Below are 1,122,024 nucleotides of genomic sequence, written 5' to 3'. Positions count from 1 at the left end.
CTAACAACCTTGTGAGACAGATTTTTGTTAGCTCTGTGTTTCAGGTCGGGGTACTGAGCTCTGCAGAGTTGAGTGATTGAGTCACTAGAGTAAGTAAGAGGATTACAACCTGGGGCGCCTGACTCCAGAGCTTACAGTCCTGGAGCCCTCTGCTCTCTCTGCGAAGAGCCCCAACTGCCTAAAAGGTCAAGACATTTCCTTTACACTCTAACATGATTTTGCAGTCATTGAAATTTGAAGTAATTTGTAGAAATTGGTTATTTGAACAGAATTTCAGAGAAGTATCATGTTAAAAAATAGAAGATAAATTATTTTAAGCAAGATTATGTGTGAAGGGTGTTCGTGTGGTGTATAGACTATAGGCTAATAGCAAGGACTAGAAAACAGACGAGGCTGTTTGAGAGCTCACTGAAAATCCTCAAGGCCAGGCCATGTGCAAAGTTAGAGAGGAAAACCTAGAAAAGGAAAAAAATAAATAAAAATTTTCCCAGTCTTGTTCAACTATCTGTTCCCTCTCTTAAAAGTGTTGTATTGGTATTTTATCTGCTGCAAATGAATGCGTTTTCATATCATTTAATATTTGTACCTTGGTATGGTAGGCAAATCCTGGCCACATATTGCCACTTTTGAGGGGTTCCTTTTCACCATCTTTAAAATGAGAGAGCAGTTTCACTGTCATGGTCTAGTAGAGGGCTCGCACTTTAGGAGATCTTTCACCTTTATTATCAAATCTTCACAGCACACGAGGTAGGTAGGGCAAGTGTTATTCCTGCTTTTCTAGTGAGATCTAAAGCAACTGTCCAAGCTTCAAGTTACCACGCAGCGTCACACCAGGTGGAGGATCGCTGAATGTCTTTAAGGAAAGGGGAAAATCTACTGTGACAGTCCTGATCGTCATTAAACCAAGGCTGATCAGCCACTTGTTCTGTGCTAGGCACTGTTGTAAGTGTTGGGGATAACCGGGAGGCAGGACAGACATGCTGCCTGCCCTCCTGGAGTTCACATTCTCTGGTGAGAAGCAGGTCAGTGAGCCATAAATATGACACAAGTACTGTGGGACAAAGAAGAGAGCAAGTGTGGCAGAGGGCCTCTGAGATGTGACATTAAGCAGAGATCTGCATGACAAGAGGTCACTATGTTTCCTTCCACGAGGCAGGAGCATGGGGAGAGCATTGGACAAGGACATAGGATGGTATTTACTGCTTAGTTTAAGTGTGGGATCCTAGGGTTTTGGGAGGGAAGAAAGATGAGTTCAGGTTTTGGAAACTTAACCTTGCCATTGTGTATAAAAAGGAGGGGCAATATGAGAAGCAAGAAGACTTCCAGTTAGGAGACTATCACTGTCATCCAGGTTAGAGGCAAGAGCCGCTCGGACTCTAGAGATACTAGAGGAGGTGGCTAGAAAAAGCCTCTCCCTGTCTCTTTCCTCTGCTCCAACCCTGCCTGGCTGCTGTCTCTCGGACATCATTCCAGCTGCTATCAGTTTGATTTATTCTGTTGCTCCACTTAAGGGCAGATTTAAAAAGACTGGAAGGGAAGAAGTTTTCAAGATTATAAAAAATGCAGTTGTTTCTTAATATCTTACGTTGACCTGACCTATCCCCTTCTGTTTCATCTATAGGATCTCTAAAGAGAGTTGTGGAATCCAGTACTGTAAGGCACCTGAGTTAGGACCGTGTTCCTTTCTGGTGTTCAGTAAGTGCTGGTGATGATGGTGAAAACTCTCTAGTAGCTTTCCCTTTTTTGAGAACCACATAGTGATGATCTCAAGTTGACAGTTCATCTTTTGGGTATCACACTGGGATGTGTGGTTCAATCTCGTAGTTAAAACTGTACTGAATATTTACTGTGTACTAAGCATGTTACCCCACCGCCCTTTGAGGTGGATATTTTTATTACACCTGTTCTACAAATGAAGCACTGAGGAGCAGAGAAGTGACTTACAAGGTTACACAGCTGGAAGGCAATACAGCTGTACCTTGAGTTCAGCCAGTCTAGCTCCAGTCTAGCTCCTGCCCTCCCAGGAAAATGATTATTGGCAATAACACCATTAGCTTCTTACCATCAGAAAGAAGTTCCAAAACTCTGGAAGGTGGATAAGGTAGGTATTGTTAACCCATTTTAGAGTTGAGAATACTGAGTTGCAGAATTTCCCTGACTTGCTCAGCTTGATATAACTAGACAGTATTTGAGCCAAGACTAGCTTTCAAGCTTTTTGAGAGCTACAGGGCTTCTCATTGAACCTATAGTTTCCTAATTAAATAATATCTGTAGCCTAACCAAAGTTTTTTCTAATTTGTAAATTTATGTATACTCTATATCATATATATGAGAAAGCTATTAATATAAAAATGAAATTATATTTAATTATACATTTAATGGATTATCTTTTCTAATAAAATAATTGCATAGAACTAAATTTTAAAATTCAGCAATCCATATGTGAATAGTTAATTTCCTTGATTGTAAATTGACTTTTTTTTAACTTTTTTTTAAATTTATTTATTTTTTCAGCGTAACAGTATTCATTGTTTTTGCACAACACCCAGTGCTCCATGCAAAACGTGCCCTCCCTACTACCCACCACCTGTTCCCCCAGCCTCCCACCCCTGACCCTTCAAAACCCTCAGGTTGTTTTTCAGAATCCGTAGTCTCTTATGGTTTGCCTCCCCTTCCAATTTTTTTTTTTTATAAACATATAATGTATTTTTATCCCCAGGGGTACAGGTCTGTGAATCGCCAGGTTTACACACTCCACAGCACTCACGATAGCACATACCCTCCCCAATGTCCATAACCCCCTCCCCCTCTCCCAACCCCACCTCCCCCCAGCAACCCCCAGTTTGTTTTGTGAGATTAAGAGTCATTTATGGTTTGTCTCCCTCCCAATCCCATCTGTAAATTGACTTTTTAAAAAAATATTTTAGGGGCACCTGGGAGGCTCATTGGGTTAAGTCTCTGCCTTCTGCTCAGGTCATGATCTTAGGGTTCTGGATTGAGCGCAGCATCTTGGGATCTCTGCTCAGCAGGGAGCCTGCTTCCCCCTCTCTCTGCCTGCCTCTGCCTACTTGTGATCTCTGTCAAATAAATAAATAAAATCTTCTTAAAAAATGTTAATGTTTTTGAAAACAGGATGTTTTATATCTATATATATATAATGTTGTTTATCCTGAAAAATAATTGTATCAATGTTACCATTTAAAACTGGTAAATCTTAAAAGATAAGAAAGTCTTTGAAATATAAACATAAACTACTGAAAAATCTTGTATGAATAGGCTCTTTAAATATATCATGGGAAATATGAGAATGTGAAATTTTATCACATTTTGAAATGCTGAGAAAAGTTTTCTTGAACAGAAAATTGCTGAGGATCACAGATTGTATACATCACCCTCTCTTGTCATATACAATTTTAGAGACAATAATCAGAAGTGTCACTAGATGGCACTATTATTCTTAGCACAGTCATAACTTAGCCCTTAATGAACTTGAGTGATAAAGCAAAAGGATAAATATGTAGAATATTAGTCCCAACAATGCTGTAACATTATCAAAATTATTTCTTAAAGGGAAAGAATTAATTTTAAAAGTCTATTGCAGTGAAATTCATACTATTTTGTGAACCCCCAAATCCAGGGAGCAATCTCTCAGACTCCTTTTTAACAATGTTGTATCATTCATTCACTCATCCATTCAATCAATGAATCAATCATTCATCCACTTACAAATACTTATTGACTGTCTGGAAAATGCCAAGACCTCAGCAATGCTCTGGTTATTTTCACACTGAAGTAAGGAATTTTGATGGAAGTAAGATTATGACCTTTGCTCTCATAAGCCCTGAGACCTCCATTTATTGACAGGGTCATCTTGTGCAAGTCAGTATTATCATTATCACTTCTGTTTTAGAGATGAGAAGACCAAGACACAGAGCCAGTGGATGGGTATGAAAATACTTTGTAAAATCATGTTCTATGGATGAATATTACTACTACTTGAAGAATGTTGAGAGCCATTTCTATTAGTGGTTCTATATAATATACTCTATCAAGTCACACAACTAAGCTTATTAAGATCAGCCCCAACACAAATGACCACAAGACAGCTTCTTAGTGTAGCTGTTCCCTGCCTCTACCTCTTAAAAATACCATCAGAGGGTCACCTGGGTGGCTCAGTGGTTAAGCGTCGCCTTTGGCTCAGGTCATGATCCCATGGTCCTGGCCCAGCATCGGGCTCCTCGCTAGGCAGGAAGCCTGCTTCTCCCTCTCCCACTCCCCCTGCTTATGTTCCCTCTCTCTCTGTGTTTGTGTCTCTCTCTGTCAAGTAAATTAATAAAATCTTAAAAAAAAAAAAAGAAAATACCATCAGAACCAAAAATGAAGTTAACATCTGAAGTGTTTTGGCAGAAGGATACTAGGAGTGTGCTGTGGGGTGTGTATGAATGGGTGTGTTTAAGTATAAAAATTGTTTCAACAAGTCTTACAGGAAGCCAGCCTAATCTTTTACCGGTCCCGCTTATGCTGCAATTGATTTTGCTCCCAGTGTACAATCCTGCCTTTCAGACACCCATTCTGAATGAACATGATGATGAAGCATATTTCCTCATGGACGTTGCTAACCAGCACAGCAAAACTGAATGTGAATACTTGATTCACGTTTTATAATAATCTGAATGGAAATTAACAATGGCTCATGTTAGGAGGTTATGCTCATTGTACTTTTTCTCAAGTTATCTTCTTATGTGTGACCTATTTATTTGGTTCTTAATTACTGAAGTGGACATTATGTCTGAGTGCTGTGGATAACATAGGGATTCTGAACCTACTTTCTAGAAGTGTCTGACAGCTTAGCTCTCTGTATGCACATAATAAAGGTTAGTTCTCTCCGTTTCCCAGAAACCCAAACACAGCTGTTCCCTGTGGCTGTGCTGGGGCTACAGCTGATGGCCTAACAGCTCACCAAAGAGGTCAAAGATGGTTTTTATAAAATGCTCTAACAATGATGCTTATTTTCCCAGCACTACCATTGTTTGCTTTCAAACCAGGAAACAATGGTAGCTAAGAGCTCAGGCAAACAGGTGGCTCAGTCAGTTAAGTGGCTGCTTTCAGCTCAAGTCATGATCCCAAGGGCCTGGAATCAAGCCCCACCTCAGTCTCCCCACTTAGCGGGGAGCCTGCTTCTCTGTCTCCCTCTGCCTGCTTGTATGCTCTCTTTCTCTAAAACAAGGTTTAAAACCTTAATTTAGAAGTTGAATATATGGAAAATATTCAAGATTTCCTGCTTATTTTGGAGTTGAGGAAATTCAACATATTCTCTATGTTAGGTCCCTACCAGGTTATAAACACTGAAGGTGGGTCTGCTTGCGGAAAGGCATCTGGAGAGAAGTTCCAACTTCTCAGGTCAGAAGATTAAGGCCTCTGATCCCTCCAAGCTCCCTGGAGACATCATAGGCAGTTGTGGGCAGAACTAGCCTCTTCTCCGGACTCTCCCTAGCTTCCATGGCCTCCACCCCCTCACCCAGTTTATTGGGCAGAACGGGCTGCTGTGTCCAACCCAAGAGCTTTTCCCCATTGTTTTTACAGTGCTCCTGAGCTCAGCACTCTCCCTCTCACTTTTCCCCACACTGAGTTTTTACACCTTTGGGGCCCAAACCTTGAAAGGACATACAAAGAGAAGAATCTGTAACAGAGACACAAACAGGGAACAATGCCTGCATCCATGGGAATAAACAGAGCAGTCTCAGAGAACAATCATAACGGCAGATTTTAATCAGTGATTTTTAGAAACTTCCCAAGAAAGAAATTTGTGTCTCAGTCTCTCGCCCTACCCTCATTTCAGGTCTCCAAGAGAACCAGGGAGTTTTTTTGTAGAATCCTTCTTAAACTATATCACATTCATGGAACTCCCTCCCTCCCCTAACCTTGTTTGTCCCCTAACCTTGTTTGTGAGTCTGGCTATTTCCCTGATAAAAGACGGAGTCAAGAGCCCCAACCTCTTCTGTAACATCAACCCAACCAGAGCCGGAACCTCCCTTTAACAGTCTTGCCATGCAGAGTGGGAGATCCATGATTAGTAGTTGACTGGTTGATCTGAAGCAAATCCATTATGTACTACCCAGAAAGTGGGTGAAGGAAAACCCATCACCCGTCTGAGATGGTCACACTGGAAAGATGTGCAAATCCAGGCTGGCCCTTCAAATTGGCAGGACTGACCAAGAACTGAGTGAATAAAGTGAAATGGAAGGGAAATAGATGCAATCAAATTTGTACAAAGCAGAAACAGACAAAAGCATTTTAAAGAGACAAAAAGCAAGCACTTCTATCCTTCCACAATTGTGGAGTTTGAAAATGTGAGTATTTTTGCTTATCTTTTCAGTATATACCCATCTTTGTATGCATGCATATGGTTTTTGTGGTGGATTTTTGTTTCTTTTTCCACCTGTGTTCCAGATGCCTGTCACCTTCACCACTTTGCTACTTGGCTTGAATATTTCAAAACAGACCTCAATTTTTAAAGTCTTCTGTGGCACATTTTTCTTTTATTTGAAAAGACATGTTTGATTTAGACAATACAAAGAGGCCACCCTACTTTCTTTGCATCTGGGCTAAATTGGAAGTAGGCAGCAGAATGGGTTACCTCTGACCAGTGGCAGTTACCTCTGACCAACAGACTGACCATGACCTGTGGGGGAGTGGTGGTCAGGGTGGTAGAAGAGGTCCAGTGCATTTCCCCAACCTTTATGCTTCGTTGTGTCACAGAGACCAGGAGTGACAAGCGGATATGGAAATCTGTGGCCTCGGTTTAAAGTGGAGTCCAAATAGAGTTCATACCACATTGAGAAATCATATTCATATTCAGAATGGATCTGTGGGCACACACACGTGTATTCATGCAAACATAAATGCATCAAATGTCTCTGGAAAGACGTACAAGAAGATGGTTGCTGTTGAGGAGGGACTTGGGTAGCCATGGGCCAAGGATGAGAGGGATACTTAATTTCACTGTAAATACTTTTTTGAGAATTTGGAATTCATGCTTGCATTTCCCATTAAAAATTAAAACTCTGATAATCAACAAGAGAATATATTCTATAATCCTGGGTCAATCTAAAAGGAGTCCCCTAAAGCACTTCCTCCTTTTGCACAAAAGAGATAAAATCCTGCTTGTTACCTCAGATGGAAGAGGGATTAATGTGGCATGTTTAGTAAATAGTAAAACACTATTGTTTTACTACAGAGATGGTTAAGATAAGCCAAAAATATGTTACCATGTAGCAAAATGCTCTTGAATACCATGAGTTTGGGGGGCTCCTGATAACAGTGCTATGGAAAAGATGTTGAGGACTTTGGTAACTGTATTGGTTGAGGCTGGGTGACACCTTTCTGCTTCTGTTGCTGGAAGTTCCATATTCTTGGAAGGACCTGACCTAAATAAGGCTAGAGCAGTGGGGAATTGAGAAAATGAATGAATTAGAAGAAGATACTGAAGAAGCAGTTTGTGGAGACCCTCTTTCCTCCCCGCTCCTCAGGCATTCAGGCAAGTGGAATATCCAGTTGCATATAACCCTTTGGTTATGTCATCTTGCTTCACTTCTTGCCGCCACTACGAGATGGGCACTCATCTACTTTTCCTGAACATGCATCCAGGGCTTTCTCCAGTTCCTTCCATATTCTCCAGCATGATCGCTTCTCCCTCCTTGCACACAGCCCAGAACAAAGAGACTGGTCAAAGGACAGAACATAGATGCCATATATCTCATGTAGTTTACCTTATTAGGTTACTTAGTTAGTTACTCATTTAATAAATGTGTATGAAAAACTTACCATACGCCAAAAGCTGTGTTAGGCTCTAGAGATGTAGGACTAGAAAAAGTTCACAATCTAGTGGGTAAATATAAACTTTTAAAAAATGTATATGATTAGGGACCCCTGAGTGGCTCAGTCACTTAAGCGTCCAACTCTTGATTTCAGCTCAGGTCATGATCTCAGGGTTGTGAGATGAAGCCCCGTGTTGGGCTCCTCACCCAGTGTGGAGTCTGCTTGAGATTCTCTCTCTCTCTCCCTCTGACCCTCCCCGCCTCAAAAAAGTAAATAAAATCTTTTTTTTTTTTTAATGTATAGGATTTTGATCACCTAGCGTTTATATAACCTAAGTTAGGGTAACATAGGCGCAGCTTCCATGAGCATCCAAACCAGCCTAGGGTTGTGCTGATCAAAGAAGTGATCAAGTTGAGGCTGGAAGGGCATGTGGGAGGGTGCCAGCAGGCCATGTGGGGGGTGGTGATGGGTGTGTGTGCTGCTGCTGGCTGCTGGCTGCTGGCAAGAGAGGGGGTGTGGGGAAGAGTGCGGGGCATTTCAGAAAGAGTTAATAGTATATAAAATGAGAAATGACCATGGTTCATGAGGAACTACAAATTGCCAGCATATTGAAAACATAAAATCTGAGACAGGACAGAAGTATCAAGGAAAGACGAAGGGCTTTATTTATTAATTTATTTATTTGAGAGAGGGAGAGAGAGAGTAAGAGAGAGCATATGAGAGGGAAGAAGGTGAGAGGGAAAAGCAGACTCCCTGCAGAGACAGAAGCCTGTTGTGGGACTCTGGGATCTTGACCTGAGCCATATGCAGTGGCTTAACCAACTGAGCTACCCAGGTGCCTGATAAAGGGCTTTAAATCTCAAACTAAGGCATTTGAGTAGATCCAAAGCTGGAGAATGACATGGTTTGGTAAGATTTGTGTTTTATAAAGATAACTGAAGGTAGCAGAGAGAATGTATCAGGGGTAGAAACATTAGAGGTAGGAGACCAGGTAAATGGCCTCTGCAGCATTTCGGCAGAGAAGGGATGAGATGGTAAAGTGAGGCAGCAGTTGCCAGAAAAGGCAGGAAAAGAGATGAAACCCACAGTATGGACAGCTCTGATTTTCCCTCCTTGACAACGAGGGGTTAGGATATCACTGCAGGTTGACCTGAAAGGAGTTTAGAAGTGACCAGACAGCATCAAAGCCTATGTGGGATCAAAGACTAAGTAAGAAAGTGGTTCAAACTTAACCAAGAGGAGGGAACTAAGGGATAAGGCCAGGAGGGGCAGAGCATGAAGGGAGAAAGTGCAAGTAGTTACCACAGTAGCCTGATTTTGTGGGACACCGGCAGCTGCTGGTGATTGTTCTATTAGTCCTAAAGGAACCAACATAGGACACTTCTGTGGGAATGGGGAGGAATCTAGGGTCATCTACTTCCTGGCTTGAGTAGCTGGGTGGGTGGAGGTACAAAAGTGAGAGGTGGAGATTTCAGGAAGAAAGAGTTCTAAGGAGAAGTTGATGAGTTTAGTGTTGAACTTTTTTGAATGGTAGGTGCTTGATGGCCATCTGGGCCACATTCACTCTGGAAAGCATCTAGGTAATGCAAGAGATGTGGTGGAAGCTAAGAGCAAAGAGTCTCAAGAAAGAAGAAACAAAGTCTGTTGCATCAGTGAAATAGAATATGTGTCCACTGGACTTGACAATAGAGAAGTAACAGGTGCTCTTAGTGAGAATGGCTTTGCGAGGTTAATTGATGAAGCATGATCCTTGGGAGAGCATAAAAAGATGGAATCCATGGGATGCCTGGGTGGCTCAGTTGGTTAAGTGGCTGCCTTCGGCTCAGGTCATGATCCCAGCGTCCTGGGATGGAGTCCCACATCGGGCTCCCTGCTTGGTGGGGGAGCCTGTCTCTCCCTCTGCCTCCGCTGCCACTCTGCCTGCCTGTGCTCGCTCGCTCTCTCTCTCTCTGGCTAATAAATAAAATCTTTAAAAAAAGAAAAAAAAAAGATGGAATCCAGATCAGAGAGAATTGATGGGAGATCTCATGTTCTTATACTGGAGGGAAGAAGGAATAATTCATGACAAAGCAAATATGTTTCCTGTGTGGGCTGCTTTGCCATGTGTGTCTCAGCTTTCTTTATGCAGTTGTTTGGCCCTTAAATAATTATTTCCAGGCACTGATTAATTGGTGTGGCGGCCTTGTAACACACCAATTTGGCTACACTGAATTACTCTCCACAGAATTCCGTTTGTTGTATGTTTCTGGTTGTAGTGGGCCCCAAGGGCTGGTGTCTGAAAGGAGGCCAGTCTTGTGAGAGATTGGGGCTTTACAGTTATTTGACCTAAAAACGTTCTTAGCGTTAAGTACCTAAAGACACTAAAAAGGTACTTAGTGTTAAGATTGCATTGCAAGCATTGTTTATAATAGCTAAACTACAGAATCAGCCCAAGTGTCCATTGATATATGAATGGATAAAGAAGATATACAATGGAATATATATATATATGTATGTGTGTATGTATATATATTCCATTGTATATCTTCTTCTATACATATATATGTATATATACATACATATATATATATATATATATATAATGGAATATGATTCAGCCATAAAAAAAGACTGAAATCTTTCCATTTGCAACAAGATAGATGGAGCTAGAGAGTATATAATGCTAAGTGAAATAAGTCAGTTAGAGAAAGATAAATACCATATCATTTCACTCATATGCAGAATTTAAGAAATAAAACAAATGAGCAAAGGAAAAAAAGAAAGAGATAAACAAAGAAACAGACCCTTAACTATAGAGCACAAACTGATGGTTCCAGCAGGGGGGTGGGTGAAACAGGTGATGGGAAAGAATTAAGAGTGCACTTATAATGATGAGCGCGGAGTAAGTATAGAACTGTTGAATCACTATATTGTACAGCTAAAACTAATGTAACACCATATGTTTACCATACTGGAATTCAAATTAAAAACCTGGAAAAAAAAAAAAAAGGAAAGCATCTCAAAAAAAAATTTTTTTTCCAGCTAGTTCGTTCAGATCAGGATCCAAACAAATCCCCACATTGCATCTTGTTGAATAGATTCCTTAATCTCTTTTAATCTATACATTTCCTTCTCTCTTTTTCCCTTACAATTTATTTGTTGAAGATACTGAGTGTCTCGTTCAGTACAGTATACTTTTCAAACTCTTAAACTACACACAAATCTATTTGAGATCTTATTTTGAAAGTAGATTCTGCTTTAGGGGCGTCTGGATGGCTCAGTGGGTTAAGGCCTCTGCCTTCGGCTCAGGTCATGATCTCAGGGTCCTGAGATAGAGCCCAGCATCAGGCTCTCTGCTCAGCGGGAAGCCTGCTTCCTCCTCTCTCTCTGCCTGTCTCTCTGCCTGTCTCTCTGCCTGCTTGTGATCTCTGTCTGTCAAATAAATAAAATCTTTCAAAAAAAAAAAAAGAAAGAAAGAAAGAAAGTATATTCTGCTTTAAAAAGAAGATCGGGGGCGCCTGGGTGGCTCAGTGGTTTAAGCCGCTGCCTTCGGCTCAGGTCATGATCTCAGGGTCCTGGGATCGAGTCCCGCATCGGGCTCTCTGCTCGGCAGGGAGCCTGCTTCCCTCTCACTCTCTCTGCCTGCCTCTCTGCCTACTTGTATCTCTCTCTGTCAAATAAATAAATAAAATCTTTAAAAAAAAAAAAAAAAAAAGAAGATCGGGCAGGGAGCCCAAGATTGCATTTCTAGTAAGCTCCTACGTGAGGCTGATGCTGCTGGACCACAGACCACATTCAGACTAGCAAACTCTAGAGCTCTCTCCTGTCTGGATTTTGATGATTTCACCCCATGATGTCATAACTCTGATCCTGTGTCCCCTTTCAACTGGTGGTTGGATCTTCTGGATTAAGTGGAGGCTCCTTAAATACAAAGCAACCTTCCTCTGTAACTTTTTATTATTATCACTTCTTCTTGTTTAACTTTTAATATTCCTTCCAAAATGCATATTTTAAGCACTCTGGAAGTTTTCTACTGATATCCTTATAGCCATTCCATTTAAAGTTTTTGCCCAATTTATACCAATGGCACTCCGTAAAATACTTTTTAAGGACAGGAGGGAGTGTATTTGGTAGTTGTGAAGTTGGAGGACATGCCAGTGTGACAGGGAAGGAGGCCTAGATTGGGCAGAAGACAAGAAGAGAAACAACTACAAGACTCCAGAAAGAAGGGCCTTGGGGCAGGGGCACGAGGCAAGGTAAGGCCTGGGTGATAAGAACAGGGGCAGAGGTTGTGAAGAGCAGTTGCTAACACCAATTCTCAAGTCCCAAACCTCCGAAGCACATGGTTGTGGGGGGGGGGTTTAAAAATAGTATCTTGTTCTGACCCCTCCAATCAGAATCTCTCAACAAAGAGCCCAGGAATATGCTTCATAGGAAACCTCTGGAGATCCTGATGTAAAGTGGGTGTAGAAACCACTGAACTACATCCAGTGCCCTACGTTTCCATAGTGAACCCCATTCACTGTGGGGTTTGCAGTGTACGTTCATTCTCGGGGGCACTGGGTAATCTGGATTTGTGTTATTTCATTTAACAGCCGGGACATTAAAGCATAGTGGTTAAGCACTCCAGTGAATTTAAACTCTGGGGAGGAGTGTGGTGTTTACACTTTCATACACGACACCATCCACAGACCAATGATGTTGGATTTTCAGATTAATTAGATGACTATAGAGTCACCAGGCTCTGAAGGAACTGGAGCTTGGACAAGAAAAATGGAAATAAAATTTGTAAAGTATTTATAAGTTTCAGTGTTCTGTTTTCAGTTATAAGCCAAAGTGACTTCAGCAAAAAGAAGAAAAAGTAAAAACAGAGTAACATTCAAGCACAACAGTAAGAGCCTGCTGGGCCATCATGATCCACATGACCTTGACCTTCCCATCTCCTTGGCCGGCTTATCTCACACAGCCCTGGTTTGCAGCAAAGTACTGGCTTGGTTGTGAATATTATCTTTATATGGGCTTCGGTCATTCAGAGGGTAAACACAGGCTTTCAAGGATTTGAGGGAGCCTCCTTGTTAAAATGTTTACATTATTTCCTCTTTACAGCCACATATGCGAGTGGCACACATTGCTTCATGCTCTGCAGATAATCTTCTGGCTCCTCCGGCCTTGGCTTCGGCACTCATCACTTCCTTCTGATCTTGCCTGTTGTTTCTTTTCTGTTGTCACATCTGGCCCTCACCCAAGTTCAGCCTGCTTCTGAGTGTGTCTTTACCGGCATTCCAAAGCATTTTGAGAAACCCTGCAGTGTTTTCACTGCATTAAAACCTTTAGGTTCGAGGAGGAATTGAACAGTGGTGTTGATTTCTTTTCATTACAATCATTTTTCAGGGAGCAGGTCCAGTAACACCAATAAACTGTAAAACCTGAACAAGTTTTATGGATGCTATGAAAAGTACTGTTTTTCCCTGGAGCCCAAATGACATTTGGTCAGAAATGGAATGCCAACTGTAGTCAATGTCCTCGGTCAATAACATTTAGGGAGGTGACTCTGGGGCCCCTTGTAACTGTTCTCACCACTTATACACTGGGAGGTCACCGAGTGCATTCCACAGCCAATCTGAAAGGCTTCCTGAATTATCCACTCCATCTTCTCCCTCATCGGATCAAATACGGAGAGTAAGAAGGGCTCTACTCAGGCTGTGTAGGTTCAAATCTCAGAGTTTACCAGCTTATTAGTTGAACTTATTAGCTGTCTTGTTTTGCACAGAATTGTTAACCTCCTTAAGCCTAATTTTTCATCATCTGTAAAATGAGGATAACATTAGCACCCACTTCAGAGGGATGTTGTGAGCATTTATTATTATACATGGTAAGCACTTATCATAATGTCTGGCTCATTATAGGTATTCAAGACACTTCGTCATTAATATATTTCTCCAAGTTTTGTTGATAAATATTCTGATTTACAGCACAGTATTATCAAGAATTATAAAATAACTTTTGGTTAAAAAAAAAAGTTGTCAAGAATATGATCACTGTGATAAGAGATGACTAAAAACATAATCAAGGAACCAAATAAACTGTTTCACCTTCCGGTCTTATTTAGTCCAATATGTTCCTTATTTGTGCTTCTTACACTCTTCTGAACACATGGACTGGAATTCCAGGTTGATTTTTTTTTTACTCTATGAAGTTTTTTAATTCTATTTTGCTTTTTTATTAAGGTATACTTGACATGTAACACTGTATTAGTTTCAGGTGTACAACATAATGATTTGAGATTTGTATATTGTACACCTTGTGAAATGATGGACACAGTAAGTCTAATTAGCATCTGTCATCATACAAAGGTACACTTTTTTTTTTTCTTGTGATGAGGACCCTTAAGATCTACTCTCTTGGCAACTTTCAAATATGCAATGGAGTATCATTCACGATAGTCAACCTATACATTATATCCCCATGACTTAGTTATTTTATAACCGGAAGTTTGTATCTTTGACACCCCCCACCCTTCCAACGCCCACCCCTAGGTTGAGTCTGCAGTGATGACAGTGTGCCAGAAAACAGACTAAGTCATATTATCCTAAGTAAGAGTTGCCACATATTATCAGCATCAGGGAATTTCAGGAGGTCTGCTAATTTTAATCTTTCTGTTAAAAAGAAAATACTACAACAGCAAGGATTTGATACAAAAACATCAAACTCTCCCATTCTATGTCTCCCATTCTATGTACCCCATCTAGTGAGAAGATGTTCTTTGACTTGTTTTAAAGCAGTAAAATGCACATGATATAAAATTCATAGAGTAAACAAGGATGGAAAAAGAAAGTCTACCTATCCAAATCTCCTCTCCAGAGGGAACCAAGACTGCCTATTATTTATTTTTGCTCATACTGGTATATATTCTAGAAGCTCTGTACATCAGTTTGGCCTAAATGTTCTGCCAAATTCTGCCACTGTTACAGGATTTCTTCTCCTTTGGTGTTCACAGTTCTTGGTTACCCCACTTCGGAGATTGAAGAGGTAGACCAGACAGAGTGGTGGGCAGCAAAGCCAAAGTTTATTGGGCAATAGTACAAAGCACCAGAAGAGGGAGGGGACCCGAGAAAGTTGCCACCAAAGTTTCTAAACCTCGGGGCTTTTATGGGCTCTTTGTTGGGCTGTTTTAATCTCATTAACCCTCCCTGCATCTGTCACCCAATCAGGTTTTTGTCATCTGGCTATCACGTGGGAAAGGGTGGAGGGCTCTTTCCAGGGTGGTGGTGTAAACTCCTGTTAAGGGTGATTTCCTTTTAGGGCAGGGCCCCTTATCCCCACCTGCCTTTCTTCCAACTATCCTGCACCACTATTTGGCTTCAGCTTAGGCCTGTGGAAGACTGAATAGTCAGTCAAATGGCAACTCACCTTCAGCCCTGGCATTCTGAGTCTTGTGCACAATCACTTATCGGGCACGATGGGGGTGGGGCGGGGGGGAGGTCTGCAATTTATCAGCCAAATCTGGCTTCTCTTCTGTTTTGTAAATAAAGTTTTATTGAAATCTATGACATCTATTCCTTCATATAATTGTCTATGGCTGCTTTCACACTAGGTGGCAGGGTTGAATAGTTGCAACAGAAACTGGACTGCAGGGTGCCTGGGTGGCTCAGTGGGTTAAGCCTCTGCTCAGGTCATGATCTCAGGGTCCTGGGATTGAGTCCTACATCCGGCTCTCTGCTTGGCAGGAAGCCTGCTTCCTCCTTTCTCTCTCTGCCTACTTGTGATCTCGCTCTGTCAAATAAATAAATAAAATATTAAAAAAAAAAAAAAAGAAAGAAAGAAACTGGTCTGCCTGCAAAGCCAAAAGTATTTCATTTCCAGCCTTTTAGGGAAAAGGTCTGCGAATTCTGATTAGGCTAAATAGCTATCATCATAGCTAATCAGCATGAAAACACCCACAATCCAAACAGGGCAAGATATTGATTGCTAATATCTGAACAGTCACTTGTAAACACAGGAGGCATTCTAAATATAATTTGGTGAGAAATATCTCCCCCAAGTGTTTTATGTTGAAATTCTTTCAGTTAAAGTATAAATTTGTATTTATCACTGTAAAAAAAAAGTGTTGTAATAATTAAGGCAGTAAAAGCTAAGTTTGTAAACAAAAGCCATCACCGAGAATTTTCAGAGTTTTAATAAGACAATAGATTGACATTGAATAGTGCAAATAAGTAAGACAGAATTTTAGAACTTTAGGAAAGAATAAAATGTCTTTTTTGAATCTGTAAATGTTTATAAAAAATTAAGCATTAATACAAAGGACAATAATTGAGATTAGAGAGTATCAAAAGGCTAGTATCTGCAGACTTGTTTGATAAAGTGAGTGAATAAAATAGCTCTTAAGAATTTTGATTATTTGCGGGGTGCCTGGGTGGCTCAGTGGGTTAAAGCCTCTGCCTTCGGCTCAGGTCATGATCCCGGGGTCCTGGGATGGAGCCCCGCATCGGGCTCTCTGCTCAGCGGGGAGCCTGTTTCCTCCTCTCTCTCTCTGCCTGCCTCTGCCTACTTGTGATCTCTCTCTCTGTGTCAAATAAATAAATAAAATCTTTAAAAAAAAAAAAAGGAATTTTGATTATTTGCTATTTAAGTCCAGTTAGGCCATATTATTTCAAGAAAATAAATCCTATTTGAGAATTCCTCACATCTTCTAAAGATGAATTAAATGCAGAATGCCAGCTTTGTTATCATTTTAGATTGTCCAGAGAAGGAAAACTCCAACATCACATGTAACGACAACTGCGACACATTTAGACATAACGAAGATTATATAGAGGAATAGAGAAAAAGGAGCTACCCCAAACACATTTTGTCTTCACTCTTCTAACTTCAAAATGCCAGGCACCATGGTTCAACTTTGAGGACATGATGCTCAGTGAAATAAGCCAGTCACAAAAGGGCAAATACTGTGTGATTCTACTTTTACGAGGTACCTGGAGTAGTTAGATTCACACAGATGGAAAGTGGAATGGTGGTTGTCAGGGCCTGTGGGGAAGAGAGATGGGAAGTTACTGTTTAATGGGTCAAGGACTTCAGTTTTACAAGATGACAAAAGTTCTGGAGATGGATGTTGGTGAGGGTTGCATAACATTGTGAAGGTACTTAACACCACTGAACTGTGCACTTACAAATGGCCAAGAAAGTAAATCTATGTCATGTGTATTTTAACACAGTTAAAAAAAAAAAAAAGATTCTATGAGAATACTTCAAGAAGACAATGGCTTCATAGCTTTGAGTCCATTGAGCTCAAAAATATAAACAGAATCCTTCTGTTCTATTGACTTCTATTGACTGTCAACTATTTTCAATAATTGAAGTAAAAAGATTCTGGAGAGTTACGCAATCTATAAATCTGAGGCACAAAGTTCCTCCTAGAAAACATGCTACTGAAAAACTACTTCCTGAATTATATGCTGCTCTAGAATACACACACACACACACACACATGCACACACACGATGTTATTAAAGGAGCCGGTTGAAAGAGAACGTCTGACTTCCCTGTTGTAAATGTGCAGTGCTGTGAACACTGGATGTGCCAACCCACTGGCCCCGCTGCGGAATCCCTGTTCCTGAACCGTGATGGCAATCTTTAAATATGTGACTACTAAATATTTAACTAATATTTGAATTTTTATTTATTTATTTTTAAAGTTTGTTTATTTATTTATATTTATTTTTTTAAAGATTTTGTTTATTTATTTGAGAGAGAGCACAAGTGGGGAGCAGGGGTGGAGGAGGAGGAGGGACAGAGGCAGAGGGAGAGGCAGATTCCTCGCTGAGCAGAGAGCCTGACATAGGGCCTGATCCCAAGACCCTGGGATCACAACCTGAGCTGAAGGTAGACACTGCATGAAAAAGCCACCCAGGCACCTCAAAGTTTATTTTATTTATTTATTTATCTTTTTTTAGTAATCTCCACAGCCAACATGGGGCTCAAACTCATGGCCCAAAGATCAAGAGTTGCATGCTCCTCTGACAGAGCCAGCCTAGGAACTCCATAATTTAAAAATTTTCGATAATAATTCAGACTTATTCTTGTAGTAACCCAGAAGTTCATTATGTAGTGATATCATCTGTTTCAGTCTTAGTTTTTTTTTTTGTTTTGTTTTTTGTTTTAATTTTTATTTATTTATTTACTTGACAGACAGAGATCACAAGTAGGCAGAGAGAGAGGAGGAAGCAGGCTCCCCGCTGAGCAGAGAGCCCGACGCGGGGCTCGATCCCAGAACCCTGGGATCACGACCTGAGCCGAAGGCAGAGGCTTTAACCCACTGAGCCACCCAGGCGCCCCTCAGTCTTAGTTTTAACCATATATTGATTTTAACAGCCAGCCATTTGGAATTTAGCCAAACTGTGGAGTTGGTGCTGAAGTACATATAAAAGCGTATATATTTTTTTTTTTAAAGATTTTTATTTATTTATTTGACAGACAGAGATCACAAGTAGGCAGAGAGGCAGGCAGAGAGAGAGGAGGAAGCAGGCTCCCTGCTGAGCATAGAGCCCTATGTGGGGCTCGATCCCAGGACCCTGAGATCATGACCCGAGCCGAAGGCAGAGGCTTTAACCCACTGAGCCACCCAGGTGCCCCAAAGCGTATATATTTTTTAAATGTACATGAAGGAGATCAAAGCATACATGTTATATCTAATTTTTAATGAGTACTGCATCTTGGATAACCTTACAGGTCAGATTATACCACCTACAGGTATTTATCCAAGAGAAATAAAGGCATATGTCCGTACCAGACTTACACACTGATGCTCATAGCAGCTATTTGTAATAGTCCCAAACTGGAAACAACCTAAATGACTATCAACAGGTGAATGGCTAAACAAATTGTATCTATAAATGGAATACCAATCAACAATATAAGACATATATATGTCTTTTATATATATATATGACTATATATATATATATGACAAATATATAGTGTCATGGAATACTAATCAATGATTAAAAAAAGGAATGAACCATTGATACATACAACAACATAGATAAATCTCAAAATATTTATGCTTCTGGCTTCTTTAAGCCAGACAACAAAAGAGTATATATTGTATAACTCCATTTATATGGAATTATAAAATTCAAACTAATCTATAGGGATGAAAAGAAAACCACTGGTTGCCTGGGGACTGAGGATAGGGAAGAGGAACAAGGGACAGAGAAATTACAGGGACACAAGAAAACTTTGGGGGGGACAGATAATTATTTTCATGTGGCCATAGTTTATCCTATGTCAACACTGACCAAAATGTTTAGATCTGTTCACTTCACTATATGTCAACTAAATCTCAGTAAAGCTATTAAAAAACAAAAGTTTTCAGGAGTTGGTAGTATGTTCACTCACACATTTCACAAATTCAATTTAACCAAACTTTTTTTTAGTAAGAATTTTTAAATCTGTTGTTTAAATTAGCTCTTCTCAGGATTGTGTGTGGCAAATATTTCCCCAATTTTGTTGCTTGTTTTTTAAAATCTGTATTGATGTGATTTTAAGTTAAATAGAAATCTTACATGTTTATAAAATTCAATGCTTGTCTTTTCTTTATTAAAGATTTTATTTTTTTAAAATATTTTATTTATTTGACAGAGAGAAATCACAACTAGGCAGAGAGGCAGGCAGAGAGAGAGGAGGAAGCAGGCTCCCCGCGGAGCAGAGAGCCCGATGTGGGGCTCAATCCCAGGACCCTGAGATCATGACCTGAGCCAAAGGCAGAGGCTTTAACCCACTGAGCCACCCAGGCGCCCCTAAAGATTTTATTATTTTTAAGTAATCTCTACACCCAACATGGGGCTTAAATTCACAATCCTGAGATCAAGAGTTGCATGTTCTACCAACTGGGCCAGCCAGGTGCCCCTAAATCCATGTCTTTTCTGTTTTTGGCTTGTGGTGGTATACTCTGCTTAGAAAGAAGTTCCTCTTCAAAATTATATATTTAAAATATGCCCACATTTTCTCCTAGCATTTGATTGCTTTATATTTTACATTAAATTCTGTCTTGAATTATTTTTGGAGTAAGGCAGGTATGGAAGTTTTATAATAGATGCTAATATCTGGTAAGACTAGTCTCCCTCAATTCTCTCCTTTTTTAGCCTTTTTTTTTTTTTTTTTTTGGCTTATTTATTTTCTTTGCTGTTTCCTGGCTACTCTTGTATATTTATTTTCCAAAGATGAATTGGAAATGAGTTTCCAAGAGTTAATGTCTCCTAGTAATACTGTTTTTTTCCCAATTCTCTTTGCATTTACAATTTTTTGTCATGTAGTTCAATAACATAAAATCTGATCTGTACAGATTTATGACAGTTATATCCTTACTGCTTTATCATTGTAAAATTCCCCTCTGTTTCTTTTCTCACCTTTTTTTTTTTTGCTGACTTCATCCCTAACTGATCTTGATGCTGGTTCTGTTTTTATGGTTTTCATTTCCCTGAGATGCACTGATCTATCTTTCCCTTTCAATATTTCTGAACAACTTTGTTTCTGATAACACTCTTCAGCATTTAATTGTTTTTTAAACAATTTGATTCTTTTAAAATATGTATTTAATACTTTTATACTTGTTCATATGCTATATATTTAATATTGTCGTAATATAGTTTAGATTTTTAATGCACCCTCTGTTTTACTTCGTGATTTCTATTTCTCTTGCTTTAAAATGTATATTCCTGGGATGCCTGGGTGGCTCAATGGGTTAAGCCTCGGCCTTGGGCTCAGGTCATAATCTCAGCGTCCTGGGATGGAGCCCCAAATTATTGGTCTCTCTGCTCAGCAGGGAGCCTGCTTCCCCCTCTCTGCCTGCCTCTCTGTCTACTTGTGATCTCTGTCTGTCAAATAAATAAATAAAATCTTTTAAAAAAAAAGTGTACATTCCTTTTGGTAATTTGAAAGTCTTATTCTTATTGTCCAGCTTTTTTTTTTAAATATTTTATTTCTTTATTTGACAGACAGAGATCACAGGTAGGCAGAGAGGCAGGCAGAGAGAGAGAGAGAGAGGAAGGGAAGAAAGCTCACTGCTGAGCAGAGAGCCCAATGCGGGGGCTCAATCCCAGGACCCTGGGATCATGACCTGAGTCAAGGCAGAGGCTTTAACCCACAGAGCCACCCAGGCGGCCCTGTTGGGTTTATTTTTTTTTAAGATTTTATTTTTTAAAGTAATCTCTACATCCAACCTGTGGCTCAAACACACAACCTGGAGATCAAGAGTCACACACTTTACCAACTGAGTCAGCCAGGCACTCCCACTTGTAGGTCTTCTAATAGTTACCTTTTATGAATTGATATAATAGATAAAATATCTATCTTTTAGTGATAAAATGTAAAGAGTTATCTATTAACTCTGCATTAGAAAGGGTGAAAAATTATCACATTTAGATTTCTTTTCACATGTCCCTATCTCCTAATTTTTGCTAGTTACATATATGTGTGTGCATACATATTAGTGTGTTTTTATTTTATTCTATTTTATTTTTTAAAGATTTTATTTACTTATTTATTTGAGAGAAGAGAGAGAGAGAGCAGGAGCAGGGGGGAGGGGAAAAGGGGGAGGAAGAGGGAGAAGCCGGTTCCCCACTGAGCAGGGAGCGCGACATGGGGCTCAGTCCCAGGATCCTGGGATCATGACCTGAGCTGAAGGCAGACACCAAACTGACTGAGGCACCCAGGCGCCCCTATTTTTTGAAGATTTTATTTATTTCAGGGAGAGAGAGAGTACGTGCGTGAGTGGTGGTAGGGGCAGATGGAGAGAGAGAGAGAATCTCAAACAGACCCATGCCAAGCCCAGTGGGGGTTTCAATCTCACAACCCTGAGATCATAACCCTAAGATCATGACCTAAGCCAAAATCAAGAGTTGGATGCTTACCTATTGAGCCAACCAGGCACTCCTTTCAGTGCTTTTTTAAAAATAATTTTTTTATCTTCTTCTTTAATTTCCTCTAGTTGTTGAGACTCCTTTCTTTATTTAAATGGATTCAATGCCTGTGACTATTCTATTCTATTCTATTCTATTCTATTCCAGTGGTTCTCAAACTTCAGTATGCATCAGAATCACCTGCAGGGTTGACTTACTGAAACAGAGGCTACTGGACCCCACCCCCAGAATATCTGACTTAATAGTTCTTGGGTCGTGGTCCCAAAGCTGCATTTTTAACAAGTTCCCAGGTGATGCTGATGCTGTGGGTCCAGGGACCATACTCGGAATCACTACTCTATCCAAGCTCCTGGATTTTGATTCATTTCTAGGCTAGCTTCGTTTAATCCTTAGAGTCTTTTTTTTTTTTTCAAAGATTTTATTTATTTATTTGACAGATATCACAAATAGGCAGAGAGGCAAACAGAGAGAGAGAGGAGGAAGCAGGCTCCCCGCAGAGCAGAGAGCCCGATGCGGGGCTTGATCCCAGAACCCTGAGATCACGACCTGAGCCGAAGGCAGAGGCTTTTTAACCCACTGAGCCACCCAGGCGCCCCAATCCTTAGAGTCTTTTTAAATCAAGGGTTTATAAATTTTATATTCCTTAGGTCTTACAAGTGCAAAATGTTTGTCTGTTACCTTTATAGTTAAAGGCAATGTTATTCAGTTTATCATTCTCAAGTCAAATTCTTCTCCCTCTTAGAATTTCATAGTCTGTTACTGATCTGGGAAAATTTGACACCAGTCCCGCTTTTCTCTTTTACTGGTGATTACCTTTGTGGTAATTACCCTGAAGCTTGAAGAATTCTTTCTTTGTTTTAAAACTTAGTAACTTAGCTAAGATATTGTTTAGTGTTGATCCTCCTTAAGCAATTCATCTTAGAACACAGTAGACCTTTCCACATGCAGTTGCATTTCTTTGCTTCAATTTTTTTTCTTCTATGGGATCTTTGAATATGATTTCTATTCCATTTATTGTGGTCTCTGAATCAGGATACCAGCCATCCTGATGTCAAACTATTATTGTCTACACTGCATCTAATTTCTTTCCTAAGATTGCTAAAATCTTTGTGTTTTTCCTCTGCATTCTCTGTGATTACTGCAGAAATTTCCTTCATGTTATTAAATTAGTTTTCAGCCACATGTGTTCCATTTCTTGCTGTTCTTCTTCTTCTTCTTCTTCTTTTTTTTAAGATTTTATTTATTTAAAAAAAAAAAGATTTTATTTATTTATCTGACAGACAGAGATCACAAGGCAGAGGCCTTAACCCACTGAGCCACGCAGGCGCCCCATCAGGCCATTTCTTGCTGTTCTTAATCAATTTTTTGAACAATGCATTAGTGAAAAACAAAAATAAAACAATGCATTATTGTGTTTCTTTCTTTCTTTCTTTCTTTTTTTTTACTTAGTGTTGTGTGTTAGTCACTGATTTCCAGAAAAAGAGACCCAACAGTATCTATATATCTAAGCACAGGGAATTTATGTTTATGTATATCCTGTTGCTTAGGAGACAGAGACTTAAGGAATTGGCTCATATGATTATGGAGGCTGAAACACCCCAAGATTTGCAGGCTGCAAGTTGGAGACCCAGGAGATCTGATGTTGTGGTTCCAGTCCAAGTCTGAGGCCTAAGAACCAGAAGCGCTGATGGCATAAGTTCCAGTCAGAAAGCTGGTAGGCCCAAGTTGCAGTAGGAGCCAATATTTCTGTTTGAGTTCAAAGGCCTGAGAAGAAAAATGTCCCACAAGAAGTCAGGCAGGAGGAGCTCCTCTTATTCAGCCCTTTGGTTCTTCTATTCAGGTATTCAGTTGATTGGGTAAGACCCACCCACACTGGAGAGAGCAATCTGCTTTACCCAGTCTACAGATTAAAATGTTGATTTCATTCAGAAACAGCTCACAGGAACACTCAGAGCAATGTTTGACCAAATGACTGGCCATCTTGGAGCCCCATCAAGTTGACACATAAGATTAACTATCACACATTGCAATCTTAGCCTTCTATTGCCTTAGCTCACTTTTGATTTCTTGTTTCATTGAATTTATATACTTTCTAATTTTTTTTCATAGAATACAAGGCATTTGCCTTAGAATTTTGTAGAATATATGTTTCTTCCCAGATATATTTTAATATTTTGTTCATGCTCTTTTCCCATTATAGTGTTTTTTTTTTCTTGTCTTTGTACAATCTTCTTCATCTTACAGTTTAACATGGGGGGGGGCATTCCTCCCCATGTTATTTCCTATTTTCACAGATATTTCCTATTTTCTATTTTCAGAAATTTCCTATTTTCACAGACATGGTATGGATGAATTCTCATTACAATGTTTTTCACAACAATCTGAGACCCGTTTTTCTTCCTTTTAGAAATTCAGTCTGAGGGGCACCTGGATGGCTCAGTTGCTAGGCGTCTGCCTCTGGCTCAGGTCATGATCCCAGGGTCCTGGGATCGAGCCCCACATCGGGCTCTCTGCTTGGCGGGAGGCCTGCTTCTCCCTCTCCCACTACCCCTGCTTGTGCTCTCTCTATGTCTCTCTCTCTCTCTCTCTCTGTCAAATAAAATCTTAAAAAATTGAAAAAAAAAAAAAAAAGAAATTCAGTCTGAGACTGAGTCTTTTGTGTTTTCGCTCTCATAGCCTGAGGACAGGTTGAAAGGAGACTCTATTGGCTAGAATGAGACTTGTCTGCAGGAAAGAAAATTCAAAGTAACAGTGTCTTAAACCAGAAAGAAGTTTGCTCCTCTCTCACTTAGCAGTCTATGGCCAACCCTCACAGCTGATATACTTTGTAGTGTTAGGGTGGTAAACTCAAGTTCACCAGGTGGTCCCAGGTCACACTAGCTCTGACCATCACAGCTGCTTTACAGCCAGAAAGGAAGAGGGAAGAGGAAATGGGAATGCCCACTCCATTTAAATACCTTCCCATAAGTTGTACACAATTGCTTCAGCTTATATCCCATTATCCAGAGCTTAACACCTATGAGTACCTCACTCCAAGGGTAGCTTAGAAATATCTTTTTTTTCTGAGCGCCTGTGCCCAGTAAAAATGTTCGTTTTTTTAAGTAAGGAGGAAGGGAAGAACAGACAGTGGGTACAACTCTTGGTATCTCCAGGGTTGGGGTTTGGGATGGGAGAAGAGGAGAGCTTAGTGGAGGCTATGGGCTCTCATGTTGGGAGACCTGGTCATTGCTCTCTTTGCTGCACTTGGGTTAAAACCACTGTCCTAGGGGCGCCTGGGTGGCTCAGTGGGTTAAAGCCTCTGCCTTCAGCTCAGGTCATGGTCCCAGGGTCCTGGGATCGAGCCCCGCATCGGGCTCTCTGCTTGGCAGGGAGCCTGCTTCCTCCTCTCTCTCTGCCTGCCTCTCTGCCTAGTTGTGATTTCTCTCTGTCAAAGAAATAAAAAATAAAAAAAAAAAAAAAAAAAAAAAAAACCACTGTCCTAAAACGCATCCCACTTTTATCGATAGAGTATATTTACTCTTAGACTCTAGCGGTTCTCCAATTAAGAGTAGAACCATGAAGCGGGCGCCTGGGTGGCTCAGTGGGTTAAGCTGCTGCCTTCGGCTCAGGTCATGATCCCAGGGTCCTGGGATCGAGTCCCGCACTGGGCTCTCTGCTCAGCAGCGAGCCTGCTTCCCTCTCTCTCTCTCTGCCTGCCTCTCTGTCTACTTGTGATCTCTCTCTGTCAAATAAATAAATAAAATCTTAAAAAAAAAAAAACCAAACTATCTTACTGATAGATTTTTATTTCATGAGACACATCTTTTGTATTTTTCTCCTTAGATAGCTGTCTCTGAAAAAACCAGACTGGTCTATAACAACAGTCTGGCTCATTTAAAAGGCCCGATTAGAGTGAATAATAATGATAAATAGATAATAACTATAACTGACATTTATTGAGCTCTTACCAATAATATCTTTGCTTAAACACAGCTGAGTGCTACACAGGAGTAGAAATACAGTATTTACCTCAAAATTAGATTCCTACACTTTAGTGTGAAACTTTCCTTTCTTCCTTTGCCCTCCTTGTTTTAATGGGACACTTACGTTGTAAACAGCACCCCCTCTCACCGTCATGATAATACTGGCCTCAGCAGCCAGAAGCTGTCATATATTGCTGACTCACTCTTTAGCCCATGTCCCTGCGAGGAAGACAATTCTGCATTTTCCCTGTTATGTGCTTCTATTTCTATTACTTCAACTAACCCTTTGGGGTCCTTCAGATGTAACTGTGGTAATTAGATTTTTTTTTTTTTTACAAACACTGTTCAGCTTTGCTTTTTTAGGGGAAGGTGGGGGGTACTTTCATTTTATATCCATCTTGGATAGGCAGAGACCTTTCTTTTCTTTTTTTTTTTTTTTCCCCAGAAAATGTAAATCCCAGGGGAATGTATCGCTGATTCTGGTTTTCATTTGAATGCCCACCCAGGTCATGAGACATGAATTGTAGTCTTTGTTCTTTCCCAAGCTCAGAAATCCTAACTTACAGGAAATTGGATAGAATCCGAACTCTTTGCAAGAACGGCAGCCATTAATGCGAGCTCTTGCAATGATCAAGCCTCGATCTGGGGAGACTTCACCCCTCTGTGAAAGCAGACACAAGAATCTGGACTCATCTCCAGATTCCGATTTCTAGAGCAGAATATCATTTTGTGTCACAAATATCATTTGTGTCTATCATTAAGGTTTTTCTCTTAATCGTCAGGATTCTGATTTTCTCTTGCCATTCCTAGAATGTTTGTATTTGTTGGTAAACATGGCAAAAGATATTTATAAAGAATAGTTTAAAGGGTGTGGAAACCATCGATTTTAAGGATTTTAAGTAAGGATCAATTATCATTTTTGCTTCAACATTTCAGACTTATACTGAAGAACTAACTTCATAGTTATACACCAGATCAGTGGTGAATTTGACCTTTGCCTTTTGCTACAACACCACAGGAAGTTTGTAACCAGTTGCTTTCGGAGCTTTTCTATTCAAATCCTAGCTCTCAGAAGTGTCACTATCTACAAGAGTCATAGCTGCCTTTGTCACTGCCTTCTCCAGTCTCTCCTGAAATGTATTTCTTAGCTTCCTTTGACACAGAGGAAAGGGTGTTGGAGTTGGAGTTTTCTCGATCCCAGCGTCCCTGTATCCCCGAGGGGATCTGCGCTGGGTAGGTGAGATCACAAGAGGTCAGCTGATGGTCAGATACCAAAACTCTGGGCTGTGCTGTGTTCAGTTGGGAGTTTCCCCCACCCCCCAACACATTGGTATCCCACACCAGACACTCCCCTTGGACCGGGGTCCAGTTTCAGCATCGTCTAAGTCAGTGCTTTGGGACTCCCGAGTAATTACTTCCAAACTTCAAAGTCCATTTAAGGACCTGTTCTCTCCCTAGTCTTTATAATCAAACTTTACAGTCTTACTGCAGTTATTCTTAACCGTTAAATAAGAAACAGTAATCTTTCAATAGATGATGTTATATAATAGATGTTTATATATCATAGAAACAAATGTAACATAATAGATATAATACCCACATGTTGGAGAAGGTAGAGGTAGGCATTGATTCTGAGTAAAAGCAGTGAGAAGTACAGCAGGTATAAAACACAGAACTTAAGACACACACACACTCAAAATCAATGTCCCTCTATAATTCTTTTCCTCCTTCCGTGTTGTTTTCTCTGATCTGTAGAGCGTGTCAAAGTTCAAGCACAAATAAACTACAACAAAAGAGGCCTAGAAAAAGTCTTTTTAAAAGAGATGTATTCAGTGTAAGATCTTTCACATGCTACTTTTAAAAAAGAACACTGTGAACAAGGACGATAAGTTAAAAGATAACAAGATGCTTAAAAAAAAAAAAGGAATAGATTAAAGCACTTTTGACCCCTCTTCCTGATCCAGCTCACCACCCCATATCAACAGCTGTGCTTTCTGTTTGTTTTGTTTTGTTTTAATAATGGAGGTTTAAAACTTTTTTTTTTTTAAAGATTTTATTTATTTATTTGTCAGAGAGAGAGACAGAGAGAGAAAGATCACAAGTAGGCAGAGAGGTAGGCAGAGGCAGAGGGAGAAGCAGGCTCCCTGCCGAGCAAGGAGCCCTATATGGGACTCGATCCCAGGACGCTAGGATCATGACCTGAGCCGAAGGCAGCTGCTTAACCAACTGAGCCACCCAGGCGTCCCAATAATGGAGGTTTAAAAACTAATGCTTGGTTACAGAGGCCAGAATAGGGGTTACCTTTTGGGGATATTGACAGGAAGTGATCCAGAAAGCCTGCTGGGTGCCTGAGCTGGCTGATGGCTACAGGGTGCGTGCATGTGTGCACACGCGTGTGTGTATGTGTGTGGAAATTCATCAAGCTGAGCACTTACAACTTGGCCCATTACTAAATTTAAGTTACATCTTCATGAAAAAGAATTTAAAAAGTAGTGAAGATTGACCTAAGCTTCCAAAGGGCATTTCTAGCCCCCTTAGCACAGTGTACTGCCTGGGCTGCCTGACCCCTCACATGCTATTTGGTGGGCACGATGCGGGGCTCACATACTGCATGTTGCAAGCAGATCCAGGTACCTGTGAATTGGGTGGGTGTCTGGCCACCTCAATTTGGAAGGGATTGCTTATTTCAATGCATTTAGCTTCAAACTTATTAAATGAAAAACATTTAGTAATTATGAGGTCACTGTTTAACATATACGAAGTAGGGTATTTTTCAGGGAATGGTTGTTTAGCCACGAGATCTAAATTGAGTGAAATGTCAGGTGCATTTGGAACAACCTCCCAGAGCTGACACAGCAATGTAGCAAAGTGCAATGGGCAGTCACTTGACCAGGGGCTACGGGACTTGACTGTTACTCCTGGCCTTGTCACCAGCTTACTCACTTTGCCCAAGTCACCGGAACCCTCTGGGCCTCGCTTTTCTTATTTATGAGGTAAGAGGTCATAGCTCTAAAATTATGAGAAAACAAAAGTGTGAATTTTGTAAACTCTTTGAGTGGATGAATTGCATAGTTGTCTGTCCCCAAGAGAGAGGTGATTTTTTTAAAAAATAAGAAATTACAAGGGCTCCTGGGTGGCTCAGTTGGTTAAGCATCTGCCTTTGGGTTAGGTCATGATCCCGGGGCCCTGGGATCGAGCCCCACATGTAGCGCCCTGCTCAGTGGGGAGCCTGCTTCTCCCTCTCCCTCTGCCTGCCATCCCCCCTACTTGTGCTCTCTCTCTCAAATAAATAAACAAATCTGTCTTAAAATATAAGAAATTACATAGAAACAAATTCAAAAGGTATGGAAGGATATAAAATGACTTCTCCCTTTACACAAATTCTAGTCCCGTAGACTATACTGACCAAATATAATTAATGTCAATAACTACTTATCCTCAGGGGCGCCTTGGTGGCTCAGTGGGTTAAAGCCTCTGCCTTCGGCTCGGGTCATGGTCCCAGGGTCCTGGGATCGAGCCCCGCATCGGGTTCTCTGCTTGGTGGGGAGCCTGCTTCCTCCTCTCTCTCTGCCTGCCTCTCTGCCTGGTTGTGATTTCTCTCTGTCAAAGAAATAAAAAAAAAAAACAAAAAAAAAAAACTACTTATCCTCTAAGAAATGTTTATGCAAATATGTATGTAGACTTTAAAATGTTTACACAAATGACCTCATACTAGATGCTGTCTATAGTTTGCTTTTTTTTTTTCCCCACATGATAACATATTTTGGAGATCTTTCTCATGAAATATACAAAGTTACCTCAGGCTTCAACATTGTGCATCATGATGTATTTAATTGGTCTCCTACAATGGATGCTTGAGTTATTTCCTGGATTTTGTCATTATGATTAATATTATAATGAACAACTGAACAACTCTCCATGCCTATAAACAGGCATACTTTTGCAAATATATCCCATTTGATAATTTCCAGTAGTAGAATTACTGGGTCAAATGATGAGTACATTTTTTTAAAATGTTTTTATTTATTTGAGAGATTGAGAGAGAGAGAGAGAGAGAGAGCACGAGTGAGGAGCGGCACAAAGGGAGAGGAAGAGGGACAAGCAGACACACTGAGCAGGGAAACCTACGTGGGATTTGATCCCAGGACCCCAGAGACCATGACCTGAGCTGAAGTCAGATGCTTAACCGACTAAGCCACCAACATGCCTCTGTGCATTTTTTTGTAAGTAAGCTCCATGCCCAGTGTGAGGCTCAAACTCGTGACCCTGAGATCAAGAGTCACAGGTTCTACCGACTGAGCCAGCCAGGTGCCCTGACAAGCAGATTTTAAATTTTCGCAGACTGTGTTAAATTACCTTTTTAAAGGTTTACCAATTATCCTCCAACCAACCATGTTAGAGGACATACTTCCTTCCACCCTTGCCAACATTGGGCATTACCAATCTTTTACATTTTTGTCAATTATATGTAAAAATATGGTAAGAGGTAGATTTTAAGATCAGAATTAAATGATGTAAGATTACCAGCCTTCCTGTACTTCCTCATACTTGGCTTCACAGAGAGGTCCCTTTCGTCTTTTAAGTGTTCGGTGTTTTACATTTATCAGCCTGTCATTTTATCCTATGATCACTTTAGAAGTTTAACAATTAACAAGATTTGCTTATTGTACTAAAGACTATCAAGACACATTTGACATTTGCACTGTTTCAGTCCCTCATTTAGTTTCAGGGGAAAAAAAATGTCCTAATGGGCACATCTTCTGCAATTTAACTGATAGAGATTAAAACACAATGTACACTTCCTGGGCTACGTTGTGCCCTGAGCTTTGAACAGCGAGTGATCCGGCAGCTCCTAGAGCAACCAGGTTAAAAGGAAAGACATTATGCTTTGCATAACATTCAGAGTTTTCCCTGGTTAAGTCATGTAGATTTTTCTCTCTGATCTAGGAAGCCTAACAGCTAACAACTCATCCTAACAGCTACCTGCTAATCCTTCAAGAAGGCAAAGTACAATACCCTATCTTGATGTTGCTTCAGGCAGAAATATAACTGCCGAATATCAACCACATTATTTTGCATCTGGTTTCCCAGACTTCCTTGAACACAGCTGGTCGGACCAAGTCTACTTACAGAGAGGAAAAATGACACTCAATAATAATTAGTGATGAATTCAGTCGTTAGTTGGGGCACACCTGAAATACAATTTCAGACTTGAAATCCTTCACTGCTTTAAGAATTATCACCCACAACTACCTTTCACTACTCCCACAAGAAATCCTAAGAATCTCTAGGAGTTTTTACGATCTTCCTCTGAGCTACAAAAATAAGCACCTCTCTGCCCTGAGCAAATCTCCAGAGGTGACTGATAAATATTGTTTGTTATGTAAGCCCTCTAAAAAGTGTATGAGACTATATTTGCCACAGGCACAGTTTTTGAAATTATCACAATGAAACCTAGGGAAAAAGAGATAAAGGAAAAGAGGAGGGGCAGGGAAGGAAGGAAAGGAGAGGAAAATGGGAAAGAAAAAGGAGGAGGCGGTGAGGGAGGGGCTGGAGTAAGAGTCCTCTGGGGGGAGTACGATGGGGAAAGGGCAGAATTATTTTCAAATTTGTGTCCATTCAGCCTATTTTATTTTACCAGTCATACAAGGTCACATGTGTCCATTTAAAAGGTTCTCTCGGGGGGCACCTGGGTGGCTCAGTGGGTTAAAAGGTTCTCTCGGGATTTTTAGGTCTGCAAAATGAAATTCACATTACCACCAAGACAGTGAGAGAACACTTCTGTGCTAAAAATATGGGAGAGAGCTGTTTGTGTCAGGAAATGTTGAGCAGATGTACTTTTACCTATTTTCCCAGTAAATACAACCCCAAGTCCTGGACATTGCATGTAAAACATACATAAGAAAGCTCTGAGAAGTGGAGAGAGGAAGGCAGATCAGTGAGGGACCTCAAGACAAGCAAGCCCTGGGCTTGCTTTTCGCCTCTGATAGCCAACACCTATGGCTGAAGGAGCCGCCAACCCAGAAAAGCCAACGGGCACAGACGAAACAACAAAAACAAGAAAAGCCTCTTCTCTCTTGTCCAAGGACCCAGGGAGGAGCCGCATAGTCAAACACTCCAGAATCTGTCCTGTGTTCATGGGCTGGCTACTCAACATCGCACAATGGTAGTTCTTCCCAAATCGATATACAAGTTTAATACAATTGTTTTCAAAATCTCTGTACACTTTCTGTAGATACAGGCAAGATCAGTCTAAAATTTATAAGACAAGGCAAAGGAACTATAATGGCTAAAACAAATTTGGGGAAAAAAAAGAAAGCAGAAGCAATCAGTCTACCCAATTTCTATCAAAACTCAAAGAGAGTACAACATATACACACAATAGAATACTATGCAGCAATGAATGAATGCACTACAGAACAGCCATGAAATTTATCTTCTATCTGATGTCTAATTAGGAAAGATTTTCCCAGTAGGTTTACAGATTATATTTTGAGAATATATTTCTTTTCGTGTGAATTGAATAGGTAGTAAAACAAAACAAAACAAAACAAACAAACAAAAACCACAAAAAAACCCTTAAGATTTTGTTAAATTAAGAATTTCAGGGATTGGAGCGCCTGGGTGGCTCAGTGGGTTAAAGCCTCTGCCTTCGGCTCAGGTCATGATCTCAGGGTCCTGGAATCGAGTCCCGCATCGGGCTCTCTGCATAAGCGGGGAGCCTGCTTCCTCCCCTCTCTCTGTGCCTGCCTCTCTGCCTACTTGTGATCTCTGTCTGTCAAATAAATAAATAAAAATCTTAAAAAAAAAAAAAAGAATTTCAGGGATCTATGGATTTTTCTTTTTACCAATAAGGGATCTTATCTATTTATTTTTAAGTAATCTCTACAGCCAACGTGGGGCTTCAACTCATGACCTGGAGATCAAGAGCTGCATGCTCTACATACTGAGCCAGCCAGGTGTGCCCCCCATACGGGATTTTAAATGAATCTGTTAAATAGCTTCAGACACTTCTTATACTGACTGTTTTAGGAAGTTATTAAGAGAAGTCTAACACTTTTTTTTTTTTCAAGATTTTATTTATTTATTTGACAGAGATCACAAGTAGGCAGAGAGGCAGGCAGAGAGAGGAGGAGGAAGCAGGCTCCCTGCTGAGCAGAGAGCCCGATGCGGGGCTGGATCCCAGGACCCTGAGATCATGACCTGAGCTGAAGGCAGAGGCTTTAACCCACTGAGCCACCCAGGCGCCCCAAGTCTAACACTTTTTATTTCTTTTACCATAGAGTGCAATATATTTTATCTAATCCAATAAAATATAATTTATTAGCATTTAGAAGAGTCAAAGAATTTGTCATATGCCCATAGGTTACCCTATAATTTTAGTTTCCCATCCTTCCCATCAGTAAAGAAAACAGCCGCATTCATGGCTGACAAAATCCATTTGTTGGCCCCGTGCTATCAAAGTTACTTTTGCAAATGCAAAATCTGGCAGCGTTTTAATTTCGGATTATCACATGTACTTGAATAAATCTTTTAGAAAGAGTATTGCCAGTCTTGAAGGGTTACTGAAGGTACTAAAATATTCACCAGACGAGAGGGCTGCCAAGTACTTCAAAAGCCCAACTGCTTCCTCAAATTACATACTAGACAGAGAAAGATTTGGGGAATGTTAACAAAATGAAAATATTAGTTACTCAGATACTTTGAAATCTGAACTGCCGAAATTGGAAGTAGCTATAGCTCCATCCAAGGTCAAAGGTCGATGAGAAAATGTCTTTCTAGATGAAATTAGCAAAATTCTGAATACTGTTGACTGATGACTATCACTGCAAAGCTGGCCAGACTTTTGATTGGAACATTGGAAGAATAGAGAAACTGGTAAGGATTTGAAAGTAGTCTAATTTCTAAAGACTGAGCTGCTGGCTTACTCATTCAATAAATAAAGCTGAAGAGTTTTCTACAGCTGCCGATTGTAACATCTCCGTGAAGGTAGCCTCTTAGCAGCTAGTGGTTTTTCTTTTTTTTTTCTTTTTAATCTGGAACAAAACTACCTATATGGCCTGCTTAACCATCGTCCATATGTGACTTCTGCCCATCTTGCCAACTCAAACCTGTCTCCCCCTTAATACTCCCCAACGTCACATCATGCTTCCCCTTTTTAATATATATATTTTTTTACTTACTTGAGAGAGAGCAAAGGAGAGACAAAGAGAGCACACAGTGGGGAAGAGAGGGAGAAACAGGTTCTGCAGTGAGCTGGGAGCCTGATGTGGGGCTCGATCCCAGGACGGACCATGGCCCCGACTGAAGGCAGACGCCCAACTGACGAGCCACTCAGGTGCCCCAGGCCCCTCCTTTATAGAAATCCTGGTGTTAAATCATTGGTTCTCAATGTTGGCTGCAAATTAGAATCATGTGAAAAATTTTTAAACGTTTACTACCTGTCCTCTTTCTGCTCCCCCGCCTCTGCCTCCACCCTTAGAGACTCTAATTTTCTAATTTAACTGTTCTGGGGTAAGGCCTAAATACCAGTTTTGGGGGATTTTTTTTTTTTTTTTTTTTGGAAGTTTCCCAGGTGATTGTAAAGTGCAGCTGCGGTTGAAAGCCACTGCCTTAGAATCCTGCCTCCTCAGCTAAAGCTCTTCTCCGGTCCCGCCTCCCCCTTGAATAATCCATCTAGCAAACTTCTACTCAATGTTCCACCGGCAACCCCACCAGCACCTCACCTCCGAGTCATTCCCCGACTTCCCCAGGAAGAAAATCCTCTCTCCTTTGTGCCTCGTTACTCATTCTGCAGAGTTCCCTCACAGCACCGGGCGTGAGTTAATGAACTTTTTCCATGGACTGGTCTCTGCTTCCACTGGATTGGGAGTTTACAGGGATGAGGTTCATCTCTGTATCCCTTGTGTCAATAAACATGGCTAGGGAAAGGAGGGACAGACATCAACTACTATGAGAACTCCATCTTCTCTGGTTTAAACCTCCAGAATCCCTTGGGGGGATATTTCCAAAGACCCATAAATTCTCCAAATGCTCCACTGAAGACCCGGCAGGGGAGATAAGTGATAGTGGAGAGGTTGGAGGGAGTGTGCAAGGCTATAAAAATCCACCTTTAGGCCCAACTGTTGGGAGACATTTCTTGAGGGTTTTTTTTTTTTTTTTAATATTTTATTTATTTGACAGAGAGAAATCAGAACTAGGCAGAGGGGCAGGCAGAGAGAGAGGAGGAAGCAGGCTCCCTGCAGAGCAGAGAGCCCGATGTGGGGCTCGATCCCAGGACCCTGGGATCATGACCTGAGCCGAAGGCAGAGGCTTAACCCACTGAGCCACCCAGGCGCCCTTCTTGAGGGTTTTTGCAGTCAGTTTTGGTATTCTGAAAATATCAATAATAGTAACCGCTATGTACCAGGCACTGCCCTAAGATCTTGCTTCCCCCCAATGTGACTGATAAACAAAAAATTATATATATTTAAGATGGGGGTGTCTGGGTGGCAAAGTCAGTTAAGCTTCAGCCTCTTGAGTTTGGCTCAGGTCATGATCTCAGGGTGGTGAGATAGAGCCCAACGTGGGGCGTTGTGCTTACAGTGGAGTCTGCTTGAGATTCTCTTTCTCCTTTTCCCTCTGCCCCTCCATCTCCCTCTAAATTAAACTAATTAGATCTTTTTTTAAAAAGATGTACAATGTGGTATTTTGTTATATGTATACACGGCGAATTTAACTTTTTTTAGATTTCACATATAATGGATCAGGCATTATTTGTCTTTCTGTGTCTGGCTTATTTCACTCAGCATAATGTTCTCCAGGTTTACCCATGTTCACTCAGATGACGGGATTTCCTTTTTTCTTTTTTAATTTATTTTATTTTTTTAAATTAACATATACTGTATTATTAGCCCCAGGGGTACAGGTCTGTGAATCATCAGGCTTACACACTTCACAGCACTCACCGTAGCACATACCCTCCCCAATGTCTGTAACTCAACCACCCAGAATTTCTTTTTAAGGCTGAATAATATTCCATGGTATGTGTGTGTGTGTGGGTGGGTGTATGGAAATTTAGATTGTTTCCATATTTAAGCTATTTAAGGCGTGCTGCAATGATCCTGATTTCCATTCTTTTGGGTATGTACCCATAAGTGGGATTGCTGGATTTCATGGTAGTTCTATAACTTTTGAAAAAAAAAAAGTTTTTTGTTGTTTTTTTTTTAAGCAATCTCTACATCCCACGTAGGGCTTGAACCTATGACCCCAAGATCAAGAGTCCAACATTCTTCTTACTGAGCCAGTCAGGTGCCCCTTACTTTTAAATTTTTGAGGAACTTTCATACCATTTTTCCATAGCAACTGTGCCACCAACTATGTGCAAGTGTTCCAACTTCTCCACATCTTCACCAACATGTCTTTTGTTTTACTGATAACCACTCAGACTGAGGTGATATCCCATTGTGGTTTTGATTTACATTTCCCTGATAGTGATGTTAACCAATTTTTCCTATATTCATTGGCCATTTGTGTGTCTTCTTTTAAGAAATACCTACTCGGGTCGACACAACGAGAGAGGGAATACAAGCAGGGGGTGTGGGGGAGGGAGAAACAGGCTTCCCGGCAAGCAGGGAGCCCGATGCGAGGCTGGATCCCAGGACCCTAGCATCATGACATGAGCTGAAGGCAGATGATTAATGACTGAGCCACCCAGGCACCCCTTGCTTACCCATTTTTTTTTTTTTAAAGATTTATTTTTTTGACAGATAGAGATCACAAGTAGGCAGAGAGGCAGGCAGAGAGAGAGAGAGGAGGAAGCAGGCTCCCAGCCAAGCAGAGAGCCCGATGCGGGGCTCGATCCCAGGACCCTGGGATCATGACCTGAGCCGAATGCAGAGGCTTTAACCGGCTGAGCCACCCAGGCGCCCCGCTTACCCATTTTTAAGTTGGGTTATTTGTTGCTAATACTGTCTTTATATTACAGCTAAAGAAATCAACACTAAAACCTTAATTATTTTACTTCGTCTTTGTAACAACCTTGTAGGAAAGTAAAGCTCAGAGGCCAAACTTGCTCAGAGCAGTCACAAGGCTAATAAGTGAAATCAAATTCAGCTCTGCTACTTACCTGTTTAAATGCTTGAGAAGCACTGCCATGGATTTTAAAATAATCTCTGATGTCCATGAAATGGTTTAGGCTACAAATAATAGAAAACCATAAATCAGATCCACTTACACAATAACAAAGTTTATTACAACGTGAAATCTTGAGGTTAATTAGCCATAGCCTGATTTTAATTGCTGTGCCCGTTTCCTCCCCTTTCTCTTCTCTTTCCTCTGCCTTGTGTGGGCTTCACCCTGAGACTGGATTTTCTCACTAGATGGTCACTGATATCATGGGAATCACACCAAGACACAACAATAGCCATCTCCTAACCAAGCATTTCCAAGGGAACAGGCTCCCCAAGAGCTCCTGGAGGAGCTCAATGGCGCTGGAAAGCCCACGGTGGCCTCCTCATCACTTATATTTACAGAGCATGTCTGAGCTTTCAGAATTGTTTCGTGGTGGTTATTGCTTTTGATCTTCACAACAATCTACATCAAATGTGAGTTTGGGTTTATCCTTGGTGGTGGTTTTATGTACAGAAAAAAAAATTTTTTTTTAAGATTTTATTTATTTACTTGAGACAGAGCATGAGCAGGGGGAGGGGCAGAGAGAGAAGGAAAGGGAAAAGCAGACTCCCTGCTGAGTGCAGAGACTGAGGTGGGGCTCCATCCCAGGAAGTCAGACAGACGCTTAACCTACTGAGTTCCCGGTGCCCCCCAAATTAATTTTAATCTTAATATTCAGTATATTAAAGGTGTACCTGGGTGGCTCAGTGGGTTAAAGCCTCTGCCTTAGGCTCAGGTCATGATCTCAGGGTCCTGGGATCAAGCCCCATATCAGGCTCTCTGCTTAGCAGGGAGCCTGCTTCCCTTCCTCTCTCTCTTCCTGCCTCTCTGCCTGCTTGTGATCTCTGTCTGTCAAATAAATAAATAAATCTTTTTTAAAAAATTCAATATATTAAAATACAAATCTCACAATCTAATCCTTTCTCAGGCTTTTAAGTCTAGCTTATAAATTCTATTTTTACAACCCTAACAACTTTGGCAATGACTTTAAAAAGAACTTTGATTGAAATGGTCCTATTTATAAACATAATCGAATATTTTAGGACCTTTTAAATTGTACTTGTAAATTTAATATATGTTGATTTTATTAAATAATCATCTGACTTAATAAATAAAACATTCCTGAGCACTAAATAATTCTTTTTTAAAAAATTTGAGTATAGCTGGGATGCCTGGGTGACTCAGTCGGTTAAGTGTCTGTCTTCAACTCAGGTCCTGATTTTGGGGTCCTGGGATGGAGCCCAGTATCTGGCTCCATGCTCAGCAGGGAGTCTGTTTCTCCCTCCCCTGCTGCCGCTCCCCCCTGCTCTGGTGTGCGCGCTTTCTCTCTCTCTCTCTCTCTAGCTGTCTCTCTCCCAAATAAAATCTTTTAAAAAAATGTTTGAGTCTAGCTGATACACAATGTTACATTCGTTTCAGGAACACAACCTGTATGTCACGTTGTGCTCAAAGCAAATGCAGCTTCCATCTGTCCCCCTATGTCACTATTACAATATCATTGACTATATTTCCTATACGGTGCCTTTTAAATCTGTCACTTACTCATTCCATAACCAGAAACCTGTAAATCCCCACCCCCCACGCCCCCACCCCTCCCACCCCTGCCCTTCACCCAGTTTGCCCATCTGCTCACTCCCTTTCCCCTCTGGCAACCATCAATTCATTTTCTGTTTTTACAGGTCTGATTCTTTTTTTTTTTTAAAGATTTTATTTATTTATTTGACAGATAGAGATCACAAGTAGGCAGAGAGGCAGGCAGAGAGAGAGGAGGAAGCAGGCTCCCTGCTGAGCAGAGATGGAGACCTGAACTGAAGGCAGAGGCTTAATCCACTGAGTCACTCAGGTGTCCCCTTTACAGGTCTGATTCTAATGCGACTTTTTGTTTGTTTATTCATTTGTTTGTTTTTTTAGATCCCACCTAGAAGTGAAATCATGTTATTTGTCTTGGGTTATTTTACTTAGCATAATACCCTCTAGGTCAGTCCAAATGGTGTGATCTCATCCTTTTGTAAGGCCATGTAAACGAAATAATTCTTATAAATCTGATATGTTAAATTAAACTTATCACTTGTTGAATGTGGAGTTCTCTTAAATAATTCAGTTCTGGAAAAAAACTTAATCACATTTCCAAATCAATTATGTATTTGCATATTTTAAATTGGATTGACGGGGCAGTTACTTTAATACTTCAATTACCTGCAAACATGACAAGTATAAAAGATACCAAATAAGCGCACATACCTTAAGCCAAAAACACAAATACCACAAATCTGGTTCCCTCAAATCATTTTGGGGATATAAGTACTTCCCACACAATCTACGATTTCCCCATGTCATTATTGCTTGAGGTTGCATAAACACCAAATATTTAAGCCAGGACGCTAACTGAATTCTTACTTGTGAGGAACTGAATTGTACTTGCCGTTGCTGTATCAATTACCCTTAATTTCAGGAGAGGATGGATCAAATAACCCAAGACAAGGACTCTCCGATTCTTGCCTTGGAGGAGTCTTGCCCGCCCTACACCACTTAATTAGGTTTTGCATTTCTTTGGTTTTTAAGATATATAACTGTAATTGCCTTGACTCTGAATTTGCTTAATTCCTACATTCTTTTTTATTCTTAGGATCTCATAACTCTTTTGTGGTATTAAAATGATGTTGATTTGAATTCTGTATTTGTCTGACTATTGGTTTGCAACTTCCAAGGTAATTCAACTGACACGATTTAGGCTAGACAAATTGCCTGGAAATCTTGTTTTGGGGTTCTCAACTTTATGGGGGTATTCTTCTCTTAAAGCAAGCTTTCTTTAGCCTATGACTCTCTTACAGGAGGTTAGAGAATAGTTACGCCCAACTCCCAAAGCTAGCCAATGAAGGGATTAGAACCCCACCAAAGCGGTATGAAAATCACTGTAAACTTAAAACATTCAGGGGTGTCTGGGTGGCTCAACCGGTTAAGCATCTGCTCAGGTCATGATCCCAGGGTCCTGGGATTGAGCCCTGCATCAGGCTCCCCCTGCTTGTGTTCTCTTGCTTTCTCTCAAATAAATAAAATCTTTTTTAAAAAAATAAACAAACAGCTGAACAACCAGCAGCCACAGAAGGAAACAATATCTAAATTTAAGCAAAGCCTCCAGAAAATACAGCTGCCCTTGACCCCCTGGGAGAGAGGTTCCCTTTTGGGAGCCGACTGACAATTAGCACCAGGAAGTGCAAATTCAGCTATCATTAGCATCAAAAAGACTAATAGAATCTTCCATATTTTCCCATTGAAACCAAAATTCACCCCCTTTTTGTTAAGTAAACCTTTACCTCTCTGCTCTACAGTACTTGTCCCGAGCACTCCATGTGCACCTGTAAGTAAACCTTGTCTTTGTCCTGTTAATCTGTGTTTTCTAAAAGGGATTTTCCAAACTTTAGATTTATAGGAGAAAACTTTTTGGTTAGAACTACCTACCCTCATTTTATTGCTGTTGCCTTTATTGGGCTTCACAGATACTGGTGTTTTTGTTTGTTTGTTACAAACTGAAGGTTTATGGCAACCCTCCATCACGCAAGTCCCCTGGAGCCATTTTTCCAACAGCTCTTCCTTACCTCATGACTCTGTGTCACACTTTGGTAACTCTGGCAATATTTCAAACCTTTTCATTATTATATTTGGTTTACTGTAATCTCATGATGTCTAAGTTAAACAGATGAGGAGTTGCTTCTTGTAGATGGGCAAAGAAAGGAATTTCTTGAGATGGAATCTATCCTGGTGAAGATGCCATGAAGCCTGTTGAAACGACAACAAAGGATTTAGAATATTCCATAACAACTTAGTTGATAAAGCAGCAGCAGGGTTTGAGAGAATGGACTCCAATTTTTAAAGGAGTTCTACTGTATGTAAAATGCTATCAAACAACATTGCAGGCTGCAGAGAAATTGCCCATGAAAGGAAGAATCTGTCAAGGAGGCAAACTTCATTCTTATCTTAAGAAGTTGCCACAGCCTCCCCAACCTTCAGCAACCACAATTATCAACACGGAGGCAAGACCCTCCACCAACAAAAAGACGAAAGCTCAGATGATGATCAGCATTTTTAGCAATACATTTTTTTATTTTTATTTTTATTTTTTTTAAAGATTTTATTTATTTATTTGACAGAGAGAGAGATCACAAGTAGGCAGAGGCAGGCAGAGAGAGAGGAGGAAGCAGGCTCCCTGCTGAGCAGAGAGCCCGATGCGGGGCTCGATCCCAGGACCCTGAGATCATGACCTGAGCCGAAGGCAGCGGCTTAATCCACTGAGCCACCCAGGCGCCCCAGCAATACATTTTTTTAAAAAGATTTATTTATTTATTTTACAGAGAGAGAGAGAACACACACGCATGTGCAGAGGGAGGGGCTAAAGGAGAAGGAGAGAGAAACTTGTGCAGACTCTGCACTGAGCTCAGAGCCTGACCCTGGCTTGATCTCATAATCCTGAGATCATAACCTGAGCTAAAACCAAGAGTCAGACACTTAACTGACTGTGCCACCCAGGCGCCCTATTTTTTAGCAATATTTTTAATAAAAGTATGGGGGGTTTTTTGTTTTCAGTTTTTTTTTTTGTTTTTTTTTTTTTAGAAATAATGCTCTTGTACACTTAACAGTGTTCACATGACTTTTATATGCCCTGGGAAAACAAAAAATTCATTTGACTTGCTTTATTGTGATACTCACTTTTACTGTTATCATCTGGAACCAAACCTACAAAATCTCGGAGGTATGCCTACGGATCTTCGGGTGTTATGACTCTTGTTTCAGATATCCATTCTGTCCTGTTCATTTGTCTCTGTCTTCTGTGTTACTGTTTGTCATAAATCATAGGGTAGAACACAGGCATAGCTCCTATAAGCCTGTTGTTTGAACCTCACAGACCACTTAGTCTACGATTCTCACCAGACTGGCGGCCCCTTAGATACGTTTTGCTGTGGGTTACCAGTAAAACTGGGTGAGGTTCTTCCGATCTGATTTTCTGTCCTGAGAGCTTGGCTTGGATCCAGGGAGAGCACTCTCCCATTTTCTACCTGCTGAGCAGCACAGATGTTTGAGTCGGTATTCAGAGGCAACAAACCATCAGGCTGGGGGCTGACACAGGAGGAACACAAGCCATGCTTTCCTACCAACTGTTGCCAGCCCTCAGGAGCTTTGTCTAAGGATAAGTCCCACAGAATCCTAGCTCACTGGGATCCTTGTTGCCTTTGAGCATTGAGAATTCTCATCTCACAATCATGGATTTAGTGAGTTTGTGATTGGACGTGTCTCACCTTTGTAGGAGGTTGGAGCCACAAAATCCAAAATGCCTTTCTTACTGCTTATGACAAGGAAAGTCCTTGCTTTCTTTCTCCTTGGCTAACTTTGGATGTGGGGGCTGGATCTTCTGCCTTCTTTGGGGACGTATCTTGTGTCCATGTTTAAACCATAAAAAAAAACTTACTGGTTTAAGTCACGTTTGAAATGAGTATACTCTCCAAAGTTGAGTAAGAGTCCAGGCTTCTTTGTAATATAGTTCTTGGGCTGAAAGTTTTTTACTGACTTTTTGGAGACCTTTCTGGTTTTCCTACTTGCCTTTCATGGGAACTTCTCAGTTGACTGAAACCCTCTACCTTCTCCAACCCTTGCTGACTACATGTTCCACTGCTATGGTGCTAACTATCCTCTTCCATTCTTCAATTAGCAATAATCGCACCTCGGATAAACCTCATTGGCTACGATACTGCCACTGAGCAAAGCTCCTCTTCCATTCTTATTGCCGTGATTTTACTAAAGATCATTTGAGACTTCAGTGGCTCCTTTGAAAAACTTAAGGTCTCTCCAAATTGTAAGCTCTAAGATCTTTCCTTTCTTATTATCTCCACTCCTTCCACCTCCCTTACCAATTTCCATCTTCCCTTCAGCCTCTTTGATATGTTCCCTTTCAGATGCTTACCTTCTCCAGTCCTCTGCCCACCACTTCCAGACCCTTCCCTTCAAACTCCAGCTGCTCATCAACCTACAGTCACTCTGACTTTAGGCCCCTAACCCTGAACAGGAGCTCTTGAGGGACAAAACATAATCAAAAAAGTTACCAAAAGTGACCACCTAAAGCCAAAAATGTTTAAGTTCAATAAGATTGTTTCTCCCTATAAGAGAACATAACTGGAAACACTGATTAGATAACCAAGGCTTCTACTGGAATGTCATTTAAGAATGATACACATAGAATCAGGTATGTCCAGACAGTTTTATGACATGGATTACTCTTGGAAAAACCAGCCTGGCTTATGGAGTTCCCAATCTTACAGGTAGGTAAGGAGGGTCACTTAGGGTCACTTCCTGGTAGGCTCAGGAAACTTAGGATATTTTGGGGACCTCAAGGAGAGAGGATTTCACCCAAATCTATAGGTACTGCAAGTAGAGTCTGGTAGTGAGTTTTTTGGCTTGACTTCCTACCCTTGAGAGGCTTGGAAAGTCCAATCTGAGATTCTTTATGGAAAGTTCCAGCAAAGCAAACTAAAAAAAAAAAAAAAAAAAAAAGTTTGTGGGGTCAGCTACCATTGTTGTTGCACTTACAGAGATAATTAGGCCAAATCTGATGAGACTAGACTTATTTTGCAAAAATAATCTCTCTTTGATTATCTTTGATCAAAAGTATGGGTGACTCTAGAAGTGAATTTTAGGTTTGTTTTTTTGTTTGTTTTTTGTTTTTTTTATTTATTTGACAGAGAGAAATCACAACTAGGCAGAGAAGCAGGCAGAGAGAGGAGGAAACAGGCTCCCTGCAAAGCAGAGAGAAGGCAGAGGCTTTAACCCACTTTAACCCACTGAGCCACCCAGGCACCCCGAATTTTAGGTTTTTAACCCACTCTTACAAGTTATCAGATTCCAGTCCTTTCCACTGTCTTGGAGGTTTATTGTCTACCTATGAACTGGACTCAATCTTGCCATCTTACACACTTTGTCAGTCCTTACCCAAATCTCAGTTCTTCTAGTTTCTTTCAGTACCAGGTTATAGCCCTCCAAATTAATGTTTCCAATTTCTTTCCCACCTTCTTGACGTGGCATCACCAAAACCCAGCTCCCAACTGCCCAGATCTTTATTCATGCTTCTAAGTTGTCTTTTAGCTGTCTTTTCCCCAAAACCCTGCAAGCTGAAGCTGGGTGACTTGAGTAAAATCTGTCAGATTGCCGCCCTCTACCATCTAAACGTGCCTTTAGCACAATGTCTAGAAATACTCTTGACTGGCTATACTCTGAACTCAAAACACAGTTTATTGACGACTCCAACAATTGATCTTTTATTTTTCTTTTTGTTTCAATAGGAATGCCTTTTGTTAAATGCTCAGGACTGGGGGACAGATTCAACAAAATATGAGGCAATGTGTTTTGATTTGTTCTTTCTGTCTTATCTGTCTACTCTATGTTCTTTCCCTCTGTAGATCTCTTACCTTACAACTTCTAACCAGTCTTCTCTCCACAGCAACTAATTCAGCTCCTTGTAGGTGAAATTTCCCTACATGATGGACTCAGTCACTCCTACCTTCACTTCTAATGAATTTTATATCTTGTTTCCTCCTTCCCTTCATCTGCTCTAACTCCCTGGCTCATTTGCTGTTCCTCAAATTGTCAAATGCCCTCCTGCCTCAGGGTCTTTGCACTAGCTGTTTCCTCTGTCTAAGATGCTCTTCCCTCAGATCTCTGCAGGCTTTGCTCCCTGACATTCTCCAGGTCTTTACTGAGATGCTTAAATATTACCTTATTTTAAAAAGCCTTCACTGACAATTACATAAAAGTCACACTTACGTGCAATAGTCCCTGGTGTAGTGTCTAGAGGCATACACTGAGCTAGAGTTTGGGATGCAGGATGTTTACTAGAGACCAGCAGTTGTGAAAGGAAGATCTAGGAGAAGCAGGAGGGCAAACAGTGAAGTCAAATTGTGATGCAGGCACAAAAAGTTATTGGCCAATTTGGTGGGAAAGTCTAGAGAAAAGTATTGCCATCTGAATGTTCAAACTTTGATTTTGGCTCAGTTCATAATCTCAGGGTCATGGGATCAACACAGAGTCTGCTTGTCCCTCTCCCTCTTCCTCTATCCATCCCCAACCCCTAAAATAAATACATTTTATTTATTTATTTATTTTTAAGATTTTATTTATTTATTTGACAGACAGAGATTACAAGTAGGCAAGAGAGGCAGGCAGGGAGAGAGAGGAGGAAGCAGGCTCTCCACGGAGCAGAGAGCCCAATGCGGGACTCGATCCCAGGACCCTGGGATCATGACCTGAGCCGAAAGCAGAGGCTTTAACCCACTGAGCCACCCAGGCGCCCCAATAAATACATTTTAAAAAATAAAAAGAATGGTCCTGTATTGGGCTGAAATGACCAGGCCTTTATACGACTGCCTTGCTCAGCTATTGGTTATGGGCTACCCTGGGAAGGGGGTGACCATAGGCAAGACAGCAGTCTGAAGCTGAACCAACCCTGAAATAGCCAACAGCTGGAGTTCGCTGCTGACCACTCCCCACAGCTGGGCAGCAAGCTCTTCCTTTAAGAGGGGGTGTCTTTGTGTCTATCACCTATTCCCCCACCCCTTTATGAAGCTCTGTGAGGGCAGGAACTTACTCTCAAATAATCACTGATATGTCACTTAGAACACAGACTGGTTCATAGAAGGGCTCAGTACCTATTGGTTGAATGAATGAATGGATGAATGAATGAAATCAGTTACTAGATTGGAGATTTTATTAAAACTATGCACAAAATGCTTTAAAAATTTTACTCCAGGGATGCCTGGGTGGCTCAGTTGGTTAAGCGTCTGCTTTCAGCTCAGATCATGATCCCAAGGTCCTGGGATCGAGTCCCATATCGGGCTTCTTGCTCAGCAGAGAGCCTGCTTCTCCCTCTGCCTGCTATTCCCTCTGCTTGTGCTCTCTCTCTCTCTGACAAATAAATAAATCTTAAATTTTTTTCTTTTTACCCCAATGAATAATAGAACTCCTTCACTCTTTCATCATGAAAATGTTTTAATTGGTTTGGGCCACACCTGCTATGTTATAGAACCACTATAGAACTATGTTATAGAATAACAAGACAAGGCTGCATCCAACAACCCGAGAAAGAAGCAGTCTCTGTGTCCTCTTTGGTGTGATGTTGTTTTGTTCAGTGTCTGAGTCTGCTTGGGCTGCCATAACAAAATACCATAGACCAGGAGTCTTAACAGATTTATTTCTCATGATTCCGGAGGATAGAAGGCCAAGAATAAGGTGCTGGCTTACTTAGTTGCTGATAAAAACACTCTCCCTGACTTGTAGATGGCCTTCCTTTTGCTGTGTCCTCACATGACCTTTCCATAGTACATGCATGTTTGGGTGAAGGTGGGGAAATCTTGTTCTCGTTTTATAAGGCCAATAATCCCACCGTGGGGGTCCCACTCTCCATGACTTTTTCTACCCTATGAACTTCCAAAGGTCTCACCTCCAAATACTATCACATCAGGTGTTAGGGCATTGACATATGAATTTAGAGGGGGACATAAGCACTCAGGCGATAACAAACAGACTGTATGACAGAGTGATAGAGCACTGGACCAGGGGTCTAAGACCCAGGTTTTTAGAGCTACCTCTGTTACCAAATGACTTTGACCATGAACAAGTTGGGCTTTTTTGGATCTCAGTTTCTCCAACAGAAAATAAGGGAGTTGTGGGGCGCTTAGGTGGCTCAGTCATCGAGCGTCTGCCTTCAACTCAAGTTATGATCCCAGGATCCTGGGATCGAGCCCTACATCAGGATCCCTGCTTGGTAGGAAGCTTACTTCTCCCTCTCCCTCTCCCTCCCTACTTGTGTTCCCTCTCTCGCTGTGTCTCTCTCTGTCAGTAAATAAAATCTTAAAAAGGAAAAAAAGAAGAAGAAAAGAAGGGACTCGAGAAGATGGGCTCCAGGATTTCTTCCAGCTATGCCACATTCTGCTCGTTTTCTTCCTTCAGGCCCGTGAAATGTACATTTAGGCGGTATTTCGCCTGATTATCTTTAGATAACTTTTGAAAGAATTTAAAAAAAAAATCACAGGGTTATTTCGAGAATGTAGGTGGGTAATATGCACCACAAGGAGTTGAGAGAGGTGGAAGAGGAACACCGGACAGGCGGTGGCTTTGCAAAGGATCGGTCTAAGGACGCTCCCGTGAGCCAGCGGGCAGGCATAATGCCAGGTCGGTGGAACTGGATGAGCCCATCGACAGCAGTACTTGGAACAAGAGTGGCTGTCACCAGATACGGGGACTAGAAAAAGGGAGGACCCAATGGGTACTTTATTTATTTAGTGCCTGTCTTATCTCACCTGTCTCTTCATTTCTTCCTTTTTTCTAATCTCTCCCAGAATCCTTTCCCCCACTGTAATCTCTATGAGAGGAATTGTTGGTCTAGAGAAGGCACCCAAAAAAATGTTTATTAAGTACAAAAAAGATGTCAGGGTCTCAATAGGAGTGACATTCATACATTTTGGGGAAAGTAATCACATTTTTTCCCCATGTAGGATCCAGTTCTTTCTTTTTTCCTTTTCTTCCTTCCTTCTTTGCTTCCTTCCTTCCTATTTATGTATCTAACCAAGACAAAATTTCATTAAATAAATCTTGCTTTTGCTAGATACAATTCGTTCTGGCATTTTAATCTTCTATTTTCTTTTTTAAAACCTTCCGGCCCTCACCTACTATACTTGTTTAGCCACCTCATAGGGCAGGAGGGGCAAGGGAGGGCGTGGGTCCCCACTGGTGCATGTGATGGGGTCATCCTGAGTTGGAAATCGATGTCCCAGGCTGAGAGCTCGGTGGCACTAGGTACTTCCCTACACTCCTTTGTTCCGATTCTGTGCTCTGCAGGGAGACTTAATGTTTTAAATTTCTTCAAGGTTTTGTCTTCAGAGAATGAACGTGCCAATCAGCAAACATGAGTATTTGTCCTACTGATATTCCATTAATTAATTGATATTTTGTTTTAATTAATCAATTGATATTGGTTGATATTTTATTTTATACACCTACCTCTTGTGAGTTTGATTAGTGTAAATCAGAATCTGAGAAACTGTTCACCTTTGGATGCCCTAACTGTGACATAACTCTACAAAAAATGGAGCCTGGACTGGACAGAGGGCAGCCAGTTCCCTGATGGTGTAAGTGGACTATTTCTTTGGGAGATTCTAATGCTCACAGAAGTTTATAAAGACAACAGTGATCTTTCTGCATGCTGGCACTGCCTGCATCGTGAAATCCTTTATAAACCTCTGTAAGTCTCTCTCCATTTGCCCAAATAAGAATGTTTCATAGGGATGGCCTACTTGAAGTTTGTTTTAGGAAGTTTACTTACAGCACCTGTCCTTGGGGGCTCACAATTAAAGAATCATAGCACACATTTGCATCATGTAGTACAGAATGGTCCTTGCCCTTGGAAACTATGTAACAAATGCAACTCAGGGGCCCTGACTAAACCTAGACAAGATATTAATACGCCCACGTGCTTATTTAGCACTGTGGTACATTTAGATAGGGCTTTCCAGTTTTCTGATGTGTGCAGGTTCACCTGTTCCTTAAGGAAGTTAGGAAGGGTGATGTTCTAACTGTGGCTCTGACAGCTTAACCTACTCCAAGCTTTTGTCCTTGGGTCACCGGCTCAGTAACAGGAAGAACAAGGCTTTAATTTCCAGCTTTCTCACCAACAATTCAGCTCTCAATGGTTTTCATACTTGAATATGGTGATCCTCTTTTGGAGAGTTCCAGACCTCTATGATACCTGGCACACTCATGAACTTGTCCCAACATCTGCAGATACAGGTCTAAGGCTACCAATCCTTCCAACCATGCACCTCATGCAGTCCAGCTGGAAAGAAAAAACACAGCTAACATGGAATATGAAAGGAACTGCGCTCACCTCCCAACTCGTGAAACCAACTTCTTGGCTTTCATGGTTAAAGGGAGCCATCTGATCCAGAGAGTTACTGAGATCCAATATCTAGAAGGAACTTTAATTTATATGTTTTTAAGATTTTATTTATTTATTTGAGAGAGAGAACAAGTGGAGGGGAGAGGCAGAGCGAGAGGGAGAAGCAAGTTCCCCAGTCCGGGAGCCCAAAGTGAGGCTGGATCTCAAGACTGGGAGCCCATGACTTGAGTAGAAGGTAGATGCCAAGATAACTAAGCCACCTAGGCTTTGCCCCTAGAGGGAACTTTAAATCAGACTTGATTTGAAGCAACAAGAGTTAATCAGGACTGAATGCACACCAAGGAATACCCGCAATCCACAGCTTATTGTTAATATAAACATGCAAACACACTATAATTCAGGGTGACTTTCTTGTGCCAATTTCCAATTTGTCTCCGCTTAAACTGCTTTAGGAGGTTGTCTTCATTCTATTACAGTTCTAGTATCCTTTAGCCTTTTTTTTTCCTTCTGTAGTCAAAGTTCCATTGACCTATTTCTATGTGTCTGTCTAGGAAAAACACTTATTTTCATTTCCTCTCATACACAATAGTTTCATCTCCTTATTTGTGGGGTTTTCCCACATCACCCAGTTCTCTGACTCTAATTCCAGCTGGATGTCAGATTCACTAAATTCCTATAGTGAATGAGTTAGCCCGGATCCTATACTTCCAGGGTTCAGTCCCACAGGACTGCCCCCCACTTCAGATATCAGTTGCAAGTGGTAGGTCTTCAAGTTACCCCAACTTCTGTCTGACTTGGCTACAAATTGGAAGTCCTCATGACCCTGTCCTCAGGTTCAATAATTTGCTAGAATGTCTTACAGAACACAGGAAAACAGTTTATTTACTACTGCCAATTTATTACAAAGGATATTTCAAAGGATTCAAATGAATAGCCAGATGAAGGGATATATAAGGTAAGACCTATCCCCTTGGAGTTGGGGTGTAACACCCTCCAAGCCCATAAACATGTTCACCAACCTGGAAACTCTCCCACCTCCTATACTTGTGGTGTTTATGTGGAGGCATCACGTAGGCATGATCTATCATTAACTTGATCTCCAGCCCACTCCTCCTCCCGAAGGATGGTGGGTGGGGCTGAAAGTTCCAAGCTTCTAATCTTGGTTTAGTCCTTCTAGTGACCAGCCCCCATCCAGAAGCCACCCAGAAGCCCATCTAGAGTTGCTTCATTAGACCAAAAGATACTCCTATCACCCAGGGAATTTGTGTCAGGAACCAGGGTCAAAGATTAGGACAAAAGATGCTCTTAGTGTTCTTATCACTTAGAAAATTACCAGGTTTAGGAGCCCTATGTCAGGAACAGTGTCCTACTGTCCACTCTTAGAAGTCTGTTTCCTTATGTCACCAATTTTCCATCTCTGTTTACAACTGCTCATAGTGTAGATTTTAAGATGGAGTTTTCAGTGGGGCACCTTGATGGCTCAGTCTGTTAAGCATCCAACTCTTGATCTTAGCTCAAGTCAGGGAGCCTATTTAAAAAAAAAAAAAAAAGATGGGGATTTTCAGAAACTACTCTGGAGATGATTTTGTGCCACTTTGAGGTTTCTACAGTCTTGATACGGGGAAGATTGTCTATTTAGGGTCCAAGCTATAAATGGCTTTCTCTACCATCCAGCCCCAAGTGCCTCTTTCGTTCCTCTGTGCTTACTACTGGGGCCCTTTTGGCTAAAATAGAAGGATGTATTTACTCTCTGGCCCTGAGCCTCATATACATAGCAACCCAATCTTCTTTCTCGGGCCCCCATCTGGGCCAACACTGGACTAGACAGTGGGAAACCCATACACTTCATATCAAGGTCTCACAAGGAGTCACTGGGCAGGACTCCATTGGTGGATGTTGCATGCAATATGCGATGAGTGAGGCTCTCAGGGGAGGTGAATTTTGAGAGGAACTGACAGGGCCAGTGAGGCTATGCTCTGCCTAGGAGAAGTCTTGCCACAGTCAGATCAAGCAGCCTGAGGAGATGAGGAGAGATTGTAGCCAGATGTGGAGTGGAATTAGAGGTTTGAGAATTGTGTGAAGCACAAGTCAAACAGAGATCCTTCTAAATTATCCAGGTTTTTATCATCTAGTAATTCTCAAGTATATCTAACCTTACAATTCTAAAGATGTCACTAAGATCAGGTGCCCCAAGATGTGATTTATTTTTGTCATGTTTTGTTTCTTCACTGGGTTTCATAAATTAAAAAAAAATTTTTTTAAGCCTCTTGGGGGGCCTGCCTGGCTCAGTCAGTAGAGCATGCAACTCTTGATCTCAAGGTCATGAGTTCAAGCCCCACGTTGGGAGTGGAGCCTACTTATGAAAAAAAAATAAGAAAAAAAAAGCCTCTTGCATCCAACCACATGATTCATTATTTGTGGCCAGAAAATTCCTATTAAGAAAGAAGAATCCTCTGTTTGGGATGATAAAAATAAAGTTCTGAAATGGATAGTGATGATGGCTACATAACATTTTGAGTGTTCTTAATGTCATTGAATTGCATACTACATATAGTTAAAATGGTAAAATTTTATTTGTATATTTTACAACAGTTAAAAAACTTTTTTTTCTTTTTTTTTTAAAGGCAGAACCCCAAGGAAGGGCAGAGAGACCTTCGAACTCTCTTTGAGCAGCTAGGAATACTGAGGGGTTAACCGTGTCTGCTATAAGAATCTGGCCTTTGGAGCCACACAGACCTAGAATCACAGTGAGGTCCTGCCCACATGAGCTGTGTGACCTGAGCAAAGTTCTCAACCTTCTCGGGTCTCAGTTTCACATAGTTAAGAAAGACAGAAACTAACAAGTAGGACTTTTGCTAGGATTGAGTAAAATAATGTTAAGTGTGGGATTTAGAAGTACCAACTTAGTTATGCCTACCCCCTACAGCTTTTTAAAACTATATGTGCCCAGGGGCCCCTGGGTGGCCCAGTCGGTTAAGTGTCTGACTCTTCATTTTGGCTCAGGGTTGTGAGATTGAGCCGAATGTGGAGCCTGCTTAAGATTCTCTCTCCTTCAGGGCACCTGTGTGGATCAGTTGGTTGAATCACTGCCTCTGGCTTCGGGCCTGATCCCAGGGTGGTGGGATCAAGCCCCGCATCAGCTCCCTGCTCAGTGGGAGCCTGTGTTCTCTCTCTCTGGCAAGTAAATAAATAAAACCTTAAAAAAAAAAAAATTCTCCCTCTCCCTTTGCCACCTCCTTCTCTAAAAACAAACAAACGAAACGCCCCACAACAACAAAAACTCTCTGTGCTCAGACTCTATTGCTACCCTCCACCACTGGAAGGGCCTAAGAAGTGATGACTCCTAGTGTTCAAAGCAGACATTTACACCAAGTGTTATGGTGAAGCTCCTTTCATAATTTAGTGCTGCAGTGTTTGTTTTCAATTTTTTAAAAAAATTTTTACATCCTTTTTGCCATTATCTACATTTCATTTATCCCCATAAAGAAGTTTGTTCCTCCTATCTCTCCATACCTGCTGGCACACAACAACACGATCAATGGTCTTCTATCAGTGCTGTGCTTGTTGAGTTTTCCAATGTGTTATCAAATCCTCTCTTTGCCAGTTTGGTGATAATATCACGGAGGCAAGGGAGGAAGGTTGAGACTGGGTAATCAGCTCTGCAGGAGAAGCAGGATCCGTTGCAACGGCCCTGCCTCATGGGCACCCAGCCACCATGGGTCACTCACTCAGAGCAGCTCAGAGTCAGTAATGAGGAGTTGCCTATTTCCCTCTGTTACCCAGGAGTGCAAAGGGTACTTCCACTTTCCCCATATCCTTCTTTGTGATCTAAAACTTCCCAGATTTTAATTTTAATTAAAAAAATTATTTAAATTCCGTTTAGTTAACATATAGTGTATTATTAGTTTCAGGGGTAGAATTTTGTGATTCATCAGTTGCATAGAACACCCAGTGCTCATTCTTTCAAGTGCCTTCCTTAATGCCTATCACCCAGTTGCCTCAACCCCCCAGCCACTTCCCATCCAGCAACCCTCAGTTTGTTTCCTATAGCTGAGTCTCTGATGGTTTACCTCTCCCTCTATTTTTATTGTTTTATTTCTCCTGTCTTTCCCCTATGTTCATCTATAGTGTTTCTTAATTTCACATCTGAGTGAAATAATGTGGTATTTGTTTTTCTCTGACTGACTTATTTCACTCAGCATAATACCCTCTATTTTCATCCATGTTGTTGCAAATGGCAAGATTTCATTCTTTTTGATGGCTGAGTAATATTCCAGTGTGTGTGTGTGTGTGTGTGTGTGTGTGTGTGTGTGTGTGTGTGTATTTACCACATCTCCTTTATCCATTCATCTGTTGATGGACAACATCTGGGCTTTATCCATAGTTTGGCTACTGCGGACATTGCTGCTATAAACATTGGGATGCAGATGCCCCTTCAGATCACTGTTTTTGTGTCCTTTGGCTACATACCTAGTAGTACAAATGCTGGGTCATAGGGTAGCTCTATTTTTAACTTTTTGAGTAACTTCCATACTGTTTTCCAGAGTGGTATTCCCACCAACCGTGCAAGAAGGTTCCCCGTTTTCTCCATCCGTGCCAAGAGTTGCCTGTTTCCGTCTGTTACTCAGGAGTGGAAAGGGTACTTCCGCCTCCCTCATCTCCTTCTTTGTGATTTAAAATTTCCCAGATTTTTAAAAAGGATCCATCCCTGATGATAACAATTTATATTTTTCCCATACAGAATGGCCAAATTCTCTAAACCTGTACTCCTCCCGAGTTATTAAGACATTCCTTTAGGAACCTTATAGGTTGGGTGGAACAGTTATAACCACTTAACTAGTGGCTTCTAAAGAAAGCAGGAACTGCCTAGGAGGCTGATCTACTGATTTAACACTTAGCGAGCACTGTTCTAACAGCCTTTATTAACTCCTGCCATCCTCATAATAACATCCTCATTTTACAGACGTGAAAATGAGGCATGGAGAGGTGAAGTCACGGCGTTTGGTTACACAGGTAGCAGGTGGCAGAGCCGTCAGACGCTGGAGGCCATGTGCTCGTTACTGTCCATCTTCACTGGGCACCCAAGCGCTGTGCCCAGTGGGAAACACCAGGGAGACAGCCAGGAAGGCCCGTCTCTATCCGCAGAAATGAACCAAATCCCAGCTGCTAGGAGAGAGAGAGTCTGCTCTTCACCTCCTTCTCACATGTTCCAGAAGAAAAAATCAGACTGTTACATGTTTAATATAACTGAATAATGGGTCTTTTGACTAAACGCCAGTCTAACAAACGCTACTCCAATAAACGGCATGCAAAACAGAATTTAGAGTGACTATATCCCGGTGATCCCGTCACCAAGCCTGAAGGAAGGTGGAGAAAAAGGGATGGCGACTGCTTATTTAATAGTTTCTAGAAAGCAGTATCTGATTACCACTTCCTCTAGTCGCCTTGGTAAGTGGATTCTTGCATAAAGGAGAAAAGGAGAAGGTCATCAAATCCAAATAACTTCAAACCAACTCCCACAGCAAGCCTGGCAAATAACCTGCTTCCGGAAGCTGAGCTCTGCTCCAAGGAGGGGAGCTCAGCTGGGCGCTGCCCGAGGGGCTGCCAGAGACAGCCAATGGAAATGCGGCACGCCCAGTCAAATTTGCATTGCAGATAAACAATGAATAATGTTTTTTATGAGTGTGTCCCTGTTATCAATTCAAACTTAACTGAGCTTCCTGTACCTGGCAACCCTACCCCCAAAACTAAAAGGAAGGAAGGAAGGAAAGAAGGAAGGGAAAAGAATCAAGAAAAAAGAAAAAGTACATAGTATAGCTTCTCTTAGATGCCTTAGATTTCCTGTCTCATTATACCATAGACCTGAACTTCTTTCTCTAAAGAAAAAAACTGTATGTGAAACGGTGTAAGGCATTTAACATGTCTGATATAAATCCAATCAGGGGGCGCCTGGGTGGCTCAGTGGTTTAGGCCACTGCCTTCGGCTCAGGTCATGATCTCAGGGTCCTGGGATCGAGTCCCGCATCGGGCTCTCTGCTCGGCAGGGAACCTGCTTCCCTCTCACTCTCTCTGCTTGCCTCTCTGCCTACTTGTGATCTCTCTCTGTCAAATAAATAAATAAAATCTTAAAAAAAAAATAAAAAATAAAAAATAAATCCAATCAGGATACCAGGGTGTAAAGCAGATTTTATTATTGTTCTTACCTATGAAAGCAACAATTACAAGTTGTGTAAACTACGGGGCTGAGAATTTGGAGAAATGCATTCTAGCTCTCTACCAGATCCAACCCCCCAGTTTTGTCCTTCCCTCTCTCCAACCCTTTTCCTCCCCTTTGGAACTCAGACCCTGGGAAGTGCTGAGTTTCTTTCCCTTGGCAGCAGGTGCGCACTTAGTGGTAGAGGCAGGAGGAAGACAGGTGGGCACATAAGGATTTGGGTATGTTTATATCACTTTGGCTTGGGAACAAACTCGAACTTTATATTTAAAAGCACACATTTTGTTAACATAACAAGATATTTTAGCTATTATATTAACATGAGGAGATATTTTAGCTGTTATATCCATTTTATGTCTGCCTGTTGTTTTAGCGAAAAGTAAAAATGATATATATCTGTCCTTCAAGAGAGAGCTAGATTGAAATGGGTGTCAGTCCAGCTCTGCCCCAGTTCCCAGCTTCAGATTGTTTTCTGAGGGTCATTCTTCATGCGTGACACAGCAGAGCTGGAATGACAGCTCTAAGTCTCTTCCTGTTCTAGCACTCTTTGACGCTGACAACTCTTCAATGGGCTTTTGTAGGCTGCAGGAATTTCATACCTTAGAAACTCTTCAATGGGCTTTTGTAGGCTGCAGGAATTTCATACCTTAGAAAAGGGAATTCAGGGGCGCCTGGGTGGCTCAGTGGGTTAAAGCCTCTGCCTTTCGCTCAGGTCATGATCCCAGGGTTCTGGGATCGAGCCCCGCATCGGGCTCTCTGCTTGGCAGGGAGCCTGCTTCCTCCTCTCTCTCTCTCTGCCTGCCTCTCTCCCTACTTGAGATCTCTATCTGTAAATAAATAAATAAAATCTTAAAAAAAAAAAAAAAAAAAGAAAAGGGAATTCATACCGCTACTTAGCTGGTTTCAGCTGAGGGACAAAAAAGCTCCAGCTACACTACTGTACTATCATAAAATGAAAAGGGCTGAACTTTAGGGGGGAAAATCCGTACTAAATAACAGTGGCATTCATTCCCCTGCACTAGCAAAACTTGCCAAAGGACAGTTGTTCAAAGGCAGTTGCCTCCGGGCCCTAGCTCACCACCCTCCTTCTAAAAGCAAATTAACCCCTTTGAGTTATGACACAAACATATTCACACCTCAAGTGGGAAAGGAGTAAGAAACTATAATCATAAAATTTCCACTCCTACCTGTCTAAGCAGGTTCAGAGTGTTATGATATTACTTCTTTCTTGGGCCACTTCCCAGGTGCAAAAAGACTTCCACAGTCATTGTGTCAACTTGCTTACTACTTGCTTAGCAATGATAGTGTTCTCTAGGCTTCCATCAAAAAAGCAACCTACATCTCCAAACCATGACTGTCTCTTAGGCAAGTAGTAATTCTTTCCTTACCCATATTTATGTTTCATACCTTGATTATTTAACTCTAAATATTAACAAGATCTATTAGTAAATGGCTGAAATTGGAAGAAATCCTATCATTCTTGTTGATTTTGTACTACGTGTAAAATAAAAACAATGGCTATTTAAATATGGCCAGGTAGGGCATCAGGAGGGAGACAAACCATAAGAGACTCTTAATCTCACAAAACAAACTGAGGGTTGTGGGGATGGTGGGGGTGTAGGGAGAGGGTGGTTGGGGTATGGACATCGGGGAAGGTATGTGCTATAAGGAGTGCTGTGAAGTGTAAACCTGGCGATTCACAGACCTGTACCCCTGGGGCTAATAATACATATGTTAAAATAAAATAAAATAAAATAAACATGGCCAGGTATAGCCAAATATAGTTGAACTGTATATACAAAGTTTTAGAGAATCCAACCTTAAAACTTAAAAAAAAAAATTTATTTTTTAAAATAATCTCTGCACCAAGCATAGGGCTCAAACTCACATCCCCAAGATCAACAGTCACGCGCCCTACCGACTGAGCCAGCCAGGCGCACCTAAACTTAAAACTTTTGTCTCAAAAGTCCAAATCTTGGAAAAGTACATTTTAATGACATTCTTAAAAAGTTATTGAATTGTAAATGAAAGACTTCAAGTTGGAAAAACTGGATTGCCTTTAAAATTACATTAATAATAATAATAATGATTACTATTACTAATATTATAAAATCATTTGGCCTTAAATCATCCCTTGTCTGTAATAACTTGAAGTGCTTATTAAAATGCTATATTCTGGGGCCCCTGGGTGGCTCAGTGGATTAAGCCGCTGCCTTCGGCTCGGGTCATGATCTCAGGGTCCTGGGATCGAGCCCCGCATCGGGCTCTCTGCTCCGCAGGGAGCCTGCTTCCCTCTCTCCCTCTGCCTGCCTCTCTGCCTACTTGTGATCTCTCTCCGTCAAATAAATAAATAAAATCTTTAAAAAAAAAAAAATGCTATATTCTACTCATCCTCGGGACAATAGATAGTGGATAGTGACACTTATAAAGTAACACAGAGAATTAGGGGTTCTCTAGCTCTAAATTGGTGCTCAAAACAAACAGGAAAATCTTCTTTCTCTATTTTCCTTTTGAATCAATATGGATAAGTAACCAAGATAAATTAGTTTCCAAAGCAGATCTAGGATGGCTGTCTATGCAACTTAAATTCACCAGGTATTTGCTAGTTTATCTATATTCTTTTTCAACTCTACCTGTGCCTAACATATGGCTTGGGATAAAAACTATTATTAAAAAAGAGAATAAGCTCAGTTTTCTCCTCTGGGTCTCTAGGAGAGAGAAGAAGATTTTGTGCCTTTTTTTCAGCTGTTGCCAGGTTTTCCCACAGGACCAGGCTTAATGTGTGACTGCCCCCAGGGGTGCTGTGACTACTGAATTAGTCCTAGCCCTACCAGCGTGCTGACCAGCACCTTTCAGTAGAGATATATCAGGGGTCTGTGGGAAGGCACCAAACTACACAGCGAGCGCCCAGCTATGCCTCCTGCCAGGCTCCCATGGCCACTGCCTAAGGTTAAGGAAGGGAGGAGGAGTAGACCAATTATAGGCATACAGGATCATTCCAAAAGGTTCTAGAATGCCAGTGCTTCAGTCCTGGATTTTCACTGTGCTGCCAAAGCTCAGCATTTTGCATCTCAGACCAGGAAAAAAAAAAAAAAATCAGAAAAACGATTTTTCTTTTGGTTCACTCCACACAGCCACTTTTCAGTCCTTCTCCTGTATCCCCAGTTCTTCCCAAATTATTCCCCAGCTCACCATCAGGGAAATCAACCTTGAAACTAGAATTCTTCCATGACTTAATCCTTCATTTCTTCTTCCCTCCCTCCCTCTCTCTCTCCCATCCTCCTTCCTATTTGCCCTCCCTGCTTTCCTTTGTGAACTCACTGATTTCTCTTTCTCTCTTTCTGTCCTTGCTAAACTTCCCATGTTAGTCTCATTTCCCAAGCCGGGAGCCATCAGAAGACTCTTAACCACTTTTTCTAGACCAGCACTGTCTAGTAGAAATAGAATATGAGGGGGGCACCTGGGTGGCTCAGTCGTTAGGTGGCTGCATTTAGCTCAGATCATGATCCCAGGGTTGCGGGATTGAGCTAGGCATTGGGCTCCATGCTTGGCGGGAAGCTTGTTTCTCCCTCTTCCACTCCCCTTGCTTATATTCCCTCTCTCACCATTTCTCTCTGTCAAATATAAAATAATAAAATAAAATAAATATTTAAAAATACAATATGAGGGGTAAAAAAGAAATGTTATGTGAGGTCTATGTATCATCTTATATTTTCTAGTTGCCACATTAAAAAAATGTAAAAAGAAACATGTGAAATTAATTTTAACATTTTTCTTTAATGCAGCATGTCCAAAATAGTAACATTTTAATACGTAACCAATATAAAAAGAGATAGCTTACATTCCTTTCTTCACACCAGGTTTTGTTTTTTTTTTTTTTTTAACATTTTATTTATTTATTTGACAGAAAGAGATCACAACTAGGCAGAGAGGCAGGCAGAGAGAGAGGAGGAAGCAGGCTCCCCGCAGAGCAGAGAGCCCGATGCGGGGCTCGATCCCAGGACCCCGGGGTCATGACCTGAGCCGAAGGCAGAGGCCTCAACCCACTAAGCCACCCAGGCGCCCCCACACCAGGTTTTTGAAGTCCTCTTATATTTTCTAGTTCCAGCACATCCCAATCTGGGCCTGCCACATTTCAATTGCTCAGCAGTCATATATTGGGTGGGAGGCTACCATCTAGGGTAGTGCAGATGTGAAGACTAATTTATTTATCCCCCCAGTGCTGCAATGGCAGAGCTTGATCATAACCTCCCAACACGCATTCTCCCCTTTTAGTTTCCTACCAGCACCCCGGTTCTGACGTTCTAGATGTCGTGCTCCCCTGCTGCTCAGTGTGGCCATGTAACCAAGAGTTGAGGCCAACAGAGGGAGGCAACAGGAGCTAGCACTGCCAAGACGTCACCGTATGGGGAAAAAGCACACACATATTCTTTGTTAACACTACCCGGGCTTGACATCTAGCTTAGGAGAAACTTTTTTTTTTTTTTTTTAAGCAAGAGTAAATAACGTATGGGCTCACCAAATCACTATGTTATACTTATGAAACTGATATAACATTGTGTATCATCTATACTTGAATTTTTTTTAAAAAGTGAGAGCACACTCAGTTCTCTACTCTGCAGCTCTGGGAGGAAGTGTTTTTGGCCTTCTTGGTCTAACGGAATGAGCCATGGAGTGCCATCATGGAGCTGTCATGGTCCCGGGCCACTGCTGGCTTCTGGACTCCTATGTGAGAGAGAAATGGATTCCTGCCTTGTCTACATTATTGATATTTTGAGCTTTTTCTGAGCCCAGTCTTTACCAATGTCCTTTCATAAGATGATTTTGGCCTACAACAAAATTAGTCACAGTCTGTGGCAGGAAAGCCTTGGAAAATGCTTTGGGACAATGTCCTCTCCAATGTCTTGTCTTACTGTGGTCTGTCCTCTAGAAATGTTCTAAGTTCTACATGCACAAAGACCCTTTTGACTCACTGAATAACCCTGAGAGGGGAGCTCTCTCACAGTTGCTTAACAGCACCATTGAGAGAGAAACAATCTCACTGTATCTCAATTGCCCCAAACTACCTACCGCCTTGTGCTTCAGTGGGCGGAAAAATGTCACTTACACAGACTAGAGCGTCACATTGTACTTCGCTTTAAGATTGAAAGCTGAAACATAAAAATATCCTTTTCCTGGCTCACAAGGGTCACGTAGAACGTCATGGTGCACAAGGCTACGTCTGCTATCACATTCATAATGAAAAGGGTTTCATTGAATCCTTCAGAACATGTGTGTTTGAACAGAAGAGAGCTTTAAAGGCAATTCAGACCAAATGAAAAGGAAGATGAAGTGTAGGGAGCAGAGCCATATGAATGAGCCTGGAAGCACCCCTGGGATTGCCTGAGCAATAAACTTTTGTGACCAAAAATCCTCCTTTTGTGAGAGGTGCTGCACCCAAACTTCATTGCCCAGAGGCAAGTGGCTTATTTTCCTGGCAAGGGGGCTGACACCAGCACGTAGCAGGCACTGACTGGCAGGTGGTGACCATTAAGACACACACTCCCCTTATAAAACCAAAGAAAAATATACTAAAATTTTAAAAATACATTTACCTCCACTGCTTTGGGAAAAGGTCTGACCGTGTCTTTATAAACTAAGTATACACCTACCCTATGACCCAGCAATTCTACTCCCAGGTCCTTGCCCAAGAGAACTGAAAACATCTGTCTACACAAAGCCTTGAATAAGAATGTGTATAGCAGCCTTATTCATAATGACCCCAAACTAGAAACAGCCATGCGTCCATCAACACGGGCCTGGCTAAACAAGCTACGGTAAGCTAGACACTCAATGCAATGCCACTGGGCAATAAAAAGCAATGAATTACTGATGTACTCAAAAGTATGGACAAAACTCGAAACAATTATGCATATTGAAAGAAGCCTTACACAAGAGTTCATGCTGTATGGGGTGCCTGGGTGGTTCAGTTGGTTAAGTGTCTGCCTTCAGCTTAGGTCATGATTCCGGGGTCCTGGGATCGAGTCCTGCACTGGGCTCGTAGCTCAGTGGGAAGCCTGCTTCTTCCTCTGCCTGCCACTCCCCTTGCTTGTGTTCTCTCTCTCTGTCTGATAAAAAATATATAGATTTTAAAAGTTCATGCTGTATGATTGCATTTGTGTGAAATTCTATAACAGGCAAAGCTAATCTCTTGTGGAGAAAAAGTGACAACCCAAAAAAGAAATTAAGGAAACATTTCCATTGACCAGAGCATCAAAAAGAATAAAATACTTATGAATCAACTTAACCAAGGAGGCAAAAGACACTGAAAGCCATAAAACATGGCTGAAGGAGATTGCAAGACAGGAAGGTCAGTCTCCTGCCCATTTATTGCCCTCCTTTAAGTGTTACCGGCTCTTCTAATATATTAAACCCAAATACACCTCTTGACTATTTCACCCACGGTTCCGTGGAGCAATGCACAAGCCACTTTCTTTTCCACATTCCAGATATCTGAGAGCAGCTGACAAACATGTGGAAATGACTCCTATGTATCTCTTTGTATCATTTCCTAAGGACAATATTTTCTTCAACTGTTTTTATAGGACATTGTTTTACAATACCCTGATATCCTGGTTATACTCAGGTTTACACCAGTTTTGTTGTTGTTGTTGTTTTTAATGATATCTAGGAAGGATTGCAAGACCCTAGATAATAGCTAGGTATTTATCCTGGTAAACTAGGATTACTTAGCTTAATCTAGGAATGTCATCAAACATCGAAATCATTCTTTTGAGTCTGTAATCTAGCCAGTTCTTTTCTCTTTCATATTTATGAAATAGATACTGTTTAACCTAAATGCATTTTTTTCTAGTTAAAATTCATGTTCTCACCCTGAAATCCTTGCAGACCTTGCTGTTATCTGCCATATAAGCTATTCCTCCTAGGTTCCCTGCCTTTCTCTTTCTCTCTCCTGTTCCTTCCCTTTTTTAAAGATTTACTTAGAGGGGCCTGAGTAGCTCATTCCGTTAAGTGAGCTCGGTCATGGATCGAGCCCCACATCAGGCTTCTTGCTCAGTGGCAAGCCTACTTCTCACTCTCCTCCCTGTTCATGCTCTCTCTTGCCAGCTCTGTCTCTCTCTCTGAAATAGATAAACTAATTTATTTAAGAGAGAGAGATCATGAGCAGAGGGGGCAGAGGGGAAGGGAGAGAGAATCCCAAGCAGACCCTGTGCTAGGCCCAAGGCAAGGCCTAATCCCAGGACCTTGAGATCATGACCTGAGCTGAAATCAAGAGGATGCTTAACCTGACTGAGCCACCCAGGTGCCCCTCCCTCCCAGGTTTTCAACCAATTTATTAAATAAGCATGTCTGATAGCTCTTCACCAAATTAAACATTAAAATATAGGGGCGCCTGGGTGGCTCAGTCGTTAAGTGTCTGCCTTTGGCTTGGGTCATGATCCCGGGGTCCTGGGATCGAGCCCTGCTTCGGGCTTCCTGCTCCGCAGGAAGCCTGCGTCTCCTCTCCCACTGGCCCTGCTTGTACTCCCTCTCTCACTGTGTCTGTCAAATAAATAAACAAAATCTTAAAAAATATACATATATACACACACACATATATAAAAAACAAGAATCCCCAAGGTACGTCATTAGAAACAACTTATCTGCAGCTTGACACTAGTCACATAATACTTTCTGGATGCAATTGCTTAATCAGCTGAAATAATATTGAAGGTCATTAGCAGAGCATAATTAATCCTGAAAAAACCCCACTTAAAACCATTTAAGACAGAAAAAAAATCAATTAAATATTGAAAATAATGTTTTATTAGAATGAATCTTAAAAATAAAACCAAACATCTTGCAAATTAATTCATTTACCTTCAAGTTAACAAGATTTCAGCTATGATGGCAATAGTGTATCAGTTCTGAAAACAAAAATAGAATGCTCAAGCCCTGTTATTTTATGGGAGGAAGGAGATTTTCTGACAAAACTGATAGCAAGTTACGATCATCTTCATTTTATTTTTGACATGCAGATTATAATTGTAAAATTATTTTTGCATTTCTGCAAAAATATTAGAAGGCTTGATTCACTGTCCCAATGTCCTTACTTTTCCTTTTTGTTCTTTTTTTTTTTTTTAAAGATTTTATTTGTTTATTTGACAGAGAGAGAACATAAGTAGGCAGAGCAGCAAGCAGAGGGAAAGGGAGAAATAGGCTCCGACGTGGGGCTCAATTCCTGGACCCTGGGATCATGACCTGAGCAGAAGGCAGATACTTAACCAACTGAGTCACCCAGGCACCCGTACTTTTCCTCTTATATGCAAATAATTCACTTCTGTGGTCTTTTGACATCTTCATGATTTTCTTCTTCCTCAATTAACAGTCTGACTCTTTCAGATCCTTCTTTGTTTTCTATTTTGGACTTCATTCAAACAATTCTCTGAAAGACTTCTTGAAATCCAGTATCTTTTCCAAGATTTATAATTTCACTTTGCAATTGATTTGAATTCCTTTATTTCTTTAATTTTTAATTTTTTGAATTCCTTTAAATAAGTTAGCTCTTTTTTTTTTTTAAAGATTTTATTTATTTATTTGACAGATAGAGATCACAAGTAGGGAGAGAGGCAGGCAGAGAGAGAGAGAGAGGAGGAAGCAGGCTCCCTGCCAAGCAGAGAGCCCGATGCGGGGCTCGATCCCAGGACCCTGGGATCACGACCTGAGCAAAAGGCAGAGGCTTTAACCCACTGAGCCACCCAGGCGCCCCAATAAGTTAGCTCTTTAGGGGCACCTGGGCGGCTCAACTGTTAAGCGCCTGCTTCTACTGCTTCCACTCCCCCTGCTTCTGTTCCCTTTCTCTCTGTCTCTCAGTCAAATAAATAAAGAAAATCTTAAAAAAAAAAAAAAAAAAGGATAGCATTTAAATGGATCTGGATCCAGCTCATCCAGCTTGAAATCCTACTTGACCAAGAGCCTCCATTATCTAAAATGAATGAATAAGAATAATATTTACCTTATAGGGTTTTTATTAGTATTAAGTGAGTATATATAGGTAAAACAGTACCTGGCATTAGTAAGCATTTAATATGATAGTGCCTATCTTTATTATTGTACTATACAAGAAAATCAGCAAACTCTCAGCAAGGAAGTTGGCGATTTGTGCTGGTACAGATGGTAGTATAAAGTGATGTTATGAGCTAAACTGTGTCCCCTAGAATTCGTATGTTGAACTCCTAACCCCCAGTACCTCAGATAGAAACTGTATTTTTGGAGATAGGGTCTTTAACAAGTCATTAAGGTGTCCTTATAAGAAGAGGAGATTAGGGGGCACCTGGGTGGTTCAGTTGTTAGGCATCTGCATTCGGCTTAGGTCATGATCCCAGGGTCCTGGGATCCAGCTCTGCGGGAAGCCTGCTTCTCCCTCTCCCACTCGCTCTGTTTGTGTTCCCTTTCTCTCTGTCTCTCTCTCTCTCTGTCAAATAAATAAATAAAATATTAAAAGAAGAAGAAGAAGAAGAAGAAGAAGAAGAAGAAGAAGAAGAAGAAGAAGAAGAAGAAGAAAAGAAGAAGAAGAAGAAGAAGAAGAAGGAGAAGAAGAAGAAGGAGGAGAAGAAGAAGAGGAGATTAGGGCACAGACACACACAGAGGAAAGACCATGGGAAGATGCAGGGAGAAGATGGCCATCTACAAGCCGAGGAAAAAGGCCTAAGGAGAAACCAACCCTGTTGTCCCCTTGATCTTGGACTTTCAGCCTCCCAAACTGTGAAAAAATAAATTTCTGTTGTTTGAGCCATTTAGTCTGTGGTATTTTGTTATGGCAGTTCTAGCAAACTAACACAAATGAGGAAAGATATTTTAGTGTGCCTATCTTACTTCACAAAGTCGTTAGTTTTAGGAAAGTTCATTTTTAAGTATTTCTGTTATGATTGTTTTATTTTCCTTGCACCCTTGTGATTGAGGTTGCATTGGTGAATTCTGGAATACAGAGGACCCTGGAATCAGGGGTCCACATTTCTCTGTGTGCAGGGATGTCATGAGAGACTCCTGGCAAATGTCTTGCTAACACAAGTCATTCCTAACTATAATATTTTCCTGTTCCTCCAGTCAAGTGCTACAAAATGGAAACAAGGTTCGTTGGCCTGAGCTCAGATTTCAGGGAACTCAAGAGAGTGCCTCGCAGTCACCACTTTCTTTAATAAATACACACAAAGCCCCTTTAATCATTCATTCTGGAGTTTTGCTGAAGCTCAGCATTAAACTTCACCAGTGCACAGATCCATAAGTCACTTTTCCTGTTGTGCTGGGAAATCTGGAACTCATTTGCCCATCTCCGGTCTTTTGCTGTGTCTCTGTTCCCTGATCCTTCCTGGTCGGATTGCCCTGTGATCACATCTGCAACTTCTCTCAGGACTCTGGGGTGTCATTTATCTAAGCCAACAGGCTTGCTCTCATTTTAAGCAGCTAGATGCTCTTTTTGCATCTGTCTTGCATTGAAGAGCATTCTGCTTGGGGCAGAAGACAAAAGCTTTCTCATTTGTGCGGTTTCATCATACACCTTGCACTTTTTTTTTCATTTACATTGATCATCTTTCGTTTTTGTCTTTCCTGGTCCTATCAGTGCAAAATTTTGTTTGCTGTCACAGATATCCTCAATGCTGCAAAATCTCATTAAGTAGATATCAGCTGAAGGCAAGATACACCATCCAGGGCTCTAGTGATCCCCCCACCTCGCCCGCTAACTGTAAGATCCACTGATAGGAGATCATAATTTGTGTTATTATAAACACATTCAGGAATTTCAAATATAGTTCCCTTTTTTCCCTACTCCCTTGAGTCTTGAACTAACCTTGAGTCTTTGGCATATATTACAAACAAGGTTTTTAAAAGTATAAGTATCAGAAGTAATAAATGTCATGCACTAAACTATACCATGCTGTTCTCCATTAAATGGTGTCACTTTAGGAAAGTATATACTATTTCCCTCCATGATTATACTGGTATTCTCTAACCCCATTCAGTGGCTCATGTATCAGATCCCTTGGGTACCAGAGAAGCTCTATAAGACCATCCACACTGGCCCCTTTCAGCATGAAGCCAGCTGAAAACCTGTACTGCCCACCTGAGCCCCCTTCCTCAGGGGACAGAGTCCTGCCCTCTGGTACTGATGCCATCAGCTCCCACAAGTAAGGTCTTCACCACCTTCAAAACTGGTCAACACTTACTCTGACACTTCCACTGACAGACATGGTGGTACTTTCCTAGAGGGCCTGCAGAAATAGCCAAGAAACCTATCTCCCCCTAAATGGGAGAAGTTATGCATGTCCTTCAGTCAATTCTCACTTTTGGTGGTGGTGCCTCAAGCAGCTGCAGGAAAGGGGGGAGTGGGAAAGAGGGCTCATGGGAGAGAGGCCCCCTCTCCCTGCTTCAACTTGAGTGGATTCTTTGCATGTATTTGGCTTCCTTATAAGATTTTTCTTGCAAGAAAGCCTTCAAGGTGGTTTGTGTATCTTGGGAGGCTATTCACATGCACTCCCTACTTAAGGTTGCTAGGTTTAGTAAATGAAAATACATGATATCGAATTAAACTCAAATTTCAGATAAACAACAAAATAATTTTTGTAAAAGCATGTCCCATATATTGTATAGGACACCCTCACACTAAAGAATGATCAGTTGTTTATCTGAAGTTCAAATCAAACTCATTGCCCTGTATCTTATCAGCTGGGCCTGTCCTACTCGTAATAAACCAACAGCCCTTTTTCCCACTCCAGAGCCTGACAAAGTGGCACCTCAAAGACTGCTTTGTCTAATTGACCCCTTTGGGTGATTGTCCCTTAAGCCTTTAGCGGCAATACTTTCCTATTCAGATCTTCTGTTGACCCCTGTCCTTCAGGCCCAGCCTTTGTCATACTCTTCTCCCAGCTGAACTTGGGAGGATAGCCTGGTTCCAGGCCCCAATGACACAGCTCACTTCGACACTGATAATCAGAATGAATGACTCCCTGTTAGGTTTACCAGTCAGGGCAGACTTTCACCTATGCTGATCCCTGGATACATCTATATATCAACACTTCTATTTCTCAGCTGGGAAACAAAACCCAAAAAACGTTTCCACCATAAAGAGTCTTTTTTTTTTTTAATTAAAAAAATTTTTTTAAAGATTCTTATTTATTTATTTGACAGAGAAGAGAGACCACAAGCAGGCAGAGAGGCAGGCAGAGAGAAAGGCGGAAGCAGGCTCCCTGCCGAGCAGAGAGCCCAATGTGGGGCTCGATCCCAGGACCCTGAGATCATGACCTGAGCCAAAGGCAGAGGCTTAACCACTGAGCCGCCCAGGCGCACCCCAGCATAAAGAGTCTCGACTGAGACTGGTGATCTACAACTAGCTGTTTGGTGTTAGGGGTTAGAGGGAGCCAGGGGCTGGTAAAATGTTATATGAGTTGCCTCTGGTTGAGGGTATAGGAAGAAGAGAACATGCTCTGCCATAGCTGTGAAATGAATGGATGGATCTAGAATGTGGGCATGAAGAATGTTTTCTCAGATACCAAAGATATTTGGCAGGGTGCTTCTAACAGTTCTCATCTTTTTTCAGCATAGAATGACAGAGGAGCAAGGAGAATCAGAGTCAAGAGTTTAAGAGTTGCTTCAGAATCTGCCTAATGAAACTCTGAGGCAGGTATGTAATTTCCATGACCTTTCTCTCCCATGTAACAGGATGCTTGTGCCAGTCTTGCTGGGTTTTGTGGGAATTAAATAAAATGCCACTTACAGTCATGTTCCCTTCCATTTCCTTCTCTTTCCTAAATCAGATTATTTTCTCTGCTCTAAGTAAAACAAAATAAAATAAAATAAAATAAAATGAACATGGTTTTAGAGTATAAAGTAAGAAGGTTAAAAAGAAAAGAAAAGAAACATCTAGAAATATTAACAGTAAAAAAATTATATAACTTATTCTGAAAATATTCCAAATAGGCAGGAGAATATGGAGAGATTCCGTTTAAAGACAGAATACACACATCTACTGCTTCTCCTTCCTGAAATACAGCTGAAATTATAGAAAAGGGACAAACAAAAGCCATAAACCTGCAGAAGAAAGAGAGTAAGAGAGAAGATGATAGCCACAAAATTTTGGAAGGCAGAAAGCAGAAGAGTGAACTGACTTAGTCCTCCATAAAAAAGGAAGCTTGGTTTTCCAAGAAGAGCACCAGAGTGGGAAAATGGTGCCCCAGTCCAAGAATACAAGAGATAATGAAGACTGGAAGGTTATATCCTAAGCCCCTTCCCCAAACCTTCAGCTGGATGAATACCCTCCCCACCCTGTCAGAGGAACAAAGTTTCTTCCTGGATGCTGACTGTCAGGCAGAAACCTCCCAGGCAGGAAACAACTCAAGAGAAAATACCTAAAAAATTCTGAAGCAATGAATGGTCCTCATTGAAGAAAAGGTACTCAGCTTTCAGGAAAACCTAAGACTTACTCTTGTCTACAGAGAGTCTAAATACCTTGTTAGTACTAAATTTTTGTTATAAGACATCTGAGGGGGAATTACTTATATAAAAAATGAGGTGCTAAATAAACAGGGGGAAAAAAACAATTCAGAGGAAACCCAAACTATATGTATAGATGAAAACTTGAAAAAGCAGTCATTGGGCACCTGGGTGGCTCAGTGGGTTAAGCCGCTGCCTTCAGCTGCTTCAGCTCAGGTCATGATCTCAGGGTCCTGGGATCGAGTCCCACATCGGGCTCTCTGCTTAGCGGAGAGCCTGCTTCCCTTCCTCTCTCTCTGCCTGCCTCTCTTGTGATTTCTCTCTATAAAAAATAAATAAATAAAATCTTAAAAAAAAAAAGCAGTCATTAATGTCCTCATAGAGATGATAAAATATTTTATCCATGAAACAAGAACAGGGTGTCACCAAAAGAATTTTCAGAGAAAACCTAACTCTTAGAAATTAAAAATACCCACTCTCTGAAGATGGCATCAACCACAAGATACATCATTATTTTTTGTACTATTTTTTAAAATGCATAATTTTTATTTTTACCTACCGAGGAAGTTTTAATATGGCTTAGAGATAGATGCATTATACCTCACCATTGTGTGCGTGTATGAAAATATAAGAAAAATGTATTACTTCCTAAACATCTTCACATTCAGAGTCTGAATCTTCTTTCTTTTTTTTTCAGAGACTGAATCTTCTGAAACCACTTCCTAACTGAGAATCACTGACATCTTTTCTCCTTCATTGAATTTCTTCATGCCATTAGAGTATAAATTATGCATCTTTTTTTTTTTTTTTAAGATTTGTGTATTTATTTGAGTGGGGGAAGGGGCAGAGAGAAACTCTAAGCTGACTCTGTGCTGAGGGCAGAGCCTGATGTGGGGCTGGACGTGGGGCTCGATCTTATGACTCTGAGATCAGGACCTGAGCTGAAACCAAGAGTTGGAGGCTTAACTCACGGTGCCACCTAGGTGCCTCAGATAATGCATCATTTCTTAGTCAATTACTCCATTAGAATCTGAGGGATGTTTTTTCTAAGCTACTGATATCCATTTTTCAAATTTTAAATCTAGCACTATTTTATTTGACTTACCTTGTAATTTCACCTTTTCTCAATTGAGCTGTACATCACTGGATGTCAAGCACTTCTCTTCAAAGTCACCAGAAAATTCTGACCAGTTGAGATCTGATGCTTCAGTGATAATCTTGCACAAGGTACAAGTTGGTCATGCCAGCTCCTTGCTGCTTTGTAAGTTCTTTCACCAAGGCATTTGGCATTTTTCTTGCCTTCAAATACATTTCTTGACATGTGTGGTATCAACAATGCTTTAGCTCATGTGAGATGACAAGTTTATAAAGGTATGGGCAGTGACAATGATATTATGACTACTGCCTGGACACTAGTCATTGCAATGGGCCATTATCTATGAATTAAATCCTGACTTTAGAGGCTTTAAAATGTGAAAAAATGTGCATCTTGGAATCAATAAAGAACATTAAAATAAAAGATAATAACACTCACTGGAGGAGATGGGAGATTTAAGAAATCTCTCAGAAAGTAAGGGGGGGACACAGAAAAGGAAAATATAAGACAAAAGATAAGAAAATGGGAGACTGAATACAGAAAGTCCACCAAATGAATGTAAGAAATTTGAGAAAGAGGAGAGAACAGACCAAATGGAAGGAAAAAGCAATAAAGAAATAATTCAAGTTTTCAGATGGAAAGGGCTCACCAAGTGCCCAGCACAATGGACGAAAATTGTAATATTCAAAGGCATGTCACCATGAAATGAGGGAGAAAAGATAACCTTAGAAACTTCCACAAGGAAAAAACAGATTGCTCATAAAGAAGCAGGTATTAAAAGGACTCTAGACACCTTAATGACTACGTTGTAAGCAAAGAAAATAAAATAATGTAAAAATTCTCAGGAAAATGAGATTTAGATTTAAATTTCTATCTCCTGCCAAATTATCACTCAAATATGAGAGTAGAATAAAGAAGTCTCCAGATATGCAAAGTCTCAAAAAAAATGTATCTCCAACTACGCTTGGAAGATATTAGAGAACGACACCTGAGAAGGTACTCTGCCAAAATGAGTGAATAAACCTAGAAAGAATTCAGGGACTCCAACAAAGGAGAGCTGAAAAAGGAGTCTCCAGGAAAAAGGGGAAGGAAATCCAGGATGACAGCTTTATTTTGAGCCTAGAGAGTAACCAGCCTCTCCAGAAGCAGGTCAAAACAGTTGGGGAGAGTAAATTCCAAACAGATGAAACTGACAGAAAATCCGTGTTACTGACAGGAGATCAGGCCATGGGGAAAATTACAGAAAAATATTAGACAGGGTAAGTTGCTTAGAAAACTAAGCAAAAGAAAAAAATCTTGACAGTTACTAACTTCAGGGAAAATATAAAGTTGAGGCGTAATCATAGTATATATATATGACTCAACTAGTCAGCAGTGACAAGCATTTTTAGTCACATAAAGAAACCCCCAAACACCAACATACCCCAAACTGTGATATATCCTGAGTGTGTTGTAAGATGGGAGCAGGGGAAAAGGTAATGACAGAAAATAAAATCCTCACCTTCCAATGTGGGAAATCAGTAGATAGTGCTTAAAAGTGGGGAAAGAAAAATCAAGAAATAGCAATATAAGCATGTTATTAGAGATGTGAAGATAAGGACCAAAAGTTGCAGCTTAAAGTTCATTTGTTAACCAGGGCTGTGGTTGGTCCTCTTCTTTTTTTGCAATAAACCTTACAGAATTATTTGACAGATTAAAATGCATAGCAAAAAAAAAAAAAAAAAAACCCAAAATATTTTGTTGTTGTTGTTTTAATTTTTAATTTATTCATTTGACAAAGAGAGATCACAAGTAGGCAGAGAGGCAGGCAGAGAGAGAGAGGAGGAAGCAGGCTCCCCGCTGAGCAGAGAGCCCGATGTGGGGCTTGATCCCAGGAACCTGAGACCATGACCTGAGCCGAAGGCAGAGGCTTAACCCACTGAGCCACCCAGGCGCCCCTATTTTGTTGTTGTTAAGACAACAACAAAATATTTGGAGAGAAGGAAAAATAAAAGAGGCATTAGAATGAGGTGATCCCCAGAATCTAGGCATGGGTCCAAGTCTTCTAATCTCTCTGACATTCAGTTTTCTAACCTATAAAATATAAATTATAGTATGGATCCTAACATCCTGGATTGATTGCAAGAGATAAATACAGTAAGCTATGTGTAAAGGTTTTATAGATCTAAAACTCTATAGACATGTGAGGACTTGTATGTATTAAGTGCACAAGGCGAAATGCAGCATAAGAAAACCAGTTAATATCAATAAACAGGGACACCTGGGTAAGTCAGTCGGTTAAGTGCCTGCCTTCGGCTCAGGTGGGATCGAGCCTGCTTCTCCCTCTGCATGCCGCTCTCCTTTGTGCTGTCTCTGACAAATAAATAAATAAAATCTTTAAAAAAATGTATCAAACTTAAAAAAAAATGCCAACAAACAGTTGGCTTTTTGGAACTTCTTTGCAGCCCTCAGGAAACTTGAACCAAACACCACTGCTGTGCAGGGATGTCCTGGCTAATCCTTACAAAAAAGAAAATGTTGCTTCCTCCCACAGGGCACTTGGGCTGTTCTCGTGAATGCTCGTGGAGTCTGAACTGAAGCTAGTCTTTCACATTGTGTGCTGGGGACATATCCAGGGTGTCTTGTAGGATGCTTCCCAAGGTAGCTCCGGAGCCATCTTGACTAGATAACCACCCACCAAAAAGGGCCAAGTTTGTAGTATAATTAATAACACTGTATGAATTTCAGTTTCCTGGTTTTGATAATACTCAGTGGTTATGTAAGATGTTATCACTGAGGGAAGCTGGGTGAAGAGGACACAGGAATTCACTGTACTATTTTTGCAACTTCTTGTGAGCCTAAAATTAATTCAGAACAAAAAGTGAAAAAATAAAAGTATCCAGACCCAGTCAATGCCCCAGAAGAAAGGGAACCCAAGCTCCATCTGGGCTGCAAGGAGGCTGTTAACCCGAGGAGGACACAGGATTGTTCTTACAAGGAAATGGGCATCTACGGCCTTCTAGGCTGCTCTGTTCTTGTCAAGAAGGAATCACCAGATCCATCTTCCTGGACACTTGCTCAATATGTCTCCTCAAACCACTATTTTATTTATTTATTTATTTGAGAGAGAGAAGGAGAGAGAGAGCATGAGAAGGGGGAGGGTCAGAGAGAGAAGCAGATTCCCCATGGAGTTGGGATCCTGATGTGGGACTCGATCCTGGGACTCCGGGATCATGACCTGAGCCGAAGGCAGCCACTCAACCAACTGAGCCACCCAGGCGTCCCTCAAATCACTATTTTATTTCTGCCATTAAGAAAAATTATCAGGTACAGTCACACACTTTGAAGAAGGAAAAGAATATAATCATTCTATTTATTTTCAGATAACAGAGCAGGAAATCAGAGGTCCTTGGGAAACCTGAAAAACTCCCAACTTTGTTTTCTTTAAGGGTGCCAAGAAGCCTTGTGCCATGGGCACCGTGGGTGGAGGCATTTCCTGCATGCTGAATAACTAATGCAAGATGCATGAGCCCAGAGCTTCCGAAGTTCCCGATTTCTGTGCCCCAAAGGGTTATGAATAATCCTCTCCACTCCCCCTGACAGTCAGAGGCGTTTCGAAATGTTTCTAGCTCTCAACCCTCCTGCCCTTTAAGCTTGTTGGGGAGAATGGAAGATGGCAAGTGGTTCATAGGCCACTAGCCGCAGTGCCTCTCCAACTTTAGGGAGCATAGGAATGGCCTGGAACAAAAACAGATTCTCAGGCCGTACTCCCTAAACTCCATCTCTGGGCGGAGGCAAGTTCTCTCCAATATTGATGATATTGACTATATCAACGCTGACGATACTGACTATAGATCACCCTGTGGAAATCACTGGCAGAGGGTGCTTGGCTTATAAAAGATAAAGAAAATGGCTTACTCTACACAAGGCTGAGTTAAAAGATATATAAAAATCAAAGGGTTTGACATGAGCACCGAACTGCTAAGAACTGAAAAAATGTGATCACCGTTTATCGGTTCACATTTTAGGTTTAGTATTCCTTTCAATAATTAATCATTTAAGAATGAAAATTTAGGAGGCACCTGGGTGGCTCAGTTGGTTAAGCATCTGCCTTCAACTCAGGTTATGATACCAGGGTGCTGGGATCGAATCCCACATCACATCGCTGCTGAGCAGGGGGCCTGCTTCTCCCTCTCCCTCAGCCCTGCCCTCCTGCCCCACTCATGCTCAAATTCTCTCTCTCTCACAAAAAAAAAAAAAAAAAAGAATGGAAATTAGAATTGTCCAGTTATTTTCACTTCTGACATATGGTATCAGTCTTCTTATCTCCATCAGTCTAATTGGGACAAAATGAAGCAGAATTCTTAGTGGCTCTTCCCCCAACAGTAAGGACTTGCATCTCAAATGCACAGACTGTGAGTATTAAGTAATGTATAGGATTTTCAAATTGCTATGTTGTACACCTGAATCTAATATAACATTGTATATCAACTATACTTCAATAATAAAAATACATAATAAGTAAATAAAGTGCACAGACTGGCTTCTTTTTAAAGTATTGAAAAGCAGAGGACCAGAAGAAATGGGATAACCAGACTTGCTCAGTTTCCCTAGGTTGTGGCTATTTAGGGAAGTTCATGGGGCAAATTGGCTTTAAAGTTGGGCAAGATGGTCTTTAACCAGGTCTTTTTTCTTTTTAAAAAATTTTTTTATTATTCCAACCCAGTTCATATTTCCCTTCCTGAACAGTATTCCTTTTTTAAAGATTTTTATTTATTTATTTTACAGACAGAGATCACAAGTAGGCAGAGAGGCAGCAGAGAGAGAGGAAAGTAGGCTCCCCGCTGAGCAGAGAGCCCGATGCGGGGCTCAATCCCAGGACCCTGAGATCATGACCTGAGCCGAAGGCAGAGGCTTTAACCCACTGCACCACCCAGGCGCCCCCTGAACAGTATTCCTATTTTCGTATCTCATTTACCTTCCAACTTGGCCATTTATCAGTTTTCCAAGCGCAAGACTACTATCCACAGCAGGACTAGGAGGTCTGGGCAGAGTGAAATCATACCACTCTCTTACATGCCTTGCATACAATAACTGTTCAATAAATATTTGTTGTATGAATCCATGAATAAATACACATAGATGGCTGTCAGTCAAACCGGCTTCACTAAATAAAACAGCTCTGGAAGGGACGGAAGGTATACCAGAGAGAGTGCTGGCTTTAGAGCCCCAGAACCAGTCTTGGCTTCCTTAATCTGTAACTATGAACTAGTAGGATCCCAAAGAAATATAGTGCAAGCTACTAACACAAGCTATCACTGTAGTTTTAAATTTTTTAGTAGCTCCATTTTTGAAAGTAAGAATGAAAAAGAAACTAATATTGTACTCTATGTTAACTAGCTGGAATTTAAACAAAAAATTGGAGGAGAAAGTAAAAATAAAAAGGTGAAACTAATTTTTTAAAAGATATTATTTATTCATTTGAGAGAGAGAGTGCATAAGGGTGAGCAAGGGGAGGAGCAGAGGAGAAGGGAAGCGGGGGGCAGGGTAGAATCTTGAGCAGACTCCACACAGAGCTGGGAGCCTGATGGCAGGGCTCGATCTCACAACCCTGAGATCATGACCTGAGTCGAAACCAAGGGTCGGAGGCTTAACCGAGTGAGCCACCCAGGCACCTCGAAACTAATTTTAATAACATATTTTATTTTAACCCAGTGTGTCTAAAATATTATTTCATAGGCGGGCCTGGCTGGCTCAGTTGGTAGAGCATGCAACTCTTAATCTTGGGGTTGTGAGTTTAAACCCCACGTTGGGTGTAGAGATTAATTGAAAATATGGGGCGCCTGGGTGGCTCAGTGGATTAAAGCCTCTGCCTTCGGCTCAGGCCATGATCCCGGGGTCCTGGGATCAAGCCCCGCTTCGGGCTCTCTGCTCATCAGGGAGCCTGCTTCCTCCTCTCTCTCTGCCTGCTTCTCTGCCTACTTGTGATGTCTGTCTCTCAAATAAATAAATAAATAAATAAATAAATAAATAAATAAATATTTTTAAAAAAGAAAAGAAAAGAAAAAATCTTGGGGCACATGGGTGGCTCAGTTAGTTAAGCAACTGACTGGATTTGGGCTCAGGTCATGATCTCAGGGTTGTGAGACTGAGCCCTGCATCAGGCTCCATGCTGGGTATGGAGTCTACTTAAGATTCTCTCTGTCCGGGGCGCCTGGGTGGCTCAGTGGGTTGGGCCACTGCCTTCGGCTCGGGTCATGATCTCGGGGTTCTGGGATCGAGTCCCACGTCGGGCTCTCTGCTCGGCGGAGAGCCTGCTTCCCTTCCTCTCTCTCTGCCTGCCTCTCTTGTGATTTCTCTCTGTCAAATAAATAAATAAAATCTTAAAAAAAAAAAAAAGAAAAAAAAAGATTCTCTCTGTCCCTCTCCCTCTACCCCTCCCCCAACTGTACTTTCTCACTCTCTCTCTCACTAAAAAAAATAAATAAATAAAAAATTCTTAAAAAGAAAGAAAATAAAATGTCTTAAAAATAAATAGATAAATAAACATTAAAATACTACTTCATCATGTACCCCATATAAACTATGAATGAGACATTTTCCATTCTTTCATACCATTTTGAATCCGGTATGTATTTTACACTTCCAGCACATCTCAGTTTGGACAAGCCACATTTCAAGTGCTCACCACCACATATGGCCACCACTGGTAGCCATCCCAGTGGAGAACACAGGTCCAGAGGTAGGTTGGCTATGAACAACCCTCCTTTTCCTTATCTGGAAAACTGGAATAGTATCTCCCTCATAGGGCTTCGGTGAGGATTCACTGGACCAATGGAAGGTGAAGGTGGGGGCTTTTAACACAAAGACTCATTTCTTGCTTAGCCTACACAATTGCTGAGCAGAGCAGGGACTCTTAAAGTTTCCACTACGTCCTTTTAACATTTTGCAGGGGCAAAAAAGTCACATGGCCACACCTAAGCTTCCGGGGGAGTGAAGAATTGCAATCCTACCGTGCATCTGAAAGGTGGAATGCAAGAAATATTTGATAAACATCATGAAAGTCTAAATCAGAGAGTATTTCTGAAGTTATTCCAACAATGATTTTTACTAACTCCCTGAAGAACCCACTTCTGTAGTCCATACTACTGCTGGAGATCACCTTTCAAGCACAGGATTTTCTCCCAGCACATGTTTGTGTTTGGGGCTAAGGAGGAAGGAACCATTGCTGATATCTCAAAAGCAGCAAATTTCAAAGGTATTCATCCTATTGTGCCTTTGCAAATGCTGATCCTGCCTGGAACCGTCCTCACTCATCAAGAGTCAAGTTAAATACCACTTGCTTTGTTCAGTTTTTTGACAGATCTCTCCCACATGGTAGACACTGTTAAGGAGTGAGGTATACCACAATGAACGAACAGATCAATCTCTATCTTTCTGATTTCCTCTTCAGAATGAGGTCTTTCCCTCATGAGCAGCACACTTCCATTACAGCCCATTACAGGACGGCCACTTGTTGAGATGTTCTTCTCTCTCACTTCTGCGGAGAAGGCTCAGTCTGACTCATCTTTAGCACCAGCTCCTTGACAGGCATAGTGTTGGAAGACAAGGTTATTAAAAGGTCAGCCTCTGAAACAAAAATTCACAAGTCAACTCCTAAGTTGGGTACCAAAGCAACTCTCCCAGGGAGAGGGCTGCCAATGACTGTCTTCTGGATCTAGAGACAACGGCCAGGATATATTGTAAAATAGACACTTGAGTGATAGAAATGGGATTGAAAAGTAAGAACGGATGGCCACACACAAATGAGAGAGCCATTGCACTGGATAGCCCCACAAGCATTAGGGTACAAAATTGGGTTGGGGGGAAGGACAGTTTTGCCATCTGTGAAATGGGAATAGTCCCTACTTAATGGGCTGTGGTGATCACATGACAGAATTTATGTAAAGGACAGCCATTGGTGCTTAATAGGAACTCGATATATTATTATTGTTGAAATCATTTTTTCAGTTATTGTTAGTATTACTAAAATAACCATTTCAATAATTACAAATAATGCCTTTTATTGTTTTAGATTGCTTCAGTTTGTGTTGGTTTCAGCCACCACCTTCTACTGCATGTGTTGAGCACGTCTGATTTAGACACTCAGACCTCATTCAGGGTAAGGTACTTAAGCTAGCTGGAACCGAGTTTAGCTGATGGTCTGCAGACTGTGAGAGAGGGATTCTGAGGATATGGACAGTCATCTTCTGAGCCTTACGAGGAAACTCTGAAGAAAGAAGCCCCAAAGGGGAGGCACTGGAAAAAAAAAAAAAAAAAGGCATCCTGATGACATTGCCCGAAGTTGGACACACCACTGGACATCCAACTTCCAGGAAACTTTTTTAGACCAATTGGGCACTACTTTGTACTGAGTTTTAATCCACATTACACAGTCACTGCCATCAGCATGCTATCCACAGCTTAGCCTACCTAAGAGCCTGCCTACCTGTCCATGTTCAGGCTCTCTCTTTACCCCTCAAAGCCCTCCTTGGGGACAGAGCAATTAAACTTACTTTTTTTTTTTTTTTAAGATTTTATTTTTAGGGGCACCTGGGTGGCTCAGTGGGTTAAAGCCTCTGCCTTTCGCTCAGGTCATGATCCCAGGGTCCTGGGATCGAGCCCCGCATCGGGCTCTCTGCTTGGCAGGGAGCCTGCTTCCTCCTCTCTCTCTCTCTCTGCCTACCTCTCTCCCTACTTGTGATCTCTATCTGTCAAATAAATAAAGATTTTATTTTTATTTATGTTTTGTGACAGAGAGAGAGAGAATGTGTGTGTGTGTGTGAGAGAGAGAGAGAGAGAGTATATGAGTGGGGGGAGGGGCAGAGGGAGAAGCAGGCTCTCCACTGAGCAGGGAGCCAGATTCAGGACTGGATCCCAGGACCCAAGCGCCTAACCAACTGAGCCCAGGTGTCCCACAATTAAACTTTCTTATGGAGTTTTCCTGTTGCTGTCTTTACCCTTGCAGAGCAACCCCTCAGAGGGTTGGATGATGATGGGACTCCTGAATCACCATACCTTCTGGGGGTGCGGAATGCAGGCCTGGCTCAGGGCCGTTATGAAGCAAGAGGAGTTATGCTCATGGTGGCCCTGATCCCAGAGATCACAAGGGCCCTGTTAAGTCCCTGAGTTTACTCACATTAAATCTGTTTCCTTGGACACTGTCATGGAATCTGTAACTTTGCCCTGTCCAGTATTCCTGCCTTTGAAGGAGCCTTTTCTTTTCACTTGGTGCAATCATTCTGGGCGCCCTCAGTCCCGGCACCTAGCTGCTCACCAGGGGACGCCAGGAGTGGGGACTTATTCCAGTCAGGGTACCCCAGCCTCCAGTAATGGTGATTGTCAAGGGGGCATCAGCCTGGATTGGCTGAGTCAATGAGACCGTATGTCACTAAATTATGCTTTGACTGTGGTTGTGGTTACCACCGAATTTGTCTGTCAAACTCACAGAACTAAATACCAGAAATGGGGAATTCTACTATCTGTATCTTTCTTACACCTTGAAAGGGATCAGACGACGCCACCTCAAAATATGCCACTTTGGCATAAGAATTATTTTTAGCTAAAGGCAACCGAGCATCAAGAAATGCAGGAAGAGGGGCGCCTGGGTGGCTCAGTGGGTTAAAGCCTCTGCCTTCGGCTCGGGTTGTGATCTCAGGGTCCTGGGATCGAGCCCTGCATCGAGCTCTCTGCTTGGCGGGGAGCCTGCTTCCCCCTCTCTCTCTGCCTGCTTCTCTGCCTACTTGTGATCTCTGCCTGTCAAATAAATAAATAAAATCTTTAAAAAAAAAAAAAGAAATGCAGGAAGAGATCTCGTGCCCCCTTATCTGCCTAAAGCAGGGCATAAATTTCCCTTTGTGAAGGTGCCTCCCCTCCCCTCCTCTCCACCAGAAAGAGAGTGACTCTTATCACTGTAGAGGAGGGGCTGGCAAGGAGATGAGTTTGCGTAAACACACCTTACTAAAAATAAACTCTATCTTCCATTATTCGCCCCATATATTTGCTCGTCATTCCCCCATGATTTATCATCCCTAGAAGCCCAAAACTCTCTCCTTTCTTAAAAGGGAATATAAATCCCGTATCTAATTGTTTTTTGGAGTTTCACTGTTTTTCTGTCTATTCCTGTATATGTGAATATTAATTAAAAGTCAACGCCTTGCCCTATTAATCTCTCTTTTGTTGGTTTAAATCAAAGGTCTCTAGTTACTGAACCTAAATGGGTAGAGGAAGTTTTTCCTTCTCGACAAGCTCAATTTAAAAAAATTAAAAAATTAAAAATAAATCCCTCCCTGAGAAATGTCAACATAATATTAGTATTGTGGGTAAAGGAAAAAAGACCACAAAAGAGCATGAACTGTTTGATCTTACAGTGGATATCTGTGGTTTGAGTTTGCCTAAACCCTCTTTCCCCTCTGGGAGTCTGCCCCTCCCAGAGTTTGGGTGGTCTGGATGTAACTGTGAAGCGTAATGCCAGGCCCTGGCCCTGTCTACTCAAAGGAACAGGTACATGACCCTGACTGAGCTTATAATAATAACCCCATGCCCTTGGAACATACCTAGAAAAGGCATGTGACTCAAGCAGAGCCAAGCAAAGCTCACCTCTACACTTACAGACAATGGAAAAGAGAGGTGTCTTCTCTTCTTGGTACCATCTCCTACCATTTGAGTTTTAAATGGAAGCAAAAAACCCCAGTTTCTGCCACCATTCACGTCACAACACTGAGGGAAAGCAGGCTGAGCTAAGCTAAGAATCACTGTGCCTGCCACAGTTTATGTCCAACCTCAGCCTGGCCCCCCTACCACACTCTGGTCTTACAAAGTTGTACTTGTACCCAGAGTAGATGAGAGTTCTAGGGGCTCCACATCCTCACCCACAGTTGGTACTGCAGAACAGAAACTGTTGCTAATTCCATAAGCATAAAACAGGATCTTATGTTTTAAATTTGTGTTTCTCTGATTACCATTGGGGTAAGAATCTTCTCATGTTTATCAGTCATGTAGGGTTTTCCTCATGTGAATTCTTTTTTTTTTTTTTTTAAATTAATAGTCCTTTTATTGGGGGAAAAAAAAGACTCGAATTTACAATTTGGAATGGATGTAAATTGTAATTTTTTAAATAGCAGTGTTGATGGTTGTGCTGAGGTCCACAGCCACACCCTAATCTGCTGGCCCCAGACAGAAAGTTTTAAAAACACAGTCAGAAGATGCTCCATTGGTAACATCCACTTTTGCTGATCATATCCTGGCAAATCAGCCTCTGCTGGATTCTGACCCAGTGACCTCATGACAGGTCCAAGTTCCTCTGTTATAATGGGTCATGGCCATCTTTGTCCAATAGGAAGAAAGCTTCTTGACCTCATCTGTTCGTGGGTTAGCTCATCAACCTCTGCACTGGGGAGGCCGGGTCCCCAGCTGGGTTCCTTCCATTCCCATCTGTGAATTCTTTATTCATGGCTTTTGTTCATTTGTTGTTGTTGCATTATTTGTCTTTTTCTCACTAATTTCTGAGTCTGTTTTTCAAGGTGATTCTTTGTAAGGTAAATAAATATATTGAACTGATCTTATCTCACGTGACTCATTTTATTTTTTTAAATTTAAAAGTATATTTTTTTGTTAAACAGAATTTTAAAGTTTTAATGTAATTAAATGTATTACTTTTTTCCCCTTACAGTTTATGATTTTTACATCTTAAGTAAGAAATTCTTCTCTATTTTTTTCAAAATTTTAAAATTTTGCTTTTTGCATTTAGGTTTTTTAACTTCACCCAGAATTCACTTTTTGTATATGCTATGAGATAGAGCCTATTTTGTTTGATTTTTTTAAAATCTCCATGTGGCTAATCAATTGTCTTAGTAGGATTTATTAAAGATATTTACTAAAAATCAATATCCTGTTGAAAAAAGCTTTCCTCATACTGATTTGTAATGTCACCTCTATGATTATCAAGGTCCTTAATATGTAGGTTCTTTTTTTTTAAGGTAGTTTGAAATAATGTTTTTATTTTTATTACTATTTTGTTGTTGTTGTTTATAATTTAAGTAATCTCTACACCCAGTGTGGGGCTGGAAGTCATGACCCCAAGATCAAGAGTTTACATGCTCTTTTGACTGAGACAGCCAGGTGCCCCTGAATTAATGTTTTTAGTTAATCCTAATCAATACAGAATTTGGCGTGGAGCGTGACAGGCGACAGATCCTATATATGGAATTGATTGGGGTTGGGGGTGGGCTGAGGACGCCACGGTTTTGGGCTGGGAAGTTAGCCATTCTTGGCACATGGTAGCAGAACTGTTGGTTAAACTGAGGTTTGTTGTATGTTGGGACCGCAGCATTTGTGACATTAGTAGGAAAAACTCAAGCTGTTAGATAAATCTTTAGCCTTTGGAAAGGAGCTACAGTAAAGACAGATTTAGCTTAAGGAGGGCCCTCTGAAAGAAAAGGGGGAAGAAATCATATAGCTTTCCTTACAGATGTCCTTTCTGTTTCCAGAAGGATATCCAAAATTGTTGTATATATATTTGATTGTCTGAAGCCTGCCAGAATTTGAAAACCATTATTTTCTCACAAACTAAGGATAGTTATCTGTAAAGGAAGGAAACTAGAGGATTTATCAGAAAATACAAACGGGTTCCAGGAGCCTGATGTGTTCACGCCCCCATCTCCCGGCTTCCAAGCATCTGTTATAAAGACTCACAGCTTAGATCAAGGATGACTGCACCGCCTTTGAAAATTCAGGTGGAGGGCGCCTTTGTGGCTCAGTGAGTTTAAGTGTCTGCCTTCAGCGGTCATGGTCACTGGGTCCTGGGGTAGGGTTGCGCCCAGGGTTGAGCTCCTTGCGCAGTGGGGAGTCTGCTTCTCCCTCTGCCCTCCCCCTCCCACATACTAATGCTCTCGTGTATGTGCATACGCGTGCACTCTCTCTCAAATAAATAAATCTTAAAAAAAGAAAAGAAAACTCAGTTGGGATACAGCCTAGGAACACAGAGCAATTTTTGACATCTTCTCACCCAAGATTATTACATTAATTTCTTAATGCTGTTGTAACAAATTGTCACTAATTTTGTAGCTTAAAACAACACAAATTTAGGGAGCCTGGGTGGCTCAGTTGGTTAAGAATCTGCCTTTGGCTCCAATCATGGTCTCAGGGTCCTGGGATGGAGTCCCATGTTGAGTTTCCTGCTCAGTGGGGAGCTGCCTTCCCTCTCATTCTCTCTCTCTGTGTGAGCTTTCTATCTCTATCTCTCAAATAAATAAATAAAATCTAAACAAACAAACAAAAGAACCCAACACAAATTTATTATCTTACAGTTCTGGAGGTCAAAAGCCCAAAATGGGTATCACTTGACTAAAATCAAAAGATTGTCAGGGCTACTACATTCCTTTCTAGAAGCCTGAGTGGAGAATCCATTTCCTCCCGTTTTCTAGCTTTTAGAGGCTGCCCACATTCCTTGGCTAATGGTCCCTTTCCCAATCTGCAAAGCCAGCTATGGCCAATCAAATATTTCTCACTACATATCACTAACACTGACTAACACTGACTCTTCTGCCCTCTCCCCTCCACTTTTAACAACACTTGTGGTTACATTAGGCCCACCTATCTGGGGTAATTCCCTATTTTATGGTCCTCTGATTAGACACCTTAACTACTCCTTGTCATGTAACCTAACATAGTCAGAGATTCTGGGGATCAGATGTGGTTGTCTTTGGGGAATCACTATGCTGCTGCCTGAAACAATTATTATGTGGAATTTCCTTATACACATATGCTGTAAGTGGCTACGTAGCATCATAATTTATTTAAGATTTCCCAGTTGATAAAATCTTTGGACTTTTTTTTCTTTTTCTTTCATAAACGATACTCTAACAAATATCTTCATAAATATGGTTTTATATTTGGATTTTTTTCATTGTGATTCATGGAATAAATAGTGCCATCAATTTTATGACTTTAAATGCCTATGCCTGTATTTTTTGGCTAAAATAACTGTGCTAATTTCACATTTCTTTATAGTACATGAGAATATTATGTCGGTAAACTTAACGTTGCTACTGGCTTTAGCATTTAACAGTTTTCACTTTTCTTTTTTGACTATATTGAGGCTAAACAATTTTCATACTGAAGTTTTAGGATGGGAAAGATTGGGGGCTTTCTTATAATCACTACTGGATCCATAGCACCTAGATGGGGCCTAGCATTGCAGTAAGTATCTGTGGAATGACTAAATGGAAGCGCTTAATGGAGTGGTTAAGAGCTCTGTAATCAGACAACTCTGGGGGCGCCCGGGTGGCTCAGTGGGTTAAGGCCTCTGCCTTGGGCTCTGGTCATGAACCCATAGTCCTGGGATTGAGCCCTGCATTAGGCTTTCTGCTCAGGGGGGAGGCTGCTTCCTCCTCTCTCACTGCCTGCTTCTCTGCCTGCTTGTGATCTCTGTCTGTCAAATAAATAAATAAAATCTTAAAAAAAAAACCCAGATAACTCTGGTTCATGGTTTCAGACACTTTATTGGGATTTACTTAATCTTTTTTTTTTAAAGATTTTATTTATTTATTTAAGAGAGAGACAGAGAGAGAAAGACCGACAGAGAGATCACAAGTAGGCAAAGAGGCAGGCAGAGAGAGGGGGAAGCAGGCTCCCTGCTGAGCAGAGAGCCCGATGTAGGGCTCAATCCCCGGACCCTGAGATCATGACGTGAGCTGAAGGCAGAGCCTTAAGCCACTGAGCCACCCAGATGCCCCATGATTTATTTAATCTTCACAACAGTTCTATAAGGTAGGTACTGTTACTGGCACAGGCCCTATTTTTTTAATAATGAAAAATAAGGCACAGCCCACACAACAATAAATGGCAGACCAGGATTTAAGCCCAGGTTATGAATTCTGGTTCCAGTAGCAGTGTTCTTAACACTGCACAGCTTCTCTGATGTACAAGTGTCCATCTCATAGGGTTGTTATGAGGATTAAGTAACATAACAGAAATGAAGCACTTCTTGACCAAAATAGTGCTTGACATACAATAAAGCATAATGAGTTTTTGCTCCTTTGTTATTTATATTATTACAACTATTATTGTATTTTATGAATTATTTACATCATTTATCCATTTATATATTAGTTTCAAAAAGATTTCATTGTCTTTTTTTCTTTTTCCACTGGTGTGGAGCCTAACATGGGGCTTGAATTCATGACCCAGAGATGGACACCTGAGCCAGCCAGGCACCCCTTCTGTTGTCTACTTTTATGTGAGTATATAAAAATAAAAAGTAAGTTCTATTTAAGGTTTCCTTATTTTATATGTAGTGTTTGTTCTCATTAAAATCGTGCCTGCAGTTAGGATGGGATGCTACACACCTCAACTCCTGTCTCTGCTGTATATAAACCAGAATGAAATAGGCTCAAACAAACTTCCCCTTGTACCTGACATAATTTGAAACAGATCTGAACAGACCAAGGCCACAACTTACAGACCTACCTTCTTCTTTGCACAATGGTATGAATGTACTTAATGCCACCGAATGGCACAACTGAAAATGGTTAAAGTGATAAATTTTGTTATGTTTATTTTACAATAAAACAAACAAAAACATACCTTTTCAAGCTAAAGTGGATTTTGAAAGAGTAGGATTTTAGATTCATAAACATCTCTAGCACAGACAAATTTTCTTAAAAGCTTAAAAAATGTTCATCCTGGAAAGATATCATATGTATATCCAGGGATGGTATCATCAACATAGAATCTTTTCTTAATAATGGTTTTTTGGGGCGCCTGGGTGGCTCAGTGGGTTAAAGCCTCTGCCTTTGGTTCAGGTCATGATCTCAAGGTCCTGGGATAGAGCCCCACATCAGGCTCTCTGCTCAGCAGGGAGTCTGCTTCCTCCTCTCTCTCTTTCTCTCTCTCTCTGTCTGCCTCTCTGCTTACTTGCGATCTCTGTCTGTCAAATAAATAAATAAATAATCCTTTTTTTAAAAAAAGGTTTCTTTTTTCCTAATTTCTTCATAAATTAAGAAACTAATAGCTTCCCATCCTTCCCCCCAACAGACAAAAGGGATGTGGGTAAAGGACAAATTTCTGAAATGTTATTATTTAATATTTAAATATTTAGACTAAAAGGGGCGCCTGGGTGGCTCAGTGGGTTAAAGCCTCTCCTTCGGCTCAGGTCATGATCTCAGGGTCCTGGAATCGAGCCCTGCATCGGGCTCTCTGCTCAGCAGGGAGCCTGCTTCCCTTCCTCTCTCTCTGCCTGCCTCTATGCCTGCTTGTGATCTCTGTCTGTCAAATAAATAAATAAATAAAAAATCTTAAAAAAAAATTTAGACTAAAAATAATTACAAGAGTTTGTACCATTGCTCTCATGATTCAGCACTTAAGGATTCTTCATGCATGGGGCACAGCTCAGTCACTGCATTAGACAGACAATATCATAATGTAGCAGAAATAATTGTCTCATGTGTCATAGCCAATGAATCATTCAATTAAGTAAATCATTACATGACCAATCCCAGTAGGGGTCACTGTCATTCATTGCAAAATCATGTAACATTGGTTTAGAAGAAAACTTTAAGATCGTGCAATCAGATTATTCACCTGGAATACAAATTCTTTTTTTCCACGTCCTCTGACTCTCATTACTTTGAATAATCTATTTTAAACCTGTGAACAAATGCTTTATCAAAGTTCCACAGATGACTTTAAGGACAAGAGATGGCTGCTAAAAAAGAAAGTGAAGGGGTGCCTGGGTGGCTCAGGCATTAAGCATCTGCCTTTGGCTCAGGTCATGATCCCAGGGTCCTGGGATGGAGCCCTACCTTGGGCTCCCTGCTCAGTGGAGAGCCTGCTTCTCCCTCCCCCAAATCCCTCTGCTTGTATTCCCTCTCTTGCTGTGTCTCTCTCTGTCAAATAAATAAATAAATAAGATCTTAAAAAGAGAGAGAGAAAGAGAGAAACTGAAGCATATTACAGATTTTAAGTTTATTTGAGCAACCACTGATTTGAATCAGGCAGTGACGAACTGGAAGCGCTAAGGGGTTCTCCACCCCCAGGAACTGGGATGAGACTTTTATAAAGACAGAAGCAAAGCCAGGGGATCATTTGATCGGCTACGGCTTTATAGCCCAGTTGGCTGTTTGCGATTGGTTGTCCTTAGGTTTTTGATTTCTTAACCTTGAGGCATTTTGGGTGTCTGTTTTGTTTGCTTCTGTAGGCTACTAAGGTATCAAAGGCACCCCAGTCTAGTGGCCTCCTTGTTTTAATTAATTTAATGTAGCTGATGATAATCTTTTAAAAAACCAATTGTTGGAGATTATTTCCATAATTAGCAACTATAAAGTAATTGATATTTGCTGGAGAAAGTAGACCATAGGATACATTATCACAGTTCCCCAACCTATCCAAGACTACTTTTCTTTTTTCCCACAGCATACAAATGCTGTATATTAAATCATAGCAATCAAAAAACTATTCCCACTGAAAGGAACTGACTCCCTGGTTGATTTCAGGTCTGGAGTAGGAAAAGCTTCTTACTGATCCAGAAAGTAAGAGTGTTTAAAAGTGGATGGGACCAAGTTAATAAGGCATAGGAGCGTACTAAAGATGCTGAGGATACAACAGTCCAGCTGAAGTGATTAATCTGAATTTAATTCTGATACATTGTATAAGACAGTAGGCCGGGACTCTGCATATGGTACCTTTCCTTTTTAAAATGTATTTATCTGAGAAAGAGAGAGAGCACAAGCAGGGGGCAGGGGCAAAGGGAGAAGCAGCTTCTCCACTAAGCAGGGAGCCCAACACATGTCTTGATCCCAGGACCCTGAGTTGAAGGCAGACACTTAACCAACTAACTGAGCCACCCAGGAGCCTCACATATTGTATCTTATAAGTAGGGGGAAAAACCTGAGATTAAGGGAAACTAAAGCTACATGACAATTAAATGCAGTATATGTTAGATTGGGTCCCGGACTAAAAAGAGGGAAAAAAAAAAAAAACCCACTATAAAGGACATTATTGGGACAATTGGGGAAATTGGACTTTGGCTGTGACTAAGCCACCCCAAAATATGCCTCTGCTGGCCAATGGATTATTTTAGCTAATGACATGGAGGAAAAGCTCTAAAAATAAGGTACAAGTTTTCCTTTTGTAAAAGAAATGGAAATTTCCATTTGTAAAGGTGCTGCTCCCTCCGACCAAAGGAAGAGGAAGTCTCTTCCAGTTCTTATCCCAGGAGAAAGTGCTGACCTTAATCTGTGAAACAAGTCTTACTAAACAACCTTAGTTTACCATACTTTCTAGGTCACCTTCTCAGAACTTGCCTCCCCTGGCCAAAAGTCCAAGCCACCTTTCCTGTGTTTAGCCTAAGATCGTACAGGAGCTGGAGTTCTAACCAGCCCTTTGGATTACTCATCGCTGGGTGCTCCCATGTGGACATGAGCAGGATACATGTTAATACACTTCTGTTTGTTTTTCGCCTGTTGATCTGTGTTTGGACAGTCTAATTTATAGGGCCCCACCTGGAGAACATAGGAGGGGTAGAGGAAAACTCTCCCTTATGGCCATTATTTTAAATATTTTAATAGTAAATGATTATTAGATAATATACCAATGTTAAACTTCTTGAATATGATCACAGTATATGTAGGAAATGGTCCTTTATCTTAGAAGTTAGGGATTAAGCAGTTTGAAACAAAGTGCAATGATGTCTGAGAGGTACTTCCAGATGATTCAGAGAAAATTTAGAGAAGGGGACAGAAAAAGAGAAAGAGAGGAAGCGAAAGTGGCCAAATATTGGACATTTGTGAATCAAGGGAATGGGTACCAGGGAGTTCTTTGTGCTATTCCTGCAGCTTTTCTAGGGGACACCGGGCTGGTGATTCGATTTTTGATCTTGGGGTTGTAAGTTTGAGCCCCACATTGAGTGAAGAGATTACTTTAAAAAAAAAAACCAAGAAAAAAAACAAAGAACTATTCTTCTAAGTTTTCTGTAAGTTTAAAAGTTTTCAAAATAAAAAGTTTGGGGGAAATTGTGTTAAAAGGGTCCTTACCACATCTTTCATTTATTTATGTTTTTGCTTAGCGTTGTCTTTGTTATAGCCTAGTCATGTAAGAGTCTATATTCAGACTCATAACTATTTTTCAGTACTTTAAATTCTTGCTATTTGGGACCACATGTAACAGACAAGGAGTACAGTTAGATTTCTGCCTGAAGATTATTTTTTTGGTAAAAAAAAAAATTGGAAAAGGAATCATTATAAGTTCCACGTTTTAGAGTTTCTAAGGAAATTATTTACCAATAAAGTGCAAACATTCGACCCAGGGTGACCATGGCTGGATGGTCAAAGGGAAGATGAAACTGGGGTCATAGAATTTTAAAGGCTAGAAGGGATCTTAAGGGTTATGAATACATCATGTTTCTGCCTGAAGTGCCTCACACCTGCCTCAACCAGTGAGGGAGCAGACCTGCAGGGAGCTAGCTGCCTTGCCATTAGGATACCAAGGGAGCCAGCAGGACAGAGAGGTAACACACCAGAGGATGACCTTTTGTTGGGTCACCCAAAAATTGGGTACCCCAATAATGGGTCCGTGATTAAAGGAGCGAGACTGATACAAAGCGAAGGTCAAGCAAAGCTTTATTTTGTGCCAAGCATCAGGAATCAGACCGACTGTCAAACAGACCGGTTGGGGTCGCCCCTTACAGAGGACCACCCCTCCGTGCTTTCCAGACTAACTTTTATAGAGCAAAGGCCATGTGGCTGGACCTGGCCACACATAGGTGGCTAATTGAATTACAATTCACCCCACAGTAGCCATGGAAACTAGCCCATCACCTTGGTAGCTAGGAGACAGTATGTGCCCCCACTGATTGAATGTCTCCACCTGCCTTACCCACCCTTGTACTTGGACTTTGTTACGTGGGACTGGTTTCCAGGACTTGCCTCTAAGCAAGTTCCCCTGGGGGGGCGGGGGGCAAGGTCAATCCAAGTTTTACAACAAAATGACAGTTCAACCAGGGTGGGGCTGCTCTGGCTGAATAGGCCCTTCCACTTTGACGTTGGGGTAGGGAGCTCGATAATGAATAGTCTCCTCTCCTATCCTTCTGGTGGACAGTTCTCAGGTGAATTATACATGGCTCCTCACCAACTTTCCAGCAAGATTAAATTCCAGGTCCCCAGAGCAGTGAGTCATTGAAAATGCAATTGTCATCCCATTCCCCCTTTCCAGTACCTCCCGCCATTGGAATCACTTCCCCAAAACCAATGGTGTACATATGAGCATATTTTCCAGGCTCTGCTTAAGATACCCATATTCAATAGGACCTTACCTGGTGCCTAGGAGTTCTGATCCTCTCAGTTTCTATCACGAAAATCATCCCACTCATCCTTGACATTGTGCAGTACCCCGCCAGGCGCGGACTCGGCATCCATGTTATCTGCTGAAGTAATGAAAACTCCTTTTTAAGCTCCCTACATTGTGAATATTCCTGGATACTTGTGGTCTGGCTCCCACCCTATTCCTTTGGTCCCTGCTGGTTGCAATCATTTCATGCCTGTATTGTTATTTTCACCAACAAGCACTGAAATATACAAATAACCAAAATGAAAAAACTTACTGATGAGCTCAATAGCAGGATGAAGATGACCTGAAGACTGAATTTAAAGCGAGAACAAAAGAAATTACTCAACTGAGCGGAGACAAAACAGACTTAAAATACACAAACAAAAAACAGAACCTCAGGTATCAGTGGGTCTTTGGCACAAGCTGAAACATGCTCTCTTTTTTTAATCTTTTGCAATGTTCATAGAGTAGTTTTCCTCCTTGTGTTGTTGTTAATAGGGCAAGTTACACTGATTCATATTTCTACTGCTAAGCCACTTTTGCACATCTTCGTGATGATAGGTTATCCTTTTTTTAACTGTTGAATTCTTGTTAAGATCTATGAAGACTTTTTGCACTTGCATTCATGGAAATATTGAAAGAAAAGACACATAATATAAAAATATTTTACTAACAGTAATCTGTATTATAATAGTAGCAAAGGCAAGGGAACCCATGGTTTAAGAAATGCAGAAGTCAACTATGCATTTTATCTTGAATGGAGCTGGAGAGTTAAGGAGAGCTCCATTTCTCTTTTGGCTTTGTCATTTAGAGAAATACAGATTTGTTGCAATAGCCTAAAGGTAATCACTAGTAGAATTTAAAAATAAATTATGAACCAGAATAACACAAGAAAGATCACCATACCTGTTCTAATTATGAGTGTAAATAGGTTAAACTTTGTCCTATAAAAGGACAAAAATTTTCAGACCAAATCCATCAATTTTCAGACAGAATCCATCCAATCGATGAGATTTCTAGGGATGCCCTGAAAAATAGGTCACAGAAAAGAGGAAAGGTAAAATGATTCACACCGTGTCTTTCTTTTCCTAGTTTTCTAGCACTAGGTATACAGATGTTGAATTTTATTGAATGCCTTCTAGCATATACTGCTTTTTAAAGACTTACCAGAGAGATACCTGGCTGGCTCAGTCAGTAGAGCCTGCGACTCATGACCTCAAGGTTATGAGTTCATGCCCCACATCGAGTATGGAGCCTACTTAAAAAAAAAAAAATCATAATTCTTTGGAATTAAAGGGGTCCTTTTAAAACAAATAAAAGGCTTATTGAGCTTATTAATATTGTTAAAAGATAAACTGAAGCATATAAAAATGTTAAGAGTTTATTGAGCAAAAATCAGTTCAAATCAGGCAATGCCAACTAAGTGGTTAGGGACACTCCATAAGGAACTCAGGGAGAGACTTACATAGAGAGACTGTAGAGGCAAGGAAAGGAAATCATTGATCATTAAAGTGGAAAGCCTATTTGGCTATTTGTGATTGGCTGTCCTTAGGTTTCAATTTGTAACCCTGGGACATTTCCAAGTTGGTTGGTTGGTTGTTGTTGGCTTATGAAGGCTGCTAGAGCATCAAGCTAATGAACTCCTTATTTTGTTTAATAATATATTATACTAACAAACTTTCTAATATTAAATAATCCTGTAGTTTCTGATATAAAGATTTTATTTTTTTAAAAGATTTTTATTTATTTGACAGAGATCACAAGTAGGCAGAGAGACAGAGAGAGAGAACGTGCACATGGGCACACACACATGAGGAGGGAGGGCAGAGGGAGAGAGAGAATCTCAAGCAGACTCCCTGCTAAGTGAGAAGTCCTACCATGCTCTCCACCCCTATTTAATGACCCTGGAATCAAGACCTGAGCTGAAACCAAGTGTCAGTTGCTTAACCAACTAAGCCACCCAGGCACCTCTTATAGTTTCTCATACAAATTAAAAGAAAAGATGGCCAAATATTTACCAGGCAATCTTAAACAAAAAATAAGTACATAAGGCAAGAATAATGCTAACAATATCATATAGTATAAAGGTGAAGGCATAAAGCAGTGATACAAAAGACTGTCTTATATTTTGCTTATTTCTTTATCTTTGAAAAAAAGAAAACACATGGACAGGTTGGGAAGCAGAGATAATACAGAATATTATAAATTAAAAGTTTAATTTAGCTTTTGCTCAGGCCATCAACCTAGTTCTACTCCTGAAAGGATGTCACTATCAAATATGTTAATAAAGGTTATACTTCATATTCCCTTAAATTGTGAGTAAGATTCTGTCAAAATATCTAATAACAAAAAATGAAATGAATATATATATAATATTGACAGATACAGGATATTTTAAAATACTTTTCTCAGTCTTTCCCATATCACATAGGCAACAAATAAGCTAGATTATGGAAGCTGTGGTAATAAAATGAACAAAGTTACCCTAATAGCTGCGTATCGAATGTTAAACCTTTCACATGGACAATCTGCTTTTCCAGTCAATAGAATAGTATCAGGCAACAAAGAAACTACTAATGAAATTTAAGAGCAGAAATTATACAGAGTACATTTTCTGAGCACAATGCTCTAACACAAAAAATTAGTACCGAAATTTTAAATTCTAAACAACCAAAACTGAAACTAGAAATGTACTTACACCTGAAGGTTGTTAATATGTAGGAAAGACTATCTAGACTCTAGAATCCATTTCCCTCAAGTGTTTTTATGAAGATATATACACACAAATTATGAATTGAACCTTAGTTTTACAATGATAGAGGGAAAACATTGATTTTTATCATGTGAATAAGGCAGGTAAATTTTGTTGTTAACCTTAATGAAATTATAACAAGTTAAATGAACATGCTATTCATGGAAAAGAGTAGCATTTTTCTAAAATGGATTTTTTTTGCTGATCTTTACGATTGTGACCATTGAAATTAATTAAAGAAAAACAAAAGAAATGCACTTTGCTTATGTGCATATGCCAGATAATTTATCTACTATAGAGAAATAAAAGTGATGTTCAGAAAAACCTGCCAAGATATGGCTGAATTAAATATTTTTCCCAACACGAGAATGCTATTATGACATTCTATTCTAGAATAAAGAAGTAGTATGGCTGTTTTTGTTTGATTTTGAGTAGACCCCTCTTTTCTACCTCTGATCACCTCAATTATAGTTTCATCCCCCATTTCAAATGGTACCTGGGTGTCTGATTGACTGACAGCCAGTCAAATGAGGATCTGAACTTTCTCTATGACAAAACCTGTTGCTTGAAGTCAGCTTTCCTTTACTAACTGTCCTGTGTCTCTTGATCTTAAGCACAACCGTAGAAACATCCCGCCCTGAGGACTTCATATTAATATGAGTGTTGTTTCAGTCTCCACCCGTTTCTCAGAATTGTCATCTGTTAGTGTTAGTTCCAGAGTCTCCCCAACTAGCTTTCACAAATGAAACGCCTGAAGAAATGGGAATCCTAACCATGAATCACAGACAAGTGGGGTGGAACGGTGAGGCCAGTCTGGATTTTCCTCCTTCCTCATTTCCTGTATATTTATGCTTTCTCCAGTTTTTTCATGCTAGCCCAGGTAGCATTAATTCCGTTTTATAGGATAGGTTTTGTGTTTTAGTTCTTGTGTTCCAAAAACTGGCTACAGTGATTTAACAAGTGTTCCAGCTCATTTGTGTTGTTGCTATTATTTCTCTCAACGTTTTATTTTTATTTATTTATTTTTTAAAAAAGATTTAATTAATTAATTAATTAATTTGACAGAGAGGTCACAAGTACACAGAGAGACAGGCAGAGAGAGAGGGAGAAGCAGGCTCCCCGCCAAGCAGAGAGCCCAATGCAGGCCTCGATCCCAGGACCCTGGGATCACGACCCGAGCCACCCAGGCACCCCTCTCTCAACTTTTTAAAGAATATTGTTGTCACTCTTTAAGCAACTGTGTTAGTTGTTTACTTATTTAAAAAATTCTCCATTTTCCTTGATAAAGAATGAAGGTATTGGAGGTCAGGAAGTTACTATTTCTATTATTATTTTACTTTATTTTCTCTGCCTCCCCCCCACTCATGCTTATTTGCTCTCCTTCTCTGAAATAAATAAATATATTTTTTAAAAAGATTTATTTATTTATTTTAGAGAGAGCATGTGCACACACACATGGGGTGGAGGTTGCTGAGGGAGAGGGAGAGAGAATCTCAAGCAGATTTCCCACTGAGCTGAGCGTGGAGCCTGACATGGGGCTTGATCCTGTGACCTTGAGCTCATGACCTGAGCCAAATTCAAGAGTCTGTTACTTAATCGACTGAGCCACCCAAGTGCCCCAGCTGACTCCACTTTTCACTTGATCTTAGCCAAAAGGCGGAGAAGCGATCTGACTCCACTTTTCTTCTTTCTTTTATTTTCAGTCTCTCTGAGGTCTTTTATCTTCATTGTACATGTGGTTAGGTCTTGTATTTTCATCTAATCAGTCTTTATGTACATAAATTGATTTTAAAATATATTTTATATTTGTATATATTTATTATATATATAATATATATAAATTGATAAAATTAAAAAATGAAGAAAAAAGAAAAAAATCTCCATTTCCCTGATGGAAGTGATAATATTTTTATATATTTATTTTTACACATTAAATATAACCTTCTAACTTCATTTCTTAAAAATAATAAGGAAGTAGATTTACATGGCCAAAAAAAAAAAAAAAAAGGAAAACAAGAGTCTAAAATTAAAAATACAAACTGCCTTCTGAATTACTTCTACCCTTAGTCCCACTTTCCAGAACAACTTAAGATTTTCTGGGTTTGTCTTTCTGGTGGTTTTAATGAACACTTTAAATTATATTGCTATGTCTTGATTCCTTCCATTGAGGATGAAGACTTAAAACACTTTATCTTTTATATTCCTTTCCCTCTTCAGCTTTCAGTATTTGTATAGTATTCTCTTTTGTTATCAGTATTTTCAACATGTACATACTCTTCTGTAATTTCCAGTGCTCCTGTGGGTTTACTGGGCTCCACTAGGTCATCTTCTGCTCCATGAGATATGGGCGGAGGTGTATTCTTCTGAGCCTCCTAGGCTGCATTATTCAGATGGCTCACTCTCGTGGCCACATTTGGTACATGCCTGTAAGCTGGAAGCTCAGCTGGGTCTGTTGACTGGGGCACCTTCACTTAACCTTTCCATGTGGCCCATGATTTTCACAGAGAGTCTTCTGGGTTCTGAGAGGCAGCTGGGATCCAAGAGCTCCAAGAGGAAGCAAAGTAGAAGCTGCCAGTCTTTTCAAGGGCTCGGTCTGGAAGTAGCACGATGTCACTCTCCAGTGGGCTGGATTTCTTAACTCTGAGCTCAGAGCATTCTAGGTGCTTCCCTGAGAAAAATCTCTCTTACTTCTGATATTTGGGGTTGTGGTGTCACTTCCCATTTTTGTCCCTGTAAACTCTTCTACTGTCTTCGTGACTACTTCTAACTTCGTGGCCAGTATTTATTGCTAATCTATCTTTATCACAATTTCTCAACTTGTAAATTCTAAATCTGATTATTCTTTCAGATATCAGGGTTATTTTTTTTAAGTAGATTTTTTGGGGAGTTTTTTTTTTTTAAATACCTTATTTATTTATTTATTTGACAGAGAGAGAGAGATCACAAGTAGATAGAGAGGGAGGCAGAGAGGGGGGGGGGGGAAGCAGGCTCCCTGCTGAGCAGAGAGCCCAATGCGGGACTCGATCCCAGCACCCTGGGATCATGACCTGAGCCGAAGGCAGTGGCTTAACCCACTGAGCCACCCAGGCGCCCTTAGGGAGTTTTTATTACTACTAAAATTACAAAGCTCTTACATATATAAGATTGTGTTTCTCACGTCTTTATATTTGGAAGATATCCTGGCTAGACTAAGAATTCTGTATCATATTTTTTCTTTTCAACAACATTTGTTTCTAGTGTCCCTGCGGATAGACATCTAAAGCCTGCCTGATACGTATTATTTTTTATTTAAAGGTGACAAGTCTTTTCTGTCGAGAGATCTTGATCACTTTTTGATCTTGTCGTGATCTTATTACTTTTTTCCTGAGTATGTCATTTTAACCTGAATATTTAGATCTCTTCTTTAAGGAGAAGTTCTTTATATTAACTCGAAATAATTTTTTTCCTTTTGTTTTTGTTTTGTTGTCTTTTGTTTTCTTCTCTAGGAACACCTATTATGTGTGTGTTGAATCTTCTTTGTTTTTGTTTTCATATTTATAACTCAGATGTTAGCTAAGGCCCCTTGGTTCTTTGAAGACTGAAATAACTGGTTTAGTCCACAACCAACTTCAGGACCTATGAAAGACCAAACATGTCACACTATCAACTGAATCTTGTCTCTCTCATCTCTATATGTCACCAATATAAAGCTATGAGCATACAAAACTACATACCTTTAAAAAAAATGGATTTTCCCAAGAAATCGATTGACATCAATATTTAGTGATATTTAGTTGAATTTGTTTGAAATTTGAAAAGCTATGAGGAGCAGTTCTATCACAGAACTGGATCATCCCCTCTTTATTCTTCCTCCACTTGCTCCTCATCCCCTCCCTCCTGGATGGCTGTTCAGTTCTAAATTCTTCCCTGTGTTTGTGTACCAGTAACTTCCCTCTTTCTTTAAGACCTTTTTACCAACTTACCAACTCTGGTGCTAGAACTGCGGTGGGGGGTGGTGGTGGGTGAGGACAGGAGAACTCATTTTCTACTCTTATAATCTGCTGTACCAAACAAAGGCTTTAGTCGCAGGTGCATTCAGGTGGACAAATGATGTCATCAAGATTATATTTCCTGGGGCGCCTGGGTGGCTCAGTGGGTTAAAGCCTCTGCCTTCGGCTCAGGTCATGGTCCCAGGGTCCTGGGATCGAGCCCCGCATCGGGCTCTCTGCTTGGCAGGGAGCCTGCTTCCTCCTCTCTCTCTGCCTGCCTCTCTGCCTAGTTGTGATTTCTCTCTGTCAAAGAAATAAAAATTAAAAAAAAAAAATTATATTTCCTACTCTTCCTCTCAGGTTATGTTTGTCTCTGCTTTCCCCCCCCCCATGTGACCTAATTCTCTTCTGATATAAATAAATTCTTTATATGTGGTAGGAAATATGGCTGGTAGTGCCAGTCATATGTATAACCTTATAATTCCTGGTATAAAAATAAGAGACTCCCTCTCTTTCCCAATATTTCATATATCAAATCCCTTGGAAGATATAAGATCAGATTTGCTTGGGTCAGTGCCCAATTGTATTGTGTTAACATGGCTGGGGGGTCATGACTGGATGGAGTACCCAACCTCACCACTGTTCCAATGGACTCTGGGAAGACCAACTCCCACAGGAGTGTTGCCCCAAGAGGAAAAAAAAAAAACCAGGTATCTACCACAGCTCGCACTCTTGGGTGTGGAAATGCCCCTTTTCCCTCCCCGGCTCAGCCTTCCTTGAGTTCAGGGTTACTTCCAGGATCTTGCAGAAACTTTTCACTTAAATATCAACATTGGTACCCTATGAAAGATTTGGGGAACAAACCTGGTTTATGTTTTCCTTCCTCTTGTGATTGTTATTTGTCTTTTCAGCGGATTTCATGCACAGAAGTTAGAGGAAGAAGTTACTTTTATGAAAAGTCTTTTGTTTGCTCTGTTTTGGCTGCCTGTGAAATATGGTAGAAACTAAAGAGCAAATGAGAATTAAAAGGAATAGAGAATAGACTAAAGGATGAAATGGCCTCATAAACCCCAACCTTTCAAAGGGAAAAACTGTTGCAATGATTTCACATGCAAGGCTCTCAGGAAGTTACACTGAGGCAAGTCATGGCAAGGTGATTCCATTGGTAAAAATGCTCAACCAACTAGGCATCTGAGTGGTACTAGAGTCAAAAGAAAAATCTTGCTTTGAAGCTATTTACTGAAAGAAATACACATTCATCCAACACTTAAGATTTGTAAGGTACTAAGTACAGAGTATTAACATGTCATTAAAACAGACTGTGTCTTAAGAACTTAAAATCTAGCTATTGTGTTATATAAATCCTTTACTTCCTCCATATGCTTTATTCTTTATTATAAGTGATAATTTTAGAAGGTTCTATTGTATGTTTCCTTTCTAAAAAATACTATTATGCATAATAATAGCTACCATTTGGTGAGGTCCTATTCTGTTATATACCCTTTATAAACTCTCTATCTCTAATCCTCCCCCAAAAGCTATGAGGTAAAGGGGATGATATCCAATTTACAGATGAGAATAGTGAAGTTTGAGGGGGTTAAATAAATTCCTCAAGGTCAAGTGGCAGAGTCAGTTTCAAAACTCTAATCTCTAGTCTGTCTCTCACTGTGTTTTCTCCCTCAAGGCTTCTTTCTGCATCTTCTTCCTTTCCCTACCTCAGGTAACTGCCTTCTGATCTCACAGCTTCTCAGTTTGACACCGTTGTCCTCTCCCATGGGCCTATACCATTGCCTCTAGCTTGCCCTTGGGTTGGCGTCCACCTGGTCCTCTCAGTTGTGACTGATGCAGAAAGGTCCAGGGGGTTCAGATAAGGCCCCCTAAGTTGGTATCTGCATTGGAGGCAGAAGTCTCCCTTAGAAGAGGAGGCTGGCATTGGTGAAGATGACTGACATGAAGGGCAGCAGAAGGTAGTAGGACGTGTCCTCAAATGCACCACTTGGGCATAAAGATTATTTGGAGGTGAACACAACTGAGGAAATGTAGATACAAGAAAAGCTCTCTTCCTTCCCCATTTGTCAAAAAGCAAGGCTTAAGTTTGTAAAGGTGCCCTCACTTCTCCTCTCTACCAGAAAGGACAGAAATGAACCCCCAGAAACAACTCTAGACTCTTACCAGCCTAAAGATGGCACCAAGAATCTACATAATAAACTTTATTAACATGCCCAGATCTTCCTTAGTTTCCCCACACATTCTTATAAGTACCACCCCAGAAGCTTTTGTCTTGTCATACTTCTACAATATCATTATTCTTTTATTAAGATGTTAACTAAACCCTCTTGAGTTACTCATCCTGGAGTAGCCCCACACATGTACCACAGGGGCCATGATAAACCTCTTGTTTTTCTCCTGTAGATCAATTTGTCAGTCTGATTTGCAGGTCCCAGCCACTAAAACTAAGACAGATAGGGGGGGAAAAGATTTTTTTTCTTTCCTTACAGCAAGCATACCTGAATGGTACACTTTTATTAATTTATTATTTAAAATCATTTTAATTGAATTTTATGTCACCATGAGGAGGGAACTTGCCCAGAGGCATTCCAGTCAGATGAAAGGACTAGCATCGGAATTAAGTGCAATACTGAAAAGTGACAATCCAAATGTAAAAAAAAAAAAAAAAGGAACAGTTAAGCAAACATAGGACATAAATTGTCATATTATATAATCATCAAGATTCATGTTTCCAAAGGAATGTAATAGCATGGGGGAAATGTTCAAAATACACTGAGTTTTTAAAAAAGCAGGATAAAATTTCTAAATACATAACATATTGTATGAATACAATGTGCCATTGTAAATGATTAAGAGGAACAATAGGGCTGTCTGGGTGTCTCAGTAGATTAAGCATACACCACTCCTAGTTTTGGCTTAGGTCAGTTCATGATCTAAGGGTTGTGAGATAGAGCCCCATGTCAGGCTCTGTGCTGACTAGGGAATCTGCTTAAGAGTCTCTCTCCCTTAAGATGCCCCTCCCCCCACTTAGGTGTTTTCATGTGTTTTCTCTCAAATAAATAAACAATTTTTTTTTTTTTTTTAAGAAGGAAAAATAGGAGGAGGAAGCAAGATGGTGGAGGAAAAGTAGACTGAAACAGGATTAGATCCCAGAAGATTAGCTAAATAGTTATCAAATCATTCCAAACACCTACAAACACAACAGGAGATACAAGAGAAGAAGAGCAGCAATTCTAGGAACAGAAAATCGACCACATTCTGGAAGGTAGGATGTAGGGAGCAATGAACCCGAAATGATGGGATGATAGACTGTGGGGGGAAAGGCCAGCTCCTGGCAAGGGGTAGAGCAGTGGAGCACAAAATCAGAATTTTAAAAGTCTGCTCCACTGAGGGACATCATTCCAGAAGCTAAGGAGGGGGTGGAGCCCTCACAGGGACAGTGTGGTCTTAGGACCCGCGGGTCACCAAGAGACCGGGGGTGTCTGAATGTGGCAGAGCTGCCAGGTATTGAAGTTGGCTACAGAGTCGGAGCTGGAGCCAAGGAGTGAGCTCACAGCTAGGGGTTACCTTAAGCCATGATCCAAGGCACAGTAAGACCACTGCTCTTTGAGCAGGGACCCCCACAAATGGTAGCTCCAGGGAGACCCCCCTCCTTCCTCTTCTGGGAGGAGCAGCGAGGGAGAGCATGGCAGGAATCGCTGGGTTTGGAGACTCCAAACGGGGCCATGTGCCAGAGATATAACACTCAGTCAAAGGCCAGGTGAGCATGGAGAGCGGCTGGAGACCAGGGAGACGGGAGGGATTCACTGCTTTTCTCTGAGGCCGCACTGAGGACTGGGGCCCCGAGCTCTCAGCTCCTATGGGCCGGAGATTGGGAGGCCGCCATTTTCATTCCTGTCTTCCAAAGCTGTACGGAAAGCATTCAGGGAACAAAAGCTCCTGAGAGCGAACCTGAGTAGATTACTTAGCCTGGCCCCTAGCAAGGGCAGTGCAATTCTGCTTCAGGCAAAGACATTTGAAAATCACTGCAACAGGCCCTTCGCCCAGAAGATCAGCAAGAACATGGAACTAAGACCAAGTTCATGGATCAATGAGAACTGCGAAATCCAGAGGTAGGGCAAAGCAATGCACAGAATTCATGGCATTTTTCACATGATCCTTTAGTCCTGCAAAGTGATTTCTTAAATTTTATTGTTTTTCTTATTCTATTTTTTAAAAAGATTTTATTTATTTATTTGACAGACAGAGATCAAAAGTAGGCAGAGAGGCAGGCAGAGAGGGGTGGGGGGAAGCAGGCTCCCTGCTGAGCAGAGAGCCTAATGTGGGGCTTGATCCTAGGACCCTGGGATCGTGACCTGAGCCGGAAGCAGAGGCTTTAACCCACTGAGCCACCCAGGGGCCCCAATTATTCTATTTTTCTTTTAACTTTTCCCCCTTTAATGTTTTTTTAACTATTTCATCTTAACAATACATTTTTAAAAAAAATCTTTAAATTGTCATTGTTATAGTCATATTTTTATCCCTACATTGTATTTAACCCTATTTTTTGTATACACATAGTTTTTTGTTTTTTTTTTATTTAAAATTGTGGGATACAATTTCTTCTAATAGATCAAAATATACCCTAAATCTAGCACATGGCTTTGTTCTAGTCTCCAGTCTGATCACACTCTCTCTTATTTTTCTTTTCTTTTTTCAACCAACTTATCTTATCAATTTCTTTTTTAGAATCTTTTTAAAATTTTCATCTTTACAGTCATATTCCATCCCTTCCTCATGTTTACCCTTATTTTTGTATATATATATGTTTTTCTTTCTTTAAAATTTTGGGAGTTAGTTACTTCTAAGATACCAGAATAGGCCCAAAATCAAGTGGGTGGCTCTGTTCTATTCACCAGTCTATTTATATATTTATATACATATACATATATATATACACATATATTTTTTTAATTTTTATTTTTCCTCTTTTCTTCTCCCCCCAGTTTTGGGTCTCTTCTGATTTAGTTAGCATATATTTTTCTGGGGTCATTGTCACCCTTTTAGTATTTTATTCTCTTGTCCATATATTCATATCTGGATAAAAGGACAAGGCAGAAAAACTCACCACAAAACAAAGAACAAGAGGCAATACTGAAGGCTAGGGACCTAATCAATACAGAAATAGAGTTCAGAATGATGATTATCAAGGTGATACGTGGGCTCGCAAAAGGCATGGAAGATATTAAAGAATCCCTTTCTGGAGAAATAATATCCCTTTCTGGAAAAATAAAAGAACTAAACTTTAACCAAGTTGAAATTTAAAAAGCTATTAATGAGGTGCAATAAAAAATGGAGGCTCTTACTGCTAAGATAAATGAGGCAGAAGAGAGAATTAATGATATAGAAGAACAAATGACAGGAAATAAAGAAGCTGAGCAAAAAAAAAGACAACTACTAGACCAAGAGGGTAGAATTCGAGAGATAAGTGATACTATAAGACAAAACAGTAGAGAATAATTAGGATTCCAGAAGAAAAAGAAAGAGAGAGGGGGACAGAAGGTATATTGGAGCTAATTACAATAGAGAATTTCCCTCATATGGCAAAGGGAACAAGCGTCAAAATCCAGGAGGCACAGAGAACCCCCCTCAAAATCAATAAAAATAGGTCCACACCCCATTATCTAATAGTAAAACTTACAAGTCCTAGTGACAGAGAGAAAATCCTGAAAGCAGCATGGGACAAGAAGTCTGTAACATACAATGGTAGAAATTTAGATTGGCAGCAGACTTATCCGCGGAGACCTGGCAGGCCAGAAAGAAATGGCATGATATATTCAAAGTACTAAACGAGAAAAATATGCAGCCAAGAATACTATATCCAGCTGGGCTGTCATTGAAAATAGAAGGAGAGATAAAAAGCCTCCAGGACAAACAAAAATTAAAAGAATTTGCAAACACCAAACCAACCCTACAGGAAATATTGAAAGGGGTCCTCTAAGCAAAGAGAGAGCCGAAAAGTAGTAGACGAGAAAGGAACAGAGACAATATACGGTAATAGTCACCTTATAGGCAATACAATGGCACTAAATTCATATCTTTTGATAGTTACCCTGAATGTAAATGGGTTAAATGCCCCAATCAAAAGACACAAGTTATCAGAATGAATAAAAAAACAAGACCTATTGATATGCTGTCTACAAGAAACTCATTTTAGACCCAAAGATACCTCCAGATTTAAAGTGAGGGGGTGGAAAACAATTTACCATGCTGATGGACATCAAAAGAAAGGTGGGGTGGCAATCCTTATATCAGATAAATTAGATTTTTATGCCAAAGACTATAATAAGAGATAAGGAAGGACACTGTATCATACTTAAAGGATCTGTCCAACAAGAAGATCTAACAATTTTAAATATCTATGCCCCTAACATGGGAGCAGCCAACTGTATAAACCAATTAATAACAAAATCAAAGAAACACATTGACAATAATACAATAATAGTAGGGGAATTAACACCGCCCTCACTGAAATGGACAGATCATCCAAGCAAAAGATCAGCAATGAAATAAAGGCTTTAAATGACAAACGGGACCAGATGGACATCACAGATATATTCAGAACATTCCATACCAAAACAACAGAATACACATTCTTCTCTAGTGCACATGGAACACTCTCCAGAATAGATCACATCCTGGGTCACAAATCAGGTCTCAACCAATACTAAAAGATTGGGATCATTCCCTGCATATTGTCAGACCACAATGCTCTGAAGCAGAACTCAGTCACAAGAAGAAAGCTGGAAAGAACTCAAATACATGGAGGCTAAAGAGCATTCAACTAAAGAATGAATGGGTCAACCAGGAAATTAAAGAAGAATTGAAAAAAAATCATGGAAGCAAATGAAAATGAAAACACAAGTATTCAAAATCTTTGGGACACAGCAAAGGTGGTCCTGAGAGGAAAGTATATAGCCATACAAGCCTTTCTCAAGAAACAAGAAAGATCTCAAGTACACAGCCTAACCCTACACCTAAAGGAGCTGGAGAAAGAACAGCAAAGAAAGCCTAAACCCACAGTAGTAGATTAGAGCAGAAATCAATGAAATAGAAACCAAAAGAACAGTAGAACAAATCAACAAAACTAGGAGCTGGTTTTTTGAAAGAATTAGTAAGACTGATAAACCCCTGGCCAGACTTATCAAAAAGAAAAGAGAAAGGACCCAGATAAATAAAATCATGAATGAAAGAGGAGTGATCACAACCAACACCAAAAGAAATACAATTGTAAGAACATATTATGAGCAACTATACACCAGCAAATTTGACAATCTGGAAGAAATGGATGCATTCCTAGAGACATATAAACCACCAAAACTGAACCAGGAAGAAACAGAAAACCTGAAAAGATCCATAACCAGTAAAGAGATTGAAGCAGTCATCAAAAATCTCCCAACAAACAAGAGCCCAGGGTCAGACAGCTTCCCAGGGGAATTCTACCAAACATTTAAAGAAGAATTAATACCTATTCTCCTGAAACTGTTCCAAAAAAATAGAAATGGAAGGAAAACTTCCAAACTCATTTTATGAGGACAGGATTACCTTGGTCCTAAAAGCAGACAAAGACCCCACCCAAAAGGAGAATTACAGAACATATATCTGTGATGAACATGGATGCAAAAATTCTCACCAAAATATTAGCCAATAGGATCCAACAGTACATAAAAGGATTATTCAGCACAACCAAGTGGGATTTATTCCTGGGCTGCAAGGTTGTTTCAACATCAGCAAATCAATCATTGTGATACAATACATTAATGAAAGAAAGAACAAGAACCATATGATATTCTCAATACATGCTGAAAAAGCATTTGACAAAGTACAGCATCCCTTCCTGATCAAAACTCTTCAAAATGTAGGGATAGAGGGTATGTATATACCTCAATATCATCAAAACCATCTATGAAAAACCCACCACAAATATCATTCTTAATGAGGAAAAACCGAGAGCTTTCCCCCTAAGGTCAGGAACATGGCAGGGATGTCCATTATCACGACTGCTATTCAACATAGTACTAGAAGTCCTAGCCTCAGCAATCAGACAACAAAAAGAAATTAAAGGCAACTGAATCGGCAAAGAAGAAGTCAAACTCTCACTCTTTGCAGATGATATGATACTTTATGTGGAAAACCCAAAAGACTCCACTCCAAAACTGCTAGAACTTGTAAAGGAAGTCAGTAATGTGTCAGGATATAAAATCAACACACAGAAATCAGTTGCATTTCTATACACCAACAACAAGACAGAAGAAAGAGAAATTAAGGAGTCAATCCCATTTACGATTGCACCCAAAACCATAAGATATCTAGGAAGAAACCTAACCAAAGAGGCAAAGAATCTGTACTCAGAAAACTATAAAGTACTCATGAAAGAAATTGAGGAAGACACAAAGAAATGGAAAAACATTTGATGCTTACAGATTGGAAGAACAAATATTGTGAAAATGTCTATGCTACCTAAAGCAATCTACTCATTTAGTGCAATCCCTATCAAAATACCATCAATTTTTTTTCTAAGAAATGGAACAAATAATCCTAAAATTTTTATGGAAACAGAAAAGACCCCGAATAGCCAGAGGAATGTTGAAAAAGAAAGCCAAAGTTGGTGGCATCACCATTCCAGATTTCAAGCTCTATTACAAAGCTGTAATCATCAAGACAGTATGGTACTGGCACAAAAACAGACACATAGATCAGTGGAACAGAATAGATAGCCCAGAAATAGACCCTCAACTCTATGGTCAACTAATCTTCAACAAAGCAGGAAAGAATGTCCAATGGAAAAAAGATAGTCTCTTCAAAAAATGGTATTGGGAGTATTGGACAGCCACATGCAGAAGAATGAATCTGGACCATTTCCTTACATCATACACAAAAATGGGCTCCAAATGGATGAAAGACATCAATGTGAAACAGGAATCCATCAAAATCCTTGAGGAGAACACAGGCAGCAACCTCGTCGACCTCAGCTGCAACAGCTTCTTCCTAGAAACATTGCCAAAGGCAAGGGAAGCCAAGGGCAAAAGTGAATTACTGGGACTTCATCAAGATCAAAAGCTTTTGCACAGCAAAGGGAACAGTCAACAAAACCAAGAGAGGACTGACAGAATGGGAGAAGTTATTTGCAAATGACATGTCAGATAAAGGGCTAGTATCCAAAATCTATAAAGAATTTATCAAACTCAACATTCAAACAATAAATAATCTAATCAAGAAATGGGCAGAAGACATGAACATACATTTCTGCAAAGAAGACATCCAGATGGCCAACAGACACATGAAAAAGTACTCCACATTATTTGGCATCAGGGAAATACAAATCAAAACCACAATGAGATACCACCTCATCCCAGTCAGAATGGCTAAAATCAACAAGTCAGGAAATGACAGATGTTGGAGAGAATGCAGAGAAAGGGGAACCCTCCTACACTGTTGGTGGGAATGCAAGCTGGTGCAGTCACTCTGGAAACCAGTATGGAGATTCCTCAAAAAGTTGAAAATGGAGCTACCCTATGACCCAGCAATCGCACTACTAGATATTTATCTCAAAGATACAAATGTAGTGATCCGAAGGGGGCATGTGAACCCAAATGTTTATAGCAGCAATGTCCACAACAAACTATGGAAAGAACCTACATGTCCATCAACAGATTAATGGATTACAGAAGATGTGGAATATATATTCAATGGAATACTATGCAGCCATCAAAAGAAATGAAATCTTGCCATTGGCAATGACGTGGATGGAACTAGAGGGTATTATGCTGAGTGAAATAAGTCAATCAGAGAAAGACAATTATCATATGAGCTCTCTGATATGAGGCATTTGAGAGGCAGGGCAGAGTGTCTGGAGGGTAGGGAAGGAAAAAATGAAACAAGATGGAATCAGGAGGGAGACAAACCATAAGAGATTCTTAATCTCACAGAACAGGGGTGCCTGGGTGGCTCAGTGGGTTGCACCTCTGCCTTCGGCTCAGGTCATGATCTCAGGGTCCTGGGATCAAGTCCCACATCGGGCTCTCTGCTCATCGGGGAGCCTGCTTCCTCCTCTCTCTCTCTCTCTCTCTGCCTGCCTCTCTGCCTACTTGTGATCTCTGTCTGTCAAATAAATAAATAAAATCTTTAAAAAAAAAATCTCACAAAACAAACTGAGGGCTGCTGGGGGGTGGGAGGGCAGGGAGAGGGTGGTTGGGTTATAGACATTGGGGAGGATATGTGCTATGGTGAATGCTGTGAAATGTATAAGACATGATTCACAGACCTGTATCTCTGTGGCAAATAATATATTATATGCTAATAAAAATAATTTTTTAAAAAAGAAAAGAACAATAAAGTTCAAACTATAGACAAGGGGCACCTGGGTGACCCAGTTTGTTAAGTGGCTGCCTTCAGCTCAGCTCACGATCCCGGGGTCCTGGGATTGAGCCCTATGTGGGTCTTCCTGCTCAGTGGGGAGCCTACTTCTCCCTCTCCCTCTGCCTGTCTCTCTCTCTGTCATTCCCTGTCAAATAAATAAAATCTTTAAAAAAAATAAATGAAACTAAATAAATAACTAAACAAACTAAACTAAATAAAACTAAAGCCACGAAAAGAAGGGAAGGGGTGGCATCCTGGAAAATGCCAGTTGATGGAGTTCTGGAAACAAGAAAGGAGAGCAAGAAAGCCTATGCTTCTCAGCATCATTGTTGCGAAACATCAGGATACACATGATCCCAGTGCAGACAAACACATCACAGGTTCCTGCCTTCTGTTATAAATACTGAGTCACAAAGTTAGCTCCCTTTGTTGGCACTCTACACGGGGATTTATGCTTCTGATTTATGTCACCAGGTACTTTGGCGCAGGGAAGGTGATGCTCTTGCGAGTCCAGCTGTCTCTTTGAGAACATGCCCCTGTCTCACTAGAATACTAGGCCGGCTGTCTGGGTTACAAAGCAGCCCCTGTTTGGATAAAGTGAGACAGTTACCTCATTCACCTTGGAGCTCACCAGGGAAGCTGTGAAACTTCAGAGCAGAGAAAGCAAAATCCTCAGCCGTGGTCACCTTGCCGCAGCAAAAAAGAAACCAAACAGGTTCAACCTGAATCTGCCTACCGACCTTGCCCATTTCCTCACCCCAGAGAGCTTTGAGATCATTTGACTAAGGGACCAGCTTTTTCTATCTGTAAATGACATTTGGCCCAAAGTAAATGGTCTTGTCCTGGGATCTCATACAGAGTATAGGTTGGCTCCAAGACACAACGCCTCTACTGTTTGTCCCTGACAGGCACACCCACATACATTTTGAGGTCATGGAGGTAGATTTTTGTGGATAAGGAACAAATGAATTCCATAAACACACAAACTGGGAAACCACTGGTCAGATGGAAGCAGGGAAGAAAGTCCAGGAAGAAAAGCAGACCACCAGCTGGATCTGAGTAAACAAAACAACAGGAAACACACATCCCACATGCTCACATGTGTGTACACAGCATTTGAGAATGTTCAATGCAAACACTGTTTGTAAGACAGTTCTACCTCCTTTTCACCTCCCTCCAACTCCCCGAAGAACCAAGCACAATACTGTTGCAAAGAGAGCCACAGTGATAGTGTGAAATCTGATGCACAAATCAGGAGAGAATGAATAAAAACTAAGATGTTTTATAGCAGCACAATGGTAATTCATAAACATACAAGTGTGTATATTGAAGGACCTTGCAAGATAGAGTGAGAAGGGGAGGATGATGGGGGTTAGTTCACATCATTCACTAGCAGACACATAAAGTACAATTCTCAAACTCAAAGGTTTCAGTTAAGCATTCTGAACTTAAGTAGAAAAGTCTCCTTAAATCTGGGGTAGACCATCTTTAGGCTATCCAGATATAACAGTGGTTAATATTTCTTGTGTTAGGCCATTTTTTTTTACAGATGAAGAAACTGAGGCAAAGAAAGGCTAAGTATCTCCATCAAGGTCTTGCTGCTAGTGGAACATTTTGCACCCAGGGTATCTGGCTTCTATCCAGGAGCCTAGAGCTCCTATTTTCATGCACCACACTCTCCTGCAGAGCTTACTCCTTTGCCTTCCTTTTTGAATTTAATTATTATTTTACCTTATTTTTAAAAATTTTTATTGTTATTTTAATAACTCTGTCCACCAGAATCCTGGCATAATAACTTCAGATATTATAAATGACTATATTCAAATGTGTTCCTTCCTTCCAGCTTCTAGCCAGCTTCTAGAAACATCCCAGAATCCACAAAAGTACTTTCCGTGGGGCATCTGTTCATCACAAGACTCTCTTACAATGGACTAAGATTTAGTAATCATAACAGTAGGCATTTGTATACAATTTTATAAGTACTTACTTTCTTATATTCTCACTTCCTGCAAAGTCCTGTAGCATGTTGAGGCTTGTACTATTCTCCCCATTCTAATGGTGGGATTACTAAAGTTCTGAGAGCTCAGGTGACTTATCCAAGGACACAGAGCTAATAGGCGACAGAACCAGGAGGAAAATCTATTTCCAGTGAGCGGTCCCCATGAGACATATGGTCGGGAGGCCAGGGAAAGTCCCCGTTCTTTGGGACCTCTCCCATCACTAACGTGGTAATACGTAACCCAGAACATATCTTCATGAGGTAGTGTTGACACATTTCAGTAGCAGGAAGAATTTTAAAGCGCTGATGTAACCCTGGATCAGTGTCTGCATTCTGCATAAAAGTTTGAAAGAGACCTTTATTTTGTTCCAGGAGAGACCTTCCCAGTGTCCTTTCTGTCCATTGTTCTCAGGGAAGGCTGGCCGCTGAGTAATCGTGGTGCATGTGTTTCAGACTAGGATGGGACGGTAGGTGCTGTTTGATAATGTAATGCCATTATTAATGTGCCTCTCTATGTAGGAGGGTCTTCATTTGGAGCACAGTTTTTTGGTTTTGTTTTTTTAATTATTAGGGGATTTCTGTTTCCTTTACCTGAATGTGGTATGAGGTGAGGCAATTGAAAAGGAGCAAGTGGGCCCAGACAACACAGAGGAGGGCCAGGGGTGGGGGAGGTGGGGGAGTTAGAGGACAGATGGTCCCAGAAGACCCCAGCTGAAGGGTGTGGTCAATGGATGCCACTGACAGTAATAACAGGTAACCCAGCCTTAAATTTCCCCTTTCTGCAAAAATAGTTCCCTTGTGTTAGTTTCAAAACTTAAAATGTGTTAAACATGGCAGCTTTGCCTTATATTCTTTGGGAAAAATTAGAAAGGGCTCTGCACGTGGTGTAAGAGGGGTAGAGATTAGAGAGAGGAACAGGGTGTGGAGAATTGTCTGTGAAAGAGCAGACATGAATGACAAAGACGCCCAGAGGGTGGTGGGAGGGAGGGGGAAAGTGAGGAACAGAATGGGAGTATGGAAAGGAGAAGCAATTCTCCTCTATCCCAAGGATACTCTGAAATAGTTGCAGAGGAAATGGACTTGCAAACAAGCAGGGTAGGTGCTTCAGGCTGTATGTGTAGGTTTTGTATAAATAGACATGTTCTTAGTCACACATACTCCTAAGCTGAAAAGCTGGAGGGTCTAGGGAGGAGTTGGGTTACTTTTGTTAAAGGAATGAACTTCCCCATGTCTGGAATCTTAGAAGAACAACACGGATAACCAGAAAATGGCATCGCCTCCCACTAAACCTGTTTCTCTGGAAGATGGGGGTTGGTGATCGATAGTAAGTTAAGGGAAATGAAACCACAGAAGTAACTGCAGCATGAGCAAAATGATTTATGCAAGGCACATGTAAATGTGTGCCCTTTTGCAAATAGGACTTCGTCCCTCTTGATAATTTTAGACACCTGAAAGGGGCCCTGTGCTATAGTATGGATAGATAGATTATAGATGATAGATAGATCACTGCTCTAGCCAGGGGAATTCAAAGACTGTACACATTCCCTTTTATAAAGAACACAGTAAGGTATCTTAATCACCAAAAACAACTTTATTTTTTTTTTTTTGCATTTATGAAATACTCCTATTTATATGTTTGGTCCCATCTACTGTCTATTCAAATAAATAAAACATTAGTACACAGCAGGTACATCTAGTCTTAATGGGCAGCTAGATGTTTCTGGAAGAACCATCAGCAATGAAAGGAGAGCACCATAAATATTTAAGTGATAATAATTAGACTTAGCATTGAAATGAGCTCCAAACTTGTTTTAGTCATGCTTCAGAGTCTACAAAAAGGGTAGTCCTCTGAGGACAATCTTTACATTCTAAAAGATCTAGTCGTCATCACAATACATTGGTTAATACCCTGAAATCACTTTAGTGAGACTTTTTTGAGGAATTAATTGTTCAATTACTCTTAATGTGATATAACTCCAGTGTATATTTTATTTTTTTATTTTAAGATTTCATTTGTTTATTTGAGAGACAGAGTGAGAGAGAGCATGAGAGGGAAGAAGATCAGAGGGAGAAGCAGATTCCCCATGGAGCTGGGAGCCCAATGTGGGAATCAGTCCTGGGACTCCAAGGTCACAACCCAAGCGGAAGGCAGTCGCTTAACCAACTGAGCCACCCAGGTGCTCTCCAGTGTATTTGAATGCACGAAAGAATTTAACACAAAGAAAAATGATCCATTGAAATATTTCAACAGTATGATTCTAATATAGATTTAAGATTTAAAAACCAAGTTTCCTTCAATGATAATTTTACCATATTTATGGTATCATGTGAGCAAATTTTGTGTTAGAAATTTTACTTAATGTGGGGAGCAAACTTGCCACCTCGAAGTGTGTCTCTGGTATATGGATTATTTTAGACTTATTATTTAAAAAACAAAAACAAAATAACAAAAATAAAAAAACAAAGGCCCCTTGATCTTCTGCCTAACTGCCTGAAACAGTTTAGTTAGTGGACCTGTTCCTGGAAAGGAGCTATCGCCATAGATAATTACAGTATGATATAAACTAGATGTGGTAGACAGGGAGGGGCTTAGCAGAGTCTGTTAAAATTCTATTCTGTGTTCCATTTGTTTTTGTGTGACCCATCCACATTTGTTTCCTGAACATCTACTCTTTTTTTTTTTTTAAGATTTATTTATTTGAGAGCAAGAGAAAGAGAGAGAGAGAGAGAGTGGGGGTGGGGAGGAGCAGAGGGAGAGAATACTTAAGCAGATTCCCTGCTGAATGAGAAGCCCAACATGTGGTTCAAGCTCATGACCCTGAGATCATGACCTGAGCTGAAACCAAGAGTTGTACACTCAACTGACTGAGTCACCCAGGCACCCCACTTAGTCTTTTTTTTTTTTTTCCTAATCTCCCTGTGAATTGCCTTCCTTCCCTTTCAGGTACCAGGTGCCTACCTTCTTCTCTTTAGCTCTGAAAAGAATATAAGCCTCACTTATCTAACTGCTTGTGGACCTCATATTCTTATAGAGCCCCAAGTACATAGGTAATTAAATTCAATTTGCTTCTGTTAATCTGTCTCATGTCAACTTAATTTTTAGCCCAGCCAAAAGAATCTTGAAGGGTTGTGGAGAACTTCTCTTCCTCAACAATACTAATACTTTTATTCATCAGAACATGGTTGAAATAGAGTTCTGATAGAGAAGGAAACCTAAATTAGATGGTGTTATGGGTTAAACTGTGTCTAAAAAGACATGTTGAAATCTTAACTCCCTGGGCCTCAAAATGTGACTTCTTTTTTTTTTTTTTTTTTAAAAGAATGTGATCTTCTGGGACAGCTGGGTGGCTCAATTGGTTGGGCCGCTGCCTTCGGCTCAGGTCATGATCCCAGGACCCTGGGATCGAGTCCTACATCGGGCTCCTTGCTCAGTAGGGGGCTGCTTCTCTCTCTGCCTCTGCCTTCCACTCTGCCTGCTTGTGCGCTCTCTCTCTGACAAATAAATAAACAAATAAAATCTTTAAAAAAAAAAAAAGGAATGCAATCTTCTTTGGAAATAGGGTCATTAAAAAAATAATTAGCTAAGATGAGGGCGCCTGGGTGGCTCAGTGGATTAAGCCGCTGCCTTCGGCTCAGGTCATGATCTCAGGGTCCTGGGATGGAGCCCCACATCGGGCTCTCTGCTCGGCAGGGAGCCTGCTTCCTCCTCTCTCTCTGCCTGCCTCTCTGCCTGCTTGTGATCTCTCTCTCTGTCAAATGAATAAATAAAATCTTTAAAAAAAAAAAATTAGCTAAGATGCGGTCATACTTGACCTAGGGTGGGGGCTGGGTACTAATCCATTATGACTGATATCCTTATAAAAAGATGACCATGTGATGCGGCACTTGGGTGGCTCAGTCTGTTGGGCATCTGCCTTCAGCTCCGGTCATGATTCCAGGGTCCTGGTATTGAGCTACACATCGGGCTCTCTGCTCATCGGAAGCCTGCTTTTCCCTCTGCCTGCCACTCGCCCTGCTTGTACTCTCTCTCTCTCTGCCAAAAAAAAAAATAATAAAATCTTTAAAAAAAAAAAAAAAGAAGAAGATGAAGATGACTATGTGAGACAAACACACAGAGAGAGAATGTCATGTGACCACAGAGGAAAAGACGAGTGAGGCAGCTGCAAACCCAGGAACACCACGGATCACTTATGACCACAGAAGCTAAAAGAAAGGTATGGAACAGAGTCTCTTCTAGAGCCTTGGAGAGATCATGACCCTGCTAACACCTTGTATTTACGACTTCTAACCTCCAAAGCTGCGACAACGAACTTCTGTTGCTTAAAGTCCCCCAGCTGTGGCATTTTGTTATAGAGGCACAAGGAAATGAATATAGATGGGAAAGGACACACCCGCCTATCTTGTGGAATGATGAAGAGGTGCAAAATGAACAAGCTTTGGGGTTCAGCAAAAGTGGAACTGAACCCCAACCCAGCCAATTCCTTCCTGTCAGTGACTTCACTCAAGGTAATTACTTCAGTCTGTTTCCTTAGCAATATAATAGAAATAAGATCCTTACAAGATTGAGGGCATTAATTATTACATATATGAAAGTTACAAGGCACAGAGTAGGCTCTCAAGAAAGGCTAATTTGCATTCATTACATCTGAGCACATTTAAGTGGTCCATTAACATTCAGCTATTTTGACATTATTGTTTACATGATCTTTCCATTGTACCTGTTGACATGGGATTTTTATGTTTACTTCATATGGTTATGGAAATTAAGAACTCTTTCTTTTCAATTTAATTATTGAAAAAAAATTACTGAATTTCAACTGAATTATTGAAAAATTATTAGAAAAACAATCCCCAAACTTCTTTTGGAACTGTAAATTTCTATTGGCCTGGATGCTCAGTCAGACTTTTGGTGTTAATGATAAAAAAAAAAAAAAAAGAATTTTTCATAACTAATGGAAAATAGACAATAGAAACTCTAGTTCCTGATTGTAGCTTGAAGAACATTCAGGAAAGCAATTGGGTGAAAATTCCCAAGCAAATACAGTTTGTTCATTTAACTTTATCTTGAATATGCTAAAAAATTGTTTTTTCAGAAATAATAAGATGTTCTTTCACAGAGTACTGAAATGTGAAGTATCCAATCTAATGACACAGTTTTAAAGTCTGAATTATTTATTAGTCTTATTAAAAGGGGATAAAACTTCTGGTTCAAGATGGAGGAATGACATATTTATGTGATCTTCTTCCTAAGACCTCATTAAAATGACAATAAAGAAATAAAGAGGTATAATTGAGGAGCAATCAAGAGATGAGAAAAGGGCCATCAGTGATCTAAATCTTTCAATAAATTCCCAGAAGACAAAGAAGAAAATGGTAAAGAGAAAAAACACAGTGGAGGCAATTCCAGCCTGAAGGATGCATGGAGAGGTCATACCTGAGAAGGAAGCCAATCTGCCTACAGATCCCCACATGCAAGGACTCAGAAAATTCACTTCCCACATATCTTTTCTTAGGAAGTTACTTGGCGGTATGCCTCAGCAAGACAAAGGAATAAACCAAGGAAAAGCACCAGCATGCAGAAAATGGTGGTTTCCAATGAGTAAAGTAATTCAGGGAAGTCTCAGGGTGACAGCTATGTAGCAGACCTAGCCAGCAAGTAAGAGGCTAGAAGGAAAAAAGGGAAGGTGTTGAGTATCTTGTACTAACTTTGAGATTTTAGGCCCATATAAAAAGGCCTACAGTGCAAAAATAGAAAGAAAAACAATTAGAAATCCACTTTATTCATTTGGATGATTTGACTGCAAACTACAGGAAAAAACCAATGCCGCTTAAAGAATAGGGAACTTATTATCTGACATAACAAGGGCACTATACGCGGGGATGCTTCAGGGTTACTGTTTAACTCAGTGGTTCTGGATCTTCATTGAGCACCTAAGTTCTTTCCATCTTTCTCTCTGCTTTACTTTGTAAGCTTTGTCTAAAGGCTAGCTCTTCTCATAGTATTAAGAAACCGGCTGCTCTCTTTTTTTTTAAGATTTTATTTTTAAGTAATCTCTATACCTAACATGGGGCTGGAACCTACAGTCCCAAGATCAAGAGTCACATGCTCTTCTGACCAACCCAGCCAGGTGCCTTCCCACTGTTCTTTTTTAAGGTTCACATCCAACATGATAGAACCCCAAAGAAGACACTATGTCTCTCCTGGAGAAAGGGATACTTTCCCAGAAACCCTCAGCAGACATCTTTTCCTGTCTCATTGGCTAAAGGTGTGTCATGTGTTCCTCTAAAGAATTGTTGGAAAGGAGAATGGAACCACTGCTGCAGGGATTGTTAATTGCCACTTGATATCCATTCTCTTCTTCCTTCCTATCTATAACAGAACTACCTCGAATTTTATCTGGACACATAATCACCAACCTAGGAACTACATTTCCCAGCTTCCCTTGTTCCTAGGTGTAGCCATGTGACTAAGTTCTGGCCAAAAGGATATGATTGGAGATGTTGTGGGCAATTTCTGGATTATTCCTTCAAAAGAAGTAGTATGGCCAAGACTGTACAGAGGTGGTTCCAAATGCATAGCCTGGGAAGTGGAGCCAAGGAGTCACAGGCACTGCCTTTGTGCTTTCCCCTGCATTCTGTGATCTGAAACTAATAAATTATTTTTAAAGAAAAATAAATAATTAATAAATAAAAGAAGTAGTATGGGGGCACCTAGCTGGCTCAGTCAGTAGAGCATGCAACTCTTGATCTCAGGGTTGTGAGTTTGAGTCCCGCATTGGGTGTGGAGATTACTTAGAAATAAAATAATCTTAGGGTGCCTGGGTGGCTCAGTCAGTTAAGAGTCTGCCTTCACCTCAGGTCATGAACCCAGGGTCCTGGGATTGAGTGGAGTCTGCTTCTCCCTCTGCCCCTCCCCCACACCCATGCTCCCATTCACTCTCTCTTGCAAAAATAAATAAATAAAATATTTACAAAATAAAATCTTAAAAAAAAAAAGTTATATGCTCTCCATTGCCTCACATTTTCCCTTTTGCTAGTATGAAGGCTTGGTAGTAGTGAGTCAGCTTTAAAAATAAGATGAAGGCAATTTCAAAGGAGATAACAAAGCAAGAGATAGAAGGAAACTTGGGATATAAGGTATTTTCACCAAGCTAATCCTCTTACACTTCTACTAGTTTTGAATTTTATGTGATAGAGAAGTAAATTCTGTCCATTTATTCTGATCACTATTAAAGCAGCCAGAGCAATACCCTAGTTACTGCAATGGCCATACTTCATGTAGACCCCAAACTAGCAAAATCAGCATTAACCTAGAAGCTTGCTGGAAATGCAAATTATTCAACCTCACCCCAGATCTATAGAGTCAGAATATCTGTAAATGTAGCTCAGCAGTTTGCTTTAATAAGCCTTCTATGTCATTCTGATGCAGACCCAAATTTGAGAAAATCTGAATAGTCCATCTGGGATCCTTTGTCTGGCCCAGAAAATTTTGGCTAAGTGGTTGAGGGTAACACCTGAAAAACTCAGGGTCTTGTCAGATTCTGTTAAATGAGGTTAGGGTGGATGCTAGGTAGGTAACCAACAGCATGTGCCATTATTATAATAAACATAGTTAACTAACTTTCAATTCTTTTTCTTTTTTTAAAAGATTTTATTATTTTTATTAAATTTTACTAATTTTATTTATTTATAATAAATAATAATTATAATATAATATATATAATATATAATATAATAAATAATAAATAAAATTTATTAATTTTATTAATTAATTAAATTTTATTAATTTATTTATTTAACAGAGAGAGAGAGCGAGAGCAAGAGAGGGAACACAAGCAGGGGGAGTAGGAGAGGGAGCAGGCTTCCCACTGAGCAGGGAACCCAGTGAGGGGCTGGATCCCAGGACCCTGGGATGGTCCATTGCCTGAGCCAAAGGCAGACACTTAATGACTGAGCCACCCAGGTGCCCCTGATTTTTAATTCTTAGAATTAATCTAAAGATTTAGTTATATAGTTGATTCTTGAACAATATGAGGCTTAGGGATGCAAATCCCTATGTAGTCAAAAACCCCTGTATAACTTTTGATTTCCCCAGAACTTAACTACTAACAGCCTATTGTTACCTGGAAACTTCACCAATAATATAAACAGTGGATTATATGTATTATATACTATATTCTTACAATCAAGCTACAGAAAAGAAAATGTTGTTAATAAAAGAATAAGGAAAGAAAACACATTTGTAGTACTATATTGTATTTATTTTTAAAAAATCCACATATAAGTGGACATGCACAGTTCAAATCTGTATTGTTCAAGGGTCAACTTCAGTTTCATAGCAGAATGTAAAGGTCATGGCCATTGACAACAGAAGGATGACAAACTGAGTGATAGAAATCAAAAGGAGAGGTGAAAGAAAATAGGAGGGAAAAGAGATAAAGTCAATAGTTGACAGAACAAGAAATGAAGGTGCTCATTTAAAATTATAACTGTAACCAAGAGAAGAGCTCAAAATAAGAACATAAATTGGAAGCAGCCCAAGTTTCCATGCACTGACAATGGATAAAGAAGTGGTATATGTGTACAATGGAATATTAGTCAGTCATTTAAAAAAAAGGAATAAAATGGGGCACCTGGTAGCTCAGTCAGGTTAAGTATACAACTCATTATTTTGGCTCAGGTCATGACCTCAGGGCCTTGAGACTGAGCCCTGTGTTAGGCTCCATGCTCCGTGCAGAATCTGCTTCAGATGTTCTCTCTCCCTCTGCCTCCCCCACCCCCGCCCATTTATTCTTGCTCTTTCTCTCTAAAATAAATGAATAAAATCTTTGAAAAGGAACAAAATCTTGCCATTTTTAACAACATGGATGGAGCTAGAGTGTCTTGTGCTAAGTGAAATAAGTCAGTAAGAGAAAGACAAATGCCATATGATTTTACTCATATGTGGAATTTAACAAACAAAACAAATGGACACCTGGGTGGCTCAGTTGGCCAAGCACCTGCCTTGGGCTTAAGACTGACCACACTGCAGTCTCTGCTCAGTGGGGAGTCTGCTTCTCCCTCCCCCTCCCCCTGCTCCTTCCTTTTCTCTCTCGCTCTCTCTCTGATAAATAAATAAAATCTTAAAAAAAGAAAGAAAGAAAACAAATAAGCAAAGAGAAAGAGAGAGATGAACTCAGAAACAGGCTCTTAATTACATAGAACAAACTGATAGTTACCAGAGGGGTGGGCAATAGGGAGAGGGTAAAACAGGTGATGGGGATTAAGAAGTGACTTGTCATGATGAGCAACAGGTGATGTACAGAATTGCTGAATCATTATATTCTATACCTGAAACTAATATAACCCTGTATGTTAACTAACTGGAACTAAAATAAAAACTTAAAAAAAAAAAAAAAAAAAGAACACAAATCTATTGGGAAAGAGGCTGGGGAAGAGATAGAGCCAAGCTAAATTTTCATCTTTCATAGTACGGACTCAACAGATAATTTCAGAAAATACTACATCAAGAAATAGCAATGCTAGCATATTATTTAAAGACATGAGGCAATCACCATAAGAATAAAAACAGAAGTGACTAGAAGAGTTAAAAATAATTTTCCCTCTTGGGAGTGGGGACTGCTTTTTGTTATTAACCCTTCTCTACAATTCTTTTTTTCCCCCCAACTTACAGAATGTGTTCCAATGATGAAAACCTTAAAAATTATGTTTGCAGAGGTGGTATACACAAGGTGGGACAGAGTCCTCCTACAAAGGGTTCCTTTGCAAAACTCTTTGTTCAGGCGTGGGGTCACCAGAATGTGTGAAGAGCCCCAAGTCTCTCCTTTCTTGTGAGGCAGCTTTAAAAAATGGTTAGATTAGGACAGAGTTTCTGAAAAAAGGCCCTCTCCTCATTGGCATCATCCTTTGGACTGCTGTACAGAGTTCACATGCGGCCAGACTGAAGGAGAACCAGCTCAGAGTGGCCTGTTGGAGGTCTTGCCACTGCCACCTTCTGCAGAATTTCCTCTCCTGACCAACCCTGCTTTCTCATTCAGATGTAGGGCACACAGCCTTAATGGGTAACGGATGTTTGCTACAGGAGACTCGTCCTCATGCGTCTCAGTTCTGACTGGGCAGCTGAATGTTTGCATCATGGAAAGTCACAATATCTCAGCAATCAATTGCCCCAAAGCACTTGAGCAGACAGTAATGATGGTATATTGTTAAGAGGAGCAATTAAACCATGTCTCTATCTTTAAATTCAGTTGGCATGTTTCTTCTCACCATACTGTCATTTTTGTGATTTACTCTGTACCCAAAATTACTTGTCTCACAAGCTGATGTCAGGCTCTCTGTTCTCAACACCATGTAATTATAGCTGGAAATGGGGGAGGTTGAAGTGGTTTGGGAGTAGCGTGGCACAGGGCAGTGGTTTTCAGTGGAGTCCTGGGGTGCTGCAGAGACACCTCCATGGAGGTGCTCCAGGGACTGGGAAGGAGTAGCCAGGACTCTGCATTCCACCTCATTCCCACTTGAATCAGGGTAGCTGATCCTATCCTGTCCTGTGTTTTGGCAGGAAGAAGGTTCCAGAAATATTTACACCCTGGAAATCACTGGTGCTTTGAAATAAACACTAGACTAGAGATCAGAAGGTCTGGGTTTGCACATTATTTCTATCATCTGCTTGATGGCTCTATAGCCATAAGCAATCCTAGGACATTTTGTTTGTTTGTTTCCAGAGTTTGGCTTTATTTCACAGTACAGAAATCATCTGGAGGCATTTCAGACAGATATCATTGAAGTGAAGGTTCTGTCAGACCAATACAGCACCACAGCTTGGTCTGGGATACAAAAGAAGTTTCTATGTTTAGGTGCTTTAGGATAGGTTTCTTTCCCTTTTGCTCTCATCAGTTTTATAAGATTAAAACACTGCACACAGGTTTCCTCCAAAATGACTCTCAGTTGGGTTAGAATCTTAGACCCATGTAACATCAATGTGGGACTGTTTTCCGTGGGCACTGTTATAATACCTGATAGGACCCATAAAATGTAAAGGTGTGGGGGCAAACGTGGAGATACTGTTCCAAGTTATGGAATATTCAATATGGAATCTCAACGCCAAGGGACATTTCCAGACTTGCAAAATGGAGATACTAGTACATCTCCCCCCGTGTCACAAGATTAACTTTTTGCATCAGATAGAAAAGGTAAACTCTAGACTATTATAAAAACACAAAGGTTTATTGTCTAGAATAGAGAAGAATACAGTCTCAAAAGAGTTCATTTAATTTGCTTAAATATTGACTGAGGACGACACAGACATATTTTTATAGATTGGCCAGGAAAGCTATGGTCAGTTATCCTGATGCAGTAGCTTTATTTATTTATTTATTTTCCTTTTGAGCACTCTCTTTCCCCCTCAATTTTTTTTTAAGTAGTGTCCATGCCCAGGTGGAGCTTTAAATCACAACCCTGAGATCAAGACCCAAGCTGAGGTAAAAAATCAGATGCTCAACCAACTGAGCCACCCAGGTGTCCCTCCCCAACACACAATTTGTATTAAATTGCATACGCAGAAGAAATCTGTCAGTAGCCACAGTGGTAACTGCTATTTTGCTGTAATTAATTTCTTTAGAGATAGTGATAATCATTCTGAAATCCATGGCTCCCAAAGGCCCACTTGACTTTAAATGCAACCTTTCACTCCCTACAACATAGAGGATATAGAATGCAGCAAGGTTGTAAAATTATACAATTCAAATGTGCAAAAACAATTTCATGTTTGCTCCCTTTGATTGCTCATTTGCAAGCAGATGTCCCTCTTCTACTCCACCCTCTTCATTTCTCAGGTATCAAGAGGAAAGCTTGATTTCATTTCTTCACATTATTTCTATTTTTTCCCATTTATGCAGGTTTGTTTCAGTGTAAGCAACTGGTCCAAAGTTCAGCTTCCCATTAGGGCTAATAAAAATCTTTATTTGGTTGAGTAAATGCCTTTAGATAAAATACTCCATCTCGTAAATGTTGTCTCATCCACCCTTTCTTCTTTGATCTGGGGAGATGGGTAGGACTTATGTATCTTCTTGATGTCTTTCAGATAAAACGTGCTTGGATGGTGCACTGTCCAGGCGGCTGCAGGCCTTAGAGGCAAGGTCCCATGTGTGTTTGGTGTAAATTTGCTGCTAGAGTAGTTTAGGGCTTGGTCAAGTGCCTAGTGGGCTCTCTCTCCTACAGTCACCTCCTCTGAGCCTATACCTCACCCTCGAACTGTGCCCTTGCCCAGTGGGTACACCCAAGCCTCTGCTGCCAGGCCCTCCCACTTTTGCCCCTTTGGGACCCACAAGGCTCCCAGTTCTCAAGTCAACCCCTTCTGCAACTTCCCCAATCCATGGGGAATCCTGCGGGAGGGTCTGGGTCTGGTACTACTTCTTGAGAATTAACAGCGGTTTAAACACATACTCCATTCTCTGTCCCAACCATACTGTGTGACCTTGTCTTGGACCCCAAAAAGAACATCAGAACACACCTAACCAGGCACTCTCATACCTCCAGCTACACTCTGGTCTGCAATGACCCTAAGAAGAAGAGCAGACTTTGCCCCTCCCCTTCCTGTCTGACAGAACATTCCCCTTCACCATATCCTCTTTCTTCCGGAGGTGACTCCTGCCCTTGCTCCCGGAGTGGAAAGGGTTCAGGAAACAGAAACCAGCTTATCGTGAGGAAACACAAGCCAGGAATCATTTAAAAACATTCTATCTCTTACAAGGGGGAAAGAAGTCTCTAGGACAACAAGGATTTGCCTCAGCTGGGAAAGACCAGGACCTGGTGGAAGAGAACGTCCTTCACCAAGGGAGCAAGGTGCTCAGGTTGTTGCACGGGGCTCACCTTGCCCTTACCAGCAGAGGTAGGAGGAACCTGGGTCAGGAAGGACCCAGGTCTGCGAGGTCTGCGTCCCTGTTACCTGGCACAGGATCTGGCTCATTAGATTGACAGGGAATGTTAGTCAATGGAGTGGACTAACTCTGGTCTTTGCCACTGACTCACTCTTTGGCTTTGCCAAGTTTTCTTGGGTAAGTAATCTGTTTTTCCTCTATAAAGTAGAGCTGATAGGGGCATCTGGGTGGCTCAGTCAGTTAAGCATCTGCTTTCGGCTCAGGTCATGTTCCCAGGGTCCTGGGATCCAGTCCAGTTGTGGGGCTCCCTGCTGGGAGTCTGCTTCTTCTTCTCCCTCTGCCACTCCTCCTGTTTGTGCTCTCCCTCTCCCTCTCAAATAAATAAAATCTTAAAAAAAAAAAAAAAAAAGTAAAGCTGATAATAAATAAAACCTACCTTGCAAGGTTTTTTCCGAGTGTGAAAAAAGAGATGGTATTATATGTCACTTGGTGAACTCAGAAATGTAGGAATAAAAAAATCCCTAATTCTTCAATATCCCCAGATAGTAATAAGGTAATAAGGTAAGTAATAAGGACTAAAAAGAAAAAAAAAAAGGACTAAAAAGAAATGCTTATTTTCTTATTGGTATTCTTTAATAGAGTAGAAAGAGTAAGAGTTTTTGTTGTTTTTTTTTTTTCCCATGGAATCAGTATAACTATTTTCATGTTGAAAGAGAAAAATGTGGGGGTGCCTGACTAGATCAGTCCATAGACAAGAGACTCTTGATCTCAGGATTTTAAGTTCCAGCCCCACTTTGGGTATCAAGATCACTTAAAAACAAAATCTTAAAAAAAAAAAAAAAGATGAGGCGCCTGGGTGGCTCAGTGGGTTAAGCCTCTGCCTTCAGCTCAGGTCATGATCTCAGGGTCCTGGGATGGAGCCCCGCATCGGGCTCTCTGCTCTGCAGGGAGCCTGCTTCCTCCTCTCTCTCTCTCTCTCTCTCTCTCTCTGCCTGCCTTTCTGCCTACTTGTGATCTCTCTCTGTCAAATAAATAAATAAATACATAAGTAAATAAATAAAAGAGAGAGAGAGAGAGAAAGAAAAATGTGGCAGGTGAACATTTTTATTCTTCAAGACCTGGCTCTTAATGTAATCAAGTCTGCCGATTACTGCCCAAAGCTCATCTTATTTGCCACTTATTCTAACAATGAGATAAGTTTAGCATCATTAGGTAAAATTCTGTCCCAAAATTTCAATTGAGATTTAACTGGAATTTTGTTAAACCTGATTGTTAGACTCCGGAGTTTTCTTGTTCAGGAAGATGGTAGTTTCATTCACTTACTCAAATTATTATTTTTCTCTGAGTACACTTTGGAGTTTTCTTCATAGAGTCTAGTGTATTTTTTGTAAAAAATTTTATAAGGTTTTTTTTCCTACTATAAAAGAGACTTCTCTCCATCGTATTTTAGCTGTTTACAGATGATACACAGAAAAGTTACTGACCTAAAAATCTGTCCTATAGTTGCCATAATAAAAATTGCAATTAAAAAATGATAAAATTATACTAGTATTGAACAGTTGCCAAATGTCAGGCACTATGCCGTGTATTTATACATATTTTCCTGTTGAATCCTCACAGTAACCCTGTTGTTATTTATCATTATTATCCTAAGTTATAAATGAAAAAATTGAGGTTCAGTGAGATGAAGTAACACACCCAGGGTCACTCAGTTCATTACTGAGCACTTAATTAGTTCCCTTAGGTTTTCTAAACATACAGTCATATCATTTATACAAAATGAGAATTTTATCTATTCCTTTCCAAAAGTTGTCTCCTATTTTTGTTTCATGCTGCACTGAACTGATCATATTATAAAAGGTTTGCTTTTTTGTTTGTTTTTTGTTTTGTTTTGTTTTTGAAGATTATTTGTTTATTTGACAGGCAGAGATCACAAGTAGGCAGAGAAGCAGGCAGAGAGAGGAAGGGAAGCAGGCTCCCCACTGAGCAGAAAGCCAGATGCAGGGCTCGATCCCAGGACCCTGGGATCATGACCTGAGCTGAAGGCAGAGGCTTTAACCCACTGAGCCACCCGGGCGCCCCGGAATTGGTCATATTATAGTAAAATGTTAAATAATTATCATCTCTTAAATGTTCCTGAAGCCTCATACCCTGAGTGGACATGAGTACATATGATGCTATAGTCAGCTGCAGTAACAGTAACAAGAATCCCTGACACTTACACGGTCCACCAAGACAGTCTGAGTCTAAAGTTGATGCTCTCAACCATACTAATTCAGGAACTATTCTCGCCTGTTCTAGTATGTTCCATGCCACTCTAGCATGATCCTCATGCTTCAGACTTTTTCCTCTACCATCTCCCCCCAGTTTCCTGGCTTTATAGCCAAGCTTTATCTCCAACACTGGCCCCAGTTGGACTGGTGATCCTGTTTACCCTGGGATCTTATTTGGCACTTCCTTGCGACACTGCTTCCAATAATGGTCTCTTGGCTCTACCAATGAAATTAAATAAAGAGGTGGCCTTTCTCTGCATCTTCTTTAGGCCTCAAGACCCCATCTTATTTAAGGCCCCAGTTTCCTTTTACCAACATAACACCATTGAAGTCTCTCCCAACTTCCCTTTAAAATATCTTTGAAAACAACAGCAAAAAAGAGGAATTAGCAAGATTGTTTTGTTAATTAAAAACTCACCATACCTAATGTCAGAAAGACTAAAGAGAAGTGATACTCTTCTACTCAACACTTCCATATTCCTTCAAAAGGGCAACTTGACAGTGCCTGCAAAAAAAAATAAAATAAAATAAATCATAGAATTTTACATATTCCTTGACCAAGAAATCTCACTTGTTGGAATTTATCCCGTTATCATGAATGAACACAAATACATTTCTATAAAAGTCTTTATTTCAATATTATTTATGATGGCTAAAAATCTGTAGAATCTAGATGTCCAACAATGAATGGTTTGTTAAATAAATTATACTATATCCAGAGGAATATTTTGTAACATGGGAAAGTTCACCATATGCACTGTTAGGTACAAAAAATATATCACAACTCAACATATGGAGTGTAATCCATTTATGTCGTGTGAATATACATTCATTTCTATAAAACTGTGTGATTATAAATATCTATCTATTGTCTATCTGTATATTTATATATCTCTATAGAAATCACCACAGACAATAGAAATATATATCCCCAAATACTCAATTCTGTAATAATTGTGTCATCGTGTAATTATGAAGAAACATAATTTCTTCTTTTTGCTCACTGAATTCTGAATTTTTCTACAGTTGACATACATTACATTTGAACTAGGAAAAATAGTCTTAACAGCCATTTGTTAATTAGGTTTTGCAAAGAGACACACACTATTGGGCTCAAATACAATAAAAGGTTTTTTTTTAAATTAACATATAATGTATTATTTGTTTCAGGGGTACAGGTCTGTGATTCATCAGTCTTACAGAATTCATAGTACTCACCATAGCACATACCCTCCCCAGTGTCCATCACCCAGCCACCCCATCCCTCTCAACCCCTTCCCCTCCAGCAACCCTCAGTTTGTTTCCTGAGATTAAGAGTCTCTTATGGTTTGTCTCCCTCTCTGGTTTTGTCTTGTTTCATTTTTCCCTCCCTTCCCCTATGATCCTCTGTCTTGTTTCCAAATTCCTCATATCGGTAAGATCATACAATAATTGTTTTTCTCTGACTGACTTATTTCGCTTAGCAAAATACCCTCTAATTCCAACCACATTGTTGCAAATGACAAAATCTAGGTTTTTTGATGGCTGCATAGTATTCGTGTGTGTGTATGTGTGTGTGTGTGTGTGTACACATACCACATCTTTATCCATTCATCTGTTGATGGACATCTAGGTTCTTTCCATAGTTTGGCTATTGTGGACATTGCTGCTATAAACATTGGGGTACACATGCCCCTATGGATCACTACATTTGTATCTTTGAGGTAAATACCCAGTAATGCAATTGCTGGGTCATAGCATAGCTCTATTTTCAACTTTTTGAGGAACCTCCATACTGTTTTCCAGAGTGGCTGTACCAGCTTGCATTCCCAAGAATAGTGTAGGAGGGTTCCCCTTTCTAAGCATCCTCACCAACACCTTGCCATTTTCTGACTTGTTAATTTTAGCCATTCTGACAGGTGTGAGGTGGTATCTCACTGTGGTTTTGATTTGTATTTCCCTAATGCTGAATGATGTTGAAGACTTTTTCACGAGTCTGTTGGCCATTTGGATATCTTCTTTGTAGAAATGTCTGTTCGTGTCTAAAACAGAAGGTTCTTAAATCTCCCCAAATTGTCTCGAGGTAAGTGGTTCAGTGTTATAATGAAGCTATATTCCAGTTATTCAGGAACTAGAAGATTTCTTTCACCTCATGCTGCTATTATTTGGATTTATATCCTTTTCCACTTAGTAGAAGCTGGCTAACCTCCACATCCATATTCTAGACCACAGGAGAGTCTAGGACAAGTAGATTTGTCTATAAGGAGATGACCTGGAAGCTGCACACTTCATTTCCATCCACTGTGGGCTTCATCCTGGTCATGTGACCACACCAGTCTGCAAGGCAAGCTGTCATCTATAGCTCCCAGCCACAGATACATGTTCCACTAAAACTGAGGATGAGGAATCATTACTATAATGAAGAAGGCGGAATGAATAGTGGGAATCAATTAATAGACACTTGCCCCAGATATTATAAAGCTACAACAGTTGAAATAATGTAATTCTGTGGTACAAGAATAAATAAAATAATGGAGTAGACCAGGTAAACGAGAAACAGGCTCAAATTCATTTAAGATTTAAACATATTTTAAAAAAGAAGGTAGCTTTTCAAATTAGGATGGATGACAGAATGAATTATTCAATTAGTGATGTTGAGAACTGGATAACCATTTGGAAAAAAATGAAATTAGATTAAATAACAAAATATATTCCAGATGTCTTAAATACTTAAAGTGCTATAGGGAAATACTGATGAAAATGGTGACCAGATTGTACTTCTGTAGTTGGTTCCCTATTCCACAGATCTCTGGGCCTTATTGAGTTTAATTACCTCTTCATTGACCTTTGGCAACCAGAACTGCAACTCAGCCACATAGAAGGCCATATTTGTACTGGGTCAGAAGAGTGCTTTCTACTTTGTTTTTGTTGTTGTTGTTGCGGTTGGTTTGTATCCTTTCTTTGATCCTTTTTCTTTTATGTTGACCTTATGTGTTGCTAAATACAATGCATAAAACTACGTGACTTCCAACTTCCACCTGACACTACCTGTATGCATCTCATTGTATTTGCTGCAAATAAAAAGTCTCCAACTCAACAACAACAAAAAATTCTATTAAAAAATGGGCAAATGGGGGCACCTGGGTGGCTCAGTGGGTTAAAGCCTCTGCCTTCGGCTCAGGTCATGATCCCAGGGTCCTGGGATCGAGCCCCACATCGGGCTCTCTGCTCCGCAGGGAGCCTGCTTCCTCCTCTCTCTCTGCCTGCCTCTCTGCCTAGTTGTGATTTCTCTCTGTCAAATAAATAAAATATTAAAAAAAAATTTTAAAAAAAATGGGCAAATGACTAGAATAGACATTTTTCTAAAGATGATATGCAAATGGCCAACAAATCTATGAAAAGTTGCTTAACATCACTAATCATCAGAGAAGGTAAGGACACCTAGCTGGCTCAGTCGGTAGATCATGTGGTAGAGCATGTGACTCACAATCTCCGTGTCATAATTCAAGCCCCACATTAGGCATGGAACCTACTTAAAAAAGAAAAAATAATAGAGAATGCAAATCAAAATCACAAGGAGATATCACCTCTTACCACCTTCTACCCACTGAGACAAAACATGGGGCAACTGAGTGGTTCAGTTGGGTAAGCCTCTGCCTTCAGTTTGGGTCATGGTCCCAGGATACTGGGATTGAGCCCTGCATCAGGCTCCCTGCTCTGCGGGGAGCCTGCTTCTCCCTCTCCCTCTGCTGCTCCTCACTGCTTGTGCTCTCTCTCTCTCTTTCTTTCTCTCTGGGTCAAATAAATGAATAAAATCTTTAAAAAATAAAATTTTAAAAATAAAAAAACAGAAAATTAAAGTATTGGTAAGAATATGGAGAAATTGGAAACTTTCTGCGCTGTTGGTGGAAATGCAGCTGTTATGGGAAACACTATGGCGGTTCCTCAAAAAATTAATAAAAATAGAACACCATATGATCGAGCAATCCTACTTCTGAGACGCATACTGTATGACTCCACTTATATGAAGTATCTGAAGTAGACAAATTCATAGAAACAGGAAGTAGAGTGGTGGTTACCAGGGGTTGGGGGAAGAGGGAAACAGAGTTGTTGTTTAATGGGTACAAAGTTTCAGTTTTAGAACACGAAAAGAGGTGTGGAGACTGCTTGCACAATGTTAGTATACTTAACACCACTGACCTATATACTTAAAATGGTTAAGATAGTAAATTTTTGTGGTATATGTTTTTTACCATAATTAAAAAAAAAATCAATCTCATCACAGAATTTGTGGCTTTAGATTGCAAGAATCAGAAATAGAGAGTTCTTATAGCTGAGCTATCCAACATGGTAGCCACCAGCCACATGTGGCCACGGAGCACTCAAAATGACTATTCCTAATTGAGATGTGCTATAACTGAAGGTGTGAGATGCCTGGCTGGCTCAGTAAACAGAGCATGAGACTTGATCTTGGGGTTTTGAGTTCAAGCTTCATGTTGGGTGTAGAGATTGCCTAAAAATGAAATCTTAAAAAAACAACAGTAATACTACTGTTGTATTATTGTGGAGGTTCAAAGACCTAGTACAAAAAAATATTACATATCCAATGATTTTTATACTCATTACATGTTGAATGATAACATTTTGGATATATTACGTTAAATAAAAATACAGTATTATTATTTTTTAGAAGATTTATTTATTTATTTATTTTTAAAGATTTTATTTATTTATTTGACAGAGATCACAAGTAGGCAGAGAGGCAGGCAGAGAGAGAGGGAGAGGGGGAGAAGCAGGCTCCCCGCTGAGTGGAGAGCCCGATTGGGGACTCGATCCCAGGACTCTGCGATCATGACCTGAGCGGAAGGCAGCAGCTTAACCCACTGACTCACCCAGGCGCCCAGAAGATTTATTTATTTTAGAGAGAATGCATGAATGGGGGAAGAGGCAGATGGAGAGGGAGAGAGAGAATCTCCAGCAGACTCCCCACTGAGCATGGAGCCCCACACAGGGCTTGATCCCATGACCCTGAGATCATGACCTAAGCTAAAATCAAGAGTCAGATGCTTAACTGACTGAGCCACTCAGGTGCATCAAGTAAACATATATTATTAAAGATAATTTTAGGGGTGCCTGAGTGGCCTAGTCAGTTAAGCATCCAGCTCTTGATTTCAGCTCAAATGATCTCAGGTTCATGTGATCAAGCCCAGAGTTGGGCTCTGCACACTAGGTGTGGATCCCTCTCCCTCCTCCCTTAAAAAAAATTGAATTTTACCCATTTCTTTTTATTTTTACTTATTAAAAATGGGGGTACTAAATTTGGCAGAGATTTTGGAGTTCTCAGACTAGGAGTTTTAAATAACTAGGAATAATATATCAAGGAGTCTAATGTAGAAGGTAGACAACATAAGGACAACTGGATGATAAAAGCAGAGAGATGGAAACTCTAAGAATCAAAAGAAAACGTGAGAAATCAAAACCTGTGGCAGCATTGATGGGCTCATCAATAGACTACACATGAAAAAAGAATCAGTGAGCTTGAAGATAAAGGAGTAGAAACTTCCCAAACTGAAAATCAAGAGAAGAAAGGAAAGAATGAGCAAGATGGAACAGAATATCCTAGTACTGTGGGACATGGGCGCCTGGGTGGCTCAGTGGGTTAAGCCGCTGCCTTCGGCTCAGGTCATGATCTCGGGGTCCTGGGATCGAGTCCCGCACCGGGCTCTCTGCTCAGCAGAGTTCTGCTCTGCTCTCGCTCTCTCTCTGCTTGCCTCTCAATCTACTTGTGATCTCTCTCTGTCAAATAAATAAATAAAATCTTAAAAAAAAAAAAAAGAATATCCTAGTACCGCGGGACAATTACAAAAGGTGTAACATATAAGGACTGCAATACGGAAGGAAAAGAAAAGGGAAAAAAAAAGACTTAAAATAATTATAGCTGAGAATTTTCCAAAATTTATGAGACACAAAACCATAGATTCAGGAAGCTCAGAGAATACCACACAGGATAAATAACAAAAAGTATACACATAGGCATATTATATTCAAACTGCAGAAAATCTGAGACAAGGAGCAAATCTTGAAAGAAATCAGAGATGGGAGAAAAAAACGCCTTTTCTATAAAGGAAAAAGAATAAGAATTATATTGGCCTTTTCTTCAGAAACCATACAAGCAAGAAGAGAGTAAAATATTTAAAACATTAAAAGAAAAAGTCAGCAACAGAATTCTACATCCAATAAAATTATCTTTCAAATGTGAAGGAGAGGGATGCCTGGGTGGCTCAGTCAGCTAAGCTGCTGCTTTCGGCTCAGGTCATAATCCCAGGGTCCTGGGAAAGAGTCCCATATTGGGCTCCTTGCTCAGCAGGGAGCCTGCTTCTCCCTCTGCCTGCTGCTGCCCCTGCTTGTGCATGCTCTCTCTTTGACAAATAAATATACGTAAAATCTTTAAAAAAAAAAAAAAGTGAAGGAGAAATAAAGACTTTTTCAGACAAGCAAAAATTGAGGGAATTTTTCTCTAATACACCTGCCTTGTAAGAAATGTCAAAAGAAGTTCTTTAGAGAGAAGGAAAATGATAAAGTTCAGAAAATCTGATCTACATAAAGAGAGTCTGAGAAATGAAGCATTGAGAAATGAAGGTAAAATAAAATAATTTGTATTTTTTATTCTTAACTGATCTAACAGATAACAGTTCAGAATAATAACAGCAATGATATATAGTACAATTCTAGCTTATGGCCAAATAAATTGTATGACAATAATATCATAAAGGATGGGAAGGAGGAATTAGAGATACCCTGTTCTATGGTACATGCACTACCCATGAAGTGATATAATGTTATTCAAAAGTAGACTTAAATTAGTTGTAAGTATATATTGTAAACTCTAAGGCAATGACTAAAAGAAAAACTTTTAAAGAAGTGTAACTGATACACTGAGAGAGGAGAGAAAAACTGAATCATATAAAATGCTCAATTAAAAACAGAGAAGGCAGGGGCGCCTGGGTGGCTCAGTGGGTTAAAGCCTCTGCCTTCGGCTCAGGTCATGATCCCAGGGTCCTGGGATCAAGCCCTGCCTGCATCGGGCTCTCTGCTCCGCAGGGAGCCTGTTTTCTCCTCTCTCTGCCTGCCTCTCTGCCTAGTTGTGATTTCTCCCTGTCAAATAAATAAAATATTAAAAAATAATAATAAATAAATAAATAAAAACAGAGAAGGCAAAATAAGAGTGGAGACCCAAAAAACAAAGGAAAACAAAAAACCAAAAAACCCAACCCACACACAAAAACAAAGATCAAGAACAGTGAATAAAAAAGTCATAAATATGGCATATATTAATCCAGGTATATCTATAATCATTTTAAATGTGAATGGTCTAAATATACCAATTAAAAGAGAGAGACTATCAGAGTAGATAAAAATAACAAGACCCAGGGCACCTGGGTGGCTCAGTAGGTTAAAGCCTCTGCCTTCCGCTCGGGTCAGGAACCCAGGGTTCTGATATCGAGCCCTGCATTGGGCTCCCTGCTCAGCAGGGAGCCTGCTTCCTCCTCTCTCTCTCTGCCTATTTGTGATCTCTGTCAAATAAATAAATAAAATCTTTTAAAAATAAATAAATAAATAAATAAATAAATACAACAAGACCCAGCAATATGCTGTCTACAAGATTGAATATGAAGACAGATTACAAGTAAAGAGACAGAGAAATATCTACCATTTAACACTGACCAAAAGAAAGTGGTAGTAGCTATATTAGTTTCGGACAAATATCTCCTGCAATATCTTGGAAGGCAGTACTCATGCCAATCAGGCTTATAGCTCTAGGAGGAGTGTTTGAGGAGAGTCACAATATGTATATCTATATCTAAATCTATATCTATATCCATATCCACATGCTGCTTGCTTTTTCTGTCTTTAGCTAAGTCCTATGAGAGGGATGAGTCCAGGCAAAAGTTAGGTCTGAAAACAGAGTGAAATGGAATACATTTCCACTAATGATGTTTAGTAAAACCTTTCTCATGTGCTCTTTACCAGTCAACAGGAGCCAGCCAGATTAATAAAGTTTGGTTGCTTTCCTACCTAAGCTAGTTGCTTCACATGACATCAGGTGATACCTATCATAATATTTTGAGTGTGGATAGAAGCCATGTACCAGTCAGTGAGTAAAAGAGGAGGCTCTTCAGGCCTTCCAGACACCATGTGTGGTTGTGGTTACTTGATCGAGGAGCTGAGTGGAAGGAAATATACCAGAAATATATTAAGAATCCACAAGACTGATCTTCAAGAACTTATAATTCTTCAACCCCTAAAGCAATCTCCAGGGCCCCCACAACTGAACCTAGGCAGGAGCATACACTTCAATACCATTTCAGATGTGGTTATGAAGGATAACTGATTGAATAATCTTCCAGAGGCAGAGCCGAAGGCACAGAGGGTGATGAAGGAGACTCCTTGCAGAGCAGGGTCTAATGGGGAAACGAACTTTACTGCCAGGGCAGGGAGCCTTTCACCTTAGCAAGCATTACACCATTGCTGTAGGACAATGATTACTGTTTCTCTTCCTTTCCCTCTTTTTCTGAAAGAGGATCCTTATGATCTCATTCCTAATTCACCACTGTTTTTGGCGAGTGGAGGTGGGGAGGACAGATAACTTGTTTTTCAGAAGATGCTTACATGAAAGAGTCACAGAGTGTCCTGATGGAGGAATGTATGTCACAGAGATCCTAGATTTTGAACTGAGTGAAGTGGTCAGATGGGAATTTGTGTTGTTTCACTTGAATGTGGGACAAGCGTGTTTTATCTGTAGGAAGAAGGCTGAGCATGTATAATTAGCTGATCAGGGGGGTGGGTTGTAGCCGGGACTGTATGCATTTCCCCATCTTCTTCTAGCAACAGAATTATCAAATTTAGATTAGCACATGGCCCATTCAGCCAAAGGCTATATTTCTCAACCTCCTTAGCAGCTGGGTTTGACTATGTGACTTGGTTCTAGTTCATGGGATGTGAGAATTCATACATACCATACATTCTTAAGCTATTAAAAGAAATGGGCACTCCTGCCCTGTTCCTTTCTCTCTCTCCAGTGTCTGAAGAGGTGATAGGTGGCAAGAGCTAAAGCAAGCATCTCAGATTACAAGAGAGTAGTCACAGGGGCACCTGGGTGGCTCAGCTGGTTGAGCGTCTGACTCTTAATTTTGGCTCAGGTCATGATCTCAGGGTCCTGGGATCACGCTCTGTGTCCAGCTCCTTTCTTAGTGGGGAGTCTGCTGGAGATTTCTCTTTGTCCCTCTCCCTCTGCTCAAGGCCTCTTGGGCTCTCTCTCTAAAATAAATAAATACATTGTTAAAAGAAAACAAAACAAAACAAAAACAAAAACAAGAGAGCAGCCAGGGTGGAGCCACAAAATAGAAGGCTAAGTGAGGTGACCCTCAGCACCTCAGAGCTGCCATATTACCCCCCTGGAATGCTTATATTCAGACTGACACAGAGAGAAATTAAGTTCTTTCTTATTTATTTGGGCCTTTGTTAAAACAATGAAAGCTTATAACCTAATTAATGCAGGTTTATGTCCAAGTATCATCTCATTACATTGTAACTCTTTTTCTTAATTGTGATTCTTTTTATTATAAGCAGCCAATCAGTAATAATATGAAGAGTATCTGGGAGCAATAATATGTAATAAGTCTACTATAATCCAAGGGCTGGAAGTTCAACCAACCCTTGCAGGATCTAAAACAGGAATTAGAGAAGATATCAGGAAATGGGGTTATTCTCACCTCTGCTTCTATAGAACAGATTTTCTCTACATGGGTTGGTATATGACCCAATATAATTGAACTGGCTCCACTTTACTTCATTTCCTAACAGAGACAGAATGACACCACCTTTCTGATTCCAGAGTTCCCAGGATAGGGAATCTGGCCCAGCTTTGGCTAGGGTCTACTTAAACCAGTCATCCCATAAGCTGGTATTAGAGAGGAAAGTTCTCAGAAAAGGTTGGTGTCAGTTTCATAGATAACCTATGGGTCTAATATATGATTAATTTATGTTTCTATCTTCTGCATTATACTTTGTTGTGAGGTGTAAAGAGCTAGGAACTCCTATTCATTACTGGTAGAAATTCAAATTTGCATTGTGAGGTGGAATCTGGCAACATTTAACAAAACCACACGTTGACACAGCAACTGCACTTCTAGGAAGTTGTCCTCAGGAAACATCTTCAATACTATGAAAATACAAAATATATATGCACAAGACTGTTCACTACCAAAAAAAAAAAAAAAAAGACTGTTCACTACAAAGTTGTTTGTAACTGCAGTCTAAATGTCCAAACCATAAGAAAGTAATTCAAGTATGGTGCATCCATACCATGGAGTACTATGGAACTATTAAAAAAAATAATAAAGTTGATCTCTATAAACTGATATGGAGAGATTTCCAGAATATATTTCTCTTTTTTTTTTTTTTTAAGATTTTATTTATTTATTTGACAGACAGAGATCACAAGGAGGCAGAGAGACAGGCGGGGGGGGGGGGACATGGCGGGGGGAAGCAGGCTCCCTGCCGAGCTGAGAGCCCCATGTGGGGCTCAGTCCCAGGACCCTGGGATCATGACCTGAGCTAAAGGCAGAGGCTTTAACCCACTGAGCCACCCAGGCACCCCCAGAATATATTTCTTAAGTGAAAAAAGGAAAAATACAAAAAACTATCTATGGCAGTCCTCGAAATGAAGTCCACAACCTGAGAGTCCCTGAGATTTTCTGTAAAGTCAAACTCTTTTCCTCATATTACTTACAAAGTCATCACTTGTCTTTTTTCACTATGTTGGCATCTCACTGATGGTACAAAAACAATGAAGGTAAAACTACTGGGGCCACTGTAAATCAAGCTTGTGACAAGGACACTTTACTGCAACATACTCTTGGGAAGCGGTGGGGGAGACAATTTCACCTTGATGAAGCAGTAAAAATTGGTAATTTTATTTATTTTTATTTTTTAAAGATTTTATTTATTAGACAGAGAGAGACACAGTAAGAAAGGGAACACAAGCAGGGCGAGTGGGAGAAGGAAAAGCAGGCTTCCAGCTGAGTGGGGAGCCCGATGCGGGGCTCAATCTCAGGACCCCATGATCATGACCTGAGCTGAAGGCAGACACTTAACTGAGCCAATTCAGGTTCCCCTAAAATTGGTAATTTTATTGAAATTTGACCCTAAGGACATGTCTTTTCAATATTTTGTGTGACTAAATGGGAAGTATACATGAACCACTTCCGATGCACACAAAGTGTGATGGTTATCTCAAGGAAAAGTATTTCTGCTGTTGTCTGAGTTACAAGCTGAACTAGCCACTTTTTCATGGAACACCATTTCTACTTGAAAGAACAAATGACAAACTATTATTATTCAGACATGGATATCTGATAGTTTTGTTTCGTTTTGTTTTCTTAGAAATGATTGAAGTGAACCTATTTCTTCAAGCAAAACAACTGATAGTATATATTACTAGTGTTAAAACTCAAGTCAAAATTAGTGTCAAACTCAAGTCAAAATTAGAATTTTGAAAAAGTCCCACCTACTACCATGGGGTTTTCAGCTTACTGATTTCAGCTTAAAGATTTTTCTGATGGGTTCAGAGATGATATTAAATCAAACAATTTTTTATTCAATCTGTACAATTCAATGTATCAACGTTTGGGAGATCCATATACTTAAGTGAACCATAATTTTCCAAATGACCAAAGTATGATGATACAAAATCATGCATGGTTAAAAAATACTATTGGGGCACCTGGGTGGCTCAGTCGGTTAAGTGGCTGCCTTCAGCTCAAGTCATGATCCCAGGGTTCTGGGATTGAGCCCCACATGGGGCTCTCAGCTCGGCAGGGAGCCTGCTTTCTCCCCTACCTGCTGTTTCACCTGCTTATGCTTGCTCTCTGTCTCTCTTGCTTGCCCTCTCTGTGTCACATAAATAAGTAAAAATCTCAAAAAAAAAAAAAAATTCTATCAAAGTATAAAGTAGATCCATAGATTTTAATGTAAGAGGATTTTAAAAAGTTCATTGATAATAGCTTCATATTATATTAATAATAGCTTCAGATTGAAGCTATTCAATTGATAATTGATAATAGCTTCAGATTCCACATAGCAATTAACTTTTAAGAAACTATCACTATTTAAAGTAATATCAAAGAACATGCACAATACCCAAAAAGACTGTTAAAATACTCTACCCTTTTCCAAAGACATGTCTATTTGAGGCTAGCTTTTCTTTTCATGCTTCTATCCAAACAATATAACTGCAGGAGATCACTTGAAGAAGCAGAAAGAGAATCCAGCTGTATTCTATTAAGGCAGACATTAAAGAGATTTGCAAAAAAAAAAAAAAAAAAGTAAAACAATGCCACCTTCTTTCTGTTTTTTATTAGAGAATATGGAGTAATTTTTCACAAAAATGTAATGTGTTTATATTTCAAGAGCTTATTATTGTTAATTTTAATTGAACTGGTAAATGTTTTTATAATTTCTCAGATTTTAATTTCTGATGCAGTAAATATAATGGATAACACCCACATACACAAAAGCTCTTTGCTTCTTCAATAATTTTTAATAACGTGAAGAGACCCTGCTATTAAAAAGTTTGAGAATTGGTGATCTATTGTATACAATCATATAATAAAGAAATATACATATATCTGCTTATTTTTTTGCAAAAAGAAACACAGGAAGGAAACACTAGAAACTAATAATCTTGGTTACCTAGAGGGGTTACCTACATGGTGGGAGGAACTTACAGGACTGACCCTTCTTTAGGTAAACCTTATACTTATTATTGACTTTGGAACCATGCTACTGTTTTTGAGTCTTTTTAAGATTTTATTTATTTTGACAGAGAGAGAGCACAAGCAGGGGGAGCAGCAGAGGGAGAAGAAGCAGACTTGCTGCTGAGTAGGGAGCCCTGTGTAGGTTTCAATCCCAGGCCCCTGGGTTCATGACCTGAACCAAAGGCAGACGTCTAACTGACTGAGCCACCCAGATGCCCCCATGCTACTGTTTTAAATACAAAAAAATTATGATAAAATCAAAAGAATATGGGGCAACCATAAAATAGAATATAAAATTTTAAAATAAACCTAAATGCATTTCAAAAGAATAAGTCACATTGAACAGGATGGAATGAAGAACTAACTCAAGTAACTTTTGAACATAGTATTTTGACCCTACCCTCAGACTATAGAAAAAAAAATTGAATTATAATAGTAGGTTTATTCTTTACAGAGGTGTGGTTGATACATTCTAGAATTGAACATGTGATAATTGCTTAAGAGTAAGGTGACACAGGTTTCTCCCTGTCAGAGAAGAGAGTTATAACTATAAAAACAAGGAAGACTGAAATGAGTCTTGTGGTAGTCGGATTGAAACTATTAACTCATGGTTTTTAGCATATGGTTACAGGTGTGTGTGTGTACACACATGTCTACCTCTACCCTCTCTGATAGGTCCTAAAAGTAATGATACTCCAGTAGTTATAAACACACCTAGTGCCCAGGTCTTGGTTTCTAAATACCTTCTCTACTGAAAATAATTAGCATTTCTTAGAGAAATAATTGGTTCCAAAGCTAGGACAGGGAAAATCAGTAGGAGTCTGGAATATTTTCCCATACCAGAAAAGAAAAAGTCCTCAAAAAATGACAGAGTCAAGTCAAAAGGATATGGGAGTCAGTTTGAGGTGCTCCCCCTGGCCAAATATGAGACAATTTGAAAATCAAAATAACAGTGATTGGTTATAACCCACTGAATAGGATTCCACAAACCTGTACTGATATAAATACACAAGCAAACAAACAAATGGGGAAGGAACAGCTCTCAGTAGAACATCAGTAGAAGGCCAATACTGGTAGAATGCCAACAAATAAATGCAAAAAAAAAAATGGTGTTAGAAATTGATAAATAAGGGGGTGCCTGGGTGGCTCAGATGGTTCAGTGTCTGCTTGCAGCTCCAGGTCCTAGGATTGAGCCCCACATTGAGCTCCCAGCTCAACAAGGAGTCTGCTTCTCTCCCTCACCCTCCGTCTCTCCCCCTGCTTGTGCTCTCTCTGTCTCTCTCTCAAATGAATAAATAAAATCTTAAAAAAAAAAAAAGAAATTGGTAAATATGATGGTTATATTTGATTCAAGTTAGAATCACAGTGGATTGACACCACCTTAACCAAGTAATTAAAGTTAGTATTACCAGTAAGAGGACAAGTCAACATTGAAATCCTAGTGCCACCTAATACAATGTACTGAGAAGGGCATAATGTCACTTTTGCAATATATCTGTCAAAAATGCACAGCCACTATCTAATTATGAAAAAAGGTGAGGCAGTGCCAGAGTTTGCTGTTGTAAAATAACAGGACTTACTCTTCAAAAGTGGCAAGATTATGAATGACAAAGACCATCTCTTCCAGATGAAAGGATACTGACTAGACATACGTGCAATTCTAGATTGGGTCTTAGCCTAGAAATTTTTGCTTCTTATGAAAAACATTATTTGACAACCAGCAAAATATGAATCTGGTCCGTATTTAGGGTAATAGCATTATACCAATATTAGTTTCCTCATTTTTTCTTAAAGACCCATTTATTCATTTGAGAAAGAGACAAGGTAGAGGGAGAGAGAGAGCATGAGGGGGAGGAAGAGAGAATCCTCAAGCAGATTCCCCATCAAGTGCGGAGCCTGATGGAGGGCTCAATCCCAGGACCCTGAGATCACACCCCAAGTCAAAACCAAGAGCCGGCCACCCAACTGACTGAGCCACCCAGGTGCCCCATTAGTTTCCTAAGTTTGATCATTGCATTATGTAAGGGGACGTCCTTGTTCTTAAGAAATAAACACGTGGGCGCCTCGGTGGCTCAGTGGGTTAAAGCCTCTGCCTTTGGCTCAGGTCATGATCTCGGGGTCCTGGGATCAAGTCTCACATCAGACTCTCTGCTCAGTGGGGAGCCTGCTTCCCCACCCCCGCCGCCTGCCTCTGCCTACTTGTGATCTCTCTCTCTCTCTCTCTCTCTGTCAAATAAATAAATAAATAATCTTAAAAAAAAAAAAAAGACATAAACATGCAAGTATTTTGAGCTCAAGGGGGCAACATACCTGCAACTTATTCTCAACTGATTAAAGAAAAACGGGACATATCTGTGGGAAATGGTTGTGTGTGTGTGTGTGTGTGTGTATGTGTGTGTGTGTGTGTGTGTGTAAAATGAACCAAACCTGAAAAATGTGGGTGGTGAAGCATATATGGGAGTTATTTGTACTATTCTTACCACTTTTTTGTAAAGTCAAAAGTATATTAAAAAAATCACAAAACAAAAATAAACGAGGAAGTAAGGATATTCAGACATAAGCTCTAACATGGATGGACCTTAAAGACATTATACTCTGTGGATTAAGTTTCAAAAGCACAAATATTGTATGATTGAACTTATCTGAGGGACCTATAGCAGTAGTCATAGAGACAGAAAGTAGAAGAGAGGTTGCGAGGGGCTAGGGAGAGGGAGGAACAGGGAGTTAGTGTTTAGTGGGTAGAAACTTTCAGTTTAGGGTCATGAGAAAGGTTCTAGTACTGGAGATGGTAGCCCAGCATAGTAAAGGTGCTTAATGCCGCAGAAGTGTACACTCAAAAAGGTACCACGTACCATTTTGCATTATGTATAATTTACCACACATACAAAAAAAAAAGTAAATGAAGATTGACAGCCCCAGATTTCTACTTTAACCCTACAATACCAGCACTGCTTCCCCAGAACTGATTACAAACTGCAGATTCATTCAACAAAACATTTAAGGAACAGCCTCCTTCCAGACCAGAGGTCTCGTAACATCCTGTCAATCACAGTAAGAAACAGCCTATTTAAGTAATAGTTATGAGCTGGCTCAGGAAGTAATCTCAGTCACTGGAGTAATGAGCCAACAGCCCATCTGCAAGCATCCCATGGACGGTGACCAAGAAACCAAGCATCCTGCAAGCCTTTGCCTGTTGCACTCTTTGACCTCTGCCATATGAACAGGAAAATTAAAGCAAACTGAAACGGCTGACTTGTGCAGTCTGAGTTCTGGCACTGGCTTGGCCCGAAGTAGGCCCACATTCTCATCTAGGTTACTCGTTATACTTTTATAGTATCAACAGTGGTAAAGTGTCTTCTATACTTGAAGTGCTTGTAGTAATTGCCTGTACAGCATCATATATCAAGGTGCCATAAATCTTGTCTTATTTTTTAGAAACTTTGAGTACCAAGTGAAAAAAATCATTTCCCTTTTTCACAGCTACCGTGACATTTCAGGCCTTCCATTTTTATTTATTTATTTTTTTCCCAAGCTTTCAATTTTTTCAAACCCCTTTAACCAGACTCTTTGCCTCTAATTCATTCTGGAGAAAACGGCAAACTTTGTCCTCCAAAAGTATTGCCAAACAGTCACCATTCCCTACAGAATAAGGCCCCATACCCCACCTCAGCCTAGCAGTTTGACCTCAATATGTCTTTTGAGGTTTACCTTCCATATATCTGCCAAATTCATTAGAATGAATCCCCAAAAGAGTGCACCCATTTTCAAGACTTTAAATATACACTGGTGAGTTGTTCTCTCACCAGCTTTGAACACGAGATTTCCTTTTTCTCAAAACCTTGCCAATTTTACTTCCTTCAGCTTTTCGAATTCACTAAACTACTCCTCTTTCTTCCTCCTTTGAACTCCTGGGCACTTCGTCAATTGTTCTTTGTTTACTTAATTTTCACACCAGCCAGCTTCACACTGTACACATAGTGAGCACTCAAGAATATTTGTCAACATTTGCCGAGTGACTTAATATCACTATTTCATTCATGCAGAACCTCTCATTGTACCTAGAACCTGAGGCCAAGGTCTTTTCTTTAACTAAAAAAAATAACACCTACTGTTTTTTGTGATGATAAGAGGTAAGTCCAAGCTCACTGCAGGAAAAGCTACAAGAAGGCCCCTGGGTGGCTCAGTTGGTTAAGCATCTGCCTTTGGCTCTGGTCATGATCCTTGGGAACTGGGATAAGCCCTGCAGTGGGCTCCTCGCTGCTTCTGCCTGCCCCTCCCCCTGCTCTCTCTGTCACTCTCAAATATAGGAATAAAGTCAGGAAGGAAGGAAGGAAAAGAAAACCTGCAAGAGAGAGGGTAGTCATAATCTCACAACTTGGACACAGACATTATTTTACATTGAGAGTGACGGACTTAAGGCAACAGATAAAGCTGAATTCTAGACATACACAATTTTATTTGTTTTGTTTCTGTGGACATTGAAATTGTGTCTGGAGTAGATGAAGGTTAGAGTGTAGATCTAGAGGCCCCCAGCTAAAAGAATATAAATCTTCAATTTCATTCACTTGAAAGTCTTCCAAGCTTTCTGGGCTTTATTCCTCAAGAACAATCTGCAGCTTAGACAACTGCTCTGTGTGAGTGGCCAGCATGAGGATGAAGGGGAGGCCTCTAATCCTACAGCTAATCAGCTAATCGATGAGGAATGAATGTCAACTTCCCATTCCAGCATTGTAAGGTTTTTTTTCCCAGCCTAGACAGCCTGTTACCAGATAAGGATTCCTTAACAGTAACTTCGTTAAACCTTCTTTTCACGGCTTGAAGTTGAACAAACTAAATTTGTGTTATTATTCTCCCTGGATCAGAGTTTTTTGTGTTTTTCATGCAAGTTACAATTTACAAAATAAGATACAGATTTTGGAGAAATGGGAAAAGCAAATGTACATTTAAGTTCAACTGGAGAGGAGACTTTTCCTAAGCAATATCATTAGTATGAAAAACAGAGACTTTATTTTGTGAATTGGATTTCAGCTACAAAGAAGGGCCTGTATCTCAGACTGTGGCGGGGGTTTCTCAAGAATTCTTGGAGGTTCAACAAAATGTCGACAGAAGGCAAAGCACTGTGCTTACAGAATCATTAATCTGTTTGGAAAATGCACTTTGTAATCAGACAAATATGAAGTGACAAGTGACTGATGAAGGAGAAGTTTGTGTAGGCTTTTTCCTATACTCTTTCCCATAAAAAGGCTGGTAGGTGAACATATGATTTTACTAGATGAAAACAAAGTGAACCTAACTCAAGAAATCTAGACCCTTTTTTGAAACGGTTATTTGTTTAGTTTTTAAAACTTAGTTTTAAAACTAAGGGGTGCCATGACTGACTCTTCATCTCAGGGTTGTGAGTTTGAGCCCCAACACTGGGCGTGGGGCTGACTTAAAATTTAAAAATAAATAAAATAAAATAAAAATAAATGGGATTCTTGTGAAGTACAAAATATTTAGAACAACTCACCGATTTCTGATTTCCAGCGAGGAATAATGTGTCCAAGAATTATGAGACAGACAGAGAGAGAAGGAAGGAAGCAAAGGAGAAAGGGGGGAGAAGTAAAAGCAGTTCAGCTACCTGAAATTCTACTTTTTCCAAACTTTATGGTCAGAATGTCATGATTCTACCCTGTGGAATAAGGCCTGTGTGTTTTCATGTTACCATCTGGCTGTACTGGCTGAAAACAACTCCTCACTAGATGTATAAAATCTTTCTAGACTTTCCTCCCCTATCTCCCTATTCTTGTCTTTCATATACACAGGACACACCCAAGGAGGAAATAATTGCCTTAAACACCTTTGTAGCCATTAGTTTTTAAAAGTAATTTATTTCTTTAGGGCCAGTAAGTAAAACACTAGTTCTAGAGATCTCAAAGTGAGTTACTGATTAGATGAACATGTTGCATGAACCAAAAAAAAAAAAAAATCAGAGTACAAGTGGTCTGACTGTTCAACTAGGAGAAATGGCAATAACTATTTGAAGATAGAATTGTCCAAAAAAGAAAATTTACCTCAGTTATGGCCCTAAAAGAGGCTAGAACTAACAGCCTTAAAATGCCATCTACAGATAAAATGTAATTGTTTTCCCTGGCAAGAAGAAAATGTTTAATGATAGCAACAGAAATAACTAGAAAGGAAGATACAATAGGGCATCATTCTGGGACTTCTTCTTAGCCCCCTTAGTACACGAACCACTTAGACTAGGGAATGAAGAGTTACCAGCCAGAACATTAACTGTAAGAGCTTATCCAGAAATGATATGATGTCTGGTATTTGCTTCAAAACAATACAGGAGAGAAGGGAGTATGTGAGTATGAAGCCAGAGCGGCCTTGGGCTGATAATTGTTGCATCTGTGATGGGGATGTGAGGATTCATTATACTAGGATCTCCATATTAGATATTTAATTTTTTCCGTAATAAAAAGTAAAAAAGCAAAACAAAGAAAGACATTCTAGGCATGATAGAGTCTTTGTTTCTGAGGTCACCTGGCTTTTTTAAGATCTTTTAAAAAACTGTATTCGGGACTAGTACACTTGAGTGTGGACTGTTGCCAAGCACAAACAGAAGGGGAGAGAAAAATGGGACTGATTCAAACATTTCTTTCACCTTGAACAGGAGGCCTGATCATCTACCCTGTAAATGTGTTGCTGAGGACAGCTCCCAAAACGGGTTGGAAAAATAAAATAAAAATATATCTAAGTTTTAAAAATAAAGTATATCTAAGTAGCTTGGACATGAGGATGTTTTCCTGCCTTTTATGGTAATATGGGAGAGTTGTTTTGGCTTTTTCATGACATCCTGTGGAGGCCTACTGAACACTTCAGGAGATAACAGATTGTTCCCTTGTTCCCAAATATGCCAGGAGAAGAGAAAGCCTTGACTTAAATGTTCCATGCCTTTCAGGGGATATGCTGACTCGCTCCCTCCACTGATAGCATGTATGAATTTGTTTTGTGGGAAAGCATTTTGCCCTATTTTTACATGTTGGAATACTTGGCCAAATTTTCTACAAAAATTACCTGCATTGGGATTAACCTTTCTAATTTTGCGGATTTGGTCATCTAGTTCAACAGTGTAAATGGTTTGACAGCCTTTGTTACTGTGTCCTGAAAAAGGCAATGAATAATGAGCTCCCAGGGTGTCACTGGGGGTTATTCGCACTTGCTAATGATTAACCACCCATGGCTCCTGGCCCGCAGAACCAGACATAAAGGCCCCAAATACAACTTCAAACTCCTATTTTAGATCCCTGCTTTTTTTTATATAGGAGCTTCAAAAATCCCCTCTAACTCCGCCAGAACAAAACCTCAATGTCCAATAAATGGGGAATGGTACATAAATTATATCCCCAGTTGCAATGGACTATTATTTGATCATTAAAAATGATGATGGTGGACATGTTTCCAAGAAATGTTAAAAGAAGTTCTTAAGAGAAAAGGGAAATAACACAGGTCAGAAACTCAGACCTACATACAGGAAGAACACAGAAGGAATAAATGATGATAAAATAAAATGATGTAGGCCCCCTGCACCCACCTATGATGGGGTACTTGCCTCTCTAACTCCATTTCACCTCTCTCTCTCTTCTCAGACTTGTACAAAAAAAGTACAAGATGAAAAAAAGTAAAAGCCCCTTTGTTGTGCATTCTTATTCCCTTCCTTCTCTTCCTTCAAAAGTAGCCATTGTGAATATTTCCTTGAGTTAGTATTTCTTGAGCTTCATTTCAAAAAATATAGGCATAAAATATTTTACACAAAAGGGATAGTTGTCCTGTACCTTGCTTTAAAAGACCTTATCAATCTATAATTAATCTTTAATATATTATTAACCTTATCATTATATGTTATTAATTAGACTAATTTACTATTTTTTAAATTTTTTAAACATTTTATTTATTTGACAGAGAGAGACAGCAGGAGAGAGAACACAAGGAGGGGGAGTGCTTGAGGGGGAAGCACTAGAACTGAGCAGGGAGCCCTATGTGGGGCTGGATCCCAACACTCTGGGATCACTACCTGAGCCAAAGGCAGATGCTTAATGACTGAGTTGCCCAGGCGCCCCTAATTTACTATTTTGTAATGACAGCTACATAGGGTTTTCATGGGTTTTTAAATCCAGATTCCTTTTTTTTTTCTTTTTGGTGAACTGCCTATCTACAGACTTTGCCCAGCTTTTTTTTTTTTTTTTTTTTTTTTTTAATTTATTTGACAGAGAGAAATCACAACTAGGCAGAGAGGCAGGCAGAGAGAGAGAGGAGGAAGCAGGCTCCCTGCGGAGCAGAGAGCCCGATGTGGGGCTCCATCCCAGGACCCTGAGATCATGACCTGAGCCGAAGGCAGAGGCTTAACCCACTGAGCCACCCAGGGGCCCCCTTTGCCCAGCTTTTTAAACACAGAGCTCTTCTTTCCTAGTCTGTGGAGTTCTTCATAAATTAGATAAACTGGTCTTGTGCCTGACATATGCTGCAAGAATTTTTTCCCATTTTCTTTGCTTTTGGAAAATGTATGGTGTTTTTCCTCAAAAGTAAGTTCTTTGAAGACACAAAATGTTTATAAATGTTTATCTTTTATTGTCTCTTGATTTTATGAGCTGATTAGAGAGACCTCCCTCACTCCAAGATCATATTTATGTCTTCTTCCAAAACAGGCTGTGTCAACCCTGGCACTATAGGCTCCGTGGGCAGGATAATTTTTGTGTGGTCCGTCCTGGGCATGGTAGAACGCTCAGCGGCATCCCCAGCCGCTATCCACTAGATGCCAGTAGCATCCCCCTCCTCTCAGGTTAAGCTCACCAAAAATGTTTCCAGAAGATTGTCCTCTGGGAGGAAAAATTGCCACATGCATAGGATCCATGTGCCTGGATAACCACTGTTCTAGAACACGCATAAGTGCCTTTTTAATTACTTTAACATTTTAATCTTTATTTTATTTATTTATCTATTTATTTATTTATTTTAAAGAATAAATAATCTCCACAGCCAACACAGGGTTCAAAACCACAACCCGGAGATCAAGAGTCACATGCTCTATTGACTGAGCCAGTCAGTCACCCCAGCATTTTAATCTTTGATTCAGGTGAATTTTATTTCTGTTAAAGAAGTGAGATTGAGATCCAGCTTTATTTTTAACTATGAGTAGTCGATTGTCCCAATTCAATTTACTCCTGCTATGAAAAGACACCTTTGCCAAAAATCTAAATCTCCATATATATTCTAATAAGTCTCATTGTTCTTTGTTTTCTCTTCCTTTTTTTCTTGGTACAAAACTTTCACATTTTTTTTTTTAAAGATTTTATTTATTTATTTGACAGCGAGAGATCACAAGTAGACAGAGAGGCAGACAGAGAGAGTGAGAGGGAAGCAGGCTCCCTGCCAAGCAGAGAGCCTGATGCGGGACTCGATCCCAGGACCCTGAGATCATGACCTGAGCTGAAGGCAGTGGCTCAAACCACTGAGCCACCCAGGGGCCCCAAAACTTTCACATTTTAATTATGATCAACTTCTAAATATACTTTAGGGGCACCTGGCTGACTCAGTCAGTGGGACATGTGACCCTTGACGTCCCGCTATTAAGTACAAGTCCCACATTGGGTGGAGAGATAACTTAAAAATAAAACCTTTAAAAAATAATATACTTTGATACTTGGAGGGGCTTCCCCTGCCCTCTTTCATCCCCAGTGTTTCTCTTTCAGAATTTCCCTGCCTATGGTGAACTCTTTAATTTTGATGAACTGTGGCAATTTTTAGAAATCCTGTTGGTATTTTAATGGAAGTTGCTTTAAATTTAAAGATTGATTTGGGGGAAATAAACATCTTTATGCCTTCACTACTGAATCTTGCTAGAAAATAAATTATACCTTTTATTTTACTTAAGTCTTCCTTTATGCCCCTCAGTAGGGTTTTAAAGTTTCCTTCATAAAACTCGCACATATTTCTTGTTAAATTTATTCCTAGATATTTCATCATTTTATTGCTATTATAAATGGGTCCTCCACAGCGTTGGGAAGAGGCAATGGTGATAAATGGAAACACGCGAATGAATTAACCCTTTGACGGGAGGAGAAAGGGAGTAAGTTAAAAACAAAACGGGTATGATATTCTGAAAGTATTATTCTTGCTGCATAAATATGGTACTTACTCCAAATGATACATATTTTTAAAAAATGGACACATCGCCTCCCTGCATTCATTACTGGTTCACCTAACCTTGTTCCCTCAATGTTAATTCACTCCTTTTAGTTCTTTGTCAGATGAACAAAAGCGGACTGTTTCTTACTTACCCTTCTAAAAAAAGAAGAAAGAAGAACATGGAAACAACCAATATAATAAAATATTTCACACAAGTCATGAATCAGGAAAAAGAAGAATTAAAAGTTGCCAATATATACATTAAAATGTGCTCATCTTCTCAAACAAAGAAATGTGAACCTTACAAAAGTTAGGTACCATTTATTTGCCCAGGTGACTGACGAACTGAAATTGATTGTTAATATGTAAAGGCGTAGAGAAAGGTTTTCTCACATACTTTTGGTGTGATTTTTAAATAGGTAAGATGATTTAGAGGGCCATTTGGCAATATCTATGAAAAACACATACCTTTGACCCAGCCATTCCACTTCCCAGGGATCCTACAAACGTACTCAAGCCCCCAGAAATCTGTATAGGAGCTGACATTCTGTTAAGACACACTAGTTTACAATCAGGAGGAGTTCCCTTGATTTGGATGGTGAGCCCATCCATGTTCTCTCAATTGTCAAGTATTTCAAATATAATTGGACTATCTTTTTGTGCTTAGTTACAAACTAGAACTATTTAAATACTAATCACTAAGCAAATTGTTACATAAGTAGAAAAAAGCAAACTACAGAATATAATTATTGTTTGGATCATTGTGTAGGGGTTCAGAGTGACAGGTCAAATTATTTAACCTCCCCAGACTCCAACAACTTCATTTGTTAGATGGGGTAATAACAAGGAATACTTCTTAGGGTTGTTTTCCAGGAGTAAATAAGACTAAATAAGTGAAATGTTTGGAAACTGCCTGGCACGTTATATTCAACAAATGATTGTAATCTTTTCATTAATGATTCTTATACTCTCATTTTATCTTCTTTCCTTTTCTTTCTTTCTTTCTCTTTCTTTCTTTCTAGAAAGTTCTATACCCAACATGGGGCTTGAACGCACCACCTTAAGATCAGGAGTCACATGGTCTATACACTGGGCCAGCCAGGTGTACCCACTTACAGTCTCATTTTCATACATTATTTTGTTTAATAAATATTTGTTGAGTATCTATGATGTATGAGGCATTGTGCTAAGTGCATGAAAATTTTGTAATGATCATACATTTTAGAAGGGGAGTCAAAGGAAAATAAGTTAACAGTCAAATAAGCAAAATAATTAAAAATTGTGGTTATGGAAGAAATGAAGAAAGGGTTGAGCTGGATCAGCAGTTCTCAGCCAGAGGTAATCCCTGCCTCCCCATGCCACCACCACCATTTCCATCCCCTCTGGAGGACATCTGGCAATGTCTAGAGATGTTTGGTAGGGAGGGTACTACTGGCAAGTATTGGGTAGCAGTCAGGAATGCTGCGAAACCATGCACAGGACAGCCCCTGCAACAAAGAATTAGCCAGCCCCAAATGTTAACAGGGTTATGGCTGAGAAACCCCGAGTTAGGTGGTGACAGTGAGGGGTGAGAGGGGTACCTGAACTTAGGTCAGAAGATCACAGAGACTTCTCTAGGGTGACATTTAGGCCAAATTTTGACTAGGGAAAAAGAGCCAGACTTAGAGCAAGTGATGCAGGTCCAACCTGGGCACAGAGGACTTGAAAACAACAAATAACAATGAAAAATTTTATATTAGTGTGTAGTATACATATGCCCCCACAGACAGTAAAGGGGGCAATTAGGAGGCCTTTTACATTTTAGCTGTCTTGTTGAATTTTAGAGAATAGCTTTTCTTTTTTCTTTCTTTCTTCTTTTTTTTTTTTTTTAAATTTAAAAATGGGGGCCAAGGGCTGGGTGGCTCAGTCCTTAAGCGTCAGCCTTCTGCTCAGGTCATGATCCCAAGCAGCCCCACACTGGACTCCCTTTCCCTCTGCCGCTGTTGTGTTCCTGCTCTATCTGCTCTCTCTGGGTCAAATAATAAATAAAACCTAAAATAAATAAATAAAATAAAAATGGGGGAGGGGAGAATATAAAAAGCAGACAGATTGGAAGACAGCCTCTTGTAAAACTATAGGTAGATTTCAGAGAGGGAGATCTTAGAGCATGCCCCACCTGTTCAGGAGGCCCTGGTGTATCATCTGTGGTTAGGCTCTGCTCTTCACCACCTTCTACATCCAATGGATCTTCCCCCAAAGAATGACAGAGATCACCAGATTTTTTTTTTTTTTTTTTGAGATCACCAGATTTAAAGCCAGATATCTATGTCCAATACTTGGTTTTATATCTTTTAGTTTTGTTGTATTTGATGTATTATTTATCTTTACTTTAAGGGGGAAAGAATAACCCACCTTACAGTTTGTGTATTAAATGAGATAATTTAAGGAAGTGTTTCATAAACTGGAAAACACAATACAGATACATGCTGTTGAGAATAAAAGGGGAAAGGCTGTGCTTAACTAAATCTTTTTGCTTTGTTACCTGGAGAGAGGAAAAGCCTGAGAAAGGAAGTGCAGGCCAGGAGGAAAGTGATTACAAACAGAAGTTGTAACCCAGTTATATTATTCATGCAACTAAGAGCAGGGAGAGTAATCCTGATGGGGTGGATAAAATCACCACAAGATGGTTGTTGTAGCCCAGGCCCTTGGAAAGACAATGGCCAGCTTCTCCAAAAGCAGTCCAAGACCCTCTGACCTGAGATGTGAAAAGTTGATTATGGAATTCTGGTGCAGTGTTTGGAGCCCGGCAGTCTGCATATTTTATAAATGTATCTGTTCCCCAGAGACTAGAAGCAAAAGGGATCCAGCCACTGTGTGAGTCATCATCCTTGCTGGATGGAAATCATGCTTTATCAATGGCTGTCCAGTAGAGGAAGGAAATAAATACATTCTCTGATCACCTGAAAAAAAAAATATATATATATATATACATATATATATATATATATATGTATATATATATATATATAAAACTGCACACTGCACACACTTTCCTGGCTTATTCGCCTTTCTGTTTCTTGCTGAGTTTTTGCGTTGGAAGGGTTTGTAGGCTGTGAATTAACTTACCCAACTGTCTTTTCTCGGCCCTGAGGCGGCTTCAAAAGATGACACCAAATGGAACTTTGTGTGCCTAGAGGGAAAAAATAATGGTGAAAAACGTGTATCAGCGGTCTTCTCCAGCACCAAGCACCTTCTCACTTTTACTCACACAATTTTCCAATTTAACGCTCATATGAATTCAGCAAATAATATGTAGCAAAGGGGAATCTATAGCATTTCTTTTAGCACTGGAAGGAAACTCAAAAGTCATTGGATCCGTTTAATCGAGAAGCCCTGCCTGGGACATTAAGGGACAGACAGAGCCAGAACTGAAACTTGTTTTTCCACCTTGAGAAAAGCAAATAAACAAAAAATATCCTAAGCAATTGCGGGTTTTTTGAGCCCACTCTATCTGGTTGTTTTCCTTCCCTGTGTTATGCAGACTCCAGGCACTTTCTTCCCAGAATGCAACGACAATCCAAAGCTCCAAACAAGTTTGAGACCAGCCTGGGGTGGGGGTGGGAGACTCTACTGAAGAACCGTCACACGAGATGATGCCGGTGTTCCTCTCTGGTGCATCTCGCCAGATTTAATAACAGCTTTGATATGATTCGCTCGAGCAAAAGGCGAGCATCGACCGGACCAAGCCGGCCCTCCAGCGAGAGTTTAAAGTTCGACTGTTTTCCTCCTCGCAATTTGAAAGAGTCTTTTAATTCTCCCCGCTCCTCCCCCTTCCCCTGTAAAGTTTGTTTTCTAGCTATAAAGTCGCTTCAACTCTTGGTTTCCATCCCGGTTGCCTGAGAATCGCAATAATTAGCCAAGTTCACTTAGACGAAGAAAAAGATACCTTTGTGTACCTAATGAGAGCCACCGCGTGGCCAAGGATAACCACGCAGAAGGAAACATTTTTGTCTCGCGCTTCTGTAAACGGGGAGGGGGGGAGGGTTAAGCCGACCCGAAGGCGTGTTTTGTGGAGTGGCTTCGAAAACGGCCGAGGCAGCCGAAGCAGCTTCCGAAGTTAGCAAACAAAGCGTCTCCCCAGTAACCGCCCGGTTCCAGACGAAGCTCCTGCCACTCAGACCGCGGAGTCGCCGCGTCGGCCGGCCCCCGGCTCCACCTCCCTGCGTCTCTCCTCGCTCCTCGCTCCTCCCTCCTCCCAGTTCCCCAACGGATACAAGCCACCAATCCCAGCAACAAACAACCCTTCAAATGCAAGAACGCAGCGGCCCTCTAACCGGCGGGCCCCCACCCCCTCGCCGCCCCACATCTGTCCTGCACTCGGGCGCAGCAGCTGATTCATCTCCAGCCAGGCCCGGGGAAGGAACTGTACTCCAGCAAGTTGCAGGGTAGCTTCCAGGCTGGTGGTTTCCCCTAGGACCATGTTTCCCCCACTTTGCCGTTTTAGATGTGTGTTCTCTTAGGTGCCGAGCAGGCGGCAAACCACAGAAGAAAAAAATCGTAAGGCTGCTGCCTTCTTAGAATGACGCTTTTTTCCTTGTTTATTCATTTTAAGTCCTGTAATTGGTAAAACCACCCAAGCTTTGTAAACTCTGGCCTTAATTCACTCTCTAGGCGGGGATGTCTTTTTTTGGGAGGGCGAGTGGGTGGGAGGCTGGCTTTAATTTTCAGTGTAATCCTAAAACAGAGGCTCCAAAGTCTAGTTCGTCATCGTTTGGCTGCCTTAGTCCTCGGGTTTAAACTTATTTCCACGGAGCTTTTCCTACCGGCTTCTCCATCGAGGTTACAAAACAAAAACAGCACAGAGCCGAAACTGGAGTCAGACTCGGGCGCTGACGTCTCTAGTAGGCTTATTTACGTTGTTTTTGTTTTGTTTTGTTTTTTAGTGATGGGGAAAGCCATACAGTGGCATGCGACAGTTCGTCTGCCTCAAAACAGGACACACGCGCGAAAACTAGACCCAGCGAAGAGGGCGGGGAGGGGGCAGGCGTTTCTTGAAGTCAGCCAAACAGCATCTGGTCTTTTAAAAGAGTAATCTCATCAAGGAACTCCTGTTGGAGCCCTAACTCAACCAAAATAAACCAACAGGAACATGTGTTTATTCAATGGCTAGTTTCTGTTTGAAATACCCGAGGGGAGAAGGGGTCCCCTAACAGGGCTTAAGCCCTAAAAGTAGACTGTTTAACCATACGGACGAGCAGCCCCAGTGTGGTCGCCCCTTTTTCTTAAAGGCGGCAGCCTCCGAGTCCGAGGGTAGAGTTGCAGGCCGAGTTTTTGCTGTGGGGCAGGCACGCGCCCGGGCAGTCCCCAGGCTGAGACTTTTTAAAGAGCATGTGAGCATGACAAGTGTCTGTCCGCAACGAGTTAGATTTTGAAACTGCCTTGCAATCCAGTCCGGAACTCACAGCTTCAGCCGGGGGTAACAGACATTTGCCTGGGGTGTCGGTGTGTCTTTCTCCTCCCCCAACCGCCCCCACCCACCCACCGCCGTCGCCGTTGGAGGAAGAGCCCCAGGAGGAGCAGGGTGCGACGCGCCGCGCCCGCGTGTCAATGGCAGCCGCGCATTCTGGAAGAAGTTGGTTCTTGTCCTGAATACTTTTCCTTCGGTGCCCCGCCCCTTGAATCAGAAGCAGCTGTCTTCTCCTGCGGCTAGAGCCGGGAACGGCGGAGTTCGGGGCAGCTGTCAAAAACGAGAGGGGAGCCTTTTCTTCCCTGGGGTGGAGGAGGGGGCAGCCTTTTTCCATCTGTTGCAATTTCCTAACCAAACGCACACTCGCCAGGCGGAGGAAGAAAGGCCCGAAAGAGAAACCCGGGAGCCTGGCTGGTGCCGCCGCCGCCGCTGCCGCAGCCGAGCGAGGGATGCGGGCGGCGTGCGCGCAGCACTGAGGAAGGATCGGGTTTCTGGGCTCAGCCGCCCCCACGAGGGACGGGTGACAGCGGGCAGAGAGGCGCGGAGTGAGGCAGTGCAGCCCAAACGCTCGGTGCCGTCCTCCGCAACTAGAAGGTGCGGGGGAGGGGCGGAGGAGCCGCGGGGCGGGAGGGGGACGGGGCGGGCAGCTGGGGGCGGAGGCAGGACCTCCTGTACCTTCCCTCTTCGCCTCTCTCACTCTGACAGCGCCGAGGTACGCCGAGCAGGATCGGGGAACAAAGGAGAGGAGTGGGGAGGGGAGCGAGTTGGGTGAGGGAGAGTCCCCAGCCGGCTGCCAGAAGATCCCGGCAGGAGGAAGCCCAAGTGTCACTTGAATTCCACCCAAGGAGCGGGAGCCTGGGATCCGAGCGACTTGATTAGCAATAACGGCTGGAGCGCGTCCTACAAGTTACGGGAGAGTCGGCCGGGAAGGAGGACAATCGCGTGCCCCCTTTGCCCCCGCTCCTGGCCCCTCGAGACCCCCGCATCGCCTCGCGCTGGAAGGGGAACTCCAGAATGAAAAGCAAGAAAGGTAAGGCTTGGCGGGCTGTGACCGCCGTGGGCGCGGGTCCCGGGGAAACGTGCTCGCTGGGCCCCGCCGGGCTTGGGGAAAGAGTGACTTAGTGGACTTCTTCAGCCCGGGGCTCTCAGGCAGGAACGGCGGCGGTTCTCTTTGTTGAGGCTGCGTCTGAAATGGCAGTTGCTGTTTTCTCCTAGACACAACACGAGGGGCTGTTGTGGGGAGACGGGCCTCTCCACGCTGCTGGCACGTTGTCAAGAAACACGCTCAGCGCCTTGTTTGTGCGCCTCCCAAGTTTCATTGTCTCAGCCGACACCCCACGCTCCGCGGAGCAGCCGCGTGGCTTCTCGCTGGTTCTCCGTGTGGAGGTTTGGGCCGGGTCGTGGGGACCCCCGCCCCGATTCTCCCTGCCAGGACCGCGGAGCGGCGGCGCCTTTGTCTGAAAGTTGGGCTCCCGGGCCCCCACTCCCTCCCAGTTGGGCCCGGGCACTCTGTTCGCTGGGGATGGGGTGTTTTCAAAATCGAAGGAACGCGACCCTGGCCCCCAAACCGCCCTAGGGTGTCGGTAGCCTTGGAAAGCTGGACTTTTAAAAACTCCCAGTCTCTAGAAGTTTTCCCACGATGAGTTTGAGGCAAGATGAAGAGTTAGGATTGAGGGCGAGTAGCTTAAAGCGGCGTGTGGTCAGAATGAGTCCAAGTGTGACAAGCAGGCTTGGTTGTAAGGGCACAGAGTGAATCTGTCATTGTTTCCACGAAGCGTTCTGGAAGCGTTACAACTAAAACTTACCGTCAGTCTGGTTTAAAAACAAAATACACAGAAAGAGAAGAAGAAAAAAAAAAAAAAAACCCCACCGCCACGAAAGGTCAAAGAATGTTAACTCCCTTCTCAAGTTACTTTTGAGTCCCTGACTGGGAGGTACCCCGAACGTTCCGTGGTGCGCGAGAGTTGGCTTTTCTGTTGTGATTTATGTGGAGTGGTTCAAAACAGAAGTTAATCGCTCAGGGAAGCCAGCGCGGGGGCGGGGGGGGGGGGGCGGCTGCTGCGCATGCCCGGGAGCGTCCGGGAGTTTCTGTAACTCCACATTCTTTCAGACTCCGCCGGCGGATACCGTCAAATCCCAGTATTGTTAGGGGGGCAGCCTTCAGCCCAGGAGAGTTCCTTCGGCCACGTTTTCATCTGGGAGTCCTGTTCCTTTCATTCTGGGCCAGTGGCTTCAGAACACGCGGAGCTTCTCAACCCATGCTTTCCCAGTGAGAGTAAAATTAAATGTCAGAACATTCCTAGTAGTTGGTGGTAGTACTCCCAGCGAACCCTCCCCAACGGTCAGTGAGAACGTTGAGGGCTTAGAGGTTCGGATGTTTAACGGGACTCGGTAACAGACGCGCGCGGGGAGCGCCCGGCGTGGCGTCTGGAAGGCTGTGTCACCTCGCGGAGGACTGACGGGCATCACTTGGGGGGTTTGTTTATGTAGAGCGGTTCTTGGGAGCCTAAAGCAAGGCTAGGTTTCCGCCGGGGGCGGGCTCCCCCCATTGTTCGGGCTCGGATGGGGAAGGCGCAAACCTGCCTCGGGGGTCCTTCCCCGCGGCGCTCTCTCGTAGTCTTCCCCCGCGCCCCCCTCCCCGCCAGCGCTCCTCGGCCCTTCCCAGAGCCCCCCTCGAGTTTGTCCCCCCTTCCCAGCAAAGGAACTAGGCTGGGATCCCGAATACTCAGGGTCAGCGGCCCCGCCGCACCGGGTAAGGAGGTCCTGCTACCGAGCGCCGACTCATGGAAACAATGAAAGGTGACGTGTTGGAAGGGAAACTTTGCGACTGGTTCACAGCTTGTGCGGGGGAGCCGAGACTGCTGAGATTGCCCAGTTTCTTTCCCTTTTTAGGTTTTCCTGGCAAATCGTATTGACGGTGGGCAGACCCCTCAGAATGTTGAGAATACCAGCATCGTTTCTAGTTTCTTGTAATCTGAAACTCCTGAAGTCCTCTACCCGTGCATTTGGAGGGGCGATTTCGGTTGAGGCTGAGAAACTCGCTAGAACAAAAGCTTCCCTGGCTGTGCTCCCTCCCGGGCCCCTCCCTCTGTGGTCCTCCGGCGTCCTGCCTCCCCGCCCCTTTCCTCAAACTACCTTGGAGAGGGGGTCGCGTTGCGGGTCGGCTCAGCCAGGAGCCGGGAAGAAATCTGTCCTGCCTGGCTTTTGTGGGGTTGGACTGTTGTCTGTTTTATAAGTCTCTGAAAATCTGAAAAGTTTTTTTGAAAACAAAAGCACTTTAAAGGCAGTTGCAGGCCCGATATTTGGTAAGCCTGTTTTGTGATAATAGTGTCTCGTCTTTAGAAAGCCGAGAATATCAGAAAGTTCCCACCCTGCAAATGGATTTAAAACAAGCAAAGAAGATTGAGTGAGGAAAATCCCCGACGTCTTTTTGCTCATAGTCTCTGACAGTTTGGAATTCTTACTTTAGAACTGCTCTCCAGCTGGGTTCAGCCAAGCTCACCTTGGAGTTTGTGCCTGGGGTGTTAACTACCGTTCCGTGGCATCTCCTGAGATACTCTAATCAGAAAACTTGTTAGGTTAGGCTTCCTTTTTCCTATTTGTATACTTAAACTCTTCCTTCGATTATTCTAACTTCTAGATCCCTTTCTAGCCTCATCCAGGTATTTTTTAAAGTCCCAACTTCACAACCATGATTTCTGGCCTTTCCCGGCCACCCCCCAACCCCAGTTTCCATTAAGAAAAGATTGATTTCCCCAGCGGTGGGATCCATAGGCCATCTTGTGGCTTTCTAAACATTTCCTTGCATGTTGATGGAGTAAAAAAAGGCTTGTGAGCCCCCTCCCCCACCACCACATTTTTTAAAGTGTAAGCAGAGCAGGACCTTTGGAAAAAAGTGGTAACCGGGAAAGCTCTGTTACAATAGGAAATGAGTAACGTGGAAAAGTCTTTCTGTTTTTCCAAGCTGAGCCACAATCCGGAGGGAGAGTTTTAATGAAAACAGTCCTGACAGCAGCAAACGTGGTTTGCTGCAGTGAAGTATCAGCTGGTGTGGCCAAGGAACTTGAAGCCTTAACTTCCTGTTACTTCAGCTTTTGTGCCATACTGGAAATATTTGTTAAGAGGTCCAGAGGCCTGGCATTCATTTATTTAAATGAACTGAGAACAAAGTAAAGTCACTCTGCAGTTTAGTGTTGCTTAACTGAAACCTGCTTTTTGTGTGTCACTAACCTATTCTTGTCAAACTAAGCAAGCAGATCAAAGGGCAGGCTTCAGGGTTTTTTTTGTTTGTTTGTTTGTCTCAAACTCTTTTGTTATTATCAACTTACAGTTGGGAATTCACCGTTCACTGAGGAAATTTTCACACTTTTCTAGTTTAAAAGGGGGGAAAGGGATTATAGCCTCGAGAAGAATGTCTGGCTTTTCAGACGTTGAAGAGTTTAAACAAATTGCTTTATTCAAATTTGCCTTAGTCATTCAATTACTTGACACATTTTTTTAAATGTAGATTTCTTTATCAAAGTAAATGTAAAACAGGAACTCATTTCTAATTTCGTAAAGTATTTTATTAGTAGCGCTTTGCCCAAATTTCGATACAGGTTTTAAAAGTTTCTCCAATTTTCTACAGTGAAAGCAGTTTCAGTTTTAAATGTGCCTCTTTTTAAAAAAAAAACTTTTTAAAGCAGTTTAATGAAATCCTCTGCAAAAGGGAACATCAAATGCATGGCGGTTAAAACTTAGGATTCTTCTGTGCGGTTTATTGATGGCTGTTAAGCCTTGAGCTGAAGTGAATTTGCAAAATCATCCTACTCTTTTGTTAGAACTTGCTTTACTTTGTCTTTGGAAGATTCTTTTCTGTGGACACTCCCTCCAGCACCATCTGCCCCCTGCAGTCCAAAACTAAAAATGTGTCCCCAAGTAAAAGTCAGACTCAATTAACTGTGAACTAGCTCGTCAACAAATCTTGGAATGCATAGCTTTTTGAGTGTTAAAATGCTTTAAAAGGATGGTTTAAAAAATTTTTATAATGCATCGAATGGTTTATCACGACGTGGAGTATTTTTGTTTTTATTTTTTTATCAAGGTGAACCACTCTGAATTGCATCAACAAAGTTAGGAATGTTTTTTATGTTATTTTAAACTTTTTATCTAGAACTAGTGGTATTTTTCGAGCATGCGATTGTAATTCATTTACATTTTAAACATTCTAGATTGTCTTCAAATTGTATTTCTTTAGTCTTTCAGAGTTGCCAGTTGTCCTCTTTTGAAAGGGGGGAGGGTCCATAGCATTTGTAATTTAAATTTTTTAAAGTTCAAAATTACGTTTAAATGTTAAAGGGGCCAAGTCTGAATTTTTGTTGACCCCAGCCTATTATATGTGATGTAAATATTCTCTGTGGCTGTGAATTCTTAAAATTTCTGGTAGGATTAAAGTACTTACCGACAAAAGAGCATTTCCTCTAGGGGGTGCATATTCAGTCTTTGTCATGTAATATTTTAAGACTGAAGTCTACTTCTTGGTATGTAGTATTCTAGATTCTGATTAAACTGTCAGTTGAAAAGTATAGAAATTTTAAAAGTTTATTCAGTAGTAGCATCTTTTGTAAAAAAATATTTTTGTGTAACGAAACTGAAAACTTCAGTGGCTGTTTGTATTTAGTAAAAGGTGACCGGTGCTTTCCATTAAAAGTAGGTGTCTAGTTTTGGATAAATAAATGTAGGTAGCAATGAAAAAGAAATGACCATGGAGTTGGCAGAAAATTTTGAAATAAATTTTACCTTTAGAATACTAACTGGCTTGGAGACGCTTGGATGGCTCAGTCGGTTAAGTATGAGGACTCTTCATTGCAGCTCAGATCTTGATCTCAGGGTCATGAGTTCAAGCCCCTCTGTGGAGCCTACTTTAAAAAAAAGTATATATATACACACAGAGGCACATACTGGGTTAAGTGTTTGATTTTCCCTCCTTATATAAGTGGGAAAAAATGTATGATTCTGCCCTTTTATTTCCAGCTTTCAATGGAAGAAGGAGGCAGAGTAGCATTTAAAATGTACATTAGGACCCTTGGATTATTTTTCCTGAGTTAGCAATGACCTCAAGGAGAAGATTGTTAGATACATTCCATCTCCTGTAGCACCTTTCCTGTTCACATGTGACCCAACTATTCACTTCGGGTGCAGCGTTGCCTTCTCTGCTGCACTAGACTTTTGGGCATCATTCAAAAGGAATGTGAGAAGTTAAATTCTACAGGAAAGTGGGTATGAAAGGGCTCGTGACCATTGGTTGAGAATCTCTAACATGCCACCACTGGTGAGGTTACCGTTGAGACTTTGACATGTGCTCTGATACGTCAAGAAAGAAAACACTGGTACTTGGCTTGGCTCTCAGGAGTTAAGACAGTGTGGTTGTACACTAATGGCCCTAAGAGATAAGCTGTGCGTTGGTGCTCCCCTGATAAACGTGGTTGACACCGGCCTTTGTCCTTGACCAGGTGTTGTTGTGGCATCAGGCAGTGAGACGGAGGATGATGACAACATGGACATCCCTCTGGACCTCTCCTCCTCTGCTGGTGCAGGCAAGAGAAGGCGAAGGGGCAACCTTCCCAAGGAATCTGTGCAGATTCTCCGCGATTGGCTGTATGAGCACCGATACAACGCCTATCCCTCAGAACAAGAAAAAGCATTATTGTCCCAACAAACACACCTGTCTACACTACAGGTAAGGAAAAAGAACATGAGGTGTATGCATGGGGTTGGTTTCTTTTCCTTTCCAAAGACCTTTTATAGCATTCCTGTTAATCAAATCATTAAATGCCTCCCCACTCAAAAAAAAAAAAAAAAGAAGATTTTTCTATTGTAAACTTTATAGTACTAACTGGCTCTTTAGAGAAGCAGAAACACTTGACGGTCATCTGTCAAATAGCATTTTCTTTAATGCCTAAAAGGGCCTTCTTTTATGCACCAAACATAAAGAGGAGGTTAAATCTTCCTCTATTGCCCAGGAAACTGTTTTGATATTTAAACAAGGACAGAATTCAGTGAGGTAATTCATGTTGTGTCTGTTGACACAGTCATTTGAGCTGGGAAAAGTCAGTAACTGGGAGGAGTGGCCCTTTTCATACAGGAAAAGTTTTCCTGTAGTTGATTAACTTAAATGCTGGGGCAGTGGGTAATAGGTTAAAATGGGGGAGTGTTAAAGGGTGAACTTCCCTCCCTAAACTCATTTTCAGACATTTGAGAATTTCTATCCTTTTCTTCCTCCTGAAAAGGCTTAAGGATGATGAGATTAAAAAGGGAATTTGTATTAGAAGAGGAATAGGTTTATGGCAGGAAATAGCTGTCTCTCTTGGCGGAGCTCAAATACCTGGAAATAACTTTGGAAGTTCCGATAAGCCTTTTCATGCCTTCTTTACTGCCAAGAGAGAGATCAGTTAGGCATCCCACAGAAGGTTCTCAGAACGTGTTTGCCGAGTGTTAAAGCATACCCTTATGATTTCAGGTCTGTAACTGGTTCATCAACGCCCGCCGCAGGCTCCTCCCAGACATGCTGAGAAAAGATGGCAAAGATCCAAATCAGTTCACAATTTCCCGCCGTGGGGCCAAGATTTCTGAGGCGAGCTCTGTGGAGTCAGCCATTGGTATCAAAAACTTCCTACCGGCTCTAGAGGAGAGCCCATTTCATTCCTGTACAGCTGGACCAAACCCAGCCCTAGGGAGGCCGCTGTCCCCCAAGCCATCTTCCCCAGGATCAATATTGGCTCGTCCATCCGTGATTTGTCATACCACTGTGACTGCATTGAAAGACGTGCCTTTCTCTCTCTGCCAGCCAGTTGGTGTGGGACAGAACACAGATACACAGCAGATAGCAGCCAGCAGCTTCACAGACACCTCCCTCCTGTACCCAGAGGACACATGTAAATCCGGACCAAGTACAAATCCACAGAGCGGTCTTTTCAACACTCCCCCCCCTACTCCACCGGACCTCAACCAGGATTTTAGTGGATTTCAGCTTCTCGTGGATGTTGCACTCAAACGGGCTGCAGAGATGGAGCTTCAGGCTAAACTTACAGCTTAACCCATTTTCAAGAAGAAAAGTTTTCACAGGTGTTATTATGATTGCCGGGGTGATGGCAAGAGACGAACTGCATTATTTTATATATTTTTTTATTAATATTTGCACATGGGATTGCTAAAGTGAAGCTCCCTGTTACTGAGATGTCTTCAATGGAATATAGTCATTCCAAGAACTATAAACTCAAAGCTACTGTAGAAACAAAGGGTTTTCTTTTTTAAATGTTTCTTGGTAGATTATTCATAATGTGAGATGGTTCCCAAGATCATGTGATTTATTTTTTTCCCCTCTTTCTCTCCCCTTCCTTTTTTTTTGTTCTTTTTTTTTTTTTTTTTTTCTCCAGACTGTGCAATACTTAGAGAACCTATAGCATCTTCTCATTCCCATGCGGAACAGGATGCCCACATACTGTCTAATTAATAAATTTTCAATTTTTTTCCACACAAGTATGAATCTAGTTGATTGATGCTTTTTTTTTCATGATATAATAAAGTATTTTCTTTAAAATTTACTGTAATGCAGAGTATTTTGTTGAGGGAAGCACTTCTTAAAAATGAGTAGGAATATAGCACCCAATAAGCAGGAAGTTGGGGGTAGGGTGGAGTGTGAGTTAGGGGGGTGTCACGAGCTCTTTGAAGAACCGTGGACAACAAGCCAGTACGTATAAACAGGATGTGTGATATTTACTCTTGATAGGAGGCATAAGCAGGCCCTTAAATCTTGACTTAAAACTGCATGACAAGTTGAAATGATTCATTCCATCAGTGTTTAGCTAACCACTAAATCCCTTGGTGATCTGTCCTTCACATTTTGAGACATGGCCAGTATTGAAAAAAGGTCTCAAAGCACCTGATTAGGACTTGAGTTTTTAGAAGGAAACAACAACCCATGGGGTCCCTCTGTATTTCTCCCTCTTTCACGTCACTCTTTAAAATAAACTTTATCAAATGCTACAGTTGGGCCTCTACATTCACATACGATGTGAATCTGTACAGAAATCACCTCTGAAAACATTTTCTAAAATGATTAAAACAGTGGGGTTCTGTCAGCCATGAGACTGTGTGTTAGGTTTATTTTCTAAGGTCACAGCGGGTGAAAACTGGTGCCATACACAAGTGGAGTTTGTTGGGATAGACAATTACCTACGAGGCCAGGATAGTCAGAAGGGAATTGGTGGTGGTCCTTTCACTTACATGGTTGACCAGATTTGTCACATGCCACAAAACCATTCTTTGTTGTCATGCTTAGTATGAGGTTTCTTTGTTATTACAGTCCTGTTTTTTCCAGCCCTGCTCCAGCTAGGAACTGGCTTGAGTTTGAGGTAACATCAGAGCTTTAGTACTGTTTAAAGAATGTAGAAAAATTCACAGTTAAGTTTATCTAATTTTGTCAACTTCTTAAGAAAGTCCCTACCGTAGAAAGGGCTAAACTCAGACTTGTAAATAGAAAAGCAACACTGAGAAGTCAAGCAAAGAGGTGGAAGTCAAGTACGTGAGGAAAAGGTATGTGGTAGCCTGTGATGGGTGCTGCTATGAAGGGAACCTCAACCATGAGGGGGTGGCCCCACCTCAGGGTTGCAGAAGTAGATATAACCAGAAAAAGAACTAAAGTGAAGAAAAGGAAATATCAAATATAAATGAGATAAAGATGACTAAGACTCATTAACCTGCTCTAATAGCTAGATCAAAGACTGAAATTCTTTGAGTAGAGATAAGGGAAACCAGCAAATCCTGAAAGGTTTCCCTTGTTAAGATATTTAATTAATCATACTAGCAGGGAGAGAAAAGGTGCCATATGAGTGATTTAAAAGAAAAATGTCAAAGGTCAAATGAAACCCAAAAGTTTAAAAACAACAAAAGAGTCCTCCAAAATTGCCTGTGTTTTATTTGACTTTTTTTCTGTCTTGAGGTTCATAAAGATCCTGGTTGATAATAACGTGTGTAATAAATGTAAACCATTAAAAAACAGGTAAATATAATTGGAATGTGAAATATAAAAGACCATATAACTATCCATATTGCAGGCGAATAGAAATTAGGATACTGTTGGGTCTTGCTTTTTTTTTTTTTAAAGATTTTATTTATTTATCAGAGAGAGATAGACAGAGAGAGAAAGATCACAAGTAGGCAGAGAGGTAGGTTGAGGCAGAGGGAAAAGCAGGCTCCCTGCCGAGCAAGGAGCCCGATATGGGACTCGATCCCAGGACGCTAGGATCATGACCTGAGCCGAAGGCTGCTGCTTAACCAACTGAGCCACCCAGGCGTCCCGGGTCTTGCTTTCTTATCTAGCCTAACAATCTTTCCCTTTTTCTTGGTGTACATATTTGATTTATGGTTAATACAATTTTTTGTTAGCTTTTAGTTTTAATTCCAATTAACATACAGTGTTATATATATTTAATATAATTTTTGCTGTGTGTCTTCTGGGTTTTTCTCTGTTCCTCTGTCTTTTAGGTTAATTGAATATTTTTAGTGTTTCTTTTTAATTTTTCTATTAGCTTATGAGCTGTACTTTTTTTAATGGTTGTTCTAGGGATTAAAAAATATATCTTAAATTTACAACAATCTATTTAGGGTTACTATTACACGACTTCATACAAAATACTGTACCTTGCAACAGTATGCTTCCTTCCTTTCTTTGTTTTTTATATATAGTATAGTTAGTTACATAATAAATTAATTACAATGGTATAATTTTTGTTATAGGCCAGACCATGTCTCTTTAAAAATTCAGAGAAAAGAGGATATATATATAGTCTTGTATTTTTGTTAAATATTATCACTTCTGGTGCTCTTCATTCCTTCTTGTGAATCCAAATGACGTGTTATCATTTCTCTTCAGCTTAAAGAATTTCCTTGAGAACTGCGCAGGCCTGCCAGTGACAAATCATCTGTTTTTGTTCATTGAAAATGTCTTATTTTACTTTCATCTTTGAAGGACAGTTTCACTAAAGATCGAATTCTGGGTTGATGGCTTTTGCTTTTTGTTTTTTTCCATCACTTTAAAGGCATTTGTTTTCTGGCTTTTATTGTTTGGGATGAGACATCAATGGTCTCATTGTTCTCTTGTATACAATGTCTTTCTCTGGCTCTTTAATCTTTGGATTTTTGTAGTTCCACTATGATGTGCTTAGGTAGAGTTTTCTTTGTATTTATTCTGTTTGCATCTGTAAGTTGATGTTTTGTTTTGTTTTGCTTTTTTACCAAATTTGAGAAAATTTGGCCATTACTTATTTTGTTTTCTGCTGTCTTCTCTCTAGAACTTATGTAGATTTATATTAGATCACCTGACATTTCTCCGGGCTCTGTTTTTCTTCAGTCTTGTTTCTATTTATTTTTCAAATCGAATAATTTGTATTAAGTGATTTTTTTTTTAGGATTTTATTTATTTATTTAACTGAGAGAGACAGACTGTGAGAGAGGGAACACAAGCAGGGGGAGTGGGAGAGGGAGAAGCAGGCTTCCTGCTTTGCATGGAGCCTGATGAGGGACTCAATCCCAGGACCCTGGGGTCATGACCTGAGCCGAAGGCAGATGCTGAGCCACCCAGGCGCTCCTCTATTAAATAATTTTTTTAAAAAAGATTTTGTGGGGCGCCTGGGTGGCTTAGTGGGTTAAAGCCTCTGCCATCGGCTCGGGTCATGATCCCAGGGTCCTGCGATGCCCCTGCATCAGACTCTCTGCTCAGCAGGGAGCCTGCTTCCCCCTCTCTCTGCCTGCCTCTCAGCCTACTTGTGATCTCTCTCGCTGTCAAATAAATAAATAAAATCTTAAAAAAAAAAATAAAAAAGATTTTGCTTATTTACTTGAGAGAAAGAGCACAAGCAGGGTGGGGGTCAGAGGAAGAGGGAGAAGCAGACTGTGTTGAGCTGGAAGCCTGACTTGGGGCTTGATCCCAGGACTCTGGGATCATGACCTGAGCCAAAGGCAGATATTTAACTGATTGAACCACACAGGTGCGCCTGTATTAAGTAATTTTTAATTCACCAACTCCTGTGCTATCTCTTATATGCTACTGAGCCCATCCAATGAATTTCACTCAGTTATTATGTTTTGTACATGTATCATTCCCATCTGCTCCTTTTTTTATTATTTCTGTTTCTCTGTTGAGATTTCCCATCAGTTTATTAATTACAAGTATATTTTCTTTTTTTTTTTAATTTTATTTATTTATTTGACACAGATCACAAGCAGGCAGAGAGAGGGGGGAAGCAGGCCACCTGCTGAGCAGAGAGCCCAGTGTGATACTCAATCCCAGGACTATGGGATCATGACCTGAGCCGAAGACAGAGGCTTAACCCATTGAACCACCCAGACACCACACAAGTATATTTTCGTATAAGCTATTTATAATAGTTGTTTTAAAGTATTTGTTAATTCACATGTCAAATCAGTCAGTTTGCACTTCATTTCAGGAAGGATCACATTATTTTTTTGCTTGCCTAGTGATTTTTTTTTACTGGACATTTTGTTGGACATTATAGATAATACCTTATTAAGGATTCTGGATTCTGCTACATTCCTCTAAAGAGTGTTTTTTTTGTTTCTGTTTTTTGTTCCAACAGGCAATTCATTTGGCTGGACTGAAACTTCAACATCAGTCTTCCTTGTGGTAAATAGTAGCTCAAATGTCTGATCAGTTTTATCAGCTTCTAGCTGTTGCCTTTCAGTGGGCCCACTAGGATCTCCCTGCACAAGCGGACCAAGGATTTGGACAGAGTTTAGATTCAGAGTTAGGTTTGCTCCTTCTGCTGCGTCCTCCTTTGCAGGATTCCTCTTCTAACTTTCCATCTACCCTGCCAACTCCAACTCTGTCCTTAATATCTCAGGTCACTGAGGCTGCAGCTCTCTGCCACCTCTAGTGACAGAAGAGAGCCCTCAGGCATCAAGCCACAACTTGGATATTTTATTCCTTGAAGTTCCTTCATTTTAAAGGTAAACAACCCTCCAGTTTCTTCCTGCTGTTGTTCATTCTCTAGGCCTCCAATTAACTTTTTGTTTAATTTTTTGTTCACATTTTGCTGCTACTACCTGTAGGAAAGTTAGTCTGAAAAGAAATGACTCCGCCATTACTAGAAAGTAGAATTTTACTATAGTCACTTTTAAATGCTAAATCACGAGTTCTTACATTTATCTGCAAATTGGAATCACCTGGAAGGCTTAAAAAACCAAAAACAGGAGCTCCTAGGAGGCACAATTGGTTTAGTGTCTGCCTTTGGCTTAGATCATGATCTCAGGGTCCTGGGATCGAGTCCCACATCGGGTGCTCTGCTCAGTGGGGAATCTGCTTATCCCTCTCACTCTTACATTGCTCTCCCCCTTCTCCTCTCTCACCCTCTCTCTCTCAAATAAATAAAATCTTAAAAAACAAAACAAAACCAGGGAACCTGGGTGGCTCAAATGATTAAGGTCCGGTCCTAGGATCGAATCCCAAGTCCCGCATTGGGCTCCCTGGGAGCCTGCTTCTTCCTCTGACTCTGCCTCTCTCTCTGTCTCTCATGAATAAATAAATAAAATTTAAAAAAAAAAAAAAGAAAAACCTGCGGCTTGGCTTATTAGCTAGTTTCTCTACATAAGGAGAACACTAGGAGTTCTCTTTCCATACCTTAAAAAAATTGTTCTTTTGCTTTTTGTTGAGGTATTAGACAATTTTTGTAAGAAATATAATTTAGGTCCCCTGGGTGGCTCAATCATTAAGCATCTGCCTTCCGCTCAGGGCAAGATCCCAGGGTCCTGGCAGCTGGCTCCCTGCTGAGCAAGGAGTCTGCTTCTCCCTCTCACTCTGCCACTCCCCCTGCTTGTGCTCTCTTGCTTGTTCTCTCTCTCAAATAAATAAATCTTTAAAGAAATAAAGATAAGTAAATAAATGTAATTGGATGTAGAGTTATCATCTAGGTCAACTTAGCCAATTAGAGTTTAACATAAATTTGATATCAGACACTGGATTCGTATGTAGCATACGTACAGTCTATGCAACCTGTCAAACTAAGCTAGCAGCAAATAGACCTAATACTTCGGGAAGATAAACATGCATTTGTAGCAATGAAAAAATACAGTTTATCTCTGAAGACTTGTCCAGAGAGTAAAAAGCAACTTTCAGAAATCGGGTTTTAGGGGCGCCTGGGTGGCTCAGTGGGTTAAAGCCTCTGCCTTCGGCTCGGGTCATGATCTCAGGGTCCTGGGATCGAGCCCCATATCGGGCTCTCTGCTCCGCGAGGAGCCTGCTTCCTCCTCTCTCTCTGCCTGCCTCTCTGCCTAGTTGTGATTTCTCTCTGTCAAATAAATAAAATATTTAAAAAAAAAAAAGAAATCGGGTTTTAGGTCTCATTAAGCTCATTAAGAGAAGAATGTATCAAATCTTGACCTCTACCTAAAAACAGACTGCTGAGATGAGGGGTGTTTTGTTATTTTTTTTAAAGATTTTATTTATTTATTTACTTATTTATTTTTAAAGATTTTATTTATTTATTTGACACAGAGAGAGATCACAAGTAGGCAGAGAGGCAGGCAGAGAGAGAGGAGGAAGCAGGCTCCCTGCTGAACAGAGAGCCTGATGCAGGGCTCGATCCCAAGACCCTGGGATCATGACCTGAGCCAAAGGCAGAGGTTTAACCCACTGAGCCACCCAGGTGCCCCAAGATTTTATTTATTTATTTGACAGAGAGCTCAAGCAGGGGGAGTGGCAGGCAGAAGGAGAGGTAGAAGCAGGCTCCTGGTGGAGTATGGAGACCAATGAGCTCCATCCCAGGACCCTGGGAACATGATCTGAGCTGAAGGCAGATGTTTAACCAGCTAAGCCACCCAGACACCCCTGAGATGAGTTTTACTATTTAAAGGCCGAAAAAATAATAAATAATTTGTGGCTGAAGAAACAGTAGTAATTTGGGATGCCTGGGTGGCCCAGTCACTTAAGAGTCAGCCTTCGGCTCAGGTTATGATCCCAGAGTCCTGGGATCAAATCCCACATCGGACTCCTTGTTCAGCAGAGAGCCTGCTTCTCCCTCTGCCTGCTGCTGCTCCCCCTGCTTGGGCTCTCTCTCTCTCTGACAAATAAATAAAATCTTAAAGAAAAAAAGAAAGAGCAACAATTTATGGTTGGTGGTCACAGGAGGGCAGCTAATAAATGAGGGAAGCATGAAAAAGTGATGAGTACAGTAAAAGGTACTACAGGGTTTTCATCAAATGTCAAGGAAATAGTTTTTGAATAAAATGTTTTATAGACGTCAATAGAATGTACAGCTTTTGAAGCGCTGTACGGTTGACTTGCAAATGAAATCAAATTCCATGGTGGGAATTTACTCAGACGTAGAGAGAACGTATATAGACACAGACATTTAACTGAAGAACATACAGGTTAGGAAAAGGAAACCATGGAGGGGTTTCAAGATCAATTTTTGTGGGGCGCCTGGGTGGCTCAGTGGGTTAAGCCTCTGCCTTCGGCTCAGGTTGTGATCCCAGGATCCTGGGATCGAGTCCCGCATCGGACTCTCTGCTCGGCAGCGAGTTGGCTTCCCCTCTCTCTCTGCTCTGCCTCTCTGTCTGCTTGTGATCTCTCTCTCTCTGTCAAATAAATAAATAAATAATTTAAAAAAAAAAAGAATAACCCTTTAAAAAAAAAGATCAATTTTTGTTTTGGAAATTTGATTTACTCCATTGATTCTGTGACAAGTCAATGTGTATCACCTTGGGTAACATTTCTCCGCACCCCACCCCCAGCTTATGTGTATGGTAAATCTCCACAATCTGGAACATTACTTATTTCCAATTCTCTAATCAATGGTCCTCCAATTGTAATGTTTTCTATAAATGTATCATCTATAAACCCAATGTTGCAATGAAAAATGTGAGATCAATGAGAAAAGGAAAAGAAACAATATTTACTGAACATTTTATGTGATTTATTTCATTAGTATTACATTTATCGAACAGTTTATGTACCTGTCTCATTTAGTCCTCACAATTCTAGTGAGAGATGTTATTCCCATTATGTAGCTAAGGAACCTGAGGCTCATCCAAGTTCAAGTTGGCTGTGGTTACAGGCTAATAGAGCCCACATTCACTAGGCGATTCTGCAAGCTCCCTCTCCTTCCACACGCGATGCCTGAAATGAAACAACTTGGACCTGTCCCGTTTTTATCATTCTGTTGATCAAAAAAGATTTGTTGGTTGTTTTGGCAGATGATCACATTCAAGTTTTATTTTCTAAGTACCTCTATTTTTCTGCTGTCTATCAAGCTCCCTGCCATCCCCCTTGGTTTACCCTTTGGCCACCTCTGCTTCTCAGGGAGACTTGATTTCCTAAATCCTATGGCTGGCCAGAGCCTGAAATCATGAACTCTCCAATGCCAAGAAATCTGTTTTGTAGCTTCTCTGTGTGAGTCTTAACACCTAATCTCTGATTCACTGAATTTCATTTCCCTTTCTAAGTATCAGCTTTCAGAGCCTGCAACCTTGGGGCTACTCCTTTTTTCAGTACATGTCTGGGGGGGTGTTTTGTTTTTTGACTCAGAGAAACTTTAGACCTATCCTAGTGTATCTCATTACTCTGTGCTGCTCCTTTTAATTTCCTCAGTACAGAAATTATCTTTGGGGGAAACTGTATTTTCCCAAATAGAGATGAGGGGCTGCCTTGGACTGAAGGCACCGCTTCAAGAAGTAACACTTTTAAAAGGAAAGTGAAGATTTATGACAGTGCCTTTCCACTCTTCTCTCCTCCAACCCCAAAATATTACCTTTTTTTGAAACAAGTCCATGTAAGCTGATTAGAGCCAGAGGTCCTAAATGGTATACACCTGGGGGCAAAGATCGGCTTTAAAATAAATACCACCAAGCAAAGAAAACAAAGCAGAGCATTATTTCCCTTTCAGAGACCTCAGCTACAGCAGGAAAAAACTCTGTGCAAGTTTTATAATGGACTGTCACCTCCAAGCTTGACTCAAAGGTCGACTTTATTTGGTGAAATGTGTTGCTATTCACAGGCAGGTGCTGCCCTGCTTTCGCCAAGTCCCTGTTAACTTGAACCTGCCGAGGTACCTTTGATCAACTCCCTGAGAGCCTTACGGGTTTCCAGAGTTGGCTCCGGAAACATCAAAAGAACTGTAAAGCAGACTCTAATCTCGGCCTTCCTGTTTCTGTGTCTGCCCACTGGGTTCGCATAATAGCATGTTTTCCTTGAAGGGCGTTTTCCTCGATTATACTGACTGTCACAATGTCAAACCTGCATCCAGGTATGGGGAGGGGTCGCTTTTTGTAACTCGATCTTTGCAACTGGAGAGTCAAGGAGGGTTCTCAGGCTCTTTTGAGATGACATTTATGTGATGATGTAAATCAGTGCCTGCTGGCCTGGTGCTGGAAGTAACCAGAAGATCCACCTTGGTTTAGGGGAATTCTGTTAGCGGGAAAGCAGCTAGGAAGTGCAACATGTTCTGTCCATGAAGACGACACCCAGACCACAGTTCTGGGTATTATGAACTGGGCCTCAGACAGTGGATTGGGTGTTCTAAGTTACAAACAGCACTGTCCCTTACCAAGGGATCCTGAGTGTATTACCAGCTCAAAACTGAATGGTCAGATAACATCCAGTCTTCCTCTTTTTAAAAAAATTGGTGTCTCACCCTTTGGCACTCAACTACAGGTCAATACGTGTCCTTGGGCTCCATTTCTCTTTCAAAGCCCATACAATTTTGGCTGCCAAGATTTTGTGCCTCTGCATTTGGATTTTTTTTAAAATGCTTTTTAAAAAAAAAAAAAGATTTTATTTATTTATTTGACAGAGAAAGACACAGCGAGACAGGGAACACAAGCAGGGGGAGTGTGAGAGGGAGAAGCAGGCTTCCTGCCAATCAGGGAGTCTGGTGTGGGGCTCCATCCCAGGACTATGGGATCATGACCAGAGCCTAAGGCAGATGCTTAACAACTGACCCACCCAGTCTCCCTGCTTGGTGTTGGTTTTTTTTTTTTTTTAAGATTTTATTTATTTATTTGACAGATATCACAAGTAGGCAGAGAGGCAGGCAGAGAGACAGAAGAGGGAAGCAGACTCCCTGCTGAGCAAGGAGCCAGATGTGGGGCTCGATCCCAGGACCCTGGGACCATGACCTGAGCCGAAAGCAGAGGCTTAACCCACTGAGCCACCCAGGCACCCCTTGTTTTTTTGTGTTTTGTTTTGTTTTGTTTTTGACATTGCATTGAGAGGTGTTTTGGAACTGGGGCCATAGGTCAAAGACAATTGAACTTGTGAAGCTCCAAGCAAGTTAGCCAGCGTCTCGCTAAACCTGGATGTCACCTCCAAATTTGGTATTTAAAAATAAATACCTAAAGCAGAAACCCTTTAGAGCAAAACAGGTTGGCCTACAAAGATATGCGGTTGTTGCATGTTAGATAAACGGGACCTACCTCCACACACCCACCATTCCCTAGGCCGGGTTCAGAGTCCTGCTTCCACATGCCTCAGGCCAGGTAAATGCTCCAAATCCTGCTGCTGCCTTTGATCTTGTCTGGCCAGGCCCCACCCCACCTATTCTTCCCACTTCCTGGCTGCCTTTCTCCCTGTCTTACGATACCAGCCGGTCCATTTCCTTCCCCCACTTCTTGTGTGCTGTCTTCCTTCCTTTTCTCTTATTATACAAGGAAGTTGTGTGAAAGCTTCAGAAATGGGTTGTAGGCTGGAGAGAGTGGTGGCCCTTCTACTGAAGATGACGTAATCCTCTCTCTCTCTCTCTCTCTCTCTCTTTACCATGGGCATCCCTCTTGCAAAGTTCAAAATAACACCGTTTCCTCCTTACGAAGGGCCTGACCCATCCAGAGGGATTTGCTTTCTCCTCCTTCTGGGTTCCCTTAAGGAAAACACTCTGAGGGGCGCCTAGGTGGCTCGGTGGGTTAAAGCCTCTGCCTTTGGCTCAGGTCATGATCTCAGGGTCCTGGAATGGAGCCCTGACCCGGGCTCTCTGCTCAGCGTGGAGCCTGCTTCTCTCTCTCTTTCCGCCTACTTGAGATCTGTCTGTCCAAATAAATAAATAAAATATTAAAAAAAAGAAAAACACTCCGAAAAGATCTCATTTTGCCTTTTGTGCTTATTTGTTGTTGTTCTCATGAAAGATGTGAAATTTATGATGACCGTGGAACAGAAACAGAGGTATACTTTTTCATTTTCTTGGAGGCAGAAGGACTTTACTGGATCATTTAGACGAGATGCGAACACTGGGTTCCTCTCTTAACCTTTTCAAGTTACATGACCTCTCCAAGCCTTAGTCCCCTCATTTCCTTGTTTATCTTCTAGAGAATGTTTTTAAGTTACCACAGTCGGTCCTTTCTAGAAAAAATAACCTGTTGAATAGAATCTCATTTGTCTATTCTTGGATGTCTTGCTTTTGCTTCATTCCCCAGTTACTCAAGGACGGTATCTCTCCTTCAACTCTGTTCTTTGCTCTTTGCTCTCCTTTTCTCTTTCTTTATCCCCCTTTTTTGTTTGCCAGCTTCTCATAAAGGACATTATGAAGGATACAGATGAACAACCAGGTGAAGGGGTAATGGGTGAGGTCCAGAAGAGGGGAGGGGAGTGAAGGAGCTTCTGTCCCCCCAACCTGCAGTGTGCCCCCCCCACCCCACCCCGCACTGTGCACGGATGTCTTCACCAACTTACAGGGTTCTTGCCTTTTCTGACTTTGATACACTGAGCTTGACTTCAGAAGAACTAAGTATTGTACTAGGCCCCATAACACTAGCTTCTCCAAACTGGTTTTCTCACCAGTAAAGCAAAGGATAGGGTGATGTAAATGATCAGGCCCGCCTCTGAAAGCACTAACTTCTAAGGACATAAACAATAATACCTATAGATCTAATAACAATGTAGTTTCTTCAAAATCAGTAAAAGGTCCACAAAATACTGATAATCATAAGTTTAAGTAAAAGATTGTGTGACAGAATGCAAGTAAAAAGTTTACGACTGGAGGTGTCTTCCCTGGGCAAAACTATCGGGGATTATAAACTTTAGGGATGATACTTCCACTCAGGGAGGAGAAGAGCCTACATTCAACTATTTGCCTGGGTGGCTCAGTGGTTAAGTGTCTGACTTTGGCTCAGGTCATGATCCCAGAGTTCTGGGATCAAAGTCCCGCCTCCGGGCTCCCTGCTCAGTGGGAAGATTGTTTCTCTCCCACTCCCTGCTTGTGTTCCCTCTCTCGCTGTCTCTCTTTCTGTCAAATAAATCACTAGACTCTTTAAAAAGATAATAAACTATTAAATTGGAAAAGCCAAGTGATTTGTTTTGTTTCAGTGAGGCAGCAGAGTGAGGAGAGGACAGAATGGGCTGCAGCCCTGAGAGGGAGGTAGAGGTGAGCAGAGGCGGGCAGAGTGCCAGGGCTGCCCAGTTGTCATGTCTCTTCTCCACTGCAGACAGAAGTGGGGAGGAGCTCAAGGATTTCCTGAAGACTACAGGCCTCCAGGAAAACCCGTAGTCGATTAGGAAAATGACTAAAATTCTAAACTGAGTGAGAGGTCAGAGGGGTATTTGGAAACCAGGTAGGAAAGAACCTTATGACTTCAGGGAGCAAAAATGTGGAATCTTGGAAGTTAGGATGTAGTGCTTTTAAAACTGAGCTGTCCCTTCAGAGTAGCTGGGCAACAGACAACACCGGAGCACAGAGAACCTTGACTTTGTGCTCAGGACTCTGGGAGGCAAAGGTGGAGGGGCAGTGTTTGGGGAGTGCTGGAGCCAGCTGGCAGGAATAGAGCCCTGGGAAGCCAGGGAAAGAGATACCAGGTTCTACTTCAGGCTGTGCTTTGGAATCTTCTGGCAGGGAGCTTTGAAATGCAGGTATCTGGGCTCCAGCCAGGGCCAGCCCCATTAACTTAGAGGGCCCAGTGCAAAACACACATGTGGGGCCCCTTCAAAGAACAAGAAAAAAAGCACGATGAAAGCTACTAAAATCTAATGTTTCTTCCTTCTGTTCACCTGTCATGGTGTTTTCCACTTGCTATCTAATGTTTCAAGTAAAGAAAAACTACAATTTTACCTTATTAGCATGAATTTTTACCACTCATCTTTATATCACAAATGCCAGTTTTATTTACTTTTCTTCATTTATTTTTTAAAACATGTTATTTCTTTATTTCACACAGAGAGAAAGTGCTCGCACAAGCAGGGGGGAGGGGCAAGCAGAGGGGGAAGCAAGTCCCCACTGAACAAGGAACCTGATCCCAAGACCTGGAGATCATGGCCTGAGCCAAAGGCAGACTCCTAACTGACGGAGCCTCCCCGGCGCCCCACAAATGGTAGCTTCAGATGGAAGTATAAGAGCATGAAACATATGCAGAATCACCTAAATCACACCGTTTCTGTTTCGTAGTTTGTACACTCATATATATTTCGTTGTAGCGAGAATAGTGGGAACAGAGCGTAAAAATAACCAAACGTTATTTGTTGTTTTTCACTTCTTAATATGCCCACATCCTACCGACATTCTCTATCTTTGGCTTCCTGAGCAAGAAAGGACTGAAAGGAGAAGGAACTACGGATCTCCCTTCCTTTCCCTTTCCTTTTGTATCACCATCTTCGAAGTAAGTGGTTGGCTGGGGCGCCTGGGTGGCTCAGTAGGCTGAGGGACTGACTCTTGGTTTCAGCTCCAGTCACGAACTCAGCCCTGCATCAGGTTCTGAGTACAGTGCCGTGTCTGCTTGAGATTCTCTCCCTCTCCCTTTGCCCCTCCTCCCACTTGTATGTGCTCTCCCTTTCTCTCTCTCTAAAATGAAATAAATAAATAAAATCTTCAAAGCAAGTGGTTGGCTATTATAAGGAAGTAACGAGAGCAAGAGAAAACCTGATAGCAGTCCTTGTTCATTCATGATTCTGAGAATGCCATTGCTTGCTTTCTGGCTCGAAGAGGAAGGATGCTTCTTGAGGGTGAGCCCCTCCAGTTACTCAGTCGTAGACCTGGCACCCTATCTGGCATCTATTTGGAGTCTGCCCAGTCTCTTGCTATCTCCAGTGGGGATCTCCTGTGAGTCCACTGAAATCCTGTGCTCCTGGGACATGGGATTGCACACTCCATGAGAATGAGCCAGCAAGGACACACGTGACACCTAACTCTTCAGCTTATGAACATTCACCACTGTCCCTTTGGACTTCACCTCCAAAACACAAATACAAAGGTATAATTGTTTTGGTTTTTTTTTTTTTTTTTTTTTTTAAAGATTTATTTATTTATTTGACAGAGAGAGAGATCACAAGTAGGCAGAGAGGCAGGCAGAGAGAGAGGAGGAAGCAGGCTCCCTGCAGAGCAGAGAGCCCGATGCGGGGCTCGATCCCAGGACCCTGAGATCATGACCTGAGCCAAAGGCAGCGGCTTAATCCACTGAGCCACCCAGGCGCCCCACAAAGGTATAATTGTTAAGAATTTCAAGTTGGGGGGCATTTAGGTGGCTCAGTCGGTTAAGCATCTGCCTTCCGCTCAGGTCATGATCCCAGGGTCCTGGGATGGAGCCTGCCCTGCATCAGGCTCCCTGCTCAGCAGAGAGCCTGCTTCTCCTTCTCCTTCTCCCTCTCCCACTCCCTCTGCTTGTGCTCTATCTCTCTTAAATAAATAAATAAAATCTTTAAAAAAAAAAAAGAATGTTAAGATGGTTATAAAAAAGCAATAAACCAAGCACAGGGCTCTCCTGAGCATGGAGCATGTCCACGTCCATATTTCCCACCCTAGACTTTATTTCTAACTTGGAAGTTACCGGATTCTATGGCCAGGACCCCTAACATGAAGGCAAGGTGAGGGAAGTGAGGAAGAGCCAGGTTCCATCAAAGTTGCTAAAGGTCTGGGTGAAGAGACAAAGGGAATTCCGGGTTCCCCTTCCTTTCTCCTTTCTTCTGTGTCCTCATTGTCGGTGTGTATTCACCACAACTTAGCCACAGACCAGCAGTGGAGAAGCTCCAAACAGGTACCAACATTTTGTAATGCTAAGAATTGAAGAGAGGTGGGACCATGTGTGGCTTTAGTGAGGGATATATCCCTCCTCCCACCATGCCTTTTGCCTTCAACTCTTGGAAGTCAAAGGACCATGAAAGCAGCCAGGCTGAGGTCAGGGGCTTACCTATTACACCCCCAAAAATGAAACCCTGTTCTAGATCCACTGTTGTTTATAATCAAATTCAGCCAGATCAATCCTAAGCCCCACATATAGGAAATGTTGAAGAATACTCTGTTCCTGCTCTCAAAGCCAATGTGTACTTTACCTTGTATTCAGACCCCCACCTAGATGAGGCAGTATCCAAACTAGTTTTTGCACCATCTTTTCTGGAAATGGAAATTTGAGATAAGATTGCAGTTCACAAAGGTAGTGCTTTCAGGAGAAGATTGCCTAAGTCTATTAACATGAATGATAAATTGCTTGCATGGATTGAGAAGTATCCAAATGATTTGGTAGCACAATATTTCTCAATCCTTTCTTCCCATGGCAGACACAGAAAGCGGTCACATTGTGTAGCATGTACAGCTAGGCTCAGCTCAGGGCTGGAGAGCGTCCATGGGAACTCCAGTTGCCTCCAACCTTGCCTGGGGCTCCAAGGCCTGCTGAGCACTCAATGTACCTTACCTAACCACTCCACAGGCTGCAGCACCCAGCATGGGAAGCTCTGCTGAGGTAACACTTATTGGATCCTTCCCAAAAGTCATTACCCGTTTCTAGTTTCTAATGGCATACATTTTCCATTTCCGGAGGATTAAGGAAGAAGTGGTTATTCCTGACCTGTAGAGGTGAGCATAGGACATGAGATAAGTCAGTTGGTAAACCTATTCCCCAGGCCTCAGGGACCGGGTGGGGCATTGCCCTTCATCAGTCCAATCAAATGAAACTCATGCCTAGAATGCTGGGACAAAACAATGCCTCCTCTTTTGGACACCATGTGTGTGGAGGTGAGACCACCGCTATGTCCAGTGAGCCATCATGACAGAAGCCAGGTAGAGGACGTCAACGCTTGGAAGAGGGCCCAGCAAGTGAATGGAGTCCAGGACCCCGATTCTTCACAAACTTCTAGATGATTCCAGACCTGAGGCTTATATGGTTTTTAAACTTAGCACTTATGGGAACCAACAAAATAATTTTGTAGTTTAAACCAGGTCTAGTTACCTTTCCTCTTAATTGTAACTGGCTGCGTTCTAACAGGTTCCGATTCTCCTGCGCATCTAATACTGATACACCTCCAGCAAGCACTTCGAGTTTTTCAGTAGCAGTAAGGAAAAATCTATCCAGATTTCCATCTATACCGAATTGTTGTTTAAAGTATCCATTTGATGGGGCGCCTGTGTGGCTCAGTCAGTTAAGTATCTCCCTTCAGCTCAGGTCATGATTTCAGGGGCCTGAGATCAAACCCCAGGTCGGGCTCCCTACTCAGCGGGAAGCCTGCTTCTCCCTCTCCCACTCCCCCTGCTTGTGTTCCCTCTCTCATTGTGTCTCTCTCTGTCAAATAATAACTAAAATCTTAAAAAAGAAAAAAAAGGCGTATCCATTTGAAAGATGTTTGGCCAGAGTTAGACCCACTGTCTCTGACCATGAGTGCAGTGAAGTGAACTGGGCTCTGCAGGAAGCAGATCCGTGACACCGGCCAGTTGGCGAGGCTTACGAACCAACCGAGTTAAAACCACTCGTGCTGTGACACACCACAAGCTCCAGAAGATGTTGGGGTGACTTACCACAAAGGATTCTAGAAGCAGAATAGGTTTAGGGGCTTCTAAAAGTGTATTGGCTACCATTTTAGAGACAGGAGACCAGCCTTTAATAGCTGATTCTATAGGTTCCTGGCTCCAAGACCTTGTCTGAGCCTCAGTCTCTTCTCTTATAAAGTTGGAATAATCTACTTTATCTGCCTGACAGAGATTTTGTAAGGATAAATGAGATAGTGGGTGCTGATGTGCTTCCTAAACCATAGACGTTGTACGGGCACGGCGCATTACTGGTAAAGCAATATTTATTTATTTAAAAAAATTTTTTGGTAGAACATTCTTTAAAGGCCTGTAGACACTCACCAAAAAGTAACTCACTCATCCTTTCTTTCCTATCTTAGAGTACTTAGTATTATGTGATAATATTTTATTTTGGGGGGAATTGTGGTAAAATACATATAACATAAAATTTACCATCTTAACCTTTTTTTTTTTAAACTGGGCTGCATGCCCAGCACAGAGCCGCATGTGGGGCTTGAACTCACAACCCTGAGACTGAGACCTGAGCTGAGATGAGGAGTTGGACACCTACCCACTGAGCCACCCAGTTAACCATTTGTCAGTGTGCAGTTCTGTGGAAATACGTGCATTTGCGCTGTTGCGCAACTATCACCATCATCCATCTCCAGAACCCATCTTGCAAAACAGACACTCTGTCCCTATTAGGCAATAACTTCCCATTCTCCCTGCTCCAGCCCTTTTGAGCCAGCATTTTACTTTCTGTCTCCATGAATTTGACTATTAAGTTAGTCACTTAGGCGAAATCATACAATATTTGTCCCTTCCATGACTGGCTTATTTCACTTAGCATCATGTCTTTAAGATTCTTCCATGTTGTAGCATGTGACAGAATTTCCTTCCTTTTTTAAAAGGCTGAATGAACAGTTTGTTCATTTGTTTGCCTGTTGATAGACATTGGATTGCTTCTACCTTTTGGTTATTTAGAATAATGCTTCTATGGATGTGGGTGTAACAAATACCTCCTTGGGACCCTGTTTTCCATTCTTTGGCTATATACCCAGAAGAAGAATTACTATATCATACGGTAATTCCATTTTTAATTTTCTGAGGATCTATCACACTGTTTTTGAGTGGTTATGTAGCATTCCATATTCCCGTGTGCAATGCACAAGGGTCCCAGTTTCTCCAACATCCTCATGAACATTTGTTAGTTTCTGTTTGTTGATAGCCATCCTAATTGGCAAGAGTGGTGTCTTGTGGCTTGGACTTGTATTTCCTAATGACTAGTGATGTTGAGCATCATTTCATGTGCTTATTGGTCCTTTACATATCTTCTTAGGAGAAATGTCTGTTCAAGACCTTTGCTCCTTTTTAATTAGGTTATTTGTTTTTTGCTGTTAGGTTGTAGAAGTTCTTTATATATTCTGGATAGTAACCTCTTATTCGATACATGATTTGTAAATACCTGGCATTTTTTAATTTACAATTTTTAAAAAGTTTTTTAAAATTTTTATTTAACAGACAGAGGTCACAAGTAGGCAGAGGCAGAGAGAGAGGAGGAAGCAGGGTCCCTGCTGAGCAGAGAGCTGGATGCGGGGCTCGATCCCAGGACGCTGGGACCATGACCCGAGCCCAAGGCAGAGGCTTTAACCCACTGAGCCACCCAGGGGCCCCTATTTATAATTTTTTAATTTATACTTTTTATCTAACATATTTTCAACAAACTGAGATTTCATTAGTCTTTTTTGCAAGGCACTAATTTACAGTCTATGATAAGATGAGCCAATAGTTTCAATATATTTACAGTGCATTGATCTTAGCTCTGGCTGCTATAACAAAACAGCATGGGTGGTGGCTTAAATAACAGAAATTTATTTCTTACAGTTCAGGAGGCGGAGAAGTCCAAAATCGTGGTGCCAGTATGGTCAGGTTCCGGTGAGACCTCTCTTCCTAACTTGCAGATGGTCATCTTTGTGCTGTGTCCTCAAACGGGAAAGAGAGCAAACCTGGTCCCTGGTGTCTCTTCTTATGAAAGCACTAATCCAATCACAAGGGTCCCACTGTCGTGACTTTTTCTAACCCCAATTACCTCCCAAAGGCCCCATGTTTGATCATGATCACACTGGAGGGAATGAGTTCAACATACATATTTTGGGGAAACACAAATCAGTCCATGGCACCACCTAGAAGTATCCAAGATAGACTTCAACAAACCAAATGACGCAAATCCAAACAAATATGAAATAACACTACACACCTATCAGAATGGCAAAAACCTGAAATGCTGATATCGCCAAGTCCTGCCAAGGATGCAGAACAACGGAACTCTGATTTATTGTTGGTGGAAATACAATATGGTCCAGCCACTTTGGAAGACAGGTTGGCAGTTCTTACAAAGCTAAACATACTCTTACCTTATGATCCTGTGATTGTGCTCCATGGTATTGATTTAAAAAGAGTTGAAGGGGCACCTGGGTGGCTCAGTCATTAAGCATCTGCCTTCGGCTCAGGTCATGATCCTAGGGTCCTGGGATGGGAGCCGGCATTGGGCAACCTGCTCAGCGGGAAGCCTGCTTCTTCCTCTCCCAACTCCCCCTGCTTGTGCTCCCTCTCTCACTGGGTCTCTCTCTGTCAAATAAATAAATAAAATCTTTTAAAAAGAAAAAAATTAATAAAAATAAAAAGAGTTGAAAACACGTCCACACAGACACGTGGATGTTTATAGCAACTTTATTCATAATTGCCAAAACCAGGAAACAACAAAGATGCCCTTCAGTAGGTGAATGTAGAAATTGTGGCATGTGCAGACAATGGGATATTATACAGTGCTAAGAAGAAACAAGCTACCAAGTCACAAAAAGACATGGAAGAACCTTAAACGCATATCACTAGGTGAAAGAAGCCAATCTGAAAGGTCACCTACTGTGATTCCAAGGATATGACATACTGAAAAAGGCAAGACTATGGAGACAGTAAAAAGATCAGTGGTTGCCAGGGTCGGGATTAATAGGAGAGATGAACGGGCAGAGCACAGGAGATTTTTAGGCCAGTGAAAATACTTTATATGATATTATAACAATGGCTATATGTCATTATACATTTTCCTAAACCCATAGAATGTCCAACACCAAGAGTGAACCCTAAGGCAAACTACGGACTATGGGTGATTATGATATGTCATTGTAGGTTCATCCTTGGTAAAAAATGTATCATCCTGGTAAGTGATGTTGATAATAGAGAAGGTTATTCACATAAGGAGGCTGGGACTTTAAGGGAAATCTTTGTACTTTCCTTGCAATTTTGTTGCAAATCTAAAACTGCTCAGAGGCCCCTCGGTGGCTCTGTTGGTTAAGCGTCTGCTTTGACTCAGGTCTTGATCCCAGGGTCGTGGGATTGAGCCCTGCATCTGGCTCCTCACTCAGCGGGAAGTCTGCTTCTCCCTCTTCCTCTGCCTGTCTCTCCCCCTACTTGTGCTCTCTCTCTTTTTCTTTCTCTGTCAAATAAAATAAATAAAATCTTTAAAAAGAAAATAAAAAAATAAAACTGCTCATTAAAAAAGTATTAAAAAAAAGAAACAAAGACTACTTTAGACAAATCATGAGAGACTGTGGACTCTGAGAAATAAACTGAGGGTATTAGAGGGGAGGGGAGTGGGGGGGTTGGGTGAGCCTGGAGGTGGGTATTAAGGAGGGCCCGAATTGCATGGAGCACTGGGTGTGGTGCATAAACAATGAATGCTGGAACACTGAAAAGAAACAAAACAAAAAGGAAATGGAGAAATTCTTAAAACCTGGCTCTGTGTGTTGTTTGGGGTCTCCGCTCTCAAAGCTAAGGCCATTTCCAGAGATTTGTGTGTTGGCTCATCTTCCACTTTGTCTGTGGAGCAAAGGGATTAGGACAGACTGATCTCCACTGTAGCTTCTAGATCATAAAACAATGATTAGAAAATATAAACAAACCCTAAACTTGAGATAGTGAGGATATGCTAAAGTATTCAGAAGGAAGTATCTGCCATTTACTTTGAAATGCATAAAATATAAGAAAGCTCACTGAGTATAGAAACAGATGATCCTGGATAGCTAGGCGATACAGCAAATCCAGTAAAATGTTAGTGGTAAGGTCTCGGTAGGGGGCCTATGTTGAGGTGTTCACTGTAAAACTGTTTCAGTTAGTTGCATGTTTGAAATTTTACTTTGGAAACGCTGGGGAAAAGATGAGTGACTGGGCCTCCAGTTTTCATGACTAATGCAGAAAAAATGAACAACATGAAATAACCTGTTCAACTGGTTAAAAAGCTGTTAGATTTAATAGCTAATCTAAGATGTTGTAACGAAAAGGTTTCAGGCCTTTTCTTAAGAAACAAAAGGTCAAAACTTCTGCTATTGCAATAGTTTTAAGGTACCAATTATTGAATACTTGCTATGTGTGCCAGGACTCTGCCGCATATTTTCTTTTTTCTTTTCAAGTTTTTAATTTTATTTTAAAGATTTTATTTATTTATTTGACAGACAGAGATAACAAGTAGGCAGAGAGGCAGGCAGAGAGAGAGGAGGAAGCAGGCTCCCCGCTGAGCAGAGAGCCCGATGCAGGGCTTGATCCCAGGACCCTGGGATCATGATTGGAGCTGAAGACAGAGGCTTTAACCCACTGAGCCACCCAGATGCCCCAAGTTTTAAATTTTAATTCCAGTATAGTCAACATACAGTTTAATATTAATTTCAGGTGTGTGATATAGTGATTCAGCAATTCTTTTTTTTTTTTTTTTAAGATTTTATTTATTTATTTGACAGACAGAGATTACAAGTAGGCAGAGAGGCAGGCAGAGAGAGAGGAGGAAGAAGACTCTCCACGGAGCAGAGAGCCCGATGTGGGGCTCGATCCCGGGACCCTGGGATCATGACCTGAGCTGAAGGCAGAGGCTTTAACCCACTGAGCCACCCAGGCTTCCCAACAATTCTTTTTTTTTCTTTAAGATTTTATTTTTTTTTAAAGTAATCTTCCCACCCAACGTGGGCCTTGAACCCACAACCCCGAGATCAAGAGTTGCATGCTCCACCAACTGAGCCAGCCAGGCCCCCCAGTGATTCAACAATTCTGTATATCAGCCTATGCTTAGCATTACAAGTGCACTCCTTGATCTCCATCACTTTTGTCACCCGTTGCCACCCCCACCTGCCCTCTGGTAACTATCAGTTTGTCTCTATAGTTAGGAGTCTGTTTCTTGGTTTGCCTCTCTCTCTTTTATCTTTTGTGCTTTGCTTTGTTTCTTAATTTCCACACAAGAGTGAAATCATATGGTATTTGTCTTTCTCTGACTGAGTTATTTCGCTTAGCATCATACTCTCTAGCTCCATCCATGCTGTTGCAAATGGCAAGATTTTATTCATTTTTTTGGGCTGAATAATAATGTATACACACCCCACATCTTCTTTATCCATTCATCAATCAATGGACACTTGGACTGCTTCCATAATTTGGCTGTTATAAATAATGTTGCTATAAACATGGGGTGCATATATCCTTTCAAATTAGTGTTTTCTATTCTTTGGGTAAATACCCAGTAGTGCAATTACAGGATTGTGTATCTATTTTTGACTTCCTGAGAAACCTCCATACTGTTTTCCACAGTGGCTGCACCAGTTTGCCTTCCCACCAACAATGCACCAAGTTTCCTTTTCCTCCACATCCTCGCCAGCACTCGTTTTCTCGTTGTGTTGAGCGTTTTCTGTGAAACACGTCATCCAGTTGAATCCTCACGACAATCTCTAAAGTAGGTAAAAGAGGTATTATCATCTGGTTTTGACAGACAAGGAAATGGAAGCTTAACAAGCTATCAAATGAGCTCACCAAGGTCATGGAGTTGGTAACTGACTAAGCTGGGGTTTGAATTCTGAGCTGACTGTTCTCCTTGCCTGCTCTTGCCCACTATTCTGTCTTGTTCCATCTGCTGCTTCAGTCTTCCTGACATTCTGTCAGGAAGTAGACAGGAAAATTAGGGTTATATAAATGGCATATACTAGCCAATCTCAGTGTGCTTTTGAGCAAACACCTTTAGGACTAAAATGCTCATTGCCTATATGTGTGAGGGTCAGTTCAGCGGCATGGAATGGTTTGGCTTTGATCTTGTATAAGTCAGGAGTCTGCACACTGGTGCCTTCATATGTAAATTGAGGCAACAAAACTTACCTGTGTGAAAAAAGAGTAAGACTTTGTGTGCTTTCCTTCTTCACACTTTTTCATGCGGCTTGTTCTGCATTTAGCTTGAAGCATTCACAAGCCTTGAGGACCATGAGCAGTGTGATGGCAGGAAAGCAAAGAAAAACACATACATGTTGTTGATTGGTTTTACTCTCAAAGTATGCTTTTTAAAAAAGGGATTTATTTATTATTTGAGAAAGAGAGCAGGGCAGAGGGACAGAGGGAGAGAAAGTCTCAAGCAGACTCCAGGCTTAGCATGAGACCCTTCACAGGGCTCGACCCCACAAGCCCTGAGTTCATGACCAAATAGGAAACCAAGAATGAGATGTTCAACTGACTGTGCCATCCAGGCACCCCTTAAAGTATACTTTTGAGAATCAAAAGAGAGAGAGGGGAACAGGGAGGCATTGGGTTTATGCTCTGCCAGCAGCTGAAGATCAGCAAGGGATTACCAGACTAAGGGCTGGTAGGTGTGGTGAGAAGAGGTAATGAGGTGAGGTGCCATCACAGCTGCGATGGGGAGGGGAAGGGAGATGGGCATTTGTGGCCTTAGTCAGGGCTGTCAATGAGAGATGCTGATAGGAAGGGGGAAGAGAAAAAGTTATGCAGTCAGAAGTCTTCAAGCCAAACCCATGAGAAGCACCACTTGCACCTGCCCACAGGCTCCACGGTGGAGAAAATCACCCTCCTGTACTGTTGAGGCATCAGGACAGCAGTTCCCTCAGCTGCCAGGACATAGTGCCCGTGGCTTACCCTGTAGATAAAACTCTAAATAAATTGGGCCCTACATGGACACCCCAACTCTTGCATCCCCAAAGAGGACAGGTTCAATGTGGTGGAGAAGCAAGCCCCCAGCTCCTGAACTAGGGCAAGACTGATTAGTGGTAAAACTAATGCTTGTGATGTACCTTATAAAGTTAGATCAGGGGTTCCTGGCTGGCTCATTCAGTAGAGCATGTGACTCTTATTCTCAGGCTCATGAGTTCAAGCCCCATGTTGGGTGTGGAGCCTACTTCAAATAAATATAAATAAATAAGTACTACAGCTCCTGTCTCATCTGATGGGGGCTTTCGTATTTGCTCCAACCAACATTTGTCAGAACTTCAGAAAAGAGGAGCCAGGGCTTAAATACGCCTTGGCATCCTTTACTCTGAGTTACTGCCTCCTATACTTAGTACCTTCTCCCCATCCCCCACCTTCCTCCTACACTCAATACCCTCTCCTCATCTCAAGTCATCCCATGCCCTTTGGATATAATTCCTCTTTATCTAAACGAACACAAAAACAATAGCAACTTTTTACAGAAGAGATGAGAATAATTTATTACAGATATTACAGAATAATGTGTTACAGATTATTACAGAATAGGCAGGACATAACTTCAAGGGTCATCCATTCGACTAATATTTATTGAGTGCCTTCTGTATGCTAGGCATTGTTTGGTTGCTTGGAAATATAGAAAGGAATAAAACAGACCAAAAAAAAAAAAAATCCCTACTGTCCTGAGGGTTACATTTTAGTTGGGAGAAGGAAAGAAGACATTTTATTTATACATCTTTTGCTGTGAGTGCTGGGAAGTTGCAGGCTTCCGTGGAGGAGAGATGGCTGAAGGATACTTTGAGAACCCTGCCATATTTTAAGAACCATTTTAAGCCAAGTACTATTTTTGTGCTTTTGACACTCAGTTTATCTTCTCATGGCCCACACCTTGAACTCATGAAGCCTTTTGAATTGTAGGTGTGTAGATGTGTATGGAAAAGGAAAAAGGGATATGATATGAGGCTGATTCAAACATGATTCCAAATATAAGCATTGTATTTGTAAACAGGAACCCAAAGGCTTCAAAAACCACACACTTTAAGCCCCTTCCTCAAAATTAAAAGAAATCTAGGGCAGGCACTTTGGACTTCTACAGACTGGGAATTGGGGTGGGAAGGAGGGAGAACAGAATGGATGGCCCAAAATAATTTCCAGGGTGATGGAAAGCTGGTATAATCACTGGTATTTATATATATATGTAAGACCACATATGTATATACACATACAAAAGACCAACAGGTCTTAGAGCTCTTTTAAAAGCAAGGAGGACATGGGGCACCTGGGTGGCTCAGTGGGTTAAATCCTCTGCTTTCGGCTCAGGTCATGATCCCAGGGTTCTGGGATCGAGCCCTGAATCGGGCTCCCTGCTTGGCGGGAGCCTGCTTCCCTTCCTGCTTCCCTTCCTGTCTCTTTGCCTGCCTCTCTGCCTACTTATGATCTCTGTCTGTCAAATAAATCAATCTAAAAAAAAATCTTTAAAAAAAGTAAATAAAAGCAGGGGCGCCTGGGTGGCTCAGTGGTTTAAGCCACTGCCTTCGGCTCAGGTCATGATCTCAGGGTCCTGGGATCGAGTCCCGCATCGGGCTCTCTGCTCGGCAGGGAACCTGCTTCCCTCTCACTCTCTCTGCCTGCCTCTCTGCCTACTTGTGATCTCTCTCTGTCAAATAAATAAATAAAATCTTAAAAAAAAAAAAGTAAATAAAAGCAAGGAGAACAGAGAGGATGACTCTAGAGGCCATTTAGATTTGCAAATTATAATCTGTAGAAAACTACACAGATTTCTGGGTGAGAGAGGAATAGGGGTGATTTGATGAAGGCAAGAACAATATGTTTCTGAACCAAATCACTTGGTCTGACAAAGGAGTTTTCTTTCCTGATCTGCATATACATAAATACCAACAACTATAAACAAAATCGGTAATATCTAAATTGTCCTGGAAAGTTCAAGATCTGTGTGTTTGAACAACAGGGGGGGTGGGGTTCCAACCCCCGCACCATTGAAAATCCACATAAAACTTTTGACTTCCCAAAACTTAACTACTGATGATCTACTGTTGGCCAGAAGCCTTAATAATAAGATAAACAATCCTTTAACACATATTTTATATGTTATGTGTATTATATACAGTATTCTTACAATAAAGTAAGCTAGGGAAAAGAAAATGCTATTAGGAAAATGTATTTACAGCACTGTACTGTATTTATTTAAAAAAAAAAAGATCTCTGTGTATAAGTGGGTCCATGCAATTCAAACCTGTGCTGTTCAAGGGTGAACTATAGTTCAAATTTCATTCTTATATGAAATATGCAGAGAGAAATCTGACTGTCCACGAAATTCACTGTTGTGAAGGTTGATTGAAATATGGTGTCCAGGGACATTGGGGTGACTCAGTTGTTAAGCGTCTGCTTTCAGCTCAGGTCATGATCCCAGGGTCCTGGGATCCAGCCTCACATTGGGTTCCTTGCTCCATGGGGAGCCTGCTTCTCCCTTTCCCACTCCCCCTGCTTGTGTTCCCTCTTTTGCTCTGTCTCTCTCTGTCAAATAAATAAATAAAATCTTAAAAAAAAAAAAAAAAAGTCTGCAAGTCAAACCCCACCTTACATAAATCTTTGCCTCCTTCCCTGCAGTTAATCACCTGATGTACTTTGTCAAAGGCAGAATGCTTTGGTCTATCTTCACATTATCGTCTAGTTTTCTTCTTCTGCATTTGCAGAGTGTGTCTTCTTCCCTTCCCTTCTCCCAGCTTCCATACAGTAGAATGCGACGGTGAGAGCGTAGGGACAGCTCAGCCCAGAGTTTTACTCTTAATAAAGTTATGGTCGTTTACATTCAACATCCAAGCATAGTCTTTTGAGGGCTGGGACTGAAGTATTAACCAGACCTTAGAACCCTAGCTGCTGTCTGAAGTCCTCTGTGGACTTTCCCACACTGAAGAAGAGTCCTCTGTCCTAATGTGTGTTAAAAGGCACAGAGCTGTTTGCCTAAACGCGGCTGAAACTGCCCTCTGGGTCACAGTGTGAACACCGGTGTCAGGTGGTAACAGCCCTGAGGAACAGCAGCGACTTCCGCCCAGTAAGAGCAGCCAAGCTTGCTGGGAAGAAAGGGTTGCAACCTTTAGTGAGACAAAGGGATGCTTTTGGGAAATGAAGAGTTCCTGCTCACAGACAAATAGGTCTTGAAAGTCACACGCTCTGATACAGGCCTGTCTGAACAGGAAAAGGATTTCTTATTTGTCAGGAGGTCTGCTTGAAAAGAAAAGAAAAGAAAAAAAAGTACCCACTAAAATATTGCTTACTTCCTAGAGGGAAGGACATATTCTTGGATCGAACTCCAAAGGATGTCAGTTTCAACAAGGATGTCCGAACTAACTCTGTCTTCTTATGGGACTATTTGTTTGCCAAGAACCAGAAGTCACTCAAATCAGTTAAGTAAAAGAGGGCTGATATTAAAAGACACAGTAATAGTTGTACTTCCTTCTACGTGGACTTTGTCAGTGTTGTGATTAGCAAGGCAGTGGCACTCACACACTGGTTCGTGACATATGCAAAATTGTTTGGGTAGTTCTTTCAGCATGGAAGGAACTTTAAAAGTTTTGGAGTCTCCAAACTGAAGGAAGACCAACTTTATTTATTTATTTATTTATTTATTTTTAAGATTTTATTTTTATTTTATTTTAATTTTTTTTAATTTTAATTTTTTAAAAATTTAAAAATCTTTAAAAAGATTTTATTTATTTATTTGACAGAGATCACAAGAAGGCAGAGAGGCAGGCAGAGAGAGAGGAGGAAGCAGGCTCCCTGCTGAGCAGAGAGCCCGATGGGATGCGGGGCTCGATCCCAGGACCCTGGGCTCATGACCTGAGCTGAAGGCAGAGGCTTTAACTCACTGTGCCACCCAGGCGCCCTAAGATTTTCTTTTTAAGTCATCTCTACACCCAGCGTGGGGTCGAACTCACAACCCCGAGACCCAGAGTTGCCTGCTCTTTGGACTGAGCCCACCAGGCTCCCCAAGACAACCTTTAAAATGCTGACCACTTTGCCGTGGCTGTCTGGAAGCTTAGAAAGAAATAGAGTATTCATTTGACAACTCAGGATCCTGGGGCCTGAGAGCTTGGTGATGTCATCCACCAAATTTTCCTTTCTTTCTTTGATTTATTCCATAAATCATCTTAAAGCTTTTTTAGGAGTTTCTTTAAAAAAAAAAAAAGCCAACAACAATAAATAACTAAAGAGGGGCGCCTGGGTGGCTCAGTCAGTTAAGTGGCTGCCTTCAGCTCAGGTCATGATCCCAGGGTCCTAGAATGAGTCCTGCCTTGGGATCCTGCTCAGTGGAGAGTGTACTTCCCTCTCTACCTCTGCCTCTCTCTGCCTATTTGTATTCTCTACCTGTCAAATAAATAAAAACCTTAAAAAAAAAAACAACTAAATTAAAAAACAAACTTCCTTGCATGGAAGTTTGGTATAGACCTGTGGTATAGACCTACTAACCATCAAGGTGCTCTGCCCCAGTGCAGCCAATGCTGTCAAAACCTGCTGGGCTCTCATCTCAGGTGCATGCAAATAGAACCAGTTCTGTTGGTGGTGTTGCTGCTGCTGTTCTAAACATGCCTCAAAATTCACTTTATGAACGATCTGTTTCCTTGTTTGCAAAAGTAGGTGCTAAAACACATTCATGTTTGGTGAACTGAAAATCAAGGTAGTATTTTTGGAAAGGTCATTAGCAATATTTAAAACAAAGTACACATCTAATTGGTCTATTTGTCTTGGAGTAAAACCTGTAGATACAGCTTCCACATATACTGAGGATACACTGCGAAACGATTTTTACTCCAGATTTTGTTTGTTTGCGTGCTGTGGAAACAGCCTAAATGTTCATCAGCCTGGGGACTAAATAATATATTATGGGTCACCCGTAAAATGGAATGCTATGGAACCAATAAAGGGAATAGGTGGGTCATAACGTTCTGAAATGACGCAACACGTCATTAAATGAAGGGAAGCAAATAATAAAGGAATGTGTTTAGTATGCTTCATGTTTGTGGGGAAATAAAAAATATATATGCTTCAGTATGCATAGACAAATTTCAAAAGGAAAAGCAATAAATTGTTCAAAGCTGTTGAATATTGCCGAACTGGAGTGGAAAAATAGGCTTATTTTCAATGTCTACCCTTTTGTTCTGTTTGAAATTTTCATGTGTGTTTCTTTTTTGCCAGTAAAAAACCAACAGATAAATGGCTTTGCTTGCACAAATTGTACATCTATGAACAAAGAATCTAGAGTTAGATGGGATTGAAAGACTAGCTCTGTCAGTTACCAGGGATCTTGGGATGCTCCCTATAAGTTACCTATAAGTGACTATCTCAGTGTGGGTTACTGTGAAGATTAAGCTACGAACTGCATATGAAACAATATAGCCAGGACACAAAGCACTTTCCCAGTAAATGTACATGTGAATGTGTGGTAATAATGGTGACGATGATAATGAGAATGAATATTTGAGTGCTTACCATGTGCCAGGCACCATATGAAGAGCTTTACATGTGTTGATTTATTTAATCCTGAGAATAACCTTATGAGGTAAGTACCATTTTCATCCTAATTGTACAGGTGGGAAAACTGAGGTGCAGAGAAATTACATAACTTGCCCCCAAGACACAGCTTGTCAGGGGTATAACTGGGATTCGAACATAGGTGGTCTGGCCATAACCTGAGCTCTTTCCCACTTGCAGAATGGCCCTGTTTCTGCTGGCCAGACTGGCCCATTCATGGCACAGTTCTGAAGAGGATCAGAGAGCCAGTCTAGTTTCTAAGGGAAATGCTGGGAATATTTGTAAGCCTATAGCAATTCTTTCCTACCCAAGTCAGAAAATCACAATCGAAATATCACATGGGTCTTTCCCCTGGAGGGTGTGGGGACTTTCCCTCTGCCCTTGTTTCCTCCCAGATGGATCCTCTCTGCCTGTGAATCTGTAGTCACTGACAGAAACGCTGCTCGGAAATTATTACTTTGGGCTGAAGCCAACAGGGGTTATGAGGTGTGGAGGGGGTGAGAGACCTGTCTTTTCTGTAGTTATCATCTAATAAACAAATTTATATTTTTTTAAGTTTTATTTTTTATTTGACAGAGAGAGAAAGAGAGAGCGCGCGGACAAGCAGCAGAGTGGCAGGCAGAGGGAGAAGCAGACTCCCCCCTGAGCACAGAGCCCCACACCGGGTTCAATCCCAGGACCCTGGATCATGACCTGAGCTGAAGGCAGATGCTTAACTAACTGAGCCACCCCGGTGCCCTAATAAACAAATTTAAATACTAAGAACCACACAGGAACTCGCCTTCTTTCATGAGGTGACACCATTGTCACAATAACTTCTCTCAGGATGATACACCAAGGTTCTCAGGGTAGTCAAGACCTCATACTTTCCTCCAGTAAGCATTTCCTTAATATTTAACTCAGGTTCTCTCGGTACAATATTTAACCCAATTCTAATGCGTTGCCTCTGCTGGAAGAATAGCTAGTCCTTGGCCTTCTCTTAACCTATCTTAAAATGAAGTGCCCTTGAGAAAAACTACATGATGAATTCAGCCACTGACAGGTCCTGAAGAGACTAACACAGAGACATCTTAAGCTTCTTGGTTAGGGTTTTTTACTTTCTTTCTCTGTCTCCAGAATTACTCAGAATTATCTGAATAATTATACCTCATTTCACTGCTATTTACTAAGCATTTAATACTCACTCACACTCAGTTAAAAACAAACAAACATTTTCCCGTACCAACATCTCTCCACTGTTCTAATTTTCCAAATGATCGATCAGTTTTTTCCTTTCTCTGTAAGATTTCATTTTGAACGGTCTGCTAGCCAAGGAATCCTTGGTGTACCAACTCAAGCCTAGACACGAGAACACCAGCTCTTTTGAAAGGATCGTCCTTCAGTCATTTCAGACTCATTGCCTTGCTTGACTAATGTAAGAAATAATTCAGGAGCCCTTGAGTTTGCTCTTTCATGCTTGTCCAGCTCAACACTGGAAGTGCCAGGCTCACCAAGATCTCCCAGGTACTGCTCTGGCCAGGGACCGGGCTGTAGATGAGAGAAATCCCTTCATTGAGTGTGTTGGGGAGAAGCGAGGCTCTTGACCAATGCGTTACATTAAATCAAGCTGGAAAGGAATCTAAGAGTAAATTATATAAACAATCTCCTGCTTGCCTTTGTTTAAGTGCTGCCTTTGAGGTCTGCTTCTTCTCAAACTTGGGAATTACAGACAGACATTGTATTGGCCAAGGTTGCAAAGTACATTAGGGGTTATTCTAGAAAGGAAACAATGGTGACAAAGCTGATATTTTTAAAAAGACAATTTATGGGGGTGTCTGGCTGGCTCAGTTGGACTCTTGATCACGGGATGGTGAGTTTAAGCCCAACCTTGGGTGTAGAGATTACTTTAAAAAATTAATTTACAGAAGTAAATAAACATCTCAATAGTAAGAGTTATTTCCTAGGACCAAAAATCCTTTCAAATGGGCCATCTTTTAAAGTTAATAAAATGTTTTTATTTTACCCTGGAGAGATGTTTCCTCCAATACACTTTATGGGGCCATCCGTATAGTATTATTTAAGTCCCCAGATGTTTCTCGTCACTTTTCATAATAGATATTGATGGCAGGCACTGGACTTGAAAGCCCTAGGAAGAAGGAAGGGCTCATCTACTGATGGCAGAAGGGTAGCTATGCAGGAGTATTTTCTATTTGCAGAGCATTGGCCCCCAGAAGCAGTGAAAGCACTAGGACTGAAGACTACAGAACCTGTAATTGTTGTTTATCACCTTCTTTAGTGTCAGTAGGAAGAATGCATTTTCCTCCTTTGTAACAGAGAACTATGACTATTTGCTCCCCTTTCTCTCTTTCCAAAGTGAAAAGGTGAATTTTTCTACTGGAAAATCTCTTTGTCATGATCTCTATAGAAGTTCCCTGTGACAATGATTCGTGTATCAAGTAATATGGAAGGAGGAAATTAGCATTTACTTCTCCCAGAAGGAAGGCTCCAAGTGTGAAGAGGAAGAATGGCAGTCTTCAAACGCACTGATGGAAATATTTGTGCAATGAATAGCGAGTTGAATCAGCTACATGGCAGAACTTGACTTTTGGTTTTTATCAGAGGGCTTTCCTGCTTTCAGCCATTTTCTATAAACTCAGACTTTATACAGAAACATAATTTATACAGAAACATAATGAAATAATCCATTGGCAGGCTAAATGGAGACCCAGGAATCAGGAATCCTTGTTTCTGGGGTTTCACATTCCTGTGATTGTCTGGTGATGCCTCCCTAAGCCAGCAGTAAGCCCGGAGGGAAGCATATGGACCAGGAAGTAGCACACTATTTCCTCTCTCTGCTTTAGGGGAGATAATCAGTGACTTACAGAGGAATTTAAGACCTAGTCTGTAAACTCACAGCAAATGAATGGGACCCACAGAGGGTTTTCAGACACCATCGCCAGTTTCTGTTTACAAAGGGAGCTGATCTGATCTTGGTTTAGCAGCTGAAAGTCAAACAGCCTAGTGAGCAAACCTCAGGTACGTTTCACACCCTTCAGTATCACTAGCATTTGAGAATGAACACATTCAGACGCTATGATTTTTAACATGCCATTTATTTAAACAAAAATCAATTTGTATTTTCAAGGGGTGGCTTTCAAAGATATTAAAATTTTTTTTCAGGTTTAGAGCAAACAGTTTTGTTCAATTTCTATAAAAAACAAATTTACATGGGAAGCTGAAATTTGCTTCATTGAAACTCAAAGTTTTACATGCAAAAAAGAAACTCATTTTGTTTTGGAATTGGCCAAAGTGTTTAAGAAGCCCCGGTGAGATATAAGAATTAATTAGGTAAAAGGCAAGAAGTATAATCTCGGGTCACACTATGTGAATAGTTAGTGCACGAAACCAAGTAATGGATCTTTGCAGTTTCACAGAGACTGAGCGACTTGATCAATCCTCTTTTGAAACAGTTGCAAGGGGCCCCAGGGTGGCTCAGTCAGTTAAGCGTCTGCCTTCCGCTCAGGTCATGATCCCGGGGTCCTGGGATGGAGCCCCACAGCTGGATCCCTGCTCAGCAGGGCATCTACTTCTCCTTTTCCTAAGTCTGCTGCTCCCCTTCCCTGCTTGTGCTCACTCTCTCTCTCTCTCTGTATTCAAATGAATAAAAAAAAAAAAAAAAAAAAGTTTCAAAGGTACATCATGTTATTATGTACAAAAATAATAAAAAGTGGCTTATCTGCTTAATTTCCACGTTTTTTGCATATACATGGGTGGGTTTGCCCAAGAGCTTGGTGGGGAAAAACCACTGTGGACACAGGTTTCAGAGTTTGGCATTTTCGAAGATGTGTAAGTCCACTTCATAAAGCATTCTAATTTACCTGTTAGGGGGTAAGTCTGTATTTTTGTGTATAAAGTAAGGTTTATAAATATGACCGTGATGAAAACCAGAGGAGATGGACAGTGCCAAATAATTATCAATTTTAAATGTGGGAAGAAGGACAGAGACACCACTGAAGAGGAAGCTGAACAAAGGCTTAGATTTTGGACCCAAATGTGTCACTTGATAATTGTGTCCCACTGGGCAAGTCACTAAGCCTCAGTGAGGATAGTTTTTCATTACTTTGGGGATGAAATAAAAACCACAAAGCATTATTCTGATCTTCCAAGGGTAGAAGCTGTGTAGGAAACAAAATGGATGAAATGTTTGAGAAGAGATACAAGTGGGTTAAATACACACAGATCTACACGTGTTTGAGAGGCTAATAATTCCTTTCATGAAATATACAGCTCCTGACCTGAACCTTTCATATGCATGTGATCCTCACAGTAAAAAGCTTTTGGTTTTCAGTGTTTTGATCCCTTACATAGGATACAAGGTCTGCCCATCTGTTCAACAGTGGCTAGCATATGTGTTGTCAAATGTAAGTTAGAATGATAGTGTTTCTCAATTACTTAATTATTCCCTCCAAAGACAATTTTATTTTGGGAGAAGCAGAGCTTTGTAGTGAAAACACACAGACCTGAAAGCAGTGCATTATTATTTTATTAATTTCTTCTTTTTACATTATGGGAAACATTCATCTATTTACAATTTTTTTTTGTCCACACACAATCTAGGTAAATAAGCCTATGAAATTCCACTTCATAAAGCCATAAAAATGTTCCCCACCCCTCCATCTGAAGGCTTTCAAATGAATCTTTTTTTCCAAACCAAAATAATTTTTAAAAATTACATCGGGAATTCAGATATGCTAGTGATTTACATTCCAGTTATTTAAAATATGCATCTAGACATGTTTTAAAAAAGAAATGGTAAATTCACAAGGATAAGGCTTAAATTAAAGTGGTAATGCACAGTAAAACATTAAGGAAACATCTATAAATAACAGAAATATATTACAAATAAATTAGTTCTATTTACCATTTCAAATATTAAAAATCTTTAATCCATTTCTTCATCTCTCTTTACAAAAAGGTTATGTGAATTGTATGGAAACATCTGCAAAAAATATAATAAATACTTAATTTCTTTGAACGTTTTTTGATGTGGGAGACAAACTTCTTTTGTAATTCCCCCCTCCCCAAGAAAATGCCCAAACAGCTTTATACCAAAGTTAAACAAAATAAGTAATTTTTCAGGGTACATACATTTTCCATTATGAACTAAAAAACATTTCTACAAATACATCAAAAAGAACAATGTAACAAAGGTTATGCTCATGGATGTCAGCTTAAGGGGGCAAGTGGTTAACAAGCAGCTTTATGTGGGGTCATGTTTTAAGATCCATAATTAGCTTTTTATAAAGTGTTTGTACAATTTGTGTTCTTAAGGAAGGCAAAGGTCATGATGCCTGTAGGCAGTCAGCTAAAAGATTTAAAATTCTTACCAAAAATAGCTTATGAATATACAAATACCATTCACGTAGACAAGGTAAATAGGCCTTCTCTTGTCTCTCTTTAAAATATCTTGGGCTAAACCAGTTTCCAAAGAAAATACTGTAAGATGATCTTGAATCGTATTAGAAATCTATTTCCTAATCCCAATCTCATCTCTATTTCAGGGCATGGAGCTATAGTTGGGAACATGGGTCTTCTAGTGGATATCGCTTTCTTCACGTTAGTCTAGGAGTTCCAAGTCATTTTCAAGACTGAATGTGACTATAGGCTACCCAAGGTGGCAGTTGGCCTTACTTGATGCAAACTTTGTGTGACCTTCCATTGCTGCTACAAAGCAAAGAAAAGGTATATTCTTTTTAACACAAGTGGACGTTTGAAGTTCAAAATCTCGGTAAGCTCCCATCGTGCAAAGCACTCAAGGTGCTTTGTTCACTCTAGTTAAAAGTTGGTTGGTTGGTTTTTAAATAAGTTAGTAGCCCTTTTCTTGTAAACCACAGCAGTAAACATTTGTGCCCTGTTTATAAAGATAGCTCAAAGCATCAATGGCTCTGAGAGGTAGCGAATTCCCTAGTGGTTTTAGAATATGTCCGCGAAAATAGCTGTTGCCAGAACCCATCACCTCTCTTAATTTCATAAATAAAATTAAATTAGCACCTGGCTACGAGAGTGTATTTTTTAAAAGAGCTCTGGTGCAAGCTTATTCAATGTGTATTTTTCATCGGTCACTTTTCAATGGTAATTCCTAATGCTTTGGGGGTGGGAGCTGGACATAAGATGCCAGTGATTCTTGAAGATCACCACCTCCTAAATGTTTAAACTGCTACGAGTTAGGGCATTTAAAGATAACTTCAGCTAGATGCAAAGTGCACACTGCCCATCCGTCATGACTAAAAGCATAAATCCACATTCTCTGCCAAAAGCCTGGGTTTCTTTCAATGCTTCTGGATCATGACTTTTCCCCCACTTCCTGTTGGTTGCTGAACCTTCCAGATCAAATTTCTTCTCTCACTACCTGGGACTCAAGATGAGGGGCAGCTCTTTGGAATTGAGGCTCCGGATCTGCTTGGGCAGAAAATTGATTTTATCGGTTTGACGTAGGACATGATCCTTATGCTGGGGTGGGATAGGGCTCTAGGTAGTAGTGAGAGAAGACCAAAGGAGAAAATATGTCTGCATTACAAACTACTGGGTTACAACAGATGGATGTGTAGCATTCAAAGGGATGATGGGAAAATCCAAACTTCTCTCTGAAAACACCCTAGCTGCCATTTCCAGCACTTCTTAAGCGGATGTGTACTTATATACGTGTAATTAGGTAGGCCCCCCAGGATGGACACTAACAAAATAAGAGGACCGACACTTTCCCCTTTAAAGACCCCCACCACAACAACAATATAATACACATAGTACAATAAAAGTTGATAAAACATTTCAGGTCTAAATTTTCTTAATAATAGGACAAAAAAAAAAATCCCCCTTATGTAGTGTATCTGAAACTATCAGTGCTTCCTTGCCTTTCTTCATGTTATTGCCTTTCAGAATAGATTAATTTCCCTGAAAGATCGAATTTACAATCTTCTGCTGATTGAGACATTTGAAGCAGTGATTGATGGAATAACAGTGAGGCAGTTTTGTGCAGCTGTGATTGAAGCAGGTACCACCAGCACCTGCAGATTTCGCTTCTCCCTTCCCCACTACGTATCCAGGTCCCCCACCTCCGGCCCAACTTGGTCCCCTCTTGGCTTGTCACTCATCGATTCCAGTGAGATGGCGTGATTTCTGAGGTTGGAAATAAAGTGCTCCATCTGCTTTACAAAATAATAACCGTTTAGGGGAAATAAAGGGAATCGGAGCCCTAATATCTTTCAACGTGGAAGACGGTTAAGTCCCAAAGGATCACCCTGTGATACTGAATTTCTGAAATACCCTATGATTTTATATTGCTGAGCTCTAGGGACAGACTAGCTCGGGAGAACTGAGGATGGTGGGCGACCTAAAGGGGCCATTTCTACACAGGTGGGTTCGGTCCTGCCAAGAAAAGAAAGGGCCGGCTCTCCGGATGAGGCAGGGTGACGCGTCGGTACGGGTGGCGAAGCTCGGTGGAGAACATGGGCAAACCGGTCCGGGCGGCGGGGGCTACTGGGGGACGGCTCCTGCAAGACCGACAACTACACCGCGACAGTGGAAGTCACTGAGGTCCGGAACGGACGGGCTCGGAGGGTGGGCAGGGGGGCGGAGGGAGGACAGAGCGCGGAGGCGGCGCGGCGGGGCCGGGCGCTCAGAGCCGGGTCTGCGCCTCGGGGATGTAGATCTCGATGCTCTCGGCGCTCTCGGTGGCCGAGTTCTGGCGGACGGACGCGGCGCGCTTGGCGGCCATCAGGCGCTTGCGGGCCTCCTGGCGCTGCGAGCTCTCCAGCGAGCGCTCCCGGATCAGCGGCGCGGGGCCCTTCGCCGGCTTCTTTGGCACTGGAGGAGGGGCCCTTCTCTCCTGATCAAAGCAGAAGGTTCAGGACATTACACAGCTTCTCAGGACAAGCTTGGGAAAAACTGGGATAGGTCAGTAGTTAGAACACGCACACTTTTTTCCTTTTTTTTTTTTTTTTTTAAACCTAAGGGTGGTTAGCTCTGATCTGCACACTGTAAATTATAATATATGCATATATATATATTTTCTTTATTACTCTGGCTTGGGTATTCAAAGGTTGCAAGGTGGGGGGGGGGGGAGGAGGATTACCGGTAAGCTTAAGGTCAAGGGTAAGGATGAATTGCAGAACTAGTCTTTCCAAGGGAAGGATGTGGGTATTTAAAATGCCCCCTGCTGAAAGGCTGTGGCTCCCAGCACATTAAGTGTGGTTCTCTCTGGAGACTCCAGACTCTTCCGGGTGCCAGAGATGGGTTGGGGGACAGCGGCTGCCTACGGAACTTTGCGTCCCCACTAAAGAGGCGAGGCAACGGGTGCAAGCTCGGCTCAGAGTTTGAAAACATCCCCGCCCTCTCCCGGGGCCCACCCAAACCTAGATGGCCAAATGAAGAAGAGATGATAAGGCTGTGTTCTTTAGCTTTGTCGATGTCAAAGTGAGTTACTATACCCGTTTGCACATCACACACAAACACACAGCGATATTCTTTCCGGGGTCACCCTGGAGTGAGGACACTGATACAGTTCCTATACTGGGAGCGGGAGTGGGGGGAAGGGGGGGGCTGGAATCAGTTCCAGGATAGCTTCTAAAACATCCCGCTGGGATGTCACTCCTTAGGGGCCTCAGGATGGCTGTGGTGGCCCAGAAGGCAATTCCAGTCACAGGGACAGACACTGTGTGGCGAAAATTTAACACAGGACTGAAAGAAGTTCCCCCTCAGCATCGGCAAACTATGAAATGGTCGGAAATTTTTAAATGCCACTGCACAAACAAAAGCCACTCAACACTTGGGTCCCCGGGGAGGGGGTGGGGGGACATAGTGGGAAAGAAACAAAAAGAAACAAACCTAAACCACGAAGGAATTTTTAAGGCTGGTGATCTTTCAGGCCCGGAAAAGATCCATGTGAATCTGTTGTTTTCATTTTTAGTGAAATACCTTTAATTCTCATGACACAACTGTGAAGGTTATGTTAAAATAGGGATTCTGTGATTCTCCAAGGGGCACTCTTTGTCTCTTAACACACACTTATTGCATCAAATCCTCCTTGCTTGCCTGGGTGAAGTGACTGGGTAAATTTATTACATTAGAATTGCCCACAGGCTGTTTAGAGTGGAGTCTGGGTGGACAGAAAAGGAAAGTACAGAGTGCAAACAATATTTGGCCAACTCTGATTGTGCTCGTTCGTTTCTTCCCCTCAAGTTCGTGGGGTGCTGAAAAGCTCTGGTCATAGACAAAGTGTATAAAAATTTAGAAATCCAGTTCACTAATGACTCAACTCACTGTGTAAACGTCAACAGGGTACATATGTCAATTCTTAGCATCACAATTTTTTGGACATTTTAAATCTTCATTGCTGGGTAACTTGATATTTTTGAAGAGTGAGAATATTGGAAACTTTTTAGTCATATTTCCTTTACTTGTACTTAAAAAAAATAAGTAATATTTGGAAAAAAATCAGTGAATGAGAAGTTAGACAGATCAACTCTAGAAACTAAATTACCAGTATGTATGTACATCTGTAGTGTTTTCTTATATAAGAACAATTTAAAAGCTTATTTAGTAGACAGTTTTAAACACAGATTAAAGAAAACTAGATTGAGTGCAGATGTCTGGCTTCCCAAGTGAGAGGCCACACATATATCAATGGTGCTTTCATGCTTAACACTAAAAACTCCCAGGTTGTTGGTGATAGTATTGGAGATGAGGACAATGACAATAACCCTCCCATCAATTAGGCATGGCCCTGGGGACTGGATTTCTCCTGGGAGTCTACTGACCCTATGAACTCAGATACTATGATGGAGAGCAGCAGAATGGATTGGATTGCTGTTAGCTCTCTGAGAGGTAAGGAGATCTGAAAAGGGCAGGGCCGCCAGAGCTTCATGAGAATAGCCAAGTCTAATTTTTAGAAGCTGAATCTCTCAGAACTGTTTGACCTCAGGCCCTAGGAAAGCAAAGGGTTAAAAAAGTCAAGCATGACAAGCAGCCTAGGGAGGTGGATATTGGATACCTGTGTGAGCCCGGTGGAGCCACCATAATCAAAAGTGAAAATTGCAGTTTATTTGTTAAAGTAAAAGAATTTGAGTCTTTATTTCTAGACTGTTGAATGAGAAACCCAGTGAGCAATATTCCCCAAGGCAAATCAACCCAAAGTAAAACTCTTAAAAAAAAAAAAAAAAACCCCAACATTTATGATTACTGTGAAGCTTTATGGAGTATATTTTTAAACTTGAACAACAGTGGTTTCTTTATTACTATATTTATGAAATAATTATCAAAGTCGGTTAGTTTTTCAGGGCTTCCTATTTTTCTCCGAAACACATCCTAGGGGTGTAAGGAAGTTGAACTCTTGCTCTATATAATCATGCACTGAAGATGTCATTTATTTTAGTTTAAAAAGCAAAATGGAGGCAGTTCCTTCCAGTGACTAAAATGATTTAACTTAAAGTTTAATTAACAAAAAAGCCACATTCCCATTTTCCAATTCACAAAGACAGGTTTTTCTTTAAAAATATGCCTGAAACATATTACAGATAATATCCCAAATGATTACTATGTAAACATTGTCATTACAATGAGATTAATATGATATCAGCTCCATTTCACATTGTAAACAGCAAGACTGAATGCAGAAGCCTATTTAGACTGTCCAGTGTTTGTGCAGGTTTTTAAATGAACCATACAAAATCTACATTGTTCTACCTTCTTGTCAAGAGGATCCATCTGTTTCCAATTATTGGCCTTTAACTGATGAAGTTCATCAAATTTCATACTAATATTTTCTATGGACAACTGCAGCATGTCCCAGAACCCGGCCAAATCCTGGGAGGTGGGCCTCGGATGAGCATTGGGATTCTGTACGAAAGAAAGAAAAACATTCACACTTTAGAGAAAGTCTGTGACAACAAGTGCAGGACCAAAGGGCTATTTTCAAATATTTTAAAGAACGTAAGGGGGATGAGTTCCTTTTGGCTTTCAAATAGGAGATAAGAGTGAGGCTACAAATGGCAATCTTATCTATCTACTTATCTACCATCTATCCATAAAGATTTATTAAGGAATAATTGACAACAGTAAGGTAATTTAAAGTGTACGACATGATGATTGGATATTTACACACACTGGGCAAGGACTCATCCCATAGAATTAATAACCACATCAATCACATCACATATTTATCTTTTTGTGTGTGTGCGAGAGCATTTAAATTTCCACTCACGGCAAATTTCAGTTAGACAATACAGTGTTATCAGCTATAGTCATCATCTTGCCCATTAAATCCTCAGACCTTATTCATCTTGTAACCGACAATCTTTTTGCCAATCTCTCCCTTTCCCCTCCACCCTCAAACCCCTGGCAACCACTTTTCTACTCTCTTTTTCAATGAGTTTGACGCTTTTTTTGTTTTTTAAAGATTCCATTTCAGATGGTAATTTTATACACTCATCTGTCTGAGTTAGTGATTCTCAAATGTCAAGGTTGTAAAACTCTTCTTTTGTAATACATCTATCAATGTGGTATGGGGAGAGAGTCCAAACTTTTCAAAAAACTATGACAAGATTCATTTAAACCATATCTAGCGGTGCCTGGGTGGCTCAGTGGGTTAAGTCTCTGCCTTCAGCTATGGTCATGATCTCAGGGTCCTGGGATAGAGCCCCACATTGGGCTCTCTGCTCGGCGGGGAGGGTGCTTCCCCTTCTCTCTTTGCCTGCCTCTCTGCCTACTTGTGATCTCTCTCTGTCAAATAAATAAATAAAATCTTTAAGGAAATATATCTAAATGAAGATACTGTCCCTGGGGAAAAAATACAATATATTATTATTAGAATTGGAATCTGACTCCATGCCATCCCACTTATTCAGAGAACAGATAAAAAAAATCTAAAATAAGATTTGTTTTAATGATTGTGTTGAGTAAAACAATAAGGTAAACAAATGATGAGTAATAAAATAAATGGATTTTTAAAGCACTATGTTTTTAGCAATTACAATGTTGCTAGTATAAGAAGTCATTCTATCATACAAGTACTTTGACAAAATCACTGGAAATGAATTCGTTTTAAATCAACCATATCATAAAATAGCAAATGTGAGAACACATATCTGTACATACACATAGATGTCTGTAATAACCCATTTTATAGATAATATTAAACATTCTTCAGTGTCTAAGGATTGACTTTTTTTTTTTTCCCTATCCATATACCCCTGACAGGTACTACAAAGTATGGCTCATACTTAATTTATATGATTACATATAATAATTTATATATGTGATTAAATACATATAATAATAATTTTTATATATGATTACATACATAATTTTTATGATGTAAAACAGACAAAACATATAAGAGATTGAAGATGTCATGCTCATTGTTAATCAATACCACCAATGGTAGCCAAAGGTATTCATAGTTAGGTGGGTGGGAGCCTCCAGATGTCAGAGGCTTCCATCTGGGTCAGTTTTGGTTTCCTGTGGGTATTCAAGGCAATCTGATATACTATGAAACCCCATGCCATACAAGAACCTAAGGCCATTCTATACTTTAAAAAAAAACAACTTTCAGAAAGTACAAAGTCAGTGCTCATCAAATAGGTTGGACAGAACTTTTTAGCCTTTGATGGACTAACATTATTGGTCTGGTTTCAAAATGAATATAAGTAAAAATGTATTTATAAACTTACACTTCTCAAACTACCCATAGTTCTGGATTCATTGGAAGATGTAATTTCTGAAGTTTTTAAGTATTTGGTTTAAACTCTAGTCTACTGACTTGTGAACTCAATGAAAGAATTTCTCCGGGGTATTTTCATTTAGTAAGTTAACTCAACATCTGGGTTCAGAATAGACAGAAAATAGCTTTAACAAAGTACATCGCAAATGGAGTTTTATGGTCTTCTTTTTCTCACCAGTAACTGAGAACTAAATTGTTCACATTTTGGAGTTTACTGGTGTTTTAGGTTACAGGCCCTGCCGGCAAAATTGTTTCAGTGCAACAATGCATGAAATGTTAGGTAGGCCCAAAGAGTTTGTTTAATTTTGTATGATGGGCAATTTGTTCCCTCTTCACCAAGAATATCTTTGCCCCTGTATCATCAAGGGGAAAGGTGGGGAAGCAGAGAGAAAGAGAATCTGTGGGTCATGTGACATTCCATGCACAAGGAGTTGCTGCTCTTGCCTTAGCCTGAACCAGACCTGTAGGTCAGAGGTGGTGGAGGTTGTGGAAGGATGAGGGGGGCTGGGTTCCTTAGTTTAGTTTTGTTGGGATAAAATAATGCTCATCCATTTACTCTGTGCCTGAGAGTCTAGTCTGGGGTAATATACAGGTGTTTCCAGCTGTTCTTTTCCTCAGGATAAGAACGCAAGGAAGGAGAGCTGGGTCTGTTTGTGGCCAATGTTAGCTGCACTTTTGTGTAGCTTTACACAGCTAAGCAAGGCCACCATCTGGCCACCATGCTTCTTGCTGCAGAGGAACTGAAGCTGACTGATGAACCCCATGTCCCTCTAGGAGGGTGAGGAACAGAACTCAGATCTTGGGAATCTTGGGGGTCAAGGGAAATCAAAAGGGACAGAGGTCAAACAGACTGGAATTTGAATCTTGGCTCTGCCTCTTACCCCGTGACCCTAGCCAAATTATTTATTGATTAATTTATTATTTTTTATTCCTGGCCAAGTTATTTAGCTTTTCCATCTCAATTTTGCTCAGCTGTAAATCTGTCATCAGAATAACGTCGCTATCTGCTCCATAGGGTCTCTGAGGATTTAACCAGACCAAAATAACTAAAAGCCCTCAGCATGGCGACCAGCACATGATCAGCTTTCCTTCTTCCCTTCTGGGGCGGGTCTTGAAGCAGCCATTAGTGGCCCTCTGCCGAAAGTATGGTTCTTCTTCCTACCTCTAACGTGCTACCCACGTTTACAACTAACTTCCTCTACCGGCTAAGGCATGTAAACCCATCAGGGACTGGGTAACGTCAAAAGCTGGCTTTAACAGTGTTAACCTTTCCTAGAAATCTGCAAAGTTTTCAAAACGTCTTCTCTGCGACTTCATTTTCAAAATCTGCACAGTGTTTGCATTCTACTTAATACACCTGTTTATTGTACAACTGTGTTAAAAAGTGATCTTTCTCTGTCAAATAAATAAATAAAATCTTAAAAAAAAAAAAAAAGATCTGTGACACATTAGCAAGTTTATAAATTAGCAGGAATTCTGTTCATGGCACATGGTGAAGCTCAGTAAAATATTTGTTGAATTCACTTATCAATGCATTTACTGACCTATATTGTCTCATAATCCAGATTATAATTTCTGAGAAGGTGGAGGAAGGGCCAGATAATTTTGGCTGAGGGAGGGGAAAACAAACTACAGATGTGGGTGGTGAGTGTGAGGAGAAGGGAAAGGATCATCCCAAAGGGAGGTTTTGGAAAGAGAAGACTGGTGAAGAGGGACAGAGAACACCAACTTTTGCATGTGTTTCATTTTCTCTTGATTGAACCCTATCTTGGTAAATCCCATTCAGCCTATGTTTGTCCTTGTTAACAAGAAGATGTGGTTAAAACCCTAAAATCAGAGTCAATTAGATTGCAAATAATCATGCTTTTCCTTTGTCTAAGATAAACAAGTTGCTTTTTATGTTCTTTATTTTAGAGCAAGCTTGACCAACAATTGACCAATAAAAGCTATTCCTGTGGAATGACACTTGCAGACAAAATAGGCAGTTTTTTTAAAAAGGCCTATGGATGTGAGGAAGCTCTCGTCCTTGTACTTTGCAGCCAATTTAAAAAATGTTGTTGATGCTACTGGTGTTTTTCTCTCTTCGTTTTGCTTATTTGGTTTTGGTATGTCCAAGAAGGATGAATGATTCATCTGTCTCGAGGAGATCAAATCTACACTTTGGCTTGCCGTCCACCTCTGGCCTTGAATGAAACCCCTGATGATGAAATAGTTACTGACGGCTATTTCAGAAGGAAAATCATTATCCAGAATGGTTCTCTGTAATATTATTTTTGAAATATCAGGTGTTCCATATTTTGGTAAGAATAATAAAATCAGGGCTGTCATGCAAAAGCCAGGAAAATGGAAAAATTTGTTACGAAAACCAAAACAAAATAGGAAATGGAGTTTCAACTTGATTGGATTTTTCTCCTAAGATTATTTAAGTATAAAATAAACAGTTCTAATTTTAAGAAAAGCAGGAAATAAGATTCATCAGAAAACTCTATTGCAGGTAAGAGAGTCCAATGGGGCTTCACTTGGTTCAAAATCAGTTTTACTTTAGTTGTACCAGCCTTGACAACACATTCTCCTCCTGACTAGGAAGTGGTAGTGATGGGGAATGTTACCTACCAGGTTTTCTTCACACAGTTCTCTGAACTGGTAGAATTTCTGGGCCATGAGAAGTTGGGCACTGCCCACTGCGGTTCGGATTTTACCTAGAACTGAAAAAAGCAAACATACAAGAAATTTACACATTATGTCTCATGGTTGAGATTTAGTCTGGTAAAGCAAAGAGGACGTTATGCTGCAATAATTAGAGAAAACAGCACCCATACAGCACGTGAACAGACAGACAGACAGACAGACACACACACACACACACACACACACACACTGCCCAGTTGCCGCTGTTACTCTGCTAGTTTATGGAACAACAGACTCCTAGAGTAAAGTAAAAAACCGACTTGGAAAAAAAACCAAACCCACATGCTCATCCTGCGTATTTCTTAGGAATAACGGAGTTTTCCATCACAGCACTGGAGGTTACAAGAGAAGAGGCAAATAGGGTTTCCTTCCTCCCCCTTTTACAGCAAGGATGAATTTCAAGAGTTTATCAATATAGTTATGGATTTATTTATGTCAGCCATCATGGTCTGCTAACCCAAACCCAAGAAAAGCATTCCTGACCTGGGGGGATCTCTTGGCACACTCACCATATCCTATCCATAGCCTTCAGTACTTTTCCGGAGCCCAGCCACCAGGACTGTCAGGAAAGTGCCTTGGCCAGTTGAAAGATTTTCTTTTTTTTTTTTTTTTTTCCATTTTATTTATTTTTTCAGCGTAACAGTATTCATTGAAAGATTTTCTAAGGAATGAACATTTTCAGCCTGTTGCCTAGGGAACGCCAGCACTGTTCCAGCTTTTCCACTCCACAGACCAATTTCATTGTTAATATAGGTTTAATTCCCTATGCACTGTGCTGAAAATCTCCTTTGCAAGCTACTTCTTGTCTTCGTGCAGACTAAGTAAGGCGAGAACCTTTCGAAGGCCGGGCGTGCTGAGACGAGACAGGCGGAACCGCTCTGCACGAGTCTGCATTGTCCCAAGGCCCTGCCTCCACCCGGTGGGGACTGGGGCTCCGCTGCCTGGCTGGAGCGCTGCCACCAGGCAGTCTCAACAGGCCCTCCCTGTCGGGAAGGAAGGGGAGAAGACACCCTGCTCGCCCCTTCCCGGCCCACGCAGAAAACCAGACCGGGAGACTCGGCAGGGCCCTTGCCCCGCCTGGAAATCTACGCGGGGATGTGACCTAAGGGATCGAAGCAGCGTTTGCTCTGCGGTTGTTCTGTTGTGAATTGACAGAGCCTGGCACCCAGGGCGGAATGAGGTCTCCCTTTCTCGACCTCAGTCCCCACAAAGTCTGAGAAGGAAACAAAAGAAAAGGAAACTTCATGTTGTCGCAGGGTTTTCTAGTAGTTTCTTTATTTAAAACTGCTAGGCTCAAAAACAAAAACAAAAACAAAAATCCAAAAAACCCCAAATCCAAAATACTGCCAGCCTAGATAACGGTTTACGAAGCACATTACACGTCGGAATGACTCAGGTATTTCGACCCCACCCCCAACATGGAAGTCAGGGCATTCATGCGCTCTCTGTCACCTGTTACAGCTGCTCCCCCCACCAGGTCTGTAAAAATTGCATCCTTGATGATAGCTGGGGGTTCCCCTGACAGCCACAGGGCAGCAATTACTCAGGTTGTTTATTCTTTCCAACCTCTTTTGGGGTGGTTATCTTTTAACCATCTTAACCAATGCATCTGTGGTGTGAGGCCCTTCTCCCTTTTGCACACTCCTGAATTAGAAAGGAAAGGGCATCATCACAACTAAGGGTTCACACCCTGAGCAGTGGAGAGTTCTGACTCCCACACTTCCCAGCCCCTGCCCAGGACCGGTCACTTAATCTCTGCTCTCTTGTCTGTGAAGTGGAGCTAACGGTACCTACTCATAGGACTGTCAGGAAAGTTGAAAGCAATAAAAGTGGGGAATGCTTAGGACAGTGTCTGATATATAGCAAATGACCAATAAATGTTTGTTATGACCTACGGCCAGGACACTATTCTATCTCTCTGGGTGTCCCACCTCTGGGCCCCACACTTGCTTTGCCCAGAAGAGAAGAGAAAAAAAAAAACCAAAGTCTGGATTATTCAAAGGCAACCAGACATGGTTGGTTGCCTGGGACAGGTATATGCTTCAGATGACCTGTCCCAGATCTGAGACAGTTCTGAGCTGGCATTTCCTAAGTGACCATGTGGCTTTAGGCAGATTTTAAGGTCTCTGGAAACATCTCTGAATTATGTTGCTGATGGATTGGATGGTGACACCAGCAAATCTTAGATTGAATCCTGGGAGCTTAGAGCTAGTACAGAGGGGTCTCCAATTTGCTGGCTGGGAAATTTGCATGACTCCTGGAAACTCCCACAGAAACTCAAGCTGTTCTGATATTCCTCAAAACTGTGAGCGAATGGTTTTCAATTACACCCAAATACTCAAGCTGTATGATAGACTATCATAGTAACAGTAGCTGAGTAAGAGGGTGTTTCTCAAATGAGAAGAAAGCAGTGCTCCAAACAATCCTTCAGGTAACACTCAACCATGTAGGTAGGGGTTAACTCAGATAGATGTCTTCTTGGAAGTAGAACAAGGGATATCTGTCTTCATTCAGGATGGTCTGGTGAGAGCTATAGATTTGGAACAAAAATAACTGGGGTGGAGTCATGGCCCTTCTGTTTTCCAGGTTTTTGCTATCATGTTCCTTCAGTGGAAATTCCCTACTGGCTCTGTGCGTTTCCAGTATCTGAGAGAAGGGAGATGCTGATGTGGGCCTTCAGTGAAACCACGCAACAGGAGAGCTTGGGGGCAAGCAGACAGTAATTCCTACTTCTTTGTCCTCCACACTTTTGTTTCTAGAGAACTAAAAACTCACTTTGTTTTTTAAAAAAGATTTATTTATTTATTTGAGAGAGAGAGAGTGTGTGTGTGTGTGTATAGGGGCAGAGGGAGAGGGAGGGAGAGAATCTCAAGCAGACTCCCCCTGAGTGTGGAGCCCAATTCAGGGCTTGAGCCATGGTCTCACAGTTGTGAGACCAAGAGTCGCCCCCTTAAAGCTCACTTTAATTTTTTTTTTAAGATTTTATTTATTTATTTGACAGAGAGAGATCACAAGTAGGCAGAGAGGCAGGCAGAGAGAAAGGGCAAGCAGGCTCCTGCTGAGCAGAGAGCCTGGTGCAGGGCTTGATCCCAGGACCCTGAGATCATGACCTAAGCTGAAGGCAGAGGCTTAACCCACTGAGCTAACCAGGTACTCCACTCAGTTTAATTTTTAAGAAGAAAGCTCAAATGGGGGTGCCTGGGTGGCTCAGTTGGTTAAGCATCTGCCTTCAGCCCAGGTCATGATCTCAGGATCCTGGGACTGAGCTTCCCGTTGGCCTCCCTGCTCAACTAGGAGTCTGCTTCTCTCTCTCTCTCTCCACCCCAATTGTGCTCTCTCTCTCTCTCAAATAAATAAATAAAATCTTAAAAAAAAAAAAAAGAAGAAGAAGAAGAAAGAAAGAGAAAAAAGCTCTAATGGAGTTCTCTTTTTTTCATTAGACATACACTGGTGTATGAGATCACTTCCTTTCCTGAAGCTGTTTCATATTTGTTATGTATAGAACATTTCATATTTGTTATGAGAAAGAAAAAAGCTAATGAAGATGATGTGCTCCTGGGATTACATTTAGCTGGTTTCCTTCAGGTCCATGTACCTTTTCCAAATTGTTAAGCTCAAATGCAGTCTGCAGTTGGTACCATCCATCTCCCCTCATTCATTTCGTCTTCTGGAATCATGCTTCTCTGCTGTATTTCCTCAGGCATGCCATTTAACCAAGATTATACCATTTATTCATGTAATATTTAGTCATATTATAGGCCTCATCCTGCTGTGCCACTCTTTTTATGTCGGTAAGGCTGGTCTCCATAGGTGTCTTATAAAACCCCTGATGGTTCATTTATAAGATTCCTTTCACCCTATCCTTTCCTCCCCTGCTGTTAGTCTGTTCCTCAGTGGAAGTACAAAATGACAACCCAAAACACTGGTGAACTAAATTCCTTCCATTTCAGAGGTAGACACCTCCATACTGACTCCCCTACTTACACTTCTAGAAACTTCTCATCCTGCAGTTGATGGCCATGGGAGATCAGAATAGAGAGCACAGGCCTGGGTTAGTTCACCACATAAAGCCAAGAAGATCTTTTGGAAGGTCGTCACTGTTTGGTTTTTGAGAAGATCTGTCTATTCATATTATAACCTTGTATTTCACATGCACATTAAATCAGATCCCGTCAGGACCCTGTGAGGCAGGAAAGATATCATCACTCCATGCGAGAAAATCTGGGCTTAAACTAAGAAGTACCTTTCCTGGGGCCCTAGGCACGGGCCCTGTCTTCTCCCTCCCTGTTCAGTTGTGCTCTTTTCTCTCAACACGTATTGAAAACTGGGTCTGAATCCACTTACAAGAAGCCATCTGAGGGTGATTTCTTTCCTTGATCAACACTCTCTAGACAGTGTCACCAGACAGAAGGGGGGCAGCTGTAGCAAGCTGATGGAGAATGGGGATGTTCAGCACACACCCTCTCTGTCCCATATCCAGATGGGAGAACAAAGCCCATGTACACGAAGTTATTGTTGCACACAGAAATTTCCAGAGTAAAAAGAACGTAGGAACCAAGGATCCCTTGAAAGAGATGCTAGTGGGTGTAAGGTTTAAGTCTGGGTTTTGATTTTAAAGATTATACATCAAAATAAAAGCAGAGAAAGACTATTTTGGAGTGTGAGATGGGTGTCTCAGGAAAACTCTGATTTTAAATCTGGCCACTTACAGATAAAACCCCAGACATTGAGAGAGCACATCTCCTCCCTCCCACTGAACCCCCCATGGGTGATGACTTTTATTTGGGGAACAAGGAGGTGGTATAAATGGCACAGTGGTGAAGGGAATGGCAATTTCTTTTAATCCTGCAAGTAGGTCCACGGCAAAGCTCAACTGCGCTATGGAAGCAGCAAAAAACAAAGACCATTTCCTTTGGAGGTAAACCTGACTTTCTGCTGCGTCCACACCAGCATCTCATATCTGTGAGCATAGTTCTCTCTTCCTTTCTCCACCACCCTGGGGGTTGCTATTGATGGCTCCTCACCATGTCTTCCCTGCTCACAAGGCTTTCAGGATCAAGCACGTCCCAGCCAAGAAGTGTTCCCCCAGTGGATTCAGATGAGAACTGGCCGTAAAATCAGATACAACTCCAACAGGATGTTGGAGAAGAATCCAGCTGGGTCTGTCAGGACTCATACACGAGACCCCATATGGATTTAAGTTGTTTCAAGGTCACAAGCATCACCACTATCTGGACAGTTGGATATATGTTTAAGGAAAAATGATTTTGGTCTTTGTTTCTGTTTCTGTCCTAGCAGGTTGGCTCAGTCATAAACATGAGAGAAATTTCGTTTGAAAAAAAGGAGTCCTTATGTGTCATTACCATATGCATCCTTTAATATTCCAAGAAGAATTAAGTCCCTAGAATTGAAAAGACGGAAGCAGTGGTTTTTCTGACTGTTTCTGATTCTTGTCTCTCAGGGCCAACCTCACAGTCATCAGGCCCCCACATTAGGCATCAGAAACAGAGAAGGATAGACACATTTCCTATGGCCTCAATGGCATGTCCCTGAAACCTGAATACTAAAACCAGTACAAGGTATGTGGCTGGCTGTGAGTGGGGAGGCTTCCCACCTCATATCCAGTGGACACGGTGGGCAGGATGCTCCCCAAGCCCAGTCACCTACACTGGAATTCACCTAGCATACTCCTTTTCCAGTCTAACTCTTCCTGTCTGAGTAATATGCAAGTCAGGGATGCCACTTACCAGAGGCCGATCTTGGAAGAGTTTATGGCACTCTGAGACTCTGTTTTCTTTATCTGTCAAGTAATCATAATACTATCTTCATAGGATTGCTCATTATTTAATGAAATAATATACAAAAGTTGTTAGAATGTAGCAGAAATTGTAACCTCTCTATTCTACCAACATTCGTTAGTTCTTGGGCTACCTGGGTAATAAAAGGTGGCTTTGGCTGAAATAAGGAATTATTTCTTCTGTTAATCTTCATACTCCAGCCTCTCTCTCTAATAGTATGGACTAATTGAATGTCCTCTTTTTTTTTTTTTTTTTTTGTTGGCTTTCACTCAGGCAGATTTAGGTGAGTGTCAATAATTTCTTCGGTCTGTGTGTCTAAAGCATCCATCACAATTATTCAGGGGCCCAGACTTTCTGGCATGGTCTGGCATAGTTCCCCACCTGCAAGAGCTAGAACAATGGCCAAAATGGTTGCTGGATGATGAAGATACATGGAGGAGACAGAACTCTAACCACTGCTAGACACTTACACCACCCAGCCAGAGCCTTGTGTGGAAAGCAAGCTCACTGTAGAAAGAAGGGCCAGAACCTTCCTCATGGGAAGCAGCAGCTGCTCTGCAAACAAGGTCCATCTTCAGGTGCAGAGCATGCTGGGTAAATCCTGCTAGTGTGGAGAGCTAGATGCCCACCTTGTGTTCCAAACAGTGTCTAGGTGTCTAGTCATGTGCTTCAGTGCCATTCTGAACCCATAATCTTCAAACTCAGCCGATTTGTCATTGCTGTTCATTAGTCCTTTGAGGTGATCTTTGTTACCGCCCTCTCTGAGCCTCCCTTTTAGACTCTTACTCACTTGTAACTCACTTCCTCACTTCCTCATCTTCAGCAATAACCTTGCCTCCTACGAGATGAAGAAAGCAGAATCAGGCTGGAATATTCTCAATGTTCTGCCTCTCCTGCTCTTCTTCTCGTCCTGTAAGCCTCTGAAGAGTGTGGGGGTCTCCCATGAGGGGAAGCAGCAGTTACCTGGATAACAGCATAGATGCCAGGTGCCAGGAGAGAATTGCTTACGTTCATTACTAATGTCACCTCTCCACGACCCATACCTTCCCCCACCCTGAAGACTTTTCTATGTTCACTCCTCCCATCTACCTGTGTCGTTGGCCTGATTCCCTTCTAGGGCTCTCGAAGTCTGTCTCTGCAGTCTCTGCTTCTCTGCGCTCTAACACTACTAGGGATGCCTGTGAGCACCATCCCATCTCTCCCATTCGGAGGGAGGGAGAGATATCCGCCCCACTCTCAAGGTCCCTCCCCTCCACCCAATATAAAATGCCTCTTCTTCCTTGTCCTGGGCTGTACTGTGTCCTCCCCAAATTCAAATGTTGAAGTCCTGGGGTGCCTGGGTAGTTCAATAGGTTAAGTTTCTGCCTTCAGCTCAGGTCATGCTCTCAGGGTCCTAGGATTGTGCCCCACATCGGTCTGTCCTCAGCGGGGGCCTGCTCCTCCTCCCCCCTATTTGTGATCTCTCTGTGTGTGTCAAAATAAATAAATAAAATCTTTAAAAAAAATGTTCAAGTCCTGACCGCCAATACCTTAGAAGCTGACTGTATTTGGAGACAGGGCCTTTGATTTGGTAATTAAGTTAAAAAGAGGTCATTAGTGAGGGTCCTAATGCAATATAACTGGTGTCCTTATAAGAAGAGAGCACAGACACACAGAGGGAAGACCTGTCACCAGCCAAGGGCGGGAGCCTCAGAAGAAACCAGCACCTTGATTTCAGACTTCTAGCCTCCCAAAATGAAAACACTTGTTTCTGTAGTTCAGGCCAGCAGCGTGTGGTACTTCCTTACGGCAGCCCTGGTGGAGTCCTACCTTCCTGTGAATGCTCTCGAAAGGATGGAAAGCCTCTGCTCCTCTGCTTCCCCAGCCACCATTTGTCTCCCCACCCTCTGCCGCCTGGCCTCTCCTTCCCCTCTTTCCTCTGCTGGATAGCTCTGCACTTGGCATCAACGCACCCCCCACCCCCAGTCTCTGGCTCTGACCCCGCATTCCTTGTTCCTTAGGACTCTCTCGTTCACCTCATAAATGCTTAACACAAAATTCAGTCCGGAGCCCGCTTCCTTTCTTTTGCTTGAATGAACTCATCGCTCTCCGGTTTCAGCTATTTTAGAAATGAACTGATGTTTCCCAAATTTCTAACTCCAGCATATATCAATCCCTCAAGCTTCAGTGTTGCATAGCTAAACAGCCACCTGACACCTCTTGTCTCTCCAAATCATACTTCCCTTAGGATTCTCTAGTTGATTACTATTAGGGCGACAAGGCTTCATCACCCCATCTGCAGTATGACTGTTTTCCCTCCCTGGCCAATCCTTGCCAATCTCTTAGGGGAACTGGGGGGTCTTTTTATCTCATATAATTCCCATGATTAAGACTCTTCCTTGGTTGCTTATCATCCATGGGGTAAGTGGGAAACTCTCTTCAATGGCTTGCAGGCAAAGCCCACCTGTTCAGCTTTACACCTGCCACCTCCCTCCGTGTTCTGGGTTTCCAACTGCCCAAATCTAAAAGCTGCCTCTCTTCTCAGTGCCTTTGCTCTGGCTAAACAGCAAGCTGGTAGATGCCTCCCGCCTAAGTGCCTCCACTAGCCGACCTCCCTCCTCAGGTGCACCTCCTCCAGAAATCCCTATCTCCTTTCCCCTCTCCCTCCCTATTGCTCCTCAAATTCCCTATGCATAAAGCTGTCTCTGCCCTTTCCACATTCTTTCCAGTGTGATCTGTTGTGATCTATTTACATGTCTGACTTTCTAACCAGACCTCAAGCCCTTCAATGGCACACAGGAGCCATGTAATTCCAGGTACCTTGCTGGAGGGGTAGGCTTTGAAACTAATGGACTCATCTACAAAGTTTATGTTAACCAGAAAAATTAATTAGCCATAACATTCCAGGCCTTAAGCATTCTGGTTATTTAAGGCTTTACCATATCTAGCCTCAATTTGTAAATTGCAGTCCTGACTAATTAATTAGCTAATATAGTCTTAGCTGGGTTATGATTCCTTTTGGGTTTCTGTTTATAATACCATTTGGGCTGATCTAGGTTGACTTCTTTTTACTCACTTGGCCTCCCCCTGCCCAACCTCTATTGTAGACTATTGGGGTGAAGAGGGAAAAGGAAAAAAAAAAAGAAGAGGGAAAAGGAATTTTTAAAAAATGGATCCACCCACTTACTTTAAATTCACATGGATTTGCCACACCAAATCTGTGTGATTTCAAGTTGGGATTATTCATGTAGAGACATTCTTATTTACAAGTGTGTCCTCATGGGAAAGAATTTCTCCAACCAACTGCCCAGCTGCTCCTCAAACACATTTGTGATCCAGACCTACTGTCAACAAAGCGTCTCCATAGAAAACATGGGTCTGTTTCATTCCTGGCTGACAGTGGTTGCTCTGCATTTTACAAGAGTGCTTTTTTGGGGGGGGGGGCAAAACTCAATGGCCAAAGAATAGAGAATAGAATTCTCAAGTAGAAATTAACCTATACACTAAAAGCTTCCACACGGTTAAAACATCGGGAGAATACTTCCTTGTTTGTGAAGAGCAAGTTTTCAAAATCTCAGCTAATTGATTTTTTTCTTCCAGTCCATCCTCCAGGAGTCTTACTCATAAAACGTGGTTATGCTTCAATGCATATCTCAGTTTATACAAGCTATGAAATGATAACATACACGTCACATAGAAACATACAGTTCTTGAGCCTTTGAAAGCTGAATGAAATGAAAGTAGATAACACTTCCCTCGGTAATCCAGAAGAAGAAAACTGAAAACTGTATTTGAAGTTCATTGCAATTATATTCCACAGAAATAGTTCCTGTTGGAGAAAACCATCGGAGATCTTGCCCCAGTCCCTCTCTGCAGTGCAGAAGCAGTCTGGAATAAAGGAACACCACTGGCCTAGACAACAAGAGATCCATTGCTGGCCTGCCCTTCGCTTTGCGACATTCTCCATCTCTCCCTGCCTCTGCAGCCCCCTCAGCCTAGAGACCACTCCCAATGAAACACGCCCATCAAAGGATGCTCTGTGATGTACTTCTGGCATCAAAACCTTCCCCCTTTTTTTTACCCAGTGCAGTGCAGAGCAAAATAAACTGAGCATTCCAGAAGGTTAAACATCAAGCACATTATACACGGATTTCCTTTTCATTACTGCCACTTCCCCTGTGGTCACTAATTTCAGGTTGGCCAGACCTTAAAAAAGAGACTAAGCAGTGTGTGTGTACATGTGTGTGTGCTTGCGGGGTGGGGGGCTAGGGCAGGGAGGGAATTTTTGAAGATCACTTCGAAAGTAAGATGCAAATACAATAGAAAGGAACCAAGATGCACCGACCGCACCCTGCTTAGAAATACACAAGGCTTGAGGCAGATGAAATGCAGAAATCAGAAGAGAGAGCTCCTTTGCTTGCCACCCACAGGCTGCAAGGACACGCCACAGGTAACACTGGGCAGAGTAACCCTGGCGATCTCACCGATAGACGGTCACAACGATGACTGTGCACAGCTTCCGTAACTCAACCTGAAACCAGGCAAACCCCATTTCAAGTTTCATTACCAGCCCCACATTCGCTGCCAAGGTTCACGAGCCTTCTGGGAGACCCAGGGCCAAGTTTCACTAACTTGGATGCTGCTACCAGGCAAAATTAAAGTGGAATTAATCTGCCTCCTGCACACGCTCTAGGTTTATCAGTTCATTTCAGATAAAGCCTGAAAATTTCGCATATAAGTTGTCCACAATTCAGGAGGCAAAGATACATTTTCCAGCACAATCGACCAGTATTTCGTCCTAGGGCCCCTGAAACCTGAGCCTCTGTTTTTCACCCACATTGCTAGACTGCATTCCTAGTTAGGAGCATTTGGTTCCATCTGGCTGTTTCATTCCCGGTCAGATAATACCAGACGTATCTATGTAACATACAAGCCACTGTCAAATAGCACTGAGCCATCTCCCCGAGACAGCTGTTTCATACAAGAGTTTCATTGTCTGAGGAAAGCTTGTATCATTTTACTTCAAGTGCTGGGGGAACAAGCATTCTGTCAGCTGCCAGGGTTTGGAGGAAACCTCACTCATTGCAGACTTTCATTATTTGGTTACCAAGCCAAAACTCTCCTAACGACTGTTAGGGATGAACATTTAAAACAAGAACTGAAGCCCTTGTCCCACTTTTATTTTATCAGGGTGCATAATAGCTTCACACACCCAGAGAATGTATAGTTACACTTTACAAAGATCACGCAGTGTTACCAGGCGACCACAAATGCCCTTCTCGTTCTGCCCCTTGTCCCGCACATTTAACAGCTTCAGGTAAACTCGGAAAGTGTCTTCCAGTCCCAGAGTGCCAAAAACAATGTTCCTAGGAAGCAGCTATCAGAGTCAGGGCAATGGTATCATAAAATAATTGGTAACTGAATAATTATTTAAAATTGGATGGCTCCTTTCCTTTTTAACGCTCTAGACAAGAAAGATGATTGCAACCGTCCCACACCCTAAATCTGGACCTCACGCTCCCACTGAGTGCATAGGTTCTGTTCCTAGCTCCTTTTTTATCCCCCACCAATACAGTATATTTCAAATTCAGGAAGACAGTGAGCGGAATACCTTACATTCTTGTAAGCATGATAAATAACTATGAACAAGATGCTAGAGTGTTAGAGTGTTTGTTCCACTACTTTCAGCTGCTGCAGAGGGTTTTTTTGGAGGGGGGGCAGGATTTTTCGTGTGTAGTAAAATAGACATCAGGATCTACCACTTCAACCAGGTTGAAGTGTACATTTCAGAGGCATTGAGTGCATTCAACATTTTTGAATATTTAAGAACTGGGATAATTCTAGTGCCCCCCCCCAAATAAATTAAGCAAGTATAGTCCGAATCTTCCTTTCTCAGGGTGCCTGAGTGGCACATGTGGTCTCAGCTTTCAGCTCAGGTCATAATCCCAGAGTCCTGGGATGGAGGCCTGCATCAGGCTCCCTGCTCAGCGGGGAGTCTGCTTGTCCCTCTCCCTCTGCCTCTCACTGCCCACCCTGCTCGTGCTCTGTCTTGCTCACTCTCTTTTAAATAAATAAAATCTTAAAAATTTTTTTTTCCTTTCTCTCACTCTAAACTACTTCTCCTTCCCTAAGGATTTGAAGACTCTCTCTCCTGGAAGGGATCTGTCTAGGAGTCACCCTCATTATATACCTTAAATGTACCTCCTTGTATGGGACTCAAAAACACATAAGGGGGCACCTGGTGGCTCAGTGGGTTAAGCCGCTGCCTTCGGCTCAGGTCATGATCTCAGGGTCCTGGGATCGAGTCCCGCATCGGGCTCTCCGCTCAGCGGCGAGCCTGCTTCCCTCTCTCTCTCTCTGCCTGCCTCTCTGTCTACTTGTGATCTCTCTCTGTCAAATAAATAAATTAAAAAAATATATTAAAAAAAAACAACAACACATAAGGGCTTGGCCAAGAGAGAGATATATCCAGGCTTGACTCATTTGTCAAAGCTATTTTTCTGGGTGTACATAATTTTTTTTTTAAGCTGGTTACTCAGTTGTTGCAGTGCCTACCAGACAGGATTGCCCCCCCTTTTCTAAATAAAAAAAAGAAAAGGCTAAATTAGAGAATGAATAAAACAAAGGCCCTCTACAGTTCCAGGCCCAGTTATCAGAACAGAATTGTGGTTGCCAAGGAGCCAGGGACAGATATGTATGGAGAGCTTCAGAGGACAGCACCAAGTGACACACAGAGTATTATTATCTTGTCAACTGTTATTCATGTTGTATCTGTTCCATCAGACACTTCTGTGTTCTGTGACCTTGGACAAGATACTGCCAGAGAGCTTTTTTGAGGGCAAATAAAACACCTGTCAAAGTCTCCAGCCCACTGCCGGGGGTATTGTAAGGACAAGATAAATATTCTCTCATGTGCTTCTGGTCTCCCTTCTTCCCATTCAGGGTGGCTACAGCTCTCTGGTCAGACCTTCACTGATCCCAATTTGCCTCATTTGAAACTGGCAACTCTTGGCCCTGGAAAGTTTAGGCTGGGAAATTACCTCTGTGCTATTTAGAATTCTGGAATGCTGGTAGATTGAAGCTCTTGGGGATGAAGGATAAAGCTTTCAAGCGCTTGTCGAATGGAATCATGTCCTAAGAACTGAATGGGACATAGAAGGGTCATCTAGATTATTCAGCTGACCGACACAGAAGTCCTTTCTACCATTTCTGTGGCAGGTGCTCATGTCTCTCCGCCACATCCTTGCTTCAGAAGAGCTCATCACCTCACCAGGGAAGCCCCCTTCCTACTTTTAACAACAACTGCTAGTTGTTCATTGAGTATTTTGTAGCTCCTGAGGAGGAAACACTTTGCAAGATAAAATACTTTTGTAAAATAGAATTTCCAAAATATTTCCAGTACTCAAATATATATTCACTGATCCCCTGCTATGTACCAGGAACCATCAGAGGGGCAGTGGATATAAAGATGAGTGAGGTAAGAATAATTTCTGTCCTCAGAGAGCTCATTTTTCAGTGGAAGACAGAGATACATAGACAACTATAAAATTATGTTGGAAATAGTTGATAGACAAATGTACAGGCTATTATGGAATCACCAGGGAGACACACCCAATTCAGCCTGAGGGGAGGCATTCTGCAGACTTCCGGAAGGTGAGGCCCAAGCTGAGACTTGAAGGAAGAGTCATATTTTCTAGGCTGGATGGGTGTATATGAGTAGATGTTACTAATTTGAATCAGTTTTGTACATTTAAAAAAGCATACATAAAGAGCATTTACATCTAAACTTTGTGTTAGCTGTTTGATCTATAGTTAGAAAATTATATTTGAAAAAATTAATTTGGACTTTTCACTACAAACCATTGGCTTTTAAACTGTGTTGTAGAAGCCCTAGGATCTTTTTTGAGGTTAGGGGAGAAGATGGGGGAGGTTATTAGGGGCAGTAGAGGCTAAGCAGACAGAACTCAGACAAGACAGCTTCACGTTTCTTCCTTCCTCCCTTTTTTCCCCCTTCCTTCCTTCCTTCCTTTCTAGATTTTATTTATTTATTTAACAGAGAGAGGGGCAGGGAGACACAAGCAGGGGGAGTGGGAAAGGGAGAAGCAGGCTTTCCACAGGGCGGGAGCCAGATGTAGGGCTTGATCCCAGGACCCTGGGATCATGACCTGAGCTGAAGGCAGCCACTCAGCGACTGAGCCATCCAGGCGCCCCTTCACTGTTCTTTCTGTTATATTTATTGGTGTTGTGTGTTAATTATTTTTAATTAGAAAAGAGGGTTCTGATATTAAAATATGTTTCAAACTACAAAGTAAGACCAATGTCCCAGTGAAACAGGTTTCATTGCATACTTGCCATCTAAGACTGATTTATTTAGTTCAGTATTTTTAAAGCAAAGTACTAAAAAATACTCCTACCCCAGTTATCTTTGCCTTTTCTACAGTCATGACCATTGCACCTCCCTCTGCAGGCAACAACCTTGTAAAATAAAGTGGTAGATCTGAGAAAATGTATCACTACTCTGAAGAAAATGTTCTTCAGGTGTATAGTTTATTAATAGTGGAAACTTCATGTACAAAGACAGCAGTTACTATTCCTTAGAACAAATCTTGTTATAGCAAAATACCTTCATATGGGATATATTTGTTAAGTCCTCTTCATAAATCAGTATTTTAAGTAACATGTGAAGTAAAATTCCACAGCTGTGAATGAATGGATTACTCCTTCATGTTCACTACCTTGCAACTTTTCTAATGGTGTAATTTCAAAATACAAAAATACTTCTCTTCCATCCCAAACACAAGATGAGAACCTGGTTTTCTGACAAAATTTTCACCTTTCAAATACATGCGTTTGTGTCAAAACACATTAACTTGTTTTCATAGCTCCTTTAGCATCACAGAAGATTTTCCTAAATCTTTATACAATAACTATCTTCATACATCATTATAAAGCTGGGTTGAGAGAAGTAGATACAGTCTTAGATGGGGGAAAAAAACCAAAACACCCAACAGATTAAAAGAAAACAGATGAGCAGCTTTCCTGGATCCTATTAGAAGCCAACCAGGAAACTAGAATGAGTCCCAAATTACTGAGTTGAAGTCATTGAAATCTGAAAATTAGTTTGTTCTGTTGAGCAGAGGCTGCTGCTTCTTAGACACAGGCATTTTTTCTAGGAAAATCTAATAAGCTTTGGGTGTACCCACAAGAAGAAAGGAAAATAAGAAGATGTAACTGCTAAGACTTCTTACTGAAAATTATCCTATCCATTGCTGCTGGTGGTGTCTCCTTCACCTGTCACCAGGGCGAAATGCTAATTCTGCTTGTGGATTAACACTCAGGTGACCTTGTAGTGGCACCAATTCTTAGAGGCAAGTGTCAAGGAGATTTACTTTTCCACTGCTAAGTTGTTTGCATTTATAATATGAAAGGACAAAAGGAACGTTACAGAAACCTACTTAAGGATTTTCTGACCTGTTCATAAAGACAACACATAACACTGGCTGACTAGCCCAGGATAGGGTTCAGTCAGGAGGAATGAATGCACGGAAGAGATGAGCTCAAGACACAGCAAGGAAATTCCACAACCTGCTAATTGTTATTTTCCAGACTCAGTTTTCATAAAAATACTTCCTTTATGGAAAACTCACTGGCCCTTGACATACTCGGTTTGGTTCACTTAATAAGTCTATTAACATCATTTAACATAGGTGCAGGGTCTAATTATTAAGAAATTATTATTTTTTAAATTTTTATTTTTTTAAAATTTTACTTATTTGACAGAGAGAGAGAGCACAAGCAGGGAGAGCAGGAGAGAGGAAGGGAGAAGCAGTCTCCCCGCTGAGCAGGGAGCTTAATCCCAGGACCCAGAGATATGACCTGGGCCCAAGGCAGACACTTAACCATCTGAGTCACCCAGGTGCTCCATAATTATTAAGAAATCATTAATATTTTTATTAGGGATGATGATATATGATGATTATGTTTTTAAAAATCCTTAATAGTGAATACATAGTAAAGTGCCATGATGCATGCCTTGGACTTTCTTCAAGATAATGTGGCAAAAATGACAGGTGAGGGAAGATAAGAAAAGAAGACTGGCCAGTTGTGATGGGTGACAGGTACATGGAGGTTCACAGTACTAAACCCTATACTTTTGTGCGTGTTTTAAATTTTTTATGAGAAAAAGTTAAATGATCTAAAAAATAGGCCCCTTGGGGGCGCCTGGGTAGCTTAGTCGTTAAGCATCTGCCTTCGGCTGAGGTCATGATCCCAATGTCCAGGGGTCGAGCCCCGCGTTGGGCTCCCTGCTCTGCAGGAAGCCTGCTTTCTCTCTCTCCCACTCCCCTGCTTGTGTTCTCTCTCTTTTGCTATGTCTCTCTCTGTCAAATAAATACATAAAATCTTAAAAAAAAAAAAGAAATAAAAATTTAAAAATTTTTAATGGGCCCCGAAAGCCACATCATGACAATACTCTTCTAGGTGGTTCCCATGCAAAAATGAAGACAGGCTTAAATGCCTACCCCTAAATACCTAAATTTCTTTGATTCAAAAATATCATCAGTTGGAAGATCCACCATTCATTTAATAATAGTTTTTCAGATGGGGCACCTAGGGGGCTCAGTGGGCTAAGCCACTGCTTTTGGCTCAGGTCGTGGTCTGAGGGTTCTGGGATCAAGCCCCACAGCTGGCTCTCTGCTCAGCAGGGAGCCTGCTCCACCCCCCCCCCCGCCCCCACCACTCTGCCTACTTGTGATCTCTCTCTCAAATACATAAAATCTTTTTTTAAAAAAAAGGTTTTTCAGAGAAAACAGACACACAGCATTAAAATACACACTGATTACAAACTATATCCCAATTTCAGAATTGTTGAAAATGTGAAAAACATGCCTCAGAATTGAGGTAACCTGGTCATGTTGTTGTCAATTACTTATTTATTTATTGTTTTTAAAGTAAGCTCTATATCCAGTCTGGGGCTTGAACTCACAACCCTGAGATCAAGAGTCCCACCCTCCACCAACTAAGCCAGCCAGCCAGCAGTCTGCCAGTCAGCTACCTATTGTTGTCAGTTGTTAATAGGAATTATTGTTGTGTTAAAAAGCAATTATTTTCAATAATGGTGTGCCAGGCCTCCGTTTTTTATCTTACTTATTTATCATATTTTATCACTTATTTTAACCCCGCCAAGTTGAAATTTGTGTTAATTCATTTAGTGGCTGAAGGTTTGCCTCCCTGAAACCCATGAGAGAAACTGCATGCTAAAAACGGGTTTGTGAATATTAATAAGCGTGATCTCTACCGGCCTATGTATTATTGGCCTTGTTCTACTACTTGGACAGGAGCATTAGGCATTTAATTCCCTGGGCATCAGCACCCCTTCAGAAACCTCTCCGGAAAGAGGAACCGGTGTAGAACGTGGGGCCACCCCCACGTTGAGCTTGGTCCTTTTCAGAGAAGAAAGGATCTAGAGCTAGCAGGCACCGCGCTAGAGCTAGCTAATGCTCTGCCCAGTGGTTCTCCTTTCCCTGGGCAGTGCAGGGGGTGGATGGTCTCCCAGCCGGAACAGCCCCGCGGTCTCCCCCCCCCCCCCCCCCCGCCCCCAATCGCGTCAGGGGGTGTGGAACGGCATCTAGACTAGCGAACCTGGCAGGAAAGGAACCGCGGAGTCTCAGCCCAGCCCGGAAGCGCTGGTTGCGCAGGCGTGCACGGCGGCCATTACTTACTGTCTTCCGGCAGGTTGTTTTCCCGCTCTTCTCTCTCCATCTGCTGACACCACCCTTCCATGCGGTCCCGCTCGGCCTGGAGAAGCTTCAGAAACCAGTGGCCGTCCCGGTGGCACACTGACCTTTGGACGGCCTCCAGGGGGTCTTCAGTGATCGAGTCAATCCAAGGATCCGGGGGAGGCAGAATCGAAGGGTCAAAATCCGCATCAAAGTCGTCGTCGGCAGCGCAGGCGTGGTAGTGATTTCCTGAGCCCTGAATGCTGACCGTGGAGGTGCTGGCGTCCCGGGAGAACTGTCTGGCCATTGGGCCGGGGCACGAATTGTCCTCTATAGACTCCAGAGAGTTTTCCAGATTATCGTGGAAGTCCAGGTCGGCCTGTACCGCTGTTGTCACACTGTTGGATCGAGTGAACCTGCGGAAGCTTGGAGGGATAGAGAAAGGAGAGTTAGTTCAAGACTGTTTCTCGAAGCAAAAGCATTGCTACTTTTCCTGGTGAGTGTGACCATAGGCATCCTCATCCTCTCAGCCTGGGGAGGTAGGCTCTTGATGCAAACTTATCAGTTGCCTTAGCTTTAATATGCAGAACACAGATCTCTCATCTTTACTCAATGCCATATTAAAGCATATTTAGGCAGATTTTAGAAGCAGAACAATGTGTACAACTATTGAAGCTAATATTATGTCCCATATCCAACCTCCTTCTCGTCTGGGTGGCTTGAATTCTGGTAGTCAGGTTGCTGAGGTGGTAAGGAAACCATTCAATTCTATCTTAGTCTGCATAATTTGCTTAGAAATCAGGAAAACAAAACCAACCCAACCTGGCCCAAGCCATTTGTAAGTCCTGCATAATCACATTTTTTTCCAGGGACAGCTCTTACGAAGTAAGACTTTCTGAAAGCAGACTAAAATGGCATGAAGTTCCTTTTTCTTTCTTTCTTTCTTTCTTTTTTTTTTTTTTAAAGATTTTATTTATTTATTTGACAGAGAGAGAGATCACAAGTAGGCAGACAGGCAGGAGAGAGAGAGGGGGAAGCAGGCTCCCTGCAGAGAGACCGATGCCAGGCTCCATCCCAAGATCCTGAGATCATGACCTGAACCTAAGGCAGAGGCTTAACCCACTGAGCCACCCAGGCGCCCCTCTTTTTTTTTTTTTTTTAACTAAAGAATATATCAGGAGATATAAGGTGTGTTCATATCATTGGTGATATTAACAGATTATTTGTCTAAGGGGGTGCTTGCCAGATTACTCCTCTGTAAAGTTACTATTTTCCTCTTTGTAATTAGTAAGAATCTTCTGGAGAGGGACTTTCAAACTATTATAAATAATCAGTTCAATTAACACCTCTGGTATCTCTGATGTCCTTTCTCAAGTAGGCATGTGGCACAGTTCTCTTCACGACTGATCCCCTTGAATTTCCCTCTCTAGGCAAAGCGCCCTGCCATCCCCAGACTAGGGGAGGAACTTACACCATTCTGACACAACAGTTTAGACAGAACTTCAGGGATCCCTTGGCAAAATCCTGTTTGAGGAGTCCAGGAAATGTGGAATGCCTTATAAATCTGTCTTTGAGGTTCCTCTTAAAATTAAAACACCTTGCCCTGGTAATGATTCTGATCGAATAGGTCATTGTTACATTTAGCACAAAGCCTCTGGGGCAAAACAGTTCACAGTTGTAGAGTTCTCTGTTACCATTCTCCTCTGCACCTTTAATTTCTCTTCCCACAGTCCTTGTACCAAGGTAATAAAAGATCGCTTGTTCACAGATTCAGTTTGAAAATTTTATAAGGATATTCACGTAATCCGTGTTTCTCAACCAGATGACTCTATACATGTCTGGTTGACTCCTATAATGAAAGTGAGGGTATATGGAAGGTGGGAGGGATGGGGAAGAACAGAGGAGTGGTGAATTCTTCCTCAGACAAAGGGCAAGGGAAAAGGTGTGGGCCTGCAGTAATTTAAAACTCACACAAAAAACTTCATTGGCTCCTACAGTGGGGAGGCAACAATGATAGAGAATGTAAGTCCACTGAAGGAGGCATCATGTGCCTGTTACTCTACTCTGTACTTTTTTTAAAAAGGTAACTAACTTCCTGATCTAATATTTTATTTATTTTTCCTTGTGAAAAAAATATATATGACATAAAATGTACTATTTTAACCATATTTTTAAGTGTATGCTTTTGTGGTGTTAAGTACATTCACAGTATTGTGCAACTACTACCACCACCACCCATCTCCAGAACTTTCTCATCTTTCTCAGTTGAAACTCTGTAACCATTCAACAGTTTGTTCCCTTCCTCCCAGCCTGTGGCAATTACCACTCTACTTTCTGTCTATAGGGAATTTGACTTCTCTTCTCTAGGTCTCTCATAGAAGTGGCATCATGGTATTTGCCCTTTCATGATCAGCTTATTTCACCTAGTATAATGTCTTTAAGCTTCTTCCGTGTTGTAGTATGTGTCAGAGTTTCCTTCCTTTTTAACAATGAATAATACTCCATTTTATGTATATACCACATTTTGTTTATCCAATTGTGTGCAGATGGACACTTGGGTTGCTTCTACCTTTTGGCTATTTTGAATAATGCTTCTTTGCACACGGGTGTACAGGTATCTTGTTGACACCCTGTCTTCCATTCTTTTTTTTTTTTTTTTTTTTTAAGTTTTTATTTGAGACAGAGAGAACACAAGCAGAGGTGTGCGGACCGGCAGAGGGAAAAGGAGGCTCCCATTAGGGAGCCTGATGTGGGGCTCGATCCCAGGACCCTGGGATCATGACCTGAGCCAAAGGCAGATGCTTCACCGACTGAGCCACTCAGTCCCCACCCCTCCCATCTTCCATTCTTTTGGGTAGAAATGCTGAAGAAAAATTACTGTATCATATGGTAATTCTATTTTTAATTTGTTGAGGGTCTACCATACTGTTTTCCATACCAGCCATACCATTTTACATTCCCATCTGCAATGCACAAATGTTTGAATTTTTCCACATTCTTGCCAATACTTATTTTTTGACTTTTTGGTAGTAACCATTCTAATGTGTATGAGGTGGTACGTTTTCTTTACTGGCTCGTGATCATGCCATTTTAAGTTGGTTGATTTGCCAATTGATTTTCTTTTCTTTTTTTTTAAAGATTTTATTTATTTATTTGACAGACGGAGATCACAAGCAGGCAAAGAGGCAGGCAGAGAGAGGAGGAAGCAGGCTCCCTGTTGAGCAGAGAGTGCAAGATGCCGGGCTCAATCCCAGGACCCTGAGACCATGACCTGAGCCTAGGTAGAGGCTTTAACCCACTGAGCCACCCAGGTGCCCCTGCCAATTGATTTTCAGTTGTTTTGTATTCAATAGTGCCAGCCAGGACATTGCTCTAAACAATGTCAGTACAACATTTAATAGCCAGATTATGTCTTTTTTCTTAATTCTCCTGGGACACTTATTAAAGCCAATTAATACTAATGCTTTAGTCCATGAAAAAGAAAAAGTAACCAGAACTATACAGGTAAGTAGTTATTTGTAAGACTGTAGAAATACTAGAAGTTACAAAAAGGTGAGAGTACAATCATCACAATAAATCCTTTTTTTTCCCTAGAAAATAAATGTCAAGAAAAAAGGTGGCTGCACTCTTGATTTGTATTAGTTGTTAGGATGATCAAAATAATCAAATATAATATGATTCTGGTCACTCATTTCATGAAGATAAACCAGCCAAAAAAACCCTGGCCCATCTTATCGTTCACTCTTTTCAAGAAATTACTTTTGTTGGGGCACCTGGGTGGCTCAGTGGGTTAATGCCTCTGCCTTTGGCTCAGGTCATGATTCCAGGATCCTGGGATCAAGCCCTGCATCCCTGCATCGGGCTCTCTGCTCAGCGGGGAGCCTGCTTCCCTTCTTCTCTCTGCCTGCCTCTCTGCCTACTTGTGATCTCTGTCTGTCAAAATAAATAAATAAAATCTTAAAAAAAAAAAAAGAATTCATTAAAAAAAAAAAGAAATTACTTTCGTTGAGGGTATTTTACCTGGTCATTTTATAACCTCTTTAATTCTAGAATGGGCCATACAAAAAAAAAATTAATTAAAAATTAAAAAAAAAAAATCACACAGTATGAAAGCCTGAAAGCCATGTTACAAATGTCTTGTACCGGAGCAAAAGAAAAACAATTTTGCTAATGTGATTCTTCCAATAGCCCCTTACTGCTTGGCTGCAGTAGGCCTTTCCTGTGTCCTTCTTATTCTCTGCCTACCCCCCTCCAAATGTTAAATGTCATCTTCTTAAGCTCAGCTTTCTTTCCAGACACATATGTGTGAATTGGATGACTCTCCCTGCAACAGTTGACATTTTGGCTGTTCTACTAACACAAAATCTCAACTATGAAAACACTAGGCTGCACTCTCCAAGATCATATATTGCCAGGGGCATTACATTTTCCAGACTGAAAGGAGTGCCTTATTTTCAATCCCAGTGGACTTGCCAGAGATAGAGTCTGTTCCACACACAAAACAGAGTGACCTCTCCTGGGCCTCTGTTTTTACCTATGCAAAACTGTACCACCAGCATTCCTGACAGAGGGCTCCTGGCTATGAATCTTGTAAAGTATCCACCTTCTTAAGAAAAATTACTTGGCAGTAGATTAATAGACGTTTGCAGTTTAGTCACCCAGAAAGAAATAAAAGTTAAGTAAAATTAAAAAGGTTTGGGATTAAAAGCGGTGCCTTTGAACTCAGGCAGCCCTGTCCAGGCTGCGCTGTTTCTCTCAATTAAGTTCCTTAAGCAAGTGCTTTCTTCCACCCAGAGCTTTCAAAGAATGTTCTGCTCTACAAAATGCTTTATGTCTTTCAAGTGCAAAGTTCCCTCTGAGTGAAGAGTACAATCAAATTGTTATTGCTATTTTAAAACTTTGATAGGAACACAAAAGGAATCATTGGATTGCTTTCTGTATTTTTAAAAAGAATAGATCAGTTGCTGGTAGATGGTATAAACCTATAAGCTGAACCGAGTGGCTTGCCATTTCCAAATCCACAGTCCCCAGGGTTGAAGCTTCTTTGGTACTTCATGCCCTGAAGGCACAATGGGTAATAATTACAACTTCTGAAAAGGACAGGCCAATATTCTGGCTTAAGGAGCAGAAAACCATGAAACTAAAGACTGGATCAACCAGTATGGGACACCAAACCCTTTCTGTTTTGAACAGCAAGAGTAGAGTCATTTGGTGGCATTCACCTCTGCTGTTGCTTTGTGCTCCTGTTTTGTTTTGTCTTAATTTAAAATTTCATTTTGTATAGGCTCTGTGCCCAACGTGGGGCTTGAACTCACGGCCCTGAGATTAAGAGTTGCATGCTCTACCAAGTGAGCCAGCTACGTGCCCCAGTGCCTCTTCTGTGAAACAAGTTTAATGTGTAATTAGAGGATTTTCTGCCCCCCCCCCACGCATCCCTCCAGGACTTTTCTGTAGAGGGCATTACAAATCAACACATAGATGGTTAATCACAGAGGCCCTTCTCTTTCCCCCTGTCTGATGAGGCTGCATTTAAACAAAGTTAAGGCATGAGCAAAAAAAACGAAGTGCAGTCAGTATGTTTAGAATGTCCATGCTTTGGCTTTGCAAGGCTTTCAGCTGTGTGAGACCCAAGGCATAAACTTATCTTGAGGAGATGAACTCGGTCATTCTGTTACTGAACCCTCTAGCCCCTGGTTATCTTCTTCATCCCCTTATTCACATAATAATGGTTGCTTTTCAGGGCTAACACTGGTTTCAAAGGGAGAAACACTAGTTCTGCCCTGTGCTCTTTTTCTTTGTAGGAGGCTTTAGACATTCTTCAGTAAGCTGCTGTCAGGGCTGACTAGATGTGGGATCTGAAAATGCTACTCTTCAAAAAGTGCAACCATCTGGGTATTTTATGAAATGGCACCCTTTAACTGATGCAAAAACCCAAGACAGTTCATTATATAAAAGATAGATCAAAAGCAAGGTGTGGGGGTGAGAGGAGATTGAGATCCAGAATGAAAACTTTCTAAAAAAGAGATTCTCTTGTTCTTGTCAGATCAGCTTCGCAGTTAGAATAATGAATGGAGGAACCTAGGTGGGATGCAACCCCGGTCCCAAACGCAGGGGGAAGGGGCTCTCCTGCTCCTCATTCCTATATGGTCGGCACTGTCCTCGCAACAGATTGTAAAACGACCTGCAAACAAGCTTCCACTCATTATTCAAAAGCCATCAGGTTCATCCTTCTTTTACCTGAAGATCTCTTTAAGCAAAGGAAAAAGGAATAAGTTTTCTACATAAAGACTGTGTTCTATGTAATTGTAATGCAATTGCCAATTAAAGAAAGGGAAGGAGCAGACATTGATGACAGTGGACTTGTTCTCCTTTGATCCCTTAGGAGAGGCCCTGGCATATGGCCAGCCTTCCTCAGGCCCTCTGAGTCGGTGCTAGTATCCTTGATGGGGTATCACTATAGGAATCTTGGTTAGGAGTCTCAACAAAACATCTTTGAACTGACAGCGACCCAGCAACCAGAGCATTAGGTCACTCCTTGACTGTTGACCCCAGGTAACTAACAAAAGCCTGAGAGGTCTCACCTATAATTCATTTTTATTGTCTTATTTTGGGGTCAAATGGAGGCTAGAGGCTTGTGAGTTGGAAGATCATTTTTCTTTTGCAAACTAAGTTATCTGTAAAAAACATGTGAAAAGGAAGAAAGAAAGAAAAAGGGAGGGAGAGAAGCTGGAGAGACAGAAGTAAGGATGGAAGGAAAGAGGGTGGAAGAGATGAAAATAGAGGGAGGGGGACAGAGAGAAGAAAAAAGGAAGGGAGGAAGGAAAGGAGGAAAAAATGTATGAGGCATATCAGAAATTATGCCAAGTTTCAGGCTTTTACAGTTTGAAATGCATGAATGCCACACCTTTAAAACTCAGGTGTATTGTAAGGACTATTTGGCTAGGTCATGGTATTGTAAACTTGGCAAAGAAAAGAAGTTATTTGCCAAACGTAATATTGAGGGTGGGTCCTAGGCTATGCAGTACTCCAAGAAAGCTGTAAGGAGTGGGAATTGATCCAAAGCTTCCAAGGTTGGCAAAGGAGGGATGTTTTTGACTGCCAATGGTCTTTCTAACTCTGTGGTCCCTGAACTGGCTGTCAAAAGTTGTCTCAATTTTGGTTGCTGCTGCTGCTGTTGCTTCTAATTTTTCTCTTTTAAAGATTTTATTTATTTATTTATTTCACAGAGAGCGTTAGTTCACAGAGTTTGTTAGTAGGCAGAGAGGCAGGCAGGGAGAGGGGGGAAGCAGGCTCCCTGCTGAGCAGAGAGCCCGATATGGGGCTGGATCCCAGGACCCTGAGATCATAACCTGAGCCCAAGGCAGAAGCTTAACACACTGAGCCACCCAGGTGCCCCTCAATTTTAGCTGCTTCTTTTCACATCCTACTTAGTTGAAAAGGCACAACTCACTACAAGCCATGTTTATGTATTTAAGTCATTTATGATCAAAAAAGAGATCTCTTATAGTAGTTGATGTTATGCTAAAAGAGAAAACAATGCTAGCTTTGCACATGCTTGTTATGCCAAGTTATAAAGCCCTCAGCTTTAATGTGTGAAGCAAGGAAAAATTTTAAAACTTAGAATTTTTTGGAAATAGAGATAATGTTGGTGAAAAAACAAGAGTCTAATTATCCTTATTCACAGAGGCTTTTGTTTCTAGAAATGGGGAGCAACTTTGATAATAGCTTGAAGGGGCCTTCAGCTCCTGTGAATCTGGTGTGTGCATTCACAAACCTGCCGAAATGGCAGGTGTCATTCACAACTACATTTTGACACCAGCATTAAAAGTGTCCCAACACTTTAGTATTAAAGGGTCCTAATAGAGTATTTATCAACATTTAGCACACAGGGTAAGAAACCTATGCACAGCTGGGGTATCTTTGTACCTCTTGGAAAAAACCCACATATTTTGTCTTTAAAAAATAAGACAAAATATTGACTCTTTTGATATACAAAGCAGAAAGCCTTCATCATGAGCAGACATGTACAATAAGGAAGGTTAAAAGAAGTCCTTTAGGGGCACCTGGGTGGCTCAGTGGTTTAGGCCTTTGCCTTTGGCTCAGGTCATGATCTCAGGGTCCTGGGATCAAGCCCCGCATCGGGCTCTCTGCTCAGCAGGGAGCCTGCTTCCCCCCCACTCTCTCTGTCTGCCTCTCTGCCTACTTGTGATCTCTCTCTCTGTTGAATAAATAAATAAATAATTTTTAAAAAAAGTCTTTTAAGAGGAAGAAAAATGACGTTAGATGGAAATTTGGATCTACACAAAGAAATGAAGAACACTGGAAATCATAACTTTGTGGATGAATAGGACTTTTCCCCCTTTCATTTAAATCATATAATTAATTAATTTAACATTTATTTTTAAATAATCTTTATACCAAACATGGAGCTCAAACTCAGGACCCTGAGATCAAGAATCGCATGCTCTTCTGACTGAGCCAGTCAGGTGCCTCTCACATATCTGATAATGGTCTGGTATCCAAAATATATAAAGAACACATACAGCACTCAACAAGAAAAACAACCTAATATTAAAAATGGGCAAAATTTGAGGCACCTGTGTGGCTTAATTGGTTAAGCGTCTGACTCTTGATTTCAGCTAAGGTAATGATCTCAGGGTCATGAGATGGAGCTGTGCATCAGGCTCTGCATTCAGCACAGAGTCTGCTTGTCCTTATCCCTCTGCTCCTTCCCCGGCTCACATGTTCTTGCTCTCTCTCTCAAATAAACAAAATCTCTCAAAAAATTAATTAAAAATGGGCAAAGGACTTGAATAGGTATATCTCCAAAGAGATAAATGGCCAATAAGGGGCGCCTGGGTGGCTCAGTGGGTTAAAGCCTCTGCCTTCGGCTCAGGTCATGATCCCAGAGTCCTGGGATGGAGCCCTGCATCGGGCTCTCTGCTCTGCAGGGAGCCTGCTTCCTCCTCTCTCTCTGCCTGCCTCTCTGCCTAGTTGTGATTTCTGTCAAATAAGTAAAATATTAAAAAAAAAGATAAATGGCCAATAAGCTTATGAAAAGATAATCAAAATCAGTAATCATTAGGGAAATGCAAATCTAAGCCATAATGAGATACCACTTCATATCCACTAGGATGGTCGTAATTTTTAAAAATGGAAAATAACAAGTGTTGGCCAAAATGTGGAGAAATTGGAATGCTCATACACTGTTGGCGGGAATGTCAAATGGTATAATTGCTGTGGAATATAATTTGGTGCTTCCTCAAAAAGGAATCCTAAACATAGAATTACCTTGTGACCCAGCAATTCTACTCCTAGGTAAATACCAAAAAGAATTAAAAATAGATGTTCAAAAAAAACTTGTACACAAATGTTTGTAGTAGCTATATTCTTAATAGCCAAAAGAGAAAACATGGCCATGAACAGATGAATGAACAACGTAATATAACCATAATGGCTATTCAGCCATAAAAAATAATGAAATACTGATACATGCTACAACATGGATGAACCTCAAACCAGACACAAAAGGCCACATATTGTATGATTCCACTTATAAGAAATATCCAGTAGGCAAATCCATAAAGACAGAAAACAGATCTAGCAGTTTCAAAAGGCTGGGAGGAAGGGTGAATAGACAGTGACTGCTTAATGGTTATCAGATTTTTGTTTGAAGTGATGAAAATATTTTGGAGCTAGATAGTGGTAATGGTTGTACAACATTGCAAATGACTTAATGCCACTGAATTTTACATGTATAATGGTTAAAATGGTAAGATTTGTTTTATATGTATTTTACCATAATTTAAAAAATCAATCAAGGGGCACCTGGGTGGCTCGGTTGGTTAAACATCTGTCTTTGGCTCAGGTTGTGATCTCAGGGTCTTGTGATCAAGCCCCGAATTGGGCTTCCTGCTCAGCGGGGAGCCTGCTTCTCCCTCTCCCTCTCCCCACGGCTTGTGCTCTGTCACTCTCTCTTTTTCTCAAATAAAGAAAATATTTTTAAAAAAATGCAATTCATTATATTCATAGTTTAAAATGAAAAACCTTGTACTATCTCTTTAGTTGCCAAAAAAAAAAAAATTGACAAAAATCCAACATCCGTTCCTGATCATAATTCAAAACAAATTAGACGTAGGGAGGAACTTCTTCTATTCAGTAAAGGGCTTCTACAAAAAACATGAAGCTCCCATAATATTTAATGATGAAAGATTGAATATGTTTACAAAAGATCAGAAGTAAGGCAAGGGTGACGATACTCATGACTTTTATTCAAACTTATATTGGAGTTTTTTAGCCAGTGTAATAAAACAAGAAAAAGGATGCATCCAGATGAAAAGAAATAAATCTGCCTTTTTTTTGTAGATAACTTGGTAGTCTAGAATATCACATGGACTCTACAAAAAAGACAGTAGAACTAGTAGGCTGGTTTAAGAACATTACAGGATAGAAGATCAACACACACAAATCGATGGTATTTCTATGATCTAACAATAGACGGTAAGTAAAGTAAAAATAAATACCTTTTATAGGATCAGGGACAAAAAGAAGTATCTATGGGCAAATCTGACAGATTATGTGCAAGACATTTACACTGTAAGTTACATAATATTGCTAAATAACAGAAGAGAGTGGGGTGGCTTTTGGTTACGTATCCAACTCTTGATTTGGCTCAGGTTATGATCTCAGGGTTGTGAGACTGAGCTCAGTGGGGAGTCTGTTTCTTTCTCTCTCCCTCTGCCCCTCCCCCTGTTCACATGCTCTCTCTTTCTCTCAAACAAATAAGTCTTTTAAAATAAACAAACAAGGGGCACTTGAGTGGCTCAGTGGGTTAAAACCTCTGCCTTCAGCTCGGGTCATGATCCCAGGGTCTCAATCCCAGGACCCCGAGCCCCGCATCAGGCTCTCTGCTTTGCAGGGAGGCTGCTTCCCCCCACCTCTCTCTGCCTGCCTCTCTGCCTACTTGTGATCTCTGTCTGTCAAATAAATAAATAAAATCTTTTAAAATAAAATAAATGAATGAAGAAAGATTGTTAAGATGTGAAATCTTCTGTGATGTATAGATTCAATGCAGTGTCAGTCAAAATCTGGTAGGTGTTTAATGGATATTAACAACAAACTCTTTCTAAAACTCATTATGGAAAGGCAAAGGACCTAGAATTGCAAGGAAAAAAAAAACTGACAAAAAGGAATTGGAGGACATACAAAATCTAACTTCAAGACTTACTCTAAAGCTACAATAGTTAGAATAGTGTAGTATTTGGCATGAAGATAGGCAATTAGATCAATGGAACAGCATGGAGAATGCAAAAACCAGTCCATACACATATATCAGTAAATATTTTAAAAGGATATTCTATCTTTAAAAAATTCTAGAAAATGCACACAGGTGTCAGCAAGTGGGGAAAGGGGTAGGGGAGAAGAGGTGGGAGGACAGGAGGGGCTGACTGTGTAAGGGGTAAGTGGAAACCTTTAGAGGTGATGCATGTTTTCTTTATTTCGATGGTGGTGATAGTTCCATTATTTATATACATACATACACATATATATGTATTTCTGATAAATACATACAAATTTATCAAATTATATAATTTATATAGTCTATTATACGTCAATTTCAATAAAGCTGTTAAAACAATGAGGGGATTTGAAGAGGACAGGTATCTGGGCACTCAAATGCCTCCCTCTGAGAATAAAGTGGTGCAGATTTTTTCAGGAGCTATTTGCAAATGGGTATCAGGAACATTAAAAAAATGTTTGAATTCTAAGAAATAGAATAATCTGAAATAGCAAAAATATATAGTGCACAAAGATATTTATCACAATATTATATATCACTATTTTGATCAGTCACTTTTGGCTTTTAGCGAAGTTATACATGCACACAATTTTAAAATATCAAGTGGTTCTGCAAGGCTGGCATGAAAAATAGTAATTCCTGGTCCACTGATGTAATAATTTTCTGTTCTATTGGCAGCCACTTTAAATACTACTTCTAAATAACAAACATTACTATTTGTTAATCATTTAGTTTTTGTTTTTAGGAAAGATGAACCTTTAGATTTCTCTCACCTCATCTTCATTCACTCCTTCTCGTCATTCTCTGTCTCTGTCTCTGTGTCTGTCTGTGTGTCCATCTGTCTGTGTGTGTCTCTGTCTCCATCTCTCTCTCTCTCTCTCTCTCTCACACACACACACAAACACACACACACGCGCGCACTTCTGGTCTGGTCCAGTATTTTTTTCCATTCTCCTGATATAGTTACATTGTAAATTTGGATCAATATTCAGAACTTGCTTTTTATGACTACATTATTATGAGCAGGAAATAGTATATCCAGCTGACTGTGTGTTACCAATTGTGCACTTCTCCCTCAACAAATTCAGATGTGGAAGTCCTAACCTCTGGTAACTCAGAATGTGACTGTTTTTGGAGACTGGACTTTAAAGAGATAATTAAAATAAAATCACATGAGTGGGCCCTAATCCGATGAGACAGAGATACCCCTATAAGAAGAGGAAATTGGGACACAGGGAGAGAAAAACTTCTGAAGACACAGGGAGAAGACAGTTGTCTATAAGCCAAAAGCCAAAGAAGAAACCAACCTTACCAACACCTTGATCTTGGACTTCTAGCTTCCAGAACCGTGAGGAAATAAATTTCTGCTGTTTAAGCCACCCAGTCAGTGATGCTTCGCTATGGAAGCCCTAGCAAACTACTATGCCATATTATATTCTACATTCTACACATTTTTTCCTTTTTAAAAATTTGCTTAATTTTTTATGTACTTAACACTTCCTCAATTCTCAAAATTCTCCCAGATGTGTAGTTTCCTCTGCATGCACTGAAACAAATACATAGTTATGCTACAAGTCTTCTTGAATTAATCTTTCACAGAGCTTCTGACCTGCTCCATCACAGCTGGTCACTCCCTAGACCTGCAGCACAACTGGGTTGTCTGGAGATTTCTCTTCTCCATCATCTTAAGGCTTCCCTTCCACCCTTTCTTGAGTTGGATTACTTGTTTCATGGATTACTTCTTTGCTTTTCCCCTTTTGTACTTTTTCTAGAAATTTCTTCAATTTATCTTCCAGCTCTTCTGTTTTGCTATTAAGTTTTTAATTTCTAAGAGCACTTTTCTTTTTCTTCCCACCCCACCACCCTCTCCCCCTCCCAAGGGGATAAGATGCTCTGTAAGAAACCATATCAATTTTCTTTTTCTTTTTAAAAATGATTTATTTATTTGAGAGAGAGAGATAGAACATGAGCAGGGGAGGAGCAGAGGGAGAGGGACAAGCAAACTCTACACTGAGCACAGAGCCCCATGTGGGGTTCGATCTACAACCCTGAGATTATGGGGCTGCCAGACACCCCAAAGACCATATCAATTTTCACTTCTTCTTTTTTTTTAAAATATTTTATTTACTTATTTGACAGAGATCACAAGTAGGCAGAGAGGCAGGCAGAAAGAGAGGGAGAAGCAGGCTCCCTGTTGAAGCAGAGAGCCTGATGCGGGACTCGATCCCAGGACTCTGGGATCATGACCTGAGCTGAAAGCAGAGGCTTTAACCCACTGAGCCACCCAGGCGCACCTTAATTTTCACTTCTGTCATGGAATTTTCCTTGCCCACGTGTCCCTTCTTTTCTCTTAAAAAATAATTTTTAATTTTCTGAACATTCCTTAAAACTTTTTGTTCTTTTCTTACAACTCTGATCTGAGTTTGCTGATTGTTAGCTGTCTGCGCATGCTTGAAAGGCACAGTAAAAGCCTCCTCAGAAGTCTCTACTGTAAGGAGGAGCTTATCCCCTGATCCTCACTGTAGGTTATCTTACTGGGCTCTCACCTTGCAAAATCTCTGATGTCAGTGTGTCTTTCGGTCTTTGGGCTCACACTGGTCAGTTCCCCCACAATAGATTGTTTCATACTTCTGCTTAGAGGGAATAAATCTGGCTGCCAGGATTCTGGAAGCAGTGTGAGCATAAGGAGGCTTAGGGCAGGGTGTCTCAGCATTCTGTTTGTTAATTTTCACTTATCTTCCTATTTTCAGGCTCAAAAGGGTGCCCTCAACTGTGCTGCTGTCCTCCAGCTCTGAGATCCCTTGCTTTAGCAGCTGAACAAAAGAAACTTCCAGTCCTCTGCCAGAGTGGGGAAGGGCTGTCACTGGGTTCTGCAGGTACAAAGAGTTCTTAGCTCCTTCATCCCTACTTCTCAGAGCTCCCAATGCTGTTAGGCCCCATGCCTTTTGTGGGTTCTGAAGTTTAAATTGAATTGCATTTTGGGTTTTTGCGTCACTGGCTTTAGATACTGCTTTTTCTGGTCAGCTGAGTCAGCATCACTTGTCTATCTGCCTTCCAGTTTCCAGAATGTCACTGTTCTTTTTTTCTCTCCTGTTCTCATCATCCTTGGCATTTAATGCCCAAAGAAGCAAAAAATTCTTTTACTGCCATTTAGTTTCAGAAGGCCTCAAAGACGGTGTAATTTTTTTCACTGTCTTTAACCAGAAGTCAATCTAGAAATAATGGAGATATTCAACAGTGGGAGAAAGGGGAAGCAAATTATGGTTCATACTTATTCTTGAATATTGTATAACCATCAAAAGAAATATTTGTTGTGAATTTTTTGTGATGAGAAAGCTTTTGTTATAACAGTTGATTTTATTTTTATTGTTGTTTAAAGTTTTGCTTTTTTTTTTTTTTTCTTTAGTAATTTCTATACCCAATGTGGGACTCAAACTCATGTTCACAAAATCAAGAGTCACATCCTTTTCTGACTGAGCCAGCCAGGTATCCCAAATTACTACTAAATTTTATTTTATTTTCTTGAAGATTTTATTTATTTATTTGAGATGGAGAGAGGAGAGAGAAAACACAAGCAGGGGCGGAGTGGCAGAGGAGAGGGAGAGGGGGAAGACTCTCTGCTGAGTAGGGAGCCTGACTGGGATGCTGAGATCATGGCCTGAGCTGAAGGCAGCTGCCCAACCGATTAAGCCACCTAAGCACCCCACTAAATTTTATGACATAGAACAATTTTAGTAACTTAAAATGTTTATGGAAAAAGTATGGGTAAAAAGTAGGCCCTTTTATTAATTCATGGTTAATGAGTGAAATTGGGAATTTTACTTCTGTAATTTATAAATTTTCATAATATATAAATAGTATCTTACTTTTTAATCATTAATTAGATTTAATAATACATAATTATGGAAATGATAGATGATACTTAAGACACACATACACCCAGTTTTTTCATTGTTCGAAAGGTATAAACTGCCCACATACTGCTTTATGTTTTCTTCCATGTAAATTTACATACCACTTTTATAATGAAAATAAACATATTCTTCCTCTTTTTGTATCCACTGTTAGAGTTTTAGAGTCATTAGTGGGATCATGTAAGAAAGTCTTAAAAAAAAAAAAAGCCTTGTATGAACCATGGTTAATACTTGGTTATTACTTGGAAGGACAGGGGAGATCCGTGGGAGCCGCTTTGCTTTCTCACTGTAGTAAATAGGAAGGATTGGTTTACTCGATTTGCTAATTATGAGCTCAAAAGACAAGAAGACCTCATGCAAATTCCTGGGGGAGCAGTCAGAAGGATGAGATGGGGACAGGATGCTAGGAGGCATTGGGATACAGAGCAGAGGCAGAGCAGGAGGTGTCACCAAGATTTGCTGACTTTGCTTGAGGTCATTCAGTCCCTCATAACAACAAATACTGTATGCTGTGTGGATCCTATCCAACAGGGAGGCTAGCTGATCCTTGAAACAGGAGTTGGGGAAAAACAGCTAATGTTTGATGGAGATGAGGAATTTCTTCCCTGGCTTAAGAGAAGCAGTCTTGTTGCATGCATTTGTTATCCCTCATTTGGCACTGCTGTGGCATTTAAACCAGACAGCTTTAGACAGCATTCCTCAAGGCATGGTCCCCACCATGAGGTAGCCCTGCAGAAGAGATGTAGATGGCACATCTACCATGGATGGCATTTTGAGGTCATCATAGCCATCTGCAAATACACCAGGGAGATTTTTAGAATACTTCATTTAGATTCCTCTTTTTGGAGCGGATTGGTTACTTAGTATATTTTACTAATGAGTTATTAACTTATTCCTTCTGTTTTAATTTGTAGCATTGTAGAACACCTAGATTTAAAGTCTACCCCTTCATAGACAAATCAGCCAGGTGGACTTGGGTGTGTTAGTTTTGGTTCCTAAATTGTGATGGATTCAAAAGATGATAATGAGAAGTGCCTAGGTGGCTCAGTGGGTTAAGCCTCTGAAGGTCAGGTCATGATCTCAGGGTCCTGGGATTGAGTCCCCCACTGGGCTCTCTGCTCAGCAGGGAGCCTGCTCCCCCCCCCACCCCCCACCTATGTGTGATCTCTCTTTCTCTGTCAAATAAATAAATAAAATCTTTAAAAAAAAAAGGTGATAATGAGTTTCTTGGCCTCTTAAAAGTCTTAGTTAATCTTCCTCTCTTTGTATGATCTCTTTCTTCCTCTGGCTCTATTTCCATTCTCTCACTTTTTGTTAGGTTACAGTTGCTTATCAGTCTGTCTATCTCAGAGAGAAAGAGATGGATTGTACTAGTCATTCAACATGGTAACAACTTATCACTAGATAATTAAAAAAAAATTCCCCTAGCTATCCTTAGATAATCTCATCTGCCCAATTTTGCTTTTTCAGATCCTATCTAAATGAATTACTACTAGCAGAATTGTAAAAAAGAATCCTAATTAGAGACGGAAATTCTAAGTAATCCCTGTTTGACAGTGGATTTCTTTTGGAGAGGTTGAAAACAATCATTAACATTAATTTGTTTACTTTGCATCGGTTAACTATAAAGTGACCTTTAAGGAAGGGTATGTTTTGAAAAATTAAAAAGGAAAATTGAGGTTGCCAGTCCTTTTGGGAGATGACTCTGAAATAAACCAAAGTGCTGAGAAACTGACCATCCTACAAACTTCAGTAATTCATTAAATGTTCAACTTTTTCAAAACATGGTAAAAGTGGCTCATTCCAAGTTTTGGGGTTGTTATTAGGTGTGTCCAAAGAATGCAGTATTTAGCATTATCATAGATGGATACATATTAGGTGTGTATTAATGTTTGAAGTAAAATTTTAAAATTGAGATAATTTTCTCTTATTGTTTCAGAAAAAGTGGTATAATTACTTTCTTGAGACTTTGATCTTTAGAGAGATTCTATGTGGGTACATAATAGAGTAGGAAACATTTATACGGTGTTTCCTATATGTCAGGTATTTTTCTAAAAATTTTACGTATATTAAACCATATACCCTAAGACAACACTCTGAGGTTAACACTATTATCTACTACTCCTCTTCTTTTGAATTAATAAACTTTTTTTTAAAGATTTTATTTATTTATTTGATGGACAGAGATCACAAGTAGGCAGTGAGGCAGGCAGAGAGAGATGGGGGGGGAGGGGAGAAGTAGACTCCCTGCTGAGCAGAGAGCCCAATGTTGGGCTTCATCCCAGGACTCAGTGATCATGACCCAAGCCGAAGGCAGAGGCTTCAACCCACTGAGCCACTGAGGCACCCCTAAACTTTGTTTTTTAAAGCAGTTTTAGATTCAAAGCAAAATCGAACAGAAAGTACAGTGATTTCTTATATCTCCTCTGCCCCTTCCCCCACCCCCGAACCTCCCGTTTATCAACATCCTCCACCGGAGTGGTATATTTGATACAACCTGAACCTATATTGACACATCAGTACCATCTAAAATTTGTAGTTTATATTAGGGTTCACTCTTGGTGGGGTATGTTCTTCGGGTTTGGATGAAGGAATAATGACATGCATCCACCATTGTAGTAGTACACAGAGTGGTTTCACTGGCCTAAAAATCCCCTGTGCTCTGCTATGCATTCCTCTCCCTCTCTTAATCATTATTTTTACTATCTCAGTAGTTTTGTCCTTGCCAGAAGGTAGTTGGAATCACACACCTTTCAGATTGGCTTCTTTTGCTTAGTAATATGCATTTAGGTTTCCTCCACATCTTTTTGTGGCTAGAGAGCTTATTTCTTTTTTAATGCTGAATAAGAGTCCATCATCTGGCTCTTTACTCATTCACTTACAGAAGGATGTCTTGGTTGCTTCCAAGTTTTGCAATTATGAATAAAGCTGCTATCAATATTTGCGTGCAGGTTTTTGTGTGAACATACGTTTTCAACTCTTTTGGTAATTACCAAGGACTGTGATTGCTGGATTGTATGGCAATGTTTAGTTTTGTAAGAAATTGCTGAACTGTTTTCCAAAGTGGCTGAACTATTTTGCATTCCCGCCAAAAATGAATGAGACTTAATGGTGCCTTACCATCATTTGGTATTGTCAGTGTTTTGGATTTTGGCCATTCTAATACGTGAGTAGTGGTATTTCATTGTTGTTTTAATTTTGAGTTCCCTAATGATATATGATGTGGAAAATCTTCTTATATGCTTACTCGCCATTTATGTATCTTAGGGGAGGTATCTGTTAAAGTCTTTTGCCCATTTTAAAAATCAGGTTGTTTGCCTTCTTATTATTGAGTTTTAAGAGTTCTTTGTATATTTTGGATAGCAGCCCTTTATTAGTTGTGTCTTTTGCAAATATTTTCTCCCAGTGTGTGTCTTGCCTTCTCATTCTCATGACGCTGTCTTTCAAGAGCAGAAGCTTTCAATTTTAATGAGGTCCAGAGTTTATCAATTACTTTTTTTTCATGGATTGTGTCTATATTTTGTATGTTATACCTATTGTATACTCTATTCTTACAGTCAAATAAACTAGAAAAAAGAAACTGTTATTAAGAAAATCACCAGAAAGAGAAAAGACATTTAACAATACTATACTGTAAAAAATCTACGCTTAAGTGGACCTGCACAGTTCAAACCCATGTTGTTCAAGGGTCAACTGTGCTTCCTTTTTTACTCTTTTTAATAGTTGCCCTAGAGTTTGCACCATAAATTTTACAACTTACCCAAGTATGCTTTCAAATAACACTGTACCACTTTGGGAATGGTACAAGTGCAGTGTAATTAAATAATCCTAATTCTTCCCTCACATTCTTCGTATCATTGCTGATGTATGTATGTATGTGTGTGTGTGTATATATATATATATATATATATATATATATATATATATCTCCTTTGACTTCAGATAGTACCTATGAATGTTAGCAGAATGGAGCAGACAGGGTGTGAGACTTGAAATGTGAAGCCTGGAGCTGGCTCCTACCAGGGTGCAATACCAGGGTGCTCTATAATTCAGGGCAAGACACTTCTCTGTGAGCCTGAGGGATAAGATGGTGTTTAAGGACCAGCCCAGGCTGCAGCCTTTTCGGGCTTCCAATTATCTTGAAGTCTGTAGTAGCAGAAGTGCTCTCTGAGTTCTTAACAGGTTTCTGATGCTTCCATATTATGGAAAACAGACTGCATACAAAGACATGCAAAATGCTCCATTGTTGTTTTTGGAAAAGACTATGGACCATGTTCCTGGAGCATTTTGAGAAGGTTCAGATAGAGGTTTGGACCCTGGAGGTTTGGAAAGGCTCATTAGCTATGGTCTCATTGACTGGTTATTGGCTAGTTAGGGGATGGCAAGCCTCTTAATTGTACACTAATGAGAACTTAGTTACAATTAACTCATTTCTCAGGAGCTAATGATGATTAGCTTTTAAAGAAAGGCTATGTTAGTTCAAATAGTTCCCACAGCCTTTCAGGCTAAAAAAAGATGATCTATAAGACATCTTTAGAACAGAGCTCCTTGCATCTCCAGATGTCTTTATCATTTGAACTTGATAGATTGCATTCTCTGGATCAAGTCACTCATGTGACTTAGGCCTCTTCTAAGGGGGGGGGGGGGGTCACAAACATGTAAGAGCGTGGGTGTGGCACTGGGATTCCAAGTTAGGCTTCTCTGTATTAGTAACTTTTTGGTTTTGGACTAGCTCTGTGTTTGAGTTGAGAGTTCTCACTGGTTTGTTGGGAAGCTTATGAGATAAAAGACACCACTGGAAAAAAAAAAAGAAGAAAAACTCTTTATTCTGCCTTCACTCATTCTTTCTCAGATGCTCTCTCTTCTTCTTTTATTTTATTTATTTTTTTTTAAAGATTTTATTTATTTATTTGACAGATAGAGATCACAAGTAGGGAGAGAGGCAGGCAGAGAGAGAGAGAGAGAGGAGGAAGCAGGGTCCCCGCCAAGCAGAGAGCCCGATGCGGGACTCGATCCCAGGACCCCGAGATCATGACCCGACCTGAAGGCAGCAGCTTAAACCACTGAGCCACCCAGGCGCCCCCTCTTCTTCTTTTAGATATTCTTTCTTTATGTGAATTTGTTTCTGGCCTTTATCATCTTCCTTTTCTCTGAAGATCTTTTTTCTTTTTTTTTTTTTTTTTAAGTTTCTTTCCTTCCCTCCCTCCCTCCCTCTCTTTCTTTTTCTTTCCCTCCCTCTCTTCCTCTCTTTTTTCTTTCCTTCCTTTCTTCTTTTGTAATCTCTGTGTCCAACATGGGGCTTGAACTCATGAACCCAAGATGAAGAGTTGTGTGCTCTCCAACTGAGTCACGCAGATGCCCCTGAAAACTTTTTAATATTTCTCACAAGGCAGAAATTTGACAACAAATTTCTTCAATTTCTATTTGTCTGAGAAAGACTTTATTCCTCCTTCACTTTTCAAGGATAATTTTAGAGTACAGAATTCTAGGTTGGTGGGCTTTTTCCCTTCAAATATTTAATATTTCACTCCACTCTTTCTTACTTGCATGCTTTTTTGAAGAAAAGTCGCATGTCATTCTTATCTTTGCCCCACTATAGAAAGGTTTTTTTTTCTTTTTCTTTTTTTTTCTTTTGTTCCTTTCAGGACTTTTTCCTTTTGATTTTCCTTGAATATGGTATCTCTAGGTGTAGTGTTTTGGGCATTTATCCTGCTAGATCTTCTGAGACCTGGATCTGTGGTTTGGTGTCAGACATTAATTTGGAGAAATTCTCAGTTACTGTTTCCTTTCTTTCTTTTCCTTCTGTTATTCCCATTATGCATGTTTCTTCTATAATTGTCCCACAGTTTTTTGAAATCCTGGTTTTTGGCTTTTTGGGGGTTTTTCCCCCCTCAGTTTGTTTCTTTGCTTTTTAGTTTTGAGAGTTTCTATTACCCTCAAGCTCAGAAATTCTTTGTTCCTCTGTGTCTGGTCTACTAATGAGCCCATGAAAGGCAGTCCTCCTTTCTGTTACAGTGTTTTTGATCCCTAGCAAATCTTATTTATTCTTTCTTAGAATTTCCATCCCTTTACTTCCATTTTCCATCTGTTCTTACATGCTGTTTACTTTTTCCATCAAAGCACTTAAGCATATTAATCATAGTTTTAAAAAATTTCTGGTCTGATAATTCCAGTAGTCCTGCCATATCTGACTGGTTCTGATGCTTGTTCAGTCACTCTAAACTGGGCTTTTTACCTTTTAGTATGCTTTATGAATTATTATTAAAGAGTAGGCATGGTGTCCTGGGTAAAAGGAACTATGGTGACTAGGCCCTTAGTAATGTGACAGTTAGGTGTGGGGGAGGGGAAGCATGCTGATTGATTAGGAGATCTTTTGGTAAACCTGCACCCCTGGACCATGAACTTCAACAGTACTTTTCAGTTTCTCTCCATCTTGTGTAAAGACAGAATGGCTAGAGGGGGCAGTGTTGGGTGTTGTACTCCTTCCATATGTAAGGCTAGAGGGAGCTGGGAGTTGGGTATTTCCCTTCCCCTGGGTGGTTTAGTCTCTGATAAGACTCCAGCAGGTTAGGCTCTGGTAAAATAGTTTCTCCTGAGGGCAGGCCTTGTTTAGAATGCTCTGGTATATTCTCTTAATGTTTGACATTTGATAGTTATTATTTTTCTTTTACAATGATAGATAATGTTCTGCAATTGGTTCCCATCCTTTGAGTAATTTCATTCAGGATAGCTCAATGAATATGTTTACTGAATCAGTGGGTATGGATACATATATAACTATTACTGACCTTTTTAAAAAAATATTTTTTATTAACATATAATGTATTATTTGCCTGAGGGGTACAGGTCAGTGAATCATCAGGCTTCTGCATTTCACAGCACTCACCATGTATTGCTGTCATATTAGTTTCCATACGGTTGTATCAATTTTCTGGGGTTCCAAGATTATTTAATTAAATGAAATTCTAAAGAATATTATATATACATATATGAAAACCTCCTAGATACAAGTGCAGTGTCAATACCACAAGGCCCTGAAATTACACCCCTTCTATAAACTGATATATAACCTTTTCCCAGATACTCAGTTTATGTTGCATATAGCCTTGCATTTGGGAGGCAGTCTGTAGATACTTATTGGATGGATAGATAGTTGGATAGCTGGATGACCTCCAACTGATTCCTTCTAATCAACACACAGAAAGTTAGTGACAAAGTTGATATGATACACTGATTTATGATATAGAGCTGTTTCTCACACTATAACTGCAGTTCTACTTCATTCACCAATATATATTGTATGCTTAGTATGTGAAAAAACAGTTCTAGAAGCTGGGGGTACTACTATCAATAAATATAGTTCTACCCATCATGTACCTCACAGTTTGATCGAGAAACTCATATATCTCTCTGGATTAAGTTCTCATTCATAAAATGAATGTAGTGATCTCAGAAATTCCTTCTAGTTTCTGAAACTCTAAATTTCCCAGTTCTAGATATTTAGACTCTAGAGTAAGATTATTTTAAAGAAGAATCTAAAGGAACTGGTGAGTCAAGATAATGAAAGATCTTCTCTTTTTTTCCTTCCTTCCTCCCTTCTGTTTTCATCATCGAGTGCATACTAAACACCAGACACAATTAAGTGCTAGGAATAAAAACAGGAATAAGATAAATCCTCTTCTTTTAAAAAGTCTACAGTCCAAAATGGGAAGATTTTTTTTTGAAGAGGAATGGTTTGGCAACACAACAGTACTGCACAGAGTATTTATGTATATGTGAATGTGATGTGGTTACTCTAATATTCTAGCAAATACTTAAATTGAGTGGTTTCCAGTATTAAAGTAGAGGAAGGAATCAGCTAAGTACTTCCAAAGTTAATGGAAAATATCACTGAATCTTGTAGGTTTATGTCAGGGGGAAATACTGGTACCATACTTGCCAACATCAAGACGAAAGATGACAAATGCAAATAGACTCACCACTTCTCTTCTTCTACTTGTACTCCTACGGACTGGAACTTACTGGGTGCTTTATTTTCCCCTGTTTTATCAGTCTCTTCAGCATCATCCACCTGAAAAAATAATCAAACAGGCAGAGGTGCCCTATTTTAGTAATCTTGCCTGAAAAACAAATGTCACATTTTATCAGAAACATCTGCAGTACTACTGGAATATTTTGTGATTTGTAGCCGATTTGTTCAATATTTGTGTATTTGATGAGGGCCATCACTACTCTGTTAGCATGTGCTTTGACTCTGCTGATCTTGAAATTTTATTTGCTCTTAAGATAAATGTCTATGATTGTTCCATAGATTTTTTTTTAATTTTATTTTTTCAGTGTTCCAAGATTCATTGTTTATGTACCACACCCAGTGCTCCATGCAATACGTGCCCTCCTTAATACCTACCACCAGGCTCACCCAACTCCCCCCACCCCTCTCCCCTCCAAAACCCTCAGTTTGTTTCTCAGAGTCCATAGTCTCCACCGATTTGTGAGTATGTGCTTACCTGTGAACGCACTATATTAGAAAGAAACACTGCATGGAAATGGGTTCTTAGAAGTTGTGATAACAAAATACAAAAAAAAAAAAGATAACAAAATACAAAAGAAGGAAGAAATTTTATTTGCTGTAGTTAGAATGGTTGATATTGAGATTTAGGTACTAACTTTTAAAGATAAACTATACAGTATCTTCATTTTTTTCCCCTTTAAACTAAGAAATTGACTTTGAATATCATGCCATGATTCCTAAGTAGCTATGTATAGACTAGAAAATGTGTCTATTGGGACTTAATCAAGGTCAAAAGCTTTTGCACAGCAAAGGAAATAGTCAACAAAATCAAAAGACAACTGACAGAGTGGGAGAAGATGTTTGCAAATGACATATCAATAAAAGGTTAGTATCCAAAATCTGTAAAGAACTTATCAAACTCAACACCCAAAGAACAAATAATCCAATCAGGAAATGGGCAGAAGACATGAACAGACATTTCGGCAAAGAAGACATCCAAATGGCCAACAGATACATGAAGAAGTGCTCAAAATCACTCAGCATCAGGAAAATACAAATCAAAACCACAGTGACGGGACACCTGGGTGGCTCAGTGGGTTAAGCCGCTGTCTTGGGCTCAGGTCATGACCCCAGGGTCCTGGGACTGAATCCCACATTGGGCTCCTTACTCAGCAGGGAGCCTGCTTCTTTCTCTGCCTCTGCCTGCCTCTCTGCCTGCTTGTGTGCTCTCTCTCTCTGACAAATAAATAATAAAAAAATCTTAAACAAACAAACAAACAAACAAAAACCACAGTGAGATACCACCTCACACCAGTCAGAATGGCTAAAATTAACAAGTCAGGAAACGACAGACATTGGTGAGGATGTGGAGAGAAGGGAACCTTCCTACACTGTTGGTAGTTGGAATGCACTGTTGGAATGCAAGCTGGTGCAGCCACTCTGGAAAACAGTACAGAGGTTCTTCAAAAAGTTGAAAATAGAGCTACCCTGTAACCCAGCAATCGCTCTACTAGGTATTTACCCTAAAGATACAAATGTAGTGATCCGAAGGGGCACGTGCACCCCAGTATTTACAGCAGCAATGTCCACAATAGCCAAACTATGGAAAGAACCTAGATGTCTATCAACAGATGAATGGATAAAGAAGATGTGTTTATATATATAGAGAGAGATCTCTCTCTCTCTCTCTCTATATATATATATATACATACATACATACATACATACATACATATACACACAATGGAAAACTGTGCAGCCATCAGAAAACCAAAGTCTTGCCATTTGCAATGACGTGGGTAGAATTAGAGAGTATTATGCTGAGTGAAATAAGTCAGTCAGAGAAAGACAATTATCATATGAGCCCTCTGATACGAGGAATTTGAGAGGCAGGGCAGGGTGTCATGGGGGATAGGGAGGAAAAAATGAAACAAGATGGGATTGGGAGGGAAACAAACTATGAGAGACTCAATCTCAGGAAACAAACTGAGGGTTGCTGGGAGGTGGAAAGGGAGGGATAGGGTAGCTGGGTTATGGATATTGGGAAGGGTATGTGCTATGGTGAGTGCTGTGAAATGTGTAAGACTGATGATTCACAGGCCTGTACCCCTGAAGCAAATAATACATTAGTTGTTAATTAAAAAAAAAAGAAAGCAGGTGTTTATATTTAAATGATAACCTATGTGACAAACACAAAGAGGTTCTATGGTTATTAGATTTCCTCTCCCAGATGTTATTTTTTTATTTTATAAGATTTTATTTATTTGTTATTTATTTTTCAGAGAGAGAGAGTACAAGAGGGGGAGTGGGAGGCAGAGGGAGAAGCAGACTCCCTGCTGAGCAGGGAGCCTGATGCAGGACTTGATCTGAGGACCCTGGGATCATGACCTGAGCCAACAGCAGATGCTTAACCAACTGATCCACCCAGTCATCCCTCCCAGATTTTATACTTCCTCTTATATTAGTATTACTAATTTACATGTTTTTCTATTTTATTTTGACCTGAAAATTTACCAGCATAAAATTGTCACAAGAATTTTTTGTAATTTTTAAAAAGGATTTCTAATTTCTAATATTGTTAATTTGTGTTTTCCCTTTCAGTCAGACTTTATATTTTTTTCCCAAAGAACTAACTTGGGTTTCATTTTTTTTTTTTTTTAAAGATTTTATTTATTTGACAGAGAGAGATCACAAGTAGATAGAGAGGCAGGCAGAGAGAGAGAGAGGGAAGCAGGTTCCCCGCTGAGCAGAGAGCCCGATGCGGGACTCGATCCCAGGACCCCGAGATCATGACCCGAGCCGAAGGCAGCGGCTTAACCCACTGAGCCACCCAGGCGCCCCTAACTTGGGTTTCATATATCAATTCTATTTTAGGTTTTATTGCTGTTGGTCTGTTTTTGTTTTCCAGTGCATTTATTTCTACTTTCATCATTAATAATTTCCTTCCAATTTATTGTTCTTTTATAGTTTTGTGAATCGAGTGTTTTGTTTATATTGTGATATTTTTTGAATAACTATGAAAGAACTTAGGGCTATGAATTCTTCTGAGATCATAGCTAGGGCCACAACCCATAGTGATGATTTATAGGATTCTCATCATTTATTTCATAATACTCTTGGATTTCCTCCTTCATCCAAATGTTATTTAGAATACTTTTTAATATATTTAGATGGTAGTTTTTGTTGTCTGCTTAGCATTAATTTCTAGTTTTAATTTGTAATGATTGGAAACCATTGGAAACTATGTAATATCTCTTCTTTTTTGAAATCCATTAAAATTATCTCTGGAATTTTGACTTGAGATAAGTCCCCTTAAAAAATCTCTTCCTGAGGCGCCTGGGTGACTCAGTGGGCTGGGCTTCTGCCTTCAGCTCAGGTCATGATCTCAGGGTCCTAGGATGGAGCCCCACATCGGGCTCTCTGCTCAGCAGAGAGATTGCTTCCACCTCTCTCTCTCTGCTTGCCTCTCTGCCTCGTTGTGATTTCTGTCTGCCAAATAAATAAAATCTTTAAAAAAAAAAATCTCTTCCTGAATATGCATTGATTCTGATTTCAAGAACTTCAAAATAAAATTTACAAAGTCTGAATGTACTGAGTACTGTCACAGAAAAACTATTCATGACACTTGTTAAAGAATTGGCAAGGTACACTTTATTCAGGAGGGACTATTGTGATAGGCATAGGGACCACAGTGGGCTTGGACTCAACTCCAAATGCAACAAGAAAAGTAGGAATTTATAGCCAAGGAGCAGGGTGGGAGGGTGTCAGTGGGTAGAAATTTATAAAGAGGAGACATCAGGGATAAGAGGGGACCTCACAGCGTCCTTGCTGAAGGCAGGCCAGGGTGATCAGGCATCATGTGGGGGGCGATGGAGGATGGGGAACATGATCAGATGAGAAACTGGACACCTGTCTTGGGGCATTCTGGCTAAACTGACTTAGCAGGATTCTCACTAAAATTGGGCGATGCAAAGATGGACACACAAATACAAGAGTCAGGGCCTAGTCAGGAAGTGAATTCAGAGCAGCCTGACTAGAGTCGAGTCTGGCCAAGGAGAGTCTTGTTATCAATACTACCTCCACGGCTTGCCTTCATTGGTTTAAGTCCGTTGATTATGAATCATTGATGATGTGACCTTTTTATTTCTCAAGGCCCTCTTTTAATTAATAGTAACAGCTCACTTTGTCTCAATCTATGAAATAGTTCACTCAACATGGCAGTTGGACTCATCTCTTCACATAGGGCATAACGTATCTCTGTACTCTTGGACAGGCATTAAAAGAAATAAGTAAATCTTAGGAGTGCAATCTCAGATAACTTAGTTTTCTTTTTAATTCAAAGGATGAGAAAGCAACCACATGTTCAATGTGATGTGAAGATTAAGCTTAAAGCTCTTTTAGGTTGCTCTACAACATGAGTTCAATGACCATGGAGGGAAGTCACAATCTAATATCTGGAGGTGGAGAGGTTAAGGTCTAAAGCTACTACATGAAACTAATCTATACGTGCAATTACTCTTGAGAGACTAAAAGGTGGTATAACCGCGTTATCTTTGGGGAAGGGCGTAGAAGTCAGAAGTAGAAAGATGGGGGCATTTTGTATTTTGTTCTGTATCCTTTCATACTCTATGAATCCTTTACAACAATACCGTATGCATATACTACTTATTTTTGTAATTTTAAGAGAAACAAATTACCCTTAATGTGACCCCTGTCTTTTTAGAAGGACATACAACTTTGCTCTAAATCAGAAGCAACCAGTTACCTTCCCTGTGACCTGCCCAGCACTAGACCACCAGAAGAAGCCACCAGATAAAGTAGTTGACTTGAATTTTGAACCATATTATAAACAGAATACATGCTTCAAAATATTCTAGAATCATAATTAGTGTCATGAAATGTCCCCACTATTATGCCAAGTAACTGTTCTAAGACTTAAGAGCTAAGTGAATTAAGACTACAGATTCACCCTACCCATCTCAAGCTTTTTAATACACATGTTTATGGTTTATTTATTGGACAAAGTGCCTTTTTGTGGTGACTTGTTTATTATCTATCATCTCCAGGCCCATATTCTATACCCATCTGGTCTGTGGCAGTGGGGCCAGGACTCTGCCAACTACATTTCCCAGGCTTTGCTGCTGGCCAGCTTCCAGTTTTATTCTAACAAAGGAAGGTGGGAGGAGGGAAAGGACTTTCTTTCTGTTTCCACCTTCTGTGGGCATTGCTCCAGCATGCGAGGGCAGCTATGGTTTCAGGCCCTTTGACCCATGTACCAGATGTGCTTCTCCCTTGGATGTCCCAGCACCAGCTGACCACACCTGCCGTGGTGGTCCAAGGCTGGCTGTACTAGGGACTCTCCCCTGAACTCCTTAATTCTGGGAATCTCACCTTTCCCTTTTTGCTCCCTTAGTCCTAGAAGTGGTAATTGCTTAGTGCATCACATTATTGCTCTCTCAATCTTCCCATAACTGTAGAACCAACATTGAGTTATCAAACTGCCTCTGTTTGAGAACTGAGCATGGTTTCTGTTTTCCTGAATGGGATTCTAACTGGTTCCATGCAGCTACACTCATGTCAATGAAGAAGGCTTAGAGTGTCAGCCAAAGAAGGATATTGCAGGTTTACAGTATAGGATAGTAGCAAAATTACCCAATGAAACTTTGCCCGATGATGCATGATAAGTATCTTAAGTCCCTTAAGAACCATGATCCTCAATGCATAGAGAAAGGGAGAAAAAAAGGATCCAGGGGTCTCAAGGACAAGAATGGAGGACATTGGGGCGCCTGGGTGGCTCAGTGGGTTAAGCCGCTGCCTTCGGCTCAGGTCATAATCTCAGGGTCCTGGGATCGAGCCCCACATTGGGCTCTCTGCTCGGCAGGGAGTCTGCTTCCCTCTCTCTCTCTCTGCCTGCCTCTCTGCCTGCTTGTGATCTCTCTCTGTATGTCAAATAAATAAATAAAATCTTTAAAAAAAAAAAAAAAAAGAATGGAGGACATTGCACTCTGTGAATTGAGGACATTGTACTCTGTGTTTGAGCCCCACCCCACCCATCTAAACCTACAGCTGATTTGCATCCAAGTGTTGTCATCCTCCAAGCTTCAGCCATTGTATGTAAACTTAACTTAGTGACTTTTACTGCCTTACAAAAATGCACAAAATGCACTCTTACATAGTACTTAGGGTAATCTATTTAAATTTGTGAAGTGACTTTCAAAGTGCTTCAAGTAATTGAGTAGTAATTACATCTCAGTCCTGAAAAAATTAAGAAAACCCTTAGCAGATAAAATTTCAGCAAGATTGGCTATGATTTTAAAGGAAGGTAATAATAATAACAGCTAGATCTGATATTGAGTGAGCCCACTACACTTAGAACCTTACATATATTATATCAGTCAATTTTTTTTTTAAAGATCCTATTTATTTGACACAGAGAGAGCACAAGCAGGGGTGCAGCAGGCAGAGAGAGAGGCAGAAGCAGGCTCCCCCCAGAGCAGATCAGCCTGATGTGGGGCTTGATCCCAGGACCCTGGGATCATGACCCAAGCTGAAAGCAGTTGCCCAACCAACTGAGCCACCTCAGTCAAGTTTTTAAAAACATTTTATTTATTTATTTCAGAGAGAGAGAATGAGCAGAGATGGGGGGAGGCACAGGGAGAGGGAGAAGCAAATTCCCTGCTGAGCAGAGAGCCCAAATGTGGGGCTTGATCCTAGGACATTGAGATCACAACCTGAACAGAAGGCGATGCCTAACTGACTGAGCCTATGTATCAGCCTATTTTTACTAAAACCTGTTATAAAATACCCTGTGGGATAGCAACTGTTATTCTCAATTTTCAGGTGAGGAAACTGGAACCATTAAGTAATTGGCCTAAACTCACACAGGGTATAAAGTAAATGATTGTAGTGTTAGCTGTTAGGCATGGATTAAATTAAAAATGTTGGGGAAGGTTTGGAAACTCTGATCCTAAAGAGGTAAAGGCTGGGAAAGAATCCAGGATCCTAGTATTATATATTTTGGGGATTAGGATTTAAATTAGGTTATAGTGTAATGAAATTTGATGACTTTTGCATTTTGAATTTTTACTTATTATTCTTCATCAAAGAAGTGGTATGGCATGGTCACATTAAGCATCAAGGTACAATCTAGGCTCTGTTAATGTAGAATGTGTGGCCTTGGGCAAGTTACTCAACCTCTCTGTGTTCTCATCTATAGGGTAGAGATAATCATATCCTCTATGCCATAGGGTTGTTGTAGGGGCTAAATGAGACAACCACAGAAAGTACTCAGTCCTTCCATAGTTTCTACAGTAGTGAACAGTGATTGGAGGAAGAGTTAGAGGAAGTTTTCTGCTCACTAAAATATTCATATATTTAAGTGGTGGGATGATATCTGAAATAAAACTTTCTCCCCAATATTGTATGTGGATTTCAGAGTAGTTCCATCTTACCGGGTGAAAATGACAATAATATAAGGTGGATTTCATGTATATGAATGCTTTATTCTGAGTAAGAATTATGTGGAGAAGGGGTGCCTGGCTGTCTCAGTCAGTAGAGCATGTGATTCTTGATCTTCGGGTTGTAGGTTTGAGCCCCACATTCGGTGTAGAGATTACTCAAAAAGAAAAAAAAAAAATCTTAAAAAAAAAAAAAAGAAAGAATTACTTGGAGCAGAACTTATGAGACCAACTGGCAGACCTGGGAGGTGATTAAGATGGATATATAGAAGCTTATTATTTTTTTTTTTAGATCTCATTTATTTGACAGAAGGAAACAGCGAGAGAGAGAGAACACAAGCAGGAAGAGTGGAAGAGGGAGAAGCAAGCTTCCTGCCAAGCAGGGAGCCCAATGCGGGGCTCTCTCCCAGGTCCCTGGGATCATGACCCAAGCCGGAGGCAGATGCCCAACAACTGAGCCAACCAGGTACCCCTATACAGAAGCTTTTAAATAAAATGAACAGTAAGACAGACAAACAGCTATCTTTAAAGTATGCTATTATTGGGTGCCTGGGTGGCTCAGGCGTTAAGCGCCTGCCTTCAGCTCAGGTCATGATCCCAGCATCCTGGGATTGAGCCCCACATCAGGCTCCCTGCTCAGCAGGAAGCCTGCTTCTCCCTCTCCCTCTTCCCCTGCTTGTATTCCCTCTCTCACTGTCTCTTGTCTCTCTGTCAAATAAATAAAATCTTAAAAAAAAAGTATGCTGGGGCGCCTGGGTGGCTCAGTGGGTTAAGCCGCTGCCTTCGGCTCAGGTCATGATCTCAGGGTCCTGGGATCGAGTCCCGCATCGGGCTCTCTGCTCAGCAGGGAGCCTGCTTCCCTCTCTCTCTCTCTCTGCCTGCCTCTCTGTCTACTTGTGATTTCTCTCTGTCAAATAAATAAATAAAATCTTTAAAAAAAAAAAAGTATGCTATTATTAAGTATAAAAGGCAAGATATAGAATGGTTTGAGGTATATGTTAACATCTGGGTGAAAAAGGGACAATAAATTAAAATATGTATTTGCTTGAATATGCACAAAGTATCTCTCTGTACAGAGATGCAAATGTTGGTTATATTAATTTCCTCCAGCAAGGAGAACTGACAGGCTATTAAATAAGAATGAGAGGGAGACTAGTCACTGAATGCCTTTTTTAGAACTTTCGAATTTTGAGCCAGAGAAATATATTATCTATTGAAAAATAATGTAAAATAAAGAAAAATGAACATTAAGGAAGTAGAAGAAAGCTAACATGGCTGGGTGCCAGCTATGTGCCAGATAAGGATGGTAGGTTTTTTTTTTAATCATTTAATCATATCACAAAATTCTTCATCTTAACCCCTTCTAGGTATATAGTTCCAGTCAGCATTGAGTACATTCACAGTGTTGTGCTAGATCACCATTCCATGTCCAGAATTTTTTCATCATCCCAAACAGAAATTCTATACCGTCATCGAAAGCTGGAATTTTTAAACTCAATCTCAAAATAATTCTGTGAGAGATAGTTAAGGGAACAGCCTTGGGAAGATGGCATCATTTACCTGGAACAGCAGGAAGGACCAACCTCTGCTCTTCCCTACTCCTCCAAATTCCTTGGGCTGGTGGGAGAGCAGTTAGCTTCTAGGGGGAGGTAGGAGTAGGCATGGGAGTGGAGGCTGGCTTTTGTGCATGTGCCTTCTGCTGTGTCTTCGAGTACCAGGCACCTATGCCACACATTCTTTTAGGAACTTGACAGCTTGTGTTATGGAAGCTTGTAGGCTACATATATAAACACACACACACACACACACACACACACACACACACACACACACACATATGCATATACACACACACACACACACATATATATATATATGTAACCATTTGACTCATTGCTACTAGACAAAATTTAATTGCCCTTTAGAAGTGCACTGTGCAGAATGCACTGTGAAAATACATCATCGTTGTGAAAACCTACCCCACGCCTGGCTTTTAGATGTGCCTTAGAGTTGGTTCATTGTAAATAGATTTATTGGCTGCCACGTCGGGAAGTTATTATTCAAAGGGCACCTGCATGATATGGCACAACAAAAAAGGGAGAAAGGCATGACTCTTCTCCATTGAGAGAAGGAAATTTCTAGCAGGGTAAGCCAAGCTGAACAGATGTGAAAAACAAGAATCAGTTTGATCTTATCTTTGAGCAGCAGAAAACACTGGGCTGATCTGAGAAGCCTGCTGAATTATCTACCACTTTTTGAAATGCATGATTAAATAACCAACAATTATGCTGAAACTACTGCACATTCTTTGCTCATGAAGCTGTGATGTGAGTGATTGCTTTCTACACTACTAGTCACTTTGGTCTTGCTCTCCCTCACTCCCACATGTATGAGAAGTGATTCACATTTTTATTCTCAGATGGCTACTCAATAGTGTTGAACGTACTATAACACAACCCAGTAACCCAGGTTATTCTTGGATGTCCACTCCTTTTTTGAGAATCAAAAATGTGCATTAACTATTGAGGGCACTTTGTGTGTGATTGTGTTCATGTTTGTTTAGCTATCCTGATGCTTTGAGTCACACATTCAATTTAGGACAAAAATAACAGCCTCTAATAATGCCTACAGACAAAATATCTTCATAATTTTTTAAGTCACGTTCAACAATGTAGGAATTTCAGAGCCAATTGTTTGAAAATATGGTCCCACACATGGCCCTATCACCCAAAATGTCCAGATGGCAAATCTTCTGGAAAAATAAAAGTGCTTCATTTCTTGAGCTTTGGGGTCCCTATTTCAAAGGACAGAAAAGGAGGCTGTTACCTGTATCCCAATAGAGAGACAGCGGTTTTTCTTAAAGTGATCCTTCTTCCTGTCCTCCGTAGTGACAGTGGCTATGGTAGTTGTGGTAGTGACTGTGGCAGGGTTGTTGCTCATGTGTTGACTCGCAGGGCCATGGATCTGGGCATTTGCAGCTTCGATGGCGGCTGTCAGAGCCTTCATACTGTCCAGGCTCTCCGTGGAGTTGCTCAGTCCAGACTGGCTGATAATATCTCCTCGCTGGCCCTGTCCATCCATGTAGGCATCCTGGGCAGACTCTGTGCTACTCTGGGCTGTGATAGAAATGAAAGGTTTCGTGGTAGTTCTGGGTGGGACTGGAGGTGGTGTCTTCTTATATGTTGTAATGCAAGATGACACTGGAAGACAGTGAAAACAGAGACACTGTGATTTCTGTGTGGGTTTTAATTTCTGTATTGTAACTAACAACCACTGGAAATCAGGGCACATGAAACACACAAAGACATTGAGCATGGAAACAAGTCCGTTGATAGAGTAAGTGAGATCCCTGCTTCGGGAGGATAGTTCAGCCTCCTCTGAGGTGATGCTCCCACAAGACTGGAGGAAAAAGACTGGAAAAACACCACCCTCTGAGATGGACGTTTCTGAAATGGAAGTTAATACGAATCAACATAAGATAGCCATCTGTAGAAATCTTCCCAGGCAATAGTGCACCATGAGGGAGAACGTATATTCATGGAGATAAGCCCAGGGTAGTCTCGACCTGCTCAGGAAAATACAAAATAATAGCTAATGTTAAACAAGGTGACTCTGGAGAAGATTGCAGTGGTGGAAACAAAGCAAAGAGGTTGTGAGCAAGTGTGGTTTAATCCTAACCACAGTGGGAAGTGCCCTTGGGGTGGGCCTGGGGCACAGAGCCCTCCAAGCTTCCTGGGCTCAGTTTTTCCCTTTCTTTCTCCCTCCCTTCTTTCCCTCCCTCTCTTTCTTCCTGTCTCTGTCTCCCCCACTCCCTCCAGCCCTCTTCCTCTCCCACCCTCTATCTTCCTTTCCTCCTTCCCTCTTTCCTTCCTCTGGATAGATGCTCACTATGTAAGTTTGTGTTTTGAATTTTTGTTGTTATTTCTGAGCAAAATTGTCCTCTAAGAAGGACTACATTACACAAAAGTATCCCAGTGTAGTCTCCCGGTTTCTAAATCTGTGGTGGTGGGTGTGGGGGGATGGCTTGTGTGAGCCTACTCCGTAAAATGCTATCCTTCAAGCCAACCTAATCAACTCAGGGGCATCGGTCTGTACAGAAAGGTGTCCTTCCTGGACCTGTACAGTTTAGTCAAAATCCTCCCCAAGGCTCTGGATGAAGTAGCCTTTGCTCTTCTCTCCAACTACCTGATCATAACTTTGTGGTTATATGAAAAAGCTTTACGCACTGGTTTTCAGCTATTTGTGGAGCATGATGTACAAAATACAGATCAAAAAGAATTAGTCAGTTTTCAAGTAAACTCCCTGCCAGAAAAGAACAATTCCTGAACCAGCTTTCTAAAGACTTTTGTTAAGTCCTCTTAAAAAATGATTCAAACTATTGTGTTTCCATCGCATCCCGACACCCCGCCCCCCAGGCCTTGCCCGCTCACAGTGGGCGGTCCTTGTTACACCAAATCAGCTACTTCTGACCACAGGATCCCAGCTCTCATTTGAGCTGCCACCGGGGCCATCTCACTAAATGAAATACTTGCTTTAATATTTGGGATGTTTCCTGAGGCCACTCAAAGGAAGTGTCCTATAAGGAACAATAAACAGAAGAATCCTGTTAATGCTGTCCTGTGGTTCTACTGGCTTGTGATTTGGAGTAATTTCCTTAACTGTAAAAGAGATTGGGGCAGAAATATTTTGCTGTTTCCTAGGGATTACCTGATGGAACATATATGCACTGGTAGGGGGTAATGTAAACAATATGAATGTAGCCACCACTCAGTTACCCAGGATGAATGACTGCCCAAGGCTCACCCCAGGAAACCTTCCACCTAACTTAGTGCAAGGACCACATATACATCCTTTAACTGGAACAGCTTGGCAACTCCCAGCCCAACGTCTACAGTTTTCAGCTAAGGTGATTCAGAGGTAGTGGAACCAGTGGAGGCTCACAGTGCCCTCCTGCAAGGGGCCAAGCCCGGAGCAGAGCCAGATGGGGTTTGGGGCTCGGTAGTGCCAACATGGCCCCGCTGACTTTTTCACCTCCCCCAGTTTAGTTCCATGTTATGGACCATACCTACTGAGGAGCTACCTTCCACTGCCCAGGAAGGTTTGAAGGGATAACCCTGCTCCGGAAGAGGCCCAGTTATTCATTGGAAGACCAGCCTGAATGCAAGAGGGAGTGACCCTAAGTGGGATGGGATCAGTCTCTTCAAATCTAGTGAAACCAGATCATTTTTATTATTTCTGTTAAGTTGTTACACTGTGAACTCATTATTTTGTTGAAAATGGTTGCTCAGGACATTCGGCCCACTCATATTCCAAAGAAATGAAATGCCACATTCTAACAAAGAAATGTCTGATCCTTGGACTTGGTTATAGCTTGTTGTTGGTTACCCTGTTTCCTCTTTCCGTGTGGAAAATCCAAAGTGCACAGTGCAGCCAAGTAGAGTAGTATTTCTTCTGATGTGATTTACAGCAGAAATTTTGTCATGATGTGATGTGTGATGTGGGGACTGTAGAAAGGAGGGTGTCACCTTATTTCCAGCATAATGATGGGGTTTGGGGGCACTCCCCGGGGCCAACTGCAATTTGGTGCCATCTGGTGGCTGTTGTCAGCTCCCCTCCCGCTGCGTCCTTTGATCAATGGGGACGGGCAAGACAGCAATGCTAGAAATCCACTAGGGTTAGATTGGACAGGGAGAATCCAGGGGACATAGCTTTCCCAATAGGCTGGCCCAGCTCCAGTGCCCAAAGGAGGTAAGATTCTGAGATTGCCTCACCTCAAAGAAGGAAGCTGAACAGAAGACAGGAATCATGTGCTTTGGTGTTGTATTCGAGGGACTTCATTATGAAGTTTCACTGCAGTGTGAGGCTTGGCACAAATCTGCCACAGTTATCAGACTTATACTCAAAGAAGCACCACCCATCAATTATCAGAGAAAAATTTAAAAGGAATCCCAATCTTTAAGAATGCCCTCTGCCAGAGAAGAAAGGAGATCCAAGATGACTCATACTTCCTACTACCCCCTTCCTTCTCATGCCCCAGTTCTTTCACATACAAGCCTGCTCCAGAAACTCAGACAACCAGATTCCCAATTTTTCCCAGCATTGCTCTTTCCTGGTTTTGCAGACTAAATTCTTTCTTTGTCTTAAGATTTTTTTCCTCCTAATTCTACTCTCATGATTCAGCACCATGAATAATTTAGAATCCACTGGAGTCTGAGTGACAAGAGGGATGCAGTAGAATGAGGTTCAGGGAGATGAAACACAAGTAAATAAATCTTGCCTTGTCAGGACAGAAAGAGAAAGTAAGTGACTTATATATCATCAGTGAAATACTTCTCTTGTTTGAGAGTAACATTCTCAAAACAGTGATTAAAAAATACAAGTGCTCCTTTTATTCAGTTGAAACTTAAAAAAAGAAAAGATATGGTACTTTAACAACATTTTTATTGCTTTCCTTTGCCTGACATATTTCTTTGTTCATTTCAATTAAACTGATGTTTTTTCTTTATTTGGATCCTGATAATTTACTACCCCAGCTCAAAGTTGGAAAAAGAACTCCTACTTATAAGAGTCAGCAAGAGCAGAGTTACACATTTTGATGACATCACTTTTATTCAGAGGATACTTTGCAGAGATAGAGACCAGAGACTGGCTTTTAAGTGATGGAAGAAGGAAGAGGAGGGGGGAGGGGTGGGGTGGGGAAGAGGAAAAGAAGTTAAAAAAAAAAAAATGAGAACAGATTCCTATCCTATTTCAGCTTCTAGCCCAGGATTCAATATTGTCTCTTTTTGCATGGAAAGATAATGCTAGTGTTGAAAGCCTCAGAAGGCCTGTGCCAGGAATTATTTTTTTTCTGTAGTGGTGAAGTTTTTCTGGAAAAAAATCTAGACTTTCTTATCACTCTGGTTATCTTCTGTGATCAAGAGCACACATGTGTCAGGCGGCCACAAAACAGATGTAGGCTCAAACCACGTGTTGTATCTTCTTAATTCTGGCTGAGGCATCAGTCGGATGCTCAACCAACTGAGCTCAGTGTGGAGTCTGCTTGCCCCTCTCCCTCTACTTCCCCCACTGCTTGCGCTGGTGCTTTCTCTTTAAAATAAATAAATAAATAAAATCTTAAAAAAAAAAAACCAAAACCTCTGATGGGCTAAGCTAATGTGTCATATAGCATAAAGCTACGTGGAGGAATTACTTAGCACTTCCTTGTTACTTTTTAGAAACTCTTTCAAGTATAAGCCCATAAGAACTACAGATCAAAACCATAAAAGGACAACAAAAGAATTCCAAGATATACATATACATAGAGTTTTATAGTAGCCAAACAACATCTTTTTGATGTAAACAAGTTATCCTCAGACGTTATTAACCATAAAGCAAGCTGTGATCAAGCCGTGATTGGATCTGCTTTTAGTAGCGGCTGGTTTCTACAGGGAAGTCATGGTCAAAGCAGTCTTGGATTTGCTGAGTTGTATCAGATGGTCTGCAGTTACTGAGCTGAAGACCACCGGAGAGAGAAGGCCTGCCTCAATCCACTGTCTGTGGAGGGCAAGGGTCTCTTGATTTGGTCCAGCCAACAAGAGTTTAACAAGCCCTCAAAAGATTTTAAAAAATCAAATGGGGTTAGCAGTGGGGGTGCTAGAACTGGTTCTTATCAGCTTGCTAGATAATTGTGCAAATCTCCATGGTCTCTGTATAGGGACATTTCAATGATAGCTTGAAACTGACCTTGGTGTCAATGTTAACACAATGAAAATTGGGAAATAGTACCCCCGGCTCAGAGAGCAAATTGTGAAGCATTTCCAGCACACCTGTGCGCATAGCATGGCACTGGTCAGAGTGTGGTCCACAGATAGGTGTCGAGTCACAAACTATTTGATGAGCATATAGTAAGATACGCCATGAAAATTGAGAGTAAATTTCTAGAAACTTTTACAGCAATTCTAAAGACCATTTCATTGATTGAATCTAACAAGAAGAAGACTGGGTCTTGGTTTTTGGTGCCTTATTTTTAAAATTTCCTTTATCCAGTGATTTAATTTATTGCATTTTTACCAAAATATTGATCTGCAACAGATTGGACATCAAACAACAAACTAGCCTATCCCCAGAGACAGTTTGAGAAGCACTAACAGGAAACATTTGCAAATCCAGCGGACAAGGCAGAGGTAGTGCCTGTGGGATTAAGAACATATGAGGGAGGTAACTTGAAACTACAGGCTAGTTTAGAAAGCAAAAGGATGTGAAGAGGCCAAAAGAAAAAAAAAGAAATATGGAAGGATGTAAACTTAAAGGGACCAGTGCACAAGTACAAGTTTGTGGCTTTAACATTAGGTAAGCCTATTTCTAAGAGGGTGTGTCTGGGTACACGTGTGACATCTAGAACAACGGGGGGATAGTGATGTGCATTTTATTCCTGACTTTTCTCTTTAAGGGGACATTGCTGAGTGCTCCACGGAAAGAAAACATATCTTAGGAGGAGTGGATTAATGAGAGAGGATGTTTAGTTTGCAAGAGAAGGAAGACAGGAGAATTTCCAATGATTTCAAAAGCTCTTGTGTGTTGGCATGGACTAGTTCTGTATAAGACATCGTGGGAAACCACCAAGGTGAGAGCTCAGAGAGGCACTAAGAATAATTCCTTAGTCGTCAGTTGTTCAAAGGAGGAATATGGGGCTCTTGCTGTGTAGTGAGCTTCTTGGTCTGTGGAGGTGATAAGCACAGGCCAGCTCATGTTTTGGCTGGGAAGTTGTTAAAATTGTACCACCATGGGATGGGAGTCTGAAGTAGGTGACAAGATTTCTTTCACCCTGGAGCTCCCGCGGTTTTCCGAATATTAATCAAAGGTAGAAAAGAATTTGAGAAGTAGAGACCCATTGAGAGTGAGGTGAAAAAGCCGAAGAAGGAAGCCAAGAGGTGAGGTGAGGGAGCATTATCAACACGGATATTTGGTAGCAATGACCAGTGTTCGGGCATCCTGGGAATGCATTTTGGCATAGATGAGGGCACAGCTGCTAATAAGAGAAATTTGCTCCTGCTGCTTCGCATCAAGTAGGCCGAGAAGTGCTGAACAGACAATGAGTCGGAGGTCGAGCTCCCCGTGGTGATTTGCTACACAGGCTGGACTCCTCACCCGCCAAGTGCCAGATAAACCAGTGTCCTGGCTTGAATCCTTCACAGGGTAAGAGCACAAACCCAGGTGAAAACAAAGATGATAAGATAGAACATTAGTCCAGACTCTTTTTTTTTTTAAAGTGCTACCCCCAACATGAGGCTTAAACTCACAACCCTGAGGATCAAGAGTTGTGTCCTCCACCAACTGAGCCAGTCAGGTGCCCCTTTAATTTGGATTCTCCATGTGCCACTAGATCAACTCAATCACCGGAGAGTGAATCCTTACTCTGTAACACACTGTGCTAAGAATTTAATAGACATGGTCTTATGACAGAGGAAGCTCTGTATATCCCCACTTGTTTGGTGGTAAGACTGAGGTAAGAGCAGGTAACAGATCTCTGTCTTACCCAGCTACTAAGTAGTGGAGTTTGCATAACTTGGAGGCCTTAATCCCAGCTCTTTTCCTTCCCCCAAACCACCTGTATTCATCCACCCATTAAATCTTCGATTAAATACCGTACCCAGTAAAGCATGATGCTTTCCATGAGAAAATGCCCCCAGACGGCCCCAACACTGTAGTCTGCACCCTGCAGGAACGTGTCAAGGATATGGATGATGAAAAAATTTGGAGTGGTCAAAAAAGCAGCGCACCAGCTGCATCTTTAAAAATACTGCAGAGGGGGTGCCTGGGTGGCTCAGTGGGTTAAAGCCGCTGCCTTCCGCTCAGGTCGTGATCCCAGGGTCCTGGGATCGAGCCCCACGTCGGGCTGTCTGCTCAGCAGGGAGCCTGCTTCCTCCTCTCTCTCTCTGCCTGCCTCTCTGCCTACTTGTGATGTCTGTCAAATAAATAAATAAAATCTTAAAAAAAAAATACTGCAGAGGGGCGCCTGGGTGGCTCAGTGGATTGAAGCCTCTGCCTTAGGCTGGAGTAGTGCTCCCCGCCTAGCAGAGAGCCCCGCGTTAGGCTCTCTGCTTAGTGGGGAGCCTGCTTCCCCCCACCTGCCTTTCTGCCTACTTATGATCTTGGTCTGTCAAATAAATAAAGAAAATCTTTATAGTGGGGCGCCTGGGTGGCTCAGTGGGTTAAAGCCTCTGCCTTCGGCTCAGGTCATGATCCCAGGGTCCTGGGATCGAGCCCCACATCGGGCTCTCTGCTACGCAGGGAGCCTCCTTCCTCCTCTCTCTCTGCCTGCCTCTCTGCCTAGTTGTGATTTCTCTCTGTCAAATAAATAAAATATAAAAAAAAATAAAAATACTGGGGCACCTGGGTGGCTTAGTTGGTTAAAGCCTCTGCCTTCGGTTTAGGTCATGATCTCAGTTCCTGGGATCAGCTGCATCGGGCTCTCTGCTCAGCGGGGAGCCTGCTTCCTCCTCTCTCTCTGCCTGCCTCTCTGCCTACTTGTGATCTCTGTCTGTCAAATAAATAAAATCTTTAAAAAAAATAAAATAATACTGCAGAAGTCAGGCTCGGGGCTGGGCGCGGAGCCTACTTAAGCTGCTCTCTCTCTCTCTGCCCTTCCCATCCCCTAAATGCTCTATTGCGCACTCTCTCTCTCAAAATAAAATGGAAAAAAAAAAAAGGGAGGAACTCCACAAAACAAAATATACATGGAAAAATTGCTCCCTTGTTTCAAAATATTTACAGCTGAACATCTCCAGGCCACCCAAAGTGTGGCGGTCAGTGGTCCATGCAGAGCCGGCCAAATGGTGAGAGGTCCGGCGGGGAGGGCCGTGGGGTGCGGTGCGGGGGTCCTGGGAGAGGGTCCCGGCTTCTCGCCCGCTCTCCCGGTTAGTGTTGGCTCCGGGAACGTGGCCATGAGAACGGTTTCCAGTGAAGCCGTCCTCCACGGAAACCACAGAGACTAGGTAACCTTTCCTCTGTCGAAGTAGAAAAAAGCACGCTTGTGTGAGCGTGTAGGGGAAGGGCAGGGAATGTGGACAGAGAGGGAGGGGTGGTGTAATAACTCTTTAGTCATAAGACTTGCCAGTTGGTAGTTACTAGTATTCCAGACACTTCCTAATGCCAGACAAATGCCCCAAGCCTCGGCATGTCTGGCTTGGAGATCTATTCATCTGATAGCAGCCCGGCTCTTGCGGGAGACAGATCTCTGGGCAGCCGCGCTCTGCCGCTAATCAAACACAACATTGTTCTCCGCGGGAAGAATGGGAAGGTTTGTTTCAGAGTCACAACTTCTTTTTTTTCTTTTCTAAGAGGCACCCAAGTTGTTTTTAACAAGTTGCTACAAAACTTGGTCTTCCTGAGGTGAGGCTGTGGCGCACAGTGCCTGCACTGTACCAAAATCCAGGGAGGGAGGGGTCAGAGTTAGTCATTAAAAAAGGAAGAAAAAAAAAAAAGCCCCAGGCACTTCATGCCTGGAAATGATGTAACAGGCAGCCACTCCTCTGTTAGAACTACAACCAAACAATGCTCAGGCCGTCCACGGCAGCTGCTCTCCAAATGTCAGCGCCGGCCGTCCAAAGAGCTTGAAAGGCAGCAAGCTGGAGGGTTTTGTGCTGTACCTTTCTCGCCCACATTTTCCCCAAGCCCTCCCAGGAACCTGGCAACAGGTAACATGGCAACCTTTGCTTTATAAACTGGCAAGTGGCATCATTTGAGAGAACAAATGGATTTTCTTTTTTAAAGCCAGCTTCATTTCCCCCTACCACCTCCATACCCCGCCCCACCCCCAATCCAAGAAACAGAAAAAGGCACTGCCTTCTGGCAGCCCTGCTCTCGAGTGCCGCCTTGTGGCTAAGCTCGAATATCACCGAGGTACCCTGAAACCCGCGGCTCAGCTCGAGGTAAGTCACACTAGGAAAAGGGCTGGACATCTTTCTTTGCTAGATTTGTCTTCCAAAAAACAACAACAACAACAAAAAAAACAAACCAGCAAGAGTGCTAGTCAAGATTCAGAATGTCTTGCTCCCCCGCCTTTTTTTAACGTATCGCCTTAACAAAAATTTTACCCCTGCAGCATAAGGTCTCTGGGTTGAAGTTGTGTTTTTTTGTTGTTGTTTTTTTAACAGCAGCTAGGGTAACATTTTTTTATGAGTTGAAAAGCAAGAACTGGGGCGCCTGGGTGGCTCAGTGGGTTAAGCCGCTGCCTTCGGCTCAGGTCATGATCTCCGGGTCCTGGGATCGAGTCCCGCATCGGGCTCTCTGCTCAGCGGGGAGCCTGCTTCCCTCTCTCTCTCTCTGCCTGCCTCTCTATCTACTTGTGATCTCTCTCTGTCAAATAAATAAATAAAATCTTTAAAAAAAAAAAAAAAGAAAAGCAAGAACTGCTGTAGCGGCGTGGTTAGGTGGGTGGCAGCAAGGAGCAATAGCCAAGAAACTGAGGATTCCTGTTGGGTGAGACATGCATTTTCTATTTTTAATTTTTATGTGACTTTGTATATGTAACTTGTATGCGGAAATCTTTCTCTGGGGCAGAAGCATTTCTAATTCGTATTTCTGGCTTCCAGTTAGTCTACTTGCAAGGATTATTGAGATTTCCCAGACTGTGGGCCCAGCTTCCCAGAGAGTAGGGCCTGCAGTACCAGTTTAGCTTTTATCTCTGTGTGGGGCAAACACCCACAGAAATGCCAAGGGCACTATTTGTAACTAGTCTTCTTTCTCTCAGGTACTCCCCCTTCTGATATCTCTGATTTGGAGGGAAGGCTATGGTTGGGAGCTGCTGATAGCTCCAGCCAGTTGCGAGGGCATCCGTTCTTTCTCCTTCTCTGGAAATGTTAACTGGAAACTAAGCAAGAGGTTTAGATCAAAGTAACTGTGCTCTTCAGAAAGTTCCATTAATTAACTAAATTAAAGGAAGTTAAATGATGTTTGGAGGAAAGTCATTTTAGAAGGCCCAGGTCCAGGGACTGAGGTCTGAAACTTCTAATGTGGACTTAATGAAGCTTGGCAGCAAGTTAAATACTATTAGAAATTGAGGGTTACCATATGGAAAACCAGTTGTTGTCTGAAATCAATCATTTCAAAGGAACATCTTGAAAGTAGACAGACATTTGGCTAGTATTTGCCTAGACCATTTAATACTAAAGATTAAAAGCCCATGGCTCTGAGTAAGAATCATTTGACCAGTAGCCCCGGTGAGTCATAGCCTTCTTAAGAGCTAGGCACAAATATTGAAGTCAGGATGTTGAGAACATTGGGCTTACTAATTTGCAAGGCAGGGCTATTGCTTCCAGAAGGGAATGTGATCAGGATTTCACGGCTCATTTTCCCGGTCTTTCCAGCAGGTGCTGTTGAGTCATCCATGTACAGAAGTGACTGCCCTGGTTGTTTCATCTGTTAGGATTAAATTTCCACTTGTTCCATCACTTTATGAAGTGATTTCTACCATTGACTCAGATATGTCACTTCCTCTAGGACTTAGGGATTTTTTTTTCAATGTTTGTAACATTGTGTATGTTTTTCAAAATTTGTCCCAGCCAGTCTGCAGGTTTTCCTGGATTGAATGGATTGTTTACAGGAGGGGAAGATTCGGGGCCCAAGGTCAGGGTTACCAAATTATATAAGGTTTCCTGTTTGGGCAGTTGGTCTACCAACCTCTCAGGTTAGTGCAGACTGGGGCTTGCCAAAGGACATCATGCCTACGAGGCCTGGGGCTAAGGATGGTGCCAGGAGCGGGGAAGGAAATTTTTCTTTTAAGCTTCTCATCGGCTAGCTTTCATTTCTTGTCAGATGTCAATTCCCAGCGATACTTTCCTATAGTTCTCTGTAGGTGATTTTTTTTTTTTCTGACTAGGAATTCTGAGAGAGGAATTTAGTTAAGGATGTAAGAACCAGTAGGTCAGGCATTGTGGTCCGTTCTGTTCACAATGACCGCAGTGCCTGGAATGGGCGTGGCACATGGGACTACCACAGTAAAGTATTTTTTTTTAATTAATATATAATGTATTATTTGTTTCAGGGGTACAGGCTTGTGATTCATCAGTCTTACACAATTGGCAGTGCTCACCATAGCACATACCCTCCCCAATGTCCATCAACCAGCCACCCCATCCCTCCCACCGCCCTTCTACTCCAGCAAACCTCAGTTTGTTTCCTGAGATTAAGAGTCTCTTGTGGTTTGTCTCCCTCTCTGGTTTTGTCTTGTTGATTCCGCCCCCCCCCCCATCCTCTCTCTTGTTTATCAAATTCCTCGGATCAGCGAGATCATATGATAATTGTCTTTCTCTGATTGACTTATTTCGCTTAGCATAATACCCTGTAGTTCCAACCACCTCGTTGCAAATGGCAAGATTTCAGGTTTTTTGATGGATATATATATATATATATACACACACACACACACCACATCTTCATACATTCATCTGTTGATGGATATCTGGGCTCTTTCTGTAGTTTGGCTATTGTGGACATTGCTGCTATAAACATTGGGGTGCATGTGTCCCTTTGAATCACTACATTTGTATCTTTGGGGTAAATACCCAGTAGTGCAAGTGCTGGGTCATAGCTCTATTTTCAGCTTTTTGAGGAACCTCCACACTGTTTTCTAGAGTGGCTGCACCAGCTTGCATTCCCAACAGTGTAGGAGGGTTCCCCTAGTAAAATACTTGTTAAAATGAAGGACTGAAGAAATGAGAAGAGAAGAAATGAGAAGACATTTCCTGGAGAAAAAGGAAAAAGGACTACTAATCTGGAAAGGGAGTCACCAGGGTAGAAGTGAAATGAATACTCAACAAAGCCATTCTCTGTGACATTGGATATTACAATCGAATCTCATGTCACCAGTGCCCACTTCTGTTTGGCATTGGCCAAGGGCTGGCCGAGTGCAATTGTAATTGGCCAGCTTTCGCCATGAGCTAGTATGCAAAAGCACAAACTAATATCACCTGATTGGTTGGTCTGGTGGATTATTCACCCAACTTCCTACATTCTTCTGTTTGGCTTTACCCATGGGCCCTGGGCAAATGGCCCAATGAGGGGCCTGTGATGCTAACTGCCCATTTCCCGTGCATCTGCCTTTCTTTGCCCTCTTATTATTCTGCTATTCTCTGCTTGCGCAAGATGGATATCTGAGAGCCAAGAACTTTCTTTACCTCCTGGTCTTATTTCATGAGAATTAGTGGCACCTGCGCAATGGGACCTGGAGCCTGGAATACAGGGAAAGATCTGGAATGGAACCACACAACCAAACAGGACTCTTCTGCCAGGTTATTTGGTGTCAGGTAAACAAAGTAGAACTCAAGCCTACCTAACCCCGGGTCTGTTTGGAGTAGCTGACGGTCGATGGGAGCAGGGTTTTCAGGCACAGATTGCCAGCTTGTCCTGCTTGAGAAAGCGAGTTGGCTGTGTAGGCAGTGACCTATGCGCAAACCAGCGTATGTCACAAGTCCAGTCAGGCTAAGTCCTAACTGAAACTTCCAGCTGGATGTGTTGGTAGCGAGTGGGGTAGTGAGTGGGGACTCACTGTTAGACTCTTCTGGGCTTTGGAGAGAGGGCAGGGCTATCAAAGCTGCTGCTTCTGCCGCCCTTATGGACCGAGGGTCTGCAGGGAGGGCTTGGCCTGGAGCAGAAGCTTTGCACAAGGCAAGCTCAAATCCCCCCAACCCGGGAAAACAGGATGTGTGGGGAAGTGAAGAAGAAAGAAAATGCATCCACCATTCCTTCCTGTTGGTTTCAGCATGATGAGGAATAATTATCCGGGTCTGGATAGCAGGGCATGTGGGAGGCCACAGGACGCCCTGGTGTGTGTAGTTAGGCAGTTAATTATTCATCCCACTCCATTCCTCTTTCCTCTCTGAAACCCCCCTTTTCAAAGGAAAAACAGGAAAACTGACTGGGTTAATCTGTAGAACACAGTTTCTGTTAGCCCCCTCAGCCCAGGAAGGAGACCAGCCCACTACTGAGTCTCAGATAACTGAATCAGCACTTAAAATGACACCTCCTTATCCAGCTGTGTCCTTGACAGATGACACAGATCTAGAGAAGGACCTGTCCACGTGTCCCCAGGCCTCTCTGTCCATACCAAGCTCCAGACAGGACTTTGGTCCACCAATCAGTGTTTACAGTTGGTAGGGAAAGGGCCCCTTAAAGATTGCATTATAAATTCTATTTTACAGTTGGGTTTTTGTCATTTGGCAAAAATGTAATAAAAATAACCTAGGAAACTGAAGAGGCCCTCACTAAAATGGTATCAATTTACTCTCCCTGCCCCCACCAACGTCCACCTTTACTGTGTTCAAGAGAGCCAGGCACTGTTCCTGGAATCCCAATTCCACAAGTCATGAGGGGGCTGGAGAGTGGGCAGCCAAGGTTCTCCAGGGCAGGGTCTGACTGGAGCCTTGACTTCTTGCACTTCGAACCTCCACTTAGATTTGAAAGAGTTGCCTTTTGTCATTAAGATTCTCCTTTGAACTCATATAAGAACCTTAGCTGAATTTTAAAAGCCCTTATCTGACTTTCCTGGTTGAATGTCTTTGGAATTCAGAACTTTTGGGGATTGTAGAAAGCTAATACATCTGACATTCCCTGGGGGTCTAGGGTAGTGCTTCTTGATCACCGACTCTAACCTGTTTGCATGCGGAAAGAGGTAGCACAGCCCCACTGCAAGCAGTTCCAAGGTCAGGTTTTGGCCAATGGCTTTCAGAATTGCAGATGAAGGAATGATGTTTCTCTGTCTCTTTGGAAGCCTTGGAGCGGTAGGACTTTCTCTTTCAGAGGCATCTCTGGCCCTGTCCTGAGCTTTGTCTTAACCAAGCCTATGGAGAGGATTGGGGGGGGGGTGGTGGATGGCTGGTGAGGGGTGGTGGCAGACTCTGTGTTGTAGGTGGGCAAGGTTTCCATATGTTTAAGGAAGAGAGAAATCCAAGGTCAGGTTTGATGCTACTCCTGACATCGTCTCTCTTTATGTTGGAGTTCTGGGCGTTCATTAGTTTCACACACTGTATTCAGAAACATCTTGTTCTGGTTTTTGTGAAAATGGTAATTGGGTTGTTCGTAGGGGGGCTTTCGAGTAACCTTTCCCCACAAGGTGGGATGATGTGTACATAAACTACGTGGGATAGTCTTACGTGTTCTTGAAGAGAAACACCTCATATTTGCGAGTTTATGTGGATGTGTTTTCATTCATCTTTTCCATCATTCTCATTATGACCCCCTGCCCTCAGGCTATAATTGCTTTCCCATAAAATAAATAAAACCAACATTCTTCTTCTTGACCCACCATAATTTGTACTCACAGGAGGGTGGCTCTGTGCGAGGTCCAGGCTGGGCGCCATGCTGAGTACAGGCAGCTTAGGACACTGCCCTAAAAGTTTCTCTGCAAAAGCACTCTTGACTCGCTGGAGCCCTACCTAGTATACACAGTTTAAGAATTCTCTCTTTTTTTTTTTTTTTGTGAAGATTTTACTTATTTATTAGAGAACACAAGCAGGGCAGAGGGAAAGGCAGAGCAGATTCCCTGCTGAGCAGGTAGCCGACATGGGGTCTCCATCCCAGGACCCTGGGATCATGACCTGAGCTGAAGGCAGCTGCTTAACCAACTGAGCCGCCCAGGCGCTCCCCAAATTATTTTCAAAATGCACATTTTACACTGCATTTCCAACCCCGGAGAGAGGAGATAATCCATGTAAGAGCTGGAGTTAAAGAATAAACCGAGGTGCAGTTAGGTATGTTAGTGAACAGACAGATGGAGATGAAGCAAATTTCAGGGTCTAAAGCATCCCACCTCCGGCTGATGTAGGTAATGTTCTCCTTTTCAAAAAGAACCAGAGAAAGTAAAGGCAGAATGATTTTGTTACTCGATTTCTGATCATAGGTGAAAGATTTAGCCAAGTCTCAGTTTTTTGAAGAGGCAACTAGACCCACAGCAAACCTACGAAGCAGAAGATGTTAATACAGTCTGTGTGTTATGTGCTTGGGGCTGGGGGTTTGTAATTTACACCGGTTGTAATTGACATAGCAGTACAACTGCGGAGAGGGCAAGGTGCAAGAATGCGGAAAAACTAGAGGAAACCAGCGCCAGTGTTTGGATCGAAAGTAACTACCAATAAAGACAGGGAAATGGATTACAGAGAAGGGAAGCATTTGGATGGCCGCTGCTCAAAGATTCAGGCGGTTTGCAGTTGCTGATACCTAGTCGGGTCTCCAGATAAAAGCAAGACTTGTCACCCTCAGGCACCTGGCTGAGAGGTAATAAAACAGTTGCCTTATCTCCTAAGGGTGGAGTTAGTCGAACCTCTGTGGTAATTATAGTAAACTGAAATTGCCTGTCATTTACAAAAAAAAAAAAAAAAAGAGGGCGAAAGGAAAAGGCTTAAGGCAGGAAACTGTTGCCCTCTTTGGATTTTAAAAAACAAAACAGCCAGGAGTTTTCCTGGGAGTGAGAAAAAAACAGCCTGGCCAGGCTGCCCTCTCCTGGGGGTAACAGGATTGCTGACAGCTCAGGTCCACGTGAAGGTCTAGAAAAGAGGCTCAAGCTGATGAAAATCCAAGAAATCTTCTTAGGAGTCTTCCTTTCTAAATGTAAATGACTGAATCAGTGCTTTGCTAAGGAGGGAAGGAAGTCACAATCACACCGAGTGACTCATTCAGAGCTGTTAGCTCAGGCAGTTGGATAAAAAGTTTTAGCAAAAGCAGCAACAAATCTACTTTAAATACTAGCACAGTAAGGAGATTCCTCTCTTTCAGACTGAATGCCATCTGCACAAAAGAGCTCCTGTTGACATCTCATTTACAATCTCCCCCAGGACACAGACAAGACCATTTCAATAAACCCGGCTCAGAAACACCTATTGTTCGAAATCTTCAACTAGCCACAGGCTACCACCACTCCCTATTGTTTTGTAAAAGAAAAGATTTAGAAGGAGAGAGATTGCCACTGTGGAAGCTCTGAAAAGAGGAAGGAAAAAAGTCCCTTTGACCCGATGCTGTCACAGAGCGTGAGTGAAGAATTAATGGATTTCCATTTTTATAAGAAGTGCCTAAGAAATGCCTGTTAAGTTTCTGAACTGGGGATGGGGAATTCTAAATTCGATGCCAACTTTGTGCGTATAGAAGCGAACTCCTGCCAACGGGTTTGCTAAATGAAATGCCATAGGCTATACTTACCCTATTCTCAGCCCTACAAAAGCCCTGTTAGCACCAATAGCAGAGCACCAGGTGAGTCTTTGATCTGGGCTGTTGCCCTGGGAATTAGAGCTGGACTGTCCTTTCCAAGTAGAATTTTCAGGCTCGGAGCCCACTCCTCCCTGTTAATGATTTCTTTTTTCCATCGCTCCGTTTTGCTCCCTCTTTTTTTTTTTTTTTTAAAGATTTTATTTATTTGGCAGGCAGAGATCACAAGTAGGCAGAGAGGCAGGCAGAGAGAGAGGAGGAAGCAGGCCCGCTGCTGAGCAGAGAGCCCGACGTGGGGCTCGATCCCAGGACCCCGGGATCATGACCTGAGCCGAAGGCAGAGGCTTTAACCCACTGAGCCACCCAGGCGCCCCATTGCTCCCTCTTTTAGTAAAAGTTGAACACTCTCTGGAGTTATGTAATGTCCTTAGATAGTTTTTCTTCGCTATGCTTCAAATTCAGGGATACATTTGTGTTTACCCCCAAAAAAGGGGCCCTCTTCATCTGCTCCTTATCTTGACCCTTGTAATACGTCTTGCAGTTAACCTTACCTATCTCTGCAAATGATCCCTTTATCTATCCAGAGCTCAAGCCCACACAGGGCATTATCTCTAATTCCTTTGAGTCTGCTCGCCTCTTAAGTCCATCTGGAATCCTTCTACCTCCTGCACGCCAGCTTTCTGCTTTCCTAGATGCTGTTACAATACTCCCCTCCTGAGGATCACAGCAACTTCCTAACTCATGGTTTCTCTAACCACCAGTTGTGACTTATTCAGGGGTCATGAAACCAATTGAGGCAGGTCATGCAGTTTCACCACTTAAAAAATGAAATAGATTAGAAAATGTGAGATTGCGTCAGACAAAGGAAAAAGTCCTGTTTCTTGAGACTCGTTTCAGTTTGTGTGTGCATCCGGATCTCTGTACATTCTGGGCAACAGGTAAAAATGGATTTTGTTTGCCACGATATTCCCAGAAATACTTTTCTGATTGCTCTCACTGGGTCTGCCTGATGCCTGCTTCAGGATCCTGCTTCACTGCTGGATACACTTAGAGCAAGGGTTGAAGACACTGAACAGAAGCTGTCACTCTCCAGCCGACAGGTCTGCCCACAAGAGAGTCTCGAATGAAGTCTAGGGCTTTGGAGAGTCTCGAATGAAGTCTAGGGCTTTGGAGAGTCTGAGTAACTCGGCTTCCGCTCACTTTTCAGAAGGGCCTTGGAACTCTGCATCTTCCTGACCGCTTTTACTCTTCATTATTAAAACCATCAAGTTCCTGGGATAGTTAAAGGGACTTAGAAAATAAAACAGCCTCCATAATGGATTCCTGCCCAGGCAGGTCCAGACATTTAAAGGAATAGTCTTGCTGTTGTTTGCTATTATATGGAGAGATGTTAAGCTTTCCTTTTTATATTGGAAATGAAAAAGTAAAGAAATCTGCACATGCCGACGATCCCTGATAGTGGTCATTCCACGAAAGCCCACGGGACAGACACAACCTTCCTGAAGTTCCCAGCAAGCACATCCTTATCCCTTCCTTAGTGCTGGGGCCCTGCCACCACTCTGCATCTTGCTGGGAAGAGACGTGGCCTCAGTTCTTGCAACTCCTCCCCCAAAATCCCCTGCCAGAACTGCACTAAAAGAAGTCCCTGTTTTTTCGCCGGATGCCTTAAACTTCCTTATATTATGGAGTCTGGGTTTAGAGAACCTGCTCCATTAAGTGGAAGGGCTACAGAAATTTACCTTTTTAGGGAAAAGAAAAACAGCAATTTTAAATTCTGTAATTTAGAAGCCAGTGTGCTGCTTTTTTCCTTAAAGTGACTAGCAGTAGCTTGCCTCTGTTTGGCAGAAAATGTGACAGAAATTTACGATTAAGAAGAAATTGATGTGAATGTGCACTCTAAGTCACTGCTGTGATTCTGCACAAAACTACTATGTACTCTGACATCAAGCAGTTAGAGCCACGTGATGTGTGCTTATGGATGATTTTAACTTTATTCTTTGGGCTCTCAAAGGAGAGGGAGAAGCAGACTCCCTGCTGAGCAAGGAGCCCCAATGAGGGGCTCAATCCCAGGATTTATGACCTGAGCTGAAGGCAGCTCCTTAACCGGATGAGCCACCCAGGTGCCCCAGTTTTGAAGTAGATTTTATATGAATCCCACATTTAAAAAAAAAAATAATGAAAGTCTCTTAATATTGTTTGATATTGCACTGTCTTTAAGAGCTTAAGGACCATTGACCCATTAAACACTGAACACTGGCATAGGACTGATGTTTTCACACCTAACATCTTATCGTTTCCAGAATGCCATCTTCTTACATGTCTAATTGCCTGTGGGACACATTGCTGTTTGCTCTCTCATCACCACCCTCCTTGCCAACAGGACCTCAATGCTGTTAACTTTTCCAAGCAGCCATGACTTTTGAGGAAGTTGGTCCCTCCCCTAGATATGGAGGCTGAATCTTCATTGAACGGAGGTGTGATCATAATGATTCTGGGAAGGTTTGCCTCTCTATCATTAGATAGAATCATAATGATTCTGGGAAGGTTTGTTGTCAAAGCAACACAAGGCAAGGACATTGTTTTTGTTCCTCTGGACATTGTCATCAGCAAGAGATACCCTGAAGTGTGGCTGCCATCTGGGGACCCTGTGGCAGGGTCTGCCTGAGCAGACAAACCCGTACGGAGGATGACAGGTGGAAAGATGGCAGGAAGCTGGTTTGGATATATTCAATGGCTGCCTTACCTCTAGATTTGCTCTTATTTGAGAAAATGAATGCCTTTCCCATCTAAGTCACTCTGATTTTATTTATAAAATTTTATTTGCTTATTTATTTATTTGGCTTGGTCTTATGCAGATGAATTTATATATGCTAAGCATCATGCTTGCATGAACACTCCTGTTCATTCATCAAGATTCACTTCATTTATGTTCCATTAGTAGCTCCTACATATCTTTATCGTAAAACTCACCACAGGGGTGCATGAGTGGCTCAGTTGGTTAAGCATCTGACTCTTGGTTTCAGCTCAGGGTCATGAGATTGAGCCCTGCATTGGGCTCTGTGCGGGGTGCAGAGCCTGCTTAGGACTCTCTCTCCCCCCCCCCCCCCGCCCCGTGCTCTTGCATACTCTCTCAAAACAAAACAAAAACCCAAAAAACTCATCAGACTTTGCTTGTTACAGCACTTCTCCAATGCTCTTGTATGAGAACGAGGAAAGTTAGTGATCAGGCAGATCTTTGTTTACTACTCTGTTTACTTGTTGAATTAAATGATTCTTTTTTAAAAGATTTTATTTATTCATTTGAGAGAGATAGCACAAGCAGGGGAGAGCCAGAGGGAGGGGGAGAAGCAGACTTCTAGCTGAGCAGGGAGCCCAAAGTGAGACCCAGGACCCTGAGATGATGATGACCTGAGCTGAAGGAAGAGGCGCCCCAGGTGAAATGATTCTATATGACAAATTCTATTACATAAGATATCACCAGACCAAAATTTCTCCATTTCAGAAAGGCTCTCAGCCTTGGTGGCCCAACTTCTGTCCATAGTAGTATGGTGATTTGGAAAAGGTAGTTCTTCAAAGCCAGCCAGAACTGGTGCAAATCCTGACCTGCCAATTACAGGCTACATGACCTCATATGGTTCAACTTTTTTGACCCCTGTTTTTTCATCTGCTGAGTTAGGGCAATGACATTGATGATCTTATAGTGTAATGAGATGAATGAGGAAGTTAGTGTAGGGTGACACAGTGTGGCATTTCTCTCTGACACACAGAAAGTAGGCTCTTTTGCCTTTTCTTCTCCTCCTCCATTATTGGACAGCAAAATTCAAATATAACAAAAACCATCTTGAAAACTTCCCAAGGGAGGAAATTCTATACTTTTCAGATGTTTGGGTTTCCATAACATGAAGGGCCCGGTACAAATGTTACAGGCATGAGCACACATTTTCAGATGCCTCTCCCTCGTGTGTAATATTAAAACTTCATCTTATCACTCTGGGCTCAACTCATAAATTCCTTCACTGCCCAGTTTCAAGCAGTCACCCATGGCAGCCCAGTAGCCACCTACGAATAGGAGATGCACAGAGAAGATGTAATTGACCGTGAAGGCATTGTATCTTTTATAAGCTAGACATGCTTTCCAAGGATGAGGAGTTGTCCCTCACGCATTCTGTTCTTCAGCCGAGTCCTCACCAGTCTTCTGCCATTGAACCCCATCCCAGCAGCTCTACAGCCTCCAGTTGGGGCTGTCTCCTGAGGGCCTGCACCCCTCCACCCTCTCCCACTCATTCAAAGTATGACTAGCCCAAGCCTCTGCTATCTTCAACTTTGGAAGAGGCAGAAATTGCCATGAATTTCTCATGTCTTGTGGGATAGATCCCTGTCAGTGGTTTAAAACTTTTTCATACTCTCTAGAGTTCAGAAAAGACAAAAACAAAAACAAAAGCACTTGCAAGTATATTTCCCTTTGCCTTCATAGCCAGCACTCATGATTTCCAGCCAGAAAGGGTAGGAGGGCAGGATATGAATGGGACCTGCTTACTCTAAGTTCAAATACTTGAAAACTTAAAGTTGCAGACCCTCTCCAAGCTCTGTTTAAGGCCTATCAACTAGATTTCCTTAGTTCACTATAGTAATAAGGTAGAATACCATCCCGAAAATTATCCACTTCAATTACTAGAAATCTGTTAAACAACCACTTCTCTGCTTTCCGTATCTGAGAGACAATTTTGCATGATGTTTCAAAATGTAAGTTTTAGAGGCAGACATTGATTTAAAAGTGTGTCACCTAGGGAAGGTTGTTTACTTTCTTTGAATATCAGTTTCTGGGGCGCCTGGGTGGCTCAGTGGGTTAAGCCTCTGCCTTCGGCTCAGGTCATGATCTCAGGGTCCTGGGATCAAGTACCGCATCGGGCTCTCTGCTCAGAAGGGAGCCAGCTTCCTCCTCTCTCTCTCTCTGCCTACTTGTGATCTCTCTCTCTGTCAAATAAATAAACCAAATCTTAATAAAAAAAAAAAAAGATGAATATCAGTTTCTTACTGTGTAAAATGAGGATTAGAACACCTTCCAGAGAAGGTTGTTGGAAGGATAAAATGAAGTAATATATGAGAAATGCTCAGCACATTTCTTTGACACATAGTAAGTGCTGAATAAGTAGTATACATTAACAGCAACAATAATGTCAACAATTTCATAAGCGAAATCCCTTCCTTTTCTCTTAGCAGCTACTGAGCCAGGTGCATCCTATGCAAAGAGCCTGTGTGACACTCCAAAGTGATAGTTCCACGGGAAGGTAGTCAGATTATGCCATCCATCTCCATGACAACCACGCTTCTCATTTATTTTGTCCAGTGCCAGGTAGGTGGTATGTGATGAGAACAAAACTGAACCTTAGGCTAAAACTGTCATTCAGTATATTCACTAGCAGTACCCCTGCCAGGGATGCCCTCAAATTTTGGATTTCATGTGGCCTTTATTTATTTTTAAAGATTTTGTTTATTTATTGGAGAGAGAGAGAAATCACAAGTAGGCAGAGAGACAGGCAGAGAGAGAGGGGGAAGCAGGCTCCCTGCCTAGCAGAGAGCCCCATGTGGGGCTTGATCCCAGGACCCTGAGATCATGACCTGAGTGGAAGGCAGAGGCTTAACCCACTGAGCCACCCAGGCGTTCCTTCATGTGACCTTTAAATTCATAGTTTCAGTCATAGAAGTACTTCTGAAACACTGACCATCTCAGACATATTTTCATTTTTAGTTATTTCCCAGGGACAAAATAAACAAAGCCAAAGATATCTCAATGTCTGTCATTTAGTCCATTTTGCTATTACTAACAAAAGAGAGATTAGATTAGATTAGAAAAGATTGTTGAGAAAAAAAATTTGAGCTTAAGTGAAGTGTGGTAGCACTATCCTATAAGCACTATCCTATAAGTGGTCTTGAATATAAAATCAAACCGGGGCATCTGGGTGGCTCAGTTGAGCCTCTGACTTTGGCTCAGGTCATGATCTCAGGGTCCTGGAATTGAGCCCTGCCTGGGGCTCCCTACTCAGTGGGGAGCCTGCTTCTCCCTCTTCCTTTGCCTCTCCCCTTGCTTGTGCTCTCTGTTTCTCAAATTAGTAAATAAAAAACTAAAAAAAGAAACAAAACCAACCTAAACTTTCTCAGGAAAAAACAGGTTGGCATTCTAGAGAATTTTATAATAATATGTAGAATGGGACCATAACTATAAGATAGTTGTTACAGTAAACATGAAAGGCAGCAGGTGTGAAAGCCCTGTGTAAATTGCAAAGTGCTCTGCAGATGTTGTAGTAGGAACAACAGCAGTAGTCCTAATGATTGTTACCTTTTTGGGAGCCAGTTGAGTAAATTTTCCAAACCACAATTCTTCCTGGAGCAGCATAAATTGAGTTCGCCTTTGGCTAATGTTGAGTTGGGGTTCTGGGGATAATTTTATAAAATTTGCATGAAATTGCAAATTCAGGTAAATAGGAGGGGGGAAATGCCATAAAAATTAGTAGGGCCAAAAGGAATGGGCTCTAGTCATCAAATTGCATACTTCCTCTCCCACCCACCTCAAAACACTCACAATATTTGATATAAAAATAACATGGCAACAAATAGCTGCATGAAAAAGAAATAGTTCTTCCAGTATTGATAGGGTAAAGCTAAGTGGATTTTAAAAGTGATGGGAATCAAACAAAACTTGGAGAGGAGATAGAAAATAATTTTTCATATGCTGCATAGAGTTGATAGCTTTGGTGGTTTTGAATAAATGAGTAAAAGAGTTGGGATTGGTGGGTCTAATGTTATCATGGTAAGTGCTAGTTGGGGGTCTCTAGTTTCTTGAATAGAAACTTGCTTCTATGGAATAGATAGAATCCAGAGGCACCTAATAAAAGGCTCTAGGATGCCCCTTTGTGAATTTGGAGCAAGGAGGAGAGCTGAGTCTTGAGCAGATAAGCTTTGAGGGGAGTTGTTGGGGAATTGGCCTTGGCAATAGCCAGGTGACGAGAGAAAAAATCCAAGGGAGACGTTGGTAGATGGGAGGCAGTTGGAGTGGAGCTAGCTAGTCTGAGCAAAGGGAAAGGGAGGTGATGGGTAAGGGGATGCCAAGAAAACATTTTTCTTTGCTTTCTGAGGCAGAGGCATCTTTGAGCACAAATGTATGAAGTAGGTAAAATTTCCTGTCTTTCTCCGCATAGCTAAAGGGAGATCTGCTGCTACCCTGCTCTTTCTCACTCACTCAATTCCACATTTTCTAGATTCTCTTTCACCCTTCTTTGAGGAGGGTGAAACTCTTATCGAGTCTGATAAATGCATTGGATTTTTGGAAGAATTTTTGCGAACATTTCTTTCCTCCAGAATAATAAAAACTATTTTAAAAGAGATTCTCTGGGGCACAAGGGTGGCTCAGTTGGTTAAGCATCTGCCTTGGGCTCAGGTCCTGATCCCAGCATCCCGGAATCGAGCCCTGCATCAGGCTCTCTGCTCAGCAGGGAGCCTGCTTGCCTTCCTCTCTCTGCCTGCCTCTCTGCCTACTTGTGATCTCTCTCTCTGGCAAATACATAAATAAATATATCTTTAAAAAATAAATAAAAGAGGGGCGCCTGGGTGGCTCAGTGGATTAAGCTGCTGCCTTCGGCTCAGGTCATGATCTCAGGGTCCTGGGATCGAGCCCTGCATCGGGCTCTCTGCTCCGCAGGGAGCCTGCTTCCTCCTCTCTCTCTGCCTGCCTCTCTGCCTACTTGTGATCTCTCTCTCTGTCAAATAAATAAATAAAATCTGTAAAAAAAAAAATTAAAAAAAAAAATAAAAGAGATTCTCTATAAAGTCTGCCTTAATTCCAAGGAGTGTCTCAAATTGGGAATTTCCAGCACCTCTAATAGACCTATTGTGGCCACAACCACTGTTCTGTCACTCTTAAATCATAATAAGGCCTGGAAAGGGAAGAACTACATTTTATACTTTATCTGTGTAGGCATGGAATTGTGCTAAGTACTTTTTCTATATGATCTTCATTCCATTTTACAGATGTGGAGATGGAGGTGAGGTTCAGAGAGGCCAGTAACCTGCCAGAGGTGGATGCAACTGTATGGTCCATCTGACAGGTGAGGAAGCCTTTCTATCAAGAGTTGTAAAGATTTGGGGCACCTGGGTGGCTCAGTTGGTCAAGAGTCTGCCTTTGGTTCAGGTCATGATCTGTGGATCCTGGGATCCAGCCTGGCATTGGGTGGAGGGTGGTCACTTCTCAGTGGGCAGCCTGCTTCTCCCTCTCTCTCTGCCCCTCCTCCTGCTTGTGCTCTCTCTCTCTGTCACAAATAAATAAAATCTTAAAGGAAAAAAGAAAAAAAGGCCTTGTGGACCATGCAGTCTCTGGTCCCGAACACTTGATTCTGCCATTGTGGTAAAGCCGGAGACATAATGCAAATGAGTGGGCGTGGCTGTTTTGGAGAGGGGAGCCGGCTTTGGTCTGAGGGCTTAGCTGGCCAACCCGTGTTCTGGAACTTCGCCACTTAACTGTCGGAAGATACGGAGTCCAGTTCCCCTTCCTTTGAATCTGGGAGGTGTGTGTGATTTGTTAGTGACAGAGGGAGTGTGAAGGCAGTGACACTGTATGAACTCTGAGGCTAGATATGAAAAGGCGATGCTATTTCTACCTCTCTCCCTGGGCAGCCACCTGCCTGAAGCCAGCCCTGAGCCACAGCGGAGCCGTCCAGTTGCCCCAAGGCCGAAATCTGTAAGGCAGCCCACACCAGCCACGTGGAAAGATCACATGGAGGAGCCTTGAGGCTATTAGAAGAGAGAGATGGTCAGCTAGCCCCCAGTTGTTGGAGCCCCCACCGGACTGCAAGCCTGAGAGAGCCCCTGAACCAGAACCACCCAGCAGGAGGTCTTCCCAGATTCCTGGCCCTTACAAACAGGACTGACAAGATGATTGCTGTTGTTTTAAGGTACTGAGTTTTTGGGCGACACGTTACATGGAAATGAACAAAATATTGCCCCCAAACTAGAGAGTAGCAGGTAAGGGGTTAACCTAGGTTAGCCTGACCTCAGCCATGCGTTTTTTCCATTATATGATTGCTTCCAGCAGCCTTTTTGAAAGTGGGGGGAAGAGCTGTGCTAAAATATGTATCACACACAGTTTCATGTTAACTATTTTTAAGTGTACAGTTCAATAAGTACATTCACATTGTTGTGCAGGTAGTCTCCAGAACTCTTGTCATGTCCCAAAACTGAAGCTCTATAATAAACCAACAACTTCCCATCCTTCCCTCTCCCCCAGCCCCTGGCAACTGCCATTATACTTTCTATCTACGTGAATTTGACCATTCTAGGTCCTTCGCGGAAGTGGAATGATACAGTATTTGTCTCTTTTGGGACTGGCTTATTTCCTTATAAGCCTGTGTGTGTGTCCTTATATATTTATATATTTTAAGCCTATGTTGGTTAGTGAGTCTGACCAGCAACTAGCAAAGGTTTGTCAAGGAGAAGTGTCAGAGATTCCAGGTACTGTAAGTCACATACTCAACATGTCCCAGGAAGGACCTCACAAGGGCACTTACTCTTAACAATGACAGTTCACAGTGCCCTGCCTCTAAATGGCTTTCAAGAAGGAGGAACCTGGGAATCAAGAATAAGATAAGGCTGTTTGGTTTGTTTCAGCTTGTGCGGGGTTTGACTTCCCTCTCAGATCCAGCCTCGAGAATGAAATCCCTTCCTCTGACACAGCCCTTTCACAGCATCAAACACACACACTCTGTGTCTGCTCCTTGATTTCCTCTGTGTTGGTGGTGTGTAGGGACTGGGTGGACTTTCTGTGATTAGCTGTGAATTATGTATCAAGCAAAAAACGGGTTGCAGGGAGTTGGCTCTGGGGAAGGTACGTGGGCCTTAAATGCTGCTGCTTGCTTACACAGACTAAGACTAGCCCCTTTGGGGGCTACTTTGACCCACTCTGCCTTCCTCCCATCCCTAATCTAAGACCAAAAGGCAGTTCTGGGCTGAGGTGCACTCTTAGAGTCAACAGCCTAGCTTGCTTCTCCCTGACCCTCACGCCCACCTAGTAAACTTGTGGAATCTCCCAGGGTCCCAACCCACTGTGACGGGCTGAACTGTGTCTCCCATTCCCACCCCCAAATTCATATATGGAAGTCCTAACTCTCAGGACATCAGAACAACTGTATTTGGATACAGGGTCTTTAAAGGGGTGACTAAGTTACAATGAGGTCATTAGGGTGGGCCTGAATTCAATAAGACTGGTGTCCATATAAGAAGAGAGAGAAGCAGGGCCACCTGAGTGGCTCAGTGGGCTAAGCATCTGCCTTTGGCTCAGGTCATGATCCCAGGATCCTGGGATTGAGCCCCGCATCGGGTTCCCTACTTAGTGGGGAGCCTGCTTCTGCCTCTCCTCTGCTGGGTCCCCTGCTTATGTTCTCTCACTCACTCTCTTTCTCAAACACATAAATAAAATCTTAAAAAAAAAAAAAAAGAAGAAGGACTAGGGGCACATGTTCACAGAGGAAGGACCATGTGGGGCCACAGGGAAAAGGGAGCCATCTGCAAGCTAAAGAGAGGGACCTCTGAAGAAGCAATCTGCCCCCACCTTGACCTTGGACTTCCAGCCTCCAGAACTGCTAGAAAATAGGTTTCTGTTTAAGCCACCCCATCTGCCATTTGTTATGGCAGTTTCAGCAAATTAATACACACACCAACAGAAATTTCAGAGTCTTGAGGTTGGGACCTCAGCCCAGAAATTCTGAAGGTAATAATCAGAAATTCAAAAGGCAAGAAAGCCTTTTAATTTAGTTCCTCTTTCTTCATCTTTCATAAGTGGTCTGCAAGCAGGTTTGGAAGGTGGTGCTGGTGACTGAGCCTGGAGTGAACAAGGCAGTGGGGCCACCGGAGTCCTGGCTCAGAAGAGGAGGCACTGTGGCTCTAGATTCTAGAACGTCTGGCAAGTATGGGGAGACTTAGTTGGTCTTTGGGGCATGGTCTTAAGAGGCTCATCTTGATGGGCACTTCACTAACTCCTTCCCTCTTGTTCTTTATTACCAGGAAAGTAAGAAGGATTGCATCACACAGATCCCAACACTGTTTTAGTGTTCTTTTTGGGGAAAGGTGATATGGGATGGGAGGGACACCTGCTGTCTAGACAGGTGGTAGGGTGGGTGGGGAGATAGAATAATTGTCTCCAAATTCTGAATCTTTTTGAAATCTGTGAATGCGTTACCTTACACAGCAGTGGGGACTTGGGCGACGTGATTAAGTTAAGGATCTTAAAATGCAAGAGGACCCTGGATTATCTAGGTGGCCCCATTGTAATCACAAGGGTCCTTATAAGAGGGAGGCAGGAGGGTCAGGGTCAGAGAAGAAGGTGTGTTGGTGGGCATCCTGCTGGCTTTGGAGATGCATCGGCCCTAAGGCCAGGAATACCAGCAGCCAAGCAGCTTCTAGAAGCTGGAAGAGGCAAGGAAGTGGACTCTCCCCTACGGCCTCCACAGTGGGCAGCCCTGCCCACCCATTTTAGACTTCTGACTGCAAAGCTGTAAGATGATCGGTGTTAAGTCACAAGTTTGTGGTAACTTGTTACCATGGGAAACCAGTCCACGTGGTGGGAGTGGAAGTCCTTGGCAAGAGGGGCTATCATGTATAAAGGGTCAGTGGTAAGTGCCCCGTGATGAAATGACAGACAAAGTTAAAGCTTCCATCCCCTAAATCACTTCCATCCTCTAAAGTGATTCTCTAGGTGGTCTCCCAACCCAACTGGGAACTGTGGTTCAGACTCTCCAGCCACACCCCAGAAACCCCCCTGGGTGGGCCCCGTGAGAGCTTCAGGTGGCTCCAATGCACAAGAAGTTTCACGCAACGTGGGCTGGTTCTTCAGAAGTGACGGGTACTTGGGGACCCTCAAAAGTGGGTGTGGTCCTGTTGAATCTACACTTAGATTAGTTATTTCGTGATTTATGCTTGGCCTGGAATCTGGGAGGGATGGGCAAAGTTCTCAACTCCAAGATGGGGTTTGCAGGGGGAATGTGGGATGAGCGGAGCCCAGAGTTCAGCCTCCATGTCCCTACAGGTCCCCATCCCTTTCACATAGCCTGTGCCTGTGGGAAAGCTCGAGAATAAGGCTAGATCGTGGTGGCAGAGCCTCGCCTGGCCACTTACCCATGGGCCAGCCGGGTGTGGCAGAAGGGGTGGCTAGTTCCTGTCTACTCCTTGCTCGGTCCTGAACTGGCTAATTGGGGAAGTACTGGCTTCTGAAGGCCTGAGCGAGGTCATCCCTTCCAGCCACAGCCTAAAGTTTTGGAATCATGCAGACACCGATTTCAGTCCTGCTTCTGCTTCTGCCTCCTATTAGCTGGGTGATTTCAGGCTCTGAATCTCTCCGAGTCTCTGAACAGTGATGCACAAGTACTGATGCACAAGTACTTCTCCGATGGAGGTGATGAGAGATTTAGTGAAATAATCTGTGCAAAGGCCCTAGGGCAGGGCCTGCAACAAAGTAAATGCTTAGTGCTGTTGTTACTTATGGTCATTAAATGTAGTTCCTGTTGCTAATTGCAACGAATCACTATTATTTACTCCAGCCCTGATTTAGTCTGTTTCCAGGCTTCACATGTATTAGGGATCAGAGCACAAATTCACCTCTCTTGGAGGTTCTTCAAGGCTCTCTGACGAGGAAACATCACCTGTAAGGTGAGGCCAGTTTCTCAGCGCTTCCCAACTGCTGGAACTTTTCGCAACAGCTGGAGGATGGACATGGCTGGCCCTGAACTGGCTGTTCCCTGCCTCCCTCACCGTCTGGTCCAAGTGGCTCCGGTATTTTCCCTTCCTTCTCCTGGGGCTGGCCTCCAGAGCACCCTGACAGCTGCTGCCACATCCTGCTGCTTCAAAAGTGGAAGTAAGGTGCTTTCAGGACTTTTCTGGTTGAATGACAGCCTTAAGATGAAATCAATCAAATGCCATGCTTAGGGCAACCCAGGCTTTCCCCCTGTCATCTCTGCTCCTCCTTTCTCATGACACAGAAAAGGAGCCCAACCCATGTCCGTCTGCTTGATCGGGTCGCACCAGCCTTTTCTATGAACACAGTGGGCATTGGTGACCTGGGTATGAACGGTCCCTTTGTGAGTGGGGGTCTTGCTGGCAGACATGCTGCCAGTATGACAGGCCACTTTGTGCTTGACTGGGCCCCTGAGCGCGTGCAGGCTCTGAGGCAATTACTTTGGGGATCTGTCCCCCCATGGCAGATGGGGCATTGTTCCAGCTCCCTGAGGGGTCTGCTGGGTTTTCCACAGGCAGCCAAGTGACAGCATTCCAGGAAACCAGAGGGGCTCAGGAGCCTCTGGAATTTCGAGGGGAACATCCTGGCATAGCTGCGCACTTATTTCTGCCTTGTCCTTTCCTCTGAGCTCTAGGGCACTACTTTATGGCTCACTTACACCTGAATCCCACAGATTTGAAGATTTACCTTTCTTAGAAGGGAAAAACCTGTTGAAATGCAGGAACAGTTTAATTTTAAAAAGATCAAGATGTCCCCAAAGGACATGATAAAGACTAATTACAAGAACAGGGAAAATGAACAGATGAAAATATCCTGCTCCCTTTTAATTCAAGTTTATTCTATTTATTCTGTGTAAGCCAAGGGAGGGATTGTCCTATTACTACATCTGATTTAGGCCATATGCACCTAAGCATGTCTGTTATGGGATGAATATTTGTGTCCTTTCTAAATTCATACGTTGAAGCTCTCACCCCTAAAATGATGGCGTTGGGAGGTAAGGCCGTTGGAAGGTGATTAGGTTTAGATGAGGTCATGAGGATGGGGTCCTCATGATAGGATTAGTGCCCTTCTAAGAAGTCTTTCTCCCTCTCTCTTGCCACATGTAAAGGTCATGTGAGGACACAGCAAAAAGCAACTTAAGAAACGAGGCCTATCTAGATGTTGACTCTAGACTCCAGAACAATGAGAAACAAATGTCTGTTGTGAAGCCACGCACACTGTGATATTTTGTTCTAGCAGCCCCCAAAGGCAGAGACAGTGTCTTGGAGAAAAATAATCTAAACTCCAAGAAATAGACTACAAAGACCTAGGCAGCTCTCGCTGGATACTCCTCCCATCCCAGGAGATAAAATCATGGTCTTTCGCAGATGCTCGTAGAAGAAAGTCAACCCACCACATGCACAGAATGTGCGAAAAGGAAGAACCAAAGCAAGAAGCCCTTGGATATACCCAGTGCCCACCTCACAGAGCCTCTCCTGCCACCTAGCCAGGGTTCTTGGAAGTGGTCATCACTGGCCTGCTTCCCAAAGGAGATGGTTCTCCATTTTCTCTCCCAAGCAGGCTTCACTTCCTCCTCCATGGAAATCTAGCTCTAGCCCATGATATGCCTATGATTGCATGCCTGCAAAATTCTACAGCTATTTGTGGGGTTATCTTAGGAATGGACTTACTCCACCTATTAGCTTTAGTGGCCAAAACCTATATGCTGCCGTGCTGGCATTTTCTGCCCTCACATGTCGTTCGAGGCTGCGTGTGTGTTTGGGCCTGAGCGGGTCATTGTGGTGGGGAGACCACCTTCGGGTGAAGCATTTGCCATGTGTAATGTTACTTAAGGTGATGCCACACAAATGCCTCAAATGAAACTGTCAGAGGCCGAATTAGCAATTAGTTCCAGGAGATAAGAATTGGAGCAGCTCCAAGGATTTGTGACAAAATAATTTGCTTTAAGGCAATTAAACCAGAAGCATAAATTTAAATTCTGAGGGGCAGAAAGTAGATGAGTGGTTGCCTAGGTTTGGGGCTGGGAGTGAAGGGTGACTAATTGGGGTGATGAAAATGTTCCAAACTTAAGTTGTGGGTGATGGCTGCACAACTGTGTGAGTATACTAAGAAAAAACCCAAACGTCTAATTACATACTTTAAATGGATGGTATGGTATGTGAATTCCATCTCAAGCTGCTAAGCATTTAATTCTGAGAGAATTACATCATCTATAAAAATAGTCCTGATATTTTATTAGCATTAGTAACTTTTTTTTTTTACAATTATTTCTGTGTGTGATGACTAATACTTTAGGTTATGTATGTTCCTGAGACAAATAGACTGCAGAAGTTGTAGGGTTTCAGACAAGGACCAGGTCCCAAGCACAAAAACGCAGGGAATGGATTTGTTCGGTCTGAGTGTTCTTTAGTCTTTCTCTGTGTTCTCCCCCATTACAGATCCGTGGGGTAGAAGGGGCTGTCTGAGCATGCGTGTGGTTCCTCCTACCTTATCTCTGGAGTCATCCCCTGTTCTCTACAGCTGGAAACATCACCTGCTGATTGTCCAGCAGGAGGATATAACAGGCTCTTCAGGGAGAAACATGGATCATGGGATAGTTTCTGTAAAGCCTTGAGGTGTTTGAGCGACTCAGTCAGTTGAACTTGGGATTCTTGGTTTCAGCTTAGGTCATGATCTCAGGGTCGTGGGACCGAGCTCCAAGTCTCACTTTGGCCTCACTGCTCAGTGTGGAGTCTGCTTGGGATTCTTAACCCTCTTCTTCTCCCTTCTCCTCTGCTCTCCCCGCAGGCCCTAGACATCTACTTGTCTGTGTGTACTCTCTCTCAAATAAATAAGTAAAATCTTAAAAAAAAAAAAAAAAAAAGGATAGGTTGCCTTATAATGAATTTATTTTATTATTTTATCAAGGGACTTTTTCTTTCTCTATATAATATTCTTAAAGAATAATTACAAACCGGGACGCCTGGGTGGCTCAGTGGCTTAAGCCGCTGCCTTCAGCTCAGGTCATGATCTCAGGGTCCTGGGATCGAGTCCCGCATCGGGCTCTCCGCTCAGCGGGGAGCCTGCTTCTCCCTCTCCCTGCCTGCCTCTCTTGTGATTTCTCTCTGTCAAATAAATAAATAAAATCTTAAAAAAAAAAAGAAAAGAATAATTACAAACCACCGTCCAGGATCATGATTGGAATGGGATCAGCACCCTAAAAGCACCCAGCTCCCAGCCCCCTCTGCATCTTTTCCCCAGTGTAAACTACCTCTCCTTTCCCGAGAAGTAACTACTTTTACCAATCTAATCATTTTAGTTTCTTTTACCTATAGATCTTCTAAAGCTTATCTTTTATTTATTTACACATAGTCAGGATGTGTATATTATAACTGTATTTATAACATCTGAATCCCATGGACTTTAAGATTTGCTTTTCTTAGAAAGGAAAAGCCCATTTTTTAAAAAAATTTTTATTTAAGATTTTATTAGAGAGCATGTGTGAGTGTACTCAAGCAGGGGTGGGCGGGAACAGAGGCAGAGGAAGAAGCAGACATACCCCACTAAACAGGGAGCCCTACATGGGGCTCGGTCCTAAGACCCTGGGACCATGACCTAAGCTGAAGGCAGGTGCTTAACTGACTGAGTCACCCAGATGCCGAAAGCCTATTTATTTAATTCTAATGATTTAACATCTTAATCATTGGTACATCTGTTCTCCTCTCCTTCATGGTGCCTTGCTTCCTTGTGTACTTAGTCATTTTAGACAGCGAGAAGATCACGTTCCTTGCAAAATTATTTTGCAAAGTTATTTGTGGCCTAGAAAAATATTCCGTTTTCTGTGAGTGATTATCATAGAAATATTTATAGCTCAAGGTCCTTTGAACCACTCAGGTGATGTAACTTTGAGCCCAGGATGTGAAAGAAGTCCACGTGGTTACAGCTTCTCATGAATGGCTACCCCCTTACTTTAGTGTCAAGATAGGAGTTTTCTTGGTATATCTGTGTTTTATTTTGCTCTGTTTTATGTGGAGTCGGGGGGGAGGGGAAGTGGATCATAGGGATATACCTACCTTCTGGTTCATGCTTATGTATAGAGTGTAATCTTTTGGAGTGCAAGTTTTGTGGGGTAGTTTTCTTATTAGATATTTCCTTGGGAGGACTGGGGCTTTAACATCTGCTCACTTCTTCCTACACTAGGATATTATCAAAACCTAAACTTGTGATCAGCCTGATTCAGTAAACGTCCCCAGTGCAGAAGCACCTTTACTGTTTTAGTTACCTCTCTAACTTCCTGCTTTCCAGTAACTCCTTATGAACTCACTAGATCTTGGATGTTTTGAAGGATATATATGTATACTTAGAGATGTATGGATCCTGCCATATTACTGCAGGTGAAACCCTATGAGAACATAACTTTAAATTTGCAAGATGAAATATTTATTGGTTTTTATATTACAGTGACTAAAAGTCAAGCCTGGGTACATCTTTTTGGCTGGAGGTACTATGTCTTCCTGTGACTGAGGGTGGGGGACAAAACAGAATAGGGAAAGGGGAATGCTTTGTATACTTCCTTTGGGGAAGTTTATTAGAATTTCTGAGTGGGAAGAGGAGATTTATGCTAAAGATGATTGTGTATATGTATGTATGTAAGGTATATCAAAAGGTGGTTTGGATTTTTAAAAAGTTTAGAAACACGATTCTATAATCAATCCTATTTTCTAAAACTTCATTGAAGTTGCAGTTCTACAAATTCTGTAATGAAGACGCCCTTTTACATTTTGGGTCTGTGACTTCTTAGATAATTTATTGAAAGCTATAGATGCTCTTCTCCAGAAATAATTCACAAATGTACACATATACAAATTGAGATTATAATTTCAGATGGTCAAAGGGACCCTCTATAGTCCATTCGTTGATCTAGATTAAGAACTTCAGCTCTGGGGCGCCTGGGTGGCTCAGTGGGTTAAGCCTCTGCCTTCGGCTCAGGTCATGATCCCAGGGTCCTGGAATTGAGCCCCACATCGGGCTCTCTGCTTGTCAGGGAGCCTGCTTCCTCCTCTCTCTCTGCCTACTTGTGATCTCGGTCTGTCAAATAAATAAATAAAATCTTAAGGAAAAAAAGAACTTCACCTCTTAAAATATTAAATACTAGTTTAATTTCCATAAAGGAATAAGTTAAGTAACCTATGACCATCCATAAAACTAGAATTGTATGCAGGTATTAAAAAGGAAATAACTTGGGGTGCCTGACTGGCCCAGTCGGTAGAGCATGTGACTCTTCATCTTGGGGTTGTGAGTTCAAGCCCCATGTTCAGCATAAGAGTTTACTTAAAAAAAAGAAAGAAAGCAACTCTATGTATACTAATGTAGACAGATGCTAAAGATACAATGTCAAGGGGCGCCTGGGTGGCTCAGTGGGTTAAGCCTCTGCCTTAGGTTCAGGTCATGATCTCAGGGTCCTGGGATCAAACCCCGTATCGGGCTCTCTGCTCAGCAGGGAGCCCGTTTCTCCCTCTCCCTCTGCCTGCCTCTCTGCCTACTTGTGATCTCGCTCTCTGTCAAATAAATAAATAAATAAAATCTTTAAAAAAAAGAATAGGGGCGCCTGGGTGTCTCAGTGGGTTAAAGCCTCTGCTTTCGGCTCAGGTCATGATCCCAGGGTCCTGGGATCAAGCCCCGAATCAGGCTCTCTGCTCAGTGGGAAGCCTGCTTCCTCCTCTCTCTCTGCCTGCCTCTCTGCCTACTTGTGATCTCTGTCTAATAAATAAATAAATTTTAAAAACCTTAAAAAAAAAGAATAATTCAGAAAAGAAAAAAGAAAACTTAAAAAAAAACATACAATGTCAAGTGTAAAAAGAACAAATGAGAATGATTTTGTTTGTGTATACACTATGGAATTATAATTTTGTTTGTGTACATGTAGAAAATGTCTGCAGGGATATAGAAAAACTTGACATTGTGACTGGATGAATATTGTAGAGACTTTTTTCTTAAACCAAGTAAGATTTGGACTTTCCACCATAAGCTTGTATTTCTTGTATATATTATGAAGAAAAATTGAGTTAAAAAATCATTCTTCTAAAATACAGTGTTTTATAGTCTTTATAATCTACTCCAAAGGAAAAATCACAGATATAATATATTTATTGCTATCCAAATGAGATCCTTTCCTCTAGTTGAAAATTTTTATCTCTTTTTCCTTTTTTGTTTTCCAAAAGGTTAAAAGACATTTTTGGACTTTCCTTCTTGACTTGACTGTCATTGTCCAGTTATCTTGCTTTTGCTTCTTGCTTCAGGTTTTCAATTTCTTGTTTGTGTGTAATGATTATGTGAATGAAATCCAGGCATATGTAAGTTATATTGAAATATTGCTTGAATTTCTACATGAATTCTCTTATTTCATGACTTACTAAGTCATACATTTATGATTTTTATACAAAACATTCCATGGATTGTTAGCTCAAATTATGCTGTTACAGTCAACTACATGAAATGAGGTAATTAGAAAGCTGCCAAGTTCTTACATGATCATCTTTGTTTCAAATATTTGTCTCAAAATATTGATCTGTTATATACTTACGTGGATAGATTTATTAATGCTAATCCTTACCAGATATTGAATTTTTCACCTGCAATTTCCATTTAATTATGTCCTAATTTTTTTTAAGCAGAGCTAATTTTCTAACTTTATTTTCTAAAATGAGGCATTTTGGGTGACATTAGAAAAGAGACACTTTTTCTGGCTTCAGTTAGAGCTGGGTTTAGAATGAAGTCAAGAAATGGGTATAATAATCACAGATACTACTACAACAGAAAGTCCAACTATTCTAGCTCGTTGATCACAGAAAGTGTCATCTACTAACTAGTCAGGAGTCTGGTTGTCTCTCCCATTTTTGTCAACGAATATGGCTCCATCTCCTTGGAAGTTTTCAAACTTACACCAAGGATGCAGCCAATCGATTCAGTCACATGTGAGCAGTGGGTGTGGCCTCTCCTGTGCTGAGGGTAGATGATTAGCTCAGAGTAACCTCCCCCTCAGCCCAGAGTGAGAAGCTTCCTGAAATGTACCTAATGACCTAATGTAATTACTTTAATGGGGATTCGCTTCAACAGATGGCCAGCATCTCTGTCTTGCAATTGGTTATTTGCTGACAACTTCCTTCTGTTGAACTCAACTCTTTCTGATTTAATAGACCCTCCTTACATTTAATTCTAACTTTCCAAAATAAAGAAATTGGTAATACCCAATCTGTAACCCCACATTCCTCTTCCTCATATCCATGTTTAAATTGTCATCAATTCCGTAAGTCTAATCGCTTTGATCCCATGGATTGCCTTGGTCTTGACAGGGTCTTCTATAATAATCACAGGATTCTGTCCCTCCAGTTAAAACCCTTATTCATTTCCTACACTGTCTTCTGAATTATCTGTTAAAGAGACAAACTTGGTCATTGCATTCCCTAGGTTAAAGATATTCAATGGCTCCTCAATTCTTAAGGATAAAGTCCAAACTCTGTGTTGGCATTTTTATAATTTAATCCATTCTCTTCTGCTTCTTACTATTCTCTTCCTACACACCTTTTGCTCCTTTATCTTACTTATTTTCCTGTTTGTTTCTTGACCCATGCTATTCCCTCTGCCTGTAATTTTTTGTCCTCTTTCTTTACCTGGCAAATTCCTACTCATCTTTTAAATCTCATATCTGTTATCATCCTTACTGTAAAAACTTCCTGAATTATTTACCCTGTCCCTGTCCTCTCTTAACTTTTAAAAGGTGCCTCTCATTTCTTTTATCACTGCACTGTAATTATAGACTTCTCTCTCTCCAAGAGAGTAGACCCTGTGTCTTAACCATCTCTGAATCTAGTACCTCCACAGTGCCTGTCTGGCTCAATACAGATTTTTGGGCTTTTTTTCAGTTATATGTTGTGAATCTGAAACCAGTTCATATGTCTTTCTAAGGTGATTGATCTTTCCTTAAGAAAACTAGAGTGGGGTGCCTGGGTGGCTCAGTTGGTTAAGTGTCTGCCTTTGGCTCAGGTCATGATCCTGGGGTCTTGGGATCAAGTCCCACATCCTCCCCACTCGTGGTGTCTCTCACTATCTCTGTCTTTCTCTCGCTCTCTAATAAATAAATAAAATCTTAAAAAAAAAAAAAAAGAACAAAACTGGACTATCACAAAATGCACTTCAGAATAAGCCTAGTTACCTAATGGCCAGCTGGGATACCCTGTCTTCATTTTATAATTTTGTAGTTTATGGATATTCATAGGGATAGTTAAAAAGTAAGAAAGAGGCAAAGGCTAATCAAGAAATTTTACTTCTTCTTAATTTTAAGCCCCCTACTCCAGTAATATAAAGTGGACACACTGGAGATTCTAGAAGATTCTCCATCCAAATCTTTCCTTTTCTCTGTCTTATAGAAATATGTTTATTTTCTTGGGTAGAGGTAGCCACACCTCTTCTGGGGCCACAGTCTCTTATCTATGATTTTGATTACTCTTTTAAAAATTTTTTTCCAATTCTTGAATAAATACATTAACATGGGGTGCCTAGGTGGCTCATTCGGGGAGCATCTGACTCTTGACTTCAGCTTGGGTCATGATCTCAGTGTCCTGAGATTGATTCCTATGTTGGCCTCTGTGCTCATCAGGGAGTCTGCTTTTGTCTCTCTCTCTCTCTCCACTCCCCCTATAAAATAAATAAAATAAATCTTAAAAAAAATTATGTTAGGATAGTAGAGTTGTGGTAAAGAGCAGTTGCAATGGTTAGAAAGACTGACCCATCTGATCCTTACGTTGTGCTTAAATATTTTCAACTCAAATCAGCTGGTGTTTCTTCCTTTCTTTTCTTTTTTTTTTTTTTTTTTTTGAAGATTTTATTTATTTGAGAGAGAGAGAGCACGAGAAGGGGAGGAGGGTCAGAGGGAGAAGCAGACTCCCTGCTGAGCAGGGAGCCTAATGTGGGACAAGATCCCAGGACTCCAGGATCATGACTTGAGCCATAGGCAGTCACTTAACCAACTGAGCCACCCAGGCGCCCCAAATCAGCTGGTCACTACCCTTTTTGTTTTTCTGCTAGACAGCTTTTTCACCCCTCTTCTGTCTTATGATCTCATATTTCTGTTTTTTTCTCTCAGTCACATTGATTGCATTTCACTGCTCTGAATGTCATCATGTTAATGTAATTTATAAAGATCCCAGTGACTCTTCTGTTAATCTTACATTTTTAGGAGTGGGAGATCTTAAAGAATTTTATTATCAAGCTCTTGAGGCATTGGGTATTTGCTGTTTTTTAACATCAGCAAAACATTCAGTACTTGACCCTCTCAGTATTTGATTCCTATATTATCAAGAGAAGAGCTCTAAGCGAGTCTCATTGTAGCATAAAGTTTGCCAAGATGCTATAATTGTCAACATCATTTCATGGTAGAGGATATTCACTAGGCAGCAGTGGTTGTATAATGTCTCATTCATTTAATCTATTCCATCTCCATATTCAGGATACCTCTATACCCCATAAGAACGTAAAAACTGATATTATACTTGACCTTTGTTTCCCTAGTACAGCTTTCAACTGCCACTGGTTTCTTTCCTTCCTTCCTTTCTTGCTTGCTTGCTTTCTTTCTTTCTTTCAACTGCCACTGGTTTCAAATAGAGAAGTCCCCAAGCTGTGGTCCATAGCCTGGGTGTGCTCAGCTGTGTCCAGAGGGACTGGTACAAAAGCGTAGGAAGATATGAATGTGCTGTCTTGTGGATACAGCCCAAGGTCAAGGACTATCACAGGACTAGAATTTTGTATAGGGAGCACAGCCCCTTTGCCTAAAATTTGCTTATAGGTGAGTTTGCTGAAGAGTCAGCTTGGCATAGTGTCTACCATAGTGGCTCAGGTGAGGGTCACTCTTAAATTTTTGGACCTGTGTGATGATGAAGCATCAGTTTGATGAAGATAAGAAATACACCATTTGACATAATTGTACTGTTGCTATTCACAGAGTTGCCCTAGATTGATTAGCCTAATGAGATAGGCTCATCATGATTTTTCTTTTTCGTATCCCTTATAGCTCTTAGGTTAATAATTTCTTGCGTACAATAGATTCTTAATAAATATTTGTTGAAAAAAAATAGACATAGAGAAAGAAATGGAGTAACTTGGCATGAAAGTCCTGTGTAAGGCCTGCTCTGGGCTAAGAGCCATGCTGCCCTGTTCTTAAAGCCAAGAGGCTCCCTCCAAGCCTTCCTCCGAAATCCTTGATTTCTGGGCCAAGCAATGCAAAGTGACCCACTCCCATGATCAGAACCAGATTTCTTTCTAATGTGCAATAATAGGATAGGCTCTTCAAAAGCACTTCAAAGTAACCAGGAAAGTTAGGACTTGCCATGGGAAGAAACAGAGCCAGGGGCCCCTTGGCTGGGGTCTGAAATGAATCCTTGGTTGAACAAGTAATGGAAACTGACAAAGCTCCCAAACTGTAGAGAACCCAGAGCACAGAGAGGTTGGTTAGTCAGACTCAGTCATATTCCTCATGCGACATTCTACACTGAAGACACAGGGTTGAGGGAAGCCAAACTGGCGCTCATGCTTGCCTTCTTCCTACACTGATGTGTAGACTTAAAAGACCTTTCTCGGCTGAGAGCCAAGTCATGAGTCCAGCTCAAAGCAGAGCAAACTCACAGCTTCCTTTGCTTTGTAGCAAACCCTTATATCCAGAATCATTCTCAGCCCCTTTTTCCTAATAGGTCTGCTGTTACTATTACTAGTATGTCATCATTTATTGAGTGTATGCAACTTGCTGTATATTAACTATTGTCTTTTCAACTGTGAGTGAGGAAAGAGCAGCTCAGAAAAGTTAGTTAATTTGCCCACAGTCACACAGCTAGTAAGTAGGAGAGCCAGGACCTAAACCCAGGCAGTCAGACTCTAGAACTAAACTCTTAACAACTACCCTATACCGAAACATACCCCTCATGAAGCACAGCAAACACGATTACACAGGTGCTCTATGAAAGTAAGACAACATGTTTCTATATAATACTACTCTGTGCATTTGTATCTATATTATAAATAGATATTATTAATATATATTAAATACATATTAATAAATAGCTATTAATGTATATTACTAAAGATTCTAGAGGCAGTTGTTTTACAAAAATAAGATAATGTACTATATATTATATATATACACACCAGTATTTTTTTTATATATATATATATATATATATATATATATATATATATCAGCATATTATGTATAATTGACCCCTGAACAACATGGGTTTGAACTGCACAGGCCCACTTACTGGTGGATTTTCTTTTTTTGTAAAAGCAGACTCCATGCCCAGCATGGAGCCCAACATGGGGTTTGAAGTCATAACCCCGAGATCAAGAAATGAGATTAAGAGTTATCTCCTTGGAATGCCTGGGTGGCTCTGTCAGTTAAGTGTCTGCCTTCAGCTCAGGTCATGATCCCAGGGCGCTGGATAAAGTTCCGCATCGGGCTCCGTGCTCCCCTGCTTCTTTCTACCTCGGCTCTTTCCCCTGCTTGTGCTCTCTTTCTGACAAATAAATAAAATAAGATCTTTAAAAAAGAAAAAGACTTGGACCCTTAGGGGTACGTGGGTGGCTCAGTCGTTAGGCGTCTACCCTTTGCTGGGGTCATGATCCCGGGGTTGTGGAATTGAGCCCTGTGTCCGGCTCCCTGCTCAGCGGGAAGCCTGTTTCTCCCTATCTCACTATCTCTCCGTCAAATAAGTAAATAAAATCTTTAAAAAAAAAAAAAAAAGAGTTGGACCCTTAACCTCACATGGGAGGTGCCCCGCACATGAATTGTTTTGATAAATATAGTACAATACTGGAAATGTATTTTCTCTTCTTGATGACCTTCTTTATTTTTATTCTTATTTAGATTATTTGTTTATTTGACAGACAGAGAGAGTGCAAGCAAAAGCAGGAAGCAGGCTTCCAGCTGAACAGGGAGCCCAACTACCCAAGGCTCGATTCCAGGATCCTGAGATCATGACCTGAGCTGAAGGCAGTTGCTTAACCAACTGAGCCACCCAGGCACCCCCTTGATGACTTTCCTAATAACATTTGCTTTTCTCTAGCTTACTTAATTTTAAGAATACAGTATATAATATGTATATGTGTATATATATATTATATGTAAAATATGTATTAATTATCTGTTTATGTTATTGGTAAGACTTCCAGTGAACAGTGGGCTATGAGTGGTTTAGGTTTTTGGGGAGCCAAAAGTTATATTTAGCTTTTTGACTATGCGGGAAGTCGGTGCCCCAAAACCCCACACTGTTCAAGGATCAACTTTATATATTGGTCCTCTGTGGTATCAATAGTAGTTGGTTTTTCTACATGTAGCAACAAATTCATAATAGTAAATATTCACCCTTCACTCTAGAGATGGGAGGTTACTACTAGCCCCTTACCGCACGTAACCCTACAGCAATCCCATAAGGACATAGGATAGGTATTCCTATTAGGTCCTGTGTGCTGCAGGTGGCAGGCCAGCTTGTGAGAGTTTCAAGAAGATATGAGATATTTGAGTCTTGAAAAAAGAGTGGCACTAAACCATGAATAAAAACTGCAAAATCAAAATTAGTAAAAATTTAGTGAAATACTGTTTTAAACTACCATTACGTTAGCATCACTAATTGTTACATGCACTGTTAACAAACTTCCATTACATTTGAAAATACTTTGTGGATTAGGTTTTTTCCTTTTGTGAGAAATTCTGAAGTATGTACATTTGCCAAAGAATCAGAGCTAATCATAAGCAAAATGAGTTTTACATATGTAATTTTGATTGTAGTTAAAAACTTTCAAATGGTTACAGGAAGCTCATTAATGGGAGTGGGGATCATTGTAAAAATGTTTGAAATGTACAGGGTGGATTTTCTTATTTATTTATTGTAAAGGGGTTAGGGGAGGGGCAGAGAGAGTCTTAGGCAGGGAGCATTGAGCATGGAGCCTGACACAGGGCTCCGGCTCACGAGCCAGAGATCAGAACCTGAGCCCAAACCTTGACTGCTTAACCACCTGCACCACTCAGGTGCCCCATTAACCTCCCTTGTTTTTTCATTCATTCAATCATTCATTCATTCATTTACTAATTAAGCTCCATGCTCAGGGTGGGGCTTGAATTCACAACCCTGAGATCAGGAGTCACGTGCACTACCAACTGAGCCAGCCAGGTGCCCCTACAGGGTGGATTTTCTAGAAGAAGACAAGTTCTGGGCCTGTGAAACTCCCGATTACCACCGTGCAGGTTGAGAGCTGATTTGCCTAAGGTAAGTGGGTAGTTAAGTATGGAGGTCAAGCTCAGACCTTGTCTCCGGGCTGTGGTGGTCTTTCTGTTCAGGGTCTCCGGGGAGCAGTCTCCTTCAACATCTAGATCCACTTCAGGACCTGCCAAACCAGTGCCTGTCACTGATAGACACACATTCTGGATTATGTTCACTTATATATGCTCCACTGTAATTATTTACAAGAACTAACCAGCTGCTCCCTCACCGAGTCTTTTGAGACTGTGCCTGGCAGCCGTGGGAACTAAAAGTGAACTTGAAGATTTCACGGTGTGCCGTATCCTGTGGACAGTTTATAACAAACTGCCATGAAACCACTTTTAACCTATCTGGAGACGCAGGCATATAGAAAAGGAGGGTAGTGTGGCAGATGATTTCAAGGGTTTCAAGGGTTTCAAGTCCTGCGTTTGAAAAATTCTGTGACCTCGAGTTAGTAATGTCTCCATGCTTCGGTTTCTTCTTTTCTAAAACCAGTGATAATAATAAAACCTACTGAATTGGGGCCTCCTGGGTGGCTCAGTTGGTTAAGCAACTGCTTTCAGCTCGGGTCATGATCTCCGAGTTTCGGGATGGAGTCCCACATCAGGCGCCCAGCTCCATGGGGAGTCTGCTTCTCCCTCTGACCTTCTCCCCTCTCATTTTCTCTCTCTCTCTCTCAAATAAATAAATGAAATTTTAAAACAAAACAAAAAAACAACTACTGAGTGACTGTGAAGTTTCAGTGAGATAATGTATGTGTTGTTTTCTTTGCTTTCTTTAACTATGAACAGTTTATAAAGTGCTCAACAAATATGAGCTCTTTGTATTATTACTTGCCTTCATTTCTTATCAGTAGTCTAGCTCTTTGTCCAGGACTAAAAAAGCATACCCAGGAGATAGGCATTTTCTTTTTTTTTTTTTAAGATTTTTATTTATTTATTTGACAGAGATCACAAGTAGGCAGAGAGGCAGGCAGAGAGAGAGGAAGGGAAGCAGGCTCCCGCGGAGCAGAGAGCCCGATGTGGGGCTGGATCCCAGGACCCTGGGATCATGACCTGAGCCCAAGGCAGAGGCTTTAACCCACTGAGCCACCCAGGCGGAGGTAGGCATTTTCTATATTATTATGTAATGCTGGTTGAATAGAGAAGGCACAGCCCCTGTGAAGGGGTATATGGCAATGTCTAGTACAAATATGTATGCATTTACCCTTGACTGGGCAGTTCAACCTCTAGGAGGGTTGTTTTTGTTTTGTAAGCATTTTTTATTTTTAAATAATCTCTACACCCAATGTGGGGCTCAGACTCAAAACTCCTAGGTCAAGAATTGCATGCTCCACCAACTGAGCCAGCCAGGCCCCCTCTTAACCTAGGAGTTTTGAGCCAATGTCATAAAAGTAAAAACAAAACAACATAAATAAACACCTAAAATATATTGAGTGTCTGTAGGCCAAATATTTTACTATATACTTCAACATGATCTCCTTGTATTTAAGCCTTTAACCATCTGGAGTGCTAAGTAGCTCTCACCCCATTTTACAGATAAGGCAAGTGTGGCTCAGTCACTCGCTTCTGATCACAACACAGTCAAGAAGTCATAGCTACAAAGTTTGAAACTGGGAATGTCTTTTTTACTATCCTATACTTTCTTCCAGTAGAGTGTCTTCGAAACTCGTGGTAGGAGCTCGTATTATAAAATCAGTCCTTTAAAAGAAATTAAACTAGCCTCTATTCCTGGCGGGCATATATTGAACCACAGAGCCACATACTGAACCACCAGCCACAGATCTGGTAGCTTCCTGTGTTCACCTAAGCCTAAGCCTAAAACTAGGAAACACCTGAACATCCGTACCTATCTCCAAAACATTTCCGATCCATAAGGCATTGGGACTGGCCCCTGATTTTGCATTTCACTGAATTATTGCAAAAATGCTTTGGCTTTTTTTCATCAAAACCAAACCAAAAGTTGTACGCGTGCTCTTTGAACTTAAAGCATTCATGATTTCAACAGAGCTGTTGTATGTGCACCTGCAGCAATATTTAGAGATGTGAACATCTTAGTTAAATACCAAATGTACGTGGGATCATCTTCAAGTTGATTTTACAGTTAATTTTAATGGGTGTGATGGATAATTTAAGAGGGTGTGGTTTCCAAGGTCAAACTCCAGACCCTGCCATCAAGTGATTTTAGCAGTTGTCTGAATTATGGTATGCTCCAAAATGAGCAGTAAGTTCAGACTATAAGTGTGGATTTAAAATGTAAAAGCCAGGGCACCTGGGTGGCTCAATGGGTTAAAGCCTCTGCCTTCGGGCTCAGGTCATGATCCCAGGGTCCTGGGATGGAGCCCGGCCTCCGACTCTCTGCTTAGCAGGGAGCCTGCTTCCTCCTCTCTCCCTGCCTGCCTCTCTGCCTGCTTGTGATCTCTTTCTCTCTGTCAAATAAATAAATAAAATATTAAAAAAAAAATGTAAAAGCCGTTTTCTAAATTCAGGATTGAAATAGTGGAAGTGGCTCTGATATTCCTATAGAATTTACTTCAAAAACTGATGAGACCACTGGTCTTGAAAGCTGCCTTCTTACATAGATTAAGAGAGTTATTCTTTTAAAGGAGGAGCTTTGTTTACACTGAGAATTTATGGTAGATGGCTAAGAGTAATAAAAACAGATATTGAAACTTACACTCTTTAAAAACAAAGAAGAGAAAGAAAAGAAGCCATTGTCTAAAATTGGTAGATTTTCCCATACAGCTTGTTTTTGATTTATAAATTTCTATTTCCTACCCCAGAGAGGGTGGTGGAGGATAGGTTATGGCTCTTTGGAGGCAGGTGGTCTTCTGGGTTATGCTAATTTGTTGCCAGGGGCTCAAGGCTTCTTATTCAGCAGAGAATAGTTTTTGGCTACAGAAGTTCAAAGATTTACAGAAGGCTGCTCTCTGGATAGCTGTGCTTGTAATCACTTTAGTCCTCCTTATTAAAAAAACTTCCAGTGTTGACAAATGGCACACTCAGGAAGCCCGAGTTCATAAACTACTTCATAGAAAATATTATTAATATTGATGAAATTAGTCTTTAACACTTTCTTTTTTTTTTTCTTTAACACTTTCTTGAACCAGCCTGAAAAACCTTTCCTTTCTTCCCAGCCCCAGGACTAGAAGAGCAGGTAAGGGCACAGTCCCATCTGATGAGAACACCCCCCCCACCCCCCCACCCCGTTTTGGGTTGGTTCCTGGCACTATTCACTCTGGCAGCTGCTCCCTCTCCACAGAGGTGTCATGGCTCCTGGTGAGGTAATCAGGGAACCCTATTCCTGGTTGCTTCTCTCTTAAGTTCTCAAAGTGGGAAAGCAAGGGTTGTGGCTGGTTGTCTGTGGCTTTGCCCCAAATCAAGCTGACTTCCAGCTTGATTTCAGGCTGGAAAATAAGGCTTTCAGGCTATGATATAATCCTAGTGGAAGTGATTATTTGTTTGCAAGATCTTAGGACACTGGGAGGAGGGGTGCTATGGGAAGGCTTGGGAATACTGCAGAGAATGGGGAAAGTAAAGAAGAGAATAAGAGCCTATTGAGCACCTACTGTATTCCGTACACTGTTAAATCCTTTATGTATATCATAGTTTGGTCTTTATAGCTGCTCTGAGAAATAGAGATCTTCATTTTATTGGAGAGCAAGGCAAAAAATGGTGGTTAGTGGCCAAACCCACCCAGTTAATAGATGGCTTTCTGTTGCCTGAAGGGGCACCCTGTTCACTTTCTCTCACAGGGAAGAAAAAGAAATGTAGCTGGAGTAGAGGAGGAGGGAGAGGGAAGAGAAGGAGAGGAGAAAGAAAAACTTAAAAAGAAAAAAAAAAAGAATGAATGTGAGAGAGCTCTGAACCTTTGCCAGTGGTTATTAGATGTTAATGCTATCTGAAGTGAGGGTAACCCCAAGAAAGACTGGAAACTAGGCACACCTTGACTCACCTTCTAGCTTCTGGGTCACACTGGGTCATCTATGCCATTTTAGGAGGAACCTAGTTTTTGGAAACTGTTTGGTAGATTCTCAACTTAATGCTTATCCTGCCCAGAGACATTGCTATGTAATAGGAAAATTTCACCCAAAGTATTGTAAGTCTCTGAACATTTGAGAAGAGAACATTTCTTTGCTCAGTCGGTGATCCAGTTTCCAAGTTAGCCCTAGAAGTAGGAGGTCTGCGTTTCTTTGCAGAAACAACTCTCTAAGTATTGACTTCTGTTTCTACAGTATTGTTTTTAGCTTCCTGACACACTGCTTACTGCTTTTCACTCTGGTGGAACCAGGAGGAACTCCTTCCCCCAGGCAGCCCTTCCCAATCTCTGTAGCTCTCTGACTTAAAGGTCTGAAAAGATGTTTGGTTTTGATTTCTCATGGTAAAAATGTTGAGACCTCATTCTAAATTTATTTCTAGAAATAGTTCCATCAGCTGTCTATTTGTTAATAGATTTACCGCAGTCTAGCTTGACATCTGAGCATATGGACTTTGCTCAAAAAGTAGAAAGACACAATGACAAGGACAAAATTCAGCTAGGGAGGAAATGACATTAATAAATTTGGAGTATTTTTTAAATGTTAAATTCATTTGGGGTTGTTATGGTATGACTATTTGTGTCCCCTCAGAATTCACATGTTGAAAACTTACACCCCCCAAGGTGATGCTATTAGGAGGTGAATAACACAAGAAGATGGAACCATCAATGAATGGGATCAGGGCCCTTATAAAAGGGATCCCAGAGAGCTCCTTCCCACTTCCACCATGGGAGGACACAGTGAGAACTCAGCAGAAGAGGGACCGCAGCAGACACCAATCTTGGATTTCTAGTCCCCTCAACGGTGAGCAGTAAATCTGTTGTGTAAGCCACCAATCTACCATAATTTGTTGCAGCAGCCCAAACAAACCCTGACAGGGATATTTGAGATGCACTGCACGTCATATTATGGACAACAGTATTTCTTAAGTGGAGAAATGGAGTATCTCCGTATTCAGCATGCAAGTAAAGCCAGATCATAGCTTTGAATTGGAAGAACAGCTCCATTTTTTATAGATTTACCATATAGGCATTATGCTGTGGGTATTATGAATTTTGATTATGGGAACAAAGATTGAATAAAGATTTTACTTGTTTTTTCCCTATGCCTGAGGAGTCATTTCATTTTCTGGGTCAGAGGCTGTGAGGCCATAGAAAGCACCACCTCAGATGTGACAAAAGTCTTAAGTCCCCTGCCCTGAAGGGGATTGTGGCTCACCAGCCATTACCATGGAGAAGTAAGATACTTAAAACCTATCTAAATACAATGAAGTGACAAGAAGAAAAAGGGAAAACAAAAGCTCCACATGGCCAAGGGAGCTTTTGTTGATGAAATGGAAGCTGGTCGTGGAGACACAGGGAATTTACTGTTCACACAGGTTTCACCTCTGCAGCTCACTGAAGCCCCATGGCATGCCTGTACGGGACACAACTGTGGGCCAGGACTTGAAGAACCATCTCATCTGTTAGATTTTTTCATAGTGGCTCTTCTGTTCCCATTTTTGAAGACGTGGAACTTTTCCAAAAAAGCCAAACTTCATTCCCTTGTATAGGCTTTCTAAAGAGTTTATCCCATTTTGGTATTTTGGATTCTCAGCTACCTATGAGGTCTAAACAAATCACTTTTGAGGCAAATTCTCCTTATGGAACACACCCAGGTTATCAGTCACCAGGGCCTGTCACCAGCCTCTGCTGTCTCATCTTGTCCCTTCCAGACTGGATGCCTCCTTCCCAATGCTCCCTTTGCCACATGTCTGAACATACCATGGGTCTGTAGGATAAAAAGCGGCTGCCTGGGGCTGGACCCTTCCTCCATGGAAAGAAAGAGCAGCCTATAGAGTGTGAGGGCAGGCAGCCTAACTCAGTTCTTTGTGACCTGCATTCTTGTTTCTCCTTGATGAGCCTGGTGTGCTGGCCCCATTTGTGGAAATATGTGCCCGGCCCCCTGCCTTTTCCCTGCTTCAATTTCAAGAGGGAAAATCCCTTCTAAAAGGAATATTTAGAAGATTATATCATGGACTTCCTGGTACAGAATGGTTTTGCTCCCATTGGATGAAAGAGTTTTTCTCTGGTTACTATGCCCCAGCCACCTCCCACTTTCCCATTCTCCCAATTTGCTTCTGGATGTTTCTCTCTTAACCTGATTTTATTCCAGTGAGATTATCAATCAAAAATTAGAGCCTGGAATCCATCAGCATTATCAATAAAACTTTGCAACTATTTATTTTAAAGTTTTTTTCCTGGTCAGATATTTTTCTTCATTGCAAAATCATGACAGCATTGATGTGTGTTTCTGTGTAAGCATAATTTTAGGTCTTTAAAACATGAAAGGACATTTGACTTTTAACCTTACCATTAATGTGGTATAAATAGCTTTTTTTCTTTTTGCTGACTTAAAAAGCTTACGTGAAGCTGCAAAATGCTGAAGGGGGCACCCCTGCTTCAGAGAAAGAGAAAGCAGAAAATTGCATGACAAAAATACTTGGTGGGAAGTAGCACAGGCAATCTTTGTTGATTTTTCTCTTACAACTTTGAGAATTGTTTTTCCTTAAAAAGAAGAGAAAAGATAAGCTACCTAAAATAATGCTATTTTTAGAGTTCTACAATAATCCCAAAGAGTCATTCTTAAAGAAAAGGTAGGTTTCATTTCTGGCCATGGATCCCCTCCACTGATTTACGTACTCCTTGACATGATTAGTGGGAGGAAGCTGCCTCGAGTTCATACCACAGATGGAAAATAGCAAGTACGGTAATCAGCTAAGCATTCATAAGGACTGCTGTCTGAGGTTTGATGTCCAACAAAGAGATAGTCTCACACGCATTCCACTACGCATGCCGGTCAAAAATCTCACATTCCAGATGCACCAAGAATGCATGCGTTGAGTACACGCGCACCCGACCCCCCACCCAAGACTGCGCTCCAGACAGCCCCCTGAGCACACGTGTTCTAACATAGTTAAAACAGAGCATGCTCCCAAGCCTTCAAGCTTCCACAGCCCTCAGCCAAGAAGCTGCACCAAAGATGCTCAAGCTGCAATTGAAGCGGGCCTGACCTCTGATACCCACAGCTGCCCCGGAGTCCTTCCCCTGAGGCTCCCCAGGGGCTCAGGGGAGGCCCAGAGATAAGGAGGCTGCTGAAAAAGCCCTAAGCAGTCATTCTGCTTCTTGCTCTTGCTTTTCCTGACTCTCTTCATTCTCTGGACAACGCAAACCTGTTCAAGGGGTTTGGCTAGGCCATGCTACCCAGTAGTGACAGTAGTCAGTAACAAAGCGATGAACGGAACTGTAGTTCCAGTGGAGCAAGAGTTTAAATTATCTAATGTTCTCATGGCCTGGCTTTTTAAAACATTTATTTTGTCTTTCCATCCTTTTGTGCAAGTGGAATACAGTGCTTAAGCCAAATAGGCAACGTAAAGCTTTGACTTCAAAGCGGTTCCTTGATAAAACATCAAAACTGCCCAGGGTGGACCAACTGTTATCTGGAATTCTACAGATAATTAACTGAAACTCGGTGGCTCACTTTCCACTGGGAGTTTTTGCAGACAAGGCCATTCTCATGGACCTGCTTGATTTTGTTGCTGTCTTCTCTGTTTTGTTAGGCTGGGAGTGGTTTGGATAGTCTCACACAAGACTCCATGTTCCCATGCAGAGGAAACTTGACTCCTGCTTGGCCTCATAGAGGCCTGGAACTGGCACGGAACCCTCTCTTGTGCTTAACGTGACTTCATTTTGCTCCTCTTTCTCAACCTGGAAACACCACTGCCTGCACCTTCCCCTGGTCCTTCGCTTACTTGAGAAGAGCAGCATGCTTTCCACTGCGAATGTCAGAAATGCTGCCTTTTCAATTTTGTTTTGTGAAGTGGGATGGTACTAAGTCTACAGAAGGCACAGAGTTCCCCATTTTGGGTTTGCCAGTCCTGTGGGTAATGACTGAGCTCCTCCCTCATCTCCTAGTCTTCAGACTCCAGCCCATCCAATCTCTTTGCTTGAATTAAGCAGATGGTCTCACCACTCCTACCCCCTGGCATTTTTCCACTTCCCACCTCCATGCATTGCTCATTCATCAAGCCACATCTCCCTTTAAATGTGAAGACTCACCTGAAAGCCCACCACCTCTTCCAAGGAGCCTCCCCTGATTAAGTAAGGATGAAGGAACCTTCGAAGCATGACTGACAGACTCCCGATAAATGAGAACACACACACTCAAAACAAACACAGAGACTCACAAGAAGGGAAAATTACACATTCGCTACTTGTGGACTGTGTGCTTCTATGAGGGTAAGGAGATCAACATTATACCAATAACCAATTAATCATTTCAGATGATGGGGTATTTTCAACATTCTTGGGGGTTCTCCCACACCAAAACTCCTCTTCCTTAAACCCTCTTTCCCTTTCTTCTTAGCTTCCTGCATGCACAGCTAAAGGGAATTGCCACTCGCTAGATATGGATGATGCAAATACCATCGACAGAAGCTGGTCCTCCCAGTGCCTCCTGGGTGCTGGTGGATCACACTGCCTGGGAAAAAGCTGCATCTGAGGCCAGTCAGTGCCTTCACCACTTAAGGTTCTCGTCAGGGAGCTTGAACAACTCCATGCCCACCTACTTGGGCAAGCATGTTGGCTACGTTGGGATGAGGGACCAAAACACTGTAGAGAAGGTCCTGCTGAAAGAATGGGGGGCAAGGTTTCTGGCAAGACTTTACATCCAGCCTCAAATAAGGCTGCTGGAGAGAGCAAGGGGATCTGGAAAGCGCCTTGGATCTGAGGCAATCACATCAGAAAACAGAACCAGACACATTCGCGCCCCTAAAGACTGCCCTCTCAGGTCAGTGTTCATGCCACGGGTATAGGCCTGAGAGACTCATGGCACTGAATGACCAGAACGAGGAGAGACACAGATGGAATGGTGACAGCTGGCGATTAGAACAGGCACCACACACTGCTGCCACAGACGCTTTCTGGCTACAAAGCCACGCTCGGCAACCTTTAAGCAAAACAGTATTGATTTTGTGGTTGTGAAAACGTACCTTCAACTGCAGAACTCAGTTTTATGACACCTTGAATAAAAACAAAAAGTGGCAGTTATATAATGGCCCCAAATGACCTCTTCTTGTCTTCTCAAAACACACACATGCTTCGGATCTAGAGTTTTTGCTGGTATTTTGAGGATTTAACTAAACAAATATCAACTTTGAGGATAAAGTAATTTTCAGTCCATTGTTAGACTAAATGATGTCTTCATTAACCCCACTAAAACCATTTGGGGGAGTTTTTTCACTGAATAAGCCATCTGACACGTTTTTGGGTAAAACAAAGGCCAAGTCTGTCTGAATGACTTTCTGTAAATAAATCATGCTGGATAGTAAATTCATGAAACTTCACACAGTGGGACACCAGTATCTAGTACTTTCTATTTAATGCTATGTATAGAGAACATTTGATACATGCTGGGGCAGGGTTGCTGTCAAAATATATAACAGGTGGTTAAAAACCATGGTGTGATCTGGCAACTTCCTTCTCTGAGCTGGTTGGGCCACAGGCCATTTACTGGTCAGATGTGTTCAGCGATCCCGCTCCCTGCAGGTCCGTGAAAGGGCTCCTTGAGCGTGTCAAATTGTTCATGAAGCAAGTAGACATTACTCTTGACTGGATATTCATGTGCCTTTTCAGTGAATTTAAAGGTGAAGACACTTAATTGAGATAAATTAGACTGGGTCCTATGATTTGATTAAAAAATCCCTTTTTTGGTAGGTCATAGTTATAAATAATATTCCCCAAACCCTATGTGATAGCCATGATACTTTAGGCTGAACAACGATACCTATTTACAGTTTCATGTGATTGACATTCTGGTTCTCTTCCAACCAGAGGAGTTTCTAATTAAAAGTGGAAACAAAACCCTCTTCAAAATCGATAAGCCAAATTGGTATGAGCACGAACATACACTGATATTAACAGATTGTTAACAAAGAGACAAACTTGATCTCCACTACAGCTTTCTGAAAAAGCTGCTTTTAAGTTACCTATCAAATTTCATCCTTCCTGCAGAACCAGTAGTGTCTGGTCAATGTTTAACAAGGGACTCTCCAGGGCAAAAAGTATGCATATAAATGTAGGTGTGTTTTTCCTGATTTTTACTGATATAAATGATGTATGATACATAATCTAAAAACATAATAAAATACACAATGTTCTTTATTTCAAGTTCTGTATAATCAATTGATTCACGCAGAATGCTTTTGTTGAGTTTGGTCCAACTCTTGTATTCATAGCTAGCAAGTCAATCACTATTGGACAAAATCATGCATTGAGTTTCATCCCACTCTGCTCTTCCCCAATAAATTTAATTATCACCACATCTCTTCTGTGGCTTACTGCTGAACTATTTTTCACACTGTCATATAAATTATTTTCATTACATTAAAACTCTTTCAACTTTAACACTAGGGAAGTTCTTCCACCATGGCCTATTTCAGACTACCAGCCTGATGTCAGGGAATGTGGTATTGAAAAGAGATGGGCAAGGAACAATACCATTAAGTATTATTTTGACCATGCAAGTACAGTTGTTATAAACAACCTCAAGAGTATGGAAAGTAAACTGTAGTCAAATGATGGGAAAGGAAAGAGTTTTAAGTATTTATTGCCTTTGTTTTTAACATTATTTAATTATGAGTTTATATCTTATTTTATAACAATGGCTGTGTTTGATAATGGGCTCTCAGAACACCCCAAAATATAAGAATTTGCTCTTGTAAGTTGGTATGAACCAAGTCTAGCATAACATTGTCACCACTGATGTTTCTTTCCACTCAGGCCCACAGAAGAAAATCTTGATCTTCAGAATACTTCCTGAGCTATTCATAAAAGGGGTAATAATTTACCTGGACGAAGTACATGTAAGTAAGCGTAGCATTTGCTATTATTTTTCCAGTAATTTCAAAACCTTTTAAAACTGTCACACATACTATCCATAGATCACCCGGGAAATAACAGTCACTGATAGTCAACCACGAACATAACCTAAATGGACTTGGCAAGCCCACTTATGCCAAGAGATATGAGTCACTGGCTTACTAAACAATGATCCTGTCTTTTTTTTTAAACTGGAGGATTCTTATACAGGAAATCAGTTCATGATATTGATTTTTTTTAGCCTTATTTATTTTTGTGTACAATCACGGTGTCAGCAACTGCCATTGAGATAAAAGGACAACAGTGTGCTCTAATCAGGGAGCTCTGATCAGGCCTTATGCTGATAGAGCAAGAAAATCAAAACAAATTTTTATGGGATTTGTGGGTGGTGGTGGACCAGAGCCCAGTAATACTTTTATTGAATAAGGAGAAAAAGATAAGTTAAAAAACAACATCTGATTTTAGAGCTCTGATTATTAACATTATCTTAATAAAAACATTAGTGATTCATCAACTCCATATAGATGTTTCCTATTTTTTTTTAGACCCCAAATGAGGCTTTTCCTATAGCAGGACAGGCCTTTATAAAGATACTGCAAAATAACTGTGTTGTAGTGAAAATACAGAATTAGCTAAATCCAATTAGATAGCTACTTTTAATATTATACAAAAATTGTAGAATGAGGGGAAGACATTTTACTTTAAAATATGAATATTTTTAAAAAATTGAATATTTAAGAAATGGTTGATGTCAACGCTGAAAAGCTACACGTAGCACTGTTGACTTCCAGGACACACAATAGACGTTATCTGGTGACTGGCTGACATTGACATTGCCTGGAATTCAGGGTAAGCCATAACACATACATATATGTATATAGACACACAGTGGATCCTACTCCTCCCCAGACCTCCCTTTAAAATTTCATCATCTGCAAGTGTTAGAAAATAAAATGTAAAAAACGAGAGAGAAGGAAAAGAAAGCTAACTTTTCTTCCCTCAACTTGATATCTTAATGTAGCAAAATTCCTAATCTTGTGGGTGATTCGTGCAGACTGTGTCTATTGTCTTCCTGCAAGTCAGAGCGAATCACTACCAGGGTGTGCTTTCAGCAACACTTCCCCAATTCCAAAGTTGTTCCACCCTCTTTCCTACCTCTCTCACCTAATTACTAATTTCAGTTGATCTAAAATAATTTTGGAGAGTCAAGTTAGAATAATCCATGCTGAAGTGTGAATGACCAGGGCTCGCTCAAATCTTCCAGTGACATCTCATTGTTGTTGGATTGGTAATAAAATTTTTAACCCTAGCTGTCAAGGCCCTGTGTCATATATTCCTGCTGATTTTGTTATGTCATCTGACTTTCTCCCTTTTCCAAGATGCATTAGCCACTTTGGTCTTTTCCCTGGTGCCTAGTGCCCTGCAGTGCTAATTCCTTTCTGCCCATGGGGTGCCTCCCTCTGGCTTGAGTGCTCCCCCCCCCGCCCCCCGACCTGCTACATCTTCCTGCACACAGCCCCTTCTCTTCAGATTTTACTTCAAATTGTCACTCCCTCAGAGAGCCCTTCCTTGATTCTTGTATTTAGAGCAGACCCAGTAAGAACTCTGTAGACCCTCTCTCTTACTTATCTCTTCTATGGAAGTTATCCCTACTTGGGATTATGTCACTGATTTATCACTCCATTCCTTGTTTGTATCTCTCTGCCTCATTATAGTGTAAGCAGAATGAGAGCAGGGACCTGGTTTGTCTTGCTTGCTCCTTTAACTCCTGTGACTAGAACCAGCCTGGTGTAGAGCAAATACTCAAGTATTAACTATTGAATAAGTGGTCATTCCCAAGTGTTCCCTGAGATCCTAAAAAGAGAATTTTATCGAGCCCTGCAAATGTAACTCAAACATGTTGTCTTAATTGTGGATACTGTTGAGCAGAATGCTCAGATTTCACTATATTGACCACTGTCTATTTCTACTTGGAGGCTGGTCTTCGTGGAGGCTAGTGAACATTGCCATGTGGCATAAATATACATAAACTACAGTAATATTTAGGTTTCAGGATTATACTGTTAAAGAGATTCCCAAGAAGTTATTTTATCAATGAATTGGAGTCAAGGGTATGCTGTAAATGGACTTCAGGAAATATCAGCTAATTGATTTTATATCCAAATACCTCAAGAATTTGCGGTTCTTTTATCTCTACTGTCATCACCTTAGGGCAAGCTGCCATAGCAATGCTCACACGAATCTGTATAATATGATACGGATCGAGAAAGAGGAACCAAGAAAGGACCATTCAGTTTTTTATGTCCTCTTTCCGATGCATTCTCATATTGTAGCTGGAGTGGTCTTTTCAAAGGCAAGTCCAATTATGTCATACCCCTCACCCTTTAAAATTCTTAAATGCCTTTTCAGTCCCTTTTTTTTTTCTTCAAGATTTTATTTATTTATTTAACAGATCACAAGAGGCAGAGAGGCAGGCAGAGAGAGAGGAAGAGAAGCAGGCTACCTGCTGAGCAGAGAGCCTGATGCAGGGTTCGATCCCAGGACCCTGGGATCATGACCTGAGCCAGAGGCAGAGGCATTAATACCCATTGAGCCACCCAGGTGCCCCACTTTTCATTATTCTTAAGTCCAAGATTGAAAGCCCTAACAGGACTTGCACAGTCCTTCATGAAGTTACTTGTGGCAGAATAAAAATGCCCACAAATCCTTCCATTCACTTCCCACAGAGAGATGGAAGTTGTGTCCCACTCATTCTTGAATTTGGGCAAACTCTGTGACTACTGTGACCTTTAAAATAAAGTGGAAATGAGAGTGCCTGGGTGGCTCAGTTGTTACGTGTCTGCCTTCGGCTCAGGTCATGATCCCAGGGTCCTGGGATGGAGCCCAGCATCAAGCCCCGCATTGGGCCCTGCATGGAGCCCTGCTTCGGGCTCCCTGTTCAGAGGAAAGCCTGCCTGTCCCTTTCTCACTCCCCCTGCTCGCGTTTCCTTTCTCACTGTGTTTCTCTCTGTCTATGCCCAGGCCCATGAACCTGGTAGTCTCTTCCTGTCTCTTGGATCACTCCCTCTGAGAACCCTGAGACACCATGTTACAAGTCCTGAGCATGGAGGCCATGGGTAGACATTCTGACAAATAATATAAGCTGAGGGAAGTTGCTAGAAGGCGCTAAGGGAAGTTGCTAGAAGGCCCTGGGGAAACTCTTGGTGAAGGCTGGGAGGACAGGGAAAACACTATCCTTAGAGACTGGAAGCAAAATCAAGTTATTTGATATAGTGGTGGGATGCTTGGCAACATTATGATCTATAGTAACATGGAAAAATAGAAAACATACCTAATATAAATTATATATTTAGATATATATAAACTCATATACCTAATGAGTTTGTAGATTTTTAGTAAGATTTCCAGGAAAAACATGTCAAGTGCTAGTTAGTTTTTTTTCAAGAGTTGCATATAATAAAGTACAGGTAAAAAAAAAAGTGTGTTAAAAGAAAGGGACTTCGGTTTTCAAGCAAAATTTAGAGGAAATATAGAGCTAGGACCTGTTGGTTTTTAAAAAAGATAACAGGGTTTCATAATCTTAGCCTTTCCAATGGCAAAAGCTCCCAAAGTATGAAACTGACTGAGGATGAGGACCATCTCAGGGGTATGGCTGTAAGACCCATTTTTATGACTGTAGAAAGACTTAAGCGTGTGTCTCAAAAAACTTATAAAGAGATAAAAGGTCTTCTAAAAAGGTGGTTCCACAGCACCCTGACTCTGAGCCCAGGCCAGAGAAGGGTCTATCTGGAGGAAGGCTGTGTATGTGTTTTGTCTAACAGAGTGAAGTCTAATAGGATTCATAGGAAGCCCGTGAAGATATCAAGAGAAGTGTTTAGCGGATACATTATCAGTGTGGACAAAAATGGGCAGAGGTAGTTCAGAGTGAGAATCTTTAAAGCCTCCAAGATTCTATGTGCAGGGACTAGACTGATAAAATTAATCACTTGCAAATGACATCTTATGTGCTATAGACTGAGTCTTATCCCCTATTCCTGCCCCCTGCCCCAAATTCATATGTCAAATCCCTAACTAATCCTCAGTGTGATGGGGTTTGGCGATGGGGTCTTTGGGAGGCCATCTTCAGGACAGGAAGAAAGTTCTTACAGAACCTGACCATGCTGGCACCCTGATCTCAGACTTTCCAGCCTCTAGAACTGTGAGGAATAAATATCTGTTGTTTGAGCCACTCAGTCTATGGTATTTTGTTATGGCACCCTGAGCTGACCAAGACGTTATGGAAACAGGATAGATGACTTGGAAGGTGCAACCAAGAGTTTGGAGGAGGAGATAAGTGCAAAGATTCATCCCTGGGCAATAGGACCAGGCTCCCAGTGAAGGAACTGGCAACATATGGACTTCAGAATTGCTCTGGACCAGTGATCGCTCCATGCCCCTCTTTCCTCCAGTCCTGACTGAGAGAGGTCATTACACTGATCTCACTTCTGTGTCGTCAGTATATGCTGGTGTGCTTGGAGCAGATAGCTTTTTTTTTTTTTTTTTTTTAAAGATTTTATTTATTTGACAGAGAGAGAGATCACAACTAGACAGAGAGGCAGGCAGAGAGAGAGGAGGAAGCAGGCTCCCTGCGGAGCAGAGAGCCCGATGCGGGGCTCGATCCCAGGACCCTGAGATCATGACCTGAGCCGAAGGCAGCGGCTTAATCCACTGAGCCACCCAGGCACCCAGCAGATAGCTTTTTATTTTCGTTTACAAGTCTTCATATTGAGAAAAGTATACTAGAGAACTGGATCAAAGGATCCTCAGCAACACCTGAACCTTATTTCAGTGGTAAGAACCTGCACCTCAAACTCGAACTTCATGCCGTAATGCGATTTCTGGAGGGCTTAGGAGTCTATTTTGCCTTATAGAAGAGTCTAAATAATTTGTGTCCAGAGGATGAACTGTGGCTGACTAAAAACGTCCACAAATTATTTGAAATGGTTCCTATTGAGAGGTGACATCTCTGTCATTTTCTTTGATCTGGAGGCGGGGTGCTCTGTGACTGCTTCAACTAATAGAAAATGGTGAAAGGGATGCTCTGCTAGTGTCTGGTCCAGGCTTTAAGACTTCCTATCTCTTGGACACTATCCCTGGGGGCCCTGAGCTGTGATGTAAGAAGTCTTTAAGCTGCAGTGCTGGAGGTGCCCTCTATAGGTGTTTTGTCAGCTGTCTCAGCTGAGCCCACACTTCTAACCACAGAAGCCAAGGTGCCAGTGTTTGAATAATGCTGTCCTGGACTGCCTAGACCAGCCCAACCTCCAGTTGAAGGAGGTTTGATCCATACGATCTTGGGTATAATAAAGTAGCTGTTTTTAAGCTGTGATGCTGTGTGTTGAGGTAATATGTTATGTAGCAGTTGAAACAGTTACAGGTGCTTCAATCCTCTGAGCTTACTATGTATTGCATCCTGAACTTTGTGTTCCCCAGCTATCACACCAGCCACCCCACCTTCTCAGCTCTCTGAATAGTGACATGTGTCCCCCCTCACCCTTCTTGATCTCTCATGTCTTAGCTTATGAGGATTTTCTCAGAGAAGTTCTCCCTGACCCTCTAGATTAGTCCATTGTTAAAGCAGACTCTCCCACAAGAACTGTGTTTCTTTCTTTGAGAGCAGTGATCTCTGAGAGTATTTCATTTATGCCAGTCTCTACCTCTAGCCGGTAAACTCTATGAACAGAAAGAAAGCAAGGCTCTTTGATCATCCCTCATTTCCCGGAGTCCAGCAGTGTGACCGGAGGCAGTGCTGAGCAAATATTTGCTAAGTAGATGAATGAAACATTTGATGCTGCTGGTAAGGACTCCCTTCTTCTCTTAACCATTAATACCTGTGCCACTTTTCTTCCCTCTCACGTACTGTGAACAAATTTGATGTCAAAGACATTGTACTGGGGAAAGACAGTATGACTTAATCTTAAGTCACCACTACCTCGCGACTATCTGAAGGCATTTCAGTATAACCCAAGCGGCTGCAGTTCCGTTTGGAAGCCCAGGGCAAGGAAAAGCGGAAGAGCGGAAGGTTGCTTCTGGGCATGCGCGGCACAGGTGTCCAGAGAGGGAAAACCCACCCGCGCCTGCTCACTTCTGTGTCCTTGGTGGAAATTCTTTCCAAAGAATTTAAAGAAAGCTGTGGGTGCTCCAGTTAGCTACATTATTCCCAAGTTTAAGTTAAGACATAATTCTTACTAGATTGTCCTGATTCCAAAACCCTGAGCGAAGGAACGCCTGTGTGCATGAGCTTGCGTGTCTACGTAAGAGCCCTATCCCTCCATAACCAGCGCTCCCAGAATTGTTTTTTTTTTTTTTTAAGATTTTATTTATTTATTTGACAGAGAGATCACAAGTAGGCAGAGAGGCAGGCTGAGAGAGAGAGGAGGAAGCAGGCTCCTTGCAAAGCAGAGAGCCCGATGCGGGACTCGATCTGAGGACCCTGAGATCATGACCTGAGCCGAAGCCAGAGACCCAACCCACTGAGCCACTCAGGCGCCCCCAGAATTGTTTTCTTAATACCGAATTTGCTTTCTCCTGTTAAAAAAAAAAAATGCGTTTCCCTGCTTGTTTACTCCTGTGGGTGTGGAAAGTAGAAGATCTATTGGAAATAATCTTTCTCAAAATTTTTCAGTTTATCTCTTTTAAGTGTTTACGCTGTCGTTTTTTGCTGTAAGTGAAATAAGCCCAAATTGCTATAAATGTCCGTTTATAATTTCCATTTCATAATTTAAAAAGTATTTTCCTTTGCCTTGTTAGATTTCTTTTAATGCTGGTCTCCACATGGGTCTGTGTACTATCATTAAATGGGTTTAGTAGGGCTCCAGTCAGGGAAACAGGGGTCTCCATTTGCCCGTGATATTTTTGCTCTTTTTAAAAGAAAACACTCCCACATGGCAGGGCTACAATGTAGACAGACATGTTCCACATCCTCTTACTGAGTTCACACACTCTGGGACTCTGCTCCTTTCCACTTCTCTGATTCGTCCTCCCTCCCTAAGTGCATAATACAGCACTTGTCCCTTTTGAACATGTAACAGATTAAAGAGCTGGTCAGGAGGCAGATGTAGGCACACCTTTGATCTCTCATCCTTGGGGGTTAAGGGAGGGCAGACACCTGGCGGCTGCCGAGCTGGAAACAAAACACAGGCCCGGACTGGAATTACCTTAAAGGGAGCCGCAGCGCCAGCCAAAGCGGCAGCTGGATGCGCTGAATGGGCGCGGAGGGAGGAGAGCCCATGGTTGGGCAGAAGGTGAAACAGAGTCCCAGCATTGTGACTCCGACTAGCAAGAAGATGGCTAGAGTAACCGTTTCTTACGCAGAGGACTGGGAAAATCAGACAGCTATACTGAGAAAAAAATGAAAAGTAATTCTTTTACAAATAATATTGCCAGACGTTCAGCTGTGGACAAATGCTGAAAGGCGATTTGGATGGCAATTCGGGAATCTTATAAAGGATATATAAACTTTTTTTTTTTCTTAGTAGAACTGTTTTTATTAAGGGTTTCCACCTTTGCAGCAGGATGTTGTAAACTTTCTTAGTCAAAACGAAACCTGAAAAAACAAAAACAAAAATGAAACCTGGACCGGTTCCTAGGAGGTTTGGTGAAACTGCATTGCCCCCTGGCGTTTGCGTGCCCTAGTTGCGCCATCGCATAGAAAGCCCAGAGAATGCGGTCGATCCGTGGCAGGATGCGGCTTCTAGGCTTATCTCAGGTCGGAGAATAAAGTTTTAACCATCAGATGTAGACATGGTTTGACAGACGTGGAGTGAACATGTGAAAATAAGACTCTTTCCTTCTACACCCTCAGTGGAATCTCCGGAGGTTTTCAGTAGCTCTTAAGAGAAATTGAACACATCCGAATCTGCCGATTTTAGTATACAAATGGTCATGTGAGCAGGCTGCTTTACACCTACCCATTCTCCAGAACCAACTTAAATATTTACTGTGCTATAAAGCCTTTCCTGACTTCTTGGCATACTGGACACACCTCAATTGTCATGCCTCTCTGCCTTCATGCTCTCTCTAATGAAAACTTGAAAGTGAGAATTAGACCTGACTTATTTTTGTATCCACTATGACTAAGGTGATGCCTGGCAGACAGCATGTGTCCAGTAAAAATGTTCTGCTTGCCTATAACAGTGCTGTTCACAGAGGGATGGAATACACTGCTAAATCAATAGCAACTGAAAGTCAGTGTGGTAACAGGACCCAAGGCAGGAGAACATGGTCCCTAGATGGGACTTGGAGTGTCCTAAGCCCCTGAAACTGTGCAGGCACCACGTCCAACTATGGGGGAGAGTGGTAAGAATAACCTAAAGCTGGGAGTATCTAGTTCTAGGAATCTATAATATTCTATTCTATTCTATTCTATCTAATCTGTTCTAAAACTATTCAAACTTAACTTCCATCTCTTCCCCAAATGAAGCTCTACTCTGGAGAAATCATGAGTATATCAATTATTACCACTGTACTTACAAATTTCACTGGGGCAGATATTTTTAGGAAAGTGTCACGCTTCAGAGTGCTGTGCTTGATGATACTGCGGCATGTTGGCGAAGGCCATCAACCTTGAGCCAAGTGGCAATAAGCCAGAAGTATTGGGGTCTGGGGCAGATTACGTGTATTGAGGGAGGGGCTGACCCTGAAGAAGCTGACACTGTGACTCAGGTGTCAGGCACCCCTATGTATAATGTGCACAATGTTACTCTGCTTTAGATAGTATCTCATGGCAGGAGAAATGGCCAGATCTGAAGACTCTATTGCACTAGGATGGGTCAGGAGGTTGGTATTATTAGCAGTTTTTAGGTTATGATATTGTCACATTAATACTTTAAAGAAAAACTTCTTCAAGCCATTTGTTATACTTTTGTTCAGTTAAAACTTTTCAAGAGAAGAAGCCTAGTGCAGTAGAACTTGGTTGTTAAGAGCTTGAATTTTGGAGTCAAATTGAATAGGTACAAATATCAGCTGAGCCACCGACCAGCTGTTTGACCTTGAAAAAGTTACTACACTTTGTTGTGTCTTTGTTTTCTCAAAATGATGATGCCATTAATAGTACGTACTGTCTGGTACCTGGTAAAGTGTGTTTGTGGTTGAGGAGGACCATATGAGTTTCCCACTATGGTGGGGTGGGGTGTAGAGATTAAGCCACTCTATTCTGGTCAAGTCTATTCTATGAGACATTACTAAAAATCCCCATATACAAAGAAATGTTCTAGGTAGTGGGACTTCTCCAGTGCTGGTCTTGTCTCTGAGGCTGGCCTCAGTGCAGACTTGGAATTAAGCATATCTCTGACACTGAGATGTGAGCATCTCTGGACGCTCTGAAAGTATCCATCCTTGTCCTATTCCCATGGAGCGCTCTATCCTCAGGGCTAGCCCAGAGCCTGAATGTCCACCAGCAAGGGGGGATCAAAGACAGTCTTCTTTGGTCCTAAGTTCCTTTTGAAGGTGTCCAGAATACTACAAAGTGGCATAAAATTATTTTAAGCTGATAGCATTTGGAAATAGGCTTTTCCCCCCTGAATTTCCTTATCTGCCTAAAAGCAGAGACTTCTAAAAGAACTCAGTGGTCATAAATCCATTTCCCAGGAGTTTCTGCAACCAGGAAAGATTGACTCTTGTCACTAGAGAGGAGAAGTATCACCATAGTTAAGCAGACATTATCATGAAACTATCACATGCCTCACTAGTCTCCTAAGAGCCCATTTAACTTTCTTAAGTCATTTGTGGGGGTGCCTGTGTGGCTTAGTCAGTTAAGCATCCAACTCTTGATTTGGCTCAGGTGATCATCTCAGGGTTGTGAGATATAGCCCGCATGGACTCCATGCTGATCCTGGAGCCCGCTTAATCTCTCTCCCTCACCCTCTGCCCCTCCCCACCCTGAGTGTACATTTGGGTGTGTGGTCTCTCTAAAAAAAAAAAAAAAAAAAAAAAGTCATTTGTAAGAGCCTTCCTTCCCCTATTAAGATAGTATATAAGCCTCAAATTCTAACTGCCTCCTTGAGTCATATTTTTCTACAAACATGTATATGAATAAATATCTGTCTTTTCTCTTGCTAATCTGCCTTTTGTAAATTTAATTTGCAGGCCTCAGTAAGGAAACACAAAAGGGTAGGGAAAAGGTTCTCCCTCCCCAACACATCTCAACAGGGCTTTGACCAAATATTGGACTCCACTATGTTAAATCTCTATTCAGGTCTATAGAACTAGCTTAGTGCCTTGTAACAGAATATCTTCAGTTTTAAGGAGTTGAGGTAAATTTAAGTCTCCCATAAATCAGAAATAGAATGCCCCGTATAATATTTGTTGTGTTCATATTTGTACAGCATCTTTGAATAATAGCTCAAATATAGGTGCTAGATAAGTATTTGCTAAATAAAAATATTCGCTGTTTTGTACAACCCCAATCTTTATATATTTATTTTTTTTCTTTCTTTTTTTTTTTTTTAAGATTTTATTTATTTATTAGAGAGAGAGAGATCACAAGTAGGCAGAGGCAGGCAGAGAGAAGGGGGGAAGCAGGCTCCCCGCTGAGCAGAGAGCCCAATGCGGGGCTGGATCCCAGGACCCTGCGATCATGATCTGAGCCAAAAGCAGAGGCCTAACCCACTGAGCCACCCAGGCGCCCCTATATTTATTTTATTTCACACTGCATTTTCATAACCTTATATATATATGATGATATAAGAAGTAAACACTGTTAAGAAGCTAAAAACTTGGGGCGCCTGGGTGGCTCAGTGGGTTAAGCCGCTGCCTTCGGCCCAGGTCATGATCTCAGGGTCCTGGGATCGAGCCCCACATCAGGCTCTCTGCTCAGCGGTGAGCCTGTTTCCCTCTCTCTCTCTCTGCCTGCCTCTCTGCCTGCCTCTCTGTCTACTTGTGATCTCTCTTTCTGACAAATAAAAAAAAAAAAATTAAGAAGCTAAAAACTTTTTATTGTTGGAATAAGATCATTTGAGTGAGACCATTTTGACCAACTTCTGCCTTTTGAAGTATAACCAGAAATGGTGTTTTTAAATGTGTGCAAGGCATATTTAGATTTACACTAAGTGGAATGGGTGGATGACTAGGAAAATAAATGGTGGTAATAATGACTAACAATGGTACAAAATTATGCATCCTGTGGGAGCCCGGAAATATATATTCCTTTTCAAGAGGAGATGAGACTTAGAAAATGGGGCACTCTAATGTGATTTTCAAAAGGCATGCAATCATCAATGAGCTAAATGAAGCTGGCAGAGCACACTTAGACCTGGGAATTCCACTGCATTCCAAACAAACCTGGCAATTGATACCTTCCTGGACAGCTGTTTCTCCCATTTATTTCCCAAATTCTTCTTGCTGGTTGTCAACTAAATCTTTATGTGAGTGTAGTATCCACCCTGCAGAAGCAAATTCATGTCAGAGGTTTTCCTTTTCATTTGGAAAATGATTCTCAAAAATGTTGATTGTCATTCTTTAAGCCTAAAGCAAAAATGCAAGGTTATTTTTTTACAAATGCAATCAAGCCTATCATTGTGTTATATTTCTGAGAAATTTCTAAGTAATTTCTATTTCAGTGTCTCTAAATGTAAATAACAGTTCTGATTATCCATGCTTGTATTAGCCATCTCCTGAAATTAACACTTGACACCTATCAGGTAAGTGAAATGGTTGATATTTGGTTGATAAGTCATCTAATGTTAACTTTTCTATTACTAAGCACATTGAAATAAAATTCTATCTATTGGTTTTACTTTAGCGTACTTTATTAAGAATATCTTTGTATGGTGACAGATGTTAACTAGACTTACAGTGTGATCATTTTGCCATATATACAAATATTGAATCATTACAGTGTGTACCTGAAACTAATATACTGTCATATGTCAATTTTACTTAGAGAAGAAAAAGAGCTTTTGAATAGGTTAAGTGGCTTGACCTTTGGCTGAAACCATTTAATAGCCTTCTGTTGCAAAATTTTCAAAACCCTTCCTATGGCATATAGCTTTTTGGGCTACCTGGACACTACTTCTTGTTTTGTCTTAGACCACTCCACACCCTGGGCCTCCCTCTCCCTCTCACCAATCTCTGCTGCTGCAACCATACTAACTTCTTTCAGTTAACTTTTCCTTCTCATTCATTCTTCTGGTCTTTGTGCTTTGCCATTCCCTTATCAGGAGTTAAAGAAAGAGTTCCTTAGGGAAAGGGCAGTGTATTTTCCCTGTTTGCCTATTTCATGGTTTCCCTAGGATCCTCACACACCCTTATTTCTCTCTTTATAGCACTTGTAACCGTGATAAACAATTACGTGCATAAGTGTTCAAAAAAATAAATCTCAGTTCTCTGCTCCTTGAAGTTGGGGCAGAGCCTGGGTTAGTGTTCCTGCTATGTCCTCAGGGACAGTGCCCATGCTTGGCATACAGTAGGTACGCAGTAAATGCCTTGCTAAATAAGGAAAGGGATTCTTGATTCTCTTCACTCTTAAATTGGCAGTTTATGATTCCCTGCTTTGTGGCTATACTTGAGCAGAAATGTAACCATGTTTTGGAAGTTGATTATTTAAGTATGAAATAGAGCCAGTTATTTTTTATAGAGGTAGAAAACAGATTTTGAACTTGGCCTTCCCAGGAGCTAACTTTCTAAAAGTTATTTTCTCCCACACGTACTCATGCATAACTGACGGGAGTATTCTTTGTAGGAAATTCTAAGCAAATACCGTCTTGAGGAAGTGGTTCCACTTTCCATTTTAATTTGTTGATTTATTTATATCTATCTATTTTTTTTTTAAAGATTTTATTTCTGAGTAATCTCTACATCCAATGTGGGGCTCGAACTCACAACTCTGAGATCGAGAGTCGCATGATCCACCAATGGAGCCAGCCAGGCACCCCACCACTTTTCATTAAAAAAAAAAAAAAAATCTTTTTTTTTTTAATTTTTAAGAGATTTTATTTATTTATTTGAGAGTGAGAGAGAGAGGGGGAGGGAGCACACAAGAGTGCAAGAGCACTTGGGAGGGAGAAGCAGGCTCACTGGGGAGCCCAACGTGGGGCTCCATCTCAGGCTGCTGAGATTTTGACCTGAGTGGAAGGCAGAGGCTTAACTGACTGAGCCATCCAGGTGCCCCATTAAAAATCTGTTTGTTTGTTTTTTTTTAAAGATTCTATTTACTTATTTGAGAGAGAGAGAACGCACACATATGTGCACAAGAGGGGGAGGGGCAGAGGGAGAGGGAGAAGTAGACTGCCCATTAAGTGGAGACCCCGACATGGCCCTGGATCCCAGGACCTTGGGATCACAACCAAAGCCAAAGGCAGCCGCTTAACTGACTGAGCCACCCAGGTGCCCCTTTAAAAATCTATTTTAAAGAAATAATCATAGATGATTTTACCCTTGTCCTTATATAGTCTAATCCCAACAGAGCAACATGAATAATTCTTTAAAAACCAAGATCATGTAACCCATTCACTAAAACCCAGAAATGGTTCCCATTTCATTTAGAAGAGAAGCCAGATCCTTTCAGTTACCAACAGGTCCTGCATAATTCATGTTATTTATGAATTTCATGATATTTTTTCTAAAGAATTTTCTACAATGAGACACATTTTTGTTCAGGAAAAATAAAAGCATTATTGACAAGAGAACAGTGACATTCAGAAAGTAGCTTTGGAAAGTTAACATTCCATTTTTTTCCCCATTAAAAATCAATTATGAAGATTCCAGGTTTTTTTCAGAGTTTTTTTGTTTTTTTTTTTTTTTAATGGGAAACATGGTCACTAATCTTTAGTTATTCAATTGCTGATTGGAGAAACACACACACTAGAAAGAATTTGACATTTCTTTTTCTTCATTTCTCTTCTTTAAAGGTTAATGAGAACTAGGGAGTGTTTAAGACTTTTAGAGACCACTTGCTATCAAGTTCTAATTCTTATTCTGTCTTCCTTTAATGTCATTGTATTCTCTCTCATTCTTGGCTCAGTTTCAGCTGCTTACAGATACTGTGGCAAGCACATCACTTACACCAGGGCACATTAAATGCAGAGAAGCTGGGAAGAACTTTATCCAAGCTCACTCCTTTTCCTGTAGTTCCTGTCTTCACACCTGTTCTCCTCTCCCTACCCTCAGTGCCAGGCCGGGCAAGCCCTTCTGTCCTCTAGTCTGGATCCTTTCTCTTGTATTCCAACTGGCTCGTCTTCAGTCTTTTCCCTCTTTAATTCTTTCTCCCTAAATGTGACTTCCTTGCCTAAAAACCAGTTAATGGCTCTGTTGATCAAAGCATCCAATTCAAGGCCCTTCTCAGTGTAGATCCAACCTCTTCTTCCATTACTTCCTCCATGTACCCTAGTCTTTGGCTTCACTCTTTCCTTCACACACCACAGACTTCTGTGCTTCCACTCCTCTGCATGTGCTGCCTTCTTGCCTGGAAACCATTTTCCATGTGAACAGTTTCTTGCCACTTTCTGGAATCAACTCACTGCCTTTCACAGTGGAGCCTTCCCATCCTCTTCAGGCACAATCTATTCCTCTCTGGCCTTCCTTTAGCATTCTGCTGTCTCTGTTCGGGCCCTCAGTCCACAGCATTTTCATTATTTGCATTTCAGTTGCACTTAGTGACCTCTGCATTCCATTAGAGCACTGTTCCCATATCTTACACTATTGCTCTTTAGAAGTGCTAATGGATAGAACATCCCTGTTGATAGGATACTCATAAGTAACCATTCTGGTAAAATACTACTGTAGTAACTGTGGTTGGTATGTGAATTGTGAAGAGGAGGATGACTGTTACAGTGAAAGCTGCTGCCATCACCACTCCCGCCTCACCATCATCTCTTCCAGCATCAATGGAATCATCAACAATGACCGTTGTCATCATCATCTCTGCCATCACTACCCACCCCGTTCCTGTCTTCACCCCCATCTCTACACTATCACCCCTATGACCTCCACCTCTCCCACCTCCCCTAACTTCCATCACTTTCATCATTTCTGCCAAGTCCACCACTGTCACCCCTCCCCCATTGGATTTATTGAGCAACTGCCAAATACCACGCACTGGATTGACTTGTGCATGTGTGATCTCATTGCACTTCCACAATCTGAACAAAATGAGTGCTGTGTTCTGAATGTTTGTGTCCTCCTAAAATTTACATGTTGGAATCCTAATACACAGTTTGGTAGTTTTGGAGATGAGGCCCTTAGGAGGTTATTAGGTAGTGAGGGTGAAGCCCTCATGAATGGGAATAGTGCCATAGGAAAAGTGGCCAGAAGGAACTTGCTTGGTACCTCTGCCAGGTGAGGTTATGTGGGATGCTGTTGATGAACTGGGACGCAGGACCTCACCAGACCCAGAACTTGACCATACAGGCACTCTGATCTTAGACCTCCAGCCTCTAGAACTCTAAGAAACAAATTTCTCTTGCTCACAGGCTACTCAGTCTGTGGTATTTTGTTATAGCAGCCTGAACTGACTGAGACAATGAGAACACTGAAGTCCAGAGAGATCAGGAGCATTCTGTGATGACACAGTTCCAGGCAGAAGAGTTTGGGGTTCTCTGACCTGAGTCTGAGTCCTCATTTCCAGGTGAAATGTCTCTGACCTTCCAAATTTCTTGGGGACTGAAGGCTATGCATTTGACTTCCTTTTGCACTTCTTTTTTAACTTCCTTTCTTTTTTATGTCTTTACTTTTTAACTTCTTTCAGTGCTTTTCACAAGGTGAAAACAAAATAAATGTTGAAATTCAATACTGGTTGGAAAAGTTGGTAGCCTACTTAACATCTAGCTTGCTTACTGAGTGTGCATGGTTTTTTTTTTTTTTTTAAAGACTTTATTTATTTATTTGACAGAGAGAGGTCACAATTAGACAGAGAGGCAGGCAGAGAGAGAGGGAGGGAAGCAGGTTCCCCGCTGAGCAGAGAGCCCAACGTGGGACTCGATCCCAGGACCCTGAGATCATGACCTGAGCCGAAGGCAGCGGCCTAACCCACTGAGCCACCCAGGCGCCCCGAGTGTGCATGGTTTTAATGAAAAAGACCTACCGTACCATGAATAATTGGTTTGGATATTTCTCATAAAGTCTCCATTTAAAACCAGGAACCTGGTTTTAGTCCATATTGCTCCTCACAGTGAATTCAAGACATGGAATTTTAGGTTTATGCTAGCAAGGCAAGGGAAAGGGTAATCTCAGTTCCCACTAGAGATGCCTATGTCTACATCTGAAATGTGATTACAAAAGAAGACTATGAGGGGAAGGTCAAAAGGAAGGAAGGAGTTGACAGGAAAAATGTGTCCTGTACATGTCATCTAATGCTCAAGAAATTGGACAGATTTATGCAAAAGGAGTCTTGCATGCTTTTGTTTTCACTTCCATATCTTGTGAGAAAATCCATTGCAAAGAACAACTCTATCACCTGCATATCACCAAGCTGCAAGCCATGGACAGACACAGTTTTACATTCGGAAGGTCAGTTTGCAGGGGCTGGGTCAGAATACCAGCATTTCAATGAGAACTTGGGTGAATAAATCTTATCTTCCCTGCTATTAAGAAGTTAACTGGCCATTCCCGGCTCCTTTGGATTTACTCCACCATTTACTGGCTAATAGTGATTTCCATGATGCCTATGCAGAGGTGGGCTGTAAGGTTGAACAATAGGCTCTTTGAATGAAGGGAGAGGGGGCTTCTAATTTATCATACTTGCTGATTTCCAAGGTGTAAACTCTACTACACGGCTGTTCAGAAGCCACCAACTTGACATCAACTCACCTGAAAATTTCGCAGTTGTTCTCACAAACCAGTATGAGCTCCAGTATGTACTAATATGCACCATGGAACCTACAGGGGCCCTTTCCACCATGAGTCACTCCCTCCTTCCATATCTCTGCCTCAAGGAAACCACCTTTTCCTTGTTAACCCCATTACCCTCAAGCCCTTGCCAGTTTGAAGCCACTTCTCCTTACCCTTTCATGAGAAGAAATGCTAAGGTGAATGTACACAGAAAAATACATTAATTAAATAGATAAGGTAGCACCTTTTTATGTTTAAACCTCAAGATTCAGCAGGTAGCCAGTGAAGTCTCTTTCCTCTCCCGGTTCCCAGTCGACAGGTTTCTCTCCTTGGATGTGATCAATGTTCTCAGTTTTGGTTTGTTTGTTTTTTTTTTTTTTTGGTGTATCATCATACTTCCCACTGTCATTTATAGATAATTTTTCTGTTACTACCACCCTATAGACTCTATTGTTTTAAGGGTAAACAACGTATACAATTTTCTCTGTCTACATCTATTAACTTCCAGAATATCCCTCATCTTACATAGTGATTTTAGCTTCTGTTTCATTGACCTTTGCATCCTGTCCTCCGAGATGTCAACACTCATGTTTATGGCCTCACGAAACTTCCCCAACTTTAGGGATCTTTATCTCTACTCTGGCTCTTCAACCATCAGCCCAGCCATACTTCAGATATCAGCATTTCTCAAAACAATTTCAGCCCTAAGTGATTGGGAGTAAAAGTACTCCTTTGGCCACAATCTTGCAATCTTACACCTTCATCACTTCTGTGCAGCTGACTCTCTCCCCAAGGGCCATCTGTGAACTCTGGCACTTCTGTGTTTTTTTCCCAGTGAACAGCTTTCTACAGGTTTCATGTGTTTTCATCCTTGGCCTGGACCCTAATTCAACAAGAGAATTTTCCATCTTCTTGCCCAACTATCACTTATATCTATTCCAACATGACTCATCATCTGTATATTCCTGGGGCAGTTATGAAGATATTTCTGTGCTTAAAAACCTTTAGTGGTTCCCCAGGGTTTCAATCCAGAATTCTCAGCTAAACAGCAAGTGATTTTCATGAGCTGGGGAGGTCCATATTTCCATTGTGTCTGTAACTGTCCACCTCATGGATCCAATCCTTCTGTAATACTCAACTGCTTACTTTTGTTTGAACATACCCTGGGCTTTCCTACCTTCAGAGCATTTGTTTGATGATTCCTGATGCTTAATCTGTTAATAGATTTATCTCCATATCTCTGCCTCTGAAAGTCCCATAGGCCCAGCTCAAATGGCACCTCTACCACGCCTTCTCTTCTTTCCCCTCATTTTCTAGAAATTCTCAAAGTCCTTGTGTGAATTTACATCTTTCATAAAACAAAGCACGCTGTGTTTAATATGATGGTTATTTTGTGTCCTATCTTCCTAATAAACTGAACTTCTTGAGGACTCTTGCTTTTATCCTTGTAGTCCCTACAACATTAAATAGTTGCTTTATACATTTGGATAGAATATATTTTAATTTTTTCTTCATAAGAACTAGCAACGATCTGGAATTAAAACAGGGCAAAATCAATATTACAATGTTCTTACATTACAGCTTACTCTACTACTCAACTTCATTCCCAAATTTATAGAGAACAGAATAGGATTTTTCCCTACTCCAGCTGTCTTAGAAATTGTTCTCTTTCTACCTAGATAGCCAACAAGAGTCCAGTAGAGGAAATGTAAGCACTTATTTCTGCTATACATCACAGTGTGTTGGATATTTGGATGACACATGCATGTGTGGCATGTGTCCTGTGTTTCTGTATGTTAGGGGCAATGCCTAGCTTACAGAGGATGGTCAGTGAACAAGAACAGCTATCACCATCACTGGTGGTCTGTGCTTAAATTGTGACTCTTGTGTTCTTGATCACCAAGGCCCCCATATCTTTGTAGAGAATGTCATTTTCTCTCTAGTGGATTTTTACCTTTTCACAGAAGCTCTGTTGACCCCCATTCTCCTATATTATTCCTTAATTCTGTACCAGTTGTCCTTCCTAACTTTAAAAAGAGTGAGGTCTCTGTAATCATAGAAGTGACTGTGTGACAACCTTATCATTCTTTTTGTTATAAGAGTTAATATCATCTTTAACCTCCAGAAAAACACAGCTCTGGATTGAGATACTTGACACATAGAGTCTCACCTGGAATAACTGACTATAAATCACCAGGAAAGTACATGTGATGACCATCTACAGTTTTTATTGTTCCCCACAGCTCAGTCCCTTACTGATCACTTAAGATGCATGTGCAGTGGGCATTATAGAGTATATGGGAGACATATATAGAGTATATGGGAGTATATGATAAAGCCTATGAGCTCAATGCTGCTTTGGCTAAGAAAACCAACTTCGGGACATGAGGCACCATTATAATTTTCTGACTTCCATTAGGGATCGAATAGGGAGCTGTTTTCCAGGAGAATAGCATACACTATGAACTATTCTCCAACAGAAGAACAGAGCAGTCCGTCACAAGACATCCTGGTTGAGGTTGTGTAATATTTGTGGCTTTCCTAGCTCTAGCTGGTGGTGAAATATGTTCTCTGGCAGAGGCATGCCATTACATGACAGGACAGATGGGCTGGAGATCCCCATTTGTTATCTCTCTATGATTGTGACAGCAGAACTGGGAGCAAAATAAAATCAAAACATCACAAATTGTTTAGGGTTAAATGAAGGAAACCACAAGATGACCAGCTGTAACCTGTGACTCGAGGGCAGAAGAAAGCTTTATAGGTTGGTACAGTGATCACAGAGCCTAACTATTCTGTAGAAAGTCTTGATTTTAAATATTCTACTCAGTTGTCAGATGTGTTATTTTCTTTCGTCTTCAAAGCTTAATCATTGAAAATCCAGGAGAAAAAAAACATTGTTTACCCATGGTCATTTTCTCCATGAGGAAATGCTACCATTCACAAATTTGGGCCTGGGAAGAATGGAGAAGGTCTTTGTTGAACCTATGCTACTGGCTCTTGCTTCCATAACCCTGCTGAAAGGTGAGCAGAACAAACAAAGATGATCTAGTCCTAGTGGGATGAGACAAGACAGGAATCACAGGGGATCTGGTGAGACCTAAGAAAGTATGGAACTAGCTGTCTTGGTGAAAGAAGAGAGGATGATTTCAACTTGTTTACAAGAGCAAACATTCTTAACATAAAATGGAGGCTCATCAATGTTCAATGTAACCACCATTTCCAGCAGCAGCGTGGGAACTAGAAATTGGCATTTCTTTCTTTCTTTTTTTTTTTTTTAAGCTATTTTTTATTTATTTGACAGAGAGAGAGGTCACAAGTAGGCTGAGAGGCAGGCAGAGAGAGAGGGGGAAGCAGGCTCTCTGCTGAGCAGAGGGCCTGATGCGGGGCTTGACCCCAGGACCCTGGGATCATGACCTGAGCCGAAGGCAGAGGCTTTAACCCACTGAGCCACCCAGGTGCCCCTCTTTATTTCTTTTTTTAATAGAGATTTTTTTATTTGGTGGCACAAATAGGGGGAGCAGCAGGCAGAGGGAGAGGGAGAAGTGGGAGCCTGGTGTGGGGCTCGATCCCAGGTCTCTGGGATCATTACTTGAGCTGCAGGCAGACACTCAGCTGAACCACTCAGGTGCCCCAGGAATTGGCATTTCTCTAGAGAAGTTTCAAGAGGTTTAAATGGACTTGAAAACAACACTCTCTTCTCATATTCTTCAGCTGGTTCCTTAGGATCAGAGATAAGATGACGTCTTAGAGGGATTAATCGAAGGGCATTTCTCAAATTAATTTGTGACCAGGAGCTTCAATAGGAAATAATTTCTCTTGCCAGGATCTTCATGGAGAAAACTTTATTTCTAGTTCCACAGAGTGACACATATTTACCACGTAATGCTGATGAAAAGGGGAGGTATTTAAAAATTCAAGATTTTTTTTAATAACCATCTTTTTCAAAGAACTTGATCTCTAGTTATTTTACATGATAGAAGATAATAACTAAATGAAATGCTTATTTGCATCCCCTGAGAATGGCATATAAAGTATTTACATCAATTGATACTGCTGGATAAATTGCAGATTCCTTTTCTTGGGTTCATATTTATATCCTTCCTGCCTTGAAAAGCCAATATGTTCTGCCGAGAAGGCCCTGATTTCCTGGAAAAAGCTCTAGATTTAAAGCCCAAGACTGGCTGACCAATTTTTAGATACATAGTAAAGGAAATAACAGGAGTAGAAGAAGTTGGGCCGAATCGTCTCCATGTTTCTAATTTTTAAAAAGATGTTATTATTTTATGAGTCAGAAGACCTGGATTTGAATCCTGATTCTTCTCTAGCAAGGTGTTTGACTACCATCAAGTTATGTCATCTTTGTTGGCTCATCTGTAATGAGGCAGCTTCTCCAGAGGAACTCAAGAGTTCCTTTCAGTTGTGGAATTTGGATTCTCCTTCTCTGAGGACCCATGAGATGTTGAAACATAGGATTTCATACTGGGTTCTAGGAGAAGCTCTCTTAACATGGAACTCCTAGGTGTATTCTCTGCTTAGCATTATTTGATTGAAGAGTACTGTCCAAACCCCTGACAAAAAATACATTGAACGTCTATTTCTTATTGAGTGTTCTGATAAAATACAGAGAAGATGCTGATATTAGCTGAAGTCAGACAAGAAAAGGCCAAATATATAGAAAACCTCAAGAGATCAATTTAATTTCTCTCCATAATAAACAACTCAAGCTAAAAATATCAACAATCTATAAACAAGAACTGCTCTGATACAACCTTATAAAAAGAAATAGCTTTATTGAAACCTAGCCTGAGGTTTTATGAAGGAAAGGTTACACTAGAAAGCCTCTAAATTTGTTAGGAGAGAAGCAGTTTTTCCCCCCATCTCTATTTAGGATGATAAATGATACATTTCACTTCTGGAGGCCCAAGTAAAAGTGAAGGATGAAATAAAAAGTGCTTAAGAGGCAAGAAATAAACATAGTCGCAGCTTTGCCCATATGATGGATGTATAGCAATAATGAGGATCAGACAAAGGGTTATCATCATAGAGAGTAAATGAGGCATGAAGCAAATAATTAAGGAGTATTAAATCATCTCAGAGAGCACTTGTGAGACTATAAAAGGCAAACATTGTTAGCCATATTGTTGAGAAGCGATGATAAGAAAAAGTGAATGAAATAACTCAGTGTTTGGGAAGGAGCATGGTATTGTGGTTTCTTACTAGGTGTATGTTCTTTGGCAAATTATTTGTTCTCCAAGATTCTTAGTTTTTTCCTCCGTAAAATGGAGCAAGTTCTATCTCCATCACTGGAGAGACACAATGATTAAGTAAGGTAACAAATGTAAGGCGCATAGGGATGTTTCTGAAACATAAAAGGGGTCAATAGTCGGTGCCTATTGTTAGTTAAGGTGATGTTTGATCCAGCTGGTCAACCAAGGGTATCTGTCATAGACATGAAAGATGTTCTCCAGGACCTGTGACAGCTCGCTGAAATACCACGAGTAAGGCATTTTCATTTAAGCCATAATTTTCTTGCAAGTTGGAATCCTCCACTTTGCACGAATCCTTTTCTCATTCTCATTCATACAGGAAAAGAAATCCACCCATATTCTATGATCTGACAGCAACTAATTGTGAGAAACTTAAGAAAGGAAAGGCAATGGTGGGGTGGGACTGGGGGGCAGCTGGAGGCCTTCTCTGAGAGATACTAGGCAAAGGTTGCTGAGATTCTAATGGAAGCAGGATGAGAAAATCAGAGGCAATTGCATAGTTTTCTATGCAATTGCCTCTGATTTTCTGATACACCCACTCCCTTGAACTACATACATACAAGGTCATGATTAGCTGGCGACATTGCAACCGAAACAGTAAGAGAAGGCAGCGTTTTCTGCTAGCTTATCTGATAAAGTCAAGCAGCAGTTTAGAAGCCCGAGTTGAACTCATTCATGCCCAGCACAGCTTCACCTCTGCTTTGCGTTTGGTTGTGTATATATGCATATAGTGGACCCGTGAACAACATGGGTGTGAACTGTGTGAGTGCACTTTGTCCAGAGTTTTTCCAGGACAGAGGTGTAAATATGTTTTCTCTTATGATTTTCTTTCTTTCTTCCTTTTTTTTTTTTTTTTAAGATTTTATTTATTTAAGACAGAGAGAGAGCACAAGCAGGGAGGAGGGTCAGAGGCAGAGGGAGAAACAGATTTCCTGCTGAGCAGGGAGTCAGATGCAAGGACTCGATCCCAGGACCCTGAGATCATGACCTGAGCTGAAGACAGACGCTTAACTGACTGAGCCACCCAGGCACCTCCTCTTATGATTTTCTTAAAAACATTTTCTTTTCTCTAGCTTGCTTGATTATAAGAATACAGTATATAATAAATATAACATATGTATTAATCGATTGTGTATGTTATTGGTGAGGCTTCCAATCAACAGTAATCTATTAGTAGTTAAGTTTTCAGAGAGGCAAAAGTTAGAGGATTTTTGACTGTGCGGGGCTCAGTGCCCCAGCCCCTCCCTTGCCTATATGTCTCCCGAGAAAGATTTAAGGTCCTACCCGTGTTCTGTTTCATCTAGCACAGTGTTTTTGCAGATGATAGCACCAAACAAATGTTTACTAAATTAAAAATTTACTAAATTAAAAAAGAATCTTTGAAGAAGATTGCTCCTTCCCAAACACTGAGTTATTTCATTCACTTCTTTGAAGAAAATTCTTTGTACTGTTTTTGTATTATTATATTCTTTGCAAAGCAGGATCAGTGTTTTCTGGCAAAAATTAAGTTAATTTATCCCTGCTCATGTTAAATGGTCCAAATGCTCTCAAATCACAGACTACGTTGATATCCTGAAACAACAAACCTTTTCATCAGCCCGATCAACAAAGTTAAAAACCTAGTGGTCAAATAAGCTCTATTCTCCATTTGACCTTTAATAAGTGTTAGAAATGTAATTTTGGGATTTTCCATCAGTCAGGGTCAGGTTGCCCTCATTTTGAAGGTACTCTGAATGTCTGAAAAACAAGCTCTGTCCTTGTGTTCCAGAAAACATGGATCATGTGCCCCTTTTAGTGGGCCTGTCCTTTTTCTCCTCTAAACATCATTGCTAAGAAGAGGAGGTAGTCAACCATTTCGGTGGAAAGCAGATACATGTAGAGTTGCTACCCACCTCAGCAAACCAAAATGCAGGGGATGGATTTAAAGGTTAACATTTTCCTGTGTCTAGAGTTTGGACCCACAGAAATACACCTAGGTCAGCGTGGCATAGTTGTTCAAATATCTTCCAGATTGTAAGCATTGGAAGACCATTTCTTTTCTTTTTAAAATATTTTAATTATTTATTTATTTGGCAGACAGAGATCACAAATAGGCAGAGAGGCAGGCAGAGAGAGGGGGAAGCAGGCTCCCCGCTGAGCAGAGAGCCCCACGCGGAGCTCCATCCCAGGACCTGAGCCGAAGGCAGAGGCTTAACCCACTGAGTCATTTCTGGAAGACCATTTCTAAGAGAGATAAAAATATGTTTTGAGAAAAAGGTGAGATTTTGTGATTCAATCAATTTGGAAAATTCTTGATCAATTAGAATTATGATTTTTTAAAAAAGATTTTTATTTATTTGACCGAGAGAGAGAGAGAGAGAGGGAACACAAGCAGAGGGAGCGGTAGAGGGAGAAGCAGGATTCCTGCCAAGCAGGGAGTCTAAATGCAGGGCTGGATTCTGGGACCCTGGGATCATGACCCAAGCCAAAGGTAGACACTTAATGACTGACCCACCCAGGTACCACTGGATCGATTAGAATCAAAGACGTTGCTTTACTGTAGGGTTTCTTGGAGTCTTCGATATGGTAATAAGCACTGATACTTCCTAAGAAGTTTATAACATGTGAGGTATATCCAAATATATCTCAGTAGGAGAGCTTTATATTTTTTTGTTTAAAAATTTTTTTTTTCGGGGCACCTGGGTGGCTCAGTGGGTTAAAGCCTCTGCCTTCAGCTCAGGTCATGTTCCCAGGGTCCTGGGATCGAGCCCCGCATCGGGCTCTCTCCTCATCGGGGAGCCTGCTTCCTCCTCTCTCTCTCTCTCTCTCTGCCTGCCTCTCTGCCTGCTTGTGATCTCTGTCAAATAAATAAATAAAATCTTTTAAAAAAAAATTTTTTTTTTTCTACAACAGCTCATAAAATTCTGGAATACAGTTTGAGAAATGCAGACAAGCCTCACCCCTGCCTGCTTTTTTTGTGAAGTTCCTAAACATTGTTGAGAATTTCTCAACTCCAGAATTCTTAGTGCTATCTCCAGGGCTAAGTCAGGATTTGAATGGGCAATGCCAAATAAGGAGAGATTTACTTGGCCTCAGTTTAGCTCTTGGAAAAATGTTTGGGGATTCCAGATGGCCTTGGGACCTTTGAAGCTGTAGCACCAAGGTCTGTGAGTGGCCTGGAATGGCCTATTTGGTGCAGGGTCTCTGCAGGTGTGGTATGAGATGAAGTAAGTGGGTTTCCAGAGGATACGCCAGCTGGTGGGAGCTCATTAGAGAAGAAGGAAGTTTCAAGAAGCAATGAGGAAGGGAAATGATTAATCTTTTGGTTTTCCCATTTTTATCCTCAAGTATTTCTTTTTAAGGGAATTTTCTTATAATGTTTGTTCTGTTTTAGTTTTCACTTTTTTCCCCCTCCAATTTCCCTAATTTATTAGTTTTTGTACCACCACCAACAAAATTAAGCTCTACACCTCATACCATGATTCACTGAGACCAAAATTTATGATTCAGGAGTATGTAGAGTGGTATGTATGTATGTGTATATATATATATATATATATATATATATATATATATATATGTATTTAAATATTTTTTTTTAATTTATTTGACAGACAGAGATCTCAAGTAGGCAGAGAGGCAGGCAGAGAGAGAGGAGGAAGCAGGCTCCCCACTGAGCAGAGAGCCGGATGCGGGGCTCGATCCCAGAACCCTGGGATCACGACCCGAGCCGAAGGCAGAGGCTTTAACCCACTGAGCCACCCAAGCGCCCCTATATATGTATTTAAATTCAATTAGCCAACATCTAGTATACCTTTAGTTTCAGATGTAGAGTTCAGTAAATCATCTTTTGCAGAGTGGCTGGCTTCTAATTACATAAGGAAAAGGAAGTATAAATCGGGAACATGGAGCAACATTGGCATGCCACACCAAACACGGCTTGGTATAGATGCAAGGCATGCATGAGGGTCTGGTTTAGTAGGGACCCTCAAAAGCACCCACATAAAGACCATTCCTGAAAAAGGAAACTCCTTACAATATTTGGGCCAGATCATTCCCATAGTTACTACACTAATCTGAAAAAACATGAGTCAGATGAACAAAAATTACTCAGAAAGGTTAAATTAACACGAGTATGACTTTAAGCAAGTAAACATTTTTTTTTTTACTCTTTGAATTTGTTGGCCCGTATTTATATTTATTATTTTAGTAATTTAATGATAAACCCTGGCCTAAATAAGTCCATAATTCCACTGTACCATAGTATTTTTAAAAAAGGTGGAGGAATTTCACATAAGGAATGATAGGAAGAAATTCCTGCTAATGGGACATAATGGTAGCCCGTATTTTTCTATGTATTTGTTCAAGTCAAGGTTTTTTGTTTTTTAGTTCATCTTAGTGTATGAGGAACTATCCTTAGGAGAATTCTGAAAAATTTACTAAATCATATTAATGTATCATCAAAAGAATACCAAAAGAAACACATTCCTGGCTGTTTATGAGCTGCCTCTAGTAATGTAATTTAGTTCGAGATCAAAGATTAAGTGTCTCTCACTAGACGAGAGAAGTAATCACTTCCATTATGTGTATTTTTTGGAGTGTTTTTATTGTTAATACAAAATGAAATGGACTCCCCACCCCTCCCTACGAACCATAAATAGTTGCATACGGGCATCCAAAGCACATTGTAAGAGTTGATTATAAAGTTCTTATGGTCTCCAGAGTTCAAATGCAATTTTATCATTTTAATTAGCAGTTTGTTCCTTTACCAGGCATCACACTGCCGCCCCCGCACCCCCAATTTACAGTGGAATAGGGAGACATTAGCTCTTCAAGGTCATTTAATACCTATCCGCCTTTATTCATGTTGGCAGTGGTTGGGGCCTAGGAAAGGCAGCCCTCCTTGTTTTTGAGCCCTGGCCAGAGGATCAAGCCCAAGCCGGCTGAGATTTGCATATGGCAGCTGTTTACTAACTATTCAGCACTCTAAAGCTTCAAAACTGTCTGTGGTTGAGTTCCCTTCTTTGAGTCAGGAGAGATGGACATTAATGCTGAATTACTATTATCAACCAACCTTCTTTATTAACTTTTCTCCTCCATTAGGAAATCAAGAAACTGTGTCCCTGGAAATCCAACTGGCTCTTCTAGTGCTGGAGAACTAGCAGATGCGACCAGCGTGCTGGCAATGCGGAGCTAGGACCTAGGTTAGTTAGTGACTTTGGAGGGGCTCCTGTTAATGAAAGGCGGGCAGCATGCCATGATGAACACAGGACCCCAGATCATTTTCAGAGCTCTTCCACTCTTTGCTTCGGGCATCTGGGTTTCTCAATATAAAAGCCATTATATTTATGTGCACTGCCAATCCCAAGGAGCAAACACGAGGCAAACTGTAGTTTTTAACACCACCTGATTTTTCTCTTTTCTACAGACAGTAATTTGCATGTTGAAGAAATACAAAATATTTCATTATACTGTGCACAGGCAGAAACTTGTCAGCAAACCTATTCTCGTATGAAGGCAATCACTGCATAGGTGCATGTCAGTGAGATGAGTAGTGTGGCTGCTTGCTGAATATGATTTGAGAAAGAGAAAGGGCAAGTCAGATATCCAGGTAATGGACTCTGGGTGACTTGGTACACGCTTGTACTCAGGGTCATGAAACCTCTGTGATTTCACAGCTGAAGTCAGAGTGTCCCAATACATTTAAGACAAAAATATTTCCTCCACTGAAAATTTGTTTATCTGAAAAGGACAAAAGGGAATAATTGTTGGGCGAGGAGGCTGTTAGGAGGAGCACTTCCTTTTTGCCTCTCGACTGGTTGGCGCCCAGGGACCGTACCGTCTGTGTCAGCGGCCAGTGTGAACTGTCTGATTTCCTCAAAGGGGCAAGCTACCACAGGAAGCAGGGAGAGATGACCAGACTGACCTCATGGCTCCCAGGATGAGGGATTCTTCAGGCACTCTTCATTCTGTAATGTCTGTGGTGAGAAGGCAGGGGGTGGAGGGCCCTGTGTGGGGGCCTTGTGAAGCAATCACACCCTCCCCACAAACCGGTGAGGATTCTGCTTTCTAAAGAACATTAAGTCATAATACACAATTAGGAAAATGATCGTGTCATCACTTCAAACAAAATAGGGGGAAGATGGAAGTAGGACTCTAGACACACAGAGAGATGAATTCCATGTCAGTCTGTGGAGCTGGGGAGGTGAGGGGCTGGAGTGGCAGGCTCACTGTGGTTGGCCACTGAGGCCCAGAGAAGGGAAGCAGCTGATGCAGAGAAGCTCAGGGGGAGCTGAGTCCAGGGGACAGTCTGGACTGAGTGTGATAAAGAAGAGGGAAGATTCCATCCGAAGCTGTGTTGATATATGTTGGGCCCGGAGCAAACAGGAATCTGTTTCTCTAGGATAAATGGAAATAATGTAGCCAGGAGCTGACAGGTAGACGGAGAAAGAGGTAACTCAGCATGATCTCAAGAGGAGTTGTGGGGTGGGCCATCGTGTGTGTGGGCCGTTGTGTGTGAGAGAGACCGAGAGACACTGAGAGTTCCTGCAAATGACTGTTGAACATCTTAAATGCATGTTAAATGCGTTAACAGGGCGATGTTGAGATGTGTGCATTTGTATTGTTCTCTATAGATGAGTATCCTGAGATCGCCTTGAATTTTAAAACAAGCAGGAGTGCTTTATGGTGCTCAACTGTGAGTACGTCAATGTCATAGACAGGGCTGGGAAAGGTTGCCCCAGAAGTCAAAACCAGGGGTGCACAAGTTCCCACCCTCTTCCTGTTTCCTATGGGATGGCAGGACAAAGTTCCCGAGAAAGGCACGGTGGTACCCTAGAGTGGAGCCTGGTAGGGGAATGGAGATTTTGTGCAGCGGTGCTTGGGAGATGCTGAGTCTCTTCCTGAACTCTCTTGCTGGATTTGATAGCCAGTGGAGGGAGGCATGCTGTGGGGTCCTACATACACCATCCTAGAACCAACTGGCCTCAACGGGGTAGCTGGGTGGGGTCTGAGCCGTTCACACAATTGGAAGAATTTAAGTAAAGCTCCATGGGCAGCCAGGGGTCCCAGACCCAGATGGACAAACTTGCTGGATTGGGAACAGGAACTTACTGAAAAGTCAGAGAAGCCTGTCCTCAGGGCCCTTGCCACTGGGGTTGAGAGGAAGGACAGGCAAGAGAAAGGTAGCCTCTCCCTCCTGCAGCCACTCAGGATCCAGGCAGCTTACCTGAACAGTAATCAGCAACAGGGTAAGAAGACAGAGGACAGAGACCCAAGTCTTAGAAAAGAAAACTAGATGGGAATTTGGTTTTAGAAATGGACAAAGGGTCATTCTGGGCCCGGAGCAAACAGGAATCTGTCCAAAGTTCGCGAAGGTAGACTCAACCCCAGCTCCTGAACAGGCAAAGTCTGATGATGCCAACTGGTCACATGACCATTTGGGGGACGAGAAGGATTAGGAAGGAGGATAGGAATTCAGGCACATTACAGAACGAGAAATCTCTTATACCAGGTTCCTGGTCTTTGGAATAGTGTGGAGGCCGTGGCTCAGGATCCCTAGAAATAGCCAGTCCCTGGGGTGCGTGTTTGGAGGAATCAGAACTCTCTGTCAGTGAGAGCCTTTGATTCACGGGCTTGGAGTTTTATCATATTCTCTTCAAATAGTTGGGACGTTTGTAGGGTTATAGGTTGGGGACATCGATGAGAAGAGCAGAAAACGAGAATATTATAAAGAATGGGACTGGTGGGGAATTTTCCACAGAAAAAGAGATAGAAATTGCCAGAACTGTTTTAAGTGCGAGAAGATGGTGGTTCTGAAATCCGCGGAAGAAGTGGACATGTGGGGGAGACACGTGTTCAGAGGACAGTGAAGGGCAGTTTTTCACTTGGATAAATCCCCGGTTTTCTTGAAATGTCGTAGCGGCAACGGTGCGTTAACAGCAAACACAGCACAGCCTGTATTTTCTCTCCCCCGTGAACAAACCTCAGCAGCCGCCAGGGGGAGACTCTAGCCACCAGCTTTGAGGAGAGAGAACTCCCTGGGGAGTCAACGTGCGCTGCGTTAGACAAATTCCCGAGTTCGCCTTCACGGGCTGAGCCTCTAATCTTGACAGCTCTCAGAGCAGCAGGCATGGCTATATCTGGGCAATTATACCACTGGGAACATTAAGGCTGCTTTGTAAGACCGTAAGCACCCAGGAACAGATGCTTTAAAAAAATGTAAAAACAAGACCGCAGTGACAGCAGTTAGGATCATGGGAGCTGAGTCACCTCACTGCGTTTCTCCGCATCGCCTTTTCGTGGGCCGTGACTCCACAGAGGCGCTGTGTGCTGGGTGCGAGGGACCCAGAAGGTTGGCAAGATTGGCTTCGCACAGACACCAGGCTCCCTTGGGTCTGGGGAGGCAATTCTGTGTCTCACAGGAAACAAAACATTATTATTTCATGACTAAAAGAGAAATAGTCATTTTGAGAGTCCACTGCTAGGTTTTCTGTCACATCTTTTCAAGACAGGGGTGCCTGGCTGGCTCAGCTGGTGGAGCGTGCGACTCTCAATCTCTGGGTCGCGAGTTCAAGCCCCACGTTGGGTGCGATTACTTTAAAATCTTAAAAAAAAAAAATCTTCTCAAAACAACTTTGAATTAAAACCTCTGAGAGAACACAGTGACTCATGCCCTTGTTCTTCAACCAGTGGCCCCACTGGAGGGACATAGTTTTAATTTGAGCTTTATCTGTCTGTTACTGAGCTGATGTCATGGAGACTTGCTGGGATGCATGTAATTACAGGAAGAAAGAACACCTGTAGGATTTAATAATATTGGTTTCTAATGTCTTTTGGGTATTTTTGACAGGAGGCTCATGTAAAGAGAAGGTACACGAATACATGGAAAAGCAAACGGAAAAAGTGAGTGTCGATAATACTCTACTTCAGGGTTCCAGAACTGGGTAACAAAGGACAAATGTGTGGGCCTTTAAGAAATTATTTATGTAGTTCAGTTCACAAAATGCAGAGTGGGAATAAGTTTCATAGACAGAAGTAAGATATTCTGTTTTTTTATTACAGAGAAATGCAGATAATTTGGTAGGGTTATTTTAATTTTTTGAGCCAAACAGATTTTGTTGGCGTGGTGATTTCAGCAAACCATCTGCAAGGCTATCTGAAAGGAATCTAAAATAAATGAAGGGGTTATTTCAGTTTATTTTTTGGAAAGAAACATTGAAACTTTTCAGACTGCTTCTCCGGAAACTTCAAGGGCTGGCGTAAAGGCAGTTTTGTTCTGCTCTGTACACTTCCTGTACACCAGTATTTTACTCCTATGCCGTTGCAGCTGAAATGAGTTTTTGTGTTTGTGTCTTGGATGTATCACACTTTAATAGCCATGGTGTCTTCCTTTGTGAGAACCTGCTCTGCCTGATCTATTAGGAAAGGGGCATCAGGACACCCAATCCCAGACTCCAAATGCCAATTCAGCAGGGGGACCATATATCCTAGTGTAATTATTAATGGCACCTTTTCCATTCTCCAAAGTGACCCTGTTTGGACGATGAATTAAATGGCCCCCCGCATTTAATACCAGCCCCTGAACACGCAGAACGGTGCACACATTGGGACATTCCTTCCCCGTGCACAGGAACAGCACAGCACTGATGTACCCAGTGGGCACAGGCTGCATCCTTTCCCTTCATCCTTCCCGGGAAGTTCACACACCAACAACCCCCAGGGCAAAGACTGAAGATGATGGAAAACATGATCATCATTCTCTTACCCAAAGTGCTTGCAGGTATAAGGACCTAGCTGGGCTCTGAAAATGCACATGTCGGTGCCGAACGTTGAAGAGAAGGCCTGATGGAAGGGTGTCCGAGGGACATCAGGTGACGTCAGGACGCAGGTACAGAGAAGAATGGAAGAGAGGATGCAGTGGTTTGGTGGAGATCCCAGAGCTGGTTCTCATGTCAGAGGACAATGGTGACTTCCTTGGCCAGGGACAAAGAAGCAAGAAATGGTGGGAAAGGAGGCAACACTAAAGTCATGTGTCCCTGCAGAAGAAAAGTTCCCTCAGAGTGGTGGATAGGTATTTAGAAGAATCCAGGGGAAGTTGGGACCGCTGAGTTTAGGAATGGAGGGGAAAAAGGCATTCTGAGATGAAATTTAAGAGAAGACTTGAGCTCAGGAAGGGAGAGCTGACTATCACCAGGGATTGCAGGAGACACTGTGGCTTATATGTGGGAATAAAATGGAGAAACAGGTTGTTAAAAGCCTCATTAATTAGTAAGCCAAGATCTAGCATCTGTCTGCTTATGACTTATCTACCCATATAAGTCTTCCTATCTGAAGACGGTTTTTGTCTCAGTATTTCATGACTTTGCAAGTTCTTTTGCCATAACCATGTGTCAGTCTGGGAGAAGGAGAGGAGAGAGACTGGTGTGTGGGTTTCCGTCTTTGGAAGAGTATGTTCTCATTTGATTTTGATGGAGGCAAAGAAAACGGACCCTCTCTTCGCTTTGCGCTTGTAACGACGCGTTGTCGTCACTGACATATTTGTCTGTTCTACTGCCCTGGTTGTGTGTTTTTGGAAGGTGAGAATCGTGTTTTCTGCGAAGGCAAGGGCTATGTTTGTCTCACTGAAAGGGTCCCCTTCAAGTCCTTTGGTCATGTAAAAGAGGCCCAGGAATCAAGTCCTTCAAAAGCATCAATGCAGGGGGGCCACTGCGTGACATGGTGCTCAGGGCAGAGGAACCTCCAGGGTGGCGGTCTCCTTTGAAATGCTGAATGAGGGGCGCCTGGGTGGCTCAGTGGTTTAAGCCGCTGCCTTCGGCTCAGGTCATGATCTCAGGGTCCTGGGATCGAGTCCCGCATCGGGCTCTCTGCTCCACGAGGAGCCTGCTTCCCTCTCATTCTCTCTCTGCCTGCCTCTCTGCCTACTTGTGATCTCTCTCTGTCAAATAAATAAATAAAATCTTTAAAAAAAAAAAAAAAAAAAAAAAAAAAAAAAAAAAAGAAATGCTGAATGACATTGTTCCCTCTGTGAGAGAGTAGCAGAGACACTACTCTTTCTTTGTGCTTCCCACCTGAGACACAGTACGGATCTGACACTGTAGAGCAAGGTCTTTATGTCAGAGCTGTCAGTTCACCAGCTTGAGGATTATACAGGGTGGTCCTCACCCATTTTGTGTGAGGAGCATGGAGGGTGGGCGAGCCATGGCTTGTCATCCAGCACCCAGGATTCTGCCCCACTGCCAAGGTCCTGCGGCACTCAAGTGGAGGGCCTCTCCCCCAGTGCCCCTTCAGGAAGGGCAGAGGGCAATGGGACCTCTTCAAGGTGGGCATCTGGACTAACGTGGCTTTGAGTTTTGCTGCCTACTGTCCAATAAGAATGTATGCGGTGAGGTGATCCAAAGCTTAGAAATGGTGATGAAACAAAAGGATACAAAAGGACTTGGATGAGCTTTCCTTGGAGAAGAAAAAGTCTCAAGAGCGCCCCTGGCAGGACTCGGAGAGGGGCTCACCCTGGCTGCTCAGCAGTAACTCAGATGCAGCCTTCTTAAACTTCCCTTTCTGTTTATCACCACATGGAAGAAAGAGAGGAGAGAGGAACCAGGTTTCTTTTAGTACAGAAGTGAGATCCCTGTCTTCGAGGTGCCCTGTCTGGTTGAATCTATTTATCAAAGAGAATGGGATACAGGAAGCTTACAAAGTCCATCTGCTTTAGTTAATTGCTCAACAGATTTTTTTTTTTAAGATTTTATTTATTTATTTGACAGAGAGAGATCACAAGTAGATAGAGAGGCAGGCACAGAAAGAGAGAGAGGGAAGCAGGCTCCCTGCTGAGCAGAAAGACCGATGTGGGACTCGATCCCAGGACCCCGAGATCATGACCTGAGCCGAAGGCAGTGGCTTAACCCACTGAGCCACCCAGGCGCCCTCAACAGATATCTTTTAAGCCCTTATTATATGTTAGCCACGGGGTATAAAATAATGGTAATGTAGACAAAGCATCTCACCTCAAGGGCCCACTGAAATACACATTTACAAATGATGGTAATAGCTATGCAGGAAAACGACATATAAGTAGACTCAAATCCAAGTCTCAACCCAAATAAAATTAGAAAATTGCCGTATGGGGTGCCAGGGGGGCTTAGCGGGTTAAACCTCTGCCTTTGGCTCAGGGCATGGTCTCAGGGTCCTGGGATTGAGCCCCACATCAAGCCCCGCATCGGGCTTTCTGCTCAGCAGGGAACCTGCTTCCCCTCTCTCTCTGCCTGCCTCTCTGCCTACTTGTGATCTCTCTCTCTCTGTCAAATAAATAACATAAAAAAATCAAAAATAAGAGTTTAAAAAAAATTGAGAATCGAGCAAACACTGTTAAAACGGAAAGTGTTGGGTTCCATGCTAGGCTGTGAGCTCCTCGGAGCAGAGATGATTTCTTATCCTGTTGGTGTTCCTAGCCCCATACTTGGGTTTGGCCTAGAGGTGTTCAGTGTGCTGAACTGAAGAATTCGACGCTACTCAATTTCTTTTTTTTTCTCCTTCTTCCCACAGCCTGCCATGCTTTGTTAATACAGACATCAGAAGCAAGCGGTGTGGGAATCCAGGGCCGTCTTCCCTCCCAGATTAGGCCCAATCACGTGAACTAGAGCTGAGTCCTGAGGGCAGGGCCGGGGTAGCTTTGATGGAATAAGGCTGAGAAAGTCAAGAGGTGTGGGAATCCAGGGCCGTCTTCCCACCCAGATTAGGCCCAATCACGTGAACTAGAGCTGAGTCCTGAGGGCAGGGCCGGGGTAGCTTTGATGGAATAAGGCTGAGAAAGTGGTAACAAGAAAGCCCCCGTCCCTGGAGAGTTCTGGAAGAACTCGAAATCTGAGACATGGGAAGGGCCACACCTGGCAAGGCCTGTGCTGTAAATCTGGTGATCTCCGTCCCTGGGGTGTAAGAAGGCAATACAAAATAAAGTACAAAAGCCTACCCAGAGTTGTTTAAGGCACTGAAATACGGTAAAAGCCAGATAACTGGGATGATAAATGCTACAGCTTCATGCTTCACATAATGACTCTGGTGATCTTTTTTTTTTTTTTTTTTTAATTATAAAAGTGAGTCAGAGCATATCTCTATGAATTATGAAAATCAAGTTAAAAAGTAGCTGGGTGAATTGGTCTGCTCATGAAATGTTTGCCCAATTCATCTATTGGAACAAAAATGAAAAGGGAAACAGAAAAGAGAAATAGCTACCCAGGTGAGACTTTGATGAACCAGGCCCCTGAGGAGTGGTTCAAGTCGTCTCCACAAATGAGCAGCCGCGTTGAGTTTGGTCAGGAATAAATCGTAAATTATCTCACTGCGGTTATGTGGTCTGGGGATAGTCTGTGGGGATGGTTGGAGGCCTGTCAGTAAGTTCACACTGGGCCTGGGTGTGTGTGGGGGGAGGTGGGCAGAACCGTGGGTTACTGACTAGAAGTTTTGGTTTTCATTCTGCTGTCCTCAAGGCTGAGCTAGCAAACCCAGAAGGAATGTTTACTAAAATGGGACTCTCACTGCAATTATTGCCCCCGCCCCCAGCCCCTCTGGAGAAACATACTCCCACCTTCATCTCTTGACTGTTCTGCGGGGGCAGGGTGAGTGACAGCGTGGACTGCAGCAGGGGTCGGATCCGCAGCCTCTTGTAGTCTCCAGGAGGCTGGACTTTGTGGACCCCAAAGTGTAGGGTGTGGGGCTCATGCACTGGTCTCCGATTTGCCCAGGGTAGGGCCTCTGTCTCCCGACAGCCCCAGGCTTCCCCCTGGGAAGTGTTACCTGGGGCTCCTGCTTCTCCCCTGTACCTAGTCATCTCCCCAGGGCTCTCCTTAGAGAAACATTTGACCATGCTGTTTATTTTTTTGTTCAAGCATAACTAACATCTGACCACTCTGTTTGGCTCTGTTGTTAAAAGCTGATTACTTCCTCCAAGTAACGAAGAGGCTCTGGTTTTAAGCAGGTTTGTTAAAGGGAACCAAACTGGGTGTCACAGGGCAGTGAGTGGCCCAACTGATTACTGGCAAGGGCTTCTCAAGTCACAAAACTGCCCCTCTAATCACTCCTTTATCCACTGTAGTTGAAATCATAGGGGTTTCCAGCAGAGAAAATGGGAAGGCGGAGGAGGTGATGATAACAAGTTTGAGTTCAAGTGCTTATGTTACCACTGTTTGTAGCTTGCAGAACAATAAGCTGAAGCAGATACATCAAGATAGAAGCAATTCTGTCTAAATGGAACCAATTATCTCTCAATCAATCCACTAGTTTAAAAGCCAAATTTGTAAGATCATGAAGTAGTCCTATTGATAATCTTTTCCTTGTGGAGTTATCCTTTAGATGTGCTCAGATGGATGGGTGTGGGGTGGGTTGATAGAGCAGGAGGAGGGGAGGATATAGTGAATACTTGCAAAAAATCCATTATTAGCATTTCAGACTGTTAATGATCTTTAATTAACACATACAACAGGATTTCTTGCAAAATTGGACATTGGCCTTTGGGAGAACTCTATTCGGGGCAGAAACCAAACTGCCACCAAGTACAATCAGGGTTAATTTTGAATCAAGGCGATGCTCCCATTTCTCTGCTGCCTGCCTCTTCCCCAGCTCCTATACGGCTTTATCAGCTGAGCTCGAGTTTGCACAGCTGCAACTGATTGACCTCCCCATCACCTTTTCCAGGTCATGTACTAGGTTCCTAAGCTTATAAAAGCTGATACCAACCAGGCAAGCGAAAAGATCAGGAGCAAGGAATGATAAGGATGAGGACAGGGTAAATCCAAGATGAATGAGGTTGGAAGCCTGTGGACGCATAACTTAGATAATTGAGGTTTATGCAGTAATTGGAAAGATATGTCAAGTTGGAGGAGGCTTTGGTTGAAAAGGGAAGATGAGTAAACTTTCCAGTAGCTTGTTAGCAATTAGAAATAGGAGTATGTGCAAATTGCCTTTTAGGATGAGCTGAAGGCATGTGGTACGGGATAGAAGCATGCTTGGTGGAGGGAGAGTGAGTGAATTGATGAATTATGCTTTCACTTAGAGTTCTATTCTCAAAACTCAGAGTTTGCTTTCATCATAACCTTCAGCACATCATCAGTATTTGGGGGTCCTTTCCCTGATAGGCAGTGTGACATGGGAATGATACAAAAACACTCTGGTTGTGAAACAGAGCACGCAGGAGAACCCGGCAGCCTTGGGCATTCAGCGGACACCAAGGTTGGATGGACGTGCGGTTCAGAGGACCCACATTTGCTTCTGGCCCCTTCAGAAGGAGTGCCAGGAAGCAGCATTGGTCCATCTGCCCATTTCATTAATGCTTCACCTATTTGCCTGGGCCTCTTCGTTAGCTTGTGTGCAAAGACAGAAACTAACATATGGGGAAATCCAAAAATAAAAGGTTTTGAGGAGGACTTACCATTTCGAGTTATACAGGAAAACACAGGCGAGCAAGTGGGGACACTATCAAGATTCTGCCCTATTCTGAAACGCCCAAATGCTTCTGGAGGTGTGGTGTTAACATCAGAAATAGCTCCTTAATTAAGGGAGAACTTTATCTGAGAAACACAAGTTTCTTAATCCCCTTAAAAAACCCCATTTTGATTCAGAACCAATTTGAGGGGAGAGAAATGTGGGTATCCTATTTAGTAATATAATCCTGTTAAGTCTTTTTTTGGAAGCAAAACAAAGCCATGCATGATTTTCTAAGATAGTTAAAGGCCTCCCCATTGTGGAATTAAAAACCAAAGGAGTTCTCTTTGGAAAGATCATTACAAACTACGCGCAGGTTCAAACAGTCCATTGTTTTCCAAACAGAATCAGAGGTTGTGTATGAGTGGATGGAGATACAACTCTGGAAGGCGGGCTCTGAATTAACTCGTATAATTACCATTACGGTTAATAGCAAACCCCTAATGCACAAGGAAGGAAATAAGCTTTGATTTGCTTAGCATTCTTGGTCGAAATCCTCCTGTTACACACACTCAGTTTGAATGCCACAGCTGTACAAACAGGTATAAAGTTATTAACTGATGGAGGTGGGTTTTATTTTATTTTTAAAAGATTTTAGAGAGAAGGGTGGGGGAAGGGAGGGACAGAAAGAGAGAGCGCGCGCCAGGGAAGCTGACTCCCTGCTGAGCACAGAGCCTGATGCAGGATCCTGAGATCATGACCCTAGCTGAAATCAAGAGTCCGATGTGTGTGGGTTTTAAAATGGAGCAAACAACAAAGCAGATGGATGTTTTCTTTCATTCCTTAGATGAAGGCTTCACAATGCTCCTGAAGTATGTGTCCTCCAAGACGGTGACTGGGAAACGCCAGCTACAGTATTCTGGTCCATGCAGTGTGACCATATGAATGAAGGAACCCAGTCACTTGTCTTTGGGCTCTTATTCATGCTGTGTGCTGTCTGGTTTCAGAAGAACATACATGAGCAAAGAAAGAATCCGTTAGCTTGCCTCTGTTCACCCTTCCTAATGCTTCCCCTAGAGCTCTTGTGAGAATAGGTGAGAAATGACTGGGTGCCTTCGAGTTCTCTCTGGAAAAGAAGGGAAAGGAAAGAGGAAGCAAAGAAAAGGCAGGAAAAGCAGATGCAGCCGGTTAAGGTGGTGAACCTCCATTTTGACCAGAGGGCTGTGCAAAAAGTTTGCAAGAATCCCCAAAAGGCACTATCCTTTGTTTCGTTGCTTTGACACTTCTCGTGAAGCGAGAGCTCCTCAGACTTTTTTAGTCCAAGTTTGTCAACATCACTTTCTTTCTCCGTGAACAATGATGAATATTTTCCATGACTGTGTAGTCCCATTCAGCACTTCGCTTTTGACTACCTTCCACAGGGCTCTCACCCTCCTAACAACACAGGTGGGCTGCCTACACTATCATATTAGATTGTGGCTGCAGCACAAATCTTTTCTCTCTCCGTAATTGCTTGGGGAGCTTTTCTGGCTGGAACACAAGTAAAAGCTGAAAGTGTGCCTCTGAGAGGTGAGCTCTGTCAGAGTAAGAGCTCCAAAGGCATGGATTTATGTTCTTAAAGATGCCATAAGCTGGTTTTAGGTAGCTTTATTCCTTTGTCCTCTGCTCCCTTCTCCTTGAAAACCACCTGCAACTGTCGTTAGCAAATTAACTGCCTCTGACATCTGAAAGGAGAAAAGAAAAGCCTGCAAGATCTACAGAAACCTCACCTGCTACCACAAGAGAGTCAGCAAAAATGAAGATTTTTTTACAGCTTTTTTCAGATTAAAAAAAAACTTTATTGTTTTAGAAATCCTTTCTAGGAGATATTACATGTTTTGATAAATAAAACAATCACAAAGCAGCATCTTTTCAGAGATTATCTTTAGTTATTCAACCTAACTACAGAACCCAAGAGACTTCATTTAATCACAAAAACGAAAAGGCAGAGGGGGAAATCAGTGAGATCTGCTGATGTTAGATATATTATTGTTTCCAAATAGGGCCCTCACCATGAAATGTTAGTCGTTTTCTTTTTTAAAAAATAAAGTTTCTTTGATTAAAATAAAACAAGTTCACTACAGAATATTTGGGAAAAAAGGGTGTAAAGAAAAACCAAAACCAGATCTTGGTTTCAGTGCCAGTGAGAACTACCATGTAACATTCTGCTAAATTTCCTTTCAGTTCCCTGCACCGCCCCCCCCCCCCAACCTGGGAACAATTTCTTGACATAGTTCTAAATAATGTGTCTATGTTTGGGTGTACATACACACATATACAATTTTGAAGAGGGCTTCAAGTTGCCATAGATTTTTAAGCTTAATATAATATCAGAAGTTCTCTCCCTCTGTATTATTTTAAACTCTTTCTAAATACAATTTTTACAGTTGGCTCAAGAATTCCATTGAAGTGGAGGCTCCGCCATTTGACCTTCCCTCTACTGGCAGACACTCAGTACCCACAAAGGTAGGTGAACTCCTTCACCATCCTAAACAACACCATGGGCCCCATCTTTGTTTGTAAATTTTTCTGCCTCAGGTTATTTCTGTAGAACAGTTTCATGGAAGGGAATTAGAAGTAAAAAAAGAAAAAAAAAAGAACATTTGAAATGTTTGTAGACATGTCAACACACAGTTGGATGGGTTCAAAGAAAGGAGTTTTGCTGTTTTGGGTCTCAAATAGAGATTCAAAATAGGAAGAGATCCTGATTTCCAGCAGCTTAAGAACTTGTCCGTATTTTTTTCTGGCCTTTCATAATACTCTAGTGATTCTGGGGATGAAGAATATGATGCATTTTTTTTATGATGCATTTTAGGAGAAAGGAACGCCCCCAACAAAACAAAGCAAAACAAACCCCAAAGCCCACCAAATTTTGATATACATCCTAAGTTTTCTCGTGTTATAATAGTCACAGCAGAAATGTGATAAGCAGTCCTTAAAGTCCTCTTACTCAGGTATTCACAGATTAAACAGAGCCCTGAGACCACGTCAAGACAATTAGCATGATTTCCTTATTTACAGACACAGAAGGGAAAGGTAGGGATGTAACCTCTGTGCGACTTTGGCTGGAAGGTGCGGGGAGAAAGAACACAAAGTGGGATGAACAGCCAGAGAATAAAGTGGAAGTCTTTACTTGTAGAAGTTAATGTTTACCACCATCCTTGATTCTTACTGTCACCCATTTCTGGAAGTTCTTTCCTCAAATAAGAAATTATTGAAACTTCATTTCTCAAGATGGTATAGGGGAGACATGTGACTGTCCCACTCTCTGTAAAATGAAGTGGTTTATTTTCAGGTGGATGAGAAAAAAGAAAAGAACTTTCTGCTTCTGTGGAGGTGTTAGAATCATCCCAGAAATTTAAGCATTAATTGTGGCAGAAAATTTCCCGAGGCAATCCAGCATTTTCATCTATCAATCAATTATCAACAAATATTCATGACACAATTCTTCCTGTGTGAGAACTGGAGGTTTGTGTTTCAATGGCTAATGGCTGAAACATTGCAAAGCTATAAATTAAGTGGCATTTAACTCTCTTTAACCCATTGTTTGGGTCACTTAAGGTGCTAACAGATCTTATATAAGAGTAGTAGAGACTTCAAGACAGCTACTTGGCTGAAGTCAAGAGCTTTCATTCTTTTTGATTTAAGCAATTTAGGAAATATTAAGGGCTTTGAGTTTCTTTCTTTTTCTGATAGTTGTATTTCAAGTAACTAATTCTAAAGTGAAAAGAAAGTTACTTTGTGGGGCGCCTGGGTGGCTCAGTCATGACCTTGGTTTTGGCTCAGTTCATGATCTCAGTGGTTGAGATCGAGTCTGCTTTGGGCACCACAATTAGGAGGGAGTCTACTTGAGATTCTCTCCCTTTCCTCTGCCTTTCTTCCTGATTGTTCTCTCTTTCTCTCTAAAAGTAATTTCTTTTTTAAGATTTTATTTATTTATTTGACAGAGAGAGATCACAAGTAGGCAGAGAGGCAGGCAGAGAGAGTGAGAGGGAAGCAGGCTCCCTGCCGAGCAGAGAGCCTGATGCGGGACTGGATCCCAGGATCCTGAGATCATGACCCGAGCCGAAGGCAGCGGCTTAAACCACCCAGGCGCCCAAAAGTAATTTTTTAAAAAGAAAGTTATTTTGTGAATTTTACCTGGATTTGTCAACATTCTTTTTATTTAATGGAATATGATAAATGCATCATCAGTAAAACTTGATATAGCAGCCATCTGACAAACACAAGGCAATTCCATAAGCTCTAGAAACAGAATGTCTGGTATTAGCATTGTTTAAGACACGTTGTGCTATATTAAAGGTCATCTGTGACTTGATCTGCCAATGAAGTCATCCTAGATTATTTGAAGGACAATGGGTATGGATGTCCTTAAGGATTCTTTGTTTTTTTCCTTTTCTAAATCAAGATTGTTGAGTTTTTGTTTTGAGTACTCAGGTATTTTAAAGGAGTATATAATTTAGCCTGTAAATTGCTGAGTGGTGAGAAATAATACTTGGACAGGAATAGGAAAGAAGATAATGGACTCTTGATACTGATAAGAGGCACTACATACAGGATGTAGTAGCTAAATGTAACTTTGGGTTGTCTCCTGTTTGTGAAAGTTGGGTCACATTAGGTGGGGCAACACACACACATAATTGTTTTTGTGTAACCGTACCTGCGTACCCACATCCTCTTCTAAGGAAACCACCCTGCTCAGATCACTCATTGGAGTCATGGCTACTGTGTCCCTGCAGTCCCAGAAAAATGGGAGAAGGGAGGCGGGGATGAAAAAGATAGTCATAAATAATGGTTGACAATTTCTCAAATTGGGCAGTTTGACAAAATAATAGGGTAACTACAATTGACTTTCCCTCTCCTCTGAAATTTCCTAAATTATGTTTGACATTTGAAGCACAAAGTATAACATTGTGGGACATGACTCACAATGTCTGTGGGTAAACTATTTAAGATGATTATATTATAAATGGGAGAGGGCAAAGGTACCAGAAGGGAGTACGGTTTTTATTCTTCAAACTGATAAAATGTGGACAACTGTAGATCTTGGTGGTTGTGGAACAGTTCTGTGTCTTTTACAGTGATGGCAGGGCAGGAATTCACTGGTGATAAAATATGAACTATCCATGTATTGCACCAATGGCAGTCTCCTGGTTTTGATATTGTATTATAGTTATATAAGATGTAACTATTGGGGGGAAACTGAGTGAGGAATATATAAGATACTTCTTTGTACTATCTTTGTAATTTCTTGTAAATCTATATTTTGAAATAAAGAGTTAAAAATGCTGATAGAAAGAAGTTCTTTGAAAATGATACAAACTGTCTCATTATGATTATTTGGCCATAATCAACATTTCGGAAGAGAGAAGTTTTTCAGAAGCAAAGCAGCAGATGATATGGACCCATCAATTTTCCTTAAATTTTAAAAATTGTGGGAAAAATATGTGACAGAATAAGAATATCAGCTGGAAAAGAAATTCAAGGTTGGCCTTTAAGAGACAGGATGACAGTCCTATCCAGAAATTAACGAATTTCTGTCTTGGTCACAGCTCTTGTCAGTGTATGTAATGTATGAAATTGGCTAAGCAAAGTTAATTTTAGTAATTATGTATCCCCTGAAACCATAAAACCATAACATTTATAAGAATAAGAACTAAATTTTGAGTTTTTCACACTCTTTAAGATAATTTAGACTAGTTTCTTCTTTAAGTTAAATGAAAGGTTATTAGAATTCTCAAACACTGATAATTTTTCTTTTTTGCATTTTTTTTCTACCAGTTACTTATGTGTTGGTAGTAAGACACCAGCAGATGGCAAAGAGCTTTCAGAATGCTAATAGGTACACGATCATTGGCTCATCATTACAATGTATATAAGATTGTTTCTTATTTTCCAGTATAGTAAAGTCATGGTACTATTCATTTTGATTTGTTTCTTTCTTTCTTTTTTTAAAAAAATATTTTATTTATTTATTTGACAGACAGAGATTACAAGTAGGCAGAGAGGCAGGCAAAAAGAGAGAAGAAGGGAAGCAGGCTCCCTGTTGAGCAGAGAGCCCGATGTGGGGCTCGATATGAGGCTCGATCCCAAGACCCTGATACCATGACTTGAATGGAAGGCAGAGGCTTTAACCCACTGAGCCACCCTGGTGCCCCTTTTGATCTGTTTCTAAATAAAGACACTTGGTAGCATTTACAGGTTATACTGAAAGCTTGACTGAATGTCAGTAGCAAGAGTAATAGAGAAACATAAAACCTCTGCTCTTGGGGGCACCCGGGTGACTCAGTGGGTTAAGCTTCTGCCTTCCGCTCAGGTCAGGATCTCAGGGTCCTGGGATGGAGCCCTACCTCGGCCTCTCTGCTCAGCAGGGAGCCTGCTTCCCTTCCTCTCTCTTTGCCTGCTTCTCTGCCTACTTGTGATCTCTCTTTCTCTGTCAAATCAATCAATCAATCAATCAATCAAACAACAACAAAAAACCCCCACTGCTCTTGGATATACCACCTGGAGCTAAATAATGTCACCAAAATGACTGTGTAGGTCATCCGACTGTCAGCATTAATTATAATATGGTTTTCAATAGCTATTATGTTGCTATATTTGTAAAAGTTTAATATGAATTGGATCAGAAAACTCTGGACTATTATAAAGGCTTTATAATTGCCATTTTTAATTGCCATTAAAAATGGCAATTTCATTATACCTCTGTGGACACTGTTTTATAACTAAAGATAAAGAAGTGCATTGTTAGGTTCTACATTGTCCTGTCATTATTTTTTTTGACAAAATTTCCCATTTCATAAATACTCATTTTAGAGGAATCCAATTTTCTAAATTGTGTTTTCTGACTGCCTTTGTAACTGAGTTGCCAATAATGACAATTCATTCAAAAGACCAGTCAGATCAGGATTACATAGTTGTTGTACTGCTGTCCAGCTTTACTGAGATAAAATTGACATAACTGTTAGGCTAAGCAGAAAAATACTACCTCTTCTCATTTTATCAGCCTCAGCACAGAATTTACCACTACGCAGTTCATAGAGCAGTTTACACAAGTTGGCAAAAGTTCTTTCTTCTATTCAGTGCTGTCTGACAGCACTAGAATTAGATCAAGAGATTGAATATTTGATCTTCTAAATCTGTCATAATGTCAAAATGACAAAGCATAATATGGAATTTTTAACCCAGAATGTTTTTCTTAGGCTTTTTCTCTATCCATTTCTTTCATTCATTCATTCATTCATTTTTAGAGAGGGGAGAGTAGAGGGACAGAGGGTAGAAAGAGGGCAAATCTTAAGCAGGCTTCACACCCATCCCGACATTGAACTCCATCTTCCAACCCTCTGAGATCATGACCTGAACTGAAATCAAGAGTTGGACATTATCCATTTTAATTGCTATTTCTTTTACATCTTTTTTTTCTTTTTTGTCTTGTGATGAGAACTTTCAAGATTTACTTTCTCAGTAACTTTTCGAATTTGCGACACAGTGTTATTGACTATAGTCCCCATGCTGTACATTACCTCCTGACTTATAACGGGGAGCTTGTACATGTTACTCTCTTTCACCCATTCATTGACGCAGCAGTCTTCCTGCCCCTGGCAACTACCAATCTGTTCTCTGTATCCAAGAGTTTTGTTTTGCTCATTTGTTTTTTTTTTTTTTAATTTCAGTTACAGATGAAATTGTATTTGTCTTTTTCTTCCTGGCTTATTTCACTTAGCGTAATACTCTCAAGGTCCATTCATGTTGTTGCAAATGGCAAACTTTAATTCATTTTTTTATAGCTGAGAAGTATTCCATTGTGTGTGTGCACATATGTGGTTCATTATAGATAATGCTGCAATGAACGCAGAGGTGCACATCTTTTCAAATTACTGTTTTTGTTTTCTTTAGATAAATACTTAGAAGTAGAATTGTTGGATGATATAGTAGTTTTATTTTTAACTTAGGGGGAACCTCTCTACTGTTTTCCAAGGTAGTTGCATCAACTTACTTTCCTACCAACAGTACACAATGGTTCCTTTCCTCCACATCCTGCCAACACTTGTTGTCTTATTAATAATAGCCATTCTGACTGGTGTGAGGTGATAGCTCATTGTGGTTTTGATTTGCATTTCCCTGATAATTAGTGATGGTGAACATCTTTTCATATACCAGTTGGCTGTCTTTATGTCTTCTTTAGGAAATGGTCTATTCAGATTATTTGCTCATTTTTAAATTGGATTTTTTCCTTGTTTTGTTACTGAGTTATATGAGTTTTTAAAATATATTTTAGAAATTAACCATTTATTTAGATATGTGATTTGCAAATATTTTCTCCCATTCAGAAAGTTGCCTTTTTATTTTGTTGATGGTTTCCTTAGTTGTACAGAAACTTTTTTTTAACTTGATAGTCCCAATTGTTCATTTTTGCGTTTGTTACTGTTTTTCGAATCAGATCCTGAAAGATATTACTAAGACCAAGGTCAGGGAGCTTATCTTCTAGGTGTTTCATGATTTCTTATCTTGCATTTGAGTCTTTAATACATTTTGAGTTAATATTTGCATATGGTATAAGATAGTAGTATAGTTTCATTCTTCTACTCGTGGCTGTTCAATTTTCCCAGCACCATTTATTAGAGTCTGTCCTTTCCCCACTGTATGTTCTTGCCTCTTTTGTTAAACAATATGAATATAATACATTAGCTGACTGCATATACATGGATTTATTTCTGGGCTCTCTATTCTCTTCCAATGCTGATACCATACTGTTTTGATTACCATAGCTTTGTAGTATAGTTTTAAATCGGGTAGCATGATGCCTCCAGATTTGTTCTTCTTTCTTAAGATTACTTTGGCTATTTGGGATCTCTTGTTGTTCCATACAAATTTTAGGATTGTTCTGTTTCTGTGAAAAATGCCATTGGAAATTCCAATGGCATTTAGTACGGATCATACTAAATCTATAGATTGCTTTGGGTAAGAGGGACACTTTAACAATATTAATTCTTGCAATCCACTAGCCTGGAATATCTCCTGTTATTTGTATCTTCTTCAGTTGCTTTCATCAGTGTCTTATAGTTTTCAGAGTTCAGGGCTTTCACCTTGGTTAACTTTATTCCTAGGTATTTTATTCTTTTTGATATAATTATAAAAATTACAATTGTTAGTAATAGTTTGTTAGTGTACCCAAGTACAACCTATTTTTGTATATTGATTTTTATATTCTCCAACTAACTGAATCCATTTTTCATTTTTTGGTGGAGTCTTTAGGACTACTTTAGGATTACTCTTTTTTTTCTTTTTAAAGCTTTTATTTATTTATTTGACAGAGGGAGAGAAAGAGAAAGGGAGCACAAAAGCGCACAAGCAGGGGTGCAGCAGGCAGAGGGAGAGGGAGAAGCAGGCTCCTTGCTGAGCAGAGAGCCCGATGTGGAGCTCCATCCCAGGACTCTGGGATCATGACCTGAGTTGAAGGCAGATGCTTAACTGACTGAGCCACCCAGGCTCCCGTAGGGTTACTTCTCTATATGTAAAATCATATTGTCTGCAAATAGTGACAGTTTTACTTCTTTCTTTCCAAAATGGATGCCTTTCCCCCCTCCGCTTAATTGCTTGGGCTAGGACTTCCACTACTATATTGAAAGGAGTGGCAAGAGTGGGCATCCTTGACTTGTTCCTCATCTTAAGGGAAAAGTTTCAGCTTTTCCCCATTGGGTCTGATGTTAGCTTTAGGCTTGTCATATATGGTCTTTGTTATGTTGAAGTATGTTCCTTCTCTACCCTCACTGTTGAAAAATTTTTTTTCTTTAATAATAAATGAATGTTGAATTTTGTCAAATGTTTTTTCTGTATTTGAGATGATATGATTTTTTATCCTTCATTTTGTTAATGTGTACATGATGATTGACTTGTGGACACTGAACGATCTTTGCATCCCTGAAATAAAACCCATTTGATCATACTGAATTTGGTTTGCTAATATTTTGCTGAGGATTTTTCATTTATATTCATTATGGGTATTGGCCTATAACATTCTTTTTTGTGGTGTCCTTATCTGGTTTTCCTGTCAAGGTAATGCTAGCCTCATAGAATGAGTTTGGAAGGGGTGCCCCCAATTCAGTTTTTTAGAGTTTGAGCAGGATAGGTATTAAATCTTCTTTGAAAATTTATTAGAATTCACCAGTGAAGTTGTTGGGTCCTGGACTTTCATTTGTTGAGAGTTTTTTTTTTTTTTCCTATTATGGATTTAATATCCTTATTAGTAATTGCTTTATCACATTTTCTATTGTTTTCATGATTCAGTCTTGGAAGATGGTAAGTTTCTAGGAATTATCCATTTCTTTTATTTTTTATTTTTATATTTTTAAAGATTTTATTTATTTATTAGACAGAGCTCACAAGTAGGCAGAGAGGCAGGCAGAGAGAGAGGGGGAGGCAAGCTCCCTGCTGAGCAGAGAGCCCGATGCGGGGTGTGATCCCAGGACCCTGGGATCATGACCCAAGGCAAAGGCAGAGGCTTTAACCCACTGAGCCACCCAGGTGCCCTATCCATTTCTTTTAGATTGTCCAGTTTTGTGTATAATTGTCCACAGTAGTCTCTTATGATCCTTTGTATTTCTTTAGTATGCGTTGTAACTTTTCTTTCATTTCTGATTTTATTTATTTGAGTCTTCTCACTTCTATTCTTAGTCTAGTTAAAGGCTTCTTGATTTAAAAAAAGAATCTTTTCAAAGAACTAGCTCTTAATTTCATGTGGTTTTTTTTCTGTTGTCTTTTTAGAAAAGACTCAGTTTTTAAAAATTATTTCCTTCCTTCTACTATTTTTGCATTTATTTGTTTTTCTAGTTCTGTTTAGGTATAAAGCTAGATTGTTCATTTGAGATTTTTCTTGTTTCTTGAGATGGGCCTAAATCACTATGAACTTGCCTCTTAAAACTGCTGTTGCTGTATCCCATAGCTTTTGGAATGTATTTTCATTTTCATTTGTTTCATAGAATTTTTAAATTTCTTCTTTGATTTCTGTGACCCATTGTTTGTTCAGTAATATGTAGTTTAATCTCCACATAATTTTGAAAAAAATCTCCACTCCACATATTTTTGATTTTTCCATTTTTTTTCTTGTAATTGATTTATGGTTTCATTCTATTGTAGTTGGAAAAGATGCTTGATATGATTTCAGTCTTTTACATTTCTTGAGATTTGTTTTGTGGCCTAATATATGATCTATCCTGGAAAATACTCTATGTGTTTTTGTGAAGAATATGTATTCTACTTTTAAATGGAATGTTCTGCATGTATCTATTAAGTCCCTTGGTCTAATGTGTTTTTTGAGTTTGGTATTTCCTTATTAATTTTCTGTCTGATCTATGCATTGATGTAAGTGGTGTATTAAAGTACCCTACTATCATTGTATGGTTGTCTATTTTTCCATTTAGGTCTGTTAGTATTTGCTTTATGTACTTAAGTGATCCTATGGTGGGTTCTTTTTTTTTTTTTTTTTTTTTTTTATTTATTCGACAGAGAGAAATCACAACTAGGCAGAGAGGCAGGCAGAGAGAGAGAGGAGGAAGCAGGCTCCCCGCGGAGCAGAGAGCCCGATGTGGGGCTCGATCCCAGGACCCCGGGATCATGACCCGAGCCGAAGGCAGAGGCTTTAACCCACTGAGCCACCCAGGCGCCCCCTATGGTGGGTTCTTAAATAGTTATGAGTGTTATGTCTTCTTGCTGGGTCGAACCCCTCATCATTATGTAATGCCCATTTTTGTTTTTTTTTACAGTCTTTCCTTTAAAGTCTGTTTTTTTCTGGTATCAGTATAGCTACTCCTGTTCTCTTGTTTTCAATTTACTTGAAATATCTTTTTCTGTCCCTTCAGTTCAGTTTCAGTCTGTGTGTGTCCTTACATCTGAATTGAATCGCTTGTAGGCAGGATATAGATGGGTCTCATTTTTTAAAATCCATTCAGTCACTCTGTCTTTTAATAGGAGAATTTAGACCACTTACATTTAAAGTAATAATTGATAGGTATGTCCTTGCTGATATTTTAATTTTTTTTTTTTTCTGTTTTGTAGTTCTCTGTTCTTTTTTTCTCTTGGCTTATTCTTTTATGGTTTGATGACTTAGTGCTTAGATTCCTTTCTCATTACCTTCTGTGTATTTATTATGGATTTTTGCTTGTGATTACTATGAGGCTCATGTATAAAAGCTCATATAAAAAACCAAATTATTTTAAGTTGACAGCAGGTTTACCTCTCCCACATTTTACCCACTGCCTTTAGTATATATTTACTTTTACTAGTGAGATTTTCACGTTCATATTTTTTTCTTGTTACTAATTAGTGCCTCCTTTTTCAACTTAGAGTGCTCTTTTTAAAATTCATCATTAACTCCTTTAATTTTTGTTTGTCTGAGAAGTTTTCCTTCACTTCTCAATGATAACCTTGCTTGATAGAGTATTCTTGGTTGGAAGTTTTTTCCTTCAGTACTTTGAATATATTATGCCACATTTCTCTGGCCTGCAAAGTTTCTGCTGAGAAATCTGATGGTCTTATGGGGTTTCCTTGCTCATAACAAGTTGCTTTTCTGTTGCTGCTTTTAAGATCATATCATTATCCTTAACTTTTGACAATTATAATATGCCTTGGTGTTGGGTCTCTTTGGGTTCATCTTGTTAGAACTTTTTGGGCTTCCTAGATCTGGATGTCTGCTTCCTTTCCTAGCTTAAGGAAATTTTCAACCATTATTTCTTCAAATAAGTTTTCTGCCCCTTTCTCTCTTCTCTCTCTGGAAACCCTATAATGCAAATATTCCACTTGATGTTGTCCTGTAGGTCTCTCTCTCTTTTTTTTTTTTTAATTTTTTTTAAGATTTTTATTTATTTATTTGACAGAGAAAGATCATAAGTAGGCAGAGAGGCAGACAGAGAGAGTGAGAGGGAAGCAGACCCCCTGCTGAGCAGAGAGCCCGATGTGGGACTCGATCCCAGGACCCTGAGATCATGACCTGAGCCGAAGGCAGCAGCTTAAACCACTGAGCCACCCAGGCGCCCCTGTCCTGTAGGTCTCTTAAGCTATCTTGACCTTTTGGTGTGTTTCTTCTTTTTTGTTATTCTGCCTGGGTGAGTTCCATTGCCCTGTCTTTTAGCTCATGGATCCTATCTTGTGCTTAATCTAGTCTGTTGTTAAACCTCTCTAGTGTGTTTTTTCAGTTGGTTATTTTGGTCTTCATTTTGTGACTTGTTTAGTACTTTCTTATATTTCTATCTCTTTGTTGTGTTCACCCATTCTTTTCCTCAGTTAGATGAGCATCTTTATGAACATTACTCTGAACTCTTTCTTAGGTAATATTAATTCTCTCCATTTCATTAATGTTTTTCTGAGATTTTATCTTGTTATCTGATTTGGAACATATTTCCCTATCTCCTAATTTTGCATGAAGCTCTGTTTGTTACTGTGTATTAGGTGAAACAGCTCTCTCCCTCAATCTTACAGGAGTGGCCTTGTGTAGGAGATAAACCCCATCTATAACCCTGCTCTAGCTCCTGGCTCTCTCTAGAAAATTTGTGATTGTCTAAGCAGCCTTTTTTCTTGAAAGGCCTAGTTGTTGAGGGTGTGCCAAGATCTGTGAGTGTTCCAGAGGGAGGTATTTCAGTCAATACCTAGTTTTCGTCTGATTGGAATAGACCCTCAGGCAGCAGATTTTAAGGTAGGCAAATATACACAGTCTTGTGGGTCAGCAATCATAAACCCCGTTGGCCTCCAGACCCAGTGATCCGGAGGTGTCCCCTTAGTGACAGTTGATTAGTAAGCTGTAGCAAGGCCAAGTGAGAGCTCAAAGATGGTATTCCTCAGTTTTTATTCTCTGAGAGCACTTCCATAATTTCTGGATGTGTGAAAAACTGGAAGTATGCCTGTCAGGCTGAAGCTGCAGGTCAAGTAGATAAGCCTTTTTCACAGGAGGACTGAGGGTATGTTTCAGTCTACTGTTGGTGCAGTGCCCTCGGTGGAAGCCTGCCTGTTTCTCCAATTGTTTCAGAGCCATAGGGCCCCAAATGCAATCCATCTTGGCCACTGGAGTGTGCTGAAGAGATGTCCCCTTTTTGTGGTGCATGCCTTGAGCAACTATGGCAGAGTTGTGGACTAGTGCTCAGGGCCAGGGCTCTCCACTGACTGGCTTAGATGTGGTCATGGTGGAGGGGTGTGCAAGGATGGGACACATCTGTCAGAGCTAGCAGGCTAGAGAGAGCGTGAGAAAATGGCCTCTGCCACTGCCCACGCTTGCAGGGTAGAGGGAGAATACCAAAAATCGTGCTGCCAACATCTCTGTCCCTGGAGAGAGTCCCAACAGGCTCCTGTTTTTCTAGCAGGTGCTTTAAGAGTAGCAAATAAATTTCTTTCCTATACTGTGTGGTTGATTTATGAACTGCTGCTTCTGTGCTGGATCCTGGGGAGAAGGAGTCTGCATGTGAACCCTTTAAGAGTGGAGTCTCCGGGGCGCCTGGGTGGCTCAGTGGATTAAGCCGCTGCCTTCGGCTCAGGTCATGATCTCAGGGTCCTGGGATCAAGCCCCGCATCGGGCTCTCTGCTCCGCGGGGAGCCTGCTTCCTCCTCTCTCTCTGCCTGCCTCTCTGCCTACTTGTGATCTCTTTCTGTCAAATAAATAAATAAAAAATCTTTAAAAAAAAAAAAAAAAAAAAAGAGTGGAGTCTCCATACCCTACAGCCTAATGGCTTTCCTGAATGTGCACCCCATTCATTTTCAAAACCAGACTTTGGGGGGCTCATCTCTCCAGTGCAGGTCCCAAGGGTTGGGATGCCTGATATGGAGCACAAACCCCTTGCTCCTCAGGGAGAAATTCAATATTTGTGAGATCTTTTCCAACTAAACTTCTGTATCAGGACTGGGATTTTCACAGGATTGCATGTCTGCCTCTCCAACTGGTCTTGACATAGTATTTTTATACTTTGTTGTGGAAGAGCTTGCTCAGGTAGTTATTCTGTCTTTTCCAGAGGGTACTTCTCCATATGTACTTGTACATTTGTCTTTAGCCACCTCCCTTATTTTTTTTATATCTTTATTTATTTTTAAAGAAGATTTTGTTTATTTATTTGTCAGATAGAAAGAGCGAGAGCACATAAGCAGGGGGAGTAGCAGGTGGAGAGAGATGCAGGCGCCTCACTGAGCAGGGAGCCTGATGCAGGACTTGATTCCAGGACTCTGGGATCATGACATGAGCCAAAGGCTGCTGATGAACCGAATGAGCCACCCAGGTGCCCCTACATCTTTAACTTTATTTTTTTTCCTACTTCTTTAACTTTAAACAGGTGTTTCACATTTATACAAACCAACATGAAAAACCATGTCAATAATACATGAACAAAACTTTTTTTTTAAAAGGGACTTTTTTTTTTTTTAAGAAAAATCTAAGGAAAACATAGGTTTTAAACATGGCAGAAGCTAAATAAAAATTTGTGGGAAGAAAGCATGAAAGAAGAGAGCTTATTATACAAAACAAAACCACAGTGAGATACCACCTCACACCAGTCAGAATGGCTAAAATTAACAAGTCAGGAAATGACAGGTGTGGCAAGGATGTGGAGAAAGGGGAACCCTCCTGTACTGTTTGTGGGAGTGCAAGCTGGTGTAGCCACTCTGAAAAACAGTATGGAGGTTCCTCAAAAAGTTGAAAATAGGGGCACCTGGGTGGCTCAGTGGTTTAAGCTGCTGCTTTCAGCTCAGGTCATGATCTCAGGGTTCTGGGATCGAGTCCCACATCAGGCTCTCTGCTCGGCGGGGAGCCTGCTTCCCTCTCACTCTCTGTCTGCCTCTCTGCCTACTTGTGATCTCTCTCTCTCTCAAAAAAAAAAAAAAAAAAAAAAAAAAAGTTGAAAATAGAGCTACCCTATGACCCAGCAATTGCACTACTGGGTGTTTACCCTAAAGATACAGATGTAGTGATCTGAAGGGGCACATGCACCCCAATGTTTATAGCAACAATGTCCACAATAGCCAAACTATGGAGAGAGCCCAAATGTCCCTTAACAGATGAATGAATAAAGAAGATGTGAGATATATATGAATATATATATATGTGGTGTGTGTGTATGTATATATATAATGGAATACTATGCAGCCATCAAAAACCAAAATCTTGTCCTTTGCAGTGACGTGAATGGAACTAGAGGGTATTATGCTGAGTGAAATAAGTCGATCAGAGAAAGACAATTATCATATGATCTCACTGATATGAGGAATTTGAGAAATAAGACAGAGGATCATAGGGGAAGGGAGGGAAAAATTCAATAAGACGAAACCAGAAAGGGAGACAAACCATAAGAGACTCTTAATCTCAGGAAACAAACTGAAGATTGCTGGGGGGTGGGAGGGTAGGGATAGGATGGCTGGGTGATGGACCTTGGGGAGGGTATGTGCTCTGGTAAGTGCTGTGAATTGTGTAAGACTGACGAATCACAGACCTGTACCCCTAAAACAAATAATACATTATATGTTAATTTTAAAAAGGAAAAAAAAAAAGAAAAAAAAGCTTTTAGATCAGACAGGTTTGTATTAAATTATTTCGAGATATACTATATTAAACATTCATGGATCAGTAAAGAGAATTTCAGAGTCTGCTCTGTAATTTACTAGCAGTAGGGCCTTAAGTTGTGTAAACTTCATTAAGCCTCAATTTTTTTTTGTTTGATGAGAATGATAATATATTACATATGTGTCCTAGAATATTCATTAGGATTACACAAGAGAGTCCATGCAGCTGGGTCAAAATGCTTATCAAATTGTAAGTGCTGAAAGGTTAGCTGTTATCATTGTTAATGAAGTAAGCCAGATTGATAGATCTAAAATCAAAGCCAGGATAGAGGCATTTTAATAATTTACATAATACTTATTGATGATTTCATAATCATCCTTATTGATTTATTACTTCCTTATTGATTTGAACTTCACATTACACTCTTATGGCGAGAAAACCTTGGAGCCCCTTCATGATTGGTCATGTGACAATCCCTCATATGGGCAAAGGTGGCCTTCAGGACTGTCTACAGGGCACAGCATCTTGAAGTTTGCCACTCTATTCCATGAGAGGTGATTTTTTAAACAAAGGTTTTATTTATTTGAGAGAGAAAGGTCGCAAGAGAGTGCACAAGCAGGGGGAGGGGCAGAGGGAGAAGAAGAAGATGACTCCTCTCTGAGCGCAGAGCTTGATCCCAGGACCCTGAGATCGTGATCTGAGTGGAAGGCAGCTGCTTAACTCACTGAGCCCGCCAGGCAACCCTGAGAGGTGATTTCTATACAGTGAAACAACTAGAGGAGATGAGAGCCTAAGAAATTCTTCAGACTTTATTTCTTTCTCTATCTAATAAGACTTTTGCATCTCATGATTTCATAATATTTCTACTAGAATACAGAGGAATTCCAATTCAAGTGTCCCACAGAAGATAGGGAAGGTTAAAGCCAAAACGCTTTGGAAAGTTACCACTGTCTGTTTTCTCAGATATAAAAACCAGACAGATAACCTCGTAAAAGGCATAAGTTGTGCTACAAATCATGCCTTTTTTTTTTTTTTTAAGCCTCCTCAGATGGGAGTAAGTGGCTGGTCTACAGTTTCACTTGGATGGTTGGAGAAATTCAAGGAAGGGAACCTCATTAGCAGAGGAACAAGGTAATATCTGAATATTTACTACTTGATCTTATCTTGACTAGAAAAGAAAGGCCCTTTGTTCAAAACACTTCTGGCTGTTGTCTGTCCCCTTGGACTTCTGAACGTTTCTCTCACCGCTTTATAAAAACAACCTATTAATAAAATTAGTGCCTCGTAAAAGAAGTGTGCTTTCTCCGAACTCTAAGGATGCTCCAAAAGTGATCATTAACACTGGCAAGAGAAGCAGCACTCTAATTTCATTTCACATGTAAAGAAAATGAGTTTAGATTAAACTTACAATCATGCAATAAATAACTCCAAGAGCTGGGACCCAAACAAGCAAAAGGCTATGGCTGGAGGATCGGGGGTTTTATTCTGACTTTGCGTCCAGATAGAAGCCCACCTTAGTTTTCTTATCTTAAAATGGGGGACAGGGGATTAGATCAGGGATGGTAACCTTCTTCAGTAAAGGCTCAGATAGTAAATATTTTTGGCCTTCTGCAACAAATGCTCAGGTCTACTGTTAAAGCCTATTAAAGAGTGAAAGCAGCCATGTGTAAACTAATGAGAGTGGCTTTGTGCCAATAAAATTTTATAAAAATAGGTGGAGGGCTGGATTTGGTCCATAGATGGTAGTTTGCAGACCTCTGGACTAGATGATGTAGAAGTTTTTTCTGCTAATGTTTTATGATTCAGCTTGTTTTAATAGCGATGCTATTTCCTAGGAAAGTTATCTTGATTATCCAATCATGAAACATGAAGTTTGTGAGGTATATAAGTATTTTTCTGCTGTTTGATATTAATAGTAGCCATGATGTGGAAGCAACCTAAGTCCATCAATGGATGAAGAAGATGTGGTTTATATATATAGAAGCATATTATTCAGCCATGAGAAAGAAGGAAATCCTGGCATTTTGACCTCATGGATGGGAACCTTGAGGACATTATGCTAAGTCAAATAAGTCACATAAAGACAGATGCTATATGATATCATGTATGTGTGTAGTCTAAAAAAGCTGAACTAGTGGTAAATGTAGAATAGTGGTTACAGGGGCTGAGGGGGTGGGGGAATTGAGATATTGGTCAAAAGCAAAAACTTGCAGTTAGAAGATGAATAAGTTGTGGAGATCTGATGCATAGCATTGGGATTATAGTCTACAATACTGTATTAGATACTTCAAAGTTGCTAAGAGACTAGATCTTAAATGTTTTCACCACAAAAGACAAATGATAATTAAGTGACTTGGAGGAGGTGTTAGCTAATGCGATGGTGATAATCACATCCCAATATAGAAACGTGTCAAATCGACAGGTAGCACATCTTAAACATACACAATGTAATATGTCAGTTATATCGCAAAAAAAGCAAGTATTTTTTTTGCATTTCCTCTCCCCTTTCTTCCTCCATTATTGAATCCCTACTATGTGTATTGCAAATATAAATTATTGCCTTAATGTTATTCTGCTCACGATCTTGTGTGTTAAGGATTTTTGTTGTTATTGGGGGTGGATGGGAAGCAGCGTGTATGGGACTGAAAGGGCATGAAGGTAGGGTACATGAAGGTACCCGGATGGGGTATCCTGGATGGGGTGGGTGATTGGGGGTGAAGACTCAAGCCAGTGGAAGAACTCTTGGAACCTGAGCCCCAACCTCAGCTGATCAAAGGGTACCTGCTTTTGCTAAACTGAGCAAGAACAGTGGTCTAGGATAAAACAAGAGAGTAATCTCTTGTGTAATCTCTGGGGGACACTCGCTGTTGGCCTGGGGGGATGCTTTATCCTGGGGCCTCATTGACCTTTCTGGAGGCTTAAAAAAAATTTTTTTTTTACTTTTTTGTTTACAATTCCTTTCCTTTCCTTTTCCTTCCTTCCTTCCTTCCTTCCTTCCTTCCTTCCTTCCTTCCTCCCTTCCCTCCCTTTCTCCCTACCTCTCTCCCTCCCTCCAGATTTTATTTACTTATTTGACATAGGGGGAGAGAGAACAAGCACAAGCGGCGGGGGGGTAGGGTGGGGTGGGAGAGGCAAAGGGAGAAGCAGACTCCCTGCCAAGCAAGGAGCCCTATATGGGGCTCAATCCCAGGACCCTGGGATCACGAACAGAGCCAAAAGCATCTACTCAACAGACTGAGCCACCCAAGTGCCCCTCTGGGGGCTTCCTGAAGGAAAAAATCAGTTTAACTCTGTAAACTTTTAAGGCTTTCCCTAATTAAAAAAAAAAAAAAAAAAAAAGCAGAGCACATACACCAAACTTTAAGAGCCACAGTGTGGCAAATGAACCTATTTACTCTTTTATCAATTTATGTCATTGTTACATAAAGCTTCTTTGAAAAGCATGTAATTTCAAAATGAATGCTTTTCTTAAAAAGCCAGAATTCTATATCATGATAGTTTGCCATTTCTGTCCAAGTATTTTATTTTTAAAAATCTTTTATTGTGTTGTTAGTCACCATACAGTACATCATTAGTTTATGATACAGTGTTCCATGATTCATTGTTTGCGTATAACACCCAGTGCTGCAAGCAATCCGTGCCCTCCTTAATACCCACCACTGGGCTCACCCATCCCCCAACTCCCTTCCACTCTAAAACTTCAGTTCGTTTCTCAGAGTCCACAGTACTTGTGGTTCGTCTCCCCCTCTGACTTCCCCCCTTCACTTTTCCTTTCCTTCTCTTAATGTCCTCTGTGTTATTCCTTATGCTCCACAAATAAGTGAAACCATACAATAATTGAGTATTATTTTAACCAAACATTATATTGGCTTTTAAAATCATAAAAGGCAATGCTTATTTAAAATATTTCCCTCTGCCCCTACTGATTCTTTCACCTACTACTTGCTGGGTAACCACTACGAACAGTTTATTTTTTGTCTTTCTGACCAAGTGTGTGTCTATATCCGTATGGTTGTCTCCACTGATGATTGTTATACAATGTGTTTGCTTGTTCACCAAGTACAAGTCTGTCTGTCTTAGCTACAATGTGGTAATGATTTTGATAGGTCTTAGATGCTCAGTGTAGGAAGTAAAAAAAAAAAAATTCTTCTTAAACACAAACAGTTGGGTTGGTATATTCCACACGAGGCAAGTTTAATCCACTACCCTGAGGTAGATGCGTGACTCTATTTTCAGCACCTATTTCTACTTTTATCTAAAATATTCAGGCAGCTGAGGTAAGTGTGCTTGTTTTCTCCCAGTCCGAGGTTAATTGCTCTACTGTTTAATTGTATTTTCCTACAGTATCTCTAATCCTAGCTTAATAGTCTTGGGTACGGTGGCTTTATAGAAAAGCTTGTCACATATTAGATGGGGAGATCTTGAGTGCTGGGAGCAGATTACAGGCTGAGAGAATATAAGATTCTATCATAGTTACATAAGCCAACAGGTCAATAAAGCAAAAGAAGCATAACTGTAAGTCACTCTCTAACTCAGTTCCTACTTTGCCTTGATTTTCTGGGACGAGTCACCATTCTTGCTCAGGTCGCTCGGGGATCATTAGGGCACTTAGGGCTGAGCCCATCCTCATGAAAATCTCACATGGTAAGACACTTGTGGATTTTTGTTTGTGATTTCATCTTGCTAATATGGAGAATGGACAAGGCTGGAAGAGAAAAGCTTAATATATTGTGTTGCAAATCTGAATAGTTAGAATGGACTGACACAAAAATCAAAGACTCAGCATGTGCATTGTTGTGGAGAAAAAAATTATAGTAATAACTGCAGTTGACAAAACCGAAGAACTTTTTCCAGGCAAAAGGAAGTTTAGGAAAAAGAATTGGTGGTGAGTATCTGAGAATAATGAGCACAGGAAAAGAAGGAGAAGGAGAAATCGACATCACATCCTACTGAACACGGGTGCAAATCTGACCTGTGTACATGGGGGAAATGGTTAAAATTAGAGCAAAGTAGTTTCCTGATTTCCCCAAATGAGCACATCCTTTCAAAAATTAGTAGGTCCCATGAGAAAGTAGATTTTCTGTGTTTTCTACAGGAAATTCCATTTGGTTCAACGTAAGAAGGAAACCAGTAGAAGAAAATTAATATGATAGTACTGAGATCATGGGAGAGAAAAGGAAAAGTGTGTGTGTGAAAGGGAGAAGAGCACACAGGAGTAATGGGAGGGGTAGAATGAATGGAGAACCTTATTATATCATAAAATGATGACTTTTTAGAAGAACAAATCTGTGGCATAGAGAAACTGCAACGTGATATTAGAATTCTTAAGGTTACATTCATAAAATGTCTGTTGGGCTTACTTAGAAGCTAGTACCATGGTTTAGTCCTTAACTTGTTAATTTTTCTGTGACTGTAGAGATCATCAATCATAATGTTTAGTGTGATGAAGGGTGACATCACCAGTTGCCCTGTGCAAAAATCTGGTATTTTATGCTTTCCCACTCCTGGGGGGAGGGGCGGGTCACATCTCCCTGCCTCTGAGGCCCTGCAGCTGCAGTCAAGCATGGAGCCTTCCCACTCTGAGAGCTGCCGGCAGGTGGATGCAGCCCAGGACTTATGATGAATCACATGGAGCCCAAGAAGGAATGATGTAATCACCTCTGGTATTTTCATTTACCTCTCTCTGTTTTGGGGTGTTCTCCCTCATAAGGTCCCCAGCTGAAGACCCTCCAGTCAATGTATATTCTAAAAGGAGCAACACAGCACACCCTCCCAGATTCTACTCCCCTTCTCTGGTAGGCTTGTCTGATTTAGCAAATACTCCAAACAAGACAAATCATTTTCTAGCATAAGTATGCCCCATGCAACTTTGAGATATACTCCCACTACAAAATTATTGACTATCTGAAATTCGGATTTAACAGGCACCCTGAGTTTTCTCTAGCAGTCCTATTGTTTGAACTCTAGGAACCTCCCAGAGTATCTGGGAAAGGTCTCAGAAAGGTCAGACATCCTGTTGTGTGGGGCGAAGAGCACAGCTCGAGGTGAGGACGGATGTGGGAGATGTAAGTAAATTGTCTCCACTGACAAAATCACAAATCCTCTGAGAGGTGAGCAGAAAAAAGCCTTCTGGAGTCTCTTGCCACTTTATCCCAGCATTGCTCCTTGAGGGGGAAGGAGTCAGCCATTGGCCCTTTTCCTTCCCCTCACACTCCTAGGCGAGGATGCACGTACTGTGTATGTAATGAGCGATTTCAGCACAGGAAAACAGCTGGCAGGCAGCAAGACTGTTCGAGCGAGCGGTAGACTAGACACTGGGAAAGGGCGGGGTGGGAGTGGTGCAAATGGGGAACAATAAGAGACACAGTGATGTGCCGTAGGCACAGGGCAGGTCTTCAGATTACACTCACTGCATGAACACAAACACACACAGAAATATGCCCATGGATGACTGAAAATTTGTTTTTCATTATAGAAGTCAACCTTACTTGTTAACCTCATCTGTGGGTGTTCTTGCAGAATTTCTTGGTGAGCCAGAGTGGGCATCCACTGTGTGGCTGAGCTCCCTGCAGAGGCGTGGAGCCTGTGGGCTCTCTAGAAGCATCCTTCTTCCTGATCCTGATACCTTAATTTGCATTGGTCAGAGGTGAACTCATGTTTAACCTCTCATGGTTTCTTACAAATTGCTACCTCCATTCCGTATCTCTAGTTAATAGGATTTTAACTCAGGTTTGAGGACCCATTACTTCTCATGGCTGTAAAACTTATACGCTGAAGGATCATTTCTGGCATTTGATGCCCTAGAAGTAACATTGAATACTGTGGTATTCTGGCACAGGCTTTTCCTTCTGATTGATTTAAATCAATCATACAGTTAAAAGCCTAATTAAGATGGAGGAGATTTTCTTCTTGGACCCAAATATTATAAATATAAAAAAACCCCCGCCAACACACACATTGTCATATCTAACCCATGGCTATATTCCCGTGCAGGTTTCAGTGTCATGGAAACCAGTGAAGCTCTTCTGTGCTTTTCTGCTTAAAATCTGATAGAAATACAGTTTAACTGCATAATCCTGACTGCACTTTAGAGGGAAAAGGAGGTGCTCTATACATATGAGAGAAGGTTTTAAAATAATGAAATCCGTCTTTGTTATAATGAAAGAAAACTCATAAGATGTTCAATTAATCTATCTGGACCATCCGTTTCTTCCCTATTTTCTTACAGTGATATTTCTGGTCTTTTGGGATAGTCATTTTGTGGATATCTTGGAATTTAAAAAAAAAAAAAGGCATTCTCACAGTGTGATGCTCAGTAGTTAGGGGAATCCACTTGCCTAAGGATCGCCCCAAAAAGAGCCTGACTGTGGCCAGCAGGAGCTGATAGGATGAGTTTGCTGGCTGCTAGGATTCCGTGTGGGGATCTGGGAAAGACCCTCCCCGGCTTTGGTGCTGTAGTTGAAGTTTCTCTGTTGATGCCATAGATGGAGGCAGAGAGGACTGTGCATGTGGCCAAAGCCAGGGGACAGAGGCAGGCAGGGAGGCACAACCATTCTTTGTATGGCACGGGTGGCATTATGTTCCTGGCGATTATGTGATAACAGTGAGGAGGACACCGTGTGTAGTCTTTTGGGATATTCTGTAGCCTGGGGCTGGGAGGCCAGGCTCATGGCAGCCCCAGGGGGGACAGGCGCTCTGCTCGCTCACTCACCGGTGCTGCTCTGAATGGTCCTCACGGTGGTGGTGGTGCGCGGTGGGGAGGAGGACCGCAGGGACACGCACTCGTCATCCTGGGAGCAGCCCTTCTCGATGGCCCGCACGTAGCTGTGGCTCCGCATGCGGAAACAGCCGGGCACGGGCAGGTCCAGCGCCTCCACCGCCTGCGACTCCAGCTCGCTGAACACCGATTCGCACACCGACTCAAACTGCCCGTTCACTTCCATCTCGCTCACCTGCGGCAGAGGGGGGTACCATGACTGCTTCCACCTAGTGGAGAAGCACCCTCTCCCTTAAGCATCTCCAGACTTCACCCTCCACCCTTCCGTGAGAGAGCCCCCTCGGATTCCATGAAACTCCAACGCATCTCATCCCTTCTGTATTCCAGTCCGTAGCAGAACCCCGAACAGTCAATTCTAAAGAAAAAGAGCTTTATTTTCACAATGAAAGAAAGGTGGCATTGGGAAGTCTTCTTCTAGTGCCTGCCCAGGAGCTAATTCTCCTTATTTATAAACGCAAACCCAGGAAACAGTTTTTTCAGTCCACGGTCAGAGTTCAGGTGTTTCAGGGCGACAGTTTTTTGTCTAAACATTTTGGAAACTAGTATTTTCATTACGGTGCTTTTAGAATTGACCAACTTGTCAAATAATTTCAGTGTTCAATGCAGCCCTATATTTTCTGGCAAGATACTCTCATTTTCCACAAAAATAGACCAAACCCAGATATGTCAAAATCTTGAAAAGCACTATAGGAATTTGAATCTACACACACTATCTAAAGAAGGTTTCGTTCTTCTTTATAAAAAGCTGATAGAGTCCACAAATTGTGTTTCAAAATCTTCCAAATGAAGTCTTGGTGTGTGTGTGTGTGTGTGTGTGTGTTTTAGGAAACCAGATTTTATTTACTTATATCCCTCTGTACATAACTTGCACTGGGTTTGAGCACCTCTAAGAAAGAAAAGAAAAAAAACAAAACAAAACAACAAAACACAAGTCAGGCGCTCCTGTTAATTTCTCACATTGTAGCTGATTTGATAGAGACATGGGAGCATTCTTCAAAATTCTGCCACCCTCTAGAACTTCATGTCTGATTTCCCTAATATTAAATTAGTCAAAAATTAAGAATTTAGCAGTTTAAAAAAAAGAATTTAAGATTAAACTACAAGTAAGCTTAGAGCAAATACTGAAAATGATTGCATTTTTTGGCTGTTTCTTCATTTTTGTGTTATTGGAGGACATACTCTGATAATGGTACATTTCTTTAAACTTCAGATAGAAGCAACCAATTACCTTAAGGCATATCAAGTGGAAAAGACATCCATTTAAAAAAATGTTTTTAAAAAATTTATTTGACAGAGATCGCAAGTAGGCAGAGAGGCAGGCAGAGAGAGAGAGAGAGAGAGAGGAAGCAGGCTCCCTGCTGAGCAGAGAGCCCGATGCGGGGCTCAAGCCCAGGACCCTGAGATCATGACCTGAGCCTAAGGCAGAGGCTTAACCCACTGAGCCACCCAGGTTCCCCAAGACATCCATTTTTTAAATAAAGATTCTTTGCAGCTTAAAATAGGATTTTTACACACTTTATCTAATTTGACATAAAATCCCTGCATGTCTTCAAGACTAATACTTACATATTCACTCCATATTAAAAAACTAAATATGTATATATATCATTGATTTTTAGGAAATACTTGGAAGTGCTTTCGTAGGTAAAGGGACATGATATTTGTAACTAATTATCAAATAGAGAAAGTAAGCAAATTAGCCAAAAGGAATATGAATATGAATCTGGGTCAAGGATGTACAGGATTTCTTTATATTTTATAAGGAACTGTTTTGTGAACTATTAAGTAAAAAGTAAAACTATTTGCATGTGTGTATGTGTGCATATATACATACCAATGTATATATCATTTACTAGATTTTAATATTAATCAATATGTCAAACACTGCAAAGAAATTATAAAATATTGATCCCTGTTAAGGTAATAACTATTAAATTTGGTTGACTGTTCAGACGGTATATATGCCCCCTTCCCTACTTTTCATAAAAAATTGGACTATAGAGTAAATATAATTCTGCATTCTGTTTTTTTTCCACTTAACCTTCTTTATTAGACTTCTTTCTTAACAGGATTCTCCTTCTTCATCTCTTTTAACCTTTTGTTTTTATTATATACAGATACAGAAAACCACACAAAGTGGGAGCACCTGGGTGGCTCAGTGAGTTAAAGCCTCTGTCTTCAGCCCAGGTCATGATCCCAGGGTCCTGGGATCGAGCCCCGCATCCCATTGGGCTCTCTGCTCAGCAGGGAGCCTGCTTCCCTCTCTCTGCCTCTCTGCCTACTTGTGATCTCTCTCTCTGTCAAATAAATAGATAAAATCTCCAAAAATAAAATAAAATAAAATAAAATAAAGCTGTTAAAAAAAAAAGAAAACCACGCAAAGTGAATGTGTAACTTAATGAATTATAATCAGGCAAATACCCTTGTAACCACTACCCAGGTCAAGAAAGACAGATTTTCCAGGCACCCCAGAAACCCCTCTATATGCCTCATCCTAGCCATAATACCCATCATCCCTCCAAAAGTAGCCGCTACTCTGAGTTTTATCTTTATAAAGAACAATTCTTTATAGGAATTACAATTTTTATAAACTAGAAATTATTATATAAATAATTACAAAGAATTATTTTCTTTTTTTAAAAGATTTATTTATTTATTTGACAGAGAGAGAGAGATCACAAGTAGGCAGAGAGGCAGGCAGAGAGAGAGGGGGAAGCAGGCTCCCCGATGAGCAGTGAGCCCGATGTGGGGCTTGATCCCATGACCCTGAGATCATGACCTGAGCCGAAGGCAGAGACTTAAGCCACTGAGCTACCCAGGGGCCCCAAGAATTATTTTCATAAGGAATTGCTTGGGTTTATTCACTTATGTGCATCCTTGGACCTTACGCATTCTTGGACCTTACAGTATAGTTATACCCATTTAAAAATTTCAGTATATCTTTCAATTTATTTTTAACATATAGGCCTTCCTCCTATAGTTTTTAAATTACAATTTATTTATGGAAGCATCTAGGTTGTTTGACCTGTAAAGCTTCCCACAGTCTGAATTTACTGATTTCATACTCATGGTAGGATTTAGCATGTTCCTCTGTCTTTTGTATTTCCTGAAAATTGTAAGCTAGGTCCAGGGGCTTTATAAGATTCTAGTTCAATCCCTTTGGCAAGACTAGGGGTCATGTGTTCTTTTATCAGGAGACACATTATATCTTGTTTCTCTTTTTATGTTGTTAGGAGTCATTGGTGCTCAACGCCTGGGTGTTGTAAAACTGTGATATTCTAATTCCTTCATTACTTTTGCAGTTACTAGTTGGAACATTTTTTATAAATAAATGCTTCCTCTCACATTATTTGGTTATTCAGTGGTGTAGGTCATATAGGAATGGCAGAATAAATGTTTGGTTTTTTTTCCCCCCTTCTTATTTTCAAGATAATAAATCCGTTCCCTCTTATTTATCAAAAGCGATCAATTAACTTTTAAAAATACCAAAATGAATACACAATTTAAAAATATTTGATGGTTTTAAGTTCACTTCAAATTTGAACTCACTGATCTTTAACTGGTAGGAGCCTCTTAGGTTGGCTCCTGAATCCTTTTGACATGAAACGAGTAGTCTTTGATAACTTCCTTGATATCAGGTATGTCAAGGTATTCCAAACTCATCTTCTACCTTTCCTGCTCAGTCCTGGAATCAGTATTTTTATTCTAAAAGTCCTTCTTCTTTTAATGGGAAATGGTATCTCAAGAACGCAGTCTGGGCCCCAGGAAGTTTTGTTGTCATTGCTACTGAGTTGGTCATCGTTACAGTGGGCAAAACTAGGTCTTCTGGTGGGCAGATCTAGTGAATATGTCCAACTAAAATTGAGACTGTTCTATGTTATTTCGATACTTATACCTTGATTCCATACTGAAAGTCCTGGTTCTCAGGGGGCAAAGGAGATGATAGAACTGGGATAGTCTACAATTATTCATTTGTTTCTTCTGTAATATATGCACAACCATCTCAGAATGGCATACTAATAATACCATACCCATGTCATTATTGAGAACTTAACAATTCCTTTTTTTGTGTGTATTCACTCTCTATTCTTTTCTCATTTAAAGTAGTTGTGTTATTTTTACACTGCAGAGCATATAACCTACATGTTCTCCCCCGCTTTAGCCCTCATTTAGTCTCTCATAAATAACTGTATATTTAATGCTTGCCACTACATTTTTTTCACGTAAAAAGATTATTCTTTATCAAAATTCTACAGATCTAGGTTAAATAGTTCTAGATGGCTTATAAAGAAAAAGAGCAAACCCCTAACCCACCTTACTCCCCCACCCCAGATTCTCCCCTGACAGACGCAATCACTTTCAATTCTTCCAATTGGATCTTATGGTATTTGCATCCATATTTCCAAAAAGTTGCTTATGTGAATTGAGCCTATTGATACATTCGTAGACCTCAGGTAACCTGTTGGTTTCCTTCCTGCCCTTAAAGCATTAGCCTCGAAGCCTCTGTTCTCTTATTGCAATCTATGGCTGCCAAGCCCCCTGCTATCCTGGGATCTCTCTTCCCTATCACTGTGGGGGTGCCCTTGATTATCTCAACTGTGGTGGAGTCCCTGTTTCCTCTTCCTTGTTTTATTCCCTCCTTTTGGTGGAAAACATCTTCCGGTGCTTTTCTGGACAAGCTGGCCATCTGGCGTTGATGGAAATGTCTGTATTCCACCACCACTGTTAAGGGAGAGTGTGCTTGCATTCAGGATTCTAGCCTTCATTCTTTCTTCTTTCCAATGTTTTCAGGCTTTGCTCCTTGTCTCCTAGTCTCCATATACACTAGAGTCTGGGAAGATAGATGCCTTTCTCATTCCTGAACCTTTCCATATAAACTGTTTTTTTCTCACCCTCTTTTGAAAGCCTTTTAGGATCTTGGCCCAAATGAGCTAACATTTTACCATGATGTTCCCTATGTGGATATTTCTCTATCAATTGTGATGGGTACTGACTGGTCCCTCTCAAATCTACAGAATCATGTCTTTCAGTTTTGGGACCATTTCTTGAATTATTTCATTAGTAATTGCCTTATTACTTATTATTTATTTTTGGAACTCCCACTAGTCAGATGTCAGAATCCAAGAATGCTCAAAGAATTCCAAGGGGGTAAAAAACCCACAAAGAAAAATACATTGATACATCATAATTTCCAAAGCAATCCTGGTAAAAGAACAAAGCTGGAGGACTCATACTTCCTGATCTCAAAACTTAGACTGCAAAGCCACCAATAATCAAAGCCACAATAATTGGCACATATAGATCAATGGAATGGAATCGAGAGTCCAGAAATGAGTCTCTACATCTATTCACCCCTAGTTCTTATTTCTGGTCATTGGGGTTGTCCAAAGCTCATTGTCTAGTTGATTCCTCAGGATGGGCTCATGGAAATGATGTTTCCCATATTCATTCATGTTTATAATAGTTTGTCTGTGCCTTTTATATGAAAGTCAGTTTATGGGAGTATAAAATCTTCGTTCACATTTTACCTCCTTGAATATAATAACATCACTCAATTTTCCTTTGTCATAAACTATTGTTAAAGAGTCTGATGAGAATTTAATTTTCTTTCTTCCAAATTTTTATTTAAATTCTAGTTAGTTAACATATAGTATAATATTGATTTCAGGAGTAGAAGTGATTCATCAAATTTTTTTCTTTTTTTTTTTAAAGATTTTATTTATTTATTTGAAAGACAGAAATTACAAGTAGGCGGAGAGGCAGGCAGGCAGAGAGAGAAGGAAGCAGGCTCCCTGCTGAGCAGAGAGCCCGACGCGGGGCTCGATCCCAGGACCCCGGGATCATGACCTGCGCCGAAGGCAGAGGCCTTAACCCACCAAGCCACCCAGGCGCCCCAAATTTTTTTCTTCTAGGTCATTTGCTCTTCTGTCTAGAAGTCCAAGGAGCTTTGTTTTATTTTGTTTTGTTTGAAATCAGAGTCCTTTCATTTTACTAGACTATGTCTTAGTTATTGTTTTGGGTCAATCTCAGGTATGTAGTATATAATTTTGAAACATCTTTTTGTTTTCATTAAAGTTTTCTTTAATCATTATTTTTATTATTCATTCTCATTCTTTGCTTTCATTTTCTTCTTTGGAGACTTCTATTATCTATGTGTACAATCTTTGTCCAAAATATTTACCAGTGTCTCTTGAATCCTTTTTATCTCTTCATTTCTTTATGATTTTAAAAAAGTCCCTCCTCTTTAGATTCTATTTTTCTTAGTGTATGAAATGTCTCATTTACTTGCTCCTATATTTCTTCTAGTTTAATCTTCATTGCTGAAGTGATTTTTCTTTTACTTCCAATTTTTTCCTGAGTTTTGTGATTTTTAAGGTTTTAAAATTCAGAGGTATCTTTTTCTTTCATGTCTTATATCATGTTTTTAATGTCATTTAGTGCATTTTATTTTATTTTATTTTTTAAAGGTTTTTAAAAAATTTATTTGTTAGAGTGAGCACAAGAAGTGAGTGTGGCAGGCAGAGGGAGAAATAGGCTCCCTGCTGAGCAAAAAGCCAGATACGATGCGGGACTCCATCCCAGGATTCTGGGATCATGACCTGAGCCAAAGGTAGATGCTCAACGGACTGAGTCAATCAGGAATCCCTTGTTTAGTGCCTTTTAAAATACAGTTGACCCTGAACAAACAACATGGGGGTTGCGACATCGACTCCCCCATGCAGTTGAAAATCCACATATAGCGGTGACTGGGTGGCTCAGTCAGTGAAGCGTCTGACTCTTGGTTTTGGCTCAGGTCATGATTTTGGGGTCCTGGGACTGACCCCCATGTAAGGCTCCACACTCAGGGGGGAGTCTGCTTCTCCCTCCCCCTCCCCGGCTCTTGCCTTCCGCCCCAGCAAATGCTTTCTCTTTCTCTCTCTAATAAATAGAATCCTAAAAAAAAAAGAAAATCCACATACAACTTTGACTCCATAAATATGTAACTACTAATAACCTATTATAAAGAATCCTTACTAACACCATAGCTGATTAACACATATTTCTGTCTTATATACATGATGCACTATGTTTTTATAATAAAGTAAGTTAGAGAAAGGAATGTTATTAAGAAATCAAGAGTTGTGGGTGCCTGGGTGGCTCAGTGGGTTAAAGCCTCTGCCTTCAGCTTAGGTCGTGATCCGGGGGTCCTGGGATTGAGCCCCTCATCGGGCTCTCTACTGGGCGGGGAGCCTGCTTCCTCTTCTCTCTCTGCCTGCCTCTCTGCCTACTTGTGATCTCTCTGTCTGTCAAATAAATAAGTAAATAATCTTTAAAAAAAAAAAAAGAAATCAAGAGGTGGAGGCTCAACTGACTGAGCCACCCAGATGCCCCAGGTATAGTTCATTTATTTATTTATTTAAAGATTTTATTTATTTATTTGACAGACAGAGATCACAAGTAGGCAGAGAGTCAGGCAGAGAGAGAGAGGGGAAGCAGGCTCCCTGCTGACAGAAAGCCCGTGACCTGAGCTGAAGGCAGAGGCTTTAACCCACTGAGCCACCCACGTGCCCCCCAGGTATCGTTTAATGCTCTTTCTATTCTATCATGGGCAATTTGCTTGAATTCTCTGAGCCTCACTTTCCTCATCCGTAAAATGGGTACAATGATGCCTATTTCCTACAGATGCTTTAAGGATAAAAATAAAATATTCAAAATGCATATTATATTTCTAGGCACATTGTAGATACTCCACAAATAGTGGATGTTATTCTGTGAGACAGTGTAGTGGGAACAAAGAATCAATTTACTACAAATGTCTAAACTGAATTTCATAAAGTAAGAAATGATCTTTTTTTATAGTTGATATGAAATTAATGAGAAAATATGAAAAGTTTCTTATCTGTATCAGGTAAGCAATACATGATGACTATTCTGCTGTTATCATTTCCATTATTACTCCTATTATTAGCAATATTGTTGCCATCAATATCTCCATACCAGTAGGTACTGAAGAAACTTATCAGTGAGGAATCAGGATACTTGGATTTCTAGGTTCTGTACTGGCTGTATTCATAGACCCTTAATTCACCTGAGTTTTTATTTCTTTGAATGTATACAATAAAGGGATGATCTAGGTCACAAGTCATGGCTAAACTGCTGGTATTACCACTGAGCATAATAACTGCTTATTCACTTTTTAAAAAAATGATGTAGAAATCCAATACATTGCCAGCCAGAAATGCCTGTGGGCTTCTGGTTTATCACTCCAGATGAAGATATTTGAGAATTTGACTTGAAATAAATGAAGACATAATTTATTTATTATGAATTAATTAGGCTAATTTGGAAATGATTGTTACTATACCAAATACATACATATATTTTAAATGTGACTTTTAAAAATTCTTTCTTCTCAAGCTTTACTTTATAAAAACCCCCATTTTTATTAGATGTATGTATAGTACAAAATATAGAAAGGGACTAAATATAAAAAAGTTCAATTTTTCTCTACCATGCACAATCTGTTTTTAGAGGTATTTTACTTCTTTGAGGTATGAATGGCATAAATAAACAATTTAGTTATTCTAGACCAATATTTTGGCTTATAACATTTTACTTTGATCTTTCTAGGAGCCTTTGATGAATAATATGCCAGGTTTTAAAAGGGAATAGGATATAATGCATTTAAATTCTATACAATTAGAACTGCTACTAAAGATCTATGAGAGAGAATATCCCCAACATTAGAAAAGCTGACCACTTTTTGAAAAGTTTAGAATATATATGGTAGTATTGCTTTGAAGAAGAAACTATTCTCCTTTGAATAATGACACCATTGGGACTGCAATAGTTTGAAATTATCCTTAAAAATATTGTTACTTGAAAAGTGAGTATGGGACTAGAAAAATGATGTATCATTAGGAATCCATTTAGGATGGCTATTCTTTCTGTATTTTACTTAAGGCTAAATGATTATACCACCAGATTACAGGGCACAACCTGCTTTAGCATCAGGGCCCACATGCGCCTCTTTTTTGTTGATAAGTTACTAGGCTGTCACTAGGATGTGATGGTGTCTTAGGAAGGTAAGATCCGTGGCACAGGGACTCAAGCCAGGCAGCTGTGTAGATTCAATGTCCTGATGGGGGAAGTAACATGTTTCTCCTGTCTTGAACATTTAAAATTTAAAAATCTAGAGTTGCCGGGGTGGCTCAGTTGGTTAAGCATCTGCCTTTGGCTCGGGTCATGATCCCAGGGTCCTGGGATCGAGTCCCGCATCAGGCTCCTTGCTCAATGGGAAGTCTGCTTCTCCCTCTCACACTACTGTTCCCTCTGCTTGTGCTCTCTCTCTCTCTCTGGCAAATAAGTAAAATCTTCGTAAAAAATAAAATTTAAACATTTAGAATTATGAAAGCAGTGAATGGGTATAAATATTTTCCAACAATTTTTAAAAAAATCCACTGATGTATTCGATGTATTCTACATGTATGACAGCTGGATTTATAGACTATCTTTCCAGAAGCCTATGTGACCATGAGGCCATCTGGAATAAACAAAAGCTTAAAGAAATTTTATTTTAGTATTACTTTTATTATTTAAAAAAAAGATTTTATTTATTTATTTGACAGAGAGATAGTGAGAGAGGAAACACAAGCAGGGAGAGTGTGAGAGGGAGAAGCAGGCTCCCCGCTGAGCAGGAGCCCAATGCAGGGCTCAATCCCAGGACCCTGACGTCATGAACTGAGCTGAAGGCAGACACCAACAACTAAGCCACCCTGGTGCCCCAAGAAATATTAAATATTATATTGCTTATTATAAAAAAAGTAAGGGGAGGCAAGTCAAAATTTCAGCAAATTGAGGCACCAACTATTTTCCTGGGAGTTGGGATAGTGAGTATCATTGGACATATCAGCTAGCATAGTTGGGCATGCATGTTCTTGCAGGATTCTTTCAAGTAACAAAATGTACAGTGGGCAGATGTGGGGATCCCCCATGCCAGCTTTCCCCAATTCCCACCCTGCCCTGCTCTCAGGGCCTTGATATGGTTCTTGCCTTTGCTCTTCAAGAGTGCAGTTAGAGTAAAGAGTTCTATTTTGTTGGTAGGGACAAGGCAAGAACCATGGTCCTATTTCAGGGTCTCACTCTGGTAGATTAGAGATGCTTCAGTTTTCAGCCTACTGTGTTTGGCTAGCCACTGTCATTACCACTCTCCTCCTCATCACCACAGTCACCATCACCATCACCGTCACCACTACCCTCATTACCATCCTCCTCTTCATCACATGGTCACCATCACCACTACCCTCACTACCATGCTCCTCCTCATCACCACAGTCACCGTCACCATCCTCATCACCACTACCATAACTACCACCACCCTCACCACAGCTACCACCATTTGTAGCAGCACTGCTAGTAGCGTTAATTCTTACCTTGGTGATCACAATGTCTTCCAGACTAGCTTCTTTACTTCTAACCATTCATCCTCTTATCTTCTCTCTATTTTTTCCATATGAATTATCTCACATCAAAGTTCTGATCATATCTCTTGCCTGTTTAAAAGCTGAGGTTTCAATTAATCTTTAATCAGTCTCATTCCTAACAAATGAAGTCCATTCTCCTGGGCCTGGCATGCAAAGCTATGCATTAACTAATATATTCAGGGAGGAGTGCCTGGGTGGCTCAGTAGGTTAAGTGTCTGCCTTCGGCTCAGGTCATGATCCCAGGGTCCTGGGATTGAGCCCAGTATCAGGCTCCCTGTTCAGATGAGGGTCTGCTTTTCCTTTTCTCTCTGCCCCTTTCCCCTGCTCGTGCTCAATCTCTCTCTCTCTCACTTACTCTGCTCTCTCTCAAATAAATAAATAAATATTTTAAAAAATGTATATATCCAGGGAAGGGCAAGTGATTTTGTACTGTTCATCAACGAATAACTTGTATAATCTGGTCCAGTGTTCTGCTAAATAAATACTAGCTGAATTAATTGTATAGCAGTTATTTTTTTTTTTATAGAAATTTAAATTCAGAGTTCCTACACATCATTTAAAAAATACCCTTCTTGTGCTCCCAGAGAAAGTCAGCCCCTGTGGTATCTTTGGTTCCTCTTATGGTCCCCCAAAAGCTGCAGGGTCAGGTCCTCCAAGAGTCCCAGGTCCTCTTAATCCCCAGTCTTAGGTGAAACAGCCATCTCCCACAGTCTGAGACCTTTGATGGGATAGACTGGAGGACTTCAGCTGAGTATTTTGGACATAGAATTAAGTTGCCTTTATTGAGTCTTAATCCCTGGTCCAGCATACTGGTTCTTAGAAGTGGCTTTTGTCTCATTGCCAAGATATAATATTTACCTGGGACCCAACTGAAATAAGTAGGACGTATCTCACTTCTTGTCCCTGGGTCCCTGTCTTGATGATCTGCTCAATACTTCTACTCTTATGATCAGACAGTGCTATGGTTTTTGCCAGTGATGTCTACCATGTCCTTCTGTCCTACAAGCATCTTTATCACCTCATCCGTCAACTTCCTGATGGCAAGTGTGCTGGTACTGACTGACTACTGGTGAATTTCCGGTGTCCTTTATCCTTCCCTAGTAGTAGTTGAACATGTGTAGTGTGTAGATCAGGTTGATCCATCAATGATTTACTCCCTTAATGCCCTGTGTCCACTAACCCTTATGCAGGTAATGGCCCATAGCCATGGTGCTCACCTGGCTGATGGTGCTCATGGCTCGCATGTAGCTCTCATTCCTAGAGCGGAACTTTGGTGATGTGAGCAGGCCAGCAGGGTCAAGGCTGTCCAAGCTTCGGTTGATGGAGACTTCACTTACTGCCCTCAGGTAACTGTGACTCCGGATCTGGAGTTTGGGGGAGTGTTCATTGGAAATCCTGAAAGGGAATAAGAGAAGGGGCACATTTAGTCATATTCCAAGCAGTAATAAAATGTGGGCACACTACCATTGATGTGGCACCCTAAATACTGGGATGAAAAATATAGATGGCTTCCTATGGTATTAGACTCCCCCATGGTGTCTCAGAAGGAAAAACTTTTGGCAGGAAATCATTAAGTTCTGATGACCTTAGAGAGCAATTAAAATTCTCTTCAGCCCATGAAGTAATTTCCCCATTCACATTTTCTCAGGTGTCTGGAGGAGGGAGATAATAGCTTTGACCTCGTGCCCCCAAATCCTTCCTATGTGGTCTATAAGCTTTTTCTTTTACCCACTTCCTTTCTGTGGCCATCTTTTTGTTTTTGGACTGTCTAGTAACAGCCAATGAATATACATCTGTAACCGTGTCAGTATCTCTACCAGTCCTTCTCTCATCTACTTGTCTATCTAATCTTTGTATCATTTAATTGAGACTGAACTTAGTAAATACAACTTCAATTTTAGCCATTAACAATGCATACATCTTTAAATCTTGATATGTAAAGAAAGTCTTTAAACACTTTGTACTCTGTATTTTCTTTCAAGATGCATTTTAAAATTATAAAAGTAGGAAAGGCTCATTGCCAAGCTACACAGGAGTGCATAAAGCAGAAAGTAGGTCTCTCTCTCCACCCCTGTTTCTGCTACAGAATTCTACACCCTTAAAAGAACTACCTGTGTAGCAGTCTGGTGTATATCTTTCCTGTCTTTCTCTTCTTCTTCTTCTTCTTTTTTTTTTTTTTTAAGATTTTATTTATTTATTTGAAAGAGAGAGAGAGAGAGGGAGAGAAAGTGAGAGCATGAGCAGGGGCAGAGGAGATACAGACTCCCTGCTGAGTAGGGAGCCCAATGTGGGGCTTGATCCCAGGACACTGGGATCATGACCTTAGCCAAAGGCGGTTGCTTAACTGACTGAGCCACTGAGGTGCCCACGTTCCTGCCTTTCTATACATATACAAACAATTTATTTTCAGTAATTTTTCAAGCTTGCTTTCACATGGGATTCAGGGTGATTTTTCTTTCATTGTTAAATTTCTTTTATTTTTGCTGAAATGTTGCTTGCAGTAAAAGTTAAAACTGATAAGAAAGATATATGCCCAGTATTATTGCTATTATTTGTCATTCTGGAGTCAAAACCAATGAAATTAGAAAATAAAAAGATACAGGGAATATAAATATTCTGAAGTAAGAGATAAGTTTCATGTATTCACATTATATAATTATCTGGAAGATAAAAAAACTGAGAAGCGGGTCACCTGGGTGGCTCAGTGGGTTAAGCCTCTGCCTTCAGCTCAGGTCATGATCTCAGGGTCCTGGGACCGAGCCCCACATCAGGCTCTCTGCTCAGCGGGGAGCCTGCTTCCCTTCCTCTCTCTGCCTGCCTCTCTGCCTACTTGTGATCTCTGCTCTGTCAAGTAAATAAAATCTTAAAAAAAAAACTGAGAAGCTATTGGAATGCATAAGAGAGATCCACAGGATAGCTAGATACAGGGCTAAAAAATACAAAAATTAATAGCTTTTCTCTATACTACCACCACCAAATAGAAGCTTTAATTTTTAAAAATCCCATTTAAAATAGTAAATGTTATAAATTAAGTACAAATCATAAAAAAATGCAACAGAATTTTATGAAGAAAACTATAAAACTTTGTGGAAGGCAATAAACAAGGTCTAAATAGATGTAAATTTTTTAAAAAAGATTTTATATATTTATTTGACAGAGAGAAAGACACAGTGAGAGAGGGAACACAAGCAGGGGGAGTGGAAGAGGGAGATGGAGAGGAAGAAGCAGGCTTCCTGCTTAAGAGGGAGCCTGATGCAGGGCTGGATCTTAGGACTCTGGAATCATGACCTTAGTCGAAGGCAGCCGCTTAACCGACTGAGCCACCCAGGCACCCCATGGGCCTAAATAGGTGTAAAGGAAGATAATTTTCCTTGATGAAAGTAATATTGTAAGAAAAAAATTAAAATTTTCCTAAATGAAACTATAAATCTAATGCCACTGTAGTAAAAATTCTCATAATTTTTTTTTTTTGAGTGTAACAACTTCATCTTAAGTTTCTATGAGGTTCATAGCAGCATTATTCATAAGAGCCAAAAGGTAGGGCAACCCAAATGTCTGTCAGCTGATGAATGGGTAAAATGTGGTATATCCATATGGGGGAATATTAGTTGACCATGAGGAAGAGTTTAGTACTGATATATGCGACGACATGGATGAATTTGGTAAACATCATGGTAAGTAGAAGAGGCCAGTTATGGATTATATGATTCTACTTATATAAAGTTCCAGAATAAAAAAATTTCTAAATACAGAAGGTAGATTAGTGGCTGCCTAGACTGGGATGTCTAGGAGGAGGAGGAAGATGGCAAGGTTGGGGGGTGATATCTAAAAGGTATGATCTTTTTCTTTGGGGTGGCGAAAAATACTCTAAAATGGATTGTGGTGGTGGTTGCACAAATCTGAATATGCTAGGAACCATTGCATTGCACAATTTAAATGAGTAAATTGTTTGGTATATACATTATAGCTCAATAAAGCTGTTTTAAAAATTATATGAGGCCTCAAAATAATCAAATTTCCTAATGGAAGGAGTTCAGAGAGTAGACTGTGGTCGGCACAGTGAGAGAAGGAACGCCACTGAAGGAGTTGCAATATGGTGATAATTTCAAGGACTAGTGATAGGACTGAGTTAAGTAGCTGCTAAACTTCAGCAGATGGATTTAAGAGCCCATATGAAGATTAAACATGGAAGATGAATAAGAGGAGGGGGTCTAAAAACAGCCAGAAAATAAAAATAAATTAAAAAGGAGATAAATATCCTATCAGATCTCAAATATACTTTGTAACGACAAAGAGGAAAACAGCGTGGTATAGCGAAGGAATAGACAAATCTGTGTGATAAAGTAAGGACTCCAGAAACAGAACTGAGTGTCTATCTGAACTTACTATCTTTTAAATTTAAAGGTGGCAATTTAAATAAGCAGGGAAGAGATCAGTTACTTAGTAATGGTGTTAGATGAGCTGTGAGTCCACATGGAAAAAAAAAATGGATTCCTACTATCCATATTATTAAAAGATTAAAAATCAAAAGCCCTAGTGTGGAGCTTGATCCCAGGACCCTGGGATCATGACCTAGCCGAAGGCAGATTCTTAACCGACTGAGCCACCCAGGCGTCCCTGTAATCTTTTTTTTTTTTTTTTTTTTTTAGTTTTCATTTTTAAGTAATCTTAGCATGCAACGTGGGGCTCAAACTTACAACCCCGAGATCAAGAGTCACATGCTCTGACAAAGCCAACTAGATGCCCCATATAATCTTAATGTCTATACCTAAAAACTTTTAAAAATTATCAGAATTTTATGGAAATAAACTATAAGACCTTATGGAAGGCAATAAAGTAAGCCTAAGAAATGAAAAGAAAGTGGTGGAGAAAGATTTTAGAAATAGGATGTTGGGGCGCTTGGGTGGCTCAGTGGGTTAAGCCTCTACCTTTGACTCAGGCGTGATCTCAGGGTCCTGGGATCAAGCCCAGCATCGGGCTCTCTGCTTGTCAGGGAGACTGCTTCTTCCTTTCTCTCTGCATGCCTCTCTGCCTACTTGTGATCTCTCTGTCAAATAAATAAATATAATCTTAACAAACAAACAAACAAACAAACAGGATGTTGAAATTAAAAGCCAGTAAGAAAAAGAAGAAGATTGATAAGAATAGTACTACATAAAAATTTAAAACTTTTGTTCAACAAAAGGCAGTATAAACAAAGTTAAGAATAATAGTCACTGGGTAGGAAACATATTTGCAATACCACACAAAGTAATGAAGAGGGTTCACCCTTATAACATTTAAAATGGACTTAGAAAATTAAAGAATAATGCAAATAACTCAAAAAATGGACAGAGATTCAGTAAATTAGAGAAATGTTGATAAATATAAACACCATTTGCACATCAGATCCAGGCACATCCAGGTCCACGTCTACAGATGGCAAAGATAATCTCCAAAGTTCAAATGTCCTCTTTGCAGTGTATAAGAGTGCACTCATTCTTGATGTTTGTATGGAATTACTTAAACACAATAGTCAAAAAAGTTAAACTCAGTAATACCAAAACCTGGGAATTTGATGAGCAGCTACAAAAGGGACTAAATTAAAACAGATCTAGAATTTAACCGCAAAAGTTATCCTCCTACATCATTATTATAAAAGGGAAACTGTTCTAAAAATGAATGTTCTCTATGGATCCTACAAGTAGCTATCAAACATGGGCTATTTGTTCTGCCAACTCAGGTAAATATTTGCCATGTGTTATGTGCTATTATGATAATTCACAAGGGGTTACTTTAGAAACACTCAGGGCACCAATCCCAACCAACCAAATAACCAACCAACCAACCAACTGAAGAATTCTCAAAAGAGAATTCATGCTCTTTTAAGGGGGCATCTGGGTGGCTCAGTGGTTAAGTGTCTGCCTTTGGCTGAGATCATGATCCCAGAGGCCTGGGATTGAGCCCCATGTTGGGCTCCCTGCTCAGTGGGAAGCCTCCTTCTCCCTCTCCCACTCCCCCTGCTTGTATTCCCTCTCTCGATGTCTCTCTCTTTCTGTCAAACAAAATCTTTAAAAAAAAAAGATCTCTTTTAAGAAAAGAGAGACTTAGGGGCACCTGGGGGGCTCAGTGGGTTAAAGCCTCTGCCTTCAGCTCAGGTCATGATGTCAGGGTCCTGGGATCGAGTCGCGCATCGGGCTCTCTGCTCGGCAGGGAGTCTGCTTCCCCCCATCTCTCTGCCTGCCTCTCTGACTACTTGCGATCTCTGTCTGTCAAATAAATAAATAAAATTAAAAAAAAAAAAAAGAAAAGAAAAGAGAGGCTTAGCTGGAAGCATTTATAAGCTAAAGTTCACTTCCCCTTAGATCTTGAGAATTAGATGACAGATGTGTTTCTTTGGCTCTTTTGTAACATGACCCCGGGGGATGATATTGCTAACATAAATGATGACGCTGTGCCAAATGGTTATGGGGACAGCAATGGGGGTGGTGACTGTTTCATAAATGGTGTATATTCAAAAGAAGAAGCGAAAGTCCAGTGCTTTGAAAAATGAGTGTCTACTGGCTGAGATGAGGAAATGAGGCATCATTGCAACAATCGTTCACCCTGGTCACTTGTTATGAAATCAGGCATAATTTCCAAATTTCTAGGTGAAAAATCACTCAGAAAGGATTGAATAGTTCTACTTTGGTGAGTCATTTCTGATAAAACAACACATACTTTAATCATACACTAAATATAAGGAAATGAATTCTTATCTTGCCTGCTGAGCGGAGCCCACAGCGCTCAGTATAAAATGTCCAGTATAGATATGTGCTGGTGGTGTAGAAACACTAAAGAAATGCCAGGAAGTAGTGTATTGATTACTTCATTTCACCTCAAAAGAAAGGTGATTTGCCAAGAAGAATGGGCATGTGCATATTCAGAAATATTAGTTCTCATGTTAGATTAATTATTTTTCCATGTTGGCCTATTCACATGACATGTATCTTTTTCTACTTTTCTCCCTAAATAGACCCAGTTAATGTTTTGTGGCTTATCAGAACTGAGATTTTGGCCTTGAGTTGAGTCCCATTCATTGTCATGTCCTTTAAGTGCATGCAAAGAGGGGCAACTGGGTGGCTCAGTCGGTTAAGTGTCTGTGGCTCAGGTCATGATCCCAGGGCCCTGGAATCGAGTCCTGCATTGGGCTCCTTGCTCAGAGGGGAGTCTGCTTCTTCTCCCTCTGCTGCTCCCCCTGCTTGTGCTCTCTCTTTCTCAAATAAACAAAAATCTTAAAAATGCGCACAAAGATAGGACACCCTTATGTTGGTCATGGGGCGGCCATGTACACAAGTTTGGCCCAGTATCAGTAAGGTTGCCAAAGAAGAGAAAATGCAATAATACTCAGACTGCAAAGTTTTAAACCAGTGTCCTTGAAGTGAAAATGATTAACTTTGTAATAGAGTACCAAAAGTATAACTTCATCAGATGAATTAAACTCTAGGGATGTGATGGGCAGCATAGTGATCATAGCTAATCATGGTGTGCTGTGTGTTTGAAATTTGCAAAGAGAGTAGATCTTTTTAAAAAAAAATTAAATTGAGATAGAAGATTGACATACTAGTTTCAGATGTATGACATAATGATTCACTGTGAGTATTGCTAAATGATCACCCTAATAAATCTAGTTAGTATCTAGCACCACATGATTTTTTTCTTGTGATGATAACTTCTAAGATTTACTCTCAACACTTTTTTTTAAAAAGGTTTTATTTATTTATTTGACAGACAGAGATCACAAGTAGGCAGAGCAGCAGGCAGAGAGAGGAGGAAGCAGTCTCCCCGCTGAGCAGAGAGCCCAATGCGGGACTCAATCCCAGGACCCTGGGATCATGACCTGAGCCAAAAGCAGAGGCTTTAACCCACTGAGCTACCCAGGCACCCCTCAACCCCTTTTTAAAAAAAGATTTTATTTATGTATTTGACAGAGAGACAGAACAAGCACAGGGAAGGGCAGAGGGAGAAGCAGGCTCCCCACTGAGCAGGGAGCCCAATGTGGGGTTCAATTCCAGGACCCTGGGATCTTGACCTGAGCCAAAGGCAGACGCTTAACTGACTGAGCCACCCAGATGCCAACACTTCCAAATACATAGTATTGTTACCTATGGTCTCCATGCTGTACATTACATCCACAGGACTTCTTCATTTTATAAACTGGAAGCTTGTACCTTTGGACGCCCTTCATCCATTTCTCCTACCCCCAGCCATTACCTTTGCAAACCACCAACCTGTTCTCTGTATTTATAAGCTCAGTTTTTGTTTGTTTAGAGTCTCCATGTGAGGGAGATCATATGGTATTTGTCTGAGAGTAGATCTTAAGTGGTCTCACGCCTCAGCCCCTGGCAACCACCATTCTACTTTATGTCTCTCGGAGTTTGGCTAGTGTAGGCCAATCTCATAGGAGTAAAATTATATAGTATTTGCCCGGCTTGTTTCACTTAGTATAATGTCTTCACGGTTCATCCATAATGCAGCATGTGGCAGAACTAACTTCCTTTAAGGCTGAATAAGTTTCCACTGTATGTCTAGATTACATTTTTTTTTTTTCGATTCCCTCATCTACTCACAGACACTTGGGTTCCTTCTACTTTTTGCTAGTGTGAATAAAGTGGCTGTGAACACGGGTGTACAAATATCTGTTTGAGTTCCTGCTTCTGGTTCTTGGGAGGATAGAGGCAGAAGTTAAAAAATCTCTCTTTAACAGAAGTACTTAATCTTCCCTATTTCATTTCTTGGCAATTAAACTCCCAACAAATTTGGGGACCAACATAATAAAAACAAACTGTCACTACTGACCCTCTCTGAAAGGGTATACTATTGATCATTCAGGGTTAGTTTTAAGCACACTAAATAATAAAAGTAGTATTTCAGGGACTATTGTTGCTGTAGTTGAAAAGGAAAAAAGGATACTTCTGTTACTTGGTGGAAAGTACAGTAAAAATGTGAGTATAATTTTACCGCTCTAGTATTTACAAAACAGTAATGTAATTAAAACTTGATATAGTATTATTGAGAACAAATTGCATTGAAATAATTAAGACATCCAAAAAAGTAATTCCATAAACACTTAGAGATTGCAGAAAGGCTGTTGCCAATAGTGTCCGTTTATGAACCAGTAAGGAAAGACATAATGTCATCACTAAGAAAGCTGTGATGACAGTTTAACTGTACTTGTTAGTAGAAAGCCCATGGTGGTGATCCTTAGGAGGGGAGGTGGGGTATAGTGACCTACATGCTGCTTTGAGCTGACTACAGTGTTTCCTTTGATTTAAAAAGTGTCAGGGCAGAGCAGATCTACTTCCATAGACGTAAGTTGACATTGACAAATTGGAGCAGTTAAAACCCGTGTAAAAGAATTTTGATAGATTTTTCACGAAGGGCTTCATAGTCTGACTTCACTTTGGGAAGAGCAAAGCAACCAAAGACAGACTGTTAAATAATTCTTATAATGTTGGTTTTCTTCTAATCCCCTTTGTCAAATGCTCTGTGTCTACACTCACTACTGGTGTGCCAAAAGGTCACAAAGAAGACATCTCTTCCATGTAATAGTCCTCAGTCGTTTTGAACACAGCTGTCCATCCCCGCTAAGCTTTCTCTTCTCCAGCTGACATGCCCCCTTTATCTCGTCCTCTTATGTCAAGACTTCAGGCTGTCCATTATCTTGATGAATTATCTCTAAAGTTGGTCCGATTTGTTAGTTTCTCTTTGATAACAAAGCACCCAGAACCAAACTTAAACTTCCAAATGTGGGCTGACAAGTGCAGAATACAGAATGGCTATAATCATTTATTTTATAGAAAATCCTTCTATGATATTGCCTGAGAAATCTCTGGATTGTTTGGCCTCTAAGCACACTCCTAATTTCTGGTAAGCTCCCTTTGGACAATGTTTAGATCTTCATATCAAATGATGTTAAGTCATTCCAATTTTTGACACTTTAGTTTGTATTAAAATGAAATCAGAGGGGTTGGCTGGGTGGCTCAGGTCATGATCTGAGGGTCCTAGGATGGAGCCCTGCAACAGGCTCCCTGCTCAGTGGGAAAGTGCCTCTTCCCTTCCTACTGCCCCTGTTTGTGTTCTCTCTCTCTCAAGTAAATAAATGAAATCTTTTAAAAAATAAGTTGACGGGGTGCCTGGGTGGCTTGGTGGGTTAAAGCCTCTGCCTTCTGCTCAGGTCCTCGGATCAAGCCCTCCGTTGGGCTCTCTGCTCCACAGGAGCCTACTTCCTCCTCTTTCTCTGCCTGCCTCTCTGCCTACTTGTGATCTCTGTCGAATAAATAAATAAAATCTTAAAAAAAATAAAAAATAAATTGAAATCAAAGATTAATCCCATGAAATACATGCAATAGATCAACTGTTCTTGCCAGTTAGGTGTCACCAGCCTATGTGATAACAGAAGCAAACCTAGCAATACCCCAAATCAGTGAGTATTACAAGGTCCTATGCATGCAAAGGCTTTACCTACAATGTCTTAACTATCACAAATATTCTGTATTATTATAGTAATTGTGAAGCCTTATTACCTCTATTTTACAAATAAGGAATCGGAGACTGACAAGTTTGTAAACTCTGAAACGAAGGCTAGATCTGTATGACTTCTATAGTCTTAATCATCTTGTACCTTCCCCATAATGATGCCACCTATTTGCTTAACCAATTACTTGTCAAGTTATTGCCTGGGATTGGGTGAATCAGTGATCTTCCAAGATGACTCAGTTCATCAATAATATAGTTTTTTCTCTAAGGGTGTTTTACACATTCCCCTACCACTCAGCCCACATTTCTCTGATAGTTTGTTTATTTTTATTTTTCTTCTGACTTTTATTCTTTCATGCAAGCCTATAGTGATCTACTGTTTCAAATACTATCCTAAATGCAATTACATTCCTCTGATGTGTCTGTCTCAAGCACTTCAAAGAGGGAGCTATAGGTAGTCTTATATATGCCTTGTTAGTAAATCTTGGTAGTTCTTATTTTCTAAATCATCACAAACCATCTGTTTAAAAATTCTTTCTGGAGTTTTCCCAAGGATTCACATTAGATTAACTATTTGTAACTTTTGGAATCTTCTTTTTTGAAAATTGAGATAGTATTTTTTTTTCTGGTACTTTTTCTGTGGTTCCTAAAATATTACTGGTAGTAGTGGTTCTACAATTATATCTGAGTTCCTTCAGATCGAAACTAAGTTTTCATGGCTTTCCAAGTTTTCTTATTTGTGGCAGTTACCTCATTTTGGTCTACATAAAAATATGGCCAATGACGTAAGCCCAACCCAGAACCAAAATGTTGACAATGTTGTGTTAGTCTCAGGTGTTTCACATAAGTAATTCAGTAGTTATTTATTTATTTATTTTTTAAAAAGATTTTATTTATTTATTTGACAGAGAGAGATCACAAGTAGATGGAGAGGCAGGTAGAGACAGAGAGAGAGGGAAGCAGGCTCCCTGCTGAGCAGAGAGCCCGATGCGGGACTCGATCCCAGGACCCTGAGATCATGACCTGAGCCAAAGGCAGAGGCTTAACCCACTGAGCCACCCAGGCGCCCTGATTCAGCAGTTATATACATTACACAGTGCTGACCACAATAAGTGGTCATATTTGCTACCAAACAGTGTTATTACAATATTAACGACTATGTTTCCTATGCTTTACTTCTCATCCCCATGGCTTAATTATTTCATAACTGGAGATTTGTTCCTCTTTATCTGCTTCACTTCTATTTTGCCCACCCCCTCACCCCATCTTTGCCCCTCTGCCACCACCAGTTTGTTCTCTGTATTTATAAGTCTAAGACAGAACACTTATTTTATTTTTTCTTTTCAAATTTTTATTTAAATTCTAATTAGTTAACATACGGTGCAATTTTGGTTTCAGGAGTAGAATTCAGTGATTTATCACTTATATACAATACCCAGTACTCATCATGACAAGTGCCCTCCTTAATCCCTATCACACCTCTAGCCCACCCCCCACCCATCTTCCTCTATCAACCCTCAGTTTGTTCTCTGATTGAGTCTCTGGTTTGTTTCCCTTTCTCCTTTTTCTTCCTGCCCCTACCCCAACATGTTCCTCTTTTTGTTTCTTAAATTCCACATATGAGTGAAATTATATGGTATTTATCTTTCTTTATTTCTATATTTTATTCAAACCAGTAAAATGATACCATTAAATTGTGATAAAGTGTAAATTCCTAAATCAACCATTAAAAAAGCTATATCAAAAAGGCATACTCAAAAGCACTACAGATAAATCCAAATAGAATTCCAAAAAATATTCACGTTTCCCATAAGAAAGCAGGAAACAAAACCAGAGAAACAAAAAACAGAACAAACAAAACAAAAAATCTAATGGGAGACTTAAACCTTAAGATGATAAGGTCATTAAATATATAGTCTCAATGCATTAATTAAAAGACTGAGATTTGCAGACTGGATTTAAAAACATGACCCAGGGGCTCAATGGGTTGGGCCTCTGCCTTTAGCTCAGGTCGTAATCCCAGGGTCCTGGGATTGAGCCCCACATCTGGCTCTCTGCTCAGCGGGAACCTGCTTCCTCCTTTCTCTCTCTCTGCCCGCCTCTCTGCCCACTTGTGATCTCTGTCAAATAAATAAATTCTTAAAAAAAAATCCTTTAAAAAATAAAAAATAAAAACATGACCCAACTATTAACTATCTCCCAGAAACTCACTTCAAGTATAATGATGTAAATAAGTTGAAAATAAAAGGATAGAAAAAATTATATTGTGTAAATAGACAATGGAAAACAGAAGTGGCTCTATTAACATCAGATAAAGAAATTTTATTACTAAAGGTGATTGGTAAAGACATTACATAGTAACTAAAGAATCAATCCATTAAGAACACAAAGCAATCTTAAATATCTCCAAATAAATGAAGCAAAAACTGATAGAATGGAAAGAGACAGAAAATCCATAATTACAGTTGGAGACTTCAACAACCACTTCTCCACAATTGTTAGAGCAACTAGACAGAAAATAAAGGAGGATCTAGAAGAGCTCCAAACTACATCAACCAGTAGAATCAAAGAGCATTTAAAGAGCTTAAACTTAAAGAGCATTCTTTTTTTTTTTTAATTTCTTTTCAGCGTAACAGTATTCATTGTTTTTGCACCACACCCAGTGCTCCACGCAACACATGCCCTCCCTAATACCCACCACCTGGTTCCCCCAACCCCCCCTCCTCAAAACCCTCAGGTTGTTTTCAGAGTCCATAGTCTTTCATGGTTCACCTCCCCTTCCATTAAAGAGCATTCTTAAACTTAAAGAGCATTCTACCAAAGAACAGCAGAATACACATTCTTTCCAAGTACCCATGGAAAATATGTAAAAAAAGACCATATTCTGGGCCATAAAGTGAAGCCTCAACCAATTTAAAAGAATTGAAATAATACGCAATGTGTACAGCTAACATTATATTTAATAGCAAAAGACTGAATTTTTTCCTCTGAGATTATGAACAAGGGAAGGATGTTCAATCTCACTCTTATTTAGCATAGTGCTAGAAGTTCTAGTCAGCGTAGTAAGGAAATTAAAAGCATACAAATTGGAAAGGAAGAAATAAAACTGTTCTTATTTGCAGTTGATATAATTGCCAACATAGAAAATCCCAAGGAATTTACAAAAATAAATAAATAAATAAATAATAAAATAAAATAAAAAGAATCCTGAACTAAGAAGTAAATTCACCCAAGTAATAAGATCAACATATAAACTTCACCCAAGTAATAAGATCAGCATATAAAAATCATTTTGATGAGGGAGCAGGAGGCTGGCTGAGGACAAAGCAAAAGCTGGCCCCTTGCACCTCCTCTCCATCTGCTCCCCTCCGTAATATGTGTAGCATTCCTCAGGCACCCCTGACCGTCATAAACAAATAGTTCTCCTTAGTTTACAAATGTCCTAGAGATCTACAAACAAAGAAGTTACCTTGTGCTATTGATAATTTCCAGAGGCAAATAACTCAATTCCTCAAGCCCTAAGGTCGCCCTCCCCTCCATATACAAAACTGGAGGAGGCTGAGGTAGAAGGAAATGTGAATATAGTTAAATCTCTCCTGAACCTAAATCTCACTAACAAAGATGCTTGATAGCAGGATTGTGACACCCCACCAGGAATCTCCCACCTATCTTGATGTTAATAGCTTGCCAAAAGACAACATTGATCAAGCCGGAAGACCTCCCGGTATCTCTGAGAAGACCTCCGGGTATCCCGGCACCTTGTAGGCCCTCTTTAGCATATGAAAACTCCTGTGAAACCTCGCTTCCCCTCACCTTCCCCCAACCGCAGGGTACATAACCTGCCATCCCTCACGACCCGGGGCAGCAGCTCTTTCTGCCCATGGGTCCTGTCCCCGTGCTTTAATAAACCACCATTTTGCACCAAAGATGTCTCAAGAATTCTTTCTTGGTCATCGGCTCCGTACCTCAGCCCACCGAACATCACCTAGGTTCTAGAACTTCATCAATTGTATTTCTATATACTAGAATGAACACATGGACACCAAAATTAGAAATATAATACCCTTTACAACTGTTTAAAAAAATTCAATACTTAGGGGGTGCCTGGGTGGCTCAGTGGTTTAAACTGCTGCCTTCGGCTCAGGTCATGATCTCAGGGTCCTGGGATGGAGTCCCGCATCCGGCTCTCTGCTCGGCAGGGAGCCTGCTTCCCTCTCACTCTCTCTGCCTGCCTCTCTGCCTACTTGTGATCTCTCTCCGTCATAAATAAAAAAATAAAATCTTTAAAAAAAAATTCAATAATTAGGTGTAAAGTCTAACAAAGCATCAAGACTTGTATACTAAAAACTGCAATGCCAACGAAAGAAGATTAAAAAAAAATCAAAGAAGATTAGATCAGTGAAGATGCTCATGGTAAAAATGTAAATTCTCTCCAAATTGACATGTAGGTTTAATGCATTTCCTATCAAAATTCCATGTTTTTAGATATAGACAAGATTATTTTAAAATCTACAGGGAAAGTTCGAGGAACTAGAATAGCTAAAATGATATTTTTAAAGATTTTATTTATAGAGAGAAAGTGTTTGCACACACAGGGTTGAAGTGGGGGTAAGAGAGGGGCAGGGAGAGGGACAAGCAGAGTCTGTGTTGAGCACCAAGCCCAACATGGGGCTCAATTCCACAACCCTGAGATCATGACCTGAAGTGAAGAGTTGGACGCTTAACTGACTGAGCCATGCAGGTGCCCCTGAAATAATTTTGAGGAATAAGGTGGGATTCACTCTTTCCAGTATCTATCTATCTACTTATTTATTTTCATGTTACTCAATTTAAAGACTTTCTGTATAGCTTCAGTAACCAAGACTGTGTGGTACTGGTCAGGGGATAGACAGGTAGATCAATGGTATAGAGTGGGGAGTCGAGAAATAAACCCACACAAATATGCCCAAGTGATTATGGCAATTGCAAGAGCAATTTAATGGAGGAAAGATAGCCTTTTCCAAATGGAGCTGGAATAACTGGACCTTTATAGGTGAACCCCAAACAAAAATAAACAAAATGTTAGACTAAGTCTCATGCCTTATAAAAACTAAGTCAAAATGGATCATAGTCTTAAATAAAAAACATGGAAAAAACAGAGAAAATCTTTGGGATTCTAAACTGGGCAAGGTGTTCTTAGATTTGACACTAACAGAATTATGCATAAGGGGAAAACTTTATAAATTGGATGTTATCAAAATTCAAAGCATTGGCTCTTTGACTCTCTGAAGAAGATGAAAAGATAAGCTAGGTATGAGAAGATTTTAAATATCACGTATCTGACTCTCAAAATCCAACAGAAAAAAAGTCTAATTAGAAAACAGACAAAAGGCCTGAAAAGACATTTTACAAATAAGCACACGAAACGATGATGAACATCATTAACCATTAGGGAAATGCAAATAAAATCCACAAGGAGCTAGTACTACATACCTCTCAGAATGGCTAAATGAAAAACATAATGACAGCAAATATTGATGGGATTTAGAAAACCAGAATCCCTCATACATTGCTGGTGAGAATGTAAAATGGTGCAGCCACTCTAAAAAGTGTGGCTGTTTCTTAAAAAATGAAACCACAACTACCTCTGACCCAGAAACTGTATTCCTGGGAATTTATCTTTGAGAAACTAAGGCTGTGTTCATCTAGAAAGCATATATAGGAACGTTATAGCAGCTTTGTTCATCAGTCTCCACCTGGAAACCATCCAGTTGTCTGTCAATGGGTAAAAGATTAAACTGTGGTACATCTATGTCACAGAACTCTACGCAGCAACAGTCTGCAAGGATCTCTGGAGAATTTTGCTAAGTGAAAATAAGTAATTTTCAAAAGGTTACATGCTATATGATTCTGCTTATAGAATGTTCTTGAAATGACAAATTCATAGCGATGGAGAAGAGATTAGTGGTTGCCGGGGGGTAAAGAAAGAAGTGGGGGTGGGAGGGAAGTGAAGGTAGCTATAAAAAGGCAACATGAGGCTATTTGTGGTGATGGAAAGCTTTTGTATCTTGGCTGTATCAGTATCTTGCTTGTGACATTATACTATAGTTTTGTAAGATATTACCAATGGGGGGAGACTGGGTAAAAGATACATGAGATCTCTCTGTATTATTTTTACAATTACATGTGAATCTACAATTATATAAAAATGAAACTTTAATAAATAATTCCATCCCAGACAATGAATGGGTTAGAAAGAAACTGGGTAAAAAGAAACTAATCAATATGGTCCCTCACCTAGTCCGAAGTTAGATGTTTGGAACTGAGTTCATACCTAAGAGTAAGCAGAGCCAGGTTTTTTTTTTTTTAATATTTTATTCATTTATTTGACAGAGAGATCACAAGTAGGCAGAGAGGCAGGCAGAGAGTGAGAGGGAAGCAGGCTCCCCACTGAGCAGAGAGCCCGATATGGGGCTCGATCCATATGGGACTCGATCCCAGGACCCGGGATCATGACCTGAGCTGAAGGCAGAGGCTTTAACCCACTGAGCCACCCAGGCGCCCCAAGCAGAGCCAGTTTAACCTCCAAATTTTAGAACTTCTGCCACAATAAACCAGCAACTGTTTGTGGCACTGAGGAAAAAAAAAAGCACACTTTAAGAACGCACTCATGGCTCAAGGACATGGGTAGCTATCACTGTGTTTGAAGCTCTGGTATATTCCATTTCCCTGCCCTACAGGTCAGCACTATCGTCACTGGAAAGGAAGGAAGGCAGGCAGGAGCCAAGGGATGTGGTGGGGGGACTCATGTTATTCTCTGAATGCAACATTTTTTAAAAAAGATTTTATTCATTTATTTGACACAGAGAGAGAGAAAAAGAGCACAAGCAGGGGAAGCGGCAGAGGGAGAGGGAGAGGGAGAAGCAGGTACAGGGAGCCAGATGCGGGACTTAATCTCAGGACCCTGGGATCATGACCCGAGCTGAAGGCAGACACTTAACTGACTGAGCCACTGAGGCACCCCTGAATGCAGCATTCTGGTTGTTTTCTGCTGCTCTGGGAGGCTCAGGTAATTTATAATAGCTAGACTCTTCTTCTGAGTATTGCTCCATACCTTTCCAGCCCATCACTGGCTACTACAGTTCCATATAGCCAGCCACCCTGATGCTTTAATTAAGGCATAAAAAGCCTGGAGGTGACCATAGGAAAAGGCATTTAAAACACATTGATGTGCCGTGAAACACACATGAATGTACATTCATTAGTTACGTGTTATGTCAGCCTTAGATGTAGAAATGCACCACTTCTGAAACTTAGATCCAGAGAAAGTAACTACTTATTCATCCAAGCACAAAGGAAAAAAGGTTTTCCAGGAAATGGGAAGAATCATTAACTTCACAGAATTCTGAGCAGAAAGTACAATCGTCCAGGCAGTCAGTAGCTTTTCTGGATACATGCTTAGATGTTGAAAAGATGACTTCTACCATGTTTTGTTTTTGTTTTTGTTTTACCTCTGCACTGTGGTAAATCGTAGTAATTTCTTATGCTTTGAAGGAAAGGGAATGGAAAGATAATATTTTCCCTATTGGGGATGGTTTAACTTTTCCATCGAGAAGCACTGAACATTCAGTTGTTAACACATAAAAAGGGATAAAAGCTTTTCTGGTCAAAATGTATTATGGAAAAAATGTATTATGGTAGCAATATAATAGGATATACATATTCTGCTGTGAAAAAGCCCAAGATTCTGATAAGCAACGTCTATGAAACAGGAAGGAGGGAGCTAGGGGATTAGACAAAATAAACAAAGCTCCCCTTTCAGAGGCTGCTGCCTGGGCAGCTCAGACTCGCCTCATTTCCTTCCCTCTTCTAACCCCTGAGTGCCCTTCCTCTTCTTTGGGTCTTTATTAATTGGCCTTTGTCTTTCTTCTAATGAAAAAGGCAATTATGCTCTGTCCTAATCTTTCCTGTGCCCAATAGTCTAAATGAAGGAAAGCAAGTCTGTTTCCAGGGAGATGAGCCCTGACCGCGAGAAGAGTCAGGGGAGCGCCTGCAGGGGGCGGTCGACACTGAAGAATGAACAGAGGCTCGGGCTGTCCAGATCTGTGCATCTCCTGCAGCACAGGCATGATGCAAGTCTGTAGGAAAGGTACCTTCAAGGACAAGATAATTCGCGCAGATTAAGTTGTTAAATGTTTGCCATTGGTGACAATTCTTAATCGAAGAATCAAAGGGTGTCAGAGCTCTGTTTGCGTGGATGTGGTCCTCTTTCTAAGGCTCTCGTTTTACAGATGAGGAATGGAGGTTCAGAAGAGCTTGTGGGCTGGTTAGTTAGGCGGAGCTAACTAAAATTGACCTCTATTAATAGCCTGTTTCCCCTCCCCCCACCCACCCTTCGTGAACCTACAGGTGCCTCCCCCCCCCCCACTTTTATTTACAGGATAAATATCTAATGCTAAAAAAAATTCCTCCTTTCTGATTACCATTTTAAGCTGAAAGTAGTGAAGCGCCTTAGGAAAAACAAGAACAAATTTGAAATAAGAATTGTGAATATATTGCAAGATCTGATTATATTAGACTAGCCATAGGCTCTAATGGTAAAGACAGTTAATAAACTCCCCCTGCCCTCGCACCCCTGCCACCACCCAAGAAGTATCTTCCTATTGTCTTTAAGTATATTTAGAAACAAGGAGGGGTTTGTTTTTTTTTTTAATTTGTTTTTTGGTTTTTTGTTTGTTTGTTTGTTTCTGGTGAGCTACACATTCATACGATCATTTTGGGAATTTTATTTCAATTTTCACCCCCTCCTCTATTTCTGGGCCCCATCCCAGAACAATTAATTTAGGCTTTCAGGGTTTTTCTAAAAGCAAGCTACTCAAAAATTTGGTCCTAGGACCAGCAAAGGCATCACTTGGGAGCTTGTTAGAAATGTGGACTCACCGTCCCATTTGGGCGTACTGAGTATTTGCATTTTAACTGGATTTCCAGGTGATTCTTACCTGCTCTACGGTCTGAAAAGAATAACTGGGAGCCCTCTCTAACTCCAGTATCAAGTGGCAGAGGGCGTCCCCTACTCATTCCTTATGTTGAAGTAGGCTTCTAGTTCCTACTTGGGTGTTCCTCCCAAAAATGAATTTAAGCATCGCCCATTTAAAGAAAGAGAACATTATTACTTCTGCTTTAAAATCAGGCTGAGAGCAAAATTCCTGGAGTGAAGGAGTTCTTAATGAATTCCATAGAACTTTTTTTATGTGAAAGAGCACGATGATACATATTATACAAGGAAGGTTTGAAAGTTTGAATATAAAGCTAATGGGACTGGAAACACACACACACACACACACACACACACACACACACACACACACACACACACACACACACACACACACACACACACACACACCCAGTTTCTCAGTGGGCTTCATTCCCAGTGCTTGACTTACTCATTGGTAATGAGTTAGGAGCTTGTAAAATTGTGATTTGTAATAAATATATATTTGGTCATCATCCCCATTTCTGGCGGAGCTTTTAAAACCCTTGGAATTTTCTAAGTGGGGAGAGCAACAGAGGTGTCATTTGCTATTTTCATAAGATGACTTTTGGACCCTACCTCTGGTTGGGGGCTGGTTGCCAGGGTAACCAATCTTAGACTAGAAGGTTGGAACTTTTCAGTCCCACCAGCTCTGACCTCCAGGGAGGAGGGAGAGGCTGGAGGTTGAATGGAGGTTGAACTAATGGCCAGTGATTTAATCAACCATGCCTATGTATCGAAGCCTCCATGAAAACCCCAGAGGACTAGGTTTGGAGAACCTCTGGGTCAGTAAACATCTGGAGGTGTAGGGACAGTGGTGTACTCAGAAAAGGAATGTAAGCTCTGCCCCTTCCCACATACTTTGCTCTGTGCATCTCCTCCATCTGGTTCTTCCTGAGTTATACCCTTTTTATCACAAACCAGTGATCTAGTAAGTAGTGTAAACTGTTTCTGAGTTCTATGAGCCTCTCCAGCAAATTAATCGAACCCAGGAAAGAAAGCGGTTATTGGAACCTCTAACCTGTAGGCAGTTCACCAGAAGCACAGGTGAAAACCTGGACTTATGACTGGGGTCTGAAGTGGGTTCGAGGGTAGGTGGAGGGAGTCTTGCAGGACTGATCCCTTCCCCTGTGGGATCTGACGCTATGACTGAGTAGATAGTGTCAGAATTGAGTTGAATGGTAGGACACCGTGCTCACGTTCAGAGAATTGCTCGTTGGTGTGGAGAAGCCTCCCCATCACACATGGGAATTGGGGCCAGGAATCCAAGAGAGCACCTCAAAAGGCACATGAACTCTGTCAGTTCCCAGAATATAAGAATGCTTGGTAATAAGCCTGTATTCTCGGAGACCTTATCTTCTCATTGTTTTGTTTCCTTCTTTCACCTAGTATAAAACTGTGTTTGCGTGTAAGAGGTGCCTAACTATCCTCGACAATAGTAATAGTAGATAAATATTTACTGAGTACCCACTCTGTACAAACTGTTGTCTTAGGTCAAAATCTTTTCCTAATTAACTAAAATGGTTAATATTGTATTGCCATTGGGGCAAGGGGGTAGGTAGAAGAACATCTTTGATTAAGTTGTTCTGATGACCCTATTCCACACATAAAATCATATATCCCTTTACTTCACATATTTCTAGAGCATTATCAATTCCGGGGACAAATGACTTCCTAAATAATATAGCTGTTAAGTTTAAGGATTTCTTACTCATGTTTGTGTGTTTATTCTGTGCTAAGAAAATTGATAAAGTAAATGTTGGCGTTCTTAAAAGAGTAAATTTTAGCAGTGTTTTGACCCATCCTTTATTCAAGTCATAGCATGCTAGCCCTGGAAACCTCAGAGATTATTATCTGTCCAGAAGTTTCCAAATAGTAGGTTGAGATCTTCCAGAACTAATTCAAATCCTCGCTTGCCAGTTCTCCTGGCAGGCTGCCTCTGCCAGACCCCTCATTTGGGAGACCTTGTTCTGGTGGGGTAGGGGGGCCCACACAGCCACTTACCACCAGCCCATACACCCCAGCAGTCTCAGGTGTGGCACACTAGTGCCCCCATTTTCAGGTTCTTGCAGGTAATGATGAAAAGAAGGTCCCCTGTGTCTTATCCTGAAGTTTAGAGAACCTGGTGTACAACTATGCATGAGTAACATTTTGAATGCTCATATTCAACACAGGAATGTTATGGTACCATGATAAGATATCTGTAATGGTGATGGCAGTTAGCTATTAATTAAGATCTTTTGTGATGACTGTTTTCATGTTGTGGTTAGAAATATTTTTATGATGAAGATCGATGAAGAAATGAATGTGAATTAGAAGTGTGTATGTGAAGAATGAGGTTCAGCCAAAGGTGAGTTTTGGGCAGAGAAGCTTATTCACAGACATTTCTCTATGTAAACACTTGCAGTGAGTGGTTTTGTAGATCTCCTCATATAACATGGCAGTATCTGGCTAGGTATTCTGGACCCAAGCCGTGTGATAAAACTGTGAGACTTCCCACTCAGGTCAACCGCGAATTGACGTGATCAGGACTACAGTTTCTCCATGAAGTTATGAACATGGCCATATGAAGGATTGGGCGTCTACCATATGCTATAAATGAGGACAGTGGATTGCTATTTCAAACTGCTAAATCAAAAAGCTGAAAAAATACGGACTTTCTCAACAAGCAAAAGTGCAACATCTTTGGATTGCATATAAAATATCCATGAAAATAGATTTATCTAGAAGAGTTTTATAAAAAGAAGCTGCTGTCCTTGCTCTATGAATTTGTTAAGATTAATGCAACTCTAAGTTTCTTCACAAATGTATATATAGTAATTACAAATGCTGGAAAGAAGGGGGAGGAAAGGAGGGAGGGACATGGAGAGGTGGAGAGAGAGACCTCTTGTGGAAACATTTTATGATTCATCTCTTAGGATAAAAATTACCTGTCCATTTAGTCTGTCCATTTGTCCTAAAGTTTTGAGTTAGAATTGTGACGACATTAGTTGCTTTTTAACACAGCCTTAAAATTCTCAAAACAGGGGCACTTGGGTGGCTCAGTGGGTTAAAGCCTCTGCCTTCGGCTCAGGTCATGATCCCAGGGTCCTGGGATCGAGCCCCACATCGGGCTCTCTGCTCAACAGGGAGCCTGCTTCCTCCTCTCTCTCTCTCTGCCTGCCTCTCTGCCTCCTTGTGATCTCTGTCTGTCAAATAAATAAATAAAATCTTTAAAAAAATATATACTTAGATGCTCATTTCTCTAAACTTTGATCTTCAAAAAAAAATTCTCAAAACACTCAACTTCTACTAAATCTTTCTATCAGGAACAGGTATTTTCCTGTCAGATGAGACAGACAATGAGAAGACCTTATTAAGCCCATGAAGTCACCTTGAAATGCAAAGAATCTATTCCAAGTAGAGAATGGCTTTACACAGGCTGGCTTCAAATGCTCTAGCTTTTGAAAAGGCAGTAGAGGACAATTTCCTGCCTGTCAGGGCCCGAGTTCCAGAGGAAGTTGCTGTATCAAGCTTCTAATCTAATCTTTGGTACCTCCCTGTAGATGTCTAGGGTCCCACCTCAGATGCCAGATGATAGTTCTTCTCCTGTGCCTTGCTCTCTTGTTTCTAAGTGGCAGGGGGAGTGGGAGAGTGAACAGGGAGCCCAATGTGGGGCTCAGTTCATGGACCCTGGGATCATGACCTGAGTAGAAGGCAGACACTTAACTGACTGAGCCACCCAGGTGCCCCACACTCTTTTTTTTTTTTTTTTTTTTGGTAAGATTTATTTATTTGAGAGAGAGAGAGCAGGGGAAGGGGCAGAGGGGAGAGAATCTCTCCACTTAGTGCAGAGCCTGATGTGGGACTCAATCTCATGGCCCTGAGATCATGACCTGAGGCGAAATCAAAAGTTGGACACTCAACCAACTCAGCACCCCAAGTACCCCAAGTTATCTACACTCTTTTTTAAAAAATTTTTAAAGATTTTATTTATTTATTTGACAGACAGAGATCACAAGTAGGCAGAGAGAGAGAGAGAGAGAGAGAGGAAGAGAAGCAGGCCTCCTGCTGAGCAGAGAGCCCAATGTGGGGCTCGATCCCAGGACCCTGGGATCATGACCCGAGCCAAAAACAGAGGCCTTAACCCACTGAGCCACCCAGGTGCCCCAAGTTATCTACACTCTTAATGAAGCTACAATGCCAGCTACACCTGGCAGAGGTGAAGGAAAAACTGGCAGTGCTAGAGATGATATGAGACAATAACTTTGGTGATTATGTTAAAATAGGGTATTATTTGTGGAGCATGTGGTAGATGGTGTCACAGCCTCATTTATTAGACGCATTCATAATCTCTGAGGTGTTTAGAACAAAGGCACCAACTATAGCAGTGGTCGTCCACTCTAGTCATATCACTTGGGGAGCACCTCTTGGGGAGAGAGTATATTACACTGATGCTTGGACCCCCCTCCCCCAAACCGATTAATTAAACCTTTGGCATGTACCTGGGCATCTGTGTCTATAAAATCTGCCCAGACGATTTTAGTTGTGGTCAGGATTGAGACAATGAATTTGTAGATTCCTCCCCAGAAAGAATGAGAAGTAGTATAAAGAAGTACTTATCAAGCCATGAAAAGTAAAAAGCCAATCTGAAAAGGCTACATACTATTTGATTCCAACCATATGACATTTGGAGAAGGCACAACTATGGAGACAATAAACAATATCAACGCTTTCTGGGGGTTGGGTTGCAGGAAAGGATGAGTAGGGCAGAGCAGAGAAAATGTTCAGGGTAGAGGCTCTACAACGGTGGATTTTTATACATTTTTTAAACCCCGTAGAATGTACAACACAAAGGGAACCATGGGCTTTGGGTGATAATGATGTGTTGGTGCAGGTTCACTGATTGTACCAAATCTTCTACTGTGGAACAGGATGTCAGTTATGGGAGAGGCTGTGCACATGTGTGGAGGGGGCTGGGGTTGATGGAGACTCTGTACTTTCTGCCCAATTTTGCCGTGAGTCCCAAAACTGCTCTAAGAAAGTAAAGTCTGTTTTTAAAAATGGAGAAAGGATGAGAAAGTCTGGGGAAAATTGGGGTCATTGTGTTCCAAGCCTTGGTGGACAGCAGCGATGATCAAAACTAGCTGGTGAGAAAACCTTGGTCATGTGGGCTGAGCTGACTCAGTCAGCACTTCCGTTCTCGCCCTCCATGCTACTAGCCATGCAAGCGAGTTTGTTCATTCAGCAGAATGTGTTGACTACCAGCTGTGTGCCAGATACTATGCTAGAGCTTATGATATGTTAAGAAATCTCCGGCGTTAGGAAGCCTGTAGTCATCAGAGGGAACAGACAAGTAAACGGACAATAAAAACACTGGATGATAAAGATTTCGATGAGAGATTGTTAAACTGGGTTTCTAGTATAATTCTGTAATACCAGTGTGGACTGATGATTCCAGCTATCCTGTTTGCTTTTATTTTATTTATTTATTTATTTTTTAAGATTTTATTTATTTATTTGACAGAGAGATCACAAGTAAGCAGAGAGGCAGGCAGAGAGAGAGGAGGAAGCAGGCTCCCTGCAGAGCAGAGAGCCCGATGCAGGGCTCTATCCCAGGACCCTGAGATCATGACCCCAGCCGAAGGCGGGGGCTTAATCCACTGAGCCACCCAGGCGCCCCTCCTGTTTGCTTTTAGATAAGATGATTATTGGTCTTCTGGAGATGAAGGTGAGAACTGGTAGAGGAAATTCCGCGGTAACTAACTACACAGGTCTCTTGAATAACTTCTTGCCCTACCGATAAAAATTTAGTGAAATTGTGATTGATTGCTAAAAGTTTTTTTCTCTCAAACTGATTTTATATGCTACATACTAGTAAACATACTGTGTTCTGGTAGTCCTAAAGACTTGTGCTACATTAACTTAAGCCTATTAGAGAGGAAATAGATTTCGACTCTGCTAATATGTCCATGCAGCTTGACAAAAGTTATAAGTTGCCAAAAAGTAACAGAAATAATGTGTGTGTGTGTGTGTGTATGTGTGTGTGTGTGTGTGTGTGTGTGTATGTGTATATTTGTTATTGGGAATCCAAGCTGGGAAATAAGATTTCTTTGCCTAGTCTCCAACCCCCAAATTAGGTTGCTCACCTCCCCCACTATCTCCCAGCAGCTGGTACCCCACCTCCATCCTCCTACTTACTAGAAGCAATTTTCAGCAGCTGTCTGAAGAAAGTTTTGCAGCAATTGCCAACTTCTGGGTTTTGGTAGCATCCAGAAACTTTTCAAATAACTCAGTGCCAGAATTTTCCTCTTGGTGAGTGCTAGGATACAAGACGCTCAGATCTCTCCTGTTTAAGCCTTAATAAAGGTCTGGTCCATGGCTTGCGTCTGTCATTATCCCTTTCCTTCTAGTGACAAGGTAATTAGGAAGAATAGGTAATGGTCAGTGATGGGAACACTTGTGGTAACGGGGGAATCTAGAAGCAAGAGTTCGGAGAAGTCATGTATGGTATGATTCTTATCTGAAATGTCGTGGAATGTTGGTGATGTCCTTTTTTAATGCTTTTTTTAGGAGAGTCCTGTCGGGGATCTTTGAGGGAGTTCCATTTCTGGTGGCTGGAGTTATGGAATGGAAAGGAGGCGGCCTCATCTTGCCAGAAGGACTGCCTTGCTAAGTGTTGCTTTCTCTCTTGCTGCTGCCAGGAAAGGCTCCTTGTGATGGTAGCGGTGGGCCTGATTATTCTATTCTCTCTGCTCGGTCCAACTTCTTTAAAAAAAATTGTTATGTTATTATTATTGAAATATAATGTATATGCAAAGCAGTACCTAAGTTGTAAGTTTGTGGCTCAGTGCATTGTCATAAAATGAAAACCCCCTGAAACCAACTCTCAATCAAGAAAGAGCATATTCATAGTGTCCCAGAGACTCCCCTCCAGTCATGACCTCCTCCTCTCCCCTAAAGGTTACTGCTGTCCTGGCTTCTAACACTGTAGATTTGTTTGGCTTGCATTTTTTTTAAGGTATTTTCTTTTTTTTTTTTTTCACTTTTTAAAATTTCTTTTCAGCGTAACAGTATTTTGGCTTGCATTTAACTCTAGATAAGTGGAATTGTAAAGTATGTATTCTTGTGTCTGGCTCCTTTCACTCAGCATAATGTTTATGAGATTCACCTGGTTGTTGGTGTGGCTGTATGTTCCTTGCTGGTATAAGGATTCTGTTGTACGCATATACTTTTAAAAATTTATCCATTCTGGGGGTGTCTGGTGGCTCAGTGGGTTAAGGCTCTGCCTTCAGCTCGGTCAAGATCTCAGGGTCCTGGGATCGAGCCCCTCATCAGGCTCTCTGCTCAGTGGGGAGCCTGCTTCCCCCTCTCTCTCTGCCTGCCTCTCTGTCTACTTGTGATCCCTCTCTGTCAAATAAAAAAAAAAATTATCCATTCTGTTGTTGGGGGACAGTGTCGTCAGTTTCAGTTTGGGACTGTTAAAAATAATACTGCTATGAATATTTCATGCGTATTTGGGTGTCCATGTGCATGCATTTGCATTGTATATATAGCGAGGAATGGTATTACTGGTTTATAAGCAGTGTATTTTGGGGAGACAGTCCACTGTGGGCCCTAAGTAATCCTGCACATCTTTCCTTGGTGTGCTGAACTCAAGCTGTATCCATGCTGCTACTGAGCAGCTCCTGTATCTGGTCCTGTGGAAACTGTCGGCCACAGCACCCACGGTGTGACTGCTGCTCATGCATTACCATCAGCGGTGGTCCTGGCTGATCTGCTGCTTGCTACAAAAGGTGCTGAGCCCTGGGCCTCGTGTTCCTCAGCTCTGGTGCAACCCCCTGTGTGTGTGGTTTCCATGTAGGCCCATCATGTTGTCCAGCGGGTTTGGGAGGCGAGGAAACTAGCACAACCATCTGATGTCCCTAGTGTTTGCTGTGCTGTGACTAATAAACTGCCTTGCTCTGATTTATTCCATCTCAGAGCCCACTTTTTGGCAACTTATGGAGTTGTGGCAGGCCACCCTGCTTGTTTGTCCAGCAGTCTCCTTTGGAGTCTTTTTTTTTTCCCCCTAAGATTTTATTTATCTATTTGACAGAGAGAGAGAGAGAGAGAGAAAACAAGCAGGGAGAGCAGCAGGGAGAGGGAGAAGCAGGCTCCTGTTGAGCAGAGAGCCTGACGCGGGACCTGAGCCAAAGACAGACACTTAATCAGCTGAGCCACCCAGGCATCTCCTTTGGGACCTTACTGCTCCTTTCTGTCCTTGATGAGGTCGGCTTCTTTTCTGACAGTGCTTGCCCAACAGCAGTACATAGTGCTAAACAGCTTCCCAAAGTAGTATATGAGACTTCTTACTGTTCTTCTCAAATGTTTTAGAAGTTGCTATATCTAGTATTTTATTGGCTATTAAATGCATGATACTTTTATATTATCAAATAGGATGATTCTCACAGTTCTGTGAAGTAGGCATTATTTCACAGAAAGGGGCCCTGAAAACAGAGGGTTAAGGAATGCATTTTGACTCTGTACAATGGTGATAACGAGGCACCCCTTGCATATCATCTCCTGCATTTGGTGATTTTTATGTGAATTGTTTTCTTATGATGCTGTAAGGTAGATATCATTATCATTCCCAATGTCTGGATCAGCAAACTGACTTGAGTTCCAGTGAGTCCATCTGCCTGCAGTGAGAGCAACGATAAGCAGTAGGGCTGAGGTTTCAGTCCAAGCTGAGTGTGACCTCCAAGCCCAAGAGCAGGGCAACTATCCTGTTTGTTGTCTAATCTGGTAAGTGATGGAGGCACAGCTGAAAACTACGTCCTCTGAATCCTGAACTGGTACTCACTTTGTTGTACATTTTGCCAAAAGACACCTCAGCCCTCACCATGCCCTGTCAGCTTGTCTGATTTCCCCTGCTGGCATGTGACTGAATGAGCAGTAGAATGAATGACCAGTGATCAGGCAGAAAGAAAAGAGAGGGGGAGGGGAATGGACGGTTTGTGTTCATTCTTACACTTACTGAAACATAGCCTGGACCCCAAATATAAAATTGCACTCAGAAAAAAAAAAGTGGATTCTGAGGAGGAATAGAAGTCTTTGGAAAGCTAGAAGAGTACATGTGGCTAATTTTAAAGGAAAAATTAATTTTGGATTTTAAAGGTTACCCATCTCATAATCATCATCTAGAGCTCGCTGTCTCCAAGGGAAGCAGCTCTAGAAGGTCAGGAGGGTATATTTCTGTGTGTTTGTGGAACTCCGATGAGTCCCAAGAAGTCAGCCGCCTGTCATGTTTTGTCATTTCACCGTGCTCTTGTGGCCTCAACCGAGATCCAAGAGACTGACCTCTGGGAGGAACAAATGCATTCACTTTTCACCTCGACCCAGTTCTTGACTTCTTTGCTTAGGGACCTTGGCCACTCTTGGGGCTCTGCTGACTCTCCATTATAACCTAAAAGTGAAAATGCTTTTCCTATTCACTCCCCTCTGCCCCAATGCCAGCATGTTTCTTTGGGGACATTACAGTATTTCTCCAACCCTGAAGGTGATGAAGGGGAAATTTTGTCGCATTTGCTCAGTTGCCATTTTAAGAAACTGATTGAAAGAGTTCCTTGGGAAAACTATTTTGTATGTAAGCTCATGAAATCAGCTTCAAGGCCCTATACATTTATTTTTATTTTATTTTATTTTTTGAAAAGGTAAACATGCTAGCTTTAATATAGTTAGTAAGGATCTACACATTTTAAAAACCTGTATTTCAGTTATAGTTCAGTTTCCCTTTAAATACACATTCATAAATGTGTTTTGGGTATTTTGGCAGAGAGTGGGGAAAGGGGCATACACGGACGTTCAGAGGGAAATTCAGAAATATTCTGCAGTGACCAGGAGCTCCCTGATGAAATGCATCCTTACCAGGGAGGGACCATTTCAGTATCAACCCATGTGATCTAAAGTGATCATCCAGAGAATAACCTGAAGGGAAAATATTAAAGATAAAAAAAGGGGATAATTTCATAGAAGTGGAGATGATGGAGGAATATGCATTCAGAGTTTAGTAGAGAGGTTAGCAGGGGTTATGAAATTTCACATTTCCTAGAGTCCAACTGGTTACTATTTCATATTGAAAGCAAGGGAAAGAAGGCCATTCTCAGCTTTTTTACTTGGAATTTTAAATGCAATATTGGTATGGTCCTCTTTTCTTGTAAAAGTAAAGAGATGAAAATGTCATACCAAGGTTGACTGGGGGTAGACATTAAGCATGTTAGATTCTGAAAGGTGTTCCAGATCAGTGATGAGTCTGAACGGATCAGCAAGATATGGTCAGAAAAGTGTCGTGCATTTTGATATAAAATACTTCCTTCAGTACAATAACACAATTAAGCTAATTATAATTGGCCCCTTGTTCCAACTGAGTACAAAGAGGAAAAGTCTTATGAGAAACAGGTTCTTCAGATCTGATGTAAGAGTCTTGGAGTGGGACATTCTCTTCTGAGATCAGGGGGATGCTGTTGGTGTGCACGTGTCTGCAGAACTCAAACGAGTCAATCTTCCCAAAGTAAGCCATCTGCCCTGTCCATTTTTTTATTTCTTCTTTTTACCAGTCCCTCACTGTTGTCAATGAGACTTGAGAAGGCTTTCAGATTAAAGACATAATGTCCAAAAAAGAAATAATTTAATTGTGCATATTGGAGTTTTGAACTAATTCCCTTTAAGGAGGCACATAAAAAGCAGGTCATGCCTCCCTTTTTAGCAGACGTAGGGAAGAAAAGGCCTTTCCAATGGATCTAGTGAGGAATAAAAACAGTTTTCCTAACAGTACAGGCTGTGAACACAGGCTGCTCGGGCTTCTGGGGAATTTCTAGCTGGTACGCTCAGGGAGAGACCCCCACACAGCTGCCACACGTGGAAAGAGACATGCACCCTTCAGAATGTTCCTGTGTGGGAGACTGCAGAGCCACTCCATCCATGAAATAGAAATGCTAAGCACAGGTATGGCAGGAACAAATGACCACCGTAGTAGGGATGAAAATTCACTGGGTTAGTGGGCAGGGGAAGCATCTGGGCCAAGAGAAGGGGCAAGGGTGTGGCAGAGAAGTGATTCTTGCCGTGGAGATGCAGCTGGGTGCTGTCCAGGTTTCAGCTGTGGCCCATCCAGCCCCGGAGCTTTATCAGTCACCCTTCTCCCAGCATCCACATGGCATCTACACAGTAGCCTCTCCTGGCACCGAAAACTCAGTATATTCCAACCTGCTGTCATGCGCACATTTTGTATTTGCTTCCTTCTCTTGCCAGCGCACAGCCGGTGCGTGACTAAGCCTTCCAGACCTGGCTTCCGCAGTGTCTCCCAAATATCTAGCCATTGCCCCCCTCTCATTTTGTCCTTATCCCAAGACCTAGACTCTGGTGTGTGTGTGGGGGGGTTCTCCTGTCCAGTCTCCCTTTATCTCTCCATATGGAAGGATTCATCTTAAAAAGTAATGCAATCAGGGGTGCCTGGGTGGCTAAGTGGGTTAAGCCTCTGCCTTCAGCTCAGGTCATGATCTCAGGGTCCTGGAATTGAGCCCCGCATTGAGCTCTCTGCTCAGTGGGGAGCCTGCTCCACACCCCCCCTGCCTCTCTGCCTACTTGTGATCTCTGTCAAATAAATAAAAAATAAAATAAAATAAAAATATCAAATAAATTCAAAATTTGTATTTGAAATATTCAAATTTTGAATTTGAATTCAAATTTTGAATTTGAATTCAAATTTGAATTTGAATATTGACATATTCAAATAAATACGTCAAATAAAAAAAAAAAGTAATGCAATTAATCTTTCCCACCACGCCAAAACCATCCCTGGTTTACATCACCTTGCAAATGAAGCCCCTACCCACTGGAGGTCATCCCAGGCTCTGGGATTAGGCAGAAACCCTCTAGCAGTCTTTCAGTCCTACTGTTCTGCGATATAGCATGAGAATGAAACCTGGTGGTCTTTTCAAAGTGCCTGGTGTATCCTTTGTTTGCAGTGTCCCTGCATTTTGATGTCTTCTGTCTTTGCTTGTCAATATTCCATTTATTCTTTAAGACCCAGTTTAAGTCCCACTTCTGCAGGGAGCCTGCTCTGATGCAACTGAAATGAAGTTACCTTTTTTCCCTCCAACATTCTTAGTAGGATATTACTTAGAGCAGTGAACGCACACTTTCTTTTTTAGAGTTGTAGGACATTCTTCTCTCGGGCAACCCCATGAGCTTGAGCAAATCTTTTAAATCTCAAAGGGTATATGTGTTCATAGAAAGACAAAATAACTGTACAGTATAAAAACCGAAAGTAACTTCTCTTTCACACTTATTTATTATGCATCTGTATTCACTTCCTATTGCTGCTGTAACAAATTAGTACAGGTTTAGTGGACTAAAACAACACAAATATGTTACCTTAGAGCTGTGGATGTCAGACGTACGAAACACAGCTCACTGGACTAAGATCAAGGTATCAGCAGGATAGTTTCTTTCTAGAAGCTCTACTGGAGACTCTGTTCCCTTTTCTAGCTTCTAGGGGCAGCTTCATTCTTTGACTCACCCCCTCCTCCGTCTTCAAAGCCAGCAATGGCAGGTTGAGTCTCTTGCAGACTCCATCACTCTGATTCTGATGCTGACCCTCCTGTTGCCTCTTTTGCTTATTAAGGACCCTTATGCATACATACACTGGGCCTATCCAGGTAATCGAGGAAAATCTCTCTAAGGTCAGTTATTGATAACCTAAATTCTCCCTTGCCATATAGTAACATAGTCACAGGTTTTGGGATTATGATATGGACATTTTTGGGGGCTATTGCTCTGCTTACCACAAGATCCTTTCATATATTTTTTTTCCAATTTATAACCATATATCAATGTCTTTATGGAGAGATATTAATTTTTTTAAAAGATTATTTATTTATTTATTTATTTGACAGAGAGAGATCACAAGAAGGCAGAGCAGCAGGTAGAGAGAGAGAGAAGGAAGCAGGCTCCCTACTGAGCAGAGAACCTGATTCGGGACTCGATCCCAGGACCCTGAGATCATGACCTGAGCCGAAGGCAGAGGCTTAATCCACTGAACCACCCAGGTGCCTGAGATATTAATTTTTTAATATATGATTTTAAGAAGTATCAGATGCCATGCATATGTGCATATATATGTATATATATATTCTAATTATCTTATATACTTTTTATGTCTGTTCATATAGAGGGCATCACTATTTTTAATGGTTGCATAGTATCCCATGGAATAAATGTTTCATAGTTTATTGAAACATTATCCTATTAAAGGACATATAAGCAGCTCTCAGTTTTTTACCTTTGAATGTTTGTGCCCTTAGATAAGACTATCTATAGCACAGATATCCATGAGTAGACCTGCTGGGAGCAAAGGATATATGTGTATTTTCAAAGGACATTTTAAAGTTTTCAAATATACTTACCCATTACATATCATTAAATCAAAATTTTAAAACAGATTGTTTGCTGTTCAAAGTCTTATAAATTCAATAAATTCACATCTTTTCTTTTTTGGACTTAATTGATTCAACTACTAATCTGTGTGGAAGATACGCATTTGTATACCTTATATAATTATAACACATCTATCCTTGTTGTTCCTGTTGCTTGCTTACTTATTTACAAATGGTGTAAGAGATTTCTGGTTGGAATCTATGTATCCCAAACTGTCCCTGATAACCATCTCGGTCTGAAGGTGCAAAGGATGCCTCAGTGGTCATTCAGGTGCACTTTTGCTCCAGGATTTTAAGTAGGAAACATTAGGTCAATCCAGTTGCACTAGACTAGTCATAAGGAGGGACTTTGCTGGTACTTATGGCACATGCATCAGGCTAGCTTGGAGAGAATATAGGCAAAGACTCAGAATGCCTTCTGAATGGCTTAACTGGTTTTTAAGAAAGAATGAAGCATTGTCAAGTGATTCATGAAGGTTCAGCAAATCTTGCTCCTCGTGTTTTTGTTAAGTTAGTTATGTAGTAACTATGCCATTGTAAGGTGGCCTCCAACCTAGGATGCTAAACAAGTCTGGAAACTTGCTTATGTTGTACAGGTTTTGTTTTGTTTTTGTTTTTTTAAAGATTTTTATTTATTTATTTATTTGGCAGAGAGAGAGAGAGAGAGAGATCACAAGTAGGCAGAGAGGCAGGCAGAGAGAGAGGGGGAAGCAGGCTCCCTGCTGAGCAGACAACCTGATGTGGGGCTCGATCCCAGGACCGTGAGATCATGACCTGAGCCGAAGGCAGTGGCTTAACCCACTGAGCCACCCAGGCTCCCCTCTTGTATTTGAGGTAACAAGGAAGTGAATCCCTTCAGAACCAAGAGAACTTTATTTTAAATAATCTACAAGTTAAAATCTCAACAAAAATACTGGTAATGTTTTTATTCTAGGGATAAACTATTATCCCTATCTTTACAGACCTTCCTTTTGTTCTTATGAACAAGAACATGATTTCACTTCTTTTTCAAACTTATATTTAAATTTATCTTTAAATGTATTTGATCTCATTTGCTGTGACTTTTCTTGTTTTTTTTTTTTTTTAAATCATATATTTTAATCCCAGTTCAAAAGTGGTATCCCTTTATTCAGAAATGTTGCAGGATAAAAGATCAATATACACAAATCAGTTAGATATCTAGATAGTAGCAATGAGCAAACAAAAATTAAATTAAGAAAAATCTATTTACAATGGCATTAAGAAGAATAAAATACTTAGAACTGCATTTAACAAAAGAAGTGCAAAACTTATACTCTGAAATCACAAAACTACAAAATTGTTAAGCTAAAGAAGACCTAAATAAATGGAAAGACATCCTATGTCCATGGATTGGAGACTTAATATTGTTAAGATGGTATAGCTCCACAAATTGATCTACAGATTCAGTGAAATCCCTATCAAAATCCAAGATGGTTTCTTTGCAGAAATGGATAAGCTAATCCTAATATTCCTATGGAAATTCAAGGGATCTGGAACAGACAACACAATCTTGAAAAAGAACAGACTTGGGGGAATCACTTCCCAGTTTTGAAACTTGCTATAAATCTACAGTAATAGAGATAGTAATCAAAGGAAATATAGATAAATTGGACTTCATAAAAATTAAAAACTTTTGCAGTTTTAAGGAAGCCATCAAGAAAATGAAAAGGCAACCCATAGAATGGGATAAAAACTTTTGTATGTCATATCTCTGCTAAGAGACTTGTATCTAGAATACATAAGGAACTGGTACAACTGAATAATAAAAAGACAAATAACCCAATTAAAAATGAATAAAGGTTCTGTATAGACATTTCTCCAAAGAAGATATACAAGTGACCCATAAACTCATGAAAAGATGCTTAACGTAATTAGTTATCAGGGCAATGCAATTCAAAACCACAATGAAATACCACTTTACTAGGATGGCTGTAATCAATAATATAGATAGTAACAAGTGCTGGCCAGGATGTACAGAAATTAGAACCTTCATACACACCCAGTGGGAATGTCAAATGGTGCAACCATTTTAGAAAACAGTTTGGTGATTCCTCAAAAATTAAGCATAAAGTTACTCTATGACCCAGCAGTTCTACTCCTAGGTATACAGTCAAGAGAGATGAAAACATATGTCTATATAAAGACCTATACACTAATGTTCATAGTAGCATTATTCATAGCAAAGCAAAACATGAAAACAGTCTAAATGTGTATAACTGATGAATGCATAAATCAAATGTAGTGTGTTCAAACAGTGGGATAATATTGAGCAGTAAAAAGAAATGACATTCTAATATATTCTACAACATGGATTAACCTTGAGAATATGCTAAATGAAAGAAGTCAGTCACATATACAAAATGTCCAGAATAGACCAATGCACAGAGACAAAAGGTAGATTGGGGGTTGTATCGGGCTGGAGAAAGAATTGGGAAATGAGGTATGGTTGCTAATAGGCATGGGGTTCTGGGATAATAAAAATGTTCTAAAACTGATCATGGTGCTGGTTGCACAACTGTGAATGTACTGAAAACCACTGCATTGTGCATTTGAAATGGGCAAGTTGTATGTATATACATTTGACCTCAATATAACTGTTATAAGAAAAGTAGTATTTTTGGGGGGTGCCTGGGTATCTCAGTCAGTCAAGCATGAGTCTTGATTTCAGTTCAGGTCATGATCTTGGAGTTGTGAGCTCACTGGAGAGTCTGCTTGAGAGAGTCTCTCTCCCTCTGCCCCTCCCCCTGACTCATGTGCATATGTGCTTTCTCTCTTTCTCTCATAAATAAATCTTTTTTTCTTTTAAAGTAATATCTTTTTGAAGTTGCTTACTTGTATTCACATACATGCTTGTATTGACATAGGCTTTTCCCTTCCTGTGGATCCCAAAGCAATTTCTGGATGGATTGGTGATGAAGGTAGAGATGGGAATACCATGTGTTCTCTTATGTAAAATGGATGATTCGAGCACTGAAGTAAGGTTGTTCCTGCCTTAGCTCCTGGCCTGGTGGGCTCATTTCTTTCTGTAAATAGATCTTGAGTGTCCAACACAAGTGGGTTCTTATCCACCATGGGAGTCATCTCTAAAGACTAGAGTAGAAAGAAACAAACTGTGTGTGTATTTTTGCACACATGTATGTGAGAAGATAGATTAAGGGAGAAGTACCAGGCCACCAAACCATTTTGTGTCTCTAGGCACCAGCCCCTGGGATTCCTGGAAGTGGCTCATTCCGCATTTAAGGTAGCAAAACAAGATGTCTACCTAGGAGGCTTCCTCCTCCAGTACACCTCTAGCTCCCCCAACCCCAGCAGCAACCTGGGTTCTGCGGAATTATGATCCTCTTCCCTAGATTTCTATCAGTGTTTGTTCTCCATTTTCTTCCCCTCATTTTTTTCTCAAGCTGTTACAGTCTCAGGAGAGATTTGGATCTGTTCTCTCTGTGTGTGTTTTATTTAAAAAAAAAATCCTGGAGATTCTATTTTTACTCATCTGTTCAGGTGTCCAAACGATGAAGATATTTTCTTCCAATCAACAGCAAGCCACCCACAGTGTCAGTGTGTTCCCTGATTAGGACTCTAATGATGGGCCCCATTCCTGCCCAGCTCCACAACCCCCACGTTGTGCTTCAGGGCGCCCACACAGGGCGCTGCAACTGACAAGGAAAATGTGCAGAGCTGGGGCCAGACCTGGAGCCGAGCACTGTGCCAGAGCTAGGGGAGGGCCATTCTGTAAATCTTGTCTTGTGAAAAACTAAGTCAAGAAGACAATGAGCTCTAGAAGTGTTCTAGAATTCCAGGTTCTCAGCAAAGCCTGTAAACTGCCCATAATGGGGGCTTTGCCAGCCTCCTTGGTCTCATGGCCAACCACTGGCCCTCCTGGCTTCCTGCCACCCATCTACCTCTTTGCAATTCCTTGTAGGGGATGACTGCACTCCTGCCTCAAGGCCTTTTCTATATTTATAAAGTGAATCCCAATCCCCTGCCTCCCCTTTTAAATATCCATCTCACTTTATGAACCGAGGAAATAATGGCCACTTCCCTGCTCATGTTCTTCATAGTCTGTGTGGCAATTGTATATTCATTTTATTTGTGCCTGTTGATGTAAGTCTGAGTGAGAGCCCATATTAGTTTTGAGTGGCTGCTGTAACAAATCAATACAGATTTAGTGGCTTCAAAAGCCACAAATTTAGAATGTATCCCTAGTAGATCTGCTTTAAGGAAAAAAAAATGCTAATGGAGGGTTTTCAGAGGGAAAGATACTGATGCCCGGAGGGAAAATTGGAACATGAAGAATTCAGGAACAACAACTAAAATGGTGACTATCTGGCTAAAGAGACCATTGTTTTTACCTCTTGGGATCTTCAAAATACGTATGTTGTGAAAGCAAATGTAGAATGATTTATGGTTTTTGATGTATGAAATTGGGATTTTTAGTGTATGAAAATGTAATATACATGATGATTCTAACAAAAAGGGGATAGAGTCAAGTGTCATATTGTTGGGGGGAAATATTAAGTAGAATATAGAAAGTTCAGTATATATTTAATAATCTTGTAATCCTTTAATATAGGACATTATTATATTCTCTATACAAATGGAGTAAAGAGCCAAGAGACAAATTGAATACTAGTGATATTCAAGTAAGTCAAAGAAATGGAGGAAAGAGACAAAGAAGAACAGGAAGTCAGAGAAAAACAAAATCATACTAACATTATAAACCTATGTCCCATCATGTCAATAATTGCATTAGATGTAAGTGACCTTAAAACTATCCCACAAACTTATTATCTTATAGTTCTAGAGGTGGGAAGTCCAAAGTGGGTCTTGGAGGCCACAATCAAGGTATCAACAGGACTGAGTTGTCTGTCGCCTATGGATGCTGTAGAGGGAAATCTGGTCCCTTGTCTTTTCTCTCTAGAGGCAGCCTGTGTTCCTTGACCTGTGACATCTTTCTTCATCTTCAAAGCCAGCCAGGTAGCAGCCAATCCCTCTTTCTCTCTCTAACCTCTGCTTCTGTTGACATCTTCTTCTTTGACTCTGACCTTCCTGCCCCTCCCCACTTTTTAAAGATTTTATTTGTTTGTCAGAGTGAGAGAGCACAAGCAGAGGGAGGGAGAGATGTAGGCTCTTGCCGAGCAAGAAGCCCAATGCGGTGCTCAATTCCAGGACCCTGGGATCACGACCCAAGTTGAAGGCAGATGACCAACCAACTGAGCACCCAGGAGGCCCTCCTGCCTCCCTTTTTAAAGACCTCTTATGATGACATTTCCATCTCAAGATCCATAACTTAAACCCATTTGCAAAGTCCCCTTTGCCATGTAAGGTCACAGTCACAGAATCTGGGGATTAGGACAAGGACATCTTTGGGGGCTCGTTATACTACCTTCCACAGAGGTTAATGGCTGAGATAGTTCCAGTGCATTATTTTTAGTCAAATGCTGCCATCTGACTTTTATGATGATGACTAGGTAGTCACATACTTAATACTAGGAAACAAAATGTAGCTACAGATAATAGAAACAAACCCAGAAGATATATTAATAATATACCTCAGTACTGATTCCCAGATACAGGAAAATTTACTTGTATCTGTCTGATAGGTTTTTAGGGACAAATGAAAGCCTGAATCACTGATGTCTGATATGTTACATAAAACTTGATCTTATAGAAAAGTAGAGCATAGGGACACCTGGGTGGCTCAGTGGGTTAAGCCTCTGCGTTTGGCTCAGGTCATGGTCTCAGGGTCCTGGGATCGAGCCCTGCATCAGGCTCTCTGCTCAGTGGGGAGCCTGCTTCCCCCTCTCTGCCTACTTGTGATCTCTCTCTCTCTGTCAAATAAATAAACAAAAATCTTAAAAAAAAAAAAAGAGAGAGAGAGAAAGTAGAGCATAAAGGTTACTCATTTGCTAGAAGATCTTAGTATGTTTTTTTTGTGTGTGTGTTAAAATATGCTAAAATATCTAATGAGAACAAATGAGTTAAAATTAAAAAGAGGTAGATGTGTGTTCAGCAAGTGAATCTTTTTGTTTTTTTTAAATTTATTTATTTATTTTTTCAGCGTAACAGTATTCATTGTTTTTGCGCTACACCCAGTGCTCCATGCAATACGTGCCCTCTCTATTACCCACCACCTGGTTCCCCCAACCTCCCACCCCTGCCCCTTCAAAACCCTCAGGTTGTCTTTCAGAGTCCATAGTCTCTTATGGTTCGCCTCCCCTTCCAATTTCCCTCAACTTCCTTCTCCTCTCCATCTCCCAATGTCCTCCATGTCATTTGTTATGCTCCACAAATAAGTGAAACCATATGATACTTGACTCTCTCTGCTTGACTTATTTCACTCAGCATAATCACTTCCAGTCCTGTCCATGTTGCTACAAAAGTTGGGTATTCATCCTTTCTTTCTTTTTTTTTTTAAATAAACATATAATGTATTTTTATCCCCAGGGGTGCAGGTCTGTGAATCACCAGGTTTACACACCAAATGAATCTTTTTCTGATACAGAGAGGTGTCCTCAGTGCAGAAGGCCACCAGTGGTTTGGGTGCCATCCAACTGGAGAAAGTTTTTTAAAAAAGATTTTATTTATTTATTTGACAGACAGAGATCACAAGTAGGCGGAGAGGCAGGCAGAGAGAGAGAGAGGGGGGGAAGCAGGCTTCCTGCTGAGCAGAGATCCCGATGCGGGACTCGATCCCAGAATCCTGATATCATGACCTGAGCTGGAGGCAGAGGCTTAACCCCCTGAGCCACCCAAGCGCCCAACTGGAGAAGTTTTTTAAGGAAAGGTTTGGACTAACTGAGCTGCATGCCAGCAGGACATCTGCAGACTGTAACAGTGCCTGAGTTTAACGATAAAGTATCAGCATTTGAGTAATCATCTTCTGTCACTGGTGAGAACTTGAGGCCCTACTTGAACAGAGACCAAGTCTTTTATTATTTTATTTTATGTTATTTTTTAAATATTTTATTTATTTATTTGTCAGAGAGAGACAGAGAGCAGGAGAAAGGGGAAGAGGCTGAGGGAGAAGCAGGATCCCTGCTGAGCAAGGAGCCTGATGTGGGAATCAATCCCTGGACCCTGGGATAATGACCAGAGTGGAAGGCAGACGCTTTCTGCCTGACCGACCCTCCCGGCGTCCTGAGACCAAGCCTTTTAGATGTCCTTCAAAAATAAGCTAAGTTAATGGACAATGTGAGTAAATTAAAACACAATTTTCATTTGTAAATTACTTGCAGACACTGCATGGTTTGCGTAAAACAAGGCATTTGAGCTTGAGTAGTTTTTAGGTGATGTCTTGTATAGTTACCAAGAACTTGCGATTAATGATGAACTCTGGCTCATAGCTTAAGGTTAAAATATAGTGGCAAAATAGGCACAGAAAGACAGATACTGCATGATCTCTCTTACATGTGGGATCTAAATTCAACTCCTGGAAGTAGAGTAACTGTGGGTGAGGGAAATGGGGAGTTGTTAGTGAAAGGGTACAAATTTGCAGTTATGTGGGACGAATAGGTCTAGAGAGCCAGTGCACAGCTCTAACTGTGATTATGGTTAAAAACAGTGCCTTGAATATCGGGAATTTGCTGAGTAGATTTTATGTTCTCACCACATAATAATGGTGACTAGGTGAGGAGGTGATATGTTCATTAGCTTGACTGTCAGAGCCTTTTCCCTGTGTATATGTACATCAAACCATCATGCTGTCTGCCTTAAATATATACAATCCTCATTAAAAAAAAAAAAAAGAGTGGCACAGCAGGGAGCCTGCTTCCCTCTCTCTCTCTGCCTGCCTCTCTGCCTACTTGTGATCTCTCTCTCTGTCAAATAAATAAATAAAATCTTAAAAAAAAAAGAGTGGCAAATACGAGTATTTCAATGGGGAAAAAAACTTAAGAGAGATTTCATGGAGTGTATCATTTGCACTCAAATGTTGTCATAAATGAAAATGGCTATTAGAATAGAGTAGACTTTGAGACAAACATTAGAGAATTAAGCCTGGTTGTTTATGCAACAAGCAGAGGTAATGAGCATTGAGAGATAATTTAGGTTTCCTAAACAAACTTTAGGAAAACCTAACAGTAATCAGGGCAGGGACATCACAAAATGGCTTTGTTTTTTCTGGCAGCGATATAGTGTCCCATTAAATAACCAAGAGGAAATGAGCTTATATTAACATGGTGGATTTCCTTGTAATTTCACTGAACTTAGTATTATTTAACAAATGCGTCATAAGAGTATAGTATTGTTGGGTGCCTGGGTGGCTCAGTTGGTTAGGCAACGGCCTTCAGCTCAGGTCATGATCCCAGGGTCCCAGGTCAAGTCCCACATCAGGCTCCCAGCTCCATGGGGAGTCTGCTTCTCCCTCTGACCTTCTTCCCTCTGATGCTCTCTCTCACTCCCTCTCTCTCAAATAAATAAAATCTTTTTTTTCAAAAAAGAATATAGTATTGTTATGAGGACAGTAGGGACTTCACTCTCTTCTGAGAGGTTTTTCCACTCTTACCAGTCTTCATTTCTCCTGAAGAGCTTATGGAAGATCACTCAAAGTTTGGACTTTTTTTGACTCCCAAATTTTGCCAGAAATAAGCCACTCTGGAAGAGGCATGGAGAGGAAAGATGTGTGGACTGTTCTACTACTTAGAGTTTCCAAAACTCTCTGTCTTCATCTGAACTATGAGAATTGGACTAGGGATAACTCCTTGCTAAAACTGGATCATTTCAGGCAAAGATGGTAATATCACAGGGGAAGACGGAGAAAACTTTTAAAAGATGAAGATAATGATTCTACAACAGCAAAGGAAATTAAATGTTTCTGCCTGGCCTTCCCCACTTAATCCTCTCAATCCTTGCTGCTCTGGGAAGGTAGGTTACCACTACCCTCTATGCCTTCAAAGGCAGAGACAAAGGAAAAATGACTTATTTCTTTCCTGCAAACATATTTGAAACCTGTAAGATACTAAAAATAATTTCTACTTGTATGGCACCTTTTGAGGGTTGCAAACAACTGTGATTAGGTTTATTTGGCAAATGGGAAAATTTGAGATAATGTAGTTTTTCAAAGTCATTACACTCTGGCAGGCTCCTCTGGCACTCAGCTTTGTTTGTCAGATATAATCCTTATGGGTTGGTTTGGCAATCCTGTCACTATCATTCTAGAATTACTTTTGCTGTGTAATGTAGCCATTACTGAAGATAACTATAAAGCCCATATAAGCACACAGAGAAATGGTTACGAACCAATGTTTCAGTGAAAAACAGAACACAGAATTACGTCTGTTATTATTATAGCTACAAAAAAATGTGCGCCTATAGACAAAACATGGAGAAGACCTGATAACAAAGAACAACAAAGCCACCCCTGTTATGTGGTGATGTTATAATTAATTTTTCCCATTTCCAAAAGTCTTTTAATATGATTGATGATACATTTATTGTTTCATTCATTCACACAAGAATTAATTTAGTATCTACTGTGGGCCAACGTCTACATGCTAGTCCCTGAAGAAATAGATGGAAAGGACATCTTCCCGGCTACATTTGTCCTAGCTCCTTGTCTGGTACGGGAGAGGGACATGTAGACAAACAGTCACAACACAGTGAGATAAATCCTGTAGCAAAAGCTTTGAAGAAGAATCTTATGAAGAAGAGAATTTACTAGAGAAATATTTAGGAGACATAATTCACGGAACTTCATGACCTACTGAAATGGAAACTAGAAGAAAGGGAGGTGGTGAACAGGCGCCTGGGTGTGTAACTCAGGGAGGCTTGGGATGGACATGTCATTCATGGAGGTAGGAAGCAGAGAGGAGGGGACAGGTAAGGTTCTGTGAGAGTGAAGAGCTCAGTTGTGGAAACTTTCAATACTGAATTGCCAGCGAGTCCTTCAGAGGCAGCTGGAGACTTCTAAAAGTTGTGCCACTCAGGGAAGACTGGGCTGAAGAGGTGGTCTTGAGATTGAAAACCAAAGACAATGGGCGAATCTGCAAAGGTAACTGATTTTGTCTAAGGAGTGCACTGGGACATCTGGTGGCTCAGTCAGTTATGTGGCTGACTCTTGGTTTTGGCTCAAGTCATGATCTCAGGGTTGATCCCCACGGTAATCCTTCTGGCAGGTGCCATGCTCAGTGAGGAAGCCAGCTTGAGATTCTCTCTCTCACTCTCCCTCTGCCCTTGCCCCAGCTTGTGTGTGTGCTCTCCCTTTCGTTTTCTCTCTAAAATAAATAAATCTTTAAAAAAAAAATAAAGAGGGCATTGCATGAGAGGAGGCAGTGATTGAGGGCATGGCAGTAACTGAAGGGACAGGGAAGGAAGGGAGCCTCTAGAAGACACCGAAAAGGAATCGTGTGATGTTTAGGACAGAAAAGACAGGTGTGTCACTTAAGCCAGCAGAAGAGTTTCAAGATCATGGTCAGTAGTGTAAAATATATAGAGATAAGTCAAAAAAGATGAGATTCAGGAATGTTCCTTGCCTGTAGCACTTGGGAAGACATGAGTGATCTCAAGAGTGATGAGCATCAAAGAGTTAATGACAAATACAAAAGAAGTGACATACAGTGTCACACTGAGAAAAAAGTAGGTTTGAATGAATAAAAGCAATAAGGAGGAAATGCCAGAATTTAGGTATCATACTAAGGTAACTGGTGGTAATATTTTTATTTGTCAGAAGCTGTACTTTGGAAGCTATTATAAGCAGTAAGTCTAGTATGTAAGTTATTTCAGAGTCAAAGAAGATTCTTTTAGCTCAATATAAGCAAGTGTTGATAAGTCTCTCATGGCTTTTAAATGCTTACTAAGTATGGTTTGTTTTTAGTTTGGGAATGCATATTGGCTCCCAAATGATATGTTAGAATCAGCAGAAAAATTAAAAATTCTTAATCTCCGAGGAGATTTTAGAATGAGCTTCCTTTTCTCTGTTTAGTGGTAGAGCAAGCAGGGGCCTAGGTGAAGGGTACCACTTCTCTGTATGGACAGCTTCAACATCTCCCTGAGTCTTTGTTTCTCTAGTCTCTAAAATGAGGACCTTGGATTCGATTGTGGTTATTATCTAGCTGCTTCAAGGAAAGCAGGAGGCAGACACTAGATTTAACTGAATGAAGTGCATTTGCTTGCATTTCTTTTAAACATGATGTGTCCACAACCAAATTTGGAAAGAGAATCTGGGGGAGGGGTGCCTTGGTGGCTCAGTCATTAAGCATCTGCCTTCGGCTCAGGTCACGATCCCAGGGTCCTGGGATGAGCCCTGCGTTGGGCTCCCTGCTTTGTGGGCAGACTGCTTCTCCCTCTCCCACTCTCTCTGCTTGTATTCCCTCTCTCACTGTCTTTCTCTGTCAAAAGAATCTGGGGAAGAAAGGGATCACTAATATGGCACAAAGTTTCTGGCTTTGGGAGGTGAGCAAGTTTTCCTCTGAAGGAGTCACCATGGGTATCTGGCTGGGCTTCAGCATCTGTCATGGGGGGCTGGTAGATTTATGTGCTTCTCAAGGAGGCCCCTGAACTTGCTTTCAGCGTGAGATAAATCACTGTCACTTTGCAGACAGGCACAGACAAACTGGGAAGCTACGTGTGCTTCATTAAAACAAAAGAACCACCCAGGCTCCTACAGATGTGGTTTCCGCCTCTTAGAAATGACAGAATCAATTAGTGCAGGTTCACCTCCATGGTCTGCCATGGGCATGGCTTTTGGGATGAGGCAATAAAGATCTGTCAACAATGACGATGTTTCTGGGGAATAGGTGGGGAATTGGTGGTAGCTCATCAGGATATGAAAAATGATATCCCTTGGAAAAGGAAGTGCAGGCATTGTAATAATATACTTGACAAGCACCTTATCTTCTAGCAACTTTGCAGGGCATGATGATAATTACTAATCAAAATTGGCTTGGTATGGCACAGTGGTACTCACTAGAAGTCAGCATAGATGGGAAAGCTGTGAAAAATAGCATTTTTCCCTCATAATTTTTCATGCACATTTGTTACTACAACAGGCTCAGAAAACATAAAGTAGGTCATAGGAACAGTGGGCTCTGGACTCCTAACACTGGCTTGAATCTAGAGCTGTCAAATTTAGTCTGTGTTGTAGGATTCCATTTATTGAAACAAGATGATATATGTGTGTGCATATTTGTGTGTGAAGTGGGAGGTGGTGCTGGATATTGATAGAAACCTTCTTCATGCACAAACACACAGGCTATTGACATAGGTGTCAATGATCATCATTATGTAATACCCTGTATTATACATAAATGGCCATGTATTTTATATGAATTAAAATCTATTTGCCTAGAAAGTATAACAATCTCAGCATCTTAAAGCTTATTGCTCAGGGTGAGCATTAAAATGAAGCACGATTAAAATGGAAAACAGGCAATTTATCATTTTTAATGGCAAAGCAATGTGTCAGTTCCTAACTGCTACCACCTCCGCATGGAGGACCGACTACCTTTAGAGCCGACTAGCTCTAACTCAAACCACTGTGGCGGTACCTTATCCAGGAGCCATGGCCCAGCTGCATGATGGGCTGGCCCGGGTACTCACAGGTCTGCAGAGGAGCAGTCTTCTTCCTGCCACCAAGTGGGAAGCCTTAGGACATTAAGATGGGATGTTCTTTTTATTTTTATTTTTTTAAGATTTTATTTATTTATTTGAGATGGACCATAAGTTGGGGGGATGGGCAGAGGGAGAAGGAGAAGCAGGCTCCTTGCTCCGCAAGGATGCAGGACTCCATCCTGGGATCCTGAGATCCTCACCTGAGCTGAAGGCAGATGCTTAACTGACTGAGCCACCCAGGTGTCCCTGCGATGGGACGCTCTGCCCTGGTGTCATACTGATCTCTGTGATGGAGATTTGACCCTCTCACCTCCCTCCTCTCAACCCCTTCCACCCTGGAAGTGGGACACTTAGCTCTGTTACCCACTTGCTGGCCCGGCCTCCATTGCAGACCCAAAGGAACGGGAGGATGCCACTATCTTGACAGCATGTGTCCCCATGGCCCACAGGGGCTCCTGCCACACCTTGGCATGCAGACTGACTTCTGTGGGCATTGGTGGCAGCCCACATTGAGCCTGAGTTAGCGGAACTGCTAGGATAATGTCCTGGGTACAGCTGATGCTCTTCCCAGGTCCTTTTGGCCCTGCCTGATCCCTTGGCCTCAGTTCTCAGGAAACTAACCACTGGGCCTGTGGACACTCAGTCTTCCTTACTGGGTGACTGGAGGGGCCAAATGTTGCAACTCAGAAGTGTGACCCATGGGGTGTGTGTGTGGCTCACTCAGTTAAGGTCTGCCTTGGGCTCAGGTCATGATCTCAGGGTCCTGGGATTGAGCCCCACATCAGGCTCCATGCTCAGTGGGGAGTCTGCTTCTCCCTCTCCCCACTCACTTGTGCTCTCTTACTTGCTCTCCCTCAGATAAATTAAAAAAAAAATCTATATATATAAAAAAAAGCATGGCCCAGTTAATACTCTGTGGAGCAAGTTTTGACTAATGAGAGACCAGAACTGGAAGGAAATAGCAGATACACTGCTCGCTTTTCTCTCTCTAATGGACTGTTCCAGTACAACGGGGTTCCATATCTCCTCCCTAGAGATGTCCCAGGGAACCACGGAAACAGTTAGGTTTTCCCATAAAGCTCTGGCCAGCCTGATACTATCTCACCTTGTGTCTCAGCCTTCTTCCCAGCTTCCTACCTCCCACCCTCCATGGAGCATGTGGAAGCGTTACCTCAGGTTCCATTTCTGGGGGACCGGGTTGAGACAGACAATGTGATTTAGTCAGCAAGATGGTCTTGCAGAAGGACCAGCTGATCCAGGCTTGGCTTGACACATTTGGAACTTCTCTGATCCCTGCTGGTCCCTGGGCGGGGGTGGGGCGGGTGGTTCCAGCCTGTTTCACAAGCGTGGCCAAATTGGTCATGGTAAAAATGGGCAGATTCTTAGATATGTCAGGAATTATTCTCCAAAGTCATGTTCTGTGGGGACTAGACTAAGGAGAATAAGGTTTTGGCTTGATATTTCTAATGTTGAGCAGCCCCAAACAGAATAGGTCCTCTTAGGAGTGCTGAACTGGTAGCATCTTTGTAGAGGAGCTTTCCCTTGGGTTAGAGACTGAGCACAGGAGGAGAGCAAGAAAAGGTGATGCACAGCCGTGATTTTGCACGAGGACCTATTTTGGAAGAAATTATTACAGCACTTATAATTTTCTTAAATATCGGTTCATGTTTTTAAAAGTTGCTATGTTTTTCTTATATACTCTGTGGACAATTTTATGAAAGAAAAGCATAAAGGAAACCCCATTAAAACCCTATTTGGAAGGGCAACTGGGTAGCACAGTCAGTTAAGCATTGGACTCTTGGTTTCCAGTCAGGTCATGATCTCGGGGTTGTGGGATCAAGCCCTGCGTCAGGCTCTCATCTACCTTAAAAAAAAAAATTCCCTCTTTGGGGACTGTCCTCACTCTCTGCTAGCAGTGGGGATGTCTTTGGCTCTGCATGCCCCCTGTGGGCTTCGGGGGAATCCCTGGTACTATAGGTAGGATACCCAATGGGAGGCACGTCTTATCCTCATCATCTCCCCTGGCCTAAGTCATGGCAAAGTGCAAGGCCTTTAACAAGGATGCCCGGTAAGTGTCTTTTTGGATTTCTGGTTGGCTTTATACACTTACTAGGCAGAAAGAAGCTCCTTCCATCCTTTCCTCCCACATCTGCTCCTCTCACCGTTGCCCCAATCCCCAAGGCCAGAACTTTGTCTTGGCTTTTTCTTCAGATCCCTATCTGATCCCCACTGGTTCTGCCTTCAGAAGAGAGGCAGCATCTGATGCTGCCACCCATCCAAGCCCTTGTGACTCCCCCCTCTCTGGAATACTACCATCACTTTCCCCTGTTTCCAGCTTTGGTCCCTTTTAGTTTCTTCTCAAACAAACAAACAAACAAACACATCCAGAGAAGTTCTCTAAACAGGCCCTTCTCCTGCAAGCCTTCTAATATCTCCCCATCTCCCTCAATAAAGTCCAAAGTGCCATCTAGGCCTGTCATCAGTTTGGCTCCATTCCCTTTGGGACCTGTCACCCTGCTCTGACCACAGAGGCCCTAGTGCTGTGCCTCAAACACACCAGGGACTTTGCACCTACTACTGTCCCTGCCTTAATCCTTCTCCCTTGGATAGTGGCAGACCTTACTCCCAAATATCTCTTCTCAGTGTGGCCTTCCAGGGTCAGTCTGTCTGAAAGGCACCTCCCCTGCTTAATTTTTTCCTGCCTAGAACTTATCCCCATCTGACCTGCCCATCTTACCTATGTTCCTTACTTTTGTCTACCCTGCTAGAATACAAGCTCCACGGGTCACTTTGTGTGTTGCCTCCTGCAGTATCTGCAGCACCTAGGAGAGTGCCTGGTGTCCAGCAAGTATTAAGTATTTGTTGAATAGATAAATAAATGAACAAAGACATCCCACACATTTGGGTGTTTCACTCCTAACTGTACACATTTCTTCCTTTCTCTGTGGGTGTGAGTGGCTACGTCCCAGGTGGTCTATTATTACTGCTTGCCCTCATACCCGCCTCTCTCTGCTCCTCTTTAATTCTTCTCTAACCATGACAGCATGGGAGGCAGTTCAGGGACCCATAATAAGACAGGCCATAACATATAAATAGAGACTCCATGTACTTGACAATTACTGTGATGCATGTCTGAAGCTCGTCTCCGCTTCCCTGGTATGTTTTTTCTGACTTCAGAGCTCTCTGTTAAGAACTATGCTCCTAATACCTTCCTGAACATGACTGTGACAGTGGGAATTGATGCCTGAAGAGGAGCCCACGAATAACCAACCCAGGATGTTTCCCATTTGGCACTTCCACTATGTTGGAAGGTTCTGCTGTTGTGAAGAGAGCTTCTTGCACCTGCGGATTTTGTGTGGGGCAGGAAAGGCTCACCTAGAACAACAGGGTGGGAGCCTCCACATGGGCTCACACATGGCCAAAGAGGCATGCTTTGGCGGGCTGCCTCCTAGAGGGCAGATTGCAAAAGTTGGCAGGGACGCCACCTAATTCTCAAGGTAGCTGCATATCTGGGAGCTACAGTCCAATGTATCCAGCAGCAGAGGAGGCTCTGCCAATTCTGAGCACACAGGATCTGGCTAATTTGATAACATATGGTGGAGAGAAAGTGCGTCACTAGTTTCCTCTCCCACCACGGCTGACTTCTGCAAAGTTGCTGTCTCTTTGGGTCCCACTGGGAGGCCTGTCTGTTCGTTCCTTGTGATGGGATAACGTGTCTTGAAGAAGACAGAATATCGTAGAGACTGTAGAACGATCTAGTGAAAACTTCTTTATTGGTAAGGAGGAAGTAACTTCAGCCAACTTCATTCCTCTTGAGTTACACACTTATTTCTGAATTGTCACCCTTAATGCTCTATGGATGTGTGTAACTGGCCTGGGTCAGGAGGATCATAGAGCCACTTACAGAGTGTCCTAAGTGACAGGGAGGCTGGATGTCATGAGAAGTTCAGAAGTCCCAAATCCTTTGAAACAGACAGGAATTTTCTTACTGGGGACAAACTTAGATATCTTTAAAAACTTAGATATCTTTAAAAAATACATTCACCCTCTCAGAGTTGCATGGCCTGTTGAATGCAAATTACTCAAATGTAACACACACGTTCTCTTTGAATATACTAATCCAAACCTACAACCAAATCTATTATTCTTTCATTATATGATCTTTTGAGGCATGTAGCAATGCTAAGAGGCTGAACAAGGGGAATGAGCAGGGATACAGGACTTGGTCAAGGATAGAGAGACCTCATCTGGTGATAAAAGGGTTAACATGATTAAGGAGGTAATACTTCTGGACTATTGGGCTATTGCCACTTGCAGCTGGGTTTCCCCAACAACCTCAGGCAAATATCCTTACTGAGGTTGATTACTCATGTCCTTCCTTTGCATCTATCCTGGGTTCTAGGGTAGAGATTGAGAGAGATAAGTTAATTTGTGATTAAGATAGGCACAGCACTTAGAACTCTAGACTCAAGGTCATCTTGGGAACTTACTCACAGTGAAGATTTGAAGGAAACAATGCTTTTCTTTTCCTAAAAATGCTGTCCCTTACTTGTTTCTCATTGGCATTTAATATTTTAGAATAGTAATATTATTTAGAATATTCTGGCTGAAGAGTAAGAAGACCTGAGCTAAGTCGCAGTTCTGCTCATGACCTGTAAGTGGTAGAGTGGGTTCTCTTTGCAGAGAAGGGAGGCTTTTTAATGATCAAATGAGACCATAAATAACAAACTTTTAAAAACTGTAGAAACTACCTAAAAATGAAATACTCTTATAGTTACTGCAAAAGAAAAATATTTCTAATAGTTACAACACTCCACTGAAAGGATTTAAGTAGTGTGTTTTCTTGAGGAGCCTAGAAGAGAGAAAATGTGACTGAGTGACAATCCATCCATGAGATCCTGGGAGGAGACCAAAATTGGTCACCTGATCTTGGTCCATAAACATGGTATGGACCTATTAGTCACAAGCTTTCGGCCCCTAAGCTAAGAGCTAAAGTCACCTTGACGATGGGAGTGGGTGTGTTCTCATTATACTGTTCAAGCAAATTCTAGCTACAGGTGCCTCGTTGGTAAAAATCATCACCAGAATTCATTTTTAATAATTAAAAAATGCATTTCTCAGTAGTTTCTTCTTCCAGTGGTGCAACAGCACAATTTCTTTAACTACTGTACTCAGAGGCAGATACTGAATCTACTTGACAGTATAGATTAGAGGATGAAAATATGAACAATAAAAGAAGAAAGAAAGTTTTTTTTGTTTTTGTTTTTTTTAAATTAAACTATTTAAGGCTAGTGAGCATGGAAACAGGATATTCTTAACATTTTTAGTGGTGGGTCAGGTAGGTTGTCCACTACAATATCAGAGGGGTGACTTTTACCCAGGTTGGTCAAGTGAGTCAAGGAATCAATGCATCATGAGGTATGAAGCCAAAGGATCTGATCCACTGTAAGACCTACTCCTCAAACAGAGATTTTCTGGAAACACAGGCAGAGGTACTCATTTAGAACAGTAAGTCAAACACTTAACTTCACCAAACCACAGATCAGTCTCCGCTACTTTTGACAGTGAAGTCTTCCAACAAAGGAGATGCCTCGGTGAGAAGTGGCTAAAGCACAGAGAGAGGATTTCTAGGGAAGGCATATATGTTCTCAGCCATGAAGGTCTACATGGGGAGGGCTTGGTAGAAATAGATTGATCCTTCAGCCAGGGAGCCTTCAGGTCAGTCAAGAAAGTACCTTCCATTTGGAGCCCAGGACCAGGGACGTGCCTACAGAGATCAAAGGCCAAGGGCAGATACAAAATAGAAGAAAAACAAGAGTCCAGGACTGACTTGGGAAGGAGGAAGAATCTCACAGAGCCTGCCCGGGGTCTACATAATTGGCTTAGCCCATTGCACGTGTGTGAGTAACCTAGTCTCTGTAAATGTATCCTTTTTATGGTTTTCCAATTGTCTTTTTTCTTCTAGGTTTGTTTATTTTTAAGTAAAATTTGTATCTTGTGCATAGGAAACACTAAAGATATGCTTACTGACTAAAACATCTCAGATTAGGTGCTCAATATTTGTTAGCTCACTGAATTCTCACAATATTTATTTAGTTATAAAAAATCAGAACTATTTAAAAAATGAGAACCCTCCCCCCAAACCCCACATAGCAACAACAAAAAAAGCTATGCCTTGAGAAGTTAAGTAACTTGTCTAAGATTGCGAAGTAGTAAAGTCCAGATCTGTCCTCAGAGCTGCCTTTTCTTTTCTTTTTTAAAAAGATGTTATTTATTTATTTGAGAGAGAGAGCACGTCAGCACAAGAGAGCCCAGGCAGGGGGAGAAGCAGAGAGAGAGGGAGAAGCAGGCTCCCCGCTGAGCAGGGAGCCCCAGGCAGGGCTCAATCCCAGAACCCCGAGATCATGACTTATTAGCCGAAGACAGATGCTTAACCGACTGAGCCACACAGGAGCCCCAAGGGATGCATTTTCCAATGACTTTGGGCTGCCTCTGCACCAGCGCTCTGTGATCTGTCTAATGTGGTTAGTCAGTGCTTGAGGAATGGGCACTGTGATGATGGCAAAGGGAAGGAGGTGGGGCATAGGAACAAGTGACCTGTTCCTGCTGTGGTTTCTTTACTGCATTCCTCTGGTTCCTGAAATTATTCCATCTCTCACAGTGTTGAGGGGGGCCAGCAGACTCAAATGGCAATGTTATATTTTCATTATTTTATCATGTCATTTAAAAAGTGGTGTGTTTCTTTTCTTTGAATAAAGGAGAACAGGGGCGCCTGGGTGGCTCAGTCAGTCATGATCTCAGGGTGATGAGATCAACCGCGTCCCCACCTCTCCCCTTAAGTTGGGCTTTGCTCCTTGGGGAGTCTGCTTATCTCCCTTTCCCTTTTCCTCTGCCCCTCCCTCTGCTCTCTCTCAAATAAATAAATACATCTTTAAAGAATAATAAAGGAGGGGCGCCTGGGTGGCTCAGTGAGTTAAAGTCTCTGCCTTGCGCTCAGGTCATGATCCCAGGGTCCTGGGATGGAGCCCCACATCTGGCTCTCTGCTCAGCAGGGAGCCTGCTTCTTCCTCTCTCTCTCTCTCTCTGCCTGCCTCTCTGCCTACTTGTGATCTCTGTCTGTCAAATAAATAAATAAAAACTTAAAAAAAAAGAATAATAAAGGAGAACAAAAACCATTATTAATGTATTTAAATTGCCATTTAGATTTAATGTAGTTACCACCAGGGTACAGGAAATGAACATGGGAGCCAGACAGGCTCACCAAGCTATTTTCTACAATGCTCAGCTCAGCTACTTAAAGCGTGGGTGGTTGCCATAGTAACTATTTAAATAAACTCAAGGATGGTCCAGGGGGGTCAGGCAGCATAGGCATCTAATGGATTTACCTTATTTTGGGAAATCAAAACAAAAGGAGAAAACCTAGATTTTTTTTCTCCCCAAGGATCACTTTTCCTTCCTGCTAATACTAAGACTTTCCTTTACCTAAGATAATTGCTTTTTTGCAATTGTGTGTGTGTGTGTGTGTGTGTGTTTTCACGACAGCCTGAGAAAGAAGAATAAGAAGACTTTAATCTGTTTTCTAAACAGCTCAGCGGATCTCCAAATATTAAAAAAGGAAAATAAGCTGGAAATTTCTAGCTATTGACCAAATACCACCATGACTGTAAGTCACAAAAACAAAAAAACAAACAAAAATTAACTTATTTTTACAATGGCCCCCTGGATTGTTTTTGCAGTGGTAAATTGTTTATCTTCACCTCCTGAGTGGCATAGTGTTAGAACCCAGTTCTGCATGCAAGGAATTGAAAAGGCAGCCTTTGTGATTATATTCTTTGATTTTGATGGCTGGGAACATTTCACTTTACATCATGCTTTTTGTTTGTCTTCATTCTCTTCAAATGATCAAGTGCTTTGAGATCCTAAGCCTTCATGTTTATGGAAATTGCTTTAAAATTCTTACTTATTCCTGCTCTCTTACCCAAGAGTTAGAATCTAATGATCATTTTGATATGTTGTAAATATCTCTTTTTCTTATAACTAAGCCTTTTTGCCTTCTTTGGCTTTGCATAAAGAATATTCTCCATGCTGGGTGTGATACATAAACAATGAATTCTGGAACACTGAAAAGAAATTCAAAAAATAAATAAAAATTTAAAAAAAACACTAAAAAAAAAAGAATATTCTCCATGCAAAAAGGGAAGTGGTTGCCTAAGTTATTGTATACCCACGCAATGGAATACTTTGCAGTTGTCAAAAAGAATTTCTTAAAAAACTTATCTACATGCATGTATATAAAACAATGTTTCAGAAATAATTTTAAGCAAAAAGGGCAAATTGCAGAACCATGCATATTAAGAAAGTATGGATATATGTTTATATAATGTCTGCATGGACTGTTTCATAAAATTGGTTAAAATTCTTACCTCTAAGAGGTAAAAAGGGATGGATAGGGAGGAAGGCTTTTACATATTATTAGAATACTCATTGGTGCTGTTGAAATTCTTATGAGCATTTTTATAATAAAAAAAATGGAAATCTTTTCATTACTCCTAAATAGAAAAGAGATGTGTGTAGGCGTAAAATCTGTTGTGGTCTAGAGTATCGCCACAACATACAAGGGAAAACAACAAGGAACATGACCCATTCTTGGTTGGCTTTTGATTTTTAGTATCTTTATCTGTGTAATTCTGCATAGCAGGACTTTCTGATATTATACTTCTAGGGTTTCTTCATGCCTGGATCTCTGCAACTTTCCTTGGGCTTATTTACTTGTGTCTCTCGCATCCAGAGGCAGTGCAGAATAGTGGCTAGTGGTGTGGACTCTGGATTTAAATCCTGACTATGGATGTCTAGCTCTGTGACCTTTGGCAAGTCCATTCACCTCCTGTGTCTCAGTTTCCTCATTGTATAACTCAGGGTGATAATAATTCCTGTCTTGAGGAATTAGAATAGAATTAGGAATTAGAATTACTTTATGTACTGGTGTTGGTGTTAGTCATTATCCTTTGAGGTGATTTTTGTTGCCAAAATTAGCTATACAGTAATGAAAGGAAGAAACAAAAAAAAAATAAGAGAGAAAAGCAAAAGACAGGGGGAAAAAATCAGCCATAAAGTCTCTTCACAGGGAGAATGACTACTGAGATGTTAGAAAACATCCTTCCAGATGTAGATCCCCATATAAATAACGTAGAACATTCATCTAGATGGGAGAAAAGTTCTGCTGTAATTGACTTTCTTAAATTCCATGCCATGTAGGCCATTGTTCTAAAACAACACTGACATTATTTTCTTCCTCTGCCATCAACAATTCTCTGTCACTAACTGGATTCAAGCAAAACGAGTTCTCTAAATTAAGGATCTTGCTTGTAGAAGTCTTCACTGTCTCTCCTAAGATAGCTTCCCAGTTTTAAATACCCCTTATCCTGCATCAGTCAGCTTGCTTCCTTTAAATTCAGACACATTCTCTCTCCCCAGTCTCTTATCTGTGGGTAATTATTTAAATTCCAGGCTGGATCCTTTCTCTTTCATGAAGCTATCCCTTGCTGTTTCTATCATAATAACTTTCTATTTTCTTTTTTTAAGATTTTATTTATTTACTTGAGAGGGAGAGACAGAGAGAGATGGTGAGAGAGGGAACACAAGCAAGGGGAGTGGTAGAGAGAGAAGCAGGCTTCCCTCCCGCCAAGCAGAGAGCCCCATGTAGGGCTCTATCCCAGGACCCTGGGATCATGACCTGAGCCAAAGGCAGATGCTTAACGACTGAGTTATCCAGGCACCTCAACTTTCTATTTTCTGAACAATTATAGTAGTTCTAGTCTGAGGCAACATGCATAGTGTTATTTTGAAACGTACAAATAATTATACAAAATTGTTTTCTTCGTTTTGGTGGAACTTAAACATATATATGTAGTGGAGGCAGAGCCTTATCTTTCTCTTGTCTCCCTCAAGGAATGTAGCAGCCAGAAAACTTTGATTTCTCTGGAAAGAATTCTTAGTTGTAAGTGAGAAGACTTGGATCTTAAATTTGTCAAGTAGTTTAAGCAAGTTCTTGCTCTTCTCTGGGCCTCCACTTCCTCATTTGTAATATAACTGGGTTGGAATGATCTCTGAGGTTCCTCTTGGTTTTGCTCTTAAGATTTACCTTTTATCCTTTTTCTGAAGGATGGCTACATGAAGATACTGTGCAGTGGTATATAGGTAAATGCTTAAAAACTGGCTCTCTGGGAAGAAAAAAAAATCTCTGATTTATAGGGTCTGTTGATTTCTGTGGTGTAAACAGTCCCATCATGGCCAAATTGCCAGTTACCAGGGTGACAAGGGTGAGTTGGACTTGAGGAGAGGTGCACACCACTGGCTCTCACTGGCAGACTAGACCAGCCAACATGGCCGAGTGCTTTCTTTCAATGATGACGGGCACAGAATGTGGCTATTTTATTCTATTTTACTTTATTTTATTTTTGGTTTTTTAGTGTGGCTGTTTTAATTCTCAGCTTCTCCTACTCCGAAACCCTGACATTATCTTTCTTTGCTAGGTGAAAGGAAGCAGGCAAAACCACACGAGAAAGTGGTTCTTTTTTGACTATTTAATTTCAGGCTCTCCAGACATGAGCTCTAGGATCAGCCCAGTGATCTCAGGATCCCAAACCCACAGTACAGCACCCACTTCTCTTAAGATTTGGCCCAGGGATGATGCTACTGAGGTGGTGGCAATTTCATATGCAGGTGGTCACCTGGATCTATGCCTAGAGCTCTCAGCTCTGCTTCTTCTGGGAACGAGAAGTGGTCCAAAGAACTAAAAGAAGTTTCTGAGCTGGAAGCTTGGAACAATGTCCAGATGGTGAAGATAGTCTTACTTGGGGAAAGTTCCCAGAGCTCCACGAGGCAGTGGAAGGATGAAAGTTAGAGTGGAAAGCAGATGGCTGGAGCCTAAGACCCAAGACCAAGCTGGGCTCTACCTCCCGAGGCTCATAATCATGTGGAGCCCTTGGTTTGTTGGTTAAGTGTTGGTAAAAATCAATTCTAAATTCCTTCTGCGACCATTGGGAGGATCAAATGAAATAGACTGAAAACACTTGATAAATTATTATGTAATTTTAGCTTGAAAAGTAGGCTTGAAAGAAAATTAAACTGTTACTTGTTATCAGGCTAGATGATCAAATATCTTTCTTCCTCAGTGGCTTATTTGAGTAGCAAATCAATTTGAAAGAATGCTAAGCCGTTAATGTGATCATTGCAGAGAATCCTTCTCGAACTCTAAAAGGACTAGTTAATGTTGGTCTTAGGCCTCTCCCCTCCTCCTAAGAGAACTAGAATGAACAGGGATTCCCCAGATGAACTAACAGAAATATGCTAATGGGAAGAGGGGATGACAATACTCGGGATGGCTGCATAGATATTTTTAACATGCTAATGTGTACCTGCCAGACTGAGCTCCCAGCCTCCAGGTGGGCTGGTGATGCTAAGAAGGGTTGAGAAGGAACAGGGAGCTTTGCAGAAAACCACAGATTCAGAAGCATGGGGAGGGTAAAAAGTCTGAGCAAGCACAGGCACAGCCAAATGGTGGTGGGCAGATATTAGATGGAAATTCAGCTCAACAACTATGGGTTAGAGCTACTCTGCGAAGCCGCTGTTTAAGCCACCTGAGGCATATAGGGATTGTTTAGTAGTAAGTTAGCATTAATCTAGACTCCTTGGGGTTGACCCTGTGCCTGGTGCTTTGCAAATACTACTTCAGACAGCATTTGATGTGGGGACAGAGAAAATAGAAGCATATATAAGAAGGCTACAGCTACCTTGAGAAACGTTTGAAGACAGTGCATAGGGAATTCTTAGGAAGAGGAAATAATAACCAACAGGGAGAGGTTACATTTGAGAGGAAGATGGAAAAGAATGCAGAGTTTTTCTCCTACTCTTGAGGCACAGAATGGCTAAATGGTTTTTCCCACAGTCGCACATCTAGGGGTGACAGAACTATGCTTTGGAGCCCGGGTAGTCTCCTCTCAGAGCCTGCGCCCCTTAGCAATATGCTGTATGCAGTAGTTAGTCTTAACTGAATGAACAGGTGAGGAGGAGATGGCTTTCCTGGGGGATAGGGTGGGGAACCATGTAAACAAAGACCATGAGATACCATTACTGCTGTTTACCAAATATACCCAGCTCTCCATTTTCTGGGCACATAGTAGTATTGCACTTCTCTGTCTCTCTGAAATTAGTGTGGTCATGTGGATGGTTTTAGCAATGATATGTGAGCAACGTGAGGAAATGATATGCATCATTTCCAGGAAACAGTGCTCAATTCACCACATTCCCTTTTTCTGATTTGGTGATCATGGACACACCTGTTGAGATATACTGTCTGTCTTTCTGGGTGTCTGAGTGACTGCAATGATCAGAGTTTCCTGACAATTCATAATGGACACATATTGTGAGTAAGAAATAAACTCTTGAGATTTGGGGGTTGTTGATCAACAGAGCATAACCTAGTCTAGCCTAACTAGTACATAAATTAGTACCAGAAATGGGGTACTCATGGAATAACAACAACAAAATACCCTAAAATATATGGGTATGGCTTCAGAAATTGGTAGCAAATAGCAAGGCAATTATTAGAGGCTGGAAACATACTGATCTAGGTTATGCAGTGGTGAATCATTTGGTAAATTGTTACTCTCAACAACTTGGAAGGTAGATGATGTAATAAGCAAACTGATAACTCTAGGGGAGGTAGTTGCAAAACACAATGTTAATGGCATGTGTTGGTTGCTGTTGACAGCCTTCAACAAGGTATTATGCAGTTTGAAATAAATTCAGAAAAAAATGGTTAGATTGTAAATAGCAAGGAAGGGGAGTAAGGGGAGGCTAGACATTTGAAGACTTGAAGGATTTGGAAGAAGCAACTGATTTCAACCCAGTTTGCAAAAGGTAAACCCAAGAATGTGTTTTGAGTGATGAAGGTATGATGAAAACTATTGCTAGTGGCAAGGTTCAAGTCAAGGATATGACTATCTTACACTATCATTCAAATAGATTATCTGAATGGAGTAAGATAATTTAGAATGAAGATGCAATTAGATAAATGCATTGATTAGACAAAATGATTCAGAGGGAAGCAGCTAATAAGTTGATGAGTATCTTGGAGCTATGGGAGTGGGAGGGTAAACAAATAGAGCAAAGACGATCATTGTATCTGGGAGGGTTCTATGAGTGTGCTGAATTTTAAAGGGAACTCATCAGAATTCATAGGTAAGAAGCTACAGTTGTGAGAGAGCCATACTGCTAGAAGAACCAAAAGACTAAATTAAAAGGTGGAGTAACAAAGGGCGTCCTAAAATGTCTCCTGGGGTCCAAGGAGCACACATTTCCAGATGTGTACTTTGGCTATGGTCAAGGAGAATAATAGAAATTGAAGACTTTTCCAGAGCAGGGAGCTAGGAGACAGAACATTGTAAGGAAGTTGCTCCTAGGGAGCAGAATTGTAGCCTAATCAAGAAACATCTTCTCTAATGGGATTGCAGAATTGCTATGGACCAATAACTACTGTTGTCTCCCATCTTCTTCTTTTTGAATGGAAGTCCTTATTGTGGATGTTTTGTCCTTGTTCAACCGTGATAAACTGGTATGTAGGGGGCAGGTCATTTTCTGTTGGAGTCTGATAGTCTCCAGATGTAAAGGAGCTACATCTGAACCAGATGTAGATATGACTGTGTATTATTCTCTGCTCTACAGATTATCATTCATCACCCACAGGTCATAAATTTTGAGGTTTAGGATAGGACTGGGATTTGGGTTTTCTCCCTTTGATGGTGGTGATGGGGCAAGAATATAATTTGTCTGCAGGAGAAGGAGAGAGCCAAATATTTGGTCTCAGAAGCGTTGACTTCAGTAGTCATTAGTGCTGCTTGTCAAATACTGTTTCGTGTGTCCATGTTCTGGGCACATGGTAAGATTGCCTTCTCTGCCCTCTATGAAAATAGACATCGCCATGCCACTAGCTTTTGCCTATGAAACGGGAATGAAGGTGATTTGTCTCACTTGAGGATGGCAGCATTAAGATGCTGTGCTCTTGTCCTGCCTTTATGACTTTGGAAATCTTTCCAAATTTGGTCCCTGACTGATCAGTGACCAGAGCTCCCCATCGACCCAATATGGACATGTAGCATGAGCAAGAAATACATTTTTGTTGTTGGAAGCCTCTGTGATTTAGGAGCTGTTTTTCACTCCTAGCATAATCTAACCTATCTTGACCAGCATGGGTCTGAAGCCATCACAGTAGATCCCAAGATCAATTAGTAGCTCAGTTTGATCAAAGCATAGACTATGTGTAAGGGAACAGCAGAAAAGAAGACTTCCAACAAGAATGGAGTCTTACTGGGACACTGAATGCTGTTGGGGACTATGTTCAGAGACACAGTCAGATTCAGAGATGATGTCTCAGTAACCAGGTAGAAAGTCTATGAAAGGAGTTCTTACAGAGACAGGTTGGTCGAAGCAAGAGAGATTGGTCCTTGTCATCATTCAAATGAGGCGTGAAGCCCTAAAGCCTGAAGAGGTGAGAGTTTGAGCTGAAGTGTTTCAAGACTGAATTTAGGAAAATGGTAATTTGGGTGATAGAGGGGAAGAGTCAGGAAGAGCAGTGATATTCTCAGGGAATAATGGGTACTTAGAAATCTCTTCTTCTTGCATGTTTCACTTAAAAATGCAGGATGAATGTACATGATAAGAAAACATGGTGCTGGTCTTCAGCTGAAATCTTAGACCCCATATGTCTGGAAAATCTCACACAAGTTTCTGCTCAACTCCACCCAAGTCACCCAGCAGAATTATCAAAGCTCTCACAGAGGCACAATCCAGGTTGTTTTCAAAGGTTCCTGGAAAAATTTCTCTCCAAATTCCCAAATTAATTTACTTCATAATTAATAACTTAGTGGTTAGAAGTTTCTCCTTACAGCTGATCTAAATCCTTGGGTGGTAATTTTTATCTCATTTCCTCTTATTTATATATAAGAATGTCAGTGGTTTTGCTATAAGAGTTTTCTGTAAAGGTACATTTGTTTAGGATTCATACACAGCCTGCCTCCAAGAAGGATTAGAAGCAGCTCCTAATATGTCTGATTAGGCTTCCTTTAAAGTAGCTTTTCTCTTTCCTTCAGAGTGTGCTACCATCTGAGGGGCACGAGGAGGATTGCTTTAATGATATAAAATGAAAACAAAACTAATAACATGGACTATGCTGACAATAGTAATTTGCAGTGGAAAAAAAAAAAAGAAAAAGAAAACACTGTCCCCATAGCAAGTAAAGTAGATTTTTTTCTGACCAGAAAAAAATTCTGGACAAAATAATAAACTTTAATACCTTCAGCCTCTGAATTTTAAGTTTACTTCTTCTCTGTAGTGCCTTCTTCCACCATTCTTAAATTTTAAAGCACATCTCTATACTCTAGAGTATCTTTTAGGGTATATTTATATCTCTAAAAATATATATATATTTCTGTATAAATATATGGAAATACAATATGTCGATATATAAATATATGCCTATATAAAATCTATTTATATAAAATACAGATATAAAAATAAAATCTGTCTATATAAAAACATATCTATAGCTATATCTATCTATTTTCCACTTGATTGTGGAAAACCAGATTTTAACAAAGCATTTAATAAATTTACTCAAACTAAGTACAAATGTCTTCCACAGTACTTCAGTATTAAAGGTATTGAATAAATGAGTGTTTACATGAATACCATTTCTGATTACAATCAGGGTGTTCTCTGTTACCTGGTTATCTGTACTTTAATAGTGAATGTAGATATTAAAATGAAGGGTTGGTAGCCAGTAGACAGGCAACTTAAAGTTATTTTAAAGCCTCCTGCAAACACAAGTCTTCCTGGCAGGCCAGTGGGTAGCATTTTTGATCAGTATCACCTGAGGAGACTGGGGAGTCTTCATTTCCAGAACTTTCTTTGGTGGTTTTCCCCTGCTCACATTTCCCCAGTCTTTGGGGAGTTGCTGGCTCCTGACAGCCATGGAACAGATATAGGGACAGGGTTTGTTATTACATAGTCCCATAGTCCAGAAGGAGCTGGACCCAGGCTTCTAAGAGCCTATCACTTCTCCCTGTAACCTCCATCAGCCAATGCCTCCTTTACCTCTGATCCATTGGTCTTTTGGTCCTTCCTTCTTTCACCCCAGGGCAAGCCCGGATCAAAATGTTTTCAAAGGCCTTGGTGTTTCAAGCTGCTTGTGAGCCTGCAGGACATCAGGGCCAGGATGTACCTCACTGCAGTCTCTGACACCACGCTCCTGCCCCCCCGCCATCTAATCTGCTTTCTCAGCTCTCTTCCTGGGTGCTGCTTCTCAAGTGTCCATATCCAGGAGACCTTCCTTTTCTCCTCTGTGCTGAGCCCTCTGATGTACCTCCTCTCTGTGGTCTGGGAAAACCCATCATGCCATGTTTCAACTTCTTATCCTTTCTGCTTTCAATGCCTGGCCTCCAATCTTACCTTTGATGGTTAGTTGATGTACAACCTTGGACAAGTTATTTAATCTCCCTGAGACATAGATTCTTCATTTGTAAAGTGGGGAAAATCTCATTTTTAGAGTTATGGTGATAAAAAAAAAACAATGTAGAGCCCTTAGCACTCAGGCATTTAGAACATTAAAACTTAAATCTCTTTTCAGTGTTTTAAAATCTCCTTCCTTTCTCTAAAATGTGTCAGAATTTCTCTTCATTCTTTCACCTCCCTCACAGAGACACAAGACACAAGTTCTTTCCTCTGGGGTCATGATCCTTATAGGGACAGGCCAATCTATGCAAGTTTCCTTCCCAAAGAGGCTTTTCTATAAGCAGTTACATCACAAGAGACCAGGATATGGTACAGACTACAGTGCTCACACACGCCCATCTCATTTGGAGGAGGGCATTCATACCCCAAAGAGGAATTGGTTTTTCTTAAGCTGGGAATGGTGATCTGAGCTGAATATAACTGGCAATTTCTTGTACCAGTTACTGTTTGTTTTGTTTTTCAATGAGGCTTATTTCTAGCAAGGGGTTGAAACATATTTAGATAATTTCTCTATGAGCAAGTGAATGAGTTTTAGTTTTAAATGTTTTCCATTTCTTTTCATTTTGGAAGCTGGGGGTGGGGAGTTGTGAAGATAGACTGTAATAGAAGAAAGTACTGTGGTGGGGAAAGGATGGGAACCTATCTTGAGCTTATATTGCTGAATTATAGTCACAATATTGTGGTGTCAGGTTGTGTTATTCTGTACTTTCTTCCACTGTAAAGAGCGTCTGCTGTTATATGTAAAATTATCCAGAGGGTCAGGTAGGAGAGGAGTGTCAAAGCATTTGGGGAAAATGGACAACAAAGGAAAACAAAGACATTTCATACCACTTAGGACAAAGATGGGATGATATATATGGGTGTGTTCTTAAACATGGTTTATATCCATAGGAAAAAAAATATCAATGTTCTCATGTTCGTATATCCCAGTTCCCCCCTGGAACTGAGGAACTATAGGTGGGCAGAAGGAGCCTGTGGAATGTGGGGAACCGGCAGAGGACACAATGTGTCTAAAGAGAAAAAAGGGAACAAGAAATTTATATAAAGATAACCAAAAACAGAGACTCTATCAAGAAGCTTGTTTTGGGTTCCTAATAAAAAATTGATTCATTCTTAAATTTCCAGAATTAAAGTTGTAGGAAAATACCCCATCTATCTCTTCTCAAATTATTTTATTTACCAATACCACTCCTTTTGTCTTTACACTGTGAACTCCCAGATCTTCTGTGCCTCATCCTTACAATGACATACTGTAGTGCTAAAAGTTCTCTCAGAGACCATGTGGATGGGAGACAGTACCCGGTGGCATCACCGGTCAGTGAGAAGTGAGGGCTGGAGAATTGTGTTGAGAAGTGTTCTGAAAGCAGATCTGTGTTCAGTGGGAAGGGTACTGGCATCCTTAATTAATGCAGGGATTGGCTGATGCTGTCTGCCACAGGCCTAGAAGTTAGGGGTTGGTGTGGGGGGTTTTATGATGGGAGTTGTCTCAGTGGTTCCATCATACTAAGAGCCTAAGCCTCTCATTTAGTTTAGGTGTGTTTTGGGGGTAGGGCTTAGAGACATTAAGCCAGTTGCCAACATCACACAGCTATTCACCATTCCACAATTTATGTTAAAAAAAAAAAAAAAGAAAAGAAAAGAAAAAGAAAAGTGTTCAGGATCAGGAAAAGAATGAAGATTAAGAGGATTAGCCATCCTGAAAACAGAAAACTATCTACCTTTAAGACATTTGGGACTGAATGTGAATCTTCTTGAACCTTTTGTTAGTTTATCAAAATTGCTAGAGCTCCGTCTAACTTGTCACCCCCAAAGCCAAACATGCATAGAAACCTGGGGCCCTCCTTTCCAGTTCCAGAGGCCTTTCAAAGTCTATAATGTTAAGACTATTTCTTATATAGTCTTATATAATGTAAAGACTATTTCTTCCAGGAGGAAGTTTTTCTTAGTGCTTGGATGAAGGGATAAAGATGTATGAAGAAATTTTAAAGTGTTATTTGCCTAGGATTAATGCATAGTTGAAATTAACTTTAGAATCTTTTAAATGCCAGCTCACTTTTTAAAAAGTGCTTTCTGCAGAATATTGGGAGGGAAAAGTCCAAGATGGGATTTGGACATGGTTTTAGCTAATCAGTGTTGCAGGTGGTAGTCTCAATGCTAGAATAAATAGCAAACCATAACAAATCCAACTAAGACTTAAATTCATCAGAGCCAAGGTGTGGAGAGGTTTAGGGGAATTCTGGCCCCCAAATCTCACGTTGACTTGCCTGAGAATTTACTATTAAGCATCTAGAAGTTATTATTTGAAAATACTAATATTCTTGGGTGATAATTCATTTCAAGTTCATTGTTAGCTAATACCAAAGGAAGAAAGCAAAACTAGTGGTGAGGTGAAAGGATTGGTTACCAGCTGTGAAGGGAAACAAGGAAATGAAAAATATTATGGTTCTCAGTGAGTAGCTACAGGAATTTTGTGGCCCAAAGATGGAGTTCACTGTCTGAAGCCTGCTCATGACTCTAGAATGTTCGACCTTAGGACGTAATAAATAAATTACGTAAGTGACGTAAATAAACCCTCAAGATGCCTTTATAAAAATAGAAAAGAGAAAAACAATGTAAGAAAGTACAGGAGTGCTTTCTCTCCAGCATTTCTGACAGAAGATAGGAGTTAAAAACCTCAAACAAAATGTTGCCCCAACCGCGCTTGGCTAATTTTAGTTATCTTAGTTCATGGCTATGATTCATCCCTAAAGCTGTGAATTGCTAAGGAGGAAGGAGGAAAAAAAATTGACTTAAATGTCAAAGAAGTAAGAACAAAAATATAGTTTTCTTTTTTGGGGAACTAGAATTCCAGGATATGGGATCTTTCTTTTTTTCTCATGAGGGACTGAATGCTTCAAACTTCTAGAGAAATAATGGTCTTGAGTCAAAACATCATTAAGTAACAAAAGACAGCAGTGATTATAAGTCATGTCATGTTTGAATTTTTTGCCTCCATAGTGTATTTCTCTTGTCTTCTTACGTGCCTCCTTAAATACCATTAAACTAGAACTCACTAGGAATCATCTGTAGTTGAGTGTGATGGAAGCATAATAGGTAGACTGTAGAGAGGAATGGAATCCCTAAACCCGGTCAAGGAGGAATGAATGGAGACAAACAAAACTATGGGAAATAAGCCTGGGGAATAGGATGGTAGCAGAAAGAATACAGGCATATTTGAATGACGGTCAGATGTTGTCCTGTTTGCTAAAGAATAGAGATGGTTTGGTGAAATTCCTTCTTGAATAAGGAAAAAAGTTTCTCAATTTATAGAGATTCCCCGGTAAAGTGGTTGCCATTTTGAATTTCCGTAGGTATGGAGGAATAAAATAGTCACTAACTCAACCGAGCTCAATGACTGTTTTCAGTGTCTGAAGTAACTGGCCTTCTCTACCAAGAGCTTGGCCACTATCTGTGTTTGTCTTTTTCTTAAAACTCTTAAAAACTGCTGCTCTTAAAACTTTGGAGCCAAGAAATATATGATGGTCGTAAAAATAGGGCCTGGGCTTGAAAGGAAGATGATACTATGTAGGAAGCAAAATGAAAAGGAAAGAGTTCTAATGCCTTCAGAGCAGATCATCTACAGGCCTGAAGCTGTGAGGAGAGTAGCCCAAGGCATAATTGTTAGAGGTGACTTCTGCACCTACCCCAGTCCTCAGCATCATCAGAGCACTCCCCTCAGCTTTCTTGTGCTCCACGCCTTTCTGTGCTCCTCACACCTGGGTATTACTGTGAGCAGCAGCAATCCCTGTGTCTCATCACCTGAGACCTAACATGTCATTCAGCTGATGTGAAAAATGCATCTTGATAGATCAACTAACAGGATACAAAAGTGGTGGAAGGGACTCTGAAGGTTGCAGAGTCCCACTGCTTGTTGAGGAACTGAGCTCTTGAAGGTCTAAATGACTTTCTTGCCCAAAGCATTCCCTCTTTTGCTTCTTCTGGAGGATGTTAATTAACACCATGGCTGTGTCTGCCTATTATTGTCTCTAGTGGAGAGATATTTTAAAGACCATAGATAATGTTTGCCAGAAGTTATCCTTGGCCACCCTGATTTTAAACCACCTTGGCAGACTGCCTTTATTACAAATCCAGGTTTTTTAAAAAAATTTTTTTCAGACTGGATATATATTTAATTTTCTGAGCCTCTGTGAAGTGTGCCAAAGTACAACAAAAACCTATTTCTATTTTTCATATCCTTGATCTACTTTGACCTTGTGTGGCAGTGTTATGGGTTGACTTACATTCTCCACATAGATCAAAGTCCTAACTCCTAGTACCTGTGAACGTGACCTTACTTGGGATTTGCTGGTTTAATTAAGTTAAGATGAGGTCATTAGGGAGGGTTCTAATCCAATATGAGTGGTGTCATAAGACAGCTGTGGGAAGACCCAGAAGGGAGAAGGCCATGTGATGACAGAGGCAGAGATTGAAGTACAGCAACCGGAAGCCAAAGAATGCCAAGGATTGCCAGCCACAACTAGAAGCTGGGAAGAGGCCAGGAAGGATTGTCCTTACCAAGTTTCTCAAGGATCGGGGCCCAGCTCATACCTGGATGTCAGACTTCCAGCTTCCAGAACTGTGACATTACAAGTGTGTGTTGTTTCAAGCCACTCAGTTTGTGAGACTTTGGGATGCAGCCCTAGAAAACCAATACCTGCAGTAATCAAGGCAAAGAGAAAGGGCAACTGGAAGCCAAAGGAAAGAAAGAAGACCTACTTTGTTGGGTTGGTTCATTAATGCCATTGGTAGTAATTTTTTATTGAAATGATCTGGAGAGGTTCCACTGCTACCTTGAAAAAAAAAATTCATGAGGGGACTCCCTTTGTCCACTTATTTAAGATGTAGTGCATTTTGCTATTTAAATGTTTTCATCATAAAAGAACAATGTTTTTCAGTGTTCTCTGTTAATAATCTAGTTTATTTTCCTTAGCTTGACATCTTTGGCGTTTTTCTATTTATTTTGTCTTTTAATACTTTATTTTATAGCATAATATGACTGCATGAATGGTAGTATGTATTCCCTCAAAATATGGGAAAAGGCACTTAAAAATACAAATTATTCATATTTTTTAAATGATGATCCAAGCCCTGATATATTCCAAGGTTCTGATTTACTCTCCATACATAAGATTAAAATTTAATCAGGTTTTGTTTAAAATAATCAGTTTCAGTAGTTTCTTCTGTAGTGATGTTTTCAATTTACGAATAGCACAAATGGAAGTGAGGACTACTTATAACTGTATTTTTCAAAACCAAAAATAATTTTTTAAAAGATTTTATTTTTAAGTAACCTCCACACCAAATGTGAGGCTCAGATTTATAACCTTGAGATTAAGAGTCACATGTTCTGGGGCGCCTGGGTGAATCAGTGGGTTAAAGCCTCTGCTTTCAGCTCAGGTCATGGTCTCAGGGTCCTGGGATCAAGTCCTGCATCGGGCTCTCTGCTCAGCAGGGAGCCTCCTTCCTCCTCTCTCACTGCCTGCCTCTCTGCCTACTTGTGATCTCTCTCTCTGTCAAATAAATAAATAAAATCTTAAAAAAAAATAAGAGTCACATGTTCCACTAACTGAGCCAGCCAGAAGCCCCCCAAAAACCATTTTCAAGGTCTTAAAAATTCTATGTATTTAGCGTCCAAATTAAAAACCTGTATCAAGAACCTTCATATATGACTCAATTTTTAAGCATAGCCACTTTCTACAAGTCTCTCCAAGATCATCTGCCCTATTATATTACTCAATTATCAGAAAAACTCAAGGTCCTAGAAGGAAGAGTTGCCCTGAAGATTTAGTGGTTAAGGAAACATCTGAGAGTTGAAAGACTTGGATCTTTTCATTGACCAGAAGTCTTAATTCATTTCAAAAGCCATTCTGGATTGTTTCAAACTCTTCTTGGGTTTTGGGGTTCAGTTTACGATTTCTGCAGAACGCACCTGGATGCCTGTGTCTTTGAGACATTGGATACACATGTCAGACCCCAGATCAAAACCAATAGGCCATTCAGTACATTGCACTGCTCCTCTGAAGGGTGTACTCTGCCCTGATTACTTTAGGAGTCACACTATCTGCTTCTAGGTGCTAAAGTAAGGAGCTGGACTACTGGAAGTAGAGCACTGGAAACACTTACTTGAGTGTGGTGAGTTCTGTAAGGGATGGCTGAGTAGCCTTGAGATAGCTTTCTCTTCGTGCAGCAACTTTGGGAGAAGGCTTGGGACTTGTGTCAGAGTCACCACTGTCTTCATCCCCCATGGCCTTGATGTAGCTGCCACTCCGCATTCTTCGGCATGGAATTTCGTCGTCTTTACCTCGAGGGGTGTACCCTGTCCAGTCATCCTGAGGAACCTATTCACATAGAAAACAGGTAATTCATTTTTAATAAAATCCTATACTTTCATTTCCTTTTGTTCTTTTTTTGTTTGGCCCTGAATATGGGTAATATAGATAAATTATCTAAAACGCCAGAGATTCATTTCTTAATAATGGTGTTTTACTGTAATTGGTTTAAAAATATTTTAATCCATGAAAATCCATGTCCTAATCTTTAAAACATCCTGTGTATTAGGAAAAATTAGAACCATTGGCTTTGATTTACTAAGAATTTCAAGAAATAATTCAAGTAAGAATACCATTGGAAAGGAGAACAGTTTTATTTGAACTTTTCAATTATTTGTTTTCAACTGTCATTTAAAATGTGAGAATCTTTCAGTTTTATCTCCACCCTCCTCACACCTTCCATCTGTACTGTCTTGTATAGAATCTCTCTTCTTCCTCAACCAGCTACATGGACTTCTCCAGAACCTATGCTTTCTAAACCCCTCTTAATTTGTATTCATCTTCCATAGATCTGCTTAAATCAGTCTTTAAAGGTTTCCAGTGATCTCATGAAAGCAAGTGGCCTTTTCTTAATCTAAATTTTCCTTGCCTCTCTATACACACACACACACACACACACATACACACGCACACCCCACCCCTGAAGAGTTTCTCTACTTACCTGTTACAGCTACTTATCTGAATTGTTCTTTTCCTCTTGCTTTGCTGGATCCTATTCTGAGTCCCCACTTGGGGGGTAGCATATAAGATAATGTTCTTAGTACATTGCTCCTTCTTTTTCTACAATCATTTCCTTTGAGTTCAGCAGATCACTACACTATGCTATAGAGGGCTTCTTTATGATTTTCTCTTCAGTTGCACTTAGATTTTCCTCTTCAACATGGACTCAACCTAGGATCTCATAACTTCTCCATTTAGTAAAATAAATGCATAATGACCACTCTTTTTATCCACTAAGAGGCAACAAACAGTCCCCGGTGCATAGAACTCTGCACAGGGCTTAAAAAAAAAGAAACCAAAAAACAAAGGAGGCTGGTTTTTGCCCTTAATATGATTTAACAGCAATGAGAAGACAGAGCATAAACACATTTGGGAACAGCTCCAAATCAACCCATCAGTAAGTTTAAGATATGGTGCCATAAATGGAACATGCACCAAAGAGAGACTAGAAATAGGAGTTATCAGTAATGGTGATGAGGAAGGAGTAGCCAGGAAGGGCTCCCGGGAACTGTCCAAGTTTCAATGAGAAGGTTAACAGGTATTTAATATTCTGATGCTAACCACTTACTGATTATCCAGCAAGTAATATATATATATATTTTTAAAGATTTTATTTATTTATTTGACACAGAGAGATCACAAGCAGGCAGAGAGGCAGGCAGAGAGAGAGAGAGGAGGAAGCAGGGTCCCCGCGGAGCAGAGAGCCTGATGCGGGGCTCGATCCCAGGACCCTGAGATCATGACCTGAGCCGAAGGCAGCGGGTCAATCCACTGAGCCACCCAGGCGCCCCGCAAGTAATATATTCTTTCATCATTAACATTTAACTATGCGAAGGGATTTGCTTACAGGATCTTTTTTTATCAACGTAACAACTCTGCATAATTTTTCTCTGTATTTCTCAGATAAGGAACAGGAACTCAGAGAACTTAAGGAATTTGCCAAAGAACACACAATTAATAAAAGAACACATAATGGCACTGGCATTCAAAGCATTTTGGCTTGACTCCAAAGGTTAGAATTTACTTAACCTAAATTTTATGATTAATAATATATGAATTTTTAACTCAGAAGCATTCATAAAATTGTTCACAATGACATATACACATATTGGACACAGGTTCCTAAATGTTATAGATCCCAGAGAATGAGAATAGATGTTTCCCTAAAAACAGAATAAAGGAGTTGGTGGGTGGCTCAGCATCGATTAAGCATTCAACTCTTGATTTTGGCTCAGGTCATGATCACAGGGTCGTGAGGTCAAGCCCCATGTGGGGACACATAAGTCTCAGCTACGAAGGTGCAGAGTTCTAACCTGGTTCTCTTGACCACTATGTGATACTGTTCCTCTCCTTCTGGGCTATGATCTGTGGCACCTACGGAACCAAAGAGCTGTAGTCCCATGCCACCTTGTAATCCATTACATCTGATCCATTTGCTATTTGTTGATCATGGTAATAACAGTGCAGAGTTTTTACTTTTTTAGCTAAAAAGCATCAAAATCACTATAGCAACAAGGAAGATTTCTTAGTGAAATCATAGATGTTTAGAACAGCCTTGTTTTCCTTCAGTTGGAAGGTGACTCACTGAAAAATATGATCATGTTCAGAACCTCATTATTGGCGTAGCAATTACATTTTATAAATTACGTTGGTACAGCTAAGGGTCACAGATGATGCATATAGCACTTGGCCATTTCTTGGTACTGATTCACAGTTCATAAATAAACATTGGTCTCTGGAATATGTCAGAGACTAAGGACAAACTTGTATGAGGTCATATCAATTATGAAATGAAACATAGCAAATTTCTGTTTGGATGTTTTTCCCAAAGTTAGTTTATGGTAGGAACTTGAGCTTGCACTAACAATGGGTCGCAACTGTTGCTAAGGGAACCAACTATAAAGTATTTAATCTGTATACCTCTCAATGAAATTGTTTTCAAGTGATAGAAGCTAAGTTGTATGGAATGGGATTTAAAAATTAATGCATTATTCATACACCTAAAGATAGCCTACGGCAAGATTACCTGTACAATAATACAGAAATCAGTTCTAGGAAAAATGTAAAGACACAGAAAATCAAGATCTTGGAGAAGAAAAATAATGTCTCAGAAGTTCCTATGACTGAGCCAGAGTTTTTATTCTGACCCTTTTAAACTCTAAAGCAAAAGGGGAGACAGAGACCAGGTGCATAGTTTTCTTTTTTTTTTTTTTAAAGATATTATTTATTTATTTGACAGAGAGAAATCACAAGAGAGGCAGGCAGAGAGAGAGGAAGGGAAGCAGGCTCTCCGCTGAGCAGAGAGCCCGATGTAGGACTCGATCCCAGGACCCTGAGATCATGACCTGAGCTGAAGGCAGTGGCTTAACCCACTGACCCACCCAGGCGCCCAGGTGCATAGTTTTCTAAGAAGGCACGCCAATTTGTAAGGGGCCTGAGTGTGAAATGTTACTCCCTTTTCATTGGAAAGAGCAGAAAATCATGGGGCACAGCTACTATTGTGATCTAGCCAAAAGTTGATGTGTCTTTCTGCTCCAGTTGCACAGAATGAAGAAAAATTGGGGAAATCCAAAGAAACAATTAACCTTACGGCTATCTGAGAAAATCTTCAGTATTACTGGTCCTGGGAGTTTGAGGGAATAGAAGTCTTATTAAGGAGGGGAAGCTGGAGCAAATAGACACTTGTTGGTAATAGGCCAGCCAGATGTCCTGCTTATCTGCACCAACCTTGGAGGTGGTTGGATGCAAAATTTTTAAAGAAACAATAATAAAATCAATGTAATAAATGTTAGATTTAACAGCAGTTATGAATTAGAGAAAAAAGGATTATTTGCTTTTTGATGCATATGTTTAAGCATTAAATTCCAAGAGAGAGCTTTATTTTTGATCAAACAAAATGATGACTAGAGTGCATTTTTCTATTTCAGGAATAACCAGTCTGTAACTTAGACCACATGTCATAGTTCAGAATTACTGAAGGCTTGCTTCTGACCAAAGAATGACCATAACCAAGTGCTAGCACTCTCTATTTACAGGATGGGGATGTTTTCTTAATTGAAAGAGTGCATGGACACTGAACGATGGGTCATTCCAATCACAGCTGTAGCCTATTCAGTTACAGAACAGGAGATAATGAAACATGACCCAGTGGGACATGCCTGCATTTTCTCCGTCTCCTTGCGCATCTCTCTTTGCCTCTCTCCTTCTTCCCTCACATCTGCAAGTATTTTTTCCTTGCTTCTTTTCCAGTCATGGTGTGGGTACCAGGAATATACAGCAGTGAACAGTACAAGCATGGATCTCAGGCTGTGGAGCAGACATTCTAGAAGCAGTGCAGGAAGAGATAGATAATAGTCAAGCATGCAAATCAATGAACAAGATAATTTCAGCATAAATGGAATTAGAAAAATAAGATGGGCTAATGTAACAATGTGGCTGGAAGGGGCCTCCTTTAGCCTGTTCCTCGGAGAAGCCACTAGGAAAGCGATAATATTCCCGAGGAGATCTGTTGACCAAAGGAGCCAGCCTGGAGGAGAGCTGGGAAGAGCTCCCAGGCAAAAGGATCAGCCAGTGCAGAGTCTCTAGAGTAAGACTAAGCTTAGGAGGGGCGCCTGGGTGGCTCAGTGGGTTAAGCCTCTGCCTTCGGCTCAGGTCATGATCTCAGGATCCTGGGATCGAGCCCCCTATCGGGCTCTCTGCTCAGCAGGGAGCCTGCTTTCCCCCACCTCTCTCTGCCTGCCTCTCTGCCTACTTACAATCTCTGTCTGTCAAATAAATAAATAAAATCTAAAAAAAAAAAAAAACCCAAAACAAAAACAGAGTAAGTGTGTGAGTGAAAATGCCAGAATGACTGGGGAGTACCCAGCAAGGGGAAAGTGATACAAGAAGAGGCCAGGGGTACAGGGCCTGGTCATGTAGGTTCTTATAAGTCTGTCTCAAATCTTCCTGCCAGGCTGAACTCAGCAACTGTAAAGCTCCCTCCGACTGCTCCAGAGTAAACTGATCTTTTTAATGAAATCTATAGCATGTATCTCTACATGAGGGGTCAGCAAACTGCAGCTTACAGACTAAATCCAGCTTGCCATCTGTATTTGTAAATAAAGTTTTGTGGGCACACAACCCTGCCCATTCATTATGCACTGACTATGACTGGTGTCAAGTTACAGGGGCCGAGTTATATAGTGGGGTTGGACACTCTATGGCCCCAAGCCTAATCCACATCGTCTTTCTGCATACTTAATGTGCCTAATCACACAATGGCATTTATAGGCACTACTTGTTTTATGTGTCTTTGTGTCATCTCTCTAATTACTTGGTAAGCTCATTGAAACAGGGGAAGCAGTATTGCGGGGGGCTCAAAGATGTGAGCTCTGCATCTAGACTACCCAGGTCTAAGATCCTGCTGTGTCAGAAACCAGGCATATGCCTCAATTTCCTTGTCTGTTTCCTACCCCATAGAGAGTTAGGCATGGATTAAATGGGGTAATGCCCACAAGTGCACAGGGAATGCTCAGTAAAGGTCTTTTACGGGAGCTCTGCCCTACTGGTATAGCATGCAGGCACTCCCTCATGATGGAAGACATTAGCTTTCCAAGAAGACTCAGATGCCTGATTCCAATATTCTTCCTCAAAGGAGGAACAGAAATAATTGAAATATAGTAAGTAAAAACATAAAGTCCTAATAGACTATCTACTTCCATCATTTTTAAGTGACAGTTCCCATCAGGAAGTACTCCCAGCTGTCTGTCCTGGGGTCTCATCTCTTTTCTGCAGGACCAAGACGGGGAGCCTATAGCCTTTAGGTTACCAGAATCTTGCCTGGCTTCCCAGTGATTGAATCCCAAATGCCTCCTTTTGGTTCACAAAGCAGAAAACCTGGAGGGGAAAAAAGCCTCCCTGGGAACTGTGTTTGTATTTAAAGGGTTGTTTGTTTGTTTGTTTTAAAACCTTGACCGAGAGCTGTGTATTCCAGATGTATAAGAACTGTCCAGACCAAGAGTGGGAGTTAGGGGACCTCTGGGCTGCATGAACTTTCTGCTCTGTGCAGCTCTGAGTTACAGACGTGCAGGAGAGGCTGAAAAGGTAAGGGTGGGGGGCAAGCTCCTTACTGTTTATCTGGCTATTTCTAGGGCCTAGTACATTGCCAGAAAGGGAATAGGTTTCTGGGTAAATGTGATACTAAATGAATGAATGAATTCCAATTAGAGCTTTACTTTCACTCAATGTGTGTGACCTTGGATAAGTCACTTTATCTCCTTGATTCAGTTTTTCCATCTCTAAAATGAGGATGATAATAGATATATAATGAATAGAAATTATGTGTGTGAATATAGTTTGTGAACTTCCAAGGACCATTAAAATCTGAGGAAAACATTAGAAATCTGTCTCTTCATGGCTAGTTTTAAAGTATGGCCAGCCATAAATAACTTGGGATTAAAAAAGCAGTGGCATTTTAGCTGACCATCTTCTACTCATTAAAGCAGATGTTCTAGTATAAGAATATAAGCAGATGGAATATATATGTTATCCTATATAAAAATACAAAAATTTCAAACACAAAAATGTGTTTCTGTCTCTTTTAGGATCTTTGAAAGTAGACTGTGTTCTGGTGCTGCCAAATATTTTCCCTCTTCAGGTTTCTCCAAACTCAGCTGAAAGAGGATCACACTCATTCTGGTTGATCCATGAGCAAAAGCTATGATAAGCTAGGGGCCCTTGAAAAATCTTTCCCTTGGGGAACTCTTAAAAGTTATATGATCCAAGATAATATCTTCTGTTCTGAGGGTCTCAAATATTTTGCTGATTTTTGGGGGAGGGGTTATCCCCACTTGGTTAACAAAGTTTCCATTTTGAATAGACAAACTATCCTTACTTTGACCTATCTGCAGCCTTCCTCTAGTATCCAAATGCCACATTATCCTGAATCTAAGCTACCAATGCAAAACCCTCAATATTTTTTTTGTGCCACTAAGAAATCAATGCCACCAACTAAACTCTGACGCTTCCTAGATTATATGATTCATTCCAATATCAAGATGCTAAAATGAGAAACATACATCTTAGAACCAAACACCTTTTAAAGAACATGTGTGAAAATAAAAATAAGAAATGGATATATTCTAGGGTAGAAAGCATAGAACTTAATATTCCTATTTAATAGTGACCAAATTAATAATAATAATTAGCATACATCTGTGCGATGCTTTTGCAAAAAACATAAGCTCACATAATGTCTTATCATCCTTACAACTACCTTGAAGGATAAGAAAAATTATTATAATCTTAACTTGTCAAATATAAAAATTGAGGTCCAGAGAGCTTAGTAGTTGGTATAGGGTGACACTATACCCAAAATAGGGTCTACTCTTCACAGATAGTGATTCCCTTTCTCCCCCTGTGTTCAGATCTTGGCTGTCTTTTGAGTCACAGTTGTTATTTTATGGTAACCTAAAGAATACATATTTCAGGTAAGGAAGAAAAAATCAACACCTCCCTATGGTTTTAAGATCTGTCTGGAGGAAAAAAATGTTAATAAAACAAAGGAAGGATTACAAGCCTTTAAGTAGAAGTTATAAGAAATACTATTTCAGACACGAGAAGGCTTACTTTTAAAAGGCTCTTCCACGGGATTTGGGGTTTCAGTCCCCCACTTTTGCTGGGCTTCAGTCAGTAGAGTGTAACTACATGTAGAGAGAGTCAGACATTTTGTGCCAATGATGGTCTGAGAGATGATGGCTGGGAGATGAAGCTATGTGTGAGTGAGTCCTGGAGAGCGGATTATCTTGAGATGGGAGGTTGGATGGTTAGGTTTGGAGGGATGAAAATGCGTGAGATTTTGGGAAATCTGAGAGCCACAAAAGGAATGCAGACCCTTAGAAAGCTGGGACAGCTGAAATGGAGCGTATATCCTGAAATATACCAGGGGAGGCCAGTGCACTTCTGTGAGCAGTTCTGGATGGCCGAGGTTTAGGGAGGAAAACCTCTAAGGCTGAGGTGGGACTTAAAGTTCTAATTTGTCAGGAACCAGAGAAGCGGGGAGAAAAAAAAATGTAGGCATTTTATCGATGAGGTGGGAATAAAGACAACATAGCAAGTTAGAGCGGTGATTAAAATGGTGGCCATTGATAAGAGGTTGATCTTTGCAAGGCTACTCCTTGGCAGCTGTCAATCTCTTCAACAATTGAGTGTTTCTCTTAAAGCAACCGGGTAGATGAGGGCGCTTGACTATGGCTGAGGAGATCAACAGACTTCATCTTACCTGAGCTCGATGAAGAAGAGTAAATACAAGGAGGAAAAACTGTATTTATGAAAGGAGAGCTAGGGATCTGATATTTACAGAATAATCTGACATTTCTGGGATAACCTCAGAGGGCTGGAAGAGATATCTATGTTACGTGAATACTTCCAGCAGTCCGATGAAATGGGCATTAACCCTGTCCATTTTACTGCTACAAAACTTAGACTCAAAAAGCAGAAATGACTCTCAAGGTCATAATAATGAGTAGGAGTCTGGTTTCATCTGACATCAAAGCTTTAATGTCACCCTGCCTTTGATGAATGTACATTGATTAAGTGACTGAACAAAATAAATGGGGGGGAGGGGAAAAGGGAGGGCATGCTCCCATTCAACTGTACTTTATTTCTAAAATAAACATAAAATGTAACTATTGAAATCAGCATAAATATTATCTTGCCACTAATTTGCCAGCACTGTTGAAGAGGGTTTAAGATAATAAGAAATAAAACAGCATTTGCTCCCTCAGTGTGTCCTGGTGCCTTAGCAACTGCTGTTGTCAGACAGTTGGCAGGTGGGGGGTGGAGCTAGAAAACTTGAAGGACAATCAAGTCTTTCAAAGATGGCTGTGGGGGGCTGCATGCACCCCAGTGGTAAGGAGTCTTCCCCCTGGATTTCAAGTGCCTGCCTACAACTTGTTACAGAAATGGCGTGAATGTCTCTGCCTTCTAAGCACTTTTAGTGAGCTCTCAGATTCCCTACTCACTCGGGTCCTTTGCATCTTCTTTACAGCGGGGAGAACTGCTTTTCTGCTCCACACAGCTTTCAACTTGACAAATGCGACTTGGCATAAATGTCCCTGTAGCCTTTTAAGCTTGCTCTTCTCATAGCAAAAGCAGAAAAAAAGAGCAAGAATAGGAAAATTACAATTACGCGACGTGCAGATCCCAAGGTCTGATTGGTGTTTTCCAATCAGATTTCCCTGGCAACCGCCCTTTCTAACTCCCCACGAAGCCCAAAGGGGGTGCAAAGCTTAATTTGCTTCAGATTGCTTAAAAATGACCTTTTAAGGACGAGGGTAAATACCTACCTCTTTTTAAATAGACCCTTCGCTATATCTCCCTCCAAATAAAAAATGTTTTAGCATTCTTTTTTTTTTGTTAGCTATTTTATTTTTTTCTGTGCTATTTTTTTTTAATTTGTTTATTTTCAGCGTAACAGTGTTCATTGTTTTTGCACCACACCCAGTGCTCCATGCAGTACGTGCCCTCCCTATTACCCACCACCTGGTTCTTCAACCTCCACCCCCCCCCTCCGCCCCTTCAAAACCCTCCAGTGGTTTTTCAGAGTCCATAGTCTCTCATGGTTCATCTCCCCTTCCAGTTTCCCTCAACTCCCTCTCCTCTCCATATCCCCATGTCCTCCGTGTTCTTTGTTATGCTCCACAAATAAGTGAGACCATATGATACTTGACTCTCTCTGCTTGACTTATTTCGCTCAGCATAATCTCTTCCAGTCCCATCCATGTTGCTACAAAAGTTGGGTATTCATCCTTTCTGATGGAGGCATAATACTCCATCGTGTATATGGACCACATCTTCCTTATCCATTCATCCGTTGAAGGGCATCTTGGTTCTTTCCACAGTTTGGCGACCATGGCTATTGATGCAATAAACATTGGGGTACAGATGGCTCTTCTTTTCACTACATCTGTATCTTTGGGGTAAATACCGAGCAGTGTAATTGCAGGGTTATAGGGAAGCTCTATTCTTAATTTCTTGAGGAATCTCCACACTGTTCTCTAAAGTGGCTGCACTAACTTGCATTCCCACCAACAGTGTAAGAGGGTTCCCCTTTCTCCACATCCTCTCCAACACACGTTGTTTCCTGTCTTGCTAATTTTGGCCATTCTAACTGGTGTCAGGTGGTATCTCAATGTAGTTTTAATTTGAATCTCCCTGATGGCTAGTGATGATGGACATTTTTCCATGTGTCTGATAGCCATTTGTATGTCTTCACTGGAGAAGTGTCTGTTCATATCTTCTGCCCATTTTTTGATATGATTATCTGTTTTGTGTGTGTTGAGTTTGAGGAATTCTTTATAGATCCTGGATATCAACCTTTTGTCTGTACTGTCATTTGCAAATATCTTCTCCCATTCCGTGGGTTGCCTTTTTGTTTTGTTGACTATTTTAGCATTCTTAAACAAAACTTTGTAAATAGTACTATGCAATAGGATTCTGTCACTGTGATCCTATGGAATTATTCTCACCCACTAACATTTATAGGTGTCTACAAGGTACTTAGCACCATAGTAGGTGCTGGGCAAATATACCAAAAGCATTTTATAAAACACAGTCTCTGTTGTCAAAGGGGTTTGTAAGTTTTAAGTGATTGGGCAAATCTGGGAGATAGATGAAGGAAAATGGAAAAATAGCTTTAGAATAAGTCAAGCTGAGTGAAGTATTTCCATACCTTTGATTCACCTACTGGGTTTGTACTTTGTTCTTTAAAAATCTTCTTCCCTGGTGGTTAAACCATTCTTTAGGAGTTGAATGTCTATGTGTGAAGTTAATGGATGCCACCGACAAAAGGCATTGTGGCAGAAATGTGAGGGGCAAGGCCTGTGACCCCTCAAAGTGGTCCATGAGCCTTTGGGGGCTGGTTGAAAATGTTAGTGAGGTGACAGCTGACACCAAAGGGGCTGCTGTCTGTCGTGAAGATGCCTTGTGATGCCACATCAAGAAGTAGTAACTAAGATACCACATTCTGCTATAATGTGAGGACAGGGGAGAAAACTTAATTTTCCTCGCTGTCCACCCTGCATTTTGACTGTAGTGGACATCAGTGGGTTTTGCGACCCTGGTTCTAGTTCTGGTTCTTGTAGTCTCATCTTCATCTTCGTGATTTTGCTCTGGAGAACCCTTCCTCCCCAGAAGGAAACACACTTGAGGTCCGTGTGTCTCAGGAGGAGCACAGCAGTTGGCTCAGTCAGTCAACACAATCACGTTCCCCAGGTGCCTTGCCTGGCTCAGGGCTGAGCGTGTGATCTAAGCCTGCTCAGTAAGCAAGCATCTCAACCTTTGCTTGGAATGCCGAGTTGAAGGTACTTCCTCTCACATTCAGTACATCCATAGTAAAGTAATTAGCCTTAGGACTTGCTGGTAGCCATTTTACAATCCCAACACACAAACTTTATCTCATATGATATAAAACCCTAATTGTTATTAACCCCATTGCAAAGATGAGAAAATTGAGACTTCGTGCTATTAAATAACTTACACTAAATTGTACAGCTAGTAAATCATATTCAGAATCAAAGGGCAAGTTTGTTTCAAATTTCTATGTTCTTTTCATCATATTATTCTGCTGTCTGTAAGTTTCAAAGCTTAGCAATTTTCCATTAAACATGAAACTCAAGCATTAAGTTACTGGGAGCTACAATGCTGTAACATTTTGACAACTGTAACAAGGAGGGAAGTTTAGGTGCTTGAAAGAACCACAGAACACCCATCATGCAGCAGTTACAGTTGGCTACAAGGTTTAGTGAAATATAAGCAAGAACATAAACATCCTAAAAGATAGCAAAATTAAACACAACAGAGGGTTAGATCTGTTATAAGTATCTTACATTTATTTCCATTGACCATATAGGGGATAAGCTAATTTAGAGCCCTTTCTTATTTTTTAATGCAACTGTTCATTTCTCACATGCCTTTCTGATGTACTGGGAGCATATATGTTGGCTTGCAATGGCTGGGTGAGCCATCAGTGATGCAGTCATGCGTGGTGGCACCTGCCCACTATATTCCTGGTGATTTGTAGCTATGATTCCAAAAATTGAATTCCCTGAGGCAAGTATGAATTCTGTGTCTGGTGCTCAAAAGGAGGGATGCAGGTAGATGGTTAGGAATCTTCCTGAAGTCTGCAGAAGCCCAGATGTAGAAATACCATTCATCAATACTAAATTTTGGTATTGGTTAAAATATTCTAAATCTCTCAGCAGTTCTGAGACCCCACTACTTGTCAATGTTTTTGAGTATGGACCTTTTCCCTTAGAACTTAAAGTCTGTTTATCTTGGAACAGCTAGTTTTTATCAAATCAGTCATCTCTAGTATTAATACTTAATTTCAAAATTATAAGAATTTTAAAAGATATTATATATTAGAGAGAGAGAGCACAAACAGGGGGAAGGGCAGAGGGAGAGGGAGAAGCAGATTCCCCACTGAGCAGGGAACCCAATTTGGGGCTCGATCTCAGGACTCTGGGATCATGACCGGAGCCGAAAGGCAGACACTTAGCCAACTGAGCCACTCAGGTGCCCCCCAAATTACAAATTTTGAAATAGATTTCAGCAAATATTTTCCTTTAGTTTACCATTAAGTTTTGGGTTACTAAGTTTCTTAAATGGGCCATAAATTATTACATTTGTGAACCATTAACTTAGCTATTTGGTGTCTATTAGAATAAAAGAAGATTTAAGAAGAGATACACCTCAAAATATCCTGCCTTTTTTTTTTTTAAATCCCTCTCATCTGATTACTACTGCACCTTGGTGCTGTTTGGACTTTTTACTCCAAGTCACATTCATGACACCTAAAAGTGTACTGTACTCAAATGAGTCAGAACAGAACCTCTTCTTCATGAATACTGTTCATTCTAACTCAATGAAACTGTCATTTTTCAAATTATGGGAATGTAGTTCTTGACATCTAGGAAGAATGGGATAATATTTTGGGTGTCTTTATGCACATGTGTAATACAAAATTCCACTTTCATAGTTACCGAATGGGGAAATGGCTTTTTGAGGACTTGTACTTTAAGGCTATATTTCGACCCACTTCTGATAGGCAGCATGATACACCAATGGGAGTTGTCACACAAACATGTGCGCAGATGAGTATGGCACATTCAGTAGCTGTCTGAACCAGTATTTCCAAACTAGCTCAGGCTCCCTCAAAAGGAAACTTCCCAACTGGAGTATTCATTATAGAGTTTAAGGTGAGGTTTCTTTTTTTTAAATTTTAATTTTAATTTAATTTTTAAAATTTTATTATTTTTTTAATTGATATATAATGTATTATTTGCCCCAAGGGTACAGGTCTGTGAATCATCAGCCTTACACATTTCACAGCACTCACCATAGCATATACTCTCCCCAATGTCCATCACCCAGCCACCCTTGCCATACCCCCATCTCCCCCCAGCAACCCTGTTTGTTTTGTGAGATTAAGAAACCTCCCTCCCGATCCCATCTTGTTTCATTTTTTCCTTCCCTACCCCCCAACAATCCTCCTGCCCTGCCTCTCAAATTCCTCATATCAGAGAGATCATATGATCATTGTCTTTCTCTCATTGACTTATTTCGCTCAGCATAATACCCTCTAGTTCCATCTACGTCGTTGTAAATGACAAGATTTCATTTCTTTTGATGGCTGCATAGTATTCCATATACCACATCTTCTTTACCCATTCATCTGTTGATGGACATCTAGGTTCTTTCCATAGTTTGGCTATTGTGGACATTGCTGCTATAAACATTCGGATGCACATGCCCCTTTGGATCACTACATTTGTATCTTTAAGGCAAATACCCAGTAGTGTGATTGCTGGGTCATAGGGTAGCTCTATTTTCAACCTTTTGAGGAACCTCCATTCTGTTTTCCAGAGGTGAGGTTTCTTAGACCAAACTTCATTATGGTATTCCCTTCCTTTCCTTACTGGTTAAGGTGGAGTTAAAAGTATCATTTCTTGGGGTGCCTGGGTGGCTCAGTGGTTTAAGCTGCTGCCTTCGGCTCAGGTCATGATCTCAGGGTCCTGGATCGAGTCCCACATCCGGCTCTCTGCTCTGCAGGGAGCCTGCTTCCCTCTCACTCTCTCTGCCTGCCTCTCTGCCTACTTATGATCTCTCTCTGTCAAATAAATGGATAAAATCTTAAAAAAAAAGTATCATTTCTTTTGTTTCTTTCACTTAAAAGCATGTATTCATTTATTCAATGCCTATTTATTGAGCTTATTATTGTGAAACAGGTGCTGCTTTAGGTACTAGGGATACAGAAAGTGTAATGTGGAAAGAGGAAGAGAGGCATGAACAAGTAAAGTATACATTAGATGGTGAACTGTACCACTGGAAAAGGAAAGCAGGAGAGAGGAGCATGGAAGAGGGAAGGTAGAGGTATTTGCAGTGCTGCTGAGCATGGTCCCTAGAGGCCTCACTGAGGAGGTAACCTTGAGAAAAGATCGAATGGGGGAGGGGATTAGCCAGGAGATCTGTAGGGCAAGCGCTTGGAGCAGAAGAGTAAGAAAGTCCTGCTGGGAAGACAGGCCTGCCATGCTACCTTGCAGAGGCCCAGCAGGGCAGGGGACTGAGAGCAGACAGAAGGTGAGCACAGAGTGGTGATGGGTGGGCATGAGGTCTAGGTCACTGGGCCTCACAGGCCATTGGAAGGGCTGTGGCTTTTCCTCAGAGAAATAGGAATAGCTCAGAGGTTCTGATGAGAGATGTGACCGATCATAGTTTAAAAGGATCACTTGGCTTGCGGAGCTGAGGTTGCTAGAAGGGATAAGGTAGAATCTGGGGAAGAGTCTAGAGGCTCACACACTTATCCAGACTGGAGTTGAAGGTGAGGAATAGTGGTAGCAGAAGAGGTAGGGAGAAGATAGAGCCCATAGGCTTTTCCACGATGATTTGGACATAGGAGTTGAGAGTAGAGTAGAAAAAAAGTCAAGAATGACACCACAATTTTTGGCATGATAGGCTGGAGGGATGAATTCCCAGTAGCTGAAATGAGAGACCCTAAGGGAGGTGTGGACTGGGGTGACAAAGATGAGTTCAGTTTGGGACAGATTAAGTTTGAGATGTCCACGAGACATCTAAGTAGAGAGATTAACTAGGGCCCTGGTTATGCAAGGCTGGGAGTTCAGGCTGTCTGGGCTGCAGAAGCAAACGTGGGCCCTCACATGGTATTTAAAGCTCAGAAAATGACTGAGGTGACCTAAGAAATAGGTACTGGTAGGAGAGAAAAGTGGCCCAAGAACTGTGCCCATTTGGCATTGACCCAACTACAGGAGATGGGGAGCCGAGGAGGAATAAGTGAGGGATTCTGAGAAGGATCAGTGAGGTGTGTTGTCCTAGAAGCCAAGTGAGAAGTTTTTCAAGGAGGGAGTAATGAACTGCCACAGCAATTTTCCCCTGGTCTCAGTCTCATGGGGCACTAAATCAGCAACATTCACTGACCCTTTAGCCATTAGCTGCTTCATACAAAGGATTCTGCTGTTCATTAATTAGTTTTATCTTCCCAGCAAGATGCAAACTTCTTGAGAGCAAAGCTTTTGTTTTCTTCTTTCACTCTCTCTAGAACAGTAGCTTTTAAACAGGTTTTGACTCTGTTTCACAGTAACGGATACACCTTCCCTTGGAAACCAGCATATGAGTGTATACAACTGAAAGAAAGAAAGAAAGACTTAACCTCTCTGAGGCCATGTACTCTATCTTCTTTTCTATTCTCTTCTGTTGTGTTCTACTTAATTAAAAATGATGTCGTTTGCGACCCACTGAATTGATTTCACGAACCACTAATTGGTTGCTATCATTGGCTTGGAAAGCACTGTTTTTAGAGCATCTGGCACAGAGCATGGCCACGTTCACTATTAATCAGAGGACAATGTGATTCATCTTTGTTTTTCCCAGAGAACCTCCTGTACAGTAAATGTTTAATACGTGCTTGTTGAATGAATGAACAGCTTTGAGACTCTAAAACAATACTTCCAGAATTGAGCTCTCTGGCTCTTTGTCACTTTTACTTTTGCCGATTGAAATTATGTAGAAAAATATTTCTTAACAGCTCTCCAACTTCAGGATGAGGACAATAGGAGCATCCTTTTTGAACAAGCCCCTGTGTAGCTGAGAGTCAAAGAAGACACTAGCCAGGGGTGGGGATGCCTAAGCCGATGGAGGGAGTCCCTCAGTTGGGTTAGGACAAACCCTGTGAAGCCAGCTCAAGGCAGCCCAAGGGTTGAAATGCCTTTGCATGTTTTTGGTATATCAGCCTCTGAGGGCCAGGAGCAGTGGGATTCAAAACATTTTTAAAAGCTAAAATAAATAAATATTTTGTAAAAAGACTTTCATTCACCTTAGAACAATCCAGCCTTTTTATTCGAATGGATGCAGTATTTGATGTCCATATGAAATGGATGTCATTTAGGTGATGTTCCAGTACTTCTGCTTACAATACTCAACAGAAGTGTCACAGAAAAAAAATGGAATATTTTCCTACCAGGTAATTCTTACCCAGGTAGTTTTTCCACTGACAGGGAAAGAGCATGGTGCAAGGAATATAGGAGAGTGTTTGCAATCAGGTAAACGTGGATTCAAGTTTGACTCTACTACTTCCCAGATGTGTGATTTTGGTCCAGTGACCTTCACATATTTTAACCTCCATGTTCTCAAACAAGATGAGGATAGTAACACATGTATTGGGAACTAACTCCAATGATATAAATGATGTAAAAATGCATATAAAATTCCTATTAGATAAAAGGTTGTTTTTTGGAATTCAGAAGGCATTTTCATGTAGAAATCATGTCATCCATGTTGGTTAGATTCCCTCATGGGGCCAACCCCTACTGCCTGTTTAATTCAGAACAGAGCTGGACCATGATGGAGGAGTACGAAAAGGTTTCAAGGCTCTTTCAGCTTCGGGGTGGAAAGGGGCTTGGGATGGAAAAGATCAGTCAGTGCACTTGAGAAAATCTCCAGAGGCTGGTGTGTAAGGGACGGTGGATCAAAAGATGTTCTCAGAGGAGAACAGAAAAAAAGATTTGTTTTAAAGAACTCGCTCACATGGTTACAGCGGGCAGCAAATGTGAAATCCGTAGGGAAGGCTGGTGGTCTGCAAACTTAGGCAGGGGTCGAGTGAGTCTTGAGGCAGAATTTCTACTGCTCTAGGAAGCCTCAGCTTTGTTCTCAGGGCTTTCAACTGATTGGATAAGCCCCACCCACATTATCGGGGGAAATCTTTCCTTAGAGGCAACTGATTGTCGATATTAGCCATATTTACAAACTTCCTTCATAGTGACTCCTAGATTTGTGTTTGATTAAATAACTGGGTACTCTAGCCTAGCCAGGTGGCCACACAGAATGACCCATCACAGATGGAGACTCAAGTGGCAGCCTCCAGGGTAGTGGACATGAAGCTCCAGAGGCAGATAGGGCCCTCCCCGAGTGCTCACTGTTGTACAGGTTCTCTTCAGCTGTGAGCTGTATATGTTCTGTTCATTCCTCTGAGGAGTTAGCTGGGGCCAGAGACCTAAGTGTAAGTACCAAGGTCTGAAACAGCTGTTCAGAAGGTCCACACAGGCTGTCGAAGCAAAGAAATGCTGTGTGGAGCAGAGTGCCTGAAAGGTGCATTCTTTTTAGTAAGACAAAATAAATCGTTCTCAATTTAATTGACAGGCTTTTAGGAGCAGGGAAACCATTTACAAAATGTTTGTTTTTTTGCTGCCCGATGAACAGGAAAATCAAGTCACCTGAACCATCATACTATGCGAAAGAAATAAGAGCTTCAGATCCTTTATTTAAGCCATTCTACATTCTTAGAGACCAGGAATTCCATAATGACCTGCCTTAATGAAACAAATATAGAGCTAACCTAAAAAGATAAAGATTTACTCTAACAACTGGCATATACTACTAATAGGACACTATCATAATATTTTCAGACCATTTGCTTACAAATCTGGCTCACCCACCAATCCGTAAGCAGTTTGAGAGGGCGGAGGATCTCATTTGTCTGGCAGAAACTACATCTTGTTCCCCTCCACATACCCAGTTCCAAGCAGAGTATCAAATAAGACATAAAAGAATAAGATGAAAGAAAAGTGCTCATGAAATCTTTTATTCTATCACCTGAGATATTCCTGACTTATTAAGTAGTTGAGAAGTAAGTGTGGAAATCTTTAGTCCTGGATTTTTCTCCACCAACGGCGGGGAACAAATGTGCCATCCAATGTTGGCAAGTAGGAGGGCCCACAGTGGAACAGACTGGGAGGGGACCTGTCTGGGAAGACGCTGAGGGGATGGGTATAGTATCTGCGGTGGGTTTGGCAGGGGAGGGAGTGGACATATAACCAGCATCCACAGGAGAAGCTGTGGTGGCCTCCAGGGAGCTGAAGTTTGATGTTTCTGTGAAGGTCTCCAGGGCACCGCAACCACATTCCACAGCAGGGTTGATGGAACTCTGCTAGGCCCACACAGACCCATCACTTGACCGTGGCAGGACCAGTCAAGCAGAATCCTAAAACTGTCATCTCCCCCAGTGTATGCTACAACACACTTCATGGATCACTCATCCAAAGAAATGCTTCATGGGAGAGGGTTCCAAGATGGAAGAGGTTTGGGAGGTGCTCTGTATGGCATTGTTCTTTTAGAGAGCTGCCGTCCATATCAGCATCATAAAGATTACAGGATGTCTGCCAATAAAGAAACCTGATTATGTCACTAGTTTCTCAAATTCTATGTGTTTTCTTCAGCTGAAGATCGTTCACATCATGTTTTAATAAATGTCATCATTTATACATGAAGAAACTGACACCCAGAATGTAAATTACTGTTTATATGGCTAATTAAGTGGCAGAATTGGGCTAGAATTTAGATATCTTCTCTCTTGGACCTGGGTTTCAGCTCCATTACATTGCAATTACTTATCTATCCCCTGGACTCAACAAAATGAAAAAAAAAATGGTTAAGCTAAATGAGCACTTTTCACAGTTTGTAAAATGTTTCCAATCTCCCTGTCTGGATATAGAGAGGACAAATGGAGGGTGGTCTCCATGCGTGGAAGGGAAGAACCATAACCAGACCCAGGCTGTGGGAGCTTACACTTTAAGTCAAGTCTATGCCATTGGCTTCACTCCAGAAATCTGTGCAAATGAAAGAGAGTAACAGAGAAATGAATGTGACATTGATCTATAAGGATAGGTATGTGTCACACGGCTTGCATTTTCTATCATAAACCTAGATCATGCCAACCATTTTTTTATAGTAAAAACTGTAATGAGGTAAAAATGTCTTACTCAAGATGGTAAATGATTATCTTTGGATATAAAAGAATCTCTGCGATGGCACGCACACCCATTATCCCTTCTATTGCCAAACACTGACTACAATCCAGTCTTCGGTGTCTCGTCTCTCACACATCCATGAACACACAGGCAGAATTCATACTCAGGGAGGATGTTTATCCTATGACAGAAGTTGCAAATTGCCTACAGGTAGTAACAATGCAGATGTATTTCTTTTGAGAAGGGCTTTTTTTTTGGCCTTTTTTCCCTTTCTTTACCTTTCTGGTAGTAAGTCAAACTGACCTGATTCAGGTTCTTCAGATGTTCATGCCTCCCCTAGTAACAATACCGGCTCTCTGCCATTCACACACCCCTCACTATTGCTGGTCGAGTGAGACCTTAACCTCCCACTCAAGTTAGCAATTGTGCAGAGTAAAAAATTTTGAATTAATAGCAAAATATTAAATTAAGCTCCAGTTATGATATCCCATTTGACAAAAATATGTTATTTTTGTTTTCCTGAAACAGATTTGGACAACAGCCAGAAAACGAAGCAAAATGAAACAGAACAGTTTTGTGTCAGAATGTCTGCAGGGAACTTTTTCCTCCGAGGACATAGTTCTTAAATTAGAGAAAAAAATTTTTTTAAGCGGCTTCTTACTTTCTACCTCAATCCAGTCAAAAATTCCTGGTATCACCGGAAGTCTGAAACATAGAGAATACTTTCTGGGGATGGGAGTAGGAAGCAGGAAAGTGAGACCCTCCCTCCAAACCACTGAGGTAGAGAGAGTAACACTACTTTCTCCCTGGTACACCCCCCATCTGGCAACTTGGATTCCTTCTCTAGTTTTGTTCAAGGCGCTCCTAGATGTAAATTTTGAGCTGATTTCAGTTGTAAGAAATATATGGGGGATAAAGACAATGGAAACTCATAAGTGATTTTTCCTCTCTGGGGTTTCTGAGGGATGGGTTTTTGAATGACAATCACCTAAGTAACAACTGATTTTTTTTTTTTTTGCCCAATTTTGTAGAAGGCATAATTTTCTTGAATTTTCTATGAATGGAGAGATACATTTATTCATTTTGTTTTAATTTCAAAACATCTTTCCTTTGTTCTTATGCCACACAGAAACCAAAAGGAGACATAAAAGTTGTGTCTGGGAGGCATTTGGTTATCATGAAATATTTAAGTCAAAAGTTTTCTGCACATGGGATCAGTAAAAGTGGACAGAAACTGGCTCATCTGACCTAATTCCCCTTTGGAGCATTATCATAGGCTGGTTCAGAAGGATTCAATTCAGATGAATTTCAGTATCTTTATTCAGGTACTTGAAGAGGTAGATTTATAAAGGTTGGGTACCTAAGTGTAAAAACCCTATTATTGCATGAATTTAATTAACAACAAAACATTCACAATCCATTCCTAGAGAAGTTGATGATATGAACAAAGAATTGACTGAAAGACTGAATGAATAACAATAATTTATTCAACTGACAAATGAGTATAAAAATTTATTTACTGGGTGATTTCTTACGGTTGTTTGGAATAGCTAAAACCATGGTAGTGAATAACATTGCCTGCGATGTATTGTTAATATAGCCAATCCCTCAAATGTTAAAATGTAGTGGACTGTGGTCTTTGTGAAGCAGGGATTTTGTTTTATTCAGTTCTGTATTCTTAGTGTCTGGAAGTGTGCCTGGCACATGGTCTGTGAGCATTGAGCATTTGCTAAAGAAATGAACACTTCCTTATAATAAAGCATTTTCCAGTTATTAAAAAGAATGGGGCAATCTGTATGTACTACCATGAAAAGAAGACCAAACATATTATAAAGTTTAAAAGGGCCAAGTGCTGAACAGTAACTGACTGTATGATACCAGGTTGTTAAAAAGAAAGAAAGGCAATGCGCGTGCATATTATGTTTGACTACATACATAAAATATCAGAAGGAAAATTTTCAAATGATAATGGTGGTGGTTCCCTTTCGGAAGTAGACAAGGGGAGCTGGGAAGCAGAGGGCTTTTACTTTTCACTCTATATCGTTCCGTACTGTCAGTATTTTTTTCAGAATTAACAAATATAACTTTGGGGCGCCTGGGTGGCTCAGTGGGTTAAAGCCTCTGCTTTCGGCTCAGGTCATGATCCCGGGGTCCTGGGATCGAGCCCCGCATTGGGCTCTCTGCTCAGCAGGGAGCCTGCTTCCTCCTCTCTCTCTCTCTGCCTCTCTGCCTGCTTGTGATCTCTGTCTGTCAAATAAATAAATAAAATCTTTAAAAAAAAAACAAATATAACTTTTATTGAAAAATAAATTCTGTAGAAAAACCCCAAATCCATTTTAAGAAATGAAATCTATGAAACACCCCATAATTTACAAGTCACATAGGTCTGTTTTTTAGAATTTGTGTTGTCTTTACAGTATCTCAATCTATAAATATTACTTCGTCACCTGCAAAGAAAACCCAAGGAACAGGGTTTTCACCAGAAATTGATGAAAGTGTGTGTGTGTGGGGGGGGGTGGTGGTGGTGGTCAGAAATTGGAATCGTTAAAGAGCCATTACTAAGGAATATATTTTGCTTTCCTAGCTTTTCAGCTTGGGCTAGAGTTTTATATTCGAAGTTAAGAAAATGTACATGTTACTGTATGCGGAAGTCGGTATGTTCGGTGTCAGTCTGCGGCACTTATTTTCAATGAGATAAAACAGCGTATTTAAACGTAGAATTTCCCCATTGGGTTTAGACAACTCAGCTGGTTACCCAGCAGCATTCTGCTTAAAAATAGATGGGATGACATTTGTGGGTGTTTTTTTTTTTTTTTTTTTTTTTTTTTTAAATACCCTTTGGAGAAAGCAGCAGAACTCTAATGCCACATTTACCATTTATGTTATATAAGAAAGACAAGTTTTATGTTAGGAGGAACTTACATGAGTTATTCTCCTTTCTAACATATAAACTCTAGCACTTTTGGAGCCCATCACCATCACTGGTTGTAGAAGGGCATCTCATCTGCGTTTTACTTTTCTGTGACTGTAATTAATTTAACGGAAGCCCAAACATGGATGGAAGGAGTTTCTTAGAATTGCAGATGGAGACTTGTCTCTCGGTTCACCCTTCTAATTATGTATTTCCCCCCATCATTCCTTCAGTGGCTATCTACTCTGTATCATCCTTGAGGCAGCCACTGTGGTTATGAAAATGCACATCAAGCTGATTTTGACTACATTTTACCTGACTTTATAGACCTATTTAATAATGTTTATACCAACCTGCCAAAAATAGGAAGTGGTTAATATCAGCCTTAAACCTGCTGTCATATGATTTCACAGGGTCTAGAATAAGAATTAAAATAGGTTGAGCTGAAAAATACACTGTCATCCAAAATTTCAAACTGAATACATGTACAGGAGAACTATAGTCAATTAAGGTATGAAATATTAAAATCAGTGTTCCAATCTTGGTAGCACTGCTGATGGCCAAGGATTAGGACACCAGGAGGAAATGAAACCAAATGCATCACTTTCCCACCCAGAAAAATACACCTGTCGTAGAATTCTAGAGATTTTCTTTATTTAAAAAAAATACATGGGAGGAGGAAATGGCATTTATTGGGTAATATGAAAGAGGAAATCAGGTCTGTGTGAGAGCATGGGTGCATATTATTACCATAAAACATTTTATTCTTAGTTTTTATTGATGTTTTCTCTGAGTACTCATAAAAGGTAATGGGATTAGATTCTCTTTCTTCCCTTCTCAAGCATCCTCCCGACTCTGAATGCTGTCACACAGATGGCAGGTGAAGGGTATCTGCCCAGCGAGGAGGCACTGCACTTTTTCACCCCTCCTGTTACGTGACTCGAATACCTGGCCTGCTCCATTTTGGGCTTGCCTCCTGCTCCTCCTCCCAGTTAGCACACTAACCTGACGTCATCGCAGGGGGTGGTCAGGTTAGAAGGAGAAAGAGTCCTTAACAGCACATTCTTTCATCTCCCCTTGGAATCTACCTCGTAGAGGTAGCCTAAGTAGCTCTCCTACTGGACACGTTGTTTCATCGCTATTGTATTTTCCTTTTCTTAGACTCTGTGAATGCTTTTAATGGTTCCCCCACTCCCACCTCACCAGAGCAGGGATTTTTGTGTTTTCTTTTGAATAGCATGGTATAGTTAATTCTGAGTGCCCCCTGGCATTCTGTAGAAGTGATAAATAATGATGGTGAACGAGGAAGCAGGCTCTCGAAGCCCTGGGGCTGGCTGTAGGAGAATTCAGAATGCGGTGTGGGGTGGGGGGGATAAATCGATTTCTCCACAAAGGCAAGATTTAGCCTCTCATTAGATTCAGCTGCTACATGTGAAAAAGTGTGTTAATAAAATGGCACAGGGGTTTTGTGAGGGGGTGTCAAGCATGTGGACTAGGCTTTCAAGATATGTTTTCCATCTTCTTTCCAATTTGGGGTGTGATGATGTAACAGGATTTTGGAACCCAAGCATATGTTGTTTTCTTCCTTTTATGTTTAAACCTCCACTATAATGAATTAACTCTCCCTCCTCAATAACTTCGAGTATTTATTTCTTTTCTATAAAAATGAAGCACTTAGACATATGGTGAAATTTAGGTATATCCCCTTTTATGACTCTTTTCTGCTCTATTTGTATGTGATTTTTGACTCGAGTATGAAGATATTAATTTTGGCAAGCAAGGACATTATTAATCTTATACTTTATATAAACATAAACTCTTTGTAAACAAAATTTTCAAAAATACCAAACTTTTAAAAACACTAATTTATAATTTCTTTTTTTTTTTAAAAAAGATTTTATTTCTTTGTTTGACAGAGAGAGAGAGAGCACAGTAGGGGGAGTGGGAGAGGGCAAAGAAGTCTCCCCACTGAACAGGGAGCCCAATATGGGGCTCGATCCCAGGACCCTGAGATCATGACCAGAGCCAAAGTCAGACGCTTAAGCAACTGAGCCACCCAGGGACCCTTATAATTTTGTTTTAAGAAAGTAAAATATCCCAGATTATCAAGTCATATGCAGTGAGGAATGCAGCAAGTACTAACCACTTTTTTCTCTTACTAGATTCCATGATAGTTTGGAAAAGAGACATTTTTCTTTTTTTACCCAGAATGTTACTAGATGATGACATTTCATTTCTTAGCAATTTAAAAATAATGTAGATTAGGATGGAGCCATGGAATTAAAACTGGGGAGGGAAAGAGGCAGAGGGCAGAGAGCATAGCTACCCTTCTGCGATAAGAAATCTTCAGTGAATGGGTAAAAGAACAGGGTTTTCCTGGCATTTTAGTCCAACAAAATCACTCTCCTTCCACAAGCATGGGACTTGATTTTAGTGTAATGAAAGCGAGCAAAAATATAACCAGGCTACTTGACCTAAGGAAATCCTAAGATGCTAGTTGTGCTTTTTTCAAGGCAATTTTTCTTTTAGCCATTCATCAGTTTCAGTCATACTGATCAGGGTCTTACCGTAGCTATGAGATATCCCGTTGGGTGGTTTACAAACAAGTGTGACTAGAAATGCTCAACAGTCGTCAAGCACAGTAATGGGGCATGCTTGGTACGCATGTATGTGTCGCCTACAATGCCTGGCACTGTGCCTTCCACACACAGGAAGTGTTCGTGTTTCCATTGCACATACTTCCTGCATATGAGAAGTGGAGGATTTCACGACCACTCCCAACCCCAACCCCCACCCCGCTCATTACCTATTTGGTAATGAGCCACCACTTTCTCTGTTCAGAGTAATGAGTGAACTCTTAGAGCCAGGTTATTAACTATGTCATTCTAAATTTACTAAATATTTCAGATGGATGTACAATGAGGATAAAGTAGTTTATAATTTGTCCCTGAGATTTGGGCATACTAATTGCATCTTTTGAGTGGGTTGCTTGTTATAGGTGGATGCTGTACACATTCAGTCACTTGATAATATCTTAGTGATATATTCACTTTCCATAAGGTCTTTTTATTCTAAATGTGAATACAACATGTTTTACTATCGCTCTTGTTATTTATGTTTGTAATAAAAAGATAAGAATAGCAACCATAAGTAATAGTAGTATCCATTGCACATGGTAACGTTATCTTTTTTTAAGAAAACCCTTGTGGGGACGCCTGGGTGGCTCAGTTGGTGAAGCACCTGCCTTCAGCTCAGGTCATGATCCTGGGGTCCTGGGATTGAGCCCCACATCTACTCCTTGCTCAGCGGGAGTCTGCTTCTCCCTCTGCCTGTTGCTCCCCTTGCTTGTGCTCTCTCTCTGACAAATAAATTAAATTAAATTAAAAAAGAAAAAAATTGTGAATCTTAGACACTTTGCCCTCGAATGCGAAAAGCAATAGGTAAAAATCAAACTGTGGTTTTATTAATCAGGGTCCATTTAACACAATATTTTATTTTCATTTTGTAGCCTGCCTTGATTTAAAAAAAAAAAAAAACCATGTCATAAAGGAGATGACAAATTCAGTCTGGAAGGTGGAGGCAATCTGTTCTTAAATTTTTGATCAGATATTGAATTGCCATTTGAACTATACAATGGATAATAGAGGAATTAATACCTACATCATGCACGGAGAAGTTCTGGTGTTACCTACTTCTATAATTTCTCACTTTCAAGAGAACTGGGTGGAAGGCCTTCCTTCCTTTAGACACTGACCCTGGGGTTCATAAATTTCATTATTTTCTTTATCTCATGATAACTCTGCCTGTAGGGCACATTTAGTGAATCAATTCATCCATCCATTCATTCACATTTATTTTTTTGTTCTTGAAGCCCCCTCAGATCTTTTTTTCCTTGTTTCCACCTTTATTGAGATATAATTGATATATGATATAGTGTAGGTTTAAGGTATACAACATATTGGTTTGATACATTCTATATTGCCACATGATGAGCACCTAGCTTTATCGAACACCTCATCCCATCAATTAAATAACCCCTCTCCCTTTTTGGGGGGGGTGAGAATATTTAAGATCTACTTTCTTAGCAACCATTCACATTTATTGAATGCTTCCTACCTGTCAAGCCCTGTGGGAGCAGAAGATGTGGAATCAACAGACTGGTATATGCCCCCCAGGGATCTCTCTGTCTACAGAGGGGAAGGTGGAATCAGTGGGTGGGGAGGGGGAAGCCACAATCATTTAAGTGTGGTTACAGTGAAGCGTGGAAATTGCTAGCAAATACATACTAGATAATGCAATTAACATGGAAGTTGGCTCAAGGAGGTCAGACTTCACTTGAGACTTGAATGATGGGCAAGATGTTGCCGGTGGCGCCCAGAGGCAGAATCTTACAGGAGAGGAGGGATGGCATATGGGCAGCCATGGCTGTGTGAAAAGGCACAGTGTGTTCTGTAGGAAATACCAAATTATGTACAACACATGGAGATTCCAAATGAACTCACTTCACTCCGGCCTACATCTCTCTGGGCATGGCTAGAAACAGAGGAAGCGGAAGGCCCTCGGTTGCCTACTGATAGTCTTGGAGTTGGCTTCAAACACAACAAATCCTTTTCAGAATTCCTTTCCTGGGATTGTCATTTTTGATCAGAATATGGCATGGAGAACACTAGAAAATGGTTCCTTTTGTTTTGTTTCAGGGACACAGGTTTTCTTTCCCAAATCCACATTTCCTCCCTCCCTCAGTGTGCCTGGTAGCCCAGAGGAAGTCCCCGCATCAGCCTTTCTTCATAACTGATCACTCTTGCCTGAACATGCCATTCCACCATCTGCCTTGCTGCCCTCCACTAGTACATACACTACACCCCCTCAGCCACCGGCCGTCACTCCCTTCTCCGCAAGACCTCACTTCTGTCCACCTCTAAACTTCCCACACGTCGCTTCACCCTTTGCCTCTTCCTTCTGGCCCCCCTGGGACACACGGCACTGCGGTACCTCCCACCACACATTGAATACTCAGAGGGCCTCTCCACCCCACATGTCAGCCTTTGTAATGTTCTCCTTATGTTACCAGCTCATTGGGAGTCGTCTTTCATTTCCCAAATATCACCATTGTGTTAGCTTCCTAAGGTTGCCACTTCAATGACCACAAACGTAGTGGCTTAGAACAACTCACACTTATTCTCTCCTAGTTCTGGAGCCAGAAGTCCAAAATTGGTTCACTGAGCTGAGACCAGGTTCTTGGCAGGGCCAAGCTCCCTCTGGAAGCTCCAGGGGAGAACCCATTTCACTGCCTTTCTACCTTCTCTCCTCTGTCCTTAAAACCAGCAGCATAGCACCTTCAAATCTCTCCTCTGCTTCTGTGGTCATGTGGCCTTCTTCTGTGGTCAGGTCTCTCTTTCCTCCCTCTTATAAGGATACTTAGGATTACATTAGGGCCTACCCAGATATGCCAGGATAATCTTCCGTTCCCAACTGCCTTGACTAATCCCATCTGCAAAGCCACATCTGTCACAGAAGGTAACATTCATAACTTCCTGGGATTGAGATATGGCCATATTTGGGCTGTTGTACCCAGATACCTCAACCACTGACATTGTCATCATATTGAGTAATTACTCTGGTGAGCGAGGCGCCATTATGATTATTTTTTAAGATTTTATTTATTTATTTGACAGAGAGATCCCAAGTAGGCAGAGAGGCAGGCAGAGAGAGAGGAGGAAGCAGGCTCCCTGCTGATCAGAGAGCCCGATGTGGGGCTTGATCCCAGGACCCTGATACCATGACCTGAGTTGAAGGCAGAGGCTTAACCCACTGAGCCACCCAGGCACCCTGCAAGGCACCATTATTATCTGTGTTTTACAGATGAAGAAATTGAGGCTCAGAAAGGCCCAGGACACATAGATGGAGACATGGTAGAAAGCGGGTTCAAACCCAAGCCTGTCCAATCTGAAGGCATTTGCTCTACACACAATACTGAATCACCTCTCCCATTTTGGGACAGTGTGCATCCGTATGGTGGTTTGGATCACAAACCACCACAAAATGGATTGTTTCCCAGACACTGTATATGTTCTCTCTCGAGCTATGCTTCTGGATATTTCTTCCACAGAGAGTACTGCTAATTAAGCAGCTGGGCGGTAACAAGAAGAAATGGGCTTTTCCCATGAAGGACCAGCAGAAGCCCCCTAAGTAGTCTGCCATCAGGCTGCAGGGACAAGCATTAAGGCACAACTGAGCTCAGGGAAAAGCTCCGTCAAAAGAGTAATCATAGAGCAGGACCAGAAAAACGTCCATGTTGAAAAGGACAAGGGACTACTGTGAAGAAAAATAATGCATTGAAACAAAGTTCTTCATATTAGGATATAGCTCATTGCATCACATTTATTTATTTTTCTGGATATTTTTATAGCCTGTAATAAAAACATTAAAATAGCCCAAAATGGGGCGCCTGGGTGGCTTTGTCAGCTAAAGGTCTGACTCTTGATTGTGGCTCAGGTCATGATCTCAGTGTTGTGAGATCGAGCCCTGCATGGGACTCTGTGCTGGGTGTGAAGCCTGCTTTAGATTCTATCTCCCCTTCTGCCCCTCCCCATACTTTTCCTCTCTCCCTCAAAAAAAAACAAAAACAACCCCCCCCAAAGGACAATGGAAATGAAACAGAAATAAGAAGCCCAGTTATTCTCATTACGGAGAGAGCAAGAAAGGCAGAAACCCCTGCAGACATAGGGCCTGTAGAAAAAAGCTTGAGAATAAAGAATATGGTACAAAGAAAGTTACTTTCAGATTAACAATAAGGAAAAAGTACATTCAGAGCAGTCTACTGGAGGTTGGAAAGCCAATGAACAATCCATAATTCATTTCTAAGCTTAAAATGTTTTCTCACTTGAAGCAGGCAGTTGACTGTGTGCAGAATAGAAAGAGCTGGCCCCTAGAATCAGAGTGAGGGGCCCACACCTTAATATCAGACTCATTTATGGCAATTGGAGCCTCGGTGGTCTTATTTATAAAATGGGAATAAGAACAAGAAGACTGAAGAATTTATGAGAACTGCGTTAGCACAGTGCTTTGTGGGAATGAATAACATAAAAAATCATTGCAGTTGGTTTCTGCAACCTCATCGGAACAAAAGGTAATGAAGCTTGTTAAGGAGCCCAAGGATCTATTCATGCATTCAGATGGAATTGACTTTGCACTTGTTCATGGCCACAGCTGTGACTACGAGGCTGGATATCCACCTTCACAGAACTGATAGGCTAGTGAAATAGGCAATCCTATATAAAATAGCAGAAGCATGATAGGGAAATAACGGGTGCTAAGAGAATTATTGGGAGAGGGGATGGGGCTCAAATTTGGCCAGTCAGGAAGGGCTTCCTGGAGGAGGTGTCATCTCAGACCAGATAAGAAAGTTGAAAAGGTGCTAATAGAGAAGAAAGAAGTTTGAGCTAGATGGATAGAAGAGACAAAAGAGGAAGAAGCTCATGCAAAGGCCCTGGGCAGGAGAACACAGCACCTATGAGAAAGTTAAAAGTAGATCAGTATGGCTGAAGTGCAGAGTCAACAGAGGGTGTATGAAGAAGCAAGGCTATGAAGGAAAAAGTTCCTCAATTCTGTCCAACCCTGTAAGTCCCTGTAAGGAGTTTGGAGTTTAGCCCGCAGGTAAGGAGGAGCCATTGAAGGATCTAGAAGCAGAAGATTTAGTGATTCATTTTGTATTTTAGAAAGATGGTTTGATCTAGAATATGCAAATGAATGAATTAAGGGAAGACTAGAGGCAGGGAGACCCCTTAGAAGATATTTGTAATCATCCAGGTGAGAAACTATTAGGCTTCACTGGGAGAGTGGCAGAGAGAATGGAGAGAAGTGAATAGAAATAAAATTTCTAGAACTTGGGGGTTAATCCATCCATCCATCCGTTCATTCATTCAACCAACTTTTGTGAGTCTACCTTGGAGATATGAGGGTGAGGTAGGGGGAAAAATCAAAGTTTTCCCCTCTGTTTCTGGGTTGAAAATAACGAGTGGTGCCTTTTACAGGGGTAGGAAACACAGAGTAAGGAGGCTTGTAGGAAAGACATTGAGCCCAGTTTTAGATGGGTTTGGAGTAATGCTTTTATTTTGATAACACAGCTATCCTGGGGTCCCCCAGCAGTGAGCATAAATGAGGTAATGTTAACGATTAATAACCAAGTCTGTTGATATTTTAGTCCCCTCTCATCTTTGCTCCTCCTCCATTTAATCCTGATTGTCCCCAAGAATGGGTTTCATGTGTATTTGGGAACAAATCTGTTGGCTGCCTCCTGCTCAGCCTTCCTTGCCACAGTGCCAAAAACTTCTCATGATGGTGGGCCATCTGTGACAAGGCTGCTGCTCGGTTGCAAGCATCCCCAGTAGATGGCTGCTCTGTGGTCTTTGCTGAGTGCATAGGTGTATGTGTGCATGCGTGGGGAAGGTGGGTGGTGCCGTTTTCACTAGATTTTCTCCCTAATAAATTCACAAGCACATAGAGTTAGCATGAGAGTCTGTAAGTAACACATACCTTGCAGTTGGCATTGCTAAGAATGTCTGAAAGGACTAACAACTTTGCATCTCATCTTGAAGCATCAGTGGGCTGACCACTGTAGAAAAAGAATCACGAAAAGGATGCCGGTCAAACAGGCTTGTGCCTTTTTATCACCAGGTGGGTTTTAGATAGCAATCGTGGATAAAAAGGTGTGTTGGTATAAAAGTTTTCTTAGTTTATGAATGACAGGGGATAGGAAAAAACAACTTGGTGGTTGCAAACGTTTGCTTTCTGGTTTGTTTCTTCCAGCTTTATAGAGACACAGTGCAATGCCTAGGTTCTGGGCCAGTGATACTGAGGAGAAGGGGAATGGGGAACATACCAGAATTAAGGAAGCAAAACGCGCATGAAGCAGTCAAGAATGGCCTGTGTGAGAGGGAAAGGGAGAAAAGAGGAAAAGAAAATGAACACCTTAAGAATCCCCCCAAATCCACCATATTTGAGCTTCCAACAGAGTTCTGCAGAGAATAACCATGAAATTGAAAACGTATTTTAAAACTTTGAAGGGTAAAGAGTAACCTATGTCTGTCTTGGTGTTCTTAAAAATGAACCGTGATAGACCAAAATGCCACATTCCAACTCCTCCTGGGTTTACCAAATTCGAGGCTTTTCAAAAGAAATGCCTAAAATTTGTAGGTGAAACATGGGTGATCAGTAAGGGGAACTAAGTCATGAATAGTAGCCAGAAAATCATGCTCAAACTTAGCATCCTGTTTATACTTCAAGGGAGAACAGACACTGGGCACATTCTAAAGGGAGGAAGGATGAAAGTTCTTCATTTTCTTTTCTTTTCTTCTTTTTTAAAAAAGATTTTATTTACTTATTTGAAAGAGAAAGAGATCACAAGTAGGCAGAGAGGCTGGCAGAGAGTGAGGAGGAAGCAGGGCCCCTGCCGAGCACAGAGCCCAATGCAGGACTCAGTCCCAGGACCCTGAGATCATGACCTGAGCTGAAGGCAGAGGCTTAACCCACTGAGCCACCCAGGTGCCCCCAAAGCTCTTCATTTTCTATAAAAGTCTGATTGTGATGTTTAAGATTTCCACGAAACAAAAATATCCGGTGCCCACAGCTCATTTCCCACGCGTAAAAACAGAACGGGATTAGACAGTAGGAATAATAAGAAACATTTCCTTTTCATTTCTCCAAAATTTCCCACATACTTGGCTGTTTTGCATAGAACTTCTGAAATCTCTTTTGAGGTCACCTACTTTGAGAGAATAGAGTCGTGGATTTTTCAGGTGACATGGCAGGGAGCCCAGGAAACATAAATCTTAATCGCATTTTTCATTTTTGTTATTCTTATAATAAAGAAAAGAGTGTTTCTTCCCCATCTTGCCCAAAGTTTTTGCTAGTTTGTGCCGTGAACTGAATGAAATAAAAATCCCTATGTTAAACACTGAAAAACTGTATCACAAAAAGCTAAGCCAACCAATAATTGTTTTATTTCTTATTTTTGCTACGTGGTAGCCAGGGTGGCAATGAAAGTCTCAGAGAGGTCTGATGGTTTGTAGTCCCCTGAACTTTAGTGGACAAACAAGTACATTTCCACATGACCAAAATCACCGAAGCCGTGGTAAATCAAGAAAGTAATAATAATGAAAATCCATATTACCGGTATACTGCTCTTTTAAAAATACAATCTTACAAAATAAAACCCACCTAACCCGAAGCTGTGGAATAATTTTAGCAATTGAAAATTACTACTTTCTCGAGCATAACATGTACTTAGAAACAAAATGACTCAGAAACCAACATGATGTATGTATGCTGCTTCCTCTAGAGCACATTCAGCATCAATTTACAATGTATCATGCCAAATATATTCAATAAGCTGTGCTTAAATAATTGTGTCAGTCTTTGCTGCATCTAAATATTCTGCCATTTAAGTAAATTCCTTTTGCATTATAGATGATAAAAATATTATTACAGAGATGCCACTCTTATAAAAAGCTGGATTTCTCCCTTAGCCCCTCAGTACCACAAGGGTGCATTGGGGGTACTCTTCCTAAAACAGTTCATCCCAAATTCACATACATCGTGAAACATGAAATTAACTCCAGCACGTTAAAAGAAAAATTACAGATTAGCACAGAAAGCAAACACAAAGAGAGACTATTCATTTTCTTTTCCATCGCCCAGAATTGCCATTAGCTTACCTTATTAGCTGAAATGCCAAACAGAATGTCTTTATGGAAAATTAAGTTCATTATTCATCTCAGCTTTGATTTGGTATAGTGCAGCTGAGAGCATTTAGCTTCTCTCTATGATTTGCCGAAGCAAAGTGGGTGAGTAAGGCAGTAAACAGAACTTGGGAGGTGGGGAGTGGTTGGCCATGGCTCACAACTCTAGACTTGCAACTTTACATTTTCATTCATAGGAAGATACTTAATGAAATCGTATCTTATAACTGCAGAAGAATACTGAAGGAAATAGTGAAGTTTTTTTTTTTTTTTTTTTTTTTTTTTTTTTTTTTTTTTAAAGCCCATGCAGTTTTGCATCACTGTTGTAGTTAGAGTTTTGCATGCTCACTGTCCTGGGCAAAATTACATTGCTCTCTTTCATTATCTCAGTAGATTCTTAGGCTATTGATTGATTTTGCGGTACACACGCTGGATAATGTATGTTCTGTCAAGGGGAGATACATGTGGGGGAGTGATCTCTGCAATTTTCTAAAAAAGAATACCTGGTCGTCTGACTAGAGATGGAAAGACAGATGCATTTTACAGTTTTGATGGTAAGTGTGCAGCTACACATAAATTGGATGCAATATTCTAGTAGCGAATGGAGAAAGAGACTTTAGGGTTCCCTTTAGGGTTCCAATAGGAAAATAACAATAGGCATCTGTCCTCTAGACATCAAATTCATTTAAAAAATAAGTCATGTTCTGGGGCACCTGGGTGGCTCAGTGGGTTAAAGCCTCTGCCTTTGGCTCAGGTCATGATCCCAGGGTCCTGGGATTGAGCCCCTCAGTTGGGCTCTCTGCTCAGCAGGGGGCCTGCTTCCCCACCCCCACCCCGCCTGCCTCTCTGCCTACTTGTGATCTCTGTCAGATAAATAAATAAAATCTAAAAAAAAAATTAAAAAATAAGTCATGTTCTTTAATAATCAATTTAATTTCTTTAAACGAAGTAAGCTTGTTTTAAAACCTTAGGGCAAACACTTTTTCTTTCTTAAAAAATGACTTCTGTAGAAAACATCCCAGAAAAATCTCATTTAGTTCAAGCATGATTCTCCTTCCCAGATGGGTGAAGGAAGTGTTGCAGTGTTCTCTCCCAGGTGTTTCACTTATGGAATTTGAGCAGGCAGCATTTATTCAGATTCACCTTTACCAAGTAAAATGTACAGTCATAACAATGAGACAAGTCCAATATTATCAATAGACAAGGACCTTGTGACTGAGCAAAGATATTTTAGCTTAAGGTCTTTTAAACTTTTCTGGGTTTTGTCACATTGCAAGACCAGACCCTAAAACTTTCCTTTCCTCAATTAATAAGAACATGGCTTCCTCCAATGAAAAAGGATAAAGAAAAAGCAATATTAAGTGATTCATTTGCTTCAAAATGTTAAATAGAGCTACTACATGACTCAGCAATTCCACTCTTATTCATATATCCAGGAGAAATAAAAACATGTGTCCACAGAAAACCTTGTACACCATTATTCACAATAGCCAAGAAGTGGAAACAACCCTACTTTCCATCAGCTGATGAATGGTTGTAAAAATCCAGTTTATCCAGAGTGCCTGGGTGGCACAGTGGGTTAAGCATCTTACTCTTGGTTTTGGCTGAGGTCATGATCTCAGGGTTTTGGGACTCAGCCATGCATTGTGTCTAGGTCTGTGCTCAGTGGAGAATCTGCTTGAGATTCTCTCTTTTCCTCTGCCCCTCCCCTCTGTGCTTGCACATATGCTCTCTCTCCTTCTAAAATAAATAAGTCTTTAAAAAATATGGAATATCCATACAATGGAATATTATTTGGCATTAAAAATAAGTTAAGTATTGATACCTGCTATAACATGGATGAATCTTGAAAACAGTATGCTCCTTGAAAAAGTCATTGACCAAAGATCACATATTGTCTGATACCATTGATATGAAATGCCCAGAATAGGCAGAATCTATGGCGATAGCAAGGAGATTAGAGGTTACCCTGGGCACAGGGTAGCAGTGAGAATGCTAATGAATAAAAAGTTTCTTACTAGGGTGATGAAAATGGTCACGTTAGTTGTAGTGATGTTTGCACAATTCTGTGAATATACTGAAACCATTAAATTGTGTATTTTAGATAAGGGAATCTTATGGTTGGTAAATTATATCTCAATACACATATTAATAAAATTATTAACTTGTCATGGAAACACTGCCATATAGTGTTTATAATGATAAAAATTAGTTATATAAAATAAATTCTGCAGAAGGTAGATAGGGAGAATCTTGGAGAGTATGAGGATGATACCAAACATGAGAAACCCTTGGGGACCCATGAGCCACAGACACACCCAAAAGAACCATTTGTGCTGGTGTTTAGTCATAGCTGATGCTCAATAAAGAAAAAAAAAAACACCTCAAATCAGACAGAGTGAGAACAGGAGGAAAATGTGAAGGGGAATGACAATCAAGGAAGAGAAGAGAAAGAGAAGAAAGAGGAAAAAAGATAATAAGGGGCAGGCTTGTTTTTGATTGCTAAGGGCAGATGATTGAAGAGAGAAGGTAGGGTCACAAATCTTTATTCTGTTGATATAATATCAAATGATCTAGTTGAGAATAAAAATAAGAAAGCCTTTAAACAAATCAAGAGCTTGTACAAGGATGGTTTTAAAGCATTCATATTAAAGGAGCTTGTTACAGACATGAGAGATGGGTTCACCATCAAGGACAAATACAGGCAAGTTATGAGTGTCTATAAGAATTGCACCAAGAGGGCTAAAGCAAAAATAAAACGAAGTTCATAAATTGGAAAAAAAAAGAGAGAGAGAAAAAGAAAAACAAAACATTAACAGGAATAAAAAAATAAAAGCCAAGGACAGTTTAAAAAAGAGTCCTTTTAAAAAGATGTAAATTGGAACAAATAGAAGAACAAGGATAATCCCAAGGCTTGGTCCAGATGGTATAACGGTATAACAGATGATGATGAAGGAGGAGGAAGGGGAGGAGGGGCAGTGGGGGAGGGGGGAGAAGGAAGAGGACAAAACACTAAGCTCTGAAACTCTCTCATCAAAATGATCTACAAGATGGAAAGTGTAGAAGAAGTAGCATGCTGAAGAGAGTTTGGATTCTAGAAAAATCTCTTGTATGTGGACAACTCATAAATTTATATTTTCATTCCAGATTGCCCCTAGGAGCTTCAGGTACTTGACAACTTCCCTTAGATACCTCACAGCACTTCATCTAGAGCAGCACCCACCAAATCAAGTTCACTTTCTTTCTCCCTCCTCCCTTGCCCACTCCTGACTGCAGCTCTTCCAGAGCTCCCCACTTCAGTGAATGGAAGCCCCATCTTTCATGCAAGTCAGAAACATAGGTCTCATCCTGGGCACTTCCCTCTCCCTCTACATCACCAAGTCCTGCAGATCTGGAATCTCTGGACACTATCCCACCTGCCTCAATATCACCATCACACCACTAGTCCATCCACCGTTGTCTTGCATCTGGAACCCCCTATTTACCTTTTGTTTCTTCTTCTGCTTTACTTGTCTTTTCACTCCATCGAAAGGGATATTTTCAGAAGGCAAAGTGGATATCAGTTGTCCCTACATCTACCCCCTACACAAAAGCAAGGATATAAAGATTCAGATTTTAAACCTGACTCCCGAGGCCCTGAGTGAAGAGTCCCCCCCACCACGCCTGCCTCTCTGCCTACTTGTGATCTCTGTCTGTCAGATAAATAAATAAAATCTAAAGGAACTCATCTTGCAGACTCATCTTGCACCATCTTCGTGACGAAGCCACACTAGATTTTTTTCTCTGACCCTTTGTTTTTTCTTGCCTTTGCATGATTCCCTTGGCTCATTGTCTCATTTACTCTAGCCCTTCCTTCAGACCTAATCTCAACCATTATTTCCTAGGAAATGCTTCCCTGAACTTCTTAAGTCAATATGTTATTAGAGTATCATAATCTTCTTTATAGTATTGAGCAAAGTGGTCACTCAGGATAGGTTTGTACTTGTGAGCAGTAGGCTTGGAAGCTGTGAGGGCCACTACACGCTTGGCACCTTTGAAGAGACCTGCCTGGGTTGAGTCTCTTGGTTAAATGAACTACGGAGAGACCTGCCTCTCCATTGGTCAGTCTTCTAATAAGTCAAGTATGGAGAATGCATTGCATCGAGGAAAGGCAGGGAATAAACATTCTGGACTCAGGGGCCCAGCAGTCTGATCTTAGGTGCAAGATATTTACACAGGATTAAGAAATACCAGTTGCCCATTCCGTAGAATTCATAGTGGCCCTAGTCCTGCGGAGAGCTGAATTCAGCCAATTCCTCCCAGTAAAGAAAAGGACAGCCCTGATGGCAGACAAGAGAAAGCTCCCACCAGCTCAATAATAGCCCTTGCCATGTTAGTAAATTTCAATTTATTATTTTAGTAATATTTATGTCCCCACTGACAGAAAATAAGGAGCATGAAAGGACGAATTATGTCTGTTTCTGATCATCATTGTATCCTTTGCAACTACACAGGGCCTGGCAATAGTAGGCATTTAATAAACATTTTTTTTTTTTTTTTGGAATGAGTGAAGGAAAGAGCTCTGAAATTGGCAGGCTGTGGTGAGAGGGTAATGACAGTATAATTGCTACTAGCAAAATAATTTGAAGCATGTGCTCTGTGTTGGGAGTCAGGGCTATTCTTTTTTATAAAATCTGACCATTCTCTCTTTCCCTGGTCAGCATAGTTGTCGTGGCACTCCTATATGGTAGCTCCACTATTAGTCCAACATATACATTTTGCTTAGAAAATCAGCATGCAGGATGTTAATTTAAAATATCACAAGATTTATTAGATTGATAAATTAAAAGATTAATAAATTAATTTTCTCAATAAAATCATTTATTTTTTTTAAAAAGAGGACACACCTATAAACACTAAGCTTAAGTTTTTGTGCCCACACAAATGATATTTTTATGTACTCAAGGAACTTTTGGTAGGCTTCCATAATCAAGGTGGCTAATCTTAAAGATTGTTAAAGGAAATGCAGTAGCAAAAGACAAAGACGGATGAGGCTTTTGAATCATCCAAAAGATAACAGCTTGATAGGCTTGAATTTATAATGAATTTATAATGCAGCATCATCCTAGAATAGGCTGTTAAATAGAAGGTCTCTGAGTACAAGGAAAAGCAGCCTGGGATTATGAAGAAGTAGGATGCTAAGCTGACTGTGCTTTGTTTTTATTTATTTTTATTTTTTAAGATATTTTATTGATTTATTAGGGAGTGAGCAAGAGAGAGTGAGAGGGAGAGAGACAGAACACAAGCTGGGGTGGACAGAAGGAGAGAGAGAAGTGGACTCCCCACTGAGCAGGGAGCCAGTGTGGGGCTCAATCTGGGACTCCAGAATCATGACCTAAGTGGAAGGCAGACACTTTAAGGGACTGAGCCACCCAGGAACCTTTGTTTTTAGTTTAGAAAATCAACTTGGTTGATAAGTAAACACATGCTTTGAGCTTTCTTATGCAAAGGCATCTTTGCAGAAAGAAAACAGAAGGAAAATATTTCTTAGTGTTAACAGGACTGGTTTTCACAGAAACTGGATTTTCTCCCTTTTCTTCCTGGCATCAACAAAAAAAAAATACAACAAAATGAAGACAAGCCCACAAATCACATTTTCAGCAAAACTAGCAGAAAATCCACAAACTCCAAAGTTAGAGTCCAGCAAAAAGCCAAAGAGGGAAGTTATAATAATGTGGTAGGTAAATAAGAGGTACAGAGGGGACCTACCTGTAGCAGAGCTCAGGAAGTTCTGTCAAACATACAGTCCCCCACAGTAAGGACCTCAGTCTGGAGGGGAAGAGCTGTGGAAAAGTCTGGGACTAATGTAGGTGGTGGAGAGAATAAGTAGGCAAATCTTGTTAAGGGCCAGAACAATTCTTTCTAAAAATGACTGTATCATTTGTGTTCCCCATGTGACAGGCAGCCTGGGAGGTTATCCATGAGGTAATTGAGGGAGAAAAGAACTAGGTTTGGTCTGAGAGTCAGAGGATATGGGACTATGTAGATGCATCATATTATAAAGAAACAATTTGTAACTATAACAACAGGAAAGGAAGCCCTTGATTCTAGGGAAACTACTGCCCACCATTCCCTCCACAGGAACCTTCTGATTCTCCAGAAAAATACAACTCACTCAATTAGGAGTAACATAAAAGGAATAAACATACAGGTACTTTAAAGAATATAAGAAAGGGTAGCCACAGGTATCTTGTAAGTAGTAAAAATGCACTGGGAAAATGTGTGCCATAAAGCTTAACCAAATTCAAAACAATAATCAACGAAGCAGTTACAGCTATTAAAAAGATCACAAAGAAGAATGATAAGAACTCAGGAAAGAAGTGAGAACACAACAAAAGGTTGTTGGTAGACAACTGGAGGATGTGAAATAGGAACTGGCAGAATTGAAGGAAAGGAAGGGAAGGACATAAAAGACGAAAATGAAAAAGAGCAAAGAAATGGTGCAGAGAGAAAAAGAGAAGGATTAGGGAAACAAGGAATTATATCCAACATATGCATAGCTGTGATTCTGAAGAAGAAAATCAAAGCAATAGTGTAGAATAATTTCTTAAAATAATTCAATAAGGCTTTTCTGAAATTAAAAAAAAAAGGCCCAAATCTATTTAATGAAAAGTTACCCATTTTATTAGTGAAAAGTCATCAGAATGGTCAAACACAAAGACACAGCTTAGAAAAACTATTGGAAAGAACCCTTTGGCAAAAAGCTAAAACCAGGTTAAGGGAGAGAAAATGAGGTTGACATCAGATAACCACAGAAACGCCTAACCTCAGCACATACCAGAAAAACATCTTTGGGATATCAAGCCCAGAGAAGAGGAGTCAAGGATTTTCTATCTAGTTAAGCTCTCCTTCAAGTATAAAGACTCAAGTAAAAAGATAGCTTTGAACATGTGAGAATTTGGGTTATATTGCTCAAATGAACCTTTCTAGAGGAAAATAATAGAGGTCAAGCTATATACAGACATAATGCAAACAGAAAAATGTCAGCAAAGAACCAGTGGCCAACACCCCCATGTTCATTGCAGCATTATCTACAATTGCCAATATATGGAAACAACCTAAATGTCCATTGATGGATGAATGGATAAAGAAGATGAGGTACATATATAATGGAATACTATTTGGCATAAAAATAAATTGCTATTTTAAAAGGCATAAAAATCTTGCATTTGTGACAGTATGGGTGGATTTTGAGGGCATTATGCTAAGTGAAATAAGTCAGACAGAGAACAGCAAATACTGCATGATCTCACTTATATCTGGAAACTAAAAACTCCAAAGAACATAAGCAAGCTCGTGCATACAGAGAACAGATTGGCAGTTGCCAGAGGTGGAGGATTGGGGGTGGATGCAACTGTTGAAGATCAAATGCACAAACTTCCAGTTATAAAATAAATAAGCCCTGGGGATGTGAGGTACAGCATGGTAACCATAGTTAATAATACTGCATTGCATATTTGAAAGTTAAGAACTTTCAAAAAGTTGCTAAGAACTCTTGCTCATCATAAGAAAAATTTTTTTTTTGTAATCGTGTATGGTGATGAATGTTAATCAGATTTATTGGGGTGATCATTTCATAATATATATAAATATCAAATTGTTGGGGCGCCTGGGTGGCTCAGTGGGTTAAAGCCTCTGCCTTCAGCTCAGGTCATGATCCCGGGTCCTGGGATCGAGTCCCACATCAGGCTCTCTGCTCAGTGGGGAGCCTGCTTCCCTTCCTCTCTCTCTGCCTGCCTCTCTGCCTACTTGTGATCTCTGTCTGTCAAACAAATAAATAAAAATCTTTAAAAAAATAAAAAGATATCAAATTGTTATGTCTTATACCTGAAACAAATTTAGTGTTAAATGTCAGTATGCATAATCATATAATACTAACTGGCCAAAACATAGTTTAATACATTTTAGAAGAGGTTTATCATCTTCTTTATGGATTTAAAAGGGTTGATCCAACATTTCACAAAGTTCCTGTGAGCTACATATCTGTTAGATACACTTTAAGAGTTCTTTTCTATTTCAAATTTGTCATGATTTTTAATTAAATCATTAATAGCTGTTGAATATTACAAAATATCTTTCTTGTGTATGTTAAGATAGTCATGGGTTTTCTCCTTTAGTTTTCTAATGCTGTGAATTATGTATCTTTAATAATGTAATGCCTTCCTTTCATTACAAAATAAATCCCATCTGGCCATGTTATTTTAAATTATTTACAATCATTTAATTTTATTGATATTAAGAATTTTTGCATCAAGGGTGCCTAGTGGCTCAGTTGGTTAAGCAGATGTCTGACTCTTGGTTTTGGCTCAGGCCATCATCTCATGGGTCATGGGATGGAGCCCTGTGTCCAGCTTTGTGCTCAGTGGAGAGTCTGCTTGGAGATTCTCTCTCTCCTTCTGCTCCCAACCCCCACTCTCTCTCTGTCAAATGAATAAATGAATCTTTAAAAAATTTTCTAAAAAAAAAGAACCTTTGCATCAGATTTGTGAAAAAAAAAAATGCATTAAAATTTTCCTTTTCCAAACTGCCCTTGTCTAAGGTTATATAAATAAATCCCAAGTGAATTTGGCATCTTTTTTGTTCAGATCTCTAGAAGAACTTTTGAATGACAGGGATTACATCTTCCTTGCAAATTTCCTAGAACTCTTTGGGTCTAGTATTTTTTCTGAGTAAATTTTATTTTATTTTATTATTTTATTATTTATTTATTTAATTATGTTCAGTTAGCCACTGTATAGCATATCATTAGTTTTTGATGTAGTGTTCAATGACTCATTAGTTACATATAACACCCAGTGCTCATCACAGCCTGTACCTTCCTCAATACCCATCACCCTGTTACCTCTCCCCCCCCCCCCCCATCTTCCTCCCCTCTGAAACCCTCAGATTGTTTCCCAGGGTCCATAGTCTCTCATGGTTCATCTCCTTCGCTGATTGATTGATTTCTCTCTCTCTCTCTCTTCCTTCCTTCCTTCCGACCTTCCTTCCTTCCTTCCTTTCCTTTTCTCTTTCTCTCTTCTTTCTTTGACAGAGATAGAGACAGATCACAAGTAGGCAGAGAGGCAGGCAGAAAGAGAAGGGGAAGCAGACTCACTGCTGAGCAGAGAGCCCAATGTGGGGCTTGATCTCGGGACTTGAGATCATGACCTGAGCTGCAGGCAGAGGCTTAACCCACTGAGCCACCCAGGCACCCCTCTCTCACTGATTTCTACCCCTTCAGATTTCCCTTCCTTCCCCTATGGTCCTTCATGCTATTGTATATGTTCTACATATGACTGAAACTATGTAATAATTGTCTTTCTCTGCTTGACTTACTTCATTTAGCATAATCCCCTCCAGTTCCATCTACCTCAAAGCAAATGGTAGATAAATTCTAAATTAATGCATCAATTTCTTAAATTGTCATGGATATGGTTTCTTTTCTTCTTCCTTTCCCTCTTTCTTCCTCTCTCCCTCCTTCCCTGTCTCTTTCTGTCTCTCCTTCCTTTCTAACTCCCTTCTTTCTTTTTTATACCAGGGGAAAGGATAGTCTCTTTAAGAAATGACATGGAGAAAACTGGACAGCCACATGCAAAAGAATGACATTGAACCATTATCTTACAAAATATACAAAAATCAATTCAAAATTGATTAAAGATTTCACATATCAATGTCTACTTAAATTTAATATCCTATCTTTTCATGCAAACCATGAGAACCTTGAACAATGTAATTCCATTTATACCCCATCCTTTATGCTATTATCATATATTTTACCTCTAAATACATCATAAACCCGAAAATAAAATGTTATAATTTTTACTTTAAACAATCATTTGCTTTTTGATGGAATTAAGAAATGCACAGGGTAACTTTCATATTTATACACCTAATGGTTTGTTTCTATCACATTTTGAAGAATTTAATTTTCTAAGAAATTAATCACTTAAGTTTTTAATACATTGGTATGAAGTCTGTTTCTCTTCTATTCATATGATAGCTTTAATATCTACTGTATATTTGTCCTTGTTCTTTTCTACATTCCTATTAGTGTTTGTGTGATGCTTTCTTTTTTCCTGCTTGGTGAGTTTATTCAGAGGTTGCTCAATATTGTGGGTATTTTTAAAGAACAGCCACAGCACAAAAATATTCACAGTGATTATCTCTGGGTGATTTCTATGATCTTCTTTATTTTCTTATGTAGTCTTAAAAAAACTCCCCCCAAATGTATACCAGCTGTATGAACCTGCCTTATAATACCTGATTTTTAAAGAAGATTTTATTTATTCATTTGAGAGACCGAGAGAGATAGAGCACAAGTGGGGGTGGGGAGGGGAGAGAGAGAGGGAGAAGCAGACTCCCTGCTCAGCAGGGAGCCCAATGCAGGGCTTGGTCCCAGGATCCCAAGATCATGATCTGAGCTGAAGGCTGAGGATTAATAGACTGAGCCATACCGGCACCCCAATACTTGATTTTTAAAAAAGAAATAAGATCACAGGTACAATGAACAGATTAGTTTCATTTAATAAAATGAAAAACTTTTAAACATAATAAAGAAGTATAGACTGGATAGGAGATTCATAACTTGAATGACTTTCCTGATACGGTATATAAATAGTTTCATGAAAAACTGTATAATAGTCTGTAGTTGAATGCATAAGACTCTGGTTTTGGCCCTGTTCTGAACATTCTTTTAATTATCAACTTTGATGATGATATATTGGTGCTATTATGAGATTTACAGTATAATACATCTTGGGAAAATATTTAAAATATTGTATTTCAATTTCATATTCTCCAAGTTCAACAGTGAAAACATTCTTTTTGGTAGTCTAAATGGCACTTTTAGTTGGCTGAATTGGAAGCAAGCTGTCCTTTCCTCAAGATTCTACTGCCATTTGCTGGAAAATTATAGTAAGAAATAACACTAAGATAGCTATTAATATAAATGGTGTTCCCTGGAGTTAGCTAGTGCACAACCTACACAACAATAAGGGCTGGCCCTGAGCTAGAAACACACATTCATATCTATAAGGTGACATTTAGTAAAGATAAATATGATATTTTGCATTAGGTCAAACCATTTAAGTGCACAGCTCAGGGTGGGAGAAAACTGTTAATGTGATTTCCCAAGAAAAAAAAATGGCATACAGATTTTACCTGAGTGCAGCACTGGGTCTAGCATGACTGCCAGACAAGCTAGTGCACTGACAGAAGGACACTGTTCATGTCCAGAGATTTTCAATGGACATTGTCAAGTCCACCCGAAATATTGTTCACACCATTATATCACAAGTTAAGAGGGATGTTGCTTTTCTTGGAACGAGATATGATTTGTCATTTGGGATGCTGGAAGTGCTTAAAGTCTAGTTCTGGAATGCTGAAGAATTGCTGAAGGAAGTAGGTCTTTGGAGGTTGGAACAATGAAGACTTAGGAGTGAAAAATAAATCATGAAGCATAGGACAGATGGCCCCGTGAAAGAGTGATTGATTTACTTCACATGGTACTTACATCCAGGTTAAAGGGAGGTGGATTTGTATTACAATAGAGAAGAATCTTCTAAAAAGGTGTCAAGAATGGAAACTGGTACTGGTAAAAATTCAGTCTTTCTAGAGGTCAGTTGGTAATATGTGCAAAAATCCTTCACATTTTGCACACCCATTGGCTGGGCTGATCTAATTCTAGGAATTTCTACTGAACAAATAATTTGATACTTCTTGAGGCATTTGCCACAGTAAAAGGTTTGATAGGTTACTAGAAAAAGAAGAGGAGAGGCAAAGAGAGAGAGAGATCGAATGGGGGCAAAGAGGATAAATGCCATGAAACAGAAAACTACTATTCTAAAGATGGGGGTGGGAAGGACAGTGAGGTATTATTAGAAAATTGCCAGTCAAAATAAGGTTGAATGCAGGCCACTGAGGCAATGGCCCAATTTTTTTGTTAATTAGATGAGAGAATTGTGATTGCTAAAATAAAACTCAGATTGAGGATCTCTAGTGAAGTGAGGTCAACAAAAATAGCTAATAGGTGGGAAATTACTTTAGTCATTTGAAAGTGAAGAAACCTATTACAAATGGATGTTAAACTGTAACGAGAAAGAAAATGGATTCGTGCACAGATTATTATATGTTATACTGCTACATCGAGAGGGTTTCAGCATGTAGTTGCTACGGAGATGCTCGTTTTAGAAGTGTGCACTTGAGGTTAGACAGTAGCCCAGACATTTGTGATTATCTCCATCTGAAAATGACAGAGCAAAAATGTCTCTGCAGAATAATTATTCCAAATTAGAATATTTAAATTATTTTGAGATACTAAGATTTACTTGCTTTTTTTTTAATTGAATAGTGCATAACATTTGGAAATACCAGAAAGAAGGTTTCTACATTTTATTAAAAGAGATATTTGTGGCATTATTCATAGTGGTGAAAAATTAAAAAAAATCAAATGTTAAATAATTGAGAAATGAATATTCTGACTGTGGTATATCATCATACTTCAATAGCTACACCTCTTTTCTTTAAAATTATAGGCATTAAAATAAATAAGTATTTATTAAAATGATAAGCACATGTATACATACAAATGAATACAGAATGACTTTTACTCTATCACTTTAGGAAAACTATTGGCACATCTGGTAGTTACTTCCTAATTGCCAGATTCATCAATAGACTTTTTATTCCTTGTCCAACTTGACCACTCTTTGGTAGTTGACCTTCCTGAACTTTGCCTTTTTTGAAATCCTCTTCTTCGTTCACTTCCATCCTGTTTTGTTTTCCTTCCTATCTTTCTATCTTTCTAGCTCTTCATTACAGCTTCTCTTTGCTTCCTGTCTGTGCGTTAACATCTGTGTAGCCCAGGAAATTGGCCTGTACTGCCTCATCTTCTAACTTACACATGCCCCAGTGTGATATCATTCACTCTCAATCTTGACTCTATCTGCCACATGATAACCCCAATAAATGTTTCTCCAGTGCTGACATCATCCTGAACTCGGGAATCACAGATTCAACTGCCTCCATTCTATCTTCCTCACCTGAGGAGTTTGGACTGATCTGACACCTTTAAGGGCAAGTAGAAAGAGTATCTTGAATTCCATCTGTCTTTATTTCTTCTCCCCTAGTTTGATTCACAGTCATCTCTTGTCTGGATTATTGTAAGAACCTTCCAAGTTATATTTGAATGAATAAAAGTTTGCCTATGGGACATCTTCAGAATATTCTAAAGGCACATCAGATTCAAAATGTCTAGAACTAAATCATCTTCCCCATCCAAATTTATTTTTCCTCCCATATTATCTCTTTCCATTGGATGTGTTGACATGTCCCCAGTTTTTCAAACCATAGATTGATATCACTTTTACTCTTTCTTTCCTGACACCTCAGTCATTCAATGTCCAAGTCTAGGTAATTCTATATATTTTAAAAATGTTTTCTCCTTTTTAAAAATTCTTATATCAGCATCCCCCCCTCCTTCCACTATCGTAAGAGCTTCTTGTGGACAAGAGTCATACCTTTTCAACTTTGTATTCCTGGTCCTTCACAGAGTGCCTAAATTAGAGTTAGTGCTCACAAGTGTATGAATTAAAAATTTGTATTATGTACCCAAAAAGGATACAATATGTATAACACATTGATTGTAAATGTATAACATGTACTTGTTTACATTTACGGATATCGGAAGGGGATTTCAAGTATATAAAGAATTGGCATTTTACTGTAAAGCGAAGTGAATAATAAACATTTTAAATGAAAAGAGAGCAGCAAATATGGAATTCATAGGCAAAGGAGAAGCTAGACCCAACAGTTAAAAATAGTTTAAGTAGTTTAAAATAGACTAACATTGTTTTATAGTCCAATAGTCTAATAGTTTAAAAGAATCCAACAGGCAAAAAATGGAAAATTCCATCTCCACGTAAAAGAAGTCTTCAGGGAGTGCTGCATACATACAGTGGTCTTATTTAGCTGCTATGCCCTGGATGGGTGATTTCAGGTACTTTTCACACAAAGTTTACAAAATGGTTAGGTTTAAGAAGTATATCGCATATCAGGTGGTAGATTGTATGGCAGGCAGAAAAGGGGCTCCCCGAAGATGCTCACATCTTAATCCACGGAACTTGTGAAGACGTGACCTTCCACAGCTCAAGGGGCTTTGCAGATGCGATCAAGGTAATGATCTTGAGATAGGGAGATTATCCTTGGTTAACTGGGTGGTCCCAACATCATTATATGGATCTTCATAAAGGAAAGAGGGAAGCAAGGAGAATCAGAGAAGGAGCCCTGAGCCCTGACCACAGACACAGTGATGTCATTGCTGGCTTTGAAGGTCGCAGAGGTACTTGGGACTAAAGAATGTGTGCAAGCTGGAAAAGGCAAGCAAATGGATTCTCCCCTAGAACCTCCAGAAGGAACACAACCCTGGTGACCTTCTGAGTTTAGCTCAGTGCGATCCATCTCAGTCTTCTCTTCTCCAGGACTAAGAGGTAAGACGTGAGCGCATTTTTTTTAAGCCACTAGGTTTGCAGCGACCTGTTAGAGCAGTAATAGGAAACTAACACAGGCACTTAGGATTTCATCAAATGACTAAATGTCATTGTGATCTCTAATGGTAAGTGTTCTGCGGTGCCTTTAAATTTGGTTTCATGTTTCAGTTCACGTTGCTACCACCATGTTTCAAGGCTTAGTACAAATAATACCATTTATTGAGGCATTACATAATGTCTCTTTTTCAAGTGTTGTTCCACACCTTTTATACTACATTAACTTGTTTAATCCTTTCAAACTCCCTATGTGATAGGTATTATCTTCATATTCCAGAGGACGGGAGAGGTTAAGTAACTCATTCAAAGTTGCATGATTGGTAAACACAGGGTTTGAGCATAGCTGTCTGGCTCCAAAGCTTCAGAGATAGAGCATTTCAAATGGGGAAGCCTTTTTTCTATCCTTTCTTTCTAAATCCCAGCTTGAAATCCTTCTTCCTATTAAGCCTCCATATTCTGTGCTCAAGTATCTATGCTTCTTCTTACTTCGTTTTGTATTATATGTATCTAACGACCTAGTTCCACTAGGCTCTGAGAATAGGAATTGATTTTACAAAATTTTGAATTCCCCTCTCATCTCACCATCAACCCTTATCGAAGGGAAATCCTCATTTTTGGTCACTTGATCACTCAGGAAAAGCTCCTTTCCAAATAAATCCCATTACAAACTTGACTTTGTAATAGCATCTCCAAGTTCCAAAAGAGGACTTACTTATTTCAGGTAATATGCACCACAATAACAACATTCCTCAAATCAGTCTAAGATGATAACCCAAAAGATTTTTCTAATGAACTATTATAAGGAAAAAAGGAAGTCATCTATTTTAAGTTTTTAAGGAAAAAAATCCTAATTTTAGTGATACCAAAACTTAAACTCATTAGTGGCTTTTTAAAAAAAAAGATTTTATTTATTTATTTGAGAGAGAGAGAGACAGCACAAGCAGGAGAGCGGCAGGCAGAGGAAGAAGCAGACTCCGTGCTGAGCAGGGAGCCCAATGCAGGGCTCAATCCCAGAATTCTGGGATCATGACCCAAACTGAAGGCAGACACTTAACTGACTGAACCAACCAGCCACCCCTGTTAGCGGCTTTTTATCTTAATCTCTTTTGGGGACATGATAAAAATCTGTGGACTTTTCTCCCTAGCAGGATGAACACAAATACCTTTTCTCCTTAGCTTTTGAAGTTCTGGAGTTCACTGACCCCATAGAGTACACTCTTGAATAGTCTAAATGTCCACAGTCCCAAGCTAAAACACTTGAACTAGGGGGATAGGTATGCCCTGCTTTTTTTCATTTGAGTTCTCCTTAAACCTCCCTCCATCCTGCCTACTAAGGGATCTTCTCAAGGTAGGATTAATTTGGCCATTAGTCAAGCTATTCTTCGATTCTGCTTCCAGACAGCCTAGGCCGTATGAATGACCTCCCCGCAGATGCTCCAGGCCTGGGACCTCTCTTCCTCTGAGGGTCTGCATCAAGGAGTTCTGCCTTAGGAAGCTCTTCTAGAAAGGCCTTTTCTGGAAAGTAAGCTTTCCAACTGGCCTGCCACCAATGGCATTTTCCTAGCCTGCTGGGCTGAAACAATTTCTTTTTCTTGAGGCCTCAAAAATGGCCAGAGAACACTTGTTTTCAGAAAGCAGTATGAGAAAATAGGGCTTTTCAAGTTTGGTAAATAAACAAATGAGGCCAGACAGCATGTTTTTGGTAATTCCAGTTCCATTAAAACAGAAGCCTACTTTATCATGGTTATCATTCCATGAGCTACTGCGTAGTATCCAAATGGGTAATTATTATTTATATTTCAGAATGGTGTGCATAAGTCTCACACTGACACCCAGAGATCAGTACATTAATTTTTTAGTGTGCCGTGGGAAGGTGTGAGATTCACTCATCTCAGTGAATAGGGTTAAATTAATCACTGCCCTAATAACCCATAGTGAAGACTCCATGGGCCTCTCTAGAAAGCTCTTGCTCTTTGATCTAAGGTAGAAGAATGTGAGGTGGCCAGGAGTGGCTCAGGTGTAATTCTGATGCCAACCATACTTGTTGGTGGGAGGGGAGCTGAACGGCACCAGCTGTATGAATGGCCGTGGCACACATTACTATGCATTGCCAACTTCTGGATCCATTTGCACCCAGAAGCAGCTCCTAGAGGTGCCAACAGATCATAATTTACAAATAAATGTGAGTAGGAGAATCATTTTGCATTGTCCAGGACAGAGTTTCAGCCCAAAGCTCCAAGAGCATGAGTGGAAATATTCTAGGTACTGCCTGGTGGCTAATGACGAGTCAGGTACAAAATGCAGAGTAGGGGCGGAGTAAGGTTCCCAGGCAGGACAGCGTCAGGCAGAGGGGAAGAGCAAAGAAAATGGCATGAGGTGCCCAGCACAAGGTCCCATGCACAGTGACTGATGGATACATGGGAACTGAAATCTGGGCAAATCCCAAGTTGTTGTCATGTTTCTAGTGAAAACTTGCTTTTACTTATTGAAAACTAGCTCCTTTATAGAATTTACTCCTCAAAATAACTCCCGAGGTAAGTATTTTGCAAAAGAGGGGCTAGAGAATGAGTGGAAGTGGCTTACTTAATGCCACATAGTGAGTGAGTGGAGGACAGCGTTTACGCAGGACAGCCCTTGCTCCTTGGGCCTCTCTGGGCCAGTGTGTGTGTGTGTGTGTGTGTGTGTGTGTGTGGGTGTGTGTGAAAGAGGATTGGCGGGTTCTGACACCTCTCAGCATGAGCTATCCCAACAGGATGTTACGTTCTCTTGGCAAAGTCCAAATCTAGTAGAAGTCGTAATATTAAGAATAACTACTAGAATTCATTATATTAGTGCTATCCAATAGAATTTTCTGTAATAATGGGAATGTTTTCTGTTTGTCCCATAGGGTAAACAAACACCAGTCACCCATGACTGCTGAGCACTAGCAATGTGGCTATTGTGACAGAGACATTGAAGTTTGTGTTCTTATTTAACTTAATGTAAATTTCAATAGCTACTTGTGGCTAGTGGCGGCCATATTGGATAGTACAGAACTAGACAGTTTGCTTTAAAAGGAACTCTAAGGGCCATCTGCCCAAATTTCCTTTGCTCTATCCCTGACATGTTCATCCAGGCTCTCATTACACACATTTAAGAAGCTCTCCCCCTATCTTGGGATCTGATGTCTTTGTTAAGAAGAGCTCTTCCTAATCTAACAATGGCACCTTCAAATGTATGATCTGGGGTTACAGTTCTGTTTTGGTGTAATAAACCCGTTCACTTTTCCCTGAGGCTATCTCTTGATATGCTCTCTCAGGGCTTCTCTTGTGCCTGTGAACTTTTAGGTCTCCAGTATCAGCTCCAGCTGTGTCTCCATTCTCTCAGTGCACCGCATTGTAGGCCATCCACAGAATCCTGTCATCCCACCATGCTGGCCTGTGGCTGAGCTGAGTGCCAGCTGTGGAATGAATGGGAGAATGCCTTCCCTCACCACCAGGGCTCTGCTCTCTGCCTAGATTTCTTCTCTAGAGCCTAGAAAGCCCCAACTGCTTCTGGGACCAGGGGCCTGGTAGTTGGGCTCAGCCTGATGTCTCCTAGGCCTCTCTGGGGAGTCCTTCCCTGTTCTTTCTTCCCTAAACCATTGCTCCTCCTTAGAAATACTGCCCAGAGAATTAAATTGTTTGGGTTTGGCCTCCAGGCTAAACCATGTCCTTCATCTTTGGGGAATTTGAATGTTTTAGAAAAAAAAATTCTATATCATTTTGTCCACTAAAACCCAAATCCTGTCCTCTGTTTCCTTATTTTCACCAGCTGGGTGGGCGGCTACCTTATCTGTTGTGTTCCTTTTCCCAAACTGGTCTTTCCTTTCTCACGTTTATCTCGTCACCTTTCCCAGATTTCAGCCTGGGTCACACAATCACTAAATAAATCTTGGTTGAATGAAAGGCTTGTGGAGAATGGCAATGCTATTAAACCATTTAACAAAAATTTTTATTATACACTTGTGATCTAGATAATGCAAAGGGACTACATATTTTGATAGTTGGGTGGATTCATCCCTGGTTGAAGCTAAGAAATAATGCTATATTCTATTCATCCATTAATCTAATTAAATGAGATTAAATTGTCGTGCTTCAATTTTAGCGAACTCTTAACATTTCATTCTTATGCATGGGGGTATTTTATAAAATACTGAACCAAGAGAAGGTGGAGGTTTTAGGACATATTAAGATTGTATCCATTACTTCAAATGAATTTCATCTGGGTTTAAACAAAGAGGGGAGTGCATTAAGTAGGGGCTTGCTAGAACACTGAATTACTGGCAGTGAGATACATGTACATGAGGAAAAATCCCAAATGAGTTGAGCAGTGGGATAACACAGACTACACTGACTTCCAAGTTCATCACTTAACTGCAATTGATCAGTTCTTTCATCCTCATGCATTTCTTTCTTTTTTTCTTTTTAAAGGATTTTATTTATTTAACAGAGATAGAGAGAGAGCTCATAAGGGGGACTGGGAGGAGAGGGAGAAGCAGGCTCCCCTGTTGAGCAGGAAGCTTGATGATGGACTTGATCCCAGGACCCTGAGATCATGACCTGAGCTGAAGGCAGACGTTTAACTGGCCAAGGCACCCAGGTCCCCCATCGTGACGCATTTCTGAAGTCTGGCCATTCTATATTGTTATCTATTATAAGAATTTAGTTTAAACTCAACTAACATCCACTGAACAGCATATGTTTATTGGATATATACAGCCACCTCTAAGGTGCTCTGTATGAGCACTCTGTATGAGTGCTCTGTACTTTATGTTCATGACTCAGTTAAGTTATACATTTACAGGTAATTAAGAAGCATTCTGATGGTAGACCTATAGGGAAACTTATCTTTTCCTTAAGATCTAGAGTAGTAATTTAACAAATAGTAAAGCTGTTTGAATGTCTTAAATATTTAGTTAATAACCTGGGATATATAGAGCTTGTGCACCGAGCAGAATTCTGACTCACAATATGCCTGAGAAATAATACTCTGGTCTCCCAAAAGGACAAAATATAAAGTCATAGTGACTTATAAAGGAATTGAGTTTGGGGATTCCTAGTTCATTTCCTCATCATTTCAGTGAAATTACTTCTCCTGAAAGCAAATACCCCTACATTAAACCAAGCCAAGGATATTAAATGGGCATTTAATACCACATTTATTTGGACATAACTTTGCAGTGTTACTAACAACATCATAACTACAATCAGGTTGGAAATTTCAAGGGGTCAATAATGTTGTTTCCCACTGAAACAGGTGAATAATCAAAACAACCTTGAGAGATGGTTGTTTCATAGATTGAGGTCTAATTTTCCAGTTACATGAAATAACATTGTACTACTACAATTTAATGATTTGTATATCTGACTTTGTAAACAAATCTCACATGTTCCTTGCTTTCTAACTTGGCTACTTTTCAAACTAGACTTAAATTTATAGCCAGTCATAAAGGCAGGTTCTGTTTTTTCACCAGAGTTGATCTTTTCTTTCTTTCTTTTTTTTTGTTTAAGATTTTATTTATTTATTTGAGAGGGAGAGATAAAGTGTGTGGCAGAGGGAGAAGCAGGCTCCCTGGAGCCTGACATAGGGCTCTATCCCAGGACCTGGGGATCACGACCTGACCCCAAGGCAGACACTTAATCGAGCCACCCAGGTAGCCCTCACCATAGCTAATCATTTTTAAAACTGTTATTAAAATAGATTCTCATCGAGAAACAGTCCTTCAGGAAAAGAACAATGGGAATATTTCCAAAGTAGAGGCAGCATGATATGCTGGAAAGTGAACAGATTTTGAAATCAGAGCAGGGTTTAAATCTCCATTATGTCACATACGGGCAGTATAATCTCAAGCAAATTAGTTACCCCATTTTGTGTATGAACAGTTGCCCTGCTAACTTTCAGAAATAAGGACAATATATATTAAGTATAGGCTCATAAACCTTTCTCAATACATTATGTTCCCTTTTTCCCTTTCCTCTGCCGCCTTTTTCTCATTGCCATCATTCGTTATCACATGGAGGAGCATCTGGCCGTAATGGAGATGAGAAGATGCTCAGTATGGTGCTGTGGAAAGGAATCGAGGGCCCTGGGTGTTCTCCAAATGTCAGTTCCTCTCTCGGGGCCACAGGCGAGCAAGGAGGTATGAGGTGATGTAAGAATTTGCCTGCCAAAGCCAATAAGTGATTTTAGAGCGACTCAATCCGAACTCTGGGTGCCCCGTGATCAGCTGTTTTCATGGATGGGGCCCCAGGACTGCAGCGGGGAGAGCCGTTGCTGCTAATTAAACTTACCAAACTTGGGATAGCTACCTAATATGTTTTGGACTTTGATCAAGGTTTTAGCAGGGCAGTGGATGGAGGGGGACGGGATTTGGATTTGAATCCTCCTACTCTTGTTTCTATTTTAAATTTTTTCGTAAAGTTGACGGCATCTGAATACGGAATTCTGTGGTTCAACAGAAAAATGCATTGGGCTAACTGGCCTTTGAAGTTCTTTCTGATACCTGGTTCTATTGACTAAGCATGCTCGCTGGGAGTTCGTAAAGAAGAAAGACACAAAGAAATGCAGTCTCCAGAAACTCTAGCCACAGACTAAACCACAGCCAAATCAGACCCAGTCAGTGCCTGGAATGGGAAAAGCAGGGGTGAGTCAGGCAACGGAATTTCTTGAGCTTACAGAATACCAAGATAAATGAATGCCTCATGTTACATGATTGTGGAGTGCTAACCTGGGGTAAGAGGAACTGGGAAAGATTTCCTGCTGGACCTGCTTCTGCACTGCTCCCTACACCTGAGGAACCAAGGGCATGCCAGTTAATTTCTCCAGGCCTCAGTTTCCTCCTTGTAAGTATGGTTCTGGGCTAGTCTTCCATTCCCAGTTATTTAATAAAGTAGCTACCTAGACAGTCAGGGAAGAAGAGAGACGAGGAAGAAAGGAACAGGAGAAAACACAGCTAAGCCCAACTTTCTGGTGCTTAGTAGGGTGCAGGGGATGGGGAGGTAGAAGTAAGAAGCAGTATAATTAACCTCACGTATCTGATTTCTGAGGGTCACTGCAGTAAGACCAGTGAAGGGCGTTATTAATGTCTTGCCCACCATACATGCAGTGTCTAGGGAGTTCTATAATACCACTCTGGGAGATGGGGCAGTATTACTGATTGGTGGGCATAGAGAACAAAAAGAAGGCAAGCAAGGTCAGTTTAGAGGAGAAACGAGGGTGTGGTTTCCAATTTTCTACCACGGATTGGCCACAGGAATTTGTTATGTAGATTTACCAATGGGATCTAATAAATAAAAGTTGGCAGCATGAAAAGTCAAAATACGTATTTTTAAAGAAGCATGAACGCTCACAGGAGACATTTTTGATTGATTGTTCAGTTCATGAGATCATCTGGCATGAAATAAAATGTTTCCTTTTCTGTGCAGTGATTGCATAAGCCAAATATGGCAAAGCGACCTACACGACAATTTTCGGCCTATGGATCTGATTTTTCATCAGCCTCACCACACACCCCTCACAGAGGGTTCTTGTTTTTGGTGGATTTGTTTCACCTCCTTTGTGAAAGCCTTAGAGTGAAGGCAGCAAGCAGGAAAAATCAGCTATTTATAGGCTTTTTTGACGAAAAGTGTCTGCTCAGCGTGCCATGGAATACTTCCAAGAGGTGGGAGAACAGGAAGCTATCTAAAATCAACTAGAAAGCTGGAGGAGTGTTATGGGGGAAAGATTTTACATGGGAATCATTTTCAGAAAGCTCAGGTTTCATTTGCAAACAAATGACAGTTACTTTCACTGACACCCCCTGAGTTACGGAAAAGCCAGCTAAACTTATACTAGTTAAGGAGAGATAAAGGAGGGGCGCCTGGGTGGCTCAGTGGGTTAAAGCCTCTGCCTTCGGCTCAGGTCATGATCCCAGGGTCCTAGGATCGAGCCCCGCATCAGCCTCTCTGCTCAGCAGGGAGCCTGCTTCCTCCCTCTCTCTGTCTGCCTCTCTGCCTACTTGTGATCTCTGTCTGTCAAATAAATGAATAAAATCTTAAAAAAAAAAAAAAAAAGGAGAGATAAAGGAAAAAAAAGACTTGAATTCTCCAAAGATTAAAAGTAGTTGGGGTTTGTAAAGGGACTCGAAGGGCACACCTCTCTCTGTCCTATTTATTGCTGGAGGGCCCCCAATCAGACCAGCGCTGCCAGGTAGCCTGTGTGTAGCTGGCTTGGGGATGGAGGTGATTCATCTGGGACTTTGGGCCCAAGCGAAAAAGAGAGATGGACAGGGTCTCGTTGTCATCTGCTAACAGTGGCGGAAGACCTCCCACCCATCGAAGTCATCCTGCAGGAAATACTCGTCAGAAAACCTGTATGGGAGTCACCTTGTAGACAAGTTCCATAGCTGTTGATTACACTTGTCCTGTTGACGTAACAAACGTGCCAGGAATAAGGCAGTCTTGGCCAACTTAAGTTGTGAAAGCAAAAGCAGGTCTTCCGTGAACAAACTAAAACTTCAGGAGGCCAGAAGAATTGTGTTCCGTGGGCAAATAAATATAAGCCATGGGAAAACCTGACCCATTGGTGATGAGCTAACAAAAGATCTACCCTTTGTGATCTTTTCATCTGAGGATGAAACCCTTGGGTGTTTAGTTGGGACATGTGTGAAGGAGCCTTAAACCTACAGAGGGATGAAGACCGACTGGCATCCAATGCTGGGGGAGGGCTTTCCTTTATCAGGGGATCAGATATGCTCATTGTAACCCTGGTCTAATGAAAGTTGGTCAAACAAAATATAAGGAAGTGTTAGGGTAAGTGGAACACATGAAGAAGCAGTGAAGCATTTTGATGTCTGAAGATTTGTAAACCCCAAACATTTCACACTGTTCTTTCATTTATTTCCTGAATCAGAAATTAATTTTCTTCCAAGACACGAACAAACAAAAGAGTCATGTATCATCAGGCCCCTTTTACAGGTACAGAAATGGAATTACTAAATGAAGGGAGGCCCAAATCATGTTAGAAGTCAGCAGTGATAGTAAAGTTAATGGAGTGCCTGAGCCCTTGTTTTCATCTGTTAGACTCTACTGCCCCCTTCAGTAAATAAGTTGATAAATGTAATCTGACAGTTCCCTAGACTTGGGTTACAGTATCTTTTGGATTAATATCTAGAAATCCTCATTTTTTAGCCAGTTTCAAGGTGATTCTTGTCCACACAAAGGTAAGGAATCATTGTCCTAAATATTCCAGAGCAGGTGGCTACACATAAAAATGGATAATAAAAAAAAAAAGACTCATGTCACAGCTATGTTAGCAATTTTTATCCCAGAAAAGTAAGGTGAGAGGTGTGGGGATGTGGCTACCAAGATAGTGTAAGATCCAGAGAAAGTACATGGTCTCAGAGTCCAGTCCTAGGGCTCTGAGGATAGTGCTTAAGGATGACATATCCAAACATGGGGCATTTCTGCTCCATTTGTCCCCCTTTGATACATGGTTTACTCATAATGAGACCACTGAGATGCAGGAGGGACTGACAGGGATAACAGGAGAAATATACCTATTTCTATTTTTCAGAAGTTAAAATTTTACTACCCTGCCATTAGTAACCACAGAATTGCAAATTGCAGGCAATCATTTAGTTAATAACTGTTTCATCTCTTGTGAATCTTTTAAGCCACAGACATGCTTCAGATCTAACTTTGAGATCAGTTTTTTCTCCCTTTGCCTCCTTGTGCCTTGACCCCACTGCCTAAAAGGATGTGGTGAGGATGGGTAAGCTAGTCTTTGAAAAGACCCTTAACGGTTTGCACAGATGTGTGAGACATAATGGGAAAAAGAAGAGGGTCAGTGAGTATGCTGGTTTCAGCCTGCTACCGACAAGATGACTGATCTGGTATCAGCCAAGGTGTCTCCCTAGGGTTTATTTTTGTCATTTTTAGAAAGAGGGGGTTGGACTAAATAATCTCAAAGAATTCTTCCGTAAGATGATTCTTAGATGAGAGTTAGGTAGGCAGGAAGTTGCTATATCCACCTTGCAAGGAGAAATTTGTAAGTGAGAAGGTATAGCAGATGGCCTTCCAATGAGGAGGTTCTAAAATGCTAACACTATCATTTTTCTGAAAACAAAAAACCAAAACCTGCTTGATTCTTTACACAAATTTTAGGCACCTGGAAAGGAAAACCAGGGAGGCATTAGACAATTTTGCAAGTCTATATGAAACAGCGGAGAAACAGTGGAGGGGGAAAAAAAAAAGCAAGTGGAGCAGAAGTCATTTCCTTTCATTTTTGTTGGATGTCTCTTTGTATGAAAGGGATTTCTCCTCACACCAGGGAATAGGGCACGGGCACCCCTAAATGGTTTATACTAGTGGTCTGAGATGAAGTTCAATAAAATCAGTGTAAAGGCAAAGCAATGAGTTTTCTAGTGAGATCTTCAAAAAAATGTGATTCCCCACTTTATACTCATTCTTCTTCCATGGACATTGTGAAATTGTGTGTTTAAAATGGATCCTATGTCATGGATCAGAGATCAAAGAAAGCATTCATATAAATGCAAATTTTGAAGTATGGGTGCAGGGATGTCTATGCAGATGTAATGTCTAGAGATGGACCTGTACACATGCATACTATGTGTGGTAACTCTGGACTCCACAGGATTCTGCTTCACAGACAATTCTGTGATATCACAAGACTGAATTAGTAGGAAATTTCCTATTTCTGTGAGAATAGTGAGTAGAAACTTCAACTGATAGAGAATAGTGGCTTAATGTGCATGAAAGAGAAAAATCCACTTGTCTAGACAACTTATTTTGCAAATGTAATTAGAAGTTTCTTTATCTTAGAAATGGAAACAGAGTAGGGTATATTGCTTAACTTGAGTAAATAAAAAAACAACCATTTTTAAAGATAGTTTTATATAGTCTTATACTTAAGAGACCGAAGAATCAGAATTTCTTTCCTTGGTCATACAAATGTTCTTCAAGAAAGAAAAGAGTTCAAAAATAGCAGAAACAAAACACTGGTCAAAAGCAATAGAAGGAGTGAGATGACATGCTTCTTCTTACACTATATTCCCTCCTTTACCTTTGCTAATTGTATAACAACAATTCATTCATTCTTTTTATATCTACCTTTTAGCTAGAGAGGGGACTGGGTTGAAGGAGAATAAATCATTCACTGAAAAAAAAATTAAGGCCACACCCCTCCACCCCCACGGTGGTTTCTATCTAAGAATTTATAAAAACATTTAAATATGCATTTATAAAAATTAAGTAAAAAAAATTTCCCCATGCCATAACAGTGTTCCAGATGTCAGTTACTAAGGACAGAACCAAATGATAGGGGATGAGCAAGATGATCATGAGAATCTGATAAATGAGCCCTAGATGGGAAGTTAAACACACATGTTATTTTTATCCAATGGGAAAAGTTACGTGTTCAAAGTTTCAAATGAGTAATACAAATCAGTGAGGTCACATAATTCTTTGTGGATATCATGAGTAACCTGGTTTTACCTGAAAAGGCCAATTTTCATTTTTCTCTACCAAGCTGGCAAATGACAGGAAAAAAATCTGACCAAGGAGTATTATGGTTTGAACCATGTAAAGGTCTGGTTTCAACTGTTTAGACCTGAAAAGATGGAATTTCCCCGTGATTCAACAGTGCACCAGGGAGCACACTAACCTAATAAGAGAGGTTGTTGCCTTTGAACCTAAAACAAAATGGGGAAAACCTAATCACCAAATCAAAGCCAACTTGGTAATACTGCATGTATATTTTAGCAGTCCCTATAACGTCTCAAACAAAAGACCAAGGTGTCCTAGCATTCACAAATCACTGTTCATGTAAAGTTGGGTAAAGCTATGATCCCAAGAGGACAAGAGATTATGAGTGACTATTTCTCCAGAGAATGTGAAGGATTGCCGGAAGCTTTTGCCTTTAATTTGCAACCAAGCAACCTGTTTTCTAAGGAGGATAGAGAAAGAGGAAATAAAGGCCACTGGCCACGAAGAGATCCAAGGCTGTTTTTTTTCTCTTCTTCTGTGCTAACCAGTGCTATACCCTCCATTAGAAGATTGGACTCTGTCTGATCAGAAAACAAAGGTTATGGAACCTTTGACTATGGCTAGCCAAGTACTTTAGAATAATGAAATTGCAGACCAAGAATCATAAAGTTTCTTTAACAGATTTCAGGAAGGATTTCCTATTTCTTTTTCGAGCTTCCTTTGGCTACCACTGACTCTTTCTGGACCCCTGCTTTCTGACAATCATTTGTCAATGGTTTCCCCCACATCTCCACTACTATTTGGGCAATAGTGAGAATTAGAATCAGAGAATTACCAGGATTCTGCTAGCTGTGCACTTGATTCTACCTTCAAAGTTAGGACCAGTCAGTAGTAACCTCATTTTTCTATCAACAAAGAGGATGTATTTACTAAGATCAGTGAAAAAAATAGAAGATTGTGCAAGCCATGAAGGAAATACATTCAAGAATCTTGATATTCCTTAATGGATTATCAAAACAATTTAAATTAAAAATAAAGAAAATTATTAATTAATGTGGCTGATGGTTTTTTTTAAAAGGCAGCAAGCAAGCATTGTAGTAACCAAGTAACCAAAGTCACTCGCAGAATTGCTCAGCACTGTCACACATTTCACATAAAGTAGTTTTAATTGATTTAATATAATTTAAATTGTTCTAAAACAAGAGGAAAGAAAACCTCGGCCACAGAAGAAGAAACTCCCACTAGGCAAAGACTGAAATAATCTTGAACAAGATTTTGAAAAATAGTTGTACTTGCACTGGGAAAAAAAAAAACAAACCCTGGGTTCATGCTTGTTATGAATGATTCTTCAGTGATCTTTTGTGGAGTCTAATTTAACCAACAGACCCCCCCCCCAAAAAAAAACCAGAAAGGAAGGAGGAAGGAAGGAAGGAAGGAAAGGTAGAAAGGAAGGAAAAGGAAGCAAAAGGAAAAACAAACAACCAAACAAACAAACCCCAGCAGTCCAGAAATTTTAATTTGCCAAGGAACGGTAAGCATTGAGGAAGCTTTCAGGATCCTTGTCATGGAAAACAACCGATCACATTTCAATCACTAGCCACACAATATCCTCTAATAACACCTAGCACCTTAGATCAAATGTGTCAATGAAAGATTTTAGGAAGCCTCTGTGGAGACACCGATTTGTAGGTATCCAGTGTTTCCAGTGTCTCAACCTGTTTACTCACCATCTGCACATACATTAGTTTATTAGATCTTTCAGTCTCACTAGCTATTATTTAGAGAAGACATAAAATAACAAAAACTATCCCCCTCCCCAAAGAAAACCCCACTCAAACCAACAACACACTATCACCAAATACAAAGTAATAAAAGAGTTGTACCCAAACCTGGTCAGTCCTTCCATTTCTTGAAACTTGCACACAAACTGAAGAAACCCACTCAGCCTTAAAAAGGTCGATCATTTCGCTCTCCTAAAATTTCATCTCTGAGAGTGGCTTTCTTTCTCCGTCTCTGTCTTGCTCTCTCTCTCTCTCCCTCTCTCTCTCTCCCTGTGTGTGTCTCTACTTCTACCGGAGAGAGCGTTTTGTTTCCCTTTTCCTGTTTCTGCTGCTGGATGAATGCAAAAATACATGATTGAAGGGATTTTTTTTTTTTTTCAGGTTAACAGTTGGAAATCTAAAATCTTGCTCCTCTGAATGGCTTTATATGCTAGTCACTCAACACATAACGTTCACATAAAGAGGCATATACAGAACCAAAAATCCTGCTTTTTTAAAGCAAACCAGAACAACAACAAAAACTCCTTTTACTCCTTCGAGCCCATTCCTATTTTATTTACTTGACTATTAGCACTTACCCGGAGATGTGCCATAAATGCTCTATTCCAAATGTATAAAAGCCAACCACATCTCAACTGAGAATTAAACAGTTTTAAAGTCTTCAAATCCATGTCCCTGCTCCAAACCCTGTTACAGTCACTGGCAGTGGTACAAGATTCTAAACAGCAGACATCTGATTCTTGACATTTAAAAATAACAATATTGGGGGGAAAAAGGGAGTCTTTTTTTTTAATCATTATTAACTACAAACAGCTTGTGAGTGAGCACAGATCACAATTGATGTATTAACTGGATCTTGCTATAATTTCAAGCTATAGTATTTTATTTCTAAATCAATGTCAGACAGAGGCCAAATACCTACAGACTTCTCCTTTTCTGTATAACAGAAATGGCAATGGCTTAAGTTAAATTAATTCCAAGTGGCAATTCTCCAAAGAGAGAATCAGAACTTTGCTAGTAGTGAGATTCTATTATTGGTGAATATTAATTTAACCTTTGTGCAGTCTTGAATCAAACTAGGGACAGATGGATCCTTCGTGGCTTGTCTAAGATAGGTCACATTTCATGCACATGCACTCTTAACTACATGCACAGAGATGAGGTCAAAGGAACACATACATCTGCTACAGAATAAACCAGGTAATAAAATGAAAGTAAAAAGCACGTATTTCCATCTCTGGAGCACATTTTCGACTCAGACGGATCTAGGATCAAATCTTAACTCTTTTACTTACTATATGCCTGCCTTGGGAAGTGATTTAATCTTTTGGGCCTTAGTTTAGTCACCTGCAAAACTGGAGTAAACATAACACTTTACAAAGTTATTTCAGGTACTAACTGAGATACTGTGTGGTTTCTGGCACCTAACCGGTATTTGCTACATGCCACTCCCTCCCTCTGTTTTATATTTGGAAGGGGTTGGGATTGGACATGGTAGAACAGAAAAATCCAGACTTTGAAGGTGGACAGGTCTGTTCTGACCCTCCGTGTTGCCACTTAATGACTGTGTGTCCTTAGGCAAGTTACTTACCCTAATTTACTAAATCTCAGTTTCTTCAATTGTAAAATACCTCACAGAGTTTTACAGAGCAAATCAGAAACATTGGAAAAACACGTACTTTTGGTAGACATGTATTAAATGAGAGTTTCCAGGCCTCGCAATTCTAGAAAATTGCTCTAATTAGTACACCTCATATGTAAATAAGGAGTTTAAAATGTGAACTCAGATCACAGGTCCTCTAGGCCAAATGCCTCATCTTATAGCAAAGGAAGGAGACCCAGAGAGCTGAGATGATGGTCACTGGTTAATGAGTGACAGTTAACACATTAGTGAAAAACAGCAGCTGGAACACAGACTTTCTCCTTTGAAGTTCAATGCTTTATCCAGTAAACTTTGTGAGGCTGAGGTCAAACACATTTGTAAATCCAGTTTCACTATTGGTAATTAAGATAATAGAATTGGAAAAAGATTTTTTTTTTTCATTTCCCCAAATATGCTTCTAAGAATGAGCTTGTAAATGAAATCATTCCATGGGAGTTGGCAGGGGCTGGCTACACCTGTCTTCCTGAGAGGAGCTTTGGCAGAATGGTGGAGTCCCTCTTTCTTCTAAAGAAAGAAGAGAGTTGGAGAGAATGTCCAGTTTCAGGAGTTTCCTGTTCTCCTCCCACCCCTGTGAATGTCCAGCTCCTTCTTTCCTTTCCTACAAGGAGCACTTTAACCTCTGCACACTGGGTGGGAAGAACCCACTGTTCTACATTTGGTTTATCTGCTAGACACACTACCTGCTCACACAGAAATACAGAATATTTCCCCCCAGTGTGAAAGACTTGCACAGAATAGGAGCTCAATAAATGTCAATATTTATTAAAGAAGGTGTTCCTTTGAGCTCAGTTTATATTTAAAGGGTTTAACTAACTTGGTGCAGTGTTAATTATTGCAGTTATTGTAGGATAAAAAATATTAATTTCTTTCCATCTTTCAATAACTTCAGAATTAAAAACAAAGATCCTTTGGGTAGTGAGTCAGATTAGCTGTTACTCTGGGGAGGAAGGGACAGAAATGGGATTGGGTAAGGCATATATGCTATCTATTGTAGTTAATGTGTTATTTCTCCAGTTGGGTTACATATAACTGGGTATTTGTTTTATTATTATTTTTCTTTATACTTCTCTGTAAGCCTCAAATATTTCATTAAAAAACTGGCTTAAAAGAAGGTAAATAACTTAAAAATATAATTCCCAAACCTTTGAATATGAGCTGTAATAATGCTATGATACTAAATCTCATACTTAAATTTTCAAGCTTTCTTTCTCATTTTACTGAAAAGCTTTTAATAATATTATGTTTACTCTACAGATTTTTTTCCTCCTGTCAATATTTTCATGCCCTTGATTCTAGGGCTGTGCTGAGATGTACTGGGAAGAGCTATTTTGTCTCAAATTGATATAAGTCTAATTCTTAGTTCTTCAACTTTTTGGCCATGTGGCTTTAAAATCACTTGATAGGGCGTCTGGGTGGCTCAGTTGGTTGAGTGACTGCCTTCGGCTCACGTCATGATCCTGGAGTCCTGGGATCGAGTCCCACATCAGGCTCCCAGCCCCATGGGGAGTCTGCTTCTCCCTCTGACCTCCCCTCTCATGCTCTCTCACTCTGTCTCTCTCTCTCTCAAATAAATAAATAAAATCTTTTAAAAAAATAAAAAAATAAAATTACTTGATATTTCTCATCTCAGTTTCCTTTCTTGTAAAAATCAGAGTATTATTGTTTCAAGCTGTCAGGATTGTCTTGAAAATTAAATGGAATAACAAATGTGAAAACATTTGCTACAGCATCTGATACATTGTAGGTTTTCAATCAATATCAGTTTCCTTCTTTCTTTCCTTATCCCTCCACTTTTCTCCACTACTTGAGCCTTTTACTGCAAAAAGACATAAAAAAGAAAGAAAAATGAATTTGAGGTAGGAAGAACGTAGGCAATCATGTAAGCATAAAAAAGGTTAAAAGATACTAATTTCGTCACTAAAAAGGCTGGTTCTGGATCCTTGCAGAGTTTTCATCTTTAATCTGAAATTTCTTATCTAATCTTATCACTACTTATTAAAGTCCAGGTTTGTTTTTTTTTTAAATTCGTTGTGGGGGGGTTTTTTGTTGTTTGGGTTTTTTTTTTGCTTTTTGTTTTTGTTTTGTTTCTTTGTTTGTTTGTTTGTTACCCATTACAGAACTTTCATAGTTAAACTCCTGTTCTAGGGCTCCTATCTCATTACCCATCCTTTCTTCAGGACAGACATTCTTCTTCTTCTTCTTTTTTTTAAAGATTTAATTTATTTATTTGACAGACAGAGATCACAAGTAGGCAGAGAGGCAGGCATAGAGAGGGGAAGGGAAGCAGGCTCCCTGCTGAGCCGAGAGCCCAATGCGGGGCTCCATCCCAGGACTCTGGGATCATGACCTGAGCGGAAGGCCAAGTCTTTAACCCACTGAGCCACCCAGGCACCCCTGGGACAGACATTCTAATTAAAATACTTTATTTTAGATGGTGGGTAAGATTGATATGCTTAAAGAATTTCTAAAGCCTTCATTTGTAACCCTTGTTATGGTCATTTCTATAAATTAAGTGATTTGGATTCTCTCCTCCCTCTATACTAACAGTACAACAGTATAACCCACTAAGCCTTTACCTTTCTTCAAGGCTAGTTTTTTATATGCTAAGTGAGGAGGTTGGAATAAATGTACTCTTTAGCTCTAAAAATTCCATTAAAAATTCTTGATGGCTTAACTCCTCTAGCAACCTTATAGTAAATAAGACAATACTACTCTGAGTGGGAAAAACTGACCATGGAATTGTGTGCTATTTGTGAAAACTATCCACATGTTAGTGCCTTCTTCTGAACACTAGGATGGACTCTGACACTGTCCTTGCCCAGTGACTGCCAGCCTGGCATATTCTCAGGGCTAGGTATAGGCATTTTCAAGGGAACCAGGTTTGTCAGGAGCAATTCAGAGAGCAAAAAGTTGAATTTCTCAGTGGAAGACTTTTTTCTTGCACTTCTTAGGATGGTAGTGCGAAATGATTATGTCATGTCTTTATAGTCCAACAGAAATTAAAGAAAAAAAAGTTGGGTGTATCAGGAGAGAAGAGAGAAAAAAAAAAAAGACACCATGAACAGGAAGAATATGAGGGTCCTTTTAAAGGGACGGTTATATCTTGGGAAAGATGACAATTACCAGATAGAGGAATTGGCCCCAGGGTGGGTGGTGAGGAGAGGGAGAAGAAAAAGACTCTGCTCCTGACATTTTTATCCAGGGGAATCTAGGTTCAGTGAATGGAAGGGCATTAGGGAGAGACATGAGGAGACTGGAAGAGGAGGAGCAGCTTGCCTTGGGTCTATACGTGTGTGGGATTTACACGCTGACGTTAATTGCATTTTATTGCATGGATGCTTCCCCCCTGCTTTTCCTCCTCTTCTCTGTTGTCTTGGGTCTCTGCAGCTGTGCTTGTCAGGTCCCCAAATTGGCTTGATCTCCACCTCCTCAGGGCCCAGGTCATTATTCCAATTCCCTGTGCCCTGGGGGGTGGGGGTTCAGATGGGAGTATGGTTGGTGTTGGAGGTGGTGATAACAATTACAATGGTGAGGATATAGATTAAGTTTTCCAAACAAATAGCTTAAGGCAGAATTTTACAATAAAAACAAAAACTCTCTGGATAGATCTAATTAAACTCCTTCCAAAATTCAAAAGATCATTGTTGACTTTTGTGAGAAAAAAATAGATTTATTTAAAAATTCTGTGTTAACTCCCCTTTTCTTGCCTCCCTATCCCATGTTTCCTCAGACAAAAGAGGAACACTAAACATTAATAACTCCTTGGCTTTATGTAGGCGTGCTTTTCAAAGCACTTTTATATCTAGTATCTCAAGGTAACTGGATGGAGTTGGGTAGCTGGTTTGTTTCCTTATAGGAGCAGTTGACCAGAGAAATGCTAAATAATTTGCTCAGGTTCATGCAGGCAATTCACAGCAAAGCCAAGACTAGGACTCAGGAGAAAACATGACACAATGAGCAGGTATGATTTCTAAGCATCCATCACTTGACATAAATGGTACCTGAAGGTACTGGCAGGAGCGTTCTTGTTGACAAGACTCTGACTTCACCATGGCCTGGTCCATGTTAACCGAGGCTTTCTGGTAAACCTCCCTGGCACGGCTGACCGTCAGAGTGGAGGACCACGCGCTCTTCTTCAGGAGCGGCGTGTCCAGGCTGACAGGCAGGTTGGCGCACGTGGAGCACTTGACGTCATTGTTACTCCGGGAGGCCTTGACCGCCTGCTCACTGATGGTGTTGTAGGCCTCCATGAAGTACTGCGAGGCCGAGCGGTCAGGGCACCTGCCCATGGTCATCACGCCCGATGGCGCGTGGTAGATGCACATGTCGCCGTCGAGGTTGTCATCGGAGCTCCACCAGCCCGGGGAGGTGTTGGGCCGGGCCTTGGGGTCAGCGCGGCGCTCCTTGCTCTTGCTGCGCTTGCCATACCGCACTGTCTGCGTCTCGTCGGGGCTGGCTTTGCCCCCGTTGACACTGCCCTTGGACGGGCCCTCCAGGGAGTGTGACTTGGTGAAGAGCTTCTGGACCGAGTGGACCAGGTGCCGGATGCGGCCGGGGCTGTCACTGCGGTGCTCCACGGCGGTGCGCTTGTACTGCAGCGTGTGATAGCCATCACGGTTGAGCGGCAGCTGCCTCTCAAACTGGTCCAGGAGGTTGGCGGGGATGCGGTTGGCCTTGGTGGCCAGAGTGCGGGGCACCAGGGCGCACTCGTCTTTCAGCTCCTGCTGCGATGTGTAGTGCCTGCGCGGGAAGGTGCTGCTGGCCAGCGGGTCGCTGAAGGGGCCCACGCACTCGGCCTGAAAGGAATTCCGCTGAGTATAGTAGGGGTGGTCCGCGGGGTGGTGCTCCACCGGGCTCAGCAGGTAGGGCTTGCGGTCCGAGTGGTGCGACAGCGAGTCACAGGCCGAATCACAGGTGACTCCGTGGTGGTGGCTACGGCTGCCCGATAACCCTTTCATTGCTGATGGGTGGCAACCTCGGGGGTCATGGACACCCCGTGGTTTGGTTCCAGACCCGTCTTCTGCAAAGACCTGGGGGTAACGAAAAATAAGAGAGGGACGATGTTTAACACTTGGTAAATAGATGTTGCACTTTTGAGTGTCTACTACTGTGTTCCCTTTCTGGCAGAAGAACTCATCAGGGTCCTTGAAAGCAGTTTTAATACATTGTTGGATAAGCTCTGTCCCCTCTGGAGGGTGGGAAAGCCCACTCCAGTCAGATACCCGGAGATGGTAGGGGTGAAAGCTAGTGAACCTAGAAAAGGAAACTATAAAAATGCTAAATTGTTTTGTTTTTTTCCAGGCGATTCTTTTTTTTTTTTTTAATTAACATGTAATATATTATTTGTTTCAGGGGTACAGGTCTGTGAATCATCAGTCTTATACAATTCACAGCACTCACCATAAAATGCTAAATTGTTTTAACATTACCTGCAAGCAAACACCCCTCCCTCTAGGATTCCAGTAAATGGATGGATCTTTCCCTTGCTTCTCTGGTTTTAGTCTTAATTGTCTGTTAAAAGTAAAGCATGCACACCCTTAGGGCTCAGTTTCTCTGGGAAGCCTCTGCTGATCCCTGCTTGCAGAGAGAATAAGTTCCCCTCTGTGTTTCCATGGCATCTGCCGCACATTCTCTCAGCTCCTATGGAATTGTTTGTCTCAGGCATTCCCTGGCTAGTTTTGTTTGTCTCTGGCAGGTGGGCTTACCTCTTCGTCACCTTTCTCTCTCTCTACCCAGCTCCAGGCCAGTTAGGTAAGCACACAGTAAGTACTCCATTAATGTAAATAAAATAAACGTGGGTGGAAAAAAATGAGAGAAGTGACCGGCCCCTTATAACTTTAGGATATATCTTTCTATCTTCTGTCACATGCCTTCCCATTAGAATTCTGTAGTAACAATTATAGCTTGTAAATAACTCCCCCCCCCCCCGCCCCAGCACCACAGTAATTAGAATGGAAAATAGTGACGGTAGCAAATAAATCAAAGCTGTAGAGAAAATCTGCCCCTGTTTTCTGTCATTAAAGGGATCAAGAGCTTCTTCTTCTTCTTCTTCTTCTTCTTTTTAAAGATGTAGTTATTCGAGAGAGAGAGAGAGAGAGAGAGAGAGAGAGAGAGAGAGAGTGGAGGCGAGAATGAGGGGAAGGGGCAGAGGAAGAGCGAGGGAATCTCAAGCAGATGTCAAGCTGAGTGCGGAGCCTGACCCAGGGCTCCATCTCACAACCCTGAGATCATGACCTGAGCCAAAACCAAGAGTTGGACTCTTAACTGACTGAGCCACCCAGGAGCCCCAAGAGTTTCTTCCTTAACAAATGGAGAGTGGTTGAAGGATAAGCTTGAATTGACTAGTTTGAATATCATGGCATCTCCACTTCCTGGTTTAAAGGTTTCTAGTTAAATGTTCACAAGTGATAGAAAGATGGCCAAAGGAAATGCCCTGGAAATGTTCCTGAGGACACAGAGGACCTGGGTCTGAGGGCAGATCTGCCTCAGAGAGAAGTGACCCCAACAGATCCACCTGTGGGAACTCAGCTCATTCCAAGCACAGGTCTTTCCTGTGCTTTAGTAGCAGAGGCTGCTATTCCACAGGGCAGAGTATCTTCTTTCAACTCTAACTTCTCTGGGAGCTAAGATCCTGTTAACAGTCTGATGTATTTTGAAAGCTTCCTATAACAAAAATTGTCATTATCAGAGTTGTCCTGAAAAGCCAACATGACTGTCCAAAGTATCACTAATGTCATTTCAGATATTCAGAGAGGGAGAGATAAATGGTTTACTTTAAAAACAACCACAACACAATAAAACACACATGCATGGCCTAATGAAGAAAAATGCATACTTTTGAGAGGTCAGGTCTTTCTATTCCATGGGCTGTACTGTATATGGGAGTTCCTGACAATGTTGAAAATGCCTATCCAGATTTTATGACTCCCTGTTTTTCTTCTAGTCTCTCAGTGTCTGCATTAATGGATCAGCAAAACTGATCAAGGGGGTTTAATCACTGGAGTCTTTTGAAATTAGTTAGTTTACTAAATTATAGTTCCTTGAGGGTAGGGACTATGTTTTACCCATCCAGTACCCAGCAAATGCTTGGCTGATGGTGCAAAATATTTATTCAATGAATTAATGCATCAATGCAAAATTTCCCAGTGTAGTCCAGACTGTGATTTGAGTGAAGCGTATTGAGTGAAAAGATGACTGTGTGACAAGAGAAGGGGCATGTGCAAGGAAGGGACCATCTCATGGGCATTCCAGAGACCAGTGGTTTCAGATTGCAGGAGAAGGCAGGCAGATGGATGCTCCTCCTACCTCTGTGAACCTTTGACTTATGAGCCTCCATGGCTGGCTCATCAGAGAATATCCCACCTCTTGATGTTCTCTACCTGTCTTGAACTTAAAGTCTGAGGAGCTTGCCTGCCCTACCGACTATAGGATGGGTAGACTATAGGATGTCTAGACAGAAGACAGTCTGTTCTGAAGGACAGAAAGAAACTGATGCCGGAAGAGATAAAAAGGCAAGAAGGACTCATGATATCTGTGGGTCAGGTAAATCAAAACTTTCCCACTGAACAGAGACTAATGAGGAAGGAGATTTTCGCAAAAATACTTTGGGACTGCTTTGCATGACATTATGATCCTGTGATTAGTTTGTGGGAAGGCAGGATTTAAGAGGGTTAAAAACATCTTTTTGGCAAAACTGTGGCACAAACTAATTTAGATGGAAAAATCCATAGCATGAGGGAGTCTCTCTATATAAAACAGGTCCCATTGAAGACATTTTTGGCTTTTAAGTATGGACTTAAAAGTAGAAAAAAAAAACCCACAAAAAATAACAACCGAATAGGGTTATAGTCACAGAAAAAGTCTTGGGATTACACATATTAGAATCTCTGTGAAATAATGAAATGATACTTCAAAAATTTCCCTTCTGAAGTATCCGGGTCTCAGGTAGATACTTTCTACAAAGTAAAATGTGAAACTGGCAAGAGCTGAAAACATGAATTATACATATTTACTCCAAAATGAACAAAATTGACTCACTGTTCAGTATTTAGTTATCTTTACTACGACAACGGCATTTGACATAAAACAATGTTACCTGAGGACTAGCAGAGCAAATGAAGAGCTTTTACAAAGCCATTTGTGGTGAATTAGTTAAATGATGTCACCAGCATAATTTTTGTAAGTTAAACAGACACAGCATAAGTTTTACTAAAATATAAGTGGACAACTTTCAGCAGAGTCAAGCACTTATATTTTCTTAGAGGGTAATACATTGCAGCAAGGATAAATAAGTTAGTTTCCTTTTTACTTAATATTTGTAAAAGGATACTGAGATCTTATTCCCTTTTCTCTAGGATGTGGGCAAATAAGGTCATGAAAAAATGGCAATAAACAAACATAAACATTTCTAAATGCTCAATCTGTCTTTCTGGTCCAGGCCAAATAAACAACTTCATACCTTGGCCAACCAAATGCATATAGCAAATCTGTAATGGCCAAAGGCTTATAATGTGCTCAGAGAGACATGACCTAGTCAAGAAAAAAGAGGAATAACAATTCCTATTATCTTCTGTATTCTTGGGAAAGGAAGCTGTTAGCCCCTGAATTATATTTTAAGTGGCCATAAAAGCTTTCTCAAAATGGAAAGGGAAATTGCCTTTCATGCCTTCCTTTTTGAACAAGGGTGGGAAGTGTGGGTCAACATGCCTTCATAAGGGTTTCTATGACTACACAATTATCTCTGATATTTTTCTTCACTATGACTTCAAAATTGTGTTTTGTTGTCCTCTTAAGTTCGATTTTACTGTCAGACCATATGTTCTGATTTTTGGCTTGGAAAATTTCTCAACTATATTGGCTACCATAAGATGAGCTCTGAGGTGTGAAATGCATCTGTCCCCCCCCCCCCCAAAACATCTGTTAAAAAAAAAAAACTTATTTATTTATTTTTGAGAGAGAGAAAGAGTGCAGGAGTGGGGGGAAGGGGCAAAAGGAGAGGGAGAGAGAATCTTAAACAGACTCTATGCTGAGCATAGAGCCCAATGTGCGGCTTGATCCCACAACCCCAAGATCATGACCTGAGAGGAGACCAAGAGTTGGAGGATTAACTGACCGGGCCTCTCAGGTACCTGAGACATGCCTGGTTTTTAGAGTTCCCACACCTGGACCAGAAGTATTGCTGTACCAATGATGACTAAAGCAAGAACGATCCAGCACTGTAAAGGGAATTCTCAAGGTAGGTAATTTATTAGACTCAAGGGAAAAACAAACGAACCATATATTAGAAGATGCTGACAAGGGGAAAATAGTCTTGCAAAGCCGGCAAGTCCTCATTTCACTTTGATTTCTCTGCATGTCTTTATTTAGAGCTACTGTTCTTGATTTTTCTCTACATGCAGATAGAAGAACCAAGTGAAGGGCTTCTACTCTCTCGTTCAGTGAAGACTGACAACCAGACCATCATGACTTGCTTTAGAAAGACAACGCGAGGGTGTCCAGGAGAACAGGGAGCACTGTGTTCTGGTTTGGGGATACATCAGGATGACTAAATCTCCACAAGTCTTTTCAGGGTCAATTGGCCTTTTTGGCTCTCCTCCATGCAACCTGTCAGGTTCTAACATTCAATGAAATAGAGAAAGAAAGGATTCCCTTATTAAAGAGTATAAAGTAGTCTCAGAATAATGACTATGTTTCCCAGTCTCCCTAGATGTGCACAGGTGACTAATTCTGGCTAATGGAATATGATTGGAAATGGCATGTGCAGTTTCTGGGAAATGTCTCTAAAGTGCAAGGCATACCCTTCTTTACTCCTTGTTGGAGCGGCACAAGATGAAGAAGTGGAGGACCATGGCAGCCCAGCTCTGCATCTTGCTTATGCTGGAGGAAACAGTCCTTTATTTTTGCCTATGCCACTGTTATTTTGTTTTCTGATGCTGGCCTCTGAACCTTAAGTGAGATGCTTAAGCAAGATGGTCAGTCAAGGCCAAATCCCCAGGAGCTTTTGTAAGCTATCCTAGTACCCAGGACCTGGCTTTGCAGGTGGAGGTACTCCATGAGAGCGATTTAAAAGACACAGTGACATGGCCATCCGTGTACTCAAGATTTCCCTGGCTATAGCTACAGACTGGATCTAGGGAAGAAGAGAGGCAAGGGAATCTAAAAGAAGCAATTATTTCTTGCTTGGGCTGTTAGGGAGGACACTGAAAAGGAGGAAAGAGTACCTCCAAGGAAGGTGAGAACGTGGCCCAGTGGGGCGGTGCCTCCTTTTGCAGGCCTCTCTGCTCACACGTGTGTTTCCACTATCGTCTAAATACATAGGACACTTTTCTGCACAGAACAAAACCCTATGGAATATAGATGCAGGTTCCCCAATGTTTATGTAGCAATGTCCACAATAGCCAAACTAGGGAAAGAACGCAGATGTCCATCCGCAAATGAATGGATAAAGAAGATGCGGTGTATATATACAAGGGACTACAACTCAGTCATCAAAAAAGCCCCCCAAATCTTGCCATTTGCAACAGCATGGATGGGGTTAGAGGGTATTATGTGAAGCTAAATAAGTCAATCAGAGAAAGTCAATTATCATATGCTCTCACTCATATGTGGAATTTAAGAAACACAAAACAGGGGCACCTGGGTGGCTCGGTGGGTTAAAGCCTCTGCCTTCGGCTCAGGTCATGATCCCAGGGTCCTGGGATCCAGCCCTGCATCAGGCTCTCTGCTCAGTGGGGAGCCTGCTTCCTCCTCTCTCTCTGCCTGCCTCTCTGCTTACTTGTGATCTTTGTCTGTCAAATAAATAAATAAAATCTTTAAAAAAACACACACACACAAAACAGAGGATCATGGGGAAAAGAGGAAAAAATAAAACAAGACAAAATCAGAGAGGGAGACAAACCGTAAAAGACTCTTAATCATAGGAAATAAACAGGATTGCTGGAGGGGAGGTGGGTGGAGGGATGGGGTAACTGGTGATGGACATTAAGAAGGGCATGTGATGCAATGAGCACGGGGTGTTATATAAGACTGGTGAATCACTGACCTCTACTTCTGAAACTAATGATGCATTATATGTTAAATAACTGAATTTAAATAAACAAATGGATGCAGGTTTTCTATCAGCAATTTTTTACTTTCTTAGTAATAAAACCCAATTCTATGGGGATCAAGAAGGAAGAACTTTATGAATGCTTAATGGGCTTGTGATTTTAAATAAAAAGTAGAGGAATGATTCTCACTAATACACTACTGAAAAACAAAGCTATGCCATTTTAGGATAAAAGTAAACAAAAAACCTAGCGGAAGTCAGGGTGTGAGTTAACATTGCCCAAAGTTAAAGGCGCACTTTTCAGACATTTTCTGACCTTCTGAATCTGTAGCTACAAAAGATGGCCGAATGCCATTCTCTTTCAGTTTTTCAGACTTCCCTACTCAATGATTTTCATGTATTCTATATTTGAAGTCATACAGATACCGTTAGAGCACCTTTAAACAAACACAGTCTGAAACACACCAGTTACATTATTCAGAATACACTGCCAAGCCGTATTACATACCCAGAATGTATTCTGCCTTTTCATTAACATTAATTGCTATCCTCATCATCTGCAGTTGGATTTTATTTGTGAATAACTCCTTCAGTCAGTCTGCTTCTACAAATAAGTCCCTTTCGAGCATTTTCTTTCAAAAGATATGATATTATACAAACAAAACAAAACAAAACAAAACAAAACACAAAAGCAACAGCCCATACCTCCTCCAGTTTGGTCCCAGTAAGTAGCACAATTCCAACCGCCTTTGTCTTCAGACAAAGCTTTCAAAAAGGGGTTTCATTTTGACTTTTAAGCATAAAAAGGTGGACAGTGATACTTCTTGAGAAACAATAAGTCCTCATTAATATTGGTATATACTTATTGCCGGTTGAGTAAAATCTCATAGAATTTAGGAGGGGATTTTCATTGTGGAGATAATTGAGGCAGTATATTATAAAAACCTCACAGCATTATTTTGGACTGGTGGTTTTTGGAAGGTGACTGTTCTGACTCTCTGTGACCTTGGAGATGTGCTCTCTGTGGAACTGATCCCATAGGGGTTTCTAGGAGAGGGTCTGGTCACCTCAGCAATGCCTACAGATGGATTCCCATGGGAGAGAAAGTGCTTGCTTTGACCTGCCATGGCCAATAGCTCTTGGCGGCGGGGGCAGGGGGTAGGGTACTGTGGCATAGGGAGACCCGATCTTATGGGCACAAACACATGTCTGCCGAATTTTCACAGAAAAGAGCAAAGACCATCAGTGTCTATTCAAAACAAAACGAAACAAAACAATACAATACAATACAATGCTGGGAAAGATATGCAAGCCGCTGATCAATGTAGGAGAAACAGGAATGATGACAGAATAAAACTCTTCAGTGGGCCATAAAGACAGCCATGGTGGAGAAAGGGAAAATGCAAAGCCAGTGACAAAGCAGCACAGGACAACTTGAAAAGAAGCAGCGGAAATCGCCCCTGATGAAAATGGAGTTATTTTTGTCTGCATCTCTCATAACCAGCTAAATAGTCCCGTGAACATGTTCTGGCACATTCTAGACAACTTGCTTCAGAGCCAGACTATATATATATATTTTTACCTGAATCAAAGGTCCCCCCCGCCTCATAAATTTCCTTCTTTTATATGCTTCTTGCTTTTCTTCCCAAGTTTGCTGTACAAATCCACTGAGCACCGAGTTGCCAAAAGGACCTATAGTGGTCCTTTCTGTGGGAGCCCTTTCAGCTGATACCGGCTTTGGGGAAGTTTTTTTCTCCTGTCCGCAGCTTCTGCTGCTGCTGTCCTGGCCAGGAACGTTGAAGGCGATTACTCCCTCCTCTGAGCTGATTGCACCGGGTTTGAAGACCCAACTCAGGGCCATCCATGCAGAGGCCTAGCTGACTTAATCAGATGCTGGCTCCTGGAAATTTAAATGGAAACCTTCCTAGGGTCACTGAACCCTCGTGAGCTTATCTGCAAAGTCGAGGAGAGGAAAGGCCAGTGTTGGCACCACAGAAGGGTATGTCAAATGCTATTTGAAGCAGTGAGGCCGCAGAGACAAGGGTGCTGCAGAAGAAACATGGAAGGGGAGGGGAGAGGAGTAAACAGGCAGGAGAAGCCCCAGGGGAAGAAATAGAGAAGCTGCCCAGCAACCTTCCACATCTAGTCTCGGCCAGCTCCCTGCCCAGAATGGCCAGGGCCCAGCGGTCTGTGGTAGAACCATGGCAGGCCCCCAAAAGCATCCTTATGCAAGGAAAGAGACCCTCCTGCCCAGCTGGGCCAATGGCAAGCATAAGAAGCACCACTGAAGTGTCCTATGTCCCAGAGGCCCCAGATGTGAGTCTCAGAAGTGGCCCATTCAGAACTGCTAAGGCATCTTTAAATGGCTTTTACCACTTCAAGTACGTATTGGCTTCAACAGCCTACGGACACTCATTCAGATCTCGCCTTCATTCTTTCAGTGCTGTCGTCAGCTCCTGCCTGCACAAGAGAGAGGTGGTCAGCACCGAGAGGGTGAGATGGGCAGTCTCTGCAGCTAACCATTGTCAATGCCGTGCGCCTGGAATGTTTCCTGCAGGTGGGTCTCTATCCTCCGCCCCTCCCCGCCCCCGCCAGCCCCCATGATGGCTGCTGTTGATGGGCACGAGATTCGAAATTTCTGAAACACCACTCCTGCTCCTTCCCTGTTCACATAGTTTTTAAAGGACCTTATTCTTACTCTTCACATATCTAGCAATTAGACTCCTTTTCATTTATTATCATTATTTGTTCATTTCAGAACCGGTTGTTCCTTCCCCTCTAGATTTCTACACCCGATCTTAAACTTTAAACAAACAAATCCTTCTCCACAGAGCTTCCTGAAACACTGTTGCTGTGACAGAGAAGAAAACATGATGATAATCACTGTGCCTGGATGAAAATCTCTTAGTTTTGACACATAAGGGTGTTAGCCTGTAAGACCGCAGACTATATTCTTTCAATGTACTGGGCGTGGAGTCAAATCACATGTAGGCATATGAATTTAATTCAACATCTATTTATTGAATAACTGTGGTTTACATGAAGTGCCCTGGGCGCTGTAAAAAGAATTAAGGGTTCTTATTATTCTTAAGCCCACCTCCTATCTCTCACGTTTCCTCCTTCCCTTCTCTTCCCTTTGGCTCTCTGATGGCTTTCGGGATAGTTTCTTCTGTTCTCCAGTTCCTCAACGACTTTCATTTCTCTATTTCTGTCAGCACCCAAGGTCTCACTTCTTCCCGTGCAGGCCTGAGAGACGTATCAGGTCAAATGTTCTTTTGTAAGCACCTTCCGCTCCTTGCTCTACGATTCTTCTTTCTGCCTCATCTATTCTGAACAACATAAAACCAAGGTGTGACAGCATCATTGTTCTGTTCTTCCACACAGGAGCTGCTGAATGCCACTGGGGATGGGACTGGTGCCATGCTAAGTTCCCAGTGTCCAAACTCTGCTCCAATCTCAAAGCTGAATGGGAAGAACGTGGCGGGGCTCCTGCCTCTGTTGCTGCTCTTCCAAGCCCTTGACTCCCTTTCTCTTGTCTCATCTGGACTTGGTTGGAAAAACAAAGACAGTAACCAACAAATGCTAAGTGAATAAAAAAGGAGTGGTCCTTCTGCCTCTAGTAACCACAATCATCGGAAACATTTTCGAGCTCCTATATACCAGGCACATCTTGAGGACTTTTTTTTTTCCTGAAAATGGGTATTTTATTTTATATATATATATTTTTTTCAGTATTTAAATTTATTTTTTCAGCGTAACAGTATTCATTGTTTTTGCACAACACCCAGTGCTCCATGCAATACGTGCCCTCCCTATTACCCACCACCTGTTCCCCCAACCTCCTACCCCCGACCCTTCAAAACCCTCTGGTTGTTTTTCAGAGGACTTTAAATGCGTTAGCTCAGTTCATCCTCAAATAATATGTGATAGAGATTATTTTCTGGATAAGAAGACAGACTATTGAAGATTAAACAAGTCTTCTGAGATAATATAGCTAGTAAAATTTGAACCTACTCTGCTGGTAACACTAAGCCATAATGACTTTGTTCCCACCCCCTCTAGTGCACGCACATGCACAGCCTACACGCCCCCTGCCTCAGCAGCATGTCCCATTATCCTAAAGTATGATTTATAACGTGATCGTTGTTAACTGATCAGGACATTTTTCACTTTAAGTTCTTTCCATACTTCCTACACTTTTACAGTATAATCTAAACCTTTGCATATGACCTAGAGTGGGAGATTTTCATGATCTACACTTTTACTACCAGAGGGCCTTGTCTTCTATCCCACCCCCCCACCCCCCCACCTCTTATGGCAGCAGCCCTGGGCTCCACACACACTTCCCCACATGCCTCGCTTTCCTGTGTTCTTGTGTCTTGTGTTCTCTCAAACACTCATCTCTGCCATGGAGCCAATTCTCATTCCTCCTTCTAGAAGAGGTACAAAGACAGCCTCCTCTTAAAATCTTGCCTGTGCTAAAGGAAGCATGGAAGTGAGAGACCTTCTTCTAATTTCTGACCTAATTGGGGAGATAAACGACATAAGCGTGAAACAGTCAGAAAATAATACAAGTCACATGCTAATCAAGCCCTAGATGGCATGAGACGTGTTGAACCTATAATGCACCAAGGAAAAAGCTTTTGGAAAAAAACACATGTAGAAATTGCTAGACGTAAGAAGTGTGAAGACATCTCAGCCTAGGAGGTTCAGGCAGTCCGGCGAAGCCCCTACTTCCAAGATGAGGTTCTCAGGGTGATGTATAATGCTTACTCTGTTTTGTTTTGTTGTTGTTGTTGTTGTTCAAATCTGACTATTTCATCTTCCCTTTGGCTCTTGTGCCTCCGCTCTCTTTTGTCTTTGATGATACTATCCAGATGTGAGTTGGATTGTCTGAGAAGAGCGAGCATAGCCTCAATATTCAGGCCACTGTCTGAGTTTCTTCCATTTGATATGAAGCTTCTAAATGAGGGGCTGTGGCAGGGACGCCTCTCTGGTCTCCACATTCACAAAGCTGTGTGTTTAACAGCTGCCGTTTAATCTTGCAGGTACTGTGACCCTTGGAAGACAAATGTGTTTCCACACCTGCTTTGAGTATTAGGACATATATTGGGAAATGTATGACAAAATGGTAATGGTTTTATTATACTTCCGTTATGTTTCCCTTGGCTATATCCTTTATATCCTTTCTTGAGCTACATAATCTTATTAACTCATCCTTTGTGGAAAAGTTGGAGTAGGGGTGGAAAATCTATATCTACCCAGATAGCTCTGTATCATGTAAAGATAAATACTTTGTTAATGTAGCTCTTCTTTTACTTGATACCATCATTTGACTGTAACAATGGTTCTTTAAGCTGAGTGAGCCTAAGAATCAGCTGGAGGGTTTGCCAAGACCCAGACTCGTGGATACCGTCTTCAGAGTTTCTGGGGTGAGTCCCAGTAGTCTGTATTTCTGACCGATTCCCTGGCAACGGTGATGCTGACCCAACAACCACATTTTGAGAACTACTGAAGTGGACTGTCTATTTTTCATGCCTATGATTCTTGCCAGAATGCACCTCTTCCTTCCCTCCATTAGGTTTAAACTCATACTTTTCCTTCACACCCCAGCTCCGCTGTCACTTTTGGGGGGAAACCTTTATGGAACCCAGTTGGCAGAGTTAACGACCATCTTCTGTGTTCTCACGGCACATTATTCGTACCCCCAGCAGGCACTAGAAAGGCTTGCTGTAATGTATTGTGTCACAGGCCTATCTGTCCCAGGAGACCACAAGATTCTAGGAGGCAGAGCGGGTCTCACTCAGGTTCATCTTACCATCTCTTGGGAAGGCCCCTGATAGAGAGTACACACTTGATGAATGGTAGCCAAATAAATACACGGATGGAAAGTCTCCTGCCTGGGAAACATGGTATTTTCATGGAGTAACTGTGGTAATTTGGAGAAATAATATGACTATCTTTATCCCAGGAATAATGCCTCTTCAGCATAGGCACTGTGCTCCTGGGTAAGGAGCTGAGTGGCGCCAAATGGAGCTTGCTGAAGGAAGCCTGCTTTGCTGTGTCACCCACAGCTCATAGGTTGCATCTGTCCTGTGGCCCATTCATCCCTCTTCAAGGCTTCTCAGCAATTAGAATCTCTCAAGCAGCAGTGGCAATGATTTGTAGAACCAAAGATGACTCCGGGTCAAATTCTTGGCATATCTCTGAAGACAGGGAGGCTTTTTGGTTGGAACCTGGCTGCCAAAAAGCTGATGTCATGAAGGAAGGATGTTTCCTTTTTCTGCAGTGGTCTCTAGGGCTCTTGCTAGGCTCTGGCATGAGCTCAGTGGTAGTTTTGAATCCAGTGAAATATAAGGTTTTCCTATTGTGGGTCAGGAACTCAATATACACTCTTTGGAAACCTTGCAAGTGTGGCACGCTCTCTCCTCTTTGTACAGAGAAGGAAACTAGGTCCACAGAAGTTGAATAACTTGCCCAAGGAGCACAATGCGTAGCAGGTAAGTTAGGATTTGAAGGGTCCGTAAGACTTAAAGCACATGTTCTTCCTGCCCCATCAGTAGCTCCAAGAAACTTCAGAATGCTGGGGGGCAGCCCAGCAAGGACCACCCTCCAATCCACGGCTTTTGGACTTTCCTTTGAAAGAAGTTTAGCTGTTAAAAGAAAAAATGGGGAAAAAAACCCCAAAAGATAATACCACCATACTTGGTCACATAGCCTTTTTTTTTTTTTTAACTTCATTTGAGAGAGGGCGAGAGAGAGAGAGAGAGAGAGAGAGAGAGAGAGGGCTATTGAGAAAGAGAGCATGAGCCAGGAGGAGAGGGAGAACATGGGACTTGATTCCAGGGATTATGAGCTGAGCCAGAGGCAGACGCTTAACCAACTAAGCTACCCAGGTGCCCTGTACTGCCTCTTTTTGATAGAGGAAGACACCCCCAGCCTAAGCGTTTAATAAGCTGCTGAGCACAGTGCTCCCTGGGAATGCACGTCCTCAGGTATGCATAGGTGACCCTGAGAGCTTGTTTATAACTCTGACTTTGTACACATCAAAGATGTTGGCCTATAAATGCTGCTCAGCTGAAGACCATAGATACGCCTATGCTTTTCTTCCTACCACCTAGGCCTTTATGTAAAATGTGTATAGTGTTTTTAGCCTCAAAATAGCAGTGAGCCAAGGTAGACCGTCACCTCCCAGTTATCTACAAGGGAGCTAACATTTATGGATTCCTGTTTTTCCCAACAAATATTTACTGAGTATCTACCAAATAATAGGTACACAACTCAAAAATTCCATGCCTTCATGGCAAGTACGTTCTTGTGTGGGGACACTGCAAACCAATATATAATGTATAAAATGATGGTAATTGTATCATATAATCAGCCAGGTGATGACATATAGAATGTCTTTTGTTAACTAGTCTTTTATAAATTCTTTGCTGACTTAGACACATTGAAAATTATAAAAAAAATACTGACTTATTTTTAAAGAGGTAGTTTATTTTATTTTTAATTAGGATAAAAAATTTTTTTAAGAGAGAGAGCGCGTGAGCAAGGTTGGGAGAGGGGCAGATGGAGAGCATCTTAAGCAGACTCTCCGCTGAGTGTGGAGCCTGATGTAGGGCTCCATCTCACACCCAGGGATCATGGCCTGAGCCAAATTCAAGAGCCAGACACTTAACCGATTGAGCCATCTGGGTGCCCAAAGAGGTACTTTTGTAAAGTGTATAGCTGTCAGTATATTTCAGCAAGTATTAGGTAAATAGATATGTCTGCATGCCAGGCCCTGTCCTTGGCGCTTTATATGTATTTTCCCACCCAATTATCATGGCAGCCCTATGACGTGGGTACTTCTTTAAAGATTTTTTTTTTTTTAATTTATTTGTCAGAGAGAGAGAGAGTACACACAAGCAGGCAGAGAGAGAGAAGGAAGCAGGCTCCCTGCCGAGCAAGGAGCCGGATGCGGGACTCTATCCCAGGACCGCAGGATCATGACCTGAGCCGAAGGCAGCGGCTTAACCAACTGAGCCACCCAGGTGTCCCCATGGGTACTTCTTATCTGCATTTCCCAGAGGAGGGAAAACAAGGCAGAGGGAGGTTAAACAATTCGCTCAGAGTTAATCCGGGAAGTCGGACCCCAGAGCTCGAACTAGGCACCGCTACACTATCAATGACAAAGTTTGTCTTTGTCACTCAACCTCTTGATGAGATACCAGCAAGGCTACAGCATATGACTGCCTAAATTGTGCACAAGCACAACTGCAGGGGGCAAGCTGACGTGTGGGGCAGCGGCTCTGTCGCTTTGCCGTCACTGAGGGGCCAGAAGGAAGGTACTTCCATTTCAAACATTTAATATCAGCAAATTACAAAGAAGACACTGGAGAAAAACCATGCATTCTGACATCAAATTGAAATAGGATTATTCATCTGTTATTATATTACTATTACCTAATAAAACCATAATTGAAATGACATATTTCAGAGACATAGACATGTATTAATAGCCTCAGCTATACGTTTAGGTAGGCTATTTAAAGGGGAACATGCTAGAAATCTAGAAGAATTTAGGAGCCCCTCCATATAAAATGCTTTTTTGTTTTCTTTCACCTCTGCACCTCTCTGAGCTTAACTTGGACATTTTCAATTTGCCCACAGTCCCTTCTCACCATCTGCTAATGCTGGCATGGACTGTGGGGTAATTCACACCATTCAGGGAACCATCTTCTGCTACAGTGATAAGTAAGGACCTGAAGCCAATGAAAGAAAGACGTGTGGGGAGAGAAGCCACAATAAAGACTTCACCGGGAGGGCATTCGTTGAACAGTCTGCCCTTCCTATGGGGACCACTGTCCATGGCAGATTTCCCTCGGACTACTGAGCGGAATTGTTTCCTTTTCCCAAATCTGCACCAAGACAATTCCATGTAATTGGGGTTGTAAGTGTCATTTCCCAGCCAAATTACATGGGCAGCCTAAAATCCCAGTGGAGCAGATCCAGGCAGGAGCAATCAGTGGTGAGTGTGAGTTCAGGGTGTAAGACGGAGGGCAAGTAGCTTCAAACAGGGCGGGAATATTAAAGGAATGTTGGCTGTAGGGAAACAGTTCACCTGAGATTTGAAGAAAACTTTTGGGTTCTTACTTAGGAGATGGGATTCAAAGCCAGGATGCTTCAGCCCTATTTCTTATTCTCTGTCGACAAGATGCCCAGGCTTGATCGGATTTCAGCAAACGTCCTTCCCGACACTTTGAGTTTCAGCCTACCTTCCATCTAGCTCTCAGCATCTTTAACTAGAAATAGGCATCTTCCCTTACGATCCCACTTATTGGTTGTGTGGTCTTTTTTTTTTTTAAGATTTTATTTATTTGACAGACAGAGGTCACAAGCAGGCAGAGAGGCAGGCAGAGAGAGAAGGAGGGGAAGCAGGAGCCCAATGTGGGGCTTGATATCAGGACTCTGAGATCATGACCTGAGCCGGAAGCAGAGACTTTAACGCACTGAGCCACCCAGGAGCCCGGTTGTGTGGTCTTTGAAATGTGTTGTTCTTTCTCTTTTTCTCCCTCTCTCTCCTTTCGAGATGCTCTTTAAGGAAAAATTGGCTCCATGAAGTGCAAGGGTTCTCCTGCAAAGGTCTTTGGCATGTGACTGCCAGCTACATCCCGGTTTAAACATGGTCAGTGTTTTGTGTCTTTTGGATGAGGAAATCCCTTTAGAATCGTTTAACTTAAGCTTTCCTATCAAGATTTCTTTTTCACTTTTAGACTCCGAGAATTACTCGGGGTCACTGAATGTATGTGGAAAAAACCCTGAAATAATAAACGGGGGAGAAAAACGTTTCTAAGCACAAGCATGACCTCCACACGCAGGGTTGGAACCCAGTGTAAGGATGGCTCCATGGGTGGTGGAGGGCCAAGCTGGGGGGATCTACTTCTGCACTCCTGCAGGATAACAGAACCAGAAAGGGAGATAGAGAGCAATTCCTTGCGGGTGCCATAGTTCATCCTGCCTGTGGGGTGCTGCAAGTGTGAGGTAATTTACAAGTGTAAGGTAATTTACAGGACCTTGTTACTCTTCAACTGAGGCCGTGGATCCCCACTCAGGATCCCTTGCTGTCTCTGCCCCGTCCACCTCTGTTCCCTGGATCTGGGCATTCATGGCCCTTTGGAAAGAACAGCATTTGTAGCACTTTTTAAGCATTTAACTCACTGGAGAGTAGTTAAGCTGCACATTATTCTGTCTTCCTTCCAAATGTGAACTCCTTCAGGGACTCGATTGCTCAGCATCTAGCCCAATGCCAGGCACCGAGTTACATGTTAAATGCATAAGAAAAAAGGAGGCCAAAAAACCCCATCAACTTGCTGGCTCACTTGCATGTCCCATAAATGTTCTGAGTGGATACTCCAAGACTTTCTAACTTCCTCATCTGATCACACCCCTTCCCTGCTCAATACTCTCCAGTTCCTTAAAAATAAAACCCTGCTCCTTGCACAGCCTGTGCAGTCCTTCCTGGCCTTGCTGCAACTCCCCTCCCATCTCACCTCTTTCTCTTCCCACCTCAAACCCCAGGCTACAGCCACTAGGTCACTTGCAAGTTCCTCATCCACCTGCTGCCCCCCCCCCCCATTCTTTATGACTTCCTCTGCTGGGGGAATGCCCCTCATGGCCACGTGATTCCTCCTCGTCCTTCAAAATGCTGTTGCTCCCACAACGGCTCGGTGTCCCCTTCACCTTTCACGCATCAGAAGCTCTGCCACGGTGTCCCGTACCCATCTTCCTCCTCTCCAGTGATCCCTTCTGCTGGGAGGCAGTCATGGGTACACTTAAGGCCAATACACTTCTAGTTACCGTCCAGGCTGCTGTTCATCAATAATAAGCTTTACAGTCTCCTAAAACCGTAAATGCCGAAGCTCATGAAGGAACTTAGGAGCTGGTTGCCTAGGGACAGTGGCCGCCATGTTCGTAGCTATCAGAAACATGATCCTGGACTGTTCCAGGAAGTCAATTCATCTCGGGTGGGGCTCGGACCCAGACGCCTCTGACACCTGACCGTCACCCTCCTAGATCCTCAGCGAGAGCGATATTTTACTGTCTCCATCGAAGTCTTCCCAAGGTACCCGAACACTTCTGCTTCGCCTAAGAAATCTCTCCCTTTTGTTTTCTCAGAAAATAAAGGTAGGTTATTATGCTTGTTCTGGGCAACTACAGGGAAGCAGCCCACACATACAGAGTCAGAATGAAATTAAACCCTAGAACTAGGATTTAATTTCCAGGTAATAATGAGCTGGGAGAAGTCTGAGAGAAAGCTTTCAAGGGGCCAGCAGTATCCTAAAAGTGTCCACGTCACACTAGATTTTCCTTCTGCCACTGTGCAGTAGGCATCGGTGTGATGCCCATCTTCCCTATGAGCCAGGCTCTTGGAAGGCAGCGGGTGGACGGAGTTCACCTCTGTGTTCCCGGAGCCCCACATGGTAGCTGGCCGGGAGCGAAGTCCCCAAGCTGTGGCTGCGTTGAATGGCACAGCGAGGAAGTTACTTCCATTTCAATTCTCTTCCAACCCATTTAGATTAATCAAAGAGGAAAGCTCCCTGCTTCTTGACGATATGATTTTAACACCCCTTTTTGCTTTTGCTCCCTTGTAAGCAGGATTCAACAGGCATAGCATTTACCTGAGTGACTAGTTTTGTTTTCCTTGTTCTTGTTTTCGTGGTTAATTTCAACTGGAGGCAAGGCAAATGGAAGTGATATCAAGTTGTTGTTTTCTAACTGAATGCATTTAAATGAAAAATGAGTCTATTTGTAGAAAAGGATTAGATTGAAAAAAAATGATACCAGGAGAGCCAGATGTGGCAAAAGTCACGGCGGTTGTATATAAATGAAGGATGTTTGGGAAACAGTGACTCAATCAATGTTAATTTAATGGATAAGTGAACATCTCTTGTATCTTCTCCCTTCTTTTGGCTTCTTTAACTGCCACACTGGTCTGGCTTTGCCTCCAGTTTGTATTACTGCAATTATCTCATATTCTGGAGCTATCTTCCTGCCTCTACCTTCCGCCCAGCTCCCCCACGCACTAGCACGACCTACTCATAAATGTGCCATGGTTCCTTCTCTCCTAGCAAGCCAGCGCTGACTTTGGACATTCGTCAAAAGCTGGTTCAAATTCCTCAGAAGCTGGCTCAGATCTGTCCTTCCAAACGCTCAGCCCAAGTTTCACTGCATAGACCACGTGGACATGTATGAATCCTAGGCAATACCTGGTTTCTTTTTGGCTCCAGGACTTATGTGGAAAGCCCTCAGAATCCTACTCATCTCTTGCAAGTCTTATTCAAATCCTCCTCCCTCCATGAAGGCTGCTTTGTTCATTCCATCTGGGGGTGATGTGTCTCTCCTTAGAGCTACAGCAGCACTTCGACTGTGGGAAAATATTCATCATGTGTATATTATATTGAAGGCATTCCTTCAGTATTTTTATAAGTGTCCTGTTTTCTCTTTCAGATTGCAGGCTCCGGGAAGGCAAGAACCAATTCTTATACATCTTTCTATCCCCATTCTATTTTTATTGGCTAAATACCTACTGACTGAATAAATACATGAATGGAGATATTTGGGGATATTCTGAAGGAAAGAAATGTAGGAAATCAGAGCACTGCTTACAAACGCTATTTCAGCTGAAGAAATGGACTGCAAACTCACAGAATGGTAAGCTCATTGGGAATTCGAATGTGGTAATTCACCCGATGTGTGGAAACCTATGTCCTTTAAAAAAATGATCTGTAATAATTTTAAAAATGATTTTTCAACTTAATATTATTTACAGTCTAGTCCAAATCCTTCCACCGTAGAGGCAAGAAAATGGAGATAACACTACAAATATAATGCATAGACATATATAAATTTATATGTGACTAGTGCTGTGTTCACACTGCAAATATGCATGGGTAAAAACAGTCCTTTAGTTCTTTGCAGCATATGGTTCAAACCTCAGAGGAACTACACCCTTTAAAATTCTCTAAATTTCAGATACAACCATAAACAAGAGCCATATTTGTAGTACATAGTCCACTCCACTGGGTCTAATATATGTTGGTTGTTAGAGAAACGATGGAGAAAGCTGTCTGGGGGCTATTTACATTGACCATCCCTTCCAGGGTGAAGTGATATTACCATGGAACACATTTCAGAGAAGATCCTTCTACAATAGCTGCCTCTAACTTTGAACTTATTTTGTTTCATACCAGATGCCTCATTAGTAAAATGGCAATAATGAAATGTTGTGACATTAGTAAAGACAGTAATGTTAGTAATATTAATATGTCCAGCAGTATTCAGCAAAAACAAAAACAAAAACAACAACAAAAAACACACACACACAAAAACAAAAACAAAAGAGACAAACCTGTGGCAGGGAACTGGCCTCAGTGGGCCTTTATTTGCATGATCTCTCAGGGAGGTGGGTCACTTTTAGGAGTATAATTTATACAGTTCTTAGCTGATGAGGCACTAAAGTGTTATTCACTCCCTAAGCAGTCTCCAGATAGTCAGTCTTTCGAGATACACTTTTGTTCTTGCCCACTTAGACGTTGTACATAAAATATAAATTGAATGAAAAAGAGCCTTTGGTAAGAGGTAAGTACACTGAAGGTGCATGAATTTGCAAGGTTTCTTGATAGAAAGGCCCAACTCTCTTATTCATTATTATTATTCATTATTATTATCTTTACTTTCTGCTATATTTTCTGTATATAGTCCCTTCACTGATAGTAGAAAAATAAATCAGTTTTGAAATGTATGTGCATAAAGGGAGGGACGAAAGCATGAATAAAGATAATTTGGAAGTCACCTCCATCACATACCAGTGCTGTACAGAGATTTCTTTATAATGACATAGTTTAGTGGTCATCATTACTTGGTGCCAAGGAAAACATCAAAAGAAGGTTCTGGTAGCTTTCCCCTTCCTGACCTTGTTCAAAGATTTGTCTTTTAAAAATGACTCCATTATCTCTCTGGCCATTTCCAACACCTTGTTGGTTAAGTCTCAGTGAGTCAGTGATGCAGCAAAATGTGAATTTGGACCTAGAAAGGACCCTAGAAATAGCTGGGCTAGAATTTCCCCAAAGTGTGTTCTGTGGATCTCTAATCCTGGGAGAGATTTTATGGGGGACAGAGAGAGAGCAAGAGGGAGAGAGAGAGAGTGAGAGAGAAGAAAGAGAGAAGAGAGAGAGATTTGGTGCAATATATTTTGTGGAAGCTGGCCGTCATATTCTCTCCTTAGAGAGTCACAATACTCTTTCACCTATTAAAGACTGTGAAGTTTTGCAGTAAAGAAACCTTCTTTTATATCTGTACCCTAGCGTTTTTGTAAAACTGTCTGATACTGAGCTTTTTGAAGACTATCTCTTGCCCTTTCTGAGGAGGGTCTCTCTGAAGAACATAGCTGAGGAACTGCTGATTGATGCTTAAGCTCCTCCCTCATTTTACAGATGAGGAAGTTAAGCGTGATTTACTGTCACTCTCACTTACAGCCTATTTACCCATGGGGACCGCGGGGAAGTATGGATAAAAGGCTGAAGTTGTCTGAAGACAACTTAGCCTACCTCTATAAAAGAAAAAAGATGAACTCCAGGAAATATAATTAATTTACCCAAAGTTCCCAATTAGCAGTGTCCTTGTCTAGAATCTAGAATTTTCTCACTTCTGCCTTTTCCTTCCCCCATCAAAAAAGTGCTCTTTCCATTATATGAGTGCATTTTTCTGACATTATTGTACCATGCATTTTGCTTTACCTGGTGTCGGGCCTTTTTTTTCTCAGTACAGCGGAGGCCCTTTTAACAAAACTCCACCTAACCCACCCCCCAGCTACATGGACACCATTGCTCTCTCTGTCAACACAGCCAGGCTGCTCACGGCAGCCCAAAGAACCCTCACACTCTGAAGCTAACTCTAGAACTCTCCCAGACTTTTCCTTATATCTATTTATTTGATCCAAACTTGGAATTACAATGATGTAATTTCATTAAATATTACAGAACACTGTAGGCTGAGGGCAGAAGAGTCATTTCTCTAAAATCTCTTTTAGAAGGAGTTGTTCCTCTTTGCATTTAGAAAGTTTTGTAAAGACTAAATAGATGGGGGGTGGTAAAAATGGCGGCCAAAGGAGTTGTGGGGGAGACAAGTGTACGTAATGGAGAAGAGTCATGACAACTTCGAAGGATCTGCATTCAGATTGTTTTGCATGTCCAAATCTAAAGAAAACGGAAACTTGAATTTATAGATATATATGGTCGAAATGTGGCTCATGCATGACAGATGACTTAGAAGTCCAACCAATAGTTTCACTTTCCAAAAAAAAAAGGCCTTGGTCTTTCATGAAAATGTTAGTGAGTGAATATACATGTACATGTTTTAAGTTAAAACTAAAAGTTCGAGGACAGTATTTTTTTTTTTTTAAGATTTTATTTACTTATTTGAAAGAGCCTAGAGGGCAAGGGAGAGGGCTGACTTGGTGGACAAGTGACCTCAGAGACCCCTCACTCCCTTGACTCGGGGAGGGAGAAACAGACGACCGTCCCGAACAGTTGCAGAGTTGCTAAAGGAACGAGAAGCTTGAAGTTGGGGTGTGGAGGACACAGGTGCACCCCCTTCCTGACCAAAGGTTGTGGAAGAGAGCACAGGTGTCATTAACAATTGCAGCACAGGGGACGTGAGGCACGTGTGCCTGTTTCTCAGCGGACACCAATGATGAGGAGGAATAGGCTGTAGCTAAAAGACTCAAGGCTGGGCTGGGAGAAGACAGCATCGATCCAGACGCCAGGTAAGCCTCTTGGCTGGGTGAAACACTGTTTTGTTTGACCAAATATCCGCCTCAAAGAGTCACTCACGGAGTGACTATTTCCTTCACGACGCCCGTAATGCACGTTCTCGGTCTCGCCTGGAGTTGGGGTCTCACGAGGTAAGCTTAACTTACTTGTGGAAAATAATAAGTTTTGTTTCTGAACATATGATCTGTTGACGGTGTATTTTAAACCTGAAAAACCTGCATTGGAAGAATTGTGTATGAAAGCAACATGTAGTTCTTATTGGTTCTCTTTTTTAAACACACATTCGGTGCCAATGTTCTAGACACTGTACTGAACACTGAATCAGACATAATTCTCTGTTCACTTGGCTCATAGACAAAAATGGGAAGAGCACACTATACGAAGCGCCAGGGATGGGGGAAGGGACATATGCATGCTTATGAATGTGCATGTTTAGGAAGTATAAATAATATGTGTTATTTAGAGATCATTACAGGATAAAATTGTGCCCTCCTAAGGCCTTGATTAAACATGTCACATAGTGGGAAACTATAGCATTTTGGGGGGCAGTTCTGGCTGGCTGTGATTCAGAATCAGCTGCCGCACTCCAGAAAAAGATTTCTGGCCCCCCACTCCTGAAAACCTGGGGTTTTGCTGGGCCATCTGTATTTTCAGAATGTTCCCTTGGTGATTCTGCCCGGAAGCTCCAACTGGGAGTCGCCATTGCCATAGAAAGCTATAGGTGTTTCATATAGATTCTCTGTGTCTGATTATCTTTGGTGGCATCCTTAGGAGAAATCATTTAGGCTAGCTCACAAAAATTTCTCTGTGAGAAGACATGCTTAAATCTCACATGACCTCCAATTCTGCCTTAATTAGAACTTTCATAAACTATGAAAAGTAATAAACTCAGAAAAACGTGTTCAAAGCCTATGCTTAGAGGGAGCCCACTCCTAAATCTTGAGTAACTGCTCTGTGGCAAAGATTTGCGTTTTTCAGTGTTAAAGAGGCTTAACCCTAGTAACGGAAAGCCTCCCCTTTTTCAGAGTTCAGGAGGCAAGATAGAGCTTGCTTAGGTCATCCTGGCATGAATTGCTGAAACCAGACGGTACCAAGCATACTGTCTCAAAATGTGGTGGTATTTGGGAGCACAAGTCACGAATGAACTTTTCTCTCTACTGGAAACTCTAAGGTACAGTGATAATTCTGTACTTAAAACCACCTGGGTCTTCCTCGCCTGACAGCCTTTTGCTGTTGAAGGTGAAATGCGGTGAAGCAGGTCCTGTCTGAAACAGGTGAAACCAATTGCTTAAGGTGTTTAGCAAGCGAGATTTTTGGCCATCAGCAAGAATGACTTGCTGGAGTCCTGGCTTACAAGTTTACAGCAGCTACATTCTCTCTTTTTTTTTTTCCCACTTTAAAAAATTTCATTATTTTTATTATGTTAGTCATCGTACAGTACATCATTAGTTTTTGATGTAGTGTTCCAAGACTCATTGTTTGCATATAACACCCAGTGCTCCATGCAATATGTGCCCTCCTTCATACCCACCACAGGGCCAACCCATCCCCCCACCCCCATTCCCCCTAAAATCCTCAGTTTGACGAACCATGAGGGTTCGTGGACTCTGAGAAACAAACTGAAACACTTTTAATGAGTGCCAGTTTCACTGTGTTATCTAAATAGGTGTTGTTCTCAGGATCTAACCATCTATCTGTCTCCAAAAGGCAGATTTCTGCTCTGGGTAAGAGAAGCAATTGAATTCACTTTCCTGCCATAGAGAGAATGTTACAATATCCTCCTAAATCAGGACGTATCCCGATTTCTGAATGGTGACTTAGGAGTAGCAAGTCTGAGTCTGGACCTTGAAGTGTGCATTCTGGGGCATGTGCCCCAGCCCCTTGGGTGCGGAGGGCAGTGGTTGGCTGAGGTCTGCACCTACATTCTGTTAAGACCCAAATGACTGGATGGAAATTGAGGTTTCAGTGACAAAGTGCATCCACATTGTGGGGTCAAGTTACTGTCATTGGCCACACCCCCTCGATGAACCAGGAACTGCAGCTTGTCATAGTCTCAGACTGAATGGTAAAGGGACGGACTCTCTAGTGGTGACCCCCATGAATCCAAGACACTAGTCTGTTATTCCTGACTATGAACTTCTTCTTGCTTTTGATTTTTCTTTAGTGATTATTCGATTTCTCTGCTAGTGTTTGCATAAAAAAGAAAAACAGTGGGAACTGTAAAAATTGAGACACTTCTCTTTCCCTTGGTTCTTCTGGTAAACAGTGCTAATAGGAAACTCCCTCAACAGCTGGGACCTTACATATGCTCTTGTTTGGCGTCTCTCTGGTGTACTGCAAACAGAAGGTGTTCAGTTATTGTTGACTGCCTGCCTTAAAAGACACTTTCTGTGTAATTTTGCCTTTCTCTTTACTGGAACACTAAAAATTCTCTGCTAGAAGTAGATACTCCATACAGGATTTTCTTTTACCTGGATAGCTGCTGTATATTCAACTGATTTTCTAGAAGAAATACAATTTTTAAAAAAGGTTTTATGTATTTATGTATTTGAGGGAACACAGGGGAGAGACAGAGGGACAGAAAGAGACCCTCCAGCAGACTCCCCCTCCCCACCACAGAGTTCAACACAGGGCTGGGTCCCAGGACCCCGAGATCACAACCCCATCTGAAACCAAGAGCACCAGGTGCCCCTCTCTCTATTTTTAAATTTTTTTTAAAAGATTTTATTTATTTATTCGACAGAGAGAGAGATCACAAGTAGGCAGAGAGGCAGGCAGAAAGAGAGGAGGAAGCAGGCTCCCCGCTGAGCAGAAAGCCGATGCAGGGCTTGATCCCAGGACCCTGGGACCATGATCTGAGCTGAAGGCAGAGGCTTTAACATACTGAGCCACCCAGGTGCCCCCCGCCTCTCTATTTTAAGTCCACTTTGGTTCAAGGCTTATTCACATAAACTGCAGCTTTCATGATTTAGCATTATTTTCTGATGGGTTCAATTGGAGGATCTGGGAGCTCACTTTCAGTGGCATAGATGAAGTAATCCTTTGCTATTTTTTCTTCTCATGGTTTCAAAACTTCTACAAGTTGGACTATAAAACTGAGTGCCTGGTGTCTGCTGCCATTCCTAGTTAATAAGAAATACTTAAAACATGTTTCCAATGAGCATGGGGATTGTACCCTTAGGCAAATGCTAGAGTCACAAAAGGAGTAACATGGGGAGGTTATCTTCTGTCTACAGGACAGCTCACCCCCATCACCGACATCTTCAAAGAAGTGAAGATGTTAATACATTTACTTGCAACTTCTGTGGTGTTATCCATTGGCGAATGAGAAGAAACAGAGAAGTGTAGTGGTTGAAGAAAAGGCATGCAGACTGGGGTTTGTCTTTTTTTTGTTTGTTTGTTTTAAATCAGGTAGTTTTAGACCAAAATTCATCCATTAAAATCTGCTGCTTCCTACGGGCCAAATTCAAACTGGGTAGCCAAGTAGATAGAACAACACGGAACGCTGGGGTAAGTGACTACGGGTGGGGTAAAGTTTTACCATCTTCTCGGTGGACTCTGGAGCAATTAAAACTCTGGAACTGTCTGCTTGCCATAAAGGCACAACTGGTGATTAGGAACCACTGCTGTCTGCCAGCGCCTGCCTTTGTCGTCCGGGGGCTGGTGGCTAGGGATGTGTATTTGCAGCAAGCTTCATGGGGTGACTCACTTCCTCTCCTCGGTGGAAATAAGGGATGGAGAAGGGATACCTCATTTTCTAAATATATGAAAATATTGAAAAAAATTAGAATAGGAATCTTTCTGATGTCATTAGTGGCGTCTAAAAAAAGATCAGTGCTAACAGAAAAGGCTAGGTGGAAGTGGGCGAATTTCTACAAAACCAGCTAGGATGATTGCTTGCTGGGAATCAGAAGTCATAGTTCTAATCCTGGTTTTAGCCCACAAATGGTTGGAGGATAAGACAATTAAACCCTCTGGAGTTGTATTTCTTCTACCTGGGAGCTGAGAGACCCAGCTTAATTAGAGGAGTGCAAATAGAACAAATATGTCACTCCCATTAGAAAGTTCTGGATGGTAAATGTCTATCAGGTAAATTTGTTTTCTCTCTGAAGACGAATTTACGGGGCACCTACTTTGAGTCATGCTGGGGATAAATTCATAACTTTACATGTACTGGGCCTTCAGGATGAAGGCTGGATCTTCCACGTATGTGATGATTCTTGACACAGTGATTGACTTGCCAGTACACACTGAATTGATTTTTGCATAAATTAAATCCTACATAGGAAGGAAATGTTTTTGTTTTTGTTTTTTTCTGATGGTGTAGGGGATGACCTGTAGTAATCACTCAAAGAAGGTCAAGATTGAATCCTTGTTGAAAGCAAGCTTTTCTTTTCCCTTCATTTTACGGTTATCAGGAGGCACATATTCTAGAGACTCTGTTGGTACGAAGATTATAAGAGTTAGACAGCTAGCAAAGGGTTGTAATTTGTAAGATCAATGACCGAAGTATCAGGCATTGTGGGGTATATAAAGCGATGGTGTGTTACAGCTTACTGAATCACCTAGCAAGGAAATGACCTACCTTTCCAGCCCTACAGAACAGCAGCCCAGGTTCGTTTTGTTTGTTTGTTTGTTTTAAAGAAAGATTTTATTTATTTATTTGACAGACAGAGATCACAAGTAGGCAGAGAGAAAGAGGAGGAAGCAAGCTCCCTGCTTCCCCAGGCTGAGCAGAGAGCCCAATGTGGGGCTCGATCTCAGGACTTTGGGATCATGAACTGAGCGGAAGGCAGAGGTTTTAACCCACTGAGCCACCCAGGCGACACCCCCCCCCCCCCCGCCCCTGGTTCGTTTCTTAATGAACTGACTGATGGCTCCTCTGAAATTTTTAGCAGGAACTGAAAGAAGTCTTGATTCCTTTTACTAAATTTCAGTACTTTTCTTCTTTTGCAACTGGGCTGCCAAAGAGGTTAATTGATAACCTCTTCTTTTTTTTTTCTATTATTATTTATTTATTTGACAGAGAGAGATCACAAGTAGGCAGAGAAGCAGGCAGAGAGAGTGAGAGGGAAGCAGGATCCCTGCCAAGCAGAGAGCCCGATGCGGGACTCGATCCCAGGACCCTGAGATCATGACCCGAGCCGAAGGCAGCGGCTTAAACCACTGAGCCACCCAGGCGCCCTTGATAACCTCTTCTTAGCTGCAACAGACTCTGCATATTGCAGAGGTTGAAACTGTTCTCAGTGTTAAGTCAGTGCTGGTTGCTTCTTAAAGGGGAACCCCGGACCTTAAGCATCACCCGGAAACTTCTTAGAATGAAATACCTTACCCAGGCCTATTGAATCAGAAACTCTTAATAAGTGCTCCAGTGATTCTGATACCTGCTAATACTTTAAAGATATTTACTTTAGGGGGTGAGAGCGCACATGCACGAGGGCAAGAGAGTACAGGTGGGGTTGGGGGGAGAGCAGAGGGAGAGGGACACGCAGGCTCTGCACTGAGTGCAGAGCCCAACACGGGGCTGGGTCTCAGGATCCTGAGATCATGAACTGAGCCCAAACTAATAGTTGGACACTTAACTGACTGAGCCTCCGAGGCACCCCAGACACCTGCTAATATCTTGAAACCAGTGATCTAGGATATTTAACACTCAATTAATGACTAAGGATTATTCTTCTTAGGTCCGCTTTTATTTTGAGAATAAGAGTGTTCCATATTAATCTGTTCTGTATGGCTATCTAAACTTGAACCAACTAAACTCAACTTCTTGCATTCCTAGCAAGTCTAGTGCTATTACATCGCAGAGACTATCATTTCAGGTGGGGCGAATTCAGTTTACACCAATAACTGGCCTGAGCACCTGCTCTCTATAAAGCAAATATGAGTAACGCCAGTTCTCTCCTTCTAGGGCCTTGCTATCTAGTGGGGGAGGGTAATTACATTTATAAATGGATAACATATATGGAGAAAGGAAAAGCCAGGGAGGGAATGGAGCTGAGCCTTAAATAGAAACATATATGCTCTGGGATGCTGTTGGGTCTACAAGGGCATGACCAGACTGAAAAGCCTCAGACCCCATGATGGGCAGGTGAGTTTGCCCAAATGCAAACCAGTCCCCTTTCTGTGCCTTTGCCATGCAACCCACCCCTTCTAAAATAGCCTGAGGTCGGGGCAAGAACTGTGATTTGAAAAAGCCCCTTGCTGACTTTATAGGTTTGGAGGAAGCCAAATGGGGAAACTCTGTGCCTTATGGTTCAGAAAAGTCCATTGTTTCTCTGTTTATGTATCAGGCCCCCATTTAAGTTTTTGTTTGAAAAAGGGTTTCCAGAGCTGAAGGAAAAAAACAAACCAATTTCTCAACTAGATGATCTCAGGTTTGTTCCAGCCCTCTATGGTTCTACGGCCTCCACTTCTTAAGATCCTGGGAGGATTCATGGGGAGGAAGAGGTATCTTGAATACTTTGCCAGTATTATAATGGAATATCAGGGTGAAATGGTAAGTATTTCTATTAAACATACCTCCTATTTATCACTCAATGGGATAGAAAAAGAAAACTCCAGATTCACTTTAAGAGGCATGTAGTTACCTTTTCTACTTTCTGTCACAATTTAAGAACAGAACACTTTCTCAGTGGCAGACTTAAAACACAGACCATTTTGGACATGGACAAAAATTTCAAAGTAGATCAAAATCCCAACTGAAAGAAAAAGTCTTCAAGTTCAAGGTCTTATTGTCAAACTAAATTCTACTCTTGAGTCTAGTCATGAATATATAATGACTGAAATTAGTTTTTTTTTCCCCCCTAATTTACCATATGTCTTGGTAGTTTAAAAACATTACAATAAAAGTGTTTTTTTTTTTCCCCTCCCCAAACAGAAACCAAGGGAATAGTACTCAAATGACCAATGGGAAATGCATAACTAGTTTGGACTGAAACTCTCATACTTTCTTGGATAGCAACTTACCAACTCTGCTTTAATTAAGAACCCTTCCAGTGGTCACTATGGCTGCTTTTAAAAGAATTTTAATAGTTTGATAAGCAGAGTGTAATAAGCTCAGCTATGGCAATTATGTGCCAGGATAACTGAGAATGCTTAAAGCCCACTAACTGAGCCCCAGTCAGGGCCCCTTTGAAGTGAACCTCGTGTACAGTAGTGGGTGACCCGGTGAATAAAATGGCCATTCACAGCGCCACAGCTTAAGGAGTGAGTAGCCCGGTTCCGACCTAAGGAGGTAATCAAAAAGATTAAAAAGGAACAAAACTGGAAAGGAAAAAAGAACAAAGAATCGAAACTGCTAATTGCAACTGAAAAAGGCATTGTAGAACTGAATCACAAACATCCTGAGAATTCTTTTGTAAACTTGGAGAGTTTCAAACTCAATTAAGCTTTGGGTTTTTGAAAATAATGATCACAAGGGGAATGAAAAGATAAAACAAGGAAAACAGCATACCAAGCCCAGAGCAGACTGTTTCTGAAATATCATTTGGATGCAAAATTTGCAAAGTTCTCTGTTGGGAGAATGTCTTTTTCTGAAGACCTTTTACTGCCATTGTGAAGGAATAGAGAGTTCTGACAAGACTTAGATCTTATGTGAGAATAGGCTGGTGAAAACAGAAAATTCCCTACTGTCCACTACAGCAAGATGCCCAAAAAATTCTGTAGGAAGGGATGCTACCATAAACCCTTATAGCCCTTGCTCCAGGGAGCTAATTAACCCCCCTGGAGAGATCTGTAGACTTGTAGCCAAACAGCTGAGAACTTCATTTGTTCTCTGCCATCAACCACAGAATATGTTCAGATTGCTGGAGCCTTGTCTGGTGCTGAATAACCTAAGGACAGGGACACTGCTTGAGAGACACCCACGGTCACAGCTGCACCAGCCAAATCTGTTTGTGCACCCGTGCCTTCCCAGGGAACAGAGGAACATATGGAAGGCTTGGGCTCTTTGCCATCTGTCAAGAGTGGGCAGGATGGCACATGCAATCCCAATTGGCACCAAGGCTTGGGAGATAGCAATTTTTCACAGTGAAGGGTCTGGTGGCCTCTGATAAGACTAGTTTTCAAATGAGAAGAAGCCACACAACAGAAACAAACCTGTTCTCCTCTCAGATCTTCCCCAAAGCTCTTGTGGGTCAAACTATAGGACTTTGAGGGGAGACAAAAGCATACCCACTGCTCAATGTGTACAGAACTTGGACACTCATTCACTTGCTATATGATCGTTATAAACAATAATCACATTGACAGAGCTGCTGTCCAGTAACTCCCATTTAACTGCTAAAAACTTGCACAGTGTGATTTCCTTCTTAGTGAAATTGAGACCCATTGTATCACTCTTCCATTTCTGCTGTGCTCTAACTAGTAAAGTAGGAAAATGACAGTGGGAGGTTTTTGTGTTTTGTTGTTGTTAATTAGGAACAAAAGATTCCTGACTTTTCTAGCACCCTGCTTTATCAACCTGAAAATCCTACCCATTCTTCTGTCTTGGACCGGCATCTATAAATGACCAAGTGAAACCATATAAAAACCTATAGTTAACTTGACCTGTAAGGAGATGGTCATAGATGGCCCAATGAGGTTATGGTGATGGTTTCTATTAAAAGCTTGTCTCAATTAATCACTATGTATGCTGAAACTCCTCTGAGTTATTTATTTTTCAAAGTTCAGTTCTTAAGCAGAATACCCTAAAAGACTACATTTGTTTCAGATGACTTGTTATTAATTATATATCAGAATTTCTCAAATCCCAATAACAATTCTATGGTGTAGGTACTATTAATTTCCCCCTTTTTACAGATGAGGAATTTGTGGCAGAAGAAGTAAAGGAGCTTGTCCCAAGTAATGCGGACAGTAAGTGGAGGGTCAGGATGCCAACAAAGAAAGGCGGGCTCTGGAGTCTGTGCTTAAAACCATTAGGCTTCACTGTCTACCCCTGATGGAGGAGCCACGCTTGTGGAAGGGAGGGAAAATTGCTGTTCCCTGTAGGAGGGAGCGTGGTTGGAGGAGAGGGTGGGAAAGGTAGTAAGAAAGAGCACAGGACATAGCTACATGCTCCCTGTTTCTTACACACTATAGTGAATTTCCCACAGAAGGACTGTGGTGTCTTAGAGAACAAGGGGTTTGCATTAGAGGCTGAGGGCCCATAGACAGGGGCCAGCATCCTCCTCCTCTTGTACCAATGGATAAGATGGGGAGGCTCTGGAGTTCAGTCCAAATTGTCAAATATCGATTTGTTAGTTATATTGTTTTACTGGATGTCCTCTTTTCTGGGAGCGTCTTCTAAAGCAGAATGTATATTATTTTACATCACGTTACGGAATAGGGAGCTAGACCAGTACTTACAGAGTTTGTCAAGACTTTAGGCAGACCCACCTGGCCAATCTCCAGGCTCTGCCCCGTTGACCTGTCATTTGCTACTGGACAGCATTAGTAAAGTAAGACTTTGGCTTGACAGTGAAACGTACTGGGGGTGGTTCTTAATGCAGCCTTCTATATGTAAGAATATGTAGCAAATATTCTGCTAGAGGAATAATCCTACTAATTTTGTAAAAATTGTCTATATAGCAAAGTCAGTACCCAGAGGAAACAATGGTCCCAGTTTCCTCCTCTCTGACAACAAGCTAAAGGATGGGATAGAGAGGAAGTGCTAGGATATTATGTTCTGGAGGACAAAGAGGCTGCTTACACATTTGCATTCCTTTGGCTCTTCCCAATCCTCTCTATTCAAGCTGAGCTGTGAGACATACCATACCTGTTATTATCAGGCTCATGAACTTAGCTGTGGGCTTTGTTGCTGTTGTTCCAATATCGTGTCTGTTGCGATGAAAACGAAGCACAGCCTGACTCAGATTTGAAATACACAAGCTGCATACAATAGAAACCAACACGGAACATAATTCTAGTTTTGAGTGAATATATGCCAAATAAGTCCTTTTGCCTCTCTGAGCCTGTTCCTTCAGATCTGTGTCCCGGGTTCTCTTTAGTCCCTCACCATTAGGTGGGAAGAGACGACCAGCATGTACTAACCCACCAAACGCAGGCATGAAAGGGGATTAAGTGAGAAAATGGAGCCCAGTGCACTGGGTCATAGAACTCCAGGCTCAGGAACTAGAGGTGCACTCTGGGAAGGGCACTGGATGGTTGTCTCTGAGACCTTGCTCTACAAGTTTTCTCTGAAAGAGTGCTTTCTACCTATGTTGTAGCTTATTCCAGAATCTGGCATTCTGAGCAGAAACCACCCTTCCTGGGGGACAGGGACAATAGGAAAAAGTTAAAGGAGTGGGGAACGGGTGGTTGTCTATTGAAATAGACTATAGTTCGTAGTTACTAGTGATAAGGTCTTGAACTAGGCCAGCCAAGAGTGGAGGACTGGAAGGGAAGGGGCAGATAGAAGAAATACTGTGACGCTGAATTAGGAGAAAGGCCGACTCAGAAAGGAGGTTGCAAACACTGGCAGTGGACAGCTCAGGAACCTGTATGCAGTGTAGCCAACCAATATAGGCAGTGTACAGGGTTCTCAAGAGTTATGAACCGTTTAGAGATGCAAAGGGATGAAAGCCTTGACCTCTCTTGCTCTTTCTTCCTACCCCTCCTACCCTCTTCTCCATCACACTCCCTCCTACACGGACTGGCTAATTCCCCACATCCTTCAACAAATTTGGGTAATTTGTGACGTGCCCAGCTGGATGAGAGTTTGGCCAAAATAATCTACATGACTTACTGAAGAATCCTGGACATAAAGTTGATCGACAAGAAAGACTGATGAAGGCCTTGACCTTCCTCTGGTACTGAGTTTCGTAGGCATCTTGAATAATTTTGGTCTCCCTGATAGGCACTTGGAAAGACCTGTAGTTCACACATCTCCCAGACTTAGCTTTGTTTGAAAATTGCACCCTTCCATCAGGTACAGATCATAGAGCTTCCTGGTGAGTTTAATTAGCAAGGAAGCCTGGAAAGTTAGCCTGAGGCTAGGTTGTGAATGACTTTAAATAGTGAATTCATGGGATTGAGAAGGGAGAAGGTATCGATGGGTTTTGCACGGGAGGATACCATAGTTATAGTGTTGCTTTAGCAAGCTAATATGGCAGTGGTGGAAACATGGTAGGTTTCTTGAGTCCTGCTATCAAGTAGAAACTGGCTGAAATGTGCTAGATCTAAGAGGATAGAGTGTAATAGCAGTGACTGAATGTTCTGACATACCAGGCACTGTACTATAGTGGTTAAACTGTATTCTCTCACTGAATCCTCATAGTAATGTTACAAGTTCATCATGTGCATTTTATGGAAGAGTAAACAGAGACTCAGAAAACTTAGGGTACTTGCCTAAGGCTGTGCAGGTAGTAAGTGACAAAGACCTGCCCGACTTCACACCTGTGCTCTTCACCAGTAAACAAGAATATGACCATGATAAAGAAGAGCTAGTGCAGAAAGCACTGTGGAGTGGAGGGCACACAGATAAAGCTTCCCGGGAGAGCAGTTGTTGCCCAGATGGTTTTGCTGCAGAAGTTAATGGCCTGAGACAAGAAATCTTTTCTTTCTTTCTTTCTTTCCTTTCTTTCTTTCACAAATGCTTTGAGGCAAATCTAGTAAGATGGAGTAGATCTGTCGTGCTAGTCGCTTTATTTCTATGATGCATTATAAGCCAGGCTACCATTAAGATTATGAAAATCAGAGTGGATTTCTTTGAATTCTTGTGCCTTCCCATTGATGCCACTTGGCATGTCCAGTTAAAACCCCATTTCTTCTCCAGGGTATATTTAGTGCTCCCTGTGGCCACATATCTCACCCTTGAATATCTCTCTGATAGCTCTGAGATCAGTGTTTGTATTGTATTGGCATTTCAGAGCATAGCACTCTCCTGTCCCATTCTACCCCACCTAAGAATCCATGTCTAGGTACACAGGGAACAATGTCTAATGATGTAAAAGATCTTGTTGATCAGATAGCAGTCAATAACCACATCCTGTTTAAAGGAGGAAATCACTTCTTGTCAATTTCTTCCCCCTTCCAAGAGTCTGACTAACCACTGAGTGCTACATTCTGATTCATGTAAGAAAGAATAGGTCACTTGACTATTTCCTCTGGCGAAAGTTAAACTTCCAGTGCTGATAACTGCTAGAAAGGATTATTAGATACTTTTTTTTTTTTTTGCATTTTCAACAATGGCTCTAGCCATCAAAAATTTAACTTGTAGTTTTCTAAAACTATAGTGCTACATTTGTAATCACTATGTGGCAAAAGGGATGATTTGATTTCCCAGTATACTGATGCAATCTGGGATGACTGTACAGCCCAAGAGAAGTACCAGAAAGCATTTATTTTTTTTCCCATAAGCCACAAATGTAAAGAAAGAAAACTGAAGTAGGAATTGTAATATCTTATTTGTTGTTCTGGTTTTGTCATTTTCTAACTGTGGTATATGAGCAAGATAATTCAGTATTTGGAATCAGTGTCCCTGATTATAAAACGGGATGACTATCGAGTGTTGTAAGAATCTGAGAAAAACCATAGACACATGTGTGTACACAAGCACTGTTTCTCCATGCAGGATGGTAAAAGAACCACCAGGGAAACTTCATTGTGTGGACATTGCAGGCACAACTTAAGAAAGCAGATGTGCTAGAAAGAATGTGGACTTCCAAGCCAGGAGACAAATGTTTGAAGTTAGATTCTCTCAAATTTCTGTCTGTGTGAATCTGCAAATTCTGTTAAACTTAATGAGTTTAAAAAGGAGGGGGGCAAGGGGCTAGATGGATTTTTGCAGAGACCAGTACAAAATGTCAGTCCACACCGTTAACTGTGAATATGTAAATGTCAGAATAAATAGAAAAACCCATGTAGGTCTTTATTGAGGGTCATGAGTACATCAACGCATGTTGCTAGTGAATTAAGTGATACTCAGTACCTCCTTACCTAATTTCTGAGCCCTGCTATGGAGATGAGCATGTTCTAGTTTTCTGTGTTAGCATTGTAACCATCCGTCCTGACAGTAAGTTGGAGTCAACTCTACCACAATCTACTTTGGTGAGGGTAGATGACTTGGGGTCCTTGGTGAAAATATCCAGCATACAGTTAGATTTGAGGTTCTGGAGTTCAGTAGAGTGGTCTATTGAGAAATCTAGGTTTAGAAATAAATCTTGCTTTTATTTTTTTATTGTTTGCTTGCTTTCCGTTTTTTTTTTAATATTTTATTTATTTATTTGACAGAGAGAGAGGTCACAAGTAGGCAGAGAGGCAGGCAGAGAGAGGGAGAAACAGGCTCCCCACTGAGCAGAGAGCCCAATGCGGGGCTCGATCCCAGGACCCTGAGATCATGACCTGAGCCGAAGGCAGAGGCTTAAACCACTGAGCCACCCAGGCGCCCTTGCTTTCCCTGTTTTGGTCCCATTCTGGATGAGATCTAAAATCTTGAGTGTAAATGGGGGTTCAAAATACATCATTCCTGAGGAAAGTGGCCCAGCAGCATCACTTTACATTTCTTTTGTTACATTTCTGTTTAATAGGATTTATGGGATTTTTTAAAAACTAAGATCTCCAAAACCAGGTCATCTGCAAATGGGGAAATTTCATTTTGTACCCCTTCTCCAGTATCCCTGAGGTAGCATGTCTATGCTAAGGAGGGCCCATCTACCTCTAACTTACACATGAAGGCTGATCACTGGTTTTTAACCCCAAGTCGTCACTTTTAGGCTCAGCCCCAGGACCCCTAGCGCTGCCTGTTAGAGTCTTGGTGTACCTACAGCTTGTCATAAATCAAATTTTAACCTGCTCTTTTAAGGCAAATGTATGAGGAAAGAACAATATTAGGAAAATAATAACTTCCCTTCATATAAGAAGTTAAGCCAGAGAATAGGCCAATAGGGCTATAGTTCTAGAAGGCTCTCCATACTCCAGGAATAAAGACCTGGTAGTAAAACCTAGCTTATTTTTAAAGCTACACATATAGAGAAGAGGGAACCAATAAAGATCAAGTTGATCTCATGCATTAATTAGATTCAGGAGGGGGTGGGGTGCCTGGGTGGCTCAGGTGGTTAAGCATCCAATTCTTGATTTTTGACTCAAGTCATGATCTCTGGGTTGTGAGATCAAGCCCCATGTTGGGCTCCATGCTCAGCGGGGAGTCTGCTTGGGATTCACTCCCTCTGCACCTCCCTGCCCCCCCATCCCAGTGCTCTCTTGTATTCTTTCTCAGTAAAATAAATCTTAAAAAATTAGATTTGGGGTGGTGGGGGCGGGGTGGACAACCCAAGTAACTTTTGAATAAGCTATTTTGGCTATCTTCAGGCTAAAGAGCAAAAAAGGACAAATACACAAAGACAACAACAACAAAAATCCATCTAAACAAATAGTTTCAGTAAGTTGGTTTGTTTTTCTGCAGAGGCAAGGGACAAAATCAGAAAGCACTCTCCGTGTGCTTGGGGATTGATCACATAAGTAAGCACACAGGAGGCCATGTTTGTCATGGTCATGGGAGGAAAAGCAAGAGCCAAATGTTGTGGTGCTGGATTGAAATTGGAAGTAACCATATAAACCAGGATTTCTCTACTTCATTACTGACATTTGGGGAGGGCTTTCCTGTGCTTTGTAGGATATTTAGCAGTATCTATGGCTTCAACTTACCAGATGTGAGTCGTACCCTCCCCAGCTCTGACAACTAGAAATCTTTTCAGAAATGGCTAAATGTCCTCCAAGACCAAAATCTCCCTGGTAGGGGATGATTTGTCTAAGATGATGGTTTCTGAGATACAGATGTATGTGTATGTATGGAGATCTGTGCACATACATGTATTTCCTAGTTCTATTGAGAAGACTTGGGAGCAATGATCAGTAGCAGCAGTGAGTACATCTAACATGCAGGTCTTGGTTTAGAAGTACTATTCTTGACTAAAAGGAATCCTGGCTCCTTGGAAAAATGGCTTCTCTATCTTGTCCAGGGCTGGGAAAATAAAAGTTGATCCTGGAACATCTTGTTATATGAAAAAGTATGAGAAAGCTCAAAAAAATGTTGGACCTATCAAAAGAGCTTGCTTGAAGGTGTTTCCTGTGACTAAATCTGGGGTAACAGATTCAGAAAATCTGAGCAACAAAATGGTAGAGTAAAATAAGAATATGTAGTTTATACTAAAGAGAAAGCTTTTTTTTTTTTTTTTTTGGTTGCTGTGGAATCTGAATTAATCTAGAAATGATGCTGATTCTTCTGTTAGAAAACCACAAAAACTGGTCATGATTCAGGCAAGAATAATTAATGGCTGCTAAAACTAGTGGACAGGAGTAAATGAGTAACAGTGTAACACTGTATTTACATCTTAAAATTTTTGGAAAACCGATGGCTTGATTGGTTGTGATTGCATGTAAGTGAATTCTTGTATAAATGATCTTATTGAAAGGTTGAAAGAACTCTAAATTATGGTGTATTCCAGATTCAAATGAGCATATATAATTACATTTAGCATCAGTGTCTGGCTACATAAATATTTGTTGAATGAATGATGCATCCGCATTAAGTATGACAGATAGTTGTTGCGTCAATGTAAGAATTTTTAAAGTGTGCCATTGTCACAGATGAGGGAAGCAGCCAGTTGTGATTTTTTTTTTTTTAGCCTAAATAATTTTCATCACATTAGCATAGAAGTTTAAATGCTAGGTTTCTAGCTTACATGTATGATTTAGTTTTGATACTGAAAAGCATTTCTGATAATGGGATAAGGAAGGCAAATTGGAATTACTTTGTACTTGGTCTTTTAATATGAAGTCCACTGGAATAATTGATAGGGAATTGCAGCAACTGCAATTAAGTAATGCACATTGTAAATGTACATTGTACCTGCCATCATTAAGCAGTATGACTATATTTTACAAAAAAGGAATGTTAGAATAATTTGATTTTTGCTGACTCATACACCAATGAGAACATTCTTCCCTATTATAATGTCTTCAAAAAGCTGGAATGATCTGACTTGCAAACCAGTCATGTAAAGCAGAAGGACCTTGCAGATTGACCTGCCTGCCAGTGACCGTTTCCCTATATTCTAAGTTAGCAGCTCCTCTTCCTCTGGGTGAACGTTTTGGATCTCCCCTTCCTTCTATCCCATCCACATCACTTCATTCTTTTTTTTTTTTTTTTTTTAAATTTATTTGACAGATAGAGATCACAAGTAGGGAGAGAGGCAGGCATAGAGAGAGAGAGAGGAGGAAGCAGGCTCCCTGCCAAGCAGAGAGCCCAATGCGGGGCTCGATCCCAGGACCCTGGGATCATGACCTGAGCGAAAGGCAGAGGCTTTAACCCACTGAGCCACCCAGGCGCCCCCACATCACTTCATTCTGTCCCCATTTGCATTTCTTCCTCCTGATGCCTATCTGCCCCATCTTCTGTCTGTGTTTGTATCTTGCATAGCATCTGCTGCTCAAGAGGTTTGTTGAACAAATCTGATGATAAGGACACACTTGGAGTTTTTCATTGTTGAGCTGAGTGCCCAGTTTTGGGAATAAGACCTTTTGATAAACCCCCTTGACAGTGAAATTGTTGCCATGTTGATGTACTTAAGCATTTCTTCTTGGAGGAGCATTTAAGTGTAGAGAAGTGTTTCTTCAGTCATTATGCTGAAAGTTCATTGTGTACCTTAAAAATATTCCTAAAGAGACAGGAAAGGAGGTTGGAATTAGGTACTCTAATTTATGACCTTATAAAAAATGAAAAGAGAAATAAAGACATCTATTACAGATAACTTGAGGAGGAGGGTGAGAATTGCTTTCTATAGAGAACTTCCTATATGCCAGACATGGAACTAACTACTTGAGATTCATTAAGCTCATGTCACCTCCACAATGCCGTGGAGTAGGTACAATTATCTCCCACTGCAGTTGAAGACACTGAGCTATGAGAAGTAACGTTTTTCAAGAACAAAAGCTGGTAAGTCATGGAACCTTGACTAAACACAAGCATCTGGCTCTAAAGTCCAGGCTCTCACCTGCTTTACTCAGACTATGTTATGATTTCCATGCACAGGTTTTTTTCCTGCCCTTTTGAAGGACTTCATTTTTATACCCCCCCTTGTTTTTTTACTGAAGTATAGTTGACACCCAATATTAATTTTAGGTTTATAGCATAGTGACTTTCTATGTGTGTATGCTATGTTCACCACAAACGTAGCTGCTGCCATCTGTCAACTCACAAGGCTCTTAAGATACCATTGACTATATTCCCTGTGCTGTGACTTTCATCCCTGTGACTTACTCGCTCCATAACTGGAAGCCTGTACCTCCCACTTCCCATCACTCATTTTGCCCATTCCCACCTCCCTTCCAGCAACCACCAGTTTGTTCTCTGTATTGATGTGTCGGTTTCATCTGTTTCGGTGTCTTTTGACTATAAATGGAAGTGAAATAATATGATATTTGTCTTTCTCTGACTTATTTCACTTAGTGTAATACTCTCTAGGTCCATTCAAATTGTCACATATGGCAAGGTCTCCTTTCCGTGGCTGAATAATATTCCCCTGTGTATCTTTATACTGCCTTTTTTACCATTCATCTTTTGATGGACACTTGACTGGCTTCCATATCTTGGTTTTTGTAAATAAGGCTGCTATAAATATAAGGGTGCATGTGTCTTTTCAAATTAGTGTTTTTCTTTTCACTGGGCAAATACCCAGTAGTGAAACTACTGGATTGTATAATATTTGTATTTTTAGGTTTTTGAGGAGCTTCCTTTCTGTTTTCTTCAGTGGCTGCGCTGTGTGTGAGGGTTCTTTTTCTTCACATTCTTACCAAATCCTATTTCTTTATTAGCCATTCTGACTAATGTTTGGTGATATCTTATTGTGGTTTTGATTTGCATATCCATGACAACTAGATATTTAACATGTTTTTGTGTTTCTGTTGGTCATTTGTGTGTCTTCTTTGGAAAAATGTCTGTTTAGGTCCATGGTGCATCTTTTAATTGGACTGTTTTGTTGGTGTTGAGACATATTAGTTCTTTCTCTACATTTTGGATATTAACCTCTTATTATATCTATCCTTTGCAAACATCTCTCTTTCCCTCTCAACCAGCTTTGTTGGAAATTTTTATCAGGAAGAGATGTTGAATTTGTTAAATGCTTTTTCTGCATCTGTTGAGATGAACATAGTATTTTTATCCTTCATTTGGTTATTGTGTTGTATTGATAATGATATTGAACCATCCTTGCATCTCTAGAATAAATCCCACTTGATCATAGTGAATGATGCTGGTGCCTGTATTGTTTAATGTGGTTTGCTAATATTTTGAGAATTTTTGCATCTGTGTCCATCAGGGACATTGACCCAAATTTCTCTCTCTCTTTTCTGTAATGTTTTTGTCTGGCTTTAGTATCAGGGTAATGCTGGTCTTATAGAACTTACTTGAAAGCTTTTCTTCATCTTGTAATTTTTGGAACAGTTGGAGGAGAATGGCTATTAACTCTTCTTCAGATGTTTGGTAGAATTCACCTGAGAAGCCATCTGGTCCTAAACTTCTCTTTGTTGGGAATATTTTGATTACGAGTTCAATTTTGTTACTAGTAATTCAGATTTTCGATTTCTTTCTGATATAGTTTTGGAAGATTGCACATTTCTAGGAATTTGTCCATTTCTTTTCTAGAAATGCAAAGGACTATCATTTCTCTTTCATTTCTGATCGTATTTATTTGGGTCCTCTTTTTCTTGGAGTCTTTCTAAAGGTTTATCAATTTTATTTACCTCTTCAAAGAACTAGCTCTTGATTTCATTGTTGTTTTCTATTTTCTTTTCTCTTTATTTCTGCTCTAATCTTTATTTCCTTCCCTTTGCTTTGTGTCTTGGTGATGGTTCTTTTTCTTGTTCTTTTACGTGTAAGGTTATATTGTTTGGGATTTTTCTTGTTTTTGGGGGGCCTGTATTGCTCTAAACTTGCCTTTTAGAACAGCTTTTGCTGCATCCCAAAGATTTTGGACTGTTGTGTTTTCATTTTTATCTGTCTCCACATTAAAAAAAAAAGTTTTTTGATTTCTTTATTGACCCAATGGTGGTTTAGTAGCATGTTGTTTTAGTCGCATGTTGTTTTAGTCTCCATGGGTTGTGTGTGTGTGTGTGTGTGTGTGTGTGTGTGTGTGTTTTCCTTCTAATTGATTTCTAGTTTCATACCATTGTGATGGGAAAGGACACTTGATACAGTTTCAACCTTAAATTTCTTGACTTGTTTTGTGGCCCAGCATGTGGTCTATTCTGGAGAATGTTCCATGCACACTTGAAAATAATGTGTATTCTGTTTTTGGATGAAGTGCTCTGTATATCTCTGTATATATTTAAGTCCATCTGGCCTAATGTGTTGTTCAAAGACACTGTTTCCTTATAGGTTGTCTGCCTGGATGATCTATCTACTGATGCAAGTGGGGTGTTGAAGTCTACCATTATTACTTGCAATTTCTCCCAATTTATGTTCAATATCTGCTTTATTAAAGTGCTCCCATGTTAGGTATATAGGCATCTATAATTGTTAAATCCTCATTTTGTATTGATTTCTTTATAACTATGTAATATCCTTCTTTGTCTCTTGTTACAGTCCTATTTTATAATATATTTTGTCTGATACAAGTATTACTATTCTGGCTTCTGCAGCAACACCCCCCCCCACCCCCCCAGGCCAGCTTCCTTTGCATGGAACATCTTTTTCTATCATTCATTTTCAGTCTGTATGTGTCTTCAGGTCTGAAGTAAGTCTGTTGCACACATATAGATGGATCTTTTTTTTTTCCTATTTTTTAAATTTGTTTATTTACAGCATAACAGTGTTCATTGTTTTGGCATCACACCCAGTGCTCCATGCAGTACGTGCCCTCCCTATTACCCACCACCTGGTTCCTCAACCTCCCACCCCACCCCGCCCCTTCAAAACCCTCTGGTTCTGGTTGTTTTTCAGAGTCCATAGTCTCTCATGGTTCACCTCCCCTTCCAGTTTCCCTCAACTCCCTCTCCTCTCCATCTCCCCATGTCCTCCATGTTCTTTGTTATGCTCCACAAATAAGTGAGACCATATGATACTTGACTCTCTCTGCTTGACTTATTTCGCTCAGCATAATCTCTTCCAGTTCCGTCCATGTTGCTACAAAAGTTGGGTATTCATCCTTTCTGATGGAGGCATAATACTCCATTGTGTATATGTACCACATCTTCCTTATCCATTCATCCATTGAAGGGCATCTTGGTTCTTTCCACAGTTTGGCGACCGTAGCCATTGCTGCAATAAACATTGGGGTACAGATGGCCCTTCTTTTCACTACATCTGTATCTTTGGGGTAAATACCCAGCAGTGCAATTGCAGGGTCATAGGGAAGCTCTATTCTTAATTTCTTCAGGAATCTCCACACTGTTCTCCAAAGTGGCTGCACTAACTTGCATTCCCACCAACAGTGTAAGAGGGTTCCCCTTTCTCCACATCCTCTCCAACACACATTGTTTCCTGTCTTGCTAATTTTGGCCATTCTAACTGGTGTCAGGTGGTATCTCAATATCTCAATGTTTTTTTTTTTTCTTTTAAGATTTTATTTATTTATTTGACAGAGAGAGATCACAAGTAGATAGAGAGGTAGGCAGAGAGAGAGAGAGGGAAGCAGGCTCCCTGCTGAGCAGAGAGCCCGATGCGGGACTCGATCCCAAGACCCTGAGATGACCTGAGCCGAAGGCAGCGGCTTAACCCACTGAGCCACCTAGGCGCTCCCAATGTTGTTTTAATTTGAATCTCCCTGATGGCTAGTGGTAATGAACATTTTTTCATGTGTCTGATAGCCATTTGTATGTCTTCGTTGGAGAAGTGTCTGTTCATATTTTCTGCCCATTTTTTGATATGATTATCTGTTTTGTGTGGAACATTCCTGAACTTCATAGAATCGATCTATGAAAGACCCACAGCAAATATCATCCTCAATGGGAAAAAGCTTGCAGCCTTCCCGTTGAGATCAGGAACATGACAAGGATGCCCACTCTCACCACTCTTGTTCAACATAGTATTAGAAGTTCTAGCAACGGCAATCAGACAACAAAGAGAAATAAAAGGAATCCAAATTGGCAAGGAAGAAGTCAAACTCTCTCTCTTCACAGATGACATGATTCTTTATATGGAAAACCCCAAAGACTCCACCCCCAAACTACTAGAACTCATACAGCAATTCAGTAACGTGGCAGGATACAAAGTCAATGTATAGAAATCAGTGGCTTTCTTATACACTAACAATGAAAATACAGAAAGGGAAATTAGAGAATCGATTCCATTTACTATAGCACCAAGAACCATAAGATACCTGGGAATAAACCTAACCAAAGAGGTAAAGGACCTGTACTCGAGGAACTACAGAACACTCATGAAAGAAATTGAAGAAGACACAAAAAGATGGAAGACTGTTCCATGCTCTTGGATTGGAAGAATAAACATTGTTAAAATGTCTATACTGCCTAGAGCAATCTATACTTTTTTTTTTTTTTCTTAATCCATTCTGTCACCCTATGTCTTTTGATTAGAGCATTTAGACCATTTCCATTGAAAGTAATTACAGGTACGCACTTATGGCCATTTTGTTAACTGTTTTGTGGTCATTTTTGTGTATGATTTCATTTTTAGATAGAAGGAACTTCAGAGTAAAGTAATCTTGCTCACTTAATCTAACCACTCTAAGCCAGACATGGCAGTCTGGGACTATTAAGGCATAGCCTATTATTCCCATGGATTTATAAATGAATTTGAAGTAAGCTGACAAAACAAATCCCACATTCCTGGCCATTCCAGCAATGGTTTAGGGTCACTACATCTGTTTCATAAGAGAGGACCACCCCCCCCCCCCCGCCCCCCCCCCCCCCCCACTGGGCAAAGATGTGTGGTTCATCTAAATCAAAGCAGAAACCCACAAATCTAGTTAAGGGCAAACACTGATGGCAACATTAGGAACTGCTCTCATAATCATTTTTTGTCTCTTTTCCTTCCTTTAGCTACTCCTTGGCTTAAACATCCAATTATTCCTTCCTCTGGGAAGCCCTTCCTTTGCTGGCCCCTGAAGTCTGGGTTATTGACTCCTTCCATATATCCCTGTGCTTGAACTACTATGCTGCAATGACCTGTTTATGTATTTATAGTCACTACGTTAATAATAGTACTATTTATCTTAATGCTAGCACAAAAGCAAATAATGTTAATTATTTAATTCACTTAAATAATTACTCAGTATTGAGTAAAACAATAGGGCCAATTCCAAGGTACTTGTACTTAGTAAAACAAGTACTAAGCCAGCAGTTAAGAGCTAACACGTATTCTTCTATTTCCAGTGCCAGCACAGAGTTGAGCATATATAAGTACTCTAAATACTAGTGGGATGAAAGTAGAATGCCAATTAAGACATGCATTTAGGGCACCTGGGTGGCTCAGTGGGTTGGGCCGCTGCCTTCAGCTCAGGTCATGATCTCAAGGTCCTGGGATTGAGTCCCGCATCAGGCTCTCTGCTCAGCAGGGAGCCTGCTTCCCTCTCTCTCTCTGCCTGCCTCTCTATCTACTTGTGATCTCTCTCTGTCAAATAAATAAATAAAATCTTTAAAAAAAAAAGACAAGCATTTAAGTCTGGGACTATGTCCTAAAGTCTTAAAAGGCAAAATTGTTTATTGCTTTCTTAATACAAAAGCAATATAATGGACTACAGAAAAATTAGAAAATGCTGTTAAGCAGAACAAAACAATAAATTTATAGCTTTACCAAGAATAAACAGTTACTATGTGTTACCTTTTCCTACACCTTAATTCACGCTTTTGTAAGCTCCTTTTCCCAAGAATGTCTATTTAGACAATGTAGGTAGATCTAATGTCTTGTACAATGATATTTTTAGTCAAATCTCTATTATTGCATATTTAGATAATTATTTTTTTGCTTTTATAAACAGTGTGAGGAACGTTCTATAGATAAATATTTGTGTGTGTTCTATATTTTTCTTAGACTGAATCTCCTACCAGTGGAATTACTGCATCAAAGTATACACGAGCATTTCTGAAATTTGCAATCTTGTAAGATGAATTGGCAGATGATACTATGGAAAGGTTGGCTGATCCTCTGGCCAAGGCTGGACAGAAAGCAAAATTCGCCAATTCAATGTGTGGGGAAATGTGTTTTACTATTTCAACTTATATCTGATTTTTAATGAGGCTGAGTCCTGTGCTTTGTGGCCACATCTTCTGTGAATGGTCTGCCGTGAACACCCTTTTCCTGTGTTTCTATTGACTTGTTGAAAGCTTTATTTTAAGGGCAGAAATAATAGAAATTTTCGAGTAGTTACTTTGTGCCTGGCACTGTGCTGAGTCCACGGCACAGCAACGTTTTCCAAGGAAGCTCAGATTTTAAAATACTCTGGTAACGAAATCATGACTCCCATTTCTTGAGGCAGTTTTTGGAGCAGCCTGTTTTAGAAGTCTGCGTTTGTTCATTTTTAGCATTTAACATCTTGAGTGGGGGACTGGGGCACAGAGCTTGTGTAGGCTGCCCCTGAGTTTTTTGCAGCTGCAAACACGTCTTTCATTAGAAAGGCCCTGGCCTGACAGGGTGCACACGTGGTCACTGCCCCAGATGCTGTGGCCTGGGACTCTTGGTAGTAACCTTAGAATTAGGTCCTCTACACTCGGTGCACATCCCATGGATCCCAAAGGGACACAATCACAGAGCAGGCGTGATGAGGTGATCATGATGCCACTTTTCAGTGACACTAAAATGGGAGAAGAATGGTTTAGGGAGCTCTTGACCTTTTATCCCAGCACTTACAGGAAGAACAGCAAGGACCCATTGGCCCTTGAAATATCACAAGATAGATGCTTCCTTTTGTGGTTTTGGAAACTGTCCACCCTGTTGTCATGGTTATGTGAAAGCTCTGTTAGCTTCTTGGAAGGGGCCTAACAACTGCATTCACCATTTTCTCTACTGTCTGCCCTATTTCCCCCTAAGAAGGCCTGAAGAACACAATATGGCTTCAGGGTACAGACACTGTGCCAAGCTAAAGGTCGGGCCAGTTCCATGAACTGCACTCCCAACTCACTCACTGAGGCCTGAATGGTGGCAAAATCACTCTTGCCTGTGCTCCCTTCAGACTCATGCCAGCATCTCACTGGTAGTTACTGCCTTTCCTTGCATGGAGAGGCAAGTGCAAGCTTTGGGCTTAGGGGTTGGGGTTGAAATAGACAACAGCAATTCTTCTGTCTACTTTGGCACTGGCTCCTTGGGTGGATGGAACTCAAAAGGAGCACCTCCTGCAGTCCTGTCCCATTCATTCAGTTCTAAACCTGGAAATGAGCCACCAGCTTCCTCTCTAGGCACATGCCTTCCCAAGGGAATGGAAGTGAGGGGCGGGGCTGGACTGTGGCCACCTGTTAGTTGTCAAGTGTAGATGTGATGCAGAATGAATAGGATACCTATTGAAATCTAGATTTCTGTGCCCTATTACCCTTTGATTGTATAGAACAGGGTAGGGCCTGGGAGTCTTGTGTTTGTCATTAATCATTCCCGGGTAATTCTAATACAGCACATCTGGAATTTGGGAAGCAAAGAGTGGGGGCAGAATGGGACATTCATTCATCCTACCCAAAGCAATCTAGACATGCATCGCTTTGAATGTCTTCCTTCCCACAAATCTTAACAGCAGTTTAGTGTTACTTTTGGATAAAGGATTGTCTTTCAAAATATAAAGTGATTATAGCAATAATTGCACTTAAAAATTTTTTTTTTGTTGTTTGTTTTTTGGAAGTATAGGCTATAAATGCAACATACAGGAAGTCAGGAAGTCATTTAGGAGTTCACATTTTGCTTCATACATTATCTTGGCCTTCCCTGTGACTCATTTCCTCTTCAAACAATGGCAGGGTGGATTTATCTGCCGCCCTCTAGCTTGTGTGCCCTTGGGAGCATGCCCTGGTCTCTGAGCATTCCCTTCCATATTGCTGCTCAGACAGCTTCCTTTTGTGCACTTTACTCTTTTTTTTTTTTAATATTTATTTATTTGACAGAGAGAGATCACAAGTAGATAGAGAGGCAGGCAGAGAGAGAGAGAGAGAGAGGGAAGCAGGCTCCCTGCTGAGCAGAGAGCCCGAGGTGGGACTCAATCCCAGGACCCCGAGATCATGACCTGAGCCAAAGGCAGCAGCTCAACCCACTGAGCCACCGAGGCGCCCCTGTGCACTTTACTCTTAATGAGAATTGCTGTGGCAGACCCCAAACACCCACGGGCCCAGTCATAGATGTAGAAAGGTTGCATCAGAGTATCCAGAATGCACTTAAACAGCCTAATAAGGCTCCTTTCTAACTCCCACATGGTTAAATCTAAATAGATCTGGCATCTCCCTGTCCCTTTGGGAAGGGCCATTTGAAAGCTACTGGGCAGGGGCGCCTGGGTGGCTCAGTCACTGAGTGCCTGCCTTCGGCTCAGGTCATAATCCCAGGGTCCTGGGATCAGGCCCTATACTGAGCTCCCTGCTTGGTGGGAAGCCTGCTTCTACCTCTCCCATTCCCACTTCCTGTGTTCCTTCTCTTGTTGTATATCTCTCTGTTAAATAAATAAATAAAATCTTAAAAAAAAAAAAAAGTTGTTGGGCAGATGGAGATTGTCCTAGTACCTTGAGGTGGGCAGGTGAATGAATGGATACAGCCTAAACCAAAAAATTCACGACATCCCACCTCCTACAGACTGTGGGTCAAAAAGTCATTGTACCCATTTTTGCCTCCCCCTTTCCTCCCCTGCAGATCTAGCCAAAACAACAACAAGAAGTATCTCCAAAAAGTATCTCTTCATATGCTCAGTTGCAGGTGGGAGCAACCCACCATCTCCCAAGGATTTGAGCCAGACTGAAGCTGTAGTATCCACCTCTAAGATGGAATGACACAGAAATACCCTTGGGAAGAGCTCAGGCCCTGCTCCCTGGCAAATGGCAAATCTGGACCTCCTGGGATCCCTAAGGGGGCATAAAGGATATGGCTGACAATGAAGTTAAAGTATGGGCGGTGACAGGGGTAGCAGGGACCGAGACACATTTGGGGGAATGTGTCCTCTCTGTTCAGAAAAATGGAATCCAGGGCATAACTGGAACAGGAATAGGGCCGCTGAACAAAATCACTTTAGCATTGGCTTTCCCTATTCCTAAATTCTTGTTCCATATCCATTTGACCACTTGATGCTACACACTTACTGGCCAGAAATATAAAACACTTAAATCAATGGTACAGGTCACTAGGAAGAAAGATCCAGTTTCAAGAACATGCACCCAGGATGCAGTGTGGAACTCACGTACAGTAAGCTGGGCCTCAGCCTGATTTCTTCTGGAACATTTGAAAGGCAGGCAGGTGATGAGGTAAGTGGGGGAGGACAGAGATTAGAGGTTTAGCATGCTGTGTGGGTTGGGCTCTACAACATACAGATGATGAATGGGAAACATTTGACCTTGGGAGTTGGCATGGGTTCAAGATAGATCACTGGGTGATGCATTGTACTTGGGAATTCATTCATTTATGCAACGAATATTCTAAGACTCCAGTCCTCCATCTTCAGAGACCGTACTCTTTATCACTCTGTCTCTTGTGACTCTGGAGAGCATTCAGTGAGCTCAGAGCTAAGGATAAAATGAGAGGAAAATACAATGGCCTTTGTCATCTTTGTAGCCTATAGTCTGCTGAGGGACATGGACATGCATAAAATCACCAAATACATGCAGTGGAGCCACAATTTAGAGTCACAGTTCTGGTGGCAGAAATGCCATGTTGTTTTTCCATACCTGGACTCCATTTGTTCTCAAGACCCCATTTATGCTAAGGAGTTGGAGTCTTTTTCATAACCTTTTTGGTAATTTCCTAGGTAATTTAGAAATCAAGTAGAATTCAAAGTTTAAACTCTACTCTTTAAGTGGAAAAGATCTCCTCCACTCTTCCTTTGCATCTGGGAGCAGAGAAGTTGATGCCAGAGTATGGCCCTGACCTGGAGCTCATTCCTTCCACCTGCTTACCATGCTCTTTCTGAGAGCTGGACCTCCTGGTCCTTGGCTACTGGTCTTCATCACAGCCTGCTCATTCTTTGTCCAGCCCCGCTGAGAGAGGAACTGAAAACCTGGTGTGAGTGCTTCCTTTCTCATAACTCTGTTGGTTTGGAACCTTTTCTCTTATTGAGACAGAATCAAGAGACATGTGAAGCAGGTAGTCTAGAAGGAGAGGACCTGGTATAATGTTTTCCAGGGGACACAATTATACAGAAAAACTGGGAGACTCCTCACATTTGTCTCTTAAAAAGAGATTGTATCGGGGTGCTTGGGTGGCTCAGTCAGTTAAGTGTCTCCTTCAGCTCGGGTTGTGATCTCCAGGTCCTAGGATGGAGTCCTGCATGGAGCTCCCTGCTCAGCAAGGAGTTGGCTTCTCCTGCTGCCCCTCCCCCTACTTGTACAAGTGTTGTTTTCTTTCTTTCTCCAACAAATAAAATCTTAAAAAATCATATCTTCTGGGGCAACTGGGTGGCTCAGTTGTTAGGTGTCTGCCTCAGCTCAAGTCATGATCCCAGAGTCTTGGGATTGAGCCCCGCATAGGGCTCCCTGCTCATCAGGAAGCCTGTTTCTCCTTCTCCCACTCCCCCTGCTTGTGTTCCCTCTGTTGCTGTGTCTCTGTCACATAAATAAAATCTTAAAAAAAATCCTGCACAGGATTCCAAAACTGTCTCCCATAGACCCATTGGTCTGAAGACAACAGGTTGCTGAATCTTGGTCACGTGAAGTCATTAAAAGCAGTCTAGTGGACTCCTAAACACTACGTTACGGATACGATCCAGGATTTGTCCCAGGCAGGGAGCAGTTGTGTAGGAGGGACAGTCTCTCTGGGCTAGATAGGCTAGCTAAGTGTTACTTTTATTGAGTGACTTTACCTGGTCACTTAAAAATGGAACTGCATTTACTAAAAAAAGAGGAAGTGACAAAGTATGGGCATTCTGTTGCAGTTCATTCTTTTGAATTAGGAGCATGCCTGGGACCTTGTAAAAGCGGATTGTAGCTGTGTGAGGTTCCCAAAGGTTCCCAGCCTGAACAGAATGCCTTCAAGGTCTATATACAGGAGAAGAGCTAGTAGGCTCCCTGGAAAGAGAAGGCCCTCCAGAGGAAGCTTACAAAGACCAGGTTATTTAAACTTATGTCACTGATTCCTTCATTCCTCTGTTTGTTCAGTAGCTGTGTCAGTGTCTAAGGGCATGGGCCATATGTTGGGTGAAGATGAATGAATCAGTAGTTCGAACACTAGATATTCTAGATAAAGGTGTATTCTGTGCCTTCAAAAAGCTTAGAGACTTACTGATGATATAAGATTACATAGAGAGTAAAATAAACTTTTTAGAATTAAGTAATTAAAAACAGTAGTACAAAAGATCCCTCCTGTTGTCCATTTTAGGAATTCATACTAAAGAGGGAGGCAAAGGGGATGTGACTGGTTGTTTGGGGTTCAGCCAGCACAAGTCCAAAGCAGAACCATGAAGATGGGGTATAATTGGGGCAAAACAGCAAAGAGAACATGCATTCATGAAGCAGTAACTAGATTCGTCTAGCTAGAGTGAAAGGGGGTCTTCTTCTTTTTTGGATGCATGAAACCAAAGAAGGAATAATAATAATAAAAAAACTACCCATTCTGAATTCAAACCACCATTTCATTCCTGAGAGCCAGGCATCTTTACCCAAGGGACTTAATCTCATTCAGCCTCAGATTATTTTTAATCTTTGAAAATGGGACCAAAAAAAAAATACCCTAAGAGTTACTATAATGACTATAAGAAAGCATACTTGCCTGGCATTTGGTAGGCCCTCTGCAAGTGCTATTTTTTTTTTTAACAGTTTATAAAACACTCCATAGATACTGTCTCATGTGATCCTTACCACAAGCTGTGTGAGGTGGAAAAAGCAGGTACAAATACCCTCACTGTATAGGTCCTATGAGATTTCTTCTATGCCACTGCTCCTTAGGGAAATAGAAATGCAACCATATGCTATAGTTAGCTCACACATAGACTTGAGGAGTAGTTGAGATGTTGGGCTTTTTTTTTTTTTTTTTTTTAAGATTTTTAAAATTTATTTGAGAGAGCAGGAGAGTGAGAGAAAGCACAAGCAGGGAGAGCAGAAGAGGGAGAGGGAGAAGCGGGCTCCCGACCCAGCAGGGAGCCCGATGTGGGGCTTGATCCCAGGATCCTGGGATCATGACCTGAGCCATCAGCAGATGCTTAACTGACTGAGCCACCCAAAGCCCCCATGATGTTGGGGTTTTAATTCTATATGCAATAAGATATCACTGAACATTCTAACATGGAAATGGAATAGCAGTATTTGGGGGAGGTAAACCTGGCAGTGGTGGGCAAAATGAATTGAGAAGCACTCATTCAAGAATGACTCAAGCAAGCATCTTGGTGTTTGTTGTTGCTTATAGCATAACAGGTTACCACACCAAAGGATGGGCAGATGACGCAATTTGACATTTCCTCTTATCAATAAGACAGGTGCAGTGGCCCATCTGCTGCTCCTGCCTACCTCTTCTTTGCAAAGTAACCGTGGTGACAATAACAGTAACGCAAATGACATTGTAACTGCGCGTCTGAGTACCAACGATGTATTAGAACTGTGCATATATGGCAAAACGTAACAGAGGAGGATAGCTGTGATCAGAGAGAGACCTTCTCTACGGTCACACGGTTAGTGTGCTCAAAGATTTGAGCCCAGCGCTCAATCTAAAGTCCAAGCCTTTTCCATTCTGCCATTTTCTTCATCACGGCTTGGGAGGTTGTCTTCAAAGCCAAAGAAAAGGTTTTATCCATACAAACCTTGTACAAGAATCAAACATTCAACATTAGCTTCAGTAAGTACTTCGATGGGAGACACAATCAGCCCATAATACATAGTTATCTGCTTGGGATTCTCCTGGGCTCATCCTCTAGAGGTCAAGCCATTGCCTTAGAGGGCTCCCTGATGGGCTCAGAGCCTGCACCGCCCACCCTCTCTAGGTGCCTCCTATCAATTTCCCTTTGCAAGTCCACACAGACTTTAGACCACATTTCAACCGTGATCTCCTCCTGATGAGAGCCTTCAGAGAAGCCTTCCTTCCCTGCATGAAGGCCTCTAGGATCTGACCTAGGCCTCTCTCCACTTCATTCCTGTTCTTGTTCTGTAGTTTTTCCCCTGGGGGCCTGTCAGCTGTAGTTCTTCCCCACAGATCAGGTTATTTCTGGCTGGTGGTGGGCCTTTGCTTTCTCATCCCATTGCTTTCACTCGCCCAACTCCCCTTGTCCCAGGAGAGGTTCTTGCTCCCTCAGATGTCTCCATGATTCCATATGCATTTTGCCATCATTTCCCCCAATAGTGTACTGAAATCTGGGTACATTCTATTAGATTGTGAATGCCTTGAGAAAAGGCCCTGTTGTCTGATAACCCTTGCAAAATTTCTGCTCTGCAGTAAGAATTTAAATATGTGTGAGTGAGTGACTGAATAAGACACTCTTGGAATGCTGAGACCTTTGTGAACCGCTGTTCACTATGTATAAAATAATTCACAATTTGGAGACCTGTAGGGGGTGATGTGGCAATTGTTAGATTATCCAAGAATGGAGAAACAGGAATGATGACCCCTGACTGAGAGTCCTAATCTGCATGTTAAAAGCCAGTGAAGGTGGAATGTGGTGGTAGTGGGGGGGGGGGGATTGATTTTGCATGGGCCTCTGAAGTCTGTCAGCTCTGACATGTGAGCTACAGGCCTCTACTCTTATTAAAACCGAGCTTGCAGGGAAGTCATGGAGGGAGCACATGGAGGGTTTATGAGCTCTGAATGAAAAGAATGCACGAATGAGCTGTGAACGGAGGCTGAAATGTGGGTAGCCCTGGAGAGACCAGCTTCTGAAATAATGTGCGGAGAGAGTGAAGTGTGTGATCTAGACTGCACTGTACATATGCTTTCAAGTGAGTTGTGTGCGTTTTGTTGTAATCCCTGCTTATAGAATATGTTAATGGTTTGCATATCTGGATTTTAGCCACCTAACACTTCCACCTCTTTGAGATGCAGTGCTAGATCAGGAGTAACCAAAACAGGTATATCTCCAAATCCATGCATCAGCATTTATGCCCTTCACTCCTAGGAGGTCCTCTCAGACATGTGGAGCCAGTTTAGCTTTGTTTTCCATGCAATTCTAGAAAAGGACAGGCAGGTCTTACAGTGGCGAAGGGTGAGGGCATTCAAGCCAGATTGCATTCATTTTAGTCTGGCTCTGACATTTAGTACCTGGGTCACCATGTGCCAGGTACTTCTATTCTGTGCCTCAGTCTCCTGAACTCTTCAATGGAAAGAATAATAGACCCCAACAGGTAGGATTGTTGTGAGAATGAAGATGTGGGACAGACACTGGTTGTAATGGGTGGTTTTCTAGCATCTAAGCTCAGAGTGGAGTAGAAGCAGGGAGAGATGGTGATACTGAGGCAGGTGTGTTGAGACCAGTCAGCTGAGGTCTTGGCAGCAATGTGGGCAACAAACAAAACACACACCTTAAAAAAGATCAATGCTTTGGGTTATTGGCCCCCAAGCTGGAAAAGATGAAAAAGTGCCCTGTCTTCTTGGATCTTTCAGTATGACCAGGGGAGCTGGACTTTGAGTAGATGATGGTAGAATGTCAGGTATGATAAGTGGTTTGAGGGAAAATGAAGTGGAGCATAGAGAAAGTGGTGAGGAGATCAGAGAAAGCCTCTCTGAGGAGAACTTGGGCTGAGACCTAAATGATGTGAGAAAGTGACTGTGAAAATCTGGAGCGGAACAGTCTAGGGAATGTTCTAGAGGGAATAGTGGGTGCCAGGCAGGGAGTCTTGGTGTGCCAGCGGGTGTTCAGACATCGGAACGGAAGTTCCACGAGGCAGGCCTGTTTGTGTTGTGCACTGCTCTATCGGGGACCTAGGAGGACAATGTTGTGCACATACTATTTGATGCATTAATGATCTGTAACGAATAGATGAACGTAAGGTATTCAATGTACTCGGCATATCAGAAGTGAGGAGAAAGTCCACAAAATAGGGTTCAGAACACGTAAGGCCCTCTGCTCCGTGGCAGAAACTTTGGCATGGCTCTAAGGAAAACAGGAGGCTGCTGGGGGCCGGGATCTGGTGAATGGAATGTTCTGACTCCGAGGCTAGGTGATCAACAACATTTGAGCTTGTGCCTTGCTTGCTTGGATCACTTGATTTAGGGGAAGCTGGCTATCATAAGGACACTCAAGCAGCTCCATAGAGAGGTTCACATGGCCAGTAACTGAGGCCTTCTGCCAGCAGTCAGAAAGAACTTGCTGGTCACATGAGTGAACCATTTCGGCATCAAATCCCTCTGTCCCTGTGAAGTTAAGGGATGACTTACACGTGCCAATACCTTGAGTGCAACCTTGTCAGAGACTGAGCCAGAATGTCCAGATAAAACACTCCTGGAATTCCTGGCCCCCAGGATCATGATCATGATCCCAGGATCCTGGGATGGAGCCCCGCATCGGGCTCTCCGCTCAGCGGGGAGCTTGCTTCCCTTCCTCTCTCTCTGCCTGCCTCTCTGCCTACTTGTGATCTCTGTCTGTCAAATAAATAAATAAAAAAATTTTAGGGAAAAAAAAGTTGCTAAGGAGTAAAAATCACATCTAGCTTGGGATTGATTGCTTCTTGCCATCTCTTCCTTCCCACCTATTGATAAAGATACTAAAAGCAATAACTTAAGTAAACAAAACAAAACTATGTGGTTCAGGTAAAATCAAGTCCTATAAAATTGTTCTCTGTAAATGAAGTGTTGGGCACTGCAGTCAACTTTAGTATCTTTAAACAGACAAACTAATCCTAAAATTACACAGTTGTTTTCATTAAAGCTTCCTCTTCTTTATCCAGATTTCTGAAAAGTCCTCACCTGACTTTGAAACCTCTTCTGTTTGTTCTCTTTATAGAGCTTTTTAAGACAGATATATAGAACATAATAAACAGATGCACTTAAATGAGTGAAATCATTTTGCATTTCCTGACTTTTAGTAAGGACTTAAAAATTTCCCACAGAGAGAGAGAGGGGAGAGTGACAGAACAGTGCATGTAAGATTCCTTTAGTCTATTAAGGAACTTGTCAAGAACAAATGAACACCTTAGTCCATCACAATGGAGAAAGCCACAGGCTATGGAGTGGGAATAGCATTTTCTTCCCTTGTTGGAAATATTATCTACTTGTTCACCATAATACTTCAAATGTACAGTGAAGACAAAACTATGATTAAATTCTAGTAAATTAGAGATGAAGATATAAATGGAACTTGTAACCTGGGGTAAAAACCTTTAGCTTGGATTGAACTTAGAATTTGCCAGTGATTTCTACTTGGCCAATGATTTGCACTTGTCAGACACGGAACATGGTAGAGAACACTAGGCTCAAAATGGAAAGGGAGTCTAGTGAGACAAGGAGGAGGGTGTGCCCTGGCTTCTGGAGTAAGCTCAGGCTCCAGGGATGTGTTACTCCTCCCATGGGGCCCCTTGGCCTAAATGGAGATGCTGGCTGAGAGCCTTGGGGGCAGGAGCCAAACTGAGCAGAGGTGGAAGGAGTCTTCACAATTGGATGATAAATGCAACAGGCTAGAGGGAAGCAGATTAAGACACAAGGTTGATCCCCAGAATCTAGAGACAATTCTAGAAAGGGTGAAGGGAGAGCTGTAACATCAAAAGCCTGGAAGACTCTGGAGGTTCAGAGAGAGAAATACCTTCTTTACCCAAGAGCAGAGTCATCAGGGATCACCCATCCAATTAATAGTAACATGAGCCAGGCTCTGTTTCCAGGGATCTGCTCACACGTCCGTGCTGGATTCTGAGAGCAACCCTGTGAGTGTTATCTTCCCAGTTTGTGAGGGAGGAAACGGACACTAAAAGAGCAGCTAAGTCACTGGCCCAAGGACTCTGAACTAGAAGCACACATGTTCAAAGGCAGGCATCTGACTGAACTCTCCATATCTGTTAGATGCCCTCCCCTGGATGGGAAAGCTACAGGGGATAATAAGTATTGCAGGACTGGAAGACAGAAAAGATATCTGGGAAAATCTTGCTCAGACTTGGAATTTTCCTATTTAGACTTGAGTTCTTGGAGAATGAGAATGGAACAAATGTATTCAATCTGAAACCACGATCACTATGTCTGCCTGAGGAAAGTGCTGGGTCACCTCCTTCCTGAAGAGGAGGAAGGGGTACCAGCACCTCCCCATGGTGGACCAGGACAGTCTGCAGCCAGAGTGAAGACAAGCCAGAAACCTTATCTGTTTGGGGCCTTTTTTCTCCTGGAGGGCAGAAATTCATTTTCTACAGTATCTAACACGTAGTAGATCATTAACATCTCTTGAATGGAAATATGTTATTCTCAAAATTTGAATGAAGTTCTTTGTTTTGTCCAAACTATGAGGAAATTTTTTCTACACCTAAAATACTCTCTACAGATTGGATGAGGCTGCTGCAGTTTGGGTAAAATTTGGGAGATATGGCCCCTAGCAGGAGGGATTCAGCCTAAGGATGAGAATGACGGGAGACTGGTCACATTCTTGGGCTTTTTCTACCTAAGACTTCTCTTGATACTGCTATTTAAAAAAGAAAAAGAAAAAAGAAAAAAGTGGTTTCATTTTCAGCTTTCTTTACCAGTCACTTTCAAGGAAAGTCAGTATTTTTCTTGCTCTCTAGTCAGGTTTCTATTCCACATCTCTTTTCTGGTTATTTAGTTCTCTGGGATCAATCTTCTGTCATCATTTACTGAGTCCTATCCTTTCCCATTTCTGAGTCTGCTCACCTTGGTCATTTTCCAAGGATGAAAGAGGTTAAAGTGACGAATGCAAATTTTAGAAGGAAGGAAAAAAAGGAAAAGCAAGCTTGCTTGGATGTTGGGAGGTTTGGCTTCATAGATGGTCAGGCTTTCCTGACTTAATTATCAAAATTAATTTTGATTTTTGGTCTCATCAAAGAACTTATTAATGTTAAAGTTTTAAAGGTGATCTACTACAAAGATGGAGGATTATCTACTGTGAAAGACATTCCCTCCGCCCCCCCCCCCCCCCTGCATGAACAAAAGGACATTGCTGCCAGGAAACAGTCTGGGCCTAACATAGGATTATTCCCTTTGTGAATTTGCCAATCAATAGGACTGTTCAGCCATTGCAAAGGGGAGATAACTCCTACTGCAACCTGTCCTTAAGAAAAAAAACTGGCATTAAAAATAAACCCCAATTCAAATAACAACCAATATCCCAATTTTCTTCTAAGTGATCCTATTTAATAAAGCAATTAAAGTGGTATTGTATAATTGTCTCAGACTTATAGGTGCTGTTCCTATCTCCTCAGTATCACGGTGCTTGGATTGAGGTTTCTGCTGTGGACCAAACTGGGTTCCTCCTAAATTCACATGTTGGAAGTCCTCACCCCTAGTACCTCAGAAGGGGCTGTATTTGGAAATAGTCCTTCAAGGGGTCATTACAGTAAAATGAGGTCATGAAGGGGGAACCTCATTTGATATAACTAGTGTCCTTATAAGAAGGTGAGTCTAGGGCACAGACCACCACATGTAATCACGTTTGAGACAGAGGAGAAGACGACCATCTACAAACCAAGGAGAGCAGCTTCTGAGAAAACCAAGGCTACTAGCAACCTGATCTTGGACTTGTAGCCTCCAGAATTGTGACAGAATGAATTTCTGTTAAGTACCCAGTCTGTGGTACTTTGTTTTGGCAGCCCCAGCCAACTAATAGTCTTTCATGCATATTTCATCACTTCTGTCTGTCTGTCTCTGTCTCTCTCTGTGTCTCTGTCTCTGTCTCTCTCTCTCTCTCTCTCTCTCACACACACACACACACACACACACACACACACACACACACACAGAGATTGGAGAAGATGGAAGAAACAGGTCTTTACCTTTCTTCCTGCTTAGTACCCCCAACCCCAAACTGCAAATAAGAAAAAAGTAGATTTTGGTAGCCAGAGTGCTTCCTTCCCTAAGAACACTTCTAATGCTGACCTTCTAAAGCTAGTTGCCCCAGCCAACTTTCTGCTGATAGTGTGAGCTGGGACCAAGGCTGTATAAGATGGACAGATGACAGATGCCACTTCCAGAGACCCTGGGCATCCGTGGTTTAAGAATTATTGTCTGTAATGAACACAGCTACTGAAGAAAGTGTCTTTCCCCTTAGAAGGGTGTGAAGGCATCAAGAAGTTAAGAATCCTCTTTTCATTGAGAAGGTTCTGCTGTGCTTCTTGGGCCTTTGGGGTGGACAGAGGGACCTGCCAAGCCTTCTACCCTGGTGAGGTGGGATTGGAAACCTATCCATGGTATCCCTGGAGAAAATGGTGAATGTGGCTTGTGTTCTAATAACCAAGTTTGGTTGCTTTTAATAAGCAATTGGGTGGCCTTTTGTTAACTTTGTTTTCATTTCAAGAACACTTTGAATTCCTTGTATCTAGGGTAAGAATCTCAGTCTTAGCCTTTTCTCTAGCTATTGAAGGCCAGGCTGTGCAGGGAGAGAGCATGGGTCTGAATCCCACATGCTCTTAACTAATCTCTCTGTTTTTAGTTTGCCTGTCTCTAAAATGAGAATAATAATATTTACACCATCAGATTGATATATAATTAAATGAGTTAATACACATAACTTCCTTAGAACAGTCCCTGAAATGTGAGTTGACTAACATTACTTCAGATGGAACATCTCCAATTGTATGAAATAGTGTGCTTTAAGAAGAAAAGAGAACTCACCAGCAAAAGTACGAGCCATCTTACAGAAGCAAACTTGAAGCAACAAATCTCTACCACTCTTTGATCTCTGCATATCTCACTGGGAATATATAAGATTATAAGAATTGTTCTGTTTGGAGCAGGATACAAGCCTTGGAAGTATCACTGAGCACTAGGTTTGGTTCTAACATTTATAATACAGAAATAGAAATAAAAAAGATCAAAGGGTTAAAGGGAATTAAAAAACCATTTCCAAGGGTTCTTAAATATACTTGGTTAGGATTTTTTATACAAAGAAAGACAATAGCATCTTCTTATGGAATTTCAAGAGTTAATATGTTCTCCAAGGCACTGGCTTCAAATAATGAGGTTTCCTTCATGTATAATGAATATATTAACACAGTTTCAAGAATGGATGGTGAAGATACTTTGAGGTTACCTATTCAGAATCTCTGTAGATGAAAATTATCAGATAAGCCAAGACCAAGGACAGTTCTATCAGCAACCTCCTTTTCTAGGAAATAGGGACTCAAAATTTGAATCTTAACAATGCTGGGTAATGGTACAAGGTTGTAACATGTCATGTGTCTGATGAGGGATTTCACAGCTTAGGTTATTTTATTCCCTTGTTTTTCCTTCAATATTTTGGTTGCACCAATGACTTAAAAAGAATGAAAAGTAATGAGCTTCTCTTACAAAAGCCTCTTGATTCTCTGCTGTTGTTTCAGATGGCAGGGTAGCTGGATTTTCTCTGACTAGTGGATGGCCCAGTATAACAATGTCATGGGTAAATATGAATTAAAACTCTGGCGTGGCTCATTTGCTCACCACACTTCATAACAGTCACTAAACCAGATTAGTCCAGGGCCTTCACTAATGTGTCACTTGTTTGGTTTCCACAAGCAACAGGAATCAATGAAAAGGAAATCAGCATCTTACATATAAAGCCAAACATTAAGAAATTAAATCATTTCCCATGCCAAATCAAAACAGATTTGATCAATTTTATATATGCTTTATTGCCTGGTCAAATTTCAAATTATTTACATTACTACATCGGCAGAGAACTTTTTTTCTGGGAATTTACCAGCTCTAAAACAAGCAAACAGACAAAAATCTTATGAATATTTTCTCTATTGAAGAAAATTGTCCAAAACCATGAGAGACTCTTAATCTCAGGAAACAAACTAAGGGTTGCTGGAGTGGAGGGAGGTGGGAGGGATGAAGTGGCTGGGTGATGGACACTGTGGTGGGTATGTGCTATGGTGAGTGCTGTGAATTGTGTAAGACTGATGATTCACAGACCTGTACCCCTGAAACAAATAATATATGTTAATAAAAAAAAAAAACCTGTCAAGCATTAGGATGATTTGGTCTCTAACTGATGAAAACCTCTTTGGAAAAATCCTATCGTTTTCTTTTTGGACTGAAGTTATTCGAAATGGATGGTTCTGATTTGTTGCTAATAAAGGATGCCAGCAATGAGCTGAGTCACCGCTAAAATTAACACCAAATTTTGATTGAAAAAAAAAAAAAGAATCACATTTGTCTCATTTTATTTAAACCCTGACATGCTTTTGGACTTCTTTAATTTTGAAGATAAGGTTTTCATACTAAGTTCTTGATAGTGTGAGAAATCAGTGTTATGTCATGAATGGGATAAAGCTCATTTGTTCTTTGTTTTTCTTTTTTAAAATATTTTATTTGTTTATTAGAAAGCAAAAACTTGGGGCGCCTGGGTGGCTCAGTGGGTTAAGCCGCTGCCTTCGGCCCAGGTCATGATCTCAGGGTCTTGGGATCGAGTCCCACATCGGGCTCTCTGCTCAGCGGGGAGCCTGCTTCCCCCTCTCTCTCTCTGCCTGCCTTTCTGCCTACTTGTGATCTCTCTCTGACAAAAAAAAAAAAAATTAAAAAAAAAAAAAGATTCTCGCTCTCCCTATGCCTTTAAAAAAAAAAAAAAAGAAAACAAAAACTTAAGCAGGGGGACTGGCAGGCAGAAGGAGAAGCCAGCTCCCCACTGAGGAAAGAGATGGATTTAGGACTTGATTCCAGGACCCTGGGGATCAGACCTCAGCCGAAGGCAGGTGCTTAACTCACTGAGCCACCCGGGTGATCTTCAATAATAAGGAAGACTGGAGGGTAGGAGAGATGCCTCTCGGTTGGTCATCTGCCTCCCCATCCCCAGTCCCTAAATCCACCATCCCACCATTCTTTCTCCCATGCCAACCATTGCGCTCTAGTCTAAACACTTTGGGTAGGTATATATTTTGTTATAGGTAAGATGTTGATTTCCTAGGTCGTCCTCCCCACCCTCCATCTTGCTGGTAGTTTCCCAGAACTCTTTCTTTGCACTATGCAATGTGGCTGTGTATGTTGCCCACAGTCTGGCTTCTCAAGCACTGTGTTAGTGGAGTTTGTTAGTGTGGAATCTTTTATAGGGGAATAGCCAAATATGAATGTCTGACATTGGTAAAAGTATAGAAGGAAAAATAACACTTTCAATAAGAAACAGTTAACAATGGCTCTAAGAAAAGTTTGTTTTGAAGAAAAGTTTAAGAACAGAAGCACCAATGGTCATAGGACCCTGCATCTTTATGCCTGGTACCATTCAGCATTAGTTTCTGGCTCTGTGCCAGTCATCTGTCTGCCTTCAGGTTCATTTCTTGCTTTTCCTCTGCTCTGTATCATGGGGCTGGTTGCAAACTCCATTTCTGAGCCTCCCTTACAATGGGCTTGAGGTAGGCTGAATCAGTGGGAAATTGAAGGGCAGGAGCAGAAAGAAGCCAGGGTATCTCTCCTTTTTGCTTCAAGGGACTTCAGTGGCTGAGGAATCCAGCTGTGGCTTTGGGTTCTGTTTCCTTCTCCCTTTCCTCTGTTTCCTTCTCTTACCCTGAGGCTTCCTACTGCTGCTGTTTTTCAACTCTTACCACCATCTTTGTAACCAATTCCCTATATTAAATTACCTCCAATCATGTGTCAGGGGTTCGGTTTTCTTTCTTTTTTTTTTTTTAAAGATTTTATTTATCCATTTGACAGACAGAGATCACACATAGGCAGAAAGGCAGGCAGAGAGGTGGGGGAAGCAGGCCTCCCACTGAGCAGAGAGCCCGATGCGGGGCTCAATCCCAGGACCCTGGGATCATGATCTGAGCCGAAGGCAGAGGCCTTAAACCACTGAGCACCCAGGCACCCCATTGGACTGCGGCTGTATCTCTCCATTGTCTTACTCTGGAGGATTTCACTGGTCAGAACATGTTTTCTTGTATTTTATTAGGTAATCTCTCTCTCTTTTTAATTAAACATAGGACAGCATCATCTCCTGAGTTATGTAGGGTTGAATTGGTGTGTGTGGTTGACCCAATATAACATTTTTTAAAAAATATTATTTATTTATTTGACAGAGCACAAGTGGGCAGAGAGGCAGGCAGAGAGAGGGGGAAGCAGGCTCCCCACTGAGCAGAGAGCCTGATGTGGGCCTTGATCCCAGAATCCTGAGACCATGACCTGAGCCAAAGGCAGAGGCTTAACTTACTGAGCCACCTAGGTGCCCAATATAACATTTAATTGCTTGCATTTAATATCACATAGATAAATCAGTTGGCATAAATATAGTTTATTCATTGTTCTCAAAAAGAAAGCTGTTTCTACCTTTCTAAGAAGATCATTCATAAGATGGGTAACGTGTTAGTAATAATTAGACTAAATAGTAAGCATAAATCAGTATCTTACTGAAGAACACCTGTCTGCATGTTTTGTAGTCCACATGATATTTTGTTTCTTTAAGGAAAACAAATTTATTTATTTAAATCTTAAAGCAGATGGTATATGCTAGGGAAAACATTAGAATAAATGCAGCTTTATAACAATATCTGAGATCTGAAGGCACAGTGAGGTGTGAATCCCACGTTACTCCTATTTTTTATGCTACTAATTGAATATTTTCATAGTCAGGAACAAGCTGACTGGGGCTTTTTGCCTATTAGATTTACCACTTTAAACAGAATTGCTTGAGCATCCCTAAAAGACATTATAGGACTAGTTACTAAATCCTACAGGACAAACACCCCAAAAATGAGACAGAGGCCACTTACTTCATTCATTTGTGGAAAGTCATGTCCCCATCTTTGTTGGTCCCAAATTAAGGGTAAGTTCACTATCCTGGAATGATGTTCTGTCTTCTGCCTAATTAACTCCTCTCGTCCTTTAAATCTGCAGTCATTTGGTACCTCTTCATGGAGTCAAATCCCCTCGCAGACTGTGCCTGCCCTCAGTAGCAAACATCACACTATACTTGTTTGCTGAATTATTAGAAACCTCTCTCTCTCCCACTACACAGGAAGCTCTGTGAGGGCAGGGGCTGTTTCTAATGTTGCGTACGCTTATTGTCCTAGTGAATAGCACATAGTTATACTTAATGCCAACCAAACGAATGAGTGAATGAACAAAGAATAGGCACAGAACTTCTCATGCTTAGGAAGGAGTGATGGCACTGGAAGTGACCCCAACTTCTACTTGAGGCTTCAGATGGCTCTGCTGAACACTGCTTTCTTTTATGCTAGCCTGAGACAAATTCACTTGGAAAAGATGGTTTTTCTCTCTACCAGTCCTCAAAAGGGACTGTCTGTTCCCTGTGTTTTCCAGTTGTAGTATTAAAACTGAAAGAATTTTGATAAGCCAATATTAAAAAAATAGATATCAATGTGATGAATTGCATGGGATGACAGCTATCTATGTCTGCGAAATGGAAAGGTTGGTAAGGACTCCAAACCTGGAAGAAAAGGTAAAAAAAAAAAAAGTATTCCTTAAACAGCAGCACATGAAGGCAAATAATTATTCAAGTAAGTTGCCTTATCTTCCCTTCATTTAAAAAAATCAAGTGTTTTCAGACCCTAGACAGAAGAAAGCTCAGAGTTCCCACATATGTGCCCCATGCTATCAGACAAATGCAATTTATCTGGAGCTTATTCAAGCATTAATGTTCCAGTCAGAACAAAACAAGTGAATTAAAATGTGATTGTGGTTTTGCAGTGGTTCTGCATTTTTGCTATTAAAAAGCATCAAATTAGGGACGCCTGGGTGGCTCAGTTGGTTAAGCGGCTGCCTTCAGCTCAGGTCATGATCCCAGCATCCTGGGACTGAGTCCCATATCAGGCTCCTTGCTCGGCAGGGAGCCTGCTTCTCCCTCTGCCTCTGCCTGCCTCTCTGCCTACTTGTGATCTTTCTCTCTCTGTCTCTCTCTCTCTCTCCGACAAATAAATAAATAAAATCTTTTTAAAAAAAAGCATCAAATTACACACATGTACAAATACATATGAAAATATTTCAAGGGGGGAGGAAATCAGTATAATGCAGTGGAAATGGACATCTAATACACTTAGGTTGGCATTTTATAATTTTTAAATGGTTGGTTTTTAAATGTTAGGGTAAAATGTGTCTCATGACATATATTAGAAAATTTTTGGAGTGTAATTGTCAAACTAACTTGAAATTGGTGTACAGGTCCTTCATTTTAAATTTTCATTTGTTGATTTATCATTTAGTCCAACTCTGCAACTAAATTTAATTTCAGATGTCTTCACTTAAATCTTTTGTAATTCCAAAAATCTCTGGTTTACAAAGAAGAAACTTATTAACGGAGTGTGAATTTTCTTGAAGATTTAGATTATTAGAATTGAGATCTTTTATAGGAAATCCAGGGTGGTAGAAAAACATAGGGAAATTACTATACTACAGTGAGACAGTTTCCAATGATATATTACATTTTCGTTAACGACTAGTTGGCTTTGAGGATGGATTCCAGTGCTATGTGTGGAGGTTTTGACCGAAGTCAACTAATACTGACAGAGATCATACTTTTATAGGAATTAAATTATCCCTGAGAGTTTTTTTCTTGCTTTTATTTTTTAATGCCAGATGGAAAAATATCAAGGAAGTTTCCTTTAAACTCTGTTTGTTTTTTTTTTTTTTAACCATGATGTGTCAAATAATGGTGCTTTGGCCTTGTGACCAATTCTACACCTTTGGAGCAGGTTTTCCCTTTGGTGGCAAAGGCCGTTCTCAGTTAATTCCACCCAACTGTCTAGTCTCCCTTGTTACTTATAACCAGGAACCTGAATGGAGGTAAGTGGCAGCTCTAGGACCACTTCAAGGGGCTGATTTTTCACTTGAGTGAACTGGCTGACCTTGGACCTCCCAGTCTTGTGTTTCAACTGAGTTGAGAGGTACGCAAGAGTGCTTAGAATAGAAACAAACAAAACAAAACTCAAAAAACAAAATAAAACAAAAACCAAAAACTTAAAATGTTTACAGAGAAGAGGATAAATTAATGTTGATTATTTAAGTAAACATAGCATCATTTACCAAACTTCAATGAGATTATCTTACATAAAGATGGCTATCAGGTAAATAAATAATCACTCCTTTAAATATATGAAAGATTTTGGAGGATACTGAGTTATTTGTCTTGATTGCCACAGAATCATAAGCAATGGAATAAAATTAAAGGCAGGAGAGAGTTTATAGTAAGTAAATACTTGAAATGTCTTTAAACCATTCAGTACAGATTGCAACATGTTGCTCTTTTGATCTTCAGGGCACTGACTTACTTAACCATGAAAAGATTTATCTACAAACAGGTTAGGCTCTGTGTTCAGCCATTAGAAGAATGAAGGTCCTCTCCTCCAAGTCTTAGTTGTAAACACAGCCTAGAAAATAAGATAAATCTTTTTCAATTAATTGTCCTAAGACATTGCTTGGGGCGCCTGGGGGGCTTGGTTGATTAAGCATCAGATTCTTGATTTTGGCTCAGGTCATAATCTCAGGGTCATGAGACCAAGCCCCATGTAGAGCCTGAAGTAGGGCTCAGTGTGGAGTCTGCTTGAGATTCTCTCCCCTACCCCTGCGGCTGTGTGTGCTCTCTCTCTCAAAATCTTTAAAAAATTGCTTCATCTCAGATTTTTGAATAAACAATCCTTAGTGTTCTATTCTGTGTTTTCCAAATGGAAACATTTTAACCATTGAAATATTAATGTTTAAATGATAGTAAGGTGTCTGATATTTCAATCAGTATAAAACACACAGTAAACTTTTATGTCATTGTAATACTGTGATTTATAGTAAGAAATATATATTTGGTTTTTGTTCCTGGTAGAGCTCATAAAGCCCTTGGAATTTCCTAAGTGATGAGAGTTATAAAGGTGTCTTTTGTTATGTTAATGAGGTGACTTCTGGAAAGCACCTAAGGATGGAGGCTGGTTGACAGAAGAACTAACCACGTGGTTGGAGGATTGGAACTTTCAGACTTACCTTCTGACCTCCAAGGAGGGGAGAGGGGTTGGAGATTGAGTTGAATCATCAACGCTCAATGATTTAATCAATTGTGCCATTGTAGTGAAACCCAAAAGGACAGGATGGCTGTTTGGGGAGAATGAGAGTACTGGGATAGGGCATGGAATCTCTGCACATTTTCCTCATACCTTGCTCTGTGTATCATTTTATCTGCCTATTGGGCTCCTTTTAATATTGTTTATAATAAACTGGTAATCTAGTGTGTAAACTGGTTTCCTGAGTTCCATGAGCCACTCTAGCAAATTATTCAAACTCAAGAAGGGGGTTGTGGGAACCTCTGATTTATAGCCAATCAGTCAGAAGTACAGGTAACTAGGAATTGATATCTAAAACATGGGTGGAAGGCAAATAGTCTTGTAGGACTGAGTCCTTGTGGGGTCTGATGCTATCTCTACATTAATGGTGTCAGAATTGAGCAAACCTGTAGGACACCCAGCTGTCAGAGAATTGCTCGGTCTATTGGGAAACCTCCATTTCCCACCCTCCACCCATATTGAAATTGGGTATAGAACCCTACAGTCATTTCTTGGGAATTTCATAAATTAGGCTGTAGTTAGATGGGAAAAAAAAATGACCAAGGGAATTCAATGGTTTGGATGAAGTTATTTCATCCAGGGCGTTTTGCTTAAAACTTTTTATCTCTACCATTGTCAGATTGTACTGAAGAAGGAAAATTAGTTTTAACATTGTTATTAGATGATACTTCATCTCCTGTCCTTAGTATTATTTAAATATTGATATTTGTTTTTTCAATATGTAAAAGCTATAGGCAGTTGTTTATCATTTGTAAATACACAGATATTTGAAGGAAGAAAGTGGTCTAATGTAGAAAAGATAAAGACTTACAGAATTAAAAGATCAAATATATTTTAGGATAAAGTTGTCTTCCTAAATAGATGATATCTTAATAACATTTCCCATTTCACATAAATTAGAACCATGTTTATATGATGCCACTCAAGAGATGAAAATGAAAGTCCCTGTTGGGCACTGTCTCCATTCAGAAGTCTCTGATTCTAAACTGTCAAAATACAACTTTTGAAGTTAAATGGTGTGAACATATTTTATTTTAGTTGACACATTTGAATATGGTAATAGGATGAGTGGAGGATCAAACAGTGAATGTACTTCAATAAAAGTTAATATTTTTACTAATAAGTATAATAAACTATTTCACACTAGAAAGTTCCAGTCACACTTAAGTCAAATACATTTTTGCTTTAAAATAATTATCTCTAGTGCCACAGTGTTGGGTTCAAATAAATGGAAAGTCTCAACTGCCTATAAAACATATGTGAAGGAGGTTTTTGAGATAATAATACATATGAGTTTAGTATCTTCTAAAGAGACCACAACTGGCTGAAGGAATGAGATACTTCTGCGCAAGGTAGAGTCACAAGGGACCAGATTTATTTCCTTCTGGAAACAACCAAAAACACCAGATAAAATATATGAAACAGATTTCAGAGCATTGCCATCAGGCAAGGAAGGACAGTGATCCCTGAGAGATGGGAAAGAAAGGAGGTGAGCTTGCCAGTTGCTCCACTTACTCCAAAGAGGTTTCCATGTTCTGGTGCAGGGAGAAGAATCCAGGCAGAGCCCAGATGAATCCAGGTTTAGGAGAGAGACTCAAGGGAGACCAAGACAGATGGAGATCTCAGGACAGAGTCTCTTAAGAGGAGAGAGCTACACAGAGAATCCCAAAGATCTGCAAAGAGTCTAACCAGTATATGTATATGAAGTAACTACCCAAAGCTAGGGGAAACACAGCAAAAAAGATGAGCAAACAGTAGATGGTCCTCATTCAGTGCTGGGAGTAGTACCTATTCACACCTCTCAGAATGGAAAAATTGAGAATTCATGGGTCATTGGGTAGAGTCAGGAAAGTCTTGTTTCAGTAGTGGGAAGAACTAGCCTGACATTGAGCACTGCTCTGGACTTGCCTAACAAATCATAAGAGTAAGACCCAAAGAAGATCAAGCTGTTTCAAAGTGATTTAACTGCTTCAGGGAGCAAAGCTCAGGAGTATTATAGGAATACAAAAACAAACAAACAAAACAAACTATCACCCAACAAGATAAAATCACATCAAAAAGTTAATGTAAAAAGCTTACTGACTAAACTAGTGGGATTTGTACGAACCGTTGGCTTTCTGAAATTGATTATATCTTTTCGTTGTAATATTTCCATGACCTCACTAATTAACCAGGACTTAAAAATGTATTTTAGTAAGTAGAAATGCATCCAAGAAATAAAGGAAGCAAACTGGTTGGAAAAAAAAAAAAAAAGTGACACAGAAAATATAAAAGAGACCCAAACTGAATTTCTGGAGACAAAACTGTTAGGTTAAAAAATACACTGGATGGGGGTGCCTGGGTGGCTCAGTGGGTTAAAGCTTCTGCCTTTGGCTCAGGTCATGATCTCAGCGTCCTGGGATCGAGCCCCGCATCAGGCTCTCTGCTTAGCAGGGAGCCTGCTTCCTCCTCTCTCTCTGCCTGCCTCTCTGCCTACTTGTGATCTCTGTCTGTCAAATAAATACATAAATCTTTTAAAAAAAAATACACTGGATGGAAAAAAAAATACACTGGATGGGATTAATGTCGGATTAGATGTGGCAGAAGAAAAGATTGGTGAATTTGAAGACCTAGAAATAGAAACTATTAAAATTAAACCTATAGAAAACAAAGAATCCCTCAAAAACTAGAATTGGCAAGTTGGGATTATAGGCAGACTAATATATGTGTAATTGGAGTCCCTGGAGGGGCTATTGAAGAACTTATGGCTGAAATTAATGAAAATGATATCACTAAACTCAATGAACGTTAGAAATATTATACATATGAGAAATAGGAAAACTATACCAAGGCACATGATAATCAAATCATATAAAGCCAGTAATAGAGGAAATCTTAAAAGCAGACATGATACTCAGAAGAATGAAGATAAAATGACAGCAGATTTCTCATGGAAGCAATGTAACTGAGATCTTCCAAATACTAAAAGGGGAAAAATATTATCAACTTAGAAATCTATACCCACAGAAAATAACTTTCAAAAGTGAAGGTGAAATCTGTTTCACCCTAAAGGAAAAAAAGTGAAGGTGAAATAAAGATGTTTCACCCTAAAAGAATTCTTCTAATATTTATTTGCTGATTTCTTTTCCAGCAAGTAAAATTGTTAGAACCCTACCATATAGGCAATAATGGCTCCCAGAGATATCCATGTCCTAATCCCCAGAATCTGAGAATTTTACTGTCAGTTCAGGCTACTGTAACAAAAATATCATAGATTAGGAGTTTAAATAAAAAACATTTCTTACAGCTCTGGAAAATGGAAGTCTGAGATCAGAATGGTTGGGTTCTGGTGAGAGCTCTCTTTCGAGTTGTAGACTATTAACTAATCACTGTATTCTCACATGGCAGAAGGAGACCTAGAGAGCTATGTGGAGTTTCTTTTATAAGGGCACAAATCCCATCCTTCCAAAGGCCCCACTCCCTAATACTATCACATTTGGGGTCAGAATTTTAGCATATGAATGGGGGGGAGACACAAACATTTGGTCCATAGCAGTTACCTTACATGGTGAAAGGGACTTTGCAGGAGGGATTAAAAATTTTGAGATTAGGAGATTATCCTGGATTACCAATGGGACCAGTGTAATTAGAAGTATCCTTGTAAATGAAAGGGAAACAGAGTCAGAGAGATTGATTTGAAGATGGAGGAGGGGACCATGAGCCAAAGCACGCAGCTGACCTCTAGAAGTTGGAAAAAGCAGCAGAGAGGACTTTCCCCTAGAGCTTCCAGTAAAAACAGTCCAGCTAACACCTTGACGTGAGACCCATTTTGGAGTTCTGAACAAATGTAGGATAACAGATTTGGAATGTTTTAAGCCACTAAATTTGCAGTAATCTGTTATAGCAGCAATAAGAAATTAATGTGTTTATGTTCAGGGGATGACATTTGTGTTATAACTGACTAACCAGGTAGGTTTTACATGTGTCACAAGTATTTCCAAAACCTTTACCTATTCATTTATAAGCACATTGATAATTCCTTTCTATTTGGTTAACCTTGAAAATGTGTTCATTGTGTTTTGGTTCCAAGTTCTCTTGGATGCTGGTTACTTGAAAATTTGAAATCTGACTCTTAAAAGCTTTTTGCCATTGTAAGCAAAGCAGTTGAATTCATAGTTCTGATGAAAGGAATTTCCTTCTTGCTAGCTTAGTCATTCATCTCCTTCATACTAAATCATGTGGAACCTGGTAGGATGATATTAAAGTCTGTATTTGATGGGAGCATATTCTCCAGTGAAGTCATTGTTATATTCTTGCCCCTTTGACGTTTTTGGTTTGTTTTTGTTTTTTGTTTTTTAGACCATAAGGAAGATGGTGTTATATGGGAAGAGTAGGTCGAGGAAGTAGGAGAGTCGGGGCAGTTGGTTTTGTAGCTGGGATTTTATGCTATTGTTAAGAGGATGCAATCTGGGGGAGGCAAAAAGAATGAACAAGAAGTCTTCATAGTTAAGACAAGTACTTAAGATTGGCCAAAAAAACCAAATGAAGATTAAAAAAGGCAATTAAGAGCATTTATAATTTTAGAGACAGACGGTCTGAGGCAGTTTAATCTTCTTTAGGAAGGATGCCTTTGTGGCAAGTTTTGTGGAATTTAAGAATATGGAGTTATAAATAGGATTTTCAGCAGTATTTCCCTTACCTGTACTGCTCCAAGTATTGAGAGGAGTTTTTTGAGTGACAGCTTCTCAGGAGGTAACATGAGGCCTTTTTTGAAAGTCCCCATTGAGCACTCTCCTCCTGTTTGCTTTAGTCATTAGTACCAGATTCTTCCTGGACAAGTTCTGGGTTTAGACATTTGATGCATTTCTGAAATCATATTGCAAGGGAGACCTCAACATCTTATTCTTATACCTTGACGTTTTTCTTTCAAGCATGAAACCAAAAAAGCAAGGGATGACGTTTGGTCCTTTTTCTTCCTTCACTCACCAGAAGTTCAGTACAACCTACTGAAGACTTCTTTCAAACCGAGAAATTTCAGCACCAAATCATTAAATTTGTAGTCAGTCTTTTACAGGCTAACTTGTATCTTTATAATTTCCTGAGTCTTTTTCCCCCCAAGGGGCAGAAATCTTTTTTTCACTCACTATTTTAAGACACAATTTAACATGAGAAGAATCTTGGAAGAATTGCATGTGGTGTTTTCCTCAGGCCCTTACATGGACCTGAAACTTGTTAACTCTTTCACTTAGTTTTTCTCCAAACCTATTAGACTTTCTTTTGCTGTATACCAGAATTCTCCTTCAGAAATACAGTGTGTAATTAAAAGCCACAAGTGTAATTAAAAGTTTTAGTGGCTGCATGAAAAAGTGAAATTAATTTTAATACTTTATTTAGCCCCATATATCAAAAAGTACTTTGACATGTAATCAATGCAAAATAATTACTGGATTATCATCTGCCCTTTCTTTTAATGCTAAGGCTTGGAATCCAGTGTGTCTTTTCCATCCACAGCATGTTTCAATTCAGACGAAGCCTCATTCCAAGTGCTCAGAGCCACATACGGCAGGTGGGTCACGTACTGGCAAGTGTGGTCTAATCTCTCTTGATAGTCCTCAGGGAAACTCCTCCCCTGAGTATTACTTTATTTCCTGTATCTTCAGCTTTCCACTGGATTTTTTACCCCTCTGCTTTTAAATTGTTCAGGCTTCCCCTGAAAGCTCTTCACTCAAATTGTAACTGCTTTAAGTTCTATTTCCCAGTTTCCTATCTTGGAGAAGCCCTTTAAATAAAACCTAGGACCTCGTTAGTACATTAGGCACTGCTGTCAACTCTCTCTTTCCCCACACAGGGTTGCTTTCACGGCTATCTATTTGTTCCCCTCCCGGCTTCTCCTTTGTGGATTCAGTTAGTAGGGGAATCAAGGACAAGCAGTGGTTCTCAAAATTCAGGGTGCTTTGGAGCCTCATGGAGGACTTGTTGGAACACTAAATCCTGGGCCTAACTTCCAGAGTTTCTGATTCCAGATAATTCGCCTTTCTAATAAATTCCCCGGTACTGCTGCTGGTCTGGGGACCCAACTTTGAGAAACACTATTCTAAGTTTCAGTCCTTGGCACTCTAGCCTTTCTGTGCAAAGGTGTCTGCTCAACAGCCACGCCCCCTCTTCTGGCTGACAGAGTCCACGTTTGGTTCAGGTTTGGCTGGCCTTTAGAGGTGTCGGTATTGACACCGTATCAGCCTGAGTCCATCCTGGCTGATGGTAAATGCACTTCCTCCAACCAGTGATGGGTTCTAGAAGATGATACCTGGGAGGAAGGGGACAGAGGAGTTTTTAGGGGCTTTTCATATTCTATACAAAGGATACAAGATAGGCTTGCTCTTTTCCTGCTTCTGGACACCATTGACTAGGTGCCTCCCTCAGAACTATGGTCCTCATCCTGAGCCCCTGAGGGGAATGGCCAAAGAGACCAAGCTGCGCACTGACCATGGACATAGGAATGAAAGATGGAAGGGAGACAGGTTATTGAGGATTTCACTGAAGCCTTCCTGAGGCCTTCCTCCTGAGATATAAGCAATAATCATTTAGGCCACTTTTAACTGAGTTTTCTGTCACTTAGTGCAGAAACCTCATGACATTCTCTCTCAGAGATTTCCTTTCTTCTCTCATCAGTTGCTATGTTTGGTTGGGTGCTATTCTTAAGTCAGCTTTTGACCCCACGTCTTTATTTGCTGAATTCTCTCTTCCATCCCTGTCTTTCTACTATCAAAGATGAGGACAAGCCAGTCTCTAATATTTTTGAGGTTTAGGTCGGGAACACAACTGAAGGGTCCTAGCTTGTGTGGCCTTACCCATTTCTCCTTCCACATCTGGATTGTGCCATGCCATGAGCAGCATGAACCTAGATACCTGGATGGTATCCAAGCTCTGCCATAACTCCCCACTCCATGTAAGCCACACCCCTTGGCCTTCCTTCATCTGAGGAGTACACACATTGATTGATGCCTGGTCAGCCTCAGGAGGGCAGGCAGTAGAAAGACAGAGCTTTCTGCAGACTCCGGAAGGAGCCAGGCAGGCATTGGAAGTGGGCTCAGGGCACTTGATGGGGAACTCCAGCATCATGCTGCTATGAGGGGCATGGTCAGAGAAGGGCCACAGTGGGCCTTTTAAAGCAGGGCCCCCAGGGTTGGGACCCCAGTTGTTCAGGTCTTAGAACAGAATTAGGCATGCTAATATGATTGACTGGATTCTTAGACTGAGTCACATAGAGTGAAGGTTTCCATGGCTATATAGTAACAGGCCATGTATGATACTTTGATCCTTTTTTGGAATGAGATAATACCCTAGTGTATTGCTTTTTTTAAAAGATCTGGGAATTTTTGAGATGTTATTTTTTATTGTTTTATATGCAATTAGGCATTGAAACTTAATGGTGAGATTTTTCTTTTAGTATCATTCCTAGTATCTTACTCTTTCTTCTTCCTTGGATTCCTTTGCTGAAATTTCCTAGTTATCTTTTCAGAAAGGACTTCATTTGGTAAACTTGGTTCAAAGGATCCTTTGTCTTCCCATATTAAATATAAGTATTAATTAGATACAAGCTAGTGTTCAATTTCCATCAGCAGTTTGGCAAATAGATCTCACATCTGCTGTGCAAAGAATCACTGAAACGTCTGGCTTACTTGTTCTGCACTCCTTTGTATGTAATCTGTGTTCACCCCTCTCCCCCAACTTGGAAACTTTTATATATTCACATGTTTGTTTATGTCTTAATGTTCTGGACACATGCTGTGTCCTTCAGGAAAATTTTCTTTTAATTTGTTCAGTATTTTCTTTCCTCCAGTTTTTGTTCTTCTAGAACTCCTACCAGACAGATGTTTGAGATTTGGCTCTATTCTGTGTTCCTACATCTTGATTTTCTCATTGTTTCCATCCTTCTGTTTGTTTACATGATATTTTAGAGAATCTTTCTAGAACATTCATTCTTTAGCTGGATTCACTCTGCTGTTCAGTCTTTAGACTGAAAGTGTGTGGTCTTGTGTTCCTGGTCATATGGGTAATTCCTGAGAATTAAAAAAAATTGTCTTCTTATTAAGTACTGAATATTTGAGGATAAGAATTACATATTTTTATATATTAAGTTGTCTTAGTTTTTTGGGGGGTTAGGTTTTCAGTTGGTTGAATTTGATGTTTCTCTTTGAAGGTGTTGATTTTTCTTTCAAAGTGGCAATTCTTGGCTGTCTCTTCACACTTATGTTAAAAGACTGGATTGAAGACTGAATCTTGTCAGCTCAAATCAGAAACCCCATTAAATTTTCTATTAATGTGGGTTCTGATCTCTGCAGTCTGCTGTCCACAGTTGCGAGGAAGACAGGATGAGTGGAGCTGCCTTGTTTTGGAGGGTAGAGAAGAAGGAATGTTTCCTTACCTGCAGCATAGCCTTGGGAGCCTCTCTTGTTGGAGTCTCCACTTCAGAATACATACTTAGGGCCTTACTCTGGGAACCAATACCATTTTGTCTCTCCCCCCACCCCCACCCCCCCCGATATGTTCTCATCTGCTTCTCTCCAAGACAAACCAGCAGAGGACCCTTCACTTTGTTGAGCAAATAGTTCGTGGGCCATTAACCTGGAGGAAAGGATCACAGCTGCATGGGGGTCTGTGTGCACGAGGATAAGGTGCCTTACTTACCTTTTCTGAGGGCCATTTCTGAATTACTGATGCATTTGCCCCTGAGCCCTTGATTGTGTTTGGGTGGCTGAGCTTCTCTCATGGGATTTATTTATTTTTTTGCTTTACCTGTGAAGGTACATTCTCTTTGTATTTTGAGCTGTGTGTGTGTTTAATTTTTATTTGTTTGCTTGTTTGTTTTAAATATTGAGGTGTAATTGGTATATAACATTGTGTTAGTTTCAGGTGTGCAACATGTTAATTTGATACAAAATATTGCAACATGAATACCACTGTAGCATTACCTAAAGCCTTTATCGGGTAACATAACTGCCATTTCTTTTCTGTGATGAGAACATTTAAGATCTATAATTTTGAAGTATATATTATAGTATTGACTATAATATTCATGGTGTGTATTAGATCTCGGGAACTCATGCTTCTGGTAGTTGCAAGTTTGTACCCATAAACATCTCCCCAATTTGGGCTGTGGTTTTATCCTCAACTTGGTTCTGTGTGCTTTATAAGTTATCTGTTAATAGCTCCCCTTCCTATTTTTCAGTGTAGTTATGGATTGAGTGTTTTTCATTGCCACTACCTTAATGGAGGGCCTCATCTCTTCTTGAAGCTTTAGGTACATCCTTCTACATGAATGTTAGCCCCACCACAGCTCACCCCAATGTCTATGTTGTCTAATAGGACAGCTACTAGCCAAATGGGGTCACTAGCACTTGATTTTGAAGACTTTGTACAAAGAAAAAGAAATGTAAAATATTCATTATTGAACATTTTTATATTATTTACAGTTTGAAATTTTAATATTTTATATGTGCTGGCTTAAATAGTCTTCAAGTTAATTTCACTTGCCTCTTTTTTTTTTATGTATGTAACATCACTAGAAAAATGTAAAATCACACGTATCCCATGTTAGATTTCTACTGGACAGTGCTGCTCACTGCTGCAGGAGCCATTCCTAACGTAAAACCTGGAGGAGTGGGCCAAGCTGATGAACTGAATAAGTATATAGATGACCCATCCATGCTCAAGATCTCACAAACATCAAAAGAGTGAGATAAATTATGTCCCTAAAGGGAAAGTGTGGATGGAAAGGAGAAGTCAGACCAGAGGTCTATTCTTTACTACAGTTTATGATTTAGCAGTCAGTTTCTTTTGGGTAGAGAGCTCAGGAAAGAAATCTTTACAGTTTGGGGAAATGGATCAGTAATGGTCAGTGGAGGTATGAAGATACCCAGTTTGGTTTTGGATTTGTGGTGTTTGGGGCATCGCTGGGCTATCCTCATGTCTAATAGATGGGAGCAGGAGCAATGCTGGGAAAGGAACGTGAGGGTAGGGATAAATAGATGGAGGTCGTCAGTGTAGTGGGTGAAATCACCCAGGGGTATTCACACCAATGGTGGTGCTTTGGAAAACCCACCATTTACAAGTGGGCTGATGAGGAAGAGGAGGTACTGGCAAGAGGAACCTCGATACATTTGTATCCTCCACAATCTAGCATAGTGATGGTACAAGTATGCCTCTGGTAGTCGCTTGTGTAATTGAACTTCTAAGGTACCAATAGTAGCTTTCAATACACTTGGTGTTTCAGGAGTTACGAGTTAGTACAGTGTGGAAGCTTAACCTGTGGAAGCTTGTATCAGTCCAGGGCTTTTAAGAGGTGGCATATAAATATGAGAAGAAAGTGCAAACCTTTGAACACAGGGTGTTTGCCATGGAAACGAGGGAGTCTCTTCTTGTTTAGATTAGGATGAATGGATCTTGCTCCTATTTCTGCATGTTTACAAAAGATTCTACTAGAGAATTAGCTGGACCTGGCAGGAAATGTGACAAAACTAAGTTCACTCCAAACTGAAGCAGAGTACAGTGATGTTTCAAATCCTTAGTACCTGGCTAAGCAGAGAGTCCTGTGGTTTTTAAAGTTACAGTAACAGAATTTAAACATGGGGGAAAAACAACTTTGTAAACAGCTTGAGGCATGGATTCTCTTTATTTCTTTCCTGTGGCCTAAATTTGGTATACGAAATGCTGAACACAACCACAAGTATATAATCACTGTCAGATATATTTGAACGGAGGCTGTGGGTCAATATTGAAACTTCCACTAATTTTTTCCCCAAAGATTTATTTATTTGAGAGAGTGCGCTCACACACACACATGATGGGGGAGGGGTGGGAGAGAGGGAAAGAGAAAGAATCTCAAGCAGACTCCCTGCAGAGCACAGAGCCTGACATGGGGCTCAGTCTCATGACCCTGAGACCATGACCTGAGCTGAAATCAAGAGTCGGGCATTGAACCAATGTGCTATCCAGGTACCCTGAAACGTTCACTACTTCTTAAGTTGAAGTCTATCTAAAATATTCTAGAGGAATTGAAAAACTTGACCTTGTTTGTAGTATTTTGAAAAATACTAGCCACAAGGAGTTCATGTTGCATGAAAAGCAAAGTCTGTGATCTGGATTAAAATTAAATACCTAGGACAACATCAAGACCATGGCAAGAGACTTCTTTTAAGCAGCCCAAGCATCTGTCTTTGGAATTATGGCTTCTGGGATTCAAGAATAGCAAATTTGAGTTATGAACTTGTTACTGATTAGAACAATCCATTGTGCAGGCATTGGAGTAGGTTCTGATCAGATTACGAAGTGATATCTGAGGAGGCATCAACATGGTGTAGTAGAACAAAGGATTTAAAGTTCACCAAGTCAACATGCTTGTGTGATATGCTATGTTCTAAATACTGTTCTAAATAATCTTGCTGCGAAGAATACAAAATCCCCACCTGCTTGGAATTTACATTCTAGTTGCCAGATAGAGATAACCATTAAAGAGAACTATATAAACAATTTCAAATAAGTGCTGTGAAGGAAATCAATAGGGGATAGAGAGTGCAATGGTGGGGAAGCAAGAACACTTTGGTTAAGAAAGGCCCAAGTTAGTAGAGGGCACCGGAGGCCAAGGGAACAGCAGCTATAAAGAGGGGCTTGAGAAGCTTATTATAGCCAAGAGGGAGAAATAAGGTATGAATGGCTGGGTAGGAGAGTGGTAGAAGATGAAGTGGTGGATAAGTAGGGCCCTCTAGACATCCTGTGGTTAAAGGCTGGACTCTATCCTATTTGTGGAGAGAAGCATCTGGCAGGTTATAGTAAGAGAATTCCTGAGGTCTGATTCACTGTAAAGCCAAATCACTCCATCGTTTCTGTGGGGCAATGAAGTGATGGAGGGGACAGTGGGAACTGCGAGATGAAGCCATGGCCATGAATTAGGGGAAGAGACAAGGCAGCTTCAACTGTGGTTGGCACAGGGGAGATGGTACAAAGGAATTGGCCCAGAAACCACTTGGGTGCAAAAACTGGTCCAAGGGGTTGGTGGAGACTTAGCACATGAAAGAAATCCAAGATGACTCTTGAGATTTCGTCCCAAACAAATGATATTTGGGGATCACATCTACTGAAATGAGAAGGAGGTTCAAGGCAACTAAAGATTCTGTCTTGGACCTGTTCCATTTGAGATGCTCATTAGGTATTATAGTGGCGATGCTCAGTTGGCAGTTAGATAGATGAGTGTGGAGCTGAGTCCAGGCTGGAGATGCAGATTTGGGCGATATCAGCATGCTGCTGTTATCTACAGCCCTGGGTCTATGAGATCATCCAGGGAGAGAGGAGGAGGCAGCCAGGAAATGAGCTCCCTGGGGCATTCCAATGCTTCAAGGTCCAGGTGAGGGGGAGACAGCAAGGGTTTCTAAAAGAAGCAGAAGGGAGAGTAGGAGGGAAGGTGGCACAGAGCCTCAAGAAATTGGCCTGAGAAAAAAGAAGGGCTAATCAGCTGGCTCAGAAGTGCTGAATGACTGTGTAAGGCACAGAAAACTGTCACAGGGACCTGGCAAGACATAGGTCATGGTGACTTTATGAGAATTAAGAGACTGTGGTCCTAGTCTTAGTAGCTATGCATACATTACTTAAGATTTTCCCTAAAATGGGGATCCTACTAAAGATAATGCCCTGGTTATGGGAGCAAATAATACATTTTTTGAAATTGTATGGTTTCCATAGATTTACATTTTTAGTTGTGATCTTTTATTTTTATCTAGCACTAAGATAATCTGAAGCCAATGCCATGAGTTGAGTTTTGGGTGTAGCAGTAATTCACCATTTTATACCTTTGGCGCAGAGAGGTATCAACCAGTTAACATCTTCGTGTCTGTGGAAGTGCCTCTTTGCGTTCACAGAATTGTGCCTGCCACATTCAGAGAGGGCATTCAGGAAAAGCTAGTTTACCTTCCTTCTCAGAAGAGTTACTGGGTGCCAGTTATATGCCAGGCACTATGACAGGCATGGGAAGAATCAGCAATGAATGAGTAAGAGATCTAGAACCTAGGAGCTCCAGGTACTCGAACAATTGCACATATTCATCCTGCCTGGTGTTAGAGTTTGACTGAGAGCAGTGGAGTCTGACCCACAGCCTCAACAGAATCTAAGAACTTACTAGAAATGCAAATTCTAGGGCCCCACCCCAGACCCACTGAATCACAAACCAAATCAGCAATCTGTTTCAACAAGCTCGTCAGAGGCTTCCAATGCATCCTCAATTTTGAGAACCACTGGTAAGGAGAGGGTTTGCTCATTTAAGCCCCACTTAAAAATTACAGTGTTTCCAGAGAAGCTAACACATATAGGGGTAATGGTGGTACTTATCACTCCCCGTTCCATTTCTGACGCCTGTACTTATTTTGGCTTAAGTCATGTTTGAGTCTACTTTTGGCTTCATACTATGTGGAGCTATTTAAAAATTGGGGGTTTACTTATTTCCATTATGTAAGTAAAACTGAGCCCTTCTGAGAAAATCACCCAATTGTGCCAATCGGTTTCAGGATGAATGTATGGTTTTCAACTGCCCTCCACTAGATGCCAAGAAGGAGCCCCAAGTTTTCCTCGTCAACCCTTCCTCCTTTTCGCCCAGTAGCTGTTTTGAACATTCCATTTGCCTATTTGCTTATCATTCCCAGCTAGTGAGCACACCTTTTATTCCTCACAGGTAAAATGACCTACTAGAGAAAGTTCCTGCACTAATCCTGCAAATTTACCCAACTCCTTCACATCTTTCCTTCTTTGACAACATTTCCATGAAGGAGCTGGAACTGCTCCAGATGGGAGCATAAGTTTGCCAGGCCCCCACCTCTTCCTTCTCCTATACTCCTAAACGCTTCACTGTCCATCAGTCATCTTTTGTTAAGGATTTAAACATGTGAGGGGCTCTTTCCTTATTAAAGGAAAAACCAAATCTTGTCTTAACTTTACATCATTTTCAAACTGTTGATCTCAGGCTTTTATTTTGTGCAGTAAAATTTCTAGCACCTGGTATCCCTGTCATTTTGGCCGATGGTGGGCAGTCAACTAATATTTACTGACTTAAATGGCTCAATATGCACCCTAAAACTTGAAAATAGAGAAAGTTGCCCCCAAACATCCTTTGTCACTTCTTTACCTTGATAAAGCCGTCATGGAAGTTTTATGCAATTAACAGCTTTATGTTCCTGGTCTTCAAAAGACACAAAACAATTTCACGAAGTTTTGAAAAGAGCAGAGTAATGTTTGGAGGATGATTTAGAACTAGTATTCAAGGGGTGCCTGGGTGGCTCAGTGGGTTAAGCCTCTGCCTTTGGCTCAGGTCATGATCCCAGGGTTCTGGGATCGAGCCCCGCATCGGGCTCTCTGCTCAGCAGGGAGCCTGCTTCTTCCTCTCTCTCTGCCTGCCTCTCTGCCTGCTTGTGATCTCTGTCTGTCAAATAAAGAAATAAAATCTTAAAAAAAAACAAAAACTAGTATTCAATTATTTGGGCAAATATTATCCAGAAAAAGAGATAATTGAAATTCAAAGACAATACCTTTCCTTAAAACTTTACATCATTGCACCTAATCAAACCTTTACTGGGACAGCTAATAAGTAATTCCATGTAAAGGAATTTTTTTAAAAAATTATTTTCCCTGCCCAACTTTATTGAGCTAATACTCAGATAACACTTTGCATCAAAAAGACAAGTAATGAACAGGAACTAGTAATAAAACAACTGATTTTTTTTTTTTTTTGAAGAGCCACTTTCAGGTTCAATTTTTTTTTTAAGATTTTATTTATTTATTTGACACAGAGAGAGCACAAGCAGGCAGAGAGGCAGGCGGGGGTGGGGTGGGGGGAGCAGACTCCCTGCTGAGCAGAGAGCCCGATGCAGGGCTCGATCTCAGGACCCTGGGATCATGACCTGAGCCGAAGGCAGAGGCTTAACCCACTGAGCCACCCAGGCACCCCAGGTTCAACTTTTAAGAGATCCGTGTTGCAGTGAGACAAGGAGAAAGAAATGATGGATAGCACTGGGAACATGAGTATGTTCTGAAAGAGAAATACTATTTTTTCTGATAATATTCAAAGAAAATAATGATCATTTTTTTAGTATGAAAGGGTTTAGAGGAAACATTGATGATTAAGGTGGTTTAACTCTCCAGGTCAAAATATTTTAATTTCCATGCACCAAATTTTACTGTATCATAATACTATGGAGCTATATTAGGAATGTCCTTATTATTGGTCAAAACATCCAATAATTCTCGCCTAAGAAAGAAATAGTCTTTAATGACTCCTTTGTGAAGAACAAATGGTGGAGAAATATAATGAGGTGTCCCATTCATATAGTGACCATTTTTTTTTAATAAAATATCCTGCTGCACATTCTGTTCCATTAATACACTGACAGGTGCTTCACATAAAGGGGATTTCATGTGGAGATATGTATAGGAAGGCTCTAGGGGTAAGTATCTCTGATAAAAGGTCCCCTGAAGTCTGTCTGTATATGCATTAAGACGGAAAGCACACGTAGAGAAGCAGGCAGATTTGTTGTGCTGGGATGTGGGCGTTTAATCAGTGCTAGGTAATAATGGCAAGTTTGATTAATGTTTGTCATTATGGGAAGAAAAACAGCACAGTTTTTCAGAGCAGGATGAGGCACACATATTACACAAATGGAAATGCAGTATTTAAGATGAGTTGAATGCTATTGTACTTAGGCAATTTACCCTTCCCTTCTTTCACATAAAATATGATTTCACTGAATTTTATTTTGGCTAAATGATCAGCACTTTAGTTTCAAATCTCTCAGGGAAAATATGAGATCATTTGTTTTCATTTTTCAAGTCCTGGGGCTCCGGGAAAATGTGGTAACTACAGAAAGACTTCAACCTAGTTCTTACTGGAGCCATTAGATGCAATTATGTAGCAGTAACAATAAAAAGTCCTCCTGAGAAGGACCGCCTTGATAATAAATGTACTTCGTACTTTAACTCAGGTACAACTGCTAAAAGCTGTTTTACACAAATGTTGCTAGAGATTACAGCAAATATGCTTGGCAAACATGGACGATGAGGAAGAAGTCCTGGGTTAATCAATGAAACACATTAAGTGGTATACCTTTTAGAAAATCTTAAGGGAAGCAAAGGAGGAAATAAATATCTTGGCCTGTTATCAGTCTCACAGTACTACAATTTTTAGTCTGTTTTTAATCTGTTAACCCTCAAACAGGTATGCAATTTAGAAGCAAGGATATTTTATTAAATTCTATTAGAGGCATCTCAGTAGTAATATTAACATTAAAATATGCAAAAGATTTTTTCCCAATGTGAGTAAAATTCACTTCAAATTAAGATTCAGAAAGTAAATATAAGCCTGCTCCCTTGGTCAGAGGACCTACAGAAGTCCTGTACTCTGGACCTATGGGGTTAGCTTCCATTCTACTCTTTGGTCAAGCTGTACATTGTTTCCTCCTATCTAGGAAAGCTGGAATACGGGCTTCAGGCCTAAACAAGCATTGGGATTGCTGCATTAGTCTTTGGCCCACATCTGACCTCCTGTTGTACCCCACATCTGCTCCAGGTTATTGTGACTAAAGAAAAGCTACCTTCACCCAACTTCTTTCAGCAGCTAGAGGATAACTTTGAGTTGCTTTTCCTTACCCAGATTTCCATTTGTAGCAATGACCCAAAATTTCAACCAGACGCTGGGCCTTGACATTAATTAAGTTTGGTGCTCTAACAGGATAACAATGAACCATGTACTGAAGTAAGCAATCTTGTCACATCTAACAGTTAATAAAAAAAAAAAGAAAAAAGACCTCAACAAATCACTGCCCAGGAAGACTTAAGGCTCTTCATTCATATAGAGTAATCAGATATTTATTGAATACTGACTACTGACTACAAAGTCTTTTCTTAATTCTGTAAAGAACACAGAGAAACATGATTACTGGGTCCTACCTTTAAATGCTTATATCCAATTTGGAAAAAGGAATTTTCAGTAAAAGAGAATAGGCACAGCAAAAAGAATGACCAGGTTTTTCCTTTCCTATATTAGAAGTCTCCACAGAAATAGAATCAGTGAGTGAGTGAATGAGTGTGTGTATACACATTCATCCATAGAGATTTATCTTAAGGAAATGGCTTGTGTTTATGGAGGCTGTGACAAGTCCCAAATCTGCAGGAGAGGAGATCTGGGGAATGTTGCCTGAGTGTGAAAGCAATCTGGAGACAAAATTCTCTCATCTTTGGGGATCTACATCTTTCTTCTATTAAGGACTTTAATTGCTTAGATGAGGCCCCTCCACATTATGGGGGATAATCTACTTTACTCCAAGTCTACTGATTTAAATGTCAATCTCACCTAAATAATATATCCAGTGTTATTTAGGCTAGGAATGACCTAGAATCTGTGGCCTAGTCAAGTTCACACATAACATTAACCATCACATTGCCCTTTGTAAAAAGTTGGCAATAAATTTGTTTTTAATTAGGCTGTAAGATTTTGCTGGGACCAATGACAAGTAATAAGCTACTAGCTATTTCACTCCTGGAAGCTATGATTCTTCTCCCTTAGGAAGAGCTCTGTTACCTTTGTGCCCCTTTTACCGGTGATCAAATAGCCTGATTTAGGGATTGATCCCTCTTTGAGGAGAGGGAGCTGTGGCAAAGAGCTTTTATGGTCTGGGTCAGGAGCTACAGGGGTTTGTTTCTTTTCCAGCATGATCACAGATGTTTCCTTCTTTATTGGGCTGATTGTCCTTGAGCTCCTGCTTTGGTTTATAGGTGAAATGTTAAGACCTTTCTATTAAGCAGGTAAATGAGAGCATGACACTGAATAAATTCAATGTCAAAAGATCTACTATAGAAAAGGGGGTATAAATGGTTGAAACAGAGGAGAGGTCAGTATGAAATTCAAATGGCTGGGTAGGATTCCAAAATTTATAAATAAAAAGTGTAAAAGCACTTAAGATATGTAATATAGCATGTGTATGTAGTATAGTATTGCCAATTATAGTTGCCATGCTGTACATTGTATCCCCTGGACTTATTTATCTTATGAACTTCCAGTTTTGATCACCATCACCCCCACCCCCACACCTCTGACAACCACCAATCTTTCTGTTTCTATGAGTTTAGTGGTTTTTTTTTTTTTGAAGTTGAAATACATTTGACATACAGCATTGTATAAATGTTTAAGGGGTACAACATGTTAATTTGATACATTTACATATAATAATATGATTGCCACTGAAGCAATAATTAGCTCTTCATATTACATAATTATGTCCTCTTAGGGGTTGGAATGATTAAGTTCTATTCTCCTAGTAAGTTTGATAATTATAATACAATACTGCTTATATTTACTATACTGTGTATTAGATCTCTAGGACTTGCTTGCCATTCACTGTAGGCTTATACCCTTAAACAACATCTGACTTACCTCTCTTCACACCCCTCTTCCCTTCTAACTACCATTTTATGTTTTTTTTAGAGTTTGGCTTTTTAAATTCCACATGTGAGTAATACCGTTCAGTATTTCTTTGACACATCCCTCTTAAAATAGTGTCTTCAAGATCTATCCATGTGAGCTCATTTTTTTTTAAGATTCCACACATAATCAAGATTATACATTTGTCTTTCTGTATAATCAAGATTATACATTTGTCTTTTTATTTAGCATAATGCCCTCAAAGTCCATTCATGTTGTTGCAAATGGCAGGATTTCCTTTTATATATTTGAATAATATTCCATTGGGGTGCATGTGTGTATCACATTTTTCCCCTCCATTTTCTTTTTTTTTAATTTTTAAAAAATTTTTTAAAAAATATTTTATTTATTTGACACAGAGAGAGAGATCACAAGTAGGCAGAGAGGCAGGCAGAGAGAGAGGTGGGAAGCAGGCTCCCTGCTGAGCAGAGAGCCCGATGCAGGGCTCAATGCAGGGCTTAATCCCAGGACCCTGAGATCATGACCTGAGCAGAAGGCAGAGGCTTTAACCCACTGAGCCACCAGGTGCCCCTAAGCTTATATTTCTTTAAATTACTAGTGACACTGAATCATTAATATGTTCATATATTACCCTTTAATAGCTATATTTTTTCTCTTTAAAATGTCTTGATGTGTATTGATATTTTTACATAGCTTTTTATTAACACTTAATTTTAAAAGATGTACTGAAATATTAAAATGTCCTATTATTAACTATGGTTTCTTCTCCAAAAATTAAAAGTTCTTTTCACTTTAGAACTTTTGAAGACCATTTTATTCTTTTCCCCCTGGTTTTCTTAGGATTTAGTTTTGCACCCCAAATTCCTTTTCCATTTGGGATTTACTGTGATACATGAAGGACATTGTGATGGGCAGAGAGGCAGGGGAGGGCATTTTAACTGGGGGAACAGCACAGGAGAATGTTAGAAGTAGATTCAAATGAAGGATATGTGGAATGTAAATGCACTTGTCTGGGTGGGTTAGTTGCACTGAGTATTGAAGATAAAATGAGAGGTACAAATGGTGAGAAGGGGGAAGAGGAATGAGCAAAAGCAGCTGATTTGCTGCATCACAGCCTGCCTAGGGGTGGTACACACTACCTCAAACGGGTCGTGGCTGATCGGAGGCAGTAAGACCTGAGAGAAAGGACCCAGCTTTAAGAGGAACCTCAGTTAGATAAGAAAGACTTCGCCAAATTGGAGATAGCAGATTCTGGAGTACTGCCTGATGAGCAGGAGCAGAAAGTGCTTACGTCTTAATAATTTCTGTCTAAAATGAGAGAGGATGTTCATCTGTGCCCCATCATGATTTTGTTAAATGTGATTTAAATTGTGTTTGCAAAAGGAAAGATGTTTTACTGATTTCTAGTAGAATAATTGAGCTTTGCCTTAGATGTGCAGGTGTTACTGCCACTGTCTTTCTTATTCCTCTCTGAGGAAAAAAAAAGTCTCTGCAATTTTCATTGGATTGTTCTTGCTCTAGAGTCCAGATAGTAAATCCCTAGGTTCACTACCCATTTTCTGAGGTTATTTTTAAAATATAAGATTTAGGTTCACTTTTATACATATTCCCATTTAAAAAAAAAAAGATGTCCAGATAACACATTGGAAGCAGTGAAATTTCAAAATATAAGAAAATTAAAGTTGAGAAATGCCTGCCTCAAGAGCCCCATATTTCTGGATAGGCCAAGTGTAGGCTATTTGTCCCTGTAGGCAAAATGTATTTTATTAACCTGGAACACTTTTTTAAAAGACTTCGGATCATAGTTGTTTACAGAGAAGGCTTGGTTTTCCTCCCCACCTCCTCCTCCTCTGTCACTTTTTGCGATATGACTCAAAGCTAGCAGGGAAATGAACATGCTAGCATAACTTCGACGTGGCTGAGATGACAGCCCACACTGGAATGCTATACAGGAAGAGGCAGGGCTTTGGCATGAGGGAATTAAAAGAGTTGCAAAAGGATTAAGGAACCACAAGGGAAGGGAGGATGGATGCGTTCCCTGGGAATGTTCTCTGCCCCTTGCTGGGGGTGGCCTGTCATGCTCCAGAAGGTCCAATAGCTAAGAGCAAGAGCCTGGAAAAGAGCATAGAGAATGAATTGACTAGGTAAGAAAAGCTTATTCTAAATCTTTAGTGCCCTTCGGATTTTGTATGGGCTGGAATAAAGAACTTGAAATTGAAATAAGGAACTGATTGAATACTGCCTGGTTGTCCTAGGATGAATGGAGAATTTATACCATATATAGATATGGTATATCTATATGTAATGATATGATACCATGTATAGATATGATAGAGTGACAGGTTATATTTCACAAGAATTTCCTTACTCATCCCAATCCAATGATGTTTCCCTCCTTTCATTTCTTGAAACACACACTTCTCATTCTTCTTTTTACTGAAGTATAATTGACATAAAACATCCTACTAGCTTTAGGTGTACATCATAGTGATGACATATTCTTAAACATTACAAAATGATTCCCACAAGTCTAGTTTGTCACTGTACAAAGTTATTTCAGTATTACTGACTATGGTCCTTATGTAGTACATTATATTCCCGTGACTTATTTTATAACAGATATGTACCTCTTAATCTCCTTCGCCTATTTTGCCCAATTCCCTCCCCTCTCTGGTAAGTTTGTTTCCTATATTTTTGTTTTTGTTTCTTCACTTGTTTTTTAGATTCCACATGTGAAATCATATAGTGTTTATCTTTCTGTCCTATTTTACTTAGCATAATACCTGCTAGGTCCATCATGTTTTTGCAGAGGGCAAGATCTCATCTTTCTTATGGCTGAATAGTATTCCATTATAATAGATAAACCACTTCTTTATCCTTTCATCTACTGATGGACACTTAGGTTGCTTCCATATCTTGGCTATTGTAAATAATGCTGCCATAAACACAGGAGTGAATATATCTATCTCTTCCAATTTACGTTTTCATTTTATTTGGGTAAATCCCCAAAAGCAAAATTACTGGATCATACAATAGTTTATTTTTAACTTTCTGAGGAACCTCCATACTGTTTTCCACAGTGGCTGCCCTAACTTACATTCCTGATAACAGTGCATGCGGGTTACTTTTTCCCACACCCTTGCCAGTATTTGTTATTTCTTGTCTTTTTGCAACTAGCCACTCTGACATCTGTAAGGTAATAGATAGCTCATTGTGGTTTTGATTTGCATTTCCCTGATGATTAGTGATGTTGAGCATCTTTCCATATGCTTTTCCATGTGTCATCTAGATATGTCTTCTTTGGAAAAATATTCAGGTTTCTGTGCCCTACTTTATTTTTTATATCAGATTGTTTTATTGGTGTTGTAGGAGTTCCTTATGTATTTTGGGTATTAACCCATTATTTCAGATATTTATATATCATTTGTAAGCATCTTCTCCCATTCAGTAGGTTGTCTTTTCATTTTGTTGATTTTCTTTCCTCTGCAAAAGCTTTCTGTTTTGTTGTAGTCTCAAAAGTTTAGTTTTGCTTTTGTTTCCCTTCCTTTAGGAGACATATCTAGAAAAATGATGCTGTGGCTGATGTTAAAGAAATTACGGACTGTGTTCTCTTCTGGGAGAGTTATGGTTTCAGGTCTCACATTTCAGTCTTTAATCCATTCTGAGTTTATTTTTGTGTATGGTGTAAGAAAGTGCCATTTCATTTCTTTGCCAGAGATTAACCGACCATATAAGTGTGGGCCTGTTTCTGGGCTCTCTATTCTGTTCCATTTATCTATTTTTTTTTATGCCAGTACCATACTATTGTGATTACTGACGTTCTGTAGTATATCCTGAAATCTAGAATTGTGATACCTTCATCTTTGTTCTTTAGCAAGATTACATTGGCCACTTGGGGTCTTTGGTAGTTGCATACAAATTTGTTCTACTTCTGCGAAAAATGTTATCCTTCCAATCTATGAGCATGGAATATCTTTCCATTTGTTTGTGTTATCTTCAGTTTTTAAAATCAGTGTTTCATCCATTTGTCTGTTGAAAGGCATCTTGGCTCTTTTCACAGTTTGGCTATTGTTAAAGAAGATGTGGTCCATATATATATAGTGGAATATTACTCAGCCATCAGAAAGGATGAATAACCAAATTTTGCATCAACATGGATGGGACTGGAGGAGATTATGCTAAGTGAAATAAGTCAAGCAGAGAAAGTCAATTATCATATGGTTTCACTTATTTGTGGAACATAAGGAATAGCGTGGAGGACATTAGGAGAAGGAAGGGAAAAATGAAGGGGGGAAAGGGAGGGGGAGATAAACCATGAGAGACTATGGACTCTGGGAAACAAACTGAGGGTTTTAGAAGGGGCAGGGTGGGGGATGAGTAAACCTGGTGGTGGGTATTAAGGAGGGCACAGATTGCATGGAGCACTGGGTGTTATATGCAAACAATGAATCATGGTACACTACATCAAAAACTAATGTACTGTATGGTGACTAACATAACATAATAAGAATAAAAGTTTCATATTTTTCAGAATTCAGGTCTTTCACCTCCTTGGTTAAGTTTATTCCTAGTTATTTTATTCTTTTGGGTGCAATTATAATTGAAATTGTTCTAATTTCTCTTTCTGCTTATTTGTTATTAGTGTATAGAAATGCAAGTGATTTCTGCATGTTAATTTTATTTCCTGCAACTTTATTGAATTCATTTATTACTTCCAATAGTTTTTTGAGGGACTTTTTAGGATTTTCTATGGATAGTGCCATGCGATCTATAAACTGATGTAGTTTTGCTTTTTCCTTACCAATCTGGATGCCTTTCTCTCTCTTTTTTTTCCAAAACCCTGTGACTAGAAAACTTCTGGTAGAAGTTTGAATAAAAGTGGTGAGGGTGGGTATACCTTGTCTTGTTCCTGTTATTGAAGAACCAGCTTTCAGCTTTTATCTTGGAGTATGATGTTAGCTCTGGGTTTTCCATATATGGCCTTTATTATGTTAAAGTATGTTCCTTCTAATCCCACTTTGTTGAGAGTTTTTAATCATAAATGGATGTTGAATTTTGTCAAATACTTTTTCTGCGTCTATTGAGATATGATTTTTATCCTTTGTTAATGAGATCATCATATAATTTTTATCCTTTGTTAATTTTATCTTGTGATTTGTGGTTGTTGAACCATCTTTGCTTCCCTGGAATAAATCCCACTTGATCATGTTGAATAATGCTATTAATGTATTACTGAGTTTGGTTTGCTAATATTTTGTTCAGGATTTTTGCATTTATGTTCACAGGTATGTGGCCCTATACTTTCTCTTTTTTTGTAGTGTCCTTGTCTGGATTTGGTATCAGGGTAATGCTGGCCTTGCAAAATGAATTTGGAAACATTCTTTCCTCTTCTTTTCTTGGAATAATTTGAGAAGGATAGGTATTAAGTCTTCTTTGAATATTTGGTAGAATTCATATGTGAAACCATCTGTCCTTGGACATTCATTTGTTGGGATTCTTACCTAGTCAATTCATTCTCTATGCTCTTTTCCAGGCTCTTGCTCTTAGCTATTGGACCTTCTGGAGCATGACAGGCCACCCCCAGCAAGGGCTGGAGAACATTCCCAGGGAACGCATCCATCCTCCCTTCCCTTGTGGTTCCTTAATCCTTTTTTTTAATAACTAGTTCAATTTTATTACTAGTAATTGTTCAGATTTTCTATTTCTAACTGATGCAGTTTAGAAAGATTGAATGTTTCTAAAAACTTATGTGTTTTTTTCTAGGTTGTCCAGTTTGTTGGCATATAATTTATTTTAGTAGTGTCTCATAATCTTTCATATTTCTGGGGTATTGGTTGTAACTTCTTTTCTTTCATTTCTGAATTTGAGTCCACTTTCTCCTCTTTTTTTCTTGATGAGACTAGCTAAAGCCTTATTAGTTTTGCTTATCTTTTAAAAAAAACCAGCACTTTGTTTCATTGATCATTTCTGGTTTGGTTTTTTTTTTTTTTGTCCTTGCTTCATTTATTTTTATTTTGATCTTTATTATTTCCTTTATTCTACTAAATCTGTTTTATTTTTTTTTCTTTTCCTAGTTTCTTAAGATCTAAGGATTCACTATTTGATATTTTCCTTGTTTCTTGTGGTAGACCTGTATTGCTATAACTGTCATTCTTAGAATTACTTTTGTTGTGTCCTAAGATTTTAAACTGTTGGGTTTCTATTTTCATTTGTCTCAAGATTATTTTTTTAATTTCCTCCATGTTATCTTTGTTGACATATTCCTTGTTTAGTAGCATGTTGTTTGGCATCCAAATGTTTGTGGTTTTGTTCCCCAGTTTCTATCTTGTAATTTCTAGTTTCATGCAGTTGTGGTTGGAAATGATGCTTGATGTGATTTTAATCTACTTAAATTTGTTAAGACTCGCTTTGTGGCCTAACTTGTAATCTATCCTGAACTGTTCCATGTGCACTTGAAAACAATGTGTATTCTGTTATTTTTGGATGGAATGTTCTGTATATATCTGCTGTGTCCATCTAGTCTGATATGGCATTCAAAGCCACTGTTTCCTCATTGATTTTCTGTCAGGACGATCTTTCTGTTGATGCAAATGAGATGTAAGAGCCCCATAGTATTATTGTGTTATTTTCAATTTCACCCTTTATATGTCTGTTAATATTTGCTTTTTCTATTTAGGTGCTTTATGTTGGGTGCGTTGATATTTAAGACTGTTATATCATTTGGTTGGAATGATCCCTTTATCATTATGTAACATCCTTCTTTCTCTCTTGTTACAGTCTTTGTTATTTTGTTTGCTCTAAGTATTGCTACCCCTTATTTTGAATATTGTTTTCTGTCATTTCACTTTCAGTCCTTTAGGTCTGAAGTGAGTTTCTTGTACCTAGGGGTAGGTCTTGTTTTTTTTTTTTTTGTTTGTTTGTTTGTTTCTTTTTAAATTCAGTATCCCTATGTCTTTTCATTGGAGCATTAAGTCCATTTACATTTAAAGTAATTATTAATAGGTACGTACTTACTGCAGTTTTAATTGTTTTCTGGCTGTTTTTTTGTAGTTCTTCTCCATTCCTTTTTTCTTCTTTTGCTCTTTTCCCTGGTGACCTGATTACTTACCCTAGTGTTATGTTTGGATACTTTCCTCTTTATTTATTTATTTAAAAAAATTTTTTTTAAAGGATTATTTATTTATTTATTTGGCAGATGGAGGTCACAAGTAGGCAGAGAGGCAGGCAGAGACAGAGAGAGAGGGAAGCAGGCTCCCCGCCGAGCAGAGAGCCCAATGTGGGGCTCGATCCCAGGACCCTGAGATCATGACCTGAGCCGAAGGCAGTGGCTTTAATCCACTGAGTCAGCCAGGCGCCCCTCCTCTTTATTTTTTTGTGTGACTTTATGGTGTTTTGGTTTGTGGTCACCATGACCATATGACACCATATGACATCCTGTATATAATAGTCTATTTTGGGGCACCTGCGTGGCTCAGTGGGTTAAGCCGCTGCCTTCGGTTCAGGTCATGATCCCAGCGTCCTGGGATCGAGTCCTGCATCCGGCTCTCTGCTCAGCGGGAAGCCTGCTTCTACCCTGCTCCCTTTTTCTCTGCCTGCCTCTCTGCCTACTTGTGATCTCTGTCTGTTGGGCAAATAAATAAAATCTTAAAAAAAAATAGTCTATTTTAAGTTGATAGTTGCTGACATTTGAACACTTTAAGAAACACTACATTTTTATCCCCTCTTCACCGTTTATGTATATGACATATTTTATATGCTATTTTATAGCTTTTTATTCTGCATCTTAGTTATTGTAGATACAGTTGATTTTTACTACTTTTGTCTTTTAACCTTCATACTAGCTTAATTAATGATTGACCTACTACCTTTATCTATTTTTGCTTTTGCTAGTGAAATTGTTTCATTCATCATTTTCTTCTACTTATGGCCTTTTCTGTTTAAAAAAAGTCCCTTTAACGTTTCTTATAAGGACAGCTTAGTGGTGATGAATTCCTTTAAGTTTTATTTGTGTGAGGAACTATCTTTCCTGTAATTCTGAAAGATAAACTTGCCAAAAAGAGTTCTTTGTTGTAGGTTTTTCCTTTCAACACTTTTACTATGTCATCTGGCCTGCAAAATTTCTCCTAAAAAAAAAAAAAATCAGTTGACAATCTATGGGCATTTTCTTGTATGTAACAGTTACTTTTCTTTTGTGCCTTTAAGGTTTCCTTTTTATCTTTAATTTTTGCTATTTTATTATTATGTGTCTTTGTGGGGACTTCCTTGGGTTCATCTTTTTGGAGCTCTCTTTGCTTCCTGGACCTGGATGTGTTTTCTTCTCCAAATTAGTTATTGTTTCTTTCAACTATTATCTCTTGGTGTAAGTTTTCTGCCCCTTTCTCTCCCTCTTTTCCTTCTGGGCCATCTAGAATGCAAATGTTAACACACTTGATGTAGTCCTAGTGGTCCTTTAACCTAACCTCATTTTTCAAGTTCTTTTTTCTTTTTGCTGTTCATCTTGAATGATTTCCACTATTCCATCTTCCAGATGGTTGATCCATTCTTCTTCATTCTCTAATCTGCTATTGATCCCATCTAGTGTGTTTTTCATTTCAATTTTTGTATTCTTTAGCTCTGATAGGTTCTTTTTAAATATTTTCTCTTTTTGAAGTCTTAGTTCTTCAACTCTTTTCTCAAATCAGGTGAACATCTTTATGACCATTAATTTGGATTCTTTGTCAGATAGATTGCTTACCTCCATTTCATCTAGTTCTTTTTCTGATGTTCTGTCATGTTCTTTCATACAGAACGGAACTTTGTCTTCTCATTTTGTATCTCCGTGTTTGTTTTTATGTATTATGTAGGTCAGGTAGGTCTCCTGGTCTTAAAATAAGTGACCTAATATGAAGGTCTTTTTGTTGGGCCCTCTAGTGCATCCCCCCAACAGTCAGAATCAGGTGCTCCGGTGGTGTCCACTGTGTGGGCTGTGTGCACCTTTCTGTTGTGACTGGACCATGACTGCAAGCACTGTGGGCAAAGCTGGCCCCCAACCCAGCTCTCAGCAATGGCCATCTGTGACCAATGCCACTGGTGGGTAGGACTGGCTGGAAGGTCGAGCTGCAGTTGCTGCTGGAATGCTGGTGGATGGGGTTAACCTGCAGTACAGCTGGATGAGAGGCCTGGCCACAACTATGTGGGCCTGCTGATTGGCAGGGCCAGCCGCCACCCTCACTAGGATAGGAAACACTTTGGTAGTCTTAGTCAGTGCTGCCTGCCCCATATAATGGGGTGATAGTTGCTTTGGAGGATAGTTGGTCTCTACCAAGTCTGCCCACTGTGTAGGTGGGAGTTGAGTCCACAGGGACTATCCAAGATGAGGTAAATGGTGCTAGCAGGGTAGATGGAGAGTATCAGAATTGGCTTCTATCAGCATTGGGACAGCTAGGCTAAAAGAGGGCAAGAAAAATGGCACCTGTCAACACTTGCATTCCTATGCAAAATTCCCATGGATCACTGTTCCTCGGGGACATGTCCTAAAACTAATTAAATCTCTTTCTCATATCTCTTTCTCATACAACAAACTTTTCAAACTGCTGCCTCTGTGCTGAATCCTGGAGTGAGATCTATTATACACTGGCCCTTTAAGAGCAGTTTCTGTTTCACGGTCCTGGGGCTCTTCTGGTCCACTGATTATTGAAGCCAGACATCATAGAGGCTTATGTTCCTGGTATAGATCTCCAGGGCAGGGTGATACCCCTGCTCCTCAGGTAGTATCTCCACACCTATGGACTGCTGTACTGGGGGTTTAGTTTCCCACTGTGTCCCTGCCCCTCTTACCTTTTTCATTGTGGCTTTTTCTTTATATCTTTAGCTGTGGAAGAGCTGTTCTCCTAGTGTTTCGGTCATTTTCAGACTGACTTGCACTACATGTAGTTGAAGCTTTGACGTGTCTGTGAGAGGAGGTGAGCTCAGGATCCTCCTACTCTGCCATCTTTCCACGCCAGTCTATTTAGGTCATTCTTGGCTCAATGTAAGCACTCTGCAGCATGGCATGCAGAACTGAGAAAAAACGTGATGTTAAAAATTATCTTTGCAATGTTATTATATAATGAGAGATGTTGAATTGGGCAAGATCTCAGAGAATGCCAGTTCTGGTACCACTTAAAATACAAACAAAAAGAGGAGTGTGCATTTCTCTGGTTCTTTCCTTCTGTTAAATCTTTAATGCTCCTTCTTTTCCCCATTTAGGAATTCTCTTACCTCCTAAGTTGAATTGTGTCCCTTTAAAATTCATATATTGAAGTCCTTACCCCTAGTACCTCAGAATAGACTGTATTTGGAGAAAGGCTTTTAAATAGCTATTAAGTTTTGAAATGAGGTCATATGGGTGGGCCCTAATATCAAATGACTTGTGTTCTTGTAAGAGGAGATTGGGCCACAGACATGCATAGAGGGAAGGCCATGTGATGACGAGTCAAGGGGAGAGCGGTCAGGAGGAACTAATGTCATGATCTTGGACTTCCAGCCTCAAGAACTGTGAGAAAATCTTTTGCTGTTGTTTAGGCCATTTATTTTATGGTCCCTGGTTACAGGAGACTTAGAAAAGTGCTATGTCCCTTAAGTGCAGGTAATTTTTCAGTCCCCCTCAAGTCAATGGGCTTTTTTCTCAACATTTCTCAGATATCTTATCACTTCAGGTATCCCAGTCCTCCATGTAGCTACTGAGGTGCAGTTCCACATATTTTAGATGCCTGAGAGACTGTTTGATGTGTCCAGCACTACCTGGCTCTCTAAGCTCCATGTCTGAAATAATGGTTTGTCCAATGAGACACATATACTCCTATCATGTCCATCTGCTCACCAAGGCTTCAGACACTAAAGCATCTTTAATTGTTTTCTCCCAGTGCATCTCACAGCACAGCAGTCATCGTCATTCTATCTTTCTCAACCTTGGTGAGCCCTGTGGAACCTTTTCCCCAGGCCCATCTACTGTCAGCTCCTAACCAGAATCTAACTTCCAGACTTAATCATGTAGCCATGCACGTTGTGCTCAACCAGGATAATCTTCCTGTCACCTCTCCATTTGTCTTTGAGCCTTTCTCCTGCTCTACAGCCTCTGATTCCTGACTACTCTTGCTACCCTTTATTCCCCACATGTGGGGAATTTCTCCCCACACCCCATACTTTTTTTTTTTTTTAAAGTAGGCTCCACATCCAGCATGGGGCTCAAACTCACAACTCTGAGATCAAGACCTGAGCTGAAACCAAGAGTTAGATGCTTAACTGACTGAGCCACCTAGGTGCCCCTCTGCCTCAGTTTTTGCTTAAGCCATTTTCTCTTCTCAAAAATCCCGTCTACTTTTCAAATATTACCCATTCTTCAAAGGCAATTTCAGATCTAATTCCTGTGTGGACCTTTATTCAAAGATACCAGCTAGATGATCTGCCTATTTGATCTTTTGTAACATATTGTTTCCTTTTCTATCTTGATTAGCAAGTACCTCTGAGCCAAATACAAGGCTCCATCCCAAGAACCATCTCTTATCTCAAGCTACAGTCGCACTTCTCTCCTCAATGTGATTTCTATTTCTTTCAGTTCGATTTTAAGCTTTCTTTGGAATACATGATTTTCTTTTTCTTTTTAGTTTTATTTAAGTAATCTCTATACCCAACATGGAGTTTGAACTTAACGATTCCAAGGTCAAGAGTTTCACTCTTCCAGCTGTGCCAGCCAGGTGCCCTGGAACAAATGATTTTCTTTTTTAAGGATTTATTTATTTATTTGAGAGAGAGTATGTGTGGGGAGGGGTAGAGAGAGGGCAAGAGATTATCTCAAGAAGACTCCACACTGAGCATGGAGACAGATGCGGGGCCCAACTCCATGACCAATGAGATCGTGACTTGTGTCAAAACCAAGAGTCAGAGGGGCCCCTGGGTGGCTCAGTGGGAAGCCTCTGCCTTCGGCTCAGGTCATGATCCCAGGGTCCTGGGATCAAGCCCTGCATTGGGCTCTCTGCTCGGTGGGGAGCCTGCTTCCTCCTCTCTCTCTGCCTGCCTCTCTGCCTGCTTGTGTCTGCCAAATAAATAAATAAAATCTTTAAAAAACAACAACAACAACAAAAAAACCAAGAGTCAGATATTCAACCTACTGAGGCACCCAGGTGCCCTAACACATGTTTTTCTTTTCTTTTTTTTTTTTAACACATGTTTTTCTAACAGAAGGCCTCAGATACACAAGGCTTGGCTCATGGTAACCTCTCAGTAAATATCAAGTATTAATTATGAGCTATTAATAACTATATTAATATATACAACATATTAGTATAGATTTAACTAAATATATAATTTATATAATATATAATTATATAACCCATATATATTATATATATATATATATATATAATAAGCAAAGAAAAAGTTAGGTCAGTTACAGCCTATGGCCATATATGCTGTCATTTTCATTTTTTGGTGTTTTAAAAAAAATCACTTTATTATTATATTTTGGGGATATATAACTTTCCTATCAGACTTTACTCCTTAAGGGGACTTTTGTCTTATTTATTTATTCACTCATTCATTTATAACAATGCTTGGCATAAAATAATCTAAATGTTCTCTGTTCAGCAAAAATAAATGTAGTGCTTAAGACTCCCATGTTTTCATAGATAAGTTGACAAACCTGATGGAAGCTGTTCAGTAGTACTTTTTCCATAAAGGCAAAAACATCTGTTTTTGGATCTTAGGGAGACTTTTTTTTACTTCACATTTTCACAGGCTTGAAAAATAGTTGTGCTCCATAAATATCCCAGGATGAGTCATTTGCTTAACCCAACAGCTGCTTACTCATTAGCCAAATGCTCTTCATTTTAAGTCATACACTTAAATGAATTTTCTCCCATGCCTCTCTCCTTCCCCTAGGAGCCAGAAAGTGATGCACAGACATTTTTCTGGAATAGTAAAGAGGTACAGACCTGCCTTTGATATGGGGTAGTCTAAACTTCATGAGGTGGCGGGAAGCTATCCAGTTCAAATTTATAAGGTTTGTGTATAATTTGATTGTCCCACTAACACACACAATGCTTTATCTCCCCTTTCTCCTCTCTACCCAAGAACCTCCCCTCTGGAACATCCTCCTTTTCATTCAAATCAAACCTACCAGTTCCTTCCTTTGGGACACCTGCAGGGTCTTTGTTCCTGTTTTCTCCCATCACTATCACCTGCCTATTATTATTATTTTTTAAAGATTTTATTTATTTGAGAGAGAAAGAGAGCATGAGGGGGGAAGGGTCAGAGGGTGAAGCGGGTTCCCCGCTGAGCAAGGAGCCTGAGGCAGGACTCCATCCCAGGACTCCAGGATCATGACCTGAGCTGAAGGCAGTTGCTTAACCAACTGAGCCACCCAGGCACCCCTCACCTGAGTGAGGTGGTCTGTGTCAAGAACCACCAGCAGAAGTCATCATTTCAATAAGTATAAGGAAATGACATATACCTTTGTAATTTTTTTAAAAAAAGAACTACAAATCAACTCTTACAATTAGTAGCTTTCAGCTATCACTTTGGCTTCAACTTAACTGCGGCTGATAAGCACAGAGGAATCATTTACAATTTCTATCCCAGACAACTAGTGTTCAACTGCCTGCAAAGACCTGGTTTTAAGAATTTTATTTTAACTTAACAATGCTTCTTCAGTACAAATTCATTTATGGCAGTGGATACTTGGTTTACATTATTCTGTCCCATTAAAGAGAGGTGATCTATACTGTTGTTTCTTTAAAAATGGTGAACAGCATTAGGACTTGCTTCTTTTGGAAGACAATAAATGCCTAAATGTTTTGGAAGAGGAGAACAGAACTTTAATTTCTAGAAAGAGCAAATGAGAGGAAATAGATACCATTCTCCACAGTTTCCATTTATAGTACAGCTTTACTCAATAGGGTTCCAATCTGACGTGGCTTTTTTCCAGCCTGCAAAAGACATCTCAAACCCCCAGAGCTGGGATTCAGTATTATGCTACACGTTGAAATCATTGGGTATGAAGACTAGTGTCAATTGTCTACTGCTGTCCTGAGCCTCCTGTATGCCCATCCCTTCCACTGTAACAGCCTGCCTCCCACAAAATGCCCTCTAATTTGGCAACAAAAGGGTTAATGCCTGACACCAGATGGGACAGCACCAGGCTGGTGGGAGGGAGGCAGAGATATTCTTACTGGTTACTGGTTAAAATTTTTAAGTATTGTCCTGCAAAGAGCATTTGTTTCCAGGTAGATTAAGTATTATTTATTTTCTGGAAAGCACTCCGCATGTGCTAGCTTTGAGAATGAGGGCATTTTCTTCCCTAGGGTTTACTTCCCTCATCTGTGAAATGGTAGGGTACCCTGGCTTAGTTTTCAGATTGGGTTCTAGAGTTGCCTGATGGGGAGACTGCTGATAATACAGATCTGGGCTCCACTTCAAGCAGAGAAGCCTCCTCTGTATCTGGCCTACTCATGGGGATCTGCTCTGCCTTCTTTGTTTGCAAGAAAGGGTTTTTTGAAAAATGGCTTTTGTTACTAAAAAAAGAAACAAACAAAAGCCACTGATTCAAATGAATGGTAATCTTTCTAATCTTTCATCCTATTTTACACTTCTAAAATTCAATTATAACCAAAACTATTAAAAACTATGTCTGCATAATAATAGCAAGTACTTATATTGGCCCTACACTGGGCCAGGCATCGGTCCAAGTACTTTACATATTTAAACTCACTTAATCCACAGAACAACAATATGAGCTAGTGTTATAATTATTATTATAACTATTAAAGTTTAAAAAGCATGTTCTGATGTATCTATTTTCACTTTTGTAATTTCCTTAGATACATTTCAAGTCATAATTCATTCAAAGGTAATAATCCTACAATGACTAATGAAAAACAAATCATGATATTGTCTTTATGTACTCTACAGGTTTCTAGATGCATTTTATTTATTTATTTTCCAGATGCATTTTAAAGAACATTTTGTCTTTAACTCATGGATATCATTAGACCAACAGACTGGCAACTGCGCATGTACTTTCCTTATAGCTTGTACGGTGTTTCTTCCCTTTCAACCATTTTTAATGACAGTCCATGGACATGGGTTCAGGGAGCTCTTACTGTGCTTGGAAATTTTCTGAGCACCAATTCTGGTCTCTCACTACGTACCTGGGATAAATGACTGGATGCAAACTTTGGTATGAAGTTCTTCTTTGCTGCCCTTTCCCCCTGAATTGATGGAAGAGACTCTGGACCCGCCGCTCACCCCCTCTTCTCTCCACTGTAGCACTTTTTGGGTCCCTGGGTGCTCGGTATCTTTTTGTGCTTCTCTTTCCAACGGCTCCATCCACATCAGCTTCTGGCTGGGAGGGATGGAGTGTGGCTGTGGTTTCTACCATCAGGGCTGCTAGGGCCCATGCTGGCAGTCAGCATGGACTTTTCTGAGTCCAGCACAGGAGGGAACTGGAAACTACAGCTGGTCAGGGTGAGGAGGAGAAGGTTCCAGGGGCTCTTGTATTTTGGTGAAGTGGTGGAACACACAGGAGAGAAACCACATGGATTCCTGCAGCTGCTACAGGCAGGAATGAAGCTGACAAGCACCTGGATGTCACTGGATGAAGAGAATGCTAGCCGCTGGACGTAGCCACACAGGCTGTATGAAAGCTTGTCCAGGATGATAAATGAATTTAAATAGGATGTGTGCATGGACCAGGTGAGCCTTACATAGCATTCACTATCCCTCCCAACTCCTATTATTCAGTCCCACTAATCCCAGAAGTATGCACTGACTTATTACAGTCCTGATTTTAGGTTAAAACCTCATTTCCTGAATCTCTAAAACACCAGTCCATTCTGAGACTTCACGAATTTTACCTGATAGCTTGCTCAGGTATTCGCAATAAATATCCACATGACTAGAATTAAATTGGACTCTTAGACACTTGTTTTGGTACATCTCCTTCTGTATTTTCAGTGATGGGGTAGAGTTGAAAAGAAGGGATAATAGGCGTTGTTGCTTTATATTAGGAGTCAAAGTCTTAAGGTAATGAGGAAGCTTTGCTAGGGGAATTTCCAGCATTGGGGCCATGGGACTCTAGGGGTCACGGTCCTTGAAACCAGACAGTAGAAGCAGTGAGCTGCCCTGTCTACTCCCATAGTCAGTGCCTGGAGGACCCAGACCCCTGTGGGGGGTCTCCTGGAGGCTACAGACAGAGCACCCTAGAGAATCTGGGAGATACTTTCTGGTTGGCTTTGTCTTTCTCCCTTCTCCCCACATCTAGCTCCATCTGGGCTCAGACAGCTGACCATACACAGCACATGTTTTAGCATATTCCTGCTTAACATGTTAAAATTACACTTAACTTCCAGAATAGGTTCTAAGATCTACTCTTTCCCCCACAACAGAACACTGTAATACATATAGATTTTTTTTAGTACAGTGTTGATTATATCATTATAACTAGGCATTTTAACGTCCCTCCCCCCTCCGCCTTAACATATTATTCTATTGAAGACTATGGAAAACTGCATTTCTTTGTGATATTTCAAAAAATATTTATATTTTAATATTTGTATTAAAATATATTTCTAAAATAATAATATTAATTTTTATAATAAAAATTAGAGACTAGGCTTCTGTATCACAGAGTACTTCTCTCCCTTATGGCCAATCCAGTCATCTAGTTCCACAATTGATAGGATAAATCTGGCTTAATAAGACAATATATGGCAAAAAAAAAAAATCCATTTTTTTTTTTGCAATTTCTATATGCCTTAAAAATGTTCATTAAAGTTCCACTTTTTTTTTTGATTTATCTCCTTACCTTGTTTCCCCTATTATAGTGATTTAAAAATCTCTTTTCAAATGCTTTCTTGCTTGGAATATCCATGGCCAAGTAACTCTTTTGCGAAAGAGGGAAATCTGGTTACATTGCTTGCTTCTTAGAACTGAGGTTACAGGGATTGGTTTTAAGGCATAGATCTGTTAGCTTTTCTTTCCATTCTTTCCAAAAATAAAAATTCAGTTAAAAGCTGCCACTTTATTTAAATTAGGTCTTATTGTTCGTAACTTACACAACCTGTACAAATAAGCTGAACTATAAACATTGGCATTGGTAATTGCACACATTTTTTTAAAAATTAAAGTTTCTTTGTAATAACTCTCAAGATTATTTAGCTAACAAGTGGTCCCTGAGAGCCCTTTAAGACCTATTTGTAAATGCTGTGAGGAAGTGTACCCTGGTAATCGCAAGAGGTTTGGGCAATATTAAAATCTGAGTCAATGCAGGTAACGGAATCTCATTTTTAATTTTGGTCAGAACAGTCAGAAGATAATTAAGTCAGTTTTGTGATTCAGTGGCATATAGGGAAGGCTGTAAAATATTGCAAAATAGCCTCACCCCTGGCAAAAATGTACAAAGCCATTTGTTTTGAATTTCTGCAAAGGATTTATCTTCAAAAGTAAGTAGATGAAGAAGCAAAGATTACATGTGCAAAGCCCACACACCCAGGACCCACTCAGTGTACCAGTATTGCAAGTGGGAAGAAGGCAGGAATCAACAGTGCAGGGGAAAGAAAAAGGAAAGGAGCCTGGAAACAAATAAGACAAGGCTCCCTTTGAATAATGCAGAGGACTCTCAGGAAAGAGAAAAATAACAGTATAAATTTTCATTCACTGATTAAATTATGGGGGAAAATGTGTGTTTTGAGAGAAAGTCATTGGCTTTAATCAACTACTTTCTTCAAGAGCTTTGTCCATACATCTGGGCCAAAAATCACAGTCCCTTAATAACTGTTAGTGTAATTAGAACAAAACCACCAAGATTTCCTTTCCTTTTATCCTTTCAGTAAAAAATCAGGAAGGGGAGGTGGGGAGGCAATATTTTATGAAAGTGACAACAAGTTTTGCATTTGAATTTTTTTTTTTCCTGCTAAAGTTTAAAATGGATGATGAGAAGAAAGAGAAAGCTACAAATTAGCCACAAAAGAAGGTGAGATTCCAGTAGTTGAGGTTGGGATTAAGGTAGCTGGGATTTTAACAGGAACTCCTTAGATACAGGAGAGGATGAATCCAGTCTCCCTTCTTGCTGGATCACTGACTCAATGCTCCAAACTCAGGGAACAGAGACTTCCCCGAATTCACTCAAAAGCTTGTCATATTGAGATGATGAGAAGAAAAAGTTCTAGATTTTTATATCATGGTAAGTGCTTCCTCTTGAATGACACAAAAGGCAAGATACATGAGGTAGGGAATACAGAGTTCCATCTAGAAGCTTGATATCTGCACGAAGAGTTTCCTTAAAATAATGTTTTCTCCTTGGTTTGGTAAGAACGTGGTGAGCGACATAAAAAGCTAAGGAAGAAATCGTGTTAGACAACCTCGGTAAGAAGACTGTATTATTAAGTAGGCACATGGAGCCGTCCTGTGATTCTTCATTTGCTGTGGTCACTCCCACCCCTGAGTTGGCCACACGTCCCTGCCCGGCTCTGGGTGGTCCAGTGAGGTACTGGCTGAGGCACAGAGGGTGACGGGTGCACAGGTCTTGGTCTTTCCGGCCCACTTCCTCCCAGTATTTCTGCAGTAGTAGCAGCTTTCTCTACAGCTCCAGTTACTACAGGCTCAGGAAACACTATTCTCCCCTCTTCTCTTCCCTCCCTTCATGCCTAGGGCTGGACCCACTTCCCACTGGGCTTTTTTCTGGGTAGCTCAACTTTTGTGGCTGCTTTCTTTCATCCTGCCCACTGTTCTGTAAATAGCCCTTTCTCTAAATTCTCATTTCAACTCTTTGAAGTGAGGTCTCTTTCCCATGGGATTCTGACTGATAAGAGACTAAAAATACCTCAAATCCTGTAGAAACAACAACGAGCTGTAATTTCTAGTTGCAAAATCTAGATGATTGCCACTGTATAAAAGAGGGTGAGCCATTTATTGTTCATAAAATCCAAAAATAAATAGGCTATAGAAATTCCAGGTACAATTTTCAAAGCCAAAAAGATCTGAAGAAATGAATCAGAATCAACTAGTATTAATTATATTAATCATGCACTTTTATAATCACCTGAACCACCTGCTGCTCAATTGTATATTCCAAATAGGCTTCAGGAATTGTTCAAAGCTAAATAATGTGCCTTCTGTAGAATGATTTGTAAAAATTTAAGTAGGTCAAACCCACTCTTCAGAGCATAGCTCATATAGCACTCATAGATTCCAATATTCTAAAAAAAAAAAGGATTTTTTGCGTATTAGAAAATTCACTATATATTAAAAAGCATTGAGACTTAGCTGTCTTTTTGCTTTAAGTCTGGCATGTAAATGTTTATCTTATTACCATATATTAGCATCTGTAGACTCTGCCCAATACTTCACAATATTACTGTCAAGTCACTGTTCACAAGGATTTTATGCCCTTAAAATAAACTTAATTTTAGAAAACATAAAAAGGCATTCATAGATTTTGATTTTTTTTTTCAGTTTTGACTTTTTAATTTTTTTTTTTTTTCTAAAATTTATTTGACAGAGAGAGAGAGAGAGAGGTCCAAGCAGGCAGAGAGGCAGGCAGAGAGAGAGGGGAAAGCAGGTTCACTGCTGAGCAGGGAGCCCGATGTGGGGCTTGATCCCAGGACTCTGGGAAAGAGGATTAACCCACTGAGCCACCCAGGTGCCCCTTTGACTTTTTAATTTTGACTCTAGTCGTCTTGTAGGTAGTAGGTGACATTATGGATTTTTTTTTAAAGATTTTATTTATTTACTTATTTGACAGAGATCACAAGTAGGCAGAGAGGCAGGCAGAGAGGGGGCGGGGGGGGGGGAGGTCAAGGGGGAAGCAGGCTCCCCGCCAAGCAGAAAGCCAGTCGCGGGGCTCAATCCGAGGACTCTGAGATCATGACCTGAGCTGAAGGCAGAGGCTTTAACCCACTGAGCCACCCAGGCGCCCCATGGATTAATTTCCTAATACACTTTTGTTGATTTGGAATTCAATTGAGTTGAACTGGGAATGTTACTGCGACTGTCACAACGCTAATGGGCTCAGGGTTCAAGTAAAGTGTCTCTTCCAAGAGACTAATTAATTTGTGTGTGTGTATTATAGTCCATACAACTTTAAAAAAGTAAGGTCAAACAAAATGGTCTGTTGCCATTACACCCCATTTATCACAGTAGTGATAGGTAATTTGATGTGAAATGTTCTTTCCAATCCCAGGGGAGATGGTTGAGCTAACAGCACTGCCCCCTAGTGTTCTCTCGCTTTCATGCAATGTGAGTAAAGGGGAAAAAGTTCTAAGGTTTATTTTCTCTTTCTCTCTCTCTCTGTACACACACACACATACACATACACACACACTATATGTATATATATGTATTAATATATTTCTAGGTGGGTGTGTAAAATATCTTTCTGTGGGTTAATTAGATGTTTTATTATATTTGTGCAGATAAACAGTTAAAACATGCTAAAGTCACATAATTTTGCAAAAGAGTAAAAATAGAAGTAAAAATTGAGGTACCATTATGTAATTTCTAATTCAATGAACTGAGAGACAAATATCTAAGATTTTTGGGTGTCTATTATGTTAGGTATGTAAGAAATACCATATTAAGAAATCTGGGTAAGCAATATTAACTTTTGCAGTTTCCAAAATTTTATAAAACATTTATTAACTTAATCTCTGATTTGGGGGAAATAGTCAAGATAGAAGAGAGACCAGGGAGGATTTAAAAATTTTACATATCCAAGTTGTTTTTTATTAGATTTTAACCAAGAAAATTATTTTAAAGTAAGTTCATTCTCATGAGAGGTAGAAATGAGATTTAGAGTTTTAGAATACAGGGAATATTAAACAAGGGTTTTCTAATAGTAAGAAATAACTATGTATTTTCCACAGTACAGTGCACATGCCATAGATGATAAATTACTTTATGCAATGCTAAGATATATGTTTTTAATTGCCATGCAGTTATTTTTATAAGCAATGGAGAAAATGTAACCACAAATCCGTGATTCCATAGATATTAATATTTAAAACTACCTTACACATGAACCACAGTGCTCTGCCTCATACATTTTTAGTTACTTTGACTTTCTCATTAAAACAAATAAGAAATATGAATTGCAGAGTTTCTGAAAGCCTGCATTCTTTCTGTTTCCATTCTTCTGGTGTCATCCACCATGTTCTTCTGTCCAAGGCGTTTCCTAGAAATCATAGTTAGAACTAGAGCAGGACTCATTGTCCAAACAGAAATTGAATATGAACCATAAGTGTTTTAAAATAAGACATTTTAAAAAAGAAAAAGTGGATGACATTAGTTCTATTGATAACTTTTAAACTACTGTATCTAAGTATTACTTTAGTACGTAGTCAATATTAAAAATTGAAGTAGTTTACATTTTTTAAGATATACATTAAGTTTTTGCAATCTGGTATGTATTTTACACTCACAGCACGCTCTTATATGAGTGGGTCACATTTCACATGTTCAGTAGCTACATGCGGTTAGTGTTGGACAATTCCAGGGATGTCCTTAGATTGAGGTTCAATTTTTGGCACAAATATACCATAGGTGGTAGTGTGTACCTCCCTCCAGAAGCACCTGTCTGGTGGCTTTTTGTGATTGTGTGTGTGTGATATTTTGTGATGCTGTCGTTGATTATCATTGTCTAGATCTAGTAATTCAAGATTATAAAATGGTGATATTGGAATTTAAAAACTCCTTTGTTTATTAGATGGAATACTTCTACTGGAGAAACATCTCCTCATCAACTACTTGGTTGCTTGGAATAGTGTGTATAGAGAAGGCAGAATAAATGATCTCATCTCTTTATTTTCTAGCTTGTAAAATAATGATTTTCCAAGGATAATCACTTGTATTTTATTTTCATGGTATCATTAGGAATTCATGAATTTTAACCCATCTGATGTGTTTCGATCTACTGTAGTTATTATATTTATTATTCAAGTTTTCCCATCTTTGGTCCCTGGGAGATTTTTAGCTTGGTATCACCAAAACAGCCTTTGATACTCTAGCTTATCTTGTACATTTCCTGCCACAGATCTGTAATGAGCTATTTCTTCAAGAAGCCCTCGGTTCTTTTTAGGTGTAAGGGAATTTTTTTGAATGTCCTTCTTCTATGTCAAATACTACAGTTTTTCACATCACAAGTGTAACTACTCACTCACTTGATCCATAGTTCGCACTTAACAACAGTCTCAATAGTTAAGGCTACTATCAAAAAAGAAATTTAAAAAGTTGAAGCTTCTTTGCAGTTATTTTGTCCTTCTGATAACATTCCATTTAAGAGGAGTCGAATCACTGTGTTTTAGTCGCTTGGAATAGTCCTCTTAGTGTTGTTTCGCCACCTACTGGATACACAGACATAGTCATCTCATTTGGCCTTTTTTTTTTTTAAATTTTTATGACTTCATTTTTATTTATTTTTTTAATTTTTATTTTTTTATAAACATATATTGTATTTTTATTCCCAGGGTACAGGTCTGTGAATCGCCAAGTTTACACAGTTCACAACACTCACCATAGCACATACCCTCCCCAATGTCCATAACCCTACCACCCTCTCCCTATCCCCCTACCCCAAGCAACCCTCAGTTTGTTTTGTGAGATTAAGAGTCTCTTACGGTTTGTCTCCCTCCTGATCCCATCTTGTTTCATTTATTCCTTTCTTACCCCCTAAGCCCCCATGTTGCATTTGGCTTTTGGTATTTAGGGAGTGGTTCATTTTAAATTTAATCTTGTTTTATAATTATGCACAATTTTATATGACCCTAAAGTCAAATTTACAACATAAATCTAGTTTCTTTCCCTATCCCCTCTGTCCTATTTCCTGTCTCTACCTTTAGGCAATTATTTTGTTTTTTATTTTTATTTTAATTTTTTAAAGATTTTTTAAAAAATATTTATTTATTGGACAGACAGAGATGACAAGTAGGCAGAGAGGCAGGCAGAGAGAGAGGGAGAAGCAGGCTCCCTGCTGAGCAGAGAGCCCGATGTGGGGCTCGATCCCAGGACCCTGACCTGAGTCAAAGGCAGAGGCTTAACCCACTGAGCAACCCGGGCACCCCTATTTTGTTTTTTAAATGCTGTGATTTCTTCTTCCGCTTATATTAATGAGTGATAGTTGGATGAAAGGCAGGCAGGGACCAGGACAACCCTGTCTGCCTGCCCCAAGAGGAAACCACCCTTAGAAGGATTTCACACCACCCTGCAAGGAGCCCTCCACCCTTTCCCATGTGATAGGTAGATGACAAAAATCTGATTGGGTGACAGACTCATGGAGGGTTAATCAGATTTAAACAGCCCACCAACAGGCCTGTAAAAACCCCTAGACTAAGAAACGCTGGTGGGAACCCTCTCGGGTCCCCTTCCTGTTCAGAAACTTTGTACTACCACTCAGTAAACTGCTTTGCTGCCCACCACTCTTCATCTGATCTACCTTTTCATTCTTCGAAGCAGCATGACCAAGAACCGTGGGCACCGAAGGAAAAGGAATTCTGTAACAATATTTTAATATATGCTTATATATAAGTATATAAAATTAATATCTCTCCTCTTTATTAGATAAATAACATAATTTGTAGACTTTTCTCCACTTGAAACAATTACATATATTATTCCAAGTGGAAACAAATATATATAAGCTAATATATATAATTATACAAAATATATAAAAACATAAAAATAAAAAATATGTTGAGTAACCTGGAGTTTTGGATTTTGCTTTGTTAGGTAACCTGAAAATCCTTTTGAGAAAATAGGTGAATTAAGCTCTTTTACATTTATTGATAGGCTCTAAATGGTTGATGTGTTAAATGACAAACTAAGGCAGATTAAACATTTTAAGAGTTTACTTGAGCAACAATTGATTCTAAGTTGGTAGCCCCCAGATGGAAGTGGTTAAGAGCCTTCAGGAGGACTCTGAAGAGAGACTGTCACATAGTAAAGATGGAAGCAAAGTAAGGAAACTGCTGATTGGCTAATGCTGGCTGTTTGTGATTAGTTGTCTTTAGGTTTCAATTTCGTAACTTTGAGGTATTTACAGGCTTAGATTTTGGTTGGCTTACATAGGCCACTATGGAATTAGTTACTCAGTCTAATGACCTGCTTATTTATTTAAATTATTTTTGTTATATTTGTTATACATATTTCCATTTATATATAAGTATGTATATGTACACACACTTACACACACACACATACAGACACATCTATTTGTGTCTATATTGCTCTTACACTCCTATTTTTTCCACTGTGTAGCCTATACCAGTGTTTGTTTTGTTACCAAGCCATGGTATATGGACAGAAAGTGAAAGAAAACATTTGAAAATATTTAGTTTGCCATGCCACTAAGCATGACAAATCCAAGCATGTGATTTTTATACTTTGCAAAAAACTAAGATGCAATTGACTGGAAAAGTGAAAAACTTGCCCCCCCGCACCCCCGCCACCAACCCAGCTACAGAATTTGAGAAGAACCTGTCTCTGTTATTTGCTTGTACTCTACTCTGCATAACTTTTTTGTGTTGAGAAAAGTTGATGTTTCTTTGGTTTGGTGGCTTTTTATTTCTTTATATGAACTATGATTTATGATTTTATTAATATCTGTGTGATGACTTGAATTTCCTTTTAACTCCTTTTTCTTAGTATCCTCTGAATAAAATTGAGATTGGCTAAGTGACCCATTCTTCATTTGTTCCCCAGATCCCAGAATCTATTTTCAACTAGTATCTTTTAGCCCCCATTGACATCTTTGAGACAGAGAGCATATCTACTTTCCATCTTCTTTTTCTAATCTTCCTTCATTTTTAGATAATTTAATTCAATGTATACATAGCAAATTACTATTACATTTTATAATCTCTCCCTTAGAATATACAGTTGTTCTGAGTGATACAAATAAGGACATATTTAATGTTTACTACCAGTTCTACTGTTGAGGTCTTTTTAATAATTTTGTTTTTTGAACTTGTTCTCTAGTAATTTTCTGAGGAAATCTCGTTGGAACAATACACCCTGAGTTCTTCTTATATGTCCGTAAAAATTATGACCATTATATTTACAGATCATTGTAGCTGCATATAAAATCTGTAGCTCACATTCACTTTCCTCATATTTCTTAAATTTGCTAACCCCATTATCTTTTGGCACAATGCGGTGCTATATAAAAGTATGATGACAATCTCATTTTCTTTCTTTTGTAACGGATATTGACCTTTTAATTGTGTGCCAAGAGGAATTTTTTTAAGATTTTATTTATTTATTTATTTATTTGACAGCGTGAGAGATCACAAGTAGGCAGAGAGGCAGGCAGAGAGAGAGGGGGAAGCAGGCTCCCTGCTGAGCAGAGAGCCCTATGTGGGGCTCAATCCCAGGACCCTGAGATCATGATCTGAGCTGAAGGCAGAGGCGTAACCCACTGAGCCACACAGGCATCCCCCAAGAGGAATTTTTATTTGAAGATAGGTACTTGTAGTTGACTATGTTTAGGTGTAGGCCATCCTGAGTCAATTTTACCACGTGTCTTTTTAATATGTAATACAAGTCTTTTTTTTTAATCTCAGAAAAATGGTTTTGAATTATATTTGATAGTAATTGTTCTTGTTTGTTTAAGGGATTTCTTTATGCCTATCCTGGATCTCATTGTCTTTTATGTATATAAAATGTTTTCTTTTTTTTTTTTTAATTTTATTTATTTGACAGAGAGAAATCACAAGCAGGCAGAGAGGCAGACAGAGAGAGAGGAGGAAGCAGGCTCCCTGCGGAGCAGAGAGCCCGATGCGGGGCTCGATCCCAGGACCCTGAGATCATGACCTGAGCCGTGGGCAGAGGCTTTAACCCACTGAGCCACCCAGGCGCCCCTAAAATGTTTTTATTTATATAAGTAATATATGTATTTATGTACTATGTATCATATTTTATATAAATGTGTATTTATAATTTATATATCAATATATTTTTTAAAGATTTTATTTATTTACTTGACAGAAAGAGATCACAAGTAGGCAGAGAGAGAGGGGGAAGCAGGTTCCCTGCTGAGCAGAGAGCCCTATGCGTGGCTCAATCCCAGGACCCTGAGATCATGACCTGAGCTGAAGGCAGCGACTTAACCCACTGAGCCACCCAGGCGCCCCTCAATATTTTTGTTTAAAAGATTCCTCATCTGTTTTTTAAAGGCATTTTCTGTGGTTTTTCATTCATGGTTTTGTTTCCTGTTTAGTCTGAAATTTTAAGATGAATTTTTCTTCTCAAATAGTTTCTTAAATTCTACAAACTCCCTTTGTAAGTCTTTGTGTTCTCCAGTTAGCTTCTCTTTGACTTTTTCTAAACTTGGATGGCGCTGGTTTTTTTTTTTTTCCCCCAAAGCTCCTATCATTGTTTTCCAAATTTTTTTATTTCAAATATTAGATTACAACTTTGTTTGCATGTCTTTCTGGCATGTGCTTAGTGTCTGCAGAGACATTATTGTGTTTCTCAGGCCTTTTGTCCTTATGACAGCTCTGCAGCTTTTTCTTTACTAATGTTGGAGGGGGAAGAGCTTTCTTGTGCCCTAAGAGAGGAAGGGTGGACCAGGATAGTCCCAGCATCACCGCTCAGTAGCAACTGCATCTATGGCTTGGAAAGTGTTCCAAATATGACATATCATGTGTGAGATCTGCTGCCTCTTTCCCCTTCCCACTTTTATCTGGATCTTCTCTTTCCTTTGCTGCTGGTCTCTTCTCTGCTCCATTTGGATTCTGTTCGCAGCTGTTTATTCTCAATGAGGGGCTTTGTCTTGGAGGCAAAGGTCAGTTATGTCTGTTAAGGGTCTCTCTTCAGGGCCCATGATCTCAGGCAGTTCAAGTGCAATCTGACCTAACTGGTTCTCTTGTGTTTACCCACAGAGGGAGCCAGCAAGACTCCCCGCCTCTCAGGGCCACCAGAAGCGCTCTAATTATCTCTTTCTGTTTCTTCTAACACGTTTGCTGATAACCATGAAGATTTTTAGTATCATCAGTACTTTAGTGCAACCCACACATATTTTGGGGTTTGTACGGATATGTTTTCCTACAACTTTATTGAAAATGTCTGTGGGAGTTTGCTTTTGCTGTCTAGCTGCTCTGTTCCTAGACGGTGATTTGGAGAGGTCACAAATGATGCCACCTTGTCACCATTTTTCAAATTACTTTTTATTTTTTATTAGAGCGATAGAGTGTACGAGCGAGAGCATGAGTGGGGGGAGGAGCAGAGGGGGAGTGAAAGGGAGGACTCTTGCTGAGCACAGAGCCCGAAGGCGGGGGTGGGGGTGGGGTGGGGTGTGGGGCTCCATCTCACAACCCTGAGATATTGACCTGAGCTAAAAACCAAGAGTCAGAAGCTTAACAGACCAAGCCACCCAGGACCAACTCAGGTTATTTTTAAACAGCCAAAGGTGTAGTCTTTTCCTGTTTTGCTTCATTAGGAAGCATGTGTATGCCTCTGTGTACGCTGGCATTTTTCTCTGATGTACTCTAATCATGCTGGTTGTATTGGTGTCCATGTGTATTAACACCTGAATTCTCAGTGGTGACTATCTCCGTGGTTCAGAGATCTATGCCTTTTCACACTGCCAGGCTGCAAGCTCCCTGTCCTCAGTCCATGCAGAATCTCTTGACCACCTCCTTCTCGATACAGTCCTGAGCATTCCAGATGCTAACACGATTGCTCTTCCGAAGTGCTCCTGCATGGTCACCAGGATGGGGAATGGTCATAAACATCCCTTCTTCCTTTCTTCCCCCAACTGGGTATTAGCACTGATTCTTAATTGGGGTGGTAGAAGATAAGGCTTAGAGCAGCATGGTGCCAGTGGGAATGTAGAAAAATGAAGAGGAAAGGCACCAGAAGAAGTAGTAGTTTGATAAAGAGCCTCCTGAGAGATTCTAATAGACATTTAATAGGGTTGTACTTGGGTTCTCTGCTCTTGGTGTGACAGAGGGCACCATGAAAACTGGCTGTAGCCCTAGACCATACAGGCAGCCGTGGGCAGAGCAATAGAATGAAAATGAGGTTAAGAGGTGGGGTAAAAGAAAGAAAAGGTTGTGGTCCAAGGATCTAATTGCTTTAGGGGGTGCTTTCTTCTTCTTCAGGCAGCTTAACATCTGAAGTATATTTATCTTCTGGGCATTTATTTAATCAATCTTCAAAGCATTTAAAGTCATCCCTTTTAAATATTCAGCTGAGAAACTCTTTTAACTCTAAACAGAAAACAAAATCCTTTGTTACACAGGTACAGATTGGTTCATACAGGCATTGAATGGGATAATTTAAAAGAGGTGGCATTTCGTCTCAAAGTGTTTCTATCAAAGACAGACTGATGATAGCAGATCTGTTCGTGTTTTAACAGAGGGAGAGAATACAGGGAGACAGAGTGGTTGGGAGAAGGATCTCAGAGGTATGAAGAAAGTTCCTAAGACAAGGACAGGGATCAGCAAACAGACAATGGAAAGGGCCATACTCCCTGACAACTTCAAAAATGTGTTTATCTTCATTTGCACAAATAGAAGTGTTGTGTGGGCACATTAATCATTTGGATAGATGCCAGGGCTGGTCGTGCTTCTGGTACTAGGAAGGAAGATCACCACGTATTTGGTAACAGGGTTTGAAGGAATAGATGGGTAAAAGAACTGATGGCCTGGCAAGTCCTGGTGGATGAATTAAGAGGATAATCACATAGAATGTTCAGGATAGATTCTGAGTAATCTACAGAAGCTACAGTTTCCAGGGAACATCAGTAACTTAAGGTCATACTATAATTAAATAATTCATAAAAATGGTTCATAAAGTAGTACGCAGACTTTTTTGTAAGGAAGACTATGGATCATTTTGACTTCAGAAGGATAAGTAGGTTTATAGGTCTGAGTCACTTTTGTTTCCTCAGTTTCAGATAGTTAAAGAGGGATCATAGATTAGGAGGTAACTGAAAGTCCATTCTCCTCTCTATGGTATTAATCTTTCTTTTCCTCGTTTCTTGAATATGATGGATGGGGCAGGTGGGTTAAGTACTGAAAAGCTGGGACGACTTCTCTCTTCCCTCTCCACAGTCCCATTTTTCTCTTCTTGCCTTGTTAATTCACCTGTTCTTCTTCACCTAGATGGTAACATTGGCCAGTCCTACCTTCAGTCAGTGTTAATGTTCTGTTTTTAGCCCTGACATGCACATGCCTTAGACTACCAGACTACTCATTGATCTATATTGGGTGGGGAGCATGAAAGGAAAATCGATGACTGAAGAGGAAAAATAGTCACTAAAGAGAGGGTCTTTCTGTTTTATTAATTTTAGCTACATAGTATATAATAACCAAGATTTTCAGCTTTCATCAAAATAATCGATATGAAATCACTAAAAAAATCAAGCTATAAATAATGGGGAACATTTTTATTTTATTATTAAATGTTTATTTAGAGAGAGTATGTACACAAGAGTGGGGAGAGGAGCAGAGGGAAAGGGAGAGGAGAAAGAGAATCCTAAGCAAGCTTCTCACAAAGTGTGGAGCCATACATGGACTGGATCCCACAACCATGAGATCATGACTTGAGCCAAAATCAAGAATCAGATGCTCAACTGACTAAGCCACCCAGGTGCCCCAATAATTGAGAACACTTTTTAAGTTAAAATGTTAGTGTTGAATTCCGAGAAATCAGAGATAGTGTTGATTTCTGATTGTGCATCGACATCTTCCCTTTGGCATATGATATTATGGTTCCCACAAAAGTCAGGAATGAACTACACAGGCTCTTTGGACCCATAATTGCCTTTAGGGGTATGTGTGTTGTTGGGTGGGATATGCTGGATTGAGGAGGCATATTGCTTTGAAATTTAGATATATATATATTCTCTATAGCCTTAATCTTGTCCTGTTTCAGTTTAGGATGGCTGCACATCATAGGCTCCATGGTTTCCATGTTGCTTCTCCATTGCGACTGTTCTTAGTGTCTTTGTCAGTCAGCAATTCTCTAGTGGCACTCAGTGGATCTCAGGGTAGAGTTAGCCTTTTAGCAGTATAATGCATATGTTAGTCCCCTGGTCACATCAAATGAAATGGGAGGGGGTGACAAACTTATAGAAACTCAGGAACCCTAGTACTTCCCATTATATACCATATAGGCTTGTCAACAGTTTGAACCCTTATTATCACATCGGTTTCCTTGAACTTGGTAAGTCTAAAACTGAATTCATACTTTTTCTCTAAACATTTATCCTCTTGAGTTTCCATATTGTGAAATTGGTTATACCATATTCTGCAGCTTCCACTTTTCTAGATTTTTTTCCCCATATATTTATTCAATTATTTATTTAACAAATATCTGCTTATTCTTATGTTGTGTGAGGTGAGGTACTGGGCACCCAGGGGTGGGGAAGTGAATATCGGCATGTCCTCAGGGGTTGACAATTTAGCTGGCCCCTGTTTGTATATTCTTTCCTTCCTACCCCTTCACCATGACTATGTCAGCACACCTGTGTCTTACTTTCCATGATACTTAGCCACTTGGATAGGGAGCCCCTCCATTTTGCCTGGTCCACAGCACTCTACCACTCACTGGCTTCAGGTCATCTGATATTTAGAGCGTCTATAATTCAGTGTCCACTGTGTGACCTGTTCCAGTAGTTCTCAACTCTGGTTGTGTGGCAAGATCCATTGGTAATTGTATTTGGTCAGTTTGTTCTTAACAGAGCTATCTAGGAACCACTTGTAGAGCAGATGATTCTGTAAAGTTCCCTTTGGGGTTTCTGAGGCGCAGCCAGATTTGAAAAGACTGGCATAGTGTCTTACCAGTCACCTTGTGTGAACCTTCACCTCGTGCAACCTGGTCAGATCCACAATTACTATTCATCACAAATGCCACAACACCCCTGCCTCTGTGCTCCACTCAGCAGCTAGTGCTTCTCCTCTTTTCAAAGCTCTCAACTCTTCCTTCCAGGGCCAAGGGCAAACACCACACTATATCCATCTCTGACTCTTGGAGGGATTAAGAACTATTTATTGAAGGTGAAGGGTGGAGGAATATACCATCCTAAATGATGATGCTTTTGTGTAAGAATTATTCTGAGCTGAAGCCATTGAAAAACAGCAGATACAGGGAGAGACTCTCTCCCAACTTCCCTTACCTGCCTAAAGACAGGTCTTTCAAAGAACTCAATTGTCCTCTATCCTTTCCCTAGAGTTTTATCATAGGGAAAACTGACTCTTGCCACAGAAGAGGAGATTAGAAGTGGACACTATACCAAGATAAACTTGGGCACACATTATCAGACTCCCATCTACTCTTCTGAGAGCCCATTCTTCTTTCCTAAAATTCATTTACAGTTCCTTACATGGTCTCTACCTCCCTCATCTCCCTGCCTTCCCTACCAAGATATTCTCTAAGTTCTCAAATTGCACATCTTTTCAGGGTATTCATTTTTTCCCCCCTGAAATGCCGCCTGACTGTAACAGTAAACATCTGTATGCTTTTTCTCCTGCTAATCTGCCTGTTGTAAGTTTATTTCATAGGCCCAGCTACTGAACCTAGGAGAGTTGACAGTCATTCCCCCCTACCCCACAGATGCATGGCTCTGCTTAAATCCCACTTGCTCCTTAATGCTTCAAGTCTTCATACTTCAGGTTTTAAAGTCTTTAGAAGCCTCACCCTTATCTGAACAAGTGAGTTCATATTTAAATGAACCCCTCAAGGAACTCAGTTTGAGTTCCCTTGTTACTTTATTTTTGATTACATTTTTATTTTGTACATTCCTTAGGGAACACCTTTTAGTTTCTTGCTCCCTTGCACAGCAGGGTCTACACGGCACCCAAGAGTCTAACTAGGTTCTGGGCCCCTTTCCTCCACTTGAAAGGCTAGTAATGGCAGGCCAAATCTTTCTACATCTCCTGTTACCCACCTGTCAAATCCTGTTTTAAAGGAGTCACGTGATTAAACTGGGCTCACTAAGAAAATCCAGAGTAATCTCCCTATTTTAAAGTCAGCTGATTAGGAACCTTAATTCCATCTGTAAACTCTACATTGCTTTTTGTCATGTAACGTTCCATATTCACAGGTTCTGGGGATAAGGACTTGGTGCCTGTGGACAGTCATTACTTTGCATACTGTATATCCATGATAGTAAAGATAATGACTGAACTCCTAAATCCTAAAATTTCAAGTCCTAAATTTCAAACACAGCAGAACAGTGATAGCTACCCCTTACCAAGCAGTTGCTCTTGGCCAGCAATAGTTCTTAACTATACGAAGTCATTTAACCTTATTAGGAACCCTGGGTGGGGGAGGTATTTTTTTTTTAAACATTCTTTTTTTTTTTTTAAAGATTTTTATTTATTTGTCAGAGAGAGCAAGAGCGAGTACAGGCAGACAGAGTGGCAGGCAGAGACAGAGAGAGAAGCAGGCTCCCTGCGGAGCACGATGTGGGACTTGATCCCAGGACGCTGGGATCATGACCTGAGCTGAAGGCAGCCGCTTAACCAATTGAGCCACCCAGGCGTCCCTATTTTTAAATCCCATTTTATAGATGAGAGGAAGGCACAGAGAATCCAGTGAATTGGTTTAGGCTCCTGGGCATGTGCAGGTCAGAGACAGGCTTCAACTTAGTAGGCTAGTACCAGAGTTTGTGCCTTTAACCCCCTTGCCTTGCCCTTCCTCCTAAAATTCAGGAACTGAGTCCCTCTCTCTGGAATATCCTTTAAAGTCATGGTTCTTGTGGAAATCCCCATGTAATAGGCCTACACTATATTAGGAAGTGGAATCCATTTTATAATTTGTAAAAGAAATTCATAAATGTTCTCCAAAGGGCCAAGAGATATGTTACGATATTTCCTATTTTATAGGTTGAAAAAATGCTGAGGTTTGTAGAGTCTAGTGGTTTCTCAAGATAGCCCAGCTCAAGAGTATCTACAGCCAGAGCAGGGTAATATCTCGGATAATCTTGGGCTCTGCAGCTCGAGATTCTAGCATGATGGGCTGGAAGAGACAGAGCTCTAGGGTGTGTACCTGACATGTGGTTTTCAGGTCTGTGGTTTGGTAGGCATCGAACACAGGGCCAGGACTACTGCTCCTGTACCAAATATTCCATAGCAGCACCCCTCCACTGGCTATGCTGTGCTGTGTTTGCACCCCTCCTCCCTCAGCACAGGATCCCATTCTTCTCTTTTCAGTCTGTCTTCTACAGCCTCTGTTATTTTTTTGTAAAACAGTATTTTAGAGCTCCACTTAGAAGCCTGCAGTGGTATCCAGTGACCACAATTAAAGAATGATTAACAAGATGCACAAAGCACTTCAAAATCTGGGTCCTGTCTTTTGTTTCTCTATCTTCTTCTGTCATTTCTTTCTGAGCAGCAGATGCTCCCACCACTTATGAGCACTTGAAGGCTCTGAGAATGAGCCTTGCCTCTCACATCTGTGTGCCCTTTAAGTACCTCCTTCTAGAACATACCTTGCCACCTTTTTCATCCAGAAAAGCCTCCCTCATCTTTTGGGGTTGGTTCCCATATAATCTCTGAATGATATCTTCCCTGGGCTCCTAGACAAGAGACAATGGTTGGCTTCACTGTGTGTCTGTTGTCCTACATGCTTAGCTCTCCCTGCTTACACCACTATTCCTGGGCAACTCTGACCCCTCAGCTAGACTGAGAGAACCCCATGGGGCCAAGAAATGTTACCTGACTCACCTGTGTGTGATTACTACTGATTCCTTTTGCCCTATCTTTAATGCCTAATGACACAGAGTGAATTCTTGATACATTTTCTTTTTATCAAGTATTGGTCTCTTGCCCTTTCAGAGAAAGGGGAAATAGCAACTATTAGGGACTAACAAAGGTCCCGCACCCTCTTTGTCTTCTAGGGCAAGAGCAGGGCAAAAATGTATTTGAAAAGACAGAAAATGAGTTATTCCAATATTCTATGACAGAATGTCCAAGAAGTGCCTGAATTCCAGCATTCCTTTCTCTCCATGGGAATGACCCTGATCAGTTGTGATTTCTTCACAAACACTTTCTTCTCCACCCCCCCAAAAATACTACCCTATTCCCACCCAGTAGCATAAAGTTAATCCAGTTCCATAATGAGAATGGGAGTACACTGAGAGAATGCTACTCTAGCTGAACTTTTTTTTTTTTAATACTTACAGTCACAGCCGAAGGAGTAGTTGTAATTATCAACATTTTAACCTATCAACCCTCTCAAATTATATGCCCTAAAAGATCAGTGCGTCTGTTACCTCCTTGTGGTTTTTTAAAAAATTGAGGTATAATTGAAATACAACACTATTAGTTTCAGGTGTACTATATAATGATTTGATATTTGTGTATATTATAAAATGATCATCCCAGCAACTTTCAAAATACAATATAGTATTATTAACTATAGTCATTGTGTTGTATATGATCTTGAGGACTTATTTTATAATGAGAAGTTTGTACATTTCACTCACCTCCCCAACCCACTGCCTCTGGCAATACCAGTCTGTTCTATGAATTCTTTTTCTAATTCCACCTATAAATGACACAAAGTATTTGCTTTTATCTAATTTCACTTAGCATAATGCCCTCAAGTTCCATTCATTTCCTTGGTTAAATTTGCTCCTAGGTATTTTATTCTTTTCGATGCAATTGTAAATGATATTGTTTTTCTTAATTTCTTTTCCTGATTGTTAGTGTATAGAAACAATACATTTATGTATATTCATTTTGTATCCTGCGGTTTCACTGAATCCATTTATTAAATTTAACAGTTTTCGGGAGGAGCCTTCAGAGTTTTCTATATATAGGATCATGTCCTCTGCAAATAGTTACAGTTTCACTTGTTCCTACCAGTTGGGATGTCTTCTATTTCTTTTTCTTGTCTGATTGATATGGGTAGGACTTCCAGGACTATGTTAAATAGTAGTGGTGAGAGTGGGCATCATGTCTTAATCCTCATTTTAAAAAAAAGCTTTGAACTTTTCAGTGTGTATGATGTTAGCTGTGGTTTTTGTCATATGTGGCCTTTATTATGTTGAAGAATGTTCCCACTATGTCCACTGTGTTAGTTTTTCTTTTTTATCATAAATGGATGTTGAATTTTGTTAAATGCTTTTGCTGCATCTATTGAAGTGATCTTAAGATTTTTATCTTTTATTTTGTTAAAGTGGTGTATCACGTTAATGGATTTGTGGATATTGGGACACCTTCCTTGATTATGGTATATGATCCTTTCAATATATTGTTTAATTTGGTTCAGCCTCCATGTTTGTGTTTTTTTTTCTATTTTTGTCCTTATAATTAATTTCTGCTTTCATATTGTTGAGGTTATAAAAGATGCTTGATATTATTTCTATCATAAATTTATGAGATGCGTTTTGTGGCCTGACATGTGATCTAGCCTGGAGAATGTTCCATGTGCACTTGAAAAGGATGAATAGTCTGCTGTTTTAAATGAAATGTTCTGTATTTATACATTTAATGTGTCATTCCAGGCCACTGTTTCCCTATTGATTTTCTGTCTAGATGATCTCTTCACTGATGTAAGAGGTGTGTTAAAATTCCCTCCTATTATTGTGTTACTGCCGGTTTCTGTATGTCTTTTAATATTTGCTTTATATATTAGGTGCTCTTATGTTGGATTCATTTATAATTGTTTATATTGTGTTGGAGTGATCACTTTATAAGTATGTAATGCTCCTTTTCTCTTATTGCAGTCTTTGTTTTGTTTATCTTTTTAAAAAAGTTTTTTATTTAAATTCCAATTAGTCGGGGCGCCTGGGTGGCTCAGTGGGTTAGGCCGCTGCCTTCGGCTCAGGTCATGATCTCAGGGTCCTGGGATCGAGTCCCGCATCGGGCTCTCTGCTCAGCAGGGAGCCTGCTTCCCTCTCTCTCTCTCTCTCTCTGCCTGCCTCTCTATCTACTTGTGATCTCTCTGTCAAATAAATAAATAAAATATAAAAAAAAAATAAATTCCAATTAGTCAACACATAGTGTAATATTAACTTAAGGTGCAAAACACAGTGAGTTACCACTTCCATAAACCACCTTGTGCTCACAGCAAGTACACTCATTAATTCCCATCAACTATCCAACCCATGGCTCTACTCACCTCTCCTCTGGTAACCATCAGTATGTTCTCCATAGTTAAGAGTCTGTTTCTTGGTTTGCCTCTCTCTCTCTCTTTCTCTCCCCTCTTTGGTGTTTTCTTTCTTAAATTCCACCTATGCATGAAATTGTATGGTATTTGTCTTTCTTGGACAGTCTTTTTTTTTTTTTAAGATTTTATTTTTTATTTGTCAGAGAGAGAGAGAGAGAGGGAGAGAGGGATCACAGGCAGACAGAGTGGCAGGCAGAGTCAGAGGGAGAAGCAGGCTCCCCGCTGAACAAGGAGCCCGATGTGGGACTCGATCCCAGGACCCTGGGATCATGACCTGAGCCAAAGGCAGCTGCTTAACCAACTGAGCCACCCAGGCGTCCCCAGTCTTTGTTTTAAAGTCTATTTGGGGGCGCCTGGGTGGCTCAGTGGTTTAAGCCGCTGCCTTCGGCTCAGGTCATGATCTCGGGGTCCTGGGATCGAGTCCCGCGTCGGGCTCCCTGCACTGAAGGGAGCCTGCTTCCCTCTCACTCTCTCTGCCTGCCTCTCTGCCTACTTGTGATCTCTCTCTGTCAAAATTAATAAATAAAATCTTTAAAAAAAAACATTTTAAAGTCTATTTTGTCTCATATAGTATTACTTTTGTTTGTTTATTTCCATTTGCATGGAATTTCTTTTTCCATCCCTTCATTTTCAGTCTGTATGTGTCTTTAGGTCTGATGCAAGGCTTTTACAGGCAGCATAGATACAGGTCTTGTTTTTTTAATCCATTCAGCTACCCTGTATCCTTTGCTTAGAGAATTTATCCCACTTACATTTATAGTAGTTATTTATAGGCATGTATTCATTGCCAATTTGTTAATTGATTCTGGTTGTTTTTGTAGTTCTTTCTGTTCCTTTCTTCACTGGCTCTCTTCTCTGGTGATTTGATGACTTTCTTTAGTGGTATGTTTGGATTCCTTTCTTTTTATATGTTATGTATCTATTATAGGTTTGTGGTTACTATGAGGTCCATATATAACACCCTATGGATATAGCAGTCTATTTTAAGTTGTTGATCACTCAAGTTTGAACAGATTAAAAAAATAACTACATTTTTACTCTTCCACCCCTATAGTGTATATATTTGACATCATGTTTTACATATATTAATTCTGTGCATCCCTTAGTTATTATAGACATAGTTGATTTTATTACTTTTGTCTTTTAACTTTTATACTAGCTTCATAAGTAGTTGATCCACTACCTTTGCCATATTTTGCATTTTTTTTTTTTTTTTTTAAGATAGGAGGGGTGGGGAAATAGAAGGAAAACTAGAAGAGAGAGAATCTTAAGCAGGTTCCACACCCAGTACAGAGCCCAATGCAGGGCTTGATCTCACAACCCTGAGATCATGACCTGAACCCGGAATTCAAGAATTAGATGTTTGGACACCTAGGTAGTTTTGTCAGCTAAGCATCTTTCTTCAGCTTGGGTCATGGTCCCAGGGTCCTGGGATCAAGTCTCTATGTTGGGCTCCCTACTTCATGGGGAATCTGCTTCTCTCTCTCCCCACCCCCCTACTCATGTGCTCTTTCTATCAAATAAATAAAATCTTTGAAAAAAGATCCTTAACCAACTGAGACACCCAAGTGCCCCCTCCCTCGCCCCATTCTGCTTTTATCAGTAAGAACTTTTCTTTCTTTCTTTTTTGCTTAAAGAAGTCTCTAGCATTTCTTGTAAGTCTGACTTAGTGGGATGAACTCTTTTAACTTTTGTCTGGGAAGCTCTGTTTTTCCTTCAAATTTGAATGATAACCTTTCCTTGTAGAGTGTTCTTGATTGTAGGTTTTTCCCTTTCAGCACTTTGTAGGCTAGAAGGAAGTCACCTTATATTCAGTTTCTACTGAAAAAAGCAACTAATAGCCTTATGGGGGTCCCCTTGTATAAATAGTTGCTCTTCTTTTGCTGATTTATGATTCTCCTTTCACGTTTAATTTTTGACATTTTAATTATCATGTGTCTTGGTATGGATTTGGGTTCATCTTATTTGGGAATGTTTATGCTTCCTAGACCCAGGTGTCTATTTCCTTCCCTAGGTTAAAAAAATTTTCAGTATTACTTTTTCAAACAATTTTATTGCCCCTTTCTCTTCTTCTGAAACCCCTAAAATGCAAATGTTCATTTGATTTTTGTCCCAAGGGCTCCTTAAACTACCCTCAACTTTCAAAATTCTTTTTTTCTTTTTGTTGTTCAGCTTGGATGATTTCCATTACCTAGTCTTCCAGATTGCTAATGTGTGTGTTCTGGATGATGAAATCTGCTGTTGATTCCTTCTAGTGTATTTTTCATTTCAGTTATTGTTTTCCTCAGGTCTGATTTCTAATTTTCTTAAAGATTTTATTGACTTATTTATTTGAGAGAGAGTGAATACGCAAGTGGAGGAGAAGAGCAGAGGAGGAGGGAAAGAATCTCAAGCAGATTCCATTCTGAGCCCAATGTGGGGCTTGATCTCACAATCCTGATAGTGACTTGAGCTGAAACCAAGAGTTGAATGCTTAACCAACTGACCCACACAGGTGCCCCAGGTCTGATTTTTTTTTTTTTTTAAGTTCTCTCTTTTGAAGTTCTCTTTGGATTCACCATTCTTCTGAGTTGGGTATCTTTTTGACTACTACTATGAACTCTAATGGGTAGATTGCTTTTCTCCATTTCATTTAGTTTCTTAAAAAGGTTTTGTCTTGTTTTTTCATTTGGAAAATTTGGAACATATTCCCCTGCCTCCTCATTTTGCCTGACATTATGTGATTGTTTCTCTGTGTTAAGGTAGATCAGCTATATTTCCCAGTTTTGAAGGATTGGCCTTATGTAGAAGGTGTCCTATAGGGCCCAGTCATGCAATTCCCTTTGGTCACCAGAACCAGGAGTTCCAGTGGTGTCCTCTTCGGGCTGCATATGCCTTCCTGTTATGGCTGGGCTGCTAAAGGCATGTTGGTGGGTGAGGTTGGCCCCAATCTGGCTGGCTGTGATGCCTTACTGTAAAAGCTGCAGGATCTTGGTGGGCAGAGTGAATGGTACTAGTAAGGTAAATGGAGAGTATCAGAAATGGTGTCTGCTAGTGCTGGGCAAGCTAGATAGAAGGAGATTAAGAAAAATGGTATCAGTCTGTGCTTCTGCTCCTGGGGAAAGATCTATCCCTCCAGAACACAATCTAAAAATTAGTCTGTCTCCTTCATATAAGGCCCTAGCACTTCACAAACTGAGGCTTCTGTGCTGAGTCTAGGATTGAGTTTGTGCATGGGTCCTTTAAGAGCAGAGTCTCTGTTTTCTGTAGCCCTCTGGCTCTCCCATAGTAAGCCCGACTAATTTCCAAAAACTATAGGCTGATCTTCTTGATGCAGGTTCCCAGGATAGGAATGCCTGATTTGAGTCTTCAACCCTTGTCTCCTCAGAGAGGACCTCTGTACTTGTAATATCTGTTCCACTTGTGAGTTGCTATGCAGGAGGATTGGATCCTAAGCAGACTGCATCTCTGCCCCTCCTACCTATCTCCGTGTAGCTTCATCTTTATACCTTCAGTTGTGGAAGAACTGTTCTGTTAGTTTACATGTCATTTCCAGAGAGACACATATGTTGTTGTAGTTTTGATGTTTCCATGGGAGGAGATGAGCTTAAGATTTTCCTGCTCCACAATTGTGATCTCAACCTATCTTCATTTTCATTTACCCAGAAGTGGAATTGCTGGATTGGACAATAGTTCTATTTTTAATTTTTTGAGGACCCTCCATACTGTTTTCCAATGGAGGCTGCTTCAATTTGCATTCCCACCAGTGGTCCACAAGCATTCTCTTTTCTCTACATCATTGCCAGCATTTTTGTATTTTTTTTTCTCATTTTATTTATTTTTTCAGTGTAACAGTATTCATTCTTTTTGCACAACACCCAGTGCTCCATGCAAAACGTGCCCTCCCCATTACCCACCACCTGTTCCCCCAACCTCCCACCCCTGACCCTTCTAAACCCTCAGGTTGCCCCAACCTCCCACCCCTGACCCTTCAAAACCCTCAGGTTGTTTTTCAGAGTACATAGTCTCTTATGGTTCGCCTCCCCTCCCCAATGTCCATAGCCCGCTCCCCCTCTCCCAATCCCACCTCCCCCCAGCAACCCCCAGTTTGTTTTGTGAGATTAAGAGTCATTTATGGTTTGTCTCCCTCCCAATCCCATCTTGTTTCATTTATTCTTCTCCTATCCCCCTACCCCCCCATGTTGCTTCTCCATGTCCTCATATCAGGGAGATCATATGATAGTTGTCTTTCTCCGATTGACTTATTTCACTAAGCATGATACGCTCTAGTTCCATCCACGTCGTCGCAAATGGCATGATTTCATTTCTTTTGATGGCTGCATAGTATTCCATTGTGTATATATACCACATCTTCTTGATCCATTCATCTGTTGATGGACATCTAGGTTCTTTCCATAGTCTGGCTATTGTAGACATTGCTGCTATAAACATTCAGGTACACGTGCCCCTTCGGATCACTATGTTTGTATCTTTAGGGTAAATACCCAGTAGTGCAATTGCTGGGTCATAGGATAGTTCTATTTTCAACATTTTGAGGAACCTCCATGCTGTTTTCCAGAGTGGTTGCACCAGCTTGCATTCCCACCAACAGTGGAGGAGGGTTCCCCTTTCTCCACATCCTCTCCAGCATCTGTCATTACCTGACTTGTTCATTTTAGCCATTCTGACTGGTGTGGGGTGATATCTCATTGTGGTTTTGATTTGTATTTCCCTGATGCCGAGTGACGTGGAGCACTTTTTCATGTGTCTGTTGGCCATCTGGATGTCTTCTTTGCAGAAATGCCTGTTCATGTCCTCTGCCCATTTCTTGATTGGATTGTTTGTTCTTTGGGTGTTGAGTTTGCTAAGTTCCTTATAGATTTTGGATACTAGCCCTTTATCTGATATGTTGTTTGCAAATATCTTCTCCCATTCTGTCAGTTGTCTTTTGGTTTTGTGAACTGTTTCCTTTGCTGTGCAAAAGCTTTTGATCTTGATGAAATCCCAATAGTTCATGTTTGCCCTTGCTTCCCTTGCCTTTGCCGTTGTTCCTAGGAAGATGTTGCTACAGCTGAGGTCGAAGAGGTTGCTGCCTGCATTCTCCTCAAGGATTTTGATGGATTCCTTTCTCACATTGAGGTCCTTCATCCATTTGGAGTCTATTTTCGTGTGTGGTGTAAGGAAGTGGTCCAATTTCATTTTTCTGCATGTGGCTGTCCAATTTTCCCAGCACCATTTATTGAAGAGGCTGTCTTTTTTCCATTGGACATTCTTTCCTGCTTTGTCGAAGATTAGTTGACCATAGAGTTGAGGGTCGATTTCTGGGCTCTCTATTCTGTTCCACTGATCTATGTGTCTGTTTTTGTGCCAGTACCATGCTGTCTTGATGATGACAGCTTTGTAATAGAGCTTGAAGTCCGGAATTGTGATGCCACCAACTTTGGCTTTGTTCTTCAATATTCCTTTGGCTATTCGAGGTCTTTTCTGGTTCCATATAAATTTTAGGATTATTTGTTCCATGTCTTTGAAACAAATGGATGGTATTTTGATAGGGATTGCATTAAATGTGTAGATTGCTTTAGGTAGCATAGACATTTTCACAATATTTATTCTTCCAATCCAGGAGCATGGAACATTTTTCCATTTTTTGGTGTCTTCCTCAATTTCTTTCATGAGTACTTTATAATTTTCTGTGTATAGATTCTTAGTCTCTTTGGTTAGGTTTATTCCTAGGTATCTTATAGTTTTGGGTACAATTGTAAATGGGATTGACTCCTTAATTTCTCTTTCTTCAGTCTTGTTGTTGGTGTACAGAAATGCAACTGATTTCTGTGCATTGATTTTATATCCTGACACTTTACTGAATTCCTGTACAAGTTCTAGCAGTTTTGGAGTGGAGTCTTTTGGGTTTTCCACATATAGTATCATATCATCTGCGAAGAGTGATAATTTGACTTCTTCTTTACCAATTTGGATGCCTTTAATTTCTTTTTGTTGTCTGATTGCTGAGGCTAGGACTTCTAGTACTATGTTGAATAGCAGTGGTGATAATGGACATCCCTGCCGTGTTCCTGACCTTAACGGAAAAGCTTTCAGTTTTTCTCCATTGAGAATGATATTTGCGGTGGGTTTTTCATAGATGGCTTTGATAATATTGAGGTATGTGCCCTCTATCCCCACACTTTGAAGAGTTTTGATCAGGAAGGGATGCTGTACTTTGTCAAATGCCTTTTCAGCATCTATTGAGAGTATCATATGGTTCTTGTTCTTTCTTTTATTAATGTGTTCTATCACATTGATTGATTTGCGGATGTTGAACCAACCCTGCAGCCCTGGAATAAATCCCACTTGATCGTGGTGAATAATCCTTTTAATGTGCTGTTGAATCCTATTGGCTAGTATTTTGGTGAGAATTTTTGCATCTGTGTTCATCAAGGATATTGGTCTGTAGTTCTCTTTTTTGGTGGGATCCTTGTCTGGTTTTGGGATCAAGGTGATGCTGGCCTCATAAAATGAGTTTGGAAGTTTTCCTTCCGTTTCTATTTTTTGGAACAGTTTCAAGAGAATAGGAATTAGTTCTTCTTTAAATGTTTGGTAGAATTCCCCTGGGAAGCCGTCTGGCCCTGGGCTTTTGTTTGTTTGGAGATTTTTGATGACTGTTTCAATCTCCTTACTGGTTATGGGCCTGTTCAGGTTTTCTATTTCTTCCTGGTTCAGTTGTGGTAGTTTATATGTCTCTAGGAATGCATCCATTTCTTCCAGATTGTCCAATTTGTTGGCGTAGAGTTGCTCATAGTATGTTCTTATAATTGTCTGTATTTCTTTGGTGTTAGTTGTGATCTCTCCTCTTTCATTCATGATTTTATTTATTTGGGTCCTTTCTCTTTTCTTTTTGATGAGTCTGGCCAGGGGTTTATCAATCTTATTGATTCTTTCAAAGAACCAGCTCCTAGTTTCATTGATTTTTTCTATTGTTTTTTTTTGTTTCTATTTCATTGATTTCTGCTCTGATCTTTATGATTTCTCTTCTCCTGCTGGGTTTAGGGTTTCTTTCTTGTTCTTTCTCCAGCTCCTTTACGTGTAGGGTTAGGTTGTGTACTTGAGACCCTTCTTGTTTCTTGAGAAAGGCTTGTACTGCTATATATTTTCCTCTCAGGGCTGCCTTTGCTGTGTCCCACAGGTTTTGAACTGTTGTGTTTTCATTATCATTTGTTTCCATGAATTTTTTCAATTCTTCTTTAATTTCCTGGTTGACCCATTCATTCTTTAGAAGGATGCTGTTTAGTCTCCATGTATTTGGGTTCTTTCCAGCTTTCCTCTTGTGATTGAGTTCTAGCTTCAGAGCATTGTGGTCTGAAAATATGCAGGGAATAATCCTAATCTTTTGATACCGGTTGAGACCTGATTTGTGACCCAGGATGTGATCTATTCTGGAGAAGGTTCCATGTGCACTAGAGAAGAATGTGTATTCTGTTGCTTTGGGATGAAATGTTCTGAATATATCTGTGATGTCCATCTGGTGCAGTGTGTCATTTAAGGCCTTTATTTCCTTGTTGATCTTTTGCTTGGATGATCTGTCCATTTCAGTGAGGGGAGTGTTAAAGTCCCCTACTATTATTGTATTATTATTGATGTGTTTCTTTGATTTTGTTATTAATTGGTTGATATAGTTGGCTGCTCCCACGTTAGGGGCATAGATATTTAAAATTGTTAGATCTTCTTGTTGGACAGACCCTTTGAGTAGGATATAGTGTCCTTCCTCATCTCTTATTATAGTCTTTGGCTTAAAATCTAATTGATCTGATATAAGGATTGCCACCCCAGCTTTCTTCTGATGCCCATTAGCATGGTAAATTGTTTTCCACCCCCTCACTTTAAATCTGGAGGTGTCTTCGCGTCTAAAATGAGTTTCTTGTAGGCAACATACTGATGGGTTTTGTTTTTTTATCCATTCTGATACCCTGTGTCTTTTGATTGGGGCATTTAGCCCATTAACATTCAGGGTAACTATTGAGAGATATGAATTTAGTGCCATTATTAGCCTGTAAGGTGACTGTTACTGTATATTGTCTCTGTACCTTTCTGATCTACTACTTTTAGGCTCTCTCTTTGCTTAGAGGACCCCTTTCAATATTTCCTGTAGAGCTGGTTTGGTGTTTGCAAATTCTTTCAGTTTTTGTTTGTCCTGGAAGCTTTTGATCTCTCCTTCTATTTTCAATGATAGCCTAGCTGGATAGAGTATTCTTGGCTGCATGTTTTTCTCGTTGAGTGCTCTGAATTATCATGCCAGCTCTTTCTGGCCTGCCAGGTCTCTGTGGATAAGTCTGCCGCCAATCTAATATTTTTACCATTGTATGTTACAGACTTCTTTTCTCGGGCTGCTTTCAGGATTTTCTCTTTGTCACTAAGACTTGTAAATTTTACTATTAGGTGACGGGGTGTGGACCTATTCTTGTTGACTTTGAGGGGGGTTCTCTGCATCTCCTGGATTTTGATGCTTGTTCCCTTTGCCATATTAGGGAAATTCTCTCCAATGATTCTCTCCAATAGACCTTCTGCTCCCCTCTCTGTTTCTTCTTCTTCTGGAATCCCAATTATTCTAATGTTGTTTCGTCTTATGGTGTCACTTATCTCTCGAATTCTCCCCTCATGGTCCAGTAGCTGTTTGTCCCTCTTTTGCTCGGCTTCCTTATTCTCTGTCATTTGGTCTTCTATATCACTAATTCTTTCTTCTGCCTCATTTATCCTAGCAGTGAGAGCCTCCATTTTTGATTGCACCTCATTAATAGCTTTTTTGATTTCAACTTGGTTAGATTTTAGTTCTTTAATTTCTCCAGAAAGGGCTTTAATATCTCCAGAGAGGGTTTCTCTAATATCTTCCATGCCTTTTTCGAGTCCGGCTAGAATGTTCAGAATCGTCATTCTGAACTCTTGATCTGTCATATTACCCATGTCTGTGTTGATTAGGTCCCTAGCCTTCGGTACTGTCTCTTGTTCTTTTGTTTGTGGTGATTTTTTCCGCCTTGTCATTTTGTCCAGATAAGAGAATATGAAGGAGCAAATAAACTACTAAAAGGGTGGCAAATACCCCGGAAAAATGCGCTGTAACCAAATCAGAAGAGACCCCAAATTGTGGGGGGGAGAAAGGGGATAAAAACAGCTTCTGAAAAAAAAAGAAAAAAAAAAAAAGAAAGAAAAAAATTAAAAAATAAAACAAATAAAAAATATAAAAAAGAAAGAAAAAATATATATATTTAGATGAACTAGTCAAAAAATGTTAAAAAAGAAAAGGTATAAGTTTAAAAAAAATTTAGCAGAAGAAGAAAAAAGAAAAAAGAAAAAAAAATTGAAAAAAGAAAAAAAAATTGAAGTAGCCGCAAGACTAAAGAATCATGGGGAGAAAGCCATGAGTTCCGTGCTTTGCTTTCTCCTCCTCTGGAATTGCTCTGCTGTCTTAGGAATTGAATCTGCTTTCTCCTTGATAGATGAACTTCGTCCTGGCTGGATATTTTGTTGATCTTCTGGGGGAGGGGCCTGTTGTAGTGACTCTCAAGTGTCTTTGCCCGAGGCGGGATTGCACCGCCCTTACCGGCGGCCGGACTAAGTAATCGGCTCGGGTTCGCTTTTGGGAGCTTCTGTTCCCTGAACGCTTTCCGTAGAGTTCCGGAGGACGGGAATGAAAATGGTGGCCTCCCAGTCTCCAGCCCGGAGGAGCCAAGAGCCTGGGGCCCCACTCCTCAGTGCGCCCCCAGAGGACAGCACCCAATCACTCCCGTATCCCCAGCCTCTAGCCGCGCTCTGAGCTCACCCAGCCCGCGACCAGTTCAAGGTAACCCCGAGCTGAGAGTTTAGTCCTCGGCTCTGTCTCTCCAGCCGGCTTCTCCGTTCTAATACCTGCGAGCTCTCCGACACTCCGACACCCCCGATCCTTCTGTGACCCTGCGGGGCCTGGGGCCACGTTGGCCCCGCGTGGGCTTCACCCCGGTTTAGCCCCTGGAGCAATGTCCCTCAGTGGAGCAGACTTTTAAAAGTCCTGATTTTGTGCTCCGTTGCTCCGCCGCTTGCCGGGAGCCGGCCCCTCCCCCCGCGGTCTATCTTCCCGTCGTTTTAGATTCACTTCTCCGCCAGTCCTACCTTTCAGAAAGTGGTTGATTTTCTGTTTCTAGAGTTGCTGTTCTTCTTCTCTTCGCTCTCCCGTTGGATTTGTAGGTGTTTGCAATGTTTAGATAAGCTATCGAGCTGATTTCCTGCTACCTGATGTAGTCTCAGGCTGCTACTTCTCCGCCATCTTGACTCCTCCCGCATTTTTGTATTTTTTGATGACTCTCATTCCTACCAGTGTGAGATGATTTTAATGTGGTTTTGATTTGCTGAATGCTTTGATGTGGTCCTGGATGATTGGTGATGTTAAGCACCATTTAGTGTACCTGCTGACCATCTACATATCTTCAGAAAAATGTCTATTTAGATCCTATGATCATATTTTAATGGATTGTTTGGGATAATTGTTGTTGAGTTGTAGGAGTTCTTTATATATTTTGGATATCAACCCTTTATCAGATATATGGTTTACAAATATTTTCTCCCATTCTGTAGGCTGCTTTTCCATTTTGTTCATTTCCTTTGCTGTGCAGAAGCTCTTTAGTTTGATATAATCCCACTTGATTATTTTTGCTTTTAGTGACAAATCCAAAAAATCATGGCCAAGCTCATTACCAAGCTGCTTACCATCTATATTCTTCAATCCATTTTGAGTTAATTTTTCTGTATGGTGTAAGAGAGTGGTCCAGTTTTATTGTATATATATGTCCAGTTTTCTGAACACCATTTAGTGAAGAAAATGTCTTTTCTCATTTGTATATTCTTGGTTCCTTTGTCAAAATTATTTGACCATATAAACATGGGTTTATTTCTGGGCTCTGTTGTTCCATTAATCTTTGTGTCTAATTTACACCAATACCATACTATTTGGATTACTATTTGGATTTGGATTACAGTTCTGTAATATAGTTTGAAATCTGGAAGCATAATGCCTGTCCTGTTCAATTTCTTTAATCAGTTTCTTAGTATTTGGTATACAGATCTTTTACTTCCTTGGTTAAATTTCCTAGAAAATACCCAGGAATAATTTTTGATATGACTGTGAATGGGATTGTTTAATTCACCTTTCTTGATAATTAGTTTATTAGTGTACAAAATGCAGCCAATTTTTGTGTATTGGTTTTGTGTTCTGCAGTTTTATCTAGTTTGTTTTGGTTCTAACAGGTTATCTTTTTTGGTGGACTTTAGGGTTTCTTATATATATTATGTCATCTGCAAATAGTGAGAATTTTACTTGTTCCTTTCCAGTTTAGAAAGGAACCTTCCTTTTTATTTTTCTTGCCTAATTGCACTGGCTAGAATTTCCAATATTATGTTGAATAAAAGTGGCAAGACTGGGCATACTTGTTTTGTTCCGATCTTAGAGTCAAAACTTTCACCTGTTGACCACAGAGTATGAATTAGCTATGGGCTTGTCATGTATGGACTTTATTATGTTTGGGCACAGTCCCTATTTATCCACTTTGTTTAGAGTTCATCATCAGTAGATATTGAATTTTGTTAAGGGTTTTTTCTGCATCTATTGAGATGACGATAAGATTTTTAACCCACCTTTCTTTCTTTCAAAGGTTTTATTTATTTATTTGACAGACAGAGATCACAAGTAGGCACAGAGGCAGGCAGAACAGAGATAGGAGGAAGCAGGCTCCCTGCTGAGCAGAGAGACCAATGCGGGGCTCCATCCCAGGACCCTGGGTCATGACCTGAGCCGAAGGCAGGGGCTTTTTAACCCACTGAGCCACCCAGGCACCCCTAAACTTCCTTTTTTAATGTGTTATATCACCTTGATTTGCAAAGTTGAGCCAACCCTGCAAGCTGGAATACATACCACTTGATGAGGGCATATGATCCTTTTACAGGTTTCTCCCACTCTCTGAAAGAGCTTTCCTCTAAAATCTTTCATAAATTGAAATGAAGTAAAATGGAGAATTTCATGCTTTCCGAAATATTGTGTTAAGCCACTTTGACTTTATGAAAGACCTATATTACTATATTAATGGTTTTTTAAATAAAATAGGTGCTAATGTAGGTCTTCTGTAAAAGTGAGGTGGTGTAAAATGAACTTTTGGAAAGCAGGGCTATCTGTAATGTACCATTGAATTTGGCTTACTAATATTTTGTTGAAGATTTTTGCATCTATGTCCATCAGAGATATGGGCCTATAATTTTCTTCTTTGATGGTGTTCTTGTCAGGTACTGGTATCTGAGTAAGGCTGGCCTCATAAAAACAGTCTGGAGGTGTTCTTGCCTCCTCTGTTTTGGGAAGAGTTTGCCAATAATTCCTTTCTTTTCTTTCTCTCTCTCTCTTTTTAATGTTTGGTAGAATTCACTATTAAAACTATGTGATCCTGGAATTTTGTTCCTTGGGAGATTTTTGATTACTGATTTAATATCCTCACTAAAAATCAGTCTGTTCAGATTTTCTATTTCTGTATGATTCAGTCTTGGCAAGTTGCATGTTTCTAAAAATTCAAGCATGTCTTCTAGGTTGTCCACTTCATTGATTTATAATTTTTCCTCATAGTCTATTATGAGCCTTTGCATGTCTTTGATATCAGTTAACATCTCCTTTTCGTTTTTTAAAATATTTGAGTCCTCTTTTTTTTTTTAATTGATGAGTCTACCTGAAGGTTTGTCTATTTTGTTTGCTTTTCAAAGAACCAGCTCGTAGCTTCATTGATGTTTTCTATTGTCTTTTTAGTCTCTATTTCATTTATTTCTGCACTGAGTTTTGTTCTTTCCTTTGACCAACTCTGAACTTTGTTATTCTTTTTCTGGTTCCTTGAGGCATAAAGCTAGGGTCTTTGTTTTTGATATAGGCATTCACTGAAATGAACTTCTTTCTTAGAACTGTTTTCTGCATCCCATAAGTTTTGGTATGTTGTATTTTCATTTGTCTCAAGGTAATTTAAAAATTTTTCTTTTTTGACCATTTCATTGTTCACTAGCATGCTGTTTAATCTCCATGTACTTGTTAACTTTCCAGTTTTCTTCTAACTAGCTGCTACCCATTGTGGTCAGAATAGATGCTTGATATGATTTCAGTATTCTTACATTTATTAAGACTTTTGTACCTGCAAATATTCTGGAGAAAGTGCCATGTGTGCTTGAGTGGTATGTATGTCCTGTTGTTTTGGGATGGGATATTCTATATGTCTCATAAGCCTATCTGGTTCAATATATCACTTAAGATCAAAGTTTTCTTATTGTTTTTCTGTCTGAATGATCTAGCTATTGATGAAGGTGAGGGATTAAAGTCCCCTACTATTATTATACTGCTTTGTATTTCTCCCTTTATGTCTGTTAGTATTTACTCTTTACATATAGATGCTCCTATGTTGGTTGCACAATTATATGTAAACAGTATATCCTCTTGCTGGATTGACCTTGTTATTATGTAATAACTTTCTTTATATCTTATTACAAATCTTTGTTGTAATGCCTATTTTATCTGATGTAAGGGTAGCTACCTAGCTTTATTTTGGTATTCAATTTGCATGGAATATCTTTTTCCCTCCTTTGCTTTTCAGTTTGTGTGTATTTTTATATCTGAAGTGAGTATCTTATAGACAGATGGGTGTTGTCTTTATCTATTTGGTCACTCAATGTGTTTTTGATTAAAGAATTTAGTCCATTTACATTTAAAATAATTATTGATAAATATGTCCTTATTGCTGTTTTGTGAATTGTTTTCTGGCTGTCTTAAATTTCTTTGCTCCTTCTCTTGCTCTCTTCCTTGAAGATTTGATGGTTTCTAAGTGGTATGGTAAGATTCTTCCTAAGATGGATCTTTCTAAGTGATATGCTTAGATTTCTCTCTAACTTTTGCGTATTTACTATGGATTTTTGTTTTGTGGTTCCCAAAAGTTACATAAGTAACTTACTGATAACATTCTGTTTTAAATTGATAGCAACTTAAGTCTAAATGCATTTAAAGCTCAATATTTTTATGCCAGCATTTTATATTTTTGATATCACAATTTACATCTTTCTGTCTTATGTGACCCTTATCAAATTTTTTATTATAGTTACTTTTACTAATTGTAACCCTCATAACAGCTTTATAAGTGATTAATCTAACAACTTTACATCATAAAGATTATTTTGAATTTTCCTATATATCTACCTTTAGCCATGAAACTTACATTTTTATATTTTCATGTTGTTAATTAGCATTAACATTTCTTAGAAAGCCAGTCTAGTGCGTGATCAACTCCGTTAGCTTTTGCTTGTCTGGAAAATGAGCTCTCCTTCAATTATAAAGGACATCATTGCTGGGTACTCTTGTTTGGCACTTTTTTTTTTTTTTTTTCCTCTTCCAGCCCTTTTGAATATATTATGCCACTGCCTTCTGACCTGCAAAGTTTCTATCTTATTAGGGAGGGGGATGTCCCTTGTGTGTAACAAGTTGTTTTTCTCTTGCCTCTAATTTTGCCATTTTCAGTATAATTTGTCTTGTGGGTCTCTTTGAGTCATCTTACTGGGGATTCTTTGGGCTTCCTGGACCTGGGTGTCTCCTTCCCTGGGTTAAGGACGTTTTCAGCCATTATTTCACTTAAGTTTTATATCCTCTTTTCTCCTTCTGGAACCACTACAAAATGAATGCTGGCTTATGTGCTATTTTCCCATATATCTCTTAAGTTGTCTTCACTCTTTTTCATCCTTTGTAAAAATTTTTTCTTCTCTTGGTGGATGAGTTTTACTGACCCATCTTTAAGGTCATTGATCCCCTCTATTGTACTTTTTGGCTAAGTTATTGCATTTCTTCAGCTCTGTTAGTTCTTTTGGTACTCTTAGATATTTTTTATGTCTTTGTTGAAGTTCTCACCATATTCATTCATCTCCTGAGTTTAGTGAGCATCTTTATAACCACTATTTTGAACTATTTATCAGGCAAATCACTTATCTCCATTTCATTTAGGACTTTTTCTGATGTTTTATATTTTCCTTAATTCTCTATTTAGTTTCTATGCATTAGATACAACAGCCATCCCTCCCAGTTCTGAGAACTGGCTTTGTGTAGGAGTTGACCATTTGGCTGCTAGCTTTCCATTGTCTTTCAGACCTTTTTTGATTATAAAAGCAATCTACTTTGTTTTCAGTGGTTCCCAGTAGTTGAGATTGTGTTAAGCCCTGTCAGAGTTCCAAATAGGAAGATCTCAGTCAGCAACTAGTTTCAGGGTGACTGGAGGTCAGCATCTTTTAATGTAGGCACATATACTTGATTCAGGAGGAAACTGGTAGTTAGACATTAGTCTGTTCCTTCTGCACTGAGCCCTGGCTGATAACCAGTTAGGAACTTTTTCTTTGCTACTATCCATTGAACCCTTGAATACAAGCCTGGCTGGCCACCAGCCACAGTCTCCTTTTATGGAGATATCAACTTTGTGGGCCAGGGCAGTGGCAAAGTGTTAAGATGGTACCCACCTTCTGAGGCCTCTGGAGAGGATTATAGTCAGCCCCTAGATCTGTTTAAGTCTGCTGTCTCTGCTGTGCATTTGGTGGGGTAGCCAGTTAAGAAGTGTTTCTCCATTTGTAACAGCACTGAAGGACCTTCATGTGCAAGACCCACTGTCCACCAAAGCCAGGTGATCTAGAAGTATCCCTTGGATTGGAGTGGAAAAAATTGGGAGTGCCAGATAAGTGTACAGCTTCTTTCCCAGAGATACCAGGCAGCTGAAATGAGGCAGTGGGGACTCCTGCCCTCTTTCAGTAGGTTTCTAGATGTCTGTTAAATTAGATAAAGCTTCAGCTGGAGAAGGAGGTAAGATAAGCAAGAAGGTTTCTTTCACAGAAGACTGGGCTGTCTCTGCACTGGGTCTTGGAATGCTGAGTCTGAAAAATCCCTTTGGAATTATTTCTCAGTTTATGATTACCTTGTGAGTCTTGTGGATGCAGGTCCCTGTGGCTTTCAAAGATGGATGCTTTGTCTCTCAAGTGCAGGTCTTAAAAGTTAGGGTGCCAGATGTTCAGTTCAAACTCTTTGCTCCTCAGGGAGAAAATCAGGGTTGAGTTCCTTCCTGATTGTATGTCACTGAGCTAGGGTTGAGTTTACAGTGTGATTTTGTATGAGTCTTTCCTACCTGCTTCCCCCCCCCCCCCCACCCCGTATGTCCACGGTGTAGAAGTTGCTCAGGTAGTATTTTCTTGCTTAAGAAAAACGTTCCAGGGGCGCCTGGGTGGCTCAGTGGGTTAGGCCGCTGCCTTCGGCTCAGGTCATGATCTCAGGTCCTGGGATCAAGTCCTGCATCGGGCTCTCTGCTCAGCAGGGAGCCTGCTTACCTCTCTCTCTGCCTGCCTCTCTATCTACCTGTGATCTCTCTCTGTCAAATAAATAAATAAAATCTTTAAAAAAAAAAAAAAGAAAAAAGAAAAACGTTCCATATATAGCTGTACGTCCAGGATCCTCCTATATGTTCATCTTGAACTAGAACCACCCTGCTGTTCCCTCTTCTATGAAATATAGGTAGTGGCAATGTTTAATTCAATTTAAAAAAACATACAGTAATTGCATGGAAATAGGGCTTTATTGAGGAATAAATGGAATGACATGTTAAACATTCAGCATAGCACCTGGCTCATGCATGTACTCAATATAAAAACAATCACAATAGCACATTATTATTTTCATCATAGTAATATATTTTGTGATTATGTGTTGGTTTGCTATTCTGTCATTACAGTCATTACAGACTTATTTCAAGGACTTATGCAATACACATATATAAATTATACCAATCTGAGTCAATGTTCACTTAGGTTGAATTCTTTGAAATTATTTTCTATCTTTAATTTTAGATTGTCTTAAGTTTGCATTTTTTAATTGCTTCTGCTATGGTTCTTTTTTTTTTTTTTTTTTTTTTTTTTACTGCTGCCCATTCTGTTGATGGTAAGAATCCAAATTTTGAAAATTTGGCTATTCACTTGCTTAACTGTCACCCAAACCATTTTAAAAAGTGGAGTTACTAATAAATCCTACACAGTTTCCTCTCTCTGGGACACTCATTAGGATTTTTCAGGAGAACTTTATGATAGAACAAGTACAAATGTCCAGCTATTGGGTGAAATGAAGATAGCAACTTGTCATCTCTTTATAAAATCACACACCTCATTATATTTTTTCAAGTATAGTTAAATAAATAAAAATAGCTATCTTTACAAAGTGTTTGGTTGTTCTCTTAGTTACTATCTGTAAATCCAAGCAGCAAAAGTCTTACCAAAGACTCTGTGCAGAAATCTGTAGAGTCTTTCATCATGCTACATTTTTTTTTAAATAAAGTTTTTTCAAAGACAGGGACAGCTGTCAGATATAAATAGATTCTTGAAGATATATCACATCTGCCCAAAAATGAAAGTCATTTTTCATACCCAGCATTTTCTAACTTCCCGAATTGTTCTGTAAGAGTTTCATTCTTATGTTGTGAAAGGCAGACAAACCAAAACTAGTGATGGGGAAAAATAATGCTCACAGTTTCTATATAATTACCATATGTTTTTCATTCAGGTAGCATGAGTGCTCAACATGCTGCTTTTTATGGTTCTATTTAACTTTTCTGACTTTTGAGCCAATGCTACAAAATGGGAAGCTGGGTTATTTAAAAGAACAAATGGTGATGAAGCCTTCTGTAGGAAATGGGAATAGAGTGCAAGCCACCAAATTTTTTTAAAGATTTTATTTTATTCTATTTTGAAATTTTTAAGACTTTATTTATTTGACAGAGAGAGAAAGGTCACAAGTAGGCAGAGAAGCAGGCAGAGAGAGAGGGGGAAGCAGGCTCCCCGCTGAGCAGAGAGCCTGATGCAGGCCTCGATCCCAGGACCCTGAGATCATGACCTGAGCCAAAGGCAGAGGCTTAACCCACTGAGCCACGCAGGTGCCCCACCTATTCTCTTTAACTCCACTTATGCTCCACACCAACCTCGACCCCTTCCATGAATGTGTGGATGCAGATGGCCAGGACCCTGTTTTACTCTCTGGCTGGCATTAGTAATCTTTTTTGAACTGCATTAAGCAGAGCAAGGATACATTGCCATCCATCATTCCTTCTGTGTGGCAGCTGATGCTAGGACAACCACCATTTCTAGCAGTAAACATTTGCCTAGTTATCACACATTCACTCATTCAACAAATAAATGACAAAACAGTTAAAATGTGCCCATCATTATGCTTGATACTGAACATAAAGAGGAGTGCTTTCCCTCAAGGAATTTAAGGTCTAATGAAAGACACAAATAATAACATGCCCAGGGCTGAATAGGGTTCACTTTTTGTTCCTCTCTTTTCTTCTCCTCACTCTTAAGAATGGAAAACTGTTGCATAACAACATATGTAAGTTATACTATGAATGTGTGTAATGTCCTCATGATAGAAATGGGACTGGCCAGTAGTTATTCCCATTTAAAGACAGTGTCTGTTGGTGGGAATGTAGACTGGTTAAGTCATAATGGAAAACAGTATGGCAGTTACTCAAAAAAAGAACTACTGTAAGATATAGCAATTCTATTTCTAGGTATATATTTGAAGGAAATGAAATTATGATCTTAAAAAGATATCTGTACCCCCATATGCACTGCAGCAATATTTACAATACCTAAGACATGGAAAAACCAAAGTGCCCATCAACAAATTCATGGATAAAGAGAATGTTTCATAAATACATATATAAAATGGCATATTTTCAGCCATTAAAAAACCCCCAAAAGTCCTGTCATTTGCAACCACATTGATGGATCTTGAGAGTCATCCTAAGGGAAATAAATCAGAGAAAGACAACTACTTACTTACAGGGGGAATTTAGAAAAGATGAATTCCATGCGACAGAGTACAGATGTGCTCCAGAGGGCGAGAGGATTTCTTGTGCTCCGCTTTATTGCCCCTTACAGATACTGTGTGTTTTATGAAAAGGTTTGTGGCAACCCTCTGTTGAGCAAGTCTTTCGGATGCGATTTTCCCAACAGCATGTGCTCAATACATGTCTCTGGGTCACACATTGGTAATTCTCATAATATTTCAAATCTATTCCTCATTATTATATTTGCTATGGTGATCTTTGATGTAACTAGGGTACCTGTTTTGGGGGACCAGAAAATGTGCCCATATTAAGACAGTGAAGTTAAATGTTGCGTTTGTTCTGACTGCTGCCCATCTCTCCCCCTTCTCCTGTTCCCTGAGACACAACAGTATTAGAGGTCATTGTAGAGTTATTAATTGGCCCAAGTGAAAGTGAGAGTCCCACACCTCTCTGTTTAAATCAAAAGCTAGAAATAATTAAGCTTAGTGAGGAAGATATGTTGAAAGCTAAGACAGGCTGAAAGCTAGGCCTCTTGTGCCAAAGGAAAAGTTCTTGAAGGAAATTAAAAGTGCTACTCAAGTGAGCATACAGTGATAAGAAAGTGAAACAGCTTTATTGCTGATACAGAGCAAGTTTTAGTGGTTTAGAGAGGACATCAAACCAGCCCCCAAATTCCTATAAGCCAAAGCGTGATCCGGAGCAAAGCCTTAACTCTCTTCAATTCTATGAAGGCTGAGAGAGGTGAGGAAGCTATTAAAGAAATGCTTGAGGGGCGCCTGGGTGGCTCAGTGGGTTAAACCGCTGCCTTCGGCTCAGGTCATGATCTCAGGGTCCTGGGATCGAGTCCCACATCGGGCTCTCTGCTCAACAGGGGGCCTGCTTCCCTCTCTCTCTCTCTGCCTGCTTGTGATCTCTGTCAAGTAAATAAATAAAATCTTTAAAAAAAAAAAAGAAAGAAATGCTTGAAGCTAGCAGATGTTGGGTCATGAGGTTTAAGGAAAGAAGCCATCTCTATAACATCAACATGCAAGGTAAAGCAGCAAGTTCTGATGTAGAAGCTGCAGCAAGTGATTCAGTAGATCTAGCTTAGATAATTTATGAAGGTGGCTACAGTAAACAACAGATTTTGAATGCAGACAAAACAGATTTCTATTGAAAAAAGATGCCATCTAGGACTTTCACAGCTCCAGAGAAGTCAATGCCTAGCTTCAAAGGACAGGCTGACTCTCTGCTTAGAGGCTTAAGCAGCTGGTGAATTTAAGTTGAAGCCGATGCTAGGGTGCTTAAGAATTATGCTAAATCTACTCTTTCTGTTCTTTATGAATGAAACAACAAAGCCTGGAGGGCAGCACATCTGTTTACAATATGGTTTACTGACAATTTAAAACCCATTGTTTGAGATCAGCTACTCAGAGAAAAAATTTTTCAAAATATCACTGCTCACTGACATTGCACCTGGTCACCCAAGAGTTCTGACAGAAAAGCACAATGAGGGGCACCTGGGTGGCTCAGTGGGTTAAAGCCTCTGCCTTCGGCTCAGGTCATGATCCCAGGGTCCTGGGATTGAGCCCTGCATTGGGCTCTCTGCTCAGCAGGGAGCCTGCTTCCTCCTTTCTCTCTGCCTGCCTCTCTGCCTACTTGAGATCTCTGTCTGTCAAATAAATAAATAAAAATCTTAAAAAAAAAAAAAAAACCACAATGAGCTGAATGTGGGTTTCATGTTATTGCATTTTTCAGCCCATGGATCAAGGAGTAATGTTGACTCTCAAGTCTTAATATTAAAGAAATACATGTAATTAGGTTATAACTGCCCTCAATAGTGATTCCTGTGATAGATCTGGCAAAGTCAAGTGAAAATCTTTTGGAAAGGATTCACTATTCTAGTTGCCAGTAAGAACATTCATGATTCATGGCAAGAGGTCAAAATACCAACATTACCAGGAGTTTGGAAGAAGTTGATTCCAACCCTCACGGATGCCTTGGAGGGTTCGAGACTTCAGTGGAAGAAGTCACTGGAGAGGTGGTGGAAATAGCAGGACAACTAGAATAAGGAGTGGAGCTAGAAGATGTGACTGAATTGCTGCAAGCTCAAGAGAACGCTTGAATGCTTGAGGAGTTGCTTCTTACGGAGGAGCAAAGAAAGTGGTTGTGTGAAATGGCATCTACTCCTGGATGACAACAAAGGATTTAGAATATTCCTTGAACTTGAGAAAGTAGTGACAGGGTCAGAGAGGACTGACCCAAGTTTTGAAAAAAGTTCTACTGTGGGTAAAATGTTATCAGAGTCCATCGACATGGCAAACTCCATCATTGTCTTAAGAAATTGCCACAGCCACCCCACCCTTCAGCAGCCACCAACACAAAGGCAAGACCCTCCACCAGCAAAAAGATGAAGACCTGCTAAAAGCTCAGATGATGGTTAATGGGTTTTTTTGTGGGGTGTTTTTTTTTTTTTTTTTTGGTAAGGATGTACACTGGTTTTTAGACATGATGCTATTGCACTTAATACACTATAGTGTCAACATTAACTTTTCTATGCACTGAGAAACCAAAACAATTCATTTTGGTAGCCTTTTTGAGGTACCCACTCTACTGTAGTAGTGTGGAACCAAACCTGCAATATCTCTAAGGTATGCTTGCTGTGTACAGCATGGTGACTAGTCAGAAACACTGCATTATATAGTTGAAAGTTACCACAATAATATTTACACATCTATCCTCCCATATAATTAACGTGTGTGTGTGTGTGTGTGTTTAGTGAGAATATTTAAGATATAATATTGTGGCATCATTTTGCAGTGTACACATATATCAAATCATCATGCTATAGACCTTAGAGTGTTATATTTTATTCATATGTCAGTACAGCTGGGGAAAAACATGCCAAGGTCCACTGTTGGCCTCCCAAGAACAGGAGCCATTGGGCACATGAGTATCCCCATGATACTTCAAGGAGTTGTAGCAGGTAGGGAGGCCACGGTGGTGGAAAAGAAGAGAAGCACTACAAGAGAGAAAAGGAAAAAAAAAAAGAGAGAGAGAAAAGGATTTCTGGACTCCCATGTCTGACTGACTCTCTAAAGACTGAAGATGTACAAAAGGCAAATGATCTGCACCACATCCCAGAATGTGTGCTTGTCTGTGATATTCAGGGAGTATGACTGCTGTCTTTGACTTGCAGGCTCTTTCAGACATTGCAGGACACAATGCAGACTTACACCATTTCTCTAGCTTTTTCATGGAGGTAAAACAAATGTGTAACCACTTGAGCCTACACTGCAGTAAACTATGTGACAATCATAGTAAAATTAGATTAAAAATCATTAGTGCACTTACGTTAGTTACCAGAAGTTAAGCCCTAGTATGCAATATAAGGTTTGGTTGTTTTTTGTTTGTTTGTTTAAGGCCCTCACCGGATTTTCTACTGTAAACATAGAGATGTAAATTTTTTCAAGAAAAACAATTCAGAGCTGAGTATTTCAGTGCTTGTATTTTGATTCTTTGGTAGTCAGGGACTCCAGTGCTTACTATTTTTATGCTCTTCTTTCTAGAGTTACCTCCAAGTTTAAGGCCACCTCATATTCCAAAATAGCTGCTGGAGTGCCAGCGCTTAGCCACAAGACCAGAGGAAGGTAAGTAGGAGGTTAAAGGGGCAAATCTCCCAGCAGAGTCAACTTTTTGAAAAGCCAGGTAATGTTCCATACTACCCTTCCCTAATAATAACCAGAATTTATTTAAATGCTTATATCTCACTACCTTGCAGGCTGGTAGATGTGGGCTTTCTCAGCTTGCCAGATTGCTACTTAAAGTGAAACTGGAATTCTGATACTAAGAAAAAGGGGGAGATTATATTAGGTAAACAACTAGAAGACTCCACAACCTATGGAAAACTGTATACAATTAAGAGTAGAAAGTACCCATCATTCATTTCACTGTGTGAAGGAAAGGGTGACAGTCACTTGAGTATGCTTTATCTGTACAATTCTGGAAAATGCTGGGTTAGAAAGGTGTGGGTATATTTTTCCTTCTTCTCTGCTGCACATGAAAGTATGTTTACATGCTCCTTCTTAGGGGAGTTTTCTCATAAATGGATAAATTTTGTCTTAAAGGAACAAGAATCCTACAACTGTGTGGGCTGCTTGGGTTTTCTCCTTCAACCTTAACTACAATCTTTTTCAATGCTGTCAGTCCACACAGGTGTTGCTGTGCAGCCTCCTGGATTCTTTTTTTTTTTTTTTTTTTTTTTTTTTTAAAGATTTTATTTTATTTATTTGACAGAGAGAAATCACAACAAGGCAGAGAGGCAGGCAGAGAGAGAGAGAGAGAGGGAAGCAGGCTCCCTGCTGAGCAGAGAGCCCGATGCGGGACTCGATCCCAGGACCCTGAGATCATGACCTGAGCCGAAGGCAGCGGCTTAACCCACTGAGCCACCCAGGCGCCCAACCTCCTGGATTCTTAAGAGAATGAAGGTAAGGGGTGTGTTATTTTAAGATCCCTACTTTTTCCTCTGTCCTCTTATTCTCAAGCTCATTCATTCAACATCTATCGAGAACCATTATATCTGGCCTTCTGCTGTAGTAAGAAATGCCATGATAAAAAATGGATCTTTCCCATCAATGTCCTTCCCACATCATTGCAAAGATGTCAAGTGAGCTTGTTGAGCACATTCTCCTAAGTGCTCAAGAGAAGAGAGGGACTGGGGGAGAGTGGGCACAAAGGAGGAGCAACGAAGCACATCTTGAGGAGGAAGAGAAGCCTTCAGAGAAGAAGTATTGCTGGATATGGGGGGAAAACAGTTCAGAAACTTTCTAGACTGTCTTCCAGGCAGAGCCCAGCACCTGAAAGGACTGGGATGAATGAAGCCACCAGCACATAGTTTGAGAAGGACAGATTGTATAAGATGTGACAGTAGAAACTGCTAATGAAGATTTTCTCACCTCTCAGACAACACAGAGATCAAGAGGCATAACCATCGCCTCCATCTCTATCTACCTTTATTTCTTACCCTGGTATCTCAACTTCCCACACCTGATATAATTGTTGACTGTCCCTCCACAATTTCCCTTGAAGTCCATCTCCTCCTTCCATCCCACAGGGGTGGTTATGCAAGTCTCTTAACTGCTTTCTAGCCTTGGCCCCCAGCCCACCTCTCCTGCCCTCCAGAGTCTATCCTCTACCCAGCCAAAGGAGTGATTTACCTGATTATACAAAACAAACACTTCTGGAGATCCTATGGCTCCATGAAAAAGTTCACATTCCTTAGCACAGTATAGATGGTTCTTGATACCTCTGTCCACCTTCCCAGCCCGTGTTGCTGGGGACACAGACCAACACAGTGAAATACTGGCCATGTCTCACAGCACAGAGACTGTGCCAGGGAAGTGTTTATGTGCTGGCTGGGAGGGACACACATCGGAACTCACCCCTTTGGCCACACCAAACTGCAAAGGGGGCTGGAACATATGAGAAAGGGAAAGACAGTTTGGCTGAGCAGCAAGCAATCTGCCCTACAAATCCTTTTTCAGCTTTGTCCTTTTACTTTTTGCTCCATAAATTATCTTTGCTCCTATTTCATAATCGTAATTGTTTTTTGAAAATACTAATTTAGTAATATTCTAATTTCTGGATTTTTTAATTTGAAAAAAATTTTTAAAAGATTTTATTATTTGATAGAGACCAGAAGTAGGCACAGAGAGAGGGGGGAAAGCAGGCTCCCCACTCAGCAGAGAGCTCAATGCAGGGCTCGATTCCAGGACCCAGAGATCATGACCGGAGCCGAAGGCAGAGGCTTAACCCACTGAGCCACCCAGGTACACTTAATTTTAATTTTTAAAAATTTTTCATCTCCATTGGGGTCATTTGTGCTTAATGTTCATTTGAGCCTTAGTGTCTTGTGCTATGGGTTTTCCTTTAATAATTACTCTGAACACCTGCTTACTATGTATCAGTTACCATAACCATTTACATATATCTGTCATTTATTTAAAACACTTTTCTAAGGTAGGTCCTATTAATAGATGAGGAAAATGCGGCACAAAGTGTTAATTTACTTGTTCAAGGTCACACAGCTAGTTCATGAGTTTTGAATCCTGACATTCTGAGCTGCAAATCTTAGGGTATACTACTTTTCGCATGGATAATGCATTTTGGATATCTGTTCCTGGTTAAAAATAAGCATTATGTTGATTAATTTAGGTAGTCTGTAGAGGTTTCTTCTGCTTTTGTGTAGTGAGCTCAAACCACAATAATTTTTAACGTGCTCTACTCTGACATTTCTCCTTTTCCATTCTCCGTGCAGTTTCCTCAGAGTTCATGGAGAAAGAGAAGCCTTCTAATGGGAGCCACTGTACAATTCTACAGAATACTGGTAACTGATCACAAAATTAAGAAGAGAATCCTTAGAAGTTATCAGTATATTAAAAAAAAAATCAGCTCAGGTTATCACTCAGGGTTGTGAGATGGAACATTGTGCTGGGCATGGCGCTTGCTTAAGATTCTCTCCCTCCCTCAAAAAAAAGGTGTCAATATGTGGCTTCATTTTAGGGTGGACATTAAATATGTACACAGATTTAATGAAGCTCCTTGTAATTATTGTCTGAGTAACCTATTTTATGGTCAAAGTTCTAAACAGTATTTCTATAGTCTTAACCTAACAAAGTGAGTTTAGACCCAATTATAAGAATTTGTATACCCCTAAATTACTGTGATGAGTTTAGATCTGTAAAACACTCTGAAAATAAATACTCCATCCTTGGCTATGCTTGGTGAGACTCTGAGACACGTTTTCTCTTTGGTGTTCTAGAAAATACTCAGCTCATTTTTTAAGGACAATTTTAGCCCTCCTGCCCTTTACAGCAAATAAAAAAAATAGTAATTAATTATTGTCTAATCATTAGAATAAGCACAATCTGGACAGGAAGCTGTTCAATAGTGTGTCCTCATTTTCTGACATACAGCTGACACTCAAACATTTTTGACAGGCTCTGCCTCACCTTTTCAGTGTCCAGGTAGGTGGCAGTACTGGGTAGGCAAGGCTTAGTTCTCATATACTGCCTGGCCAACTGTGGTTTTGATCATTAGTGCTCATGGCTCTGCCTTTAATCAGCAGTGCTGAACACTGGCCCCAGGTCCTTGCCAGAGGGTAGGCCTTTGAACTGTCTGCTGCTCACCTTTATTGAAAGCTCTTGACAGAAATATTGAAGGACGAGTGTTTAAAGGACCTGTGGTCAATACATTCCTGACTGCGACCCTTTCATGGATTGAAAGCTCTGAAGTCTTTCCCTAGAAAAATACACTTAAAGAAACACACAGAAAATGGTGTCTATAATACTCTCTGAAGCACATATTTGACCCTAGAGAGTCCAGCCCATGATGACAAATAGGCTTCAGTTTTGTCAGTTCTAATAAATGGGTAGTGATGGCCAAGAGCACTTGTTTCAAAAACCTCAGCCCACTTGGGCCTTAGCAGAAAAGACTTGGATGACCTAGTTGTGCACACATGATATGTGATGAGGCAAGCACTGGGGCCAGTAATGAGCTATGCTTGTGGTGGCCTTTTTCTGGCAACAAAAGGATATGGGCAGCAAGCTGTGGATGTTGTCCACAGACTTTCCCATTTCTCCAGCAAACTGCTTCCACTGTGTTGGATATGGGCATTATGCCCTCATCATATATTAAAGGGAAATAAACCCCCTCAAAACTAAAGTTTCCTGTGAGACCCTCCTTAAAAGTAAAATTTTGTTGTCAGCATGTCATAAAAACATACTGGCCATCATACATCAGATAAGAAGTCCTTGTCAAACTGAGGTGTCAGGAAAATCTTTGCTTCACTGGAGAATGCTGTCTTTCATGACCATGAATATAGACCAGTGACATAATAGTTCCTTTTTGCTTCAGCTTTTAGAAATATCAGCTCAATGTCAGTCATCATGCATGGGCCTAAATTCAGCGACAATAATACTATTTTTTACTGATAGATCTACTGCTAGATCTATCCATCTCTCTCTGTGGATCTAACTATCCTTATAGGCCACTTCAAATCATTGGTGGAACAAAGGAGGATATTTAAAAACAAATAATGTGAAAAATAAACAGCACTCCTATTTTAGCTTCAGACCATTAATTTTACAGTGTTTAAACCAAAGAACAGTGAACACATGCGATTAATAGATTATTATTATACCTCTAAGTAACTAGTATTCAGTTAGGGTCTTCTTTCTGTCTCCTGTTCCCTCCAGTATGACTAAACTTTTTTTCTAGAGACAGACTCCAGTGCGAGGCCCTGACAAAATTTTTTTTTTAATAATGCATGTGCCTGACTTTAATTGCCAAGGAATCAAAGATGGCAATCTCCAATTAACACGTGGTCAGCCACAGAGATAGGCCACCTCACCCCATTGAGGCTCCTTTGTTGAGAGATCTTGACTTCAAAAACTGACCCTTTGGACCACTTGCCTTTCTCTTCCCATGTTTGTAAAATCCCCTACTAAAGAGTGATCCCATGAAACACCAGGCCCCCATTTTCCACCCCAGTGAAAGCAGAACCTCTAGTCCGTGCATGCTTTCACTCTAATTTCCATGTCTTGTAAGTAATAGACCTCTGTTTTCCCAAAATTCCCTGATGATTGTCGCCAAAGGGCATCTTGCAATCATAAGAACCACAAGGGCCAGTCCAACTACAAGACTAGTTATTGATAGGCTGAGATTGGCGCAAAAAAATGGATGTAGCAGTTAGCAGGATTGCATGGTTGCTCTTGAAATTAACTGAGGGGAATGCCCTTTGCTTACCAGCTGCCTAACTCAGGGTAACCCCATATGGGAAGTGAGCATGTTTGCTGGGGGTCTGTGGCACTGCTATGTGCTCTGATATATTGCCCCTGCAATATGTTACCTGTAGTATCCAACCCAAAGAGTCATGATATGGTCATGAACAGTTTCCCCCAAGCAGTGTGATCAAGGTTATACGGTCTGACGAGATATACTGACTAATACGAGAAAGGGTCTACCCCACCTTAAGGCCAAGGAGAGCTAAGGACAGATTGGATTGCAAGCACGTTATTGCAGTAAGAAACCAATGACACCACCAGAGGGAAAGCACAACAGAGGCCATGGTTTCTGGGTCACCGCCTCACTCACTGCTGTCACTCTTCATCCCTTGATACAATAGAATACTAGGGGTCTGACTACCAGTGTCCTATGTTAGAAAAATTGATGGAGAACTATAAATGTTGTGGACATCTAGTCCTAAGGATCCCGAGGAGGTCTAGCAGCTGCTCAGTAAATGCAAAGACTCAGGGATGCTTCTTGGGTATTTTTCAAAGTCAGGCACACCAGCATGCTAAGACCCTGCCATTAAACTCTAGAGGCCTCTGTTGAAGATTTATGGAAAAGGAATCTTTGGGAAGAAATTTTATGTGTGGTCAGGACTGGCTAAGAGTGGAATAAATTTGATTAAGTAAATTAGTTTTAATATTGAAAGTACCTTGATGCAAATGTAAAATTAGGTTTTTTTCTTTGTTAAAAGGACAAAGTTTTCTTGAATTATTGGTCTGCTCTTGATAAGAGATTATAAAGGGTTTTTTTTATCTCTAAAAATTATCTGCCTAAAAAAAAACAAGGATTCTGTAATGCTGTGTTTTATCAAAATAATTTGCTGTTTGATCATGTCTTTGATTACTAAAATAACCCCAGTGTTCTTGATATTAAAAGACCTGAGTTTAGCATAGAACTATGTAACCTTTTATTTGCCTGTGAAGTCTTTGTCATTTTGGTTAAACAGATAACTAAGTATTGTTTCATAGTGATCTATGATTCTATTTAACTGTTTTAAAATCTTTTTGGTATTTTGACAAAATTCCAAATGAAGTCTTTTTGGTCTGGGATTGGGAGAACTTTGGGATATTCCAGAGGGTTCTGGAACATCTTGAAAGACTTGTTAGACCAATTAAGCTTATTTGGTATGTATGTCAGATTACATGTATCTGGATATAGGGTATTAAAATATTCTAGGAACTCTATGAAACTCCTAGCAACCTAATATGTCCTTGTATGTTACCACTTGTAATTAGTTATCTTAAAATGAATAATCCAATTAAAAAACAGGCAAAAAACATGAACAGACATTTCTCCAAAGAAGACATATAGATTGCCCAACACCACTGATCATCAGGGAAATTCAAATCAAAACTACAATGAGACATCACCTCACACCTGTCTGAATGGCTAAAATGAACAACATAAGAATAAACAATTCTGTTACACTGAAAAGAAATTTAAAAAAATAATTTAATTAAAAAAAAGAAACAACAGATGTTAGGATATGAAGAAAGGGAAAACCTGCTGCTCCATTGGAAAACATTTTGGAGGCTCCTCAAAAAGTTAAAAAATGGAACTGCCCTCATCCAACAATTGCACTACCAGGTATTTACCCAAAGGATACAAAAATGCAGATTTGAAGGAGCACAAGCACCCCAATGTTTATAGTAGCATTACCAAGAATAACCAAATTATAGAAACAGTCCAAATGTCTAATGATGAATGGATAAAGAAGTGTGTGTTTGTGTATATAAATATATGTATATCCACCCACAATACAATATTATTCAGTCATAAAAAAAACCAAATCTTGACATTTGCAATGACTTGGTTGGAGCTAGAGAGTATAAAGCTAAGCAGAATAAGTCAGAGAAAGACAAATACCATATGATCTCACTCACATGTGGAATTTAAGAAACCAGAGTCTTAACTATAGAGAACAACCTAATGGTTACCAGAGAGGGTGATAGGTGAACTAGGTGATGGGGAGTAAGAAGGACACTTGTGATGAGCTCTGGGTCATGTACAGAAGTGTTGAATCACTCTATTGTACACCTGAAACTAATATCACACTGTGTGTGAACTGGAATTTAAACAAAAACTTTAAAAATGTTGTATGTCACAGAAATAACCAAACTTCCTTTTATCAATTGCATTGTAATAGACTCTGTTCTGACCTTTAACCATGCCATTTTCAAGTTTTTTAATCATTTACAGACAGCTATTCATTGACTCAGATTCTTTTACAGAAGAGCTCTGCAAAAATCTATCATCTTTAAGGAGATTCATGAAAAAGACCCTAGAATACAGGTTTCTGATAACTTTGGGATCATAAAACTGAACTGGGAAAAAATTTCCAAAAGTAATGGAAAAACTGAATTCAAGCAGCACAAGAATCAGTTACATGGGACTGAATAAATGGAGGAGGAAGATTATAAATTTTACGCCTTTTTGTTTGAAATATTTCTCATTCCTTAATATTTTGTTTTCCAGATATAAGGAAAATAGGCTAACTCTCATAGCAATTTGGTAAATTACACCTTTCCAAGCAGAATTAAAAGTTATCTTTTCCTTTTACCTGATCTCTCCAGAATTCAGAAACAGTATTCTTATTTTTATGGCAATTTATTTAAGTCCAATAAGAATCAGTTGTCCTTTAAACAGGACAGAATTGGAAAGATGGGTACCATCACCAAGGCTTTGACCTTGGTAATATCTCACAGAGACATACACAGACTCAGGTATAACCACATGACTTCAGGAAACTAAGGCTGAATTGCTAGAAGCCAGCCCTGAAACTGGGGAAGTACTGGCCTGACACCTTGCTTACAGGGTTTCCAGCAGCCATACCCATTAAGTAAAGAAGGTTCTTTCCTAGCAGGTACAGGGACCTCAAAAAGAGAGGAATTAACCCAAGTCTATAGGTATTTCAGGTAAGTCTGATACAAGTTCAATCTGAGATTCCTTATGAAAATTCCAGCAAAGCAGATTATAAATTCTGTATGGTCAATGGCAAGGTTTAAAAGAGCATGGGACCACCAAGCTGACCCTACAAGAAATATTAAGGGGGGGTTCTGTAAAAGAAGAAAGAACCCAAGAGTGACATAGAACAGAAATTTACAGAGACAATCTATAGAAACAAGGACTTCACAGACAACATGATGTCAATAAAAGCTTATCTTTCAATAATCACTCTCAACATGTAAATGCTCCTTTAAAATAGCACAGGGTTGCAGACTGGATAAAATGATAGGACCTGTCCATATGCTGTCTACAAAAGACACATTTTGAGCCTAAATCATCCAGACAGAAAGTGAGGGATGGAGAACCATTGTTCATGCCAAATGGGCCTCAAAAGAAAGCTGGGGTAGTGATTCTCATATTGGATAAGTTAGATTTTATGCTAAGGACTGGAGAAGGACACTACATCATTCTTAAATGGTCTATCCACCAAGAAGATCTAATAATTGTAAATATTTATGCCCCCAACATGGGAGCAGCCAACTACATAAGCCAAATGTTAATCAAAGTAAAGAGTCATAGTGATAAGAATACATTAATTGTAGGAGATCTTAACATACTACTCTCAGCAATAGATCACCTAAGCAGAAAATCAACAAAGAAACAATAGCTTTGAGTGACACATTGGACCAGATGGACCGCACAGATATATATAGAACATTCCACCCTAACTCATTCTGCACATGGAACTTTCTCCAGAATAGACCATATACTGGGTCACAAATCAGGGCTCAAAAGATTGAGATTATTCCCTGCATATTCTCAGACCACAGTGTTTTGAAACTGGAACTCAAGCACAAGAAAAACTTTGGAAGGAATTCAAACACTTGGAAGCTAAAGACCATCCTGCTCAAGAATGTTTAGATCAAAGGAAATCAAGAACTTAAACAATTCATGGAAACCAATGAGAATGAAGACACATCCCGTCCAAAACCTATGGGATATGGCAAAGGCGGGCCTAAGAGGGATATACATAGCCATCCAAGCCTCACTCAAAACAACTGAAAAATCCCGAATACACCAACTCTCTTTACACCTTAAAGAACTGGAAAATCAACAAGTTAAGCCAACCCCATGTACAAGAAGGGAAATAATTAAGATTAGAGCAGAGATCAATGAGTTAGAAACTAGAGATATAGTAGAACATATCAATGAAACTAGACACTTGTTCTCTGAAAAAATTAAGATTGATAAACTACTGGCCAAACCAATCCAAGAGAAAAGAGAGAGAACACAATAAAATTATGAATGAAAGGGGAGAGATCATGACTAACACCAAGGAAATAGAAACAATCATCAGAAATTATTATCAACAGCTATATGCCAATAAGTTAAGGAAGCTAGGTGAAATGGATGCATTCCTGGAAACCTATATACTTCCAAGACTGCAACAGCAAAAAAAATCGACAACCTGAACAGACCAATATCCAGTAATGAGATTGAAGCAGTGATCAAAAACCTCCCAAAAAATAAGAGTCCAGGACTGATTCCTTGGGGAACTCTACCAAACATTCAAAGAAGAAATAATACCTATTCTCCTGAAGCTGTTTCAAAAAAAGAAACAGAACAAAAGCTTCCAGACTCTATGAAGCCAGCATTACGTTGATCCCCAAACTAGGCAAAGACCCCATCAAAAAGGAGAATTTCAGACCAATATTCCTGATGAATATGGATGCCAAGATTCTCAACAAGATCCTAGCTAATAAGACCCAACAATGCATTAAAAAGATTATCCACCATGACCAGGTGGGATTTATCCCTGGGATGCAAGTGTGGTTCAACATTCACAAATCAATCAACGTGATAGAACAAAACAATATGAGAAGAGAGAAGAACCACATGGTCCTCTCAATTGATGCAGAAAAAGCATTTGATAAAATACAGCATCATTTCTGATTAAAACTCTTCAAAGTATAGGGATAGAGGGAACTTTCCTCAACTTCTTAATATCTATGAAAAACCCACAGTGAATATCATTCTCAATGGGGAAAAGCTGAGAGACTTCCCATTGAGATCAGGAACATGACAAGGATGCCCACTCTTGCCACTGGTTCAACGTAGTACTAGAAGTCCTAGCAATAGCAATCAGACAACAAAAAGAAATAAATGTATTCAAATTGGTGAAGAAGTCACACCCTCTCTCTTCATAGGTGACATGATACTTTATGTGGAAAACCCCAAAGACTCCAACCCCAAATTACTAGAACTCATTCAGCAATTCAGTAATGTGGCAGGATACAAAATTAATGCATAGAAATCAGTTGCTTTCTTATACACTAACAAAGAAACTATAGAAAGGGAAATTAGAGAATTGATTCCATTTACTATAGCACCAAGGACCTTAAGATACCTGCGAATAAACCTAACCAAAGAGGTAAAGGATCTGTACTTGAGGAACTACAGAACACTCATGTAAGAAATTGGAGAAGACACAAAAAGACGGAAAAACATTCTGTGCTCATGGATCAGAAGGATAAACATTGTTAAAATGTCTATACTGCCCAGAGCAATCTATACTTTCAATGCCATCCTGATCAAAACTCCACTGGCATTTTTCAAAGTGTGGAACAAACCTAAAATTTCTATGGAACCAGAAAAGACCCTGAATCACAAAGGAAATGTTGAAAAAGAGAAACAAAGCTGGGGCATCACATTGTCTGATTTCAAGCTTTATTACAAAGCTGTCATCACCAAGACAGCATGGTACTGGTACAAAAACAGACACACAGACCAGTGGAAGAGTAGAGAGCTCAGATATGGGCCCGGAACTCTATGCTCAAATAACCCTCGACAAAACAGGAAAAAAATATCCAGTGGAAAAAGTCTCTTCAATAAATGAGGCTGGGGAAATTGGACAGCTATGCATAGAAGAACGAAACTCGACCATTCTCTTATACCATATACAGAGATAAACTTGAAATGGATAAAAGACCTGAACATGAGGGGGAATCCATCAAAATCCTAGAGGAGAACATAGGCAGTAAAGCCTTTGACATTGGCTACAGCAACTTCTTTCAAGACATGTCTCTAAAGGCAAAAGAAACAAAAGTGAAAATGAACTTTTGGGACTTCATCAAGATAAAAAGCTTCTGCACAGCAACGGAAACAGTCAACAAAACAAAGAGACAACCCACAGAATAGGAAATGATATTCACAAATGACACTATAGACGAAGGGTTGCTATCCAAGATCAATAAAGAACTCCTCAAACTCAACACCCAAAAAACAGATAATCACATCAAAAAATGGGTAGAAGACATGAACAGACACTTCTCCAAAGAAGACATACAAATGGCTAACAGACACATGAAAAAATGTTCATCATCATTAGCCATCAGGGAGATTAAAATCAAAACCACACTGAGATACCACCTTACACCAGTTAGAATGGCCAAAATCAACAAGACAGGAAACAACAAGTGTTGGAGAGGATGTGGAGAAAGGGGAACCCTCTTACACTGTTGGTGGGAATGCAAGTTGGTGTAGCCACTTTGGAAAACCATGTGGAGATTCCTCAAAAAATTAAAAATAGAGCTACCCTATGACCCTGCAATTGTACTACTGGGTATTTACCACAAATATACAGATGTAATGAAAAGAGGGGCCATCTGTACCCCAGTGTTCATAGCAGCAATGGCCACAGTCGACAAACTGTGGAAAGAGCCAAGATGCCCTTTAACAGACGAATGGATAAAAGATGTGGTTCATTGAACCTAGACTAAATTTGCACACAAACTAGTTTTACTGTGGTTATCTTTGACAGAAATAGGGGTAATTGTAGAGAGGAAAAATTGTGTTTCAGGAGAAACAATTACACACATGTGGATATTAGATTCCAGTGCTCTTAACTGTCTGAGGTTTTGTTTTCTACCTATAAACTGGACTGGATGGTGCATTCTACTAGTTTCCTCCAATATTTGGCTACAACTCTCTAAACATTTCCAATTTCCTCCCACTTCTGACTTGCAACATTAAGAACTAAAATTGCCCTTTTCCCAAAGCCATGTAAAGGGGGAGAACATGCTACAGACATCAGAGAAATCACCCTAACTCATATACAGATGGTCTTCATGCCTATTGCTGTGTGGACCCTCAGAAAGATCACCAGAGACTTTCAAACTGCAAACCAACAGATTCTATCAGAATGCCACCATCTGTCCTCCATCTGAAGACACTTTCAGCCTGAAGTCTGAAAATTTTGACTGGTGGCTTTCAGAACTCGGAAACTGGGATTATAATCTGCTCCCATCATTACTCTTTACTTTTTGTTCCACAGAAATGTCTCTTTTTAAATGCCTGATGCAAATACTTGTTCCACATAGGCATAACTTTGGAAGTCTCCTGAAATGAAACACACCCTTTCCCTGAACTGACCTATTCTGAGGACAGAGACTGTTTTAGATAGGATTCTGTCCTGACTTGGTAGATCCTCACCTATCTACCTACACCAGACAGCCCAAGATGTTAAAATATTTCACAGTATTACCCAAACCTTGGCCCAGATTCCTAGGGCCTCCAAAGTCACTGGCTTCATTTCATTGTGGGACCCTTCAAGGTTGGGACAATAGCTACTGAGTGGATTTCGGACTACTGCTTATGTAATTATTATAGGATTTGCTCCTATAATCCTACTTTGATATATCCTTACTTTCTGAGTTACAACATGCCCTACCCCTGACTTGGAGTTTATCAACTACCTAGGCGTTACAGGGTAGATTGTATTATAAAGCCCTGACAGTTCTTTTTCCTTTCTTTCTTCCCTTATGCAAGTGCCTGATTTAAAGCTTTAATTACCACAGCATTCACTTCAAAGATGATGATCGCCAATAAGCACACATCAACCACAAGACTAGATAGAGCCAGGCTGCCTCACCCCACTGACGCTCCTTTGTTTTAGAGATTTTAGTTGATTGGATAACTGATCTTGTCTCATGCTTTAAATTCACCAATGAAGAGTGAGCCCCTAAAACTGTAGGCCCCGCCCCTCGGCCCCAATAAAAGCAGAACCACCACCTTCTGCAAGCTCTCCCTTTATGTGTAAACCTCCCTGTGTAGCCACAGGTATGCTGCGTAATTGCCAGTTCTTTTAAGTAATGAACCTCTATTTTTTTAATAGTTTCCTGATGGTTTTGCTGAAGGACACCTTGCAATCATAATAGGAACCACAAGGGCTGGTCCAACCACATTTGTTACTGATAGGCTGAAACCAGCACTTTAAGCCTTTAATTTTATAGATGCTTAAATATATACACAGAACATGAAATTTTTTTAAAAAAAGAAAACCAGTGTAAATTTACAGTGGTTTTAAGAGTTAGTTTCTTCTTAACAGAAACAAACCATTGGTTCAAATAACTTCTCCAAAACAAGATTTACAGGTCTACAAAGATGGCTGGCAACGATCTGTCTTTCTTGGAGTCTTCAATCTTTGCCTGAGCCTCCTCGACTGATATTTAAGTGTGCAATCAGACAGAGGTGGATGGAGGAGCAGGTTACACAGAAACTTCTCTGTAGTTCTCTTGGAGAAGCTTCTGTGTGAAGAATCTAAGATGAGCACATGTGTGAGGAAATATAGCCAGAGTTCATACTTAAAGATGACTTGTGAGCTGACGTGTGGCAGTCTCCATGGAGAAGGTCTCAAGTATTACACCAGTCTCTGTGCCCAGTGTGGAGCTTGAATTCACAACCCTGAGATCAAGAGTTATATGCTCGAACAACTAAGCCAGCCAGTGCCCCTACACCAATCTTCGCAATACTTTTCTTCTGAATTTCTGACACCCACCAAGCTCTGTTGTTCAAATTTGTCTTAAATGCATTCATTCCAAAATATTTAAAATGTTTACTGAATTAGGGAAATTGCTTCTCCAGCTCTAGGTATAATGATAGGTTAAGTAGGCCTTTGTGTGATGTTTCTACCTGCAGAATCAGCATGGTTGGGACAAGGCAGACAAATCCAGATTCAGTCCTGGTCAGTCACTTACTATTAGTATGATCTTTAGGAAGTTTTGCAAATTCTGTCTCTATTTTCTCATACACTGAATAAAGATAAACACTGTATCCAACTCCCAGAATCATTTTGTGGATTCAATGCCCTATCTTATATATCATGCCCATCGAGTGTACTAAATGCTCAGTAAGTATTTCCTCCCTTCATCTTCCCAGCCTCTCATCACTCCAGGAATATTTACAGATGATGAAAAAGGGCTAACAATTTTCAGTTTGAATCTCATCCATAAATCATATTTTGGTAGTTAAACTAAAAGTGGCCATATAATATAGGCAATTAAATGAGCCATGTGCTCTGAAAAGGGAATTAAAAGAAGGCCTGTGTGTGCAGAAAACATGAAAATATGTTACAGATCATCCACCACATCCTTTCCCAGCTTCTCTTTCTCTTCCTCTAGGCAGGCAATAGGTTCAAGAGTGCGAATAAAGGTACTAACTTAGGGGCACAAGTTGTGCCCATTTTGTTCACTGATCTATCCCAAGTATGTAACCCAGGACACTCATAGGAGTTAATGATATTTAATAAATATTTGATAAATATAACTGAATAGTGAGAAAGAAGATAGGAAGATTCTGGGACTGAATATTGTTTTCCCTGGGGTCCAGGGACAAAAATAATTATTTCTAACTAGCAACAGAAGAAAGTCTTTAATTTTCCAGACACCTGTAGGCTGTTTCTGCAACCCCAGTGTAACCAGAGGTTACAGATCAAGCCAGGAGTGGCCTTGCTGAAACTGTTCTCTCCTCAGTTAGGAGGACTCTCATACTCTCGTGAACCAGCTTGGACTTAAGTATAAGGCGTGATGTCTGAGGCATCACCAAAGCAGATCTTCTACATTGTAAACACAGTTGCTGAGGGGAACTGCATTGCTAGTACTGAGTATTTGCTCTGCTGATTGGTGAAACACTCTATACTTTTGCACAGGTTCACAGGTCCATTTATATGCAGATTTTTCTGAATGAATGTATTGGAATTCTTTTCAGGTTTGTGACAATTTGAAAAAAAAAAAAAAAAAAAAAAACAAAACCCTGCAGATGAACTGTATAGCCTAGAAATATAAAAAAAGATTGAGAAAAAGGTATGTCACGAATGCATAAAATATAAAGTTAGAATTTATCAAAACTTATGCACATACAGACCCTATATGGCACCATTTGCAGTCAAGAGAGATGGAATCGAATGTAAAAATGCAGTAGTAAGTAATTGCCTAAAATTAACGTAGTCCATACTGTACTACTGTAACAATTCCGCAGCCCCTTCCAGTTGCCTTTGTGAGCTCTAGTGCTGTATCTGCTTAAAACACGGTAGGATGCTAATCCTCTCCAGAGGAGCAGTTAGTCTGGCTAGTAAATTAAGTATCACAGGAAAAAGGGATGTCTCCTGGTTCTCACGTATTGTTCATCACACTTAGTGTTATACCAAAAACCTTGCATAACCACACAAGACTCCTATGAGATGCCACTAGTGATGCCGGAAGTGCTCCCAGAAGCGCAGAGAAGCCCTGACAGTACAAGAAAAACTTGAGTAGTTTGATAAGTGCTCTAGATCGAGGTCTGCGGCTGTGGTTGCCCTCCAGTTCAAGATAAATGAGCCCAGTGTTAAGGACCATTTCTTTAAAGACTGATTTATTTTAGAAAGCCCATGGGGGAGAAAATGTGTGCGTGCTGTTGGGGGGAGGCGCAGAGGGAGAGAGAGGAGGAAGCCCACTCCACAGCTGAGCATGAAGTCTCAAGGCAGGGCTCCATCCCAGGACCCTGAGATCATGACCTGAATCAAAACCAAGAGTCCGCCACCTGACTGAGTGAGCCATCCAGCAGCCCCAGGACCGTTTTAAGAAAAGAAAATTCAGAAGCTGTTGTAGCTATACCAGCAGGAGGGAAAACCTTGCACTTTTTGTGAAATACCTTTTTGACCTGAAATTGCAGCTTTTTATTGGGTGCAGGATTGTTCTAAGAAAGGCATCCCTTAAAGCAAAAGGAACACGAAGGATCTAAAGCTGGAGAACTTAATGCCAGCAGTGGATGGTTCGAAAATCTTAGAGAAAGGTTTGGCTTAAAAAAAAAGTCAAGAAAACAGGAGAAGCAGCTTCTGCCAACCAAGAGACAGCAAATGAGTTCCCAGATGCCATGAAGAAAACCATTGACAAGAAAGGATATCTGCTTAAACAGGTTTTCAAGGCAGACAAAAGTACTCTGTTCTGAAAAAAAAAAAAAAAATTGCCACACACAAAAAATTTATTAGTAAGGGAGAGAAGTAAGCACCAGTTTTAAGTCAAGAATTGGATAGGCAACCTCTACTGCTTTGTGCAAATGCAGTTGGGTTTATGACCAGTACTGCCCTAATCTCTAAAGTTGCTAACTTTCCAGCCTTGAAGGGAAAAGATAAATACCAACTGCCAGAGTTTTGGTTGTACAACAAGAAGTTGTAGACAATGAGAACCCTTTTTTGAAATGGATCCATCAGTGCTATTTTCTGAAGTCAGGAAGTACCTTGCCAGTAAAAAAAAAAATACTGTCTTTTCTTAAAAATTTTTTTTATTTTTTAATTAACATATAATGTATTATTAGCCCCAGGGGTACAGGTCTGTGAATCGCCAGGTTTACACACTTCACAGCACTCACCATAGCACAGACCTTCCCCAATGTCCATAACCCAGCCACCCTCTCCCTACCCCCCTACCCCCTGGCAACCCTAAGTTTGTTTTGTGAGATTAAGGGTCTTTTATGGTTTATCTCCCTCCCGGTTCCATCTTGTTTCAAAAAATACTGTCTTTTAAAGTACTTTTGATCTTGGACAACACAACTGCCCGGTCAGAGCCCCCATGAGTTCAACACTGAAGCTGTCAAGTGGTCTACATGCCCGCAAACACATCTCTAATTTAGCCTCTAGAGGAGTCTTAAGGACTTCTAAGGCTTATTATACACAATACTCTATGAAAAGCATGGTCAGTTTTCTAGAAGAGAATCCTTCAAACCATAGGGTATCACCTGTCAACCATTCTTCACAGTCTTCTCTGTTGTTTCCATCATCTCTGGTAGTAGCCAGAGCACTGTATTTCTGGTTACCAAAATTGCACTGCTTCTCAGATGCTAGCCATAAAACAACAATGAAATTACTGGATTTTACTGTGCAGTCTAATTGGTAACATGCCAGTACATCCACCAATGTCCACATTATACTTAAAGAGGGTGAAAAGAGGGATTCTCTATGCTAGGTTATTTTTGTTTGTTTGTTTTAAGCAAACAATCATTGGACACCTGGGTGGCTCAGTTGGTTAAGCATCTGCCTTCAGCTCAGGTCATGATCTCACGGTCCTGGGATTGAGTCCTGCATTGGCCACTCTGCTCAGTGGGGTGTCTGCTTCTCCCTCTCACTGTCCCCACTGTGCACTCTCTCTCAAATAAATAAAATCTTAAAAAAAAAAAAAGCAAACAATCATTAACTGGTCCAGCAGAGTATTTTCAGTTGACTCACCTAACGACCCAGCTTTCTGGTGTAGCACATTATGTTTTCAGTAGGTTTATTTGTACAGTTGAGCCCTGAACAATGTAAGGATTAGGAGCATCAGCTCTGTGTGCAGTGGAAAATCTGCATTTAACTGTTGACTCCCAAATATAGCCTACCAGAAAACTCACCAATAACATCAACAGTCTATTAACACATATTTTGTAGAGCTGTTATATATTCTATTCTTACAATAAAGTAGTGAAATGAAAATCAGAAAGGAGAGAAAATATATTTACAGTACTGTCCTATATTTACTGATACCATGTTGTATCATCTGCTTAAAAGATGAATATGTCAGTACCTACTCAATATTGTCTTATATAATACAACACACTGACAATCTGAATTAACACCACTAGACATCAACAATGAAAAGATAATGTGAATTCATGTCTATTTGTAGGAATAACGATGCAAGTACTGATAATGAAGCAGCAGCAATGACTGCTTAACAGTGAGCATCTGATAAGCAGTGGAAATTCTGGTAACCAGAAATACAGTGCTGTTCTCGCTAATAACAGAGATGATGGAAACAACAGAGAGGACTGTGAAGAATGGTTGATAGGTGATACCCTATGGCTTTTCTCGTCTTAGGTTGGAGACAGACTCTGAGATGGGGATTTGAGAACTGGAGAGTCAGTGGTGGGGGGTGCACTGGAGAAAACCACCACTAAAGTAGCAAGGGAAGAAGGATTGGGTGAAGAAGGAAAATGCTGAACTTTGGAGCAGGATGGCCCTTTGGAATTTTCCGAAATTAAGGAAAGGGGCTGGGCCTTTGTATCCCCATCACTGACCAGGCATTGGATGTGGACTGCCCTAGAAAGGAAGCACAGTCTTGAGTGAGGCAAGTGCTTTCAGTCAAAGGAATTTCCCAGAAGGGATGTGGCTGAGAGGCATCATGCCAACACTCCCACCATGGAGTGGAATAAAGACCTTGGTTCTAAAGGGGTATTTGCTATAATATAATTTGCTATATAATATAATGATGGCTCATTATAGCATCCATTAAAACTAGCAAGTTTTGGGGCACCTGGGTGGCTCAGTGGGTTAAAGCCTCTGCCTTCAGCTCAGGTCATGATCCCAGGGTCCTGGGATCGAGCCCTGCATCAGGCTCTCTGCTCAGCAGGGAGCCTGCTTCTCCCCCCTTCTCTCTGCCTGCCTCTCTGCCTACTTGTGATCTCTGTCTGTCAAATAAATAAAATCTTTTAAAAAAAAACAAACTAGCAAGTCTCTATTTTTATTTAAAACTGGCAAGTTTAACAATATATTTAAGAAAGAGTAATTGACATGATTTGTATATAGGGACACTTAATAAATATTTGTTGAATGAAGAGTGGTTATTATGAGGGAAGAATGATAAGCAATGGATTTAAACTTCATCAGAAGGGAGTTAAACAGGGCTACAGGAAAATACAGAATTATAACAGACCATGTAGAAACCCGAAGAACTTCCAGCTCAGATATCTGTATTGTGACTCTGTCACTTCATTAAATCATTAAAATGATTCCCTTGGGGAGAAAGAAGAAGGAAGAGTTCCAAAAGGGTCTCTGATGTAGGGTATCAAGGTTCAAGTGAGCCCCCCTCTGCCATACTGTAAAATAGCGATTATTCCACTGTGTAAGTCTGATAGGACATTTCGCATCTTTAAAATCGAGTCTTTTTTTTTTAAATTAACATATAATTTATTATTTGCCCCAGGGATACATGTCTGTGAATCATCAGGTTTACGCATTTCACAGCACTCGCCATAGCATGTATCCTCCCAATGTCCATAACTCAGCCACCCAATCCCTACCCCCCCACCTTTAAAATTCAGTCTTTCGTGAAGCAGCAGAGTTAAGTGAAAAGCATCAGTGATTGAATCTTTCCAAAATTAATGATTCTTTTTGCGTGGAGCCCTTTTCAACTAACATAATAATTACCTAAAGTTCCTTTTGAAGGTCATTTTTGAGCACAATCTAACAATCTAGCACCTTTCTCTGAGTGTTAGGACCCCCTCACCCTGCAGGCAGCAATTTAATCACAAAAACATTTCCCCAACATTACACATTCCTGCATTAGATAATGCCCCTTACTTTAACCAACATCTACCTTAGAAAAAGAAAAAGAAAAAAGGGATGAAAATAAGATGCTAGCACTGAAGTTTTATCCACAGACTTACATGGTAACTGCAAAGATGCTTCACCTTTTCTCAGGGGTCTTCAAACTAAAGCAGATTGTTTAACAGTCCACAAGCATTTCTGTTGCTCAAGATTTATCCAGTGAAAGACTTAAATATAATTTATTAACTATCTTTAAGCTATCATGACACTCGCAAAAATGCATAAATTCAATGTGCTAACTAAAAATTTTCAATATGACTCACCAATCTGTTCCTATGAAGATTAAATCATTTTTATGGAGGTCCACCAAGCTCCTGGCATCTCCAGGTATTTTAAAAGAATCCCAATATTTCAAATAAACTATTTTTTAAAAATGTAAACATATTAAATGTATTTAGAACTGATTTTTATGCAAGAGAGCAACTCGTTTCTTCAAATAAGAAATGCTTTTAATTTTATTATGTAAAATGGGTATTTTTCAGACATGCCTGTTTAACTCTTCAGTTCAAAGTATTTGGGGAAGAATATTCTGTCTACAAGTACAAACTTAACTTTTTGGCTACCTCATGAATTAGTTTATTTTAGCTTAAAGGATAGTCAGGTCTCTACCTGGCATTTTTACACTATATAAGTGTAATTAAAGAAGATGCTTCTATCTTGCAGGAGTGACCAGTTAGCCAGGATCCCTGATTACGTCTGTGCAGGGGATCTAGGATAGGAGACCTATGGGAACCCACCTGCACACCCACCAACATGCATGTGCCTCTCCCCCAAAGCCTGACTTTCTGCCAAAGTAAATTATATACCATTTGTTTTAAGATTAGCTCTTCTCATGGTCCCTGTTAAAATATTCCTAAACAGGGTATCATTAAAGTGATGGGGGAAGGCAGAGGTATGGTAATAGGTCTGTTTCCTGCATTAGAGGGAAGAAGTGCTTAATTTTGTCAAGACACAGGTCTGATGCATGAATCAGCCCTGAAAGAAATTTAGAATAATCCAAAGTAATGCAAAAGTAATAATGGAAAACTTAACATTATTTTTTACAGACAGATACTAACAAGGCACACAATACAATTTTTTTTTAAGCTAGGGATAAAAGATAATTGTTGATACAGCACTGTGACTTCATTTAACAGTTTTGTTGATTTTTTACCTTTCCTACTACTGCCAGTAATCTGCACTCTATTTTCAAGTGTGAGAATGATAAAGTCTTAAAATAGGGCCATTCCTTTTTTTTTTTTCTTTTTCAGCATTAATGGAGTTATTGTGTGGCTCAAACTTGCTCTGAGTCCAGCTTCAGTCTAAAGGAAGAAAAGAACCTAGATTCCTAGACTGAAAGATTTTAAAGGTAATATAAATCAGGGCCCAAACGATAGCACTGGTCACCAGTTGCAGGGATGGTGATGATGAGCCCCTTATCTGCAGGACTGAGTGCTACCGATACAACCCTTACTGTTTACTTAATGGAAAAACCTCTCTCATGTGTTCAGATTTGCCCCAAGGCTTCGCCACAAGAATATTACTTCTTTTGAAAGTACGAGTTCGTTCATTCTATACACTTGCCTATAGTGCCATGCCCCATCCTGTGCTGGGGCAGGGGACCCTGGCATGAAGTAGGTACATTGTCGACCCTCAACTACTGTGGCTGCAGCCAGTTTTTATGGCCTTTGCTTTCCCCAAGTGAGAATGCCCAACCATCGAAACCACGGGAACTTGACTGTGTGTGTGAGGTTCAAGCCCAGCTTTCATGAAGGCTCTTGAATAGAGCTGGTGTTTCTATGGTTGTTTTTCAAATGTTCTTAATTTTGTTTTTCTCAACTTTTAAAGTTTTAATTTTTTTAAATATGCACCTTGGATAAGCAAGTTTAAGATGATTGTAGACTTGAATTTACAACATTACCAATCCACAAAATGCCCTTTTATATACTTCCCTGCAGTTCATCTTCTTTCTCTATTATCGGTGGTCACTAATCACACCTCTCTCCCACTTAGGCCATTTTTATGATATATTTAAAGTATGTTCTTTTCTTCTACTTTTACACACACATACACATACACAGAAGCTCTGAACGATTTTGGCATGGAGTATGTTTAATTTCCATAAATGATACTGTGGTATAAATATCTTTTGAACTTTTTCCACTCAACATGGTTTTTAGAGATCTCCTCATGTTACTGCATATACATCTAAGTTACTGGCTTTATGCTCCATAAAATGCCAGCCTATTTGTATATTGGTAACTTTACCAATGACAGCAGCTGTCAGGAGTATCACTACACTTTTTCCTTGAGCACCTGATTAATTGAAAAACTATCCCAAGGCACAATTGCTTGTGTGTGCATGATTGTTAGAGGTGTACATATTTAATTTCAATAAATTCAGGGAAATATCAGCATTTTACTGGTGGCTTAATTAGTATTTTCTTGATTTCTATACAGTTTGACACTTCCTTAATAATTATTACCCTTTTAAGGTTTTCTTACCGTGAATTGCCTATTCAGAAACATTGCCCATTTACCATTTTGCTTTTTCTCACTTTGTAGGAGGAAGGCTGACATAATGTAGTCTACCAAGAATATTATCCAATCTGCCCTTTTTAAAATGTGTTACGTAGAAAATTTTTTCTTTACGACTTTAATACTAGGAAAGCTATACAACTCAAAAAAATGTCTTGGGACACCTGGGTGGCTCAGTGGGTTAAGCCTCTGCCTTCAGCTCAGGTCATGATCCCAGGGTCTTGGGATCGAGCCCCGCATCGGCTTCTCTGCTCAGCAGGGAGCCTGCTTCCTCCCTCTCTGTCTGCCTCTCTGCCTGCTTGTGATCTCTGTCAATTAAATAAATAAAATCTAAAAAAAAAATGTCTTGAAAGAGTCAGGCAGAAGTGAACCAATACATTTATTTTTGCAAAATGTACTGGTTTAATTGTTCTCCGTTCTATGACAGAGTATGTTCTGACTCACTTGGAATGACAAGAGGCTACTAGAATTATAAGGCTCTGGAGAGCATCTGGTTCCAACACCCATTTTAGGTAGGAGAGAGAGGATGGTAGAGGTCATGTGACATTGTTAAGGCTGTACAGGTCGGGACAAAACAGGAAAAGCCTAGCACCGCATGTGGTTTTCATTTATTTATCAAATTATTTTTAAAAATTATTTTGCATTTTATGCTTAATAGAAAAGGTACAAAAATAGGGACAGGTGTTCATGTGTACGTACAGCTTTGGGAAAGTGTGTATTTGGTAAAACTTGTGAGTTTCTTTTTTTTACCCTTTGGCATTTATCTCTATGTGATTGTGCTGAGGTTTCTGATCTTGTACCTCTCCCATCTCTCAAAAGCTTTTTATAAATTTTAAATCTAATCTAGAAGTGTAAAATTACAAGTCATGCTTTGGAAGTAGTATTTATTTATTTGGGAAGTTGGATTTAAATTCCTCTCTTCGGTAATCTCTGAGATAGTCCCTATATAAAAATATCATCCTACTTGGTAATTATTTGGGTGTTGGCTTTGTTCTTAAATCACACACAGATTACTCCTTTTCTAGATTAAATATCTGCATCAGGAAGATTCTTGCTCAATTTTAGGACTGGAAGGGAAAGTTGGGGTTGAATCTGGAGCTTCCGATGATGGAGCCCTGGCCTCCTGTCCCTGTGCAGCCCCAGCTTCCCTGATAAGGCTGGAGCAGACAGGAAACAACACAGCGGGGCAGGCTTCCACTATTTCAGACTTGATCAAGTGAATATCACCTCTGGCAATGGCGATACTAAGGTTTCTCACTAAGCTATTTGCTTCTGAATTCACCAAGATGAGAAAAGGAATTTGTCCAACTCTTCTCTGGCTCTGAACGCTTGGCACAGAAGCCACACAGCCATCATGTTCACATGTCCTTGGTCAAATCATCTCATGTGGCCACAACTAAATCAGGGCAGCTAGGGGAGTACAATACTTTATGTACTGGAAAGGGGAGACTAGCATTTGATCAATAGTACACCACTGATGATCACATTCTGAAATCCTCACCTTTGGTGGTTTGAGGATGACAGTGTCCTCCCTCCTCATAGAGTACAGCTGTGCCTTATCATGGAGCACCCGGGGCGGATCTGGAGATGGGAGGAGATGATAGGTTTGACTGGGGTCTAGTGTCTAAGACCCAAAAGACGGAGCCAAGAGACTATAATCCAGGAATAAAACAGAAATCAAGAGTGGGGTAGTCAGTGCTACTGAGATATCAGTGTGAAAGGACCAGGCAGAGAGAGAGACACACACAAACACTGGGCAAGCTGGATGAGATCACCACCTAACCCACCTGCTTTCCTGTGCTCCACAATTACTTCTTGTGCGCTAAGAAGCAATACAATTCTAGGGTTTAGAGACTTAGCAGTGAATAAGACAACCAGAGGGAAAATGACAGAAAGGACATCTGAGACCTGGAGTATGTATGGGGAGACAGTGATGACCCCGTCCAAAGTCAAGTGTGTGCCCTCTACATGGCACTGAGCATTTTATCCACACATCTCATTTGATATGTACAGGAACTTAGGTGAGTATTGCTGTTGTCACCAATGTGATAACAGTTCCACGGGGGTAAAGTGGCCCACGGTCACGTAATTGGTTCAGGTCTTGGTTCTCTGACTCCAGAGGCCCTTTTCACTTTACTTTTAGACTGTGACACAGTCATTCGCAATAGAATACAAATATCAAAATTAAAAGCTTCCTGAATTTAAATCTTTACTTTCTACTGTTGGCATTTTGCACCCACGTCCAATTTATGGCTGGCAATTACAAATTAACACGACTATATATAGAATGTTCATCTAACCCTAACCTTATTCATTCATTCATGCATGCAGGCGTCCATTCATTCATTCACTTATACATATAGGATAGTCCTTGGATTCTTTACATGACCACTAAAACTCTTCAAACTGACATTTTCAGTTACCAAGGAAATCAGGAGTATTTTTAGAAAACTGTTACTTTGATTTGAAATAATCTCTTGCTATGATTCAAGCAGTCCCATCTCTAAAAGAGCCCAATACAGGCAGCCACAAGATGAGTAACTCCGAATCTGCTTCCTTGTTGTGGGAAGTGAGTCTTAGAATCAAGAGAGTGCTTGCTCTTCCAGACTTTTGGCAGTGACAAGGTTAGGTCAAAACTCACTGTCGGGGGCTCCTGGGTGGCTCAGTGGGTTAAAGCCTCTGCCTTCGGCTCAGGTCATGATCTCAGGGTCCTGGGATGGAGCCCGCATTGGGTTCTCTGTTCAGCAGGGAGCCTGCTTCCTCCTCTCTCTCTGCCTGCCTCTCTGCCTACTTGTGATCTCTGTCTCTGTCAAATAAATAAAATCTTAAAAACAAACAAACAAACAACAACAACAACAACAACAAAAAACTCACTGTCAGGTCCGTGTGGCCTCAACAGTGCTTCTGTTTTATAAAAGGCAAAGATGGTTCCCAAACGGATTTCTCTTGACCTCTGCCATCCCCCCAAACAAAGATGTACACACACCAGTTAGCTTAAGATGAATTCAGCCTAACGAATGCTAGGGTAAGGCTTCTAAACTGTTGAAAACATTCTAGGGGTGAGTTGGTGACTTTTTGGCTAAAAGAGTTACACAACGGCCTTAGCCATCTCACTTTGAGGTGTCCAGATTCTCACAAGCCATTCTGAACAGGAAGTAAAGAGGATTAAATGTGCCACACCAAGAAAATAATGAAGCCAAATCTACTTTCCTGAGTTTGCAAGTTTTTGTGCTTTTCAGGGTAAAATACTTAATCTACTGGGTAATAAACACTTAGGGGTTGAGTATTACCAGAAGGTTGTAAAAAAGAGAGAGAGAGAGAGAATAGTTGAGAGAATAAGAATTTCTGAGTCTATACATCATCTAGAGGAAGGAGCTCTGATTTCCCGGTTCTTCAAATTGGAAAAAGCACCAGGAGATCATACCATACTCTACTAGTTCGGCTGTTATCCAGTTAGAAGTGTCTATTGCCCTATTTCTGATTCTTTGGTTACACAGTGACTTTCTGGGATATGATACAGACCAGTCAGTGAAACTATCTCTTAGGAAAGGGATGCAAACATCTTTTCCTTGATCTTAGTCCTAGAATAGCTCACAAAATACATGTATCATTTTGCATTCGGTCTCAGGAGTCTGAGAATTTTGTTACTTCCCAGGGCATCATTATTAATAATAATAACTGTCATTAAGATATGAATTGTAGGGGTGGCTCAGCCCCAGGGAGACTCAGCCTAAAACAGCTTGCTGCCCAAGCAGTGTGGAAGCAGAGTGTGCCTCAGGTGTGCAGACGTGTTTCCTGGGTCCATCCTGATTCTACTGCAACCACACTATTACTCTTGGGTTTAACACCAGAGGCATATTATATCAATGCCATCTGGCTAGAAAAGGGAAGTCAGCATGCTCTCTTTGGGAGAGGTATGGAGATTTTACTATGCATTGACTGTATGACTTCTCTGAGGCTGAGTTCTCTGTTTAAATATAAAAATAACAATATACTATATTAAGGTTAATGAAATGGATATTTTGGGATGCCTGGATGGCTCAGTTGGTTGAGTGCCTGCCTTAGGCTCAGGTCATGGTCCCAGGGTCCTGGGAACGAGCCCCATGTCAGGCTCCCTGCTCAGTGGGGAGCCTGCTTCTCCCTCTGCCTGCAACTCCTCCTGCTTGTGCTCTCTTTCTGACAAATAAATAAATAAAATCTAAAAAGAAAAAAAAAAGGAAGAAATGGTGTATTTAACTTTGTAGCCCAGAATATGGAGCACAGTAAGTATTCAAAAAAGTTAGTTCCCTCATATTCCCTCCCTTCTCCACGGGGTCATCAGCAGGACTCTAAGACCTAATCTTTACTGCCCCCCTGTTTGCATTCACAGATTTTTGTCCCATATTTTTCCTTAAGATCTTTTTTCCAGTTTATCTCTTAACTCAGGCAAAGGACCCAACAGCATACCATCCCATGATGGAAACCAAAACAACCCCTCAAGCAAGAAGGATGGTCTAGACAAAGAGTTTGGTGGCCCAGACCACTCAGACCAGTTGGCATTCATGCTGCACAGACCACGGAGTGACCCATGGAGTGACTGACATTTACCTTAACCTCATTATGAGAGTAAAACTCACCCCCCTTCAAGGAGGAACACAAGCCTCATTTCCATAAGGTACAGTGTATGTACAGCCATGTTTCCCTAAGGTACCTGTGTGACCTTACGGGTCCCTCTACAAATGGTGACAAGGATCCCCTTGTTAAATATTCATTCTAACCCTAAATAAAAGGAACCTACCTACCCTTGCTCAGGGAGTCACAGCTTTGGAAGTTACTCCATGTGATCTCCTGCTTTGCTGCAAATAAAGTTTCCTTTATGTGACACTCATCTGATGTAGTTTCTACCTGTGACTCACCAAGGAATGAAACCACATTTGTTCAGTTAAATAGGAGGAGATAAGTTGTACAGTTTTTGTTAATACAGATTCACTTGTTATATAAAATTTTAATTGATTTGAGATCAACTTAGCCTATCACTGTTGGGAAAACACCTGGCAAAATACAAAACACACCTCAGTTTACGATGACAAAAGTAATTTACTTTTCCAGGTTAGCAGCATTGGGCAGAGCATGAGTAATAAATGACCTTGAATCTCATTCATTTCACTTAGAGCTGAACTTGCAAACTATTCTTTGTGGTGCCTTCCTAATGCTTTTGCTTACGTAGTGGCACGTGATGACCATGCCTTCCCTAAATGGCTCTTGATAAGCTAATCTGTTTCAGTATGATCTGGTTCAATAAAAATGGAAAAAAAAGTCATTTCCATCTGGAGAAGAAGAAAGTGTGCCTCTTTCCTAGAAACAGCTGTAAACTGGAACCAAATATAAAAATTTAGAAATTAACCCAAAGCAGCTGAGAAGATTCTAAAAATATAGCTCTTCCTTTCCATTATGAGATGCTATCCATGCAGACTGTCTAAGGCCTGTGGATTTTTAACCATCGTGGGAGCTCAGGGCAGGCCACCTCAAGACAGGCCACTTTGGCATGAACATTATTCTGACCGAAAAGCAATTAAACCTCAGCAGATTCAGAAAAAGCTCTCTACCCCCCCCCCCCCCCCCCCGACTGCCTGTTTGTATCAGAAAGAGAGCTATCAACAGCATTCCACTTTACCTAAGAACTCTAAGTAATAGGGCAACCTTTGTTTTCCACACACCTCGTTGCTCCTGGTCATTCTCCCCCTTGTATCCTCAGACTCCTACCTTTCTCCTTAGCTCATATAGTCTGTCTTTGGAATTTCCACGTCTGTGTGGATTCCCCATACCTACAGCATTAAGTTTGATTTTCTCCTATAATGTGTCTCTTATCAATTTAATTCCAGCTTGAAGGGCAGAGGAAATTTTTCCTCTGTGACACCACCAAAGTTCATGTAAAGCAAGTAAATATACAGGAAACCATCTCTTTGTGTTGACATACATATCTATTCCTTTTGTATTTCTATGCATTTTTTTTTAAAGGAAATGTAAAAAAGCCCATGGCAAATCATAAATTTAACACAGTGAACATATTACCTTGCTCTCTTCTATGGGATGTCGGTCTCCTAACTTGAATTCAACCTCCTATTTCAATTGGCAGTAAATAAATTACGATCAGATCTTGCAGAGTTTTAAAAAAATGCATGGACAGTGGGGCGCCGGGGTGGCTCAGTCAGTTTAGCATCTACCTTTGGCTCAGGTCATGATCCCCGAGTCCTGGGATTGAGCCCATTAGGCTCCCTGCTCAGTGGAGAGTCTGCTTCTCTCTCTCTACCCCTTCCCTCCTCTGTTCATGTGCATGTCCAAGTTCTCTCTCTCGCTTTCTCTCAAATAAATAAAATCTTAAATAAAATAAAAATGCAGACAGAGCACACCACAACACGTGCTGAAATGATGCATCATATCAAACTAAATAGAACTTCAGTGAAATTGTTGGTGGCTCTAATACATGAAAAGTGAAATTTGTTACTGTAGCAGCCCTTCACACTTCTCACTCCTATCATTCCCATCGATCAGCTTCAGGGAATGAGGTATTGGGTGTAATTTCGTTTTCCAGATTACTGAGGTTTAACATTTAAGCACTGAACCCTTTTTACTATAAGCATTTGCGAAGGAGAGTTTTCTCGAATGCACTGTGTATTTTTATGCCTCATGAAATAAACATACTAAATGCCATCTAACCACCTCTTAAGGACTGCATTATTAGCAAATAGAGTACGTAAGAAACTCAGACATGATTTCATTCCCCAGGCTCATGCCATATTTTATACCTGAACTTCAAGATGCTGAGTGACTTGCTAACAGACACCTAGATACATTCTACAAGGGCTCACCTTAAAATCTAGGCTAAATCGGAGTTTTATTGCTCTTTCTTGCACACAGCCATTCCCAATTTTATTGTATTTTTTGGCACTTGTCATTTCCCTTGCTATGCATTTCTTCCCTTAGATTCACATTCTATCTATCTATTCACATTCATTCTATCACCTATTTAAGGTTTTTTCCCCAACTGTCCCCTTTTCAGTAAGGTCCTCACTCATGGCCCTATTGAAACGTGTAACCCTCCATCTGCCTGGTGTTGCTCTCACTTTTTCTGATTTATTTTTTCTCTGTTGCATCTATCACTTTTTAACCTTACTTACATGGGGTCTACTTAATTTTCGTTATCGTCTTTCTCCTCACACTGGAACATAGACTCTGTGAAGAAAAGTTTCTTGTCTGTTTTGGTCATGACTGTATCCCCAGTGGTAGAACAGTGCCTAGCAAATAATAGGGGCTTGGTGAATATTCATTAAAGAAATCACTGGTCTGGATGATTAAACTCCACAGAAGTTTGATTTCTGAATAAGCCAGGTGCTATCATGTTAATAACATGGGTATTTCTGGCCTGTTTCCATGTTGGTAGAGAAGGTTAAAAAATTACTTGTTAAAGGAAGTCCTCTGGTTAAGAAACAACTAATGTTGAGTTTTAGCTGGTTAATCTGTAGCATATAGTTGATTCCTTTTTAGATGATATAATAAAATATACATTGCACTTACAAATGTATTTGTACCAAACTTTTGAAAGCATTGATGACCGTAGCATCATTGAAAACTAAATTTTGAACTACAATGATGTCCTACCTACTGGGGTACCTGGGTGGCTCAGTTGGTTACGTGTCTGCCTTCAGTTCAGGTCATGATCTCAGGTCATGGGATCCAGCCCTGCATCAGGTTCCCTGCTCCCTCCTCCTCCCCCTGCTCATGCTGCTGCCCTCCCCACCACTGCCCCCCACTCCCGCCATCAAATAAATAAATAAAATCTTTAAGAGAAAATAAAACGATGACCTACTTATGAAGACTCTAAGTGTACCTAGCTGGTGCTTGGTCATTCTGTCCCAAAGTGGCCTTGCTTGTCCTCCAGGGAGCTCATGTTAAAGCTAGTTGATGGTCTGTCCCAAAGTGGCCTTGCTTGTCCTCCAGGGAGCTCATGTTAAAGCTAGTTGATGGGAAGTCAACAGCAGTGTCTTACAACCATTAGTAAAAACCCTCAAGGTAGCTGGGGAGTTTAAAGAGTTCTCTTCAGTAGGGTACATCAAAGAGCTTCACAACAGTGAGTTTCAAAGACAGGTGAGTCTTTGAGGACTTTGTCTGAAAATGATGAAAATTATAATGAATGTTAAGAAGTTCTCTGCAGCTTTATAGTAAGAGGTAATTGGCAGGAACCTAAGGTTTAACAGTAAGGAAATAAGTAAACTGCTGAATGGAAAATGTTGTTTCAGTGAAAAAGTTGACTCTGAGACCACAGAGCAACTTAGAAAAGCTTAGGAAATACTACTCGATTCTTTCCACGTCGGAAACCACATGTGGTGACTGAAACCATGTAAAACTACATGTGTGGACAAACGAGTGTGGCATTATGAGTAATAAGCAAAATAACTTATTTTCTCTCTTTTCCCAGGTTTGAAACATCATGTTATAACTCATAAAATCATGTGTATATATATATATATGTGTGTGTGTGTGTGTGTGTGTGTGTATATATATAGAGAGAGAGAGAGAGAGAGAGAGACTATTGAGCAAAAGTGATAGCAGTTTACCTGTGGTAACTAAGGAAAAGTTAGTTCAGATGGGAGGCAATTACTGATGTTTTTCAGACTAACATTCAAAAGGGACTTCCCAAACTATGTCTTCATGTTTTTCCAGATAGTAATAGCTGTGCTGTCCCCCCCAAAAAAGGAATGTGAGGTTAAACAAGATTTACTCCTATTGAAGCTTTATGATACAATAATTTGAGGCTCTAAAAATTTCTGTAGTAAAATAAACAGTTCAATTACACTTTATTTTTTACCCAAATTATTTGACCAAGTGCCATTTTTTCCTAGTCCACCAATGGATATCCTGAGGAAGACCACTGTTCTACAGAGCTATCTTGGTTTTTCTACAGTGAAGCTTTGAACATAAGGAAAAATAGAGGAAATCAAGGGGAAAAAAAAAAAAAGTTGAGTAACTGGGTCCAAGTTGCTTTATCTCGGAAAGCTATCTGAGGGAGACTAACCGTGCCTCTAACTGCTGGAATCAGTAAAAAGGAAACTTCTCTCCAAAAATAGAAGCTGCCTGGCTCAGTTGGTAGAACATGTAACTCTTGATCTCGAGGTTGTAGGTCTGAGCCACACACTGGGTGTAGAGCTTACCTAAAAAAATAAAATAAAATCTTGGGGCGCCTGGGTGGCTCAGTGGGTTAAAGCCTCTGCCTTAAGCTCAGGTCATGATCCCAGGGTCCTGGGATCGAGCCCCGCATCAGGCTCTCTGCTCAGGGGGAGTCTGCTTCTCTCTCTCTCTCTGCCTGCTTCTCTGCCTCCTTGTGATCTCTATCTGATAAATAAAATCTTTAAAAAAAAATAAAATAAAATCTTAAAAAAAAAAATAGAAGCAGCTAAATTAAAGTCTGTCCATAAAGACCTTTATAGCAGGCCTGAGTCCATTGCAAGGGAGATGAGCCCAAGTCTTAGGGATAATAGAATGGAGTTAGGAACTACTAGGAAATTTCCAGAACCCAGGTACTCCTATCATACTTTATACTGCTCACAATTAGAGCATTATTAATTTTGTTAGGGATTCCCTCCCTCCTTTTTCTTGCCCCTCTCTCCACCTCTCTCAGTAAGCTTCTTGATGACAGCAACTATTATTGTCACCTTTGTATCCACAGTTGGTGCTAAATTAATGCACACTGAATTAACAGAAAGAGTGAATGAATGAATGAATGAATGTTCTTGTGCTCTACAGAATGTTGGAACCAATGAACTCAAATTATTTCCAAGGGTAGCTCTTCAATAAGAGGTTCTAAATCACCTTTCTATGTCATTAGATTAGAAAGTACTAGAAGAATAATTTTCAACCTTTCCCTTTATAACCTTAATAATTTTCCAACCATTGGATTACTGCTCACTGTGATTAGTTTAAAATTCGTATTTATTTCTAATTTTATAATACAGGATATTGTAAAACATTTAGAAATTTCAAAAAAAGCTAATTCCTCTCCTAACTATCAACAGCTAGTCTGGAGACCTTACAGTTGGTTGAGCACACAAGATCATGGTTTTTTTGAGGTCTATTTTAGAAAATATGGATAACTTAAAATTGTTTTAGTAACTGCAGAGGATTCCATAAAATGGCTATAACATAAGAAATTTAATTTCCCTCTACTGGTAGACATTTAGGATGTTACCAAGATTTACTATTATATATGAAATACAGCAACAAACATCCTTCCATCCTAGATCAGATATTGAGAAACAAAATTGTTTAATCATAGGGGCGCCTGGGTGGCTCAGTGGGTTAAAGCCTCTGCCTTCGGCTCGGGTCATGATCCCAGGATTCTGGGATCGAGCCCCACATCGGGCTCTCTGCTCAGCAGGGAGCCTGCTTCCTCCCCTCTCTCTGCCTGCCTCTCTGCCTACTTGTGATCTCTGTCAAATAAATAAATAAAATGTAAAAAAAAATTGTTTCATCATAAATTTTAAGACAGAAATACTGGCAAATTGTCAACCAAAAAAATGCTCACCAAATCTACATTCCCACCAGCAAAGTCAAGCATATGTATTTTCTGTATTTGTGCCAAAATACTTTTTCCTTTGTACCAAAATATTTTTATTATCAAATTTAATTGGTTTCTAATTATTTCAGTGAAAAAATGGTATCATATTTTGTCCTTTCCCAATCAGTACTGAAGATTAGCAACTTCCATGTAGTATTTGTCACTGGATTAATTTTAGCCAATCTAAAAAAACATAGAACAGGGATGCCTGAGTGGCTCAGTTGGTTAAGCGTCTGCCTTTGGCTCATGTCATGATCCTAGGGTTCTGGGATTGAGCCCACATCTGCTTCTTCCTCTCCCCTCTGCGCACTCTCTCTCTCAAATAAATGAAAAATAAAATCTTTTTTAAAAATAAGAAAAATAAAAAGACAAACCCAAACAGGTCATTGCTCTGAATTATCTAGCCCTGTTACAAATTACTGTAAGCGAAACCGTACCTTTGAATTAGTCACAGACATACAATTGTCTGCTCTTCATGTGGCTCCCAAAAGGATCTGTAGCATTACATGTTTTATAATCTTCTTCAGCGGGGGCTGCAATGGTCACCACATTTATAACCTAGGCGGTCACTTTTCTGGACAAACAGTTCTTACTTCAAGGAAACATCACTTTTTGTGCTTTGTAATGTCCTGCACTAATAGTACCTTCCCGAGGACAGACATTTTTATAATTCTGTAGCCTTTGCAGCTAACACAGTGTTAGCTACACCACAACAAATGTATTATAATTGTAATGGATTTAACAAGCTGATCTTATTTCCCCCACACTAAACTCTAATCCTGCCATCATTTGGGGGAAAAAAAAAAGAAAAGAAAAAAAAAAAAGAAATGACAGAATCTTCTTGTGGAATCAGGTAGCATACTCATGATGATAAGCAGGAAAGACTATGTGATCAAATGGTAAAAAATTATCCATTGGGTTATCTGATGATAATGGCATGTAAAAATTTCTCTTTTTTATAAGAAAAACTAAATGGTACAGACAGTGCTTAGGTAAAAGAACTACTGGAGACAAAGACATTAGTTAAAGTACTTTAAATATACACCACACCCACACCCACAAACACACACACCCTCAATAGCAATCCCATGACATACTGTTGAATATTTTTTGAATTCAACTTTTTGGAAAATGGATTAGTAAAGTAAGAAAAGTGATACAGAAAGAAACTTACAGAAAGAAATAAAACAATCCTGTTTTGTCTTTTTTTTTTTTTTTTTAAAGAAATGGGTTTGCTTTTAAGTAAAAGATCATTAACAAAGAGAATGCAAATTCCCATTGTATGGTAACCTAATGCTTAGACTCTGAAGTAGTTCATTTTCCTTTTTATTTTCTGTCAAAGTAACTTTTAATTAGTAATCATAAGAAAAATTTATTGGATATCACTCATTATTCACTGATTTGAGGAAAATAAATGAGATAATTTCAGATTGAGGAAAATTTGTCCTAAGGTATTTTTGGAAAACTGTATTTTACTGTGTAATTTAAACTTGAAATTCTTTCAATCTCCATCACACACAAAAACTTCCTGAATTTCATAATCATGTGAGGAAAAGCTTTCAGTGAGAATCATGAGATTGTGTTCCTATCAGGGCTCTGACACTAAATATCTGTGTGTCACTGACATAATTTATGTGATTATTTTTCTGTACTTTTGTGTCTCCTTGAGTAAAACAATGACTTTGGCTAGACTAAGAGATGCAATCTCAACTTCCTTGAATTGTCTTCCAAAATTAAAATTTATTTTAGAGGGTTTCACATAAAAGTAAATATTGCAAGTATTTCTTCAAGTCCTGAGTTATTTGGCACCATGAGTCCATGGGTCCTACAGTTTAACCACCAGCACACCTGTCCATCTATGGAGCATGGACATCTCAGTTCACCTAAGCCTCACCTGGCCTGTTCCATTTATTTATATTTATGTACTGTAGACCCTATACTCATTCAGTGCCAGCTAAAGGCTGGACAAAAGTCTACAGAGATTTTTATGTTCTAAAATCCAAAACATTGAGGACCCAAAGGACTTACTGCTATGGTATCCCAAAAGACTCATGCTTAATGTGTCAAAATTGACTCAACAGCTTCATGTCTCCTTCCTCTTTCTCACAGAGACTCAGTTACAGGGTTCTTTGGAAGACTTCTGCCTTTGACCTATGCAAATGCCTCTCAGGTCTCTCCAAGCTTTACCTTTCCTGTCTATTCTGTAGGGGCCAAGGGCAGAATGACCCAAGATGAGCCACTTTTGAGTTAGGCGCTGCAGGAAAAGCTCTCTTCCAGGACCTCAACTGCCTAAATTTACATTGCAACGGAGAGCCTATACCAAGAAGACAACTAGTAACCGAGGCTCTCCTTTACCTGAGAAACTTATCTGCATAATAAGCAACCTTTGTTTTTGAAAACAATTCCTTTTATTTTCCTGCTATAGCCTTCCTCTACTTTGTATCTTCAGACCAGACCCCTCTCCTTTACTCATATAAGCTTCCTGTTGCCTCATCTTTGGAATATCATGTCTGTATGGATTCTTTGTATGTACACCTATTAAATTTGATTTTCTCCTGTTAATCTGTCCCATGTCAACTTGATTCTAACTCCAGCCAGAAGGAGCTTGAAGGGGAGAAGAAGGTCTTCCTCTGCAACAACTCAATCATTCTAACCTTAGCATCTTTGTATACTCTCTCCTCATTGCCAGATTTTATTCCTCACCCTCCTGGTAGACTTGAAATTCTAGTAATCCTTTCTCTACTAGGTTGCTTTACCAAGGACAGGATTCTGGATTCCTATTGGGTTACAATGACAGTTGGGGGACCAGTGTTGTCCAATTCTCCACTTAGCCATAGCTCCTAAAGACCCCAGCCTGTGGCAACCCACCAGTTTGCTGTCAAGGAGAATCACAGGACAGAATGGTGGAGCTAGCAACACAAATTACTATCCTGCGGAGAAAGTCTACAGCCTCTTTAAGGCATTTATTTTACAAAACTCTCCATTTTACATAAAAGACGCAGAAGCCTACAGAATTAAAGAATCTTCTTGGTTTCAAAGATCGACTTTGAATATAGTTTTTTTTTTTTTAATCTTGAAAAGAGACAAAAGGAAAACTTGAGCATTGAAAGCAGCTGAATAGCTTCAAAGGATGCGAAAAGTCATTAGGTAAATAAAAGAATGGAGTGCCGGTAAGAATGAAAGAGGGAGTTAGGCTGGGAGCTAACACAGCCTCTGCCATCTGATAACTACGCCTTTGTACCCACTTGGAGAATTTTTGACTCGTATTAGGTTTTGATAGGAATCTGTAAAATTCTGAACAGTTTTCATCAGCACTTAAATAAAGCAAAGCGACTGGAAGAAGCTTAAAAGCAGAAATTATCAGAGAGAAACAGCCTTACTATATTTGAGATGAAAGCCACTAGAAAGAATATTACATGTCTGTAGAGTTTATTAATCCTAGACCTTACTCAGGGACTTTCAGCATGATCAGAGATACATACTCGAATAACACAAACCATTATTTTTTACTGATTAGCCACATGGTTACATAATATTTGCTATTTGCAGATTTTGAAATATGTTGGCTTTTAGAAGCCAGTTTTAAAATCGAACTTCTATTAGCAGTATTTATACTCTACCATTATTTCCCATTTGTCTTTGTATGGAGCTTATCTCACATCTTGGTATTCTTTCTTAAATACCCCATATCACCTCAATATGTTGCAGTAGGCAGTTAGTTAGGCTTTCCCAGTGCACCCAGAGGCCAGGCAGGGTCAAGGTTAGCTGTTGGGGATGGGGCAGTTAGAGACCTGTCCTGGTTGCACTCCCAGACAAAGCCAAGAGAAGCTGGAGCAAGACCAAGAAGGTCAGAAACCCTGACCAAGTAAGGGAAAAAAGGCACAAACTCTGCTCCCCAATCCCTTCCCCAAATAACAAATACTCCACCCCCTAGTTAACAACTGTCAATTAAAGATAGAGGCCTTAACCCCAGGGAGCACAGCTGTCCTTGGAGTAGGCCTCCTCTCCCACCTCAAGCATGGACTCTCAGTTCAATAAATTTTCCTACTTGCAAGATCAACCATTGCATCTGGTCTGTCCTTGAACTCTTTCTTGCAAGACCAGGAGCCTCCAGTGACATCCCAGGGAGTGTTGGGTGGAGGCCTCAGGGCCTGGGATGGGGTTCGGGGCCCCAGTCTACCTGGCAACAAATATTGTGCTTATAATTTCCAAAATGTAAAGGGGATGAGACTATTTCTGTTTTCTACACGAATTTCCATTTAGCTGTCTTACTCCGCTGAATTAAAATTTACTTTCTTTGCAATTACAGAGAAAAGAATACCTATTAAATTACAGGTTAGGAGGTATCTGAGTCAGTGATAAAGATACTGAAATGCCATTAAGTGAAAGAATGTAAGCAAAGTGCTCTTTTGGGGGTCTATTTCAGGTTTTAAGGCTCGTGATGAAAAAAAATGATTAAAAAAAATCTTCAGGGGATGGAAAGACACAAAGAGTGGTCATTTACTCCACAGAAAATAATATCTCATATTAGATGAGGGGAGATCATGTACCTACAACTCACTAGGTTCTGGGCTTTAGGAATGTTCCAGAAATAAATCTGTAGCACTGAGAACAACAGGAAATTGCCACTTAGACACTTCAAAAGCCTTCCTGCTGCCACAAAGCCACCTACTCAGTTGACACTGTATCAGCTAATGGTTTCTGCCTAAGGATTTGATTGTATTCATCTTCAAGGGATCGCCTCTTTCCAAACCCATTACAGTCCACTAGCTAATCTGATTTCTAAAATGCAGCCCTCAGTTGTGTTGTCTCGAAAATTCTTAAGCATACGATCCACCTAATTTGGGTGACAACTGATCCGATGTTTTCCATAGTTTGACAATTCACGTCCACTTTTCGACTCCTATTACCTGGAAAACCTAAAGGCATTAAGCATATGTCACTTGGGAAAGGTTTATTTATCTTTCAGTCATGGAAAAGTAGGCCAGATACCTTTAAAGCTTTCTTTGACAGTAGCTTTCTTTGACAGATTAAAAAAAAATTTAATGTAATAATAAAGCTGATTAGATTCCATGGTACACACCAAGTCCTTGATATGAGAATGCTGGAAGGAACACAGCTGGTTATCAGTTTAGGTGTCTTTTAAAAGCAGATGTGTTAAAACTCAAAGCAGACGCAAGGAGAACATGCAAATTAATCTTGGCGCAAGAGCACTGTGCTTGGAATTGTAGGAGCCGGGACAGACCCTGCCCAGAGTTTAACTTCAGTTCTCCCTTTGCAAATGAACATGCTAACATGAGTCCTGACATGAGACACAGAGAGAAAAAAAAAAAAAATTGCTATAGTGGCATCTCCCTCAAATTTTATAGTTCATTGAACTTGAGTAGAATATTTTTTATTTCCACATCAGTATTTCCTTCTCAAGAACCCTTAGAAACTAGAGGGATGCCATCTCATAGACTTTTTACCTCCACCCTCCCCAAATGTGATTATTTGCATCACTGCACATCTTTGTTCTAAATACTTTTTTTCAAGAGGAATCTAAGACTGTCACATTAACACAAAGAGTGTGTTTATCTTGTTACTCTCTCAATACAGATTACACATTTAAAGCCTCGGCTGGGTACCATTCAATCCATTATGATTAAAAAAAAATTTTTTTTTCAGGAGTAAAATGGAAGAACAGAGGGAGTTGTAAATTTCTTATGCTTTAGGATGAGACAGGGGAAAAAAAAATCAAAATGAAACTCAGTACCAAAATAAAGCTCTATATAAGTAGTCAGTAAACCAAAAGTGGCATTATTTTTTCTTCAGTATATTCTACCCTACAAACTCTGGTCACATTTTCCCTGTTAATATTGGCAGATTATATGAAACTGCTTTTTCGTGATAACTTCCTTTGAAAATCCTGGAAATATAATCACTATTTCAGTCAGTTCATTACTAACAGATTCCACACAGTACAGTGCCACAAACTCTCCTTGTTTACTGAACTGTGAGAACTCATCATTGGCTGGTATTAAAATACTAGAAGGCAAAATTGTACTTGAGGAGACAACAATAGCTGAGAAAAAAGGCAACAAGGTATCATTTGTAAAATATTACATCCACCTGGTTAGAGGGATCTGAAACAATGTTTTAGGGTCAATTTGAAAAGTAAATTTCTCCAATGGTGGCTACAGACATTTTATAAGTATATTCTTTTTTTTTCTTTTTAAGATTTTATTTATTTTTGGGGGGGAGAGAGAGAGAGAGAGATGAGCAGTGAGGGAGAGGAAGAAGCAGGTTCCCCACTGAGCATGGAGCCCAACGTGGGGCTCCATCTCAGGACCCTGGGATCTTGACATGAGCCAAAGGCAGATGCTTAACCGACTGAGCCACCCAGGTGCCCCTATAATGTATATTCTTAATATGGATCTACAGATACAGAGTCTATGTTAGAACAATGGCCAGCATGTGAAAAAAAAAGCAGTGAGGGTGGTTTCCATTATTTCAGTTCATTTCCAGAATGAAGGAGTTTAACTTTCATTTGTATGCATTTTATGGAGACTTCCTTTTAAACTTCTTAGACTTGGTGAAAGCCACACTAGCTGTGACATATTGTATCACTGCACCAAATCTGAACATGACTTTTGGAAAGTCAGAAGCTCATCACTAAGCCAACTTTTTCTTTTAGTCTGAGTTGAGCCATTCCTTCTCTCTCTTGAAGGATATTTAGCAAGGATAAGGTTTAACAGATGTCCAAAACTTTAGACAGAGCTTTTCAGATACAGAGAACAGAAGACTGAATTTATCCTTTCACTGGAGAGGCAAAGACATGGCTATCACATCCCTCAGTTTCTCTTGAAAGTCTTTCATTGTTAAGTTTTCTCATTCTGATAACTCTAGATGCATAATTAAGCAACTTAAGCATAATTCCCCATAGACCTAAAAGATTTCTGAAATCTAGATTCTACAATTATAAAGAAGCAAATCAGGGCAAGAGACTCGATAACAAATTTCAATCAACATTAAGTAATGACTTAAACATGGATTAACTCCAATTTATGATGCATACTCATTCAGCTAATTTTGGTTGTTGCCTTAGGCATTGATGGACACATTTCATATATGGTGCAGAAGGATGGAACTGTAGCATGCTTCCTGAAGTCATTATCCAGGACAAGCTGCTATGTCTCTGTCCTCTCATGTCACCTGGTTTCTATTTGGCTGTGCTCACTGTCAGTAGTCTTTGAGTTCCTGAATCCCTGCTGGCTTACTAAACTCCCTGTGGAAGACAGTTTGGTTATGGTTCAATATCAGGTTGTCCTACTTGAGTTCCAAATATATACCTGTTTATCACTTGGACTTTTGGACACTCGAATGCTTTTTTTTTTTTTTTTTTAAGTGCTGGTTTTAGGTCATTTCTTTCAGTCGGTGTTGGTAACTTTGACTAACTGAATTTCATATGTACTCACATAAACACACACCTTTGACAGCATATGTATGGGCCTTCAGCCATGTATGTGGCTTATGAATAATTCATTTCATATTTCACAGTCAATAGTAGAAGCTTACAAAAGCATAACAGTAGAGGAAGAATGAAGAAAGCTTGCTGTTTAAAATTTTCTCTTCCTCCATTTCGAATCTTCTATTTTATAAAATAGGTTTGCTTATTCTTTTCATCTTCTCATGTCTTTAATAAGCATTAAAATTGACCCAGAAAATGAGTGTGAAAAGAGAGGAAAGGAGTACTTAAGGGTCTAGATGGTCCACAAATAGTAACTAATATTGACTGAATCATCAAGACACATACAGGAAATATTTTCAAAATATTTTATGGATTATTTTTCCTCTTGAACATTCATTTTTCTTCCTCCTTTGCCTTCCCACCATTGAAGCTCATTATTAGGTATGACAAGCATATGTGAGTCTTTTAACTACCTGGAGTATAACTCTTCAAATGTAAAGTAGTAATGGCAATAATACTAATTACTTAGTTGTCAAGATAGCTAAATAATAACAAGACAAGCAATGACAAAAAAAATAGGAACCACTATATTAACCCCTATGCTATTTTTCATGCATTTGATATTTCAACCTTAGAATTAAGGGAACTATACATGAAATCTTTCTGTAAAATGCTGCAAACATTAATTGTAATTATTATTAGAAATAGACTAGTTTTGAGTTAGCATCATAAATTCACATGTTGTGACATAATAAGGATTTGGAAAAGTGTCTTCCTTCATCTTAGCTCCTTTCCACCCATCTAGACAAGAGCTTTGTATTTAAGAACTCTCGGCTGGGGCAAGTGAGTACCTATAACTGTTTTCTAAAGACATTTTAGAATAATATGCCTTTCAGAACAACTATAGCATAGTGGATAACAGCTCAGACTCTCTGGGCTCAAACTGCAAGCTACTACTAGCCATCTGTGTGACATTGAACAAGTGCCTTAACCTCTGTGTGCCTCAGTTTCCTCATCTATCAATTGTTGGCAGTAATATTCTTATATGTGATTGTGAGGATTAAATAAGGTAGTATATATAAAGAGCCTAGACCAGTGTGCCAATAAGCAGTCACTAGATATTGGCTACTATAATTATAGTCATTACAAAGTGAACTTAGATTTTACATGTAATCAACTAATCTCCAACAAAGGTGCCAAGAATACACAATGGGGAAAGGATAAGCTCTTCAACAAATGGTGTTGGAAAAGTGGATATTCATATATAACAGAAAAAAATTGGACCCCTTTTTTACACCATACACAAAAATCAACTCAAAATGGGAGAAAGACTTAAATATGAGACTTGAAACTATAAAACTCTTAGGAGAAAACAGTGGAGTGGGGTGGGGGGAGGGAAGCTTCATGTCTTAGCAATGACTTCATGGATAGGACACCAAAAGCACAAGAAACAAAATAAAAAACAAGGGGTACTGCATCAAACTGAAAAGCTTCTGCACAGGAAAAGAAACAACCATCAGAGTGAAAAGGCAACCTACAGAATGGCAGAAAATATTTGCATGTGTCTGGCTGGGGACTAATCTCTAAAATATGTAAGGAACTCATACAACTCAGTATTAATACCACTAACAAAAACCTCCTAATAACCCAATTAAAAAATGGGCTAAGAATTGAATAAACATTTCTCCAAAGATGACACACAAATGGCCACCAGGTGCATATGTGTGTGTATGCGTGTGTATGTGTGTGTTTGTGTGTATAATCATCATCACTAATCATCAGGAAAGTAAAAATCAAAACCACAATGAAATGTCACCTCACACCTGTCAGAATGGATAACAGAAAAAAGACAAGTGTTGGCGAGGATGTGGAAGAAAGAGAACCCTTGTGCACTGTTGGTAGAAATGTAAATATGTGTAGTTACTCTGCAAAACAGTATGGAAGTTCCTCAAAAAATTAAAAATGGACCCACCATCTGACCCAGCAATCCCACTTCTGGGCAAATATCCAAAAGAATGGACATGAGGATCCTGAAGAGATATTAGCACTCCATGTTCATTGTAGCACTAGTTACAAGAGCCAATATGTGAAAACAACCTAAATGCCCAATGACAGATGAATGAATAAGGAAAATATGAAATATACATACAATGAAATTCTACTCAGCCTTAGAAGAGAAGGCAATTCTGTAATTTATGACAACACAGATGAACCTCGAGGCTTCCATGCTAAATGAAATAAACCAGACAAAGAAAGGAAAGTGCTGTATTGTATGATTCCACTTACCATGAGGTACCTAAATAGTCAAATTCACAAAGTCAGAGGGCTGGATGGTGGTTACCAGGGGTTAGGGAAGAAGAAATAAGGAGTTCTCAGTTAAGAGGCAATACTGCTCTAGAGATTGCTGTGTACAGTGTACCTATCATCAACAAAAAAGTACTGTACATTTAAAACTTATTAAGAGGATAGATTTCAAGTTAAGTGTTCTATCACAACGAAATTTTAAAAAGATAAAGTTAGATTTTGTTGTTGAAAAAATACTTATAATGCATACAATATAAATGGAGTTTAATTCAGCTCAGTGTAGCTTTTTCTTCTACAATTCTCAAAACACTTTATCTAAAAAAAAAATCTAGGAATCCATTTAAGAGCAGAGAGAGTTTTTTCTGTACTCAATGAAAGAGAAAAAAGAAATCCCCCATTTTCACAATGGGGCAAAAATGTACCAAGTAAACTCTAAGTATAGCTTCTTTTCTCTTTTGTCCCTCTCAAAAATATTCTGACATGTCTTTAAAAATCTGCCAGACTTGACTGGTTTCAGCAAGATATCACAGACTGGAAATAACACAGTGCTCTACCAGCTGATCGTTTGGGAGATGAAGTTCAAGAAGAAAATGTCTATTATTTGAGAAGCCAACATGAGAATATGGCAGTGGGCTATAGCACAGAACTGGAATCTGATGGGCTTCGGGTTTGAGCAATTTTTTTAGGCAAGTTTCATCAATATAAAGAGCTGCTCGATTCCCTATATCAAGGGGCAGCTTTCTTATTTTGGCTAAAAGTAGCCACCCATGCTTACCAGTAAGTGACCTGCCACAGGTCTGTTCCCGTGAGACTTGATGTTAATAGTGAGATAGCTATCATTCTCAGAGCTCCACACCTTCACTTAATCAAACCCCATATGTCTCATTCCACAGTACAGAAGACCAGAGAGGAGCTTTTAAAGGTACGGCCAAATAGACACAGGGTCTCCCTTTCCCCCACTGTGGGTACATACTCATGAACTGCAGGGGGAAACAACAATAGAACAGAACAAATGGAGCACCCAAAGGGTGTCCCCAAGTTTATGGAAATCTGCCTTTGCAATCAAACTGGGGGAAGATGGCAGTGTAAAATATATTTGATTTTGCTCTAGTTGGCTGATTCAAGGGCTGTAAATGGAAACATCCAATGGGTTTTAAGATCCTTATCCACATTCAGAATCATCGTAATGTTACATGGTATTTACTAAGCCTCTTTCATCTGGAGGATGAAGGTTAATTCTTCTATAGAAGGTTTGTCATATCAGTCCTTGGAACTTTGTATAGATGAAGAACATAGGTTGGAAAGAACGAGACTACAGGTACAGAGGTCAAGTAATTACAAGATTAACAAACATTCTTGGTATCAAAATGTGGCATCCTTATGGAATTCCCCAGCCAGGGTATCTTTTTATCTAATGGTCTATTTTTTTGTTTGAGCGACATTCTTTTATAATTATCCTATTTCTAACTTGAAAGTATCTTCTGTATTTTTACATTAACACGCCCCCCCCCCCCACACTGGCATTATTATATTAGCATAGTTATTATGACAAAACAATGAAAGAATAAGGTTGGGGCTGTACTGACCTCTCAGTCTTGCCGCCTTCCTTTCTTTAATATCCCACTATTCCACCAGGACCATTAACATCAGGGAATCTACTAGTTCCATTATCTTGTGGTTCTATTCATGGGGAAGAATTGTTTTCCTTTTAGGGCCCTCCTACAAAGGATGACTAATTGCTCTTCATCTCTATCAGGGATTTAAATAATAATTTCTCAACTTATTAAAGGGCATTTAAGTACAAAGGCGTTGACAATAAAGGGTTTAAATTCTTGTTTTTTTAAAGATATATTTATTTATTTGACAGAGAGAGATCATAAGTAGGCAGAGTGGCAGGCAGAGTCCGATGTGGGGCTCGATCCTAGGACCCTGAGACCATGACCTGAGCCAAAGGCAAAGGCTTAACCCACTGAGCCACCCCAGCACCCCTGAAATCTTATTTTGTGAATAATCTCTTTCAAATAAAAGTATTAGAAATACAGATTGATCTAATGGTGGCCTTGAGTAGGTATGTCAAATAGCATCAACAATAAAGTGAGCTGATTTTTAGGGAAAACAATATATTTAATTCCATTGTGTCATATAAATGTCTTGATAAGACCTATATTTCTAACAATCAAGTGTCTCTTTGATGAAAGATAAAATAGCTATTCCTATAATTGATATGCATTTTTGTGGGTTTTTTTTTTTTAATTTATTTGACAGAGAGAGATCAGAAGTAGGCAGAGAGGCAGGCAGGGAGAGAGGAGGAAGCAAGGCTCCTGGCTGAGCAGAGAGCCTGATGTGGGACTCGATCCCAGGACCCTGAGATCATAACCCACTGAGCCACCCAGGTGCCCCTTTTGTGGGGTTTTTTGGTGTCTTTTTGTTTGTTTGTTTTTTGATTTTTAAAACAGATTTGCCATTCTTCCCATAGTACTATAGTTGACAGTTTTGGATTAGTGAGTTTCATAGTGTACTATTGTAATCACTGATGTCACTTGGAAAAAAAGTCAAATGACTTAAAAGTCGTAGTTAAGGTGAGTAATATTCTCTTCATCACTCCATAAAATGTAACCTAGTTCACATTTGTGCCTCAAGAAAACACTTCAAACTCTTCTAAATTCCTTTTTAATGTTGTACTGCATGATAGTTGCTGAAATGTAATGATGTTTATATCTGCAAGACTAGAATTCACAGACAGTTTGTCACCAAGATGAAGATGGCCTTCAGCGAGCTGTGTTACAACCGTTCTGTGGTAGGCACGATTCTTAAAGATGGCCCCCAGGTTCTTAGGTTATTCAGTCAAATACTAATGTAGGTGCTGCCATGAAGGAATTTGGCAGTTGTAATTAAAGCCCAATAAGGGTGATCTTAAGCTATGGGCATTGTCATCTAAACTTGATCTAATTACATGGTCCTTTTAAAAGGCAGGAAAAGAAGGCAGAAGGGAAAGCCAAGGAGACTGGAAGCCCGAGAAAGATCTTACAGGCCAATGTTAGCTTTGAGATGGAACTGGCCGTGAGCGAAGGAACGTGGATGTCTTCTAGAAGCTGAAAACAGCCCCAGGCGGCAGCTAGCAAGGACGTGGAAACCTCAGTCCTATAATTGTATGGAACCAAATTATGCCAATGATGTGAATGAGCCTGGAATCAGGTTTTTGTTCCAGGTCATCCACATACAAGCCGAGGCTAGGTGATACCTTGATATTATCTCAGTATTAGCCCTGTGGTATCTATCCAAGGCAGAGAACCCAGCCAAATCTACCTGGACTTCTATGGAACTCTGAGATAACTGGTATTATTTTAAGCCACTAAGTTTGTGGTAATTTGTTATGCCATAATAAAAAAAAACTAATATAGGTCCTGATACCCCTATGATTATCAGTTAATTCATTAAAAAATATGGTTCAAAGCAACAATGTAAAAACTTCTTTTAATTTTTTATACTGAAAAAATTTTTAAGATTTTATTTATTTATCTTATTTGAGACAGACAGAGAGAGAGAGAACTAGTGGGGGGTGGGGGGTGGGTATGAACAGGGTAGAAGGGAGAGGGATGGGGAAAGAATCCCAAGTAGACTCTAACGCTGAGTGCAGAGCCCAAAGTGGGCTCGATACCATGACCCCAAGTACATGACCTGAGCTGAAGCCAAGAGTCAGATGCTTAACCAACTGAGCCACCCAGGTACCCCAGCACTTCTTTTAATTTTTAATAGTTTTTGGACTATTGGCTAATAGAAATATCATAAAATATTCAAAGCTTATAGATGATTAATAGTTCATGGCAGAACAGAGAATCATTTTTTCCTTCTAAAAGATTTATTCAAAACATCTGAAGTAATTTGACACAAAATGTAGCATTTTATATTCTAACCACGTATATATGTATACATATATCTGTCTCTACCAAAAATCTAGACTTTAAATTTTCTCCTGATCTTTTCTCTTTAGAAGCAGAAGGAACAGGTAGACTTACTCATACAATTTTCATTACTGCAGTAATATTTGCAGATACTTAATTTCTACTGGAAATATTTACTATGAATATACTTTCTACACCAGTATAGGCAATACAGTCAAATTCAATTAAAGAAAAGCATTTGCATAGTCACTCTGGCTGGACCTTATGCAAATATAGAAAATGGCAAACCTGGAATTAATCACCAAACCTCTGACATTAAAACAGAAATTTGTCAAGGCAGAAATGTATGAGTTATAACAGTATCTAATTCCATGGTTCTTGGGCAGATCCCTTTCTGTGTTCTGATGAAGCTGGCATTTATTGATATTAAAATCCTCCAACAGACCATATCTTATATTTAGCTCAGTCATGTAAAATCCCCAAGTGGAGAATATTCTCTATGGGGAAGATTTCAAAAGTCTGATCAGTTTAGATGTAACCTACATCTTATTTTGTACCTTTCATTTCTGAAGATTGTCTTAGAAAAGCAGACACATTTTCTAGTTTATACTTCAACATCCCCAGCTTTATGGAATAAGCTAAAGCAGTCAATTGCACTAAGCTTTTATGGACCACTACTCTGATTTTTAATATCCAGAGAAGCAATTTGTTTTTTCCCTTTGTATGTATCTTTCAAGGATACATTGGAGCAACAGGATTACCAAATCTCAGGAGAAACTTTCTGAGAGGAGAAAAAAGAGCTGGATCAGAAACTTGGTGGTGAGAAAATTTATTATTTTCTTAAGTGTTAGTAAATGAAAACAACAACAGCAACAATTAAGTGGGGATTAACTGAGATGACACTTAAACCCTGTCTTACCAGGGAGTACTGAAGACTAAAAATGTCACAACTATATATTTTAAAAGTATTTAAAATTAGCACAAAACATAAACCAAGTAATAGAGAATGCCTCTTCTGTACTGTACATTAGATGCAGAAACTTCAAAGATAATTAGCGAGATATTTAGCAGGCACTGTCAGTGAATACGAGTAAGTGATGAGAAATGAGAAAAAGAATGCAAAGTTCATCTTTGGCAAACCAGAATTTTTTCAAACAACTAAAAATCAAAGGACAACAAATTTCTTATAAAAGGGCAAAGTACAAAGGACTAGTGGTATTTCTTACACAGAGTCCACTAAAGCCTGATGTTTTTTTCCTACAGAGGTCAGTCATTTCACCCAATGCCTGTTACTTGGGATATTCATGGTCAAGACACCCAAGAGTGAATGGGCTCTTTCTAAATGCTGGTTAGGGCCCCACAAAAGGGTGTAACTTCCAATAGAAAAAAGCCATGGAAAACGTATCTACACACCCCTATTTTGAACACTGCAATCAATGGGCACACAATTAAGCAAGCTGACATTTCCCCAGATAGTCCAATGTTGAGAGTCAGCAGTCACACTGGACAAAAATGCACATTCCAAGTCTAGACCTCATGTAAAATGAAGAGTGTCTCTAGGAAAGAATTGCAGTGATTGTACTGCTCTCTAGGAAAGGGTCCTGTTGCCTCTTATCACGGGGCAGTTCTGGGGAAACTCTGCATGGTGATCCCTCCTCTCCCCACAAAGAAAAAAACAGCAGTAAACACCATTATAAGTGGAAAACAAAACAAAACAAAACAAAACAAACAAAAAAAAACAACCAAACAAACCAGTATCCACAAGAGATGAATAAGTAATGAAAGTGTTATAATAACACAAATTGATTTCCTAAGTCAACACTGTATTTTTATCCCTTGTAAGGGATGGGTCTACTCTATTGGGTACCAGTACTCCAGAATGGCATGTTTATCTCCATTGACTTAACAGCCCTACCTCACTCAGGTACCTACCTTGTCCCCCTTTACTACAAGGCTTAGCCACTTAGTCACTCTCCATAAAACCGCCTTATAATCATCTTCCTCCCCCACTGGAACAACAACAACAACAACAACAACACATGAGTTTCATATTATCTAAAATAAAAGAAAAAGGGAACAAACTCCTTTCAATAATTCTTGATAACTGAATTCCAGTTTCTAGAGTTACCTATATTTTGAGTTTCTAGGAAATAGAGATCAGATTGTAGCAAATACTGCATAATTAAGAACAATATTTTTGGTTTCATAATCTTTTTTTCTTTTTTTTAAAAAGATTTTATTTATTTGACAGAGAGAATGAGAGAGCACAAGCAGGTAGCAGTAGAGGAAGGAGAAGTGGGCTCCCCACTGAGCAAGAAGCCGATTTGAGACTTGATCCCAAGACCCTAGATCATGACCTGAGCTTGAAGGAAGATGTTTAACCAAATGACCTGAGATCATGACCTGAGCCAAAGGCAGACACTTAACCAACTGAGCCACACAGGCATCCAGACACTTAACCAACTGAGTCACCCAGGCTTCCAGTTTTGTAATCTCATAACTATATCTCCTACTTACTATTTAAATCAATGAATATGTTAACTAGAATGCTTTGTTTTTGATCATGCCACCTATAACATTTAAGCATTTTAGTATTCTCTGTTTAAAAAGGTTACTCCTTTAGTATTCTTTCAGAATTTTTGAAACTTTTAAAAAAAAATATGTAAACAGACACTACTTTAGTTACTAAGAATGGTGGTGACCTCATAGGAACCATACTGACCTTAGAGCACTAACACCATAAAATACCACACAGAACTTCCACTTACCTTCAATCTGTATGTCTCCTTCTGGCATTTGCCTACTGACTGTACAAAGGCGCTAACCACAACAGAACTGACTTGTAAGCTGATTATTTTCAATTCTGATTAATAAAATCATACATGGAATTTTGTAAACTTTACTCCTCGTGGTTGATTATACAATTGTTGACTTACTGGTAGAGCACCTAAAGATTGCACATGAGCTACTGCCCGAATCTCAGTAACAATATTTACCTAATCATAGACCAGAAGTGAGCAAGATCAATTGGGGTGAGTATGCTTATAAATGATTCATCAGACCTACTGTTCCCAGCCTAGCAAAACTGGGTGTCTTTCCATATCATCTTGGCATCCAATAAATGTTGGTTGAATAATTCTCGGAACATTTAAAAATGAAATTTTTAAATTTTCCAGGGGGTTCATAGCCTCATGAGAAATCATGCAGATCAACATAATTATAAATGGTTAAAAAATAGGTCTGTGTACCATGCCGGGATTGAAGTAAAGGAAATACTTAATTAGGTGTATCAGGACATTATCTATTTGTATCCCTAGCTAGCATTTAGCACAGTACCTGAAGTATTCTCAGTAAATCTTTCTTGAAAGAAAAATAATATAAAAATGACTGATAAAATTATTTTAGATCAGTAGTAACCAAAAGAGTGTACTGGGACTATATAGCCTTGTGGGGTTGATACAAGGTCCCTTCTTGAAGAGACAGAGTTTGAAGTATCTGTGGAACATACAGATGAAGACATTTGGATATTCGAGTCTGGGGACAACAGTGCCTTCACCTTTGGTCTCTAAGTTGAGCAGATCCACAAGGCCAGAGTTCAGAGGTATGACCAGACTGAGATTCTGATGACCCTTAGTTTTTACTCCACGTACCTGATCCTGGAACAAGGGATGCTTTGCTATAAAGCATATTTTCCAGCCTATTCTAGCAACTTATTCCAATGTTTGATTTTCAAGAGAAGATTAAAGTCAAATCTTTCTTAACTTCCTCTGAAGTAAAGCAGAATGAATATTTTTGTTGTTAATGTAAGTAACCATTTCTAAATTCTCCAAGAGCTCCCTGTCTTTATAAGAAATGCTCATGCAATCTTACAGGGAAATAAAATAGCTTACTTTATCATAACATATGCACAATTAGCATATTAATCTGCATATGGATAATACAAAATAAGAGATTGCAGATTATACGAACATTTTTCTTAAAGATTTTACTTACTGATCTGTCAGAGAGAGAGAGAGAGAGCGCAAGCACGTGTGTGTGCTCACGTGTAATCACACACAAGCAGGGGGAGGGGCAGGCAGAGGGAGAAGCAGACTTCCATTGATCAGGGAGTCCAATGCGGGGCTCAATCCCAGAACCCCGGGATCATGACCTGAGCTGAAGGCAGATGCTCAACCAACTGAGCTACCCAGGAACCCCCAAACACTTTTATTTAGAAAGATATTTTATAAATACTGCCGAGGTGAATATAACACCACTACTTGGTTTATATCCCCAAACTGTGTTTGCTTACATCATGGTCAAGCTCTACGAATAGGAAGCCAATAGCAATACAAAGAAACAGACCAGAACCTATTTATGAGATGAAGACTAGCTACCAAACATACTTCTTCTTGTTGTTGTTTAAAGATTTTATTTAATTGAGAGAGAGAGAGCTAGCACAACTGGGGGGGTAGAAGCAGACTCTCGGTTGAGCAGGGAGCCCAACATAAGGCTTGATCTGACCCTGGGATCATGCATGACCTCAGCATAAGGCAGATCCTTAACTGACTGAGCCACACTGGTGACCCCATAGCTGACAAACTAGAAATCAAGTCCAACATGGCTTCGGTGTCAGTAGGTAGGGGGTGGATGTCAAAGTTACTTTTAGTCCATTTGTATCATGTCTGAAGACACACATTATCTGGAGAAAAAGATGGTGGTCAATCACCTTCATCTGAATCAAGAATTGAGTCATTACAATTAAATGCATCTGCTTATCACTTATAGAATAGCTTTTCCATTACATCACTGAGGTTTGACGAGGATCCAAAACCCCTATTTGAATCAGAAGGACACAGTTCATCCCAACTATCCCACATTCGGCTGGATAGATTATTAGAAAAATGGAATGGAAAATTGGTGAATTTCTTCATACCAAAGATATTCAAAGTTCTTATTCGGCCATTTTCAAGAAATGTGTTAGTCTTTGAAGAAATGTGATTACTCACATTTAGGAGGAAGAATTGTAACTTTAATCTAAGCCAACAGAGCCCATTCCTGACATTTTAAAGTAATGAAATTCAAATTTTGCCTTTTATACTTATCTTGTACCATATTGATTCTAAATTACTTGGGAGTTTTTTACAGCATGACAAAGCATGAAGCGTGCGGTTTGGCAAATCTTTTTTTGGTCAGAAGTAGCATTGATATTGATGTGTCCCATCAGTCAAGCAGTACCCGCTCACCCATATTGTATAAAAATCTAAGATTTAAGGGGGGCTTGGATAATTTTATTCTTTTCTTCCTTTGGCAGTCAAACAAATTCTAGAATGTGGGTGGACTGATAGAAACTGGAAACTGTGATAAATGTATATGGTCTCTGCTAGGCCAATCCTGCACCAAACCAGGGGAGGGTGGGGGGACCATTCTGACAGTAAATGCCGACAATTACGGAAAGTCTGAGTATTAGTTGTCAAGGCAAAAGCAGGTATAAAAACTGCCGGGGAATTGAAAAAGAAGAACTGACATTTGTCCCTGTTTCTCTATAGCAACACCTTTCTGAGTAGACTCTGTTATCTATGAACTACTTGGATACAGAGTTCTTTAAAATATTTCTTTGCAAGCATTAGTCCACATGTAAGCTTTAGTCTCAAACAGAAATTAAAAACTTGATACACATGGGGATGGATGATCATGCTACACAGAAGACAGACAGTACCTGGGCTATATTTAGCTCAGTGTCACTGGGCTCACTGATGCTGCTGGCATGCCATCCCAGTACCATTCTAATTCCCAAGTCAGTCCTGGCAGGCTGGCTTCAGGTCACCTCCTGCTGTTCAGCCAATTTGCCCAGGACAGTTGTCTTATCTAGGGCATATGCTCCTGCAATGATTCCCCTGGTCCAGTCTTCCATCATCTCCCTCTTTTCAAAATTATTTACTTGGCCCAAACCTGAGCTCCCGGATGGCTTTCATTCCTTAGTCTGGGATTTTGCCCGACTCCAATTATGGAAATCCTTTTCTGGTAAACTGATAAGCATTCCAACTCCCTTCTGGGAGCTGGTTATCTGCCTTAGTCCTAATTCTGAGTTTGACTTTGCTAACCTGTATTCTGTCAGAGGCCTTGCCTTGCTCTTGGTCAGTCTCCATCTTCAGCATGTTACCCAAGGAAAGACTGCCCACATGTGGACTGCCAAGCCTGTTCTCTTCTAGAATACCCTACTATAACCATGGGTTTGCACTAAGTTTTGGCTTTTCTTCTGAGTGTAGTCATAATTGTCTTCGGGATTATCCATCCATCCATCCATCATATATCCATCCATCCATCCATCCATCCATCCAACCATCTTTGCATTCATATATTCATTATTACTTATTAAGGGCTTACTCTATGCTGGGCCCTATGCCTAGTGCTAGAGATACAGTGATTCCTAAGACAGACATTACCCCTGTTCCAGCCGGGGAGACAGATAATTAAACATTTATAGTGAAGTGTGATAAGTGGCTCTCTACACACCTACCTGAGCAGGTGGGTCAAATGCCAAGTTCTCATACATTCTTTATGGCCCTGTGTCTCTGTGGGCATAGAGCTAAACCCTGTTGAGGCTAAATAGGCTAATATTTCTGGTTCTCTTACTGAAAAATTTGGGGAGAAAATATCATTTCACATCAGAAAAGCAAGCACTAATATTATATTCATGTTTGTATAATAAGCCTTCAGATTTAGAAGGTGTTTTGCCACATACCAATTCTTTCACTTATAGATCTCACTCCATCTTCAGGTGCAGGCAGGGTATGAATTTATTATTTTCACTTTCATTTATGGAAAAGAAACCTAGGTTCATAGAAGTTAAAGCAGCTTTAGCAAAATTTAAAGCTGACACTAAAAACAAGCCTTTTAAATGCTAATATGAAATGCTATTCACTTTATTAATAATCCAATGGAGACTTGGACAGTTTCTAACATCTCAGTAATGCCAGGTCCAGGTTTTATTACCTACATTTTGAAACAGCTAAATGCCCAGAGGTTAGCCTTGGATGTCACCTGTTCTGAAAAAGTGAAAAAAAAAAAATAACACACAGAACTCTAAAGTATTGATTTATCTTCCATTAAATGTTTATTACTTTAATCTATGAACCCAAGTAGGGAGGTAGAGAGATGAAATCATTTGTTTCTTCTCTTTGAAAGATGTGAGATCATTACTGAACCCTCACAAAAACAGCAGGTAGCTCTTGAAACATGTTCCAAGGAACACTTGGAAACTTTGATTCATGGCTAAAGCTGTACTGTGGCATTTTCCTCTCGCCACCCTTTATGGCAAAGACTCATCCCTTTCTCATCTGTTATCTTATTTAATTAGAGTCATGAGAATGTGTTGTTATATGTGGTTTGGTTCTTTTTTAAAATTCATATACCAGTATGACTTTTATTTCTCCAAACAGCCCGTGTCCTTGAAACTGCAGTTAAGAATTTCCTAAAAGTGTCAGCTTCCTTCAGTTCACCACAGTCTGTAAGATTTTATGATGCCAAGCTATTGGGAAACATTCAAAGGTGTCCTACACTACCACATCTTGGCTAATCCAGTTTTCTGTACCTTATTTCTGGAACGACGAGAAGAGTCTGGTACTCAGCATTGTATACTTAAAAATATATTTAAAATATGGGATTTTCACCCCACATTGGGCTCTCTGCTCAGCAGGAAGCCTGCTTCCCTCTCTGCCTGCCTCTTGTGATCTCTGTCTGTCAAATAAATAAATAATAAAATCTTTTAAAAATAAAACTCTTAAAAAATAAATAAAATATGGGATTTTTCACTTTTATGTAGATTCTGCATTTGCAGATAAACCTGAAAAGTGATTTTATGGCATCAGTATCACTTTGAACCAAAAGTATTATAAAAATTTAAAAAGCCATTTCGTAACTCCTCAGTTCTCTTGAGCAGAGTGCAGCCTGAGGTCTACTGGGGTGAGGTCCAAGGGAATCATGACTGTCACCCTGCTCCTTCTTTGCCATTTTTTCTCAGGTGATCCCATCACTTGGTTTTATAGCATGGAGCACTTTCTCCTGATGGTTCTTACTTGCTCTCTGATCCCCTAGGTATAAATATTCATTCTCTGAAGATTTTCTGAGGGATAGTATATAAACTTGTCACCTTTGAAGCCCCGTTGGGGATACTGTGTTGAAAGGGAGAGAGGAAAAAAAACCCTTACTATCTCCTATGATATGGCTCTTCTAAAATTAAATTTTCTTCAAGGGATTTAATCAAAGGTCGTCACAGGCTGGTAAAGTAAGCTGTTAGTCTATCTTTGAAACTGTGATTTCTTCCAGGTTGAGAAGAATCTCTATTCTGTATGGATTTGATCAGTTCTCATAATAGCTCCATGTAAATAACTACAGGAAATCAACAAGTATAAATCACAACTACACAATAGTACCCCCAGACACAGGGATGCATCATTCCTTTAGGAGGAGGAACAAACACTGGTTGAAGTATTAGCATGAATTTAATTGACTGAAAGTCTTCTGTAACTTTATTCTTTTCATTGTCTCAACTATCACTAAAAGTAGAAGACCCAAACACACCCAAGACGATCCTGCAAGATGGTGCCAGTCTGACTGGGGATGGTTCATATTTGGTAACATGCAAAATTAGCTCAATTTTCAGCCACAGTATCAAAACCTTCACAACATCCCTTCTTTAGTAACATTTTACTCAAAGAAAATGAAAATTGTTTTCATATTGAGCATTGGCGTTGGAAATGCCTACTCCTCAAATGGCTAAAGGAAAACTTTCATATTTAAGGGTTAGCTACCAAAACCTTGAATCAAGTACTGATCGGATTTTATGGTTTAAACACTATTTCAAGAATTATTTATCATCCAGTATTATTTACGTGCTTTGGGAGCAAAAAGTTGATAAGGATGCTTTTTGTTCTCAAGGACTTTTTAGTCCTTGAGGAAGAGGTTTGTGTCAGTGTATGTATGGAAACAATAACTCCAAAATAATTGTTAAAATCCCAGTGACTTAATACACCACAAGCTTGTTTCTTGCTCACACAACATGACCAGGGAGGTTGACGGAAGGCCCTCTGTTTCCAGTAGTCACTGAGGGGCACAGGCTGACAAGAACTTCATCTGGACACCTGCTTCCAAGTTCATCAGAGCATAGTGGGAGAAGACTGGGGACCACACACTTGATGAGGGAGCAGAAGGTTAACTGAGGATAAAGCAGAAGCTGACACCTGCCCCCCCCCGCCCCCCATGGGATATATGTGCCATTCCTCAGGCACTCCTGGCTGCCCTAAAGGAAAAACAAATAGTTAACTTGTAGAGATCACAATCCTGCAAGACCAGAGTCTCCCTGTTTATAAATGTCCTAGTGATTCACAAGGAAGAACCTTTCTTATCAATAGCCTAACTTCCAGAGACCTATAACTCAGTTTACTGAGGCCCCAATATCACCCTCCCCTCCATAAAATTGAGGGAGGCTGAGGCAGAAGGAAATGTAAATAAAATTAAATTTCTTTTTTAAACCTGAAGCCTATTGATAAGGATGCATGATAGGAGGAATGTAATGTCCTCCAGGAAGCTACCTTCCTAACTACCTTAGTGTTAATGCCTTACCAGAGAGATAAACAACCTTAACTTGACAAAAATAGCAAAGCCTCCGGGATCCTGTGTGTCTTCTTTAATACATAAAAGTTCTTTCAAAACCTCCCTTTTTCCTCACCTCCCCAACTCCTGAGTATATAATCAGCCACTCCTCAAGACCCCAGAGCAGCAGCTCTTTCTGCCCATGGGTCCTATCCTGGACTTTAATAAACCAGCATTTTGCACCAAAGATGTCTCAAGAATTCTTTCTTGGTCCTCAGCTGGGGACCTCACCCCAGTGAACCCCACCTATATTCCAAAACCACATCACACGGCTCCTAAAGTTTCTTCTCAGTAGCGACATGGCACTTCTGTTCTTATTTAATGGCCAAAGTCAAGTCCTACTGTCACATCCAACTCCAAAGGGACACATGTAATTCTCCCAAGCATATAACCCCAACTCCCAAGCATATAATCAGCCATCCCTCACAACTCCCCAGTGCAGCAGCTCTTTCTGCCCATGGGTCCTGTCCCCTGCTTTCATAAACCACCATTTTACACCAAAGACATCTCAAGAATTCATTCTTGGGTTTTGGTTCCAGATCTCACTCCACCGAACCCCACCTATATTCCAAACTACATCGGTGCTACCACAGAATAATGAGATGTGTGTGTGTGCCACCGAGTATCCCTAATGGCATCAGAGATGTCAGCTCAATAGGCTGTCACAGAATTTTAAGAGAAACATCAGAATGCCCATGACTGCTTATAAGTGCATTATCATCAATGAAAAAGTGAAATGTAGGGATGGATGCTTCCCCCTCACCCCGCTGTTGCCAGTCTCTCAATGATGAGGGGCCAGAAGACTGGCAGAGGACAAAGCAAATCCCGACACCCCGCAACCCCTCCCTACCCCCACTCCTGGGTGGGACATACGTGACATTCTTGAGGAATCTCCCAACTATCTTAATGTTAATACTTTGCCAGAGGGAAAGATGATCTTGACAATGGTGAGGCCTCAAGACCTCCGGTATCTTGTAAGTCCTCTTTAGCATATGAAAGTTCTATTGAAACTTCCTTTCCCTTTTTCTTCCCCCATCCCCCATGGTACAGAACCTGCCACCCCTTACAACCCTGGGGCAGCAGCTCTCTCTGCCCACGGGTCCTGTCCCCGTGCTTTAAATAAACCACCAATTTGCACAAAAGATGTCTCAGGAATTCTTTCTTGGTCATTGGCTCTGGACCTCACCCCCCCAAACTCACTTATATTCTAAAACTTCGTCATCAACATCAGTTGGATTGATGACTTTCATAATAGAGGACAATACTCTTTTTTTCCCCATTTTATTTATTTTTTTTCAGCATAACAGTATTCATTGTTTTTGCACAACACCCAGTGCTCCATGCAAAACGTGCCCTCCCTATTACCCACCACCTGTTCCCCCAACCTCCCACCCCAGGACAATACTCTTATAGAGGGTGTGGGAATACAGAGAAGGCAGAAAAACAAAGGAGTGATGGTTTTCACAGTAAAGATAGATACACAGTCCCATGATGTGCTAATTCAGGTTTGCTGTCAAGCAGATGCCAAAGCTAATATTGAAAGTGCCAGAGGTGTATGGCGGAGGGAGCAGGAGAAGATGAGGTAAGCATTCAGACTTTGAAGTGGGTTTGTTACCTGTAGAAGAAGAGAGGGAAGGAAGGAGAGAACTCTCAGACTGCAAAGCATTTCTTGGAAAGGTTTGGGAAGGCTTATGGGAGGTGCACAAGCCAAAGCCCCCCTCAAGAGGGTTCCCCAGTTCTTGGGATGGGTCCTGTCTCTCTGCTCCTGATGTGCTTAGTGACTGGCTGGGAGCAGCCAAACACAGGCTTGGTGCAAATGTGGTGGAAGATGCAAGGTGGGCAGCTAAGCCCTCAGACGATTATGCCCCTGCAATAAGCAATGTGCGTAGTATGTTTTTATGGCCACTATACTTGACGTTCAGGACTCGCTGCCTTCAATATGAGCACGCTCTTATTTGGATAATATGATTCCAAAGGAAACTAACAACTGGTATATTATAAGCAATCTTTAGAGGTTAAGGAATGTTAATTCATCAGTGAGACCAAAGTATAGGGCTGTAGTCTGAGGCCTTGTATAGCCTGGAGAATTCCAGAGAGGTTGAGACCCCTAGGCCACCTAGGAACTCAGATGTTCACTAAAAATATACTTGGGAGTTTGATGTGGTTTCCAATATCCAAACCAATCTCAGACAAGGCTGACCTCCCAAGAGTCTGTAAAACACTTTCATTTTCAGTGGGTTTTCCACGCCATTCTAAGCCCACTATACCTTCTTATCTCCCTAATGCACAGGCGTATACAGATGGGAACTAGACTAACTGTGGGCTAGATCTGGTAGCAGCTTGGAGAGGTTGGCTAGGAGTTTTCTTCTTTTCCTCCTCTGCATTTGTTTTACCATCTGACATGCTCTACTATGTCTTTGAAAAACTTCCTCCAGGTATACTTAATGCCTTTTCTTTACTTCTTTTTTATTTATTCTTTTATTTTTAAGTAATCTCTATATACAATATGGGGCTTAAAAGCAACTTCAAGACCAAGAGTTGCATGCTCTACCAACTGAGCCAGCCAGGTGCCCCCACTTAATGCTTCTCTAAGTTTAGAAAAATAAATCAACACCAAAACCTCTAGAAAATAAATATAGAAAATTAGGGAGTCAGAGTCTCTACATTAAGAACATGTGATATGCACATAGAAGTTTCTGGGTGATAGAAACGATAGCAGAATTGCTGTCATGGGGGGAAACCGATGGCTTATACAGAAAATGGAGTAACATCATTGAAGCAATACTCCACTCACTCTCCCACCAGTTTTTAGGATTGGATTTTTGTACAAGCTACAAGGGGATGGTTTTGGCTTTGCCATGCAGGAATGACTGCACTGCATATCTCAAGTCCAAAGATTTGGAAGACTATCTGTATATAAACCTGGGTAACGCAATGTTGCATAGGAGAGAATTTTATTTATCTGAATAAATGAGGTGCAGAAGAGAGAGGATTTTTGTATTCCTTGTTGAATCCATGCATTTGTCATGTAATCTCACCCACTTGGAACACCTTTAGGGACCTAACATTTACCCTTTCTTTTAAGGGTTAGCATCAGCATTTCACAGCCCTGCTGCCCTTGATCTGATGTTTTCACAACACACATCTGGTATCTATGTTCTACCTTGGTTTTCTCACCAACTGATTCCCACCAGGAGTAAAAGTATAGTATTTTGTATATATTTTACACTTTCGAATCAGTATGTGTACCTCCACACATAAACATATTCTTCCCTGATTTTTTTTCTCCTTTGCATTTTTTTTTTAAAGATTTTATTTATTTATTTGACAGAGAGAGATCACAGGTAGATAGAGAGGCAGGCAGAGAGAGAGAGAGAGGGAAGCAGGCTCCCTGCCGAGCAGAGAGCCCGATGCGGGACTCGATCCCAGGACCTGAGATCATGACCTGAGCCGAAGGCAGCGGCTTAACCCACTGAGCCACCCAGGAGCCCCCTCCTTTGCATTTATTACCATCTGATACACTATATATGTTAGCATCTTCTCTTTCTATGTAACTGTCTGCTGACTCTTCAAAGTAACACAGGCTTAGCCAAGGTCGAATTAGTTGCCTGTGTGTTTACCACTGATCTCTAGGCTTCTAATAGTGCCTTATTTAACAGCTGCTTAATAAATATTGAGTGAATTAGTAAATCTTATACTTTTGTGTTCTGGTATAAATTTTAAATCATACATATTAATGTGTTCCATGTTCATGTTTATATGCATATCCTATGTATGATATAGTAAATATATTCTTTCATGTGTGTTTACATTTTGAAACCATAACTTTAGTCTTCAGATTTCCAGATATTTAAAATATCGGTAACACAGACCGATTTAGATGTTTGGGTTATTTGCAGATATTGATAACTATGATGAGCAACTGTGTGTTTTTAACACATATGATAAAATATTCCTCACAGTATACACTATAGTATAGGAGTATTTTTACAGTTCTAGTTTCTGTGGAATATCTAGTAAGAGAAATGAAAAAGAATCCTTGGAATCAGAGGAGCCTTAAGAGAGAACTGGATTAGTTGGTCTTTACTCTCTACTGCCATCTCCTGTTGTGTTGGTAACACAACAGTGAACATCTGAAATGTCTAAAACCTGACAACTGGGAAAGACTCTAGAAACCACCTGAAACCACCTGAACTTTCATATGTACAGCTGAGAAAAAAGAGACAGGAGAAATTCAGTGTCTTGCAAATCTGTTGTTTGTTTTGTTATTAGAAGAGCAGGGAGTGCTGTTCAGTGGCAAAAACTACTTCTGGAGTTAGACTTGGTTTAGCATTTTGGTTACATGGCCTTTGGCAAGTTACTTAGTCTTTCTAAGTCTTAATGTCTTTTGAGGTTAATAATATTTACATTATATGATTTACATGAGAATTAAATGTGATAGATATAGGATATCTATATCTATATCACCTGCCATACACATGACTGCTGTGCTTACAAAACAGTAATTATTATTGGGGCATCTGGGTGGCTCAGTCAGTTAAGCATCTGATCTTGGTTTTGACTCAGATCTTATTTCAGGGTTGTGAGATCCATTCCCAAGTCAAGCCCTGCATTGGGCTCAACACTTAGTGTGGAGTCAGCTTAAGACCCTTTCTCTCTTTCCCTCTGTCCCACCCCACTGTGCATGCGTACTCCCTTTCTCTCTCTCTCTCTCAAAAAAAAAAAAAAAAAATTATCTTGCTTGCATGTAAGCTCTTCCATGGCAAAGGTATTTTGTCTTCAAATTTCCAGTGAGATAGTGTCTGAAGAACTTGGTTCATAATAGGTACTTAATAAATATTTTTAAAAATATTTCTTGGATAAAAGATAGAGGGAGGTATCACATCTCATTACAAATTACACTGGAAATCATATATTGGGAATGATGAATCTTTGTTGTGAAGTACAAGTTATACTGACCAATTTATCTCTTCATTTGCTTTTCATGAAGTGCCCTAACCTGTGAATGTGTGTGTTTCATAATTTCTAGTTCTATTTCAGAATATTCATATTGACCACTTTTTGATTCAAACAGAGTTTACAGACAAACGCTTAATTCCCCATCCCCCCCCCTGATTTCTTTCACAACAGCTAAATATCAGACTTGTTTAGTACCTCCACAGAAACCATATGTTTATGATGACTCATAATTCTGAAAGAAGACTTTTAGTCTTGGAAAATTATGTGATTTGGATACTGAGAAGTTATATGAAAGTTACTTACAAAAATAAGTTATTTATAAAGATGGTTTTTGAAACCCTTCCTCATTTTCCAAACTCTAAGCTAAGAGCCCAGTTAGAAAAATCAACTAATCTCTAATAATTAATGAGTACAATCCAGGTGTTAAAACACTTGTGGTCATTAACAGCAAGAAGACAGTGAGGATGGCAGTGAATGGTGACAGAATATCTGTAAGCACCTTAAATACAAGATTTGTCCCTCTCTAATCTTATTTCTCTTGATATGAGTAATATTATCTTCTAATCTACTCTGTGGGTTCCTTATGGATTCTAAAATTAAATTTGATGATGTATTTAAGAACAGAGTAAGCAGAAGACTGCTTATAAAATGGGAAATGGACAGCTGGAAAAGAATTTTATATTATTAGGGTTTTAAAATTAGAATTTATACCCTTTAAAGCAAATTGTCAAGGATGGAACAGGATATTGGTATTGATGATAAACTTGTCATATTCATCTACAATCTCTTTTGCTTCAAGCCCTGGAAAATTATGGAAACAACATTTTATATTTATACACACACACAAATATACACACACATGTATATATACACACATATGTATATGTATGTATAAATACATATATGTGCACATACACATATGTACATGTACATGTATACACACATGCTATGTGTGTGTATATATATGTATGTATATATATGTATGTATGTATGTTTTGGAAACAATATATTTTTTAAAGCCTCCACAAAAATTACCAAAAAAAGAAAATGAAAAGAAAAGAAAAGGAAAGACTACCACCAGCAGAAAACAGTTAATTTACCAAATCTCGGAGAGCTATAATGCATAAGTCATTAGAAAGGGAAGGAAACAGGCTGTATAAATACATCCCATAGCTGAGAGAAATGAGAACGAGGGTTTCCTATGTTTTTTTTTTTTTTTTTTAATTAATTAATTTATTTTTATTTGCTTATTTACAGCATAACAGTGTTCATTGTTTTGGCATCACACCCAGTGCTCCATGCAGTACGTGCCCTCCCTATTACCCACCACCTGGTTCCTCAACCTCCCACCCCACCCCACCCCCTCCCGCCGCCCCTTCATAACCCTCTGGTTGTTTTTCAGAGTCCATAGTCTCTCATGGTTCATCTCCCCTTCCAGTTTCCCTCAACTCCCTCTCCTCTCCATCTCCCCATGTCCTCCATGTTATTTGTTATGCTCCACAAATAAGTGAGACCATATGATACTTGACTCTCTCTGCTTGACTTATTTCGCTCAACATAATTTCTTCCAGTCCTGTCCATGTTGCTACAAAAGTTGGGTATTCGTCCTTTCTGATGAAGGCATAATACTCCATTGTGTATATGGACCACATCTTCCTTATCCATTCATCCGTTGAAGGGCATCTTGGTTCTTTCCACAGTTTGGCGACCGTAGCCATTGCTGCAATAAACATTGGGGTACAAATGGCCCTTCTTTTCACTACATCTGTATCTTTGGGGTAAATACCCAGCAGTGCAATTGCAGGGTCATAGGGAAGCTCTATTTTTAATTTCTTCAGGAATCTCCACACTGTTCTCCAAAGTGGCTGCACTAACTTGCATTCGAGGGTTTCCTATGTTAACAGAGGCAGGATCAACAAAGAATCATGAAGGAAATTCCTCAGACCAATCAACTGGGCAACTATTTATGCAGTGGCTGAGAGGTTCAATGTAAGCATGTTTAGCCTCCAGGATAAAGTAGTAAACATAGGCTCTGGGAATAGAAAGGCCCCTGGTAGCTAGTGTTAGCCAGGAAGCAAGAGGGCAGGCACACCTGACTGTAAGGAGCCTGAGTGTCTCCCCTAAGCCAGATCTCATAATCAGAATTTGTACCCTTAGGTGTAGAAACAGACACTGGCAAATGCAAACGAGAGCAGACCACAGAGAATAATCAAGCCATTGCTAAAAATCAGCACCATCAAAAGAGAAAGACAAAATTCCACAATAAAGAGAATACCCAAAAGACAAGTATAAAAGAGCAAAGGAAAGGCTATAGTAAGTGACTAGTATCTTTATACGTTAGAATATTACATGCACTACACAAGAATACATTGACTAGACAAATAAATACAAAAATCATAGACATTTAAATCATGAGTATCAAAAAGAATCAATAGTGTGGATAAACATTATTGCACGGTAGGTCTTATATCTTATAACTGAGATGAAAGAGGAGTAGTGTATTAATGAGACAGGAGATAAAGGGGAGGAAATCTCCCCAAAGATAAAATTAATAAACAGTGAGATAATCAGCATATCCAGAACTTAGATGTCATTTAAGGGTTTAGTCCAAGAGTATCTTCTAAGTGTCAAAAAGAGGGACTGAAGAGTCTGAAATGACATATTTCATTTTATGTTTCAGGAAATAAGGATAACGTGCATTCTGGTAGGCTTCTGACTTAAGAAGGACAATCAGTTCTATAGGACTTCCTTCTTAAGGGTCCTAACTGACAGGGAACAGTATCTTCAAAATTCAGATGGAAACTGTCACTGAAACTATGATTTTATGCCAGCTAAAGTAGGCTTTATCTTGAAAGAGGCAAGGATTTGTATTCTGGTGAAGCAAGACATGTACCTAAGAAAAATAAAATTAAAATAAATATTAAACTCTGGAAAATAGTGACAAGTATTTAAACATACGTAACTGTGAATAATCAGCATACAATGTAAAACAAGAGGGTCATTGAGGTGAGATTCCCAGATGATCTCAGTGTGGTATCAAGCAGGCAGGGTGAGTAAAGAAGGTTGTCGGAAGAAAGTGAAAACACGTTAATGTTCTTATCTTAAATTGTGGAGGGATACAGATACCCACAAATCAATATATCGATCAGTATGCTAAACATTTAAACAGAACTCCTCAAAGGCTGGAACTAACATGCTTGAACATTAGGAGGAAAAAAAAAGAAAAGAAAATTGATGAAAACTATAAAAGAAAAAAAAACTAACAAAACATCAGGTTACAACAGACATATCTAAAACAAAATAACAGAAATGTTTATAATAAGTGGATTTAAAAAGTAAACCAGACTAGCGGCACCTGGGTAGCTCAGTCTGTTAGGCGGCTGCCTTCGGCTTAGGTCGTGATCACAGGGTCTTGGGATAGAGCCCTGCATTGGGCTCCCTGCTCAGCAGGGAGTCTGCTTCTCCCTCTCCCTCTGACCCTCTCTTTGCTCACTCTCTGTTTCTCTCTCAAATGAATAAATAAAATCTTAAAAAAAAAAAAAAGGTAAACCAGACAAGTAATAACAAGAATGAAGCAAGGAAACTATATGAGATAAAACAGAATGCATGACAAAGAGCACTGAACAAAACTAAAAGAGATACATCTGTATAGACAAAAAGGTTTAAAGCATGGTATAATAATCATAAACAGAACAATAGAGCTTTTTAAATACATAAAGCAAAAATAAAAGGTATAAGGAGTCAAAAATCCTGTTGGGTGACCCTAAATACTTCTCAGAAATCTATCTAACAAGTGATTTAAAATATTTTTTAAAGTAAGAATAAAAGCACTGTTTCTCAGATTTTAGTGACTATAAGCATCCTAAGAAACTAGTCTTACGTAATCGTTATACTTCTCTCTACTCAATCAAGATGTGCTTCCTTGGGGATCCCTAATAATTTATCAGCAATGTGAATTTTTAAGTTAAGGTGGGAGATTATTTTTGTCTAGATTAGATGCTTCGAAATTTACTGTTATGCCTAATTATATAACTATGAACATAAATATTTGACTTTTTCCAGGACTGATTTTTAGAAATGGAAAAGTATTAATTTGAAAACTATAAATATACACATATACACATGGGTATATTTGAGCGTATATATATTATATATCTAGTGTGCATATATATGCATACACACATACACGTGATATATATATACTCAAACACCTGATAAAAATATTTCTTGGAAAAGCAAAATTATTGAGAAACCCTTGGTCCCTATTTGAGTATTTCTTTGAGACAATTAAATATTAATATAAACATTTTCCCATAAGAATATAACAGAGGTGCCTGATTGGATCAGTCAGTGGAACATGCAACTGTTGATCTCAGAGTTGTGAGTTCAAGCTCCATGATGGGTGTAAAGATTACTTAAAAAAAAAAAAGAGAGAATAATATGCACATCTAAATGATAAATTGATAAATCTTATTACTATTTAAATTTCTCCTGGTCAGTTACCCATTTGCTATTTCAAATGCTTTATAACTTAATGACGTGAAGCACAACCATCCAAATCTGGGACTACCAGCAGGGCTCTCATTCCCAGAACCCCCAAGAAATGTCCATCAGCACTATTTCAGGAAAATAGTTGGCTGCCAACACTTTCTAAGGTACCTCTAATAATTACCTCTAGTAACAGTCTCTAATAATACCTCTAATAATAGTCTCATTATATTAGTGATTACTATTTCATAATGTATAACAATAAATTACTTCAAAATCCCTTCTACAAATTTTTTTTTATTCTGACATCGTAATAGGTCCGAAAGATGGGACTGCTTATCAGAGCTATCTTAGAGGTGGAGGTGAAGAGCAAGAGGCAATGACTGCCTTCTCACTTGCAAGCTGTCATTATGATTACTCTCCATTCAAACAGCCATTCATGTTACAGGAAGAATGGTCAACTTAGGAATTCAAAATTTCCATAGTTCCTAAGTATATTGCAGCCCCGAGCTGCAATGCAAGAGAAGAGTTTCAGTTTGACTTAAGGTCATATATGCTTTTAAGGGTGTGTTCACACACCTGTATCTAAATTTTCATTATCTCTCAGTTCCTGCAGCTGTCTCGGAAAGACTGAGGGCATATGTTCTGACTGTCTGGGTTGCATGCCCCAGAAGAATAGATGATGAATATTAAACAGGTACATTGGTCCTGTGTAGACATTCGGCGTCATGGAACAAAGATGCCAAATCAATGTTTTTCTGCAGACTTTCTCTTTAGAACAATTCTCTTGAGCCAAGATGTTTGAGGAGCACAAAGCAAGAAAGAAGTCCTTACTGTATTTTTAACTGAAATCTGACTTCATTGGGAAGATGAAAACCTCCCCCTGCCCGATAGAGATTGGCCTCTCCAAGATATGATCTGTCCTAAGTCATCAACATATTAATCACAGTAGAAATCAATGTTCTTCACCTTCACTGTCATCATCAACATCATTTTCATAATTTTCATTTTCTTTGTAGTTATTTTTATCATTATGAGTTACATGTAAGTGTTAACTCTCTTAACTCTCTCAACCCCATGAGGGAGGTATTATTATTATTACACCATGAATTGACAGATCAGACTAAGGCAAGGGCATTTAAGTGAGTTGCCATCTTCACAGAGTTAGTAAAGCTGGAGTCAGAACTCGGGCTCAGAACTTACTTGGAGTCAGTCCGTTTATATTTGAAATCCGGCTCCCCAACTACAAACAGTGGGACTGAAGGCAGGTTCCTTAACCTCCCTGCATCTTAGTTCCCTCATCCTTAAAAGCAGTGCATAATAACAGACATGCACCGGGAAGATTAATATGGGAGGGGAAGGAAGGGAAATATCAAGTAAAAAGAGCCAAGACTGGGCAAACTGGAAGACATCAGCGCTTTTTCTATGCATGCTGTTACCCACAGATGTCGAAGTTACCAGGTTCTTAACACATAACCAAATTACAAAAATAAAGAGCAGGTTTGGCGAATGCCAGTTTCTGACACAAGGTGGACTCCAGGGTAAACCATACAGCCTGAGAGGATACAGCTATTTATCTGAGGGGAAAATGGAATTAAGAGTTCACACTTTGGTGGGAGAGAACGAAGATATTAAAATATCCTGTCATCACTGAGATAGCATGTTTTTCCAGGGAGAAGATTTATTCATTTTAATCCTCCAACTTTACACTTTCAAATCAAGAAAGTCACCTTCAGGCTATCTGAGGATAATGAAGGGGGGGAGGGGAAGAAGCAAATCTAAAAATTCTGACACAAGTGTTTTAATGCATAAATCAAAGTGACCTTATTTTAATGTTAGCCAGAAACAAAATAAATAAGCGAAGAGATTCTTTACACATAGAAAACTAAGTGGACAGAAATTCTAGTAATGTCCCATGAATGATTTTCTTTCAACATCAGCTGCTTCATTAGAAATAGGAAAAAAAAAAATCTCTGACCCTAAGAGGCAATGACATTTAGATACTAGCTATCACCCGATTTTAGACTTCCTATCAAATGAGTCGACCAAAACCAGGTTATTTATAGCAAAGATTTTCTTAGTTCACAGCTTCCAGAGTTTAAATACAACAATCCAAGACATTTTTTGGAGATGAAAACATGAACAGTTTTCAACACAAAGGTGATAGTAAAGACATTAAAGAGCATTCTTTTTTTTTTTTTTTAAAGATTTCATTTATTTATTTGACCGAGAGATAGAGAGCACAAGTAGGCAGAACGGCAGGCAGAGGGAGAGGGAGAAGCAGGCTCTCTGGTGAGTAGTGAGCGGGATGCAGGGCTCAATCCCAGACCCTGAGATCATGACCTGAGCCAAAAGCAGCCGCTTAATGACTGAGCCACCCACGTGCCCCTAAATGGCATTCTTTAGAACTTATTTATGAGACAATAACTTTATTTATAGGAACAGATTATTTTGAAGAAAATAAATGAAATTCATCTTTTCCCTACAATCAAATACTTACAAAACTTGAAATACTTATGAAGAGATATGTATGCAGAAGCTAAGAAGAAAATGGTTCATGTGAAATAATAATCCTTGAAGTAGGAGCTAATAGATAGTATTCCAGGTCTAGTTCTATTTTCTGCCCAAACTGACATAAGTAGTCATCTCTTGGTAGGTCAGATCGTTGAGTAGTTCTTTCTACCTCTAATACTCTAGCTAGACATACTGTTCAGCAAGTTTCTGTCACTCTAATTTCCATAAAAATGACTGTCTGCTCTATTTAGAAGGAAGGGAGGGAGAACCTGTTATCACAGAAATAAATTTAAAGTCTCATCACTGCCAAGTTCCTAGAATTTCAGCGTGACCCTCAGAAACTCATGTTAATGAGTTAAGGTTTGTCTTAATTTTGGAAGGCAAATCAATTACAAGACATCTAAAAAAGTTAATATTTTGCTTAAAAATAGTTTGGCCACTTACATTATTATGCCAAATGTCTTCTCCCCCCGCAGGCAAGCAATTTTGTTTAGCATTTTATTTAAAGTATCCAATCACAGCTAATCTATAGTCACCAAGCTTAACCAATATCATAAACTCCTAATTGAACCAGTGTAACATGCAGGATTCTGAAAACCTCAGGTAAAAACCATTCGTGTCATCGAACTTATCCTTTCTTGTCCTGTCAGTGCAAACATTAGTTTTCACTGAGCACATCTTTTTTTGGGATACTGTTGGCATTCAGAAAATATTTCCTCAATAAATTGATGAGTCACCACACCTAACATACACAGGACACGTCATGCTATTAAAATTTCCAGATTCTGTTCAAGAGACTTTGTCTCTCACTCAGAACATTCCCCTCCTTTTTCCATCATCTAAACTTTTAAAAGTAAATCCTAGTTCCATTAGTTTTCTTGACAGTAAAAGGACTTTAAACCTTTTCCACTTCAGAATCCCCACATTTTACCAGTGGGAATTTTCCTCTTGTTTACTTCATGGGGGCGGCCACTTGCTATTAAACAGCTTTCCCAACATCATTACATTAAAAAAAAAAATCAGTGGCAATGGTTTCTCCAGATAGGCTTTCTAATTTCAATACCATATGGTGCTGATGCGTAATATCAAGATATCTTCAAACATTTTAATAAGATTGCTAGTTCTAGGCTTCTGGGCTGTGACTGGATCAAACTTCTATTTCTTTTTCTTACTGTGTAATAAGAAATAACTAGGAAATGAAAACACTTTCTTTTCCCACCTTTCTTAACAAATACAACAAAACAAAAAACACTCAACCAACTGGAATAGAAAATGACCTGACTCTCTAACAGCTAGAGAGAATTTTAGCAACTGTACACCATTTGAATGCACCTGTGTTTCCTTATGGCTACCGTCACATGCGAAGAATGTGATTGGGCTCCCCGATTAGTTTAGTTCATTCTCAGGTAACTTGGTTTCTAAAATGTGTACAGTTAATAATGAGTGACAAGGATCTCACAGAACGAAAGCAGAGGCAGCTTGATCTGTCTGGCATCATTCGACTGGAAAACAACAGCAAGCTTAGAATGCTATTTATTATTTAGGGCCCAAGCATTAATAATAGCATTAAGTGAGACAACAGATTTAACCTTGATTTTTTCTTTCTAACAGCAACAAGCCAAGCACTGTTTCTCCTTATAGAGCTGTTCTTTGTTCGGTTGTATTTAAATGAAACATGAGTTTATGATGCCTTACAAGACATATGTTGATTATCTAAAAATAATCTAAGGGGTATTTTTTTTTAAAGAATCTGCTATCTGTATTTAATAATGGAGCTTATTGATAGATCCGAACACATCATAGCTCTAAGATTCCTTCCACCATCTCTTCTTTGCTTCTCCCTCCTCCTCCCCTTTCCCTTCCTCTTCCTCTCCCTTTCCCTGACAGAGCTATTGCATTTCTTTTTTAAATTATTGTTATGTAAGTCACCATACAGTACGTCATTAGTTTTTGATGTAGTGTTCCATGATTCATTGTTTGCGTAAACACCCAGTGCTCCACGCAATATGTGCCCTCCTTAATTTCTAAGACTCTTGCGTTCCAGAGATTCTCTTCTCTCTCTTTTTAAAAGATTTTATTTATTTATTTGACAGAGAGAGACACATAGAGGGAACATAAGTAGGGGAGTGAGAGAGGGAGAAGCAAGCTTCCTGCCAAGCAGGGAGCCCCATGCAGGGCTCAATCCCAGGACCCTGGGATCATGACCCCAGTAGAAGGCAGATGCCTAACAATTGAGCCACCCAAACTCTTCTCTCTTGCTCCCCTCCCGTCTTCACCTTCTTCCTGCATTCCCTCAGACGTGAGTGGAGGACTCACTGCAGTGAAGACACACGGCTGGAGGTACAGAAGACAGAGTTGAACCTTCATTTTTGTTTCTTAGCTCCGTGAAATTCCCCCCAAATATGCTGTTTTTCTTGTTGCCTTCAACATCACCTTGTATTAAAAAAAAAAAAAATTATGTGTAATGAAGAGAGCTTGCTGTAGTTGGTACATTTGCCTGGATCAGGCATAAACTTGCCAGAACCGAAAGTTAACAAAGGTACAATAAAGGCCTCATCTACCAAGGCATTCAAAACCTAATCTATACATTGCAAGTGTTAAAACTGTATTTTCGGGGCGCCTGGGTGGCTCAGTGGTTTAAGCTGCTGCCTTCGGCTCGGGTCGTGATCTCAGGGTCCTGGGATCGAGTCCCGCGTCGGGCTCTCTGCTCAGCGGTGAGCCTGCTTCCCTCTCACTCTCTCTGTCTGCCTCTCTGCCTACTTGTGATCTCTCTCTGTCAAGTAAATAAGTAAAAAAATCTTTAAAAAAAAAAAAACAAAAAAAACCTGTATTTTCATATTCAGAATAGATGCAAAATGAGGAATAAACATGATGAAGAAAAACAAAGAAAAAAAATCCTAATGTGAAAGAGCTAAGGTTTGGAAAATGCAGGGTTTTCATAATCTGGAGGTGTCATTTCTAAAATCTTGTACCCTCATGTAAATACTCTGCCCTCTGCATTTATATTACATCATCCTCCCATTTTCCACTCTCACACACCTTTGTCCTCTTTATTTCTTCATAGTGTTTATCACAATTTGTTATTATATAGTAAGTGCTTGTTTGCTGATGTCCGTTTCCTTCCTAGGACTGAAGGAGGGTGTGAGGGCAGGAATTGGTTCTGCTCAGTTCAGATCTCCAGTAGATATTGGTTGAATTAATGTATGAATGGATTACCTTTATGCTTTGCTACCCAAAGGGCCATGGTTAAAGAATGAGATTTGGTCCCAGGGTATCAGGCTTAGTCAGTGGAGCCCAAGACTATTGATTGATTTTGGGGTCATGAGTCTGAATCCCATATTGGGTGTAGACACTACTTAAGGAAATAGAATAATATTTAAAAAAAGAATGAGAGCACCTGGGTGGCTCAGTTGGTTGGGCAATGGCCTTCTGCTCTGGTCATGATCCCAGATTCCTGGGATCGAGTCCCACAACCGGCTCCCTGCTCAGTGGGGAGCCGGCTTCTCCCTCTCTCTCTCTCTGTCTCCCACTCCCCGTTTGTGTTTTCTCTCTCCATCAAATAAATAAAAATCTTAAAAAAAAAGTGAGATTTTGTCCCTTAGGTATTTTATCATCTAAATGCGTAACTAATGCAACTATGTCAAGGGAATGAATTAAATAAATCAGTTAAGTAGCCAGTGATATTTCTGTAACACTTATTTAAAAGGTGTTCAATTCTAAGTAGAGAAGAGCCATGGTTGAAATCAACATTCCCACTGATGTTTAACTCCCTAAATTTTATAGACGATACCAGGAAAAGCAAGCTATTTAGGAGTATATAGATGCCAAAGTCATATGGAAATTTAAGCTAGCTATTAGATCAATTTTGCAGGTCATTTAGGGATTCTGTGAAGGAAAGTATTTGGTCAAGAGCTCTGAACTGTAAGAAGTGCAAGTTTACCTAACAGCTGTTTAAACAGGCCATGCAAACACACAGAATGAGAAGCCGCCCATGGTGGATTACTGCTAGACACTGAGGGCCATGGTGTGATGGCTGTGAAATGGGTCATGGGGTTTTCAACATTGGAAGTTTTCCCATGCATTGAAAACAACATACTTCCCTGGGTGCCTTTTTAGGTTTCTAAGTTTAAGGGAAGCTGAATGCTTTTTTTAGGGAAATAAGTTATCAAAAGCTTGAGACTTGACTGTTAAAGTGAAATCTAATCTTTACTATCCTCACACAGATCATTCCAGAAAGGCTATTCTGTATAAGTCATGCAATTAACACTAAAATCTTGAGAGACTGAAACACCTCCAATCAATAACTGAGGCAAGAAGGGCCAGCATTGGATCAGCTGTTACGGCTAACGAAGCTCTGAAGGACATGCTTGCCAAGTTACGCTCATTTATATGTAAAAAAATCAATTGAATAGCTAGCTCAGTTTAAGACCAGTGGTCATAAAGCACACTCTGAATCTCTAAGGAGGGGCCCATGGTTTGGTATTTTCAATTTCTCCCCACGATGACTCATGAGCAACCTAGGTTGACCATCTCCAGTGTAGCTGAAAGTGTCAAGGTGAAGTAAAGCTTGTCATGTTTCACAGACTGGATCTGACTCCCCTGAATCTCCATTTTTCAGATGGAAAAATGGTGCACCAAGGAGGTTATATAATGAATTTGGTGGTACCTGTGCCACAATTTTAAAAGACAAAGATGGTCTCTCTAACTTCCTTGGAAGTACTTTTACATGAGCTGGTGACCTTGTATTCAGTAATGCTTGCTGACTGGAGGAATGGAGGTTTAAGGGAGGAAGGTGGAGATGGGGATGGAAGTACAGATACGTGTTTCCTTACAACCTGAGGACCCTTAGGGAACACCAGTCTGCCAAGCCCAAGTTTAGAGGCCTGTGATAATGTGACAAAGACCTCCAATTCCATCCCTTTGTGGAAAGGTTAGCAGTTCTTTATTCTATGGCCACACATTATATTCCTAAACTTTGGCTGTTTTGCAAAGAAGTCCTTTTGTTCATAAAGCTTAGGTATTAGAGTATGATTTGGTAAGTGAAAAGACCAACATCATTGCATGAAGACACCAGAAATAGAGCTGTACTTGTGGGGACCAATTAGAAGCATCCATTACCTATGTAAATTCAAGGCAAACCAAAGGTGGAAGGGGGTAGGTTTGAGCTATTTGCCTCATTAGGCATATGCTCACCATCTAGCCTCCAGTGACTTTTGGACAGAAGGGATCTAGAAGAGAGAGGACTTTTGGTGGCAGGTGTGTGTGTGTGTGTGTGTTGGAATGCTTTCCGCAGATATGAGCCATGGGGTCACTCTTGGGTTTCTTTTTTTTTTTTTTTTTAAAGATTTTATTTATTTATTTGACAGAGAGAGATCAAAAGTAGACAGAGAGGCGGGCAAAGAGCAAGAGAGAGAGGGAAGCAGGCTCCCCGCCAAGCGGAGAGCCCGATGCGGGACTCGATCCCAGGACCCTGAGATCACGACCTGAGCCTAAGGCAGCGGCTTAACCCACTGAGCCACCCAGGCGCCCCCACTCTTGGGTTTCTTTCTATCTTCCCCCCCACCCCCAGCTCCAGGATCTGGTCCTTAAGGAAGAAAAATCCTGCATATGTAGTGAAGTGGTAGGAGCAGAGGTAGACAGATCTAACCAGGGGGAGGAAACAACCAGAAAGAAAACTGCCCTTCTGATTTTTACATGTTAAAGTTCTCACTAAATTTCATCTATCATCTACTTCCACATGAATCAGAAGTAAGTTGAATGTGTTTGTCCGACTTTGAAGTAGATGAGATTCACCACCTTGTTAACAATGAGATTTCTGAAACTCACTGCCAAGGTCTCCAATTCTGTAAATCTGAGTGGAGCCAGGAATCTATGATTTAAACAATCTCCCTCGAGTGTACCTTAAACATTTTGAAGAAACAGGGGCCCAAACCGACCACCAGATGTACCTCTCATAATAAGTTCCTGTCATAGTTTAATTAAATGCTCATCAAATTCTTCTTTGTTAAAAACATTAAGAAACAAGACAAAAATAAAGTGAGTACCTTAAGCTGCATGAAGTCATTTGTTTCCCCCTTTAATTACAGTTTTAAAGAAAATTTCAGATTTGATTTTGTTCTATGAGAAATGCTTTATGACATTTAGTCAAAGAGCTACATTCCTATTTCCCAGGAACAATAGACTCCAAGTTCTTTATGCCTAATAATAGACATATTGCAATACTTTCCTCTATAAAATTTGCTTTTGAGGAACCTGGATTTAATTTTAAATCCCACTTCACTGTGCCACACTGTTGCTCTTTATGAAGTTTCTTATTAAAGATAACTGGAATTATTTAAAGTAAAACATAAATGAAGGAAATGAGCAGGACTTTTTCAGATGGCTATTTTTCTGGTTTTTGGTCTTTTGATATGATGGAGGAAATGTATGTTTGGAGAAGTAGAAAGTGACGGAGATTGTCCAAACTCCAGCCAGGCTCCCTTGAGCCCTTTCCCCCGTAGGCATCAACCTTGGCCTATAAAGACTTGAACAAATATGGATGGTTTCTAACCGTTCAAGGCTGCATCCCAAGGTGACCAGAACCCTGGAAATTGCCTGCCTGAGAAAACTCAAGACCACCCAAAGATCTGATGGTTTGTTCCAGTGACACCTGAAGACAGGGCCCCAGTGTCCTAGCCTCTGGAGGACAGAAGCACCTTAACGTTGATAAGCGTCAGTTAGCAAACCACAAGGTGTCACATGGACCAACCTCTTATAAGTTCTCACTTCCCTGAGTACACAACCCTCCTTGCCCTCTCCTTACCCCCTCATTATTCCTTTAAAATGACCAGGCAGCTTGGTACAAATTGAAGCTGAGTTCAGTTACACTGGACTCTTTTCCTGATTGTAATACCATATTATTGAATAAAGTCTGTCCTTACCGTGTTAACTAGTGTCTAGTTTTGTTTATCTTTGACAGCAGGCACGGCACTAGATTTCACATATAAGACCTCTGTAGACATGGGGGAACTGAGGTGCTGACAGATTTTGTGGCTTGGGACAGTCAGGCAGATGGCATCGGAACAAGATTCCCATGGAGACCTGCCTGGTTCCAGGAGCATATACTTTCTCTGGGGCCGGCTTCACATGCTCCCCAGGGGCCACACACTTGGAAGGGCCCCCACACTTGGGCTCTTGCTCTGCTGTAGGTGCCTGGAAATTTTTAGTCCTTTTGGAGCAAGTGGCCCCTCATTTTCATTTTGTACCGGGCCCTGCAAATCAGATCACTCGCTTCCCTTCCATGGCCTGCTTCCAGTTAGGATTCTCCCAAACCTATCATGTCTTTGCAATCACAGTATTCATGATTTGAACTTGAATCCAGGTGTTTTCTTTTTTTCATTTAATTTATCCTAAAGATTTTCTTTATGGGAAAAATGATTCTTCACAAGAGCCTGTTTAATGATCTCCCCTTTGCTAAAATTAGGTATGTTCTCTTCTTTTTAAAACTTGTTTTTATATAATTGACTATCAAGGCAAGGGGCAGATATCAGGATGGTTAATGGAGAACACAATGCACACTCAAAACTGTAGATTACACGTCTACAAATCGGGAGGGTTTTCTGTACTCACAGGAGGCAAATATAGAAGAGATCATTCTATATTGTTCTATATATACCAGAAGAAAATTACTGTGGCAGTCCAGGCAGTCTTGGTATAACTGCATGGTAGAATTAAATGGACAAATGAAGAAAAGAGAAGGAAAATACTACTTGCAGAATCTTTCCAAATGTCAACCTCTTTACAAATCAAGAAGCTAATTATTTACTGCGCAGACAAGTCACCAAGGCAGAAAAAAAAAAAAAATATGGGTGTTCTTGAGGTTTGATTATTTTCCCCAAGCAGTGATTACATGCATCAGCATCCAATTCACTTACATGCTAATTAGAGGCTTTATCTTCATTGAGGAATCTGCTTCCTTTGTTTAATTCAGCAAAACCAGCTTACATCAGAAGCTTGCTACTCAGAAAACCTTGATCCTCCCCTTATCAGAGAAGAAACTTCTTTACACTTAGGACAAGACTATCTGTTTATACTTAGTCTAGATCTAGAGTTTCATCCATACACATAAATTTAATAACATATGAAAATCATTTGAGAGCAAAGTCTTCTGTCAATTTCTGTTTTACAAACTTTACAAGCTGTGTTTCTTTGCTGTTTCTTTTATATGATGGGGAATTCTTACTTGGAATTCACCATGCTTCATCTCAGTCCCTGTCCCAAAAGAAAACAAAATGGATTTTTCCATTTAAAGATAGAGGGATTCTTCTCAGACGACCTCAGACCATAATTACCTGGTCCAGTCAAACAACCTGAAATTAAGTCTTGCAATGTATTCTGATCTGACCCCCTCTTCTTTCAATGCCTTGGATGTCTATTTCCACTCCCTTTTGAATTCTCGATTAGCTCTATTGTGCTTACTGAAGGAATTTCTTTTGAAAGTGATTATTGACTTTGCTATGAGCTTGGTTTGATTGAATAATTTGGTAACGGAAATGAAACTTACATTGGGCAGAAACCAGAAAAGAAGGCCATTTATGCCAAATAATTGCCTTTTGTTTATTTTTGAAAGGTAGAGATTGGAGAATGCTCCACCCTGGTGCTCCCTGCTGGGGACAATCTGAACTGTGAAACAGTGCAAGGACACAATGTGACGTCATGTGGTGGGGTGGGGAAGCTGCTCGACGTAGCTTAGGATAAGAAGGCAGAGAGGTTTCCAATGAACACGGTGCATTGACGAATATAGGCTGTCTGCCATCAACTAAATCTGGTTTGACTTCTCCATTCAGCTGCTCTCTGTCTCTTTAGAGCAAAGCCCAAATAACAAAGTATGAGTAAAGCTGTTCTCTAAACTAAAATGTTAAGTAAAAATGATGTTACTAATTAACTTAATTGAATTAACCAGTAACTTAATCACTCAATTAACATAAGCATTTTAGTGCTATACATTTTCCTGTAAGTATGGCTTTAACTGTATTTCACAAGTTTTGATGTGTTGGGCTTTTATTCTCATTGCATTCAAACTGATTTTAAATTGCCCCAGGGATATTTTCTTAGACCAACTGTTATTTAGTAGTGTGGTTTTTCTATTCCAGCTTTGTTGAAATGTAGCTGACATATAATACTGTGTAAATTTAAGGGGCACTGTGTGATGAATTCTTGTATGTATATACTGCAAACCACAATGGCTACAATAGGGACAATAAGGTTAGTTAATACATCCATCACCCCACACAGTTACAATTTTTGTGTCTGTGTGTGGTGGGAACTTTTTAGATGTACTCTCTTAGCAATGTTCAGATATACAGTACAATATTGTAAATATAGTTACCCCACTGTATAAAACTTCCCCAGATCTCATTTGGTTTGTAACTGGAAGCTAGTACCCTTAGACCACACTGACCTATTGCTCGGCCTCTCTTTGCCCCTTGGCAACCACAGATCTACTTTCTGTAGATTTTTTTTTTTTTTTTTTGAGATTCTACACATAAGTGAGATCATATGGTATTTCTCATTTTCTGTTTGACTTATTTAACTTAGCATAATACCCTCAAGGTCCATCCATGTTGCTGCAAATGTCAGCATTTCTTGCTTTTTTATGACTGAATAATATTTCACTGGATAACACATCACACTTCTTTATTCATTAATCTGTCAATGCACACTTAGGTATCCCCCCCCCCCCATGTCTTGGCTATTATAAATAATGCTGCAATGAACTTGGGGGTACAGATATCTCTTTAAGATAGTAATTTCATTTCCTTCAGATATATACTTAGAAGTGGGTGGAATTACTGGACCTTATGGTAGTTCCATTTTTAATTTTTTATTTTTCAGTCCTACCTGAAGCCTTCATTTTCCCTTCAATTTTTCAGTTACACAAGCCAAAAAATTTCCTCTACATTTTAAGCTGTAATAAATTAGATTTTCTGTTACTTGCAGCTGAAATGATCACAACTGACATAGCTAATTTCATCATATAATGCATATTGACATATACCTGAATGTGTTTGGTACTCATTTTTGTTCCTGCAAGTACTGTGTCCATTCTTGTGTCAACATTAAATGGTTTCAGTTTCAGTGCTTTATCCTTCATGTTAGGAAACTCTATTACTCAGTCCCTAATCCTAATCCTAATCCTAGTTTCCTAACAGGGATTCCTGCTCCTCTCTCTTTACATGATCTTACCACTTCCTTTGGGAAGAGAAGGGATTTATTTGATTGATCAAATGAAGCTCTTGCCTCTGTGTCTGGAACCTGCAGAGCCTGCAAGCATATGACCTCTCTCTCAGCTACTTTCCAAGGTAAGAGTCCTGGTAATGCTTTCCAGCTCTGTAGACACCGCGATGCACTTTCCCCAGTTGTTTTGCCTGTGACCCAGTGGGGAAGTTAAATTTGAGGGAAGAACCAGGAAGCCCAGGCTGCATTCTCCATTCTGGGTTTATTGCCAGTGAAGGAAATTGTATTTTAATTCATAACCAGCTCATGAATTTATTCACAATTGTTTCACAATTAGGAAAGATGCCTAGGGGTTGGTGTTGAAAACCATCAACAGTGTGTTTTGGGAACTGGTAGAGAAAGTGTCCTTCCTTTCTTTTTTTTTTTTTCCTACTTCTCCCTCCAATTTTCTTAGCTCTTCTTGCCATTTCCTCTTTTAGAAAAATTTTCAGGCCAATTTTTCAGAACTGACAGAAACTCCTTCTAGGGGGTACCTGGGTGGCTCAGTTGGTTAAGCACCTGCCTTTGGCTCAGGTCATTATCCCAGGGTCCTAGGCTCCTTGCTCAGCATGGAGGCTACTTCCTGCCCTCCCTCTGCCCCTCCTCCCACTTGTGCTCACCCTCTCTCAAACAATAAAATAAAATCTAAAAAAAAAACAAACCCACAACCTCCTCCTGGGCCTTTTATTGGGATTGTAGGGTGTTAAATTAAAGAGTAACATTAGAAGAACTGGTATCCTAAATAGAGTTTTCCTACACAGGAGCTTCACATATTTTTTATTTATTCAGGGTGTCTATGTACTTCCCAAATGCTTAATAATTATCTTCAATGAGTTTAATGAGTCTTTGTATATCTATCCCTAGGTTATTTTAGGATACTGATTACCATAGTGAAGGGAATTTAAGAAATTTTTTCTAATTGAGGTTAGTGAAGGTATAGGAAAACCACTGTTTGCTTATTGATTTCTAGTCTGGCCAATGTGATTAAGTCTTTTATTAGTTTTAATTCTTAGTTTTCTATTAACCTTTGATTTTCACAAAGACAATAATATTATCTTAAGTAATCAAAGTTCATTCCTCTCATCCCACTACACTTCTTGGATTAATTGCCGATACATCCTGGTGTTAATAATTTTCACTGATACGCAGTTTATGTCCTACCATTGATAATGATGCTTGCTCCAGCAAGTTAGATAACATTATTTTCTCTATTCTTTGTTTACTATTTCTTTCAAAGTCAGCAGTGGGTTTTATATTAATTTTCTTTTTTTTGGGCAACAACCATACACTTTTTCTTCCTTTCCTTGTTAACATGAGGAATAACAATAGATATCTAAATCAAACTACCTTAGAATAATTAATATAAACTCAGTTTATCAACATATTTAATTCTTTTTTAGCATATCTAATTCTTTAGATGCATTGCAATATTTTAATTACTAATAGCTTATTTAGGAGTTTTATATCCATATATATATATATTTTTTTTTTTTTTAAAGATTTTATTTATTTATTTGACAGAGAGAGATCACAAGTAAGCAAGAGGCAGGCAGAGAGGGAGGGGGGAAGGAAGCAGGCTCCCTGCCGAGCAGAGAGCCCGATGCAGGGCTCGATCCCAGGACCCTGGGATCATGACCTGAGCCGAAGGCAGAGGCTTTAACCCACTGAGCCACCCAGGCGCCCTATATCCATATATATTTTTTAAAGTTTATTTATTTACTTGAATAATCTCTACACCCAATGTTGGGCTTGAACTCACCACCCCAAGACTAAGAGTCACATGCTCTTCTGACTGAGTCAGCCAGGCACTCCTGTGTCAGTGTTTATGAGCGAGATTGGATTACAGTTTTTCTTTTTAAATGTGTCTTCTTTCCTCTAGTTTGGTATAGAGTTTTGCTTGCCTTTCCTAAATAGCCAAGATATTTGCAATCTTTTTCTATTATCTGGATATGGTTTTAAATCAGAAATAACTTATAAACATCTATTCTTTGTATTATATAAACAGAATTATATAAACATCATATATATTACCAATATTATATTAACAATGAATATATTATTTTTATTTTTAAATATAAAATTATCTATTTTTTAAAGTGTAGTAGGAATAACCTATAAAAACTTTCTGAACTTCATGCTTATTTTATGGATAGATTTTTGACTACATTAATTTCTTCTGTGATTATTGTTCTCTTAAAATTTTATATTCCATTAGTCAATTTTGAAAATGTATATATTTTAGAAAAATAATAATTGCATCCCAAATTGTCCAATGTGTATAAGGTAATTTCTTATGCTTTCTTCAATCCACCCCCCAAATAGTCACATCTTTATTTTAATTTTTTTAGATTTTATTTATTTATTTAGTGTGCATGAGTAGGGAGGGGCAGATCAAGAAGGAGAAAGAAAGAATCTCAAGCAGACTACCTGCTGAGCACAGAGCCCACGACCTGGGGCTCCATCTCATGACCCCGAGATCATGACCTAAGCCAAACATCAAGAGTAAGAGGCTTAACCGACTGAGCCACCCAGGCAACCCATCCCTATTTCTATTTCTAACATCATTTATTTTTAGAGTTTCCCTTTTCTTTTTGATCAGCCTTGTAAGGGTTTTACTTTTACTGGGCATTTTAAGGAACCAGGCTTGGTTTATTGTTTCAACTCTATTATTGTTCATTTTCCTGTTCTGATCATTGCTATCTCCTATGCTTTTTATTTTTGAAAATTCTTCAAATATACTGACTTTATGATAACATTGTTTTTCTGATACATTCTGTTTTTAGATTGCAGATTATGTATATTATTTGTATCTACACTATCTAGTTCTCATCTCAGAATATATAGTAGAAAATAAGAATATAATTATGAGAGCTTGGTCTTGGTGACTCAAGTAATCTTTTTCCCTTCTCTTGTTTAAGTAAAATAGTTTAAGGTGCAAGTCTTCCTAGTGATTACAATTATTCCTATAACCACTCTATTTCTATTAGGTTTGTCCAATCTTCTTCCTTTCCTTTGCTTTAACTCCCAACAAAGAAATCATAACACAGACTATCAAATTGTCTAGCTCTTGGGCCTTGACTCATTCAGTGAACAACAGTCGAAATACGTATACACACACACACACATCCTGAGAGCTAGCACTGCACTGGGTGCTGGGGGACTTGCAGGCAACTAAAACAAAGCCGTTCCATGAAAGGAGCCTCCGCTGGGGTGGTGGAGAAGAACACACATGGGCAGCATGTTCCGAGACTCTACTTTCAGCCAAGGAGTATACTCAGTGTCCTAAAACCAAGATGAGCTATCAGGGGACGGGTGCTCAGGAAGCACCACTAGTCCTGAGGAACCAAGTGATGGAAAAGGGGGATGAAACAAGTACCAAGCATAGAAATGGTGCTCAGACACACGGCCTGAGTTCATAACCTTGTGTAGTGCACCCTTCAGCCGGCTTTGACATGACAGACATGACACTCTTAGGGAGGCAGGGTAAATCCTAAATGCTAATGAGAGTCCCCAGTGTCACGTATGCTTGTGAATTTTAGATACCACTTCTTGGGGGAAAGGGGAACCAATAATGCTTAAGAATAGACGATATGAAATAAAAGCCTGTGGTTTCAGAAGTAGAAAGGCCATTTAAATTAAACTGTAAATTAAATCTCAAGTTTTAAATTAGTTCCAAGACTTTTAGCCATGTTTCCTAAAGTCATATTATAGTCATTTATTATTGAATTTGTGAGTGCAATGTATTTAATTCAACTCAGCAATTTGGATTTACTTTGGAACTTTTGGTTTCACCCAAAGAAACACGTAGATGACAGAAAGTCATCGATACTTAAAATAATTTAAATACAATCTATTTCTCACCATGTTCATTGCCTCCTTAACCCCAATAATCAAATGTCAAGGTAAAGGAAGATTCAAAAGCAGTAATTAAACCAAAAAACCTGCTTAACTTAAAAAAAAAAAATTGAAACAGGTTTTTTTTTTTTCTGTCTTTCTTTTTTTTTAAAGGGGGAGATTTCTTATGTCAACTCAGAGACGAGTCTATTTGGTGCCCAGGTAGCTACAATATTAAAAAATTACTGACATAATTATAGGTTGTACAGAATGGTGAAACTTCCTGAGAGCCACCCCTCCCACTCCCAACACACACACACACAACGTCCTCCTCTGGAATTCACTTCTTTTTACAGCCATTCTCTGAATGTCCTGTTGGAAGAAATCAGTTGTCTTCTCAGCTGTGGTGTCCCCAAGTCTGGCATGTGTCAACTTTCTACATCCTGAGGCTGTAGTAAGCAACCAGGAAAAGAGATCAGGAAATCTCATTTGTCTCTGGAAATCTTACAACTGACCATTGCATTTCCTTCAGCTCTTTGAATCACGCTGGCCAGAAGTGTGCTCCCACTCTTGCAGGAAGAAAACACGAAGGACCAGCAATACTTCTCTTCAGCCGGCAGAGGGAAGAGAAGAACAGAATTTCACAGATCTAGGGATGCACTGCTTATCCTCACAGACAAAAACCCAAAATGAACTCCTTATTTTCCTTCATTTCTTTAGAAAAATAGTCCTAGAAAAATAACATTTTTGAAGAAAGACATTTACCAGGGCTTCTGCTATCAGAACAACGGATCTAATTTAGCACTTGATATTTCTGATGTAAAGACTTCCAGATAGACCCAAACTGGGTTTGAGAGGAGGGGCCACAGATCAGGATGAGCAGTGGGTGTGGCCAACGTTCAAATGTGAGTCAATTTGTAGATGAATTCAGAGTTCCTAGCTCTCAGGAAGGACAAGATTCGTGCATTTTGTGATCGCTGTTTGTTTTTAATGAATATTCCAGTCACATTCTGGTAATTCAAAATAAGATGCTCTAGATTCCCTCTAACACTCCTACCCCCTGAAACTTAGAAAGAAAATCACATAGGCCTTATTAAAAGCAACCCAATGCCAGTACTTGTTTTAAAGCTGCCTGCCTAAAACACAGCCTCAGTTGATTACAACTGCCTCTTTGCTGAAGCAAAACACACACTGCACTTAGAGCCGACTTCAGCCTGAACCCCTTCTGAAAGGAAAAGGAGAGCCCAGTAATGGGGAATGGAATGTAATTCACGATTCAGCCTTTCTAGCCCTGACACTCCCATTAAGTTTAAATGGAATCACACAGGGAACGTTCCACAAGCTGTTGTTACCAGGGAAAAGTGATTTGAAGATGCCTGCCTTCTAGCAGAGGCACCAGCATCCAGATCTACAGAGAGGACAGACATTCCTTGATGCCTCCCTTGCCTCCTTTCATCCCTTTCCTTTTTCCAGTTTATATGTTTCCACCACCCCAAATGGATGGCAGCGTCTTCTTCCTCACCATTACAAATAAAGGGATTTCAGGGTTTGTTACCAGTGTAGAGGGGTTGGGGGACACAGGTGATGGTGATAGTCGCACAACTTTGTGAATGAATATACTAAAAACTTTGAAATGTACCTTTTAAGTGGGTGAGTGGTATGGTGTGTGCATTAATTCTTAATAAAGCTGTTGAAGAAAGGATTTTTCGGGGCTCCTGGGTGGTTCAGTGGGTTAAGCCTCTGCCTTTGGCTTAGGTTATGATCTCGGGGTCCTGGGATCGGGCCCCACATTGGGCTCTCTGCTTGGCAGGGAGTCTGCTTCCCCCTCTCTCTCTCACCTGCCGCTCTGCCTACTTCCGATCTCTGTCAAATAAATAAATAAAATCTTAAAAAAAAAAAAGATCTTTCTTGGGGTGCCTGGGTGATTCGGTCTGTTAAGTGTCCAGCTCTTGATTTTGGCTCAGGTCATGATCTTAGGTTGTGAGATTGAGCCCTGCATCTGGCTCTGTGCTCTGCATAGAGTCCGCTCGAGATTCCTTCCCTCTACGGCCCCTCTGCCTCTCCCCCAACTCGTGAGCAGGTGCGTGCTCTCTCTCTCTCAAATAAATAAATAAAATCTTTTTTAAAAAGGGATTTCTCTTATCTTGCTGATGAAAAATAATAATAATAATGGTAGATAGCTATGTTTGACCTCTTTTGCCTTTCAATGAAAATGAGGGTCAAAGGAACATAATTTAGCTGTTGAGTTCTATTTCCTTTTCATGATGTTGTATCTCCATGTGGTATATATGTATGTGTTTGTCTATCAGGATTTTCCTTTTAGTGCTTCTGGTCTGCTTAAAAGTTAGGCTCCCCCCCTCCTTTACTTACAAAGAATTGAAAACATATTACACAATCCAAGAAAGGATCCAACAATATCTTGCATTTGTTTTATATTAGAGCTTTCGTTAACTAACGTCTTCATTATGTGTCTCGGTGTAAAACAGGGCTGGAGAAACCTTCCTATTACAGGAAAATGAATTTCCCATGCGATGCAACAGCAAAGTACTTTAAAGCAATTTTAGGCAGCATTTCTTATAGAAAAGTGCTAAGACTGAGAAGGAAATGGTCCTCTATTTGATACTGGTCAGCATATCTGGGACTTTGTGTTCAGCCTTAAATACTGTAGCCTGGAGCACTTCCAGAGGAAAGAGGAAAAGCCCAGGAAAACTAAGGAGAAACCTATGGAGAACTGTCTTCAGTAACCGAAGGGCTGTCAAGTAACATAGCTCTTAGAGTACAAAATTGTATCTGTTGTACAAATGGTATAACAGGTATAAATTACGGCAGAACTTGTGTAAGAACTCTGTGTTGTTTGGAACTGTCCAAAGGGGGATGAGTTACCTCATTAGTGAGCTCGTATTGGAGAAGTCTGCTTTTATGACCTGGATTCAGCATCACTGATTATGTTGTGAAAAGGGATATGCTAATTCCAGGCCTGGTTTGCAACTAATAGCTGGAAAACCTCCTGCCCCATCCACAATGTTAAGAGGTTGTGCTTTGGAAAATATGGCCATGAATGTGGATGGACTAAGCTGTACGACTTGGGGCTCAGACCATCTTGCCAGATCACACTTAGGATTGCTTTTCAAAGACTCATGTGATTAGACCAGGTCAACCGAAATCATATCCCTTTTGCCATATAAGGGACAATATTTCTCAGCCTCACAGGTCCCAGGCACACCCACAGGGGAAGATGCTACACAAGAGCAGGGTTCATGGGGGGTCGTGCACAGGAATCTGCCTATCACAAGATACCTGGGGTTAAAATATTCCATGGTTACTGTAATGTTCAGAGAAGGCTAAAATGCCAACTGACCTTAGACCCCGCCCCCCCCCCCCCTTCACTACTTGGCTACTTACATTGTTTTTTTCCTGAACAACAGAAGAAGCCCCTTTCCAACTTAATGACACAGTTGCCAGTCAGAAGCCAGTTGAGAATATCCTGAGTGGCTGGCTACTCTTGAAATCATTTCTCACCTCCCTAGACTCCCTCCTGGAATCCTGCTCTAAAAGCCCCGCCTACAGCAAGTTCAGAACTAATCCAATTCAAATGAATCTAACTACCATTAATCTTAACTCAGACCACTCTGAAAATGATTTTTCTTCTTAAACCCTTACCCTTTAATTCCTTTTTTACTTTCCTAGGTTGTGTTTTTGGAGGGAATCATTCAAACATTGGGATGTTAAATACACACAGTTGACCCTTGACCAACATAGGAATTAGGGAAGCTGACTCTATGCACAGTTGAAAATCCAAGTACAACTTGTGACTCCCCCAAAACTTACTAACAGCCTACCGTTGACCAGAAGCCTTACTGATAACACAAGCAATCATCATAAATTCCACATACGTATTATATACTGTATTTTTACAACAAAGGAAACTACAGAAAAGACACTGTTAAGAAAACCATAAGGAAGAGAAAACATATTTACAGTACTGCACTGTATTTTTAAAATCTGCCCTTAAGTGGCCCCATACAGATCAAACTCATGTTGTTTGAGGGTCAATTGCATATTTCACATATTTAGAAGATTTCTACTATGTCCGGGGAAAAAACAAAGGTACTGTGTGTGTGTGTGTGTGTGTGTGTGTGTGTGTGTGTGTGTATTTGGCTACGGTGTGGTTACTTTTTTTTTTTAGATATATTTTTTATTTATTTGACAGAGAGAGAGAGAGATAGAGAGGTAACTAGTAGGCAGAGAAGCAGGCAGAGAGAGGGGGGGAAGCAGGCTCCCTGCTGAGCAGTGAGCCTGATGCGGGGCTTGATCCCAGGACTTGGGATACTGACCTGAGCCGAAGGCAGAGGCTTAACCCACTGAGCCATCCAGGTGCCCCCGGTGTGGTTACTTTTAAGCCATTTAATTCCCCAGTGTATTTTCAGGGACTGGAAACTGACTGTAGAAGTTTAATAAACAATAATTAGGAAAACAAATCATCTTAAAAAAATTGTACACAAGCAATCTCCAAATTAAAATCATGTCAGGTCCCCAAAGTTCATTTCAGTCAGTGATTTAGTGACCAGTCCCAGAGATACTATATTTGGGGGGAATAAAACATATCATGCTGGTTAGATGTCCAGGTTTCCTACAGATTTATATAGTCCACAATTGAAATTAAATTATAGTAGTAATACTATGAGTAATCAGAGAATGTGAGGAAGGAGAGAAGGAAAATAAAATTGTCTCCTCTTTCCCTTTTAGTTGAGTTATTTGAAGGAATATTTTGAAAAAGTTTTTGATACCTTTCAAACACTCTTTGTATATTTCTTTAATTTACTTTTGTCCCAATCATTTGGAGGAGGTTATAAGTGATTGTTACTGGTTCTTCATAAAATGTTTAGTAGAATTCAAGACTGAAAGGATCTGGCCAGCGATTTTCTTTATGGGAACATTTAAAATTTAATAATTCAATCTATTATAAGTCTATTTAGATTTTCTATTTTTTTAAAAGTCAGGTTCAGTAGTTTGTGTTTTCCTAGACACTGGTCATTTTACCTAAGTTATCTAATTTGTTGGCATACATTATTTATATTGTTTTTTTTTTTTTAAGATTTTATTTATTTATTTGACAGAGAGAGATCACAAGTAGGCAGAGAAGCAGGCAGAGAGAGTGAGAGGGAAGCAGGATCCCTGCCAAGCAGAGAGCCCGATGCGGGACTCGATCCCAGGACCCCGAGATCATGACCTGAGCCGAAGGCAGCGGCCTAAACCACTGAGCCACCCAGGCGCCCTATATTGTTTTCTTTTATTCCTTTTTTAGTTTTGTAAAATTGGTACTGATGTTTTTCTTTTTTATTTTGGCAGTTTGAGTTTTCTCTCTTCATTTAGTCAGTCTTGTTTATAGATATCAATTTTATTGATCTTTGCAAAAAATCAACTTTTGATTCCATTGATTTTTCTTTATTGTTTTCTATTTTCCTATTTCTGCTGTAGGGTTTATTATTTCCTTCTATTTGTTTTGGATTTAGTTTGTTTTTCCTTTTTCAGTGTCATAAGGTGAAAGTTTAGGTTTTTGACTTGAGATTTTTTTTTTTTAAATATAGCATTTGCAGCTATAAATTTCCCTCTGAACACTGTTTTAACTGCATCCTATAAGTTCTGGTTTATTTCATTTTTCATCCCTTTCTAATTTGTGATTTTTCTTTTTTGGCCCATTAATTATTTAGGATATGTTGTTTAATGACACATATTCATGAATTCCTCAAACTTGCTTCTGTTGTTGACTTCTAATTTAATTACACTATGGTCAGAGAAAATAGTTTGCATATTTTAAATCCTCTAAATTTACTAAAGTCTGCTTTATGGGCCACATTGTCCATCTCTGAGAATGTTTTATGTGCACTTCAGGGGAATGTTTATTCTGCTGCTTTTGGCTGGAGTGTTTGATAGATACCTGTTAGGTTTAGTTGGTTTATATTGTTGGTAAAGTCTTTGCTTTTTTATCATTTGGTTAGGTGTTCTAAACATTACTGAAAGTAGAGTACTGAAAGCACAGTACTGAAGTATTCAACTATTTACTGAGTTTTCTATTTTTCCCTTCAATTCTGTCAGTTCTGTTTGTATTTTGAGGATCTGTTGTTGTTAGTTGCATATCATGTTTATGATTGTTATATCCTCCTTGTGGACTGATATTTTTATCATTATGAAATTTCCCTTATTATCTCTAGTGACATTTTTGTTTGAAAGCCTATTTATTTTGTCTTATATTAATATAGCCACTCCAGGTCTCTTAAGGTTGATGTTTGCATAGCATTTCCTTTTCTATCATTCATCTTCAACGTACTTGAACCTTGGAATGTAAACTGTGTCTCTTATAGTGTATAGTTGGAGCTATTCTTTTATCTAATCTAATAATTTCCGCCTTTTGACTGTATTGTTTGTATTTAATATTTTTATTGTAATGTTTGGATTTTTATCTGCCATTTTATTTTTTTATATGTCTCATATGTTTTGTTCCTCCAGTTTCCTTCAGTTTTCTTTTGTATTAAATTGATATCTTAAGTGTAATATTTTACTCATTTTAATAATTTTTATTTCTCTGCTTATATTTGTATCATTTTCTTAGTGAATGGTTTAGTGCTTCCAAAGTGCATTTTAACTTACCAAAATCTACTTCAGATTTATACAAACTTAATTCCAGTATGTGTGTGTGTGTGTGTATATATATATCTCTCTACATATACGTAAAAAAACCAAACAATGTATTGTTGTAATTATTACTATATGTTATACCTTTTAAAGAAACTAATTCAGGAAAGGAAAGCAACTGTATCTTTATATGGTTTGTTATATTAACCTTCTTTCATATCATTTGTAATTCTCTTCATTTCTTTCTGTGGATTTGAACCACCATCTAGTGACATTTCTTATTCCACTGCAGCTTTGCTCCTATCCACCTTCTGTGCTATTATTATCAAATATATTAAATTTCTATATATTTTAAATCCAACAATAGCATGTTAGGCATATTGTTTTATTTAATTGTTCTTAAATCAGTTTAGAGAAGAAAAGGGAATAAACATTCAATTATACTGTCTTTTATATTTACCTACATAATTGCCTTTGTTAGTACTTTATTTTTCATGTATATTCAAATCATACTCCAGTGTGATTTGTTTTCAGCCTGAAACACAACAGTTGTAGGCATGTACACAGTCTTTCCCACTGCCGAGGACAGGTCTGATTTCATTCTTAAGCCTCCTTTCCTAGGAGTTGCCTCTGGGTTAAGGCAGGTTATTGTTCACCCAGTTTTTGGTTTTGTTTTTTTTTTTCCATTTTATTTATTTTTTCAGCGTAACAGTATTCATTCTTTTTGCACAACACCCAGTGCTCCATGCAAAACGTGCCCTCCCCATTACCCACCACCCAGTTTTTAATAAAACCCCTAGTGCCAGTAAGGCTTCTGCTCTGTGTTTATTGATCTGGTATGGCTTAGGAGGTATTTTCAAGTCTGTCCACATCCAGCTCTGATTGCTCTTAGGTAAGTAGAGCCTAGAATTTGCACATAGCCTTCTTGACCACCACGATCTACTTGGCTGTCTCTTTCCATTATTTCTCTCGTTAAATTTCTGATTGCTCTGCCACTTTGCCTGTTGTTGCTTGTATCATGGAGCTATGAGTGCCTTCCTAATTGTACTATACCAAGATGTTCATTGCTTTTGACAATGTCCTTAGGTATAGAATTCGCCATGCTCTGTTCCAAATAAAGTCAGCTCCTTCAGGCAGAGCTGTAGATGTCATCATCCCTGGAGACTTACCTCTTCTCCTGGCATAACCTCTGTACCACCACTAAGAGCTGGGGGCAGAACACCGTGACTCACTTTTCTCAGAGTGAGACCCTGTCTCACCAATGGATGGTAGCAGAGATGGTACCCATTTTCTTGGCTTGCTTTTCTGCATGCAGAACCTTGGCCTTAAAAGTGAGCTGTGGTGAGAGTGACCAGGGCACTAGTATTCTTCATTTGCTATGCCTAGGGCAGAATTTCTGTCTTCAAATAGTGGTAAAGCACAGGAAAGGAGCCCTGGACCTCTTAGACATAACTGCCTAGGACAAAACTTTTGAAAAAATGGAAGAAATGAGATCACTGGCAGGCTGTCTTTCCCAAGGTGAAACTGTGGCCCCAGAATGGGAGCTGGGGGATGGAAGAGCCTCATGTTCGTAGTTGAATTTACCTGGATTACAGCACAGTTTAATCTTGGGGTGGGAGGTAGGGCCACAGTTAAAATGCTACAGACTCCTGCCTTAAAGGAGATTTAGTACAAGAAGTAAGAAAATGAATGGACACTTCTCTATTTGCTACATGTCCTTAGGACAATTATTTAAATAATTATTTAAAAATGTAATTCTATCCAATTAAGTGATTGCTTGTTGGGAAGAGAATCTGTAGTGATCCATTCTGGAAAACACCTTTTCCTTTTGCATTGTAAATGATGCAAATGCAAATACTGACACCTTCTTTGGGATAACCTTTTTTTTTTTTTTTTAAATTAAATGAGCAAAGTGGTAACTTTTATTACTTTTATACATGTTTTTATTTTTTATTTTATTTTAAAAGATTTATTTAGTTAGTTATTTGACAGACAGAGATCACAAGTAGGTGGAGAGGCAGGCAGAGATACAGAGGAGGAAGCAGGCTCCCCGCTGAGCAGAGAGCCTGATGTAGGGCTTGATTCCAGGACCCTGGGATCATGATCTGAGCCAAAGGCAAAGGCTTTAACCCACTGGCCACCCATGTGCCCCTATACACGTTTTTAAATACCAATGATTTTATGTTAGTATTTTAAATGATAGACCCACCAATAATATACTGTAGCACAGGGAGAAGCTTATACCCTCTGAAATTGCTTTACATTTAAATTGCATTTTTTCGTTTCACAATGCTACTAAGATTGTAAAACACTGTACTCATTGAAAGGTTGCTGCAACATTCTTATCAATAGGGGCATTATCGTGAAAATAATTGCCCAAAGGCACACAAGTGACTGGTAGCAGAGCTACACTAGAATCCAGGGTTTTTTTTTCTGAATTCCAACTTTTACTCTTTCCATTAAAAAAAATCTGTTTATTTTCCATTTGGATGAGTAGCTTATCTACCCACAAAGATCTAGATCATTATTAAACTGGAAATTTTCTCTTACCATATTTTAATTCAGTAACAATGTGATGAAACTTGTGCTTTTGCTAAGATTTCCTATGAAATGAGACATCATTTGGATATATAAATATTCTCACTGGTGAAATTACTTGACATACGCAGCTATTCTTTATTTGATACAATGACTGAATTTTAAGTATCTCTTTGAGGTTAAAAAAAAGCTATTAAAAATGAAAAAAACTACCTTTTAACAGCAGAGGGGGCTGGCTGAATTAATAAAGAAGAATGCACTGGATTACATTTCAGTCTAACAGATTCTCTTCAACACAATCACTGTTTGAACATGAATATTTATCTTGACTGAAAACTAATGAAGATTAATTATAATACTATTTTTAAGAGACCATTAAAAAACCCATCATTTGTTTCAAAAACACCCATAAAATTAAGCATCCAGTGGTTCACATAATGTTAGCAACTATTTAAAAGAGCAGTGAGCTGCTACTAAATATATCAGAGTGCCCAATTAAATTTTTACAGGTCATCAGATGGCGTCACTGACTGGTGAAAAGGCTGAAGTTAAAGCCTTCATTGCAAAGGAAATAATCAGACAATAGGAGTTCTGTATGTAATCCATGTCATGACAGAAATCCAATATGAAAAGGTGAATTTCACACCACTCCTGACTTTTCATAACCATTGTCCACAGTTTAATCTTGAAGTGACTCACTAAGAGATAACTGGTAATTATAAAATCTGCAGTGTCAGTTGAGCAATGATAGATAGGTAAGGATGAAGTCTGTGCTCAGAGCAGCGAGGGAGGTATGAATATGCCTCCTGATAGAAGGAGAGATCAAAAAATGGCAGAGTAATTGGTCACCATTTCCACAGGTCCCTTTTCTTTCAAATTTGAAGTACTCGGTCACACAAACAAATCATTCATCATGTCTGGCTACCTTCCTTCGCCTCTGTTTTCTATTTCCTATCTCCCTCCTTCTTTTACCCATCCATTCTTATTTTTCTTTCTTTTACTCATTCAACAAATATGTACTGAATGTCTATGATAGGCTGGGAAGTTTGAAAGAAACTGGGGATAGAGCAGAGAACAAGATAAATGCAGTCCCCATCCTCAACACTCACATTCTAATGGAGATTGTTGGATGCAACATGTTGGATGCAAATAGACAACAAGTAAACACAGGATGATTTCAGGCTACAATGTGGTAAGAAATAACAGACTGATATGACAGAATGTGCCTATAACAGGGGTGGGGTGGGGTGAGGTGGAGTGGATACTGGGGACACTTTAGAAAGGGCCATTAGGGAATGTTTTTTTGAAGATGTACATCTGAAACTAGAGAGTAAGAAGGAATTGCCTGTGAGAACATTATAGGCTAGGAAACATCAAGACCAAAATTCCTGAAAGGGACTGACAAAATTCTTATACTAAGAATATGGGAGAGGAACAATATTCTGCCAGGAATTTATCAAAAAATGATAATCTTAAGTAATGATTATCTAACAACATCAAATGATCCTAAATGCCCAGGAGGGTGGAACAATTAGAAATGCTGATTCTGCTCTTTAATCTTGAAGGAAATAACTGTAGTCACTAACTCAACAGATTATGACCTAAAAATTATGAGATGACAATGGACCCTTGGCCATGGACCCATGCCAGCCACTGCTTTATGGATATCAAAAGGGAAGACCGACCTCTCTCTTTTCCTTATTGTCTTAATATAAGCACAATTTCTCACAGACATTTTGAGCAAAATCCCAAAAGAATGCTGTGTATAAGACAGATTTCTGGTGACAATATACGGGATGGTTTTGTCCCCCAAATGGATATTATCAAAATATAATATTATTGGGGAAAAATTCTTGAATACTAAAATAGTCACATCCCTCACCAAATATGGTTTAGAATATTGAATTTTGGTAGGTTGAAGAAAAGGAGAAATCCAGCATTCCAAGATCTCCCAGAACCTGACACAATGAAGAAAAGAGCTTCTGGCTCACAAGGTCCAAACCAGATTTTGATTTCAGACAGAGTTAGGGTCTCAGTAGACACCATGCACTCACACTGAAACAATGGCCTTGAATTTTTAGAAACCCCTCACCATAAAAAACTTTGAAATCTTGTTAATCATCATGAACGGTGTTAAAGGTGATTTATTCAATACTTATTATTTTCTTTTTAAGAAGAAAGTTCTAGTGCTTGGCATGTTCTTTCAAAGGTTCAGAGTTCCCAAGAACCACATTATCATGATAGAGATTATTTCCCAGCCTGAGAAAGAGAACACATCTATCCTACCTAAGCTTGTAGTCATTGTCAATATCATTAGATACTTCAGTGGACCTTCCTGGAGACCATCCACTTAATGAGAATGACAAGGCCCATGGGAATCAGGTTATAAGGCACCAGGCAAGCAAGCATGTGGTCTAGGACAGAGGTTGAACAGTACAGCTTAAGAACAGACAATAGTCAGTGAAGGTTTGTGATAGTTGGATGAAGCTTTAGAGGTTAATATATTAACCTCTAGCAAGTAGCAAGACAAAGGGTTACAATCATAGTTATCCCTCCTCATCTGTGGTCTCACTGATTGCAGTTCCAGTTACCCTTGGTCAACCATGGTCCAGAAATGGGTGATCCTACTTCTGATGTATCATTAGAAGGTCAACAGTACCCTATGTCACATGCCTACATCATTCACCTCACTTCACCTCATCATGGATGCATTCCATCATCTCACATCTCACAAGAGGAAAGGTGAGTACAGTATAAATTTTTTGACACAGAAAGACCACATTCACATAACTTGTGTTATAGTATTGTTAATAATTGTCCTGTTTTATTGGTATTGTTGTTAATCTCTTACTGTGCCTAACATATATTAAGCTTTATCATAGGTAGGTATGTATATGAAAAAGCATAACATTCATAGGGTTTGGTACTATCTACAGTTTCAGGCATCCACTGGGGGTCTTGGAAATATCCCCCTCAGACAAGTTTGGGGGGGGCTACCTTATGTACATGTATCACAAAGGAACATAAGTCTGAAGATTCATTCATTCATCCAAGAAACACTGAAAAGGCACATACAGTGCCAGGCATCAGAAGACACCCAGTCTAGGGGGCTGGGGAGGAAGAGGTAAAAGATATGTAAATGGATTATTATAAATATAAATTAATGTCTATATTTGAAATATGCCCAAGCCATCAGGAGATGGCTGTGAAAGGACATTTAGCCCAGTCTAACAATGAGACTGTGGGGGGTATAGAGTGAGGCCAAAGAAGACTTCATGAATTGTTACCTGAGCTGAGTCATAAGAGATGCAGAGCAATTGAGAGAGCACAGAAAGGAGAATTCAGTCATTAGGGACGAAAGAATGGTCTCAAACTGTGTTGCAATACATTGCAGAGACCCAAACGATATCAGAAGAAGACTCAGACCCTCTATCTAACTGTGGGGAAATAATGAAGATTCAAGCAGCAGGCAAACATGGTTCATGGACAGGACCAGGGCAGTACGGTAACCCCAGGAAGGCTAAGCGGTGGACTCAAAAATCTGGGTGGCTCAGTGATTTAAGCCGCTGCCTTCGGCTCGGGTCATGATCTCGGGGTCCTGGGATCGAGTCCCGCGTCGGGCTCTCTGCTCTGAGGGGAGCCTGCTTCCCTCTCACTCTCTCTGCCTGCCTCTCTGCCTACTTGTGATCTCTGTCTGTCAAATAAATAAATAAAATCTTTAAAAAAAAAATCAAAAACAGAAAGGAGTCAGCCATGTCAGGCCATGAAGTCTAATCACAGGGAAAACTGAGGAGCACTGAAGAAACTAGATTCAAGTTGACAAAACAGTGAGACTAGATACAGAGGGACTTGTTTCTTGGCCAGAGATGTATGGCTCTTCATGTCTTGGTCTGGGGCTGAGAACTTACCCCAAGGTCAGAGCACAGAGCTGGGTCCACAGGTGGGTGCTCTAAATTTTTCAGGGCCAGAGGACCAGGGAACCACAGAGATCAACGTCCAAGGCAGCCGCACACAAGGAAATAAGGGCACAAGCAGTGTTGGTGAGACTTGATGAGTGAGGCAGTTTTCTGACCTAGTTCAGGCTTTCTCTTTAGTTTCCTGTGTGGCAGGAATCAATCCCAGCACAGCTGGGCTCAGGTTCCCAGACGGAAGCTTGCAATTAGAAGCACCTGGCTAAGACAGTGCACACAGAGCAGGGACACAGCTGTAGCTTTTTGTAAGTGAATCCTCTCATGGGTAGGGGAGGGGCAGCATATTAAAAAAATAAATGAAGTCTATCGCCAAGGTGGATATCATGGATCTCTCTTCCATTATTAAATATTTGTCTCTGAGCTGACTTTGCACTGCGTGCGTGTACAGAGATGGCGGTATAGATCTCAGCTGTGCACAAACTCATTTGCTCAACAATTACGAAGGGATGACTTCTAGAATAATCTCTCTGTAAAATACAAAGCTTGCAAAAGAACTAGCCTCGGGTGAACCCGTTAACTACCAAGCTCAAGTGCATAGGTTAAAGTACTTACATAGCATAGTTTTAAACATCTCCATAGCTATTTGCTTCAATTATCTAGTTGTCCAAATGTAATATATGTGTGTGTGCATTTATATCTACTCATATATATACATGTATATGTAAATATATAAATATACATATAGTATAAACATGTCATATGTTTATATGCATCTGTATATTCCAGCCATGCATTTATAGTTCTAAAAAAATAGGGACACTTCCTCTTCTTGAAAGATACTTTTAAGGATATACAAGATACTTAACACCCTGAAATGGCTTTTTCTTCCCCTGATCTGCCACCAGTCTGTTCCGCAACCTCACAGCAGCAACCCCATTACTCTAACGGTGGTTACATATGGTGTTGAAAGAGTTTTTATTTTTAAATCACAGAAACCCAAATATATAGATATCAAAGAAACTTTTCAAAGACAACCCCTAGAATGGATAAAACCTCTACAGATAGCTGTCCCAGATTAATGAAACCATTTTTCCCCCCTCAAGGGAAAATAGGAACATCCTACAGGAAATAGCAAAAGGTAGCATAACAGTATGTCCAGAAGATGAATTTCCTTCACACAAGTTTTCTGTCCATTTACAGCTGTAGCCTTCTGGTTCCACTTTAAAGACACATATTTGCAAAACAAACCTTTTATATTTCTCGTCATTTGACTCTGAATACTGTACTATTAGTTGAAATTTCTAGGAACACTCATTTTGGAAGAGGAACAAAAAGGAACCATCTAATCCAAACATATAAATAAGGTGAAATTTTTGACAACATAGGCTACCATGCATCCTCAAGACTATTCCAAAGCTATATACCTACCTATGACATTCACTCTTTGCAAAGTAGGAGGTGGTAATTTATAGCTGAGAAAATAGATAAGAAGCTAGTAGTATATTTTCAGAAGGGTATTTGTCAAAAATAAAAAGAAACATCATTTAATCTCTTCTTCCTGATATATCAGGGTGTTGACTACTGATACCCTATGTATAACCGTTAATCAAATTTTACTGCAAAAAAGGAGGAACAGAGAAGTGTAACAGGGAAAGAGGGATATAAAAAAATAAAAGGAAGATCTCAGATTCATAGGAATGAGAATTGAGAAAACATTTGGAAACATTTACATAATTGATTCACTGATGACACAAAAAAATGGCTATTGACATCAAGAAGCAAAATTTGGCGGGGTGGGGGGGCCCTTGAGTGGCTGAGTTGGTTAAACTTCTGCCTTCAGCTCAGGTCATGATCCTAGGGTCCTGGGCTGAGTCCCAGCTTGGTGGGGAGTCTGCATCTCCTTCTCCCTCTGCCCCTCCCTCCACTTGTGCTTGCTCTCTCTCAAATAAATAAATAAATAAATAAATAAATTTATTTTAAAAGAAGTAAAATTGGTACTACTATACTTATGTACTCACTAGGAATAGACTTGATAATGGAGTTTCAGAGAAAAATGTATTGTCTATACAGCACAATTAAGTACAATGGTAAGAATCACATATTTGCTACTGGAAAGCAGATATTAAAATACTATTTTATTGCCAGGATGCCTGGGTGCCTCAGTTAATTAAGTGTCTGCCTTCAGCTCAGGTCATGACCCCAAGGTCTTGGGATGGAGTCCCACATCAGGTTTCCCGCTCAACAGAGAGACTGCTTTTCCCTCTCTCTCCCCTCTGCTTCTGCTCCCTCCCTCTCTCTTTCTCTGACAAATAAATAAAATCTTTAAAATAAAATACTATTTTATTGCTAATTTCTCTTCTAACATGGTGGCAAATTAGAAAATAAGATGTGAGGGGCACCTGGATGGGTGGTTCGGTTGGTTAAGTCCAACTCTTAATTTCCGCTCAGGTCATGATCTCACGGTCATGAGATTGAGCTCTGAGCCTGGCACTGGGTATAGAGCCTGCTTAAGATTCTTTCTGTCCTGCTACCCTTCCTCCACCTAAAAAACCAAGACGTGAAAGATAGGTTTTAAAGATACTTAACCCAGAAGGTGCTCCAAAATGTGGCATTGGGAGATCCTGAACTCATGTATCATATGTATCATTTTGCTCTGAAAAAGATCTGGAAACTCCATGAACTACCCCCCACAAGAAAGGATAAAAGGACCTTATCAAGATGAGTAGGAGAGGAAGAGATATGGTCTCACAGAAAATCCTATCCCCAGGACGGTACACATAATAGGGAGGGAGCTCACCAGAAAGGCGCATCCTGGAGGAGTGAGGGGTTGGTGTTCCACATGGGATACCCTGGCCCTTGGAAAATGCACTGAGAGGACAAGCCAGAATGTCTGTTTGGAAAAGCACCGAAGCTGATGTTCAGAAGTCCCAAAGTGCTAAAGGAAACTGAATTTCCTCTCTGGCAAGGCTTATATATGGTCTTTCTCACTCAAGACCCATTGAAAAAACAGTGCTTTGAAAATCACTTGGATTACATGTGGGGAGATTCATTTGTTGATGTGGGGGCACTGGCTGGAGGGTAGAGGAGAATTGAGATACTCCCTAGAGACCGAGGCCTAGTGGGTGCCATTGTTATTCTCTCCATATTGTCTGCTAGCACAAATGACAAGCTCAGATGGGGCATCCTCCCTCAGCTTGCTGGAATGGATGAGGGCAAGTGCTCGTGGGATTTGGTGAGGCTAGAGAGGACCAGTGCTTACTGTGCTTCCAGGGCAAGTGAGCAAGAAATGTCGCAGCATTCTTCTGCTGGCTTGCTAAAGTCTGCCAGCACTGGTGGTTGGGATACTCCCCTACTCCCTGACTAGAGCTGGTGAGCATGAGTGGTTGTGGTATTCTGCCAGTCCCAGCCTAAAGCCAGAGTGAGTGCACAGACAAGGCTCTCATACTGCATTGTAGAAGGCCATAGATACCAGTCAATACATTTTTCTCCTGCCTTACTGAAGCCAGCGAGAGTGCCCCACCCCTTACATTCTCCAGCTGCCTAGTTAAAGCCCCCAGGTATGCACATTCTACACAAGAGTGTCTCTGAGATTGCCTGGCCCTGGTGGTCAAGCTGCTCTTCCAGATATGCATGGATCTATAATGATCAGAAAGACAGTATTTGGCATGACATCACACCCAGGGTGCTGCATGGATAGCAGAAGGAAACCAACTCCAGTCTTCCTGTGAAAAAGGTCTATTTACATAGTTTAAAGTTTTAGCCTGAGGGACAGGCTTCAGGTTTCCCACGCAACTAGAGGCTAAGCAGACTTACCCAGGGAATGTTAATAGGGGCACTCTATCCTTGTACATCCCCCTTGGCTTTCCTATAGCTTGATGAAATTTCCCAGAAAGTAATGGGATTTTGCACTTGTGACTTACGGGGTACCTCCAGATCTCCTGGGTTAGAGGGCTGCAGGAATTACAAGTTTAGCCCCACAGGACTGCATATTTTTGCACACTTTAAAAGCTGCTGCCTTAGGTTCTGGCTTCCATCAGCCTGAAACTAGGTACTAAATGAGATTCCTCCCATTGGATCACTGATAGGTCTGGCATACTCTCAACAACGGGGACCTATAAAGAATTAATCAGGCAGCTTAGGTAATCACTGCTCGAGAAACAACCAAGAGCTGGGGCAGGGCTGAATGAGAAGAAGCATCACCTACACAAGGGCACTTCTTCAAGACTGAGAAAGGTAGCTGTTATGTCTCATATGTACAAACAAACATGAAGAGTCAAGCAAAGTGAGGAAATAGAGAAATAAGTTCCAAACAAAAGAATGTGATAAAACCTCTGAAAAGTGTATTAATGATATGGAGAGAGTTAATATACCTAATGAAAAATTCAAATGGTTATATAGATGTTCACTAACCTCAGGAGAAGAAGGGATGAAAACTATGAGAAATTTAATGAAAGAGACAGAAACATAGGAAAGTGCCAAAGAGAAGTTATTGAACTGGAGAACATAATAACCAAAGTGAAAACACACTAGAAGAGTTCAACAGTAAATTAGATGACATGGGAGAATGGATCAGTGAGCTGGAGGATAAAGAATGACACTCACCAAGACAAAGCAGCAAAAAGAATAAGGAATAAAAAAAAAAAATGAACATAACTTTAAAAAGCACTGGGACAATATGAGATACAATAACATTTGCATTTTAAGAGTCCCAGAAGGAGGAGAGACAGAGAAAGGAGCAGAAGACTTATTTGAAGAAATAATGGATGTAAATTTCCCTAACCTAATAAAGGAAAAGGACATCCAGGTCCAGGGAGCTCAGAAAGTTCCAAACAAGACAAACCTAAACACATTGACACAAAGAAATACCACAATTACTATGTCATAAGTTAAGGATAAAAAGAGAATCTTAAAAAGCAGTAAGAAAAACAAAAAGAAAAAAACAAAAAAAACAACACTTGTTACATACAAGGGAATCCCTCTGAGACTTTAAGCAGGTTTATCAGGAAAAACTTTGCAAGTTAGAAGAAAGTAGCATGACATATTCAAAATGCTGAAGGGAAAACAACCTACAACCAAAAATATTCACCCAGTATGGTTATCTTTCAGATGGAAGGAGAGATAAAGAGTTTCACAGACAAACAAAAGAGAAAGGAGTTCATCACTATTAAATCTGTAGTACAAGAAATATGAAAGGAATTCCTTTAAGTTGAAAAGAAAGGGAACTAACTTATAGAAAGAAAACATATGAAAGTAAAAATTTCACTGACAAATATGAGTATATAGTAAAGGCACTTGATTAATCACTTATAAAGCTACAAAACAGGTTAAAAGACTGAAGTAGTAAAACTACTAAAATGGCAATAATTTGTCATGGGATACAGAAAATTAAAAGATTAAAAAGTGACATCAAAAACATAAAAAGCAGAAAGGATGGGAATAAAAATGTAGAATTTTGAAATATGTTCTAATTAAACCTACCAACTTAAAAAGAGACTGTTATATACTTAGGATGATTTATGTGAGCCTCATGGTAACAACAAAATATAGTAAATATGGAGAAAAAATGAGAAAGCAACATAAATACAACATTAAGGAAAGTTACCAAATCACAAGGTAAGAAAGAAAGAAAAGAAGAGACACAGAGAAACTATAAAAACAGCCAGAAAACAATGAACAAAATGACAATAAGTATATACTTATCAAAAATTACTTTAAGTATGAGTGGACTAAATTCTTTGATCAAAAGACAACAGAATGGCTGAATGAATTAAAAAAAAAACCCATCTATATGCTGCCTGTAAGACATTTAAGAAGGATGTACACAATTAAAAGTAAAGGGATAAAGAAATACATTCCATGGAAATGGAAATGAAAAAAAGCTGGGGTAGTCATATTCATATCAGACAAAAAGACTTTAAAACAGTGTAATAAAAGCCAAAAAGGGGTATTACATAATGATAAAAGGGTCAGTGCAGCAAGAAGATATAACATTTGTAAATATATATGCCCCCAGCATTGGAACACCAAAATATATAAAGCAAATATTAACAGACCTAAGGGGAGAAATTTACAGTAAACCAATAATAGTAGAGAATTTCAACACCCTCTTACATCAGTGGATAGATCATTCAGACAGAAAATTAATAAGGAAAGTATTGGCGTTAACAGGACATTAGACCAGATGGACATTATATGTGTGTATGTGTGTATATATATATATAGGGGTGTGTGTATACACACACACACACACACACACACACGCACACACACCCCTACATATAGGTATGTATGCTTGTATATGTGTGTGTGTGTACAGGCATGTGTGTATGTGTGTGTGTGTGTGTGTATGTATGCATATATAAATATATATATAAAAAAATTCATCCAAAAGCAGAGTACACATTCTATCATGTGCACATGGAACATTCTCCAGGACAGATCAAACATGAGGCCACAGAACAAATCTCAATAAGTTCAAGGAGGTGGAAATCATATCAAGCATCTTTTCTGACCACAATGGTATGAAACTAGAAATCAATTACAAGAAAAAAACTGGAAAAACAACAGATATGTGGAGATTGAACAAGATGTTAGAGAACAACTACTGGGTCATAGCAAAGAAGAAATTTAAAAAAAATACAGGAAAATGAAAACAAATACAACATACCAAAATCTATGGAATGCAGCACAAGTGGTTCTAAGAGGGAAGTTTGTGGTGGCACAGGTCTACCCTCAAGAAACAAGGAAAGTCTCAAATAAACAATTTAACTTTACACCTAAAAAAACTTGAAAAAGAATAACAAAACCCCCAAATTTAGTAAAGAGAAATGATAAACATCAGAGTGGAAATAAATGAAATAGAGACTAAAGAGGCAACAGAAAAGATCGGTGAAATTAGAGTTGGTTCTTTACAAAGATTAAAAAAAAACTGACAGCATTTTAGCTAGTCTCATCAAGAAAAAAGATAAAGGGATCAAATGAAATCAGAAATAAAAGAGGAGTTACAACTACACAGAAATACAAAGGATGATAAGAGACTACTATGAACACTAATACACTAATAAATCAGAAAACCTAGAAGAAATGGATAAATTCTTAGAAATTCACAGTCTTCCAAGACTGTATCATGAAGAAATAGAAAATCTGAATAGACAAATTGATAGTAAAGAGATTGAATCAGTAATCAAAATCTCCCAACAAGTAAAAGTCCAAGAACATATGCTTTACTGGTGAATTCTACTAAACATTCGAAGAACAGTTTAATACCTATACTTTTCAAATTCTTCCAAAAACTTAAGGGGAGAAACAGCTTCCAAACACCTTTTATTTTATTCCAAAGGAGTTTTATTCTAAACTCCTTTAATCCAGATTACCTTGATATCAAAACCAGGTAAGCACAGATAATAAAATAAAATAAAATAAAAGGACCAATATGATGAATATAGTTCCAAAAATCCTCAACTAAATATTAGTAAGCTGAATTCAACAATACATTAAAAGGATCATATGTTATGATCAAGTGGCATTTATTCCAGGGATGCAAAGAGGGTTCAACATTTGCAAGAAGAATTACTGTGACATACCTTATTAATAAAATGAAACATAAGACTCCTATGTTTATCTCAATAGATGCAGAAAAAATCATTTGATAGCATTTAATATTCAATTATGATAATGATTCTCTACAAAATGGGTACAGACAGAACATACCTCAACATGATAAAGGCCTTATGACAGACACAGAACTATGATCAAAAGCAGTTGGGTAAAGCTAAAAACTTTAAGATCAGGAATAAAATAAGGATGCCCACTATCTCTAAGTTTATTCAATAATGCCAAAAATCCTAGCCACAGCAATTATGCAAGAAAAAGCATCCAAATTGAAAAGGAAAAAAATAAAACTATTGTTATTTGTAAATATCATGAAACTACATATAGAAAATCTAAAGACTCCTATACATACACACCAAAACCTGTTAGAACTAATAAATCAACTTAGTGAAGTTTCAGGATACAAAATTAATAGGTAAAATCTACTGAATTTATATACAGTAATAACAAACTATCAGAAAGATATTGAGAAAATAACCCAATTTACTATTGCATTAAAAAGAATAAAATACCTAGGAATAAATTTAACCAAGGAGGTGAAAGAAAGTATGAAACACAGATAAAAGAAATTGAAGACATAAATAAATGGAAAGATATTCCATGCTTGTGGACTGGAAAAATAATATTGTTAAAATGTCCATACTTTTTTTTTTTAAATTAATTATTTTTTCAGCGTAACAGTATTCATTGTTTTTGCACAACACCCAGTGCTCCATGCAATACGTGCCCTCCCTATTACCCACCACCTGGTTCCCCCAACCTCCCACCCCCGCCCCTTCAAAACCCTCAGGTTGTTTTTCAGAGTCCATAGTCTCTTAAAAATGTCCATACCTTTTTTTTTTAAAGATTTTACTTATTTATTTATTAGTGAGATCACAAGGAGGCAGAGAGGCAGGCAGAGAGAGAAGGAGAAGCAGGCTCCCTGCTGAGAGCCCAATGCAGGGCTGGATCCCAGGACCCTGAGATCATGACCTGAGCCAAAGGCAGAGGCTTAATCCACTGAGCCACCCAGGCGGCCCAAAATGTCCATACTTCTGAAAGCAATCTTTATTTATTTAATGTGTATATATATATACACAGACACACACACATATACATACACACATATATACATACATACATAAACACACACACACACACACATATATATATATATATATATTTTTTTTTTTTTTTTTTGAGAGAGAGTGTGAGCAGTGGGGAGAGGGACAGAGGAAGAGTGAGAGAGAGAGACTCTTAAGCAGGCTCTACACCCAGCATGACCTCTGACATGGGGCTCAATCTCATGATCCTGAGATCATGATCTCAGCCAAAATCAAGACTGAGCCACCCAGGTACCCCTTAATATAATGCCTATGAAAATTCCAATGACTTTTTCACAGAGCTATAACAAATTATTCTAAAATTTCTATGGAACCAAATAAAGCCTGAATAGCCAAAGCAATTTTGAGAAAAAAGAACAAAGCCAGAAGTATCATGTTTCCTGTTTCAAACTATACTATAAACCTGTAGTAATTGAAACAGTATGGCATTGGCATAAAAGCAAACACACAGATCAACAGAAGAGGATAGAGTCCAGAAAAAAAATATACATATATGGTCAATTAATTCATGACAAGGCAAGTAAGAATACACAACAGGAAAAGGACATCTCTTCATTAAATAATCCTAGGAAGGTGGACAGTTGTATGCAAAGGAATAAAACTGGGCCACTATCCTATACCATGTACAAAAATTAACTCAAAAGAGCTAAAGACTTGAAAATAGGACTTGGAACCAAAAAGCTCCTAGAAGAAAATACAAATGGTAAGCCCTTTGACATTGGTTTTAGCAATGCTTTTGTTGGATCAGACTCCTCAGGTGAGGGCAACAAAAGCCAGAACAGATGGCACTGCATCAAACTAAAAACATTCTGCATGGTAAAAAAAATCATTAACAAAATGAAAAGAAAACCTAATGAATAGGAGAAGACATCTGTAAATCATATACCCAATAAGGGGTTAATATCCAAAATATATAAAGAACTCATATAACTCAATAACAAGAATCAAACAATCCAATTAAAAAATGGGTAGAGGATGGGCGCCTGGGTGGCTCAGTGGGTTAAGCCTCTGTCTTCGGCTCAGGTCATGATCTCAGAGTCCTGGGATCGAGTCCCGTGTCAGGCTCTCTGCTCATCGGGGAGACTGCTTCCTCCTCTCTCTCTCTCTCTCTCTCTGTGCCTGCCTCTCTGCCTCTCTGTGATCTCTCTCTGTCAAATAAATAAATAAAATCTTTAAAAAAATAAAAAATAAAAAATAAAAAATGGGTAGAGGATCTGAATGGACATTTTTCCAAAGACCAACAGATGGCCAACAAGCACATGAACAGATGCACAATATCACTAATCAGGAAAATGCAAATCAAAATCATGATACATCACCTTACACCTTTCATAATGACTATTACCAATAAGACAACAAATAACAAGTGTTGGTAAGGATGGGGAGAAAAGGGATCCTTTGCATACACTGGTGGGAATGTAAATTGATGCATACATGATTGGAAACAGTATTAAGTTTCCTTAAAACATTAAAAATAGACCTACCATATGATCCAGCAATTCTACTACTGGGTGTCTATCTTAAGAAATAAAAATAGTAATTTGAAAAGATAGATGGTTCCTTTTGCGTATTGTGGCATTATTTATAATATCCAATATGAAAACAACATAAGTGTCCATCAGTGGATGAATAAGATAAAGAAGATGTATATAGATACAATGGAATATTATCAGCCATAAAAGTGAGTGAAATCTTGCCATTTGGGACAACATGGATGGACCTTGAGGGTATTATGCTCAGTAAAGTAAGTCAGATAGAGAAAGACAAATACCCCCATGATTTCACTTACATGTGGGATCTGAAAAATAAAACAATCAAAACCTAGACTCATAAATACAAGAACAGACTGGTGGTTGCCAGAGGAAGGTCATGGGAAGGGTGAAAGGGGTAAAAGGAATTAAGAAGTCCAAACTTCCAGTTATAAAATAAATAAGTCATAAGGATTTAATGTACAGCATAGAGAATATAGTCAATAATATTGTATTAACTTTGTAAGGTGACAGATTGTAACTAGACTTATTGTGGTGACTTTTTCACAAAGTACACAAATAAAAAGATGTGGTATATGCACACACACATACGCACACACAGTGGAATATTACTCAGCCATAAAAAGAGTAAAATATTGCCATTTGCAACACCACGGATAGACCTATAGGGTACTACGCTAAGTGAAATAAGTCAAAAAAGACAAATGCCACATGAATTCACTTGTATGTGGAATCTCAAAAACAAAACGAACAAACAGAATAAAATGGAAACATATTCATAGAGACAAGAAATTAACAGTTGGTTACCAGAACGGGGAGGAGTTGGGGAGAATGAGTAATATCTGAATTCCAATGAAGGGAATAAGGGGCCCAAATTTTCAGGTATAAAATAAGTCACAGAGATGGAAAGTACAGCACAGGAAACATAGTCAACAACATTATAATAACTCTGTCCAGTGACAGTAACTGAACTTACGGTGGAGATATTTTAGTGTATAAAAATATCAAATCACCATAAGAGACTATGGACTCTGAAAAACAACCTGAGGGTTTTGAAGGGTCAGGGGTGGGAGGTTGGGGGAACAGGTGGTGGGTAATAGGGAGGGCACGTTTTGCATGGAGCACTGGGTGTTGTGCAAAAAGAATGAATACTGTTACGCTGAAAAAATAAATAAAATGGAAAAAAAAAACAGTGAATACTGTTACGCTGAAAAAAATAAATAAAATGAAAAAAAAATTAAAAAAAAATCAAATCACTATGATGTATACCTAAAACTAATATAACACTGTATGTCAATTATACTTCAATTTAAAAACAGAGCCTTTAACATTTCTGTATGTTTAAGAGGAACATATGAAGACCTTGTGATTTCTAGTCTAGATGAGAATATTACACACATATGTTCTAAGTTGGGCAACCAAGCATCTGACCAACGAGCACCACTTATGGTAAGTATCTTAGTCTTTTGTCCCTCATATAAAAATCCTGTTAGGTCACATCATACAATTCTCCTACTATTCCCCAATCATGAAGAAGAGGCTGGGAAATAGGGGTGCTTCCTGGAATGAGAGTTGTCAGGTACACTGGTCCATCATTCTCAGAGGTCCGTCTGTATTCTCAGAGATCTAGTTCTCCATGACTACAAAGAATGCTGCAGCCTTCTCTTTGGTCTACAGAGAGGTAAGGAAGGATAAATGGGAAGTTGTGGAGTCTTTGAAAATGCCTTTGACCACTCCACCCAATGAGTAGTCAACCCAATGCCAACTTTGGCAAAGGCTTTCTTCTGAGCACTACGACTATGGAACTTAGTCACTAGCAATTTAATAAACAGATGTGATTCATAAGGCAAATAATCTCCTCTTTGCAAAATAGTGACTGGAAGGAATGATGTAAGAATCTGTAAAATAATGTTCCTAAGAGTTTTAACTGCCAGGCAAACAATTATTTCCAGCAATTACATAATCAGTACCATCCCGAGCTACTTATTACATATGTGAATAGGACATTCTAGACACTGTCCAGGGCGTGCTGAATTGATGTCTCACCATATTTTCTTAGAAAAGCTTAATCACAGTCTTTTGACTGCTTTTCTACTATAAGCCTTCCTGAACACTCTGATAAAAACTATTACAGTCAAATTCATTATAAAAACATTAAATACCTTCCCTTCCTGTTGGTCTTTCAGGCTATTCTTGAAATTCTATGTAATCAAAGAAACACTTCTCAGTTATATAGACAGATGATTATTTCCAATTTCCCAAATTTTGTGAATATGTAAATTCCAGAGGCATTACTGAGACAAATATACCCACCTTACTGCTGGTGAAGAAGAAAGGGATATATGTATATAGTATGTAGAATAATGACTATTTAGCGATAAATAACCTATTAGTTAAAAAATGCAAAATTGGGTAAAAGTCTCAATGACACTTGGATATGCATTAGTATCTCTGATCATTTTGATACATAACTTCAGGACATTTATTTGACATTTATATATTGAGTGCTATATTAGATACTAGAAAAACAATGGTGAACAAGACAGATCCAGTCCTTGACCTTGTGAAGATTACATTCCAGTAGAGAGGGCTGGTACCACCTCACAGACACGCACATGCACACATGTAACCCAAATGTAAACAATGAGAAAACTACATATTGTAATGAAGGTCATGAATGTCACAAACAAGGAGCTTGAGGCAGGCATTAAAGAGTGTCACTGAAGGCCACGCAGAGATGATGACATTGTAACAAAGACCTCAAGGAGGGCTTTGGAAGCAGGAAAAAGACCAGAGAAAGAGCAGAAGGAGTAGTGAGAGGTGGCCTTTTGCAAAATCTGTCAAAAAGCTGTCTGCCTTGGTTGATGAGAAGATAGCCAGTGGGAGGGATCATGAAAAAGCAAGAGGGCAGGGCAACATGGAGAAGGATTTACTGAAAACAGATGCCTACTTGCACCTAATTCTATTAAAAAAAAAAAAAAAACAACCCATAGTCTCATACACACATGATACCAATAAATTATATCTTTAAATGAGCATAAACAGCATTACTATGTCTTTTTAGAAATATATTATGCAACAATGTCATTTGTATCCTAAAGCAACTGATGACATTCAGACTGAATGTCACAAAAAGAAAGACCATGATTATGCCCAGTTAATCAACTTCAGAAAAAAGTGGGTGTATGAGAGAGGGAGATGTGGGGGCGGGTTGGAGGTAGAAGAGGGAGTGAGAAAGAACAATTACTCATGAGACAGAGTGGGAAGAAAGGCAAGCCATGTGTAGGCTCTTTGTGTTTGCGTTGTTTGTTCTGTCAATCATTTTATTCCACATGATGGATGAAATGAGAAATAAGATTTAAAAATAAAACATAAAGACTGCCCATATTTCAGAGCAGAGGCTGGCAAGCTTTTTCTCAGGGCCAGGTGTAAGGACGGGACAGACCCAGAAAAGAGTGGCAAGAGCCCCTGCTGTACTGGATTGGCTAAATATTGTAGTAGTTCACTAGCCAAAGGCACAAAGTTATATAATAGTGTAAAAAAGTTCCCTGGATTGTTTCCATCAACTCTACGCAAATGTTAGAGGAACATTTATCAAATGTCTTATTTTCCAAATGTGTGTGAACACTTCTGGCATTAAGTAGAAAGTTGGCACAGATGATCTCAAAGTTACCATCCAACTCTAAAATTCTATGATTCCAAAATTTAAATTATAATACAATTACCAATATCTGACAGAATTTCAAAAGCAGTTGAAATGGTGTTTTAGGACTTCTTTTTCCTGGCTTAATATTTGTGCAAATTCTAGGATGCTAATTCCTGAAGCTTGGCAGCTCAAACAATAATTGACTATTTCCTAGTCACTTTGCAAGTGCTTTCTTTTAATTGAGGATGAATTGGTACAGCATGTAAAATGTGAAAACTAATAATGGATGCTTTAGATAAATAAATTTTTCACTGAAATGAGTCATAGACCACTAAAAAATAATTCTACTTTCACACATCAGTCAGCGAATGCCCTTGCTAGACCTCATATAATCAAATACACATTCACTGACCATCTATTAGAGACTAAAATCAAGACTGTTGTATATGAAGGTACAAATATACTTATTAATTGAGAGAATATTGACTCTGAGCCATGGTGTCTGGGTTCAAATTCCAGCCTGCTGCTTATGAGCTGTGTGACCTTGAGGAAATGACTTAACTTTCTGTGTCTTCCTTGCTCAACGATAAAGTGGGGCTAAAAATAATACCTACTCCATAGGGTTTCACTAGAATAAAATGATATATTGTATGGCAAGTGAATGGCCTGTTACAGTCAAGTTTCAGTAAGAGTTGGTAATATATCTACCTCTGTTTCTAATCTACTGGGTACAGTAGTTACCCAGCATAAAAACATTATATAATTCTAGGGCAGAAATGGCCTACCAAGGGAACCTGACATTATACTAATTTCTGGCAAAACAGTATTCACTTAAAACCCTATACCAAAGTGTGCTGCCTCCAAAAATCAAATGATGGGAATAATGAAAAAGAAGACCTGCCTAGATAAATAAATGAAGTGCTTGTATTTGCTCTGTGCAATACACATAGCCAAGTATTATAAGGAATACAAGAACATGGAAAAGATAAGTCCTATTATCTAGGAGTTTCAAATATTTTAAATAAAATAAAATATATAAACAGATAAAGGTAATTGATGTACTCCTTACACATTTATTGAGCATTTACTAGGTACCAGGAATTGGTAACACAAAGATGATTCAGATACAATCTCAGAAGGCAAGTCGTGTAAAATCCATGAGCCTTACTTTCTTCACCCAGGAAATAAGGGTAGAAACATGCTGAAAAGATTGAGAGACTCAAATGTGAATCACTGCACAATGGTCTGCAACACAATAGGCTCCCTACACTCTAAATGCTTTGGGTAGAGGTTATAGAGGAGAGACACACTGTGTCTTCAGGAAGGGGACCTTGGAGGAATGTCTAGCAGATTTGTGAGGCAGAGAAATTCAGTAAGAATATCCCATGCAGAGTGGACAGTGTCATGAGGCCAGGGCTCATGACAGGGTTTACGGGGGATAGAGATTCACTCCTCAGGTTCTAAATGCTCTAATCCATTCACCATCTAAATGTGTTCCTCCCCATCCCCTGCTTAAGGATCTTGAATAGCTTTTGTCCATTTGGTGAGATCCAGGAGATTGCCCCCAATATAACTGTAATTCACCTAGCTGTATTTCCCTGGAGTGGCCAGCATTCCTTCTACACATGGCCACGGAATGTAATGTGTGACAATGGTTAAGGGCTCAGGTTTTGGAGTCAGATTTTCCACTTAATTGCTGCAACCTTAGGTAAGTTATTCAAACTCTCTAAAGATTAATTTGTTCATTTGCTAAGTAAAAATAATAAAACCTATTGTTTAAAATTGATTCTAAGGGTGCTTGGGTGGCTCAGTCAGTTAAGCATCCGAATCCTGGTTTTGGCTCAGGTCATAATCTCAGGATTGTGAGATCAAGCCCTGAGTCAGGCTCTGTGCTGGGCGTGGAGCTTTCTTGAGTCTCTCTCTCCCCTTCTCCTCTACCCCCTCCCCCCATGCTCTCTCTCTTTCTCCAAAAACAAACAAGCAAAAGTTGATTCTAGGAATTAAATGAACTAGCACACTTAGCATAGTGTCTGGTCCATAAGACCTCAACAAACACTAATTATTAAAAATATATTAGAAATGGCATTTTGGGGAGGTTAATCTAAGGATGGCTTGTGAAATGGAATTGCAGAATGAGGTTAGTGGGAGGCACAAATATTGCTGGGGGAGCTACTGTAGCCATCGGGTTGTGAGGCAGTGAGGGCCTGACCCAGTGTGCTGGAGGGGATGCTAGGAAGGGAAGGCTCTAAAGGCAACAGGGGAAAAAACCACCAAGACCTAGGCAGGGCTGCATTTTTAAGAATGGGATGAGAGAAGAGACAAAGATGACACCAAGATTTTGATACTAAGGTATTGTTGGTCCTATTTTTAAAAGGTAGAGAATTTAGAGAGGTGAGGTGGGATGACTGACTTGATAATTTTACAAATTATAATCCTAAGAACTTATCAAACAGATGTCATAGGTAAAAGAAATTTCTGAATTTAAAATTATGATATGAGCCTTGTTAATTAAATTTGCTAGTCTGAATCTTAGAACTTTGTCTTTAGCTTTCATGACAAAACCCATCCCTGTTCTCCTGGCCATATGTCCTTCTGACAGACTGTCTCCCGGACGAAGTTTTCTCAGGCTCCTCTGAGACCCTCTGGGCCTCCACCTCAGGCTTTGTGTCTGTCCTTGTTGGGCTTGATTGCCTAGTTGTAGAAGAATTTTAAATCAGTTTAGAGAGAGCCCCTTACCCTCCATTACTGGTCACTCTCAATTCTGATCAAATTCTTTACTCTTTATCCTTGATATCTGATCACCCTCATTTGCCCTCAGCAAGAATCCTGTTAGGTCTGATTCACCAGTATCCTCTCTTACTCCTGATGTTTCCCCTTAGTCATTTCCATCCTCTGACCCATACTACACACTCTGGCTATAAATCCCTACTTGTCTGTGGTGTATTTGGAATTGAACCCTGTTCTCTACTGGGGTCTCTTTTTCCCTATTGCAATAGCCCTGAGTAGAATCTGTCTGTAACCATTTCACTATTGTTCAGCTCTGATTTTCTTTGGACTTACTAGCTAATTCCTTCTTCCTGACGGTTGAGTGGCAGGGTTCATCTTACTGTTAAATTCCAATTGGAACTCAGGTCTCCACTTTACCTGCCCAGGGCACCTTCCTTCATATTCTATCAATGCAAAATTTTCCATACTTAGAAACACATTCAAGTGAAAAATGATAATAAAATTATCTGGAAAGCAGTCATTTAAAAATCAAGAAAGAGGTAATTTATTCAAGCTTTTAATACCAATGCATACATTATTTACCAGAAACTTCTCTTAAATAAAAACGGACCAAAATAGGGGAAAGCTTCCTTGTGTCCCTCATGAAATGTTTTCTAAATAGGTAACATTTAAAGTTTTTTCATCCCCAAAGGAGATAAAAATACATGCCCAATTAAGCTCCAGTCTAAGTTTCAGTTGGAAACATTAAGGTTTCTTATTACTTAAGACCCAGGAAGTCTTTGATTAGGAAAGCTGCCTTGCCAGGAAACTGATTTTTCCCCCAGGGGACACACTTAAAGAGGGCAATACCACTGAGAGCATGTGTGTGCCAAAGACAAAGTGCTATAATTTATCAACAGACACAATACTTCACGGAGAGGACAAAACATCTCGGCGCTCTGTTGTGGATCCTCCATGAATGTACTTTCACTCAACAGCTGTACCACCACCACCAACAAAATGCAAAGAAACCCCTCAAAACCCAAAAAGTCCCCACACAGGAGACTTGAAGAGTGTGGGCAGGAAAACCAAAACACATTAGAAACCATCAGAACAGCATCAAGTCTCATTCCTACACTCTCCTGAAGGTTACCGTCTGATGCCTTGGGCATTAAAATATTAGATGGAAAATACGGAATTTCATTCAACAAATTCATTCAAATTTACTAAGGGTTGGGGGGGCGGGCAAAGAGATTTCATAGATGACTCTGGGTTTCTAACTTAAGCAGTTGGGTGTGTGGGTGGTGGCACCATAGATGGGCCGGAGAATAGCACAAGAGGGAGGAGCAGATGGGAGGGGGCGTATGTGAGTTCAGTTTTGGAAATCTAGGAGTCCCCTTTATCCACAGTTTTGCTGTCCGTGGTTTCAGTTCCACATGGTCAACTGTGGTCTGGAAGCAAACGATCCTCCTTCTGCCCTACTGTCAGAAAGTCAATAGTAGTCTAACGCTGTGCCCCAATGCCTACGGTCATTCACCTCTCTTCATCTCATCACGTAGGCATTTTACCATCTCCCAGCATCATAAGAAGAAGGGTGAGTACAGCACAATAAGATATTTTGACAGAGAGAGACCACATCCACATAACTTTTATTATATTAGACTGTTATACGTGTTCTATTTTATTTCTAGTTATTATTGTTCATCTCTTCTCGTGCCTAATTTATTAGTTAAACTTTATTATAGGTGTGTATGTTTAAGAAAAAAAAAACATAGTGGAGACAGGATTCGGGACCATCTGTGATTCGTGCATTCACTGAGGGTCTTGGGATGTATGCCCTGTGGGTAAGGGGGAGGGTAGTGAAAGGAGGTCATCATGAGTTTGCTGTGATCGTGAAAAACACCAGTGGATGTCCTCACATTTCCTATATAGGCCCTAAACATGATCAATAATTCAGGTCTGAGTTCTGAAGAAATCAACTTCAGGTAATAACTTAAATTGTGCCATTTTTGCTTTGCTTTAGCTTTTGAACATTTAGCAACTTTTAAAATCTACTTTTAATGTATGGTTTGGATTGTTTTAAGTCTAGCTTCCTACGTGGCATAACATTCTAATTGGTTAATCCCAAATTGACAACATCCTTGTTTCAAAACATTACATAATGAATTGGGTTTACTCTCTGCCTTTCTTCTCCTGATATTTAAGTTATGTCCTAAAGACCAGCTCCCTGTCTTCTACCCGTGTGACAACCAGCAGGGACAGATAATACTAGAGCTGAATCGCTCTGAGGCAGACTGGGTCTGTGTCCTGCTCTGCTGTGCACCAAATAACATGGCAAACATGCCATGTTATTTAGTCCCTTCATATCTCAGTGTCTTCATGTGACATGGAAAATACATTTTAGAATTGATTTATGGCTTGGTACAGAATTTTTAAAAATGACACATTCACTTGGGAAGAAGTGGTATTCTCCAGCTGTCAAATGAAGATGCCTATACATAATCACTAAATGACACTTAGTGTGTTGTTCACATATCCTCTACATGATAGAGAGGATATGTGAACACCACACTGCCTCTAGGGAATCTTCTGAGAGCTTCATCGATCATGGAGAAAAGCATCCTGGTATCGGTTACTATGGTGGTGGATTTGTTGATTTCTTCCTATGGTTGTGCACAATTTTCCCCAACAGGATTGTAGTAAGGATTAATTGAAGTAACTCAGGTAAAGTGGTTAAGACAATGCTTGGTGAAGGGGGGCAGAACATGCTGCCCCCAGCCCTGCCACCTTGGCATAAGGATTACTTGGAGACAAAGGCACTTGAAAAACAGATACGAGAAGAACATCCTGCATTCTGACCTCCTCTTTGCTTCTTCCAGTACAAGATACAACTCCCATGTGAAAGATGTCCTTCCTGCACCAGGAGAAACATTCTTATCACCAAAGCAGGGAGTGGAGGCAGAAAGAATTCTATACAAACAGACCTTGCTAAAGTACGTCTTATCTTCCTTTTACCTCCCCATACACTTTAGTTATGTTTCCACAACTCTCTCTCTTTGTTCAAACTACTGTTAAAAGCATTGAGGTCTTGCTGCTTCTTTGGCTCTTCCTTTCCCTCTGAAGGCTCCCATGTCACATTAATTATAAATAAATTGGAGTGCTTTTCTCCTGTTAATCCATTTTATATCAATTTAGTTCTCAGACCCAGGGGAAGACCTTCAGAGGGATGAGATAAAATTATGCCTCTCCCGACACTGGCACATACCTAAGTATTTAATCTACGCTTGCTATTGTGTTTTTAATCATAAAGAAATAACAAGAATGACCTCAACTATTAGAATTGCTAGAGAGATGGGCAGTGTGCATCACCATCATGATTATTTTCTCAAATTTGTACCTTATTTGAGTTACAGTTCCTAGATTATAGAGGAGGATAAAAGGATCCCATTGCTAATGCTGGGTTGTTTCAAATAGTATTATCTATTCCCAAAACTTAGATTTTAAATAAATATTTTAGGTGAAAACTTCTAGCACATGAGGATAATACAACAAGAACCAAATAAATTCAGCCAATATGACTTTCCTCTTTTTTTCTTTAAAATAATTCTTGTCAAGCTGTATCATTTTTACTGCATAGTAAGCACTGTCCTTGGGTTTCTTACAGGGTCAACAAATATCCAAAAATATGAGTTGTGATAAACTCTATTACATTCTATTTGAAGTTATTCTATCATAAAGCAAGGAATATTTATATGTCTTTCCAAGAGTATTTAATAGGTCATTTCATTAAACATGTCTTCAGTAATAATTGGTCTATAGAGAAATATATTATTAATCATCATAATATTAACAATATTATTAATCATCATAATACTAACATCTAATATTATTATATATTTATATATTAACATACAATATATACAATATATTTAATAACTAGTTATAGCTAGTTCTATATAACTACACTACCATGAAAGGACCAGAGTATCTAAGTAAACAGTATCACCACCACCACCATGATCACCACGTACTATATGTGTGTGTGTGTGTGTGTGTGTGTGTGTGTGTGTGTGTGTGTGGTCTCTCTCTTTTTCTCTTTTTCTCTCTTTCTCTCTCCTTCCGAGACTTGAAATAGCCTCATCAGTATGATGATTTTCATCTTGACTATAATATGTTTCTAAGATATGACAAATAAACACAACATTCCACAATTAGATTTTTGTTATCTTAAAGATGTCTGAAATCATCAAGATACTCAAATAGTACCAATAGAGCTTAGCTCTTAAATTATTTCTGACATAAAAAGTATACAAGAGTAAATAGTAAGATTTATCTCAAAATGCATCAGCTTGCACAGGAATTATAGAGTTTTGAAATAGAGAAAAACAACAATAGGATTATGTCTTCTGCTAAGATTGATGAAATACTTCCCCCAAATTTTATTGATCTACTCCTATTAAGTAGGCAGATCTGAATTACTGCTGAGAAATCACAGTGGCTCATCAATATCAAAATGACAACTCAAACTCAAAAACACAAATAGCAGAAAAATATTTAATATTTGCATGACTCCTGTAGTAAATGAATCATCTGTAGACTAAAATTTGATTTCTTTTGTTTCTGTGTTAAAAGCTGCATCAGGCAAATTGGCTACAAAAATTCTTTTTTAGAGGACAAAAAAGGAAAAAAAGGAACACTTTTTAACTTACCGGAACCAAGAGTGTACGAACATTTATTCCTTCAGCCTAAACCTATGTCTTGAAGAATCTTTATTTTAGTTTCTGCCCAAAATGTGGCTAGATAACGAGACAGGAGACAGAATGCAACTTGCAAACGTCATGTTTTGACCCTGAAGAGGTCACTCTTGATGACAAGGGGCTTGCTTGCTGTGTGTAATTATTCTCAGTGTATAGAACCAGGTATCTTGGCTAGATGCAAAGCTATGTCAAAATTTCCCATTAGTGTTGTCAATCTCAGATGATTTAATTATGGATACATTTTTCTAAACTCCACTTATTTTTTCAGTCACAAATAAAAATTTCTTAGCCTGGCGGAATTATATTGGAGAAAAAGAATGTAATCTTCTGTTAACCTTTAAGACCATGGTCTGGGCTCTGGCCAGCTTAGAGGCCTGCCCGGATCCTTAGAGCTATGCATATTCGGCATATAAGTGATAGATATTTTTTGGATTATCTCTAATCTTGAAAGCAACCTTGCAGGTACTGCTATCTCTGCCCCTGTTTCACAGATGACAATGCTAAGGTACGCAGAGGGGTTCAGGAAATTCTCCAAACTCATATTGGTCATAAGGGAGAGAGTTAGGTTTTGAACTCAGATCTTTCCATATCCAAAATCCCGGTCCTTCAACCTCATTGCCAAATACATGCTGAAAATTGATTGACCAACTCCTTTGTACTTCTGGGCCTGATTTTAAGTAGCATTTCATATGATCTGCATCCTGACACTGCAAGGTAAGACATTGGAGTCCATCCCAGGGATGGTAATCGTAAATCTTTCTTTTGGAGGTAAAGGAGTGCCAGGTCTCAGCCAAGGACATGCACCAAAGTAATAAAATTGAAACTAGACTTTTCCTTTAAGCTTCACATTAGGCATGCCATAACATGACATGAAAATTTGAATTTTCTACTCTTAAAGCGAATTAAGAAACAAATCTTCAAAAAGAAATTTTCAAAATTTGTCATCATTTATTGTTCTTATTTATGCTAACATATAGTCCTAATATGCTTTTTCAAGGGTGCATTTCAAAGTTGACACCGCTATAGAACACCTAACAGAAAAAAAATATGTGGGAACTTGGTTTAAAAACATACAGAATAAATTTCACACTGAGTTATAAAAGTCAGCATTGAGCCCAATTTCTGGAATAAATCAAAGAGTAGGCAGAAAACAGACAGCAGGAACAGTTATTTTAGCAAGAAAAGTAGGATAAATTTACCAAGCCAATGATGGGATGATGTACGCAGATAAGAGACGCAGAGGGAAAATGTGCAACGCTGATACATGAACACATTTGAATGTGAGAAAGCAAGACCCAGAAAACACAATTGTCCTACATGTGAATAAACACTCAAATTATGCTGCAGCTGCAAAATTTAAACTCAAGGAAGAGACATTTGCAAAGAAATTTATTAAATAGATGTGAGTTCCTAGTTTCACATACCCAGTGGTTCTTTTATAAAGTAAAATGTACAATTTTCCTTGATATAAATGACATTTGCCCCCTGTTGTACTCAATCAAATAGCAAAAAAGTCTTTCGTTAAAGACTCTGCTTATTAAGAAGCACAATACGATTGATGCCAGACACTCAGGCTCAAAGACATAGAGTTAATCCACTAATTAAATGTCATATACTGAGTACAGTCTTATATGATAAGAAGGTTTTCATGCGAAGGAAATTCATACTTCCCTAATGGCATATGCCAGAGCAATTTCTTTGTAAGGAGATAAGTTTCTTGCTGAAACTAACCCTTGGCTACCAGACCTATTCATCTGTCCTTCCTTCCTTCCTTCTTTCCATCCATCCATCTATCCATCCATCCATATGTCCATCCATCCAGTATGTATAGGTCTGCAATGTCTGTATGACCCAGGAGGGGATATAAAAATGTATCACAAAGCTTTTATTGGGTATTTTAGGACATGAAGATAATATGTGACTGGAAGACTCAGACTCTGTTCTTAAACTAGGGCACCTTCCCATAATGGTGATGATGGCAAGTGAGCCCTTTTACTGTAATCTGTCTTTGACTCAAACTGCCATGTAGGAATTAGCAGGGGCCAGCCTAGATTGTTTTTACAGAGTGGCTCACAAAGGTCGGTCTCCGGACCAGCAGCATCACCTGGGAACTTACTAGAAAAGCAAATTTTTGGTCTTGTGCCTGACCAATCTGTTTGAGAGCCAAAATACGTCACCACCACTTGGAAGACTTGATAAATTAAAGAATTTGCATGACTCCACAATGGAAGGAAGTAAGGAATGTAAGTAAGTAATGGAGGAAGTAAGTCAGAGAACTTAAGAGTGGCAGCTTTTACAGTTTTCGTTAAGAAGTTTGGATGATGGCAGATTGGTGAATTACAGAATATTTTCTGAGCAAAGCACAGGCACGATCAGAGCTTTGATTCTGGAAGATTTTAGAGCCTAATGAGACCACAGAGAGGCAAGTGCATTGTTCAGGTGAGAAGACAAAGTAACTTCATCTTTGATGACTCACTGAATGTGTCAGCCTCAAATATTCACTGGGGCTGTTCACTCAGTTTGCCTTCTGGGCTCAGGATGTGGTTCTAAGAGATCTCTCTCCATTACAACAGGGCCCTCTTGATCCTTTAGTCTGACACTGTCTACCCTCGGTTATTTCTGCCTTGCCATCTGCCACTACTTCCCTCATTCCCCTGCCTGAAGTCTCTCTGCTGCTCTTTCTCCTCTTCTCCCACATGTCTTCTCCTTCACTAGGGATTTGCAAGTAAATGCAAACATTGATTTAAATGTTAGCTGCTGGTTATCTGTATAGCTACTTAGAGAGCTCACACATGGCACTCCTCCTCTGAACACAGGACCTTCGAGGTCACAACAGAACTGCAGCCTTCACCTGACTCTCCTTAAATCTGTCAAAGCCCCCCTGATTCACTTTCATGTGTTAAATCTATTCACAAGCTGACCATCCTTGCACCATGATGCTCAGACATGCATAATTTAAGTGACCCCTTTCACACAAATGATGACACTGCTAACTGGGTTGTTTCCAAACAGAGAAGACGATAATTGTTTTTCTGTCTATCAGACACCTTCTCGTACATAAAACCATCAACAGTGAATAGTAAGGACAGATAAAATGAAATGCTATTGTCTTTAACTATTCCCACATTTGGGTCATACTTCAAATTTTAATATATAGTATCTCAAATGTACCTGCTGACCAACATGTATGTCTCACTTTGAACATAGACAATTTATGATGAAGAAATTAGTTCTGAAACAGAGTTCCTCTGGTTCCATGACACTTGGAGGTAACTTTTCGGTGTCTTTAAAACAAAACATTTTCTTCCCGGAGATAGTTCATTGAGGAGGAAAATGTGATTTATTTTATGATTTAAAATAAAGTAAAAGAAAGTATAAGAGATGCCTCTGGTTCCCTGCATCACATCCCTTGGTCTACCTGTGGTTTCAACCACACCTGCGCAGACAGACGGTTCTGTACCAACTTGGGTTCTCTTCACCTTTCTAGTGTCCAGCCCCAACTGACCACTGAGTATCTTCCAGCTAGAAGAGCCCAGCATTTCTGGGGGAAGTCAATGCCCCTGGGGGGCAATCCAACAGGGGAAAGTCAGTAGATAAACCTCTTGCCACATGTCCTACAGGCAGAAATTCTGGGAAGTCTCCCACTCTCCTCTAGGTCCCAGGGAATCGTGCTCCTGCAGCCCACACCGAGGACTTGTCTACTCCCCCCTTATTTTGCATGTGACTTCTTCCCCAGTTCACACTCCCTGACCTCTGACTCCCATTCTTGGGAGGAGCTTCCCAGTTAAAAACGACACCTAAATCATTGTCTCAAGCAAGCGACCCCCCAAAAGATGACAGCTTATTCATATATTGAGCAATATTAACCCCCTTCTGATCAGACACCCCATACATGGGGTTTCAGATTTGGACATCATTAAGACCCTCCATGTTTCCCTTCTCAAAACTCCATAATGATAGGAAAGGAGTGGAGATCACAGCATTGCATTTCCTCTGCCTAGATCTTGCTGAACACAATCCCCTGATAAGTTCAAACCTGTACAACACTAAAAAAAAAAAATTTAAAGCTGATGCAATGCCATCCACTTTCATAATTCTATGCTTACTGTAAAGTATACTATTTTGGTCCATAGTCAGGAAAATGGCATTTGCCTCATCTGCCATTCTAGGCTAATAGCAAGAATGAAGATTAAGCATATAAAATGCATCTCATCCATATTCTGTAACAAGCAACTAGGGAGTTAAAACTCAACAGACTAAACTCAGCAGCCTCTTAATATGACTGGAATTACAAGCCAGAAATATTTATATTTGAATATACCATGCTATAAAAAAAAGAAATTGTTTTGCATAACATAGCTGGAAAAGAAGCTGTAGGGTTGTGTTATATAAGGAGAAATGACACAATTTTACCTTTGATTATCAATTTTCCATTTTTCTTGCTTCTAAGGCAGGAAAAAGATCCAAACCTTGCAGCTTTTTTTTTTTTTTTTTAAACTGGGTGTCACTCTTGGTATGTGATGCTCAGCTGTTCTGAAACATAACAAAGCACAATAATTAGATGTAAAAACTAGCCTGAAACAAAAAGATACTTAAGATCTCTTAAGAACTACTCTGACAAACATTAAATTCGGTGATGTGAAAAGGGAGTTCCATAGAAAATTTACATGAATGTGTTCTTGCATGTTACATTTTGTATCTTTATGCTTTCCAGAAAATAAAACCCACCACAAAAAAAGTAACGTCACCACAATAAATAGGTTTGATAGTCTACATATAATTTTGTAATAGTAATGATTTTATCTTCTTTAAAAATCAATAAAACTCATGCAATGGTGTTTTGATTTTGTAGTATACACTCCACACACAAGACAGTATTCACTTCCTGTGATTCATTCTTTTATCATCACTGCAACTAAGCAGCTGTAAATAAAGGGCTGAAAGGTATCATTCTTCATAGGGTGGTTCTTCTACCATCCCAGGAGGACACAAATCAGAGCATAATCTTCCCAAGCACACTACCAGAGGCTTGCTGATGTTCAAAACAAACCATGACCCCTCATTATTGATGCTTTCTGAAGAAAGTGACAACATGGAAACGTAACTAGGCCCAGAGTCATGGGAGGTAACTTTTCCAATCCTATCATATGCTTTTGCTGAGCTGTGATTTTTCTCTTCTGAAAGTTCACATGGAAAGGGACTTGTGTCACACACAAAAATGATCTGGTGTTGGAAAGTGTAGGTATCAGCAGAATTCTGCTTAAGCAATATCATTTTGTGGCCCTAGGTAGCATATTAAAAGAGCATCGATAGGGAATGAGAAAAACAGTAGATGTATTAAGCAGAGTTAGAGTGACATTCAGAATTAGGAACACTGGTATGAATAATTTTTCTTACCTCCTAATTATTTTTAGGTATTACAGCTCCTGAATGAATATGGAATTCATTTCACAGAAGAGGAACTGGAGGCCCAAAGAAATGATGTGTTTTGCCCACTTTTATTCAGCTAATAGGCACAAAGGCAGAATGACATTCCAGAATCTCTGCCTTGAGTTCAACCCCTTTAGAAACCCATAACACTGTATTTGTTTCCAAAAAGGACACCTGGCATTCAAAAAGATCAGGGCTAATAAAATTCTCTGCAGAACTTGTCTGAGCAATATTTTGAGTCTGGCAAAGTTGATAGGTTAAGAATAAGATGTTATGGCTGGTAAAATGGAAGAACTACAATAACACAACAATATCATGCATTTTCATAGCACATAAAACACGTTGGGGATATTACATTTACATATGTATTTCTTTATCTACATTACAAAAGACAAAAATGAACTCTATTATCAAGAGCTTTTAGGTATGAACCCTGGTTTATATATGATTGTTCTATTAAATATTTTTTAATATTCTGGTAAACTGAATGAACTCTTATTTTTTCCCCACATGTATGAGAAGTAGATTACTTAAAGAAATAACAAAAAAATGTTGATTTTTAAAACAGAGAACTATTTATTTGTTCATATTATTTATTGAGAATCCATTTTGTGTTGTCTATTTTTCTTAATTTTCTACAGAAACAAAAGATTATGGAATTTCTCACAAACACACCCAGATATACAATAAGCAATCAATTTTATTACAATTGCAAGTTAGATAATCTTAATGTAAACAAATATCGAAACACGGGGAGGTGTTTCAAATATCGTCTAGTCTAGTGGTTCCCAAGTATGGGTGATCATCACAATTGTCTGGAAAGCTGCTGAAAAATACAAATTATAGAATGTCATGCAAGATCAATTAAATCAGAATATTCATTAGTAGAGTCAGGGTACTCTGCATTTTGAACAGGGTCCCCAGTTCATTCTGCTGATCAAGTTTGTTTTATAAACCTACTGATTCTTGCTCATCTTCTTATTTATATGGATAAGGAACCTGAGACCAGGGAATGACTTGCCCAAGGCATTTACTCTTTGGTGGCAGAACTGAAGTTAGAATGCAGAATTTCTGGATTCTCTAGTATTTTATTTTATTTTTATTTTTTTGCTTTCCTTTACTCCAAGGGTTTTTTTTTTTTTCCTTTTCTTTTTCTTCTTCCTTTTTCCTATCACCAAGTAACCAATATGTAGTCCCTACATCTAAGAACAAGAGTGAAAGTAAACACAAGGAAACAAAATCAACAAAAAGCCAAAACAGGAATTTGAACTTAAACTGTTTAATTCAACAGTGTGCTTTCTGCGGTTCCAATGGGTGCTACAGTCATCTGCTCTTGGAGTATCTACTCAGCCCCTTTCTCTGCATTCCCCAACTTCCAAAGACGTCCTCCGTCCTCGTCACTTGTTAGTGAGTCTGGATCCCTGGCCATTGTTGCTTGGACACGGAGGGGGACCTCACGTAGGGTAAGCTTCTGATCTGGGACTAGGAGACTACAGTCTCATTTAGGTAAAAGACTTATGTCTGGAGTGTGGTCACCTTGTCCCTTATAGGCAGAGGGAGCACATACTGGTAATCTGTGGAAAAGAAAAGTGAAAAAGACACCCATGGAAAGTGGAGTGAGAGCTCTCCAAACTCATCTGCTTCCTGCTCTTGCTTCTTTATTTTTTCTTATGGCTTTCATGAGCTCATATAGACTTATGACACATTCTACTTGATATTTTTCAAGTTATTTAGTTTTAATTTTTTAGCTCACACTAGCTCAAGTGGTTTGCTTCTATGACTCTGCAGCCAGAGTCCTAACTAATCCACCTCCTATCATTCTTGTCATGTAAGTTATTTTATAAGCCAGTCACTTTAGTTACACTGTTTTAAGAGGTTCATTTGAAAAAATATTGGCTGAGAGTGTGGAGAAAGGGAGATACAGACTGTAAATGCATCACATTTTATGGAATACTGATATTTTCATAAGGTACATGTTTTACAGTGTGACAAATAAAGGGGAAAGGTCCAAATCAGAGAGCGCTCTCTTAATCTCAGCTCTGCCTTTTATAGGACTTCTGACTTGTGAAAGTTACCTAGCCTCTTTGTGTTTCAATTTTCTCCTTGTAAAACGGAGGCAAGGAAACCTTAATCAGGGTTATTATAGGAATAAATGAGACCCTTTGTGAATTTACTCACTCACTCACGTCCCAAAGATATTTTTTGAGCATTTATCATATGTCAAGTACTATGCTTGGTGCTTGGAATAATGAGCATTTCATTTCAGTGAAGGTGAGTAAGTGTAAAATAAACAATAACCATGATGAAGGAATAAAGCAGAGAGTATCTTAGAACATGAAACATGATACTGATGTAAGAAAGATAAGAAAAATAGATCAAGTTAAGGGGTATCGAGAGGGTATGGGTTGGAGGTTATTAGGAGATGAGGGGACCTCACTAAGAAAGTATCTGTAACCAAACACGTGGAAGACGTGAGGGAGTAAGTCATTTCCAAAAGGAAGGTGTTCTAAGCAGACAGAACCATGAAGGTTAAGGCCAGAAGGTGGGAGTGTATGAGGCTGATCTTGGAATTCTGAGATCAGTGGGGATGGAGTGAAAGGAGAAAGGGGAGATTCGTAGAAGAGAAAAAGGCAGTGCAGTGGAGAATGCTGTGGGGAGGTAGAGGGAGGGATGGATCAAGGGTGGCTCAGCTTCTTGGCTTTCATTCTGTGTGAAATGGGGGCCACTATAGGAGTTTGAACTCAGAAATGACACATGTTCTAACAGGTTCATCCTGGCCGTGGGTTGGAAACAGACCACAGGGGAGGTCTGGATAGAGGCAGGTGGAAAGCTTGTAGAGAGGCCATGTTGGCTCAAACTCAGGAGGAGCTGGTGAGGAGTGCTCAGTCAGATTCATGCTAGGCTTATTTTGAAGTGAGAGCAACAGGATCTCCTGACGTACTGCATGGAGAGAAAAGAGGGAGAGAAGGAAGGCCCCAAGGCTCCAGCCAAAGCAACTGGAAGAGTACCTTCACCATCACTTGAGATGAGAAGGGCCGTGGCTACAAAAAGGATTTTGGGGAAAGAGGATGAACTTACTTTGGCCATATTGATTTTGAAAGGTCAATGCCCAGTGGGCTTGCCATGCAGGTAGTTGGTCAGGTAGTACTGGAGTATGGAAGAGAAGTGTGGCTGGAGTTTGCCTTAAAAACTTCTAGAAGACTTTCTGGTCTAGCAAAGATGATGGCTCATAATCTTATTACTACCTACCATAGTGATTATGAAGGGGTTAAACAAAATAATATATGGAAAGCAGAATGCCTGGTACATAACAGGAACTCAACATACTATAATTCCCTTCTGTCTCCCACTTTTATTCCCAAATATTTAGTTCTCTATTGGCTATAGCATTGAGTCTATTTTTCTGCGAAAAAATTAATTTTCCACAAGACATAATAAAAATAATATCTTATATTTTGGCACCCCTTTTAAAAATATAGCAAAAATAATCTTATAATAAAATATTAATAACACTACTCAATAAGTCATGAAGTAGAACTTTTAGTTACCAAGGTAAATCTTGATTTGGGCAGAGCTAAAAGATCTAAAGAAAAAAATGAAGACAGGACTGAAATAATCTAAGGACCTATAAGTCCCTCAATGTCTCCCAAATCTCTCTGGATTTTTGACAATGATTAACAGTTTTTCAGGATAAGGAAGATGCAGAAATGTGGGAAAGGTGATTATTCAAACTGCAGGCCCCAGCATACATCTGAGGAAGCCCATGTGGCACATCTGGGGACCTCTGAAAATTCTGGAAAGAATTCTCCAAAGTCTAAAAGCATATCTTTAAAATAGGTTTCCTAATTTATAAATGTATCTTCATTTTTTTATTTTTAAAGATTTTATTTATTTGACAGAAAGCGAGAGAGGGAGAGGACACGAGGCAGAGGCAGAGGGAAAAGCAGACTCCCTGCTGAGCAGAGATAGTGAAGTGGGGCTTAATCCCAGGACCCTGGGATCATGACCTGAGCCAAAGGCAGACACTTAACCAACTGAGCCACCCACTTGCCTCTATAAATGTGTCTTCAGTTGAACAGTTTTAACCTAGAAACCATCAGAGTTTGATCCTTTTTATGGATGAGGTTAAGGACTAGGGAGGTGAAGTGGCATGCCTGAGGCCACAGCTAGCCATAGCAAGGCCAGGACTAGACCTAGAACCCCTAAAATCTAAGTACAGCGGTCTTTCCACTCAGTTTTTCTTCTCTTTGTTTTGTTTTACCCCATTACCTCTTGTACCTAATAAGCAGTATTGTTTCTGTGAAGTCTCATGTCTTATCTTAACATTTTACTGAAATGATATAGTCCATAAAACATTGTGTTTGTTTGAAGACAAAGTTAAACTATCTATCTGCCTCCTGGGTTCCTCCTTCCCACAGATGATGAAGTAAGAATTTCAGAACAAGGTCTGAATTTATTCTGACTTTCTATATGTCTGAGACAGTGTAAGCGCACATAAAAAAGGAGGACTAGCCATTTTCCACTTTCACAAATTATGTTGCTAAATGATTTGTCATTTGTGTATTAAAAAAAAAACACTATACAAAACTTCAAGGCAGGGCTGGATGCATGGTGTGCAACCTGGGCAACTGCCCGGGAACCCATGCTCAGCATGGCCCCTTGCTTTAATTCCTTTAGAATTTGAACCAGTGTTTTTGTGGGTTAAGTCCAATGAGGTAGTGGAGCATGTGAGTGAGAAGAGGTATCTGTACCACATACATGCCCCCAGCCATCGCTTATGGCCTCATCTGCATATAATGTGCATATAATGGTGAATTCTGGTAGACCCACAATTCCTGGGAGTTCAGTGAGATTTGGTATGAGTGAGGTTAAGTATGCTCTGTCTATGGCTAAGAGGGGGAGCTGACAAACCCAAGAGGCCATGCTTTCCATGGAAGCAGAATTTGCTTTGAACTTCACAAGAAGGCAATTTAACTCTAAGAAACATGGATGACAACTGATGGGGTTCAAGGACAGCCACTCCAAAATATGCCACTTTGGCATATTATCTTGAATTAAAGTTACTTGGGAAACAGCCAGTACAAGAAGGACTCTCTGAAGCTCTTCTGTCCCCTGAAAGCAGGAAATAAATCTCCCATGTGATGGATACCTGTCCTGTACAGGAGGTAAAGAGACGACCTTACCATCAGAGACAGGGAGTTCAGAGAAGGTATATCGCAAAACCCTGTTATTTCTTCACTAATTTACTACCCAAAGCCTGAACTTTTTTTGGTCAATTTTCCACAAGCTTATTGTTTCTTTGTCTAAAACATGTAAAAGCTGCCTGGTTTTGTTTCTTCTTTGAGGCTCATATTTTTATGGGCTCTTATTTGTATGAAATTAAACTCATTTTTCTCCTGCTACTCTGTCTTATGTTGATTTAATTATTAGACCAAAGAACCTAGAATAGAAAGAAGAAAAAATTTTCCTCCCCAACACAAGAAATCCTATCAGATACTTTATTTTTTGCATTTCCCCCTTTGAATTACCAGGTTGCTGATGGTGAAAATAAAGACATAAAAAGAGAAAGAAAGGGAAAGCCATAGTTCTTTTTGCTGTAGTCCTTCCTTACTCATCAATGAACCAAAGGGAGAGAGTGTTGGTGCAGTGTTTATATACTAAGAAGTGAAATAAAAATGGTAGAGAAGGTTTGTGTGGTGTTGCTGCTGTTTTGGTAAGAATAACATGATCTATGACATATAAATTCTATAATTTTGGCAATTCTACATTTAAGTTAAATATTACTATATTTGCATTATATAATATAAAGATGAACGGTAAAATGAATGCTAATAATTTAAACTTTTTTTCTTTTTTTGGAACTACATTAAATAGTAAATAAAAACCACTATGATCAGTTGAAAGAGAGATGACAGGAAAAAAGTAGTTTTATACTTTAATACATTTAACAACTCTTCTGTCCTGCTTTCTGAACAAGGGGCCTGCATTTTCATTTTGCTCTGAGCCCTGCTAATTCTGTAGCCATTAACATTCACCCTGTGTTGTAATTAACTAGCACAGACTTTAGAAACAGCTTCAAGCATTATTAATTTATGGTTTAAGTATAATACATAGGATTTTTGGAAATGGACAATCTACTTTTGAAAATCTTAGTATAATTACAAACTAAATTAATCTAGTCTCTGTTCTCATCAAATCTCCTAATGTCTTCTTCTTCCTTCCCAAATGATTCCTTGGACATTTGACCAAAGTTCCTAATTTGAGCTAACCCACCTCAGAAGTCCCTCAATTTTTGATTTAATTTAATTTGTAATTTAATTTAATTTTAATCTTCCATTTGAAATTCCGCTGCCTTCAAGGTCAAATCCTCAGTTGATGAAGAGAGAAAAGTCAGAGAAAAAAGTAATATACTTTAAAGTATGAGTAATAAAGCCAACTGACACTTTTGGGGGATATTTAGATTTTAAAGAAGCACTTAGTTCAGTCTAAATGACCTTAGTGTGTAAGAAACAATGCTTCTAAAGATGAAACTTCTATTCCTCTCTGCTAAGAGGGCCATCAGACCTCAGTGCTCTTGAAAGAAAGAGTTATGTTCTATTTCTCAACAACCACACATGATTTTTTTAAACGAGCTAACTTATGGTCTTATGCATCAAGATAATCCCAATTTAAAAAGACTTCACAGTCATAAACTATATAGGCTTATTTCATGTCTCTTTACAGCTCACCAAAAAGAAATGAACTTTGAAACATGTAGTAGAGACAGCTTTCCTTTCATTGTCTTTATGAATTTGACCTCTGTTTTCCCAATTCTGTCTTATATTAGTCTCTCTGTGGTGACTTTGCAATTTCAGGAATTTAGCTAAAGGACTCTGTGCAGAAATTTTAAGGCATTACCTCCCCCCTGCCCCAATACACATCAACTCACTTTTCTACAGACAAGATGATTTTGGGCTTCCAGATGAACAAAGGTGGGTAGTGACTCATTTAGATATCACAGCTGTGGCCCTGGTACAAAAAGATTGACAATCTATTTACAACTTTGAGATCACTATATAGAAATATCTTCTAGTCCATGTGGCAGGAGACTAAAAGACCTGTCCTCTTGGGCATATGTTTTTGGTTAAAAGGAAGGCTCATTGTCAGAGAATAAACTAGAGACCACGTTATTTTTTGTCAATGACTTAAGTGGGGACTTTCAACATCTTGCATCTGTATAGCCTTTCTTTCCAAAAATCTCAAAGCTCTAATATGTTTTTAAGTAGTTTTCTTTTTTAAAGATTTTATTTATTTGACAGAGATCACAAGTAGAAAGAGAGGCAGGCAGAGAGAGATAGACAGAGGAGGAAGCAGGCTCCCTGCTGAGCAGAGAGCCCGATGTAGGGCTCGATCCCAGGACCCTGGGATCATGACCTGAACTGAAGGCAGAGGCTTTAACCCGCTGAGCTACCCAGGTGCCCCTTTAAGTAGTTTTCTTAAAAAAAATTACAGTAGAGGGGTGCCTGGGTGACTCAGTCAGTTAAGCATCAGACTCTTGATCTCAGCTCAAGTCTTGATCTCTGGGCCATGAGTTCAAACTCCACACTGGGCACAGAGCCTACTTTATGGGAAAAAAAAATCAAGGTAGACTATCCTAACCTATTTGGCTCTAGTGAATTCACACTGCGTTCTCTTCACTCATTGGGCAAAGAGTCTTCCACATCTTTCAGTTCCAACCCTAGCTCCCCTGGATGAACTTAATGAAACACAGTTAAGAGTGGCCACATTCATTGAGTGCTTACTGTATGCCATCATTGTTCTAAGATTGTTTCACTTAAAATTCTCAATAACTCTATGAGGTAGGTGATATTATCATCACCATTTTATTTTTTTTTTTTTTTTTTTTTTTTTTTTTTTTTTTTTTTTTTTTTTTTTTTTTTTTTTTTTAAGATTTTATTTATTTATTTGACAGACAGAGAGAGATGACAAGTAGGCAGAGAGGCAGGCAGAGAGAGAGGAGGGAGCAGGCTCCCCGCGGAGCAGAGAGCCCGATGCGGAGCTCGATCCCAGGACCCTGAGATCATGACCCGAGCCGAAGGCAGCGGCTTAAGCCACTGAGCCACCCAGGCGGAGATGCAGAGATGTTAAGAGATGGACCAAATTATGATAACTGGTCAGTAGGGGGCGCCATGACATAGCCCGCAGTCTGTCTCAGAGCTACACACTCTAACTTGCTCATCTCTTCATGGTTGTTTCAAGCCAAACACACAGATTTATTTTTCATGAATTCATTTCCCTCACCTTTCTAATTCATTTATATCAGCTGGGCTCTAAGGCTTCCAAAGCTTACCACGTCCTAGGAACTTGAAATAAGTTGCTTCATTTAGATATTATCATTATCCCCTTTTACAGATGCCAAAATTGAGACACAAAGAGATTTAAATTACTTGGCTAAAAATCTCAGAAAATTTTGGATCCAGAATTTAAGTCTAAGTTCTTTTTATCATTGTTACATTTCACTCTTCTGTGTCAGATCTCATTTTGCTCATTCCTAAAAGTAAGTTTTCTATGCTAAAGAATAGAAAAGCATTATGATGATGATGATGATGATGATGATAATGATGATGTTGGTGATGAGTTCAATGGTAGAGCCAAATTTTAGTAGCCAGAGATCAGAGTCTTAGTTCCAAGCTGATATGCCAATTGGCAACAGTGGTTCCATGGCCACAAACTGTAACTTTGTTTCCAGCCAGCCCCTTTCCAACTGCATGCTGCTAAACATGAATCCATGAATTACTCACATTTAAATATGGATTGCATTTCATCATTCATCAAATCTCATTGCTTCATTTCATAGATAAAAAGTATAGAGAGTTTTGGTAGACTACCTGAGATCACACAGAAAATGAGTAGTAAAACTAGGATAGTAATTTAGATTTCCTGACACTAAATCTGAGGTCTTCATCCCATCAACAATAGCTACCTATAATGGCTATTTTTTTCAGTGCCTTAAAAAATGTGTTCGGGGATGCCTAGGTGGCTCAGTTGGTTAAGTGTCTGCCTTCAGCTCAGGTCATGATCCTGGAGTCCTGGGAGCAAGCCCTACATCAGGCTTCTTGCTTGGTGGGGAGCCTGCTTCTCCCTCTTTCCCTCTCTCTGCCTGCTGCTCCCCTTGCTTGTGCTCCCTCTTTGTCAAATAAATAAATAAATAAAATCTTTAAAAAAAAACAGTGTTCATACTTTCAACAGATATTGGGTGGCTACTATGTCCCAGACATTACTCTAGGTTGCTAGGGACAACGTAGTAAACAAACAAAAAAAATTGCTACCTTCGTGGAGCTTTACGAGCCGGCACTGTGATGGTAAAATGTCCCAAAGTTTTAAATGAGAAAAATGGCATATGAATTTGAGTTATTTTACATTTAATCACTAGTAAAAAATTGGCTATTTAAGAATCACTGGCTTAAAATGTGGATGATCCAAAACTATAGTGCCTCATAGAGAGAAGAGTTTATTATTACAAATATCAGTTTATACATATGATCAAAGTCCAGTCATTACATTAATAGGGGTGGCATGGGTTTTGTGGTACCCATGGAAAGATGGAGAAATTAAGGAAGGTCCAGGCTCCCAACAGCTTAGGCCTGAGATGTTATGAGTCATGTAGATGAGGAGAAATGTTTTCCCCTCAATTTAAACTTCTTTAAGCAAATTCCATAACATTTGAAAAACTGTCTTTTACTCTGTGACAGTTAAAAATCATTCTCTATAGCTAAGAATTAAAACTATAATTAAATGAATATTCTGAAATCCCAAAACCCTGGTTAAATTTTCTGAAATTGATCTTTTTAAAGTCTTTCTTTAAATGATGCATACCATAGTCTGTGTGAACTTATCCAGTGGAAGAGAAATAACAATAATAAAATGTAAGTTTGTCTCTAAATCAATATACGTCTGCATCCTCTTGCCAATAATTATTATAATGAAGTAATGAAATTGAACTCTTGGTCACAAAGGCTGGCTGCATTTGCTTTTAGTCTGAATGGAAAGAGTCACCCTGAAGCTATTTCATAATGGAAAACACAGAGCAGTGCAGTTTAAAGTACTATACTAAGCCTATTCTTCAATTATAATATTTTGCAATGTCAATACACACCATTATCTGCAATAACCAGGGTTTTAAAAAATACTTAAAAATGCTTTGAGCTGATAGCAAACTATGCTTTAGTGTCTTCCAAGATATTAAATGCTTCATTCTGCTCTCTCACTTAATAAGTATGTCAAGTAGATGTAGATGATATCATGTCTCCTGAACTTTGCTTAATAAAAATCCAGCTATAGGAAGACCTAAGAACCCAAAATATGATTTACCATTACACATTTGTAACCATCTTTGCTCATATACTTATTTAAATGCTGAACTTCTAAAAATGCATCTGCTAATATGTATATATCCACCATTCATAACTTCTGAGAGGAAAATACATAGGAACTCACACTCAGAAAATATTCTGAATGACAAGTGTTGGACAAAAATCTAAAGGGTTAGTAATTAGGTGAACTACTACTTTTACTATTCATACCTACATTCTTCATGGTGCCTTTATTTTTTTTTTAAGGTTTTATTTATTTGAGAGAGAGAGAGAGAGAAAGAGCGAGCTCAAGTTAGGGGAAGGGCAGAGGCAGAGGGAGAAGCAGACTCCAAGCTGAGATGGAGTCTAAATGGGCTCAATCCCAGGACGCTGGGATCATGACCTAAGTGGAAGTGTTAGTTAACGCAGATGCCTAACTGACTGAGCCACACAGAAACCCCTCTCATGGTGCCCTTACAAGACCCAGTGAAGAAAACATGTTTCACCTGGGAAGGTTAGCTAACCTACATGAAAGTATGCCATGGAAAGTACAGAACAACCCAAATAATGCCATTTGTGGTAACTTAATTTCTTTGGTTTCTTCTTTGGTTACTTCAGTAGAACTAAATTGTGCTCATACTCCCCATAGGTAATGCCATCACAATAATGTCTGCTAAAATACAGCACAATAATGCTAGTTGTCATGATAATTAGGTGAGACAGTCTATTCCAGAAAATCAATGAACAGAAACACAGGAGGGACCCTCTTGTTATTTCCTTTATGTCCATCATGGATGGGAATTACATAGGACCATTCCTAGAAAATGCTGTGAAGGACACTCATTTGGTTTTCAGCACCTTGGGCTTCCACCCCCACCCCCCACCCCCCCAGCACTTATTTTCCATTTTTATATCTTTTTTCAGATATTGTTATTCAAGTTCCCTTTATTAAAACTCTAACACTAGGCAGTAAGTGGCCCAGTCCAGGAAGTCTCTTTGTCCCTGCAGACCTCCCACTTCTCCCTCCCTGGGAGGCATCTAAAGGCTTGCCTATCAAAATCCATTCAGTTCCCTTAGGCAGTGCCAGTAGGGCCCAGTGAAAAAGCCTAGTGGCATTAGGTAAACCTAGACAACCAAAATAACAGTGGACAGGCAGTGAAAAATAAACTGCCATTGGAATCATGGCTCACAAAAGTAGCCATTCTAAATCTGTGACTGCCTACAAGAATGAAAAAATTTAAACAGGACCTTGGGTCTCCTAACTTAACAGACAAAAAGTCCAGGATACAATAAAAGATCACTAGCCGTACCAAAAAAATCAAGAAAAATTTCAACTTAAATGAGAAAGATAGTCAACTGATGTTAACATTGAGATGGTTCCAATATCTGACAAGGATTTTTAACAGCCAAAATATAGCTCTTTGAACAATAAATTACAAAATCTTTTGGAATATAAGAAAAAAATAGAAAATTTCAGCAAAGAAGTAGAAGTTATAAAAAGAACCAAATGGAAAATGTAGAACTGGAAAATATAACAACAGAAATAATAATAATAATAATAGAAATAAAAACAACCAATTTGGTGATGAACTCAAAAGAAGAGTGAAGAGGACAGAAGACAGATCCATTAAATCCACCCAGTCTGAACAACAGGGAGAAAATAGGGTATTTTTAAAATGAATAGAAACTTCAGGTGCTTGTAGGACAATAACAAAAAATACAACATTCTTATCACTGGAGTCTCTGAATGAGATGAGAAAAATGTTGCTAAATACTTCTCAGATTTAGTAAAACAGACACAACCACAGAGCAAAGGAACTGAGAAATCTCCTAACAGATAAAAGCCATAGAAATACACACCTAACCATCTTATAACTGAACTTCTGAAAATGAAAGAGAAAGAAAATATTTGAAGGCAATGAGAGAGAAACAAGCATTTTGAAGTATTTAAACACCAACTTGAAGAATAACAGCAAATTTCTCATTTGAAACCGAGTCCAGAAAGAAGTGGCAAAGCATTTTTTTGCAAATGATGAAGGAAAAGAAATGTTAACTGCAAATTCTGTCTGTATTCAGAAAAATTGTCTTTTAGGAAAGAAGAAGAAATGAAGGCATTCTTGTACAAAGAAAAATTAAAAGAATTTGTCACTAGCAAACCTATCCTTAAAGGCTGTCTCAAGAAAGATCTTCAAACAGAAAGGAAATTAAAAAGAAAAACATAGCACATAAGGAAAGAAGGAATAAGAAAAGGAACAGATACCTAGATATACACAATCCTTTTACTTATGAGTTTCATAAGTTAATCTGATGATTGAAAAAGAAATAGAACAGCAATCTGATACTTAAGAAAATGGTATCTAAAAGTGTGGAAGGTAAAGGACTTAAAACGTAAGTGAGGTTTCCATACTTTAAGTGGTAAAATGTTGGTACCAGCAAACTGTCATAAGTCACACACACACACACACACACACACACACACAGTAATACTTAGAGCAACCACTATGAAAACTATGCAAACAGGTATACTCCAAATCACTATAGAGAAAATACTTTCCAGTCATATATCTGATAAGGGATTGATATCCAGAAAAAAGAAAGAATGCCTAGAAATGAACAGTAACAAAATCAAATGACCCAATGAAAAAATGGGCAAAGGATTCAAATACACATTTTTCCAAAGAATATATACAAATGGCCAAACACACATGAAAAGATGATCAGAATCACTAATCATTAGGGAAATGCAAAACAAAGCCACAATGAGATATAATTTCATATCCATTAGGTTTCCCATTATAAAACAAATAAAATAGAAAATAATATGTGTCCATGATGAGGTGGAAGGACTGGAATTATTGTGAATTGTTGGTAGGGCTCAACAACAAAAACAAACAAACAATCCAATTAGGAAGAGGCAGAGGCACTGAATAAACATTTTTCCAAAGACATACAAACAGCCAACAGGTACATGAAAAGATGTTCAACATCACTAAGCATTAGGGAAATGCAAATCAAAACCACAATGAGATATCATCTCACACCTGTTAGAATGGCAATCATCAAAAATACAAGAGATAACATGTGTTGTTGAGAATTGGGAAAAAAAGAGAATTGTGCACTGTTGTTGGGAATGTAAATTAGCACAGCCACCATGGAAAACAGTATGGAGGTTCCTCAAAAAGTTAGTCATGGAATGTCTATGTGATCCAGTAATTCTAGTTCTGGCTGTATATCCAAAGGAAATGAAAACAGGATCTTGGGAAGGTATCTTTGAGATATCCTAGGTTTATTGTAGCACTATTCACAATGCACAAACAATTCTGTTTATTTACAATAAACAAAAATATGAAAATAACCTACGTGTTCATCAATGGCTGAATGATGAAATGGTATGTATGTGTGTACACCAACATACAAATACAAACACAACAGAATATTATGTGGCTACAAGAAGTAAGAAAATCCTACTTGTAACAACATGGATGGAATTTAAGGGCTAAGTAAAATAAGTCAGAAAGAGAAAGACAAATACTATTTGATATCACTCATAGGTGGAATCTAAAAAAGCCTAACTTATAAAAAACTTATATATTACCAAGGGCTGGGGATGAAAGGGATGGGGAAATGTTGGTACAAGAATATAAACTTAAAGTTATAAGATGAATAGAATGTAAAATATTATTATAGTTAACAATACTATATGGTATGTTTGAAAGTTGCTGAAAGAGATTTGAAATGTTCTTACAAAAAAAAAAAAAAAAAAAAGGAATGGTAATTATGTGATGTGATGGAGATGTTAGCTAACACTACAATGGTAATCATTTTGCAATATATAAGCATCAAATCAACTTGCTGTACTTCTTAAATTTATATAATATTACATATCAATTTTATCTCAACAAATCTAGAAAAAATACAATAAATACAATGAAATAATATAAAATGACAGAGCTACTATGGAAAATAGCATGGTGCTTCCTCAACAACTAAATATAAAATTACCATATCATCTAGCAATTCCATTTCTGGTGTATAACCAAAGTATTTGGAAGAGGGACTCAAAGAGATATTTGTACACCCATGTTCATAGCAGCACTATTCACAATAGTCAAAAGGGGGAGACAACTCAAATGCTCACTGACCGATTAATGAATAAACAGAACATAGTATTTATACAATGGAATATTATTCAACCTTTGAATTTTGATACATGCCATAAGATGGGTGAACCTGGATGACATTATGCTAAGTGAAATAAGCCGGATACAAAATGACAAATATTGCAAGATTGCATTTAAATGAAGTTCCTAGAATAAACAAATCCGTACAGAATGAAAGAAAAATAGTGGTTACCGGGAACTAGGAATGAGGAATTACTGTTAAGTTTCAGTTTAGGATGATGAAAAAGTTCTGGAGATGACAGTGATGATAGCTGCACAACACTGGGAATGTACTTAATGCCACTGAACTGTATACACTAAAAATAGTTAAAATGGCATGTTTAGTTATGTGTATTATACTGTGATAAAAAGCATCAAAAAAACAAATCAACACAGACTCCCCCATACTGTTCAAGTAACCCACAGAAAGGTGAAAAAAGAGAAACAGAAAAAAAAAGGGTTAGAGAAAACAAACAGAAAACAAATAATGAAGTAGCCGTCTTCATTTCAATAATTACCTTAAATATAAATGGCTTCACTACATGAATTAAAATAGAGATTGGTGGCATGAAATAAAGCATGGCCCCAAATATGTTTAGAAGAAAATTATTTCAACTTCACAGAAAAAAAAATATCATGCAAACAGTAATTTTTAAAAAACAGGGGTGATTGTATTGATAACAGATTAAGTAGTCATCAAAACAAGAAATGTAACTAGTTAAAAAGTTGGGACATAACAGGGATATGAGGATCAGTATGTTGAGAAGACAAGAATACTAATCCTAAAGATGTATACAAATAGAGCTTCAAAATACATGAATCAGAAACTGACCAAGTTTCAAGGAGAAGTAGAAAATCCACAATTAGAGAATCCAACACCTTCCTCTTAAAAACTGATAGAACAACTAGATAGAAAGTCAGCAAAGACATAGAAGATATCAACAGACTCTAAGTGACATATGCAGAACATCATACCAAACAACAGCAGAATATATATATATATATATATATATATTTTTTTTTTTTTTTTCCCCCAAACACTCACTGAAACTTTACCAAGATAGTTCATTCTTTGGCCACAAAACAAACCTCAACAAAAAGAAAAGTATTGAAATCAAACATAATGTGTTCTCCAACCATATGGAATCTAACTGGAAATGAGTAACAGAACCTAACAAGAAAATTTCCAAATATGTGGATATTAAAATATAGACTTCTAAATAATCCATGGGTCAAAAAGCAATGAAAATGAAAACTCAAAATATATGGGATGCAGTTAAATCCATGGTAAGAAAGAAACTTATAGCATTATACATGAGGAAATATCTCTAATCAATAATTTCTGTTCTTACCTAAAGTAACGAGATGATGAACAAAATCTTTAAGAAGAGAAAAGATGCATATCACAATTGCAGAAACCAAATAAGGAACATAATTATAGATTTTGTGCTGCCTGTTAAAAAGATAATAAGGTGACATTACAAAAAAGACTTCATGCTCAAAAATTTGACAATGTAAGAAAAATGGACCAATTCCTCAAAAACTGCAAACTACCAAAACTCAACCAAAGTGTGATAGATAATTTGAATAGCCCTATAACTATCAAAGAACATGAACTGACAATTTAAAAAGTCCTAAAAAAATCTTCAAATTCAGGTGGTTTTACAGGAGAATTCTACTCAATATTTAAAGAAGTATTGTCACCATTTTTCATAACCTTTTCTAGAAAATAGAAGGGAGAAATTCTCAATTCATTTTAGGAAACCAAAACCTGACAAAACCCCAAAATAACAAAACTGAAGACCAATAGCCCCCATGAATTTAAACACAAAAATGCTCAGCACAATATTGGTAAATTAAATCTAACAACACATAAACAAAAGTATATGCCATAACCAGTTGTGCAAAGTTGGTTCAACATTCTAAGAAGAGTCAGTGTGGGGTACCTGGCTGGCTCAGTCACTGGAATGTGTGACTCTTGATCCTGGGGTTCTGAGTTTGTGCCCAATGTTGGGGACAGAGATTACTTACAAATAAAATCTTAAAAAAATAAAATCAAATCAGTGAATCAATGTATGAAAAGCTAAAGAAGAAAATATCACATGATTCTATCAACTTTAGAGAAAAAAATTTTTTTGACAATCCAATATACATTTATGAAAACAACTCTTAGAAAGCTAGGAGTAGAGGGAAATCACCTCAACTTGATAAAGAATATCCAGAAAAAAAAAATCTACAGCTAATATCACGCTTCAGGGATACACTTAAATATTGGCTGCTTTCCTCGAAACCAGAACAAGGCAAGGATGTCTGTCCTCACCATTCTCTCTTCAACATAGTATTGGAAGTTTTAGTTACTATATGAAGCTAGAAAAAAGAGATAAGTAGCATATAGACTGGAAAAGATGAAATCAAATTGTCTCTATATGGAGATGATTATGTAAGTAATTTCCAAAAATTAGAACTAATTATTAATTTCCAAAAATTAGAACTAATTAGAACTAGAACTAATAAGTGATCTCTGAAATTCTGCAGGATACAAGATCAACATACAAAGACCAATTACATTATTATACACTAACAATGAACACCTGCAAATAAAAAAAATACCATGTAAAACTATAGCTAAGAAAATGAAATAATTAAGAAAGTATATACAGAATCTATATACTGCAAATGACAAAATATTGAGACACACAAAAAAGATCAGAGTAAGTGGAAAGACACTGATTGCACCATGTATTGAAAGACTCAATACAGTAAAGATGTAAATTCTCCCCCAAATTGATCTATAGGCTTAGTGCAATTCCTATCAAAATCTTGACAGTGTCTTTTATAGACATAAAGAAACTTTTTCTAGAATTTATATAGAAGGGACTAGACTAGATTCCATAACAGCTAAACTAATTGTGACAAAGAATAAAAATGAGAAATCAATCTACTTATATTAAAGCTTAGTATATAGTTTCAGTAAAGAGACAATTCTATAGGACAGAAGAACCCCAAAATAGATGCACATAAATATGCTGAGCCATTTTTTGATGAAGGTGAAGAAGTGATTCAATGGTGAACGGATAGCTTTCAACAAGTAAGTGTTGAAACAAGTGGATGACATCGGCAAAACATAAAACTTGACCTAAACCTCACACTTGAAACAAAATTAAACTCAGAATGGATCATGAACTCAAATAAGTGTCAAAACATAAAACTTTCAGAAAAAAAAAAAAGAAAAAATATTTGGGATCTAGGACTAAATAGTTTTTAGACTTGATACTAAATGCATGGGCCATAAAAGGGGAAAAAACCTGACAAACTGATATGGTCTAAGTTAAAAATTACTGCTCTGTGAACATCCATGTGAATAGGATGAAAAGCTACTAAGAGGAAATATTTGCAAATCACATATCCAAAAAAGGCTTGGTACCTAGAATGAAGAAATAACTCAAATTTAACAGTAGTAAAACAATTCTATTAGAAAATGGTGCAAAACCAGGTGGTGGGGAATAGGGAGGGCACGTACTGCATGGAGCACTGGGTGTGATGCCAAAACAATGAACACTGTTATGCTGTAAATAAACAAATAAATAAAAAATAAAAATTAAAAAAAAAAAGAAAATGGTGCAAAGCTTTGAATAGGTATTTTACCAATGAGTGTATACTGATGGCAATAAGTGCATATGCAAATACTCAAATCATTGGTCACAGAAGTGCAAATTAAAATAATAATATTGTTTAATAAGTGAACGGCTAAATTAAGTGCTAGTGACCACACCACATGCTGAAGAGGATGCCAAGAAAATGAATCACTCACATATGGCTGGTGGGAAGGTAAAATGACATCAGGACTTTGGAAAACAGTTTGACAGGTTCTTATAAAACTAGTATGCAATTATAACATGACTCAGCAATTACACACTTATTCCACAAAAATATAAAAACATGGTCACACAATAACTCATGTTTATAGCAGCTTTCTCAAAGTAGCCAAAAGCTGGAAAAAGACCTTTTGTCCTTCAAGAGGTGAATAAACAGTCACACAATGAAAAACTATTCTGCAATAAAAAGGAATGCACATTAATACAAACAACAACTTGGATGAAATTCTAGGGAATTGTGTGAGTGGTAAAAGCGAATCCTGAAAAAATTGCACATAATTTATAAATGATTTCACTTATGTAACATTTTTGAAAGTCAAATTACTGAAACAGAGAACAGATTAATGCTTGGCCAGAGTTTAGGGATGGGTATGGGAATGGATAAGCAGAGAGAGAAGGTTCTGGAGGAAGTGGATGTGCCTACAGAAGGGTCAAACCATGGATCCTTGTGATGATGGAACTGTTCCGTATCTTGACTGTGATGGTTGGTCGATACATGAACCTAAATACATGTGATAAAATTGCATAGAACTAAGTATAAAGACATATACAGTCCAAATGAATATAAGTAAAATTGTGGAAGTCTTAAGATTGGTGGATTTTATCAATGTCAATATCCTGTGATATTATACTACCGTTTTTTGAACTGTTGGAGGAAACTGGGTAAAACATATGTGGTTATCTCTCTGTATTATTTTCTAACGCTGTATGTGCATCTACAATAATCTCAATAAGATGTTCAGTTAAAACATATTAGCTTGGTAGTAAATTTAAGGTGAAACAAAAATCGTAATATTCACAGAAGACAGCAAAACATACAACAATTTGTATTTCTAATACAGTATGTAAGAAGCTCATCGTGAAGCCACTGTTTCTGATTTCCATTTTAATTTCTTGAATCATACTTTTCATGGTGGTAAAATATATATAACATAAAAGTATCATTATAATGATTTTTAAGTGTAGAATTCATTGGCATTTAGCAGACTTGCAATGTTGTCTATCACCACTATCCGTTTCCACAACACTTTCATCATCTCAAATGGAAATTCTATACCTACAAATTTTAACTCCATATTCCTACATCTCCTCAGTCCCTAATAACCACTATTTCACTATGGTCTCAATGAATTTAACTAGTTTAGAAACCTGATAAGTGGAAACATACAGTATTTGCCCTCTTATGTCTGGTTTATTTCACTTGGCATGGTATTTTTTCTTTTAGGGTCATCCATGCTATATAGCATGTATCAAACTTTTTAGCTAAACCTTTTAAACCTTTTAAAGCTAAATAATATTCCTATATATGCATAAGCCACTTTTTTTTTTTCAGTCATCCATCTGTTCATGGACACATGGGTTGTTTCCACCATCAGGCTATTGTGGATAGTTGCTGGTATGAATGTTTGTATACAAGTATCTGTTTGAGTTTCTGCTTTCAATTCTTTTGGGTATATACCTAGAGTGGAACTGCTGTATCACATGTTAATTCTGTGTTTAACTTTTTTTTTTTTTGGTATATACAATTGTTTTATTTATCTATCTATCTATTTATTTATTTATTTATTATGTTAGTCACCATAAGTACATCATTAATTTGTGAGGTAGTTTCATGATTCATTGTTTGCATATAACACCCAGTGCTCCATGTAATATGGAGCTTAATACCATCACTGGGCTAACCCATCCGCCCATATCCCTCCCCTTTAAAACCCTCGGTTTGTTTCTTGGAGTCCATAGTCTCATGGTTCGTCTCCCCTCTGATTTCCTCCCCTTCATTTTTCCCTTCCTTCTCCTAATGTCCTCCATGCTATTCCTTATGTTCCACAAATAAGTGAAACCATAATGATAATTTTCTTTCTCTGCTTGATTTATTTCACAAGAACTGGAGGAGATTATGCTAAGTGTGTTTAACTTCTTTTTTTTTTTTAGATTTTTTAATTTATTTATTTGACAGACAGAGTTCACAAGTAGGCAGAGAGGCAGGCAGAGAGAGAGGAAGGGAAGCAGGCTTCCCGCTTAGCAGAGAGCCCCATATGGGGCTCGATCCCAGGACCCTGGGATCATGACTCGAGCTGAAGGCAGAGGCTTTAACCCACTGAGCCACCCAGGTGCCCCTGTGTTTAACTTTTTAAGGAACAACCATATGACGCTCCATAGTGGTTGCACCATTTAAATTCCCACAAACATTAGAAAAGATTTCCAATTTCCTCACATCCTCACCAACACTTGTTATATTCCTTAAACAACAACAACAAGATAACAGCCAACTTAATGGGTTTGAAGTGATACATCACTATGGTCTGGATTTGCATTTCCCTACTGTGGGCAATAATTTTTTTATTTAAGTATTAAAAGAGGACAACCTATTCTACCCTTTATGATTAGAAAAATAAATTACTTTAAATCTTTTTTTTTTAAAGATCTTATTGGTCTTATTCAACAATTCATCAAGCCAATTAGCATCCTATCTAGAGATAGAAAGGAATTCTCAGGAGCTATACAATGAAGGAGACATTTGTAGTCCAAAGGAAATAGGAACAAGGAAGGTATCCTAGCAAAAGTGGATTGGTGTAGCAAGGTCACTTTCCCCCAAGGGATGGCAGAAATCTATAAAGCAGATTATCTCACCAGTAGCGACCCAGTGATTCCTGATTAACTGGTTTAAGATTCTACCTCTGGTAGAGACAAAACTGCAATTAAGTTTTGGTTTGGTGAGGGGCCTGGCACCATCTTGTGACTCCATTTTGTCTTGTTTTCAATACTTCATTTAGAAATCACAGTAAAGTTTCTTGTCTACACTTCCTCTTTCTCTGCTTCCTGACATATCTGGGTGCTTTCCTGTATGCTCCCTCCCATGGCACAACCCTTTCTCTTGGGTACCATAAAAAACAAGCTATATTTTCAATGGTGATCATCTGATCTGTTGGTCTTACTAGAACTCAAGTTTTCTATTAATATGCTATATTTTAAGACAGCTCTGAATGACAAGACACTTTACAGGCATTCTGAACAAATAAAGAATGCATAAACAACGCATTTTTTCAATTGTTAAAAATAAAAAAAAAAATAGGCCCAAATGGAGTCACTTACGTTAAACCCACTGAATCTTACGGAATACATGTCTGCATATGAGTCACACTCAAGGAAGATAACCCTAAAAAATATATATGGAAAATTCAGGGTATCTACTGTTGTTGCACCTGTTATTAACATGCACTGTTTGTTGTGAAAATACATTAAGAAATTTCAGTTTTCTCAATGACCTAATTTCAGTTCTCAAAAGTTTATGTTTCCCTACAGAATTAACTGAAGCTCAATTTGCTGAACTCCCAGACATATTTTTATTTTAAAAAGCTATTAATCAAAATAAATGCATCCTTAGTGTTTGTTTCACTGCATGAATTATGCAGTACTTGGATGGGCAGCACATTGCCTCAAGTTCCAGTCCTTGGCCATCCCATATAGGTAGTCCTTGTAAACATGCCTCTTAACTCCTTACAAGCCTCAGTTGTCATAGGTGAACAGAACATGAGTTTAGGAATAGAGCAAATCCTCATTCTATTACTCACAGTCAAACTCTTGGTGTCTCAGAGTCCTTACCTGTCAAATGTGAAAAAAATCTACACATTACACCTTACACTCATCTTTTTTTTTTAAGATTTTATTTATTTATTTGACAGAGAAAGACACAACGAGAGAAGGAACGCAAACAGGGGGAGAGGGAGAGACAGGATCCCCACTGAGCAGGGAGCCCGATGGGGGCCTGGGGTCATGACCTGAGCAAAAGGCAGACTCTTAACGACTGAACTACCCAGGCGTCCCCACTCACAGAAGGGCAGTATTTTTTTTAAGTTTAAGTTTTAAATTCCAGTATAGTTAACAGACAGTATAATATTAGTTTCAGGTGTACTATACAGTGATTCAACACTTCTATATACCACCCGGTGCTCACCACAAATGCCCTCCTTAATCCCCATCCCTCATTTCACCCATTCTCTCACCCACCTCCCCTTAGTAAATATCAGTTTGTTCTCTAGAGTTAAGAGTAAAGACAGTATTTTTTAGGAAAGGAATTATTGAGATAATCAATATAATCAATAACCAAACTATTGAGATATTCAATTGATATCTCAATCAATTGAGATAAATCCACTCAGCAGTTGAGAATAAGCTTTTTCTGGAAATAATTCTAAGTTATTTGTTAAAATAAATTTTATTGTGAAAATGTCAAATTCGCTCATGAACCCAGCTTCCAGTGTTTCCTATTGTTGATGAGTGCCGTAAAATATTACAAAATATGCTCATTATATGCTTCTAAATAACAAAATCTTGATTTCCAGTATTAAGCCAACTTATATCACTTTTACAAGCCCATTCATGAATGTATATTTGGAAAAATTACAAATTCATGTTTTGTCCTGTTTAAATAAGACTAGTGACTAAGCAACTCGGGTACAGAAGCTCCTAGATCTTATTTTCCAAAGATTACTTCTCCTTGCATTTGAGATAAAGAAGATCAAGAAGGGAGACAATCATCACATAATGACTTTCTTTTTTCTTTTCAAAGAGTTTCAAATTTTGGCAATTTGAAGTTTGGCAACTGTCTGAAATAGTCAATCGACATCACCATGTTACAGAGGCAAGGACAGCTCCCTAGAAAGTTGATCTGATGGTAGGGAAGCTTCACCAAAGACAAATATCCTGAAAGCATAAGCAGAGAATTACTCTTCTGGAGAATGACTCCCAGATGGCAGTTAATGTGAATCCTGACAATTGTCAATGAAGTTGATAAGATGTGGTCACCTCCAATTGGAAGTAATTTCTCTGTTCATGGTAACTCCCTCCGTAAGTGCCAGTGTATCATCCCTTTTGATTTCTCAGAATTTCATGACTTGAGAGTCACCTGTCTTAAACACAGGCAAGCTTCTCAGTATTTCACCATTGAGTCTCACACGTATGTGTGTAAGTGCATGTGTCCTACACGTACCACTTGAATTGTTAATCTAAGTTTTCTATGGAGAGACAGGGTCTGATTGCTTTATAACTAATTTCAGTTTTTTCAGAGCTGATCACCATTATTGAGCCTACCCATCGAATTAAGATAAAACAGCATGATTCAACATAGAAAAATGTCAACTGTGAACATAAGGGAGCTGAAATAACCAATCCTAATCTGGCAAACACCCAAGGCATTCCCCATAGCAACAGAGCTGATGGCATAGCAACGGCAGCTGCTTCACCACAGACAAATTAGAAGAAATATTCTTGGAAAAAAGTGTAATCCATGTTAAAGTCAAATATGACATTTCCTTCAACAAAAAAGCCAGGAGAGTGCATGTGTTAAATGATACAGTTCCTTAGCAGCTGCAAATGCTTCAGTGTCGGGTAAAAGCCGCTTTGACTATAACACTCAAGGCCAAGTGCTACGGAGCTAAAACTTCCTAGGCTGTTCTCTGCCAATTCCTAGACCATTTCCCTTTAATGTTAAAGTAGTCCTAACTTTTGTTGTTCTTACTGATTTGGTGTTGACTGCACAGCAGGTGCTGTGGTAAATGTTTTACATTCATTATAGGAAGTATCATCATTCTAGGAGAGATGAGGAAACAGAGGTCCAGGGTAATTTATTTGAAGTCACACTGCTCTTACGACCGGCACTTTGGCTCAGACTGACATGCAGGCCAAGTTCTGACGTTTAGAAGCCTCACCCTCTCTGATCTGGCTTTAAAAGCTTGATAATTTTATCTTTAATAAAATCAAGAGTAACAGTTCCTTTTAGTACATAAATCCTAGAATCAAGACTTCAGGTGTTTTATTCTTCCCCTAGTTGCCCCATCAAATACATATCAAACCATTTATAAAATCTCTTAACTCCAGGTCTTTTATCATTTCTTTCCAGTTAGAAGTGATTTCTCCAGTTTCTGAACATATCTGTACTATGTTAATTCTTTCAAACCTTCACTGTGTAAAAAAATATTATGTGTGACAGGGAGAGAGAAAGGACACAAATGATAAAGCAAGGGGGTGAAATACACTAACATTTATCTAGGTAAATTTGAACAAAAGGTATGTGAGTGTTCTTTTTACTATTCATATTCTTGTAATGTTTTCATACTTAAATTTTATTTCCAATATTCTTCCTGAAAAATCATTTCCATTTCAATGCTAGCACCCTATATAAAACCCTTATTTTACTTATTTTTTTTAAGATTTTATTTATTTTATTTGATAGACAGAGATCACAAGTAGGCAGAGAGGCAGGCAGAGAGAGAGGAGGAAGCAGGCTCCCTGCTGAGCAGAGAGCCTGATGCAGGGCTTGATCCCAGGACCCTGGGATCATGACCTGAGCCGAAGGCAGAGGCTTAACCCACTGAGCCACCCAGGCACCCCTATTGAGTACTTTATATGCTTAAAACATAGGGCTTGGAATCAAACAAAAAAATGGAATGGGAATTTTGCCTTTAGTAGCTTTAAAATTTAGTTGGTGACAATGGTCAAATGTTACATTAAGTCATCATGCAGACACTTCTATTGTTAATTGTTATGGTAATCCTATAAATAATGTAATATTATAATGGCTCACAGACCAAGATTATATACTACCTACGACAGGGGTAGATCTGTAATTTAACCTAGGTCTTGTCTGAAAACAGGATCTATACTTTGTAACCCATTACACTGTTTTTCACGTAATGTCCAGAAGTAAGGACTATGTGAATGATACAATGCCAGGTGTTCAGAGGCTGAGACAAATAAATTCTACCTGGATTAATATCAAGGAATTTGCAAGGAGGGAATATCACTGAAGGATGGATAGGGTTTAGATGGGTGGAGCCTCAGGATAACACACCCACCAGAGGAGAGGCTGGACCCATCCAGGTGGAGTGAGAGCTATGGGGCTAGAGGACATGACCTTCTATGGGGAGGCTGTGGTTGATTAACTGGGACAGAACAGCAGGAATCTGGAGGCAGATATTGGTGTGATTTCCAATTCTGCCACATGCTGCTGAGTGCCCTTGGGGAAAACACTTCATCTCTGTGATCTTCAGTTCCCATATATGCAAACTGAACATGATAACACAAACTTTACAAATTATTGGGAGACTCAATAATACAGCCCTGGATACACACTAGTTCCTATAAATAACTCTTTCATTCTGAGCTAAGGAATTGGGACTTCACTGAATAGACAATGGGAATCTTTGAACGACGAAGCCACACAGATCTCTGACATAGTCTTCCTGTCTGAACAGTCACATGTGTATTGTATCAATGATTAATTTTCTTTTAATACAACTTAGATTTTCTGTAATACAACTCTATTCTGTCAGAGTTCAGTGTACTTGTCTGGTTTCCCATTATACATGGAATGAAGCTAAAATGCCTTCATTTGGAATTCAAGGTTTGGCTCAAGCCTCAATTCCCAGCATTCCTGAAGCTTGTTCTTGGCATCAGCTAAACTCATCTCTTCAGAGTCCCCCCAAAGTAAGGTAGATGGTCAACTCATTCCAATTTACCTGGGATTAGCCCTGGAATTCTTCTGTCTGGGAAACCCTTCTGTCCCAAGGGAACTGGAAAAGTTGGTCAACCTACCTCAGAGGACTCACACTTTCTCAAATCCCCACATATTTGGCTTCTTCCCCTGCATTGCTCTATCTGGAGGTAGACACCTTGCAAGGCTTAATCCAAACACAATATCACCATCATCTGGGTCACATGGTGTGATGGAGCAGATGGCACCTAGAGGAGAATTATAACTGAATTCATTTGACTGGGATCAAGTACTCAAGGGATTTTTTTTTCTTTGTTTTTTTAACTCTTTACTTGGAAATAAAATTTAAATCCAAAAAAGTTGCGAGAATACAAATAGTACTAAGACCACTCTGGAAAACAGCATGGAGGTTCCTCAAAATGTTGAAAATAGAACTACCCTATGACCCAGCAATTGCACTACTGGGTATTTACCCTAAAGATACAAACATAGTGATCCGAAGGGGCACGTGTACCCGAATGTTTATAGCAGCAATGTCTACAATAGCCAGACTATGGAAAGAACCTAGATGTCCATCAACAGATGAATGGATCAAGAAGATGTGGTATATATACACAATGGAATACTATGCAGCCATCAAAAGAAATGAAATCTTGCCATTTGCGACGACGTGGATGGAACTAGAGCGTATCATGCTTAGTGAAATAAGTCAATCGGAGAAAGACAACTATCATATGATCTCCCTGATATGAGGACATGGAGAAGCAACATGGGGGGGTAGGGGGATAGGAGAAGAATAAATGAAACAAGATGGGATTGGGAGGGAGACAAACCATAAATGACTCTTAATCTCACAAAACAAACTGGGGGTTGCTGGGGGGAGGTGGGATTGGGAGAGGGGGAGCGGGCTATGGACACTGGGGAGGGGAGGCGAACCATAAGAGACTATGGACTCTGAAAAACAACCTGAGGGTTTTGAAGGGTCAGGGGTGGGAGGTTGGGGGAACAGGTGGTGGGTGATGGGGAGGGCACGTTTTGCATGGAGCACTGGGTGTTGTGCAAAAAGAATGAATACTGTTACGCTGAAAAAATTAATAAAAAGGGGAAAAAAAATTATAAATCAAAAAAAAAAAAACAAAAAAAAAACAAATAGTACTAAGAATACTCATACATTTTACCCAGATTCACCTGTATAAATATTAATACATTTTCCCCCTTTGCTTTATCATTTGTGTTCCCTCCCTTCCTCTCTCTCACACATATATATATATTTTTTTACATGGTGAATTTTTTTTTTTAAATTAACAGAGTCTAGGTATATTCAGAGACAGGAGAAATCACCTCTAACCAGAAAGTAGTAATGGAGGGACTGGTCTTATGCAGGTGGTTACTGGGAAGTTAAATGTTCTGACTTCTGCTTTAGGAGGCAATTGCAAGGGTGTGCAATCAAGTCTAGAAATAAGAAAAGTCCGGAGATAGAGAATATTCTGCAGGGTGCCCAGCGGTTCTTGCACCAAGAGCCTTTGCCGATGGACAGAGGCTACTGATGGGCTTGGGTAAAAATGAAATAATATTCTTTTGCCGCCAAGTCTTGATTGTTTGACCTAACTTAATAAGATGACTTATGTCTTAGATTCTTCATCTTTTTTTAAAAAAAAATACAGACCCCATTTATCAAATCCATTCTCTCATCTTAGTTATTTACAAATGGTGGGACAAAATTAAAGACCATGGAAAGAACAAGATTTCTGTTACTTTGTGTGATGGACAAGTTTTTCACCAGATGAGTTAAGGAGTAACTGAATGTATTCTTCACTCCTGAAACATTGGAATTCTGCTTTTAATTATCATTGAAATGCCACCAGAGATACATTTAAGCAGTTTTTGATAAGATACAAACTAACAAACTGTATCCAACTGCTACAGGGAGAATTTTTTAATTTCACAGTTGGGTGAAAAATATACTACCACAGTCTAAAGGAGAAAATTCAGTAACGGCTATCTGGGACATAAGAATGTATATCAACAAACAAGAAGCAGCACTATCATCTTGGTCAAAAACACTTTTATGCATAACAAAACCCAAAGCTCCTCTATCTCATCTCCTTATAGAACTTCAAGGGCCCACTCAGCATCTTTGCTACTGTATTTGGACAAAAAAACAAAAACAAAAACAAAAAACACGACAAAAAACAAAAACCAAAAAACCCCTTTAATTTAGTTTATCGGTCCCTTGTTAGAATCTATTTGGAATTTTTCCTCCTTTTTAAGTATCTGGTATTTTGGCACTCTTCCTTCTCACATGGGTCTTATTGATGTGTTCTTCTAACAAACAAACACATCTACAGCGGCCAATTTGGGATAGATAATGTCCTGTTTGCTCCAAGAAAAGAGATCAGGGGAGTTCTTACTGTGATGAGAGTAGGAATAGCAACAATACTGGGGTTCTTTTCCTCCTTTAGAAGAAACACCAAGAACAACACGTATATCGTAATATGTGGCTCTAAGTGGAGCCAGTGCAAGAGATGATGTAGGGATTTGCAGAAACTCCTGCTTGAAATTATTTTCTAGGGTTGGTCTGGGACCTGCTGGTAGTGGTTGGAGAGATTGTGCTCTTCTCTTTCCAGAGCAGGGATCTGTGTAGCTTGAAGATGACCATGGACAAAGTAACACACCACAGATGCAGGCAAATACCATACATAGTATTCAGAAAGTTGGTTATGAAACATTACCAGCAAATCACTGCCTGCACAAGATCTTTGGGTTATGATTCTGGCTTTATAAATACTGGATCACAACAGGGAGGGCATTGAGAAAATAAGAGTGTTGAGCTATTTTCTGTCAATAAGCTGTTATCTGTCAAGAGTTGTTAACACCAAATGCACGCCATAAAGAGTAGGAGGAAGAGAACAACGTTTGGAGAAAGGGATTTTTCAAATCAAGATGCTCATAGTTGAGGCCCTTAGAAAGAGCAGCTATAAACAAATCTCTATTACTTCATAGACATACTAACAGCTAATGGTTACAGAAACAGAAACTGCAAGATAGACTAAAAGAAAACAAGAACCCACAAACAAGAAAACCTCTTTAGAGACAAAATATACACTAGATCAAATTCTTGGCAAGCTAATTAGGCAAGAAAATTAAATACACGTCATGCTGAAAGCCATCAGTTCCTTTTGTAAATAACTTAGTATTTACCAAGCAAATGATTTTCCCTAGTTGTTTCTTTTTAAATAGACAACTTTAACTGTAGCAGAAAGTTGAATGACTGTTAATTGATTTAATGTGAAAGGCTAACTGAAGAAGTACGTATTTAGAATGAAGAGGGCCATATCAAGATTTCATAGATGGTATGAGAATAAACAGATCAAAGAGAAGATTCCCTTCTCCATTTTTCATACTATGTATGTACTTATATTTTATATGTTCTTATTTGATATATATTTATATATATTTTATATATTTGTTTATGTGTGTGTATGTACATATTCCCCCAAAGTAGACAGTTTAGAGAAACAAAAAATTATTTCAAGGTAAAAGCCATATTATCAACCTAAGTCTCCAATATCTTTTGCACTGTCATTTCACTTTCCTGAGCTTTTTGTCTTGTTTTTTAGTTTTGTAAACTATTAAAATTTAAAATTCCATGCCAACCTTAGGTAGTCCATGTCCTCACTCCTTCAAAAATGTAAGATTCACAGATTTCATCCTTTCTTCTAGAACCCAAGAAGAACTAAGTTCCATATAGGTTTCCTTGGAAGTCAATCAAATAATCTTTACATGTGTTTCATCTAGAATCATTTCTTTAATAATGCTAAGTGTTAGTCATAATGTGAAAATTCATTCTGCTTCTTAGTCTACCTCTAATATCTGAAAACACTTTACTTTTCATCACATCAAATATGGTCTGAGGAGTCATAATTTTATTTTTCCAGAAAGCTTTCACAGTAAAAAAGAGACACGGAGGTATTTTCTTATCTTGATGCAGGGAGTGACAGTACAGAATGTGCATAAGTGCCCACACAGAAGAGTTAATAATATTCTACGAGAAATCTATTTTTAGGCTAATAGAACTGGTTTACGCAAAGCAAATCTGTAGGTTTGAAGAACAAATTCCTTCAAGTGTTTGAAATAATTCTGGCTACAATTTGAGAAAAAGTAACTTCTTCTTTTTTCCCATTGGATCTAAAATAATTAAATGAATTCAAAGGCTTAGCCACTTTACAAAGACTTTTTAATTGCTCATATTGATCAAGACATAAAATTTGCTTCCGCATAGTTTATAGTACAACATTAAACACTGGAAGCAAAACCCTGGGGGAAGAAAATTCATAGCCATCCTAACATTATCAAATGGCAGAATAAGTATTTATATTTGTTAATATGGAGATGAGGATCATTTTGAGGTGGGAGGGGAAGACCAGATAGCTGTCTTTACTGGTTAATGGCACACAAAAATAAGACTTTTTTCAGAAGATAAGATTTCTCCCACTGGACTCTGGCAGACCATAATTTTACTTTACCTAGAGAAGACAAACCTCTCAATGCAAACAATGAATTGGGATTCACATAAATTGGGATCATACTTAACCCTCAACAACAGACATGATGGTTTTGTTCAACAGTCCTCTGTCATTTCTTTTTTAATATAAAAGGGAAACCACCTGCGCTTTTTAAAGATTTTATTTGTTTGACAGAGAGAGACGCAGTGAGAGCAGGAAACAAGCAGGGGGAGTGGGAGAGGGAGAAGCAGGCTTCCTGCTGAGCAAGGAGTACAATTTGGGGCTCGATCCCAGGACTCTCAGATCATAACCCAACCTAAAGGCAGACACCCAATGACAGAGCCACCTAAGTGCCCCCTTTTAATGCTAGGAGTGGCATCTACCTATTTTGCCACAGAGATCTCTCCTCCTGGGGTCCCATCATGCTTTAATGCAAACTATCATGTATATGCAGCTTTAATGGTGTAATTCTAAGTACCCTGCAAAAGTCAGGGATATTTTGAGACCTGAACATATGTACTCAGAGTCCACTCCAGTACTGTCACTCACAGATTTTTCCCTACAGACAACGCCCTGGTTCCTTTGATGTTCTGTGAATATATGCATATCAGATCACTCAATTTATTTTCAGTTTATTTTGATGATCTGTGTATATTTCTGTCTTCCCACTAGATTGTATATCTTTCTAGACATCCTTTCCCTATTTATCTTTTTATTCCCAGGGCCCTGGACAGTGCCTGTTGGATACTATTATTTCAATATTTAGTGAATATATATAAGATATGAGTGAATGTTCCTGCAATGCTCCCATATAAATACCAAACAAGTATTTTATGTTCAAAGTTTTCTCTCTCTTGAAAGTGTCTTACTTTATGTTTTATGTGGAGATGTTAGGTGCTGAGTACTAAGAATTAGAACTATTTTTAGAGGAATTCCCTTTTTCAAGTCTTAGTATGTTAATGTGTGTATACAAAACATACATGTTATATATATAAATATATATGTATTTATAACTTATGATGTATAGAAAATTGTGTTGAAATATACACACAATACATACATATATAGTCATATGAATATATGAATTCAGTTAGATGAGAAGTAAAGTATAATTCTCACCATTCATTTTCTATATAGTTGCTCTGAAATTTGGGCTAATGCACAATGATTTTCCTCAAAATTTGAATAAAGAGACTAACACTTCTTATGAAATAATTAAAGTTATTTTTAATTAAATCAATAATTTAGTTGTGTTCTAGAATAAATTATGTAACTAGGCTTCACATCTAAAGGACATTGTTCTGATCAATGATCTTCCTTGTTCTGATCAATAAAAAGATAATTCTGGTAATTTTTTGGAAAAATATGGCATGCATTTTTGAGTTCTTATTTCCGTATGTTAATCAGTTTCATTTTAGAACTGTCAATACTTTCTTTTGTCTTCATTTACTTGTTAATTCAAAACAGTCTTTCATTCAATTTTAAAAATTTATTGAAAACCAACCTATGTTAGGCAGTATTTTCCAATTGGATTTATTCATACAGGTTACTTCAGATTCTCTTTGCAACAGTGCAAAACATCATTTAAAGTTGTTGACAGGCTAAGTTAAATCAAATAAATTCACTTGGTAGACCTTTTAGTGACTGAATTTCTTTAGCAGAAATAATATCTTTGCAGATATTTTTAAATGACATTGCTGTCAATGATTTACTATTTCACATTTAGTTATATTAAAGTTCATCTCATTGTAAAGACTCTCAAAAATTATGAACTATTACTTTTTCTATTTTGGGTTCCTTTCCAATTTGTAGGGGATCAAATATTATAAATATCCAGGAATCTTACTACCAAAAATAAAAAATTGCACTATTTCTGAAAGACATCTTCATATAATGAATGCTACGCAACTAGACTTTTTGTCATCAGTTATGTAGTATTTTATGCATAAAAATTACTGAAACTGTTTTTGTTAATTCTTTTTTTTTTTAAGATTTTATTTATTTATTTGACAGAGAGAGAGATCACAAGTAGGCAGAGAGGCAGGCAGAGAGAGAGGAGGAAGCAGGCTCCCCGCGGAGCAGAGAGCCCGATGCGGGGCTCGATCCCAGGACCCTGAGATCATGACCTGAGCCGAAGGCAGTGGCTTAATCCACTGAGCCACCCAGGCGCCCCTGTTTTTGTTAATTCTTGTTAACAATAAGACCTCCCCAGATACTTCAACTAGTTCTTTTGACTTTGTTTTGATTATTGGAGAGTATTACTTAAAAAAATAGTAGTAGTTTAAAAGTATGTCTTAATAAAGTTCTATCATTTTAGGTTTAGGAATTTTCTATAATACATCATCTAAAATACAAGCATTGAAACTATAAACTCTGATGCAAGAAATCAAAGAAGAGCTAAATAAATAAGAGACTGAAAAATATTAAGGTGCTAAGTTTTCCCCAATATCATCTATTGATTTGACAGAATCCCAATCAAAATCCTAAGAAATTATTTTATGGATAGTGACAAGCTGATTCTGAAGTTTACATAAAAATGCAAAATATGCAGATAGCACAATTTTGAAGGAGAAACAAAATTACAGAAATGACACCAACTGACTTGAAGACTTACTATGAAACCACAGGCATCAAAACAGTGTGGTAGTCCTAAAAGAGGAGATAAACAGTTGACTAGAACAGAACAGAGTCCAGAAACAGACCTGCACAAAGGTAGTCTACTGATTTTTTACAAAGACCACAGACAATTCAATGGAGAAAGGACAAACTTTTATACAAATGGTGCTGAGACAACTGGTCATCCATACACAAACAAATGCATCTAGACACAGACCTTATGAAGTAACAAGAATTCTCATTCATTACTGAACAGAATGCAGGGTGGCCACTCCTTACAAAGGAACAAAGTTCAGCAATTCTTGTATAAAGCTTAACACAGTCTCACAAAACAATGCAGCAACTGTACTCCTAGGTATCCACCCAAATTAGCTGAAGAGTAATGTCCACACAAAAACCTTCACAGAAGATTGTGAGTGCTAAAACTGGAAGCAACCAAGGTGTCCTTCAGCAGGTGAATGGATAAACTGTGGTACACCCATACAGTGGAGTATTACTCAGCAATGAAAAGAAATGAGGGGTGAAACTATACAAAAATGACATGGAGGAACTTTACATACATATCTCTAAATGAAAGAAGCCAGTCTTAAAAAGCCACTATGATTTTAGTTATATGACATTCTGGAAGAGGCAAAATGAATAGACAGTAAAACGACACGTGGTTGCCAAGAGTTCAGGGGGAAAGAGTAAGGGATGAGTACATGGGATGCAGGGGATATTTAGGGCAGTGGAACTATTCTGTATGATTTTATAACAGTGAATATGTGACATTACACATTTGTCAAAACTCATAACATACAACACAAAGAGTGAACTCTAATGTAAACCATGGACTTTAATTAATATTAATGTATCAAAAAAGGCTACCAATTGTGAAAAAATGTACCACATTAATGCAAGATGTTAATAAAAGGATAACCTATGTTTGGAACAGAAGCTATATGGAAACTTTCTGTGCTTTCTGCCAGTCTAAAACTATTCTAAAAAAGCAAAATATACGTAAAAAGTAAATACTATACTGTGTTAGCTGAATTTAAATAAAAACTTAAAAAAATAAAACTAAAATAAAACAAAAAAATTGTTGCTTACTTCACAGATTATGAATTTTCAGTGAAACTTTGTCTCCAGATGTGGAGCTATGAAGAAAGAGCAGTCAGTTTGCTATCACAGAAGTTCTGAGGACCGAAGTTTTCTTTTCTTTAAAATATAAGTAAAGTGGGGCGCCTGGGTGGCTCAGTGGGTTAAAGCCTCTGCCTTTGGCTCAGGTCATGATCCCAGGGTCCTGGGATCAAGCCCTGCATCGGGCTATTTGCTCATGCAGGGAGCCTGCTTCCTCCTCTCTCTCTGCCTGCCTCTCTGCCTACTTGTGATCTCTGTCTGTCAAATAAATGAATAAAATCTTTAAAAAAATGATAAAATAAAATATAAGTTTTAAATTTCTTTTCTAGAAATAATGCTAAATTATCCTTGGAACAGAGAAAATTATTTGAGAATAACTATTTTCACTTGAAGTGTTTCAAAGCACATTAATCTTATGTGAAAAACATTAAATAAGAAACTAATAGTGTATAAAAATCTTGTTATTCTCTTAATTTGGAAAGAGGAAATATCTACAAAGAATCTACTTATCATATACCTTCTTACCAATAGTTACAAATGTTTTTTTACCTCATGGAGGTACATTTGAAATTATTTTTCTTTAAACAACTATTTTTTTTTACACTTAGTACATCAAAATACACATGCCATGACAGATGGAAAATGACATTTTCCCTCAGTTTTACATTTACTTCTGTGCCTTTCATGACTGCATCACGAATCCCATGATTACTCCATGAGATCCAATAACGAAAGTGTATTTCTAAATGTTCAACCTAACAATTCATATCAAAGAAGTTTTTATACAAATTTTACTTTAAATAGAGCCTGAATGCTAAATGATGAAAACCAAAGATACACTAGTAATCAGAATTCTGCAAGTCCCCATATAGTGCTTCCATAAGATTTAATTATAACTAAAAAATATATCTGCTCTCTCCATCTCCAATACCCTTACCTTATCTAAACCACCACTATCTCCTTCCCAGGCAACTTTAATAGCTTCCTAACTATTCTCTCGGTTTTCATTTCCCTCCTATCTAATCCATTCTCCACAGAGTCCCCACAGCAATCGTCCTTAAGTGCAATGTGATCACGTCACATGTGTGCTTAAAATCCTTCAAAGGCTCCAAGCACAAAGTTTACTTTTGTCTCCCCTTTTCTGAATTTCATTCTTCAGGACCCAGCTTATATGATACTTGCTTAGGGAAGCACACTGTGAGGTCTGCAGAGTAGATTAGGATACCTCTTACACTCTGCTAAGATGACAATGTTCCACATTTCCTCTAGAGCACTTAGCCAACAGTGTTACAGTAATCTATAGAATTACCCATTTGCTTTTTACCTCTTCCAATGGAAAGCAAGCTCCATGGATGCCTCAAGCTTGCATCTATCCCCAAACTTAGCTCAGGGCACAGCACACAGACACTCAGTATTTTTAAAATTTACTTATTGATATTTCTAAATCATCACCAAACAAAAAGTAACACAGGAATTCATTGTAAAGAGATGATAGGGGGGAGGAATAATCAACTTTAGGTAACAAAATTAACTTCAACAACATATTTGGTTTGGGATATTGTTTCTTTTTCTGACAGTTAAAAAGCTCTCATGTATCCTACATGGGAGGGAGGGGCGTTCTGTGTCTAATCCATCTCCTACTGTCCTGGGGGAGAGGGAACATTTAAACACCCACAAGCTTTGGTTTGAATTTCTCTTCAGTCTAAAGTGCCTGATGAGTCAGTGGACTGAGAGAAAGCAGAGTGGTCCTCAACCTGAACACTCACAGATCGCTCAAGTGCACCACTCAGAGAAGGAATGCAGATTTTAGAAACATACCATTTGATAACAACTGCAACTTGTTCTTCTCCCCTAAACAGCCAGTTCTTAGATAGTGTAACAGAGTAACATTAAGAAATTTAATCCTTATAAGCAGAAGCTATCATGGGAACACATTTACCCTGTAACCCCAACAAATTTGAAGTTTCTCTGACACTGCTCCTTAAAGCATCACATCGTATTAGAAGGACACAGCCGGAAAAGACTTTGTAAAAAGAGAAGCTGTTGATCTTCGCTATTCCTATGATCCTATAACATTTTATGTGCCCCTGAGAGGAAGTAACCTTGAAGTCAAGGGAAGGCAGCCAAGGGAAGATCTGGAGAATGCAAGTTGCTGGCGAAGGGAAGAGCCAGGGTTCCCTAAAATGGGAAAAGAGAACGAAATGAGGCCAATGTAGCTGCTGTAAACTGAGGCGGGGTTAAAGGTGTGGCAGACACCAGATCAGGGGTCCTATAGGTTTGGGAGGAATTCAGACTATATTCTGGACAGAGTGGACTGAAGTTGTTAATGAGCTGCATGTGAGAAGAAAGGCAGAGACAGGAAACAACTTCTCACTGAAGAAAGGCACTAATGATCCCAATTCCAGGAAAAGACATCTTAATCAGCTTGCCCTTAAAGGCTGATGTAAAGCTATAAGGTACAGGAGATTTTCACATTTCCCCCTAGGGATGTTCACTTTGAGTTTCTGTGTGGCATTTGTGCAGGATACTGCCTGCGCTGATGAGCCAGCCAGGGAACAGCATCATCGGACTCCAGGGAGAAGTGCTGAGGGCTCCGTGGTCGCCAGGCTCTCTGCTCTGACAATATGGCTTCTTGGGGGCACGCTGCAGAGAAGAGCCTGAGCTGGATGCAGGCGTGGCCTGGAATTCAGTATTGGGGCCCCGCCAGCTCTGGGTAGATTCATTTTTTATCTCATTTTTTCCATGTTTTCCAAATCATGCATACATTATCGGAACTAGGTCAAAAATGAAAACATCAGTCGAGATACGTTAATAACTCACCTCTTCAATCTGTTCCATCCAAATATAAAGGCTTAGGGGGGGTTTGTACTTGCACTAAAGTGAGCCAATATTATGACTGTGAAACTGCCCAGAAACAAGAGCTTTGGGGGGGAAAAAAAAGACTCAAACACTGGACTAACACCAATTTCAATCCTGGAATCTAAGAAGAGATTAATTTGACAACAAATAAAATTAAATAGCTGTACAGTTTTTCATTAAAAAAAAGGACATGATTATAGCAATAACTATATTTGTAGGATTTTATAAATGGATGTTCTGGTGATATTTGAAGATGTCTTTTGCTACTGTTTTATAAATACTGGTTAGGTAAAGAATGAATGAATGTGAGGAGGGAAATTTGTTTGAACCAAAGCTGAAAGCCAGAGTCTTGTATATTCTCTTCTATACTGGCTCCTCGACTTTTTTGTTTTTAGTGCATTTTTGAAGTCCAGGCAAACTCAAAAACATCCCCATCAAGAATTTTCAATGGCTTGGGACCAAAGTGAGAGTCTCAAAACTTAAAAGAATAATATAGATGTAGAGAAGATTAATTTTCAGCAACTATTATGTTAAGGAGTGTTGCTTGATCTCCACAAACTGAAGCTGAAGTTTTGGAAAAAGCTCCTAATGTTGGTGAAAAATATAGAAAACAAAAGGATTAAGATATGTATGTGTGTGTGTATATATATATTTATAGATAGATAGATATAGATATATATGTGTGATTTTCAATCACTAAACCATTAACTTTGCTGCATATAAAAAATTTTATCAAATTGGAATTGTAAATTCAAGGCCAATACAATCTTAACATTGTTTAGAACTGATACCAAAGGCCATATATATATATATATATATATATATATATATATATATAACATGTCCTAGCATTTTACTTGATATTATCTAGATTTATATTATCTCTGAGTCAACATCTAGCAATGAAAAACTCTACCTCTAGCCATTTTAAATTGTAACTCTGCCTTTATATTTAATAAAATTCATTTATATGTCAGTTTTGAGATTTTAGGATGGCTTCCATTATGTAACAATTTATAGGGTTATTTTACTTTAACTCACAAATATCATTTGAAGAAAAAAAAATTTTTAAAAATTGCCCCCATCACTAATGATTAACTTTTTAGAGGAACAATATGGTATAGAAATGTAGCAAACTTTTATCACAGATAGTCTGTTGTGCATTTGAAGGTTCTTAAATTAAGCAATTTCCATCCAAGATTTATGAAACATAGAATATAAGGGTATAAAAATCATTTTTGCCTCATGAAAAACAACCCGATGAAAAAAACAAGGCACTGGAGGGACCAAATGCATCTTTACCAACTCTTAAACCTACAGAGAGCAGTAAGCAGAAGCTTCAAATATGTTATGCTTGCTGCCCCCATTGCATCGTCATCATTCTAAAAATGATGAAAGAGGGAAAGTGTATGCTACCTCTGATGACTTTATTTTTCAATCATCATATACACAATGGAGTATTATGCCTCCATCAGAAAGGATGAATACCCAGCTTTTGTAGCAACATGGATGGGACTGGAAGAGATTATGCTGAGCGAAATAAGTCAAGCAGAGAGAGTCAAGTATCATATGGTCTCACTTATTTGTGCAGCATAACAAATAATATGGAGGACATGGGGAGATGGAGAGGAGAGGGAGTTGAGGGAAACTGGAAGGGGAGATGAACCATGAGAGACTATGGACTCTGAAAAACAACCAGAGGGTTTTGAAGGGGCGGGGTGGGGGGTGGGAGGTTGGGTGAGCCTGGTGGTGGGTAATAGGGAGGGCACGTACTGCATGGAGCACTGGGTGTGATGCCAAAACAATGAACACTGTTATGCTGTAAATAAATAAATAAAAAAATAATAATAAAATTAAAAAAAAAAGATCAGATAGAACTGTTTTTTTTCATAGAAGACTGATTTTATAAGGACAACCCTATTCTCTACAGCAGATGTCACACTCAAAGATGAGCAAGCGAGTTTGCAAACAGAAGATGAACCTTAGGAATAAGAAAATCAGAACACAGAAAACCCATACTCTGCCTGCATCTTTGCAGTGGATTTGCCATTATCCACTGGTGGGTTGTCCTTCATGCCCCATGACACAGGCAGGGTAGATCAGCCTTGGCAGGTTCTTGGTTTACTGTTAGTGCACCAAAGGGGGTGACGATGGAGGCTTCTCAATAAATTAAAAATAAAAATACCATATGATCCAATAATTCCACTACTGAGTAATTACCCAAAGAAACTGAAGACACTAATCAAAAAGCTACATGCTACCTGTGTTTACTGCAGCATTATTATTATATGCAATAGCCAAGATATGGAAGCAACCTGTGCCAAAAATATTTGAGTGGATAAAGAAGATATGGTGTATACATATACAGTGGAATATTACTCAGCCATGGAAAGCACGAGATCTTGTCATTTATGGCCATATGCATGGACCTAGAGGGTATTATGCTAAGTGATATGTCAGACAGAGAAAGACAAATACCATATGATCTCACTTATATGTGGACCCTACAAAACAAAACAAATAAAAGCAGAAACAAAGCTGTAAATCCAGAAAACAATTTGATGATTGCCATGGAGAGATGGGCAAAATGGGTGAAAAGGAGTAGGAGGGACACATATCCAGTTATGGAATAAATGAGTTTCAGGGGTAAAAGGCAAAGCATAGGGAATAGAGTCAATGGTATTTTGATAGCTCTTTATGGTGATAGATGGGAGCTACACTTGTCGTGAGCATAGCATAATGTACAGTTTTCAAATCACTGTCGTTCACCTGAAACTAATTTAACATTGTGCACCAACTGTACTTCAATTAAAAAAAAAAAAAACAACTGAAAAAAAAAAAAAAGGACAGTGATGGCGATGTGTAGCCAGTGCCTTTCAGTGCCTCATTCGATATCCAACGATGCAGTACTCGATGTCACCTAGCAAGTGTCCAGCGAAGGAACAGTCAGGAGTCCATTCTTTTTTTTTTTTTTTTTTTTTTTCCCTTTTTATTAATTTTTTCAGCGTAACAGTATTCATTATTTTTGCACAACACCCAGTGCTCCATGCAAAACGTGCCCTCCCCATCACCCACCACCTGTTCCCCCAACCTCCCACCCCTGACCCTTCAAAACCCTCAGGTTGTTTTTCAGAGTCCATAGTCTCTTATGGTTCGCCTCCCCTCCCCAATGTCCATAGCCCGCTCCCCCTCTCCCAATCCCACCTCCCCCCAGCAACCCCCAGTTTGTTTTGTGAGATTAAGAGTCATTTATGGTTTGTCTCCCTCCCAATCCCATCTTGTTTCATTTATTCTTCTCCTATCCCCCTACCCCCCCATGTTGCTTCTCCATGTCCTCATATCAGGGAGATCATATGATAGTTGTCTTTCTCCGATTGACTTATTTCACTAAGCATGATACGCTCTAGTTCCATCCACGTCGTCGCAAATGGCAAGATTTCATTTCTTTTGATGGCTGCATAGTATTCCATTGTGTATATATACCACATCTTCTTGATCCATTCATCTGTTGATGGACATCTAGGTTCTTTCCATAGTCTGGCTATTGTAGACATTGCTGCTATAAACATTCGGGTACACGTGCCCCTTCGGATCACTATGTTTGTATCTTTAGGGTAAATACCCACTCTGGAAAACAGCATGGAGGTTCCTCAAAATGTTGAAAATAGAACTACCCTATGACCCAGCAATTGCACTACTGGGTATTTACCATTCTTTTTTTAAGACTTTTATTTTTTTAATTTGAGACAGACAGAGAGCACAAGCAGGGAGGAGAGTCAGAAAAATGAGAGAGAAGCAGACTTTACTGAGCAAAGAGACTGACATGGGGACTCAATCCCAGGACACTGAGATTGTGACCTGATTCGAAGGCAGACGCTTAACTGACTGAGCCACCTGGGTGCCCTCAGGAGTCCATTCTTATGAACCTTACAGTAAAGGAGACAGCTATCAAGGGTCATGCTAATGTGTAAATTAATACAAACTGGAAAAGAGCCATGAAGAAATGGTCTGTAAAAGAAAAGGAAGAAAAAGAGAAACAGGGAAAACAGCCAAACTCACCTTGTTTCAGGCAAAGCTTCTATGGATGATGTGTATAAGAAGTAAAATGAAAGTTCTTTGCTCCCAACTTGAGAAGATGAGAAACAACAATCCTGTTTGCCATCTGGATCTTATTTGAGAACTATTTGTTATTTGTTTATAAAAACACAACATTTCCTACATGAGTAGTGCCTACACATTGTCGATAATACAAATATGAATGTGACAGAATGTCTACTTCCAATGTGCTTATTGATTACTTGGACAAAAAGACATATTATAACGTACAAGGTAGAATGTGTTGAATGTGAGAGGAATAAGAAAGAACCGGAAGGAGCACAAGTAAAGGCTATCCCAGTGATAGCCTCTGGCAAGCTGCCTCTGGCAAGTATGTGGACAAAATTTTGTCATTTTAAAAAATTTTAAACTAAACTGGTTTCTGATTTTTGTGCTGGGGCCTATTTTTATGTCATTTTTCTGATGACATTTTTTTTTTTTTAAGATTTATTTATTTGCGAGAGATTGAGAGCGAGTCAGGGGAGGGGTGGTGGGAGACGAAGAGAATCTTCAAGCAGACTCCTTACTGAGCGCAGAGCCTATCCTGGGGCATGATCTCCCCACCCATGAGGATCACGACCTGAGCTGGAACCGAGAGTTAGATGCTTAACCAACTGAGCCACTCAGGCACCCCTCATGACTTCTATTTTATGTAATTTCACAGTATTGCAAATACATGCATTTTTTGTGAGCCATCTTAAAGCTTTTCACAAGGAGAGTCCCAAGTAAATGGATATTAGGGGAAAATTAGGGGGAAACAAAAAGTAAAACAGAAGTCGCACCTCTTCCAGAGTGAGGCTTTCCAGACTGGAAGAACTCTCCAAATATGGAAGGAGGCAGAGAGACTGGAAATATAGAGGATGTGGAGAAGGAGGACTTGCTGGCAAATTGGATTATAAGGCTCTTGAGTATATAGGGCAGAAATATTGCAGAAATAGGTTGCTCTCAAAATGCAGAGGACCCCACATGGTTGAATTCTAGGAGTTCAGATGTGAATCTCTGGCAGTGTCAGGGCAGCGATGATCAAGACAGTATTTGAGGAAGATAATTCTGGCAGCAGGGTGAAGGGGCACAGCATGAAGACATGGATAAGACGTGTGATGAATTGAATGGGGGGAAGTAGGGTGACAAGTTAAGGAAGTTCCCAATGTGTTATATGAGATACAAAAGAGACTAAGGGCAGGCATGGAGGGGGATGATGGGTTCTACCTTAGACATGTAGGGTTCAAGCTGCCAGCAGAATATATAGGACTGGAATTTCTAAGAGAAGAGAGGATGCAAAGATTTGGAAATCATTTATGTTCGGTGTCAGGTGAAGCCTCTAAAATACTGAAGACCGAGTGGGGAGAACACAATGCCTGAGAAGAGCAGGGAGTCAGCTCTGATTTCTCCGAGGCCTCATAGGATGCTGCAGGGCATCTGAAAAGCTTTGAGGAGAAAGTAGCTGAAATCAATTCTTATATTTCTAAGAGAGGGTCATAACCTATTTTAGACATAACTCACATCTGGGAAAGAAACTAGGCTCCAGGGCAATTTGAATCAGTGTTTTATCAATGAAAGCCAGAAGCTTCTACCCCCATAAATGCCATGACAATGTGTATTTTTCTTCTTGTCAGTACTGTAATGTGGCGGGTAAACAATTAGTAGATATCATTCAAGAATATATTTGAATAATCCATATTTAAATAATACCTCAGACAAAAACCATCCTTTCCAATCCTTTAAAAATATATGAGGATTGTCATTGATAATAGCATAACAACTCTCTAAATTCAAGTTTGAAGTCCATCAAACTTAATAGGATGAAAGAGTTGCCAGAAATATCAGCAAATGGTTAGAGTCAAATTACCATATTGTAGTAAAGTTTTCCAGTAGGCAGCTTGTTTATTTAAAGATTTTATTTATTCGAGAGAGAGAGAGAACGCGAGCATGAGCAGGGGGAGGGGCAAAGGGAGAGGAAGAAGCAGACTCCTGGCAGAGCTGAAGTCAGCCGCTTAACTAAGCCACCCAGGAGTCCCTGGGAAGATTTTTTTAAAATTACACCTTTAACATGCTCTACTTTGCTAGACTTTTAACATGAATAAGGACAGGATTTTTATGGTATTTTATCTCAAGCTGCAAATAACCTTTTCCTCAAACTCCTTATAGGTATATATCAAATGGTTTGCTGCACACTTCAATTTTTCAATGATATACTTAAAATCAATTAAGATACATTCAATATTGGGCTGCCTGAGTGGCTTATTTAGTTAAGCATTTGACTTTTGGTTTTGGCTCAGGTCATGATCTCAGGATCCTGGGATTAAGCCCCGTGTCAGGCTCCCCACTCAGCTCAGAGTCTACTTGAGGATTCTCTCTCCCTCCCTGTGCCCCCCTCTCCAATCTCTCTCTCACACAAATAAATACATCTTAAAAAAAGATACGTTTGATATCATGCTTATAACAATGCCATTCTCATTTGCACTGGAATGGTGCACACATACCACAGCATCTTGTGGCTCAAGCAAAGAGCAAGCTCTGGGAGGAGGAACAGGAAACTCAATGGCAGAAGGTCAGCAAGAGGCATGTTCTGACTCAAGTCCTCATCATCCCAAGCAGAGTTGCAGGCACACATACACCTGGGTGGTGCTCTAAATGAGAGTCCTACCATACACCTGCCTTCTTGTTTATTGGCAGTGAATGGTAACAGAGCATTTGTGACCAGGAAAGTGGGGAATGGAAACCCATACTGAGCCCGTGTGCAAGCTGCTCACAGAAGCAGCACAGAGGCACCTGATCAACTGCTTAGACCTCCTATCCACCCTGGAGGTCAACAGCCTTGTCTCTTCTTGCTGTCAGACATATTTTCCTGATTAGGATAGAGGAGTGATTACAAGCATGTTGGCATCATTATTTTCATCAATTTTAATATGTATTTAAAAATATTAACATCTATGAGACAAGGCTGTTTCTTACGGTCAATGGCACATCATAGTTTATGAACATATTTTGTTTTTCTGACTCAGTGGTACACACAGTGTATTTTACAACTGGTGTCAGATTTGGTGAATTGTGATAATTATTTTGGGGCACCTGGGTGGCTCAGGAGGTTGAGCATATTAATATCATCTGACATGTCTGAACTGGGGGGAAATGTTCTACCATGTAATCATTGCCTAAAAATAATCAGCACATATACATGGAGAATCTCTGATTTCTAGATTTGCCATTAGGTATCAAGTCATTTCTGGAAAACTACAAGACTATTTTAATGAGTTAGCTTTAAGACCATGGAAAAGATGGGGAGGCAAGGTTCCTCCCACCCAATTGTAGTTCTGCCTCCTAAGAGTGTTGGCATCCTTGATAGCAAAAAGAGGATGTAAGGGTCTCACTGTGGTTGAAAAACATCTCCCTAAGAGCTTTACAGGGCATTTAGCAGCATAGTGAAAGCTTGATTATCTAGATAAATAATTCCATTCTTCAAAAGGCCCTGAATTTCAATATATTTATAATTGTCCAGGTTATAAATTCAGAGTCTCATTACCCAAACACAACTGATAATATTATGGATGCATTTTCTTCTATTTTTAATAACCATATTCTGCACTGTTTGTAAGTATATGCAGTTTTGTATCTTGTGTCTATTTGGTTACAATAGGATTACAAGTATTTTCTAAGTGCTCTCCAGCCTTTATTAACTGTCGTCTTTAATGGCTGCATAATAGTTTCTTAAATGAATGTAGTTTACATGTGGTTTTCCCTACTATTTCCAGAATTTGGAAATATAAAGCTGTAAGGTTGATGTATTATGAAAGATTTCTTTAGGCAGAGTATAAAAAATCAGATTAAGGACATCAATGGGTATACATTTTATTATGGCTTTTGTAGAATAAGTGTATTAGTTATTTGTATACTAAATATAATAATATAGATTCTATTTGCACAGTACTCTAGTTAGTGATGATGAATGGCTTTACTTTTATTGTGGGCTTTTTGTTACTAGATGAGAAATTAAGCCTAATTGCATTTCTTTTGTTAATTGTAAGGCTGAATAACTTCCTACATATTTGATCCTGTTTTGTGAATCCATGCCTGTGTCCATTTATATATTGGGTTATTTTAGTCCTCTCACTCAATTGTTATGATCATTTTTCATAATAAATATGCAACATTCTATTATGCCTTTTTTATATGGAGATTTTTGATACCCAGAAACTGAAGAAATTTTATATTAAATATTTTTCTGTTACTTTTATATGTTTTGAAAGCACAAGTTTTTTGGTTATTTTTTTTTACCATTCACACATTTGATAACTATTACATCAAACTTTCTTCAAGTGTGCTTTTAAAAAATAACTTTTTTATACTTAGGGATTTATTTTTCTGCATTCTATTAAATGAGGTTTATACCCATTTCATTCTCTTGTTAGCCAAGTATTCCAATATTAAGTATTTAAAATTTTTTCTCTTCTTCACAGACTTATGATCATTCTAATAATATATTAAATTTCTATATATGTCAGCATCTATTTCTGGGCTAACTAATCCATCTGTCCATTCTCAAGATAACACATGAAGTTAATTACTGTTGGACAAATGTCTTTCAATGTTGACTTGTGACCTCCTTACTCATTTTTATGTTTTATTTACTCCTCAATATTTCTGGCAAACTTTAAAAATATTTAAAGTTAAAAAAAAGGAGTTTTTGTTAGGCTTGCAATAAATGTACCATTCTCTTTTAGAAATATATTGTTTCTTATAATTCTTCCATTTAGATGGATTATATGTAATTCTTATTTAAGTGATTACTAAATATATCATAAAATTAGCCAAGATAAATGAGATACTTCTTTTCGAGAGGTTCAGAAAAATTGATTACAGAATCTCCTATCTTGCCAAGTTACCAACATTTTATGGATTCTTTTTGATCTAAAAGATATTAAGAATATGACTTATAGGGGCACCTGGGTGGCTCAGTGGGTTAAAGCCTCTGCCTATGGCTCAGGTCATGGTCCCAGGGTCCTGGGATCCAGCCATGTGTTGGGCTCTCTGCTTAGCAGGAAGCCTGCTTCCTCCTCTCTCTCTGCCTGCATCTCTGCCCACTTGTGATCTCTTTCTGTCAAATAAATAAATAAAATCTTTGAAAAAAGAATATGACTTATAAAGAGTAAAAAATCACTATTACACTATTTCTCATATTTACAGATCTCTCTTTTTTGTATTGCTTTAGTCAGAATTTTCAAAACACTATTAGATAATTATGGTAATATTAGACACTATTACTGTAATTATTTTAAGACAAATGCCTCTAGTAGATTGTCGGTAACTTATAATTGACTAACTTTAGTATACAGATATCTTCTATTTTTGAAAGTTCACATTCAGCCACTTCAGTTTTTTGAAAGACCTACATTATTACCTATTTTTGCTAATTGAAAGAAATCTGAAAGGGATTTTTGCAAAAAAAAAAAAAAAAAAAAAAAAAAGAAAACAGCCTTCAGTGTTTGTCTTGCAGTGAGCTGTTAGAGAAGTAGCAAGTCCTCAAGCAGCAAGGGTGGCCCCTGTCAGGGTCCATCCCCAGAAACTACACCCAGCATCTCCACATCAAACTATCATAGTTTTGAACCGTGTCTGCCATCATCTGTGCTTAACGTGATTTGATTTTGTGTATCTATTGGCAAAATGTGCCCCCAAAGTATCAGAAAAGCCTAAAAGAAGTTACTTTTTGGTCTGTGAATTCTTAGAAATTTTTTCACATTAATTAATGGTAATTGCGTCTTCACTTTATACCATTTTCTTAAGAAAGCTCTCATTGGAACATCAACTTTTGGATGGGCGGGGAGGGAATCTGTATATTGAAGGGAGGGCAATTATTGCCTTAATTTCCATGTGTGAGGCAAGTGATTGGCTATGAGACCCACAATAGTGTTACCATTTCATTAGCTACACTTTCAAAAGGATTTATTTCAGAATGCTAAAGAGGTAAGAAAAGCAGGAAATATGAACATCCTAGGAAAATTGGGGTCATATCATTATTATCATGATGACTTCATAATGAGAATCTGCTCTGCTCCATTCTATCAGACTTTGTGAGTAAAATTTGATTAGAAAGACCATATCCAGTAGAAAAAGAAAATCCCGTTAAAACCAACAGTGATAAGAACAACACATGATGGCAAACCAGGAAAAAATTAGAAAATATTTCTAAAAGATTAAAAGAAAAAAATAAGTACAAATTGTACTTAATAATGACAAAATAGAAAATGCAACATCACACCAATGCTGGCAAGTATTCATTCATTTTTATAATTTTTTCAATCCCTATGACTTTACCAATGTATAACACAATTGATGATGTTTCAGATATCCATTTCTGTTTGGCAGAATAAAGATGGCAGCGGTTTTAAAGTCAGATTTTATCATTTCTGACCAGAAAGTTTCATCCCATTCTTTTACTTGGTGAACTATGCAGGCTAAGATGTTTCAGAATAGGTTTTATAAAATGAAGGTAGATTGCAAACACCTACAAATCTAATGGGAGATTGAAGAGAAGAAGAACAGCAATTCTAGAAACAGAAAATCAACCACTTTCTGAAAGGTAGGACTGGCGGAGAAGTGAATCTAAAACGACGGGAAGATAGACCGTGGGGGGAGGGGCCAGCTCCCGGCAAGCGGCGGAACAACGGAGCACAATATCAGGACTTTTAAAAGTCTGTTCCACTGAGGGACATTGCTCCAGAGGCTAAACCGGGGTGAAGCCCACGTGGGGTCAGCGTGGCCCCAGGTCCCGCAGGGTCACAGAAGGATCAGGGGTGTCGGAGTGTTGCAGAGCTCGCAGGTGTTAGAACGGAGAAGCTGGCTACAGAGACAGAGCCGAGGACTGAACTCTCAGCTCGGGGTTACCTTGAACTGGTCACGGGCTGGGTGAGCTCGGAGCGCGGCTAGAGGCTGGGAATACAGGAGTGATTGGGTGCTGTCCTCTGGGGGCACACTGAGGAGTGGGACCCCAGGCTCTCAGCTCCTCCGGGCCAGAGACTGGGAGGCCGCCATTTTCATTCCCGTCCTCCGGAACTCTACAGAAAGCGTTCAGGGAACAGAAGCTCCCAAAAGTGAACCTGAGCCGATTACTTAGTCCAGCCCCTGGTAAGGGTAGTGCAATTCCGCCTGGGGCAAAGACACTTGAGAGTCACTACAACAGGCCCCTCCCCCAGAAGATCAACAAAATATCCAGCCAGGACGAAGTTCATCTATCAAGGAAAGCAGGTTCAGTTCCTAAGATAGCAGCGGAATTCCAGAGGAGGAGAAAGCAAAGCATGGAACTCATGGCTTTCTCCCCATGATTCTTTAGTCTTGCGGTTAATTCAATTTTTTTTTTCAATTTTTTTTCTTTCTTTTTTCTTCTTCTGCTAAATTTTTTAAAACTTTTACCCTTTTCTTTTTTAACGTTTTTTGACTAGTTTATCTAATATATATATATTTTTTTCTTTCTTTTGTATATTTTTTCTTTATTTTATTTTTAAAATTTTTTTTTTCTGAACCTCTTTTTATCCCCTTTCTCCTCCCCACAATTTGGGGTCTCTTCTAATTTGGTTACAGCGCATTTTTCTGGGGTCTTTGCCACCCTTTTAGTATTTTATTTGATCCTTCATATCCTCTTATCTGGACAAAATGACAAGGCGGAAAAAATTACCACAAACAAAAGAACAAGAGGCAGTACCGAAGGCTAGGGACCTATTCAACACAGACATTGGTAATATGTCAGATCAAGAGTTCAGAATGACAATTCTGAATGTTCTAGCCAGGCTCGAAAAAGGCATGGAAGATATTAGAGAAACCCTCTCTGGAGATATTAAAGCCCTTTCTGGAGAAATTAAAGAACTAAAATCCAACCAAGTTGAAATCAAAAAAGCTATTAATGAGGTGCAATAAAAAATGGAGGCTCTCCAAGGAAACAAAAGCGAAAATGAACTTTTGGGACTTCATCAAGATCAAAAGCTTCTGCACAGCAAAAGAAACAGTCAACAAAACAAAAAGGCAACCCACGGAATGGGAGAAGATATTTGCAAATGACAGTATAGACAAAAGGTTGATATCCAGGATCTATAAAGAACTTCTCAAACTCAACACACACAAAACAGATAATCATATCAAAAAATGGGCAGAAGATATGAACAGACACTTCTCCAACGAAGACATACAAATGGCTATCAGACACATGAAAAAATGTTCATCATCACTAGCTATCAGGGAGATTCAAATTAAAACAACATTGAGATACCACCTGACACCAGTTAGAATGGCCAAAATTAGCAAGACAGGAAACAACGTGTGTTGGAGAGGATGTGGAGAAAGGGGAACCCTCTTACACTGTTGGTGGGAATGCAAGTTAGTGCAGCCACTTTGGAGAACAGTGTGGGGATTCCTCAAGAAATTAAGAATAGAGCTTCCCTATGACCCTGCAATTGCACTGCTGGGTATTTACCCCAAAGATACAGATGTAGTGAAAAGAAGGGCCATCTGTACCCCAATGTTTATTGCAGCAATGGCCACGGTCGCCAAACTGTGGAAAGAACCAAGATGCCCTTCAATGGATGAATGGATAAGGAAGATGTGGTCCATATACACAATGGAGTATTATGCCTCCATCAGAAAGGATGAATACCCAGCTTTTGTAGCAACATGGACGGGACTGGAAGAAATTATGCTGAGCGAAATAAGTCAAGCAGAGAGAGTCAAGTATCATATGGTCTCACTTATTTGTGCAGCATAACAAATAACATGGAGGACATGGGGAGATGGAGAGGAGAGGGAGTTGAGGGAAACTGGAAGGGGAGATGAACCATGAGAGACTATGGACTCTGAAAAACAACCAGAGGGTTTTGAAGGGGCGGGGTGGGGGGTGGGAGGTTGGGTGAGCCTGGTGGTGGGTAATAGGGAGGGCATGTACTGCATGGAACACTGGGTGTGATGCCAAAACAATGAACACTGTATGCTCTAAATAAACAAATAAAAAAAAAATGGAGGCTCTCACTGCTAGTATAAATGAGGAAGAAGAAAGAATTAGTGATATAGAAGACCAAATGACAGAGAATAAAGAAGCCGAGCACAAGAGGGACAAACAGCTACTGGACCACAAGGGGGGAATTCGAGAGAGATAAGTGACACCATAAGACGAAACAACATTAGAATAATTGGGTTTCCAGAAGAAGAAGAAAGAGAGAGGGGAGCAGAAGGTCTATTGGAGAGAATTATTGGAGAGAATTTGCCTAATATGGCAAAGGGAACAAGCATGAAAATCCAAGAGGTGCAGAGAACCCCCCCCCAAAGTCAACAAGAATAGGTCCACACCCTGTCACCTAATAGTAAAATTTACAAGTCTTAGTGACAAAGAGAGAATCCTGAAAGCAGCCCGGTAAAAGAAGTCTGTAACATACAATGGTAAAAATATTAGATTGGCAGCAGACTTATCCACAGAGACCTGGCAGGCCAGAAAGAACTGGCATGAGATATTCAGAGCACTAAACGAGAAAAACATGCAGCCAAGAATACTCTATCCAGCTAGGCTATCATTGAAAATAGAAGGAGAGATCAAAAGCTTCCAGGACAAACAAAAACTGAAAGAATTTGTAAACACCAAACCAGCTCTTCTGGAAATATTTAAAGGGGTCCTCTAAGCAAAGAGAGAGCCTAAAATTAGTAGATCAGAAAGGTACAGAGACAATATACAGTAACAGTCACCTTACAGGCTAATAATGGCACTAAATTCGTATCTCTCAATAGTTACCCTGAATGTTAATGGGCTAAATGCCACAATCAAAAGACACAGGGTATCAGAATGGATAAAAAAACAAAACCCATCAATATGTTGCCTACAAGAAACTCATTTTAGACACGAAGACACCTCCAGTGAGGTGGTGGAAAAAAATTACATGCTAATGGGCATCAGAACAAAGCTGGGGTGGCAATCCTTATATCAGATCAATTAGATTTTAAGCCAAAGACTATAATAAGAGATGAGGAAGGACACTATATCATACTCAAAGTGTCTGTCCAACAAGAAGATCTAACAATTTTAAATATTTATTTAAATTAAAATAATTAAAATAATTAAAAATTAAAATATTGCCCCTAACGTGGGAGCAGCCAACTATATAAACCAATTAATAACAAAATCAAAGAAACACATCAATAATAATACAATAATAGTAGGGGACTTTAACACTCCCCTCACTGAAAGAGACAGATCATCCTAGCAAAAGATCAACAAGGAAATAAAGGCCTTACATGACACACTGGACCAGATGGACATCACAGATATATTCAGAAAATTTCATCCCAAAGAAACAGAATATACATTCTTCTCTAGTGCACATGGAACATTCTCCAGAATAGATCACATCCTGGGTCACAAATCAGGTCTCAACTGGTATCAAAAGATTGGGATCATTCCCTGCATATTTTCTGACCACAATGCTCTGAAGCTAGAACTCAATCACAAGAGGAAAGCTGGAAAGAACCCAAATACATGGAGACTAAACAGCATCCTTCTAAAGAATGAATGGGTCAACCAGGAAATTAAAGAAGAATTGAAAAAATTCATGGAAACAAATGATAATGAAAACACAACAGTCCAAAATCTGTGGGACACAGCAAAGGCAGTCCTGAGAGGAAAATATATAGCGGTACAAGCCTTTCTCAAGAAACAAGAAAGGTCTCAAGTACACAACCTAACCCTACACCTAAAGGAGCTGGAGAAAGAATAAGAAAGAAACCCTAAACCCAGCAGGAGAAGAGAAATCATAAAGATCAGAGCAGAAATCAATGAAATAGAGACCAAAAAAAAAAAAAAAAAAAAAAAAAAAAACAAAAAAAAACAATAGAACAAATCAATGAAACTAGGAGCTGGTTCTTTGAAAGAATCAATAAGATTGATAAACCCCTGGCCAGACTTATCCAAAAGAAAAGGGAAAGGACCCAAATAAATAAAATCATGAATGAAAGAGGAGCAATCACAACTAACACCAAAGAAATACAGACAATTATAAGAACATACTATGAGCAACTCTACACCAGCAAATTTGACAATCTGGAAGAAATGGATGCATTCCTAGAGACATATAAACTACCACAACTGAACCAGGAAGAAATAGAAAACCTGAACAGGCCCATAACCAGTAAGGAGATTGAAACAGTCATCAAAAATCTCCAAACAAAAGCCCAGGGCCTGACGGCTTCCCAGGGGAATTCTACCAAACATTTAAAGAAGAACTAATTCCTATTCTCCTGAACTGTTCCAAAAAATAGAAATGGAAGGAAAACTTCCAAACTCATTCTACGAGGCCAGCATCACCTTGATCCCAAAACCAGACAAGGATCCCACCAAAAAAGAGAACTACAGGGCGCCTGGGTGGCTCAGTGGGTTAAGCCGCTGCCTTTAGCTCAGGTCATGATCTCAGGGTCCTGGGATCGAGTCCCACATCGGGCTCTCCGCTCAGCAGAGAGCCTGCTTCCCTTCCTCTCTCTCTGCCTGCCTCTCTTGTGATTTCTCTCTGTCAAATAAATAAATAAATAAAATCTTAAAAAAAAAAAGAACTACAGACCAATATCCTTGATGAACACAGATGCAAAAATTCTCACCAAAATACTAGCCAATAGGATTCAACAGTACATTAAAAGGATTATTCACCATGATCAAGTGGGATTTATTCCAGTGCTGCAGGGTTGGTTCAACATCTGCAAATCAATCAATGTGATAGAACACATTAATAAAACAAGGAACAAGAACCATATTATACTCTCAATAGATGCTGAAAAAGCATTTGACAAAGTACAGCATCCCTTCCTGATCAAAACTCTTCAAAGTGTAGGGTAGAGGGCACATACCTCAATATTATCAAAGCCATCTATGAAAAACCCACTGCAAATATCATTCTCAATGGAGAAAAATTGAAAGCTTTTCCTTTAAGGTCAGGAACACGGCAGGGATGTCCATTATCACCACTGCTATTCAACATAGTACTAGAAGTCTTAGCCTCAGCAATCAGACAACAAAAAGAAATTAAAGGCATCCAAATCAGCAAAGAAGAAGTCAAACTATCACTCTTCACAGATGATATGATACTATATGTGGAAAATCCAAAAGACTCCACTCCAAAACTGCTAGAACTTGTACAGGAATTCAGTAAAGTGTCAGGATATAAAAGCAATGTACAAAAATTAGTTGCATTTCTCTACACCAACAAGACAGAAGAAAGAGAAATTAAGGAGTCAATCCCATTTACAATTGCACCCAAGACTATAGGATACCTAGGAATAAACCTAACCAAAGAGACTAAGAATCTATATGCAGAAAACTATAAAGTACTCATGAAAGAAATTGAGGAAGACACAAAGAAATGGAAAAATGTTCCATGCTCCTGGATTGGAAGAATAAATATTGTGAAAATGTCTATGCTACCTAAAGCAATCTACACATTTCATGCAATCCCTATCAAAATACCATCCATTTTTTTCAAAGAAATGGAACAAATAATCCTAAAATTTATATGGAACCAGAAAAGACCTCGAATAGCCAAAGGAATATTGAAAAAGAAAGCCAAAGTGGGTGGCATCACAATTCCGGACTTCAAGCTCTATTACAAAGCTGTCATCATTAAGACAGCATGGTACTGGCACAAAAACAGACACATAGATCAATGGAACAGAATAGAGAGCCCAGAAATAGACCCTCAACTCTATGGTCAACTAATCTTCGACAAAGCAGGAAAGAACATCCAATGGAAAAAAGACAGCCTCTTTAATAAATGGTGCTGGGAAAATTGGACAGCCACATGCAGAAAAATGCAATTGGACCACTTCCTTACACCACACACGAAAATAGACTCCAAATGGATGAAGGACCTCAATGTGAGAAAGGAATCCATCAAAATCCTTGAGGAGAACGCAGGCAGCAACGTCTTCGACCTCAGCTGCAGCAACATCTTCCTAGGAACATCGACAAAGGCAAGGGAAGGAAGGGCAAAAATGAACTATTGGGATTTCATCAAGATCAAAAGCTTTTGCACAGCAAAGGAAACAGTTAACAAAACCAAAAGACAACTGACAGAATGGGAGAAGATATTTGCAAACGACATATCAGATAAAGGGCTAGTATCCAAAATCTATAAGGAACTTAGCAAACTCAACACCCAAAGAACAAACAATCCAATCAAGAAATGGGCAGAAGACATGAACAGACATTTCTGCAAAGACAACATCCAGATGGCCAACAGACATATGAAAAAGTGCTCCACGTCACTCGGCATCAGGGAAATACAAATCAAAACCACAATGAGGTATCACCTCACACCAGTCAGAATGGCTAAAATTAACAAGTCAGGAAATGACAGATGCTGGCGAGGATGCGGAGAAAGGGGAACCCTCCTCCACTGTTGGTGGGAATGCAAGCTGGTGCAACCACTCTGGAAGACAGCATGGAGGTTCCTCAAAATGTTGAAAATAGAACTACCCTATGACCCAGCAATTGCACTACTGGGTATTTACCCTAAAGATACAAACGTAGTGATCCGAAGGGGCACGTGTACCCGAATTTTTATAGCAGCAATGTCTACAATAGTCAACCTATGGAAAGAACCTAGATGTCCATCAACAGATGAATGGATAAAGAAGATGTGCTATATATACACAATGGAATACTACGCAGTCATCAAAAGAAATGAAATCTTGCCATTTGCGACCATGTGGATGGAACTAGAGGGTGTCATGCTTAGTGAAATAAGTCAATCGGAGAAAGACAACTATCATATGATCTCCCTGATATGATGACGTGGAGATGCAACATGGGGGGTTAGGGGGATAGGAGAAGAATAAATGAAACAAGATGGGATTGGGAGGGAGACAAACCATAAATGACTCTTAATCTCACAAAACAAACTGGGGGTTGCTGGGGGGAGGTGGGGTTGGGAGAGGGGGAGGGGGTTATGGACATTGGGGAGGGTATGTGCTATCGTGAGTGCTGTGAAGTGTGTAAACCTAGTGATTCACAGACCTGTACCCCTGGGAATAAAAATACATTATATGTTTATAAAAAAAAAAAAGGAAGAAAGAAAGAAAGGATGAATACCCAACTTTTGTAGCAACATGGACGGGACTGGAAGTGATTATGCTGAGTGAAATAAGTCAAGCAGAGAGAGTCAAGTATCATATGGTTTCACTTATTTGTGGAGCATAACAAATGACATGGAGGACATTGGGAGATGGAGAGGAGAAGGGAGTTGAGGGAAACTGGAAGGGGAGATGAACCATGAGAGACTATGGACTCTGAAAAACAACCAGAGGGTTTTGAAGGGGTGGGGGGTGGGAGGTTGAGGAACCAGGGGGTGGGTAATAGGGAGGGCACGTACTGCATGGAGCACTGGGTGTGGTGCAAAAACAATGAATACTGTTATGCTGAAAATAAATTTAAAAAAATTAAATTAAAAAAAAACCAAACACCCAAGTAACTGTGAAATATCCGGTGACAGTCACAAAGCAGCAACAAACCTGTATTTCAAACCCCTAGGCGGTCACGTTTTTTGAAACCAAAATAAATTCCTAGTTCTTTGATTCAAAAAAAAACATTAACTCTTAAAAAAAGATGTTATTTTAAAGCATAAAATACTCAGAAGTTGCAAAAATACATTCTTGAAATATCCACTAAATATTTTCAAAGGTCCCAAATTTGTCATGAGGAAATACTTCAGAAATGGGTAGACGTCAGTGCTATTTTTCAGATCTTTAACATAGAAGTAGTTCTCAATTAATCTTTCAAAAAACGTTTGTTTTGCCATGAGTTTTTATTTGGGTTCTTACTTTGAAAAACTTTAGGTCTCCTAAAATCAGGAGCTTTTAGGCTTTAGGTTTCTTAAAAGTGAATGAGAATACACTCATTATTAATTTTGCCCCCCAAATAATTCCCTCCTTCCTGTCTTCCTTCTCGTCATATTTGCTGAGAGCATCTCTAGTTTAAGTAATGTGCTGGGCTCCATTGATGACTAATAGTACATGGTATTTAGCTTCAGTGAGTTCAGGCCAGTGGGGATGCAGAAATATACACATTTAATTGCAATGTAACCTGGTAAATTAAGTTATAAATGTACATGTACACAGAGTGCTTTGGAGCATAGAAAATTTTCCCACTCAGTCTCAGGAGGTCAGAAAGGAATAAACAGAGGAGGTAGCTCGGTTAACATTTAGGCACTCTCAAAATTCTTTGCTGATACCATCCCCAAAAAACAAGGGGCTTAGGATTATGAGCATTTCTAGATTTGACTGTCAAATAACTCATGGTTTATAGTTTTAAATCTGGTTGACTATAAAACACTTCATAGTAAAAATAGAAAGTAACAGAAACCCAGTCATTATGTATTCATTTCCTATAACATTCAACTCCGTTTAATAGCCATAATTCCTTCAACTGTCTGCACATAATAGTGTCAATGAAACCAGAATAATTTGGAGCAGACTCTTTTAAATAATCACTTTAAAAAAATGGTAATATCATCCTCAAAAACATAGCAGATTGCTTTGCCTTCCATAAAATCAGGACAAGAAAGATGCTATTCTCTTCACCCTCCAGTGAGCTCAAAACATGGGAATGTTGCCAAGATATTTCAATGAGCAGGAAGTTATTTTCCCAGGAAATTTCAAAAATATCATTAATTCACTTTGATTTTTTATAATGATTATAAAACATTTATAAGGCTGGCTGTATTTAGCAGCTTCAACTGACAATTATTTTTTTTTCCTACCATACTGCATCACTTCAAAAATATCATTGCCCTCCCTCCAGTCAATTTCACAATGGAAAATCCAGGAAAAGTGTTTTACTTGCTTAACCTTGAAAGATACATGGTGTGCTCAATGGAAAATTTATCATTTAGTTGGTTTGAAGAGATTAAATAGACACATTTGAAATATAGACCAAGTAAGAGGTAAAAGAATACAGCTTAGAATTGTAAAGGAAAATGTTAGATGTTCTGTGAAGGTCAAAGTCGACTCTTTCCCTTAAATTCCTTCAAAAGACTTAAATGCATTGAAGCATATAGTGATGGTAAGTATGGTGAGCCTATTCCCACTCTATTTCTCATTCTTTTTCATAATTCCCTTGAAATTTACTCTTTCCCCCCAATATATTAGTTATCTATCATAGATCATAAGTTTTGAAATTTCTTTTCCAACTGACCACTTAAAGAGAAAAATGAGACTTAGGATAATAGACAAGGAAACAAATAATTGCCAGGAAGTATATTAAATTCTTTATTAGAGAACATATAAATTGGGATGGGAACCCTGAAAAGGAAGTCAATTTGTGCCTGAGGCTGTCTGAGCATAGTCTCATGGGATTTATAGCTGTTCAGTGGAGGCTGAGAAGAGAAAGAATCTATCAGACAAAATATACACAAACCAACACATACAAAGAATAATTCAGAACATGAGGTCCTTTTCTAGTTCTGAGGAGATTAGCAGCTGTGTGAGTCTGCAACACAGGTGCTGAGTGAATGGGAGGGGAGAGGGACGGCACAAAGCTGTGGCTGTTCCTTGGAGGATCTTACCATGCTGAAGACTTTGGATTTCATCCTTTAGACTTTCACTGCCCAATATGATAGTCACTATCCCTGTGTGGCTGTTTACATTTAAATTCAATTCAGTTCAATCCCCCAGTTGTGCCAGCCACATTTCAAGCGCTCAATCACCATGTGTAACTCACAGCCACCATATTATACAGCACAGATCCAGAATGTTTCCATATTCCTGAAAGTACTAGGGGAAAGCACAGCCTTAAAGAAGGAGAAACCACAACCAACTGCGAATTCTAAACCAAGAGACTGACCTGAATAAAACTGCACTTGGTTAAACAGGTAACTCATATAGTGGGAAGGATAGCCATAGGGATGATGGGACTGGAGGCCGAGCGCCAATAAGAAGGGATTTTTTGAGAGACAAAACTAGAATTGTACCTGTGGGAATGTGAAGGAAGCTGCCTATTTCAGGAGGCTGGGGGTAGCGGAGCAGAACTAAGAGCCATGGGCTAAGTTCCTAGTGTGGATGCCTGGAAGGAAGGTGATGCCTTAACTGGAACATACTGCAGGAAATGATAGTGAGCTAGAGGGCAGAGATTAGTTAATTTTTTGACCTGTTGAGTTGTAGATGCCTGGGGACTTAGAGAGAAGGTTTGGGTCAACAGGTATCTGAGAAGTAATTTCTCACTATTTTTCCTTTACAATGGACCTCCTTTCACAATTGCCTAAAACAGGCATTCTCAGCTTTCACATGACTCTTCAGCTTTGCTAAGTAGGTTAAATGAGAAAGGAGAGTAGAGGCTCAAATTGGCAATAAACAAACAAACAAACAAAATAAAAATTATGACTTAGGCTAGTTTCAAGGTTTTTGCACCTTATTTTGCTATGTAAGCAGCATAAAGGATACATATCAGCTGAGGGTAGGAGGAAATGGCTTCTGCTCCACAGTGTCACCCTTGTTAAGGTCTGAGGATCAGTGATGCCCACATATTGAGGGACTCCTAAGGTCAGAGGAGAGAAACTGTGGCCACCAGCCCTTAATAGCCACCTGGAGCCTGGACAGGCTCCAGATTAGCAGTCAAAGATCTTTCTACTATCAGATAAGGTTATTCTTTGTGAATCACCGTTCAAAGCATCAGTATTATAATTTTAACTTCTTCGTGCCATGCCTCCACACCCAAAATTCTCTTTTCCATCCTCTTTATTTTTACCTACTGAATAAGCCACCTACTTCACAAAAGAGGAATATCCCAACTTCAATGTTACTCCTACCTTCATTCCTTTCAATAACTTTCCTGATTATTTCATCACAAGGCATCCCTATTTGCTGATTTACAAGAAGATTCACAGAAGGCATTGATTAACAATAGAGGGAGACATGTAGATAAGAAATAATTTTTTTAGGATGACGGTCAACTGAATATGTTTAAATGTTTATGTCAAAGAGGCTGCAAAGACCAAGGAGCTGAAGACACAGAAGAGAAAGGCTCTCTGATGTGATCTCCCACAAAGATGGGGTAGATGGGATCAAAGCATAGGGGGTGGATCAGCACTGAAGTGGAAGAAGGACCGCCCTTCTGTCATCACAGAAGAAAAGGAGGCAAGAATGCAGACCCTGGAAGGGAAAACATCCAACCTGAATCCTAAAGACTTCAAAGGAATTATCCATTAGGGGTAGTCACCTAGCCTTCTTGCAGATGGATTCCTTATTCATGTGGCTCCATGAGTGTTATGGTTTCTGGGAGAGCCCAGGAGCAGCTTCTTGGCTTTGAAAGATACCAAACACACAGCCTCAGTCCATGCCTTCCTCTACATGGAATGTGTCAGTCTTTGTAACCCCAAAAAGAGCAAATTGTCACCCACCAATGCCTGTTTTTTGGACCCAATCCCAGATTAGTATTTCATTTTCTGCCCAGGGATGTATTTATCTGGGTTGGAATCCTATCTCTGTCTTTTAAGCTTTCCTTTTTTCATTATTTGTTTTAAATCATTGGTAAGTTTAGAGCAGAATGGATGCTCCAAATTGCAAGTTTCTAACCAGAAGTCATGAACATATTTTGCAGGAATGATCATGCTACTTTTTCAGTTCAAATGATGATTCCAGGTATCCGCTTCAGTTCAAATACTTAGAATTTTAATTGACCATGGGGATCTGTATCTGTGAAATATTCTTCATAATTTTCAGTGAACACTTAGCTACATAGAGACATTTTATTACACAAACTTTAAAATAGAAATTGCTCCTATTCTTGAAACAATCAAAGAGGAAATAAGAGAATACATCTCTGCCATTAACATTTCCTGCAGAAGCTGTCTCCACCTTAGTTACAGGCTGTGATTGGAAGTTCACTTTATAAACTGTGTGTCTGAAATATAGATTCTAATTCCTACAGTAAAAATATTATAAATTGTAATTTGGTTTCCATTCTAACTCAAAAGCAAATTTGAGACACAATACACTTGAAATATCATAAATTTGCATAAAATAATAGAAAATAGCATATGGAATCATGGTTTGTTTTCCTTTTACACACATTTAAATACTTTCCGAACCAACACAAAGCCCAGTGTTGCCTTGCTTGACTAATTTAACTCTGGAGGCTTAGCCACAGGTGGAGCTGGGGGCTCATTTTAGTCTATTTTCAATATGCAGTAACATAACATGTTATTGGAATTTAGGACGAATGTGGCAATGAGGGGAGAAATTTTGATTTCCAATACCTTTAGATCCCAAGTAATCAAGATGGCTCCTCTCTCACCAAAGACCAATGGTAGAAGAGAGGAGGAAGGGAGGAAAGGAGAGAGGGAGGGAGAGGTAGATAGAGAGAGAGAGAGAAAGAATATGAATGAGAGCTGTGAGGACGAGCCAGTTATCCAAACTTACACTCAGTGGAAGCCAAAATGGCAGCCATAACAGTCAGGGAATCTGTTGCTTGTAGTGGGAAGAAAAGTAAACAATAGTAACTATCCTCTAATGGAGAAAAAAACCAGGGAAAAGAACACGGGGGGACAAAATCTGTTGCCTCTATCAAAGGGGAGAGGAAAGGGTTAAGAATCAATGCACAGGCACTGAAGTAAGCTGATGAGCATGATGGCGCTCCTACATTCACCAGCAACAGAAGGCAGGAGACATGAGGCTCCTTTGGCCGTGGTGCCCATGGAATGTGGATTAGGGACATAGCAGTGGAGAATTATCACAGGGTAACCTGGGAGTCACTAGAAAGAATGAACTGGAGCCATTAAAAAGGGACCAAAACAGGCAAACTAAAGTGCTCTTGCTAGACAATAGGATAGTCACAAAGGGAAAAAACATTTTCTTTATTGTGTTGTTATTTTTTAAGATTTTTTATTTATTTTAGAGGGAGAGCAGGGGGAGGGGAGAGGGAGAGAGAATCTCAAACAGAATTGATGTTAAGTTCAGAGCTAGACATAGGGCTAGATCTCATGACCTTGAGATCATGGCCTGAGCTGAAATCAAGAGTCAGATGCTTAACCAACTGAGCCATCCAGGCACCCCAGCAACATTTTCATTTAAAGAATAGTAGCCAGGTTTGCATGTGTAAGAGACTTCCTTTTAAATCCTGAATATTTGACAAACATATCTGCTTTGATTGTTTCAAAGTACTCTTCTTTTTATTAATTCTTCCACTTGAATAATTTATACTGATTCAGTCATCAAACATTTGAAATGTACACTCCTCTGTTTTAACTTAGTAAAGTTAAGAAAGATTGCATGCTTCATATTTAAATATATTTATGATGGTGACATATATCAAACTTAAATCCTTTTTTGAGAGAAGAATATGTCTAAAAATAGCCTGGAGTTAGCCAAGGGAAGGCAAACAGGAAGTAGGGAAGAAACTTCCAGATAGCACTAGGATACCTGGGTTATTGAGGTGCCTTATTCCTGGGAGAAGAAGTGGTGTGGGGGAGCTCAGGAAAGCACTGAGGGAAATTTTCACTGATAGCTGTTACCCAGCAATAATTGTCCATGTCTGGCTGCCAACAGAACCCTAACCTCAGTCACACACCCACCCCTCCTGGTTCAGGAGAAGATGACTTCAGCCCCAGACCAGCAGGTACATCCCAATTAAACCACATGAATCATGGTAGTAATTTCCATATTTCTCATTTTGGAATTATAAGCATGAGAGTAAGTGGCTAGGCTTTCCCTGAAAGATATCATACAAAAGCCATAAGAGATACAGAAGTCCCACTTTTTCTTCTGAACATGGACAAGTTGGAACTGGACACTTGGACCTGTTCCTATAGCCCATTTTGCTACCACACTAGGGATGAAGCATTACACTGAGAAAGGCTGAGCCAGACTCTTTACAAAGAAGTGAAGCTGGAGTCCTGGTGTGTGGAGCCTAGAAACCATTCTATTTCTGCACTTTGGCTTGTGAGATGATGATTTTTTCATTGTGTAGGGAAGTTTGAAGGAAGGCATTCCTATACTTGCTGTGGAAAACATGATGCTGTAAGAAGTGTGAAGAAGTCAGATACAGAAAGTAAGGGAGAAAATCCATGTGGGAAATCTCTGCTCTGAAGGGTTTACACAAGACATAATGAATTTATCTTAAAAAAAAAAAAGAACTTGTTTTTGTTATAAAGTAAAGAATGGAAGGTAGGAGGACAGATTTGGGGTCAAGATAACCGAAAGATGCTGTGGTAACACAGTGTGCACAAGGGCGGTGGTAGAAGAGAGGCCAAGATGGAGGCAGAGACAGAGGGAGGCTGCATTCGGAAGGCAACTTTGCATACTTACTCTATGTACTGCACTAAGAGGTTGAAGATACAAAGAATAAGATCGCCTTTGCCTTCAATGGCTCACAGTTTCGTAGCCGGGGGAGATAGATACGAAGCACTTGACCACGACCATGTAGTCAGCATTTTACTGAGGCGATGAGAGGGAACATTGACAGGAACAGAAAGACAAAATATCCAATATCTATGCTTCCGAGCCCTCTACCTACTCTTCTATTTATTGCCATTTGCTTTCAGCTTTACCCCATTAAAATTCCGAGTCTTCATGGGTAATTTTTTGTTGGACTTGAGCATGTCCTCCTTCAGCTTAAATTCTCTTTGGCAGTTCTGCCTGGGCTTAAAATTCACTTCCTTTGAAAACTGTTCCTAACCATGTGGACTGGGTAAGTTAATCCTCCTACATGTTCCCACAGCATGCCCTATGACCTCTACCACTCCTCACACATTTTTTACATGTCACATAATTATGTTTGTATAGCTCATAGGCCTATTAACTCCCTGAGAACTAGCACCATTTCAGTTAGGGTTACCATTGAATTAATTTCCCTATCAAGTGTATGGTAATTAAAAGATATTGGGTAAGTATTTAGATGCAAAGAAAAACTCTGATCTAGTTCAACTCTTTCATTTAGAAATAAGGAAACTGACCCCAAGAGAGACTTGTTGGCATTGCTCAGGCCATTACTGGCCAAACTAAGACCACAAATCCAGCTTCATGACCTAGAGGCCAGAACTCACAGCATTAATAACTAGAATTAATTAGAATTAACAAAGAAGCACAGGAATTGGCCAGAAGTTGGAACAATAAAATTTGATAGGGCTAATATAGCTTAATCCTCTTATAATAACACATTTCGGAAGTTAAAGGTAGACACTAGTTTTTTCCACTGGAGTGAGAAAGGGCCCATGCTGTCCAGTGTAGCCACTTTGCTTAGTGAATCAAGATAACATTGAATCTCACACATTTTCTAAATTTGTGATGACAATGGGCCTGCAGATGGCAGGTGGCTTTATGGTGGGGGGCTGGGGGGGGTGTGGTGGTGGTGGTGAGTTACTAATGGCATTATTCATGAGCAGCTTATAGAGAATGATAAACATCTTTTCTTCACAATTCCTAAGCACAGAAGAAAAAAGATGGACCAACATTACAGTGTTACAGACTTTGTCCTAAGTATGCATTAACTCTTTTCATTATTATTAGAGTTATTGAAAGAGATTGCTTAATGAAACTTTTTTTTGGGGGGGGGCTTTAGTGTAAACTTACTCATTGCAAATGGAAAAGGGTGATGAGAGTTGATATCTCCTTAGAGCCTAGTAAGATTTCTGTCCTTTCAAGTGCTTCCTCGGTGAATATCCTAGACAGCCCCGAACAGAACTGGTATCAGTTGGCATAAATCCTGCTTAAAAGATTTGGTGATAAATCACTTTTCTCTTCATTTTACCCAGAAATATCAGCAATCACTTAATATGCTTCTGCAGAAAAACAATGGTCAAGATCTTCCTTTAATCTCTCCAGACGAGATAAAGCAATGAATCACCATGTAAAATGACTGTATTACTACAGGTGAGTGTAGGGATGCTATTTTTGTGATAGTAACATAACTTACTGTATTAATGAGGCTTTTCTGCATTCTATTTCAGCTTTCCTTCCGATTCTTTCTCTTATTTTGATCATTCACAGCTCACTCACCCAGTTAAGAAAAAGAGAGTGCAAGCATGTTTTCTGGTTTCAGCAGTTCTAAGTTTCTTCAAAAATATAAACATATACATGTTTTGTACACATTTTTAAAATCATGCTCATTTACTGCATTTTATAAATATTGCTTCTTTCCTGGGTTTCTTTTTGTAAGAGCAGCTATTCCCAACAGGAAGACATTTTTCCCTGGAGTATTAAAATCTGCAAACCTCCAACTGTACATCACTTAATTCTGCGACAGGAAGGCAGGCAGCTTGTGCCTAATGAATGGTACTTGACAGAAGGGCAAAGGACAATGAGCTCATGTCATCAAAGAGGATGACTTTGAGATGGTCTTGCTCGATCACAGGATGCTGCCAGAGTTGAGTCCTTAAAATACATCAGCTCTGTCCAAAACTACCAAACTGACTGATTCTGCTATTAATCTGGAAAAGTAAGAGAAGGCATTGGGACACAGTGCTTTACAACAGGGACAATTACACCTCATCATAAGACCTTTACAAAAATTAAGTAGCCTAATGGATGTGTCACGTGATCTTAATATCATTAATGATACAAATATTTATGTTAGTAGGGTGTCAATATATCATCCATGAATCCTTACTTTTTCATGAGTATAAAAAATACAGTATCACTGAAATTAATATAACTTAATCAATTTCTAATCATTTGAAATGTTTTTTAGGAAGGTGTTTGTGGTTTTTTTTTTTTTGCCAATAATCAGCATTAACATGAATATTTATATTTACCATAAGGGAAGCCAGGTTATAAGAAATCTATGGGTGATAAAGTGGCAAATATATTACACTTATGTTATTTCATAAGGTACTTTCTCTCCCATGTGCTAAAGCATAATGATAACACTTATATGTATTTTCATCTGTTTGCTTATGTATTGAACAAATACATTTTGGGCATTAATTAATTATAAGCCACTAAGGTAGATTTTTGAGGGTATACAAATTAATGAGACATAATCTTTGCTCTTCTTTGAAGCTGATTCCAGAGTAAATAGGACTGAAACACGAACGTCAATCCTAGGGGTTTCATTTTTACACTGAGGGCAGCAGAGAACTATCAACAGGTGTGGAGGAGGGAAATGATCTGACCAGATTTGCATTTAGATTGGTATGGGAAATGTTAGGAAAGGACCAGCTAGAAGGCCATTGAAGTAATTCAGGCAAGAAAGAAAACCAGGTAGGCCCCTGAACCAACACAGAGTCACTGGGAAGAATGGAGAAGGAAATGCACCAGAGAGACATTAAGACCATAAAATCCAATAGTTTGAGGACTAATGAGGGGGGAGGTTATACCCAAACCTTAATTTGGGTCTCCAGAGAGATGATGTTGCCACTCACAGAGATGTGACACAGGAAGAACAGCAGGTTTAATAACGGGGAAGTTATGCGATCCATTTTGGGTATTTTATACTGAAAATGTCAACAGGAAATTCTGATAGAAATGGTTTCCCCTTGAAGCTCAGGGAAGATTTTTAAGTGAGTGCACATAGATAAAGGCATCAACAGCATCTAACAACCATAGAAAACCATAGGGGACCCCTTCCTCCATCTCAGGGAATGTTTTTTGAGAGTAACCAGACAAAGGCAAGAATAAGGCCTGGGCTCCTAAGAGTTAGGTAATGAAAATCCTGATGAGACTGGAAATTACACCAGTAGGAGGAAAATCAAAGTAGTGAGTGGTGTTCATGTCCTAGAAACCAAAGGCAAAGAAAGAAAACATAGCAGAGGGCATCAGCTCTTTCAAAAGAGTCCGGGTAGGAAGACATCTTGATCTGGCAGCAAAGAGAGGACCTGGACAAAGAATTTTCACTGTGGGCCAGAGAGCCCTGAAATGAGTAGTTGCCACAGAAGATAAGGAAGGTAAGACATTAAGTGAAGACAATGCCTCCAAGAAACCTAACTGTAAAGACTACGAAAAGGCATGACAACAGATAAAGGGTCAAAAGGCGCTTTGGAGATTGAAAGGAAAGTGAGGGAAGCTGATGAAGGGGTGGATGGAGATGGGAATCAGGTACTGGGTCACAGATAAACCAGAGCATACAGCTACAAGCTAAGGAGGCAGAGTTGTCCATCATTTTATTGTTTTATTTGGGGAAGCATATAAAACTGCATACGTGACTGTGACTTCCTTCCCGGAATGGCCCATTTTTCCTATTCATTTAATAAGATTTATCAAAGGTCTATCTTGTTCAGACACTGTGTTAGGCACACAGAGGTTTTAATGGTGAATCAGACAAGGTCCCCACCCCAAGGAACTCACTGCTTTAGAAGTGGGGTGGAGGCAGATGGTGCACATGGACATTTCTAACTCCAAGGCAACCTGCGATAATCTTAGCAATTATTTATAGCTTGCAATGGGTACAGCAAAATCATGTACACTTTCTCTCAGACGTGAAAGCCCATATTAAAACAGTCTACCTACTCTCATATAATTGTAAAATACAATCTCATAAATTGACCATTAGATGGCTAGATTAGTTATTAATCTGAGCCAGGAGACCAGAATTAATTAAACTTAGCAGTGAATTGCATTCTGACCTTGGTCTAATTAGGCCAATTTTCCACTCTGGGGAACATGATTAATTAACTGGTTCATTTAGGGAAAGAACCCCTACAGAACAAAACATACAAACACCAAAACTTTTACCTTAATTGTTAGGATTATAATCTAAGTTTTGATACAGTGTGTCCTTCCTCTGATCAGAAAATGCACCGTAAAATGAAGATGGCACTTTCGTTCCATAAATAGGGAAAACAATAAATGAAAAGTACAGTCTAATTTATAAGGGAAGCTGAGATTTATTTTATTCTAATACCAAAGTTGTTTTTTTTTTATTCTTCACTTTATTTCATTTTATTTTGTAACAACTTCCCTTTATATAAAATGCAAGATACTCTGGTACCACTCGTATTCTACATACCTAATAAACAATGTGATAAACTCTAAAATACTTTGGGGGCACCTGGGTGGAGCATCTGACTCTTGGTTTCAGGTCAGGTCATGATCTTAGGGTTCTAAAATCGAGCCGCCCCTTGTTGGACCCCATGCTCAGTGGAGAATCTGCTTCAGATTCTCTCCCTCTTTCTCTGCCCCTCCCCCTGCTCTTGTGTGCTCTTTTTCAAATAAATCTTGAAAAAAGAACTTTGAAATTCTCCCATTTGCATAAATCATTTTTATTTTATATTTCAAATAATACCCTTGATTATTTAAAAAATTCTTCAGTGTGAAAACACAATGGGGTTATCTAGATGTACATTAAGTGGGAGATACTACAATGAAATATGTTAAAATAAGTGTTATATGTGACAAAATGTTCTTTCATGTAGCATTTATGTTGCTACCAATGAATGACATGTCTGTATTTAAAGACAGGCTCACCCAATTTCCAAGATTCTCAAGAGAAAGAGCGGACAGATTAACAGATACTTAAAAGGGGCAAACAGAGTTTCATTCTTTGATAAGTACTTTCATATGATCCAGGTCTCACTGCTATGTTTTTATTGAACTGACTTACCAAATGAACTTTAAAAATAAATACTCTTGGATTTTTTTTTTTTTATAAACATATAATGTATTTTTATCCCCAGGGGTACCCAACTTTTGTAGCAACATGGACGGGACTGGAAGTGATTATGCTGAGTGAAATAAGTCAAGCAGAGAGAGTCAAGTATCATATGGTTTCACTTATTTGTGGAGCATAACAAAGAACATGGAGGACATGGGGAGATGGAGAGGAGAAGGAAGTTGAGGGAAATTGGAAGGGGAGGCGAACCATAAGAGACTATGGACTCTGAAAAACAACCTGAGGGTTTTGAAGGGGCGGGGGTGGGAGGTTGGGGGAACCAGGTGGTGGGTAATAGGGAGGGCACGCATTGCATGGAGCACTGGGTGCTGTGCAAAAACAATGAATACTGTTACGCTGAAAAAAATAAAAAATTTAATATAAAAAATACTCTTGGAAACACAGCAACCATTTTTTGGGGTCTAGGTGACAAGTAAAAAGGACATTTTTCCTTCCTTATTTAAAACAGATTGGTTCACTTACTGACCAAATGTAGGAGGATCAGTATTAATTTGGACCATACTCTCTGTACCATGGACATTGGCAGGTAATGGACACTCAAGTAATGGTTTAGTGTGTTTTTAAAACAATCAGTAATTCAGTTTTCATAGCAAGCATAGAACACCACACTGCTGGCAGTGGATAGACCTTGCTGAAAATGTGAGCAGGAATGCATTTTGGAAGGAAGATGATGTTGGAAATTTATGGGAACGAGTCAACATTTGCACTGAAGAAGTAGAGACGAGATGGAAGAAACATGAAGAAATTTTAGAATACACAGACATGTTGCAGCCTTTAAATTTACTACCTCTTACCAACTGATTCTGAGTTACTCTCTTTAATTTTCTTCCTTATTAACTTTGATCCATATATAGACACATTTACATTTTGCCAAGAATTAATAAACATATTGTAGTTTGTATAACAATGAAGGAGTCTATGGATTTACCTTGCATCTATCGTGAGATCCGATTATCAAGATAAGCACAGGATGCTTAAACAGAGTAGATAACATCTATCTGAATCCTCCATAGAGCTGGGTTAAAGAATTAGGTTAATATTAATTTCTTTGAATTGTTAGACTTTGTTTTTAGAGCAGTTTTAGGTTTACAGAAAAAAATGAGTGGAGGATATAAAAAGCCCTCATATACCTTATCATTCCTCAACCCAGTTTCCCCTACTTTAACATCTTGCATCAGGAAGGTCCATTTGTTATAACTGATGAACCAATACTGACATACTATTATTAACCAAAATCACAGTTTATATTAGGACAGACTCTTTGTGTTGTACAGTTCTATGGGTTGTGACAAACATGTAAAGCTACACATCCACCTTTAGAGTATCATACAGAATGGTTTCACTATCTTAAATATTCTCTGTGCTCTACGCATTCATCCTTCCCTCCCTCCCCAGGAATCCCTGGAAAACAATCTTTTACTGTCCCCATAGATATACCTCTTCCAGAATGGCATATAGTTGGAATTATATGATATGCAGCCTTTTCAGATTGGCTTCTTTCACATAGTAATATGGCATTTAAGGTTTGTCCATGTTTTGTCATGGCTTGATAGCTCATTTGTTTTTAGTGTTAAATATTATCCTATTGTCTAGACGTACCACAGTTTATCCATTCACCTACTAAGGACTATCTTGGTTGCTTCCAGGTTTGGACAATTATGGATAAAGGTGCTATAGATATCTGTGGGCAGGTTTTTGGATAAATTTAAGTCTTCTACTCATTTGGAAAAATCAAAAAGTATGTTGCTGGATCATATCATAAGAATGTGTTCAGTTTGCTAAGAAATTGCCCAGCTGTCTTCCAATGTGGCCATACCACTTTGCATTCCCATCAGCAATGTAGGATTTTTCCTATTGCTCTACATCCTTGCCAGCATTTGGTGTTGTCAGTGTTTTGGGTTTGGGCCATTCTAATAGGTTTGTAATAGAATCTCATTGTTGTTTTAATTTGCATTTCCCTAATGATAGCTGATGCGGAGCATCTTTTCATATTATAATTGCCATCTGTACATCTTCTTTCATGAAGTATCTGTTCAAGTCTTTTGCTCATTTTTAAAATTTGTTTGTTTTTTAATGTTGAGTTTTAAGAGTTTTTATATTTTGGTTGAGTCCTTTAGCAGATTTGTCTTTTGCATGTATTTTCTCCCAGTCTGTGGCTTTTTTTATTGTCTTGACAGTGCCTTCCACAGAGCAGAAGTTTTTAATTTTAATAAGGTCTAACTTAGTATTTTCTTTCATGGATGGTGCTTTTGGTATTATATCTAAAAATTCATCATCAAACCCAAGGTCACCTAAATTTTTTCTTCTTTGTTATTCTGTAGAGGTTTTATAGTTTTGTGATTTACATTTTGGTCTATGATCCATTTAATTTTTGTGAGAAGTGTAGTGGCTGCAAAAATTATTTTTATATAAGAATGTCCAATCCAATGTTCAGGGCTCCTGAGTGGCTCAGTGCTTAAGCCTCTGCCTTTGGCTCAGGTCAAGGTCTCAGGGTCCTGGGATCACCTGCATTGGGCTCTCTGCTCAGCGGGGAGCCTGCTTTCCCCTCTCTCTCTGCTTGCCTTTCTGCCTGCTTGTGATCTCTCTCAGTCAAATAAATAAATAAAATCTTAAAAAAAAAAAGAAAAAAGAATGTCCAATGTTCTAAGCACCATTTGTTGAAAAGTCTATCCTTTCTCCACTGAATTGCCTTTGCTCCTTAGTCAATGAATTAGTTGATTATAAATGTATGTCTCTATTTTGTTCCATTGAACTATTTTTTTTCTATTCTTTCACTAACATCATCCTATCTTAATTACTGTAACTTTGTATTAGGTCTTAAAGTCAAATAGTATCAGTAGTCAGTCCTCTGACTTTGTTATTCTTTTATAGCATTGTATTGGCTATTCTGAGTCTTTTGCCATTCCATATAAACATTAGAATCAGTTTGTGGTACTCACTAAAAAAGTTGCTGGGATTTTTATTGAGATTGTGCTATATCTATTGATCAAATTAGGAAGAACTGATATCTTAATGATACTGACTTTTCCTAGGTATGGAAATGGAATATCCCTATATTTAGACCTTTGATTTCTTTCATCAGATTTATAGTTTTCCTCATATAGATCCTGTATATATTATTATAGATTTATATTGAAGTATTTTAGGGTTTTTTTTTGGTGCTGATATAAATGCTATTGTGTTTTTATATCCTGTAAATTTGTTATAATTACTTATTAGATCCCATACTATTTTTGTTATTTCTTTTGTGATTTTCTACATAGACAATCATGACATCTATGAACATATCACACTATTGCCTCTATCTTTTATTTCTTTTTTGGTTCTACTGCATTATCTAGGACTTCCAGTTCCATGTTGAACGAAAGTGGCAAGATGGGACATCCTTGGTCTGTTCCTGATTTTAGGGGAAATCTTATGATAACCATTAAGTCTACTGTAAATAGTAAGTTGTTTACAGATGTTGCTTACCAAGTTGAAGAGATTCTCTACATTCCTAGTTCGTTGAAAATTTTTATCAGAAATGAGTGTTGGTTTTCATCAAATGATTTTTCTGATGATTAGATTTATTTTTTCCCCATTTTTATCTACCTTTACTATTCCTACCTTCTTGGGAAAAAAAAGCAAGGATATTCATTGAGGATCATATTTTGGTAGGCCTCCATCTGTTGCTCTTGTCTCCAGAAGCTACATATAATCAGATCAGTGGTTATTCATCATAGCTGTTGGCCCCAATATGTAGTCTCTCTCTCCTTCTATGACCAAAGGTTTCTTCAGCACACAAGTAGAAAACCCATCCAACCTCTCAACCACCTTCTCCAAGCTACCTAATCTACCCTTTTCTACTTCCACATTCATATTCCCAAACCTATCACACCTTAAGCTCTTCAAATCCCACATAACTAACTCTAAAAGCACTAACTCCCTATACTTCCTCTCCTTGGAGCCTTCTGTGTGCAATGACTTCCTCTTCTCCCTCATCAAGATCTCCAAGTTGACCTACCTTCACTCCAGTAAAACAGACCTTTCTCACCTTCATTTCATTCTTTTTTCTCCTTAATTTCCATGGTTCAGAACTTTAGTTACACTTTTGCCTTCAACTTATTATCTTTGTCCTTCTTATTTCTTCATTTCCACTGGGCAAAACTGAAATGATGGATGAATCCAACTCAACTGTTTTATTTTGCCTGCATCTGAGCAAATACAGCTGGAGAATTCACAAGAGGGCAGATGGTGATGCTGTAACTTTATAATCAGCAAAATAAAACTGACCCTCAGGACTATTTAGCAATTTGACTGTATTTTTTGTTCCACCCTCTCTTCGCCACGTGGAATGTTTCAAAACTTCTTTCCTTGACCTTTGAAAAATGTCTTAATTTTTTCATCTTAGTGGATTTCCTGTGTTCTACTTCACAAAAAGAAGCCTTCATAGATATTGGAATTCCATTTAGTATAAATCTATTTAGATAAACTCTCATCTTTTTTTTTCCATTTTATTTATTTTTTTCAGCGTAACAGTATTCATTGTTTTTGCACAACACCCAGTGTTCCATGCAAAACGTGCCCTCCCTATTACCCACCATCTGTTCCCCCAACCTCCCACCCCTGACCCTTTAAACTCTCATCTTTTATTTTAAACTTTTACTTCATTAATGAGGGAGAAGTTCTTCCTATGTAGTGCTAGGGCCACCTCTCATGATTCGGATTCTATTTCTTAGAAACCTCAAAATATCAACCAACTTTTTCCCCAATATATTCAATAATTCTTTTATGGTTGTCTTCCCCATCCTAATTAAAAATCACCAATTATCTCCCTTAAGAAAATCAACTAATCTGGCCACTCTCTCATTTCTAATTCTCATCATTTACAGTGAAAATAATGAAAAAAGCTCTCTATACAAATGATAGATTATATATTTAATTAAAATATTTCCTCCCTATGTGCTGTGCCATTCACATTAGGTTTGGCCACATGACTTTTCTTTAGTTAATGAAATATATGTGAAGTGATCATGCCACTTTCAAGAAGCAGCTTTTAGAGTAACTGCATGATCCTGCCACTTTTTTTTTTTTTTTTTTGCCTTTAAGAACCCCTCATGTGTTAGATAATGGCTGCAACTTCCTTTAGTCCTAAATGGTATACCACATCAGCAGAGCTGATGTCAATCCACAGTGGAAAATAGTTTAAGCACAAAATCAGCCTCTCTGATAATGTTACTATTGGAATTTTCAGGTTGTTGGTTTTTACCACTTCACACTCTAACTCACAGTGACTTGTATGTGACTTCTTGCCTGCATTTTCTCCCTGTCCATTACTTCTCAACTCATTTTAATCTGACTTCAGTGCTATCTCTTCATTTCTATATGGCAGTAACTTAAGTGGCCATTATTCAGTACTATCTTAATTAAGTTCCCTCCAAGCAGCATTTCAAATAGGTGACCATTCTCTTTTTTTGGGAACTTTTTCCTTTAAAGATCCTATTGCAATCTGTGAACCTACTATTTCTGATAGTAGGTAGTGATAGTTTTAAAAACCAGTATTCCTTGGTCGTTAAATACTGGAGTTTCTCAAGACTCTATCCTAAGACCTCATCTCTTCTCATTCTACATTCTAATCTTAGGAAATTCCAATGAATCTGTGATTTTATTTTCTTTCTTCACTTATGTGATGTTTAAACTTATATCTTCAGTCCAAACGTCTTTGAGATACTGACACAGATAGTTAAATTGTCTACTTTATGTCTTTCCTTAAATTTCTTAAAGACACTTCATATTCAAAATATCCAAAATGTAATGTACAACCCTTTGCTCCAAACCTGCCTTATTTCTGGTGTTTGTTTCATTTTCTCTCACTCCCTTATAAAGCTTCATGACACAAAGACTGGGCCTGTTTCTGACTCTTACAGTACTTGTTAGAAAGTGCCAAAGTTCCAAGTATGATTGACAGATACATAAGTAAGTAAATAAATAAAAAGTAATTACACATATTAGGGTTAAACTACAGATAAAGATGTGATTTTAAAAGTTAAAAGAAAAGGTAGTTTGTTGTTTAAGCATTGACTATAGTATTACAAGCAATTGCTCAGAACTGGCATTGGAAGCCAGAAGTTAGTGAAATAATACATTAAGAGGCTATAAGAAAATACTAGTAACTTATAATTGTATATTAGTAAAAATATCTTTTTAGAACAAAACAGAATTAATAACTCTTTCATACATATTAAAAATAATGAGTGTGCAGTGCTATGGCTCCTTTCTAAAGGGAATTCCGTAAGATATATTTTAGTCAGAAGGAAAACGACAACAGATGGAAGTCTGAGATTCAAGAATAGTATGGGACAAGAAAGTGGCAAATATGTGGGTAAATTTAAACAACATTCACTGAATAAAACCAAAACATCTAATTTTAAGGAGTTAAAATGTAGAAGGAAAATAAAAGGACATAATTCAAGAGAAACAAAAAGAACATGAAGGGAATAATACACATTCAGCATACTTTTACCATTTTCCTTTAAAACTGTAAGTTAGTTGCTCAGTGTATTATTTTTCTTTACACTTTACAAATGTTTTACAAGTATTCCCTTCTTTTAAATAATATTTAATACAAATATAAATATGGGGGTGCCTGGGTGGCTCAGTGGATTAAGCCGCTGCTTTCGGCTCAGGTCATGATCTCAGGGTCCCGGGATCGAGCCCCGCATCGGGCTCTCTGTTCCGTGGGGAGCCTGCTTCCTCCTCTCTCTCTGCCTGCCTCTCTGCCTACTTGTGATTTCTCTCTCTGTCAAATAAATAAATAAAATCTTTAAAAAAATAAATAAATATTTTCTTATCTCCAGCTGAGCATGAAATAGGTTTATGAATAAGTAAAATTTATAATTTGTTAGAGAATAAGACTGGCCTAGGATACTGTTCTTCACATATCCTAAATTGTAGAACCATTCTAAGAACCGTGTTTAGTGGATATGTAGTGTAGTGGCTTAATCTGTGATTCGGCACCAAAAAAGATGTAGCCTTTTATGTAGCAGTCTGAGGTATCAGTGGGGGCTTCTGACATACGAACAAGATGTGCTAAGTGCAACGAAACAAAACAGAAACAAGAACAAAACAAAAACAAAAACACAAAAAACACCCTCCCCCCAAAGAAGAAGAAGAAGAAAAAAAGAAACCCGCAGTACTATGGATTCTGTTTTAAGGAAATGGTCTAGTTGACATAGCTGAAGAAATGTGGCTTGTGAGATCATCTGGAATTTCACTATCTATAATGATCTTAATAAGTTTCAAGATTATGTAACAACAGTTGAAGGTCAATAGATATCTAAAGGTATTACTATAATTCTAAAAGCTGCTCGATCATGCTTTTCTGTGCCAGAAATGCAAATTTTCTTAAAGCCCTAATAGTGAGAGACTCACTGTTTTCAGCATCTAGTTCTGTAACATAAAACATCATCCTTCCCCATCCCATACAGAGGACAGAGAATTAGTCTTAAGAGCATCATTGTGGCAGAGATGCTCATAAGGGCTGCCATATGAGTGAAAGAGCCTAATTATTTTAACTAAGTTTTTTAGCTGTAATCTCATACAATATTTATAGGATCAGTAAGATAATAGCTTCAATACATAGCTTTCAATATAACTTAGGAAATTTTATCTAGAGAAGTAGGAAAAGCATAATATACTGTTGAAAACAGTGTATCATGAAAACAGCAGTGGGATGAAAACAGCAGTGGGAAAATCTGTCCATGGTCCTGAAGAAGCCACCTACCAGTGTTTGTTTCATTAAATGGTCTGTACTTGCACAAATTAATTTAAAGATTACCTACCAGGTTCTTTTTTTTTTTTTTTTTTTTTTTAAGATTTTTATCTATTTACTTGACAGACAGACAAGTAGGCAGAGAGGCAGGCGGGGGGCGGGGGCGGGAAGCAGGCTCCCTGCTGAGCAGAGAGCCCAATGCAGGGCTTGATCCCAGGACGCTGTGATCATGACCTGAGCCAAAGAAGACATCCAGATGGCCAACAGACACATGAAAAAGTGCTCTACGTCACTCGGCATCAGGGAAATACAAATCAAAACCACAATGACATATCACTGACAGATGCTGGCGAGGATGTGGAGAAAGGGGAACCCTCCTCCACTGTTGGTGGGAATGCAAGCTCGTGCAACCACTCTGGAAAACTGCATGGAGGTTCCTCAAAATGTTGAAAATAGAACTACCCTATGACCCAGCAATTGCACTACTGGGTATTTACCTTAAAGATACAAACATAGTGATCCGAAGGGGCACGTGTACCCGAATGTTTATAGCAGCAATGTCTACAATAGCCAAACTATGGAAAGAACCTAGATGTCCATCAACAGATGAATGGATAAAGAAGATGTGGTATATATACACAAAGACAGAGGTTTTAACCACTGAGCCACCCAGGCACCCCAACCAGGTCCTTTTTTATTCTATACTTATTGTCAGATATGTTATTTTAGAAGAAGAGCCCTGTCATATTCAGAAATACTGCAATTATTTCAACTTATATTATGTAGATATGTTGTTTTTTCTCCATTATTACCTCTCCAAGATCACTTCTCCATACTGCTCTGCCCTGTTATGGAGGCTTTTGTGGCTAATCTCTAGGACATGTTGTCAAAGTAGCAGGCTTTTGATTAGATTTTGCCTATAGGAAACATCTTTAGGAAAGCAGGAGATCAGCAAAGTAGGATGAAAGATACTGAGATATTTTTCTCCCAGAGTCTTTATTGTTTTGGCAAAATTATCAGGAACAATTTTAACTTTTGAAGACTCTAGTTTCCATTGAATAATCTCCCTTTTAGGGCTCCAGTCCTCTCTGGGCTTATTCCCTTGTTCCTTAGTTTTTAATGGAAATAAGTTTTCCTTACATTGCTATTCTCTGGGTTATTCAACAACCTTTAATTTGTTTTCTACTTTTAATTTGTTTTCTAGTCCTGCTAGTACTGCTAATAAGTAAACTCTTCTTAAGAAAAGTCTCTTCATTGAAACCATCTGACTGCAACTTATTTCCTGCCAGGACCATGAATGACACAAAAAGTTTTTGAGCCATAACTAAAACATCCAACTGACAAGACAGAATATTAGTAGACAATAAGTAGACATTAAATGCCCATAAAATATACAAGTTCACAGGGGATAGGGTATAAGCATTGTAGATGAACTATGTAGCTGCTTGTCCATGATAGCTAGCCCATTGTGTCCATTAACAACAGGCGGTATTAATAAATATTTTTAAAACATGTGGAATTTACCAAGATGTCACCCCATGTTTTCAGAATAAGTTATTACTAAAATCAGGGATTCCTTTAGTCATACCTAGACCTATTAATTTTACACATCAGTTTCTCAGAAAAACCAAGCATAAAACCCAAAAACCACCCCCAGAATTTCACCCAACACAAAGCCAGATGCCACTGGTCAGGAATGCAACATTAATTACAGAAAAATTATTTGGCTCTATTGCTAGGTAATTAAAAAATTTAAAAGAACCCTTTATACTTGAAAGTAACTCAACCTAAATTTAAATGTGACTGAACATGTGCATACTTGCTCAGGAGATGTAAATACACTAATTGATGAGCCAGGACATATAGAAGAGATGAATTAGAAAGGGTTAGACTTGTATTCTCAATGATTCTCTTCTTACAATACATCAGCAACCTGAAGGAGTCTGCTGGTTGTTTCATTTTATGAATGAAGGCATAAAGATTATAATAGTGCAACAGAACTGATAGACAAGGCTGTTGTAAAGGCCAGTTTTGCAGAGATAATATCAAAAGTCTGGAATTTACCTGATGGTAAATTTTAAAACTTTAAGATTCAGATATTTAGAATAGGAAAACAAAGTTCCAGCATGACAAATGTTAGACATTGAGCAATTTTTGGTTTTTGGAGAGTAACTAAATGCAAGGAAAAGGCCAAAGATAAATTTCTGATATAGTTCATTGGAAAAAAAATATATGGCAGTCAATTAATGTAGGACAGTCACCCCCCAAATGACACTAAATATAATTGATGATGTGTAAAACTATTAGGAGTTTTCTTCAGAAGTTGGGTCTAGAGAAGATCTAGAGTCTTAGAATAAGTCAAGTTTAAATGTTCCCAAAACGGAATTGTATGTCATTCATAGTAAAGTAAAAAAAAAAAAAATAGTAGTTTCAAGGAGGGCCAAATATAAGGAATATGAATATTTAAAATTCAATTTAATCATCCTTCAGTTTGGTAAATTTTTGCGTTCTTTGGCTTACTAATACCTTGAAAAAAAGGACATGTTTCATTAAGCATTAACTCTAAATTCCCCAGCTAATAATATTGCTGATCATCTGATGTAAGTAAAACATTCTAAGTAACATGAAATAGGTACAATAGTTGTCTATAATATTTAGCATTACCTCCTTGATCAGAATGGTATTTGATGAACTTTTATATGATCATTTAAGTAATTTTATTGATCATCTATTGATGTATAACCAAAGCTTAACTCCAAAGCTCAGTAGTTTAAAATAACAATGATCATCAGTTGGGTATTTTTGGTGCAAGGCAGTAAAGTCAGATGTTGACTGGGCTATGGCCATCCGCAGGCCTCACTGGGGCTGGAAAATCCATTTCTTAGGTGGTCCACACACGTGTTTCATAGGTGTGGTTAGCTGTTAGTAGATCTTATTCCTACCTACATGGGATTATCCAGAGGTCCTCATGTGAGTTCTCAAAGTATGGAAGTTCACTTGCCCCAGACTGGGTGACCTAAGAGAACAAGGTGAATGCCACAATACCTTTCATGATCCAGCCTCAGTAATAACAAACGATCCCTTTTGTGGTATTCTGGTACACAGGTCAGTCCTGATTCAGTATGAAAGGGACATACACAAGTGTGATAATACAGAAGGCAAGGATTATAGGGAACTATCTTGGAACATGTCTACCAGAGTAACTAATTCCAAGAACCATGATGTCTCATGCATTAGTTATTTTTTTTTTTAGAAGATTTTATTTATTTGTGAGAGTGAGTGAGAGAGAGACAGAGTGAGCAGGAGTGGGGAGAGGAGAAGAGGGAGAAGGAGAAGGAGACTCTTGCTGAGCAGGTAGCTGGCCACAGAGCTCAATCCTGGAACTCTGGGATTGTGATCAGCGCCAAAGGCAGATGCTTAACTGGCTGAGCCATCCAGATGCCCCATGAATTAGTTGTTTTTAAAAAGTTTTTATTATGAAATGATTTTAGGTTTGCAAAAGAGTTGAAAAATTAGTGCAGGAGTTCCTATACCTTTCATCTGGTTTTCCTGAAGTTATCCTACATAACTGTAGCACAATTAACAACTAAGAAACACTGGTACAATACTATGACCTAAACTAGAGACTTTAATTGGATTTCTTGTTTTTCCATTAATGTTCTGCATTGGATTTTGTTGTCTTCTCTCCTTGGTCTCCTCCACTCTATTTTTCTTTGTCTTTCAGGACCTTAAAAATATCGAAGAGTACTGATCAAATATTTCATAAAATGTCTCTCCATTTGGAATTTTCTGGTATTTTTCTCACAAGCAGATGGGAAGTATGAGTTTCGAAGAAGGTGAAATGCCCTTATCACCTATCACATCATATCAAGGTACCTGATATTGACATGAATTATCAGTAGTGTGGTTAACCTTAACCGGGTTAAGATGATGAATGACATTTTTCTCTACTACAGTTACCAGTTTTTCCTTTGCATACTCTATTTGTTAGACACAAGTCTTTAAGTTCTGCCCACATTCAAGGTGAGAGGAGTTAAGATCCACCACCTAGAGGGAATACTATCAAAGAATTTGTGCATATATATTAACCCCACCACAGCGGGGGAACCTGGGTGTCTCAGTTGGTTAAATGTCCGACTCTTGATTTTGGCTCAGATCATGATTTCAGGGTTGTTAGATGAGCCCTGTGTTGGGCTCTGGGCTCAATGCAGAGTTTGCTTAAGTGTCTGTCCCTCTGCCTGCTCCTCCAACTCACACACCCTCAGTTCTGTCTCAGAAAGAAAGAAAGAAAGAAAGAAAGAAAGAAGAAAAGATAAAAGAAAAGAAAAAAAGAAAAGAAACTCACCACAGTGCTCAGGTAGTTAATGATTAGAGATAGAAGATAGTTTCTTGATAGAAATAAAAATAGAAAAAATAGAAAAAAAGGATTGTATAGGACATCTGAGACATTTTTCTTTCAAAATATTTCTCCTTCAGAATACTCTTAAGCTTGTCACTATTTCTTTATTCCTATACTTATTTTAATACAAGTAAAAATAATCCACATAACTTACATTTTCCTACTGTCATAAATGTACAACATCAAAATTTTAAAAAACGTTTTGATAAGTACGGTTTAAAAGCCTAAATATTTTAATTTTACCCCAATTCACTTTGAGAATTCCAAATATCTACAGTTACACCAAAAAAATCTGTTTTCTATACACAAGATATGTGAAGCTTCATATTTTGGTTTGTTATGGAGTTTTTTGGATGGAAGGTCAACTAGATATAACTATAATGGTCTCCAATGAATACTAATAATGGTACCAAGAACATCTTGACAAAATACTGGATAAGTTCCCAGATAGCAGACTCTTAAGATAGCAGATTATATTAGTAGCACTAAAATTCAATTTTAATTGGCCATGACACTCACATATACTTCAGAACTGATGAAGTGTTCTTCAGACTAACAATTCTTAATAAGCTCTGTTTAATTTTAATTTCTACTTCCATTTGACAGTATCTAAGGAAAATGTGTGACTTGGTATGATAACACCACCCAGTTCAAGTGCTGTAGGTTTCCAGTTTGTTCTTATTCACCTAGCCAATTTAATTTCCAAATAATAAACTCTTCCACTCTGCCTTCCGAGAACAATAATTTCCTTTGGAAGGTTTCTTTAAGGTTTTTAACCTTGATTGAGAGAATATATCAAGTGGAAAATACTTTATATAATCCAGTTCTTTTGTTCTATAAATTATCAAAACAGTAGCACTTCTCTGAATCATATTTTAGCAAATATGTATTCCTTTAGAAGAATTATGATAGGTGAACAAATTTAGCGCTGTTCTGATAACTAGTAGTTATATAAGAGGGAGAAACAGCCTTAGCCTCCAGTCTCACTACATCCCTTTCTACTCATGGCAATATGGATAGATCTAGACATTCTTTGTCTCTTTTCTGACTCACAAAAATAAATCTGAAAGAGTTAAGATGTTTACTGAAGAAGTAACAGAAAAGCATGGTAACACTAAAACTTATTTTTTTAAACTTTTTTCTTAATATAGGATGAAAAAGACAATTTTATTTTTTGATTTATTTTAAAGATTTTATTCCTTTATTTGAGACAGAGACAGAGAGCATGCACAAGCAAAGAGGAGGGTTAGAGGGAGAGGGAGAAGCAGATTCCCTGATGAGCAGGGAGCCCAACACAGGGCTTGATCCCAGGACCCTGAGATCATGACCTGAGACAAAGGTAGACGCTTAACCAACTGAGTCATCCAGGAGCCCTAGAAAAGACAATTTTAGAGCCTATTTTATCTCATTTGTAAACAATTCCCTGACTTCTTCCCAGGTCAATATTGTTCCCTTTATAGACTTCACCCAGAACATTTTTTTGTCCCTCTCTTGTAACACTTATCCTACATAAGACTATTTTCACTAGAAGCACATCTTCTTCTGCCATATGATGAAGCTGACCTTGGAATCACAGAAGGCAGAGCACATTCATCTTGTACCCTCATAGTATCTAAAACACAGTGGACATCCATTAACTATTTGTTAAATTTTGAAAACATATTTTCTTTTAAAAATTTTGAAAATTTCTTTTAAAAATTCAAAATTACATATATTCAATAAAGAAAACCGATGAAACACAATAAGAAAAAAAGGTGGGCACTACTGTTATTCCCATTTACAGATGCAGAAACTGAGGTTTAGAGATGTTAAGTCACTCAAGATTATAGCTCTGGTGTCAGTTTTTCAACCAGTATGTGATACTGTAAAGGGCTGGAAGTGCTAGTTGCCAATGGGTATTAATGAACCATGCATGACAGCTACTTAGAAGAGATGTTCAATGTCTCATGCGTTTATTGACTGATTTCCATATATTTAATATCTCCATGTCAAATATTAGGAAGTATATTTTGTTGGATATTCCCCAGCTGGCTAAAAGCAAAAGCAGAAGAGAAATTTTGGTTGGATTTAAGGCTGGGATCACAGCATAGTGATTTCAGTGACTGGGGTAAAGGAATTGAAGGTATTGATATAAATCATAATGAAATGACTGACCATTCAAGGTAGTGAATAAAATTATCCAGAGATAATTTCAGTGACTGGGAATCCAGAAAAAAAAAAATTTGAGTAACTGGGATGGGGAACTCAGATTTTCAAAAGAAGAGGGACAATAAGAATAAAGAAGAACATTAATATAAGAATGATTTACTGTCAATTAGCAATTTCACACATGGAGTTGGGTGAGTAATGGCAAGGTTCAAGATGCACCACTATGAAAAAACTGTTAAAATGAGGCAGGAGTGAAGGGAAAGTAAATGACATTATTGCCTATGATAGTCACCCATTAAGAAGGGAGAAGAGCAACACAAGGCTCTGAACTGGTGCATTTCTCCTCCCCCAAACAGGGGGCCAGGAGTGACATCATGACATTCCCATCATGTGGAATACATGAAAATTTTTAATGTTTGTTGGTGAAATAGCAGTTATTCTGGCTATGGATGTGTAATCCATGAAATTATTTAAGTCCTTTTTGAACTTGCTTGTACTTTAATCCTAGCATTATTTAGAATAATGTGTTAAAGTTTTTGTTTGTTTTTGTCTGCACTGTCTAAATGAACACTCTTATTTGTCTGAAAATATAACTGATTTTCAGTGTTTTGACAGATGCAGGACACATCCATGTTAAGTCTGTTGGCATGGATTACTGTTTTATAAATATCCACAATGTCTTTTCTCTGCCTTCCTTTTCCCATAACAGAGTTATCACCTTCCCTGTTTAGTGTCATGGTTATGAACATGGACTTTAGGACCAGGCTTCCCTGGGTTCAAATCTTACCTCAGCCACTTACTACGAGCTGGAGGACTTGGGTGAGTCACTAACATTGTGTGATCATGAGTAACCTTATCTGTAAAATGGAAGAAAATACTTTTACCTGCCCCATAGGATTTTGTGAGGATCCAATCCATAAATACATGTAAAGGCACCCCCGCCCCACCTTGGACCGGCATACAAGTAAGGACTAAGGCAGTGCTGGATACAATTAATATAATTATTTTCATAAAAATGCCATATTGCCGGGGCACCTGGGTGGCTCAGTTGGTTGAGCGACTGCCTTCAGCTCAGGTCATGATCCCAGAGTCCTGGGATCGAGTCCCACATCAGGCTCCCAGCTCCATGGGGAGTCTGCTTCTCCCTCTGGCCTCCCCTCTCATGCTCTCTCACTCTGTCTCTCTCTCAAATAAATAAAAAATTAAAAAAAAATGCCATATTGCCTTTAGCTACTGAACTTTCCTTTCTTGGATCCTCATGTCCATGAGGTCTCCTGGAGGGACAGTGTGCAAAGTGCACATAGAATAGCAAAGCTTGGAATGATGTAAGAGTGTTACAATATATTCACTTGAGTTTTCATATCTTTTCCTAGTGATGCCCAAGAAATTGTTGGCTCATGTGCCATGACAGTACATAGCAAATATTTTTAAAAACCAGTCAAAAAATGACTCCATGATTCTCAGACTGTAATTTATAGCTCTGAACCCCTACGTTTTAGAAATAAATTGTAGCACCCCCCACATACCCTAAAATGAATTATCTTAACACTTTAATACAATATTGTTTCTTTCCCATGTTGAGTTATTTTGAGGAAATGATTTTTACTACATGAAAGAAAATACCACTATCTAGACAATTTCTGTTCTAGACAATTTATGAACATGTAAGATTTATGTTCCTATCCATCTCTAGAATACTGAACAATCAACTTTTTGGATGAGTCCCTTATTCTTTTCTCCTCATTTTTATTTAGCAAACACATATTGATAAGTTCCCAGAGATTTGCTTTGTGGTGCAATTTAGCATGAGAGTCCAAAATATAAGTAGTGTTCCTACCCTTGAAAACTCAGTCAGTCATGTCCACTACTCCTCCTGGTCCAAACATATTTACCCTACACAAAGCAAGACAAGACGATGCAAACTCCACTAAGTTTCCCAGAAGACACAGTCAAGTGAGTGGCTTGGTCTTGAGATAGAGGAAGCCCTAGTGAGGAACATGCTTTGTTATTGCTCCTGAATGCACCAGTCAAGGACCAAATTGGGCTATGATCCTCACCACTTTCTTAACTATAAGACAAGATGCTTATAGTTCCTGCACTGGAAAGTCTTTCAATTTATATTAAAATCAATAATTTGCTGAAGCATCTGCTTTGAAACATTACTTTACCAGTAGAGCTGAGAGGCAAAGTGGAGAGACTCTAGCATAGCTCTTGAATTCTCTAGTTGTTCATCCTTAGGAAATTTCTTAATCTCTTTGCTCCAGATGATTATATGTTCTACTTTGTTGACTTATAATAAAGACAAATAATATCATAAATGTAAAGCATAAAAATGACTAGCATTTCTTGACTTATTACTAGCTGCTAGATAACTCTTCCAGATAGGAGTAAGGAATCAAGGTTTCTCTCCTTCATTTTTCCACACTCGGAAATGTGTGGAATGAATTCCAGTATAATGTCATAGTCCTGCCAGACTATAGGAATTCTACAGGAACTCAGTAATCATCCTTGGAAACCCTCTGGGCATTTCTCTCTGGATACCTGTACCACCAGCATCTTGAACAAAGGGTAAAATATTGTCATTAAATGCTCTCCAAAAAGCCATACACAAAGCTTAGTTAAAAATTCTCTCTTGGGGGTGCCTGGGTCGCTCAGTGGGTTAAGCCTCTGCCTTCAGCTCAGGTCATGATCTCAGGTCCTGGGATCGAGTCCCGCATCGGGCTCTCTGCTTGGCAGGGAGCCTGCTTCCTCCTCTCTCTCTCTGCATTCCTCTCTGCCTACTTGTGATCTCTCTCTGTCAAATAAATAAAATCTTAAAAAAAAAATTCCTTCTTGGGGCACTTGGGGGCTCAGTCAGTTAAGTGCCAACCAACTCTTGATTTCAGCTCAGGTCATGATGCCAGGGTGGAAGGATCGAGTCCCAAGCCCCATGTTAGACTCTGTACTCCGTGGAGAGTGCATGTCTCAGCATGCTGTCTCTCTTAAAATACATAAATAAATCTTTTTTAAAAAAGAATTCATTCTTAAGTGTGTGTATTGAGACATGGGAGTTAAGATGTATGTGTTAAAATATAAGTAAAAGTATATAGATTTGCGTATGTACATAAATGTCTGGAATGAAAGAACCATGAGCATCAAATGTTAACACAGGTTTTGTGGGGTGCTAGGATTATGAGGAAATTTAACTTTTTTACTTATACCTTTCTTTATTGACTGGATTTTTATACTGTGTAAGAGTTACCTTTATGATACAAAAATTAAAGCTATAATGGACATTATTTGGTGGATGCCCCTGAAGTCGCCTAACTTGTGTTTTTATGAAGACACTTACTGCTAGAATCTAGTCTTTTTATTCCCCTGCCAAAGCAAGTTAGTGGGTGATGGGATAGAAGGAATGGAGCCTGCACAGGTCAGCATCTTTCTCAGGGGTTTGTCTGCCAGGGAAAATGCCACATGCGGGGCTGCAGGCTGCCATTTGGTCAGGGGCCTCCCCCAGGGGAAACAGAGCTTCCAGCTGTACCAGTGCCTGTGTGTATGAGCCTGTCTCAGGAAGAGGTCAAGTCTGACACGTCCAAATGGATGCAATTCTAACATCCCACTCTCCAGTCAGACTGTGACTTAAAGAGGTGACATGGTTCACCTCTAATATCTCTTTTTCTGTTTATAGGTGTTTGTGTATGTGTGTGCAGGGGTATATATGCATACGTGAGTGTGAGTGACTGAATTCAGGAAGAGTAAGGAAATGATGTATCACTGATGTGGGGAACAAAGGCAGAAAGATATGTACATATAATTAAATTTCCTTATAACCTGCAGCACACTGACAAATACTGGAGGCAGGCAGAGTATGACACTCCTCCAGGAACTCCCAATCTTAATGTCGGTGACTTGCTAGAGGGAAAAACAACCTTAATATGACAATAGCCAGGCCTTTTGGAGAAGCGCCCTGGGTGACTCAGTAGGTGAAGGGGTTGAGTGTGGGACTCCTGGTTTCCACTAGGTCGTGATCTCTCAGGAGATCAAGCCCTGCATCAGCCTCTTGCTCAGCAGGGAGGTTGCAGTTCCCCTTTCTTTCTGCCCCTCCACCCACCCACCACCCCCACCTCTGAAATCAATCAATTTTAAAAAAGAAAGAGAGAAAGAAAATCTGTTTGGAAACTTCACTTTGTCTTTCCCTTCCTCAACTCTAAAGTATATAATCAATTGCTTCTCACAACCCCAGGGCAGCTTTTTCTGCCTATGGGTCCTGCCCAAGCACCAAAAACACATCAAGAATTCTTTCTTAGCAACTGGCTCTGAACCCGAACACACCAAACCACATCATGACTGTTCCTCCCCAAACTGACAGTGATTTGCTCTCTTGCTGTTTTTTGTCAGGTAATACTCATCACCTTTCTCAAAACTACACCTAGTTCATTTTGTGGAAATCCCATTCCTCCAACAGGTATATTCTTGGGGGAGACAAGTTCTGGAAGCTAGAGGGATCCCCGGAGCCGCCTTCTGTTAGGAATTTGAACTGAGTGGAGAAAACAAAGACAGAAGGCCTGGTTAGAGTTACTGTCTGGCTTTGAGGCGAGTACTTGGGTACATCAGTCACACTGTTCCTGCTACCACGTATCATGGAGTGCCTTGGTTCCTGCCTTTTCTAAGACTGGCTCTGTCACCTTCCCCTCAAATTTCTTAGTTTCCCCGATACCCTTCTAATAATTTACTGATATGTCTATGTTACACAGAGTTAGTTTCTGTTCACAGCAATAATAGATACCATTTGGGAAGGGGGAAATAAAGGAAGAAACTGTGGCCTGACTTGTGTAGATGAAACCCATTATGTACAAATGGGTTCAGTTAACACATGAATTCTTAAACTGAGTTAACATCAATCTCTTTATATTACTTCACATCACTGATCATAACTAGCGTCAAGTTATTGTGAGTTGTAAAGTTGTAATAAAATATGTGATGTAAGATTATTATATATGCAAAATGAAGAACTCACTAGGGTTCCTTACCTACAAAAACAATCTATAAATGGCACTTACCATGTAAAGTATTCGGGTATGTGCCTCTATTTGCAGAAGGTAGATTTCCTCTCCTTTTGTTTCATTTGTGAAAGAGAATACCATCTTCCTTATAGTATTATGAGTGAAATGAGATTATACCTATAAAAGTTCTCCAAAGACCTTCCATAAGTTATGACCTAAATCTAAATGCAATTCCAAACTACGTTCTATTGATAACCAAAGGTTAAGTATATGCCCTTGTTAAGTAGAAAAAAGGGGCTGAAATCTGAAGTCATTTGGAATACGTAAAAAAATAAATCTAGCTTTCTAATGTAAGCCAATTTGACAACTTCCTGACAACATTTTGCTAAACTATTTTCTTTTAATTAAATAGAAGCAGAAAAGCATTCTTGGTATTGAGAAAAAAAATTTTTTTCTACTATGTAAATATAGAGTAGAGGTTTGAAAAATTACATCCCTTGTCACTCTTCATTTTTGGTATCTGTCCTTCAAAAAATGTATTCAGTAACTATTGAGCAGATTTATTCAGTAAAAAAACAACATGATGATACAAGATAATAAGGGGTTATACATTAATAGTGGCACCATTAATTCTAATCATAATATGTAACTGTCCTTTCAAGATGCTATAAGCAAACGAGTCAACAATGGGGGCTGTTTCATGATTTTACATTGTTGGAAATGCATAACCTTAGGCAAAGATCTCTCCAAGAGTAATCTATGGACCACCTACATCCAAATTACTACTAGGAGTAACAGTTTTATAGAGTGGATTTGTGAAATTCCTTCACCCCTCCAATTTACTGAATTATAATTTCTTAAGGCATTAAAAAAAAAAGAACACGGATAAACACATGTTCGATGTATTTTCATGAACATCAAAATTTGAGAACAATAGCTTAGGTAGACATTATCACTGAGCAGACAGAAGGAAAAGTAAGATAACTATGTGACACTGGAGTTGTACACTGGACAACTTTGGAGGGTGCTGTTGATGTCACAGTCTAAGTACAGCAGTTCTGATTGCAAGACTTAATTCATATCTTCCAGCTACCAAGGAGTAGTTACTAAAAGAGTGACTGAGAGAATCCATTCCATTGGTACCTTTCAAAGCCTCAGTTATCAATGTCCTCAAATATGAGATGTACGATGAGTTATATTTTGATCTATGCCCTAAATAATAAATAAATTATTAAAATGTTTGAAAAATTCTATTTGTTCCATCATTTATTTGATGGGAGTCTAGGTTTTTAAACCATGAAACTAGAGAAGAAAAAATCCCAATAAGAATTATCGGTCTTTGGCCTGTAGTTATTTAGTATACACTTAGAACATCCCTGAAGAGGAAAAAAAAAAACCAACTCTTTAAAAAGTCAATTTCTTTTTTGGAAATAGTACCAAAACCTGATTTCCTTCTTTAGAAGATATTCTCACATTATAAAAATTAGCCAATGGTATATAGTTGAGTGATAATCAGGGTGAGGAGTTGCAGCAAGAGACAATCAGAACTGTAGCATGTCAACACCAATTCTCTCAAATTAAATATTAAGCAAAGTGTCTTCAATTTTAAAACAAACTATACAAGGGGCGCCTGGGTGGCTCAGTTGGCTACACATCTGCCTTCGGCCCAAGTCATGATCCCAGGGTCCTGGGATGGAGCCCTGTATTGGGCTCCCTGCTCAGTGGGGAGCCTGCTTCTCTCCCTCTCCCTCTGCCTGCTGCTCCCTTTGCTTGTGTGTGAGTGTTCTCTCTCACAAATAAAATCTTAAAACTAAATAAATAAATAAAAGCAAACTATATGAGTCTTCATAGTTATCTGCATGCTCATGAATATTTGCAGTAACAGAATCTAAAATGTTATTGTTCCAGAAGGTTAAAAAGTGAAATCATCACCTTCCCCGATGCCGATCACCCAAGCTGATACAATTTCAAGAGCATATTTTTCAATTTTGGATGTGGTTCAGCAAATCAACACTGAATCCATTAAGACTGCCTTAATATCATTTCCTCACCCATATCTTTTATCATTTTTCCATACTCTATTTACATATCTTTTTGCATCTTCTTATTCCTTCAAGCATGTCAAGTTTGCCCTCTAAAGAGACGTTTCCTATATTCTGTAATTTACTTATGTTAGAAATTCTCAAGTAACCACATAGTTCTTTACGAAATGCAGTACCAGTTATTGGATACAAGTTGTTTTCAGTAGGCAAGGAAATCCCACTGAATGATTCCTGTTTACTTGATTTCCACAGTATTTATATGTATTTTTTTATGGAAAAAAAAGTGTACTTTCTTTTTCTTATAGCCTTGGCAATGTATATGATCACATGTATTAAGGCATCAAAATCTAGCTGGTGTATTTTTTCAGTTAGAATGAGCCCCATGATGCGGTAATTTCATTATATACTTCTATAAATATACTGTTATTATTTAAGTGTTACTAAATTTTAAAGTTATATTTAAATACACTATTATAGAAAAATAAACTTATTATCTTAGAAAAATGAAAGTTGAGAGAAAAAGGATATAGGATCCTCAACAAATAACCCTTTTTGATTATAGGAAGTTCCTAAATAATCAATATCAGATTAACAATAATCTCTTGAAATAAAATTGTCTGGTAAAAGTAGAACTTACTTAAAATCAGATTGAAAACCTAAAAAGAGAAGATGATTAAGCTGTGTAATAATTTTCTCTTCCTATATATAGAGAAGTATGAAAATGAAACCAATAGAATAGAATCATAAGCGTCCTAACATGACTCACATAATAAGAGCCTTCTGGGTAATTCTCATTATGCTCCATAGGAATAACTAAATCTTTTATGATGTTCATGTGGGAAACAAAGACAAAAGAAAAAAAACCTGAATTTCCTTACTACCTAGAGCCCATTGACAAGTCCTTGAAACAGGTACAGTGACCTTTCGCTAGTTCCTGAGCTGTCTCAAATGCTGACACTCTGCTAAGGGCAAAAGGCCATCTTAGTCTGACTCCCCTACCCCAGGATACTTTCAGTCCACTTTAAGAAATAGTAATTCCTTTGGAAACTTCCTTTATCTCTACACTCCAAGTTATATGTTGGCAATCATCTTCCAAGCATATGACCCACTGAAGACATCTGAAAGGTCTCCTGACTGAGTTTTTACTAAGCAGTAATAAATGACTTTTTCCTAACAATAGCTAGTCCCCTCAAGACCTAGGAAACCTTGCTTCCAAAATTCCTTAGAGACTTAGGCAATCCCTAACCACCTTCTAACTTGAATATATATAATTGGCCACTCCTCACCACCACCTGCAGCTTCTTCTGCCCAGGGGGTCTGTCCCTGTGCTTTGATAAAACCACCCTTTGCACCGAAGACATCTCAGGAATTCTTTCTTGGCCATTGGCTCTGAACCCCAAGATTTCTACATCGACGTGAACTGAGCTGCTGAGAAAAATGGAATATAAAATCCTTTTATTAGAAATTGGCAAATTTTTCAGTTCTGTTTTATGGTATGCTGTGTTTCTGTTGAAAAGATCAACAGTTGATGGGCTTCTTGTAAGTACCATGTGGTACCTGCAATCATACAAACTTACACAATTTCATTTTGGCTCAATGATGATGGATACTGGATATAAAGAAGATATACATGCCCTTTAATCTCACGGTTAATGGGCCCATCATTCACTATCACTTTGCTCTTTGTTTTAATGGAGATGCCGAGAAGTAAAGCAGACAAAAACAATGGCCTTTTATTTCTTTTCTTGGTTAACTTGAGTAATTCATTTTTGGTCTACTAAAAGCCAAAGCAATAAGTTACCAGGCTTTAGGTCATGTCTTTCATCACTGTTTAAAATTTCCTCTGTTCCTGGCTCTTTCTGTTAGGATTTTCAGGGGTAGGGCTTAGCATTTTGTGATGGAGGAAACCTCTAGCGGATTCTGACGCATGGTGTTTCTTCAAATACTGATTGCTGATCCCTAGTTCGATGGGTCTAAGGTCAGACCCTCAATGTGCATTTCTAACAGGTTTCCAGGTGAGGCTAATCCTATGACTTTGGAACTGCACTCTGGTTATGACATGTGAGTGAATCAATCTCTGAATATCCATAGACTGTTTTTCACTTCCATTATGTCATTATGATGAAATCTCACCAAAATTAAAGAAAATTAGACCAAAATACACAGTATCAGCTTAGAAAACAACTCTTTGAAAAACCGGAGGAGTCAAGATGATGGAGGAGTATCAGACTGAGACGACATCGGGTCACATGAGTACAGCTAGGTAGTTATCAAAATATTCTGAATACCTATAAACCCTACAGAAGATCGAAAAGAAGAGCAGCAATTCTAGAAACAGAAAATCGACCACTTTCTGAAAGGTAGGAAGTGCCGAGAAGTGAATCCAAAGCGACCAGAAGATAGACCGCGGGGGAGGGTTCGGCTCCCGGCAAGCGGTGGAACATGGAGCACAAAATTCAAACTTTCAAAAGTCTGCTCTACTGAGGGACATCACTCCAGAGGCTAAGTGGGGGTGCAGCCCTTGCAGGGACAGTGTGGTATCAGGTCCCACGGGGTCAGAGAAGGATGAGGGGTGTCTGAGTGTAGCGGAGCTCGCAGGTATCAGAGTGGGGAAGCCAGCTACAGAGATGGAGACGAAGAGTGAGCACTCAGCTTGGGGTTACCTTACACTGTGATCTATGGCATAGTAGGGGCACTGCTCTTTGAGCAGGGTCCTCACAAATGGCAGATCCAGGGAGACCCACCTTCATCCGCTGGAAGAGCAGAATGGCAAGAATCTGCTGGCTTTGGAAACTCCAAAGGAGGCTGTGTGCCAGAGACAGAAATGCTTGGTCATAGGCCAGGTGAGCTCGGAGCATGGCCGGAGACCAGGGAGACAGGAGTAATTGAGCACTTTTCGCCAAGGGCACACTGAGGAGTGGGGCCCCAAGTTCTCAGCTCCTCCAGGCTGGAGATTGGGAGGCCACCATTTTCATTCACATCCTCCAGAGCTCTACGGAAAGCTTTCAAGGAACAAAAGCTCCTGAGAGCAAAACCAAGCAGATTTCTTAGCCCAACCTCAAGCAAAGACATTTGAGAATCACTACAATAGGCCCCTTCCCCAGAAGATCGGCAAGAACATTCAGCCAAGACCAAGCTCACTGATCAAGGAGAACAGCGGAATTCCAGAGGAGGGGAAAGCAAAGCACAGAATTCATGGCTTTCTCCCCATTATTCTTTAGTCTTGCAAAGTTAATTAATTTTTTTTATTTTATTTTTTCATATTCTAATTTTTTTTAACTTTTCCGCTTTTAACATTTTTTAAATACTTTATCTTAACAATACCTTTCTAAAAAAAATCTTTTTAAACCTTCATCATTATAGTCATATTTTATCCTTCATTGTATCTAACTTTATTTTTTGTATACATATAGGATTTTTTTCTTCTAAATAAAATGGAAAAAAAAATTTTTTGGGATACAATTTCTTCTAATAGATCAAAATATACCCTAAATCTAGCACAGGGCTTTGTTCTAGCCTCCAGCCTGAGCAAGTTCTCTCCACTTTCTTTTTCCAACCAACTTATCTTATCAATTCCTTTTTTAGAATTTTTTTTTAAATTTTCATCTTCACAGTCATATTCCATCCCTTCATTGTGTTTACCCTTATTTGTGTGTGCTTGTGTGTGTGTGTATGTATATATATATATAATATATATATATATAAATTTAAAATATATATAAAAAAAGAAAAACTTTTATATATATGGGAGGGAGACAAACCATAAATGACTCTTAATCTCACAAAACAAACTGGGGGTTGCTGGGGGGAGGTGGGATTGGGAGAGGGGGAGCGGGCTATGGACATTGGGGAGGGGAGGCGAACCATAAGAGACTATGGACTCTGAAAAACAACCTGAGGGTTTTGAAGGGTCGGGGTGGGAGGTTGGGGGAACAGGTGGTGGGTGATGGGGAGGGCACGTTTTGCATGGAGCACTGGGTGTTGTGCAAAAAGAATGAATACTGTTACGCTGAAAAAATTAATAAAAAGGGAAAAAATATATATATATACATATACATATATATATATAAAAGTTATTCTTTTTTTAAAATTTTGGGAGGTTGTTTCTTCTAAAAGACCAAAATACCTCTCTTCTATTCACCAGTCTAGTATATATATTTTAATTTTTTAAACTTCTTTTTATCCCCTTTCTTCTCCCCCCCGATTTGGGGTCTATTCTGATTTGGTTAGCATATATTTTTCTGGGGCCTTTGTCACCCTTACACTATTTTATTCTCTCATTCATATATTCTTATCTGGATAAAATGACAAGGTGGAAAAACTCACCACAAAAAAAAGAGCAAGAGGCAGTACTGAAGGCTAGGGACCTAATCAATACATATATTGGTAATATGTCAGACCTAGAGTTTAGAATGACAATTCTTAAGTTGCTAGCTGGGCTCGAAAAAGGCATGGAAGATATTAAGAAACCTTGTCTGGAGAAATAAAAGCCCTTTCTGGAGAAATAAAAGAACTAAAATCTAACCAAGCTGAAATCAAAAAAGCTACTAATGAAGTGCAATAAAAAATGGAGGCTCTTACTGCTAGAATAAATGAGGCAGAAGAGAGAATTAGTGATATAGAAGACCAAATGATGGAGAATAAAGAAGCTGAGCAAAAGTGAGACCAACAACTACTGGATGAGGAGGGGAGAATTTGAGAGATAAGTGACACCATAAGATGAAACAATATTAGAATAATTTGGATTGAAGAAGAAGAGGAAGGGGGGCAGAAGGTATATTGGAGCAAATTATTGTAAAGAATTTCTCTAATTTGGTGAAGGGACCAAGCATCAAATTCCAAAAGACACAGAGAACCCCCCTCAAAATCAATAAAAATAGGTCCGCACCTTGTCAACTAATAGTAAAACTTACAAGTCTTAGTAACAAAGAGAAAATCCTGAAAGCAGCCCGGGAAAAGAAGTCTTAACAGACAATGGTAAAAATATTAGATTGGCAACAGACTTATCCACAGAGACCTGGCAGGCCAGAAAGAACTGGCATGATACATTCAGAACACTAAATGAGAAAAACATGCAGCCAAGAATACAATATCCAACTAGGCTATCACTGAAAATAGAAGGAGGGATAAAAGGCATCCAGGACAAATAAAAACTAAAAGAATTTGTAAACACCAAATCAGCCCTACAGGAAATATTGGAAGGGGTCCTCTAAGCAAAGAGAGAGCCTTAAAGTAGTAGATCAGAAAGGAACAGAGACAGTATACTGTAACAGTCACCTTACAGGCAATACAACGGCACTGAATTCATATCTTTCAATAGTTACCTGAATGTAAATGGACTAAATGCCCCAAACAAAAGACACAGGGTATCAGAATGGATAAAAAAACAAAACCCATCAAAATGCTGTCTACAAGAAACTCATTTTAGACCCCAAAACACCTTAAAGTGTCTTTAAGTGTTTTTAATCTAAAGATTTAAAGTGAGTGGGTGGAAAACAATGTCCCATGCTAATAATGGACATCAAAAGAAAACTGGAGTAGCAAACCTTATATCAGATAAATTAGATTTTAAGCCAAAGATGATAATAAGAAATGAGGAAGGACACTATATTATACTCAAAGGGTCTGTCCAACAGGAAGATCTAACAATTTTACATATCTATGCCCCTAACATGGGAGCAGCCAACTATATAAACCAATTAATAACAAAATCAAAGAAACACATTGACAATAATACAATAATAGTAGGGGACTTTCACACCCCCCTCACTGAAATGGACAAATCATCCAAGCAAAAGATCAACAAGCAAATAAAGGCTGTAAATGGCACACTGGACCAGAGAGACATCACAGATATATTCAGAACATTCCATTCCAAAGCAACAGAATACACATTCTTCTCTAGTGCACATGGAACATTCTCCAGAATAGATCACATCCTGGGTCACAAATCAGGTCTCAACCAGTACCAAAAGATTGGGATCATTCCCTGCGTATTTTTAGACCACAATGTTCTGAAGCTAGAACTCAATCACAAGAGGAAAGTTGGAAAGAACCAAAATACATGGAGGCTAAAGAGCATCCTACTAAAGAATGAGTGGGTCAACCAGGAAATTAAAGAAGAATTGAAAAAATTCATTAAAATAAATGATAATGAAAATACAACTGCTCACAATCTATGGGACACAGCAAAGTCAGTCCTGAGAGGAAAATATATAGCAGTACAAGCCTTTCTCAAGAAACAAGAAAGGTCTCAAATATACAACCTAACCCTGTACCTAAAGAAGCTGGAGAAAGAACAGCAAAGAAAGCCTAAACCCAGCAGGAGAAGAACAATCATAAGGATCAGAGCAGAAATCAATGAAATAGAAAGCAAAAAACCAGTAGAACAAATCAATGAAAGTAAGAGTTGGTTCTTTGAAAGAATTAATAAGATTGATGCCAGACTTATCAAAAAGAAAAGAGAAAGGACCCAAATTAATAAAATCATGAATGAAAGAGGAGAGATCATAACCAACACCAAAGAAATACAAACAATTGTAAGAACATATTATGAGCAACAATACACCAGAAAATTTGACAATCTGGAAGAAATGGATGCATTCCTAGAGACATATAAACTACCACAGCTGAACCAGGAAGAAATAGAAAACCTGAACAGACCCATAACTAGTAAGGAGATTGAAGCACTCATCAAAAATCTCCCAACAAACAAGAGCCCAGGGCCAGATGGCTTCCCAGGGGAATTCTACCAAGCATTTAAAGAAGAATTAATATCTATGCTCCTGAAACTGTTCCAAAAAAATAGAAATGGAAGGAAAACTTCCAAACTCATTTTATGAGGCCAGCATTACCTTGATTCCAAAACCAGACAAAGACCCCATCAAAAAGGACAATTACAGACCATATCCTTGATGAACACAGATGGGAAAATTCTCACCAAAATACTAGCCAATAGGATCCAACAGTACATTAAAAGGATTATTCACCACGACCAAGTGGGATTTATTGCAGGGCTGTAAAGTTGTTTCAACATCCAGAAATCAATCAGTGTGATAAAAAATGTTAATAAAAGAAAGAACAGGAACCATATGATACTCTCAATAGATACTGAAAAAGCATTTGACAAAGTACAACATCCATTCTTGATCAAAACTCTTCAAAGCGTAGGGATAGAGGGTACATACCTCAATATCTTCAAAGCCATCTATGAAAAACCCACAGCAAATATCATTCTAAATGGGGAAAAACTGAGAGCTTTTCCGTTAAGGTCAAGAACACGGCAGGGATGTCCATTATCACCACTGCTATTCAACGTAGTACTAGAAGTCCTAGCCTCAGCAATTAGACAACAAAAAGAAATTAAAGGCATCCAAATTGGCAAAGAAGAAGTCAAACTCTCACTCTTTGCAAATGATATGATATTTTATGTGAAAAACCCAAAAGACTCCACTCCAAATCTGCTAGAACTTGTTCAGTAAAGTGTCAGGATATAAAATCAACACACAGAAATCAGTTGCATTTCTATACACCAACAACAAGACAGAAGAAAGAGAAGTTAAGCAGTCATTCCCATTTATAATTGCACCCAAAACCATAAGATACCTAGGAATAAACCTAACCAAAGAGGCAAAGAATCTGTACTCGGAAAACTATAAAGTACTCATGAAAGAAATTGAGGAAGACACAAAGAAATGGAAAAATGTTCCATGCTCATGGATTGGAAGAACAAATATTGTGAAAATGTCTATGCTACCTAAAACAAATCTACACATTTAATGCAATCCCTATCAAAATACCATCCATTTTTTTTCCAAAACAATGGAACAAATAATCCTAAAATGTATATGGAACCAGAAAAGACCTTGAATAGCCAGAGGAATGTTGAAAAAAAAAAAAAAAAGCCAAAGTTGGTGGCATCACAATTCCAGACTTTAAGCTCTATTACAAAGCTGTCATCATCAAGACAGCATGGTACTGGCACAAAAACAGACACATAGATCAGTGGAACAGAATAGAGAGCCCAGAAATAGACCCTCAACTCTATGGTCAACTAAGCTTCGACAAAGCAAGAAAGAATGTCCAATGGAAAAAAGACAGCCTCTTCAATAAATGGTGCTGGGAAAATTGGACAGCCACATGCAGAGAAATGAAATTGGACCACTTCTTTACACCACACACGAAAATAGGCTCAAAATGGATGAAGGACCTCAATGTGAGAAAGGAATCTTCTTGAGGAGAACGCAGGCAGCAACCTCTTCGACCTCAGCCGCAGCAACATCTTCCTAGGAACATCAGCAAAGGCAAGGGAAGCAAGGGCAAAAGTGAACTATTGGGATTTCATCAAGATCAAAAGCTTTTGCACAGCAAAGGAAACAGTTAACAAAACCAAAAGACAACTGACAGAATGGGAGAAGATATTTGCAAACGACACATCAGATAAAGGGCTAGTATCCAAAATCTATAAGGAACTTAAATTTTTTTTTAAAATTTTATTTATTTATTTGACAGACAGAGATCACAGGTAGGCAGAGAGGCAGCCAGAGAGAGAGGAAGGGAAGCAGGGTCCCTGCTGAGCAGAGAGCCCGATGCGGGGCTCGATCCCAGGACCCTGAGATCATGACCTGAGCTGAAGGCAGAGGCTTTAACCCACTGAGCCACCCAGGCGCCCCACAATAAGAGACTCTTAATCTCACAAAACAAACTGAGGGTTGCCGGGGGCGGGGTTGGGTTATGGATATTGGAGAGTATATGTGCTATGGTGAGTGCTCTGAAGTGTGTAAGCCTGACCATTCACAGACCTGTACCCCTGGGGCCAATAATACATCATATGTTAATAAAAATTTTTAAAAAAGATCTCAAAACCAAAACCAAAAAAAAAAAAAAAAAAAAAAAAAGAAGAAGAAAACAACCCTTTGAAAGAATGGCTTCATATGAAATATGAATATATGATAGAAATCACACAAGCACTCCCCCAAAACAAAATAAGTCATTTTTTCAAAGGAAATTACACCTTGCCTCCAAAGAGGTAAATCTTTGTTGAATGGATGAGTGTGGAAAATTTGCCACCCATCTTAAAGAAGTATAAATGTGAAATCCCCAAGTCCTGCCTATTAGACATTGGATGCTTCCAGCTGAAATTATGAAGCTCCATCTTCCTCCTTTATTACATTTTTAAAAACCATAGGTTTTGGGGTGCCTGGGTAGCTTAGTTGGTTAAGGGACTGCCTTCGGCTTAGGTCATGATCCTGGAGTCCCAGGACCGAGTCCTGCATCCGACTCCCTGCTCAGTAGGGAGTCTGTTTCTCCCACTGACCTCTCTGCTCTCATGCTCTCTCTCAAGTAAATAAATAACTAAAATCTTTAAAAAAAATAGGTTTTGAAAACTGCCATTATATTGTCCTACATTGCTGTGCTCCTGAATATTTTGGAAAGAAGCTCATCGATGATTCTGTTTGTATATCTAGTGGCCAGTGCTACTATCTTGGCATTTTCTCCCTTATAGTTATTTTTGTGGGATGGTCATCTGTCATTATATAGAAAAATGATGCATTATTACCTTGGTTTCATCATGGAAACCAAGACGTGCCAGACATACCTGCTATTCAAAAGTGGTTCCCCCTCATCACAGCCTTTGACCTATTAATGCTTGATTCTGATTTTTTGCAGAATGTGTCTTTCCATAATTATAAAGTGCACTCTCTTTCATTGTTTGTGGAAAATTCCAGCTTCCTTCCCAGTCTTTTCAGAGGCCAACAGAGTATTCTCCATAGGACAAGTTTATCAAGATTTATCTGGAAATATTTTATGCATTCTATTTTTTTTAATCCATAGGAATTAACTTTGCTCATGGATCACCCTTTCAAGGACATTATCCCTTGTCACAGCTGACTGCTCCAGCATGTATTGGCAAGCATGCCCAGCATTCTGGGAGAGAGAGACTTGAAATGAAAGAGAATGAAAGTAGCTAGACATTTGGGGGAGTCTGAGGGTAGATCTGGTCTTGGAAGTCCAAACTTAAAGAAACATTTCTACTTTAGAAACAAGTCATGATTTCCTTTGAGAAATAGCAGAACAAAGATAGCTTGCTATCATGACCATTCCAACATTCTTTTCGGAAACATTAGGACACCATGGTCGAAAACAAAGGGAGAAGTATAGGCAGTAATATTAGGAATCAGGTAGCTGCCTGCAATCACGCATGGAGTACACATGACAAGGTTAGAGACCCACTGATGCGATGTGCCCATGAGCAGCTCAGCTGCTGCAGAGCATGAGAGCGTGGTAACAATACATAAGAGAGAAAAGGGAGAATATGCACACACCTGCCAAAGCACCTGCCCTCCCGGCTGCCCTAAACCCAGAACTAATTTTGTTGATGAAATTGCCACAAGGCAACACTTTGTGAAGCTCATGTACTCAGTGTAATGGCAAAGTGTGTAGTTCTGGACACATACCCACGTGCATTCAAAGTCTGTCTAAAACAATTAAACGGTTTCTTGGACCTCGTTATTTAAAATTTTTCTGTTTTAATTTCCTCATTTGTAAAATGAATCTAATAATAGCTCCTTCCCAGTAGGAAGTGCCTGGCATAGTAAGTGTTCCTTAAATTATAGTAACAGAGCAATTAGTAGCATTATTGGGATCATTTCTCAGGACTGGGGAAGCAATTGATAACTGATGGGCACAGAACACTAGGGCAGTGCTGTCCCAGTTTTGCTTCAGTAAATTTACTGCCAGGTCTCCCAAGGATCAGCATTGTGGGGGCATCATGAGAAGAAGAGAATCCATCCCCATGGGTGAAGATATTCTGCATCCCTGATCTTGTCAGATTGAGAGGTAGTTCAAGGTCACTTTATAGTACATGATTACATGTTAAGATTTCATTTTAAAGCCCATGATAACGCAAATTTAAATACCAAACATAATTCCACAGCAATGTGCTATCCACGATACCCCCACGTCTCACAATGTTTATGTCTAAGCCTATTCACTTAGATGATAAATGTTATCACTTGGGGATTTTCCCTTGGCATCAAAAATATTTACCATTTTTAAAATAAGCAAAGTGAGATATCACATTCAGGTATGTAGTTTTCATTTTTTGGGAAAAGAAACCCCAGTTATCTTGTGTTTTTGTTTGTTTTTGTTTTTCCTAGATGAGCTACACTATGCTGTGGTTTAAAGGTTAGTAACATGAACTTTAAAAGAACTTTAAAAATTATGCCATCTATAGGGGTGCCTGGGTGGCTCAGGGGGTTAAGCCTCTGCCTTCAGCTCAAGGTCATGATCTCAAGGTCCTGGGATCGAGATCCACATCGGGCTCTCTGCTCAGCAGGGAGCCTGCTTCACCCCTCTCTCTGCCTGCCTTTCTGACTACTTGTGAACTTTCTCTGTCACATAAGTAAATAAAATTAAAAAAAAATCAGGAGATCTATATTTTGGAATGTTTCCTCTCTATATTGATATTTCCCAATTGTTCATACCTTCAGAAAAGTTAGTAATATAATACCTTTGTACCCATTATCTCACTTAACCAATTATTATTTTGCTCATTCTTGCTTTTTCTTTTTTGCTATATCATTTGAAATTGCAGACATCATGACATTTTATCCCTAAATATGTTAAGAACTAACTAAATATCTTAAGAACTAAGACATTCTCCTACATAATCATACTATCTGAAATACATCCAAAATGCCATTTTGAGGAGTGCCTGGCTGGCTTAGTTGGAAGAGCATGCAACTCTTAATCTCAGTGACATGAGTTCGAGCCCCATACTGGGTGTAGAGATTAAATAAATTTTTTTAAAATGCCATTTTAATACACTAATATTATCTAATACACAGTTAGGACCATAAATCGAAATGCATTTTTATAGGTAAGAATGCCAGCAGAAGTCTGGCTAACAAGACTCTGTAGAAGGAGAGAATTCTTAAGATGAACATGCTGAATGAATACTGTTACGCTGAAAAAATAAAATGGAAAAAAAAAAAAGATGAACATGCTTTCATCAGATTAATATGTCACTTTTTAAGAACTCAACAAATAACTTCAGTATTCTTTTTTTCTTTTTTTAAAGATTTTATTTATTTATTTGACAGACAGAGATCATAAGTAGGCAGAGAGGCAGGCAGAGAGAGAAGGGAAGCAGGCTCCCTGCTTAGCAGAGAGCCCGATGCGGGGCTCAATCCCAGGACCCTGAGATCATGACCTGAGCCGAAGGCAGGGGCTTTAAGCCACTGAGCTACCCAGGCACCCCAACTTTAGTTTTTTTTTTTTTTTTTTTTTTTTTTTTTTTTAGTTTAATTAATTAATTTTTTTTTTTCCATTTTATTTATTTTTTCAGCGTAACAGTATTCATTCTTTTTGCACAACACCCAGTGCTCCATGCAAAACGTGCCCTCCCCATTACCCACCACCTGTTCCCCCAACCTCCCACCCCTGACCCTTCAAAACCCTCAGGTTGTTTTTCAGAGTCCATAGTCTCTTATGGTTCGCCTCCCCTCCCCAATGTCCATAGCCCGCTCCCCCTCTCCCAATCCCACCTCCCCCCAGCAACCCCCAGTTTGTTTTGTGAGATTAAGAGTCATTTATGGTTTGTCTCCCTCCCAATCCCATCTTGTTTCATTTATTCTTCTCCTATCCCCCTACCCCCCCATGTTGCTTCTCCATGTCCTCATATCAGGGAGATCATATGATAGTTGTCTTTCTCCGATTGACTTATTTCACTAAGCATGATACGCTCTAGTTCCATCCACGTCGTCGCAAATGGCAAGATTTCATTTCTTTTGATGGCTGCATAGTATTCCATTGTGTATATAGTTTTCTAATTAAAAAAATATACATCAGATAATATCCTTTTTCCTAGACTTTGACATTTGAGATTTTCAACATCACCATAACATTAAATCAATCTCTGAAAAATAAAAACTAACGTGGGTGCACTGGTGGTTCATTCAGTTAAGCATCTGACTCTACATTTCAGCTCAGGTCATGATCTCGGGGTTGTGAGATTGAGCCCCTTGTAGGGATCTGTGCTCAGGGGGTAGTTTGCTTGAGATTTGCTCTCCCTCTGCCCCTCCCCTTGCTCTCTCTCACTCTGAAATAAATTAATCTTTAAAAAAAATTAAAACTATCTAATATACACAACATATGTAATAGAAAATCATGTGGTAAATACCGCTTTTGGAGTAAACACTGTTTTAAGCATGACAGAATAATCGTATTGCTATGAGTCACCAAGGTAGTGAGAAGAGAAATGGCCATGACAGTCCAACAAATATCACTCTTTGTTGATTCTGTATCAAATGTTGTCCACCCTCCCAAGCCAATACATTTGAGTGATTCAAGGTAGCTTACTTGATCTCTCCATCATTTCCTCCAACCATAAAACGACAAGGAGCCTATCACTATCCATATCACGAGGATATTAAGAAGATAAAGAATGTAGGGTGAAATTGCTTTCATTTCCCAGGCCAAAGGGCACAATGTAAATCCCAGCTATTTTCATCTCCCTGTCTGCAGTATAATGGAATGGGTCTCAGCCAAGCATACTGGGACAACAGTACAAAGTGCTAGAACTTTTGTTATGATGTAGCAAGTGTCTGGGAATACACTTCTCAACAGTTTGTAAGATTCAGTAAACATCCAGTTCTTCATTTTTCTTATTATAAGTATAGTCATGTTAAATTATATGCAATTACCACTTCATGGGTTAAAAGTGATCTAATATTAGCAATTTCCTCTGATACAACCTGGCAATTGTGATAGCTGCAGTCTACTACTATTTTAACTGCTGTTATTACTCACAATATCACCCCAGTATTCAAACTGGGTACGTTCCTACACATGCTTAGGAGAATACTTGGTACATGGCATTCATGAGGGCTAGGACTGTGGCCATTAATTTTGTCAAGTTCAAATATTTCCATATTAATTTCTGGTGGAGCTCCAACATTTGATGCACATCCCTCCTTCCAACAGTATGATGGAGACATCTATTGTGATAAGTTACAAATGTCATCTGAAACCCTCAAAAGACATATGTTCTCATTCAAGAGCTAATATTATGAAGAGATTTTTCCAGCACATTTCTTCAGTAAAGTAAGGGGTTTTAGGAAAAAAAAGAAAAAAGCAAAGCTTGCTGTTTTTGCAGCTTTATTGCTTTGGTTTTTTTTTTTTTTTAATGCAATAAAACAAACATTCCAATGGCTTTAAAGTCTTAATCCTAGCAAAGCTATTTTTCTTTATAAGCAATAGGCCTAGATTTCAAAATGAGCAGCAAGTTCCGGAGAACAGCAGCACAGAGATAACACAGAGTCCCAGAGCAATCCATTGACCTTACAGCAGGGAATAATATATATGTGCTGCCGAAGCGAGCACTACAGCAGGGAATAATGATGCATCATCAGAATCTGCTTGGGCAGTATCACTTTGCCAAGAAGCATTAGGCTTCCTTTTTAAGTAAGATTTGATTTTGCTGCTATTTCTAGAGAGCCCGAGAGCGTTTATATCAATGAAATGCAAACATGCTGTTTTATTCACCTAACATGATCACACCTACCTACTGAAAAGAAAGCAAGATTGGGGGCAGGGTCAGATTCATCAGTTTTTCATATGCAAAACTTCCCTTTAAGTCATCCTTATGGAATGGAAGAACCTTTTCATAAAATCCAGAGCCTTAAATACACATACAGACATTACCACTGAAAGCCTGCAATTTTAGCATCACTTGAGGATGAGGAAGAAAACCCCTCCCCTGTATTCTGTTGTCTTAGTTCTTATTATTGAAGAGTTTATGAGTTTTTTATGTGTGTGTGTATGTGTGTGTGTGTGCGTGTGTGTGATAGTGTGTTTGTGTGTATATGTATCTTGAGGATATTTACCTGATGTTCCCCAGAAAGAGCAGAGCATGACAAAATTGTAAAATGTAATAATGCATAACTAGGTTTTTATGAAGTTCTTAACATAGGTATTGTTTAAAAGAGGACAACAGTCTCAAAATGGAGTCACTTATGCTAAGCCCCACATACCAAAGCGAGACTTAATTACAGTTTTAGCTCTCCCAGAAATGGAATCTCAAACCAGTCAATCAGGGATCACTTGACCAGCACTAGAGAGATAACCTGCTTAAAAGGAAAGTGACCTTGCTACAACCAATCTGCTTTTTGCTAGTATAACTTCCTTGTTTCTGCTCCCTCTGTTGCGAGCTAGACGCCAAGACTTGACCTGTACTGCTCACCGGTTCATGCTAACCTTTGTCTTACATTTTTTCCTCAGGCTCTTCTTTCCGTTTTACCTCTTAACTTAGGCAACTGAAACCCAAAACCATTCCTCGGGTGATGGTAATGGCTCTCAGGAGTCCTCTCGCTGCCAGATCACCCACACCTTTGGAGCCAAACTCCTCCACAAATGGAGCTTGGAGTGACCTCTAGAATGACCTACAATCACCTTTACCTCTCTGTAATACTAAAATCTCTACCTAAGGAGAAGCACAAGCCTCATTCACACAACACATAATATATGAAAAGCATGTTTCTTCAAGGCATGTGCACAGCCTTAGGGCTGCCTCTAGGTATGAGGACAAGGCATCCTAACCCTAAACCAAATACATCCATTCACCCTTGCTTGGAGAGTCATGGCTTTGGAAGGCATTCCTGAAGATGTACTTATTCGCTGCAAAGGGAAGTTTTCTGTGCATGACAGCTTAAGCTGGTACAGTTTCTGACTCACCGAGGAGCAAACTCACATTGGTTGTTACACCTTCTGTCTATAAAAGTCTTTCATTTTGTACAGCTCCTCTGTGTTCTTTTCTGTCTGCTGGACTGGATGCTGCCCAATTCATGAATCACTGAATAAAGCCAATAAGATCTCTAAAATTTACTCAGTTGAATTTTGTTTTTTAACAATGGGAAGGAAATGTTCTAAGTGATTTCTTTCACTTCCCTTCTTTAAATAAAGAAGGAAAAAAATGTCAAGGCAGGTTTTATTTCAGAAGGCCAAAGGCATTTTAATCAGAATTTTTACGACAAAGCATTTATGTATAACAGTTTCAGAAGAGAAACAACCGGATGATTTGGCAGTAAGAGAAAAGTACACACTAATTGTGTTGTTAGCTCTTGTATGTACACAGCCAACTCCACTACACACACACACACACACACACACACACAATTTCATTTCATTTTAAGGAAGTATTATGTATCTATTATTTCAAACCACCCCACCCTTGTTTTTTGTTACTCGCTGACTTAGAATGTCTCTATTACCCTTGTTCTGCTTCAGGGTGCTTTTTGCTTTTTAAACCCTTGTTTTAAAGTGGGCTGTTTGCTCAGTACAGATAGCTTGAGAACATTTCCATCAGTGAGATGTTAAAGCAGTACCTAGGACGTCACCAAACCTCTAACTCCCATTTTCCTGCATTGAGTGTGTCCGCTCCATGCTTTGTAAATCTGGGGGTGCCAAGGATGCAAGAGACAGCAAACCCAGCCACAGTCTCTTGCTCCAGTGAGGAGTTGGCCAGCGTGGGTCCCACAGTCCACAGCGCATGTCCCTGCACACCTGCCATTTGCCTGCACCACATCTCTTTCTTGTCAGACAGGATTTCAGTCTTAAAAGTCATTATTTGGAAGAGAAAACAAGATACTTCTAGTTCATCACAGGATGAAAAAGAGTAACAGGCAACCAAGAGTGTCTAAGAATGACTGCGACCTGTACAATAGATGGTCAAGTCTCTTCACTGATTTGCAGTGAGAAGGCTCCGGGTTAGTTAGGTTTCTTTTCAACTCCCCATGGCATTTGTTCACTTATAGGAACTTTATTTCTCCATTCAAGGGAAAAAGAAAAAGGAAAAAAAAAGAGCAAGAGAGAGATACCACTTCTTTCAAAGCTGTGAAGCTCAATGAGATGAAGTCTCTTCTTCCAAAAATTATGTGTTGGGATCCCAGTACCCTCTACAAAGCTTTGGTTATGTTTAGAAGTTTACCTACAGTAGTACTGGGGGTGGGGAGAGGAAGAGGAACAGAGCAGCAGCCATTGTAGGAATAGTCATTGCAAACCATTACTGAGCACTCTTGTATGTTTGGCACGTTGTAAGCATTCGGTATGGATTAAGGCTTTTAATCTTCAGAATTGCCTGTTAAATGAGACATTATACTATCAGTCTCATTTTTCAAATGACAAAACTAAAGCACACAGCAGATTAAAAACTTGGCCAAATTCACCTAGCTAGTAAGGAAGAGAACCCAAACTGGAACCAGAGAGTCTAGACTCAGCTTTCGTGCTTTTCATGACTGTGATCCTCCTACCTTATTTCTATGCCCCATTCCTGTGACAGCATCCTCAGAAATGTCATCCTCCTAATTTTTCTCAACAAAGTTTTGAAAGATAAAGATACTGCAGTGAAGAGGATAAAATTCCTCTTCCAAGGTCCCTCAGTGATAGCTGTGGGAGTATCAACAAAGTTTTCACTTTTATTTCTACTGTATAATTAAATTCCTATTATCTGAGAATTCAATATATATAGAGATCTCAAAATTGAATAGTCCAGTGACAAACATAGAAATGCTACTTTAATTCCTGGGGTATTAACTTGGCACCAGGGAAAAGAGAGATGAACAAAACCTTGGTGATTTTAATCAAAGTCACCCCCAAATGTCAGAGTTAGGGCACTCCTGGCTTCCTTGCCCTTCACACAGGGGCTCCAGCTGCAGACTCATGCTGACTCTCCACAAGCCTATCCTGGAACTGCATTAATTAGCCTAGCAGGGGGAAGGAAAAAAAAAAAAAAAAACAACAAAAACGAAGAAACAAGCATCAGTGTTGACTTTAAAACTCAAAGGAAACAATTAACAATGACCTTCACAGTGAACTAAAGAACACAGCGCAGGAGCCCTAACTGTATTTTCAATTCCTTAAGGATATTTACTCCTTGGAATCCGCAATATTTGTCAATATTTCACTGCATAAGGATTTATTTTACCCTGAAGTAAAACTTTCTTTTCTTCTCTATTATTTCCCTGCAAATCAGGCTCACAAATGGCTCTCTACTTTAATTAACTGCCATTTATATCATTTTCTTACAGAAGCTGCTGAATCTATTTAATTATTCAAGGGGGAAGAGGGGAGACATTTAGACACATTATTACCATGAATGTAGAAAAAGGAGAGCTAGAAATATCAACGGAGAGCTCCCCTGAACTCCTGACTCATATATCAAGCTGTCCTTCATCTCCACCTGGATGCCTATTATCCTTCCCAACCTTACAAATGACCCCCCCCCCCCGCCCCGTTCCTCCCTCTCAGCCTTTTCTCAACACAGCAGCTAGAATGAGACTCTTACAAAATTGGTCAATTACACTTGAAACTAATATAAATTTTCTATGTCAGTTATACCTCAAGGGGGAAAAAAAAAGATGTCAGTGAAATCATGTCACTCCTTTCTCAAAGCCTACCAAGTAGCTTCCTTGCCCCCTCAGAGTAAAGCTGAAATTCTCATGGTGGGCTCCAAGTCTGCATGATGTTTGTACCCTCTGAGCCCAGCCTTCCCCAACACCCCTGCTGTGTCAGCACACTCAGATTCGCCAGACAGCCTCCCACTTAGGGCCCTGGGCACTGTCTCCATCTGGAACATCCAGATGTCCACAGAGCACCTGTCTACTTCCCATCTTTGCACAAATATGACCTGCTTGGCAAGGCTTTCTTTCCTTTACTCCCGTAATGTTGATTCCAACTCTGTCCCACCTGCTTTATTTCCCTCCAGGGCCCCTTCACCATATCAGATTCTGTTTGTGCTGTCAGAACTTACTCTGTTCCTTGTATGCTCCCTACTCTACAATGTCAAGGGCATGAGGAGAAGTCTTGATCCATTTTGTCTACATTCTCTTTCCAACGCACAGAATACCACCTGACACATAGTAAATGCTCCACGTGTGTTTCTTGAATCGATGAATAAAGGAGTGAATGAATGAAGTACAAATGGAATTTCATTTTATAAAATAAGGAAAACAGACAAAAGATGTGCTCCTGACCACTTGGGAGCACTAAGGAGACTCTCAAGTTCATGGCCTGATGTGGCTGGATGTTGTGGCAAAGATAAGTAGCAGTGAATACTAGTTCTAGATGTCCTTGCCCAAAGGAGCCAGGCAACACGGGGAGCCTGTGTAAGTCTAGTCAGTAGCTGTCAGTTGTGAGGGATTTTAGTATTTGGTTTTCAACTTTCAATTTCAATTTCAACTTTCAATTTTCCCGTATCCACAGGACATCTGCAAACATTCCTTATCTCGTCCTTCTAGTCTATCGTCCACAGTTGCATCTAAAGTCTCTAAGCTGATATCCTTCAGCCACATGCCTGTGGGCGAGAAACTTTACCTGCCTGGGCTCTTTGGAGAGAAAAAGCAAACTGCACATCCAAATCTGGCAGAAATTCCTCTGGAGTTTCAATGCAGGTAGAGGCAGTATCTGCAGGTGTCCTGGGGAAATTGCTCTTTTCCCTTCTACTCCAAGAGGCTTTCTTTGCCCTTGGCCCACATAGCAGTTTCAAAAGAAAAAGTTACGCCTTAGAAGAAACAGAAGACTTTGTTATTCGAGAGGACACAATATTTAGGTGGGAGAACGTATCACTAGGTTAACCTCAGATATTTGTAATTTGTGGTGAGTTCACGCCTCGTATTAGGTACAACACTCAGAGCTGTCACCTCCCTGAATAGTTCACAGGAGCAGAAAATAAACTTGTCAGCTGCAGGGTCACACTGTTTCCCTGTACCTGAGAAAGTCCTGATGCCAATGATTTTGGAGATCGCCACTCAAGAATAGTTTGCTCTTTTTTATTTCATGTTTCATGAAATTGCTGAGGAGCTGATTTTTTTTCAGCCCAGAAATATTTGTTCCCATAGTTTTATGTTCACATTTAGTGGCATTGCACCTTCTTGTGCCTGTCACCATCATTCAGAAGCCGCGTTTTTACTGAGAAACTTCATTTAAATAAGGAGAAGAGCCAAGTCTTTGTACTGGTTCAATGTAACTGCCACTATGAAGGGGAGTGACAACATGTCACTTCTAGCATACAGACTCCCCATGTAAAGCTGAGCTAAAAAAACCAGACATTTTTAAATAGCTGATTGTTGCAATAATTTTTTTAAAAAGCAGATCCATGTCATACTCAAAAAATAAAACAAAATCCTCAAAGTATGGGTTTAGGAAGAATCTAACTATACAAGTTGAGTCAACTACCATATCCAATATATTCAATCCTGAAAAAAAAAGTAGAACACCTACACACAAAAATAAAAACACAGTCGCCTCCTCCCCCACCCCCGCCCCCATCTCGCACCACTTCTGGTTGAAAGAGATCACAGAAAACCATGGGTAGAAGTTACACAAGTAAACTCTGTATTGCCCCAGGCAACCAAGTTCAACTGGACTGTTAGAGTACTGAATACTTTCTAAAAACACAGACACAAAAGGGACTTTAAGAGGGCCCCAGCCTTCTGGAAAACACACTTAGGTGCATGGAAAGACAGAATGAGAGGGATGGATATTTGTCTTTCTTTTTAGAAACCTCATAGACATAAATCCTACCAAAGAAGGTTTTCTAGGTGTGGGATTGTATAACTTTTCAAGTGGGAAGGTCTGTCAATTTCATTTAGTTTGAGAATTTGACCTTACAGAAGGGAGCGCTGAGCCCAGAGGGGACACACTAAGTCATGGTCAGGCGAGATGGGACCAAGGGGGTCCTTATTTTGCCCCCATGTTTTTCTTAGTAACCAAGTTGGAGACCGTCCCGTGGAGTGCGACACCTTCACATGCAACAGAGAGGAAGGCATGCTGTGGAATTTTGAGTGGGTCGCATTTCTGTTTTGCCTCATCTTTGTCATTCTGTTATTGTGAATGGGCGATTCACAATTCTGTTCATTTAAACCACTGTAAATGGAGCCTGACACAAGGGCAATTTGGAGGGAATGGGTTCTGAAATATTGACAGTAGTCGGTATCAACAGGGGGATCTGGGGAAGGTATTTAAAGTTGGGGTTGGCAACGGCTGCATTGTATCCACTGAAAATAAGCTGAGCTCACTTATACTGAGGAGTGAGAAAGGAAAAAAGAAAAACTGGCAACATTCCTATGAAACACTAAATTGTAGACTCCTTTGTTTTGGACAAAAGAGCACTCCTAACTCTCTCCCAGCAATGGACTTTTAAAGCGTTTGTATTTTTCGTTTAATCTAATAGCTAAGAAAGGGAAAGCTGCACATTCAAAACAAAACAGAGCAGTTAGGTTTACCTTCAAATCCAAAATTAATAGTGTTTTGCCAAATTCAAATGCAGCCATTGAGGATAAAACCTTTGCTGCTGATGAGACAAGAGAACATTGCCCCAGATGTCAGGGTTGTTCATCACCACAGAGCTGAACATCAAAAACCGATTCATCTATCACAATGGCTGTGCCACGAATCATGGGTCAACCTTTCTTTCTGAAACAAAGTCACATCTTTCTCACTTTCAAGGATTTCTGAAGCTGAATGCTTTTAAGATACATGGAGATTGATCTTCAGATTCCAAGGACCGTTGCTGTTAAGATTGTTACCAATAGGCCCAGTGCTGGTGGCTGGCATTTGGAATCTCTGGAAGAGGATGAATGCAGATGATGGCTGCAGTGCGAACAGTAGGGACTGACAGATCAGCTATTCCCCAACATGCCCTGCTTCCGGGCAAGTAGCAAGGGATCCTTCATTAACTCAGCAAAGTCACTTGAAGGAAAAAAATCCCAGGAAATACATGAACGCTCTATGCACCAGGATTTTGTGGCCAATCGAGTCCATTCATTCAGCTCTCACTGACCTTTTGCAGCTCACTTTGAAGTTACAAAAGAATAAGCAGTATGAGCATGATTTACCCCAAAGGTAAGTTTCAATGAGAATAAGAAACTAATGTTCCAAGATATATGAACATGGCAAACAAGACAGAGATATTTCTTAGGGTTATTACTATCAAAAGACATTATTCCTACTTTCAAGGTGATCACAATTTAGGCTGGTAAAGATACTAATAGCTTTGGGCCAGAATAAGTATAAAAAGCTATCCAGTCTCTGGTGGATTGTGCTCAAGACAAGACTAAACTCCTTTGGAATTCAGTGAAATTCACACAGTCTCCTCCGTTTACATCTGTACTGGTCTGTTGTTTCCATCTCCCCTTGCTCTCAGGTTTGGCCCTCCATCTACCACCTCTGTGCCAGCCCCCTTGTCAATCTCTTTCTAAAATTTTTATACTTCCGAGAAGATAAAAATACCATGGCCATGGTCACCCAGCTTGTTGAAAGAAAATCGATAACTCGAGATGTTAGGGGTGTCTCTCCACTGGTAACTGAGGCAGGTCTAATATCCAGGTTTTATTAGACTCCATCTTGACTCATCTAATACATCACTCCTATCTCTAGTCCTGCAAGTGCAAGCACATCCAGAATCAAAAATAATGCTTCCAAACACATTGTTCATATTTTCCAGCAGACAATCAGGCCACACTCTAAGGTCAGTAAGAAGGAATCAAAATTTTAGCATCTTTTTAACATAAATACATGTATCTCAGCCTGTTTATGAACACTGCAGAAAGGTTGAAATGCACACATTTTCTTCCCATCTGACTCTACTTCTTACTTGTCAGAGACTCGCTGAATCAAGGACTGTTTGGCAATGACCCTTGGTACTTTGATGGGTATAAAAACACAAATGAGTCAGCCATTACCTGAAGTAGCTTACGTGAAGAAGAAAGATGAACATATAGAAGGATGAATCAAGACAGCCTGCAGTCAAGTCCTACACTGTGAGGAAGAGCATGGAATTCAGTGGAACAAAATCTAGGAAGACATGCAGAGGCTTTAAGAGGCAGAGAGAGAAACCATAAACAAAGGCACAGCCTTCACTTGGACCAGTGAAGAAATCAAACCAACCTGGTCAAAGCAGAGAAGAGGTGCTGGGGCACAGTGGGAGATACTGTGGGAATTAGAGTAAGACATGCCAGATTAAAGCCCCTGCACAGAAGTTTAGACTCAATGCATTATGGGACAGAGTACACATTCAAGGTCATTTATCCTTTAGATTGCCTTTTGCCACAATTTACTGAACCTGTTTGGGAAGTGGAGGTCAAAACAAGAGAGCTGACAAATGACTATGAAAAGTTGTTTTTTATTAGTCCCAAAGTGCAGGTTTCTGGGCTCTCAACTCATGCCTTTGTTCAACAGAATATCACCTCTCTACTCTTGCCAAGGAAATTGTCCTTCCTCACCTTTTGCTCTGGGTTCTTTCAACTGACTTTATTTATTCGTGTGTGTGTGTGTGTGTGTGTGTGTGTGTGTGTGTGTGTGTGTGTGCGTATTTAACTATACTCATTAGTGACAACTATTTTCCATATTCAGCAAAGTGCTAGCTCTGGGCATGGGAGAAAGAGCCCTCCCAATGAAACCTAGCATCTTTCTGCCACAGTTAGACCTATTCTGAAATTTGGGTTATTTTTTATAAATCATTCCCACATGCCTCAGCTCTAAAACTAAGGCTGAGAGGCACTACTCCTTAAACCTTTATCTACCGAGGTGATATAAATTAAACTTTACCCCAAATAAGCTAAATATAAATTTAATTTTTTCACTTGTGCCAAAGCAAAGGAAAAAGCGACAGAGGCAACCATGTTTAATGTAAAATACTATGGACTTTTGACCTAGAAAATGTCAACTAACCCTAAGGTAATTCACTGTCAGTAATTTTTTTTTGGTTTCTTTAGCAATAGAATTAAATAGAGATCAGATGTTAATGTCCCACCTGATGACTTATTTAATATGCATGTTTAAGAACAAGAACTGACGTGAAGTGGAGCGTTCTGACCACTCAAGGCAACAAGCAGGCACACAGATGCTAATCCAAGCTGGACCGCTGACTGTCTGTGTTACTACAAGCAATGACTTGATGCCCTGCTCTTCTGGCCAGTCCTGCGGCAACACCTAGTAAAAAGCAATACCAGGAATAAAAATCATACTTCAGTACACAACTTTAGCTTCTTCAAAAGAAAATTAGTTTTACTCCAATGTGTTTTGTAACATTTACTCTGACCTACTCAACTTAGAATCCTTAGGGGAAAAATAAGCCTGTGGGCCTGTGCGTGTGTGTGCATGTGAGTATTCATACATATATCATGACCACGGTTTTCATTTTATTATTATATGAGTGTCCTTTATGGTAAAAGCCCTGAAGAAGTATTTTGGATTATACCAATATTCTGGCTTTTATTCTCTCTGGAGAGAACTTTAAGTACTAAAACTATAGAAATCATTAAAAAAAGTATACTCCTTAAAAACACAGTGTGCTGCAGAGACAACTGGACTATTCTTGCTCGATAAGGCAAGGCTTCCTTGGCAGCATGAAGACACAAAGAAATGAGTCTTGACCAAAAGAAAGAATGAGGATGGCCAGAAAGGAGGAGCAGAAATGCAATGTATGGGTCCTTTCCCCAGGACAGAGTGGGTAGGAAGAGCACTCTTAAAGCTCCCACAAGGTGCCATTGGCATTGACCAGCTAACAGAGCAGAAAAAATATGCTTCCAAGGACCCTGATTGTGTATGTACTTATTCTTTAAGGAAAGAAGCCTGCAGAAAGCAGAGTAGAGGGGTTGGTCATGTTGACACTTCAACAACCTTCTAAGTGTAGGATACTGAACTGCCAGGGTAAGAAGAGCATCATGATCCATAATAAGAAAATGAAAGAAACATTGAGCAAAACATCAAAGTAGTATGTGGGATGCCAAAGTCATCAACATGGCAAGAGGGACCCTTATCTGGCTTAGGAGCTGGAGGAGGGCACTCAGCTAAAGTCTCTTTGGTTGGGAAAATAGAGTCTGATATCAAGTTGTTAGATTGTTAAACCTGCAACTTGGAGTTTGTCCTACATTAATGTATAGAGACCCTTCCTCAGCAACATCTGGCTACATTGTAGAGTTTAACATGGAAATGGCTGCATTTCAGAATTGTTAACAAGAACTTGCTTTAAAAACCATATTCATCAAAGAAACTTGACAGTCAAATCATTTGCTTCTTTCAATGAACTGTCTCCCAGAATATTTATATACTCTAGTTTAAAGACCCAAAGCTCTATTACTCTCCTTGATTGATTTACTTTCAGGATTTTGCGTTACTGAGATACCTGCTGGCTTCCTTCCCTCCAGAAGATAAACTAATCCAGAAATAGGTAAACCCTTAGGAATTAATATGATTGTCAACATGAAAGGGAATTATAGCAAATTATAAATCGGCCACTTCGTTTTCCATTTCCTTATTAAGCAAATATTATGGAATGTGACAGGAGCTATACATATATTTAAAAAAAAAAAAGAACTGTCAAGGTCTGTCAGCTAAATGAGAGGATTTTCCTTCCCATTGGAGAAGCACATGACTCACCCAATTCATGTTATTGCCCCAATTCAGGGCTAGGATTATCCTTGAGAATTTTCCCCAGAAGAGTTAAATATATATTTAGATAAAATGAAGACTCCATTTTCATTTTTTTTCTTTTTTTAAACAATTTATTTATCTGAGAGAGAGAGAGTGCACATGAGCGAGGGGAGAGGGAGAGGGAGAAGCAGACTCCCTGCTCAGCAGGAAGCCCAAAATGAGGCTTGACCCCAGGATCCTGAGATCATGACCTGAGCTGAAGGCAGATGCTTAACTGACTGAGCCACCCAGGTGCCCCTAAAGGCTTCCATTTTCAAAATAACTGTCAAGATTATCCGTTGATAGATTACTCTGTCTAAAGACTCCATTTTCGAAGGACTAGATAGTTAGATTCACATTGTTTTATATTTCATTCCTCGGCCAGAAAGACTTATCAACCATGAGTTTTTCCTTTTCCTCTCCAAAGGGAAGAATAATGTAAATACCAAAATTAAGTGGGAAAACTGAAAAAAAATATGTATATTAAAAATGTATATGTCTTTTAAAACATAATATGTATATGTATTAAATATATGTATATGTAAAAAATATATGTATATGAATATACATGTATATTAAAATATGTATTAAAATAATATACATGTATATTAAAACTTATATGTATATTAAAGCTACTGAATGATAATGTCACTCAGAAAAAAATAATAACATTTAATTGACTTCATTTGAATAATTTCCCAACTGAGACTTCATTACAGCAATACCTCCCTTATCCTAGTGCATACTCCAAAATGAAAATGATCACAGAACAAATAGAATGCAGGTGTGGAGGATGCACTAGTTTCCTAGGCATTTGCTTTTTCCTTGTTTTTGGAACCCTGTGTGATCTTGAACCTTGTGGTACTGGGAAGAGTGGGAGCCCGGCAGAGACGTCAAAACCTTTACCTTCCTATGCCCCTAACACAAATTTCATGACACAAGGATCTTATAGCTGTTTTCCAAGTTAGGAATACAACCAAGCAAACTGAGCATTGCCCATACATGACACTGTGTTATCAGTCATGAAAGCAATGACCTACATCTGAACATATCAGTCATACGTATGTGCAAGGCATCAGTGATTTTTGTTTCAGACAATGCCTCACACACAAATGAATTCAAGGGCTCCTATAGAGCAGACCAGGAATCCACTATGGCAGGGAGGTTGGATTGGAACTGGCAAAGGCAGAGAAGAGACAGAGGAGCAAGAAGGGAAGTATCAGAGAAGTTAGTGAGAGGAGACTAGGGGGTGTGGATACGGAATGTGGGACAAACCCAAAGAAAAAACTCTTTACTCTCTCATAAAGGCTATCTATTTAAAAAGTCATACACTAACAACGAAAACACAGAAGGGGAAATTAGAGAATCGATTCTATTTACTATAGCACCAAGAACCGTAAGATACCTGGAAATAAACCTAACCAAAGAGGTAAAGGACCTGTACTCGAGGAACTACAGAACATTCATGAAAGAAATCAAAGAAGACACAAAAAGATGGAAGACCATTCCATGCTCTTGGATCGGAAGAATAAACATTGTTAAAATGTCTATACTGCCTAGAGCAATCTATACTTTTAATGACATTCCAATCAATATTCCACTGGTATTTTTCAAAGTGCTGGAGAAAATAATCCTAAAATTTGTATGGAATCAGAAGAGACCCCGAATTGCTAAGGAAATATTGGAAAAACAAAAACAAAACTGGTGGCATCACATTACCTGATTTCAAGATTTACTACAAAGCTGTGATCACCAAGACAGCATGGTACTGGCATAAAAACAGACACATAGGCCAGTGGAACCGAGTAGAGAGCCCAGACATGGACCCTCAACTCTATGGTCAAATAATCTTCAACAAAGCAGGAAAACATATACAGTGGAAAAAAGACAGTCTCTTCAATAAATGGTGCTGGGAAAATTGGACAGCTATGTATAGAAGAATGAAACTCGATCATTCTCTTACACCATACACAAAGATAAACCTGAAATGGATAAAAGACCTCAACGTGAGACAGGAATCCATCAGAATCATAGAGGAGAACATAGGCAGTAACCTCTTCAACATCAGTCACAGTAACTTCTTTCAAGGTATGTCTCCAAAGGCAAAGGAAACAAAAGCGAAAATGAACTTTTGGGACTTCAACAAGATCAAAAGCTTCTGCACAGCAAAGGAAACAGTCAACAAAACAAAGAGACACCCACAGAATGGGAGAAGATATTTGCAAATGACAGTACAGACAAAAGACTGATTTCCAGGATCTATAAAGAACTTCTCAAACTTAGCACACACAAAACAGATAATCATGTCAAAAAATGGGCAGAAGACATGAACAGACACTTCTCCAATGAAGACATACAAATGGCTATCAGACACATGAAAAAATGTTCATCATCACTAGCCATCAGGGAGATTCAAATTAAAACCACCTTGAGATACCACCTTATACCAGTAAGAATGGCCAAAATTAGCAAGACAGGAAACAATGTGTATCGGAGAGAATGTGGAGAAATGGGAACCCTCTTACACTGTTGGTGGGAATGCAAGTTGGTGCAGCCACTTTGGAGAACAGTGTGGAGACTCCTTAAGAAATTAAAAACAGAGCTTCCCTATGACCCTGCAATTGCACTGCCTGGTATTTTACCCGAAAGATACAGATGTAGTGAAAAGAAGAGCCATCTGTACCCCAATGTTCATAGCAGCAATGGCCACGGTCGCCAAACTGTGGAAAGAACCAAGATGCCCTTCAACGGACGAATGGATAAGGAAGATGTGGTCCATATACACTATGGAGTATTATGCCTCCATCAGAAAGGATGAATACCCAACTTTTGTAGCAACATGGACTGGACTGGAAGAGATTATGCTGAGTGAAATAAGTCAAGCAGAAAGAGTCAATTATCATATGGTTTCACTTATTTGTGGAGCATAAGAAATAACACGGAGGACATGGGGTGATGGAGAGGAGAAGGGAATTGAGGGAAATTGGAGGGGGAGATGAACCATGACAGGCTATGGATTCTGAAAAACAATCTGAGGGTTTTGAAGGGGTGGAGGGCAGAAGGTCGGGGGAGCCTGGTGGTGGGTTTTATAGAGGGCATGTATGGCATGGAGTACTGGGTGTGGTGCATAAACAATGAATTCTGTTACACTGAAAAGAAATTAAATTAAAAAAAAGTGAAAAAAAAGTCATTTGGAAAACAGTGTATTTGATCTGTGCCTAAATCATACACAAATTGGATACTTTGGGGCACAGGACAAAGGGAAAGATAATTTATCCATTAAGTCCATCAACTTTCTCCCTACCAAATGGTAGAGAAATTTTGTTCTGAAAATTTTTACTGATATTATACACTCAGTGGTGATAGTGGAGAGGCTCCGTTTCTTCCTGGGTTTGCATCACACTGGAGGAGAAGTAACGGGATCTTCAGAAATAAACCAAATTCCAAAGAAAACTAAAATAGTCTCTTGAGATTTACTGGGTTGGGGACCAACCTATTTGTCATCACATAGTTTAACATCTAATATTTGGCAGCAAGGTTAATGCACTGTGATATCTAATATAAATGATAGAAATAATAATATAAAGAACAAAAACAGTCAAGTTTCATCAAAAGGCTATTTGCACTCTTAAAGAGAAGACGGATTGGTAAAATGGACTTTCTCAAGAAAAATCCACTGCCTGTCAGAATAATCTGTGTTATCTACTGCTTTCTATTTTATGTAATAAATTGTCTGTTAGTTTGTATACTTTCCAGTCTATAATGTTAAGGACAAGAACTCTTGAAAATGAAAACCACTCCATATAATAAAGAGGACATGGATCTTAAAAATCAAGGAATGAGTACATATAAATTCAGGGTCATGTAAGTTGAAAACAAGGATCATTTATTTTATGGTTAAATATTTAATACAGTCTCCACCTTTGTCTGAAACAGGAAAGAAAACAAAGGAACATGATCTTCTTTAGGGGCATGTGTTTCAGTTTATTTTGTTATGTACGGACATATGAAGTATAAATGAAAATCTTATATTGTTAAAACACTTGTTACTTAATACTCATATTTCTAGATAAAAGTTACATATATTTTTTATGTGGGGAAAGATGAGTGAGAATCTTTCTCATTCCTTTTACAAAGCACCCAATTCTTAGGAACAAAGAGATCTATGCTGCTTTGCCCCAAGATGTCAAAGCATGCTTATCAGGTTAATGGCAAAAAAAGCGAAATCTGTGATTATACAGGACATATAGATTGGATTCCAATGATCTCATCAGGAAGATAAGGCATGGTGGGCTGGATAAAATTTAATAATGCAGAGAAATGCACAAAGGTTAAATAAAATAAAAAGACATCAAGAAAGGATCAGAAAGTCCTACCTACAAAGCAGGCCATCTGAAAAAGACCTAGCATTTTAATTGGCTACACCCTCAAATGTATCAACAGTATGACACGGGTAACCAAAAAATTAATGCAAATACGTCATGGTAATGGGATTAGAGTATGCAAAAGAAAAACATGAATTTCTCTATACTCTGATTTTGTTAGGAAACAACCAGAATGTTAGTTCAGTTTCGGGCTCCCCATTTCAAGCAGTAAGTCAGTATCTAGGAGATATTTCAACAATGCCCATGATGGGAACAGGATTGAAAATATGTCCTAAACAATGAGGGGACAAGGGAGAGCTGCTTTGCTTGAAAAGAAGTCAAATTAAGTAAAAGAGGATAGCTGTGCATGTGTGACCCTGTACCTCCCTTGATAGCCACCTGTCACAACCAGAAAGTGACAACACACAGTCCTCATGGCCTTCGATAGCCTGGCTTCAACCACCCTTCCAACCTACAGTGTGCTCTCTGCTTTAATCTATATACTCCTGCATCATGGAGTTCCCTCTGTTGTTCTGACACCATGGTGTCTCCTTGCTCTTTTGGTTTTTTTTTTTTTTTTGTTTGTTTGTTTTTTTGCCTCTTCTTAAAGGGTCCTGTCACCTCTGCTTTCCTCCAGCAGGGGTAAATCTTCCTCATCTTTAAGACTCAGTTCAAACCGATTTATTCCAGAAAACATTCTGTAACCCACCTCCTCTCTTTTCAACCTCCCTAGCCCAACCAAAATTCTTCTTGTGTAGTCTTGAGGCATCCTTTGCATATTTTGTAATATATGTTTAATTTAAGTGACTTGGTCTCTTGCAGCAGGTAAATTAGGAAAAAGAAAGTCTATCTAACTGCTAGTGGCTGTGAACAGACTTTTGCTAAATTGACCTGAATGTCCATTGTGTTAGAAGCTGAATGAACAAGGATACATTGAATAAATATATACTGAACTCCTATCAAGGGCCAAGCAGTGAAGCAGTTGCTAAGTTATCCAATATTAAGAAGAAATAAGTGGGCAGAAACTCGTCTCAGTAATGGAACAACTTTCTAGTAACTAGATTTGCTTACAATTAGAATGGAATGAATAAAGACGTTTGTCCACCATTATCACAAATACCAATGGTGCTAACTAATGACTGGGGAGGATGTATTAGATCATTAAGTACTGTCTAAGATCCCTCCCAACATTAAGATTCTATTTTCTCTTCTCTTCTAGCTCTTTTCCTTGCCCTTGGTGAGAAAAACATATCCATTTTTATCTTTAAGTTACACATCAATAGAAATGTAGTTCTGCATTTAGTTAAAATTCAAGCAATTCCAAGAAAGTTTTTGCTACAGACTAGCAGCACACAGCCAGAAAAACTGTGAAAATGTGAGCTGGTCCTCAGCCCTTCTCCTTTCCTTAACTAATGAAGTGAAAGTATTTCCTGTGCACTCTCTGTGTTCGTGTGCGCACACGTGCATTTGCACAGACATGAGGGTGTATATTTACCTAATTGGGGTCAATTAACAGAAATTAATGAAGAGAAAACACTGAATACTCGCACTGTAGTCTTGCAATATCATGGAACAGTGACCCTACTTAAGAATAAAAAAAAACGAATGCATTTTGTACTAAGCACAGCGGAATTGAGTAATTGTTAGCATTTAACAGCATGCAAGGAAACAAGAATAAAACTGTTCAAATGAACTACTGATCCAGGGTGCAGATAAGAAAAGGAATAGATTTTAAAAGCCTCACAGACACAGCAATATGAAGGCAATGTGTGGGCAGCCCAGCAGAGTGGTTAAGAAGCGAGCATTCTGTCCCTAGCTTCCTGGGGCTAGGACTAGTAATCTGTTCCTGCTTGTTCCTGGACAACTTACTTCACTTCAGTGTGCCTCAGTTCCCGTATCCGTAAAATGAGGACAGTGTCACTCGCCTAACAAATCTGTGAGGAGCACTGGAAGATATGCCCTGTGAAGCACTCAGACCAGCGTTGGCTCACAGTTAAGTATGCACAAATATTAGCTGGCATAATTATACCAGGACACAATTTCATACCAACTGGCTCCACAGTTATCAATACAAAGGAAAATGTTAATACTTAATAGATTTTATCTGGAAGGCTAGATATAAAGGCTATGGAATCATGATTGGCAGACATATGGGAAATTTCATTCCTTCCCATCAAGCTTTTCGTTCCTAGGGCAAGTACCTACCTCATACAATTGCTAAGATAATTGAATGAATTAATAATGACAGAATTCAGCTGCTATCATTATTATTATTTCCACTTATCAAAGCTGTAAGAGAAACATATTTAATATTGTGCATAAAGCCAATCTTCTTCATCTCCCGACAGCTGTCAGTAACTAGGTTGACTGCATGATGGTTGCTGAAGATGAATTCTTTTCTTTCTTTTTTTTTAAATTGTGAAAGGGTTTTATTTTTTATTTTTTGGATTTTAAAGCAGCAAGTTATTTTTTAAATTTTTAACTTGAGAATGTTACATTAGTTTCCGGCACACAACATAGTGATTCAGCTTGTCTATAGTTATGCTGTGCTCACCACAAGTGTGGCTAGCTTCTGTCCTCATGCAACACAATTACAGTATCACTGACTACCACTGACTTCCATTACTGGAAGCCTGTACCTCCCACTCTCCTTCATTCATTTTGCCCACCCTTCTTATCCTCCTCTCTGGAAAATATCAGTTTGGTCTTTGTATTTATAGGTCTGATTCTGCTTTCGGTTTTTTACAGTCCATATACAAGTGAAATCATACAGTATTTGTCTTTCTCAGTCAGACTTATTTTACTTAGCATAATATCGTCTAGACTCACCCATGTTGTTGCAAGTGGCAAGAGCTCATCCTTTGTACGGCTGTGTAATATTCCACTAATATATGTGTGTGTGTGTGTGTGTGTGTGTGTGTACCTCACATCTCCTTATCATCTACTGATAGACACTTAAGTTGTTAGGATGAACTGTTTCCAAATGGAGAATAATGCCTAGTAACTCCCAGAGCTGTAGGGAAAAGTGAAAGGGCTCAAATAGTCCAAGGTAGACTTCAGATTAAGCACAGGGGAACTGGAAAAATGTTAAGACAAATGGAAGGAAGTAACTCAAACAGGTGGTGGACTCTCCTCCTGAAGGGAACAGATATGGACTGGACTGGGTGGTCATTTCTTGCATTGACAGAAAATTTAATAGCTATGGGAGGTGGAATAAAAGCTCCAAAGGTGATCAGGTCCTCAGGTCCAGAACCTGTGACTACATTGGGTTACATGGCAAAGTCGAATTAAGGTTGCAAACAGAATTAATTAGCTGATATTAACATAGGGAGATTATCCTGTGTGATCTAGTGTGAACCAATGTAATCACAAGGGTCCTGAAAAGTGGAAGAGAAAGGCAGAAGACTATCAAGAGAGATGGCAGCATGACAAGAACTCAGCCAGCCACCACAGCTTTATGGAAGGAGGAAGGCACCACCAGCAAAACTGTGAGGGCAGCCTCTAGAAAACTGGAAAAGACATGGAAATGGATTCTCCCTTACTGCTTCCACAAAGGTGTGAAGCCCTGCTGACACTTCTATTTTAGCTCAACGAGACTCACATCAGACTTCCAGCCTTTTGAACTGCATGATACTTTGTGTACCCTTGGATTTCTGAATCTCCACAGCTGCTGAGAGATAAGTTTGGGTGTTTTAAGCCACCCTGTCTATGGTCCTGTTGTTGCAGAACTGCCTAAGACATATTACATCATAATGAAAGTGAACACTAATTTACAAAGCAAAGTTTCTCCAAGCAGCACACACGAAGATGTTTTCCCACAACTTCTTATAAATGGGTCATATATGCCTTGTTAAATTACTTTCTGGAGGGCCATGGTTATGGTAGGCAAAATGGATTATAAAGTGGAAAATCCATAAAGTGTGTCTGGCAGATTCTTGTGTTTTCAGGAAAAGCTGTGAGGATTCTCTGGAGCCAGGGAAATCCTAGTACTTTGAACTAAAAATAGAGGGAAAAAGAAGAGGTGGGGAGTACATCCACATGCTGAAATCATTCCAGGGCAATCGTCTGTTTTCTCATTTCCATTCTCAGAGCCCCTCTATGCCATCACACGTCTTCACTCCACAACGAGCTCATATTTTGAGACCCAGTCCAACAAATGGAAGGAAGCCCAATTTCAATGTTTCCTAGGGAGGACTGTACAAGCCTTGCTCTCAGTCCTAGATGTTCTCCCTCTCAGAAGCTAGATTACTGCCTCTGCATTGGTAACTGGTTCCTAAGTCTCATTTCCCACCTGCATTTACACTTCACCTCAGCATCTACTTCCACCTTGCCCCTGACTCCCCCAAGTCTGGACTTCTGCCCATGTTGTCTGCCACCTGGCTGCTCATAATACCTGCTTGAGCCAAACCCCAGTATGACTCATTTCTTTCACTTGCTCTTTTTCCCTCAACCCTTAGAAGTGAAGAGTAGAAATATATATGTGGAAATGTAGGCCAATCTGCTAAATCTAGATTCAACTATGTTAGTCCTTGGAGACCTTGAGCTGAATTAAGAGAACCCAAAGTTCTTTGTCTTCCCAACTGCTTCTGAAAGCTTACCTCCAGCACAGGCAAGCTGGAAGCTACAGGAAGGCAGCAGATGGTAGGGTTTTCTCCAGGTTCACTAGCTGCCATCATGGCCCCAGGTAAAACCATGAAGAGGGCAGAATTTGTCTATGGAATCTTTCAATCTCACCTTTGAATTTCCCTTTGAGCTTTTCACTTGCTTTCCAAAACTCTGCTAGGTATGCAATAAATACCTACATAGAAATACATTCCTCTTCCTTCTCCCTCTGCCTCAATTAAGACTCTCTCTCAAAGAGTGAAGGTGCCTACAAAGCCTCAAACCAGTTAGTAGAATCAACACTCAATTGTTCTGTATATGGAACTCTCCTGTGACAGCTCCTGTGACATGAAGGCTATCTTGGAAGCTCGCTACCACAAATGTTTGTTCAGCTTCTGACAAGATGATTACCACCTCATAGGGCAGCCTGTTCCATTTCTGTACAGATGAAACTGTTAGACGAATACTTCAGAAAGCAAAATTCACCTTCCTAAGAGTTGGAGAGAGAGAAGTAAGTGTAATTCATTTGATTTTAATTGCTTATAAATGTATATAATTATAATAATCATAATATAAAATATATAATATATCACAATTATAATATATAATTATTAGGTAATTATATATTAAGACTATTATTTATATGATTAATTATATGATAATTATATATAATTATTAGAATATAAAGTTTTAATTTGCTGATTTCGAAACTCTTAGAAGGGAACATAGAATTTTTAGATCATTTTATTCTATTTTTTAAAGATTTATTTATTTGGGAGAGGATCTCAAAGAGACTCCGTGCTGATCATGGAGCTGGATAAGGGACTCCATCCCATGACCCTGAGATCATGACACAAGCTGAAATCACAAGTTGGGGCAGCTCAACCGACTGAGCCACCCATATGCCCTGAATAATTTTATTTCATAGCATGGCTAAATAGAAAATATACCAGGGAAGAAAACATAACCAATGAAGGAGAGAGACAGATATAGAGAGGAGTAAATGCTTATTTAAGCTGAACTGGGTGTTAGGATAAGAATTTAGCCCACTATTCTTGCCACATTGACCACAGTTCACCTCTCCCCCTTTCTCTTCTCACAGTATGGGATTAACCTTCTATTTCGAGTGTTAGCAGTAATGGTTGGAGTCGGATCCATTATGTGCTGGGACTACAGTTCCATCTCCATTTGTACCAAAATATGGCAAAATTGTTCAGTATCTGTTAGTATTTTTGAGATATTAAATATTAAGACTATTATTAAGAAATTAAACAGAGAGATCAGTGAAAAATAAGATCATGATACAAGTAATGATTTTTAAAGAGTTCTTTCATTAGTGTTGGGTTATATGAATTTTTTGTCTTGCTTAGTGATTGCCAGTTATTTGGAGATAATTTGAACAAAGTTTTCAGCAGTGCTAAAAACATATCAGATCGATACATGATTAAAAATTGGTAAACTGGAGTAGTCATAATAAATATTAACTTATAATATTAGGAAATTCTTTTTATAAGTCTATTGCTAATTTACTGAATTGCTGACAAATTGCAGTCAGATACCTTACTCAGGGTATCCAAGAAATACCAGCTTGACCTTTCCACATGCCTGTTTAATTTTCATGTGATATTGACTATCATGTGAACACACTGATAGTAGAAAAAATTTCCCTTTGGGAAACAAAATAACAATGCCATTCATTAGCAGTTGCACTACTGGGTATTCACCCCGAAGATACAGATGTAGTGAAAAGAAGGGCCATAAGTACCCCAATGCTCATAGCAACAATGTCCACAATAGCCAAACTGTGGAAAGAGCCAAGATGCCCTTCAACAGATGAATGGATAAAGATGTGTTCTATATACACAATGGAATATTATTCAGCCAGCCACCAGAAAGGATGAATACCCAACTTTTGTATCAACATGGATGGGACTGGAGGAGATTATGCTGAGTGAAATAAGTCGAGCAGAGAAAGTCAATTATCATATGGTTTCACTTACTTGTGGAACATAAGGAATACCATGGAGGACATTAGGAGAAGGAAAGGAAAAGTGAAAGGAGGGGTAATCAGAAGGGGAGATGAACCATGAGAGACTGTGGACTCTGAAAAACAAACTGAGGGTTTTAGAGGGGAGGAGAGTGGGGACATGGGTGAGCCTAGTGGTGGATATTAAGGAGGTCATGTATTGCATGGAGCACTGGGTGTTGTACATAAACAATGAATCTTGGTACACTGTATCAAAAACTAATGATGTATTTTATGGTAACTAACATAACACAATAACATTTTTAAAAAATGCCATTCATGTTCTAGTATTTTATTTTCACCCAGAAATAAAAACATTAAAACAGCATTGACAAAGTCTAGAATTACTGCTACAATTATGAAGGAAAAATGCCAAGTCAAGGTACTGAACATCAGGGATATTCTACAAAAGCATTCATCTATCTAGAACATTCTAGGTTTAAGTTCAAGGACCAGATGGAAAACCTGGCTTCTGAAATAATCGTATTCTGAACTTCTATTTAAATTGTTTCTAATGTTTTCTTTCCAGCTCTTCCTTTGAAATTTTGGCTTCCCTATTGCAGCTAATTTCATGTTAGCAAGATCATGATTAAAATACAAATATGTTATTCATGATAGAACCCTTCACATCTTATAATACAATTTTAACTGCTCAAAAGCTCTGTGTTAAAATTTAGTCTTAGACAAAAAGGTCAAAATTTCTCTCACCAGTGGAGTCAGATGTCACTCAGTGAGGAAATCAGTTTTGCAGATGGGACACACTGCTGTACTGAACAAGCATTACCGAGTGACTAATGCTGGACAGATCCATTAACATGCAGCACCTCTCCTGGTAGACCATTCGCAGTGGCTGTTTCTTTTTGTCCTCTTCATGGCTACAGCCTAGGCGAAGTAAGCTGTAAGGCAAAGCCTCATTCTGCCAGTATCTTGGAGACATCTGGAGGGACACATCTATTCTCAGGAACGGTTTCCTCCTTGAAGCTCCAGTGCCGTGTGTGTGTCTCAACATCTCAAACAGCACCGTTTCAAGGGAGTACAAAATATGTAACATAGGATAAATGATCTGACATTTAAAACTGCAGGGAAGGGGGTGCCTGGGTGGCTCAGTGGGTTAAGCCTGACCTTCGGCTCAGGTCGTGATCCCAGGGTCTTGGGGTCAAGCCCCGCATTGGGCTCTCTGCTCAGCGGGGAGCCTGCTTCCTCCTCTCTCTCTGCCTGCCTATCTGCCCACTTGTGATCTCTTTCTGTTAAATAAATAAATTTTTAAAAAATCTTTAAAACTGCAGGGAAGGGACATCTCGGTGGCTCAGTCAGTTAAACATCTGCCTTCGGCTCAGGTCATGATTCCAGGATCCTGGGATTGAGTCCCACATCCTTGCTCAGCGGGGAGCCGGCTTCTCCCTTTGCCTGGCACTGCTCTTGCTTATGCTTCCTCTCTGACAAATAAACAAACAAAATCTTAAAAAAAAAAACTTCAGGGAATGTTTTTTAACAATGAATCTTGTGATAAATTAATATTCTCCCAAAATGGACTATTTTGGTAGTTTTATCACACAAAAGTAACATTTTTTTAAATTTATTTATTTTTATTTGTTTATTTACAGCATAACAGTGTTCATTGTTTTGGCATCACACCCAGTGCTCCATGCAGTACGTGCCCTCCCTATTACCCACCACCTGGTTCAAAAGTAACATTTTTAAAAAGATGTTATTTATTTATTTGAGAGAGAGAGAGAGAGAGAGGATGAGCAGGGGAAGGGCAGAGAGAGAAGGACAGAGAGAAGCAGACGATGTGGGGCTCAATCCTAGGAACCTGGGATCATGACCTCAGCTGAAGGCAGATACTTAATGACTGAGCTACCCAGGCGCCCCATAAAAGTAACACTTTTTAAAGATTTGTAATAGGTTTTTCTTCAGAGGACTTCTGACTGAAAATGAAGGACAAAGGGAATCAGTATTTTTCCTTGCTAATAAAAGAAATACCTTTCAGATTATTTGTTACACTTGGAAAATGGAAATTCCTCACTCTGCCTGCCTACTTCCCCCTAACTGAGCTTCGAAACTCTCTGAGGAGAATTCAGTGGCTATTAGTAGTTGGCCAGGGTTTTTTATTCAGTCATCAGATGCTTTATTTGTAAGTTTGCTTTCCAAAAGTAAAGTTCCAAGAACAGTTTTGTGTAGAATGGTTGTCATGCATTTAATTCGGTTGGTCTCAGATGTTGTCCTCGGATGTTGACTTAGACCTTAACGTTTTCACAGTGAATAATACTCCTTATTCGCCATGTCCTTTTATTGTTTGATCTGATCCCTCTAACATTTATGAAGTAACAGTTTTCATAAGAGAATCTTTCTTTCCCTGTGGATTATTTTCTTAAGCACAGACACAGGGTTTCAGAGGCAGCTCTCTTCCTGACTCATTCCAGAAGGTATAAAGACTAGCTGTCTCCAAACTCCATCCATTAACGGGATCTTCCCAATTTAGAAAGTGATCTGAGATTCCTGGGGTATGGTAAGATTTTTATTCATTTAGAACAGAACTTCTCCAAACTAGTTGCACATTAGAATCAGTTGGAAAAATTTTACAAAAAACTCAAGCCCTGGGGTGTCTATGTGGCTCAGTTGTTACACATCTGCCTTTGGCTCAGGTCATGATCTCAGGGGCCTGGGATCGAGCCCCAAGTCAGGCTCCCTGATCAGTGGGAAGCCTGCTTCTGCCTTTCTGACTCCCCGTGCTTGTGTTCCCTCTCTTGCTGTCTCTCTCTCTCTCTGTGTGTGTTGAATAAATAAAGCGTTTTAAAGAAAGAAAGAGAACGAACAAACGAACTCAAGCCCTGACCAATGCTTAGAGATCCTGATTTAATTGGTCTGGAGTCAGGAAGGGGGTGGGCAGTATTTTAAAACTCCCCAGGTGTTTCTAATATGCAACCATAGTTGCAAACTTCTAGCAAAAATGAGATTTACAAAGACATTACCATGGTGATCTTGTCTTTTAAAATAGTATATAATTTCACATATATGAGTTGACAGGAAATAATGCAATCCTAGAGAAACACATCATTTATCTGCTACCCTTGGGGAACAATTATTACGAATGAAAGAATTCTACAGATAACAGAAATCTGGTGTTTCAATGCCGAGATAGTAAAAATTTAAACACTTTTGTTAGAAATCTTTTAAATAAATACTATGTAATTCCTTGCCCTGGAGAAAATGTACTAAATGTCCTTTGATATTTTCTTGATGGTTCAATGTCATCATTATAGACATCTGTGGTTGTGCCATCTTGTCTCTGTGATATTTAGGTACCTCCACTAAATGGTCCCAGTTTCGAACGTTTGGGGAGTAATGATTCTTGTCATCCATCAGTCTCAATGATTACTTCTTAGTATCTTTAACTGGCTGACCTCACCCACCCATTTCCCTTTGCTTTTGCCCTTCCTGCTTCTAATATAATAATGACAATATTGATTATGCTGGAATGGCTGAATGTAACTTGAGGAGACCTGAAAGCCAAAAAGACCAGGTAATCATGCTTATTAAATCAATACTTCGATGATGCATGTAATTCATGGTCAGTAGGCTCTGCTGTAAGAACAGAGTGATCTCTGTGTTCCTGCAAAGGAAAGCATGTGAACACTATGACCAATTTCCCTTTGTAATTCTTTTTCATTCCCTTTTTTTCTTTTTAGATATTATTTATTTGTCAGAGAAATATATATAGAGAGAGCACAAGTACGGGGAGTGGTAAGCAGAGGGAGAAGCAGTCTCCCCAGTGAGCAAGGAGCCTGATGTGGGACTCAATCCCAGGACCCCAGGATCATAACTTGAGTCAAAGGCAGCTGCTTAATGAACTGCGCCACCCAGGCACCCCTGAAAAACTCTCACTTGTAAGCTTATATAAGATTTCGTCATCTGGAGCCTTTTAGAAGGATCCACCAAAAAGTCACAGTGTAGAGTGATTCAGTGCATTCTACATTTTTGTGTGGCTTGTATTAAAGCCAGTGGAGGTTTTTATATGTGAAATATATATGCAATATGACCTGACTCTGCATCTTCACAAAATAGTATCCATGTGGTAAAATTCGTTATAAACATACAGAGAAATAGAGCACCCACGGGCTATAGGGGTCTATCTAGTATCATTATATGTCCTGTGAAGTCATTTCATCTACAAAACATTTAAAGATGTTAAAGTTAAGCAAATAATCCCACTTGGTTCCTCCCTCAGTACCCAAGCTGCTATTTGTAATTCAAGGCTATTCTTCTGCTATCAGTAGGCCAAGGTGGGATATAACTCTATTGATAGGTTGGTACTCATTCCAACAGCAAATGAGATAAAGAGCGAGAGTGACACTGATTCAGTATACATAAAAGGGTTCCCTGCTTATCCGAACACTTCTCCAAAGAAAGCATTTGGAGTGGGTTGAATTATGCCTGCAGAAAGATAGGTTCACCTCTGGTACCTGTGAATGTGACCTCATTCACAGTTAGGGTCTTGTAGATATAATTAGTTATTATGAGATTGTACTGGATTGGGGTAGCCCCTAAATCCAGTGACTGATGTCCTTATAAATAGATAACAGGATACACAGGGATGGGCATGTAATGACAAAAGCAGACATTAAAGTTGCAAGGCAAGGAATAGTAAGGATTATCAAGAGCCACCAGAAGCTAGGAAGAGTGAAGAGAGAGAGAGAGAGGTACAAAAACCTGCCAACAACTTGGACTTGGATCTCTAGCCTCCAGAACTGTGAAAGAATATATTTCTGTTGTTCTAAGCCCTTCAGTTTGTGGCAATTTGTTATATTAGTCCTGGGAAACTAATAAAGCACCAAAATGAGTATGTTCCATTCTAACAAGTTTGGGAGTAGAGAAGGAAAATGATCACTGGTTAACCTCCCACCACGTTGGGAAAGGATTTCATCTCTTAAACCATCCATTCCAACCAAGTTTGCCCCCTCTTGCCTCCCTAGTACCCATGGGTCTGTTCTTGGGGATCACTTTTCTTTTCCCAGTCTTGGCTCGCCAGGAAGTCCCTACAACACATGACCTAACACCACCAGCTATTACCTGACATATGTTCAGAAACAGAGCATCACAATCCTATCTGTAGACTATAGTTAGAGTTTATGGTATATCCCCGCCCCCCCCCCCCGCCAGAAAAAGAAGTGCTCTAGTGATAATAAAATCTTATGTAAGTCGGACTGCAAATTCTGTATTTTGCAATTTTAAATAAATATAAATAGAAGTGCTACCAATAAACATTTTTAGTTTTCCCAGAATGGCCACTACTCAGGAAAAGACTGTCCACCATTGTGGGATGGAACACAAACTTTCCTCCAAGGCATACCTGGTCCTACACTGTACAAGGATATTCTTATAAGATAATGGATCCTCTAGACAGTATTTATGCCCAAATTCCTGGCAACAACTATTAAGAATATATTCCAGTAGAAAAAGTTAAAATTCAGTAGAGGCTTAGCTAAGACACTCACACATTTATGCAGTTGAACTGAGATTGGCCTTGAATTACCAGCTGGTCGGTAGCATTGATTCACTACAAGGAATGTCTTCTGCAAGATGAAGTGGTCCTGACTGATCAGAGCATGCCAGGCCTTTATTAGTATACTGATTCGCTAACAGTTACACTACATGGATGGGGATTGGTAGACCTTTCCTCTTTGTCTGTCTACTGATTAATTGTTTCCTCTTTACTCTATTCATTGGATTCTCTTCTAAGGAAGGAAACCCAGACACATTAATTTTACCAATAGCCCCCAGTATCATATTAGAGTAGTTATCTTATTGGTTAAACTGAGATTTAAAGCTATTGTGATTTTGTGAGTCCATTTATCTATGCTAATCCCTGTTCCTCTCACTTAAAAAAACCCAGCTTTCTTAAAAGATAATTCAAATAACATGCAATTCACTCACTTAAATTGTATAATTCAGTGGTTTTTAGTGTGCCAAAATATGTGCAACTGCCACTACCATCAATTTTAGGATATTTTCATCATTTCTTTAAAGACCTTGTGCCCTCTGAGCTCACGCCTTCCCTATCCCACCCTCCCCTCATCATTGTGCCTCCCAGCCCTAAGCAGCCATTTATCTTCTGTTTGTATAGATTTCTCTATTCTGAACATTTCATATGAAGGAGTCATATAATGTATAGTCCATTCTGTCTGGCTTCCTTCATTTAGTGTTAGTTTTTAAAAAAGATTTTATTTATTTAACAGAGTGAGAGAGAGAGCTTGCACAAAAAGGGGGAGTGGCATGTAGAGGCACAGGGAGAAGCAGGCTTCCTGCTGAGCAGGGAACCTAATGCAGGGCTCGATCCCAGGACTCTGAGGCCATGACCTGAACCAAAGGCAGATGTTAACCAACTGAGCCACCCAGACACCCCATTTAGCATAATGTTTATAAAGTTCATTCATGGTACAGTATCATGTAGCAGTGGTTTGTTCTTTTTCATTGCCAACTAATATTTTCTTTTACGGATATAACTCATTGTGTTCTTTATCCGCTTGTCAGCTAACCAACATGAGTTTTTCCCACCTTTGGGGTCTAAGAAACAATGCCACTATAAACATTAAGTGTGCAAGTTTTTGTATGGACATATGTTTTCACTTCTCTTAGATATATAAATAGAGTAAACTAGCTGGGACATATGTTTAATCATTTGAGGGACTGTCAGACTATTTTCCAAAGCAGCTTTACCATTATAGATTCCCACAATTTGTTTATGAGGTTTTAGATTTCTCTAGATCCTAGCTAACACTTGTTATCTGACTTGTCATATTATGTACCAACATCCTAGCAGATGGGAAGTCATGTCTCATTATGCTTTTCATTTACATTTCCCTGATGACTAATGATATTAAGCATCTTTTCATGTGCTTATTGGCCATTTATACACCTTCCTTGGACATATCCATTGTCCAATTTTAGTTGGATGATCTTTTTATTACTCAGTTGTAAGAGTTCTTTACATTCCTAGGTATAAGCCCTTTATCAAATATATGATTTGCAATTTTTTTTCTAGTCTACAGTTTGTCTTTTCACTTAATTTATGGTGTCCTTTGGGTGGAGGAAAAAGATGGTGGAGGAGTAGGGGACCCTATTTCAGCTCGTCCCCTGAATTGAGTTAGATATCTACCAGACCATTCTGAACACCCACAGTATCAGCTTGAGATGTAAGAAGATCTCCACAAAGAGAATCTCTCCAGTGGTTGGTCGCGAGATATGCAGTGGGGAGCCGTGATTCTGCAGACAGATATCAGAAGATAAATGGAAACAGGAGGGTGCTGCCATAAGCACCTGAGCCAGGAAGGTGAAATAACACAAGAGCGTGCAAAGCCTCCCATGCTGAGGCCCGAGGAAAGACTCACAGACCAGTAGCTGTGGGGAAAGGACTTTAGGGCGGCCCCCAAACTGAAACCTGGAGCTTTGGGGGTACACGTGCAAACCAGGGGCAGCTGGTGGTTTTAGAAGCACAAAGGGCAGGGATGTGCCTGCACCTGTAAGTGAGAGCTGGGAGTGCTGCTGTGGGACACATAACTCTACACTCTTCAGAGTGTAGGGATAAAGGAAACATTTCCCAATTCATGAAAACCATCCATGAAAAGCCACAGTGAATATCATTCTCAATGGGGAAGATCTGAGAGCCTTTCCCTTAAGATCAGGAACATGCAATCAGAGAAAGACAATTATCATATGATCTCCCTGATATGAGGAAATTGAGAGGCAAAGTGGGGGGATTTGGGGGGTAGGGAAGGAAAAAATGAAACAAGATGGGATTGGGAGGGAGACAAACCATAAGAGACTCTTAATCTCACAAAACAAGCTGAGGGTTGCCAGGGGGAGGGGAGTAGGGAGAGGGTGTTTGGGTTATAGACATTGGGAAAGCTATGTGCTATGGTGAGTGCTGTGAAGTGTGTAAACCTGGCAATTCACAGACCTGTACCCCTGGGGCTAATAATACATTATATGTTAATAAAAAATAAAAATTAAAAAAAAAGATCAGGAACATGACAAGGATGCCCACTCTCACCACTATCATTCAACAAAGTACTGGAAGTTCTAGCAACAGCAATCAGACAACAACAACAACAACAACAACAACAACAACAACATAAAAGGTATTCAAATTTGCAAAGAAGTCAAACTCTCTTTCTTCACAGGTGACATGATACTTTATGTGGAAAACCCAAAGGACTCCACCCCAAAATTACTAGAACTCATACAGCAATTCAGTAATGTGGCAGGGTACAAAACCAATGCACAGAAATCAGTTGCTTTCATATACCCTAACAAAGTAACTATAGAAAGAGAAATTAAGGAGTTGGTTCCATTTACAATAGCACCAAAAAACTTAAGATACCTTGAAATAAACCTAACCAAAGACTACAGAACACTCATGAAAGAAATTGAAGAAGACACAAAAAGATGGAAAAACATTCCATGTTCACAAATTGGAAGAAAAAACATTCTTAAAATATCTATGCTGTCCAGAGCAATCTATACTTTCAATGCCATCCTGATCAAAATATCGAAGGCATTTTTCAAAGTGCTGGAACAAAGAATCCTAAAATTCGTATTGAACCAGAAAAGACCTCGAATCACCAAGGGAATGTTAAAAAAGAAAAACAAAGTTGGGGGCATCACACTGACTGATTTTAAGCTGTATTATAAAGCTGTGATCACCAAGACACCATGGTACTGCACAAAAACAGACACACAGATCAGTGGAACAGAATAGAGAGCCCAGATATGGACCCTCAACTCCAGGGTCAACTAATCTTTGGCAAAGCAGGAAAAAATATCCAATGGAAAAAAAAGTCTTTTCAATAAATTGTGCCGGGAAAATTGGACAGCTATGTACAGAAGAATGAAACTCGACCATTCTGTTATACCATACACAAAGATAAAATCTAAATGGAAGAAAGACCTCAATGTGAGACAGGAATCCATAAAAATCCCAGAGGAGAACATTGCCAGTAACCTCTTCAACATTGACCACAGCAGCTTCTTTCAAAACACATCTCCAAGGCAAAAGAAACAAAAGTGAAAATGAACTTTTGGGACTTCATTAAGACAAAAATTTTCCACACAACAAAGGAAATAGTCAACAAAACAAAGGACAACTTAGGGAATGGGAGAACGTATTTGCAAATGACACTACAGATAAAGGGCTGGTCCAAGATCTATAAAAATATTCTCTAACTCGACACTCAAAAAACAAATAATCAAGTCAAAAAATGGGCAGAACACATGAACAGACACTTCTTCAAAGAAGATATACAAATGACTAACAGATACATGAAAAAATGTTCAGCATCATCAGCCATCAGTGAAGTTCAAATCAAAACCACATTGAGATACCACCTTACTAGAGAATGACAAAAATTTACAAGACAAGTAACAACAAATGCTGGAGAGGTTGTGGAGAATGGGGAACGTTCTTTCACTGTTGGTGGGATTTCAAGTTGGTGCAGCCACTGTGGAAAACTGTACGGAGTTCCTCAAAAATTTAAAAATAGAGTCACCCTACATCCCAGCAATTGCACTACCATTTACCCCAAAGATACAGATGTAGTGAAAAGAAGGGCCACATGTACCCCAATGTTCATAGCAGTAATGTCCACAATAGCCAAACTGTGGAATGAGTCAAGATGTCCTTCAACAGATGAATGGATAAAGATGTGGTCCATATATACAATGGAGTATTACTCAGCCATCAGAAAGGATGAGTACTGAATATTTGCATCAACATGGATGGAACTGGAGGAGATTATGCTAAGTGAAATAAGTCAAACAGAGAAAGACAATTATCATATGGTTTCACTTACTTGTGGAAGATAAGGAATACCATGGAGGACATTAGAAGAGGGAAGGGGAAAATGAAGGAGGGGAAATCAGAGGAGGAGATGAACCATGAGAGAATATGAACTCCAGGAATTAAACTTAGGGTTTTGGGAGGGGAGATGGGTGAGCCTGTTGATGGGTATTAAGAAAGGCATGTAATTACATGGAGCACTGGGTATTATATATAAACAATGAATCATGGAACACTACATCAAAAACTAATGATGTACTGTATGGTGACAAACAAAAAAATTATGGTGTTCTTTGAAGGACAAAATATTTTACCTATTTCTGTTGTTGTTGCAACTTTTTCCTGTAACATTGGAAATTTCATGTTTTTGATGTCATATCTAAGAATCCTTTGCCAAATCCAATGTCATGACAATTTACTCCAATGTTTTCTTCTAAGAGTTTCACAGTTTTAGCTTCTAACATTTAGAACTAAGATATGTTTTAATTATATATATATGATATGAAATAAAGATAATATCACATCCAATTTGTGGGTGTACAGTTATTCATAGGATTCTCTTACAATGCTTTTTATTTCTGTAAAGGCAGCAGTAACAACGCAATGTCATTTATGATTTTAGCAATTTCAGCCTTTTCCCCTTCCTTTTAGGCAGTATAGCTAAGGTTTGTCCATTTTGTTTATCTTTCAAACAACCAGCTTTCAGTTTCATTTATTTTTCTCTGTTGTTTTCTGTTCTCTTTTCCCTTAATTTCTGCTTGAATCTTAACTGCTTCATTTCTTCTCCTTGCTTTAGATTTCATTCATTCTTTATTTTCCCAGTATCTTAAGGTGGAAGTTTAGGTTATTGATTTAAACTCCTTTTTCCTTCTGAAGTTAGAATTTATAGCGACATATTTTCCTTTAAGTAATGCATTATCTCCCTTCCACCAATTTTAATATGTTGTGTCTTCATTTTTATTCAAGTCAAACTATGTTCTAATTTTCCTTTTCATTTAGGATTTTATTTTTAAGCAATCTCTATGCCTGATGTGGGACTCGAACCCACAACCCCAAGATCAAGAGTCACATGTTCCACTGACTAAACCATCCAGGCACCCTTCCTTTTCATTTCTTCTTTGGCTCATTGGTATTTAGAAATAGGTTATATAATTTCCATACATTTGTGAGTTCCCCAACTCTTTACTGCTATTGATTTCTAATTTCACTCCATTGAGTTCAGAGAGCTTACTATACATTATTTCTATCCTTTGAAAATTACTGAGGTTTGACTTATCACCTAGCTTATGGTTTATCCTGGAAAATATTCCATTTCCCTGTAACTTTGGAAAGTTCAATAGTTACTTAACATTTTTCATGTAAATTAAAACATAAGTAATTTGAAACTTATTATTGGGATATGAAGGAGTCTTTGGAATTAAGATCGGGCTGTGTTTATTCAAATTAAAAGGAAACTTTTAAAACTTTTAAAGGTAGACATAGACAACCCATTCTTGCAGGCTTCCTTTATTTTAAATCAGTGTAGAACCCAGCAAGTGTTGCAATTCAACATAATCTTCATTCTTACAGCTATGACTCAGGAAATCTCAACTACTACTGAGTATTTAAACAGAGATGTCAGTGCCTAGCAAGCAGAAATGATAAAGCCAGTTCCTAACATGAACATTCCAAGATAAATTAGATTCCACTGGTCATTCAAAATGAACACATTGGTGCGATCCAACTGAATAATACTTCTGAAATTTAAGATAAATTTCTTCCAAAGAATTTGTCTGAAATAAGACTGACTTCTAATTTGGGCAGTTGGGGAATTCAATTCATCTGGAAAGATATAAGAAACCTATCTCTATCTGGTAGCAGATTATACTCAGTATTACAAATTGTGGATAGTAATAATGAGATAGAATCTAAATGCATTTTAAAGTCTTAAACCTTTCATTACTCCTATTAATGTGTCTGGCCCCCATAATTTCTTTAATGTTTTTGACCACTACGGTCAACTTGCTCACTCTACTCTAGTCACACAGGCCACATTGCTATTCCAGCAGCCCTCCCAACCTTCGCCCTGGGTGTTTCTTCTCCCAGGAATACTCAGAGATCCACTTGGTGAATTTTGTCACTTCCTTCAACCTCTTCTCAAATGTCACTTTATTTTTTAAGGTGTCAATGTCACCTTTTCAAAGAGGAGTATCTTTAAAAGTTCTATTTAAAATTTCAATCTGCCTCCATATGTGTCTTTACCCTGGAACTCTTCATCCCCTTATTCCTATAAATTTTCTATATTGCCTAGCACTTATAATTTTCTAGCAGACTCTATCATTTACTTCCTTATTATGTTCATTTTTATCTTTCTCCCCTTGCTGAAATATAAATCCTAAGGAAGCAGGGATTTTAGCTGTTTTTGTTCTCTTGAATATCATTAAGTGCCAGAACAGTGCTCATTCTCACAAGAAATATTTACTGAGCATTTACTACATGCTACCCAGTGTACTAATCAAATTATTACATTGTGTGTAAAAACATACCTATTCTCTCTTCTGGCAGTTTTTGAGTGGAAGAAATGGATATTCATCAATATTCACCCCTAACAATCTGTCAATTAAGATACATATGTATTCTGAAGGATAAAAACAGTCCTATGGAAAGATGATGAAGAAACAACTTCTATATTTGGAGATAGAATTCATTGGTTAGGAAAGTCTTTGTTCGAATATCAGAAAATTATTCTTGAACTGAGATATGAACTCTAAGTAGGAGTATCTAGGGAAAGAGTAAAGGGGAGATTTTTACAAGGAAAGAGCATGTGCAAATATCCTGCAGGACGTAGGAACACAGCAAGAAGAGTTTGCGTGATTGCAGTAGGGTAGGAAGAACTTGCACAGTCAAGCCCTCGTGTGCTGTATGATGGCTTTGCTCATTATCTAGGACAAATGGGAAACCATGGACAGGGGTTTTCTGGGGAGAGGATGGAAGGAGGGAAGCATGACAGATATGATCGTAATTATGCTATCATCAGGTTATTTTGGTTATAGCTTGAGAAATTATAATGAGCTCTTGACCTTCTGGGATCAGTTCAGAGTTCAGAGTTCAGAGTTTCTAATTGTATGCAGAAGTTAAAATAAACAATAGTATTTTCCCATAGTTAAGAGAATTTCATGATACAAGTACAATATGTTTTACAGTATGATACTACCATAGGTAATTTTCAAATGCATAGCATTTGAAAATTTAAAAATGTGTTTTTAAATTTTATAGTTAGAGAAACTTGAGTAATGAATATCTGGCACCCTAACTTCTATGTGATACCTTAAACCTAAAAGACTTAAATAAGAAATACAATTCCTGTGTATCTGGCCACTGCTATGTATGGATGCATAAATATAAATATATCTATATTAAAGGAATGTGAATCTCAAGTTCATTGTTAAATGTACATGAATATTGGCTCCTGATTCATTTCATATTTCAGTTGCTTATTGGATTTTAATGACAGTAGATTCTAACTCAAGAATACATTTCCTTAGTAACTTGGTTCATGCTGATTTTTCAAAAAGAGAAAGTTGAAATAAAATATTTTCACCAGAATAGGAGGAATACTTTTCCCCTTCCCAACGTAGTAGACTTTTGATCATCTTCCTATGTATGTAGGTGACACAGAGGATGGGAAAAATAGACACACTCCAACTGCGGATCATGAGCAGTGGAGGTCTTCAGGATCCAATAATGCTATGAGTTTCTTCCATCAAGAAAGAAGCTTAATAAACACACAGAATTACACGATGTTATTTAAGCTTGTTTACAGAACTCTTTCATTTTTATATGCAATCCCATTTCACAAAAGGGGAATTTGTGTGTATATGTCTGAGTCTGTGTGTGTATATAAGCCAGCATGCACTGTTGAGCAGTAACTCCAGTTCTGATCACTTTAGGATGCCATGTGACTTTGAACCCAAGGTGAGCTAGTGTTCAGAAAGTAGGAATAGTTTGTGTGGGTTTTATGTGGGGGGAGTTGTAGGTCACAAGTTTCATAAGGATATCTAGTAGATTAGTATGGGGACCACAGACTGTTTGCATTCTAAAAGGAACATGCCCAGAAGTAGCTTTGTGTGTGTGTGTGTGTGTATAAATTGTAACTGCACTTGCTATAACTATCTTTTTGGGGGGGTGATTTAATGCAAATTATTTTTTGTGGGTGGTTATCACATATTACTGTAACCCAGACAGTTTCCAGAGATACCACTGAGAAGGAACGCAGCAGGGGTTGCACGAAGCTATTGTCAATTCTCACATTATGTATTTGGGCTGCTGAATTTTTATTTGCCCAAATAGCAAGAACATTGGCATTCAATCCTATTCTTCATGGAGTTTTAGTTGGTGGAAATAGAATTTCTGTCCTCACTTTGTTCCCACTCCTCTAAAAGCCTCTTTCTTCACCTACTTTATCTTACAAAGCTACTGTGGCAGAGCACTTTATTTATTTTAATTTTTTTTTTGGCAGAGCATTTTAATTAGGAGACATGAAAGTGGGAGACAGCTCTGCATTTTGGGAACTCCTGGACATGTCCACATTGATTCAGGAGAGAAAAAAAGCCCTCCTTTACTTTTGGCTCTTTATTATTCTTTTGTTGTTGTTGTTTAGTATTTGGTAGTAATGTTCTCAGTGCAGATCTGTAGTTTTTTAAATCTGGTATGCTCAATCGGTTAAGTATGCATATGGAAAGGCCATTTTTATATTGATATAGAACTTCTATTCTCAGAATGATCATCTGAAAGAGTGTTATAATCCTCTTAAGCAAACAATAAGAAAACCTCCTATCATCTCTTCTCCCCAAAACAAAAAGTATTACTTAATGGTGGACACCATTGTAACACCAGTATCCTTGATCTACACCTGCTGGCTCAAACAAGCTCAAATCCTACTTCAAGCAGTCTTTTATGAAGACAATGATGCTGTGAGCCATAGTGACATGGGTGACAGTGACAAGAACAAGACTTCAAGTAGGAAACAGCAGGATTTAAGTCCTTGAAAGTTCTTTATAGCTATGTAGTAACACTTAGGTCACTTAAGTCACTTACATTGTCTGTGTCTCTTCTTCAATGAAATAGGAACAATAACATTTCACAGAGTAATCCTAATAACATTCATGAAAATATATTTTAAATGGAAAACTTTAAACATCCATACATTTTTCTGAACCTTAGATTAAGAACAAAAGTAGCCCTGGCATTTACTAATTTTTATTTGGCCAGGATCCCGTGTCTTGGGCATTTTAGATACAGCAAGTCACGTGTGTGTATAATGATTACCAGATTATATTTATCAATTTTTTTGTTTTTGTTTTATTTTTTTGTATTTATTAATTTATTTTTTCCCAGATTTATTGAGATAAATGCCATAGGAGATGGTGTAAGTTTAAGGTGTACAAAGTGATATATGTATATGTTGCAAAATGTCTACCATAACAAGGTTAGTGAACGAAAAGATGCTGTATTTAGAGTAGGTGTAAAGTAATAGTCAAAGGGCCTTCTTATTTGGCGAAGACTATATGGACTTTAAAAATAACTTTAAAAACATTGAATGAATCTTGGACCTACTGGCAAAAGGGTTTGAGGGATAAAATTCATACATAACTGTAGGTAAACAAATCATCTTACAGTTTAACAAACACTTGAGTGCTGATTTTTAAAAAAAATTTTTTAAGTTTTTTATAAACATATAATGTATTATTAGCCCCAGGGGTACAGGTCTGTGAATCGCCAAGTTTATACACTTGACAGAGTGCTGATATTTTTAATTAAAAAATGATTTAAGTATGTTTCACATTCTAAATATTAAAAGGATTCTAAATATTTTGCTTTGTTCTTAACTAAATATTTCTTATAAAGCAGAAATATTTTTTATCAAATTTACTGGTATTAAAAAATAATTTTCAACTGTTTGAAGATTAGTAAAATTTAGCCATATCATCTCAACACCATGGTTCTCATTAATTGTATGCACTCCACTAACCATGCCAGGTAATTTTATTGATGTTCTTTCTTATTACTACCATGAAAATTATCGAAAATTATCAAGATATACCCATGACTATTTAGCCAATTTGATTTATTCATAAACAGGGCATTATGTCATTATCTTCCCAATTTCCTTTCAGCTAGAATGAAAGAAACTGTCATTTTAAGGTTATTTTCTTATAACATTATTAAAATTTCTCGATTTTATCAAATATGGCGCCACACTAGTTTTTGGCTGCTAGTTAGTTTCAACATGTAGTTTGCATTCCTGGTGTTCAATAATTATATGACAATTTCATTATACAAGTGAGTTTTGAGAATTTTTTTCTCATGAGTTTAAGGCCTGCCAACCCTTCAAGGTAAAAATTAATTATTCATTCATTCTTCCTTCCAACAAATACATATTGAAAAAATCCTGCCAGACACTGTTCTTAGTGCTTAGAATACATCAATGAACAAAACAGATAAAACCCCTGTCTTCAAGTTCTTGTGTGAAACAAATGAGGAAACTGAGGTCTAGCATGGGTGAATTACTTGTTCAAAAGCCTATGACTGGCATATTTTTAAGCATTTACTTCCTGCCTTCAAATCATTGTTTACCTAGTTAACAGTAGAGCTGGGCTGAAAATCTATGTCTTTTGTCTTTGGCACGAGGCATATTTCCATAGTTCCACAGCCTGCCCCTCCACTTCCTACCGTGCCCCCCCCCCCCCCCGTCCCATCATTGGTTTGTAGTAAGTTTTAAACAAGGGGGAGTGGGGTTTTGGACATTGGGGAGGGTATGTGCTATGGTGAGTGCTGTGAAGTGTGTAAACCTGGCGATTCACAGACCTGCACCCCTGGGGATAAAAATACATTATATGTTTATAAACAGTAATTTATCAAATGTTGGCATTAGACTCTTCTACAGTCTGATTAAAAACAATCCAAGCTTTAGCATTTACAGTGTCATATTTCCCTTTGTGATATCTTTCTATGGAGAGGCCTCCATGTATCTTATCTTCCCAATTATGACATAAGCAATCATCGTATTTTAGAACTTGTGAGTCTGACAATACTGGGCAGAGAATTGGTATGAAATACTCAGGAACTGATTACTTCTGATAAAGAATTCTGAGAAAATGGTTGTACTATCTTTACTAATTCCATCCTTCATATCTCCCCCCCCCCAATGCACCTATTTTTATTTTTATGGCCTTAGCAGAAATATTTCTCTCTAGCCCTATATTATCTTTGGTTAGATATTGAGATATCCTATAAGAAATACACAAATGATGCTTGCTAATTCTGGAATAAACTATCTGCCTGAATTTGTTCTATTTTCAGGTTTTATCCTTTGAAATTCCTATAAAGTAATGGTAACTTTGAGTGCTAACACATATCCATTTTAGGTCAATGACCTGAAGACAGCTACTTTTGAGGTAAGGAAAAGCTAGGGAAATGTCAGTGTCTTACAGTTGCAAACTTTTTTTTTTTGTTTGTTTGTTTTCAAATGTTTTAAAATGTCTACAAATATCTACAAAGCTTCCACTGATGTCAGTTGTATTATTATAATTAGCTTCCACACACTCCTCCTATACACTGCTTGTCGTTTTATCACTAAGTGAAGAGAATTACAGCTATTTTTCTATAAGGTAAATATTTATGGATTCCTGGAAAACACAAAACTGAACTCACTTCTTAATTTCCTTTGGTTTACTTACACACATTCACAATACATACAAAAAATATATGTATGTCCTATATTTATGATTCCATGTATCATAGAGATTTTTTGAGTGAAACTCCTATAAGGGTAGTGATTTAGTAAACTCTAAGAATCATTCTACACTTTACGAGTACTTGAGTCACTGAGAAATGTCTAATGCTTTTTAATAATAATCCCCCATGCTGGGTAATGGACATTGGGGAGGGTATGGGCTATGGTGAGTGCTGTGAATTGTGTAAGACTGATGAATCACAGACCTGCATCCCTAAAATAAATAATACATTATATGTTAATTTATATGTTAATTTAAAAATAATAGAAATAATCCACATGATTAGTATCCCTAATTACTATAAATACATATGGATAAAAAGAATAAATACAATATATTCTTCTAATGGTGAGACAAAATGTTGAGCTGGTACAGATAAGGTACCTGATGATAACATGAATTCTAATAAATTAATCCCTTGTAGAACTGAAAATACATACAAAACCATAAACTAATATTAACTAAATTTGTCAATTTGCTTTTCCACCCAAGGAAAGTAGCATATCTGATGTATCATTTCAGACAATAGTAAAATGTTTTAGACCAATAAAACAGGGTTTTCCATGGAAAGGACTAATGCTATAAACCATTAGTAAATCCTTAACTAAATTTGCTAAGAAAGGAAAGTCTTGTTAAACTTATGCATTTAAAAAGTAGAAACAACGTCTTCTGTGATCAAAGAACATGGCCAGCATTGAAAGAAAGGAACACATTTTCCAGTTACGCCTTGACAGCATGCCCCCAAGTTAAAGTGAAATTGTATAGACTATGCATAGGATGATAGCAAATAATTACAGGAAATATGTCAGACATCAGCAGACACTATAACAAACTGTCTGGACTGTTTTGTCTCAGTCACATCATTTTATAATAAGTAGTTTCAAAAATAGTAATGAGCCTGTTCATTGTGTCAACCTTAGCCAGACGGGATGGGGAAAATTTGTTTTGACATTGGGTCATGTGGAAAATGACAAAAAGAATGGGACAAGAAATAGGAAGGGGGCACTGCAGGCTTAGTATTTCTCTATTATATACATGGCTATTAAAGGAAGCTAATAAAATACTAGGTTGCAGAACTGAAGTAGAATAAAGAAATTATAATCTCATGGGTCTTTGCATAAATCCTACCCACCTGATATATACAAACTGCTTACTTCTGGGAGTCACTTTTCAAAAGGAACATTATGAGTTGATGTGCTTTCAGAATGAAGAAAAGGCTCCTGAACTTTACCAATATGAGTAATAAGGAAAATGAGATGTTTAATATGTAAAATGAGACAGAGAAATATTTTTGAGATGAGAGCAGAAGGATTAGTTCTTTTGATTTCCTGAAACCAGTATCAACACTTAAAGATATTAGTTGCCACCAATGGGTAAATGGTACTGAAAAATAAATTAAAAAAATGAACAAATAATAATACATGGGATTGTCAACTCTGGCAAAAATAATTTTGTTATGTTTCACTCTATATGTCTTTTTACTTTCTCAAGAAAACTATTGTGCACATTGAATAGCACACTCTTTGAAAGGTTTTATCAGTGGTAGAGTTTATAAGTTTTGGAAAAGATAAAGCAGTTTTTTTTAAAGACTTTATTCATTTATTTATTTATTTGACAGAGAGATCACAAGTATGCAGAGAGGCAGACAGAGACAGAGAGGGAAGCAGGCTCCCTGCTGAGCAGAGAGCCCAATGCGGGGCTCGACCCCAGGACCCTGAGATCATGACCTGAGCTGAAGGCAGAGGTCTAACCCACTGAGCCACCCAGGTGCCCGATAAAGCAGTTTTGAAATAAAGAAACTTTTCAAACATACTAACCATGACAATGGAGAAATAATTAGTAAACAGACTTTGCCAAGAAGTCATCTACATACTTGCAAAAGGTTTTAGTCAATTAAGTTAACAAATAAGAAAAAAAAAGTACTATTTCTAACAAACTTGAATTTCAAGCAGAATGAGAGGGGGAGTGGGCTATGGACATTGAGGAGGGGAGGCGAACCATAAGAGACTATGTACTCTGAAAAACAACCTGAGGGTTTTGAAGGGTCAGGGGTGGGAGGTTGGGGCAACCTGAGGGTTTTGAAGGGTCAGGGTTGGGGGGGGGTTGGGGGAACAGGTGGTGGGTAATGGGGAGGGCACGTTTTGCATGGAGCACTGGGTGTTGTGCAAAAAGAATGAATACTGTTACACTGAAAAAAATAAATAAAATGAAAAAAAAAATAATTATATCAAACCAAAATATCAATATGCTTTTGTCTGACCCAAGAAACCCGGTACCCAGGGTCCTCGCAGGTTAAAAGATTTAAAGTTCAAGGGCTTGAATGTGGAAACAAACACAGATGATCCTCTTGCTAAAGGAAACACATAAGAACATATGGATGGGATTCAAAAGCTTTGGCCACAGGTCATGTCCAATTAAAGATTCTGTGTGGCCATCCAAGTTGAGAAAAGCCCTTCAGTGTCAGAAGTATCAGTGCTCTTCTTCCTAGAAGACACAGTTTAGATCCACAGGGCTTTTGGAACAATGGCCTCGTGAGCCTCCAGTAACCCTGGTTGTTCTAAGCCTTGATCATTTGGTTCCCAGGGACCCAGACTATGAGTGGTGGACCCAAATGCTAAAAGAACAAAATAGGGTGAGGAGGCATTATATCCATTTTTTGTTTTGTTTTGTTTTGTTTTGTTTTTTGCCATGTAACCCCACACAGTGAAAAATTCAGTGCAGTTATTACAGACTTGAAGCTCAGAAATAAATTGAAAGCTCTCATACTATAGGTATCTTTCTGATCTAGAATCCCAAGGAGACTCCAAGAGAAATGGACAAGTTAAAAACAAAAGGCTAAAGGAAGAATAGAGGCAAAGAAGCAAGTTGAAAAGAAGATACAATGTTGGTAGAAGGACAAGAGAAATTAATACAATGTTAAGAACATACAGGGCAGGGGCGCCTGGGTGGCTCAGTGGGTTAAGCCGCTGCCTTCGGCTCAGGTCATGATCTCAGGGTCCTGGGATCGAGTCCCACATCGGGCTCTCTGCTCAGCAGGGAGCCTGCTTCCCTCTCTCTCTCTCTGCCTGCCTCTCTGTCTACTTGTGATCTCTCTCTGTCAAATAAATAAATAAAATCTTAAAAAAAAAAAAGAAAGAACAGAACTTGGGTTTCTGTCTTAAAAAAAAAAAAAAAAAAAAAGAACATACAGGGCAGTTCTGACAGCCTTTAGGGAGAAAGCAACTATGTACATCCTGTTGACTTCTAAAGTAGCTTGATCCTGGACTGAGGGTAAAACCACTCTACTCAGATAAAGAAATGTGGACAAAATTGATTTTAAAAAAATGATGCTTTGGTCAACCAAAAACACAGTAACTTTATACTTCTTCCTGACAGACACTTCAAGGGTCAGAGTCTGAAGAAAAATGTTGACAACAATTTCAGGATCCATCAGAAAGTCTTCTGTTTCTTGAGGCAAAACAGTGTTGTATGGTAAAGGAGAAATGGGAAAAAATAAGCAGTTTTAAAAACCAACCAACCAACCTAAAAGCAGCCAAGCAAGCCCAGGTGAGCCTGTTTGAAAGACAACAGAACACCAGAGGCTGAACTTCACTACAAGTGGAAATAGGGCAAAAAGGACCATTCCTCAAAGCCTGTACAATTCTGAGAACAAGGTGTCCTAAGTCCCTCAGGGCATAGGAAGTGAAAAACATCCACTAGTAACTCAGTGCAGGCATTGTAAATGACCCCAAAGCTAGGTGTAGGAAGAAGCCAACCCAAGAGACAGGATTCTTGGGCTCCCAGAATCCAGGGCAGGAAAAACAGAGTCTGATGTGGGCATTTACCTAAAAATTGTTGTAGGATCTTTCAGGTGACGGGATGAGACAGAAGAGCAAGATTTGGAGATTCACACTTCAGTCGCTCATTTAGAAATATTTAGTGAGGGGCGCCTGGGTGGCTCAGTGGGTTAAGCCTCTGCCTTCAGCTCAGGTCATGATCTCAGGGTCCTGGGATCGAGCCCCATATCGGGCTCTCTGCTTGGCAGGGAGCCTGCTTCCTCCCCTCTATGGCTGCTGCTCTGCCTACTTGTAATCTCTCTCTCTCTCTCTCTCTGTAAAAAAAAAAAAAAAAAGAAAAAAAAAGAAATATTTAGTGAGGTCAGTGAGCATCACTATTTGTGATATTAACGATATAGGAAAGAACAAAGCCTACAGAAAACTTGGCTTTTACAGGACTTGCATTCTAGGGAAGGAGACAGAAAATATGCAAGATGAATTCTATTCTCCTTAGATTGTTCTCATACAATATTTTTTTAATGTAAGATGGAAAGAAAGTCAAGCATTATTGAGAAAAAGTGCTATTCTACTAGGTAAACCATTATATTTCATCCTATCAAAGTTAGGCTTTCCAAATACAATGACTTGACCTACTGTCTCTGAATGATGACCATTTCAAATCTTACAAAAAAAAAATCTCTATTTATTCGTATTTCTATACTTTCTATACTAGGGACTAGGTCATTATTGTATTTTATACCAGGTAATATTTATATACTACAGGTGTACAATATCTAAAACCAATGGAGAAACATGGTATTAAGAGAAATATATATATTATTAAAAACTGAAATAGAAAAGTATTCTGTAGGTGAAATTTATAGAATATAAGTGTAAAACAGAGAATTGGCCATTACATAAACCTTGATTTTTAGTTGAGATAATCTATGAAATCTAACCACCAGCCCTTCATTCTTAGAGAAACACAGTATCTGTGGAGATCAAAGACAAAGAAGGCAGTTCCTCTGAGCGTCATCACACAGCAGGCACAAGTGAAGATCTGTTCCTCTTGAGCTACCTCTTAGAATTTACTCAAGACAGCCAGGAAAGTCATACATTTAGGTTTTCCAACGGTGAAGATATGAATTGCAAATGAAAATCCAAGATAAGTAAAATGAACAGAAAGCCATTACTTGAGCTTTTAATCAGTAAATCACCCAGATTTTTAAGGTTAACATTCCTAATCCCATGATTTTTTAAAAAGATTATATTTATTAATTTTAGAGAGAGAAAGAATGCATGAGTGGGGGGAGGGGTAAAGGGATAGGGAGAGGCAGACTCCCTGCTGAGCAGGGAGCCTAACCTGAGACTCAGTTCCAGGACCCTGAGATCATGACCTGAGCCTAAAGCAGATGCTTAACTGCTTAACCAACCGAGCCACCCAGGCACCCTCCCCCATAAATTTTTTACCATGAAAAAAAATGAATATTAAAAGGGAAAGGCCAAATGAATATTTCTAAGGAAACATGGAAAGAAAACCATATATGTGGTGTATCTTATTAACAATTTGATCTATGATGCACTTTCAAGGCCTTAAAATAGCTATACTGGGAGTTGTCAACATGTTTTGGTATTTCTTATTTCTGTTAATAACAAAATGAACATTTGAAATGAGAAGCTAAAATGCAGTTATATATATAATTAATCTTTTGAAAAATCAAAAGCATAGTAAGTGGAGAAATAGGAAAATGTGGGAATCAAGGTTTCATTTTAAAACAAATTATTTGCTCTGAGCCTAAGCCAGGATGTCAGATTTTGAAAATACAAGGAATCTAATTCAAATGTTTACATTACATGTGATGGTACTGATGAGGACATTAGGCTTCCTGCCCTCGGTCCAGTTCAGATAGATAATATAAATGGAAATTGAAAGACAGACTGAGAAGATGGCAACGCTCATTAGAAGGGAAGGAAAGGTCTTTGTGCAACTAGTTACAGGGCTGTTCCCATTTCTCTAGTTCTGTCCGAGGGAGGGGTGACGCTTGGACTTTTCCTGCTTGGTATTGTGCATATAAGTGTGGTCCTTATCATACATAGGCACATTGTTTAGAACTTTCCACAACTAGATGACCCAGTGATCTAAAACTAAAAACTAGCTTTCCAAATTCCAGTTATTTCAAGGTGTGACTATATATATATTTTCCTTAAAAAGAACTGTAAATTATTTCATATACAATCACATATTTAATGCCACCAAAAGATTTCAGTTATTACAATAAAGTAGGTACAGTTCTAGCTACCATGAGAAACACAAATATGGTGCTATGTAATACTGCAGGTCTCACTGGTAATTTTTATTGAGTTTATTATTAAAATTTCACTTGGCAAAGGAAGCCTAAAAAGGTACTAGCCCTATACACACTCAGAACTTTAATGAATATTGGTAATTGTAAATCTGAGAAAAATTATAAAGCACTGATCTTGAAGGAAGAGGACCACAAAAGCAAAGTGGTTTAAATTGCATAAAAATAAAATTAGAAAAATTATTTTGTCAAAGCTGCCTTTAGCTAGTACTTCCCAAATTGGGGCTGTACACTAGAATAATTTGGAGCACTGTTTATTATTCTTACTATTATTATTAATTTGAGAAAGAGAGGTGGACTGAGAGAACAAGTGAGAGGAATGGCAGAGGGAGAAGCAGATTCCCCGCTGAGCGAGGAGCCTGATGTGGGACTCGATCCCAGGACCCTGAGATCATGACCTGAGCCAAAGGCAGACGCTCAGCTGTCTGAGCCATCTAGGCACTGCTTGGGGCACTGTTTAAAAGACAAGTATCATATGGTTTCACTTATTTGTGGAGCATAACAAATGACATGGAAGACATGGGGAGATGGAGAGGAGAAGGAAGTTGAGGGAAATTGGAAGGGGAGGCGAACCATAAGAGACTATGGACTCTGAAAGACAACCTGATGGTTTTGAAGGGGCGGGGGTGGGAGGTTGGGGGAACCAGGTGGTGGGTAATAGGGAGGGCACGTATTGCATGGAGCACTGGGTGTTGTGCAAAAACAATGAATACTGTTACGCTGAAAAAATAAATAAATTAAATTAAAAAAAAAAGACATTTGTCAGAGCCTCACATACAGACTGATTCAGTAGGTTACTGATAAATATTTTTACCAGAATCCCAGCAATATACAGAAATCATTGCTAGATGGCTTCCATCTACAACAGTATGAACAGTTTTTTAAATGTATTTTCTGTCATTAATACTCAATGTTCAAAGCAGAATAGCTTAAGTAATGTGGAATTGTCCTTAAGCAGATCTAGCAATCATAAAAATGGGTCAGAGTAATGAGAAACTGATCCTGATTATGGAAATCAAATTTTCCCATTTCTAACTTTTTTGAACAATATAAAAAATATAGGACTAAGTCGTTTTGGAAAACAAATAAAAACAAGAAGTCTAAGTAATCACCCATCACCAAAATGTTCAGCAATTGTCAATGTCATGAAAGTATTCTTTTTAATGTTTGAATATATATATAAGATATATATAATATATATGTATATCTTATACATATGCTTATTTTAAAATCAGATCATTAAACTGTATTTTAGTGAGTTTTTAATGTAGCAACATATGATCATTTTGTATGTTGTCAAATGATGTCTTATTACATTTTATGATGTTCATCTACTATCATACACCTTCCTAGTTTCTCATTATTTAAACAAATTAGAAGAAAATATCCATTATAAATATTGCTCTTTGAGTAGGTCCTTAGGATAATTTTTTCCTTATGTCTCTTAATATATTTTCCAAAAAATGGCTTAGAGGTTAAATACACACACACACACACACACACACACACACACACACACTTATATATTACATCTTCTTAAGAGCAAGTAAAAATTAGGCCAGAGAGTATTGCAAGGACAATCTTTCTCCTCCAGTGGGAACTAGAGGTCACAGAAGGGAGAAACAGGCTAGAAAAACAGTGAGGGGTGGCATGACATGGACCGAACACCTTGCAGAAGAAGTTCAGAGCTGTTTGGGAGCATCAGCGGATCCCTGTCTTTGTGTTGCTAGCGAGTGCCAGCAGCAGGAGTGAGCATGGAGCTGTATTGGCCCCCTGCGGATTCCTGTGTGGGATACACTTGCAAATCCTAGCATTACTACTTGGTCAATTGGACGAAGCTGTGATTACAGTATACACAGTATTATTCCAAAGAGCAAAGGGAAAGAAAGACAGAATCCAAGGCGTGTCAAGATGCTGTTGAAAGATGAAGTTCATTACGATTCTAATGTTTGGAAGATTCTACAGAAATTTCTTCTCTCCGCATAGTGCAAGATGGTCAAAACAAATGTGCAAAGGTAGGGACTGGCTCCAATTATGATGCGTGCAATTATTACACACATGCCAGGCAGGAATACAGAAAACATTTCCTACAATAATAACCTCTGACAAATGTCAGTGATAGAGTCTATTAGATAGATCCAACTCTGACTCAGAAATTAATCTCCTAATTTCTAGGTGAAAGAATAGGTAAGATTTAGTCTCTGTGAAATTCAATTATATTAAGAGAGATCATAGTTGCATTGACTAAAATAAGAACACTGCTGCTGGCAAAATCAGATTAAACTAGGCTCTGAAACAATACTGACTCATTTAAAAGTGCAGTGACCTCTTGCAGGATTCTGTACACAAATAAAAAACACTTAGGTCACAAGATACCAAATTCTCTAGACCACATGTCACTCATAATACTCATTTTTATGCCGATATGTACAAGACCATTTGGCATTTGTTAAAGAGGTTATGTTTGCATGTGTTTTACTGAATACTAAAATCAATATCATTATGACAAAAACACTTTAGGTCAGAGAAACCCTTATTGCTTTTAAAAGCATTTCAATGTTTCTCTGCAGCCCAATTATAGCCCCCTCAATCTTTCACCCTCCATCCTACCAAGGAGAAAATCTAAGGTTTTAAGAATAAGATGGATCACTTTAAAATAATACATTCCCACTTCACTTCCTAAATTTAATCCAAGTCTAGAGGACTTTCCTACATTCCCAGGAAAGAGCAGACTGACAACTTAACGCAGAAAAGTTTTTACTAGAGTGGGTCAAACTGCAAAACCTTGAGTCCATTTTCAAAGACAAATCAAATACAAACATATTTAAAGCCTAACCCACTTTAGAAATACTTATTGAAAAAATCCCCGTATACTTAAAAATGATATAATTATACTCCTTTTCTACCAACTATCTAAAATCAGAGTACATCCTGTGGCACCTGGGTGGCTCAGTGGGTTAAGCCTCTGCCTTCTGCTCAGGTCATGATCCAAGAGTCCTGGGATAGAGCCCTACGGGGGGGGGGGGGGTCTCTGCTCAGCAGGAAGCCTGCTTCCCCGCCCTTTCTCTCTGCCTGCCTCTCTGCCTACTTGTGATCTCTGTCTGTCAAATAAATAAATAATCTTTAAAAAAAAATCAGAGTATATCAGATGCATGAGGCATCAGTAAATTGTAAATCCTAAGAGTTTAAATTGAACCAAACACTGGAGTATCTCATATCCATAATTTTTTATCCTGTGGGACATGCTTTTGTTTTTCACTAGTGAATCAAGAACCTTCCCCAGCATGACATTCAAAGCCTTTCATCAATTTATTCTAAATTTTCCCCACCTCACTTTCTGCTCATCCTTTGAAAAATACCTATTTTCTAATCAGACCAAATTGTCTTCTTCCCAGACAAACCAGAGCTGTTAGTTTAGATTCCCAGCTAAGATGTGTCTAGAAGACACAGCTCCAACGTCCCAGCCTCCCTGGCAGTATCCTTGTTTCCACAGGATAAGAGTCAGTGTTCTGTGCGAAGACCACACTTGTCCTCCATGATCTTCCAGAGCTGGGTGTGAGGAATGAACAAGATGAGGCATGTGTAGCATTCAACACTGTGCAGGTATTAAAACATTTCCATTTCTGTACTCTTCTGTCCCTGTGGTTCCAAAGGAATCTATGTTCACCCCAATGACAAGCATTTACCACACTGTATTGTGATTATCTGGTTATACGTCTGGCTTCCCCCACAGACTAATGGTGGCCTCACTGTCTGATCTTAGGTGGGTCTCAATAAACTTTTTTTGCCATTGCATTGCATTGTGTCTCCAAAGCAGAGATTGTCTCTCACTCCCCAGAGGACAATGTCTAGCATTTAGTAGGAATAGACAGTGGTAGATATCCAGAAGACTGACTTTTTTAGCGGAGTGCAAGGGTAGGGACAGAATAATAGAATAGATAGGTAACAGGTATATATATAGATAGAGGAAAGAGAGGAAGGAAGGAAGGGAGGGAGGGAAGGAGGAAGGCATAGATAGATAACAAGTATATACACAGATAGAGGAAAGAAAGGGAGGGAAGGAGAAAGGAATGTATATAACGTAGCAAGGAAAACATAAGTTAAAATAGTATAGTAAGAGTCTAAAGATTAATCAGGGAGAAGAAAAAAATACCAAGATTCTCACTTCATTATCCAGGCTCTTACCAAACAGGCAAACCTCAAGCCAATTTCTCTGAAGACAACCATGCATTATGACCCAGTCTCCCTGGGTCTGGATTTTGCTAGACTTTGCATTATCATTTCCTTTACTTTTCTAGTCAACTGTGAAGTCACTCAGGACAGAGATCGTGTCATTCACCTTGCTAGTTCTCACAGCTCAAAATTGGAGTGTACACACACACACACACACACACACACACACACACACACACACTCAGAACACACAAATGTAGGGAAAGTGACAAGCTCCCTTCAGGTGAAGGTGGAGAGGGTACAGCAGATTAAGGGAAAGGCCAGCCTCTGAAATGCCAGCAATGGACAGATAAACTAGACCACCCCAACCGAACGCAGACACACCTTCAGAATTCCTAAAATTTGTCATTCTGTTAGTTTATCTTCCTTCAACCTTCAATCTTGCGTCATTTTATATCTTCACTCCAGTTCTCTCCTCTCCTAAATCCTGCAGTTAATGCCACTTTTTGCTTGGATGCTTTAATTAATAGCTCCGTAATGTCTGCATTCTCTACTGGACGAAAACATTTTGTGTTCCAAAACCAATTCTTTACCTCTATATATTGGCAACCTCAGCTTCCAGAACTTCAACAACGACCTGGATTGTCATTCCTGAGGCCAGGCTAACACCACTGGAAACCTTATTTTCTCCCATCACCTATCTTCTCTCATCACCTGGGAACTTATTGGTAGAACAGGCGTCATCTGTCCCAGCAGCTCTCCTATACCTGGCGAAGCAGTTGATTCCTGCTCAGAGGATGGATTTACCTTCCTGCCATCTTTAATCACCAAGCAGCAATTCACCAGAAATGGTGCATCATCTGGAGGTATCTTCTTGGTAATGACACTCGTACTTTCCCAACTTAGGCATGGAACAGGCCTGTGTGTGACTCTGGATTACAGCGGATGCTTGGCTATGGCACACCTGATCATAATTACAATTTGTAAAGACTTGTTCTGGAGTAGGTGCTAGACAAAGCATAAAATATTTTTTATCTTCTAACAATAGAATGAGGAAAGTGTGCCAACTTTCTAAGTGAGGAAACATGCTCGGAGAGGTTCAGTACAGGTTAGCATCAAGGTAAGATGTTAACAAGGAGCAACGAAGGGAATCTATGTAGGTGAATCCAACTTTGAAAATCCCTTCTCTTTCCACCATGCAGCCTTGCGACCTGAAGGAAATATACCATTGCCTAGTAGTGCCGAGGAAGCCCTGTGCCATGGGCAAAAAGTTAGTGGAGTATAATATACATATGGGAAAATTAAAGTCATGAAGAGAAAAATGAAAAAGGTAATTAGTTGGAATGTAAAATAGCTGTCATTTTAGCCTATCCTCTAAATCCATCATTGAGAAACTCATGATCGCTGGTTATTCTCACATTTCCATATGATCCCCAGCCTTCAGAGCAGAGTGCTGGAAGGGTCTTTGCATAACAGACAGCCTTAGAAGCTAGACACAGCGGCTCCCTTAGAATAGAGAGCACTGGAGGGATGTGGAGACCAAGCCATCTCCTTCCTAATTTCCTGGAAGAGACTTGCTTACATTCCAGGATAATGGAGGGAAGATGGATGTGTAGCAGTCAATGAAAGCTTAGAGTTTCCTAATCTTAGTATTTCTCTTCTATTATGCAAACTGACTGCAAAGGCAGGTAAACATGTGGCCTTACAGCATCTTCCTGTGGAGCCTGGGGCATGGGAAACAGGTGCCAGAGCCAAGATAGAGCTCTGGCTGAAGCTTTCATGCAAACCATGCACCTCTAACCTAAAGACTAGTGTTCTCTTTTAGTATACGTGCATAAAGCTGTCAGGCTAACTTGCTCACTTGCAAGCAAGGTAATTTGAGAACCTTCCTAGTTTCAAAATACCAGAGGTTCTCAAAGTGGGTTCCTGGATCAGCTGCCTTAGCGCCACAAGGGAACTTGTTAGAGAAGCAAACTATTGGGTGTTGCCCAGATGTACTGAATCAGCAACACTAGGGCTGGAGCTCCACAATTTACTCTTTAATAAGCCTTTTGGGTAATTCTGACACACAATAAAATTTATGAACCACTGAAATATACTTTATTTCCAGTTATGACCATTCCATTTGATAGTGTCCTGCTAACAAATTCATTTTGAAAGAACACCCAACAGACCCATCTCTAAAACATTTTGGATTTCTTAGAAGAAATCATTCCTATGTGTTTTGAGTTTTTATTAATTCTCTAACATAGTACAAACTCTACATTCATGCCATGATTTAGCACTACTCAGAAGAGTTTCCTCAACTATATTACTTAATTGATCCAGTTAATAATATATACTGAGCATCTATGAAAACAAAAATCGTATTTTGTCATATTGGCTCTAAGCTGAATTGTCTTGATTTTAAAAAGATAATTAACTTTCTAGTTGTGATCAATCATAAAGAAATGCAGTATGTCAAAAAAGAATGAAAAAAAAAAAACTATTAACATCTGTATTCTTCCAGAATGTTTTTACAAAAAAGAAGAAGAAGAAGAAGAAGTTACTTTGGGATAATATCAGATATCAGGTTTTAATAGTTATATAATATTCTTATAAACTATAATTTATTTATAACTAATCCATCCTCTATTGTACACAATAGTTTATATTTTTAAGCTTTTTATTGCAAAACACATTACAGAGTGGTCTAAGTAATTCCTTAGGATAAATTCAGGTTGAAAATTATTGAAACTAATAATAGATCAGTAAATGTTTAATTACCAATAACCAATAGCTTTCCAATGTACCAACGAAATCATCTCAGACCATTCAAAAGAAAAATGACCTCATCTGTAACAGCAAATTTTCTTTTTCCTTTGTGTGATAAAGCTTTGCCTGTGTCTTCATTTGCAAAAAGTGTGTTCTTTGTTTCAGATGAGCCTTTTATACAAAGCATATAAGCATTGTTTTTTGATTCATTCTAAAGAGGGTTTGTCTTTTAATAGGGGGATTACATCCACAAAAATGACAATATCTGGTCTTCATCTTATTTATGACTGTTGACTATGGTATTAGCACATCACTTTTTGATTCATTTTGCTAAAATAATAAGTTAAAAAAACTCCTCAGCCACTTATAAATTATGCATAGCAGTTATATTCTACTAGAATTTATCTATAAATTAAAAAGCTATCAATATTACATGTAAGATAAAATCTTGAGTAGCATTTTATACATTGCTTTCTTCACACATCTTCCCACCCACTTACAAATATGCCCACACATACACAAGCTCCATACCCCTCCTGACTATACACTTTAAAAAAATCTTGTATTTCTTCTCCATAAATGCTTTTTTTTAGTTGCATTAAACTTCACACCCACGGGGCGCCTGGGTGGCACAATCAGTTAAGCACCCGACTCATGGTTTCAGCTCTGGTCATGATCTCAGGGTGGTGAGATCGAGCCCTGCTTCAGCTCCATGCTCTGCGCAGAGTCAGCTCTCCTCCCTCCTTTCTCCCTCTCTCCAATAAACCAACCTTGAAAAAACATCAACAACAAACTTCATACCCACAGTAAAAAGAACACTGGCTTACTCTTGATTCTGACCTCTAACACTACTACTGCTCACCGCTATTTCTGCTCTAAAATGTCTTCCCTTTCAGGGAATGTTCAGATCAGGTGAAATAGTTCTTCAGATGTGTGATTCATGGTATTATATATGTAAATGTTATACGCTCTGAGGCCTGACATGTCAAAACATGGTTTCTTTTGTCATCCCCCCCAAATGATAGGTTTATTCTTGATCTGTAGGAATTCTTTATTGTTATACATTAGGGTCTCTGTACTGTTCTCTTTTGAGAATGCACCCCTCTTTCTCAACTCCCACAGCCAAAGTTAGGCATTCATTTCATTCAATTCTCAGATCAAAGGTCACCTTCTTTGCTGGCCACCCAATCCAAAGATATTTATGTGACTCAATCATTTTATCCTGTTTAATTTTCTTCATGGCACCTCCACAGAGTGAAATGATCTCATCCATATAATTGTTTACAGTTTATTTTATCCCACTAGAATTTAAGAGCTGGAACCTCTTCTGCTGACTAGATTCCTGGGTCCCAGAATAGTTTCTGGTCCATAGACACCAAAGAATGAATGAATGAGTCTAGTTAGTCCAAACTTGGTAGCTCAGTTGAATGGCTTACATTCATTTCTTTTTGTCTGAGCCAAAAGAAGAGAAAGGTTTTGTTCTGTATTTTCATTAGTAACTTTGGGAGTCCAGGGTAACATAGAGAAGAAACCAAACCGGAAGCAGAGGTCCACACAGCTCCAAGTATGGAGCTCCATTCATCAGAGTAGGATATTTGCCTATGTCCGTACTGACAACCCATAGCTGAGAGTGGCCTGGGCAGAAACCTTCTTCCTCTTCTGGTCTCTGGTCAGTTTTGCATCTCTTAGAACAGTGAGAGCCTAGGCTGCTGGAATTCCAGTTTTTTCTCCAAACTGGCTAATGTTAATTGAATAGTAAAAATAGGACCCCGCTTACTCCCCAATTAAATCTATGTAGAGAAAGGACACTGGTGTGGCATACCATTCCATTTCTGCTAGAACTATACAATTTCCATTATGTAAAGTAGAATGCCCTCTTGTTTCCATGCCTGTTAAAGAAATGTTCCTCATTATTTTAGTAGAGTCTATTCTTAAGTACATTAGGAGAGGTACAAAGTCAAATGGGCTAAGGATACCCCCTTAGTCCTGGGAATTCTGCCTTATTTTGAACGGCATTCTTGATGGGATATTAGCATTTGGTTTGAAAGTCTATAAGAGAAGATGAGTTAAAAATAGCAAGATGAAAGGAACACCCATGTGCTATTTCTCAGCAAAATTATAAGTATTTTAACTACTTTCCAATTGAGAATGCAAATTTTCCTCGTTCAAACATTTTTGTGGCAAGCAGCTATTAACCTTACAATCTTTAGTTTTAAATTCACAGAATTGAGAAACTGATTATGATAATGTCAACTGCAATTTATGTTGTAATTGTGTACTAAGAATGGGCTAGTTAGTTGCTAATGATAAGGTCTATAATATCAACTCTATTAACATCAGCATGCAATGCTGGCCTATCATATATATGTGTGTATACGGACACACAAACACACACTCACACTCATATAATTATATATAAATCACACTCTAATATATATCAGTAATTTGTCCAGAAGAGAGGACAGGGTATGTATGTATGCAGAAGTGTATACAAGTGTGTACACATACACAAATATATACATACTTTTAATTTTGAGGATTTTAAAGTTGCATTCATCTCATAAATGTACTGTCAATACAATGAGCATATATCAGGGAAAAAAAAAACAAACTCAATTTCCAGTGTGTATGAAGAATTCCTAATTCAAAAATGAGCAAAGGACTTGAACAGACATTTCTTCAAAGAAGATATACAAGTGACCAAAGAATACATGAGAAGATGATCAACATCTCTGATCATTAGAGAAATGCAAATCAAAGTTACAGTGTGATACCACTTCACACCCATTAGGATGGCCACTATCAAAAAAAACAAAATAATAAGTGCTGTCAAGGATGTGGAGACCCTGAAACACTTACGCATTGCTGGTGCAGCTGCTGTGGAAAATATATGGTGAGTCCTCAAACAAGTGAATGTAGAATTTACCGTATGGTGCAGCAATTCCATTTCTGGGTATTCCATATTTTGCTTTTCCATTAATATTGCAAAAGCTTCTTTAAGCAAACATATTCTAAAATCACAACCTTGCTATGTGTAGTCATTGTTTATTTGCTACCATAACTCATCCAAAGTTCTTTCTAACATTACATACTTCTCTCCTCACCCATTCCTTGCAGCCTTCACATTACTGAATCTCTGCATTCATTCACTCAGTTAATTCAACAAATATTTCTGTTCTTCTGTGGTAGGCCCTGGGGTGGGGACACAGGAGAGACCCTGAATCGAAGAAGCTCACGATCTGGGTGAACATGTCTGGGGTGGGGTGCAAGGGCGTACAGGGGGAACAGAGATGGAAGAGGGAAGGGAGACAGCAAATGTCCAAGAAGAAACAGTAACAAGAAATAGCACAGGTCACACTGAGTTCATCACGGCATACCTTTACTATCTATGCTGTCCCACCTGATGCTCCGAACAATTTTCTAAGTACTGTTGTTGTCCCAACTTTACAAATGATAAAGTCTTGTTCAGACAGGTTCCATACTATTCTCTGTATCAAAGAGTTGGTAATTTGAAGTACATAACCATTTCTAGCCTTTTTGACTACAAAGCCCATGTTTTTAATCACTTTACAGTAATACCTATCCTACCTTCAATACTGAAAGAAAACCAACAAAAATGTCCAACTGAGGGACACAGGGAGGCTCAGTTGGTTAAGCGTCCAACTCTTGATTTCAGCTCAGGTCATGATCTCAGGCCCCGTGTTGGGCTCCATGCTTAGCAAAGAGTCTGCTTTAGACTCTTTCCCTCTGCATGTTCCCATGCCCCTACCCACACCCCACCCTTGGCACTCGCTCTTGCTGGAGCTCTCTCGTGCTCTCTCTCTCTCAAAAAAATAAAAAAACTAAAAATACAACAGAAATAAGACAGCATGTGGAAACTGGGAGGAGAGTACTGTAAAATTTGGCATGACTATTATTTATTTGTCAGATAAATTTTAGTTGTTGCTTTGGGGGAAGTTATTGAGTACAATGATATCAGACTCATTAGTGTGCCACTTCTGAAACATCATGGAGAGAGTTACAGAAGATGAGAGAAGAGCAACAAGATTTTGAATCTGGAAAACTGATGGACAATGGGTGATAGCATTATCAGACTGGAAGAAGGTTACTGCCTCAAACTCCATGTTAAGAAAGTTTAGTGGTGAGACACCTGGGTGGCTCAGTCAGTTAAGTGTCCAACTCTTGCTTTTGGCCCAAATCATGATGTCAGGGTCTTGGGATCAAGCCCCATATCAGGCTCCACGCTCAGTCAGAGTCTGCTTAAGATTCCCTCTCTCCCTTTTGCCCCTCCCACCACCTGCTCGCTCTCTCTCTCTCTCTCTCTCATAAATAAATCTGAAAGAAAGTTAGTTAGGTAGGTAGTTTAGTGGCACAATGATTCACTTGTCAGATCTAGCCAGATTCCTAGGGGAGTGAGCTCCAAGTAGAGTGATTGACAGAAAGCCTATGTAGGAAGCAGGGAGACCAACAGTTAGTTTCCTTTCAAACAATCAGGCTCCTGTCACTGCAAAAATCTTGATGTAATATTATAAGCATATTTTAAAAAGAGAGAGAAGATGGGGGTGGTGCAGAGGAGAGGTGAAGAGGAGGGAAAAATGGAAGTCTTATAAAACTATTTGGCTTTATTTCCTTAAATAGCTTTTTTTTTTTTTAATTTTTATTTCTTTGACAGAGAGAAATCACAACTAGGCAGAGAGGCAGGCAGAGAGAGAGGAGGAAGCAGGCTCCCCGCCAAGCAGAGAGCCCGATGCGGGGCTCGATCCCAGGACCCTGGGACCATGACCTGAGCTGAAGGCAGAGGCTTTAACCCACTGAGCCACCCAGGCGCCCCTCCTTAAATAGCTTTTGAAAAAATTAAATATTAAATGTAAAGGGTACTATAACTTATTGCATATTTATAATTACTTTATAATGAGTTTCCTAAACGATAGAGGAGTTAGGGACTTGACTATTTTTAGTTGTTTAATTTACTGAAATTCTCTTTTCAGCCTCTTTTGGGGATTTGGTATGTTTGTTTCAAATTGCATGTTACTATAAAACCTAGGATGTGAGTTATCTACCTGAAGGCAATTTAAATAATTTACATGAGACTTTAAGTTTGTTAAATTTTATCCTAGAGAAGCAGATTATTTATGTTCTTACACTATAGGCAAAGGATTCTTTAGAGAATGAGGGAACTGTTTGTTTTTCTCTTGCAATAACTTGTAATTTTATTTGAAAAGGCATACTAGCTGACTTCATGACAGAATCATAAGAAATGCAAACACAGCCAAAGTAAAACCACCCAAATTAATAAATTGGGAATTTTAGATCTGATGCAGTAAGCCTCTCTTTGAGCACCAGAATGCTTTCAGAATGTGTCCAGGTTGTGCTGGAAAGAATGCATCCCTACAGACAAACTTAATACAACGGAACTGAATCTTCCTCCATGTTGCAGAGTAAAGAGACACAAGTGTTTGAAATATTCCAGATGTCCCCACCTACCCCCGCCCCCACCACCAGTGGGATAGCCACTGCCAGGCAGCAAACTCCTACTTCTCTTTCATGTCACTTCAAGTACAGACTTTCCAGTCTGCAAGTGTCTCTCTGCAGTACCATCTTCAATTTCCACCTTTGAAGTGCATCAATGCGTTCATTTGGCAAATACGTTGCTTCATACACACACGTGATCTAAGAGTCTACCATATAAGTCTTACTAAATACTACACAATATCCTACATACTTTATTTTTTTACATATTTATTTGAAACCACATAAAAAGTAGCTAATAACTATGCCCAAAGCATGAAATAGTGATTAAAATGACTATATCTGCTCTGTAAAGGAATTCGCATACCATAGCTGTAATAGTTACCTCCAGTGATGTTTCCAATTTTATGGAAGGTAAATCAAACTAGAAAACCTTAAGTAAGGAGAGAATAATCCATTTTTCTGCCCTATGTATAACTTTAAACATCTTACTCTTTTTTTCAGGTTTGGGAAAATCATAAAACCTTTCCATAAGATGAACAAAATGTAAGGACTGACCTTGAGAGTACTCAACAAAAAATTACAAAAGTAAGATCAGGCTGTGTTCACAAATTAAAAGGCTTAAGTTTGTACAAATAGTAATAGATCTATTACTAAACCTCAGGTAAGGAAAGAAAAAAGGAGGCGCACAGTTAAGGGACAGCTTCCATTTCCCTGTGGAAAAAGAGCACAAACTGAATTAACCAAACATAAAGCCCCAGGCAAAGAAGCGGAAATCACACTCTTTGCCAAACAAAATGAACTTCACCTTTTAAAAGCTCCAACTAAGCTAAAATGTAAAATAAGTTATTAAACAGTAAGACATGTGAAATCCAAGCCTTTTAATGACACAGAGGCCAGAAGAACAAGTGTAATTGCTTCATTCATTAGCAGGTGACTCAAAAAGTAAACACCTCCGGATCATTACGACTAAGTCATAGAAATATGTGTGATGCCATGTAAGGTAAAATAACGCATAGAGCAACATTCCACAAGCCACAGACCTGTACAGTGATCAGGTTAGACTTAGGGAGCCAAAAGAGGCAATATGCATGGTTTCATTCTCAACACAGGACTTGGTGACCAGTATGCTCTCTGACAACTGCAGTCACTGAGAATGCCTTTTGCTCAGCACTGGGCTTTGAGCGCTCAAGGAGAAAATAACAGCCTAACCATATATATACTTTATGGGCCTTAGGGAAAAGAAAATAATGTCTGCAGGAAGAATTACTAAAAATATGGGAGAGGATAAGACAGCGCTGAATTTTGTGGGTCAGAGAAGAGAAGTTTTAAAATGCTGATGTACATTTCAAAAGCAAGAGGAATGAAAGAATTTGCACTGAGGTTAGCAGTTCTGATGGGATGTGAAAGTCTAAGAGCAGGCACGGATGAGTGGGTGAACTCTGAAAGGTTAAGAGTCAGACTGAACTAAGCACTTTATTCTAAAAAACTAGCCTCCGACTTCTCCAAAACTTGAATCACAGAACTGAGAGACACCAAGAGAAATTAAACAATATTGGTTGACCACATTTTAATTTCCTTACCCAATGCCTTCAAGATTAGTGGAGAATGGAAGAGGCAAGGTGGAATCAGAAAAATCAACAGCTTTGGCTCAGAAGGAATGAAGGCCCGTTCTCATTCAAGAACTTTCTTACTTTTATGACCTTATTTAACTTATTTAACATTTCTAACTTATTTAACATTTCTAAACCTCTAGGTAAGGTTTCTTATCTGTAAGTTGGGGCACTAAGACTCCATTCATAGCCTTTTTGGAAATGAAATTTTTACAGCTCAGCTCCTTTCTTCTTGTGTCCTTCTCAAAGTCTCGAGAAGGAGGACCTGAGTCTTGGCTCTGAGATGGTAGGAGTGGTTTCTTGGACATTTGTCAGATATGTGAAATCAGATTTGGGTTCCCTCGCCTCTAGTTACACTTGAGGGCTAAATATTTTGTGATGTATTCATATTTGCTATAATCTATTAAATGACAGGAGAAATGGGAAAGCGTCAGTTGAGACATTTTGCTGTCTTTGTTAGAATCCCTGGGACCCTGCTCTCACTTGTGAGACACCTCGCTCCAAGTCCACACCAGGTCTGGTTTGCCCAGAGTCAACCATTCAGTTGGTTCTCATTCAGAAGAATGAGTCTTCATTTGGTCTTCATTTCCTTGGCTGTCATTTCTTTCCTAAATTGCATTCAATGATACACTTTCTTTTTTGTTTTCATTTTCTTAACACTATTATGTGTGCTCATGTTTGTGAGTACACATGTGTGTTTACTTAATCTGGTGTTTTCCAAGTTGAAAATCTGCCATCAATTTTCATCTGCTGTCTTACCCAGGAAAGTTCCTATCTCATTCTTTTTTTTTTTTTTAAAGATTTTATTTATTTATTTGACAGACAGTGATCACAATTAGGCAGAGAGGCAGGCAGAGAGAGAGGAGGAAGCAGGCTCCCTGCTGAGCAGAGCCCGATGTGGGACTCAATCCCAGGACCCCAGGAACATGACCTGAAGGCAGAGGCTTTAACCCACTGAGCCATCCAGGTGCCCCATCTTTCTTTCTGACCAGTTCATCTGACCCATCTTCAAGGCCTCCCCAACCCATTCTGCTCCTCCAATTAGATTAATGTCCCTTTTATGTGATTTCCTTAATACTGTGAACATGTCTTTAGTGTTGTGTGTCCCCCAGGATAGTGTTTGTATATTCATTCCTGCACCAGACAGTGAGTTCTTTGAGGGCAGGACCTACCTGATTCTCCTCTTTGTACCCTGGGTTTAGTTGGCATGCAATGAGGTGCTCAGTAGATAAGGACATAAGATGCTTATCTAGAAGCCACAAAATGTTGCCCTTTGCAACATTAGCATTTAAATACTAAATATTATTCCATGTATCAAACAAAAGTTTCCATTCATTCTTGCTTCAATGCTTCTGCAACTTATTCTCAAATTTAAGACAGCACCTCCCTGTCCCAGTTCTTAATTCACGTAAGCTTTCTCCAATCCTCTGCCCTACAAACCATCTTAGCAATTCTCTCCGGTTCAATTCTTTCAAGTTCTTTACTTTACTCATCAAATGCACATTTACCCTATGCTTGCATGTAAACAATGCTGACTTATTTCTTCCTTTAAAGTTTAAGTCCAAAGAGAAAACAACTCCAAAGATTCTCCGCATTAAGCAAAGGAAGCCTAGGTATGAGTCAAAGTACAATTCCAGTGCATAGGGACCAAGCATCTTATTTAATAAGGAAGTGTTCTCCCTTTGGGTAAAATCCATCTGTAGCAGTGCTCCTGGGTACCAACTTGAGCGGAACCATTCAGCATTTTATTGCATACAGCTATACTTTGACAAAGGCAAAATCTTCTTACCCTCTAATTCATAAAACCTCCTAATTTACACATCAGCTACACTTTTTTGGAGTGCCCACTGGGATAATTACAGTGGTTGTTTCACTTCTGTCTGCTTTATTTAGATAATAAGCCCAAAAGGCCAGGAATGTCTTTGCAATTTCTATCTATAGCACTGAATACAATCTGTATGAACATTTGTGAAATATTAATACTAGGTTCTTAATGTCTTTTTGTAACAAATCCTTAGAATAGTCTAGGGGCTGCATTAGAGTCAAGTTCTGTTTATTTTCTTCTTGAGATATCTATATTGATTCCAACATGAGAAATTATAGGCCATTGGTGTATCATTTAGAATTTTCTTGAACATTTTTAAAAGTGTATGACTGGTACTTAATCCTACATTTGAATCATATATATGGTTTTCTCTCTCTCTCTCTTTTTTTTTTTTTTTTTTGGACATGGAGGACATTGGGAGATGGAGAGGAGAAGGAAGTTGAGGGAAATTGGAAGGGGAGGCGAACCATAAGAGACTATGGACTCTGAAAGACAACCTGAGGGTTTTGAAGGGGTGGGAGGTTGGGGGGAACCAGGTGGTGGGTAATAGGGAGGGCACGTATTGCATGGAGCACTGGGTGTTATGCAAAAACAATGAATACTGTTACGCTGAAAAAATAAATAAATAAATGAAAAAAAAGTTTTCTCTAGATCCAATGCCAATAACTTCAAAAAAATTTTTTCTAAGGGATAGCTCAGTAGTAAGAGTATTCATTGTACTTAGAGTTTATCAGGTGTTTTTAAAAATATTTGAGAGAGAGAGCACAAAGCAGGGAAGAGGCAGAGGGAGAAGCATGTAACCCACTCAACAGGGTATACAATGTGGGACTGCATCCCAGGACCCTGGGATCATGACCTGAGCTGAAGGAAGATGTTTAACTGACTGAGCCACCCAGGCGCTCCTGTCAGGTATTGTTTTAAGTGACATACACACACACACACACACACACACACACAATCAAGCCATATTTTCATAACTAAAGAAGATGAAAATCTAGGATTTGAATACATTGATTCCAGACTGTAGAGTCCAAACCAATACATTCTATACCAAGTTTATTCTACACTAAGTGAGGAGGTAATTCAATTTTGAAAAATGGAGTTAAATCATTAGATTCCTGTCAAAACTATTAAACTTAATTGTAGTATTTATAGGCTTAGATTTATCTATCAGTTTTATTTCAACACTTTTCATTACCAACCTCTTACTTAATTTTATAACATAATAAATTCCATACCAACATACAGAATTTTGCCATTTTGAAAAACTTTGTTAACCCATGTATGGGTAAGTGATTTTAACATACAATAATGTCCTTAGAAAACTTGTTTAGGGAAAAAATAAAAAGAATTTATTAACAAAATCTCCATAGCAATATCTTGGTATTAACCAGACAAGCATGCATTCCTGTCCATGCACACACAAACTCATTTAAGTTTTGCTTTTCTGCATTTTACTTCACTTCCTTCCTACACTTTAAAGGTTATTAAAAAATGACCCACTTATTCTTTAGCAGAAGAATTATGTTTGTAGTGTTTTCTGTATATTGTATTCAATTATCCAGTGACTACTTGTTAATTGCAACCTTCCTGATGTTTGGCATAAATCAGTTAAGATAAAACAACTTCCACATGGAGCTTACACTCTGGTATCAGAAGACAAACAACAAACAATAGATATAATGAATAAGTAACTTCTCTAGTAGTTTGGAAAGCGACATGTGCCATGGAATAAAGAAAAAAAAAATAGACCAGGTTGGTTGATAGAAAGTACTGGACAATGAAAGTTGATGTAAGCTGGAACACTGAAGAGGGTGGCCTGAGCAGGTATCCTTGAGAAAGATGACTCGAAGGAGGAGGAGTCAGCCAAGCAGCAATAGGAGGGAAGAGCATCTTGGTCAGTCAAGGATACTTTTGTTCGTTAAAACTGATTGTACAATCTTATCTTTGTTAGAGAAAATTTCAATTGTAAAAAACTAGGTTGATCATTCAACCACCCAAGATGGTAATCATTTCGTTTCTGCAAATGGGCACTGGCTAGTAGCATATCTAAGGTAAGAAATTCACCAGGCTTCCCTCTGAACCAAAAGAGAGGTAATCAGTTGGGAACCATAAGAGTAAGAAGACCCTCAGCAGGTGGGCTCCCAAATTGATGCCATTTACTATTAAAATAAATTGAATAAGATTAGATAACAAGTGGAACTTCACCAAAGGTTAGTCCTTACAAATGGCTAGAGAGCATGCTGCAGGGACATGAAAGAAACTGAAAACAAAGAAGTGACTGGAACTTGCTGGGAGCAGTACACAGCAAGACTTCCACGATGGACAAAGTCAGGTCTGTTCAAGAAATGCAGTTGAGGATAGCAGTGTGTGGAGCCCAGATAGAGAACATCTTCCCCAACCAGGGGCCAGAGATCAGATAGTGGTTTCAGAAGCCAGCTCCTAAATTTGTGTTATTTCTCAACTCAAATTACTACTTCCTCAAAGAAGTCTTTCCAAATCCAAGTTTACTACATAAACTTGCCTGGTTTTACAATCTCATAAGATTTCTAGAACTGTAATGGAATTAGTAATTATGTAAGAGTGATTTACAGCATGTGTCTCCTTCTAAGATAAAAGCTTCATTTGGGCCAAGAACCAAGGTTTGTTGGAATTATTTCCCATTGTTTTGCCAGCACCTAGCCCAGTACCTGGAGAAAACAAGAACACCATAAATGTTCCTCAAATGAGTAAATGAGGACATTCACAAAACAGAGCCTCAGAGTGGTTATGACAGAAAATGTAGCCAATTATTTTAGCAGGATGTACACAGAAGCATGGTCAAAAGAAAAAAAAAATAAAACAGTTGGCAGGAGGTAACAAAAGACCCGATGTCAGTAGAAATAAAAAAAAAATGTACTGATTTCAATAATTGAAAACATTGTTCTTCTTTCAGAGTTTACAGAGGGACAATATAGGAAACATTTACTTGAAGAATGGTATCTGTATTTTATTCCCAAAAATTAAAGTTGGGGAATTAAATTAAAATGCATTCTCTGTGATTTAAATTATCCATAATAGAGGCATTAACTTAATAATTTGAGGGAGGGCTTATGAGCCTCAAACATGGAATCAGACCATTAGGGTGGCCTCCCAGTTCTGTCCCTTGTTAAATGGACAAGTCATTCAATTTCAATTTTCTCACCTGCAAAATGGGGATAGTAGTAAGAATGTAGTTATGTATGTGAAGTGCTTACAGTAGTACATGGCATAAGGTAAGTTGGATACACATTATTAACTACTTTTGTTATTTGTATACTTCTGATGATATAGACTCTAAAGACTACCATGTTACTTTCTAAACATGTTATAATGAATTAAAGGCTTCCTTGCCCCAACAAATATACCTGGTATTTGGCAAGTCTCTCTTTCTCCTCTTAATGAGCTTTTGATACATCATTTTTAGAGGCACTTTATAATAGTACATTTCCTCAAATTCCTTGTCTAAGTAGACAAAAGAAAAGTTATAATCTTCTGGTATTATGCACTGAATACTATTAATATGCTTATAGTTACCAAATTAATTGTAATTATACCTTTTAAATCAACCTGACAATCAAAATTAACTTTAAAACAGAGTGATTTTCAAAGTTAAATTAATGAAACTGAATTCAGCCTAGTTACCAGATATTAAAAAGGAATAAAACACAAAAACCTTTTAAACAGAATTCATAAACACTCAGTGTCTCTAATATGTATACAATAGATTGTAGTCTATCTGTAACTGACCAATAAGTACTAATTGAATGAATAAATGGCTGAACTGATGATATTTCATACGTGATAGACTAAGTAGCTCGTAGAATGATTGGGATCTATCACTACTAAACATGCTACCAATAACCGTACCATAGGTACTTGGCATAAGAATAGAAGGAAAAAATGTAGAAGTGATACAGGAAAACAAATTTTTTTAAAAGATTTTATTTATTTATTTGACAGACAGAGATCACAAGCAGGCAGAGAGGCAGACAGAGAGAGAGGAGGAAGCAGGCTCCCTGCCGAGCAGAGAGCCCGATGCGATGCGGGGCTCCATCCCAGGATCCTGGGATCATGACCTGAGCTGAAGGCAGAGGCTTTAACCCACTAAGCCACCCAGCTGCCCCGGAAAACAAATTTTTTAAATCTTTTTCCATCACTATCTAGGACTTCTTTTGCTACTAGTTGAAAATATGATTGATTAAAGGGAAATCAGAAGCAACACATTTCCTGTGCCCAAATGAATCCATCATATTGATATTCTCATCTAAATATTTTTCATCAAGTCTGGGCAGCCAGTGTTTGTCCATATATTATATAGTGCAGGGCACTCTGAAAACAATAAGAATAACAATCTCACTGGTATCACAATAAATAACTATATAGTATTTAAACTCTATAATGATATAAAAATACCTCAGGTTCTACGTACTATACACAGGTGTAGGATACAGAAAAGCAGCATACCTCTGGCCTCTACTTGTTCCTGTGGTAAAATGCTATTTCAGGGTGTTTGGGGAAGACAGGAATCAGGCAGAGCTAGGGGAGATCTAAGTAGCAACCTTGTTTTAACTGCCACCCTGCCACAGTCCACCTCGGGGACATCCTAGAAACTGTACTTCTCACCCCCGCTACCGTTGTGCCCCAGAGCACCGCGGATTCTCAGAGGGATCTCCCAGCACAAATGACAACAAAGACAGCAGCCAATGATGAATGGTGTCAGCCTCTGTGCAGTCCTCTGTCACTGCTCTCTGTCTACATGGTTGCAGCTGCGTCCTGACTACGTTAGGCCTTCCTAACCAAGGCATTTGAGCTCTCTCAAGTTCAGGCTCTACTCTGTGCCCAGGTTCTGATTAAATGAGCAAGATCAACCTTCTTTGAGCCCTATTGGTTACCCCATGCCACAATTTGGTCCTTAGATTCACGACTTTTCCCCATGCCTATATCCCTGCTAAACTTCCTGTTTATTTAGGACAGGGCTCTTGTTAATTGCCACCACCCCCTTCTAGGGATTCAGTGGGTTTAAAAAATCATAGAGGGGGTGGGGAGGGGCATTTTCTACTACCAATTCCTCTCTTACCCTACTGATCTCATAGCAGGCCCTAAACCCAAGCCTACTGGCCAGGTCCACACTGACAAACCCAAGAGAAGAGATATCCAAAGTGGAGAGGACACTTGCCTATTTTAAAATCTGCTCAGGTTTTACCGTTTCCATACAAAATTTGAAAGAGCATAGGAAATAAAGATCAGTCCTTGCAAATTTCTGTTTCATACACATGATATGGATCTGAGATTCCTTGCTGCTTTGCTCTACCACCGTTATAGAATGCTCATGACTTGCTGTTGGATCTCTATCGCTGACACCTTTACCAGCTTCACAACCTTCAGCTGGTACCATCTTTTCCGAATCATAGCGTCTGCTCACTGGGCTTTTCCCCATGTTTCCTCTGCTCTAATTACATTATACAGGCCATGCCCGACCATAACATCACATAGAAATAGATATACTACTGCTTTAAAACGATCGCCATATATTTTTTAAAGATACCATGGCATGTAATAACCTTTGAAAATGTACTCAATGGAGTTTCCTATATACTCTAGCAATAAAGGAGTCTATTTCTTGCTCTATTTTATGCTCCTCAAGTTGAGATCAAAAGAATTGGAGGAAAAAAGTTTTCCAGGGCTCCAAGGTCATATTTCATGAATAATACTTGCACTGTACTTACCGATACTAAAAAATTGACAAATTAACAAGCTCCCCCGAAGTGAATTGCATATTCCCTACTCACCCATGATTGTGTTTTTCCTTAAGTACCCTTTTTTCCCCCTAGATTCTCAAGAGCAGATATAGGATAGAAGGGCAGAAGCTGAAGAGTAATTAGAATTTGATCCCACAAATGATCACGCATGAATTTTAATAGCTGTTGCAGATGCAAACATATAGAACAGTGACTAAAGGGCGCCTGGGTGGCTCAGTGGGTTAAGCCGCTGCCTACGGCTCAGGTCATGATCTCAGGGTCCTGGGATCGAGTCCCGCATCGGGCTCTCTGCTTGGCAGGGAGCCTGCTTTCCCCTCTCTCTCTGCCTGCCTCTCTGTCTACTTGTGATCTTTCTCTGTCAAATAAATAAAAAAAAAAAAAAAAAAAAAAGAACAGTGACTAAAATATATAAAAAGAACTAAAAGGTGTCTTTTTAGGGGCGCCTGGGTGGCTCAGTAGGTTAAAGCCTCTGTCTTTGGCTCAGGTCATGACCCTAGGGTCCTGGGATCAAGCCCTACATCAGGCTCTCTGCTCAGCAGGGAGCCTGCCCCCCCCCCCCCCCCCCGGTCTCTCTGCCTGCCTCTCTGCCTACTTGTGATCTCTGTCTGTCAAACAAATAAATAAAAATCTTTTTTTTTAAAAGGTATCTTTTTAAAAGGAATAGGTCTCTGCTTATGAGCGAGTGGTACTAAAAAGGAAAGACCTCATTAGAAAGAAGACCTATCACAGCATCCTGACATGACAAATGGCTCAAATACCTCTCAGGATTCATTTTATTCCATACATCATTAAAGCAACTTCTCTCTTATAGCTTTGCCTTTCTTCATTTGAAGGAAAATTCAGGTCATATCTATTGCTTCACACAGCAAAATTTCCTAATCTTTATGGAGAATAAGAGTTACTAAAACATGAACTGTTGAGCCATAGAACTGTGCTGTGTGAAAGACAGGAGGAAATCTGAAAGTCGTTAACATATTAAAATCAAGCCCAATTCAAGTGCAGGCAAAACTTAAAACAATGCCTTAAGCCAATTCTCAAGGAGAGTCTTACTGCAGAGTACAGTTGCATTCCAAGAGTATCAGTAGAATATACTTACTAAGGCTTTCTTGAAGAAGACACTAAAGTTCCATCTTGAGGCAAAGAAAACTGGGAAGAGCAAGGTCTCTGTTTTTCAAAAACGTCATTTTTAATTTGCAAGTTCATTAAGAATGGCCACCTTAAGTCACCATATTTTAATAATAATAATAACAAAAAAACTCAGTTTATTTACCTGCCTAAATAAGGGCATTATACCATAATTTAGGTCTTAAAATATCTTATATTTATTAATACCCAAGTACTTATTAATATCCAAAGTACTTTACAGAGCTTCTGATTAATATAGAATTTTTCATCAAGATATATCCAAGAGTCTTTTTGGTTTGTGTTTTAACAAATTCCTAGCATCTGCTTGTTTTACTAACAGTTACCTCTTATAAAAGTTTCAAGTTCTAAATGCATCATCTGTGGAACAGCGAACAGTAATAGTATTTGATATTATAGAGCCCTTAAGGCTTTTCTGTGTTTTTTTTTCTCAACGCGGTGCTGATCGTCTTAAATTTTCTTCTGTGAAATCAAATTTAACCATTTGGTAGTATCTAATTTTGCTATATGGCAAAGGTTACAAATGTGAAGACTAAGAAAACAAAGTAGTGCATTATCCAGTTTGGAAACCAAAACAAATAAACCTAGTGCATGAAGCGAGTCCTACTGTGGGTGCGTTAATAAATCACATGAAGGTCCGAGAAGAAATTAATTTTACCTCTTACCAGCAGTCATCACAGAGTATTAGAGAAAGGTGGAAGTACTTCAACTAAGTCTGAATATTTTATGAGAAATCAACAGGAACACATGGTAAGGAAAGAGATTTTGAAAAGCCTCAAATATACTTGGGTGTACTCAGGATACAGCATTTTAACAGAGAGCATTAAAACAAGGAGGAGAACAAGTTGATAAGAGAGGAGATTGTTGGCCATTTGTGCCCTTAAATCCCCATCTGATTTACATACTGTAGACAGTAGCCACTGAAAGTTTCCAAGTAGGAAAATCACATTTGAACTCTAGAAATAGAACTTGGCAGCAGCTGGAGAAACTTTCAGCACTTCCCACTCATCCATTTGTATCTTTACCTTCTTCCCTTCCAACTTTGAGGCCAATCCATCCAACCCTGATCAGATCTCAGTCTGTGAATCCACAGAGGGAACTTGACTCATCCCGGTCTCTTTTCCCTCTACTTTCAATCTTGTCTTTGCCATTAACATTGCCTGGTAAGAATGTCATTATCACATATTAATTCAATTCCAGAAGAAACACTTTCAAAAAAATAATGGAGAACAGTAGAAAGCCCTAGGGACTTCCCCCTCCTAAACAGAGCATGTTTTGAAAAGAGGCAGTTATGAGAAACTGAGGTAGTGTATTATTGCTCATATATCCAGTGTTTGTCCCTCCCACAATTTTAGAGCTGCTTGAGTCGTTTTAGCTGGTGGGTTAGGGGAAGTGACCATAACAACTCCAAATATGGAAGAAGATGACTATTCGATGAGCTCTGTTTTCTTTTTAGATGCATTAAAGCTAAACAGCTAAACTGGACCTCGAATAGCCAAAGGAATATTGAAGAACAAAGCCAAAGTTGGTGGCATCACAATTCTGGACCTAATTTTTAAAGGTTTATTTGAATTAAATATATATATTCTTTTATTATAGCTCAATAAATGATATATTGTCACAGTCTAGAGAATCTTATAATTCTTTTGTTCTCTTGAACATACTCCCACAGTACATTCTAACTCTCTTCTTAGCCAAAGCAGTAGCAAAACAGAGTAGGAGGCAGATACATAATGCCAGCAGGAGCTCTGTCAAATGTGGGACTTCATAATCAATGGGTCTAAGACCCCTCCATTTTCTCTCCTGTAAACACCATCAACAGCTATGATTTTAATTCATTGTTGCTCGTATTTATAATGAATTAAAGTTGCCCTTTTTAAGTTTTCAGAAAAAAAATCTGTGGTGGAAACCTTAATTTCACACGCACACACACACACGCACGCACACAAATACTACTGCAAAAAAAAAAAAAACAAACGTGTAAGATTGAAATAGAAGACTGATGACAGAAAAATAATTGATTCTCAGGTGTTGTTTAAAAGAAGTGAAAATTACCAAGACCATTCCTCTCCTTGTATTATTATGTATTATGAAATTAATGAAGTTGTTTTGAGTGCTAACATTAAAATAATCTTTATAACAGTTTTCATTCCAGAACTTTAGGATAGAAAAGTAGCCCTTTTTGAACAAGCAGCACTAGATACAATGAAAAAACATGGTTATTAACTTTATCATCATTTATAAAAGAAGATATTTTAAACAGCAGTATCATCAATGTCTTTATCTCAGTTTGAGGACTACACAGTTGAATACAGAAATCATTTTCAAGGGGCAGAAGCAATTGACATATTGTGTCAATTATGTTGACATGTTGTTGACATTTATATTTTTTTACAAACTTATAGAAGATAAATATTCACTAACATAAAATAAGTTGGTAGAAATACTTTACGCAGGGTCAATTTGTGTTAGCTATAAGAAATGTGATATACTGATAATATAAGAAGCAACTATGGCAAAACACTCAGCAGCTCCAAGTCTAGGGATGGGGTCATTTGTCAGTGACCTTTTAATTCTGGTGAATAACAGGGCTCCTTTGTACGATACTGAGAGTTTATCACTAGCAACTTCCAAGCAAAAGTAGCTTCTACCTCACAGATCACACTCATTTTAAAATCAGACTCTAAGAAAGGACACTAATGATTTCCAAATTTGATAGCATCCATCTGAACACAGAACACAGCTTTTGAGCACTCCAAGAAAAGCCAGAGCAGAACAATAGGTCATCTGGGGAAAATATTAAGTCAGTTCAATAATTGGAAAAAAATAATGAGAATTTGAAAACTGTTACAAGAACATTCTATATTTTACCATTTAGGACATCTCTTGATTCTAGGTATTATGTAATAAAAATGAGGAGGTAGCAGGGAATTAAATACACTTTGAAACACTTTTTAATGAATATTTTTATGCAGGAAACCAATTTCTTTTGCCAATTCTATTTATCCAATGTTTTTCACTCTTCAAAGTTTTAAGTAATCAAAAACTTCTAAATTCTGTAATTTTTGACTCAATCCAGAAACCCAGTAACAGAAGTTACTCAAGATTGTAAATATGAATCATGCTTATGTTCTCTATAGAAAATCAAATATTTCTGTGCTTCATTAGAATATAAGCCACATAAAATAAAACCATACACAACTTAGTATTTGTAAATTATATACCCTTGTATAAACACCACTTAGATCAGTATAAAGAATATTCTTTACACCCCAGAAAGTTCCCTTGGGCCCATGGTAGTTGATACTCCCACTCCACTCCCAGTTGCTAAAAACCATTGTTCTGCTTTCTGTCACTGTTAGCATACGTTCTTCAGAATTTTCTATCAGTAGAATTGTATGGTATGCAAAGTTTTGTGTTTGGCTTCTTTCACTTTGAAAATGATGTTGAGATGTATCCAAGTTGTATGAATTAATAATCTGTTTCTAAAAGCTGACTGCATTCCATTCTATCCCTATCGTTTAGTTTATATCTCTACCAGTTGATGGACACTTGGGGGTTATTTCCAGTTTTTATTATAAAGCTTCCAAGAACATTTGAAACCAAGTCTTTGTATAAACTTGTGTTTTCATTCCTTTTGGAGAGCTACCTAGTGTTAGGGTTATAAGCCACAAGGAAAGGGTTTGCCTTCTTGGTGAGAAACTGTTTTACAAAGCAGCTGCACCATTGTGCATTTCTATTTGCAGTGTATGAGATTTCCAGTTGCCCTACATCCTTGCCAGCATGTGTTATTGTCAGGCTTTCATTTTACTCATCCTGCTGGGCATGATTTCATTTGTGATTTTCATTTACATGTATCTAATGATGTTGAGCATCTATTCATGAGCTCACCTGCCATTCCTTATATATTCTATGGTGAAATGTCTAGTCAAATAATGAGCTTAAGTTGTAGAGCCCTTATATCTATTAGGTTCAATTTTTATCATCTGTTTTACAAATGTTTTCTAAGTAGTATGTTATGAAGAGCAATATATCTTAATTTTACAAAGTCCAGTTTATCATTTTCCTTTTATGAAAAATACTTTTCACCTCAAGTCACAAAAATAATCTCCTTTGTTTTCTTTTACATGATATAGTTTATAATTTAGAAGTCTATACCAGATTGAATTACCTTTCTTTACAGGTGATGTAATGATTGGGGATTATTTTTTTCCCATAAAGATATGTAATTCTTCCAGCATATTTATTGAAAAAAGTAGCATTTCTGTATCCAATTACTTTGGTTCTTTTATCAAAAGTCAATTCACCATATTCACAGACTTTTTTTTCATCGATATATATAAATATACTTGACCACCACATGTCTTAATGTCATAATATAGTATATGGTAAGAGTTTATATCAAATACTGTAAGCTTTTCAACTTTGTTTTCTTTAAAAATTGTTTTAATTATTCTTTTCCTTTGATCTCTCATTAGTCTTAGAATAGCCTGGTCATTCTACTAAGATATTTTATGGGATCTCCTCTGTGAATACATTGAAACTATGGATCAGTTTGTAAATAATATTAATATTGGTTTTCTAACCTATGAAAAGATACTATCTCTCAGTTTACTTTAAAAAATTCCTGATTATGGTTCATAGTTTTCAGCCTGTGGATATTGAATATATTGTGCTCAATTTATTCCCAAGTAATGTTTTTTATGCTATTATAAATTATATTGTTTTTACATTTTCAATTTCCAATTGTTTATCAGTATAGAGAAATACAATGAATTTTTGTCTTTCCTGAAAACTTCCTGAACTTAAAAAGGGTTTTTTTGCACATTCCTAGAGGTTTCTACAAAGAACATTGAATCATCTGATTAAAACAGTTTCACTTCCTTTTCAAACTCACGCTTCCCCCCCACCCCCGCTTTATTGCACTGCCAACATCCTCAAGTAAAATACTGAGTAAAGGGGAGATTGGATATCTATGCCTTGTTTCTGATGTTAGGGAGAAACTATTATTTTTCATTGTTAAATCTGACATTAATCACAAGTTTTCCGACAATGTTATTTTTCAGGCTGAAGTGGTTCCCTTGTATTTGCTTCGAGTTTGTTAAGGATTCTGTTAAATATTTGAGGGCAAATTAATTTTGTGATGAGAACTTTTAAGATCTACTCTCTTAGCAGCGTTCAAATATGCAGCTGAGTATGATTAACCATAGGTGCCATGCTATACATTATATCTTCATTACATCCCATGACTTATTTTAATTGGAAATTTGTACCTTTTGGCCTCATTCACTCATTTTACCCACACTTATATCCCTCTTTCAGCAACCCTCAAATAGTTTCGGAGAGAGATTCTTGAGCCAATTTGTTTTTAATAGTATTAGAATTTCAATCCACCTATTACATTAAATATATAATTTGTGTTCAATTTTTAATTATTCAAAGTCAAACACTACAGAGTTTTTGAAGTTCCTCATGGAATTCTTTACTGGTCCTTTGATTTTTCCTAAAGATTTGGAATATCACTATGACTACTACAAATTTCCCATAATTTAGACAAAGTGAAAACTCAAAGAAACATGCCTTTTTTTAAAAAAAGCATTCCTAAGATCCTGACTCAGATGCAGACGTGAAAGGCAGAAATGGTATATTAATGGTTGTAATTGCAGTAGTTTCAAACATCTTCCGACCCTGCCCTAAGCAAATGGAAAACCTCAGCACTGTCTTGCATTTTGTAATCCTACAGAGTTGATCCCTTGTAGAGTGCAATTTACAGATGAACTCTAAGACCTGAGACTGTAAACTCATCTCTAAACTCAGACTAGGACCTTTTTGCAAACACTTCTGCACAGAAGTCAAGGAGCTTCCTGCCATCATGACAGCAGGACTCTTTGGCCACATACAGTAATAGAGAGCTGCTTTTGCAGCAACAAATCAGGCCCAGAAATCAAAGGAAATGCACAAGTTTCAAGCTGCTCAATCAAGAACTTGTGTTATCCCACTTCTTCTTCTCAACTTGTATGGAAATGGCATCAATGTGCTAACACTAAAAATGTCAATTGATACTTAAGTGAATTTAATAGCTTCATCTGTGACAATTTAGGTACTCAGTTGGAAATTGTGTTTTTCATAAATGGGTGGGCATTGGTTGAAGGATTCAAAGAACATGAATTTTTTGTTTGTTGTTTAATTGGAGGATATGGTCATTATAAAAATGACCAAAAATTCTTCCCCTCCCTGTGTTAAGTGATGTTACAGATCCTCTCAACCAGAAGCCTGTTGCTTTGGCCAATGCAACATTTTGCATAAGTAATGTGAACAAAGTCTTGAAGAATGCTTACACAGTGGAGTTTTCCCTCCAGATGCTGTTAATACCTGATATCCACAAGAAAAGGCAGAGGTCACCTTGCTAGAGATGAGAAGCACAAATTACCAGCCAACTGCCAGATCTGTTAGTGAGGCAGTCCAGGACTAACAGCTCCCTGCTGACTCTCAAACTGATCTCAAGTCCAAGAGCTAACCTAAGAGATCAGCAGAACCCCACTCAGAACAGCAGAATTTGGAGTCACATAAATGGCTGTTGTATTCAGCCATTTGATTTGGGGTGGTTTATTAAACTTCAAGGGTTAGCAGACACATGATGGGAAAATAACGCGGCTTTTAAAGCAGTTTCATAGGAAAGCAGGGTAACATGGTTCAATATTACGAAGCTTAGATTACCAGAATTTGCTGGCAGAGACACTTCTATAAAGTTGGCAGAAACTGAGGAAGTTTAGTTTTAAGCTTAACTTTAAAAAATAAAAATAAATAAAATTTGGGTAAATAGAGGTATGCAGAAAAAACTCTGTAGATGAGAATATTAATGTCAGCATGGCTGAAAGGACAGAAGGAAAATGGAACTTGTGAGCAAGTTCTTACATTTCAGTCAATTGGACAGAATATATGAAATGTCATACCTCTAAGTAGATTACTGGCTTTACCTTCAACTCAGGCCATTTGAAATGACAGAAGCAGAAATAAAACCAAAACACTCTGATGGTCCTGTCCTTTTTATTGGTCCATTATGCATCTAGGTTTAAGACCAGGTCAAAGGAAGAGTTGAATTATATTCAGGTATTTGAATGTGCTTTTGGAAATGGAAGCATTTGTTTTCATTAAAATAATCTCTACAGTCATGTAAATCATTTTTATTTTATTAAGTTTACAAAAAGAAACCCGAAGTGTATGTTAAGCCATTACTCTTTTTTCACCTTTTCTATCTCATGCTGCACAAAATATCGTTGTTCTCCATTTGAAATAATAAACCTATAACTTTGCTTTAGATACAGGATCAGATTGTATCAATTTGAGGCTTGTAACTAATTACTAATCATGATGTGTCCAATCAAAATGGTCATAATGTACTTGCTAACAGTTCTGTATATGAGCTACAATTTCAATTAATGTGTTTTTCATTTCTACTGAATTTACAAAGTGCCATTTCACTCTTACTCCCCCTTCAGATCACCGTTAAAGAATATGGCAAGGAAGCCTATTTACAACTTCAGTCTATTTCAGTTTTACTATGGGTTTCATAGAGCTGTGCTCGCTTTATGGGACTTCCATCAGGGAATATTTGCACTTGGACTGAATGATGTCTGTCTTCTTCATGGATTTGTAAGTTCCGTGAATGCAAAGACCAAATATCTTTAGACTTCCAAATTTATTCTCTGCATGGATCTCAGTGTCTGGCATCTAGCATGCACTGAACCAGTATTTGTTGAAAGGATGAATTAATGAAGAGATCTTTCTTTTGCATGCATGAGGTCTCAGTTTAAATGTTAGTAATGCAAACTGCTGAAGTGAGTTTATTCCAGGTCTGCATCCAGGGAGATGCAACAGCTGAGGTCCTGAACAGAAAAAAGATTCATAGGATCAAGAAACAGAAAGACATGGTGGATCAAAGCTGGGTAATCCACCAGATGAGATGTGTTTCAAGAGGGAGTTAGGACATCAATTACACAGGGCATTCTAAAGGGTTTGTAGCTCATCCTAAGTGCAATGGGAGAGACTGGAGGGTTTATACAGGGTTTGATATGGTATCATGCATGCAAAGATCACTCTTGCTGCTGAGCAAGCCATGGAGTGAAGGCAGGTGGTGGTGAGAGCTAGCGGTGAAGTCAGGAAATCTAAAGGAGTGAAATTTTGACCTCTTTAGGTTTATGTTGTAGATAGGGAGAAAAGTGGATGAATGTGTCATATTCTTTTGAGAATCATTAGGATACATCTGACAGATCAAAGAGGAATTGATCTATTTCCCTGGTTTCTGTCCTGAGCAAGTGAGTGTATGATGTTCCATTCACAGGCACACAGCCTATAAATGGGAGGGGGATGCATTAGAGGAGGAGTGGTGAAAACACAATCATGTGGTAGTTTTTAAGTAAAACATTAAAAGTAAAAAGATGGAAATTCTGTATCCTATGCAGGCACTAATAAAAAGAAAGCCAAATAAGCCGTAGTAAGGTCAAATAAGATTTTAGAACAAGGAATACAACCAGGGAAAAAAGACATTTCATAATGATAAAGAGGTCAACTCATCAACCCTTAATAGGTCTGTACATATTAACAGAGCCTCGTATCACAAGAAGCAAAATTTGTTAGAACCAAAAGGAGACATAGACAAGTCCATAACTACAGTAAAAAAAAAACAAAACAAAACAAAAAAAAAACAGCCTAGAGGGGGAAAGGAATGCTTATTATAAATTATCTTTCCTAATCACACTTACTAATGAATTCACTCCAGTTTCCAATTTATGTTATGGAATATACATAATTCTTTTTTTTTTTCCATTTTATTTATTTTTTCAGCGTAACAGTATTCATTCTTTTTGCACAACACCCAGTGCTCCATGCAAAACGTGCCCTCCCCATTACCCAGCACCTGTTCCCCCAACCTCCCACCCCTGACCCTTCAAAACTCTCAGGTTGTTTTTCAGAGTCCATAGTCTCTTATGGTTCGCCTCCCCTCCCCAATGTCCATAGCCCGCTCTTCCTCTCCCAATCCCACCTCCCTCCAGCAACCCCCAGTTTGTTTTGTGAGATTAAGAGTCATTTATGGTTTGTCCCCCTCCCAATCCCATCTTGTTTCATTTATTCTTCTCCTATCCCCCTACCCCCCCCCCATGTTGCTTCTCCATGTCCTCATATCAGGGAGATCATATGATAGTTGTCTTTCTCCGATTGACTTATTTCACTAAGCATGATACGCTCTAGTTCCATCCACGTCGTCGCAAATGGCAAGATTTCATTTCTTTTGATGGCTGCATAGTATTCCATTGTGTATATATACCACATCTTCTTTAGCCATTCATCTGTTGATGGACATCTAGGTTCTTTCCATAGTCTGGCTATTGTAGACATTGCTGCTATAAACATTCGGGTACACGTGCCCCTTCGGATCACTACGTTTGTATCTTTAGGGTAAATACCCAGTAGTGCAATTGCTGGGTCATAGGGTAGTTCTATTTTCAACATTTTGAGGAACCTCCATGCTGTTTTCCAGAGTGGTTGCACCAGCTTGCATTCCCACCAACAGTGGAGGAGGGTTCCCCTTTCTCCACATCCTCTCCAGCATCTGTCATTTCCTGACTTGTTAATTTTAGCCATTCTGACTGGTGTGAGGTGATATCTCATTGTGGTTTTGATTTGTATTTCCCTGATGCCGAGTGACGTGGAGCACTTTTTCATGTGTCTGTTGGCCATCTGGATGTCTTCTTGGCAGAAATGTCTGTTCATGTCCTCTGCCCATTTCTTGATTGGATTGTTTGTTCTTTGGGTGTTGAGTTTGCTAAGTTCCTTATAGATTTTGGATACTAGCCCTTTATCTGATATGTTGTTTGCAAATATCTTCTCCCATGGAATATACATAATTCTAACTTACTTCATCAGAACTGCTAAAATTATAGTCATAATTATTCCTTGCATAAAATTTCTCTGACACCAGTACCAAGGACCTCCAAAACCTCATGACTCAGTAATCCAACAAGGGTTTATTATTTAACAAAAATAAAATATTGAATGTCAATATTGAGTATTTATTCAAAAGACACATGTTCTGTCAATTAAAAAAAAAACAAAATACTGCATGCTAAGGGAGACATGATTTGACACAGTAAATACTGTAAGTGTGATCACAAGTCCACTAAAAATGCTTAGCCTTGGAATTTTTTGAATTAGAAGATTTGAAATACTTTTACATTTAAAATTCTTACATTAAAAGTTTCCATGTTACACCAACAACAATAGCAACATTCACGTGTACCATTTTTTTTTTGTTGTTGTTGTTGTTTTTTCCATTTTATTTATTTTTTCAGCGTAACAGTATTCATTGTTTTTGCACAACACCCAGTGCTCCATGCAAAACGTGCCCTCCCTATTACCCACCACCTGTTCCCCCAACCTCCCACCCCTGACCCTTCAAAACCCTCAGGTTGTTTTTCAGAGTCCATAGTCTTTTATGGTTCGCCTCCCCTTCCAAATTTTTTTTTTTTAATAAACATATAATGTATTTTTATAGAGTCTTAAAATTCTGTAATATTTCCAAACATTATCTCATTCAATTCTCACAACTCAGGGAAGTTTGTTTTTCCCTAGAATAAAGAAACAAAAAACTAAATCTCAAGATGACAAGAAAGTGGTCATAATTCACAGTAAGTGAAGTCACCTTGTCTTCTGACTTTATGTCCACTGCTCGCTCTTTCACGCACTTAGTTTTTTTAAAATTTTTTATTTCTTATTTTTGTATAAACATATAATGTACTTTTATCCCCAGGGGTACAGGTCTGTGAATCGCCAGGTTTACACACTTCACAGCACTCACCATACCACATACCCTCCCCAATGTCTATAACCCCACCCCACTCTCCCAACCCCCCTCCCCCCAGTAACCCTCACGCACTTAGTTTTAATGTAAATATAAAGAGGTAGAAAGTATTTGTGTACCCACTTTATTCTTTGCCTGACAACCATCCTTTTTAATTATATTGTCAGATTTTCAAAATACCCATGTAGATCTTAGTAAATTTGCCTAGAAACACACTAAACATTTTGCTGTTCCTAGATAAAAGTGACTTTTATTTTTAAAAAAGGGGGGGGAGAAAATTCACTAGACCACAATCTTCTTGAAATCATATTACAGAAGTGAACCTAAATAAGATCATGTATGAAATGACTCTTCTAGAAAAATCTCTCTAAAATACTGAAGTGGAGTTTCAACACTATTTAAGAGCTAATGTGCATCTAAATGTGTCCTAATTATAATCTAGTTAATTCTAGACCTGTATGAAAGTCTATACTCCTTCCTGTCAATTCATACCAAGAATTGTGAATTACTGCTATTATCCATATTTTCAGGATGAGGATATGCAAATAACATGAGGAAAACGTGAATAAGAAAGAGAAGTTTCAGTTTTCTTATAAAGTAGAAATAAAATTAAGAATGTACACTAAGTACAAATAATGTATTATATATTTTGAAAAACAAAAAAATTATCATATGTACTAAGGGCTTTTTATCTCTGCAGATTTCCCACAAAATTTAAACAAGACAATTGTATTATCATTGAACATAGCAGTAAATAATACCAAATATGATTAGGTATTGATTTAATGAAAGATCATAGCAATTAGAGTTGGCTTTAAATTTCTATTAATCACTAATAACTACTAAATGTTTAGTTTCCTTTGGAGCATTGGAGAATGGAATTTTTCTTCTTAGGAATTGACCTGGAATACATTAGATGTATGTAATCAGACACCTGAAGTTTCCCCTTATGACTTCACCATTCTACAAATCTACCCCTGGGTTCTACTCCTGCTCAAGAATTAAAGTAGTCCTCAGAAACTATATGAGAAATAGAATAGATAATCTAGAAACTTCTAAAAAGTGTTATTAATGTTCTCGACATTGCATATTTCTGTCAGACAAAAATTTTTGCTCCTAACTCTGAAGGCAACTTCTTCTCCAAGAGTCTTTGATGGAATAATAACATGGAAAACATGATAAAATGGAATGTAGTTTTGAATTTAAATGGATACAGATTAGTCTCTATGCCCACTCCAATCACACCTCTGTGCATTTCTTGCGGGTATGACTTTGGGCAAGTTAACCTAATTCCTTGATCTTCATTTTATCTATAAATAAAACTGGAATATCTAGGCTCATCTCACAAGGTCATCTCCAGAATTTGAATAAAGTTCTTAGCATGTGGTGAACAATAAATATTACTTCCCCTTCCCAGTACACAAATCTTAAAAAGCCACAAGTTTAAGTATCTGGTAATGCACAATATTCCAAAAGCCATAGTCTCCTCTAAGCACCTACTGTGGCAGTGGAGTGTTTCCATTAACACAGAGTATTTATTTCTAGTAACACAGAGGTCACCTAAAACAGAGTCCCTGAACTTGATAATGCTTGAATTCTAATGATAGGCAATAGGATTTCTGGGTCTGTTATTTATATTTTTGCACTATACAAGATTATGTTCAAGGATTAAAAATAGAAAAATGCATTAAATATTTGGATAAATACTCTCAAAGATCTTACATTTTAAATATTGAAGAAATATTTTATACCACTAAGGCTACGTGGTTTTAAACTTTTGCTTTCTCTTTGCTCATAGTTTCTAACTCTTGCAAAATTACCTAAGTACTTTTTAGTCTGCTAGAAACTGTAAGTGACTAGAAAAGCAAAGTTACAAAATTTGTTCTAAGGTCTAATATTGCCTTGTTGCTCTCTCTGAAAGACATTATGGTATACATAGTTACAAATGTTTCAGCAAAATAATTACACTGTTCTTATAAAAAAGTCTGGCTTAAGCCCTGATCATATAAAAAGGTAGATTAGATATATTAATAATTTACTTTATTGGTTAATCCTATATATGCCATAAATCTTTATATGCATATTGAAAGATCGCTTTCTTTTTAACAATTAACTTATTTTAAAACATCTTGGGGAAAAAAATGAAGAAAATAAAAAGGATAGAAAAACCCAAAAAAGTTTTCATTTTCTTGTTTTCAACAATTCATAAAGAATATCATCAAGCCTAGAACATAGTTTTCCATGGTAAGTATCAAGTCTCCACATGAGACACAACCCAAGTTTTCCACTTCCTAAATCTCACTGGTTATTTGAAACCCAGTACTATACCATGGTGGATAATATCGGAGTCAGAATTGAGCATTAAGATTGGATGATGGAATTAACTTCTAAGCACTCCCTAGCCCTAGAGATAAGCCTGCATATGAAGTTAGAAGTTTAGGTGGAGTACCTAGTAGAAAGTCATGGTATCCTTATTATCTAGTATTTTACAATTTCACAGATTCAAAAGGTTTGGTCAGCAGTTTAAAGCACAAATTACAGATGAAATGGCAAGCTCTGATATTAGGAATCATCAAAGTGTGAAGCAATTTAAAATAGAAGCTATGTAGATTCCTCTGGAAAGAATCAAGTTTGGGAATTTTAAAAGTGGTTGTCCTGGAGGTAATTTAGTAACATCATGAAATAAGATTTGCATTTAAACTAAGTTTATGTATTTTATGGGTATGAAATGATGAACATAATGAATCATGTCCAAGAATTAAACCATGGCCTGAGAATTTGCATATATTAATATTTTATTAGTAATTCCATAGAACATTCTGCTTCAAGGTCCACCAGTTAAAGACAACAGCAGCAATCACACCAGAGGTGTGATAGATGAGAATGTATTTATGAAGAATTATAATACTAACAGTAGAGGTATTAGTAATAGTTCACATGCATTGGTTATTCCTGTATCTTATAGTAGATTATTTAATACTCACAAAAATTATTGTAGATATTCTATTATTCTCATTTCAAAGATGAAAAGATTTGGAAGATAAATTACCCAATATCAAAATGCTACAAAGTGGCAGATGTGAAATCATAAAGTTTAAAATATCAAGATTCTTCAAAAATATAATACATGCCAGATGTAAAAAAAAAAAAAATTCTACTCTTGAAAAAACACAGTAATGTCTTCCTAGGGTTGACTAGATAAGATAAGGAAAATTTAAGGTAGGAGAAATTACAGATGAGAAATTTAAGTCCTCAGAGAAAACAGTATCAAGGACTAGTGAATCTATAAAAACCCTTACAAATGTTTGCACAATCACTTAAGTATAGTCATTTATTGAACAACTTATGTTTAAGTCTGGTACTAAGCTTGTAAATTAGCTCTTCCGCCGAAGTCATGGCTAAAAGTTGGCACAGTCCAAGTTCTAGCCACAGATGATTGTTCCTGCAGCCCATGTTCTCTGCCACAATGCTATGATCATGGGGCGTTTACATGCCTCAGTCTTCCCAGTTTCCATTTACCAGGTTTTGTTCACTAGGAAACTGGGGATATCCCTTCCCTCCACTGAGCATAAGATACTTGAAAAGCTGTTACAGGTTGAAGGTGAACACGCATTCTAAGAGATCTAAGGGTCTAGATCCTTCATCCAAATATGCAGCATCTTTCCATTTATGTCTAAGAGGTACTAACTTACCTGGAATCTCAGATATGTGAGATGCAGAGTAACCTGAATGCTTGAGAAGCAAATCCTTTGGATGACCTGTATTTCTCAACACCTATCCACCCAAGATAAATTCATATCATGGCCAAAGCACCATTTCATCACTTAGCTTGTGTCTTCATGGCAGCTATGGAGCTTCTCAGAGATGGCACGTCACCTATGCTCATTTAACCCCCTCTGGAATTGATTTCCTGCAGTAACTACTTCAATTTTGCCTTCTGATTCAACTTTACTGTCTTTTTTCAATCCCAGTTCTATTTTGCTAATTAATCCCAACTGGAATGACTGGCAATTTCATATATTGGAGCAGAAAATTTTGACGTTGAGGAAAAGATATCAGAAGCAAATTTACATGCATTTGAAGTACAGGTAAGGGAAGCTCACAGTTAGGGAAGGATCTGCATAAAGATAATCACAATAGGTACATTTTCATCATAACCCATTTCCAGGGGATAGCGTTCTCCATTTTATAGTTATTTTACAGCAATAAAAATAATGTAGATTGTAGCAATTACAGGTTTCATAAAACCGTATTGCAGTTATATTTTACAAGAAGAATGCTTGTCATGAAACTCCCCTTATACTAAATGTTAAGTCCCTATACTTTACGCAAGTAATAAAAATATCTCTAAATATATCAGCATATCCTTAGCTAATAATAAACATTTCAGTCCATATACCAATGCCTTTTTGTGGGAGCCTATTTTTTCCCCTCCACCATGCATCTCTTTAGTTATAACCTTCCAAAGCAGAAATACTTCTAAGCAGGTCATGTCAGATATCATCAGCAAAGAGTAAATGTATTTTGAAAGTCTTACCTGATCTTAGTGAGACGAGCGTAATCTGTTCCGCAACTCCATTAATCGGAGCTTCTATCTGAGGAAACCAGATGTTTGCTGGTCCCAGGAAGAGGTATCAGTAGCAGTCACTGAAAGTGCTCCAGAGTACCAATTCACAAAGTACTGAAACAGAGGAAAACAGAAAACAAGCACAAATCTGTTAACAGAGCTTCATAGTTACTTACTTTTTTCAGTATTAACATATATACATTAAACCACATGAACAACAGCCTCAGCCTCATCCTATCTTCAAAACAGTGCATTGGCAGGCTACTCTAGTCATCAAGAATGTGAGCTCTGGGTCCAACACTGACACCTCACGTCACCCCTCAGCACCCAACTGCCTCCTGGGCAAGCTATGGACACCCTCTGCAGAAGACTGTGAAAAGGACAAATTAATACAAGTGCTTTTAACAGTGGCTCAGTAAAGAGTAATTATTTTAAACTCCCCCCGCCTTTTCCCATTGTTCTCAGTGAAAGGAAAACAGAACACCCATTTATTGAACACATAATATAAAGCAGTGGGTGGTACTTTATAGAAATTATCTCACTTCATCTTCAGATGACATGCTATTAAATCTGTTTTGCAAATAAGGAAACCAGGATCTGGGGAATTAGTAATCTATCCATGTTAGACAACAAGAAAACAGTATAATTGGGACTTAAACTAGGTCTGTCTGATTTCCAAAGTCTTTGCTGAACCCCCATGTTGGAGGGCTCATTTGGAGTATTTTGATGCTACCCAGAGCAAAACAGCAAAAATATGAAATTTAACTCTTACTATTGATTTCATATAAAATACTATTTTTTATAAACTTGCCTTAAGTTTACTTACACTGAGTTTTAGTAGATTGAATGTAACTAAAATTAGCCAATGAAATTTAGCACATGAAACACATTAGAACATTCAAAGAAATTTTTTTTCACAATTTTATTTATTTTAGAGAGACAGCAAGTGTGCCCTTGTCCACTTGTGTGTGCCAATAGGGATAAGGGCAGAAGAGGGACGGAGAGGAAAAGGGAGAGAACCCAAACTTGCGCTGAGCCTGGAGCTCGATCCCGTGACCCTGAGATCATTACCTGAGCTGAAACCAAGAGTCAGATGCTTAACTGACTGAGCCATTCAGGCACCCCTCAAAGAAATTTTTCTATTTAACTCTAACATGAAAGATTGATTTATACTGATGATTACCACCATGGAAAGATAACTGATGAAAGACAACTTGTTCAAATTCCTATGGTCAAAATTATAGAACAATTAAAGCTGTGTACTAAGGCCCATTTGAGAGATTTTCATTATAATAGTATCTTTACTGAAAATCTGCCAACAGAAAAATATTTAGTCATATTCCCAGAACATCATCATTGCCATTACTAATAATATGGTATCCTTTCCAGACTATTTCTCTATGCTGAGATTTTTCCTAGATATATAACAATACTCTATTTATTTAACATTATAATAAGCGGTTCAAAGTTTTAAGTTTGTAAACATTTTATTAAATAATGCACTATAGGGACACCTGGGCGGCTCAGTTGGTAAGCATCCGACTCGATTTTGGCTCGGGTCATGATCTCAGGGTTGTGAGATTGAGCCCCAAGTTGGGCACTGTGCTCAGTGGGGAATCTACTTGAGATTCTTTCCCTCTGCTCATCCACCCTGCATGCATATATGCACATACTCTCTAAGATAAATAAATAAATCTTTTAAAAAAATAATGCATTAATGTATTTTTATCCCCAGGGGTACAGGTCTGTGAATCGCCAGGTTTACACACTTCACAGCACTCACGATAGCACATACCCTCCCCAACGTCCATAATCCCCTCCCCCTCTCCCAACCCCACCTCCCCCCAGCAACCCCCAGTTTGTTTTGTGAGATTAAGAGTCATTTATGGTTTGCCTCCCTCCCAATCCCATCTTGTTTCATTTATTCTTCTCCTATCCCCCTAAGCCCCCATGTTGCATCTCCATGTCCTCATATGTTTATAAAAAAAACAAAAATTGGAAGGGGAGGTGAACCATAAGAGACTATGGACTCTGAAAAACAACCTGAGGGTTTTGAAGGGGTGGGGATGGGAGGTTGGGGGAACCAGGTGGTGGGTAATAGGGAGGGCATGTATTGCATGGAGCACTGGGTGTTGTGCAAAAAGAATGAATACTGTTACGCTGAAAAAAAATAAATTAAAAAAATAATGCATTATACATTTTAGATAAATTTCACTTTTTTAAAAAAATTATGGCATGTAGATCTATAATCCCTTATGACAAACTCTAAAAATTCTTTTAAGGATTTTCTTGTTTCTCATTTGGTAAGAAAATCTGATCTGACCTGAACTGATATTAAGCCACTTATTATTTAGAATGCTCAATATGAGTATGCTTATAATTCACAATGAAATTATGAATGGGTTTAACTCTGGGATCCTACCCCAGAATACCTGGCTATGGGGGGAGGGCATTATATAATATAGCCTAAATATCTCCTGTTATTTTTCTAAACTCTAACAAGGTCTGATTTCCGAAAACTTTAGAATTTTTGATGAGCAGTTATGGACCTAAAATAGTAACAGGGTCTCATGTGGTGCTTAGCATTTGCCAGACACATTATTTTAACTGCTTTACATATAATAACCCTCCTAACATCCTCCCAACACAAGGCAGGTTATATATATATGTATATATTTTTTTTCTTAAGATTTTATTTGAGAGAGAGAGCACACAGGACTGGGAGGAGGGGGTGCAGGGAGCCCAATGTGGGCCTCGATCCCAGGACTCTGGGATCATGACCTGAGCTAAAGGCAGACACTTAAATGACTGAGCCACTGGAGTGTTCTGGTAGATACCATCATGAATATCCTCTTACAGATGAAAAGAGACTGAGGAGACAGAGGAGACTGAGGCACAAGGAGCCTCAGTAACTTGCTTGATTCACATGGATAGGAAACAGTAGACCGGCAGCCTGAATCCAGACAGCCTGACTCCAGCATCTGCACCCCAAGGCAACATTCCTACACACTGGCTTCACTCTCAGAAGTAGAACCAAGACATCTACGCGTTTAAGATCTCAATGTATATGGATAGGCTATCTTCTTAGAATATTTGTGCCAGTTGTGACACAGAACAAGCAGTTTGATTTCATTGCTGTCATTGGTTGTGATTCATTCTCAATTTTTTCATATTTTTAGGTGAAGAAAATTAACTTTATGGTTGACTTTGATTTTGACTTGCTTTTTGTGACCGTGATGATGAAAATGTTTGCATATTTTTGTTATCATGTTTGTTTTTTCTTTCAATTATCTTTGTACATCCTTTCCCTAGTTAGACATACTACTGTCTACTGGTATCTTCCTGTTCCTTATGCACACCTGCATGGCCCTGCTTGCCACTGGTCGGTATACTCATCTGCTGTGGCTGTTTCACACCTGAGGGAGAGCCTTGGTAATCCTGAGGCCTGTGCATCTGGAAGAGCTCTTCTTTCGAAGCCCAAACAACCTGGAGTGGCTTGATTTCAACCCTAGTTGCCCCCGATACCCCTTATTTTTCCCTCTTTTCTTTCATTGCAGCTTCTCCTGAGTCAGAAACATCCCACATCTCCAGCATTGAGGCCTTTCACTGACTCCAGCCCATGAAGATCATGCCTTTGAGCTCTCTAATGTTTTGCTCGTTCTTGTCACCTACCACAATCACAGGCATTCTTCATTGTTGACTTAGGGAATAAATTTTGATCATTATGTGAAGAATTCATCCAACATTCCAACCCTCTGGTACTTTCTCATCACTTCTGCCAACCTTTAGAGAGAATGAAAAGACAAAGCAATTTCTCCTACAAATCCTCTTCAAAAAAACTATCAAATTTCTAGCAACATAAGCTGGAGATGAGAACCAATTCAATTGTTTTTCAGCCAGTCCTGCATGAGTGTTTGTTGTGTGTGTGTGTGTGTGTGTGTGTGTGTGAGAGAGAGAGAGAGAGAGAGAGAGAGAGTATGTATGAAATTTATTATTCCAGAAGTATATAAAACTACCATTTCATCATGTCATCACCACTACATGGGATTTTCGGTCTTTTTCATTTTATTTGTTTTTTTTTTTTTTTTTTAAAGATTTTACTTATTTGAGAGAGAGCACAAGCAGGAGTAGGGGGAGAGGGAAAAGCAGGCTCTCCACTGAACAGGGAGCCCAATGTGGGGTTCAATCCCAGGACCCTGAATTCATGACCTGAACTGCAGGCAGATGCTTAATCAAGTGGGCCACCCAGGTGCCTATTCTTTTTCACTTTAGTTATTCTAGGGGACATACCACAGACATATCACAGCATTACACTGTGGTTTCAATTTGCATTTTCCCCATAACTAGTGAAGTTTTTAAATTTGTTGACTATGTGGATATTCCCTATTATGAATTCCCAATGCAAAGTTTATCATTTTTTTAATAGGTTGTCTACTTTAAAGTTATTTTAGTTGTGGAGTTTCTTTATATCATCCATAAAGGAGTCTTTTATTTCATATATATATATACATATATGTATGTATATGTATATATACACATACATATATTTATATTTAGATAAAGGCAAAACTGTGCAAATTAGGGAATGACAGGGATGAATTACGTATTGAAAAAAGGGGAAAAAATAAGAAGGGACTACTCTATAGCGTCGTCTCATAAAAGATGTCTTATAAAAGACATCTTTACTTTAAGTTTTAAAATATAGATAAAAAGGACAATTTTCTGGGAAGGATGTACTACCAAAATTGACCCCATTAGAGATGTAAGGTTTAAAGAGACTAATTTCCACAGAAGAAAGAGGAAGTTATTAAAGGTCAATCTCCAAAAACAACCAGGCCAGACAATGTCACAGTTGAAATCCAAAAAACATTCAAAGACCAAATAGTCCCAACACTATAAATTGCCCCCATAGTTTCAACACACTATAAATTTGAAGCAAAACGAAATTTGTTTTTAAGCCAGTGTAATGTTGAAATGGGGAGAGAACTTCAAGCAGACTCCTCAGTGATCACAGAGCCTGAGGCAGGGCTTAACCCCCAAACCCCCAAATCATGACCTGAGCTGAAAACAAGAGTCAATGCTTAACCAACTGAGCCACTCAGGTGCCCCTAGAAGCATTTATATTCAGACCTGAAGTAAGACCTGAGAATGTACAGGATGTCATTACTTACTATTGTAATGAAAGTACCAGCAAAAGGACTTACATAAAATCAATTAAAGTTATAAGAATTGGTAAGGAGGGTGAAACTTTACTTATGAATGATGTGACATCTGGAAAATGCTTAAAAATCAGTAACAGTAGTACCTCAATAAAATGATTTAGTAAGTGATAGAATATGAAATTAGTATTCAGATACCTTTCACATATACTGCATTATAAATTGATAATATAACCAAACAGAAAGGGAGAGGAAAGAAAGTTAACCTAAGTAACTGTTGAACAAGTGTTTTGCTTGCTTACTGTAAGGCTATGTACATGCTCTACTGTAGCAAGAGATTTGTTTTTCATAGCGGTATGAAATAGCAATTTGAAGTACTTCATGTGTATTTACAGATAAATAATGAAATCTATTGATGATAATGAGAGTGAGGTTTCTCATTGTTAAAAATCACTGGTAATGGAGGGATTTGCCAGAATGAACCCTGTAATGTTGGAATGGAGTCAGATATATGAAATCATATTTGGATTTTGTATATAGACATAACTAGGTATAAAAACAACAGATGTGTGTATATGCTTGTTTGCATAGATGTACATATGTCCTAGCTCAGTTAGGTGAGAGGCCCTAGAAGAAATGATGAAGTTCAATGAGCACACTCAGCACCTAGATCTTGGTTTCTCAATACCCTACTTCAATAAAATGGAACCAAAAATCCTTGGAGAAATGGTTGATTTCAGGAATGATGCAGAGAGGAGAATAACAGAATGGGGCAAGAAGAGTCAGCAAAATCTTGTAATGACAGAAAGAAAGCAAATCCTCAACATTTGTTGAAAGGTCAAAAGAATAAAGGACCCAGCCTAAAGGAGCTTCCAATGGCCAAACCTAGAATAAAGTGAAATAACTAGAATGCATTTGATCTCCTGGAATAAATAAATATCTTTGAGTCTATACTATAAATCAGTAATTATATGAATAAATAAGGATGAGACAACTTATTCTTAGAGTAGATTTCAAATGAATATAGAAGGAATGATGCAAGTAAAAAAAAAAAATCATCTCACAAACACCAGAGTAGTAACTATTACAGAAGCAAGAATCACTGATAGAGGCTAATGTTACTGGGAAAAGTCTGTGAGAACACAGGATACTTAACATAGTCTAAAACTGTCTCTTCACAAGATACTTATTAACTATAAAAATCATACATATATATATATATATATATATATATATATATATATATATGTATGTCAGTGGGGAAAACTGACAGATTCCACCTCAATTAGGTAATCAATATTAGTATCACCAGGAAAGAAACGTCTCAACATTATATACCTCCTGATATGAGGCACTGAGATTATTTCATCATTTCTAGTATTCCTGCCAAAAGGAGGAACCTAAGGGGCACCTGGGTGACTCAATCAGTTAAGTGACCAACTTGGTTTTGGCTCAGATCTTGATCTAAGACTCCTAAGATAGAGCCCTGCATGGGGCTCCTCACTCAGGAAGGAGTCTGGTTATCTCCATTTCCCTTTGCCCCTCCCCCTCCACCAATCACATGATCTCTCTCTAAATAAATTTCAAAAAAAAAAAAAAAAGAATCAGGAACCTAAATTTAATTGTGAAGAAATGTTAGACAAACACAAATTCAGAGAAATTCCCCAAATTGAATGGTCAGCCCTCCTCAAAAATGTCAAGGTTATGAAGATACATGAAGTGTAAGTTCCCCACCTCAAGGGAGAATAGATACAACAGCTAAACTCAATGTAAGATCTTGGATTTGATCCTCAACTAGAAAAAGGATATTTGTAGCACAACTGGCAAAATTTGAAAAAGGCTTATGAATTGCATCAATATCAATTTCACAATTTTATAATTGTACCACAGTTGTTATATAAGATGTTGACACTTAGTGAACCCGGGTGATGGGTTTATTAAGAACTTAGTAATACTTTATGTAATGTTCTAAAATTCACCTTACTTCGAAATCAAAGTTTCAAGACATGGAAAAAGACTAGCAAACTAGTCTTTAATCAAAAATATTATCAAAGAGAGGGGCAGCTCGAGAGCAGTTCAGTTCAGCAGACCCAGCATCCAGGTGACCAGCGGAGTCAGAGATACCAGAAAATAAAGCCATTTTATTATTAAAAAAAAAAAAAAAAAAAAATTATCAAAGAGAACGGATTAAAAAATAATGAATAAAAATGAATACAAAAGTCAATTGAGTTGAAACCAGGTATATAATGGAAAAAAAAAACTTGTTTCTAGAAATTCTTAAGACATTAGGAAAAGAGAAATTTAGCAGTATCAAATGAAAATAATGGCATCTCTGCAATAAATATCAGAAAAAAAACTTAATGACAGTAACTTATAAAACTGAAAAAACTCAGGAAAAACACCCACACATATATAGCTACCTAATTTGTGACAAAGATGACACCTCAGTGAATGGAAAAAACAACGAATTGGATCTTTTCAATAAATAACTTGATAAATTGAAAATGCATATGGAAAAAGAAATGGGTCTTGACCATTTCCTCATGCTTTACCCAAAACATAAAAATAATGCGAGATGGATTATAGACTAATACGAAAGGTAAAATGAGATAGCTTCTAGAAAAATGGCTCAAATTACAAAACCCTAGCATTAGCAGATAGAGGAAATGAAATTCACATATGACTGGTCCAGTTTAAATTGGTTCATTTTCTTTAAAACATTGTGTAGGTAAAGGGGAACAAATGCAGAGTCTTTGATCAGCGACTGCACTCCTACATACATTCTAGGGAATGACCATGTGTGCACACCAAAAGATGTGAACCAAAATCTTCACAGCTTTTTGACTCATGAAAGCCAAAAACCACGAACAAGGCAAATTTTCATCAATAATAGAACTGGTTAATATATTATGCTCCATTTGAAAAACTGACTGCTCTCCAGACAAAGGGAATTAAAATACTGCTGCCTATACCACCATCAATCCTACAGAGATAATATTCAGTAACAACAAAAACAAAAATTGAGCAAAGAGTATTACATCCATATAAAATTAAAAAAACTGGTAATACCAATTTTTAGTGGGAAAATGCATTATAGTGATTACCTCTGGGGGTATTAATTAGGAAGTATGACACTGGAGTTCTTTGGGCTAGAGATAATATTTTGTACATTTCTATGGTACCAAAGTATGGCTGGGTAGCAGCCATCATCTTCACTAGGCTGTACACTTAAGATTCATGTGATTTACTTTGTGTAGGTAATAATTCAGTGAATTTCTTTGTCCTGAATGTATCCTTTTGTCTCAATTTTCATAGTTTAAACATGCCATATTCTCGGACAGAGCTTTCCAAAGGAGGCAATTAAAGCCAAGTATTAATTTCTGAAAATACATTCTTCCATAAAATAACAGAAGAAAGGAAAAGCACTATTTTTTATCTTTCAACCCCTTTGCTGAAAATGGATGCTTTAGTTATCTGTTTACTACTTTGTAGAGCAAGAAAAGATAATATCCTGGTTTTTACTATAAATGCTGACTATTCCATCTGTTACAAAGTGTTTATTTCTTCTCAAAAAATGTCAGGAGAGATTCCTTTCTCACATTGAGGTCCTTCATCCATTTGGAGTCTATTTTCGTGTGTGGTGTAAGGAAGTGGTCCAATTTCATTTTTCTGCATGTGGCTGTCCAATTTTCCCAGCACCATTTATTGAAGAGGCTGTCTTTTTTCCATTGGACATTCTTTCCTGCTTTGTCGAAGATTAGTTGACCATAGAGTTGAGGGTCGATTTCTGGGCTCTCTATTCTGTTCCACTGATCTATGTGTCTGTTTTTGTGCCAGTACCATGCTGTCTTGATGATGACAGCTTTGTAATAGAGCTTGAAGTCCGGAATTGTGATGCCACTGATCCGAAGGGGCACGTGTACCCGAATGTTTATAGCAGCAATGTCTACAATAGCCAGACTATGGAAAGAACCTAGATGTCCATCAACAGATGAATGGATCAAGAAGATGTGGTATATATACACAATGGAATACTATGCAGCCATCAAAAGAAATGAAATCTTGCCATTTGCGACGACGTGGATGGAACTAGAGCGTATCATGCTTAGTGAAATAAGTCAATCGGAGAAAGACAACTATCATATGATCTCCCTGATATGAGGACATGGAGAAGCAACATGGGGGGGTAGGGGGATAGGAGAAGAATAAATGAAACAAGATGGGATTGGGAGGGAGACAAACCATAAATGACTCTTAATCTCACAAAACAAACTGGGGGTTGCTGGGGGGAGGTGGGATTGGGAGAGGGGGAGCGGGCTATGGACATTGGGGAGGGGAGGCGAACCATAAGAGACTATGGACTCTGAAAAACAACCTGAGGGTTTTGAAGGGTCAGGGGTGGGAGGTTGGGGGAACAGGTGGTGGGTGATGGGGAGGGCACGTTTTGCATGGAGCACTGGGTGTTGTGCAAAAAGAATGAATACTGTTACGCTGAAAAAATAAATAAAAAGGGAAAAAAAATGGCAGGAGATATTAGATACTGGTAAATACTACAGACTTAGTACTAGCTTAAAAAATATTTTTAATTTCTGTGTACCAAACTGATTGTTTTGAAAACATTTTAATGAGGCACTGTATTTTTCTAAACTAACAATATACTTCCAGCTTAGCTATACAAAGGTGCTAATGCAAAACCATATATTTCAATTTTCCTCAACATCAAGTTGCAATGACAATAACATTTTCCTTCAATAATGATAGAATTTCTAGAATTTTCCATCTCTATCAAAATCAACTAACAGTGAGTTTGAAATCTCAACTGCTGTCATCCATGATTTTCCCTGAAAGTCCCATTTAAAAACAATGAACATACCATCCCTTAACGATTTCATATCCTGTTCTGAAAGACAATTATAACTAAATCATAACTGACATATGAAACATGAGTACTAGCCATACAAGTACTGATTTCTACCAATAGAATGTCAGATGTTCAGGATCTCCATTAGCCTCTACCCTGCCCACAGGGTCTATAATACCGTGACTTCAATATGGCCAGTTATCAATATATTGTTTTTCTAAATTCTAAAGGAAACACCCTTAAAGCAAATGGAAAAATGTTAATTATGACAATACCTTGTGTCAAGAGAAAGCTGGAAAATACATATATATTCAATTTTAAAAAGCAAAATGGTATAAATTAAATCTGGCAATTGGGATATGTTCCAATTATCTAAAAAATGTCCTCATGTACCACCTTTCTGTTTAACACCATTTCTAAGTAAATGAGGTATTACTGCACATCCATACTATGCCATTTACAGATCTAGGAAAAAAAAAAGAGGTACTGCAATAGGACCGTAGTCATATTTCTTTTAGAACCTTAATAAAGTTTTATGACATACAAGTATTTTTTTGCCCATTATACGGTACAGGACCTCTTTGACTTTTGTTTAATTCTAACCATACAATAAATATTCTCCATTCCTCTGAATTTAACTCTTCCCATTGCTATTAACAAAGTTTCAATTTGTAGGTTTCCTCTAACTACTGAAGCATGATCAGAACCCAAATAGAGGCATATTATCTTACTAACTAATGCTCTCCAAGAGACTTAGAAATTAGTATTGGCCATGCTACAGAAAAAATGACCACTGAATCACAGCCCTAACACACACTTAAGTGAACACACTAATGTACCCATTTCTTTAGTAGGAGTTTAGCAAAAGACGGAGAAGTTAACCGAAATCGCCTGTGCAAAAGCAAAAGATTACACTGGTTCATAACTATACTAAAATTCTACCTTAGTAGATAATCACAAGCTCTAGCCTCAGGATTCTGAGAGTGATGTACACACCACACAAAGAAATATTGGAGAAGAATTACATAATTCATTCTTCAACCAGTTGTTAGCTTGTTTGCTGTAGATTTAAACACTGCCACAGGCTTCTAGTGGTTGGCAACTCACACTGTGGGAAATGTCACTGGGCTTTGCTACCCTACTAGCTGTGCTCCACAGAGCAGAAAATTAAGCTTGACACATTTGGGGGAGGAGTTTTCTGTTTGTAAGGATTTACAAAAATAGCCATACTTATTCACTCCAGGGTCACATTTGTAAGTTCTTAGTAGCTCTGCGATAAATTTAATTTTATTACACATGCTAAAATTAAAATCTTAGGTCATTCTGACTTAAAATCTAGCTAATTGTCTCTTAGGTAAATAGACTTTGGTTTCTAGCTTTAAAAGATACATATACATTCAGTACTGCAAAATACTTAAAAATCTATACCAATTGAAAATAAACTGAAGAAAAATCTGTATCTAAAATCATGCATTTCTGCTCCAGTTTATTCTGATTCCCTTTAAATAACGACAAATCTGAGCCATATATCAAACTATCAAAGTGTATATCAAAATATGAATCTCATTCTGAATAACCTAGATTTAATGTACAAATGGAACTGTTAAATACGAGGTTCAAATTTTATTTCATACATTTCTTTGGACTATGGTAAGATTTAAAACTAATTATCCTTCAGTTTGTGTCAGCATATTTGAAATATTCTTTATTTCATTCTATTTTAAGTAGAATCGTATATCACAAATTGCTGCACTTACTCACAAATCCTAAATAAAACTATGAGGTCCTGGGGGGCGTGGCTCAATCATTTAAGTGTCTGCCTTCAGTACAGGTCATGATCCCTGGGTCCTGGAATGGAGCCCTGTGTTAGGCTGCCTGCTCAGTGGGGAGCCTGCTTCTCCCTCTCCCCTGTCCATCCCCACCGCTCTCTTGCACAAGCTCACTCTTTCTCTCACTTTTTCATTCTAGCAAATAAATAAAATCTTAAACAAACAAAGAAAACCTAGAGGAGCCAGGATGGCTCACTCAGCTAAGCTTCTGACTCTTGGTTTCTGCCTCAGAAACCAAGTTGTGGCTTGTGCAAGGCAGCCTTGCATTGGGCTCCACACTGAGTGTGGAACCTGTTTAAGATTCTCTCTCTCTCTCTCAAAAACAAACAAACAACAAATAAACAAGATTCTCTCTCGCCCTCTGCCCCTCCCCACACTTGCACACTCTCTAAAAAACAAAACAAAACAAAACAAAAAATCTATGAAGTCCTGAAATGTGCGGACAATAAGATCACCAATGAAGAAAAATATTTATAGTGCTGGTTCTGGAAAGTTTGCCCAACTTTTTCAATAACATCAAACCACATATTTAATCACTCAGAGGCATTTGCCAACTTCATCAAAATGAAGACACACCTCCTTATCTCTTGCCAGATTCCTTTCTTACCCGACTTTGGCTGTTCTCTCATGGAACTTTTAAAAGGAGAATCTTACGCTTCCAGGCTCTTTCTACAATATTCCAGGCCCATTTTATTATGCATACCAAACACTGTGACCTTCAGAGAAAAGTGCTCCCATATTTCTCCATTTCCTCAGCACCTTACCCTCATGTTTGTGCAGTTAGCCTCTCACAACATTTCTTTCTCTTACCATGCCTTGGAAAGCCATCCCTTCTGCCTTCTCAACGTCCTATTGATCAAGCTAATGCCATTCAGTTAGCATCTGCTAAGTCAAAGTCACTGCTCTTAAATGACTGTGATGAACATACATATACATAGATCACAGGGCAGCTTCCTTTGAACAAAGATAAATGTCCTGTGGTTCCTGTTTTATAAAGTAGCCCCTGATGCCTGAGAAGTCCCCTAGCAGTCAAACATTCACTTACCTACTCATGACATCTCTCTTTTCCTTAAGATTTCCATTTGAACTAAAAGAAATCAAAATTCCCTTTCCCCAATAACCACCACCTAGAATTCTGTAGACACTCTTGCCTTTTCCCTGAAAACATATGCTCATGACCAGTATTTCATGGAAATGTCTAAGCCCATTTTCTTACTTGATTTCATGTTTCCTTATCAATGATCCTCTGTATGTCACTCTCCATTATTTTTGTATAGGTTGTAGATTCATGAAGAGGGACTCCTTGTGACTTTTTTAGTCCTTGGCACAATTAAACATTAATGTCCTCTGTGATTATGAGGATTATCTACCTGGAATTAGAGATGTGCCTTTACACATTCCTGTTAAGTGTTCTGAGCACAACTAAAGGCCCTGGATCAAGAACAGGGGAAGTAACTGCAAGAAAGTAAACATTTGAATAACAATCTGCACTCTCAGAAAACTGTTTTTAAGTGTTCTATTATAAATCAAGAGTTGATAGTATTTAAATTATAAATCATCACACACCAAAGCTTTCTGTTTTTTAACTGTTTGCTCTCTGCTTCCAGAACACTTGGCTGCTCATCTCCTATTTTGCTTTGCTTTGTTTTGTCTTATTCTTCCTTTCTTTAGGTCTCAGGGGTTGCATTGGGCTCAATAAAGGCTTCCCCCGGGGCAGGGGGGAACAAGTCATAATGCCTTGTTGATCAACCTTCCTTCCAGAGCTGACATGTTTCAAATGACCTGAAGTGGCTACATCTGTTCAGTCAAGTTATTACAAGCAGCATCAAGAGGGACCCCCTCTTGCCGAGCACAGCACAGCCTCCTTTGGGTCCCCCAAGAGGCTGCAGGATCCAGCTACTGGCACTTGTCAGATCTCCCTTTCTCCATCACTAGGTAATACCCTCTTCATTATGAAAGGCTCTCTCTGCAGCTTTTTGCCCCTCCCCTTTTTAAAAATGATGAACAAATTTGGCTTAGAGAAAACTCTTTTCAGACAAAAAATGAAAAACATTTTATATTCTAAAATGTAGAAACATTGAAACTTTATATTTTAAATTTATATTTAGATATTTATATATTAATACAGTTTATGTACTTAAATCTTTTTTTCCCTACTATGTTTTTCAAGTTTTCTTTTTTTTTTTTGTCATGCAGTTTAGTGGTAGGCTCACCAGTTTTTAATGAGCTTCTGTCAATGTATAGGTACTCTGAAGTTATATATTCTTTGTCCCTGTGACAAAAATATCTATAGATTAAAAAAATTTTTTTAAAGATTTTATTTATTTGATATATAGAGATAGATCACAAGTAGATAGAGAGGCAAGCAGAGAGGGGGGGGAAGGAGGCTCCCTGCTGAGCAGAGAGCTCGATGTGGGGCTCGATCCCAGGACCTTGAGATCATGACCTGAGCCGAAGGCAGAGGTTTAACCCACTGAGCCACCCAGGCGCCCTATAGATTAAAAAATTTTCACATTAACTCGGGGTGCTTGGGTGGCTCAGTTGGTTAAGCATCCGACTCTTGTTTTTGGCTCAGTTCATGATCTTAGGGTTGTGAGATGGAGCCTCATGTCTGGTTCCACACTGGGTGTGGGGACTGCTTAAGATTTTCTCTCTCCCTCTCCCTCTGACCCTGCCCCCCCCCCATCTCAAATAATAAATCTTAAAATACATGAACTCCAATTTGTAATTCTTAGGTTGTTGCCAAACATCACACATTTCACCCTACATACAATCTGAGCTGTTTTAGTGCCTGGATGTGTATTACTCAAATGCATTAAATTTTCAGGCAAGGAAATAGAAACATTAACTCTCTATCGCTCCCACTTGGTGACAGGTGTAGAGGCTCTGCGCAAAGCATAAGCTCACTGGTCTTCATGTCACAGAGCAAAAAGATCTCCATACATCCTTAAACATAATCTTTTTTTTTTTTGATTTTATTTATTTATTATTTCACAGAGAGAGAGATCACAAGTAGGCAGAGAGGCAGGCAGAGAGAGAGAGGAGGAAGCAGGCTCCCCGCGGAGCAGAGAGCCCGATGCGGGGCTCGATCCCAGGACCCTGAGATCATGACCTGAGCCGAAGGCAGCGGCTTAATCCACTGAGCCACCCAGGCGCCCCAAACATAATCTTTTTTTAAACCAACATCACATCTATGTGCATAGGTACTCAAAACTTCAAAATATGGGCTAGGTTTTAATAATCTTCATGTTACCTTAGAAGAGACTAGAGGTACAGGTGTGCTCCCAACTCTATAATTACTTTCCTTAAAAAGAAATGTCTCCATCCAGATGGCCAACAGACACATGAAAAAGTGCTCCACATTACACCAGTCAGAATGGTAAAATTAACAAGTCAGGAAATGACAGATGCTGGCGAGGATGTGGAGAAAGGGGAACCCTCCTACGCTGTTGGTGGGAATGCAAGCTGGTGCAACCACTCTGCAGTCAAATGCTCTACCACTGAGCTATACCCCCTGGTGCAACCACTCTGGAAAACAGCATGGAGCTTCCTCAAAAAGTTGAAAATAGGGGCGCCTGGGTGGCTCAGTGGATTAAAGCCTCTGCCCTCGGCTCAGGTCATGATCCCAGGGTCCTGGCATCGAGCCCCGCATTGGGTTCTCTGCTCAGCAAGGAGTCTGCTTCTCCCTCTCTCTCTGCCTGCTGCTCTGCCTACTTGTGATCTCTATCAAATAAATAAATAAAATCTTAAAAAAGTTGAAAATAGAGATACCCTATGACCCAGCAATTGCAGTACTGGATATTTACCCTAAAGATAAACATAGTGATCCGAAGGGGCATATGCACCCGAATGTTTATAGCAGCCATGTCTACAATAGCCAAATTATGGAAAGAACCTAGATATCCATCAACAAATGAATGGATAAAGAAGATGTGGTATATACATACACAATGGAATACTATGCAGCCATCAAAAGAAATGAAATCCTGCCATTTGTGATGACGTGGATGGAACTAGAGGGTATTACGCTTAGCGAAATAAGTCAATCGGAGAAAGACAACTATCATATGATCTCCCTGTATGAGGAAGTGGAGATAAAACATGCGGGGTTTGAGGGACAGGAAAAGAATAAATGAAACAAGATGGGATAGGGAGGGAGACAAACCATGAGAGACTCTTAATCTCACAAAACAAACTGAGGGTGGTTGGGGGGAAGGGGGTAGGGAGAGGGTGGTGGGGTTATGGACATTGGGGAGGGTATGTGCTATGGTGAGTGCTGTGAAGTGTGTAAACCTGGCGATTCACAGACCTGTACCCCTGGAGCTAATAATACATTATATGTTTATAAAAAAAATTTAAAAAAATATAAAAAAAAAGAAAAAAAGAAATGTCTCCCAATGCATTCATCAGAATGGCTAAAATTAGTGACAACACAAAATGCTGGCCAGGGTGTAGAGAACCTGGGTCACTCATACGTTGCTGGTGGGAATGTAAAATTACATAGCCACTCTAAAAATGATCTGGCAGTATCTTATCAAACTCAACATGGGTGATGGGCATTAAGGACGGCACTTGTTGTGATGAGTATTGGGTGTTATCTCTAAGTGATGAATCACCAAATTCTATTCCTGAAACTAACTCTACAGTCTATGTTAACTAATTGGAATTTAAATAAAAAAATGAAACCATACATATATGACTATATATACTCAACATGCACTTAACACAACAGCAATTGCACTCTTGGGCATTTGTCTCAGAGAAATGAAAAGCTAGGTTCACCTAAAAACCTGTATACAATTGGGGTAACTGAGTGGCTCAATTGGTTAAGGATCTGATTCTTGATTTCAGCTCAGGTCATGGTATTGGGGTCATGAAATGAAGCCCTGTGATGGGCTTGTGTTCTGCACAGAATCTGTCTAAGACTGTTTCCCTCTCCTCTGTCCTACCTCCCTGCTTGCTCTCATTCTCTCTAAAATAAACAAATCTCAAACAAACAAAAAAACAAGAAAAGCCCTACACAATTTTCATAGTAAGTTTGTCATAAGAACCCCAAACAGGAAAAGCCCAAATGATCCTCAATGTATAAAAGGCCATGAACACCATTCAGCAATAAAAAGATATTTGGTACCATTAGGCAAAACAGCTTGGATGATTCTCAAGAGAATTATGCTGAGTGTAAAAAGTCGATCCCAAAGGTTAAATACTGCATGATTCTATTTATGTAATATTCTTGAAATAACAAAATTATAGAAGTAGAGAACAGTGGATGCCATGGGTCAGGGATGAAAGATATATAGCTTTAAAGAAGTAGCACAAGGGAACCACATGATTATGCAAAGTTCTGGATCTTGATTGTTCTAGTGGCTACACATCTGATGAAACCCTATAGCGCGTGCACACACACACACACACACACACGGTACATGTAACTGATGAAACCTTAACCTTTGGATGTACCAGTATCCATTTCTTGGTTTTAATATTATACTATAGGGATACAAGTGGTTTTTGAGGGGAAACCAAGCCCATCTGATCCCATCATTTTCTTCCTTCATTGTCTCATACATCATAGCCAATCAAAAATACCATTGCCTCTACCTTCACAATATACCCTGAAACTAAGCACTTCCCACAGCTTTCACTGTTACCATCTATTTGAGTGCACTATTATATTTGCACTGGATTCTTCAAATGGTGTTCTAAATCACTACTCTGGTCGTGCTCTCTGTAGCATACACTCAGCGCAATGACACAAGTAATCCTTCTAAATTATAGTTAGTTCAAGACACCCCTCTCGCCCCCAAAGACCCATACTTTCCAGACCTCATGCCTTACTATTAGACCCTTTGTTTACTCTGCTCTAGTTCACCGGCCTTTTTGTTTTTTTCTAGCACATACCAAGTATAAGGCTGCAGAGTCTCTGCATTTGCTTTTCTACAACATGGGTAGCCATTCTCTCTTCCCAATTCAGGTACTCACATGTTCCCTTTAAGATGGATTCTTATCACTCCATGCCTTATTGTACACCATGGCAATAACCACCTCCTCTATCACCGTATGATCTACCATTCATTTCTTTATCATCTGTGGATTCTCACTAGAAAACAAACTTCATAGAATTTGTGTTTTTGTCCATTTTTACACTTGTTTATTGCCATTGTCTAAGGTATGTCTGGAACACATAAGGCTCATCTGTCATAGGAATAATTTTTTAAGTAATTATCCAAATAATCCTCTACTTCCAAATAGGAAGAAACCTGCAGTATTTGGAATAGCATGGACTGTAAGAATTCTTGAAGACCTGAAGGACTACAGAGAATCCATGTGCCCTATGCCTGATAGCCCTGGCAAGCACAGCAGACATCACCTTATCTCTCCAAGATCTGGCAGTCAGATGACCAAGTGCTTCACAGTCACAGGCCTGTCCACTCAATAACAAACAGAGCCCCCGTGGAGGGCAAGGCCTATTTGCTCCCTTATACCTGGGGATTCCACAGCCTGAGAGCAGCATGAAATATAGCTGGTCGGAAGCAACTACAACTACATCTAGTAGCTTCCTCTGCTCACTAAGATTCAAATACAGTCAACATCAAATAACTGTTTATTACAGATTATCCCACCTGATAATAACAACAGACATTCTTTTCAAGCTCACATGGAACATATTCCAGGATAGACAATATTCTAGGCCATAAATTTATCTTGATAAATTTAAATTTAGAAGAACAACAATTATACAGTATGGTCTACTATCACAACAGAAGGAAATTTGAGATATCCCCAAATACTTGCAAATACAACTAAAGAATTCTGAATAATTGCATGTCGAAGAGGAAATTATGAGGAAAATTAGAATATACACATATTTTAAAGATTTTATTTATTTATTTGACAGAGAGAGAGAACACAAGTAGGCAGAGCAGTAGGCAGAGCGTGAGGGAGAAGTAGGCTCTCTGCTGAGCAGGGAGCCCAATGCAGGGGTCAATCCCAGGACCCTGAGATCATGACCTGAGCTGAAGGCAGACACTCAACCAACTGAGCCACCCAGGTGACCCTAGAACATATTTTAAACTGAATAAAAACAAAGGCATAACATACCAAAATTTATTCGATGCTGCTAAATCAAGGCTAAGAAGGAAATTTATGCCTTCATTCACCAGTATTAGAAAAGAATCTTAAATCAGTACCCTAAATTCCCACCTTAAAGAAACTAGAAAAAGAGCAAACTTACCCCCAAAACAAATTGACTCCTTTTTTAAGATTTTATTTATTTATTTGACGGAGAAAGAGAAGGAGAGAGAGAGAGCACGAGCAGGGGGAGCAGCAGAAAGAGGGAGAAGCAGATTCTCTGCTGAGCAGGGAGCCCAACACAGGACTCTATCCCAGGACCCTGAGATCATGACCTGAACCAAAGGCAGATGCTTAACCTATTGAGGCACGCAAGTGCCCCTGGACTCATTATGAAAAGTTCAGAAAGGCCCATTTATAGAGATGGAAAGCAGATCAGTGGTTGCCTGTTGCTTAGAATTGGGAGCACCAATTGTCTGCAAACAGTGTGAAGGATCTTTTCAAAGTGATAGAAAAATGTCCTAAAACTGGACTGGAGTTGTATAATTGCCGCTGTATAATTCAATAGTTTACTACATTTCTACCAGTTTCTACTTCGGTAAAGCTAATAAAAAATAATTGACCTAATCAGCAGTGGGAAAATATGCAAATGCGTAAATACAAATGTATTTGTAAATTTGTATTTGTAAATATAAAAATGTGTAAAAAAATCTTAAAAATAAGATTTATTTAATCCTGCTCTTTAACGTTTTATAGTCAATAAAATACCCTCATAGGTTAAGTATTTCATTTTCAGTGGATAAAACTATTTGGGCATTTTCTTAATTTTTCAAGTTAAAATTTGTATTTAAAAACTCATTGTTATTTACCTCTGAAATATTAAGTTAAAAGCTAGGTCTTTGTTCCCACAATGATGTGAATAGCTTGGCTATTTGGGGAAAAAAGAAACAACAAAACTCTATGTCTACCTGAATAGACCGATATCTAGTAATGAGATTGAAGCAGTGATCAAAAACCTCCCAAAAAACAAGAGCCCAGGACCTGACGGATTCCCTGGGGAATTCTACCAAACTTTCAAAGAAGAAATAACACCAATTCTCCTGAAGCTGTTCCAAAAAATTGAAGCAGAAGGAAAACTTCCAGACTCTTTTTATGAAGCCAGCATTACCCTGATCCCCAAACCAGGCAAAGACCCTACCAAAAAGGAGAATTTCAGACCAATATCACTGATGAATATGGATGCAAAGATTCTCAACAAGATCCTAGCAAACAGGATCCAGCAGCACATTCAAAAGATTATCCACCATGACCAGGTGGGATTCATCCCTGGGTTGCAAGGTTGGTTCAACATTCGCAAATCAATCAATGTGATAGAACACATCAATAAGAGAAGAGAGAAGAACCACATGGTCCTCTCAATTGATGCAGAAAAAGCATTTGACAAAATCCAGCATCCGTTCCTGACGAAAACGCTTCAAAGTATAGGGATAGAGGGAACATTCCTGAACTTCATAAAATCTATCTATGAAAGACCCACAGCAAATATCATCCTCAATGGGAAAAAGCTTGCAGCCTTCCCGTTGAGATCAGGAACACGACAAGGATGCCCACTCTCACCACTCTTGTTCAACATAGTATTAGAAGTTCTAGCAACAGCAATCAGACAACAAAGAGAAATAAAAGGTATCCAGATTGGCAAGGAAGAAGTCAAACTCTCTCTCTTCACAGATGACATGATTCTTTATATGGAAAACCCCAAAGACTCCACCCACAAACTACTAGAACTCATACAGCAATTCAGTAACGTGGCAGGATACAAAGTCAATGTACAGAAATCAGTGGCTTTCTTATACACCAACAATGAAAATACAGAAAGGGAAATTAGAGAATCGATTCCATTTACTATAGCACCAAGAACCATAAGATACCTGGGAATAAACCTAACCAAAGAGGTAAAGGATCTGTATTCGAGGAACTACAGAACACTCATGAAAGAAATTGAAGAAGACACAAAAAGATGGAAGACTGTTCCATGCTCTTGGATTGGAAGAATAAACATTGTTAAAATGTCTATACTGCCTAGAGCAATCTATACTTTTAATGCCATTCCGATCAAAATTCCACCAGTATTTTTCAAAGAGCTGGAGCAAATAATCCTAAAATTTGTATGGAATCAGAAGAGACCCCGAATTACTAAGGAAATGTTGAAAAACAAAAACAAAACTGGCGGCATCACGTTACCCCGATTTCAAGCTTTACTACAAAGCTGTGATCACCAAGACAGCGTGGTACTGGCATAAAAACAGACACATAGACCAGTGGAATAGAGTGGAGAGCCCAGACATGGACCCTCAACTCTATGGTGAAATAATCTTCGACAAAACAGGAAAAAAATTCAATGGAAAAAAGACAGTCTCTTCAATAAATGGTGCTGGGAAAACTGGACAGCGATATGTAGAAGAATGAAACTCGACCATTCTCTTACACCGTACACAAAGATAAACTCAAAATGGATAAAAGACCTCAACGTGAGACAGGAATCTATCAGAATCCTAGAGGAGAACATAGGCAGTAACCTCTTCCATATCAGCCACAGCAACTTCTTTCAAGATATGTCTCCAAAGGCCAAGGAAACAAAAGCAAAAATGAACTTTTGGGACTTCATCAAGATCAAAAGTTTCTGCACAGCAAAGGAAACAGTCAACAAAACAAAAAGGCAACCCACGGAATGGGAGAAGATATTTGCAAATGACAGTATAGACAAAAGGTTGATATCCAGGATCTATAAAGAACTTCTCAAACTCAACACACACAAAACAGATAATCATATCAAAAAATGGGCAGAAGATATGAACAGACACTTCTCCAACGAAGACATACAAATGGCTATCAGACACATGAAAAAATGTTCATCATCACTAGCCATCAGGGAGATTCAAATTAAAACCACATTGAGATACCACCTGACACCAGTTAGAATGGCCAAAATTAGCAAGACAGGAAACAACGTGTGTTGGAGAGGATGTGGAGAAAGGGGAACCCTCTTACACTGTTGGTGGGAATGCAAGTTAGTGCAGCCACTTTGGAGAACAGTGTGGAGATTCCTGAAGAAATTAAGAATAGAGCTTCCCTATGACCCTGCAATTGCACTGCTGGGTATTTACCCCAAAGATACAGATGTAGTGAAAAGAAGGGCCATCTGTACCCCAATGTTTATTGCAGCAATGGCTACGGTCGCCCAACTGTGGAAAGAACCAAGATGCCCTTCAACGGATGAATGGATAAGGAAGATGTGGTACATATACACAATGGAGTATTATGCCTCCATCAGAAAGGATGAATACCCAACTTTTGTAGCAACATGGACGGGACTGGAAGAAATTATGCTGAGCGAAATAAGTCAAGCAGAGAGAGTCAAGTATCATATGGTCTCACTTATTTGTGGAGCATAACAAAGAACATGGAGGACATGGGGAGATGGAGAGGAGAGGGAGTTGAGGGAAACTGGAAGGGGATATGAGAACCATGAGAGACTATGGACTCTGAAAAACAACCAGAGGGTTTTGAAGGGCCGGGGGCCGGGGGGGGGGAGGGGGTTGAGGAACCAGGTGGTGGGTAATAGGGAGGGCACGTACTGCATGGAGCACTGGGTGTGATGCAAAAACAATGAACACTGTTATGCTGTAAATAAACAAATAAACGAATAAAAAAAAAACTATGTCTATCAGTATTAATATATCTTATTTCTCATCTTTAGCAAGAGAGTCTGATTTTTCAAGTGGAATTATATTTAATTGTAACAAATCATTCTAATGTTGGCCAAACATTTATAGACATATATAGATATCATCAAAATGACTCGTTTATTTGATATAGTCGGGGCCACATTCTCCAATAAAATTGCTCTAAATATGGATTTCACCAAACAAAATTTTGGTTATCAAATGGATTTCTATCATTCTGAAACTCTGGAAACAGTCTATCTAGGTCCTAATTACTCAATAATCTCATGTGCTGTTTTCAGGAATAGGCAAAAGAACTGACAAATTTGAACCATTTTAAGGGATTTGGGGGAAATTGAGTTTTTCTTAAAAACTCAAGAGTTCTGAGGTAAAAAAATCTCAATCCCTTTAAAAGTCTATTTCTAAATCTGACGGAGAAGTGCTAAAAGAGCTAAATCATATTTTCAACAAGGGGTCTGTTTCTCATGGAAAGTGAGAAATCTTAGATGTTACTCTGGTTTATGTTTCAAGGACCAGAGAACATCAACAGGATACATGTATCTTTGGTATTAAAGTTTCATGGGTCACTAATTAGAAAAAAATGTTTATACAAGATTGGGGCAATGATGAAAAGAACAGATAATTCCCAAATAATTTATTTGGCTCTCCCCTCCATTTTTTTTTAAACTTCATTACAGTTAAGTGCCTGTCTGATATCCATATAAAAGTGAACTCTTTTTACCTAACAATGTGAAATAACATTACAAATGCAAAAACACTTGCCATGCATATTTCTAGAGGTTATTTAAAAACATCAATGTATTTCTGATCGTTCGTGCCATAAATCAAACACAATACAGACAAACAGACAAATAGCCCAATAATCTCATGGAAAAAATTGATTTTTTTTGCTCTTTACTTTCACAATATGTAAATTCTATAATAGTTACTTGGTATACAGCACTATCTTGTATTCAGTTTTCTTACCATGCAGCTGTTGAACAAAAACAGCAAGAACTGTGCTAATCTAGTACACTGGCATTTCTTAGCTGACCTAAATTATAAAGGACTGACTTCAAGACCATCAGGCAAACTAATTTTAAGCACTAATTACATCTAAACACATCCTATATTTATTCAGAAGTCACAATGTAGATACATTAGATGAACTAGTATAGTATAATTTCAGAAGAATTAGTTGGCATATTGCTTTCAGAACTATTTGAAAAATAAACCCAGTGATTTCATTCAATATTTTTAGATTCAACAATGTATCCATTATGATCACTTTCCTAATTTCAGCTTCAAGTTGCTTTCATTTTACCAAGTTTTCTTTTATAATAAAAGTTTGCAAAGCTTCCAAATTAAGTTAAATGTATGCAGTTCTTTCAGAAGTCCTTAGAAGTCAAATTATTCCTTAGGAAATTCAGCAATTCTACCAAATGTTATACCAAAAAAAGAAGAAAAAAGATTTACAGAAACAGAAGGAATACTCAGAAATAGTAAATTAGTTTCTTCAGGAATCATAAGTGGGTTTTTAAAAAAAGGTACTACTTTAGTATTTAGTTGATCACATATTTTACTCAGAAAGATAAAAAAAATGAATCTTGTTTTATCAACCTGTATTTGTACAAAGAACATAAGCAATGTATTCATTTTAATAACCTTTAAATCAGAGCAAGAAACAATACAACCACAAAGGGAAAAATTCCTGATTCTCATGAGAAAAAAGTTTAAATGTAGAACCTAAGGCATAGTTTTAATGATAGTAAATCAGAGGTAGCATCATAGTTAAAGTTTTGACTGTGAATTTTAGGAATTTTCTAACAAAACTGTCCTTCCTACCCATTATATTTTCTCTACCAATTTTGTCAATAGTATTTAAATTTTATGATTTAGATATCATGAGGGTTAATTTCATGTTAACTTGGCTGAGCCATGATATCTAGACATTTAGACAAACATGCCTGGATGTTGCTGTGAAGGGATTTTTAGATGAGACCGTCGACCAAAGCAAATTACCTTCAATAATGTGGATATTCCTCACCCAATCAGCTGAAGACCTTACATAAAAGACCAAGAAAGAGGGAATTCTATCAGCAGACAGCCTTGAACTCCATCTGCAACATCAGCTCTTCCCTGGGTCTCCAGATGGCTGGTCTGTTCTTCAGATTTTGGACTTGTCTCTGCAATCATCAGCCAAGTCCTTAAAATCAATTTCTCACTCTCCATACACACACATATACCCTGTATCCTAGTAATTCTGTTTCTTTGGAGAATCCTGATGGCTACAGGTTTATAATACTTCCTTCATTCTTAAGGATGGCATAAATACTACTGACAGGTTGAGATTAATTAAAAATTCATCTCATGAAATGCTATTTGAAATATAACTTCCACGGCTGCCAAACTGTGGAAAGAACCAAGATGCCCTTCAACGGATGAATGGATAAGGAAGATGTGGTATATATACACGGTGGAGTATTATGCTTCCATCAGAAAGGATGAATACCCAACTTTTGTAGCAACATGGACGGGACTGGAAGAAATTATGCTGAGCAAAATAAGTCAAGCAGAGAAAGTCAAGTATCATATGGTCTCACTTATTGTGGGGCATAACAAAGAACACGGAGGACATGGGGAGATGAAATATAACTTCTATTAAAATTTACATTTCTCTGTGGAAAGGGGAGTTGATAAAGACAACACAGAGCTGGGAAGCTGTTTTTCCAAGGGAAGGAAACAGGTTCAGATAAGCAAACAGATCTGTAAGGTCAGAAAAAATCATCTGACCAGAGAGCCAGAAATAGAACTACCTCTCCCTATATCGGAAATGTACTCTTCAGCTGCAATAATTTTTCTTAATTTTGTGTATGCGTGTGCGCCTCTGTGCATGTGCTTGTGTGTATTTTACTGAGAAGCCAAATACTGTGTTTTTTTTTCTTAAGATTTTATTTATTTGAGAGAGAGAGATCACAAGTAGACAGAGAGGCAGGCAGAGAGAAAGAGAGGGAAGCAGGCTCGCTGCTGAGCAGAGAGCCCGACGTGGGACTCGATCCCAGGACCCTGAGATCATGACCTGAGCCGAATGCAGCGGCTTAACCCACTGAGCCACCCAGGCGCCCCCCAAATACTGTTTTTATACCTTGTCCCTGGCTGACAAGAGCTCCCCAGTCCTAACTTCTGATTATAATAATCAAGAACTAGAATCAGGAGCACCCGGTGGCTCAGTCGGTTAAGAACCTGCCACCAGCTCAGATCATAATCTTGGGGTCCTGGGATTGAGCCCTACTTTGGGCTCCCTGCTTAGTGGGGAGTTTTCTTCTTCTTCTCCCTCTGTGCTCTCTTGCTCTCACTCTTGCTCTCCCTCAATAAATAAAATCTTTTAGGGGCACCTGGGTGGCTCAGTGAGTTAAGCCTCTGCCTTAGGCTCAGGTCATAATCTCAGGGTCCTGAGATCAAGCCCCGCATCAGTCTCTCTGCTTAGCAGGGAGACTGCGTCCTCCTCTCGCTCTCTGCCTGCCTCTCTGCCTACTTGTGATCTTTGTCAAATAAATAAATAAAATCTTTTTGAAAATAAATAAAATCTTTTAAAAAGAAAAAAACTAGAATCATTACCAATCCTTTAGTTACCTACCACATTAATTTCTTATTGTAGTTCAAATAATTTAATACTGTTTGATTATCCTAGAATTTAGATACCCATCTAAGGACCCTGTCTTATATTTTTTGTGGTAAAATTAAAATACCTATTGAACAGCCAGGTACCAAGCTGGAAGAGGAACAAATGCTTCACTTCAGCACCATGGTTAGTGACAGAGAATTATGCCCAAGAGAAGAACAGGACAAAGTTTTGCTCAGAGTGAAAGGGAGGAGAAGTGTATAGATGGAGCTGGGGGTCTGGCAAATGGTATCAGGGAAGACTTCTCAGAGGAAATAAAAACCGTCTCCACTCTTGCCCTAGTGGAAGGAAAAAAGGAATGGTGCTGAGGAATTGAACTAGAATAATCCAGGGATGTGGACATACAAAGGACTCGGCATGAGATGGAGTTGGGACAACTAACTAGTGGAAGTGATATAGTTATGAAGTCATGGTTGTCACAACTGCTGTTACAGGACTGGACAGGGAACACAACTAGAGGCCAAAAAACTAACGAGAAGGCCAGCACTGTATTCCCAGTACGCATAGCAAAGGCAAGGACTGGAGTCTCAGGACTAAGGTAGTCAGACTGGAAGGAGGGGCTGGATTTGAAAAATAATGTAAAATTACAAAATTGGCAGAATGTACAAAATGTCTCAATTTGGAGGAGAAAGGGCTGGGGTGAAGAATGATCTAAAGATTTGAACTGAGGTTGAGAAGGTAGACAGAAAAACAAACCAAGAGTGGGGAGGAAAGAGTAAGGGGGCCATAACATTATGAATCCAAAGTTCCTGTGGAATAGCCACATTAATTTGTTCACTTATCTACTGAATAAGAGGCCTGGAACTCATGAAAGTCAGGGTGGAAACAGAAGATGGAGCACCAAAGGTATACACGTAGTTAAAACTATAGTACTTGGTACTGAGATCACTCAGCCAAAGCACCACTTTTAAAGAGAAATTGGGGTGTGGGCCACTTGGGTGGCAGTTCATTGTGCATCCAACTCTTGATTTTGGCTCAGGTCCTTATCGTAGGATCATGAGATCAAGCCCTTTGTGGGGCTTTATGCTCAGTGGGGAGTCTGCTTGAAACTCTCTCCCTCTTCCTCTGCCTACCACCCCAACTTGTCCACAGCCACACTCTAAGATAAATAAATCTTTAAAAAAAATTGCTTCTTACGGAGTGGCTCTTGTCTTTGGTATTTCTTTGATCAGTACCACTTACCTAATCTTATTTTAGGACTTAATGGCACCAATAGCTAATTTCAATTTCACATCTATGGTGAGAGAATGGAAACACAACTTGGATTCTGTCTCCCTTAGAGGAACGTTGCTAGGAGCCTCAGAAAGAAAGGTGAAACAGTAGCACTAAATACAGTGTTTTTTGTTTTCTTATTCCCATTGTGTTTCTCTATTCCCTAATTCTGTTGTATGTGTATATGCATATGTATTTTTGATGTTTTTCAAAGCTAAGGCATGCTTGTGATATCTGTGGAAAACAATACAAAAAATAAAGAAAATGCTAATCTCCCCCTGCATTCTTCATCTAAAGTAATCAACAAACTATTTAACATACGATTCCACAACACTCAGCACAGTATACAGGTGGCCCTTGAAGACAGAAGTCATAGATCGAGTTTTGACATTACAAGGTGGTGATGCCCCTAAGCCCCGGGTTGTTCCAGGGTCAACTGTTTATTTTTAGTCTAAAATAACAATCTAGGAAGACACCGGGAAGATGGCAGAGTAGGAGGACCCTGAGCTTACCTTGTCCCATAGACACAACTAGAAAACAGTCACATCAGCATAAAAACCTAAAAAACAACCCGGAGACTGGCAGAACTAAAGGTAGTGAGGAGGTCATATAGAAGGTCAGAAGGGCAGAGATGAGATTTGGGAGTGAAATGGACCTTGACTATGTGCCCTTGGGAGGGAGCTGGGTCATAGAGAAGGGTGAGAAACAGACTATAATGCCAGAGAGCCCACAAGGGAAAGACCAATCCCCATAACATTCTGCTTTGAAAGTGAAAGGGGCCAAATTTCCTGAATTCGTACAGCCAGAGGGATTTAAGGCCTAGAATTTTAAAAATCGGTGTGCTCCTGTGGATAAATGTCTGTTCATGGATTCTGCCCATTTTTTTTTAAAGATTTTATTTTTTATTTATTTATTTGACACAGAGAGAGAGAGATCACAAGTAGAGAGGCAGGCAGAGAGAGAGAGAGGGAAGCAGGCTCCCTGCCAAGCAGAGAGCCTGATGCAGGACTCGACCCCAGGACCCCGAGATCATGTCCTGAGCTGAAGGCAGTGGCTTCACTGAGCCACCCAGGTGCCCCTCTGCCCATTTTTTTTTTTTTTAAAGTTGGATTATTTGTTGGTTGCTGAGTTGTGTCAGGTCTTTAATATATTTTGGATCCTAACCCTTTATCAGATACGTCATTTGCAAATACCTTCTCCTTTTCAATAGGTTGCCTTTTAGGTTGTTGTTTCCTTTGCTGTCCAGAAGGTTTTTATTTTGATGTAGTCCCTATAGTTTATTTTTCCTTTTGTTTCCTTTGTCTCAGGAGACATACTGAGAAAAATGTTGCTAGGGCCAATATCAGCGAAATTACTGCCTGTGCTCCATCTTAAGATTTTTAAGGTTTTAGTCTTACATTCAGGTCTCATCCATTTTGAGTTTATTTGTGTGTATGGTGAAAAATGGTCCAGTATCGGGGCGCCTGGGTGGCTCAGCGGGTTAAAGCTTCTGCCTTCAGCTCAGGTCATGATCCCAGGGTCCTGGGATCGAGCCCTGCATCGGGCTCTCTGCTTGGCTGGGAGCCTGCTTCCTCCTCTCTCTCTGCCTGCCTCTCTGCCTACTTGTAATCTCTATCTGTCAAATAAATAAATCTTAAAAAAAAAAAAAAGGTCCAGTATCATTGCTTGCATGTAGCTGTCCAGTTTCCCCAACACCATCTGCTGAGATGTTTTCCTGTAGTATTTTCTGTCCTTTGTTGAAGATAAGTTGACCATATAGTTATGGGTTCATTTCTGAGTTTTATATTCTGTTCTATTAATCTATGCATCTATTTTTACATGAATTCCTCAAAAAGTTAAAAATAGGACTACCCTACAATCCAGCAATCACACAACTAGGTATTTACCACAAAAAATATATAAAAACACTCATTGAAAGAAATACATATACACTTATGTTTATTGCAGCATTATTTACAATTCCCAAATTATGGAAGCAGCCCAAGCACCCATCGATTAATGAACAGATTAAAAAAAGATGTGGTATATATTATACAATAGACTATTACTCACCCATAAAAAAGAATGACAGCTTGCCATTTGCAAGAACATGGATGGAGCTAGAAAGTTTGATGCAAAATGAAAAACGTTAAATACAAAGACCATATAATTTCACTCCTGTGTGGAATTTAAGAAACAACAACAAAAAGACAAACCAAAAAACAGACTCTTAACTATAGAGAACAAACTGAGGGTTACCAGAGGGGAGGTGGGTAGGGATTAAGGAAGACACTTGTGATGAGCACCAGGTGTTATATGGAAGTGTTGAATCACTATGTATTGTACACCTCAAGCTAATAGTATACTATATGTTAAGTAACTGGAATTTAAATTAAAACTTAAAACTCCTGGGGCACCTGGGTGTCTCAGTTGGTTGAGTGTCTGTCTGCAGCTCAGGTCATGATCCCAGGACCCGGAATCGACCCCCATGTGGGGCTCCCCGCTCAGCAGGGAATCTGCTTCTTTTTCTCCCTCTGTCTGCCACTCCACCTGCTTGTGTTCATTCTCTCTCTCAAATATAATAAAATCTTAAAATACAAAAAGCAAACCAAACAAAACAAAAACCCTTAAGAACTCATCTTGTCGTATTAGGTACATTGCTAGATACAGAGATGTGTGGATAAGATAGACAATATCCTTAAGGAATTTACAGTCTTGTAATGCAAACAGATCCTATTGTAATTGCCTACTTAAGTACAACGTATATGGCCAAGTTCAAGGCCAGGGGAGGGAGGTAATTGAAGAGAAGCCAAAGAAAACTCCATTATCTCTGTTGTGCCAAAGCACTATGACATCCTGTGTTTAGCATCTTGCCTTTAAAACTTGCCTTTCACTTATCCATGTATCATTTAGTAGGGCAGATTCTATCCCATGCATTTGTGATTTAAACAGACAACCCTCTTAACCCACAAAGACTTAGATGACTCAAACCCAGCTTCACTTCAAATGTTGTTATCTTCTCCCGCTCTATTTCATCACTGCCCTAAGCCTTTTTAGTTACCCTTGCAACTTCTAGTTTTAATTATTGAGTCTTCAATCATTGTCTGTTAAAATCAGGCCTTGTGCCTCTATTACAATAAGGAATAGAAAATGCAGGAAGACTACAAATGTAGGAGGGATTGGCACAGAATAAATATTTGGTCTGTTATTAACCAGAAATAAAATATGTCTCTGAATACATCATCCCCCTTTCTGTCCTTTTCAGCAAGACTTCTCAGTGCACTCAATCACTGTCCCAAGACTTTAATGGTATAATTCTGATCAAGGTACTATTATTTTAGGGCGCCATGCTGGCTCAGTTGGTTAGGCATCTGCTCTTGCTTTTTGGCTCAGGTCATGATGTCAGGGTCGTGAGATTAAGCCCTGCCTCAGACTCTGGGCTCAATGGGAAGTCAGCATCTATCCCTCTCTCTCTCCCTCTCCCTCTGCTTTTCTGCATACTCACGGTCTTTCTCTAAAATAAATAAATCTTTAAAAAAAAGTGCTGTTGTTTTAATTTCTTATCATGAAGGAGGACATTTTTAACCTGAAATGATGCATCTCTCTAAAGTGTATTATAAAAATAGATCAGGTTGCTGTTCTCAGGTACAGAAAATAATCTCTTCCTTTAAATCAGAATACAGCACAGACTTCGAGCAGCAGTCCAACTTGTATATCAGCAATATACGAAAAGACCATGTAATTTCAATGTACTTAACAAAATGTTATGAGATGGGGGTAGATCTAGTTTAAAAGAAAGAATATATGGTTACTTTCTAGCTAACATTACATATTAATATTTACATTATTCACATGTAAATAAACACAAGTACTTCCTAATCACTACTTCATTTAATAAGCCTTTACTACATATCTACCACTTACTATATGCTATGGAAGGCAGTAGTGTGGAGAGCCAAGGACTTTCTGAAAGATTCAGTTGGGTCGTCAGATGGTACTAATACTCAATAAAGATTTCCAGGAATGAGTTCAAAATCATACATGGTGGAGATACAGGTCTGGTATAAAGAGGACTAGGAGGATCATCTACCCCACACTGGATGTCCTTGGTGGTAGCTATTTGTGCCAAATGAAGGAAAGCTTCAGGAGCTGCTAAAGCCGAGTGCTAAAGAAACAGAAGGCCAGAGAGAGGGGGAGGCCCAGGAAAACATCTGAAAAGGTACAGATCAAAGAAAGAACAAATATATAAAGTACGAAAATAACACCTACAACTGGGTATGGCTAGAGCACAGGGAGTGTGTGGGAGATGGTTAAAAAAGAACCTAGAGTCAGGTCGCATGCCATGCCAAAGTGTTTGGGCTTTATCCTCTTTAGTATAGACTGTAGGGAGCTGCTGAGAAAACTTAATGGGGAGAAAGGTGCATTTGAATTTCAGCAAGATCAGTCTAATAATAGTGTTAAAAATTGATTATAGAGGAAGAAAAAATAAAATGGCCCCAGCAACAACCTAAGGGTAAAGGATGAAGGCCTAACTAAGGCAGGAACTAAAGACAAGCAGGGGTAATTAACAGGAAAGGCCAGGTCAGAAACAGAATCAACAGAAAATAGGGGCTTATTCATGGGGCAGTGGAGGTGAGGAAATGGGAAGAATTCAAGCAGATTCCCTGAGTTCTAACTTGGATGCAAAAGAGAATCCAAATACTAAATGTTAACTAGGCATCTGCTGCATCCACTGCTTGTACACAGTGCCCCTCCTCTGGGAAGCCTTGCCCCTCACTGCACGGACACACGCACACACATGCCCATCAGTCTCCCACTGTTCCTCTCCTATATCTTCTCCCTTTCAATGCTCCTATAGTTTTCTGGTTATCCTTTTCTTAGATAGAGTTATTGGGCTTTTTTCTTCAATTTGTCTCCCATCACTCCACTCATCTAAAGAAGAGATTCCCCCCTAGATCTGCATTTCTTACGTGTCTGGAGAGAAGAGAGATCAGTAAAAATACCTGACTTAATATTTGAACAAATGATATTTATCTTGTCACAAAGAGCAAGTATATGAGAAAAGTTAACTATTTTTGTTAGGGAGTCTTGTTTCAGAAAGGCAGTAATTGGAGTTCCTAAAAAATAAACAAGAAGAACCAGAAAATATTTAACAATGTAATTCAAGGATATTGTAAGAAAATACATTTTACTCTATAGGTTCAAAGAGCAAATTGTTTTCTAGGAAAATAACTCGGGAAAAGTCAACACTGAGACAGAATGAGATGGCTCTAACACTGTAAAAATAGAAAGGAGTATTTGGTAAGATACACAGGAAAGAATATTAAGGGGAAAAAATGAGGTGGCTGGTCACTGGCTACTTCAGATCATAGTCTAAAGGATGACGGGAAAATGCTTGCCAGATTCATTAAACATATGTACACACAAAAATGAAAACAGGAATGTTGCCAAGTAGCATGTGGGTACAACAAAACAAAACAAAAAAAACCCGCTATGGGTTTTTTGTTTTGTTGTTGTTGTTGTTTTTCAGTTTTGAGAGACAGAGAGAGCACACACATGAGCAGAGAGGGAGAAGGCTCCCTGCTGAGCCCAGAGCCCAGTGTGCTTCTCCTTCCCAGGACCCAGATATCGTGACCTGAGCTGAACTCAGACCCTTAGCCCACTGAGCCACCCAGGCACACCCATACCTGTATGTTTTAATAAGCAAAAGTATTTAGTAACATCTTGCCACGAACATTTATAATCAAAACTATTAGAGCCATCCAAGAGATGAATGGAAGAAGTACAACTGATGATTACCAATGGGCATTAAATCTGTTCAACCATACAAACTAAGGCTAAAATGAATTCTGAATTATGGTAATAGAAGAAAATGCAAATTCTGTCACCAAAATTCAGAGAGGAAGTTAAAAAATGGTTTAAAAATTCTGTCTAAAGGTTCTCATTTTCTTTCCTTTAGAGCTCAGGAATATAACAGATCATTTAAATTGAACAATGATGGTTTAAAGTATTTTTACCAGTAAAAAGGTAAACATTAATGAACCTAAAAAAATTGAAAATGCAGTGATTTCCACACTGATCATATTAGAGAGTTGAAAATACTGTTCAGTGTGATATAACTATGAGTAATTTGTAAATCTGTAGTTTAACTACTGGACTGGTAATAAAAAATACACGACTTTAGTAATAAAACACATCAGAAAAGATTAAAGTATCACTTTTCTTCTAGTAATGGGGGACTTTTCAAACAATTTATGCATAGTTCACAAAAAAGAAATTTGATTCACATAATTTGGGGAGAAAATCCAGAAATTAATTTGTTTTTGGGTGTTCCTTGACTATGAGTTCTTATTTCTCTTTTGTCAGATATAATCTTGTCAGTGTATTCTAACACTTCCCACTGGTCAAAGAGTCCTAAATATGATTTTTAAAGAAAAATAAATAGATGCCGATAAGGAACCAAATGAAATGAGAGTATAGCATTCTAAGGTCAATATCAGTATTTGGGTTAAGTGGATTACATTAGTCTAAAAACTTAAATCTTCAACAATACTTTCATCCCATTTGAGTTTCATCAAGACATTTTATTGCCAGCATTCAGTCAGATGTTATTCAATCAAACTTGTAAACTCGGCATTTGCTCAGGACCCTTCCACTACAATATACTGTCCTAGGAGCCAGTAGTCTCCTTTGTGATACATAGATTTTGGTATTCAAAACTGAAACCAACATTAGACCAAAGCTGCATTCTTCTTTCTTAAGTAAATGCTTTTCTAAGCATTATTTATAAGGGTCCCCAAGGTCAATTTAATTCAACATTATAATTAAAATAAGAAATGTTATTTTACTGTCTTTGTCATATGCTTTGGGCATCATTCTAGTCTGATCATGCCATGAGGACAAGGTTCGGGACTCTTCATGTCCACCCCAGCACTGAGGACAGCACCTAGCATGAAATGAAATCTCAGTATGTTTGTGTGCAAAGGCCTACATTGAATAAATAGCAACACAATAAAATCCTTTAATTATGACTTGAGAGTTGAATTTATCATACTTCAAAGAGCAAGTCCTTGTTTTTAGTATTTAAGACCATCCCATTGTTTATAATTATACAAAGACAACTTTTTATCAGTTTAAACTCATTTATAAACGTTGATACACTGAAATTTGGCAGGCACGGGTAGTTTTAGTTTATAATGCACTTATATTTATCTATATAAAAAGGAAAATCTGTAGATTCTAAAATAAGAAAAACCTTTCAGAGGAGTAGGAAAACAAACTGAAAACACTGGATCACATTCGATCATAAAATATATCAAATAGCTCCCCTAAAGTTATCATAAGCATAAACAACAGTTGGCATATATAATGGCATTATTTCAAATACTGTGTGCAGTTAAGGCAATAAACAGCTGTTAATGTCATTACACTCTCCTACATAACTTACTAAAGTTATTTTTCAGTGTATCCAGTAATTAATTCTGGCATATACTCCAGTTCTATAACTTCTTCTCTTCTATATCGAGAGCTTTCAATCTGATTACATTTTCCATGATGTAAAAATTGCAACTCCCTTATTGGAATCTATTGATATGGCCAATTTCTGTATCCTTTCTCCCTCTGCTTTATTTCATATAAATGGCATTTGCATTTCAGTGGAAACCAAAGTGATGTATCTTTACCACAATCTCAACTGATAGGAACTCTACTATTCCTATCTGAGGACTGTAATCTTTGTCACTCCTTATGAAGGAAACCCATTGATTTAGGAAATATTAGCTTTAGCCAAGATATAACTAGTGTCAACAAGAAACCACCTCAGGCAGGAGAATAAATGGTTCTTAGTCTTAAAATGACAGTATTACAACAGAGTCGGGATTTATCTAAAGGATTCTGAGCACTTGGTCAGTGACTCCTGGTTGGCAATATTTTTCTCCTTTCATCCTAGAGGTGAAACAAATTTTATTTAACAGATTCATTAAACATTTATTGGGAACAAAGTAGCACCCTAGATTTTCAAGTGTTTGGAATTTGGCATTGCCCACTGGGGCACGATAAGATTCATCCAGAACCATCCAGAGCACACTTAATATATAATTTCCTTGGTAATGGTTATTTAGATTATTTATAGATTAGGTCATCTGGAATGAGTAAGACTTTTCCAGAACCTTCTGATCCCATAAATTCTGACTCCATCTAGTGAATCCAGGGAAGAACTGTTCCCTTCCCAAAATAACGGATCTTCGAAGGTCTGGACTTTGCCATGGATGCCATCTATGTTCAGGATTTCAGAGGACTACATTTGTTATCCTATTGCCATTCTCTCTCTCTCTCTCTCTCTCTCTCTCTCACACACACACACACACACACACACACACACACACACACACACACACACAGTTTTGGCAGATGACTACATTTGTAGATGATGCTTCTTCCACATCTGAATACAGAAGAGGATTTTTGGGTGAATGATATATTCTGCTTTCTGCAATTGGAGAGAGCATTTACTACCACTCTAGTCATCAAGAAAATTCAAGTTTAGAATAGAAATTAACTGGCATATTACCCTAAGTTCATTATTTCTAGACCCTGAGCTAATTTTTCTTATGCAAATGTATTGCTTGAAAATGTCTATTTATAAAAGTTTTAAAATCTTTAGTCATTACCTGCCTTTTTCATGTTTAATAAAAAAATGAAGTCTATTTCATTCTCATGGAGTTTGGTGTAATAAACATTTCTTTCTGATGGATAAACAAGTTCATTTGAGAGATTACATTCTTTAGAATTTTGTTTTAAGATTTTATTTATTTATTTGACAGGCAGAGATCACAAGTAGGCAGAGAGGCAGGCAGAGAGAGAGGAAGGGAAGCAGGCTCCCCGCTGAGCAGAGAGCCGAATGTGGGGCTCTATCCCAGGACCCTGGGATCATGACCTGAGCCAAAGGCAGAGGCTTTAACCCACTGAGCCACCCAGGCGCCCCACATTCTTTAGAATTTTTAAGTTAACTTCATCTTCAATCACTTAAAGTTATGTGACATTGTCCTTATATTGTGACATATATATTACTTTCTTATAAAATATAGTATAACACACACGGAGGTATTAATGCATACAATCAAGATTCCTTTGAAAGGATAACAAGAAAATATTCTCTGTAGAACTGGTGAGGGTACAGAAAACAGGTACTCTCATACACTGTTGGTGGGAGCTTATGATAGTATAGCATCTTTGGAAGGCAACTTGGCTGTATCAAAATTTAAGGAGTATAAATGCTTTGATCCCCAAATTCTACAGTTTGGAGTCCATCATCCATTATGGAGGCACAAAACAACATAATGACATATGCACAACATATGAAAATATATTACTGCATTAAGACTAATAGCATAATTTCTTAACTTTTATGGGCAATGAATTTAGGAAGATGACTAAATCCCTATTACAGAATAACAAAGCAGTTGAATAAAATGAAGCAGAGCTACATTTACTGACAGGGAAAGATATTCAAGATGCATTGTTCAATTAAGAATCTAACGCCAAGGGGAGCCTGGGTGGTTCAGTGGGTTAAGCCTCTGCCTTCAGCGCAGGTCATGATCTCAGGGTCCTGGGATCGAGCCCCACATTCAGCTCTCTGCTCGGTGGGAAGCCTGCTTCCTCCTCTCTCTCTGCCTGCGTCTCTACCTACTTGTGATCTGTCATCAAATAAATAAATAAAATCTTTAAAAAAAATTTAAAAAAAGAATCTAAGGCCAAGTTACCAAGGAACATATCCAGCATGATCTCATTTATGTAAAAACTAAGACTATCAATTTACCTGCCTACTTATGTGTTTGTGTGTGCATATTAGAAACAAGTCTTAAAGGATACTACAAACTACGGTTATCTGTAGTGAAGACAGTAGAATGGGGAGAAGTGGGGAATGTGGAGGCCAGGAAATAGGTAATAAAAGGAACTTTCACATTTTACATTTTGCATTTCACATTTAGCCTTCTATATTGTTTCAGTGTTTTAAAACAAACATGGATCCTGTCTCTCTTCAAAGTTTAAAGGACAAGTTCACAGGAGCCATGCAATGAACTCTAACTTTCTAGTCACAAAATCATACAGTTATAATTCAACATAAACCTCTATGAAGTATGCTGAGAAAATAGAATTAATACCCAAAGCTAAAGGAGTGGTAGTCCTATAGTATTGATAAGTTAGTCTGACACCTTGGGACAAAAATCAACAGTTACTTTCTATGAATCTATAGTCTGAGTTTTATTTCAAAAGAAAAAGCAAAATTAAAAGCAGCTCCTCATGTGCTTATGGGCTTAGTAGGAGGTAAGGAAGCAGTCTACACAATATGGAAGCACCTAACAGTCTCCATAATAAGCATTCTATAAGTGCTAGTATCTTGTCTTCTTGTGAGCTTTAAATTTTTGTTTAATTTGAACCCATCTTTCCATTTTTATTTCCTACTCTTCCCAAAGACAGACCTCTTCTCCTCAAGACTTGGTTGTCTCACAATTCCATCAACAGTATGCTGTTCCTACCATATACGTCTGCATTTAATGTACTTGGGTTACCTCATCAGTTAACATTCCCTTTTCTGAAAGTTCTTGGACAACTCCACATCCACAATTTCCCTTCCAGAGGGAAGGTCCCTGATTTCATATTCATAGCATGTGATCTCCCATCCTGTACCATCATAATTTTTGGACCGTGTCCAACCTCTCTCTACCCATTATCTAAATCAATTACATCCTCTCTGAAGAATTTCACCAAAATAGCAATATAGTCACCAAGACCCAATCAATTACTAGTTGTTCTTGTAGCTGGAAATCATGCAGACTCAGGAGCCATGGAAGCCCTTGGGGCTATTTGTGCTTATTAATACACAGGAGATTCAGATTGCAGGCACATAGAAGCAGAAAAAGAACCAAATGAGAACAGCAAGAACAAGAGTGGAGGGAGAAGGTGAGGACCAGAGAAAGGGACAAACACAGCTACTTTCTCCCCAAGGGTTTTTTAGTTGTACCCTGAGAAAACCCAACAGTTCTTCATTTCTTTTGGTTCCACTGCCTACCACTGTAATTTTAATAAATATGTTAGTGAAGCCAACATGACAGGGTCTTATTTTAGATAGCTGATAAATAATGTCCCTTTAATTATCCCTGAATCATTTCCAAATCTACCCATCTATCTTTCAAGGCTCAAATTCTTTCTTGAATCACATGAAAGGATAAGAACACAATTTCAATTTATAGGGATTATTCCTTCCCTGAATATACCACACAGTCTGTGCCTTACAAGTAAGCCTAGATGGGATCAATGTCCACCTGTGATGTAATGACATTCAGGTTATGAGTAACTACATTGAAACCTTCTTTAGGGCAGAGGTAAACTCCTCCATTTCTTTATTAGTTTCTGTATATTGACCACTCAGTAGGTATTTGACAAATAGGTGAACCAAGTTGCTCAGCCTATATTAAAAAAATATAACTGAAGCTCACTCAACTTTAATAATTAAGGAGTATATTCTACAATTGAGAGCTAATAAAATATTTAAATGAAAGGAGAAGTCTCTAAAGAAATTTTACATACTAGAAAATGGCAATTTTGAAAAAAAATAAGCCAATATACACTGCTTACACCTTTTTTTTTAAAGATTTTATTTATTTGACAGAGAACACAAGTAGGCAGAGAGGCAGGCAAAGAGAGAGAGAGGATGGAAAAAGGCTCCCTGATGAGCAGAGACCCCCCTATGCGGTGCTCCATCCCAGGACCCTGGGATCATGACCTGAGCCGAAGACAGAGGCCTTAACCCACAGAGCCACCCAGGCGCCTCTGCTTACACTTTTAAAGTACAAGTGATAAGCACCAATTTCATATTCAAAACCCAGATGCAACCTCATGGAAGAAGGATGGACACAAAATATTGCTGTTGGTGTGTTATAAACCTTACACACAAGTATTCTTCCGGGAATAGAATAAATAAGATAGATTTTTTTAAGCAAAATTATACTCATGATTATTAAAAGGAGTCATAGGTGGATAAGAGAATACATCCCAAACATATAGTCCTTGAGAATTTTTCAAATACATTACAAAATAAAAGGGATATACTTACATTTTGAAAATTATTCTTGTTCTAGTTTTCTTAACTTAATAACTAACCCTTCAAAATCACAATGACTTTTAAAAGCCTGACAATTCATCAAGCTCAACAGGAGGACAAGCATTTGCCTGAAGTGGAGAAAGTTAGCCTACCAATAGAGTACAAATGGAGCACAAAGAGAAATAAAAGATGTATATTAACTTATCTCTATTTTTCTTTCTCCCAAACCATTCCTTCTTTCCATCAGTAAAGATGATGTATGTGCAAGTTGATCCCTTTATAGACCTGCTCCCAATCCCAGGAAGCACACTGAAATGAGTATAAAGAAGTATCACTAAAAACAGAATATAATCTAGCAGATATTCACCACAAACTAGCTCTTCATTTTACCCAAACTCTGACTCCTTATTTGTCTGATCCATTATCATTTTACAGGATCTCAACTCACTCCATGTGTATAGTTGACCCATCTCTTTTACTCGGACACAGGACTAATGAGATAGGTCTTTGTCTTTGATCCATTGTTCTGGCATCAGGACTCAGCCTCTCAAGATACAATCTAGGAAATTAAGGATGCAGATACCAGTTAAATTCTATTCTGCTATACATATACATACAACTTCCCAACATCCTCACTGCTGACTTGTGGGATTTAAGGGGGGCTAGCCAACAATCAAGAATACTAATTTATTTAATTTCTCCATAAATTAGTTTCCACCAGCCTACCATGTAGCATTTCTCAGGTAGTAAGTACTACTCAAAGATTATACCTATTTTCTTATATTTATAGATATTATTTGAAATGGTTGACCTATGATTTACTGGTTTTTTCATTTTAATATTATTGTGCTTCTGCTAAGACCTAGAAGTTGAAGACCTTGTATGGTCATTCTTTTATCTAGGCCTATAACTGTTCTCAGATATAGACATATAAAAATGAAATATCAAATAGTTGGATGTGTATTTATACCGTAAAATAGGATCACAATGATAACCAATGGCTAGAAGCTGTAGGGAACATATTTTTTAAAATGTCAGTCCACAGGTAATATTTGATCACTCTGATTTTCTTTGAATCCTCCAAAATAATCTCTCAAGGAGTAAAGTCAAAGTTTCCCCCATCGGTGGCACTGTTAGGCCTTCCTATTATTTCATACCTCCACAATGTGCTTACCTTTGTCTTACTCTTCATTATGTTCTAACAGATAAAAGCCACTTAAGGTAGGTGATCCCTATTTCCTACTCCTTTGGCATTTAATCTATATTCACTGTGTTAAATTAAAGTGGACACTGAGCTTTACAATCTACCACACTGACCTAGCCAGTTAACCCACATAAGCACAACATAATATAGTATACTCTACAACACAAGCAAAACTTTGTTTACTAGAGGCATTTATAAGAAATAACCTAACAAGATTTAAATAATTTTCGAAAATGGTCTAAGATAAGCACTCTACCCATATCTCTGCCATTTGAAAACCTCCACTACTATAACCACTCACTTTAAAGATTACATGGTTTCCACATTCCTAAGAAACCCTGTGACAACGCACCTTTAAGCTTCATCTTACTTTTAGTGTAAAGACTCCCAGTTCAGGGGTGGCTGGGTGGCACAGTGGGTTAAAGCCTCTGCCTTCGGTTCAGGTCATGATCCCAGGGTACTGGGATCCAGCCCCACATCTGGCTCTCTGCTCATCAGGGAGCCTGCTTCTCTCTCTATCTCTGCCTGCCTCTCTGCCTACTTGTGATCTCTGTCTGTCAAATAAATAAATAAAATCTTTTTTTAAAAAGACTCCCAGTTCACAAACTGTTCTTTTATGTACAATAAACTCTTACTAGAATTGTGATCAATCTGATTTTTAACACTAGCATGTGAATGTACAAATCTTATTCACCCTCCAAAACCCCACTAAAGCACTGCCATTTTTATGAGATCATTCTGGAGTCCTTCCATAATGAGAGCAGCTCTTTCTATTCCAAACTTTCTGGAGCTTTGTTTACCTTTCCAATTGTTCACATCTCACACAGTAGAATGCAGTGAGTAAGCCCAAGATCTGTAGTCAAGTCCATTTGGATTCCATTTCACAGCCTGAGTAATCTTTTATAGGAAATCATAGGAGTTAGCTCTCAGATTTGCAGCCGTTTCAAATTTTTAAGTATTCAGTTAAGGTTTGCCACTACTAGATAATGAAACTAATGCAAAATAATTTTCTCATGGTCAGTTAATAGATTCCTCTATAGGCAAAATTTCAAAATATAGAAATAATTAACTTGGAGACAATAAAGATATAGCATACCTTTTCTCTAAAAGGTATTACTTCTTGTTATAATATTATTTTCAAAGTTCCTCCATCTATGATGAATAAAACTGTACCAGTAATTTGATGAGAGTCAATTACTTTACAACTTTTAAAAAATCCTATTTTGTAATTTCTGTTGGTGGCTCCCATGTTTAAATAAAATATTTACTTGTTAAACCTCAAATATAGGAATGCTGATTTTTTTTGAAGAGGCTGTATGAAAAATGAGATCTTTTCTACATTTTTTAAATTCAAGTATAGCTGACATAATATCCAAAATGGTAAATCAACAATTCTATGTATTTACAAAAAAATCTATATGCTGAAATAGGTTCCATTTCTACATACTAATGAAGAAGGAGCAAAAAGAGAAACTAAGGAAACAATCCTGGGCATCTGGCTGGCTCAGTCCATAGGGGATGTGACTCTTGATCTCGGGATTGTAAATTCAAGCCCCATGTTGGGTGTAGAGATTACTTAAAAGCAAAATCTTAAGAAAAAAGAAAGAAAATCCCACTTAAAATTGCACCCAAAACTAAGATACCTATGAATAAACATAACCAAGGAGATTAAAGACCTTACTCTGAAAACTATAAAAACACTAGTGAAAGAATGGAAAGACATTCCATGCCCACTGAAGAACAAATATAAAAATGCTTATACTACCCACAGCAATTGACACATTTAATGCAAAAATACCAACAGCATTTTTCATAGAACGAGGACAGATAATCCTAAAATTTGTATGGAACCACAGAAGACCCCAAATAGCCAGAGCAATCATGAAAAAGAAAAGCAAAGCTGGAAGCATCACAATTCTGGAGTTCAAGTTATATTACAAAGCTGTAGGAATCAAGACAGTATGGTACTGGCACAAAAGTAGAACGACAGAACAGAATAGAAAACCCACGAATGAACCTACAACTATACGGTCAATTAATCTTTGACAAAGGAGGAAAGACTATCCAATGGGAAAACACAGTCTCTTCAAACAATTGTTTTGAAGTTTCAAACAAAACTGGTCAACTATGTGCCAAAGAAAGAGACTGGACCATTTTCTTTCACTTTCCAAAAAGTAAAATGGATGAAAGACCTAAATGTGAGACATGAAGTCCTAGAAGGGAGCACAATCAGAAATGTCTGACATCGGCTGTAGCAACACTTTTCTAGATATGTCTCCTACAGCAAGGGAAATAAAAATTAACTATTGGGACTACATCAAAATAAAAAGGTATCCACAGGGAAGGAAACAAAACTAAAAAGGCAACCTACTAACTACGAGAAGATATTTGCAGATGACATATCCAATAAAGGATTAGTAATAAAAAAAAAACATGAAGAACTGATACAATTTAACACCCAAAATGCAAATAATCCCGTTAAAAATGGGCAGAGTATTTAGATATTTTTCCGAAGAAAAATCCAGATGACCAAGAGAAACATGAAAAAATGTTCATCATCACTTACCATCAAAGAAATCAAAACTACAATGGGGTATCACTTCACACCTGTCAGAATAGTTAAAATCAACAACACAAGAAACAGGTATTGGGGACGATGTGGAAGAAAAGGAAACCTTGTGCACTGTTGGTCAGAATCAAACTGGTGCAGCCATTCTGGATAACAGTACGGAGATTCCTCAAAAAGTTAAAAATAGAATTACCCTACAATCTAGTACTTGTACTACTGGTCTTCACTAAAAAAAAAATAATAATAATACAAAAACACTCATTTAAAGGGATACATGCATCCCAATATTTTTTTAGTAAAGATTATTTGAGAGAGAAAGAGAGAGAGAGAGAGTGCATGCGCTCAAGAGAGCTGGAGGAAGGGCAGAGGGAGGGGAGAGGCAGACTCCCCACTGAGCATGGAGCCAAACATGAGGTTCAATTCCAGAATCCTGGGATCCTCTGTGTGTGTGTGTGTGTGTGTGCATTTGACACACACACACACACACACACTGAAATATTATTCAGCCATTAAAAGTTGAAATCTTGCCATTTACAACACCATGGATGAATCTAGAGGGTATAATGCTAAGTGAAATAAGTCAGAGAAAGACAAAATACTATGTAATTTTCATATGTGGAATTTAAGAAACAGAAATGAACAAAGGAAAAATAAAAGAGAACAGACCAAGAAACACTCTTAGCTAAAGAGAACAAATTGATGGTTGCCAGAGGGGAGGCAGGTAGGTGGATGAGTTAAATAGGTGAAGGGGATTAAGGAGTGAACTTTTCATGATGAGCCCTGGGTGATGTATGGAAGCACTGAATCACTATGTTGTCCACCTGAAACTAATGTAACACTGTATGTTAACTATGCTGGAACTAAAATAAGTAAAATTCTATATCTTACATTCACCACAATAAGTATAGTTACGATCTGTCACCATACAACATCATTATTGCCTATATTCCCTATGCTCTGACTTCATTTTGTAACTGGAAGCTTGTACCTCTTAAGTCCCTTCACTTATTTTGCCCCATCTGTCATCCCCTTTCAGCACCCACCTGTTTGCTCCTTTTTTTTTTTTAAATTGTTTTCACTTTTTAGATTCCACATCTAAGTGAAATCATGTGCTATTTGTCTTGGACTTATTTCACCTAGCATAATAATCTCTAGCTCTATCCATGTTGTCACAAGTGACAAGATTTTAACACCTAGGTAATTCTCCATTACACACGCACACACATACCCCACCTTTTCTTTATCCATTCATCTACTGATGGGCACTTAACATAAAATATTATAGAAGCACCTTATCTCACAGGTGTACAATTTTCACTTCAGCACAGTCTTTAAAATCCAACAAGAAGGTAATAAAGTATGTTAAATGGAACTCCTAAAGTTCTTCAAAGATAATATTAATTTGACACTACCTTCTAGCAATGTAGGTTAAATGGCAATGTGATGAATTTTTTCAAAACCAAGGTAACCAAATAACCTGGAAACCAGTAACATATATAGGTCTAGCTGATACTTCAGCAACAGTATTTAAAAGTAACAGGATTTGGGGGTTGTAGGTGGCTCAATCATAAAGCATCTGCCTTTGGCTCAGGTCATGATCCCAGAATCCTAGGATCAAGCCTATGTGGTGGGAAGCCTGCTTCTCCCTCTCCTACTCCACCTGCTTCTGTTCCCTTTCTCACTGTCCATCTGTCAAATAAATGAACAAAATCTTTAAAAATAAATAAATAAAATTAACAGTATTCCTGGCTATGTCCTTCCACCACAGTATTTTGCCTTAGAGATCAAGTAACTGATACGCCTTCTAACAAAATTTAGCAATGGAATCACACGTTAATTAGCCTCACTCCTTCTTACAAAGGCTGAATGTCCTAAGAATTACTAAATTATCTTTTACCAAAGTACAAATAAAATATTATAACATCACCTGGGGAATAATGTTCTAATATTCATCTAATTGAAAGGTTATCTTTGGAATTTTAACTTAAAATTCAACTACTGTGTAAACATATTTATTAACCAGTAAAAGATTATGTATTGAACGCAAAATATTCAGTGTACTAACGAGATTTTCATGGTTTTTATTAGCATTCATTTTTTCTATCTAATTAAATTTTGAAAATATAATCTTAATAAAATCAGGATATAAGCTATCTCTGATTCAGCAGCAGAAAGCTGTGCTAGAATTAACACTAGACTGGGACTTAAGAGACTTGGGTTCTAAATGGATTAGTCATTTAATAACCTATGTACGGATTTGCAGGAAATGTCGCCCCTCCACCCCAATTCATAAAACAAGGAATATTTTTTTTTCAGCCTAACAGTATTTATTGTTTTTGCACAACACCCAGTGCTCCATGCAATACGTGCCCTCCCTATTACCCACCACCTGGTTCTCCAACCTCCCACCCCCCGCCCCTTCAAAACCCTCAGGTTCTTTTTCAGAGTCCATAGTCTCTCATGGTTCACCTCCCCTTCCAATTTCCCTCAACTTCCTTCTCCTCTCCATCACCCAATATCCTCCATGTCATGTTATGCTCCACAAATAAGTGAAACCATATGACACTTGACTCTCTCTGCTTGACTTATTTCACTCAGCATAATCTCTTCCAGTCCCGTCCATGTTGCTACAAAAGTTGGGTATTCATCCTTTCTGATGATACTCCATCGTGTATATGGACCACATCTTCTTTATCCATTTGTCCGTTGAAGGGCATCTTGGTTCTTTCCACAGTTTGGCGACCGTGGCCATTGCTGCTATAAACATTGGCGTACAGATGGCCCTTCTTTTCACTACATCTGTATCTTTAGGGTAAATACCCAGCAGTGCAATTGCAGGGTCATAGGGAAGCTCTATTTTTAATTTCTTGAGGAATCTCCACACTGTTCTCCAAAGCGGCTGCACCAATTTGCATTCCCACCAACAGTGTAAGAGGGTTCCCCTTTCCCCACATCCTCTCCAACACATGTTGTTTCCTGTCTTGCTAATTTTGGCCATTCTAACTGGTGTAAGGTGGTATCTCAATGTGGTTTTAATTTGAATCTCCCTGATGGCTAGTGATGATGAACATTTTTTCATGTGTCTGATAGCCATTTGTATGTCTTCACTGGAGAAGTGTCTGTTCATATCTTCTGCCCATTTTTTGATATGATTATCTGTTTTGTGTGTGTTGAGTTTGAGGAGTTCTTTATAGATCCTGGATATCAACCTTTTGTCTGTACTGTCATTTGCAAATATCTTCTCCCATTCCATAGGTTGCCTCTTTGTTTTGTTGACTGTTTCCTTTGCTGTGCAGAAGCTTTTGATCTTGATGAAGTCCAAAAGTTCATTTTCGCTTTTGTTTCCTTTGCCTTTGGAGACGTATCTTGAAAGAAGTTGCTGTGGCTGATATCGAAGAGGTTACTGCCTATGTTCTCCTGTAGGATTCTGATGGATACCTGTCTCACATTGAGGTCTTTTATCCATTTCGAGTTTATCTTTGTGTACGGTGTAAGAGAATGGTCGAGTTTCATTCTTCTACACATAGCTGTCCAGTTTTCCCAGCACCATTTACTGAAGAGACTGTCTTTTTTCCACTGTATATTTTTTCCTGTTTTGTCGAAGATTATTTGACCATAGAGTTGAGGGTCCATATTTGGGCTCTCTACTCTGTTCCACTGGTCTGTGTGTCTGTTTTTATGCCAGTACCACGGTGTCTTGGTGATCACAGCTTTGTAGTAAATCTTGAAATCAGGTAATGTGATGCCACCAGTTTTGTTTTTGTTTTTCCAATATTTCCTTAGCAATTCGGGGTCTCTTCTCATTCCACAGAAATTTTTGGATTATTTGCTGCAGCTCTTTGAAAAATACCAGTGGAATTTTGATCGGAATGGCATTAAAAGTATAGATTGCTCTAGGCAGTATAGACATTTTAACAATGCTTATTCTTCTGACCCAAGAGCATGGAATGGTCTTCCATTTTTTTGTGTCTTCTTCAATTTCTTTCATGAGTATTCTGTAGTTCCTCAAGTACAGATCCTTTACCTCTTTGGTTAGGTTTATTCCCAGGTATCTTATGATTCTTGGTGCTATAGTAAATGAAATCGATTCTCTAATTTCCCTTTCTGTGTTTTCATTGTTAGTGTCTAAGAAAGCCACTGATTTCTGTACATTGACTTTGTATCCTGCCATGTTACTGAATTGCTGTATGAGTTCTAGTAGTTTGGCGGTGGAGTCCTTTGGGTTTTCCATGTAAAGAATCATGTCATCGCGAAGAGAGAGAGTTTGACTTCTTCATTGCCAATTTGAATACCTTTTATTTCTCTTTGTTGTCTGATTGCCATTGCGAGGACTTCTAATACTATGTTGAACAAGAGTGGTGAGAGTGGGCATCCTAAAGCAAGGAATATTTCAAAGGAATGTTTACCCATGAGGATCAAGTAGAATTGTTTTGGGACTATACTAAATATAATACAAAGTACTCAAATATAATGGATTATTATTATTTTTTTAATCCATGTAGCCTTTTTAAGTAACCAAATGGAGAAACCCCATAGTAAAGGGAAGAAACTAAATCCTGCCATTTCCATTTGAACCCACAGTGCCTGCACATACAATCCACAAGTTTGCAAATAAGGTTCACTGATAATCATTTCAGTGACTCAATCTAGTAAGTTAAGTCTGGATCATTTTTCTGGAATTCAGTGAATAGGACAAGATTAGTACAAAATGCCCTTTCACTCTGCCAATATGACATACAAAAGTTCAAAAAGCTTTCAAACACTAATGTTCTACAACAGTACCTTAAAATGAAAAATTCCTTGAAGCAATTCTTCTTGTCAATAGGGTCTTAGTACATATTTCCTAAGGTGGGTACCAATGATGGAATCAAATGTATGATTCAATATTCTGACAAATCATGAGAAATATCTAACCTAGCTAATATCTTTCTCTAGGTTTCCTGGGGTTCAGTGAGGACATTTTAAGAACTAAGTTTTCATTATGGAGCTAACTGCACACACTAAGTAAGATTTCAGAATATAGCCCTCTTATCAAAAAATTTACTGTTAATACATTTAAATTAATTAGACCAGTGCTTAGATCTTAGTAAGGGCTCAAGAAGTTGAGATCTTTACTATTCTCACTGATTTGTTAATTATTTTTGTCTTCCTGGGGAACCACCACAGTTCACTGTGATGTCAGAATGCAATGGCAGGGATTAATCGATCTTCATATACCATGTCTATTGATCAGAAGATTTTTATGCCTTCACCTCGGGAAAATAGGTTGAACCTCAATGGCAACAATGGGAGGTTTTTTTTTTCCCCTCCCCTTCTAAACATATCAGGGCTGCCTCTAGATCAAGTACTCTATATATTCCCTCATTCTGACATAGATAAAATTATCCCATTATCATTGATCATTGGGACACTCATAAAAAGAATGATGGCTAGATCAAGAAAGACTATCCACTGTTGTCTAGAAATGTGACCTTATAATTACATCGGCAATATCATCTCAGGGTAGTCTTCTATTACTTTTTTACTATTAGAAAAATAAAAACAGCTAGGTTATTCACTAGATTTAGTAAACATGAAGAAACCAAAATTTTCCATTAACTGACATTTCAAATTAGAACATCTTTGGTGTTTTGCCAGATCCATCCTACATCTTTGCCCTCAAAGTTCTTTATCCCCCCACTCCTTTCTCCTCCACCCCCTTTATCTTTGCTGGTTCCCAACTCCACTGTTGCTGTCATGCCTCCCTGATGCCTGGAACTGTGCCTTGTTGCCATGGAAATAACCACTTTAAAAAACAATACAATACAATAAAGTAAGTAATAATGAGAGCTTTGGCAGCCTGTACTGTAGCCAGGAAAGGAAAGTAGAGCCAGAAATAGAACTCAGTGTTACTGTCACTAACAACTACTCCCTTCATCAAGCCATTAGACCACTAGATTTCCCTTTCCTTTATTCACTCTTTTCATATATGTACTCCCGGGTGATATCAAGCAGCATCTGATTTAAGAGATGCAGATTGCTTGTTGCTGCAAGGAATCATTTACCATATTATATAATAAAATAATAACCATGGGAATTAGCATATGGACCTTTAAAAAATTACAGGGTATCCTAGAATTGACAGGCTGTTCCAGTAAAAAATCTGCATATTCAGGGCTCTTGCCATCTGAAGACTTCTAAAATATACACAACAAACATACAGAGAAACATACTATATAATAGTTGATTTGTTTATTTCACATTTTACTTTAATCACTTAAGTTATGAATAATTCCATATTAATTGTGGAGCAATGTGGAAGAGAATTACAGCAAACATGCCCCTCAATTGACAGTAATGTCATATTGTTACTCAAATCATTTTTGTAGAGAATATAAAGTTTTTGTAGGTCTTTAGAGGAAAGCTTATGAAAGCTTTCCAAGCATAGAAAAGCACAAAGGAACATATAAAATACAAATCACAAACTTTAAACACTGCCCCGAGGATTTAGGAAATGGAGTGATATGGGCTGATGAAGTGTCTTAAAGCGGTCATTTACTTAAATATTTAAGCACATTTACAACCAGAGCTGGGCTGAGGGGTGATTACAATGATAGCTTTGACCTCCTTTGGGAACTGAAACATCCCTTGAGGAGTTTATAGTTCACTGCATATGGCAAATTACCAAATATAACTGCAGTTCATCACGATGAATGCTGCAGTGGCAATATGGAGAAGCAGGACTTACAACAGTTGTCACACCTTCTGAACTTAACCATACCCAGGTAGCCATACGCAGACAGGTAGACCTACCCAAGGTCAAAGAGGTGGTTAAAAGTTGATATGGGTGGTAATGAAAAAGCATGGGCAAAAGACCTCTCAGATCCTTGTATTAACAAAAAGGATCTTGTATGAATAGCATTTGTGAGGAATTGGAGTAGTGGACACAATTTTAGAGAACTGGGAGACCAACATCGTAAGACTTAGAAATTCAAGAATGAAAACAAGCATCAGGTAAGGCTATGCTTAGAACAGAGGAGATGCCAGTTAAAACAAAGGAAATGAGGCAAAAAAAAAAAAAAGAAAGAAAGAAAAATAAAAATAGTGAAGCACCACAGACGCATAATAGGTATAATCAGGAGATTAAAATCTATGGAGAAAGAGTATTTGGGGTAGAACTGTTGCCTCTGTAATACTCAGATAAGCAAGAGTAAAACGACCAATTCTAACTTGTCTTGTAAATGAAACACGATTTAAATTAGAATGGGAAGTGTGCCAGTCTTCTTTAATATTTATTGAACACCCACAGTGCTCTAACTACGCAAATCCTCATTGGAATGGTAATAAAAGCCATGGGAATAGATGAAAAGGGTGGAAAAGAGAAATGATGGAGCAGGTTGAGTGGAAAGGTAGGTGAGAGCAAACAGTTACAAGACATTTATTAGGCCTTTATTACAAACAGGTCAACAAGGCATGTTATTAGCCTCTCTGGGGAGTAGAAGAGAATTAAGTGTCTTAACAGAGGCGGGCCTGGGTGGCTCAGTCAGTTAAGCCACTGCCTTCATCTCAGGTCAGGATCTCAGGGTCTGGGATAGAGCCCTGCCTTGGGCTCCCTGCTCAGCAGAGTCTGCTTTTCCCTGTCCCTCCCCACCTCCCCCGCCATGCCATTCTCTCACTCTCCCTCTCTCAAATAAAATCTTTAAAAATAAATAAATAAATAAATAAATAAATAAATAAAGTAGCCTAATAGGAAAATAACAGACATGAGTGAAAAAAAATTATATTTATAAAAATATGTGACAGACATTAAAGCAAGGTCATATCATTGACCTGATGGTGATTTTAAATTTATCGCTAAAACTGGAATTAAAATAAAACCTTAAAAATATAAAATAATCAATAATACGTATTAAAGAATAAACCTCACTGGAACAGTAAATAGAAGGGTGGTGGATTAATCACCTATAAAACTAGGATGAAGGCTAAGAGAAAAAAAGTAAAATTGACTGATTACAAAATTAGTTAAGGGATACAAATGATAAAAAAGAAAAAATGTGACATTAGAAACAAAACCATGGTGGGTAAGTAAAATTGTTTAGCTTTAGAATAGGCAGAATGCCCGAGTCCTACCCTGACCTCCCCTTAATCCCCAAGGTTTTGATTCAGTTGTTCTGGGATGTAGCCCAGGTATTGAGTTTGTTGTTTTCTAAGTTTTCTAGGTGTGCTTTGTGTATAGCCAACTTGAGAACCACTCTTCTAGATGACAAGAGAACAGCACCACTGGATGCTGGAAAAGAAGAGAAGGACCACGGCTGGAAAGGCCGAAGAGCGAAGCAGACAAAGTTTGGTCCTTGATGGGGTCATAAAGCCCCTACTACAACCTAAGCCATTGTTCTTGGAGTTTCAGTCCTAAGAAAAAAAAGAGATGTGATTAGATTTTTTTTCAAAGGAGACCTACGCATGGCCAACAGGTACATGAAAAGATTTTCAACCTCACTTATCAGGGAAATGCAAATCAAAACCCTACAGTGATCTATCGTCTTATACCTGTTGGAATGGCTATTGTCAAAAACAAGAGAAATAACAAATGTCAGCAGAGATACAGAAAAAAGGGAATCCTTATGCATTGCTGAGGGAATGTAAATTGAAGCAGCCGCTATGGTAAACAGCATGGATTTTCCTAAATAGATAAATAATAAATTTTTAAAAATCAAAAAAAACTACAATATGATCCAGTAATTCCACTTCTCAGTATTTATTTGAAGAAAACAAAACACTCAAAAACAAAAACAAAACCACAAATAAAAAACAAACTGCACTGCACTGTTCACTATAGCTTTATAATAACCAAGATATGGAAACAACCTACGTGTCCATCAATGAATGAATAAAGGTAACCACACCCACCCACACACACACACACACACACACACACACACACACAAATATAATTCAGTCATTAAAAAGAATAAAATCTTGCTATCTGCTATATATATGGACCTTGAGGGCATTATGCTAAGTGAAATAAAATAAGAGCCAAATACTATGTGATCTCTTACATATGGTTTATATAAATACACACACACATATATATAAACATATATTAATATATATACATGTGTGTGTGTATATAAATAAAATAGGACCTCACAGATACAGAGTACAGATTAGTGGTTGTCAGATGGGGCTGGAGGGTGGGAGAAAGGCTGAACTGCTTTTTAGTGCTTAAGTAAATTTTAAAAAATTATAGAAAATAACTGATGGAAATGTCCTTAGTGGAAATTTTAGTTAATATTATATCATTTCTTCTAGGGCACATTTCTCTGACCTTGAATAAAAACAATGTATGGTTTTTATTTTAAAATGAAGATTTTTCTGCCTGGGTGGCTCAGTTGGTTTAGGTGTCTGACTCAGGTCATGATCTCAGGGTCATGAGATAAAGCCCTCCATTGGGCTCCATGCTGGGCATGGAGCCTACTTAAGATTCTCTCTCTCCCTCTCCCTCTGCCCCTCCTCACCCCTGCTCACAGACATGCTCTCTCTAAAATAATAAAATAGAATTTTAGAGCAGGAAGGAAATGAAGAAAACGTCAAATTTTCAGATGATAAAACTGAGTTTCTGATAAGTTAAATTAGATGTTCAAGATCACACAGCTATTCAGTGCCAAAATCTCAACTAGCACTCCCAGGTCTTCAACTCTCTCAAGGTCTTTCTGCCACTCTTACGTTCATTCTTCTGGGTCAATTTTTTGAGTTCTATTTCTTACCTCAAGATTTGTGTTTTATATTATATCTTATATATATTACATCTTATATATCTTATATTAAATTTGTGTTTTATATTACCTCTTATTACAACCAGATATAGAGAAGGCATACAGAGTGCCAAATCCATACAAGTTTTGAGTTACAATTAAAAGAATTTGAGAAATTCATTAATTTTTTCCTTGCTAATGTGGTATCTGATGTTAATAAAGACTTCCCTTAAGAAAAACACAGTCATCTTTGTCTGCTGTAGTTCACTATTTCATTGCACCTCCCTATTATGCTTCACTGTCTTCTCTGCCTTTGTCCATCCCTGGCATGCTACTGCCCACAGTTTTCTTCCGGAATTACATGCTCTCACTAGCAAGTTCATCCTTTCCCCTCATTCCCATGGCTCCAATCACTGCCACCTCACTGAAGACTCCTAGAGCTTTCTACGCCAGGTCTCCTGGGCTCTTTCTAACTGCATACCCATATACTCCTCTATGTATCTCTAAATTAGATGTTTCATGGATACATGTCCAAAATGGAAGACTTTTTCTTTTCCTCAAAACCTTCTTTAGTCATTAGCTCTACTATCTCCCGATCACAAATTCTAAAGTCATTCTCCTTCCACATACCTTACTTTGGCTCTTTAGTATTGTTCTTACCTTAATATACATCTTAATTTCTCTCCAAACATTGCAAAGATCTCTGAACTTATCTTGTTTATAGCTCGTCTCTGATCCACCCTCCATACAGTGTACCCCAATACTTTCCACGTAAGCCCTCAAACCCTATAGAAAAAGGTCTGATCTCCCACGCTTGGCACAAGAGACCCTTCTTTACCTGGTTCTTTCCTTACTAGCCTTCTCAACTTCATGTCCTCTTCATTCTCATCTGATAACAGCATCATGGACTGTTCCCACAAAACATGTTTTTACATGAGAAGGCAAGAGATTGTCGATGGGGCAAAGCCAACTCATCTTGTGAGCAGCAGACAACACAATGAGGACTTAAACATTAGAAAGGTTTAAGAACATGATAAGGTATTTCAGAGTAGACAGCAGAGAGTGATAGCTAGCAAATATCACAGGAATGGTGCCTGAATCAGTACTCAGTGATGAATATATTTATTAATCCCAGGAACAGGGACTCTCGGGGGGCTGAGTCAGTAAAGCATCTGCCTTTGGATCAGGTCATGATCCCAGGGTCCTGGGATTGAGTACAGAACTGGGTTCCTTGCTCATCAGAAAGCCTGCTTCTCCCCTTGCCTGAGGCTCCCCCTGCCTGTGTGCACTTGCTTGCACAGGCACTTTCTCTAACAAATAAAATCTTAGAAAAAACAAAACAAAACAAAACCCAAAAACAGGAATAATAGACAGCGATAAAGATATTTCAGTATGACTTTAGATAACTGTAATTTGCCTACTGCAGAAATATTTCATGATCTAATAAAGACAATGGTTCTGTGGGCCATTCAGCTTTTAAGAGATAAAACTGGGATTTGAATCCTGATGTCCTAATTCTACAAACCATTCTGCTGCCTTTAAGAGCATTTAAGTGTATTACCTGAAACATCTCTTCCATAGATGTTCTTATTATCTGGGGTAAAGTAGAACTTTAATGCAGAATTTCTCAAAACCATAATGTGGGATTTCCCCAAAGTAATTACCTTCAACACTTCTGTTTCAGTAAATCTGAGGTAAAGTTATACGTTACTTAACAGCCAAAGACATTTTAACCAATAAAGTTTTATAAAGTTATTTCATACAACTATATCAAAATAGCTTCCTAGAATCTAAATAAAATTTGGAAGAAAAAAATAGATCTCAAAAATGCATCAAAAAAGCAAATGAACCAACCAGAAGGCTATCATAAAAACAACAACAACAACAACAAACACACACACAGAAAATAAGCATTGGCAAGGATGTAGAGAAATTGGAACATTTGTGCACTATTGGTGGGAATGTAAAATGGGATAGCCACTTTGCCAAACCGCATCGCAGTTCTTCAAGGAATTAAAAATAGAATTACTATATGATAGAGAAATTCTGCTTCTGGGTATATATCTAAAAAAATTGAAATCAAGTTCTTGAGGAATTTATACACCTACATCCATAGCTACATTCTTCACATCAGCCAAAGGTGGAAGAACCTCAAGTGCCCGTCGACAGATGACAAAGTGTGGTATACACCAACAACGGAGTATTTATTGTTAAACTGGAAGGAAATTCTGATGCAGGCCATAACACGGAGGAACCTCAAGAACAGTATACCGAGTGAAACAGGCCAATCACAAAAAGACAAATACTTGTAAAAAGGACAAAAAAGCCAATTAGAAAAGGACAAATACACTAACACTTGTGTAAGTGACTCCCACTTACAGAAGTCAGCTGGAGTAATCAAATTCATAGAAACAAAAGTACAACGGTGGATACTGGGGGCTGGGGAGAGGAGGACGTGGTAAGTTTTCTAATGGGTACAAAGTTTGTTTTCAAACATGAAAAATTCCTGAATAATGGGTAATTGAATGTACTTAACACTACTGAATTGAACACCTAAAAATGGTTAAGATGTGGGCATCTGGCTGGTTCAGTCAGTAAAGTATGCAACTCTTAAATTTCAGGGTTTTAAGTTTGATCCCCATGTTGGATATAGAGATTACTTTTAAAAAATCATTAAAAATTTTTTTAATCTTTAATTTAAAAAAAATTTAAGATGGTAAGTTTTATGTTATATGTATTTTGCCATAATTTTTTAAACAAATGGTGATAGTAAAAAGGATTGACAAACTATAACATCCTTGACTGAATTAAATGATTAGCATGGGTTCTCATGTATTATCCAAAATGAGTACAAAGGGATGTTTATCTTTTATAATCAAAACAGAGGCTATTAAAATCAGTAAGTCCAGGGGCGCCTGGGTGGCTCAGTGGGTTAAGCCTCTGCCTTCGGCTCGGGTCATGATCTCAGGATCCTGGGATCCAGCCCCACATCGGGCTCTCTGCTCGGCAGGGAGCCTGATACCTTCTCTCTCTCTCTGCCTGCCTCTCTGCCTACTTGTGATCTCTGTCAAATAAATAAATAAAATATTAAAAAAATAAATAAAATCAGTAAGTCCAGACCACCTAATACATGCATATTGAATAAGTTTCTTCAATATGCCTTCTGATCAACTGAATTACGAAATATACTCTATTATGGGGCGCCTGAGTGGCTCAGTGGTTTAAGCCGCTGCCTTTGGCTCAGGTCATGATCTCAGGGTCCTGGGATCGAGTCCCGCATCGGGCTCTCTGCTCCACGGGGAGCCTGCTTCCCTCTCATTCTCTCTCTGCCTACCTCTCTGCCTACTTGTGATCTCTCTCTGTCAAATAAATAAATAAAATCTTTTAAAAAAAAAAAAGAAATATACTCTATCATGAGTCTGCTGATGGCACACAATGACTACCCACTAAGATGCACAATTACTACAACCTGTAATCAATGATGGATAATTTAAATATTACCGGTGAATAGTCATTATTTAACCTAGAGGTCTATTTCTTTCCTATTTTTAAGATACTTCTACAAGGAGAATTCAATTTTACTTGACTACCTGAACACCATCTACACATAAGGTACAATGTCAGTTACTATGGTGGACACAGGGATAAATCACAGAGCTTTTGATCTTGAAGAGTAGGTTGTAATAGACTGTTATTCTTTAGAATATGGTTCTTCCTTATGGAGAAAATGGACTTCTCTGCACCATTTTGGTTAGGGAACTGGGAAAACAAGTACCCCCTTTTTTACAACAAACTGTTCTTTTTGAGCAGCTTTAGGCTCACAGCAAAATAGAGAAGCAGGTACAGAAATTTTCCATAAGCTCCCTGCCCCCACACATGCATATATGTCCTATTACCAACACCCCCCACCAGAGTGGTACACTTGTTACAATTCATGGATTTGCACTAACACATCATTAGCACTCAAAGTCCATATTTTACATTCTCAGTGTTGTACACTGTATGGGTTTTGACAGGTGTATAATGAGTTGTAACTGATGTTGTGGTATCATAAACAACAGCTTCACTGCCCTAGAATTTCTGTGTTCTACCTATTCATCTCTCCCTCCCTCATAACCCCTGGCAATCACTAATTCTTTTTTCCCTGTCTCCATAGTTTTGCCCTTTCCAGAATGTTCTATAGCAGGAATCATAAAATATGTAGTTTCTTCGGAATAGCTTTCACTTAGTGATATGCATTTAAGTATTTTCCACGACTTTTCATAACTTTATAGCTAATTTTTTCTAATAATATTCCACTGTCTGGACATACTACAATTTATTTATCCACACCTACTAAAGGACATCTTGTTCACTTCCCCGTTTTGCCAATTAGGAATAAAGCTGCCCTAGTGTACGTGCACTTTCGAGCCAATCTGTAAGACCTCTCTCGTGGTGCCTACAGGTTCTTTTTGCTCTGATCCCTAAGTGGTCTACATTGGGCCAGTTCCATTAGCCTGCATACATCCAGGCACAAAGAAGCTGTGTGCAGAACAACATAGTCCAGAATGCACACCTCATTAGCAATATTTGTCGCCTCAAACTAATTCAGCCTATCCCAACTGATATAGTTGGTCAAGTTTGTGTACAAGTTTGTTTTAAACTAGATATATACCATCTTCAAAGACAGTTTCTCTATGCCACAGAACTATTTCCTAGAGAAGGTGGTTCCTCCTGTGGTTACTTTCTGAAACACAGACACTTATTCCCCCTACCCCAACAACATGGGGCAGGAGACTTCAACTAGGGAAATTTACCTAGCTTATTTTCCCCATTCTTTCATTTAAGAAAGACAGAGTTCAGTTGCTAAGTATGCACTCAGAAATTTGCTTTCTTTATCGTACTTTTGCCTTTGGCCAACTTGAGCCACCATCTTACATTTCAAGAGTCTCGATTCCTTGTGCAATTAAGTCTCATTTATCTGTTACACCATTTTCTAGAGTTGCCATCAGTTGTTTCTTTGCAATTTTGCAAACTTTAAATGATGAGTGATGATGGTCCAAACCAATAGCAGGTTACCACCTATGTGATGACTTCTACAGCACTGACTGACGAAAAGCACCTCAGCTTGAAGGCAATTGACAGAACAATCACATGCCAACAGTGGCCCCTTTGAATCATGACTTCCTACTTAAGTTAACTAGTCTCTTCCCACAGCAGCAACTTGCAGAGTTACTGAAGTAGAACTATGGACCCTTAGGTTGTTTCACAGAGAAGCAGATCCATACCCTTTGTTAAAGTCTGCACCCAGAAACAGATGTCAGGCTGATCAATCAGTTCACTGGGGCCAAAGGAGTTTCTCAGCATTCCAGACAGTAGTTCACAGAAATGGAGAAGTATTCTGATCTTGATCACACCACATTTGTGTGTGGTTTTAATACCAGGTCCTCTTTAAACTGATCTAAAGAAAAAAAAAAGCTTATATATCAACGGAGAGTGAGATAGTTGGTTTTGTTATTGTTACGGATTTGCTGTGGAGTTTAGGTTACAAACACCGAAGAAACTGAACTGTTTGGTTCAGGAGGAGATAGTATCAAGGGATTAGTTCCTCAAAATAGACCACTTACTAGACTATCATTTATACTGAGACTACAGCCAAGTTTCTGATGCTCCAGGAAGAAAAGGAATTTGGCTGCGTATCATATTATACTTAAAATGCCTTCCTGAGGACAACTAATAAAGGAGACTGCTGAGGTGTTATCTTGGCTGATCACCTGCTTGATCAACCTGCTTAAGTCTTAAAGGCTAAGATAGGAAGTTTTACGAGCAACTGAGCTCTCTAAAATAACTGTATAGTCTCAAGTGATCTCACCCAGACCCATGGATTTAAATGTCTTTATATTTTATGATTCCCACATTTTTATCCTCAGGACAAGTCTCACTTTGGAGGTTCAGCTGAATATTTCAAGCTGCCTCTTTGACATCTTAGGTGTTTGAAAAATGTTTCAAACTTAGAATGACCTGACCTTCATCTATTTCGTGTCCTAAGCATCTCCCTCTTCTGATAAAGCACGAGGAAGTAATTATATGGACCAGAAACATCTGAGCTGCCCTTGGCCCCTCCCCTCCCTTTCAGTCGATGACTGTATACTTTGGCCCATTTTAGCAAGTCATGTCCACTCAGTCCCCAATATGCATGAAGACTTGATTTACTTCTCCCTATGTTCTCTGCTACCACCTTGAACCAGACTTTTATTGCCCTTGATTAGAGCAGATCCCACAATGATTCTCAAACTCCTAGGAGATGGGGTTTTCTTGAAGTAATAGGAACAGTCTTAAGATATGAATGAGATTGTCATCTGTGTCCTTCCATTCTCTTGTGTGCCTTTCGCACTTAGAATTCTAACTCCTTACTGTGGCCTTTGAAAATTATACCTAGACTCTTATTTGTAGAGCTAGACTCTTCTATCCTATTTCATGCCCTGCTCTCACTACACTTCAGTCACAGCAGTCTTTTTGCTCCCTGTTTCTTGAGCATGCCCATCTTTACCACCCATTGCCTTTGCACGTATTTGCACATAGCTAGAACGTACTGTAGCTTTTATTTTCTTTTTTTTTTTTGCTTTTCTTTTTTTTAATTTTTTCCCCCATTTTATTTATTTTTTCAGCGTAACAGTATTCATTCTTTTTGCACAACACCCAGTGCTCCATGCAAAACGTGCCCTCCCCATTACCCACCACCTGTTCCCCCAACCTCCCACCCCTGACCCTTCAAAACCCTCAGGTTGCCCCAACCTCCCACCCCTGACCCTTCAAAACCCTCAGGTTGTTTTTCAGAGTCCATAGTCTCTTATGGTTCGCCTCCCCTCCGACGTGGATGGAACTAGAGCGTATCATGCTTAGTGAAATAAGTCAATCGGAGAAAGACAACTATCATATGATCTCCCTGATATGAGGACATGGAGAAGCAACATGGGGGGGCAGGGGGATAGGAGAAGAATAAATGAAACAAGATGGGATTGGGAGGGAGACAAACCATAAATGACTCTTAATCTCACAAAACAAACTGGGGGTTGCTGGGGGGAGGTGGGATTGGGAGAGGGGGAGCGGGCTATGGACATTGAGGACATGAACAGACATTTCTGCAAAGAAGACATCCAGATGGCCAACAGACACATGAAAAAGTGCTCCACGTCACTCGGCATCAGGGAAATACAAATCAAAACCACAATGAGATATCACCTCACACCAGTCAGAATGGCTAAAATTAACAAGTCAGGAAATGACAGATGCTGGAGAGGATGTGGAGAAAGGGGAACCTTCCTACACTGTTGGTGGGAATGCAAGCTGGTGCAACCACTCTGGAAAACAGCATGGAGGTTCCTCAAAATGTTGAAAATAGAACTACACTATGACCCAGCAATTGCACTACTGGGTATTTACCCTAAAGATACAAACATAGTGATCCGAAGGGGCACGTGTACCCGAATGTTTATAGCGGCAATGTCTATAATAGCCAGACTATGGAAAGAACCTAGATGTCCATCAACAGATGAATGGATAAAGAAGATGTGGTATATATACATAATGGAATACTATGCAGCCATCAAAAGAAATGAAATCTTGCCAGTAGCTTTTATTTTCATGTCGTTGATTCCTTCTCACCATTTAAGTCCCCTCTCAAATGTCATTTCTTTAAAGAGGGCATCCTTACCCCATCTATTTGAACTAGTACCATCTACCCCCATTCTTCACCTCCATCTACAGCTTGTTTACTTGAGGACCCAATTTTTACTAACATTTTTGTCTCTATTGGTTTTTGTCTCTCTTGCCAGCTCATGAACGCTGGGGGTAAGCACAGTGTTTCACTTGCCCTTGAGTCACATCCCCTAGTATAACCAGTAAATAGAAGGTGAAAAAAACACTGAACACAAAAGTGGCTACAAGGCTGAATGTAATAACAGGACAATAAGGTTTGATTTTCTTCATGCATGTGGAAAAAGGAGAAAGCCACAGTAAGACCCACTGAGACTCATGAGCTTCAAGTATCCATTTACTACAGGATATGAATTTTGTGGTTAATAAAATTTTGAAATTTTAGGAAGTATTATCACATCTCTTCAATCATGAAGATTTATTCAATCAGGAAGAAACAAGGAGCTACTGAACGTGTGAGAATTGAAATTTTATTTCCTTTTTCCTCACTATTTCATTGGCATTTGTAAGTAACTAACTTCAGTCGAAGCATGACAATATCTAATCTAAGCACGGAAAAATGCACTTGTAAGTGGAAAGATTCTCTTGGGAAAAAACAAACAAGCAAACAAACAAAACTCAAAACAGAAAGCTCCCAAATCTCTGGCCTAAATTGTTTTTTCAAAGTAGTTATTCATGAAATTAGAGTTTCAGTTTTATTGTTAAAATATCTCTTCTTTGTAATTTAAATTCCTCTTCCAGTGAATCAAATAGTTTTAAGCAGGTGGGAACAAATCTATTTTTGGCAATCAAGATTGATGAGGAGAAAAATTACTAAGGTTCTGATGTCAACAGTGACATTTTAACATTTATCATAAAGGATTTCATAAATGGATTTACAGGGTTTCAGCTCGCATTTGGTAATGATAGTCTTGAAATAAACATGGGGAATACCATCTTTAGGCCCATCTATGCTGAAAGTAAGCCACTAGTGCAAATAAAATCTTAGACTAGTATTCAACAGTGTAAAAAAAGTTAATTCTTACTTACCAAGAAACAATGTTAATTTTCCAGTTTCTGATTCAGTCTTTCATTTGAGTTTTATATTTAACTCCGAAGTGTTCCAACACAAGACACATGTTCTAAGAGAGATAGCATATTGCATTTGGAATTTCCTATCTGAGCTTCTATTTTTCCTCTCTTGCCATAGGAATTATGGAGAAGGATAAGATGAAATTCTAAATGAGCACTAACTTATTTAATCTTACTTTTTTTCTTTTTATACCGCTGTGATGGTCTCTAAAAAATTAGGGAGGCAAGTATTGCCATCTCCTGGGTTGAAATCAAGATAAATGCATTTGAAGTCAAGTAGCAAGTTTAAAATATAATTAAATTTTGTCTCGTTTTAAAGATTCCTATTTTTACTGTCTCAGTGAAAGAACTCATGGCATGATCTCCAACCTGATGAGGATTCCTTAACCTACTAATTCTAATGGGCATAAAGTAGGTACACTATAAATATCTGCCATTAATTAAAGAGTAAGGATGGAGACAGATGCAGGAAGAATTAAAAGATGAATTATTCTGGCAAATATAGAGAAATAACAATGCATATTCTGAAGGCCAAATGGCATTTTTTTTTTTTTACAGACTAACGATTTAATACCCTAAGAGTTTATAACAAACTGTTTAAGTCAATACCCATTGAATTATAAGCCTTCCAATTTGTAACAAGGCAAGGATGCTTTTACAGCTTCTCTTGAATACCAAAAATTGCAAAAATCACTCAGTCGATAGCCCAGCTAACACTGACTGTGAGTCGAAATTACCACAATGCTTCTAAGCCCAGGATAAAGACAAATTGACGATCACTTGCACTTCGACCCTAGACTATAGGAAAAGTGACAGATCATAGGAGTCAGACTTAGGCTTTATTCTATTCAAGAAACATGAATCCTATAAAACAGACATACTGAGTACCATCCTAAGCTTAACCAAGATTAGCAGAGTTCCACTCCATAGTTCTAGGCAAAGAGAGCTAGAGTGATTGGTTGTAAATATATGAAACATGCTGAATTAGTCCAGAATAGAGAATTTTGTCTCAGCTACTCCCAAGAAGAAATAAAAATTTAACACTTGATTCCAAATATAAAGAAAAACAGTAAGGAAAGCAAACTGTGAAACTTCCATAATACAAAGTCTGTTTTACAGAGATACAAAGAGGATAATCCTGAGATACACATGGGGATATACCATCGGAAGGCCCATCTCCCTTACTTTGTGAAAGACTGCGACTGTGGAATTCCATTGCCACCCCAAGGGCAGGGACCTTCATGATGGTGAGGATCAAGCATTTCTCCAGAGTAGCAAAATTAAAGAGAGAGTTATCCTTAGTAATTATGTTCTTCGTTCATTCTGAGGTCCAAAGAAACTAAGAAAAAGACTTTACCAAGAACCAAAGATCAAAGTAGGTTTCCCATATAGCCAACCACTCCAGTGCTACTGGAGCAGACAGTAGCACTGTATGGGGGATCTCTGGCAGAAACGTAAGCATGCTCTCCTTCCAAGAACAATCTGGCTGGTTCCTTTGGGGACGCAGGAACTCATGCTGCGGGCTGTGTGGCCAAAAGAGGCCCAACAGGAAGATCAGCAGAGCAACATATCCATCTTTCTCATGCCCTAAATCAGAAGGAATAAATCTTCTAGACCAGTGAAGAGGGTCAGTGGGCTGGAGCACAGGGTTTGTGGTTCACTGAATTAAGGGGTCCTGCTTGGGTTTCGCTCATTGTTTCCAAAACTTCAATTGCATAACCTGCACTAATTTGCTTCCTTAACTATTTAGAATGTCATCTGTATAATACTTCCAAGTTGGGGAAAGAACTACAGCAAAGGGGTAAAGCTGCCATAAAATTTTGAGCCAAACAGTACCAATACGGGCTCCAGAACCAGACACAATCGAGTTCAAATACCACTGCTACTAACTAGCTGTGTGACCAAAGCAGGTCACTTAAACACCAAGTGTCTACGACTTGACTTGTTAAGTAGGTGTGGTTAAGTATTCCACCTTAGGGTGCTTGTGAGAACATCAATCACTTCAAGGGCTCAGCACAATACCTAGTAAGCACCAAGGCTAACAGGTTGTTATGATCACCATTAGCAGTAGTTTTCTCAATAACCATGATTTGTAGTCATCAGAAGGCTAGATTTCCTCAGTTTCAGGAGCCCAATTTCTGTCTGTGGCAGTTGTTCAATGTCAAAGAGTGAGCACCAATCCTAAAACAGACTGTTTTATATTACAAAAGTCCATATAACCTTTAAAAATTTTGTTTCTCTGTGTACTTAGAAACCACACTTTACTTACATAATAGTATTTCTTGGGTCCTATACTCACCATCCTTGAACAGAGAACATTCACTTGAAATTATCAACATCCATTTATTTATTATAAAAGAATAGGTTAAAAAGTTCCCAAATACTTTTTCTCAAATACTTTGTTCTTGATTACATTTCCAAAAGTACCAAGCCCTTTGCCCCCTAAGTAGTATACCACAAAACCATGGTTTTTTTTTGTTGTTGTTGTTAAGTTTATTTATTGAGAGAGAGAGTTGGGGGGCAGAGGGAGAGAGAAAGACAAGCAGGTCCCCCACTGAGTGGGGAGCCCGATACGGGGCTTGATCCTAGCACCCTGAGATCATGACCTGAGCCATAATCAAGTCATATGCTCAACCAGCTGAGCCACCATGATGCCCCAAACTCACAGCTTTTAGTGGGGGTAAAACTGTCACAGATCTGGAATTATTCAGTAAATTTCACCTTTAATTTGTATTTAATAGAAGGATAGGATGCATGGGGATAAACTAAATTGTAATTTTGTAGTTCAATCCTCTCCCATCTAAGAGCCAGTGGTATTTAAAATTTAAATTAATCAGCTCAAGGTAAAGATTTTCTTAATTCTACTTTTTTTCCAGGACATATTTATCTGGCCATTAAGCTGGGTTTATGAGCAGACATGTCTGTTTTATAGATTATTCATCAATATGTTACTCTAATTTAGTGTGTGCTTTTATTTTTAAAGTTTAATGATTCCTAAGGCATCAATTCTCAACAGAGAACGGAGCCTACACCACGGTATCTGTTATATTGTATGCACCAAAATGTGTGTCGTTTCTGCCATATATACTTTTTAGAAATATCACTGGATACTTACTAGTAATTTAAAGTCAGTGAATACTTATAAATTTTCACTATGTGTTCAGAACAATGGGGCATATAAAATCATATTGGGAAATAAGTATACTCATGTGAAGCAAGCAGTGGGAAAAAAACATATGTTTCAGCATTTGAACACACTGAGTAGTGTTAAATACAAGTAAACAGGCCAAAAACTGGCATCACTATGCCAACCCCCCACATCACCAAACCAAAGCTTAACTCAATTATAGTTTCTGGCTCTCCCAGAACAGGAACCTTAGAGCAGTCAGGAATCACCTGACTAGCACTAGGGAGGTAGTCTGTATGAGAGACCCCAGCCAGTCCCTGAAGAAAAGTAACTTTGCAAAAAACCAACCTGCATTTTTGCCTGGTGTAACTTCCTTGTTCCTATTCCCTTCTACCTATAAAGGTCTCTTGTTTTGTACAGGTCCTCAGAGCTCCCTTTTAGTCTGCAAGATTGGATACTGCCCGATTCATGAATCACTGACTAAGACCAAGATGATTTCTAAAATTCACTTAAGCTGAATTTTGTTTTAATAGTAGACAGCAACCTAAACATTCTGATTTGTCCCTAAGATTCTACACCCTAATTCCCATGTGTGAGTGGCTTTTTAACACCCCAACCAAGCAATTCTTCATTCAATACTAGCTGGATGTCCTAAAATTCAATTCTGACACCATGTAGCTGAAAATAGCGTCAGATTACACGGAATAAGGACTCAGTTCTACAGGACTGCTCCCCCCTTTCAGACACCAATCTCACGTCCGAATTCTCACCGGTGCTTCTGAAGGACAAACTATAGATTGGAGGTTCCCACAATCCCTTCTTCAGGTTTGATTAATTGACCAGGATAACTCTCAGAACTCTGAGAAACACTTTACTTACCCACTTATTACCGTGGATATAACTCAGGAATGGACAAACAGAAGAGATGCACAGGGCAAGGTATGGAGAAAGGGTAAGGAGCTTCCATGTGCTTCGAGCAAGCCCTCTACCACAAATACCCAGAAACTCTCCAAACTCCGCCCAAGTCGGTTTTTATGGAGGCTTCATTCCATAGGCCTGATTGATTAAATCACTAACCACTGTGATTTAATCAATCACTGGCAACTGAACTCAGCCTTAGATTCCTGGAGGTCAAGGGGTGGGGCTGAAAGTTCCACGCCCCCTGATCTCTGGGTGGCTCCACCTGCAACCAGCCCCCCATCCTTCAGAACTTTCCAAATCACCTGAGCAACATACGAAAATCACTTTTATTGCTTTCATCACTTGGAGAATTGGAAAAGGAGCTCTATGCCAGAAACTGGAATCAAGACCAAGTTTATACTTCTGATTATAACACAGTCCACTCAGCTTTTCTGCAGGAATACAGGGAGGAAAAAAGACCTTAATAAATCAAATTTGTTTCATTAGAAATATTTTTCACATTTTTCAATTATCTTAAATATTAAAGTCAAATAGAGTGAAAGGGGAAACTGCATTTATGTTCAGTGGATATGTTGTCAATACACTAACCTGAAATTAGAGATGCCTGGCCCCGCTCTATCCTGGACAAATTATTTACCAAGTCTGAAATGTCTATTATCTGAATAGCTATTATGGAAAATGTTTTGAAACCGATAGGAGATGATTATGGGGATGAACATCAGTTGAAAGCATTATTGCTGCTACAAAAAGATATAGGAACCACTTCATAAACACTGGAAATTGGTAAATTGAGAGCAACTGTTATCCCTTTGCTTTCATCTGTGTCACTTAAATCAATTTTCTGTGTGTCCATTAGGCCAGGCATCACTAAACCTCAAAATGGGGAAGAAGTTTTGGAGTTTATTCACCGAAAACAAGCCAAAGGATTCTATATCAGATGTGACCTATTTTAAAGACCTTCAGGGAAGATGATTTCAAAATATCTTTTTGATAACTCATTTCAATGTCAAATTATTAAAAAGAACATACTTCTATTTTTTAAACTACCATTTTTTGCATTGCAAATAATCTTTTGATACCAACAGGAAATTCTAACCATAACAACAGGAACAAATGACAGCTACCAGGTTTTAAGCATCATTTATGTGTACGTACTTTATATTAATTATAGGAGGCACATAAAATCCTATAAAATAAGTATTATCCCATTTTACAGGTGATGAAACAGGACCAGCAAACTATTTGCCTAAAGTTAAACAGCCTATGCACAGAGAAACAAAAATGTAAACCTAATAACTGATGTTGAATGCTTGGTTTTGTTTTGTTTTGTTTCTCTATGGCATGATGTTTAGGAAAGCTCTATCCCTATCTCTTCTCAGAAATTCTTTGTTGAGGTTGTTGAAGGTAAAGCCAGCATTCTGACTCAGTGCTATTAGTCTCAAATTATGTGATGCTTAACTACTTTCTTACAAACTACAAAGGCAGGATTCATTCATTAAGATAGGCGGGTGGAAAAGCAGGTAGGCATAGAAAGAGCTATGAGAAAGGGAAAAAAAGGAAAAGAGGAAGAAACCCTCAGGTTGTGTGTAGCTTGGATTTCCAAAGACCCACATTCTCTCCTTCCATAATTGTGTGCATACCTACAGCTGACTTATTTTGCATACTTAAGTAGTAACTTGATTTGGACAGAAAGCTAGATATGTCTGGTCTTAGGATGGCCCTAAGGGAATCACTTCCATAACGAGGAAAGATCCTGGGATGCCAACAAATCCAGGATCTGTCCCATGAGGGAGCAGATGTGGCTTTTAGGACTGGAGACCATCAAAGATTTTTGACCATGTTGCTTCTCCATGTCCTCATATCAGGGAGATCATATGATAGTTGTCTTTCTCCGATTGACTTATTTCACTAAGCATGATACGCTCTAGTTGGGGGTAGGGGGATAGGAGAAGAATAAATGAAACAAGATGGGATTGGGAGGGAGACAAACCATAAATGACTCTAAACTGGGGGTTGCTCGGGGGAGGTGGGATTGGGAGAGGGGGAGCGGGCTATGGACATTGGGGAGGGGAGGCGAACCATAAGAGACTATGGACTCTGAAAAACAACCTGAGGGTTTTGAAGGGTCAGGGGTGGGAGGTTGGGGCAACCTGAGGGTTTTGAAGGGTCAGGGGTGGGAGGTTGGGGGAACAGATGGTGGGTAATGGGGAGGGCACGTTTTGCATGGAGCACTGGGTGTTGTGCAAAAAGAATGAATACTGTTACACTGAAAAAATAAATAAAATGAAAAAAAAAAAAGATTTTTGATCAGATGTTAACAGGAGGCTGAATGGGTTTGATTTTGGCGAGAGACAAACTGACCTGGATTATTCGGTAAAATCCTGCAAGTTTTGCCTTATGGGTATCACAAAGGACAATTCCCCTGCTGTCGCTCTGAACAGAGAAAGGATGGGCAGAGCTTTCTAACCTGCTGCTACAGCATCTGCTCGTGAGAGGGGATGCCGTGAGCTTCTGAGAAGGTCGGACCATAGTGGCACTGACTCGAATCAATTGAGTTAAACCATGAGGTCAGCAGTTCCTGGGTCACATGCATACTTTTTTTAAAAAAGATTTTATTTATTTATTTGACAGAGAGAGAGACAGTGAGAGAAGGAACACAAGCAGGGGGAGTGGGGGAGGGAGAAGCAGGTCTCCCCTGGAGCACAGAGCCCTACGTGGGCTCGATCCCAGGACCATCGCTAACTGAGCTGAAGGCAGATGTTTAACGGCTGAGCCACCCAGGTGCGCTGCATGCATACTTTCATGAGACCGGCTTCATACCTGACTACTGGGAGCTGTTTTTAGATTGGGAATATAGAAAGGGTGTGTAGTTGGACTGCCTCTCAGGGCTCAGGAACCATGCTGTAGAGAAGCATTTCTCAGGCTTTAGCCTGTAGAAGAACCACAGACTGCCAGCAGCCCCTCGCCCCCACCACCCAGGGTCTTGGACTCAGTATCTCTGGGGCGCAGCCGGAACCTCTGCGTGTTTGACAAGCTCCAGTGCGTCCTGAGGATCCTCCTGGTTAGTGCAAACACTGGAAGAATCACTCCCATAGAACAACCAGCCCTTTCTACCTCCTCCTACCAATTTACTACTCATGAAAACACCAGATGTCCCTTTGCCCTGCATGTTCCACAAGTTAACTCTGCACTTGAGTAACTGAAAAATTGCAAAATCTTCCAGATTACTTTGAAGTCTAGACAGCATCGGGATAGCTAGAATAATATCAGGGTGGATCACCCTGTCGGTCAGGGCAGGGGAAGAATTCCCACAAGCTCATAGGTCAGATGACAAGTTTCAACCATTTACTCCAGCTGTACCTTGAACCGAATCAATGCCTGTTACAGCTGGCAATACAAAACTCTGCTGCCAAAATGAGCTCTGTAATTTCGCAGTGAACACTAACAGGCTGTCGTCAAACAAAAGGGGCCGAAGGAGTTTGAATCTTTAAACCTCATATTTGCATTTTCCCCCCCAAAATAAGGCCACTCATCCTGAATGGAACCAGAATGGTTAGCCATCAGTGGTGGTGAAGAAGGTCTAAAGCAAAAATACTGGTCATTATATTAGCCATGATAAAGATTTTTTCCCCCCTGAGTTTTTACTGTATATAGTTTAGATTATAATTACTGATTCGTCAGACACTCAGAATTTAGTGATCAGAAAAAATAGAGATACATAATCATTTGTGTTCATCGGTAGCACCCGGAGGTCTTATTCTACACTCATAATCCCAAAATCTCACTGGTGAAAGGGCCCTGGAATCTGTATTTTAACAAGAGCCCAGGTGATTTAAGTACTGGACCGAGGGGTGAAGACAAGAAAGAGTAATGTGCCCAGAACCCCTTGAAAGAAAGTAACCACAGACTTACACAGCTCACTAGCAGGGGGCCACTGACTGTAGCTTTGAAAGAAGAGTAAGATTTATCATCCACACATCAACAGCTGAAGTCGCTACTCTACACCAATAAGTACCTACATAAAAATCAATTATTTTGTGTTATCTAGCTGCAATAATTTTGTTAGCTAGCTGTTGAATATTTGTTGAGGATATTAAGATGCATGAGGGATCATGGTTGCACTCACAATTATGTGATTACAATGTTTTACTAAATCCGCTAAAATTGAGGAATTTATTTTTACTTGAGGAACAAAACAGGTTAATCAGAAACAGATATTTCCACTTACCTTATTAATGTTCGGATCTGATATCATAATCACCTCGTTCATTTAAAGCAGTTATCTTCAAAATAACAATAAGTATTACCTTATTTGTTTTTTAAGAACTTATGGGAGGACCAACACTGTTAGTTCTATTTTATAGATGATAAAAAGTCAGATAGATTAAAATGACATTTCCAAGGTCAGTTGCCCAGGAACCTGAGAATCAGACCTCAAAGCCAACTTTTCTGATCTTAAGACTTCACCACTATACAGCACTGTTTGTTATTATTTAAAAGCACTGAATTGGTAAAAAGTTGCTTTGTAAAAGGATTAATCTGTCTACAGTAATTATAATTATTTTCAGTCATATACTTGCCTAGGGAAAGTTCACCCTTAAAGACCTAGAAGCCCTTTTGTACGTATGTCTGTGGGTCAGATAGGTCTTTTATATATTGTAAATTATACTCACTTTTCACTTTAATCCTCCTCTATGCAATACTTCTATTTTGAAGTGGTTTGCCATAGGCAAAGTTTCACAAGCAGTGTTAGAGAAAGGAAAAAGAAGAAAGTGAAAAGGACTGCTGGAAGCCATAAGGAAAAGTCAGGGCAGCAGAAAATGTAGTCTGGCTTATTTTCACCACAGTCCCCATGAACATCTCTCTGTCTCTGTCTCTTTCTGTCTTTGTCTCCATCTCTTTCATCCCCCCAGAGAAATTATTTGAAATACTTACAGGTCAAGCCAGCTTTGACGGTGACTATGTGAATTCAGACGTTCTTAACTCCAACATTACTGCATACCTTGAAATCCTCACTTAATATCATACTGCAAAAGGTAATGGCTCAATGTATCAGTTATGGTAGAAACCGGCCTAGGCCAATATCAGAATAAAAGGAATCTATACCATTTGTTTTTCTTTTTTACTGAATAATATTGCAAACCACAGGTTTCTTTCCTAAATAAGTTCACATAAGGTACAATTAGTCCTGATTTGAAAATGTCAGCAAATCTTAAAGCTGATACATTATAACTTAGCTTTAATCATAAGCCCTACTGCAGTTTAAAAGTCTCCATTGTAATGTATGAGCTGTCAGTCACTACTGGGAATTAAGAGCATGTAGTGGTCATTTGGTCTTTAAACAAAGTACTTAAGTTTTGCCAGAAAAGCCCATTTCTCCATGATCAGCTGCAATATACCTGGAACATACAGGTTGAATTCTTTTAAATTCAGAAAATGTAATGTAATTTGTCCAGGACATTAACAATTCTAATTATTTCTTTCCATCTCTTAAACTCAGTATTATAATAATGATGTTTAATGCTATCATGTTGTAAAAGGAAAAGAAAAATCAATGTCTTTAGCTGAAAATTCTCCTAAGAGAACAATTTCTTAAATGAGAGGTACGCTGTAAAATACAAAATACACCATGCTGTAAAATACAAAAATTCTGATGATAAAGTTTCCCTTCCCCATTAAGTCTATATCCCTGCCATATTCTAAATTATGTTTTAAGAAGTGTTTCAGTTATGCAAATCAATGTCTTATTATATTGTAAAATGAGGAACCTTCTCATGTTTAAGCCAAAGTTACTCAAGGGGCAGAGATTGTCTCTTGAAATGGAAATAGCCTTTCCTCCTCTCCTCACCCTCCCTCCCTCCATCCTTCCTTTCTCTTTTTTCTTGCAAAACTCTAGTGGAGAATCTATGGATTGTTTGTAGGATCTATGTGATATTCTGGGGGGAAATTTTGTGTGTCCGTTAGGCTTCGCAATATTAAAGAGAATCCAGTCTTGCTTTTATTTTTTCTCTCTAGCTCCCTTCTGCAGCCTATTTTCACCACTTGTTCCATCCTGCTGTTCTTTCCCACACTATCAGGTCATCAACCTTTAATCTCAATCCCAGTCAAAACTCCACCTCTACTAAAGGCTTTCAGGTTCAGGGCCTGTAGAGATCCCACAGATGGCCAGTGTTGGATGAGGGAGGCTTTATGCCAAACACCAAAGTCAGAACTCCAGAGGAAGGAACGAGAAAAGGTTTGGAGATGGTGGAGGAAATGTTCCATATCTAATACATCCTTGTTTCTTTTCTTTTCTTTTTTTAATTTTTTAAAATTTTTTTTTATTTTTTATTTTTTTATTTTTTAAAGATTTTATTTATTTATTTGACACAGAGAGAGATCACAAGTAGGCAGAGAGGCAGGCAGAGAGAGAGGAGGAAGCAGGCTCACCTGCGGAGCAGAGAGCCCGATGCGGGGCTCGATCCCAGGACCCTGAGATCATGACCTGAGCCGAAGGCAGCGGCTTAATCCACTGAGCCACCCAGGCGCCCCTCTTTTCTTTTCTTTTTTTAAAGATTTTATTTATTTATTTGAGAGAAAGAGAGAGTGAGAGAGATCATGAGAGGGGAGAAGGTCAGAAGGAGAAGCAGACTCCCTGTGGAGCTGGCAGTCAGATGCAGGACTTGATCCCGGGAGTCCAGGATCATGACCTGAGCTGAAGGCAGTCACTTAACCAACTGAGCCACCCAGACACCCCACACCCTTGTTTCTACATGCACCTGCGTGTTTTTACTATGGAATACACAACTCTTGAAGATATGCACTTAGGAATGTAAGCAAATGAAATATCATTTAATAGCGTAAGATAAACCAAAAATCAGTTCTAGCTTAGTTTGAAATACACTTTGATCTTTTTTCCTGTAAGGTTGTTCTTTCCTAAAAATTATTATGAGTTTGGATTTATTGAGAACATATCAACTGCTCTGTGAGGTACTAAGAAAATGTGGCAAGTAGGAGGAAGAAGTTAAAATACAGCTTATACACTTATATACCTGTCACAGGTAGTACACAAGGTGGATAATCTAAGTATAGATATGGTGAGTTGACTACTACATAAAATATAACATATAGATAAACCATGATTTACTTTGACATACACTCCCTGGGATATAGCTTTTTGGGTTCAAATAAATCTAATGAGTTGGAATGGACTCTATATTTTCTTATTCTACATAATTTTGTCATATGTCTATTTATTTTCAAATTCCCTCAAAGGAGAAATAGCAATATAAATACCAAATCCTGGTAAATCAGAGGATGCATAATATGTGAAAACATAAAAGGGACTGCAAACACAACAAGGCCATAGAAGACTCATGAGGAGAAGGAAACATCCCTGCATGGTTTACAGAGGACAGTTATGTAGGGTATCCATGGTATGATTAAAAAGGGACTTCCCCATTCCTTCCTATAATCTTGAAATAAAAGCTAAAAATAGAAACACCTATAATCTACCAGTCCTTTGAACAAATCCCTGAGACAGAGAATAAGTGTGGTAGAGAATGGTACCTTTACTGCAGAGAAAAAGAACAAGAATAGCAGAGATCTGCTTATGATTAAATATATTCAGTTACACACAGGTGGAAAAATGTTCACATTCATAAGTGAGATTCCAGCAGCCATTGGCATAGTTACTGGCTGGAAAAGAAAAGGGGGTTTCCATGCAGTTACTAACTACAACTTGAAACTGGATTGACATCAGTGCCCAGAAAGGAGCTGTCACAAAGCAGCAGTGTTAATGTCACAGCTATTCCTTGACAGGATCCAAGCCACAGTACAAATTCCTGGTCCATTTCCCACTGGTGGACAACATAGGTAGTAGGTCAAGCAGCACGTATGAGATCATTTTCTCTGCATGCTCCCTGTAATCTGGACACCACACAGAAATGGCCACCATTACTCTGAGAGGAAGGAAGGGATAAGACCCCATATTTCCTCAAGGCCAGCACTGGGTCAGCACTATTCAAAAAACAATAAAATAAGTAATTTTCCAAAATGCCACTCTCTCTCTTTTTCTCAGAAAATTGGTTGATTTCTGAGAATTTTAAAAAAATAACAACAAAAAGAAATGGTAGAAAGGGAGCATGATAGTTCTCACAGCTGACCTTTCGCACCCTCACAGGTAATACAAAGTGGCCTTTATAGTTTCTTACCTAATTGGTTTATGTTGTGTGTTCAGAAGAGTTTCTCTCAGGACAGAGACTGGGTACAGTGACTTCACTTACAGCAGCAGAATCAATGGTGTTACTGGGAACCTGAACTGGCTTTAAAGAATAGACTGGCTGCCAATCCAAGATTTCCCCCATGAACAGTCAAAGAAATAGAGAGAGAGAGAGAGTCCTGAGAGTTTGGAAGTAGGGGATTGAACCAAAATGTACAGCTCTCAAGAAGCATAAATGAGAACAACTATAGTATCAGTAAGTAGCACATGAATATATGTGCTGCCGAAGCGAGCACAAGTAGCACATGAATAGGAGCAGTGAACGGGCTGTGGATCCTGAGCTCAGACAGAGTCCATAAGGGGAAGAACTTACACACACAAGTGGGTCTCTAACATTCACAAGATAATGTCGAGGCAGGATTAAACACTTCTGATGATAGTTCCCTTGAACAGACTTGGAACTCTGGGACATTGTGCCATTTACCATGAAGTCTGTTTAGTTTGGTGATTTCTGTACATGCCATTTAACCAGTGAAACCACCCTGTGAGGTGACAGAGTTATTCTCATCCTTCATAACTGAGAATACTAAGGTTAACAGAAGTTCAATAAATGTCCAAGGTCATAGCGCTTGGAAGAGGCCGATACCTTTGCACACTAGTTGGGAAGAAATTCATTGGTAAGCAGTGTCCTTTTGCACCCCAAGCACATTGCAGTTCATGTGGAATATGGATTGGAAGTCATTGTGGGACTGGGTAAATTATATGGGAATAAGCGCACTGGTCAGAAGAGTACTGCAACAGTCCAAGCATGAGAGGCACTGAGTATGTGCCCAAAGAGTTACTTAATGGAAAGATAAGGGGGCCAAGAAAACTTGAAATAGAAAGAAACCTTATAATGACTAGAACTATATGAAATAAGTGGCCTTTGAGAAAATGTGGGGGGAAAAAGGATGATTTAGTCCAAAACTGGGTTAATCTTTCTTAAGGTGTTGACTTTGGTGATTTATAGAGCCAACCATTCTGTAGGTCGCTTTCAACTCAAAAGAAATCGATACAATCATTTGGATCTTTACTTTTTAAAATTGTGTTCTCCTGTCACATTAAATTAGTTTTGTGTTAGTTGCTGAAGCATGAAATCCATTTACTTTATGTAAAAAGGGGCTTATTCCATGCAATTCTAGCCACAAAACAATAACCGTTAAGTTTAATCCCACTTTAGCAATACAAATTTTACCAACCAGAAAAAAGAATGGGAAAAACACAATTTAGTTGGGGGTGGGGGAGTAACACTTGCAGCAAAACAAGAAAATTGGGGGTGGGAAGAAATTTAATTCTAAAGAAAATGGAATAGTCTTCCATTAAACCACCCCAAAGTACAATTTGGCTGCTCAAGTTTTCCCCTTACATAAGAGAAAGAGATGTCCTCTGTATACAAGTAAATTAAATAAGTTCCAGCTGGATAAAAACTAGATAAGAGAAAGAGGAAACCTGAATTTGAACTTTCTGGATTAAGTATCCGCACAAAGATATCCATTACTGGTCCTCATTACTTCACAGGTAGACAAACAGCAACAGTGCAGTCAAAAGAATAGAGTGTTAGGATTAGGCTCGGCTGGCCTTCTTGGGAGCTCTCTGAGCTTGAGCCTGGCCAAATCACTTCATTCAATCGTGTATCTGAATGTACCCAATGGGTACCAATAGACATCTGTGTGTAACTACACTACACTGCTGGGAGTTTGGAGGGGAACATGATATGAATTTTGTCCAAAGAACTTACAGTTCAATAAAAGCATACAAATCTTACCAAGTTACAGCCTTAAAGTGTTGGAGGTATTAGGATGGCTACTTTGGACTGGTAGAGGAAGGATAAGAAAAAGAAAAATGAACTTTACAGAGGGATGAAAGGAGGACACTCAGAAAAGTCTCCAAAGAAAAGGTTATCCTTGGTCTAAGTCTTCACGAAAGGGTCAGTATTTACCAGGTGCATATTCTTGGTAGTAATTATAATGGTGTGTATTAGTATGTATGGGACTGGGGTGGTGGTCCTCTACTAGTCATGAAAAATACCATGAAGAAGCACAGAAATAGAAAAGTAAGCAGTCCACTATGACTGACATGTTCAACTCAAGATCTAAATCAGGGAAAATGAAGGGCTTTAGAAAGGTCTGTACCAGCATAAAGCCAAAACAGAAACCGTAAACAAAAAGAGAATTTGTTAAAATTACAGTAAGAGCTGAAAAGCAATGGCAAGATATAAACATGACATTCACATGTGGGATATGGCTTATAGGACATATAAGCATATGCGATAGCAAAGAGTTCGTCGTGGATAGTAACTATTATATAAAAAATGAGCAATTAAAAAGGGACGAAAGACAACTAACAAATGAAATAGCAAAATATCTGATAAAAGTGTGCTAAAGTATTGTTTCACTAGTAAACAAGAAATAAAATTAAAGCAATACAAAACAGGAAAAAATATTCAATGGAAAAAAGACAGTCTCTTCAACAAATGGTGCTGGGAAAACTGGACAGCGATATGTAGAAGAATGAAACTCGACCATTCTCTTACACCGTACACAAAGATAAACTCAAAATGGATAAAAGACCTCAACGTGAGACAGGAATCTATCAGAATCCTAGAGGAGAACATAGGCAGTAACCTCTTCCATATCAGCCACAGCAACTTCTTTCAAGATATGTCTCCAAAGGCCAAGGAAACAAAAGCAAAAATGAACTTTTGGGACTTCATCAAGATCAAAAGCTTCTGCACAGCAAAGGAAACAGTCAACAAAACAAAGAGGCAACCCACGGAATGGGAGAAGATATTTGCAAATGACAGTACAGACAAAAGGTTGATATCCAGGATCTATAAAGAACTTCTCAAACTCAACACACACAAAACAGATAATCATATCAAAAAATGGGCAGAAGATATGAACAGACACTTCTCCAACGAAGACATACAAATGGCTATCAGACACATGAAAAAATGTTCATTATCACTAGCCATCAGGGAGATTCAAATTAAAACAACATTGAGATACCACCTAACACCAGTTAGAATGGCCAAAATTAGCAAGACAGGAAACAACGTGTGTTGGAGAGGATGTGGAGAAAGGGGAACCCTCTTACACTGTTGGTGGGAATGGAAGTTAGTGCAGCCACTTTGGAGAACAGTGTGGAGATTCCTGAAGAGATTAAGAATAGAGCTTCCCTACGACCCTGCAATTGCACTGCTGGGTATTTACCCCAAAGATACAGATGTAGTGAAAAGAAGGGCCATTTGTACCCCAATGTTTATTGCAGCAATGGCTATGGTCGCCCAACTGTGGAAAGAACCAAGATGCCCTTCAACGGATGAATGGATAAGGAAGATGTGGTACATATACACAATGGAGTATTATGCCTCCATCAGAAAGGATGAATACCCAACTTTTGTAGCAACATGGACGGGACTGGAAGAAATTATGCTGAGCGAAATAAGTCAAGCAGAGAGAGTCAAGTATCATATGGTCTCACTTATTTGTGGAGCATAACAAAGAACATGGAGGACATGGGGAGATGGAGAGGAGAGGGAGTTGAGGGAAACTGGAAGGGGATATGAGAACCATGAGAGACTATGGACTCTGAAAAACAACCAGAGGGTTTTGAAGGGACGGGGGCCGGGAGGGGGGGGTTGAGGAACCAGGTGGTGGGTAATAGGGAGGGCACGTACTGCATGGAGCACTGGGTGTGATGCCAAAACAATGAACACTGTTATGCTGTCAATAAACAAATAAAAATAAATAAATTAAAAAAAAAATTAAAGCAATAACATATTATTCATATATCAGATTGTCAAAGATTACTCACGATTAATACTATCAGCGAAAATGTAAGAAAACTGTATACTCAACAGTGAAGGTAGGACATTATCAAATAAGAATATTAAGGGAAGTAATTTGACAATATCTAGTAAAACTCTTTAACCCAACCAAGCAATTCCTTTTAGAATTTAAGTTTAGGCAACAAATCAAACTACTATGAAAAGCTGTATGTTAGCTTTTTTGAGAAGAGCAGAAAAACTGAAAACAACCCTAATGTCCAGCAATAATGCACTTAAATAATGATATATCTACATCACAGAATATATACAATAACTTAAATGATGATATAGGTTTTTTTTTTTTACAAAGAAAATAACCATAATAAAAACTTAGTGAGGAAATGTGGTTACTGAGAGTATCCTTTTAAAAAAATGCTGGAAAAGATGGTATTTCTTATTTGTTTCTTTCCTCTTTAGTTTCCATAATCCTCTCTTTTCAAGTAAGTTAAAATCTGTAGAAAAGTTCACATGTGGAAGGTAATCAACCACAGAGTGATATCCATGAATTTAGGCACCTCATGTCATGTTGGGAAATATGTCATGTTGGGAAATAATAACTTTTTGGTTGTCCTACCTCCATCAAATCTGGAAAATATTACAACAGATTTATCTCCTTTTGAAGGGATCATAAGATATAAAATTAACATTATTGAAAGGAAAAACAAATCCACCAGTTTATTATGCTCAAGCTTTGAGGAGGTAAAAAATTAAATTGGTTGACGAGCACCTGGGTGGCCCAGTTGGTTAAGCTTCTCACCTCAGCTCAGGCCATGATCCCAGGGTTTCGGGAAGAAGGCCCCCCTCAGTGGGGAGCCTGCTTGTCCCTTTCCCTTTGCCCCTCCCCCTGCTCATGCTCTATCTCAAATAAATAAATATAATCTTAAAAATTAATTAGATTGAAAAATTCAATAAATCCAGCTAGATTTGATTTTCAATACTACATAATCATAACAACCAAATAAAAGTAATTTATTTTTTGAAATTTAATGCATTCTAAATATTTCTAAATAATATAGCATTCTAATTGAGAATTATAAGAAATATACATATGTATGCATACATAAAGTATACATAACATGTATAAAGTATCATATTTCCAAAATTAAAATGGAATATGAAACTGTATAATGAAACTCATAAATTATTATAGTAGAAATTGGTTTTAAAAGTTTTGGTATCATGCTGGCCTGTAGCCAGCAGAAAAGGTCAATGATGAGGTTCTGAGCTTAAATACAAAGGGAAATTTGACTTCTTGGCCAGCCCCAGCAGGTCTGCTGTACCAAGACTAGGTTCTTTGTTGGGAAGGATAACTATCTTTGTCAACACACTTGAAAATCTTTTATCATTAGATTGCCCTGAAGCTCCCGGGCCTAACCAAGTGGCTCACTCCATTCTTCTAAGGGTGGTGCCACTCTCTGTATAAAGATGATGCAAGTGGCACCTGGGTGGCTCAGTCAGCTAAACATCTGCCTTCAGCTCAGGTCACGATCCCAGGGTGTTGGCAGCTAGCCCCGCACCAGGCTCTCTGCTCAGTGGTGAGTCTGCTTCTCCCTCTCCCTTTGCCCCATTCCCCCCACCCATTCTCTCTCTCTCTCTTTTGCAAAAATTAATAAATAAATAAACTTGATTAATTAATTAATTCTTAAAAAAAAGAAAGATGATGCAAAGCAATGTCACCATTGGAATATAGCCCATTTCCCCTCTGACCTGCCAGAAAAATTACTAGGTCAAGTCACGACACAACCTACCTGGGTACTAAGGAGTAGAAGGCCTATATACTCAAAGAAGTGTGGGACCAAGCCAACATGCACGGCCAGAGCTGAGAGAATGGGTTCACTTTGGATCCTGAGGATCTTGGACCAAGTGGGGAGGAACATAAAGTTTAATAAGGGTCAGCTTACTGATATGAGAGTAATCACCTACAAAATATAGGCTTTACCTCCCTGAAAAAAACCCTGGAAGACAGTGCTAACATGTTGCTAAGATGGCTTCTGGAAATTTGGAGGGAGCAATGGTGTACACCAGGGCAGACAGTAAGAAAAAAAAAGTTTAAAAGGTACAGAAAAGTGGGGTGCCTGGCTGGCACAGTTGGTAGAGCAGGCTACTCTTGATCTCAGGGTTGTGAATTAAAGCCCCAGCTTGGGCATAGAGCTTCCTTAAAAAAAAAAAAAAATGGTGCAGAAAAGTGAGTATGATATAGTATATATTCCAGGATACACAAAGGTGAAAAAAACCCACTAGGTTACCATTTCTATGGGAGATCCCAGGGGACATGGCTTGCCAAAGTCATAAGAAATGTACTAAATAAGCATGAATTACATTGATATGCTCAGTGGTGCTGTCCTCCAAGGCCAGGGCTGATCATAGGAGATGCTATTACAGAGCAATACTTGTGACAGCAGTGATGAACACAGTTATTATCAAGAATGGAAGTCTGGGGGCGCCTGGGTGGCTCAGTGGTTTAAGCCGCTGCCTTCAGCTCAGGTCATGATCTCAGGGTCCTGGGATCGAGTCCCACATCGGGCTCTCTGCTCAGCAGGGAGCCTGCTTCCCTCTCACTCTCTCTGCCTACTTGTGATCTCTCTCTGTCAAATAAATAAATAAAATCTTTAAAAAAAAAAAAAAAGAATGGAAGTCTGAATGGCAGTCCCAGACTGTTGACCCATATAGGTTAATGGAGATAGTTAATAAAACTCAGCATTCTTTGCAGAGATAGATGGGCAGCCAAAAAGGGTATTATTCCCAGTTATATGTACAAAACAAATCAAAAGTGAAATTGAGAAGAGCTGCCTCAATAAAAATTCCTGATCTCTTGCCTAATTTCTGAACTTGAGCCAGTTTTTAGGTACCAAGTCTACAAACTAAAACAAAACAAACAACAACAAAACCACGTTTCCCATGAAGAAGGACCCAGAAGTTCATCACACATTAACATGTGTTAATGTTTCCCACAGTCCTGCAAAGTTGCTTACAGATACTTATTTAAGTATCCACAAACTAGGAAAAGAGGAATAAACATACGTAAAGGACTGCTGAACATAGTATACAAAAATTAAAGGCAGAAGTGCATGATATGCCTGGTTAGTCAAAGTCCCAGAGAGAGAGAATGAATGGAAGATTGAGAGGAAGGAGGTCAAGGGAAGAGAGAGCTGGAAAAACTTCTGGGAGTATGAAGTATGAAAAGCTTGAAAAATGTTTTATCCCATGTGGGAGACTACCAGAGAGCAGCCACCACAGAAAAGGCAGACACAATCAGAGAGACAGATTAGTCAGCTGACATTAGCCAGCCCTCCACTGACCACTCCAGTGGTAGCAAGCACAATGGGTACATGAACAAAGTGGCTGTGGTAGGAATACCAGATGCTATGAAAAAGTCCAACATTATGGCTCCAACTTATTAGGACTGATCTACCTCCTACCCAGGCCACATGTCCATATTTGCCAGCTACAGAAACAAACACTGATATCCTGCTTGGCACCATTCCTCAGGGAGAACAACCAGACACTTGGCAAGCTGAAATAACTGGAAAACTTCCACCCTGGAAGAGGCATTGATTCATCTCAACTGGAATTGATACATATTCCAAGTGTGATTTTGCTTTTGCTGCCCAAAGGATTGTAGCCAGCACCACTGTCCACAGATTTACAAAGTGCTTAATCTATTGGCATAGGGTCCAATGAACATTGCATTGAACCAAGGCACCATCTACGTCAAATGAAGTATGGGGGTGGACATATGACTATGAGCATCCACCATTGCTATCACAGGTCACACCACCCCAAACCGCATAACAGTGATGGTATGGCCTTTTGAATTTGCAACTGAGGTGCCCACTCAGAGTGATACTTTGCCCTCATGAGGTACGTTATTTCTAAGATACAGTATACACCAAGATTGTTTAAGAGCCAACGGCAAATATAAGAGTGGTTCATTTAACATTTCTCCCAATGATCCATGTAGGAAAAATATTCTTCCCATACTCAAAACCCTAGGTCCTGAAGGTCTAAAAGTCTGGTTCCCAGAGGGGAAACACTTTCAAAGAGGATACATCAGGAAAAATGAATTTTTTAAAAGATTTATCTATTTGAAAGAGAGGGAGAGGGAGAAGGAAACGCCCTGCTGGACAGAAAGCTGGACTCAGAGCTCAGTTCCAGGGCCTTGAGATCATGACCTGAGCCAAAGGCAGACACTTAACCAGCTGACCCACCCAGGCACCCTGAGGAAAATGAAATTTTATTTTTTTAATTAATTACTTAATTTATTTATTTGACAGACAGAGATCACAAGTAGGCAGAGAGGCAGGCAGAGAGAGAGAGGGGGAAGCAGGCTCCCCGCCGAGCAGAGAGCCCGATGCGGGGCTCGATCCCAGGAGACTGGGATCATGACCTGAGCTGAAGGCAGAGGCTTTAACCCACTGAGCCACCCAGGCACCCCAGGAAAATGAAATTTTAAACTAAAGCTGCCACCCAGTGACTCTGAACATCTTGTATCAACAGACCAACAAAGAAGAAATCACAATTCTGGCAGGAATTCTGATCATTAGGAGGAGATAAGCCTGATGTGTCATGAGGGGGCAGTGAAGGTCATGTTTAATACTCACTAGGGCATTTTTGATACCCTCCTAACTGAGGATAAATAGAGAAGCGCAAAAACCTGAGAAATCCAAGGTGTTCAGGTGCTCAGACCCCTTAGAGAAGATGGTCTGGGTCACTTTACATGCTAATCCATCTAGACAAGCAGAGGTACTGAGAATAAGGGAACCCTAGTAGGAAAGAGATGATAAGTGTCAACTGTGACCCAGAGACCAGCTGCTGTAGCAGGGCTTTATTTCACCTGACTAGCCCTCTTCTTGCAAGGTTTCCCAGGAATAGACCAACTAAAACCCTGGAAGAACAATTCCCCTGTAAGATTAAATGAATCAAGTGAATCTCACTGGTCTAGGGTGTGTGTCAGTAGATACCAAGTGCACCTCTTCAATCTCCTTTTCAAGAAGGATGATCAAAGTCGGGGGAACAAGGGATTGGTTCCTTTGCTTATCTGGGTCACCTAGCTCTGGAGTCCTTTGGTGCAACTGCATCTCAATTCAACTTCCTTCTCCACTGAACCCCCAATTTCCCAACTCCCTCACAGTTAATATTGCCAAGAGGACTCCCCAGTAAACTTCCTGCATGTCATTCTCCATCTCAGTTTCTAGGGAAGCTAATCAAAAGCAGAAACCAAACACAGAAGAACATACATAGTATAACCATATTTATACAAAGCTCAAACACAGGCAAAAATAAAATACAGTATTCCTTATCCAGGCAGTGGTTTCCTTTTAAGGGCAACAATGGCTCCAAGAGGAGGTAAGAGGCTCTTGAAGAACGGATAATGTTTTATTTCTAACCGAGGGCTAATGACGTGGATACGGTCACTGAAAATTCATCAAACTAGGAAATTATGATTGCTAGCATGCTATTTATATTCTATACTTCAAGATAATGTTTTTTAGAAAGCCACACTTCACAATCCTTGACAATTCAGAAATGATTTCATTTCTGAGGTGCCACAAGATGATCAAGAAAAATATGAATTATCACCCTTCATCCTTGAGCTCTGAATTCAACAATCTATATTCAATGCCAGACTTAGACACTCACTAACCATGTAGAACTGGTTGGATTTTGAACTCTGTTAACCCTGTTTTTTCATCTCTCCTATGAGTGAAAATAGTACTGCATGGAATTGTTGTGGATTCCTAAAGATTATTCCTTTAAAGAACAGAAGATGAAGAATATAGTAAACTTTTAGTAACATGTCAATAACTATGGTTCCTTTTTATGAAGGGATTAAAATGTGTTTAAACTATTTCTAATACATGTTCTGGAAATTGCTTTTCAAAATAAAGATGAGATAGTTTGTTTTGTTTTAGCCATAAAAAAATAAATAGAAATTACCTGATTTAGAGTACACTGAAGAGTTATATTTGTGATGCTCAGTTTATAAATAATCATTGTTGTTATGACATCTATTTAGTTCATTACAGGAATTGTGGTAAGTAACAGTAGACTATATTCTCTCTCAGCAAAATGAGAGTCAATGGCATCTTCATATTATCCAAAAACATAGGCTATAAAATTTGATATTCTCATTATCGAATTCTAACTTTGCCAATTACTAGCTGCAACAGTCTGCACAAGTTGTTTCTCTTCTGAATCTATAGTTCTTCATCTCTAAAGTAAAGATGAGGGGCACTTAGGTGCCTCAGTTGGTTAAGCATCTGCCTTTGGCTCAGGTCATGATCTCAGGGTCCTAAGATGGAGGAGCCCCATATCAGGCTCTCCCTGCTCAGTGTGGAGTCAGTTTCTCCCTCTCCCTCTGCCCCTCCACCTGCTTATGTGCTCTCTCTCCTACTCTCTCTCAAATAAATAAGTAAAATCTTCAAAAATGAATAAAGCAAAGATGATGATGATCACTCTAAAGGATTTTCTGTAATATTATATAAGACAACATTGCACTTAGAACACTGTGTTGATTGAAATGGTTCTCTTTCCTATTCCCACTTATGGTCAAGTACATGTTTACATGATGGTTGCGGATATTAGAGGAACATCTTTCATCAATAAATACTTCTCAAAAATTTTAAAATTAAGTACCATGTTTCATATTCAGTATAAACCTTAGTATCCAGCACAGAGACTTGTAATAATATATTACCTAATGTTTATAATGGATGAGATAAAAATTGCATGGAAATGGAATCCATAATTTAGACCACAGTATCATGTTCTGAACAACTTTCCCAATTACTGTTTTACGAGTTGAATTATGAAATTGATTTTTAAATGCAATAATGTGACAATTATTTTATAATACTGAAATTTATTTTATTACTTGCATTAATATTAAATTTTTTAAAATCAGAAAACTTGTGTGTAATAAATTAGGTTAACGATTTGTAAAGTTCATTACAATGTAATGCTACATACTGAAATGTCTTTTTTTTAAAATGTCTTTTAACAAAGGAATAACAACTCAATATTCCAAGAACAAATAGTAATTTTATTTTTATTTATTTATTTTTTTAAGACTTTATTTATTTGACAGAGATCACAAGTAGGCAGAGAGGTGGCAGAGAGAGAGAGGAGGAAGCAGGATCCCCCCCACCCCCGAGCAGGGAGCCCGACGTGGGGCTCGATCCCAGGACCCCAGAATTAGGACCCAAGCCGAAGGCAGAGGCTTTAACCCACTGAGCCACCCAGGTGCCCCAGTAATTTTATTTTTATACTATAAATTTGGTTTACCTTTACTCTACTTTCACAAAACTAAGTGGGGTGGAATGTAAATGATATGTATAAATTTTGCCCTTCAGCTGACACAGGCTCAAATATAAGATTTGTTTCTTACTAACTCTGTGTCTTAAGCTAAATTTCTCATCTATCTGAGCCTCGGCTTCTTCATCTATATATGGAAGTAGAACCTGCCTCCAAGGGTAGTGTGAAAAATAGAAGCAAATTCAGGAAAGAGCCTAACACACAGAAATGCAGTAGGAATTTAATAAAGGGGGCTTTTTGTATCATGAGTGTTGCATTACAAATTATATTATTGGTGAGTCCCTGAGAATTGACTTAGTTTTAGTTTTTATAGAACTTGTCAGTTCTTTCTCTTCTAATGGCTTTGAGGTTTCACAGTAAAATACAAACCTGCAATCCTATTCATTATGTTTATGCCATTCAATAAACACATTACAGTATTCAATGCTGGCACTAGTATCTTGGCAAGCATTCTGGCTAGAATATATTTTATGATTCAGAACCTAAATGTGTAGTGACATATTAATACATCATGAAAGTCTACAAAGATGCAGTGGCCTTTAAGAAAGAACAAAGCATGTGTTCGCACTTCATCACAAAATATTGTCTATCCTGTCATTATTTATTGTCAGGTGTCCTGGCAATTGTGTCCTTTGTGGATAAATTATAATAATTTCAAATTCCACAGACGAGTTAATACGAAGGTAGGACTGTTAATAGGCTGTTAATTTGAGTTACACTATAGTAAAAGGGAATATTGGAATAGACACATTTTATTAAGAATAAATTCTACACTTGCATTCATGAAATGTAAAGAATTATTTATTGATATGAGCCATTTCTAATTCAAGTAAGAATTTTACCAGAAGACATTTGGAGAACATAGAATGTGACCTTTGGAAAAATATTAAACATGTTTGGTTAATATCTGAAACATAAAGAAGTCTACAAACTACCTATATACACATACATCTATATAACTCTAAATGCCTAAAGGTAATGCTCATTACTTAACTTTCTTTAATATCCAATAATCTTCTTAATAATCTTCTTAATCTTTATCAATAATCTTAATATTTATTTAAAGCTATAGAAGGTAAGAGATACTGTTATCAGTTTTTGGAAGACCAATTTAAGATGCTATAGGAAATATGCACTAATTGCAAAGTGCATTTTGATTTGCCTGTTTTTCAATCCATCAAAAACATAATGGCATGGGAGAGAGAGAGACACAGGATTTACAGTCAGGTTGCCCTGGGTTCAAACATGAGATCAGTCACTTACTGGACCTAGTTTTGCCTTTATATGTTTCTCTTCTCAAAATTTCAAAAGTGTAGTATAGTATAAGAAAACTAAACTTCCTAACACCCTGGGACTTGATTTATACTCATCAGTGTGAGGGTCAGAAGTCAAGGGCATAATGGCATTTATTACTTATTTCAATGATCCTATACCCATTGGAGGTGCTCAATCATTGTTTTGTTCAGGAGGTCTGCAAGATCAAAACTATTTTCATAATAATACTAAGAAATAAGACATCATTTCCACCTTCTAGTCTCATTCTCTCATGAGTGTACAGTGGAATTTTCCAGAGGTTATATTATATGACATTGCAATCCACCAAATACAGAAAGGAGATATGGGACTCTAGCTGCATTATGTCTTAAACCAGACAGTAAATAGATTAGGAAAACCATAAAGCAATAGAAAAATATGACTAAATATATTTTGTTCTATAAAATATATTTAATTTTCAAAAAAGTTACGTTAATACTGGGTGTCTGGGTTGCTTAGCCAGTTAGGCATCTGCCTTTGGCTCAGGTCATGATGTTAGGGTCCTGGGATGAAGCCCCACCATCAGGCTCCTCACTCAGTGGGGAGTCTGCCTCTTTCTCTTCCTCCACCTCTCTGGCTCCTGCTCTGTCTTGTGTGCACACACTCACTCTCTCTCAAAAAATAAAATCTTTTTAAAAAAGGTAAGTCCATTACATATTAACATAAGTCTTTAAAAATATTTAATTGGGGCGCCTGAGTGGCTCAGTGGGTTAAGCTGCTGCCTTCGGCTCGGGTCATGATCTCAGGGTCCTGGGATCGAGTCCCACGTCGGGCTCTCTGCTCAGCGGAGAGCCTGCTTCCCTTCCTCTCTCTCTGCCTGCCTCTCTTGTGATTTCTCTCTGTCAAATAAATAAATAAAATCTTTAAAAAATATATATATTTAATTAATTTATTTATTTATTTAAGAGAGAGAAAGAGCACAGCTACACAAGCTGTGGGAGGGGCAGAGTGAAAGAGAATCCATACAGACTCCAACTGAGCACAGAGCCTGATGCCGGGCTCAATCTCATGACCACAAGATCATGACCTGAGTGGAAACCAAGAGTCAGACATTTAACCGACTAAACCACCCAGGCACCCCTTGTTTTTCATTTTTAAATGAATTAATACAGTATTTAAAAATATCTTAGCTTTTATTTCTAATATATATAACCTACACAAACAAAAGATCTTTCAAGTTTTCAATAAATTTTGTGTAAAGGGGGCCTGAATACCTACCTCATTGTAATAATTTAGTGAAAAATAAGAGCTCTGGAGACTTCCAACTTTCACCTAGGTACATGGAAAGCTGGGAAGAGATCACTCCTAAACTTAGAGGAAAAGCCGGACAAGTTGAAAATTCATGAGCTTCTTGTATCCACTGGACAACTGAGGTTGTGGGTGGGTAAACAACTATCCCAACATCTAAGGAGAGATGAGAAAAGACCTGGGGAAGGGGAACAGCAGAAAAGGGTCACAGAACTCCACCCAGAACCTTCTTCCAGATCTCTCCTACAGAATTAAAGCACTAATCTGTTGGGGAAAAGGCAACTAATACTTACACCCTAGGGCACTGGGAAAAAAACCCACTGCAGCTATGAGAAGAAAATAGAAACAAAACAATGAACAACCTACTCCTCAGAAAGGGAAAAAATACATATGCTAGGTTCAGAATTATAGATAGGGAAGGGGCCAGAGAACTGAGGAAGCCACACCTTGAATACCCAACGATATAGTATCTGCTCAACAGTAAGGGTAAATGAAAACAACAAAAAACACTCTGTCACCACATCTTGCTGTCATGCTAATACATCTCAAGTTACATGTTTGGAAAACACTGCTCAGAGAGGAACAAAACTGTGGGAGGGTACCTTCTCCAAGGTTCGGCACAAAAGGAAGACCTACACTAAAAATGAAGCAGATATTTGAGAGGAAAAAAAAAACCCTCAGAAAACCCAGACCAAATCCTGAGCACAAGATATCACTAGAGGGATTTGAAGCATATAGTCCACTGAAGTTAATGACAGTGATGGCATACTTCAAAGCTAACCCAAGTCCTAACTAGACTTACTCAAACCACTGCACTGAAGAACCAGAAAAAGTAACAGCATGCTCATTTCTAAGCATAAAAACTGTTTATCTCAATCTCTATTGAATTACACCAATGTCTAATGTCAACAACAACAACAACAACAAAAACACAAGGTACATGGAAAGATAAGAAAAATAATACACTCCCCATAAACAAAGCCATCAGCAGAACCAGACTCAACTATGACACCGATGTTGGAACTGACAGGGAATTTGAAATATCTATGATTAATGTATTAAAGAATCTAATGTTAAAGGAAGATGCACATAAGATCAAATTGGAAAGTTCAGCAGAAAGACAGAAATGATAAGAATCAAATGAAAGTGTTCAAATTTAAAAAAAAATCCACAGGGGCGCCTGAGTAGCTCAGTGGGTTAAAGCTTCTGCCTTCGGCTCAGGTCATGATCCCAGGTCCTGGGATTGAGCCCCGCATTGGGATCTCTGCTCAGCAGGGAGCCTGCTTCCTCCCTCCCTCTCTGCCTGCCTCTCTGCCTACTTGTGATCTATGTCTGTGAAATAAATAAATAAAATCTTAAAAAAAAATTCACAGTAAAATACACAAAGAATGCCTTCAATATATTCTTTAGTAAAAAAAAAAAAATATATTCTTTAGTAGACTCACCACAAAGACTCAAGGAACTTGGGATACATCAATAGACTACTCAAACTAGAATACAGAAAGAAAAGTGAGTGAAGAAAAAAATAAAAACACAACAGAATATCCAAGATCAGTGGAACAATATTAAATGGTCTAACATATATGTAACTGAAATCTTAGGAGAAAAAAAAGAAAAGACAGAACAAATACCTGAAGAAATAATGGCTGAGGATTTTCCAAAAGTAAAAACAGGCACTCAGGCACAAATTCAAGAACTTTAGAGAAAATGAGGCAGGGGAAAAAAGAAAAAAGGGAAAAAAAATAACAAAATCCACCTAGCGATATCAAATTCAAACTTTGGAGGAAAAAAAAAAGGAAAGAGGAGAAATTGCAAGCAGCTACAAAAGACACATTACGCGCAGAGAAATAAAGACAAAAATTACAGTGGACTTGTAGCTAGAAGACAATGGAATGCTAAAAGATAAAAGGAAAAAAAGTAAACTCAGAATTTTATACCCAGTGAAAATATTTGCAAAAATAAAGAAGTAAAGATATTCTCAAAACAAAACAAAACAAAACAAAACAAAACTGAAATAATCCATTGCCAGCAGTCTACCTTACAAAAATGGCAAAGGAAGTTCTTTAGGCATGAAGGAATATGACAGCAAGCAGAAACTTACATCTACACAAAGAAATGACAAATGCTGAAAATGTCATTAAAAAAAAACCAAAACCGGGTGCCTGGGTGGTTCAGTGGGTTAAAGCCTCTGCCTTTGGCTCAGGTCATGATCTTGGGGTCCTGGAATCGAGCCCCGCATCAGGCTTTCTGCTCAGCAGGGAACTTGCTTCCTCCTCTCTCTCTGCCTGCCTCTTTGCCTACTTGTGATCTTTGTCTGTCAAATAAAAAAATAAAAAAATAAAACCTTGCCATTTGCAAGAACATGGGTGGAACTAGAAGGTATTCTGCTAAGTGAAATAAGTCAATCAAAGACAATTATCATATGATCTCACTCATATATGGAATTTAAGAAACAACAGGATTGTAAGGGAAGGGAGAGATGAAGTCAGAGAGGGAGACATACCATAAGAGACTCTTAATCATAGGAAACAACCTGAGAGTTGCTAGAGGGGACTGGGGTGGGGGAATGGGGTAACAGGGTGATGGGCATTATGAAGGTCACACGATGAAATGAGCACTGAATATTATTATATAGGACTGATGGATGACTGAACTCTACCTCTGAAACTAATAATACACTACGTTAATTAATTGAATTTAAATTAAAAAAAAGAAAATTGAAGGTCACACACACACACACACACACACACACACACAGACACAAACAAACACAAGCAAAGTATTGGGGCATGTGGGTGGCTCAGTCTGTTCAGCACAGGTCATGATCCCAAGGTCCCAGGATCAGAGTTCCACGTTGGGCCCCTTGCTCAGAGGGGAGCCTGCTGTTCCCCCAACTTCTGCTTGCTCTCTCTCTCTCTCTGACAAATAAATAAAATCTTTTAAAAAAGTATTTAAGAAATGTAGGATATGTTTCTATAAAGGAGGAAAAACAATAATTTAATCCTAAAGTAGTTGTTCAAAAATTACTTAAATGTTGTTTTAGAATGGGCAACAGATCTTTCCACTTGAGGGTTCTGTCCCATGCTTTAATAAGATCATCTTTTGCAGTGTGAAATCAGTCAATGTTGTTCCAGAATGAGAAAGGGGAAAGTAGAAGAAAAAACTTGAATTGATATACAAAGTTGTAAAGGGTCTGTAGAAAAAAAAAAGCAAGAGCAAGAGAAACTTCTCTCACATGGTGGGTGGGGGGGAGAAAAAGAGCACTGAAAATGGAAACAATGAATATAAAATAAAATTCTTTTTTCCCTATTTTGAATTGATCAAAAACTTAACTGACAGTCAAAAGCAAAATCAGTAGCAACATGTTAATGTGTTTAAAGTGTATGTAGAAGTAAAATGTAGAGGGGCGCCTGGCTGGCTTAGTCAAAAGAGGATGCGATGCTTGATCATGAGTTGTCAGTTTGAGACACATGGTGCATATAGAAAGTACTTAAAAATAAATAGACTTTAAAAAGAATGTAAAATTTGTAATAACAATAGCACAAGAGATGAGGGGGAAGCATTGAGAATATGCACAAGGTCCTTACATGGTACATAAAGTGATATAAAGATCTCTGCAAGTAGGCTCTAATTAAGAGGTATACTGGGTATCACAGGGCAAACACTAAATATTAATACAGATTAACAAATAGCAAGTTTATAAGAGATAAATGGAAAGATAATAAACTCAGTTTATACAAGAAGGCAATATTATGGAATGCAGCTAAAGCAACGTTTGAAAGAAAAGTACAGTATTAAAATGATTATATCAGAAAAAATAATGATTCTCAAGTCAGACTGTCAGTATTCAAATATGGGCTCACTTCATATTAAAGATATGTTTTTAGGCAATTTGTTTAATTTCTCAGTGGATCAAATTCCTAACTCCCAACACGAAGACAACAATAATTCTTACTTCCTAGGGGTATAGTAAAAATTATAATTAGATTAGATTAGATTAGAATTCTGTAGAACTCTTAGCACGATGCCTGGCATATGTTAAATATCAAATAAATCTCATCTAAGTTTCTTGTTAATTTCCAATAATTAGTAAACATTTTTGTAGGAACTGGAAATAAGGATGACAAACCATCCTTACCCTTAAGAGCCTCATAGTCTAACGAGGATTTACAAAAATTACTACTCAACATAAAATGGAGACCACGGAGAATAGCTCCTTGTACCAGACTAAGAATGAGAGAATTAAACAAGTTTCTCAGATGCAGTAGGCCTCTCATTAAGATTTAAAGAATTAGTAGTTACCTAAGTTAAAGGAAAGATTGAGGGAGAGAATGGTTTGTGGAAAGCAGGAACCTATGAGAGCACATGAGAACTGGAAAGCTGCTTCTGGTTCTGATACTAGTGCACAGTTTTCCAAAGCCAGCATGGCAGACGGGTATGTAGGCAGGAATAAGAGGTTCAAAGACCTCCCTTGTCATTCCAAGAATGCCTCGGGAAGGACTTCACATGGAGGCTATACATGAGAAGATGCACGATTCTGGCTTGAACAAGTAAGCACGGAGAAATAGGAATCACCTTAGTAGGTAGTAAAGACAGTGGAGTAAGATGTGCAGTTTAGCAATAGATTTGCTTGGTTTGCGGTACTAATAAGGGGTCCAGAAAGTAACTGTCTAGTGTCTACATCTGACCCATGAGAGGTGAAGCAGAAATCAGAATTTGAGACTTAACAGTGCACAGTAGTAACTCAAACCTTGACCACCAATGAGGCTTTCCGAGGGAGAAGAACTCACCTAAGAGAGAGCCAATGAGGTAACCCAAAGCTCTGGGACCTGCTGGGGGCAACTGAGGTGATAAGAAGAGAGAATTATAAACATATATTAAAGACAAAGTGAGAACTTGACTAGGTATTGATGATACTTGAGAATATGGTTCAGAAAATTTCCCTTCAATCTATAACAATATCTCTTCATAAATAGTGAGCTCTATATGGTGCTGTATTAACTTCCTGAGTCTGTTGCAGCAAATTACCATAAATAAATTATTTAAAGCAACAAGAACTTATTCTCTTACAGTTCTAAAGGCCAGGCAGGTGTCTAAAGGGCCACATTCCCTCCAGAGGTTCAAGGAGAGAATCCATTCCTTGCCCTTCCAGCTTCTAGTGATGGATTGTCAACTTTCATCGACTTATTGCTGTATCTCTCTCTTCTCTGTCTTCATATTACCTTTCCCCTCCTAAGTATCTATTTCAACACTTCCTCTGCCTCTCTCCTATAAGGATATATGTGATTGCAGGTTTTTTTTTTTTTTAAGAGTTCACGTAATCTAAGATAAACTCCTCCTCTCAGATCATCAACTTAATTACATCTTCGCATTATAAGGTCATATTCACTCTTTTGCCATATGACACGATATTGACAGGCACTAGGATTAGCATGTAGACTCATGTTTTCAGAGACCACTATTCAGATTACTTCAAGTGCTTTGTCAAAACTTTAAAATAACAAAAATCACTATTAGAAAGGTCTGAAGGAAGGGTGCCTGGGTGGTTCAGATGATTAAGCATCTGCCTTCAGCCCAGGTCATGATCTCCAGGTCCTGGGATGGAGCCCTACATCTGACTCCCTGCTCAGCGGGGAGTGTGCTTCTCCCTCTGCCTCCTCCTTGCTCATACTCTCTCCCTCTCTCTTCCTCTCCCAGACTAATAAATAAAAGCTTTAAAACAAAAAAAGAAAGAAAAAGGAGAGGTCTGAGGGAAAGGGTGGGTATTCATACACTATTGACAAACTGGTATGATCTCTCTGGAGGGCAATTCAGCAAGATCAGGAAAAAGTCTTTAAAAATGTGCATATTGCCTTTAATTTAGTAATTATAACTTTAGAAGTCTATCCCAAGAAGATATTTGATCATACATGAACACGCAAGTGTGTTCAAAAAAATCTTTTTAATGTTCGAAAAGAAAAGCTGGATCTAACCTAAAATGCCCCAACAATAGGGGTTAGAATGGGTTTTAATTATATTTTTATATATGTGTGTAAACATATAGAAATATATACATGTCATATATGTGCACACATATACATAATGTATGTAATACATACATTCATGTATTCGGTTCATACAATGACATCATGTGTAGCCGTTAAAATTGGTAATATAATTCCATGTTTATAGCATGTAAAAGGACTCACAATATCATCAAATTAAAAGATTATAAAACAGTATATATAGTAGGATCATACTTTACTGTAAAGGTACACCTAAAAGAATCTAGATGAGGGGTGACTGGCTGACTCAGTAGGTAGAGCATGTGACTTGATCTCAGGGTTGTGAGTTCAAGTTCCACCCTGAAACGGAAATCTTATAGGGGTGCATGGATGGCTCAGTCATTTAAGTGTCTGACTCTTGAGTTCAGCTCAGGTCATGATCTTAGGGTTGAGATGGATTTCCGTGTCGGTCTCTGTGCTTGTGGAGCCTGCATAATATTCTCTCCCTCTTCCTCTGTCCCTACTCCTGCTCATGCACCCTCTCTCCCTCTATAAAAATAAATAAATAAATAATTTTCTAAATAAATAAATAAATAAAATTAAGAAAAAAATCTGGGTGAGTTGATCATACATATATTGTTAGTAAGATCAATGCAATTTTATTCATTTTTATCTATGCTTTAAATTTTTTTCTTCAATTAGCTTATTTACAATATTTTTATAAGCCACTAAAATGTGAATTTGTTAGACATGTATTAATTTTTCTTCAAAAGCATGGTGGTGGGTATCAAGGAGGGCACATATCATATGGTGCACTGGGTGTGGTGCATAAACAATGAATCTTAAACACTGAAAAAATTAAATTAAATTAAAAAATATATATATATGTAAAATCCTTCTTAAACCTTCAGGTATTTCAAGGTAATTTAGCCATATATTATCTACTGATAGATAAAAAAGAAAACCATATAGATATACTTACAAATGAATTCATAAAAAAACAAATATGTTTTCTAAATATTATAGGGTCTAAATCTCAAAACAATTTGAACCACCTATGTAAAAATATTAGTATATGTGCTGCCGAAGCGAGCACACCTATGTAAAAATATTAACATTATCTTTGTGTCATAACAAAGAAGGGGTAAAGCTTTTACTCCTGAGTATATGAATAAATAAATTCCTTATTCAAGAAAAACTAGCCTATAGTTGTAAATATACTCTACAAGCCATTTAAAAGCCAATTATGTATGTATGTCTAGTAAATGAAACTGTGAATGAATTATATCTATAAACTTAAATTATACACATAAATTATGAAACTTAATTGTTTCTGGAAGAGGCTCTAATCTTATTAAGTGTGATTATTGATATGGTTGCCCACAAAATCCATTTTTCGAGATTTAATTTGATTTATATTTAACTCATAAAAGAATGATTTTTATATACTACCAGAACAGAGTATATCTTATAGCTCAAACCTAAAAAAAATCATGAAATTAATTGCTCTTTTGCTATCATTAAATGTGATTCATCAATTCTTCCAAAACCAATAAATATCCACTTCCACTGGTATTTGCTTCTTCATCTGGAAAATGGATTAATCAAAAAATGTCCTCTTGTAGACATTGCTGCTATAAACATTCGGGTACACGTGCCCCTTCGGATCACTATGTTTGTATCTTTAGGGTAAATACCCAGTAGCAATGTCTACAATAGCCAGACTATGGAAAGAACCTAGATGTCCATCAACAGATGAATGGATCAAGAAGATGTGGTATATATACACAATGGAATACTATGCAGCCATCAAAAGAAATGAAATCTTGCCATTTGCGACGACGTGGATGGAACTAGAGCGTATCATGCTTAGTGAAATAAGTCAATCGGAGAAAGACAACTATCATATGATCTCCCTGATGTGAGGACATGGAGAAGCAACATGGGGGGGTAGGGGGATAGGAGAAGAATAAATGAAACAAGATGGGATTGGGAGGGAGACAAACCATAAATGACTCTTAATCTCACAAAACAAACTGGGGGTTGCTGGGGGGAGGTGGGATTGGGAGAGGGGGAGCGGGCTATGGACATTGGGGAGGGGAGGCGAACCATAAGAGACTATGGACTCTGAAAAACAACCTGAGGGTTTTGAAGGGTCAGGGGTGGGAGGTTGGGGGAACAGGTGGTGGGTGATGGGGAGGGCACGTTTTGCATGGAGCACTGGGTGTTGTGCAAAAAGAATGAATACTGTTACGCTGAAAAGAAAAAAATAAATAAAAAGGGAAAAAAAAAAAAAAAAAAAAAAATGTCCTCTTAAGGCTTTACGGAGAACTTTATGCAACTCTCCATAAAATGAATAATGGAAATTGCATAGTGTTCACTAGTAGAACATTCACATTAATACTAAGGTAAGAAATAGTGCACAGTTCATCTAACAACTGAAAATGATTAGGTTGTTAATTTTTTTAAATTCACTCTAGAACTGTTTGCCTACTAAATGCAAAGCATTTCACATCAAGCTATCAGAATGGTTAGCCTAAATTGTTACTATAGGTTGGTTATTCTCTACCTTCTACAACAAACTATCATAAATAATTCAATTTTGTTCACATCATGAATTACCTAAGAGAAAATTTTTCCAAATTCATATTTCATCAATAGAAGTTGCTAGATAATTCTAAGATCTGATAGAAAATGTGGGTAGAAATGTTCATTCACCTGTTTGTCATTGAGAGAAATCAGTGCTTCTTAAATGAGCCTCTTCTAACACAAAAGCTAATCATGAAGTCTCTATTTCAATTGTGTCAGTTCATAGGATTCTTTTTTTTTTTTTAAAGATTTTATTTATTTATTTGACAGAGAGAAATCACAAGCAGGCAAAGAGGCAAGCAGAGAGAGCGGAAGGGAAGCAGGAACCCTGCTGAGCAGAGAAACCGATGTGGGGCTCGATCCCAGGACCCTGAGATCATGACATGAGCCGAAGGCAGAGGCTTAACCCACTGAGCCACCCAGGTGCCCCAGTTATAGGATTCTTAAAAACATTGTTCACTCCAGAACAACATCTATAGATATCCTGGGAAAGGTGATACACCACAGGCCCCTAAGGGTGTGAGACAGTAGCAAGTGGGAAGGGGCCAGAAGAGATCTTATCAATGCCTAGGAAAAGAAGAGGGCAGAGAATTTGAACCCATTCAAATTTACTATGCACTTGAGGGAGGCTGGTGAAGAGTCTTATTAAAAGGATGCAGTAAGATCCATGTAGGTTGGAAGGGTACCTAAGCAAACTTCTGCCTAATTTTACTTGATTCCATAAAAATAACAGAGTCAACAACATGCAGGGTGCCGTATACCAGAAGCCCAAAATTTTCATTCTAGTTTGGAGAAACTTTAAAATGTTAATAAACATTTGCTACTATCCATCTCTTCTGTTTCTTGTTGTTATACCATCTTCCCAGTTTTATTATTATCCAAATTCTTTAACATAAATTCAAATTCATCTACATTTCATATGAAGATAATACCAGGTAACTAAATTCATTGAGATAAAGGGACCTTTAATAATTTCAAGGATAAAATTAGTCATTTATACTGCATTCCCTTAAAATTAGTTTTTCTCTAAAGCCATCTGGGAATGCCTTCAAACTGTGACCAAATATTGAGCATACTGTTCTCTGTGAGACTCTGATTCAATTCACTGCATATCTGAAAGTGCAAAGTTATTCATCACCAATTGGAAAAAAGTAAAAGAAAGCAGGAGTTTTGCTTAAGTATTTATTTCTTGGAAGACTTTTTCCTTTTTTCTTTCCTTTTTATTTTTGGAAAGTGAAATACAAGAGCTGGTGAAATTGACAACAAAATATTCACCTTATTCTCCATTTACTTTCCCCAAATCAATTTATTGGTAGATTACCCTAGCAGCATGGATTTAACATTTACTGCTATTGTTTATTCTACTGGAAAAAACTTCTTTTAAATCTAAAATATAGTTATGTCCATCTACCCATACACCCCCACACATTTGTAATGCATAATATATAGCAAACTCTGTGCAAGTATCCAGGGAAATGAAACATAACTTGTATTCTTCACTGGGCATTGTATTTAATTTTGGTGTTACTTCTTCAAGCTCTAAATCTAGGAAACTCTTCCAAAACCAGCACAAGTATTAAGTTTAAAAAAAATAAATGGTTTCACAAATCATTACTACAAGAGCATTAGCAACACAGTTAAGTCATATTTGATCATAACAATACATTGTACACTGTTTTTGAAATTCACCTGTAAAACTGACTGTTTAATATTTGGCCACAAGTACTGAAGCTGGATACCAGTGACTGCTCAAGTTCATGCTCTTAATTTGAGCCAACTTCTGTCCCATTGCTAAAGTTAAGGTGAAAGAAGGTGTCAGCTCTGCTTCCCAGGGAGTGGCTCGATGGCACAGCAGCTAAGACAGGGCATACTTAACACAACCTTGCAAGTAGAATTGAACCTGTGCCAAGGATGCTTACCCATCTACTTAAAGACACAAGGTATACAGAGAGGAGGGGGGTAAGAGGGATAGGGTAGCTGGGTGATGGACACTGGGGAGGTTATGTGCTGTGAATTGTGTAAGACTGATGATTCACACACCTGTACTCCAGAAACAAATAATACATTATATGCTAATAAAGAAAATGTAATTATTAGAGAATTTAAAAAAACGAAGCAAAACAACAACAACAAGACACAAAGTATAGTCAATTCTCTATAAACACTCCTTTCAGGCATGCAGAAAACTTGCCCCCATATTTTCAACCATCACATGCTTCTTCATTCATGCATTCAAACATTTACTTAACATCTGCTACAAGACTAGGCATTATGCCAGGTAATGAAGACACCGTCATGACCAAGGTAGACATGATCATTCCCTTCATTAATCTAAACAACAAGATTCACCGAGGGGAGGTTGGAAGGCAAAGGGACAACTCTACTCCTTTCCTCTCTGCATCTGCAAGCCCCATAATATCATCACATTATAATGGTTTGATAGTTACTTCCATAGTCTTCCACTAATTTTTCCCCCTGGTGAGTTTGACTGCACTAGTCTTGTCTCTCTGACATGATAACAAATCCCTCAAGGGCAGGAACCCTACATCACAGAAATTTCTATGGCTTCCTATAACACCCAATTGCCTAGTTGCTCCCATTGACACATTTTTCCTACAAGATTGTAGGAATTATATTATCTTCCAGGGAAATGCAATAGCACCTGTTCAGAACCCTGAAATACAGATATGGTAAAACTTCTCAGTGGATCAGGGTGCCTGTGGGATGGTTGTGTTAGTCATGTAACAATGCAACTGACATTCCACATGCACATCAGCTGCCCATCACTTCTGGTCCCCTCGCCACCCTAACTCCCATCTCCACACCTTCAATGCATTTAGGAAATCAGTATGGCCTGACTTGAGGCACTGTAGAAGCAGATGTCCTCTCCTTAAAAATCTCTCCCCAAATGGTCTTGATATACCATTTAAAACTCCTATCCCATTCATGTCTTTAAGTCCACAAAGTCTCTTTCTTTGTAAATATTTATATTGGTTATGATTGCTTTTGCTCTTGAATTCTTATACTACCTTCTGTCCATACTCTTAGAACAAGAAACATGTATTTATTTAAAAAACCCATCTTGAGGGGCAGATGGGTGGCTCAGTTAGTTAGGAGTCCAACTCATAATTTTGACTCAGGTTGTGATCTCAGGGTTATGGATTGAGCACCATGTAGATCTCAACCCAGAAGTCTTCTGGAAATTCTCTCCTGAGAGAAGGAAGAAGAAGCAGGGAATTCGAAGCCATTCAAATTTACTATGCACTTGGGGGAGGTGGTGAAGAGACTTGTTAGAAGGGTGCAGTGAGATCCAAGGAGGTTGGAAGGGTACCTCAGCAAACTTCTAATTTTACTTGATTCCAAAAAAACAACTGAGTTAACAACATGCAAGGTGCCATTTCCCAGAAGCCAAAATTCTTATTCCCTCTGCCCCTCCCCGCTAAAATAAATTTTAACATGTTTTAAAAGCGTCTTGAGGCCCCTGGCTGGCTCAGTCAGTGGAGGATGTGACTCTTGATCTCTGGACTGTGAGTTTAAGCACCACGGTGGGTACAGAGATTACTTAAAAATAAAATCTTAAAAAATAATAATAGTAAAAATATTTAAAAACCCATCCTATTCAGTTTGGATTTAGAGAGGATGAAATATGTATATTGATAAGAAAGTAGAAACTAGTGATGAAGTATGCTGGGTCTACAGCCAGACTTCCTGTGTCTACATTCTCTCTCTATGGGTTGCATAAGTTACTTCCTCTGTAACCATGGACAATTCTGTCACTTAGTTTCCATACCTGTAAAATGAGGATAATATTACTACTATATCACACATGGCAAGAATTAAAGAATACACAGAACATACTTAGCAAAGTAACATCTGCCCAGGGCAAGATAAGATATTAATATATTCTAGATAATATTAAATTATTATGTGTTAGTTATATACAAATCTACTCAATTAGTTCTGAAATCATGTAAAATCAACAAAATGTGACTGGGTACCTATAAGAATACTGAGTAGCATTAATCAGAAAGGGAACACATTGCAATGAAAGAGGAAGTATATTAGGTTAATTTAAGTTTATGAAATTGGGGCACCTGGGTGGCTCAGTGGGTTAAGTCTCTGCCTTCAGCTCAGGTCATGATCTCAGGGTCCTGGGATCAAGACCCACATCAAGCTCTCTGCTCAGCAGGGAGCCTGCTTCCCCTTCTCTCTTTGCCTGCCTCTCTGCCTACTTATGATTGATCTCTCTCTATCAAATAAATAAATAAAATCTTAAAAAAAAAAAAAAGAAAAAATAGTATATGAAATTGGTGGGACACCTGGTGGCTTAGTTGGTTAAGCGTCTCTTGATCTCAGGGCCTTGAATTCAGGCCCCATGTTGGGCTCCGCAGTGTGTGTGGAACCTACTAAAAAAAAAAAAAGTATATAATTTGGTATTTGAGAAGGTGCTCAGTATCACTAATCATCAGAGAAATGTAAATCAAAACAAAATGATATTGGGGATGCCTGGCTGGCTCAGTTAGAAGATCATGTCACTCTTGATCTTAGGGTCATGAGTTTGAGTCCCGCGTTGGGTATAGAGCTTACTTACATGAATATATAAACTTAAAAAAACAAACAAACAATGACATCCCCACCAGTCAGCTAGACTTATTGCGGTGATCATTCAGCAAAATAAACAACTATCAAATCATTAAGAAGTACACCTGAAAATAATACAATGTTTTATGTCAATTAGACACATAATTATATGTAATTATTTATATAATTAATTATAATAATAATTAGATAAATCAATTAGATTTTTTTTTTTATAAATGGGTAAGAGTGGGACGTGACAGGTACAAATATTGCTACTTGAAGGAAAATGGGAGCAGCAATCATTTTATGGTCAATGTTGGGCCGCACTTAGGGACTGTATAAGAGAGGGCAGAGGCTAGGTATAAAAATGTGTAGAAGGCACCCCAGAGCTCTGCATGGAGTAAAGGAAGTCAGGAGAGGGGAAACAACAAAGCAGAAACTGGGAAGATACGGGACTCGTTCCTTGTATTGTGGAAACAGGCCAGAGAAAACTAAGGGCCAGGTGTGTTGGAGTGAAAAGCTTCCTAGGGAGTCAAGGATCTATGGTGACCTTAGGATTTTCTACTTTGTTCCATTCATGATTCAACCTAAAGTTCTAATAATGGTTGATAAGTGTTAATAGTGTGGATGTAACCAAGTTAAAGAACGAAGAGCCAAAAGCTTTAGAGTAAAACTAAACATGATAAAGAACCCATGCAGCCTCCTCTAAAACCTTTGAAAGCACCAAAGTCCTATTCAGAAATCTCCACTGAAGGCTTCGCTTACCTTATCCCACTCCTAATTAAACCAGCTTCTCTTCACGTACCGGTATTAAAACCTGTCTTATTCAACTGTATAGTTCATTTCATTTAATTATTAGTACCACATTACTTCTCATCCCAATTTTCATAACAAATATATAGCATTTCAGCTGTGTCAAGGGACAGATTGGATTTACAGATGTAGCTATAAAAATACCTATTGTTAGCAAGTTCCTGACATAAAATGTATTCCAAGTTCCAAGCAACTTCCTCACAACTCGGCTTTAAAAGCACTATCTTAACTCTATTTTTCTAAGTGTTTATTTCTTGCCTCATCAAATAGCCCATAAGCATCTCTAAGACAGGGAAGCTGCCATTTTCTTTCTTTCTTTCTCTCTCTCTCTCTTTTTTTTTAAGATTTTATTTATTTATTTGTTAAAGTAAGAGAGAGAGCACAGGCAGGCAGAGCAGCAGGCAGAGGCAGAGGGAGAAGCAGGCTCCCCGTGGAGCAAGGAGCCCAATGCAGGACTCGATCCCAGGACACTGGGATCATGACCTGAGCTGAAGGCAGCTGCTTAATGGACTGAGCCACCCAGGTGTCCCAGAAGCTACCATTTTCATCTCTTATCCCTCTCCAGTGTTTCCCCAACACTGGGCCAGGCACACAGCCACCATCTTCTCTAGAAAAGAGGACGGGGTTCAGATAAGAATTGAGTTGAATGATAAACTAAACCCGCCTTCTCCACACCCATTTCTTGTACCTTCTCTTCCTTTGCACTGCACTTCTGAAAAGAACAGTCTGTCAATGCAAGTTACTCAACTTCTCTCAGTTTTCACACCCACATCTTGGGGATATGGTAATTGACTTAATTGATGTAAAATGTTGGGGACAGTGTCTGGCTATTTAGTAAAAGTGGTCCATTATTATTATCTTAAAAAACAGAAATATGGGGGCGCCTGGGTGGCTTAGTTGGTTAAGTGTCTGCCTTCAGCTCAGGTCATGATCCCAGGTCCTGGGATGGACTCTCATCGGGGATCCTGCTTCTTCCTCTCCGTGCCCCTCCCTCTGCTCATGATCTCTCCCTCTCTCAACTAAATAAAAATAATAAAAATCTTAAAAAAAGAGAAGTATATGAAATGTATTTGTTTCAGGAGATCATTTATTAATATGATTGTGACATTATTAATGTTTGAGGTATTACAGATTTTGAGTTAGTAGAAATAGAAGACCTTAAGGCAGTGGAATTTGGAAGTTATAGTTTGGTGTGATATATAAAGAAAACTAAGAAGGGAAAGTTTCAGAGTTCTTATAATCTTGCAAACATAAGAACAAGGTGAGCCATAGACACAGTCGGAGGTTAATTAACCAAATGGAGCAGAGAGACTGCTTTCCCATACTAGTGATATCATATTGAGCAAAAACCACATGCAGAGGAAGTGAAAAATAAATGGGACAGAGCAACAAGCAAATGGGTTAGGTCTACCTTGGGTGAAGGTTGGAGGTGGAGTAGGGAAGGGGGTTATATAATGAACAAAGGGTGGGACCTAAAGGGACATCCTTGGCTATGAACTTTTCAATTCTTAAATCCTACAAATCTGTCAGTACAAATAAAACAGGTAGGTAGGACTCCACATAACCTGAGCTTTTCTACTGGGCCTCATAATGCAATGAGGGACGTTTGGATTAGTAGAGGCTTTTCTTTTGGGAGCTTTTGACAAATTTGACTTCGCTTCTGACAATCTTCAGTTTGAACTTTAGATCGTGATCCTTGCTGTCACCAAAGGCCGGAACCCACCTAGAGAGAGTAGGAGGGGTGGACAGGTATCAAGAGTGACTAGGGCTGTTCAATCCAGCTTCAGAGAGAAAAAAAACATTTGTTGCTGTCATCCACTGTTATGAGATGTTCTGGGATGGTCATAGGTTTGAACTGTAAGTCAGAGAGGAAATGCTGAGCTTCCAGTGGATCCTAAAGTAAACTTGGTCTTCTAATTCCATCCCTTCTGATTATTGATATGCAACCATCCCTAATCCTGATGGAAAGAGTAATGCATGACATGACCCTGTTGGGCCAACGTTCAGCATCTCATTACAAAATAATTCCATACTACAAACACAACCTTTTCTGCCAACCCTGAATGTATATCATACAGATGTGGGATCAGAGGGAGGTATTTATTAACTCTCATTTAACTTTGGGCACTTACCAGGTCTTCTTCACCTGCTTCATTTCTGAGCATATTCCTCTATTTTTGGTAACAAGTTTTTATAGCGAAGGTGCCTTACTTGACTCAGCAGAGGGTGGGAGTGGGTACTAAGGTTTCCAATGCTTCACCACTGCGTTAAAATAGGAAGCTGGTGCCACAATATCAAATCCCAACCTATAACCTAAGAGAGGAAAGCCTGCATCACATCACTACAGTCATTAAATGTCATGTAATGAGTATAGCCAGAGCATTTTTCAACCAAGGACATAAGAGGGTTTTCAAAAGATTAAATTGCAAAATTCTCCAAATGGCTTTTAGAAGTAGTGTTATTACTTCTACAACCTGCAATATAATCTATTTAGTCAATACATGACTTCATCCTGATTCTTTTATATATATACATACATATGTATATGTATGTATATATATAAAATTTATATTATATTCTTACTATATTCTTATATTCATATATATTCCTTTGTTCTTGTTATATCTTGCTATATTCTTTCCCAGGATGAGTTACAACAGAGGATAAGATGAATAACTATGAATAAATCGAACTTCATTAAATTAGTTCAAGATTACCACTAAATATTGATGAACATGAAGGTGTTATTGCTGAATTTGTCAACAACCATCACTCTGAATTTGTGAAAATATCTATCCTCTAACAAAAACATTATAGATTTTCTTCATGTAAATGTGTTGCGTCTTCCTTAACCATTTTGTCTCAAGTAAGTATTTATAAAATGTCTTCTTTTTGAATCCCTGGTAGTTTTGTATGTGTATTTCTTATGTAAACATCATAGACCACAAATCACAATTAAAAAATAACATGTGAATGCTAATATTCACCCAGCAGATTGGCAAAACTTAAGAAGACTGGTGAGACTAAGTACTGGCAAATATTGAGAACCCTGGGGATTTGGATGCACCATTTGTGGGATTCCAAATTGGCGCTGCCACTGCATGAAACAGTTGGGCATTATGTTGAGAACCTGGGACACTGCATAGCCCAGTCTCTAGTACAGATTTATCATGAGACATGCATAAGAATGTATGTGGCGGATTGGTTGGTACTAGCAAAAACAAACATACAAACAAAAACAATTGTCTAAAAACCAAATACACGAAAATGGATGGACAAATTACAGAATAGTCATAAGCTAGAATTTGTACAACACTGAAAATATATTAACTGTACATCAGCACAAATGAATCCTTGAAGCATACTGTTAAACAAAAGAAGCAACTTGCAGAATTCAAATATTTTGTTGCCATTTTGACAAAGTTCAAAAGCAAGCCAAAGAAACAGATTGTTTAGGAATAAGGCATTATAATGGTATAAGAATAAACAGTGAAAATAAAAAAATAATAAACAGTGAAAGCATAACAACTGAAGCTCTGGAGAACAGTTCATTGTGGAAAATGAAAGGGGACCAAACATTAGGAAATAAGCACATGGAGCACTTCATGGCTGGTGATGATGTTCTATCATCTATGGGCAGCATGCTTGGTGGTATTTGTTTAATTGTTATGTTTAATTGTTATCATAAATGGATATCAAAAAGTTAAAATAGTTTTAGGGGTGCCTCGGTGGCTCAGTCGGTTAGGCATCTGACTCTTGGTTTGGGCTTGGGTCATGAGCTTGGGGTCATGGGATGGGTCCCCATGTCAGACTCCTTACTCAGCCAGGAGTCCTCTTGTCCTTCTCCCTGCCCCTTTGCTCCTCCCTGGTGTGTGTGTCACCCCCCAAAATAAATAAATAAAATCTTAAAGAAATAAAAAAATAAAACATTTTTGAATGCACCATCTTAAACCCAAATATTTCCTTTAAGGATGTGCATTTTATACCTGAAAAGCAGTACGTACTTTTCCCAAATTAAGAGTTCTGGTTTCCAGTTCTGATACTATTATTAATAGTTTTGTAACCTTGGACATGTTTCTTTATCTCTTTGGGACTCTTTTTCCAACCTGAAAATACAGGTCCTAGGTAGCAACACTTTAGGTCTTTTCTAGAGAGTATATTTTATATTCTTTAGAAAATGAGATACCATCTTACACCAGTTAGAATGGCTAAAATTAACAAGACAGGGACAACAAATGTTAGCAAGGATGTGGAGAAAGGGGAACACTCTTTCATGGGAATGCAAGCTGGTACAGTCACTCTGGAAAACAGTACAGAGGTTCCTCAAGACATTAAAGATAGAGTGACCCTATGACCCAGCAATTGCACTACTGGGTATTTACCCCAAAGATACAGACGTAGTGAAAAGAGGCACATGCACCCTAATATTCATAGCAGCAATGTCCACAATAGCCAAACTGTGGAAGCAACCTGATGTCCTTCAGCAGATGAATGGATAAAGAAGATGTGCTTCGTATATACAATGGAATATTACTCAGCTATCAGAAAAGATGACTACCATTTACATTGACATGGATGAAACTGGAGGGAATTATGCTAAGTTAAATAAGTCAATCAGAGAAAGACAATTATCTTATGGTTTCACTCATAGGTAGAACATAAGGAATAGTGCAGAGGACAATAGGGGAAGGGAGGGAAAACTGAACGGGAAGAATTCAGAGAGGGAGACAAACCATACGAGACTCTTGACTTGGAAACAAACTGTAGATTGTGGAAAGAGAGATGGGGGGGATGGAGTAACTGGGTGATGGGCATTAAAGAGGGCATGTGATGTGGTGAGCACTGGGTGTTATGGTGACTATACATGGCTAATTGAATTTAAATTAAAAAAGAAAACATATTAGAATATATATTATATTTAAAATTCTATAAGTCACTGAGCCTTCTACTCTAGACAAAATCCAATCTACCTGAATTCAATTCTGGAAAACAAGCCCACAAGAAGTTAATCAAATGTACAAGCATCCACATGAGCCTTTTCAAACAGAAGTTATTTAACTATACCACACTGCTAATTTCCTCTCCTCTCCTAGTTCTTCCACCCTAGGATTTAAATTTTTCAACAGCCACATGAGGTGGCTTCTGGAAATTCAGCAAAACCAGATGGAGATTTTTTTCTCATACAGTTCAAGCTAAGATTTGACTTTTAAATCAAAGGGATATACAGCTTTATAGAATCAAAATAACACCAGACTGCATATTAGAAGCCTACTCCTAACCTTGGCTTTGACATTTACTAGTCGGGTAACTGTGGTGAAGTCATTTAACATTTCTAGGTCTCAATTTACTTATCTGTAATAAGGTGCTGAAAATGGACTAAAGCTCTCTGGAAATATTTTCTGTTTTAGCATAGTGTAATTCTACATAATTTCAGTTTGCTCTTGGGAACTATTTTGACTTAATAATCAACTGTTAACAAAAAGCATTCAAATAGCTTATAGTTCTCAGCTACCAAAACCAAACTTCCCAAAACCACATAGTTCTACCAGGAATACCTTGATTTTGAAGAGGTTAAAGGGAAATGGGTACATACTGATGGAGACACATAAAACAAATTCTCTAATTCATGTGTTAACCTGATATTTACTAATATACTGGACACTGTTCTCGCTACTATAAATAGAGCAGCCCCCACCAAGCTTAGATTCCTGTCCCAACCAAGCAAGTAACTATTCTGAAAGACTACTGGAGAGTAGAACAAGGATACTCTTCATCTGTTCGACCATTTCTCCATAAACTCATCCCCAGAACCTTAAAGCATCTTACCTATTGGGGATTTGGGAACATAAACCCCCATACACATCTCTTTGACTTGTGTCTATTTCCTATTCAATCATTTCCAGAATATGCTAGTATTGAAATCTGGTTGGGCTCTAAAAGAGATGATGCTGCTAATTAATGAGACTTAAAAATCAATGATTTTTTGCTGCATGACTAATAAAATCAGACTCTTTAGTTTATGTCCCCAAGCTTCTCTAGGATCTATATCCGGCCACACACCCTGTTTCAGCACCACAAATTATGCACCTGCCTAAACATATTTAGCCCTTTCGGTACTCACTCAGATCTTGATCTAAGTCTGGCAATGTAACTTTTCCTTCAAAGCGAATCACAAAAGTAACTCTTTCATAAAGTCTTCTCCATCCTATTTTATATTTTATGAATTAAAACCTGTTTCTTACCCCCAAAGCATTATGGCCTTACACAATGGCACTTTCCTCTGCTGCTCCGTATCACAGATGGTCATCCCTGTATGTGTCTCCAACAAGAATGTTATGCTCTGTCTGAATTCTTGCCCCACAGAATCTGTAAATGTCATAAAATAATTGTTTTGCATCACTAAGTTTTGTAGTGACTGGTTAAGCAACAAGAGATAACTGATACACTAACTTTCTCTACCTTTTCCTTTCTCTTGCTTTGTTTTTTTTTTTTTTTGAGCTATACCCTGTTTTCTGAACTTTCCCCATAAATCTTTTTTCTTCTTGAATCTGCCCAGATGACAGAAATAGTCCACACATTATTCTCTTTCCTCCTCTCATGCACCTTGGCCTCCATCACCTAGTTCACCTGCCTTGAGTTCTCCATACGTACTGTTTGTTCCCACAGTATCCTGTTGTGTTCCCAACTCCCAGCCTTTCTGGAGGGAAATAACATTTCCTTCTGCTCATCCTGTAAGAAGTTAGTTCTTCAACCAGATCACGGGGAAACTAGCATGGTGGCAAAATTTTCTGCAACATATTGTAATACATACACATGAGCTACTGCTGGAGTGAGAGGAAATGTAAACCTTCCAAGGTGAGCTGCCAAAGCCTCAGGCTCTCCTGAACAATGGTAAAAGGTCTGCCATGCAGGAAAGGAAGCAAGGATATCCCAAGGGAAAGAAACCACAGGGGCAAGACTTAAAGAGAAACATGATGAAACATGATGTCATTTAGGAGAAGACAAAGAAGACAGTCTGCGGTATAAAAATCACATGATGTAGGCAGGTGTTAAGAATTAAGACCAGAAAATAACACTTACAAGGTCATAACAGAGCTTAAATGCCACCCCAAGTTGCAACTCTATCTTACAGGTCGTGGAGAACGAGACATCAAATGATTTAATTTGGAAACTTAGCTAAATAAAAACCTTATAAAATGATTTATCTAGTATTACTAGATACTACTGGGGCAGTTTGGAGGAAGATGGGAGGAAACACAGAATGGGCAATAAAGAGGCTTTTAGATTAGCAGAGAAAAAAGATGATGGTGATGATGTAGGCTGAGGTTCCTGGGTTGTGCGTGGGTGTGGGGGGGGTGTTTATTTGAGAGAAAGGTAGGTAGTTGGTAGAATTTGGTGAGTGAATGTGAGGAAGTGGAAGTGGAGGCTACCTCACTTTTGACTTACTTGAAGGTTACCTCAGAAACTGCCCCAGATTTCCAGCCTGTGCAACTCGATGTATAATGTACGTGAAACATAAAATACAGTCACATAAAAATACTGGCAAAACATTTTAAGTAATGGAAAGGTAGTATGGTACAAAGCAAAGAGAGAGAATAGGGCTCAGGAAGGGTAACTCCCACCATCCCAGAATACACTGCATAAGGTAGAAGAGAGTGGAAAGAGAAGTAGAGAAGTTAAAAGGGTCAACAAAGAGACAGCACTGTTCAATTATCTGTCAACCCCCACACCACTGGAGGGAGGGGACTGATGCAAAGTTACCATGATTTAGCTGCATCCATAATTTAACTTGGAATGCAATTGCTCCAGATGTTCTATAAACTCATGTCTTTAATCACAGTAATAAAATCCCTCTACAAAAATGTACTTCTGAAGAGATGGAAACTGCCTAATTTCTAAATTCTTTTTTTTTTTTTAACTCCCCCCTCCCAGTACATGAAAAGATTAAACTGCATAGGTCCTACAGCCAGGGTAGCAACAGGTCACAGATTCAGGAGGGATGGGCAGGGAAGCTGAGGACAGGTTGTGAGTTCATGAAGAGCTGAAGGGGTGCTCAGTGGCTCAAAGTCAAGTCGATGTACATGCAGGTATCGTAATTTTGGTGTTTCAAAATGAGTAGACTATACCAAAGATGGCCGGTACAATCAGCAAAGAAGCTCAAAAGGTGAAAGATTATTTTGTAGCAAGAGAAGGTCAGGAGCTCAGAGAAGTATTTCTGACGTAAGCAGGGAAGTCATCTGAGAACAGACCAACAGGCCCAAGTCCAGGGAGACTGCTAACAGCTCTTGGTTCCAGCAGCAATCTTTTACGCCTTTTCCTTTTATCAAAAGAGCCAATTCCCAAGCATAATTGTCTGAGACTTGCAGGGAGAGACATACAAATAGCAGCACCTGGCTGGGGTCAGAACTTGATGGCCAATGGTTCTGTTTCTGATTCATGAAGTCTGAGTTGGGCCAGAATTTGCATTTCACCAACTTGCAGATGATGTCATGCTGCCGGCCCAGAGACTGAATTGGGAGAACCACTGCTATTGGTTATCTGTTTTTATCCCTAGATGTATGTGCTCCAGACTCATGTGCTCAGACAAACTCGGTAAATGCTCATACATGAACCTAGAGATGGAGATTGAGGTGGTCTAGGATAGAACCTGAGATCAGTCTTTTTTTTTTTTTTCTTTAAGGCTCTGTACATAATTCCAATATCTAGACAAGGTCAAGGATTACTGATGCATGTACATATAGATTTAAATGATGACAAATTAGTTCTTAATTTGGATTCAGTAAGGCAACTTTCTGAAGGGGAGCTAGCTTCCTTCTTTAGGCCCATAGGTTTAAATTCATGAGATCTAGTAATGGTTATGTTTACCAAAAGCACTTTACTAACAATTCCTGTTCATTCAAAGTCCAACTTATGCCCATAAAGTATTTAGGGAATATCATCAATCATTTATAAACCACTATAAAATGTTCAATTTATCTTTAGGAAACACAGGAATAATCTCTAACAATGGAAGGAAGACTTTGGTTTTCTCCATCCATGTCTCCAAGATATAGAAGAAAAACAATTTTTCCAAAACAACAATAAAGCAGCCAAGAGGAAAATCCAATAAAGTTGCCGAGAAATGACAGTGCTCTAGGAACAGATGGGCCACTCCATTTCTGAAATTTTATGAAGAATATCGACTGACTGAAACATTGACAAAGATTTTTTAATGCAACTTTAGAGAAGAGGGAAAATAATCAAGTCCCTTCTAACATGCAAGCTAGGGGAGATGCTTGAATCTAGGGATAACATTTGCAACCTCTTTGCATTTTTCAGAATCATTAAGGAATTATCAATTAACAAGAGCTAAAATAATACTATGCTGGTATGATTGTAGTTTTGTTGACCAATTTCTCTTCCTTGCACAGTAAATATGGTTTTAAAACAATTAAATACTGAAATGGCATTTCTACTTGCTTCTTACAACCTTCGAATTGCCTACTGCACAGAGCTGGAAGATATTTTGAAAGAGAGAACCAGGAATTATCAGAGAAAGAGTATTTATTTCCTTTTATAAGGGCTAATTTTTGTCATCAAAATAATGGACTGTTCCCTTCAGAAGAACAACTGAAGAGCTTACATACTTCCTTTGGAAGATTTACATACCACTTCCCCTGGGTTCTGCAGAATCTCTTGTACCTCATTACAACATATTGCTGAATTTTGCTTATATGCTGATCTCTCCATGACCTGGTACTTTTCTACCCCAGTACCATACATAGTACATGGCAAAGAAATCACCAATAAAGGTTTTTGAAATATCAGACTGATGCTAGCACCTAAAAAGTCCCACATTACTTTAATTCCCTATTTAAAACGATTCTAGCCATCATGTTTCAGTCTATGATCCTTAAAAGTACACAACCTTTATTTATTCATTCTTATTAGTATATACACAGTTGTAATGACTTGATCCCATCTGATGGATTAAAAAATGATTCCAGAAATTATGAAGAATAATGTAAATCTTTCTGTAGGATATTTACATAGTGTATGACACAGAAAACTTCTACAAATCCTTTTTTTTTTTAATTTTATGTATTTATTTGACAGAGAGAGAGATCACAAATAGGCAGAAAGAGAGTGGGGGAAGCAGGCTCTCTGCTGAGCAGAGAGCCCAATGTGGGGCTCGATCCCAGGACCCTGAGATCATGACCTGAGCTGAAGGCAGAGGCTTAACCCACTGAGCCACCCAGGTGCCCCTCTACAAAGCCTTCTTAAGACATTTTATTCCCAAGATTTTCAACCCACACAACTGTTTAAAATATCTCATGCTCCCTCTCAGTGCTCACTTACTCCCAACACCACCCCTCATTTACCCCCAACATCATCCCATTACTTATCCCTCAAACACAATCCCATTACTTACCCCCAACACTACCCCAATACTTAGCCCCAACATCACTTCATTGCTTACCCCCAACACTACCCCATTTCCCCTTCATCACATTTATCAGTCTCCCTGTTCAAAAATATATCCAATAGTTCCCTACAGACATTTAGTTCTTCAGCTTCCTTTGTTACACTTACTACCTACCTAGTTTACATAAAACATACTCAATCTTCCTCCACAGGTTTCCTGGTGTTTCAAAATTAAACTGCTAGGTACCTAGCCTATTCATCATTATAATCCCATGATTTGTCATTCAACTTTAGTGTGTATTTCATATTTCACTGAAACTTCCATGGAACACCAGTTTCATCTGAAATTATAGTGCATAGAATGTAAGTAGTATAAAAGAACCTCAAAATCACACAATCATCCCTGTCAGCTGACACAAGGTAAACAAACTTTGAGAGGTGAGTTACATGCCACAGAGCACTGCTGTTGGCAAGGTGATGGTAGGAAGAGAAGGAGCTTCCTGTGAGCTGCTTTAAAAGGCTTGGTCAAGAACTACAAGAACTACTACATCCCTTCCTTTGCATCACTGATCTTCGGCTCTGAGAAACCCTCCTTCCCTGGTACTCACCTGCTGCATTAGTGACCCTTCTCTGTCCTACCTCAGCATTCTATAACACCCCATCATCCTACTAACCTCACTGGATTGATCTGACTCTAACCTTCTTTCTCATTAGCCTGTCTGAAATAGGAATGAGTCTATTGCTGATGATGAGTTCCAAACACAAATTAGAAGTTGACAAATTCGTAGGCCTCAGACTTAAAACCAAAACTTTAAACTCCATGTATTCAACTAATAATGACTGAAATTCCGTGTTCAAACATACCATGGTCTTACAAGCAAGAAATTTGAATTACTGAGAATTTGTTACTTCATATTCATTCTCTGGAAAAACTTTTATTAAGAACAAATATTTGACAAATATTTGTTGAGAAACTCTATGCTAGGATGCTGAGAAAGAGAATAATGGGGACAGGCTGAAGCATTTTTCCAATGGTAGTCATGAGTGGCATCAATGAGGGGGGGAAAAAGCAGTCCTGAGAAAAGGAGATGAGAGTAGGAATGGGGCAAAATTCCAGACAGATGGAAGATATATCTTAGAAAATATTTGTTATTCTTATACATCTACCTGAACATATGTGACTGTGTGATGTGAGTTTCTCAATTTCAGTTACAGAATTTTTTATTTTTTTTATTTTTTTTTTTCAAAGATTTTATTTATTTGACAGAAATCACAAGAGAGGCAGGCAGAGAGAGAGGAAGGGAAGCAGGCTCTCCGCTGAGCAGAGAGCCCGATGCGGGACTCGATCCCAGGACCCTGAGATCATGACCTGAGCCGAAGGCAGCGGCTTAACCCACTGAGCCACCCAGGCGCCCCCAGAATTTTTTAAAAAAAGATTTTACTTATTTATTTGACAGAGAGAGAAAGATCACAAGTAGGCAGAGAGATAGGCAGAGAGATAGCGGGAAGCAGGCTCCCTGCTGAACAGAGAGCCTGATGCAGTGCTGGATCCTAGGACCCTGAGATCATGATCTGAGCCAAAGGCAGAGCTTAACCCACTGAGCCATACAGGTGCCCCTCAATTACAGAATTTCTAATAAAGTGTTTTGACTCATGTATATTCCATACACGTATATACAAAATAATTTTTAGAACATGTAATATAAATTGAATTCAAATTTCAATGTAGGACACTTGTAGATTGAAAAATAGCCCAGCCTTTGGCCATTTATTTTCTGCCTTCAACAACTCTGTGATTACTATTAGTACATTACTTTTACTGTCTAGGGGACGCCTGGGTGGCTCAGTCCTTAAGTGTCTGCCTTCAGCTCAGGTCATGATCCCAGGGTTCTGGGATCAAGCCCCCCATCGGGTTCCCTGCTCAGGAGGAAGCCTGCTTCTCCCTCTCCCCCCTCACCCCTGCTTGTGTTCCCTCTCTCATTCTCTCACTGTCAAATAGATAAAATCTTAAACAAACAAACAAAAATCTAGTACCTGTCTAGAATTCTACTAAGTTTATGTTCTATGTTAATTAGACTTTCAAATTCATTTACGGTCAAGAATGTAATTTCTGAACAAAAGCATTAGAAATAATCTATATAGAAACATGGGAAGAAAGATTTAAGATATTTCCTTTACAAAATGCATTTGTTGTCTGTGACACTATCCCGACTGCAAGGACTTCATAAAAGGCACTCAGTTTTATCTATACTTTTCTTCATTTCAGCTTCTTTTAATTCACCTGAGCTAAATGCCCTGTATCAACATTTATCTATCCGAGGCAGAGATATTTATACAGTCAACATGACTTTTTCTTAAAAAATTAAAGCTAAAAATCAAAAAACAAAAAACTATAGGAGCATTCTGCTGCTTTGCAGATCACTTAAATCACCTTATTCTGGAGTTAAGGATATAATAATGTTGATTTACCAATGTGTCTTTAAGCAGTTGGAAGTTTTTTATTTTTTTAATTTTTTAAATTTTTTTATTTTTTTTTATTTGACAGAAAGAGAGATCACAAGTAGACAGAGAGGCAGGCAGAGAGAGAGAGAGAGGGAAGCAGGCTCACTGCTGAGCAGAGAGCCCGACGTGGGGCTTGATCCCAGGACCCTGAGATCATGACCTGAGCCGAAGGCAGCAGCTTAACCCACTGAGCCACCCAGGTGCCCCGGAAGTTTTTTAATTCCATCATGCTGGACTGCAGAGAATCCTAAGCAAGAAGCAAGAGGCTCTTTCTCTCAGGGATATCGCAGGAGGATGATCTAACATCTTTGTTTCCCCTTGCCACCAAAGTCCTAATCTGAACCTTGCAAAAGATGTGTCAGGTTTGTTAATTGTGTTCTATAAACTGTGTTCCTTATGGAAGACCTCATCTGTGTTTGTGCTTCTTTGTCTTTGAGGAATGTTCTCATCTATCCTTTCAAATAGATTACTCAACGGGAAGCAGACAGCTCAAGTTTCTCTTGCAGCCAACAAACCCTTTCCTGGAAAGAAGGGACTGATTTTCCTCAGAACAAGCAGATGGTCACACCCCTAGAAGGTCCCAGTGAGATTCACCTCTGTCACACAAAATTTCTCTGACAAGTAGGAAGAAACAGGTAGAGACCAAATGTCAAGCCAAACACAACCCGTTTATGCACTTGGTTCTTGATGCCATTAAAATGCCTGCATCTTGAAAGAACCCACTGAAACAGGTACTAGCAAAAATCAAGGTAAAACTGAGAGAAGAAAAAAGGATCTATGGAGATTCTTTATCACAACAGACGTTATAGGGCAATGTATTTCTGCCTTCAAACTTCAGGGCAATGATTCCAACAGAAGTAATTCTATTTCTATTGTGTTCTCCACATCTGTGCTATATGGAAACAGGAGGAAGAAATTAAAGAAAAATCAGCAGTGTCACTTCAAGAAGTTTCCAAATAACTACCTCTTGGGTCAGCAAGGCCTTGAAGTCAAACCATTTTTAAAAAAAGAGGAAGGTATAACTTGTAGGCAACTGGAGACATATTTGTGAGATTTAGGAGTTTCATAGGATAATGGCATATTTGATTTCCATTTCACTCCACATTTCTTGGATGCCAGCCAAGTGCCAGGCACTGAGTTAGGCACCAGGGGAGTATAGAACCTAGTGCTAACAAAAAAACAAAACAAAACAAAACAAAAAAGAACTTAGTGCTAACAGACCTCAGTTCAATTATCAGCTCTACCCATAGTAGTTCTGTGGTCTAAGAAGATATTCTAGGGGCATCTGGGTGGCTCAGTTGTCTGCCTTTGGCTCAGGTCACAATCCCATGATCCCAGGATCCTGGGATCGAGCCTCCCATTGGGCTCTCTGCTCCTCGGGAAGCCTGTTTCTCCCTCTCCCACTCCCCTGCTTGTGTTCCCACTCTAGCTTTGTCTCTCTCTGTCGAATAAATAAATAAATAAAATCTTTAAAAAATAAAGAAGGTATTCTATAAAGCCTATCACTTTCCACATAATGCTGGCAGAATGCACTCAGTGCGTTAGTGCATAGCAAGCATTCAGTAAAATACAGAATCACTATTATTATTATTAGCACTATTATTGCAGGAAGATAAGTTTGTAAGAAACATGCTTTAAGTTATAATTCATAGTCTAGTGGGAGATTAAAAAACACAACTATACTGCAATACGGGAGATACTGTATCTGTGGCATATACACACAACTGTTAAAACAGAAGGGATAAAAGAATGAATCAACAGTGAAGGTAATCATACATCTTTCTTAGAGACTTGTCAAATCATAGAGCTAGAACATTTCAAGTGAAGGTCTGAATTAAAAAAACAAACAATAACCTCATTTCCTTCTATACCAGAAATCTATTGAAGAACACTACTTCAATGATCCCTTTCATCTGATTCAATCTTCTTTATCGCTGTTAATTCTTCTAACACTGGAAATGAAGTATTTATTATGCTTATTGTTTATTGTCTGTCTCCTCCCCCTCAATTGCAAATTCCTCAGTGCCATGCCTCTTTTGTCTGTGTTGTGCAGGACCAAATTCAAAGCACCTAGAAGAGTGCCTAGCATACACTAATTATTCAAAAAATTGTTGTCAACTAAATGAGTGAATGAATTAATTGGTAATTCCCATCATCCAACAGTGGCCATCTTCAGGATCTGAAATGCACAGGGGAAAAAATCTGGCAAAAATGACCTACATAGAGGGGCACTTGGGTGGCTCAGTGGGGAGCCTGCTTCCTCCTATCTCTCTGCCCACTTGTGATCTCTCTTTGTCAAATAAATAAATAAAATCTTTTTTTTTAAAAAATGACCTATGTACAAAGAAATACAGTTCTACTTATTACTCCTAACCTACTGACATCTAACTTATAAATAACATACATGTCTTGATCTATTCTAGAGTTTTCTTCCTTGAAGGAAGGAAGGAACTATTTCTCTTTAAAGAGAAATAGTTTATATAATTGTAGAGAAATAGTTTATATAAATGTAGACAATTAACAATTATTAGTGTGAATGAGTAAGAACTTTTGGTTCTCTTATCCCCTCACTGGATTCCCGTCCTGGGTCAATGGAAACCATACCACTGTGAATATTGCCTGAACTTCATCCAGCCTCTAACCACTAGCAGAAGCAGGGAGTTCCTAATTCTGGGACAGAAGGAGGAATGTATGGCCCTAGTCAAAATACAGAATTCCTTGTGGCACCTGGCTGGCTCAGTGGGGAGAACATGTGACTCTTGACGGGGGTTATAAGTTCAAGCATCATGTTGGCTGTAGAGTTTACTTAAAAATAAAAATCTTTAAAAAAATTCAGAATTACCTTTTTAATGGATACAGAGTCCTGAATTTTAGATAGATGTGGTATTCATTAGAGTAATACTATTTGTAGAAAATGGGTCAAAAACACTAAAAAAATTTTAAAATTTTAAAAAATACCTTAGAAATTTACATTTAGAAGCCAGCCACCATCAGACAGCACAACTTCTGTGAGGTAATCCTGTTTGGTGTCCTAAAATATTCAGCTTATCAGTATATCTTTGGAACACACCTTATCTGTAAATTAGTATTGCCAACTTTTAAATTACATTTAATGTGGACTTTATCATCTCTCTACGGAACATACCAAACCATTTCATGTGTGCCAACAATTCTACCCAAAAGGAATTCCTGAAAGAATAAAGACCTGAGAGAAAGTATTTTGTATGATGTTCTGTGAGGTTTTAAACCTAAATCACGAAGACAAAAAATATTGTTACGTAATGGAATAAAAAATTATAAAACCCCAATCATCTAGATCTAACTGCCTAGAAACATGTCCTTTAATGAAAAAATGATGGAATTTTCCCATCTAATCGATGAGGAAATTTCTCATCCTGATTTGTACTGATTTTCATCTGCTGAGTCCTTTCTTCTTTTTCTTTTTTAAAGATTTTATTTATTTATTTATTTGATAGAGAGAGAGGTCACAAGTAGGCAGAGCAGTAGGCAGAGAGAGAGGGGAAGCAGGCTCCCTGCTAAGCAGAGAGCCCGATTCGGGGCTCGATCCCAGGACCCTGAGATCATGACCTGAGCCGAAGGCAGAGGCTTAACCCATTGAGCCACCCAAGAGCCCCTGATGAGCCCTTTCTAGGAGAAACTGTGCCAGGGAGGCAGACAATACACCCCAGAGAGCGGGGAAGGTGGATGCAATCAGAAGACATGTGTGCTCTACCCTTCAATGTACAACGACCTTAGGGCTCCCCAGGACCTTTAGGAGGTACTCATCTTTAAGGAGCCAGTGCAACTTCCTCTTTCTGGTTAGCCTTCGGATTTTTTTTCCCTGTCCTAGTAATATGCCTTAGTAAATCATATATTCTGACCAGAGTAGATTAAAATTTACATTTTGAATGTAGCTTTGAAGGCACTGAATTGTTTCACAACTGAATTGTTTCACAGTCTCCTCCCTTGGGAAGAAAGGGATGACTGTTTTATCAGACAAGGCTGGGCTATAAGGGGTGAGGCTTCTTTCCCTACAGATGCAGCACAAGGAGCATGCAGGCAATAGTGAAAGTTGTATCCTGCAAGAGCCCAAGACCAGTGTGTGCTCAATAAATACTAGCTATTATTGAACTTGTTCAGCAAACTGCTGTCACCAGTGTCAGAAAATACAGGAACATGAAATAAGATGTAGAAATTTTCTATAGAAGAAGAAATATTTCATGAGTAGACAAGTATTTTTTAAATTCTTGATGCTACTTTGATGTGAAAGAAATGACTGGCAGATTAGTTCTTATAGATAAAATATATTGGTTTTTTGTTTGTTTGTTTGTTTGTTAGGATTTTATTTATTGGGGCACCTGGGTGGCTCAGTCAGTTAAGCGGCTGCCTTCAGCTCAGGTCATGATCCCAGGGTCCTGGGATTGAGCCCCCCTCGGGCTCCCTGCTCAGCAGAGAGTCTCCTTCTCCCTCTCCCTCTGTCTGCTGCTCTGCCTACTTGTGCTCTCTCTCTGTCAAATAAATAAATAAAATCTTTTTTTTAAAAGATTTTATTTATTTATTTGAGAGAAAGAGAGAGATCATCAGAGAGAGCAGGAGTGGGGTGGAGCGGGGGGAGGGAGAACCAGGCTCCCCGCTGAGCAGGGAGCCATGTGGGGCTCAATCCCATGACCCAGGGATCATGACCTGAGCCAAAGGCAGATGCTTAACCAACTGAGCCACCCAGGCACCCCTGGATAAAATATGTTGTTAATAACAGTATTTATTAGTTGACCACCACTGAATTACTTCACATAGGTTGGCTCATTTAATCCTTTTAAAACTTGATATGAAAATATAATTATCCTCATTTCTCAGATGAGAAAAGCAGGCTCAGAAAAATTAAGTAACTTGACAAAGTCATCTATCTAGTTAGATTACTCAGGATAGTAGAATCAAAGATGCAGGTTGGAGGATGTTCATAGCAGCAAGGGCAACAGTCGCCAAACTGTGGAAAGAACCAAGATACCCTTCAGTGGACAAACGGATAAAGAAGATATAGTCCATATATACAATGGAGTATTATGCCGCCATCAGAAAGGATGAATACCCAACTTTAGTGTCAACATGGACAGGACTGGAGGAGATTATGCTGAGTGAAGTAAGTCAAGCAGAGAAAGTCAAGTATCATACGGTTTCACTTACTTGTGGAGCATAAGGAATAACACGGAGGACATTGTGAGATGGATAAAAGTGAGCTGGGGGAAATCGGAGGGGGAGACAAACCATGAGAGACTGTGGACTCTGAGAAACAAACTGAGGGGTTTGGAGCGGTGGGGGTGGGGGATTGGGTGAGCCTGGTGGTGGGTATTAAGGAGGGCACGTATTGCATGGAGCACTGGGTGTGGTGCATAAACAATGAATGCTAGAACACTGAAAAGAAATAAAATAAAATAAAATAGAAAAAAAATTGGAGTTGGGGGGAACATCTTTATCTATAACAAAGAAACAGCTGTTAGCATCATGAATGTACTGATCACTTGCCAGCAGTTAACTCCCTCAAATTTGTCATTTTCTAAAATTCGGTTTTAATATTTTCCAAGCTGCTGATGAGGCATGTCCAATATTGTCTCAAAAGTTAACATAAACAAAATAGAGTTCAATGTATTTACTAGGAATTAGCTCCCTATCCCAAATTCTTGTATGTTCCAGCACTGTCACTAATCCCAATGTCCCATTCCAAATCCCCACTCAGCCAATGTCATCTCCAGTAACTAATTACCAATCATCAGGAAAGCAACTGTGACCCTTTGAAAACCCACTCTTCTGGCTCTTGTGCTTAGTCCTCAGAGAAAGACAGCAGTACCTAAGCCAATGAAGCCCTTAAAGGAGCTAGTCACATAAAAGATTTAAAATGTAAATCATAGAGTAAATGAACCAGAAAAATGCAACTAGAATTCAGAAGAGAGTTTACCCTGGCCTAGAGTATTTACAAAATACTTCCTATGAGATGAGATTTGACCAGCCTCCCAGGATAGAGACGGCTCTGAAGTAGTCGTTTTAAAAGAAATTCCTGCTTGTGGGAAAGCATTCAATCTATCTAGAAGGACATGAAAAGGACTTACACAACTCAAAACCAAGAAAACCAAATACTCTGATTTAAAAATGGGCAGAAGGCATGAATAGACATTTCTCCAAAGAAATGCAGATGGCCAATAGACACCTGAAAATATGCTCAACATCACTGACCATCAGAGAAATGCAAATCAAAACCACAGTGGGATATCACCTCGCAAGGGCCAGAATGGCTAAAATCAAGAAGACAACAACACTTGGCAAGAATGTGGAGAAAAAGGAGCCCCTATGCACTGTCGGGGGGAACACAAACTGGTGCAGCCACTGAGGAAGACAGTACGGAGGTTCCTTAAAAACTTAAAAGTAGGGGGCACCTGGGTGGTGCAGTCATTAAGCTTCTGCCTTCAGCTCAGATCATGATCCTGGTTATTATGATAATTGGGTTACCCAAGTGCCATGAAAACATATTTGAAACTTATAATTGGTTATTAAAGTAAATTAAATTTAGTAACTTAGTCTCAATTCACTACTAAAAATTATCAAAATATTTCAAACTGTTACATAAAAACAGACAATATCCATAAGTATTACATAAAGACCAAACAAAAAATCATATGAGAAAAATAAATAAATGTATCCTGAGATAAAATACAAATCATACTTGTCATGCCAGATATATACTCCCTATCCCCTCAATAAAATTGTGAGGATTCAGTACTTTGCACATTCCAAGATAAAGTAATGATAATATATGTTGATACAAATTTCAGACACAAAAATAAATTACTTCATATCTTAAATATTCCTACGATGAAACATCAGGACTCCAGTTTCACTAATCAAAACTTTATGAAGGTATAAATTATGTTTGATTTGACTCCTCAAATCATGGCTGACAACTCTCAGCAAAGCATTCTAGGTTTTTTTTTTCTCACACCAACTGACCCAGAATATATTTTAAGAAATGTTTATTTTCTGTGCACATTTGTTTTAAAATTATAAATTCCTGAGCACTTTTTCTTCTTCCTCCTCATCACTGTCAGTGACATTAACTTGCTGGATGCTAGAGGGAGTTGATGTTGGGGCTGTGAAGACGGTCTCCAAGGCTCCAATGTCCAGCTGAGGCATGGGATTTAAGTATTCTTCCCCACTGTGGCTATGACTGTTATAGTAAGAGGTACCATCCATGCTCTCACAACTCCCAGAATCTTCACTGTGTGTACATACGTTCATCTGGATAGTCTCTAAAAGGATAGTCTCTATTTAAAGCTGAAAACATACCCTCGTGTTTTTTGGTACCTGTCTTCATAATAACCAAGATCATATCAAGCCCCATACCAGGCTCCCTACTTAGCAAGGAGCCTGCTTCTCCCTCCTCCACTCCCCCAGTATGTGTTCTCTCTCTCACTATGTCTCCCTCTCTTAAATAACTAAATAAAATCTTTAAAAAAAAAACAACTTAAAAATAGAATTACCTTATGATCCAGCAATTACACTTCTAGATATTACCCAAAGAATACAAAAACGCTAATTTAAAGTATATATGCAGCCCTATGTTTATTGAAGTACTATTTACAATGGCCAAGAAATGGAAGCAGCCAAGTGTCCATCCATAGATGAATGGATAAGCAAGCAGTGTATATACACAGTGAAACATGAGTCAGCCATAAAAAAGGATGAGATCTTGCGGTTTGCAACAACATGGATGGATTCAGAGGGTATAACGCTAATTGAAATAAGTCAGTCAGAGAAAGACAAATACCATATGGTTTCACCCATACATGGAATTTAAGAAACAAAACAAAAAAAGACTCCAAAAAAAAAAAAATCGGACTCTAAAACACAGAACACAAACTGGAGGTTGCCAGAAGGGAGGTACACAGAGGGATAGGTGAAATAGGTGACGAGGATTAAGAGTGCACTTATTGTGATGAGCAATGAGTATGTATAGAATTGTGGAATCACTATATTTTGTACCCCTAAAATTAATATAACGCTGAATGGTAATCATATTGGAATTCAAAATAAAGTAATCTTTTCACCCAGAGACATCATAAAAATTAAGAAGACAAGCCACCGGTTGGGAAAAGATCATTGAAATGCATATTACAGAAAAAACTCTGGTATTCAGACTATATAAGTAACTCCTACAAACCAATAACTTTGGGTGCCTGGGTGGCTCAGTTGTTAAGCATCTGCCTTCGGCTCAGGTCATGATACCAGGGTCCTGGGACAGAACCCTGCATCGGGCTCCCTGCTCTGCGGGAAGCCTGCTTCTCCCTTGCCTGCTCCCCCTGCTTATGTTCCCTCTCTTGCTGTGTCTTTCTCTGTCAAATAAGTAAGTAAAATCTTTTATAAAAAAATTTTTTTTTAAAAAATCAGTAACTTTTTTTAAAGCTGTGGGAGAGTGGACAACACATATGAATAAGCATTCCAAAGAGACCTGAAAGTTAATTAAGAGAGGAAAAGAATAATCAACTTTACTAGCAGTCAGTCAGGGAACAACACATTTAAACTAAAAAAGCTATCATTTTGTATTCATAAGACTGGAAAAAAATAAAATGAATCACCAAGTATTGGCAAAGATATGGAAAAAAAAGTGGGGCTCCTCTAGATTGCTGGTGGGAGTATAAAGAGGTAGTATGCTTTTTTAGTAATTTGGTATTATCTGCTACATGTGAAGGTACAAATCTCGCCCTCCTGTAATTCCACTCCTAAAGAGGAAATATGCATATAAATGTTCATAGCAACCTTGTTGGAAAATACCCTGACTGTCCACCAACAGATGACTGGTACATTAATCATGATATATTATGCAATGGAATACCATATTGCAGTAGAAACGACTAAAAAGGATCGACATATATCAACAGAATACTAATCAATTAAAGTAAGGTGAAAAAGACTACAGAGCATGTTACTATTTAAATAGTTAAAAAAGAGCAAAATTAGACTATATTGCTTAAGCACACATAAATACATAGCAAAGCATAAGGAAACGCATGGGAATATAAACAGGGAATTCGGTACAGGCACTCCACTTTATTGCATTTTTTAACAAACGAATGTCTGTGGCAACCTTGCATTGAGCAAGACTATTGGCAGCATTTTTCCAACAGCATTTGTTCACTTCATGTCTCTCTATCACATTTTGGTAATTCTCACCATATTTCAAACTCTTCATTATTATTATTACTATATTTGTAATGGTGACCTGTGATCAGTGATCTCTGCTGTTACTCTGTAATTGTTTTGGGGCGCCAGGACCATACACATATAAGATGGCGAACTTAATCTGTAAATGTTATATACATTCTGACTGCTCGGCTGACCAGCCATTCCCTGTCTCTCTCCCTCTCCTCCAGCCTCCCTATTCCCCAAGATAAAAAAATAATATTGAAATTAGGAAAGTTAATAACCTAACAATGACCTCTAAGCCTTCCAGTGAAAGGAAGAGTCCATCAATGTGGCGAACTTCATCAATTACCTTCCTCTTATTTTTTTTTTAAAGATTTTATTTATTTATTTGACAGAGATCACAAGTAGGCAGAGGCAGGCAGAGAGAGAGGAGAGGAAGCAGGCTCCCTGCCGAGCAGAGAGCCGGATGTGGGGGGGGGGGAGGGGGGGGAATCCCAGGATCCTGAGATCATGACCTGAGCCAAAGGCAGGGGCTTTAACCCACTGAGCCACCCAGGCACCCCATCAACTACCCTCTTTTAAGAAATTGCCACAGGGCACTTGGGTGGCTCAGTCAGTTAAGTGTCTGTGGTCCACTCAGGTCAGGATTCTGGAAATGAGTCCTGCATTGGGCTCCTTGCTCAGCAGGGAGTCTGCGTCTCCCTCTACCCCTTCCCCGTGCTCGTGATCTCTCACATACTTGCCCTCTCTCTCAAATAAATAAATAAATGAAATATTTTTAAAAAGTGTAAAATGAAAATAAATGTATAAGAAAAAAAAAAAGAAGAAATTGCCATAGCTACCCAACCTTCAGCAACCACTGCCTTGATTGATTACTCAGCAGCCACAAGGAGGCAAAAGAACCTCCCTCAGCAAAAAAGATGACAACTTGCTGGAAGCTCAGAGAATGGCTAGTATATTGTAGCAATAAAGTATTTTTCATTAAGGCTTATACACATACATTTATTTTAGAAATAATTCTATTACACTCTTAATAGAATATAGTATAGCATAAACATAACTTAAATGCACTGGGAAATCAAAACATCAACTCGCTTTATTGCCACGAACTTGGACTATGTCTGAGGTCTGCCTCTAGAGAGGGTACAATGAGGGGAGATATGCTTGGAAAAAGAGAACTATGAGAGTATGAACAGTATGTGTACTGGCTTATTTCATAATCTGAAGAGTGGATACACAGGTATTTATTTTAATATTTAATTTTTTGTGTTACTGAAATAGTTCACAATAATTTTTAATTAATAATAAAGAGTTAAAAAATAGTTTGTGACACAGACCTAAGTAAAAGAGAAAGGAAGGAGTCAAATATTACTTGAAAATTTTTCCAAAATATTTCTTGTCTTTTCCCCCAATTTTTACTTCCTTAGACCTGGTTCTCATCATTTATGCCTCAATTAATGAAAAGTCCCTAATGCTTCTCTCTGTTCCAGTCTGATGGTAGACAGATCCACTTCCATCAGCCGAAGAGACCACTTCTCCGCATCACTGTCTATTCAAAATCCTTCAACGTTCCTATCAACTCTAAACATTCTCCACCCTTCTCAATCAAATTCATCTCCAGGTGTGCTCGCTTCGGCAGCACATATACAAATTCATCTCCAGGTCTAATGAAAATGCACTAGAGGAACCAGAGCTGATGACTATCTCCTTGAACCAGGAATATGCCAAGCCAATTTGATTTGCGTTTCCATGTCTTTGTAAATGTTCTGCCTTATTGCTTCTTCCATTTAACTCCTACCCATCCGGGAAGACCAGCCTAAGACCTCTAGGGAAGGTTCCACAATGATCCCATTTTTTGTTGAGCTCTGCCACTCCATAAAAGCCCAGGGTATTGGTATGACAGGTCCCAGACACTTGAGCCCTTACATTTATTCTGTAACATGTTCTTCCTAATTACTTTCTACATTTTAATCTTATCCCTTGGATTAGATTTTAAGCCACCCAAGGATCTGAACAATGTTTGCATTTCTGTATTCTCCACGCTAACGAGTACACAGGAGATAACAATTTTGTTTGCCTGTTTGCTCGTCCTTGGGGGCAACATCCATGCCAATATCTACATCAATCATCTACGTCCCTTAGGATTCTTACCATCAAAGCAAGATATTTTAAATTACCAATAAAAGAAAAGCAAATCTAGATAAATTATTACACACCAGAGTTTATAATAACATGAGCAATGTCCACGTTGAGTCTTACTCTCCCTCACTGAAGGCTGAATAGTGGATCCAGCAACTATAGCAGGATGCCGAGTGGCAGGTTAAGCTCACGTCACTGCACCATTCGAGTATCTCAGAAGCACAGAGCCGGATAGAATATATACATGCTTGTCCAGAAACTAATACAAAAAAAAAAAAAAAAAAAAAAATCACAGAACTTCTTAGAAGGCCGTGATTCCATATAATTTTAAATGGCAGATTCCAACATGGCCTATGAGTGAGATCCATCCCACGGAGGTTTTAAGTACTTATAACAGAAATCAGCCTTAAGCAACAAAGTCAGTTGTATCCACTTCTCTCCATCCCTGGTGAGTTGTCTCTTATCCTTGTGAGCTGATTCAATCTTTCACCGTCCTTTGAACATTTGTATCCCTTCCATATGCGAGTCCTATACTAGCCATTATCTCTGAGCTTATGGTCTCACAGAAGTAGGCACATAAACAGAAAATGAAATATGAAACTAAGAAATAAATATGTATCAGATTCCATGGAACCGTAGGAAAGAGTGCTCAATCCTTTGGGCTGGAGAGTAAGAAAGGAGCTAAACCTGGGGAGGGGGGCACTCCCTGCACAATAAACTGGCAGGTGTACTGATTAAGCTATTCATACGCTTCTTTTGAGTAAAAAAGAGGAGGAAGAGGAAGGGACAGGAGGCTTTTGTTTTTATTCCATTTTTTAAATCCTTATTTCGGAAACTTCCTCTGGTTTTCCAGTGGACTGCAGTTTCCCTAGTTGGGAAATGTAGCAAAACCTACCCCCTCACACGTTGGCCACCCTGAGATCAGCCCTGTGTTAACCAAGTATTATTGGAATAGAGAATACAGAATTTAAGATTGCAAGGAGCAGGGGCGCCTGGGTGGCTCAGTGGGTAAAAGCCTCTGCCTTCGTTGGCTCAGGTCATGATCCCAGGATCAAGTCCAGCCACACCCGGCCTGCTTCCTCCTCTCTTTCTGCCTGCCTCTCTGCCTACCTGTGGTCTCTGTCAAATAAATAAATAAAATCTTAAAAAAAAAAAAAAAAAAAAGAAGACTGCAAGGAGCAGGAGAGATGGGGGGTTGTAAAAGCCACAGCATACTACCCTCAGAGTTAAGGTCCTTACACAGTTTCTTGATCTCATGGAATGTGCAGTTCAGTGGGGAAGACAGCTGATAGGATAATCACAAAAGTCAAAAAAGCATCGTTATTTACTGTGAAAGGCCCATGAAAAAAGTATAAAGCACTGAAACTGCATTCAACTGGCGAGCCTCACTGATTAAATTACTTTTCAGCTGAGGTCTAGGGAAGAGGAAATAATGTAAGAAACAGTGTTGCAGGGAAAGCAGGGAAAGACATCTTATCCTGCTTCACAGAAGCTGTAGAATCAGGTGAGTCTCCTCTAAATTGCCTAGGCAAGTTTCACACAATCAACTACCGAATGTGTTTACTGCTTCAAGGTCCTGTCCCCACTCCCACCCCTCCCACCCCCCTCACCCTGAGGCTCTAAAGGAAAAAAAAAAAAAGGCATCCTTGTTTGAAACAATGAAAATGTTCCTTAGCCTTCAGGGTTAATGCCGGGTTTACGCTGGGAAAGGAGCTTCCAAGGGAGTGACTCTACCTTGCCTTTTTACTAGAGTAGTAGGATGAATCATATCACCGAATGGTTGTTTGCAAAGTCTGAGACAGGATCAAAATGCCATTTGTCTCTGAAACTGCAGCATGTGTTTTGTAAAGAAATCTCAGCGATATCTAGCAGGGAAAGTTCTAGTCCAGAAATAGACCACACTCTGAGTTTCCACTGAAACTGAAACCAAGAGAGGGTCTCCAGAGAAAGGGTATGATCTTGAGGTCAGAGTATCCTATCATATACTAATGAATGTTCTCCAGTAGTAGAATTAAAAAGGAAGTTACTCTAGCAGAAGTTTTCAAATTAGCCAAAACCATGTCACGGAAGTAAAGCGGCAGGGCTGGAAACATGCCCAGAGAGAGAGAGAGAGAGACACCTCCCCACAGGCCACCTGAGGGAGCCATTTCAATGCCTCTGAGTCCTCCCCATGCAGCCCTGGACACACAAGCTGGTGCGATAACTTGCCCTACCACAAACCTGGCTCTCCTAATTGCTTAGCCAGGGCTTCACCAAGCCCCCACTCTCTTGAACACTAAGAAAATCTGGCCGGATTGGACAGTTAACACACTGCCAAACCACACTCTTCATGGCTTGCTTTTGTGTTGCTGCTTCCAAATCTCACAAAATGTTGAGAGATCTAGAAATTGTCAATGACAACAGGTGAGCAAACGATGATAAGTAACTATAAAAACGAACAGTTGAGTTTTGGGCAAATTCCAGGAGGAAAGTAGGTTTGCCTCTTCACGGCAGATCCAAAGCACTGATACCTCGTTCACAACAACCCCAAGTGGGGCAATCATACCCCAGTTTTACTGGTTCTCAGCTACCCAAGAAAAGATTCAGGAATCTGGGCCAAAGATCTACAGCTGTATGTCCAGAGGGCTTCCTGGGTATGAGTAGGTCTTCTGAAGTGGGATCCACTTACCTTGCAATCCTTAACTCCTACAGGAGGGAGAAAACAATACACACCAACCTTTCAAGCCGAGAAAGAGAATAACACTAGTTTCTCATCTGTACACCACTTGTCTAGTCCCTGACATTTATTAGAATGAAGGAGATAAAAATGGTGGGTCAACACACTGCACACGCAATACCGACTTCTGGGGTGGTGTGTGTAGCATATATGCATAAATGGTTTAATGCTTTATGTATTCACGGGATATTTATTATTATTTTGCATAAACCAATTATGTGTTAAAAGAAAACCAACTGGTACCTGGTATCTCATACAATGAATTATCAGTGGATGTTTAATAAAGTAAATGCCTTAAGACTAGTTCTAAATCCTGCTTTGTGGTAGAAGAAGGAACAGCAGCTCTAGCAATTTCTGATACACCACACATCTACAGAAAGTCACCTTTATTAGGCAGTAACAGGAATCAGGCTACAAATTCGCCATGATTTTAAAAGGGTGTGTAGGGGGGAGAAAGTAATTTGGGGGCCAGTGAAAAGATTCTTCTCTTTGAAAATGGAGAATTATAAGCCCTTAGGATCTTCTAGAAATAAAAGACAGCATAAGACACAGGGTGCTTTTAAAGTTCCAAGCATCTCAGCAGCACAAAAATTTTTGGAATGCTAGAAAAGGGCCTTCTTGTGATTGTACTTCTTTAAAATGAAAATCTGTTAAGAAAACAACATCCCACAGAGGTAAGGCAAAGATTGTAAATGTGAGAGGTGAGGGGGTGGAGCAAAGTGTTGAGATTTTTGAAAAGTCCTTGGAGTCTTTCTGCTTTACTGGTGCTGCTCCTCTACAAGCTAGAAATAATTACCAAAGAAAAAGAGAAAAGAAACAAAAGAATTTACAACTACATTGTTTCCTGAAATTAAGCAAAGAGAGGCAAGTGCGGTTTCTATAGAGATGCAATCTTAATAAAAATTCTCCAGTTCAGTGCTTCCTGAAAGGAACAGAAAACTTCTGCAGGGAGCACAGTGGATCTGATAAAGGGCGAAGCAACTTCTGGGAAAGATGAAGAAGACACCAGAAGAGGAACTGGACTCCATCATATAAACTTCACTATAAAAACATACATTTAGATAGCATTTTACTATTCTTTCCCAATTCAAAATACTATATGAAATCAAAATCAGAATGTTGAATTTTTTTGTTTCTAGAAGTTTCTATACAAATATGGTACTTGCCACAGTTAAGTTGTAGCTGAAACTATTACTATGCTACATATCTCTAAATGAGGAGTTAGTAAAAATTCAGTTCCCTGAAATTCAGTTTTAATTTTAGATTTAAAAAATAATAATGAATCTAGATGGCTATATGGAACAAAGGCACACACATCTAAAAGAGTTAAATCAAAGTGTATGCAATTTATATTTTCAGGTTTAATTCAATAGGGCACTTAAGCTTAGAAGGATTCAGAAAGTAGACCACTTCATTTTAGGCTATTTCTCTATATGGGCTACATAATATTTTAAGAAGGTCTTGCTTTCAATTATTACTGATACGTTTCATCAAGGTTTTAGTCCTGGCAGAAAAAAAAAAAATTATGGTGAAGGAGATAAAGATACTAACTCATGAAAATTCCCCACAGGGAAAACTCACGCACATTTATCTCTCAAAAGCACAACTGCTCCAGTGTTATTTGAAGAGTCTTGTCAGAAAATTCCTTCACAACTTTTTAAGGAATCTCTTAATCAGCTGAGTTTCCAATATTAATATTGCATATAATATTTGAGATATTTTATTTGGCAAATTAATCTCTGAATAGGAACCTTGATAGAAACAGAGAAAAAGAGATAGGTCTAGCCTTTTTTAATATCCTATATTTGCAAATGTGCTCAAGTCTTTTCTCATTCAAGCAACATTTTCTCTTAAGTGAGTCTGTTGTTTTTCTGGTTTTTGGTGTGTTTTTGGTTTTTTTTTTCAAAAGCAGTTATGGAATTTTAGATCTGAAACTTGTAATATTTCAAAGCAGCGACTTCCCCTCCCTGCTGCAACTTTAACCTGAAGTGACAAATCCAAAGGAAATTAATAACATAGCTACTGACATAAGATTTCTGAATTTTTGACTTCCTATTTATGCCAGAATATAGATTTTTCTGAACCCAGTAATTTTTATGACCTGAATGGACATTTAAATTTCACATATTTTGCATGAATACAAATTCAATGTGTTTTTGTACCTTTGAATTTCTTTTGTAAAAATTTAAGCAAAGAAAACTTTATCCTTTTCACATTAGAGAAATTGGGATACTTATAACATTTCTTTTCTTTTCTTTTATTTTTTTACTTATAACATTTCTTGCCTCCATGTCATTTCCGTGGAAGTTGGAAGAACGACTATTGTTATATATGCAAAATTACATTGGCCAATAGAAAGTTGCTTCCTGAAACTGAAATTCCGCTATAAATAACAGTCAAAAGGCAGTTAGCTTCTTCCTGGTAAAAATAATTCGCAAGATGTTTCTGAGTTCGGTCCTAAAATCGGTTTCCTAGTTCTAAACATTCTTCATCCCGGTGTCTGACTACAACTCAGACTGATCCATCGCCACTTTACAGAGCACATTCACGAAGACTATAAAAGATAAAGATGTTTTTAATTATTACTTTTATTATATGTCGTTCATTCTTGTAAATCCATAACTTTACAGGTTATGACAAGGGAGACAGGAAGCATCGATCTCTCACGAACTCAAGCCAGGCTCCCTGTGTCAGGAGTGTAAATGTAGTCTTGCTTGAGTCCATAAAAGAAATGACATCTACCCACCCGCGTCCCTGTCCCTGTCTCGGCCCTCTGGCCACTTCAAACCCCTCCCCTCCGCACGACCCCCGGTTTTCAAATAGAAAATTCCGCAGTGCCACTGGCCGGGAGGAAGGCGAGCCCGGGAGCCGCGGGCGGGAGCCGCGCTTGGGCACAAGCACTCAGTGTCTCCCGCGCGGGTCGCCCCTTCCCACGGCCTCCGGGGGGCCACCGGGTGAAGCCGGGACAGCTCGCCTTCCTCGAAGAGCTCGGCAGCCGGAGTCCTGAATGCAGGGTCTTCATCTCCACGCGGCCCTCCGAAGGTCCCTCCCGCAGCTGCAGCCGCCCCTCAATGAAAGTGCAATTTGTTATCTCTCCCAGCCCCGAGGAGAAGTCCCCGTTTGGTCTCGGCTCCAGACCCGCTCATTTAATTCGCTGAATACCGCGTCTCAAGGTTGGCCACGCGATTCGCCAGGAATTGGCCTCCGCCGCGGGCGGGGGGCGACTCTACAGTGACCTCCCCCTTGAATCCCGTCTTCTGTGTGTGTCTCTCTTCATCTCGGTCTCCCCTTGCGTGCTTCTGTCTCTCTTTGTGTCTCTCTTTCTCTGGCTTTCTCTCTTACGCGCGCGCGCACAGACACACACACGCACAGACACACACACGCACAGACACACACACACACACACGGGAGAAGGCTCTCTTCACAACCAAAATGTCACCTAAAAAGCAAGTGCAACAACTTGCTTTGCAAACGACCCAGGAGTCTGACGAGAACTCCCCTGCAGTGAGCAGCCCCCTCCTCCCGTGCAAGGTGTACCAGGGGTTGGGGGCAGGGGAGATGTGAATTTGGCCGGTGGAGATGATGGTAACTAGTGTTCTTCTCCCCTCCCCCTTCCAGGACCCTGTCGCAATTAGAAATCTGTCCCTTCCTAGGGCCCCAATGGGGAGCTGCCAGGACCGCAAGCCCCGAGAGGGGCGCGCTGGCCCCCGTGTGCCCGGGGTTCCCAGGGGATCCGGGAGTGCGCCGCAGGCGGCGGATGGCGAAGGAGAAGCGGCCGGGGAACCTAGCCCATCGTCCCTCCGCGGGCGAAAGGAGCGGCGACCGAGCGACTGGCAAGAGACACCCAGCGCTCCGGGATCGCGGTGGTGGCGGTGGCCCGGGCTTCGATTGCCGCCGCCGAGCGCGCACGCCCCAGCCCCGCAGCGCAGCCCGCCGTTACCTTGCCGCTGCCCGCAGTCCGGCCCTGGATCCCTGCGTCCGTCCGTCGGTCCCGCGAGCCTCGGGGGGAGGACGAAAAGGGGTGTCCCCACGGCCGGGACAGGATCTCAACAAGGTGATGGGAAGGACTCCAGAGAGGAGCCGAGGCGGCCGCGGCCGCTCCCGCCGATGATGCTGCCGACTCTCCGAGACTGGAGGTGTCGGAAAGGCCGTGTCCTCGGGATTGCGGCGCCCGGAGCGCAGCGCTCGCCTCTGGCGCGGAGGCTGAGCGCCGGGACGCGGCGAGCTGGGGCGGCGAGGCTGGGCTGGTCACCCGCCCCTGGGTGCATGTTAATACGGTGGGGAGGAGGAGTCCCGCTCTTCCTCCGCCCAACCACCGGAGCCGGCGGGCGGGCGGCGGCTGCGGCCCGGAGCCAGCCTCTCCCACCCGCCCCAGCTACTACGGCGCGGCCACTAGCCCTGGCCCTAGCCCAGGCACGTGCGCCGAGGCAGCGGGGAGGCGCCCGGCGTCTCGCGGAGCTTGCTCTTGGCCTGTGGGTTCTGCCCGCTCAGGCTTCCGGTGGCAAGTGCACTCACACGCACTCAACCTGGACCGAGGGGAAAGCCCCGCATCCCTGGGATGGACTCGAAAGGCTGCCACCCATTAGTGGGCGTGCCCCATCCGTTCCCTGGCGCAGCGTCTCCGGAAAAATGAACCTTGCCTTTTTATCTTGCCAGCCGTTGTCCCTAACCTTGTCTTTTTAAGAGAGGGAATCAGAACTCATCTAACAGTTATTATCACAGGAGATCAAGTTGGCGGACAGAGGGTTTGCTCTCCTCTCTTCTCCATTCTCGGGGCCCCTACTAGAATTTTTGAAGTAATTGCCAGGGAGGATACGGGCTAGTGGGAAGAGGCTAGACTCACGAGAACCGACGTGCAAAGCCCATGCCATTACTTTCAAACACTTATTCCTTGGAACCTCAGTTTCCCCATCTGTACAAAGATGGATCTTGGGTGGCTGTGTGTATTAAATTGCACAATATTAATTCCATTGGTTTCTCTTGGCACTGACGTAACGGTAATCACAAAAACGAACCCCTTTTTACCCCACATCCGGCCTCTGACCTCAGTATAACTCCCCACTAACCGCGACCCCCATGTATCTTTGGAAGCCAGGGGACAGACCCCACCTCTAATGTGCTGTGAAAATAGGAAGAATCCACGTGGCTTCAAAGTAAGAATAGAGATAGTGTGAATAGGTGAGTTGAGATGTAGATCAAAGAGAAAAAAGTCAATTATTTATTGAGCTCCTGCTCTACCCACTTAACTACTAATGTTCTGGATAATAGTTAAAATAGTCTAGTTAATATAATTGTAGTTAATCACCGTCTTCCTGTTATTCTCTACTAAAAAAAAAAAAAAAAGGCGTCTTCATGGAGAATATCCTTTGTTCTACAGCTCCCAGAGAGAACATTATGTCAAAGACTATATAATCTTCTTTATGTAATTTTACCCATAAAGTTATAGCATAAGATTTAGCATCTGCTTTGTGTGATATCTAATTATAAATATTAATAGAATATCCTTTTTAAAGAAACACTTCTAAAAATGCAGAGAAGTGAAAAACGGTTTCCATAAAAAATACGACTCAGATAAATATTCGCTTTTCCGCAATTTCACTTGAGTGATTTTCCATTAAAGAAAAAAATCTTTAAACCACAAAATATCCAAAGAAATGGCGGTAAATCCTCAGCATTGTAGTACCATGATCACCAACATTTTAACAAAGCTTTAAAAGATATTCCCCAGCCAGTTCAAGAATGGTTATATAGAGGTGCTTAACACTTCAACTAAGATTCCGTGAAAAGGCAAAGTAAAAAAAATAGCTTTCCTGATCTGGAAAAAGCAACTATGTTGCCTTTCCAGATCTGTAAATATGTTTAATCCATAGAATTTTAATGAGGTCACATAAATAAGAATTCCTTAATTCAGACTATGTGACATTAGCGAGTAAAATTACTTGAAGTGGAAAATCAATTTTCTTACAAAATTCTTATGGTAGATTGAACCCAGCAAAGATAATATCTATGGACCACTACAATTACTAGGATTTTCTAACCATAAGCGACAGAACCAAATTTGGCTAACTTAGGAGAAAGTCATTCATTGGAAAGATACGAGAAGTTTCCAGAATGGAGGGGAGGGCTGGAAAGCAGTCTGAGAATCAGGCAGGATTTAAAGCAATACAGGAGGTCTACGAGGCCTGAAAGACAGAAGCCGTCTGGTTTGGTGCTACAAGGGCAACATGAGTAAATGCCAGCTGTTTTTTCTGACCTTACATTACTTGATCAAGATTCAAGTCACAAGGTAGAGCAATTGACAGGCCAAACTTCAGGCAGTAACTCCCTGGCTGTACCAGGATATGGAGAGAAAACATTTGATTCTTTGACTGCCAGAATGGAAGGCAGGTACTTGGATTTACCACCCTTCCATAAGGACACATGACTGGCAAGTATAAAACAAGTTCAGGGAGCTATTAAGAAAGAGAATTTGATGCTGAGGTCCCCCCCCAAAAAAAAGGAAGGAGGGAGGGAAGAAAGAAAAATGTCTGTGATGTTGACAGGCTATAAAATTCGTGTAATTTTTAGAATTACTTTGAAATAAACAGTGATATTGTGCAAGTAAAACTGATAGCAATTATTTTGTAGTTATTATACATATGTTTCTTTTAAATTAAGGAATGCTATTTAAATATATGTATGACTAGTTACCTTTTTTATATTTATAGTATCTCTAAGTACTACTGCAGTCTAGGGCTAGCGACTGTGTTCATTTCTAATCATAGGCAGTGTGGTAGCTAAATAGAAGCCCTGGAGAGATGCCCACATCCTAATCTCTGGAACCAGAAATTTTATCCTACATGACAATTTACAGGTGTGATTATGTTAAAGATCTGGAGATGGAAAGGTCATCCTCTATTACCCTGAAGGGCCAGATGTAATCACAAGGGCCCTTACGAGAGGTGGTTAACTGCTGCACTTGGAAGATGGAGGAAGGACGCCAGGAGCAACGAAATATATAGTCTCTAGAAGCTAGAAAAGGTAAAGCAATGATTCTCACCTAGAGCCTTCCAAAAGAATGTCAGTCTGCTAACATCTTGATTTTAGTCCAGTTAAAATGATTTCAGACTTCGGATCTCCAGTACTGTAAAATGATAAATGCATGTTGCTTTAAGTCACCAAGTTTCTAGTAATTAGTAACAGCAGCAGCCACAGAAATACAGACAGTACCCTCCCCAATGGTAGATGGTAGCAGGCAGCATGAGAGCCCTGGCTATAGAAGAAACACAGAAAGGTATAGTTACTTTTGGAATAGATAACTTAAAGGAGGCCAAGCCAGTAATATGTCGGTAAGAACGGAACGGTAGAAATCATGGACAGATAGGGTTCCTATTCAGAAATTTCCATGTCTTTGGTTAAATCAAAATTGGGTGCATTCCTCCTAGACCACAACATGGTCAAACAGGTAAAATTCCATTAAAATGAAGTAGAGTTGTTAAAGAAAAAAGAACTGGATGGGAAACTGGATGGTTAAGTTTAAAAGACATGGAAGTTTCTTCTGCATTAATAAAGCAGTCTCACTCATTCGCATGGTTTTAAGTAATGTTTAAATGGTGATCTCAGATCTGTATCTTCAGCCTTGACCTCTCGGCTAAGTTTCATATTTGTGAATCCAAAGACAAATCCACCTGAAACTTCCACTGGTATCCCAAACTCAAGAAGTCCAAAGTAAACTCATCACGTTCTGCCCTTTCCCTCCATTCAGATTTTCTTTCTTTTCCTGTTATCTTATAGGGGCTCATAGCACTGTGTTCCACTAAATCACCCCTGTGAGAAACTGTAAATTATGCTGGGCTTCTGCACTCACCTATCACCTCTCAGCCATCACCAAACACTCTTGACTCCTCTTACCATCTGAACTCACTTTGAATCCTTCCTACATTTCCATTTCTACCACATACCCACTGAGGCTTTTTCATTTCACCCCTGGGTTATTATCCTCCTAATTTCTTTCCTAACCCCCACCCTACCACCTTTCCTGCTCTTCATTATAACAGAAGTGGTCTTTTAAAAACATAACTCCAACCATGTTCCTTCAGTGCTCTACCTACAGTTTACTCCTTATATGTTATAAAATTTAGCTTCTTATAATAACGTACAGACCTTCCATAAACTTGCTTTTATCTATTTCTTCAGATTTACTCCATGATTTACACATTATGCTTCAGTAAATCAGACTCTGCTTGTAATACCAGTCACGTAACATACTCTGGAGTATATCTGTATTTTACTCATATTATACTCTGTCTTGAATGCCCTCTCTCTGCTCTTGCTGGCTAATATTTATTTCTCCTTCAAGGTTTGCTTCAGTATTCCTCATGCTTGAATCATTAGGTTGGATTAACTGTTGCCAATGCTCACAGTACCTACTACTCTCTTGGTTTTTGCCACATTATATTAAAAATTTCAGGTTATCTGCATTGTATTTTTGAGACTGTAGTTATCCCAATTCAGATCCCCATACCCAGCATAATACTTGCCTCTCAATAGAAATCAATACATATTTGTGGGACTGAATTACCCTGAATTACTTTGAGAATGTTTTGTGATCAGTATATATCTTAATATATATATAATATATATATTATATATATATAATATAATTTAGTGGAAGCCTATGTGTGATATAATATAACCTGTAGGGATCTTTGAAAACCCATCATTTACCAAGTTTAAAAAATGGAAAGATTTCTTTTCCATGCTAAACAACAACAAATACTGAAGAGAGATATATGAAGACATTACAACATTTCTTTTTAATGCAGTGAAATAAAATAGTCTTGTTATTCTCAAATGCTTTTCTTCTTTCTTTCAAGATTTTATTTATTTATTTGACAGAGAAAGAGGGAACACAAGCAGGGGAGTGGGAGAGGGAGAAGCAGGCTTCCTGCAGAGTAGAGAGCGAGATGCAGGGGCTGGAACCCAGGACCCTGGGATCATGACCTGAGCTGAAGGCAGCAACTTAACCCACTGAGCCACCCAGATGCCCCCCTTAAATGCTTTTCAATGAACATTTTTGCATTATGCTTTAACATTTGTATTAAAGATATAAATGCTGGAATACAATTTCTTTAGATTCTGCCCCAAACCTTCTTTTATTTTTGTTCACAAATTAATCTATGTACACTATCTTCTCTTCTTGTCACCTCCCCCACACCCACGCCCTCACCCACTGCAATGTGGTATGAGCACTGTGCACTGCAATGTGACTTTGTTCTGATAAAGGCGGCCGAATTTTCCCAACAAAAGACCCTCTGCAGTTCCTTTCCTTGATCTCTATTACAGTATTATGCTGCAAATAACTGATTTTTCAAATTTCCCACTAGAAACTTCTATTACTTGACTGTCACCTGGCTTTCCTTCTAGCTCTCTGTCCCCAAGCTTTCTCAACACCTCTCCTAAGCTCCAATTATCATGCCCCCAAGAAGGTAGCTGAGGTCACTGGGGAGGGTAAAATCTCAAGAGATAGGGCTCTCCATCAGAACCATGGAGGGTCTCTGCTATACCCACGGGTAAAGGTAGAAAAGCCCAACATGATAGTGGAAGGAAACCCAGAGGAGCAGGGCTGTGAATGCAGAAGCTCCATGGAAAGCAAAGGATGAAAGAATTTTAGAAGATAAGACTGTTGGATACTGAGTTTCAAACAAGCATTTCCACACACATAACATGTCCACCTGCAAGAAATGTATAGATCTCACAAATTCAGTAGATGCAAACCAAATGGACCATCTTCCTTTCTGTGTTAGCACTTTTTCACACAGCCTTCCCACTGACAATCCCTTCCACTGTGTACCCAGACACTGAAGCCAGAAATATAGAAGGCACTCTGAGACTCTTCCTCCCACCTTATCTACTACATCTAATTAGTCATCAAGTTTTATCAAATTCCTAAAACAATAAGCTATCTATTTCACTGTAGAGTTGAGAATTTTTCAGAACATTCTCTTGAATGTTCTCAAGGTAAAGTCTAAAACTTCAGGTAAGGCATGCAAAACGATTCATAATCTGATTCTTCATTAAATTGTCAAAATAATCAACTTGAGTAGGTTGACTTTTCAGTCTGGATTAAAAATTTTTTTTTAAATAGTTTTAACGGGTTGAAAATAACTCATAGTTAAAAATAAATATAAATCAATCTTAAAACAAGAAATACAATGAAGTACATACATTTACCCATATATAGTGGGGACTGCTAAGAGTAGCTGACCCTGGGCCAACTACATATCAGCAGAGTAGTAAATGGGAAAAAAAGAATGCGAACATCCTGATAACAAAAATGAATGTATTACTGCACACATTTCGAGAAAAAACTCCAGAACTTTTTTTGGCCTGGAAGTATTATATTTAAGAGTTCCTTTTAAAATAATCCTATTCACAGGATGCCTGGGGGCTCAGTGGGTTAAGCCTCTGCCTTCAGCTCGGGTCATGGTCTCAGGGTTCTCGGATCAAGCCCCGCATTGGACTCTCTGCTCAGTGGGGAGCCTGCTTCCCCCTCTCTCTCTGCCTGCCTCTCTGCCTACTTGTGATCTCTCTCTGTCAAATAAATTAAAAAATCTTAAAAAAAATAAAATAATCTTATTCACAGTAGCATCAGAAAGAATAAAATATTTAAGAATAAATGTAACCAAAATGTTGAGAAATCTGTACACTGAAAACCATAAAACACTGATGAAAAAAATTGAACAAAACACAAATATATGAAAAATATTCCATGCTCATCGATTAGAACAATTAATATTGTTAAAATGTCCATAGCACCCCAAACAATCTACATATTCAATGTAATGTCTTTCAAAATTCCAACAGAATTTTTCCCAGAAGTAGAAAAAACAATTCTAAAATTTGTATGGAAGTACAAAAGCTCCTGAGTAGCCAAAGCAATCTTGAGAAAGAATAAAGTCTGATGTCCCGGGGTGGGGCGGCGTGGGGGGATGTCACCCTATATGACAAAGCTATAGTAATAAAAAAAAGTATGGTACTGGCATGAAAACAGACATATGATCAGTGGAAAAAAAAAAAACAAACTCCACACATTATGGTAAACTCATCCTTGACAAAAGTACCAATAATACACAATGGGGAAAGCATAGTCTCTTCAATGAACAGTGCTGGGAAAACTGGAAAGCTACATGGAAAAGAAAGAAAGTAGACCACTATCAAACCATACACAAATATCAACTCAAAATGGACTGAAGCCTTGAATGTTAAGTCTGAAACTGTAAACTTCTGGAAGAATCCACAGGGAGTGAGCTGACATTGGACTTAGGAGTGATTTTTTTTTGGATTTGACACCAAAAGTAAAGGCAAAAAAATCAAAGAACAAGTCAGATGACATCAACCTAAAAAGCTTCCATGCCATAAAGGAAACCATCAACAAGATGAAAAGACAACCTATGAAATGGAGAAAATATCTGCAAACCACATATCTGACAAGAGGTTGATATCCAATATATACGAGTAATTCATATGGTTATAGATAAAAGAATCCCTTTTACACTGTTGGTAGGAATGCAAATTGGTGCAGCTATTAAGGAAAACAGTATAGAGGAGCCACACGAAACTCAAAACAGAAAATAAGGCATAGATTGAAAGAGTCAACCAAGATGGCGACAGGAGGTTCCTGAGCCTCCCTCCATCCATAGACACACTGGATATACAGTTACTTGCAGAGAAATCTTCTTTGAGAAGGAGCCAGAAACCAGATGAGTGATTCCTATACATGGGATGAATGAGAAAATGTCCACATCAAAATGGGTAGGAAGAGCTGAGACCTACTCTTACAATAAACCCCATGCCTGACACTCTAGCACACCATCAATAAGGAACCCCCAGCTCCAAGCTTCTCCCTGTGAAATGAAGGGTGGGACCCCACAGGTGGTACTCCAACTTTTAAAACACCCATCAGAGGAAGGGCTCCCCAAATGCCTAGCTCTGAAGGCCAATGGGATTACATCCATGAGATTCACAAGATTACAGCAAACCAAAAAAAAAAAAAAAAAAAAAAAAAAAAAAAGCCCAATTTTTAATGGCATGAGCTCTCACTTGGCCTCTATCTTCTATCTCCCATTTCCCAGTCTTTCCTTAAAAGAGGTTTCCCTACATACTTTTAAAAAATGCTGCCTGGGGCACCTGGGTGGTTCAGTCAGTTAACTCCCTGCCTTTGGATAAGGCCATGATCCCAGGTTCTTGGGATAGAGTCCTGCATCCATCCATCTATGGAGCCATGTGTGCTTGGAGTCCCTACTCAGCGGGGTGTCTGCTTCTCCCACTCCCAGTGTCCCTGCCCCACTCTCTCTCTCCTCCACCCCCCAAAGTAAGTAAGTAAGTAAGTAAGTAAGTAAATAAATAAATAAATAAATAAAATCTTAAAAAAAAAAATAGAAACTACTGTCTGATGGTCAGGCTTCTAACTTAGTAGGCACTAGGGACCGATTGTGATCCTCCTCAGAAACCAGAGCAACATGGACAGGATTGGAAGAGATTATGCTGAGTGAAATAAGTCAAGCAGAGAGAGTTAATTATCATATGGTTTCACTTATTTGTGGAGCATAACAAATAACATGGAGGACATGGGGAGATGGAGAGGAGAAAGGAGTTGAGGGAAATTGGAAGGGGAGATGAACCATGAGAGACTATGGACTCTGAAAGACAACCTGAGGGTTTTGAAGGGGCAGGGGTGGGAGTTTGGGGGAACCAGGTGGTGGATAATAGGGAGGGCACATATTGCATGGAGCACGGGGTGTGGTGCAAAAACAATGAATACTGTTACACTGAAAAGAAATTTTTAAAAAATGAAAAAAAAAAAAAGAAAAAAGAAAAGAAACCAGAGAAGCTGATGGATTCCTCTTTACCTCCTCCCTCCAGCCATTCCAACAACCACACCAAGGCACCAGTTATCTCCCTGGAAGGAGTCTCTATAGGTATTTGTGGCCCCAGCTTTTGCAGCTGCTATCCAGTATGGGCCTCAGATTTCCTGACCCTAACAGTCAATGGGGCTTGTATTCATGAGTCTCCCAGGACTCTAACAACAACAGTTCTTAACAAGTGCAGCAAACCCCTTCTGTAGCTAGATACTTGGGCCCAGCACAGAGGAAGCAGGCAAAATCCCCATCTCCCAGTTACCCCCTGAAATGGAATTATCTATATACGTTCCCAGATGCTGTCCGAGGGTCCAACTTCCAAACAACCTGCATTTAAGTGCTGACTGTAATTCTCCCCTTTGGGACACAGAGGTCTTGTCACACTCTCAACTACTGGAAGCCACTAAGAACAAAGAAGGAAAGCCTGGACACTCACAAAAGTTTGAGAGACAACTGAGAGCTTGGGCCAGTCTGATGGCATCATTATTCACAATAGCCAAGGCACAGAAACAACCTAGGTGTTCATCCTAGATAAATGGATAAAGAAAATGTGGTATATATATACAATAGGATATCATTCAGCCTTTGTAAAAGATATCCTTCCATTTGTGACAGTATGGATGAAACGAGCAGGTATTGTGTTATTAAGTGAAGTAAACCAGACAGAGAAAGACAAGTACTATATGATGGCATTACTAATATGTAGAATCTACGAAGAAGTGAACTCACAGGAACAGAAAATAAAAAATTAGGGTGTGGGGAATTACGGAATAAGATGAGGTTAGTAAAAGGCTATAAACTTTCAGTTATACAGTGAATAAGATCAGAGGATGGGAAGATCTAATGTAAAACCCGGTGGTCCCCAAATAAAAAACACATTCTATGTTAATAATAATTTAAACAAGAATATTAAAAAAAAATGGGTGGCCCTAATTGATAACACTGTTTTCTAAAATTGAAATTTGCTAGTATAGAACTTAAATGTTTTCACCAGAAAGAAAAAAAAGAAAAAGAGAAAAGGAGGGAAGGAGGGAGAAAGGAAGTAAGGAAATATGGGAAGTGGTGGATGTGTTAATTAACCAGAAGAGAGGAGTCCTTGTACACTTTAAATATCTTAAAATTTTATTTTTGTCGATTATACCTGAGAAAGCTGGAAAAAAGAGTTCTCCTTTAAAGTATTTTAATTGAGCAAGACACTTTACCCTTTCAAGAAATTGCTCATAATTATGTAGTATTCTCATTTCTCCAGAAACATAAATGTTCTTGACAGACTACATTAAGTAAACTTGTTTAAAAAACAAATAATGGGATTAGAGTTTGACCTTTACTTTTATATGCAATATATCCAGCCAACTGAAAGAGTAAATAATTACATTATTAATTTCAATATTTTGTCTTTGCATTACCCTTAATTTGACTCTCTCAAAGCAGTTCACATTCCATTTTTTCATATAAAGATAGATATATATGTTTTTTTGGTCTGGAGGAAAATGCTACTTAAACATACCCTTGTTAGAATCTAGATTAAAGAATAATTCATAAAACTGGAATAACCTGAAATTAACATAAACTAGTAACTAAAACAATAAGCATGTACATATTTAGTATAGAGTTTTATTTTGCTTTTACTATTGTGTGTAGCAGGTTTAGAAGGAAAACATCTTCCTTTTCCTGCAAAAGAAGGTATAATTTAGGGAAAACTGTCAGCAGTGAATTTCCAGTGATTGCATGAATAGTTGGATAAATTAAACACAAAAAATCCTGTGAATAAGTCATATTCTCTTAAGAATCAGTTTCTTCTGATACAAATTTTTTATAAGATATAATTTATTGAATCCCCAGAGGCATAACCTCCAGACATGCACTATTAATATTGATATGTCTCCCCATTCTAAGACATTTTAAGATAAATTTAAAACTATGGTAGTGTAGGGGCGCCTGGGTGGCTCAGTGGGTTAAGCTGCTGCCTTCTGCTCAGGTCATGATCTCAGGGTCCTGGGATCGAGTCCCGCATCGGGCTCTCTGCTCAGCAGGGAGCCTGCTTCCCTCTCTCTCTTTCTCTCTGCCTGCCTCTCTATCTACTTGTGATCTCTCTCTGTCAAATAAATAAATAAAATCTTAAAAAAAAAACAACTATGGTAGTGTACATTCCTGTCTGGGAAGCTAGAATGACTGAGGTAGAGTTCCTAAGGGTTAAGATTCTGTTTCTGATATTCATTCTTTCAAAAAATGTTATAATCTGGGGTGCCTGAGTGGCTCAGTGGGATAAGCCACTGCCTTCAGCTCAGACCATGATCTCAGGGTCCTGGGATCCAGCCCCATATCAGGCTCTCTGCTCAGCGGGGAGCCTGCTTCCTCCTCTCTGCCTGCCTCTTGTGGGGCTGGATCCCAGCCCCATTTAATTTAATAGATAAATTTAAGAAAATCTTTAAAGAAAATATTATAGTCTGTTTTTACTCTATTCAACATCAGGAGACTTGCAGCAAAACAAAATAAAACAAAACAAGGTATGTCTCAGTCCTTAAGAATTCTTCATTCTAAAGCAGAAATATAATTGATAAAATACATAGAGTGATCTTGATAGAAAGTCGGCTTTCAAGAAATGGTAGTTGATGATGAGCACAATGACTATTGTTACTATAGTTTTGTAAGCATTAATGTTTAGAGTCAGAACACATTGCATAAGAAGTCACATTGCATTTATGGTTTGGAGACAAACCATAAATGACTCTTAATCTCACAAAACAAACTGGGGGTTGCTGGGGGGAGGTGGGATTGGGAGAGGGGGAGCGGGCTATGGACATTGGGGAGGGGAGGCGAACCATAAGAGACTATGGACTCTGAAAAACAACCTGAGGGTTTTGAAGGGTCAGGGGTGGGAGGTTGGGGGAACAGGTGGTGGGTGATGGGGAGGGCACGTTTTGCATGGAGCACTGGGTGTTGTGCAAAAAGAATGAATACTGTTACGCTGAAAAAATTAATAAAAGGGGGAAAAAAAAAAAAAAAAAAAAAAAAAAAAAAAAAAAAGAAGTCACATTGCAGCAACCAGAATTCCCTGAGACATACCTTAACATAAGCTCTGCATGACAAATGGGTATTTCTAAAGCTCATTTGAGTGTTCCTCATTCATTCTTAATCTTTAGGAGGAATGTGGCAGAAACACACTCGCTATTTATCAAAACTTGATTCCCACTTCTTCCTGGGCACAGAGTTCATCTGCCTTTCCCAGACCACCCTATAGTTATGACCGTATGACTGCATTCTGGGCAAGTGAATACTGGTAGAAATGATGGATGCTACTTCCAAAGCTGGTCCATAGAAATGTCTTGTATCTTCCAGTACCTCACTCTGCATGGCCGGCTGGATATTAACACATGGAGTGTGCCTTGTGGTGAAAATGGCAGACCCTGCCCCCCCTCAAAGAACTCCCACCTATCTTTTGTTAGGTATATTCTATGAAAGGGGAGGAAATTTCTATTGCATTTAGCCACTGAGGTTTGGAGGTTTATCAGTTGCAGAGCTAGTGTTAATTCATCTAATAATATAGTGAGATAAGGAGTGGAAAGTTTTTAGAGTGTCTACTGTACACTAGAGCTTGCATACACACTACTTTATTTATTCTCCCAACTGATCCTATGAATTAGCCAAAAGCAGTCCCATTCTATGACAGGGAACCTGAGGCTTGAATTAAGTAACTTCCCTGGGATCCTCAGCCACTAAGTTACAGAGTAAGAACTTGAACCTGCATTTACTGACCTTGAAGACTGTGTTTTCTGCAACACATCCTTAGACTCTTTGGCTGACTTTTAACAACTACATGATAAGGATTCCATTTTTATGACAGGTTAAGGCTATAAAACAGAAAAATAGTAATTCTGGTATCTGAAATCATAGACAACAAATAACATAGAAAAAAACTGAAAAAAATTTCACAAACTGTAGAGGCTCTGGACCGTTTGTGTGGGTGAATGGGTCTAATTTGCTTTAGAGATACTGACATTACCTGCCTGTCTACTATGGCCTAAAATAAAGTTAATATACCCAATAATTTCTCTAAGTTGGAACAAAGAAGGAAATTTTATTTTATTTTTAAGATTGTTTATTTATTTGAGGGGGGGTGAGAATGAGCAGTGGGGAGGGGCAAGGGAAGGAGGGAGAGAAGCAGACTCCCCACTGAGCAGGGAGCTCAGTCCCAGGACTCAAGAGGTCATGACCTGAGCTGAAGGCAGATGCTTCACCACCTGAGCCACCCAGGTACTTCAGGAAGTTTTACATGTTTAAGATGGCAGAGAACTACACAGTTTTATGAACAGCTTTGTTGAAATAGAAGCGATAGATGATAAACTGCAAGCTAAATTGTACAATTTGATCAGTTTTCATCTGTGTGTGTGTGTGTGGTATAGATGTAAAATCCTCATAAAACCACTATCAGAATCAAGATAATGAACATATATAGGCATCACCGCCAAAATTTTCCTCTGTCATTTGATCGCCTCCTACTCTTTCCAATACCCACTCTTTCCCTGCAAACTCTATTTCCCCTCTTGCCACCATAGATTCCTTTCTAGGAATCACATAGCATGTACTTTTTCCCCCCTCTGGCTTATTTCATCAATATAGTGCATCTGAGAGTCATGTGTGCTGCTGTGTGTACTGATAATAATAATTCATTCTTTTCTACACTCACCATGCAAAACCGCTCAGCGTAAAAAAGAATAATAATTCATTCTTTTTTACGCTGAGCGGTTTTGCATGGTGAGTCTATACACGATTTGTTTATCCACTCACATATTGATGGCTATTTTTTTCTCCAGGTTTTGACTGTTAGAAAATAAACTTTTATAAACATTTATGAGCAAGTCTTTGTATGAACATATGCTTTGGAAAAATACACAGGAGAGTAATCACTTTGGTCAAATGGTAAGTGTATGTTTAATTTTTAAGAAGCTGCCATACTGTCTTCCAAATGTTTGGATAATTTTGCATCCTTGCCATCAGCGGAAAAGAATATAAATTCTTCCATAGCCTCACTAATATTCAGTGGGCTTAATCTTCCTAATTTTAGACATTTTAACGTGTATACAGGTATTACCTTGGGGCTTTAATTTGCATTTACCTACAAACTAATGATCCTGGACGTGTTTGTCATGTGCCTATTTGCCATTCATATATCTCCTTTAGTAAAATTTCTTAAAATTATTTGTCTATTTTTAATTTGTCTATTTTATTTGTCTAATTTGTCTATTTTATTTTTATTATTTGTTATAATTTTATACTATATAAAATATGTATAATTTACATAAAATATATATTTTTATGTATTATATATACTTATTATTTTATTATTTGTTATAAGTTTGTCTAATTTGTCTTATTATTATTGAATTTTGAGAGTTCTTTATAAATATTGGGTAGAAGTTCTTTATAAGATATGTTACTTGCAAAGCTCTTCTCTCAGACTGTGGTTTGTCTTTTCATTTTTCTAAACAGTTGTCTTTCCAAGAGCCGAAGTTCTTAATTCCTATGAAATCCAGTTCATTATTTTATTTATTATGGGCCATACAGTTGGTGTTGTATCTAAGAAAACTTTGCTTAAACCAAGGTCACACAGCCTTCCCCCCCCCCCCTTTGTTTTATTTAAGAAGTCATAGAGTTTGAGGTTTTCTATTTCAGCTTATGATCCATATTTAGTTAATTCTGATGCTCAAAATTATACCATTTCCATTCTACCATGTTCATAATTAGTTTTGTTCATGAGCACCTTTATTTTCTAGGCACAACTAAGAAATTTGCAGATCAGAAAAGCCCAGAGACTGGCATCAGGACACATAGCTAATATGCATTGTGGTCAAAATCTGAACCCAGATCCCCATTCTCCATAGTCCTTGCCTCTTCTGCGCTGGGCTGCACTGCTCTCTACTGAATGCTGGGGCCTTCCTCCAGGGCTGCTGACTCTGGTCTGTGTTTGTGTGCTAGGGGTCCTTGTCTAAACCAACAAATCTTGGAGGAAACCCGATACCAGGAAGAGTGATATAGTTCTGAAAAATTCTGGGCCTTTATTTTATTAGGGTATAGGGAGAATGGGAATGGTAATCAGGTACTCTTACCTTCACATCTGTCAGCAACCAAAGAAGAATTCTGGGAATCCTGGGTGCAGGTATTAACATGTCAGGGATCAGGGGTGAGATGGGGAGGAGCATAAATACCTGTGACACAGTTACATCAGGTTTCAACACCGGAAGTCAAGTCATTTAGGACTGGGCTCCAACTCAAGTCTAAACTCCACGGGAGCATTGACTGCATGATCTGTGCCCTTTTCTGTACCTATAGCTCTTGCATCTAAGTGTGCTAGTGCATAGTAGGTGCAAGATAAATACTGGAACTAAATGAGTTAATTAATAACTAACCCTGCCTCTCAACTATAGTCAAGTACTCCATCTGAACCCCACAGGACTAGAGCATTATTCCTCCAATATTTCATTTGAGCAAGCGTTCTTTGAGCATCTTGTATATAGAAGGCATTGTGATAGATGCTGAGGGATTGCAGAGACATGTAAAACTTAATCTTTTGCCCTCAAACAATTTGCAGCCTAGTGAGAAATAAGAAATAGGAGCAGATAATATAAGATAGAATTATATATATATTTATACATACATATATATATATGTTCAATCTATTGAAGCATTGCTTTGGCAAGTGGGAATAATTAAACTTAATAGAGATGCAGCCTTCTGAGTGCTAGGATGATAATCTGTTCAAAGTAGGTACTAGATAAATGTTGCTACTTTACTGGAAATATGGTAATTTTCATTTAATTAGTCTTGTGATAAATGGAGGACTCTTTCCCCAAAGAAAAGATTCTGCTTAAAAAGACCAATGAACAGGGGCGCCTGGGTGGCTCAGTGGGTTAAAGCCTCTGCCTTCAGCTCAGGTCATGATCCTAGGGTCCTGGGATCAAATCCCGCTTTGGGCTCTCTGCTCAGTGGGGAGCCTGCTTCCCTCTCTCTCTCTGCCTGCCTCTCTGCCTACTTGTGATTTCTATCTGTCAAATTAAAAAAAAAAAAAAAAAAAAAGACCAACATAAGCATGTTCCACTTTTAAAGCATCTCCTACTCCTTACATGCTGCTTTCCTGTCACATTGACTCTTCGGTTTTAGAATCTCAGGTGCCCATTCTAGTCAAGTCTGCATCTAGTAGCAAAGATTTCAGCATTTCACAGATATTTAATTAAAATGAACCCTCCTGACATTTCAGCCAATTCCTTTCTCCTTTTTTTTTTCCTTATTGGTTGATAATACCCAAGTTAAGAATAATGAAGTGGTCACCAAAAATGTACCTCAGAAAATTTAGACTTTGTGCAGTTCTGAGTTAGACATTCCAATACTGTACAGGCGCTGGGGAGAAGATTTCAGGTGGAAGTGTGAATATTTTATGTTTCAAAGCTCAGTTCCTGAGGTTTTATTTCACAACATCACACCTTTGACTTCGCTGCCACATGGCTCTCAACTCTGTTCACTCACTACCTCTGAGAAACAAGAGGGTCAAGTGACAGAGGTGCCAGAGTGCTGTCTCTGTGGTACACATACACACACTCAGCAGAGTGAGAAAAGCCACAGTCTCAGCCTCCTTAAGCAAGATACATTAAGCTTTGATGTAGCTAGCAACAGGGAGTTGCTGAGGTATTTTCGCTGACAATGAGGGACACTGAAAAAATCAGCTATTACTGATGGCAGCACCAAGAGACGAGAGAAATCAAACTTTAATTTTTTTAATGAAAAAAATAAAGATTTTATTTATTTATTTGAGAGAAAAGGAGAGAGAGCTAGCCTGAGGTGGGAGGAGGGAGGAGGAGCAGAGGGGCAGGGAGAGGGACAAGGGAGCTTGCTCTCAGGATCCTGAGATCATCACCTGAGCTGAAACCAAGAGTCCATGTTTCAACCAACTGAGCCACTCAGGCATCCTGAGAAATCAAATTTTTAAAAAGGGACATTCTTTAGAATTTGTTTCCATTTGAAGAAGGTCCTGAAAAATACTCAACTTGCTTGCTCCTTTAATCAATAATAGGAAAATGCAAGGAAATACAAAATAGAGAATTAAAAGAATCAAATCAAGAAAAAGGGCTGTTGGAGACCTTCCCACTCCTGACAGAATTCTGGTAGGACTGAAAAAAAAAAAAAAAAAAAAAAAAAAAAACCCAGCCAGTGGGAAATCCATTTCCAACTGATAGTCACACCTGGACTGGCCTCACTTAAGGAAAAAGTGAATGAGTTTGGTCCTTAAAACAATGAGTTTAAGTCATTTGGGCAGAATATTTGCTTTTTTCCTTTTCCTGCCTTTTAAGAAAGTATAGAAGAAAATCATTTTAAATTTTAAAATAGCCTGAAAAATGCACTCCCCCCCAAACACTGCTCTAGTGAACAGAACAGATTTTAAAAATCCTAATCTGTCAAGAACCAATAAATTTATAAAATATAAAATGTGTTTGAATGTCACAGCAGTGTCCAACTTGTAATTGTTTTCTTAATGCTTACTCTTACTTTTGGTTCTTATCCCCCGCAACCAACCAGCATCAGATATTCTGCAGACCAGCTCCAGTTCACAGACTTCTTAGAGAAGCTGATCAGGAGCACAGGAGTCAAAGGGTTAGTCATATACATATGGTAGGTCAAGTGATCCACTAAAGTGCAAAAGAGAGCATGCTTCTGGAATGTTATTCAGGCTCTCCTCTATCTTTGTCTTTTGTTGTTGGGGTTTTTTTTTTTTTTTTTTTTTAAAGACTTTATTTCTTACAGAGAGAGACACAGAGAGAGAGGGAACACAAGCAGGGGGAATGGAAGAGGGAGAAGCAGGCTTCCTAAAGAGCAGTGAGCTCAATGTGGGGTTCGATCTCAGGACCCAGGCATCATGACCTGAGCCAAAGGTAGATGCTTAATGATTGAGTCACCCAGGCGCCCCTTTGTTTTTAGCATTCTTCAAATGGCTCTCAGGCATTCAGTGGGGTATTTGATGCCACTTATCCAGAACCCACCAGTCCTACCCCACACCCGTACCCCCACCCCTCCTTAGATAATCAGTCATTCATCTCACTTCCCTTGACAAGTGAGGGACTGAGTTGGCTCCTTCCAGCACCTTGCTCTCTAGCATCAATGCTGGTGTGTTTTAGACACTGCTGGAGACCTCATCTTGAACAGTTTTCCAGTTTTCTTATTGGAGTGGTTCCAACAAGATCTGTCTGGGAAGTAGCCTTCCCCTTCAACCAGTGGCTATTTGCCTTTCTTTTCCTTTCCCCTCAGAAAGGGCTCCACTACCTAAAAAAATAATCAAGAACTAATGATGTATTGTATGGTGACTAACGTAACATAATAAAATTAAATTTAAAAAAAGAATCAAAATTAATGACAAAACTAAAAAAAAGGGGGGATAAGAACACAGGAGACAAAATCATGAACAGATGAGAGGGCTATTCATTTGTGGAGAGTTTTATAAAACCCTGAAATAGAGATTGGGTTTGGGAAAATCCTAAAATAGAGATTGGGTAACAATTGGAGTGAAAGTTTTGTGATGAGAACCAAGTAGATAATTGCAATGGATGATTATGAGATTTCAGAACTTAATATAGGTAATTGTACTGAGCAAGACTCCCACTCTCCACCTGTAATGTACTCACACTGGGCAGATGAATGTTGCTGGACATGCAAACACAGCCTTGCTGCTCTATCTTGCGTTAAAAAAAGATCTCTGGGGGCGCCTGGGTGGCCCAGTGGATTAAAGCCTCTGCCTTTGGCTCTGGGTAGTGATTCCAGGGTCCTGGGATCCAGCACCGCATCAGGCTCTCTGCTCAGCAGGGAGCCTGCTCCCCCGCCTCTCTCTCTCTCTCTGCTTGCCTCTCTGCCTACTTGTGATCTCTGTCTTTCAAATAAATAAATAAAAATATCTAAAAAAAAAAACAGATCTCTAAACAAAATTGGTCCTTATTGCTGTCCAATTATCCCACTATATCTACCTAGTCTATTATTCTCTCTTCATCCTACAGCTGCATCTGCAGATCACGAGAGCTTAGGATGGTCAGGAACTGACCATTCGATTGGGTTCTGCACAAAACTCTGCCCCACTCTGCAGAGTACTATGTGAGGAGCCCTGACCTCTAACAAGAAGATAATAAGCTGCTCCAGTTCTCCCAGAGAATGAGGCTCAATTCTTTTGAGAAGAGCCTAGGAAGTT

The 1,122,024-nt window shown here is 39.7% G+C and overlaps 3 protein-coding genes, 1 long non-coding RNA gene and 1 pseudogene across 28 annotated transcripts; 3 read left to right on the top strand and 2 right to left on the bottom strand.

Moving 5' to 3' along the window:
- Positions 1 to 42,462: 42,462 nt before the first annotated feature.
- LOC123954747 lies at positions 42,463 to 42,584 on the bottom strand (annotated as a pseudogene).
- Positions 42,585 to 152,898: 110,314 nt separating this feature from the next.
- Positions 152,899 to 161,106, top strand: TGIF1 (TGFB induced factor homeobox 1). 2 transcript variants are annotated; one of them, XM_046026010.1, is made up of 4 exons: positions 152,899 to 153,156; positions 153,408 to 153,592; positions 159,054 to 159,280; positions 160,061 to 161,106. In XM_046026010.1, the coding sequence occupies exons 2-4, from the start codon at positions 153,577 to 153,579 to the stop codon at positions 160,634 to 160,636; spliced, it is 819 nt and encodes a 272-aa protein (XP_045881966.1). In that variant the 5' UTR covers positions 152,899 to 153,156; positions 153,408 to 153,576; the 3' UTR covers positions 160,637 to 161,106. The 2 variants fall into 2 exon arrangements, with proteins under 2 accessions (XP_045881966.1, XP_045881965.1); XM_046026009.1 differs by having other exon boundaries at positions 153,268 to 153,592.
- A 35,257-nt stretch (positions 161,107 to 196,363) lies between these two features.
- DLGAP1 (DLG associated protein 1) lies at positions 196,364 to 1,103,156 on the bottom strand. 22 transcript variants are annotated; one of them, XM_046025114.1, is made up of 15 exons: positions 1,102,844 to 1,103,156; positions 970,074 to 970,217; positions 781,737 to 781,856; positions 516,585 to 517,613; positions 459,129 to 459,242; positions 450,203 to 450,417; positions 383,158 to 383,335; positions 371,412 to 371,652; positions 307,786 to 307,815; positions 256,313 to 256,602; positions 245,998 to 246,089; positions 222,809 to 223,230; positions 205,237 to 205,328; positions 200,589 to 200,741; positions 196,364 to 197,733 (listed from the first exon to the last, which is right to left on the bottom strand). In XM_046025114.1, the coding sequence occupies exons 4-15, from the start codon at positions 517,539 to 517,541 to the stop codon at positions 197,524 to 197,526; spliced, it is 2,994 nt and encodes a 997-aa protein (XP_045881070.1). In that variant the 5' UTR covers positions 517,542 to 517,613; positions 781,737 to 781,856; positions 970,074 to 970,217; positions 1,102,844 to 1,103,156; the 3' UTR covers positions 196,364 to 197,523. The 22 variants fall into 22 exon arrangements, with proteins under 22 accessions (XP_045881070.1, XP_045881066.1, XP_045881067.1 ...); XM_046025110.1 differs by having other exon boundaries at positions 256,313 to 256,686; positions 1,102,844 to 1,103,155; XM_046025111.1 differs by having other exon boundaries at positions 256,313 to 256,686; positions 781,737 to 781,851; positions 1,102,844 to 1,103,155.
- LOC123954193 lies at positions 265,044 to 303,816 on the top strand. 3 transcript variants are annotated; one of them, XR_006821043.1, is made up of 5 exons: positions 265,044 to 265,164; positions 280,688 to 280,764; positions 281,330 to 281,607; positions 301,830 to 301,876; positions 303,380 to 303,816. It is a non-coding gene; the product is annotated as an uncharacterized LOC123954193 (long non-coding RNA). The 3 variants fall into 3 exon arrangements; XR_006821045.1 differs by having other exon boundaries at positions 265,044 to 265,398; XR_006821044.1 differs by lacking the exon at positions 265,044 to 265,164 and adding an exon at positions 277,891 to 278,015.
- LOC123953882 (proline-rich protein 2-like) lies at positions 1,102,564 to 1,103,586 on the top strand. The gene has a single exon (XM_046024348.1). The coding sequence runs from the start codon at positions 1,102,564 to 1,102,566 to the stop codon at positions 1,103,584 to 1,103,586; it is 1,023 nt and encodes a 340-aa protein (XP_045880304.1).
- Positions 1,103,587 to 1,122,024: the final 18,438 nt, after the last annotated feature.

This window comes from Meles meles, chromosome 12 (assembly GCF_922984935.1).
Source record: "Meles meles chromosome 12, mMelMel3.1 paternal haplotype, whole genome shotgun sequence".
In the NCBI taxonomy this organism is placed as follows: Eukaryota; Metazoa; Chordata; class Mammalia; order Carnivora; family Mustelidae; genus Meles; species Meles meles.
The sequence above is the reverse complement of the archived record's forward strand: the minus strand, read 5'-3'. Positions and strand labels throughout refer to the sequence as shown.

Coding starts and splice junctions, on each gene's coding strand:
- TGIF1 (XM_046026010.1), top strand. Junction 159,281..160,060: donor CACACCTGTCTACACTACAG/GTAAGGAAAAAG, acceptor TTATGATTTCAG/GTCTGTAACTGGTTCATCAA.
- LOC123953882 (XM_046024348.1), top strand. CDS start 1,102,564: ATGGGGAGCTGCCAGGACCGCAAGCCCCGAGAGGGGCGCGCTGGCCCC.
- DLGAP1 (XM_046025110.1), bottom strand. CDS start 517,541: ATGAAAGGGTTATCGGGCAGCCGTAGCCACCACCACGGAGTCACCTGT. Junction 450,418..459,128: donor AGAAGATGCAAAGGACCCGA/GTGAGTAGGGAA, acceptor CTATGTGAATAG/GTTCCTCAGGATGACTGGAC. Junction 205,329..222,808: donor AAACAACCTGCCGGAAGACA/GTAAGTAATGGC, acceptor TGCTTTTTTCAG/TTCTAGGTAAAATCCGAACC.